Raw genomic sequence first — 1,153,433 nt, 5'->3', positions numbered from 1 at the left:
TCAAGGCATCCCAACTTCTCAAAACAGCACTACCTTCTAGGGATCAGGTGTCCAAACACATGTGTTTACAGGGAACACTTCATATTTAAATCACAGGAGAGAACAGCAATCAACAGGTAAACAAAATTACATAGAATTTTAGCTTCTGGTAACAGCTTATAAAGTCAAGAGAGCAATGTGGCCAAAAGCAGCTGGAGCAGGGAGGCGGGGTTACTTAATAGAGAATGGGCAGGCAAAGAGACGACATTATGAACTAAAGATGAAAAGGAACCTGTCATTCAAAGCTCGGGGAAAAAAAAAATTCCCAGGCAGGCAGAGAGGAAGCATGAAGACTTTGAGGAAGGAATGGGACATGAAGTCCAGACAATTGAATTATAAGAATGGCCAGGAGATGGGAAGTGGCAACATTAGAGAGCTGAGCACCTTCAAGTCCACAAGGGATTTTAAGTCCTATTTTAGGGAAAGTAAGAATCGTTGAGGAATTGAAAGTATAGAAATAATACTATCAAAGTCACATTTTAAAGACACGGCTCTGGTTGAAATAGAAGAAGATGTTTTAATCAGCAATGGGGGAGTGGATAGAAGCTGTAATTGCTAGAAAAATATTGGAGGAGACAGAGCAGTGAGGTGGTGAGATAGACATCAAAGTGACTGGATTCTAGTTATATTTTGAAAGTAGAATAAACCATCGAGGAAGGATGGTCATGAAGACTAAGAAGAAGGTGGAGATAGAGGAGGCTTGTGGCTTGGTGATGAGAACAGGGAAGCTAGGATCATCATTTTATGACATAGGGAAGAGTGGGTAAGAGATGTATGAGAAGTGGGAGTTATGTTTTAGATACTACTTTGAAAGATAAATAGAGCATCAAGAGGAAATGCCAAGAGGTGGTTTCAATGACTAGGAAGCATGAAGCAGGGAAAGTGTTCCAAATACCACTTCTGAAATCCTACTTATTAAATTGTCTTATCAACATTTAAATATGTACACCCTTGGAACAACAATCCCACTTCTGGGTGCCTATCTTCCAGAGAATAGTAGCATGCACACGTAAGGCAGTGTGTGTGCTGACATTTGTATCATAGCATTGTCCTGACAGCAGATGTTGAGCTCAGCCTAAGTGCTCACAAAAAATGCAGTTGGTAGACGGCATTACACCCATAGCGCATCTCTGTCCATTGATGGAGAAATCTCATGGTGTGAAAGGAGATTGTAAACTATGTATTACATGGAAAAGTCAGATCTGGGGACTATGTATTAGTAGAATTCATCAGTTAGAAAGAAAAGAATTATATAGACAAATCCATGGAAGTGTAACGACATAGTGTTACAATGAAGATGGGGTGGTAGGGAAAGTATTACAGTGGGCTATTAGTTTACTTTGATGTTAGAATTCTTGTAAGAAAAAATTTGTATAATGTCCATTCTTAGTATTCTAAAGAATATTCAAACTAGCAAATTCCTACCTATCGACCTCAAGCATAATCAATAACAGTCAAGTTTATTTTACAGAAGATAGAAACTAGGAGCAAAGAGATTGAATTACCTCATCAGAATTGCAGTTCTGGTTGAAACTGGGCCTGAAACTGGGCCTGCTCCCTGATGGACTAGGATGCCTTGCTTTGGAGCCAGGTATGACGTGTGAATTTTTAGCATATAATGCATGAGACAATTCTCTATGTAAAGAATGCAGATAGATAGATAGATAGATAGATAGATAGATAGATAGATAGATAGATAGATAGATAGATAGATATTTCTGTCTTGTTGGAGGATAGATGGATAGGTTCAGGGAATTTGGGGCAAGCCAGAGAGTTCTTGAGTAAGTAGGGACTCACTGTCTGTCTGTCTTTCTCTGCCTCTCTCTCTCTCTCTCTCTCTCTCTCTCTCACACACACACACACACACACACACACACACACACACACACACACATGCATGCACACAAGATAGAAGATATACTAATGTAAGATTAAATTATAGGCTAGCCACAGCTTCTAAGAAAATCACTGACTTAAATGACTCATTTCTGGGGTTGACAAGATGGCTCAGCAGCACATTGCTCTTACAGAGGACTCAGCTCAATTCCTGGCACAAATATGGTGGTTTAAAACTATCTGCAGCTCCACTTCTGGGGATCTGATGCCCTCTTCTGACCTCTGTGGGCACCAGGCACAAATGGGATGTACATGTCTACAAACATACATGTAGACAAAATACCCATATGCATAATATAAAAATTTAAAATCTAAAAACCCCAAAATGTAAAAGACTCATTTCTGTCACCATCACTTCCTGAAAGGTGTCCTATCTGCCTGACACTTCTCATCAAATGATTATTTTAATGATGAAGGGAATCCTGAGGCCAAGATGTCCAGCCAGGGAAATGGAGACGGCTCTTCAAAGAGGAACGGAAAGAACAAAGGAGTCCATTTCTGTGGTTTGAGTTTAGGGGCCTAGGGAGAGGGGTTTCCTTGCTTTCATCCAGTCTTGTCTGACTCTCTCATGTGGGGAAAAAAAAAAACGGAACGGCTTCAGTCGCTCCAGCTTATTTCTTAGGGCTGCTCCTGTGGGAGAACATCCTCTACTCCATCTCCTGTGAGGGGGAACTTTCACTTTCACAGTGGCTCACATCCTACCACGCTTTATTCATTCCTCACGAGGGAGAAGAGGCTATGTGGCCAGCCAGGACTAAAACACAAGCTTGAATCACACTGGTCTTTCATCTCCCTTTTGCCATTTTGAAATCTTTCTGCGGGAAGATTGCATTCTGCTCTTTCTCCACGCCCCCATTCTATAGACATTCTCAAATCTGCAGGCCCTTTCAACAGAGGTGGGACAGTGCAGTTAAGGGTTTCCACATCTGGAGTTCAGAGTGAGTAAGCTTGCTGGCCCAGGAGCAGAAACTGTGCTGCACTGATGTATAATGCATCCGACATCTGCATTGATCACAAAGAAATGTATTGACTGTTAATCTGCTTTCCTCTTGAGTTTCATTTTCCTTCTGGTTCAGGACCAAAATGAACAATAGGAGTGGTATTTATTGGGGACCCCCCTCAAACTTCAACAACTATATATGGAGTGGCAGAGAAAATGTCTCTGGTACCATTGGATTTGAGATCAATGACTTGAGATATTTTAAACAACAAAATGCTTAACACATAACCAGGCAACAACAACAAAATTCAAGTCAGGAATATTAATTAATATAATATATTAATAAATATAATAAACACTATAATTTATATAATTTATATATATATAATATATATATAGGGCTAATGAACTACAACCACTATGGAAATAAACATTCTGCCTCTGTTAGAGATGTGCACAGCCCTAATGTAATTTAAAGGTCTTTGTTGCAATGAGAAGAAATCATACCGTCTGGATGGCTTCGTCTATGAAGAGGTCAGCTCTTCCATCAAATCAGCTTTGCTAGCACCTACAAGATATGCATCTTTCTGTCTCAGTCCCTAAATGTTTTTACCACTGAAGCTACTTACCACAAAGAGCCTTCTATGTGGCAGCTGGAAATGTGTCTTCTCTCCCATTCCCAGTGTTGTTAGCTCCTACAGCCCAGGGTCCCTGTCTTATTTGAGGTTCTTTGTGTTGCAGTACCTATTACAAAGATTTGTAATGTGGAAATAGTGACAGAATGCCATTTTAAGATGTTTAAAAGCAAGCAGATCATAAACCAAAAGGCTTAGGGTTGACAGAAAGTCATATGCACTTTTCCTCAGCATAGCCACTTAATTACATACTTAAAAATCAATGGACATCAAGAATGAGCTAGCAGAGACACATTCCTAAGGAAAAGCATCAGAGAGCCGAGGAGGAAAGAGGTAAGTGTCTTATGTGTTGTCATATTTTATACTATATCTCATCGTTTGCTTACTGGATTGCTTATTATATTTTAAGATAAGGTCTCACTATGCAGGCAACAAACTCTCAGTCTACCTACTTCAGGGGCCTAGGTCACCCTGTATAGAATGTTTGCACTGTAATGACCCATATGTTTAAGGCTTTTGTACACTATAAATACAAAGTGCAGGAACCCACATCCATCCCTACACAACCCTCCCCGCCCCGCCACTAGCCCTCCACAGGTGTGTTAGATGCACCCATGCATTCCTCGCTGTGGTCTCCCTGCCACAGTGCCCCCTAGAGGCTGACACTGTACCTAGCTGAGCCTCAGCTGGTTTGTTCCTTAATAGAGCTTCTAAACCATTTGCCTCAGTCGCTCAGACTGGCATCTTCAGGTTGCCAGGCAGTTAAGGGAACAAGAGGATCATCACAGAATCTCTGCTTCATACAACTTGACTTCCAAGAAGGGACACCTACATTCATCGTCTCTTCAAGAGCTTTAGACAAGTATTTTCCTCATCTTGGACCTAGAGTCTCACCCTTTCTCATCACATCACCTTCCATGGGACATGCTTGAAAACATCTTCTTTCTCTTTCAGAACAACAACACCAAAAAAAAAAAACTTCATAAAAACCCATGCCTGTGGGATTAGCATAAAAGCAGACAGGCTGATCAATGGAATCGAATCAAAGACCCGGACATAAATCCACACACCTATGGACATCTTATTGTTAAAAAGAAGCCAAAAATACACAATGGAAAAATGAAAGCGTCTTCAACAAATGGTGCTGGTCTAACTGGATGTCAGCATGGAGAAGAATGCAAATTGATCCATATCTATCACCCTGAACAAAACTCAAGTCCAAGAGGATCAAAGACCTGAACATAAATCCAGTTACACTGAACCTAACAGAAGAGAATAGCTTTGAACTCATTGGCACAGGAGACAATTTCCTTAACAAAATACTAAGAACAGGCACTAAGAACAACAATCAATAAATAGGATCTTATGAAACTGAAAAACTTCTGTAAGGCAAAGGACACCATCAATAGGACCAAGAGGCATCATACAGAATGGGAAAAGATTTTCACTAACCCCATATGTAACAGAGGGCTAATATGCAAAATACATAAAGAACTCAAGAAACTAGACATCAACAAACCAAATAATCCAAATTTTAAACATGGAGTACAGAGCTAAACAGAGAATTCTCAACAGAAAAATCTCAAATGGCTGAAAAACACTTAAAGAAATGCTCAACATACTTAGCCATCAGGGAAATGCAAAACAAAATGACTTTGAGATACCATCTTACACCTGTCAGAATGGCTAAGATCAAAAACACAAATGACAGCTCATGCTGGCAAGGATGTGAAGCAAGAGGAACACTCTTCCATTGCTGGTGGGAATATAAACTAGTACAACCACTATGGAAATCATTGTGGTAGTTCCGCAGAAAATTGGGAATTGATCTACCTCAAGACCGAACTGTACCACTCTTGGTCATATTCTCAAAGGATGCTCTACTCTATCATAAGGACACTTGTTCAACCACATTCATTACAGCTTTATTTGTAATAGTCAGAACCTGGAAACAACCTAGATGCCCCTCATTTGAAGAATGAATAAAGAAAATGTGATGATTTATACAATAGAGTATTAAAAACTCCATTGTGTCAAAAAAAACTGTTAAAAACAATATCATGAAATTTGCAGGCAAATGGGTGGAACTGGAAAAGATCATCCTGAGAGAGGTAACCCAGACCCAGAAAGACAAACATATGTACTCACTTATAAGTGGATATCAGCTGTTAAGTAAGGGACAATCATGTTACATTCCACAGACCCAGAGAGGCTAAGTAACAAGGAGGGCTCAAGGGGGGACCCATGGGTCTCCCTGGGAAAGGGAAATAGAATAAGTTTTGTGGGTGGACTAGAGATGGATGGGGATGAAAACAAGAGGGATCAGATGGAAGAGAGAGAGAGAGAGAGAGAGAGAGAGAGAGAGAGAGAGAGAGAGAGAGAGAGAGAGCTGAAAGAGACAACTGGAATTAGGGGACATTTGAGGGGCAATATAGAAAGCTAGTGCAGTGGAAACTCCATGGAACCTAAGAGAGTGACCCTATCGAAATCTCCTAGTAATGGGCAGTACAGAGCCTGAACTGGCCATCTTCTACAAACAGCAAGACTCTTAGCAATGGGACTGGGGCATCAAGCCAGCCACAAAACCTTCAACCTACACTCTGCCCTGTCTGCAAGATGTGTTGGGGCAAGGGTAGCACAGAACTTGTGGGAGCGGCCATCCCATGACTGGTCCAACTTGTGGCCCATGCCCCAAGAGGGAGCCCATCGGACACTGCCTGGATGGCCAGGGACCAGAGGCAGGACAGCTTAGAGACCCAGGACAGAAGCAAACACAACTGACCGAAAAAAAAAAATGATTCCTAATAATATTCTGCTATACTCATGGATTGGTACCTAGCCCAATTGTCATCAGAGACCCACAGCCAAAACACTAGGCAGAGCCAGGGGAACCCTTCAGAAGAAGGACAGGAAGGATTGTAGGAGCCAGTAGGGTCGAGGACACCATGAGAACATGGGCCACAGAATCAACTAAGCAGTGCTCACAGGAGCTCACAGAAGCTGAAGTAACAAACACAGACCCTGGGCGGGTCTGAGCCAGGTCCTCTGCATATACCTTATGGTTGTATAGCTTGGTGTTTTTGTGGCACTCCCAACAATGGAAGTAGGGGGTGCCTCTGACTCTTTTGCCTGCAATTGGTACCCTTTTCCTCTTATTAGGTTGCCATACATAGCCATGATATGAGGGTTTGTGCCCAATCTTACTGTATCTTGTTAGGCCATGTTCAGTGGATATCCCTGGGACACCTGCTCTTTTTTTTTTTTTTTTTTAAGGAAAACAGAGGAGGGGAGAAAGAAAGTGAGGAGAGTGCCTGGGAGGTGTGGAGGGAGGGGAAACTGAGGTCACTTTGTAATGAATGTGAGAATAATGATGATGATGATAACAATAACATTAATAATAACATGCTTTGACATCCTGCTGCACTTCAGGTATGCCTCCAAAGCTCTTAAGCAGTGATCAATGCTGCAAGCCTTGCTGCCTCCAAACTGATTAGCTAAAAAAGGGTATCACAGAGCCTCAAGTGCCAGAAATCACCCTCCCTAATTAACCACCACCTCAGTACAGTCTACACCCAGCTCCAGCTCAGCCCAGACCACACCCAGGGATGAGCGGTTTGCCTCTTGCCACCTCAGCACTCACACAGGGCCGAACCTGCCCATCTTCACAGCCCAGCTTCTGAGGTGTGGAGTGGAGCTCAGTGAACGAGCCTGGCAGGACGGAATGGACCCCGTGGTGAGTGTGGGATCCGGTATCCCTTACCATCTCCCCACTGCTGCTGTGTCCCAGGGGTCTTGGGAGAGTGAGCATTTGTCCTATCTGTTCCTCACTCTTTTCGCCGGTACTCAGGTACCACTGTAGAATGGTAGAATGAAGCCTACATAATAGAATATCAAATATTAATGTTGGGACTACTTGGTATCCCATTATCCATCATCGTTCAGGTGAGGCCTGTATAATTACACACACACACACACACACACACACACACACACACACACACACACACACATATTCAAACTTTGAGCCCACTTGATGTCACAAAATCCAAGGACTACTAACGTTAAAAGTCTTGTTTGTAACCTCTGGAGGTGAGGAAATAACTTGTTGCATGCTCACTTGACAGGCTGACAGTTAGCACAGAGCAACATTTATTGTTCCTGGTGCACCACCCCGGCCTGGGCTGGGCATCAGTCATGTGATCTCTCCCTTAGCTGCAGAAATACACTGACACACTGAGTTTTGTCTCACACTTGGGAAAAACTGTGTTACAAAAGGAATAATAGAACAGAGGTTTGCATTCTAAAGTAGCAAAAATCAATTGTGGACTGGAGTTGCGGGAGGCCTCCCATTTGAACAGTCCATATATATGATAAATTGTACCCTTCTATTTTAGGAAAGAAACTGGGCTCAAATTCATCGTGTCAATGTTATTGATTTACAGTCTTTAGAAGATAAAAGTCATGTGACTGCATGGCTAACCCTAGTAATGACCCATGTTCCTTGATAGGTTTTCTGATAGGCCTGAGTTATTTTTCCCTCCTGGGCTGCATTGTAAGTAGCCAACCTCAGCAGTTTCGTGTGAGTGAGAAAATGCAAGAGAGATCTCATGTGTTCTCCAGCACAAGGATTTCACTCTCTGAAAACTTCCATAAGCATAAGTATTATCCAACAGAAAATGAATGCCTTTTCGTGACAAGGAACTCATGACCTCTGAGGTCAAGCCTCTTGCTTTGGGGATAACTTAAATAAAGGTCTAGAAAGTTTAAAGACTCGTGAGTCCAAAGCTTGTCTTCCTAGATGATAAGTTCTAGGCCCTCCTGAAGGCCTCTCCGCCGTCACAACAAACTGAATCAGACCAAATTGGAAAGCCCAGGTTTAATGGGTAAAACACTCTTCGGCGATTTCCCCGGCCCCTCAGAGAGGAGATGGGACTCGAGACTGGAAGAACCACCAGTCTGTTTTCTGGGATGCCACTTATACATTCCCTGTGGGAGTCATCCTGAGCCTCTCTGGGGGAGGAGCTGTGTTTGGTGGGCTTTGAAGGGGCGGGTTTGGGGAGGAGCTGGGGAGGGGAGCCAAGGTGGATCTTCCACCACACTCCTTCCAAACATTCCAGACTCTTCGGGTATAGGGATGCCTGGGTGCCTGGGTACCAGGAATTGAGGTGGAGCTCCATTCCAAACACTACCCACATTTTGAAATGTTAGTCGACACACTCTCAACCCACTCCTCACCCACAGTGAGTACTTGATAATTCTCACCCCCAGCACAGATCTTGTAATGGGATAATTCAGTGGGGACCATTAATCTGTGGCTATTAAAGGCGAAGTATGAGAAGAGATTCTCTAAACTACAATTTCCTCATCAATACCTTGTGGACAGTGGTGGCTCCAGCTGGTGTTGAAGGAATTCATGGTGCCAGCCACACACTTACTGCAGTGATCGCCAAGTCACAGTAAAGACATGGTCACTTGGAAAACTTCAAACACAACTAATACACCTTTGTTCCAAAGATAAAGGGTCCTAGCCACAGGCTTCATGTAGACAGCCGGCCTCTCTGCTTCTCAAACAACCACTCTCCTGGAAGTACCTCCGCCTGACATTCTACTGCGCCCCCAGCATTAAGTCTGCTGTGGTTGACATGGAGCCCTGCCGTGCTTGGGTCATGAGGATTACTCATCTCCCTTCTCCTATGACAGACATCAAGAGGACGACTTCTCTCTGGAGAAAAAGCCCCAATTAAAGACGCTCATTAAAGCTCTGTGATTCTTCTGCTTTCTTCAAATGAACAGGGGAAAGAAAAAAAAAAAAAAAAGAATCACTTTCTGCTGACCTGAAACCTGGCCAAAGAATCCTTGGACCAGGCGAGGTGTGGGCCAGCTGCCAGACCCACGTGGGATGGATGCAGCCGTTTCACCGTCAAATGCCAGGCTCTCCCTGCTGCCCCTCCAGCTGGTGGTCAGAGGCCGGTGGGGGGCTGGGTTCCTTAAACCCCCGAACAGAAATGCACAGCTGACTCACAATCAAAAGGACGAGAACAAATTACAGTGAGTTCAATTCTGTCCAGTCGGGCCCTAATTGGTTTCATCCGCTAATCCTGGCTTTCTGGGTATAAGATAACAAAGCAAGTCAGAAAAAAAAAATGGCATAAAACAGAAAGCATAAAGCAGAACCCCCAAAGCTAATTGTATAGAATTTTCAGCATCGGATACACGGTGTGACTAGAAGATACTGCTGAGGCCTTGATGACTACAGATCTCCAGAGCACGGTCCCTGCTAGCCCCTCTACCACTGAAATACCACCATCACAATTCCCTAAAGTCTTCATGTTTACCATCTAACAGGTGGTGCTACGCAGCAGTTAAGTGCTATGTGTTAATTCATGGCTCATTACTACGTGTTAAATCATTTAATCCTGTTAAAACCTTTGATGGGTTCTAATCACACCACTCTACCTATTTGGTAGAAAAGGGAAATGAAGCTTACAGAGAGTAAAAGAACTTGTTGGTAAAGGTAATACCCGCCAGGAAATGACGGACTAAACACTCCTGTGTCGTCCACTGCTTTGTTGTTCCACAACAAATCCTCAGTTATTGAAACCACTAAGGGGATGCTCATCCTCCTCCTTCTCTTCCTTCTGCCCTAAGAACCTGGCTTCTGGTCCTTCAGCACATCATTCCATCTCCTCCGGATTGCTTCACGGCTTCTGTGTGTGAGGTTTAACCCACGGAAAGATGAGAGTCTGTGTTTTCCACGGCTCCTCGGGATACCACCGGTCCACATTTGCACGGATCTCCAGTCACCACTAACATTTTCATTTGGAATGAGTGTGCTGCTTTATTAAGTCATCTCAAATGACTATCTTTTATCACTCGGTCATCTTTTATTATGACCTGTGCCTCCATCATATTTGAAGAAGGCCAGGCAGGACATGGATCAAGCTTTGACTTGCTCTCAGCCTGGGCCACATGCCTGTGCAATTGGTAAGTGCTAATTAAACTTGAGCCTCTTCCTCAAATTCAGCATACATTATCCTCCTCATCAGTCAATATCTACCCAGCCTGATGAGCTTCTTTGGAAACTGTAAGAAGACAACTGCCAGCCAGAACCTGTAGCCACTCTTAAAAAAAAACACACAACTTTAGGAGGACTCACAGAATGGGCATAAGACACCCCGACATACATCTATACTCCAATGCCAGCCTGGGTGAGTGACATGCCAGAGCCTCTCCATGTCTGCACATCTCCTAGTATCTCACAAGGTCAGAACAAGCTTCCCTGGCATTGCTGGCAGAGAGAAAACATCTAACAAATGTGAACAGGCTGGCATGAGGCACCTGGCCCACCTTACGTCAGCTTCAGATATCAGCTTCACATTCTTTATGCCAGCCAAGGCTGAGGGTAGGAAATGACTATATTTCCCCTCCAAAATCTGGTCTGTGCTGGCCATGTTCATGGTAGTCATCTGGTGCCCTATCTGTCTGTGGCACCTGCAGCTCCAACAGTCAAGCCAGAAGTTGTTGAGGCCTTGGCAATCCTATAACACAGCAGCAATGCCAAGAGCTAAGGAGGTGATGAGCTGTCCAAATTACCTTGTCAACTTCACTCGGAGGTTTCGATGTTGGAAGGACAGACAAAAGTTATTCCAGGTACATTGCATTTTACAGATGCCAATGGAGGAAGAGAGCTACCGAGCTGTGAGGAGCTCCATGAGTTTTCAGGGGGCGAGGACTGATATCCCTTACTGCTTCTGCAATACTGACTTGTTGATGACCAGCAATGCACCCTTCCCTAAGAGTCGAGGATGCTCAGTTTCACTGACAACAAGGTAAGATAAACCAGCCTTAGCAAGAGAAAGAAAAATTGTAACCATGGTTCAAGATTGTTTTCCCACTAAAACTGCATTAATGGAGATGACGAAGAAAAAGGCTCCAAGCTAGAGAACTGGGAACAATATGAGTAAATACAAAAAAATGCTTTTATTAAGGCTCATTAAACGTTATTAAATTTTAACCAAAATATTACCAGTGTGCATGGTGTTCGAAATACATGTAAAAGTTAAATGTGTGAAGAGATTCCCAAAGGCCAAGATAAGAAGCAGGAGAATCCTGTTGTTCAAAGAATGTGATGTTAATTGTGGCAACACGGTGGTGCTTTGAATGAAAAGTCCCCCACAGGCTCACATGTTTCAGACACGTGGTCCTCAATCGTTGGTGCTCTTTGGGGGAGCGTAGGAGGTGTGACCTTGTGAGAAGAAGTATGTGGCTAGGGATGAGCTTCTGGAGTAAAAAGCCCGTCATCACAAGTTTTTTCGCTTTCTGCTTCGTGCTTGTGGTAGAGGATAAGGACTTAGTGAAGCCAGTTTCTTGCTCTTCCCGCGTGTCTGCTGCTCACAGCTGTGCCTTCCCATCTTCATGGACTCCTCTCTCTCTCTCTGGAGCCATTCATTGGGCTATAGGTTGCCTTGGTCATGGTGTTTTATCACAGCAACAGAAGAAGTAACTAATACAGATGTGAGTCAAAGAAACACTAACCTAAGCTTCTGATGAATACAACAAATACCTAAGCAAACACTGAAATTGGATAGCGGAGTGATACCGAATTTGCCAGTAAAAGATGTGGTGAAATAAGATACTGGAAAACTGAAGTAATTACAAAAAAAATTGACATTGAAACAAGGAGAGACAAAAACTATATGGTCAACATGGAAGTAAAATGCTAAAACAGTGGAATAAACCTAATCATATAAAAATCACATCAAACATAAATAGTATCAGAACAAAATTTAAAAGCACACACTGTCAAATTATATTTTACAAAGAGGGTCTAACAACATACTATTTAAAAGAACCACCTTCAAATTAAAAACATAAGTTAACAGATTAAAAATAAAGTTATAGAAAAATACAGATTGATTACTGGCAGACTAGAAAGTTTGGGGGCAACAAATAGTGTCGTGCACACACAGGATCATTTTCAATTAAGAAAGAGCTAATTCGTTAAGTTCGGATATCTTCACTTATCTTCATGTACTTACTAGAAGAGCTGAAAAACCGATAGGCCATAAGAGTTTAAGATTTCAATATTCCTCTCTCAATAGATACTAGAAAGGCATACTAAAACTTAGTAGGGAAGCTAAAAAAAAATGGATCAGCAGTCAAAAGTACTTGTAGCTCTTGCAAAAGACTCAACTGCAGTTCCCAACACCCATGTCAGGTGGCTCACAATCCCTTGTAGCTCCAGCTCCAGGGGATCTAATACCCTCTTCTGGCCTCCACAGTTACCTGAACTCACATGAACACACTCCAGCATAGTCACATGCAGTCACGTAAATTTTAAGGACTTTAAAAGTACAACTGACAGATTCAACTTAGTTGAATTTGTCAGAACGTACTACTCAACAGCTTCAGAATATATTTTGTGCTGGCTAGTTTGATGTCAGTTCCATACCAGCTAGAATCATTTGGGAAGAGGGAACCTCAAGCAACAAAATGCTTCCATAGAACTGGCTTATAGGAAAGTCTGTGGGGTATTACCTTGATTGATGTGGGAGGATCCATCCCATTATGGGCAGTACTCTCGCTGGGCAGGTGGTCCTAGATGGTATAAGAGCAAGTTGAGCAAGTCATGAAGAGTAAGCTAGTAAGCGGCATTCCTCCATAGTCTCTGCTTGAGTTCCTGTATCTAGGTTCCTGCCCTGACTTCCCTCAGGGATGGAGTGAGCTGAAATACATCTTCCCTCCCCAAGATACTTTGGTCATAGTATTTTATCACAACAATAGAAACCCTAAGACACACATTCTTCTCAAATACAAGTGGAATATTTTCCAAAGTAGTCAATATTCTTGTCCCTGAGAATTCTCAATGAACTTCAAAGGATTCAAGTTATAGATTGTGTGGTCTTTCGTCGTGTACTTTGGACATGGGATTTCAAAGATCAAAGCTGCCATTGACCTGAATGCATCATCCCTGAGGACTAGATTTCATAATACAGGAAGTTGCTGCCAAAGGGGGGAAAGAAATCAATAGTTCTCCCTCTCTACAATGCCTATGAACTGCCACAATAACCAGCATGACAAACTATCCTTAAAGGTGCAATAGTGGCACTCATGTCTGGGCAGTAACCAACAGCTGTCTGATTGGACATTAATGCCCACTCAACAGGAAGGAAATCATGCCTGGTACAATGTAAACCAGAGCTAATGAAGTCATGGACTTTAGAGGAGAACCTATTACTTCCACTTTTCTAGACAGCATAATTCCTACCTCTATTCTAAATACTTACCTATACTCTCAGATAAATGTGTCTCTCAGCACTTATCAAAGAGGCTTCCATTTGTAGCAGCAGAAAACCATCAAAGAACACAACTGATCAAAATACAGTGAAAACCGATCTTGAGGGGCTCAGACCCAGTGGATACATCTATAATACCACCCCTACATCTATGGTTTGGGAAAATCACAGAAGAGAGGGTGGAAAGAGGACCAGAAAATCTGCTGTGAGATTGAGATTGTGTCTCCTAGAAGTGACAGGGAAGCTTCATCCATGATACTGTAACAATATGGCTGCCTAAACAAGACCTGGACAAGCACAATGCCAATATACATGCTAACATGAAAGGGGGGGAATCTCACTTGGTCCTAAGCCTTCAACAAACAACTACAGGCTAATAACGAGTACTGAGAAGGGGAAATTAGTCTTCCCCAAGGATGACCCCTTAAGTGGTTATACAATACCAACTGGCCAGCCCTGAAATCATATACACACATGCAATGCTAAACAGAATTGACAGGTTGTATTTTTGTATTTATATGGTGTGGGGGAAGTATAAAACAATAATAAAGAAAAAGAGGCCAAGACTTTGAGAGGGAGTAAGGCAGACATGGGAGAGGTTTGGAGGGAGAGGACAGGGATTAGGCTTGGAGAAGATAAAGGAAAGGAAGGGAAGGAAATAATATAATTACATTCCAATTAAAATGTAAGAATTAAGAGAAAAGAGTGTGTGTGTGTGTGATTTTTGACCACATCACAATGAGATAAGAAAACAACAACAGAAATAATATTTGGAAGCTGAATAACCCATTTCCAAATAGCTCCTAGTTGAACAAAGTACTCCAACTGGACACTGTAGTATGTTGTGAATCAAGAAATGGAGTTCAGCCTACCATAGGGGGTGACAAGCAAAGAACATATTTATTAAAGAGAAATCATTTCTTACACCTCAAACAGAAACATAAAGATCAATCCCCTCTGCTCTTAAGAAAATGGAGAAAGGAAACCGAATGAAACGCAAAGAAAATGAAGGGTTCTTCCACCTAAGAAGGCTGCCTAGAACGTGGTGAAGGAAGAACTTCAGGATTGGGGGTTGCTGCAGGGACAGTATTCCAAAGAGAAAAAGAAGAGTGTCAGAAGTCCATTGGAGTGACAGGACAGCTGGACTCTGCAGCCAGCAATGCACCGATAGAAGGGCGTGAGAAGAACAATGCGCCTGTAAAAGGAAGTCCAGCAGAGCCGGGTCCCTGCCATAGCGCTCTCAGCAGGGAGATAGGAATCAGGTCCTCATCCAGAAGGTTAAGCAGGCAATCTTGGTGAAAAAATGGAGACACTCCAACCACAAGGACAAACCCAAAAGTCTTACAAGATTCAAACCCAGCTGTGGGTGCTGCTGAGTAGGAAGTTCTTCTATGGGGTGGGTCAGCAGTAGAGAGGAGGAGTCCCCACGCACATGTGGCCAGGCATCATGTTGAGAGCATCTGTTATTTAAAACTGCCCTGCCCTGGGGGCCTGTGGAACAGGTAATAATCACAAGTCAGAGACGCTGAATTCAACCAAGCACAGAACAAGGGTAAGAGACAGCCTTCGGGGTCAGTTGTGGAGCGTAGGAGGACTAGAACTTGACAAACTAGGGGAGAAGTGTGTAGAGAAAGGTCTCACTGCTGGTGCCTGTGAGCAGATCTCATCAACTGAAAATAGCACTGGAGTGTGATCGCCTTGTGCCTAAGGTCAGTGGGAGGGTTAAACACAGGAGTCATCTACCTGCTGTAAGGTTCCTGGATGTGGAGTACAGGAGCTCTGGATCACTTGGCACAGCCCCACCCCTCCAGTCTAGTGATTGCTGCAGGGTGGGTTTTGAAAGTCTGAAGATAGATCTGCCTGTACAGATCCGTGGTTGCTTACCCAACTCTCAGCACACTTGAAGGACACCTGGGGGCGGGGTATAACAAATTGGGGAGTACTGGGAGGGTGGGAGAGCCTGCCCAGTCCACAGATTGCAAAAGTAGATGTGAACCTGTTGCTGGAGGGCTTCTCTCCAGGTTCCCCAAGCCCCACAGTCCCACAATCCACTTATAAAATAATCACTCAGATGCTTATGTCACTTATAAACTCTATGGCCATGGCAGACTTCTTGCTAACTGTTCTTTTATCTTAAATTAACCCATTTTTATAAATCTATACCTTGCCACGTGGCTGGTGGCTTACCAGAGTCTTTACATGCTGCTGGTCATGGTGGCGGCTGCAGTGTCTCCCTCCTCAGCCTTCTGCTTCCCAGAATTCTCCTCTCTCCTTGTCCCACCTACTTCCTGTCTGGCAACCTACTTCCTGCCTGATCACTGGCCATCAGTGTTTTATTTATATAGAGCAATATCCACAGCACTTCCCCTCTTTTTCTTTTTTTAAAAAGGAAGGTTTTAACTTTAACATGGTAAAATTACATATAACAATTACCGAGCAAGAATTATAGTTACAATATTAAAGATGTCTACAATATTAAAGAAGATGTCCTATCTATCTTATATTTGTGAGTTTAAGGTTTTATATCTAACTTACCTTTATCATAACTGAGGAAATTACAACTATCTAGTTTTCAACCACATCAAAGACCAGAGAAGGAACATAATGGTACCTGAGAAATGGTAGATGGATGCAAGCAACTTTCGGGAATCTTGCAAAAGTAGACCAAGACAGCTGGCAGCCTGGACAGTCACCTAATGTTTCTCAGCATTGTTGGTGCATTCAAATTGGCTACAGGCCTAGAGTATCTGACAGACCATTTTCAGAAGCAGGAATTCTGAAAGACCATCTTACCCTGTCTTGGCAGAGTACAGTGGTCGCTTTCCTTGTGTCCTGCTTGTCCAGAAAGGACAGCATTGCATTTGTACTGTCAGCCGTCAAGGCAAGGGCAGTTCTTTGCCCAGTAGGCCATTTTGTGCCAAGAAGACAAACTTCCAAATGGAAATATCTTAGAAGCCCAACATTCTCTCGGGATCAAATTGGTACAGCCAGGAGCAATTGTGTCTCATGTCAACAGAATTCTAAGTTATTTAAATGCCTTATTCTCTAGGTCTATGAAGTGTTTGAAGATTACCTATCTATCTGAAATATATCTATGTATATCTAGAAGACTTAACTAACATGGCTACAAATATGATTATCATAGATGACTAATTATTAATCTATTTTTTAATTATCCATTACAATTTTAAATGAGTTAAACATAATACCTCAAACAAGAATGCAAATATATATATATATATATATATATATATATATATATATATATATATATATATGTATATGTAAAGCAAATGTTAAACTCTTGGTCAACATATAATAGGATAGTACCACAGGACTGGCGGGACCTTGCACAAGGTGTTCTGGAACCCAGCCAGAGACTTCAATTTCTGACTTGGTTTAAGGAGGAGGCTAAAAACATAGAAAAACATTGGAGGGATAAAGGAATACAAGTTTGCCAGGATCAGCTTATGGGCGAAGGCCAATATGCTTCAGCACAAACACAATGTTTATATGATGTCCAAACCCTAATTTTATGTCGAACGGCAGCCTTGAATGCATGGGACAAAGTTGAGGAACCAGGAAAAAAATCTGAGTCATTTACAAAGGTGAAGCAAGGCCCAAAAGAGTCTTTTACAGATTTTTTACAAAGACTGGCTTCAGCAGTAAAGAGAATGGTCTCAGATTCAGAAGCTGGTAAGGCAATAATTGAATCTTTGGCCTTTGAGAATGCGAATGCAGCATGCAAAAGAATAATCAGGCCATTAAGGGCAAGATCTGACCTATGGAAGATTGGATTAGAGAAACAATTAATGTTGAAGCTGATGAGCATGATGATACATGGGTAGGAGAAGTAATTTTAAAAGGTTTGAGGAGTGTTAGATGTTTTGGATGTGGAAAGCAAGGACATTTGAAAAGGGATTGTAGACAGGTCATTCCCAGAAACAATGTTTCTTCAAGGAACAATGGCAACAGAATGCCCCTTCCTTCTGGAGTATGCAGAAGGTGTGGTAAGGGAAAACACTGGACCAACGAATGTAGATCAACAAAGGACAGACAGGGTAATCCTTTGCCTCAGTCTTCGGGAAACTCCCAGAGGGGCCTCAGGCAGGCCCCCAGTGCAAATCCAGTTCAAACCTTTCCTGCAGCCATAGAGGAAATGCCTGCTCTGGAGAGCGATTAAATAACCAAATGCCTATTGGAATAAATCGTGCTGGTCAGGATGATGAAAAAGAGAGAATAGAAAATTCAGGAGAAAACATAAAGAAAATTTTTTGGCAAACTTCTATTAATGAACAAAGACCAAAATTAACGATAAAAATAAATGGTGTTTTGTTGTCTGGACTGGTAGACACAGGTGCGGACGTTACCATAATTGCACCAGAATTTAGGCATCCAACTTGGCCTCTTCAGGAGGTAAACGTTCAACTGTTAGGAATTGGGACATTATCTCAGGTGAAACAGAGTGCAAGATGGCTCGAATGTATAGGTCCAGAAGGACAGAGAGGAAAATTAAAACCATATGTGGCTAACATAACTATGAACCTGTGGGGTCGAGACTTGTTGCAACAATGGAATACTCAGATTAACATCCCTCCAATCTCAGAAACAAATCATAAACTAGCACATGTTACTGAGAGAAATATTAGAAGATATTGTTCTAATGAGTGGTCACCAGCCATCCATATTATACAAGAACAGGGCACAATAACTGATGATCTTCCAAAGACACCAACAGCTCTACCTTTAAAATGGTTAACAGACAAGCCTGTATGGGTCCAACAATGGCCTTTAACAACAGAGAAACTCCAGGCTTTAGAAGAGCTGGTAGAAGAACAGTTAAATGCTCAGCATATTGAAGAATCAACCAGCCCTTGGAATTCTCCTGTATTTGTTATTAAAAAGAAATCTGGTAAATGGAGGATGGTAACAGACCTTAGAGCAATTAACAAAATAATTCAGCTAATGGGCTCTCTACAATCTGGGATGCCTTTGCCTACTCTGTTACCAAAAGGATGGCCTCTCATAGTTATTGATTTAAAAGACTGTTTCTTTTCAATACCCTTACAAGAAAAAGACAAAGAAAGATTTGCTTTTACAGTGCCTACTTATAATAATTCTCAACCGGTTAAAAGATTTCAATGGAGGGTCCTCCCACAGGGAATGTTGAATAGCCCAACTCTGTGCCAATATTTTGTACAACAGCCATTGGAAGTGATACGTAAAAAATTTCCTAAATCTATAATTTATCATTATATGGACGATATTTTACTAGCTGACTCAAATGCAGATACTTTAGAAATAATGTTTGAAGAAGTAAAGAAAATTTTGCCTTGCTGGGGATTACAAATTGCTCCTGAAAAGATACAAAGAGGAGATTCTATTAATTATTTAGGATATAAAATAGAGCTACAAAAAATTAGACCCCAAAAGGTGCAAATTCGGAGAGATAGACTATAGACTCTTAATGACTTTCAAAGATTATTTGGAGATATTTCTCATCTACGAACTATTGTTGGGGTAAAAAATGATGAACTGACTAATTTGTTCAAAACCTTAGAAGATGACAAGGACTTAAATAGTCCAAGAGAATTATCACCTGAAGCTGAGAAAGAATTAGCCTTGGTAGAAAAGAAAGTGCATGAAAGACACGTGAATCGTATTGATCCAAAGCTGGATTGCATTTTGGTTATCTTACCTTCTAGGCGTTCTCCTACTGGAATATTAATGCAGAGGGAAGATATTATATTGGAATGGATATTTTTACCAAATAAACCAAATAAAAAATTAAAAACTTATGTGGAAAAAATCTCTGACTTGATTTACAAAGGAAAACTGAGACTTCGTCAATTAGCAGGCATAGACCCAGCAGAAATTGTCGTACCATTAACTAAGGAGGACATTGAAAAATTATGGACAGAAAGTGAACCTTGGCAAAGAGCTTGCAGTAATTTTTTGGGAGAAATTAACAGCAAATATCCCAAAAGCAATAGAATTGATCTTATAAAGAGAGCTGAATGGATCTTGCCTCAAATTGTACGGCAAAAACCCATATCTGGAGTTCGTACATTTTATACAGATGCCAACAAAGAAGGAAAGGCAGGTTACAAATCAGAAAATTTAAGTAAAGTGGTTCAAAGTCTGTATAATTCAGTTCAAAAATCAGAATTGTATGCTATTCTATTGGTATTAATGGATTTTTCAGAACCTCTCAACATAGTAACTGACTCTCAGTATGCTGAAAGAGTGGTGTTACATATTGAGACTGCAGAATTTATCCCTGATGCTTCAGAATTAACTTCACTATTTATTCAATTACAAGATACAATCAGGAAAAGGAATCATCCTTTATATATAACTCACATTCGATCCCATACTGGTCTGCCAGGCCCTCTAGCACAAGGCAATGATGAGATTGATAAACTATTGATAGGAAATGTGCTGGAGGCCTCAGAATTTCATAAAAAACATCACGTTAATAGTAAAGGTTTAAAAAAGGATTTTTCCATAACCTGGCAACAAGCCAAAGAAATAGTAAAGAAATGTCCTACTTGTTCCTTCTACAATCAAACGCCATTACCAGCAGGATATAACACAAAGGGTACTCAGAGAAATGAAATCTGGCAGATGGACGTGTTTCACTTTGCAGAATTTGGAAAACTGAAATACGTACACCACACCATTGATACTTTTTCAGGATTTCAATGGGCAACTGCTTTGATTTCTGAAAAGGCTGATTCTGCAATCACTCATTTGCTAGAAGTTATGGCCATCATGGGTATACCTGCACAAATCAAAACTGACAATGCTCCATCATATGTCTCTGTTAAAATGAAACAGTTTTTTGCTTATTACAATATAAAGCATATTACAGGCATACCACATAATCCTACAGGTCAAGCAGTTATAGAAAGATCAAACAGAACTCTAAAGAACATGCTAAATAAACAGAAATGGGTAACAAAAACCCCCAGAAATAGACTGCATAATGCTCTTCTAACTTTGAATTTTCTGAATGCCAATGAGAAAGGAACAACAGCTGCAGAGAGACATTGGATAATAGAAAAAAACTACAGAATTAAATCAGCCTATATACTTTAAGGATGTGCTGACCTCAGAATGGAAACCAGGGTATGTATTACATTGGGGACGTGGTTTTGCTTTTGTTTCTACAGGAGAAGATAAGCTGTGGGTACCATCAAAATTGATAAAGGTTCGATTTGAACAAGAGAGACCTCTTAATTAGAGGAGGTGATAGTTCATCAACCAGCATGAACATCCAATTTAAACTAACGTGTATCAATAAAACATGCCTTTTCATTTAATCAGATAATAACTTGCCAAAAAGGAACATCCCCAAAATTAGTCTTGGGGAAAGGTTTTTGTTTTTGTCTTTTAGGAGAATGAAGGTTAAGGAATCTGAAGAACACTGGACAAATGAGACAACTGAAGAAAAGTGACAAATCATCTATCCCAAGAAACAGAGTGAAACGGTGTATGGGTATATATTATCTAAAAAATTTTTATGTCTTCCTAAATGTTTGTTTCTGCTTTTCTCTAAAGATTTAACACTATTGGTTTTCTAATAGTCCCAGTTCAATTAAAATTTAAAGCTGACCTTGGAGTTGGAGAATGGCTCTCTCCTTCTTTAAAATCAAGCATGTTGTTAAAAGGAAAATGCAAACTCCCTGTATCATGCCAGAATAAGAGCCATCTTCTGCTATGGTACAGGACAAAAGCAAAATTAATTAAGGGACTATTCTATTACTAATCTCAACTCTTTGATTCTATTCTGATTCTTTAAACTTTTCTCAAAGTATAAATTTTATATCAAAATTTACAAGATTAATATATATATACATTTTAAACTTTGTTAAGATATGAATGGTCACATAGAGTACTAACTAATTCTAGAAAAAAGGCTAGCTGCATATATATGTTTTTGTGTTCGAGTCTCTTATCAGTTTTCTGCAGGAAATCACGGCCAGGCCTAACATCAACTGAAGTCTCCAGAAAGAAGATGGGGCCCCACAACAACAACAATTCCACATGGACAATAATAATATCATTAAGCTGACAAACATCATCCATAGATCAGCTTTGAACTACAAGGTGCTCAGAGCAAATTTGAGATGACTAGCTGAGATGATCCAGTCTCAAAGACTACTTGAATAAGGACTGGAGATAAACCCTGAACTTTGGCATTATACACAGACTAGATAATGAAGGATATAGTTACCTCTCCTAGAATTTGACAATTAACCTAAAATTTTTCTTTCAGGATAAAGAAAACTTCGCCCATACCCAGCAGGAAGCAATTTTAAGAATACGACGCCCACATTCCCAAAGAGGTGGTGTGGGGCGGGTGGTTTTTTGGTCTTTTTAATGGGTTTTGGGTCTGGGATAATTTTCAGTATTTAGGGGGGTTGGTTACAAGTTATTGTCAAGGGTTAGGAAAAAGGCTAAGCAAAGGAGATTAGATTTAAGGTTCTTGTTTAAAAAAAAAAGAAAGAAAAAGAAAGAAAGAAAAGAAAAAGACAATTACTAATTTTAAATACTTTACATTGGATTGAATTGTTTTATATTGTACACAAATTTGAAACTGATATTGTTAGAAAATGCTATATGTATATTTCTAATTGTATTTATTCCATCCATTTAACAATGTAATGCAAATTTCTGATCCTTGAATGTTATTATTATCAACTATTAGGATATAAAGAAATGAAAGCTAGTAGTTAGACATTATCATAGAACTTGTAGTCATATTAGATATGTTTTAAAAATTGAGCAGAGATGCTTTAGACAGGTCATCTTCAAACCCTTCAGAGATCTACAGAATATGGCATTTAAAATGTTTTAATAACTTAGAAAATTTTTCTTTTTTGAGACATGTCAGCTCCTGGCAGTACCAATCTACTTTAGAGAAAATATGGGCATTGAAGAAACTGCATATGGAGTCAACTTTCATTCTGGCAAAAGTTAGCCACTGGACAACAAAGTATCCTCGAATCAACAGGACAAAATGGACAGACAGATCACGAAACAAGGGACTACTGATTCTTACCAAAACAAGTGTGGTTATGGCTTTATCAAAAGGCATCTTCTGAGGCCAGGACAATATGGCCCCATCCCTGAAGTGGCCTTCGCATCCGGAAAAGGTACAGTGCCCTTTTCTTCGAAGGCAGCTTAACAGTCAGAGGGCCGATGGATTCTCTTGTACAATGGAACAGCAGCTGAAAGCTCATGCCTCTCAAAAGTAGACTGGCATTTAATAGAGGGATGTGGAGAAGAAGGGGATGCTGAGATGAAGCCATATATACACAGCCAAGAAGAATGGACAGCTGAATTTAAAAACTGTCAACAATTTCCAGAATTTAAAATCCTGAATCATGACAGGACACTAGTGGAATTCAGGTGTTTCTGGTACGTGGACTGCTCTCACCCAATGTGAGGTTGAACTGTTGACCTTGTGTACATCCTACTTCACAAATGAGTCTGTCAGATACACTAAGCCTATAGGCTGAAGATGATGCCCCAACACTGCGGAGAAACCTCAGGTGACTGCCCAGGCAGCTGGCTGTTTCTGTCAACTCACAAAATTTTTTGGAAGTTGCTTGCATGCACTTCCTGTTTTTATTTTTGTTAGCTAATATTATTCCCTTCTTGGGTCTCTGAGGGAGTTGAAGATTAGTTAGTTATGGTTGAAGATTAGTTAGTTATAATTGAAAATTAATTAGGATAGAAAGTGCGTTAGATACATCTTGGATTTACCAAAATAGGATAGATAATGGAATTGTTTTCTCTGATTTGTCAAATACCTGTTTAGGTATTTATTACTTGTATATATTGTATATAGTTATTGTACTTTTGTATATAGTTTTTCTTTTGTTAGTTATAACCTTTTGCTTTCTTTTTCTTTTTATTAAAATAGAAAAGGGGAAATGTGGTGGTAATCTAATTGTACTGAATTATTATTTTGATTGTATGTTAATAAATAAAGTTGTCTGGGGGTCAGAGCTATTAGAGCCATAGCAAGAGTGTGGCGGTGGTGGCACACGCCTTTAATCCCATAGATATCTGTGTGTTCAGGGTCAGAGCTATTAGAGCCATAGCAAGAGTGTGGCGGTGGTGGCACACGCCTTTAATCCCATAAGATCTCTGTGTGTTCAGGGATATAGCCAGCATTGGAGACATATGCCTTTAAGACCTAGGGGGCTGTACATTCAGACAGTGACGAGGCAGTCATGTGTTTGGGTTTACAACCAATGAGAAGGCAGAACAACATACTATAAAAAAACGAACCGACAGGAAGTAGGTCTCTTTCGCGAAGCTGGGACAGCAGGAGGAAGGGTGAGATTTTAGCTCTGAGCTCTGACCTCTCGGCTTTCTCTTTTACATTGTTTCTGTGTTTCTTATTTAATAAGACGGTTGGTTACATCAATATATATATATTTATATACAGTATACCAAAATTAACTTCAAGTTTGTATCAATAAACTAAAATTTATACCAATGTAAAACATTTTAGACATAAACTAAAATCTATACCAATATAAAATATTTTAAACAAGTTGTATGCAAAGAAGGGAGAGAGCTTGAAACAGACATCAGAAACTTCCCAATGCTGGCTCAGCCCCAGTATAATAAACCAAGCAGAGAAAAGACTCCACACTTTCCCTCAGCACCCTACGGATCCTGCACACATATACATACACCTGGTGGTCTCCAACTGTCAACGACCAAAAAGGCAACCCATACCCCTTTTGCTTTTGACTTTGCTTCTAGTGACATTTTTTACTTTGCCATATTTAAGAAAGCTCTTGTTTTCTCTCTCTTTCTTTCTTTCCCTTCATACATTCATCTTTTTTGTTCACACGCTTGTTTTTTATTGTGCAACCTTTTGTTTTTATTTTTCTTCAGCTGTACCCATGTTTCCTTATTCTTTCTACTATGCTTTTAGTGTTTCCCCTCCACTGTATCTTATTAATTTTTTTAAGATTTTTTTTGTTTGATTTTGTTTTTTGAGACATGATTTCTCTGTGTAGCTTTGGAGCCTGTCCTGAATCTCGCTTTGTAGACCAGGCTGGACCCAAACTCAGAGATCCACCTGCCTCTGCTTCCAAAGTGCTGGGATTAAAGGCCTGTGCCACCACCAACCAGCTTAAGTTTTGATTTTTATTTATTTCCTCTCTTGTATTTATCTAGTTTGGTCATGCTTTTTTTCATTATTGGGAATTTTGATTTCTTTTCACATTTCACTTTTGTAGTTTTTAAAATCTCTGGCTACTTTCTCTTTCCCCTTTCTAACTTTATTTTTCAGGACTAATTTTTTTCCTTTTACTTGTTTAACTCTGTTTTTTAATCCTCTTTCCTCTCCCACTGCATCCATTTATCTCACCTATTTACTCTTTCCATAATTACCCTAATTAATTCTTAACTTCATAGCACATTCTCACTAGCTTTGACATTTTGTCTGATGACAATTGTTGATATGTAGGGGGCTTTAATTCATTCTAGAGCATGTCTGCATCTTGTACATTTTCACTACGAAGGACTCTCCTCCCCCCACTCTGAGTGGTCCTGGGGATTGAGCCCTCGTGGTAAGCCGCTCACTAGGAAGAAACTCAAATAAAACAGGAAGACATATTCAAGTCAGCAGATTCACAGGTTACTAGAAAAAGAAGAGAAGGAGAAGGGGAGACGGAAGAAGGTGGCGACTGAAAGTGGAGAGGGGGCAGAGGACCTAGGAAGAGCTGGAGAGAAAAGAGGGAGAATAGGATCAAATACACTGTATGACATTCTCAAAGAATGATTAAAATATTATTTAAAACAAACAAAAGACCTGACAGTAATTCATAAAAAACTCTTTAGAAAACTGGAGAGAAAAGACCATTTCTCAGCATATTCCATGAGGCCAGCCATTGGTATTCTAATACCAAAACCTGTGGTGATATTTTATTTGTGCTTTAATAAAGTTTGCCTGGAGATCAGAGGAAATAGCAAGCCATTTTAAGTAAACACAAAAGTCTCTGTGTGTTCAAGGCCACACTAGGGGACAGAGCCAAGCATGGTGACACACGCCTTTAGTCCCAGTATCAACCATAGAGACATGGAGGTCTGTACAGACAGACAGAGAGTGACAGAGCTGTGTAGGAAGAGGAAGTGAGATAGCTGGGCTAAGAGGGTCAATGAGAGGGCAGAATAGCAAGGCAATAACAGTATGGGTAGATAGGAAGTAACTTGCATTTGGAAGCTGCTGGGTTGGTGAGGTAAGTTTGACTGGTGTCTTTCTCTATTTCCCTGATCTTTCTAAGACTTTCACCCCTATATTTGGCTCTGTGTTTTTTATTTAACAAGATCGTTTTAGAAATTCAGCTACAAAAAACAAATAAAGTCATGTTGGGTAAAGAAAAACATAGACATATTCTTCATTAACATAGGTTCAGGAACTCTAAACATTATTTCAGCAAGCTGAAATTAACAGTAATTGAAAAAGGTATTCATCATCATTAAGTGAGCATATTCCAAACATGGAAGACAGTTTAACATTTTAATATTAAACCAATGAAAATCACCACATCAGGAAGGTTTTGAAAATAATAATAATCTTGGTAAACCACCAGCACACATGATCAAACAGCCATTCCTGATAAAAATGAGCAAACAGCAGAGGATATTTCTCAGTGACAAAAGACTATCCCTGAGAATAATGCATGATTTGGAAGGTTCCAGCCTATGTGATCATGGTGGAAATTGGATCTCAGTGTGTTGTATATACACAATTGGAAACTGAAATGCAAAACACAGTGCTATGTGCAAGCACATCAATAGCTGTCAAATGCTTAAGGATAAACTTGGTAAAACATATTCAAAACTTGCTCTAGGACCCAGGTCCTGGGACACAGCGAATCCCTGGGAAGCCCTACCCAACTCTGCCCCAGTTGCCAGGGATAAATTCCTGTGGGCAGGCTCCCCCACCAAAAACCCCCATCGGACCCTGAAATCTACAAGACCCATGCCATATCCCAATATCCATTTGCCTGTGACCCCAGTAACTTCCTGAGACACGGAATCTGCCAGCTCTCATTGGACCAAGAGAAACTTCATGAGACATGGAATTTGCCAGCTCTCATTGGACTAAGAGGTAAGTGACTCTTCTCCCACTTGGAGAGTCCTACCTCTAGGATCCAGGTCCTGGGACACAGCCAGTCCCCTGGAACACCTACCCAACTCTGCCCCAGTTGCTGGACAGCAGGGAAAACTTCTGTAAGTAGGCCCGCCCACAACCCCCCCCCATCGGGTCCTGCAGTCTAGAAGACCTATGCCATACCCCAATACCCATTGGCCTGTGTTCCCAGTAACTTCCTGAGAGATGGAATCTGCTAGCTTTCATTGGACCAAGAGGAGACTGACTCTTCTCCCACTCAGAGGGACCTGCCTCTAGGATCCAGGTCCTGGGACACAGCCAGTCCCTGGGCACCCATACCCAACTCTGCCCCAGTTGCCAGTCAGCAGGGAAAACTCCTAAGGGCAGTCCCCCTCCACCAAAACCCCCCATCAGACCCTGCAATCTACAAGACCCACATCCTACCCCAATACCCATCCACCTGCAACCCAGTAACTCCTGGGATACAGAATCTGCCAGCTCTCATTGGACCAAGAGTGGCTTCCTGTGACACAGAATCCCTCAGCTCTGACTGGCCCAAGAGCCCTGATAAGACCAAGAGTGGCTCCATGAGTCACAGAATCAAGAAGCTTGGATTGGGTCAAGAGCAGCTCCCTGAGATACAGAATCTGCCAGTTCTAATTGGACCAAGAGCTAAGATTGGACCCAGAGGGGCCCCTTGAGACACAGACACAGCAAGCACAGAGTGGACCAATTGCAGCTCTCTCAGACACAGGCACTTCTTGCACCCACTAGAGGAAGAGATGGGTAGACGCCAGTGCAAAAATACATACAACAATATAAAGAGCAATATGGAATCACCAGAACCTAGCCCTTCTACAACAGCAAGACTTGAACATCACAATGTAGAAGAAGCAGAAGAAAGTGACCTTAAAATAGCTTCGTGAAGATGCTAGAGGCCTTTAAAGAAGAAATGAAAATTCCCCTTAAAGAAACTGAGGAAAAGACAAACAAAAAATTGGAAGAAATCAATCAATAAATCCCTTAAAGAAAGCCAAGAAAACCATGAAAAAGCAATTAAACATGTGAGGGAAACAGTTCAAAACCTGAAACATGAAATAGAAACAATGAAGAAGACACAAACAGAGGGAATGCTGGAAATAGAAAATCTGAGTAAGTGAACAGGAAACACAGATGCAAGCAAAACCAACAGAATATAAGATAGAAGAGAGAATCTCTGGTGTAGAGGATACAACAGAGGAAATAGATTTGTCAGTCAAAGAACACACCAAAACCAAAAAAGTCATAACACAAAATGTCCAGGAAATCTGGGACACCATGAAAAGGCCAAACCTAAGAATAATAGAGATAGAAGAAGGAGAAGAATATTGACAAACCTACTCCAAGAACACATCAAAAGAAATGTTCACCATGATGAAGTACGCTTCATCCCAGAGATGCAAGAATGGTTCAACATATGAAAGTCTGTCAATGTAATACACCATATAAACAAACTGAAAGAAAAAACCCCACATGATCATCTCATTAGATGCTGAAAAGGCTTTTGACAAAATCCAACACCCGTTCATGATAAAGGTCTTGGAGAGATCAGAAATACAAGGAACATACTTAAACATAATAAAGGCAATTAACAGCCAGCCAACAGCCAACATCAAATTAAATGGAGAGAAACTCAAAGAGATTCCACTAAAATCAGGCTCTCTGCTATTTATTCAACATAGTACTTGAAGTTCTAGCTAGAGCAATAAGACAACAAAAGGAGATCAAGGGGATACAAACTGAAAAGGAAGAAGTCAAACTTTTACTATTTGAAGATGACATGATAGTACACATAAGTGACCCCAAAAATTCTACCAAGGAACTCTAACAGCTGATAAATCCCTTCAGTAATGTGGCAGGATATAAGAGTAACTAAAAAAAAAAAAAAGCAGTAACCATCTATAATCAAACAATAAACAGACTGAGAAAGAAATCAGAGAAACATCACCCTTTACAATAGCCACAAATAATATAAAATACCTTGGGATAACTCTAACTAAGCAAGTGAAAGACCTGTATGACAAGAACTTTAAGTCCCTGAAGAAAGAAATTGAGGAAGATATCAGAAAATGGAAAGATCTCCTATGCTCATGGATAGGTAGGACTAGCATAGTAAAAATGGCAATCTTACCAAAAGCAATCTACAGATTCAATGCAGTCTCCGTCAAAATCCCAACACAATTCTTCACAGACCTGGAAAGAACAATACTCAATTTCATTTGGAAAAACAGAAAACCCAGGATAGCTAAAAGAATCCTGTACAACAAGCCATCTCTGGAAGCATCACCATCCCTGACATCAAGCTCTACTTTAGAGCTATAATAATAAAACCAACCTGGTATTGGCATAAAAACATACATGTGGACCAATGGAATCCAATTGAAGACCCTGATATTAACCCACACACCTATGAACACCTGATTTTTGACAAAGAAGTCAAAACTGTACGATGAAAAAAAGAAAGCATCGTCAACAAATGATGCTGGCATAACTGGACCTAAACATATAAAAGGTAGCAAATAGATCCATATCTATCACCATGCATAAAACTCAAGTCCAAGTGGATCAAAGACCTCAACATAAATCCAGTTACACTGAACTTGATAGAAGAGAAAGTGGAAAGTACTCTTGAATGAATTGGCACAGGAGATTATTTCCTAAATATAATACCAGTAGCACAGACACTGAGAGGAAAAATTAATAAATGGGACCTCCTGAAACTGGGAAACTTCTGTAAGGCAAAGGACACAGTAAATAAGACAAAACAACAGCCTACAGAAAGGGAAAAGATTTTCACCAACCCCACATCTGACAGAAGGCTGATCTCCAAAATACGTAAAGAATTCAAGAAACTAGACATCAAAATAACAAATAGAGCTAAACAGAGAATTCTCAAAGAAAGAATTTCAAATGGCTGAAAGACATTTAAGGAATTGCTCAGCATCCTTAGTCATCAGGGAGATGCAAATCAAAACGACTCTGAGATACCATCTTACACCTGTTGGAATGGCTAAGATCAAAAGCACTGCAGACAGCTTATGTTGGAGAGGATTGGAGCAAGGGGAACACTCCTCCACTGTTGGTGGGAGTGCAAACTTGTACAGCCACTTTGGAAATCAATGTGGCGATTTCTCAGAAAATTGGCAATCAATCTTCTTCAAGACCCAGCTATATCACTCTTGGGCATATACCCAAGGAATGCTCAATCATACCACAAAGATACATGCTCAACTATGTTCATAGCAGCATTATTCATAATAGCCAGAACCTGGAAACAACCTAGATGGCCCTCAACTGAAGAATGGATTAAGAAAATGTGGTATACATACACAATGGAGTACTACTCAGCAGAGAAAAACAATGACATCATGAAATTTGCAGGCAAATGGATGGAACTAGAAAATATCATCCTGAGTGAGGCAACCCAGACTCAAAAGGACAAGCATGGTATGTACCTACTCATAAGTGGATACTAGAAGTAAAGCAAAGGATAACCAGACAACAACCCACAACTCCAGAAAAGCTAGCTAACAAGGAAGATCCAAAGAGGGATGCATGGACCACCCTGGGAAGGGGAAATAGATGAGATCTCCATGAATGAACTGGGGGTGATGGGTGAGTAATGGAGGGTAGAGGATGGGGAAATGAGAACATAATGGAATGGGATAGTCGAGCTGGAACAGGGATAGAGTGGGAAAGCAATGAGAGAGATACCATGATGGAGGGAGATATCATGGGGATATAGAGAAACCTGGTGCTAGGGAAGTTGCCAGGAATCATCAAGGATGACTCCAGCTTGGACTACTAGAAATAGTGGAGAGGGTGCCTGAACTCAACTGGCTTGCCCCAGTGATCAAATCAGTGAATACCTAACTGTCATCACAGAACTTTCCTCCAACGACTAATGGAGGCAGTTGCAGAGATCCACAGCCAAACACCAGGCAGAGCTCTAGGAATCCAGTAGAAGAGAGAGATTCTATGAGCAAGTGCATCAGGATCATGATGGGGAAACCTGCAGAGAAGACCAATCCAAACTAGTGGGAACTCATGAAAGTTGGATCAATGGCTGTGGAGCCTGCATGGGACTGGACTGGGCCCTCTGCATGGTGAGACAATTATGTAGCTTGATCTGCTTGGGGGACCCCCTGGCAATAGAATCAGAATCCATCCCCAGTGCATGAGGGGGCTTTTTGGAGTCCACTACCTATGATAGAACACCTCGTGCAGCCTTGAGGCTGTGGGAAGAGCTTAGACTTGCCTCTATTGGATGTGCCTCCCCATGGGAGGCCTTGCCTTTTTGTGGGTGGCAGTAGGGGTTGAGTTGGGGGGTAGGCTGGAGACGAGAGGAGGAAAGAGGGGGATCTTTAATTAGTGTGTAAAACAGATGAAAAAAATTCTTAATCAAAATATTCAAAACTTTTACCATAGAAAATATAAAATATTACTGAGAAAAATAATAGATGCAAGTAATTAAAACATTAATATGTTCAAGTGGTTAATTCTCCCCAAATTGATGTATAAATTATATGCACGTTCTATCAATAGTCCAGCAGAATTTTTTATATTAGTTTATTTTTCTTATTTAAAAACTGGCATGCTGACTCTCATGGAAATGCAAAGGACCTGAGCAGCTTAAATAAAAAGTTGAAATCTTTGACCAGCAGCAAAGTTGACCTTACACCACTTGACTTCAGAACAAATTACAGTTACAAAAATCAAAACTGTAGGCATAGTAGAAAGATCAATCAATAGCATGGCAGAGTAGAGAGTCCGGAATCAAGGAGATGTGGTTCTGAGCAATTGATTTTTGACATAGGAGACAAGGTAATTCATAGAAAAAGATGGTCTCTCCAACCAGTGGTACAAGAATTGGATATCCCCAGACAAAATAGAAAAATACACTAAAAAAGTTACATCAAAATGGATAGACCTGAAGGTAAAAGTTAAAACTATCAAACTTTCAGAAAAAAAAATGCAGTGACAGCTTTGAATTCCAGCAACGATTTCCTTGATATACATCAGAAGCAGGTTCTCTAAAAAAAAAAAAAACCAAAATTCATAAACTAGACCTAACCAAAATGAAGTTAGAATTTTAAAAAGACACTATTGTTAAGAGAAAAGCAGCAAACATTTGATTCCTAAAGCTGCTGATCCATCCCATTGCTAATTTGTATACAGACTAAGTAAAAGCCCTCTCCAAACTTAAGACTAATGAAATAAATAACCCTATTTTCTAAATGGAGAGATTATTTATAGAAGAATTTTACAAAGAAGGTATCTGGTGAGAAATGTTCGATATCATTAGTCATTAGGGAAATGCTAATTAAAACCACAACGATACCATTACTGCAGCTATTTAAATGGCTATAAAAAGACTGAACCTGACAAATATTGGCAAGGCTATGGAGCTTTTTTTTTCACTCACTGTTAAAAGAATATGAAATAGTCCAACAACTCTGAAAATGAAGCATGCTGGTTCCTTAATATGAGAAAGCTATAGCACATAAACCAGCCAACACACTCCGACATATTTACCCAGAATTGATGAAAGATTTATTTCAGGCAAAAATGTGTGTAGATGTTTAGAACAAGCTTGGTTTGTTTGTTTGTTTGTTTGTTTGTTTGTTTTACCAGATCCAGACTGAGCTATCTATATAGTGAAATGCTATTCAAAAATCAACAGAATGAACTGTCCATTCATACCAGCAATGTTTATAAATAAATCTCAAAACAAATATGATAAAAAAAAATTCAGAGAAATAAGCAAGACCCAAAAGAGTCCATGCTATAAGATTCCCTTTGTATGAAATTCCAAAAAAAAATTTTTTACTTTTTTTTACTTTTTAGAAATTATAGGAGATATATATCCATGTGTGTGCAGGTATCTGCAGAGGACAGGACTTCTCTGAATGCCCTGAAATTGGAGTGACAGGCAGTTGTCAGCTACCTAACATGGGTGCTGGGAAACAAACTCTGGTCCTCTCCAAGAGCACCAAACACTCTCAATTGTAGAACCATCTTTTCAGCCCCTGAAAATACAAGCTATAAATAGAGATGAGAAGCTTCCCAAGGCTGGCGGGGAGAGTAAGAAAGGTTCACACGTATGGATTGAAACAGAGATAAAGAGAATGGAAAATGATGAATAATGATTGTCTTCCTGAAGATAGTTTATAGATGTGATGGTGTGTCCAAATTTACCCAATTATTGACTTTAATTCTGTGTAGCTTATTACATATCATTTTATCTCAGTAAGCTATTACTATATTGTGAATACAGTCATATGTATGTACGTAAATACATAAGGAATACATACATACTGGAGAAAGTAGAAAACTCCATGAAAACTACTTTAGTTGTCTATTCTGTTGCTGTGATCAGACACTGAAGAAAACAAACTTGAGGGAGGAAAGGGTTTATTTGGCTTATGTATCCCAATCACAGTCCATCACTGGGTGAAGCCAAGACAGGAACTCAAGCGGGCAGGAACCTGGAGGCAGGAACTGAATCAGAGACAATGAAGGAATGCTGCTTACCAGCTTGCTCCTGGGCTTACATTTCTACCATTCTTATACTTCCCAGGACCACCAGTCCAGGGGTGACACCACCCACAGTGGGCTGGGCTCTCCTCCATCAACCAATTAATCAAGAAAATGCCCCACAGATTTGTCCACAGTCCATTCTGATGGCGTCATCTTCTCACCTGAGGTTCTCTCTTCCAGGGTGACCCTAGTATGTGTCAAGTTGAAGAAGAGACTAACAAGTACAGGAATGTACTAGGTCAGTGTTAACACAGTATAAAACCTGAAGCATTCGGTTTTGATTAGCTAACTCAATGACTTGTTCACCTCTCAAAGTAACACATTACTAAGCAACTGTAAGTCCTAAATTATAAGTGGGTATAATGAAAAATACAATAACAAATATCTTTCTAGGAAACTTTCCCAGTTGTGTGTGAATGAATTTTAATGTACTTTGCAGATGTGTGCAAACCTGGGTGGGGGCATGGGGGAGAGCTGAAGCTATTGAACCAGCCCCACTCTATTGAACAGCTCCAAAGCCACTATAAAACCAAAAAGTTCTCCTGTTGGTGATTGCCAGGTGAATGGACACTGGCTCAATGTATTAGTTCACCTTGAAAATTGGGAAGAAAGTAGTTCATAGAAACCATTTCACGTTCCTGGACTTACCTCAAATTCAATGACTTATGAATGCAGGTCTCCCATTCTAGCAACCAAGTCACTGGCTGCCTAAGCCAAAGACTATGCCAGCCACCACTGAGTGGAGTAAAAGGAAAATGTAAAACCCATGCTACTAAAGGAATGTCACAGCTAGCAAGACATAAGGTTAAAAAAAAAAATGGGGGGGGCGTGTCCTCAGGTCTGTGAAACTGGGTGAGTCTGCTCAACACGTTCTGCCTTAGTTTCTCTATTGTGCCTCCCTCACAATGCTGTAGTCACACTGGCCTCTTGTTGCTCAAATGCTCCAGTGCCTTTCTTGCTCTGGGTTCCTTCCTTGAGCTAGAGACATCCTCTGATGGAAACAATTTATCCTTCACATGAAGGGGTTCTCTCACCTCCTGGAAGAAGCTTCCCTCCATCCTTGAAAGTGAAGCTGTTCCTCATATCATCACCTCTTAGCCCCCATCAATGCCTATTATGCACCCAGGTTCCATTTCCTTTCATAACAATCACAACCTGTAATTATCATTTGTCTTTTGTTTACTTGCTGTGTTTCAATAGCCTATGAACTCTTGGGGGGGGTTGTGAAATTGGTTGGATTGAGTGTTTTTGGTAAATTTCGGTAAAGTTTTGGTAAAATGCCCCCTGTCTTAGTTACTTTCTGATGCTGTGAAAAAGCACCATGACCAACACAAGAAGAAAGCATTTAATGTGGGATGAAGGTTTCAGGGGTAGAGTCCATGATGGCAGAGTAAAGCCATGGCAGCAGGAACAGCCGAGAGCTCACATCTCAAACCAACCACCAACAGGAGGTAGAGAGAACACCCCAGGAATGGCAAGAGAGTTTTTGAAACCTCAAATCAGGACTCCAGTTGTACACATCTTCCTGCAAGCCCGTACTGGGTATCAAGTATTCAAATGATTGACACTTAGGGCGACATCTCACTCAAACCACCACAGTCTCCAACATCAAAATCTACCACCTAATAGCATGTAAGCTTGTTTGTTTGTTTGTTTGTTTTGGTTTTGTTTGTTTTTCGAGACAGGGTTTCTCTGTGTAGCTTTGCGCCTTTCCTGGATCTTGCTCTGTAGACCAGGCTGGCCTAGAACTCACAAAGATCTGCCTGCCTCTGCCTCCCGAGTGCTGGGATTAAAGGCGTGTGCCACCATCCCCGGCAGCATGTAAGCTTTTTATGGACAAGAACCTTATCTGTTTTTCTCTCTATACTAATACCGAGAACAGCATATGGCAGATAATAATTACCTCAAATCTACTATGTGAAGTATGGAGAGACTATTAAAAGGAGAATAATTCCTCCCCATCTTACTCCATGAGACTCTTAGAAAAAATGGCAGCTCTGATAAACTACCTAATCAAATATATAAAGGTATTGGTGTTCTTGCTTTGAAGGATGCCATACAGGCCATTGTTAAAGATTACGTGAGTCACAGACATGTTTTAAATAGAATGGGAGGATGCAAAGTACTTCCTAGAGTAGAGGTGGAACCTAGCTGCTGAAAGAAATCCACCTCACTTTGGTGGGCATGCCAGGATCTATCATTGAGATTTTCCCCCACTGGGCTTCACAGACAATAATCTCAATGGCTCACTTTCATTAATAATAATCCTGATGGTTTGGGGTTTTCCCTAGAAAAAAAACACAATTTGCAGATCTGTGCTACTTAAAATAAAGTATAAGGTCAAGTGATCAAAACATCGTGGGAGAAAGAGTTCTTGGATACTAGATCATGGGACCTGCTTTTTCCCTCTGCATCGTTGATGCCTGCTCTAAAACACCAGCCTTCTCTGGAACAGGAAGACTAAATGCCTCGCCTGGGCTAAGCCACTTATAATTGGAGCATCGGGATCGGCGTAGAAGGCAAGGAATAACATTGAATCCATGGGCTCATAACAAGCAGTTCCACTTGAGGGGAAAAAAAGACATGTAAACAAACTTTAACTAGAGGCAGTTGAGACAGTAAGAAAACTTCTAGTAATGTGCTAGAGAGGGTGGAGTTCCTACCCGAGTGATGCTTTGCCAGTTGTTGCTCCTTACAAGTGAGACACCAGCATCATCGTCTCTCAGGTCCACTCTGATTCTGTCATTCCTGTGTTTTTCCTGTGTCGGTGACAGACTCGGGGGTACTAAAGGAGCCTTTGGCAACATTTGCTTCATCTCCACACTGACTCCAGTGAGGATACTGTCTTAAGAGTCTCCTGTGGGTGTTTAATCTGGTTCTCAAAACAGAGCTTTTAATTTGAAGAACAGGGGGAGCTGATGGCAAAGATTCCTGGGTGTCTCAGCCATCTATCTCACTGTGGAAGTAGGAGAAGCAGAGGCTCCCTCCCAGCCCGCTCCCTCCACCAACACTGGGCGCCACGCTGGCACCACTGGACTTTGAGCTTGAACTTGAGAGATCCCAGGTGCAGCATGACATTGCAGCAGCTGCTGCATGCAGCCACCTGCAGCTAGAATGGGTTCTTGGCTGCCTCTGCTGTTTGGATGACAAGCTCCTAAATCAGTCTTGGTGGCTGGGTCTGATAGCCTCAGCTGCTGTCACGTTACTTGGCTCTAGACCGAGGAGAAAGGGAAACACAACTGTTGGGGTTTTTAACATGTATAGTGGGAGACACATCTTCTTCCTGCTAAGACTTATGAAGCCGAACGTTCTACAGAAATGGTATCGTTCATTTGCTACAGCCACATGACATGACAACTGCTTAAACACCTGAATTATTTATCAATAGAAAAAGAATATCCCTCCATTTGGTGCCCAGCTTGTGAAATCTAGATTTGGAAAACAAGCCACCCAACCTGGCCCTTTCATTTTATAACTGAAATCACAGGGTTTTAAGATGAGTGATAACCAACCAGAGTGATGCTGGACCAGAAGTGGGTTGGACTGTCTGCTTTCAGGCTAGCTCAACCACACCATACTGCCTTCCATCAATGCCAAATGAGGTCCGATGTCAGATGCTCATAAAACTTTTCTTTTTGCAACATAACTGGATTTGGTTTCTTAGAAAGGATTGGAGACTGAACAGATCAGGGATGGTTACTGCTGGTTCAGTTTCAGTTAGCGTTTAGCAACCTCATCAATGGCAGACACTGCCCTGGTGCCTCCCAGTGTTTCAGGAGGGGCAGGGATCTAGTTGGATGTGAGGAACAACTGGTAACAGGGAATTGAATTCTGTACAGCTTCTCTTGCCATCTGTCACCTCTGCTTTTCTCTGGTCACATTTTGCTCTCTCTTCTGATAGATACCTCTGCATCTGGTCCATTTGGCTGAAAGCAAGACCTGCAACAGCTGCGGAAAGACATGCTAGAGAGTTGTTAAAAGGCTTGGCTTTGTTCATGCCGGTAACAAATTCCCGAGGATGAAAGCATTGGCTGAGGGTCTCCATCCTGGCCCAAAGCTGAAGCCGTGGGGTCGGAATGACATTATGCACGGATGCCTCCAGAGCACCTCCCAGAAGAACTGCAAGGATAGAAAGCCTGGTTCCAGGAAAAGCCTGGAAGTACTCAAACAACCATTCAATTATACACATCGTGGACTATATTAGCCACATTCATTCATCTATTCATCAAATATTTATTGGATGTTGCTGTATTCTAGGCCCTGCTGTAGGTAATAGAAATGTATCCAATGTGCAGAAGGAACAAAGTTAGAGAAAAGGTCATTAATAAGGGAACACATTGTGTGGTATACAGTGATAAATACCAGGGAAAAACGAAAGCAAGGTTAAGGGCAAGACTGGGGAGTGAGTCTATGTCCACACATGCACCACTCCAAGTAGCTCTGACAGAGAGAACCCAATCACGAAAGTTTATTTAACATGAATTTTTTTTTTTTGTTTTTGTTGTTGTATATGTTTGTCTGTTTGAGACAGGGCCTCACTATGCAGTCCTGGCTGGCCTGAAACTCATTACGTAGGTCAAGCTGACCTCAAACTCACAGAGAGCCACCTGCCTCTGCCTCCTTCCTGAGTGCCAGGATTAAAGGCATGCACCCCCACACCCTGCCTGTTAACTTAAAATCTAAATAGAGTGATGGAGGGAGCCATGAGGAAACAGTGTTTTGAGAATAAATTAAAAAGCAAAGGTGTGGAAGCTAGAGTGTGCCTTGGATGCTCCAAAAACAACCAGTTGAGACTGATAATTTAGCTTAGTAATAAAGTTGTTTGTCAAGTAACGATGAGGCCCTGGGTTCAATTCCAACACACAAAACAAATTCCAGAGGCAGGAGTGGAGGGTGTGGGGAGGGAGGGAGGAGAAAAGGCCATGGAGGAAAAGACAGGACAGCTGGCCAAAAATGAGAGGATGAGAGCCAGAGCTGATGATGCCGTGTGAGATGAGAAGCCAGTTAGAAGCTGTTTAAAAAAGAAGAAAATTAGCCGGGCGGTGGTGGCGCACGCCTTTAATCCCAGCACTCGGGAGGCAGAGGCAGGCGGATCTCTGTGAGTTCGAGGCCAGCCTGGGCTACCAAGTGAGATCCAGGAAAGGCGCAAAGCTACACAAGAGAAACCCTGTCTCGGAAAACCAAAAAAAAAAAAAAAAAAAAAAAAAAAGAAAATGTCCAGGCAGTGGCGGTGCACGCCTGTAATCCTAGCACTCTGGGAGGCAGAGATCTCTGTGAATTTGAGGGCAGCCTGGTGTACAGAGGAAGTTCTAGGACAGCCAGGGCTGTTACACAGAGAAACCCTGTCTCAAAAAAAAAAGAGAAGAAAGAAAAAAGAGGAGGAGGAGGGGAAGAGGAGGAGGAGGGGAAGAGGAAGAGGAGGAAAAGGAGGAGAAGGAAAACAGATGTACATATACAAGGGTACAAACAACAAAACCAGATAAGCATCTGTCTATGGTAATCACCAGAAGGAAAAATGGTGGTGATATAAAAAAGGGTGTCTTGAGATTGTCAAAATTGGGTTTGTTTTGAATGCAGGATTGTGTTCATTGCCTGGAGGTAAGACAGGAGATACAGAAGAGGTTCAGGCATGAGTCTATCCTGAGCAACTGGAAAGATAACATTTCCACAAGCTCTAAAAGACCAGAGGAGAGGTGGGCCAGTGGAATGAAGGAAACTGAGGGTCCAGTCGGGTCATGTGAGACTTTAAGTGCTTTAGACATCCAGCAGATCCCAAATGGGCATTGGCTCCTTGAATATTATGTTCAGTTGAAGGACCCTGCTCAAGGCATACAGAGCAAGGGTGGTGAGGTAGCTAGTGGCTAAGAGCTCATATTGCTGTTGCAGATGACCCAGGTTCACCTCCTAGCACCGAAGTCAGACAGCTCCCAACTGCTTCTTACACCAGCTCCATGGGATATCAAATACTCTGGCCTTCATGGGCACCTGTATGCACATGCACATACCTATACACTGACATGAACATATTTATTTTTATTTTTATTATATTTTAGTTATTTATTTTTTATATCTCGATCACAGTTTCTCCTCCCTCTTCTTCCCCCAGTCCCTCCTCACCACCTCCCCTCTTCCCTGCCCCATCCCCTCCTCCTCCAGTTCTCTTCAGAAAAAGGCAGGCCTCCCCTGGATATCAACCAGCCATGGCATTGCTTTTAAATCTAAAGGGGGTTATGTATTTTAGAATTATTAGTACACAGGTAGCACTCAGAGACTTTAAACTAAATGGGAACGCTATGGATGACAATATGGAAGAGGTGCAGACACAGAGTGATGCCCAGCTGCCCATCACACAGAGCATAGAGAGATAAGGAAGAATGCCAGGCAGGACTGTCCAGTGAAGTAGGAAGGGAACTGAGAGACTAATAATCCAGAAGGCAAGTAAAGGATACCTTGGGGAAGGAAGGAATTAAGAGGGCAAAGAGCTCACATGAGTCCTTCAGACCCCATAACAGCATGGAGCTCACTGCTCCCTATCTAAGTTGTTGAGGTTTTGTTTTGTTTTTGTTGAGGAGAGGGAAACCCACTCTGCAGTGAATATGAAAGAGCAAATTGTGCCGGGAGCCATTCTCCAGCGGTGGATGGGTCCTGCAGAGGATGTAAGGACTTGGCAGAGAAGGAAGTGAGCCAGGCCATGGTGGTCGGGAGAATCTTGCAGCCTGACTGACTAGCAGCCAGAGTGTTTCTTTATTTATACAGAATTTAGTTAGTAGGGATACATTATGATGTTCCAAAACATAGATAATATCATTTTTGTCTTTGGACATGTGTTTCACTTCCTTTTGCTCATCTTTTAGTCATCATTAATAAACTATGACAGAACAGAGTTATCATTTCCAATCATTTCCCCTCAAGTTTTGATATCATTAATAAACAGAGTTATCATTCTTACTCATTAACCCCATAACCCAATTTTTGAGAATCTAGAGGCATATGGCAGTCTGTGCTCAGGCCAGTTGTTTTGGTTGCTTCAAGTATACTAGACCAAAACAAAATTTTCAACCACCCTGGGTATTTTGCCATGTTCCAAGCAGTGTATTATTAACTCTTAGTGGTCAGAGTGCCCAGAAAAAATCCTCAGGCTAAAGCTTCTGCCATTATTATTCAAATTCTGACATAATACAATCAATGTTCACATTTATATCCTTATAGAATTGGTCTATATGTCTAATCCTGACATTCCGTTGTTCCTTGGTCATATGACATTATAGTGGCTCTACATGAGCTAACTTCTAAGAGAGGGAGCTCCTAACACCTCATACTTTTATCATCTTTCCACTCCATACTTTACTTATCAATATGTCTCTATGTAGGGCAGAGTTGTATGCCACATAATTGTCTGAGTGTACAGTGGGAACAGGCTTGTAATCTGGACTGTGGACAATTCCTCTATCCCACCGAATCTTGGTGACCTTTTTGAATTTACTTTGTTTTGAATATCTTGTTCCAGTGTAAGTACAGGGACACATGTTTCAATAATGTCTCATAGCCTCGTGAAGAGACCTTTGGCTTCTTCTTTATGTGTCACAACCTCCAAGGCATAAGGAAGACCTTCAAGTAGATAAGGATATCTCCCCCAAAGTGTGTGGGGGTAGGGGGGATAGTATGTTCAGGACTTTCCTGGGTAAGCTTAGAAGCAGCATTCCTGGGAGAAGGCATAAATGATTCATAAGGAATTTTCCGTCAATCCAACATCCCCAAATTGTACAAATATTAAAAGTCCTCCAAGTATGTAACAGGTGGAGATGAAAACCAAAGGTGGCATGGCAGCCATCATGTGGCTCAGCTTTGCTGGATCTTTGTCAAGCAGCTGTGCTGGCTTTATGACTTCTGCCGTTCCATTCAGATATGGCTGTGCCAAAATTGGATGACAGAAATCAGAGACAACTAGTAAACAAAACGTGGAAACTTTTGCTGTGAAACTGGACAGAAAAGGCACATTCAGCGATGGTCAAGAGATGTTTGGTGAAGAAGTATTGAACCGTCTTCTCGTGCTTATGTGAAGGTGGATGCTGATGGCGTTAGAAGAAAGGAGAAGCCCTGGAGAGATGCAGTTTTAGTTGTGTAAGTGAGAAAAAAGTCCAGAAGTGATGGCACATGCCTGTAGTCCCCACTCTCAGAAGACTGAGATGAGAGGATTGTTACCAGCTCAAGATCAACCTCATCTACATAGCAAGTACCATGCCAGACCAAGGGCCATAGGAGACCCTACCTCCTGTCCTCAGCGGGGAGGTAAAGCTGTCCTTGCTGGCATGTGCAAGGCCCCAAGTTCAATCTCCAACACTGCAAAGAGAAGAGGGAGGAGGAAAAAGAGAGAGGGAATGAGAAAGAAAAAAGGAAGAAAAATGGAAAAAATTAAGAAGAAAATAAAAGAATAGGAAAAAGCTCAGCCTTAAGGCAGGTGAAATGCCACACACAGAAGTAGAGATGGGAAGGTTCCTTCCTCCCCAGGCTTGTACCCCTTAATAAGAAGCAAAACCATCAGCTCAAACTTCTCTGGAGATTTGAGGGGACAGGTGAGAGTGGGAAACAAGCAAATGAGAGATTCGATAAACAAAGGAGGCGTGGCAGTATTTCCAGATTGTCTGACAGACCCTGCAGAACCCAGTCATGGTCATGAATTTTCATCAAGACCAGACAACATGCTTAGTTATTATTTTCCATGGGTGTGGAAGGGTCTGTTTTAGAAACAAGAACTTATGTAGCCCAGGCTGACCAGGAACATACTATATAGACAGGGATAGACCCCTGACTTTCCTGCTTCTACCTCCCATGTGCTGGGATTAAAGGCTTACACCATCATCCTGGCTTTTTTGGTGATTGTTCTCCAGTCATACTTGTGGTCCTTGGGTTGTCCCAAAGTAGACTGACTGTGGGATCAAATTAGACTTGAGGCCTTTCAGCCAAAGTTGATTAAGAAAAGGGAAAAAAATAGACTTGAAGGTGTTGTGGAAGGGATGACTCTAATGATACATATTAGAAACTGAGCTGAGTAACATGGAGAGGATATGAGATACAGAAAAGCCCCAAAATGCAAGGATTGGTGATCCTTGATCTTGATGGGATGGGGATTTTGTCAGATTTTTTTCAGTTCCTTTGAAGAAGTCGGGTACAAATCATAAATGGTAAAGGTTGGAGTGTGAAATATTAAGGCTGACATGGTGAGATAATGATCCATCCAGGTGGGTGCAATACAAACAGCCAAGAGTTTAAGGAACTCGGATAGCAGGCTGCAAGAGGACCCACCTGTGAAATCCTGAAATAGAGAGTCATGAAGGCAGGGGATCAAAGATGGCGTACTTGGGAACCTCACACGAAGCCCTGGTATCTCCAGTGCCACAAGAGAAACCTATGGGTGAGGAACAGCTGTGAATCAAGTCATGGGCCTGAGATGTGGTGAGTGGAAGAACCTCTTTCACCAGGACCCCATGAGGGCAGTGAGCTGCCCGCCATCAACACTCTGGTGTAACCACTAGTGCTAGTGACTTCTCTGCCTTCTTGATCTCATCTTTTCAACTCCCTCCCTGACTGCTGAGCCACCGAATGCTTTCCATGGGCGGAGCAGAAGTAACTGCCTATGACCACAGAGCTAAATGATGCACGACGAGACACGTGACCAAGGGTCAAAGACTTAGGGAAGTCACGCTTCCTGTGAAGAAAACACCAGTGATAAAGGGCAGAAGCATGCAGGGGTGGAGTGAGGTGGGGTTCTGGTAGCCCCCAAACCTCAAAGCACTTCCCAGTCTCTGGCCATTGGCCCCTAAATGCTGTGTGATGAGGGTATTGCAGGAAGGACAACCTTTACGATGACTTAATACTCATTCTGTAAAGATCACTGCACAATGGTTCATCCTTATCTTTTGATTCCTGTCTTGAGAAACAGGAAGAAAAATAAACAGGAAAAGTGCATAAAAAAAAAAATCCCCAACAGGATCCAATTGAACAAAAATAGCGCTGACGGGAAGCAAAGCTCTTAAAACCCAGGGAGCAGTGGGGGACAGCAGGGATCGAGAAACTCTGCGTGGCTGATGACCTTTAATTGATATTGAGACATCGACTACTATTAAATGAAACATGGCCAGCAAGTGGGGCAACTCTCTGCCTCACAGCCCTTTCTGCAAGGCGAGGCAGTTCTCAACAGTGCTGCCCGCCGACATGCTGGGAGGAGAAAGGAGTGCAACTTACCCCGGCACCAGGGGCCAGGCGATAGATAGCTCAGTGCTCGGCCTCATAATTGCTTAAAAATAAGCATTACCTGAGAGATGACAGACACAAAGATATGGATTATTTTTGGATACAGGATTTAAAAGACATTGGGGAAAATTGTCACATCTAAAACATCCCTCATCATTCAGCATAATCCTACTTTATCCATTCTAAGAAACAATTCTTTTCATGCAGCCATGATGACTTAACGCATTCCACAAGTCCATTTGCTGAGTGAATGCATGTAGGGCCGTCTGCATACAGTTCATCCAGGTTGTCACTGGGAATAGAGAGATGGACAAGACAAAGCCTGTGGGGACTGATGAGCCCCTTCGACATCAAAGCTAGAATTGGTGAGTCTCTACAGTGTTCTCAGTTGTGTGTTTCTTAGTGAGAAGAATCCTTGGTTAGGACTCAGATGACCTTCTGTTTCCGAGGGCCCCATTTTATCCATCTGCAATAGCAGGTGAATCATTTCCCTGCTTGAGAACCAGTTGTATTTCTTAAAGGGAACGTATCCTCCTACGATGCCGACAATCCATGGGTCCCCTACTGTCTTGTTTTATTTATTCAATAGTCAATATAACATTCATTGTGAAGCACTGTTCTCCCTACAGACAGCTACTTACTCACCATAATCCTCTTACATAAGCACTATTATTCATAATGACATAATTATCTAACACTATAATAAAACTACTATTATCTGCTTTAACAGGTGGTGCAACTGAGGCATAGAGTCATTTAAACGTTTAATGTATATTTTACTGTTGAGACACTAATAATTGAATATTGCTTCACAAAGAGATTCCTATGAAGCTTTTGAAATCTCATAATAGGCGTGGTCACGTGAGCAGTTTTGTAGCTTCTGTCTCTTACTTGGATGGGAAAAATACAGTCATCCACCAGAGACAGTGGCGCCTCAAGGACTCCATTATAGTCACAAATACAACCACCACACGGCAAGATGCGCAACTCAGGAGAGCCCTTGCGGAGCCTCTTCCTGTCCATTCTGCTCCCCAGCCACTTGCGCAACCCTCTTCCTGCCTCTTCAACGAGGAAGAGTTTAAAAGTTTCTAAGATGGAAACTAGCTCGTTCTATACTCTGTATAAGTTGCCCTCCCCCGTTCCATCCCTTGCCTCACACTCACGCTTCCAATCCTATCCCTTGAACAGAAATGTACTGTTTGCCTTTATAACCATGTCCCACCCAGCGGTGATTTCCGGTTTCCCTCCCCGTGTATCTCCGCCGTGGCAACCTTCTCTCTCCTTCCCCCGCCATTCGCTCTCCATCTTTGCTGCTTCTGAGACCCTTCCACCACAGCCCTACCATCTGACCCCGGCCCGCGCTCGCCCTCCTCAGCCTCTCCCGCCCCAGCAACCCCATCCTTCTAAGCTGTTCTGTGCTTCAAAATGTCCACATCCTCTGTAAGCGCCAGGGGTAGCCCAACCTGAACCTTCTCAAAGCCCCGGCCCCGACAGCAAAAATGGAAGTTTAACAGTGTTTGGTCCTTGTTACCAAATGCTCACAAGGTGGCAGTTTTCCTCATCACAACGTATTTTATAGTGCACTTTATATGGACACAATGGAAATTTGCTTTTCATCAAAAAGTAAAAGTCATAAACATTATTCATGTTTGATATGGTATTTTGAAACGTGTGTACATGGTACAGTGGCTAAATTATCCAGTAAAAGGCATACATTACTTCACATACTTATCCAATCGTGTGACAAGACACTAAAATTCTACTGTAAGAAATTTCCAAAAATCCCTTATGGGGCTAGGAGTGTGACTCAGTGATAGAGCGCTTGCCTACTGTGTACAAGGCCTTGGTTCAATTCTTCTTTTGTATGTTTGTTTTTTGTTTTTTTTTTTTTGTTGTTGTTGTTTTTTGTTTTTGTTTTTGTTTTGTTTTTCGAGACAGGGTTTCTCTGTGTAGCTTTGGAGCCTTTTCTGGAACTCTCTCTGTAGACCAGGCTGGGCTCGAACTCACAGAGATCCGCCTGACTCTGCCTCATGAGTGCTGGGATTAAAGGCGTGCGCCACCACCTCCTCCCCAAATATACTATATACTGTGGTTAACTGGTCACCATAGGTCTCCTGAACTTACTTTCCTTGTATACATCTCCCAACTGCATCTACCCCAGTGCCTGATAAGCACAATTCTACTCTCTACTTCACTACAACTCATTTGGATTTCCTCCTGTGAGGTCATGTGATATTGTTGTCTCTGTATCTGGCTTTATTGTACTTAGCATAGCATTCTTCAGGTTCATCTCTGTTGCTTCAGTCAGTTTCCTCCTTTTTTAAAGATGGGACAGCATTCTGTTGTGTACACACACACACACACACACACACCATATTTCCTTTATACAGTGGTGAACACTTAGGAGGGTTGGTTCTAGACCGTGGCTGTTGTGAGTAGTGCTGTATAGTAACACAGGCAGGCAGATATCTCCTTGATACACCAATGTCATATCCTTTGGATAGATCTCAATAGTGGGATTGCTGAGTCATTCTGTTGCTAATAATATTTAAAGCACAGATTTCTGCAACTCTTCAAAACTAAGAGAAGAGGCAAGGCAACAGATATCTTAATACGCTTCCTTTGCATTATGCTGGCCCTCTTGAGGGGTAGAAGTGGAGACCACGATGTGTTATCCTTTCCAGCAACTGCACAAGTGCCCAGCTGAACCCACAGAGAGCCCCAGTCAGGTGCACATCATCCATCAAATGTGTCATAGCGAAAAAGGTTCAAACTGCTGGGAGTTAGAAGAGCATGGCTTGCAAGGCTGAGACTTGAGCTTGGGCCCATGCTTTTCATTTATTGATGATTTAACTTTCAGCAGGTTACTGTTCCCATTCCCCCCAGGGTTTCTTGTCTATAACAGGAAGAAATCAGTATATTAATCATGAAGGTCCCTGGTGCTTTAAGGTTGGAAGATTACATAATTATAAATGTTCTATCCCCAATGCCCAAATGTCCATCTTTGTCAAATTAAATATAATGGTAGCACTTCCTAAGCTCCCCATTAAATAGACCTCAGTGATGAACATCCCTGTGCCAGGTAGAGACTGAAAAAAATTGTAATTGCGACTTCTACCTCAAGGAGTTGGAAGAAAAATTGATTAGCATAATTAGCATGAATATGTGGAAAGTGAACTTGTTCTAATTCTAGCTACACCTATAATTCATGGGGGGGGGGGCAAGACTGACATGACCGTGACAGCGACAATAAGCAGGCTTTCTAGAACAAGTCAATTTAGACTTGTGAACAGAAGACCAAAATTTAGATAGGAAGTTAGTAGATTGTGCCATGTGTGGTGGGAGAGCTGAGGCAGGGGCATCATAGGGATTTAAGTATGGCCAGGGTTACGTATCAAAATCCTGTCTCTCACCAAAAAGCAAATAGTGAGTGTTTGAAAGGAAACAAGACTGAACAGGAACTGAGTGAGTCTGTGTAACAGGGGGTTTGGAAACAGTGAGGCGGATATTCCCAATGTGTCTCTGTCTGTGACGAGAAGCATTAAAGGGCTTCTAATTATTAAAAGAAAAGAAAAGCGACATGACAAATGTACAAATCAACTGACAAAAAGATCAAATACACCTCTCTCCTACAACTCCCATGGTAGGAGAGGTTTCAGAGCTGAAAGCACGAGTTAAAGTTGTTTAAATATAATGGACCTTTGAAATAAAGGTGAAGTAAAAGAATGAAACCCTCCCTGCCTCTCCCTCGCTGGTACTGTGACCCTGGAACTAAGAGCCAGAATAGTCACGAGTTTTAATTGCCTGGTAATTGACATGCATAGGGAGGGAACTGATTGCTAAGGTAACCAGGTCCCAAGCCATATGGGGCTCTGCAGAGTGGTTCCAACACCTTGAGCTACCCTTGCAAGTGAGTCCTGGAGCTGGCACAGTCTGCCGCAGGGCACCTGCTCCTGACTTGATCCAAAACAGAGCAGGGCACTGACCTGGTGGCTGATATTTGCAGGTAAGTTTGAGAGAGAGGTTTGGTGCTGAAATTCCTCACAAAATCGGACAAGGTAGATTTCTCCAACTGAGCTCATCCCTCTGTCACAACAATTCTACCTGGGACACCATGGAAACTTCCAGCAGAATTGTATAGCCCCTAGGGTAGCGCTTAGATGCCAACATGGCTTCTCAGCCAAGGAAACAAGCCCACAGAGGAGGAAGGATTTCTCAAGGTCAAATTGTACTTAATGGCACACCTGGGATTAGATCCCTGGCATCAATGTTCCCAGGCTCTTGCCTCTTCTGATTCATGAAATGACCTCTCACGTGTAGTCACTGAAGAAAGGATTCCAGGTAAGTTTTCCACCAGCCTGGCTGAGAGGAAGGGTGGGGGGCGGGGTGGAGCAGCTTTCTTGACATTTCCATGAAGGGAAGGTCAGTTTACTTGAAGAAACTGAACAAAATAGAATCCCCTGAACTCAATGAGCCTATGAGTAAAGGCTAGATTATTCTTTGACAAATCACCTTACAAATCTTTGCACTCTGTGATGAAACTATCTTATTAAAATTCATTTTTCAGGCTATCCTACTTTACTTCTTCCCCCAAAACACTTGTGACTTCCCTTCCTAATTTGCCATTCGGCTTTTAATTAAGTTTTTTTTTTTTTTTTCTTGCACACATTTCCTCTTTCCCTACCCTAGGATGTGAGTTCTGTGAGGGCTTCGCTTACACAAGTGTCTTGGAGACTGGGAATTCTCAGTAAGTACCTTGAGCAAATGACTGGATAATGACTATCCCCGTCACTTGCTTTGGATAATTATAATGCCTATGAATCTTTTTCTTTCTTTTTTTTTTTTTTTCAAAATGAGCAGAATAATTCTCACCTAACAAGGATCAAATGCAATATAATGGTTCCGGGTTAGAAATTAGCACTGAATAAATTCTAGCTCTGTCCTTCAAATGTTCAGAATCAAAAGCACCCATCTCTCAGCTGTCTCACCCCGCCCCATATTCAAATCAAGCTGTATTTATCTGGCCATGCCATTCTCTCTGGGACCTTGGGAGGGTGATGATATGGCTGTGTCAGGTGAGGGAAGTAGAGGAGTTGTAGCACCAAGGAGGAAACCCTCGCTCTAGAATCAGCTTGATCCAGTGTTGAATCCTGCCTGACTTTGCCTCACACTCCAGCCACTTGGCCCTGAGAAGCCAGTGGCTTTTCTAAGCCCTCCTGTTTTTTGTTTTTTGTTTTGTTTTGTTTTGTTTTTTCTCCTATACAGAATGATGATAAGCAAACCTTTATCTCAGGGTTGGGTTAGTGGGGACAAGTGTCTACAAATGACTGACATAATATTAGATGCTTAAAAGTAAACAGATAAAAACACTTTTATCCCTGGAAAATGGATTGATTTATTTGAAAATGTCTTTTAGAAATAGAAGCTATAAATCAGCACATCTGGGTGTTGCTATCGTTGTGGTGCATATATCACATTGAAGTTTACATCTGGGGAATTGCAGAATTTTATGGTCAGGTTTTCTACTTATGTATCTCATTTTGCACATAGTGAAACTGCAGAGAAAGCTAATCTAAGGATGGAACCCAATTTACTGAAGAATACTATTTCCTGAAAATATAAAAATAATTCATAGATTGCAAAACCCCTTAGAACACATCAGTATTTTCTAGTCTACATAAAAAGCATTTGTACCTATTGCATCCAAAAATCTTTGTCACCCTGTGCAGTGACGTGGAACTTGGATGCCACACTCCATCAGTCCATCATCCTTCCATTTTACCAACTCTGCATCCTCACAAGCCAGACATGCTAGACCTCTCTCCCCTCCCAGATCACGAGGAGCTCCCTTTTCCATACCTTTGCTCAAGTTGTTCTCTCTGAAAATAATGCCCTTTCTCATGATAGAGAAACACCACCCATGAAGTCGCATCAACATGGCTGCCTCAGCAAGACTCCCAACAAGGACAGCATCAATAGACATGCTAACACAAAAGGGGGGAAGTTCATGTGGTCTCAAGCTCAGACAAAGAACTACAGGCAACTAAAGAATGATGAAAGCAGGAGAAATAGTCTTCCCCCATGAAAGAATCCCCAAATTGGTTATCCAATACCAAGTGGTCAGCTCTGAAATCATACACAGATAACATGATACAGAAAGAGCAGGGTGTTTTCATGTATTTAGGAATACAAATATGTATTGTAGGGGTGGTTGTCTGCGTTTTACCCCTGAAGCACCGACCCCAGTGGGCAGCAGCTAACTGCTAGGTACCCGTCCTCCCCCAACCCCTGTGGCAGAGGAAGGACCCCCTTAAGACCTGGGATGTGTACATGCTAGCTCTCTTGGCTACCTTGTGGTCTTGGATGCTGGGTGCTGGTGCTGCTGATCAAGGCAGAGTTCTCCAGAGAACTTCTTTGGACTGCGCCCCACCCCTCCTGGATCCTGGGACCAACTCCCTTATGCTTATTGAGAGTTAACACAGAATAAATCCCTTTTGACTATTGGACAGACTCTGTGGAACTGCCTTATTGATGTATAACAACAATTAAAGAAATAGAGGCCACAAATTTGAGAGACAGCAGGAGTTTATGGGAGGGATGGGAAGGAGGAGAGGAAAGGGAGAAGTTATATATTTATATTTTAATTTCAAAATAAATATCTTTTCAAAAAATGTTCTTTCTCCTGCTGTCCCCAATTCACTGTTCAAACTCCTTTCTATTTATCAAGGCCTATCTTGACATTTTCCATCCCCAAAACCTCCCCAGGTCTCCTTAAGAGGCACTTGTAGAAAACTGTAGATTTTGCCTGTCAAGTACCTTTCTTTCTATGGGCCATCATTTGACAGTACAAATGGTCCTTATGGGACTGTCAAATCCAGTCCCAGATTTTTTTCATCCGTCAATCTTTCCACACTTCTCATTTCTGGCAATAAGAACACAGTGATTGAACACGTGACCCAAGCCAAGCAAACCTACTCATTACTGAGAATTTGGAGTTGAATGACAGGGCAGAGATCCATTCTGTTGTGAGATCTTGGGTCTTGAGTGTTTTTAGTGGCACAGTCCTAAGGACACCCCATGACCTTAAGCCACTATGACTCCCTATGCAATAAGTAAGTTGTATTTCTGTTCTTGTCTTTACAATATTCATTGCAACAAAGTCTTCTTCAGTTCAGAGGACTGCTGAGTTTCTCTCAATAACATATCTACATTAATGATTCTGCTGTAAGTAATCAGGAAACTGAGCTGTGGCTGCTTCCCCCAGAGTTAATCACTTTTGGTCACCATCTCATATTTGCACACATCTGCTTTAGGTTCAAGACTTTAGCAAGCCTCTCATGCTCCCATTGAATTTTTGAGTTCTTCATCGAGTTCTCCATCCCTTTGGTGCTTACATCATCACCTGCACTCTGTGGTGTCTCAAAAGATGATAATGACATTGAAATTAAGAAAAGGCATTTTCTTTCAATTCATAACTAATCCAAATTCTCATATGACGTTGAGTTCAAAAGAGAAAATTTCTCAAGTGTTTATTGAATCTGAGGACCGGAAGCGACCTTTATGACTATCACTACAACTTGACTCAAATGTGCTGGAAGGACATCAACTACAGCAAGCATGTTTTTAACTCTGAGACAATTGCTCTCTCTACTGCATTCCCTCAGAGTGGGACCAGGGGCAGGTCAAGGGCCAGCAGACAAAGGGATGTTTGTCATATCCAAGAGAAGCAGCAGACCAAAAGTGTAGAATGTGATGTGCGGAGTCCTGTAATAGGATTTGCCCATGTTTCTGCTTCTCTTCTTATCTGTTTCGTTTTAAATTTCCATTACCATTGCATTGCATTTCTTTCCATCTGTCTTGGATTCTCCTTTTTCTCACTTTATTAAACCTAGATGAAGTTGAAATGCTATTGGAACTCCATTATAAAATCTTGGTAAACTGTGTTTCCATGCCTAAAATAAATTTATTAAGTGAGATCTTGAAAAACTAAAACCATATGAAAGTTATCTATATATAAAATGCATATTATATTTTAAATGAGGAAATATGTTGTGTCTGTAATGTATAAAGTAGTTAAACACATCTCAAAGTATACCTAATGTTTTTAATATAGTAAGGAAAGAGGCAGAGCCGTATTTATTTGGTATCTGATGAATGAGTAATGAATGTATGTGTGGATGAGCCTTATGGTTACAGACGATGAAGAGACTACCTCTAAAAGTACTTGAATGTAGGGAGAGAACGGGTGCTTTTATTGAATCACTGCTTGAATCCATTTTTTTTCATCAAAACTAATGCTCACGAGCAGCACTGAAGTAAGGGAGGGGAATTAACTCGATGCAATAAACTCAGGAAATGACAGCTGAGGCAAGATAGAAAGTCCTTGGACAGAGAAGCACCTGATGGTATAGCTCCTCACTGGGTCCCATTCCACCAGCCTGCACAGGAAACATGGTGAGGCACACAAGGACTTCAGGTTTGGAGGGAGCACACAAGAGAGAGAGGTATCATTCCTAGGAAAATGTCTTCTCTTGTGTTTGTTTTACCGATGATCCCAGAACCTCAGAATCCACAGGAATGGTTGCCACAGTTGCAGGCCATTCAGGACAGGCATGGTGCTGCATTCAAGAGGTACAGAGCAGGGCAGGAAGGTGGGGGATGCCCTGGGGTCTGTGTAATGGACCTCGCTCCCCAGAGGGGAAGAAATGAAGTGAAGAACAAAAGCTCTTCTTCCTTTTAGCTCTATGACTCTGCAGTCTGGGTCTCCAAATTAATAGAATGTATGATTTCATGAATAAATCAGTGGAACCTGTGACTTCATTAGTAAACTAAAACATCACTTGGAATCATCAGCCAAAGAGGGCTCTGTAAGGTTTTTATGTGTTCTTGATCAACATAAGTCAGTCCTTAGGTCAAATTCTTCTTACATGATTGGACTGAAATATGAAAGAGAAATCACGCAGCCAGGTATGGGATACCTTCTATATCAGAGAGGGTCTGTTAGAGCAATAGAACCTATAAAATGAATATACAGTGAAAGGGGTTTTATTAGATTGGCTTAAATGATGAAATGAGGTTTTATTAGATGGCTTAAAAGTGAAACAATGGCTACCTCACACTGTCCCTAAGAGAACATGAGGAAAGATGGGTAGGAAACAACCTAAGAGCCAAAGGATATAAGAGGATAGAGAGGCATTCCTTCCCACATAAATATGACATGTGTTGCAGAATGTTTGTTTACACTATAAAGATGTGTCTTTGTCAAGGTGCCTTCTAATTGGTTTAATAAACAGCTGAATGGCCAATAGCTAGGCAGGAAGAGCTTAAGTGGGACTTCCAGGGACAGAGAGAACTCTGGGAAGAAGAAAAACGGAATCACGAGCCAGGCGCAGAGGAGGCAGGATGGACCATACGGAGATGAGGTAATGAGCCTTGTGGAAGAGGATAGATTAAAAACTATGGGTTAATTTAACTAATAAGAGCTAGTTAGGAACAAGCCTAAGCTAAGGCCGAGCTTTCATAATTAATAATAAGTCTCTGTGTCATTATTTGTGAACTGACAGCCCAAAGAAAAACCCAACTACAAATATGTATGTGATATTCATGGATTCACAGCCACAATGTTAACGTACACAAGACTGGACCCATCAACATTTCATAATTGATGACAGAGGGGCACATGAGGTCCCATCCCTCCTGAGGGACATTGTCAGCTAATGGTTGCTAGGGGAGGCAGAGTGGTGTAGGCACTGATAAATTGTCCATGCTCCAATAAATAACCCTACACCCATGCTCGTGTGGTCAGCCCTAGTTAAACACACACACACACACACACACACACACACACACACACACACACACACACCATGAAAGTAGAAGGAGGACTTCAGAAGAAGAAAAGGAATGAGAGAGGGTAATGGGAGTGGAAACTGTCAAAATGTATGAAGTTGCCAAGGAACAAACAGATTAGATAATCAATTTTTGAAACCTGCTGTTGAGACTGTGAAGAACTTGGGGTCTGACACCTGTCTGTGGAAATATGAAATGGAGCCACTGGCCTGGGAAAGTGCAGCAGCTCTTTAACCACAGACTATAAAATCACCATGTGCCCAGCTGTTCCATGCCTAGGTAGCTGTCCAAAATAACTGAAAACGGATGTCAGTTAGAGAAAGGTACATCCATGGTCATGATGTCCACAGTAGCCCCACTGACAAAAACTGAAAGACATGCACAAACAACTGTATACAATAATGGTATGCACACACAGCAGAATACTATTTGACCATAAAAGTGGAGCATTCTGGTACATTTACAACATGAATAACCTTCAAAAACATTATGCTCGGTGAAAGAAGAAAGGTACAAAGGTGATATATACATGAATCCATCCACATGAGAACAATCCGGAGATGAAGACGATTTCTATTTGCAAGGGGCTAGGAAGGGGTGCTTAACTGCATAATGGTTACAGTGCTAACTTTTGGGATGGTAGAAATTCCTTGGCTGTGCTTGTATGGACTGTGAAAACACTAATTTCCACTGAGATATCTATTTCTTTTAAAAATGCATTTGTTTTCATTTTGTGCATATGGGTGAAAGGAAAAATATCGGCTCAGGACCCCCCAAGACCAAATACTCAGCCCAAAGGAGATTTATTTGCCTCAGAGGATGAAGGGCAGGGAATAAGAGACAAGGACAGGAGATAGAGGACAATGGAGCAGGGGAAGGGAACAAGGGAGAGGGAGCAGGAATATTTGTCTTGGAGTGGGACAAAGGATTGCCTCTGGGTAGAGGGGAGACAGATATGGCCCATAGGAAAATGGCAGTTTATAACGTACAGAGGCAAACCCGGTGTTAGGATGAGGTGTTTAATTTTAAATGGGCATGCTAATTAGGTGAGTCAAAAGGAACTTTTGATTGCTGGACTTCAATACTTTGATAGCTGGACCTTAGTAGTCAACCTCAGGATGAGGATGTGGCCAAATAAGGGAATAGACCTTGGGGGGCTACCTTTAGGAATATGATCTAACAGGTTTTTTTAGCAAGGCAGAGGGTACTGGAGAGAAGAGCAAGTACTGCCAGAGCCATGCTCGCCCGCCAAAGTTGGCCAGAGCGCCTTCAATAAGTGGGGTGTGTGTGTGTGTGTGTGTGTGTGTGTGTGTGTGTGTGTGTGTGTGTGCACATAATCTGCCTGGGGTGCCTGCGCAGTTCAGAAGCTGGGTTCTCTGGAAGAGCAAGCCAGTGCTATGAATCACTGAACCGTCTTAAAGCCCCAGAAGCCTTTACTTTTAAATGGTTGTTTTTATAGTATGTTAATTTCATCTGATTATTTAAAACCAGCTCTCACTCCAAAATCTCACGCCTATTATTGTGTCAATAACTGATTTTTAAAAAAATTATTGGAAATAGATTTTTCCCATATAATGCATTCTGATTACAGCCGACCCTCCCCCAACTCCTCCCAGGTCCTCCCACCCCACACCCCACCCCCATTCAGATCTACACCCCTTATTTCTCTCATTAGAAAACAAACAAGCATCTAAACAGTAATAAAAAAGTAAAATAAGATAAAACAAAGTGGAATAGGACAAACAAACAGAAGAAAAGGAGTCAATGAAATGCTCAAGAAGCATATACAGACACAGAGACATGAATGTTTGTACACACAGAAATCTCATGAAAACACAGAACTGGAAGCCATAATATGTATGCTTTGTCAATGACTTATTTTGAAAAGTAACAAATCAAGGTCAACAAAACCAAAGCATGTAACCAAAATTATTTGTTGGCAAGTTCTGTTGCAAATAAAGATTCAGATGCTAAAGACCTGTAAGAAATATCCCTGAACAATTTTTTTTTTTTTAAGAATCTAAACCAGCTGGATGGTGGTGGTGCACTCCTTTGATCCCAGCACTCGGGAGGCAGAGCCAGGTAGATCTCTGTGAGTTTGAGGCCACCCTGGTCTATAGAGCGAGATCTAGGACAGGCACCAAAACTACACAGAGAAACTCTGTCTCAGAAAAAAAAAAAAAAAAGTATCTAAACCAATTTGGAATTTTTTTTAAAGATTTTTTTTTTATTTTTAAAAGTTTTTAAAGATTTACGTTTTTTATTATTTTATGTATATGAATGTTTTGCCTGCATGTGTGTATGTGTACCAACTGCATGCCTGGTGCCCAAAGGAGCCAGAAGAGGACATGAGATCCCCTGATTTTGGAGTTACAGACAGTTGTGAACCAGCAGGTGGGTGCTGGGAATTGTACCTGGGTCCTTAAGAACAATAATTGCTCTTAACCACTGAGCCAATTCCCCAGTTCAAATTTGGAATTATTTTGAGTCACAGGCTAAAAGCAATTTCCTTTTACTTACAATGTCTTAGAGATACTGGGATACATTAATACCTTATCTTATTATTTTGACATATAGAAAACTACAAATAATCAAGAAAAATCCAGGATAACCTATGTGGTTCAGGGCCATGTTAGGGTAATGGAATTCGCAACTAAGCACAATGGGAGCTCAGATTTCATGACAGGCTCCTGGTGGTGTCTACAGGACACCCACGTTTAGGTCTGTGCTCTGGGAACCATTTTCTAACGCCTGCACACTGAGCAGTGCATCCAACATTATGGCAGTACAGCTGTAACTCAGGCTGTCCTGGACTAATGATTGATCAGACATAATGATGCCCACTGATTTGAGCTCAAAAGGATAAAGCTTGCTGAAGATTGATATTTTTCCTCAAATCCTACTGGCTCTTGGTGGGATACTGTTCTGTTAGACTGCTAAGAAGTAGTGATTTATTACAACATTATCCCAGCATTTTCCAATGCCTCTTCCATTTATTTCTCAGCTTAGACTGACAGGCTCCTTCTCTCTCCTCATCTCTTTCTGCGTCCCTGATCTCCTCTCCCTTTCTTCCCTAACCTCTTGGTCATTAGACGGTTGTGATATTGGGGACCAGAGGAGATTGCATTCTGTATGTGCCCACTCCTCTGAAATCAGACTGCAGAGGCAGTCAGGACAGACCCTAACCAACAGGCAAACAATTTCCCCATGGGATTTAAGCTACTTGCCTGTATATAACTAACAAAGAGGAATTGGGATAAAGAAAATGTAAAGTTTACCACCAGAATTCATCTTGGTATCTCATTTTGGTACGTTTTCTCTCAAACATATATGAACTTTAGACCTTGCCTTTTTGGTGCCATCTGTGAGAACTGTAAAGGAGGCATGAGATGAAAACAGGCAAGACCATGGAACATGTAAGAGGAGAAAATAAGGTCCTGAACTAACTACAAACAGAATAATCAGCTTCTCAGAGATTCAAACTGAGCATGCTAAATCCCAAGCCAGGCAGAGAGCTAGGTGTAAGAGGGAGTGCCATGAAGCAGTGGCTCCCACCTTCTGAGAGGGAGGAAGAAGTACCTGATTTTGACTGTCATTGATGTAAAGTGTGGCTGTCACCAGGAATCAGTAATGAACGTGAACTAATCTGACATGACTGTCTTGCTCATCCAGAGACTGATGCCTTCACCCGTTGATGGTCCTTGGTAGTCCCAGAGTGCAAGCTTTTCCTTCACTTGAGGCAGCTTCCTCGTCCCAGGTTTATACATGTTTTGAAAACTTCATGTAGTCAAGCGCTGTGCTGATGACAGCTGAAGTTGATTCTCCCGGGCATGGCCTCCACGGCACTCTTCTCACCTTCTTGGAGCATGGATTGCACTGTATATGAATGATCTGTTCTCTTCGGGCTCCTTCACTTAGAGAAAGCTACTTATAGAGGAAATGATTGTATCTTATTGAGACAAAGAGAGAAAAGCCCCCACATACATACACACACACACACACACACACACACACACACACACACACAAACTGTTAGACATTCAGGCTCCTCACCCATTCTGTCCAAGGTCAAAGCCTTGTCCACCATTACAGTCTAACCTTGAGCATTTCAGAGTCTTCAGGTGATCATAACCTCTCCTTCATGAGAATGTAAACAAACATGAGATTGGACATAGACGGTGCCACCCACAGTAGATGTGATCCATCCATGTTTCCATCCTCCAGCACAGGCAAACTATGTAATAAACGTTCACTGAAATTGTAAGTTAATAGAACAGTTCACAAGAGCTCCCTGAGTCGGAAAATATTTCACCAACATTCCTGCCAAAATTTCCCTCAAACAGAAAGAGAAATCCTCTTTCAGACATTCCATGATGTTGGAGTGAGTCATTCGTTTCCTTTGGTTGATGGGGGAAATGACAGAAACTCTTTGTTCCTCATCTTGCCCGGAAGTGTTAGACTTCTCTGACCACCGAAGGCGGGAGCAGTGGGCAGAGTTGCAGATCAAAACACGGCCCATGGCAGCACAGGTCTTTAATCCCAGCGCTCCAGAAGCTGAGACAGGCGCATCTCTGATTGTCAGGCTGCCGGGCTACATAGGGAAACGAACAATCAAGGAAAAGAGGTCCTGGGCAGAAGTGGCTTAGGTGGTACAGAGCTTGCCTTGCTGGTGCTCTGGAGTCAGTTCTCCGCACTGCAAAAGGGGTCGGGGAGAGGCGGGGATTCGGGAGAGGGAGGGGGCAGGAGCGGGGAGGGAACTGTGGTTGGCATATAAAATGAACAAAAAATTTTTAAAAAGAAATTTCAAAGGGGACAGAAAAGGCGATAGGAAGGGCAGAAGAAGCTAGGTAAAGAAAGACAACTCTTGCATGGTCTCAGTCACAATTGATATCTGAAAAGGAAAAAAAAATCATCTCATAGAAGTGGAGAAGAGAATGGTTGCCCAAGACCGTGGAGAGTAGGGATGAGGAGCAGTGGAGACAGACTGGCAGATGAGCACTAAGACAGAGTTAGATAAGAGCAAGCTATCTGAGGTGCATTGGCACAACCGAGTGAGTATGGACAGAGTGTGCACCAAGTAGAGAGCTAGATGAGACTATTTCAAATGTTTGAAGCAGTTCACAACACAGCATACATAAAATATCATATGGGATTCCACTAATATGTATGCTTTTTAATGTTTTCATGTATCCATTAAAATACAAATTACAAAGGAATGAACTAAGCTTATGAACAGGCATGTGGGAGAAGCCCTGCACACACAGATCCCCTTTTTACCAGGTATTCGTCCAAGGCTAATTGTTCTTCTTGCCTTTGCTGAATTCTCTGCACAGATGTGAAGGCAGAATTGGAATACTCTACTGAACCAACCTGTTAGCAAAATATGTCATTAAAAATGTAATAAAGACCAAGGATCCCAGAGATTTTCCTAAAGAATAAAGCTTGGTTTGTTGCCAGGAGTCTGATGCTTATACCTGGCTTTCCTTGGGTAGGAACTACAGTAGTTTCTCAACAACTGCTTTCACTTCCATATGGGAAATCTTTCCATCTTTGCTCAGGTTGAAGTTTGATTTCTGTCTAGCTGTCTAGCTTCCTATGAACACATTTCTGTTAAAAAGAATTTTCCCTAAATAAGAGAGAGAGAGAGAGAGAGAGAGAGAGAGAGAGAGAGAGAGAGAGAGAGAGAGAGGAAGCTTACTACATCTATTCCAAAGTAGCCGAATACAAGGCTCACCCAAGAGACTGTCACATACCCAATGAGATTGCACATTCATTGGGAAGCTATAGAAAGGACTTCTACCATTAATCTTTTAAAATTTGAACTGAAATTTCAATCTGTAGAGCCCCTCTAACCCCCTCCCAAATAGTGAATTAGTAAAAAGTTCTTAGAAGGTATATCAGTGATACTTGATTTGTGGGGGTGGGGAAGGGGAGAATTAGCAATTCACTTCTTTAATCTCTGTTGCCCCCGGCTCTACTCTCCTGTGGTTTACTGATAGTCAACAATGAAGACGACCCATCCCTCTCTCCTTTCATCAAGCTTTTGTGAGCCTGTTGATTGACCCTCACTGTGCCCTGCATTTTGCTATGGTGTCTTATCCCTTATTTTCAACAGTCCACTTGAAAACAGATCTAAGACTGGATTAACACCATTGAGTTAAAGTTAGCATACAGAGGCCAGGTTGTAACATCACAGGAAGACATTAGAAAACTCTGAAGAGTGTTGGTATCGATGACTTTCCAAAAGTTTCTTAACCTTCAAAGCTCTTCAGATGAAGTCCTAATTGGAACGAGTATATCAGAATTCTTACAAATCAATGGAGGGAGACAAGACACCAAACAGAGAGTCACTGAATGTGTAAATGTGTAGAGGTAATGTGTAGATGGGAATTTCTCAAGTGGGTCATAAGAATGGTGTCTAATAGAGAGACAGTAGCCAGGAGCAAATTATGCCAACTAGACTCAAGCCTATGCCCTTAAAGTGGCAAGGTAAGGACAGAAGACAACAGCAAATACCGGTGAGGGCGCGAGGAGACAGAGTCGGGAGCTGTCAGTTTCACTGTGTCAGACCCTGTATAAATAGGCATCCGGCAGTGTTTAATGGCACACTCTATGGCACAGCTACCCTACTAATGGGAATACCCAGAAGAAAATTTCCCAGCGAGTACACCAAGGATATATATGAGGTGCAAACACTCTGTGGTGGTGGTTCAGCTTTTCATGGCAGAAATGACCTTGCGTCAACACCGAAAAATGGGTAGGTAAAATATGGTACATTCATGTGTCAGAATACAAGGCCGTGGTAGAGCGACTAACTTCTGTCATTTTTTTTTTTTTTTTTTTTTTTGGAGAAAATAAGAACAAACATCTATTCTCCCCAGAGAGTTCAGTCACAATTGAACAAAGAAACAATTCCACACAGATCTGTTTGGTGAAGCAATGAGTGTATTAAGGTTGCTAAGAGAGCACAAGAGAGGTCATTTCCAGGAGCATACGTCACTTAAAGGCAACTGTACTTACTGCCAGAAAGCAATATTTGATTATTACAAATTTTTCTCTATTGTGTCATTCCCAGCCCTGCCTCCCTGTTACCATTACTGGACTATGTTTTATGTGTTTCTAAATATGAAAATGTCTTTAAATGTGCAAACACCACTTTCTTTGTATGTTGTCATTCCCTCTACCAAGGGTGATGGATGACTCATGAAAGTTGCTTCCCTGGAGTTCCCTGTCCATCTTGCAAGGAGCTGCGCTCTGCTCAGCCTCCTCTTGACGACACCTGTTTAAGGCCTTTGCAGCTCCACATGGGGCTTTGTGAGTCTCCTGTTTCATGAGCCTTGAAAATTTCCTTAGCTTCTTAACTCTTATGAACCTCCCTCCTGCCTCTAGGATGGAGTGCTTGATTAGGAGAAAATAGCCGTGCAGCACTATCTGAATGAATGTAGCCACATGGCTAGACCTAAAAGCCCAGTATGGAGTCAAGATTTCCTGCACAATATAGTTGTAGGTAAATTAAAACACATACAGGAAGTGATGTTTAGAGACATTATCAAATACAGTCCAATGGGGGGTTAGGTGTTGTACTGGTTAGTTTTAACTATCAACTTGGTATAATCTAGAATCACTCAAGAGAAGAGTCTTAATGAGTGATTTTTTTTAGATCAGGTTGGCCTGGGAGCATGTCTGTGGAGACTGCCTCGATTATTAATTGTCCCAAGCCACTGTGGGTGGTACCATTCCTTAAGCTGAGCCCTGATCATATAAGAATGAAGAAAACCAGCCAAACACAGGGACAGCAAGTAGGCAACATGAGTCCATTTGTTTCTGACTGCTCCTCACAGTGGACATGATTTGACTGTTTTGAATTCTTGCCTTAACTTCCCCTAGGTGATGGACTATAATAGGAATTGCATGCCGAATGAATTCTTTCTTCCCTAAGTTGCTTCCATTGGGGTATTTCCCATAGCAACAACAGGAACGTATATGTATATGGGAGAAAGCTGGGTACCACAGAGTGGAGAATAATGTATAATAATTTAACAAGGGGGACAGCAGTTATCACTAATGATGGTAGATGAGTATAATTAAATAAGCTTGCAGAGATGGAGACAGAAACAGAAAAGGGGGGGCATGTTTGGGAGAGACGGTGTGATAAGAGAATTGTCCTGCCCTGAAGACAGGCGGGTTCTCATGCTCTGTCTCCGGCTTGTTGAGCAACTCCCGGGAGGCACTTTCTTCTCTATCCTCTTGATCTTGGGTTAAATTTCTAAGATCCTTTCCAATTTTATGCTTCAAGTATCCTATTCTTTCTTTTCCATGAAAACCCCCTACGCTATCATGTGCAACAACAAAGCAGATCAGCCATTTCAGACCATTTTTTATTTATATCGGAAAATAGCCTAACTTACAAAAATATCTTTTGAAGAAGGCGGGTTGTTATGTATCTGACTGAGAGAATGGTGTCTTCCTTAATGTTCAGTATTTTATCATATTAAAGCTTTCTGTTTTCATGGGTCAGTGAATACAGAGAGAAACTTAGCAATGGCTTAAGTATCCAGGAAAATGCTCTAGAAAGCAAAGAGCCCTTACTGGACACCTCACCAGACAACCAGAGCTAGTGATGGTGGTAATGGAGGTGGTACAGTAGAAAAGCAAATGAAGTCAGAACTCATCTCGTGTCTACACGGCTGACCCACAGTGGCCTCTAGATCTAAGTTCCTTTGGATCAGACTTCAGTTTACTCAGAGAGAAACCCTTGAGATGAAAGATGGAAAACATAAGACAGAGAGAGTGCCACTTTAGAGAACTGTGGGATCCAAAAACTGTGGGGTCCCTTTGCAAATTAAAATAACAAAATGGGAAAAGCACACATTACCATTAAAAAAAAAAAAAACCTATTTATTCTGCACTGTGCTAGAGAAGTCCTTTCTCCCCTTAAGAGCTCATTGAGATGCAGCAGTGGTCACGTCAACCAATTACTATTTTGTCTATAAATAGGGAAATATGTGAATGGCCAGTGCAGTGCAAAGTAAAACATTTGCATAACATCAGCTCTTCCTTGGTTACATAATGAATCATTTGGGATTACGCATTTGTAAACATAATTTTTCAGTGCAGTGTCAAGAAACTACAATTTACTTATTGGAACACTCTGAGTCATAATTGTAGCTGGCTATTGTTTATTGAGCACCCCCTAAGTACCAGGCGTCGAACAAACATTGCTGGTGATCTTCTCCACAACATTATAAAGTGAATTCTACGTAAGAGTTTAGATTAGAAAGCTGAAGTTCGGAGGGGCAGTGACCATGTCCACAGAAATAAAGAATTCAAAACTTGACCGTTTATAGTGTGAGTTTTCCCCTATTGTTAATGTTGCAGAGACAGGGGCTTGCTCTATTACCCAGGCTAATCTGCAGTCACTCAGCTTAAGTGATCCTCGGCGTCAGCCTCCTGACTGCTGGGAGAACAGGGAAGTGCCACTGTGCCCAACTCAGTGACCTCATAGAAACACTAATATCTCACATGGCTCTGTTTGCATCACCTCATTTAATTCACCAAATCTGGGAGAGGTGTTTACCCTTATTGTATCCATTTTAGATGATGAGAAAACTCAGGCTGAAAGAACACATCACTTGGCCCAGCACATTACAGCTGGAAAGCAGTGAGACCGAGAGTCAAGGTCTTGATAATTAAGTGTTGTTTTCATTTGTTTGTTTTTATTTATTTGTTCCCATGCTGGTTATCAAACCCAGGGACTTGTGAATCAAAGACTCGTGTTCTGCCACTTACCTCCATTCCCAGTCCTGGTTTCTATTTTTTCAGGGGTATTTGTAAGTGTTGACATGTGACAGCATTGGCCCTTTCAGGGCAGTAAGACTTGGAACATGTTCATGGTCTATGTCACCATCTCTCTGACTAGCTCCATATTGTTATCGTGTAGAGTCCTGCTCTCCTCACATGCAGATACCTGCATTCCCTGTTCTAGCCTCTTCTTATGAGAGCCCTACCTTCTGGAGAATGAGATATCAACTAAAACCTGTGGGACCTACCTTCTACGAAACTGGCTTTTACCAAAGGAGTGACCACCGCGGAACCTAATGCATGCTGACTCCTATAACAATACTGTCTCTTTTCACTGATGAGCAGATGCCATTGTCTGGTGGATGCTATTTGTTTATTCATCCCACTTTTGAAAGGAATTCGGGATCCTTTCAGTTTGTAATCATTCTGAGAACTTCTGAGATCAACGCTTTCACTGCTAGGGGTGGGGGTTGTTGGGTCACATGGTGTCTGCTTGACCAATAAGAAACGGCCAAGCTGTTGATGAATGCTGTCCAGTTTGCTTTCTCCTGAGCAGTGAATGAGAGTCCCTGGGGCTCTGTGTCCATCGGAACTTGGCATTATCTGCTACTTTTTAAATTTCAGTCATTCAAATAGATGGATCAATATCTCTTGGTGTCTTACTTGCATTTTACTACTGAATTCTTTAAGCAGGTATGAAAAGAACGTCGAGCTGGTCCTGGTGGTACAGGCCTATAAACCCAACCTGGGGAGGCTGAGACTTAGCATGCATGAAACCCTGGGTTCGATTCCCAGAGCTAAATAAGTAAATAAATGAAACTGAGAGTTATTTGCCTCTATGGTTCTTGTTTAATAAAGTATTTATTCAAGGATTTGAGGCATTTTTAAAGATACGTTTTACTTTAAAATTGTATTGAAGAGGTGACATTCACACCGAACTCTGAGTGAGGAGAAGAAACAAGTGAGTAGATATGAAGAAGTATTCTGGAGCCTGGTGGTGGTGGTGCACACCTTTAATCCCAGCACTTGGGAGGTATAGGCAAGCGGATCTCTGTGAGTTTGAGGCCAGCCTGGTCCACAGAGCTAGTTCCAGGATAGGCTCCAAAGCTACCAGAGAAACCTTTTCTCCAGGAAAAATAAAAAGTAAAGAAAGAAGAAGGAGGAGGAGGAGGAGGAGGAGAAGGAGAAAGAAGGAGAAGGAGAAGGAGGAGGAGGAGGAGGAGGAGGAGGAGGAGGAGGAGGAGGAGGAGGAGGAGGAGGAGAAGAAGAAGAAGAAGAAGAAGAAGAAGAAGAAGAAGAAGAAGAAGAAGAAGAAGAAGAAGAAGAAGGAGAAGAAGAAGGAGAAGATGATATTCTGGGCGATTCATCTAAAGAGGCTCAAACACAAACACCCTTAGCAAAATAAGAAACAAACGAGCCAAAATGGCTGCTACAGTTAAGAGAATAGTGAGGCCTGAGAAAGACAAATAACAGGTTTGAAGAGGTAGGCAGGGGAGGTGAAACAGGTTATAGCTAGGACGAAAGCAGGGCTAAGCCTAAGTATGACTGGAGAGACCTTTAGAGAGTTTAGGTCAAGATGGGTCATGTAGACAAATACAGAACAAGGAACTCAGACAAAAAAAAAAAAAAAATGAAATCAGAAAAAGCAAGGAATCTCCCAAGCCCCATCCCTCCCCATGTTCCCCCTCCCCATGTTCCCCTCCCCATGTCCCCCCTCCCCATGTCCTCAGCTCATATCAAGCTAATCTCTGAACGAGGATGACATGTGTGCAACTCTACGAAAGCCATGTCCACGGCCCTAATTCTTAGATTTGTGCATTGTTCCTTCCTACCATGAGTTCCAAGGCTCTGAGGGTGGGAGAAGGAAGAGGAGGAAAGGGAATCCACTTTCTGTCTCTTGCTGAGCCAGCCTCCGCTCAAGACTCACTGCAGAGGAAGCTGGGTCCCTGAGCATGGGACAACGCTGTACCTAAAGGAGGAGCCCACCATCTCACAGCCCCAGGGAAAGCAGTCACTGACCCCTGTGTGCAAGCAGGGGGAGGTGTTTCATCACAAGCCCTGCCCCACAGCTCCCAATCCTCATAAATAACAAAGTAGTCAGCTTAAAATAACAATACACAAAATGAGAGTCCTAGCAGGGCTTAGTCACATGCACGCCTTTAATCCTAGCACTCCGAAGGCAGAGGCAAGCAGATCTCTGTGAGTTCCAGGACAGCTTGGTCTACACAGTGAGTTCCTGGACAACCTGAGTTGCATAGTGAGACTCGGTCTGTACAATAGTAATAATAATAATCATTAAAAAAAATAAAACAACCTTGCGTATAAGAATTCCCCAGCTATGATGGGTTATTAGCACAGAATAGTAATTCTGAGCAGAAATGTATATAGGACCTCCAAAAGAGTATGCTTATTCTATTTCTTTGACTCCACTCTGAATAAATAACTACCTTTGTGGGAACATAAAGATGATATCTCTTCCTATCACAGAGTCACAATTGTCAGCTCTGTTCTCTCTTCTATCATCACTGTGCATATATAATTTTTATGGAATTCATAATCCCTGTGATACTTGTGCTCAGGTGTTTTGTTTAACATTTCACATGTATTTTTCCATGTAACCACTTAGTCTAATTATTTATCATTTCATAAGGTGAGACAACAATACAAAATAAAGGTGTAGCTCACAATTACACAATAATTGCAATTTGCCAGGCACTGTACAAAGTATTTTACCAAGTTTTCCGTGTTGAAAGTTTCCTTGATGCCATCCTCTGAGGGGGATGCCATCTCTCCTCATGTGGATTCAGAATGAAGCTAAGCGTTAGTAGTCAGAGTACAGTCCATGGTAAACAAGAGTGGAGGAAGGCAAGGGAAGAGAAAGAGGCAATACAACGGCATATGATGGATCTGGTACCACAAAATGCAATGGACTGCTGTATCTCCTAAGACTGGCTCTTCAGAGGCCACACCCCCAGCAGCTGCATGAAATACAACCCAGTCTCATAACAGCAGAAAGGAGCAAGTTTCCACAGTTTCCAGCAGTTTCCACCTGTCCTAAGAGACTTTTTAATATCCACCCACCAGGACCCCCAAGACACAGGTACTTAAGTGGCAGCAGGAAGTCTCAGGGTGGGGGACAAAGGAGAGCATGAAGACTTGGAGCCAGGTCCCCTGTGGTGGGCCTGCACCAAGTCAAGATGTTCACCTGGAGGCCACGTGATGCTGGCACGGCTACACTCTGGGAGCGATTCAGTTGTTGCAGTGTCTTCACCGGGAACACGTGAGTACTGTCAAGCCACAGTCTGGAAACTGATGGAGACACAAGTTGAACCCAGGAAACCAAGCCTTCCACCATTAGGCTAAATTCTTCTGGTTTGGAGAAATCTGCCATGGTTTCAGTTTTTCAGTGAAATGCTCCAGAGCAGAGCAGGATATACTCACCATTATGCAGGAATCTCAGATCTAAGCCTGGCTCAGATCCTTGGGAAATTAACATTGTGTGTGTGTGTCAATTGGCTTGTCTATAAGTTTACACACACACACACACACACACACACACACACACACACACACACACATGGTTATTCACTCGTTTATTTAGAATAGTATCAATCAAACTTTGTGGGCCCCCAGATTCTATAGTCTGACAGGAGCTTACTCCAGGGCTCTCTGGATTTACCAAGTGGGCAAGGGATAGCTTTTCCACAGCCTCCTAGGAGCTACAAGCCAGCAAACATAGCCCTTGACCAAAGACTTAAGTAATATGTGGGCAACCAGATTATCTTTTCTGGGAGCGGTTCATAGTTTAGCTCTTCTTTTCAAAGTGGAATTAAATGACCTCCCTGGTTTCCCAGCGCAGCCAAGGTGCAGTATCATTGTGTGACGAGCCCCGAGTATCAAATGCCTTCCCGGAAGAATTATCTCCTTTGTTTCCACTCTAGGCAGGGGCATCAGAGACATTTGACACATTTGTTCTGAACTCATGGTGACCTACTTATTCGAAGTTTTTTTTTTTTTTCAGATAAGATTAAAATGGACAAAGCAATGAGATCATCGCGGTCATTCTTTCGTGATCTAAAAGAAACAGGACAGCACTTTCAGACACTAGGGCAGAGTGAGGGGCTAGAGAATAGGGACACAGCAAGCTGATTATCATGTTGCCGTTTCGAGCAGTATTTGAAAACGGATGAATCCTGGGAAAACCTAGCCCTCCTTTCAAAAGCCTCTTCTTTCATTCCATGGTGTTATTTTTTTTAACAAACAAAACGAACAACAACATAAAAAAAAAAAAAAAAAAGAACTCATATGGTCCAAGATGAGGCTGACTTTGAATTCCTGGTCCTCAGCCTCCATTTCCACAGTGATAGAATACCACTGGTGTGCATTACCGGTGTGTGTACCACATCTGGCTCCTTATTTTTTGCTGTCCTGTAACTAACTGGGTCCAGAACTGGAGAGGAAGCCAGGTAATGGTGGCGCACGCCTTTAATTCCCAGCACTCGGGAGGCAGAGGCAGGTGGATCTCTGTGAGTCTTAGGCCAGCCTGGTCTACAGAGTGAGTTCCAGGACAGGCACCAAAACTACAGAGAAACCCTATCTTGAAAGACCAACAACAGAACTGGGAGAGGTTCAAGCTCAGTGCCGCCACTTTACGATGCAGTGAGTCATAGTCACTTCCTGTCCCCAGCTCTTGTCTCCTTGCTGGTTTCTGTGATCCAGTTGCTCCTGTGGTTGTTCAGACTCTCCACTGATAAGTTCGTGAGACTCGTGAATCAGCAACAGCCCCCTAATTCTCTCCACAGAGGCCCCTGGAGAATATTTCTTATGAAGTGTGGACTTTGGAATACTGCCTTGGTGTGACTCTTTGTCCCTTGGGGTGAGAGTAGCCATCCCATCTTTCTCAGACTGTGTGAACGTGCTGCCTAGTCTTATGTCAGCTTGACACAAGCTAGAGTTATCTGAAAGGAGGGAACTTCAATTGAGAAAATGCCTCCATAAAATCTGTCGGTAAGACATTTTCTTAAATTAGTGATTGATTGGGGAGGATGGTCAAACCCATTGTGGGTGGTTCTACCCCTGGGCTGGTGGTCCTGGGTCCCATACGAAAGCAGGCTGAGCAAGCCATGAGGAGCAAGCCAGAAAGCAGCATCCCTCCATGGCCTCTGCATCAGCTCCTGCCTCCAGGTTCCTTCCCTGCTTGAGTTCCTGTCCTGACTTCCTTCAATGATGGACTAAGATGTGGAAGTGCAAGCCAAATAAACCTTTTCCTCCCCAACTTGCTTTTCTTGTGGTATTTCACTGAAGCAATAGAAACCCCCACTAAGACAGCAGGTGTGTTCCTTTACCTAGAGCTACTTTACAAAATGGCCACAAAATTGATGGCCTGAAACAACCAAAATAATTCCCACAGCTCTGAAGGCCAGAAGTCCAAATCAACCTGCCCACTTGGCCATGCTCTTTCTAAAAGTTCTAGAAAAACAGCACTCTCTGCCTCTTCCTGACTTCTTATATCTGCTGGAAATCCCTGGTGCCCCTCAACTTGCAGCCATGTCTTTCACTTTGTGTTTAGGGGAAGGGGCTGGGACTGCAGGGATGTGTATTTCCATATGTCCAAATCCTTCTCTCCTTCTGAGAGTACCAGGCATTACATTAGGCTAGCCTAACCTTAACTTGAGATCTGCAAAGACCGTATCACCAAAGAAAGCCACATTCGTGGGTCTCAAGAGGACATGAATTTGGGGAGATATTACTGAGGATAACACCCAAGGATATCTCTGTGTCCTCCTCTTGCCACCATGAAGCCTCAGACTGCTACTGGGCACTTAGGTGCATGAACACACCACCTAAGTTTCCCAGTGTTCAAAGAACTTAGCACTTACAGTTTTGCTTAACCAGAGAGAGAGAGAGACTTAGTTTCTCTCTGTCTTCCCCATAAGAGTTACAATTTTATCGAAAAGATGAAACAACATCCAGGCAGTATGCACATGTTCATTTAACTGCTAGGCAAGCTGTTAAAACTGTGTGAATTCTCTTCCCGGGAGTCAACTTTCTCCTCTGTCCCAGGTTTAATCTTTTCCTTCGCCAGCACGAGATTTCTGTGCAGAGTTTTATTCTTTGGAGTCCATTGCATTAGGGTCTCTGTTTCAAGACCTAATCGTTTTCCTGCTCAAGAATTCTTCCCCAGGACAATGCCCCCTCCTTAGAGTCCTGTGGTTCTTTCTGACCTCCACTCTCCCCCTTGGAGCCAGCTCACAGGGTTTGTCCTCAGCTAGTCCATAAGAAGAATAGCATCACTTCATTGTCCCACAATGTTTTGGTGGCCTCATGACCTACAGCATGGGGGCCACTTTTTCCAGTTCTGCTCACCTGACTCTGCTCCTCAGCTTTTCTCCCATCCTTGGACTCCATCATTTTCTCTTTGCCTCCTCCTCCATCACCATTGTCCCCTCCATCTGAAAAGCCATTCTCTCCAAAACAGCATGCATTATTCCAACCATCCCTGAAAAGCCACCCCTTTTCTGAAGTCTACCAAGATTCCCACCCCACCAACCAGCCAGAACTGTTCTCCCTCTCAGACTCCCATAAAATTCTGCCCTTCCCCAGATGCTTCCATTTCTGAGGTGATTTGTGATCATGCTGTGTTGTGTTCTTTTACACATAACTCCTGAAAGTCAGGTCTCTTTCCCATCCCCTCATTTCCGGTTCTTGGGTGTCTTACCCAGGTCCTAATTCGAGGAAGGACTCTAAAATAATGATTTCTTTTGAGACGTGTATCAAATAACGTTTGAATGTTTTACATTTCATTAAAAGTAGAGCCAATTTTAAATGTATTGTTGCCCTTAATATCAAATATTCATAATTATAACAATAACTCAATTCTTTGTAATAACCAAATGTTATGCATTTGGATGCATTACCAAATAAATGTATTAATAAAGTGTGTTTTTATAAGTAGGCTGTGAGTGAGATTTTACGGCATTAAAAATTATGAAAACCATTATAGCAATGAGGTCACGTTTTGCCCCTGGCAGATTGAAGAATTTGCATTTTCTATTAGACTGTCTTTGTCCCAGGAGACATAATGATGGCTGGGATATTTTATCCCATGGGAAGAGCTGTTTTAAAACCAAAAAGTAGAACAGGAGAGCCACTGGTGTTAGAAGTACAAACACTGCTATTTAATAACTTTGTGACTTGGAAAAATTAGTGAACATCTAAAACGGATTTCTTTCTTGTTAAACAGGACTTCACTCTAAATCACAGGGCTGCTGAGAAGGGGAACAGTCTATACACAAAATGAGTGTTTTATGAGTCACTCAACAAAATGCTATCGACTGCCATTACAGAGTTAGTATGGGAAGAGGTGACATGGCTTTTTTCATTTAGTTGTGGTTTTCATTTTTTTTTTTTTTAATTTTACTCCCCTTGTGAATTGCAGCCAATTCTATCAGAAGCTGAGAAAGTAGATGAGTCGGGCTTTCACCTCTAAATTGCCCCAAGGGAGAGTTAGCTAATGAAAGGACACAAGAGTGAATTATCTGCTGACTGCACTCCTTTGCTGAGGGACAAAATCACTTTTGTATAGATATCCAGTTTGCTAATTATGTTTTGAAAATCAAGTGAATGTTTTGCTTTGTTTTATTTTCCCTGACATCCCAGAGGTAACTGAGATGCATGAAAGGGAAAATATCTAATTTTACTCATGAATCAAGGAAAATACATTTAGCAATGGAATGTGTAGTCAAATATATACAGATGTGACTGTGTACATAAAATAGTTTCTTACCTTCAATTTCTTTCCTCCGAGATCTGAGTTTTAAAATCTTTACAACGCTGAGCTGCAGAAAAGCCCACCTTCTGAATTAATTTAACCTCTACAAAAAGGTTTCAAGTCCTCTTTTTCTTCCCCCACAAGACTGCCTTCCCTGATCTTTCTGTTGCTCATACACACTGGTTGTAGGACTCAAAGGTACTGGGTGCTCCCCAGTCGGCTCATTCTAGCTTTGATGAACACGGGCAGCAACACTTGCATGTACTTACGTGACCAGAGTGGCTGGGGAGAGGCAGTCAGGCTGTGTTTGCCCTCCCCCCCCCCCATCTCCTACGTGCATTTTCTAAAATTCAGTTCTGGTGCCATTACTGAGAATGGAGATCTTTCTGTCTTCCTTGTCTGCACCCTTAGAGAATGGAATCTATTGTCTCCTCACTTCTAAAGAAATGCTGTTGTGACTTCGGGCTAGCCACCGGGCCTCCAGTTTAAAGAGCTTTACCACAATCAGAATAAGGAACAGACATTAGCAAACAGGAAAAATACACAAAGTTTCCAGTCTTACAAAGGAACTAGAGCTGGTGCACAGAGCTGGGCTAGAATTGCCAGCCTTTCACTTTCCAACTTGCTTTCATTTCCCAATAGAATGCCATCCAGTTTTCTAGTAAGGCTTGCATCTAATGCACACACACACACACACACACACACACACACACACATACACACACACACACATACACACACACACACACACACACACACACACACACACACAGAGAGAGACAGACAGACAGACAGACAGAGACAGAGAGACAGAATCAGAGAGACACACGGGAGAGAGAGAGACAGAGAGAGAGGCTGCAAAAACAAAGTAGGTGCTATCAGCTCCGACACTTGGAGACTTCAGTCTGCGGATCTCTGCACTGTCCACAGAACTGGTTGACAAAGGGCAGGCTGCCCAGTTCTGTGGTAGTGACAAACCTAAAAAGATGGCTAGACATGGCAGCACATGTCTGTAATCCTCGTGCTCAGGAAGTGGGCATCGGAGAATCAGGAGTTTGAGGCCAGCCTGGGTTACATGGTGAGACCCAGTCTCCAGAAACAAACAGACTGGCTGGAGCTGGGCCTCAATTGCAGAACATGCTTGAGGTCCTGGGTTCAACTCTCCATAAGGAATAAAAAAAAAAAAAAAGTGGCTCAAGAAGCAGATTTTTCTTTGAGATTCATTCTGGGTTTTGATTTTTTTTTTTCTTTGTAGCCCTTGCTGTCCTGGAACTTACTCTGTAGCCCAGGCTGGCCTTGAACTCACAGAGATCTGCCTGCCTCTGCCTCCTGAGTGCTGGAATGGAAGGCTGGTGCCACCACTGCCGGGCAGATTAGTGGTGTGTGTGTGTGTGTGTGTGTGTGTGTGTGTGTGTGTGTGTGTGTGTGTGTGTGTGTGCTATGACCAAATGCTTGGCAAGTACTAACTTAAGAGAAGAAGGGCTTATTTTGACTTTAAAGGATACAGTCCTGTATGCTGGGAGGGCTTGGCATCAGAGGCACATCATCTTGCTGCATCACCTCCATCTTCAGAACGCACGCACAGAACAGACAGGAAACAGAGTCTGGCTACAAAAGGCCCACCCCTGGAGACTCACTTCCTCCAGCAAGGATCCACCTCAGAACGGCTCCACACCCTTCCAAAACCGTACCGCAGACGCCTGGGTAGCAAGGCTCTCATCTCACCTCCAAACCATAATAGGCTGCTTGACTCAGTTTCTTCATTTGATTCCACTTTCCGCGGACATTAGGGGTACCTCACCTAAAGGGTGGGGAAGCAGGAGTCTGCACAGTGTCATTTACTGGACGGTATCTGGAGTGTCGGGGTGGGGGGTTGGTGTCGGAAATGACTGCTTCTAATTGTTTGTGTTCCCATTGCAGAATCGCGACAGATGATGAGAGCGAAGGGGGAAGTGGTTTGTCGCGGTCAGTGTTCTCTTGCTGCGAAGAGACACATGGCCACAGCAACTCTTAGGAAAGAAAACATGTAGTCCGTTTTCATCACGGCAGGAAATGTGATAGCACGCAGGAAGACGCCGGTGCTGGAGCAGCCGCTGAGAGCCAGCCATAGGCAGCAGGAAGAGAGAGCGAGAAAGAGACACTGGGACTGGCTTGGGGCTTTGAAACCCCACAGTCCACCCCCAGTGACACACTTCCTCCAACAAGGCCACACCCACTCCAACAAGGCCACACCTCCTAATCCCTCTCAAGTAGTGCCACTTCCTGATGACCAAGCATTCAAATCTATGAGCCCATAGTGGCCATTCTTATTCAAACCACCATGTGGTTGGTTTCATTTGTTGACTTCTCACAGTATCAGCACTTTTAGAGTCCTTAAACTTCTCATCCTGCACCAAACATCTCCCCTCTTTCACAGCTCTTGATCTCATCAGGGTTTGTTATTGTTGCTTGCTTTTTTCTCACTTATCCAGAGCCTAAGAGTTGAAAGAACACTCAAGAATCTACATCACTTCCTGTATCCCCGAGTGGGTTTCTGCTCCATCTTCCATGAATTACTCAAGATTGGCTTTCTTCAGGGGCTGTGATGAGACACCATGTCCACGGCGACTCTTATAAAGGAAAACATTTCATTGGGGTTGCTTACAGTTCAGAGTTTTAGTCCATTATCCTCATGGTGGGACATGGTAGTGTGCAGCAGACGTGGTGCTGGAGAAGGAGCTGAGAATTCTACATCTTGATCTGAAGGCAACAGGAAGTGAACTGAAACACCGGGCATGGCTTGAGCATCTATGAGACCTCAAAGCCCACTCCCACCATGACACATTTCCTCTAGCAAGGCCATATCTACTCCAATAAAGCCACATCTCCTAATAGTGCCACTCCCCATGAGCTTATAGGGGTCAGTTACATTCAAACTACCACAGGGGCTTAGAGGAGATTCTGTGCTGCTATTGAGAACAAGATATGAATTTAAAGATGGTGAAACACCTATTATCTGAACCTGAGCATTCTACAATGTACATGTATTGAAACATCACACTACACCTATAAGTGTATACAATTATTATGATGTGTCAATTAAAATTATATGCGTGTGTGTTTAAAATATTGACAAGACAGGCTTAAAGAAATCTGAAAGGGGTCCACATGCTATTAACATTTACATTCTGAAGAAATCTTTGCCTGTACCATTAGCAATGTGTACTCTAGTCTCTTGGACTCAGGTTTCCCTCATGAAAGGTACAGGTATTAAACTGGATGACAAAACTCTCCCAGCCCTCTAAGGTCCTACAACTCAAGGGCATCCATACACATTTTCAAAGTTACAAGCACCATAAAAATATGTCAACTGGAACCACCATCAACAGAGGACACTGGCTGTTTTATTTGGTTGTAGGACGAACACAAAACAAATGTTGATTATTTTTTATATTCTAATATATATTAGCATACATACATATAAACATATATATATATATTAGCAAACATACATATAAACATATAAACACACACACATATATATGTGTGTGTGTGATATATATGTGTGTGTGTGTGTGTGTGTGCCAGGTTTTCAGCTACTTTGCAACCATCATTAATCCACAATAAATACAAAAGCAAGAAAAGTATTTAAACTGCAGCAAGAGGTGTAAGATAACCATATAGACAGGGTAGGGCATATTTTAAAACTTACTGTGTGCTTGACAGCAGGAAGATCTCTGAAGACAAAGAGCTGTTCGGGAAGCAGATGCAAGGACTTGTCTATACCTTTGCAATCAGCAATACTCACCCAGAGCAGAACGTGACTGGTGAGCCTAAATGGCACTTGAGTTGGGGACTACAGCATCAGCAGTGTACTCATTCAGGAGGCTTTGAATTTGCTAAGGGATTTGCAGGTGAAGCTTGGCATTCCTGCACATGGAATGTGAGCAGTCACAGATAGTTTGTGCGTTTCAGGATCGAAGTGGAGAGACACTGGATAAAGACACAGTAAATTGTCTTCATAGTGTGGGCAGAAATTATCAAGAGAGAAAGCTGGCCCATCTCTACAGTTTCCAGCATACGGAATGAGTTGTTTATTGTTGGAAATACGATGGAGGAGAGTGTAGCTGTAAGGAAATGTTTGGTTTCGAAGCTTTGAAGATCACTAACACTTTTTCGTTTGTTTGCTTGTTTGTTTTGATTTTGAGACAGGGTTTCATTACAGAGATCTGCCTGCCTCTACCTCCTGAGTGCTAAAACTAAAGGTGTGTGCCGCCATGCCTGGCTAGACTAACACAATTCTATGTGATGGAAATAAAGATGCTGACAGTAAGATCAAATCCCTTCTTTTTATTTCCATTATAAACAAAAAAACCTTGTAACTTATTTTTCAGAAAGTAGCCTGCTGGCTTGTTGAGGAGTGGGGAGACTTCTGTGGAATACACTCAACAGTAGGAGTCTTGACTGATGCATCAACTGCTCATAAAAGAAATGAATAAAAGCAAATTTAAAGAAACAAAGTACAAGAAAAGGGCATCATAGCTCAGACTGCAAATGTGCTGTCAAGCTGAAGGCTGTTTTGTGTCTGTGTGTGTGAGTGTGTGTGCATGCATGTGTGTGAGCATTTGCTTGTGTGCATGTGCACACCCCTGTGTGTGTGCACTGGAGCCTGCCCAGTGTCTCTTACTTTGAGAAACAACACCATCCTTCACATGGTTAAAGAAGATGTTGTCATCGGGTTTGTTTGTTTTGTTTTGTTTTGTTTTTTTTTTCACCTCAGAGGTTGCAAAGAACCTGATCCTGTTTCTGCTTTTTGGCCACATGAAATTTTCAGGAATGAGCACATAAGCCAAGCTAGGCCTGTCATATCTCCCTGTGGTGCCTTTCCAAAGGATCTTTCTTTAGGCCCCTATTCTCTGAAGCCCATGTAAGCCTAGATCTGTACGCAGGCATCTAATGCTACATAGGTATGGAGCCAGAGAAGTGGCTGATAACACTGTTGGCATACCTGGGCACCCATGGGCAGAGACATGACTTAAACTTGCCAGTTAAATGAGCCAGAAGGCTTCTCTACTAACAACTTTTGTTTCAGTTGTTTATTTTAATTTGTTTTGTTGCTGGTAACAAAATTTTCAAAATTAAAAGGACCCTATTATGGCTCTAGGTTCAAATGCTTTATCTTCCTATCATATTACAATTCTGTGTTCACTGACGCATTGACAGCTCCTAAAACAAATTATGGCTCCTTGCTTCACTTCCAAAGCCTTCCCAGAAAGGGTCCACCTTTCCTAATCCAAACACATAAAAATGACAACTTATTTTTTTTATATAGACATCTGGTTTTGGTCCATTTGTCTTAAGCATTTTCCATCTCTGAAAATCTACCTGTGTTAGCACTGTTCCTGTGGGAATTATTATTTCTCTGCTGCAAGGACTGTGTCTCACAGACACGAACACACAACAGCACCTACAACCTGTAGCTTCAAATGCTTGCTGAATTGCATTTCCAGAGTGAGATGTCTATGGTAAGTAAGCTGTTAATTTTGAACAGGCTACATTTTTTTTTTTTTAATTTAGAGAGAGAAAAAAAACCCCTAAGTAAACAATAGAGGAGTGAGTTTTCGAAAGGTGCTGAATTGACCAAGGTCTTCTTGGAGGCCAGCAGTAAGGTCACTTTTCTTCTTTATTCTGCTTTCAACAGTGTTATAAGTCAGGTAATGACTCAGAGAGGTGTGCCCCATGAGCAGTGTTTCCTAGAAGTTCCCAGGAACTGAGTTAAGTGGTGATCTCATTTCAGTGTGACAAGGTGACCCAAGTCTTTATAGATCAGCTATTCAGGTGCTATTGGGTACATGTTCTTCCCTGCAGACACACAGCAGTATGGAGCATTTGAGAAAGGAATACATGTTCCCTGTCCTCCATAGAGTGTTTGCCTTCAACACATTAATTCCTGAATCACAATAAAAATACATGATCGGCCAGTGAGATGCCACACAAGCCCGATGGCCTGAGTTCATTCCTGGAACTAGATAAATGTGGAAAGCAAAACCCAACTTCACAAAGTTTTCCCAGACCTCCATGTATGTGCTGTGTGCACACATGCACGTGTGTGCATGCACACACACAAGACACATAGACACAAAATACAAACATACACACACACATAGACACACACAAACAGACATACACACACAGAGAGACACACAAACACACACACACACTAATAAATAATCTTTTAAAAACAAAAAGTAAAGGAGACATGGAATTAAGAAAGTGACCAATCTAGATATACACACACATGCACACACAGACACACACACACACACACACTAATAAATAATCTTTTAAAAGCAAAAATTAAAGGAGACATGGAATTAAGAAAGTGACCAATCTCTCATCCTTTTAAGTCTTGTCTCCTACCTTCCGTCTTTGTCTATGTCTTTAATAACTCCATAGGAAGGAAGAAGGAGTAATGTCCATGTTGCAGAGGAGGAAAAGTGAGACTGAGAGAGGCCAAGGAACTTACAACTCATACAACCACCAAATGACAAAACCCAAAGCCTTTCCTTTACACAGTCACACCCCCTCCTACGCGGCCCATTCACTGTGTCATCTCCAGGAGATGAAGAGGAGGACAGCACACACAGCGCGGTGGTGAAGGCCATAGACTTCTACTCAAGGGGACAGAGGTCAAAGTTCAAGTTTGGGCCTGACTCTTTGGATGGAGTAGGATGTCCCCTAAAAACAAGTGGACCTCCTCAGGTACCATCATCAGGGGCACAGGGACGACCTGAGACAAGTCTGAGACAGGGAGGAAAGAAGAAGTCTCATGCCTGGTGGGCACTGGTGCTGTTAAGAGGGGGAAATCATGCAAAAGGCCTAGCTCCCGGGGGGGGGGGGGGGGAGGGGCAGTGTGGGATGGATGGGTGGGGGCGTGACCCCAGAGGGAGGTGTCTTGCCTTCCAAGATGGGGTGGTATCACAAAGTGTAACTGGAAAAGCTATAGGCATCTCTTGGTCCTTTAATGATGCTGTAACTGGCATGTGGAAAGTGGGCAACAGGTACTTAGCAAAAACAATTATTTCGGAAAGAGAAAATCTCAGGTGGCAGAAGGACAGTGAGACTGGCCTTGACAGTGGTCCCCCAGTGCTGCAGCTGCCTTCGTGGGACATTCAGGCAGGTCCCCTCACATAAGACACAAGAATAAGGTGGAATCTGGTAAAGTAACTCTTGTTCCTTCTTAGGACAGACTGTCATATGCTCTTTGATCAGACATTCGTCTTAAAAGGCCATTAGCCTTATTGTGTAACCATTAATCTCCATCACATCTGTCGCTGCATCTGCCCTCCTGAGGTGCTCACAGGCATCCTCCAGGGCCTCTTCCTGTTCAGATGTTGATATAGTCTGCTTTCTGGTGCTGTGATAAAACACCATATCCAAAAGCAACTTGGGGAGGAAAGGTTTAATTTTGTGTACACATCTCAGGTCACTGAGGGAAGTCAAGGCAGGAACTCAATCAGGAACAGAGGCAAGAACCTTGGAGGAAAACACATTTTCTCTCCATGGCTCACTTATCTCGCTTCTGATACACTCCAGGATGACCTGTTTAGGGATGGTACCACCCTCAGTGGGCTGGGCATTCCCAAACCAATCATCAATCAAGAAAATGACCCACAGTCTGCCCACAAGCCAATTTGATATGGGCATTTTTTTTTTCAACTCAGGTTCCCTCTTCCCAGATGACTGTAGCATGTGTCAAGCAGGCAAAGGAGCAACTAACATATGTATACTGATGTAATATGGAATGGATGAACTCTGATCTCCAAAATGTCATCCCAGAAGTTTATAAATGCACAGATCGCCTGTATTACAAAATTGTAGTGGGGCTTAGCACTGAAACAGGATGGTGCACAATTAATCTAAAGCATTGTGTAAATGTGAGGTAATCTGCTTCTGAGCCTCTAGACACACTCATCTTTGGAAGAGAATTGAAGAGCATCACCATGAGACAAATGTGTAGCTCGTCAGGGAGAATGTTGAACTCTGGTGGCCTTTGAGTGCTCCACATGTCTGTTAATGTTCACCCCTAGTGACAACCATTTATGTAATATCTCTGATCAATAACATCATTTCTCCCCAGTCTCCCTTTTATTAGCCTCTTTGATAGATTTAATTAAAGTAATGCATTTTATGGGGAGATATGAAGCCAGGCACTTGATGATATCACTTCCTGGTTGAGGTCTCAGGTTCCCTTTCGTTCAGTGAAAGCAGGATAGGGATGAGAAAAGAAGTATGCAGTTTGCTTCTGTTCAGTTCATGGTGCTATAGACCTGAAAAAAGATCTTTCTGGAAAGTGTCTGACATCTCTCATACCTTTATTTTGTTTTTTAATTATGCCAAGCTCAAAGCCAGGCTCATTGTTTTGAATGTCGTAAAAGTGTTGGGTCTCAATGAAAACTCATAACTGTCTCATTCCTTGTTTAAAATATGGATTCAGGGCCGGGCGGTGGTGGCGCACGCCTTTGGTCCCAGCACTTGGGAGGCAGAGGCAGGCGGATCTCTGTGAGTTTGAGGCCAGCCTGGGCTACCAAGTGAGTTCCAGGAAAGGCACAAAGCTACACAGAGAAACCCTGTCTCAAAAAAAAAAAAAACAATAAATAAATAATATGGATTCAGATGTGAGCAAAAGGATGACCGAGTTTAAGGCGAGCATGGCAGGAGCTGGCCTCAGAGCAGGCAGAACTAGTCCACTTTCTAGCCGTTTAGTTGTCTATGTGAGTTTTACCTAGGTGCGGTTCCTGTATTTTCTCTGCACACATAATTCCCCTGAGCACAGAAATTTCATCATTGCACATGCATATTAAACACACTAAAACACAGAATGTACACTCACGGTTGGATGGCAAAAGCAGTCAGGTTTTAATTTTGTGGCACACAAATCACAGAGCATCTTGTTTGAACAATCAATAGCCAAGTGTTCACTGAAAGTACAGGCCTCATCAACTTCTTCCCTTTGTGACAGGATAACCGGTCTTTTTCAAAGGTAAAATGGGGACTGGAGATATATTTCAGTGATTAAGAGCACTTATTGCTCTTGCAGAGGACCTCTGTTTGATTCCCAGCACCCACAGAGTGGTTCACAAGCATTGGTAACTCCAGTTCTTGGGAGCCCAATACCTTCTTCTGGAATGTTGTGCACACACATACATGTAGGGAATAAAAACACTAATGCACATAAAATAAAACAAAGAAGTCCTGAAACAATAATTAAAAAGCTAGTTGCCACAAAATAGCAGAAACCAGCTTGCTCCCTCCTCAGGGGTGGCAAAGCTCAGTTTGAAAATCCCACATGAAAGCCTGTGTGAGAAGCACCTTCAAGGGGTTCTGTGTGACTCTGGAAGAATCTCTGGCTCTCTCTGTTTCGTCTGCAAGTGTGCTGCTGCATTTGGAATGGGTACTTGATTAACTATGGAGTAATCACTGGCTAAAGAGAAGCGATTTTGATGAATGCTCTGTATTTCCAGACACACTGTGCCATTCAGTGTTCCTATATTCGCCACACATTTTCCTGACTCCACACTTTTGCTTGTACCACCCGCTCCCCTTAAGAACAGCAGCCACTCTCCTGTGTCCCTTGCTCCATTTTTCCCCATTTCTCAAGGACAAGGTCTATGTTTGTGTGTGTGTGTGTGTGCGTGTGTGTGTTCAGCTTTCTCTGTTTCTTGACCTGAAAGATTATATGTTCTTCCTAATCTGCAGAGAGCAGGTGCTCTCTCTGTTATGACTGCAGAGTCCTATGTTTCAGTACATGAAGTAGGTCCACTTTTCCTTTAGGGGACAGGGGGTGTGGATGATCATCCCAGTGCTTGGCATAAGACAAACACTCAGTAAATGTTTCTTGAGTAAATAGTACGGTGGTTGCAAGTGTCCAGTACCAGTTTGACTAATCTCAGCCCAGGTATTTGGTCCAATATTAATCTAGGTGTTTGTGGCGTATGTGTTATGTAAATATAGTTAATGCCTATAATAAATTGATATTAAAGCAATTACCTTAGATGAAGGCTTCCTCAAATATTTCCACCATGATCTCCTTTCACTCAAGACATTTTTTTTCATGAGATCAGGTATATAAAATAGGCAAGTCAAATATGTATTGATAATGAATTGCCAAGAAATTTCTTCTAAGGCATTGCATTAGTATCCATATAATTGTACCATTTATAAAAAACGGAAAACAAATTTACATACTAATGGGTCGGCTCTGCTTTTTGGTTTCTACATAAATCTTGGCTGAATATTTGATCCTGCAAGTTTTTTTTTATCACAGTTGATTGATATTTTGATTTTATAATCATCAGTGCTGAGAATAAATATTTTATTATTAGTAATAAATAAGTAATAAATAAATATTTATGCTTTGATTAAATTTAAAAAACCCAAGAGAAGTATGTTTAGGGACATTTCAGAAATTGTTGGGTTGGAAGTTCTGCCTTAATCCCAAGGCAAAATTCATTTCAAGTTTTTTTTTTTTTTTTATGAAACTCAAGTCAGCCATTCAAACAGCAATTTTTGAAATTAAACATTCTAGTACAATCCAATCCAAAGAGACACGAATTTGACATTTACACACTGAGGGGTAATGGTGGAAAAATATTAAGAAGTCTTTATTTTCTGTAACAAAACCATTGTGTTCCTGTAAGAGCAGATAATTGAGTGTGCAGTAAAAACATCACAGTTCATAATATGCAGTAGTTGCAATTCTGAGTCCGGGTGTTTGCCTCAAGGTCTATCTATCTTCCCACCCTTTGCAGAGGCCTTTTTTTCCTCTTGTAATCTCTTGCAGTCTCCTTTCTAGTTTCACAGACTATACCCAACCCACACACATTACATTCAAACACATAAACATAATAAACTGTGATCTGCATATGGAAGAGAAGATGAGACTTTTGTCTTCCTGACAGCGTCTGAGTTATCTCATGTAATACAATGTTTCCCAGATCTATCCATTTTCCTGCAAATTTCATGATTTTTCTTTGAAGCCAAATAAAACTCTATTATAACTATCACATGTTCTTTATCTACTCACCTGTTGATGGACAGATATCTAGGCAATGGTTTTAAATCTGAGGCAGGGTGTTTCAGGCAGTTTGGGTGTGTTGCTAGGAGTGAAAGCATGTTCCGTATATAGTGTTTTTATGTGTTCGGAACCAAGGCTGAAATGAAGTTGCATGGGAACCCAGGAGAACACTATCAAAAACACCTGGGATTCATCATGTGTTTGATTTTTAACTAACTTTTGATTGCTGTGTACTCAGAAATCTTTTATTGTCAAAATTTTCATGACACTCTACTTAGATATGTAATTCCATTTAGGAGTGCCGCTCACAGTAATGAGGAGCTGGATCTACACAGCGTAGATGGGTCATATCCAGTCCGTTGAGAGATCCCGAGGACAGAGCCTGAGGTTTGCAGAAAGGATCCCACAGCGCCAAGTCTGGCTTGAGTTTCCAGCCTGCCTCTCCCCCAGTAGTTCCAGACTTGCCTGCACAGCAGGTTGGACTAGTCAGTCCTCACAACCGATGAACCAATTTATTGAAATAATCTCTTCATGGAGATCTGTGGTATGTCTGGCTTTTCTAGAGGACCTTGTTACAGACAGAGAGATGATCATGGTAAAATACACTCAGTTCATGATTGAAATGTAACTGACCTGGCATGTAAGATCTGGGAAGATGGAAATCTTTTTTTTTCTCCCCTTTGTGTTCTCAGTGTCAAGTAAGGACCTTGTGTATGATACAGCCTCAATAAACATTTGTTGAGATGAAGAAGGCATCACAAAAAATGCTGTTAAAAAATGCCATATTTAGCCAGTCATGGTAGCCCATGGCTTTAATTTCAGTACTTAGGAGGCAGAGGCAAGTGGATTACTGGATTACTGTGAGTTCCAGGCCAACCTGGTCTCTACATAGCAAGTTCCAGGCTAGCTATGACTACATAGATTTTGCTATTTGCTTACTTATAAATTTGAAGTGCATATTGACTGAGTGATTGATATCTGGTGTATAGGACCTCACATTATTTGGTTCTGTTGTGTAGTTTCTGCTTCCAAATGAAACATTTCTTCCTCAATGGAGAAGGGAGGTTCTTGAGATTTCAAGAAGCTCTGAAAACTGCACGATTCCTAGGATTCCTGTCAGGGCCCAGTGTTGGGGTTCAGCCCCAACCTATGGAAGGAGAGTGAGGAACTGAGAAATGCTAGATAGAAATACAGATAAAGAAAAAGACAGAGACACAGGATAGCTTCGGGGAGGGCCCTGGGTCAATACCCAGCCGCCTCAAATTTATTTCTAATGGGCTTTTTATACATGGGCAAGGGGAGAGGCAAAAGACCTCCCCCTTTCAAGATCAAAGCACAACATACAACCAAGTGTAGAACCTTCAAAACACCTGGTAGCCACACCTTTGGCCAAATCATCCTATTATGCAGCCCTGCTGGGTAGAACAAGCTCAGACTTCCTGATTTTGAGTAAAATACTCTGTGGGCCTCCACAGATTCCCTGCTAACATTACAAATGTGGGAAACACGTGCTGGGGAAAGAATACCTGCAAGTTGACCAGAAAACTACATGGATGTAGATTTCATGAGTCATCACCAATATCAAGGTGGGCTTTCTGGTGATGTAGCTGCCTTTGAGACACCCATGGTTTTGTATGCAACCCCTCATTTATGTTCAAGTACCCCAATAAACTCATTGATTCACCAAGTTAGAGTTGGGTAGTCAATTGTTGGTGCCCTATCTAGAGTGAATAGACGTCTGTGTTCCCACACTCCAAAAAGTTGCACAATAGGCTCTCATTGATGTGTGTATCAGGGAAAACAAAAAAACAAAACACATAAAAATCAGTCGGCTCCCTGTGTCACCATAGGAAACTCTGCTCTCTTCACATCTGCATCAGTTAGATGACAACCTTGATGTGATAGTTCAAGACTTCTTCCTCTCTTCCTTAATAGGTATGATTTTTGTTCTTAGTTGTATCCTCAATATTGCATCTACTTTTGATCATTGGCAAATTGACCCACTCAGGTATTATTTATTGTAAAATGGTTTTTCTTTTCTTGTAAACCAGAGTACTATCAATTAGTTCCTCCGATTTTTTTTTCAATCACTCTTCTCAAAATACACAAACCGCAGTTCAGATTTGCCGGACTGCCCTATCATGTTTAGAAAGAAAGAAATAAAATACTCTTTTAGGTTTTACTCTTTAAAAAAAAAAAAAAGTCACATTTCTCTGTGCCTCAGCCCCATAAATACATTCACCCTGTATTTGGGCTTGAACACTAACCTTTGCTCTGAATTTTAGGACCAAACATTTACAACTGTTTTGTAGCCTCTTGTTAATACTCCCTGGAGTCTTTCTTTGGGTACCTTTAGTTTTTTTCTCACTTACGGAGATGAAGATGGCTGGAGTCTGACACACCTGCTGTGCCCTGTAGGGTCCTAAGGACCTGAGGCTGCATAAGCAAGTCCCAGGGTTGAGCTGCAGAGAGATTATCAGCTGCCTACTTCCTTCATCCCTGCCCCTCCCCCCGCAGAATTAAGAGTCAATTAGCCAGGATGTGCCAAGGAGGGGGGCTTAATGCGCTTGTAGATTCTATTTGCTTTGGTTTCAAGCTAATTCTTTTAGAGCAAAGATCTGGAGGGCCCGTATGGCAGGGAGGGAAATCTAACTATGGAGTATCAAGCTGTGACAAGGCTAGATTGGGGAAAATAAACAGACAAAATGTGTTAAAAATGTGTAGGAGCACAACATTGCTTTATCTGTCTTCACGTGTCAGAGATACAGTCTCAGAGCGTCACACCTTGAGGATGGCATCTTATTCTATTTCATTTACACAAGGAGAGGGAGATGTGGGGGGTTCTTCTGATCATGGAGCTAACTAATGGGTAAAACTGTGCTGGAATGGACATTCCTGATTTGCAGATCACTGTCTTTGAATTTATTTATTCACAGCATGTATCCTGTCTCTCCTTGCTTACCCTACCTCTTAAAAAATTAAGGCAAGCTTCAGTAAAATGCACAAAATCATAATCAGAATTAGACTGGGGGGGTTGCTTTCTTTTCTGTATTTTCATTCTTTTGATTCTCTCCTTTCATTTTTTTCCTCTTTTTTTCTGCACTAGACTATGCAAGAATCATGGAAAAATGTAAAGCATTTGAGAGCGGGGTTTTCATTTTGTTTGTTTTCTGCTTAGATGGTGCTACGAGAAAACTCAGAATTAGAAGGCATGGTCCAGGAAACTGTATTTATGTCTGTGTGTGATAATGTTGTCAGAGCTAAAGGAATGTCAGCATTTCCTCAAATGCCCTCTCTCCAGGTTCTGCAACTTGGAATTGAAGATGAGCTTTGGACCATAATGCAACACACCAGGTCTCAGATGAGGCGAGACAACTCCTTCTATTCACAACCGCACTGGGCATTGTTGGGGAAGGAGGAAGCCAAGGCTTTCAATAAACTTGTTACAGTGTGGGGTTTAGAGAACCTCCTTTTGACAAGGGCTAGAAAACAAAACAGGTATTGCTATGATTCCCTTGTCAACAGAATAGATCTGTTCAGCGAACTGACCACCTCTGTCATAAAGTGAGTAAATTAATGCGCTAAGGGAGGGCACTGTCTCTTTCCTGAGATCCTTTCTGAATACAAATTGAGGTGTAGTGTGTGTGTGTGTGTGTGTGTGTGTGTGTGTGTGTGTGTGTGTGATGTCTATGGCATGTTTTGTACTACAAAATTTCTCTGGTCAAGGTGAAATGAAAGAACTTACTAGAAGTGAGCATTAAGAGAGCCATAAGGAAGGATGTGTGTGTGCGTGCGCGCGTGCATGCATGTGCCTCTGTGTGTATGTCTGTATCTGTTTTAATGTGTGTATGTGTATATATATGTGTGTGTATCTGTGTATGTGTGTATATGTCTGTATGTCTTTATGTGTGTGTGTGTGTGTGTGTGTGTGTGTGTGTGTGTGTGCGCGCGCGCGCACGCGCGCGCATGCATTTGTATGTGTGTGTAAAACCAAGAAAAGAAAAGACAAAATGCTTGATCATGAGTTTTGTGTGCAAATGAATATCTAGTGCCTCACGGTGTCTAGTGCTGTGCATCATCTGTGTGGGATGTGTCCTTTCAGGAAGGAATTCTTCAGTCACCTGAGCCTGCTGAAGATGTAGCAGAATTCTGAACACATGCCACAAGGCAGCACATTGTGGCAAAGCAGTTCTTATCTTTACAAAACTCTTCCATACCCCAAGCTTCATCTCTGAAACACCTTTCTGTACTCTTTGCTCATCTCTCCAGCTTCTGACCTCTATTTACACACACACACACACACACACACACACACACACACACACACACACACAGAATCCAAATTAATTTCCTCTTATTTCATTAGTTGTACACAATTCAAACAAGGCCCATATCCCCACTCTTCTCGTGGCAAGGTACCATGCTCCACTGAGGACACGAGCAAGCACTCAAAGTGAAGAAGCCTGTGGCTTGCCGCAGAGGACCTAGAACTGGGTCTCTCACTCATGGGCTAGAAGAGGATGTATATAACAGTGTCAGGGGATTAGTTGGTCACGAAGGCTCCCCAGTTTTCTCACAGAAGCTAGGTTAGGGACATTTGTTATGGTTTGATTTTGAAATGTCCCCTAGCCCCATAGAGGAAACACATGCTGAGGAGAGGCTACCTGCAGGTTGACCAGAAAGCTCCACGGATGCAGCTTTTGTGAGTCATCACCCTTGCCAAAGTGGGCTTTGTGGTGCAGCTGCCTTTGAGACACCCACGGCTCCTCACTCGGGTTCCCTGACAAACTCATCGGTTCAACAGTGACTCTCTAACTTGTGTTATTTGGGAAGTGGAGGAGGTAGGGACCTGATGATAAACGGTGGAATCTTGAAGAGATGGGGTGTGACCGATGAAAGTAGGACAGATACCAGGTCAGAAGGGCTGGTCCCGCTTCCAGCCTGCCTCCGCGTGATGACATGCCACTCCCCGCTCCCACCGCCACTGACGGAGACACCCATAAGCCATGAGCCCAAATACACGTTTCCTCCTGCAAGTTGTTCTGTCAGTCATTCTGTGACAGTGACATGAAAGAAAGCGGCACGGAAGTCGTGTGCAGAGAGCATATCCCAAGTTATTTATAATTGCTGGCAATCAATCACCCTGCCTTTCCCACCTGAAGTGTAGAAACAGTGTCAAGCAGGTGTCACTAGGAGGAGGAAGAAATTTCAGATGTAAATTTTTTCCCCAAATTATAAATTCCCCAAATAAATTCACTGGACAAATGGCCTATGCTTAGATTTTAAAGTGGTGGTGGTGGGGAGGACACAAAAAGCCACTTTCGCAATGATGTGAACTTAAGACAAGTCTTGACCAGGTGGTATGCGCCAAATGCTGGGCAAAGTGCTTGCGAGTTCCACACTGTAAGAGATTCCTGGTGTTTTTCCTCTATGCTCAGCAGTCGCCACCAACAGAGCCAGTGAGATTTGAAGGAAAGAACTCGTATTAAGGAGGCCACTTGTTCCTTTATTTACTTTTTAAAAATCTCTCGCCGGGCGTTGGTGGCGCACGCCTTTAATCCCAGTACTCGGGAGGCAGAGCCAGGCGGATCTCTGTGAGTTCGAGGCCAGCCTGGGCTACCAAGTGAGCTCCAGGAAAGGCGCAAAGCTACACAGAGAAACCCTGTCTCGAAAAACCAAAAAAATAAATAAATAAAAAAAAAAAAAAAAAAAAATCTCTCAGCGTTTACCAAACACCTTCTTGCCCTTCAGATTCAGTAGTAGGGACTGGGGATAGCTACATCTGTGATCAAACGTACACAGTCACCGTGCATATAAAACAGGCGTTTTTATATATTTATTTTTCTCATGAGGGAGACGCTGAAGACACCAGGCAGCTTTGATGAGGCCTGAGCAACAAGACTGTGGTAGAAAGTGTAAAGCGATGTCTCCAAGACTGAGAGCTGAGGGAGTGGAGTTGGGGGTCCATCAGGAAACGGAAGGATTGACAGTTCTAGCACCCTCTTGCCTAGCTGTACCTTCTTATCTCAGAAACGGGAATAGAAACGGAAGCCCGGAGTGACCTGCTTTCGCGGGAGGTGAAGAGAAACTGAGTGAGTTTCCTCAGCAGCGTTGCGTGGAACTGTGATGCCCTCCGCCAGGTTAGGAATGCTAACCAATGTTATCTGGTTTTGTCATACCCATTTCTCGTTTTTTGTTTCTTTTCCCACAGTTCCAGCTTCACCCTTTCCTTCCTCCAACCACAGTACAGCAGGAAGAGAGACCGAAGTGACTGGGGTGAGAGTCTTCACACTTGGAGTTTTTTCCGTGGCTAAACTCTCTGGGCCCAGAGGGTGGTTTTGGCAGAGAACTGGAGGAGATTGGGCAAGGTCCTCAGAATCATCGGAACAAGAGCGTATCCAAGAGGGTGGGGCTCACTGAGAGCCCCTTTGACACAATCGAGCATTAGGGAAGATCTGTAGCCGTATTCTCGGTGGGTAGGGATTTCGCTGACATTGCAACAGCCTGTTTTCACAGGGACAAGACTACCCAGTTTGTCCCAAGCAGAGACCTGAGTGTCTTGAGGAAGGTTCTTTTGTTTTTGTTTTAACTGAGATCACTGTGTAGCCGGTTCCCTTATGACATGCTCATACATATTTAGTTTGGGTTGACCTTCCTCTCTCCCTCAGCTCACTCTTTCTTCTTGTCCCTGTCCTCCCTTAAGCACTTCTGCCCTCAGACTTCCCCCTTTCACTTTCAAAACACATATTATTTCATCCCCTCTCTGCCCTCCTCCCCCACAGCCTCTTTTTCCTCCTCTCATGGGCTCCTTTCTAGTTTCCAGGCCTCTACACACAATCACCCCTATGTAAACACACATTTAAGCTAGAAACTAGAATCCACGTATGAGAGAGAACATTATCTGAGCCTACATTATCCACTCAATATTCCACTCAGTTCCATTCATTTTTCTGAAAATTTTATTTCATTTTTCCCCCCAAAAAAAGGTTTTTATATTTTGATTTGTTTTTTAAGAATTTGTGTGTGTGTGTGTGTGTGTGTGTGTGTGTGTGTGTGTGTGTGTGTGTGTGCATATGAAGGCACTGCCCATGGGGGCCAGAAGAGGGCACTGAATAGTTACCGGAGGTTGTGAGTCACCTGATGTGGGTGCTGGAACTATAATCAGGTTCTCTGGAAGAGCAGTTAGACAGCTATAGGTACTTGGAATTGAACTGGGGTCCTCTGGAAAAACTACCAGTGCTCTTAACCACTGAAGCATCTCTCCAGCCCCAAACACAGTATACTCTTAACTTCTGGGCCATTTTACCATTCCCTTCATTTAAAAAAAAAATTATGGCTGAATATAATCCATTGTGTGTATATACCACATTTCTATTATCCACTCATTAGGTGATGGACAGACATCTCAGCTGAGTCAATTTCCTACCTATTGTGACTAGAGGAGCAATAGACACGGATTTAGCGGTATCTCGGCGTTAACATATAGCATTCTTTGCGTTTATATCCAGGAGTGCTTCAGCTGCATCATATGGTAGTTCTATTTTTAGTCTGAAGAAACCTCCACATTGACTTCCATAGTGGCTACGCCAACTTACTTTCTCACCAACAATGAATAAGGACTCCTCTTTCCCCCCATTCCTCACCAGCATTTCCTGTCATTTGTTTTCTTGATGATAGCCATTGAAGGATTCTGTAAATTCAAGAGGTTTCACTATGGCTGGCACAGTCTTGTAATCCCAGCTACTCCGGGGGTTGAGGCAGGAGCATCACAAGCCTGTCTGGCAGAACTCATTGAAACTCTCAGCCTCAAAACAAAGCACACAAATAAGATTGAGAATGTACCTATCTTTGTGTAAGGCACCAAGTTCAGTTCACTACCACACATGAGAGAGAGAGAAGGGGAGGAGGGGGTTATGCATTAGTTCCCTTTCTGTTGTTGTTACAAAATATACGACCAAGACAATTTAAAGAAGAAAGATTTCACTTATGGTTCCAGAGGGTTAGAGCCCATAATGGCAGAGACAGAACGGCAGCGGCCAACGGGCACAATCCGAGTGCAGGAAGCTGAGAGCTTCCTCCCGTGATTGAAAACATGAAGCAGAGGGGGTTAAACTGGAAGCAGGGCAAGGCTATAGACTCTCAAAGCGGGTCCCTAGTGATGCATTTCTTCTAGCAAGGCTGCACCACCTCAGCCTTCCCAAACAGTGCCATCACTGGGGAGCCCAGTGTTCAAACACCCGAGTCTACGGGGGATGTGTCTCACGCAAACCACCACAGGTTGATTTGGCTCTAGTCCTAGTTACGCATCTATGATATGAAAACATAGACAGATGATTCCAAATGTCAGTAATTCCTGGTTTATTAATATTTAAGTCTCAAGGGAAATATGTGCGTTTTGCCCAAGGGCTATTCTTTCTTTCTCTCTCTCTCTCTCTCTCTCTCTCTCTCTCTCTCTCTCTCTCTCTCTCTCTCCCACTGTCCCTTTCTTTCTTTCTTCCTCCTATCCTTTCTTCCTTCTTTCCTTCCTTCCTTCCTCCTATCCTTTCCTTCTTTATGCCCCTTAATCATGATTATGTAATTTTATGGGGACATCTATGCCCTCTGGCAATATGAACATGCAATAATTATTTACTAAATTTGGGTTTAGTATGGAAAATAGGAACAGTGCTGTTTCTACTCATCACGCGAGGCTCCTTTCCTTTTCCATGTCCTGATTTTCCTATCCGCGTTCTGAAGATGGTAGATGGGCTTTATCCTCCAAGTCCCTTCACCATCAACAGGCCTGTGATATTTGCTTTTGGTTTTTCTGTACATATTTGGAAATCATAAGAAACCTGGGTCATTTCCATTTGGTAGACTTTTATTGAACATCCGCCTGGCCAAGAAGGCCACACCTTGTAGCCCAGGCAGCTTTAAATCCCCGTCAGGCCAAACTTTGGCTAAAATTATATTCTGTTCCTTCATCATGTGGAGGCGGAGCTTGCTATTTTTAATACATACTCCGCACAGTCTAGCTATTCATGGCTGAGGGTTTGCCATGAATCTTCAGAGTTGTGTTTAAAAACAAACAGCAATAGGGAGGCAAACACAGAGATCTCTTTCAGGATGACATTAGGAAGAAGGACAAGGTCCCTTCCCCAGTGGGAAACATGGAGATCTTCTGGTTGCTTTGCTGCTAGAGGCACAAGTAAAGAAATACTGAGTGTTTACTTAGATGATAGAGTCTTCAGTCATTTCTACATACTTATTACCAGGCTTAAATAGTAATGACTGATAGAAACCGTTCTTCTCTTTACCTTCTTCAGCCCTGTTTCTTCTCTTACGTCCAATGCATGCATAAGAGGTGAAAAGGCAATAAAAGAGCAATGTTTAATTGGACTCAAAGAGCAGTCTTTCATTATAGTAATTTTTTTTTTTTTTTTTTTTTTTTTTTTTTGGTGTTTTGAGACAGGGTTTTTCTGTGACAGTCCTGGCTGTCCTAGAACTTGCTTTGCAAACCAGGCTGGCCTCGAACTTACAGAGATCCTCTGGCCTCTGGCCCCGGAGTGCTGGGATTAACGGCCTGCACCATCACCGCCCAGCACATTTATAACAACTCTTAAGGGATGGTGCAAAGCCGCAGCTGACATTGCCCCTCTGTGGTTGCTCTCACCTGAACAGTGGCCTCTGGGACTTGGAGGGATGGTGTCTGTTCATTCACATACATACACTGAAACCACAACATGGTTAGGCGTGGTGGTACATGCCTGTAATCTCAGCATTCAGGAAGCTGAGGCAGGAGGGTTCTGAGTTCCAGGCTAGCTTAGCCTACACAGGGAGTTCTATGTCAACCTCACTAGATAGTGAGTTCAAGGGCAGCTAGAGCAGCATAGAGAGACTCTGTCTAAAAAAAAAAAAAAAAAAAAGGACCTGTGGGTCAGGAACTATCAAATACAGTAGTCTGCAAAAATGATGGAGATCTGCAGTCTACTCGGGCACTGAGGACAAACATCTTCCAAGAGCCTGTTGAGGAAATGTTTCTTATTCTCTTTCTCTCTCAATTCAGAGAGATAGATGTGCCATCTTATCACAGGTCTGTAAGATATTTACCATTCAGTAACATTATCAATATAAATAGGCTCATTGAAGGTCAAGATTCCTAGAATTCTGATCTGGCTGACAAGAAAGAAGTGTAGACCATGAAGATCTTATTCACTGACCCTGTCATTCAAAACCACCAAGCCCAGAGCTAACGCACAATCAGAGTGATTCTGCTAGAAACCTGATGTCTCTCTAGGATGCAAATATCACAAGAAAAGGCAGAAACAAGGGAGGAGCAATGACTCATCCCTGGTTTTGTAAATTAAGAGAGAAAAAAAATGCTCTGACTATTTTATATGAGCTCTGCTTCTGGATTCTGATTTTCTATGTGTGTGGTGCTGGGGATCAAGCATACACTATGGTGCATGCCAGGGAACCCACAATGTGAGGCTTGCATTAACAATGATAAAGCAAGCCTATTCATTGATGTCCCCAGCAAGGGTCTATATGGGCGCAACAGAGTTTCAAGGAAGGAGAGGTTGCTTGCTACCCAATTGGAGAGGGCAAAGGGTGGGTCCAGCCTGGAGAAGCTGTCAGAACAAGGAAGGATAGGATTGGCTTTGGTTTGGTGTACAGTTGAGAATAAAAAGTAGGAGTGAAATTCCAGATCTGTCAGTGGCCAGATCTATGTTTCATAAAAAAAAATCCAGTGGAAGGCTCTGGAGAGATGGCTCATCAATTAAGAGCACTTGCTCTTGTAGAGGACCAGGTTTCAGTTCCCAGCATTCATGTTGGCAGCTCACATCCATCTGGAACTCCAGTTCCAGGGAATCTGATGCCCTCTTGTGACCTCTATAGGCACCAGGCAAGAATGCAGTGCCTATGTATGCAGCAAAACATTCAACACACACACACACACACACACACACACACACACACACACACTCAAAAGTTTCTAGGAACAGCAGAAGCTGATGCAGCTAATTGCTACTGAACATGTCATTCCTTATACTAAGTCCTGGTCAGCCAGTATTATCTCTGTAATTCTTAAAGCAGCCTATGACGATGTAATTATTATTATCCTATTTCACATGGGAAAGTACGGCAGAGCCTGGACCTCCTTCCAGGTTCTTACAAGATAATGGAGTTTTCAGCAATGAGAACTCAGGTAGGAAAATGAAAAGGACCTGACGGGATCACAGGGCCGGAATGGACACAAGAGGGACAGTTCACCTTTGTTTCTAGGAGTCAGCAGGCCTCCTTAGCGTGTGAATCACATAAACACGAAAACCACATCTGCCATCCTGTCTAGAGGACTACGACTGGACTGCACCGGCCTTGTGACAGCCCTAAGTTCCAGTAGGGGGTAGGGTGGGGGCGCAAGTCCTCCGGCTGATCCCTGTCCACCCACATCCTGTCATTCCGGTCTGGCTAACATCGAGTGCTCAAATTCTATTAGCCGAATGGGAGAGTTTCTCCTTTTCCAATCTTCATTGTACCCTGGGGCAATTCATTGTTTTCCCTCCCCCACACCCGCATTTGGATCCCTATCTATATACTAGAGCAGGTTGGCTCTCATTAAGGCACTGTATATTAAGTTGAATGAGTTGTTATCCAGGAAAACTAATTACCTAGGGCAAAGGTAAAGATACTTGAATGGTTCATTGGAAGTGTCTATCCGCGGCGGGATGGGCCCCCCCTTTTTGATTTGTTAATTTTATCATTCTTGGCGATTTAAGGCGAAAAAGGACAGAAGATACATTTCATTATTTCTCCACCATCTAAAGGTATTAAAGTTCGTGGGATGGAGACTAGAAACGCGCCCACAGAGACGTTCTCGCCCGGGACACCGCCCTAAGATCAGAGTAGGAAGACTCCTTTCTCCTTGGATGAGCTGGGCAAGCCCTGCCCCTAAAGGGGGTGGTGGTGGTGGTGGTGGTGGTGGCGGAGGTGGAGAGAGAAAGCGTCCACACTACGCGCGTCAGCCGGGAGTCCAGACTGCTAAGTGATCCGGGGCGCGCGAACCTCGGTCGTTTGTTTATTTATTTATTTTCCGCTCCCCACCGGGTGCGCTGTCCCTTTAAGTGGGAATGCTGGTGCTGGCTCCGTAACACCGGAGCCGGCAGCTTGTTGATTTCGGGCGCTGGTGAATTTCACATTGTTTCCACTTCACTTTCCTTGCCCCGGGGGAGGCTCGGCTCGGCTCTCCGGACGCCGTTGCCGCCGCCGCCGCTGCCGCCGTTACCAAGCACGGCTCCGGGAGGGTAGGGGCCCGCAGCGGTGCAGCGGGCGGGGACCGGAGGACCGGCTGCCGGGGCCACACGCGCACCTCGCTGCAGTCGGGCTCCTCCCGCGAAGGAGCGCGGCCGCCCGGAGCGCAGCGCGGGCGCGGGGGGCCCGCCCAGAAGCTAGCCCGCCCACGGGCCGGGCTGCCCAGCCGCGACTGGAGGGCCGGGGCGGGGTGGGGGGCGGGGGTGGGTGCCGCGGCTGCCGCGGAGCCGCCGCTCGGCGCGTTTTGCATGAAGATGGCGGCTCCCACCGCCAGCAAGGCAGCCTCCCTGGGCTGCAACAACAAGCCTGCCTTCCCGGAGCTGGATTTCAGGTCGGGAGCTCGGGTGGAGGAACTGAACAAACTCATCCAGGAATTCACCAGGCACGACCAGCGGGAATACGACGACCAGAGAGCGCTGGAGATCCACACCGCCAAGGATTTCATCTTTTCCATGCTGGGTAAGGAGAGGGACGGAGGGAGGGAGGGGGGGAGGGAGGGATGTGTGACTGTGCGTGTGTGCGCGCCGGTGTGATGGAGCGGGTGAAGAGCCCTGGTCCCCGCCCCGGCGCTTGCCCCGGGGTGTCACCCCTTGGCTCCGCGAGGTTCCCTTTCCTTTCCACCGCCAGCCCCGCCGCCCCCTCCGCTCCTGCCTGCGCTGGGCGCGGGGTGCCCCTCTCCTTCCCGATCGCCCGCTCTTTTGTTGGTTCCTCGACCGCGGGGCCGGCGGGCAGGTGAGGCGGCGGCGGGAGACACCTCCTGGCTGGAGGAGCCCCCGAATCGGCGCGGGCCAGGTGACACCGGGTGCCTTGTAAGCCCGGGCGGCCCTAGCAGCGTGCGGAGGCCGACCCGCGCCGGAGCGACAAGTTGCTTCTGTCGTGGTTGCGGCGCGGCGCTATCATGCCGAGCCCCGGGTGGCCAAACTTGTTGGGTGTTGCAGAGTAACCCGCGGAAGTAGTCCGGGCGCCCGGAGTTGCCGCAACTTTGATTTGCAAATCGACTTCCCTTTGAAGGGGTCGGAAGCATTTCCGGTGCCTCTCTGGGTTGTTGCTGAGCTCGGAATTCCTAATTCCTTGCTCGAAAATGACCAGGCTGAGAACTCAGGCCGCGGAGGAGCGCTGTCCCCATGGTCTTTGTGTATTGTCCTAGTGCTGGCCAGGGGGTGCACAGTTTCCCACTCCGAGCAGCCCTGCGTTAGAAAATGTACCCCCACCGTATCCCGCAGTCCCACACCTACCGGCCCTGAAAGGTAAAGAAAATTAATGGGTTCCGGGGCTCCAACCCGATCCCTGGCGTCCTGCGGTGAGATTATTGCTTCTGAGTTGTAGAATGAGCATCCGCTGCTGGGAGCCTCGAGTGTAGCGCTGTCATGCAGCAGTGGTGGCCCCGTGGTTTACATTCAGCAGGACTGGGCTGGAGGAGCCGTGCTCTACGAACGTTTCCACAGTCAGTTTTCCAGATAGTGGTACATGGGATTGGTAAAGGCCTTTTGGCCCAAGTCTTTGCATTCTCTTGGGATCTAATGAGACTGCAGCCGGTCCGCTGTCGCTTGTTCTCCCCCGAGGTACCTTATTGCCTTCAGATTTTCTTCCTCTTAGCCCAAGTCGAAGAGATACAAAGTGAATATGATCCACCGGTACTATGAAGAATTAGGCAAGTTGGATGGGCCAAATGTTAAACACGGGACTATGTTTTCCCTTTGCTGCGCACCCCACAAGTGTATTCTAGGTATTTTAGGTGGTGAGTGGGGTTGAAAAGATCTTTATTGTGATGTTGACAGTTCAACTATTTAAGTGAATTATTATTTCAATTAACAGTGTGGTGGGAGTCGGCTTTCAGAAAGGAGGTTAAAGCCTTTACAAAGCCCCACTGGCCTCTCAAAACCAAACCAGTGATTGACAAGGAGACCGGGGGTGGGGGTGGGGTGGAGGAGGTGGGATGCACAGAAAGCTCAGGGCATCTACTTAAGTTGCTTAACCATGGCCTTTGTCTTTGGCATAACTAACCACCACCTGTCATTACAGCACCCCCCCCCCCCTTCTCTAGGATCTTCACTATAAAGAGGTGGTGAGGATAGTCCTGGATCGGGAAGAGGGAGGTGATGGGGAGGGTAAGTTTAAATGCCTGGCTCAGTTGGAACGCCTGCCTGTTCCTTCACCTGACACAGTGAATTAGTAAGGTCTGAAGCCTCCTACAAAGGGTAAACTATTCCAGGGTGCATGATTTATGCACGTGCTTGATGTCACCGGTGGCATCGTGCTGACAGGTAAACAGGACTGGCTTCTCTTCCTTTTCAGTCTGTTGACCTTGGAAGGGATGCTTTCTCCCCTCTGGGACTCGGCATTTCCACCTGCAGGAGAGAGAATTCAGGAGTGCTATTTAAGCCCTTTGCCCCTCTGGATACTGCCGGGCAGATGGCGACATGAGCCTGCCTGTGTGTGGTGCTGCATTCATTTTCCAGTCCCTCGGTTCCCTTTAATGAGGAGCTGGCTGTTGGAGACCAGCAAGGGTCCCCGTGTGGATTTACTTTTTCTGAAGCACGTTTTTCACTTGGCCTTAAGAAACGAAGTCTCTTTCTGTACACTTTATTTCACTCGCCATGTCCTAGAGATGCGGATGAGGTGTCTGAATGACCCCCAGCTTGTTAAGGTGTCCCTTGGGTGGCCACAGGCCTTCATTTCAGGGAGTTGTTGGGGGTTTAGTTCTCTTGGCTCTGATTTTCCTCTGTCTGAGCTGCACCCGAGGATTGTCAGCAGCTTAAAAAAAAATGTGATCCTCTCACTCAGGATGAAATGGGAAAAGCATTTGTCCAAACCTCTTTAGCAGAAATATGGGTAATGTTTCCTCTGTAGCAGGTAGTTGGGGGCCCTGGGTGATGGCCAGGCAAGCCCCTATCTGTTACAAGGTTGTTACTTTGGACTGAGGTCCCAGGAGCTTCCATCTTTGCGTTTTTACCTAGTTTGGAGGGAATTTTCTGCAGATGAGTGAAGGACATAGCTGTAATCAGTGACTGATTCTTCAGCACCCGGACATCCCCTGTCCTGTCAAAGCAGGGATCTACACAGGCTCCATCACCCACTGGGGGGCTATGGGAGACTCTGAGATCTGTTCTTTGTGCAGACATTCTAGTTCCTTTGGAGGCAGGTGTTAACGAGAATCATCAAGAATGACTTCTATTTCTCTACACCTTGTTCTTTTCGGAGAGTGATTGCTGTTATCTAGTTAGTATTTGAAGGCCCAGACTGTGGGAGAGGGTTGGCAGTGCATAATAAACACCATTTATCAAAATTCAGAGAAATTGCCAGAGTTCATTAATGTTTTAATAATATTTGGTATTTGCATACATACTATCTCTGCTGAGTCTTTTGTTACCTTCATCCCCCAGTGAGGTTGGATGGAGACCGGTGGTGTCTCTGTGGAAACTATGTGCAAGGGAGGTCGTGCCGGGTGTAGTCACCGGTGGACAAGGGTTTGGTGTCATGGCCTGGTCAGGAGAGTAGCTATCATTGGCTGACCAAATGTAGCTCCTCAGGGCAGGAGCTCCTCGGGGCTTTTTGAGCAGGGGCCTCGTTCCCATTTCACAGGGGAAGATGCTAACCATTAGTGGGTTAAAGAAACAAAGATGAGTGGCTGGGAAACTATAGTGACTAAAGACATGTTCCTCTCCTCCTTGAGTCCATTAAAGATAGAAGCGCGAGATTGAGGGAGGAGGGAGGGCCTGCTTTTTGAGGAATCACCTGGTTCAGGATTCTGCTTCTGTGTCGAGCTGAGAGTCTTCACGTAACACAAAGCAGCCTCTGCAAGTGATTGGCGAAGCACTCCCGAGTTGAAGTGTTTTATTCCGTGACAAGATCACCTATTTGAATGCTTGATTGGGACAATCGCAGAGAAACTGTCATCAGATCTGTAGTCCCAGCCCCACTCTGCCGTTTGCTGGCTGTGCGTGGTCTTCGTTTTTTTTATAATCTATTATACATGGGTAACACTGGTGCATCCTTTCAGCGTGATATCTGCAGGTAAAATTACTTCACCAACTGGAAAAGAAGCAGGCATGATTTGATTATTTAATTGAAGAATAAATAATATTATTAGGAAGCACAGTGAACTTCGGCTGGGATGACTCCCACAGCTTTGCTTCAGAAAGAACTATGGAGAACAGTTTGCACAAGCCCCAAGGATACAGGCTGTGGCCAAAGGGAGCGTGGTCAATCCCAGCGTTCACTTATATTTGTTAAGCATGTCGTGGGAGCCTGCTATGAAGTTAGTTCCTCTGCCTAGATCTGTGGGCTCCTGTAATCCGACAACCTTAAGGAAGTGTCCCCTCCATCCTTTGGGAAGATGAAGCAGATGCCGTCTTCAAGATGGAGCGCAGAGGTGTAAAGAGGTCAAGTTCTTATACCAGGATCACATAGAGCTTGAGTTCAAAGCGGCTGCGGTTTGCTGATCTGTTAGACCGTCGTGTCCCCGATGCAGAAACTTCCAACACTTTTCACCGTTTTGCTCAGACAACTGGAAGGCCCTGCATCACCCTGGGGAATGTTCCACTTTTCAGCCTACTCTGCCTGTAAGAGCAGGGGTGATTCTCTTTCCTCATTGGTTGCTATCTGTTTTTTTTTTTCCTGCACCTTAAAAAAACAAACAAACAAACAAACAATTACTGTTTGTTTGCCTTAGCAGGAATCTGAGATTAAAATAGGGAGCAAAAACTTGGAGAAATTCACACGGGTCTGTTTTGACCCCACGCCCTCCCCCACCCCCGTACGGTGCTCTTCCTTGTACGCTCACTCTAAGAATAGGTTGCTGGCGGTCCCCAACCAGCCCAATAAACACCATGTGGCCCCTTCAAAGTACTTCTGAGTGAGTGCTCCTGGACCTCCCGCGTTTCTAGCCCATCTTTATACCTCCTGAGTAGACCATTTGGAAGCGTGACTTTCTGATATATGAATGCCAATGTACCCGGCCACATTTATTGCAAATAATGTCGCCTCGTCGTCGTTGGTCCCCCAGTGCTTGGTAGCATCCTTAGAGTTGCCCTCACTAGTGTTCTTAGAAATTCTAGGATGATTTCTAGTTTGTGCCATCTCTGACAACGTTAGACATTTAGGGCAGTAGGGTCCCTCTCCACATTTGTTTTTGTGCCAGTCTCAGTTGGTTCTCAGCTGTTGTGCCCTTCATCCTCTCTACGGAAGAGTGTTGGAGCCGCGGTGAGTCCTGGGTCTCGTGGCGCTAATGCCGTCATTGGACACTGCTTAGGCTGAACCTCTTCTGTATGCTCACAGCCTGTTAGAGTCTCTCTTGTCCAACTGAGATCTTGCCATTGAATGTTAAGCCCTTTCAATTCCCCCGGGGAGCGTTAGGAAAATCCAGACTTTCTGGTCCCATTTCAGAGCTATTGATTCAGAGTCCCCAGAGATCTCCAATCTGGACCTCCAGCACTTCTGTCTGTCTGACTTAAAGCCTGAGGCTGTGCATTCTCTGTCTGCTAGAGCCAGTCCCAAGCACGGTGTCATCTGGCTGTCTTTGGAGACTGGATCCATGTTGCTGAGTCCAGTGAGTGGAAAACCTCAGAAAATTTGCCCAAGTTTACTACCAGTAGGTAGACGATATGGCTGAAATCTAACCAAGGTCAGACCAGCGCAGAACCTTTGATGTCAGCAAGAACCGTATTCTCTACTTACCTGGGCTAGGAGACCCAGATTCTACCTCAAGACTTGTAAATTCTTGCTATGTGGTTTTTGGCAAGTCATTGTAGAAACTGAGCCTCAGTCTCTGACTGTGTAAGAACAAGAAAGAGCAGTGGGGGTTGATCACTACCGACTTCCTGTGTTTGATTGCATCCGGTTCGGAACCCGAACTCCTTTGTGCACCACAAAAGAAGGGCATTGTGGAGTTGTGTTTTGTAGGCTGTGGTGTCTGTGTGATCCTGTGTCTCCTTAGCCCCTGTTGGGCGTCTTTTCTGCCCATTTCCCATGACTTGGAAACACAACGCAGTCAACCCATTCTGCACGCCAATCACTAATAATATTTCCCTGCACATTTTACTAGACATCTGTGTTTATATTTATACCACGCTTACACCTGTAGGTACTTACATGCATATGGTTTTGTATAACGGAGATCTGAACGGGATTTACGCTTTTTTTTTTTTCCAGGTTCTCCAAATGGGGTCATCTACTGTACCTTGATAGAGGGGCTCTGCTGAGAAGCCTGTGGGGTGATGGTCTCATCCTTTCTTTCACTCACTCTTTTTTTGGCTCTACAAGAAGATGCCATTCTTCAACTTGGAGCTCATTCTGTGGTTTTACTAATTGAGAGTGACAGACCCCTGGCGTGTGTGACTTTGGTGCATCTCCTGCCCCATGTTGCACACTCTACGTAGAAGACTTATGTTTCTTACTTTCTTCTTTTCCTTGGGTTGCCCTCTTTATTGGCTTCTTAACCTGGCTCCATGGAAACAATTAATGGGGAGTCTGTGAACTTGAATGAGAAGAAAGGCTGTCTTTATTTTTATTAACCTCTAACTGAGACAAAGCCTTTCCTCCCACTATAAATATAGGCAAGGAACTATAGTAGTATTAGTAAGTAGTACCTAGGTTTTTGTTGCTGATAGAAGTCACAGGCGTTTTCTTTTGCTTGCTTTTTTCTTACATTTATTTTTTATGTGCATTGGTATTTTGCCTGCATGTATGTGTATGTGTGAGAGTACCAGATGCCTGAGAACTGGAGTTACAGACAGTTGTTATCGGCCATGTGGGTGCTGGGAATTGAACTCAGATCTTTTGGAAGAGCAGCCAATGCTTAGCCACTGAGCCATCTTTCCAACCTTGGCATTTTATTTCATGATACAATGTCATATATTTTGCAAAAGAAATTGGGCCAGTGAGATGACCAGCTCTCCAGAGTTGTCCTCTGACCCCACACAGATGCTGAGTACATGCATGTGCTCACGTACACAAAACAAATGCTTGCAATACAAATGAAAAAGACACCACTGTTGTTTTACAATGAAGGCGGACAGCAGAATTGCTAGCTCCTATCCCTTGGGTTAACAAAGAATTGTATATGATCTGGCTCAAGTTTACTAACAAAACGTGTATTTTAATGCTGACTTCCTTTGAAAAAAATCGGTGTAACATTGTTCTCTTAATTTAAATACCCTGTCCTTGCCAGGCATGAAGGGGTGCACCCAGCGACCCCAGAACTTGGGAAGTGGGAGAATCTTGAGTTTGAGGCCAGCCTGAGTCATATTCCAGTGAGTTCAAGCTAGCCTGGCCTACAAGTAAGACCCTGTCTCAAAACCCCACTAAACAAACAGTTCTGTTTCTAGCAGGAGTTCATAGAGTAGACTGGGCTGTAAGGAGGATCGATGCCACAGAAATAGTTAAGGGTCCTAATTGGACATATTGTCTGTGCTTCGTTTTCTCCTCCCTGCTCAAAGGCCACTTTACCGGTGTGACTTTCCTGTTTCTCTGAGGAGAAAGAATGTTGCCCTTCCCTTGTGTTTTTGAGTACCTCACCACCCTTAGTACATTCTTCTCCTATGTTTATATTTCTAGCACTGAGTAAAAATGTGTACACAGTAGGCAGTCACTAAATGTAAGATGACTTGAGTTAACTCTTTATTATTTTAAGCTTTGTTGTTGTTGTTTTGCAAGACAGGGTTTCTCTGTGTAGTCCTGGCTGTCCTGAAACTCACTCTGTAGACCAGGCTGGCCTCGAACACACAGAGACCCTCCTGCCTCTGCCTCTCGAGGCATACCTTTCATTTTAAACTCTTTTTATGAGCTCTTTAGACAGAGCAGGTGGTTCAGTGGTTTAAGAGCTGCTGGTGAAAAAGACCTGGGTTTGATTTCCAGCACCCACATGGCTGCCCACAGCTGTCTGTAATTGTAGTTCCAGGAATCTAGTGCCCTCTTCTGGCCTCCTCAGGTTCCAGACATGCTTCCAACAGATGTGTATGTGTGTAGGCAAAATACTCGTACATATAAAATGATAAAATCTTCGAAAAAGGAATTGAACTCTTCTGAAATTGTCTCATGATTTTCTCATCTGTTAAACCACACTTGATCATCTTTTTCTGGAGCTGTGGACTCTTGGTCTTACTCTCTTTTGTGGCAGAGGAATATAAGTGGCTTTTTCTACTTAAGACATTCCTGCCTTCCTTAAGACATACCCAAAGGCAGTGTAAGAAATGCCCAGTGTGACTGCTTGCCAAGAGCAGAGCAGCAAACATGTAACTTGTAAACCTGTGGGCGTGGGTCCTTTGTTGTAGCCCTGGGTTTTTGTGCTCTGGGCATCTCCTGGACCATCCCCTGTCCATGATGGGGCTTGGCACGAATCATCATTCCCCCCAATAAGGTGTTGAGCAGGTTTATCATTCATTCTCCAAATGGTTAGATGCTTCCTCTGGGACTCCAATTACAGCCATTCTTTGTTATAAATGGAGTATTTACAGTCAGTAATAATTTATCTTTGCACAGTAAACAACTGCAGTCCACATTCTTGTATTGTATAACGGGGTTGGGCTAGGCTTTCTGAGAGATTATATAAGGCAGCCTTAACCTCCATTTATGCTTGGGGTCACCGAGACCAGGAGGACGTAGCACTTTATTCAAGGTTGCAGATTTAGTGGTGGAGCAAGACTCAACCCAGGTACAAGTGTCTCCTATTGCAAGATACTGCAAAGAACTTACGGCGCTTTTTGCCCTCAGCTGCCTTCCACAGGTTTCCTGGGACAAATATGTATTCTCAGACAAGGCCAGGGCCGCAGGTGTCATTCACCTGAGGGTTTTTTGTTTCTCCCCTGAGCTGAGGCTATGTTGTAGACAGTTTAGCAGAGTGATGTGTCTGTTTTTAACCTCGTGGCCATATATTTTCCTGGTTGCTGGCCCCACCCAGCTTCTTCTGTTGGTCTCTGGCATTGCTTGCAATGAGCTCGGGGCTAAGTCCTTGTCAGCTGAGTGATTACTTAAGGACAGTTCATAATGATGCCATTCCATGAGGCCGTGTCTCCAGGGAAGAACTCTTTGTCATACTCTCCAGTGCATTTTTGTGAATTCCCTCTGCACAAGATAGAGAACTAGAGATAGAACCTGCTGTAAGTAAACCAGTGGAAGGAACTGGTATTCAATTTTTTTGTTGTTTTGTTTTTTTTGAGACAGGGTTTCACTGTGTAGCCCTGGCTGTCCTGGAACTTGCTTTATAGACCAGGCTGGCCTCGAACTCAGAGATCCGCTTGCCTCTGTCTCCCAATGCTGGGAATTAAAGGCATGCGCCACCGCCACCACCTGGCAACGTGTTCATTTTTTAAAATGTATTTTCCTCAGTACAGAAGACTTGATTACTGTTTGTGAGTTAAACGAAGCCCAGAGTGGGAGTTGGTCTAGATTATATTTACGTTTTTGTTTCTTCTAACTAGGGTTTGAATGGCTGCCATGTACACATAGTGAATGGTGTGAGAGGCATTCATTCATTCATTCATCCATCCATGGTCGGTGTGCCAGCCCTGTGTTAGCATAGCTACTATCATGCAATTACTGTGTAAGAACATGGAGGAGTGAAGACTTACAGCAAGGCTACCTCCGAGCGAGGCTTCTGTTCTCTAGAGGATGGATACTGTGATTAAACTTGCAAATGAATAGAGATGTGTGCGTAAGGAAAACAAGTAGCCTGGACTGTCACCACGAGGGGTAACTGGTTGGCTGCCGAGCAAGCAATGGAGAAGGCTTCCTTGGAAGCCCAGGAACGAGCCAGCTGCTGGAAGCCTGGGTGGCGGCGCACTCAGGTAGACAAAACAGCAAGTGTAAGGGGGTACAGTGGCAAGCATCTTTCAGGGCTACTTAAGTGACAGTCGTCTTACCTCTGAGGAAGAATGGTTTTGTGTTTAGTTTGATCCAGGCTGAGGAATGTAGTGTGTTTCCTGTGGTTGGAGGCTTTGCAGGTAGGACCCTTGGGCAATGCTCTTCTCCTGTTCTGGGTGTTCAGAGACAGGGATGGAGATGAGGGGAACATAAAAAATCAGATAATAAAACATTAATGATTGCTTATTCTTATTCTTATTATTTTGGAGATAGAAGCTTGCTGTGTAGCTAGTCTAGGTGAGACTTGAACTCACTGTATAGCTCAGCCTGCCTGTGAACTTGTGGCATCAGAATCCCCAGTGGTGAGCCTCCGATTGTCGTCGGGATTACAAGCTTGTACCATCATGCCCAGCGGGATCACAGATGGCAGAGAGGCCCCTTGTAGCCCTGCTGTTCTCTGATTTCACCTCTGATAACCCTGGGGCTAGAAAAAAAAAATAAATCCTGGGTTGATTTGTGAACGCTGCAGTGTTCCGGGGATGACAATAATAAGCCTTTTGTTTTCGTCTGGTCCTCCCTAGTTTACAGAATACCGTCATAGACAGTTTGTCCTCCAGACTTAGCCTAACCGCGTGAAGCAGTGATTGTACCTGGTACACCTTCGGAAGACAGGATGGCCAAGAGAGAATGCTGGCACCTCGCTGAAGGCCAACCCGACAGCGGCTGAAGGATGGGAGTGGAGTGAGGGTATCAGACTCCGGTCCTTTGAAGGCATATAACACGGGACAACTCTGTGGCTTCCCTGAAGCCCAGCCTGCCTTGGAGAGTAGAGAGGGAAGCAGGCTTCAGGGTCCCGATGAGGTGCAGAGATCCAAGGCAGCAGGAAGCCCAAAGCCTGTGCATCTCCACTTGCCCGTGCCTGGATCCTCATTCAGTTTGTAAGCACTTCTCTCGGCTGCTTCGAGAACACCCTTCTAGCAGCTGCAGCTGTTTCTAATAGCAGCTGCGTGTGCGGCTTGTGTTGTGATTAATAAAGGAAACTCAACAGTTTGCTCTCGCAACTGTGCCCTTGGTGTGTGCACAGCCTGCTTTCAGGCAGGCTGTTTCTGATTTGGAGCAACACAGTCCTCCTGGCATATGGATACAGTTTTCAGGTTGTGGTGACCCCCTCCTCCCCCCCAAACCATAAAATTATTTCGTTGCTACTTCATAACTGTGATTTTGCTGCTGTTATGAATCATGATGTGAAATATCTGATATGCGACCCCCCCCAAGGGGTTGTGACCCACAGGTTGAGAACCTCTGATTTAGAGCAAAGCTGGCGGCCTGAAGGCCCTGGATGGATTGGATGATGAGGGAGTGATGCATGGGTTGGCTCACTAATGGTGGTGAGCCTTCATTGTCAGGGAGTGTGTGTGTGTGTGTGTGTGTGTGTGTGTGTGTGTGTGTTGTGGGGGCGGCCAGCAGTGAAGCAGGCCCACCATTTTCCAGTGTTTGGCTGCTGGGTAGTTTTAGAGCTTGAGTGTGTTGTGTATTCAGCTCCTGCTTTTAGCAGGGGTCCCCAGCTTCGATCCCAAGTATCTGATGTCGTAGGCCTGGGATGGAGTCTTGAACTTGCAGTTCTAATACATTGGGTTAGGTAGCTGCTGTTTTGGTGACCACACTTCCAAAGCCACTGCTCCAAGACCCAGGGTTGACAGCTTTGTGATGTTTGGAGTTTTCCATGAGAAATAGACATTTTAAATATTAAGAACAAAGTAAAAAAACTTAAAAAAAAAACCACAGTGGGGTTTGAAACTGTAGGGGTCAGATAGGGGTCAGTGGGGTCAGATAACACTGGATCTCTTGGCTGATTTCCTCTGATCTGAGTGCATTAGAGAGCCCTTGGGCTGAACTGGGGCCGAGTGATGGGGTCATAGTTCATTCGAGAGCATCCACTTATATGGGTTGGGGGCGGGGCGGGATAATCATGACCTCATGTTTCGTGTGTGTGTGTGTGTGTGTGTGTGTGTGTGTGTGTGTGTGGTGTGTTCATCTGCCCTAGCTTGCATCCTACTTTTATTTTTAAGTTGAAAATCTAGCTATGTCCCATTGGAAATAATGATAATTGCACGAAATAATGTTTACTGTGTCCCAGGCACAATTCTTAAGTATTTTATACTTGGCCTGTATTAACTACATTAGTATTAACTGTGCTGTGAGGAAGGTAATTGTAGCCCTTATTTTACCGATGAGAACCTAGAAGCAATGATCAGTAATGCCAGACATCGGGCGCTACTTGGTGGAGTGGAGATTTGAACCCAAGAAGTCTAAGTCCAGGCAGAAAACAAGTAAGTTGTGCTTGTTAGTTGTTGATTTTGTATGTGTGTGTGTGTTTGTGTGTGTGTGTTTGTGTGTGTGTGTGTGTGTGTGTGTGTGTGTCAACTCAAGCCAGGGTTATTTGGGAAGAAGGAACCTCGATTGAGCAAACATCTCCATCAGATTGATCTGTAGACTTACAAATCTGTGAGACTTTCTGATGTGGGAGGGCCCAGCCCCCAGCCCACTGTCGGTCCCCCACCCCCACCCCTGCAGGTTGTTGTGGGCTGTGTGAAGAGGCCTCAGAGTGAGGCCTGAGGAGCAGCATTCCTCCATGGTCTTTGCCTCAGCTCCTCCCTCAAGCCTTAGCTTTCTTCAGTGAGGGACTGTAAACTTGTAAGCTGAAATGAATCCCTTCCTCCCCGAGTGAGTTGCTTTGGATCATGGTATTTATCATAGTGACAGCCAGCCAGCTAGGACCTAAGTTTATACCTTCTTCTTTTTATTCATTTAATTTTCTTTGTGTGTGTGGGTGTTTTGTCTGCACGTATGTCTGTGTAGCATGCCTTATGCCTGGTGCACCAGATCCCCTGGGACTGGAGCTACAGACAGTGGTAAGCTGCCAGGTGGGTGCTGGGAATTGAACCTGGGTCCTCCAGAAGAGGAGTCATCTCTTCAGCCCCAATAGACTTTTTTTTTTTTTTTTTTTTAAACCTTTTTACAGAAACACAATGAAAGAAACCTTTCTCATGCAAAGTGGAAGCCATTGAAAGAATCATACTATTTACTCTTCCAAAGACACTTGAGAATTAGGTGGCTGGATTTCCTCCCTCCTCCATTTTACAGTCATGGAAACTGAGGGCCACCTTGAGCCCCCCAGCTTCACTTTTGGGCAGAGTAGAGATTAGCAGAATGTCGGGCCATAGATGATGCCGAACAAGGTGTTTGCACACAAGTCAGTCGGCCGGCTCTGTGTTTGCCCCCCAGGGAAGACTGCCTGGCTTTGAAGTCATTTCAGGAGGGCCCTGCTTCAAGGTAGGGGACATTTCTCTGCTACAAAGCCTCCCTGTAGTTTGAAGTTCTCTTAATTGCCTTTAGAGGCAGGATGCTCAAAAGAAAACCTCCTGGGCTGAGTGTATTTGGGTCCATCATGTTTGCTTTGGTCTTTTTGATTGTTGCCTGTCCCTTCCTCCCTGGTTCCTTCCCTCTGAAGTGTGTGCCCTTTTCCACCTGAGCTGGTTTCGTAACTCAGGTTGTTATTTTGATCTCCGAACAACCCAGTCTGGGGTAAGGAAGGCTGGCTGGTCCTCCCTGTGGGGGTTGGAAGAGTGGGAGCCCCGTAGGCTGGTCTACATCTCAGGGAGGAGAGCTGGCTTGGCCCTCTCTTTGGGTTGGTGGTCTGGGAGCTCGGAGTGCCGAGGACTTGGCACTCTTGACGGGATGCAAAGAATTAGGAAGCAGAGCAGCAGTGCCATGGCGCCGGTCCTGAGCTCAGCTCACCTCCCCCATCACTGTATAGATGGGGATGCTTAACTCCCCTAGTAGACAGTGACTTCTTCAAGGCCAGGCGGCAGTGATGATGAAGATGAAATCAGTGGACACTGTCCCCATTGCCTCAGGTGCTGGAGAATCAGCGATCCCTTTGATCCTGGCTCTTGGCCACCCCTGCCTGGCAGCTAAGGGGATCAGTATTTTGTCACTTGTTCAGGCCAGCACCAGAGGCCACTCAACCAGGCAGCATGAACTTCTCCGTCCCTTCTCTGCATCATCGTTGGGAAGTTGACTAGCCCAGGCTCTGTGTGGCCGATGGTGGACAACCTGGGCTAGTGACGAACGTCCTGGGGGGCCCATGGAAGCGGGGGAATGGTAGGCAGGGGACAGAGCGGATTGGCTGTTCCTGAAGCCGGGGCTGGCACGGTCCTGTGACTGGATGTTTCTTGGCAGTCCTCAGGACCAGTATTCTTTTGATGCCGGGGTTTCGTGTATTGAATTAGTCTTTTGTAGGAGACCGCATCCTGTCCCCAGCTTCCCTCTTTTTGAAAATTAAGAAGGTGGGCCCCAGCTAATTGATTGATTTAAGCCCCTGCAGAAGTCAACGGGGCCCCTGGCGCTGAGTAAATTAGGGCAGTTTTGTGAAGCTCCTTTCCCCACCCCAGTGGGTTTCACTCCAGATTTAGATCATTTAATGAGGGCGTAGTTAATGTAGTCTGTCCTGGGGTGATGGGGAACAGATGATTTTTCCCAGTGAAAGGCTGATGGCAGTGTACTTTTTAAAAGTTTATTTTGCAATCAAAATTTATTAGCTGAATTGGGTTTTATGCAAATGAAGGACTCTGCTGCCTCCTTACTGTTGGTGAGTGCTTTGTTAAAAGCACATAACCTACCCTGTTTCTCTGTGTTGTATGGGCCTGTGTTTGTATTTGGATTTGTTGTAAAGCACTGAACATATTGGTGTATGCCACCATGGCTGGTGTTGACTGGCAGCTTGACAGAATCTGGGATCACATGAGAGATGGGCCTCCCTGGGCATGACTGTGCCAGATTATCTCAATTACGTTCACTGAGGTGGGAAAACCCATCCACCATGGGTGGTACCTTTTCCTGGTCCAGTCCTGAGCCGTATCAAGCATGGAAAGAGAGCTGAGTAGCAGCATGCATTTGTTGCCCTGCTTCTTGACCGAGGATGCAGGGTGACCCCAAGCTCCCACTTCTGTGACTTCCAGGCCATGATGGCTAACCTGGACTGTCAGCTGGACAAGCTCTTTGTCTCGTAGGTTAATGAAGAATATTTTACCACAGGAAAAGAGACCAAGGCACAGTCCTTGGGATGAGGTTGGTTTTTGAGGTCTTGGTATGGACCATGTCAGAATCTGCAGGGAAACGTCATTCTTTCCTGGCTCCCTACCTCCCCACCCAGGTAAAAATCACGACAAAAATATAAGTGGCCTTGAAGGGTAGATCCTTCTGAACAAAGTAGATGCTTATGGAAAACCTTAATTAAACTTCATTAGTCATTTTATTTTTGTGTAATTTTGTGTGGGATGGGTCTGGGCAGCCCAGGCCGACTCAGATTCCTGACCCTTCGCCTCTTTCCTCATCCTTGCCAGTGTTGGGATCACAGGCATGTGCCACACATGTGGCTGGACCAGGTGGGACGGGCACTGTATGGGGATACTGAGTTGCCATGGAAACCCAGGACTGATCATGATGGGGGCAACTTGTGCTGCCCCCTCCAGCCTCGAAGGCCACCCGTCTCCAGCTTCATGTGTTCCTGCCCTTAAACCGCTCACGTGCCCACCACCCCCAGCCTCACGTGCTCTGTGCCCCCCCCCCCCCCATGTGCCCTCATAGTCGAGTCTCAGCAAATGAGCTTTTCTTGAGAGGTGGCAGCTGATACTTCAGCTTCCCAGGTCCTAGCTGGCCTGGTCTGTTACGAATTTGTAAATATTTGTGATGCCTGATGTTTCTCACCTCCTTAACAACTCAAAGGTTTCCCTTCATGTATGTATACTTTTGTTTCTCCTTTATGTGTCTGGAACACAGTTCAGTGAAGATTTAAGAGGGCCTCAACACATCTTGCTAGTGTTATTGGTGATTTTGTTTTTGTTCTTGAACTTGGGCAGCTGGAAGGTCATCACTGGTGACCATCTGTGGCCCTATGTATTCTTACAGTGGCTCAGGATACTCTAATGTAAGAGAAATTTCTCTAAATAGCAAATAATTGCGCTTAGATTTTTTTTTAAAGATTTATTTATTATGTATACAGAGGAGGGCGCCAGATCTCATTACAGATGGTTGTGAGCCACCACGTGGTTGCTGGGAATTTAACTCAGGACCTCTGGAAGAGCAGTCGGTGCTCTTAACCTTTGAGCCATCTCTCCAGCCCACGCTTAGATTATTGCCTATTGAGATATTTGGTAACTAAGAATTGTGGTGTTGATAATTTCTGCTAATGGGAATGAAGCTGACTTGGACAATTTGGTTTCTAGCTGTGGTTTAGGCAAAATTTTTTTAGTTCCCATGTTAAGTTTTGTTGTCTGAGGTGAACAGAGCTGTTCTATCCATCCCTCTGTGTCTGGAAAGGAAGGATAGAGTCGTCATGGAAGAGGAACAGTGTGGAGGCCCACAAAGGTTTCCTATTGAGATCTGAGCCTGCTTTACCCAGCAGAGCTGCATTAGAGGATTGCTTGACCACTTGGGTGTGTAGTTGCCAGGGGTTTGGAAGGGTCTACATTTTGATGTGCGGTGTGGTTTGATTTAGCAAGGGAAAGACTTTTGCCTTGCCCCTTGGCATTCCTTTAAAAACCCCTTAGAAGAGTCAGAAGGGGCGGTGGATAAGGATCCAAGCCCTCCCAAGGCTATCCTGTCTATCTGTTTCTCTCTTCTCTATCCTTCTATCTAAATCTCTTATCCCTTACTCAAGAGTACCCTGGGGAAAAAGGTGGGAGTGGGTCCCCCACAGAACCACAGGAAAGGTCCACAGTGGTGCAGTGAGAAGGGAGAGTGTGGGCCTGGGGCCAGGCAGACTGGAGCCCCAAGTGACACTGGGCAAGCTGTCGTGAGTGTTAGAGACTTCCTGAGTACAGCAGGAGCAAGAGAACGTGGCTCACCTTCATTGTGTAGCCTGTGGTAGATCCTAAAGAATTTGAAGGGAAAAGCCAACTTCATAGGCTTTCATTAAAGGCTGACAGTGCTTATTTGGGTCTTCCCTGAGGCACAGGGAACAGGAAGCCTCTTCCGCAGACCCCATTCTCCCGGGATTCTCCACGCTGAGATGGGTGTGGCGGCTAGAGGTCCAGGAGCAAGTGAGATCTGCTCAGGGCTCCTGCAGTGCTCTGTGAAAATGTTTTGTCAACCAATGGTTGAGGACACAGGGTAGAAACTCCTCTTGTCTGTTCCAGGTTTTGTCGATAAAAGAAAGCTAGGTGATTTTTTTTTCCAGGAAACACAAAGACATTTCTTTTCCCTTTAAATAGTTCTTTCCCGGACGTTTCGCGGTCTAGGATTGGCCAAATGAGGCGCTTAGTCTGGTCATTGTGCACGCCCTCCCCACTGGGCCTTCAGGGTGGAGAAGCGCCTCTCCACACCACTAAACTAATTACGTGGATTAAAGCCCTCTCGCCAAGGGCCAAGGCCGGGGAGACAGCTCAGTCAGCACAAACATAAACACTGAGTTTGAATTCCCAGCACTTGGGTGAGAAGCCAGCTCCACGGCAGGCCCTGTAATCTCAGCACTGAGGCGGAGGTCCTCAGATCCTTGGAGCCTGCTGGCCGGCCATTTTAGCCAATCCATGAGCTCCAGGTTCAGTGAGAGAGAGGCTGTCTCAAAAACGGAGATGGAGAATGATTGAGGAAGACACCCAAAGTGTCCTTTATAGCCTCCACGCCCACAGACACGTGTGTACTAATGTCCATACTTGTGTGCATGCATGGACACATACACACGCATACCACACGCACACTAAAAAAAAATCTTGCCTGGATTGGAGGAATTAACATTGTTGCATATGTTGATGTTTATGCTAGTAAAGAAGACAGGGAGAATTTAGGAGTGATCCATGTTAGGTCTGATTGGGGTGTGTTTGGGTGGGGATGTGGGGTTCACACCCAGACTTCCTATGAAGCTCAGGATGACCCCGATCCTTCTGAGGAGTCGAGGAACAGCTCCATGGAGTCGGTTTTCTCCTTCCGCTTTATATGAGTTATAAGGACTAAGCCGGCATTGCCAGGCCTGCATGGCACATGCCTTTCACCGCTGAACCAGTTGACCAGTTTGACAGGAAATCAAAGAGGATTTCCTATCAGTCTTTTCTGTACTGCCACTCTTAATCTGTGTCTGTATGTGACTGAGGAAAAGCCTAACGTCAATCTCCTTGAAGGAATAGTTGTCACATGAACTGGGTGACCTCCTGCTTGGTGTGAGTATTAGTTACCTTTCTGTTGCTGTGATACAATCTCCCGGCAAAAACACTTTAAGGGAGAAAGGATTTGTTTAGGCTTACTGTTCCAGAGGGATACATCCTCTGCCAGGGAGCCAGGCAGCAGCCAGGGAAGCAGTGTGGCCGGGAGGAGGAAGTTGACTGACCGCATGGCATTTGCAGTCAGGAAGCAGAGAGTGGACAGTAAGAGGGACCGGACTATAAAACCTCAAAGCCTACCCTCAGTGATGGATTTACTCTGCCAAGACTCCACCTCCTAATGAGTCTACAAACTTCCCAAACAGCGCCACCTGCTGGGGACTGAGTGTTCAAACACATGAGCCTATGGGGAACATTTTACATTCAAACCATAACAAAACGCATGTTCCTGTTGCTGAGGTGGGAGGCAGAAGATGAAGTGCAGGGTGTGGTGTCTGAAGGCGAGCTTCTTACGGGCTAGGACAAGGGGCTGGTGCGGGAGGAGGTTTCAGTCTGTTTCAGAAATAGTAGTAGAAGCTCAAATTGCCATCTCAGAAAGACTTAAGACTGTATGTTTTATTCACACCACCAGAAAAAAAGTTTGTAAGATTCTAAAAGCGTGTATATTTGTTCTAGTTACCCATTGTCTTCCTTTCAGGGTGAGGGGGTGAAGATTTCAAAGTGAAAAGAGCTGTCTCCTTATCTTCAGGAGAAGTCAGATAGAGGGCTGAGCAAAAAGCTTGGAAAGCCATGCCCTACTTTAATCCAATTAGGAGAGAAGAGCCCGACTGGATAGAATGGGGCTAGGGTATTTCAAGAGAGAGGAAACAAGCCCTGGGGTCAGTGAGGGGAGCCTGGACTGACCCCCAGTAGCATCTGATGCAGCTGTTTTTATAGTGCCGAGAGCTGCTAAGGAGATTTCCCAGATGTTCCGGGGATAGCGGAGTTTTTCTCATAAAACCACTGGGTTAGATGCCAGCCAGCCAGCCACTCTCTCTGCAGCCCGCAGGTTCCCTTCTGTATTCATAGGAAGCTGGGCTTCCCTTCCCACTCAGTGGCTCAGGATTCGGTCCATAGTGCGTTTTCTCTGGTTTCATAGGACGTTTGTGGAAGAGCTAAGGATGTTAAATTCCCATTCAGCATGGAATTTTGTTGTGGCTTGGCAGGCAGGCATTCACTTTTTAATGGAATTTCTGGAAAGCAAGTTTGTGCATTCTCGTTTGAGGAAGTTATGACATCACGCATGACACACTTCCCTGGCCCTCAGCACAGTGGTGACTCAGCTCCAGGAGAGTGCAAGCCCTTGTGGTGAGGCTGGTACCCCAGCAGCGCCTGCAGGCTGCGGTTGGTGGCATGACAGCTGGTGGGGGGGGGGGCGCGGGCGTGCGTGCTTAAGGGAAGTGGAACTACGGAGTGGAAGGCACCAGGAAGGCCCTGAGCAGTTCACACTGAAGGTGACAGCCAAATATTGTCTTGCAAATTAAGTCAGACACCAAATGGGAAATTCATCTTAATCTTCTTTAAATACTTAACTGCTCATTTGCCAAGGTTCTAAGTAATACAATTTCAGAGGTTCAGAGGTGTCTAATACAATTTCCCCCCCTCTGTACATAATTCTCTGCCCATTGTGTAACTCTATTAGGAACATTAGGGTAATTACAGTGCTGTGTTCCGCTTTTGGATAACTGTTATATTTGCCCTGAGTCTGCCTGTACTGGCCCTGTTAACAAGCAGTGACTGCAAATTAAAGCGAATCTAGCAGATGCTTGAATTAGGATGCCCTTGTCTTTCTTTGGGGGATCTCTGAGTAATGCAGGTAGCAGGGTGAAGTGTGGGTTCAGAAAACTCAGTGTCCTCCACTCCTCACCTGTTGGTGAAATGGGGGCATCGTCTCAAGTCTCAGGCCCTGGTGAGTGTGAGGATGACACTGGGAGCCCAAGGTAGTGGACCCTAAGGTCAATGGCAGGGTCCGGGGATGGGACTCAGCTCAGTTCCCTCTGTGGGCAGCAAGGAGGTGCCGGGAGAGCCTCCTGGTGGTCTCGGGGTGCTTCTGTGGAACAGACGCCTCGTACATAATGTTTGGGCTAATGATGGTTAACGGTGGCATGACGTTTTAATTCTCAATCTTGTAAAATACATGGTGTTGTATTTTCTTATTCCGCAGACTAAGCATTGAAGGTGCAGATGGCGTAAACGTGATGCCTAAAAATCCAGTTGGAAGACAGTTCGTTAAACCTTTGGCTTGAGTTTACAGCTCAGGAAGTCTTTCTTATCTCGAGTCCCGTGCTTTGCCTTGGGAAGGGCTCCTCCATCACCTCTGCAGTAACAGTGGGACCTAACACATCTTGAAGCTTGGTGTGTGGCCAGTAGATTGGGGAGATGCTGATGCTGATGTAGAGATGTTAAGCACAGTGACCCTCATGATTCATGAGAATGGATTCATGGACCCCCCCCCCCCAAGGACACCCACATCTTTGGATGTTCAAGCTCCTTCTATAACATGGCCTAGAATTTGTATATAATGCCCCCCCCCCCCCTTAATGTTTTATGCTCAGGTCACTTACAGTAGCCAACACTGAAAAGGTGGCCCAGTGGATAAAGTGCTTGCTGCACAAGTGTGAGGAGAAGATTTCAGTTCCCTGGCCGACATGTCAAAGCTGGTAGGATTGGTGGCTGGCACTCAGGACGTAGAGGTGGGGACCCCTGGAGCGAGACTAGTGAAATGGGTGAGCTCTGTGTCGAGTGAGAGAGACCCTGCCTCAGTCTGTAAGGTAGAGAATAAGTAAAGAGGATGGCCTGCACACACATTCACACTCATGTGTATTTATACCCAAGCTCACACTTGTACCACCACACTTGAAAACATGCCGACACATATGTATACCCACCACACATACACACACGTGAGAAATAGACAATGCAGTGTGAATAATGCCAGTATAAGCTAAATACAGATGCAATTTTCTGTATTTTTCCTATGTGTTGGTCCCTGTTAGTTGAATCTATGTGTGCAAACCCCGAGGATACAGAGGGCCAAGTGTAACCTGCCAGTGTTTACACAGCCAATAGGGCAGACCCCTGGGCTTTTCTTGTCTTAATAGCAATAGAAATAACAGAAGAAGGAACATTTCTTGATTGAAAACTAGGTGCCAGGGGGCTATGTTGGTGTTGTATTAACCCTGTGTAGGGAAGTATTTGAAGATGTTCTGCAGTGAGGGAGTACCTGCCATCTTCTTCTCTCATAGGAATTTCCACATACTGCCACATGCTTCTCTCTACCGGGCTGGAAAAAGCAAAAGTCAGTACTTCTTGTGATTTTTTTTTTCTTTCTCGTCTTCTATTACATCTGGTATTCTAATCCACATGTTATGAATTGGCCATCTGCACCCCTGAATGTAGCTTGCAGATCTATCTTGTTTTGCCCTCATTATAATAAATACAAACACATGATTGAATGTGATGGTAACATCTAAAAATTCTCATGAGTATACGAAAACGTGCATTTATGGTTTATCATGAAAAATTATGGCCGTGTGGGCCTTTCTTGATATTCCAACATCAAATAACTCTCTGGATTGGAAATGTTTTTCCTCTTTCCCACCTAATTCCAAGTCTCTAGGAGGGCTACAGAGGGTAATAAATAAGCCTTAGGACAGAATAAATGTATGCAAGATGGAGTCGAGGCTGCCAGCTTATGAGGCAGGCTTAGTTTGGTAACTGGGCATTTGCTCTTTGTGAGGTCACTTGCTTTCTTGACACTGGCACATGGACATGTTAGGCATAACTCTGTTATGTATGGGAAGAAGGAAGAAGTCCCTCTAACGTGATGGTATATGACTCATCAGAAATAAAAAATGCCATGCTCCAGTCTTCTCTTGACAAAATGACTTGTGTTATCCAACATTTGAGGAGAGGAGGAAGCAGTGTTCTCAGAAGCAAGCCATAGATCTAATGGGTTGAATGGGATGATGTGTATTAAAGCCCTTTGTATTGAGTTTAAAAGTTACTGGAGGTGTTTTGAGAACATCATCCTGTGTCTTGTTATGATAGGCTTTCTGAACTGTTGTCTGTGACTTGGCACTGGCTCAACAAGCCACTTAACCCTCTCTGAGCCTTTTCTGTACACACGTATTCATGTGACAAATGCCATCTCCCAGCCTTCTCTGCCGAGAGCAGGTGCCCAGTGTTTATATTGAATAAAGAAAGAAACGCGGAGCTTATTGAGGTTCTTTGAGTTGATGTGCATAAGGCACCCAGGAGCGTGTCATAATGTTATACAGTTTGTTGAGGTTGCTTTTGTTTTCTGTCTTGGTAGTGCTGGGGGTTAAACTGTGAGCCACACCAAAGCTAAGTTCGTCTACAGCTCATCCTTTGGTTTTGTGTTGGCAGTGGGAGTGGGGATTGTCACAGCCTTTCTTTTTCGGGCCACTAACCAGCTCCCAAATCCAGACACGGAGACTTCTTATTAATTATGAATGCTCGGCTCTATCTTAGCTCTTATTTCAATCTGTTTCTCTTGATTTGTGTTTTGCCTCAGGCCTTTTTACCTTTTTTTCCTGTATGTTCTACTCCGTGGCTGCTTGTTGGCTCTCGCCTGGCTTACCCTGGACACCTCCCTTTCCTTCTCCCTTGCTCCCTCCTCCTCCTCCTCTTCCCAGTCTAGCTTTCTCCGCCTACTTATTCTCTCTGCCCGCCAGCCCTGCCTGTCCCTCTCCCTTCCTAGGTATTGGCCATTCAGCTTTTTATTAGACCAATCAGGTGCCCTAGACAGGAAGGCGAAACAGCAACATAATTAAACAAATGCAACATAAACAAATGTAAAACACCTTTACCTAGTTAATATTCCACACCAGCGCATGGCCTGCCTCCTAAACTCTCTCCCTCTCCATGGGGTGTGTGTGTGTGTGTGTGTGTGTATTGGGGTGTATGTGTAGAGGGAACTGATGCCACAGGGCTCTATCCATGTGTGAAACGCCAGATCAGTGGTTTCTTATGTTGTGGTGACCCCCCCCCAACCATAAAATTATTTTTGTTGCTACTTTGTAACTGTAATTTTGCTCCTGTTATGAATTGTAGTGTAAATGTCTGTGTTTTCCGATGATCTTAGGCCACCCCTGTGAAAGGGTTGTTCTGCCCTGCCAAGGGGGTCACGACCCACAGGTTGAGAACTGCTGCACTGGATGGAGCCAGGCAAAGACCAGGGTTCCTCATGACATACTGCTCTCTTCCGTCCTGTTCCAATGCCTAAACCTTCAAGTCTCATGGCCACAGACATGTGACTAGTCAGAGCAAGGTGAGCCCAGGTGTATGGCGTTCTGTAGTAGTTCAGAGTGACTGGAAATGACAGTGTTAGTCAGGAAGGGCTCCTAGTGACACCCGACTCATACTTTTCTGATGTTTTGTAGAGATAAGAAAATACCAAAGAACAAAGGCTTTGAGTTTGGACAGCTCTTAGTGTGAGCCCCTACCCTGCCTCTTCTTGTCTGTTTCTGTGTCGGGGACCTGTTCTGACCTGTCGAAGTGTTCCTGGGAGGAGTGAGGAATGAAGAAGTATTAGATAGAAATGTAGGCCTAGATGGAGAGAAAGACAGAGAGACACAGGACAGCTTTGGGAGGGCCCTGGGTCAATACCCAGCAGCCCTGACTTCATTCATAATGGGCCTTTTATACATCAGCAAGGGGAGAAGCAAAAGACTTCCCCCTTCCAAGGTCAAGGTATAAAGCACCAACAAGTGTAGACCCTTCAAAACACCTGGTACCCACACCTTTGGCCAAATCATCCCATTATGCAGCCCTGCTGGGCAAAGCAAGCTCAGACTTTCTGACCTTGAGTGAGGCCTTCCTGGGGAGCCTCTGTGGGCTCTATAACTCTTAAAAGTTATAGAGCAGTATGTCATGAGGAACCCTGGTCTTTCTATAACTCTTAAAGAAACAAAATTTATTTTACTTACGTTTATGGATGTTTGGGGTGCATGTATGTCTGTGTACCACCTCCACGCAGTGCCTGGGGAGGCCAGACAAGGGTGTCAGAAGCCCCGGAACTGGAGTTAACAAACTGCCTTGAGAGTGCTGGGAACTGAATTCAGGTCCTCTGCATGAACAGCAAGTGACCTTTAATTTCCGAGCCATTCCTCAAGCTTTGTTTCTATACATCGTAATTATTGTTGCTGTGGTGTGGTTTACTGGGTGTCTATAAGGCCTGGGTTTTTTTTTTTTTTTTTTTTTAAAAGGTACTTGATATGTACTTAAGAAACCACATAGGAACATGGTGGCCGTTACCTTTAATCCATCACCTGAGAGGCAGAGGCAGGCAGATCCCTGTGAGTTTGCAGCTTTATGTTTATGCAGGTTTATGTGGTGAATTCCAGGCCAGCCAGAGCTGCAAATGTGGGAAACCCGGAGAGGCGAGTGAGGCTGGTTGTGATGGTTTTGTTGTCGCCTTGGCAGAATTCAGACCCACCTGGGAGACAGGCCTTGAAGCAATCGGATCGTCCCTGTGGGGGATTATCTTGATTGTCCTAATTGAGTTAGGAAGACCCTCCCGCTGTGGATGGCACCATTCCCTGAACAGAGACCCTGAGCTCTGCAAGACAGGAAGGGAGCTGGGTACTGGCACCGTTTCTCTGCTTCTCGGCTGTGAACACAGTGTGACCAGTGCCAGCCAAGCTCCTGCCATGATGGGCTGTCTCTTTGAATGGAAACAGTAACAGACCTTTCTCCTTTAAGTAGCTTGGCCAGGGTATTTTTATGCTGCCGACAGGACAGGAAACCCAAGACTCTGGCCAGAGTCACCAGTCATAGGGTGTTGAGCTGGTGCTACAGTGGCGCCTTCTTGGTTGGTGGTGTGGGTGCAGAAGGTGATGTAGTGCAGGGCAGGGTGTTTGTGCTCAGGGTTGAGCAGCCTTTGCTGGGACTGAGCATGCTAGCTTCTTGAGTGTAGTACTACCAAGTCTTAAGGATGGTGAGACCAATCAAACCCATCTGTAATAAAGCGACTCACCCACTGAATCTGCTCAGGAAGCTTCTGGAGGAACTTAAATAGGAGTTGGAAAGTGACAGTTACGATTTTAATTGTAAAGAACGTTGGTTTCATTTTCTCCTCTTTCTGGGTGGCTAAGCCATTAGGAAGTGGTGGAAATTACCCCTGAAGATACAGTATTTGATTTGGGTTGAAGGTGGTCACCATCATTGTTTCCATACTCAAAACAATTTTTGAGGTTTTATATTAGTATTTAAAATGATCACATCCACCACCACCCACCCCCATTGCCTTACTTGGACCAGATATGCAGGGATTCCTCAGAGGAGCAGGAAGGATGCTCAATTCGGCCTCATATTGTATTCTTGAAACAGACATTATTTTTTGTCATTGAAATGCACTCGTTTCATAGTTTTTTCATTTTTCTTTTTTTTAAAGTCAGAGTGCTCATTTGCTTGGCTTCATGGTTTCAGAGTTCATGCCTGTGTAACAGGATAAGAGGCGTGGGATGCAAATTACAGCTATAGGATGTCAGTGCATCGGATTGTTTTTTTTCACTACCTAGAAAATTATCACCCAGGAAGTAAGCTCAGCTCAGGTTTACCCCTTGTTGTCATGCCCCTTCAGGCAAAAAATGCTAAGCCTCTCAACTTACAAAAACTCAGCTTTCTTTCAAGGGCAAATATAAATGTGTGTGTGTGTGTGTGTGTGTGTGTGTGTGTGTGTGTGTGTGTGTGTGTATGCCTCGTGTCCTGATATCTAAGTGTCTGGTGTCCTGAATGTCTAAGATTTACCTGATAATGATCTCCCAATGCTAAAAGTACGAGGAAAAAATGTCTTCTTAGTTGATTTATTTCTGTGGCGTCTGTGGTCCACGGGAACAGACCATCTATCTCTCTAACAACGGGAGTGTGTTGCACCTGGCTTCGTTGTGCACAAGATGCTTTCTGCCCAGTGCATCCTTACACCAACCCACATGGGGCTCAGGAATATGTTTCAACTGCTTATAACAAGGGGGGAGGGGGCTTTTTCCAGAATCAGTGGGATGGTATCACAAAAACTTGTTGTTTCTGTTTGTTCCAGGAATAAATACAAGTGGAAAGGCATTGTTTTTATGATTAGTTGTGGTTTCAGAAATAGCATTAGTATTTCTTGAAATCTGTCCTTCCCAAAGAAGTCTCTGGATCCTTCCTTGCATTTTCTTAGAGGTTCCTTATTCACTGAGCAGCATTTATTGCTTTCTTTTGTGAGACTCATAGCGGACTGGATGTGCATGTGTTTAGGGCCTCCATTCTTTCAGTAGGAAGTCTTTGGACTGAGTTGAATCCTGAGAGTATGACTTCAGTAATTGCAGGTGGCAAATTCTGTTGTCGTATAAGACTGTCATGGTGCGTGCTTTCTAGAGAGTCCACAAAACACTTTTCAAATCTTTGTTCTTTGAATGCATAGTTTTCGTTTCCCTGTTGAATCATTTGAAAGGTAGTTTGGCTTGGGTTTGAGGCATCTTGACACAGGCCCCTGGAAGTTATATACAGAACTGTCTGTATCATGCTGCAATAAACTCCAAGGCCAGGGCAGATGTATTAAATTTACCTACAGACTAGAGCTTCAAGAAAGTGCTTTCAGGGCTATTCATAATGAAACTTACTTATTGTTTTTAAAGAATATTGTCTATTAAGTGAAAATAATTAAATGCACAATTCGAGATTCTGAGCCAACTAACCTCTTAGAACGGGCGCTGAATTCTTTTCTCCCAGGAGCCTAGCAGTGCAGGTCTTTGCATTCCAGCCATTCCACAGTGCTCTCTGGTGTGGGTTCTCACATGCTTCCATGCCTTAGCTCATGTTTCCCACGATGCATTGCAAGTACCTGTCTTTTCATCACTTGCCAGAAGAATTATTTCTGCGCTTGTACAAGTGTGTGTGTGTGTGTGTGTGTGTGTGTGTGTGTGTGTGTGTAGGTCACAAATGAGACAGATAGACAGACAGAGATAGACTGATAGGTAGATAGGTAGGGAGATTGATTGTGTATGTCCATTTAGTAAACAACCAAATACTAAAAATCTTTAAAAATTTCCTTCCTTGCCATGCTTCCAGTGGAAATGGTTTGCTGAAGGTGGGGGGCACTGTGTAAGTTTCTCCCCTTCTTCTGGTCCCAGCTGGCTGCCTCTCCACATCTGTGTGGATGCAGAGGTTTGGTGCACTGTGGGCGGCTTCAGCCTGCAATTCTCTGCAGAGAAGGGTACCTGTATATCCCTCTCCCCTTACAGCGGTGGTGCGCGTCTCTGAGGAGGAGTGGGATCTGGGGAACAGGACGAGGTCTTGTGCCACAGTTTCTGTCACGTGCAGGCTGCTGGTTTTGCACCTAAGAGAGCTGACTAAATGTGGGTGAGGGGAACAGTATTGCCTGGCGGTGGCTGAACAGCTTTGACTCTGTTCTCTGAGCACGTTTGGTATAAAACAGAGACATCTCTGCTCAGAAGACTGGTTAAATCAGCCTGGTGACTATCATTTCTTGAGGAGAAATCATGGTATTTTGTGGGCAATTTTTTTTTTCCAATGAGTAGTAATACTTCAGTTTTGTTTTTTAAGATCAGTTTATTCTTTTTTAAGTGTTCATGCTTAAAGGAATTTACTTCTTCATCCTGTGGAACCTTTTTGATCTTATGTTAGCATTCTGTTACCTTGACAAAAATCCTGGAGATAAACAACCTGGTGCGGTGTTGTATTTTGCCCCACACTTCCTGAGATTTCAGCCCGTGGGTAGCTTGTTCCATTGCTGTGGGCTTGAGGCAAAGTTGCAACATGATGATAGGGCGTGGTGGAGAAAACGGGAGCTGATTAGGGGGCAGAGAGCATCAGGGACGAGATAATGTCGTTCAAAAGCCTGTCCCCACTGACCCACTTCATCTTAAGTCTCTACCATCTCCCAGTAAGAAAATCAAAATGTGCCCTAATCAGTGAATTATCCTGTTGGTGGAGACAGGATCCTCACAGTCCAGCTGTTTCCGAAAAGCTCCACCAGCTACCACTCAGGTGGTGTTCAGATTCTAACCACGACCCTTTTCTGAGATGGTTTGCTCTTTCAAACTACTTTTCCTTTCTCTTAGTCTTCTCTCCCAGTTTGTTAATGATTCTCAAGGCTTGCCCAGGGCTCTGAACTTTGACCTTTGGACCAAGTCCTTCCTGAAGAGTCATCATGTACTAGATTAGAAGCAGAATCTGATTGGTTAGAGAACTTTTATTTTTGTTTAATGAGTTTAAATATAGGAGGTTGTCCCCAAAGGAATGAACCTGATCCTGATGTTAATATCTGTCTTTGTGTGTGTGTGTGTGTGTGTGTGTGTGTCCCTGTCCGTCCTCTGATAGGCTACCACTGAGTGCGTGGTGCTAGCTGGTCCTTAGGCAAAGAGGTGGAGGATTCCTGCTGACCTATCTGGGAGTGTCTGTGCTCACTGGTCCCTTAGAGCTGCTGGCTTTTCCCCTTCAAAAGTTTGCTTACCTTCGTCCTATGCCTTTCTCAAGTATAGTCTGCCCAAGGCTTTACCCAGGAGCCGAGTTGGAATGCAGTGTTTTGGGCTTAGCGTTTCAACAGTTTGCTGAGGTGATTCTGTTACCTACTGCCTTTTGAGAAGCACCTGCCCATCACATATTCCAATTTGAGAGGCACTTGCCAGTTCTAGAACCACAGAAGGTAAAGCTGGTCTAAAACAACAACAAAAAGTTTAACTGAAATTTATTTTTACTTTGAAGCCCAGACAACTCACTGATGAAATAGAAGTTTTATTGTTATTGTGTTAAACTGATTTTATTTAAAACCTTTTCTTTTAGAGAAATTGAAACATATAACAATAGGGAGACCAATTCAAAGGTAAGCTGTGTGTCTGTTTATCGATAAATCTAGCTTTTCCCTGTAGGACTGTGGTACAGTGCCTGAAGCTTCTGGAAGAGAGGTTTAGTCTGACGGTAACATTTGCTGTGCAGTGCATCCAGGACACTTTTCATCCTGCACAGACAACTCTGTAGCTATTAAGCAGCACCTCCCCCTTCCTCAGGTAACCATTACACCAATATCAAGAACTATAACCTCGACCAGGCTTGGTGGCACACTCATTTAATCCCAGCACCAAGGTAGAGACAGGAGAGTCTCTGTGAGTTCGAGCTTAGCCTGGTCGACAGAGTGAGTTCCAGGCCACCTAGCACTACACAGGGAGACTCTGTCTCAAAATAAAGTAACATTGGTTCAAGAGCAAATGCCACATAAGCTGGGTGGTGGCGGCACACGCCTTTATTCCCGGCACTCGGGAGGGAGAGGCAGGAGGATATCTGTGAGTTCGAGACTAGCCTGGTCTACAAAGTGAGTTCCAGGACAGGCTCCAAAGCTACTCAGAGGGACCCTGTCTCTAAAAAAACAAAACAAAACAAAACAAAACAAAACAGACCTCATCCCCCAGACTAGTGTTTAGCTTAAGGTCATCAAGGCACTGAGTTCATGCGTTCAGCATCTTCTCCCTGCTGGTCCTGATGGTGCAATGAAAAAATCTGGAGAGAGTGGTGACAAGGAGGGTTTTTTTTTTTCTCCTCAGCTTGCGGCACAGTGGGGTTCTGTGTGAGATTTTGTCATCTCCAACGGCCTCGCTTCAGCCATCAGTCTGAAGCCTGAGTCACTTGTGTCTTAGAATTTGTGCTTTACTTCATCGTTTCATGCAGCTGCTTACGGTGAAGGTTGAGTTGGGTGGAGATGACAGATGTGCAGTCTCAGACCAGTTCAGAAAAGCGTGTCGTAGGACACTCGGCACCCAGGACACCATCCACCTAATTGAACTACAGTATTCATTGTCTGTGAATACACAGGTAACAAAAGTATGAGAATGTACGGGAGGATGCATCCTATCCATTTCAGGATAGGAACCACCTCTGTGAAGACAGGAGAGGGGAATAGAATAATTATACCTGTAGATGCTTATTTTTTTCGTTACGTGGGGGAAATGTGGTAAAATGTCTGGCTGAGCACAAGCCAGTGATTTATGATGTCATTTCTGCTATTTATGTATGCTTGGAAATACAAGAGAAATGCTTTTAAGGAAGTGGTTGCTTTGTTTTTATTTATGTTTTGGTGTTGGGGTTTGAACTCTGGGTCTTGTATTGGCTAAACCCATGTACCACCGCTGGGCTTGTTACACCTTTGGCCCCTTGTTTTTCTTTTCTGTTTTGAAAACCTGATAGAAATCAGTTTGTGTGAAAATAGTTTATAAACTCAAATTCTCAAAAATGTTAGTAAAATGTCTTTTTGTTTTTGAGATAGAGATAGAGGTGTGTGTGTGTGTGTGAGAGAGAGAGGGGAGAGGAGAGGAGAGGAGAGGAGAGAAAGAGGGGGGTATCTCACTGTGTAGCCCTGGCTATTTTAGAACTCACTGTAATAGACCAGGCTGGTCCCAGACTTACAGAGATCTTCCTGCTTCTACCTCCCCAGTACCAGGATCAAATGGGTATGCCATCACACATGGCCAAAATGTAATTAAAAAACAAACAAACAAACAAACAATGAAATCCCAACTCCCATATCATCACAAAAAGATCCAGACTACATATAAACATTATGAAAATAATCTAGCTGGTGGGGCTCCTGGTTGAATTAAAGTCTAAACAAATAATTCTTAGACGTGTGGGCATTGCTAGAGTTCGAGCCAGTCTTTTATACCCCACGGGTCCCGGTCCCTTCGCCACTGTAGACAGAGACAGGGTTTGGAAGACTTTTGGTGGTGGGCTCAGACGGGTTCCATTTGTATTGGAATTCGTACCTCTGTTTCTTCCAAGAAAGAGTCGATGTGGCCCTGTCCCGTTGCTGTGGCCTTGTGGCCGTTAGACAGCCTTGACTCCCAGCTCCACGCACTGCCGTTTGCTCCGTCCCACCTCTAGACAGTGCCTCTTCTGAGCCATTTGAGGGGACCCAGATGTATGACAGATCTCCAGGCAGGGGAGCCTGGGGACCCTCAAGGAACTGTTGTCTCATTAATTACCTTTCCCTTTAGGAAGTCCTTCCTTCCTTCAGAGTCGGCCTGCTGTGCACGCCCAGGGGACTGATCAGTGTTCCTATTATAATAATCCATGCCTAGAGGGTGTGGTAAAGGTCGCACATTTGATATTTATTCACGGGAGTAGAACTGAAGCCAATCACTGTGGACACTTGGCTGGCAACGGGGAAGACTTGGGCTTTCTAACCAGTGTGCATGGGCCGGGATGGGGAACAGAAATAGTGTTAATAAGCCACGGTGAGAAAAATGATTAGCTGTGTGTTCCAAGACCTTCAGTAATGTGCTGTTTGTCCAGCCCAGTCGTGGCGGTTTTATTGTGAGCAGTGGGATGGAGCCCACACTTGCTGTCACATCTGGAATGTGCAGACGGTCCCAAGGAAGCCTCTAGTCTAATCTAACCCTTGCGAGTATGATTTTCTTTCTCACCTGGAACTGGTTTTTTTTTCCCCCTTAATCATATTTATTGCTCTTATCTCAACTCTCAAATATTTCTAATCTTCTAAAAACATATATAATTATCATTTAAGGGCCTGGATTGTGCCAGATGGAGCAGAAGAATGGCTTCCTGGCTGTTAGACGGTACTAAATCTTTTTGAATCAGGTTTTATTCCCAGGAATGGGAATGATACTCAGTTTTTTTTTGTTTTTTTTTTTTTGTTTTTTTTTTTCCTGTCTGAGTGATTCATCCATTTGTCCTCTCATTCAGATACTCACCGGATGCTTCCCGGCTTCCTCCTTGTGCAGGGTACCATGGTAGGCGCTGTGAGGAAGGCAGAGCATGGGTAGGAGAAGTGTGTGTACATACGTGTCGGGAGAGTCTTCCTTCAGAATTTCTTCGGAATATTTGACTTTTCAGAGGACGGAAGAGCAAACCCATGTGTTTCTCTCCACCTTCAGGACTGCTGTAGTTCACTAGAACTGTACAGTAGCGTGTCGTGGTGAGAGAATGAAGTTCAGTGCAGAATGGAGGGAGAGCTGCCCAGTGATTGCCCGCCCATAACTGACTGGTTTAAAAATAAACAGTCACTATGCATTGCAATAAAATTCAATAACGCCGTCTTCAGCTTACGTCCCATTTTATGTATTTCTTGCATAGGGTAATCTTACGTTGCTCAGACTGGTCTTGATCTCCTGGGACCAGGCCATCCTTTTCCTCTAGCCTTCCAAGTAGGTGGGACCATGGGCAGGTAGGTGCCACTGTACCCAGTCTTAAAACACAATTTTAACAGCATGCATGGGTAGTACACTCTGACTATGAAAGCCAAGGAGATATCCCAACCATCCCATAGTTCCAAAGCCCCAACGACTTTGGACCTGGCTTTCATTGTGTGAAGCTTTGCCCCTGTGACTCTTGAGTGACATTGACTCTGGTCTAGGTCCTTTGCCATCACAGTCTCAAATGTCCAGAGACAGCCGAAGAAACAGACCAAGTCCTTTTCATCCTCATTCACTGTTGCCTTCAGGCAGCAGCCCACCAAGGATGCAGGTTGTTCTTCCAAAACATGATAACAGGCTCCTCTCTTCATTCAGGGAGATGATGCTTCTGAAGGGGCTGGAGGAAGCCAGGCAGGGGTGGGAGGGGGAGAGGGGGGTGTTGGTGGGGGGGGGGCGGGTGACCTCTTTCAAGTCAAGGTACTGCTCAGGAATCCTGTACCTTTGGAGTTGCAGACTAGCACCCAGACAATGGGACCGTCATCGTATTTTCCAGAACGTTTCCAGGACTGAAATTTGAATCGCTGACCCCTACTGTTGCAGAGATAGAGTGTCTTCTGAGTACGTTCAGAGGGACCACTTCTACACTCCCTTCTTTTGAGGTGTGCACATGGGTTTGTGCTCCGGACAGTGAATACCAAACCTAGCTATGAACTGACCCAAAGCCATCGTTTGAATTCCCTGTACTTCCGTAGCTCGTTATAGCTGTATTGACCTTTCTCATCTAACAAGTGCATGTCTGTGTCCACGTCTTACTTATACTAGGCTACAAGCTACTAGATTTCTTTTTTTTTTTTTCTTTTCATTTTCCTTGTCAATATAATTTTTTTTTTTTTTTGGTTTTTGGTTTTTGGAGACAGGGTTTCTCGATGTAGCTTTGCGCCTTTCCTGGAACTCACTTGGTAGCCCAGGCCGGCCTCGAACTCACAGAGATCCGCCTGCCTCTGCCTCCCTAGTGCTGGGATTAAAGGCGTGCGCCGCCACTACCGCCCGACTCAATATAACTTTTAAAAGTTACAAGTGAAAAGTAAGCACATGTCAAAGATTTAATTCCTTGACGGGGAAACTGGTAGAAAAGAAAGGATTTGAGTAGCCCATGCAGCAATGGGCACTGGAATGGGGCAGATACAGGGCTACTTGATGTCCACCCAGGGCACGAAAACAGCACCAAGGACTCTGCTTTCTACCAGCCAGTAAAATCACATTTACCTGTAGCGAACACAAATCTCCAAGTTGGCATGTAACTGCACGAGATCTACAGCGTGAATAGCATTTCTTGAGAATCCGATGATGCTCGGTGTGACTTCTACACAATAGGGCTCACTGCCTTCCTTCTGTTTCATTTTCAAGTGTTGCCTCATGCATTCTCATATCCCTTGTGTCCTTGGACTTCGCCTGGGAGCGGAGGCATTCATTCACTTGGTCCTTTGGTTTGTGTTGTGCTAAGTGACAAGGTAGGCATTAGAGATCCATAATGGTGTGCAGCGCGGGGCCCTCACGTCAGAGTTCCGGGGCTGTTTCCTGGCATCTTCCAGGGAGTCATGAAGGTAAATGTTCTCCCCACAAGAGGCCAGGCTCCTTTTGACTCACAGTCCCTTTGGGCCCTATGGCTTATAAAGCCTGGAGAACGTGTAAACGTCACACAGGATGACAGCCAGCGCCCAGTCCTTTGGGGACGCCTGTGGATGCTCTTCTTTGTGTTTGCTTGTCCTGAGTTCCTCAGTGATAGTTTCACAGGAGCCTTTGCAGTCCGGGCTGGCCAGTCCTGGTAGGCTGGTGCTGGCATGCTCCCCTGATGTCCGTACAAGGCAGAGGTGTTCATTTCTGGTTTGATCCGTTTGCAGCATCCCCTTCACCAGATTCTGTGTAAAGACCTGGCCGGGAGGCTGCTTTTTCCCAGAAGCACTGGAAACTGGCAGAGAGCTCAGACTTTGTGGCTGCCAGGACAGTTTTCTTACTACTTACTGCAAATCTGTGCATCTCTTCAGGGAATTTTGTGTATTATTAGTTAAGTTTAATTTCCTTATTTCCACAGGGGGTGGTGGCGGCAGCTGGCATTTTGGTAAGAACTATAAAATATTCGGCAGGAAGGAGCCTTAGGAGCCCCTCACCCTCTGTATCCCACAGCTGACACAGGGAGACTCGGCTACAGAGCACCCGGTCATCAACTTTTGTTGTATGGTGAGTCACTGGAGCTAAGGCTTGTCTAGTCTTGGGTGTTTTCCACTACAGTAGCAATTCTCCCCTCCATCTCTCGGACAAGCCTGTTTATATCTTTATAACTCTTCGTAAGTGAGGAGAGCCTACATCTCCTCCCATACGTTTCCCTCTAATACGATAATCAATTTTCAAGTTATTTTAAGTAGGAGTGGAAAATTTTTACCCATATTTTTACCCATTCCCAACAATAGAACTTTTAAACTTTTAACCTTTGGAGACTTAATTATACATAGAATGACAGGGTGTGCCCGTGGAATAAGTGGGTGATTGAGTGCACAGACTTGCCACCAGGGCTCCCTCGGCAGGAGGACTTGGTGACAGTACAGGCGGTGCACCGACAGACAGACAGACAGACAGACAGACAGACAGACAGACAGACAGACAGACAGACAGTTCTGCTAGCTGTGAGCTCCTTGGGGCAGGGGGGTCTGTTGCAGAGAGCTGCTTGCCCTGGGCCATCCCTTTCCTGGGAGACTCGCAGGTAGAGACATCTGGTACCAGTCAAGGTTGATGTGGAAGGCTTTTTTTTTTTCCCCTGACTTTCTTCCTCTTCTCCTGGGGGGAGGTCCCTTAATAAACATCTCCAGCCCTAGCTCAGCCCCCCTCTGCCTCTGTTCTTGGGGAACCTCCATGCAGCAGTGTGTTTTGTGTTTACTCTTAACTGCAGCCCCTTGCTGGTATAGCCTGGGGTACCTGTGGGATGTAGGTGCTCAGGGTCTCCACCTTTCTTCTCCATTCTCTACTCATGAAAGAATCGGCATGTGAAGAATTTGGCCTGGGGCCAGGTGTCAACGCTGACTGTTTTGTGGATTTAAGAGGAAGTTTGAGTCTTTCTTGCTGTGGGTAGTCTTTGCAGTGAAAACCGGTTTTAATTGTTGATGACATTAATCAATTAAAGATTTACTTGCGGTGGGAGCGCAGTGTCTCTGAACGTCGGAAGCTCCTCGGGGTTGATGAGTTAGGAATTCTGTTTTTGCTTCCAACAGCCCTTCCTGCTGCCGTTTCGGGCCCTCCACGTGATGACTGACGTCCCTTCTCTGAGCTGCGCTTGGCACAGCGCCTCCAGTCTGGCCTTCTAGCAGAAATGAGGATGCTGCTAATGGACTAGACAGAGGCAGTAGATGGAGAGGGAGGCTTGAAGGAAGGAAAGAAGGCCTTTCTGAGGCCTAAGAGAGATTTGTTTTCAACTCTGCTTGCTCAGGGGCCTTCCATCTTGGCCAGTACTGAGAACAACAGAGCACCTTACCCCTCACCATCTGTTGGTCCCCTTGGAGACCTTGGTCAAGGCTGTTGGTGCTGGCCAGCTCTGGTGTTAGTGGCTTCAGCCTAGGGAGTGTCCTATGAACTCTGTGTCCCAGTGGGGATGTGCCTGGGAAGGGAACATTAGAACCTTCAGGGTATAGGACAGGACATAGAAGTATTTCTACTAAATACTTGGAAGCAAAGAGAGACTCCTGTGTGCCCCCCCCCAAAAAAAAAAACAACTCCTAGTGTATTGCTCACGTCAATGCAGTCAGCCACCACACTGGAATTCGGGTACCTGGGAGCCCTGCAGATAGAGAAGCTGCTTCTTCTGCACCTCTGTCTTTTGAGGAGAAGGGGGCTTGTTTAGAATTCTGCTGTTCAGCCCACTGTCCACCATGTGAGCAGCATGGAACCAGCAATTGGGTTTTCACAGGGAGGCTGTAGACGTGGCTCCTATAAACCTGGACATTCAAAGCCCTCACTTAATGGAGGTTTTAAACGCTGTGATAAATAAGTTTTTTTTTTTTTTTTTTTTTTCCTGAAAGGGCAGACTAGAGCAAGAGGTGCAGCTGAATTAGTCTGTTCTGTAGATGGCAGCAGGCAAAGCCTTGATACCAAAGAAATTGCTAAGCTTTTTATTTCTTGTCCAATTTTCTCACTAAGGGGAGAGAGGTCTATAAAGGCGTTCATCTGTGTCCATTTTTTAAATGACTTAGTCTTGCCACTGAATTTGCCTAGGGGAAGAGGAGTTAGAAGTAGACAATACACCACAGAGTCAAAAAGCCTTTTGAAATAATTTAGTTCACGGTCTTCATTCTGGGTGTTGGGAAGAGCGAGGGGAAACTGCTTGGAGACTTTGTGCAGGGAGAGATCTCACTGAGCCCAGGACTTTGCCCAGGACTTCTGCTGTGTCAGAACTTCCTATGGGGCATCGTTTTGTTTCAAGCTGTGATGTGAAGGGGACGCGTACGTGCGTGTGCGTGTGCGTGCGTGCGTGCGTGCGTGCGTGTGTGTGTGTGCGTGCGTGTGTGTGTGTGTGTGTGTGTGTGTGTGTGTGTGTGTGTTTTAACTGGCTTTATTGTGACCTAATGCCCGGACTAATCAACCTAAGGGAAGAAAGGTTTTTTTTTTTTAATCACTCGGGTTCAGAGCCATCAGAGGGTTCAGCCCACAGCCATTTGATTCTGTTGACTTGGGCCTGTGGCAGCTCAGTACAGTGGGTGAGAACGCATGGCCGGAAGCCTGGTCCCCTCCCGGCATTCAAGAAATAAAGTGAGACAGACAGGGCTTGGGATTCTAATCGTCCCTCAGAGGTATGTCTCCGCTGCTCTAAATGCCTTCTTAAAGATTCCAGAAGTTTCCTGTAGTGATACAGGTTTTACCACACTGGCCTTTGGGGGCACATTTGATATCCAGCTTATAGCAGGGAGTAGTTATCTATTTGGGAGCCCCAAATTTCAAGAACTTATGTCTTTGCCCTTCAGAGTTTTGGCAAGAAACATAAGCTTGAGATCTTAGACATGGCAACTTCTGGAGAGAAAGAGGTGTAAAACATGAGCATTAGTCTCATGTACTTGCTGGTGGGTTGACCAGATCTCCCGCCCCTACCCCAAGTCTGAGTAGCTATGGTGTCACTTAGTGGTTAATCACTCTGCTTTTTAATACAGACACATCTCTAGGAGTTTGAGGTAGAGGTCTTGAGCAAGCTCTGAGTAACTGTGATAAGTGTTGTAGCGGGAGCTAATGTGCACACACACAACACACACAATATATGAAGACACACACAGCGTGTATTTGAGAATTCCCTGATGAGATGCGTAGACCATGGGAAGATGCCTGTGTGGAGTCTTGGGGGAAGACAATGAGCCCCTGATATAGATGGCCAGGGACGTCTCGCAGATGAGCGGGCCTTTGGAAGTGGCAGAGCTTAGGGAAGAGGGAGTGGCATGAAGGCGTCCCTGAGATGATGCTGGTTCAGGTGTTATAGAGCATGCACACAGCCTTCTTCACAAAGGACCACTGGTTTGAAATGATTCTGATCTTAGGATGGCTATCAGTTATCTTTGCTTTGAAGGTTTATTCCTTTTTTTTTTTTTTTTTGAAGATTTTGACCTTGATAGTTACAGATGTTCCTTTACTGATGCTTATAACCATCTGGAATGATTGGAAAGTAATCATGCTTGATGCAAGAGAATAGCTATGATTATCTGTGGGAATTTATTCCATCTCCTAAGTTAGAAAATGTGTCTAGCAGAGGCCCATATGCAGCCCTCAGGGTCCTGGCAACACAGTAGGATAAGGTCTTGAGCGTATCTAAGATCTTGCCTTTTATCTTCTTCTCCTTCCTCTCCCTTCCTGGTGTCATCCATAAACAAGTAGTGACCATTCACCGTAGACCTTGCTCTGGGTCCTGGAGATCAGTGAGGACTATCCTTTCCTCCTCTGTTTGAGTAATAAATGCCAACTGCTGCGAAGACTCAGAAGAGCTCTTCATCAGGGACAAAATTCCTGATGGAAGCGACTTCAGGGAGGAAGGATTGGAAGAGGGGACAACCCATCATGTGGGAAAGCCATGGCAACCAGTGTGTCGAGAGCCAGCAGCCACTGCGTCTCATGTCTGCTGGAAGCAGAAGTGGCCAGGCTATGAATAACCATTAAGGTCTCTCGTCATTGACTTACCTCACTCGCTGTGCCTTCCCTAAAGTTCCCACAACTTCCCCACACACCACTGCTAGCTAAGGATGAAAGTATTCGCACATTTGAGCCTGCCGAGGACATTGGACATTGGAGCCATTTTAACCAGTTACTCCAAAGTTGGGTCCTGAGGGAGAGGGAACTAGAGCCCGAAGGACCAGTGAATGGTAGGAAATCGCCAGATCAAGTAAGGAGACTCAAAGAAAGAACATTCTCCTTAGAAGACACGTTCAAAAATCACAAGGCCCATGGGCGATGGCGGGGTGCATGGGGAAGTGAGACAGAGGAACAGGAAGCAAGAAGAGCCTTGTGCACCAGACTGGGATATAGGGCAGTATCTTGATAGCAATGTCTGTGCAAAGATTTAAGCAAAAGACGTGCTTTTCTGGGACTTCACAGAGGCTGTGGTTGGGAATAGGGTGAGTACAGTTCATGGGACACACAGTAGGCATGCATTGCCATAATTGAGGGAAGAGACAGAAAGAGCCTACAATGACAGAAAAAATGGAGCAGATCCGGGCGATAAGTAGAAGACAAAAATGAGCAGAGTTGATGTTTAACGTGGAGGTAAAGGAGAAGTAGAAACTCAGGATGGCGGCCAGGTTTCCCTTGGCCCCCAGACCGCGTGGTGGACCTGTCCTCAGAAGAGGAGTGTGGTTACCAAGAAGCAGGTCTCGGTAGGAGAGGGAGGTGTTGAGCTGCCAGTGCCTGGGGAGCATCAGGGAGTGATACCAAACCACCCCTTTCCAGTGGGCTGATTGCCGCTAGTGGTAGAGGACATCACACATCAGAACGGGGGCGCGCGTGGTTTGTCGGGGCTCTTTAATTTTCCCCGCGAGGGAAAGGGGAGTAGAGTTCAATGGCTCGCGTAGGGGAACATGGCCACGCACCGGTAGAGCCAGGACTGGGCCCCATGTCGCCAGCCTCCTTGTTAGGAGGGTTTCTACTCCTGTTGCCGGCTTCGTGGGCTCTGGAAACACATTAGACACCCGTCCATGTAGCCACATGTCCTTCTCCGGGGAAGAACTGCTGACAGGATGCAGACCGTAAATCCATGTGGGGACTGTGCCCCATTTGCATCTCATTCGGTTCCATCTGCCCCATTTTCACACGATTATGGCAACTTTGTTAGGCAAGTGGTTTGCTTAACTCAGTGGAAAGTCTTAATTACTCTTTAATGGCTATGTACAGAGGGAAAGTCAGCTTTAATGTTTAATCATTTGGTTGTCTCTTGAAGTTTATTTTAGTATTCTATTTGTGTGCCCATAAAGTATATGAATGTATATTTGTTACATTTCCATTTTCATTCCAGATTTCAGTGAAACAAAAATATTTTCTCTTTGTGTATGATTGCTATATAAACAGCAAATTTAATGAAAAATTAAAAATTTACAATCCACCCACAGTTTTTCTATAACAACAACAGCAGTTCGAGCTTTAGATACTTACAGTCCTTTCTTGACACATCCATATGGTAATTCTAATTTGCATTTTCACTTCCTTTTAAAAAAGATTTATTTATTTTTTATTTAATGTGTATGGGTATTGTTCTTACATGTATCGTGGTGTACCATTGTGCATGCAGTGGCTGCGGGGGACAAAGGAGGGCGTCAGATACTCTGGAACTGGAGCCCATAGTAAGCTGCCCTATGGGTGCTGGGAATGGAACCCAGGTTCTCCGGAAGCAGTCAGTGCTTATATTGCTGAGCCATCTCTCCAGTTCTTGCATTTTCTCTGTTTTTATTTTTCTTTCATTAAATATCTCACCATATTATCCATCCATCCATCTATCCATCCAACCAACCATCTACTCATCCATCCAACCAACCATCCATCCATCTACTCATCCATCCAACCAACCATCTACTCATCCATCCAACCATCTACTCATCCATCCAACCAACCATCCATCCATCCATCCATCCATCCATCCATCTATCCATCATCCAGCCAGCATTGTCAGGCAGCTGGATCTCTTCTAACTGCTGGGTGCTACGAAGCTAGGCTTCAGAGATTAAAGGAGTAGGTGCTTGGATAACTAGGCATTGCACTGTGGCCATTCTTTGTAAATCATCCCTATGCAAAACCCCCCTCCAATGTGGTGAGGCACTTAATAAAGAAAAACATAAAATACAGAAAATGCAAGGGCTGGAGAGATGGCCACTGGCTACAATGCACAGAAACTACCAGCATGTTACCTCTCCCATCCCAGAGGCTGTCAGGCACCCTAGACCCAACAAAGCCAGAGGAGGAAGAGATACTCTGGACACCATTAGAGACAGATGGACACATGGAGAGGTTAGTGGGGGAAACATCAGCTTCAGTGACTCTGAAGAGGGGGTGTCAGGAGAATTAATGATTCTGTTGTGTTGTCTCCCCCCCAACCACAGACCCAACTAGAAGCCAGCAGTTGAGAGAGTCTGCCAGTATTACCCATAAACTTCTGCTGTTAAGCTTCTGATTAGTAATGAGTCTTTCGAACCTTCTATGAGAGTTAGTAGCCTTCCTAACAGATAGTTTTGTCTCCAGTATGTCAGACATCTGTTGCCATGGTTTCCATGATCATTAATTTAAAATAATCTGTAGCGGGGTTGGAGAGATGGCTTAGAGAGAGGTTAAGAGCACCGACTTCTTTTTCTCGAGGTCCTGAGTTCAATCCCCAGCAACTACACGGTGCCCTCTTCTGGCATGTAGGCATACATACCGGCAGAACACTCTATGCATAATAAGCAGATAAATAAATCTTTAAAAAAAAAAGATCTGTAGCTGGGTGGAAGTCAGGACAGGAAATCAAGGCAGGAACATGGAGGCAGACATTGAAGCAGAGATCATGGGAAAATGCCGATTAAGGCTTGTTCCTCATGGCTCACTCAACTTGCCTTCTTATAGAACCTGGCCAGGAGTAGCACTGTGCACAGTGGGCTGGGCCTTCTCACATCAGTCATTTATCAATAAAACGCTCCACAGACTTGCCTATAGGCTAGTTTGATGGAGGTGGTTTTTCTCAGTTGAGGTTTCTTCTTCCCATATGACCTTAGCTTGGGTCAAGTTGACAAAACATTAACCAGCACCGTGTTTTGTATCACCTTTGGTGTGTTGGGAAGGCATGGTCTCAGTGCTGAGGAGGAGGGAGAGAGCCTTCAGCTTCCAGGGAGTAAAGTTCACAAAGGATGAGAGCTGGTAGGGAGGAGAGGAGGTCTGGTGTGCTACATAGGGAGCCAGCAGTTGAGAGTCTTCCAGTGTTACCCATAAGCTTCTGCTGGTACGTTCCTGATTAGCAATGAGTCTCTCTAACTTCGGTGACTTTCCTGATGGACGGTTTTGCCTCCAGTGTGACAGCCCTCTGTTGCCATGGCTCCCATGATCATTAACTTAAAATGATCTGCAGCTGGGCGGGTAGTCCCTGCACTCAGGAGGTTGAGGCTACACAGAGAGAGACCTTTTCTTTCTCAACAGCAAGAAAACACCTCTAAGTCTGAAAAAATAAAGAATTATTAGTGTGTGTGTGTGTGTGTGTGTGTGTGTGTGTGTGTGTGTGTGTGTGAGATTATATACCTCCTGGGTGGGTACCTTCAGAGGCCAGAAGATGGAGTCAGATCCCCTTGAGCTGGAGTCACTGACAGTTTTGAGCTGCCCAGCATGGATCCTGAGAACTGAACTCCAATCCTCCGAAGGATCACTCTCAACCAAGGAACAATATCTCCAGCCCCAGCCTATGAACCAATCTCTAAGGACGCCTTTACCTTTGCTCACCTCGCCACTCACCAAGTCTCTGCCCTTTCATTTCCCCTGTTCTGGACTCCTCTGTGTTCCTTTAGCCTGACTGTCTTACACTTAGTTTGTTTTTCTTTGAGACAGGATTTCATGTAGTGGCTTAGGCTAGCATGGAGCTCACTACTAACAGAGAAGATGACCTTGAGCTGACCCTCCTGTCTTACTCAGGAGTGTGCACCTTAAACACCTATCTTTGCCTCCTCCATCTCCTTATTCCTGAAGTCTGCTTCCCTGGCCCCATGGGTAAGGTTGGGGCTTCTTCTTTTAGTTCTGATGTCTGTATCTGATAGTCATTTTATTATTAGGAATGTGATCCCTGTGTGCATTAGTTCTATGGTCTTGTTTCCTTCTATATCCCAGCACCCCATGCAGTGCCTAGCATATGGTTTATATTTAAGGGAGACATTGACAACTGAGGTATGTGCTTTACAGCAATGAAGGTTTTCATTAAAAAATTACTTTTATTTTATGTGCATACGTGTTTTGCCTGTATGCATGTCTGTATGCCACATGCAAGCCTGTTGGCCTTGGAAGGCAGAAGTGGAGTTGGATCCCCTGGAACTGGAGTTACTGACAGTTGTGAGCTACCATGTGGGACTGGGAATGGACCCTAAGTTCTCTGGAAGAGCAATAAGTGCTCTTAAACCACTGGACTCTTCTCTCCAGCCCCACGAGTTTTTGTTTTTAACCTTTACAGTAATTATTCTCAACTGTCAAGTGACCATCATTTTAAAGTGTGTTTATATTCAAAATATTTGTAGCTTTTCATGATGGGTGATGGTTAGCGTGGGTAGAAGGTAGGTGGCATACAGAAGTGATGGAGTCAGCCCCTGCCTTCACAGACATTATTTCCACCTTTCACGTGACTGTGTGGAGCTGAGAGTTTTGTGTATCTAAACAGTTAGAGTCCTGAGTCCGAAGCACCAGTATTGATTGTATGATTTATTGAGGGATGATTATTAATGACCAGTATTATAATAGCCTTTCTGATGAACCACTGGACCCTTGGCTTTACATTTTTAGCACGATCCGTCTACACAGTGTAGTTGTACAATTTATTTCCCTCTGAGAATTGTTCTGTGTGACACTGACATACAGGAAGGCCCCACATTCTCTAACATCCAGGCTCTCCTGCATTTCACATCTCTAGCATAGCTCACTGCAGCAGGTGGTAGACCGAGCTGCTGGTGCCCGAGGAGTGGGGTTTCTCTCTCTTTAATGCCAGCGTCCTGGCTGCTTTCGTCTGTTCAGGCTTTAATAGGCCCGCTGATGGCCTCTGTTGCAGGCACCTCCCCTTCCTGTGAAACTGGACACAGCTCCAAGTTCAAGGCCAAGTCAGGCTTATAGCACAGAGAGACTAGTGAAAGTGTAGGCAGCTGGCACGTGCCATCGAGAACGTGTGTGTGTGTGCCAGGCAAGCACTGTAGTACTAAGCTATACACCCAGCCCTTTACTCTCTTTTGCCCCAGTCAGGAATCCCAACTTTGATTGGCACCTGGTAGGCTTAGTCATATATTAGGGGGCTCTGACTAGTTGTGCTTAGAGTCCATTCTAAGGGTATAGAGGATAGAGATACTTAGTGCTTGAGATCTGAGCTGGGGGCGACTCCAAGGTCTGGGCCGATTCACTACACTCTGTCTCGCTCCTCCAGCACCCAGGCCCAACACATTTCTCACTCCTATCTCATCCCGAAATGTGGCGTGTGTGTGTGTGTGTGTGTGTGGTGTGTGTGTGTGTGTGTGTGTGTGTGTGTGTGTGTGTGTTTCCACAGCGAGTGTGCAGCCCCTCGGTGTTTTACGTCACGGATATAGTGTCAGTGAGTGGCATTGTCCTCACATGCGTTTCGTTGGTTCCATCACTGGTTCCGTCTAGTCACGGTGATGCTCGGGTAGCAGTTTGCTTATCTATCCATTCACGGCCACTCTGCTGCATCAGCTTCCTCCCGTGTTCCCTGTGGCAGGGAGCAGCATGAGGGAGTTGCACTGACAAGTTTCACGTGTGTTGCTTGGAACAGCCTTTCCATCTTAAAAGACCAGAAAGTCAGGCCGGAATGTATTTTCACATTGTGTCTACAGCCCTCTCCCGTGATTCTTTTCCACAGATGATTAATTAATTAGGAGTAGGAAAACAAACAAACAAACAAACAAGGACTCCTGATCACTCCTTTCCATTAACTGGCAATTAGTTTTAGGAGCAGCACATTTCTAGAAATCCCAACACAAACACCAGGAGTGTATTGGTTTCTTGCCGCTGAAATCTCATGGGTAGAGAGCTGGCTTGTTCAGACAAGTCAGGTGAGACCCTGGTCCTCCATTTCCATCCTTTCCTGGGTTTGTGCACATTGCTTGGACTCCCTTTTCCAGAGATGTTTCTTTGTCTGCTCCAGCTTGCCTGCTTCAAGCCCAAAGGAAAGGCCGATCCTGAAGAGCTGAGCAGTGAAAACCGTGTATCCAGCCCCGCTAACTTCAGAACTTGGCTGCCCCAGTGAGGGTGGGCTAAGAGGTGGGGAGCCACAGAGGGGCCGGAGATCACAGGAGGAGAGTTGTTGGGGCTAGAAGGGTGTGGTCCTCAGAGTTCCGCCGCAGTGGCGGAATCCCTGAGACCAAGGAGCCAAGTCCTGCACATTTTCATAGAGATGCCAGACTATGGTCACACGTCCCCATGGCTGTGGGCAGCATCCTGCCAGGAGCACATGGTGGGAGAAGGGGCATGGCAGCTTGGAGGTACACAGAAGTAGAGACAGATGTGAAGGGAGAGAGGGAGGAGGGAGCTGGCATCTGGGATTCTGGGAGCTCTTTCAGGGAGAGGCATGCTTTTACAACCCACCTTCCTTCCACCTCCCCCTAGACTCCACCTCTCATCGTTTTCCCACATCTCCAGCTAGTGTCAGCAGCTGGACCAAACTATCAACATGTAAGACTTCGGGTCATTTGAGATTAAAATAGCAACAAAGGCCTTGCATATATTAAGTCCCGGTGGAGTTACTGCCTAAAAACCAGCTCATGACCTAGTGATTCTGTGGGTCAGGCATTCATCCAGACACAGGGATGGATGGCCGGCCTGTAATGACTCTCCTCTGGTGGGACTGGCCAGACATCTCTGTCCTCCAGGGTTCCAATCTCCTTCCTTTCCACCCTGGCCTTGGCCTCTCTTACAGCACAGCAGCCTACTTCAGAATTTCTATGTCTAGCATGTAGGCTCTCCGAGAGGTAAATAGAATCTGCCAGTTTCTTGAGTCTGGAGCCTGGGAAACCAGCCAAATGACACCCCCACATTACTCTGTCCCTCAGGCAGTCACAGGGCCTACCTCCTCTGGTCCCAGAGCGCAGAGAACTTAGCCTCTGCCCTTGAAGCGAGCATTCTCCGAGAATCTGTGATCTGCCGCAGTTATCTGGTCATCTAAATCTGTTCACCGGTTAGAACCTAAGGCCCTTCAGCCAGGCCAGCTGTTGGTCCAGTGTTTTGGAGCACCCCTCCCCCACTTTCAGGAATAAAATGAAAACCACACTGTTCTGCACCCTGAGCCCCCCCACCCCAGCGGATGAGCCAGAGTGACCTGTTTGCTCAGATTAGTTAGGTCCTGACAAAATGCTGCCTGTCAGCTTTGGGGGGCGCGCGGGCGGGGAGGGGGGGGGCGAGGCTGTTGTGTATCAGCCTCAGGCTAGTGGGGCTTCGCAGGGCTGGTCACGAGGAGCAGAGAGAGACTGTTTTGATTGGGTATATCTGTATTTGGAGAAAGGCATAGATCTGCTGCCTGTTGCCTGAACTGTCTGTCCGCTCTTACTGCAGGCTGCTTCCACTCGTCACGAGGTCATGTTTGCAAGGCAGTCATTTTGTAACCTGTTAGGGGCTGTTTCCTGGGTTGATTACCTTCCTCCAACCTGAGGCTTTGGGCTTTCGTCTGTGCACGAAAGGCAGGGAGAAGAGGAGCAGCCCTCTCCAGCCTCTCTTCATTTCCTCTTCCTTCTGGGAGGAAGGAGAACGGGCAGCCTTTTTTTTCACATGGGACGTGATGTCTGTTTCTGAGTGTCAGATGCAGGAGGTAAGAGGTAGTCAGGGAACACAGCCATGCAGCAGGCCAATTAACTCTTCCAGAGGTAGCAGCTCGCTTCTCTCCTGAGTTACCTGATGCTTGGCACTAGAACAGATTGTTTTTCTAGCCTGTGTTTCACGTGACCATGCCTCAAAAAAAACAAGCCGTCTTCATGGACAGGCAAAGCAATTTAGTTAATCGAGAATTCATTGATGGCCTGGCCACCTGGAAAAAAGAAATTGCTCTATAATTTAGAGTTAAATGTGCTCTCGTGTGCTCATGTGTGCACGCATGCCAAGAAGTGCTGTGCTTTTACTGTAGAAGATCTGGCAAAAGGAGTCAGTGAGGAGCCAGGTTCAGGAGAGAGATTTATATTCCTTTACTGTTTGCGTCAATTCTCTTCTTAATTAGAGAAAGAGGGATTACTCCTTGTTTTTGTTTTTGTTTTTTTGTTTTTTTTTGTTTTTTTTTAATTCTAGCAAATTGAATAGACTGCTAGTAATGTTTTTGGTTTTTGAAAAGTATTTATTTTTAGTTGTGTGTATTTGTGAATGTCTGTGTGTTTATGTGTACCACACTCATGCAGGTACCTGTGGAGGCCAGAAGAGGGCGCCAGATGCCCTGGAACTGGAGTTACACATGTGAACTGCCTAATGTGGGTGCTGGGAACTGAACCTGGGTCCTCTGCAAGAACAGTAAGAGCTCCTAACCAATAAGCCATCTCTCCAGTCTATTTTCAGTAAAAGGTAGATCTTGCTTACACTTGTACATTGCAGTTTTAGTATATCTAAAGTTTGCAGTTGGGGCTGGAGAGATGGCAAGTGGTTAAAAGTACTTGCTCTTTCAGAGGACCCAGGTTCAATTACCAGCACCCACATGGTGTTTCAAAACACCCTGTAATTTTTGCTCTAGGGGATCTGATGCTCTCTTCTGGCATCTCTGGGTACTAGGCATGCCTGTGGTGCCTAGATACATGCAGGTAAAACACTCATATAAAAATAATAAAAAATTTAAAAAGAATTTGCTGTTGCCTTATTTGGATACAAGCTCTTGCTGTATATGTAGCCTCATGCCCCTTGTACCTTGGTCTTTTTTGCTGTAGGTAGAAGCACGTGCTGCCGCACTTGGTTCCACAGTTCCTTTCAGTTTTAAGATTTACTTTTAGTGTGTGTGTGTGTGTGTGTGTGTGTGTGTATGACTGTGTAACTGTGTGTGGGTATGTGATCATGAGTACAGGAGCCTGAAAAGGCCAGAAGAGGGCATCAGATTACCCGGAGCCTGAGTTATGGTTGTGAGCCACCCAATGTAGGTGCTGGGAACTGACTTGGGTCTTCTGCAAGAGCAGCAGGTGCTCTTAACTTATCTTCTCAGCCTTGTTTGCTCTCTCTCTCTCTCTCTCTCTCTCTCTCTCTCTCTCTCTCTCTCTCTCTCAAAAGATTTATTTATTTATGTTGTATGTATATAATGTGCCTGAATGACTTTTAAGTTCAGGTGACTGCGAGTCAGGCATGGGATCCTCTGGAGTTGGGGTTACCGTGGCTTTGAACCATCAAGAGTCCTCTGCAGTAGGCTGAGCTGTCTTTCTAACTGCTGCAGTTGCTTTTTAAAATCTGATTATTTGAGCTTCAGACACGAACAGTTAGCTTAATTATGATATTTGAGGAAAAGTCCGTCGGTACCCAAGGGTCATACTCCAAGTTGATCTCATCACTATTCCTATCAGTAACTTCCTAAAGGTGGCAGACGTAGACAGCCATACACTAAGCCAAGAGGAATGATGGGATGGCCAGAAGGACGGGTGGGTGCCGTGCAGAACAGACTCGTAGGCCATATTGGCTCTCTGAGCTCCATCACACCTGTGTATACCTCCAGCTTCCGTTCTCACTTGGTCCTGAAGTCGGGAGTCCAGCGCGTGGGGTGAAGCTGTCTTAGTCCTTCACACATGCTCCTTAGGGGAAGGCAGGCAGCCCCGGCTCTTTTTCTCCATCCAGTGGAACCTTCGTCCTTGGCACTGGGATGCATTGTATTTGCTTCTGTTGAAACCCTTGTATTGTGTGTTTCAAGAGAAACTCCAGAACTCCGGCGGCGGCGGCGGCGGCGGCGGCGGCGGGGGAGGGTGTTGGTAGCCTGGGTTCCGGAGAGTGAACCCTGGCTGGGCTGCTGACTTGTGACCTCTGGGTTTCCTTTCAGCCCCCTTGACTCAACACTGCTGCCTCAGTTGCTACCGGAATGAAAGCCAGCAGCATTTGAGAATGCTCTGGAAGGCTGGGAACGCCATAGGGGAGAGGTTACATAATGGCATTTTAAGAACTCTTCACAGCTGCCAGCTGTCACACCGGGGGGTTGGGGTGGGGAGGCTAGACAACAGATATTTATATCTCACAGTTCTGGGGGCTGAGAGATCCAAGGTCAGGGCACCAAGGGATTTCATGTCAGGTGAAGGCCCATTTCCTGGCTCAATGGTGACCATTTTTGCTGTGTTCTTTCATGCCTTGAGGGAGAGGGGTACTCTCTCTGTCTCTCTTGTTTAGGCACTAATCCCTCCATGAAGGCTCCTTCCCGAGGCTCCTAATACAATCACCATTAGGATTAAAATTTTAATCCAGGCCTTTTTGGTGGGGCCATGACATACAGAAACTATGTCCTCCTTATCCTTGCCTCCTTAGGGCCTAGCACAACTTTTGAAAGTATTTAGCACCCAGTGAATGTTTCATGATGCTCTGAACAAATTAAAAAGGTAAAAAAAAAAAAACAAAAAAACAAAAAAACAAAACTAAACCACTTTCTAACTTCACCTCTGATTCAGGATTAGTGTTTGTGCTTCCTCATTCCTGCTCAGAAGACTTTTGCCAGTCCACACGTGAATGTGCGTTCGTTCCCCTCAGCTGCTGGAATGCTGGAATCACTAATGTGCTCTTTTTCTAATGGATTTGGAATCTAGAAGGCTGAAGTCAAGAAATAGCAAGCTCCTTCTTCTGAAGACCTCAGTCAAGACTGGTTGCTTCCTTTTCTGGCCTGGTCGCAGGCAGTCCGTGGCAGCCCATGGCAGCCCGTGGCAGCCCGTGGCAGTCCTTACCTCACAGCTGTGCCTCTTCAGCCTTTCCTCCATCCTCACGTGGACTTTGTGTGATCTCAGTGATGCTGGCTGCATCTTCTATGGTCTTATGTTAAAATCTCAAACCCAGTGCATCTTAAAGAGGCACTTTGGTGGTGTCTGGGTCACGAGACTCCTATTTTTTGTGAGTGGAATGAGGGTCTGTATAAGAGGGGCCCCAGGGAACCTGTTTTTACCTCCCATTTTGTAGAAATCCAGCAAAAAGGCACTGATTGGAGGCAGCTTGCCCTTCCCAGGCTGCTCTCACAAATCTGCCAACGCCTTGGTACTGGACTGTCCAGCCTCCAAGCTGGAAGCAGTGCATGTGTGTTTATGGAGCATTTTGTGGTTGTGTATTTTGTGTTAGCGTTCTCAATGGACCAAGTTAGCATCTTCCCTCTGTGTAGAAAATCCCCCCTCCTTCTATTGCAAATCGTTGAATTTTCAGCCTTCCTTAGTTTAGTATGCCTGCATCTTACCTTGATCATGTCTTTCTTTTTTGATTTTTTTTAAACTCTTTTAACTTTTATCACTCCTTTGCGGCTTGATCATTTCTATGAAGATGGTTTGCAAAGAATATCACACAGATGGGAGGGGATGGAGAGGGCTAGGGCTGGGATGCAACCTTGTTGCTGGACATAACTCAACCACTGTACTGTCTTGAAGCCGGACTCCTTAACTCTTTAGTATTTTCTTCAAACAGCTACTTAATCTTTGAAGCATTTTTAGGGATGCTTTCTCAGAGACAAATTGTATAAGTAGACAACAGCTTTGGGAAAATTTTTGAAAAATTAAAAAAAAATCTTATACGGTATCATGCAAGGACTTGGGTCTGGAAATTTGACTGGCGTGTCCAGGGTCTGAAGAAAGGTCAGACGTGTGCTCAGAAAACCTGGGGTCACATGGGTCGTGTACATCCTGATGGAGTGGCTTCAACTGTGCTGCAACCCAGAACCTCAGGAGCTTACTCTGTGCAGGGCGGGGAGGAGTTGGCTGGTCTCTGTAAGCAGCAGTCTCCGGTATAAACATCTGGGAAGAGGCAGCCGAAGTTTCTGGTCTTGCACACACTGATCAATCATTTCTAAACACTTGTACTTGCACGCACTATCAATATTTGCACTTGGACTAGAGGAAGGCTTTGGCAATTCCAAGCCAGGTCCAGATGGCGGACGCTTTACCGGTTTCCCATGGACTTGGGGCCTCGTCGGTCTTTGACGTGGCCAGCTGATATCAAACAATACATATTCACTTAGGACTTCACATGCTCTCTTTAGTCTTAGGCTTAAGCCTCCCTGCTGTTCCCATCACTCCAGTCAGCATGAATATGAAATAACAATCTTATTCTTTGGAGGGGGAGGGGAGAGAACTTCATGTTTCTGAAGATGCCACTTCGAGCCTCCTCATGGGATTTCCAGTTCCAGTTCACCTGGAGTATGGTTTCCTCCAAGCTCAGGAACTTCTGGCCTGCTTCCTGACTTGTGACAAATTATTCTGCAAAATGCTGTTAACAGGTGCATGGAGGTAGAGCCCTGAAGTGGAATGTCCGTGTGGTGTCTGCTAAGGTCCATTACAGAGGGGTAGCTGCAGGAGGTCTGATGATTTGCTCACAGTTGTTTGTGTGCCCACCCAGAGTAGGAACTACATTCCGCCTTTTGGCATCTGCACCAATACTCTTTTCTCTGAACCATTTAGCACTTTAGAAATCATTAGCGCCTGCCATTTATTTACCAGTCTGCTTTTGTTAACTGAATAAAGGAAGAGAAAGAAGTGGAATTGGCATTTTCAGTCTTTCTCACTAGAATATTGATTGAGTCCCTCTGTCATGTCTGTGGATTTATTTCAGATGTGTCTGGGTTGCCTGGGAGACTCTGCTGCCCTCCAACAGAGGGATGTGAGTGGATAGATGGCCCCATCCTTTCCTTTCTCCCCAAACTTTGTCCTGTCCCCCCACTTCTTTTTTTTTTTTTTTTTTGGTTTTTCGAGACAGGGTTTCTCTGTGTAGCTTTGCACCTTTTCCTGGAACTCACTTGGTAGCCCAGGCTGGCCTCGAACTCACAGAGATCCGCCTGCCTCTGCCTCCCGAGTTCTGGGATTAAAGGCGTGCGCCACCGCCGCCCGGCTCTGTCCCCCCACTTGTGCTGGGTGGTGCTTCCTGAGCTGGCTCCTGGGCGGGCTGGCACCATACAAAGCCTAGCAGTGCAGTCAGCAACTGCCTGCATGCTGAAATCATGCTATCTGCATTTCATATGCCATGTGGGCTACGTTTTTTCTCAATTTCTGTGAACTGGAGAGGCACCCCATGCCAGAATTCCTAAATTGTCATAATCAGTAACCTCGGGCCTTTATTTGTTATGCATAGTAATGGCTTTTCTTTCTTTCTTTCTTTCTTTCTTTCTTTTTTTTTTTTGAAATATATTTGTTTCCTAGATCACTCTTTGCAATATTAAAAAAAAAAATAAATACAATTACTTTAAGGAAAAGGAAAGCCTTCTGCATCAGGGTGAGTTTCTGTCCAGAGGTTGGTGGCATGTCTGAACCTGAGGTGGAAAATACTGGTTTGCTGTGCTGGGGAGCCCCTGCTTCCCTTTCCGGGCATGTCAAGGCAGAGCCAAGAGAGCCAAGAGAGGCGGGGTTTGGCTGTGAGAACCCTGTGCTGTGGGAGGAACAGCTTGGGAGGAACAGCTCCATTCCCTGGCTTCCAGGAATCACGGCGACCTTCAGCAGAATTGCTCTCTATCAGGGCTTGTGTAGATTAGGGGATCCCCAGCTTGGTTCTCCAGAATCTGTGATGGTCGTCCACCCCCACTTATGCAGTCCAGGGTCCCCAGAGTCTGCAGAAGTTTCAGGCTCCATTCTGCATTTTCTGTGTTAGTCTCATTTAAACGTCTTATTGCAAGCCGTCCTTCACTAGTGTTTTCTAGCCCCTAAATTTTTTCCCCCCACAATCTCCCCTCCCTCTCTGATGTCTCATTTAGGCCCCACTTCTCATCTGTATCTTTTTCTTGAATACCATCCGTCATTTAAGGACACACGTCTTCTGGAAACTTTCTCTCGTTTCCCCTTTTATTCATTCTTTTCACCAACCTTTTCCCTCCAGGTCCTGATGTGCATGGAGCTCTGTGCTTCTGCCTGGGATCTCTGCCTGTGGTCCTCACACTCTGCCGTGTGTGTGTGTGTGTGTGTGTGTGTGTGTGTGTGTGTGTGTGTGTGTATGCAGAATGTCAGATGGTAAGCAGGGAACGTGTTGTAACTTTAATCAGGCTGGCCCCGGAGGGGGCTGGCTTGTGGTTTTTCTAAGTGTTTAATTTGTATTTGGGGAGTGAATTTTGTCGTCCAGGCTTGTTTTACTGCTGTTCCCGTTATGGAGAAACTGGATTTATTTTCAACTGGGTAGTGTTGCTCAAGGATGGATCCAGGATCCCTCTGGGACCGTGTTCTTTGGGGTGGAGGTGCTGGGGTCTGCTGATGTGCTTTGTCTGTGAAGATTGTGAGCCCTCAGAGCACCCTCGTTATGTTTAACTTGACCTTAAATGAGGGGTTTTATGAATGACTCCAAAAGGCTGCCCCTGCTGTGACCCCTCCGTGTGTATTCTAATGTCTCCACCTCAGCTAGGAGGTCTGCTCTGATGGTTCTAGCTCAGATTGTTCCTCTGTGTGAACTCGGGCTCTGTACACTATAAATAGAAAATACAGGTGTATTTTCTGCACTAAACTTCCCCGGAGAAAAATCTCCAAGCCGATTGTCAGCAGCAGCAAGACAGGCCTGGGAACCTCCTTGTTGCCTTGATAAGTTACAGTGGAAGACTATTTAGGGCTAATTGACTCCTAACTACATCCTTGCCTCTCCCTCCAGCATTTGTCTTGGTGCCTAGAAAGCAAGATAGGTTGTATGTTAGGTGGTGGAAATCCTGGGGAGACAGTGAATTCTGAGTTTGGGAGGCTCTCAGGATGCCGCAGGCATAGTGTGATTTGTGAGGGCTTTGTGTGTACATGGTGTTAATCTTCACACACCCCCAGGACTGAGATAGGACTTATAATACTCAGTTTGATTTGGTACCTTTAAGGTAGGAGACTGTAACTTGGAGAACAGTTATGAGGGGAAGAACATTTGCATGGCGCTGGTGCCCTGGGCCTGGCTTTGGTGTCCTGAAGTGCAGGAGAAGGCTCTTCTCCTTTACCTGCTTTCTGTCCTGGAAGCTGCTCCCAAATAACCATTCAGAGACTTATTATTTATAAATGCTTGGCCAATAGCTCAGGCTGGTTACTAGCTAACTCTTACATTTTAAACTAACCTATACTTCTTATCTACCCTCTGCCACGTGGCGGTACCTTCTTTCAACACACCACGTTCATCTTCTTCCTTTTCACATCTCTCGGTGCTCCCGAGATTCCTCCCTTCTTCTTCCCAGTGTCCTGTGTCTGGCTGTCTGTCCCATCTATACCTCCTGCCTGGCTACCGGCCAGTCAGCTCTTTATTAAACCAATCAGAAGGCGCTTTGGCAAAGACACAGCTTCACAGTGTTCAGAAAGATTATTCCATAACGCCTTTCCTTGAGCTTTCTCTGACCTCTCTACTTTAGAACATATTGGGGCTATCTTTTACATGATTTTACAGCTTTACAAACTTTACGTTGTAAGATTTTGCTAAGATCCGCTGCTGGAAGAACCGAAATCCCCATAGGATGTCCTGGTCCCAGGTCTTCCTCCCTGCCCCACCCCATTCTCCTCCCCCTCCCCCTGCCTTCCTGGTTGAGTGACAGATGAAGAGGAATTTCTGTGTTGGGATGGGAGAAGTCAGGATTGATCATCGACCTTCCTGACCAGCAGCACGAGGATTTTCCTCCTCTATGGTCTTTCATTAATGCCATAGGTTATGCACCCATGCTCATGTGACGCCTGTGGGCGGAACCAAGACCAGAAGCTAGGCAGCAGGCCCACACTGGAAGGGTTAATTAAAGAGTGTTTTCCCTTTGGGTCTTCAGCAGCTCTGAGCAGCCATGGGCTCCTCTTGGCTTGGGTTGGAGACACCTGTTCCGAAATCTGTAGCGACTTCTCCTCTGGCATCTAATGAGTTCTGTCTGACTGACTGAATGTTCCCCAACTTGATGGTGGCCCTGGAAAGTCCGTCTTGGCCCATAGAATTGGCAGGTTCATCTAATTGTCTTGGGACTCTGATAAAAATGCTTTGTTCTTTGTTCCCACATGACATCATTTCAGAGTCTCTCTTCTCCCAGAGATTGCTGAGGCTGTTCCATTTGGACCTTAAATTGCTTCTCTTCGAGCAGGCCTTTCAGTTTATATTGCAAAGGCGGCTCCTTTTGATTAGACGTTTAGGGCATTAGTTTAGCTTTCCTGATCCAGTCATTCAGGCTGCCCTTTGCTTTTCTTTCTTCTTTCCTTAAGTCATGGTGGCTGCAAAGAAATCAATTCTCGCACTTCATTTTCTTGTCTGTTTACAGTATATGATCTGTTACCATTGTTATGACTGGGGTATGTGCTACAATGGTAATAATAACCAGCCCACTGCACCCCCATTTCTATGTAGCGACTGGCCTTGCACTTGGCAATCTCCCCACCTCAGTCTCAAGCCCCGTGATTCCATTTGTTCGCCACTGTTTATCGCCGTAGTTGGCAGTATGTACCTGGGAGAGCGGCACCTAAAAATGAGGCGAACTGAAGTCTCATGCAATAGCCAACTTTATTCAGAGCATCAGGCAGCTTATACTCTGAGGGTTAAAAAGAGTCTCATGAGGAAGGTGTTCAGTCACAAGGAGCAGCCACATGTGGCAAAACCATGTTTTTCCACAGCGTCATATGAATAACAACAGCTGAAGTCAACTCACTGTTGTCCGCTACACCTAGAGGGGCATGGAAACACAACCCAAGAAAAATTCTGTTTTGAAGAAACTGAGGTCACAAGACTCTTCTTGTCTTACTTTGTTGGGGTTTTTTTCACAAGCACTCAGAATTCTCACACATCTCCATTCTTGGTCTGTGTTCCACTACACTACTACACCACCACCACACCCAGCTTACTATTTCTCACTTTGAACCTATTCTCACGCTTACATCTGAGTAGAGGGATAGTTGTAAGAAAAGGTGAACACCTAGCAGACCTCAGCCAGGTAAGGCAGTGACGGTAACTGCCTGTGTGCTCATGGCTCTCCTCGGCTGATTCTCCTGATTCCAGGTTTCTCTCTTAGCAGTCCGGTGTGGGGGTCTAGGAACGATGAAAGGATCCACTGAAGGGTGTGTGTGTGTGTGTGTGTGTGTGTGCAGACCGTGGGTCCAGGGGCCGCTGATCTCTTGTGCAGAGGTGCAGATGGACGTCAGGAGTGGTGCTGTCCCACCTCAGGGTACACACACCTCCTGACTGACTTGCTCGGATATCTGGGAGCAGGACATATCTCAGGGTCTTTGCCTTGCTTTACAGCTTCTCCGCCATGTTATTTTCTGGCTTTTAAATGGCACGATAGAGCTGGAGTGGGGGAGAAATGGGAAGACTTCAATATTGAAGAGTGTATTCCAGAGTCCACAGATCTAAGTTTTAATCCTGGTGTCTCTCCCCCCCACCCCAAGCCTCTTTTTTACTCTGAGACAGGAGTGTGAATGTTAGTTTCCTTATTATGAAATAAAGATGCTCATTTAAAAGTTCATTTTGAGAATTAAAAAGTAATGACTCATAAAGGTGTGTTAGAATCATTGACTCATTGCACTATTTTGTGCATTTATTGAGGAGCACTCAGGAGGTATCTCTAATACGGTGGTAATTGCTATTTTGACCCATCATAGGCATTGGGGAAGGCCTGGCAGACAAGACGTGGTTATATCTGCTGTGAGCCTCTGAGGTGTCCGATGATTAACGTCACATCGTATTGAATGCCACCTTAGTGTGGAGAAGTGCTTGTTACAGGAGTGCCCAGAGTTCTAACAGCCATGGTAGGAACAGAATGCTGCTGGGCGTGTGGGGTGTAGAGAGAGTGTGGAGTGGCCGGAAGTGGGTCGGGGGATGTGGAGATCTTGAAGGCCAGGCTGAAGAGGTTAGGCTCTGTTCATTATTTGCATAGTCACAGTGCTGAGCCTGGGCTGAAGAGGGACCGGAATAAATACCCTGGAGATAAACCAGTGTTTGTCAAAGGTGGTGGCAGAGGTCTCAGGGGAAAGAGACGAGGACTGTGCTCAGGCCGGTGATAATGGGAAAGAGCAGCAGTCAAAAGAAATCAGAGATGATCTGGGGTGCTCGTCGCCTACCCCCCACCTCCAGCCCTGGAGGAGTCGGGGGAGTGCTTTTAAGCGTTTGTACTTTCAGGTCGTCATGAAGTTAGAGCAGGCAAACCCAGAGCAGTTCCCAGGGGCATCGAGACCTTTGCAGACTCAGGGCCGTGGGCACTGTAAGGAAAATGGCTGGAAATGTTGTATAGTGGTCTGCGGGGGGCTCATGCTGCAAAGTCTAGGCACAATTTCAGGATTTTTTCTGTGAGCTTTCTCGCTCCCCCTGTGCCTCCCCCCAATGATGGCATTGGCTTTTACTTTGTTCTTACTGGTTTAAATTTTCTGGGTCCATAGCGTACAAAGTCTAGAAAAAGTCGGTAGGAACAATCTAATGTTTCCTCTTTACTATCAAACGAGACTTGCTTTCCTTATTTGAAAACTCTACCTCATTTCTCCCTCCTTTGTTTTATTTCCCCATTAAAATTTTCAGCTGGGAAAATGACCCAGAGAACAAGTATGTAGGTCGGGTTTTTAAGGTCGGCTCAGGCAAGCACTGGGGTGTATTTAAGAGTTCTCTACTGGCAACCCAAGCAAAGAAACTGTTGCTTTGAAATAAGAGCCTATTTGTTTCTGATGGCTCTCTCTCCGTACAGCCCTCCTTCCCAGTTCATGCAGATTCGTAGCTGGGGTGTTGATTGCATGGAACTGATGCCCTGTCCCTGACTGTGAGCTTGGGGAGAGACGGACGGGAGAGGGTTTCCCCTTCCTCGGCTTTTCTCTCCCTGAACTAGTTTGACCTCGTTGTGTTTTGATCATTTCCCACTGTTGGCAGAACCTGCCTCTGCCCTCAGCCACAGTGAATCAGTGTGGGCTGGCCCTACTCCAAATGCCTGGGGGATAAAACTTTGCCCAGGCTGGCCATACATTCCTCTGAGCGGCTCCGTAGTTCAAGTCTGTTGATCTTTCCTAGAAAACTTTGGCTCCACATCTATCGTTGGATACTTGATTTATTTGACATTTAGTTTGTCTTGCTTTGTTTGATACTTCAGGGCCTTATTGGGAGAAGATTTGAGTGCTGCCCTCCTGTAGCTCATAGGAGAATACTACCTATTCCACCTTTAAGAACATTTCTTTCTTTATTTAAAGCTTCAAACAGTAGTTTTAGCGTGTCTACAAACGTGTCTGTTGACTGCTGTGAATACTCCGTTCTTATTAACATCACCTCCCACTTCCCTCCCCCTCTCCCTGCAGCAATCTTTGGCAACCACAACTGGCAGTTTCTAGTCGCCTAAGACAAAAATCTGTCTATTCTGAACATCTTGTCTAGTAGACTCATGACTCATGCCATTCACAGCCTTCTGTGAGTCTGCCTTCATTCACTCTGCCTAATGTTCCAGGTTCATCTGGTAACAGACCACAGTTTCCTTGCAGGAACAGTGTTTGGGGTGTCCTCTGTGTTCATAGTCCCATGAGATTTACCTGAAGTTCATTGGTTTTCATAATTACCCTGCTTTGTAGATGCAATCATCATCACCCTTTTGGGGTAAGGGAGAAAGTGTACATAGGTTATACAGCTAACAGCGGATTGACAAGCTTGGGTTAACTCTAGACCGTGCTCTTTACCACCATGACCCTGCCAGCCAGAGTGGGGCAAGATATTTGAATATGACTCCTCACCAGGACCATCGAAGTTATGGTGGTCCCAAGTAAACCACTGTGGGGTTCCTTAGCTTTTACCTGTGGTTGAGATACCTTGGTGTTGTACTTGAATCGTTCTTACCACCCTGGGATTGCTGTATACAGCAGTCGATATAGGGCTACAGGAGTAGGCTTGAGCTGGGCGGGGCTCCCACTGCTCTGCCTGGCTGCATACATAGCTGACTCAACACTGGGAAGGGCTGCGCCCGAGGCCAAAGGTTTCCAGACGTGTACCTGGGTGAGATGAGGCAAGTAGAGACTGGAGAGCAGGCTGCTCTGTTCTCTGGAATCCAGCAGGGTTCCACACCCATCATAGAAAGTGCCCAGCTCATCATATACATGCTACACCATGTGTGACTGAGCCATGTGGTTGGTGGGTGCTGTGTTTGAGGGTTTTGCACCTCAATTCGGGGAGTCCACAGGAGGAATGCCTTGCGGTCTGCGTTGTAATACATCCTGTCCATGTCGACTTCTATCTCTGTTGTTCCGTTTAACTACCTGGGGACACCGCAGCACTTTCATAGAGCGTAATGTCTGCCTCTGGAAGATGGTTATCTCCACACCTAGTCTGTTTTTATCCGAGTCCAGGAGGTTATTCTGTGGTGTAATAGTTCTGTTTGTCTCAGTGCAGCTACTCATTCAGCAAATATTTAAAGGCCTGCCTTGTGGTAGGAATTTTTATTGCTTTGTGTGCGTATGTGTGTAGATACATGTGGACACAGGTATGTGAAGGACAGAGGACAGCTTTGGCTATCATTTCTCATGGAGGCCTGAGGTTCGGCTTGCTTGTTTATCAGCAGCTCTTGTTTCTTGGTTACTTAGTTTCTCTAGACAGGGTCTCTCACTGGCCTTATCTCATGGATTAGGCTAAAATGGCTAGTTGGCAGTCTTCTTCCCCAAGGCTGGAATTAGAGGTATGTGTCACTGTGCCTGGCTTTGATGTGGATTCTGGCGATGGAACCCGGCTCCTTGGATATGCAGCACAAGCACTTTGCCCACCGACTGAGCCATCCCCAGCCCGGTGCCAGGAATTATTTTGAACACCTGGGAATGAAACAGAGAGGCAGAGCTTTTGTTGTCTTGGATCTTAGTTATGCTGGGAGAGGGAAACATAAGAAGCAATAAACATATATAAATTGTGATTTTAAAAAAGGGAAATGCGATACACATTATGACTAAAAGGAAAAAAAACTATAAGGAGACTAGAGCATGGTTGAAACTCAATGTAAGTTTTTATTCTTTGGAAATTTCATACATTTATACAATGTATGATCATATCTCCCCACCATTACCTCCCTCCAATGCTTTTAGTGCTTCCTCCTCTATGATCACCCCAAGTTCATGTCCTGTTTGTGGGTTTTCTTATTAATCACCCCGGGAGCCTGATCACTGCTGCTCCTATGTCTACAGGTTTGGAGCCATCCACTGAGGCATGGACAACCTACCAACAACCATGTCCCTAGAGCAGAAAGGTTCTCCTTCTCTCATCAACCATCCCATTGATAGTAGCTCCCCTGCCAGGGGTGGGGCCTTGGGGGCCCCTCCCCCATTTCCACTGGAATTGTGTGACAGGCTTCATCTTGCACAGGTAACCACCAGCCGAGAGAGTCCATGTGTACAATAGCCAGGGCATATCCAGAAAGTCAGCATTTTGTAGCTCTCTTCCCGATCTACCAACATGTATTCTCTCTGCTCACTCTCTCTGATGTTAGTTGATGTTAGTGATGTTACCCAGCCTTGGCTGGGGAGAGGTTAATACAGATGGCCTGTCTCCAGCTAGCAAGGAAAGTTACTTATACTTGCCTCTTTGAACAGACATCAGCCTCTGCAGTAACTGCACCCCAATGTAAAAGGAAGCCTCTCTGACCCGAATTGAGAGCAACGCAAACCCGTGGGTATAAACGTAAATATTTAGTAGGCAGTTTTACAGCATGGGCGTTGAACAGGATGGCAACAGTTGGTTTTCCGCACCCCCTAGGGCCTAGGCTCTCCCCAGCCATGGTCTTTTTGACTAGGCTTACAGTAGTAACAGGTGTGTGTGTGTGGGGGGGACTCCTCCTGTGGAACAGGCCTGGTTGGTTTCCCTCATAACAGTTACGCTACTGTTAGACCAGTGGGTCGTCTTGCCAGGCAGATTGGAACGATGGCATTCAGGGTGCAGCGGCGGGTGAGACATTGATGTCTTTCTTCCTGAGCAGGTTGTATTGCACCCTCTCACACCTTGTCAAGGAGACATCAGGGAGAGCTGGCGGGTGAGTGGGGGTTGATTTCCCTGTGTCCTGCACTCACCGTGGGCTGTGCATCCTGCTCCCCTCCCCATTAGGGACCCATAAGATAGTGTTTTCACCAAATGTCAGCACATGGGTTTGCAGAAGTGTGTGAATGCATTAAGACGCGGAGTAGGAGCAGGCATTTAACTGGCAGGCTGGAAGGGAAAAAAAAAAAGGTGTCACTTTCACGGGTTAAGCAGGAGCTCTGTAGCATTATTTAACACTCGGCTGCTCCCAAACTTGCCGACATGGAATAACCTCTCTGTTTTCACAAATGAAATATTTGAATAACTTTAAAATATGCGTGTAATGCTGGGTATGTGACCAGATGGAAGAGCACTTGCTTCTTGGCTGATGAAAGGAAACACTCTTGCCACTGGCATTAATGTGCAGATGTAGATATGAACATATTTTGGTCGATTGTGTTTCAGTTTTGAATGTGCAGTATTTCCAAGTTAAGCTTCAATTGAGTTTTTATTTGAATTTTCTTTTGGGTATTAATTTTACCTGCCCTTATTGACTGAAGTTTTTAAACCTCCTAGAAGATGGATGTAGCTGTTTACATTTTTCAGATAGTTTCCCAGAAGTCATTTCAGCTCCGATTCTCCAGGGAAAAGTACGGCACAAACAGCTTTAGGGTGTTATACGCAGTTTAAAGTAAATTGTCAGCCAAGGTTCGGGGGCTGCTACATTTCTGAAGAGTCTGGGCAGCTGCATTGAATTGGGGATAATTGTTAATCCTACAAGGATGTCATCCACTGTGGATGTTGTGGTGAATGGTGTTTTGTTACTGTAACTGTAACTGTGTGTGCATTGAAGACATTGCTGCTACAGAACAGCTTATGTAAAGCTTGTGTGTGTGTGTGTGTGTGTGTGTCCTGTGATGAGAGGGAGAGGAAGTTGATTTTAATCCTTTTTTTTTAATATAGTGGTAGGAAATGATCCTCTGAGTTATAGTATTTCCAAGACCGTGTCTGGCACTGGTGGTGGGGCCAGATGTGAACCCAGCTCCAGCCTCATCCAGCACACATGCTTTCTGTGTCCTGTTGACTTTAAGCAGGAGCACGGTGATACTTGTTTGGCATCAGTATCTGAGCATGGCACATCTGGTGTTCTGACAGCAATATCAGAGCATGATGTATCTCTGATATTGGCACATCTCGAGTTCTGGGTGCCGGGGTGATTCTTTGGAGAACCTGTGTCTTTACCTGCCTATGAATTGATTTTTCAACATACGCTCAGCAAAATGGTGCTGACTTCTGAGAACAGATGTTACCTTGACAGATGTTCATGTGATTGATTACGTGGGGACTAACGAGGGAGTAGGTCCTTTTCTAGCTCCCTTGATTCAGACCAGGAAGTCTCAAGAAGTAGCTGCTTCTGGAGTGTTTGTAGATCTTCTGCTCCAGTAAATTTCACCCAACTGGGGTCAGTCAGGCGGTCCTTAGAATAATTATTTGGTGAAAGATCTTAAATTAATTGATATTCATGGAATGTTCCCAGGAGTCAGTCGGTGTGCCCATGCACACTGGCGTTGTTGAAGTGTTCATAGGAGTCAATGGGCCCATGCACACTGGTGTTAGTGAAGTGTAGGAGGAGTTGGTGTGCCCATGCACACTGGTGTCAGTGAAGTGTTCTTGGGAATCAGTGTGCCCATGCACACTGGTATTAGTGAAGTATTTGCAGGAGTCAGTGTGCCCATGAGCACTGATGTTAGTGACGTGTTTGTGGGAATCGGTATGCTTACCTTTGGCTTGGAACAGATAGAAGAGAAAAATGGCGGGAAATCCAAAGAAAGCCCACAGACTCAGAGTTTATGATGTGAGGAGCTGGAAGGGAAGGCAGCCAGCCCCTGGCTTTATGTGCTCTGGGCACTAGTGTGTATTCCTGTGCTTTGGGGCCCCTGGCTTTATGTGCTCTGGGGCACTAAGGTGTATCCTGTGCTCTGGGCTCTGAACACTCCATGCTCTAAACATGGCTTAGTCCTAAATGAAACCACGCGACTCTCTTATTTAGGATACATTAGTATGTTCCTAGTAGAAAATACAGTTGCCCCAAACCCCCCACTTCCAGGAGACGTGATGCTGTGAATTTGGCTTAGGGATTGCAGTAGGTAGTCCCTCAGTGGGGATTTGTGCATGGTGATCTGTAGTTTGGACAAAGAAGGAAGGGGAGGAATAGACCAGGTACTTAGATATAAAAACAAACTAAACAAGTACTCGCCTATATCAGATAATTTTTATGAAAGTTTGTTGAAATAATATATATGAAATGCCTTAAGCTTCTCGAGTACTCAGTAAATACTGTTTTGTGTTATTACTACATCTGTGTTACTACTGTTATCTACATATATATGATGCATGCATAGGAGGAAGGCTTATGTAAATTTGTAAGAGATGCTATGTGAGTTTTATGACATTCATAAATCACGGAATTATATGGCAAGTATGATAGCATGTTAAGCCGACAGGTTGAAGGGTTGATCATCCAGTCAGAATGTTAGGATGATTTGAGTGGAAGCATTGGTCTAGAGAGCAAAATGCCCGTGGGCTCTCATAGACTGCTGCTCGTTCTTAGCCTCTGGTATGGATGAGGGGCCAGGGTGATACTTGGCGTTTCTGTCTCTGCCGTCTGTCCTTCCTTGGAGTCCCTTCAGAGTGCTTTGTGGGAAGGCAGAGGGCATCACGCTAAAAGGTCATGAGGGTCATTAACAGGTGAGGCACATGCAGGATCTAAGAGGTATTGGCAAGGGGTTTCCTCACCTGTAGTGCTCTGTTTGGGGACAGGGGTTCATGGTGAGCCTTAGGCAGGGATACTGGTTGGCAAGGAGACATGGTCTAACTTGGTGATAGTGATGCATGGTCACAAACCATCTCCTGCAAAAGACTTTTAGTGTGAGGTGAAAGTGAGAGCCTCAGGATGTTGAGGCAGTTGTCTGGATTTGGGATGCACATTGTTCTCCTGAGTGTAACTGATGGGGGTGGTTTAAGTTGCTTTACCCCAACTTTTAATTACTTACTCAGGGAAAAAACCCGTCCTTAGCAGATTATTCATGGGAAGAGCATGTGCTAGTCACCTGGGATCCTCTTTTACTCTTTATTAGGTTTTTTCATCCTTTAGTATGAGACTTCCGAGTTTCCCAAGGAAACAGACATGCTTCTTTTACATTTGACTCAAATTCACTTAGTGATCTGTCATGGGTAGAGGATCAGTGTTGTTTAAGAGGCCGCTAATCACCAGCTGTACACGTTCCAAATGGCAGCGAGAGGGGCTGAGCTTTGTTCTTGGCCTCCTTCGGAAGGGAAGGAGGCAAAGAGGCTGCCAACCCTGGCTGAGAGATCGAAAGAAGCCTGGACAGGGACTGTTGCCTTCACATCAAAGGATTACTGTGTTGTTTCCAGTTTCCTTTCCTTGGATAAAAACCGTGGCTGTCTATGAAGGAAGAGTCTGGCGTGAGCTTGAGGGCACATGGAGAGAAGTCACTCCCTGGCAGGGTATACCAAGGCATTTCATCTCCCACTGGATTCCCTGCCCATTGAATCTGGGTACTGGGTCGCAGAAATGTCTCGTGCACCCACCTGCTTTCTAGGGGGTTCTCACTGCCTCTGTGGGCAGCTGTGCTTGTAGACAAAAGTGCACATGATAGCCAGGTGGTGGTGGTGGTGGTGGTGGTGGTGGTGGTGGCGGCGGCGGCGGCGGCGGCGGCGGCGGCACATGCCTTTAATCCCAGCACTTGGGAGGCAGAGCCAGGTGGATCTCTGTGAGTTTGAGGCCAGCCTGGTCTACAAAGCGAGATCCAGGACAGGCACCAAACCTACACAGAGAAACCCTGTCTCGAAAAACCAAAAAAAGTGCAGATGATGCACAGTGCCCTCTGAACTTTGGCACCATGAGATGTATCTGCTGATAGACTCATCAACCTGTGGTAGTGACTCTAGGGACTGCATTGGAGGAGGCACTGGGAGCCTGGGGTAGGACTAAGGACTAAGGCCCTCAGCACCGGAAACAGCCATGGTGGGAAGAGCCACCCTACCAAAGCAAGGTGGTGAACTAGGAAGAGTAAATTACAGGCTCTTCAACTAAGGTGTAGGACAACAGAAACCAAGAGCATTCTCTTCAGATATCCAGAAACTTTGAAGGTAAGAATAAATTTGATGGGGGCTGGAGAGATGGCTCAGAGGTTAAGAGCACTGGCTGCTCTTCCAGAGGTCCTGAGTTCAATTCCCAGCAACCACATGGTGGCTCACAACCATCTGTAATGAATTCTGGTGCCCTCTTCTGGCCTGTAGACATACATGCAGGCAGGACATTGTATACATAATAAATAAGTTAAAAAAAAAAAGAAAAAAAAAAGAAAATGGAATTCTAAACAAAACAAAACAAAACAAAACAAAAAAAGAAATTTAATGGGTGCTATGTGAGGCCCCATCATAGAGGTAGGGACAAAGTCAGTGAGAGGGTCTGGCCATGTCCCTTAGGGCTGGCTCTTTTGCTTTCTGGGCAAGGAGGAACTAGCAAGGATCAAGTTGAGCAGAAATCAAAACCTGGGCAGTAATAACATATTTCATAACCAGCAGGTCAAATGGTGCGGCAGGAGAGGAATGGGTCCTGGAGTTGGGAGGGTAGGGGGCTGGGACCCATGTTGGTCCTGGAGGACTCAGAACATAAACACTTGTGGGTTTCAGGAAGTTCCTGGTGCATGGAAGGTGGCCATGGTTGCTTCCAAGCCTGCACCCCGGACTGGAGGCTCTTCTCTCTTGCACATAAGTAAAGAAATGGTCATTTCTGTTTGAGAGTTGTTGAAACCAAGGCTCAGTAAGATGAAATGGTGTCTGGGTGTGTAGCTGGTAACCGGCAAAGCCAGGAGGTGAATCCAGGGTTTCTGTTGCAACCTCTAGCATGAGAGAGTCTGACCTAGCTTTCTTGTTTGTATGTACATGTGTACGCTTCCTCTGGTAGACTTCACTGTTTCCCAATAGAAATGTTTGTGTTTCTGTGAGTTTGTCACATTCAGGTTTTATCAGCAAATGTTCCTTCTTGCATTGCTTGGGAATCTAGAAGGATTCTTAGTTGTTCTGTGGACCGAAAAAGATGACAATGGCAGATCTGTGTCAAATCCTCTGTCTGGTTATAACAGGAGGAAAAAGATGGAAGGAAACTAATTCTCTGTCTCTGTCTCTGTCTCTCTCTCTCTCTCTCTGTGTGTGTGTGTGTGTGTGTGTGTGTGTGTGTGTGTGTGTGTATGTATGTATGTATCTGTCTGTCTCTCTGTGTTTGTTTGTGTTATGTTTCTTGAGACAGGGTCTCATCTAGCCTAAGCAGCAACTTGAATTCAGTTTATAAAGGTGACATCAAGCCCTGGATCCTCTTGCTTCTACCCTACAAGTACTAGGATTACAGGTTTGAGCCTCCATACCCAACTATGAAGGTAGTTCTCAGCACTTTGCCATCACTGGAAGGCTGATCAGCCTCCTCACAGGACATGTCAACAGTGGTGAGGAGCTTTCTTTCCTTAGTGTGTTGTGTAGAGCCTTAAACAGTTCAAACAAATAGATTCCTTTAAGAGCCTCCAATGGGCTGACTGAGCCTCTGCTGGCCCGGAACTGAGTCATGATATTCTTTCACTCAGCCGAATACTGGTCTTGATTGAATCTCTTGGCTTTGTGACTTGTGTGAGCAGCTTCAACCTTTCCAGCCTCAGTTTCCCTAACTGTAAAAGGAGTAGTGCAGGTTAGACCAGATGGGCGCTGCTCTTCTCTATATAGGAAGGAAGGGACACATGTGCTCCTTTACCCTGGCGGCATATTGCTCCTTCCAGTACCTGAAGGCTTCTGTTAGGCAAAGGCCGGATACCAAGGGAAGGGCCCCGTTGTCAACTGTCCAGTCCAAATTTCACAGAATGGCCTTAATTGAACTAAACATGAACAGCAGCTCCCACCGCCTCTGAATATCTGGACAGTGAGTATTTGCCAAAGAACCCCAAAGGTTCCAGAGCCCAAATGGCTTTTGACTTTGCATTGGCTTTTTGGTGGCTTTTCCCTGTCATATGGACTATCATAGTTTTCCTCCTCCACCCTGGACTGTTGTTCAGGACAGTGTTCTGAATTTCTCTGCATTCCGCAGCATAACGTCATCGTTATTTGATTTTGTTTTATTAAAGATAACAGCGCAGTTTAGTCTCAGTTCTTGTGGTTGGGGCGATTTAAGAAGAAACAGAGTTTGCCTATTTGCTATGGTTTTTCTCTCTATAAAGTCCACCATGTTTATGGAGTCAATTTTGTAGCTCACTGCGCTGAGTACCAGAACACATGATAGCGGTGATTTGACTAAAAAAAACGTGCCCCATGGTGACACTATCCTTAGGCATGTAACTAAATATGCACAGATTAAATGAGCTACTGGGTTCCGAAGCCTCCGGTTCTGTAGGCAGCTGGGGGTGGGGAGGTCTGGGGCCATGGCACACCTTGAATTCATATGCTTCCACTTGGCCAAGCTTTACTTCAGACACCTCCCTCCTGCGTACATAAGTTCTCTGTTTGCATTGGTTTCTGGTTTGGTTCCGGCAGCACCTATGTGTTTCCTGGGGCAGTCTCAGTCACCTGAGGTTGCAACCCAGTCCTCTCCTTGCTCAGGGGCCTTTCTGTGGCCTCCACTGTGTGATCCGTGGCTGGACTAGTTCCTTTTCTCACCATCAGAAACAGTTTTAGGAGGAAGGATTTATTCTGGTCCTTGCTTGCTTGCTTCCTTTCCCTCCTTTTTTTTTGAGACAGGGTTTCTCTGTGTAGTTTTGGTGCCTGTCCTGGATCTTGCTCTGTAGACCAGGCTGGCCTTGAACTCACAGAGATCTGCCTGCCTCTGCCTCTCAAGTGCTGGGATTAAAGGCACCACCGCCTGGTGCCCCTCCCTCCGTCCCTCCCTCCCTCCCTCCTTTTTATTTTATGTGCATTGATGTTTTGCCTGCATGTATGTCTGTGTGAGGGTGTCAGATCTTGGAGTTACAGACAGTTGTTATCTGCCATGTGGGTACAGGGAATTGAACCTGGCTCCTCTGGAAGAGCAGTCCGTGATCTTAACCGCTGAGCCATCTCTCCAGCCCCTGGTCCATGGTTTAAGGCCTGGCAGGTCATCGCAGCAGGGAAGGGCTTCCGGTGGTAGAGAATGGGTCAGCCTGTGGCAGCAGGGGTGTGAGGCCCCAGCTCTGTAGCTGGAGGGCTTCTCTCCAGGTTCCCCAAGCCCCGCAGTCCCACAATCCACTTATAAAATAATCACTCAGACGCTTGTATCACTTATAAACTGTATGGCCGTGGCAGGCTTCTTGTTAACTGTTCTTATACTTTAATTAACCCATTTTTATAAATCTATAGCTTGCCACATGCCTGGTGGCTTACCGGCTTCTTTACATGCTCTTCTGGCGGTGGTTGCAGTGTCTCTCCCTCCTTCTTCCTGTTTCCCCAATTCTCCTCTCTCTTTGTCCCGCCTATACTTCCTGCCTGGTCACTGGCCATCAGTGTTTTATTTACATAGAGTAATATCCACAGCACTTCCCCTTTTCTTCTTTTTTTAAAAAGGAAGGTTTTAACTTTAACATAGTAAAATTACATATAACAAAACAATTATCGAGCAAGAATTACAGTTACAATATTAAAGAAGTTGTCCTATCTATCTTATATTTGTGAGTTTAAGGTTTTATATCTAACTTATCTTTTATCATAACTGAGGAAATTACAACTATCTAGTTTTCAACCACATCAAAGACCTGAGAAGGAAGATAATGGTACCTGAGAAATGGTAGATGGATGCAAGCAACTTTCGGGAATCTTGCAAGAGTAGACCAAGACAGCTGGCAGCCTGGACAGTCACCTAATGTTTCTCAGCATTGTTGGTGCATTCAAATTGGCTACAGGCCTAGAGTATCTGACAGACCATTTTCAGAAGCAGGATTTCTGAAAGACCATCTTACCCTGTCTTGGCAGAGTACAGTGGTCGCTTTCCTTGTGTCCCGCCTGTCCAGGAAGGACAGCATTGCATTCGTACTGTCAGCCGTCAAGGCAAGGTCAGTTCTTTGCCCAGTAGGCCATTTTGTGCCAAAAAGACAAACTTCCAAATGGAAATGTCTTAGAAGCCCAACATTCTCTCGGGATCAATTGGTGCAGCCAGGAGCAATTGTGTCTCATGTCAACAGAATTTTAAGTTATTTAAATGCCATATTCTCTAGGTCTATGAAGTGTTTGAAGATTACCTATCTATCTGAAATATATCTATGTATACCTAGAAGACTTAACTAACATGGCTACAAATATGATTATCATAAATGACTAATTATTAATCTATTTTTAATTATCCATTACAATTTTAAATGAGTTATATAAACATAATACCTCAAACAAGAATAGAAATATATATATATATATATATATATATATAGTATAACAAAATTAACTTAAAGTTTGTATCAATAAACTAAAATTTATACCAATGTAAAACATTTTAAACATAAACTAAAATCTATACCAATGTAAAACATTTTAAACAAGTTGTTCTTTAAAAGTAGGTTCATTAATCTACCCTTTTATCTTATCATCTCCATATCCTCCTATATATCTAATCATATCCCCTTTTTCTTTTTTAGAAAGAGATCACATTTATAATCAACCTGTTTTAAATAAAAATATTGGTTTTTCTCTGTCCCACACCAGAGGGCTCTTCTGATTTGGGACACAAGAATCTCTTAACCATTTTTTTTTAAGCAATATGTCTGGGTTTAGAGGGGGAGTGAGCCAATTCCACCTCTAAAGCCAGCTTGGTATATTTGGGAATTTGGGCGTAGCATCTCTTACTACTTCCTGCTGGAGGGGGGCGATGTGTCTTATGGGGATGCAAAGAAAATTTTAGGCCTATGGGGTAGTCCTTGAGGATGTATTGTGGGAGCCAGTTGCCTTGAAACCGTTCTGGATGTTGGATCATCTGGGCCATGGTGTCATCGGATATCTTTCAGGGGGTCTTGGCTGGTGAAACCTGATGTATCTTAATCTGGAACAAATCCACAGCCTCTGGCTTTCTGTGGAAACAAAAGCAGAACCTCTTTTCCAAAGCAACATATCCTTAAATCCAAATTTTGAAGTCAAGTTACCTTTAAAATATACATTTTGGCATAACTGAACAGCTTTTGCAATCAAATGTTTTTCTTCAGTTACGAATATCAAAGAGAACATAATCCAGATTCTCTGTGTGGTAGCCATCTTTACGTGGCTTATATTTTATATTACCTTAGCCTATTGCTTTAAACTGTACCATTTTAAGACTGAAATGGCGCTGACTGCTGGCTCCGCCCACTTCAGCTTCCCAACATGGCGGTGGTACGTTTTCCGCCAGCTCTGGGAATCATTAAGTCTCAGAAATAGTAGGTCTACGCTCTTATCAAAGCAGCGTGTAGCCCAGAAACCTTTTTTTTTTTTTTTTTTTTAAATACTAGTAAAGAATAAATCTACCACACAGCGTAATGTGCCACTGGCAGATGCCTCATTTCCGCCATACTGCTGGTCAAACGCACACGCCAGGAACCCGCCGGTGTTCAAACCTGCGTTTTGCAGCGTCTAGCTGCCCGTATGAGACAAGAAGCAGGAACCTGTTTTTGGCTCTGTTTAGAATTAGTTATTAAATAATCTCAGGTTTAAGGTGGAAACTCGAGCCGTTGGGCACCATTTGTAGCTGGAGGGCTTCTCTCCAGGTTCCCCAAGCCCCGCAGTCCCACAATCCACTTATAAAATAATCACTCAGACGCTTGTATCACTTATAAACTGTATGGCCGTGGCAGGCTTCTTGTTAACTGTTCTTATACTTTAATTAACCCATTTTTATAAATCTATAGCTTGCCACATGCCTGGTGGCTTACCGGCTTCTTTACATGCTCTTCTGGCGGTGGTTGCAGTGTCTCTCCCTCCTTCTTCCTGTTTCCCCAATTCTCCTCTCTCTTTGTCCCGCCTATACTTCCTGCCTGGTCACTGGCCATCAGTGTTTTATTTACATAGAGTAATATCCACAGCACTTCCTTAGGATATAAGATAGAGCTACAAAAAATTAGACCCCAAAAGGTACAACTAAGAAGAGATAGATTGAAGACTCTTAATGATTTTCAAAAGTTATTAGGAAGCATTTCCAACTTACTGGGTATCATGGGAATACCCAAAGATGGACTACAAAATTTGGCTAATACTCTAGAAGGGGACAAAGAATTAAATAGTCCAAGAGAATTATCAGCCGAAGCTGAGAAGGAATTGGCTCTAGTAGAAAAGACAATTCGAGAAGCACATGTGGATCGTGTGGATCCAGAACTTAAATGCATTCTTGTCATATTCCCCTCCAGACATTCCCCAACAGGTATTTTGATGCAGAGGGAAGATATTATATTGGAATGGATATTCCTACCACGTAAACCAAATAAGAAATTAAAGACTTATATAGAAAAGATCTCTGATTTGATTCAAAAGGGTAAATTAAGACTTCGCCAGTTGACAGGAATGGACCCAGCAGAAATTGTAGTACCATTAACTAATGAGGAAATTTCATCACTATGGAAAGATAATGAATACTGGCAGAGAGCCTGCAGTAACTTTTTGGGAGAGATTAACAACCACTATCCCAAAAGCAAGAGAATAGAATTCATAAAGAAGACTGAATGGGTCCTTCCTCACATTGTACGACAAAAGCCAATTTCTGGAGTCCTCACATTCTATACTGATGCAAATAAATCAGGGAAAGCAGGATATAAATCAGGAGACTTAAGTAAAGTGGTGCAAAGTCCATATAGCTCTGTACAAAAGGCAGAACTGTATGCCATTCTTATGGTACTGATGGACTTCACAGAACCCCTCAATATAGTCACTGACTCTCAATATGCAGAGAGAGTTGTTTTACATATTGAAACTGCTGAATTTATTCCTGATAATACAGAATTAACTTCATTATTCATACAATTGCAGGAAATCATCAGAAAAAGGGAACATCCTATATATATAACACATATCAGATCCCATACAGGTCTGCCAGGACCTTTAGCACAAGGTAATGATGAGATTGATCAGTTACTAATAGGTAATGTGCTAGAAGCTTCAGAATATCATAAGAAACACCATATAAATAGCAAAGGTTTGAAGAAGGATTTCTCCATCACTTGGCAACAGGCTAGGGATATTGTGAAAAAATGTCCTACTTGTTCCATCTATAACCAAACTCCATTACCTGCAGGGAGTAATCCAAAAGGTATACAAAGAAATGAAATTTGGCAGATGGATGTGTTTCATTTTGCAGAATTTGGAAGATTAAAGTATGTACATCATACCATTGACACCTATTCAGGATTTCAATGGGCAACTCCTATGAGTTCTGAAAAGGCTGATTCTGTGATTACACACCTATTAGAAGTTATGGCCATCATGGGAATACCTGTACAAATTAAGACAGACAATGCCCCAGCATATGTCTCCAATAAAATGAGACAGTTCTTTGCTTATTATAATATAAAGCATGTTACAGGTATACCACACAATCCCACAGGCCAAGCAGTCATAGAGAGATCCAATCGAACTTTAAAGGATATGCTAAATAAACAGCAACAGGTAACAATGACTCCTAGAAATAGACTGCATAGTGCTTTATTAACCTTGAATTTTCTCAATGCTAATGAGAAAGGAACAACAGCTGCGGAGAGACATTGGACAATAGACAAAACTCCTGAGCTAAACCAACCAGTTTATTTTAAGGATGTGCTGACCTCAGAATGGAAACCTGGATATGTTCTACGTTGGGGAAGGGGTTTTGCCTTTGTTTCTGCAGGAGAAGAAAAGCTATGGATACCAACAAAATTAATAAAAATTCGATTCGAACAGGAAAAACCCCTTGATGAAGAGAAGTAAAAGATCATCCACCAATGTGACATCTCTACAAGTTGTAAGAAAAATTTAACAATCAAAGGGTCGGGTAGGGTTCTGTTTTTGTCTTTCCAGGATAATGGAAATACCCATCTTCCAAAACTCATAAGGCCTTGGATATCCGGATGTGTACAGCAGAAAGGAAGAATCTATTGGTACCAATCTACACATGGTAAAATCTCACTGTCTAACATCTTTCTCTCTATCAATCTAGAAAAGTTGTGGTTCCAATTCAATTATAGCCAAGCTGGCTTTGGAGATGGAATTGGCTCACTCCTTCTCTAAACCCAAGCATATTGCTAAAAGAAAAGTTTAAGAGATTCTTCAGTCCCATATCAGAAGAGCCCTCTGGTATGAGACAGAAGGAAACCAATAAAAAGGGACCATTGTCTTCTAAATTCTAATTCTCTCCATGCTTACTCTTGATTTCTCAGAATCCTTTCTTACATGCTATGTCCTCTTTAAATCCAAACCTCCCATTTTTGATAACAAATAAGTTTTTCCAATAGCAATCTCAGAAGTCACCAGAAGGAAGATGGGGCCCCAACAACAACAACTCTACCCAATCCAGAATGATGCCATGGTAATCATCATCATACTACACTTCTTGCCAGAATTTCAGACAATCTTACCTATTACTCTAAAACTTGCTGCAGAACCTACAGTTAGTCTAACTGAGATTTAACTATCTGAGCTTTCTCACAGTACCCAACAGAGATAACATCACCCCCTAAACAGCAGGAAGCAATTCTAAGAAAACGACGCCCCTTCTCCCTTAGGTTTCATAATTCTCAGGGTTATGGATGACGGTTATAGGGTTGGGGGTGGAAGAAAATATTAACTCAGGATTGTAAAAAAAAAAAAAAAAGGGGGGTGGGGGGAGAAGAAATGGAACAGATAGGTATAAGATATGATGGTAAATCATTGTATACACTAGTAAACAAACTTAGTAAAATAGCAACCTTAGATAATTTGCACTGTAATTTGTACTCTTATAGATTCTTATATGTTGATACAAATGTAAACTATTTTTATACTCCTGTTTAAGATAATTTGTATATTGATACAAATACAGAACTATATTTGTTATAATGTACATATATTTCTACTCTTATTTGAAACATTTTTATATTGATACAAATGTAAATTTATATCTGTCATACTTTATATATGCTCTACTTCTGTTTAGGATATTCGGTATATTGATATGTATTTAATATTGTTGTCATATTGCATATCGCACTATATATTCCTACCTCTGTTATAAATATCTTGTGTATTGTCACAATTTTGAAGTCATCGTTCTTCACCATACATTTGCTTATAGACTGTTTACCTTATTTATGTGAAGCCTTAGTCCTTAGGTTATTTCGATAGATAATATTTATAGATTTATAGTCGCCTATGCCTGTCATCTCTATAGTTACATTAGTTAGGTTATCCAGATTTACAGATACATAGGTCAGATGGGCAGGTAATCTTCAAACACTTCATAGACCTGGAGAATATGGCATTTAAATAACTTAGAATTCTGTTGACGTGAGACACAATTGCTCCTGGCTGCACCAATTGATCCCGAGAGAATGTTGGGCTTCTAAGACATTTCCATTTGGAAGTTTGTCTTTTGGCACAAAATGGCCTACTGGGCAAAGAACTGCCCTTGCCTTGATGGCTGACAGTACAAATGCAATGCTCTCCTTTCTGGACAAGCGGGACACAAGGAAAGCGACCACTGTACTCTGCCAAGACAGGGTAAGATGGTCTTTCAGAAATCCTGCTTCTGAAAATGGTCTGTCAGATACTCTAGGCCTGTAGCCAATTTGAATGCACCAACAATGCTGAGAAACATTAGGTGACTGTCCAGGCTGCCAGCTGTCTTGGTCTACTCTTGCAAGATTCCCGAAAGTTGCTTGCATCCATCTACCATTTCTCAGGTACCATTATGTTCCTTCTCAGGTCTTTGATGGGATTGAAGACTAGCAGTTATAGTTACAACTTAGTATATATAATATCTTAGATAGAACATATTAAGTATTAGGTTCAGGTTCTTTAGGATAGGACACCTTTGAATGATCTTTATAACATGCTGTTTACCTATGCTCTATACTTCTCTGGATTTTAGTATGTGTTTCTTGCTTGATATTGTTTGCATTGGTTGTAGTTACATCTTATCAAGGTCATTATCTCTCATTATTTCTGGACAATATTTGATAACCATTCCTTTGTATATAGTCTTGTATTAGTTTAGAACCTTCTTATTTAGACAAAAAGGGGGAGATGTAGTGGGTAGCCATCCCAGCTTGGTTCTGGAAGTTCCAACCCCCATTGAGACTCTGGCAACTGTCACGCCTACGAGGCGGGGCGAGGGGAGGCGCCTGGGGACCGGAGAGCTGGATGGGCCAGCGCTCGCTCTGGGCGCTCGCTCGGTGCCGGAACGCTGACCGGTGCAGATTGACTGTGCAGAGCTCCGGAGAACACCGCTAGACTGCATTACACCTTCCCCAGACCCTGCGACCTACCCAATACTTAATTTGTGAGTTACGCCATTTAATAAATATCCTTTTAACTACGTGGAGTGGCCAAAATAATTTCTCCAATACAGCTCCTTACGTCTTGACTGATCAGGGAGCCGAGAGAATGGAACAGAAATGCAGCCATGCTGTCCCTAGGAGAGACCTGGCCCTGGCGGCCTTCCCCAGCTCTGTGCCGTCTTCAGAATGTTTCAGAACCTCCCAGAACAGCATTGCTGACTTGAGAACAAGTATTCCAACACATGAGCCTGTGGGGGACATTTTACACTCAACGTATAACAATGGCACCTCGCCTCTAGTTTGTTGTTCATATCTGTAGCACATCACCACACACAAACTCATCCTTCCCTCAACAGCTCTCACTGTCCTGGATAAGGACCCCACCACACCCCTGGGATTCTGGTGTTTCTTGCTTCACTGAGCCTTGCAACTTTTCACATAGCGTAATGCTATCACTGTCCGCAGATTATTCTACCACACTAAAACAAAAACAAAACCCCTCTCTCTACTCTTGTGGTTTCCGTGAGCCAGAGACCTGGGAGTAGCTTGGCTAGGGATCCCTGTTATAGCTCACATCACTCATGGGGCTGTAGCCGTAATGGCTTGGCTGGGGAGGCCGGGGACCAGGGCGGGTCAAGGGGCTTGCCCTAAACTCTCTCAGGAGGCTCTGGGCAACCTCAGTTCTGCCTCTTGGTCATAATGATGGAGTTGCAAAGCAGCAGACTTATCCAAAGTGGATCGTGAAAGAAATGGACTAACCGAAGACCAAGAGGGAAGCGGCAGTGCCCTTTGTGACATAATCTTGGGAAGATAAACCATTCCTCCTGACGGGTTACGGTGACCAGCTTTCAATATCCATGGGAGGTAGCTGTGGCTGTGGAAGCCTGCGTACTAGAAAGGGAGGTCCCTGGGGCCAGGCTGGAGGCCAGCTGCATGCAGCACATGCCTTGGCAGTGGCGCCCAGTTGCACGCATGGTTCTGTCTTCCACCTAGCCGGGTCTGACTTGGAGATCAGCAGTGGCTCTCACCTGTCAAGGCTCCCAGTTGAGTGCTTATTTGTTTCTCCATGACAATCTGTGGATGTTCCAACTTTTTAAACAGAGGAGCAACCCAGGTCTAGAGGAGCTGTTTGTTTGAGCCGGGCAGCCATTATATGGCACAGCAGAAAGTCATTTCTAGGGCTTTCTGATTTAAAACCTGTGTTCTCTGTGGAAATGAACAGTGTGTTGATTTTTATTTTTATAAATATGTTCTACAGTGTGTTTTTTGTCTGTCAGTTTTGTTGCTAATTAAGAGCATCAACATTGTGGCAGCCAGTCATGACTAGATCCGGGTATGCAGTATTCACATTAATAATCTCCGAGACAGGAGATGTTATAAGATGTTCTAACCACCTAAGCCCTTGGTTCGTTCAGTTCTGGACCTTCATCTGTTCAGTGGTTGCCTCTCCAAGGCCTCCGATTGACTTGAGTTGCACTGGACATGGATGCTCAGGAGGTCTACCTGTGCATGGGTTTCAGCAGCTTTTTCCTCTTTCTGTGGGGATTCACCTGTCTCCTCTCCTGATGAGAAACTTTCCACTGAAACACTTGTCTGACCAGTCAGAACAGGCCATAGGCTGTAAACCAAATGTCCCCCAATAAATGGTTCCAGAGAGGGAGCCTTAGCCTCCGAGGGAGGAAAGAGCCCGTGCCTTATACCCAAGCACAAAGTTCTGCGGGTTGAATTTAATAAAGGAGCTTTGATTTCTTTTTTCCTTTTGAACAAAGTTCTTCTGGCCCCTGTGTTTGGCTTTGAAAGTGTTGGATGAGTCTGTGTTTCTAATTTCGGGCTGTCTCCCTTTTTCCGCTTTAGAAAGGGGGTCACTGCAGGCGGCTCTCTAAAACTCCACGCTGTGACTTTCTCTTCCTTCTCATCACCACTTTGGTGTCTGCGGGGGACGTTCATACTTATGCTCGCAGCACTTCTTGGGGTTTTAAACAAACTCGTTGGCTCAAGATAACATTAAAAAGATATTTATCAAGAATAGGAATGTTTCCCATCTCTGTTTCCCTGCATGACTAGGTTTATGGAGCGTTGGGGTTTTTGCTTTTGTTGTTTAAGCTCTTACTGTGTGTGTGTGCACACACATGTCAATGCATGTGTTTGTGTGTATATATGTACATGTGCAGAACAGTAGAACAGGGAAGCTGGGAAGGGGATGTGATAAAGAATTGAGAATGGGCTTTTCAAATGCTTTCCTGCTCCTGGGAAGGGATGGAGGGTTCCTATGTAGCGTGATAATTTCTTTAGCAGTTCCCCTCAGAGGCAGATTCTTTTCTCCACTGGCCTGGGGATGCTCCCTCCTGATGCTAGCATTCTAACACTAGAGTTTTTTCTTATTGTTCCTGTATCTATATGAATAATACTTGGATATTTTTGTATAGATGTACTTGTATATACAAAATGTTTCTAGACACTTCCATATTTGTTTTTAGTCACATTCTCATTTTCAATATAAATAGACATTCAGAGTCTTCAGGAAGAGTTGTTGATGCCATTGCTCTGAATGGTTGTCCGGGATAATTTTAAAGCCCCATCTGATTCTCTTTGCCAGGAACACCAAAGGTATATATCTGCCAGAAAGGAAATAGGGTCAGGAAAAGGGAGATAGCTAGATGCATGTCCTGGGGGTGGAACTTCCGTATCATATGGTGAAGTGCCATTGTGCATCCAGACAGTGGCTTGGGGGACCAGCCTCCAGCCACCGCCAGGGTATGCAAGAAAATCCACGAAGGCATCGAGGGCTTAGGAAGTATTCTTATCTATCTGAGGCCTAGACTTTTTTTCTGTCTGCGGGGAAAAATAAGGAAACACTCACACTTTCTGATGGTGATTTACTCTTTTATTTCATCTAGAGAAATCTCTTCCTCTGAAAATCTCTGTCTCCACATAGATACATCACACATTGTTACATTCTCCATACATTCTCCACACAGCCTTATACCTACCTCTTTTGCAGTTATAGCTCTACATTCCTTCACATTATTACACCATTTATTCACTCTTTACTCATTCTGTTATTCACCCACTCTCTCACCTCACTCTCACACTTCTTCTCTGCCCAACTTTGGACAGTTATGTGTCACCTTTTCTCTCCGCCCATTCAGCTGCACCCCTCATTCAGCACACACACCTACACACATTCACACACTCACTCTTATCTTCTGCCCAGCTCTTAATACCATTCCTTCACATCGCTCGCTCTCCTCATTAGCCAAACTCTGCACAATTATATGTTACGTTTTCAGGGTCCAACCCATTCTTAGAACACATGGTAAGTCACACAGTTTCTCTTAGGCTTAGGAAGGTCACACTGACCCGTGCACATAGCTCTAAGTTAGTGAGGAATTCCAGACAGTAAACAGTTGGCTGAACCTTGAGCAATCAGGGTATGTGCAGAAAGAGAAGTACTGCAGGGAGCTGTATCTCAGTGTAAACAGCCTGGCCTTGATTTAGCAATAAACAACGCCTGGGAATTAGTCTTTGTGTATTCTCTGCAGGGGCAGCTTAGTCTGTTTTGAATTTGTTCTGAAGTCTAAAATTAGCTGTCTTTGAGATGGAGAATACTGTTACTTTCCTGTGTCAGTAAAGAAGAATATTCTGGTATTTCTGTTCATCAGAATTTTACAGCTTAAACATAAATCATCTTCCTGACCATCCACAGCTAAACGTGTGCCCCAAAAGTGTAGAACACACCACCGAAGGGCTGTGGAAAGAACCCCACAGCTGTTCTTCTTAGGGAGGCATAGCAGTGGCATCCAAGAAAGTTACAGACAGAAAACAACTAGTCATTCACAGTCAATAACCTCACAGCTTTGCCAAATGGGGCCCCCCAACAGGGGATCATGTGTCTGGTGCGTCAACCTGTTAAACACTAGTTGTCACAACTGTAATTCTCATGGCCCTCTGCAAAGAAATGCCTCAAGCTAGGCAGTGGTGGCACATATCTTTAATCCCAGCACTCAGGAGACAGAAGCAGGTGGATCTCTGAGTTTGAGGCCACCCTGGTCCACAGAGTGAGTTCCAGAACAGTCAGGACTACAAAGAGAAACCCTGGCATGAGACCTCCCCCGTCCCGCAAATGCCTACTCCCTCTAGCCTGATCTAAAATTTCAATTTAGAGAAATTGAAAGATAAGAAATGTTTATGGTTAACAGGTCTCTTAGTTGGGATCTTTGTGCTATGCAAAGGCAGGTAGCTGCCACAAGAATGGCTGAATAGTATCTTAGATTATCGCGGGTTTCTGATTGCTGTAATGGTCCAAGGCAATGAGCCAATGATAGATAGGCCCTGGAATTTGTAGATACCTGCTACCACTCAGATGTTTTATTTTAACTCTGAAAAAATGTGCAGCAGGCTTCTCATATTAGATAATACCTAAAGGATCACCTGAGCTGCAGAAACAGGCAGTGGAAACTTATTCTTGGAATAGTGATCTGGGAGTCACTTAGGTAAGATTCTCTCCTTTTCTACAGTTCAGGTCTGACCCTCAAGGTTTGCTTCCGGAGTATTGTTCTCTTTTGGGAGCCCTCTTCATGCTCTTTGTGGCTGGGGGACTTCAGGTCAGTGAACTGTTTTATTCTTGCTTTTGAGCCCAACCTCCAAGACCTCATCCAAGGGGGCTCAGCATTGAATGTGATCAGGACTCAAGAGTGGAGACGGGCTGCAAATGCCAACATTGGGGCAATCGCCTGGTGTTACTCTTAAAAACAGGCATGTTTATGTATGGGAGTCTTTCCATGTGCACAGACTTCAGAGGTCCCTTTGGGAAAGTAAAGAACCCTGAAGGGAGTAAGTAGCTATGCAGAACACTCTCAGGAGGAAGCTTGTTGACCCGCTGGAGGAAGGCATAGGGAGTCTTGTGACTTCTTTGGTTAACAAATGCAGCAGAGTTTTTGGTACAAGCAAGGCACATTTTAAGTGCGCTTTCAGTTTGCCAATGAAAGGCCGGCACCCTAATTTAAAATGGGTTCTGCAAGCATCGTAACTGTACTGAGTGTGATCTTTGATGTATGATATTAATATGTCTGTTCCAACCAAGTCTGTCAATGTATTATGTTATATGGTCTTCATTTGCTTAAAGGGAAAAGGTCTAGGCGGCTACGGGCTTTTATATATCTGGTGAGCTCAATGCTACCATTCTTGGGTGCTAAGGAACTCTCGCCTTCTGTGCTGGCTAGTTTTATGTCAACTTGGCACAAGCTAGATCATCAGAGAGAGAGATGTCCATTGAGAAGATGCCTCCATAAGATGGGGCAAGCTGTAGGCAAGCTGGTAGGGCATTTTCTTAATTAGTGATTGGCAGGGGATGGTTCAGCCCTTTGTGGGCTGGTGGTCCTGGGTGCTATAAGAAAGCAGGCCGAGACAGCCACGAGGAGGAAGCCAGTAAGCATCACCCCTCCATGGCCTCTGCATCAGCTCCTGCCTCCAGGTTCCTACCCTGTGTGAGTTCGTGTCCTGACTTCCTTCAGTGATGAGCAATGATGTGGAATCATAAGCCAAATAACCCTTTCCTCCCCATGTTGCTTAGGTCATAGCAATAGTGACCCTAAGTAAGACAGTTCGGGGGCATCACACAGTGACTTTAGAATAGAACCATTAGAGAAAGGAGAGACCTGGGCAAGATGAGTGTGACACATTCTCATCTAAATAGGCAATCCTTTTTCAAGTATTGTATGTATTTGTTAAGGCTGTCATAATAAAACATAGGCAAGGTGATGTAAGTGACACAGATTTATTTCCTCCTATTCCTAGAGGCTAAAAGTGTTAACTCAACTCATTGGTGATGCTGGCTTTCCCGGAGGCCTGTCTCGGGCTCACAGACAGCCTCCTTGACACCGTGTCTTCACAGGGTCTTTCTGTTGTGTGTACCTAGTGTTACGTTGCATATCATTTTCCTGTTATAGGGACGCTGTTAGATGGGACTAAAACCCAACCAAACGGGTTCACGTTTATTTTAGTCACGTTCTCTCTGAAGTCCTTATCTTCAAATAGAACCATATTCTAAGGTACTGTGAGTTAGGGCTTCAGTATGAGTTTTAGGGTGACACAGACTCCCCCACCATTCCCCTTAGGTGTTAGAAGTCCCTGTGAAGCAGGGTTTAAGTCCCTATGGCCGGGGTAAAATAGAGTGACCTCTAAAGACACTGGATCCGTTCTTTGCTATTCTGGAAATGAGTTCTGAGTTTCTCTCTGTGTGTTATATGGTGTTAAAGTTAGAAAAAACAGAATGCCAACAGTGATAAAAGGCCCTTTGAATGGCACCCTTATTTACTGTTAAAGAAGCTGAGGGCCAGGGAAGGATTTAACTAGGTTTATAATGAGGTCTTTTGGTTTATAACCCAGTTCCACCCACTCTACGACAAATGAGGTCGGAAAACCAGACTCTTTGACCGTACCGTGGCCTTAGTCCAACATCCCAGAGATGCTCCACCATCCCAGAGATGCTCCAATGTGAGTGGTGTGCTATTCTTTTCAAGCTCCAAGAAGGGAGCTTGGGATGAATACCTCACTGGGAATGTGCTAAGAACATTGTGTAATCAAAAGCTTTTTGTCCAAAGGAGGACTTTTTTTTTTTTAATGCTTTCTTCTTTTTGATCTCCTAAAGGAGGTTGGATTTCTCACCATGAGTTGAGGATCAAGGCAGGTAAGTCTGTAACAGAATGGAGTTCAGCAAGAGATGGTAGTTGAAGTGGTCCATGTGTGTATTTAATTTGGAATTAAGGGGGGAAATGACGCCTGTGTCTCACTAGTTTTAGAGCTGACAGGCAATTGCCATGTTTTACAGTGGCCCATCGTCTTGTCGGCATTTCTTTTTGGAATCTGTGCAGCAGATGTGAGTGGTGGCTTCTCTCTAAATGGAGTGAAAGTTGCAGATGTGTGGCTTTAAAACCCATCTTGAAAGCCACACAATCAGATATGAATAAGGCTCTAAAAACCTGTACCTGTGCTAGGAAGTGACTGTTCACAGGGCCTGGTGAAGACTCCCACCCACTTCTGGGAAGAGGCCCTGTAGCATCCCACTGGCTTCCTAGTTGGTCTTGCTCTCTTGACAGAGGCCTGACACTTCTTGTGAAGCCGCTTAAAGAATGGAATTTCAGACTTTCTCTAGCCTGAAGCCTAGGTCTGACTGTCAGCACTGGCTACGTGTTACTTATAAAGTAACTTATCTGAATGAGTAAACAAGAGCTGTCTTAACATACAGGAACACTTGGCTGACTTACTGTATCTGTGTTAATCTTGTGATGGAATATTTGTTCTGTAGACCTGTTCTCTGTTTCAACAGATGATCTATTCAGCAAAAATTGAGATAGGCTTCCCATGCTAGGCAGGAGGAAATGAACATTAACCAAGATAATGGTTTCTACTCTCAGGGAATTTGTATCTTAGGAAGGGTGGAAAAAAAAAGGCTTTCCTACAATAATTTCAGGTTGAGTTTGCATGCTGCTTTGAGTAAATTCTCCAAAGGAAGAAATACGATTCTCCAAGATAATGGAGGCAGACCAAAAAAAGCCTGCGCCCAGCTTGGAGGATCTGCTGAGGACCTAGCTCCTGGCAAGAATGGAGGAAAAGAATGAGTTAAGTTCATTGGGGAGCCTGGAGAGAGTGTGACAGAAGACGGGATTTTACCACAGGAAGCAGTTTGTGCAATTAAGTGGCATCATGGAGAGGAGAAGACAGCCTGGGTTTTGTCTGGCTCTTAGCATTTTTTTTTTTCTTGTTTTTTGTTGTGACTGGGACAAATCACTTCACTTTCCTGGGCTTGGGTCCTTACTTATGCCATGGCTGAATTTGAACCAGAGAATCTGAGTGTTCCCCGAACCCTTATTTGTATAAGTTGCTTACACACTGGCCATGGACCGGGCCAACCTACAAACCCTGAGGTGAGTGGACTGGGGCCATTGGCCTCCAGGAGTCAGGTCCAGCCGTAGAGATCAACACAGGGATCAGCTGGTTCTGTGTAGTGAGTGCTGTGGGAATTCAGAGGGGGGTGGGATTAACCACCCTTCAGGGGAGCAGAAGTCGTGAGGCTTTACGGAAGAAAACGCTTTCTACCGGAAGCTGAAGAAGTACAGTTAGCCCCAGTGTCCTGTAGAAAAGTTGTGCAGTGTCTTAATTCACTCACTGGGACAATGCGCCGCTCAACCCGCTAAAGAATCATACACTTTGCAGATTTACAGCTCCTGGCTTCCCATGGTAGATCTGAGGTCCGTGCTCCATATCTCCATGTGCTGCATGCCCGAGGAAGTGTAGGAGGGTCCCCGAGCTCTTGTTTGGTGGGTCACCTGTCAGTAAATGCCCTTTCTAGAGCAGGGCTCCTGCCTCTGCTGAACTGCCATTTATGAGATATTTGGATGAATTTCGGTTGGAAAATCTGAAGAAAACTGAAGGCTCATGAGTGAGATGTTTAAAAATCAGGAGGAGTTTTAGTGTTGTCTCTTGAGAAAGGGTCTTCAAGAGTCTTTTTGAAGAGCCATGCTGAAGTTATTTATTGTTTGCTTGCTTGCTTTTTTGTTTATTTTGAGCAGAGTCTGCCTCTGTAGCCTAAGCTGGTCTTGAACTTGAAGTGATCCTCCTGCATCAGCCTTCTGAGTGCCAATGACAGGTGTGAGGTACCACACCTGTCTTAAAGATATTCTCTGTGTGTCCTTGGGTGCCTTTTCCTGGGGAGATGTCAACAAATGCCCGCTCACCCCAGTGGCTAACAAGGAGACAGTTCGGTTTACCATGTGGTATGTATGATCAGTGTGGAATGATCCAGCCTGCCTATAACACCCCTGAGTTTTTCAGTTGATGGCAAACTGCCCTTAGAAAGATACATTTTCTTGTGTTGACATCAGTGAAATCATACATGTAGTTGGAGGTGCTTGGAGGAGTAAGTGTAACTAAGGAGTCCAGGATGTGGGTTTCCATGACAATCCGATGAAAAGAACAAATGTCAGTAAGTACGGTCATTATGTTGCTCAGATCAGTGTTTTAAAATCTGTCTGTTCACAAGACATCTGTGGGGCACCGGTTAATACCGATTCCGCCTTCCCCAGAATGAACACGCCAAGGTCTCTGTGGGAGCTTAACAATTGCACCAAGAGGTTTCTTGTGCAGAAACAAGTTGAAGGAGGACAAAGGCTGTAGATACCTTTTCCATTTGTTTTTATTCTCTGGCAGCTGTGCTCTGTAGAGTACAAATGGCGGCAGGAGCCTGAGGCAATCGCTTTACAAGTGAGATGATGGAGCCCAACAGAGCCGGTTTAATTAGCTGGCCTGGATGGACCGGATGTCATTTCCTTCCCTCAAGTTAAAGCTGCTTCAGGATGCTGCCTGTGTCTCCTTACAGGGGCCTGCTCCTCTGTGACTGTGTTGATCTTCACAGCGTCAAAAAGTTTAATAACCGGACTATTGATTTCAGTGTGTGTCTCCTCTCAATTTCATATCTCTCATTAGTGTGAGCATAGGATTGATGATGTGTTTGATTCTATTTTTTTTTTAAAACTTAGGAGAAATGGTGCATCTTATATTCAGTACGAGACAAAGGTTTGATTAGCTGAGATTGCTCCATTTACAGTCATCTGCACTTCTAAGGAGGTGACATCATCAGGGGACACCACGATGAGCCAGGGAACTCCAGATGAGCTCTCTGCCTTTATATCAGTTCCTAACAGTTACCTCCAGACACAGTGGGTTAATAAGTGAATATTATCTCAGCTAAGTTTTTGGGGTCGAGTGTTAGGAGGAGGCGCAGCTGGGTGGTTCTGAGTTGGCATTACCTGGAAGGCTGTGGTTTACAGTTTAGCAGATGCTGCTGTCGCTCAAACGCCGAAGGACCCACAACTGCCAGCGTGAACATCTTCACACCGTAGTGACTGTCTTTCTCCAAAGATTCCAGGGACCAAGGCAAGGAAAAAGGTCACAGTGCTCTTACGTTTTAGCATCAGAAGTCTCCCACTGGCTCTGCCATACACTCATTGGCCACACAGCCGAGTCCTGGCTCACTGTGAGGTATCACACAGGGCATGGGCATCTGGAGGTACAGGGCCGCTGGCTAGCTCTGCCTCCATCACACTGTAGTACCTTCCCAGCATAGCTTCATAGTCTTCATCATATTGGCCCATTTCATCCCCTTACTCCATTTCTTAAAACGAAAATCCTCGGTGACCTGTGTCCCATTCTAGCATTTCTGAAATTTTAATGAGTCTGCCGATCCCAGTGTCTGTTGTGAAAGCACAGCTTCTGATTCTGTATGTCTTGGTTCGGTCGGTCATGAGTGTGCCTGAGATTTGGCGTTCTCGCTTGCGCCTGGTTTTGTATGTGGTGTTCTCAGTGGCCAAGCAGATAGAGCCAGCAGCCTTCCAGCCACTTCAGTCTCCAGGGCCCCTGGGTCCTCTATGTAATTGGCAGTCAGACGAGCAGTTTGGTGAGAAGGAAGCAGGGGAACAGCCACCTCCTCCATGAAGTCAGTCCGTTGAGAAGGAGGTGTGTAGCGGAGCAGAGTCCTCACGTTATGAAGTAGGCAGCTTGCTGAGCTCTGAGCGTCTTCCCAGAGAAGGTCAAGTTTCAGGCGGCAACAGATGTGTGCTCCAAATGGAAAGGTAATTAGCTTTCCCTGGGAGATGGAATGGGACCCAGAACAGCCCTCAAAATGGGATGCGCCAATGTTTTATTCAGACTACAGATATCTGCTGCTGTATGCACAGTCCTCCGTTTTCACATTGCTACCCTCTTCCTCTTAGGTACACACACACACACACACACACACACACACACACACACACACACACACACACCCTTTGAAACATTAGCAATCAGAAAAATCTCTGGACTCAGACAATGTTTCTCTGGCTAAAAAAAATTACAGCTGGAGTGGTCCCAGGAGGGCCACATTCTTTAAACTGCTTAGGCAGAAGCCAGATTGCTGGCCGGGGCACCTACCTGCCTTTCTCCTCGACTCCGGTGAAACTTCTCTCCTGTGTGCTTAACACATCTCTTAAAAGGAACGTATCGAGTGCCACGAGAATGGAGCCGCGTCTCTTTTGTGACTCTGTACGGCTCGGTTTCTCTATAAGCACAAACACACAGACAGCTGAATGGAACGGGAGAGTGAAGTCAACAGTGGTGTCCGGTGAGTGGGGACTCTGGGCTTGTGAATCAAACAGAAAACATGGCGGACTCTTCGTGCCGTGCGTTTTGGGGACGACATAACAAGGCTGGAAGAGACGGTTAGCCCCGAGTCCAGTGTCTGCCTTGCATGTGCTCCTGCTGCTCTGTAGGTGGACACTGCATGGGGGTTTCTGCTGTAGAAAATTTGATAGAAGGGACAGCTACTTACAGTGACATAATGGTCATTTCCTGAGGCACTCTAAAGTTTGTCTATATGTCTGGTAGGAATGCAGACATGCTATACCCACTATGAAAAAAAAATAATGTAATGCTCTGTGCAAATCAACGCACCACACACTGAAATACCGCGCCAGTGCCACGCCTAAGGATTTGCCCGAGGAAAGTGGGATTTAGAGCTACAGAAAGGCCTGCACACAGAAACATTTACAACAGTTTTAGTCAAAATAGGAAAAAGATTTGGAAGCGGTGAATGGATAGATGGCGTTACATGCACACAGTGGGCCGCTACTCAGGGGTCAAGAGAAGGAAGCGTTGATGAATCAGCAAAGTGGATGAAACTTAAATGCCCCATGCTAAACAGAAGGAGGCAGCCACGTAAGGTTACACGCTGTGCCGCTGTGGTGTTACTCAGTAGATCCTTAAATTATCCCCTCGGATGAGATCAGAGATTACCTGGGACCTGAGAAGGCCATTGACTACAAAGGACAATATGAAAATTTTGAGAGATAATAGAAAGTTTCTCTTCCCCTCCTTTCTCCCTCCCTCTCTCCCTTCTTCCCCATGAGGAAATAATTCAACATAGCACCTTGTGATCGGGGACCCAGGTTTCCTGGGCCCAGTCCTGACGTCACCGGAGCCTTGACCTGTCCGTGTGGCAGTCTAGGAGGGAGTCAAGCGTTCGCTCTACCTGCTCAGCCTGTGATCTACCGTGCCACCCAGCAGACTGTTCCCCTGCCTCTGGCTGTGGGTGTCCTCGTTAGAAAATGAAGCGGATTTGTTACCCAGCCCATAACCCCCAAACACAGCCTCCGATCGTGGATTTGCATGTATACGTGCTGTCTGGCCTTTACGTAGGTGTTGGGAAGGCAAAGCAGACTCACTCACGTTTGCCAGTCAGGGAAAAGCTTCACACTGGCTTCTTGTAGTACAGAACGCCTGAGATTCAGTGTGAAGTAGACGCGTGTCGGTTCCTGGTTTTTCACTCTTGTGCTATGTCTTTGATGAGCTGTTCTGCTTTCTTGTCTATAAGGCGATCGCAGTTCCTACCACCCTGTCTTACTGCGGGTTCCAAGGACAGCTTGGGAAGGAACTTACCCAGCCCAGTGAGGAGCGACTGCTTGTGTTACCACACTGGGCTGTCTGCGTCACGTCTTAGGTTCGACTTCATCATTTTTTTTAGCATCGTGGGGGTCCTAAGCCCAGGGACATGATCCATCAGCAGCCACGGCACTGGCCAGAGCCATGGCACCACCTGTGGATGCTGGTAAATGCTTCGGGGTAGGTTTGTGGTTGACTCGTAGGGGAATTAAGCCCTTCACTCTACAATGGTGGTAATGTTCTAAGTAAATCTTCTTGCACTTGAGAAAATTTATCTTCGCTTGAGAAAATCCCTCCCATTACACTTTCCTGTGTCGGAAAAACAACAGCTAGTTTTAATGCAGAGACAACTAGCAAAGTGTCAACTGTCAAGCATAGCCAGGACGAGAGGATTGGTTCCTGTTTCTCATGAGCTCGAATCCCTCCTCACCATGCTCATGTGTTCTGTGTGCTTTGACGCAGTTTTCCTCTCTAACCTTTGCCTTCCGGTATAAGTGGTCAGTTAGACTTAGGATACTAATGTGTCCTATCTGGCCCTTGGACCATTGGGTGTCCTATTTTGCCGTCTGAGAGGGCGTAATTTGAGTTTGAAAGCGCGCATGCTGTTTTCCAGTCTGTAGAGAATATATGTGTTATATCTCTGCGTGGGCAAGAAAGCACACGCTGTTTTAGGTGATAAGGATTTCCCTGCTGCCCGAGGCAGAATTACCATCTTCTTGAATAGTTTTAGAGCCTGATAATTAAAGAAACTGGAGCCAAGACAACGGGTCATAGTGGGAGACGATAAGGACAAGATCCCAACGCCAGCCCAGAGCTGTTTCCCCTAGCCCCCGGGCACACTCTGCTTTGTGTGGGTTATTTAATAAATTCATTTCACAACCCATAGAGCGCAGTAGGAAACAATGCAATTACTGAACCATAGGAACACACAGCTGCCAACATCTTGTTGATTCAGAATTGTCCAAACACTTCCATGTGGGGGCGGGACTGATGCGATTTGCTGGTTCAACAGTTGACATTGATAAATTGGAGTTTCGTTTCCTCTGCCTTCTGTTGGAGGTACTAATGAGCATTGAAAGGCTGGAGAAACGGAGAGGGAAGGGAGGCGCTCGCCTCATCTGCATACTAAGTAATTGAGCCCAGGAAACTCGACACCAGGAGGTAATAGGTGGACATATTTGAAGCCACTAATAAAAGCCAAATAAAATTAGTCTTGTGAAATATTGATTCTACTTGCACATTGTGTGGTCTGGAGTCTTTATACATAGGGGAGAGTATGGCTTTTCCTTATATTCTTTCATATGTTTCGTGAAATGTTCTTTTTTGTTAAATGGGGCACTATGCCAAGATTCCTTGGCTTCTGGAAAATGGTCTTTTAAGGTCTCTCCCAAGCTCTGTTTTTTTTTTTTTTCCACTTCTGTGGCATAAGAATTTGGCTGAGACAATCTGCACCACCCCACCCCCCCCCCCAACCCCCCGCCCCACGGGCCAGGCTTCTGTTTTGTACAACATTCAGCTTCTCCTTCGTTCAACAAGTGTATGATGTGCCAGAAATAAAGGAGGTGGCCATCTGGAGCATCCCCGGGCCGGGTCTCAAGAGCTGCCATTGCTAGGTGATGTGCTAGAGGAGCACAGGGTAGGACCAAAGCCCAGAGGAAGGAAGCCATTTACTAATGTGGGGACCGCCACGGGCTGCTGCTGGCAGCTTGCAGTGTTTGTAGGTAGATTCCCGAAATAGAACAGTAGAGGCTGGCCACAGGAGGAGGAGGCCCGGAGAACCAAGGTGTGTGTCTCACAGATAGAGGCTGGCCCCTGGAAGAAACCCCTGGGAACTGTGCTGTGTCCCTCACAGGTAGAGGCTGGCCACGGGAAGAGCTCTGGGGAACTGAACTGTGTTGTGTGCCTCACAGGTCGAGGCTAGCCACGGGAAGAGCCCCCAGAGAATTGTGTTGTGTGCTTTGCAGGCTTCCTGAGCTCTTTTCAATATGGGAGGGATTGCAAGTGTGTCCTAAAATACGGGGTTTGCTAAGATGAGAAACATGGAGAGAAAAGGAGTGATTGACAGAGGCTGGAGCAAACGAGATTGACACAGATCTGACATGCAAGGCTTAAAATGTTTAAATGGAAAAAAATATTTTTTTTAAAATCTAATTTTATATTTTCCTTTATAAATAGAGGCTTTGGGGCACTAATGAACTTCTAAGCACACCTTCATGGAATCAGCCATTTTAATCAAATTGTTAAAACTATGGAGCAGGTTTTCTCTTCTTATCATTTCCCCATGAAGTAATTGATATCCACAGATCTGGGTTTGTGTTTCTCTCTGAACTAATTTGGGCTGGGGTGGAGCTCACTGCGGGAGAGCCCGGCTCTCCATCTCTGTAGGTTCCTACCTGCCTCTAGAAAGCTTCTCTGTGCACACGGCACTCTTGTCTTCATTATCTGCCAGCCCCTAATTTGTGCCTTGCGTTTCTGTCATGTTACTTGTGGTCTTCTTACCTCCCAGTTTCCTTCAGTCATTTTGATTTTTTTTTTTTTAATCCAGCAAATCTTATGTTCACAAAGGCTCAAGTGTGAAGATTCACCTGACTTTAAGGGATGAAATCTTCTGGGATAAAGTCCCTCTGTGATCTGAGTTTATTCTCACTTTTCAAAACTCTCCATAAATCCGGATATATCCCGGCAAGAGATTTCCTCTCTGAGTTTATTCTCACTTTCCAAAACTCTCCATAAATCCGGATATATCCCAGCAAGAGATTTCTTCTCCTCTCTTTTTCTCACAAAGGCAAATCCCTGCTGAACATGAACAGAGAGGTGTGCGGTGATCTTTTCTTTATAGGAACGGTCTCTGGGCTGTGGCTAGGATGTCCTCAGGTGAAAGGAATAAGGTGTATAATTTTGTTTTAATATTTTTTATCTGTCAGCTCATTCATTCACAAACAGATAATTAAAATATCTATTGCATTTTATCTATCTATCTATCTATCTATCTATCTATCTATCTATCTATCTATCTATCTGAATGTGATTATATTGCCCAAGCTAGCCTTAAATTTGGCTCAGTGATCTCCCTGATTCCGCTTTCTAAATAGTTGGATTATAGGATTTTGCTACCATGCCTACCTCATGGTTTGAAAGTAAACCAGATCCATGTTGATGTGATTTTAATTAAAGTTGCAGCCTGTTCTAAAGAGAATTTCAAAGTAATCTTGACTTTATCTTAAATGTGTTTTGTTAAAGCCATTTGGGAAAACTTAGGGTATTCAGTTTGGAAATTCAGATATGAAAATTGGCTTTTTAATTTTGAATGCATACTTACAATGTGTCAGCTATGACTCCTTTCACACTGTTACACCCTGTCATAGCGGCTGGGTAGAGACTTCTGGAAAGCAGCAGGCGGCTGGATGTGGCCATCAGTGCGATGGCCAGACTTCCCTGGGAAGGATTTAGATTTTCACACAGACGGTCATCTCAGCACGATATCAGTTGACTCAGGGTATCGGAGCCCTGGCTGAAAAATTAAGAGAGGACTTTTGTCTGCTCTTGACTCTGGAACTTACTAGCCACGTGACCTGCAGTTACAGACTCCATGGCCTTCCGGGTTCTCATCTGTAGGACAAAGCCATTAGCCAAGATGCTCTGCGGGTGAATGGGAGTGAGGCACTCCTGCCTCGATTCAGATTTAGCCTCGAAAAAAGCAAAAAAAAAAACCTTATAAAACATGGGGGGGGGGTGTACCCACAGCCACAGGTCAAAGTGCTGGCTCATCAGGGATGCTCCAGTCTTTATCCCATTTTTGTTCCTCTCCTTTTCGTGACCTTTATGGTCTCCATCACTCGGAGAGCACCTTCTGAGTCTCGGACTTTATTGTCGCCAATCACAAGTCCTTGCCTTGGCTTTTTAGTCTGTTAGGATAACATCTAGGTAGGTATTCAGAAGATGTATCAAGAGACATATCAAGAAGAAGTCCATTTGCGAGTCTCCATTCTGGTTCTGAATTCTCTTTCGCGCTGTCAAGGCTGGTGTGTGAGCTGGGTGTGGTGTCTCACACAGCCCTGGGAGCCAACTGCTTAACCTTCCTGATGCTGCGACCCTTTAATACAGTTAGTTCCTCATGTTATGGTGACCCCCAGCCATAAAATTATTTCATTGCTACTTCATAACTGTAATTTTGCTACTGTGATGAATCATAATATAAATACTGATATGCAGGATATCTGATATGTGACCGCTGTGAAGGGGTCATTCCATCCCCAAGGGGGCCTTGACCCAGCAGTTGAGAACTGCTGACTTGGAGGCTGAATCAGGAAGGCTGCTATGAGTTTGAGGCGAGTCTGAGCCATAAACCCTGCTGTAAGATGGTCTTCCTGCACGCTATGAATATGTGTTGCTCTCATTGGTTGATAAATAAAGCTGTTTGGCCAATGGCGAGACAGAATAAGGTTAGGTGGTACATTCAAACTGAAGATGGAGATGAAGATGGGTGGAATCAGAGAGACATGATCCAGCTGTCAGAGAGATATGATCCAGCTGCCCAAGGAGGAGCAAGATGCCAGGTAACACCATGGCCACATGTCAAAATATAGATTAATAGAAATGGGTTAATTTACGATGTAATAGCTAACTAGCAATAAGCCTGAGCCATAAACAAAACAGTTTGTAATTAATATTATGCCTCTGACTGGTTATTTGGGTATTGGCAGGTGGGAAGAGTAACTTCTGTCTACAAAACCTTGTCCAAAAGAAAAGAAAAAAAAAGACTTCTGGCATCCATGAGCTCTTAAATACATACACTGAGGCCCACATATAAACACATAAAATAAAACAATTTTTAAAACAAAGAGTAAATGACTCTAGGATGTCCTGAACTTTCCTCTTCAACTAAATTTAGACCTTACTTCTATCAAGAGCAAGGAATTTAGGTATATCCACTACCCACTTTCTCCTGGACCAGTACTGTTTCAGTTTTTTGGCACATGTCATTTGTTTCTTGGTAAGTTAACATCTAGAAACATGGTGGATAATAAATTAAAAAATTAGATTACATATTCCAAGGTAAAAGCATTGCCAGTGATGCCTAGACTCACAGCGGCCACTGTTTTGGAAGTGAATAATAATACCATCTTAACCCAGACATAGGGAATTAGAAGCTACCTGTGAGGACGGGAAAGGAAGAAGAGAGAAACTGAAAAAAATCATCCACGTATCTCTGTGATGTTCAGTGCATCCTGTCTACCTCTCCCATCCTCTGGCCTCTTGGCTGGTGTCCTGCCTTGATACCAGTTCATTTCCAGATGCTCAATTCCGATTCCATAAACTTCCCCACCAGGGCAGGTGTTCTCTGCTGCTGTGAGAGTGTTACACTCCAGTTGAACACATTTGGGGGATTAAATGGTAATTAGCATTTTAACTTCCACGAGACAACTTTCCATTTTCTTAATTGTGGACTTAATTGGTAGGATTTCAGGCAAGATGAGGGGGGTAAAACCAGAACAGTCAGCTTAAAAAAAAAAAAAAAGAAATCTCATCTGCAGGCTTAATCCTCCTGGCTTGCCAGTGGGTTCTCAGTGTCTTTCATTTCGGGACCTCTGGCCTGTGAAAGGCTGGGTGGCTCTGTGGTCTCCTCGGGCAGCTGTGGGGCTGGGTTGAGGACTGTGAGGAATGGGAGGGGGCAGGGTGGAAAGTCCACACCACTCACTGACGTGAGCTGTCTGTGAGCCAGTGTTTTCTTTGAAGTCAGAGACTTGGGCTCAAACACCAGATCCACAGAATGTGTGACTTGAGTGACCATTTAGCCTCAAGTGTGTCCCATTTCTTCACATCAACAGGGCTGTCATGAAGACGATGGTAACATAAAAATACCCTTTGGGCCCTAAGTAGGTGGGCGGTCAATAAGAGTTCAGCAATGGACAAACTGTGACAGTAATATCGGGGGGCAGCAGTGTCATTCAGAGAGACGTGCGTGCGTTGTTACTTGCAGGGCACATGTTGGGAGACTCACCCTTTGTCCAGTGCCTCGGTGGGTGGGGGTGGACAGCAGGTGGTGGAGATTGGATACGGCTCTCTCCGTATGTGCAAATACAGCCAAAGGAGCTGGTTAAAGGATGGTGGGCTTTGCCTGGGCAGCCTGGGGCAGGATGCTGGAGGGAGACCTGCTGTTACGAGACATGCACACTCTTATCGGCAGCCATGTGTCGTCTGGCTGAGGTGACAATCAGTACCAGAAGGGACTTCATCACCTGGAGATGGCTGTAAATCTAGTGCCTATTCTTGCCTTTCTAACCACTCCAAAGAAAGTTTCAGAGTGTCCTCCCCCGCTGCAGCACCAGGCATCATCTCTGGATTCGGAAGGCCTCTTGGAGAGGTCTGAAATGACCATTTCAGGAGTCAGGATCAGGTCAGGAGTCACAGGGCCATTGGGTCTGCTCCGTTTCATATGGTCTCAGGTACACAACCTCAGTTAGATGGCTCTGTTTTCTGAGGGACAGTGGGACAGTGTGTTCACTAGCCCGCCTGAGTGTGAGAGAAATAATCTGTCAGAAGAGTCTGCACTTTAGTCCATGGGTCTGACTTCTACAAATACTTTTTTTTTTTTTTTTTTTTTTTTGGTTTTTCGAGACAGGGTTTCTCAAGACAATATCTCTCTGTGTAGCTTTGCACCTTTCCTGGAACTCACTCTGTAGCCCAGGCTGGCCTCAAACTCACAGAGATCTGCCTGCCTCTGCCTCCCGAGTGCTGAGATTAAAGGTGTGTGCCACCACCGCCCGGCTACAAATATATTTTTAATAGTTGTATTTTTTGAATGGAAAATTCAACAAAGTTAGTCCTAGGAAAGAAAGTGTGGATAAAATTCAGCCACTTGAACTTTGGCAAGAGCCTTATGTTTTGCTGAGTGCTGTTCTTGTAGAATGTACTCGGGGTCTAATGGGTCAGTGTCCACTTAGGGCTGGGGATATGGCTTGATGCTAGAACTCTTGCCTAGCATGCTTAAGACCTAGGTTCAATCTCTAAAGCCATCACAAAAGAATTAATAAACATTTATTCTAATATCCCGACACACTGGATAGGTTGTAAAATACCCTTATATGGGAAGAGCTATCATGTGTATCTACATCTTTATCTTGGGGGTGACTTTTTAAACCATCAAGACTACATTAGCTAATCATAATTTTTTAATGTATACCCACTATGTCCGAGACACAAAGAGCCAGCTTTCTATATCATCTAATCATTCGCCAGTCTCTTTCTAAAGCATCTTTGTGACTCAGGCGTTGAATTCCAAGAGTGGCTTCTTGGGTGGCCCCTGTTGTCACACCCCTCTCTTCTCATTCATTTTATACCCGTTTTCCTCATGTCCTTCTTTTCCTGGGGTCTCATCTGTATTATTTTTCTACACCACTTACAACCGACCAGCAACAACTTCCTTCTTGGTGCTCCACCTTAATTAGCAACATGCTGGTCTTATTTACATACACCGTCATTATTGATTTATTGTTGATTTATGTTTCGCACTGGATGTGGAAGTGAGGACTTGGCACCCAGCAGGCAAGTTCTCCACCAGTGAGCTTTGTTCCTGTTTTATTTTTATTTCGAGACAGAGACACACTAAAATGCCCAGGCAGGCGTTCCTCGTGGCCAGCTTCCTGACCCATGCCAACCATCTTGACCAAATTAATTTTTTAAAAAAGATCTGTGTCTATGTGTATGTCTTTATGTAGATATGTGCACCTGTGGGCAGGTGCCTGAATGGGCCACAAGAAGGTGTCAGACCCTCTGGAGTTGGGCTTATAGGGTGGTTGTGAGCTGCCAGTGTGGGTGCTGGAAAATGAAATTAGCTCACCCTGGAAGAGCGGTATTGGCTTTGAACCGCTAAACCATCTCTCCAGCCAGCCCAGATTGTTATTTTTTTAAAACACAGCATCTCTCTCCCATTCTCCTAACACAATCACATGTTTTATTCATAGACTCTTGCAAGTCAGAGAACATGCCAGACCATTTAGTCCGGGCAGTTAATTGGCAGTTAAAGAAGCAGAGGGGTGTGTAGGAGAAGGGCCACCACTCCTGGCAGGGCCTGGCTGGGCCCCAGGTGTCTCACCAGGGCTTGTCTGTAGAGCACTGACTGAAGGGCCTGCTGTGCCAGATGCTGGGCTCTGCCTTGGAATGTCTGGATCTGGGTAGAAGTAGTTGAACAAGGGAGGAGAGCTGGCCAGAGGAAAGTCTTTTAGAAAGTCCTGATGTGATTAGGGGTAGGGAATTTCGGGACCCTCCTCCCACAGTGCTCTGTGTAGGGTAGATCTTTTGTAAGTAGCATTGATGTGGTTTTCTGCTGAAGGCCAGCCACGGGCAGAATGAGGAAGTAGTTAGCTTGGTATGATGCGGTGATTTGCAAACTGATTTCTCTGGGAAAGGAAAAGGAAGAAGTGGGGGAGAACGGAGGGAGGGAGAGGGGGAGAGAGGGAGGAAGGGAGGGAGGGAGGGAGGGAGGGAGAGAGAGAGAGAGAGAGAGAGAGAGAGACAGAGAGACAGAGAGACAGAGAGACAGAGACACCAACTGTGGGGCTCCGACTTCAAATGGACACCACCTCAGGGGAAGTCTGTGGTATCACAGTTGGGAGTGGCTGAGGTGCCCAGATGGTAAGCATTGCAGCTCAGATAGAAGAATATCCTGGCAGTAGGGAGCCAAGGAGTACCACAAAGTCACCTTAAGTGTAGCAGCTACAGCCCTGCTCCAGGGAAAGGTCTTCACCAGTGTAACAGCTCTGCCCCAGCAGGGGAGGGGTTTCCCCAGAGAAGTTGATACAGCTCTGCCCTGCTCCTGAGAAGTGTTACAGCTCTGCTCAGCCAGTGGAAAGTTTCCCCAGCAAGGTTGTCACAGCTGGGCTCTCCTCTGGCGAAAATGTCACACCGCACAACAAACCTCACTTGAGATTTATTGAGAAGGAAAAATCCAGGAGGGTGGCTGCCTCCCCTGATAAATGGCAGCCAAGTGTACAGGGTACAGAGTTTATATAGGGTTTCTTGGGGTGATGGTGGAGCTTTACAGGGTGGCTTGGGATTGGTGGATTTTTGTGGCCTGATTCTGGGTCAGGCTCAGGGATTGGTGGCATTTCGAGCTCAGGGACCTCAGGGACTGGTGGGATTCTGTGCTCAGGGATTGGTGAAGTTCTGCAGCCAGACTCTGGGGCGAACTCAGGGATTGGTCTTTAGGTTGAGTCAGAGTTAGGGTGTTTTTCCTTGGCCCCTTTTTTATCATACATTCCCCTTTTTTTTGTTTCTTATTCAACAATGGGGGATTGGAAGGGGAGATGAGGTTATTATTAGACTATTACTGCCAGGCCACTTTTCCATCCGGACTGCAATGCCTGCATTTCATCTTCTGCATCCATCCTCATTCAGCTGGCTCCATGGGAGGCCTGTTTGGAAACCATATTGCTGTATAAAGCCAGTGTTCTAGATTCAGAACTCTTGTTCCTTAGGCAAATTCCATAACCACGAAGCCCAACTTTCTCCAAGCTAAGGGTCAAATAGGAGACTTTTGTATGCACTGTCAGATGATGTATAATACGCCTGAGCCATGCAAAGTACACTGTAAGCTCCTCTATGGCCAGGTGGCGGCGGCACATGCCTTTAATCTCAGCACTTGGGAGGCAGAGGCAGGTAGATCTCTGTGAGTTCAAGGCCAGCCTGGTCCAGAGAGAGAATTCCAGGACAGCCAGGGCTGTTACACAGAGGAAACTTGTCTCAAAAAACCAAAATAAATAAATAAATAAATAAATAAATAAATAAATAAATAAATAAATCAAAACAGAACTAAACTCTCTGCCTTTTCTTCATCTTTCTGCTCACCTGCCTTCTTCAGGAGCCTGGGGTGGGAGGGTAGTGTGTTGCTCTGGAACCAGCACTCTGCCAACACTCAGCTCTCCAGGAAAACTCAGAGCCACAGGATGTCCCTGTTAGCTTGGGTTAGTCTGTCTGGCTCAAGATCATTCCCTCAGGAAGCTAGAGCTTCTAGCAGAGAGGCTGAGTCCCCAACCCCAGCTGCCCTGCCCAACCCACAGGCAAGGAAATTTCGTGAGGCCGTGAAGGAAGGGGGTTAGCCTTCTGTCCTTGCTGTGTGGAGTATCGCCCAGGCGTTTATGCAAAAAATACAGTGGACACGTGTGCTGATGTCCTCCTGTTCTGCAAACTTGTATTCCCAAACCATTGTCACTTGTTGGAAAGATGGGACCATGGGCAGTGGTCCCAAAACTGTTGAACTTAGAGCCAGAAAACTGGCAAAAGCAATCAGCAGTACTACCAAATAAATATCCCCACACCAACATAGAACTCTACCTTTAAAAATTGGTTTAAGGTTCGGGAGGCAGACACAGGTGGATCTCTGTAAGTTCAAGACCAGGTCTATGCATTGAGTTCTTGGCCTAGTCAGAATTACATACTATGATCCTGTCTTTAGTACACAGGCCCACAGGCTCACACAGTCATACATGCACACATGCGCGCTCTCTCTCTCTCTCTCTCTCTCTCTCTCTCTCTCTCTCTCTCTCTCTCTCTCTGTCTCTCTCTCTCTCACACACACACACACACACACACACACACACACACACACACACACACACAGAATTTCCATACACTAAGGACTGTTGGGAAAAGATTTAGATGTTGGAATTTGGTGACAAGGACAAAATGCAGGAAAACCGCAGAATGAATAGAAAGGGAATCCGTTCCCTGAGCATCGCGTGCAGTCTGGCTAGGGGGACCATGGGAGTCACTTTCTGGGGTGCTGTGCTCTGCTGTGTCTGAGTGTGTTTTGTTTACTGTTGTTGTTTACTGTTCCTTGGTTGTACAAAATAGCAGCGTTTTGAGAAAGTTACGTATGGAACAGCCGTCCTTGAAGTGTGTTAGCCTAACTCCCCAGCTCTCCAGTCTTGTACACGTCAGTTCATGTAACAAGACAGGCTGTTTGTAGAACACAGTGACCAACTCCTAAGAACACAGGGGACACAGAACAGAAGTCTCCATCCTGATGACATCCATGGTTTTTCCACACTGCAAATCTCATAAACTACCATCCTACACCAAGTACTGTGCATGGAGAGAAAGGTGGTAGATGGCTAGGAGGCAAAGGCTGTTAAAGCGGGTAGAGTTGGCATGATTTCGGTAGTCAAGGATGCGGGGCAAAACAAGTAAAAACAAAAGAGTGTGAGAAAAAAAATTGGGGGGGTCAACTACCCAAGCCAGTGTTTGATTGGGTGGCGTGTTTTGGGGGAGTCCTTTCTGGGACAGGAACTCATGGGGGAACATAAGGAGCAGTCTAGACAAGGGACGAAGTGAGATTGGCCTGAGTGTGGGAGGTCTTGGCTGCAGGGGTGGGGGCACCACCAGAGGGACTTGATGCAGGCTATGGACGTGAGCAGAGCCTGTCCTTAAGAAGCCCCGTTGTGGATGATGCCAATTAGGAGGCATTGCTACTGCCCCTGGGGACGTGTGAGGTCCTAGCCGGTTGGTGACGGGGACACCCAACAATAGTGGGGTCTGTGGGGAAGACCAGACGTTTTAGAGACAGGATGTCAAATGGTTGACATCTGAATTGTGTCCGGCTCTGATGTACCTACCTAGTGATGACAGGTGTGCTGTTTTCATCAGTGACTACTGAGCAGATAGCTGAATTCAAGTACTTCAGAAGCTTGTGAAGGAGGCAGATGCTGGCCACACCTGATGCCTGCAACTGGTCTGTATTGGGCAGGACGGGTCGTTCCCAGACCACTGTTGGGTGCTCCCTTGAAGCAGAATGGAGGAAGTGCCTTGTTCTTGGCCCCAAGTGGGGAGGAGGTGTTACCTGGAGCTCCATTCCCTGCTCAAGTGCTGGTTTAAGGACGGGGGGCATGTTTTTTAGGTAGGAAATTAGGTGCAGTGTTTTGGCCACGTAAAGTCAGTGGGCAGGATACAGCTAAGACCAGCTAAGTAATGTCTGATTTTCTTCCCCCTCATTTCTTTCTCTCCCTTCTCTTTCCTTCTTTTCCTCTTTCTCCCTCTCTCCTTCATCTTCGTTGGAAGATAGGGCTCACTTCCAACCTAAATGAGAGGATGACGTTGGACGCCTGGTCCTCCTACCCCCCTCACCACCTCGCCCCAGGGCTATGATGTCCAGTGTGGTCGACCAGGCCCAGCTGATTGTTTCTTCTTACAGGGAGCCTTCTAATTATTTTTAAGTCTTAATTTATCCCTCCCCTTCTCCGACCTTATTTTGACCTCATCCCTAGGTATTACTCCTCTAGACAGAGTGAAGGAGGAAATGGATGGCCAAGCCCGCCCTTGTCATAGTGAGTTGCTGGAAGGTTAAGGTCGCAGCCTGAGGTTATTGTTCTGGTATCTTTCTGTCACGTCACACAGTTAATGCTAAATTCTGTGGCTGTGCTCTTCTGGGGTTCCTCGGAGTGTAGTCCTTGACTGGCAGCCTCTGCCGCCTGGGAAATTACTAGAAATGTAAATTATCCAGACCCGCCAAAGCAGATAGTACAGGGCAGGCCCAGCAAGTCAGATCTTAACAAATTCTCCAGCACAACCACGTGGCATAAGCCAGAGCTCACGCCGCGGAAGGGAAAGGAATTGATTGAAGAGATAGAAAAAAAAGTTAATATATATACTGAAAAGAACCCCACATGTTCAGCTCATGCTAAAAGTCAGTGTTGCTAATTGACCCAGAGTGGTTTGAATGGAATCGTATTCTACAAAGAAATTTCTATTTTCCAAGTTCCAGAGATGGTACTGGGAGCTTTATGTACCTTTCAGTCAAGTCTGGCAGGAGCCATGTGACATGGGTGGTATTATCCCCGTTTTTTGAGAAATGACGTTTCAGAAGCCAGCAATGGCTAGGGAGAAGCCAGTAATGTGCTTTGCACCCACGGAGCTGAGTCCAGATCCCCTGCGCCCATGTAGAAAACCAGGTATGGCTGGCTGCACATCTCTAACTCCAGCACTGGGGAGCCACAGACAGGTGGGTCCCGGGAGCTCACCAGCCAACTGATGGGTTAAGTCCATAGAGAGCAGGAGAACCCTGTCTCAACGGATTTAAGGTGGAGAGTGCCTGGGGAGAACACCTGACATTAACCTCTGCCATCCACACACATGCACCTGCACACACAGTAACCCACACACACATGCACCTGCACACACAGTAGCCCCACACACGTGCACCTGCACACACACAGCCCCACACACATGCACCTGCACACACAGCCCCTCCACATGCACCTGCACACACAGTAGCCTCCACACACATGCACCTGCACACACACAGCCCCCCCACATGCACCTGCATACACACAGTAGCCTTCACACATGCACCTGCACACACAGTAGCCTCCACACATGTACCTGCACACACAGTAGCCTCCACACACATGCACCTGCACACACAGTAGCCTCCACACACATGCACCTGCACACACAGTAGCCTCCACACACATGCACCTGCACACACAGCCCCCCACATGCACCTGCGCACACAGCCCCCCACATGTACCTGCACACACAGTAGCCTCCACACACATGCACCTTCACACACAGTAGCCTCCACACATGTACCTGCACACACAGTAGCCTCCACACACATGCACCTGCGCACACAGCCCCCCCACATGCACCTGCGCACACAGTAGCCTCCACACACGTGTACCTGCACACACAGTAGCCTTCACACACGTGTACCTGCACACACAGTAGCCTTCACACATGCACCTGCGCACACAGCCCCCCCACATGCACCTGCGCACACAGTAGCCTCCACACACGTGTACCTGCACACACAGTAGCCTTCACACATGCACCTGCACACACAGTAGCCTCCACACATGTGCACCTGCACACACAGTAGCCTCCACACACGTGCACCTGCACACACAGTAGTCCCACACACATGCACCTGCACACACAGCCCCCCCACATGCACCTGCGCACACAGTAGCCTCCACACACGTGTACCTGCACACACAGTAGCCTCCACACACGTGCACCTGCACACACAGTAGTCCCACACACGTGCACCTGCACACACAGTAGCCTCCACACATGTGCACCTGCACACACAGTAGTCCCACACACATGCACCTGCACACACAGCCCCCCCACAATGCAGTCAAATAGCTTATCCAAATGCTGCAAAGCTCGTAAATTGTGAGGCTTGTCTGTATTCCTGAATTCAGAACATACGGATGATACCATCTATGTTATCTGTTGGATATCTGCCCTACAACCCTTTTTCGTCCTGATACTGTGGAGTTTTATCAGTGATATGTGATGTCAAGAGGGGTTAATGCGGGTATCAGGGATTCACCAGCACGAAGCAGTGTCCTGACCGATTTTCAAAGTAAAATCAGGTATGAATTCTACAAAATTCTGTCAAACCTTCAGGCACTTTTAGGCTCCTCTTCATTGAGTTTAAGCCTGTACAACTCTAAGGATAAGTTAGGAAGGGGCGCCCTCCAGTGGAGAGTAAGGGAAATGCGCCCTCTGGTGGCTAGAACAAGAATTGTCAGTGTTTTTTTTTTTTGCTGGAGGATTTTTCATCAGCCCCTTTCCTCTCCCTTTCAAGACTGAAAAGTTCAAGAGTGAGTTTTTATCTGTAACTTTTATAAAAAGACTTGGATCTGGGTCATTTTGTCACTATCTTGGAAATTGGATTTCTGCATCGCAATTAGACCACACCAGGGGTTTTGTCCTTCAGTGACTTTTCTCAACCCTGTTATCATTTTCCTACTTCACTGTAAAATCTAATCTGAATAGGCTTTTTGAAAGGTACGCGGTGTGAAGTTGCATGCCTGTGTTTCATCCTGTGGGTCAAAAATCCAGCTCCTGGGCTGCTGATAGCTTTGGAAATTAGACCCATGTGGATCTAGATGACTCAAACCGTGGCGTGTTTGGTTTCAGGGTTGGCACTGTAACTGCCATCACCACAGGCCATCACTGCGCTGCCAATCCACACACTTGATCCTCCTTGACCCACCTACAGGGTGGAGTGTTTTGCCAGTTCTCTTGGAGGACTCTCGGCGCAAGCACTCCGTCCAGGTATAAGAGGGGTTTGCTGCTCTCCGGTTGGTGAAGGAGATAAAGATGCGAACAACTAAGCATCAGAGCAATGTTAGCAAAATACGTTTTTTTTTTCTTTTAAGGTGAAATGGATACTTGGGAAATTAGCGATAGGAGTGAGTTGCGATGAATGAAACATGTTCTGTTTTTCCTGAAACGTTGTAATCATAGTTGTGCTTCCAAAAGTCTCACTTAAACTGTACCTCCCATAATGCAAAGAGTCACTGCTCTGCTCTTGCAGACTTTAGAATTTTCCAGTAGAAAACCCAGTCTTGATTCTGTGCAGTGAAACTTTGACTTAAAGTTGGGGGAGAAATCTCAATATTGACAGTTTGAAACATGCAGTTTCCTCGAAGGTTATGTTTCTGCCCTTTGGAGGTGAGACCCAGAGACTCAAAAGTTTTACACACATGACCGGACGTGCGCGCGCGCGCGCGCGCGCGCACACACACACACACACACACACACACACACACACACACACACAGCTGAACAGCGCCCTGTGGTTGTGAAGGTCAAGATCTCTGGATCGCAAATCAGAGAGACTCTGGATTTCTGCTCCCAGCACCCTTTGCTCTGTGCTTCTGCGCTCTGATCTGTACGGTGGCAGGTGCCGTAATAATACCGTAATAATACCGGGAGTCAAGTTTGGTTCCGTAACCATGACTCGTCCAGTCTTGGTGTGGACGACACACCTGTATATTAAGTTTCACTCCCCAGATCTCCAGCGTTTGTTGGGTTTTCGGATGACAGGAGTATTGAAGGGGCAGTGGGTACTTGCCCCTCTCCGAGCCACTGATGGTTGGCATCTAGCCGGAACGGTGGCCGCAACTCTTCATCCATTGGGGAGCAGGGCAGAGAAGCTAATGTCTAATGCCACCTCCCATGTAAATATCAGGAGTGTGGCCATCGAGTTGGCCTTTGCTTTCATGGGGCCAGGTGTGGATTTGAGATACAGCAATCCATCGCCTTCTTCAGACCATCTCCCTGCACCTCTAACCTGCACAGCTGCACCTCCGTAGGGGGCGTTGCTCTTGTTTCCTGCAGTCTGACATCCTTTGATGCAAACAAGCATCCTCAAGCTCAAACAATGGAGTATGTCTTGTTCCTGGTATTGAACATAATTGTCAGGTGGCTGATACTGTCGTGAGAAGAATAATTCTGTTCTTCGTTATCAGTCCGACGGCAGGCATCTTTTCCTGTGACTGCTTGCCTCGGGAGCTTCTCTGACCATCCCCCGCTTAGCTTGTAGTTGTGGGTGTGCGTGGACTAGTGTGAACTTAAGTATGACGCATTCCAGCTTTATTCAGTGGAGAATCCTGAAGCACATTCACTCAGTCAGTTTTGTTTTCAAATAGCAGGAACTTAGGGTACTGTTTTGTTTAGAAACAAATAGGGAATATTAGTATTTGAGATATTACTAAATGAAAGTAAAGAGGGGTGTTTATTAATAAATCATATGGAAACCATTAAATATATGATTATTAACACTTAAAAACAGCCCCCCCCCCCCCCCGCCAGGAGTGATGTGTGTTTATTTCCCTGGGTAATAAGGACTTGTTGGCACGCTGTATACACAGTCTAGACATAACTGAAACCCTTTGTTTGCCCTCTGTAGATGCCCCCCTGGTGCCTTTTTTAACCTTTAACCTTTTTCACCTTGGTGAGAAACCCAGATGACATATCCTTCCTTCCTTCCTTCTTTCACAATAATGATGGAGACCACAGTGTTTTCGGTCTGAGGTCAAAGGTTAGCGCGCTTGCCCTGGCCTTCCCACACAGCCGCCAGGAGCCTTGTGCCTTCACCTGCTGGGTGAGGACCACACTGTTTTCCCATAGGCCCAGAGCACAAGTGGGAAGGTCCCAGCCAGTCGAGTCATACAGTAGTCATCTTACTATGATTGACTGAAGCCTGATGAGCAAATTCACTTCCCCCTTGACGTCATCTGGGCTCCTAAAAATCTTAGCATCACAGCCCCGCTTGCTGCTCCTCCTTTCTCAGAATCCCGTTCTTCTCCTGGCATGTGAAACTTAATTCATTCCTTTTTGCTTTTTAAATCGCAGTTTCAGCAAATGGGAGCTGACAGCCCATAGTCTGCAACAGGGCTTTACACCTCACAAATCTATTCTCTAGCATGCTGCCTCTCTGGGTAGAGCTTTTCTTAGCCTTGGGTCTGTGTGGATGGAGCTGTGTGCTTCACACTAGGCTTTTCTTTTCTCTGCTGTAAAGGCCAAGTTACAAATCAGAAGGCATCTAGAACAGAGGTTCTCAACCTTCCTAATGGTGGGACCCTTTATTACAGTCCCTCATGTCGTGGTGACCTCCAGCCATAAAATTATTTTCATTGCCGATTCACAACTGTAATCTTGCTACTGTTATGGATCATAATGCAGATATCTGTGTTTTCTCGTGGTCTCAGGCGACCCCGGTGAAAGGGTCATTTGACCTTTAAGGGGGTCACAACCCACAGGTTGAGAACCACAGATCTAGATTCTCTAGTGGTGCATAGGTCAAGGGTGATGGTTTCAGCGTGACCTACAGAGGCATCTGCTGCTACGAAACTTCTGATGGCTTACAGCTTTTCCTTTAGGATCTGATGATTTGGGAGCCCTGCTTAGTAAGTGGATGGATGGAGTGTGGATGCCACCTGTTGGTGGTTACTGGGAATTCCAAATTCGATCGCCTGTAACCATCCATCACTTTCTCTCCTATCTCCTTGCTAGGACTGATGTTTGTGAATTGGTGATTTGGAATGTCCTAGAGTGAGTTTCATCAGAGAACAAGAGGTAGTACCTCTGTGGCTGTACCCTGTTTCATAGTCTCTCCATTAATGGACTTCGCTCATCTGTCTGAAGCCTTTGCTTGGGGATATGGATGAAATACACTTTCTTATAAAGTGTGAAAATGACAGTATGACGTAACAGATTGACACTGTTATCCTGTAGCATTTTACCCATCAATGCCATCCTCTGTAAAGACAGCTAATTTCAGGGAATATCTATTTATCCATGCAGTTTATATCTGCTGAACTTACATTGTTAGGAGATACACAAGTTACCAGTCAGAGGGGAGTCAACAGGTAATTGAATAATTAATAATTGATGTGAGAGAAAAATCACTGGATGGAGAGATGGAATGTGCATTTGGAATTGTTCACACAGTTCAGAGGAATAGGGATAGCTGATCCAAAATGGAAGCTGCCTCCTTTGTCTCTTGCATGCATGCACGCACGTACGCACGCACACAGGCAAACACACATACCCTGCAAGCCTCACTCTCTGTGGTTCACTCCATACTTAAGAATGCCCTCCCCCACCATGGGCCTAAGATGTACATGAGACCCTTACCTAATGCATACACAAGACCCTTTCCTAAGGAGGACATGAGACCCATACCTAAGGAGGACACGAACCCCTCATGCTCTGAAAAAGATTCAGAAAAACCAGAGCTGTCTGTTGACTGGACAGCAGAATTAGATAAGCAGCCGGGCAGCAAATAACTAGACAAGCTGCTAACTGTAAACAGGCTGAGCACACGCTCGCTGGTCTGAGAGCCCGGTGCCCTTTGGGGGCAGTTTTTCTCAGATCTCATTTGATAAGGCACACAGCAGGGAAGCATTCTCCATACTAACTAGATATAACAAGTAGCTCATTATTGCCGGCCTGTATGACCGTTGTTATGGTCAGTGGGGCCTCTGAGGGGTGTCACTTTATTGTGGCAGTGTGAAGATCAGGGAACAGCTGAGCGCTTGAGTCAGAGAATGAAGAGAAGCCGGCAGAGTTCTGGGTAAGCTGAAGAAGGCAGGAGTTATCCTTTTTTTTTTCTTTCTTTCATTTTTCTTTATTTAGAAAATTTCTACTCACTCCACATACTATCCACAGATCCCCCCTCCCTCTTCCCACCTTCCAGCCCTCTTTCCCAAGCCACCCCGTATCCCCAAATCGAGGGCTTCCATGGGGAGTCAGCAGAGCCCAGCACACTGAGCCTAGGCAGGTCCAGGCCCCTTCCCACGGCTCGAAGGCTGTGCAAGGTGTCACACCACAGGTACTGGGTTCCAGAAGCCTGCCCATAGACCAGGGACGGATCCCGATCCCCGGCAGGAGTTATCTTGTGGACCCTCTAGGAAGCTGTGGGGAACCCATCCTGGAATCACAGCTGGGCCCTTTGCCCATAGGTTCCCGTCCTCTCTGGTGTGGGCAGAGGACGACTCCCAGGGTGTGCTTTCTACATGGACTCCCGAACTTTCTGGTGTGGTGGGAGATGGGAAGGTGTCAAGCTGCAGGAATTGCCCGTCATATCTGTAGATGAACTGGGGAGCTTACTGGGGACACAGCAGGGCATCAGGAGCCTGCCCCCTCCCCCAATACCATGTCTTGTCTTTACATACATATTGGGAAAAAGTAAAATCAAGTTAAGTTTGTTGGGTGTGTTTGAGTGAGAACACTGGGTACAGTATTCCAAGGCCATTCATTATCCATTAGATGTCTTGAAATGTTCGTGGGTGAAATTATATGACATTTGGGCTATTGTAGAAGAAAAATCGGATAATAACTGATATTGGCACATACAATTCTGGAAACATTCTTCACCGTTGCATATATTTGAAAATGTCCTAAGTAAACTGATATTAAGGTAGGGTCTTTGACTAGCCAATGGTAGCTTTAAATTTCTTTGGAGGAGCCTTTCCCTCCCAACCCCAAACTCATGTGACCTGTATAAGTGTTACAGCTCTGGGGGAAAGGTATCCTGACTTGTCGGGAAGTCAGGCTATCCCTGAAGCCGGGGTCTGAGAGAGGATGATCTCCCTGCAGGATGTGGCAATCCTGTTCCTCGCTGGTAACAGCTGAGCTCTGCTTTACCCCACTAAGGGAGTTTCCCAGCAGAGAAACTTAGTTTCTCAGCTCAGGCCCAAGATGCTACTTACTTCTCCTGCTTCGCTCTGGTGAGGGGAGACGACTGCAGAATTGTAGCAGTCTGCTCCAGCTCAGCAAAAAGTTGTTACTTCTGTTGGCTCCCAATCAGTTGCTTCTTCTGCTCCACTCCCCTAAGGGAGTCTCCCAGGAGAGATTCTGCACCCCATGCTGGCCAAAGAAGAACTTCACCCAAAACTCCTCCAAGAGATTTATTTTGGAAGGAGGAATCCAGGAGAGTGGCTGGCTCTGCCGGGCGGAGAAGGACGGCAGCACCCTGAACAGGCAGAGGGGCCTTGTTATATAGGACTTCTTAGGGGCAGAGTTGTTGCAGGGAGAGAATTTTCAGGAAGGGAGTTGGTCAGATTTCGATCCCCGTGAGCTTGGACAAGCTCTGATTGGCTAGATTTTGTGTTCAGGGATTGGTTGCTTTCATGTTCAGTTGGTCAGGGGCAGAGTTAGCTCTGGTTCCAGGGCCAAAGTGTGTTTCTTTCACTGGCCCTTTTTAGCCTTTTGGCTCTAGTTTCAGGGCCAGGATGTGTTTCTCTCACTGGCTCTGGTTCCAGGGCCAAAGTGTGTTTCTTTGGCTCTGGTTTCAGGGTCAGGGTGCCGTTTCTTTGACTGGCCCTCTTACCCTATGACCTGGAACTTGAAGTTTACTGACCTGAGCATTTCCTGAACTACAGCTACAACAAGATGCCTTTTGGATGAACAGTGACCTCTTTGCCTAGGCAGTATGGGATATCATAGATGAATGTTTCCTCTTCTTTTCTTCTCCATCTCCTCCTAGTGTTTGTGTGGCTTGGTTTCCTTCACAGGACTTGGGAGACCTCATCTTTTTCTTTTCCTCGGTGGACCTGAGAGGGATTGTGTGTTTACGTGAGACTGTGTTAGATACTGTCCATGGAGGAACAAGGCCACCTTCCGGAGCTGGGCAGGGCTTCCGTGTGGTTAGTGCTTTTCTTAATCAGATACCTGGTCCAGCTCTTCAACCAGGGAGTGGAAGCTTGGGGAAGGAGGCGGATCTTTCCTGTGATGCCTGACTCAGTTGCCTCATATTCTTTATTTGCTCGGCATAGCTAATGTCGTTTTACAAAATTAGATGTAGACGTGATTCCTTTATTTTTTTTTCCTTCCCGATTTTAGAAAAGCAATCTTCTTACTATGGTATCATTTTAAAAGGCTTGAACATATGAGTATTTCATTCCTCTCTGAGAGGGTTAGGTCGAAAGTAGGGTGGGATAAGGAGGGTGGGGAGACAACTTGGGTTTGAATCCCAACTCTCCTCTTCCAACCAGGGACAGTTTTCTCCATTGTTGTTCACCTTGATTTCCCTGGCTATAAAGAGGGGGCCGCCGCCCGCTCGGAAGCGCCGGGAAGGAGGACTGCTGAGATGATGAAGGCGAAGTGTTCAGCCCGTACCTTCGTGCCCAGCTGTGCCCATCACCGCAGTATCCGTCCCAGCCCGCATACTTCGGGAAGATGAGCTACACACATTCGGTATCCCACCCCGCTGCCGCCGCCGCCGCTGCCGCCGCCGCCGCCCCCCCTTGCTGTCGTAAAATGTGCTCCGTCTTTAAAATTGGCAAGGTGGCTTGGAGGGTGTGGCAACAGCTTGGCTGCAGAATAGAAGTGACACCCCAAAGCCCTCACGAGAGCAGCACAGAGTACCCAAGCACTTGACCACGCTGCTCCCTGGATATTTTACTGCTGCGGTTACTGGGGCTGCACTAGACCAGCCAAGGGCTGTTGGCGTCTCCATTGTCGTCTGTGTTCAGGAGCGGGCTCTTTAGTAGCAGACACATCTCCCCTGCCTCCATCGCGCGCTGTCATTTTTAGTATTCATCTCCGCTGAACATGGTGACTGGCCATCCCTTGAAGAGCACACTGCTTTCAGTGCTGGCAGGATGGTTAGGAAACTGTGGTCATCCCCTGAAGAGCACACTGCTTTCAGGGCTGGCAGGATGGTTGGGAAACTGTGGCCATCCCTTGAAGAGCACACTGCTTTCAGGGCTGGCAGGATGGTTGGGAAACTGTGGCCATCCCTTGAAGAGCACACTGCTTTCAGGGCTGGCAGGATGGTTAGGAAACTGTGGTCATCCCTTGAAGAGCACACTGCTTTCAGGGCTGGCAGGATGGTGAGGAAACTGTGGTCATCCCTTGAAGAGCACACTGCTTTCAGGGCTGGCAGGATGGTGAGGAAACTGTGGTCATCCCTTGAAAAGCACACTGCTTTCAGGGCTGGCAGGATGGTTAGGAAACTGTGGTCATCCCTTGAAGAGCACACTGCTTTCAGGGCTGGCAGGATGGTAAGGAAACTGTGCCTGGTAAAGATGCATTCCATGTATGGTAGGCTTGCTTTTTATCCCTGTACCCTCTACATACCAGGATGACAGGTAAAGCTAATTTCTTCTTTCTTAGCACAATTCATCAGTTATTAGAAGGAATCCCTGGGTCTTCTTGAATGGTTCATTCCCCAGGGCAAACATCTTTCCCTCCTCCTCCTCTTTCTCTTGTGTTTTGGCTAGTACTCTTACTCATTTCCTTTCGTGTTTTTAATTTCAACTTTCAATTTTATGTTTATTATGTGTGATTATGTATGCTGTTTACCAAATAAATATTCCTGGCCCTCTCCCATCCCAGCATGTGGGAAGGGTGTGCTTCCTTCCCTGCAGTTGGCTGGGACAGTGTACTAGTTTGGGATACTGATTCGTGAACGAAATGTTGCACCGTCTCCAGCCAGCGTTCTCACTTCCGTGACAAAACTCCATCTCCTAAGAGCTTTCTCTTACCCCACACAGTCGAGGGGCTGCAAAAGTTCTGAGTAGTCTTTCTCCCTCCACTTTTGCCCTGGGTGGAGGGAAGGAGAGCCCTCAGTTTACCCCCGGCAGTCCTATCACGTGAACGGAAAGCGAAACACTGTTCAAGTCTTTGAGATGTTCGGTTTACTGTTCAGCACAGTCTCCTGATGGACACAGCCAGCATCTGGCTTCCCTGCAAAACTGTAAGCATTATGCCTGGGAGACCATTTCTCTTCACCCGGGTATCCCTGGTGCCTGTGGGTGTAAGTACTTAACATCCCACGCATGGATGAATTCAACAAGTTTTGAGGCCTTTTCCTTCCCCAGTAAGCTCAACTTTCAGAGTGATTAACTAGTTTGTATATACAACCCCAAATGAGAAAACAATAGCAACCAGCCTCCTGGGTCTTAGGCAGAGGTGGCTGGACTTGGCTAAGTCTGCAGGTCTTTGTGTTAAAGGTTTTTGACTGTTCTGCGTGTGGCCTCCAACTCATCTTCCTATTTTAACATGGCCCCTTGGCCCCACACTGGCCCTGGCTCTTGGTTCCACTGTCCTTGCCATTGAGGAAGTGAGTGGTCTTCTTTCTCGAACGTGGCTGTGTGGAGCCGAGACGCACAGTCTTGCCAGTAACTTGTTCTGAGTTACAGAAACTTTGTGTGTATCTTCCAAAGGGAGCTCCGTATTCCTGAGTGGGAAACGTGTTGCTAACGTGTGCCCTTATACAAGTCTGGACTCCCAGGGTACTGATGACTGACAACTAAAGCAACCGATCGCTCACTGCAAGATGTGCGCTTTGCAATTCACCGTGGCTACCTTACATGCTCAGAGCTGGTACTCTGCAGTTTTAAGAAAAGCGAGGCATAGAGTTCTTAGTCATGTTCATTGTACACGTACAGACTTGAAAACCTCATGTCTACAACAGCTTAGTAGTCTCTGAAAAGGCCACTGACTTTTAGAACTTCAGTTTGAAAGGGAAATAATGAACTAGCGAGGCTTTTTGTTCCCCTTACTCTACTTGACTTTTTGACAAGTACACCATTTTATACATGTATGCTGCCAGCCCTTCTGTGATCCATGGTATAGCTAAACGAGGTTTTGTTTTATTTTGGTTTTTGTTTTGAGACAGGTTTTTTTTTTTTCCTGTAGCTTTGGAGCCTGTCCTGGAACTTGCTCTGTTGATCATACTGGCCTCGAACTCACAGAGAGCCTCCTGCCTCTGCCTCCCGAGTGCTGGGATTAAAGGCGTGTGTCACCACCGCCCGGCAGCTAATGAGGTTTTAACACTGATTGAAATACATGATACTTTGCACAGACTGTTGCCTTCTGATCCCAAAGTCCGTCTAGACACGGGAAAATAAGACCTTGACTACAAGGCATTGCTGGACTTGGCAATGACGTAGCTTTCGTGGGCGGAACCTCTGGTGATTTCTGTGCCATGTTCATTTTGTTATTACCTGATTTAGGAGCAAGAGAACCCCTCAAAGCCGGCATGCCACTGTCGTAGGTGGTGAAAAGGGCCATCATTCATCCAGGTCAAGGCCCCCAAGGAGCTGCTGAAGCTCCTCAGTCCGCACATCCTAGGGACTGGTGGAATCCAGCTTGCCCTCTCTTTGCCAAACTGTGTGTACACCAACATGCTGCCACCCAGGGACATGGTCCTGGTCCAACAGAAGTCTTGTTATAGCCAGAGGAGAGGCTACGCTATCCATTTCATTTCATCTAGTGTTTTGGGTGTCTTGAATGTGCTGGAGGCTTTTGTTCGGTTGCTTTATTTGAGCTTCCAAACCACTCTCTAGCGTGAGTCTGGTTTGCAATGTCAGGCTGATAGGTGGTGGGAAGGGACGCACTTAAGTGTAAAGTGAATTATGTCTGTTATATGCTTAGATAGTTGGTATCAACTCTGTGATGATGGTTTATTTATTTGCTTAAATAAAGAATTGGAAACTCAGGAAGCTTCAATATCTTATCAGGCTCATCTAAATTGTAAATGACAAACCCAGGACACCTTCCCAGGCCTCTTATTCTGGTCCCAGCGCTCATGTATATTGATCAGGGTCAAAAATGGCAAAGACCATGGACGTTCTTTGAGGGGACACCTTTGAGTTATTCCTACTCTTGTATACACACTACTGAATAGTTATGACCATGGCCATGCCTGGATTGTTAATCAGATTTTTCAGTGTGTTAAATAAAACTCTGTGCAGTTGTCTAAGCAGTTATACAGAATAACACTGACTCATTGGCTTTATAAAATCTTACCACAATGTGAACATGAATGGTGACTAGGAGATCGTTGGACAGCTAGAAGGCCCCACCACTACCCTCTGTGTTTCCAGCATTGTGCATTCTATTTATTTGGGAACATTAATGGCATTTTTCAAGGCCAGTTGGGTCCATTCTTTCTTGATAACTGTAGGTAACTAGATATGATCTGTTACTGGTCCAAGGTCACAGTCCAGCTTCCAGCAACAAAAATACAAAGCCAGCGCTTTGCCTGGAGAGCCTGGCTGCTTCCTTTCCAAGCCATTTTGCATTCCCGTTAAGCTGGGTCCTTGTCACAGAAAGAGCAGTGTGTAGGTGGCACTCTGACCTCTGCAGGCATGTATGAGAAGAGGGCAGTGGTCTTGGTGATGTCACTAAAGCTGTGTGGCCTCAGTGAGTCATTTCTCGGAATCTTAGGTGTTTCTTTTTGTACATCACACACACACACACACACACACACACACACACACACACACGCACGCACGCACACGCACGCACGCACACACGGAGGGAGGGAGGGAGGGAGAGAGAGAGAGATACTCCAGACAGATGATTTTCTGGATATGAGTGAGGGATGCCAAAACCAACAAATTGGGCCATTAAGAATTCTTTGGATGGTGGTGATGTTCTTAGAAAAAGATAGCCCTGCCTACATCTAAGGATGCTTCTTGGGATCTTGAGTGTGACAAAGGCATTTCTTCCTGCAAAGTAAAAGCCATGGTATCTTTACAGGGTGTTTTCATTATTTATCAGTCCAGGGCACTGTCACCCTAGAGGGTGTATCGGAGTCACAGAGGACTTTTTCACTGTCATCCCACACTGTGCCCATCATTATGAATCACTGCTGGAATAAAGCTCTGTTTGCTAATTGTGTGTGTCACAAGAGTTGAAGCCAAGAAAGCGGTAGCACACTTACCAATATTCTGAGATCACACAAAGATACTTGTATACCTAACCAAAGATGATTTATCTAATGTAACTAGAGTTACAAGACATTAAAACTTTACAACCCTTTCTCCAGCATTGTGTGTGTGTGTGTGTGTGTGTGTGTGTGTGTGTGTGTGTAAGTGTGTGTGTATGTTTAAAGGGACTCTACATAGTCTCTACATAGACACTGATACCACTTACCTACCTAGTATTTATTAAGTGGGGGCTTTGAAGATAGGATGTGTGTGTCTTATGCTATGATGGAGTTAGTTTGTTCTTTTACTTGATGTTCTGAAGATCCACAAAGTAGTATGGGGTGATATGGAGCTTATTCCCTAAACTTGAGGCCCCCCATGTCTATAAAGAGTAATATTAAGGTCTTCGTCAATAATAACTACTCCGTAAGACAAAATCAAAGCATAGAGCAAACCTCTATCTCCAAAAATATTTAGATTATGATTCATAACAGCAAAATTACAGTTATGAAGTAGCAACAAAAAATAACTTGATGGTTGGAGTCACCAGGACCTGAGGAACTGTATTAAAGGGTTGCAACATTGGGAAAGTTGAGAACCACTGGCCTAGAGGAATATGGGAAGATGGCCTTGTTGTAGAGTTTCTTAGGGGCAGATAGAAGCCAGCGTTTCTGGGGAGAGCAGACTAGGGCTGCTGTCTGTTCTTCCTTTCGTTTCTGCTGGTGAGCTCTGCTGGCTGGAGCCTCCTCTGGTGCTCTGCTCCTGAGGTCAGATGTGACTGAGAGCAAAAGGGAGTCCGTTCAGAGGCACACTTGTTACAACAAACCCTGCATCCACAGGTGCAGTGAACTCCCCTGCCCCTCTGTGTCCATGCAGAGCCCCTGGTAATCCATCTGCCACGATAGCCAGTATCAGCTCAGCTTGGCTTAAACTTAAGCCGGACACGTTGGCAAAGAGGATGTCTGGGGGTGGATAGAGTTGGGGTAGGCTCCGATTTTTCATCACAATTTTATAAAGATGCGAGCTAGCAGTCTCAAGAGGGCTAGATGGAAGTGCGTGCATCCCAGGATGAGTGTCGTCTTTGCAAGTGAGTTCTCAGCTTCTATGAGGATAGAGAGTGAAGCCCCATGCTCCCTAGGCTGCTGAAGTTCTGCACTTTTTGAGAGAAGCAGTGTTCAAAACCAGCCTAACTCCTGAATTCTAGAATTTGGCCAAGCACCTTATATTGGCTCCTTGGAAAGAAAAGTTAGTTTTAACTAAGCGTGGAAGCAGCTGTTGGAAGGAAAGACTACTATGTTTCCGGCAGGGACGGCTCCGGTTCCTTATATACAGCTGGTAAAAGCTGCTACTTCCCCAGTCCAGCAGAGGGCGAAAGGGAGATTTTTAGCTTACCATGCTTCCGCTTCCCAACCCCCAGGGATCTGTACACCAAGTGCAAGTGGCCACAGCTTCTCCAGCCGGCAGAAGGAGAAGAAGGGAGCTTTTAGCTATTTTTTGCGCAAGTCTGCCTAAAGAAAACTGTTAGAATCCAAAGCAGAGTTCATCACAGACTTTGAAATCAGAAGGCTCAATCTGATTCTTTCATAGCTCAATCCTGGGTTAAGTCGTCTTACATTACAAAAAGAAGAGGCTGACATTGAAACATGGTAACAGCCAAGATGGGGGTATTTATCTACCTGTTGCTGATTTGGCTGTCTTCAACCATTTGCAAAGGAAGATGAAATTCCTCTGTGTGGTTTCTAGTGAAGCCCATGCTTACCTGGGTAGTGTGTAGTGTTACAGTTGGGGGTCCTCAGCCTGTGCTGGCCTGGGTAGGGTGCGGTGTCACAGCTGGAAGTCCTCAGAAGCAGCCTCTGAGATAGAGTCAGGGATATTTACTGAAGAACATTCCAGTTCCACACCCCTGGGAGGGAGCCCAGGAAGGGCAGGTAGAAGTCGAGATACAGCTCATTCCCAGAGTGCTTTTCCTGAAGTTAGCCTCCATACTTGATTGTGAGGCAGAGGAAGTCTGTGATTGAGTCCGCCCGCCACTCAATGATGAGAAAAGGAGTCTTTCTAGTTGGTCAGAGAGGGAGGTTTAATAAAACCACCCATTTCTCTTCATCAAGGATTTTTGTTCTTTATAAACTGTTAGTGTATTTATTGTACAGAACAGTGTATTTCATTATGATCTTTTTATACACACATATAATATATATTTATATATAGTATACTAATATATATATATATATACATATATATATATATATTATACTAACCTCTTTCTCTTACCCTTCTTCTTCCTCCTCTCCCTCTGAACCATTTATTTCCAAATCATGAAGGATTTCATAAGTGAGATTTGATTTTTGCTCATTTATTCTTTTATTCATGTGCTTGTAGTGCTGGGACCAAACCCGGGGCCTTGCACATGCTTAGGCGAAGCCCTCAACCCCTGAGCTACACCCCCAACTTTCAGCTTATTATTCTTAGCGGCAATAGCACATGGCAGTGGTTCAGAACCATCGGCCACCAACACTGTTTCAGAACACTGCCTCGACTTACCCCCTAAATCACCCATAGCTGCACATGCTTTTGTAACTCCAGACCAGTGCCAAACAGAAAGGTCAGATGATGTGCCAGAGTTAGGATCACATTGTCCTTTGAAAGCCTCTGCAGTCACATTGAGAACTTCCGGCCCAGAGAAATACTCACGCTGGGAGAAGAAGCTGGGCGAGCGAGCCGGGCTTGGCAAAACACTAGGCTGACTTCACGTGATTGACATCAGCGTGGAGAGCCAGGGACGGCAGTGAGAGAGAGACACACACACAGAGGGCATTGGGATGAGATGTGGATGAGCTTTGGCGGTACAAGGTCAGGAAGAGTTGGAGCATATGGAGGCTCTCAGACTGAATGACTGAGCGTGTGTGGGGACTCTCCTACTCAAGGGGAGGCCTGGGAGGAGGAGGCTTAGTTGACGGTGAACGTGATACTGCTTTTCACATTAATGATCTGTCAGAGTCCTTCCCCCTGAGCAAGGGCAGGCCCTCAGCAGTGTTGTTAGCTGGGTCTGTGCAGCGCCTGAGATCTGGTTTCGGGCTGGTGCCTTTCACTGTTGGAGGTCAGAGCTTTCCACAGTAACGCACATGGCCATGTGCTTCCTGTAATAGTGTTGTCTCTTTTTGTTCCTAGGGATGGTGCAGAAATTAGATCAAAAGCTCCCTGTGGCTAACGAGTACCTGTTGCTCTCTGGAGGAGTCCGAGAAGGGGTGGTGGACCTGGACCTCGATGAGCTGAACGTCTATGCCCGCGGCACTGACTACGACATGGACTTTACGCTTCTGGTGCCGGCCCTCAAGCTGCATGACCGTAATCAGCCTGTGACACTCGATATGCGCCACTCAGCCCTGTGCCACTCCTGGCTGAGCCTGCGGCTCTTCGACGAGGGGACCATCAGCAAGTGGAAAGATTGCTGCACCATCGCAGACCACATCAATGGCGCCACCAACTACTTCTTCTCCCCCACCAAAGTGGCCGACTGGTTCTACGACTCCATCAGCATCGTCCTCTCGGAGATCCAGAAGAAACCCCAGCGAGGGATGCCAAAGGTGGAGAAGGTAGAAAAAAACGGGACCATCATCTCCATCATCCTGGGCGTGGGGAGCAGCCGCATGTTGTACGACATTGTCCCCGTGGTGTCCTTCAAAGGTTGGCCCGCCGTGGCCCAGAGCTGGCTCATGGAGAACCACTTTTGGGATGGGAAGATCACTGAGGAAGAGGTCATCAGTGGCTTTTACTTGGTGCCAGCTTGCTCCTACAAGGGTAAGAAGGACAATGAGTGGCGACTGTCCTTTGCCAGGAGCGAGGTGCAGTTGAAGAAGTGCATCTCGGGCAGTCTCATGCAGGCCTACCAGGCCTGCAAAGCCATCATCATCAAACTGCTGTCCAGGCCCAAGGCTATCAGCCCCTATCACCTGCGGAGCATGATGCTCTGGGCCTGCGACCGACTCCCCGCCAGCTACCTGGCTCAGGAAGACTATGCAGCCCACTTTTTGCTGGGCCTCATTGACGACCTGCAGCACTGTCTGGTCAACAAGATGTGCCCTAATTATTTCATCCCCCAGTGCAACATGCTGGAGCACCTGTCCGAGGAGACGGTCATGCTCCACGCCCGGAAGCTGTCCTCCGTGCGCTCGGATCCCGCCGAGCACCTGCGCACGGCCATCGAGCACGTGAAGGCGGCCAATCGGCTGACGCTGAAGCTGCAGCGGCGGGGCAGCGCCACCAGCATCCCCTCCCCGCAGTCGGATGGAGGGGACCCCAATCAGCCTGACGACCGCCTGGCAAAAAAACTGCAGCAGCTAGTGACTGAGAACCCAGGGAAGTCCATCTCGGTCTTTATTAACCCCGACGACGTCACGAGGCCCCACTTCAGAATCGATGATAAATTTTTCTGAGGGATTTGTTGACCTTTTCTTTTTCTTCTCCTTCTTGGTTCTAAGACTTAGGTAGCGTGTAGTGTGGTGTGCGATTTCTGTCCTGTTTTTTACATATCCAGCTGACATTGGATTTGTTAAGGACACATTTTTAAGTTTCCTGGTTCCGCAGGATGGTGCAGGCTCTGAAACAGTATTATTACTATTTCATATTCTGCCTGATTTTGCTGTTTGTTTTCTGGTTTATTGTCGCATATTTTTTTTTTATGGTGTTCATTTTTAAGGAGAACTTGAGCCATATAGACGACACTGCCCATGAATCCTCTTTCTTGTTTTCTCTCTCACACCCAGCGTAGATTTGTTGGTGCGTTTGGGGGAACACGTTTCATTCTTACGTATCCGAACTCTCTTCTGCTTCCGTTCTGTTTTTTGACCTTGTTCTGAGTTTTCACTGAGATGGGTATCTGAGAGTCCTAAGAACTTGGAGGCCCTGTGCATGCCGGCTGCATTTTTTCCTTTGGACCAGCGATCGGAACGGTTTCCCGTTTCTACCGGACGGAAACTTCGAGAGAAAGAATGATGATATACATCGTGTTCTGAGCAACCTCATTGAATGTAATTGTCCTCGAATCAGCAAGCATTGGATGGTTTGGAGGGGGGGTGTGATAGCTTTCCAAACAGAATTAAGGTTTCCAAATGTTAGTTTTAGTGTTTGTAATTATTTGAAGCCTTATTTAAATCCTATCAAGGAGCACACCATTCTAATTGTTATTTGCACTAATGAAGTCTTTGCCATTGTTAGAGCTGCAATGTGTGTGTTCAGTGTACATTAACATCCGTTCTGGAAATACCGTCGATTTTCATTTAGTCCTGTTCTCTCCGTCAGTAGAATGAGTCTCTGCATTTGTCTAGTTCTCCTTTAATTGTGGGTCCCGTTTTACCCTCTTTGATAGTTCTGGTTCCTGCCTTACTGAGGGAAGTTTTTAAAGCTTTATACCTGTTCAGTGACTAGCTAAAGCTTGGGAAGATAATACTTGACAAAGTGGGTGTCTTTGTATTTATTTTTTTTGGGGGGGGGTCTAGAGATTTTTCTCTTCCCCTTTCCTTTTATAAAGTGTCTTTATTTCTCCTGAGACCTTGATGGAAAACAGACAGGCAGAATTATCCCCAAATTGAAGATATCGTACCTGGTCAAAGCAGGTTTCACCGTAGAGCAGGAACCAGGAAATAACCTGAGTGGCTGTGTTGGGATAAAGGAGTCCTATTTTCTGACTGAAACGATTTGCCAGATTTAGGTGCTGTGGGATTTAGGTGCTGGGGGGTGGCGCTGGCCCGATTTGGTGTGAACGGAATGAGGCAGACAGTGGTGCTGGAGTCATTGATGGGCTTGCTGGTCTAGATGACCCATGATGTCTGCTAACGGAAAAGTTTGGGTCTTGAACGTCCAGACTCATAGGTTGGGTTTTGGCCAATTGAAATCAGACATATGTGGTCTTGGAGTTTTGCATGGGAATTAATGTAATGCTTATAAATCATTCAACAATCTCAAACACAAAAATAAAAAAGAAGCATACTGGCCTTGGAATTTTTGTTGTCATTATTGCTTTGTAATCTCCCAAGTTTCCCCCCCCCCCACACACACACACTTCTTTCCTCCCATTTTCACTGTGTCGCCCCTTACTTTTAGCCTGGAACTCTAAATCTTTCAGCCTGAGCTCGGAGTGCTGAGATTTCAAGTATGTATCACTACACCCAGCTTTGAAATTGTTTTCTTCTTAGCAATGTGGCAGTGGTCACAGTAAGTACAGCCTCTGCCTTTAGAAGTCTACATAGTGAGCAGCCTGTGTTCTTTCCTCCCATGTTCCTGGTGGTATATACTTATCCTTCACACAAAGTATGACCTCATTAAACAACTGGTTCCCAGATCCAGAGGTGCCTCCTGATTAGAAAAGCCAGTAGATACAAACCTATTTTTCCTTGGTCACAAACATGAAGGAGTGCCATCCAATCCCAGTTCTTCCAGCTGGGGACGTACCCCATGGAGAGCCGGAAGAGAAGCACATACTCCTCCTGAATATGGAGGAGGAAGCATTCGGGTTATATTGGTACTGACAACTATTACCCAGTCATGGCAGCTGACATCAGATGGCACTGTGGGAGATAGAAATGAAACCGTGAGTCCTCAGAATCCCAAGCCCAAGGCTGCTTCCGTTATGTGGACTTCCTCATCACCAGTATTTTAATTAGTTTTGAGTTAGGTTCAGTTCATCACCATAGTTAAACAAATACGCCAAGCTGAGCCGTTTTGGTTGGTGTGTGTACCTTATCTTTCTGGGATAGCTATGAAGGATTCATATCCTTGTATCCTTATATTTAGAGCTGGTATATGCTGATTTCATTGATTCCTGTCTAGTCTGTATAACTACTTTAGCCATTTTGTTAATTGGATAGGTTAAAACAAAGATATATGATTGATGTGGGCAAATTTATTAAAAAAAAACCACTGCTCTAAAGTCTGTTGTACTGTCAGGACATATCCAGAACCAACGTCTCAAATACAATTAGCTTCATTTTCCACATCTAGTCATGGTGGAGAGCACAATATTTAAATTTCACATGGAAATGTGAAAAGACCTCTGGGTGTTGGTAATTGTAGCACCCATTGTTTAATCTCCAGAATTCCTGTCCAGGCCACAAACCTAAGACACTCTGAGGTCAAGGGTAAAAGTATGGGATGTTGCCTAATGCTTTTTCCTTAAACATATTCCATTGAGTTCTCACCAGGCTGTCCTACAGCCCAGAAGATTGCTTTATACCAGGTAGTTATGAGTCACCTGATGTTGGCTATTGGGGTATGACCTTGTGTCTTAGGGTTTCTGTTGCTATGAAGAGACAGCATGACCACGGCAACTCTTATAAAGGAAAACATTTAATTGGGCTGCCTTACAGTTCAGAGGTTTAGTCCATTATCATCATGGCAGGAAGCATGGCAGCATGCAGGCAGGCAGACATGGTGCTGGAGAGGTAGCTGAGATTTCTGCATCTGGATCATCAGGAAGAGAGTGAGACCACACTCTACATTTCAGAAAGACCAGGAAGTACTCAGTCCTGTTAACCATTGGACCATCTCTCTACCACTCCCAAAGTGTAAGGTGTGTGTGTATGTGTGTGTGTGTGTGTGTGTGTGTGTGTGTGTGTGTGTACACATACATGTGTGTGCGATAGAATAGTTACAGAAGTTAAAGAGGCCACAGCAGAGTTCAGGAAATCCCAAAAAGGCCTCACTCAGAAGCAGAAACAGGACGCTGAGGGATGTAAGGCAGATATCATGGGACTAGGGGAGCTCATAATTAACTCTGGTGGGAGGGCTGTTGCATGTGCTATTGCAAGGGAAAAATCAGTAGCCATCTTGAGGGATGCTTCCCCCTCCCCTCCTCCAAAGGCATTTGCTGACCAGCAGTTTTAGAAGTGATCAGAAATTGAACTTATAAGGCTGGGATAATAAATCTATGCATCCTGGACTTGGCAAAACAAGGTATGGGGAGTAATGGTCTCAACTGACCAGAAGTTGACCTTAGAGGAGTGTAGGACTGCAACAATAAATCTGAATGTGTCAACAAAAGCAGGACATAGGGAATAAAAATTTATGTCTCTATAGATACCCTGAATCCTGTTAGCAATTAGTAACCTTATGCTTACCCCCCAACCCCCCACCTCATCCAATCCCAAGCTGCATGTAAACTTTTCCTATATAAATCCCTTAAAGTGAATGCTTGGGGCGTTCTCCACCTGCTGTGGTGGATGGTGGATGGTGGACCAAGCTTGCTTGTTTTGTTAATAAAAACCTCTGTGCTTGCATTGGATAATGGCTCTGTGGTGGTCTTGCTTGGGGGTCTTGCGACCTGGGCACAACACTGTAAAATCAAGTTGTAGTGCCAAACTGAGCTGAGCCTCAGACTTGAGTTCAAGCTGCAGATGAGCTCCCCATGCAGGTATCAGTAGTGGGGACTGAGCAGAGCTGAAGCTGGGACAGGTGCGATATGTCAGTCCTTGAAGCACACACTAAGTGTTGACAGGTCAGTTGGGTCCTTCATCATGGTTTTGAGTGTCCTCTGGGGTCCAGATGAGAGAGGTGGAAACTTTTCCTTGGTCTGGCTTATTCAGTAAGTTCTCAAGCCTGGTTTCCCTGACAGGATTTTAATGTGCCCATGTGCCCCTCCAGTCTGACTCTGTGAGAAGTATAGTTGCCTCTCTTCCACTTTCAAGAATAAGTTCTTTACCATCCTGTGCCTCGAGGGTGGTGCTGGATGGTATTCACATATCCACAGTGCAGAGTCTCCCTGCCTCTGCATATGCACTTAAAATGGAGTCACCTAAGGCAAGGCACAGCTTGAACAACCACTATTTTACACAATACTGTAGGGTAGCACATCCCAATAGCCACAGTCACCCAGAAGTATGGTGGTCTGGCTGTTTGGAATCCTTGAACCCCATCTGTGTGTTCATTATTAAGGAAATAAGAGATCCCACACTCCCTATAGTAAGTTGGAGGCCACCTTGTGTCTGTATGAGGCCCTTTCTCAAGACAACTAGAGATCACAACAAAAGACTCATTATCACGCAGAGACCCTTAAAGACCTAGTTCTTTAGTGCCTATGCTGCCCGGGTTCTCCCCGTCTCTGCCTAGGATCCATGGACTGTTAATGGGGCTTTAGTAAGGATTCCATGATCTAATTTCCCTTGCCGTCAATGCCATCACTTAGTTAAGGAAAAGAGGGTTAAATGTGAGAACGTAAAACCAACCGTAAGATTTCATTTTGCTTTCATGTCTGTCAAATAGCAGATTTGAGACTCTTATTTTTCTCCTCCCTGGCTTTGACTAGCTAGCTAAAATTGCTTCAGTCTCCAAAGAAATCTCAATTTTAGATCTATAGAGCCAGTTCTTTAAAAGTTTGAAGTCTTTGCTTTCCCAGCACTTTTTGTTGTTGTTGTTGTTAAGAATCTCATTAAGTTGCAGCAATATGTCCAAAGTGGGCAGCATGGGCACTTCCAGGACACCTGGTATGGCAGTTCTTGTTTGATCCTTGGCATTCGTGAGCCTGTTTAATCATCACGAACCTCTAAACACTCTGTGGCTCAATAATAAGTCAAATTAGGTTTCAGATAATTAAGGAAGAGTCAGGGCTTGAACCCATTTGTCTGTTTTAGAAATTTAAAAATTTTGGGGCTGAGGAGATGGCTTAGTGCTTAACAGCATGTACTGCTCTTGTAGAGGACCAGAATTCAGTGTCCACTACCCACATTGGTGGTTCACAATGCCTGTGTGCCAGCTCTAGGGGATCCAATGCCTCTGACTTCCTCAGATATCTTCACTATGAACACCCAACTACCCTACCACTCACATATACATAATTAAAGATAAATCTTTCTAAAAAGAAATTTAAAACTTCCTGTGTCATGATGCCTCTGGGGTCTGATTCTAATCTTACTATTTAGGATACATTTGCTTATATAATTCATCAGGATCCGCATTCAGATAGCACAAGTCTTGGGCAAACTTTCAGAGTGTGTCCATCAGCAGAACAGATGGGTGTCTGGAGAAATTTATCACTGAGTGATTCAAGGAGAAGAGAAGTAACCACTTGCATGAAGTTTTTGGTTGATGGAAGGAAAATGGTCAAAGTGACCATACTGTCACTGTGGTTCCTGAACTGAGAGCCAGAGGAAGTGAAATAAAGAAGGTTACTATCCACAAAACATTACTCCTTTCAAGATGTAAGGGGAGAGGCTCTTTTGAAGAAAAGGTGTAGTTGAGGGTCTTAGTTATACCTAAGAACTGAGTATAGCCAACAACATGATATAAAAAATGAAAGATTGTATTTTTTAAATTGTGTATAATTTTAAGGCTTAAAAATAGGATGTTTAATAATTTGAAAGCATCTAGTAAAAACATTGAGAGAGAATACACACTCTAAATTCTTTGCCTTTACACATTATACATCTATATTTTTTTACATTCATAACTTTAAAAATTGGAATGGGATCCTAATCCAAATTAAAGACTGAGATACAGTTTTAATGGCAGCATACGTGCCTGATTCACGGGAGAGCTGACCTTCCTTATGGTGACCATTGCTATCTTGAAAAACAGAACTTTGTCGTTAACTTTTGTCCTATGGTCCTCCCCACAGCCTCTTCTTGGAAGGCTTAAGCAAATACCTGTTATATGAGCCAAACTTTTCCTTGCTTAAGGGACTAAAATGCAAAGAAACTTCCCATTTCACTATGTAAAATAAGATAGAACACATCAGATCCTTTGTGGTTGATGGGCAGCTACTTCCAAAATATTTTCTTACATTTCCCAGATCAGAGTTCTGAGAATAGGAAGCTGATGAAAGAAGAGACTTTTTCAGTATCCTGGAAGGTCAGGGAAGATGGCCCTGTGCTCATTACAGGGCAGATGAGCTGGGCCACCTGGATCACGGGCTGTTCCTTCCTTTGAGGAAATCATTTCCCATTTCTAGGACTCACTTGCTCTTTGTAAACTGAGGGGTGAGATTTGTGGACCTCTAAAAAATCCCCTTTGCATGGATAACTGTTGGCTGTAGAGGGAAAATAGTTACCTGGACAGAAGATGAGCACAGAGAAGATTAAGCAGTAACAGTCTATGTAGGAGAGATGGGTGGGATTTGCAGACTCAGGCATGGACTCTAGGTGAACTGAGAAGGAAGGACGTGGCAGGTACCCCTTGGATAGGATAGAGCAATGAGCAGACACTGCTCCCGTCTTTTTCCATGGCGGCATATGGTTTGAGAGCTCCCCAGAGTCAGGCTTATTGTCACAGATACAGATCTTTCTGTATTTTCCACGTAGCTGTTTGTGACACTTTACAAGCCATTGCTTACAAAAGGATTTTTACTGGCAAACTGAAGGCTTTGCAGCTCTTAAGTCATTAAAATAACACTAAAGCATTGACCTTGACTAATTCACACGTCACTTTTGTTCAGTTTTATATGGGAATGGAAAAAAAAGGTGTCATTTGGGATCATGTGACAGTGACTAGATTGTATATATAATTTACTTAAATTTGATCTTTACCTCCCATGTGTTCACCTTGTGGTGGAAACCTTTGGGGACAATGTCTCCCATCAAAACCCTGTGACTCTGACAGGATCACAGCGTGAGTCCAGCGAGGACAGACCTTCCTCTGGGTCACATTCACCTTCTGGCCTTCTCCTCTATGCTAATGTCTTTGGGAGGAAACCTACAAAGTACAGCAGAGGAATAAAGAGCCGGGCAGGTCTGAGGATGGCTTTACAAGGACGTTCTCAGCCTGGACTCATCCTGAACTTTAGCCCCAGTTGTCCATTACTTCCCTAAATCTATGCCCAGTCTCAACCTTTATAGTATTTTTAGGTAATAGTCATACAGGACATGGGTGAATTAGCAGGCCCTTCTCAAGGCTGTCTGTGAAATTGCTTGTTTCCTTTTTCTTAATAACCTGCAATCTTTTGACAGATCTCAAACCTTCACATTTCAATTTCCTGATTCTTTTATATATTCCCAACCCCCCCGCCCCAGTTTGCCATGACTTCTTAGAAAAATTTGCTTTCTAAGCATTCCCATTATCCCGCCAAAATTATCTTGGCAAGCTCTCTAAGTTTGTATAAGAAAACTGCAGGTGCTAGGCTAGAGTTTTCAATGAATGTACAGACTATGTTTTCACACTCTCTGTACTCCTGCTTCCAAATGCCACTATACAGCAGCCCATGTAACCAACAGTCAGTCACCTGTGTGGAAGGGCGGCAAGTCACTAGTGAAGGGAATTTCTGAATTTCGTTTGCTCAATCAGTGGTTCTCAACATGAAAGTTGCAACCCCTTTGAGGTTGAATGACCCTTTCACTGGGGTCACATATCAGCTATTTACCATTCCTAACAGTAGAAAAATTAGTTGTGAGGTAGCAACAAAATACTTTTATTGTTGGGGTCACCACAACATGAGGAAACGTATTAAAGGGTCGCAGCATTAGGAAGGTTGAATCACTTAAACCATTGGCTTAAAGTGGTTCTTAGAACGGGATGCCTTGGAAGAAAATGATGCAAGAACTGTCTATAGTTTATTCATATACTGTGTTCCAGCCTTGAATGAATTTCTGGAAAGGGATTGGAGCCTTGTGGAACATTTTTCCTGTTGAAAGGTGTGTGGATGCGGGGGAAGACATCAGCCCTAGGAAATAGTCCACTATACAGAAGTCTTTAGCCACATGTACATAAGAGGTAGTGTGACACTATCTTATTTCAACAAAATAGGAGCCTTTGTCCTGTATTTGTGTTTCAGAGTACTTCATAGATGAAAGCAGCCAGCTTGTCCTGACTAACCATGTAACTCATCTGTCTCTTTGTTCTTTAGTTCAGTTTTGCTCATGAATATTTCAGTGTGTTCCTTTTCAGTCCTGGGGGACAGGGTCCCCCACAGGGTGCTGCTGGTGTCCTTTGGCTCATGAGGCACTCCGTTTATTTGCCTTACATATGAGAACTTCCCATAGGGACTTTTTGAGAAAAACCACATAACTTTCAATGACCATTAAAAAGCATGTGATGAGATGATCTTTAAAGGTATTTATTCTAGCCAGGAGAGATGGTGCTGGCCTGTAATCCCAGTTGCTCTGGAGGCTGAGGAGGGAGGATCAAAAGTTCATGGCCATTCTAGGTTACTGAATGGGTAACTTGTTTCCAAATAAAAAGTAAAAAGAGAGCTTGGGATGAGGCTCAGTGGTAGCATGCTTGCATAGTAGATAAGAGGACCCTAGAATTCTAGAATGCAAATGTCAAATCAGTATATTGGAGAATATACTGGATATAGATAATATATTGGAGTGTGCTAATTCTTCAATACTTTAATTATTCACCTGACAAATATTTGGAACACCTCACTAAAAAAAACCTGGGAGTCTTAAAGGAGAGAACTGGTTTCCAGTCTCTTGGAGCTTTTGGTCTACTGCAATGGGAAACAAGCATTAGTCCCAGACGCCCAGATACAAAAATTAGCAGTCATGCAAAAGTTTTGTAACTTGAAAGACACTTATCACCTGACCCTGGCATGCCAGCTTAGGGCATCTCACATTTGCTACTGCTGGTACTTCGAGCCAAGCATCTCTTCACTTTGAATGATGGCCCTGTACATTTACTGTGCTCTCTGCAGCTTCTCTTGCCTGGACTACCACATGTCAGTAGCATCCTACACATCCCACATGATTCCAAAAAAAGTATCCCCAAGCATTGCCGACTGCCCTTTGGGGGATAAGATTGCCCATAGTTGAAAGCTACTGTAGTAAATAATTCTAACTTACCTTTTATTTCTTTAGGGTAGAAACGGTTTTAGCTTCATGTCTATCCTAGCCTAAAGTGAGCACAAGTCTAGCAAATGCTTGTTGGATTGCTTTTACGAATGTTGAAGTATCGCTGAGTCCTTTTATGGATCCTCATTCATCATATTTATGCTTAGAGCTGCCAAAATGGTTGTCAGCCGTTAATCAAACAACAGTTTTCAATGGTGCAAATATTACCCCCAGGGGATGTGATCCATACTCATCAGGAAGTAGCTTTTCAGGAAGTGGGGTGGGAGATTTAGTGGCTGAGGCGCTTGCCACACGAGCAGGCGGGCCTGACTTTGGATTCTCAGACTTCACATAATGCTGGGTGTGGTAGCACATGTCTGTAATCTTGTGCTCCTGTGGTAAGATGTGTGGCAGAGCAGGGGAAACTCTAAAAGCTCTTAGGCCACCTAACATGGGGGATGCAGCTGTGAACAAGAGATCCTGCTTCAAACGAGGTAGAAGGGGAGGTGTCCTCTGACCTCCATGTGTACATCATGGCATGTGTGCACCCTCACACATGCATATACATGTATGCACCCCATATGTACATGCACACCCATCACACACACATATAATTTATGTATGTACACATGTACAGACACATATAAAGATGTAGCTTTTTCTTCAAGAGAACTTAAAGTATATAAATGGAGGTATTAATTATGAATTTGGAAATATAGTAAGTATCAAAAGGACTATTCTGAAAGGTTCAAAGAAAAAGTAAGTATCAGTTATTATCAAAGTTGAACTTAGTGTTGGGCTCAGATATGTAGGGAAGGCTTTGGAGGCTAACGGGGCTAAACTGTCAAGACGGTTAGGAAAGATTTGCACAGTGAAGACTTTAGAGGGAACACAGAGGGGGGAGGGGAAAGGGGGTAGGAAATGGAGGTACACTCATCTTTTACAGGTGGAGGTCTGAAGTATGCTGCTTCAGCAGCAATCCCAGCTTTGTGAATACAGCTGCAGCAACGTGTGGAGATGGAGTCTCACTTAGCTTAGCTTTTAATGAATGGGACATTTATAAAGCAGCGTGGCTGCACTTGAGATTCAGATGTTAGTTGTCATTGAAATGACTTTACTGCTGAGTCAGGTGCACATATGAGAGCTGTTTTGCTGTATTATTTTTGGTTGGATTCATTAAAGAAACATCAAATCTATAGAAAAGGTTAATTTCCAAAGCCATTCAAGGTCTAATAATATTCACAGAAGGCAATTCTCATTCAGAAAAATTTCAGTCTTAGCCTATACCAAAACCATTACATAAACAAAAACATTTTTTACAGTTACTATGTTACCAGTCTTCTGTGTGGTTGTGAAATTAAGAACATCCACTATAGAGTCTGAAGCAGGAGGATCATAAATGCAAGGCCAGCCTAAGCAACTTTATTGGTGAAATTATTAAGGCCACTCCACATAGTTAAAAGGGAGGTTTATTTTGTGAAGTAACTTACAAGTGAAGGGATAGTTTACAGGGTCTGGGAAAGGCGTGCGCAGTCCAGTGGTGTTCTCTGGAGAACTCTGCTCTGTCTACCTCCAGCGTCCAGGGTCCAGGAACCAAGAGAGTATGCTCGCCCATCCAGGTCTAGGGTCTCCAGGCGCCTCCCCTGGCCCCGCCTCGTAGGCGTGACAGTTGCCAAAGTCTCAATGGGGGTTGGAACTTCCAGATCCAAGCAGGAATGGCTACCCACTACACAACTTAGTGGTACTCTATCCCAAAATAATACAACACAATTCAATATAACGCAATACATACAACAACACAACACAATACATTCAATGCAACACAACACAATTCAATACAACACAATACATACAGTACAACACAACTCAACATAATACAACACATATAATACAGTGATGGGCTGGGGATATGGATCAGTGGATAAAATGCTGATTGTGCAAGTATGGAGACTGGAGTGGGGATCCACAGTATCCATACAAAAGTTCTGCATGGTAGCTGTGCCTGTAACCCCAGAGCTGTGGGATCAGGACCAGAGATAGGAGGATTCCTGAAGCTTGCTGGCTAGCCATTATATCTGAAGTGGTGAGTTCTTGCTTTAAGGACAGAGTGTTCCACAAAAGAAAGTGGAGGAATATACATGAAGTCTACTCTGATCTCTACAAGTTCATACACAGGTAAGTGAACCGCCCTACACACACACACACACACACACACACACACACACACACACACACACACACACTATACGCATACACACCACACACACCCATATACACACATTTTTAATTGTTACACATTTTGGCAGATTCTACCTGAGATTATACAGATAGAATTTTTCTCAAGTTCTTTGAAAATGTTCCCACTTTAGTGATTGTACACACACTTGTGGAGGCCAATGCTTTCGTCACACCACTGTCAGTTCCTCGAATCAGCAACTGAACGATGTTGGTAGCACCTGCCCATGCTCAGCAGCCATGTGGATTCATTTTGTCAACTTGACGCCGGGGTAGATCTGGGAAGAGGGAATGTCAGTTGAAGAATTGCCTCCATCATATTGGCATGTTGTCATGTCTTTGGGAGTATTTTCTTGATTGCTAATTAATGTGTGAGGATCCAGCCCGCTGTGGGTCGTACAGCTCCTGTACAGCTCCTGGCTAGGTAGGTCGGGGATGTATAAGAAAGATAGTTGAGCAAGCAGGGGGAAAGCAAACCAGTAAGCAGTGTTCCTCCTGGTTCCTGCTTCGAGCTTCCATGGTCACTTGTTGCCTAGGTTCTGTAGTTGATGGAGGTGTAACCTATGGGCCAAGTTGCTTTTAGTCATAGCATTTATCACAGCAACAGAAAGCAAACTAGGAAAGCAGCCAAGAACAGAAGCTGAAAGCTGTTGGTTGAAATTGACCATTGATGTATGGCCCGGGTACCATTTTGTCTTCATTTTTTACCTCTTACCATGTGTTTTGTATCTCTTTAACCTTAAAATTCCATCTTAGAGCATGTTAGGTAATGGGAATCCTGAGAAGTTTTTGCCAGGTATCTGGAATCTCTTTTACTCTCTTTTTTAAAAATTAATGTTTAGACAGCATAATGTTTAGACAGAAATAATGGATTTCATAATGACATTTTCAAATATGTAGATACATGCAAATATATATTATGTGCATAACATTATTGCACTTTGCTCACTTCCTCCCCCTCTTCCTCCTCCTGGTCCATTCCCTCCCCTCAGTATTTTCCTTTCTGCTTTTCATATCATAACATAGATAATTATATGTCTGTCATTAAATTCTACAGGTAAAAGAAAATGTGATATTTGTCTTTTATCTCATTTCAATATATGTAAATTTTTTTATTTGAGGAAGGTTTTGTTTTGTATCACTTCTTCTTTCCTGAGACTTTACTATTTATTATATATCACACTTTATTCCCATGGCCAGGCTTTTATTTCTGTCATTTCTTTACATCCTTTTTTTTTTCTTAATTTCTTAGTATTGTGTTTTCTATCAAAATAAAAGAATTTACACCGATGTGTTTGACTCTCTTACACTCACATTGCACTCAAATTTGTGAAAGTCTGTTAATAACAGAGGCACAATCAGACTGATATGGACTGTTATGTTCCTTCAGTCTCCTGCTGTCTGGCGCAATGCATCAGTCTTTGCTTTTTAGGACCTTGACACCATTGAAGGTGACTAGCTAGTTCTTTTACAGAATGTTACTTGATTTGGCCTAGTTGATGTTTTTCTACAAGTTTACCATTAGCTTCTGCATCTTACTCAGCAACAACCTAGTATCTACACCAACTTTTAAGAAAGTAACTACATTGTTTAGATTTTTCTCACCTAAGATCTTGTCCACCCCTCTCCATGAGGAGGCTTATTTTCCCTCCCTGATTATTTTGTGATGAGTTATCTTCAAAGTGTGTAAATGTCCTGTTCTTCATCACAATATCAGTTCCTTTGTGTATTATGTCAGGATGGGCCATGACTCTAGTTTAGTGATCAAGCCCTCCCAATTTTGTCCAGTGGGGGCTTCTTCAAAAATGGCTTCTGTGTCCTCTTCAGATAATCTTGTCTCTCTTCCAGAACTTTCTACTTTCAAGCATAAGATGTCTCAGGCCCATATTGTGGTTTAGTGGCCTGGGATCAAGAGTTATTTCATCAAGAGAATCTGACTTCTACAATTAGATAATGGCATTAAGTAGTCACTTGCTGTCATTCCCCCAAGGAAAAATGACTCTTTCTCCTTCAGTAATTATTCACCTGCAAAAAGCTTCTCTGCTAGGGTTGAAGCTTCATGTGCTGCTATGAGGTCACGTATCCAATGGCCATGCCATGTCCAGAAGATGGAATTTCACATACACACAGGTGTTAAGAATTATACAGTGGTGGCGCACGCCTTTAATCCCAGCACTTGGGAGGCAGAGGGGGGAGGATCTTTGTGAGTTCGAGGCCAGCCTGGTCTACAGAGCGAGATCCAGGAAAGGCACAAAGCTACACAGGGAGACCCTGTCTTGAAAAAACAAAACAAACAAACAAAAAAAGAATTATGCATGCATGCATGGGAAACCCCGAGCTGGCCGGACCAGGGTATCCCACTTGTGCAGGGAACCATGCTGGCATGCTGGGCATGGCGGTGGTACAACAGATGAACATTCACAACCCAGATGCTACATCCATGTGGAAATGGCTTATTATAATGGACAGATGAAAAGAAGATAGGAGAGAGAGGAGGAAAGATAGGAAGGGGGCTTGAAGGGTGCACACCTCTTCAAGGGAGAGTGAAGGGGGAGAGAGAGAAGGAGGGGAGAGGTGGAGTTTTTCTTAAGAAGAGGCTTTTACATCAGGAGGCAGGGCAGCCCCAAGGGGTGGGTCAGAATATTAACATTCCTCCATTTTGATTATTATAAGAAGAGGTGAGTTTTGGGAGCAAGTGGGGGAACAAGGGTTTGAATTCTCGGGGCTACTTCAAGCTGGTGAGGGGCAAAGAGGGGAGGGGGAAAGCCAGGAGTCACGCATGGTAGGAGGTTTGAGTGAAGAAGCATTGTTAGCTGTCATTGTGGAAATCTCTGGTGTGGAGATCTCAGGGTGTCTGTTCCTTGAGGTTGCTAGGAGAAAAAAATAAATTGTTATCATTGGCCTTATGAGTTGTGCTAGCCATGGGTAGAGTGATAATTGCCAGAAAGAATGGAACAGGGAAGTGCTCTGGTTGTACAGAAGAGGCAAGAGCAAATGAGTGAGACACAAGAACAGGTATGCCCTTCATTGGGACATCTTGGAAAACCAGGTTCCAGTTGCTGGGCAGGTGCCCACTTGAGCCTGGAGAGGTGGTACTAGCAGTGAACTGAGTGATGTGTTCTTTAGGAGTACAGGAGACATCACATCTGTAATTTCTCTGGAGGGGGCCATGCATCCATCCCAGTTGGCATCCTCAGTTGGGGGTTTGCATCCTCGGAGCTGCTGCCAGCTGGTGCAGGGGCTGGTGTATCTGGAGAGCCCCTTGGCCCAGGCAGGAGCAGGAAAACTACAAAATATTCTTGAAAATGGATAAGGTCAAAATGGGCTCTGGAGACTGTTAATTTTTATCAGACCAGATGTTTTGATGCAGTAGCAGAACTTTTCCCAGGGACCTGTAGGTATCTGTAAGACAGCTGGAATAGATTTACACCATAGAAAAAGGGTTGAAAATCCATATAAATTTAAGAACTCTAAAGAACTGTTTGTAGTCAGTGTTATATCAGTTTATCAAAGCTGCATTTATCAATATTAAAATTTTGAACCTCTGGAATTATATCTGAAACCAATCTATCCTGTACCATGAAATCTGAATGAGGCATAGCTGTCTGTAATTTTAATAGGAAACTTATTAATGAACTGTCAGTAATCTTGGGATTGGGCCTGACAAACTGATACACCTTAGTCATCAAACATAGTCAGATCTGAGAGGGGTAAATTTAAAAAATGAGACAGCTTTCCAGCTACCTAGGCAGCAATCCCGTCTCTCTGTGGTCATTGTGGCAGGAGTTAGGGGTGGGCTGAAGCCCCAAAGGAAGCACTTGTTCAACTGATAAGCCCAGAAGATCTGACATATTTTTCAGTGGAGTAGAAATTTGAGAAGATCGACCTACCTGTCTCAGCAAGGCGGGCAATTGATCCCTGTTGCCCCAGTAATTCAGAGTCTGGATAGGATATCAGCTTTTCACTGCATGGCCAGCCTTGCCATAAGCTTCTGGGTGGGGGTTCTTTTGTGGCCATCCATCGTCTTGGAGAAGATACAGGATGCTGCTAGGAGCTGACATGTCTCTTTATCATAAAAAGCTTTTATATTAAATGCCACATTCTCAGATCTCTACAGGTGTTTGAAGACTGGGGGAACAAAATCTGTTAGATGTATTTATAACTTTGCGAGCATATATATATATATATATATATATATATATATATATATATATGACTTAATTCTGAATATACAGGTTTCCCAGTTAGTTACAGCTTAATGAAGTTAGCAAGGACAAGGGGGCTGATCTTTGAGTACAGCCAGACTGTAATCTTGAATGACTTACATAGAAATAATTATTTCTTAAACTGTCTCCTGAGAAGGCAAAGAAGAGTGACAGGGAAAGATCCCAAGGCTGAATGAGAACAAGAGAAAAGGGACTTGTGAGTCAGGGTGCATCCCAACTCTGAGAAAAATACCCTCTTGGTGGACCAGAAACTCCATCCTAAATGATTTATATAGAAGTAATAATTCCTTAAGGTCATACAATATCTCCCTGGTTCTGTGTAAAGAGGGTCAAGTGTCTTATCTTATTGCAGAACCATTTTAGTTAATAAATATCAATGGGCATTAGATAGCCAATCAGTCCTCTATGCCAGGGAGTTTCCTTTTGACCCAGCATTTCAACCTATTCTGAACAGGGAACATGGGACGATGCATTCTCTGGAACTGCTTCGAGTTGATATTGGGGCATTGTTGTCAGGGCCCCCCAAAATGTTGAAAGGCCAGTCAAAGGCTGGGTAATGGGGCATTTGTCAGAAGTGTGTGGTTGTCTGACCTGGCTGTAGAGACAGGAGACAATTATGCTTGGCTGAGCTGGTCCACATCACATAGACAAGAATGTCTGCTGGCATCCGTGGCAGGGAAAGTGCTGCAGGTTGTAGTCCACAACTGCTGCTCTGATGTTTCTGCCAGCCTGCTGAAATATATAGAGAGATAAGAGTTAAAATTGTATGAATTTATTTATTACCATGGTCTTAGTAATTGGGAAAGGAAGACCAGGAGAGACAGAAATACCATTCTCAGGAATAGGCAAGTGAAATTTTTTTAGATAAATTAGTATTATCAATCAGTACTGAAATCCAAATAATAGAAAAGCAGGTAATGAGTAACCAAGGAAAACCCTTTTAAAATCCTGAGCTTGTGACCCAAAGTATATCAGAATTGTACTAGTGTTAAAATAAGAAATTTAAAATCTTAAGCATTAGTGCTGCTACCCTATTCTGGCATAGGAGCGTGCTGTCTCCACCCACATGAGCAGCTACAGAGGAATGAATCGCCACCCGGCCATGCTGCCCCTAGTAAAGATGGTGTTTTGCCCTTAGCCAAGATGGTGGCTTGACCACATGGTTACCCTTATTTAAAATGGCTATGCCTGATCACATGGTTTTCCTTATTTAAGATGGCAGCTTGAACAGATAAGGAACAGGTAAAGCGAAGCATTTAAAAGTTAATCAGAAACAAGTTAATGAGGCCATCTCTCAAGCCCAGTAGTGGCAGCAGTAGAGGATAGGCGGACTGCTGGAGGGAGGAGGGACTTGGCTCTGAGCAGTGGTGGAGCAGCCAGTGGGGTGGAACTCAGGGTTGTGCGCCAAAGTCCCAAGGGTGGAACAGGAGGTCCTGGCAACAGAGTTAAGGGACAGAGGGAAAAGATTTAAGAGATAAAATTACAGACAAGGATAGGAATTAGAGGCAAAGGACAGGCAGAGAGAGCAAGCTTTGCCTGGGAGGCAATTTTACATGTTGCGGAAAGGAACCTGGTGACAGGTGATGATGTAATTTCTTACCAGAGGCTGGAGGATCATGAGGGTGTGTGCGACAGGGAGAGAGCTGGGAGGAAGTAGGTGCATTTTCCCACAATGAGGTATAGTAGCAAAATGAGACAGACCTCCATCATCCCAGAGAGTCAGGGAGAACTAACAGTGCAAGATAACCAATGGACCATCATCACAAAGGCTATGGGCCATGGAGGGCATAGGCCCGAGGGGCATAGAGCCCAAAAAACACATGGTGCCGGCACCATGATTGAGAGAGATGAGAGAATCCTCAGTTGTGGGAAAATGCCCAAAAGGGAGGCTTACCAAAGGGGGAGGCGGCTTACCGATTATGCCGGTGTTGGATGAAGTGAGTGCTGAAGGTTCCAGGGCTCTTAGCGTGTCTCAGAATGCTGGCAGGCAGGGGGAAACGTGCCAGGAGGACCTCTGCTGAGTCACTAGCACCAATGTTATGAATTATACACTCATGGGAAATCCCCAGCTGGTGGGACCAGGGTATCTCACTCATGCAAGGAACCATGCTGGCATGCTGGGCAGATGGAGTGGTGGGCTGGCTGGCGACCCTCTTCATACGGGCATGGCAGCAGTGGGGCTGGCGGGTGGACATTCCCAACCCAGATGCTACCTCTGTGGGCGGAAATGGTTTATTATAATAGAGAGACAAAGAGAAGATAGAAAAGAGAGAGAAAGAAAGAGAGGGAGGGAGGGAGGGAGATAGAGAGAGATAGAGAGTGAGAGAGAGAGAGAGAGGGTGGTGGTGGAGGTTTTCCTTAAGAAGAAGCTTCTATGTCAGGACGCAGGGCAGCCTCAAGGGGTGGGTCAGAATATTAACAACAGGGGTTTTCTAGCTCTCACATTCTTTCCTCCCCATCTTTGACAATGTTCTGTAAGCCTTGGCTAGAGGGAGGTTGAAAGAGATGATTCACCTGTGGCTGAGCACTGAGAGTCACTTATTCTTCGTGCTTGGACTAAGATAAATCTCTTCATTACCCACTACCCAGTGCAAAAAGAGGTTCCTCCGACGAAAGATAAAGGACGCACCAATGATGGGATACACATAAAGATTCAGAAAGCAGGCGGACAACATGACATCTAGCAGAACAACAGCAGCTTCCTCCCCCTACAGCCCATCACCTTATCATCCGTGGATTTCGACCCCATTTTCAGTCCCAGGAATGAAATCTCTCCTGTGGAGCAGGCTGCAAACACAATCAAGAAGCCGCTGGTTACCTCCTTACCAGTCATGCCACTCTTGTCCCCGTGGGCATGTCTTGCCTGGTAGGTCACTCCTGTAGCCTTAAGACCACTGATGTCTATTGTTCCCTGAAGCTTGCATAGAACCATCCTGTGTATGACTATAAGATACAATAAAAAAAATATTTAAGGGCCCATTCTCACAGTTTTTCTTGTAATTTGTATTTATAGTGCTAATTTTTACCCCCCCCCCGTTTTGTTCCCCTTTTAAAGCAGGGTGTTAGAAAGAGGCAGGGGAGGTATGAAGAGTCAGCATCTTTCTGAGCTTGGAACTCAGTGACATTTTAGTGGTCTCACCATTAAAACCCGATTGGCCAGGACAGACCCACTGAGGTGCTTCTCCCAGGCTGCCTCCTGACTCCCCAAAGCGCTAATTATCTTTGCCTTTCTCCGTGAGCCTCATGCTTTGGAGGCTGCAGTGGTCAGGCAGTCAGCTGCTTCTACTTGAGAGTCAACTGGCCATACTTCCTTCTTACCTTCCTGGGTCTACATTTTACCAGACATGGAAGCTCTTCTTTGCACGTACCTGACTCTGGGGCACGGCGTTTCCTAGTTTTGACGTGGGAAGTATTTTTAGTTTTCTCACACCTTCCCGTGTTGCTGTTGCCCTGCTGACCACCTAAAGGAGAATGGAGTGATTAAGAGATGGTCATCTTGCAGCTTTGTGCCTCATCCTTTCCAAGGTGTCTTAGCATTTGTCGTAAAACAGAGTCATTGATACTTTTGCTGAAGCCTAGCGGTCTTTTCATTGATGATTTCTGATTGTGTAGTTACTATTATTCTGTTTTTCCTCTCAGGACTTATTTATGCCTGTCTTTCCCCCACCGGTGTGTAGTGCTGCAGAATGTATCACATTCTGAGGGACACATCACATAGCTCAATGCGCTATCCCCTCTGATTTTTTTGTTGTTTATGGATTAGTAGTTAGTTACTGTATTTTGAATATATATGTATTTTAGTATATGAAAAAATTTGTTAGGTCATTGCTTTATTTTAATAGACCCCATCTTGACTACCTTAAATATTTACAATCTACTTTTTCAAATGAGTTAATTGATATTTTTATATCTTTTGATCCTTCTCAGAAACATGGAACACCTTTCTGCTATGTCAGTATTTCGGTAAAAATTTTCCATTTTTCTTCACAATTTTTATTACTGAAAAATGTGGCTTTCATTCTCATTCTATTATGTACTTTCTGCTAGTTATGACAGCTGTAGAGAGAAGTGTAATAGAGTGTAAGTCCAGCCTTGTGAAATTAATTGGATGGCCATTAAAAATTCATTTTCAACAGTTTAAATATTAAGAATGATCTGTTCCTTGAATACTTACAGGAATTTCCATTAGAGCCAACAGGACGGATGCCATGCTGTAGGAGGGCTACATTAGAATTTTTAGAAAATGTTTTAAATAGATTTGTAGGGAATCAAAGAGACAAAATCATCTATGGACTTCAGTCATTTCATAAGCATTTTAGCCAGCCCTGGGCAGGGCTGGTGTAGAAGAAGAGTTGTTCTTTGCTTCTCAGGAGCTTATTTTAACTGATTAAATTGGCATATACTTTTGCCTAAATAATGATGAAACCCATGAAACAGGCCAGGGTTAAACTCTTTTGACAATCCTTCCTTTGAGTTATCAACACATAAACTAATCCCGGTGGGCTGAATGCTGTAATCTTCATGGATCATTAATTAGCTTTATATCTGAGTCTCCACCATAATTTCTAGAGTAGCATTCTTTTCGATCTTCCTCCCCACCTAGTCTACTCCAGGATCTTACGTAGTACCTCCAGTGCCGGTTGGTACAGTGGGTGTAGCATGTGGGTAGTGTGGAGGTGGCCTGCTCTGATTCTCTGCTCACACCACGCATGCTCTGTACATTTGACAGATTACACTTCTAGAAGGCAGAACCTCGCACAAGTCATGCACACAGCACATGTGTCCTTTTGTTGTATGCAACATGAACTCACAATTCTTTTTCATCTGCTTCTCAGATTATTCAAGCTTATACATAAAGCAAAACTTACTTGCTTCCTCTACAGTTGTCCACATTAGAATTGTCCCACTGTCTTTCCTGTGAAACAACCTGTTCAGAAAGCAAGCAAGGGGGCTGGAGAGATGGCTCAGCAGTTAGGAGCACTGGCTTCTCTTCCGGAGGGCCTGGGTTCAATTCCCAGCACCCACAGGCAGCCTGTAACTCCAGTTCCAGGGGTCTGGCTCCCTTCCTCACACAGACATACACACAGGCAAAACACCAATGTACATAAATTTTTTAAAAAATTTCAAAAATCAAGCACAAAGTGTAACCCTGCCACTTACTTTTAACATATCTGTGATGAAATATACTCAGGTTTCACTACCTGGACCTGGAAGCAGGGCATGGCCAATAACTTGCTATCATTCATGTGTTTTAAGTGTCTCTACTCTGTGACTTGCCTTTCTGGTCTCTTAAGGATGTGTTTTGCTAAGGAGACATTCTTGCTTTTATTTGAACATAAAATACACAGATCCTTTCACTCTGTTTGGAAATTGCTTCCTGGACTCATGGTTGAAGTCTGTCTTCTACATATATTCCCTTGTAAAAGCACCAGGTTTTTTTTTCAAGCTTGGCAACTATGGTTCATCTGGGAACATTAGGGTTGTTTGTAGCCTTAGCCTATTTCAACAGTCTTTTATGGCTAAGAATAAAGCTGCTATGTACATTTTGTACATGCATTTATTGGACATATGCACTTTCCTCTCTTTGGTGTATATCTAGAAATGGAACGTGTGAGTCAGTGCACACTAAATAGTCCCCAACAGTGATCTTAAGTGTGGCACTGGTTTATATTCGGCCAGTGGCAAATGAAACTTTCTTGTTGTATTACCTCATCCCATTGTATTGCTGACTATTATTTTTATTTTTTTTATTCGTTCGTTCGTTCGTTCGTTGGTTAGTTCGTGTGTGTGTGTGTGTGTGTGTGTGTGTGTGTGTGTGTGTGTGTGTGCTTATGCATCTGCCACAAATATGTGTGGAGGTCAGAGGAAAATTTGTAGGAGACAATTCTCTCCTACCATTATGTGGATTTCAAGGACTGAACTCAAGGCCATCAAATTTGGCTGGCATCAAGTTCCCTTACCACTAAGTTATCTCAGCGCCCTGTTTTTAATTTTAAAAATTGTTTTGGTAGATAATTTGGTGCTATGATTCTATTGCTGAAGACATCAGACCCTTTGATCTCAGGACATGTAGAAATCAAAGTGATACTGATCTGGAAGTTTCTTCCCTGCTGGCTAGGATACATGGTGCTGGAAGATGGTGTGAAGGCTCTGAGGGGAGAGAAACATACCTTTCCCCATCTGTGAATCCTATGAGCTACAGTAATGACCAGCCTGGCAGAATATGGCTATTAGTGCAAGGGTGTCTTGGAAGTCACCAATTGTCTTTTAATAGGATTTAATGTCCATTCCAAGAACCACTGGCTGGGGAGATGGAGTAACCTAATACTATTCTTTTGCTAAATGGACGTAGTATCAGACTGCCTTCTTTTTTTTTTTTTTTTTTTTTTTTTTTTTTTTTTTTTTTTGGTTTTTCGAGACAGGGTTTCTCTGTGTAGCTTTGCGCCTTTCCTGGAGCTCACTTGGTAGCCCAAGCTGGCCTTGAACTCACAGAGATCCACCTGGCTCTGCCTCCCGAGTGCTGGGATTAAAGGCGTGCGCCACCAACGCCCGGCTCCAGACTGCCTTCTTTAGGCTGTCTTTTTGACCCATAGGTTAGTGGGACCATCCACTAAAGCAAGAAAAACCCACCAGAGACCACAACCTAAAGAGTGACTCTCCTTCCCCTAGAATCCTACTGCCAGTAGCTCCTCAGCTAGGATTGGGAATTTGTGAGCCACTCGCCCTCGGGGAAAACCCTCTTTCAAATATTGAAAGAACAAAACAAAACAAAAGGTAAGTCTTGAACTCTGGACATATAATTCCATCCTAAAATGTTCTTGGCTAGTCTAGGGTTTCTTTCATTTTCGTGTAAGTTTTAGAACTGATTACCAATTGTCCTGTATACACAAAGCTTACTTCAAGTGATCTAATGTCAATTGTCACAGTATGTAAAAGCTTCCTTGAATTGATTGGGATTTGTGTGTTAAGACTTAAGGTTATGAGACTGACTGAATCTACCAGGTTGCACTCAATCCCCAGGGGAATCTTTGCCCTGGACAAGGGAAAAAAGGTTAAGGTTAATTTGAGAAGAATATTTAATAGTCTGTGAAAGACACACAATTAAACAATGTATTTTTCCAGTCTGAAGGCATGATGTTGTTCTTCATTTGCAGGATCTTAAGTTTCTGGCAGCTGGATTTGTAGTTTTCAGTTGGGGAGTAAACTGCTTAGAATTTGTCACTGTGACAGAAGCTAGCATCAGCTGGGAGAGGGAAATCTCATTTGGGCATGTGCCTCCACTGGCCTTTGGGTGTGTCTGTGGGGCATTTCCTTCATTTATATTTGATGAAAAAGGATCCTGCCCACTATGGTCAATGCCATCTCTAGGCAGGTATGATTGAGTTGTGTAAGAGAAATATCTGAACAAGGAGGAAGCAAAGGCAGTATGCAGGATTCCTCCATGGCCTCTGCTTCAGCTCCTGCCTGCAGGTTTCTGCCTTGAGTTCCTGCCGTGACTTTACTTGATGATGGCTTTTGCCTGTGAGCTGAAATAAACTCTTCTCTCCCCAAGTTGACTTGGACTAGTGTTTAATCATGGCGATGGAGAGTAAACTAATACAGATCGGTTGCACACATTTTGTTAGAATTATTTCTGTATTAGAAAATTATGGTGTTATAATTAATATTTTAAATTTAATTACCGAGTTGTGATTTTAGTTTTCAGTTCAACTTATTATTTTGAGTTGGGTATGGTGGCACACACCTTTAATGCCAGTGCTCAGAAAATAAGGCAGGCAGATCTCTGTAAGTTCAAGGCCAGCCTGGTCTACAGAACAATTTCCAGGCCAGTCAGGGCTACATAGTGAAATCCCATCTCAAAATAACAACAAAATTTATACTTTTGAGCATCTTAGCAAATAGTTTGCTTTGAGATAGTTTTCTTTTCGTTCAGAGGTTCCATCTACTTTTAGCTCACTATTTTCTTTTCTGTGTATGCCTTTGTTGTGCGTTTTAACATTCCTTACTTGAAATCTTCTTTTTATATCTGAAAATGTGTATGTAGCTATTTTAAATTTACACAGGACCATTGGTCACAGTTTCCTCTGTCTTGTGGTTGTTTGGGTGGTACTTTTCACTAGCTGAATATGTTGATTCTTATCTTGTGCTTCCCCGTCATGGCTTTGTAAGTGCTATGCCAAACTGTTTTTCTTTAAATGTAATAACCAATTTTTGTTGCCAACTTGATTGGATTAAGAGAAACCTAGGACATTAACGAGGGACAGTCTGATTGTGAGGGTTGTTCCAGGAGGTTTGGTTTAGGAGTAGGGACCCTAAATGCATGGATCCATTCTATGAGCTGTCGTTCAGGCTGAACGAAAAGTGAAAGGGAAGAAAAAGAGCAGAGTGCTCACATTCCCTTTCCTTGTCACAGAGATGTGAGCAAGCAGCCTCTCATTTCCCAAGCTGCGATTTCGGCCATGCTATGCTCTGCCTTCAGATGGCCTGTACTTCCAAGTAATGACATACAATAAACCCTTCCTCTTGAGAATTACTTTTTGTCAGGAATATGATCATGGCAATTAGAAGGCTAATTAACATGTAGGCTTAGGAGGTTCCTTTTCCATACATGGCAAGGATGTGTATGAGTTATTCAGGGGTGAATGATGTTTCTTATTCCAAACGTGCTCCTTTTTATCCCTTTAGTTTAGCTTTATTAATATCCAACACCCTTTGGGGTAGGAAGTGAATTAGTATGGCTTCTAAATTTGTGACATTCTCATTTAAGTAAAACAAAACATAATCTTAGATTTGACCTATGATTTAAGAACATTCTTTCCCTATATACAGCCTCTTCAGTGAAAGCCACCTACACTAATTCAAAATTTAGATGACATCAAACTTAGGAGTGAATTTTTTTCTTAGTTTTGGAATGTTAACATTACAAACCGGCTTCTCTGAGGCTTTATTGGGAATCTCTGGCATAAAAATGTCTCTACTTTATATACATTCCTTGGCTTCTATTTTTCTGTAATACTTATTGGAACATATTTATTTAAATCATATGGTTTCAGTGATAGTAATAGCCAAGGCCTTTGCAGCAGCAGATCCTTTCATTGCAGAACTTTAGAATAGTTTATAGGCATTATCTGGTGGAAAATATTATTAGAAAGGGTCTAGCAACAGTTAAGCTTCTTTATAACTTCATCATGGCTGTCTGTGCTGAAAGAAAAAGTACAAGTTTAGAAAGACAGAAAACTAATTTATATTCTATATATTTTAAGTTGTATTCCTTCTGGGATCAAGCATTATTTTAAAATGTTCGTGAACTGAAGGGAATTGTCCAGAGAATGACAAATAGCAGCCTCAAGGTAACACTGTGCAGAGTCTCACACTTGTGAGATTAGCTCCATACACAGGGAGTGTTTCAGCCTTGGGGATTAACCTCCTGTTGTGTCCATGGCCTACAGCTGCTTCCAGAGACAAGCATCATTCTGTTCTTATAGATTTGCACCCTTAGAGGCTTCCTGGATGAAGTTCATTTCATTACAATAGCAAAACTTGCTGGTGTTCCCCAAGGTCCTCTAGGGGGCAGCAGAGTAGCAGTTGATGTCTTCGTTACTGAGTCTGAAGGTATACTGGGGTCCTGGATACTCCAATCCTAGATGATAATCAGAAGACAGAGGGGGAAAGTGTCATTATCCAGAAAATACAAAAATGTAAACATTAGGTTCCAGAAATAGAACTGCAGCTTTGCCAAGAAGATTGAGGTTTGTGACAAGTCAATGAACAGAAAAGGGGACATTTAATTTTCTTTTCTGCTTTGTTGTTGAGACAGTGTCTCTCTGTGTAGCCTTGGCTCTCCTGGAATTCTCTTTGTAGACTAGGCCAGTCTTGAACTCAGAAATCTGCCTGCCTCTTCTTCCCCAGGGCTAGGATCAAAGGCATGCGCCACCACATCCGGCTAGGATCATTTATTTTTCATCAAATATTTCCTTCTTACTTGATATGGGGGCAGACACTTGAGGGGCATCTAATGAGGAGTTATCTGCTCAATATGCAAATTAATACATATAAACAAAGTGATTAAGTACAGTGTGGTTGGTGAGTGGAAAAGGTGCTGTGGGAATTCAGGAAGATTGGGAGGGTGGGAGGTGGCCATGAGGTCAGCTGCAATTTGGAGTGACTTTGTTTCCTGGTTTAGAGACGGGGTTGTTGAAGGAAGAAAGTATGCTCCAGTACATACTGCACTTCAGCACGAGTGATCTGTTCAGTCAAGCTGTTAGAAGTCAGGAGGACACAGAGTAAACACCTGGGTTTCTCATCCCGTGAACATCTGTTAGTGCACACAGAGGATGAAGGGGCTGAGTTCCCCTGAGCACCCTTTATCAGCACCACAGCTCTTGGTGGTGGAGGTGGGGGATGATTTCTTTTCTTTTTTTTTAAACTTTCTTTTTATTTATGCAATGTGTCTTTCACACCATACATCTTGATCCCATTCATTTCTCCTTCCTTCCTTCCTTCCTTCCTTCCTTCCTTCCTTCCTTCCTTCCTTCCTTCCTTCCTTCCTTCCTTCCTTCCTCCCTCCCTCCCTTTCTTCCTCCCTCCCTCCCTCCCTCCCTCCCTCCCTCCCTCCCTCCCTCCCTCCCTTTCTTCCTCCCTCCCTCCCTCCCTCCCTTTCTTCCTCCCTCCCTTCCTTCCTTTGTTGCTTCCTCTCTTTCCCTCTCTCTCTTTGTAGAACTATTTACTAAAATATCTAGACTATGTTGCAGCAACAAAGCCAGCCAGCATCATGTCAGGATGGCACAGCAGGTGAGGGTGAGGGTTAGGTTATTTTGTGCACTAAATAAAGCAACAATTTCAAAACAAAAAATTTCGTGTGATTTGTCGGTGAGATTTGCACTCCAGGCAAACTTTTTCATAGCAGCTTTTTTCACAACAGTGATGGTTACCTTAACTTGAAGAAGGCGTTTGCACTGTTGACACAGATCTACTAAAGGATAAAGGCAGCTCAGGCTCCAGAAGCATGCTACACAGCTCATGTAATGGCTGACGTACCAGAAGTGCGGATATGGAGTCCTGCCTTGTGAAGTTTCAGAGGGAAGCATAGGCCACCAGGGCTGTTCATATGATGCTTTGAATTGAGAAGCTGTGGTTTCTGGTCAGATAGTGGTTGATGAGTCAGATATTATTAAAAAGAGACTAGTGGCAATGAAGTGAAACCTTTGTTCTGCTGGAACAATTATTGATGGTTCTATGGGCTGAAAAATTACCAGTGATTTAAAGAGACCCACGTTATTTATGTATGTACGTATGTACGTATGTACGTATGTATGTATGTATGTATGTATGTATGTATGTATGTATTTATTTATTTATTCAAGATTGGGTTTCACTGTAGTCCTGGCTGTCCAGAAACTCCCTATGTAGACCACGCTGGCCTTGAACTCACAGAGATCAGCCTGCCTCTGCCTCCTGAGTGCTGGGATTGAAGGCATGTGTCACCACTGTCTGGCTGATTTCACTCTTTCTGGTGGAATCAAACTCCATTATGTATGTAGACAACATTTTCTTTCTCCATTCAGCTGCTGATGGGAATCTGGTCTGATTTTACATATTGGCTATTGTGACTACTGTAGCAGTAAACATGATGTTTAAGTATCTTTATGTTATACTTAGAATTCTCCCTCTATATACTCAAGAGTGGTAGAGATGAACCACATGGTAGTTCTATATTTACTTCTTGAGGAAACGCCTATTGATTTCCACAGTGTCTGTTCTACTTGACATTCCCACCAGCAATGCATAAATATTCCTTTTCTCTGCATTTTTGCTTGCCTTTGTTGTTTGTTTTATTGGTGTTAGTAATTTTGACTGGAGTGAGATGGTGTCTCAGTGTGGTTTGGATTAGCATTTATCGAATGGTTAATGATGTTGGACATATTTTTGAATATTGGCCATTTGCATATTTTCTTTGGAAAAGTTTCTAATTTATCTGCCTCTTTACTCATTAGATGATTCTTTTTGGCAGTTAAATGTTTGCATTCTTCATATATTCCGAACACCAACCCCCTGTCTGATAAACAACTGGCAAAAACTTTCCCCCGTTCCATGGGACATCGTTTCACTCTGTTGATGACCTTGTATAGAGACTTGTTAATGTCATGTAATCCTGTTTTTTAGCTCTTGGAGTCATTTTCTGAGGTATTAGAGTTCTTTCCAGAAAGTCCTTGCTTGTGCCTGAATCCTGAAATGTTCCTATGCTTTCCTCTAGTAGTTTTGGGGTTGGAGATAGTGCATGAAAATCTTCAATCCATTCTGTATTGATTTTTGTGATAACTGAGAGACATGGATCTAGTTTCATTTATGTGTGGACATCCACTTTTCCCACCTTTTGTTGAAGGGACTTCCCCACCCCCTGTAATGCATTCTTTGACGATGTGTATTTTGTAGGTGGCTGTAGATGTGTGGGTTTCTGGATCTTCCATTCTTTCCCATTTATTTGTCTGTTTTTGTGTCGATACCATGCTAGTTTTGGTACTACAGCTCTGTATTCTAATTTGAGATCAAGTTCTGTAATTACAATAAATTAAACAATGACTTTGTTAATAGAAAATAGGAAAATGCTATGTTCTTTTGTGTTTGAAGTTTTTATACTTTTATTTTATGTTTTTAGAATTTCATATATGAACACTGAATCTACACCACACCAACTGTTTTCTCTTCCCTTCCCTGGCCCCCATTCATGATCTCTTATTTAATTATTATTACATGCATACATATATTCATGCACACATACATATATTTACATACAGAGATACATACAGCTTACTGAGACCATTTCCCTTTGCTCACATGTATAAATGTCCAGGACTGATCACTTGGGATTAGACCACCAGTGTGGGAGCTTGTCCCTGGAGGAAACACATTCTTCCTGTCTCAGCAGCCACTGACCACCTGTAGTTCTTCATTTAGAGGTGGGACCAAATGGAATTTTCTGTCTTCACTGGCATGTTAACAACAATGCTGTTGTTATTAGGTTGGTCTTGTTTGGGTACCCATACTGTTGAACATTCATGGGTGCATATTCCTAGTCATGTCTCACAGACACAACCCAACAGCAGGCATCCTGGGCATCTAGCTTTACCATGTTCCCAACACTTTCCCCACAGTTTTCCTTGAGTCTTAGATGTCACAGTTTCATTGCAGATGTATAAATGGGGTTGGGTACTCCAGTCACTTATTGTCTGCATTTTGACCAGCTCTGGATCTCTGCAATTGTCTCTGTCTGTCGCAAAAAGAAGCTTAGCTATTTTAAATTTACTTTCAACTGTTTCAAATATTTAGATGTCTATAGAGAAATAATAACCTTTAACTTTGCTGTTTGCTTTTGCCAATTGTTTCTCATCAATGGCAGCCACCAAAGGCATTGAAAAGAATAGGAAAGGGAGACACTGGTCAACGGGCTCAAAGTTAACACTTAAACAAGAGATAACTTTAGTGCTACATCATGAGTGACAGGAGCTGTCTTTAATAATGATTTATGTATCTAAAAAGTTAGAAAACATTTTAAACGTTCTTAGCCAAAGAAATGAAAGTGATGGATTATACTTAATTTAGATAAGTGTACTGTGCCAGGTACTTTCTGACACAAGCTAGTCACCTGGGAAGAAGAAACCTCAACTGAGAAATTGTCCCCACTAGATTGGCCTGTGGCATGTCTGTGGGACATTTTCTTGATTAATGATTGATGTAGCACGGCCCAGCCCACTGTGGTTGTATAAGAAAGCAAGCTGAACAAGTTATGAAAAGCAAGCTGGCAGTATTCCTCCACAGTTTCTGCTGTAGCTCTTGCCTCTAGGTTCTTACCTTGGCTTGCTTACATAATGGACTATAATCTATAGCCCAAATATTTCCTTCCTAAAAGTTAATTTTGGTCAGTTGGCCTGTCTATCTATCTATCTATCTATCTATCTATCTATCTATCTATCTATCTATCTATCTATCTATCTATCTATCTACCTGTCTCTCTGTCTCTCTATTTGTCTATCTCATCTATCACAGCAAGAGAAAGCAAACTTAAAATTTACCAGGAATGTGGGATGTTGCTGTGATTGACATACTATTTTGTTTTAAGGGGAAGGATGGCGAGAATATTTGGAACTTTGGGATGAAAGTATTCAGAGTTTAATGAGCTCTTGTGGGAACATAGAAGATAATTCTGTGAGCGATGCAAACATGGAGAACTGTCTTGTGAAGTTTCAGAAAGAAGCAGAGGCTACCAGGACTGTTCATATGATACTTTGAATTCAGAAGCTATGGTTTCTGGTCAGATAGTGGCTGATGAGTCAGATATTATTAAAAAGAGACCAATACCAATTAAGTGATCTTAGTCACTGAAGAAATTGCCAATGACTTAAAGAGACCTCCATCATTGTGAAATCTTCTTGCAAATATTTACTTGGGGTCAGCCTACAAGATCAGTGGTAGGGGACAAGCAAAAGGCTGTATCTCAAGCTGGCTGCCAAACTTAGTAATGTGTAAGAGTCTCTAACATGGCAGTGATTTTGGAAGTATGAACATTCATGCAGAGCAGTTGAAGTTTGACATTTGTGTGAGACTAGGAGACACAATCGGCAAAGCTTTAGCTTCAGTTATAGGGGAGGTCTCAGGACTAAAGGGGCGTAGAGAAAAGCTCATGCCCAGCTGCTTGGGGTTTAGTTGCTTCCAAATATAGTCAAGTTGACAACCAAAATTGGCCATCACAGATCTCTAGCCCATATCTATTTGTTTGTCTGTCTGTCTGTCTGTCTGCCTACCTACATATCTATCTATCTATCTATCTATCTATCTATCTATCTATCTATCTATCTATCTATCTATCTATCTATCTATCTATCTATCTTATATTCTGACCTTAGTTTCCCCTCCCTCCTCTCCTCTCAGCCCCTCCTCCCACTTTCCCTCTGCCCCACCCCCCATCTACTCCTCCTCCATTTCTATTCAGAAAAGGGCGGCCCTCCCATGGATATCAACCAAATACAGTATATCAAGTTTCAGTAAGACTAATCACCTCCCTTTGTGTTAAGGCTGGGTAAGGCAACCCACTGTGAGGAATAGGGTCCCAAAAGCCAGGAAAAGAGTCAGAGCTCTTGCTCCCACTATTAGGAATCCACAAAAAGATCAAGGTACGCAACTGTCACATATATGCAGAGGGCCTTGGTCAGTCCCATGCAGGCTCCCTGACTGTTAGTTCAGTCTCTATAAGCCCCTACGAGCCCAGGTTATTTGATCCTGTGGGTTTTCCTGTGATGTCCTTGACCTCTCTGGCTCCTACAATCCTTCTTCCCTCTCTTCAGCAGGATTCCCAGAGCTCTGCCTAATAATGTCTGTGAGTCTCTGCATCTGTTTCCACTAGTTGTTGGATGAAGCCTCTCTGATAACTATTGGGCTAGGCAACAATCTATGAGTATAACAGAATATCACTAGGCATCATTATGCTGATATTTTTTTCCTTCCAGTAGAGTTTGGTTCTATCCTAGGTCTTTGGGCCATCCAATCTCTGTGCCTTGGTGCTCCAGGCAGTGTTAGGGGTGGGCTCACTCTTGTAGTATGCGTCTCAGGTTGGATCAGTCATTGGTTGCCTACTTCCACACTCTCTGTGCCAACCTTACCCCAGCACATCTCATAGGCAGGACATCTCATAGGTAGGACATCTCACAGGTAGGTTAGAGGTTATGTGGCTGGGTTGATGTTTTAATTCCTCCACTGGTAGTCTTGCCTGGTCACAGGAGATGGCCAATTCAGACTATGTATCCCATAATGCTAGCTGGATTCATCATAGACTCCTGGGAGTTTCCCTTGCCCCATGTTTCTACCTGACCCTGAAATGACCTCCTTTGTAGTCGGCTTGCTCTTTCAATACTCTCCCCCAACCCCATACTCATCTGATCCCTTATGTTCCCATCCCCACCTATCCCCATTCCACCCACAAAATCTCTTTTATTTCCTCTTCCCGGGGAGATCTGAGTCCCTCCTTGTTATACCTAGCCTCTCTAGGTTTGTGGATTGAATTCTCAACAGAAGACTCTTAAATGGCTAAGAAACACTTAAATGTTCAACATTCTTAGCCAGCAGGGAAATGCAAATCAAATGACTCTGAGAATCCACCTTACACCTGTCAGAATGGCTATGATAAAAAACACAAGTGACAACTCATGCTGGAGAGGATGTGGAGCAAGGGGAACACTCCTCCATTGCTGGTGGGAGTGCAAACTTGTACAGAAATCAATATGGCAGTTTCTCAGAAAATTGGGAATAGATCTACCTCAAGACCCAGCTATACCACTCTTGATCATACCCAAAGGATGCTCAATTGTACCACAAGGACAATTGCTCAACTATGTTCATAGAAACTTTATTTGTAATAGGCAGAACCTAGAAACAACCTAAATTTCCAGCAACTGAAGAATGGGTAAAGAAAATGTGGTACATTTACACAATGAAGTATTATTCAGCTGATAAAAACAATAACATTATGAAATTTGAAGGCAGATGGATGGAACTAGAAAAAAAATCATCCTGAGTGAGGTAACCCAGACTCAGAAAGACAAACATAGTATGTAGTCACTTATAGGCATAAGTTAGCTGTAAAGTAAAGGATAACCATGCTGCAATCCATAGACTCAGAGAGCTTAGCCCATGATTTATTTGTATCATTTGTTTACTTGATCTTTTGTTTTTTGGGTGCTTGGTATTTTCTAGATATTAATCCTCTATTGGATGTAGAGCTGGCAAAGAGTCTCTCCCATTCTGAAGATTTCTTCTGCAATTGATTGTTTCCTTTGCTGAACAGAAGTTTTTTTTTTTTTTTTTTTTTTAGTTTTATGAGGTCCCAGTTGTCAGTTGTTGGTCTTAATTCCTAGGCAAATGGAGTTCTGTTAAGAAAGTATGTTTCTACATCTATGTGTTGTAGGATACTGCCCATGTTTTCTTCTAGCACTTTTCCAGTTTCAAACTTAAAATTGAGGTCTTTGACTGACTTGAATATAATTTTTGCATAGAGGTATAGGTATGGGCTCAATTTAATTTTTCTGCATGCAGAAATCCAATTTTCCAAGTACTATTTATTGAAGATGCTGTCTTTTCTCCAGTGTATGTATTTTTTGTCTTTTTCTCAAATATGAGATGGCTGTAATTATGAGTACTCATGTTTGGGCCTTCTATTTTATTTTATTGGTTTACATGTCTGTGCCAGAACCATATTGTTTTTATTACTATGGCTCTATAAAGTATATTGAAGTCTGAAACATCAATCAATACAGTATTCCTTTTGCTCAGGATTGCTTTAGCTATCTGGTGGTTTTTTTTTTTTTGGTTCCAAATGAAATTAAGAATGCTTTGGCAATGTTCATAGGCACCTTATTCACAATAACCAGGAAATGGAAACAACCTAAACATCCTTCAACAAATGACTGGATAATGAAAATGTGGTACATCTACACACACACACACACACACACACACACACAAAAACACTAATAAATACTATTTAGCTGCAAAGAAAACTTAAATCAGGAAATTTGCATACAAATAGACGGACTGGAAAAGATTATACTAAATTAAGTAACACATGCCAGGAACGACAAACACCACATGTCCTCTCTCACCTAAGGTTTCTAGCTCCAAATCCTAAGATATGAGTATGTAACCTGGAGTAACCACAGAAACCAGGAAAGTATAAAGGGACCATACATGTGGGGTTGTTGAGATGGAAATGTCAAAACACAGGTGATAGGAAGATAGAATTAGAAAAAAAGGGGTGCTGTTTGAATCTTAGATGGTCTTTCAATAAAAAACCCAGAGCCAGATATTGGTGTGAAAGCTGAAAGATTAGAGAAGCAGAGCAAGCCACAGCCACTACCTATTACCTCACCAACTCCATGAATCCTCTGACTGAAATTCTCTGAGTCTTCACCCAAGAGGGTCTCAGCTGAATTGCTTTAGTTCCTATTCCCTCATGCCTTATATACTTTTCTCTGCCCAGCCATGTCGCTTCCTAGGATTAAAGGCGTGTGTGCTTCCCAGTACTAGGATTAAAGGTGAGTGCCACCACTGCCTGGCTTTGTTTCCAGTGTGGCCTTGAATTCATAGAGATCCAGATGGATCTCTGCCCACTCCCCCCCACCCGTGATAGAATTAAAGGTGTGCGCCACAACTGTGTCGTCTCTATGTGTAATCTAGTGGCTGGCTCTGTCCTCCATCCCCAGGCAAGTTTATTAGGGTACACAATATATCACTATAGGAAGTGGGATCTAATTAGGGTGGGAGGTCAATACAGAAGGAGAATTAGGGATGAGGGACAGATAATACCAAAGTAGTTTGATAAAGCTTCAAAGAATCATATTATTTTATTTACCTAAAATATACAGAATACATGTGTGTATGCAATCTTAAAAGAAGTTAAGCCGCTTGGACTGGGCTGACAATGGTGCTCACAAGAACCATAGACTAGCAACAACAGCAGCAGCAGCAACAACAACAGCAGCAACACCCAAATGCCAGGCAAGAGAAACCTTTTGCATGGTTGGACAGGGTATTCCAGGTGATTCCTCAAACAATGTAGACTATTGCCGCCATTGGTTGCCTCTCAGGGGTTGAGGATGAGCCCCTACTGAAGACAGCAGCATACTTAAAATGAAGACTTGGATGATTCCAGCTGTTTCTGACCTGAAAGCCTCTTTCATGTGGCCTAGCATCTACAGTTACAGAAAAAAAAAAAACTACCCAAGATGCCAAGGCATGGGATCAATTGACCAGTCTAAACCAGCTGCAGTGCCATGGCAATGATCAGTATGGCAAGATTTCCATAAAGGAGCAACAAGTGCCACTCATGTCAGTAGTAACCAAGAGGTATCTAATTGGACTTAAGTCTCACTGGACAGAAGGAAACCATTCCTGGTATTGGAAACTTAACCACCTTCTTGGGCCTAGTAAGGTCATGGACCTTAGAATAGAATCTACTACTCTCATTTTGCTAGACTGGCATAATTCCTTGCTATATTCTAAATCTTATCTCTGTACAGATAAGTGTAGCTACCACCCTTTATCAAAGAAGCCTCTTTATAGCAAATGGAGGCCATAACAAAAAAATCATAATTGGACACAATGAAAAGATTAATGGATCTTGAGAAGTCCAGCCTACATCATAGCTTCTGCACCTATGACTGTGGGAACACCACAGAAGAGGGATGAAAGATTTTAAGAGCCAGAATACCAGCAAGTTTGCTGTGATACAGTCTCTCCTAGAAATGGCTGCACAAACAGGACCAGAACAATGGTAATATCAACAGACATCTTAGCGTGAAAGGGGAGAAATTTTGTGGGGTCCCACCCCTGGACAAAGAACTACAGGGAACTAATAACTGCAGGGAAGAGAATTAACCTCTCCTAGGAATGAGGTCCCTTATTAGTTGTCCAGTGCAGAGCGGTCATCCCTGAAATTCTATTAACACAAACAACAAAAACGTACTTAGCAGGATGTATTTATATATACTTGTTCATACACTTACATACAAGTATAGAAACATATATCTAATGATGATAATCAAAGAGGTTATCAACTCTAAAGAGAGGGGGGAACATGAAAGGGGTTGGAGGGAGGAAAGGGAAGGAAGAAATGATATAGTTATACTATAATCTCATAAAATAAAAGTAGTAATAAAATATTAAAATTAAAAAAATAAAATTCTACTCTATTTTACATTGTGATGTTAACACATGGGGTCTTGGGGATAAACAAAAGAAGAAAGGAAAAGTTATGGTGCAATTATAATGTGTTTGTGTGTCAAGTTGACAATATTGTCTGGGTGCTGGTTAGTTATTGTCAACTTGACATGAACTAGAGTCACCTGGGAAGAGGGAGCCTCAACGGAGGAACTGCCCCCGTCAGACTGTCCTATGTGCACGTTTCTTGATTATTGTTTGATGTGGGAGGGTCTACTTCCCTGTGAGTGGTATCATTCTGGGGCAGCTCGCCACATGTTATATTAGAAAGCAAATTGAGCAAGCCATGGTGATTAAGTCAGAGAGCCATATTCCCCCGGAGTCATAGCTTCTGCTTTAGTTCCTGCCTCCAGATTCCTGCCTCCGCTTCCCTCCATGATGTCCTGTAACGCATAAGCCAATTAAGCCCTTTCCTTCGTTAAAGTTTGCTTTGGCCATTGTTTTATCACAGCAACAGAGAGCAAACTAGAACAGGAACCATTTCCTTTTCTAATTAGAAACAAATCACATTTTTTATTTATCTGACTAATTTTATTTATCTGCCTGGGATATCTTTTTAGAATATTTGTTTGTTTGTTGTGGTACTTGAGATGAAACCCTGGGTATTTTATGTGCTAGGCTGTTGCTCTACCATTAATCTATGTAATCAGCTTTAATGTATCTTCTTTTCTTTTCTTTTTTTATGGTGGAAGAGAAGGTTTGTTGTATATAAAAGAAAGACATAGCCAGAGGCAGCAACATCTGGGAAAATCCAGAGTGGACATGACCCATGTGAGGAGAGTGGGGGAGGGGAAGGGATCGAGGAGAATCAGGTGCAGAGGCAGGAGGCCCAAGGAGAGCAGGGGGGTCTGTGTTTTCTTTAAAGATAAACTTATTTGCTTTCTATTTAAAAATAAAACTAATGAATCTCATGTATTCTTATTAAAGTAGTAGGTGCCTATTCCACTCAGATTTATTTATATATAACATCTTACTTGTTCTTTGAGAATTTCATGCACGTATATAATGCATTTTATATAATATATATACGTCACACATACTCTGCTGATGCTCTCATGTTTCTACAACCCCTAGAACCTCCCCAAAACAGATCACCTTTACAACTTTGTGTCATTTTCTTTCTTTAAAAAATAACCGAGTCAAATTAGTCTCATATGATCATGGGCAGCCTACCACTAGCTGCACTCCCTAAGAGAAATGATTCTCCTTTTATCCCTGTAGACACCAACTGCTAATAGTTCCTCAAATAAGGATGGGCCCTCTTGAGTGCCTCTCCCACCCATTCTGTAATGTTGACTGGCTTGACCTTATACAGGTAATCACAACTTCTATGATTTCATGACTGCAGTATTCATGTCATGTCTGGAAGACAGCATTTCACAACATCCCTCTCCATCCTCCTCCAAATCTTACATTTTTCAGGCTATCTTCCATAACATTTCCTGAGCCTTGAGGATGGGGGTTGGTGGTTGGTCTAAACATCTCATCTAAGGTTGAACATTGAGGATGGGGGTTGGTGGTTGGTCTAAATATTCCATCTAAGGTTGAGCATTGAGTATGGGGGTTGCTAAGTGTCTCATATAAGGTTGAGCATTGAGGATGGGGGTTGGTGGTTGTTCTAAATGTCTCTTATAAAGTTGAGCACTCATGGTCACTTACTTATTCTCAGCTTTCTGGGCAATTGAATCTCTGCATTAACCCCTGCCCACTGAATAATGAAGCTCTTTTAACTAAGGCTCAGAGCAGCACAAATCTGTGTGTACAAAGCCAAATATTTAAAATGCAGTTTGGCAACATAACCTATTCATCAAGACAGTAAGATCACCCACCCCACCTCCTTCCCACCACCCTGCATCCACCCAGGGCCTATGACTTCCGTGGCTAGGAGATTTTGACCACATTTCTAGTACCAGGCGTGGGTTTCTTCCTGTGGAGCAGGCCTCAAATCCAATTAGAAAGTAGGTGTTTACCCCCACAACAGTCATGCCATTATTGCATGAGTCGGCATGTCTTGCCTGACAGATCAGTAATATAGCATGCAGGGACCAGTACTCAGCATGACCATCTTTCAGCACCGTAAACGCTAATCAGCTGAGAGGAAGCTTCCCAGTCAGCTTGAGAGTTACCTCTACATGTCTTGCAATTACTGTGTGTCAATTTTGTCAGCAATAGAGTCTTACCATTTAGTTATGGAGGTCAGCCAAGAGCAGTGTTGATAGCTTGTATCATTTAAGGGGCTTCTGGAGCTTCACAGAATGATAATTTATAGAGAGGTATCTCATGTCTTTCACACAGATTTTTGTTTTTGACATGAGATTATGTTTTCTGGGGCTGTCTACACAGGCAGAGTATCTCTGTTCAAACTCATGCTGTAGGCTGCCTCTTTACTCCATTAACAATTTCTTTTGCTGTACAGAAGCTTTTTAATTTTATTAGGTTAAATTTGCTGATTATTGGCAAGAGACTTGAGAACTTGATACGCCATTAACAAAAGTGCTTTTAAGAATGGGAAATACAGTAATTGCTAGCTTCTATTTGAATAGGCAAAAGGAAGATTTAGTAAATGGCATATCATTGTTTACCACAAAATTTACATAAATCTGTGCTTGCCTGCATTTCATAGCTAAAAATGATGCTTATACCTCAGTTGATTCACACACAAAAAAAAAAATCAAGAGATAAGCTTTCCTCTGATGTTAAATAGTATTTAATAGTTCTAGAAGGCATGGCTTATCCCTTATAGTTATGTTATTTGTATTTAAGTGTATATACTAGAAAGATTTACTGTAGAAAACTAAAGTTGTAAGGTTTTTCTCATAGGAAGCTATGCGTTTCGAGATTGTTGAAATTAACTTACTATGATACTTCATTGTGCTTTAATTTGATCAGTGTCACACTGCCATGTCTCTTAGATTGAGAAAATCTGGAGGTGCTGTCACCAGTATATGGCCTTTTTGTGAATAAGAGAAACGGCTTTATCAAACTAACCTGAAAACATAATTTCTTAAAATGATTGATATTAAGAAGTTGAGTAATCACCTCAACCTCTTGTTGAAAACAAGACAGTCTCAATATTTCCCCCCTCTTGAGATAAACGTCCAGTGCCTGCCCTAGCTACAGTGAATTTGTGGCATATCTTAAGAAATAAAAGGAAACAGGCTGTTGATTGACAGTACTTATCTGGAGTCTGTTTGACCTGTAAGAGGTGGATCCAAGTCAACCCCCCCCCCCCCCGCAAGCTTACAAGAATTTTTTAAGTTTACAAAAGGAGATAAATGTTTTAGACATGTTAACATTACCACTGTTTGTAATCTGTATTGAAATCCACATTGTAGAGACAGCAGTAGACTCATGTCTTTGAGTAATGGACCCCAAAGTGATTCTGGGTTAAAAGCATTAACATTCTTTTCAGAGGCTTGGGGATACATATATTTTGAGCTTGTGACTTATGCTGTCAATGAACAGCATGTTTCCCCACCTGCCTATTCCACTTATTCCTGAAGGTGGGGACCTCTCTTTCCCCTGGAGTTGGGACTCCTTTCCCCCAAGTACCAGGACTGTGGGCCTGGAAGGTTCAACTGTACACCCTGTATAAAAAATTTCCCCTAAAGTCCTTAATGTTACCTTCTCTCCCTAATATATATCTGTTCCATCAGCTTTCCAATCAACGAAAGACTGCAAACTATGGCAAACTCACCAGCCCTAGGTGCTTCTGACAGAATTTCCAACCAACCTGAGCCTCTACATCCTAGAAGGCTCCAAAGTAGCTATCCCCAAATGGTCCAGCCTCACAGATAGCTCCAATGAGGCCTGGACTTCCCTAGCCCAGGATGGTCCCACCCCCACCTCCTCACTCCCCATCCCCCCATCTGCATCTCTCTTCCTTGCTGTGGCAAACATTCCAGTTTTCATGGGTCCCCAACAACAATGCCCCGGTGTCAGCTGGAAGTAGTCATAAAAAAGATTGCATTGCCCCTTATCATTTATTATCAACAAAAGACTGGGATATTAGGTCTCAAACCTGGGAAAAATGCCTAACTGAGGTGCCAATTTAACATATCAAAGTGGACCTGGCCACAAGCTTCTCCAAGCATTCCTAAGTCCCTACCAGGTACAGGGTATGGCTAACACACTCCACCTCCCATCCTAAACTTCTTCAGCCAGGGCCTGGGCTACCCTTCTCCCAGCTGCTCTTCCCTATATAATCCAGCCATTTTGGTTACTCAGCCCTCTTTGTCTGCCCTTCACCCTCCTGGCCTCTTGGTCTCCTGGCTCTCTGCTTTTTCATCTTCTCATATGGCCTAGCTCAGGGTCATGTTCACTCTGGACTCTTCCAGTTGTCTCTGCCTCTGATTATGCTCTCCTTAATATCCACAATAAACTTTCTCTTCTACCAAAGGAGAAGAAAAAGAAGAAGAAGAGGAAGAGGAGGAGGAGGATGAGGAGGAGGAGGAGGAGGAGAAGTAAAAGGAAGTTTGTATCTATTTTAAATAATTCAAAAGCACTTGATATTCATGACCTAATTCTGATCCTCATTTTTTAATGGCTCTCCTCTCAGGAGCTAACTACGTTGGTCTTCTTGGTACAGGGAAGTGGTGTTAGTCTCCTGATCTCCTTAAACCATAGCAGCTATTAGCTGGTGGCTACTCAAACTCACACACCTCAGCAAAAGGAGTGTGTGTTGACAGAAAACAGAGTATTTCCATTCTATTCTAGCAGCAGCAGCAGCAGCAGCAGCAGCAGCAGCAGCAGCAGCAACAACAACAACAACAGCACAGGCCTTCCTCTTGGCAGGGGCTGCTAGTTTACTTCTAGGTGGGCAGGAACAAAGAAACTGGAAATGCCTTCAACAGCATACATCCAAGAGAAAGCTTAGGAGGCAGATCATGGAATGAGGTCATTGTATCATTCGTTATATTTTTGAGAATAAAACAAATATTTGCTACCTCACTTAAAACTAAAAGTATTGCCAGTGAAATTGAACAAATTAGTTCTACTATTCCACCATTGTGAGCCATTGTAAATTTATGGTGCGTGGCTGTGAAGGTGGTGTTACAGAGTGTTTTCTCAAGAGATTCATGCGATGGAGGCTTCGTCATACTCCGTTGAATTATAAAAGTGCTGACTTTCTCAATGGGTCAGTCCATTCATGACTTGGTGGCTGAATGGAGTGAGCAGGAAGTCCTAGTTGAAGGAAGTAGGCCAAGAAAGATAGGCTTTTGAGGGTTGTCTCTTGTTTCCGCTTCTTCAGCCACCCTAAGGTGAGCATCTCTGGGACATCCTTCCTTTTCTGCCATGTTGCTCTGCATCACCGCAGTTCAGAAACAATGGGGATAGCTGGACATTGACCTAAAGTGCTCAAACCAGAGCCAGTTTTATCGGGTCCTTTGTCAGATCAATTAAAAGCTGAACAACTTTTAACTAAACAACTGGTGTTTCTAAGACACTAAATTAATTTTTTCTCCAAAACAACAACAACAACGAGTAGCTGGTGGTCATTAACCATACTGGCATGTAAAATATGAGTAGAAATACGCTTGGGATTGGACTTCCAAGCAAGTTAATTATTATCCCTTTGTAGCATCACTCTAAGCTGAATGCTCTTTCAATTATTCCAACATTCCAAGGACTACTTATTTCCCCTTTGACGGAAAATACCAGCCCTGTAATGAATGGAGCCCAGACTTTACTAATGGAATGGAAACCAAGAAATGGTTTCTTAAGACTGGCATCCTTCACCTGCATCCTTCATCATTTTCCTTATCAGTAGAACCATTGCATTTAGCACTAGCTGACCCTAGACATTGACCCAAAATGTTTTGCTCAAGAGTCAGTCTCTTCTCTCAGGGTTATTTGACCTTTGATCTGAGAGCAGCGTCACTGTCTTGTCAGTAGGCTGTAAGGTCAGCATATAAGACTTTATTGATATTGTCAGGTATGTTTTCCAATGTTTGGAGAAAGCTGGCCAATGGAGGAGATGAAAAAAGCCATTCATAAAGAGAAGGAGAGGGCTGGAGAGATGGCTCAGTGGTTAAGAGCACTGACTGCTCTTCCAGAGGTCCTGAGTTCAATTCCCAGCAACCACATGGTGGCTCACAACCATCTGTAATGAGATCTGGTGTCATCTCTGGCCTGCAGGCATACATGCAGTCAGAATATTGTATACATAATAAATAAATACATCTTTAAAAAAAGAAAAAATAAAAAAAGTTAATTTTGAAAAAAAAAAGAGAGAAGGAGAGAAGTAGACAGCAACCTGGAGACTCTCACGCCCCTGATTTCACATGTTTCTGAAGATTGCAATGGTTTTGTTATAGCACTATGTCACAGGACACATTCACTTTCCTTCAGTGAATTCTTGTTTTGCTTAAATGCCTGGGGTTTTGTCATTTATTTTAAACAGAACCTGACCAAGACATATTCCTTTTATGAGCCCATGTCTTGTTCTTGACAATGTTTAATTGGTTAAATACTACACTCGTGATACCACTGTTCAGGACCCCCTGTCTCTGCAGAATGCCCTTCAGTTTGAGAATGAGACTTACAAAAAGCTGTCTAAAAATTACTTCCTATTTACCAAGAATTATTTTTTAATTGAAAGTTGACTTGGAATACTGATGTAATTTTTTAAATATAAGAAGAAATAAAGATAAGAATACAAAAGTATATCTGCAATAGTTATGTATGCCTCTAGGATGAATAAAACAGGAAGTAATTAGACTAGGGTTAATGATCTCTTTGAGCTTAATTTGTTCTTTTCATTTTTGCCCCAGATGAAAGAACTGAGATAAAGATGGAGAATTACAGTAATCAGCAATATTATTCTGCTTTCTTGAATTCTAGATCCATGGAATTCTGTGAGGATGGAAGAATTTTAACCCGTTGTATGAACTTTCCTGTGTGGGTCCCAGTGTGTCCTTTGTAAACTGAATGACCAGTACCGTCTGATATCTGAGACTCATCATGGCTCTAATATTCTACGATTCAGCTCTATGCAAACATTGTGTATAGACTGTTCATATGTCAGAGTGCCTTGACTTAGTTTGAAGATTTGAATCAAAGCTCTACTTCAGAAAGAAATATAGGTGACTAAGAAAGAGGAACCAAGTTAGGCCTGAAGGAGAAGAAACAAGCCAATCAAAGTGGTGCAAATCAAGACCAATGCGTAACTGACATCTTTGCTCAGAGTTTGCAAGGTGACCCATCACAGTCTTTTTAGTAGCCATCTCACTGTTCATATCTGGCTTATAGAGACATTTTGCTGCTTACTTTTTGCCTTGAGTATAAGGTTTTTCAGATTAAAAATATATCAGAATCAGATTGAGGAAGTAACTCAGTGGTGAACACATGCACCTTCAGCATTGGGGGTGAACTGTGTTTATTCTAAAGGCCTTAGCCACAGTGCCACTATTGAATCACCGAGGTCTTAAAGTAAGTTAACAATAGAGACTATTAACAATAAGGCATGTCTCAGTAAGGAAGAGATTCCCTTGGCATATTAACAAAGACAAATTCAAGCAGTTTTACTAAGAGGCATGTTTAAATAAAGAAGCTAATGTTTATTGTGTGTATGCTCACTCAGCCTAGGCCTCAAGTCCCCTTTCTATAGAATGGAGGTAGTATTTACACCTAATTCAAAAAAATTATTAATTGTATTTAGTGAGATAGGATGTATAAAGGACTTACTGTGTTTGACATATAGAAAGTCTCTAAGGACTTCTTTTATTGCTGAATCTTGGAAAATGACATTGAACCTATAGATAGCATTGATACAAGGGAACATTATCAAGACAGACTCCATTTAGACTCAAGATAGACTGCTATAAATAAGAACTTATTAAACAAACCACATGGGTCTTTAGCAGTGAGTGGGAATATTTGATCAAAACACGGATTTTGTTTGTGGGGTTGAAACCGGGAGCCTGCTTTACTATGTGAAGCTTGTATGGTTTATAGAGACATCTCTGATGCCAGTGGTAATTGTGTATAGAAATCAGTTGGCTAGAGATGAAATCTAGCATCACCAGCATGTTCATGCAACTTAGGCTTGAGACTGGATGAGACCTTAAGAGTACAGATACAAGTCAAGGCCAAGTGCCTGGCCCCTCGAACCTTAGGTCTCCCAAGCCATGGAACGGCTATGTCAGATGTGGAGTTCATGACGTACTTAGAAGTGGAATCCTCATTCTCCCTGAATTTTGATCCTAGACTGCTTTTTAAAACATGATTTTTTTTTTTTTGGCTCTTTGAGACAAGGTTTTTCTATGTAGCCCTGGCTGTCCTAGAACTCACTCTGTAGACCAGACTGGCCTTGAACTCACAGAGATCCACGAGATCCAGCTGCCTGTGCTTCCCAAGTGCTAGGATTAAAGGTGTTCACCACCATGCCTGGCAAGTCATGCATTTTTATATCATCAAATTAGTAGTTAATATTTATGCCAGCATATATGGTTGTCAGTACTGTCCTAAATAAATAAAAATATGTATGTATGTATATGTGTGTGTATGATGGAATTTAGTGTACATTAAATAATCATGTCATTACTTCCACTTTTTACATAGAAACACTGATTTAGAAGCTTGATATTTACATAGATGCTTACAGTGCATTAGGCTTCCTGGCCAGAAGCGAGGGAAGAGGTAAAAACAAGCAAATGAACAAAGACTTTTCCGCAGGTGCCCTTTCCATGTCCCTGTGTCTCTTTCCTGAAATTATTTCTCCTGCGATATAGTTCATAGATAAGGAGGGTGATATTTTCCAGATTTTCACCCCCTGACTTTGTTGCCAGATGGGGAATCTTGGAAAGAGTAACTTCCTACCCCAACATTGACCCTGTGGCTTTTGTATCTACTTCAGGCCGTTTCAGAAGCACCAGCCATCAACAATTCATGGAATAGCTCTAACCACAATATAATTGCGGTGATGCTCCTGTGAAACTTTTCCATCTGAGGAACACAAACAGTTCCATCGATTTTGCTAACACTCTAGAGGTAAGTGTGAGAGCTATGTGTGTGGGGTAGGATTTGGAGAAGGGATGGCATAATGACTCCTGAGTTGTTTCCTGACTTTGCCAAAAAGCATTACTGAGAAATAGAAAGTGGGTGTGGCCAATTCTCAGTACTTTAGAATGCCATTACAGGAAGTTATTTAGTCCATAATTCTGCATTTATGACCGAGAGCCCACCAGTCTACTTCAGAAAGAGGTACTAGCATTTTTTTTAGTGTCTCACGTCTAGTTGAGGACAGATCCAAGTGAAGAATTCAGATTTCCTGTTTCATACATGATCATTATCTACAAAGACATTGCATTGTGGTCCCCCCCAAACAGAATTAACATATAAGAAACATGCAACCACCTATAAGCACACAAATGTAGCCAGTCCCAGAAGTGGGATGTTAGCAGTCATGATCATTCACTCAAGCGGCTCTGTCTTCTTAGGTTTTTATTGCTATGATGAACCACCACGACCCAAAGCAACTTGGGGAGGAAAGGATTTGTTTCAGATTACAACTCTCAGGTCACTCTCCATCACTGAGGGAAGTCGGGGCAGGAACTGAAGCAGAGGCCATGGAGGAACACTGACTTGTTCCTCCTGGCTTGCTCAGCCGGCTTTCCTATTCACCCCAGGACAGCACTGATTCAGGGATGGCACTGATCACAGTGAGCTGGGTCCTCCCACATCGATTATCATTCAGAAAAATGCCCACAGGCAAATGAACTGATGCCGAGGCCATCAGACAGTGTACAGGTGGGACAGTGGCTGAGTTGTACAGTGGTCATTCTGCTCCTGCCTGACCTTAATCACTCGCCCAGGGCTCTGGAGTTGTTCACAGGACGTGCTTAGGTCTGCGTTGTGCAGGGTTCTGAGGAACAGAACCTCTACTATTTGAAACAGGAACAGAGTGCAGTCGTTTTAGGAATCCCACTAGCCAGTCTTAGCCAGTAGGTTGACCTCCAGCAGGGAGCTGACTTTTCTTGTTCTTTCTTTCTCCTCTCTTCTTGTGGGAAGTTGGAGGTATCATTTGACCTATCAATGACCACACTCTATTTAAATACACAGGTTGTGACTTTCCTTAAGGGATTCTGGACCAACACCGGATATTCAGAGAGGCATCGCAGTCTCACTTACACTGCCTTGTTTGGAAGGACTCTCAATAGCACAGTGTTTTGTTCTAGCAGGGTGACTTCTGGGAACTGGGAATCACGGCTCTAGTTTCGTCTTTGGTATCAATGTTCAGAGTGACCTTGGGAGCGTGGCTTTTTGTTTCTAGTTCTGTTTCCTTATGTGGACAAGAGATTTGGAACTGATGATCTCTGAGGCTCCATTTATGGTTAATATGGAACCAACTACAAACAAGATGGTCAGGACGGTATGTTCGTTTATGGTTCATAGACAACTTTTAGCCATGGTGTATGTACAAGCTTGGTGATATGCGAAGGGCAAAATGGTATCATTCTGCTGTGAAGAAGGTCAGAGAGAAGGGAAGTTCCTTGACCAAGGACCAGGACAAAGAAGGAATAATCCACAGCATCTGACTTCCTGTCCCCTGCCCCAGGTTCTTTTCACTCTGCCTTATGCATTACCAGTTTCAGAGGGTCGTTGTTGGTGATTCCCAGAGAGGACACACTTGTGAATTGCTCCATGCCCACAAACATGTGAGGCTGAGTGCAAGGCCAGGTTCAGTAGCATTTTATCTACATTTTTTTTTAAAAGTAGGGGGTCTTACTATGTTTCCCAGACTGACTTCAAACTCTTAAAATCAAGTAATTCTCCCTCCTTAGCCAGCTTCTGCAGTAGTTAAGCCCATAGTCACATGCTACTACACCTTGATATCTTGTATATTTTGACTATGCTATTTGGGGAGAAAGAACCAAATGATGCTTAAGCATTTGTTCATTAAGATAATGGTTTTACTTATTAACTAAGAAGGAACCATGAATGCAATCTCAGACACACAAAAAGGAGAGACATTCTTGCCCATAGTTTCTCCCCTAGTAAATGAACCTGTCATTCAAGGATCTGTCACCTGTTTGTGACTTTCTATAGCACTGGTCCTTTCTATACTTTCACAACCTAATTTCTTTCTCTTGTCTATGGGGCCATCCAGCTGTTATAGCTTCCAAAATTACCATTCTTTGATTTATCTTTCTTGCCTTAACAACTCCAATTCTCCCAGTGTTAATGGCTAGCATACATGCTGAACACTTTCTCTGAAGCTCCAACCAGTGGAAGCCAGTATTCCTTCTAACCTACAAGTCACTTACTTGTTCAGCCTGTGGATGCTGCAGAACATTTTTGACCTGGTGCTGTCATTTCCTGATGCATGTCTTTTCTGCCATCTCCTGACTGGGATTTTTAATGCCAGTGTATGTTGAAACATACACTCTTTTCTCCCCCTCCACAAGAATGGTAACTGGTGAATTAAGAGCTTCATAAATACCCGAATAAAGAATTAACATGATCTAATGCCTTGTCTAATGTAAGTCTATGATTTTAGAGCAATATAATGTTGTTCAAAGGCGAGTTTAACAGTCTATTTAGAAGCTTTTTTATAAATAAAATTTTAATTGATACTTATCTAATCAAAACCTAAATAATGTTGTCTGAATTCTTACTTCTTTAAAAAGAAATCTATTGGAGCATGGGTAATCTAAATTACTAAAAAAAAAACATATTCTGATTCTGTTAAGATATACATATGTATCTTAAAACATATTTTAATAATAAATCATTTTAAAGGTAGATGCCATTTGTAGAAAAAGAAAAAGTATTCACTGGAGATATTTCTAACAGTCAAGTTAATTTTGAGATCCTGTTATACTTCCTGCTGGCTGTGACACTGTAGACAAGTCATTTCATTCTTTTGAGTCCAGTTTCTTCAGCCAGAAGATAATGGTGTCTGTTAAGTGGAGTTGATGTGATAATGGGCTTGAAAGTGTTCTGTAAACTGAAAAGAACATCATGCATAATGGAGACTATTATTATCAGTATTATTGTTTTAGAAGTCATCCCATGGGATATAAATGCATAGCTCCTTTTGGTGCTTCTAAGTATATAGAGTGTTTACAAGTTTAACTCAAATTTACTATGAGGGTTACTTTTAATTGTCCACCTGACAAAATTTAGAATAATCTGGAAAGGCGTTTCAATAAGAGATTCAAATATGATTAGCTTGTAGGCATGTCTGTGGGTGATTATCTTTATTACATTAATGGAGGGGGGATACCTGCCCACTGTGGGTGGCACCATTCCTTAGACAGGAAATGTATCAGAATGAAGACATCAAGCTGCGCAAAAGCATGTATGCATAACTTGTTGATCTCTCTTTTTAATATTATGTACGTAGTACACATATATAATATTAAATATATTATATATAAAATATAAATTTTAATATTATATACATGTCATATATATATATATCACTGGTTCTCTTCAGCTCCGCCCACTGTGACTTCTTCTCTGTGATGGACTGTGACCCGCAATTGTGACGTAAAGCAAACACTTTCTCTGCTCAGTTGCTTTTGTAAGGCTGTTTTATCTCAGCAATGGGAGATGAAACTAAGATGGCCTGAGATGAAGCATGGCAACCGATGCTAACAGCACTAGACCCTTATTTGGAGATCACCTTTCTTCTGTGGTCACAGGCATTAAAGTTAGACCCACTGTTCCTCCAAGACTCACTGTATGCCCACTGTGCATCAGGCAACATTTCAGACAAGTGTTCATGTCCTGCTTATGTTATGAGAAATGAAAGATTCCTCAAAGCTGCGTGCTCAGATGAGGTGGAGGGCAGGAGTGCAGCTTGGCGCTCAGGATGGGTGGTGGCCTATATTGTGCTATAAATAGTTGCTTCATGAGCTCTGAAGCCAGAACCTCTGCTTAGCGTTACCCATCACCACCCTCTGTGAAACCGGGCCTTTGCCATTCTGTGCCCTTAATGAGAACTTAATGTTAGAAGCCGAAAGGCGCATTGTATGACCAGAGTTGCAGGGGTTCGATTTCTGAACTCTGCTGCCGACACTTGAGAAAGGAAAGTTTAAATCCAGCTATTGATTGAGAGAGATTCGTGCCTGTCCCCAGATGACACCTGCAGAGCCTGCACCCGCATGCAGACACATTCACAGGGCTACAATTTCCCTCTCCTCCTCCCAAGACAAATGCCTCTTTCTTCCAAGTGGAGGGTTTTTAAGGTTCTGAGATAAAAGCTCCCCTTTCATGTGCTTGTGACTCACTGAGCAGGGAGGCCTGGGGATGTGCTGAGCCATTTTCAAAAGCTGTAGGGAGTGCTATATATGTTTCCATCTGCAGCCTTGGAAGCTTTAAAATTTTTTCTAAAAGATTGATGAGTATTTTAATTATGTGTATGTGTGTGTCTGCCTGTGTGTAGGTATGTGCAGGTGAGTGTAGGTCCCGGCAGACCCCAGAGTTGTTGGATCCTTGAAGCTGAAGTTACAGGTGGTCATGAGCCTCCTGACAGGGGATCTTGCAACTGAACCTGGGTCCTCTGTAAGAGCAGTCCCATGTTCTTAACCACCTCTCCATCCCATCAAACTCATTTTCTACCAAAGGTAATCACACCAAATCTCAAGTAGCATTATAGTCTTTTCCAGTCTGTTTAGTGTTCCATGTGTGTCCATGACTGCAGGACTGACCACTTGGGATTGGATAACCAACTAAGGGATTCCTCCCTGGGGAGGATGATTTCTCTTCCTCTCAGTGTTGCCTGTAGTTCTTTGTGCATGTGAGATTTTCCTCTTCCATGTCATCTTGTTTATTGGTGTACTTGTCCAGGTCTTGTTTAGGCAGCCATCTTGTTAAGATAAGGTGAAGCTTCCCAGTCATTTCTAGGAGACACAATCTCTCAGCAGATTTCCTGGTCCCCTGGCTCTTGGAATCTTTCTACCCTCCTTTTTGGATGTTCCCTAAGCCTTAGGTTCAGGAATCTTGATGTAGATGTATCAGTTGGGACTGATCACTACACTGATCCCACATCACTTAGTTGGAAGGTTTTTAATTACCAATTTTACCTCATCAGGTGTTTTGATTCTGTTTAAATACTTCTTTTAATATTAATTCTATGTTGGTAGGTGGCATACATCTAGCAATTCATCTGTTTTCCAGTTAAGTAGAACATAAGGTTTTTAAAGTAGATCCTTGGGATTATCTAAATTTTCCTGGTGTCTGCTGAAATCTCTCTCTTTTCACCTCTAGTTTTACTAATTTGGGTCTTCTGTCCTTCTTTTGGTTAATTTAGATAAACGTTTGTCAGTCTTGTTTATCTTTTCAAAGAACCAACTTTTAGTTTCATTGATTCTTTGTATTTTTTTTATCATTCTGTTTCATGTAGTTTAATGGAGTTGTTGGCAAGTGGTCACATTTCTTGAGGGATTATAGACAATGAGACAGACAGACAGAACTGTTGGATAATGAAAACATACATCAATAATTAGAAGGAAACATGTGCTCAGCAAACAGTTTATGACGGAGCATGTTTACCCAGGTTGTACTCTTCAATGAGTAAAAAGGGTTTAGTGGGAAATCTCTTTGCTGTATTTCTATAATGTGATATTTGAATTCTTTTGTAGCAAACTCAGAAGAATTTTTTTTGGAAAAACTAACGACAAGATGGGACAGGAAGAATGTGTTCCAGATGTGAACTCTGTTCTGGAGGTAGGGATGTATAGGAGCAGATTTGGGCATCAGGAATGGCCCTGTGCAAACCTAGAGAGGGCAACATCCACATGCTGCTTGAAGAGGCTCCTGAGGGTCACCTTGACAGCCAGCTCAACTTGTGTGTAATTGTATAGGCAATGCTGCAAGACACTGAAGTGCTATTTGGAGGCATTTAGTGATTGCCAAGTATAACCTAAATCTTTAGTCTATAATTACTAGTTCATAATTACTTAGCTTCCTGTATGTGATAGATTTCCTTGGGTAACTGGAAATCTAGTCTCTTATTTAGTGACATTGAATTTCCTAATACATGAAAGTACCCAAAAGACCTTCAGAAAATGCTTTTCCAAACTTTTGAGATTTGGTTTAAGTATTATGAATAATTTTTCTTGCCTTGGCAAAGGTGCCTCAGAAATTCAGTAAGTCCACTGAGCCATTAGATTTTTTTTTTGATAGATAATACATTGGCCTGGGTAAGAATAAAAAGGAAAGCAAAACCTTTCCCAGATTCCTTTTGAATTACAGTCCTTTGGATCATTACTTCACCTTTACCCTTGATTTAACTATTAATACCATCCTATTTTTGTGTGTTATTTCCTCTTATTCTTCATTCATGACCACAATATTCTCAGTAATTTCAGATTTAGCTCATTTACCTAGTTGTCTCCTATTTGTAAAAATACAGTTTTTAATTTTGTTTCTCTTTCAGATTCTTAACAAATTCATGAATCTAAACATGACTCTTTGTGGATGCCTATTTCACTCTCAGATCTGTCCTTTAAAATACAGAAAAAATGTAGAAACTATAGGGACTCAGCTATCAAGCAGCTTTGTAATGGTGGGAAAGTCACACACCTGTTTTGGGCCTTGACTTCCCTTCAGAGAAAGTTCCCTCCTTTCCTGCTATCTATTTCTCCTTGTTGACTACCTGTTGGGTGTGGTTGACTCTCGTACATACTGTACATGCAACTGTAGATACTCTCCCTCAGACCAAAGGCTCCAGTGTAGGCTGTGGAATATTCCTTTATACTATGTGAATATATGTCCCTGTAAGTCTATAGCTAGGCAGGAGAGCCAGACTACGAGAATTCTGGGCAGAAGAAGGGCAGAGTCAGAGGAATTGCCAGGAGACACAGAGGGAGCAAGACATGCTGGAGGTCAGTTAAAACAATGAGCCATGTGGCAATACATAGATGAATAGAAATGGGTTAATTTAAGTTGTAAGAGCTACTTAGTAATAAGCCTGAGCTATTGACTGAGCATTTATAATTTGTACAGAGTCTCCATGTTGGTTATTTGGTAACTGTCAGGCAGGAAAGAAATGTTTGCCTACAAATGGTGTTCCAACATGAAGCCAGAAATCCTACATAAAACCTAACAAGAAAAAAGGGTTCTAGATACACAGAAATGGAGCCAAGTGTGGCTTCCTAGACTCGCGTCTCTCATGCCCACTGTAGTACAGGGACATGTCTCACTGCTCACTGCCTGCAGGCTTGAGTCACCAGCGCACCATGAGATAAGCTGCATGGTCTGTTCCCACAGTCTCTCACACTGGCCACAGTACAAAAAAACCCTCCTGGTTTAAAGGCTCATGTCAGAAAAAGGTTACAGATATGCAGTAAAGACAGATTCACTTAAAAAAAAATACAACCAAACTCTGAATGGGTTACAGTGTGTTTAAAGATATACATAGGGTTGGGAGAAAGAGTATATACAGTCTTAGACTAAAAATATAGTTTTAAAATAATAAAGTTCTTAAAAAAGAATAGAGTATTAAAAATATAATCACAGACACGTAAAGATGGGAAATACACAGGGAGTCTGGAGACTGTATGTTATTGTGTTGTCATTGAAGTTTTTGACTGCTGAGGAAGGAATGACAGGTTCTGAGACACATTGGATTATGAAAACTGCTGGATTAAACTAACCTATATATTTAAAAAATATCTTGACTTAAAAATGGAAGTCAAAAGATAACATTACTTTGGGGAAGAGGTTATGCTTTTATGTCCACAGAAAATGAAAGGCTGTGGATTCACTTAAAGTTAAAGATGATCAAGTTTGATTGAGGAAAACCCTTTGAAATCCTGACTGCTGACATAAAGAAATAAGCCTAAAAGAACTACAAGACACATGATATACATTTCACCTGATCAAACACATAACAAAAAGTCATTTTGGGCTGAATTGTATACCCAACACAGTCTGCTGTGGGATAATGCTTTTGTACACTGGTTTAATAAAACGCTGATTGGCCAGTAGCCAGGCAGGAAGTATACGTGGAATAAGCAGACAAGAAGAATTCTGGGAAGGAAAAACAGAACTGAGGAGTAGACGCCAGCCCACCATCCAGGGAAGAGCATGTAATGACACACAGGTAAAGCCACGGAACATGTGGCAACATATAGATTAACAGAAATGGGCTGAGTTTAAATGTAAGACCTAGCTAGTGAGAAGCCTCAGCCAATAGGCCATACACTTCATAATTAATATAATCCTCTGTGTGTTCATTTGGATCTGAGTGCCTGCGGGACCATGAGGACATGGAAACCGGGTGGGCTCCGAAAAACCTCAGCTACAAATAGCATTCACTGGCTTGAGTTTCTACCTGAAACCTGAGAACACTTAATAAATAATTCTAAACTGAGCTAAAAACAGGTTCCTGCTTCATGTCTCATGTGGGCAGTGAGATGCCACAACATGCAGGCTTGAGGTACAGTATTTGTGGTATGTGGGCTTGACCTATGGCATGGCTGTGGATTCCTGCCATAGTACACAGAGGCATTTCCAAGCTGCACAGCGTGGTGCCTGGTAGGTTTACCTTTTGCTAGTACAAAAAGAAGAAAAAAGAAAAGGTTTCTGGGCTACATGCTGCTGGATGGAGGCATAGACCCACTGCTTCCCAGAGTTATCGGTGAGCATGGCTCTCCCAGAGCTGGTGGTATATGTAGTTCTGCCATGATGGGAAGCTGAGTTGGGCAGAGTGAGCAGCTAAGGTTTCTGCTTCAGTACTAGCCTATGCAGTTTAAAGCAATAGATTCACAATAAGGCAGATTCAGATAAAATAAGACTTTAAATGGTTTACAATGTGTGTAAAAATGTACATAGGCTTGGAAGAGAGAGGAAAAGGAACATAGACAGTTATATAAAGAAATAGAAAGTTTTAAAAAATAAAATCTTTAAAGGGACAGTAAAAGTAATATAAAAAATAAGTCACCTGAAGATGGATATTATACAGAGAATCTGGATTGTGTTGTCTTGGGGATTTTTTTTTCTTTTTCGAGACAGGGTTTCTCTGCGTAGCTTTGCGCCTTTCCTGGAGCTAACTTGGTAGCCCAGGCTGGCCTCAAACTCACAGAGATCCGCCTGGCTCTGCCTCCCAAGTGCTGGGATTAAAGGCGTGTGCCACCACCGCCCGGCCGTCTTTGGGATTTTTAACTGCAGAAAGACATTTGATTGTAAAGGCTGCTCAGTTAAACCAATGTGTATATCTTTAAGATATCTTGACTTCAAAATTTGGATCGGAAACCTGCTTTGGAAAGGGGGTTCTGCTTTTGTTTCCACAAGAAGCAAGAGGCTATGTTATAGATTAGGATACAGCAGGTTTGACCAGCTAAAACCCCTTGAAAGGTCTCTGATGACACCATGGCCCAGATGATCCAACATCCAGAACGTTTTCAAGGCAAGTGGCTGAGATAGTCCAGTTTCAAAAACTATTCCAGCCAAAACCTAACAATTATCCTGATTTTCTCAAGGGTCTCCCAAAGATTACCAATGCCCCCAAACAACAGGAAGTAGTCTGGAGGAAAACACCTATTTTTCCAGAAAATGGTTATGGACATTTATTATTATTTAAGGGGGGTGGTTACAAGTTGTTATTGGTAACAATCAGGAAAAAAGCTGAACAAAGGAGATTAGATTAAAGAATCTCTTTTTGAAAAGAAAAAGGGGGGCATAGAAATGATACAATAAAAGGATGAATCTACTTTAATCCAAAAAACAACCATTAATTTCAAAATATTTTAAATTGGTATGGATTTTAGTTTATTGATACAAATTTAAGGTTAATTGTGTTATGCTATATGTATGTAGGTATGTATGCTTCTACTTTTGTTTAGGTTATTGTGTTTATGAAGCTCATTTAAAAATGTAATGTATAATTAAGAAATATAGATTAATAGTCATCTATAATAATAATCAAACTTATAGTCATGTTAGGTATGTTTTCAAGGTCATACACAGATATATTTAGATAGGTAGATGGTCTTTAAACACTTCAAAGACCTACAGAATATGGCATTTAATATTTTTAATAACCTAAGGCTTTTCATGACAGTGAGACATGTTTGCTCCTGGCAGCACCAATCTACTTCAGAGAAGATAATGGGTACTGAAGAAACTCTGTATGGAGTTTGCTTTTTTTATGGCAAAAGCTAGCCACTAGAGCAAAGAAACTGCTCTTGCTTCAATTGCTGACACTATACTGTCCAAAATGGACCAGCAGGATGCAAAAGAAAGTGACTGCCAAACTTTGCCAAGACAAAGTAGGACAGTCCTTCAAAATTCCCTGCTTCTCAGAAAAGTCTGTCAGATATACTAGGCCTGTAGGCCAATGTTGGATGCCCCAACATTACAGAAGAACCTAGGGTGAGTGTCCAGGCAGCCAGATGTCCTTAGATAACATTTCCCCCTTCTGGGGTCTTTGACAGAACTGAAGACTATTTAGTCATAGTTAAAGTTTTCCTTAGATTTGATAAAAGGTAAATTAGGTATAAAACTTTAGACTCACAAAGATGAAATAGATAATAAAATATTTTCTCTATTTTTTCCAAATACAAATGGACTAGATATTGTAACTACAATTCTTACTTGATAACTGTTTGTGTTGTATATAATCTTACATGTTAAAGTTGAAACCTTCCTTTTTAATTAGACAAAAGGGGGAAATGTGGAATATTCCTTTATTGCTGTTATTGGTTTAATAAAGAAGCTGACTGGCTTATAGCTAGGCAGGAGAGATTGGATGGGAGAGCCAGAGTAGGAGAATTCTGGGCAGAACAAGGGCAGAGTTAGAGAGGTTGACAGAAAACACAGAGGGAACAAGACATGCTGGAGGTCAGATAAAGCCATGAGCCATGTGGCAATACATAGATAGACAGAAATGGGTTAATTTAAGTTGAAAGAGGTATTTAGTAATAAGCCTGAACTATCAGCTGAGTATTTATAATTCATATTAAGTCTCTGTGCTGGTTATTTGGGAACTGGTGAGCAGGAAAGAAACATCCACCTACAGTAAGTTATGAAACAGGAGTACTCAGGGGTTCTGTAGACCCCAAGATTAAGAATATTAAATGACACTATGGGACATAAAAATATTCCCAGATAAACTGGCATTTGTCTTAAATTTTGGATTTGTTGGAAAGAGAGGGGAGAAGGCATCTTTGCAGTCCAGGAGAGTGTGATCTGTCTTGCTGCACCTGAGAGATCCAAGGCTGGGTGTTGGAGAGAGGCATAAGCTTGGGTAGATTTGTCATGTGGGACTGTGATGTAGCAGCAATGTGAAGGCCCTTTTAGGCCAAGCTAGTAATGACGATAGCTTGTAAATACAAGTGAAAAGTGTAATAAGGAAGCTTATTACTGTTTTATGTAACTTGTATAATATAATTTAAAAGGAAAATAGAATAAAGCAGAAGACAAACATACTTGTAGACCTTAAAAATTTATTTTTGTTTTATGTGTTGGTGTTTTGCCTGTGTATGTGTGTCTGTGCACCATGTGTGCAGTACCTGTGGAGGCCAGAAGAGGGCTTTGGATCACCTGGAACTGGAATTACAGGTGGTTGTGAGCCACTTTGTGGGTTTTGAGCACCAAACTGAGGTCCTCTGGAAGAGCAGCCAGTGATCTTAACCATTGAGCCATCTCTACAACCCCTATTCACAGATTTTAAAGACTGATAAAATAAGTATTGAAGAGTGCCTAACTTCTTACCAAATAGTCCTTTCTAATGTACATCACTAAACAAGCACTAACCTGGCATGATAATTGAACCAAAATTGATGAATAATGTCTCATCAAGTCAATGAATCATGTAAACGATGTTTCATGCTCTAAAACACTACAATTGTTCACTTAAATATTCACCATTTTGCTTTGATATTAATCTAAATATTAGCATATCTTTCACAATAACAGTTTATTCATAGTATTCAACCTGTTTTAGTTCCTGAGTTTAAATATTCAGGATATGCTCTGGTTTTTTGTTTTTTTTGGCACAATTTTATGAGCTTTCAAATTAAAATGGTTTGTAATGTTTATTGTAACATATTAAAGCCAAGGAGAAAGAAATAAATGAAAGTAAGGTTTAAATTTGAAATTGCAAGCAGAAAGAAGTGCTCAAATTAAATTCATCAATGGTTATTGAATTCATTCTCACGTCCAACTTGACAAATTTGGTGGCAAATCTTATGTGACTTACAGATTAGAAATAATACTTAATAAACTCAAAGATAATATATGCAAAATGTAGGGCTAGAGAGATGGCTTGCAGTTAAGAGCATTTGCTGCTCTTCTGGAAAAACAGTTTGGTTCCTAGCACCCACATCGGGTGTCTCACAAACACCTGTAACTCTAGCACTAGGGGATCCAACATGCTTTTCTGGTCTCCTTGGGCACCCCGACACATATAGCACACACATACATACACAGAAATAAAAGTATGTCTTAACTACATTCATATACAGTATGTAGCATCTAGGGAAAATTATCAATCAGTTGTATGGGTTACTTCTCAGGCTCTGGGCCAGGAGGTATGGACCTCTCCTTCAGAGCACGGTAGAGAGAAGCAGTGAGCCAATGGGATTTCTGTGGACACAGAGACACCTCCAGGGTAGGACTGATTTTCTGAAGGTTGTTTAAGAGCTCAGAAAATTAAAGTGGGAAATAGAAGCGTAGTTGGGAGGAAGGTATTATGCTGGTGCAGGTGGGGTGAGAGGTAGGGGTGGGGGTGGGGATGGAAGCAGGTCAGATGTACAAGCTGGCAGAAAGAGAACCCATTGAACTGCTGAGTAGATGGGGCTGGAGCATGAGGAGATAGAGTTGCACTTGGTCCAGATTTCTTTTTTGCAGCCTCAGTAGCTTGGAAAATCAAGGTTAGGTCTTCAAGGAGACTCTGCTGGGAAAAGCAAGGTCTGGGGAAAGGACTGTGTAAGAGTTAGCACAGGATTTAGCCTTGACAGCTGCTGTGGTTAGTGTTTTTTGTCAACTCAATGCAAGCTAGGGTCATCTGGGAAGAGAGAATTTCAATTGAGAAAAAATTATCTGCCAGATTGTTCTGCAGGCAAATCTGTGAGGCATTTTCTTAAGTGATGGTTGATGTGGGAAGGCCAGGGCACTGTGGGCAATGCCATCCCTGGGTAGGTGGTCCTGAGTGGTATAAGAAAGAACGCTGAGAAAAAAATCAAAGAGAGCAAGCCAGGAGCATGGTCCATGGTTCTTCCATGGTCTTTTACTTCAGATTCTGCCTCTGGGGTCCTGCCTTGAGTTCATGCCCCGACTTTCTTTATGATGGACAGTAAGCTGTAAGGTGAAATAAACCCTTTCCTCCTCAAGTTGCTTTAGGTCATGGTGTTTATCACAGCAATAGTGATCCTAAGTAAGACAAAAGCCAAGGAACTAAATAAAACAGAATAAGTAAACAAAAATAGTCAAAACTTTGACAATTTGAGCCAAGGAGATGGAAGTCAAAGGAGTCATCAGCAGTAATCATATTGCCTTGGAAGGTACCTTCACCTTGGCTCCTCCCCCTGGCAACTCTCCTGCTCTGATGTTATCACAAAGGTCCTAAGTGGTCAAACCCATTGGGACAGAAATTAGAATGGGTCCTTCAGATATGGTGCACTCCAGGCTCAACTAGACTCCCAGGGGGATCCAGGTCAGCACTATTTTCTACTCATCATCTTTCTACTGTAGAAACATGGTGCTAATTTACCTTCAATGTCCCCACACTCTCTCCACAGAGCCTTTGCCGCCGAGGTCTTAGCAAAGCATTCCCTTCTTGGGAAAGACCTCTGCATCCTTCATTGTCTCCTGGTCCTTTTTGGTTTTTTTGTCCTCCTCTCTCTCCCTTCCTCTCCCCCTCCCCTGTGCCCTACCCCAGTGGTGGTGGGACGATGCCTCACCTAACTATATATGTCTGTGAAACATATTCAAAGGCTAAGCGTTACATTCTGTAAGTGATTAGTTCTCCTTGAAGCCCCAGTCCACGTGTTGTGTGCTTTGCACAAATAACGTCTTCTCAGAGTCTCAGTCCCTTATAGTTCTTTTCATGGGGAATTACTAAGATAGTAGATATAAAGTAACTATACTTTAGATCAAAGTTAGGATATTTTGTTTATTTAATTTAGCATATGGAACTTAAAGCATCATGACCATAAGTGAAAACTAGAGGTACGCCTTGCATCTAAGAGAGAAGAAAGGTTTTCTAAATCATCACCCTGCCCCTCTTTATCATTACCAATTCTCCGAGACTGTACAAGAGTGAACCCTTCTTTTCTCTTGACAGTTATGCTATTTTAATCATTATAGTGATACGATGGTGACATTTTAACTTTGTTTTGTAAACAATCCCTGATGAAAGTTGTTTGGGTTAATTTCATAGGCTGATTTGGCTTTCTGAGAGTTGTCTCTTCTGAATCCTGATGTTCTTTCTTCCTCACTCCATCTATTTTCTCCCAGCTCATCTGAAATCAGACGGTAGTGGTTCTCCATCCAAGGCTAATAATAATAATAATAATAATAATAATAATAATCTTCATATTTTAAAACAATTCAAAACCACACATACATAAAAAAAGCCAAATGTAAAGAAGGTACCCTTGCTCCCGGCACTTCCCCCATCTCCGTCTCTGCTGCCTCGGAGTGTCTGCCCTCCGTACTTAGGAGACATTAGTCTTTGGCCCTATTATCCACAGCGGATAATGCTCAGTGTAATCACAGCAAATGATTTGGCATGTGCATCGATATGGAAATGGGTTTCCAAATGCACAGTAATGTATCCTTCTAGAATGCATCATCCTTTTCAATGTGCTCCCCCAACATAGTTCCTTTCAACTGAGAAAACCTCACGGCCTCTATTGGAAAGCTGGAGTGCCTCTTCGAGTTCAAGCATGAGGACTCTTTATAGGTAGTTGCTATAGTTATTTATGGAAGTGAATATTTCTTTAAAGGAGGAAAAACACTGTATTTGGGGATAAGGAGAGAAGATTTGAGGTAGATGCTGTCTAGTTTTATGCCAACCCGATACAAGCTAGAGTCATCTGGGAGGAAGGAACCTTTTGGCTGAGAAAATGCCTCCATTGTACTATAATAATAAGTAATATAATATGATAATAATAAGATTGTACTATAGGCAAGACTATAGGGCAGTTTCTTAATTAGCAATTGAAGAGGGAGGTCCCAGCCCATTATAGATACTGCCACCCCTGGGCTGGTGGTCCTGGGTTCTATAAGAAAACAGCTTAAGTGAGTCTCGAGGAGTAAGCCAGCAAGCAGCATCCCTCCAGGGCTTATGCTTCTAGATCCTTGCCTTGCTTTAGTTCCTGCCCCTACTGCCTGAAGAACTGTTTTATGGAAGTACAAGTGAAATAAACATTTCTTCTCCAATATTTTTTGACTATGGTGTTTTATCACAGCAACAGTAACCCTAACCAGGAAAAGACATTTTTAGGTTTCCTGCTTAAAAGGGAAGTAATAATCGGACAAAACTAGAGGAAACGGGGAAGCTGAACATCCAGCGATATCCACGGGCTCAGAATTTGAAAATAAAACTTAACTGTAGAGGTCCAGCTCCGACTTGTCGAAGGGTTCTTAGGGCGAGGAGAGAGGAATGAGGAAGTATTAGATAGAAATATAGATGGAGAAAAAGACAGAGACACAGGGTAGCTCAGGAGGGCCCTGGGTAAATACGCAGTCGCCCAGAGTTTTATTCTAATAGGCTTTTAATACACTACCAAGGGGAGAGGCAAAAGACCTCCCCCTTTCAAGATCAAAGCACAGTGTACAGCCAAGTGTAGACTCTTCAAAACACCTGGTAACCACACCCCTGGCCAAATCATCTTATTATGCAGCCCTGTTGGGCAAAGCAAGCTCAGATTCTCTGACCTTGAGTAAGGCCTTACTGGGGAGCCTCTGTGGGCCCCCACACTTAACAGACTATCATGTATGAATCTTTTCACCTAAATGGTTCTTTTTCTTCTGCCAACATGAGGGTGATGGATCAGCTTCCAAAAGCCTCGGGAGACAAAGCAGGAGACTGTGAGGACTGTGTAAACAATGTTGATGGTGGGAGGAAGGTGAGCATTTCAGAATGTCAGAATCCCACGACCAGAGAGAAAGGAAAATATGGGTGGGAAAAAGCTCCAGCCAAAGACAACAATGAAAACCCCTCAAAGATCCCTTTCTGCAACTTGAAGATCCAGGGAGAAAGGAGCAAGAAGGAATCCAAGGAGTGGGCAACACCGACGCTCCTGGGGGCAGACCCAGCACGGAGTCAGCACTGCTGGTTCTTTCTCATCTGTCCTAGCATGTTACAAATGACTCAAATAGTTTGAAGGTGCCACGTCAGCCCCACCTTTACTCATTCATCCGTGTCCCCGCTGACTCACAGGGGAATCTGGAATATACTTATCCCTTGATTACTCTGTGTTACACTCGAAGTGGTGAGAATGCCAGCCTACTTGTCCTAGGACAGAACCTGGGGAACTTACAGATAACATCGATGCACTGCACACCAGCCTGGAATCCAGGAAGTCCAAGGTTAGGATGCTGGTAGAGTTGGTGGTTAGTGAGGGCCCCTTGCCTGGACTCTGATCAGCTGTCTTGATGTAATTTCATTTTTTTTTTTCTAGGACAGGGTTTCCTCTGTGTAGTTTTTTTGGTGCCTGTCCTGGATCTCGCTCTGTAGAGAGGGGGCCAAGTAGCTCTCCAGGGTCCTGTTTATACGGATACTTGTCCCATCCAGGAGAGAACTCTGCCTTCAGGGCTTACTCACTCCTCCAAGTCCCCACATACAAACACCACAACACGGAGGATTAGATGTCAATATGAATTTTGGGGACCATAGGTATTCAACCTATAGCACTTCCTTCATCTAGAGGCAGATATATAAATGCATGGTAGACATGAATGAAAAGCACTGAAGATACTATTAAGATTCAGAGAAGGTTTCTCAGGAAATGCTTTACCTAGGTTTGGAAAGATAAGTAAGCGTTTCGTAGGTAGAGGGTGGAGTGAGTTGGGGTGGGGGGAAGCACAGGTTGTCTAAATCCTAAGGCTCCATGAAACTGTCTCTTTTCTTCTTTACCACAGCCTGAATCACTTGTCAGTTCATGCAACTGGCACAACTTAGGAGGTAAAAATGAAAGATACAAGTGAAAGACGTAAAGAAGAAAGAGAGAGTGTGGCAGGGAAAAGCAGGGTTTGCATTTCTTAGTTCAGAGGTTGGGTGGACCACTCTGTCTTCATACATTTTCTGTTCAACTACTTTGTATTTCATCCATGCATGAAACCTGCAGTGATAAAGAGATAAAACAAGCTAGTTGTTACAGATACCGACTTTGGAATGATGCTCTTGCAAGCTCACATGCAAAAGTCCTCACCTCTCTGAGCTGCAGGCATCTCGTGTAAAAGGAGGGCATTGGCTTAGAGGATACCTAGGGCCCTTCTTGACTCTGACATTGATGCCAAAAGGAATGTGGTATTCCTGAATGATCATCAAGGAATGATGTTGTGGTCCAATGTTGAGCTCTCCAGCATGAGAGCTAGAAGGCATCTTAAAGACTTTTCTCCAAGTCTCTTCCTCTTATAGAAGAAAAATAGGAGCAGAGTCTTAACCCTCTCTGCTACATGTAATAACAGCTGTTAATTGTTTATGGTGATGTTTATCCAGAAAGCAGGAAAAATGTTTCTTGCAGGAAGGAAAATCAATTCCATTTGGTATTTTAAACTGAAATAAATTTCAGGTGTTGTAAAAAAAGACCTAGAACCATTAGCATCAGAATTCAGGGCCTAGAGATTGGAATGTCGGAGATGCTTCTGTGCAGAACAGCAGTCTGGGTCCGTCTGTAACTCCAAGATGGGCTTTGATTCCTTAACAGGTAGCACAACAGAAACTCTTCTCACTAAACTGACCATGAGAGATGAGAGAGAAGGAGGAGAGAGACAGAGAGAGAGACACACACAGAGACACACAGAGAGAGACACAGAGAGAGACAGAGAGAAGAGACAGAGACAGAAAGAGAGGGAGGGAGAGAGAGAGGGAGGGATAAACACTTTTTGAAACATTAATTTTTAAAAAGATAGTAAATATAAAACACTTTTTTAAAAAAAGATCACAAATATAAAAATCTAGTTGTCTTTTTATTTTTGGTCAGTTGTTTAATGTAGTATCATCACAATGTAGTTGGTCATGAACTTCCAAGTCCTTGCGAGTAATGGCCTTACATTAATGCAGCTGGAGATCCATTATGCTGGTGTATGCTCTTGCTGTTATTTAATTTCACTTGGCTGAAATTAGTCATTAATTATTTCCTCACTTTTTAATAGCAGATTGCTTTTTTTTCTTTCACCAGCGACAAAGCTAATTGTTTTATTTCTCCATCTCACTTTGCCCGTGTAGCCACGGCCGCTGTGTGAATTGGGACTTGGACTTAAGTATGAACATGAAGCAGGAAGGTTCCCACCAAAGAAGAACAAAGGTGATAATGAATAAGGCTTTGCTATCGCCAACCACGCAAACAACATACTGTGTGTGTCAGCCAGGCAGCATGGAGAACACATTATGGAGGGCGCTTGTTGCTTCATAGTTACCATTGCCCAGGCCTTCACTAGAACTTCTGGTTGCGTTTGCTAAGTGAAAGGAGCAGAGACCTGAAACAACTTACTGTGATGCAGACAGCCCAGCCCCCATGAAGGAATGCACGCAAATGTGCGTTGCTGTCCTGAGGGTGGTCATGGTGCAGGACACCTGGTAACTGAACTGAGAATCTTGCTTCTAAGTGGTTCCTTGTTCTAACTGGTTCCTTGACTTGAGGAAGCTTGTGCTGGACTCATTTATCACTTTTTTTTCCTAATATAAATTTAAACTGCAAGATTTGTGGATTTTTTTCCAGCTTTGAAACTACAATTTAAATGCTACTAACACACAGACTGATAATATATTCTCTCCATTCCACATGCTAGGTTATTAATAAATATTTAGCCCAGTAAATGAATGACAGATATTGGTTATATTTGTTAGCTGTTTGGGACTGGATATCTAGTATATATGAAAATGTACACACACACACACACACACACACACACACACACACACACACACACGTGTGTGTATATAATCAAAGTAGTAAACATGTTGCTCTCTGGAATTTTGAAGGGAGAGAAATACAGGGTGAGGAGGGAATGGTTCTATTCAAATATCTATGTTCTTTTGAAGGCTGACTTTTTGATAGGATTCTTCAGGCTAAGACCAGATATACTTTTGTTCAGTTGTTACCACCAGAAACCAAGAGCTGAGCTGGTTGGTCTTCATAATGATCCCAAGTAAATTCAAGCTTATTTCCTTTGTATATTATTATTTTATCTCGTTATTTTTCATTACCACAGCAAAAAGGAACACTGAGCCGAAAAACATCACTTCTCCAGATCTTGTTTAGATTGATTATTTCAACCTATGTCAAGTTGAGACCTAAACATTAATGAGATTGACAGATCCCATTTTAAGCAGGCATTATGCCAGGATAACAGATGGATCCTGGAACTGTCGGTTGATGGCTTGTGTATAATTCTCTCACATTGTCAAGTGGACGTAGTCCTTAACAAGAAATGTCAAAAATGTTTGTCAGTTGGTTTCCAGATGCCTTACCCATGCATCATTACCCTACAGCAGTACTCTGCAAGTCTCTTCAGATTCCTACCAGTCCCCAGAGAAATCACCAATAAACCACATGGACAGGTAAATCATGCCTGGGTGACTTGCTTGCTTTCCTGCCTTGGCCAGCCTCTCATAGCCTATTCTTTACTAATGACCTGAACCATTTCTATGGCAACTACCATTCATCATTTTCTTCTTAGAGAGAGTGTTCTCACATTCTCATTCAAGGAAGAGAGAGTGGGAACCTTAGAAATAGTAAGTAATCAAAATGTGTTTCCTGTCTGAAAGGCCATCCCTATTGTTCACAACTTTCTCTCTCTCTCTCTCTCTCTCTCTCTCTCTCTCTCTCTCTCTCTCTCTCTCTCTCTCTCTCTCTCTCTCATCTCCCCTATTCTTTCCTCTGCTGTAACTAACTTTTTCTAGCCTCAGGCTGTTTATGGAGGCATTGGCTGCTTAAAATGGACACTTGAATTCAGGCTCAGAGACACTTGAACCTAGACCTTAACATTTATGGTCTTTTTCTCATAATAAACCACGAGCACATTAATTAGCTCTCCTCCTGCCTCATGGTGTTCTTGCTACCTCTGGCAGATTATTGAAAACTCAGTTTAGTTTATGCCATTAGGATTAGTGATTGATGCCTCCCATTTGCCAAGTAAATTGGCTTTATTGCTGTTAGAAAGCATTATCTCATTAAACTCATTATTTTATCATGAGGTAGTAAGTAAAACAATGTTATTGTTTGAATATGAAACATCCTTCATAGGCCCATGTATTAAAGTCATGGTTCTTGGCTGCTGGTGCTATTTTAGAACATTTTGGAAACATTAACAAGTAGAATCCAGCTGGAAAAAGCAGGTCACTGGGTTCTTCCAGTTTCTGTCCTCTGTCCCTCTGCTTCTTGTCTACCATGAAGATGTGAACTGCTACAGTACAAGCTCTTCTGGCCAGGATGTTCTGCCTAAGCACATGGGGCTGAGCAACCATGCGTTGAATGCCCTGAAACCATGAGCTAAAATAAGTCATTACCCCATCAGACTGTTTCAGGCAGGTATTACTTAAAAGATGATATAATGTACCTCATGTATAACACACTCTTCTAGAAGCTGGAGATGCAATAGTGAGCAAACATGGCCTTAGGAGACTTACATGCTGGTGATGTGTGAAATTAACACTTTTAGTGGAGATAATGAATCGGACACTTCTTCCACCTTATGGTGAGTACCAATTTATAAGGATGAATATGCTTCCTTAAGAAATGGCCAACTGTTGTTTATATTATTCAACTATAAAAGATGGATAGTAAGAAAATGATGGAGCACAAAGACCAGGCCATAAATCCTCTATATTGATACTCAGCTCTCCCAGAAGCCTAGGATAAGTATATATAATAAACATATGTGGCTGGGAAATGGCTTAAAGTAACTATGAGGTAATGCATTGCTGTTAATGAATTCCAATTATGTGGATTATTTATGTATATTCTAGGAAGAAACAAAGTTATAAGCATGTAACTGCAGCAACTCTAAAGGCTGAGAGAAAGATCACAACTTCAAACCTGACTGTACAACAGTAGGAAGCCCTAGTACACACTAACTAACTAACTAACTAACCAATCAGTCAACCACCCAACTAACTAACTAAATAACCAAACAAACAAATAGTAAATAAATAAAACTATGCTGTAGCAATGGATATAAATATAGATACCTTGTACAATGAGAATACCAGAATGTCAGGTCAGTCTGAGAACAGGGAACCTAGTACTGTCTAGTCCTTGGCATTTGAAATAGCTAAGTGCTAGGGTACCAGTCCATGTCTATGTTTCAGGTTCTTCATCTATGAGTTTATCATAACTAGATCAAATGATATCTGATTAACACTTTCAGGAAGCATTTCTTTCTTGAAATATGTTCCCACAGTGTGGTGAGAAGATTAGCCCCTATTCTAGGAGAGAGGTGGGACTTGAAGGCTTCCAACCTTGATTTTTCAATGCACACTAACTCAATACCACATTATTATGTAATAGTGAGTGAAATCTATTTGAATTACTGGTGGTGTAACGTATTTGTATTTATTATGGTCTCTGCCTCTTTCCCTGTCCCCTTTGTCACCGTAATTCACATCTTGTGGAAAAACCTTAGAAACAACAACAACTTCTTACATTCAAGAGTACTTTTGGCATCTTGTGTGGCCCCCAGGTCTAGCCTTGTGAAGCTAAGGCCTCAACAGCTAGCATGGTGTGTCTCCTGCAGGCAGCTTTCTTACCACCATCAGTCTTACGCGCTGCCAAGTCTTAGTTCTCCCATTTCACTGATGACAGCCTGTCTTATATTTTATAATATCTTTTAAATATCATTTCTGTTTCTATCATCTTTAAGAATTGCTATGCTTATATAAGGCAGATGTTATATTTTAGTAATACTTTATATTCTCTGTGTTTCAGGTTGTCAATCTTTAAGATAGATATAGTCATAGTACTAACCTCAGACAGTTTTGTGAAGGTAAAATTAATTCAAGCATTTGCAATCTTTATTATAGTGTACAGCACACAGTAGGTTCTGAGCACTAGCTCAGGAGTATTATCATTATTTGTAACCATGATGTCTTAGTCAATGTTATAAAATAAAGACACATAAGGACTTATATACCAAATACCGTTAATTCATCCAGTATGTTTTATTGGTCAAGAAACTCTGTTGACTTAAAAAATGACTCAGGAGCCAGTTTTTGTATTTTGTAGTAAGAATAAGAAACAGAAAAGGGATATATACATAAATAATTATGATGTCCAATAAAAAATAAGAGAAGATAAAGATCCCCCCTATTCTCAATAGAGTATGTTCATAATTAGGGAATCAGGGAGGCTATAGGAATGAGACAAAATTTTAGTGAAGTTTTCAGAAAACTCTAAGATGTGGCTATATATGTGTTCAAGGTGCAGTAAAAGCATTCCAGTAATGGCTATGTAACCTGCACAAAAGTAACATCTAGAGAGTTGCTTAGTACCATGATAACTATGTTTAGAAACTAAGCTTGGAGATGAATGGAAAATTCCTGAATGTAGATTGTAGATTTTGCATTCCATTTGATTTATTTGGATTTAATAAGGCACCTTGTTGTTTAGAACAGTGAATAAAAGGAACAATGGATCATGAAGTAGGAGGCTGCTTTCACTTTTGTTCACTCTAGATGGGTGTGTGTGTGTGTACAAATGATCCTGGAGAAGACAGGTTGCCCCTGCTTTTAAGACAAGAGCTTGAAGCTTGCTTCTGTTCCACAGTGGAGCTCATAGGAAGTACCCACTTCCATTTGAGTTCCTTCACCTGTAACCAGGTCCCAGGTGGAGCTCCGGGAGTCCAATCGGTGAGAAAAAGGAGGGATTGTATGAGCAAGACCATGTATGTATTGTATGTTGAGACCATGATTGGAAAATGCACAGGGACAAATATCCAAACTAGTGGAAACACATGAACTATGAACCAATAGCTGAGGAGCCCCCAACTGGATCAGGCCCTCTGGATAAGTGACACAGTTGAATAGCTTGGTCTGTTTGGGAAGCCCCCAGGTAGTGGGACCAGGACCTGTCCTTAGTGCATGAGCTGGCTTTTTGGAGCCTGGGGCCTATGCTGGGACACTTTGCTCAGCCTGTGTGAAGGGAGGAGGGGACTGGACCTGCTTGGATTGAATCTACCAGGTTGAGCTGAATCCCCAGGGGAGACCTTGCCCTGGAGGAGATGGGAATGGGGAGTGGATTGGGGGGAGGGCAGGGGGAGAGCGGGAGGAAGGAGGCCAGGGGAATCCGTGGCTGATATGTAAAATTAGATTAAATTATAAAATTAAAAAATAATAAAAAAAGTCAAATAAATTTTGACTTGAGATTAGGACAAAATTTCAAGCCATGTCAGAAATGGCCCTAAATTTATTTCTACCATCTTGTACCATATATTTTTTGGGAAGCATCATTCTCAGCATTGATCAATATAAAATCAAAGTATGGACAGATTCTGAAAAGCATTGAGGATACTCCCCATCCTGCAGTTTCAAATGGTCATCCAAGATTTAATTTTTATGTAAATAATAAGCAACTCTGTCTTGTTAGTATAGACATTTTCTAATGTCTTTAAAATTATATTATACAGAAGAACTGTTTTTGAAATAAATTTGTTTATGATTCAAAGAAAATAATCACCATTAAGGTCATCAGGTATAGCACTATTGGGGAAAATGTGAATTCATCCTACTACTATAGAGATCAATATGGATAGACTTCAAGAGATTAAACAATGGAATTACCATATGATCCAGGCAAACTATTCCCGAGTATACTCAAGGGAATAAAGTCTGAATACCATAAAGATATCAGCACATCCATGTTTATCACAGCAGTTGTTCACAGTCATCAAGTTACAGAATCAGCCTTGATATTTATCAGCAGATGAGTGGATAAGAAAACAGGGCATATGTCAGGGATTCTTAAACTTTCTTGACATACAAATCCTTTTGCCCCAAAGTGTTTTATTTTTTTATGAGAAACTAGGTATGTAAATAAAATAGGCAGACTAATCACATGTTTACTGGTAGCTATAAAGAAATTTGTTTTAAAATAATTATTTGACATATATGTAATTTTATCACTAATGATGAAAGAAATTTTTCTTACTGTGATGGATGTCTATTTATTTTTAATCAGTAATATATCTTCATTTGTTTGTTTGTTTATTTATTTATATTTTTACATCCTGACCAGAGTGTCTCCTCCCTCCTCTCTTCCTAGTCCCTCCCTCCTTCTACCTCCCCTTCTCAGTTTCTCTTCAGGAAAGGGCAGACCTCCCGAGGATATCCACCAGCCATGATACATCAAGTTGCAGTGAGACTAGTGCCTATGTATTTTTACACAAAGAATTAAATCTTGGCTGAATATTTAATGCCATGGGATGCAAAGCATCCTCAACAATTTTGGAGTCAATCAATATTTTGAATTTCTAATCATCAATCAATGCCGAGGATGCCACTTTGCATAAATTCCTAGTACAACATGACAGATGCATGTTCAAAAATTGTTAGAGATTCTGTCCTGATCCCACATCAAAATTCATAAGATTTTTTTAAGGTTAAAGTCAAGTCATCAATTCAAATATTAATTTTAAAAATTAAGCATTCTAGGGCTGGGGCTATAGCTCAGGAGTAGAGTGTTTGCCTCCCAAGTATAATGGATGCCCTAGGTTCAATTCCCCAGAACTTAAAAAAAATCATAACACAGTACAAATCAAAGAAATAATAATCTGAAGTTTGCATGCCAAGGGATGATGGTAGGAAAATATTAACTGTAGTCTGTTTACTGTAATTAAGGCTCGGATAATCAATACAAGCACTGTGACTGAAAACAAGATTCTCAAACCTGAACCATGATGTTTCAGGTAGCGTCGGTTGATGTTTTATGGCACAGTGAAGTGTACATGTTGTGTGTTTAGAACCAAGGCTGCATATTAGGGAAAATAAGCCAGAGGGAAAAGGACAAAGATCATGTTTTTTTTTTTCCCCCTCATACTTAAAAATCTAGAATGGGGACTATTTACGGGTGGAGAAGGGCCTGATGGGAGGGGAAGAAGGGCCAGAGTCACTGAGGAGTGTGGATGACTAATGCACAGAGATACTCTCTATGCTCTAAATATCTTTAAGGGATAAATACATTGTGAGGGACATATATCTCCGTGTGACATGCTCTTACAAAACAATGCTGCTCTCTGCTTCCTACACCCCTGAAACATTGAAAGTACACCTATGTTGTATAATTCTCCAAATCTTTGACCTAGGCATGTATTCAGAATCTACAGATTAGATAACATTAGTTTATGGTCTCTGTGGTCTGATGCTCTGGTGTTTGCTACATCCCAGGAAGTCACTCACAGGATAACTTCATGATGAGAGTCCATGTCTTGTTGAGTCATGTGATGATAAAAATTGGTAGTCGGCTCAAGGCACTGGCAAACCTCAGGATCCCCTCTGAATCACTAAAATATTAAATTATAATCAGCCCCGTGTTCCTTGTTGGGAGTACATTTTATTTCCTTTCTGTGTTTTGGAAATTGGGGTGGAAATCTACTGTGAAAAGAGCCTCCTCTTAGTTGTTGTGGGTGAGTAGTCCCTCTGTCTCCTTCCTTAGCTCTCGCAGGTATCTGAGTCTTCTGCATTTGTTTTTATGCCCGAGAAAAAGATTGCCGTTTGGAGGAGTAATATTTTCTTAGGGAAATTTGGGCAATTAAAACATAGTCAGTATATAACATTTTCCCCAATTAAATATTTCATATACGAACAAAACACAGTGTAGGCTTGAGAACAGCATCCCGCGGTATTTTGGCCTTTTGAGCCTTCTCTACAGCCTGAAACAAGAAAAATGCAAGCCTTGCCACTTCAAAAAAGGGGAGGGGCACATTTTTGCATTTCAAAATATATTATATCTATAAGGTGCCTTCCCACCCTTTGGGAACTTTCCTTCTTTGTAGATGTTGGAAAGAAGGTAAACAGAGCACCTTGGGACACCCCGGGCCGGCGGACGCTTTGTTTGAAGAACTTTAGAAACCTCGGAACCTGCAAGGAACATTGCTGGGGTGGAGGCCATAGGGGACACCCAGTCTGGATGGCACAGCCCCGAACTCATGCCACTCCACCTGAGAAGCAAAACAATCACGGGGGTGGAGGACGATGTCGGAAGTCTGTAGGGAGAAGAGGGGAGGCAGACACCTGAGAAGTTACTGCAGCAACCAAGAGAAGCCCACATCATGACCACTAAGCAGGATTTGTAAATCCCTCTGCTTTGGGGAGGGCAGCATGCTCAGCTCAGACACCCCAGCCTCCTCTAGAGCTTCGGTAAGCAGTCCTGGAAAATCGGAAGGGATTGATGCGCCGTTCCAGTCCAATCCATTTTCTAGTTTGCAGGGGAAAATCCGGTCCGGTGTTTATTTTTAGCAGCGCTTTCCTGTGACCGAATGCTACTGCTTTCGGGCTGGGATACTGAGGACCTTATTGGGGAGAGAAGCCAGGGCGGGCGGGGGAGCGGGAGGCGGTGAAAAAGGGAGGGGGAAGACCTGCGCATGCGTGCCAGCGCCCATGCAAATCTGCTGTACATCCAGAGCAAAGTGGGATGATCTGTCACTACACCTGCAGCACCACGCTCCGAGGACAGCTCCTGCTTGCAGCTTCCAGACTCAGGTAAAAAAAAAAAAAATACAATTCCAAGCGGCCCTGTGAATGCTTTTCAGTAGCAGATATGCACAGCAACCTAACCCCTGTAGAAGCAATCTGCTGCTGCTAAGTGTCCTTTGGTAGCTGATCGCAGCTTCAAGGTTTAAGAAATCCCATCTTTCAGGAAGCCTGAAGGGAAAGAAGGAAGTACGGGGCGGCGAAATCATCAGACTGCCTTTCCAGATTTGGGGATCTGAAGCGGGCCCACATCTTCCTGCCAACTTCCATTGAACTTCCCAGCACTCTAAAGGGACCGAAATGGAGAGCAAAGGTATGTGACTGTCCCCATCGGGGCACTTCCCGCTGCATGTGCTTGTGTCCAGGGCAGCCCTTCGGCGAGGGGACTGCAGTGCTCCGGAGCGGGAGGAGCATCACACCAGGTCGATAGGAGGAGGATATGCTATGTCCGTTGCTGCAGCGGGAATGTGGCAAGAAGGCCACTAACTCCCACAGCGTGGAAGGCAATGTTTAATACTCCCATCAGTTGCGTAGTGAAGTAGGATGAGTTTCCCCCCCCCTCGGGGGGGGGCGGGTGAGATGGAGAAGATACCCTCCCAAAATGGAGGGGGAGGAAAGATGTGTTGGTAAAACGATTTCTTTTCTGTATAATGGATGGACTGGAATAAATCTATTCTGTTTGCTTTAGGATTTGCTGATGGGCACATTTATAGCTGATATCCAATAATGCATTGCTAAAAAAAATGTTTGAATTTCTCCACCCCACCCTACAAACATGGTGTTTCTGGGTGTGTATGACCACATTCGACTGCATTTTGAATGGGTAACAGATAAAAAAAATTGTATCTATTTGAGACGGCATGCACAGGAACTGACCTCTAAGAAGATCAGGGTACGGAAGTACTGCTTGGCTCTTTTGGGCGCGATGCCGTTCACTAGTTTTGGACATGCACACATTAAAATTCCCCTCATAAGCAAATCTACAAAATGTACACCCACCAACTGCTACATGAACTGTGGTAATCAACTTCTGGTTGGCATACCTAATGCATATAAACAAAGCAACCATTAACATTGTAAGTTTGGATGGCATTTGGACTTTACCCCCATCTGTACAGGTCTCGTCCCCTCCTTAAAATGCCCACTAGATTGTGAGGACGCTGAGTGATGTGGCCACATACCCAGTAGGGATATAGGATGTATTTAATTCTGGTGAAACCAGAGAAATGATGTCAACTTTTATGAAACTATATTCATTACCCAGGACTGGAGAAGCTATATTTGAAGCAAGGTTTTATTTTTAACCAGAATGTCAGTCACTGTGGCAATGTACTTAGGCTCAGGGAGTGGTGTTGAACTACCTATTTCTGGGCTGATTAATGAAACTAGAGTGTTGATGATAGCAGCTATCTGCCCAGTATGGTTTTTTTTTTTTTGAGTATTTAATTAGTTTTATTTGAGTATTTGTATGTTTTATCATATTTGTATCTAGGGTAAGCATTGGCACTGTGGGAAGAACTGAAATGATGTGGATAAAGATGAGCTGGCAGCTTTCAGATGGGGCAGATTATTCTTGTGACTCGTTGGTGGGCATTTCCTTATCTGACAATGTACATATAGAGAAAAAAATCCATTTCTCTAAATATACATAGCATATTACAAAATCTGTTTTAAAATGAAAATCCAATCTTTCTTAAATCATAGATTAATGTAATATTCCAGTTAGTTAAACATTTCTTGGACATAGAGTTAGCAGCAGAGAGTATCATTTTTACTATGAAACTGTTTTTCTGCTTAGACGACACCTGGTATTTGGCCATTAAATCTGGTTATTTGGCAATGGTTCTTGGTAACATTTTTGCCTTTAATTTATACAGCAATTATTGGCCCATCGTAAAATGAAGATGTATCTCTCAGCAATATATTGTATTTTCTTTTATTGCCTATAGGGAATGCCGCCTTCTTCTGAGAGTTCCGGGTGGTTTATATTGTCTAATAATAACAGTAGACTTCCAGCCTTGCTTCCAGTCTGGGGAATTCAGAAGGGAGAGAGAATTTCAGAAATAGACCTGGGAGGAACTGGGCCAAAAGTTCTATGTTAAGTCAGACAACAGTGATACAGTGGATCACAGCTCTGCTAAAAAGGCGACGATAACTCTTGCTATGAGCCAATATTGTGGTCATTTTGCAGAGGCTTCATAATTACTTGTAACAAAGGAGCAAATGAAAGTCTTGATGAATTTTAATTCCTGGACTTTACAAAGCTGAGCTGTCCAATTATCAATCATGCTGACACTAATACTTTTTAAGTCAATGCAAGTGTCATGCTAAAAAAAAAAACAAAAACAAAAACAAAAACCTGCAGCTAACTTTAAATGTTTTTTTTCTAGAAGGGGAAAGGAGCATATTAATGGGTAGTTGCATCTGTATTCCATTGTAGTTGGAATATTTTTTATTTTTTTTTATGCCATGTAACTTCTTCCCCAAGTATAATTATAGGAAAATATTATTAAACATAAGTATTGGAACTAATTTTAAAAAGAGTCAAAGAATCATCACAGGATTCATTTGACTGTGCAATAGTTTTCCATACCAGAAAACAGTCTAATGTCCCATTTAGACGGGAATCCTGTCACGAGCATCAGGCAACCTTCACATTACCTTTGCTGTTTGAAAAGCAGACTAGCCAAGCAGCTCTCTGAGTAACTCCCTTATTCACAAGTAAGATCAGTTCTACTTCCTCCCTTACTACTTTACATCACTTCCTGTCATGCAGGACAAAGAGGAAAGTAGTTCAGTTCAGAGTCAACTTCAAGGATCTTTGAGTATCGTGGTAATCACATTGTCTCAAAGACTGAGTGTTTGGAGTATCTTTGACAGAAATTGTGCCTCACTATTTCCGGGGACTAGAGCCGCTCAAATAATGTAAACTGTTTTAACATTTAAACTTGTGGTTCAGAAACTTTTTTGCACTCCAGAACCTCTTGGTATGCTTCATAAACATTCTCACGCAGGGTCCTAGCCAAGACAGTTAATTAGAATGTTGGATTGGAACAAAGAGGTGCACTTTTTTTTTTTTTAATGTCTCAGGTGCAATGTGTTTGAGAACCACTCATCTCGGTGCTGGATGATAAATCGTTGTTTGCAGTTACATTTAGAACTGCGGGAGGCTCATCTTTTTTTTTTTTTTTTTTTCCTCAAGGCCTATTGAATAGACTGATTTCAATAAAACCCCAGGTAGTTTATATTCAGGGTTAAGTTTCAGGAGCAACGATTTAAAGGTAGCTTGTGTTTCTCTTCTGTTTCCCCTTCTCCTGATTGCATCACTTTTTTATTTGCTTAGATTCTCAACTTCATGCATGTTACCTATAAAAACACCTGTAGAACTTTTTCTAGATAGAGAGGCTTAGGCTGCACTCCTTGAGAATGAGCTTAACTGGCTGTGGGGAAGGATCTGTGCATAGTTCTTTAAAACAAAACAAAACAAAAAAGTAAAATTACTCTGTCTTAGTTCCTTTTCTATTGTCGTGAAGAGACATCAAGACAAAAACAGCTTACTAAAGCAATCACTTGATTGGGGCTTGCTTATGGTTTCAGAGGGTGAATCCATAATCATTACAACAGGGAGCTTGGCAACAGGGAGATATGATTCTGGAGCAGGAGCAGAGAGCATACACACAATTATTATCAAAGGCAAAAGAAAGGGCAAGAGAGAAGAGGGACACTAACAGGGAATGGCATGGGCTTTTGATACCTTATAGCCCATCTCCCCCAGTGACACACCTCCTCCAACAAGGCCACACCCCCTAATCCTTCCTGGATAGTTCTACTAGCTGTGGACCAAGCATTTCAACTATCTGAAAGTCTATGGGGGCCATTCTCATCCAAACCACTACACCCTCCAAGTGATGCTACTAGCCAGGCAATAACCGTTGATCTCAGACCTCAGCACTGTTGGTCTACATTTCAGGCACATGAACATCACCCCAGAGCTTGTTAGAGATGCTGAATATCAGGCTTTCTCCAGATTTATAATTCAAACCTGGATTCCATAAAAATCGTATGATCGTTTGTATGTGTGTTAAAGTCTCAGAACCATGTATCTTAATTGTGGAAAGCAGATTGTAACTGCAAGCATCTGCACACAGGGTAACTTAGTGGAGAAGCTTTGATTGAGACCATCCATTCTGTGTGGTCATTCTCAGTGTGTGGCCAGGTCCTAGACCTCTGCTGGCTTTGGGAAAAAGTGGGAAAGAAAGCCTTTGGCTTGTGATTTGAATCCTAAACAGACTTACTTTTAAGAACCCTCTCTGTTTTTACTCTAGCCATTTGCTTTCAGACTCCAGTTAATTTTGAACATTTATTCCCTAAAGTTCACTTTGAACTCCTGTTACATTACTGCTATTACCCTCTGGTTAAATGATGGTACTAGACTGCTTAAGCCAGGATGCATCTTAGCAGAGTGCAGGATGCTTCCACTGTGTTGCATCTTTGTTCCATTCTTTGATGCCACCATTCTGCACTGTCTTTCCTGACCACTGTGTTTAATTGCTTTTTTTTTAAATAGAGTGCTCTACACAGCCGAAATACCTTCAATATGGTGCATTCCTTACACCAGCAATCAAATGATATTTATTTAAACGAATATTTAATGAGTCCCTGCTATGTGCCCACCATGCTTAGTTCTGACAATCTAAAAGAAAACTAAGTTAAGTGTGATAGCTCATAGCTGTAATTCCAGCACGCAGGGAATAGCGACAGGAGAATCAGGAGTTTTTTGGATAGCCTCTACAATATAGTTAATTTGAGGGCAGCCTGGGCTACTTGAGACTCTGCCTAGGTAACAAAAACTAAGATGTAATCACTGACCTTACACACCTTGTTCTCCTGCCCCATGTCTTTGCTAATAATAGATTGGTGAGCCTTCTTGAGCCTTTAACATTTCAGCAGGTACCCTGGAGACCACCTCAGGAAAAATGCTTTACTTTCCATGGCAGGGACGCTGGTTTTTACATGCTGAGTCAAACGGACAATAGTCTTAAGCACCACTTTCATGTGTTGAGATTATTATAACCTGGGAGAGAGAAAGCTGACATCTCACAAGGGCACCCCAAAGCATCAGTTTGATACCAGAGCACAGAAGACAGGAAACCAACTCATTTTCCCAACAGAGACTTTCTCATGCCCTCTGGAGGAGAAAGGAAATGCTTTTGCAGTCCTTAGCTTAGCAGAACTGGAAAGTCATTTCGTGAAAAGTGGCTTCCTCATTAAATGTCAATAAGAATCAGAGAGATCATTGTGGTAGGAGAAGTCAAACCTAATATATAAGGTGGTGGAATAGGTACTGGGTGTAGGATGTACAGCTTCTTGTCCAGTTCTAGGGGTGTTAACTTTGAACAGATCTCTTTGCCTTTCTGGGACTCAAGATTTTTAAGTAGTATAGAGTGTCTGGCTCATTTGATTCAAATGCTTGCTGAATTGCCATGTTGTTCCAGGCATATGGCTCAGTGCAGGGTTGGAGATGTGTGTCCTGACTCCCATTCTCTGTGCTTGCAGCCGGGATCCACAAGCAGGCTCTGGAGTTGTTTATTTTAGACACGCTACTGCTCCATTCATCTTTCCGAGTCCTTGTAGGCTACCCAGGAGGCTAGCATGGGGAGTTCTACTGTAATTAGAGACCTTGAGAGAAGACTGAATGTTCCACCACTGTAATGCCTTCCTTTGGTTTCTACCTTGGTTTCTTCAAAAGAAAAGCCACTGTGTGGGAGAACATGTGAACACCAACTATGTTGTGTTCTCTTCTGAAAGCGGTTCCAGCTGACCAGCTGCCTAGCTGGGAATGGATTGTATGACTTAAGCAGTCTTTAGCAGATTTGTTATCCTCAGCAATTGTCCAGGGGTGCCCACTTTCTTAGCCCTACATTTTTATTCCTTCAAGCTTGTGAACTGCTGACACTATTAGATTGGTGTTATGTTATTATCTCTATCTATCTATCTATCTATCTATCTATCTATCTATCTATCTATCTATCTATCTATCTATCTACCTACCTACCTACCTACCTATATCTGTGTGTCTGTATGTGTGTGTGTATGCACATGTATGCTCTGGTATATGTGCAGCTCAAAAGATAACCTGTCAGCCTTGGTGGCAAGTGCCCCTACCCTCTGAGATATATCTCCATCCCTAGCCAGGCTTCTTGTGCCCACTAAGTGACTAATAGTGACTTATCACATTTGTTACTATTGGTTTCTGAATTTACTGCATATTAATGGCTGTAAATAACATCATGAGACATTTTGTGGTTTGGCAAAGGTCTTTGTATGGTATCTGCTTTAGAGCTCCATGATTACATGTTTTGACTTCATTTCATAGACACAACAGAGCATCGGAAGTCTAGTTTGTTTCTTTATAAAACAAGACCCCATATACCCATCCTCACCTCCATCCCACAGTATCAGAATTATAAAGTACAGTTTGTCATTGTGGAGTTAGCAGCAAGTACACTGTGTAGATATTACCAAGTAATCCTCACTGACTTCCATAAAGGCTTCATGTAGCAAAGGGGCTACTTTCGAGAACATTCTACTTTATTTACTTAATGAATTCCATGTGTTTATCTAGGGTGTTGGGGATAGAACCCAGGGCTCACTCAAGCTAACCATGGGCCACCATTGAGCCACACACCCCAGTAATTTGTAATGTGAACTTTCCTGAAATACCTGAATTTGTGATTAAGTAACTATTGATGCTCTAGGACTTTGTTTTGGGGTAGTTATGTAACATTTTTGTGGGTTGGTTGTAGTTGGAGATACATGATGTGGAATATCCATTGAATGGGTTTAAAACAATGTGTAAATTCTGCACCAGCAGGTTTTCTCACCTAGTAGCCACAGGGCACCCAGGGTACATGGCACTCAGCTGTTAATGAAGCACTCAGGAAGTTAGGTGTGTGATAGGGAAGTGGCATGGTGGTTCTTATGGAACTAGAGCCAGTAACTGTATTTAACCAGGAACACTGTAGGGCTCCTGCCTTAATTTTTTTAAAAATTATTCCTTAGCGTTAAAGAGAACATGGACAGCAAAGAAAGATTTGCTTCTTCTGTTACGGGCTTGGGATAAAAAAATAAATATGTAAAACAAATGACAAGAAACTGAGGCTAAGAAGACATGTCATTCATCTTATTAGTATCTTTGCTTACAGGACATGTTATAGTTTTTCTAGGACCTATGCATATAGACTAATTTTAATTTTTCTCATCTCCCCAGTTACATTTTAAAGTTCCCCTTTTTCTCCTCACAAATGTGAGGTTCTCACCTAGAGAAGTTAAGCTACTTAGCCTCTGTGATGCAACTGATTGATGGTACCTTGGCAGAAGTCCAAAAGGACACCTGTTGTCCTTTCTTACATCTTTTCCTTTTTCACTAGTGTGTAACCTGCTTGGATGTTTACCTAAAAGAGACTTCATCACTGAGGATTCAAGTCATGAGCACATTTCATTGAAAAGGGCTTTACACTACATAAAGGACGTTATTTTTCACTTAGGCTGGCCTCAAACTCACGATGGTCCTGTCTTAACATCCCTATGGCTGGTCCTATAGACATGGGCTCATGGGCTTTGTTTCTGTTCTGTTTGTGTTCAGCCAGACAAACAGCCCACAAGGATAGACAGCAGAAAAAAAAAAATCCAGAAGCTTATACAGGCTATTCGAAGGGTCACCAAATACAAAAAAAACTTTTCTGTAGCAACTAGGTAAGAAGAAGCAGCCATTCCAATCTCTGCCTCCTGGAATCTCCCCTGCCCCTACAATTATCAACCATGAGAAGCAGTCAGGTTTGTATCAGGGCCTCAAATACTGACTGTGTTCAAATAGACCAAACAGAAATTAGTACAAGGCAAACTGAGAGATTTCTCTCCCACTATTTGGAAACTGGAAAATGTAGATATGTTTCTGGCCTCAAAACATATTAAATTGTTGGGTTCTTTTGCTCCAATTTCCATTCACATTCTAAATTCTATAAATAAGATAATCACAAAACATCTTTTATATGATCACTCTAGTTGGGAGTCAAAAATCTGGGAAATTTGAAACCGCCTTTCCAAAGGCTCCTTTTGCATTTCAAAATAGTTCCACCATTCCCAGGACTACTTGAAACTGAATTTAGTTCAGTTCTGTGTTGTTGCTTCTCTAGGACTTAAGGAAGAAATATTTGCTGTGTGTCAAGGAGAAAGACTCTGCAAATCATGCTTTATTTGTGAGCTTGCAAATTCAAAATAAGATGATGTGGGGATTTTTACCTACAGGCCCTACATCAGCATCCGCATCAGCAGGCAAAGCGGTGATGCAAACACAGGAAGGCTCTCCATAACCCAAGGAAGGGAGGCGGAGCCAGCACAGGGACCATCAGCACCTGGCTCTCAGTGTCAGATGCTGGGTGGGGTGGATCAATAGGCAGCATTTTTGAGAATCGCTGTGTTAGATGTCCTGAGGTTGAGCTTTGAAAACTGGGTTATACATACTGGTGGGATGCTGGGGTTATATACTGGGTTTGGTACGTAGGGGTGTAGAACAAACATGCTATGTGTTCTGATGGAACAAACCAGAAGTCCGGTGTTCAAGTTCTGCTTCCTCTACTTATCCCATAAAGGACCTTTGGAGAAAAAAACCTTTGTAATTCTCAGAGTCCTGAACCAACCTTCCTGCCTTCGTTCCCACTCCTTCGCTCCTCTCCCACTCTTCCTTCTTCTTCCTCCTTCTCCTCTTCCTCTTTCTTCCCATTTTCACTCTCTTATTATAGAGAAACCATCTTGTCAGCTTTCTAATGTTCTGTTTTGATCCCTATGTGTGCTTTCTACAGAAAATGAAACTTAGTGGATTGTAGTCCAAATAACCACATTGATTTTAAAGATCCAATGTTGAGCTAGATTTTTTTTTAAGCAGGCTCTTACTATGTAGCCTCAGCTGGCCTGGAACTCACTGTGTAGACTAGGCTATCCATGGAGACACAGAAATCCACCTGTCTCTGCCTCCAGAGATTAAAGACATGTGCCACCACGCCCAGCCCTAAGCCAGCTTTTTTTTTTTTTTTTTTTTTTTTTTTTTTTAGATAATAATTTTAAAGACTGAGCTTTTGGTCATGTAACTGGGTTGACAATTGATTTTGCTCTGAGTGGGACACCACTAAGCCTGGTGGAATTATCATTTGGAATATTAGTGACTTTTAGGTTGTTGAGAGCAAAATACAGTACAGAAACAGCTTTCTCGAGGAAGGCTTTGTTTCAGCTCACAGTTTCAGAAGAATCTCTGCCAATCACATTGAGGAAGGCATGATGGGATAGCAATGGCATCATCTGATGCAGCAGGAGGAGTGTGAACAGTTGGGATCAGGCACAGTCCGGAAAGCAGAGAGTGCATCTGGAGCCAGGCAGTGGTATACTCCTCAAAGACCCACCCTAGTGATGTACCCTCCACAGCAAACCTACCCTACAGGCTCCACAGACTTTAAAATAGTGGTACCTGCTGGAGCCATGAGCTTGTTGGGGACATCTCCTGGCTTGGGACATCACATTTAGCTTTATGTGTGGTATGACCCTGAATTTGCATTGCTGGATAGTTAGGGAGACCTATGGAAATTGCCATGGCTTGGAAATTTGGAGGTCTAGATTTGAATCCTGACTCGTGTCTCAACTCATTATACGAGTATGATGTGGTCGTTTCTTCCCCTCACTTGGCTCTTCATCTCTGAAGCAAAGGAGCACAGAGGTGGGAGTCTTTGAATCAGAGGAATTGTGAGAACTGGTGTTTGTGGAGTTGGGCAGAGAAAACAGGAGAGGTTTGTTTTATGGTTATGGTTGGTTGCTCACTCCGTCTTGCCTTTAGCTAATGTAGTAGCATTTTTGCTCAGCAGCTTTGGCATTATGTTTTATAAGCTCTTCAAAAAAATATCCTATGTGTCCTTCTTACAATTAAGGTTGTTTTATTATGTGAAGTTGATATAGTATCTTCCCTCTTGGAGACCTAACAAGCACCCCATCCACTGAGAAAAGGCAGAAGTAACAATCACGCCAAGCACTCTGTGCTGAGTGCTTTACTCCTGTTACAGCCAGGAGATTTGACTTCCCTTTAGTTACAGTCATTAGAGATGCATTATTCAAAACCAAACACACTCAGTTCTTTTGTCTTTAGAGAACTTGGAAACCATAGGTATTTCTTGCAACATTCAGACCTCTGCTGATCCTTCAAGACAGAAGTCTTGTCATTTCCAGTTGATACCTTTTTAGTCGAATAGATTGATAATTAAACTGAATACCTTAGTTATGCAAGGGATGGAAGCAAAATATTTAACAGCTTTAATGTGTTTGAAAACAAGATTGTGATCAGGAATACCTGGGAGATAACGGTGGCTATGGAAGCAGTATTTGTGGGCATGTGCCCTGATAGCAGGAACAAGCAGCTCTTACGAACAAATACACATTGAAATGTGCGAAGGGTGGCATGATTGGGGTAGGAGCCAAACCACGAGTGGATTTTTATTCTTTTTCAGATACTCTAGTAATCTGATATTCTAGATAGTTTACTACAGTCTAAGCATGGTATAGTCAGTATCAGGCTCAGTTATAGGCTGTTGCATAGATTTACTTAAACGTTACCAAATCTCTTTCTTTATGCCTCATGGCTTTACACTCTGTTCATGCCAGACATCGAGGGGATACTTGAAAAGATCAATGCCTTTGGAAATGAGGTTTCTATAGCTTTTACTATGGATTAGGCACTGTACTTTACACACTGTCCCATTTAATCTTCACAGCGATCTCATGTCATTCATAGTTTATGGGCTGGGAAACTCAAGCACAGTGATGGTAGGTAATTTACATTTTAACCCACAAAGCTACTGGGATGTGGACTAGTGTCAGAATCTGTGACCTCAAACACTACTGAATCTTAGGTGTACTTTGCTCTAGTCTGGTATGACAGTCACCTTTCCTCCATTAAAGAAAAAACAGTCCAGCTGTGCACGTACAGATTTTACTAACCTCCAGGGCACCCAGTATCTGCTTCTTTTATGGCTAATAAACTGAACTTCCTACTTACCCAAAGGTGCAAGATAGTCATATATTCAGTGGCTGTTAACATGCTTGTGAACGTGAATTATGATCAGAAATACAGGTGATATGATAGTAAGTATGAAAAAAATCCAAAAAAAGAACAACAGCAGCAGCAACAACAACAACAACAACAAAAAAAAAAACCCAAAACCAGCATTTGTGACTATATGCACACATAAGCCCCGAGCCAAGACCAGCCAGACTTGAAGCATTATTGGGAACTCCTGCTGGCTCTCAGGTGGGTTCAAGAAGGAACCTGGTACTCTTATATACTTTAAATTGGTTCCAACTCCAGTGGCTTAATTAAGCAAGGGCTGGACCGTCTTTCTAACCCCCATACTGCATAGCGGCCTGGCTTCTCTGAGAAAGTTCGCTGGTATGGTAGGACAGCCACAAGACTGGAAATCACACATAGCACTAGCACAATTTTTTAGTCTCTCTAACCCGGTAAAGATATAGTTCCCTGTCTCTCCCTCTAATTTGTTTAAGGGATTTTTTTTCAAAATTAATGGGGTCAGCAAGGAAAAGACGTCAAGAGCCAAGCTAAAGCCAGAACTCAGTGATGGCTTGTGTTTGTCATTTTTTTTGCTGTTACTTTTACCATCTGTTCCTTTGAGGCTGAAGAGCCCCACCATCCTGTTAACCCCTTAGCGTAGAACTGGATATGTCCTCCGGCATTCTGTGCACCACTGTGGGTGAACACTGCTGATGCAAGTGGGGTTGTTAGCTGATGCTGGAAGTCGGGGCCTTTATAATCTCCATGCCATTATCTTTTCTTCATTTATCACTGACCCTCTACCCTACCTAGGTACCAGCTTCAATGGACTAGCTTGGTTACATTTCTCCATCCCTTCCCTTCAACAGCTGATTCTCGAAGTTTCTGTTAGTTTTGCCAGTACTATACATCACTCGATTTCATTCACTTTCCTCTTGGTTAGGATGACTAGATTACCAGGCAGTTGTGGGGTGTAATTTAATAAGATAGTTAGGACCCACTTGTTTAAATCATACATTAAAAGCAAACAGTGGTTGACCTGAGTTGGCAAACAACTAATATTTGGATATGAATTTTATTAACTTGTTCTCACTGTCTGACCTAAATGAAGTTCTGTTTCTCCAGGAGAGCAAACTTGACTATTGGAGCAAAAAATGTCCACACTGTTGGTTAGGTCAAAGACGTGATTGCCCCTCTGTGACTTCTACCAATCAATGCTGGCTCCAAACCCAGAGGGTCTGATTACATGGTCTGTGATGGACCTTGGAGAATGTTCATTTATGAACTTCCCAGAGGACACTGCTGCTACTCTAGGGATTGATTTTTAAGAACCATAGGTACAGAAAACCTACACAAATATTGACTTGCACTTAGATTTGACTCTAGAAATAGATGCTTATTTTTCTGACTGGTCAAGAATAAGGGATTGGAGCTGCATTCTCATGATGGAAGGCCATGCATGGCTTAAAAGAGTAAATGGCATTACATATTGTAAATAAACTGCAGCAGTAGTTAATTACACAAGCTTGTGGGCTGATGGCCATTAATCTAGCATTTCACCATATACTCTGCTTATTATTGGGACTAGCAATAAAAGAATCACAGTTTATTTTATCTGAAAAACACATTTCAAGCCAGCAACTAGAGATATGGGCAAACATAAACTTACAAAGAACTGACTGCTAGCAATGTATGTGAAAATTTAAATTCTAAATTTGCTTTTACCAATATAGCTTCTGTATAGATTGTTCTGGAAGTAATGACTAAAATAAGGTTTGTATCATCTGTTATTGCGCCACATAATAGAAATATAATGTGCACAAATGAAGAGAAAAAGTCCAAATCCGGGAAGAAGTTGGCATTTATAGAAAGGAAGGAACTTAAACACTGGAAAAGCATCCTATAGTGAAGGAGCAGTAAAGACCACAGTAGAGGGTTCCTAACTGTACCAATAACAACCAAGATTTAAAAGACTGTCTGATTCTTTCATCCATCAGATACCTGTGCTGGGTTGCCAGGCAGTCTTTTAGGGGCTGAATACAGTGGTGAAAATGTAGAATTCTTGCCTTCAGGATGCATAGAGAGATGGGGACAGGATGCAGGGAATGATGAATCATGAAGCAAAGGTCGAAAGGAAATTGTGGAAGCCTGTTACAAATTATGTAATGTAGGTTATGATTTCATTCACCTTTCAAAAACATTAATTGATATAATCACCTTTAAAAATATTAGATTTCTTGGATCTTTTAGATCATAAAGCTTCAATTATTCAGTAGCCTTTAAGGAACACATCTGCTGCACAAGACAAAGCATACCAGTGAGCACATCAGCATGGCCGACAGAAGTGTCCCAACCACAGTTCCCCTCTGTGACTTCTACTAATAAATGCTGTGGTACCTTCCGGCTGCCTTCCTGCTCACTGTGACTCCTGGCTCCCGAAAGTACTTACATGGAAACTTTTGGACTGATATTTTTGGGGAAATGCCCAGACATTCAGAATGTATCAAGCTTAAATGATCACTCTCTGAACATCTGTAAATAATTAGCAAGTTTCAGGATTAGACACGGAACTGAAACTAGGCAAGGACTAATAATATCCTTGCATGTTGCAATTGCATTCGATGACATTCTTCTGTTCTTAAGTGTATGAAGGTTTTGTGTGACACGTTTGTGTTCAATCTTACCCACACTCTCGCAGTAGTGTGTTTATTTAGTCACAAGACCGTTATTTTAAGAAGAGAGAGAAGCTAACAGTAGTTTCTGAGCCTAACTAGTCTTGGTTTTTGTGTGCTCATATTCTAGCTGACAACATTGGTCAGGACTCCTAATCTCACTGTTTCAGATTTTCCTATCCACAAAATGGAGATAGAAACGCTAATATTAATGACTATTAACTGACCTGTTTTGAAGATTAAATTAGATATTGAAAATGCTTAGGTCCTATTTCCATAGTCACTTAGTAAAGCATTGCCATTTATTTTAAGTACTGTATCTCAAAACTACCTCATTATAACCTCTGGGTCAAAGTCATAGCCCTGGACTTTTGTTGAGTCTGATGGATTCAGACTTGCTCAATGTTTAAAACCTTTTTGGTGGTGCTGAGAATGAACCCAGGGTCTTTAGCAGTGTTAGGCTTATAGTCTACCCCTGAACAACACCTCCAACCCTGACTGTTTCAATGAACTCCATGAAAATACTAGTACTCATCATCTTTCATTTTAAGTCAATAGAAGAGTCCTTCTGCAAGCCAGACAGTGGTGGTGCCCATCTTTAATCCAAGCACTCGAGGCAGAGAAAGGCGGGTCTCTGAGTTTGAGGCTAGCCTGGTCTACAGAGCAAGTTCCAGGAAAGCCAGGGCTACACAGAGAAAACCCTGTCTCAAAAAACAAAACAAAACAAAAAAGAGCCACTCTGCAAATGTATGGCTCTCACATCAAAGTCATAAATCCACCCTAGGAAGGCAGATCCTGCCGAACTAGATGGCCCCATTCAATGAGGGCTGGAATAGTGCCTCGTATAGAGGAAGTCTCAGACTGGCTGGTGAAAGGTTTATGAGTAAGAGTTTTTCAAATGATGATCATCAGAGGATTTCATCTTGGAACTCTAAGAGTGGTTAGACAGATGGCAAGGGCAGCTTGATCTTTTCTCTGAGCAAAGCTCTTTTGATCTCTGTTGACCAATGATTCAAGTCTGAGTGGAGAAGGTGGGTATGCAGCAGCCTCCTGGGACACTCACCCTTCAGAAATGCCTCCTGAGTGTAGAAATGGCCCCTCTGCATTTTCCTCCATTGTCCCACAGTTTTTATCACCATGATGGTGGGTTTAGTCTCACAGACAGTAGTTCCTTGTCCTTTCTCCTATTTTTCTTTATAGAAATAATTGCTTTGAGTTACTTCATATTTACTCCCATATCCCAAATAATAATCACTTCTTAAGATTTTACCTTGCTCCCATATCATAATTGCCACCCCAGAATGCAACTTGTCCATCCTTTCATCTTCCAGGTCTTTCTCTGTAATTTTGGTTAGGTAGGTATTTACTAATAACATTATTATGATTATGTAAATAAATTATCTTCATGACTAAAAATTGAACACTAATGGCTTTTCTGTTTGTCTTTTTTTTTGAGTTTAGTAACTAACTTGCTTTCAGCAGGCTCTACTTTCTCTGTATTGCATACTATTTAATTTCCTGCCTGTGACACATTCATCCCTTCTTAATGACAGCCAGTAATTGAATACCCATCCAGAGTTACACATGCTGTTAGGTGTTGGCAAACGATATACTATAGCAAATACCATCATAAAAATGTTAACACAAGCTAGAGGCTGTGTAAAGGGCAGAGATTGACTTCGACCTCAAGACTCATGTTTGGAAATGTGTCTCCACTCTCATTATTAAAGCCATAATTTCCCGTAAAAACCTTCTTGTTAATTTGAAATCAGTCAAGTTAGTAACTTCCAGGTGTTGCCAGACTCTTTATGGCCAGGAGAGACTTTGGGGTGATTTTAGATTTTTCATTTTCCCTGGTCCATCTTAGACAAAGGGAAACATGTCACCTACTCTTGGTGAAGCCAGGACTGAAACTTTGAGTTTTTAAATTCCTATACTAATGTTCTTCCTACCAAGTCATATCAATCTTCCTTCCTCCTGCCCAGCTGTCTATTAATATGATTAAAAATTCTAATGCATGACTATGAGCCTTGGAAATCTGTAAGCACTAATTTTAAGAACCTCTGAGAATTAAAGAACACCATTTTAGATGAAGTCGATGTGTGCTCTGCATGTAAGTTTGGGAATCCAAAATCCTGCAACACTGGAAGTGAATGGTTCAATACTACCATAGAGTCCTCACTATCGTTTTGTTTTGAAAGGTCAAAGGGTCACTGCTTTAAACCAAAAAAAAAAAAACCCACAAAAAACAAAAAACAAAACAAACAACCAAAATCCCAGCGCTGTTTTCACTTGTACAGGTTATTGTCAATTGAGTTTAAATTCATGCCGCAAATTCAGGGACCAGTTGCCCCCAGAAAGTTTAGATGTGGCATTTTGTGACATCCTTTTCAAATGTTGCCATGTTTACAGTGTCTTGCGAGCACACAGCAGCAATATGTACACACATGTATACATACACATATATATCATATATAAATATAGCAAGGCAGAGGATGATGTCTCCTCAGTCTCCTTAAGAGTGTGATGTAGTCTATTAAATTTATGATTTCAAAACAACTGCAGTAGTGGTTATCAAATACTGTAGTATGGAGCCTCTCAGATATATAAGAGCACATCATCCAATGGTCGCCTCATCAGGAATGTAACACTAACAATGGGTTATTCATTAAAAGCAAAATTTGACCACACTCGTGAGGTCTTGGAACATCTTCCTAACATGTATTAACTTTTTATAGACACAAATACTTAGATTGCATTTTTTTTTCCTCAGCCATGTTTTTCTTAGTCCTCATTTGCTGTGTTGACTTCTGTCACACAGGGTTACTGTCTGTCCATCTCTTGGGCCACCCCCTCTTTCCTCAACTATGCACTTCATGAAGGCAACATTATTTCTTTCCTCTTTGTTATCCCAGTGACTTGGCACAAACTAAGCATTCAATAGGAAGCTAATAGGGGAAGTCAGAATATGCATTCTAATAAGATGGTTTGATTTTCATAGCATTCTTCATTATATGGTAGTCATAAAGGCTCAGGATGACACACACATAACTCACATGCTTCCATGTCCCTTTTCTCGTTGGAAAGTCTTTCATTATGCTCCCCAATTAAGAAGCTACAGCTCTTTAAATAATGGTTGGGACTTCCTATTGTCCCCAGATCCTTGGACATGGGCAATGAGGTTTGGTGTAAAATCTCTCCTGTACCTGGGTAATAGTAATTTCTCTTTGGATGCTAAAACTGAGAAACAAAATGACCCCTCTTCCTTATACAATGAAGAGATGTGAGATTCTTCATTGCCCTAGGTTCCTCCATCTGCTCTCCAGTGGCTTTCCCTTCCTGGCATACCAACTACAGCTTTGCCTTTTAATACATCCTCAACCTTAGTGACTCTAAAGTACAAATTATCAGGACCTTTGACCGGTACCAATGAAGACAATTGTGTTCAAAACCCCGGAGCCAGGGCTGTGTAGACTCATTCTGTAAGCTAGCCCAGGATGCCTACTTAGTGGGCTGCTAGTGAGTCCTTTGTGATTTTCAGCTCACAGGTAGGCCATGGAATCAGTAGATAAGGAAAGCCTTCTTACTGTCTGTGTGCAGGTCCCTGGGTTCAACCTGTATTTCAGTTTTTGTTCAGCCACAGTTCCTTGACCACTCTACGGTTACTGTTGCGGTTCTCTTTAAAGTTCTTTGAAAACCAGCTTGTGTATCACAAACTGTTCACAAAATTACTAGGTGGGGGCTCATTGGAATCTGAACCTAGTGGGGGTAGAAATGGGGATAGAGTAGAAATATTTCTTTTAGCTTATTGATTAAATATCTGGAACAAAAATGGCTGAGTCTGTGAGTTCATGTATAGAGCCCCTGGTTTGTAGTGAGAAAATCTGAATTCTTGTTTCTGCTGGGGAGCTTGACTCTGTCCCTTTCGCCTTCCTCCTGAAGCAGTGGTAGGCCGACACCTTCCTCTGGGGCTGGGGAGAGGATTCAGGGTGACAGTGGACAAAAGGCAGCCCATGAGCTACAGGATACAGTAGAAAAGACATAGGGTGATCGATCCTCTGTTGCTTCTGCATCATTAGTTAATTCTCCCATCCAAGTACTAACTAGGCCTGACCCTGCTTAGCTTCCGAGATCAGACGAGATCGGGAGCGTTCAGGGTGGTATGGCCGTAGACTATTAGCTAATTCTGGATGAACGAATTCCATAGAACATGAAGGAAATGAATGGCACCCAGCTGCTCTTAGGCTATCTGGACCCATCCTGGTGTCCTCAGCCTTCAGCCACGGAGTGGACATGACCTTAGCTTTGCGTCACATGCCCTCTGGCCTCAGCAGAAATGCAAAGTGAGCTAAGTTGGGATGGTCCAAGACTTGTTTTCCTACTCCAGATGGGGATATTATTTTTTTATTTAAGGGTATCATTAGGTGTAGATATTAGGGCAGAAGTCTTGCCAATCCTGGGCCCACCAGATACACATTGAATCCATAATTTAAAGGGATTCTTTTAAAAGAAAATGCCGAAGCTTAATCTCTTGAGTACTGGAAAGGAACCAGTGAGGTCTACCCACTCGATTTTTGTGTTGTTTCTGGGAGGACTGTGAATCTAAAGGGAGGCAAAGTATTAACAGATGAAATGCTGTGTGAGGAGTCAGCTTATGTCGACAGCACTGGAAGTGTGTTTGCTGCGCTCTGCTCCCTGCTTTTCTTGAGCCATATTCTCTTTACTTCATTTACCGGCAGTGGCAAACATTTTTATCCAGACTCAGGCACTGTGCTGGGTGCTGTATACACACAAGTCAGAAGACTCCAGTTTTAGGGAAAATGGAGTTACTGTCAAGAACAGTATGGGACAGCATTATCCGAGAATGATAAAGATCCAAAATTATGGAAGGGGCTAATGTCGCTGGCGAGATAAAGGGAGTGTTAAGGCACTGCATCTTTCATGCTTTGCAGACTGTAGCTTTTATCCCATGTATAAGCTTATTTAGGCATTATTCAGATTCTTATAGGCATAGAGAAATATGGCATCTTTTAGGAATCAAGTTAAAAATCTTCTGAAAGAAGATAATACGGATAAAATATAGATATGTTGTATCATAATTTAAATTTTAAGGTGACTTGATAAACTCTTTTAAATTTATGAAGATTTTTGCCTTAAGTGACTTGGATTATAAATGGTTATGAATTGCACTCAGTAGATACCCTCTCCTTAAATGAGAAGGCTAAGAGAAACTTCTTATATAATACAAGTGTTTACTTGCACGAATATTTTAAAGGTGAATTCATCTTGCTTATAGCATATTGGCTTTGAATTGCAGATCTAGAGAGACATTAAGAATTCACATTAGAAAGCTTTAGTGTTATTCACAACAGAAGATTAAAAAAACAGTCCAAATGATCATTGACAGGAGAGTGGATAAAGAAATGATAAGATATTAATTTATAGTATTCCCTTCCCTATTCATCATGCACATTATAAATATCATATATGATGGGATATTAGTAAACCTTAAAGAGATCTGGGTCTTTGCAACCATGTGGGTGAAGCAAAGTACATCATGATTAGTGAAATAAGCCAGGTGTAGAAAGACAAGGGCTCAGTGATCTCTCTCTCGGCAGAATCTTGGAAAGGTAAAGGACACAACAAAGAGCAGAATTGTATTCCTGTTCAACAGAGGTGTGTATTGGGCTGGGTAGTGATGAAGATGAGTAGGCTTAAGAATAAACACTTACGGTTGTATCAGATGAATAAGATTAAAGATCCCCAGTGAAGCACATACATTGTAATTATAGTATTGTATTGTAGACTGGAAATTTGCTAAAGAGCAGACTTTAGGTGATCTTGCCAAAAAAAGGCACTCAAGTGAGATGGTGGGTTTTTAATTAGCTTTGCTGTTGTAGCAGTTTCATTATGTATATGTACATTAAAACATAGTCTATACCTTCAACATATGGCAATCGAATAACCTAACCTCATACTTAATGAATATGGTATATCTTCCTTAAAAGTTGTTTTCATCAAAGAAGTGTCTTCTCAAACACAAAGCCAGGACTGTGGTGAAGATCTCTGGGGCCAGTGTCCTTGCCCACCCCAGGGCAGCCAGAACAGAGATGTGGCAAGTAGATATTTGGTGTGGAGAGTCCCAAGATTGGCTTGGTGTGCGCCTTGTCAGCACAGTATTTTTACATGCGCATTTCCTGAAATAAGTAATGCAGTGGCCAAAGCCGCCAATGATGCCAATGCTAACGTTTTGAGGGAATGTGATTCTTGTGGCCCTAGATTCTCTTTTAATATGTTTTCTCAGATATGTTGAGACTTCTACTCACAAGTTGAGATGTGGTGAGACTTCCATTCTTAAAGTGAAATGTGGCGAGGATCTTGCTTCTTCTCTGCTTTGTTTCCAGTGACAAAGTCTTAAAAATTGAAATGTATCTTTTTTTTTATTGTGGTGTAATGGGCTTTATTTGGGTTTTATTGCCAAGTAAAATTCCAATTTTGTTTTAGTTGAGCACATTAAATGTAGTGAGTCTTAAATTTCAACAACTGTGGCTACAATATAATTTTATTCTAAGAAGTATGATTTTCTGGGTTCATGTATGTGTTGTCTTTGGTTATATTTTATATTATTGGTATGTTTTAAGACTATTATGGTCTCTTTTGGACTCTTTAGTTTTTTTTTAAACCTAGTCAAGATATGTGTGTATGTGAAATGAACACATTAATGACATGTTAAAGGCACTGAAGTTGCTTAACATGGAAAAGAGAAAGCTCAGGAAATGTATGTGCTAATTACCACCCTCAGCCTGAAGTGACTGGAGAAAGAACACTTGGAGATTTTGGTTTCATCTGTTGTTAAAGAGATGGAACACATCAGGTGTGTTCACACAGGGGGACCATAGTCTCCATCCTAAAAATTTGTAAGAGAAGAGCTGATGATATTTGAGACTTTATCCTTTCTTACCTCTGAACAAAACATTCTCTCCAATTATATTTTGTTTCTGTATTTCCATCTGGAGAGAGAGAGTCAATGAAAATGACTAGTTACACCAAAATAACTGACCGAAAGGGTGTATTCTGTGACAGCCAGAAGCTCAAAGGAGGTTTTGGAGAACTCATATATGAATGGGTCTGACATGTGTCCCACCAGGACTTTTCCATTATCCTGTTGTCCTGAAGATTATTGGATGCTCAAAAGTGTGGTGGGTTTGACTGGTTGTTACATAAGTCTAGCCAAGCTCAAGCTACATATAGCAATGCACCTCTGCCCATGGAGGTGATGAAGAGTGGATTCTGTGACTGAAGGTGGCTTGTGGTTAGGAACTACAGAATTCCGCCATGCGTTCCAGATGACTGCTTTGTTCTCAGGAACCTGAAATAAATGTGTGGGAGGGTATCTTGTAGTGTTCCTTTTTGAACTTGGGATGGATTTTTCACACTCAGCAGTGGCGATAATATCCCCATAGATAGAGCTTTGTGAGAGCCATGATCACCATGAACGGACCCTTTTCTATGAGGTGAACATGTGGAGGAAAAGACAGCGCAGATAGGTCCAAACTGATTTCCTGGTTGTAGGAAATGGCTAATGTAGGAAAAAATGATAGGGCTATAAACAGCAGGAATGCTGTTTTGTCTGGCCCCCCTCTGGCTGCTATAAATCTTGAAGCCAGAAAAAGATAAGGCTGGAATTTGATAGCAGATGAGGATATGAAACAAGATATGAGAAAGAAAGAGGAAAGTTACAGACATAGAATCTATCATCTGACCCAATGGCAGTTTTCTAGAGAACAAAGTTACATACATATTCTCAGACAGACAAAGGCAAGCATCTTTTTCATGACATACTATTCTCTTCATAACACTAACACAAAATAACTTTTATAACAGGGACAATTTTATATATATGGCACCCCTTCTATTTCATTTAAAATATAAACATAGTTTTAGGAGAAATAATTTCTTAATGATATCACAATTAAACTAAGATGCTTAATAGTTCTTTTTCACTGACCATATGTAAAGCTATATTTTCTCCATTTACTTATTAAGCTCTAAATTGATTGAATTATTTAAGCAACTAAACATTCTAAAATGCTTAGCAAGAGAAATTTCCAAATTATCAAAGCCAAGCACAAGAAAGTACCATGTTGTGTGAGTGTAGTTGTTCAGTGTAAGGAAACACAAGGGCACACTCACTCACTTACATTGGAATCAGGGTAGCAGCTATACTCAGATGTGACAGGCCTGGATGGGCGGGAGAATGCCTTCTAAGCTTCAGGAATGTTTTCTCTTCCCTGGGATTGGGATGCTGGCTGCAGATGTGAGCAGATTGTGGATGTCCCCCAAACTGTACCTTCCTCTGAGTACATATTAGTTTAATAAGAACATTTTAGAATTATATACATTAGGCTTAGAGAAAACATTTGCAAAAGTATATACATAAAATTTTCCTGTGGTTAATACAAACAAAACTCTACAAATTTACTCAGAAAGAAAATTCAGAAGACAAAGAAACAAAGGCACTAACAGACAAATCATAGAACACAAATGGCTAAGACACCTGTTTAAGATCATTATTGTTCTTGTAGCTGAAAATTCAAGCAACTAGCTGCTCTCTTGCATCCAGACTAACTAGCAACTGTTAAGATGGCTAATGCCATAATCTTCATCTTTCATTGAGTATATACTATGTGACCAAATGGTTCTACATGTTTACTTTTCTTTATAATCCTCACTAAATTTACAGTCTTTATCTCCATCTAACAGAAAATATTAGCAATTAGCTTAGATAGTAAATGGCAGAGCATCAAATACAATGGTGCCCTATTTCCGAGGCTTATTATTGAACAGCTATTGTATGTTATTGCCTAATATTTTAAAAAGAAGAGAACAATTTGATGAGTGCCCTGACAGGCAGAGGAGCTGTTTGCAATTCAAATGTTTCATGATTTCTCTTTGAGACAAGAGACGAGATTAAAGCTGGAGTAAGTAAAAATCTTCATTGTTATTTGATCATCTCTGGCACGTGTCCTCCTCCCTTCAGAACGCTGACCGCCCAAGGTCAATTCCAGCGCCGGCAGAAACTCTCAGCTCTCACTCCGGCTCCATGCAAGAATTTGACTCGTTCCCATTTTCCATAAAGTTTTGTTTTTTCTTTCCGTTATGTTAACAGAAAGTCTACTGGGGTCTGTCCTGTCACCTTCCTGCCTCTGAAACCCCTTAGCACAGTGCTAAGCCTGACTCACTCAATAGGTACTTTTGAGATTATCATTATGTCTGAAGCTGCCACTATTCTAATTTTAGCGTTACATAAATGTTAGTGTTTAGAAGGGGCTTAGGATTAGGTATATTTTCTATAGGTTGCAGTAGAAACTAAGTCTAGGAAAGGATTCAATACATACAGCTACATAGCTGCAGATCATTAACAGAACTTACCCATACCAGTTTTATTTTGCCTCTTAGCTACCTCAGCTACCTTTTTGAGTAGACAATTTTGTTAGAGATCTCTGTACATTATTTTCACCAGTAGCCTTGTTATCTGAGATTTGTGAATTTAGAAGCCCTATTCTTAATTAACTAATGAATTAAAAGATTTATTCATTTATTTACCAAATTTCTGAGATCAGTATTTATACTAAGCACCTGTCTCTACATAGGGTGAACAAAACCGTAAAAAAAAGTATCAGTTTAGTAGCATTTACTTTCTAAGGAAAGGTAGAAACTATTCCATAGATAAAACAATTCTGTCTCAATGAACCATTCTCTGATTTGATTTAAGACCCCTTCCACAAACTGAAACACATGTCTTGGCACTGATCCTGAGACTGAGAACCCATGGATAGCAGGTCATGGGGGAAGTTGAATCTACTACTATTACTTTCCTAAACTGGCGTAGTGTCCAACTACTAATGATTTATCATTATACCCATACATTAGTGCATCTCTCAGTCCTCATCAGGGAAGCACTCTCTCTCTCTGTAAATGGCATCTAACACAGGGATCCACAGCTAGTCAAGGTGCAGAGAATAAGCGGCTACAGAAGGTTCATCTCTGAACAAGATATGTGTTTTTGCCCCCCCCTTCCGCCCCCACCAAAGCTCATGAATCACCCAGAAAGGTGGAGATAGTTTAAGAGTCAGAAGTGGTGAATGGCTACAAGGATACAAGACACAAAAAAGGCAGTTGCAAGTATAAACTGGCAGCACTTTTGACAGCATGTTCATAACCCATGCAAGCTCAAGCCAGACAGAATATCATCATGGAGAGAGGTGGGGGGGGGCACAAAGTCCCGCCTCTAGCTAAGGAGCTATTGACAACTGATGGTTGCTGGGAAAGGTAGAGTCTCTTTTAAAGGTGTGGCCCTGGTGGATTGACCAAGCTCTAGTGGAAGACCACACAGTCTACAGTATATAGGCATCATCAACTGTATTTGCTATTTTTTTTTTTAAAAGGAGACAAAGTTGGGTGAGTATGGAAGTAGGAAGGATCTGAAAGGAAGGCAGAAGGGCTAAATATGATCACAATGATTTGTATAAAATTATCAAAGAGCTAACAAAAAATAAGTAAGAAAAATGAAACAAATATATCTAAAGATTATATAAAGGAAATTATCAGAAAAGAAAGGTAATGCATGGTAGGAGACACCTGGATTGGGAGGATTAATTCAGAACTTTAGTCATTAAGGTCACAGTAGTTCTCTCTGACGAGGTGACATTTGTACAAACTCTATCTATTTAGGTAAAGTAGGAGACATGGCCTGTCTAGGGGACAGCATTTACTGTGGGAGGATCAGTAATGATGCAAAGACTGAGGAGAGAATGTGCCTGGGATATTTGCTGAGAATCAGGAAGACCACTGAGGACAGGGACAAGGAATGTGTTAGGAATGGTCCTCTTCATCATATGTCCTGACCAATGAGTGTGTTAAGAATAGTTCCTCTTCTTCATTGTGTCCTGATCAATAGCATGTGTTAGGAATAGTCCCTCTTCTTCAATGTGTCTTGATCAATAGAGTGTGTTAGGAATAGTTCCTCTTCATCATGTATCCTGATCAATAGAATGTGTTAGGAATAGTCCCTCTTCATCTATGTATCCTGATTAATAGAGTGTGTTAGGAATAGTCCCTCTTCATCTATGTATCCTGATAAATAGAGTGTGTTAAGAATAGCTCCTTTTCATCCACGTATCCTGATCAATAGAGTGTGTTAAGAATAGCTCCTTTTCATCCACATGTCCTGCCTCATAGCTTTCCTCACAGCCAGATCTCAGATTTTCAATAAGACACTTCTTGGAGTAGTTAGTCCACATTCTTTCTAATATAGACCTTTTCCCTTTCACCATAACTAGTGTCTTTGGCTAGGCTTAAACAAGAGTGTCTCTGAAATTCTCCACCGTGGCTGGGTACTGAGCTTCTTTATGACCTCTACCTGAGAAGTTAGAGACAGTAGCAATCATTGCCCCTCAGAAAATGTGCACATCTGTATGTACGCCACAATAGCTCAGGTGTGTGTGTGTGTGTGTCTGTGGTCTGTGTGTTTGCTTGTTTTTTATTGCTAGCCTTAAGAACTTCTGTAATGTGTCACAGTTGATAACAGCACTTTCCCACCCCTTACCTCATCCAGTCTCCTCTTTACTTCCAAGTAGCTTCGTTACACAAAGTGACACAAACACTTACGCATCATTCCCATTTTCATCTAAGAGTCGGTGTGGTTGGATAATTGAGCCAAGGCCACTTGCTGAGTACTCTGTAGGCAGTGGACTTGAACCTCATTCCATGTAGGCTCTATGCTTCTCAGTCCTGCAGCTCTGGATATTGTCTACTCTACAATGTCTTTGTCTTGCCTACTTGGGCTCCCCTCTCTGAAGCCAAACAGTGAGTGGGTCTCATAGGTGTTTGTTTCAGACACTTGCACTGAAAACTTTCAGGCTCCACTGCAGGCAAGATAACTGGGAGATAAAAGGTCCCCCATCCTTGTCTGGTCCCATGAAAGGACAGATGATTGTTGGAACACAGTAATAATGATGTCTAGCTTAATATAGGAAAGCAGGAGCTCGGTACAGCTGCACTGACTGCCCTTCACTATGGCTTACTGTAGTCCTAAGAGCCTTGCCTAGATACCATTTAGTTGTCCGGAAGAAGTCAGTTCTTGCTGACTAATGCACTTGACATGCAGGTAAAATGTAGTCTGCTGAGTGAGTCACGCTTTGTCCATAGACATCCGACTGGGGTGAGAGGATTTTTTTTTTTTTTTTTTTTTTTTTAGAGACAGGGTTTCACTATGTAGTCCTGGCTCTCCTGGAACTCACTCTGTAGACCAGGCTGGCCTCAAACTCACAGAGATCTGCCTGCCTATGCCTGCCTCTGCCTGCTGAGTGCTGGGATTAAAGGAACATGACACCATTGTGAGATGATTCTAGCAGGAGTTTGAAAATATGTTGCAGATCCTGAGCTGAGTAAAGCGTCTTTAGCATCAGGTTGAATTTTCTCATTTGTCACTGAAATGTGACATAGACATAGAAACATGGAAACCATGTTCTCTTTTGTATGTGGGACTTTATAGGTTATATGAGGAAACAAAGACATGTTGGGGCTAAGGTCAGACAGTAAAAAGATGCAGCTATGCAGGATGAACATGTCTAAGATTAATCCAGTAACAGAAAGACTGTCATTTCATAGAGTTAACCTTTGTTTCTTTCATTTGGTGAGAACTTCCAAATCTTCTCTAACGGCAAGGCTCAATGTATAACAACCATTACTACATGTTGGATGGAGATATCCTCGAGGGCATGAACTCAGTACTCTTTATTGAAAAGTACGTTCTTCTCCTCAGTTTTTAAATTTTGATCATGTTTTATGGGCTTGTATCCGAGCTCTCAGTTCTGTACTTTTGGTCTATGTGTCTGCTTCCATGCCAGTACCATACTTTTATAATTATTATGTCTTTGTGAAATTAAATTCGATGGCAATGTGTGATGACTCTAACTTTGTTCTTTCTCACTTTTGCTCTGGTGTTTCAGGATCTTTTATGGCTTCAAAACATTTTTATAGCTTTTTTATCATTATCTTAGAGTTTTCAGCATATAGATTATTCATTTTTTGGTTGAATTTATTCATTTATTCCTAAGTATTTTATTCTTCTTGATGCTTTTATAAATGGGCTTATTTTCTTCTCTTCCTTTTTTGAAAGGAAGGATACTGAGAATATAAACCAGGGCCTCCCGCATGCTAAGCAAACACTTTACTTCTGAGTTATAACCCAGCCCTCAACTTTCTTTCTCTCTCTCTCTCCCTCTCTCTTTCTCCTTTCTTTTTTGATAGGTGATTATTAGTGTATGGAAATGCAATTGATTTTGGTATTTTGACTCTGTAATCTTCAACTTTACTGCATTCACCCACCAGCACTAATAGTTTTGTTAAGGAATCTTTATGGTGTTCTATACATTGGATTGTATTGGATTATATAATCCACAATCTACAGTTATTTCCATTTCTTTGTTTCTGATTTATATGCCTTTTATTTCCTTTCTTTATCAGTTGGCCTTGATAGTATTTCCAGTTTATGATGAGCAGATGTGGTGAAAGTAGGTTTCCTTTCCTTGTGCCAAATCTTAGGAAAGGGCTTTCTGTTCCCCCCCATTGGTCATGGTGTTCACTGTCAGCTTTTCATGAATGTTCTGTATTATTGTACTGGTTAGTTTCTTGTTAGCTTAGCACAATCTTGGAACAACTATAGAGAGGAAACTTTAGTGGAGAAAATGTCTCCATCAGAGTGGTCTGTAGTCAAGTCTATTGAGGCATTTTCTTGATTAAAGACTGGTGTGGGAGAACTCACCTCATTGTTGGTGAGACCACCCCTTGTCAGGTGGGTCTGGGTTGTTTAAGAAAGCAAGATGTGTAAGACAGAGCAAGAAGTCAGTAAGTAGCACTCCTTCGTGACTTCTGTTTCCATTCCTGCCTCCAGGTTCCTGTCTTGAGTTCCTGCCCTGATTTCCTCAGATGATGGGTTAGAAGCCTGAGCTAGAATAGACTCTTTGCTTTCCAAGTTGCTTTTGGTCATAGTCATTATAATGGCAACAGGAAGCAAACTATAACAATTATTTTATGTGAATTTATTTCTGTTTGTAATTTTAAAAAATGTATTACAAAAGCACGTTGAATTTTGTTAAATGTATTTTTGTGTCTTTTAAATGGTCATAGTAGTAAATAAAATATTTTATTTTGCTAATTAACTGTATATACTTGGAGTAGACAAACCTTGCACTCTCTGAGTAAGTCTCCCTAAGTCAAGATGAATATTTTTTTATGTGATATTGAATTTTGTTTGCTTGTATACTTTTGAGGACTTTTGTATTTATGTACATCAGGGATGTTGGCCTCTAGTTTTCTTGTGACATCTTTTGATTTAGGATTGGGGTAATCTGACCTCATAAATGCATTTACAGATGTTTGCTCTGCTTCTGTCTTTATTAATTTGGAACAGACTAAGAGACATTCTTTGGATGTTTGGGAGACTCAGTTTTAAACTCATCTGGTCATCTAGTCAGGTGTTTAATTTCCATGTTTAGGCTTTCTATCATATGTCTTCTTGGTCAGTTCTCATTGGTTGTATATCTTTGCACTCTCCTTTGGTTTTCCAATTTGTTGGCATGTGATCACTCATGTTATGATCTGTTTTTATTTCTGAGGCCTCCTCTATTTTTTTTCTGGGTCAAGCTAAGGGTCTGTCATGTTTGATAATTTTTTTTTAAATCAACTCATTTAATAGTCACAGCTTCTTCTCTTTTAGTTACTGAACTAAGATACTCAAGATGCATCCATACCAATTTAGGGTATTGTCATGGCTCTTGTTGGTCCATGATAATTTGATGATAAGAAACCATATTCTTTGGTTGCAGGACACAGAAAAATCAAGCTATAACTGACAGGGACATTCTCTCCCTGTTTGCAAGCTTTCATAGTGTTGAAGGGTGCTAGCCAGGTTGTTAAGGGGGAAAAAGACACCAATGCTCTTAGGTCTAGCCTTAGGCATTGCATGCTGCAATCCTGACCTGCCAGACAAGATGTGTCTACTAGTGGAATAGTGACAGATTTTTTTCATGCCTCTGTAGATGACCCCATACCCATGCCCATCTGAGCAGAGATGATTGAACTCAGTAGGCAAAAATAAATTAAAAAATTAAAAATACAAAAATGATGTTCAGTTGGGGAGGAAGATATGTTGGCAATATCTTAGGGGGAGTTGTAGGTGAGGAATTGGGTGGATATACCATGATTCACTGTGTACATGTATGAAAATTTCAAAGAATAAATTTAAAAATAATGTTAAAATATCAACTCAATTTTATTTATTCTGTAGTTTATATAGTCTTTATTTGGCATAGTTCTGTTAAGATCTTTGTAATTTCCTCTCTGCCTACATAGAGTTAAAGTCTTTCTTGAGATATTAATTGGGTTATTTATTGGGAATATTTAAAATAATGTAAACATTCATTGCTCAAAATGTTTTATTACAATTTCATTGGTTCCAAGGTATTTTAATGTTGCCTTTTTGGTTTATTTTTTGATCTTTTTATTGTTCAGATGAATATGCTCTCATGTGAATTTTCTGGGTTTCCTGATAGTTTACATCTCTAGTTTCATGTTGCCATTGTTGGAAAAAGATTTATGACATGATTTCTGTCTTCTCCAGTTCTAACAAAATTGTGGTAACACATTTCCTAATGCATGATCTGTGCTAGAGAAGGGTCTGTGTATTCTTGAGAAAAATATGTATTCCTCTGTTGATAGATGTAATATCTTGTGGATCTCTCTTAGCTCCATTTGGATGAAAATGGAACCCAAGACCAATCTTTCTTTCTTGGACTTTTGGTCAGCAAATCCATCCATTGTTGAAAATGATTATTCCTATTATTATATTGTGGTCTGTGGCTCCTTTCAGATCAGTTACTATGTGCTTTCTATATTTTAGACTTCTTAAGTTGGATGAATTTATTTTTATAATTGTTATGTCATCTCATCTTGCCTACTTTATGAATTAATCTCTTTATCCTTATACAATTGCTGCCTTTGTTTCTTATGACAGTCTTTTGACTTAAAGTCTGTCTTGACTATAATTATAGCTACCTCTGCTCCTTTCTGGTTTTCATTTGCATATGATATGCTTTTCTTTCTCCTTATATTTTCTATATGTGTATCATCAAAGATGAATTGAGTCTCTTGCAGGCAGCGTGGGCCTTACAATTTTAATCCATTTACCTACTCTGTCTTTTTATTTGAAATTTTAGCACATTTCACTTATGTTTAATGATAAGTCAGGATTCACAATTGAGTGTTAGTTTTTTTTCTATTTTTTTTTTAGATCCTTTGTTGCTTTCTTCCTCTCCTGTTGGCTTTGTGATTTGATAGTTTTCTGCAGTCATATACTTGGACTACTTCTTTATCATTGGTGTAACTTCTGCAGGATTTTTTGCTTTATGGTTGCTATGAGGCTTATATAAAACATCTTATAGTTATGCTGGTCTATTTTGTGCTGATAACAATTTAAATTTGGTTGCATATAAAGCTTCACAGTTTGAGCCAATAACCACATATGTTTTATATTTTTGGATGTCAGTTTCTGTCGTCATATTTTGTATCCATTATCAAGTTAATGTGGCTTTAGATACCTTAATACTTTTTTCTTTTAATGTTTATTCTAGGGTCCTAAGTGATTTATTCACCAACACCAGTATTATTCTGAGCTTGACTATGAATTTACCTTTTATATTGAGTTTAATACTTTCTTATGGTTTTATGTTATGACTAGCAGCCTTGTTTTAGCCTGGAAAATTCTTTTTGCCAACGTCGTGAGGCAAGTGCTGTAGAGACTGACTATGGCTGCTCTGCCTTCTCTGTGAGCATACTCATTTCCTTGGCTTACTTGCTTGGTTAAGAAGTTTTGGTTGAAGGAATTTCTTATAGCACCTCAAATGTATCATTTCACTTTCTCTCAACTTGCAAGATTTTTCCCTTTGAAAATATGCTTATAGAAAAATATGTCTCTTTTTCTACTATTGCTTTCAAAATTCCATGTCTTTGATTTTTGACATTAATCCTGTACCTATGTATTCATATCGCCCTCATGGTTGGGAAGTTTCCAGTCACTATTTCTTTTTTTTTTCTTGTAAATTCATTTGTTTGTTTTTATTCTTTTTGAGTCAGGATTTCTCTGTGTAGCCTTGGCTGTCCTGGTACTCACTTTGTAGACCAGGCTGGCCTTGAACTCACAGAGATCTGCCTGCATCTGCCTGCCAAGTGCTGGAATTAAAGGCCTGCACCACTACTACCCAGCCTACTATTTCTTTTAATAAGTTTCATTTCTTTTATTATTATCTCTCTCCTCTATGAGAATTTCTCTCTCTCCCTCCCTTAATGCCCCCTCTTTCCACACCCCCTACGTACAGCATTTTGAGGCTCATGTTCCAGAGATCTATAGGCTTTTTTCATCCATCCCCTGTTTTCCCCACGCTGCATAATTCCAAGTGACCTTCCTAGCTACCAAGTGACCAGTTTGCTCCTTCTTTCTTCTGAGGGGTCTAACCTGTTCTCTGTTGCATTTTACTGCTCAGGGATTATGGTTTTCACCTTCAAATTTTCTGTTTCATTTTTTTCTATATATTTTTTAGTTCATTATTATTTCTTTTGTTATATTGTGGTTTACTGAGCTGCCATACAATGATCATTTTGAGTTCTTTGACTGGAAATGAATAGACCTCTAACTTTTGGGGGTGAGATACAAGAAATAAACCATCTTTCTTTGAGAAACTATTTCACTGATGACTTATAATCCTGAAAGCCTTGGAAAAGGTATTTGCATTTTAAAGGATCCATATCTGCCCCAAATTTTACCGAGTTGCTCTGGTAAGTAAGACCTTTACTCAGGTGGATTGGGCCATAAGGAAGCATGCTGCAGTTTGCTGTAGAAGCTAATTGCTAAAAAATAAACACACACAGCTGCTCCACATCTGGAGTGGGGCTTGGTGTTTCACCAGCCCAGAAGGCAGTGCTCACAGCAACAGGCGACTGCCCTGTCCTGGGTGGCAAAAGCTGTGGGGATGCCTGCAGTGGACATGCCAGCCAATGATGTAACATACTCAGCTGCAGTGGCCAGATGAAGGCACGTGCATGATGGCCATGCCCAGCTGCAGGCATATGCATGAATCGTGACGGCTGAGAGCAGAGGTATTGAGCAGGGCCAACTTATGGGTGTAGGCAAATGTTTTCACTGGGTGATAACGGTATGCATGCACATGATTTTGGAGGGAAGCTGTGGCCTGGGACAGTGAACAACTGGATCTGTGAGTGTCCATACAGATGAAGGGGCCAATTGGGGGGTAAAAGCACAGTGATGGGAGAAGGGTCAAGCTGCTTGCCACATGCAACTTTAGGAGCTGAGCTAATGGCAAGCACTGGCTTGCATCTTGGGTCAGCCTGCACAGTGGTGATAGGTCTCTAGAGTGGAACCCAGACAAAATTAGCAGCTACTTCTCATTTCTCTTGAATGAAGCCAACTTAAGTCTGACTCCGAGTCTCCATCCCTGGTAGTGAAATCATTGTCAGCCATTATTGGTCTTATCTCGTCTAATCAGTGCATCAAAGCTCTATCCGTGGGCAATGGACACTATAGAGGAATGTGTGGCATGGGTAGAGAAGGGGAATATTACTAGGGCAGGAGGAGCTGTTCCCTAGGTAGTGTTTGAAGCCACAGTGCTGTTGTCAATCTCTACCCTGATTTCCCCCTCTGTGCTTTTGGTCTTCAGCAGTGGCTCTCAACCTTCTTAATGCTGTGACCCTTTAAAACAGTTCCTAGTGTTGTGGTTATCCCCCCCCCAACCATACAATTACTTTTGTTGCTACTTTGTAACTGTAATTTTGCTGCTGTTATGAATCATAGTGTAAATATCTGTTTTCCAATGGTCTTAGGTGACCCCTGTGAAAGGGTCATTTGATACCAAAGGAGTTGCAACCCACAGGTTGAGAACCACTGGTTTTCAGGAAAGTGTCTGCCTCTATTTTGATGTTCATAAGAGATCTCTTTCCTATATATCTCCCTTATCCCTAAACTTTGAAGTATCCTTAGTGACTCTCATCTTTCCTAAGCACTATTCTTCAAAGCACTTCTGCTTTTTCTTACTGGAAACAATACCTTGTGAGGTGTACTTCCAATAACAATACAAGGCTGAAATAACCTAAGTGAATATTTTAATAAACAACCACATCATGTTCAGAGGATCCCAGGGATGAAGTATGAGAAGGAACAGTGCTGTGTGCTCAGGCTGGCCAGGCAGCTTTGAGGGGAGAGGGAGTAGTAGGGGCCTCTTCCCCTGACTTAGAGACTATTCGCTAGGTCCCTATATTTTGGTCAGAATCCAAGACTTCTGACTCCCTTGCAGCATATATTGACTCCGCACTACCTGTGCCTCATTTTTCCCTCTTACTTATTTGGTGTAGAGTTGGTTCCTCCCGTGTTTTAAGCATGTCATCATCTTCCCTGGATCCTGTCCCCTTGACTTCCTTGCAGAATCAACATCAGCATCAACAGGTGTTCCTCAGACATGGATTTTCATTGTCTTCTAGCTTTTGGGCTATCATCATACCACTGCTCTTCAGAAAACAGCAGACAAAAATGCCATTACCTTCACCTTCCATCTCTCCCCAGCTCCTTCCACAAGCCTCTCCATTGTCCAAAGCCTTCTTCTTTTTTTGGCAACTCTGACTTCTGCCTCCAGGGCTGCAGTGCCTAGGAAACAGCCTGTGCAGCTCCAGGCTTGGAGACAGATGGGCTCTGCCACTCATGGTACATTCTCCTTGAAAAATACACTGTAAGCCTTTCTAAGTCCCAAGGTCTTCGTTTCTAAGGTGGTAGCAGTTCAGATGAGCTTGGAAGACGATTGTCAGGATGTAATAAAGTGTAGGTAACTTTTACCACAGTCTGTGCACATAATGCATTGTAAAGATGCAGACATATAACTTTTCATGCGTATTTCACCCTTGACCTGAAAACCTACCCCCTCCCTCTTACACCCCTTCAGTATGGCGCTCTTGGCAAATTCCTGCTCATCTTCTAATACTCTGCCCTCAGCTGGTACCTGTTGCCACTTGCTTCCCCGTTCCCTGTCCAGTGTGCTCCTTCTGCTCTCTCACGGTCCCTGATAAATTCTCTCACATTTATTCAGTGTTCTGCCTCCATCCTCACACTGCTCCCAGGCAACCTGGAAGACAGGAGCAATGCTGAAAAAAACCTCCTATCTACACAGCCTTGACGGGGTCTGACGTATGAATACTCAAGGACTTCTCACTTTTAACTCTATAAGCCATTAAATGGTGCTGACCAGTAAAGTTGGACATGGTGGCATGCATCTGTAATTCCAGTGCTCCTGTGACCAGATGGGGAAGCAGAGGTAAGAGAATCCTCACAGGTCAGCTAGCCTGGCATCTGCCATGGCAAACCAAAGACTGTCTCAAGTAAGGAACCAAAGACTGTCTCAAGTAAGGTGGAAGACAAGGATGTAAAGCCTAGGCTCTCCTCTAACCTCCACACTCATACGGAAGTGCATGCTCTAAATACTCACACACACATAGACACACGGGGCGGGGCGGGGGGGTGGTATTATTATGTACACTTTACATATGAGGAAACTGAGGCGTGGAGTGGTGAAAATTGCCACACACTCCTGGTATGAGTAAATGGTAAATGGGGGAGCTGGCATTTGAACATGGCTTTAACCTTTTATCCCACATCTGGGTTCAATATTGTCTACCATGGGGAAATTTTATATGCCCTGCCTATTTGCAGGAGTTTTGAACACCATGGTAGATACATGTAAAGTTTATAAACTACAAAACCATAATTAATGAGGGAATCCATTAATTTCTGCTAAAAGTATTATATAAATATGTATCATGACAATGTTAAAATGAGAGCATTGTAAGAATGATGCTTCATAGAAATGAGATGGGAAATATTAAATTCTTCACCCCAGTTTTAAGTTACTGGAAGCGTACTTTCTTGTTTTCTGTTCTATCAGAGGAAAGTAAACCTAGAATATAGTTTAACTTATGTCACCTCTGGAGTGTGGCCCTACAATCACTTTTCTGCAGGATCAATTCTACTTAGGAACAGCTGTTGAGAACAGATGAATTTCTTCAAATGGCCCTGGGGAGAAAAAAAAAAGATAATGGAAAGCTATTTGACCTTTTTCCAAAGCAAAAACCAAACCCTGATCTTGATTGGCATGTTCAGCATCAAGGAGCTTTTGATCAGTTCCTGTAACAAACACCCAGGATGATTACTCACTGCTCACTAACACGAAGCACAGATCTCCAAGCAGATCTGATGGCTGCTTCTACTTCAGTTCCATTAACAGGCCCCGGTGGGCTACACGGAAGACAAATGGGAAGTACTTGTGAGTGTTTCTTCAGGGCAGCTAGACCTGATGCAGAATCTCTGGGAGAGAATTGTAAAGAGTTGCATTGGGAACAAGAATCAAGGTGGAACACAGGGGTTAACTGTCACTGAAGCCAACCAGTTGCTTAGAGTGTCATACAGAACTTAACTTGACCTGCCAGCAACATTTTCAGGACATTTCCCATGCTAATTAATATCAGTTAATTGTGTTTATTGTTGCGCAGGGGATTAAGTTTGAGTCATAACAAAAATTATTTTCAAGTATGTTTTGGCTCAGTTTGCATCAGTAGTTTCATTTCTGTTCCATATGCCTGTAGGAAGGAAAGAGGAATGAATTTTCTGGATGACCAACATTTGAATTGCTTGTGAGTGATAAAAAGAAGCCACACAGAGAAGTGGTTAGAGATGATATATTAGGCAAGGCTTTAGTCAACACCTGAATGATGACAGCTGCCCCCCAAAATCTTTCCAAGCTTCACAACTGCTGTTTAATATATCAGGGAAGCATTGTTTTCAAAGCCTTGTTGGAGGTGCTGGTGCAGATGACTCTGTCCCCTCCGACATCTAAGAAGAGTTTCCCATGCCATTCATCACCGCACCAGAATACCCGTGATTTAAAGATGCTGTCACCGGGCTATCTGTTATAATCACACAACACCCACGGTGCTGCCAGGACCATAAACCAGAGGGCACTTGTCAAAGCTATTCTGGTTTCATTTGTTTATCAAAGGATGCATGTTCCATGTCCTTTTCAGGTGACTTCAGAGAAGTACTACCCTTAGATAGTGGTTAATCATGTGGTTAATCCTTCGGGCAGGGCCAGTCCATGTATAGCCCTCTCACTATGTATTCAGGTATGGCTCAATAGTCACTACAAAGGACAGACACTTATTTACAGAAATTCCACGGGTTTGGTGCCTTTAGATACCAAGATAAGGAATATAGAAGTTATTTATCCTCTTCTCTAGAAAGGTATCTCTCAGATGAAAAGTCTTAGTGATTAGAAAACCACATACACTGTAAGAAGAGAGATGAATCTTAGAAACCACTTAGACCAAATCTTTAACTTGAAACGAGGCCCAGAGGCACAGGAAGTAAGTCCCCAGATCAGTGAACAGCAAACAGTGGAGGTCCAACTGAAATCAGAGTCAGGGTTAGATTTCCTGTCTCGGCACCTGAGATCTTCGGCTAGGATGCAAACATGGATCACGGTAGTAGAAGCCACGGTCCACTCTGGGTCATCAGTGGCCTCTTACAGTCCTGTTGTCCTTTATCTCCAGTCCAGACTGTTCACTTGAACTTCGAACGGAAAGCACCCCGAGCTCTACAGACTCAAACTGAGTCCGTTGACTTCCACTACCCTCTCCATGTTTTCTCAGCTCGCCACGTGGCACCCAAGCCACAAAGGCCCCCGGTGCAGAGCTCAGTCTTTTCCAAGGCATCCCTTGGCTTGCCTGGCCTGCTCTGCTCCCTTCAAGCACCTCTCGTCTGAATGTTAATATCCCTTCCCCTCTGTGGCTTCGCTTCAGCCGTTCTTCCCTACTCTCCTTGTGTTCTGTGAGCCAGCCCAGCCGGTCTCCCGTGATCTGTCTTTGCCAATCTTCTCCTTCACTATCTATCCGATGACATAAGATCTGTGCACTTTGTTATTCTGAGCCAGGACGCATGCGTGCAGGAACAGTATTGGACCAGCCAGTGTCTACAGCTGAGTCCTGTAGGTGACCACAGGAACAGCTCAAGGACTCATTTTGCTGAGCCCAGCCACACCAGATCCTTGTTATATGTCTTTACATCAATTAGTTATCCAGTATAATTTAGAGCAGGCTTAAAAAAAAAACAAACAAACTCCCATCCAGTGATTTTTTTTGGCAGCTCATTGGCCTGGTCCTTGGTAGGGATGCTTTTATTTATTTATTTATTTGTTTATTTTTTTATTTATTTATTTATTTATCGAGTATATTGCCTAATTGCCTGGCAAACAGTAGGTGCTTAAGGTTTTATGGACTGAAGGGATGCAGGAATGAAACTCTTTATGTACTTGAATGACAGAAGGCTCTGCAGAGAAAACATAATAGGATCGTTTCACTTATGGATGGAGACACTGTGTGTGGTTCAAAGGAAGTAAATCTCATTGTAAACAGAGCCTGTCTGGCCTGGCTGTTCCCATGAGTCTCCTGTCCCCATGGGCTTCCCTGCTGTGATGTCACTGGTCTCTGTTGTTACTGAGAGGTTTCTTCTGTTGTCACTGGGCTTCCCGTGTCCTTGGTTTGCCGTGTGGAGTGACCCAAATGGCTCCTGCAGGAACTCATTTCTTCTTCCTATGACAACTTTCCAGGCAAAGGGCACCACCTGCTTTCCTGTCTCAGTCCAGTGGGTCTCCAGTGCTCCAGTTCTTTCATCGTGGGCCCTGGACATTGCCCCTCATCCTCTGTACCCCATTTCTTTGGCAGCAGTCACCCCCAGCATCATGCACTGCCCATGGCAGGGCTCTTCAGTCACACCCCACTTCCTCTAAATCTTCATTTTAAAATAGGCTCTAAAAAGTAGTACTGAGACTTCCAGATATTCCCTAGGGCATAACAAGACCTTTCCCTTGTCTCTGATAGATATGTTTTAGTATTTAAAAAATGGTATCTTGGTATTGAGAGAATGAGATCTATGGGACAAGTTTTATTTTATTTTTTTATAGTAAGTAGAAAAAGTCCTTAGTATCAAAAGTTGTTGCCAAGATGAGTTCGTTGGAAAAAAAATAATTGTTTTCATCTTTAAATGGTTATGTTTTTCTAGCTTGTGCATTCCCGGGGGCTTAAAGAGTGGGAGAGAACCATTTACTCACCCCGTTCAGAAGCAGTTACTCTCTTTTGCCTTGCCACTCTGAAAGGTCATTGCTCGGGCTGGAATGTCTAACACTCGCTCCTGTCTGCTCATCTCACATGCCCGGAGAAGGACAGAAGGCAGCCAGGGTGACGAGGCTGCTTCAGAACAGTGAGATCTTTGACCTGTCACTGTGATCCCTGCGTGGTGGTGTTGATCTGGCACCTCCTTGTATGAGAAGGTGAATCCAGCTCACTCAGTGATTTTGGAGAGGAATCTGAGCTACTTATCCTTTGAGCCAAGTCCAAATGCTCTGCTTATCTTCCCACACCCGACTCTGTACAAATCACACTCCAGCCTTCTCCGACTGCTCATGTCCGCAGAATCCTCACCCTTTTCCTCGGTGATCCCTTCCTACATTGTGCTTATCTGTGCTTCTGCTTATCTATACATTTCTTTCACACTTGAAATCTTCCCAGTAGAGTAGTGGTTTTCAAAATTGTTTTATAGCCAGGGCATGAGAATACAACTTTATTAAGGATGAAAATGCCCAGGCCCCACCTCAGACTCCTGAGTCAGGAATTCTGGGGTAGGCTTAGCACTCTGTACTCTAGAAAGTGCTCAAGAGACTCTGAAGAATTGTTCAACATGATAAGCATTGATTTAGGGTGGATTCCAAGTCCTCCATGAAAGCCTTCAAAAGGCCATAGTGAGTCTTGCGAAAGATAAGGTGGGTATGTGCCAACTCTCTGGAGTCCCTAGACTCTGCATGAAGCCATAGACCCTGATTTCTTTCATCACACAGAAAGTCATAGAGAAAAGCCTTATTCAGTGCAAGGGAACATAGTAGGTGTCTTAGTTTCTCTCTATTACTGTGATAAAATACTGTTACCTAAAGCAAATTGGGGAGGAAAGAGTTTATATCAGCTCATTGCTTATAATACACTGTGAAGGGAAGTCAGGAAGGAATTCCAGGCAGGAACTGAAGGCAGAGGCCATGGAGGAGTGCTGCTTACTTGCTTGCTCAGCCTACTTTTTAATACTATCCAGGACCACCTGCCAATGAGTGGGACTGCCTCTGGTGGACTGGATCCTTCTCTATTAACTAGCAATCAAGAACATGTCCCCACAGACTTGCCTACAGGCCAATCTGAAGGAGGTATTTACTCAATTGACACCCTTCTGACCATTTAACTCTAACCTGTATCAGGTTGACAAAAAAGCCAACCAGAACAGTGGGCATCAAGGAAATGAGCCCACGATGAGTTTGGCACACACACACACACACACACACACACACACACACACACACACACACTGTACAAGAAGGGAGATTTAAGAGGCACGAATTACTAGAAGGCAGAAATTGTCAAGAACTGAGAAAGCTGAGTGTGTGTGTGTGTGTGTGTGTGTGTGTGTACGTGTGTGTGTGTGTGTGTGTGTGTGTGTGTGTGTGTGTGTGTGTGTTGGGGGCAAGGATGTTTCACAGTTAGGGCACAAGGACCAGCATGAGTCCAGAGTCATTCAACAATAACCATCAAATGCAGGTGACACAGTTAGAAGGCTGAGAAAGGAAGAGCCTCAGACATGGAGAGACCACAGTGGAATAAGCAAGATGCAACAGAAACAGTGGCCTGTTTCAAGATGCAGATAAGACAGCAGCTAACAGAGTGATGGCTGAAGCCAGATGAGCTTCATGTACCACAACACATTTACTATGTGGATTTGAGTTATTGACTTTACCATTCTGCTGTCTCTACCTCTATTTTCTTGTCTTTAAAATGGGAATATAACTTCACAGAGATTAAACACACACACACACACACACACACATACACACACACACACACACACACACACACACACACACACACACACACACACACACGTAGCAAAAGTATTAGAAACAGTTAGCCTGGCCCATTAAGTAAGTTCTTATTAAGTAGTAGGTATTTTATATTATTTTGTCATTTGGAATCATTATAACATTCTGTACAACTGGAAAGCTAGGAATTGGGTGCTAGGATGGGCATCATGATTTTTACATTTTGCTCATGGGTTCAGAATGCCTCTAGACAGTAAGCTCAGCATGCCTCAGGGGAATTGTTTTGTATTGGGCAGGAATATAGCATGAAGACTGTAATTTAGAGATGACTCTGGCATTTTGTCTCTTGGTGAATGGGCTTTCATTCAGAGGGCTCCAGAGTTATGGGCTAATACCCCTGACTCAGAGCCTCTGCTCAGGTATTCCACACCAGGGGAAGCCTGTTTGGGGTGATAATATTCCAGAAGTGACTTTCACACTACCCTCTAGACTTTGGGTGGAAAGCTTGTCCTGGAAAATAAAATAAATGAGAACATAGCACATCTTTTGGAGCTAATATATTATGCTTCAGTGCAAATAAGTAACTTTTAAATATCCAGTTTTAGAGTCTCTTATTCTTTAGAGTTATTTATCTCTTTGTGTTAGAAGAGAACAGTAACATATCAAACTATGTAGTAATATGATTAGAAGACAATATTCACTGTGAAATACTTGAAAGTACAGCTCAAAGTGAAGGGAATTCTTGCCTTACTTAATGACCTGGGCCAGAACTGTCAGAGTGTTGACAATGTGGCCTAGACTATTCTAGAGCCAACCTCCACACTTTCTCCTGGGCTGAACCATCTGCAAAGGGTGACAAAGAAGAGAAAGGTAGCTCTACCCTGAAGCTCACTAGTAATAAAACTAGTGTTCTCCTCCTCTGGGCTCAGGTTCAACTACAGAACCGAGCACTGCCAGCCCTCTCTGTGGAGGTCAAGGAATAGGTCTTGGTGAACGTTATAGATTGCTAAGCGAATGGGCGAGGCCCGTTTGAATGCCACCTGTAGTGTGTTGGGCTTATGGACATTTCATGCTATGAAATGTCAAGCATTCTCTGTGGTGTGTATTTAGGTCTTCGAAGGGCCTGATGCTGTGGAGTGAGCAAATCCAGGCTACAGATAGAAGAGTTCTATGACAGGAGAAGAGCTGTGTCAATACTACAAACCTTGTCTTAGTTTTCTCACATTTTTGTAATAAAACACTACAGAGTAAGTGCCTTAAACAGTAGAAATGGATTGTCTTGGGGATTTGAAGGCAGAAGGCATGGCATTCATCAGGCAGTCAGCAGTGTTGGTTTCTTCCTGCGGAAGAGTATTAGAGAAAGTCTGCTCCATGGCTCATTTCTGGCTTCGGGTGGTTTATTGGTCACCTGTGCTGTTTTCTACCTCTGCGTCTGCCTTCCTCATAGAGACTTCTTCATGTGTGCATTTGGATATTTGCATCCTACATGGCCTTTCTATAAGGATTGAATGTATTGATTTTGGTCCTGCCATGACAACCTCATTTAAATTGCATTACTTTTGTGAAGGTACCATTTCCAAATAGGATTGCATTTTTGATTAATTGCTGATTAAGATGTCAACATGAGGGTGGTTGTTTTTAACTCACACATAATAAGTGCACTTTAATTCAGTCTCACATACCATGACCTGGGGATAGCTATGGTGTACTGTGGACCCTATAACAAGAAGCCTCAAAGTGTTGCCTGCTTTACCTCTAATTCACAATATGACAAGGGCACAGATTTCACAGTCCCTGTTCAATTATATTAGCAGGTGGCTCAGTGCTGCTGTCTTAGATTACTTTCAACTCTAATCCTTGAGAAGGCTGTACTTTCCCCCTGAAGTTGTTCTGTGCTATCTAGGAAGTCTACTTTTGGTAATACCGCATCTTTTGGTAATATTGCATATTTTCATGATATTATTCACTTGTGATGATGTGAGTTGGGCCAAGGGATGCCCAGGGGGATGTTGTGATCACTCATCAAAACTGATGAGGGAGAATTGATTTATGCCTTTATTGAACCATCAAGAATACTTCTAGGTCTCTCTGATATATTGGATTTAATCGGTTCCCAGAAGGGTATTCCCTCACCACTTCATCTTCCACACACTGGGAAGTTTGTTAAAGGTATAGGCACTCTGATATAAAATTCCCTGGGATCTGTCAACCTGAATGAGCATGACAATCTGAGTTTAGGTTTGGGACCCTATGGACTTTTGGTAGTTGTAGATCTTATTTTTAAAATTAACCAATTAATAAATTGGTTTGTGTGTGTGTGTGTGTGTGTGTGTGTGTGTGTGTGTGTGTGTGTGTGTATGAGAGAGAGAGAGAGAGAGAGAGAGAGAGAGAGAGAGAGAGAGAGAGAGAGAGAGGACAGCCTGTAGAAGTTGGTTCTCTCCTTTCACCATGTGGTTTCTGGGGATCCAACTCCTGTCATCAGGCTTAATACCAAGTCCTTTACCAATGAGCCCTCTAACTTACCCTCTTTATTTCTTCATAGCTAGTGAATTAGCATGGTGCAGTCTCTCATTGTGTTCATGGGGTCTGTTTGGCTTCTCTTGATGGTCTTGTGATGCACACAGAACACAGACTGACTTGAACATATGGTAGATTTAATGATTGAGACTTGTTTGCTCCTGGCTAGCTTTGTTTTTTGTTTTGTTTTTCTTTGTAGTGCTGAAGATGAAACCCTGAGTCCATGCTTGCTTACTGGTCTACCACTAACTGTACTTCTAGCTTCAGTAATTGAGTTTGACTCTATGATTACTTATTGCTTCTCTTTGTTTTTGCTAATAATTCTACACAATGATGGACTTCCCTATGACACTTTCATACACACCTGTTGTGTCTCTCTGATCATATTCACCTTCAGTCTACTGTGTTTTCTTTTTGACATTCATTTTATTTTTAATTATGCATATGGGTGTGCATCTGCATGTATGTATGAGATGCGTGTCCATGTTCAAGGAGGCCAGAGGCATCCTATCTCTCCACAGCTGAAACTATAAGCAATTGTGAGCGGGCTACTGATGTAGGTACTTAAAACATAACTCAGGTCCTCTGTAAGAGCAATGCATGATCTTAACCATGGAGCCATCTCTATCACAATTCTGTTTTTAAGTATGTCCCCACTTGAAGTAAATGTTGATAAGCCTTATCCTTATATTGTTCTAATATTGTAAGCTCACTGTCTATATATCTGGGCACCAGATTCCTCAACTATAAAATAGTTACAAAAAGCTTTATCCTATCTCCATCTTAGGTGTGTGAAATGTTGACTAACAGGCATGGGATTTCACGGACAGAGAGACCATTTGTTTCTTTTATCTTTCATCTTGGAGTGATAATAGTATCTCCTATAGTCTCAAAAACATCTTAGTTTACATAACACATGTGTTAAACTTATAAAACCATTAATATAGATATCCCCACTTTTATCATTTATGCAATTATATGGATAGCTTAAAAACTGGTTTCTCCAAAGTGCCAAGCATAAATGATGGAAGAGTACCTCAATAGGAATAGCTATATCATCCACTTCAAGTCTCAGCATACATGCTAGAAGAGGATATGGAAACAATTTAGAAATTATAGTTGGGGAAATGTAGCAAAAATATTTTCTGGACATAGTAGTGAACTCATGTATTTACACAGTAGTTGTCATAGTAATAACACCGTAATTGAACTCGCGGACCTGCTGCACAGCTTTGGTCATCTACAAAAGACTTGTACAAGTTTGAACCTCTAAACATGTCATTACAGATAGGGGAGGAGCTCTTCCCTGAGCAATTATTGACAATTAATTGTTGTTGAGGGAGGAGGAGGAGAAGATGATGTCATTTTCTTCAGTGGTGTAGCCACTGACAAGTTGCTCTTGTTTGTTACACTAAGAAACCTCCCACCCGTGCTCAGCTAAGACACTCTAATTAAACTCAATGGCCCACATACCAAAAGAAGACAAGAAATTTATATGAGTTTTTTTTTTTGAGAAGAAGTGGGAGAGAGGAGGGAATAAGAGATGGGCATGGAGGTAAAAACAACTGAAATTTATTAAAGATGTTTAAAATTGCCAAAGAATAAATAATACCAGGCTGTGGTAGCTCACATCTTTAATGCCAGCACTCAGGAGGCAGAGGCATGTGGATCTCTATGAGTTCAAGGCCAGCCTCATCTACATAGTGAGTTCCAGGACAGCCAGGGCTACACAGAGAAACCCTGTCTCAAAAACAAAACAAACAAACAAACAAACAAAAAACCATTAACTAAAAAGCAAATATTAATAAAAATATTGGTCTCTTAAATATTCTCACTTAAATATACATTTAAGAGCTGGAGGTAGGGTATAGTACTACAGTCCCCATAAGACCAGGTCAAGAACATGGATCTCTGAGGTCAAATTGAGTTACATAATAAGATTCATTTCACAACAGAATTTAAAATTTCCAAAGAAAGAGTTAAAAGTACAGAACTGCTTTCTAACAAAGTTGAATAAGTACCTCAATATGAGCAGCATGCCCATTTGTGTGATGGATGTGACAGCTACTGTGTGTGACGGGACCTCCCACTGCTCACTGCTGTAGGAGGAAGAGCCAATGCTCAGGCTTTAACTTCTCCACTGATCTGTTCCTACCACCTCCTCTATCTCCAGACTGTCTGCAGGGTAATGCCAACTTCTGTAGTCCTCTCTTTTCTGCTCCCAATGACAGTCACTCAAGCCCTCTACATCTTGAGGACAAAGCTCCTGATCACGCTGGTGGACAGATGGTGACAGGATAAATAAGAGCATGGAGAGGCTGCACGGCTTCAGAAAGGACTTTGTTACAAAGGCTTTGCTCTGAACTTCCTTACATTCTTGCTGTGACAGTAACTGCAAATCCCAATGTGCCTGTCCTCTGTGTTTATTCCTGAAGCTGACATCCCTTAGCTCTCCCTGTCATTAGACCTTACCTTTTCCTCTGGGAAAAGGCACATCTCCATTAAAGTCTTGTCCTGTAGCTGGCAGAATAATAGGCTATATATCTTTTCAACTCTTTGAATGAGCAATTGTATCATTGAGAATTTCTAGGCTGAATAATATACTTTTGATGGGGATTTTTATTCATGGTCCTTAATATTTTTTATTACTATTATCATTAAGCTTTTTAGGAGTTAAAATTAATTCAGACCACAGATTCTATTTCTCCCATCTTTTTACAATGGAAAAAATGGATGCTCAGACATTGATAGTTTTAAATGAGAGAATAAGGGACTTTTGCCAGGACTCTAGATACAGGACTCACTCCTAACATATGGTTCAAATCATTTGTTTGTTCTTTTGACATAGTGTGTTAGACACAATAGAGGCTTACCTATAGATAGTTCTGGATAAGCTGCATAGATTTTACAGAACATGAGTATATAGACTGTGAATCCTGCTTCTGTGGGTTATAGTAGCTGTACTTCAGCATCAGACTTGCAACATTCATAGCGGGAAGTTTCCATTGTGCCTGGGCTGAGTGAGTATTTCTGCTGTCTTGATTGGCTCCTTGAAGCAAGAAGCTTGACAGATGAAACATTTATGGAAATTTCAGCAAGTTGGTTAACAGAGAGAACTGAAAGTAGCTGTGCCGTCTTTTCCTCTTGAGTTCTTTTTCTTCCAAAGAAGCCGATTTGTGTTATCGTGTCTACAGTTTGGTAAATAACTATGCCTTCTCACTAATCTGTCCCCTCGGGCTTACAGTGGTAAAATGTGATGATTAGTCATGGGGAAAAGCTGTATGCATTCTTCCAGTTGGCAATGTGTGTGTGTGTGTGTGTGTGTGTGTGTGTGTGTGTGTGTGCATGCACGTAGAAATTCAAAGTAAATAGAAATGAATGTATGAGTATCAGCCTACAATAACAATTTTGATCCACGTTCATTGACTTGGACTTTTCAGGTTTGCACACTCCAAATGTCACAGATTGAAGGAACAAGCTGTTACTGGAAAGTTAATTTATTTTTGATAGGAGATTCTTATTATTTGCTGTATTTATAAAAAGTTAAAGTTACCCCCAAAGTAGTTATCCGGGGAAGTATATACTGGAGAACCTGTCTCTCTCTATCACCTTCTCTTACCCCATTCCCGGCCTTCCTTGTGGCTCAGTGGAACACAGCAAACTCCTGCATTATTTCCTGCCATTATCATACCCCTGCAGTTTATTGATAAAAATGACTGGCTGCAGGGCAGAAGAACCCATTGGTTCTCTCTTTCTGGTGTTACTTCATTGGTAATACAAGGGAATTTGTTTGAGCTCCTGGCTCTGGTGATCCGAAAGACAGACAGTTGTTATATAGTCTGGTTTATAATGAAAAGTTATTTATACTTTTATGATTAACAACACATGAGCGTCTCTGTGAGCCTATATATGCTTGGCTAGCTTCTCATTTATTAGATAATATTGGGTATTCATTATGTGGGTTCTTTGCTGTTGGTCAACATCGTTCATCTTCTCTCCTAATGAGTGTAGTATTTCCAGTACTTAAAGAGCTTCCCACTCAATGTCTCATATTATCTATATAGAAAGTGGGTCCCTCATGGGAGCTGTTTTGGCCATTTTATTTGGAAGAAAGAACTGAAACCCTCAGAATGTCCCAGGAGTAGATAGCTGATGAGCAGTGAAGGCCATTTCTATCCATCTGTCCTACTCATCTTGCAGTTCTTCCTACACATCTGGTTAACTTTTGATTGCTGGAAAACTGATTATTAGAGAACCTAGCCCATTTATGGAATTTCCATTAAAATTTCTACTCTCTTTTTGAATTTAATAGGTGATGTTTTGGTAAGTGGAATATAGTCCTAAATCACTCTCTTCACATTTCCCTGGCTTCCTGATGTCTATTTTGTCTCATGCAACACATATTTGGCTACTAGAATTATGTTTTTCAAAAGCACAAGTTATTCATATCAGTGTTTTGATTGTTTCCTACTGCCTCCCAGTCAATGTTTACTATCCTTAGAGCCCAGATTATGCTTTGCATATACCTACACAAGGGCACAAATAATGCTTTTGCCATTCCCATTGGGGTATGTGGCTGGAGATTCCTTGAAGTTCTGCTAGTCATTACCACTTTTTAGTGCTTTTAAAGTTTGTGCGTCAAAGTATGACACAACTAACAAATCTTTTTCCAGACATATGTGTGCATTTTATTGGGCTTGTATCAGTTCCAGAACTGTTTATTTGCCTGTGTATATGTCCCAATAAATACGTACTATTACTTTGGCTGTTTATCATTCACACTATTTATCATCAACATAAATCAAATATTGTTGTTAAAGATTGTCCCTATATTATTAGTTTTCAACCCTTTGGTCTTAGGAGATTTGGATATTTCAAAATTTGAACTTCCCATGAGCTTGTGTTTATGTGAGTTATAGCTACTGATGTTTACTCAAACATATATTAAACAAGTCACTAATTCATTTTAAAAATGATAAAAAAACTATATTTTATTAAAATAGCTGTATTTTTTTCTAATTTTTTTTTTCATTTTGTATACCAACCACAGTTCCTCCTTCTCCCACTCAACTCCCATATCCCCCATCTACTCCTCAGAGAGGGAAGGCCCCCCTTGGGAAGTCAACAAAACCTGGCATACCAAGCTGAGGCTGGACCAAGCCCCTCCCTACTGCATCAAGGCTGAGCCAGGTATCATCCCACCATAGGGAATGTGCTCCAAAAAAATCCAGTTCATGCACCAGGGATAAATCCTGGTCCTACTGCCTGGGGCCCCATATTAAGCCACATAACTGTCACCCACATTCAGAGGGCCTAGTTGGGTCCCATAAAAATTCCCCAGCTGTCAGTCCAGTGTCTGTGAGCTCCCACTTGCTCAGGTCAGCTGTCTCTGTGGGTTTTTCCATCATGATCTTGACCTCTGCCCCTTGCTCATATAACTCCTCCTCCCTCTCTTCGACTGGATTCCAGGAGCTCCACCCAGTGCTTAGCTGAGGATATCTGCATCCAATACTGGATGAAGGTTCTATGATGACAATTAGGGTAGTCACCAATGTGATTACAGGGGAAGGCCAGTTCTGGCACCCTCTCCGCCTTTGCTAGGAGTCTTTAAAATACCTATATTTTCTAAACAAAAATATTAGTATGAAGAACAGCATTGTTTTACATTCTTACAAATTTCTTTTGATGTTTGGCTTAATAGAAGACAGTTGGATCCTCATATCTGCTTCTACATTCAATCTGTGACAAATACTATTTTGGTGAACATAAATTAATAAATCAAGCCACACAGATGTAAAATAGGAAGATGGAGGAGTATTTCAATAACTTTTCAAATGATATTATTAACATTATATCAAAATTCAATGAATGATAGCATCTTTAAGGACTGCATGATGCATAGTGGATACTTAATGTCTAACAAAAAAATGGTTCTGTTACATAACTCTGTGGGTTACATCATATGAATCACATAGTTTTGTATCAGAAAGTGCTGTCAGAAAGTGTCACCTAGTGATTTATCTAAATACATATGCTATTGTTTTTGTTTCTTTTCCAAAATGCAATTATATCCCTTGTGTTTGTATTCTCGAAATAATGTACTGTTTCTTTGACTATTAGAGATTTTTGAATATTATTGAGATTGATGAAAATTCACTTTGGAGTCTGCTCTGAGATGTCATACACTAGACTGTTAGAACAGTTGCAGTGATCACATACCTTTAGGTGAATCTCTGCTGTACCTTAGGTGAATCTCTGCTTCTTTCTTAGTATTTTGTGGTAGAAATCAAAAGGGTTGGACTGACAAGTCTCCAAGGTAAAGATCTCCTAGTTTAATTTTTTATTCACAATCAACTGCAACCCTATGTCCAAGCCACCTGTTCAGTCATAAATATGCGTGCGTCTCATGTTTCATAACAACATTTGTTTGTAATAGGCTTTTTAGAGTGTTACAAAAGGAGTCATCATGCTTGCTTTTATGACTCAACTTACATCTGGAGAAGTGACTGAGGAGAAGGCTTGTAAACCCTTCTCCAAATATTTGGATGACAAATGAACACCCACCCACATCCCTAGTGGTTTGAAAATGATAGAAAAGATGATAAAGCCTTTGCTGTTTTCTAAAGAAAGTTCATATAGTGAATGTAAGTTCTTACGATGAGAAAGGTTGGATTCAATGCAATGGAAAAAGGGCAGGGGTAAAGGACTTTTAATTAATGACGGAATAAAAGTGTATTTAGTGAGCTACGGATGTAGCTCACTAGTACAGTGCCTCCCTAGCATATACCGCACCCCGAGTTTGTATCTGGAATTGCAACAAACTGAATGTATTTAAGCAACAAATTAAGAAGGTTTGCACAGTTTTCTTTATATTCATTTCATTGTTAGCAAGTTGAGAGATAATGTTTGGGATTCATGCATTTCCAAAACTCGTCATCTCTTCCTTTTCAGCAGCAGCCTATATTGACTTTGTCTTAATTGCATAGGAAATGAAGATGGCTTCTTACTGATATTCAAATTTGATGAATGAACTCAGACCAAAAAAAAAAAAAAAAAAAGAATAAACAAAACCCACCCACAAACTTTGATAATTCATTCATTTTTATCATTACTGATAATGTCTTCTCTATGAAAGGACCTTTTTCATGATTAATTACACTGAATGTCCTGAGCTAGCAATTGTGTCCCATGTCCTGGCCTCAGCAATTTCAGGCCTTAGACACAGCAAGCAAGCACCTTTATTGATTTTAGAGTTATTGTCTCCTGGAAGGAGATATCATCTGACCTCTCATTTTGGCTTATTTATGGCTCAGTCTTCATTTCCTCCTCCTATCCTGGGCACTTTTTTTTTAAAACATACTCAGTCAACATTGAAATATTTCATGTACTTTTTAATCGCACCCCTTACCAGCACTGGAATACAGCATGCATTCAGCAAACATTTGTAATTACTTGGAATCAATGTGAACCTCAAACTCTTAATATAGAAATCTTGTGTTTGATTGCCCAAGTTTGCTATATTTTTAGGGTGAATGAAGTGAAAAATCCCGATGAACGACAGGTGGCATTTCTGGATGAATCCTTTTGCTTCGCTGTGCTTTTCCAAATATTCAATATATCTCAATATTACTTAACTGTAAACCAAACCAACCCTCCCCACCACCACCCCCAAAAAAACCCCAAATGTTACTTAATTTTGTTCTGAAGTGTTTATTTCTTGTAGAAAAATAACAATAAGGAAACCAACTATGCAAGGCTGGTTTTTAAGGGTTTTTTGTTGTTGTTGTTGTTGTTGTTTTGTGTGTGTTTGTGTGTAAATTAAGGTAAGAATGCAAACAGACTCTCGGTGCTAGCTAAGACTCAACTCAACAGTGATGGATATGTGGTCCAGAACAAGCAGCAGTGTAGCTTCAACCTCCTGACATGGCTGTGGTTGTTTTAGAATAAGGAATGCTCACACGTACTTCTACCTTATCTGGTTGCTACTGCCCATCAAATTCAGAGTGCTAATTTTTGGATTATAAAATCACTTTATCTTCTTGCTAGCATATATTCTTTTTTTTAAATTTATTTATTTTTATTTGCATTGGTGTTTTGCTGCATGTATGACTGTGTGAGGATATCAGATCTTGAGTTACAGACAGTTGTGAGCTGCCATGTGGGTGCTGGGACTTGAACCCAGGTCCTCTGGAAGAGCAGTCAGTGCTCTTAACCACTTGAGCCATCTCTCTAGCCTCGCATATATTCTTTATATCTCATAATGGATTTACTTGGTTGTCAGAAAAGGGGGGCCTTTTTTTTTTTAAAAAAAAAGGAAGATATTGCATTTGCTTCAAAATTCCAGTCATTCATTCTCTTCCAATATATCTCGAGAATGGAGTTTTTAGTTTCAAAATTCATAGACTCAGAATTGGCTTTATCAGTCATTATTGGTATGAATCTGAGCAGCTCCTGAGACTACTCTGATCTTCAGGGACTTTCTGTGCAGCACAGGACTATTATGACCTGCCAGTCAGTTTTACAGGATTATAAAATGCTTAAGAAAATGCAGGATAATTGCAAAGCATAGAGCAGGTGGATGTTGCCGTTATAGGATCTACCCGTATGGATGGTGAACGTGAAATCCTTGGAAACACACTGCACCATTTTAATTTCTTTTGCATTTCTTCGCCAGAAATGAATATTGATTGCAGCTGGAACGAAACCATTCTGAGAGAGAAAATAGTGTTGACTGGGAGTGAGAGCCCACTTAATATCAGGCAGCTTGAATATGCCTTTATGTGTAATGGTAATGGAGCTCTGAAGCTGTTTCTCTGGCTGGAGAACCCACTAAAATCAGGAAAGCCATAAACTGCTGCAAGGAGAGGCTTGGAAGGGCTTGAGTGGGATTGGATGCTCACATTTGGCTGAGGGTGATCATCTGTCACAGGCTGCATGGGCTGCAACGGAGGGCCAGCTCTGTGGCAAGAGGAAGGCCAGAGCTTGTCACCTACAAGCTGTGAGCTGATTTTCTCCAGGCCCTACTATGTGGTGCACTCTGCAATTGATACTTAGGCAAAGATTTAGCCTTTGACTTTCAGAACAAGTCTGTGAGATGAACACCGTTGTTCTAGTAATATGCAAAGAAACCCAATATTCCAAGTGATGGTGCTGATTTTCCTTATGTTCAGGACTTCTAATTATAAAGTTAGTTCTCCTTACATTATAAAGGTCTTTCCTCCTGCCTCCCCCACCCCAGCTGCTTAAAATTCTAATAACAACCCTCAATTTACCAACTACTTTCATACAAATTATCTAACTTGGTTGCCACTTTTTCCTGGCCCCAGGGTTTCTCAGGCAGGCCTGCATGAGGCTTCATCTGAGTCCTAGTGGTCTGTTTGAAAATGACACTGCCTAACAACCAGAACTCTGGTCTTGCTTCCTTCCCCACCAGACTTACTCACTTCGAAATCTCGAAAGACAGGGAGATGCCTCTAGGATAATCAGCTGGCAGAAGAATCCAGAGGACTTAGTCTCCTGATAACCAAGATGTGCTTATCTCCTGATAACCAAGATGTGCTTATGTATATGTATGTATATATATATATATATATATATATATATATATATATGTGTGTGTGTGTGTGTGTGTGTGTGTGTGTGTGTGTGTATGTGTGCTTGTGTATGTGTGTGTATATAAACATATATGGGTATATATCTATAGCTGTGTGTATGTATGTATATATGCACTGAAAGCTGTAACTCTGATTTATTTCTCCAGGCAGTCACTAAAACTCTGATAATATAATGGGAAAAAGAGGTCTACTGAAGTGTCTCAGTGAGTAAAGACAGGTGCCACAGATCTGGTGACCCCAAATCCATAAGGTAGAAGTGGAAAGCCAGTATCTGCAAGATGACCTCTGATCTGCACATAGACACTGCCCCTACCAATAAGTAAATAAGCATGAAGTTATTTTAAAAAAAATAAAGTAAGATGAGAAAAGGAGAATTACTAGTAAAAAGAACCATGATCTTAATCTATAATAAAAATGAAGCAGGGATGAAAGGAAGCAGTGTTTAAAGCTTGAGCTAGTGAAAGGGAAGCCTGGAATCTGTAGAAAATGGGAGCAGAGCCTTGGGCTTCGGCAAGAGTCTGAATGCAACACATGCTCCTGTGTGTGGGGATGCAGGTGAGTTTGTCCTAGACAGTGAGCAGCAGTGAAGGCAGACTACTATGGAACATAAAAGTACTGGAGACTTAAATCTGACATCAGTAGTAAAGTCCAGGGGAGGGCTGACTTCAGACAATTAGTTAATGAGGAGACTCTTACAGCCAGTGGAGTTTTGGGAAGCTATTAATTTGAATTTTGCCTTGATTCAAATTCATGAAAATGAACTTAAAAGGAAAAATGAACGGTAGGAGTAAAAAGAAGGGTGGGGCGGGGGATGCTTAGCCTACCCAGGCAAACCTGCACCAAATACAACAGACATCAGCACTGAAGGGTGAGTACAGCGTAAATATTATTTAAAAAAAGTTAGAGCCGGGCGGTGGTGGCGCACGCCTTTAATCCCAGCACTTGGGAGTCAGAGCCAGGAGGATCTCTGTGAGTTCGAGGCCAGCCTGGGCTACCAAGTGAGTTCCAGGAAAGGCGCAAAGCTACACAGAGAAACCCTGTCTCGAAAAACCACAAAAAATAAAAATAAAAATAAAAAAAAAGTTAGTTCTGATCCTCTGAGGCCAGTTCTTGCTGATCCAGGGAGGATGGTCTTGTTTACTCTGGTTTTTCCTTTCACCCCGTCTTTCTGTTGGGTGTTCCCTGGTGAATATAGTCTGTAGAGTCAAAACCAGGTTCAAACTGAGCCAGGTGCAGTAGGTTAGGTGAAGGGATTTTGTTGTTGCTGTTGTTAGGGACTGGGAATATGCTAGGTAGACAAACTTCTTCAAGGAACATACTCATGGCAGCTCACAAGCAGTTCATTATAGAGCTGGGATTTAGACTGGGTATGGTCTTGAAAGCAGTCAACCCAAGGGATTGCCAGGTCTGGCTTCCAACACCTTGGGTAGAGCAGGGGCTGAATGGTATCATATCGGTGGTTTATTTTCCCTGTGGGTTACATCTGTCTGGAGATGGGTGGTCATGGACAAAGCATTCATTACCTTGAGAAGTCATTGCTTCGTTTACTAGATTGCTACTCTGTCCACTAGTTAAAGGTGTTTGGGTATAAAAACTCTTAATAAAGATAAAGTTCGTAGTTGGCACCATCTTTTTTGCTACTCTTCCATATTTGTTTTGATGGGGGAGCCATTTCTTTACATTGATGATTTAGCTTTCCTGTAACATAAGCACTAGTCTATCAGCCATTAGTATACAATTGCTTTGGGTCTTGTTACCTTGTTATTCCTCGCTGGTTTCTTATAGATTTTAAATGGTATGTCTTAGCCATGATTTCTTATGTTGTCTTGGCACAATTCTGCCTTTCTCGGGTTTTGGAGCATGGGTCTCACCTGTGCTGTGTCTCTTTGGTTTCCCAAAGCCAGATTTCTGTGTTTCCACTTATTCATCAGTGATTTTCACGAGAGTGTAACAGCTTTGTGAAAAGCTTCTCTAACATATAGCTGGTCAATCAGCAGGCCTAGCACTAAATAAGGAAGTATCGTCTCCTGCCAATGTCTCCTTCAATGCCGTGAAAAAAGATACATCCTCCACTTGTTTATCTAAGATAATTTTTAATTCTTATTTCCCCCAGAATCTCAGCATGTCACTGTCAGAGCTAACTGTCCTCTTCAATGTCTACTATTAGGTTTGTGTCCCTTCTTACTAGCATTTCCAAACTAGTAGGCATTACAGTTTCCACATTTCCAACAGGGGGAGCCCACTAATACTGCTGTAGGGAAGATGCAGATGTCATAGGAGAGAGAGAACCGTATGTGGGGTTGCTCTCTGGGGTGTTTCTTCATGTATATGTGCACACATGTAGAGGAGTAGTCCTCCGCTCTCTAATTTCTGCATCTCCATGACAGAGCTACACAATGGGAGGCACTGATAGTTTCTGCTTCTCTAGCAGCTGGGCATGAGTCCACATCTGTATCCCATCAAAAGGAGTAATGATTCTTCCAGGTGCTGGAGAAAGACTTATGCTAGATATTATTTCTGTTGCTATTAGAATGTCAGGTTATGTTTTGGTGTGTGTGTGTGTGTGTGTGTGTGTGTGTGTGTGTGTGTGTGTGTGTGTGTGTGTGTATGTTTGCATGAAATAGTCAAAGAATAAATTCATTTAAACCTCTTCTCAAGCCAATGTCTACTTTCCAAGTGAGCCAAATCCCCTGTGTTCTGGGTTTGAGCTTATGCGCTCTAAAATCTTCTTCACTCCTGCTCCAGACTGCTCTGCTCTGCTCTCCATAACGACCTTAATGCAGCTTGCTCAGCTCCACAACGTCATGACAAACCATAATAAAACTGCTGGTAGCAGCATTTAAGTACTCAAGGGAACGTTCTTGAAAACCAGCAGCTGATCTTGGTTGAAAGAGGCAAGCGGCGAGCCACAGAAGCAATGCAGCACTTTGATATGCCAAGTTCTGGGCACCTGACTCCTGGCAGCTCTGAGATCAGCTTTCAGCCTGCCGAGACACAGGCACAGGCCATCACCTATTTTGTGCCCATAAAACCATGTACTTAAATGTAATCATCTCTAAGTCAATGGGCCGATAGATTATTCAGTAGTGTATTGTGTTTTTTTTCCCTATGATTTTTATGAACCGCTGGTGTCCTCTGCTTGTGTTCCTTCTGAATAAACCTCCCAGTCTCCCTGTGAGTGTGTTAGCTTCTACCAGCAAGTGTGAAGTGCTGAGAGGGGAGCAGTCCTTTCTCAAAAAGAGAGAGAGAGAAAGGAAAAAAGAAGGAAGGAAGAAAAGAAAAAGAAAAAAAGCTCAACAGAGAGTGCCCTCAGGCATCCTGGGGAAATATAATCTCCTCAAAGTGAAGAAAACTTTGAATCTTCACCTGGCCTCGCTACCTTAAGATTTTAATTGAAACTTCAAGAAAATGTGAAGCCATGTGGCTAGAGACTAGTTAAACAATGCCTAGTGGATTGGAAGGGAAGGCTGTTTATGACATCTCCACTCTTTGAGATGCATCCAAGAAACCAAACTCACTTCTCCCAGAAAGTCAAAGAAGGGACTGTGTCTCCCCCCCCCCTCCTTTTTTTTTAAAGAAGATCTTATTTATTTGTTTATTATGTATACAGTGTTCTGCCTGCATACCAGAAGAGGGCACCAGATCTCATTATAGATGATTGTGAGCCACCATCTGGTTGCTGGGAATTGAACTCAGGACCTCTGGAAGACCAGCCAGTGCTCTTAACCTCTGAGCCATCTCTCCAGCCCATCTGCTTGCTTTTTCAAAGGCTGTGCTAGGTGTCTTCTCTATTTGATAATAACATGCCCATATGCAACAAGAAATGAAGGCTTACTCCTCAGAAAAATAGGTAGTTGAAAACTAAATTCATTTGCTTGGATGCATCCAGGAAATTGGTTATATTGAAGTAAGGTTTATATGCCAGTATATATACTCTAAGGGAACTCTAATACATTACATCTGTATCGTTATGAGACAGACAAATGTAGGACTTTCTAAACTATAGTGATTAAAATGCCCATTATTGTAATACTTCATTATTCCAGAGAGGATAGACCTAACCAAACTCAGCGACATGGAAATTAGCTGCAAACAAATAAAGTCTAAAGATCAAATTGTAAGGCTCTCCACTTCATGGAAAGGTCATTCAGGATGGTCCACACAGTTCAAACAGCTTGGTAAACTTTGTCAAGTCCATAGAAAAGTTGAGACATCTGAAGGTAGATACAGTTACTCAGACAATTCTAACTCTTCCAGAAAAGCCAGGGAAACAAAAATGATGAAGATATAGAAAAACTTATTTCCCTACAGCTTTCCATCCAGTCAGGAGGAAGAAACCCTGCATATTTTATTAGATCCAAAAGACATCTTTAAAACAAGAGGCCGAATAGTTATTTAGAAGCTCATCATGGCTTTCTGATTGTTCGAGAATCAGTGATGTGTCCCATGGCATTTTGTACAGGGGAATGAGAACATTCATCACAGCCATCTTGGCGTGTTAAGAAAATGTTAAATCATATTTAATATGATGTGTCAAATAAAATACAGAAACATATACAGTGATTATCAGGAACCACTTTGTACAAGACAATGACTATTTTTATGAACTTAGAAGAATAAAATAGCCCCACCTCAAGCTACTGGAGAGGGAAGGTATGGAGAATAATATCTGCTTCTTGAATATGCATTAAGCTTCCTATATTTAGCATGCTCTAGAATCCTCTGTGGTCTTGGATATGGAGCTTTGTGTATCAAAGCTTTAGAGGGGTTTTCTGTAAAATGATTATGACATTCATGCCTTAGGAGTCTTCCATGGATTCAATGATGTCTTTGTAAAGTTTTTACACTGTGCCTGCCAAATAGTATGTATCTCATAAGCATGTCTTTAATTCATTTCAAGCATCCTGTGAACAGGGAAATACATTTGAAACTGCTTAGTGCCAAGAATCATGGACCAGCTTCACATTTTTATGATTCAATACTGCTAGGTGTGTGCTCTCATTGGGTACTCTGAAAATAATACATGAACAAAAAGAGATTTTCCATAACCTTGAAGTGGCTGTTGTGTGGGATAATTCTGGGATTTTTTTTTTTTTTTGGCAGGGGGTAGGCATCCTCTGAGTTGCCGAGTGGGTGTCTAGCAGCAGTCAGGGCTGCTGTCCATTCAGTGCTAATACGACCTTCTCCAACTCTCCAACTCCAATTGTAAGAACAAGAAATGGCTTTCAACATTGTCCAATATCCTGGGGGTGGGCCATATAAAATAATCCCACAAAAAACCACCGTGTTATAGAAATCATTATACGTGTGGAGTATGTAGATTAAAATGGTATTGATAAGTTAACAGTAAGTGTTTTAAAATTCCCCTTCCCTTATGCAATGAGGTTTTGATGACATGTTAATTGTTTTAGGGCAATGGTCTCTGTCTCTGCAACTGAACCCTTGTGAATTTAATGATGGAGTTCCAGAAAGGATGGGGAAGAAATAGTGTGTCTCATGCAGGTTTTTGAGAAAAAAAAAAAAAGGCTTCCCTATTTTTGAAGGCTTTTGTAAGTTAATCAATTTACATTTATCAAATATGCATTTGTTAAAATATTCTATAAAAATATCACAAGTGTAGATATTTTTCTGGTCCACCTGAATTCTTTCAAACAACAGACAATGATAGACTCACTTCTGTGCCATGTTTCTATTTTGGTTCCATGTCCCGGGGGTCTGGGTGGACCACTCACTCCAGCACCAAGCATCTTCTCTTTCCTTGTAGATGCACTTATCTTTTGCTCTGAAATCATTCTCATTCATGATTTCCCTCCCCACCCTCCACTTCATCTCTGCAGCACTATGCAGAGTTCCAAACTCCACCACTGTCTTCCTGGCATGAGTCAGACTCCTGATAAAGTTCCACTTCTGATTGCCTCATTTAGGGGAAAATTATCTTCTTTTATCCCACAATACTGTGGAATACTTGTCCGTGTATTACCCAGCTGTCTTTAATTTAAAATTTTGGCAAAATAAAAATGTTATGGTTTTTTTTATTCCTCTCATGTTTGCAGAAATTCAATAGTTATGATTAAATTGACCCACCAGTAACAGAAGTAAAAGTGGCAAACTAAATAGAATTAATTGTCCCTTAACATAGAAGTCAAGACGTTGGTATGGTGACGCTGTGATGTCATTAGTTTCTAAGTTTTTCTCTGCTCTTCCGTTCTGATATTTGCATTCAACCCTTCAAATCAATTCCTAGTTTAAGCAAAATGTCTGCCTCTCTGTTGCATATTTATCCATCACATGAATGTTAGGCAAAGGATTCTGAGAGAGAGAGAGAGAGAGAGAGAGAGAGAGAGAGAGAGAGAGAGAGAGAGAGAGAGAGAGAGAGAGACGCACAAGGAGAGGGGGTCAAAGGGTGAATTTTCAATGGAACATATTCTCTTTCTGCAAAGACACATACATACATACATATATACATACATATATTGATAGTGTCAACAATATAGGAATTGTATCAACAAGAAAGACATGAGAGTAGAATTTGGTCAGACAGCAATCTTTTACACATAGACAATGTGGAAATGAACTTAAGCCTTTGATGTTTTCACTGTGCATAAAATAGAACTTCAGCAGGATGTTTTACATCCTTCTTAGGAAAGGATTGTTATTTCAACACTGAATTATTACTCCAACATTTGCTCCTTGCACATGAGTATACAGTTCAAAGAATTTCATGTCGTTGTTACAAAGGGTAAGGTGGAAAACTCTTCATATTCTGAAAAGTGAGATGGGCTCAGCCCATCTTCTTGACTATTTTTGTCCACTGATTATCCATACATTCTCTATGCAGCTGACATTTATCATGGAAGCATCAAGAGGACTCTCTGGCGTACATGAAAAGCATGGCAGTTTCACTTGCAGATCCAGAAGTGCTGTGTAAACGTGAGGCACTTGTGCCGTGGACTCACCCCAGGAGTGGACTCTTTCACTCCCATCATTTCCTGACTCTGTCACTTTTCCCACTCCAAGGTTCCATTCTTCCACCTATAAATGGGACTAATAATCCATTGCTGGTCATCGTTTGTTTGATTCTTTCCTGAAGATGTATCGATCATCATACGATGGCAAACTACACTATACAGAATGATTGTAAACCTTAAATTAAAAATCCCATAGAGTCGGGTAGTGGCGGTGAACGTCTTTAATCCTAGCACCAGGGAGGCAGAGGCAGGCGGATCTTTGTGAGTTCCAGGCAAGTCTGATCGACAAAGCAAGTTCCAGCTGGTACACAGAGAAACCCTGTCTTGAAAACTCCCCCCAAAAAAATCTCATAGAAAATCCTGTGTGAATTCAAAATGCTCTTGTGTTGCTGGAGTCTATTTTATTATTTTTGTTGTTTTGATACAGATCCAAGTTTTGCTATTTCGGAAACAATTTCTGTTTTCCAAAAATTCCAGTAGCATCTAATTATCTCATGAAAGAGTCTGTTGTGTGATATTACAAGTATGTATTACCCACTAATGCTGATCAGGGAGGATTTAGGAAACATCGGCAGAAAGCCTCTGTTTAACTTCGTTCATATCCTTACGGGCCTTGAAAAATTCCACAAAGTGCAACATTCCTGGGTCCACTTCCAAGACACATATCATCAGTTAACATATCTTGTTCCTTATCTTTTTATTTATTAGCACAGTACTGAGATTACTCATGAACTTGTTAGGTAAGATCATTTGTACAAAGCTTGGATGGCACCATCACTGCCGCTTTCAGAAATCCAATGAAAAAAGAAAGGCTACTGAATGCAAAGTTTTAAACATTTATTTTTTCCTTAATGAATATTTGATCCATTGTCTTTTTCTTAATTAGAAATTATTTGCATAAGATTTTTTTTTGCAGGGTATACAGGAACTAATTAGAATATTTTTTTTTAATAATACAGATCGTGTTGTATTCCCAGAAGGTCACAGAATTTCATAAGAGAGAAATAATGTTTTGATCTATGCTGTCTATGATAAAATGATATCTGGTTGAATGAGCAAAGACTATGAGACTAACTGTAACAGTTTTCACAGCTGTAGATAGTGGTGGAGCAGTAATCCTAGTACTCAGGAAGCTGAGGCAGAAGGGTTGCCCCATTTGAGCTTTGTGATAAATTCAAGGCCAGTTTTAGACACATAGTGAGATCTTGTCACAACTGACCTCCAAAGAGAAACAAAATGCTTTGTCTGGACAAACATCCCTGGGAGTAATTTCTAAGGTGGGGATCAGGGAAACTGAGAAAACTGAGTAGATTTTTTTCAGTATTGAAAAGCATTTAGATAAAACTCTTTGAAAGCAATTGTGAGTAACTACTACCACACAACCTAGTCATAATAACAATGTAAAGAAACTTGTGATTATTTACCTAATTCAATAGTAACCACTTGTAGGTCAAACCAAAAAAAATGGAAGGGAATTCCATGTCACAGGCAAGAGTGACAACCACTGAAGACAGATTTCCCTACCATTTTTTGGTTTGACCTACAACTGAGAGCATACCACAATGTCTACTTGTGAGCCATTTAGCATATGACATCATAGAATGTCTAAAAGAAATCCAGCCCACAAAATCAGCTTAATCTAGGGAGACTAGGACCACAGGTGACATCCATCCCAATCACCAACAGAAATGACATAATTGCCTCATAGCATAAATTCTTAGTTTTGTCTTAAATGATCCATTTTTTTTGTTGATAAACTAGTCTTTCCTTCTGTCTTCATGCCCCTCCCCCAAAGTTATCCTGCAGACTTCAGGGGAGGTCAGGTGATTTGGTGTTAGAACTCCCTACCAGTGTATTGAAAAAATCTAAATCATTTATCATCAATCTTTTATTGCATGATTTATTATTTACTAATACAACCTATAGGCAAAAATTGTTTGTATTTGTACTATGTAATATTATATATGTGTATTATCGAATGACAAAATCAGGTTAAATAATGTGTCATGCTCAGGTTTGTGTATATAGACCCCCTTATCTTATAGTGGAGGACTCAGAATTCAGAAAGTAGTCTCTTGCTCAAGTTCATGCAGCTGATTGACACCCTATTCACCCTGCCTAAAATCATGTGCCTAACATCACATGCCTCGCCCCATCTGTGGGTCCTATTATGTTGGGGCAACCAATGGAAATAATTGGAGTGAAGAGGGGATCTAGAGAAAGAGATGGGCAGAAGTGAGCATGCTCAAGTCCATGGTACAGTTGTGTGAAAATATCTTTAGAAACCCATCAAGCATACAATGAATACATGTCAATTAAAGGCATGGGGCAGTATAAATGCCAGTGAGCCTGAGAGTGCAGTGTTCCATTTGTCTTCTGGCCCTGTTTCTGCACTTTCTTGGGGTTCACTGACCCAAGTAATTCAGATGTAGTAAGTGCTGTGGGATTTCCCCTGATTTTACCTTTCTGGCTATCTAGTATGTATATGCCTATGACTCCAATGGGCCGAAAGAAACAGATTCAACTTGACAGTGATAGTTTTTGAAGTCTAGACCATCAACATTTTCCTAGCAACTTGAGGCATTAGGGAAAAATGAATTCAATTTCTTTTGGGGTAGGGTTAGGTGTTGGCCAGTGAAATGTGCTAGCTCCTCCACATCTCCCATTATTCATGTTTTCTAAATTTAAAATCAAGATAAATGTTCTCAAGAAAGGACAGAATAAAGTCACAAATTTCCTGTGGGACTCATGTTCACATGTCACATTTTCTGTGGAACTTAAAAACTGTTCTTTCAATGATGATGTTTTATTCTTTAGGCCGTGAACAGGTTAACTTGATTCAGAAACTTCTATAGGACACAATTTGATGTGTCAATTACTAAGGAAACAAAGCTGAACAGTACATGGTCTTTGGGAGAAACTCAGAAGCTGATGGGAGAAACAAGTTAGGGCAAGAAACAAGTCCTTCATGCAAAAGGAGATAAATAATAGGTATAGGATTGGCACACGCACAAGGGAGTGGGTAGCTGTTTGGGTGGATCAGGAAAGCTGATGCAGATGGGAACTGCCTTCCACTGTGAGTGGGAGTTTGTCAGAAGAGGAAATCAGGAGGAAGGATCAACTTCTGGTGGCGGAAGCAGCAGATGCAAAGTCAGGAGCCATGAGGCAGGATGGCATATTCCAGGGGTTGAAAGCCTGGGATGCAGGATTAGTTCAGGTTAGTAATAGAAACTGAAAGGAAAATAGCAATGGATAGCATTTTTTAAAGGTGTAAGGACTGCTAAAATGTTTCATATTTGTGGACAAGACTGAGTTTTGAGGATGAGATGTTTTTTTTTTTAACCATGAGGTGTGGATATATATGTATGCATATCTCTTTGTTTCTTCCTCCAAGACCCTTTAGTTCCTCTTCTTTGTAGTCTGCAATACAGTGAGAGGTGATTTCTTTTGGGAGATAATCAAAAAGTCAATGAGTTTGTCTGCTATCAACTTATCAATGAAAATACATTTCCCTCAAAACTAATGTATTTACCCCTAAACTGCTAGTGGAAAATACATCAGCAGATGAATATGCAGCAGTATGAATTTGAGCTGCATTTTAAAAAGCATTTTTTCTCATTCATATACTGAGTGAGAATGTGGGTATGTGTAAATGCACACATGCTGTGGTGCATGTGTGGGGATCAGAAGACAATTTGAGGGAGCTGATTTTCTTCTTCCACTCTGCAGGTCCCAGGGATTGAACTCAGGTTGCTAACAAGCTCCTTACCCATTCAGCCATCTTGTCAGTTAGTTGACTGACATTGTTCGTGTTTGCTTTTTTGATTATATTTTAATTATAATTCTCCCTTTCCTTTCCTCCATCCAAACCCTGGTCTACTCTCCCTCCCCCTCCTTCAAATCCTGGCTTCTGTTTTCATCAATTGTTATTGCATGCATATATGTATTTGTACATACATATGTATTACTAAATATAACCTATTGAGTCCATATAATGTTACTTCTATGTATGTTTGCAGGGCTGATCATTTGACATTGAACAAGCAATCAGTATGCTCTTTCCTGGAGGAGAGCCCGCTCTTGGCTTTATTTAGTTGCCTATATTTTTTTGAATAGGATTGAGGCCTCATGGGCTTTCTCCTGTGCAGTTTGTTGGCATGTTCATTGGTGTTGGACTTGTTCATTGAGCTGCATTTTCATAGAGACTGTTCTGTAGGAGGAATTCGCAAGTGGGAATGTTTAAAAAACAAAATTTAAGTACAACTTAAATAATATATAAAATTCAAGGTATTTATTATTACAAAAAAGTTACAGTAAGAGAAAGGGAACTAAAATGTCAAAGTTATTTGCGAACTAAAACTTGCTAATGGAGCAGCAGAGATCTTGAGCAGCAAGTGAATTAATACTGAGGTCGAGGCCTCGGTCGGTGGGTGGGGGTGAGCACTCCTTGTTCACTGGTAGACATGGCCACTTGAGTAACCCCGATGATTGTGTAGAGGGCTGCAGTATTGGCTTTGGTGACCAATCCCCTGCTGGCAGATGAGGGGTAGATGGGGTCACTTGCTGGGTCACAGAAATGAGCTTTTCCATGGTCTGTGACACACTCCGTTAGATCAGATGGGGTGGGCCACTGATAGCTTGACTGTTGGGAAAGTTGAGATGATTTCAGTTGACACGGTGACTCTGAAGGCATCCACTGTGACATGCTGGATGGGGTCATTTTTAACCCCATATTGTGATGACTGGGCATTGAAACTCTTCCTCTGTGCTTATTGTCTGTTCTGCCCTTTGAGGGATAGTGGCAACTTGAGATAACTCTGAAAAAGTATCCATCTATCTAGCCAAGCCCGTGGTGGAGCTGACTCTACCTTAAGTTGATTGTGTCTGACTGGTCTTGCCTCATACTATAATTTTAACACATTCCTGGTCGTGACTCAATTGAAGTTTTATCTTCTTCTTCTTCTTCTTCTTTTTTTTTTTTTTCAAGACAAGGTTTCTCTGTGTAGTTTTTGGTTCCTGTCCTGGATCTTGCTCTGTAGACCAGGCTGGCCTCGAACTCACAGAGATCCACCTGGCTCTGCCCACCCCCTCCCCCAGTGTTGGGATTAAAGGCGTGTGCCACCACTGCCCAGCTGAAGCTTTATCTTAAAGATAAATTGTTCTAATTTTGGCAAGCTTTTTCCCTGTTATTTTCTTCCCTATTACTCTCTTATGATGTAATTTCTACTTTACATTCCTTCTAAGTTTTGGAGTAAAGAACAACTTGTGAATAATATTTCAAGCAAATTAATTACAATTCATTTAGGTGATTATCCAGTGGAAGGAGGGAAAAGCGACAGTTGACAACTTGACAGTCTTAATTTAATTTTTTTTACATTGATTTATGTTGTGTGTATGCATGTGTATGCATATGTGACATGGTGCAAGTCAGTAAGGAGGTCAAAGGTCAGTTTGTGGGAGTTGCTTCTTTATCTCCACCATGTGGGTTTTGGAGACTGAATTTAAGTTGTCAGGCTTAGTGGCAGGGGGCTTTACCCACTAAGCCATCTCACCAGCTCTGGATAGGGTTAATGCATGTATGTTTGTTTGTTTTTCAAGACAAGGTTTCTCTGTGTAGCTCTGGCTGTCCTGAAACTTGCTCTGTAGACCAGGCTGGTCTGCAGATCAGATCTGCTGCCCGCCTCTGCCTCCAGACGTCTGGGCTTAAAGGTGCGCGCCACCACCAACCGGTTAATTTTTAATGCTCGCTAATGTGAGGCTTGGCACTTCTAAAGGGTTAAAAAATTACTGGACAGGGGCTGTACTTTAATGGCAGAGCTCCTGACTGTTATATGCAATGTTCTGGGTTTGAACCCCAGCATAGAAAACAAACAAACAAACAAACAAACAAACAAACAAACAAACCAGCAGATGAATACCTACTTGCTATTGTCCCTGCATGAACCTGGAGAGTTGAGACTTCATTGTAGAGTGAGTGATTCATCTCATGAATCTAAGGAGCTTAATGTCTTGCTTTTCAAAAATAATGGCATGATCTAAATTACAAACATAATCAAATACAGTATTCAAGAATAAATCACTTTTCAGATGGGTTTTCCTTTCTGTGACTTGTAATTTTTTTTCCACTTGCAACTATCAATACTTATTCTCTTTGTTCTATATATTTGATGTTTTAAGAATGGTATGCTTGGTGGAGTTTCTTTTCTGGCCTTTTCTAGTTGAGGGTCTGCGTGCTTCTTGTATGAGTATGTTTTTTCTTAGTTTTGGGAAGGTTTCTCCTGTGATCATATTAAAGAGAGACAGGTAAATAATGGCTGCTGAGAGAAGGAGAATTAGCCTCATCCAGGAATAAGCCTCTTAATTGTTCATCTAAAACAAAGTTGTCACTCCTGTAACCATATACACGCCAACAAAAGAAAAATGGACTCAGTAGGCTGTATCTATATATTTGTGCATGTGTATCTAGTATCTATCTGAACATGTATATGTATGTCACATTAGGAATCAAAGAAAAAGAAGCTATCAATTTGAGAGTGGGAATGTGGAAGGAATTAGAGGGAAGGAAAAGGGAGAATGATATAATTATACTTCAGTTAATAATGTAAGAAAACTCAATCACTTTTGATTCCATCAATCAGTTTTATATGATAGAGCACTTTATTATTTATTTCTATTTGCTTTCTGTTTCATATTTGTGCTTTGTTTATAATCCTACGGCAATAAAAAACAACCTGAGGTGCAGTTTACCACACCGTATGAGAAAGTCCTGGAGTTTTTGTCAGGAGACTTGAGTTGCTATACAACTAGATACACCAGTTACCAGCAGCGAGGATCTGCACAGCATGGCCTCCCTGGCCCAGGGTTATCTTGCTCCTCTGTGAAATGGAGCGATATCTCTGCCTTGCGCACTTTATAGTGCAGATGCCAGGATTGAATTTGTACCTCGAGGTCTATAAAACACCGAACTGTTCACGCACTTCTGTGATGGTCTCCTCCCAGGTAGAAGAACCATCTTCAGGTAATTGAGTTTCCCAAATCCTTGTTAAATGCAACTAAAGCACATCCAACCATGGGTCATTCAATATAATGCCGGCTTTAGAAAACAAAAATCACATGATCTAGTCATCTAAACCTCTCTTTCCATCCCTGGGTCACATTGTGACTAGTGAAGAGGTGGCCCATGCCATTAAAAACATTTAAAAGGGTTTCTTAATATGTAATTAACATGTAGAACTACATTTCAGCGAATTTTAGGATATTTATAATTGTGTATCCTTTTCAATGATCAATTTCCAAATATGTCTACACTGTCGAAGAAGACTCTGTTTCTATTGCACAGTTATTCTCTGCCTCCCCATTCCAGCTCCTGGGTCTACTAAATGCTGCCGCTTAGGGAAGCTCCTCGGAGGTGGAAGCCTGCATGTGGCCATTGAATCTGGCTCCTTTCCCTGGGCTTGTTCTGCAGATCTCCCCATGTTTCAGGCTGAATCTGAATCTCTCTTGTGTCATTTCACTCTCCTCATTTTGTGTCCCCTTTTCTTGAACCTCCTTATTCTCAACCAAGTGCCCCACCTATCCCCTTCCAGTTTCCCTGAAGAACAAGCACATATCCAGTCGATAAATTAGCCACTAATAATGATGTCTCTTTTTATGTTTATTTGGAGGGAGGGCTCATACATCACATTGTTCTGGCTTGATATGATCTGGATGTCTTCCCCTGCTCCTTTGATGAGCTGTTGGCTTCTCTAGTCCACAAGCTGACGACTGATCTATGGATTGGTGCTGCAGTAGACTTTCCCCGTATGTATAGCTCTTGAACACACCTTTCCTCTCTCCCATCCAGGTAAAGTTCCAACCATGCAGACCCATTTCAGGGCGATGGGAGGGAACCCTTTCCCCTTCCTTCTCCTTCACATATTCAGTTTCTCTTGGAGAGTCCTTCAGTTAACCTAACTTGTCACCGTCTCTCAGTGCAGCCCATTGTCTCTCAGTAAAGATACATCCTTTGTTGTTCCTGTTTGTAGCACTTGGTGCTATTTCTCTCTGGCACTGGCATAATTTGTAATGGTGGCTTTATGTGTACCCTCTAGAATATAACTTCCACTGCACTGATTGAATTTTTTTTTTTAAAAAAAATCTATTTTCTTTCTTCCATACCTCTAGCGTCTAAAACAATTTCTGGCACACAATAGGTGTTCAATAAATATTTGTTGGACAAACAATGAGCTTTAGTTACCCCCTGTTCTCCAATGGCTCCCTGCCTGGCATCTTTCTTGAAGCCCTGACACTCCATTCTGGTGTAGGTTGCTGTCTTGACATCTCTATCTGAATGTTCACACAGAACACCAGAGTCAGCACTTCTAAAACGAGCCTTATCATTGTCCCTTTTCAACCTTGCCTCCACTTTCCCTGTTAAGAGGCATTGAAACCTTTCTCGCTACCTAAGCTGGAAACCCGAGCGGTATCTCATGTTCTTTTTCTTTTAGCCCTTCATATCACAAGGTAACAGGCCATCAGGTAACAGTTGATTGTGAATGTTTTTTTTTTTCTTTGTATTTTCACTGACGCTGACATCCTTCAAGTCCTCATGTTCTCTCAGCTGTGCTGTTCCGAGCTCGCCCTAACGCCTCTACTTACGTGGTCTTATGTGACCGATTTCTTGAAATCTAGATTGGTAATCAATCCCTTTAGTGCCATTCTCTTTGTTCAGGATTGCTTTGGCTCTCTGGGAGGCGGGGGTGTCTCTCGTGGTCTCACATGAATTTGGTGATTTTAAAAATGACCATTTCTGTGAAGAATATTATTGTGGGACTTTTGATTGGAATTACATTGAATTTGTAAACTGCTTTTGGTAGAATGGTCATTTTCACAATATTAAATTACCAACCCATGAGCTTGGGAGGCTCTTCTGTTTACTAGTATCTTGCCCAATCTTTCCGCAAAGATCTAAAGGTTTTATTGTACAGGTCTTTCATCTCCTTGGTTGTGTTTACTCCTAGACATTTTATTATCTTAGAGGCCATTGTGAATTTGAATTTATCCATGATCTCTTTGTCAGTGTGTTTATTTGTAGTATAGAAAGGCTACTGATTTTTAAGTTGGCTTTGTATCCTGCCACTTTGATGAAATTAGCAATCATTTCCAGAGTTTTCTGGGTGGAATTTTTTCTTGTGTATAAAATCATGTCATCCGCATATATGGATAACGTGGCTTCTTGTTTTTCATATTTATATTTGTCTAATCTCCTTCTCTTGCCTTGTTGCTCCAGCTCGTGCTTCTAGCACTATATTGAGAAAGAGTGAGGACAGTGGCCATTTGTGATGGTTGGAAAGAAAATGGCCTTCATATGGAGTGGCACTTTTAGGAGGTGTGGAGTAGGTGTGGCCTTGTTGGAGGAAGTGGGTCACTGTGGGGGTGGGCTTTGAGGTCTCCTTTGCTCAAGCTATGCTCAGTGTGACACACAGTTCACTTCTTGTTGCCTGTGGATCAAGATACAGCTCCTCTTCTCCAGCACCATGTCTACCTGCACACCACCATGTCCTACCACGATGATAATGGACTGAACCTCTGAAACTGTAAGCCAGCCACAATTAAATGTTTTCCTTTATAAGAGTTGCCATGATCATGGGTCATTCTTGATTTTAATGGGATTACTCTGAGTATTTCTCTATTTAGGATAATGGTGGCTATGGGTTTGTCATATACAGCCTTTACTCTGTTGAGATATGTCCCCTCTAGTCCTACTCTTTCTAGAACTTTTATCATGAAGGCATGTTGGATTTTGTCATATGACTTTTGTTTTTAAGCCTATTTATATTACTTAATACATTTAACTATTTAATACATTTATTAATTTACATATGTTGACTCGTCCCTGCATCTTTATTAATCTTGGTGGGTGATCTTTTTTATATATGTCTATACTTGTTTTGCAAGTATTTTATTGAGGAGTTTTATATCTGTGTTCATGGGGTGTATTGGCCTGGAGTTTTGTTGTTGTTGTGTCCTTACCTCTTTTGTTAAAAAAAATTACTTATTTGCATTTTATGCACATTGCTGTTCTGTCTGTGTGAGGGTATCAGATCTCCTGGAATTATAGGCAGTTGTGAGCTGCCATGTGGGTGATGGGGACTGGGGCTGGTTTTGATTTTAGAATGCTACTGACTTACTAATCTCATCATTTTGTAACCTTTAGGAAGATTACTAGTCTATCAGAACCACCTGGGTTCTCCAGCTGGGGGAGTAATGATTTACTCAGGGAACACTGCTCCTAGAAAAATCCCTTAAGTTCTCTGAGGCCCAGTTTTTCTTTCTGAAAAGTATATAGTAAGCCTTTCCAGGTATACCTCAAATGGCTTTTGTGAGAGATTACTGAAATAATATTCTGGAAAATATTTTTAAATGATAAATATCTGTCTAAATATGATTTGTGAAAGAGTCATCAGTTATTGAAAAGCCAAGAAAAATTCTAGGACATTTGATATATTGATAAATAGTTTGATAAGCTTACAGATGTACAAATGACACAAATATGAATCAAATTGTAAAGAAAAATAATCTATTCACACATACACATAATATACATCTCTGAGATATCTCATTTAGAAGAGGAGTTGGCATGTTTTTCTGTAAGAAATCTCATGATGGATGAGGCTTTGGGGCTCTGGCTGTGCTTTTTTGGTCATTGTTCAGTCTCACTGTGGCTTGAAAATTATTGATGGTAGTAAGCAGACACATGGACATAATGGTATTTTAACAGAACTATCCACTGGCACTGAAATTTGATTATTATATAATTTTCACTTAGCAAAAATGCTATTCTTGCCACATGTGGTACATACACCTTTAATCCTATCTCTTGGCAAACTTGGGCACAAGAAAGTTAAATTTGAGGTAAACTTGGGCTACATAGCGAGTTTCAGACAAACTCAAGCTGTGTAATGAGTCCCCATTACTCCCAAATAGTATTAATCATTTTTCTATAATTTAAACCTATAAAAATCACCTTCAACTTAGACCATAAAAAAGAAGCTACGGTCTGGGTTTGAATCACTAATTTAGAACAAATTTTCATGAAGTAAACTAAACTTTTGCCAGCCAAAATTTATGTACGCCAATGATTTTCACCTGTCCTGTACAAGGCTGGCCTGTCTATGAAGTTCAGTGAGACACATTGCCTGTGAAGGTCAGTGGGCCTTCCTGCCATCTAGGTCCCATTTCCTCCTGAAATCAAGGGAAATGTCATTTGATGATCTCAGAGGTGCCTCCATTGCCTTTCTTTATCCACTGAGCCATCTTGCTGACCCTGAAAATGTTAGAGAGAGATTTTATTATGCGTTATTAAAACAAACATAGCATTACAGGTTATATATAAATAATAAAATGGTAAAAATTAGCATACCAACCATCTTGCATAGTCTCCACCATCATCAGTTTTGTGTTGAGTGCAGCTAGATCTATTCATTTAGCAAGAATCTCAGCCTCAATAGAATTTTGTTGAAGTGTCTCTTCAGGTTGAGAATTAGATCTCTAGATTCACTGTTCTTTCTATTCACTATTCTATCTACTTCCTGGGAACTCTTGACTTATATCCTGCAGCATCCTTCTCCTCCTCTCTGTACTTGGTAGTCATGCTTATTCCCTGTTTCTGTAAATTAACATTTGAAACCAAATAAACAATTTCATGTAATTCCAAATACAAGTATCATACAGTGTGAATCTTTCTCTGGCTTATTCCAGTCTGTTATCCTCAGTTTCCATTTAGGTTGTAGCAAGCGGCAGACTCTCCTTTTAAAGGATGGATGACACTGTTACAGATAGGTCTAAGTAGCAATTTCTGGACGCATTTATGCGTCAACAGATGCTTGAGTTATTTCCATATCTTGGCTATTGTGAATGCTGAATTCTCAGGAGATTACAGATTTCTTTACAATGTAGACATTGCATTTTCTTTGGATGTATATCTAAAAACAGGATTACTTGGTGCTATGGCAGTTCAACTTTAAATTTCTTTATGAGGTCCTTGCTGTTGTCTGTAGTGGCTTTGCCAATCCACATTCCCACTGAGAGTATTCAGGTCTCCTTCTTCACATTCTTGTCAACACTTATTATTTGCTAGCTTTTATTAATGTTTAATTGGTGTGAGGTGATATCTTACTGTGGTTTTGACATGCCTTTCTCTGTTGAATAAGGATGCTGAACATGTCTTCTCATAGCTCTTTGCTATTTGCTATTTGCTATTCTCTTAGATAAAGTCTAGTTAGGTTCTTTGCCCATTTTAAAAGAAATTGCAAATTGGATCTGCAAATGGTATGGTTCAGTGTAATTTTTCTTATTCAAATACAGCAAACTTGGGTTGTAACTCATACTACAGTAAATGAACACATCTATGAAACAAGAAACCTAATGCCTACTTTGTGGGCATGTGGCTAACTTAATTATTTAATACTCCTGAAGAACTTTCAAAGCTGTGAATAAAAGGTATTATTCAATGCTAGAAGCTATTATTGTTTATTATTCCTCAATAGGCACATCATTTTTAGTATATAATGGCAGTAATTCTGAAAGAAGCTGGCATTTAACTTTGTTTGTAGGGTACATGAAGCTACAGGTAACATTGTAATGAATTCTTCCCCTCCTTCCTTCCATACCCAGGATCATTAATTAACTTAGATGCTGCACATTCTGTTAAAGCATCACATAATTTATTAGTATTTAACAGTAATTTTGTCTAAGTATAAAAAGAATATGGTAATATTTTCCAGCTAAGATAAGGTGATTTTAACAATATTAATATTTTTAGAGATGTTAAATGATGTCTTGTGGGATAAAAAACAATAGTTGTATTTAATGGTTGTAATTGACATTTTGTGTAGGTCAACATTGTGGTATAGATTAGAGCCATTGAATATCTGTCCCAACTCCTGCTTCCACAATATACAACTTAGTTCAGAAGGGAATATAATTATAAGATGTGAAGCCATTTAATTCCTACTTACAAAACTGTGAAAGTCAACCACATATTATACTAGAAAGGACATGAAATTGTGGGGTAGCTACCTCTATAGAAGTTCAATTCTCCGCTTTCTTAGTAAGTTTCTTCTCTCCCCAAGCCTCAGGCTCCTGGTAAAAAATATTACGTCATTGATTTTCAGATGCTGCTTCTTGGAATCTAAGGCGAGTGACAGATATATCAAGGTTTCTACCAATAATTATTTTCCAGTAAACATGGCAGCGTTCGTGCCCAGAGACTAGATTCATTATTTCTCTTCCACATTTCAAGGTTCTTTTCACATGTGCATCTAAAGAATTTTGTTGTTTTGAAAATTCTTTCATGTAGTAACCCAAAAGATTGTTTTCAGTACTGGCACTCAGTGATTTATGCATTTCAATTGAAGTTGACATATCTATCAAACACACATACACACACACACCCCATCCCCCACCCCCAAACCCCCCACACCTATAAAATATTTCCTGAGGACTTTAATTCTAGGCTCCAGGACAAGTATAATACCAGGTGTAACCAGCTCTTAATGCCAGGTTCTGGAACTGTCTAGTCACATATACATGGCTGAACCAAGAAGAGCTACGATATGTCTGGCAGGGCACCGAGTGTCCTGGCCAGTGCCTTGACTCACAAGTTTTGCTGTGTTAGCACTTCATAGTTCATAAGGTAGAGGCTTGAAAATGCCAGTTTCAGAGCTTATTTCTGCTTCTGCTATGAAGATTTCATAGTTCTGACTCCCCGAAATAATTTCAGAAGCAAATGTTAAAAGCCAGGCTTGCACTTTCAGATTCTGCACAGAATAGAATATACACAGCATACTATACAATCTGTTTTTATATAATATGCATATATAGTGACAGATAAGGTGACGTTTGTTAGCATATCTATATGATCAGTTAGTAATGACATACTTGAGAAAGAATAAGAGCTTGGGAAGGGATATGGAAGTTTTTGAGGTGCCAATGCTCACTCTTAGATCCACTACTGTGAAAAATGACAATACTCTTCATACTCCATGTGACATGTGAAACTGCGTATCCAAAAGGCAGTGCTTTTCAGGATGCTGTGGTCATGGTCTGCCACTGATAGTGTGCCAGGAGCCACTCCCTATTGTTGGTACAATGAAGAGGGTCCTTGGCCTGACTGTTGGCTACCATGTAAAGCCAATAGCATGCTGGGTATATAGGAGCATCTGAGAAATGCAGGGGATGAAATGGAAAGCCTTTCCTTGAGGAATCCATCCAAGCCCCTGTCATTGACTTGCCTGAGAATGCAGGCAAGCACTGCTCCCTGGGTGTGTCTCAATGTCCTGATGTTTAGGATGTGTGTTTAAGGTCCCTCTCATTTCTGAAATCCCACTTATCAACAACAGGAGAACCTTCATAGGTAAGCTCAATCTCTGTTTGCTTAGCATTCCCGACAGTATTTATTAACATCATGAATATTTACCTTGCACTAGACTCCAGGCTAAAAGATGACTTTAAAAGGATAAAACAGGCTCCATTTATGAGCAGTAGGAAACCATCCTAGAACAAGAGTGTCCATTCCCTGGAGGGTACAGTCAGCAAGCTGCAATTGCAGAGGGGAAGATTAAGAGACAACCAGGTTCCAGAGCCAGAATGCAATGTCCATATGTGGGTAATGACGCTGGGGATAATGACACCCAGAGAATCAGGGCCCCATGCTAAGAACCACGGTGCACCGCAGAGGAAGCTATGACAGTGTTATTGTCTTTCTCTGAGCACTTACAGTTGTATTTAAGCTGAAAGGAAATGGGAGTGAAAGCGTGAAGAGAAATATCAGGCAGCCTACATGCTGGTGGCCAAGGGAGAGACATCCTCAGAAGAAAGAACTTGGCACTGCCAAAGTGTCATCACAGAGCCAGCCAAAAGCATTGTCAGCATGTAGCAAGACAGCTATTGCCTTCTCCAGAGGACCAGGGATAGGAGAGATGCAATGAAAAGAGTGAAGGAAACAGTGTTCATCAACTGTATCCTTAGTTATCTGTTGTTTGGAAGGATACTCGGGTGGAAGATGGTTTCCTAGGTGATTCTATGATGCTGTGCAGTCGAATCAGCCTCTGCCTTCCTTCCCTGATCCTAAGCAGTAACCTTCTTTTTGCTGCTGGTATCCTGCCTAACACCATGGCCAGACTGGATCTGTCTTAATTTCCATTACTGCTTTTAATTTGGAATTAGGCAAGCATGGATTTTTGGAAGAGGCTTACTTTTTTTTTTTATAACATTTTTGAAGTTCTCCTTAGAACCTGAGCCATTAGTACAAAGCCCCATGAAGTCACCATGTTGACCAGTGTGGCTAAGTTACATTTTAGTAGAGAAAGACTCAGCAGGTAACAACACATCAATCCTCTCTCTCTCTCTCCATTTCTCTCTGTCTCTCCTCTCTCTCAGACTGAGCCTCATAATGATGTTCTTTAGACACAAGAAGGCTTAGTTTAGAGGAAGAGTCAGAAAAAGTACTTGAAAAGAATGTTCAACATAAGCAACAAAAACTGACTCAGTGGGATACATACATATATATATATGTATATGTATATATACATATATATGTGTATTTGAGCATATATATACATATATATGTATATATATGCTCAAATACACACACTCACAAATAATAATAATAATTATAATAGAAGAGGTCATTAACTTGAGAGTAGGGGGACATAGGAAAGGTGGAGGGCGAAAAGGAAAAAGTATTATATTTCAATTACAATGTTTTAGAAAAAATGAATAGACTTAGAAAACAATGAGAAAAGTTCAAGCCTTCTACACTCGGAAACATGGGGCCAGGTGCTTTGGACATCTCATAAAAACAAGCCATTTGGCTGGTGTTTTAGACTGTGAGGACACTTTGTGATTATTTGTGATTGTGGTATTGGATTATGTTATTTAAGAGATAATTGTCGAGGACGAGGAGAGGAGTCTGTCAGGAAAGTGCTCAGGGTGCAAGCATGAGGCCTCAGGCTCCGCTGTGAAAGCTGTCTGCAGGTGTCTGTCCTGCCAGCACCCGGGAGGCAGAGAGAAGATCCTTGGGACCTGTGGCCAGCCAGCATAACCAATGGGTGCTATCTAGGTCTAAAGAGAGACTGTGCCTCAAAATATAAGGTGGAGAAGTGATTGAGGAAGACACTCGGTGTGGAGCACATGTGCTCACATATGAGAACCACACCCACTCCTTTAATAACGGTGAGCTTCTGTTCAAAAACGGTTATTATTTTAAATCTTCATGATCTTTTTCTTTGTAAATATATCACTGTATGGAAGAAATCTCAACTTATTTAAGTGTATGACATCATTTATCAATGATTCATTAGGCATCCTCTTCATGAAGTTTATTGTAATAGACACTCAGCAATGGGAAGCTATGATCTTTCCTATGATGTTAATTTCTGTGTTTGAGGCTGGATATGCATGTGAATGCATGTGTGTATACATCTAACCATGTTGCACATGAGTATACTATTTCCCCCAGTATGCATGAGGCATCAGTTCCAGGACTTTTGCCGATACTCATATCTATAGATTCTGAAATTCCTGGTACAAGATGGCATGGTATTTATACATAATAAGCTACTCATCCTGCTCTATGCTTATATTGTCTTTATGTTACTTACAATGTGTCCTACAATCTAAATGTTATATTAATATTTGTGTTGTATTGTCTAGGGAACAGTGATCATAAAAGTCCATACATATCTAGTACAGGTCCAGTTTTCAAATATTAAAAAAATAAACATATGTGTGTGAATTTATAGAAAGAAAGAAGAAAAGGAGGATGGGGAAGAGGAAAGGAAAATAAAAAAGAAGTAACGAGACAAAGAAAGGAGAATGGGGGAGAACAAACTATAACAAAAATTAGATGTTGATTAGAATCAGCCTAAAGAAGCTTATCAGGAAGTGGAGTGAGCATCTGTATCTGTCTCGGGCCTTCCGACATTCATTTACACTTAAATTTTGAGTATGTATATTTGGACTGAGGGAAAGTCACTGTAGGAGAAGAAACAAGGCTGTAAAGCATTCTAAGATAGATGAAAAGAGACTTATACAATACCTATTGATCGAAAATATGGTGCAAGAAACTGACAGTGGCCACTACCTGTTGTCAGAGGTAACAGCCACCATGTTTAATTCTGTGTTAATTGCTCTAGCTTGGAAACTATCGAATGAAGCAGGAACTCTTTGCCAATGTGAGGCAGAATGATATCAGTATATACTCAGAGGGTCCAACCTATGACATGATTTAGATGGGAGTGAGAAAAACCTAAGTTTGAGTCCTCATTCCATGATTTATCATCCAATTCTGAAACTGATTAACTTTTCTTTGGTAGTGAGTTTTGATCACACAGAATTCCCATTCACTCATGACTTTTAACATATGACCTCATTTGGGATAGGGCTTTACCACAGTAGATTGGCGTTAGCTCTAGATTCAATGACTAGTGTACTTGTAAGAAAAGGGCACAGAGAAAACATGTTGTGAAGATGAAGGCAGAGATTTGAGTGATGTGCCCACGAGCCAAAGACACTAGGAATGTGTAGAAATCTCCAGAAGGCAGAAGCTGGGTACAGAACAGATTCGCCTCTCGATTCCAGAGTCGAGAAGGAACCCACTCTGCTGGCACTTTGTTTTATATTCATCTTTTTCTACGACTGGGATAGAATACATTTTTACTGTTTAAAGATGTCCAATTTGTGGTATGGCATTTGCCATGGTAGTCCTGGGAAGTGAACACATTTTACAAACTTGATTTTCCTTCATTTCAGAGAAGAGATGATGGTTCTCATCTGACTTTTGTTGAGAACTAAGGGGACTAGAATCACTAAGAAGAGACTTGCTAGTTATAAGGGGCTCTGCAAATATTTACACTTGTAAGCACTTCCTAAATTGTGGAATACTTGCTAATGTCTTAGAACAAATGGGGCAGCAGTCAGAGCATGCAACGTCTTATGCCCACCCTGCCATGGGAGAACATACCATGGGATTATTGACAAAGCCATCTAACATTATTTTAGCATCTTGGTCCTTAGAACAGAATAGTAACAAAATGTGCTGGTATTTGTTTGTTGGGGGTAAAACGGAGTGCTTGGGCCAACACCCTGGCGATGATTTTCATTATTCAGAAGCTTTTCCCTCTCTGAGACAAGTGAAAGCTCACTGTGCAATGACTTAGTAAGAAAAATATGTGTGTTCAGTTCAGCCTCCAAGTGGAGTTTGAAAGCAGGATCTGCTTTTCTATTATTGCTCCCCTTTTCCAAGAAAAACCATAACTTCTCAAGGAGAAGGAACCCCTTGTACTTTGTAGTAAGTGCAAACTGGAGTCCCCAGAGGAGGAAATAGATGTGTGAAGCCATTCAGTGTAGCTCACTTTCAGATGGTTTGGTAAATATCGGTTAATTTGTTCCTATTGCTCTCCTGAGGGAACTATGAGTTGTGTTCTTTCACAACATAGAGGCTGAAATGGATCAGGCTGGTTATAAAACTAGTGAGTACAGGGGATAGATGTTTGCTGGAGCTGAACTCTTCAGATGTTAGGTTTCTGCTCACTGGTGTGTATCTCACATGATGTGAGAAGACCCCCAGTCTCCCCATGCCCCCACTGTCACTCAAATGTTCAATAAATTGTGTGTGTGTGTGTGTGTGTGTGTGTGTGTGTGTGTGTGTGTGTGTGTATGATGTATGCATTGTTATGGGGGAAGGTGGTGAACATACCCCAACTGGAGATTGACACTGGGTGTCCTCTCTATTGCTCTCCCCTTTATGTTTTGAGGCATGGTCTCTCATTGAGATTGGAATTTCCCATTTTGACTAGACCAGCTAGACTGCTTGTCCCCTGGAATCCACCAGTCCCTCATACTCAGCACTGGGGTTATAGGAGGGTGCCACAAGACCTGACTCTTTACTTGGGTGTTGGGGATCAGGATCAGATTGTTGGCCTTGATGCATGCCTAACACCCAGTCTACCCACTGAGCTATCTTCCTATCTCGATATCCATGGAATTACTTTCTAGACTTGCATTCCATGATTTATTTCAGACCCTTCTGCTCTCGCACATCTATCAGTTTCTCTTCTACTATCCTTGCATCTAGAAATGCCATGATAGGTAAATGTACCATTCAGTCTGTCCCTTGTCATTAGTGTGACATGTCTGGTCATGACTCAGTGAACACACAGTGGATAAAGCAGCATGCAGTTTGTCAGAGTTCACATTTTAGCTACACAAGGCCACTCAGTTCACTAAGATGTGGTGGGAGGACTGAACTAAAGCCTCCTGGTGCTGGATATGTTAGGAATTAGGAAAATTGTCTTCATACGGGTGCATAGAGGGGGCTTAGAATGGGGTCAAATAGTGCAGTTGCTGTGGAAAGCTGGGAGTGGTATACTGTTTGAAGCGGGATTATATCCTTATAGTTGGGCTAGAGGTAGTGATGGATGCTGTGGAACAGAGTGAGCTCAGAAGTCTGAACAGTTGCAGCAGAATAGTAGAACCCAGTCAGCAGCCTGAGGGTTGAGGATAGGATGCTTCTCTAAGAAGAGAAGATCAGGAAGTAAATTATGACCAGGAAATGGGTGGAGGACATGGGACAATGAGGTAGATTGATAGAAAGTGATCCACGTTGTGTGACTGAAGGAGGGGGTAGCAATGGTACAGACAGGGGAGAGGTCAGGGGTGGGTTTCTGTGAGGACTTGGTCTAGTGATATCCCAGGATTCAAGAGGGCAGCTGCTTGAGAGAGTTGGGTTGCCAGATAAAATTTAGGGGGAAAACAAGGGTTGGAAATGAGTCTGGGCATGAAATAGAACTCTGGCTTCACCCTCAAGACCGAAGGACAGAGAAGAAGTTTGGTACCAATCTAGACCTTACATGGATTCTTGAAGAAAAAAAAATTATTGTGTCAGACATTAGTTCACCAAGGGTTAAGTTCAGGGAGGATGGGAAGACATATACTTGGTTATTGGGCACATGACATTGGCATATTCTGGAAAATTCTTCTTTTGTCCTTTTTTAAATCTTAGAATGTAATGTTGCTTTGTATCAGTATTTTCCAAATGTCAAACATGGCCTGTCACTGGGTTGTCTATAAGAGTCGCCTGGGGAGCTTTTGAAAATTCATGTTCCTGGGTTCTACCCTATGAGACCATGTTTGAAATAGGGACAGATTTTGGAAATATGTGCTTTTATCAAGGACCCCATGTCATTCTAAGTGGGGAATCGACGTGGAACTCCATGACAATGGAGACCTGGGGCTTCTTCAACATCTTGGTTTTATTGTTTTCTCTCCATCATTTGTGTTTGCATCTTTCTGTGTTTATAAGCTGGGATGCTGCCAAAGATTGAGCACAAGTTTATTAGCACATCATTCCCAATAGAGACTTGAAGTGGGAGCCAAATGATGCAGAGAACCTATGCTTATTGTATTCTCAGCCCCCATAGAAGCACAGACCATTAAAAGTCTATGTAAAAGTCACACACTCGCCGGACGTTGGTGGCGCACGCCTTTAATCCCAGCACTCGGGAGGCAGAGCCAGGCGGATCTCTGTGAGTTCGAGGCCAGCCTGGTCTACCAAGTGAGTTCCAGGAAAGGCGCAAAGCTACACAGAGAAACCCTGTCTCGAAAAAACCAAAAAAAAAAAAAATAAAAAATCACACACTCTCTAATCCCACATTTGAAGTTTGGGTTTCTTCGAGATCACTGGTGTGTTTTTCAAAGTTCTATGATACCTTCCTGCAGTGTGATTAGTAACACCTACCCAGTATTTCAAATTCTTTAGAGAAAATGATTAACATAGGTGTATATGATAGTCATTATGATGTTTAGGTGAGTCCTACTGCCCTATAGGATAAAAGGAAGACTCCTCTTAAAGGGACTGCAGAGATGGCTTGATGGTTAAGAGTGCATACTGCCATTACAAAGGACACAAATTTGGTTTCTTGCACCTGTGTTTGGTGGCTCACAACCACCTATAACTCTAGCGTTGGGGATCTGATACCCTCTTTAGTTTCTGAGTGAGACATCCACACACACAGACATGGACAGACACACATACATATAATAAAAATTAAATAAATCTGTTTACAAAGACTTCTTTGGAGTTCATTTTAGATTAAACAAGTCCACTTGATGTGTGAATTTTGTTACGTTCTTTCTTTCTTTCTTTTTTTCTTTCTTTCTTTTTTTTTTTGAAAATGGTATGTTCAGGGGCTTTTATAGCTCTCCAGAAATGTCGTTCCTTACTTGTGAGCAAATTACTTCTTTTTTCTGTTGGAAATAATTTATAAACTCTGCCTAAGTTCTAAATCAGCCATATATATATATATATATATATAATAAAAAGGGCAATTAAAACATTTCTGATTTATAGAAACCATGCCCCAGAGAGATAAAGTAACTCACTCAAGATCATTTATCAAATTAGTGTCAAGAAAATCTCAACCTCTGGTTCTTAGTTCTACAGTCAATGATCAATAACAGTAATAAAACTGTCCTTCTCATTCATAGCTTTAAGGGCTCTCTTCAAAGAGATGGAACCAGTTGTGCGTGTGCGTGTGCGTGTGTGTGTGTGTATGTGTGTGTGTGTATAACATGTATAGTGAGACACACTTGGTTGTCTTCCTCAATGGCTCTCCACCTTATCTATCTATCTATCTATCTATCTATCTATCTATCTATCTATCTATCTATCTATCATCTATCTATCTATCTATCTATCTATCTATCTATCTATCTATCTATCTATCTATCTATCTATCTATGTATCTATCATCTATTTTAAACAAGGTCTCTTAGAGCAGTTTGGCTACACTACCTAGTCAGCATGTCCAGGGGTCCTCTCTCAGCCTTTGCAGTGCAAATATAGCAGACATTTGCCACTGTTCCCAGCTTTCTTACATGAGTACTGGGGATGTAAGTGCAGATTATCATGTTTGCACAGCATGCACTTTAACAACTGATCCATCTCCCCGGGACACATTTTAAATCATTTGACCTGCTTATTTTATATCCATGAAAGTCGCAGGAAAATAAGTAGAAAAAGAGAAAACATTTATACATAAATATAATCATGTTTCCAGAATATTTATTAATTGGATAGAAGTTCATGAGATAATACTGAGTACAAGAGTTCAGGTGACACTATTAGTTATATCAGAAACTATATTCCAGCACATGTGTCTGATAACATATGTCCTAAATGTTTGGGTTGAGTCAGATTGCTAAATCCTTTTCTGGACCCATTTTTTTTTACAATAGCCATTTGATAGGAGCATTAACCCTTTATAGAAACAAAATGGCTATAACTCTTCTTCTAAGCATGTGAATTTTAAGGCTCGTGTGAAATAGTAATTGTCTTTGTGTGCTAGTAATACTATCCCCGTTTGTGTTTTTCTGTACTTTGAAGAAACTTTCACATTTAACAAAGCCATATGATAATTTGTTTTTAATGAAAATGGTGTGTGTATGCACATGAATGAAATATTGAACTTATCCCCACTCTTTACACCATTAATAGTTAATTTCCATCAATGTATAATTCATCCTACAACTCCTGCAGGTGGTCCACATGTGAAGAACATTGTAAACTTCTACAAACTGACACATCCTAAGACACTCTCTTAGACAGCGGGCGTCTGTGAACTGAGAGATTTGCTGCATTCAAGTTTGCACCTTATAGTTAAATAATACAATTTGATCGTTGCCCTGCCTGCAGGGCTACAACGGGTTCTCGACCACCCTAAGGAGGGAATGTAGGGACAGGAGATACAAAGGAAAACACACCAAGTCTAGATTCTGATCAAGGTGCAACTTTATTTCTCTTCCAGAAAGGTTTATATAGTTTCTGCAGGGTTGGGGGGAGCAAGAAGCTGTCATCTGCATAAGGTGGGGCAAGCTAACAGGATGTTTATATAGGATGTTTACAGGGTGAAAGGGTCAAGGGCTCTGTCTCAATGTCCTGTTCCTAGGCAACCTGACTGTAAGATGATCTAGTTCCCTGTCTTATTGGGGGTCTGTATTTTTCCACTAACTAGAGATTCTATCCTTGTCCTAGACAGATCTTGAAGGACAGAAGTAACATATTGAAAAATATTGTTTATTTTGGCAGTAGAGAAATACCTTTCTGGGAAATTAATGAAATTACTAACCAGGTAACATACGCTAATTGTTTCAAATGCACATGTTGGTTTTAGAACTGAGAACCCAAACCAATTGCCTGGTTCATTAGGAAGCACTCAAACGTTTACTTAACTATTGGTGGACTTTTAATTTGCCTTTACAGAGGTATCTACCAGCCTTCCAGTTTGTAAGCCTGTTACACGGCAGTGGTGGTAAGTAAAGGATGATCTTGGGAAACAAGAAACTGCAGAATGAATTCAACAGGAGCTATCTCATCCATCTATTCCAGTAAATTTGTCTAGCTTGCACAACAAGCTACTAACCAATCTCTGTGACGTTGCACTCCATAATCCAAGATCTTCTGAAAAATGCAACCCATGAACTTTCTAAACTTCAGAAACACATTTTGCTTAATCATCACTTTGTTCATTATTGATTCTCATTCTTATTGATATTTTAATATGTTTTGGGCCTTCAAAATTATTTATTTTATCATACTTATAAAGCCACTTTCATGAAAGTATTTATAAAGTTCTTTGAACATATTCCTCCTCACACACCCCGCTAACTCCACCTTCCTTTCCCGCCTTCCTCTCCATCTCTTTAGCTCACCTGGATGATTTTGCTTCCACTCACATATATATTTTTTACATATCTATATAAAGTCTATGACTTATAAATGAGAGAAAACATGTAACATTTGTCTACTTGAGACTGACTTAATGTGATTATCTCCAGCTGCATCCAGTTTCCTGTAAACAACATAACTTCATATCTTCTTCATGGTAGACACTAATTCCTCTGTGAATATATATATATATAATATATATATTATTATATATAATATAATATAAATTATATATATATATATATATATATATATAGCTAATATTGATATAAAAGTGTCCCCATGATGTGTTGACTTGGAGCCCCTTGGGTAAATGCCCAGGAGTGTAGTGGCGTCATATGTAGTTCTACTTTTGGAAGTTTGGAATTTTTCTTGTTGTTGTTGTTTATTTGTTTGAGAAGCTGCCATACTGGTCGCCACAGTGGCTGGACTAGTTTACATTCTCGCTAACAGTGTACCAGAGTTTGTTTTCTCTATACCCTTGCCAGCATATGTTGTTGTTTGTTTTCTTGATGATTCCTGCTCTGACTGGGGTGAGATGGAATTTCGGTGTTGTTTTGATTTGCATTTTCTAGGGAGTTTGAACCTTTTTCATATGTTTAAAAATATTTCATAATCTGAAAGTTTCTTGTGACACCTGGTTAAAAAAATGCTTGCAAAATACAACTCTTAAAAGACTGTGTGTTTTCTGAAAATAGAGATTCCATATTTTCATATTCCTGCTTCTATATTCATTCATGCTCTAAGATCTATGCTCCTTTATGGAAACCATTAGTGCTTGACTGTAATATTTATTATCAAGCCTGAAAGGATATTAAAATTGTCTGAGCTTGCAGATTTACATATATACATATATACATATATATATATATGTATGTATATGTGTGTGTGTGTGTGTGTTTATTTTAGTATTTCAAAATAGGGTTTCTCTGTGTAATGGTCCTAGCTGTCTTGAAACTCACATTGTACACAGGCCTAGAGATCTGCCTGCCTCTGCCTCCCAAGTGCTAAGATTAGAGGTGTGCACCACCACCACCTGACTTTTGATTTTTATTCTTAATACAGTGAAGTTATTGTCTTCGAGGAAAGCCTAACAGCTCTTAGATCTACAAAAATGTGCTCTATCACAATTAAATAAGGGAAAATTCAAAGTATGTAGACATTGTTCTGCCTTTTAAAACAGTTTTTGTAGCAAGGTCTTGCTATGTAGTCCAAGCTGAATGTAAACTCTAGACCATTCTGACTCAGCTGCTCGAGTGCTGGGATTACAGCTATGCACCACACTGCCTCACCCTGGTCTATCATTTTTAAAGTTTTTTAAGTTTCAAAGATGACAATATTTTATAACACTGTGGACTGGGCCATAGGGTAAATGGATATCCACACAATAACCATGTAGGAATAATACAATCTTTATTGAGGGGGATTTGGAACTATCAGTCCAATTTATCACTGCATAGATTCTGATCCAAAAAGTCTATGCCTAGGAATTTCATCTAGATATACATAGGCATTTGTAATGAAAATATATAAAGTAATTCAGCCCTGTCATCTCTAATGCAAAAGACTGGCTATAACCTAGTTAGTAACTGGTCAAAGAGATGGCGGAACTTCATTAAGTGAATTTTTGTGTATCTAAAATGAAAGATAGCATAATGTACTAGATGTGATATTATGAAACAATATTGTTGAATCAACAGAGCAAAGCTGTGGACTGCGACAGCAATCTAAAACCCACCTACTTTAAAAATCATACATTATTTCTGAAAGAGTTCATGACGTGTTAAAACATGACAATGGCCTGGTGTGGTGGCAAGTGTCTCTAATCCCAGCACTTGGGAGACAGAGGTAGACTCTGTGAGTTCAAGCGAGGACAGCCTAATCAACATGAAAAGTTCTAGCCAAGCCAGGGCCACGCAGTGAAACTAGCTCAACAAACAAACAAACACTGAAGCAAAACAAGAAGCGCCTCCAAAACCTCAAATAAGAACCATGACAAAAGTTCTGTTCTGTGGAAGGATGATGTTGGCAAGAAGGGCAGTGAGGAGACTTAAAATGAGCACTCTCTTGGGGGTTTTAGATGATGAAAGCATGTTACCTAATGAGAAAAGCAATTAATATGATATATAATAATGACTTTATACAAATATATAATAGATCAAAATTTGTACAATCAACTTTCCTTTTGTTGGAGTTAATTTGTTCCTTACTTTTTTCTCTCCAGGCACAAAAGATGGTACATAATTATTTTATAATAATGATGAGAAATGATTTTTAGAAGGTTGAGAATTGAGCTCCATCACATTGAAATTATTTCATTGCTTCTATTAGCATTCACATGCATGGAATATAATGACAACCAATGTGTGAAGCCCCCTCTGTGTGTGAGGTCCCTTCTGTGTGTGAGATTCCCGCAGTGTGTGTGAGGTCCCCTGTGTCGGGGAGGTCCCCCTGTGTGTATGAGGTCCCTTCTCTTCTTCTGCCTTTCCCATTTCTGGAGTTTTTTTGTGGCATTGGCTAAAATTTGGGTGATTTTTAAAATGCATTCAACAAAATTTGGGTGCATGGGTGTATTAATATTCACATATTCATTTAAATAAAGTGCTTTGTGCTCACATAAGTAGAAGCAAGACTACTGGTCTCTTTGCATGTGCCAGCCTTATTTGAGTAAGGATTTTTTATTAGTTCTTAGTTTAGTTTCACTTGGGATTTAAAAAGAATAGAATTGAAAATTTTCTCCATTTGTGAAGGGGAAATACTCCCTGTATGGACTTCTGTAGAACATTGCTCATTTCAGAAATTTCTGGCATCAAGTCCTGAGGAGACAGGTGATGGGAGCTTAAAGTACTTGGCTTAATCATGCCATTTCAATCCAGCTCAAGAGAACACGTGTTTTCACATTCGATTAACCTCTGTCTAGCACAGTGATGATCCAATCTTAAAATTGATTATCCACCTCCGGATATGTTTGGAAGGGCCATTTTAAATAACTTACATTTTCAAACACACAGTTTTGGCATCATGTCATGACCACTTTTCAGCCTCCAGTGATTGGGCCTCTATGAATGTCTTAGATGCTTCATTTCACACAAAACTGCAAGAGCTGATGGCAGCAGGGAGCGAGGGGGTGGATTTCCTCGTCCCTGGCTTCTCTTCTCTCCACAGTCTTCCATTCTTGTGTTGTCTGCACCAGGAGTGACTTTATTGTGCTCCCTAGGGAGCAACGTGCTACTTTGGGAAGACATGGAGAAGGGAGTGATGATAATGGGCCTCCTGATGCAGCAAGAGTGCTGCAAGCTCTTCCTATGAAGTACCAATTTATCTGTATGTATGTATGTATGTATATATATATATGTATGTGTGTGTGTGTGTGTGTGTGTATCCACATACATATATATATGTATGAGGTCCACACTGTGTGTGAGGGGCCTATAATATGTTATATATACTATATATAATGTTATATATAATGTACAGCACATTGTATATAAATATAATCAAAGACAAGTAAATGCCAGACACTTTTGTACTAACAAAACCAAAACAACTGGAGGAGGGGGTATTCGAATTAGAACAATTCTGAAGGAATTAAATTGGCATTGTGGTTTCACACCCAAATCAGTATTTGCAGTGTAGTATGCTTGATATTGCTATTTTAGAAAAAAATGAACTATAATATTCACAAACATTAGATTAGAATTAGAAACTTGATTTCTCTCATTAGAAACTTGACCCAGAACTACTATGAAAAAGCATGTTTGGCTTACGTTGTTTTGCGTATATGTGATAAAGAGACAGAAACAGTCACAGAGATAGAGAGAGAGAGAGAGAGAGAGAGAGAGAGAGAGAGAGAGAGAGAGAAGGAGGAGGAGGAGGGGGGCGAGGAGGAGGAGGAGGAGGAGGAGGAGGAGGAGGAGGAGGAGGAGGAGGAAGATTAAACTCCTCTGTGCATTCCCAGTCCCTATAGTGCTGGATTCACGTTTGCCTCTATCATCACTTGTTCCTATGCAAGCACAACTTAGGGCAGGGAGCGTGCATTTCTCTCTGTACCCAGCACAGTCTCTCTTAGGGAACCTGGTGCATAGCTGCTGCACGGTAATGTTCATTTGATTCAGCTTAATTACGAGTTATGCTTTCATGATTCTATTGTAGATGCAGGGGAAAGGCGGGGAGGAATTAGCTGGGTATGAAATACAAACTGGTTGTAGTACAAATACATACTACTACGAGGTCCTGCCTTAAGTGTCGTAATCCAGAAAGATGACGTGGTTATCGCTTAGTGTCTATGGGCACTAACCTCTTCACCTGCTAGCCTTTGGGACTGGTGAGGCACTGGGCATGCATGTATGTGTATGCATGCTTTCGTGCTTGTGTGCTTGCGTGTGTGCATGTGTGAGTGTGAGTGTGAGTGTGTGTGTGTGTGTGTGTGTATTTGCCAAGAAGAGGGACAGAGTGATCCTGTTTATTTGTGGGTATTGGGAAGTTCCACAGTTTCCAAGGTGTATCTATGCTTTTCTCGTGATCATACACAACATGATTTCCAACGCAACATGAGAATGTTTCCTCTAGTTTATGGTTAAGTACACTAAAATTTAAAGCAGCAGCTAAAAGATCTGCCTGAGTTTCTCTGCTCAGTAAGGGATGCAACCAAGACTGTTATTTCCCCCAACAGGAGAACGCCATTTCCCAGGAATCTTTGGACCTAGTTCAGACTCCACATCTGCCCCCACTTCTCACAGTTGCCAGCACTGATTCTGTAACAGGAAGTTGCCTCCCGTAGGTGTTTCAAGTGGCCCGGTGACTCCTGCATTCTAGTTCCGTATTCTCTTCTCAGGCGTTTTCCTACCAGGGACTCGCGTGTTGTTTTATCTTTTAGGAAAGAGTGACCCATGGTGAGGTGGAGAGGAGCAGTCCATTAGATGACTCAGTCCAGTCTGTCTCCTCGGTTCTCTTTGGCCTGCTCAGGAGGCTTCCTGTTTCTTGGTTGCCGAATGTTGCTTAGTGCCCTTGAGCTGAAGGAGGCCGTGCTGTGCAAAATGATTACATCAACGTGCCAGTTGGCACAGAGAAGCCATGCTGTGCATATTTATTTGTAGCCACGCCATTTGACAACAGTAAGATTTAGTGTTTGGCTTGTATCTAGAGAAGAGCTAGAATGAAGGATGTTTGCTCAGGGCGGCATACAACAAAAACCCGAATGCTCAGTCCTGGATGTCTGTAGCTTTCTGTGGGACAGTCTGGAGATACTGTTTCTTCTTCATACAGGGGAAATAAATGTTTGGGGTGCAAGACACGGACCCATTTCCCATCTTACTTTAAACAGAGCTTGCATACATAAAATTTTGCTATTGACTGTGGAGCAAGGTGCCAAGTATTTGGCCAATCATTCCAGATTTCTTGGTGCCCTTTCTGTTTCGTAAAATTATAGTTCTTGGGGCTGAAGGCAGGAGGTTCTGAGTTATGAATACATGTGGGCTTGTGTTTGTTTTTTCCTTTGTTTCTATGCGTGCATGCATGTGTGTCAAAGAGTCTACTTATTTAAATTCATGTTGCAGCTTCTCCAAAATGGAGATACATATTTTCTCGCCGTAAAAAGATCTGCGTAGCAAATGGTATTCTGCTCCCTGGATCGTCTATACATTATCTCCAGTCTTTAAAATAGCCTTGCAATAGGGTGCAGCTGTTTCCCCCTCCCATAAATGGTGGGGAAAGTGAGAGAATACATATTTTCATTTTGTCTCATCAGAAGACACAACTGATGCCTCCCCCTGCTCTTGAAGTCAGTTTAACCCTTTCTTCACAGTCTCAGTGGCAGAACTTGAATTCCAACCTCATTCTTAAGTTTCAAAACCCAAATTTCTTTATGCATGCAATACTGCATAAACACAAACCAAGTTTCACAGAATGTAAAATTCAATTCAAATCTACACAGTTTTTCTTACCCAATTTGCTATCTGCGGTGCAAAACTGTGGGACAGAAAGAAAACATTCTCTACAAAAATTTTGAGAAGAAAAATTTCTCTTAAAAATTAACTAGCTAGATGCAGACCAAAAGTATGTAGGAAAAGTACACATGATTTTGAATGTGGAAACGTGAAAAGCAAACTTTGGATTTAGAGTCACCAATAGACTGCTGGATTAAAGGCATTTGATTATGTTATCTTAGAACATCTTTGATTATGTTGTTAGATGGCCCACCTGGCCATTCCAGATATGGATGGAAGGTTGGGTCTCAGCACCTGGACCCATGGAGACTTCAGAGCTGAGCATCCTAGTCTTGCAGGGTATCCAGGATGCCCGTGGCTAGTGGCGTATACACACACAGCTGTTTCAGCTTACTTCAAAGAGCTCCCTGCTCCCTGGGTTGACGTGGTACTCAAAGCTGAACACTGAGCAGCTTAGACATGTGAGCTTAAAGAGGTAGCTGAGGAATATTCAGCAGCCATAAATTAAAATCAAAGAATGGGGCTTATAGTCTAATGTTTTTGGTGAATGATGCACATGGGGAGGACATTAGCATTAGGATTCAAAAATGTCAAAGCTGAACCACATGGATTCTCCACTCAGCAGCTCTCCAGGAGCAGAGCTTGGACAGCAAGCTGGAGGCCTGCTGGCTAGTGCAGCATGGGTGACATTTTTCCTACTGTATCGTTTTTTATTCTGAGCACACACCAAGCAAATGATTCTCAGCAGGGAAAGATGCAGATTATTTCTTGTGTATCACAGCCATTTGGGGGAGATGAAAAATAGGCCTTGAAGGCCTTTCTGGCAAACTTTCCAATCACTGAAAGGAATGCTTTTTAAAAAGAAGAAAATTGGCTCTTTTTTAGTTTATGGAACCCAGAAATGGTTTTCATCAGGGGCGTGCATGGGGCATGGGAGAGCAAGTGGTATCTTATTTTCTAAATTCAAAGCTAGAGTATGTTTTCATGTCTACATCAACTCGAAGGATGGGGTCAGGGAGGCAAAAATGGAGAGTGAGCAGGATGTGATGCCAAAGAGAGTGCATGTGTGGACAACAGGGATCAGAATAAAGACCCCCCTTGTGTCCTTTCCACCTACTGACCACAAATTCACGTCTGAAATGGTCTATAGGGTTTTTTCAGGTCATTATTTTTTCTCCCTGAAGCCCATCTCATTAGCTATTCCTAAGAGTTAGGGAGAAACCATTGCCTAGTGGCTGGAGACCCAATTATCACAAGCTGCTAAACTTCCATTTATTTGCTTTAGCTGAAAAAAACAAAAACAAAAACAAAAAAAAACAAAAAAAAAAAACAAAACAAAAAAAACAATTGAAAGCTGGGGATTCCTTCCTGATTTCCTGATTAAGGATATTGTGAATGAGAGCCCAGCTCTAGCCAATATGCCCATTTCTTTTGCAAACGGTGAGAATGTCTGGGTTTAGAGTAATTTAGCTTAAATTCCTCATAACAGAAGACAAATAAACAACATCAAAAGACTCGCTACTGAGCATCACAGGAATGGGCTCACTACTCATGCCTACTCCCACGCATTCCTGGGTGGCTTGGTGGGTCATTACTCTGCAATGATACCATGCCCAAAGTTAGCAGCAACAACGCTGAGGTAGATAAAGGCTTTAACTTTGAGAGCAAATGCCTCACAGATGTCAGCAAGAGATGCTCCGAGGGAACTAGGCAAGAGCATCCAGTAGAATCCAGTAAAGGCTGGCCATACTGGCCATCCCCCCTAGCCATGTTCCACTTGCCCAGTTCCTGTAAAATTCCCACCTCTCTCTGCTATGGACATGTTCTTTCCTACCTGTCTCTTCTTTAATGTCTATCTGAAGTGACACTTATCTTACTTCTCTTTTATATCCATCTAGGAAGAACAGGGGAGATATACATACACACTGGAGTATAGAGACCCCCATCAGCTTGCAATCTTGTTTCCCTTGCAGTATCCCCTGGCTAACTAGAATCACATTAGATATTTTCCTTTGAGTCTGCAACACGAGTTCTCTTTTAAAAAAATGTGTTCTGTATAGCCGTAGTGAATGCATCATAATATCAGAAAAGAATAGAATAAGCAGGACCTCGGCAGTTACCCCAACGTATTTCTTGTGATAAGAAGTTGTCTGGTTCAACTTGAACTCTGAAGAAAGCAATTTACACTCTTCCTCATCAAGGCAAGGCTGTTTGGGGCTCTTTTGATTTGTCTCTGATATCCTGAGTGTACAGATGGAGTCATATCTACATCAATCTCCCAAACTCAATGTCTTTTCCCATAGTTTTCTGCCTGCAATACCGAACATGACAACACAATTCCCTGTGTTTCTGGGATCACTTTGATTTTGATGGAGTGTAGAATTACAGTATCCACAAACCACATGCTGTGGGAGTCTCTGAGCCTGTTCAGTGTCTTCTGTGTTCTTCCTCCTTTGTCTCGGTTTCTTATTATTCTATTCTCCTTGCAAACGATCTCTGCTAAGATCTTACCATCTAATGGTTGGTGGACTGACACCTTCAATATCTCTCAAGAGTTTATTTGAAATGAGGAAGCGTTGGTACCACTTCAGACTGTCAAGTCAGCACTCTAACAAGTTCCTCAGGCAAGTTATCTTTATGTTTAGAGTTGAAGGCTTAGTACTATTTGGATGTGCTCTAAGATGACTGTAAGTGATCATAAATAATACAGTAACAACATCAGGGTCACAGGGGTTGCTGCAGAATGGCCCATAGGGAAAGGCAGAAAATATTCTACCTCAGAGAGGGCATGTGTAATGTATGAGCAGACTGTTGTCAAGATGGAAAATAATCTTATTACTGAATGACCTGTCATGTTTCAGTCAGATGAGGTATTTCTAGCCATTTTCAAAGTATATCTGCATGTGTGTGCATGTTTATTGCTTAATGATCAGTTTATTGATTATATTTTATGTTTTAGTTTCTTCAGTGTTCATTCTAGGAATTCTTTAAGCAATACAGTTCTGCAAGTCTGCGCCTCAGAGTTATATGGGTCCGCAGCTATTGAGGTTCATGAATAGTAGAACTAGTAATTAACAGGTCATTATCGAGCTGGTGCTGGAGACAGTGCTTATGGCTGAAGTTTCACCAGATGGTGATTGCAGATCCAAGCAAACACTAACATCACAAACTGCAGGGCTCACTGAAGGCTTTCTTTTCCCTTCCAGGTTATAGCTCATAAGGCTTTAGAAATAATAAAAGTAAAGAAACTTCTCTGAAGTTGTGACAATAGTGTCATGTTGTGTTTTACTAGTCAGTGATCCAAATATTCAAGCAAACTTTGTAGGAAAGTTTGCACTATTGGAATAGAAAGCATAAGGATGACTATAAAATATAGTACTTTACCAATACATTCATTTTCCAGTTATATATATTACATTTAAAAATGTATAATTTTTTTCTAAATACAAACTAAGAATTTTAGAAGTTTTAACAATGTTATAATCAAATGTAATCACAAAGAAGTTAAAACCATCAAAAATCGTACTTGTTTCAGATAAATCATATTTTGGTATGCGTTTTCTCATGTAAAATATTAAACACAATATAAGTGTGGATATCATAGTGTATTGTCTTTATCATATTGTGTGTCTCCATGTGTTTAAATACACTTTATTGTTAATTATTTAAAATTTTTATTTTTTTCTGACTGTTTCACACATTCATATAATAAATTTTGGTCATTTTTACCTTCTCCCATTCCCCTCCCTCTTTTCTTGGAAACTTTATTTCTCCCAAGAAGTTCCCTTCCTCCTTCTGTGTCTTACTTACCTATGACCCACAGAGTGTACTTAGTGTTGCATGCATGAGAATGGATGGGAGGTTATTTACTGGCACATGGTCAACTTTTCAGTAGTTACACCATTGAAAAAAATGGCATTGCCTCCCAGAAGCCACTAGCTGCCTATAGATATTCCCTCATGGAGGGGTGGGACCCCATGAGCTTCTTCCTCACACATGATGACTGGTCCAGTACTGTATGGGTCTTGTGCAGTGATCCACAGATGCAAACTCATGATGGTTTCATGAGTGCGATGGCCATTGACTTGTTTATGTTTTTGTTTGGCTTTTCTTTTGTTTTCCTAGAATAACCTCCCTTTTCTCTGGTTCTTACATTCTCTCCATTCCCTTCTTTTTTTCCACAATGTACCCCAAGCCTTATGTGTGAGTGTGATATAGATTGTCAGGTTAGGGCTGAACATTCCACAGTCAGTAAATAGCACTTTTGTCAGTAATGGGTTTTTGATTAAATGTCACACACAGCAATAAGAAAATTCTCTAATGAAAGCTAAGATCAACAGCGATCTATGGATATAGGCATGAATATTTTGAAGGCAGTTTAGCAATATGTAGGTTCAGCAAAATAGTAGTAGTCGGTTCTTCTCTAGGGCCTATGAACTCTCCTGCCATGGGCTCATGACAAGGTTTCTAGTACCATGGGTTCCCTCCTGTGGTACAGTCCTCAAACCCAATCATAAACTGGTTGGTTGTCCCTATAATAATCATACCACAGTTGCACTTGTGAGTACATCTTGCCCAGTAAGTTAATAGGTTGACAATATAGCTTACAAAGTTTATATCTGGGTAAAAATATTGATGGCTTTTCCCTAGCAGTCTTTTTTTTTCACTTTTGACTATTGCATAATATACCTGCAAATGCAGACACCATAATTCATTTTACCATCCTCTTATTGGTGGTATGCATAATATACATACATATATATATATATATATATATATATATATATATATAAAGCTTTTTACTGTATCACTGAAGTAAAGATCATTGTACATAAATGTTGACCATTTCTATAATCTAATGTTGAAATTCTTTAGATTGGGGCTGCTGGTTAAAAATATAGACGTGTCATACTTAGCTTTTAAGTGAGTATGGTGTATGATTTGTCTTTTTTTTTTTTTTTTTTTTTTTGGTTTTTCGAGACAGGGTTTCTCTGTGTAGTTTTGCGCCTTTCCTGGAGCTCACTTGGTAGCCCAGGCTGGCCTCGAACTCACAGAGATCCGCCTGCCTCCGCCTCCCGAGTGCTGGGATTAAAGGCGTGCGCCACCAACGCCCGGCTCGTATGATTTGTCTTTAATTACAATTTTATTTACCACACAGTTCTCAAGTAGAATGTGAAGTAGGGAAACATATGGGTGAGGAGGAAGAGAATTAAAATTGTGGCAAAACCTAAAATTATTTGTTAGCAAGTAATTCAAATTCTTACCAGTTAACTAATTAGAAACACTCTAAATGTGTGGTTCTATGGTGGGAAATTTCAATCCTACAGTTATAAACAAGGAAGAATTTCTAATCTTCCCATTTCCTAGTAGAAAAAAGGAACAAGCACGTTGAAATATGCAATTGTTTTATTTTTGTGCATATGGAATGAATAATATTTTAAATACCTTAGGAAAAGTTTATATTGCATCATTGAATGAAAGCAGAGTAAAACTGCGAACTCCGTGAAGGCACACATGGAGACTGTCTTGCATGTGTCTCCATGAAGTGCTTGACACGTGGGGTACAGCAGATATAGGGACAATATGTAAATCTTCCCCTTGTGATGACTAGAGTCTAAAAGAGATCTGGTTAAATTAATTTTATTTTCTTACAGAATTCTTAAGTGAGCATCAATACATTGGTAGAAAACAGTTCTATAAACAAGAATGTTTCGAACAACCATTCTTAATATTATCTTTTGAAGGCTGTAGACCTTTCTTAATGACGATTTTGAAGTATACAGGATCCCTTTAAATATAGGGGAATATCAAGAAACCAGATCTGTATCTCTCTCTATTTTCTAAGAACAGTTACTTGAAATCTCACCTTCCTGTTTTTCCTCTGGCTTATTACAACAGAGAACAATCATGTCTTTAGAAATGTTTCCTCTTAAAACTTAGTCCGGAGCTGTGGAGATATCTTGGTCTGTGAAATGCCTGCTGCCCAAATGTAAGGACTTGAGTGGAATTCCCTGCACCCATGTAGAAGCCAAGCCAAAATGTATCTATAACCACAATGCTCAGGGGATGGAAATGGACAAATTGTTAGAGCTACTTGTCCAGCAAGATTAGCCAATCAGTAAGCCTGTCTCAAGAAAGTAAGGTGGAGTACTACAGAGGAAGAGCAATTGAACTAACCTGTGGCCTCCTCATGTGCACCTCCAACATGTGCATGTGGGTCTCACACACACACACACGCACACGCACACGCACACGCACATGCACACACACACAGAGTCTCACAGTACTGAGAAAACATGCATTTTAGTCTAAAAATCTTATCTCTAGCACTTGTGGCAATTTGGGCATAATTTATTTTCTTCTGTGAGTGTGTATAAGGCAATGACAGGTTTAAAGGATAATACAGAAACAGGTTTTGTTTATTTTTTTAAATACAAATGAGCCAAAACCATGAAGGTTATAAGACAGGGTATGATATAACATTTGATACATGTATGCTTTGCATGATGTTTCAATTGGTTTAAATATATTGATCTCTTTAAATATTTATTCCTTGTGGTGAAAACATGACAGTTATCATATCATGTAACAGTGCTCAGCTTAGTGATCCTAACTGTACCTTAGGTCAACATTTCAACAATAGAATATGGATCAAAGTGAGAAATCTAGTTAAGTCATAAGTAGTGTCTCTCCTGCAATAGCCCCACCCCTTTAAAACCAGCAAGGAAGATTTTAGAAGTCAAAAATGAAGTGGTTATAGATTTTTCTTCTTATATTAATTGATTGCATATTTTGTTTATTTTTTTCAATTTAGTACTTTCAGGTTGCCTTTAAGAGACTCTAGCGTCCAAACTTGAACATGTGGGTACTTGTCCTTCTGTGCCTGGCTCATATCTAAGCATGATTTACCATGTTGAGATATAATTCTTTCACACACAGTTAATTTAGTTTTTTTTTTTTAACCATGAAGTGTGGTTAGATTTTATGAAAGTCTTTTCAGCATCCATTGAGATGGCATGAGGTTTTTAATCTTGGTTCTATTCATGTTGCTGTGTTATTTACTGATTTGAACATCTTTAACCATTAGTGCATCCTTGGAATTAAAATATAGTTTGATTTTTCAAATGTGTTTTAATATTAATTTTTAAGTATTTTATTGAAGACTTTTGCATTTGTGCTCACATAAGTTTCTCTTTTTTTGGTACATCCTTATAGGTTTTGGTGTCAGGGTAATACTGCCTCTCAGTTCATGGAATAATTTGATGCATTGGTATTCTTTAAAAGCTTAGAAAAAAATCCAGCTATGAATCTATCTGATCCTTGGTTTTTCTATGCTGGGAAGTTTTTTTGTTGCTATTATAGCTTCCATCTCATTGCTTGTTATTGATCTGCTTACACGTATAGGTCTAGAAATTTATATAATTCTTCTAAATTTCCCGATACATTAACACATAAGATTTCAAAATATCCCCCAAAGGTCAGTGGTGCTTGTTGCAATATGACCTTATTCATCTCTAATTTTGTTTATTTGGGTTTCTCATTCTTTGGGTTAGTTTGGCTGAAGGACTGCCAAGTTTCTTTGAAGGAACAGCTAGAGTGATCATTTGTAGTCTCCGCTTATTCTGCTTCTAATTCTTATTATTTTTTCCTTTCTATTCATTTTTTGTTTGTAATAGTTTTTCTAAGGCTATGATATATATCATTTTGTTATTTATTTGATTTCTTGTCCTTTTTGTTTTTTAATTAAGGCACTCATCACTACAGACTTTCCCACTAGAATTTTTTTTTCTCCATGTGCAGTGAGATCTGGTGTGTCGTAGTTTCATTTCTACTTGATTCTATGTATTCTTATATACTCATTTATTTCTTTATTGTTTGATTAAGACTATTTTGCTTTAATTTCCTTGCATTTGTATAGTCTTCTAGCTTCTCTTATTTATTTTATTGATCTTATTTATTCTGCTGTGATCTGGTAAGATTCAAGAAATGGTTTAAAGTTTTTGTACTTGTTAAAACTCACTTTCTGACCTAGAATGTGGTTGGTTTTAGAAAAAGTTCTGGGTGATGATAAAAATGTATGTTCTGTAATTGCTGTGTAGAATGTTCTGGAGCTGCTGTGTTAACTACCCTCGGTGTCACCGTGACAAAATGAATGACAGATGGCACTTAGGAGAGCAGGCATTTGTTCTGGCTCCTGATGTAAGGATATGCAAGTCCACTGTGATGGCGATGTGATAGCACAGGGCAGGTCCAGCCTTTGTTAGCAGGAATGCAAAGTGACAGGGCACCTGCTGGCAGCCAGGAAGCAGGGAAGAAGGGCAGAAGCCAGACTGAATTATAACCTGGCCCCATCTCCTAAAAGTCCTACAGCTCCACAAAGCGGTGCTGCCAGTTGGGGACCAAATAACTGTTCACATGCAGAAGTCCATAGGAAGATGCTTCAGACTGAAAGCTTGACATATGTCTATTAAGCCCATTTCTTTTATATTATCATTAAATTTTTGCTCCTCTTTTGATATTTTTCTTTCTGCAAAATTTATGTCTAGATAAGTGTCACCCATTACTGTAACAATAACACCCATTTTCATTTATTTTCTGTAGTGTCAATTTTGAACAGTGTAATGTTTCAAAATCCAGTGCATATCCATTTATAATCATATCGGTCCCTTTAGCAACTATAGTAAGATTTTTTTTTCCCTCACACCTTAGACTTGTAGCTATCTTGTTGGCTGTAAGTATAGATGTTCCTGCTAGTTTCTGAATTCTGCTGGTTTGGAATGCCACTTTCTACACTTTCACTTTCAGTCAGTATATGGCTTGGCCAGTGAGCTGAGTTTCAGAAGTAACAAATGGTTGGCATTCTTTACTTAAATACAATAAGCCAGCCTGCAACTTTTATTTGAAGTGCTACATTGGCGTCACCCGCTATTGTTGTGAGGTATGTGTGTGTTCCCATCATGTTGCTGATTTTCTTCTGCTTATTTGGAATGACCTGTGTTTGTTTCTTTCCCTGATACCCATGTTAGATGTTTGATTATTGACTAAATGATGTTTGATTCTTCCCTAATTCTCTCTTACAGACCGATGGTTCTCCTACTGAAATTTATTCTTCTTTCGTGGTGCTCTTTAATTTTCTTCCTCCTCAGTGTAGAAGACTTCTTTAAGTGTGGTCTGGAGTGTTGGTTCAGGGGTCATGAATTCTATTTACTTGAGCTTGTTTTGGATTCAGGGCTGTGTTCTCCAGTGTGGCAAACCAGGTTGGCAGTCATTTTCTTTTGGAGTCAGAAATATTTTCGGACCATTGGAGCCTCTAGTAAGAAGTCTGTTGTTGCGATTGGCTTGCCTGTGTAAGTGACTTGGTACTTCTCTTTTGTGACTTTTAATATTAGTATTTTGTTACTCCATTGTTTCATGTTTCCTGCCATCTATCAATTTGATGATGATGCAGAGAAAGGGAAATGAAATGTTTTCTGATCATGCCTGTTTGGTGTTCTAAATGGGTCCTGAGTCAGGGTGTTCCTATTTTTCCAGGACTTGGGGAGTTGTCTGCTCTTACTTTACTGACTGGGTTTTCTATACTTTTGATTGTACTTTTGACCTTCATTTGTACTTTTGTACAAGTCTGACCTTTCATCCTGTCACATGGATCTGATGTGTTCTCTTCCTATCTTTTTTAACTTGGTTGCTGTCTGAATGTGATAATTCACCAACCTTACCCTGAAGCCCTGAGATTCTTTCCTCCCCTTCACCTTGTTTATCAAGTGAGGCTTTCATTTAAATTTCTGTGAGTTATTGAGCTTTTCAAGATTTCTGATTATCTTTCTTGATTTCTATATATTCAGTGGATTTCTGGTTGTATTCTGCATTCTCTTCTTTAACTCATTAGGCTGTTTATTTTTACTAACTTCAAATATGTAAATCATTTTAAAAATCAGTATCCCGAATTCTTTTCCATTTGGTCCACTTAGTTATGTTTGGATTCAGTTGCTGGGAAACTAGGAGCTTTAGGAGGAGGAGTCATACACACACACACACACACACACACACACACACACACACACACACACGCACACACATGTATCTTGTTTTAACATGCTGAGATTTCATCATTAGGGATAGCAATCCTGGTCACTTTTGTGTGAGAGTCTCCATAATCTCACTCTCTCAGCCAACTGTCGACTATGTGATACTCAGTACTGCTTAGAAAGGAGGAGATAAACCCCAGTAATGACAACACAGAACAAAGCAGAGGCTGAAATTCAGTGAAATGTCAATTAAAGACATCTGACTCACAACAGAATGGAAAGGCATAAAAATAATGCAGAATAAAGAAAAAAGTTAAAAATCAACAAGATTACAGTCAATAATAATAATAATAAACAAACAAACAAACAAATAAACAAAAATGTGGGATAGAAAAGTAAACAAGATGGGTGAAGAAAAAATGAGAAAAAGATGAATGCGAAAAGTCAAATTAAGAAACAGGTAAATAAAACCAAATCAAAGAAAAATGTTATTTAAAAAGAAAGAAAAATGAAAGTAGGCGAAGAGCCCTCCTAGCTGACATTCTTGAACTTGCCAAGATTCTTTCAGGCTCCTCCAATGCTAGAACCTTCCAGGTGCAGGCTAGTAGCTCCTAGCTTAGGCATGCTGTAATTCCTCTCAGGTCTTGCTGTACCCTAGGTCTCCTAATGAGATGACTAGGGTATGCTGTCCATGGCAAGGCTGTGTTCACACCTGAGAGGTCTGGTTCCTTCCTTCCTTCCTTCCTTCCTTCCTTCCTTCCTTCCTTCCTTCCTTCCTTCCTTCCTTCCTTCCTTCCTTCCTTCCTTCCTTCCTCCTTCCCTCCCTCCCTCCCTCTTTCTCTCTTCCTTCTTTTCTTCCTTCTTTCCTTCCTTCCTTCCTTCCTTCCTTCCTTCCTTCCTTCCTTCCTTCCTTCCTTCCTTCCTTCCTTCCTCCTTCCCTCCCTCCCTCCCTCTTTCTCTCTTCCTTCTTTCCTTCCTTCCTTCCTTCCTTCCTTCCTTCCTTCCTTCCTTCCTTCCTTCCTTCCTTCCTCTCTCCTTTCTTCCTCTCTCTCTCTTCTCCACCTCTCTATCTCTCTGTTTTATTAATTTGTTTTAACACAAGAGTCACAGCTGACCTCTATAAGCTGTGGTAGTGTGTAGGCTGAATGGACACTCTCTCAGTTCATCAGGTGTGGCAAATGTCCTCAGTAGGTCATATCACCCAAAGCTCAAGGAATTGGAGAAACCAAATAGACCTTTCAGTTTTTGGTTTGAGGAGTATTATGGGAATGAAGTTATATGCTAGTCTTCGTCCCTGTTCTCTCAGATGTGACCTCTGTGTTAAACCATGTGACTGGTTTCATTCCTCAGCAGCTACCACCATTCTCTTTATAGCCAGTGATCTCTGTTGCTTAAATTTCTTAACCAGTGTGTTACAGATGTCCCTACTCCATGACTGCTTGACTGATTTTGATAGGCAATCACAACCACAGTGACAAGGTATCTTGAGGAACTCCACATTATGATTTTTCCTTGCTTTCAGAACCTTAAAGTAGTTAAGACTTAACCAACAGTCTCCTCTTGAGATGGCTCTCTATGACACTCAGGGATGGTGAGTGATATAATGGATTTCTTCTCTAAACTGAGCTTGTTGCATGTGTGTTTGGGGAGGGGCACTTTTAGATCAAATTCCAGTCCGGCATTTACCACTTCTAAGAACCACGGTTTCTCCTGTAGCTAGGTGTGCCTGTCTGTTATTATCACCAGGCTGCCTGCACTTTGTAGCTTACCTTGTGCCCATAGCATCTGGTCCCTGTCCAGCCCCCAGGGAACCTGAATTGGAGATGCTGAGTGTTTGAAGCTTCCCTCTGAGTTGCCATTCTGCTACCCAATGCTTTTTAGCCTTTAATCACTGCTCTCTATATTCTTATATCTCTTGCTCTCCTTCCTCTTCAGAATATAGCTTCTCCTTTCTTGCCTTAATTCTTCTAACTCACTAAGTCCTCGGAGGATGCTCCTTTTCTGCGATCTTACCCACCATATCTCCCAGATATCATAATTTTGATCTAGATGTGAAAATACAAGTGAACAAAGAATTCAGATAGCAGATCTCTTCAAAAAGAAGTTTACGGGAAATTATTTATCTTTGATTTTAGTGAGCATTGGCCTTTAAGGATAAAATCCTTACAATGTAAATAGAGAATAAAAAGTATGGAGAAATGAATGTTTAGAAATAAAGTAATTAGTAATAAAGATATGCAGAATGGTACATTAAACGTGCATCTTCATCCTTGACAATCCCAGGAGGAACCCTGTATTTTTGGGAGAGATGAATACCACTCTTTCCATCAGGAAACAATTGGGACTTCCAGGAAATGGTGCGATGCAAGGGATTTCTCACCACTGTGAGCTTTTCAATAAGTAACTCATCCAGTATTTGAAGGTTGCTCATTCTTGTGACTGAAAAAAGAATATTCTACATCCCTTCATTTGATGACCTTTTTACAATTATAAAGTTATAAATGATAGATCTTGTGCATAAGTGTTGATAAAAGTTTGCATTCTAAAGAATAAACATGGAATCTTATTCCGTGAGTGTATTAATATCCATGGGCTATGTCTGTAGCTTTCTCATTAGTGTTTTTGAGGTGACTCTTACTTCAGTTCTTTTAGAGGAATTTTCTAACTAGGGAAGTTATCCATACCTGCTTTGTCTTTGAACATGTTGTGAATATCTGCAGATATTAGTGAATTTCTAGAAAACATGTTGAATATCTACAATAACCAAGAATAGGTGTTCTAGAGAAAGGTCTTTTTCTTAATTATTTAGTCAGTGTGTGTACCCACAAGCCAAGCATGGTCACCTGCTCAGATGAGAAGAGGGAGGGGCAGGACCTCTGTGGTTGTCCCCTCAGCCTTCAGAGTTCTATCTGTGCAGTGAACACTTTATTATCACACTGTAACTAAGCTATAGCTTTGTGGGTTCTCTGTTACTTTCTCCATTGTACAGCAAAGACACCCAGACCAAAATTACCATCGTGTACCTTAAACACAAGAAAATGCATCCCGTCAGCTGATATGGCTTGAACCACGCCCCAAAAGATACCCTCCTCCCTTCTGAGACATTTTTCAGGAAAGAAATTGTGCAAAGAAAGTCTTCCAGGAATAATTGACTTTAACAAGCTTTCTACTGGTCAGCAAAATATTTTTTTTTTGCTTTGAAATAAAAATAAATAAAACAAAGCAAAATGAAAAAGATCAGCAAAAAGAGCAGCAAACAAGAATGCCTGCATGTTCCTTGCAAGAAAAATGAGCAAGAAAAGGTCACCATCTTGTGTTTTCAGAATTATTTGTCTATCTCACAGTTTGTGGTTCCAAAGTATTTTATCAGCATTAATTAGTTTTTCCCTTAAAAAGTCTGGAAACATTCAACTTGAAACAGTTATGCCAACTTAAGTCTTAAAGTAAAATTTGGACAGTTTGTGGTGTGTTTCTTGGAGGACAGGGTGAAAGAAAAACATTTCTAGTTATTTTGTTTTTGTTCAGAACCTCACAAATAATTGGCTCTCCTTTTCCAATTTTCCCTGTCTTGACATGAGTATATGCTCTGCTTAGAATATTTATGAAATGTAAAATAAGCAACAGAAGAAACAAATTGTCCTTCTAATCTACCCAAGGACATAATCAATAGATGGTTTTTCTTCATACTCGGTGTATCTGGTGAGCTTTATATTTCCACCACAATTTTTTTTTATTGTATGTTGAATATATTTTCTTTGAAGTATTTTACCAAACCAATCCAAGATAATTTAATAAGCTTTCTTGTTCAGTTCATTTGTGTTTTGGGGGTAGAACACATATAGAGTGTACAAGCTGCCCTTGAGCTTGCTATATGCCAAGGATGGACATGAACTTCTGACTTCCTCACCTCTACTACTCAAGTGCTAGAAGTGGAGGAGTGCCTCACCATTCCTGATTTTTATGTTTCTAGGGATCAAATCTAAGGTTTGGTGCTCCCTAGGAAATCACCCTATCAAATGATTGATATACCCAGTTCTAATAAGTATTCTTGTTAGTAATTAGTTAATTAATTGATTTTACATTTATTTATTTATTTATTTATTTATTTATTTATTTATTTATTTATTTATTTATTTTGTGTGTGTGTGTGTGTGTGTGTGTGTGTGTGTGTGTGTGTGTGTGTGTTCCCATGCTCTCAGGGGCTTGTGTAGAGGCCAGAGGACGACTTGCAGGAGTCAGTTGTCTTCTGCCATGTGGGTTTGGGGATGGAACTCAGATGGTCAGGCATGGTGGCATGTGCCTTTATCCACTGAGCCATTCCCCAGCCCTCCCTTCTTACTTTTAATAAAGAATATGATATCAACTGAACAAGAAGTCATACAAGCCAAATGTCATTTTAAAATTCCACTGACATTCATTACAGATCATGACAGTATCATAAAGCAAAATTGATTTCTTTTTGCTCAAATTATTCATTTACTTACAAAAGCCAGGCAAAGGAAATTATGTGACAAGGTAAGACAAGGCAAGAAACACAAATTTTAGTAAAGTAGGAGAAAAGTAGAATCAAATACAAAATGTTAGACATGTTACCTGGAGCTAACTAGAGCACATGTTATCTAGTTCCTTGAAGCACATTTTAAAAAAAATATAGCCATTAGTCTACCTCTCTGCCTGATTTGTTTTCATGGCAAAGAACCGGCTTTGGCTTGAGCTCTCTACATAGCTAAGATTAATGGTCATCAAGAGAAGTGTGTGACACATGGAGCTGGAACATGATTCAAATACCAAAGATCCAGTATGGTTGTTCTACGAGGTCTTGAGCAATGCAAGACTTCTAGAATCTCTGTCCCCACTCTATCAACCAATTGTAGTACAAAGAGACTCACCAAGCTGTTGAACCTCCAGAAAGGGAAGTGAGAATGAATAGTTTCTGAAGTTATTTCAATTGCAGACTATCCTGCATGCAATATCTCTCTCTCTCTCTCTCTCTCTCTCTCTCTCTCTCTCTCTCTCTCTCTCTCTCTCTCTCTCTCTCTCACACACACACACACACACACACACACACACACACACATACACACACACACACAGAGACAGACAGACAGACAGACAGAGACAGAGACAAAGAGACACAGAGAAGAGACAGACAGACAGAGAAAGAGACATGGAGACACATAGAGACAGACAGTGTTAGGGAGATATCTATCTCTCCATGACCCCCCCCACTTCCATCTGGTACTCCTTCAGTATCTGTCCTTTCTAAATTACAGTGATCATAAAATCTAGAACAACACTGGACTCTCTGGAAAGACTGAAAATATTTTCTTGTTTTTCAGATTTCTGGAATGAGGCCCTAGGAGCTGGTTTAGTTTTGAGCTTTCTAAGCAGTTCTACTTATCATTCAGCAACTCTGGGCTCTGCTGTTTCATGACGCAGTTTTTAAGTGCTTCAGAGAATGTGTTAAGTATAGCTTCTGACCCCTTAAGTCTAATGCAGGGACCTTTCAGATAATAGCTTCTCAGTAAACATTGGTTGAATGAATGTAGGTCTAAAACATTATAATGCAAACAGTGTTCAAGTGAGATGAAAATCGAAGAGAAGGCAGATCCCTGTTAGCTGCTCACATTCCTTACTGCCAGCTATGAGGGTTTGAAGAGCTGGAAGGAATTCCAGTAGGAAGCCACCAATACTGCCTGAAGATGCCGTGCTTTTTGACGAGGTCTAGAAGGCATCAAAATTTTCTAAGGATGCCATGCTTTTTGTCAAGGACTAAAGAACTTCAAGTTCTTTCCACAAGCAGTAGATCTTCTTTAAAATTCTAGATCCAAAATTATTAGAGCTGATCTTCCATCCTTTGTGGTGATATTTTGTGTTGAAATGTGATATTTTATTTATATGTTAATAAATATAGTTGTCTGGAGGTCAGAGGTCAAATAGCCATAAACAGAAGTCAGGCAGTGGTAGCCCACGCCCTTAATCCGATCACATGGCAGGCAGAGTCTCTGTGTGGTCAAGACACAGCCAAGCACGGTGACACAAGCCTTTAATCCCAGTACTAACCATAGAGACCTGGTGGTCTGTATGGACAGGCAGTGATGAGGAAGTCATGTGGCTGGGCTTAGAGCCAATGAGAAGGCAGAACAGGAAAGCAATAAAAGCACAGGTCAGACAGGAAGAATCCCTCTCTGTGGAAGTTACTGCTGGTGGTAAGCTAAGGCTGGTCGTGGCTCTTGCTCTGATCTCTTCAGCTATTACCTCTGTATGTGGCTCTGTGTTTCTTATTTAATTGGACTGTTTAGAAATCCATCTACAATCCTTTAATTTTCTTTCCTTTTCCCTGTAACTAATGACTGCATGTATATACATGACCAGCAATGTTCCAAGCTTTGAGGATATGCTAGTGAATGAAACAGGTAAAAGTCCTTGTCTTCACATATATCGGAATGTAATTAGGAAAAATAATAGGTATGTGACGAGGAGTACAGAGGGAAATGAGGCAGAAAGTGCACAAAGAACTGGGCTGAGGCAGCACATCTGTGGTGGCTTCCTGGGTGTGCTTTCCTCTGCAACCCTAAGAAGACAGTGCTTGAAAGAGTGAGGGGGTGAAGTGTTGCTTGGGGGAAGAGGCTAACAGATCAGCAAGATCAGAAGCCAGGGGACAGGAGTACACACAGAGTGTCCGAACAACAGCCAAATGGCCTGGAATAAGAGAGAGTCAAACACGCAATGCAGAGAAGAGGCCTTATGGGCCTTTGGGGGCTGTAGTAGGGACATGGCTGTTCATTCTTACAGAGATGGGATGGCCCCAAAAGCTTTAACAAGTGATCTGGAAATACACTGGAACTGGATCGCTCTGGTCACCACAGTGACTAGGCCAATGTGAATAATGAGTGGGAGTAAAGCAACCGTTCAGGAGTCAACAGCAATAACACAGACAAGGAGGCTAGTGATTTGGACCTGGGTTAATAATAAGAAGCTGTGATTGATGAACTACCATGACAATGACTGGGAAAAAAAAAACACACCAGGCTTTCTTCCCCAAATAAATACTGTAATAACATTAACCTTCAAATTTTCTTGCAGCCCCATGAGAACTTCTTATGCCCCATTACAATTGAAAATGTGATCCTTGCTGAGTGCATCCCCACTGTCTTTTTCTTAGATACTGGCAGGCCAGACTATGGATGAATCTAAAGAGAATCCTGTCCCAGAAGAGACTGGCAGTAGATGGGTCGGAGCATTCATCACAGTACTGAGATCTCATTACTATGTAGTTCTTAGTAACTAAGAAAAATTTCTGGATGGACAAGGCCTGAGAACTTAATCATCTCATACACAAGAGTGGCAACAACTGTCATAGTATATTACAAGCAAATATTAATGGTCATGTGTAACATTCTACACGTTTACAACTGGCCCAGCACAGACATTGATCTTTATAGATGTCAGTTGTGTGAATATCAGGTGATGCCATGCATCTATCTGGCTGATTATAAATTACCCTTATGCATAGGTGTGAATCACATCACACCTTAACTGATATGGTCTGACGTAGGCACTGTCAGATTTAACAAACTCCACAGAGACAGTGGAGTAAACAGACATGTCTGTGCCTTGTTTGTACCCGACATTTCGAGAGAAATGTAAAGGAATATTGTGAGATGTGGGTATCACCTATTAAGCACTTTGGAAGGGAACACTTTGCATTTAAAATGAATCGAGAGTAATCTGCCATGGGAAATACAAACAACCTGTTACAAATTCTTGCCCCGCCCCCCAAACACGTTTGCCTGATCTTTGTAGCTGTGTTGCATCTGAGACTTCAGATTAATATAAAGAGGCAGCTAATCTGTAGGACATAGGAACATAGCATTAATCTCATAATATTTTGTAGCACCTTGGAAGAGAAATGCAAGGTCCCAGGCAAGCATTCAACTCCAACCTAGGTAGCAGACACATAACATAATATCCTTTCTCTAAATCTATGCCTGTTTCCTGATTTGGGTACTTCCTGGCACAATTAGATCCAGTGTGTTGGCTAGTTTTATGTCAACTTGACGCAAGCTAGAGTCCTTTTAGAAGAGGGGACTTCAGCTGAGAAACTGCCCCCACCAGACTGGTCTTTGGGTACTTTTTTTTTTTAAACCAAAGCCTGTGGTACCTTGTTTTGATTGATGATTGATATGGGAGGCCCCAGCTCACTATGACTCGTGTCACCCTGGGCAGGTGGTCCTGGGTTCGATAAGACAGCAGGATGAGAAGTACATGAAGATTATGTCATAAGCATCCCTCTTCCTTCTGCATCAGCCGCGGCCTCCAGGTTCCTGTCCTTGTTGAGTTCCTGCCCTGGCTTTCCTGTGTGGTGGACTACACACTTTAAGAGGAAATGAGCCCTTTGCTCCCCAAGTTGCTTTGGGTCATAGTGTTTTCTCACAGCAATAGGAACCTTAACTAAGATATCAGATAACCTTTTGCCAAAAGTATGAGAGAGTAGGAAGTTTTCCTAAAACCTTTCTTTCACAGACTTCATCCAGATTCATGAGTATCTTCACAAAGATCTTTCTTATGTGGGTTGGAACAGGAGCACTCAAGACCTTGATAGGTGGCACCCACTTATCACTTCAGTTATCTGAATCACAGTTATGACTACAGGATCAACACAGCCAGCCACATAATCAACAAAAGACTTTATAGAATCTGAGTTATTTGACCTAGCTATTCCCTAATCATTAAAAGGGAGTCTAGAGGTGGAAAGGAGCCATGCAAACTTCCCCCAGCAGGAAGGCAGCATTTCCAGACGCTAACTACAGACTCTGTCCCTCAAGTGAGATGCCCGTTATAGCTCATCCAAAAGCCATTTTTAGTATCCTCCTCTTCAAAGCTGCCTCACTGAGCCGGTTAAGTGCTGGAATGTGTGGAACTGACCAGGCTAAGATGGACTTCTGCATTCCATCTTTCAGAGCTGGTAAATTTAGAACAATCTAAAGAGCTGCGTTATGTCTGTACTGCTTAGGGAGTCGGCATAATGGGGAGAGTTAACACAGGAGCCGGGTTTTGCCAGAGGGCTGAAAATTATTTCACCGTCAGCAATTCTGAGTCCCACAGTGAAGCAGAAGTAACAGAATATATCTGCTTCTCAGTGCAAGAGCATCTTCTCAGAAGGTTAGAAGGCGTTTGCAGCCTTTTCTATTCACTGGCGTTCTGGGCTTTGCCCAGTTTAAACTGCTTTTGAGAATCCTGCCACAGAAGTTAAGTTCTTCATAATTGTAAATAGCTGGTTCTGCATATGCTTCCTCATGAAGTGTCAAATTGGAGCCATACTCCTTTTCTTCTAACAAGTATAGTTGTGAGGACACAGGGACACGTTCTGAGCTTCGGTCTAGACCTATCATCATGTCACTTGGGCAAGTTATAACCAACTCCTTAGTGCTGCTGGCCTTTTCTCATCTGTATGGTGGGGTGGCAACAGCCCTCCATCATAGTCTTGCTGAGAGGCAGCCTCAGCCTGTCCCAGAGTAAGTGCTGAGGCAATGGTGACTGCCCTTGTTCTCAGCATCCAGATGGAAAGAGAGGATCAAAAATTTCCACCAATGAGCATTTTATATCTTAAAAAAAATAAAATAGCTGTCACAACGGACACTTGGAAATAGATAGTTACCTGAACTAAAATTAATGAACCATGCACTGGAATAATAACGAGTCATCAATGTGTGTTTTAAACAGTGAATGGGAAATGATGAAAACCTTTTACTCCAACAAAAGAACTTGGCCCCTTCTGGAAGCTTGTGATGTGTCAGGCATATGGAATGGCACTGAGCCTCGCCTCACTCTGGCACTACCATCTGCATGCTGTAAAGAGGCAGAAGCTCCACGGAGCAGTAGCCTTGGTGAGCAGTGTGGTAAAGACACAAACCGGGCATCTCTGGACTTCCTCTTCCACTATTCCCAACAGCATACCTTCTTTAAGCCTTGGCTTCCTTTGGCCTTTCTGATACTGTCCTCGATACCCTAATTGAGTCTCCTGGACACAAGGGGATTTCACAGAAACTGGCAAGATGGGGTGGCTTGGGAGGAGCTTTTCTCCAACAGTAGCTAAGCAGGGGGCCTCTCTGTTCAGCTGTCAGAGTCTTGTGACTCACTTTGTAGTCCCCCAACAATGAGGACATGTTAGAAGTTTGGGAAAAGCTGTTAGGGGACACATGGTAAAATCATGAACACATGTGTGCATGCCCCCTCAGATGGTCTTTATGTTCTCTGCTCCAACAGTAAACATTTATAGTCACAGGTTTTACTCAGCACACTGTTCCAGCACAGTGTCTGGAACAAGGCAATGGATGCCTTTGGATAGGAGGGAAGATTGGCGTGTCCAGGGGCAAGCTCCCTGATTGGAAGCTATTTGGCAGAGTGAACTTGAAGGCAAAGCAACATAGACCTGGATTCAATTGTTCCAGGGGGTGGGGGTGGTGAGACTGTGTCTGAGTTACTGTTCTGTTGCTGTGAAGGGACAACATGGCCAAGGCAACTCTTACAAAGGGAAAAAGTTAACTGAGGACTTGCTTACAGTTTGAGGGGTTCATCCATACATCATGGCAGCATGCAGGTGGGCGTGGTGCTAGAGAAGTAAATGAGAGCTACATCCTGATCCATAGGCAGTGGGCAGAGAGAGCAACAGATACTGGGCTTGGCATGCGCTTTTGAAACCTTAGAGCTCATCCTGAGTGTCATACCTCCTCCAGCAAAGACATACCTCCTAATCTTTCCAAATAGTTCACCAGCTAGGGACAAAGTAGATAAATACATGAGCCTATGAAAGCCAATCTTATTTAAACCACGACAGACAGGGACGTGTGATGGATTCTTGAATGGCATGGTACTTACCTGGTACATGCTCGATCACTCATGGCAACACCCTACTTCTGTCTCACAAGGTCTTAACAATTAAAGGTGTGCACTGCCACACCCAGCTTTTGAAGTGTAGTAACTTATGAGCTGGGACAGCTCATCTCATCTTTTAAGTCTTGTTCTCCTAGTATAACAGACAGACTGTTCATATCAGTGTTATAGGTATCTTAGTTAGGGTTTATATTACCGTTTTAAACCAGAGTGACTTAAAGGAACTTGGGGAGGAAAGGGTTTATTGCATCTTACAGCTTCTAGTACACCACTCAGGGATGTCAGGAAAGGAACTGAAGGCAGGAACCTGGAAGCAGGAACTGAAGCAGAGGCCATGGAGGAGTGCTGCTTCGTGGCTTTTCCTCGTGGCTTGTTCATCCTGTTTTCTTATAGCACTCAGGACCCCCTGCCCAGGGGTGGCATAGCCCACAGTGAGGTGGACCCTCTTATATGAATCATTGCTCATGAAAATGTATCGTAGGCTTGCCTACAGGCCAGTTGGATGGGGGCCATTTTCTCAATTGATGTTCTCTTTTCTTAAATGACTCTATCTTGTGCCAAGTTGACATCAACAAGGGTTCCTCGTGATGATCATTGAGATAAGGAGAGCTGCAAGCATGGCACACCTGTTAGCTACTTCCAAGCAAATGGGGAGTCTTAGTGTGTACTGATTTAACTAAAAACACAAGACATTTAGGAGTTAAGCCCTTCTTGCATCATGCACTGGCGTCTCGGGTCTATCTCCTCAAAATGAAGCTTCTGGAATTTTGTGCTTTTGAAACTGAGTTGTACATGCAATGGCAGTTCACACATCTGGAGAGCAGACTGTCAGTTTCAATCTGACTCAGCTTCACTTCCCAGATCTGACAACATGTACAACCCCCAACATTCAATGTGAAGGAAAAGAACAGTGACTGTCCCCTTCTTGTGGTACATGTTTTGCACAGATACCACCTGCTCAGAAGGACCTGGTAACTTTTATCTAGATAGCCTCATCCTAACCTGTGATATCTATCTCTTTTATGCTGTTTTATTTTTTTAATAATGTACTTAACTTGTTAGAGCAGCTTTAAGTTTATTACTAATCAGAAAGTAGAAACTTGCCCCGCTCCAAGCGCATGACCTTCTCCACCATTAGCATTCTCCACCAGAATGGCTCGTCCGTTTACAATTGATGAGTCGGCGTCACACAGCAGCATCACTGAAGGCCATAGTGTCCACCAAGGCTTTGTTTTGTTGCAGCACAGTCTAGGCATTCAGCAGGCTTTTGCCAAGTGTATATCATCACAGTATCTCAGAATAGCTTGACTTCTCTGCTCAAAAAACACCTCCATGTTTTCAAATCATACCCCAACCCCCATCTCTGGCAACAATTAATCTTTCTTCAATTTCCATAATTTTACTTTCCTGGAATGGCATATACCTTCATGTTTTTATTTTTGTGTTGTTGTTGAGAGAAGTTCTTCCTATGTTATTCAAAATGGTATAAACCCTCCTATGCATCCTGGCCTGGTCTTGAACTCTTGATCCTTGTGCTTCCACCCCATGATGACTTCAGGGATCATGGGTGTGTCATACCATGTCCAGCTTGTTGACATATATATATATATATATATATATTAGAAGAACTTCTATTATTTTTTTCTATTGATGTGATAAAATACCATGGCAACATATAGAAGAAAAAGTTTATTTGGGACTTCCAGAGGGTTGGTTTCCGTGATGGTGGAGTGGAGATAGCAGGCGGCAGGTGACTGGGGCAATAGCTGAGGATGCACATTTCAAAACACAGCAAGAGGCAGAAAGAGCTAAGCTAAAATGGCTTAGGTCATCTGAAACATCAGAGCCCACCTCCAGTGATGCACTTCCTCTGACAAAGCCATACCCCTCAATCCTCCCCAAACACACAAACTGACAACCAAGTATCCAAATGCCTAGGGCTGAAGGTGAACATCTCATTCAAATCCACATCCCAGTTCTTGGCCCCCATAGTCTCACGACTATTTCATAATGTAAAATGCATTTAGACCAACTTCAAAAGTCCCCATTCCCTTCACAGACTCAATACTGTTTAAAAGGCCAAAGTCTCTTCTGAGACTCAGGCCAATCTCTTAACTGAAACCACCTATAACATCAAAAGTCAAAGTATATATTTCCAACATACACCGCCATAGACCATACCTTACCACTTCAAAGAGAAGGAATCAGAGCATAGCGAGGAAATAGTGGACCAAAGCAAGACTGGACCAAAGAAATCCAGCGGGGCATACTCCAAGCCCTGTACCTCCTTGTCTGATATCAAAGGGCTTAGATGGCTTTGTCATCCTGCTTTGCGGATTGCAACACACTTCTCTTTCTTGGGCTGGTGCCACTCCTTGTTTGCAGCCCTGCTTGGCAGATTTCTCCTGGCTCTGGAGCCTCTGACATTCAATGTTTAACTCAAGCTTCACTTTCATGGCTACACACAATGATCTCCTGGGGCCTCCATCCAAGGAGTCCCTTGCCATGACCCTCGACTCAGCAGTTCTCTCAAACTGAAGAGGAAGATTCCACAATCCCATCACTTGTGTACCCTTCATGATTCTAAAGCTGGCAGGGGACAACATTGCTGAGCTAGCAACTTGGGATGAATCCTGGCCCTCTTGATCACGTTTCCAGAAGCTCTGGTTTGTCATTCATTTTTAGGAGCAGAACATTTCTTAGGTCTTTCCTTTCACAAATTGGAAGCTTAGTTGGGTGGAGGCTTGCCCTGAGGTCATCACCCCTTCCATTATTCCGATGTGGATCAGACCTCTCCTTAACCTAGTCACCTCTTTAAGCACAAGCCTTGGCTCCAAAATGAAATTTCCTGGAGATTTTATTCTCTTCAAACTGTACATTTTGTAGTGGGTTTTTTTTTTGCCTCATTTTCTCTTTTTATTTTAGACCTACTTAGAATAGGTCTAATACCTGCTAAGAGTTACTAATAACTTCATAGCAGAGTCGATATTAGGCTGTCTTGAAATCTCCTCCAACATTGAAATTAGCTCATTACTTTTTAATTTAGCCTCAGACAAATTCTTAGGACAAAGGCAAAAAGAAGCCACATTCTTTGCCAAAACATCACGAAAATGGTCTCTAGCTCATTTGCTAATATTGTTCTCTTCTAAATCTTCTTGAGCTGGGCCTCCATAGTCCACATTTGACCAGAATGACTGTCTTCCAAAATGCCAGTAGGGTAGCCTATTGAGCTCTGCTTAAAGCATTCAACCACTTTTCTAGTAGAAGATCTTGATCTTCCATAGTCCTCTAAAAACAGCATTGTGAGGTTCTTCACAGAAATATCCCACTTCCTGGAATTGATTTCTGTCTTAGTTACTTTTCTATTGCCATGATAAGACACCATGACCAAGGCAACTTATAGAATGAGATCATTTATTTTGAGCTTATGGTTCTAGAGGGTTGGAGTTCATGAGAGTAGAATGGAGATAGCAAGAAGCAGGCAACTAAAACAGCAGCTGAGATTTCACATCTTGAAGTAGACAGAGAAAGCTAACTCAAGATATCATGGTCTTTGAAATCTCAAAACCTCCCCCAAGGACATACTTCTTACAGCAAGGACACAAACTAGAGATTAAGGATTATGGGGAACACCTCATTCTACCCACTACCGTACTTACTATTCCTTGTATTATTTCTGTTTGTTTGTTTCTCTCACTATGTGAAAGCAGTGTCAGTCCTCTGGGTTCAACTGTGTCTGGCTGAGAGTTTAGTTAATGAATAAATCATAAAAGTTATTTGTACCCTTCTGCTAACATTAGAACTGGTGGTTAGAGATACTTACAAAAGTAGCAAGGAAGATTAAATTGCTACTTTTTTCTTATTATCCACATCCAGGCCCCAGCGCCACATAGTATACCTCATGTGTTGTTTACTCTAACCATCATAACTACCTGAGGGTAGGTGCCACTTTAACAGGTAACATAGGTAGTATATAAGAAATATAGCCAATATTCAGGTAAGAAAATGAAACTCTGAGGAATTATCCAAAGTCACACAGCTAGAAAATGTCCAGACTGCGCCCAAGATTCAGGCCCATAAGATTCCCAAACTGAAGTTCTTTAAGTAGTTTAGGATTAGAGATAACGTCACATGAATCCACTGCACATCTTGGATCTGGAACACAGCTGGCTAATTTACTTGCCATGATGCTTGCTATGGTCCATTTAATATCATGTAGCACCTACCTTTGGCTGGCTGTGTGCTTTAGGGTATCACCTGGCTACTGTTAGAAGACTTTCTGCTCTCCTCAGGACCCACTAATCAGTATCTGTGCTTTGAAAAACTTGTGGAAGTGGGGACAGGTACCTGCCTGGTGTTTGTTGTCCAATTGGCTTTGCTTACTTATAGAGTCTCAGGCTAGTGAGAGAATGACATCCCCAAGGCCCCTCCCAAGATGAGTGACACCTGAGGACATCTGAGGATGCCTGAGATGTGTGAGACATGCGTGTCTGAGTAACACTACTCTGAAAGAGGGAAATCAAGACCTCCAATCCCATCCCCTCACTAAGGAACAAAGAAAGCAGCCTCAGCTTCCAGAGCAGTCTGTGCTTGAGCTTGTCATGCTCCCTGGTACTTACCAAACACTCTGAAGTCTTATAAATTACTTAAGAGATGAAACATCAGCAAGGAAAATGGACTGACTGTAGCAGAGGGTGAACAAGCCGGTCTCTAGCTCCCACACGGCATAAAATATTCTCTTTCAATAGTGCATAGAAAATTCAGGTTTTTCTTATTTTTTTTTCTCCTGCCATGACTCAGTAGTAGGGTGGGTATCTAGTATGTCAGCGCTTCCTACTATAGTGGGTAGATTTCCATAATAGAATTCGGAAGGCAACACATCTGTAATCCTGCGATAATGATAATGGGTGTTGCCAGGGAAAGCTGATGTTTGATTACACATCACAGGAGTACTACAGCATTTCCACCGGGGAAGTTGTGGGTGGTCAATTTCAGCACAACTTGGGGCTGCTGCATTCTTACATTAGGGAACAAAGAGTTGGCTGCGTTGTAATATCTCTGTCCCGAGTGCAACCCTTATTACACACTGAACTGTTTATGGGCATTTTTGTCAGGGAGGAAAACGGAGCTGTTCCAGGTATGTTGACTTCCCCAGAACCATCTATCTGCATCCAAAAGCCTTGCTGTAGTGGTCTTGGCGTAGGAGGCTGAATTCAGTGCATTTATTTTCTGCTTTGTCATAAACATAACTGGCAAGTCCAGCCAGCAGGATGTTCCAGGAGGAAATCTTTCTGTGCCTGGAATGCAGAACGACCAGTTTCTCAGATTGCCTCCCTCTGCTCTTTCCACAGCTACCCTTCCTTTCTCGTTTGTTCCGAAGTTATATGCAGGCTATAATTATGCGTATTTCCTTTCATGCTCTTTATAATCATACAGCATTTTCTGAACCCAGAATAGGTGCAATTCGTCCCGTTTCCTCTTCTTATCCTTTGTAACCCAAGCTGTTGCCCTGTTCCCTCTCATTGATTCCTGCCTGCACCACAACAATCAAATGGAAATACAATACGTTGTTGCATCTGACATCCATTTAAATCACCTGCTAAGGTGCAGATAGGCTCTGCCGATCTCTTAGCACAGCAGTTAAGGGAGAATTGTATCGTACTGCAATACGCTTTTTCTGGAATGTGCTGCACTGTGCTTCGCTGCGGGAACAATTCAACAACACTGGAAGAAGTTAGTGGAAGTCGAACATGCCGAACGTTATCACGCATCGTTCTCCGTGTTCAAACCTTCCTAGTGCCGGCACAGTCTTTTGTTCTTTCTATGAATGTGTATGTTCTTGCTTAATCCTTTACAAGATTAAGGTCTTAGTATATGTGCAGGATTTGTTTCCTGGGAGGGCCGTTCGAATTCATGGAAGTGAGGTGGTGTTTCGAGGCCTCATGGCTGACAGTGGGTATAGAAACCGTACCCACCCATAGAGATGAGCTGTCAGGAGTCAGTAAGAGTAGCTGCCAGGCTCACCTGAGAGCTGATGCTAGGCACTGCACAGAAGGGGCTTTCTTTCCTTTAAGTAACTGAAAATTAAAAAAAAAAAATTACAGTCAGTGAGCTGGGCTTTTTTTTTTTTTGTCCCTTTTTAACTAGTGGTTTTTGTTGGTTTGTTTTCATTTAAAGGCAGTTCACAGAGTACTGGGTTCTTAGGCATCCTCTCCTCCCCCACTCTCCTTTTGGTGCCCAACCCTTGCTCATCCTCTTCCTCCCCCACCTATGCCCCTTGGGCTTCCATGTCACAGGCCTTCCGTTACTCTCTTCTATATTTTTTCTTTCTTCTTGCTTTAAAAATCTTTTCTTCTCTAGGGTTGGAGAGATGACTCAGTGGTTAAAAGCACTGGCTGCTCCTGCCCAGGACCCAGGTGGAACACTTACCATTCTCCGCCTGCACAGAGAGAGGCTCACTACCATCAGTAACTCCAGTTCTAGGGGATCCCATGACCTCTTCTGGCCTCCAAAAGCATTAACAAGCACCTGATGCATATACATACACCCAGGCAAACACACATACACCTAAAATAGGAACAAATCTCTTTTTAAAATAATCTTCCCTTTCTAGTTTCCTGCCCGACATCTCCTCTCTACCCCACCCCCCCACACATACACAAATTAAAATCTAGAATCAACCCACATATGAGAGAAAATGGTATTTGTCTTTCTGTGTCTTGTTGGTTTCATTCAACAATCTCCAATTTCAGCCATTTTCTATAAATGTCGTGGTTTTATTTTTCTTTAAGGCTGTATAAAATTCCACTGTGTCTATGGACCACGTTCTCCTTGCTCATTCGTCTGTTGTGGGTTATCTCGACTGGTTCCCTTTTGAGTTCTGTAGCTGGGTTGTGTTCCAGCAGTCTGCCAGTAGGGGAAGTTTTCTGGTGTAAACTATTCCAACAGGTTTCCTGGTTGCGCCCTTCCTGCTGGGAGGGGTTTAACTGTGGGGACTTGACTTTTGCAGAGACACTCTGCCTACCAGTTACAACTTCGCTGTTGGTGTTTGAATTTGTTCTTTAAGTACACAGGGCATTCTGTGACTGAGACTCCTGTTAGGGGACCTACTCCCTTTCCTACTGGATAGTCTTTTCCTGGTCTTGCCCACTGGAAGACCCAGACTCGTTCAGCAGTATACCTCATGCATTCCCACGTCACTAACTCAGGTTGTCGGGGGGACTCACTCCTTCTTAACCTAATAGCTCATAAGAACCTGTGGAGAGTCTCAGCTTTTGGCTTCATGCCACACTCTGCCTCCATCTTTATAAGCCCTGGTCAGGTCTCCACAGCCAACCCTGCCTTTATTCAGCTCACTGTTTGTCTTAGTAACTGCCCTCTTCCTATGAAGACACACCATGATCAAGGCAACTCGTACAAAAGGAAGTATTTAACTGAGGGCTTGCTTACAGTTTCAGAAGCTTGACCCGTTATCATCGTGGCAGGGCGCATCATGGCAGGCATGGCAGGCGTGGTGCTGAAGAAATAGTTGAGAACTAGCAACATACATCCTGATCCACAAATGGGTATGGGGGATGAGGGATAGGGTTGGGCCTGGCATGAGCTTTTTAAAGCCTCAAAGTTCACTCCTGATAATATACTTTCTCCATACCTGCTAATTCTTCTATTCCTCCAAAGAGCTCTACTCTAGGGTAACTAAGCATTCAAATATACGAGTCTACAGGTGTAGTGGTATTTGCTCCACCCATGACATTGGACTATAGGGCCCGAAGGAGGCTGTGATTCTTGATGTTGTACTGACCTCTTAGAAGAGAAAGTAGGAACAGAGGAAGCCAGGGAGAGTCTAGCTGAGCTTGCTGCTCCCAGGGAATCTACCAAAAGGAAAGAGATGGCTGAGCAGTTAACAGCACTGAGTGAAGAGCACGGAATGATGTTCCAAAGGACCTGAGTTCAATTCCAAAAGAAAAAAAAGAAGCAGGAAGCAGGAAAGGAAACCTCATGACCCCCTCTCTCTTCTCTTTTAAGAAGTCCCGTACAACAGCAAGAAGCGCCATCATAGCCCAAGGTCATGGGCAGAGCCAATACCACTACCTATAGGAGCCATTCTTATTCCAAGCACCACACTGTTCTTGCCGCACCTGTGTTCAGAGGGGACGGCACCTCCCTGGCAGCTTCTGTCTAGGCCATCCTGTGTCAGCAATACAATTGCAGCTGGGAAAGAGCTGGCACGTAGTCCTCTCTTCCTGAGAAAATGCTTCTTAAGTTTATACATTTTCCTTTCAGCTCATTCCCTTAAAAACCTTACTTTTTATTTAAACGGATTACACAAATTATTTAAATGGATTACACAAATGCAGCTTCCATTCAGTCCTACCCAGAAGCCCATCACGCCTTAACATTTTAATGAATTTATAATAACTACTAAGTGGTTGGTTTTTCCTTGGAGTAAGCATCGTAGGAAAAGCCCTGATATTTGATAGTTTACAACCTACTTTTCTTTTGTTAACCCACTCCCTTATATCTTCTTTTCTACTTGCCATATTGTTATAGTGGAAATGATCTCATGGAGCAAAACGGAGGTGCAGTCCCCCTGCTCAACTACAGAGGTGACTCTCCAGAGGTAGTTCTCCCCCTAGCAGCCTTTGCAGTCCACTGACAAACTTTTAGAGATGCAAGCTCCTGGGTCTCCCCCAGGGCCGAGTCAGAGGCTAAGAGCGGCGCTCTGCCGTGCTCTGCCATCTGTTTTAATGAACTGTGCTGGGGACTCTGATGTGATCAAGAGTGAGAGCCATTGCTCCGCTAAAACTCAAGCTAGAAGTAATCGCCAGGTCAGAGGCTTCTAAAGGACACGTGAATGAGACAGTGGAGTTAATAACACTGTCGGGGTTAAGGAAGGGGACTGCGGTGAACTGCCTGCCACCTCTGCTCATGGCAACAGCTGGTGGAAACCTTTGCTTGGCATTTAGGAATTAGGAAGATGCAACACCTCCAACGGTAAAGCTCCAAAGGATAAAAACAGGACTCTTTCATGAATATGCAACCAAACACACATTGAAGATTGGCTTGTGAATTAAGAAGTCAGAAAGACAATAAAGCATGTTCAAGAGAAAGCAAGAGGTGGATGTCTTTAGGTGGATGTGAATAGAAGAATATTGAAATAAGATTAAGTTAATAACAAGTTTGATTAATACCCTGGAGGGAAATGGGAAATGAAAATGTTACCTGGAGGTCATTTATTCCTCTCAACAAAAATAGTTTACAAACATTCAATCTTCTATACATTAACATCTAACTTTACAGTCTTGGCCCTAATCAATATCAAGCAATAAACCAATATTGTACACCTGGAGTCAAGGATATGTATGATTAAATAAATCGTAGGCAGGTTTATTAAACAATGCTACATCATAACTGAAAGAACGTGTAATAATAACGTGTAATAATATTTGTTGCCTTATTCCTAAAGTCTGGAGTGTATGTTTGTGTATGTGTTAGTGAGAACCAAACCTAGGGTTTGGCCTAAACTAGTTCTACCACTGAACTGTTTTGAGATGGGTTCTCACTAAGTTACCCATGCTGGACTTGAATTCATTCAGTAGACTTCAACAGGCCATGAACTTATAATCCTCCTGCCTCATCCTCCTAAGTAGCAGGATATATAGACCATTTCCCCCAAGTCTTTGCAGAACTTTTTCCTCCTTAGCAAGCAAGTATGACAGAGAGATTCTGCATTTCAAAAGTAAACTGCAGCTAGGGTTCATATAGAAACTTTGTTAGCTGTAGCCTAAATAAAGCATGCCATGGGATTGCTACTACAACGTGCGACCTTGCAACCCAGACACAAACTACTACTGCATTTCCAAAATCCAAAAACATTCTACTCACTTGTTGACGGCTCTCATTCTATTCACTTCCTGCCTTGCATCCAAGGAAGCACTCTGCTTTGATAGGAAAGCATGTTGTTCAACTTCTGAAAGTAAAACAGTTTAGTCTCCTGTGCAGTGTTTTCAGCAGGTACTTCCAAACTCAGCTCCCCTGCATTCTCAGAGGAAACGTTAGCAGAATTGCTTCCTTGCATAACCTTAATTTAAAAGCGGAGCCACTTCCCCATCAATATTTAAGGGATTCAAGGCAAGCCTAGAATGAAAGCTGCATCTAAGTAAGACCAAAGCCGTTTAAATCCATAGCACAATAGTCTCAGGTAGAGGGAGCAGTTTGAGGATTTTTATGCAAAGAGGCCTTTTCTTCCTTCTTTCCTCTTGTTCCAGAAGGTTCTACACTTTGAGACAGTTATGCTTTAACCCTCAGGAAAGGGCAGGTACAACCCATAAAAAGAAATCAATGCTCTGCTTTGATTTGCAAGGTGGACCTCCAAATGTGTTCAGCAAAGAAAATGGTCTAGGAGCCCAATGCAGGTTCTAGTGAGATTAGCTTCCACTTCCAGATTTACTTTGTATATCAAGAGTCAATGTTTATAGGCTCCTAATTCGATGTTCCTTCCTTCACTGAAGCTACAATTATTCACTAAGAATCTGTAATGTTACAGACACTGGATATACAGAAGCCAACAGAGCAAAGTGTTCTCATGGATTCAAGTTCTCATGGATAGAATTAGCAGTAAGTGTACAAGCAGATAAAAAATAATAATAGACAGATAGGAAGAAGAAAGCAATAAAGAAACGAAAGGAGACATGTAGATCCCAGAAAACTTAGAGAGAGCTACAGTAATTGCACACAATCATGAAAGAAGGAAGGTGTGAGTGGTAACTGATCAGACCTAACACAGTGCGGGGAAAGCCATGCAGGCATCTAGCTTCCCAGTACAGAGAACTGAACAGGCCCAAAGTGGAGGAGGCCAACGCTGTGCTTCAGAAAGGAGCACACAGAGCTTCCCGGTGTATTAGCTACATTTGCACCGCTGTAAGAGAGGCCTGGTAGGAACAACATGGAAGGAGAGACTTATATGTTGGATTCTTCTTTCAGAGAGTCTCCGCCCATTACCACGAGGAAAGCATTGCATAGTTTCCACCAGGGATGTATGTCTTGGAGACTCCTTCCAAGGCAGTGGACCAAGAGGCAAAGAAAGAGTTCAGAACCAGCAATGGACATAACCATCAAAGGTCCACCTGTACTAAGCCTACTTCCATCACCCAGGCCCACTCTCCCACTATCCTTCAAAATAATCTCATAAGGTGGTGAACAAGTAATAAAAACATGGGCCTGTTTGGGACATCCCAAATTAAACCCACAGCATGGGCTAATGCCAGGAGTATATGTTTTGCTAACATTGAAGGAGAAACCAGTGGGGGCCTTGGTTGAGCAAAGGACTGATTTCATGTAACCTGATTAGAAATGGCTCATGGTGGCTTCTTAGTATATGTTGATGCTGGAGAACTAGGGAGCAGGGAGACCAGTGAGGGAGCAATAATACAAGGAAGGGGGCTGGTGGCTCAGTGCACCATGATAAGAGCAGACGTGAGAGCCAAGGTTATGTTTTAAGTTTTAATTTCTGTGCCTAAGATATCCATGAAACATAAAATATCTTTAACTTGTAAGCCCTTTGCCCAAGGACAGATAGTTTCTGAAATGCTGGAGGCTATTGTTTATGGGAGATAAAAAGCCACATTTTCACTCCCTCTAAACACATTTGGCCTAACTAAATTGGAAGTACTTGGTCATATGTAGGCAGGAGGTCCATGGGCAGGAAATACATCAGGATGTAAGCTTGCCCCTGATTGGATGCAGGTGGGAGGCACACGGGCAGGAAGTACATCAGGGTATATGCTTGCCCCTGATTAGACCTGATGGGAAATACAGTGGCCATATGGGGTAGCCTCTGCAAAGTGTGACTTGTTGCCATTTTCTGGGAACCCTGGAATGGATCTGGCCAGAGTCCATCATCCTGACCAGTATTTAACTAAAGTTCTTTCCAGATTTTGCTTAAAATTGTGGTAGTGGTCTTATTCTCATCCAGCGGGATTAAAATAAAGAGGTGAGGTCTATAGGCTTCTGGGGGTATTTCAGTTGTGACCAGCATGCTATGATACCAAAGGAGAGATAGTTGTAGTGAGTGGTCTGGAAGGAGCAACTGGGGGAGCTGTGCATGGAGCTGACATGCTGAGTCCCAAAGAAATGACTGGGGGAGCTGTGCATGGAGCTGACATGCTGAGTCCCAAAGAAATGATTAGGGAGCTGTGCATGGAGCTGACATGCTGAGTCCCAAAGAAATGATTAGGGAGCTGTGCATGGAGCTGACATGCTGGGTCCCAAAGAAATGACTGGGGAGCTGTGCATTGAGCTGACATGCTGGGTCCCAAAGAAATGACTGGGGAGCTGTGCATTGAGCTGACATGCTGAGTCCCAAAGAAATGATTAGGGAGCTGTGCATGGAGCTGACATGCTGAGTCCCAAAGAAATGACTGGGCAGCTGTGCATGGAGCTGACATGCTGAGTCCCAAAGAAACGACTGGGGAGCTCTGCATGGAACTGACATGCTGAGTCCCAAAGAAATGACTGGGGAGCTGTGCATTGAGCTGATATGCTGGGTCCCAAAGAAATGACTGGGGAGCTGTGCATGGAGCTGACATGCTGAATCCCAAAGAAATGATCCACATTCTTTCACCTTTGCTGCAGGCTGAGCTCTGGGGAATCACAGGAAGATCCAGACCGTTGACTTAGTTAAGGGGATTCTGGGACAGAGTTATTTTGTCTAAGAAGGATAAATTTGGGTCTTGTAGAGAAGTGCTGCATCCTCCATGACTTTATAATGATAAAGGGTTAATAACAGGCCAGAGAATGAGCTTGGAAGGACGGACTAGAGAACCATTTCTCTCATACTTACCATTTTGCATATGGAAAACCAAATCTTTTCCTAACCTTGAGAGGGAAACAATGATAGTCAGAAAGAAACCAATTAAACTAGAAGGACCAGTGGCAAGGATCAGGAAGATGCTCCTGTACAAGGCCTGCTTGCTAAGGTTCAGGTAGGACCAAAGAAGCTGGTATTGGCAGGTGTATAGGGATGAGATTCAATACCTAAGACCCTGTGGTTTGAAATACACCCAGAGTTTGTCACAGATATCTGGGACAGAATCCTCTCCTCCCAGGAGAATTTATCTTACCAGAGTCTTGTAAGAAACACTGGAAAAGGGACTCCAGACTAAAGCTGCTGTTTATCAGGGATGAGTTGAAAGGCAGGGGAAGGATTATAATTCTAGAATCTTGAGCTCATCGAAGGAAGTCAAGTGCCCAGGGTTATCTGTGACCATGGAACCCTTCCCTCTGCCCGTTCTTATCGTTTACATATTCTGTAAGAGCAGAAATGTTTGTACGTATTTACTTTATAAATTTTTCTGGCAAAACTGCTGAAATTAGATTTGAAAGTACTAATACCTTCCAATTTTATCTGTGGTATGAGTAGCTAGAGCCGGCGCTTAGTTTCTCCTCCGCCCACGCACAAACACCTCTCCTCTCCAAGTCTCAGAGTTCCCATCTGTGGAGTGAGGGGCTTGTGTAGGAAGTCTAACTCTTTTCACATAATGTGATGGACGTCGCACTGCTGTGTAAGCGTTTTCAGCCATACTGTCCCTGTTCCCATCACTCACCCTGTGTCTGGTGACACAGTGCCTTGCTCAGCACCAAAACACTCTTATCAGTGAATGATGCTCAGAAAGTGTGCCACAGACCAAGGCCATTGTAAGACCTTGCTGGAGATAGAGAGCTTGACTGGCCTTGGACTGAGCCCCACTGGGAATCAGATCAAGATGAAAAACTCTCATCAGTTTAATTTGTAACTTTTTCACCTCGGGGACTTCTCTTTTGTTTAGCCCATGGGGGTAGGGCACCAAGCAATCTGGACTCTTCATTTTTCTGCCATTAAAATTGGGAGCTGACCCCATCCAGAGGCCCAAGGACGCCCCTCCCCCAGTGGTGGCAAATGTAGTCTCCTTTGTCTGAGTGCATGTGAATGTGATCTCACTAGACATCAAAAGAGCCAGCTCAGGACTCCCCATTCTCAGAGGTCACTCAAGAGGAGGACAGACAGAGAAGCCGCTGCGGTAGTTCCACAGTAGCTGTGAAGGAACTGGGTTTTGCATTTATGGCCTTCCTGTACCCTGTGAGATGGGCCACTCAGACTCACAGCCATTTCTAAGGCTGGGGGGTGGGGAGGAATGTATGTAGATAAAGAATAGAAGCCATCAATTGGATGTAACCTTCCGGAAGAGACGGAGTGGTGAATCTGTGTTTTGTCAGGAAGGAAGAGGGGAGGGATGGAAGTTGAGATGAAGCTCTCTTGGCAAGGAAGCCCAGGAAATAGGGGGAGGGGGGAGAGCAAGGTCTAAACAGGATCAGAGCTTCTTCACGGCATTATTTGGCTGGAGCCTGTGATCCTCATGAGGCCAAAGCCTTAAGGTGATGGTTCTGTACTCAAGTGGGCTTAAAATCTTAGGCTAAAAAATGTAATTTCACAAGGTCCATAACTCAAGCAAATGTGACACTGTATGCGTCATTATTCAACAGTAATGAAGCAACAGAGCCTGAGCTTGTCCCTAACCTCCCTCTCTTTGGCCAAAGGAAGTGCTTTGTTTGAAAAGAACAATTGTGATTTTCGAGAATTTCAGCAGGACTCAACTTCTGTGGGCTTCTTGTTTTGGAACAAATACTTCTCTGTCATTGAAAATGGTCTGTACTGCTGTAAAAAAAAGGTGTTTTCCTGCTAAAAAGAAAAGCCTTCAGATGTTTGAAAACCTTGAACTATCCGTAGTTCCCATTGATACACCCACAAAACTTTTTATAATTGAATGAACTACATTTGAAGGAATGTAATTTCCTAAGAATCTTATTTGTTCTCTAGAAGGGTAATTAGCAGATCCAATGAGGGATGTTGAGGGGTGATGGGAGGAGGGTAACTCCTCTTCTCCTTGAATTGACAGACTATTTGACAGAAGCAGTGGGGGATTATGTATACTGACTGGTATTTTCAGGAGTCCGGCCAGTCACAGTGGGGGGCTTCTTACTAGGAGCTGGCCAGTCCACATGTAGCACAGGCGCATGTAACAGTGATTCTTCATGTCTTGCTGGATCAGGAAGCAGAAAGAGTAGATCAGAAATGGGGCTGTAACTGCCTAGACTCACCTCAGTGGTCTTACTCTGCCAGCGAGGCCCAACGTCCTAAAAGTTCCATAACCTCTGGGAACAGCTGTATCAGCTGGGAACTAAGTGTTCAAACCCATGAGCCTCAAGTGTTCAAACATTTAAGCCATAGCACACAGCAAAGTAACATTCAAAAATGATGAATTATTTCAGCTATCCAGCAGAATGGAATTTGAATGTTCCCACTGCAAGAAATGGCATGTTTGAGGCCTTAGGTGTGCCATTTACTCGGTCAGTGCTGATCACGTGTTGCATGCATATTTTGAAAATACCTCACTATACTCTATAAATATGTATAATTACTGTGCATACATCTTAGAAATATATTGTAAGAAGATCTTCTTTCCTCTTTTGCATGGTAATAAGAAGCCACACTAAACTCCAGCTTGATTGAGAAGAGATATGTGTTTTTCTCAATGTACCTGGGTAACGTAGAAGATAACACTTGTTTCTTTCCCCTCTTCCTGGCCACTTTCCTTCCCCGTATAGTAGAGTGCACACTTGCAGAGTCCTTTTCCTAAAGCATCCCGGTTACAGGAGCTGTATGACCTTGGTGAAATGATGTCTGTCCCTTCGGTGTCACTGTTTCTGGAAAGGGACCACAGGTGACTAGGAGAGTCTTCCTTCTGCCACTGTCATTCAGGGAGGTCAGGCATCATGCCTGCATCCTGTCTGAGCTTTGCAGTGTGACTCCCATTGTGGGAGCGCTGTCGGGACACAAGGGGCCATTCAAGTAGACTTGAGCTGAGAAGCCCATTAGCAGAGTGGTGGAGGACATCCTGCCCATGCAGAGGTGTTTTCCCTCTTGTTAGCTAACTCCACCACCCTCAATGTTATGGTCTGCAAGTCTCTGGGAGTTTTGTGTATTCTGACAAGTTAGCATAACCCGCCTATGTAAATGGCTTGCTACCATTCAGTAACAGTTATCTTAGTTTGTAACAATAAATGCCCAAGACCACTATAGCTGCTTCTTGGGCTTTGAACTAAATAGTTGTATGGCTAGACTTTGAAAAGAAACTACTAAAATGTGAAGCACTTAACCATGTTGATCTAGAACTCCAGGGATGTCTAACACACACACACACACACACACACACACACACACACACACACATACACACACACACACACACACACACAGTCTGCTAGTCTCAGCATTTGGGTATTATGGATCCTGGAATAAGATTTGAAGATGTGATTACAAATCTGTTCTGATGCTATCAAGGTAAAATGACAATATACTTCATTCTTGTAATCTCCAGGGAAAGAAAGGAAAGCATTATGAATCTGTATAAAGAAAAAACAAAACAACAAATAAAAAACAACTGTGATTCCAGGAGGTGTCAGTACAGTGGGGCCTCAAGTTTGTCTCCTGTGACTTAACATCTTCATGAACAAGGTAGAAGTGAAAGTCTTGTATCCAGGGATATGGAACAGATTCAAAAAGTTGGGATATGAAATAGACCACTAGAAATTCTAAAGCACAGAACTTGTCATTATTGTAAAAGAACTTAGTTTTGTGTATGGCAATACCACCATTACCACTGTTTTCATTGTTATTATACAATAGTGAATGCTATATTCCTTGCATTCATATTGCTTTAAAACAGCGCTATAAAATCCCTGCCAGCGATGTCCAATAAAAGTCTGTAAGAATCACTGATGCAATGAGAGAAATACTCCTATTTATAAAAAATCATTTTATCATTGTATTATAAAGATGGTGTCCAAGTTTTAGTGTTGAAAGTATTACTTTATCACTTTTGTAAAGGTATCTTTAGTTGATTTGAGCATAAAATGATGCCTTTGCCATCCATGATATACAAATACAATGTAAGTGTAGTGCTTGAGTGGTACCTATCAACACTAATGATCTGATTACATAATATTGAAATATGTCTGTGCTCTTCAGGTCCAAGGCCCTTCTTAGCTTCTACCCAGTCTGACCCACTCTTAGTTAACTCCTAGAATAGGTGGGTACCATCGGTGCCTTCTTTAGCACCAACAGCATCCATCTGATGGGTGGATTGATGCCCCCCTTCAGAAGGTAACCCTCTGAATCCCAGCCTCACCTCAGTTTGCATTGAAGGTGTGTAGCTGCATGACCACCAGAAAGCAGTGTTGTTTTCATGGACGAAGTGCCAGATGGAATGGGTCTGAGAAACTCTTTCCCTTCAGCTACCTCATAAATGTTAAGTCCTAACACCACATAGTTCTGAAACTGATTTAAAGCTGTGGCTTTTATATGTAGTACTCTGAGGATACCCTGAGGGGTCAGTGGCTCTAGAAAGTATAAGAATGTGTCTCTTACATTTATTAGACTCTTTCTGAAATAATAAGTTTTTAGATTTATAGAGACACAAGAGGGAAATGTGTACACATAGGAACCATATTAACAAGAAATACCATTGTCAGTATTTTAGCAGAAAGACTTTTCCATTAAATCATTCAGGAACAAGACTTATATGATTTAAAAAGAATCAGATGTGGGTTTGGTTCAGTCTTTGGCCAGATACAAGCACACATTTCTAGCAGAACCAAATACATCTCTGTGGACTCACCTTGACCTGCACATAGACTGAACGGTCTCACTGATTACTTGCAAAACTTCAGTGCAAAAATTTGGTAAGGATGAAATTCAGATAGTTACCCATCAGTTCTGTAGCAACATCAGTCAGTTAAATGGATGGAGTAAGATAGAATCCTCCTTCCTGGCTTTTCTGCTTCCTATAGTGTTCAGATGACATTATATCACAACAGAATAGAGACAAACAAGCTCCCTCTGGTGATACATCATTATTAAGAGCGCCATTCTTAATAAATTAATATTAAGAATAAAGATAAAGAACACCTGCTAATCATTAGCTGGTCATATGCTGAATTGATTATGCATCAGGTACTGCACCAAGCCTCTTACTTACACATTTCATATGAGTTTCATAGCAACCATTGAGGTTGAAAATATTATTCAAAATGTATAAATGGGGAAGATGCAATTCAGGAACATGAACTTTTCTAAATTTTCAAAACTCCAAAGAGACATGGTCAGGAACACATCACCTATGTCAATATTCTAGGTGGTCCAGGTCATCGGGCTTAGAGCTTGTAATGTGTGACTCATCTATGTGCTAGACTTAGAGGATGGCCACTTTAGGTGATGTTACATGTTGTTTATCTGTTTACTTGTGTCTGTCTCACTACACAGTCTTCTACCTCTCCATCTGGAGAGCCTTTTCACACATATGGAGCCTTTTCACACATGTGTTTGATAAAATTGTATGTACAACTTAATAAACTTCCCCCTACTTTTCAGTAGTGAATTCCTTTGGATAATGTAGCTCAATGCAATATTATATTTTCACATATTATTTCTCCTGAGGCCGTGTTCGCTTGCTATATCTCAATTAAATTTTTGTAAATATTTTCAACTAAGTATAGTCGTCATGTAGTTTCATTAATGGCGCTGAATTCTTAGACATGACATTGTTTCTGTGACTCAACTAATCGCCTTGCTACTGTAATTCGATGCAGTTGACTACTGGCTTTAATCTTCTACCACAGTACTTTTCGTTGTTACTGTTCCTGCTCCTGCTCTTTGGGGGTGATTACAGAGGTTAGGGAGCACCTGGACTGAAGAAACAGAAACCCCATGGGCAGCAAAGACGGGTGGGAAGGTATATAATGGGTTCAGGAGTCCCCTGCGGTCTTCTAAGGGTTCAGTCTCCTTGGGTCAAGCTGGTAACACAGAAACAATAACCACTGGTGTCTGCAAGTCCCAACCAGTCAGGATCCTAAAATCTCTTGTGGATATTTAAATGGAGGCAGAAAATTGCCACCAGGTGGTGCCAAACCACAGCACAGTTGGATTTAATCACATATTCTGAGACATGCAAGTGCCCCCACTCACACCCACAGCTGGAAAGAGGCTAAAACGAGAATTTGTTGCATATTGTAGACAATGCAGGGGATTTGGGTCCAGGTATTTAGGTTTTATCTTATGCTTTCCAAGCTTTTTATGAGGTCTAAAATAAGTTAGCAAAGTCAGCATACGCAGCGGGAAAGCACGGGGCCCAGCATGTAGGAGCATTCTACAAACATTTGTACCTGACCTGAAAAAGAACTAATTTGCTCCACAGTTTGTCCCTTAAATATTGAATTTGCTTCTGCTATTGACACAGTGGCTTTATTGAAAGCAGAGTGGCTTTTTCTTACTCGCTGTTGAATCCAACAAAATAAGCCTAATTCATAGTGAAAGTGATCTGTAAATAACTGGACGACACTTTGTAGATAACTGGACAACACTTTGTCTTTTGCCAATCCCCTAACTGCACAAGGCATGTAATTAAGGACTGGTGTGGATGAATGAGCCACCTGAAGAAGAGAAAGACATCTTTTGTAGAAGAACAGAATTTGGGTGACAGTTTTGCAAGGATACATCAACAGAGGAAAAGCTTTGGAGGAGGCGGCCGAGCTCAGTAGAGAGAGCAAAGAAAGGGAAGAATCTTAGAAGAGAATAAGGCTTGAGGAACAGGCAGTGAGGACAGCCTGGGATAACCCTGATGGGTAAAAGGGAGTGAGGATCAGATTTTGTCCACCAATTTTAGTGAAATGTCCAGGGATGGATGATTTTGCGATTCGAGTGTGAAATTTCCCCTTTACACTTACGTGTTTGAGTACTTGGTCCCTAGTCAGTGCTCCATCTCTTCATTCCCCCCAGGCCCCCTCACCTCCAGACCCCCCCTCCCCCACTCCCACTCACTTCCAACTTTGAGGAGGTGGAGCCTATGTGGAGGGAGTGAGTTACAGGAGGGCGGTCCTGAGGGTTGCTTACAACAGAGCCTTGATTCCAGCCTGAACTCTGCTTTCTGTCCCTCCCAATGTGACTAACCACTCCCATGCCTGCCACCCTGGACAGGAACACCTCCATAACCATTCTTTCTCCAGTCTGATGAGAAAGAGCCCCACAACTATGACTCAAAAGAAATACTTTTGTTTACAGTGGTGAGAATTGAACCTAGAACCACATGGATAGTAGGCAAGAAATCTACCACGGAACTCTACCCCTAGCCTGCTTTGCATTATTTCTTCCTCAGTGATAAGAAAAGAGGTAGCACAACAGATAAATAAATATAAGAATAGTGGCTGACATGTTGGTTTGCAATGGAAGATAGCTGAATCTCCTATGCGAAACTGTTTTTCAAGAAGCTGCAAAACAGCTAAGCAATGTATAAGATCCATGGTTTTCAGCCTTCCTAATGCTGGGATGCTTTAACACAGTTCCTCATGTTGTGATGACCCCCAACCATTATTTTTGTCGCTACAGTTATGAATTATAATCTATGTTTTCTGATGATCTTAGGTGACCACTATGAAAAGGTTGTTTGACCTGAAAGGGGTCATGACCTAAAGGCTGAGAACCACTGTATTAGATAAAGAGTGCCTCAAGCTTTGAACTCAGAAAACCTCTGTTTAAGATGAGACCAGAGTGCAGGTCTAGACTTCTCAAGACCTCTGTTTTCAATAAAAATTCCCAATGCACATTGTCTATAAACATTCTTATAAATATATACTTACATATGCAAAATAGTAACAGAAATCAAAAGTGTTTGTGTAGAAAGCAGGATCATTTCATACGAGGTAGAAGAGAATTTAAAAAAAAAAAAAACACGTCGTCATACTGACTAGTTTCATGTCAACTTGATACAAGCCAGGTTATCTAGGATGAAGGAACCACAATTGAGAAAATGCTTCCATTTGACTGGCCTGTAAGCAAGCCTGTGGGGTATTTTCTTGACTCATGATTACTGTGGGAGGGCCCAGCACACAGTGGGTAGTGTCACACTTGGGCAGGTGGTCCTGGGTTGCACGAGAAAACAAATCCGGAAGTTGAGTAAGCCATGGGGAGCAAGCCAGTAAGCAGCATTCATGGCTTGGCCCCTGCTTCAGTTCCTGACTCCAGGTATCTGCATTGACTTCCCTCAACCGTGGGACTGTGATCCAGTTAGGTTAAGGGACAAATGAAAACGAAAACAGAACAATCCACCTTCCCTCCTCAAGTTGCTTTTGGTCATAGTTTGTATCAAAGCCATAGGAAGAAAAGTAGAACACACATGTGAGTCAGAGAAATATTTAGGACATGCCCAGGGACTTGAAGGGTTAACTGACTAGCAACTTTGTCATTTCTTAGACTTCTCGCTTCTCATGAAAAGGAGCATGGGAAGTATAAGAGGAAGTGTGGTGTGGGACAAAGCTAGTCCCAGATACCACAAATAGTTTCCGATGGAGTTCAGAGCATCTGAGTTGTGCAAGCCATGATGCCACGCTCGAGCAGTCTGATCTCCCTCGGTGTTTCTAAAGAGGATTATGAGCTCAGAGGGTTTTTTTTTCTTCTTCTTTTGAATCAGCAGAACCCTATTCTTCAGAGCAGCTCAGCAGGCTTCGGATGTGGTCAGACCAAAGTTCCCCTAGGATTTAAATTACCACAGAAAAGGATAAAACGATGATTTGGGAGCACAGCCTTTTAATGCCTTTAACACAGGCTACCTTGAAACTTAAGACTAGAAGGTAATTTTAGAGATAGGCATCCAGCAAAGGATGCTTGAGTGTGGGAGAATAGAGGGGTGGCTGGGGTGGTGACGGCCGCGGACGGCTGTGCCGTGATTGGTAAGATGAGGTCAGGATATCCGCAAGTCATGGGAATGGCTTGTTTGTTTTATTTGCTTTCCCTGATCCATCTCACAAAGAGTCAGATTCAGCATTTTCAAATATAGGTCTTTTATTTCTGCTGTTTTATATTATACTCAAGTTTAATTTTTTTCAAACCGTTCTTCCTATTTATGAAAAGCTAAACATCACTGAAGCAAATAAAAGACACGCTCACTCCATGCCAAAATTATCTTCTCAAAACCAATGACTTAGAGAAGAGTAAAGGTATGTAGAAACAGGAGCTGGAGAGCTGGTTTATCTGGGAAGAGCACTGGCTGCTCTTCTGGAGAACCTGAGTTCTTACAAGGCACTTACAAGGTGGTTAATATCCTTCTGGAACTCCCGTTCTAGGGATATAAATGCTCTTTCCTAGCCTCTGTGAGCACTGCCTGCATGTGGTACACAGATACACATTCAGGCAAAATACCCATACACATAAAATAAAAGTAAGCAAGTATTTAAAAAATATGTAGGAACACACATTATTACAAGCAATAGGATTACTAACAGTGAATGTTTGCTGCCTGGCAACCTCTATGCCTTCAACATTCCCACCCTACGCTAGGTCCTGTAGAGCACCCAACAGAAGCGAGGTGACAGTGACATCCGACAGAGACAAGGCACAGTGGGAACTCAAGCACAGGTTATTTGAGGCAGAATATAGTCGGTTAACAAATGGAGTACCAAATATGGAAAATGAGGATTCAGAAGCAGGAGACATGAACAGGAACTCTCACAGTAAAGAATTACCCTGGGAAGCCAATGAGACTCGAGCTGGTGTGTGGGAGAAGGGCTGGCTTCAGAATGACGGGGAGTGGACCAAGCAACATTTAGGTCAGGCGACCCATGCTGAGAGGAGAGGGAGGAACAGATTAAGCAAGTTGTAGAGTAAGGAGTGAAAAAATATTGTACATGTTTGTGCTAAGGCTGGAGATGAGAGGGCAGAATGAGGGGCTGGCCAGTGGGCTCTCCTGAGAAGTCAGACATAGTGCGAGGGTGGGGGGTGGGGGTGGGTTGACCAACTTCCTTAGTGCCCCACTGATTCTGATTGAGTCTCAGATCTCTAATCTTCCAAGGATGTAGCAAGGATTTTCTCCCACCATCTGTAGGAGGCTTTCCTGCCCCATCTTGTTACCAGCTATGGCTGGGCATCTTCCTTATATTCCAGCTTCAGACCGTTAGGACAGCTCTCACTCCCAACTAGCATTGGAATCTTACTGTTAGTTTAAAACTAGCTGGTCCTCACCAGATCTCACAGCACCCAGTCTAAGGAAGGCTTCACGTCGTCAGAGGTGAACTGGTATTCTCCGTAGCTGGTGGAACTGGGTATCACACTGGGAAAAGAGTAGATGAGGAAGAGCAATAGGTAAGTCTTGACAGAGATGCAAACCCTGAAAAAGTGAATGCTCCCCCATCTATTGGTCAATGGCTGTCATTTCTACTTATACTTTGTGCTTTGGAAGGGATTTTTAAAATGTACTTCAATAGTTTATGGAAGATCTGCTAAACATCTAAAAATAACTTTATAGAGATTCTAAATATACAGCCATAATTATTTTTAAAAGCTGAGAGCTATTTTTAAATCTGTCATAATTTGAGAAATTCTGAAATAAAATGGCATAGCATAATGCAAAAGTGAATTGTGTTGAACTCCGTTTAGCATCAGCATAGGTGATATATCTAATTGTCCAATAGTCAAGAGTTTGGACTATTCTACTACACTAGCATTATTTGATTTTCTCATAACTCCCAAATGAATACAAAATTGTAGAAATATTCTCAATGAGCACAACATTGATCCAGCAGGATAATTGAATTCCCTAAGAGAAGAAGGCATCGTGGTTTTGGCATTTTCAAATCTGTTCACTTTTTTTTTTTTTTTAGCAAATTCAACATAATGATATTTTAGAGGTAAATGTGCTCATCACATTGATGGATTAAGAATTCAGCATGCCATCTAAATTCTGGAAGACATGAGGGAATTTTTCAATTTTAGTGCACTTAGATAGATTAAGAAGCCATCACGCCATTTGGGTTCTGAAAGAGGAAAAACTCTGAAGCCATCTAAAATGTTTTCATTTACATTTTAAAGAAATTTTCCAAGGCAGCAGCACATACAACATTCATCTTTTTTTTTTTGACTTGCAAAAGAAATAAGTGTTTATTGAGGAAAATATGTTCAACCCAGAAGAGTCTTACTCTTCACACAGACGTTCTTTGCATACAAACTGTGTGTCACCACAGTATGCCAGACATGGGCACCATTGATTGAAGCATGGCAGCCATGTTGGAGACTTTTAGACAACTCGGTTACCTCTTGATGAAGTGAAGTCACCATCAAAATAAAATGTGTGATAAGTGACAGGGTAGGCACGGTGCGGGCACCAGGCAGGATGCAACAGGGGCTTCCCCAGGTGAGTCCAGAGGGCCAGGTAATGAAATCAAAGTAGATCGGTCAGGGAAGAGTAAGCCGGACTTCCTGATATGAAAGAACCATTGTTGAGAGCTGAGTGGCTCAGCTGGAGGAGGAAGAGGGTCACGATTAAAGACATCCTGACAAAATTAAGGCGTTTTACAGTGTCAGATAAGTTGAATTCATATCACTGACATTCTGATAAACACTATTTTGTTTATTATTAGAGATACATTGAGGTATATACTTTATTATATTTAGATTAAGTAGTTTTCCATTTATTTTATTCACCAAAGAATAATTATATTTATTGGCCTGCACTATTCTATAATGATTTATGAATATATATATATATATATATATATATATATATATATATATATATATTTGTTTTTTGAGACAGGGTTTTTCTGTATAGCTTTGCATCTTCCTTGGAACTTACTCTGTAGCCCAGGCTGGCCTTGAACTCACAGAGATCCTCCTGCCTCTGCCTCCTAAGTACTAGGATCAAAGGTGTGCGCCTGGGTTTATGAAGATATATTTGTGTCAGCTAATCTCATGTTCACCAGCCCCTTTTAATGAATATATTGTATTCAGTATGTCTCCATTATAAAAGTTAAGCATTTAATGAAAATTTCATACATACCTCTTACTATTTGTTTAAAATCTAATGTGCTGTTTAAAATCTATACAAAACTTAAGACTTCACATGTTAATCAAACAAATATAACTCAAATTAAATTCCAAAGCAAATTAATTTTCTTTCAAAATGTTTATTGAGAAGCATATTTGAAACGTATAATACGTGGGACATGTGACAACCACCTTCAAGTAGAAACCAGTTGGGAGCCAGCATTTGAATATTACGTCACATTCTCCTGGAAGGCAATCATCAACTGTTTCTAAACATCTTTATGCTGGAATTAAGGGGAAACTTGGTCTCACTTATTCTTGAAGTAAGGGCTTCGTTTTTGTTAACAAAACCCAGCTGTGTGGATGGGGACAAACCCCTGTAACTTAGTAGGCACCTATGCTGCTAGGAGAAGGGCATGTTGTTTGGAATTTTAAAAGGATAGTTATATAATGTCTTCTTTGAAGCACCTCACAAAAGCTAACAAGCAAAGAACCAGGAAGGCTCCCGCACTGCATGCCTTAGACTTACGAGAAGAGAGGGACAGAACAGTAGATTGAAAAGGAGCTTCAGTGACACTGTTCCTCTGTGCGTTCCTTCAGGGGTAACTGGGCACAGCTGTCATCTCTTTCTTTTCTGAGTGTGTGTACCATGGCCCCAGTCATGTCAAGTTCAGTTCCTGAATGAGTCAGTGGATGGAAAGAGATGAATGAATGTGTGAACAGGCATCTTTAGGCTACTAGAAGAACAGGGGTTTCACAGCACACCATTGACAAACCCAGCTTGGGGCCACATTCTTAAGATGACAGGTTACTGCACTAACAGGGACCTCGTGCATCTGCTAAACATGCCATGAGGGGTACATCTGTGCAACTCCATGTGAGGTGTCTGCCCAATGTTATTTTCTCGTTCTTTGTGTGCTTTCTCAAGGTTAACCCTTGAATGTTTATTTGTTTCTCATTTACGTTTCAACGCTTTGGAAATTATTGCTAGAATCTTTGCATGCATTTCTAGGACACAATACAATAAGTTGGTACATGTGTTCATTATGGAATACTCAGATCAGCCAAAACCAGTGAGTTCTCATCTCACCAGAGTCAGAGTAGCTATTAAAGAAAAGAGTTTTAAAGATTAACCAGTGCTGGCATGGGTATGCACTAAAAGTAACTCTTATCTGCTGTTAGGGCAATGTAAATTTGTAAGTTGCTATGGTGATGCCTCAAAAACTCTTCACAAGTGTGTGTGTGTGTGTGTGTGTGTGTGTGTGTGTGTGTGTGTGTGTGTATGCGCGCGTACACACAAGCATGAACACATGCACACACTATGGTGTTAAACAAATGCTTGCCACAGAAATCCATCCCCAGCTGCTTTGTATTTTTCATTTTAAAGCAGGATCTCCCTGAGGTGCCTAGGCTACATACACTTGAATGCACTCTATAACCCAGGCAGGGTTTGAACTTCAGATCTTCCTGTGTCAGCCTCCAAAGCACCTGGGATTACAGGCCAGTAGCACCAGGGCCTGCTTCCTTTTCTGTACATCTTAAGAGGTGGTCTTTGTGGTTGATATTATCATTTCTTCCCTACTGAGGATAGATGAAGTGTCTAATTCTCTCATTGAGAACAGGCTCAGTATTGGCCTGAGATACTTCCTTTTCCAACACTGCAACTTTTAATAAAAATGAAGACACATCACAGATAGAAATAATGGTGAGACCCTTCACTTCATTTTTCTTGGTAAGCACTGAGTCCAAAGTTCAGACACACTAGGCACTATCTTTGAGCCACAACCCCAGCAATCTCAAAATCAAGATCTACAGAACTGTAAAGAGGAGCTGGTATTGCGGGAGAACCAGGAAGATTATTAAAAGGGAGAAAGAAAATAAATCATCTTGTTAAAAGACTGTTGGAATGAAGACTCAGTGATAGACATTTTACAAACCAAGGCAGTGTGGGAGGTTTTCAATTTATATTTTTAAATGTGAGCAGATGGGCTGAGCATTCTTATAGAAAGTGGATGCGTGTGTCTATGTGATGAAAATGTAGTTCACAAAGGCTGTTCCTTTGCAGGTGGGAATAATATGAGCTTACTCACTCTGCACTGATAAGAAAGCTAAAATCAAATCTGCACATCACTTCACATATGGTGACCCAGTTCTCCTTATTTTCTTATTAACTCCACAGAGACTTGTTCTTTCTCTCCAGATGACAATTTGGGTGAAAGGGATATATTTTCAAAGGCAATTTGAATTTAAGGCGTGTGAATACTGGACATGTTGCAGGGATGCTTTTGGTTGTATGATGATAACAGGACTGGGTGTCATGGGGCTCACTGGGACAAAATGTAAAGAGAGAGAGAGGGAGGGAGGGAGGGAGGGAAGGAGGGAGGGAGGGAGGGAGGGAGGGAGGGAGGGAGGGAGGGAGGGAGGGAGGGAGGGATCCTGCTTGCAAATCTAACTTCAGTGGTCACTGGGGTGTTAATGTATGAATAAGAGCAATAATACAATTAAAAATATGTTTACATATACATGTTGTGGTTTACCCTTAAAAGACAATAGAAAGTTTATAATACAGAATCTGGAGCCAGAAGGCTTGAGTTCAAATCCTGTATCTATTGCTGCTTAAGACACTTAAACTCCTGTGCTTTAGCACCCACATTACTAAAAAGGAGAGGATGGAGGGAAGCAACAGTTCCTACTGACAGAGGAATTTGAGAGAATTAAATTCGTTTATTTATTAATGTGTTTAGAACAGTTTCTGGCACATTGTAATTGCCATTTAGACTTAATAATGTCCTTGATTGTTATTTGGTATTCCTTTCATGGGTTTTGCATTCTCCTTTAAGGCAATGTACCCGAAGTATTTTCTCTTGCTATAGAGAAGGCTATCCATTGCGATTTAAGTACAGCATTGCTATTTTCAAATGTGTCCCCCATAATCCCTGTTACCAGAGGCCTTGCTTTCTGCCTGCTCCTCCATTGCTGTGGTACCAATTTTATCAACTTGTAATAAGAACACAATTACTTCTTTTTAATGCTGGGGTTGGAACCTGGGGCCTCCCATATTAGACCAGTGCTCTACTATTGAACCACAACCTTGGCCCCATTTAATTGAGGCACATCCTTAGGGCTCCATCTTCCACACCAAATCAGTGTTTTGAGATTGTAGGACGAGCTCTTCTCAGATGACAGTGTCCACTTCCATACAGGCCCGTGCTGCTGGGATGATACAAGTCACAGCATGGTTGTTATTAGATTGAAATCCATGGGTTTGACTATTTGCAGCTGTAATAATGGGTAGCTTTATAAAACAGTCGTCCCATGCCTCAGTGTTCACTGACTTCCATCCTGTCTTATCAGTACAAAGGCTTCTGCTGTGCCATATGGCCGAATTTCCTCTCTGTTGGTTCTCCATCCCAGCTTCTCTCCAGGGCCAGTCCAGCTTCATCTCTAATAGTGCCAAAGTGTACCAGCATTCAGGTAAATCTGGCAGGATCATGTCTCCTTCCTGTTATAGAACCCTCTGTAAAGGTTTAGCCGCATTCTAAAATAATAGCACACGGGCCACATGCTTAGGAGCTCAAGGAGTTCAAGCATTATGACTTTCACAATGATGGTCAGAACCTTGTGTCTATTTAAAAAAGTCTCTCTCTCTCTTTCTCTCTGTGTGTCTGTCTGTCTGTCTCTCTCTGTCTCTGTCTCTGTCTCTCTCTCTCTCTCTCCCCCCATCTCCTCCTGTTCTCCTCATTCTCTCCTTTATCTCACTCTGCTTTTTCACCAAAATCTCACTCTGTAAGGCAAGAATGGCCTTAGGCTCACAGTAATCCTTCTTGCTCAGCCTCCTGAGTGTTGGGATTACAGGCATGAGCCATCATGCATAGTTGAAAAATAATTATTTTTCTTATGCGTAGGACAACAATACATGCTTCTATTTCAAAAATGGAAAAGTAAAGTCAAGAAGAAAGAGACCTCAAACCATTTACAGTATCAGAACCAGAAAGAACATAGTAATAGTTATGTGTTGATACACTAATGCCCTCTCTCCTGCTGCCCAACAGATTGGAGACTAAAATGTTCTTCCATCTGTTTTTTTTAAACTTCATACTAAGTTATAAGCATTTTTCCTAGTACATGAAATGCTTTTAAAAGAGATATATGATGGAATTGATTGTGATTTTTCAAATCCTATTATTATTGTTGTTGTTATTTTCATCATCATCATCATCATCATTAGTGGAGACTTTTCAAATGAAGCATTGGGCATGGGGCATCACTCAAGTCTGAGTCACCCAGAAATTCCTTATCTCCCATTCTTTTCCAACCAGTCTTCTCCATTGGGTGGCTGATAGCTGGGGAAACACTCCAGGTTTGGAACAGTGTTAGAACACTAGCCTGTGTGGTGTTTGTTTGTTCCCTGCCTATGGGAAAAAGGAATGGCATAGTGAAGAGGAAAACTATCTTTCTTTCGAGGAGACAATTGGCTGTACAAAATGCTGGTAAAGACCACTGTTCGACCTCCTTGTCTTCCAAGGTTTTGTTAATACATGACCCCCCACTCACCCCTGTTCACCATGACTTGGTTTGTCTGGTGATTTAAAACAAAGGTTATTTGAATGCTTAAAAGACATCAGTTTATTTTATTTTGTGAGCCCATGTATGTGTGTAGTGTCACCTGTGGAGGTCAGAGGACAGTTTACAGCAATCAGTTCTCCCCCACCACCATATGGGTTTCCATGATCAAATTCAGGTCACTGGGCTGCAGAATGAGACTTGGTTTCCTACAGTCCTAGTAGGAAATCCTAGGATTTCTTACTTCAGGCTACAATAGATCATCTTTTTATTGCTCAGTCTGATTCTATTGTCTGGCTATACCAGTTAGTTTATGTGTTCATCTCCTGATGGTTGTACAAGCTATCCATTGTTGTGCAACTGATTTTCCAAAGCTGTAGCTGTTTATAATAACTAAGCATTCACTCATTTACTCAGTTTCTGTGGGAGGATGTTTGGTGGGGCAAGGCTAAGTGCTCTTGGTTCAGAGTTTCCTATGATATTGGGATGCTGGTCAGGTTTTTCTGCATCTGCAACCCTCTGGAGGTTGGATTGGGCTGGCACTTCATTTCTGAAGTGCACACACACACTGGACTCAGTGCATAGTAGGTGGTCATCAAATTCATGTGGCTAGGGTGGTCATTCTCAACCTGTGGGTCGTGATCCCTTTGGGGGTCAAACGACCCTTTCACAGAGGTCACATATCAGATATTCTGCATGTCAGATATTTACATTATGATTCGTAACAGTGGCCAAATTACAGTTATGAAGTAGCAACGAAATAATTTTATGGTTGGATGGGGGTCACCATAACATAAGGAGCTATATCAAAGTGTTGCTGCGTAAGGAAGGTTGAGAACCACTGGGCTACAGTTAAGCTCTAGGGCCTTACATTTCAGCCTAAAGAGCTTGAATGTGTTTTTTTCCCCCTATATATGCTAAGCTGAAGAGAATTGCTGTTTGAATGGAAAGTGCTCAGAAGATTTACACTTCCTGGTTTCATTGACAAGAAGTGACCTATTTTCCAATGGAAGGAGGGCTACCAAAATGACTTGTGAGTTGGAATTTTGGGACTTGTCCATCCTGTAGAAGTAGAGCAGGCCTGGTAGAGCTGTATAAGGTATCCATCCCATGTTTTTATCCTTGAGTCCTAGAGACTTAAGGGTATGACATTCATCACATTTGGTTTTACAGATTTGTTAATGGTTACTGTGTGGCATACAGTGGATATTTTCCATCTTAAAGATTTGATTTCTGCATGTCCGATGCAGGGAATATGGACAAGCTAACTTTTGTACACCTTTTGGGTTTGGGTATCATGTAGGATGATAGGAAAGTAGAATTATTCACTTCAGAGGGGTCATCAAAGTTCAAGAGCCCCATATATCTGACTTCTGTATGTAATCACCATTCAACGCCCGATGATGAAGCTGCTTTTAGCGTCATAGTTCCAAGGTGATGCTCAACAGGAACAGACCCCTCCCCTTCCTGTGAGCTTTCATTAGTGATGTCTGGATACAGCCCTTACTTCAGGACACCTCAGGGTAGAAAGACTGAGAGAAGAAAGAAAAGGACCACTGTGTTATTGTATTTTTGTTCTCAGGTTAAACACAGGCTAAGTAGCCTTTTTTGGAGATGTGAAGAGGGGAGAGACTAATAAGCTGGCAAATAACTACTGCTGACACATGGCAGTGTGGGTATTATTTAAATTCTGATGCCCTGAGAATGGCCTTGTACTCTAATTATCTTGTGTATCTTTGCATATCACAACCTTTGCCCCATTTATTTGCTGTACATCCAAACGAGGTAGAGATTTTTTTCTAATGAATATTATAAAAATAATTACTATGAGCCAGAGTCCTCCAGAGAAACAGAACCAAGAGGAGATTTATTTGGACTTGAAGGCTCTGGCTTATGTGATTATGGAGCATGGTTAGAGCATGGTTAGCTCTAAATGTGCACAGCTGGTACCCCTTTTTAGGGGGCTGCAGGTCTAGGGAAAGCTAGCATTTCTTGCAAAGGCTATTTGTTTTATCATGGCCTTTATCTGATAAGCAGAGGTTCACTCCTTTGATAGAAGGCAACCTGTTCTACCAATACTAGTGATTGTATGATTGGTCTTATCCAATAGGTCACCCACATCAGCAACTCAGAAAAGGCCAGTCATGATGTAAAAAAAAAAAAAAAAAGGAAGGAAGGAAGGAAGGAAGGAAGGAAGGAAGGAAGGAAGGAAGGAAGGAAGGAAAAAGGAAAGAACCATCTCTGATATGTTGACATGTTGACGGTGGGTTTTGATTTACGTTTTCAACTACTCAAGGCTGACTCATCACCACTCCCAAGGTTCTGTTTAAGGTCAGTTCAGGTAATTGTTGCATATGCACATGTGAGCTCTTACCTTATAAAAAAAAAAGAGTGCCTTCCAAATGTGTCCTTCCTAGGCCCAGACATCACATGTAGAATAAGACTCAGGAGCACAGATCTTCATATATCACTTCAGACCCTCACCGGCCCAATATCAAGCACATGGTCCCTAAATACTAGTCCTTTACCCCAAGAGCTGTATCATTATCTGCCTCTCCCACTTTTATCATTTTGCTGCCCTTACATCTCAGGGTCCACTTACTGTATCTGTTTATTTGTTTTGATGGCTGCTTGTTCTCTTGTTAGTAACTTATGTGCCTATCATTAAACAGCAGTAGAGGAACATGCAGCTTGATTATGGGCATTTCGTGGTGAAGGTTCCTCTTGCAACAAGAAATTCTAAGTGAGACCTAAGGAAAGGACTAGGAGCTCAAACCAAGAACAATTTAGAGAGTTGTCAAGTTTATGGTCTGGGAGAATGGAAGAAGGGAAAGAGCTCAATTTCTGCAAAATATCTCTTCGTTTTGAGACAAGCTCTCTTAAGTCCTGGCTGTCCTGGAACTCACCATGTAGATCAGGCTGGCCTGGAACTCACAGAGATCTATTTGCCTTTGCCTCCCCAGTGCTGGCATGAAAGGCATGTGGGACCACTGAAGGGAACAGGGATGTGTTTACCATTGTCTCCGTCTTCTACCAGGATCTCCATTACTACTGAGTGTTCATGAAGAACTCTAGATCCCTAACTCATCAAATTGATAATTTGCTCCTAAAAATTTCTGTCACATAACCAGACACAGTGATTAGCTTGTAAATGTTGAGAGCCACTTGAACCATATAGTATAACTATAATATTTTTAAAATGATGCTGGGGCCACTGTGTTACGAAATTTCTTGGGAGAGGAAGGGACTCCTGGGGCTCTGGGATCATTTCTTAGGAGGTGTGGGCATTGTGAGATCTGGAGAGACTGAATGCCCAGGTTGGTACTGGGGCAGTGGTCAGAAAGGGGGTTGTCTGATTTGGGGTGTGGAAGAAGTAGTTGTTCCAGTGGCAGCTTTGGTGTTGGGAGATCACAAGCAGACAGGAGCCTGGGAAACAAGGGAGGCCAAAAGACTTTGAACATGATAGGGTCTATTAATGAGGCCAGATACCCCAATGCTTCTTCCACTTTCTTATAAGATAATACAGAACTTCAGCTGGTTCTGCTGGTTCTGCTGGGTAGGAAGCCAGACCCTAGCAGAGCAGGCCCCATGGGGCTGCCGGGCACCTTAGGCCTGCTAAGGAAGCGCTCTGCTCTCCACCGCCCTGGCAGGCAGCCCAGAGCTTCGTGAGTCAGTTTTGCGCCGAATCTCAGCATAATGGAGGAAGGTGCTATTTTGGGATAACAGGCATATGATGAGCTCTTTTTTGAGCAGATTTCACAGGCCATGATGTTTTCAGAAAGAGTGACTTTCCAGAATACCTCACTCTCTGCTTGAGCACAGAAACAGTATCACAGAGCGGTTCTCTGGGAGAAAGGGTTTCACATTTTGACATTGACAGCCCGCTAACCATGTTGACAGTGGTAGTGCCCCCAGAGCAGCTTGATGGAAGATGTTTGTGTGTAGTTAACAAGCTGCTTGCTATTCTTTTGACCCAGTGGTAGAAGTGAAAACGGGAAGGTGCGGAGACACTGTGAAACATCCAGAGGATAATGGTATCCCAGGAACCGGACACGGGTAGCTCTCCATGACGTACCTCCCCTCTCCATAGATACATCACTTTCTTTGCTTGTGTTCCCAGGGTGAATGCCAAGGAGAGAATCTGGCTTGGAATTGTTATTGCCAAGGGAGCTGCTAAGACTGGATCCTGCTTGTCTTTCTCTTTTTATACGCACTGCCATGGTTATCTGCACCGTGTGGATTGATAGCTGCACACATGGGACAGAAGGTGCCACGATGCCATGACTTCCAGGATGCTGACATTTGGGGGACCTGCGTCCCACTAGATGCACTGTGGACACTATGGTGCTGTGAACATCCAGCTCTCAACCTTGCTTCCGGATACTGTACATAGCGGGGTGTTTTCTGTTGCATGATGTAGCCAACTGTGTTTGGAGAAATCTTTTAGATCCCATACTTACTTAGACCAAGAGACCAAAGGCAACTATAGAGCTCCTAACTTTAGGTACATGGTGCACTCTGTTCTGGTTTCCTTCATGCCTCATATTTTTTCCTTTGTTCCTTCTCCTCTGGAAATGTCATGAATCAATATTTATCTATAATCGAAGCCTCTTTGATAAATTTACAATCAGATGTACATTCGAAGCTCACTGGGCCCGACTGCATGTAGCTTTTTCACCACACACACACACACACACACACACACACACACACACACACACACACCTTTCATGAAACAGTTCCAAAGCTACTTACATTTCCATGAGCAACTCAAGTTTGACATGTGTAAATCTGCAGCAGCTATGATGTCTCCTACTGTAAAGAAGACAGATTAGCACTGCTCACCTTGTACCCGTCTGTTCTTCCAAGCTTGGGTCTGCACATCATACTTGCCACCCATCCTTTTTCTTGTTTTACAGCCACTTACGTATTGACATCCACGCAGTAGCCTTGTGCCCACTGCCTCTGCGCTGTCTTCGCTGGTACAGCCCAGTTTAGAGCCTTTGCTTTTCCCTTAAACATTGTCTTAAAACATATCTCATGCCTTTCCCTGTTCCAATGATTGTTTACACACGTTTTTTTTTTTTTTCTAAATTACAAATACAGGTTACCACACTTCTCCCCCATCCCCCGGTAAAGTCTCAAGTCACTTCCAGGCATGTTCATTTCTCCTCCAAGTTGGTGACTTGGAGTCAGGCAGACCTGAGCTCAAACTTTCATTCTGTGGTTTTCTTGCCATGTGACATTGGGTAACTAGCTTCTCTGTTTTAAAAAGTGAGAGTGATGAGGATGATGGGCAGTGAAGTTCCTTCAGCTCCTCAATACTTGATTTTTTCCCCTCTCTTTCTGGACCAAATGTGTCCCTGATCCTGGCTTGGCTAAATTTTGATGACAGTCTATATTCTGAGATGCTCATTTCTTCTGTTTCCCATCAGAACATCTTTAAACATTGTGACTATTCTTCATCTACTGTTTTGTCTTGCTTGGCTCTGACCGGTACTCACCCTGCACTGAGGACCATGGCTCTGGAAAGGGTCTCCTTACACCTTTTCTGCCCACAGCCTAGGTTGCTCACTTGTCTCCAGGCTCTGGTATACAAAGACCCTTTCCTTTGTCCTTGGACACTAGATCCCAGCGATGCCATCATGGCTCTGACTGTCTGATTAGGATGGGGTTCCCTGAAAGGACTCTGTCTTGGCCATTATTGCATCCCTACAATCTAGAGCAGTGTCTGATATGAAGAAAGTGTTTAATGCAATGTGAAGACACTCTTCGAACTAGCAAGAGAGCTCAGACAGCATGGCACTGGACAGCCATCATCAGGTGAGGGGACCCTTATTTCACTAGGCAGTCACATTTGCTATTCCTTTTTGCCCCCATGCTCTTTTGATTTTGTGACAACTAGCTTGTCTAACTGCCTAATTTTACATGTGAGATCAACCCCAAGGGAAGTACATACATGGGTACAGCAGGGAGGCAGCAGACTGGAGCCCAAGCCAGAAGTTATTACTCGAGACAGCTAAACATGAGGAAGGGCCAGACACTGTAGGGTACACATTTATGAACTCCCCGTCGGCTAGAGGAGAGAAGGTCATGGGAATGTTGCTGTGATTGCATGACAAACCCTAAAACATTATATCCAACATCCATACACTAGTCCTGGGCTCCCACGAGTGTGGTATTTCTTGGGAAAGGACCTTTGAAGATTTAACTCTCCAGGTAAGACCATCCCTGCATATCTGGGCAGATCCTAAGACAAATTAAGAAGTCCTTTAATCCTAGCATGAGGGAGGCAGAGGCAGGCGGATCTATGTGAGTTCAAGGCCAGCCTAGGCTACAGAGTGAGTTCCAGGAAAGGCACCAAAGTTACACAGAGAAACCCTGTCTCAGGTGTGTGTGTGTGTGTGTGTGTGTGTGTGTGTGTGTGTGTGTGTGTGTCTTTCAAAGAGACGCATGGAAGGGATGACCCTACCCATAAAGATGGAAGCAAAGAGAAGAGTCGAGCTGCCGTACACACTAGGAAAGTGCCAATCCCCTTCTTCTGAGATGTGTTCCCCACAACACCTGAGGAGCACAGCCCTGGGGACACCCTGATTTCGGTCAGGCTGCCTCAGAACATTAGCTGTGAGGTCAAAGGTTTGCATAAGTTAGCTATAGTAGAACAGCAATGCACGTGACCCCTCAAGGCTGAGTGAGTTTTCCTCTGAGTTTATTTCTTTTACTTCTTTTTCATTCAAGATTTCTGTAATAGGCGTTTTGTGTGTGTGTGTGTGTGTGTGTGTGTGTGTGTGTGTATTATTTTTTTAAAATGAAAATAATTTCCTTTCCCCATTAATTTTCGTGAGTAATATCTTATAGTCCTTGAAGTTTTAGTACCTCCACTCTGTCTTCCAGGGAGCACATTTTAGCAGAAACGATGGCTGGCTGGCAACAAGGTCTGGAGCTTTGCCTGGCCTCGGGCCTCCCAGAGGCTCCTGGCACCTGGAAGTAACTCGGGGTCCATATCCCTCAGAAGGCTCTAACCCTGCAGGACTCAGAGGGGTGGCCTGGGGCAGGCAAGGAAATGCCTGCGAGCGTGGAAATGCTTTGCGGAAGTGCTGTCATTGCCCTGCTGACTAATATGCAGGAACTTCCCAATTGGTGGGTGTGTTTGTGCAAAGCCCGGGCCCGCGCCGCAGGCCGCCCCTTTAGCTGTGCTTTGCTGCCATCGTGTGGTCGTACTGGTATTTGTCTGTGTCACCAGGATTGTGGTGCAATGGTTTATTGGGTTATAACTTTTATAAATTGATATAAAAAGGAATTTCTTTACAGAAAAAATACTGGGAATATAACTCCAAGTTTTCTGTTGTCTCCATCTGTTCCTATTTTAGGAAATATTGGAGTCTAGATTTGGAAATACCGTTTGAAGAATTACCGCAGATAAATTTTTTGTTTGTTTGTTTCTTTGTTTTTATGAGACAGGATTTCCTTGCATAGCTCTGGCTGTCCTAAAACTCACTCTGTATACCAGGCTGGCCTCGAACTCAGAGACCCACCTGCCTTTGCCTCCGAAGTACTGGGATTAAAGGCACGCCACCGTGTCTGGCTTTTCAATTTTTAAAGAGGAGAAACCTCAGGGTAGTCTGAGAGCATGAGCACAGACTTTTAGTAATGAAAACCCACCCTGTCCAAGGAGCATCCATGGGATGTCACAGCAGTATTGGCCTGTCTCCATCACCTTGTTGTTTTGTACATTTTGTAAGATTGATTTGCAGGAGGTATTCAAAACCCAAGGATTAAGTCTGGGGTCAGACTTCTTGGGGTTGAATCTCCAAACTATCATTTTGGTTCCCAGTCGGTGAGCTGGGAAGTCACTTATATACTCTGTAAGTCAGGTTCCTTGAGTTTATAGTGTGGACACTGTAGTACCAACCCACAGGTTTGTGTAAAGACCTATGACATGCACCCACTGATGCAGTATGGGGTGGGGAGCTCCCATAAACATGAATCTGCTCTTGTTATTTCTCCCCAGTGAACATGGATTCTTTTAATAATAAGACTATTTTTTAATCTCCATATCTTCAATTTCACACATCGCTTTTAGATTATAGTAATTTGACAGCATTTGGGATACATAAGCAGGGAGTCAATCCTTTCTAAGTAAACTTACTTCAGGTCTTGGAATTCTCAATATGTCATCAAGATACACCATGATTGTGTGTGTGTGTGTGTGTGTGTGTGTGTGTGTGTGTGTGTGTGTGTTTTGCAGATCACAATTCATTGAGCATCTGCTATATGGAAGGATCAGCTCAGAAAGCTTTGCATGGATGATTCTATTCGACACTCACATAGCTTGGAGGTCTGTACTAACTCAACGAAGGTGTGGCTAAGTTCCAAAGCATGTAGCACAGACTGGATTAGAGCCAGGGCAATTGTCTCGAGAGCTTACATTCCCAGGAAACATTCACACTGTGAGTAAGCCTCCTTTAAGGCTTGGTTTTGGGTCCACTGTGAGCTTTCTGCACATTAAAACAGATACTTAAGGAATATTTATCAACGCAGTGCTGTGCACATTGCCAAGCTCAAGGCTGTATTCATGTTGCATCAGGCCTCAAACTTGCGGTCGCCTATTTTGGGAGCAGCACTCTATGCGATAATGAACTGTGAACCATGATTTCTGTTGTATGTGGAGAGCTGTAAGTGTGGAGTCCTCAACAACCAAGTAGTTTTAAGCTTTTTGCAGTAGGGAAGGCAATGATTCCATTCCAATTAGCATGCTGTAAGTCTTATGGCAAAGTACCCACTACTGGCCGGTGCAGGAAAATCTTCCTAAATATACTGGCCCTGAAGCACAAGAGCTGCAAACATCCAGCCCCTGAAGCAGCAGCAGCAGCAGCAGCAGCAGCAGCAGCAGCAGCAGCAGCAGCAGCAGCCGCCTGGCCATATATATATATATATATATATATATATATATATATATATATATATCCAGTATAAACACTCGGCCTCATTTTCAGAATTAATCATTAACTGATGTAGAAAACGAAAACTTTGAAAAACGTAGCCACACTAAGTGGATTTCCCCCTGGTGATTACAAGCACACATATCTACTCACACACGCTCCTTCATCTTGAGATTAATTAATTCATGCAACAAATCTATGCACATCCTGCTATCAGTTGATGATGACAGAGTCGCGCAATTCCACAGGATTTCTCTCTGTTTCAGCACGCTCTACATATATCCACTTGTGACTGCTCTAGGTGCAGCTGTGTTCACACTGGAACTTGTCCACTCCTAGTCAAGGTGGTGTCCCTTGACATCACCGTTGCAGCCTGATCTCTTTCCTCCTTGGGGAGCGATGAGATTGAAACTTTCCAGCCAGTCCTCTGACACTGCATTAAAACACTGGCTGGCAGCTGCTACAGACAGGAAAGGGGGAAATCAGGATTGTGTGAAAGAAATCCCGATGTGGAGCAAATGGTGAATGTGGGAGCAGTGGATCTGAAGGGATGATGAGCCTGGTGCAGCAACACTGAATCCTTGGAGGCCAGACTGGCCAACTACCCACCAGATGCTTGGATTTTGTCTCTACATTCAAGCTGGGTTGATTGCATATTTCTAAGCTTGTCTGCCCGCCCCCCCTTCTCTCTCTCCCTCCCTCCCTCTCTCATTTCTCCAGTAGTCTCTTATAATCCTTATTTCTATGGCCTAATACAATGTCCCTGTCTCATTATGACTTGTTTTATTTATTTTAGACTTGCATAGTTTCTTCTTCGCCCGTCTTGAAGATTTTCTGGTTAAGCTTTTTAAAAAACAAACAAATAAAACAAAAAGCCTTGAAATTAAGAGTTGACTTCTTTTTCCTATCACTTTTTCTATTTCCTATATAATTAGTTTCTTTTGTTAACTTTGGCCTTACTTTGTTTTTCCTTGTCTGGTCCTTTCAAAGATGCCACTACGGTATTTGACTCGGCTTTTCTTCTTTTTATTGACTTCTATTAATGTCCTTTCTAGGACTGCTTTGCTGCCCTCAGTTGATTTTGTATGCTGGTTTGTTTGTTTGTTTGTTTTTGTTTTCACTTACATTTTCCTGAAGATGGTTTCTAATTTTTCTGCTTTCTTTCTTCTTAGACACATTGGTTTTCCATTTACTCAAAAATTTGCATTGTGGTTTCCGCTTAATTGTGAATTTTTCAGGTTTTCCTTCTGCCTTGAGTTTCAATTCATTGTTACAGGGAGAGACATCTGGTGTGATTTTGGTCTTCTTAACTAGTTGATGCTTCTTTCATGATGTGATTTGTGCTGAAGCACATTCTGCATGAGCTTGAAAAGAGCATGTTTGCTGATTTGGGTGAGGATTCCTTGTGTGTTTGTTCCACTGAATCCTGCTGAGCACCACTGCTCTCTTACTGACCTCCATTTGGATTATCCATCCACTACCAAAAGCGGGATGCTGCAGTATCCTTCTATTTATATGTTGTTATTTCTCTCTCTGTTTTGATCCACATTACATCATGTATTTGGTTACTTAGTCACTAGATAAATGTAACACACACACATATAGAATTATTTTACCTTTCTGTTTGGTGATCTATTCATCATAAAATCCTAGTTTTAGAAGTATTGTTTCCAGTTAATGTGACATTCTGAGTTGACTGTATATTTATTTAAAGCATTATTTCAAACTAGTCTGGGATCATTTTTTCTTTTTGGTCTTTTTATAATGTCAAATTTATTGAATAGCAATAAATTCAAAATGTGTAGCAGATCTTTTTTAGAAGAATAAAATTTAATAGAGTTCCCTAAAGCAGTAGTCTAGATAAACAACATTTTCATACAGTACTTCCCCCTTTTTACTGAAAACAGATTCTTTTTACACACACACAGTATATCCCAAATATGGTTTTCCCCCTTCACACCTCCCAGTTCTTCTGCTCCCATCCACATCCACTCACCTCCAGTCTCTCATTAGAAAACAAATAATAAAATATAACAAGACAAAACCAACGATGACACTGGAGTTGGGCAAGACAAACAGAAGGAAAAGAGTCCAAGAGGAGGCACAAGAATCAGAGACCCACTCATTTGCACACTCAAGAATCCCATAAAAACACCAAACTGGAAGTCATAAAATGTACACAGAGGACCTGGTGCACACCTTGTGGGCCCTGTGCATGCTGCCCATCTCTGTGAGTCCTTATGAGCTTTGATCATGTCGATTCCGAGGGTCTCGTGTTCTTGGTGTCCTCCATCCCCCTTGTATCTTACACTCTTTCCCCCTCCTCTTCCATGGGGTTTCCTGAGCCCTGAGGGGAGAGATTTGATGGAAACATCCCATTTAGGGCTGAGTATTCCAAGGTCTCTCATTCTATGCATAAGGTCTGGTTGTGGGTCTCTGTATTTGTTCCATCTGCTGCAGGAGGAAGCTTCTCTGAGCAAGAATCATTTTTTCCAAATAAGAAGTTAATTTCCAAAAACAAAAAAAGTTAGTTTCCTTTCTGAATATTTCTCTGCATGCAATGGTTCTTCAGTTTATGATCATCTTTAAGATTTGTGTGTGTGTGTGTGTGTGTGTGTGTGTGTGTGTGTGTGTGTGGCCACTGGCTCAACTGTTTTCAGCAATTCAATTAGTGTGTGCTAGAGGTTTGTGTTTTGTTTACACGGCTCATAGTTTGCTTAACTTCTTGGATCTCAAGGTTGTCTTGTGAAACAGATTGTTAAGATCTTCTGTTTATTATCTATCATCTATCTATCTATCTATCTATCTATCTATCTATCTATCTATCTATCTATCTATCTATCTATCCACACATATATTTTTATTTTTATATATCATCTACTTATGTAAGTATAATTTACCATCTATCTGCCATCTATCTATCTATCTATCTATCTATCTATCTATCTATCTATCTATCTATCTATCTATCATCTATCTATTTTTCATTTATTTTATGATCTATCTATCCATACATATATTTTTATCTTTATACATTATCTACCTATGTATATATGTGTCATCTAACATCTACCTACCATCTATCATCTATCTATCCATCCATCTTTCTATATCATCTATATATGTATGTATGACATACCATCTATCTATAATCTATCTATCTATCTATCTATCTGTCTGTCTATCTATCTATCTATCTATCTATCTATCTATCTATCTATCTATCTTTCATCTATCTCTCTCTTTGTTCTTCTCTTTCTCCTTTTCTGCTCGGAATCTATTTATTCCTTTAATTTTTCCTGTCATTAAATTGGTTTGCTTATATTCATATCTTCAAGCTCATTGTTGTTGTTGTTGTATGTAAAACCAAATGCTGTTTTTCCCCATGAATTTATTCAGAAACTATATTGTTCAGTCCTATAATTCTCATTTAACTCTTTGTATAACTTTCCTTTTGCTATAGAGAATTCTCTACATTGTGAATATAAAATGTGTATATTATTCTTTAAGTTTATACTTCCATCTATTTATCAACCATCCCTCTATCTATCCATATGCCTATCTATGGACCACCTCTCTATCATCTAATATGTTTGGAAAGTCTATCTCCTTATTGCAATGCCTGAAGTACCAACTCCAGATTTATTTATGTCAACTTCTTTCATGTTTGGTTGTGGGTGACACTTTGTCCCTTATTTTAATGCATGTCTGGCAACATTTCCTTATGCACTAGACATTAAGGATGGTGTGTTGTAGGAAACCTGTTATATGTCATTTTGCTTTGAAGAGTGCTTGGTTTTGCTCACACTTTGCAAGTGTGTAAGCTACATACTGACTGGTACTTCCTATTGACTGTGTTAGAATTGATTTTATGTTTTGTCTTAATTCATTGTTAGCCCTATGTCATGACCTTTATCAAGGGCATGGCCTTCACTCATGAGCATAATGTTTCTGGCTTCTCAGCTAAATAAATGAGTTGTTGAGCAAGATGTACCCACTCTGCCTGGGTTAGAAGATCAGGGTCACACAGTGTATCCTATCCATGCAGGGAAGAATGAATATTTCTAGATAGTTTTTGTAAATTTTAAGTTCTTTATGGCTGGAAGGTGAATACTATTCTAGTTACTCTGCCATGAATAGAAATGAGTTGAGAACTTTGTACACTGTTTTTGATTTAGCATCACACATAAAATCTATCTGCAGTTGCTAGGTCATCTCAATAAGTGATTCACTATACCTGATAGTAGTGTGTCTTCCAAGCAGTGGAAACAAAGATGAGGCTCTCCCTTCTATTATTGTTATTTTTTTAATTTTTATTTTACTTATTTATTTTATTATTGTTACTTTTAAAGAAGAAAAATAAGTATCTATATCCTTCAAAATATTTGAAACATTTAATTTTTTATATAAAATAAATTTAATTGAAAATATCATGACTTCATAATCTACTGAGTTTGTAAACATTACATTTTTTTCAAACTTAACCTTTTATTGATTTTTTTTGTGAATTTCACATCATGCATCTGAATCTCAGTCATCTCCTTGTCTCTTCCTATCTTTGCAGCCCTGCCCTCTTGCAACCTTACCCCATCCCCCATAAAAAAAAATTAAGAGAAAAGAGAAAAAAAGAAAAAAAAAGGAAAATCTTGTTGTGGAAGCTGTAGTATGACACAGTGATTCACACAGTCCTTTAGTCCATGTATTGTTACTGGCAAGTGTTCATTGCATTGAGTGGTTGGTCTGGTTTGAGGTCTCTGATTTTTGCTACGTCATCAATACTGGGCCCTCACTGGGCCTCCTCTTGGATTTCCTGTTGTTGTCCTGTGTCATGGAGATCCTGTAACTTTGAGTCTGCAGTACTAACCTCTTCACACGTTCTAGCAGTTCATAGATGGGGGGGGGGATGGATGATGGGATGGACCAACTCATAGCTCTGGGTCTGGGTCTGGGTGGTAACACTTTATAGTAGATTTTATCATTTCAGTTTTAAAAGTACCTTTCAAAACTTTGATGCATTTTTTTCTTTTCTATTCTGTTCTTTTTGTGTGATACTAGGGGTTCAACCGAGAGTCTCTTGCATGCCAGAGAAGTATTCTATCACTGAGAAATAGCTCAGATTTTTTTTTAACTTTTTATGTTGAGGCAAGACCTTCCTACCTTGCTCAGGCTGGCTTTGAACTCACTTTGGAGCACAGGCAGTATTTAAGCTTGTGATATCACTGCCCCAGCCTTCGGAGTAGCTGGGATCACAGACCTAAAACACAAGGGACAATGAATTTTTTTCTTAAATAATCTTTGAACTCTAGCTATATTTCAGGGGTCCTTCATTCCATAGCTCCAATCCACCTTTATACCTCTATCTCTTTGCCTGACTTGAAGGTCTGGTTGTCTCTTTAGTATATTTCAAATGACCGCTGCCTTTCTTTAGGGTGTAGCAACGTTGATACACTCCATTCCTTTTTACTGATTTCTGTATTAGTCATGGTTCTATAGAGAAAGAGAAAGGGGGCATGGAGTTAGCTCATAAAAAGTGGAGGTTGAAAAGTCCCAGTACTGGTAGCCTGCAGGCTATAGACGCAGGAGAGCTGGTCTGTAGTTCCACTCCATGTCCAATTGATATGTACTGCAGATCATATAAGGTCTAGTTGTAAAGCTGGCAAGCTCCAAGCCCAGAAAAGTTCTTGCTTTAATGTCAGTATGAACACACAAGGAGAGGTCTCTTATGCAGTCTTTCAGTTGATGGAAAAAAGCCACTCAGTACAGGAAGAACACCTGCCTTCCTTCCTGTCTACTGATTCATGTATGAATCACATTCAGAAACAGCCTTCTAGACACAGCTGGGAATAACGTTTGGTTAACTGTCCCAACACCCTGTGGCCTGGTCCAGCTTGCACATAGGATAAACTATCACAATTTCCTCATGTCTAGTTCAAGTGTGATTTTATCTTGATTATTTTTTGTTGTTGCTGATATGTATTACTCTTCATCTTCATTGTGTGAAATATCCTGACAGGAGCAATTCAAGATAGGAGAAGGGGGGTTTGCTCATAGCTCAGAGGCTACAGTGTATATTATGGCAGAGAAAGTTTGTCTGTAGGAATCTGGTTCTTGGTAGCAGGAGCTCACTGATATTCCTGTTGCAGCAATAGGTAGGAAACAGAGAGCTTGGGCCAGAAGTGTGTAGGCTACAACCCTCAAGTCATGCTCACTCATGGACCCAGTGAGTCCATGCTCACACCCAGACCGTAAGACCATGTATGGCGCATCACAAGTCTATCATAAGCAGCTGTTATTCTGTCACAGTGGAGTGCTTAGTTAGGGCTCCTGTTTTAAATTTGAGCTCCTTAGTTCTCAGTATAATAACACTGCCCCATGCAGTGAGTTTCTGCATCTGGTCAGTACTATGTCCCAAAGTATCAAATCCCATATTCTTATTTTTTAAATATCTGTATTTATCATAATATAGGACTTACATTTGTTGACAGAATCATTTGATCTTCCCCATCTCCATATTAATACCAGAGTGACTTTCTTGAATCACAAATTTGATGGGCAGAATATGGTAAATTAAAGTTGTTCAATGACTTTACATGGATAAATAGCTCAGATCTTCCAGACTAGTAACAATTAGTGCAGCTAGCTTTTATGGTATAGTAAGAAACATGATTTGTCATGCTCATTGTAATGCCTATCCACAAACACAGTAGTGGCTTGTTTTAATAAAATAATATAAAGACTTCACTGGAAATGACTCACAAAGATTTTTCAGTTGGTTTATTTTAGATGAATGAGTGTTCTGCCTACATAAATTCATGTGCACCATGTGCATACCCAATGCCCATGGAAGTCAGAAGAGGGCATCAGATCCCCTGGAACTGGAGTTGAGGCCCATCATGTGGGTTCTGGGAATGGAACCAGGGTCTTCTGCAAGAACAATAAGCATTCTTAACTGCTGAGTTCCTCAGAGATATTTTTGATGCAAACAACTCAAGGGAACGTTGAGGTTTCCAATGTCACACGACACTCCTGGTTTGCTCTCTGCCTCCAGCTTGCTGTTGTTTGAGATGTGAGCCCTCACATCTCAGCTTCCGGTTTTTCAGCTATCTGTGGCCTATTGCCATACTGTCCCTGGAATTATGGATCCTAACCCTCTAGAACCATATGTCCCCAAACCCCTTTCTTTTCTAAGTTGCCTTGGGCACTGTGTTTTATCAAAGCAATAGAAAATTAGCTAACACAGAAGTTGTTACTAAGGAGTGGGCAATTGCTGTGGCAGATTGGACCTGACCATGCTTTTTTTTTAATGAGGAATCTGGAAGATTTGCAGTTCTGGACTAGAATGGCATTGAATACTCTAAATAGAGCTCAATTGACCGTCCTAGTAGGAGCTTGGAAGACAGTGCTGGGAACAACATGGACTATGGGGGCCCAGCTGAAGAGTGTCGGGGGGAACAATATTAGCCATTGGGCTAGGGTCCTTTCTTCTGATATTTTGGCAAAGTATGTGGCTGCTTTCTGCCCTTGTCCTAAGAACTTTCCTGGGGCCAAATCAAAAAGTAATGGACTAAATTCTTTGGTGGAGGAGATTTCAAAACAGCTTAATATTAACTGCCGTGTTTTTACTATTAATGGCTGTTATACCAGCCTGCAAAAGAAAAAGTGGAGAAGAAAAAAAAAAAATTGCAAAATGGATAGCTTGAAGAGAAAAAAGAGCAACCAAGAACTTAATATTCCAGCCAAGGCTTGTGATGAAAGACATAAAGATATTAAGGGGAGGTCTGTTCTACACTGGAATAAAGGGGAAGGTGCCCTTAGGACTCCACTCTACCCAAGTATCTTATAACCCAGGAAAGGAAAGGAAAGGAAAGGAAAGGAAAGGAAAGGGGAGTTGTCTGCTCCTAGAAATGAGCAACAAATCACATTGCTGCAAATGTGACACAAGGGGTCAGGGTCCGTCTCAATTTGGCAGCCAAAGTTGACAGTGCAGTCACAACGGATACCTGTGTAAAGGAGTTGTGGAATCTTCCTCCTCCATTTCAGAGAGCCACTGAGGCCAGGTGTGAGGCAGTGAACTCCCTGCCTGTAAACCTTGAAAAGCAATCGCATGAAGCTTTGGAAGTAAAACCTGAATTGTGTTGGAAACCCCAGGAAGTTGAAGATGCCAGAGCAGTGGGATGTTTGCAAAGGAGAGATGCAGCCTGGGAGTAGAAACAACCTAGGAGGGAGATGGATGTTGCAGGCAGCAAAGCCGGAGGGCAGGAACCAGTTAAGCCTTTGACAGCAGACTTGGAGCTATAGGATTTGGTCTTACTTTGGTTCAGTATTTCCTCACTTCCCCCCCCACACACACACACAGCCTGCTATTTGGAATAGTGATATATATCCATTGTCACAGCACATTGGAAGTATGCAATTTGCTTTTTTGTTTTATAAGAAATTATAATTAAGAGATTGCCTTGGGTCTCAGAAGAGATTTTGGACCTTTAAATAGTGTTAAAACTGAGAGATTATGGGGCCTTTTGGAATTGGACTAAATGCATTTTGCATTCTGATATGGCCAGAAGTCTATGGGGCCAAGGACTGAGATGTGGTGCTTTGTATGAAATGTCTGCCTTGGTCTTAGACATTTGAATACTTGATCCTCAACTGGTAGCACTGTTTGGTTAGGTTTAGGAAGCAGCATTGCTGGAAGAAGTTAAGTCATAAGGGCTAGGCTTTGAAGTTTTAAAAGCTACATACCATTCCAAGTTGACTCTCTGCTTCCTGCTTGACATTTAAGAGATGAGCTTTTAGCTGCTGCTCCTGCTGCCATGTCTGGCTGCTGCCATGTTTCCCAGCTGTGATGGTGATGGATGAACTTGTCATTTTGGAACTGTAAACCCCAAGTAATCCTTGTCTTCTATGAGTTTCCTAGGTAATGGTTTTTAATCACAGCAGTAGAAAAGTAAACAGTACACATGGCTAACCATCCCCTGTGATCCACTTCCTTTCCATTTTTCACTTGTTCAATGAAGGTAACTTCAATGACTGGGTAACATCTGAACCTTCAACAATTAAAACTCGAATTTGGAATTTTAAAATTATATTCGTGATTTGTATTTTACATTTATCTATTTATTCTTTGTTCTTGTGTATGTGCACACTCCTGACTGAGTTTAGGTGCACCGTGCTCATATGGCTACCCACAGAGGTCAACACTGGATTCACTGGAAATGGACCTACAGGTGGTTTTGAGCCACGATGTAGGTGCTGATATCTGAATCCTGGTCCTCTGCAAGAGCGGCAAATGCTCTTAGCCATTGAGCCATCTTTCCAGCCCCCAATTTATATTTTTTAAACATGTAAATCAAGACTTTAGAAATTAAAGTCTTTAAGTCAAACAACTGACATCTCCCCTTCTCTCTCAGCACACTCCAATAGTTAAGAAACAGAGAAGGTGTATGTTTTGAAGTTTTGTCTAAAAGCACCCATTTAGATGTATAGCTACAGGGTCCAACTCATTAAAAATGTCTTACCTTAGTTCACTATTTTAAATCAGTTATATTTCTAGTGATCTGCTTATCAAAAAGAGCCATTTAGTACATTTTTAAACTAAGAACTCAAAAGGATTTTCTCTCATTTGTATTTTTATTACACTTGTTCTTTGATAATCTCATAGATGTATAAAGTGCATTCTGGTGACTGTAATGCCCAACATCTCGAGCACCCCTTTTAGAGCCCCTCAATGTAGTCTTCTTGGTTGCCCACCAGAACCAGTTGATAAGTCTTTTGAGCTGGATCCACTCCCTGTTAGAAGCTTTCCCCAGCAGGTATTCCATGACTCTGGCATCTCCAGTATCTGGGGATCTCCAACACAATCCAGACTTCAACTTTATAGCTTTATGCAATGGCCTCTCTGGGTCTCCATGCAGGGACACCCCTAACACATGCCTGGCCCCAGCAGCTTTCCCTAGTTTCAGAGCGAAATTTCACAACACCCTTGACTCTAAAGCCAGAACCACATGGCCAAAGCTGCCAAATTCTGCTGCTAGCTGAAGCTGGAACATGGTTCCTTCATTCAAATGCATTTTTAGCAGCTCTCTGTTTTGGGTGGTTTCCTTCAGTCCCTAAGCTTGGCAGTCCTAAAACTCACTCTGTAGACCAGGCTGACCTTGCACTCAGAGATCCTCCTGCCTCTGCCTCTCCAGTGCTGGGATAAAAGGTGTGTATCACCAAGCCTGGCCCTAGGTTTTTCTTTAATTCCTTTTCACAAGGTGAAAGGTTAGCTGGGTGTTATCTTGCTCTGAGGGTACTACTTCCTTTATCCCATTTATAAAACCAAGTTTTTCTTTAAACTTTTTTTTTATTATTATTTTTTAATTTTCTGGAGCTGAAGACTGAACCCAGGGCCTTGTGTTTGCTAGGCAAGCATGTAGCTAGAGTTTTCCTGCCTTGCCCACAGTCAGGACAAATCTTTGTCACCCACAGCTGCTCAGACCCAACCAAGTAAACACAGAGATTTATATTGCTTACAAACTGTATGGCCATGGCAAGCTTCTTGCTAACTGTTCTAATATCTTATATTAACCCATTTCTATAAATCTATACCTTGCCACGTGGTTCGTGGCTTACCGGCATCTTTACATGCTGCTTGTCCTGGTGGTGGCTGGCAGTGACTCCTTCTGCCTTCCTGTTCTTTTATTTCTCCTCTCTGTTAGTCCTGGCTATACTTCCTGCCTAGCCATGGGCCAATCAGTGTTTTATTTACTAACCAATCAGAGCAACACATTTGCCATACAGACCATCCTACAGCACAGCCAAGTGCAGACCATCTCAGACACCTGCACTCAGGCCCGTGGTCCTAATCATCCTCTCTGCGGACCTGCTGGGTAAAGCCATGAGGAACCTGAGAATGGGCCCCCACAGGACATACAGAACATCCCACAGCACTTCCCACCCCCTTTTTTTTTCAAAAAGAAAAGTAAAATTACATATAATTTGGGAATTTGGGTGTAGCTTCTCTTACTACTTCCTGCTGGAGGGGGGTGCTGTATCTTATGGGGACACAAAGAAAATTTTAGGATTATGGAATAGTCCATAAGGCTGTATTGTCTGAGCCAGTTGCCTTGAATCTGACCTGGACGTTGGACCATCTGGGCCATGGTGTCATCAGAGACTTTTCAGGGGGTCCTGGCTGGTCAAACCTGATGTTTTTTTTTTTTGTTTTGTTTTTTTGTTTTTTTGTTTTTTTGTTTTTTTTTTTTTTTTGTTTTTCGAGACAGGGTTTCTCTGCGTAGCTTTGCGCCTTTCCTGGAGCTCACTTGGTAGCCCAGGTTGGCCTCGAACTCACAGAGATCCGCCTGGCTCTGCCTCCCGAGTACTGGGATTAAAGGCGTGCGCCACCACCGCCCGGCCCAAACCTGATGTATCTTAATCTGGAACAAATCCATAGCCTCTGGCTTTCTGTGGGAAAAAAAGCAGAGTCTCCTTTTCAAAGCAACACATCCTTACATCCAAATTTTGAAATCAAGGTATCTTTAATATATACATATTGGTTTAACTCAACATCTTTTACAATCAATTGTTTTTCTGCATTTAAAAATCCCAAAGACAACACAATCCAGATTCTCTGTGTAATATTCATCTTTATGTGGCTTATTTTTATAATAATTTTACTGTCTCTTTAAAGACTTTATTTTTAAAAACTATATATATATACATATATATATATATATATATATATATATATTCCTTTTTCTCTGTCTTCCAAGCCTACATACATTTTTACACACATTGTAAAGCATTTAAAGTCTTGTTCCATCTGAATCTGTCTTATTGTGAATTTATTGCTTTAAACTACAGCATTTGTAAGACTGAAATGGTGCTATGGCTGCTGGCTCCACTCACCTCAGCTTCCCAACATGGCAGTGGTACTTTATGGCCAGCTCTGGGAGCTATCGTGGGTCTATGCTTTTATCCAAGCAGCATGTAGCCTAGAAACCTCCTTTTTTTTTGTTTTGTACTAGCAAAGGCTAAATCAACCACACAGCTTAATGTGCCACTTGTAGAGGCCTCATTCCTGCCATACTGCAGGTCGAGCACACACGCTAGGAATGCACCAGTAGCTCAAACCGGCAAGCTGCCACTCATTTGAGAGAGATAATTAGGAAGCTGTTTTTTAGCTCCGTTTTAGAATATTTTCTCAGGTTTTAGGTAGAAACTCTTGCCAACACGTTGGGTGCCATTTGTAGCTAGAGTTTTTCTGCCTTGCCCACAGTCAGGACAAATCTTTGTTACCTGCCAGTCCCACAGCCACTCAGACCCAACCAAGTAAACACAGAGACTTACATTGCTTACAAACTGTATGGCCATGGCAAGCTTCTTGCTAACTGTTCTAATATCTTATATTAACCCATTTCTATAAATCTATACCTTGCCACATGGTTCGTGGCTTACTGGCATCTTTACATGCTGCTTGTCCTGGCAGTAGCTGGCAGTGACTCCTTCTGCCTTCCTGTTCTTTTATTTCTCCTCTCTGTTAATCCTGGCTATACTTCCTGCCTAGCCATGGGCCAATCAGTGTTTTATTTACTAACCAGTCAGAGCAACACATTTGCCATACAGACCATCCTACAGCACAGCCAAGTGCAGACCATCTCAGACAAGTGCTCTACCATTGAGCTAAATCCCCAACCCCTAAACTTTTTTATCTAGATTCTGTATTTGTCCTTAATCAGTTTGCTCCTTTTCATTATAGATGTGCATAAGACTGGCCAGTAATAACCATGCACCAGTCAATATTAGGTTGTTTTGAAATTGTCTCTGGTAAAGCTGTTAATCCAAAACTCTTTGATTTAACTCATGCAGATTTTTTTGGAGAAGGACAGAAAGTAGCCATGTTCTTCACCAAAGTATCCCCAAAATGATCTGTAGGCTACATATTAATATTCTTCTCCTCTGAAACCTCTTGAGTCAGGCCCCTACCCTTTAAATTGCCCTCAGCACTGTTTTCCATGCTCCCACTAGGATGGCCCACTAGGATGGCCTGCTTAAAGTGCTCAACTGCTTTTCTAATTTTTTAGTTTTCCAAAGTTTCAAAGTCCATATTCCATCAACAAGAAGCATAGACAGGTCTATCACAGCATTTCCCCAGTCCTTGGCACCAACTTTTGTCTTAGTTAGGGTTTCTATTTCTGTGAAGATGCGCCATGACCATAGCAACTCTTATAAAGGAAAACATTTAACTGGGGCTGGCTTACACTTAGGGGTTTAGTCCATTGTCATCATGGTAGGAAATATGGTAGAATGTAGGCAGACATTGGTGTTGAAGAGGGGCTGAGAGTTCTATATCCAGATCCTCAGGCAGTAGGAAGAGAGAGTGACTCTGGGCCTCGCTTGAGCTTCTGATACCTCAAAGCCCACGCCCAATGACACACTTCCTCCAACAAGGCCACACCCACTCCAACAAGGCCACACCCACTCCAACAAGGCCACACCCACTCCAACAAGGCCACACCTCCTAACAGTGTCACTCCTCATGAGCCTATGGAGGCCATTTTCATTCACACCACTACAATACTTCTCACCTTAGGAAGAGTTTTCAAAATAATATGGATTCTCTCTTTTCAAAAGATCAAGAAAATATGAGATAAGCTATAGATCAGAAAGGTTCATTTTTCCCCTTATGGCCAGTAGGTAACCCTGGCCAGTACTGTAGGGAGAACACTACTTTCAGTGACTTACCTCTCATACCATGGGCCCAGATCAAGTATTTTGAAGAACTCACTGGAAATAAAACGTTTACTATTATCTTTGGATCCAGTTTTGCATTCAGAAAAGCTGTGCAGAACCTATCATCATTTTTATGTGGCCAATTTTACCACAGTGTAATCCAAATTTGTCCAAGTATCCATGTTAATAGACTCTAACATTCCTTTTAAAAATTTTATTACATTACAAAGTACAAAAATGACTACAGACCACTTCCCCTCAAATAAGTAGGTGTGATTGAGGTGATGAGAGGAGATGCTTTGTGGCCAATCCCTTTGCTCCTAGGAGCTATCTTCTCCACCTTCCTCAACTCCAGTCCTCTATGCATACCCTGGCTACTTTCCACTGGGCAGTTGGAAGCAATGACAGCTGGCTGAGAGACAGAATTTTCAGCCCAGCTGGAAGGTGAAACATGCATAAAGTACCTGCCGTGAAGGATTTTCTACAAGAGAGAAAGGTAATGGCTGTGGAGGGAAGAGTTCACTATCACAAATGTCACAGTTGATGGTTGTTCTTTATGATGCTCATGGTCCATTTTCATGGGTTCACAAAAGAAATGCCTCCTGGAATCAGTGCTGTGGAAAATGTGTTTGGTACAATCAATTGATACACTTGTCCTAGTAATTGAATTTATACTTGGTCAGGCGGGAGGACCAGAGAGCAAGCGTTAGTTTAGTGTTCACACCCCTGAGGATTCCGTGTTACTTGATATCCCAGGCACCTGTATTTGGCACAGGGATCCTGTATAATTCAGTGCTGGAGACAACTGCTTATTGCCAGCATCCTCACCACCAAGGGGCTCCCATCAGGTTGGGAAGTAGGATAAGGTGTTCTTCGGCATGGCTCAGCTTACCAGTGAAACTGTTTCTGTTTATGAAGTTTCAAGCTCTCCTCATGTGTTCTCCTTATGTGTCTGTGTCTTTCCCTCAGGCCTTCTTCAGAAATAAGAACACGGAAGCTCGGATAGGTAGCTGCCGCCACTCCCCTGAAACAGTTGTTTCATTTTGTCTAGACAAACTGATGCCTGAGCTGAAGGCGAATCAAGGCCTATTAGCGCTCCCTGATTCCCTGTCAGTGGCACACATTAGCAAGTGATGAGCTGAAGTGTGAGTGCAGGAGGTCTGGGTCCATCACCAGCTCTGTAAAACCCTATACTGTAAGGCTTCACATGCTTTTATAACAGTTTTAGAGAATATTCCACCATTTACATTTATTATTATCATTATTGTGTGTGTGTGTGTGTGTGTGAGAGAGAGAGAGAGAGAGAGAGAGAGAGAGAGAGAGAGAGAGAGAGAGAGAGAGAGAGAGAGAGAGATTTGTATGTACACACCTGTGTGGGCTGTGTCCTTGACTCTGCATGTGCATATGGACACCAGGGGTTAATTCCTGATGTACTAGCTTTTTTTTTTTTTTTGGAGACAGGGTCTCTTGGTGGATCTAGAACTTGTCATTTCAGATAATCTGGCTGGTCAGTGAGCTTCTGGGATCTGTATCTATCGCTGACTTCCAAGCCCTGTATACTATTACATGAGCATAGTATACTCAGTTCTTACATAGGCACTGGGGATGTGAATCCAGGTATGATGCTTGTATAGCAAGCACTTGACCCACTGAGCCTCCTTCCCAGCCCTGGAGAACTTTACTTTAAATTTTTAATATATCATTCAGAAAAAAAATAGATTTATTTGAGTAAAATCTCTAGATATAAAAACCTGCTGCTTTCAGTATGGGGCTTTTCATAAAAATTTAAAAATAGCAAAAGCAAAAGCCTTCTTATAAATCTTTTATAATGCAGCACGAACTTAGCTTTGCAAGATATATATACATATATATATAATATTACATATAATATATAATATATATTATCTTTAATGGATTTCTCTGGACCAGTGTTAATAGTTAATAGTTACATTGTACTATGAAAATATGTAGTCCCAGTTGTGTGGTGATGGTGTATGCCTTTAGTCTCAGCACCTAGGAGGCAGAGGCAGGCAGATCTCTGTGATTTTGAGGCCAGCTTGTTCTACAGAGCAAGTTCCAGGACAGCCAGGGCTAGACAAAGAAACCCTGTCTCATGGAAAGTGAAAGAAGAATAAAACAAAATAAAATATTAATACACTAATGACTGGTTAAGGTACTTGCCAATGTTTGCCTGCCTCCTCCCCCCCCCCAAAAAAAATGGCACCACTATTGTGACTTTTGAGTGTATGACAGTTTTTTGATTGATTTTATAGTTTGTGTCTTTTTTCCTGTTTTGATCTATTGCTTTTAGTTTCTGCCTCTAGGTCAGTAATCTGTTAACTGCTCATTGAAAGTCAGATCCTAAGTGCCTCAGGCTTTGTAGGCCAGAGAGTTTAAGTTACTCAGCTAAGCAGTTGTAATCCAAAGCTGTCGCAGATGTAGGCAAATGAGGGCCATGAAGGTTGTTCCAAGCAAACCAGCTCTGGGCAGTGGGGGACTTGGTCTGTAGACTGCAGTCTATCCACCCCTTTTTAAACTGCCAAGTGTGGTGACATAACTGTGTAGAATAATATGTAGTATACAGTAAACAGAATTATGCAACAAATTAACATGGTTCTAGCCGCAGAATTCATGAAGGTTTGTGCCACAGTTTCATTTGGGGGTGCTAGATATCTCTAGACACTTATTAAATGACTTATTAGTTTATAACTAGTTATTATAGATTAGTGAGCTCTAGTTCCACATGCTTCAAGCACTACCAAGACTATGAAATAGGATGGTACAATTCTAATTCACCGAATAACTTAATTCATGCTTCTGGAAGTGATACAAGCATGATCAAAGCCCTAGAAAAATGTAGGGTGTAGTGTGAGACAATTATCTTTTAACTCATGATTTCTGAGCATGGTGCTAACCAGAAACTGGTTCCTTTCAGGACTGTTCAGTGCTTAATTCTTGCTTAGAATCCCTAGAAAGTACTTGACCACAAAAGATAGATTTTTAACAATAGTAGTTTCCAAAAACCTCCAGCCCATCCTCATTTGTAAAGAGTGTGGATTAGTGCTGGGCAGTGGTGGCTCACACCTTTAATCCCAGCACTCAGGAGGCAGAGCTAGGCGGATCTCTGTGAGTTCGAGACCAACCTGGTCTACAGAGCGAGATCCAGTACAGGCACCAAAACTATACAGAGAAACCCTGTCTCAAAAAAACAAAAACAAAAAGTGTGGATTAGAACAGTGGACACATGGACAAGTTTGTGGCCGAGAGCCTTCCTGGACCTGGCTTGTATTGTTCCACTCATTGACTCTGTTGAGGAAAACGCACGTCCAGTAGCCATAGGAACAAAGGCTAACCAGACTTTCTAGTCATGAGGGAGAAACACTCACCCTGTGGCAACAGAGGAGAGATGCCATGCTTTTGACACGAAGCCTTGTACAAATAAAGAGTTGACATTTTGGCTAGCCCATGACAGAATTTAATAAGCTAGAATTGTCATAGAGGATTCTTAGCCATATTCTTGGCTAGGAAAGAATGTAAACAAATCCCCTAAAGTCCAAAAGTCCATATCCAGACAAGATAAACAGAGACTTACAGGATTTATCTGTTATTTCTAAATCCAAGAAGCCCTGACAGCCATCTCCACCCCTCAGGTTTACAACAAATGCACCCAGGGACATGCTGGCAAGTTTTATTCATCTCACTTACAAGACAATGTAGACATTTTACTTCGAAAACATTAATGTGTCTTGTTATAGGTGAAGTTCTAAATATAGAGACTTTCTAACATTTTGTGCACTAATCACATTACTTTTTAAAAATAAAAACCTGAGTTAAAGAACAGTATCTTTCCAACTATTTGAGGTCCCATGGGCCTGAAGTAATTAGTAGTGAAAGGATGCTCTGCAAGTTACAACCAGAGGGCTGTGCATTGAAAGCCAAGCTTGAAATGTTAGATATTTGACCTCAGCCTCTAAAACAGCAGTTCTCAACCTGTGGGTCCCGACCCCTTTGGAGGGTCGAATGGCACTTTCACAGGGGCTGAATATCAGATATTCTGTACATCAGATACTTACATTATGATTTACAAGAGTAGCAAAATTACAGTTATGAAAATAATTTTATGGTTGGGGGTTAACCACTTGAGGAGTATATTAAAGGGTTGCATCATTAGGAAAGTTGAGAACCACTGCTCTAAAGAATCATTATAGACTTTCAAAATAATTTTATTTTAAATGAAAATATAATGACATCATTTCCTCCCTCTTTTTTTCCACCCTCCACTTTCTCACATGTACCCCCCCCCATTTGATTTCAAATTCATGGTCTCTTTCTTTCAAGAAACTGTTATTGTTATATACACAGAGAGAGCCCTAAATCCATAAACATGACATGTTCAGTCCATTTAGTGTTATTTGTATATACAGGTTTTTGAAAAAGCCAGTAAAATAATATTTTTAAATCGGTTTGTATTTCTGAGCATGAAATTCTTCCCCCAAACAATTACAATGATTGTGATGCTCTCCTTTGAGGGAGAAAGTGGTGTCAGATGAGCTGCTTTGAAAGGAGACATTTGCATCTATCATTTCTTTCCTGGGAAAGGTGTGTGGGAGAAATAGGGTGAGAGAAAGCAATTTCAGCCTGCATTTGCAGTTGCTGAGAGTCATACCACATAAATACGGCCAGACTTTGTTGTCCCCAGATGACTTCTCTTTGAAAACGAAGGAATAGATTCTTGAAAGGAAAAGGAGCCAGGCGAAAAAGGAACCATCGCTCGAGTTTTTGTTCACTTTCTTTTACTGACGACAGCGGAAGGCAAGATCAAGGCAGTTTCATTCTGACAACGGGAAGAACGTTAGTTGAGCAGTGGTGGTGTTGACTTTGTGCGGGGTGGGTGTTCACTCTGAGTCTGTGCACACTGGTTTCAGAAAGAGGCAGCAGGCTGGACCCACGTCAGTGTTCCTCTGTTAGATTGTCTGCTCGGTGTATGGGATTTCCATTTTCCCCGTGTGTGTAATAATCAGTGTTGGTTCTCAGGAATAAAAGTACATCTCATTTTCAGTTTTAAAAATAGCACTTGGGAGGCTGAAGCAGAGGCAGGCACATATAATTAAGCCATACATTGGTACATTTTTTTTCATGCATTTCGTAGCCACCTTAGTGACATTCTTCGCTTTGATTCCTAGACGATTCCAATACTGCAATGTCTCTTTGGAGATTGAGAAAGTTCACCCAAATCACAGAGTGTGCTTTTCTGAAAACTTCTATATTTGGCTTCAGAATAACCAAGTAGTAATTGCACATTTACACACATTTCCTGGGTCTCACAGGAGACCATGGATGAAGGACTTTGATTGGTTCACGGATGAAGTATTTTTGGATGGGTTTGAGAGTATTACCTTGAGAGTTAACTTCTGACTGGCATCTCACTTTTTCAGTACCTGGGGATTAAACCCAGGACCTCACAGACTAGGCAAACACATTGCTCATGACCTACACTCTAGTTTGACAGCTTTAAAGTATTCATGAACACAAACACGATGGTGCTGCGCCTTAATGAACTATTTCTTTCCTGTTAACTTGATGTTAGAGAAGTACTTGTTAAGAATTAGTGATAGAATTGAGTCTCTTAAGCATTCTATAGGTACCATACTTTGTGTTTTAGATATATTAGCACAGCTAAGCATGCTGTGATGTACTTTTGTTCCTATTTGATATATATATATATATATATATATATATATATATATATATATATATATATATAACAAAAAACCAGCAACCGAGGGCTATAAAGGTGACTTGATTGGCCATTGACTCATCATGCCAAGCCCTGAGGTCCAAGCCCAGAGCACATGTTCTGAACAGGAATACTTGAAAGCTTCCCATCCATCAACAACAAGTACTGAGTAGTTTCAGAGAAACACCCACTAGTATACTTTCATGTATTCAATTCAATTTCACTATTTCTCCAGGTGTACATATACTCAGTGCACACTTGAGATCTTGGTACAGGCTGTTTACTCACTTTCTTCACTGGTGCTTTGACCAATGGAATCTGTTAAGATTAACAAATGGCAGCGGAGTCATCTTGGTACCTCCATTCTGGTAAGCCAGGAAGGAGGCTACTGTTGATCGGCCAGGTAAAAACTTAAGTTGAAAACTAAGAAGCAAAAGCACATTCATCAAACCAGCCACTATGGGCTCAGGGCACCTCCAAGCAGAAAGGGCTTCCATTTCCCAGCTGCAGCTGTGAATGATCAATCAGGCCTGCTGTAGAACAATGGGGAAAATACACTAAAAGAACAATAAATTCGAAACACAAGAATTCCCAGGTCATATAAAATTCTGACCCTAAATAATGATGATGATGATGATGATGATGATGATAATAATAATAATAATAATAATAAAAACTCTTTTAAAAATAGACTAGTCATTGGTAAGCAAATCTTTGGAAAAGAGAAAGAAGAAACTGAACTCTGTCTCTCCTTCTGTTTTTGAGGAGCGGTATCACTCTGTTACTTAGACTTGTTGAGAACTCCCTATATTGATCACACTGGGCTAAAGCTCACAATGATCCTCCTGGTCAGCCTCTTGGGATACAATAGTGATCCAACAGGAATAGATTATGTTGCTCCCCCCCCCCCATACACACACACAACAACCTGCATACCAAGTTCTTAGCTTCATTTTGTGGAGGAGTGTAACAAAGCACAAAGAAGTTAGGAAACTTAGTCACAAGCACTCAGATCCCACTGATGCTTACTGAGCATCTGCTCTCTGGCAGGCATGATGCTGTAGTATTCCAGCTTGACTGACTCTGATACCAGTTCTGCTAAGTATTCATTAACACCCACTGCAATGCACAACATAAAAAAAAACCCTGAAATCTGATGTCTAAGTGTCAGAGCTGAGGAACAAACCCAGGTCCAATTTGGAAGCACAAGCTTCACCCGTAGCTCCAGCAAGAAAGTGGACGTGGTTCAAAGGAGAGCACAGATACCCAAGTGAAAAGAGCATGGGCATCCCAGCTGATGATTTGTACAAACCAGAGATGCTGAAGATGGCTTCCTAATGCTACCTACCAGGAGCATTATCCTAGTGGCCTCTGTGTCACCTGATTTTGTGGTAATAAGTGTGCACCTGTGTGAGACGGGAGAAACCAGATCTTTCCCGCCCTCCCATTTTTCTTCTATGATAATCAACCTATCAAGCCACAATGGAGCAGCTGCAGTGTCTGGAAGCATTAAACCCTTCCCACTCCTGCTGTAGATGCTTCTCCACCGTCTCCAACTGTTGGTCTTCCCGACCTCTGTGTTGGATGAGTCTATTACGATCAATCTGCCGGAGTCTATTAAATGGGTAACAGAATTTATTAAGATATAAATTGAGGAAATACACTCACGATTGCAGAACAGAGTAGACAGCAGAAGTCATCCTCTGATCTGACTGGGAGTGAATCCACCTCACAGGCAGGAGCAGGGAGAAAAGGGGCATGTGACCCTTCTCCAACTCCTTATAAGAGCTTGTACTACAGCAGAAAGCACCACCCCCTTGAGCCTATAGCCCGAGGTCATGGGCGGAGCAAATACCACTGCTTGAGTTAATTTAAGGGCTTAAAGGGCTGCTCTTCCCCAAGCGGGAGCTTCTCTTTGCTTCTTTGAAGACTCCCCTTATGTTGAGCATTGCACTCAGAGCCATCTGATTTTTCAGGAAAGAACACATGACAAGTGCTACCTTTGTGCATAACAGAAATGTAGGTTTGTCATAAATGTGGTTAAGGATGCATTTTTACATTTTTATGTGTACTTGTGTGAGTGTGCAACTGTATGGATGTACACGTGTGTGTTTGTAGAGGTCAGAGGTCATCATTGATTATCTTCCTTAGTAACTCTCCACTTTTTTTTTTCCCCCTGAGTCAGGGACTGTCACTGTATCCAGGATTCTCTGTTTTGTTTAGTTTAGGCTGGCTGGGTAGAGAGCTCTGAGGATCCTCCTATCACTGCCTCCCCACTTCTGGGATTGGCATTTGCTTTTTATGAGTGACAGGGATATGAGATCAAGACCTCATACTTGCAAGGCAAACACCTCATCAATTGGGCCACATCTCCTCAGCTTCTCACTAATGACCTCTTTCAGATAAACCATTTTGATTGCTTTTGTATCTAGTTGAAATGTGAGATTCTGATCAATTTGATTAAGGCCTTATCTTCTTATGAGTTGTATGCCTAACTCAACCTTGAAAGAAAACTAACTGTATAAACACCCTGCTGTTCCAGACCAGACTTAAATTTCCTTCAGAAAATATTTATTGAGTATTCAGTATATTCTGAGAAGCTCCGTGTGTGTGTGTGTGTGTGTGTGTGTGTGTGTGTGTGTGTGTGTGTAAACATTCTATTGGTAGCATTTTAAGAAGAACAAACCTCAGATTTTCCATGAAAGAGATAACAATTTTGTATGTGCTTGGGGTTGTCATTCATGTGTGTATGTTCATTTGAGGTAAGGAAATGTACCTAAAACTATATCCAACAATACAAGTGGTGTTGATTGTAATGAGTCTCAGATTTTCCCAGGTTCACCCCTCTTTAGGAACTTCAGAACCAAGTCTTTCTCTCTTTATTCATCTGTCAGTTGCAAATGTACATTAGTTTGAAGGATTATTTAGATTGACATCCAAATAGTACTTTGGCTATCATGAGATATCATGAGATAGCCTCACAAAAAAAAAAAAGACATCAGGGGTTATTAAGTGACAGTTGTGTACTGAGAAATATGTAGAGTTTATTCCTCAGAGAGGAGCATGCAACTCATACAGGGGAGGTTTCTGGAGCAGGGAGTTGATGCTGGGCTAGTTTTCAAAGTTGCATATGCAGTCACTCTAAGAACCAAAGCAGAGAGAGTATTTTAGGCGAGTAGAATAACTTGTGCAAACATATCAACATGATCATGACACTGCATAAACCAGGTATAAGGTGAGTTAAGTTACTGTATAGACAAAAGAAAAGAGAGCAAAATCATTGGAGGTCAAAGAGGATGTAATGAGAGGAAAAAGATTCCTGGATGCAACCTTGGAAAACAGTGATGTCTGCAGGATGGGTGGAGAGAACACCGATATTAACAGAGAAGCAAAAGGCAAACCAGGATGAACATTGCTTCTGAAGGGAAAAAGGAAGAGTTTACTGAAACTGGTTCGGACCAGTAACATTTAGTATCTTGAAGATAAAACATGACACTTGAATCTGGAATAGCTTAGTTTATGGTGACTTTACGTAAAAGAACTTAGGCGGGACTGTGTGGGCAAAAGGCAGCATTCAACAAGTTATGGGAAGAACCGAAGTTGCTAATATAGAGACAGTACACGGCGATCCCTCGCTAAGCCGATTGCACACTTGAGGGAGGACAGAAAGAAGAGCGAGGAATGCACAGTGGAGAAAGGGCCTTGGGATTTCCCCACACCAAGCTCTTCCCTATTGGCTCAGAGTGACACTCCTGACTTTAACTTGTGTTTTGGCCAAGGTGCATGGATATGTGCATCTGTGCATATATTGGCATAGAAAGCAACACTTTAAAAAGGGATAGAGTACTCATTCACTGGATCACCACATCGTCAACAAATCTTCAGCCTGATTCAGATCAATGTCTGCTACCACAAAAGCCTGTGTATCTTCGTGGGTGTAAGACAAAGGGGGTTAGATGGCTGTATCCTATGCACAGGGTATGTCCAGGGAAGGGGTGGCAAGAAGTGGGGGTGGCACCAGTCAGGAAAAACAAAGGGGCGGGGCAGTTCTCAGGGGAGACATATCTTTGTAAAGCTTTAACTATGAGCCCAAACAACGTTTTAAGTATTAGACAAATGAAGCTAATTAGTTTTAATAAAATAATTAAAAGCATCAAGCATGGGTTGTAGATCATAAACAAACCTAGCTAAGTTACAAGTGAACAGCACCCTCACGGAAGAAGAGGAACGAATGCAGAGTTTTTGTTTCAAAACTTGGGGAAATTAGAGTTGGGTAGAGTTCTGCAAGGCCACTGACAGAAACTCCTGTACACAACGGGACCCCAACTGTGAGTTTGTTTCTCATCTGAGCACTGGCTAGAGATTCTGTGGCTGCTTTAGGTGTGTACTGAGATTGAAAAAAAAAACCAGAATGTAAACAATGAAAGGCAGGTTTTTGTGCTGTTAGAAAAAAAGAAGTTACAAACCAGGCAAGGAAGATGGGGTATTAGACAAGGATCCACATACTGGACATCTTCATCTCAACCTTCATGTGACATACCTTGGGTATATCCACCCACGTCTCTGTTTGATAAGGAAAATATAGAAATACATGATGTATATGTTATATGGCGTTCACATAAGCATTGATTTCAAACTCTCTACTGAATACAGCAGCAGTTAATGCCCCAGCCCCCCCCCAAAACAACAACAGCAACACAACACAACAAAACAAAAACTAAGTCTCAGCATCCAGATTCAGACTCTTAGATATCATATCTGATACAAAGAACTAGGATTCTCTGGGGAAATTAGTTGATTCTAAGGCTGGGGTAGGAACAACAGAAGAAGGAGACAAAAAGTAAATCTGGAGCATCCATTGATGGCAGAAAATTAAGGAAGTGATTTAAAAACAGAAACTGCCCGAAGGCGACGGTATCCAACCAAAGCAGCCTCCAATACTAAACTACCTCAGCCACAGGACAATGATCGGGAGCCACAACCCACAGAAGAACCCTGCGTGAGACCACACGTATATAAATAATAAAGAAGTAAGTGGGGAGAGGGGGTAGTCCCTCAAAGCGATTGCCAGTTTATTGAAGAAATCAAGGCATTTTGAACTCACTGTTGGGCACCCAGAACAGTGACAGCGGTCACAGACAGGACCTGGCCATAAATGTTGAAAGTGGCAGGTGAGAGTGGACGGAGGAACAGGACATGGGTATGGCATAATTTCTCCATATAAAATTTAAAATAGACCTTTATGATATAAAAACCTAGCAGACACTGCCGGGCAAGGTTAATGTCACTGATCGACAGCGTGAATCCCCCTAACAGTGATGGATGGTTGAGGTTGGAGCAACACTGTCAATCTGTGGCGGCCGTTTCCCAAACTGAGTCACTGTAGACTAAATATCTGGAACTGCCAAGGTGTTTCACAAGGTAGCCGACCGATGTTTGTGGAGTATCAAGGTTTTGACAGACAATAAAGGGTTGAGGGTCTGTCACAAGACGGAAGGAGACTGAGGCTACTCGGGGATTAGCACAGGTCCCAGCTGAATCCTGAAACGGAAAGAATGGAGAGTAAGAGGAGACCCCGTGAGAGCTGATAAAGCTTGTAGCCTGTAGAGTTATCAGGTGCCCATGTAAATATTCCAAGTTTAATGTTTGCAGCGTTGTTAAATAAGCAGCGAATATTAGCAGAAGTTGGATAAATTGCACATAAACCCTGTGCTGTTTTAACCTTTCCACAGGTTGAAATCCATTAAAACAAAGCTACCTAGCTTCCGGGGCTTGTTTTTGTCATGTCTGAATAAACTGGCCTGCTTGCCTATCATATTGGTTTGAATCGACTTCTAAGACATGAGATACAGGCATAGTTTGCTGCCCTACAGTTGACAAAACAAACATACTGTTGCGTGCCATACTGATTTCAGTTTTTTAGCTCACATGCTTGCTTGATTTGATGAGAGGGAGAAATACTTTGCTATCTACTTAATAGTCATTTATATAGTCAATAAAAATATGGGGACCTGACAAAGCCTTCATGGATTGTTCTAATGTTCTTCATGATCTAATGTAGAGTTCCAAGAAGATAAATTCACTAGTTGCCAAGCATGGGCAGATTCCTGTTGTTTAATATGAACCAAAATACCTTATATTAGCCACCATTTGAAAATGGCACTGCTCCCTCACACAATCATTAACTCATATAAACCTTAAGTAAATAACATTTTTGAAAAGTGAAAATTAGGTGTTCAAAATTTCACAAAAGTTCACTTATGTACCAATCTACTTAATTCTTACTAAGTACTACTAGGCCAATCTGTGTACATTTCTAGTACTAGCATTAGAGATGCTGAGGCAGGAGGATCATAAGTTCTAAGCCATCCTAGTTTTTATAGCAAGATCTTATCTCCCCAAAATAGTGCTAAATTATTTCATTGTGAAAGCATATTGCTAAGTTACATGTTAGGATTGGTCCCAGGTATCACTTTGATCAGAAAATAGGAAGCATAGAAAACTGTAAAAGCACCAGAGACAGAAAATATATAACTTAATGTTTACTCATCAAGACAACTGTGTGAACTACATTCAAAATAAAATATCATTGCTACAAAAGTTCTGAGTTTGACTTAGAAATGCAGAAGGAAAATTTAGAAGTTTTTGTCCAAACCAGTCTACCACTCTCCTGGCCTCTACAGTTTTTATTTATTTTTTCTATATAAGAGCACCAGTAAAGTGAATTCTTCTGAAGTCCTGGACATGATACTTTAGGGAAGCTGAACTATGCTCACTGATGCTCACTATGCCAGTCACCTGTGGAGGTGCTTCCAGAAAACTCTGCTAGGTGTGGGAAAATATTTACAAAATGATCCAAAGAATAAAATTCTAATGAGGACCTCCCCTTGGGGTCCACTTTAATGAAACATGTATAATCTAAAGTGAAGGAAAATCATGTTAAAATATGCTGTGCTATCCACTTCAAAGGGACTTCTGGTGGTGTGATAACGTGACAGTGTGAATGCAATCAGTTTCTTTATTCTTTGAGATGAGTATACCTGGTATACATAATTAGAATCTTCAAACGCTTTCCTGTGCCTCAGCCCATTGAATCCTGTGACAACCTTGCCAGGTAGGCAGAGAGGCTTAGCATAAGCGTGAACACAGGCTCAGGTGTGTTTTAAATTTACACATGGACCGCCTCACTCTGCTCAGGTTCCATTGAGAACCAAGGTCTCATCCTTTTGATCCATTTGCTCCTTGTTGAGCAGTACCGCTTCTCTCAAAGTGAAGCACAAAGCTCTGGGCTTTGGGTTCCAGAGCAGGAGGGTGCTACCGGAAAACTCGCTGTCTTCTGCTACAGCACCAAGGGCTATTTTTAGGTGTTTTCCTCTGGCTAATTGTCTCGCCCTCCTTGGGGATTCTCCATGGGTAGAATCCCAGAGGAGCCAATTTTCTTACTAATTCCCGCAGAGATGGGAAAGAGGAAGGCCATGGCTGTTTGTTGCCTTGGGGCCTTAGAACCTTCTTGGTGATGACCAGGAAGTGAGTTTAGCAAGATCTTCAAGGGTCTTGAAGCTCACAGAGCTCTCTGCTCAAGTTACAGACCAATGAGACTAAGACAGGACGTGGTGGGAGACTGGGGAGGGTCTTCTTTGAGCCTTGGAACCACCCTAAGGACCTTGTCTGGAGCTGATTTCTGAAAGGAGCTGAGGGCATGGAGCCAAGAGTGACCGGGGGCTCAAGAGGCCCTTCCACATATCCTGGCTTTCTTCTACCACCATTGAAAGGAAAAGGAAAAGTACCATGGCAGTGTGTGCATGTAACCCCTCTGTTTCTTTTTTCTTTGAGATGAGTATACCTGGTCCTAAGAATCACCAGCATGGTAGTGTAAACATGAGAGCAGGCCATCTGAATACATGATTTCAACTTTGGGGAAACACAGGAAGACCAGCGGGGGTTAGTTAGCTTAGAGGAGGTAAAGAGAGAGGGAGCGATGACAGCCATTTGGTCTTCCTTCCTTCCTGGAAAAACAAGTCAAGTAGTGTTAGATGCCCTGGAGACCATGAACGGAAAGAGTTCAAGATGGTTTCTGACTCAGTGTCAGGGCCAAACTTCTAACAGGGTTTGTGCAATGAATTACCTGGGGAGCCACTGAACTTCTTATCACCTGGATTGTGAAGGTACTGGTATGTAACTGCCATTCCCTGGGCTGTGAAAATGATCCAAAACTCTAAAGGAGGCAGCTAGAATGACAGCACTTATAACCAGAGCGTTCTTAAGCCACAGCAAGGGGTACACGAGACACTCAGTCATCAATGATGAATTATCAACACCCCCAAGCACCAAGAAGTTTATGTGTTGAAGATCACACAGCAAAGAGGAATTGGAATTCAAGCTTTCTCTCTAGTATCTGCGCTCTCAAAGATGTCTGTCCTTAAAGGTTCCTCTCTGCATAGGGATTTCATATAAGGGGACGCTCTGTCCCATGGACATCACTATTTGAGTTCTTCTCTTATCCCATTTCCAAAAGGACATCGATAATCTCTGGGAAGTGAGGGGCGAGACGCAAGCAAGCCAAGTAGCTGTTGTAAAGAAACGTGAGCCCTTTAACACCAAGCAGATCCTCCTAGGATAATCGAGCAGTCTGGCAGGGGCAGAGAGATACCAGAATACTCTCGTCATAGTGAAGCGCTGCTGGTGCTGATTCTGCTTCACCGGCCCCTCTCCCTTTCCAACTCTGGTGTTCCAGTCAGGCTACTCTTCCGATTGCGCCCATGCTAAACATGTCCAGGAGCCTGGAAGGCCAGGGACAAAACTGTCAGAAGCTGCCAACCGCCCCCCCCCCCCCATTTCACACCCTCTTCCCCATCCTGATTTATGGAGAGGCGCCCAAGGTGGCAAAAGACTTACCCAAGGTCACAGCCCTATCCAGGAAATCCAGGAGTCCGGGCCCCCACATCAACACCCAGAGACCGCCTGGGCTCACTTTCTCACCGCCCGCGCCCTGAAGCTCTCTCCATGCCACACCCGCTTGCTTCCCCGTCCCCCGCCCCCCAGTCCCCCGAGTCGCTTCTGACGCTCGGCGGCCTCCCGGGTGCAGTCCTTCCTGCGGGCGTTCCCTTCCGCCGGATTCCCACGCCGCGCGCCACGCCCCCAGCCACCCGCCGCGGGGACCCCGAGGCAGCCGGAGCCCCGGGTCGCCGGACCCGAAGGAGGCGCGACCCGCGGTGACGTCCTCCGCGCCGCGGCGGCGCCCGCACTCCCGCCTGCAGTGGGGCCGCCCTCCCGAAAGTCCCAAAGTGTCGCGCGGAGCCCGCTGAGGCGTGGCCGAGCCTGGGGGGCCCCCCGGGAGGGCCGCCCCCGGCGGAGCCCCAGCCCGGCGAACGAGTTGCGCGGCTCCGGGACGTACCATGGGCTCGGGACCCCGGCGCCCCGCGCAGGCCACCGCCCGATCGCAGGAGTAGCCGAGGTGGGCGGGGAGCCGGCCGACCCCGCGTGCGCGTCTCTCCATGAAGATTCTTGCGCTTTCTCTGAAGAAAGGAGTGCATATGCTGCAGTGCCTCTGTGGAAGGAGCCTGAGGTCCAGCGACAGCCCGAGCGGTGAGCCGAGGTCCCCTCCCCGGGCTGCCCACCGCGGGAGCCCTGCGCCCAGAGGGCCCGCGACTTCCGAGCGCGCGCGTGTGTGCGCGTGTGCGCGTGTGTGTGAGTGTGTGTAGCCCTCGAGTCACTCGCGCTGTCGCCCCGCACCCGGGACCGAGCCTGCGGGACGCGGGGAGCGGGAGGGACCGGCTCCCACACTTCCTCGCGCCTCAGCTGCTCCTTGTGACTTGCGAGGGCGGCCTGGGACTCACGGTTGTCCAGGGTCTCCTCGGAGAACTTGCTGGTGCATTCGGCTGCAGAGGGGACTTTAAACAGGTGGCTGGCAGACAGGTATCTTATTTTTCTTGCTTTGCCTGCAAGTGGACTTTTGGCGGTGGTTAGGTGGGTTACCTTTTCGGTGGCCTGGAGCGATTTCTGTCCTTGGTGCTGAAGCAGGAGGCTCCCAAGTAGCCTGGGACTTAGCCAATCTGCTCCCTTAAAGGAAAGCAAAGAAAAACTGATCTTTTGAGTAACCTGTGATGTTGAGAGAAATCGTTGAAACACTTAATGACTTTGTAAAAAAGCAAACTAGAGCCAAATAAGCCATTCTGTTCTGCAGAAGCCTTGCAAGACAGTGTGGCGCTTCGTGGCATTCTCTTCCTTTGTCTGATTCTTTCAAAAGATGAAAGTTCCCTTTAAATCAATCATTTATTAATCTTGCAAGCGCTAATTCAGTTTCTGCGCTCTTTGGTGGCTTTCTCAAGAGTGGAGGTGGGGTGTGAGAAGACAGGAAAGGCACCGAATTGTGCTTAAACGAGTGTCTCTGCAAAGAATGTATTTTTGATCTACAAACCCCAAATAACTAACAAGTTCAACAACATTATAATAGCTTTTGTGTCTGAAACTTTGTGTGCTATTTCGGGGGGTCTGATTCATTTGGTAATGGCACCTATTTTCATCCTATTCTAGAGCTATGAAAATTATATTTGAGAAGATATATATATCTTTGGATATGTATATATATACATACATATATATATGTATATATATAGCCATTCATTCATCCTTTCTCAAACTTGGACTCACCAGTCAAAATATAAAACTAGAAGCTAGTTTTCAAGAAACTGGAAAATTTAGCTACGTGATATTTGTGGACATGCTTGTGAAGTGAAGTTGGTCATGTGATCTCATGTTTTACTTCCATGTAATCCCGAAGGTTAGCTAGACTTTCTTTTTGTTTTGTTAGTGTATCAGTGAGTTACTGAAAGATTTCTCTACATTTTTTCAACTAAAAAGCTTTACAGTAAAGACTTGCATCTTAATGGTATGTGACCCAGGAAACCTCTGGAGACGCATGCAAATACTGTTTCAGTTTTCCCTGTTCACATTAAATAGAATGTAAATAGACTGTATCGAAGGCATTCGCACCCTAGGTGTGAAATTTTAAGGCCATGTGTGGTGTATAACTGAGCAAGGCACTTCCTCAGATAAAGCGAGGTAAAATCTTCAGATAACAGGCAGAGTTCGTTTCCCAAATAGTAACAGCTGCAAATGGAAAGGGTGATCCGTGTGACTGGGTAGCGTGGGTTGCTGCAGGCACCAGGCTTACGAGTCAAGAGATCCAGTTATGAGGCAATTTCCATAAGTCACTCTACTTTTAAAAAGTCTTGGCTTTCATCTGAAAAAAAAATTTAAAGTGGTAATGCTGTTAGCTCTTGCCTGGTTCCTCTGTTTGTGACTTCACCTGCTTTTAACCTGCGGTTCTTTAAGAATGTGGTGTCTTATCTATACATGTAATTTTACTCAGTGAGGTAAATATTTTATTTGGGGGAACGAGCACTCTAGAAAATTTTTGTAAAAGGCTACAGGACCAAACAGGGAAGATAAAACTTCTACCCGAGCCTTTCCCAAACAGAGTAATATGTAGTTACTTGCCAAGAGAGAGTGTTTCTAGAATGACAGGATCTTTATTTAAATTATGACTCGATAGAGCTTATGATTGTATGCAACTAACATAGCCTGGCTGTTTGTCAATCTGTGTGCAAATTTAAATTACCACAATCATATTGCACACATCTTGTGCATGATTTAATAGCACCTAAAGATTTAATTGAACTCTTGCATACGAGGTATCTCTCATGCCCAATATGCTTAGCATGTTTGTACATTGTCAGTGTGTTCTGTTTTAAATTGGTATCATTACTGTGGCTTCTGCCATTAGCACAACCTCATAGCAGTTCTGCAGGTAATAGTGCTGTGCCCAGTGTTCTCATGCAAATTGGAGTAAAGGAACTGGAAATTTTTCATGAAGTGGATTTATAAACACCAGGCTATGAAAGCACTGTAAGTTTTTAAATTTTGCCTGAAAGGAATTCAGTAACATTTTAAACAATGTCAGTATGTATTGACAGTTAGTTGCATTCTAGCTATTTCCTCATGGCAGTTGAATTGATCACATACCTGAGGGGCATGGGATGCGATTTACTACAGTAGATTAAGAGATTCAGCTAACATATTCAGGCTTTGAAACTGTAAATGTTACATTTTTGTTTATATTTTGTCAACTAAATGGGCCTAAAATTAAAATTAACCATTGGTTTTGGGCTTTTCAGGGACATTTATTCACTCTTTCTTTCCTTTGTATTATTGGACATTAATATCATGTCTAGTTTAGTAAGTCTACCACTGTATACATCCTTTGTGCTTCAGAAGGACAGAGATGATGGGAACACGTGGAAGGCAGTCTTAATACATGGTGAAGTCAGTTGCTCAAGGCTAAATTCTCAGCCTCTTTCATTACTTGGGTTTTGTTCTTTTTCTCATTTAAGCGATTTTTTTTTTTAAAGCATATGGAGCCAGTCTATTAGAAGGTCGATTAGAAGCTTAAAAGTCTAAACATCTCTATTCAGAGAATGTGACATTTCTATGAGATTGATGAATTCCAAAGGCTTTTAAAGAGAGAGTGACACAAAGAGGTGGGGGCTTTTTATAAAGAAACAGGCACTGAAGGGTGGTGATCCAAAGGATGGCCTTCACACCTGCTTGCCTTCCTCTGCAGATGAGTGAGGAAAAGCCTTGGAGTCCCACCAGTGAGTTTAGGGCTACAGGCTTCTCCCTGCAGCAGGGTCCATTCTGATTTTTGTAGAGGAGCAAATTCTGTCCTAACACCCAGGGCTCTGTTGGGAGTTGGTTCCCCAGAGGAGGAGTAAGGTAAGTGTATGGGTAGGTGTGTATGCATGTGCTTGCTTGCTTTAGCTGTTACCAAATTATTCTAGAAAAGCCACATGGAAGTGATGGCTGTGATTCTTCTGCCGTAAGCAGTAAGGGAGGGGCTTCCCAGTCTGGCAGAGTGAAGGGTTATCAGATGTCTAGAGCTGGAGCCCTACAAGAACATCTAGTTTCTTTGACATAGAATTCCAGTACCCTGGGCAAGCATAACTCATCTATTGAGCCCGACAAAGGCACATACTTAGAACTCACAGTGCCACTGTTTTCAAGTATCATGCAGACATCCAAATAAAAATTGCCCTCTAATAGACAAGGTATCTCAGACACTGTGCATCAGGTTTGGGTATCTAGACTCTAATTTTTCTACAGGGCAGTAAAATGATTCAAAGAAGGATATTTGTTTACCATATAGTTATTGTTCATAAGCTGATTTCCTAGCAAGATAGCGTCGTCATTCAAAACATTAGCTGTTGTGTGTTTGTGTGTGTTGTGATATGTGTTTATGTGTTTGTGGACATGCTTTTGTGTGTATGAGTGCAGGCATTCCTATGCCATGGCCTTCATGTGAAGGTCAGAAGATATCCTTGTGTCCAGCCTTGCTTTTCTTCCCTCTTGTTTTAGATGGAGTCGCTTTGTTGTTTTTTTCCATTGTGTGTAGCAGGCTACCTGGCCCGTGAACGTCCAGGGGATTCTCAGCTTCCTATCTCTCCATAGGGGCACTAAGATCACAGATACTCATGTTGCATCCAGTTTTTAACATGGCTTCTAGAGATTCAAACTCAGACTCCCAGGTTTGCCCAGTCAATACTTTCATCCACTGAGTCTTTCCAGCGTCAACATTAGAGAACCATTGAAAATGCTGCTTTCGAAGCCCCTTGTTTTTCCTTCAAAGGTAAAAGTGACCGATGTCAACCATGAGGACAAATGGAAATAACATATTTTGTACTTGAGAATAGTTTTAATTCAACTTAATCTTTAGAAAATTACCAAGAAATCCAATGAGTTGACAGGATAGCCCAATGGTAGAGTGGTTACCGTTGTTTGTTTGAGGTCCTGGATTCGATGTCTAGTAAAACACACACACACACACACACACACACACACACACTCAAAAGACATCTACCAAATTTTCAAGAAGTGAATGACAAAATCTACCTTTTGAAGACAGTTGTTTATAGTTTCTTATGGCATTTACTTTTCAATTTTTACATTTCACATTAGGGTTTCAAAGTCAGTGCCAGAAAACTCAAGAAGATGTTGCTTATTATGGGTTAACTTGTTTTAGATAGTCCATTGTCTACTGTGTATTAATGTAGTGTTGTTTAGGAGCCTTATATCATTTTCTAGAGTTGTTGTAGATTCATAACAAAATTGGAAGGAAGCTAAAGAGGTGTCTTGTGAACTCCAGCAGAAGCTCTAAACTCTCAAACACCTTCCAGGGTGACATACTTATTTCTGCAAGGCCACACCCCCTAAACTTCCCTACACAACACCACCCGCTGTGAACCCAGTATTCAAATACTAGAGCCTATGGGGGATACTTCCCATTTAAAACACTTCAGATAGCTTTACTCCATCCCCACGAAGTTAAGTGTGCCCATTTGATTAGTACTGGCTAATGAAATGTGAGCAGGTGACACACTGGTACATGGAAACTCTAATAGCCTAGAGCACAATGCACTCCATGGTTTTTGTTGTTGTTGTTAGTTATTGTTGTTGTTGTTTTGATTTTTTTATGCTGTTGCTGGTGGTGGTTGTTGTTGGTGTTCAGGGTAGTGGTTTCTCTATTAGCCTGTGTCCCTGAGTGTCTGTTGTTCATAGAACCCACTGCACGATCTTTGATGGACATTTAATAGACATGAGATGTTAAAGCCATATTCGTAATTTACTTTAAGAGGTAAATTTCTTATCTGCCCTATTCTGATTGACAGGATAAGCAATGTTGCTTAAAATAAGTTAGTGTAATGTTAGGGAGTCATGTTTAGGATTCTTCCCAGGCAAAACACTCTAGTTTCTTTCTGATATCTTCTGTAGTATTTAATAAATATAGGTGTTGGCTTCCATTCACAGTATTTTAATAATTAGTGTATTATGCCACAGTCTTGTTATCATTGTTATCTTTGAGTAAGCTAGCAGGTGCTCTTAGCATGGCTGATAGATTGTTCCTTTACCATTGTGTACCAGTTCTTCACTGGTGCCCCCCAAACACTTTGTGGTTATTTTTTTATACTTGTGATTTCATTGTAAGTCTTTAAGGGATGAAGCTGCTAGTTTTTACTTACCTAGAAATGTGAAATTCTGATGCCCCCAATCATATCTGGATAAGCAAAACTCACTGTGTCGCTTAAAGCAGTGACAGTGTATAGTAGTTTTGCAGGCAAAGGTAAGTGCAAATAAACACTGTGTTTGTACACTCAGACAAGGTGCATTGGGAAGGAACCCCATGCAGTTTTTCATAGGGAAGGGATCAGGTTCAATGCTGTCCTCATCTGGGTCATGGATCAGCACTGTGTCTTTCTGGCTCTGTGTAAAGTACAGCAGAAGAGAGGAAGCAAGCCAGAGCTTTCCTGAAGCCTAGAATACTTGTATCAAGCCAATTATCTCTCTGCAAAAGGCTCTGTTTCCTTTTTGTCTGCTATTCTCTTTCCAAGGGTAGAAAGTTATACATGTCATCCCTTCAGGGATTTCTGCTTTGATATTTCAATTCAGCAAAACATCTTGGGTACACTGTGTATGAGAAGCTCCTAGGGCCTCAGCAGGAAGAGACACGCATGAAAACAAAGAGCATGATACAATGAAGGATGAGATAAACACCCAAGCAAAGGACTCAGGAGCCTTTGCTTGTTTCGCTTTAACCAAGCTTTATGAGGTTTAATGACAAGAATCACATCGAAGAAGGAAAGGTCCGTTTGGCTCAGGATTCATGTTAATCTTCCTGAGTTTCTAAAGCACCTACAAATTTCTAAAGCATAAAAAAACATGCTGGGGTATGCAAAACAACAGCCAAGGTTCAAGGGGCAAGGGTAACATCTCCACACTCTCTTTTGGAAATAATGTTTTTGAATTAAAAAAAAACACTCTAAGAAGTATTACTTTAATAAAAGTAGTTGACCTACACCTCAATTTAAATTTACTTAGCATTTCCCAAGGTCAGATATTCTTCCTAGTTATTTATGTGTCTCTCACCTCTGCCCATACATCGACATGTCATTTATCTAGGGCCAAATAAACTTCACCAGCTTCTTACAGAGGTACAAATTCTAATCTGTGACCCTTCCTTACAGAGGAACATCTGGGGAATACTTACAGATGTGCTCCCTTGATTTCTGTGGAATGTCTTACACAGTGTTTTACTCTTTCTCTTTGTTCAGCATGGTGCATACAATTGCTTTATTTGTGCCGTGTTATTTTCACTGCACAGTGTTTCGAATGTCACGTCAGAGCATCTCTTCCAATGCCATTCAATACTGGACACCTCAGTCTCCTCTGATGCCCAGTCAGAGATGCTGTGAACCTGTCCAGACAATCTCTCTTGCTGAAATGATTTTTCTTGTTTATACATAAGCTTCTAGTACCATCCTACCCCCTCCACTCATTACTGTTTATAGAAACGAAGGCATTGCAGTTGGTGTCACTGATTGCCCACGTTGTTGCTTCAATGAAGCCAGCTGGGATGCGATTGCATGGTCTTTAAATAAAACTTAGCGGCACAAAATGAATCTCCTTTTTGAGGGGAGAGGGGTTGGTGCTAGCTGCATCACTTTCTAAAGCGCTAATTATTTGCTTAACTTGGAGAGGCTTGAGAACTGACTCTCCATGTTAGCTTGGTGGCTGACCTTGACCCTAGGACCCACGGTGTGAAGAGCATCGTCACAGACACAACACCATTCTCAAAGCTTTAGTGGTCCTCTCCTTGCCTAGCACTCTGCACACGACGCGTTGACTAAAGAGCATAGATGTGTCAATTTTTCTAGCTATACAGTTAATTAATCAGAAGATTAATTGCCATCAGGAATTTGGGGCAGTAAATGTCTGTGCTAAGCAGACAACAGTCCTACATTTACAAGCAGCGTGGAGCTCATGGAAGTGATGAGAGGTAGAACAAAAAGTTGCTGTTATGTTTTCAGAATCTGCTACAGTATGGACACTGAGTAACAGTAACACTTCCTGCAGCTGCTCCATTTGTGAATCTCATCATGAGATCGGTGGGGCAGCAGATCCTTCATAGATACTTGATACAAACTGGGACATTAGGTCTTTTCCAGGTGGAGATTTATCTATCTATGTACCTTTCTTTGTTTCATCTTGAAAAATTAAATAGTTTTGAGATAGGATCTTACTCTGTAGTCTAGGATGGACTGGGATTCACTATTTAGTTTAGGCTAGCCTTTGGTCCATTACAACTTTCCTGCCTCAGCCTTCCAAATGCTGGGATTACAGACACGAACAAACATATCTCCTCCACAAAATTTAAACTTTTAAGAACAATTTTACCTCTATAAAGCGTGTGTGTGTGTGTGTGTGTGTGTGTGTGTGTGTGTGTGTGTGTGTGTATTGCTAATGACGGTTACCTTTGGAGAGTGATAGGACAGACAAAAGAATTGCTTTTTACTTTGAAATGTGTTCCCTTTAAAATAAAAACCTAGTGGCTTAGTTTTCATATTAAATGGTTTTCGTTCATAAAAGAAAGCATTGACCATATGAAGACTCCATAGGCTAAAACTTCATAATATCAAGATCCTGAGAGAACCTCTTCCAATCTCTGTGTGAATCTTTACAAAAGTTAGCACAGAAGGGTTCATCTTTTTCTTGTGGAGTTAAACAATTACTGTAAATGTGGTAATTAACAATGCACACTGAATTATTTGAAATTGTTTTCTGAGAAGTGTTTTAAGAAAGCTGTTCTAATGGTCCTTGGAAGTCATGGCAAAGGAGACTTCCTTGTTCCTTTTTAGGTTTTACTTTTTTGTGTTTCCAGGCTTTTTCTAAAGATACACATAGTGCTTCATTTGCTTATTATCAGAGTTGAGAAACTGTTTATCACTTGCATTTTAAAAATAAGTATATATATATATATATATATATATATATATATTAAAAGTACTAATGGATTTGTGGTTTTTATAAGACTGTCCTAAATATAACTTTTAATTACTGAATAGAATGACATCACCTGGGTCTGTTATTATTATAATAATTGGTATTGTGTATTCATCCAATCCTCACTTTTTATGCCTTTAGATTTTTCTCTGGGAAACATTTTTGCACAGAAATCTTGTGTGCTGTGGGCTGAGGTAAGAATTTGAGTAATAACATTTATTTCTCCCCTGTGTTTAATCCTGAGTTCAAAACAACTAAGGAGGTAGATAAAGTTGTCCAATAGATGCTATTATATGTATTCATCTCATCTTGGATTACCACCTCGAAGGTTGCAGACTCATTAAGCACAAATGTAGGAGCTTTTTTAAATTTTTTTTTTATTTAAGGAGAATCTTGGTATGTCATAAAATTCACCAGAGCACAGAGTAGATCCATTCTCATTTCTGTTGACTCTCCAGAATGGCTAGGAGAGATTTTGGACTCATCATCTACCTATGAAGGCATGTGTAGGAGCCCAGTCAGCTGCCCAGTGAGTGTGCATCCCATGGGCAAGACAATCCAATCCACACACAGAGGGAATATACAAGAGGCTGAATCACATTGCTGCATTGCCCCCTTCCTTCCCTGGTCATTCAGAATTTTTCCTGCCTTGCCAAAGAATGAGGTGGATAGAAGGGCATGCTGTCTCATTCCAGGACTGAAGAAAAGGCAATGGCCCTTGGGTTTTTTTTTTTTTTTTTTTTTTAAGGCCAACATGGAAATGGAGAATATGGGAGGATGAATGTTAGCTTTTAAGTGTGTAACTTTCCAATATATGAGTAGTCTTGAGGGTGGGGATTGGCATGTCTTCCAGGGCCTACACTCCTGACAGTCACATGGTATTTTCCTTATGGCTTTCTATTAGTTGTATTTTCTCTATGATGCAATATATGTATCTTTAAAATTTTTATTAGGTTAAAAAGCCATATCTTTTGTATTTCCTGATAAGATGTGAGTTAAATTGCATTTTAAAATATTTGTTAACCTCAATTTCTTGTCCTTTTTACTATATGTATGGAAATATATTTTTATTTTGTTATTTGAGTTTTAAAAATGCAGCAACCTTCTGTTATGGGGCTGCTCTGAGGCACACACGTTGTTTGTAACTAAATACTCTATTTTCCTAAATAATGTTTATCATGTTATTTTGGGTGAGATGTTTATGTAGCCAACTTTTCTCTTGTTGCTGAGAAAGTAGAACTCTCAGTTTTGCTCATGACGGAGGATATGAGATAACGCCATGGTGGGCTGAACTTTCTAGTCTAGTACTTGAAAATGAGGGGAAAGTCATTGTTATCTATTCTCGATTTTAATTTCTAGCTATTCCACAGAGGTAATTTTTCTTATAACATTCTAAAGGCCTGGGTGTCATGAGTGAAAACATGGACTTCTTTCTTTAAAACCTTTAAACTTCACAAGTTAATTCTAATGACCTCAAAAATACAGACAACCAAAACAAATATAAAAATTGTCTATGAACCCACACCAAATAACTCCTATCTCATTTATTATTCTTTTGCTCATTTATAAAATAGTATTATACAGTATACTAGTCTGTAATTATTTTAACTTTTGTTTTTGGTTTTTCTTTTACCGAACAGATTTTTTTCATATGATATATTCTGATAACAGTTTCCCTTTCTTCATTTCTTCTGAGATCCTCACCACATCCCCCCCAACTGAATCAACATCCTTTAAGTCTCTTATTAGAAAACAAACAGTCATCTAAAAAACAATAATACAATAATATGAGATTATATATGCCTTATTATTTATATATAAATTAAAATTTTTAAAAATTGAAAAATTTAAAATTAAATATACATATATATATAAATTAAAATTATAAATAAATAAATGTCCTGACTAAACATTATGAGACTGAGAACCTCCAAAGCTGCCATGGAGTTTTTTTTCTGTTGGCCATCTACTGCTGGACATGGGGCCTGCCCTTAAGACTGATGTGTATAACCAGTGAGAATCTGTTGGAGAGAACTAATTTGGAGAGAACTAATTTTTCACTTACACGTGGTTATCAATTGGAGATAGCTTTTGGGTTATGGATAGGGGCTTGTACTTCTCTCTAGGCTCGGACCCCATCTGGTGCAGAGACCTGAGCAGGCCCTGTGCATGCTACCTTGGCCTCTATGAGATCATATATACAATGGTCCTGCTATGTTTAGAAAGTCTTGTTTTCATGCTGTCTTTCAACCCCGCTGGCTCTTACCACTCTCCATCTTCTCTTCCACAGAGTTCCCTGAGCACTGAGGGGAGGGATGTGGTGGAGGCATCCCATTGAGGACTGAGTGTTTCAAGGTCTCTATCTCTGCATATTCTCTAGCTGGGGGGCCTCTGTATTTGTTTCAATCTACTGTAGGAGAAAGCTTCTCTAGTGGTGGCTGAGAAAGGTGCTGATCTATGACTGTAGCAGAATGTCATTAGGAGTCATTTTATTGTTATGTTCCTTTAGTAGAACAGGAGTATTTGTTTTCCCCCTAAGTCCACGGGCTATCCAGTCTTGTGTTCTTGGCCACTGGGCAGTGTTGGGGATGGGTTCCATGTCATAGAGTGGGCCTTCAATCCAATTAGACAGCGGTTGGTGACTCCCATAAGCTTTGTGCCACTATTGTACTGGTGCATCTTGCAGGGCGGTCATCTTTATAGATCAAAGAGTTTGTAGCTGGATTGGTGCTTACTTTCCTCCTTTGGTAGCATGCAGAATACCTTCCAGCTCCACAAACACTAGTCAGTAGGGGGTGAAGGCTCTAGTTAGACACCAGCTTAACTTGTCCATGTTAATTGAGTTGTATAGGTGTTATCTTCTATAAACTTTCAAAATATGACATTATATCACCAGTGTTCCTCATATTAAAATACCCCTTTAAAATGATCTGACCAGTTACACAGTGTTCATTTAGGTAGCATAGCAAGTTTAACAAATCTATGTGTGTGTATGTGTGCATGTGTGTTCTATGTTATCTATCTGTTCATTTATTTATCTGTTATCTATAGTGAGCAACCTACTATCCATCTCCCTTAGGGTGGCAGCTTCCCTTACCTTCATTTTGATATGCTCCAAATGGTTTCTGTTATCTATAAGGAGTATACACACACACACACACACACACACACACACACACACACACACACACATCTGTTGATTAAAGAAATTATTTTATTTATCAGGAATAAAATCATTAAAGGTACAACTTTGGGTGTTGATGCCAAAAAAACTTTTGGGTGTTGGAAACAGGATGCCATTAGTACCCAGTAACTGGGGATGAACAGCATTCTAGATGCAGTCTTAGAGGAGGGTAAAAGGTACTTTACAGACAGCTAAATCTTCCTTTGACTTGGACCAGTTCTTGGGTTACCTTCTCTTTTCCTGCTAGTCCCTAGGGCCATGAGTTTCTCTGTTCCCTGTCCTTTAGCTTCTGTTCTTTGCCACAGAGCACCTCTAACTGTGTTTATATTGTTTTTCTTATTCCTTCTATTGTGAAAGGGAACATAGAGCACATTTGAAATTTTTGTTGTTAGAACATAGGAGAAAATAAGATAGTTGATTTAAAAGTTGCCCAAGATTGCTATTCTCTTCTTGAGCCTTAAGCTCCTTAGACACTATGGTGATGTGAATGGAGAGAGGCTAGATGAAACAAAGAAGTCCATAGGGTGCGCCAAAGGATAGAGGCAAGCAGAAGAGAAGCCTAAGAAGCAGTAGGTAAAAGATAATTCAAATTTCAAGTGCAATTTTTAAGGAGGACCCATTGCTCTACAAATTGGGATAGTGTGAGTTATAGATTCTTGCCTTGTTTAAATACAACAGACCACAATTTCAAGGAGCAATTGGAGGAATAAACATGGAAGACCTATGGACCTATCCTTAAGAAGGGGTAATAGCAAGGAAAATACTTTGTGAGTCATGTCGATGACAGGAACTGGGGGAGTGAGAGCTGTCTTGTTTATGCATTTTACCCTTTCAGAAGCAATGGAGGGAGAATAGAAGAAACTCCCAGGATCATGGATAAGGATCCTTAGTACATAGGAGATGCAGCTCACTGAAATTTTAGAGCTGAACTGACCCAATAAGATGCACAACTTGCGGCCTCAAGGCCACTCAGTGGTTCTCTAAACACACATTGGAAGACAGTGGGAGACTTTGTGTACTTCAAGAAAAGGCTTTGGTCCAGCTGTCATAGGCTGTGTGGCCCTGGGGAGTTGCTTGTCATTGGGGAGCTCCAGTAAGAAGTAGAGCCTAATGATATGGCTTCCTGTCAGCAAAGGATTCCTCATGTTTTGTCCACAAGGCTTACCTCTGTGCCCTTCTGGTCATGTGGTCAGCACAGAGCTTCTCCTGCTACTGTGATTCTTACTGTCTACCCTTCCCAGTGCCATGGGATACCAGTTGGATGCTATAAATATCTGAGTTATTCTGAGTTATTCCTTCTCTTAACAATAGTAAAGAACCATAAACTATTACATCTTTGAATATGTTTATAATTTTGTTCTGTATGTTGAGCTTTGCAGTATTAAGATGGGCCTTTGTTCTCTTAAAAATTCACCACTGCTTTTATTTAGCCAATTTGTCACATTTCCTGTGTATCTCCATTAAACTATCACTGTAATAGTCTCAAAAATACAGAAAAACTCCAAATTTGCCTTTATTGATAGAGAAAGATTTAAAATAGAATTAAGATCAGGTGTGGCTCATGCCTATAATCCTGGCACTCAGAGGCTATGGCAGAAGAATTGAGATGAATTTGAAACCATCTCGGGCTACATAATAAATTCCAGGCTCTTTTGGGCTACAGATTGTGGTCCATTCTCACCAACAACAAATCATTAGAATTAAATTAAATTAAATTAAATGATGTTGGGAATAATTCATCTGTAAAGATACTGTGAGTGACATTATGTGACTTTGAATAATGGAGTTTGGGGAATTAGCCTAGTAGCAATAACATTAGTTGTCCTTGATGCCTGTCTTCTTCTTAATACAGTGCTCAATATTGAACTCTTTTATACATACACATACTGAAAGCTTTGCCTGTATATGTGGCACCTCCTCCAGCTCCGCCACTCTGAACATGATTCCCGAGAAAGCCTTGTGGACAGCAAGCTCACAGAAGTGTCCAGGCAGGTCTTTTGCTGCTACAGAGAGCTTGCTGTCCCAGAGCTGAGCTTCCCAGCCACTTCTCTTTAATGGTGTTCTGTCTCTGCATGGTGAGTATTCTTTGTCCCCCACAGCAATTAGGCAAAGTTCCACTTCCTGAGAGAAATCATTCCTACTTCTGCTCTATGGGTCATTGCTTTTCTTGTTGAAGATGCCTGTGACTAGAACATCATATCATCGGGGCACACCACTCACTCCCAATGTAAGATTAGAAGAAGCAATCACAGTAGTTACAGCACATTCCTAAGTCTTTGCATCATTCCATTTCAAATGCCAGATACTAGAAATAAGTCACGGAGCACAGTGCTTTCTACCTTCTTTCTCTCTAAGTAGACTGAAGAGAAGCCTTGTCTGCCATAGTGTTCCTAGCATGTTCTTTTCACATGCCCTTTGGACAAACAACACAGGTCTTTCAAGAATAAGAAACATGGATCTTTCAAATAGAACAGTATTAGTGAAAATCAAAAATTTAAAAACTTCATTCACCTCAGAATATCCAAGGATTGAACAAAATATCTAACATCTTGGAAAAATTAGCTACAAGATGTTGGTAGCAGGAATTCTAAGAACAAAGAGTAAGAAATGACTTATGCATGGTTTGGGAGCTTCTAAAACGGAGATCTTCTCAAAACAAAACATAGGCCATTACAAGGCAGATGGCCCAGTCTCTACCCAAGGGCAAGAAATTTACAACCCACCAAAATGTGTTTATCAAGTTAGAAGAAGCTTACCTTCATGGGTTATGTTGAAAAATATTTGGAAAAAACAAATTCATTTTAGTCTACTACTGTATTAATTTATACATTCACAGTCAATGATATTAAGACCCACACCATGTGCTAAATAGTGGCCCTGCATTAACCCCATCGTACAATGATTTTTATTTTGATAAATTAGAAAATATATTTAGTACAGCTGATCCTTACTTAAAAAAAAACAAGTCAGTTTTAGTCAGCGTTGCCTTTATTCTAGAAGCGAGACTGTTGAGTGTGGAGCAGGAGTAACTTTTCCCCCATTTAATTTCCCCTTTTTGTTATCTTCTTTGACAGTTACTCCGGCTCTTGAGATGGTTTGCATGTGTTTGGTTAATTGTGCTGATTGACTAGCTTGTTTTTCTTACTAGACAGAATATTCTAGTAGTCAACATTAAGCTAAGTAGCCTTAGTGGAATTATCATTATGATTCTATTTTCCAAACTGCAATACTTGTGAATTCCATGACCTCAAGGAGAAATGGTGTGCATGGCACTGGAAATAGCAGAAGGGACATGTGACAATTTTTTTAAACTTAAAATGTGGTCACTAAATAATATAATAAACTTTGACAAACAGAACGAACAAGGTGATAACTTTATGCCATCTTTATTCCTTATTTGATGAAGAATTCAAGCATTACTGATAGAATTGCAATCATTAGAATCTTTCCATGGCTTCTGTCCCCACACCCCTTACATAGTACTCCTATGATGTTTATGTCCCTCCAGTCCACACATTTATATACTTCATACATTCCAGAGGCAGAGCTTTGATGTTTTTTTCTTGATTGGATATGAATAGGTGGACTTTTCACTTTTGCTGAGTCTTTCACCCTCCTTCCCATCTCTCCAGAATTGCAGATAAATTCACTTTGTTATCCTACCTTTTAAATCAGGAAGGGATGGTTCTTGGTTGGCATGGGACTAGAGTGAGCACTTGAGACTGAAGCAAAAACGTCTAGGGTTGGGAAGGAAAAAAAAAATAAAAGGAATGACCAATGACTTTAGATCTGAGTTTGAGCCATCTAGGTCTTCTTAGCAAATTCCTTCTAATTGAAAGTAGCCAGCTTGCTCAAACTAGGTTTGCATTCTAAGGCATTCATTAGAAATAAGCTGGCTTTTATTCTGATTGTTCTACCTATCTCATGAGACTCTTCTTTGAGGGCAATCACCATCAGTTCCCCTGCACTCTCCTGCTGGTGCATACAGCCAACTAAGACAACGTCTGAGTTGTAACCTTGTAATGCGGAACGGCCAGATCTCATGTTATGTTGAGAGTGTAAGTGATTCAAAATTCAGTGAATCATAATATTTACTGCTAGCAGCAACTGTGGGAATGGGCGCCCTCTACTAATTGGGGGGGGGGGGATGGAGATACTGAGGCCTGGCAAGTTTGAATGGATGTGCAAAGCCCCTTTGTGCACAGTGCCTGATGTTTGTAGGCTTTTAACCCTTATTGCATTCATGACTGGAGACTAATAGCTGGGTGGAAACCTGGTTCTTTCATTTACTCAATGTAGGGAAGTAGTGAATTTCTCAGCTGTGTGAGAATCGTGATCCTCATTTATAAAGTGATTATTATGTTTATCCTCCCTTTCATCGAAATACTGTCGGGAGAGCTCAGCTTGATAGAGTGACTAGTTGCCCACAGATGGCTTCTTTGGTACAGAGAGAGTTTTGGTAGAATCTAGTTGCTTAAAAATAAGCACAGCCTTCCTTACTACCTTATTGTGAAACTGCTTGAAGAAAATGCTTTTCCATCAAATAATACATTTTTGTTCTACAGCATAAAGTGGGATAACATGATAACAGTTAAGGAGTTTTGTTGATTCAAACTCACTTTACATTCTTGCCCTAACAACTAACAGCTACGGTGCATGTGGAGATGAACTTTAACATCCAGACCAACTTAAGTTATTGAGTGCTTGTATTCCTCTTAGGTGAGACAAACACATTAATGAATAGCAACGACTAGCAACAACAAAAACAAAAAACAAGACACAAAAGGAACTAGTGAAAGCTCATATGTACACAAGCAATTTAACAGGTACATACACCATGGGTTTCCTACTGTGTATTAGAATTTGGGCCTAGAAGGATAGATCAATGCATGCTTTAAGAAGGTCATAATATGGCAAGGTTCGAAACCAAACCCAAACTAGCCAAGACAAAAAAATCCTAAGGACTAAAGGAAAGAACAACTTACTCCAGAGGCAAAGAACCATGATAGTTTCTCTGAATGGTAATGGTGGTGGTGATAGTACATGCATGTGCATGTATAGGTGTGTGTGTGTGTGTGTGTGTGTGTGTGTGTGTGTGTGTGTGCCTGTACGAATGCATGTGTGTGTGTTTGCAGTCAGATAGGGTAATTATTGAAGGCAGATGGCATCTGAGCTACATTAAAAATTAAGGGTCACCTACCTGGCATAGAAAATGATAAGAAAAAAGCATTGTATTTAAAGGGAGGTGGGGATGCACCAGAGCCAGAACCAAGAAGGAGTGTGTGCTGCAGGCTCATGATGGATTTGTTCTCCCATTCATTTCTATCCATTTATTGATGGCCTACTTTTTTCCCATGCACTATTCTAATTGTGGGAGTTTGGTATCAAGCAAAGTCTATTTTGAGACCTACTTTCTAGTGCAGAAGTAAAGCAATAAATAAGTAAACAACTTCTATGCATGTAAGATAATGTTGGTTGGTACTAAGTGCTGTAAAGAGAAATAAATCCATTAAGGGGGTAGTCAGGGAAAGGAAGAACTTTCCAGACAGATCGCCTTTTTTGAGGGAAGTATCAAAGGCAGTAGGAGAGCAAGCCTTCAGATGTGTTGAGAAATCCTGCCCCCATTGCAAGAAACAAGAGGAGGGAAAAGCTGGGCATATTTGAGGGACAGCACAAGGCAGAATGGATGAGCAAAGCAAGGGAGAAGGGCAGAGGAAAGATTAGTTGTGGTCCTATGGGCTGTGGCAAGTGCTTTGAAATTTATTTTGAGGACTGTGTGGTACCAGGGTTTATCATTTGAAGGTTTTGAATAAGGCTACAGTAAGCCATTTGTACCTTAAATATGTCTCTGTGGCTATAGTATGAAAATGGACAGTGATAGGGAGACAGTTTTGTTCATTATTACAGACTCTTTGGTGAAATCCATAGACCAGACTAAACTGTGTAAGGTGGTGATGTGTGATCTGAGTCAAGATGTGTTAAAACACAACTGACAGAATTTGATAACTGATTGGCAATGGAACTTGAGTAGTAGAGAAGGATCAAAGTTGACTCAAGCAGTTAGGCTTGGGCGTTAGCTGAAGAGTGACATCTTTTGCAATGAAAATAGAATACAGTAATATTATGCAGCAACAACTAGAATAGTCTACTGTGAATGTGCTGAACTTGATACAGAATAGAGGCAGTGAATAAAAAACTTAATTCTGAAATATAGAAGAAGCCAGGGCTGGGGAAATGAGTATGTGGTTCATCATCATATAGGTAGTATTTTAGGTTAGAGAGCTACATTTAGTCCATTTGGGGTTAGAGTTGAAAGATATGACATTGGGACATAAACATTGGTTCTCTTATATTTAACTACCAGAAATGAAATATTCCCAAAGAGACACAGATGAGTAACTAGAGTATGGAGAAAATTCAGGAGACCCATAAAGGAAGTGTCAGGAAGAAAAGATTGACAGGCTCACAAGACATGGAGACAGTGGTAATATGCAGATCCAGACTGGATTATGAATATGGGAAGCATGGTGGTCATTGGTAACCTGGGAAAACATTTCAGTGGCTCCTTGGGTGTGAAAGAGCATAGGAGATTATAGAGCAAGACAGTAAGATAATAAACAAAAAAGCCTTCCAGGAGTTTTGCAGTGAAATTCATGGAGAAATGAGGGGATGTGAGACCAGGGAGCATCATTTTGTAAAAACACTTGAACACAGTTGATTGCTGATGACAATGATTGATTAGACAAAGGGAAGCAGCTGTTGCAGGAGGGAGGGCATGTGGCATATGTCAGTGGCCTCCACTCCTGCTCAGTGACAGACTGCAGCAGCCATAGCAGGGTTGATTCTGGCTTATTAAGGAAGCAAATGACCTTATTCTACACGAGACCCTCCATGCCCCACTCCCACACCCGAATGGCTGTTTATGTATTGGGAAGTCTCCCCAGGTTCCATCAGCGGGACAGATATCAGAGCTTGTTTTAAGCAGCATGAGGTGTTGTGACGGTATAAGCATCCACTAGAGCAAGGTGACAGAAAAAAAAAGTTTGGCTTTCTGTAAATACTAGCTCTTGTTGCTTTGGCTTTTTTTGATTTTGTATTTCCCATCTTAAAATGGATATTAGAGGGCAGATGAGATGTTAGGCAAGTCTAGTGACCCGAGTTTGATCCCCGGAACATCAGGCCAGGAAAAGAGAACATACTCCTGAGGACTGTCCTCTGGCATCCACACTCATGCTGTGGCACACATGTGTATGCACTACACACACACACACACACACACACACACACACACACACACACACACACACACACACTAAACTAAGCAGAGTGATATTTGGTCTGACCTCTTGGTACCGGTGTATAATTCTAGCTAGCAGAGAGGTCAAGGCAGAAAAGTGGCAAATTCAAGGTCTGCTTGGGTTACAGAGCAAATTCCAGTTTAAACTGTACAAATTTGTGAGACCCTGCCTCAGAGTAAAAACACAAAGAGCAATGAATGAATGAATGAGTGAATGAATGAATGAATGGATAAACAAATAAGTGAAAGGAGGCTTTGGGACACACCATGAAGGTAGTGCCCTTGTGCAGCATGTACCAGGCTCTGGGACACTTCTCATCACTACAGAACAAAGCACAACAAACCCCATACTGCTGTGGGATGCATGCAGTTTGATTTTGTCTCTCAGTGTTCCCAAGCTGGACCAAATGTGAGAGTCCATGCATCTCTCTGGGAGTAGTATTTATGGAAGTGTCTACCTTGCTCTCACTGTTTGTAATTAGGAAATATTTGATCAGGAATTGAATCAAGTGGTTCCCATTTAAAAAGTGAGTATCATGTGCCTTCCTGTCTTGTAGAAATATACAGAAATAGCCACAAGACTGCCACATCCAGCTTGAACACATCCCAGTAATTGGGTTAAGGCTACCATTAAGATTTATAGTATAAGCTGGGTGGTGGTGGTGCACGCCTTTAATCCCAGCACTTGGAAGGCAGTGGCAGATAGATCTCTGTGAGTTCAAGTCCGGCCTGTTCTACAGAGTAAAATCCTGTCTCAGAAAAAATATTTATAATATAAGACAAATAAACTGAGTCTTCCATCTAAATCAGCAGTTCTCAATCTATTGGTCTTAACCCCTTTGGCAAACCTTTATCTCTGGGAATATTTACATTACAACTCACGACAGTAACAAAATTACAGTTAGGAAGTAGCAACGAAAACAATTTTATGGTTGGGTGGGGTCACCACAACATGAGGAACTGTGTTATAGGGTCACAGCATGAGGAAGGTTGAGAACCACTGATCTAGATGTTCAGAGAATTGGTTATTTGGGGAAAATAGCATTATTTAGGGAGACTAGATCTGGAATCCAAAGACTGCAGTTTTGTAGTTTACAGAGTGAATTTTGACAAGTTCTGTGTTTCTAAATGAAATTGAGCATGCAAATACATTCTTTACTTTCATCTTACAGCTTTCATGAATCCAAATAAGTGGAGGAAGTTGAGAAAAGCTCATGTCTTTGTGTGTGTGTGTGTGTGTGTGTGTGTGTGTGTATGACATGCATTGGTCATGTAGAGTGAAACTGATTACAGATGTGTGAATGGATATTTTATGTATTCATATATGTTCATGCAAACATGTACAACATGTATTTGTCAGTGTGTAGCTTTCCTTGCTCAGTATTAATCTTACTGGGTCTCTTACGGGGTTAGGATAGTTTTTGGTATATAGCTAATATGACTACAGAATTATATGATAGCCTTGCCCTCCACGCTTTCCTCAAACATGAAAACAAGCCCCAGTAACTCACTGGTGTTTTTCCTTGCATGGCAGCTAGGTTTCAATCTCCATCCTACAGAGAAATGAGGAAGCAATAATGCGAGTTGTGCCGTGGTGTCCCATACACATCACAAAACACGTGCAGGGGTGAAGGGAGAAATTGCGTTAGTTCTGAGATGCCATAGTCTCCAACAATGGGAGTATCAGCAGGATTTGAAACCATGATTCATAGAGAGCAGGTGATCTGTGAAATTATGTGTTTTAGAGAAGATAGCTTCAGGTAGAATATGGTATTCTGATGATTTTTAGGCAGTAGAAGTAGGCTTTAGAGATTGAGAGGATAAGGCTGACCTCAACAGGAAGTAGAGTCACTGAAATTATAGAAAACACGCAGTGGCTGTTTTGTCTACTGCGGAGAAACAGAAACTCATGACTTACGAAGCCAGTTCTAGCCTAATACTCCGTGTCAAGTCCAAGATATGATGCAAGGAAGAACCAGGCATCTTTCTATGCTCTTGATGGGTGGCTGGGGGCTACAGAGGACTATGAGTTCAACTCAGGTATGTAGGAACATTGAACTTGATATTTCAGCTCAGAAGCTTTAAGATAAGTTTCTCGGCTCAGCTCTGTTATTCTGTTCTCATTCACAGGATCAAAACACTGTTATCGGTACATAGTTTGGTTGTTTAAAAATCTCTCTCTCTCTCTCTCTCTCTCTCTCTCTCTCTCTCTCTCTCTCTCTCACACACACACACACACACACACACACACACACACAGACACACACATCCCCCCCCCCACACACACACACGCACGCACGCGAAATGAAATACCTCTGTCTGAGGTCTTTTTACATTTACTTTGAACAGGTAGAACTCACCATAAAATTGTAAATCTTAGTTGGATGGTGGTGGCCCACACCTTTAATCCCAGGAATTGGAAAGTGGATCTCTGTGAGTTCCAACTGCTCTATAGAGTAAATTCTAGGACAGTCAGGGCTACACAGAAAAATCCTGTCTCAAAAAACCAAAATAAAAGTTGTAAAACCTTTAACAAATATTTCTAGATTAATGGATACAATGAGTGTAAAAGCTGCAATTTGATGTGTAGGATACTTAGTTGACCACCAGTTCCTTTGACACATGTACCACCATCATGTGCTCATGATGTAGTTAATGTCTGGTGCATTGGTGCTTCTGCAAGGAACTTTGGAGGTGAGTGCTTTCACTGATGAGCAAGCTAGATTCAAGAAAGCAATCTGTGAGAAGATATGTTGTCTCAAAATTAAGACCAACACTTACCCTCTGCCACCATCTTCTGAAGCACACTGTAATTCTCTATGTGTTGATTAGTTTCATAATTTGATTATTCCCACCATTCCTTGCTGAGATAAGTTTTTAGGAAATTGGTTTTGTCTTGGGGATCGCTTTTCTGTCACTGAGAATATGAGATGGAAGTGCTGCTTTTGGATCTGTCCCAGATGGGAGCATTGAAGTAGACTTCACACAGCTCATTATATCTAAAGAAAAGCACAAATGTCTCCAACAAGTAGTTCTAAACTAGAGAAATCCACACACTTACATAATTTCACTCTATCTGTACTGTCCCAGTAATACCAGTTACCACTTAAATCAATACATTTAAAATCAATGTAGCCTATTTCAGCAATTATTAGCATGAACAGAAAAAAGTTATTTCATATAGTTATAATTTTTAAGGGCTTATCTAGATGCCACCTTAAATCATTTTTCATCTGGTACTTCAGGAAAGACTGAAGAAATGAATTATTTCAGTGAACTCTCTGCTCAAATGAAGTACAATAACCATTTCTTCCTCTCTATCTCCCGAGAATCTCAGGGAGTTCAAAAGAACACTGACTCTTACTGTTGTGCATAAAATGTTTTCTTTCTCCATGGGATTAAAGGTGATGAAGAGTATATAATTAAAAACAATTCATTAAAAAATGAGAGCTTGAGTTTCCATTTCTATATTAACTAATGATAAGGCTCTCTTGACTTGAAACATGATTAAGAAAGTGTGTGAAATAAGTATTTCCTTCCTTCTCAAATATGCATCAGTTGTTCATAAATTAACACTCATGAGAATATAAAATACAAATTAGTACAGCTTCAAGAGCTTTCCTTGTAGTGACGCTAGAGGAAGGTCCACGTAAATGTAAACAAACATTTCATGGCATGCTTTGGTATTAAATTCTGCTGTGAATGTTCTTCTGTGATGATGGGTGACATCTGTGCTTGGTTAGAGATGATGTTTGGGGCGACCTGTCTCCTAGAACTATGTTTTGTAGTTGAGCTCAATATAACACTGGATGCTATCATGATCTCCGAGGGAAATACAAAACACAGTGATCCTATCTAGCCAAAATTTTCAGTTCCAATAAACTTGTGCTTTATTAGAATAGAGATTTCTAGCTAATGTAATTTTACCTATTCTCCATCCCTGAGAAGCTTTGCTATTTGACTTAAGTATGTAATACAATAATTATAATTTTCTATGTCTACATTGCTTCTAGCCTGTACTGTCTTTTAGAGTTTACAAAACATGTGTATCATCTCTCTTTAAACACATAGTATTTCTGTGAGGCAAACATGGCTATTGTCCTATTTCAAATGAGGAAAGCTATGAGTCTGGGGTACATTTTTGGAGATAAATTCCCACAGCTCATGCTATCTTGAATCTTGCTAGTAAAAACATTGAATATTTAAACCAATATACCATCTCCCACAATACATCTGCCTTCTGAAGACCAAAGTTTCACATTATTACAACATGAAAACTCAAAATCATATATACAATAAAGCAACAGTCCTTGGGGCATGTATCTCATAGGAAGCCATTTTGAAACAAAGCCCTGGTCAAGGATGATTCCCAGACTACTTGGTGCACTGCAGAATGACATTGCAAAAGAGAGGGTCACCTCTAAAGAGATTAGTTTTATGGGGGGACAGGAATTATGCTCCCTCAATATCTTATTAAAAAAAACCAGCTTGGGTGTCCATTATAAAGCAGCAATGGCAAATCTTTACATAGGAATAAGAAAAAGTGTGGTCATATATTGCTTCTCCCAATATATTGTTCATCTTAATAAAGCTTATCTGAGGATCAGAGGGAAAAACCAGCCACTGTTAAACATAGAAATCAGGCAATGGTAGTACACACCTTTAATCCTAGCATTTGGGAGGCAGTGATTCATCTGGATCCCTGTGAGTTCAAGGCCACACTGGGAACGGAGCCAATCATGGTGACACGTGCCTTTAATCCCAACACTAACCAAAGAGGTCTGGAGGTCTGGACAGACAGACAGGAAGTGATGTAGTGGGCAGAGAGAGGAAGTGAGATGCAGAACAGAAAGGCATATAGGCATGGGTATATAGGAAGTAGCTTTCTTTGGCTGAGGATCTCCAAGTGGCAAGAACGTGGCTGACCTCTTTCTGCTTTTCTGGTCTCTCAGTTTTTTACCCCAATATCTGGCTCCAGGTTTTTTTTTTGTTTTGTTTTGTTTTGTTTTTATTAATAAGACCATTTAGCAATTTGTGTTACAAAAGAAGCTGAAACAAAGTGAACTCAAAGGAAACATTAGGAATTAAATGCTATGTTGATTGTTCGTAGTTTGGTACACTTTCTGTTTGAAATCCCATTGTTTAAATATTATATATAAATATTATGTGCATAGAACTGCACAAGTCTCAAATATACCACTCAGTATAAAATCACAAAGTGGACACTCCCAAGTAACCACCTCATAGATGGAAAACAGAACGTCACAGCATCCCAGTGGCTCCTCTGTGCCTCCTTCCAGTCACTGCCTTCCCTGAGGGCAACAATTATCTTGCCCTGATGATACAGATGAGTTTGCCTATTCTAAAGCTTTAAAGGAGTGAAATGATAGAGCAGACCTTCTTCTGAATATCTACTGTCCATTTAGTGTTATTTTTTTAACATTCTATGCACCTAATCACATGAAGTTTATAGTTTGCTCATTTCATATAATATATATATATACACTGTGTGTGTGTGTGTGTGTGTGTGTGTGTGTGTGTGTGTGTGTGTGTGTGTGTGTGTTAAACATCATTTGACCACTAATGGCCATTTGGGTCCTTCCCATTTCCAGGTTATTATGAATGGCACCCTGTCAACAGTCTTGTCCTTGTCTCTTGGTGAATCTATGTCAGCCCCTGTGGAAATACTTTTGAATGCATTTGCTGAGTCATGGAACACACCTGTGCTACCAGAACTTTCCATGAGGAAAAGCAGGGTTGCATAGGAATATGGAGAACTTTTAGGTATTTTATAAAAAAAGTAATCTGATCAGCCAGACGGTCAATCAGTTGTGTATTAGAGACTTTAGTGCGTATCTTAGATGGGGTTGATTTTCCTTGCGTATTAATAATTTTGGGGTAGGCATTTTGCTGGTTTTCACAGAAACCACCACAAAGTCAACCAGGACCTAGGATCTGCGTTTCTAATGTGGCTTCCTTACCATGTTGCCATTCACACACATCTTCCCTACCTCTTTAAGGAGGCTCTTTACAGGTGGCTCCAGAATCAGGTTTAAATCTAACTCTGTAATAAGTGGCCAGGGATGCCACTGGCATTGCTTTTCTTTACTCACAGAAACAGGTTCTCCAAGTGTTCCTCACAGCCTCCTCGTTCAGTCTCATTGTCCAAAGGAAGGCATGGAAATTCAGGATGGCATTAATAAGCTCAGCGTTTACTGATTGAGACCCATTTCCTGAGACTGAATGCATTGTTGTCCTGGAGAAAACTGGAAATTTTTAGCAGAGAACCATATAAGTGTGTATTAGGAAGACAATTATATGGGTCTTCTGTAACAGTAAGGACCTCAAATGAAGGGCTGTCTGGAGGATGGAACTTTACACATTAGGAAATTTACCTCACATAGAAAACTAGGAAAAATGAAAAATTAATACATTATTTTATTGAATGATGATGATTAATACCTAGCAAAGCATGCTAATAATGACTATTACCATTTTATCATCATTATTATAATTATTAGTGATTTGGTGAGATAAAACAGGTTAGATATTGTGTCTTAAAATGAACTTGTGCCAGCAAATTGGCTGTTACATAAAGTGACATTTACCAGCTTTTTCAGAACAGAAATGAAACCAAAGAACAGGCAAGTGTCGTGAGCTGTTGCAATTACAGGCAGAGTGGTGTAAAGAGGGTTCTAAGTTGCATAAATTAAAACATCCCATCAGAAGGCTAACAGATCTAAAATAGCCCACTTTGGTCTTCCATGTGACTTCATTTCTACCTTCTAACCTGAATTTGTTGATTTCAGACAAATCAATTTGCCACTAAATCAGTGGCTTTTGGCTCAGAGGAAAAAACGCATTGATGCTGATATTTCAAACTTGGTATGTCCTGACCTCAAAAAGCAAACGGTCATATGAGGTTCTTTTGAATAAGCAGGCTTAGAAATGAGGTCAGTCTACAAATTTAGTTCCTTGACTATTTCCTACAAGCAACAAAATAAGATGCTTATTCAGTACAGCGTCATAGAACATACGTGTGTCCCGTGTGTTTATGTGTTCAGGTTGTGTTAGGATATGTGGGGCAGTATTAGTTTGTCAGGGATAGTTCTTTGTTTTTTTCTGTGTTAAGGGGACTACAGAGGAAGAACAGAGTCACTGGCCATGTTGTCTCTAATGTAATATTGATAGAGGCAGAGATAACAGACTTCAGTTCCATAATGAGCAAGACAAACATTATTCTGTCCAAGAAATTCACTCAGAGAGATGAGGCAATAAATGTGAGCACAGGGAGAAAGCACAGTTCAGACCTGGGTTCAACAGTAAATTTTGATGAACTTATTTGCATAAATGATTAATAACAATGAGCATAACGTTCCCTAAGGAGAAAACATTCTCCAGACTGCTTTAGAATTTCATAAGATGATGCCTGCTGAACTGCTTTGCATGAGACCAGGAGAAATCTTAGCTAACTAGGCAAATTTTATTATTCTGAGAGATGTCACAGTTTCAGAATATAAATAGGCTCAGGACAGCGGCATGTGAGCTAGAAGCCAGAGCTTACAGTTAAGAAAGTGGTGATATTGGAGGAAGGAAGCAATATGGACTGCTTCTTATTTTGAAGACCTTATTACAAAATGCACCTTATGCCTTATTTTGTAGATTAATATGTCTAAAGCAAGAGTCTGGGCCGTGTGTCCAGTGGCCTGTTAACCACTTGTGAATACAGCAGAATACTTAATGTGAAACTAACATATACAACTGTTCTAGGTACTAACAACTGTGCAGAATAAACAAATTAAAGTAGTTGTAGTCTTTTTGGAGCATTTTTAGTGAGCTAGCAAAAGTATGAGCCTTCCAGGATGCTGAGAGTAAAGGGAAAACCTGGAGATAGACGAGTACATTTCCCTTGAAGGAGTTTCACATTTGTGGGAAGAATCACGTATGTTTTCCTTTTCAAGTTTATAATTGAATTAGAAAATCATTAAAGTAGCATGTAATTTGCCTTAGAATGTTTGGTCATGAAGAGGCCCTAGGAATTACTTCAACAGTAGATCTAGACAGAGCAGAATTCAGGTGTGCATGTCTTCAGAGAGACCTGGTCAAACATGAGCTCGGGTTCTGGGACATTGGCTCACAAAACCAAAGCTAAGGATGAGGATATGGACACACTCTCGTGCTCATTTCAGTTTGACATTTTCAAAGTATAAAACAGCTTGCATCTTTGTGCCTCTTAGTTGCTGTATCTCTCTCTCTCTCTCTGGTGTCTGATTTACCCAGAGTAAAACTGCAGCCCCTTAGTAGGTGTCCCCAGCCTCTGAAGGCATTCTTCATCTACCATCCGGGAACATTCTCCTTGCTGTTTCCTACCCACACTGGTCATCTTTTATTTCCTAGGCTATGCATTAAGGGCTTGTAGTTTTATTATGCCTTCTTCCAGAATCACTAGCTTTGCCACCCAAGTCAACTCTTTCTTTTTAGGGAAGAATCCTCCCTCTACAGAGCATCATATACACCATGACTTCCAGAACAACCTCACTGCTAGTAATTCTTGGAGGGCATCAGTTATTCTGTTTATTATAAGACTACATATTGAATATAATTTAATTCAAAAAATTACTTTTGAATATAATTTAATTCAAAAAATTACTTTCATGCTAAGAATCTGTCTTACTCATTTGGTTATCCACTGCCTGGGGAGCAGGCATTACATGGGTGTAATGATCACTGATATAACTTCATTGCCCAGGACTAGTAGACACCCAGTAGATATGGATGAATGGATGTATTCCTAAGAAAAGGCTGTGGAAGATTTGTGTGTTACCTTGGTGCTTTGCTGACATATTTTTTTGGATCTGGACCTTCTAGAGCAGTGATTCTCATGTTTAGGGAAGGTCCTCATCTCTTATAATTAAAATTTATAATGATAATCATCTTTATATAAATTTAAATCATTACATTATATATTATGTATAAGGCTGTACTATAGATATGAAATTCTAAGAGATTTTTATTATATTATAATTTCATATTATATTACATTAAATATTAATAAAATTATATATTATAATATTGTATAACAAAGGAATATCTTATCTATAGTATTTACTAAATTGTGAAGTTACAAATGAAGTTATCATTACATTTATACAAAAATAGATTAGTTCATATTAATATTAACTTGAGGATATATGTAATTCTAATCAAACAAATTGCCTGATTTTATAACTCATTCTGATAATAAATCTCTATAAAATATTCCCATGTATTTCTTTAAATTATACTTAGAGAGTATTCATTCACATAAGCATATTTGAAAATTGCATTAATACTTTCTTCATTTTTGTTTGGTAACTGACAGTAATTAGATTTCATACTTGACTAATTCTAAAATACTCAATTTAAGTCTATAATTCCATTTTTAAGTTACTAAGGAAGCATTCTTGAAAACTACATTAAATTGTGAACTAGATAGACTTGAAGACTGGGATTTCTCTTTGAATATTTGCTGTTCATCTTTCACTGTGGGCAACAGTTGTTACAGCCGTGGTATACTTACAGCTGTGGTCTTTGAAGTAACACTGTCTATTAAAGGAAAGTGACTCCTTGATGCTTGGTCATGGTTATTTTTAAAAGTCAGGTGATTTCTCTATTTCTCCAATTGACCTATCACAAATCATTGTTTGCTTAATTCATGGTGACGTAATCTGGTGTTTTCTTAAAGCAAAACAATCATGGTGAAAAGCCTTGGAGCACTGGTTTCAACATTTTTGGCATCAGCTGATTCAAGTCCTTGTCCTGGTATCCTAGAGAATGCCTGCCTGTTGAATGTACAGATGGACACACACATTTATATCTTCAGCATGTGTGGGTAGATGTTTATGTGGATGCTCATGCGATTTTACATCTCCATGGACACTCCCATCTCTACCCTGAACTAATTCTAGAAACAATGGATGAGAGGATCTACTCTTGCTGCCTAGGCTCTAACTGTGGAAAACAGGTCTCTGGACTAGTCTCGAGATGTACACATAAAATAAACACAGACACAAGAGGATAGAAGCTCTCTGCCTCCTGCTGTTTTCTCTGGACTGTGCTGTGTTCCAGACAAAGGCCAGTGTATGAGGCAGTTCTGGGGACACCATTCCCATAACTTTGGGGATGGTGCTTCAAGACATGCCATCTTGCACAAGTGCAGTGGGAACAGTGCCCCCTGCAGCCTTGCAAGGACCATCCAGACAGAAGAGTGCATACCATCCATGTGTCCACCTGCATGGCCACTGCTGTCTCCTTCCACCCAGAGAGCCAAAGTTATCTTGATCCACCTCTCATAGCAATTTGTCCACTTTGGTGATGGTTTAAATGAGGGATCTCCTCACAAAGAGGGGGCTGCACTGCCTCCTGAAAATTGACTCTTGGACATGATGAATAAATACTTTAACCATAGAGTGACAAGGTAGGGCAACAGGCTGTATTTTGCTTGGAGGAGACAGAGGAGTCACAGTCAGCATCATGTGTCCTTTCATCACATGACACTGTGGACTGGAGGTAGTGTGCTACCTCAGAATCTATTTATTTGGGGTTATTGTAGGGGATTCTAAATCAACCAAATCAAACCTCCCTCTCCCTCTCCCTCTCCCTCTCCCTCTCCCTCTCCCTCTCCCTCTCCCTCTCCCTCTCCCTCTCCCTCTCCCTCTCCCTCTCCCTCTCCCTCTCCCTCTCCCTCTCCCTCTCCCTCTCCCTCTCCCCCTCCCTCCCTCCCTCCCTCCCTCCCTCCCTCCCTCCCTCTCTCTCTCTCTCTCTCTCTCTCTGCTCTTTCTCCTTCTCTTCCCCCATCTGTTGAAAAAGTACCTGCTGGTTGTGTGCTCTTGTGTGTGGACCTCAGAATTCCACACGCAGCAGTGTGCATCTCAGCGGTGATAACCGAGCCATCTCTCAGAGAAACCCTTGTTTCGTCAGTGTACCTCTCCCATAGTGTCTTCCTTTCTGATGCAGTAAGACCAAAACAGCGTTTGCCAGCTTGTCTATTTAACTGCCCTCTGAGTACATCTGCCTTTCTTAAGGAGCCCATCTCCAGTTTTCGAGCTTAAACTCATTCTGTTGTTTAACACATGATTTTAGTTGTTTTGATATTAAAAAGTCACATACAAGTCACACATTTTTCTTTAGAATGTATCCTGTGCTAAAGATCTTTCAAGAAGGTAATCTCATTTTCATAGCATAGAGGACAAAAAGTGTTCAACCTCTTTGATCTCACATGAAGTCCCTCTCTAGATCACCATTTGCCATTGTTAGATTGCATATTTATTATTTAATGTCTTTGCTATCACAAAGCAATCAACAGAAGTATCTTAAAGAAAGGGGTTTATTTTGGCTCCAGGTTGAAGGGGATTTCAGTTCATGTAGAAGTGTGATCTACCAGCTGTACCTATTGTAAATGTGTTCTCCCAGCTAGACCCATCCTAAGTATGGTCTACCTCCACCAACTAGAATCAACTCAAGTGTGATCTACCAGCTAGACCTACCCCAAGTGTGATCCAGCTAGACACAGCCCAGGGGTGGACTACTGGCTAGCCACAGCCCAAGTGTGGTCTATCAGCTAGACACAGCCCAAGTGTGTTTTACCAGCTAGATCTACCCCAAGTGTGTTCTATATTCACAAGGTAGACTTCACCTGCCAAGTGTCCCACAATCTTTCATATCATTACCACCAGCTAGTGACCAAGCGCTCAAGTACATTAGCTTATGATGGAGGATGGTATTTCACTTTACAATACCATACCTGGGATATTTCTGTGCCTTGGGATACAAATGAAACAGGTTTTCTGTCTAGGCTACTGCTTATATAATTTATTTTCTGCCTGGAATGCCTGCCAGGCTCTTCTCATTTAGTTCAAATCCCCACTTCCTGCAAGCTCTGCCTCAACTACACTTGAACTTGTCGTCATTCACACTGAAGTGATAACTCTCTGGATTTGACTGTTTTCACCCTTCACACGTGGCCTAGAACATGAGTTCATCCTGCATTCTAAGCCATTTTCTCATTCCGTTCCCTGTGGCCGTTCAGTGAATTGTTACTTACAAAAATGTTTATTTCGGAGCTGTCTCATTTGGGCATCCCCAGGCCACAGAACCATATATGACATAATCCTTCTCCCAAGGCCTTCAGAATCAGAAAGAGAAACAAGGCATTTTCTAATGAGGCGATTACATAATGTTTTCATTTGCTTTCACAAACAAACACGTTAAAAGTGGGAGGGTAGAAGACTTCAGGGAAGACTGTTCCCAAATCCTGCTGGCAAATGAAGCTGTAGAAAGGATGCCTGTGGCATTTGGAATGAAATCTAAGGCTCATAAATTTCGAAGTAAATAAGAAGACAAAGACGAGGCATGGGTAAGGGAGAGAGCTGGCTAGAGGAGAAGAGAGCGGAAGAAAGAGGCAGAGTTACAGAGGAGAAAGGAGAGAACAAGAGGCCGGTAGACAGGGAGTGCATCTGGGTTCCACTTGCAGGGTCCCTGGGGCCAAAGGTGGTGAACTTCAGGAGGTGAAGCTGGAGGTAGAAACTGAATCCAAGACACGGGCTATGGAAACTCTAGTTTCTGTTTTTCAATGCTTGGACTTTGTTATTGAAAGAATGGGAAGCATTCTATATTAAATGCTTTCCATGTAGAAATAGGGCAATGTTTATTTAGTTACCGGCCACAGGGAAAGGAAAGAGAAAATGGCTTAGGCTGCAGGATGAACTCATGTTATAGGCCACACACACATGTGTGTGGTGAACACACATGTGAAGGGTGAAGACAGTCAAATCCAGAGAGCTATCACTTCAGTGTGAATGACGACAAATGCAAGTGTAGTTGAGGCAGAGCTTGCAGGAAGGTGAAGGATTTGAACCGAATGAGAAATTTTTTGAAATTTGAAAATCCCCATTTTGAACACATAGTAATTGTCCATGTTTGTGGGGCTCATTGTCATATTTCCATCCATGCACACAACATGGTGTGATGCGCTCCAGAGCTAGATTCCATCCTTTTTGACAACATCATAGGTAAATAATAACAAAGGCATATTTATGCCATTTCACATTAGCTCTAGTCCCCCTCATAGCAATGGGAATTATAGCTTCATCCTTTACACACACACACACACACACACACACACACACACACACACACACACACACATTTTTCTTCTGGTATTGGGACTTGAACCTATGACCTTATGCATGCCAAGCACTTCTTATTCTACTGAGCTATATCCCTAGCCTGCATTTTACTTTTTGATACAGGATCTCACTGGTGTTGACCTTTACACAAGGTCCAGGCAGGCCTTGAAAGTTTATTCTTCAAACCTTAGTCTCCCCTGTAGCTGGATTATAGCTCTAACCCACCACACCTGGCTTCCTCTTCTGATATTATTGAGGAGGTAAACCTTTGAAAATTGAAGTAACCAACCTTCACTTTCACATAGACGGCATGAACCAAACGATCAGACTCTGCTAGGCTCTGTGAAAACTGGAGCTCTATATTTGGTATTGTGATAAAACTACTTCTGAGGACAGTGGACAGAAAATATGAGACAAAGCAGCTTAAAAGCAGAGCTGCTTATTTGGTCCGTTCTACTGAAGAGATAAACTTGTGGGCAGACAGCAAGGCTGGCTGGTCACGGGACACAACTCTCTCATTCAGAATTCATTTTTGTCACCTGCAGCTCTGAAATCTGCAGCGTGGTTAGCTGGTTATCCTCATGGCCACAGAGAGGAGGGTACCTGAGACAGTATCTAGCGAAACAGGGTGGGTACACATAGAGAAAAACTTCAGAAACCTCCTTGGTGACAAAACAACCGTCCGTTCATCAGTGGATAGTCCGTCTACCTGGCCGTGGGCGGGGTTATCTTTATGGAGGTAGATGAATGGAGATCTACCCCTAGCTGGGAGTTCTCCAAGCAGAATGGCTAGTGAATGCTGAAGAGAACACTGGTGTCTGGCCTAATCTCCATAACTAAGTTTTTTTTTTTCCAGGAATTCAAGCTGTTTTGCCTTTTCTGATTCTGAAGAATTTTCTTAATTCTTAGCTGTGCTCACATACCTCAGTATGTGAACCAGCAGCCTTTAAAGGGAATGGTCCATTATTGCTTGCAGCGCTCTGAGGAAAAAAAAAAAAACATACAGAAAATGGAATGTCTCATCTGTCAGTTTTGCAATGTCTTTATTTGGGAGGATTTGAAATTCACTGTCTCTTAGGAAAATAAATTAAACATCAGCGACATTAACGGTGCTACTCACTTGCCTGCCTTCATGATTAGAGCCAACCAATTACGGCACAGTATCCTTTGATTTAATTCTTAAATAGATATTGAAGCAATTAATCTGGATTAGCTCAGTATGTAGACAATGAAAACACTTTGATCAATCAATAGTAATGGGTAAATGTCATGAGCTAATGCAGTTAAATGGTTTGGGATTCCCGTCTAAGCTTCAAAACACATGAATTTGTCTATTTTTAAAATTGTATATGTTTTATATGATGTTAAGAGTCTAAGGGACTCTTGTTGTGTCTCATAGTCCAGATCATTGAGACGTTGGGCAGGAGCTTTCTGTGTTGTGTGAGTTCAGAGAGAGTGGAAAGTTATTTCTTGTTATTTCTGGCTTCAATACTTATGTTCTGCACTTGGTGGTTGCTTTATGCCACAAAAAATCTTTCTGTCTTCTTCTCTTATTGGTTTTATACATGACAGCACCATTTTCCTTCTGTTAGGAGAGATAACTGTTCTGTCTAATAATCAAGTATCTTGTTCCCACTGGTCATGTAGCTACCATACCGAGCAGTTGCCTGGAATTGGCTCCATTCCATATTGATGTTCAGTGTCTTGGATGTATGTAGAGGATGAAAGGGATTTAGTGTTGAAATATAAAGGTGATTATACCAAGGGACACATTAGAATCATGTGGCCCTAGTGTTATAGAAAGAAGAAACTGGATTTTGTGGGCAAGGATGAGAATGGTGTGACTCCTTTGCCAAGCCGCACAGGTTGTTTCTGCCAACTCATCATTAATTTCTTTGGTTCCCATTCTTGATTTCCACTCTGCTCACTAGCGCAGGCACACTGATGTCTCTGCTCTCAGCTTTTCCTGGCTGCACGGCATCCTGGAAAACCCTTTTCTTTCCCAGAGCGGATTCTGTTCTGCAACCTCAGGGTTGCTCATCCCTGTGCCGCTGACGCTCCTCAATGCTCTGAGGTCTTTATTTGTGTAGTCACGTTATTTGCTTGTGCTTGCAGCTGTGGAGACCAGAGGTCAATGTCGGTGTTCTTCTATTGCTCTCCACCTTATTTTTGAGACAGAGTCTCTTACTGAAGCTGGAGGTTGGCATTTTGTCTAGACTGGCTGGCCATCAAATCCCCAGGATCTGCCTGTCCCCACTCCACTGGAGCTGGGGTTACAACTGTGTGTTATTGTCTGGGTTTTGATTGTGTGCTGAGGATCAGAACTCAAATCTTCATGCTTTACACACTGAACCTTCGCCACAGCTCCCAACATTATGGCTTACGAATTGCTTAGTGTCTTTACCACCCATAATTTTTATTCTTTAATCTGGATCATCCTACTCTTTCATTGTCTTATTCATATTGTACACTTCAATGGAGGTTATGAAAAGTACTTTAAGTTTTGCCGTCCTCACATCTCCAGGACTAGGTATATAGGAAACACTAAAGTTGGATGAATTACATGAGCCTGATAGTATGTCAAGAGACTAAAAGGTAATATTATTTAACTTTTCTAAGTTAATATATTTATTCTCTTATTGTACATATTTCTACCACTCATGAACAAAGAATGTGCCTTTGTTTTGGCTTATGGAAGAGGTTCGTAGACTTTTTAAGCTAACAACTGGAATTTTAAAGATGTACTGAATCTATGTTACTAAGACCGTGTAATTTTCATTTGATCACATATTTCAGGAGGGTAGTGGTGGGCTCTGTGCAGGTGGGCACCTGCTGGGGACCTATCCAACTGTTCTTATCACTTTAAATAGCTGGTGCTGCCTATTGGAGATGGTGTTTAGACTCTAAACATAACTTCACTGATGTAACTAACCTCCCATCACCTTGACAGAGAACTTGAAGTGGGAAGATGTTCTCTGGGTTAATGCTGGGGGAGAAAGACATAGGCCTCAGGCTATGGCTTGTTCAGAAAGGATTGTGTTTCTTATATCCAGAAAATGTAGTATAAGGAAGAAAGGAAGGAAGGACTGAGCTTTAGGTGGGAACACACATCTGCCCAATGTTTCACAGTGTTTTTCAAGCATATGTTTCTCTTAAGCCTCTGTATTTTCGCCATATGCACAAACAGCTCTTTATTTACTTCAGTAATTTATCTTCTGGAGAAAAGTGGGCTGGCCAAGCAGGTTCTGAACAAAGAACATCTGTAGTAAGAATTAAAATATACAGAGCAACGACAGTAGCATGCTGCACATTCAACAGAATATTAACCACCACGTTGGGTTTATGCAAGTCAGTAGCCACACTGAAATAGGAGCATTCTGAAGTGCAGGCAGATAAATTCTGTAAGAATGGAACAGGTGCTTTTAATTTTCTTTACTAGATTCATTTTTCTTTCAGAGAGTATTCACATTTTTAATGACTTCAAACATCCTGTCTCCAAATCTAGTATTTGAAAAATTTGTCTCCATCACAGGAAGACTGAAAATCATTAACATATGATAAAATATTTATGCAAAGAATGAATAGAGTAATCTGTTTGAAAAGATGTATGTAGGGGGTGATGATGCACATTGGAACCTATAAAACAAAATCAGTGTGATACTATAGCCCTTTACCTTTATTACCTCTGTACTGTGTCTTAACATAGTCATTTTGTTGTTTTGTTTTCATTCAGATCTCAAAGGACTATCATGGGGTAGGAGGGGAGTACTGCACTACATTGTTTGAGGTCAGGCCAAAGTCTGAGTGCCAGTCCCATTAGCTTCAAGTCTATAAGTAATTTACTGAAGTTGTGTTAATATAACTCAGTTTTCGCTGAAGCAAAACTGAGGGGAAACTATCACACCCACTTCTTTGCTGTGATAAACAAGGGGGATAAAACAGTACTCAGGAAAGAGTAACTGTTTGATATGTTCTTGTGTGAGAGGTTCAGCAGAGCACAGGTATTTTCTTGAAAAAGAGTCAGAACACGTATCCAAGGTCAAGGAGCTGAAATGAGACCAGATCTCTGATCTGTCACCTACCAAGTTTTTTTCTGTTTTTTTTTTTTTTTTTTTTACCAGTTCTTGGCAGATCCAGTTACAGAATTTTGACCTATGTTTTTCACAAACCAGAGTGCTGGTCCTTGTTCATTGGTACAGAAATGCGATTTTTGCCTTATGGATACTCATGTGCAAAGCAGGATTCCAGTAATGGATCCAAGTGATTTGATGTTATCGATCATGGCCCCGTAGGTTCTGCTTAGGAAGTGCCTGCATTCTTGCTTCTGGAAACTTCCTGCTATTCCATGAACTTGAAAAACATACTTGATCAAACAGCATATTAAACTACTAATATCAATATGTGGCTTCAAGGGGAGTTAATTTTTAATTATCTGTGCAGAGTGTCTGCTGTGAATAACTCCCAGCTAGTGTTTCAGAGTGGGTCAAACCCCCTTATTTCAACTTTTGAGCCCTTCTTGACCCTTCCCTCTCCTTACCCCATACTACACATTGGTAGAGGGGACACTTACAGAAACTTATTATCATTGGCTCCGCTGTTTAAAAACAAATACAGTCACATTACTTAATCGCTGAGAATTTATTATTTTCTGTGCTGGTCATGGTTTCTTCTGTTTGAACAGTGCATCTGCCAATTCTTCATCTGTTAGGACAAATAACTAGAATCGTCAGCCACTGCATTTTCCTCATTATGGGGAAGACCTTGAGCCAGTTGTCTTCTGCTCGAGGCCCTAGGTCCCTTCTCTGTTTTTCTGTGTCTGCTATCTGGAACTCTGCCCAAGTGAATTCCTAGACGTCATTCTGTGTGCTCCAGTTGGGTTTGCCCAACAAGACCTGCTGGTGGGAGGGGGAAAGAAAAGTTTAGATCATAATATTAATCCCTGCTTCTTTCTTTGTGGAACCAGTTTCTGATGCCCATGGGAGATTGTCTCTGCTCTCTTCTGGGCAGCCCGGCATGACAGAATGTCCTCTTTCCCTGTGTAGGTAGCTCCCTCTTCCTGTGATTAGACAGAAGTCCAGCTCTGCCGTGGCCACCTATGGCTTCTGATGTTATTTCTCCACAGCTGGCTCTCCCTTCTGCAATCAATTCCTTGGTAACTAAGCCATCCTCAAATGATCCTGTTTAAGTGTGCATATATTTCTTTGGGGTTATAATATGATATCAATATCTTTTGAAGGCATTGGATGCTTGCTTTACACATGGCTGAGATCACGCTACCCACCCCTCCCTTCTAGACCCATTCAGTGTTTTTCCATTACTATCAGCAGAAGGATCCTCTGAACCTTTATAACCAGTCTATAATCAATCAATATTTCTGTTTTCAAATTACAATTCTTCTCCTCTAGGTACCACTACTCCACCAAAACCACATTGCCTGGTACTTCTCTCCTTTGGTATGTCAACTTGGACAAGCCATTTGGTACTCTGTTGTCAGACTCTCTATTTTTTCTTTTACTTTTTTGGTTTTTTTTCAAGACAGGGTCTCACTCTGTATCTCTCTGTGACCTGGAATGCACTATATAGACCAGGCTGGCCTCGAACTCACAAAGATCTACCTGTCTCTGCCTCCTGCATCAGACCCTAATTTTTAAGCCTTCTCTAGCACTTTATCATAGAGATAGTAGTACCCATGGTAGTGAAAAACCACAGTAGAACCAAGAGTGACAAAATCATAGGGTCACAGATGCCTCTGAGAATTTGGAACTCACTATCATTCCTTCATCAAATATTTACCAAGTTCCTCTGCATGCTGTGATAGGATGATGAGCAACTCCTTAAAGATGATGTCTCAATGGGGAGAGTCAGGCTCTGGAGTCACACAATTGGTTCATGTGTGGATTCTACCACTCATGAGTTGAGTGTCTCTGGGTTCTATTTTTCTTCTATAACCAAAGATAACATGTTCCCCAAAGGCTGCTGGGCATAATGAATGAGATAACCAATGTGCTGAGTCTTCTAGATAGACAGACAAACAGACAGAGAGATACAGGGGGAAAGTTTTCAGACTTTAGCTATTATTCTTATTTTTACATTTTCAAGTATAAAACTCGCACATGATTCCTAGGGGCAAAGTTTTGGCCACATGTGAGGCTGCTGTCCATTTGGGTGTCTGTGGGTCTGTTCCAGTCTATAACTCGGCATTACCTCACCTGAGCCCAAGGCTCTCATGAGGATAAAGTAATTTTATTCCTCTCCTTTTGGGTGATGGTCCAACACATTAATGAACTGTAGCACTGGTTTACCTGGCTGCCTAAGCTATTTTTTTCCATGAATTTTTTTCTACTGTAACGATTTTACGGTTGCAAGTAGTGACCTTCTGGAAAATTGTTTTATTGCTGCTAAACCAGAGGTGTATTCCAGACACACAGGAGCCATGTGTTGATCTTCTACAAGACCCCGTGACATGAGCAGCATCTACAATTATTTATAATTTGTCCATTCCTTTGTCGTTGAAAATCTATGATTTGAGGAGATATGCAGGAAGATCTATTACTCATAATGCTTAGCCTGCCCTCACTTTAGGAAACCTGGCTTTGTCTGTGGAGTTCAGCATCCTGGTCTTCCTGTCAGTGGGTGGAGAATCTTCCAGTCTGTGCTTTTCTCACAGTGTCTAAACTGGGAATAAGCTGTTGTTCCAGGCCCTCTGAGGCCAGCTGCCAGTGCATGCTGCCCGTCCTAACAGATGTGCTATAAGAGCTTATGCTTCTCTATCCTGATCGTCTGGGGTCCAGGTGAAGGCAGAATGTTTTCTGAGTGTGGACAGAGGTTCTGGGAAGGTTGAGGGAGGAACAGCTCGTCCTGACTCACTTGTCCCCACTAATTTACAGTTAGAACCGATCTCTGAGTTGGTCATCTAACATGTCTCAAGGAGCGTCATTCTTTAAATCTTAAACTCTTAGATTGATTCAGTGTAGTGGTCTGCTCTTTTTTTTTTTATCATAAAATAGGTGATTGAAAGTTACTTTGATTCAGTTTATACGCAACCATATTTGAATCAGAGATGCAGAGTCTTGACTTGAGTTTACATAAGCAAAGAAACAATTCTTAGAAGGAAACAGGGGTTGCTCACAGGAAGAGCCGTGTGGAAGGGGTCAGAGCTGGTGTCCCAAGTCCTTAGAACCTCCTTTTAACTCTTGAACTCTTCTTCTTTGGGGTGACTCTGGTCTGCTGTCTCGTTGATGTTGGCACATTGCTACAGTCTGTGGTTGCTGTTGGTCCAGTGGAAATCGGGTTTTCTCTAACCACTTTGATAAAGGATGTGTACGAAAGGATACAGGCATCCTGGGTGACATTTGTCTAGGTACCAACCATTGTGACAGGGGAAATTGGATGCTTTCATTGGCAAAATCTGGGCTATTGTGCTTGGTCCTGTGGCCTGGTAGGTAAGTGTCTTTTGACTGGGATCCTTCTATGAATTAGTCACCCCTATAATGGGAAGGTTGCTGCTATTGGCAGTAGAATAGGAGAGTCTGAACCAATGAAAACAGTTGAATGTCCAAGCCACCGAAAGAAACTAAATTAAAAATTTTAATTTCTCCATAATTGAACAAAACCTATTTTACCTCATTGGCATAATATTCACTCAAAGTATTTATAGAGACAATAGTTTTTGTTAATTTTAAATTGTTTCCAGTAATCGACCCTAGGTATTGGCTTTTTTTTTTTTTTTTTTTTTTTTTTTTTGGTGTGTGTGATAGCCGCAAAACTGAATGGCTTATACCAATTCACACTTAACATCCACCCGCATACTGTGAGATGCAGGGGCTGTGTTAGAGCTGGCAGAGCTCTACGCTGTCCTCGCTCCATTCTGGAAGCCTTACTGAAGAGAAAGACCATGGAGACACGGTGCTTCTGAGGCGGAGGTGGTAGTAATCCACCTTGAACAGAGCTTCCGGTTACTTCAAAAGCTGCTGTGCCATCATGGCAGACAGCTGAGCATCATTCTTGGTCCAGCGCCTGCTCCATAGCCAAGAACAGAATTGAAGAGGGTGCGGTATGGCCTTCTCTACAGAATGTGCAAGACTTGTTCATCAATGAGGAGATGTGAAATTGTGTCACAGAGAAAAAACAAGTGACTGCAGAAAATAGCTCGAAATATTCTACCTTACAAAGACATACTGAATTTCTGCTTATTTCCCTGGTATGTGTTTGTAAAGGAAACACTGGCGGTTAGTTTAATGTTTGCAAATATTTTTCTTTAGGGAGGGCAGATGTTGGGATGCCGTGTGTCAGGTCTGTATTTTGTTTCCTTGATTATCCACTGTCTATGCAGCCTTTGATGACTACTGTGCCTTTGATCACCCTGTGACAGTCACCAACTCTTCATAAGGAAAACTTGATGGGTAAAAATGAGCAAGGCTGAAGGCTTGGTAAAAGCGTACACCAATCAATGTCAGCTCTTCCTAAAGTTATGCCTCACTCCCGTGGTGTGAGATATGAGGTGTAGCCCACAACTTCTCTCTATCCCTCGGGTACAGTTGGCTACAAGAATGCCCCGGGCCCTTATTTCCTGTTCCAGTCAAATGCGTATCCATGAATTGAACAGGCAGTAAGCTAAAAATCACAGATGAGTGAATTCACAGGTCCTGCTCGGTAGACCTAATGGCATGTAAATTAGTGGTTGGTTCTTCAATTGCAGTATTAGGGAAGAGCTCTGAAGCCTGGCATGGGAGGCAGATGGGAGAAACATCCTGTGATACTAGTAAAGTAACAAAAGACATTACAGTAGAAGTTGTATATAAGCCCAGAAAGGTCTATGCAATGAAGACAGCAAGTATGAACTCAAACTCCACCTAACCTGGGCGGTGCTTTTTTCCAGACCTCTGGCAGGAAGCCAGGACTCAGAGTAGATGGAGGTGATGAGAAGGGACTGGGGAGGCAAGCAGGTGGAGCTGGAGCATGAGAGAGGATGGGTTTTCAGGAGTGGAAAGTGTTGGTTTTCTCTCCGGTCCCCCACCTCCACGGAGCAGCTGGGTGCCCCTTGGGACTTCTGCCTTATGGTTCATTCTGGAGTTCCTAGGAGATTTTAAGTCTCCAAACTTGTATTTGGAAGCCCTGAAGTATGGTATTGGGGGAACATTTGGTCTACAGGACATGACAGAAACCAAAAGAAGGCAAAGATACAATATGGGGTACTTTCCAGATACCATGCAAAGGGAAAGTGTTAAGAAAAGATCCATTTGTGGGGGAGTGCATACAAAAGTTTGTGTATATAGGTACATGTGTCCTTGCAGGTGCAGGCATGTGCCTTGGTTTGGCATGCAGTGTCTTCCTACATCATTTTCCACCTTACTTCTTAAGACAGATTTCTCTTGCTGAACCTGAAATTCATTAATTTGGGTAGACTGGCTGACTAATAGTCTGCCTACATCTACCACATGTGGGTACACATGTGAATCAACACCACAAAGTAAATGGAAACCAGGGCACATATTTTTCTCTCTTTTCTAAAAAGTATGTCAATGCTACTTTACAGTTTGTGATTTTATTAGTATTACATTATTAGTGGCTGGATTATATGGAGGATTCCATAAAAATAATATTATGCAGTTTATCTTATTCATGTTGCCAAAAAATATTTTGTTGCATATGAAAGAAGGTTCAACAGCAAAAATCTTCTCTGGGATCAGATCCACTAGGTAGTTGTATCACTGCCTAGCTCATGAGGCTGGAAATGGGAGCAGGTATGCAGAACCCCCTCCATCCCGGGAGGAAGCTCGTATCTGAGGGAGGCAGTCCTCAGAGAGACTGTATCTGCAGGTGAAGTGTCATGTTAAGAAAGCATCCAGCACCTGCTGCCCAGAGCCAATGGGGAAAGAGTGAAAGCTAAGTTTGTAAAATAAACTACATTAAATTAGAAAATAAGTTAACAACGTGGCAGGTGATAAATGAGTCGAAGAGAGTATTTAAGACAGGTGGTCAGATGAGATTGTTGGAGAAATGCTGTTTGCTGGGAACCAGTGCCATGAAAACAGAGATAAAGCAGCTCTGCCCGAAGGGATCAGTGCCCAGTGTCACCGAGGAGACCACCTTTCCTCAGTGGAAAGTGATTTTCGTGTTTGTGTTCTCTCTCTTCTCCCTTCTCCTCTCCCATCCATCTCTCTCTCTCTCTCTCTCTCTCTCTCTCTCTCTCTCTCTCTCTCTCTCTCTCTCTCTGTCTCTCATTCTGTCCATCCATCTGTCTGTCTCTGTCTGTCTGTCTCTCTGATGCTGTGGATCAAGCTTACACCTTTGCATGCCGGTACAAGCCTACACATCTGTCCTGCCAATGAGCCCAGCCCCTTCCTATTCTTTTTTTTTTTTTTTTTGGTTTTTCGAGACAGGGTTTCTCTGTGTAGCTTTGCGCCTTTCCTGGAGCTCACTTGGTAGCCCAGGCTGGCCTCGAACTCACAGAGATCCGCCTGGCTCTGCCTCCCGAGTGCTGGGATTAAAGGCGTGCGCCACCACCGCCCGGCGTCCCCTTCCTATTCTTAAAGAAACACTTTCATAAGTACTCTTGGCTTGACTGAGTAGGTGATTTAAAAAAAAAAAAAAGCCAGGTCCAGATGACAACCAGGTTGCTAACAAAGAAAGGCTTTGTGATATTTGACTAGATCTGAGAATATTAATATGAATTTGTAGAGTACAGAGATTGATGGATGGGCAGATAAATAAATAGAGAGATGCAAGTATCTCATGGTCACTTGGCAAAACAGACTAGAAGCCAAGGTACACTAGCTGCAGTGGACACACTTAGCTGGAATTTGGTTTCTGACCAGCAGTCTCCAATAATGAGTCAAGACACCTTGGAGAAGTGCTTGATTCTAGGGCTGGGTCAGGCAAATGGATGGGCTTTTTACAACCAAGGATAGTGAAATAATCAAGGAAGGGCTCAAAGGCTAGAAGCTTATCAAAGAATGTAAAAACAATCTTGTAGTTGGCATTTTCTTCGGGATGCTACCCTGCCCCCAAATAAAGACATGGAGACTTACTATTATGAATGCTCGGCCTTAGCTTAGGCCTTTCCCACTAGCTCTTTTAACTTAATTTAACCTGTTTCTATTCATCTACATTTTGCCTTGGGGCTTTTTACCTTTCTTTCATTCTGTATGTCCTGCTTTCCTGCTTCCTCATGTCTGGCTGTCTGGCCCCTGGCATCTCTTTTTCTTCCTCCCAAAGCCTAAATTCCTCCTCCTATTTACTCTCCCTGCCTGGAAGTCCTGCCTATACCTCCTCCCTCACTATTGGCTGTTCAGCCTTTTATTGGACCACTCAGGTTCCTTAGGCAGGCCAGGTAAAATGGCAACAGTTATTCACATAATTAAACAAACGCAGCACATCTTTGCATAGTGAACAAATTCAACACATTTTTTTGGCATAGTTAAACAAATATTCTGCAACATGATCTAAAGATGGAACTACTTGTTCAAAAACAGGGAACAGTGATTCCTAGAGTAAGACTCTAATTCATATAATAAATGGATGGAAGTTGCTATGGATCAATGATTTAATATATGAAGAGAAGAGAATGGGCTTAGAATTACAGAAGAATCCCAACTGTGGGAGGAGACAGAGAAATAGAGAAATGACTACTAGGCAGGCCATTTATCAAAGCAAATGCAGATAAGGAGCCTCCTTAAAGCGAACATCAGTGAAAGGCTGTCTGGAGAGACAAGACACATGTGCTACCTCCAAGTCCCTTCATTATCCCCTACAGATGGATGCACAGCCACTTTCCATTGAAAATGCCAACTGTCAGTTTAACCAGATGACCATTTGGCAACAAACATTACAGGTAACACGGCACATCCACAACACTGACTCTCATATTGTGCACGAGAAGGACTTAGTATAAGTTCTGGAACATTCTCCCCCAAACAATGCATAGCCACAAGCTCATGTGAATTTGTAGCAAACCTAACCAGTGGAGCAGTCAGCAAGGTGAGCAGTAGTATGTCAAGAGGAGGAAAAGACGGGAAAGGGAAGGGAAGCAAGGCTGGGAAGTCGCCTTGTAGGTAAATGCACCTGCCACTACGTCTGGTAGATAGCCTGAGTTCAACCTGGGGCCCGCGGGGTGGAAAGAGAAAAATGGCAGGAAGGAAAAAACAGGGGGCCTTAATAGAAAACCCGGAATAACCTTAAGTTAAGAACCGTTGTTGAATATGGTAACATACGTTTGGCGGTTTGGGAAGTTGCGTCGTGACTCTGTGAGAATCTCCCATTAGGGAAGGCTGAATGGGAGGCATAAAGGGACTCCGCTAATCTTCCAAATTAGCTTTATATATATATAAAAAAAGTCCTTGAATGTACCCAGTGGGAAGCCCTGGCCTTTGCAGTCACAGAATTGCTTGTCTCTTCACTCTCTTATCAAGGGAGCTGCTAAACTGTCTGTGAGGAGTGGGTCATCAGCGCGAGCATTGCTAGTACCCCGGATGGTAGAGAGACACAGCTTTCCTCTGAACCTTTCCCACTTCCCGGCACAAATGTGGTTTCCAAGGCGTTCTGTTAGTACAGAGCATTGGTCTGAGAGTCGGAAGACCTGCTTTCCCCTTGGGCTTCTCCATTCCCCAGCAGCCAGGCACTGAGTGGCCCATGCTTACCCCTGCGCCCCTGCCCTGTCTTCAAACCCGGCCTCTGAAGCTTTGCATGATTCTGAAACCTCACAGTATTCTTAAATTCAAAAGCCCAGGCTTTCTCCGTGGATGCACGGGCGTTTTCTGATGCGGTGTGTCAGAGGCAGTTAACCGGTGACAGCTTTCTGTTTAAGAAAGGCAGCTGCCAGGTAGCTACCAGGTTCCCCCTTCAGTACAGCCATCTATTTCTGGCCGCTGGACTTACAAGCAGGCAAAAGTGGGAGTGTGCTGCCCCCGTGTGGCTACTTGCAGGCACTGTAAGGCCAAGCAATGCACCTAAGAGACCCAGGGAGAATTGGAGATTTCAGAGGTGTATAAGACACGTTGGAATTCATGTGAATCATTCCCCTTCATAGTAAAGAACTGATCCCCAGAGACTCACAGTGGCCCCCTGTGCTGCTTAGCGACCGATGCAGATCGGGAGCGAGACCGAGGTCAGTATGGTTGAAGTTAATTTGTCAGACGTACACGAGGGGAAGATTCCTAGACGGGCATTTGGCTCAGAGAGGAGGAAAACAAAAACATCAAGCGTTTTTGGATCAGGTCTATGTAGATCTGTATTTTTTTAAATATTATCTTATGTATACCTTAAAAGCAGTAAAATAACTCTAAGTTATAAACAGAAACTGCCCCTAGTGTTTGTAAATCAGGTTCTAACGGAGGCGATTGAACCTGTAGAGGGCAGATACAACTGAGAATGTGCCACGAATTTTATGCTTCATTTTAAAATCCTTTCTGCTAAATTAAACAGCTTCTGATGGTTTAATGCCTATGACAAACCAGATTTGGGAAACGGCTGGTAAATGAAGACCGGGCATTTGAACCACCGAATCGTATTCCAACTCTTGCACAGTCTGCAAATATGATCTATGGCAACAGTATAGCTAACCCAGGCTTCCTCCTCATCCTCACCCACACTAGAGAATACCTTCCTTGTGGGATTCTTGTAAAATTAGGCCAAGAAAATGAGGTTAACATTTGATTGTAAATTATAAGGTTCAGTGGGAATGCGTGTTACTTCCTGTGATCATGGAGTGAGCCGAGGTGAGTAAAACGAGCCAGTGAGGGCACGGCAAGCCCTTGCAGATGTCACCTGTCCTTGCCTTCTGATGAAGATGTTTTGATAAGGGTGCATAGTAAAAGTCTGAGGCTGTAGGAAGGTTGGTGGCTTACCATCTTCTGAGTCTGGCCATCAGAAGTGTGTGTTCGCAACCTGTCTCGTGGTGCGCATTTATGCCTAACACACCTGTTTAGAGGATCCTTGGACACCACTCCTCCATTGTGTGATGGCTAGAGGAACTCACGGGACTCATCCTATAGATGTCCAAATCCTCTAGGTATACGGCAGGAAAGAGGATCAATGTAATGGGATTCACCGGGGGGGTGGAGAAACTGTAGATCTCAGTGGTGAACTTCTAGAGTTCTTTCTCTGTCCTTCGTCAAGACACATGAAGTTTGCTTGTTTCTCTGGCTGCAAAAACTACAGTTACGTCTATGCGGTCCCCAGGGAAGCCCATTAGCATCCAGCACCCAGGTAGCTAAGTGAGGTCAGGCTCCTTCATCTTAGCAACTGGCCAGAGTCAGTGGCATGAACTACCTGTCCATGTAAACACGTGTACACAGGGAGAGCCACCCCAGTGATATGGAGGGGATACTCTGAAAGCCCATGTTTCTAAGACCAGCCTATCTAGAGGGAACAGCCTCAGGCCTGCTTTATCAGATTTTCCCACATAGTGCTCCCATTTGAGACAGCCTCATAGAGAGGTTTTTTTTTTTTTTTTAACCGATGCCATGTGCATATTAAGTCATGGGCATTTTATAGCCATATTGTCCTAGGAATGCATATATTCACACGGCGCATGTGTTAATTTTCAGCTTTGTATCTTCGTGTATCCACATATTGTGCTTGCTCACTCTAGGCTTCTTATTTGTATATCCATATGGCTTGTTTCAAAGTTTGATACTTTTGAAAGATATTTCGGTCTGCCGTTGTGGCCAAGCTGAGCACCTTTTTTTTTTTTTTAAAAAAAAAGAAGTTAAGCTTTCAGCGGCCTCCAGGAAGAACAAATGGAACATTCTCAGGACTGCCTTGTCCTCCATCTAGTTTACATGTCCTTTTAAGAAAACTGCAGTGTAAATATTCTTTGCAGAGCCATTAGCTCAGAGCCACCTTGTTGCCCCAAGCAACTGGGAGTGAGAATGCACATGGTGTGAAGTGTGTGGTGGTCACATATCCAGCTGACCAGGTCACTTGAATAACTCATTCTCTGAAAATAACACAATCACCGGTCGGTCTTCTCAGTGGGTAGAAACAAGGTCCGCTTTTCCGTCATGGAGGCTGTTGCCCCATTTCCTGTGTGGAGCTCTACTCAGCTCTGCTACTCCCTGTCCTACAGACGTGGAGCCTCTTACAGCTGTGAGAGCCAGCTAGCCCTTTTCATTTGGCGCAATGGCATAAGTGTCAGGTTATGTCTTCAGGGACATGCCTTTTGATGTCCCTGAACACTTTTCAGAAGACATGACTGTTGGGTGGGATCTCTGAATGCTACCTCTTATTTAAATGATTTAAAATGTCAAGGTGAACTCTATGTACAATCAATGCCTGTCATCATGTGCAGTCTTGTAAATAAAGTTTTCTTTTTCTACTTTGCGCTATCTCCTCCGAAACCCAAAGCTAGGGGCCGTTAACCTTAGTGTCCTCTCAGTGAACTGCAGTGCTAGAGGACACCTCTTGACCTCTTGTCCTCCCACACCAGCACCTTTGATTGCCAAGATCTTTGCCCAGGGCAGTCTCCTTTCTCCCCGCCCCCCATCTGTGTGTGTGTGTGTGTGTGAGCATGTGCACGCGCGTGTGCGTGTGTTGGGGGTGGGTGGGTGGCCAGAAGAGGGCTTCAAATTCCTTAGAGCTGGAGGTACAGGCAATGGTGAGAGCTACCATCAAACGTTCTTAGCCATGGAGCCATCTCTTCAACCCCTCAATGTACATTCCTCCAAATTAGTGTCTACAGGATCGTATTTCTAAGCAAGCTTCTGCATATTTTACCATACTGAGTAATCTCTAAGTTCCTTGAAGCAGAGAGTGGCTCACTGATTTGCAAACTACTCTCTCCCGCCACTGAACACCAACTTGGAAGCTTACCAGTACTCAGTCAACGCAAGTACTTTGGTTGAACAGGACGACAGGCAGGTGCCATGCAGGATGGGAAGTAATGGAGCGGAACACACTTGGATCTTGTTCCGATTCAGCGTAGCAGGCTGTTGGGGCTCTGTCTCACCGCTTCGAGCCTCGAGGTGCTCTTCCTGACTAGTTCAGAGTGCGGTTGAGAGAAGCACCCCAAGCAGTTGTTGGCAAGACCTGTGCAGCTCTGTAGGAATGCCGTGTGCATGTTCTTTAAAAGTGGGGAGAAAGAACAGCACCCTGCAAGTCTTCACAGGAGACAAGGGAAAATTCTCCCCTAGTTATTTTGGCCTTTTTACAACAAATTCAACATTTTTTTTTCTTTTTCCATTTTTATTAAAAAATTTCATACAATATGTTTTGGTCATAGTCTTTAACCTCCCCCTACTCCTCCCATATCCTCCTTACATCCCTACTCACCCAACCTTATACTCCCCTCAAATGCCAAAGCAGGAAAAAAAAGCAAAAAATTTCAAAACAGACCAAAAAAGAAAAAAGAAAAGAAAGAAAGAAAACATTAAGACAAAAAAAAAAAAGTACATTAAAGCAATGGAGCCTGTTTTGTCTTGGCCAGTTACTCCTTGGCACAAGGCCTGGCCTGGGGTGTGGTTGATATATACCAGTGACACTCCATTGGAGAAAACTTATTTTAGCAGGTGGTTATTACACCAGTCACTGATGCAAGGAATTATACACAGACCTTAGAAATAATTGCTTTTGAAAGCTCCTTAATTCAAAGAACTACTTTACATGCCTGATGGGAGGGTGTTGAGAGCTGGACCAGGCCAAGACTTTCTCAAAGGCCCCCACGTAAGGACAAAAAGAACCCAGTTCTGTGCCCATGCTCAGGAGCAGACTTGGCAAAGCCAGTCTAGAGCCTCCAGTTGGGGCCTTGAAGGAATGAAGATTCACATTTCTGGGAACTTGACCTTTACCCCTGAAAAGACTGGAGTTATCAGTCCCAAGGTCACTGTGTGCTCTGCCTGCAATGTGCATGAGATATCCTGTATTCCCCTTGTACAACATTGCTGCATTTGCTTTCAGCTTACTTTATCCCATTGTGTGATGGCTTCCTGCTGACTCTGTCCCAGTTTTCTCCTTGAAAACTCTTTAGAAGATACTGCACTTCTTAATCAACTTGCTTGGCATGGATGTAGCTTGGGCAAGACCTCTTGAACCCAAGTTTCCAATCATGTTTATTTTCTGATGTCCCGGTCCTTCCTCCTGGGAACCTGTCATTGAAGAAAGATGTACTGGCCCAGGTCAGGAGAGGCTATGGCAGGAGGTAGGGTTAGCGCTCTTATTTGAACTACAGGGATCTGGCACACAGTGCAGGGTGATTTGGGGGGAACAGTGGAGCTTCTCAGTCTGCATTGCTGCTTGCAGAGCATTGTACTTAGGGATCTATGGGCAGTAAGTTTACAGAAATCCTGTTTGAGAGAGCATCAAAGACACGATACCCACAAATCTTGTATTCCCTTGTCTCTTGACCATGATGCTTTAAGTGACATACAGGCTACACTGCACATTTGTTACCTTGTGAGCAGAGTGCGAGGAATGGTTTTAATGCAGAGAGCCTCCTTCTCTTCCAGCGCAGAATCTTAGCATCTTTCAGAATGTCCTTCCTCCCAGCCCAGCTCTCATGAATATTATTTTGATGGACTGGGTTGTTAGAGCTTTGGCTACTTCTAACAAGCTTAAAATCGTTCCTTCCTACTTTGGTTGCTTGATCAAAAAAAAAAAAATTAGAAAAATGTACCCCATCCCACCTGAGGAAATGGCTGCAGAGACTTTTGTGAGAACCGAGGGAGGTGCCCTGGGAGAGGCAGGGTCGGGCAATAACAGGAAGTGTGGCTCCTCTGTCTCCACACACTCATTATCCAAATGGTTTGGCTCCCAGCACTCCGCACTTTCAAAATCTTCATCCCTGGGATGTTATCACTAGCTGCAGGACATTTGCACTGGCAAATATCAGCACGGAAAGCTTATTTCTGGTTTAGGTAAATTTGTGTTACTCTTTCTGCAGTCATGTGGATAATTGAAAGTTGGCAAAAAGGGTTAAATTCTTCCGGAAATGAAGAAAATCTACTCTTTAAATGGTCTTTCCTGGTCAAGCACGTTGGTGTTTTAGCTTTCAGATGAGCAAAGATTACCTAGAAAACACCACTATGACTCAAGCCTCCTCTTTGTCTGGGCCTCCTTTTTACAGACTGATTGTTTTATGTATGAGTCTAAAAGTGAAATCCTTCTCAGATCTGGAGAAGATGCTGGGTTCCACTGCCAGCCTGCAGCCCATTGCTCTGTCTCCCCCGAGTCAACAGGCATCCTGAACATCATGTTTATTCTCTGCCTGGGGTCTAAGGCTGTGTTCTAACCTTAGACAGATAACTCAGACAAGTGGAGTTGAATGCCGTTATGATTAAGGGATGTGTGCATGTTCTGAGTGGGTATGTCAGCTGTGTTTGGGGAGAAAGAAAAGAAAAGTTAGGCAAAAAAGAAAAGGGTAAGGTATAACTACCTGTGTTCAAAATAGTTCACTAATAAGGCAGTTTTTTTTTTTAAAGAAAATCCCTGGTGTTGATGAAATTACTTAGCAGATAGATAGACAGATAGATAAATAGATGAGATAGAGAATTGATAAGAGATAAGAAATAAAATATAAATTGATAGAATAGTTGGATAAATAGCTGAAGAAATAGGATATATACATAAAATATTCATTGTTTACACTAGTTATCTCTAAGTGGAATTTACATTATTTTAATATACCTACTGAAAATTTTCCACAATCAGTATGTGTCACACTTGATATGAAAGATTTGTCTTCTAAAAATATTTTTATTGAAATTTCCAGAACTATTTAATTATACTAAGGCTCAATCAGCCAGTTCTGCTTGGGATGGACTTCTGGGTGAGAGATCCTCCAGTCTCAGCAAGTGTGCTCAGTGAGAGATCCTCCAGTCTCAGCAAGTGTGCTCAGTGACAAGCACATTGACTTTCTAGTTTCTTCAACAAGCAGCTCTACAGAGCCCAAGTGAACTTCTGATAAGCAGATAGGGCTAGAGTGTGAAACAGCACATTGGTAGGTTTTAAGACTACAATTAAATCACAAACATTCTGGCCTAGATTTCCCATAAGAAATGAAAATGTCATGGATGCTTCTCGAACATCCACTGAGGGACAGCCAGGCCTTCTGGGCTGAAGATTGGCCATGTGGCTCAGTGTCCTCTTCCAGGTAGGGGAGGATTTCAGTTCTAGACAGACGAGTGAAATAATTTGTCTGCAAAAATTAAGAGCCAAGCCATGGGACACCAGCATTGTTATTTAACTTCTGTGAACTCCTGGCTAATAGTTTGCCACCCTGTATAATTTTCTTGAAACTCCTTTCTCAATGTAGAAAGGGCTTGAATATTCAATCTGGCAGATAGACCTTTGTTGTGCTTTTTAAAACATTTTTTTAACTTTATGCGTATGGGTGTTTTGCCTGCATGCCTGCAGGTGCAGGTTCTCCCAGAGGCCAGAAGAGAATGCTGGATCCCCTGGAACTGGAGTGGATGGTTCTTAGCTGCTGTGTGTGCTGGGAACCAAACCCTGGTCCTCTGCAAGAGCATGCACTCCCCAGCCCTGACATTGTGTTTTCTGTTTTTATGGCTTCTGCACATTTCTGAAACAAACCCCCATCCTCTTTTCTCATGGCCCGTGGCTCTCTTCTTGTGGCCCGTGGCTGCATCTCACGTTAACCTTACAAAGTGGACTTTGTGTACCTGAAACTTGGCCTTTTCTTTTCTTGCTACCATTCAGTTATTGCCCTTATTTTACGACTCTCTCTCTGGGTGCAAAAACAACTTATCTGTGCTGAAAGCTGACCATGTGGATTTTATTTTGCTAATAAAATGGAAGCATCTCTTGTTTTTGTGTGAGACTAAAATGTGCAGCCTCTCTTGTTAAGAGAAATGTGGGTGTGTACCTAATTAACATTTCGCCATACCTTGCTTAGAAAGTGAATAACAGACCAAGAATATTACACAGAGAGAAGCAGTCTGCTGGGTTCTAAATATAATTATTTACATGGATAGTGCACTTTAGAAAAAAAAAACCCAAAAAACTCTGATCTGTTAAAGAGATAGATTTAAAACAGTTGCATTTGGCTTAAATGCATGGATTATTCTAACTGATTAGTCTAAGCAAAGGTCACTGTGAGCGTGAGATGGTTCTAAGGCCTTGGACTACCTGTGGTAGTAGGTGAACTGAGGCCCAGCCAAGCAGGTGTAACCCTGCATGTCAAAGAGATCACAGACCTAGGATATTTTGACAGGAAAGACTTCTCTTTGAAGGAACTAGTATCTTAGAGGGTAAGAAAGCCTCTGGAGTATAACAAAATTAAAGTTAGTTATGACCTTGAAGTAAAATATCACATAAACTCTCCTAAACAAATGATTTCTGGTGAGATTCACCAGGTTAAGAAATCAAATAGATTATATGCCCCAAGGTTCAAGAACTTAATATCTTAAACCAGTGGTTCTCAAACTTCCTAATGTTGTGACCCTTTATAATTCTCCATGTTGTGGTGGCTCCCCCCCCAACTATAAAATTATTTTCATTGCTATTTAATGACCACAATTTTGTTACTTTTATGAATCATAATGCAAATATCTGTTTGGTCCACAGCATGATTATCTCAACAGATCCAGAGAGAACTTTAACAAAACTGAGCACACTTTCATCAAACACAAAAAATCTCCTAACAAAATGGAAATATTGATAACCCTTTCAATGTGTAAATAACATCTACAAAATCACCAATAAGCTTACACACCACAAAGCGAAGAGTTATAGAATTCCTTTTTCAGTGTAGTCATGAAGAGCCTTGGTAAAATAAGAAGTCAGGGGAAAGAGAAAAATAACCATCAGTGTGATCTATGTGAATCCTCCACAAGAACCTTTTCTACTGAGAGGTAAATGCCTAACATCAAGGCCTCAGGTCACTAAGACACACAGTCTGCAGCCATGCTAAGCCAGCTAGCCATTAACAGCCCGCATTTCACCAGCAATGAAACAGATAGTGAACATTAGTCAGTTCACATTGCGGTGTTACACATGTACAGAAAATAAACTAGAGCTATATGTACTCCGTGGTGGAATTTAAGAACTAGCTTGTTGAATAAAACCAAATTGCAAAGTATGATGTGAATACGTTATATATATGCAATAGCCTACCATCTTGACACATTAGGCTTTTAACTTCTTAGCTTAGCAGTCTCCTCAGCCCCATACCTGATTTATCTTCATTCAGTTGGGAACCTAATTATCTAGTAAATATGTTAAATGCCATCTCTATGTACCACTCTTCTGCTTAATAGAATGGCATGGCATAAGTACATTTCAAGTAGTATACGCTGGTTTCATTTCTTAGTTTGTTCAATAACCCATCTTCACAAATTCTTTGTGTGTGTGTGCTGTCAATTATAGTACGCGTCTGGATGTGTAACCGGTAACTCACATAGTCTTTTCATTTCTTTAGCTTTCTACCCCAGCATCCCCATGTTAATACCTTTACAGTTCAACTCTTGGCACTTACAATGGCATAACGCAGAGAAGAATTTGAGGAAGCTAGGAGACATGAGTTGCATTCCTGGTCATTCTCTTTACCTACTGTGTGAATTTGAGGTGCCCTCCAAACATTCTCATTGAGCACCGACAGTGCAGGAACTTCCCTGTGCTGTTGCAAAATGAAGAACCCTCTGTGTCTCAGTTACTTACAAGCGTCTGAGAGACAGAGGAAATACATGCAGGGCGAGCAAACCAATCAGCACTGATACTCACCGGAAAAGCGTAAGTCACTTCAGGGGACACCAATGGTGGAGGAGTCACAGTTTGTTTTGCTGGTGGAGATGAGAAGAAGCCTCATAACTGGCACGATAACTGGACCAGAAATACACAAAGCTCACACTAGTGTTGAATGAATATGGCAAGCTGTACCCAGGGCGAAAACCTCTGGATAAGCATTCTGGAAGCCAAAAGAGGGACAGAGCTGAATTAGAGTTTGGTTGTTTTCTGTTTGTTTTGCTTATTTATTTTTGGGACAGAATCTCATATAGCCCATGCTGACCTCAAATTCACTATACGGTGGAGGATGACCTTGAACTTCTGATCCTCTTGCCTTTACCTCACGAATGCTGGGGTTACAGGTGAGCACCACCAAACCTGTTAGTGAGTTTGATATTTTAATTGAAATTAAGACCATTATGGAGGCTTCATAAATAATCTGTACACTATCAGAGATTAATTAAAATGAGACCCTGAGAAGCCTAATAATTTTGATACATAACTATCAAACAGTATTTGATTTGTTCTAATTTTAAGAGGCAAATTCCGTTTTTCATATACAATAAGTTAGTGGCTCATGACTACTGTTAAGAATCAAGCAAACTATTCACTAGGTTTGGCTTATTGAATTGAGCCATAAAATAAATGAAAGCCTGAGACACTGTGTCCATTAAAGCTATGACATTTATCTATCGTCCTGGGGTCACTTAACAATGATCCTTGTTGAGGTTTTCTTGGTGTCCTCTGTCCAGTTTTATCTGTGCTGAGTGCTACTGCCTGTGGTTGCTAGAATTTGCTTTGTTATTAAAGTTGTATAGGTGTCTATGTGTCTTCATTAGGGGTTCTATTGCTATGAAGAGACACCATGACCACAGCAACTCCATGGAGGAGAACGTTCAATTGTGATCGTGGCAGCTTATAGTTCAGAGGTTTAGTCCATTATCATCATGACAGGACATGGTGGCATGCAGGTAGTAGACATGATGCCAGAGAAGAGGTAGCTGAGAGTTCTACATCTTGCACAGACAACAGAAAGTAGTCTTAGATACTGGGTGTGGCTTGAGCATATGTGAGACCTCAAAGCCCCCCTCCACAGTGACACAATCCTCCAACAAGGCCACACCCACTCCAATACAGGCACACTTCCTAAGAGTGCCTCTGCCTTTTGGGGGCCATTTTCTTTCCAACCACCAAGGTATGTGCAGTGATATTCCTCATCATTTTTTTTTCTTAATTAGCATCCCATAGCAAATCTCTGTGTAGTGGAAAGTACTCACACAGCATGTTGTATATATAGTGTGACATTTTTGCCACCATATCCAAGAAAATGAGTTGGAAGGGGGCCACTCTAAAGTGATTAGGAGGCTAATTATTTTATTGGCTTAAATGTTTATTCTTCTCTTCATCAATGGGCCTGCATTCATGAGACTAGAACTTTGGTGTAGTGGTTTAGAAGGTCTGTGTTTGTGCCGGGCTTCGTCTAGGGTGAATGGCGTTATCAGCTACATTTGAACGTGGAGACAGAAATCATGCAGTCATTTGAAAATAGAAAGGTTAATATAAGATAGGCTAATGACAGTGCAGGCTGAAATTACAGACTTGGCTAGTGGAGGGAGTTCTACAGCAGCACTGCCATCCACGAGGAGCAGCTGATGTCACAGGACCAAGGCAGGGTGCTAGGAGAGAGCTTCAGCTGCACCCTAGGCAGAGTTGCAGACTGTTTTGGAGACTGGATGATTGTAGTCCCTAAGTGCCCTATCCCTGAGACATGCTACAAACCCGTGTGCTCGGGTCCACAGAGCAATCTGCAGCAAGGCCCTGTGCCTCAAGACTTGCTGCAGGGTGACTGGAGCCAGTGCTGTAGGAAACCACCCACTGCTGATCACTGGCAGCCACCAGAAGCTGCAGCTCCCGAGGCCAGAGACTCGGCATTGGCATTGGAAGAAACTGGGCTGTGCAGGAACCTGATGCTGGAGAAAGCACAGAGCCTGCAGGAGCTGAGCACTGGTGGATGAACGGAAGAACAGGGATGGCAGGTCCTTCTTCGGATGAAGCGGGTGTGAGGCCTGGCCTCTGCAGCACCCACATGGGAAGATCCATGGCAAGGTGGTAACCAGGCTGGGATAAGAGTTACAAACCGTTGAGGGATTGCTCTTTCTGGACATGTGACTGGGACTCAGAACCATTGATTGTATTTTCCATCACCAATTTACTCTTGGCTGTTGTTCGGTGGGAATAACAGAAGAATCAGTAAAGTGGTACAATGGAAGCTGAGAAGAAAAACAAACAAACAAAACAAAAAACCCACCTTTTCCTAAGAGCGCTTTACCAACAAAACTTATGTTTGGTGCAAAAAGGAGACATTTACAAGATTCAACTCTATTAATACATATATGCAGTAATGGGTAGATTTAAGCTGAAGTGTAGCAAATCAGTGGCTAGTACCAATTAAAGTCTGTGAGGTATCAACAGGATTGGATTGCTTTTGGATTTAAAAGCTCAGAAACAGGGCACCAAAATTCACTGTTGCTATAGAAGCAGTTTACTGTGATTGAACACGAACTGATATGAATCTACAGTATGCCAGAGTCAGATTGGGCTGACTGTGCCAAAGAAACTGAATTGTTAGCCCTTTGGGAGATGTTACTTCATGATGATTCCATTTGAGCCATGTTAAACTGAACTCCTAAGATAAAAATTGACTCCATGTTGGTAGCCATTAATGGTATTTTAAAATAAAGGAAAAGGGTATGGTCAAATAAAATTTTAGGTTATCGTACAAAGTAGTATCACCATACTTAGTTCTCAGTTGCACCCATCCCCACTGACATCTGCCAGTCCTCTTAGCTGCCTATGGCTGCTTCTTTCCTCCTAGTCTATAGGACTCCATTCTGTGTTCTTATCTCAAGTATTGCAATATCCTTTTTTTTTTTTTTTTAAAGTGGTGTGTGTCTGTGCAAACTGAATGAGAATGGTTTCCATAGCCTCATAGATTTGAATACTTGGTCCCCAGTTGATGAAACTCTTTGGGAAGGATTAGGTGGTGTGGTCTTGTTGGAGGAGATGTATTACGGGAGGGGGGCAGGTTTTGAGGTCTTAGTGTTCTCTCTCTACCTCCTATTTGCAAAGTAAGATGTAAGTTCTCAGCTGGTCCTGCCACCAGGCCTTTGCTCTGACATCATTAACTCTAGCCCTCTGAAACCATAACCCCAATTAAATATTTTCTTTTTATAACTGCTTTGGTCACGGTGTTTTGGCACAACAATAGAAAAGTAGCTTAGATAGCGCTATTTGATTTCTTTACTGCTACATAACATTCCATCCTGTATATGAATCAAATTTTCTTTATACAGTCTTCAGTTGGCAGATATGTAAGCTGGTTCTATTTCCTGGCTATTGTGATATGTATGTATCTCTTTGATATGTTGACTTAGCATCCATCTGGTGTTATCAAGGAAGGCCTTTCCATTTTCTAGTGTCCTTTAAAATCTCTTTCTTCAGTGTCTTTAAGTTTTGGGGTAGAGATCACTCACCTTCTCAATGAGGCTCATTTCTGGGTGTATTTTTAAGCTACTGAGAGTGGAATTTTTCCTTGATTTGTTTTGCAGCAAGTTCAATGTTAGTATACAGAAAAACTGCTAAATTTTGTGTGCTGATTTTATATCCTGCTACTTTGCTCATAGTATTTATGAGTTCTAAATATTTTCTGGTACAGTCATTAGGGTCTTTAAAATACAAGGTAAGGCCATCTGTACACACAGATAATTTGATTTCCCTCTTGCTCTGTCTCCTTTATTTCTTACTCTTGTCTTATAGCTATAGCGAAGACGTTGACACTGTTCTGGATAAGACTTGAGAAAATGGCCATCTATATCCTGATTTTAGAGGAAATCATTTTGATTTTTCCTCATTTATTACAATATTCATTAAAGGCCTGTCAAAGATAATGTTTTCATCATATTTCTTCATAGTCTTCATCATGAAGGAGTCCTGAACTTTGTTGAAGTCTTTTTATGAATCAACTGAGATGATTATGAGATATCTGTTCATGCATATATTTATGTGATGAATTAAACGTATTGATTTTCCTGGGTTGAATCCATCTTGCATCCTGCAATCCAACCAACTTTGTCATGGTGTTTGAACTTCTTTATATGTTGCCTGAACTTGGATGTCCAGAATTTATTGAGAATTTCTGTATGTACATTCATTAAGGAGGTCTATAGTTTTCACTTTGAATCGTCAATATCTATGTGCACATGGGTGTGGTGTCTATCTGCTGCTCAACTTGTAAGTGGTATTCCCTTTCATACTTAGACACTTCTCGGTGCCTCACAAACTTGGTGGGGATTATGAAGAACAGGTGAATAAAAGTTGATTCATAGCTGGTTGTTCTGTTCTCACATTAGGAAACACTTCAGAGTTTGGAACAAATGAATAAGCCACGCTCCTTCATTTTGTTAGCAGGTCTCCATGATCCCATTCACAAAGAAGTATTTTCCGCTAACATTGTCACTAGGTTAAAATTATTAATCACCAGACCTTATATGTAAAAATACTATCCTAGAATTTATCCAAATTTCCATCAACAGGGTTTTAAGAAAGTATGTTAATCCTAATAGTTTATCTAATACCAAATGGTCAGCCTTGAAAACACATACATACATATTATACAGACTGAAAAAAATATACAGAATCTTAGAGCATATGTAAGGACAAATATTAAAGCTTTATTTTGTTAGGAAACAGCTGTGGCATTATAAAACTGACGTTAAAATACATTATTTGAAACTGCTGCTATAGGAACTTCAAGTGATTAAAATGATACGTGTAATCTCCAAATAAATACTGCTAACAGTTACAAAAAGTATGTTATATGATATAAGGGAAACGTGTTTGCTGTACTGGGAATCAAACCGCTGTCTTGCAAATGCTAGGTAGTACTTTATAGCTGGGCTACACACTCAGGGTGACTATTTTAACTAAAGGACAGTGAATGAGCTACTGCTACACCCGAAAGTGTGGCATAGGTAGATCTCACAGATGTATTATTAAGCAGGTAAAAACGCTTACATGCCAGCAAAGCTAAACTTTAGATCTGCCAATCCCCATTTATTTTGAACACGATGGACTGCAACTGGCGAAAGGTGAATGTAAACATGGGGAAATGACAACTTAAAACAACGTGCAGTACGATTTAATGTTAGGTAGTCATCAGATGACGCTTTCTAGAGTTTGCAAATGACCAGTAAGGGGTGCTGGTGTTACCTCGTTTCCTCTTGTTGCCACACCGAATTTGAGTGTGCTACACTATTCCCACTGTGCAAAACAAATGCCTAGAAAATAATACATAGAATCTTAGCAGTGTTGTAGAAAATGGTGGCTTAAAAAAAAACTTTTCTATAGCTCCAAATTTACAATTTCAGGTTATTTTCAGTAAGTTTATAATTAGCTGTAATGACTGGGAAGATGAATATTCAGGGAGCTCCATCATTTGGAGAAGGCCAGGATGTGTGATGTTGGGCCATTGTGAGGACAGTGAAGGGTGACACCGTGACACTGAGGAATTGTTGAGGAGTTGATGAGGGATGAGGCCGGAGGCTGGAAGGAGGGAAGTTGGAGTGGCGTGCTTTGGATAGTGACATCAGGGTTGGCGTAAGGTCTTGTGTGGCATGGTGTGAACTGCTAGATTGGGATGGAAGAGGAGCTCATTCAGGGAGCATGCCAGAGTGGCTGCCAATGGCCTGAGATCTGGCGCTGGATGTGGACATTCAGTTACTTTCCTCAGCACCACAATGAAGTGCCCGACATCAGCCGAAGGAAGGACAGTTCTATTTGGCTCGTGGTTCCCGAGAGGGCTCTTTCCATGGTGGCGGAGAAGCGGAGAAAGACATCAGTGGACATCGCTGCAGCCAGAAAGAAACAGAAGTGCTAATGCTGCACTTGCCTTCTCCTTTTCTTCTGGCAGGACCCACGGTCTGTAGGGCTGGGTCCCCTGCATTCAGAGCAGCACTTCCCCCTCAGCCTCCTCAGTAAATCCACACTGGAATACCTACTTAGACATTTCTCAGTCCAAATGGACATAAGACCAACCACAGGAATGAACTTCACTGAGAACAACGGTGGGGGGAGGGGTAGGAAGAAAGGAGCTGTTGACTGCTGCTGCCCAGGCTGTTTCTTCTGCCTCACCGTTTTGTAGGGCACATAAAGAACAGGGTATTTGTTGAAACAGTCATACTCACCAGTCCATACTCTCCTTCCTTCAGGCCCACACCACCACGTGAGCTAACACTCAGCTAACATCAGTTATTTAACACCATGAGATGTCAGTGCTGGAAACAGGCCGATGAAGCTGAATGGGCCACCAGTTTAACCAGGAACTATTGCTATGCTCAACAGTTCAAGCAGATTAATTTACCTATTCTGAAAAGCAGTTTTGCCTTAGACTCCGTCTTTTTGTGAGCAATGTGGTTTCCTTGCATTTGTGCTAAAAGCTAAAAACGCCGACTTTTTAAGTAGTCACCCAACGTCTGTACCTCGCATTCGGTATCTGGCAGTGGTTTCCATGGATAAACTTCGCATGACATGCACAAATTCCAGACAGATGCCCCCAGTGTCTGGAATCAAGACAAATTATATCACTTGGCTGTCACCAAGAGTGCCTCTTTTGACGTTATGGAGCAATTTGTTTAATGACACAATTGCTAGGCTGTGGAACAGAGGGCTGTCTTCTTTGTTACTCAGAATTCCTGGGGCACTGCAGAGAGCCAAGCAGTTGCAGCACGATTCTTGTGTCTGGGAACTGCAATCATGGTATCCAAATGGTCGAGCAAGGGATGAGCCCGTCCTGCTAGTGGTAGTTGATTTTCTTCCAGGTTGGAGAAGAGGTCAGTTTTCTAGTGGTTTCCCTGCAAGTTGATTTTCCTAAGCTAATCAATTCTAAGTTAGGAGATTACAAAGCAGAAATTCATAAGAGTTTGGGAATGAACTCTGTAAATTCTACTGTGTGTAAGCTATCCTAAAGTTATATTGGGGGGCACAAGGAGATGCATAAGAGTCCCCCTTCCCAAATTTCTCAGCAAAGAAGTGGATCTCTGATAAGCTAAAGTGTAAAGGAATAATATAATTATTCTGCAAGAAAATGATGGGAGCGAAGGACCAGAAGAGGGAGAGTCTGTTTCAGAAAAGTTCCTGAATGAGGTACTTTAGGAAGCTGGGCTATGGAAACCTGCTAGCAGTCTAACATCCAGGGATAAAGACAAGCCCCTGCCATGGCACTTTATTTCTCTGACTCATGCAGAGGGGAGTGGATCTGCCCTGTGGAAGGGTGTCCACAGGGGTGGTGATTCCAAGTATCCATGCATGAGTTCTAGACCCAGAAGTTGATCTTCAATGGGGTTCAAGAAGACACACACACACACACACACACACACACACACACACACACACACACACACACACTTCTATAGGTGACTTCAATGCAAATGACCCATAAAATGCTGCTCTGACAACTGTTAAAGTTAAATATTGGCTGGTTTTTGCAAATGGGTGGTAGCTCCAAGTCAAGAACAGCTTTTTTCCAGGGAAGCTTCAATGCAAGAGAAGTAATTAGTTCTCTGCCTCAAAGTATGGGTGGAATTTATTGCTCAGGTGCTATGTAAATTTTAATTGGAATGTAATATGCATAATTAGTGTCTCCCCCGCCCTCCCATCCCCGTTTGAATTTCCAAATCCTTTATCTAGAGAAGATGAGGTTGTCTTTCACTTTGAATCTTACCTGACAACAGATCCATAACACTGTTATTTCTACTACTTTTCAGAGAAGAAGTAAGATGGGGAATTCGTAAAATTAGGCTTCGCTTCAGTGACTGGAAGGTGTTCCAGCCGTTTAAAAACACAATTCTCTTCAATGTGATTTGAGAGTTAAAAGGCTCAAGTCGGCATCCCAGAGTGAGATCTTTCCCACTTCATCCCACAAGGTGGCACGCTTCACCCATCTCTGGTCTCCTAGCAAGTGGCGCTGAGGCGATTCTGAGATGGTGTCCAAAGCAGAGAATCTGGGGAGCTCCTGTCAGCCTTACGGAACAGCCTTGTTTGAATTATTCTTAGAACATACAGTGACAATATTCTTTGCTCTTTACCAACTTGCTTTATCTTGTCTAAATGCTGAAGGTCGCGTTATCCTGTTCCAGAAACAGTGTAAGGATCAATGGACTCTGCAGAAGAATCAGAGACAAAATAGCTTCCCACGCCGGCAAGGAGAAAAAGACAAAAGATAAAAAAGAGAGAAAGGTCTAGAATCAAAAGCGTATGACCCTTCTAGTAACCCACGGACCAGGAAGTAGCGGGAGCCAAGAGGAGATAAGGGAATAAGGGAATCCTGGCAGATGCTGAATCCCGGTTTCTTTTACTTTTCCCAATGTCAATTCTCAAGGTCAGACTGGAGAGAAAATAGGTTACGAGCTATGGCATGCTGGTCTTTAGTTTGAGGACTAGGCTGTGGAAGTCAAGGCTGCAGACTAATGGCTGTTGTCGTATTTCTTCAGAATCAACACATGAAAGGTCATGCACATGTCTAGGATTTGGGAAACTCTTACTCGTTTTATTTATGCTTGGAATGTGACGGTTTTAAGCATTCTCACAATTTAAAAAATTTCATCTATGCATACTGTATTTTCACCCTTGCTCCAGCCCCACCATTTCTTCTCAAATTTATGGCATATTTTTCTTGAATTTTATATATATATATATATATATATATATATATATATATATATATATATTCATATTATGAATTAGCATATATACAACCTCTGAGTCCATTTAGTGTTACTTGATCAGCCTGACTAGTTTGTAAGAAATTACTGGAACTTGTAGAATTCTGAGAGTCTAAGGCTCCTGAATTGAGTGTAGACCTATGTCCGCTCATCCAAGGGGCCAAGCCTAATGCTGGCCTTGCACACACAGCACCAGTGTTTTTCGACTGTCACAGCAGAGTGCTTTCAAGCAAACTGCTCCTCTTACCACGCTGAGCCCAGAACTTCATTTGGCCCCAGGGAGATTTTCTACCAATACTTACTTTATGTGAAGCAAGAAACCATCAAGCTGATTTGGCTGAGCTAAAAGAAAAATGACTTTTATTTATGTTTTTCTACTAAGCTTAACTCTCTGTAAGAACTTAATTTTAACTTAGGTCTTAGGCAAGGCCTCATAAGAAATATTCAGCCAAAGTAAAATGATTAACTTTTCTAGTAAATTCAGAGTATTGATGTTATAGCCATTTTTTTTTTCAAAATCTTCAGTGGTCTAAAATATAAGTACTAAAATAAATATTCTAAATTATTTATTAGTCTTTCTTTAAGTATGACTTCCTCTAATACTTATGTTTATGTTTTATAAGATACTGTATATAGGGTCCCCTGCACTTTTGGATGATTTTCATATGAGAAACAGAAGTTATTCTATTCCTTTCCATTTGTTTTGACTGAAGTCTTGTTTTGGAGCTCCTGTGAGAAGGTTTTACAGATCAGGGAGAGCTCAAGGTTATCCCCGAGTAACCGATGTTTACACACTTGGCTGGGAAAGATGGCTCTCCTTGCAGGTGTTCACATCGATCGATCTATGATGAGTCTGTCTGAGATCCCAACTTCCCAAATCAGGTTCTTTCTTCAGCCTGGTGCAAACCTCACCCACGGTAAAAACAGAAAGCAGGTGGCTTCTGCTCCTCCCTCCGGAATCAGAATGGGTTTTAGGCAAAGCTTATCTCAGCCCTCTGCAGCATTGTATTGGTAGCATCCAAATAAAGGAATTCATTTATAGGAAAAGATTTGGGGTTTACTGAGATTTTATCTTGAGTCAGTTAGTATAGAAGCTTAATATTCTTCATCATCTTTTTAAAGAAAACCCATGGGTCTAATCCTAACATCCTCTGCTCTGTACTAGATGCATACTACATCTGTACCTGTTTATTGGTCAAACAAAGACGAACACAGCATAATTTCCTGACCTACTGTATGGACTTTGATCTGTGAACAGGGCATTTCCTAACAGGTGAAGTTGTTCAGCTATAAAGCAGGGCCATGTTTGAGAGGCAACTGGTGCCTGCCCATCTCTGACCCACCAGGTTCTTCATTTGGAATGCTAACGACTCACTGCTTAGATAGTTGCATCTCCTAACATAGAATTTCTCCTGCTATTTCTCAAACAAAGGCAAGAAAGTGATACAGACAGAATCTTAAGGGTGAATCTAAGTGCTGCCATTTCTCATTTGAAGAGATCTTTTCATCCTGGCAATGAACTGTGCTTTCAATTTGTTTTCCTTTTTTTCCTTTTCAAAGGGATATAATTGAGTAAGGTGTTTCTCTTTGTGACTCTCTAGAGCAAGGACAATGATAACAGTGTCAGAAAAAAATGCAGTGTCACTGAAAGGAGTGTTACAATGAGGAAACTGAGGCACACAAGGAGAAAAGGTTGGTTTTTGGATCAGAGAGTAAGCAAGTGGTTGACCATGGCTAGACCTTTGTTTTCCTGGCTACTGGACAATACCTTTTGATAGGCTGCATCGCCTCTCAGGTTCACTCAGTCAGATATTCACCCCTTCATATCATGATTTATTCCCTGTGCATTCAAAAAAGCAAGGACAGTTTGGGGCTAGAAAGATGGCTCCTCAGTTAAGAGCACTTGTTCTTGCAGAGGACCTGGGCTCCATTCCTAGTACCCCTATGACAGCTCAATCTACATGTAACTCCAGTTCCCATGGATCCAATATCTTCTTCTGGCCTCCTTAAGAACCAGACAAACACATTGTGGACATACAAATGTATAAGCAAAATACTCACACACCTAAAATAAAATAAATCTTTTTTTTTTAAGGATAAAGAAAGTAGTCCTGGCTTCCATGATACTTTGGCTCCAAGAGCTGAAACTTTGAGATTTATCATCGAAATGATTGAAGCCCAAGGAAATGTAATAATGCACCTACCTTTCCATAGCTAGTTAAGTAGCAATAGCGTCATTCCAACATCAGCCTTCAGATACAAGCCTCTTTCAGCTGTGCCACCATACCTGTTATTTTTACCAGTGTTCAAAACCATGCCAGAGATTGGAAAACACATATATTTATGTATTTATTATATTTAGGTTGAGCAAGAATGATATATTATTTGTGAGCATTTTCTGTGGTGTCTTAGAAATATGTAACACATGGTGTCACAGTGATGGATCAGTGCATAAGCATTCTTGCTGCACAAGTGTGAGACCTGACATCAAGTCCTCAACAACTGCATAAAAAACTGTCTGGGTTTGTGTCTATACCTCCTGTTCTTTGTGGATGGTGGAGACAGGGAGGATCACTAGGACTTGCCGGCTACCTACCTATTCTCTAGTTCAGTGGGAGACCCTGTTTCAAAGGAATGAGGAGGACAGTGCCCATGTGTGGAACAGGAATACACACACACACACACACACACACACACACACACACACACACACACACACACACACAGTATGGTTCCTACTACTGATGATTGTACACCTAAATTAAAGAGAAGTCCCAAATGCAATGGCATTTAAAGACTAGGCTTTAAGGTTGTATGTGGTGGGAGCTACTTCAGCCTAACACTGGGTGTTCCCAGGGACTGCAGAGTTAACTCATGCTGGTGGGGGAGGCAGCAGCTGCTTCACTTTCAGTTTGTTGAGTGATTAATAAATATTAGAAGAGAGAATGGGGTTCGATCATCAAACATGGCAGATGTTTGAAAACTCCCTACCATCTGCAGGACAGAATGTCAAGAGATTCCGCTTGGTATCATTGCACTCTCTCCACTTTGTGGCAGTTCTACAGGAAAGAAGGGGAAAAAAGAACTAGAGAAAGAGAAAATAAAAGAAAAGAGGGTCAGTGGGAGAAAACTGAAAACACTAAACACATCAGAGTTCAGGCTGACATCTGCTGTCAGTGTGTATTGGCGGTGTTGCTGTGCCTGGAGATGATGTGCAGACTCTCCCACCTTTCTAGGGACCTGGAGGTCACTGTGGACATGCTCTGTTGCTTCTGCCCAAGTCCACCTGACTTAGGCTCATTGCTGTCGCCATCACTCTCATTGTTCTGTCATCTGGGCTTCTGCAGATCATCACTAGCCAGATCACTCTTCTCCAAGAAATGGCTGACCCCTCCACTTGATCATTCCAAGATTGTAGTTGGTGACTTCCGCAACAGAGATATTTTCACTTCCTCACAACAGCTCCTCCAAACCATTCCAAGGTTACTCTTGCTCTTAAAACAAAGATTTGTTTTCAGTGGCTTATAGATTTTGTTCCAGCCCTTTAAAAAGTTTCTCTTTGATGCTCATGGCAGACTGTTCCTTACCTGACCAAGTCTTCGCTTAGGTATGTCCACTCTCAGCTTTTCAATCTCAGCTCATTGGTTAGTTTCCCAGTGAAACCTCTTCTAACTGCCCTCTCCTTGTTGTATCATCCTCCACAAGCATTTCCTTCACAAATGTAGATCTGCAGTTAGCCTGTGTGATTATGATTCCCGTCTCTTCTTCTCACCATAGACTGTAAGCTGGGTTGTAGCAAGAATTGGGTCAACTTCCTCTTCATTAGATCCCCCAGAACATAATTTAGATCCCCCTGAACAGCACAATGCCTAGCGTTATAGATGGAAACTAAACGCTTGTTGAATGAATGACCAAAGGCAAAAGGAACTATTTTGGTTCCAGGATGGAGAGATTCCATAACCAAAAATAATAATAATAATAATAATAAAATAAAATAAAATAAAAAAATAAATTAAAAAAAAAACCCCTCACAGCAAGAGCACTTACCCCCAGGAAAGTTTGAAGCTAATTCATTTTCTCTGAGGGTTTGGGAAAAAAAATCACACAGTGTGTTGACATCAGAGTGATAGGAAAATTACCAAATTACCAGTGGAGGCCTAAACCTGCCTAGAAGAAGCAGAGTGTGTCGGCAGAATGTAAGTTGACAGGGCAGACAGTGTGGATCAGTGGGCCCCTGATGGAGCCGCTGTAGCAAACAAAACTTCCATTTCAGCATACACCTTCGGTGACTCAAGTTTGCTTGAATTTTAGACCTGATATTTTGACCACACATCTGCGACCCGCTGTGGAAAACTTTAGCACCCGTGACTAGATTGCGACCCAGACACATGTGATTCAGGACAAAGACAACTGAGTCTGTGTGGTTTTGCTTTTGTTGTCCTTGGTTTTTTTAGTCCAGGCTCAGTCCCTCTCAAAGGAACCTTCCTAAGAAGCTTTGAAGCTAAGAGGCTTGCCAGGGTTGAGGAAATTAGGGTTGAGACTGATTTCCTCAGCAACACTGCAGATACCTCATGGCCGTGTGTTGGCCAAGAGGCGTTTTTTCATACTGGTGTCCTGCTAGGTTGTCTCTCTTTGACAAGAGGGTCCCCATCGGTACTCCCTCCTGAGTGTAGTCTGCTCTCTTCCCTGGGGAAACTGCTCTGGGTTCACCCTTGTATGGCTGGATCAGGAGATCTATGAACATCAGAAAATAGGAACCCCAGGAATAGCTGTTCCTGTCTCTGGACTGATAAGAACCATGTCTATTATCCTCGTTCCCAGAGAGTTTCTTTTAGATTCCTTGTAAGTTTCCAGAAAGACATAAAATTCTATCTTGGTAGCAATTGTTAACCTTTGCGCTACAGTTTGAAATTCGTGAAAACCTTGGGTTGCAGACCTGCAGGTAAACAGGACAGATTCCTCGTGGGCAAACAGTTTTTACATCTGGGACAGACGAAGCTTAAGGTGTAGGGGTAGAGGGAGGGATCGGGAAGTTCAAAGTCTGGAACCCCATTCAGTTGGAATTAAAGTGCATTCAGAGAGCCTCTGAGGCTCTTTAAAAGAGAGTGAGTGCTCATCAACGGATGGTGTGAATAAAATCATAACCTGCAGGGTGGGGTGCTTATCAGCTACCTTGAAAAAGAAGCTGCAAGGCAGCTGACGTCCAAAGCTTAAGCACAGGGTATTTGTAGGTCTCCGGGGAGAAGATTGAGTTCATCACCACAGAAAGTTTGTAGGTTTTTTTTGGCTTGTTTGTTTGTATGTTTTTTAACTTAAGAAACAGCATTGCTAAAGAAGAAGAGACTCCAGAGAACACCTTTCTTGGGGGAACAAAGGGAAGGAGAGGCAGGAAATGCAGCTGTGCAGGTGAGTCTGCAATGAGGAGGAGGCCCCCAAGCCACAGGAAGCTAGGCTTCTAAGTAGGAGGGGTTATGTCCTCAGATTCTGGAGCAGCTGAAGAAATACATTTGGGACAGCAGCTCGGCGGTTGATAGCAAATAGTTCACTGAGCATTCTTATATAGTCTGAATTTCCTTAAAATGTCTGGATGAAGAGCGATGTAGTTCCCCGACTTGCTCTTTACACAGCTCTCTTGTTCCCTTTGTTATCTTTGTACTCTGCGAGCACCTTGTCAAAGTGGTGATAGCATTTCTACTTACTTCATTCTCTTGACAATGTGTTACTGGGGTTTATTGTGCTCTCTGCAGACCCATTACTCTAAGGCTATTCCTGTAGTCATTATACTCTTCCATAACTTTGTTTTCTATATTTTCCCCAAAAGTGCCCCCCCCCTCCTCTGCTTACTTAGCTACGACTGCTCCCAGCTTCTCTGGCCCGAGAAACTCCTAGTGAGTCATACACACCACTAAGAAGTCATTCAGATTATAGCACACTGAAAAACCTTCCATAGTTTTATTTATTTACCATTTCTCCTCTTTTTTTTAAAAAAATGTATTTCTTATGTGTGTGGATGTTGGTGAAGGGCACACGCTTGCCACAGTTCAGGACAACTTAGCCAGTCCTCTCCTTCAAACTTCCCTTGGGTTCTGGGTAATAAGCTCAGCTTGTCCAGCTTGCATTGTAAGTGCATTATCCACTGAGCCATCTGGCAGGACCACCATTTGGTTGTTGTTTAGGAGGCCTTGCTGTGTATGGCCTGTTACTTACTATAACAGTCCAAACTTGACCTCAAACATGCATCAATTCTCCCATCTCAGCCTCCCAAGTATGGGATTACAAGCATAGGCCACCATGCCCAATTTAAGTCTTTTTTTAAAAAATTCTTCTTAAAGACAGATGTATGGACCACTGGACACAGCATAGAGTGAACATCCAAAGGATATTTTTGAAGGCGTAGTTTTGAATAAATTAACCCATGTGTCCTTTAACATCTACCTAGTTTGATGTGGGTTCCCATCTTTCTGCTCTCTGATGCCTAGTATGTTGGGAGAGAAGTCTCTTGCTAGCAAATAGGCAGGGTCATTTTCGTTTTCCTGGGATGTGTCACCTGAAGCATAACTTCAACTAAAAAGTTGAAGCTACTGAGCAAGAAAACGCATATCAGACAATTTGTTCAACCACAAACTTAACTTAGAGCAACTAGCAAGGAAAGTCATATCGAAAACTCTAAGCCAGTGGCTCTCCAGTCTGGCTGCACATTAGAAACAGCTGGGGAAGTTTTTTTAAATCCATCCAAGTCAGCCTTATTCCAGGCTAATTAGCTGCCTTCATTGTGGCTCCTTTTGATTCAGGGTTCCCTAAGCGGGAGACCCCCAGGGGTACCACCAGTAGGACCCGGGAACTTATAGCATTCATACTCTCCATCCCACCCAGTCCTGCTGAGTTGGAAATGGGAGAATGAGGCTGGGTGATTTATGTTGAGTCAGCCCTCCACCTGACTTGGGTGCACGCAGATGCTTGGGAACCACTGTTCTCCGTCACTCAGCTCTGGACTCCCAGGACTCTGGATCTCAGAAGTAAATCTGGGCACAAGAAAGGCTATTTCTCTCTGACATCTCAACGCAGACAAGTGAATGATACTGGAAGTTTGGGAAGCTCCTGCTACATATCAGTTGGAGTGAAATCATTACCTAGAGTGAGAGTGAGTCTCTTGAAGACAGGACTATATGACCTGTGCCATCCCAGGGTCACTTTCTCCTCTTTCCTCCCGTGCCTCCTAAACTATCCCAGGGTCTGGAGTGAAACGAGTATTTTTAGCAAGGAGTAGAAGAAAACATTGATGATGACTTGGTCTTATTCAAAGAAGCAGATGCTATCATTATGGCATATTTTCCTTGAAGCGTACTGCTTTCAAGATATTCTTTAAAATAAATAATCTTTTACAAATGCAAGAGATTGCAAAGTCTGCTTAAGCAAATGTTATTTACCATTTGTGCTTCTGAAAAATGTGATAAGGAGGCTTAGCATGGTAATGCAGAAGATCTTACTCTGCCCAGGGAATGCTCTAGAAGCAGATTGTGTTACCAGAGCCCACAGAGCAGAAAAAGGAAGCCTGGTACATTGTTTGATTAAGGCTTGGTATACTGTACTAGCAACAGAGAGCACTTGCTCCAGTCCTCGGAGAAACATGCCTTTTAGAAAACACAGATTTCTGAGACAGGAAGAGGTATGCATGCTTCCTCTATAGCTGAGGGAAGGAGGCTCTACAGGCTGTTCCACAGTCGTACCACTGGGCAGAGCTGCTCTGGGACTATGGCATCCTCCTTTGCACCACCTGTCCAAAGTGGGTCACGGACTTCCTGGACATTGCAAGTCCAGGGCATCTCTGAGGCCAGGGATTCTCACAGGAGCTGGCCGAGGCAGGCAGCCAGCCAGAGCTCTTTCTTGGGCTTTGCTGAGCCTTCCCTCCTCTACTGAGTGGCTTTCTATTCCAGAACTGAAATTCTCACTCTATTTCCTTTAACAATAATTAAAAATTCGCACCTCATTTAGCATTCAAGGAAATCGAGTTAGGTGTTTTTTTTCTTCTTCCCTGCTTTAAAAGTGGGTCTAAATGAGAAAGAGATATGAGACAATTCAAACTGTCCTTCTGCCTTTACAGCCATCAATGCTGTATCTGTTGGTTTGTGGTTTAAATAGAAAAAGAAAGCATTGATGCTTTTCGGGTGATAGAACACTGGAACAGCTGGACAGTCATCCAGTTGAGGAAATGGCCACTGTCACTTAGATAAAGGTGAGAGAGGGGTCTGAACTGTGTTTCCTGGTTCCATCTTGAGTGCTCTTTGAATCTTGGCATGGCTGAGTGTCTCCCCTGGGGAAAGTGCTCATAGTCATGAAAAGGAAGTAAGAGAGCTGCTGCCTCCCTCCCCAGATGATGGGAGGAGACGCCATCTTGATCACGTTGATTTTTAGGTAGTGTGTCGTTCTAGAGGAAGCCTTGGGTTTGACTTTTCTGATCACGCTTCATCAAACTAAATTTTGGATAGTAGTCGATTCCTCCTTACAGAACCAACCCAAACTCAACTCTACAATGCACTCTTGGTTGCTGTAGGCGCCTGCTGTAGTCAAGTGGAACAAACAAGAACTCCAAAGACACGGGAAAGAAAATGACACATTAAGACTAAGTTCACAGAGCTCTTCCATTCTTGACTATCAAACAAAACTTTTCGTGTGCACACTGCAGTCCCCAGCTTGGCTGTTCGTTTGTTTTTATTGATTGATTGATTGATTGATTGATTGCCTTAGCCCAAGAGTCTCCTGTGTGATCTGCGTTAGTAACCTTTCTGTTGCTGTGATAAAATACCATGACCAAAAGCAACGTAAGGAAGAAAGAGTTTATTTTGACTCAAGTTTCCAGCGGGATAGAGTCAGCGGTGGTGGGGAAAGCTTGGCAGCAGGGGGCAGGAGAAGTAAGCAGGCTGATCACATTTTCCACCCATACACAAGAAGCAGAGAATAAACAGCCAGACTGCAGTAACACACTTCCTTTAGCAAGGATCCCACCTCCTAAAGGTCCTATAATCTCCCCAAACAGCACCACCAACCCAGGACGAGGTGTTCACATGCAGGAGCCTGCTGGGGACATCTTTCTTTCAAAGCACTACATCGTCTCACAGTTTTTTTTCAATATAAAACTGCTGTCTTCCTCTCCTTCTGAACAAAAGTTTCCTCAGCTGTTATCTTCCTGGGTTCCAGACTTCCCCTGACTTCTCTGTGGTCCTGGGAACAACCCTGCCCACAGTCATGTGTTCATCTGGTTTGTGTACATTTGCAAAAGCAAGATCTGTTGACTAAAATGAGTTGAAGTTGCTATCTCGCCCCCTAGATCACTGTGCCCATTGCAAAGTGGTAGAGCACTCCCTGCCATTTTTGGTGTCTAGCTAAGAGAGAGTCCATTTGTGAGAAGTCCCAGATTGTGTTTGTCAGGATTACCACTTAGGATCGCAGCAACTTCCTGTAACTCAATGCCAGCCCTCCCCAAGTTGAAATGGACAGAAATAGTCCAGTTGCCCATGTGCTGACTTGGTGGGGGGCATGACACAAAGCCCGGGGTTCAGAGACTGTGTTGTGGTGTGTCATAGCTGTGTGGAGGAGGGAAGTACAGAAATTAATCTCTGGGAAATTCTTCTGAGTTTTAGCCCACATACAATAAAATTCAATTTTCTTCTAAAATCAAATTTATCACAAACCACAAATATTTTCCTTGCATGATTGGTAAAGATTGAATTTAAGATTACTTAACTTTTCACAAAAGGAAATCAGTTCATCAAATTAAGGGAGAACTGAATCGTTTAGGTTTTCCTATAAAAATGTTGCAGCATTGCTATTGTGTGAAGAAAGAATGAAAGCAGGTAAAAATCAAATAAAGTTATTAAGGCTATTTCTGAACCTTGTGATGATTATGGTATAATTTTTAAAGGCATTTTATGGTTCCTACATGGCCCTTGAAAATAATTCATCCCAAAACAATGGATCAATGCCCTTTGTAAGAATTCCATGTAGAGTATTGGGGTCTGGATTGAGTGAGGTGGGTTGTTGCCCCTTGGAGTCTCTGCGCATGCTTGGTGACGTGAGTGGCATTTTTCCTGGAAACAATGTGGATAGTCATAGCTATTGCTGAAATGAAGTGGCCATCTCAATGAGGGCCTTTGGTCCTTCAAATCAGCTGGTTCATTTCATTCAGGAAGAGTATATTAGTTTTTTTATACTATGTCATCTATTATCACAACTTTAATGGCTTAAAGTATCAGATGCCCATTATCTAATGGTTCCTGTGGGTGATGACTGTGGACAAACTTACCCAGGTACTCTATTCAGGGTCTCACAGGGCTGGGGTTACAGTGCCTGTCATGATTTAGTTCTCAAGATTCCTTTTGAAGTTCATTCAGGCTGTGGGCAGCATTCTTTTCCTTGCGGTTGTAGAACTAGGCGGTAGTATTTTTCTCTAGCTGTTAGCTGTGACCACTCTGGGCTCCTACAGGCTGCTCTGAGGCATCGCCATGTGGCTGTCTCCATAGGTAGTTCACAGCGTGGCAGCTTGCTTCCCCAGGCCAGCAGGAAAATCTCTCTCCAGTCTGCAAAGAAGGAGTCTTACACAGCATAGCCTAATTCGGGCTGATATTTCATCCAATTCGGATTCCCACTCCCACTCAAAAGCAGCAGATTGCATAGGTCATGTATGCCAAGAGATGGAGAGATACTGGGGATTTCTTAGAATACTGACCTGCCACAAAAGGGAAGGGCAATAAAATTTGAACACCAACCATATGCATACTATGTATATTCATTATTTATGTCTCAGAGTTGGGTTTGGGGATGCCTGAAATTACCCCATGTTTTTCAAGATCGAGAAGCCACATTATAAAACATCAGTCAAACCTTGTGGCACAGGCCCATGATCCCTGCTACTCAGCTGACTGGAGCAAGAGGATCACAAATTTGAGGCCTGTCTAAAATACAATGAATAAAGGGTGGGGATTTAGCTCAGTGGGACAATGATTGTTCTAACATGCCCAAGGACTCTAATTTGATACTAGGTAACACAAAGAAGGTAAGTAATTGCTGGAGACACAGTGTCTATCTAGATTTAAGCAAATGTCTGTCTGACTTCACAGCTAGAGATGTTTGAAGCATACCAGGTGGCCTTGGGAGTTGATTGACGGTCTGTAGGACAGAAGGACACTGGATGGGCAAGTGGCATGTAAAACCACTCAGTGATGTGTCTTTATCCTAGGGGCCAGTACCTTGTAAATATAATGTGTGTACATCAAGTGACTGGCGCAGCTCACGTAAAGCAGTTTAAAGTTTACCCTCTTACTCTCCAAAGTGAGTTGTCCAACTCCAAATTTACAGTTGAACTCAGCAAATATTTGTAGAACTGTCTATTTGAAATTCACTAAAGGAAATAAAATTAATCAAGAAGTGTTTGAAGCAACATTTTTTTTAACAAGTATCCTCATAGTAAACAAAACACTGACAATGTAAAGCCCAGAATGTAAGTGCCTTTTGTCTGCTCTCAGTCCGCCTTTCTGACCTCTAATACTTCTCTCTGAAGGACACTCATGTGGATCAAAGAAATGGTCAGGAGACATCAGGTTATCAACAGTTATTTCTATAAGCCACATTTTATAGATTTGCATGGGGCTCTGCAAGGTGCTACCGGGGTGTGAAGGGAACAAGGGTTGCCCTTGGCTTGGGAGCTTCCAGGAGGTTTTTATTTTGGAGGGGGGGGAGATAAACTTGATCTTTCAAGGATCCAGCTGTGGACTGGTAATGACTGAAAAGTTTCCCAGGCAGATGCTTTGCCTCTAGTGTGTGTCTCTGTGATGGAATCTTGACTCTCTTCATAGAACCTTTGCTTCTCATCTTTTTGAATGGTGAATTGTCCCCATAAAATCCCATGAATAAAATTGATGAAAGAGGTACCGGCACTCTAACCAAAACTTAAAAATGTTAATGATAAGGGGGCATCATCTAGTGCTCCCACTACTGTGGGCCCCATGACTTGCCATTTGTCCATGTGATAATCTCACATAAGAGCCCTGACTCCATTCCCATCGTCACCCATTCATGTAAGGTTTCTTTCTTCTTTCAAAACAATGTATAGCATAGAAATAATTTTCTGGTTAGCATTGCAAGCCCCTTTAACTATTTTAAACCTTCACTGCAGCAAATATACAAAAATGTGAGAAATAATTATTAAAATGAAACTCAATAGCACTTTAGAATTTGCCAAATAGTTATATAAACACTGCATATTTGCTATTCGTACTTTTTTGAGGGTGTGTTGAGGATTTCCCTGTGTACACCAGGCTGGTCTCCAGTTGGCATTCTTATGCTTCATACTTTGGAGTATACGGAGAGTATAGGCATTCACTGCTGTGCCCAGCTTCACACATTTATATAAAGTTGGCATGACACATAGCACGTAGTTTTGTGTCATATATTTTCTCTTAACCCCGTGTTCTGTTTCCCAACATTATTTTGTCTTTCATAACATGATTTAGAGACTGTCCCTTGTTTCTTTCTGTGAGTAGCTTTGTAAACCTCCAGGTTGTCGTTCCACAGCTTTCCCCACACATTCAATTCTCTTCTCCATTGGGTGAACCCATCACCCCTCCCCTATCAGTCAGACCTCAGTTTGCTTAGCCAGGCCTGGCTTTGCCCTTTGTGAACAAGGCTAAAGACCTCCTCTTAAAGTGACCTCTTTGACTCTCTCGCTCTGTCAGGTGCAGTTAGTTAGTTCCTCTGCCTCCAAAAGAACCAAGGTCCCAACAGCAGAAGGTCGCGCTTGGTTTCTTCTGCTGCCTTCTACTCTTATTTGTTGGATCCCACCACCCCCATTAAAGTCTCAACCAGGAAGCAAACACATTTGTTCTGTAACTGCCAGCACAAGGGGCAGTGCCTGGAACATAGCTTGAAGCAGTGAGCACTGAAAGCTGGAGGCTGAAATAAGTCCCTCGTGGAATGGGAATTAAGAGGGGGCCACAGGCAAAGCTGGCATGTGCAGCACTGCCCAGGTATGCATTGGTGGAAAACCTGGCACACACACAGTAGCAGAGGGAACAGAAAGGAGCCATCAGAGAGACACTGCAGGTCCAACCCTGAGCAAAGTGTGCATGAGTGTGTGAGGGTGTGTGCCTGTGGTTGAAGGATGGAAGATGAAGGATGAATTAGAGTCAAAGGTGATGCTCGGTGCTTCCTGTGTAATGGCCAGATGGAGGTGGATGCTCTTATCTGATCAGCAGCGGGACAGGAAAGGCTGCTGGGAAAACGAAATACTGGTTTATGTTTTAAATAGTGACATACTGAGACACACATGGAAATAACTAATATCCTTTACTAAGTTTAAACATCACGTAATCACTTAAAGTTATTTTTTCATTGTGTGTGTGTGTGTGTGTGTGTGTGTGTGTGTGTGTGTGTGTCTGTCTGTCTGTCTCTGTACTATTGTGGGGGTCACAGGACAACTTTCAGGAGTCACCTCTCTTCTTTTACCATGTGGTATCTGGAGTTCAAACTCTCTTCATCAGAGAGTGTCTCAACCTGCTGCGCCATCTCACTGGCCCTCAGACCGTTTCCGAATACATTCAAAATTGAGGAGGACTGTGGACTAACACATTTAAAAGCCACAACAATGCTGCCACTAAAGGAGCTATTGAAAACTTAGACTCATTCAGGTGGAAGAGGCCAGACTAACTAGTCCTGTGAGCAATGGTTGAAAGAAAGATGTTTCATTAACAGAGAGAGGGGGAGGGGAACACAATGGCTGAAACTGCCTGCTGCAAATAAATATATTAAGATTTCATATATAAGGGGAGCCAGAATAATTGAATAATTTCTCATGCACCCCAAGAGTGGAATTAAGGCCTGGAAGATACATGTTTCTCTGTGTAGCTTTGCGCCTTTCCTGGAGCTCACTTGGTAGCCCAGGCTGGCCTCGAACTCACAGAGATCCGCCTGGCTCTGCCTCCCGAGTGCTGGGATTAAAGGCGTGCGCCGCCACCACCGCCCGGCTTGATACATGTTTTCTTAACTGAAGAATATTTTTCGGGTCAAAGCCGGCCAGAGATGGAGGGGTCCCTGAGACTGGGACTGGTCATTGCTGAAGCTTTTCAAGAGTGCTTGTCTCTCCAGAAGTTGGGCTGTGTCGCCTTCAACTCAGGATTCTGAGGCCTTTTTGTTTCTTCATTTGTCCACATGAGCCTTCTGCCTCCATCTCCAGGTGCTGGGATCACAGGTGTACACAGACATCTAGCTGGTATTCTGGGATGTATCAGAACTGTTTTGTGTGTAGCAGGTTTGCTTCGGAGATGGATTGTCATATTTCCCTGTCATTTTTGATTAAAAGAAGCAGAAGGGTAGTGTGAAAGAAGACCCCCTTGGTTTCTCACTGTTGGCTGTAGTCATGTTGGAAATAGAAGCACAAGAGTTAAGTTGCCTATCCTTTTAAAAATCACCCCCCCCCCAGTGGCTTTTTTTTCCCCCAAATATGCTCTACTCTCAGGATCTTGAGCTATCATGTCCTTCCCCTTTAGCAGAGATCTAATCAGCTCCTTTCTATTTTGGCTACCAAGAAAAAAAATCAACCTGATACAAACTTCAAATTGAAAGGTTTCACCTACTATGGCTTCCAGATGCCCCTGAAGTTCCTCTGTTCAGACCCAGTTTCTGCAAGCAGAGTGAGCTTATCTCTGAGGCTCACTGTGGGTGGTAGAGGCAACCTTTACCTTTGTCATGAGTAATTTCTCAGTTCTGATACCTTTTGTGTTAGAATTCTCAAGACAACTCCTGTCATCATCTGCTCCTTCATTCTTTGGCTTGGAAGATCTCTTTCTCGGGGTGCTTGGGGAAGCGGTTTTGCTGCATTGTGACTTGGGCATGATGTGAAAGCCCCGGGTGTTTCTGGAAGGTAGCAAGAGTCTCACAGGACGTAAAAGTTGTTGATATTAGATATAACCCAAGTATTTGGAGAATTTGGGCCTTTAGAATCCAGATAACAAATACGTTTCATCAGTGCACCAGACCACTTGACTCAGCACTGATGAAATCCTGTCATTCCTTGATTGTGCTCTCTAAAGCCCTGCTAGCATTGACCTTTTGATAATTATTTCTATATAAAAAAAATAATAATTTAATGAAAGTGTTTCAGTCTTTACCTCTTTCATATCAGAGACAGAGAAATATTATCTTATACAAAATAAGGTCTCAATCAATGAATTAAATATCTTTTAACCAGTTTATTTACTATTTTGAGAAATATGTAGATGGATCTGTAACTCAAGAGTGGTAATGGAAGTTTAAATGGTAAAGCACCAATGTCAGGAGTTGAAACAATGAAACACATGAGAAAAAAATTTGCAACCAATGCTTGTATAACTTTCAGAAGCCCAGAAAGAATATGAAGCAACTTTAAAAATTAATTATTCCAGCATCTTAACTTTATGGATTCTAAGGTTAGGGCTAGGGGTTATGCGTCAATGGTAGAGGACTTTCAATGCTCTGAGTTTGAATCCCAATATTCTTAAACAAAGAAACAAAAATGTATTTTTAAATCTGAGATTGTTTCTTTAGATATTTCATATGGCTTGAACTTCCTTTGAATCCATGTCTGAAACGAAATCTCCTGTGTTTGAGCCAAGTTAAATGTCATTTCTACCTAGAACTACCTTGAGTCTCTCAGTTGTATTAATTGTCTTTCCAGCCTCCCTGGACCGTTTATACATCAGTTTGTACATTGATACATGTTGGTTTTCCAACCAGATCTGATTTCTTTATGGGCAAAAGCATGTCTTCATTATTTACCCTCCACATTGGAAGTAGTACAAATATCTACGTTCATTGGTAGAAATGAGCAATAGCTTGCCTCAGGCTCACCTCTTCATGAATAAGACATTAAACTCTGGTCTATGGATAGTGCTCATGAGCTGGCCATTTTAAATCATGAAGCTCGTTAACACCATCTTCCATCAGTCTTATGAAAAAGCCAAGAGAAGAGGCTTCCTTCAGTAGAAAAGGAGAGAGCTGGTCCTCTGCAGCATATCATCTCAGACAGAGAAATGAACTGAAAAGAGATTGTTCATTTTCTTCCACGTGAAGTCTAATTTCTGTTCCTTCCTTTCTCTCCTCCTTTTTTTCCAGCACACATTTAATGATAATGACTGTTTGCAGATTGAAGCTTCTAGAATGAGCAAGTGAGAGTACCTGCCTTCTAGGAACTTGTAGCCTAGTGGGTGAAATAAGAAATGACTAAGATACAAATCAAATTCGTACAGAGTAGGAAGCTGTCTTTCCCCATGACAAACCCAAACCATACCTTAGTCATCCAGAAGGTCAAGTCTGGGTGGACCCACAACAACAGTGCAACTGATAGGAATCCTGAGGGGCCTGAGGAAGGAAGGATTTTTTTTTCTATTTGACTCCACTATGGACTCCATGATCATGTTTTCGGTTTCAGCTGCAAAAGGACAACTTAGCTCTAAGATATTCTCTGCGTCCGGTTATGTGGGTGGATTGAGTCTGAACCTTGATCCCAGCAAACAGGATAAACAGAGTTATTTTTGAGATGTCAACAAGCTTGAGAAGAAACGCTGCCCTGAGGTCTCTCCTCTGCAGGTGTCTGCCGTCAGTGGGCTGGCTCTTTGCATAGTAGAAAGGACATAGAAGACTTCTGTTCCCTGCGGCTGAGTTTCAGTCACATGTGTGCTCTGTCAGGACTATACCAGAAGATGCACTTCAAGATACACTCAGTATATTTATTCTTTAACTTTTCTCCTGATGTTTCTTTACTTACATCCATACTGTGCACTCCAAATGAAACAAGAACAGCCATGTACTGTTTATATTTATTTCCCAAATATGTGGAGCGTCTTGTACTATATATTGTAGTTTGTCTGTCCAGATACAAATTGAAAGCCCCAAACCAATTTAAAGTTTTATATTTGCTGATAATTTAGACTATGTTCAGCCACACTACATACACCATTCACAAACAGTATAGTTCCTCTCAGTCTCTTTAGATTTCCCAGTAGAAATGTCACTGAAAAGTTCCAAGTTATGGAAATGGCTTCTACTTACTCAGCATATGTTGTGTGATATGGAACATGCAAAGTTGTTATTTTACGTATTTTTGCACTTGTTCTTAAAAATAATCATGTTAATAGTTTTATTCTCACTTTGAAGGTGATTACGGGTCAATGAACTAGCAATTAATCTAGGGTTCTATTGTTATTTAGTCCAAGCATCACAACTTAACCTCAGGATTCTGGTCACAGTCTCTCTTTGGTTCTTGAGACATTTGGTTCTCTTCAATCTTGTTATTTATGGCACAAGTGTCTGTCTTTCAAACACAGTGAAGGATAAAAGCAAATGTGTGGACTCTTTCTCTTTCTCTAGCTCTTAATATAATTACTGGGGTGTTATCTTTTTTTCCCCCACACTATGTTTTTTGTCTCTTAAAATTCTCACATCACTTGTCACTTGGGAAGTTAACAAAGACTATTACTATACACACAAGCTTGTCATAGTGTGAAACGGGGCACTCTCTGGGTGAAATCAAACTTCACAGATTTCCAAATTTTGTGCCTAGTATATTCTCAAAATTATCCCAAGATTCTTGTGTTGTGTCCTACTTAACCCATTTATTTACTTCATAGCCTTATCAGTTCATTTTGAGGTGAACAAAGGAAGGGATACCTTAGAAGACATTGAGTTCACAATGTGTAGTCTAAGTGTCTGTTCACTTAAATGTGGAAACTGAGGCAGGCTCTGTCTGAGGGTCCCATTCCAGAGACCTCACTGGAATCACAAGCTCTCAGAACTGCAATTAGAGATCTGTGGCTCAGAAAGGGGGAAAAAGACTCAAGGTCTTCCAGTCAATTCACACGGAGAAAAGCAAGACCAAGCACCATCCTGACTCCATCCACCTCATACATCCATTGGCTGTTTTGTTCCATCAACTTACTTTTACTCATCATGAACTTGGCCCATGAAATTTAGTAATGAGCAAGAACCCAGGTCTCGCAATGCGGGACTTCAAAACCTTAACATTGGGGACCTCTTCTGTTGAGAAGTCCTTTCTTAGCCCTGTTTCTGGGAGGGTCTCTTCCACATATTCATGAGTGGGAAGTTCTTATGGTGCTTTCTGATGAATCCTGGAAAGGTACTTTCTACCAAGAAGAGTAACCTTCTCTTCTAAATGTCCCTGCATGAACCTACCTCCCATTAGCATGTGTCTCATTCTATAGGCTCATCCACTAGAAAGTAAGTACTTTGAGGAGAGAAATTGCGTTTTATGTCTTTATGCCTCCTACCTCCTGAAGAGTTGAGCATACATTAAGTGTCCAATGATGGGATTACATCCACTATTGAAAGATAGAAAAATAAAGGAAAATAAATATATATGGGTGTGTTGCATATATTTGTGTGTATAACAATTGTGCATATACATACATAAACACAAATTTAAATATGTGTATATATATTTGGATATATAGTATATACTTAAACACATGTATGTATATACACACAATTTGAAATTTTTAAAATAATATTTTAATTTTTTGAGATTATAATATAATTACATCATTCCCCTCTTCCATTTCCTCCTTTGAAAACTCCTGTGTATCCTCACTCTGTATTATCATGCTTTCCTTCCAATTCATGGCCTCTTTTTCTTTAATTGTTGTTTATATATATATATCACATATATATAATGGATGTGTGTGTGTGTGTGTGTGTGTGTGTGTATTCCTAGATATATAAATGTAACTTGCTCAGTCCATATAATGTTACTTGTATGTATGTCCCCAGGGCTGACCCTTTGCTATTGGAGAACCAGTTGGCATGCTTTTCCCTGGGGAAGACTACTTATCTTGCTCTCAGCATTCCTTAGTTGCCTGCAGCTCTTTCTTTAAGTTCGAGGTCCCTTGAGCTCCCCACTTCCATGTTAGCATGTCTATTAGTGTTGTCCTTGTTCAGATCATGTTTAGGCATCCATGTTGATGATATTCATGGGTGTATCTTCTGAAATTTTTAGGAGACATAATCTTGCACCAAACTCCCTGATCCTCTGGCTCTTAACAAGCTTTATGCCCTCTTCAGAAAGGACTCCTTAGCCTTAGATGCAGGAGCTATGTTGTAGATGCATCCACTGTGACTGGGTTCAACAACTCTACATCTTGATTGGTATGGTTTTTCCATAATCGTCTATGCCTGTTGCAAAGAGGAGTTTCCTTGATGAGGGCTGAGGACCTCGCTTACCTGCGGGTATAAGGACAAATATTTAGAGTGTAGTTATGAATGATGATGGCATTGTAAAGTAGTGTTTGTAGATTCTCCTCCAAGATTCATGACATCACTAGCCCTGGGTAGTTGGCTATTTTTGTGGAACCAGACATCGTTTCCCTCTTGTTGAGCAGGCCTTGATCCAATTAGAGAGCTGTTGATAACTGTGTGCCACTAATGTGCCTTTAGAGTCATTGTGCCATGCTTGTGTTGCTGTATACACAATTTTTAAATGCCAAGGAAAGGAGACTGGTGAAGGGCTAAAAGAAATATCGTCTATTATTGAATTTCATTAGATATGTTTAATTGTCAACAAATAATTTAGCAGATTATAAATATATGAACAAACATAAGTGTTTAGCAACTTGTATTCTCAATATATGAGTCAAATTATATATACTCAAGACAGGCGAATTCATTTCTTCACATTTTCCTCTAGTTGCTTCTAAGGATAACTTGCAGCCTAACTATTTCCACAACAAACTGCTAGTTTTGTTTAATTGACTATTTGAAATTAAAGAAGTCCAAGGGGTGAATTAATTAAGGAAATTTTATGCAGTTATCAGATACTTCAGCATTGAAAGCATGCATTAAAGATGGCTTCTGTCCTGGAGTATCAGGTGAAGAAAATCCTGAGACAAGGGTACTGCCTTGCCTCTTAGTGCCCTTGTGTTCCTGATGAGCAAGGCCAGATGTTTTTCAAACAGTACTACCTGGTGCTGAGTGAAAACATCTCATGAGCAGTGCAGATAATTCTGTAATTTGATGATATTTCTACAGTTCCAAAGACAATCCTTACCCTTGTATCTACTACTAATAAACCAGTAAGATATTCATTATAAAAAGCCTGCATGGCAATTGGAGACATTTTAAGGAAAGGATTTATAGTCATTTACAAAGATTTCATAATTAATTTGGTCATCTAAACTTAAAAGGATCAGAGGGCAAAAAGGCTCCAAGGAAAGAAAGCAAATCACATTGGGATGATCACAGCTAGCATGCTCACACCACCATCTACTACATGTGTGGCTTCCTGTTGCTTCTGCTGCCATTTAAGCCTCTGGTTTTTTACATCTACAAATGAGGCATTTTAAAATGTCTCAAGTATCTTACTGTGTGGCTGTGAGCACTGACTGGAAAGTCCCTTTCATTCTAAACTGTAACACATATTAAGTTTTGCTAGTCTTTCTGAGACAAAGCCAAAGATGTGTCCATTAACTAATAAATTAACCTTGTATCGAAGGGATCACTAGTCTCAGAATAAGGGAGTTGGGCTGTATTTCTGCTTGCCATCGGGAGCTATGTAACCAAAAATACACAGTGTCTTTCTCAGTCATCAGTTCCATCCTCTGAAATAAAGGCATTGGCCCAGATGATTCTTAGGGTTCTTTCCATTCCAGCTCTTATGTTTGGTCACTCTGTGTGAATCACTGTCATGAAAAGATCGACTGACTGTATTTGTTTCCTGAACGATCCTAAGGAGCAGAAAGTTCAACATTCACCCAGGCATTCTCAACAAGCTAATAGCAGCTCTGCTTTGAACAGCCAACTCTCAGAGCTCAATGACTTACTCCTGAGCTAAACTGTTCCTCTAGGCTCAGACTTATACAGTAGCTCCCTAGGATTGAACACTCTGAAAGGAAAATCACAGGTTGGCATTTTAAGGATACTGGCAGTACAATTTTGTTTTTTTTAAATCTCACACACATTTCACTGACTTTAGGAGAACTGATTAGCAAAGCCGTACACACTTCAATTACAGTAGTTATGTAATGGGGGCTCTCGGACAAAGAAGAAAATCAGTATGAAACACACTGAGGCCTGATTGTACTTCAGAAGCAGGATGTCTTGTCCCTAATTTTTAGAGAAGCAAGGTTCTGTAGCATTACAGGGCCCAGTTAAGACTAGAAACTCGTGGAAATATTAGCACTGTGGTTCACCTAAGACGATCAAGAGTCTACAATAGGGAAAACGTGTTCTCCCAATCTCTTTGTTGAGATTCTTTACATCAGAAGTTCCTGGCTACATCTTTTCATTTTCATAAAGCAAAAACAATAACCGCCATCGTGGTTGCCAGCAACAGCACCAGAAGACTTGTGAGGTATACAGATAGACTAGAGAGAGGGTGGAAGACTCAGAATTGTGTGCTCCCATTGTGGTCCCTTCTCTTTAGCAGCTGTGTAACCTACATCAAGTCACTTCACTTACCCCTTTGTTTAGTCATTAATAATAATGCCCAGCTTAGAAAATGTGAACAATTTAATTTACCATTCCAAAGGTACTTGGGTAGGGCTGGAGAGATGGCTCAGAGGTTAAGAGCACTGACCTCTCTTCCAGAGGTCCTGAGTTCAATTCCCAGCACCCACATGGTGGCTCACAGCCATCTGTAATGAGATCTGGTGCCCTCTTCTGGTCATACATGCTGTATACAAAATAAATAAATAAATCTTAAAAAAAAAAAAAAAAAACACGAAAGGTACTTGGGTAGAAGTGAAGGGATCCATCTCAGTTTGTTTTAAGGGAAGTAATGTTGGTGAGAATTACAGGCCTGTGGTCCTAGGATGTTAGAGCAGAAAAATTCAGCAACCATCTGGATAGATTCACTTTAGGTTTGAGAAAATGGACTCCATAGAGAGGGAAAGGTTATCCAAGCTTCTATTTAGGCAACATCTGAGTAAATATTCAGCTCCAACTAGGAATGGGTCCATTACAATCTACTTTCTGCTGACTTTTCTAACTCTAAAAGATTTTTCTCTGGATCTGAATTCTTATGGAATTGTGCTTCAGTGGCTAAGATTACCTGATATGTGTATACATCTATGCATATCATTCATTACAAAATCAACAATTTAAATTTCAAACAAAAACCTTTGATTCCCAGCCTCCCCTGCCCCCATTATAGTGGGGACAACATTATTCTGTCCAGTTCTAGCTCTAAAGAGAACAGATTATCTCATTATTTCTTATTCACCCACTGTCACCACCACCACTGTCTCTCATAGGGTACCTTAGAGTACACATGCTTCCTGTCCTCTAGAATCCTAAATTAACTATTGCCATTGGCTCCAGGACTCTTTGACTGGGGGAACTTTAACTATAACGAGGAGCAATTATTTTCCATGAATCATTTTATAGACAAGTGAGCTGATGCAGGGAGGTCAAATGACCTTTCCATGCTTATAGTGACTTTCCTACCTACTAGGGGACACATAGCTACTCTCCCGTTTTAAGGATAACATGTCCGTGTAGTCAGTGAATAACTTTCAATCCAGAAATAGCACGATCACCTTTCAAAAATCCCCTGTTCTACCAATGAGACATCTATATTCTGTCTAATCTCATTTCATTTCCTCACTGTGCTTTGTAACATTTAGTTAACAAACAATTGTCTGAGGGTGGTTTTTTTTTTCCTTCAGAGTTGATAGCCAGTATTCTCAAATTGATTTGAAGCATTTCAGAGTTGTGATTCTCATCTACCTTTCTAAAATATGAAATCAAAGATACTACTGTACAAGCTGTGAGGCGAGTCAGGCACAGTGACAGACATTCCTAATCAAGCACTGAGGAGGCTAAAGAAAGAGGATCTGAAGCTGGCAGGTGTCCTGCACCACATGGTGAGGCCTTGCTTCCAAAAATGTTTTTATATGCTGTAAATATGTGTATAAGATTTAAGAATTTTTTCTCAATCACAATTAGGCCTCTAGATATATCTTACTACTGTTAATACAGATGATAGGTCTTGTAGAAAGTAACACAACTTCATGACCAATATTTCAAATGAGTAATCATCCTGGCTTCAGTTTTCTCATCGTGAGTAACAATGTGGGCCTCTGAAGGACAGGATAAAGCAGCTCTAAGGGAGAGAGCACAGTGCCTGCTGCACATGGCATCACGTGGATCTTGGCATCTCCTCCAGTCTCTAGCTTTCCTTCCCTTTCCTCTTAAAACTTTTAACCCATTTTTGGAACACAAAGACTTTTTAATAAGCATATTTTATTAGGGTAAACATCTATGAGAACAGTGGAATGGAAAAATAAGTTAAGGAAGAAAATTAACTATGCAAAATTTATGATCTTTAAATAAGATTGTGTACTTGTACTTGCTCCTAAATAAAAGAAGGGATGCAATTCAAATCATAAGGTTAGGGCTAGAGAGATGGCTCAGCAGTTAAGAACAATTGCTGCTCTTCCAGAGGGCCAGAGTTTAGTTCCCAACATCCCCATTAGGCACAGGTCACAACCACCTGTAACTCTACTTCTTGTACTTAGACATTTGACTAGCATGCTTGAATGGGTTGATCCTCAACTCCATATAAACAAATCATAGAGGAATTCAAATTACATTGGCTGTGTTTAAAAGACTAATAATATTTATATTTTCAAATGCATTAGATTTATAAGATACCAAAATGAGTAGCCCTTTTGCAGGCAAACAAACTAGTTCACATTACCAAAGTAATATGTATATGAAATGCAATACCATGAAAATATGCATGTAATTTTTATAGACACAAAATGAATACTTCTTAAAGTCATAGGAAACCACAAATTACCTCAAGTAACCAAAATAATCTTATGGTAGAACAAAGTTATATATGTCATTCTGGTCCTAATGTGTATTTACAAATCTACAGGAGTTAAAACAGCATGTTGATGGCTTAAAGATAAATGTAAAAACCAATGGAACAGAACAAAGCCCAAATTAATCCATGTGTACATGCAGTCAACAGACCTTCTACAAGGTTGCTATGTAAAGCAATGGATGAAAACCAGCATGCACGTCTCTGACCACACAGAACTTTTGTTTGGTATTTTCCAGGGGATGTGGGAGGAGACATGGGGACTACTCTACAGCAGTAGTTCTCGATGCTGGCTGGGAATAGAAATGTTCTGCACAAATGTTTGCTGCTATCCCACGACCTTCTTCAATGTTGATTCTGTAGATTTGAGTTGCAATTTTAAGTGGTGGTAATTTTCAAAGTTTGCTCAGACATGTCAGTGCCTTCTTTCCCTACTTATAATTCTAATGCCCTGAATTTCTCAGAAACACAATGAGTCAGGGGAGCCTAATCTTACACTGAGATGGCAGCATAGCTCTGGTCAGGGAAGCCAGTTCTCTAATACCAAGATGGCGGTGTAGCTTTCAGGGTCCCACCAACAGTTTCCTTCCCCTCTCTTCCTCCCTCCCTTCCTCCCTTCCTCCCTCCCTCCCTCTCTCCCTTCTTCCTTCCTTCCTTCCTTCCTTCCTTCCTTCCTTCCTTCCTTCCTTCCTTCCTTCCTTCCTTCCTTCCTTCCTTCCTTCCTTTCTTTCTTTCTTTCTTTCTTTCTTTCTTTCTTTCTTTCCTTTTTTCCTGGTAGTTGAGAAACAATTCCTTTCTGATCAAGCCAATGACAGAATCAGCCTATTATTTAATGAAGCTCTGTATCCACAACTCATACATGCATTTCCACAGTCACTCATGAATTGGTGTGGATTCGAAACTGAGGTATGAATCTTCTGAGCCCCAGCCTGGTGTCAAAGACTAGTTTTCTTCTTAAGACAATACTTCTGTCTTCTTGCAAGGGCATATGGCCAGCATCAGAAGAACCCTTCCTTCACTTGATATGTTTTTTGCATGCTTCAAATTAGGAAACATAAGATTTGCCTCGAATTATATAAAGACTCATGAAGATAACATAGTTATGTTGAGATCAAACGTTTTTTTGTTTTTTGTTTTTGTTTTTCCTATTGAACAGTAACTACAGAGGAGTATTTCCCAGTGAGGATCAACTTCCCTGACACCTAGTGTTAAGTGGAGCCTAGCCCAAGTATTGTTATTAACCTGTTTATTATGGGCAACCTGAAGAGGGCTGAGCAGGAACATTACTATAAGACTTTCTGAAGGCTGAGTCCAGAGTGATTTGCCAGCAACAACTATATAACTTGAAGCCCTCAAATCTCAGGAGTCACTATGAGATTATCTCCCTTCATAGTTTCTGCCTGATTCTGTACAGAAGAGGACTCACCCCTTGATAGACAATCTTGAACATAGGAGAATCTCAAAATCCAGTTGTAAGGGCTTAGGCCACCCCTTCTTGTTGCTGGAGGGCTTCTCTCCAGGTTCCACCAAGCCCCACAGTCCCACAATCCACGTATAAAATAATCACTCAGACGCTTATACTGCTTATAAATTGTATGGCCATGGCAGGCTTCTTGCTAGCTGTTCTTTTATCTTAAATTAACCCATTTTTATAAGTCTATACCTTGCCATGTGGCTGGTGGCTTACCGGCGTCTTTACATGCTGCTTGTCCTGGGGGTGGCTGCAGTGTCTCCCCCTCCTTCATCCTGTTTCCCCATTTCTCCTCTCTCCTTGTCCCACCTATACTTCCTGTGTGGTCACTGGCCATCAGTGTTTTATTTATATAGAGCGATATCCACAGCACCTTCTTCCTACAGTTTTTGATATTTCTTCATAAACACAGACCCCTTATTATGTGATTTCTGAAACTAACTTCTTACTCATGTAGGTAACAACCATTTACTTCCCTAGAGTGGTGGGGGTTATCTGGTGTTTATTCAGACAGCATTCTTAGAAAACAGGAGGTAAGGGAGACCTCTAGGTTTAGACCATTTTCCCCACTTTTATCAGCTGTGTGCGTCTTCCTTATGACAGCCTCAGCTTAAATAACGCTATCAGAGGGTAAATAAAGGTGATACCACTATTAACAAAAGGTTTTTCAGGTGTTTTGTTCAGGATCAAACTTGAACTACCCCTATTCATCTTGGACGTTAATATTTTTAAGTCACATTTAAGTCAAGACACTTAGAAGTAGCTATAATGCTCAAAATACTATACAAGGGGTTCACAGTGATGAAATTGTTAATCTGATTTTTTTGCTCCCAAATTCTATCTCTAATCTTATCTAGAGAGCACCTTTATGGTTTTTTTTTAACTGAATTCAATTTGTCCTAAAGCCAACTTTTAATACATTTTCCTGACTAATTCTTTTTAAAAACCTAGTTATAACTATTTCCTTGTTTCTTTCCTCTTTAAGAAGGGGATGGGACTACCAAAAATTAGAAGAAGGAATGCATTTCTCCAGTGCCACCGTGGTTAGCTTACCTGGGATGAAGTCTTAAGTCTTTAGTAACTGATTGTAATATATATGCATCACAGCAAACGGGTTGATGGCCTCTGAGACCACAGGCCAACACAACAAATTGAAAGATTAGTATCCTATTCAAAATGGTGCAAAGATATTGCTCATTCTTTAAATACTAATGGCAGAAATATTCTTGCATGATTATCTTGCCCCTGCCTTCTTTCTGAATATCCAAGCACTGAGAAAAATCTGTCTATCCATTTGTCTATCCTTCCCTCCATCCTTCTTGTTTTTAGTTTCCAAAACATACAGCTGTCTAAGCCAATGTTCTTTTGATGTCATTCTAAATATGCCAGGTTAGCAAGGAAAGTGGGCCCCAGGGAACACACGTTGACACTAAAAAGGCAGGTGAGTAAGTCACTAGGGATTTTGCTAGATGTTTCCATTTTGCTTTTCTATGATTATTAAAAATTTTCTTCTTTGCTTCTCCAGTATTCTGAAGGAAGCTCTCCAAGTATTTTTTAATTTTTATGTTGAATAATTGTGCTTAGTTAACAATGCTGGCTTAGTTTTGCTTAGAAGGGGGTATATGTCATCCATCCCTGCTTGTGCATTGACTCATTCCTTTATTCATACATCTTATGATCTTAAAAGTAATGCTTCACTTTCAATATATTCCTTCAACTATTTAGGGGCCCTACATAGCAGTCATTTCATAAATGAATAAACTTGGGCTCAGTTAACTAAAAAGCTTTATTTTAGGATAAATTATTTACTCTAATTGCATGTTTATCATACACTTTATTTTTAGAGATTTCAAAACCTAGGACCAAAAATGGCTTTAGCAGTCACTTTGCCCAAATTGCTGTTAGATGCCTGACACGTTTTTCTAAACTGTTTGTATATTTCACAGCTCAGGGCTGTGTGCAACATAAAGGGCAAAAATATGATTTTATTATGATTTTTGGAGTATATTTTGAGTGTTAGTCATGTGCTATTTCAACCAGATACATATCCTGGAAATTTTGGAAACTAAAATTAGAAATGAGAGCAACCAGAAAGGGCCCATGGAGAAAGCATCTCAGAGAAGATGGGGGCCAGTATAAGTATTAGAATTATCAAACCATTTTAAGATCACTTCCGTTGTATTCTCAGACTTCAAATATTGGTTTATCATTTTTCTGACATATATGCTCCACTGTCTTATTAATTTAATCCAATTTTCCTATGAGCATGGGTGTTAACATGTACATCAACGTGTATGCATGCTTCAGAGAGAGAGAGAGAGACAGAGACAGAGAACTGAGAAGATAAGCCCAGATATGAAGGATTGTTAGTTAGAGCAGAAATCTGAGTCCAGATACCTTTTCAGGCTACCAGATTTTAAGATATATTGAATCAAAGCAGATAATTTTTAAAATATGTTGCTGAATCAAAATAGTCCACTTGTGAATACAGAGGCAACCTTGAATTTCTTTCTTGTTACAAAATGTGAATGTTCCCCACTTCTCTTTGGATTGACTTATGCATCTACTTGACTTTAAAAGATACATGAGTGGATGGATGAATTTTATTTTATTAGCACTAGAGAGAAAACCTAAGGTCCCAAGCATATTAAGAGTAAGCATGCACCCTTACACTGAGCTACAACGAAAGCTATTGGATGGATGCATTAATTCCTTTATCTGGGTGTTTGATGAATATTTGCTATGTACTAACTGTATTTCATACACTAGAAATATCAAAACAGACAGATTCCTATCCTTGTGGCTCTTGCCCTCTTACAGGGACTGTCTCTTCTATAGGTAGCACCAGCGGTGGTGACACCTTCAGTCCACCTGGGAAGGAAAAGAGTCATGTGTGTGCCAGAGAAGGTAAAACCAGAGCAGGACAGAGTGTAGGATGCTTGTGCCCACTCTGACCACCATAAATCCATCTCTTAAAAGTTATTCTTAAGGCTGTGGTAGAGGCCAAGGATGGTTGGAATTCCCATTGGTCCCCTCTGTGTGATTATAGTTAGGGCAGTGTAGACATCAAGGTTAGCAGGCCTGAGTGTAACTGCTAGATTTTCATTGTGTGAGATTGGGAAGTCATTCCACTACGTGTCCATTTACGAAATTAGGTTGCAATTACCTCCTCAACTTTAGTTACAAGTTTCTTGAGTTGTAGCGAGGAAACACATGGAAGAACAGTGGTCAGCAGTAATTAACAAGGGTAGCAGGGTATTGTGGTGAATACCTTTAATTCCAACACTTGGGATGCAGAGGTAGGCACATCTCTAAGTTGGAGGCCAGGCTGGTCTACAGAGTGAATTCCAGGATAACCAGGGCTACACAGAGAAACTCTGTCTCAGAAAAAAAAGAAAGAACTATGGGGTAACAGAAGTGGCAATTATATTCTTAATTGTGAAATTCATTGCATGATTATACTTGTTAATGACCTATTTTTATTGGCATACAATATCAAAATCATGATAAAAAAAGAACCTCTGAAAATAAATTTGTATTCTACAAACTCTTCAAACTCTTAGATGTGTGCCCTAAGTTAAGTAACTTGACCTTTCTGTATCCAGTTTCTTCGTGGTGACAAGTCCACGTTAGAGGATTGTTATAAGGACTCAGTGTGTCAATGATTATGACACACTTAGAGCTGGTCAAGAAACTTACTGCTGATATTTCTCATTAAAACAGATATGATTCAAGACTTGAACATTCATCTTTTTCAACAGCAAAGACATTGCTGTTTGTCTGTCAAAAATAGAAATAAGGCCTGTCCTTTTCCTGTTTTGAGAGATATTCAAAACAGACATTCACATTCAAAGGGTAATTCTATTGTTGAACTGTTGAATAAAGAACCAAGAATGAACTTGCTACAGAGAGAAATTCACAGATTATTAGAAAGTACTTGTGTACATTGCTTTGGCCAGCCTACTTTAATGACCATCTGATGGAGTAGAGGGCTTCGAGTATAAGGACTGGACAGGATCAAAAGTTGGAGACTTGATCTCCTACCTTGCAAGCCAGCTGTGGTCAAGACCAGCTATCCTATATTCCTGAACTTTGAGTCAAAGGCTTAATCTCGCAGAAGGATGATGGATGTAAAGAGGTGGGCCTTCCTGTGTTTCCAACAGACAAGGACAATGACAGTGTTTCACTGATGAACATTATGTCTGTCATTGCAAGGTTAATCACTCATTTCGTGTAGATTACCAGTCTCCATTAAATACCTTCTGTATGGGAGTGAGTGATGATGTGCATGAATCACGAAATACAGTTTCTTGTTTTAAGAGGTCTGCATTTTATAGCAGGGACTTGTTTTAGATGGACAGCTAAAGGGTAACATTCTCTTTCTCACACTGCACATCACTGTCACAGTCTTTGGTATTCTGTGACCTTGGTTAGATCCTGTGAGTGTTAATCTCATTTACCTGAGCTACAGCTGTGGTTCAGAGAGGTTGACTGACTGATTGATCCAGTAGCTTACTTAAAATGGCTGACATACCAGCACTCAGGAGCCAGAGGCAGGTGGATCTCTGAGTTCAAGTCTAACTTTGTGTACAGAGCAAGTTCCAGGATAGCCATGGATACACAGAGAAACTCTGACTTGAAAAACAAAAACAAACAAACAAAGAACATAGTGGCATAGACTTTAAGCTTGTTGGTGGCAAGGGAATTGTAAAAGTATATAGAATTCCCCTGCATTACTGACACCATATCCTGAATACCAGGTGCACTCAATACAGGGTTTAAAATGGATGTGTGAGGTAATCCTAGTTCGATTTGGGAGTTGGAAGATTTGGTCTGTGAACAAGCCAAAGACAATTAAATCTCTCTCTGTTTTTTTTTTTAATTTTAAAATATGGAGATGACTAATACTGTCTATATTTTGTTTGACTGGAGGTAAGAGATATAAATATAACTATGTAAGAATTCTTCTGATGTGTATTTGGCAACTTTCTCCAAACTAAGACATTCCCTACTCATGATGTCTTCAAAACTGGAAAGGGACATTCTTCATTTATCCTAAGAAAGACAGCAGGAAAATTGAGATATCACAATCACCAGCAGGTTGATTTGTCTTCCCATCCACAAATGCAGAGCTATTGGACATACCCTGGGAAGCACTGGGGAATGATTACAATTCAGTGAACCAGATGGAAAAGCTTTGCATTGATTCATAGAATCCTAATTTACATATTTCTTCTGAGTTCAACCTCCACGAACTCTGGACCTACATTTTTCAGATTTCCGTGTATCTGTTTGTTTCTACTGGGAAAGTGAAGTGGATGGTAGTGCCGATGAAACATTTAAGGAGCAAACAGCTAAAATAATGCATTGATGGTACCACAAGTGTGAGGGGGAATGCTAAGTCTTTGCCATTTCATCAAAACCCAAACATCCCATTCCTTTATGGAGATCTAAGACAGGACTAATGTGTGTCTCAGGGCCCTGACAGTGGAAAGTTTTTTAGTCCTTACATGCCCAACTTGATAATGACCTGTCAAGACTGGAGGAGTTCCCATAGCAGGATCTGATTTCTCATTTCTTCTTCCATGGCTTCCCTTTGCCTCTCGGTATATTTCCCCTCCATCAAACACCCTGACTGTCCACGGCCACTAAAAATGTAAAGATTTGAGAATCCATGTTATCTTTATAGTCCTTTTTGAAGGAAGAGGGGGGGGCAGAGGACTGTAGTTTGGGAGGAATGTGACTGATTTTGAGAGTCTTCTCTTCTTCCAACATTATCTGTATGTATTGCACGTGTACGGTAAACAGTTATATTTTGAGAGCCGGAGAAGCTTTTAAGAGTTCTGGTGTATGTGCTTCAATCATAGAGGTTTCTACTTCATATTCTCAGAGCCTCTCCTCAGGAATCTGCATCTTTAGAGCAAACACCTCAGGTGAATCAGAAGCATTCAAAACACCACCATCAACTCTGTCATTCATTTGGTGTTTTCCTGTTGTCAAAATGCTTACATATGTATGTTCTGTTCTGTGAAGTAGAAGGGGACCATTATCTCCATTGTGAGGATGAAAAGAACTAAGTTGAGTTGATTTCCTTAGTTCCTCATTATATACATTACCACCTTCTCATTCACTCTTGAGATTCCCCTTAGCTGACCTTTTCCTGCTTGGGTGTTGATTTGCAAAAGACAGGGTCCTCCCCAAAGCCAGCCAGTACTATCTGTGCCTGCCTTGCTGAAAAATGAGACAAGTCTTCCTGGAGCCAAGGAAAGAAAATAATTTTATTTGTGGAAATTGAACACTTCCCTAATGGGCTGTGTTGCCAATTGATTTCAAGCAATCTCTTCGGTCTTGTCAGTTGTACTTTGGAGTGCATATCCTTTTCACCGGTCTTGATCTGTGTTGATCAAATTCCAGGAACGAATCTATCATTCCCCACCCAGCCAAACGGAGCTGCTACAAGGGTTTTATGTTCTCCCCCATTGACCCTTGGAAGCTCCCTCCTCCCACACCTTACCTACTTAGTACTCCTCTCGACTCCCAGTCACACCAGACCCTGTCTGCCAGTCTTTGCTTTGCCTGGACAGCAGTAAGGAAGGCCACACACCAGATCGCTGTCAGACCCAAGCACCTCTGTCCTTCTCGTGGCCCAAGGGAATCTCTGGTAAGCCAGCAGATTTGTACCCACATTTAGACAGTTCCTGGGTCCCTCTTTGAGTCTGGGCCCATTTTTCAGCCGTGTTCATGGCTGGTATCTTTCCCAACCTCTTAGGAAATGTCTGTCTCTGCTTGCAAATGATCTGCTGAATGGAGAGAGAGTGGGGCTCTTTGAAGACTAGTGGGAGAGAAGATGCAAAGGTGACTAAGGGGCACTCCCAGACAGACCATAGGCTGAACCAAGGAGGAATACAGGTTTCCAGAATCTCTAATGCTGTGTTTCCTTGGATGGCTCGGATTTCTCTTTCAGGAGCAGGGCAAACATTTCTGGAGACAAGAGTGCACTCCAATGCTGTTGTTCACTGTCCTTGTTCACATCAATCTATCATCCCACTTCTATTAACCCTCAAGGCAGGTTGCCTACGGAGACCTTTCTAGGCATTTGAATCTGCTTTGCAGCTTTCCCGACGGAAACAAGAAATCTAGGTTCCAAAGAGATGGAAACACAGTTTGCTGTTCCAAAATGTGGTGGGGGCAGGGAGAGGGGGGAGGCAAATTTGGGTAACCAGGAGGTCATTGCTACTTTCTCTAGTGTCCACTTTTTTTTTTCCTGAAGGAAGAATGCTACATGCTTCTGGTCACTAGAGAGTGGGCAGATTTCATTTCCCTGCTCCCTGCACTGTCCCCTTCTTTGGTCACCCAGGGTCCTTCAACAAGCCGGTGGAGGTGTTTTTCTCTTGGGGGAGGGACCGGACACAGCAGACCCAGGCTGCAGTTCCCTCACTCTGCCTCTGAGAATTTCTCATCCAAACCTCAATCACGTAGGATTGCGTAGAGAGGAGAAAAGGGGAGAGACAGAAGACAGAGAGGGGGGAGACGGGTGTGTGTGTGTTGGGGGGGGGGGGAGGAAGGAGAGAGTCTGGGAGCAGAGGGCGCGAGGAAAGGGAGCAGGACCCAAGCGCCACGCTTTCCAGCGCTCCGCCAGCCCAGCCCCCAATTCAGCCCCACTAGGACGCTTTCCTGCTCTCCAGGAGCTGGAGCAACTCGGGCTCCTAGTCGCACCGGGCTGTCTCGGCGACAGTCGCCTCTGCCGGGAGTTTCCTGCGGAGCTAGCGCTCGCGGAGATAGCCCGCGGCGGCGCCCAGGAACCTCTGCCCATGAATGGGACTCCGCCCTGAGCGCCCCCTCCCGGTCCAGGGGAGGCGGCGGGGGGCGCCCCGCGATCCCGCGGCTCCCAGCCGCCACCAGCGCAGCAAGTTGAGCGAGTTGGTGGCCGCCTGCACCTGCCTCCCGTCCCCGGCCCCTGAGTCCGCGCCCGGCCGGGGGTGCCCAGGTGGCGCGCGCGGCCGCCGCCTCCCGCCGTCGCCCAGGGCGGCCTAGGGACCCTGCCTGCGCCCGGGCGCCAGACCATGGTGGGCAGCTGCGACCCGGAGCCGCAGCCGCCGCGAGCCGACGTCGCCCTCAACCAGCCCCCGCCCCACCCGAGCGGACGCGCGGGGGCTCGCAGCGCGCGGTCATTTCCTTCCACCGCCGCCGGGATGGGCAGCGCGGGACCGAGCGAGCGGCCCAGCGTCGGCCGGGTAACCCCTCTCTGAGCTGCGGCCGGGAGCTGCCGACCGCTGGGGCGTGCGAGCCTGGGGTCCGGGCGGCGCGGCGATGACCTGATCCCGAGCCCGCCAGGGCGCCCGTCCCTTGCTGCCCGGTTCGCTCGCAGCCTGTGCAGGAGACCGGCTCCTCGGTGCGGCGGCCCGGGCGCACGGTGGCGGGGAGCTCCGGTGAAAGGCGTGTGGGCGCCGAGCTGAGGAGGACACCTTCGGCAGCTCTGCCTTTGGAGGGGCTTCTGTAAACTACTGAGTCATTCCAGATTTAGGATTCCCTAAATAATCACCAACTGTGCCCGTCTCGTGCCGGAACGCGGGCAGAGAGAGAGCGAGAGCGCCCGCTCTCGGGACCCCGCGGATCCCCAGGGTGCTTGGCCCTCGAGGATCTCCCTCCCTCCGGCTTGTCCTCCCCCTCCCTCGTCTCCCGCTTTCTTTGCAGTGCTGCTGGAGGAGAGGCGCACTCACCGCAGCTGGAAACAGCTGCCCCCGCCCCGCGCCCCTACCCCGAGTCTAGCTAACCGCTCCCACTTCTCGCCTCTTGGAATTCCAGAAGTGGGGAGGCCGGCCCCTGGAGAACCGCAGCCGGTGCGATGCATTCCGTAGACCTCACCCAGCTGGGACGGACCTCCTAATCTCCAGAACCGCGGGCCACAGGGAGTTGAATTGCTGCCTTCCTCTCTTCTCTGACGCGGTTGGTGGCTCGTTTTCTAAAGGAACGTTTTATTCACTTTTTAGTATTTTCTTTTCTTTTCTTTGTTTTTCTTTTTTTTTTAAACCGGGGACACGCTTCTCTCCTCGGTCCAGACTCTGCTTTGTAAACGGGTTTTCTATGTATGTATGTGTAGGCATACTTTGGACACCTTACAACGCTTGCGCCTCTCCAACCGGGGCACGGCTTGTTATTTTGGACATCTTTCCCCCCTTTCCACTCGGTACCCTGAACGCAGTGTGACCAAACTCCTCACTGTCCTTTGGACGTGGATCGCCTTGGGGGTGCAAGTTTGGGGTGCAAACGTCTACTTCGTGAGAAGGCCTGGGACCGCCCCGCCCCCGACGCCAGGGGTTGAGGAAGTTTACATCTGGATTTTCACACGTTTTGTTGCCACTGCCCAGACTCCGACTAACCTTGTGGGCTCCAGGTTTTCGATACTGCAACCTCCTCAAATATTAGCACTGCCTCCCCGCGCCTGCCCTATCCCTCCAGGCCCCCTGAGGTCCTTCCCTCATCCAGGCGGAGCGGAGTACAAACCGAGGACTCAGTGGAGCCCCGGGCCTCGGGCCCGCACTGAGCAGCTATGGCTGCAGCGATAGCCAGCTCCTTAATCCGGCAGAAGCGGCAGGCGAGGGAGTCCAACAGCGACCGGGTGTCGGCCTCCAAGCGCCGCTCCAGCCCCAGCAAAGACGGGCGCTCCCTGTGTGAGAGGCACGTCCTCGGGGTGTTCAGCAAAGTGCGCTTCTGCAGTGGCCGCAAGAGGCCGGTGAGGCGGAGACCAGGTCAGTAGCTCCCCAGAGGCTGACACCCACCTATCCCCTTTCTTAAAAGCTTCTGGGAATTGCTCATGGAAGGGAGTCGGAATTCCTTTCTTCCATGCTGGCCCACCCTCTTTCAACAACCCTGCGTCAGTTAATAGCTTGTCCCATATTTTCCTTCAAAAGACTTCCTGCTTTCACCAGTCCACAGTCTAACTAGTATGAGGGCCACTTGTATGGATGCACCTAGATTCCGAGATTTTGTAACGTCCTGGAGGGCAGTGACTGGTTTGTTCATTGATTCATTTATTTGCTTATTTACCACCCATTGTCCTACCCATCCATCCACCTACCTAGAGAGTCATCATACTACCTATGGAGAAACTCGAAGATGAATAAAGTTCCTTATATTCCCCATAACCACACACGGCAAAGGATTGCGAATTATAATGGATACCAGATGAACTTAATGTTACTTTGATTTTCTTTGCCTTCAACAAGCACATGGTATTTTGCCTTTTTAAACATCCCAGTTTCCCAACTTTGCGTTTTCTCACGTGCTCTTGTGCTTCCTTCTAGTAGGGCCCCTTTCCAACCAGTTGATAGTTACCAGAGGCTCTTCTTAAAACTTTCTGTCCCATTGCCATTCTCTGCTCACTAACACTTTTGAGCAACCAAGCCAACCATGTGATATCTGCAGTTTGCCCCCCGAGAGTGTAAAGAAAAGTCTTCTCAGACGTCACTGTGGCACAACCTTTCTGAAGTTGACCCTGCTTCTCTGCAGCCTTGGGTCCAAATGGTTCCTCATATGCCTCTATTATCAGAAGGAAAACTGAACACCTTCAGTGTCAAGGGGACGAGTCCCACCATAAGCCAGGACAGTGTCACTCCTTGAGAGACCAGGGTGTGGTCACAGAGTCAGGTGCAATCTACAGCACCCTCCGTACTGATAGCCAAAGGAAGGATGGGCTGAAAAGGGACCCTGCCCAGTGATGAGTTGACTACTTTATCCTGTTAGCGACTCACACACTCTCTTGAGTTCCACAAATGAAGTGTGTAGGTTAGATTCGAAGTGGGGCTCAGAATAAGTCGAGGTTTCCAGAGTAAGCCGTGGGAGGGAGGGTACATTGCTTTGGCTTTCATTGTCTTTTTGTGATATTCATCATCCCATTGGTGTCTCATTTCCACACTCTCTGATGTCCGTAAAGTGGTAGGTTTCAAGAGTAAACAAAATCCATGATGGTTCCGATTCAGCACTTGCCGAAGTCTTTCCACCTTACATCGGGTTAATATGGCCTGTACGTTTGGTAAAGTGAAGACTGAAGGGAAAAGCAGAATTATCTCCGCATATTGAATATTCATTTTAAAGAACTGTATAAAATCCCTCATTTTCTTGTACAGGGATCCTTTGGAACCTTGCTCTCAGGACTTAACGTGGTCTGCAAGGGACTTCAAGGCTCTAAATGCAATGTGACTCATATACTCAGTCTCTGGAGTGGAGTTGCCCTGTAGCTGGGATACTTATGTCATATTTATGAGCTGATTCTACTCAGCCTTCTCAGCTAACAAGATAATAAAAGCAATGTGTTGGTCATAACTGTGAATGGATGAGATAAACTCACTGATCTTTGTGGAAGTTGATTTGTAGATGAACATGAACAGTTTACATGGCTTCCCCCCGCCCCCCCCCCTTTTTTTTTTTTTTTTTTTTTTTTTTTTGCTTGGGAAAGAAGGATTTTGTATTGTTTCCTGAGGCCATTTCCTTAATGTCTTATTAGAAACTAGGGATACTCTGGGCTTATTGTTTCCCTTGGTGCTTATTTAATCTGCTTCTCCTGTTTACACACTGAGTTCTCATCTCGAGGATCCTGACTGGTGACTTCCTTTAGCTAAAGTATCACATGATAACCTAGCAGAAAGATGGTAGGAATTGCTAAGACATTTCTAGTATAAGGACACCAGGAGTGAATTTGTTCACCAAAGACTTCCGATTGTTGCAAAGCCTGCTTAGCTCTGAAGAACGGGGGTGTCGTGTGTGTGGAAGAGCTTTTGGGGAAGATGATAGTTGTGCTATTATTGTTACTAACAAAGTCAAATAATTAATCTGTTGATTTTATGTCAGCAACCATGATTCACATAGCATGAGATGAGACTATTTATAGAGAGTTAGCACCTTCCACATTTCAGTGCCACAGAGGAATCTTAAGTGGAGTCAGAGGAAGTTGCTCAACACCGAAGAGGGGTTCTGTTTTCCATGTTGTAAGTGCTTTTGTCTTATAGTCACCTAATACTTGAGTTCTTTTTCAAAACCATTCATGCTCCAAGTCACGGGCGTTCTGAATTGCAAACTGAGTCAGAAATGGGAAAGTGGCCATAGGGGAAAAACTTGCCTCAGTAAGGGATTGAGCTCCACTGTGAGCTTCTACCTCTGTGACGCACACTCCAGTGGTCAGACTTTCTAGGAGAGCTCAGCTGAGGCACGGGGTCTAAACTGGGTGTCTAATGGGAAAGGGCATGGTTGTGGTTCTGATTTCAGGGCAGACACACTGAGCATCTCTCAGCCTCCTTTCTTAGCTCACCAAGTTCTAGTCTGAAAAATGCTGGAGCCTCACAGACACACCAGGAATCTAGAAATCACCAGGGTACCAGGCTCTGTTTTGCAAAGCACTGGAGTACAAAATGAAGATGTGGGAACTGGCAAGGCAGTGCATCACAGGGCCAAAGAGTGCATCTCTGTTTTGAGATTGCCATCTCTGGAGCATAATGTGCTGGAGTACTCGGGGACTGTGCAGCAAGATCCTGATTTGAAGAGATGAGAAATTCAAGGGCCATGGCAATTAAAAAAAAAAATCTGTGATATTACACAACTGGAGTATGGCAAAATTGGGACTGGAAGTAAATTCACTCCAGTTTTTGTTTGTTTGTTTGCTCTGTATAACAGAGGAAAAAGTAGCAGGGAAGTTAGGTGTCTCCTCTCAACTGGTGGAAATAATTTTCTACTTTTTAAATGTTATTGGTAGTGATAGTAGGATTATATTATTTTACAATTAGAGTGTGTAGTGTGGAGGAGGTCACTCTTAGTAAAAGCTAGCAAAGGCAATTTAGCTCTGAAACTACCATCACCTATAGCCAGCATGCATCATTGAAGTAGAAGTGAGTGAAATCCTGTAACTAGCTCAGGTCTTGTTAACGACTTAGTCACTGTGTGGGTTGTAGTTCTTTGAAAATGAAATGTTGGAGACCCTGAACTGCCATGCTGTCTGAGGCTATTGAACCATGAAAAAGCCTTTAGAACATTTCTGTTCCCTCACTTTCTAATAGAGAAGTGTGATGGTCATTATCTGAGACACTCCTTTTGTGTGAAGTACCTGTGTGAGCCAAACTGACTCCTGTATTTACTTAAATGTGGGTACTACCTAATTCACGGCACTAATTCATTCGGCTTTCAGTCCGCCCCTAGACACGGGTTATTTTGTCCATCATTTGTTTTATTTTAAAGAGGGGCAGTCAGTCTCAAATATTTCACATGTGACTCAATGGTCACTGGGAGTTGTCCCCATCAAGAAAAGAAAGGTACTAGTGGAATTGCTGTCTGTCAGAGTGGACAAGGTGCTTGGGAATTATCCAGGGTCATCCTCATTTTGCAAATGAGATCCTCTCTGCAAAGTACAGAGTAACTAGATAAGCCTAAAATCTGTGTGATTTAAGTCAAATCTGTGCATTTTACTTTTGTTATTGCTTCTCTGTATAATTTAGTCCCTTCCCTTAAGCTATTAAACAGAATCACCAAAGAGGAAAAATCCTTCACCTAAAATACATGAAACGCTTTTCCTAATTAAAGCACTCTGCTTTCTACACCATTTCCCTTTTAAAAATGATGTAGTATAATTACATCTGCAATAAACTAAATCAGAGAAGTGATTATAATTTTACCAAATTTTGTTGATTTTCTTTCTTATTTTTCTGAGCCTTTTCTTCCTCTCTCAAAAAAATTATAGTTGTTTATGATACTTCAGTGTTCTTCCAGCTTCCTTTGGCAGATGTTTAAAATAGCATGTAGCAGCATACTCATTCAACATGTTACTATCAAACTTGCCAAAATGTCTAAAAATATCTTTTCATGCGAAGGAAGAAAGCCTCACAAAAAATAAAGTCTTTAAGATTCAAAAGAATGCTTACTCCTGGGGTCTATGGAATGGAAAGTAGGTTTTTACAAATTAAAGTACTTATGGTCTGACACATGAGATTTTACATTTATAGCAAATGCCTTTATTGCATTCTTTCTTTTAAATGACTTATGTCTGAGATACAAAATCAGTCCAATCAGATGATATTTGGTTTGATGTTTGTTAAAGACATAGGACCACCCAGCCGCTAACCCCAGTGAACTAAGTTTTCCTTTTAGCAAACACCTTGGAGTTTAAAGTGATGTTTACTGTTTTATAAATCTCTACAGCAGGACTTTCTCACCAGCAATTGACATCCCCACCTTAAGGACATTGTAAAACAGTAGCGACTGTGATCTCTGATTTCCTTCTTCCCACAGAGAGCTCATCAAGCCCTCACACAGGATTAAGTCTTTAACTTTCTAATGAAGTTGATATTCTTGAACAGAATTAGGAAAACAATTTGCAGGAAATGAGGCAGTCTTTGTAGTTGAGAAAGCACTAGGAATATTTTTAGACCTTTAGAAATAAGGGTTTTGTCTCATAAATCTGGGTTTCTAGAAATCCTCTCAGGTTTGGTAGCACAGTATTATATTGTTCTATTCCTAGTGAACAGGTCTTTACGTATTGACATTTCTGTGATGGTCTGAATCATGATTGATTGTTCTTGTCTGTTCCTCCAGTGCTTCATCTTAAGGGGTGCTTGCTATCAGTGTGTCCTTGTGGGATTATTACTGTCTGTATGAGGCCTAGCAGCACAGCCTTCTTAGACAGGTGGCCATCCTTTATAACACCTTTGACCTTTAGCTAATGGCTTACCTGTGGATCTATGGAACTTTTCTTCTCAAGAGGAAGAAGCACTGTGTCTACAGGGCTCAGCTTCCAAAGCCATCACCTGAGAGTCTGGGGGAGAAGGAGCCTTTGCTGTCAGATGCTTTTAAAATAACCCGAATAATAAAACTTTTTTTTTTTTTTTTTTTTTTTTTTTTTTTTTTTTTTTTTTGGTTTTTTCGAGACAGGGTTTCTCTGTGTAGTTTTGCGCCTTTCCTGGAGCTCACTTGGTAGCCCAGGCTGGCCTCGAACTCACAGAGATCCGCCTGGCTCTGCCTCCCGAGTGCTGGGATTAAAGGCGTGCGCCACCAACGCCCGGCTAATAAAACTTTTTTTAAGACAGGGTTTTACTATGTAACTCTGACTGTCCTCGAACTCAAAGAGATCTGCCCATCTCTGCCTTCCTAGTGCTGGGATTAAAAGTGTGAGCCACCATGCTTGACACTATAAAAAACATTTTAATAATAACTTAAATGATTTGGGGTTTACAGTTTCTCCACAACTTCCTTCCCTCTTTTAATCTTTTTAGCAATGCACTGAGGTATTCTCTCCATCATATAAAACAGAGAACACTAAACTCTACATACTGGAGAGACTGGTTCCACCTACTGTAATCAGAAAGAGACTTAGGTTATCACTAAGCCCCATTGTTTTTATCTGCTACCCCACCAAGCTAAGAGGTTCTACTTCTGAATAACTTGTTTTGAAGTTGGAAAACTACTGTGGGGAGGGATCTCAGTCAGGGATCCAGAAACATAGATCATGGTTGCCTGGTTTCTTTGCTCTGTGCCCTGTGTGTGGTCTAAGGTCCCCAAGGAAGAAGAGAGAAGTGGAAAAGCTGATGGGGATCCTCTGTGCTGAGGAGGCATCCCAAGGCTGTCTTGCTGTGGGCCGGGTTCCTGGCTGGGATTCCCTTTGTATGCCAGGAGCCTCAGAGACACCAACCAGTGCCTCTGGGAGCACCAGAGGATCCACTGGGAGACTTGGGCCCAGTGGGCAGACTTTCTTGAGTGTAAACATAAACACCCGTTTCAAAAGTTTCTCAGATGTTTTCCAGAGGCATGTGGCTAATAGTAAATTCAACAGAGCCTTGCAGGAATTATTCACTTAGTCTTTTTAATCTTTCTTCATTGTGGTTACCATTTAACAGATAGCAGAACCATTCAACAGATGAGCTGTAGAGTGTGAGGTCAATATGAATTCTGGATGTCATTTTTAAGAACATTAAAGATGCGTATTAATCCCTTGGAGCCTCAGTTTGCTGACTGTGGAATGGAGATTTTATTCTCTCTGGTGTTTCCTTAGGTCATGTCTCTCTCCTGAAGAGCTGTCTAAGCTGTGTTCTAAACGATGAGAGAAGCAGAAAGGGGTGGAAGTCCAAGAGCGCTCAAGGCAGAGGAGGGCAACCTTACTCAGTTCCTTGGGAGATCCGGAAGAAAAATAGAGCAGTGAGAGCCCAGGAGAGGCTGATGCAGGAAGCACCTCAAGGCCTTGAAAACCCAGGAAAGACGGTGTTTTAATCCAGGATCCAAAGAAGGGTCAGGAAGTGGTAGGATGTGATTTGCATTTTAGAATGGGCACTCTGGTCTTGGAGAAGAGAATGGGCACAGAGGGTCATGAGTGGAAAGGCAGTTAGGATTTGAGTCAAGGCCAATGGTTATCCGAGTGCTGTAGAGAGCTCCTGGATATCTTGAAAAGTCTCCCAGTCTACAAGGGCAAAAGTTCTTAGAGCAATCCCATTATTTGCAAACTCCCCTCTTTTTTGGGGGGGGCTCCGATTGGGTCTTGAATGTTTCCTGGGTTTCCCCAGGGACGATTTGATAAATACAATCACATGATTCCCTACTTTTGTAACCATGTTTTGGAGTAAGACCAGCTTATCATGATACACTTTCAACTATAACAAGGTAAGGCAAGAAACTGAACCCAAAAGGGTTTGAGAATTAAGCTACCTCCAGTGAAGCCAGGCATTAGAATGATTTCCAAAATTCTTCCAAATTTTACTTCTCACTAACAGTTTAGAATATACAGTTACATAAGTGAATGTGGACTAAGTTCATTGATCTATACATAGTCAAACAGCATCGAAAAGATGTTCTTTGCAATGGCTACTTATTTGTCTATTATTTGCAATTGGTTAGTGTGTAGAATTTATGTCTCTCAGACATCCTGCTTCTAGCCACAGCTAGATTAATGCCTCTTAGTTGGAGTTTATGAACAGTTCTTTGTTTTTTTTTTTTAAAAAAGAGTATTTATTTATTCTATTTTAAGTGTATATGTGCAGACTAAGTGTGTGTAAAATGTACCACATGTGTGTAGGAGCCTACGGAGGCCAGAAGAGGACTTGGATCCTCTGGAACTGGAGTTATAGGTAGTTGTGAGCTATCATGTGGGACCAAGCCCCATCTTTTGTAAGAACAGAAACTGTTTCCTGAACCAGTGAGACATCTCCACAGCCTGCTCAGTGAAGAGGGGGTCTTCAGCTAGTGTCTCCCCTTCCCATAAGTACAGCAAGGCCCTCCAAGTCAGGGCCTCCAATCTTGCAGGACTGGTTGGATTCTAGATTTCAATTTAGGTTTGTTTTCCATAATCTCTTGTCCATTCTGCTCTGTTAGAGCTGGAAATAAACCTTGGTTTTCTTCCTTGAAAACAAGAAGCATAGCTAAAGATCTGTTTGCTTGGAAAACCATTAACTCTAGCTCTTTTCTCCATAGGAGAAAAACCACTCGTGACTGGAGCCATCAACCATGAGTCTGCTCCCTGCTTATTAGGAAGGACAGAACCTATTTTATTAAGGTGCCGTTTTTGTGCATCCCTTGCTTTAATTACTGGTGATTTACTAGCAAAGATATCTCTGTCTAAAATATCGGTCTTTATTTGCTTTGACTTCACTTTGGGCCTCTTCGGTCTCATTGAGGATTTGGAATGAAATCTAATGTGCTACAATGTTTGCTGTGTTTTATAAGCTAAGGCCAAATGGGATTGAAATGAAGCACAGGCAAGATTCACTAGAGAAAACCTGGGATCTTATATAAGTTGTTATAAAGAGGAATAAAAACAGATGAAAATTTCCAGAAAAGATTTTAACTTTATTGCGTTTGTCACGTAAGCATTGTATTTTAATTTAGGGGATTCCAATGATGAACCAGATAACCTTACAGTGGCCTCTGGTCAGAATGTATTTACACAATAGAGGAGGAAGGGACAAAATTTAAGTGCCCAAATTTAAGTATCAGGTCCATATACAAATTGCCTGGTGAGAATAGGAGTTGATTCCATTTAAGGACAAACAGCTCTACCTGTTCTACCCACAGAATATCGATTCAATGGTGTTAGGTTTTTTTTTTTTTTTTTTTTTTAAAAGGACCCAAAAATCACTCCAGGGAGGTGTAAGAAAGTTTTTCTATGTCTGAATAAAAACAGAATGTTGAGAAATAAAGAGAACCTCAAGTTCTAAGGAAACCCATGTCTCTCATGGACCGAAATAGAATTGTTGCCGTCATGTTTTGTTGTTCAAGGAAACTGGGCTGGATTTTTGCAGCCAAAGTGCAGTCAGGAATAAGGGAGAAATGGTACGTGAGTGATCACCCTGAATCTTCTAGTTCTAGGAAAGGAAGCTATGGCCATAGCCCTATATACACAGGGCATTTCTCTGAGAGATTAGAGATTTATTTTCCTCTTGTAGAGAGTGTTTCTAATCATTCACCTCCCGGCTACACCTGTCTTTTCTTGCAAGGTCCTGGGCTGTTATCCTCTGCAGCATTTGCTCCGACAAGGAGTTGGAAGGCACGTGTGTGTCTCTCTGCCCCCACATCCCGCAACTTACAGCGGGCTTCTCTTGAGCTGAGGGGTATACCTGTGGGGTCTGGAGAGTGGGAGCTGTCACACACCTTGGTCCATTATTGGATTCCAGGCAGGCATCTGAACTTCTGATGGGAAAGTCTGTGTTGGAAATGGCACTTTCGTTAGAACTTTTGCCTCAGGCCATGGTATATCCATTGTATCTTTGAGGGTTCCTATTTGTGGCCCAAGTCTTGGCATGTCTACCCAGCCTGGAATAGGATTTAAAGTTTTTGTCCCTTTAAATTGTAAAACATCAGAATTTATTGCAGTCAACCTATTCACCTCATGAGAGAGTCACGGGTGAATTAGGAAACACAAATAAAAAAAGGTAAAGAAAGGGATTGAGATTCACCCAAATTCTATGCCTCCTTGCAATACCACAGCTATCTCTTGGGCTTTTGCTTGATGCTGGTGCTGAAATATATGTAGTTGTTAGAGGAACTGTTCTTAAACAGTGACAATCAACTTATTTTCCAAACACTTGCTGAGTTTCTGTGTGCCATGTATTTGGGAATGGGCATATAGAACTAATGAGAAAGTCCTTTCTAGCAAGGTGACGTATGATGGAGATTCATTAACTCTAGCCCTGCATTAACACTCCTGCATCCTAGGTTGTACGTTCACTGTGTTCTTCTACAAAGTTTCTTCTTGAATGCCTATATTTCAAAAGCAATTATTTAATGTGTAGTCACAACCTGTCCTTTCAAGATGCATGCGTAGCTGAGCACACAGCCCCATCAACATGCATTATCAAGTCTTTCTCCACTGTCGCCACGAACCTCTTGAGCCGACTGCATCTTCTTCCCCGTCATGGAACATTTTCGTCATCCTTCTGTTTCAGTCCTTGAGTTTATTGTTGTTTGTTTTCTCTGTAGGGGTACAGTTAACCTCCACACCCATCCTCTATTTATCCAGACACCTTTCTCTGGCCTTTATCCACCCTGCTGCAGCAGAGCTGCCATTATTTCCATCTCTGCTCAGCTCCCCTCGCTCCTGCCAGCACTTCTGCGTTCCTCCCAGGTGGCATGAATCACTTCCTGCCCAGGCTTTGTACCCATCTTATTTGCAGTTCATTCTGTTTTATTTTGTAATTATTGTGTAAGTACTGTTTCTACCTCTGGAGTGTGAGTTCCTGGATGGTAACTCACACTCTATCATATCAAACTCTCTCCTTAGAAGGTGGTCAGAAATACCCCATCCAAACAAAATTGGTTCGATTAATGACTGGTGTGCTCATAGAATCAGTACTAGTTAAATTTTAAGGAAATTTCTCCATAAACAGGAAAATCTTGGACAAGACTTGAAATCGCTATTTTAGACTAATACTCATTTTTCTTAATTTAATATTAAAATAGCAAAATATCATCGACACATTTTCATTTGATATGTAGCTATTAAATAAGTGCATAGGTCCCTATGTCTTCCCTTCTTCCCCAACTCAATCCTAATGGCTACTTGCCATATTCCTGCTTTGCTTGGTTATTTTACACACTTCCTTTTTATCAAACAGAGTAACTACTTAGGGAGGGGGCAGCTTCTGCATGGATAAAGAAGGAATATCACTACACTGTCTTATGTATTTGACCCAGGAACTGAGAGATTACTAGCATAGGCAATTTAGAAAAGGGCTCATTTTTATTTTGACCGACTTTGGTTTCTTAATGTTGGGTTAATGAGGAATAGCCTTTGTTATTGATTTCAATTTTAGTCCAGTCTGGCCCTTACATTTACATTTGAGATCAGCAAGTCATTTTGGTGTTAAATACTCCCGAGGAAATGCATTCACTCTGGTCTCCCTTTACTGGGTGAAATTGTAAGTGGTGGGGGAATAAAATATTGATTAGTTCTAATTAAAAGTTGCCTTCTGTCAACACTCTTTTCCTCTCTTGGCTTTCTTCTTGTTTAGTCCCTTCTTTTTAAAGCTGTTGATATGCCATAGTCTTCTGGATTTATTTCATCACCTGTAGAGATTTGAATGGAAGTTTTAATTTAGTCTTAAGTCAACACTGCTGCAAGAATGAGCCCCATTGACCTTGTCCTTTGTCTTCTGCAGCCCAGGCAGTTTTCTCAGTTAGAATGAAGGGGATTCTGAGATTCAGCTTTATCATTCTTGATGTACACTTCTGCTAGGAATACCTTTTCTACTTTACTTTTCTGTTGTTGTGCTAAAACACTGGCCCGAGCCAATTTTAGTAGGGAAATGTTTATTTTAGCTAATTTTTTGTAGTTCATCAATGAGGGAAGCCAAGCAGGAACCTGGAAGCAGAAACTGAAGCAGAAACCATGGAAGGATGTACTTACTCTTTTGGTCCCTTGTTTCTATTCAGTTAGCTTTATTCTACAGCTCAGGACCCCCTGCCTAGGGGTGGTACCACTCACAGTGGCCTGGGCCTTTCCATAGCAATTTAAAAAAAATCAAGAAAATGCCTCAAATATATCCCTACAGTATAACATGATCAAAGGAATTCCCCAGTGGAGACTCTATCAGATAACTATTGACTCTAGCTGAAGCTAACTAGGAGACTACTCATAGAGGATTCTAAGATATCTCTGTATCAGTTTTAAGAAAATAGTTTAACAATAGATTTAACATAACATTTTGTAAGTGTTTCTATGCATACTAAGTGGACGTGCAAAATTTAGCAAATATTTTTAATTGCTTTCCTATCTATATTTTTCTTAACTACATTAATATAATGATCATGCAATAATTAATTTTTGAAAATTTTCTCTTGCAATTTTACTTTTACTTTGTAGTATTTCACTAACCATTCAAGATAGACTTGCTTGGACCTCAAAACTGGAGTGATTAATGAAAATAATGAGATGTTAACAATAAAGCAGACAGAAATGGAACCATTGATGCAATGCAGTTAAAGAATTTCTGAATAATTTAGTTTATAATGTTACATTTCTTTTAAAAATACTTATTATTGTGTGGGGAGGCGGGCTATGTGTGTAGGGAGGTCAGAGGACAACTTTGGGCAATCAGTCATTCTTGACTTTCATCATATAGGTTTTGGGGGTTGACTTAGGTCATCAGCCTTGGTAGTAAGTACCCTACCTGTTGAACAGTCTCACCCATTCAAGGAATATCTTATTTAAGACAGGTTTAAACTAGATATTGGAAATATGGCAAAGTACACTATACTATACGAAATGGAATAGTACTGGAGAGATAACTCATTCCTTAGTTATCAAGTCTCAAGATATCTAAGGCCTTGGGATCTCACCTTAGGCACATTTTTTCTAGTTATAGGAAGAGCGTTTACTGGCTGGCATCCTCTGAGTTTCATAACATCTAATATTTTAGACAGTTGGTGAAAATTGATTGTGCTCCTCTACTAGAGGATGTGGAAATGAAGATTTTAATTAAAATACTCCTTACAGTGATATTTAGTTTTTTTATGAGTTTGTATATACTACCCTCTGTCATCTGTTCTTGGAAACTTTACTGGTATTTGAACTTTCACTTTCTTTCTTTTGAGTCACTGACCATGTTATGTTACATTGTCAAAAAAAAAAAAGTTTAGCCTACTTTCTGAACTTGAAGCCTAGCACAAGTCCACTATAATTATTGCTTAAGAAGGGCTCTTCTTATAAGAGACTGTCATGATATGTTGAATAAATAATCTTGAAAATGACATAAGCCTAATGAAACTAGATAAATGCAGGTAGTCCTGGAAGAGAAGACACTCAACAATGCTCAGCAACACCTTCATCAGTGCTGCTATTTTTTGAGAAATTTGAGTAAAACTTTTCTGATCAATTTTTTCCCCACACCTAGGTGCAATTCAAAGCAATGCAATCTTCCACTCATAAGATTGTAGTCTCAGGGATATAGCCTACTTTAGAGGACATCAGATTGCCTCCAAATCTGCACCTCTTTCACTCATTTACATTCTCAGCTACTTGACAAATATCTACTATTATTTATAATCTACCCACTACTGAAGAAGGAATCAATGGACAAGACATAAGCTTTTTTTTTTCTTAAGGAAGCCGTGAGCTAGAACACTGCTAGGATCATTCATGGAAGAGCATTCTACTTGAATAGTCACGAGTCAGGAATCTTATTGTGACCAGCAGTCAACTATAGCCTATGTTGTCAACTCTATTGATTACCCCACCTCCAGTGTTAACACAAAGGGTTCTCTAGGAAACTTCTTAGGTTTTTTTTTTTTTTTTTTTTTTGAGGGAGGAATAGAAAGAAAAAAGTGCTGTTTATTTCTCTTTTATGTATAATAGTTCTGTAGATTAGTGATTTCAAACTTTAAAAAAAAATCTTTAATATTTTTGAAGCTAAAATATGGTTATACTATTTTCCCCTTTCACTTCCACTCTCCCACCATTCCCTTGCTCTGTTAAAGTTTGATGTTAACATGCTCTAGTTCTTTAGCTCTCTCTGTCTCTCTGTCTCTGTCTCTGTCTCTGTCTCTGTCTCTGTCTCTCTCTCTGTCTCTCTGTCTCTGTCTCTGTCTCTGTCTCTCTCTCTCTCTCTCACACACACACACACACATCCCTCTCAGTCCATGTAAAGTATGTATATAATTTCAGGGCTGAGAAGCTACACCCATGAAGTCTCAAGAACATGGTTGCTTAAACAAAACCTCAACAGAGACAACACCAATAGACATGCTAATTTGGAAGGGGAGAATCTCATGGGGTCTCAACCCTAGACAAAGAACTACAAGCTACCAAAGAATGCTGAGAGCAGAAGAAATAGTTTTCCCCACAGAAGAATCCCCCCACCCCCTCCACACACACATTGGTTATCCAAACTTGAACATGCATGCAAGACATTCAGTGTTGTCAGCATACCACAGTACCTTCAAGGACATCCTAAAACTACTCCAGACTCACTGAAACCCAATCTGGATTTTAACATGGTCTATGGACAACACTGAATGCCAAGGTTTTAGGTATCTTAAAACAAAAATCATGGTGTATTCCAAAACTCTCTATCTTTATTTTGTATCTTTATGGCCTCTAGTCTAACTCTCTTCCTTGTTTCCATCTTGTGGCTTTCATCCTGTGGCTCTGCCCCTTTATAGAGGCATATAATTAGCAAGTTTGAAGGCTAAGAGAGAGATTTACACTTTTTATCCTTGTTTTTCTAGTCTGAGCATTAGGACACCTACCATCAATTTGGACCAAAATTACTTGAGATTCCATTGTATATAGGAGGTATATTGACCTTGATTAGCTACCAGTTTAGAAACACCCCAGTTTGTCAATACCATTATAGAGAGTGTTGCTTGGAATCAAATATAGTAACCCATGCTTGGTCTGATAACCTCAAAATATCGTCAGTTGGGATTAGCACTTAGAATTTGTATAAGGCTTTTAGGTGATCACTTTATTCTTCTGCACAGTAATATTTGGTTAGCTGTCCTCGGAACTGCTGTTTATAATGTGGTTTGAGAAGAGAACTTTATAATTTCACAGTAGGGATTTTATTATTTTTTAATGTTAGCCAAACTCTTTGGATTTTCATAAGAGGTTTTTGCAGGCTTTCTAAATTAGGTCTCCAGTTGGTCTAGACCTCATCTGAATTGATTCCGGCACATTCACAGGTAGAATTCACAGCGTGGGAGCTATGTGCTTGAAGGCCTTGCTGTGTTTAGTTTTCCAAGAGTTCTGAGCATAGTGCTGCTCACAATTGTACTTTATAGTCAGCAAATTAATGTAACGAAAAGATACACGTTCTGCTAATTTCCAAATTGTAGCTTTCTTTGTCTTCCTTGGGTTTTTGCAAAACCCTATTTATCACTCAGATCCACTTTCCAGAGAAGTTCCTCACTTTCTCCAAGTTACTCTGTGAATCATTTACTCTATCTAGTACGTCCTTATTCAAGCTAATTATTTCTCAGAGTTTTTGAGTTTGTAGACAGTTGTCTGTGAAACCTGGGTTGTCTTTGGGAATATTAATGTTGTTGAGTCTTGACAAAGGTATTTCCCACTTTTTGTGTGTCCCTTTTCTCTTTTCTCTGCTGTGGTTACTCTTGGCATTAGCTCACTCGTTACCTGTCTATTTCTGATTCACATCAGTGTCTGAGCTTCTTATTCACACCTGACTGTACCCCGCATAACTTTCTATAGTTTTCCCACTAGCCACCCAAATACAGCTTGCCTCATTTTGAAATTGTGACTTTCCTCCAGGCCCCAATCCACTTTGTGTTTTCAGTTATCTGTCTTAATGAATGACATTAGAAAACATGTCAGTTTTCTGTCACCAACTTCTTTTGTCTTCCAAGTTATGAGCCCCACTTTCTCTGATCCGTCTGTCTCATTTTCTCCACTCATATTCATGGGTCTTGTCTTGTTGGTATTTTACTCTTGTTCATTCACCAGGTAGTAATTAAGGACTTTCCAGGAACTACAATGGATATTGAGATGATTCAAGTACAGTCATATGTCACATAGTTGACAACCTTGGTTCCATATTATTAACATTTATTTTATATTTTTTGAGAATGACATGTATGAGTACTGTATTTACATCATTTCTAACCAACGTTTTCCTCCCTCCAACTTCTTTCTTGTCCCCCGACTCTCTTTTAAATTCATGACTTCTTAATTGAAATTCATTCTTTCTATCTATCTATCTATCTATCTATCTATCTATCTATCTATCTATCTATCTATCTATCTATCAGTTCTTTAGGGATGAGCACTCTGGGGTTAGATATCCTACCAGGGAACTTGTTCCTTGAGAAGAGTCTCCTTTGCTTGGCAGCCTATAGCTCTTTATCTATGGATTTATGTGAGATTTCCTCCACCCAGGATGGAACGTCAACTCATGTTGTCATGGCACAGGTCCTTTTTAGATGACCATATTGTTAAGGTTGAACGGGTGCATCTCTCTGTCATATATAGAAGATACTGTCTCACAGCAGCAGTCCTGGTCCACCGACTCTTACCGTCTTTCTACACACTCTTTTTGTGATGTTCCTTGTGGCTTATGTATATCAGTCATGTTGTAGGGATGGGCCCTCCCACAGTCAATTTCTCTCTGCATTTTGACCAGTTGTGGGTTTCTATGATGGTCTCCCCTATGCTGCAAAAAGAAGCTTCTTTGATGAGGGATGAGAGCTATGCTTACCTGTAGATATATGGATAGATACTTTGAATGTAGTTGGGAATTCTGCTGGTTTGGAAAAGTGGCAGTAGTTGTCTTGTAGGGTCCACATCTTCCCAGTAAGGAGTAACTGGCTAGGTTTACAATATTAGGCATGAGTTCCCTCCTATTGAGAAATCCAAAATGCTGAAACTGCTAGAAGAAAATATATGCAGTACCCTATGAAATATAGGTGTAGGAAAGGGGTTTTGCTGAGGATCACAGGTCAATAGTTGACAAATGGGACCTCATAAAACTAAAAAGCTTCCCTACAGCAAAGGAAATAATAAATTGAGTTATGAGAAAGCCCAGAGAGACTCTTTGTGAGGTACACACCTGATAGAGGATTAATATTTAGAATATACTAAGAGCTCAAAAAACAAGAGTTAAAAAAAAAAACATAAAAATGGGCTGTGAATCTGAACAGAGAGTTCTCAAAGGAAAAGATTGAAATTTCTGAGAAATATCTTTAAAAGTGTTCAATATCCTTAGCAATCTGGGAAATGCAAATTCAAACTTCTTTGAGATTTCATCTTTTTCCAGTCAGGATAGCTAAGATCATGAACACAGCTGACAACAAAAGCTTGTGAGGATGTGAGGAAAGGCAGGCAACCCTTGTTTACCATTTGTGGGATTGCAAACTGGTGCAGCCACTATGGAAATCAATGTGGAGAATTTTCAGGAAGCTGAAATTTAGAGCTAACATATGACCCACTTACCTTTTTTTTTTCCCCTCATCTTCCTTTTCATAGTTTAGGGGCTTGTTATGACTCAGAGTAGTGTGAAGTCTTCTATCAGGTGTGTCTCCTCTCTCAATTATCTGATCATAATTTAAAGAAAAAACTATTCAATATCCTATTACTTTCCTATAAAAATGGTGGCAAAGATCCCTGGCTCCTTACAATGACTTTAAACTGGGATTCCCTGAGCTTTTGTCTCACCCAGTCTCTTTATCTTGTCTCTTGGGTATTTAACCACAGTCCCTATACTCGCAGTGTGGCATTTGAGCCAGGCCAGGGAAGATGAGGAGAATCTCAACCAATGAAGCAGCAAATATGGACAGAAAACATATGAGCAAATAAATAGGCAGTGAGGAAACTGTGTATCCTAGCATTTCCCCAAACTCAGAAATACATAACAGATAAAAGGGATTTTCCTTGCCACGCCTTTCTGGTATTTCCCACTAGTTTTCAGTCAAAGCAGCTGCTTCCAATGTGGTCTAATTTAGGAAGACAGAACTCGGTAGATTGGAGTGCCTTTCATAAATTAGTATGTCGGAAGCTGTGAATCAGCTTTCGGCAAGTTCTACCTTGAGATACCTGGATTATTATGGGACCCTTTCTTCATTTAGAGTAAGTTTAAATTTCAAAACGAGAACTTTAGAACATGATATTTAAATAAAAGAAATTCTTTTGACAGCTCAGACACTGTGGATGATGGGCTTAATCAGAAATGATATTATCTTACCATTTGTTCTTGGGTTGAATTTTGAGATATCATCTAGTCTAATTGTAGTTTGCACCTGATACCACTAGTTTAGAAACTGTCTCAGGAATTACGTATTCAGAAAAATGGAGTTTTACTGAATAATTAAAAAAGAGAATGCTTAAGTGTGAAATAAAGGCCTCAAAGCGATTTTAAGTGGAATTAATGTGGAGTCGGTCAATGTTTTGCTGTTTTTTATTTTATTAAACTAATTCAATACTGAAGACTGGAAATGCCTCATTTCCTTTCAAAATCTAGAATGAAAAAAAGGGGGGCCGCTCGCTTTGTAAAGATATCATGGCAGTATATGCAAGCAGTCTCGAATAGTCTCTGAGGAGCTGCTCAGTCCACCTTTACTCAGGGCTCAGGGGGAGATTATGAATGCATACGGTTCTCAAGTCTTTTCTCATACATTAGCCATTCAACTGCACTTCATCCTAAGACTCCCTCCAACATCACTATCAAGAAATAAGTGACACAATTTGGTAAGGCTTGTATTTACTAAGACATACATGGAAGTTTTGGTTCATTTTCTTTTTACTCTTTTCCATGTTTCATATTTTTAAAAAACAGCATCTTTTTCAAAGTATTTTCAAACTTAAAGAGTTATTTGTAACATTCTTCAATTTGACATCATATGGCTTGATTTTTTTTTTACTTCTATATACCTTTTATTTCCATTTTATATTTTACCTGCTATTGTATCACAATTATGTGATTGTAAGTCATGCATCTTCCTGTTAGAATGATGTGTTTGGGACATGATCCACATCTGGTTTTCAACAGCATCTGGTAAGATATCTGGCACAGCACTGTGCTTCCATAGATAATCAATGAAAAAAAACAAGCCCAGAAACAAAAGACCATCCCCCCTTTAATATACAATTCTCTACTCTACATAATTATTAAATAAAATGTTATATGAATTCCAGTGCCTCCACTGGAATGATGAGAGTTGCTATCCCAGTACAGTGATTTTGACTGTTTGTTTTCATATACATGAATTTGCATATGCCCACTTATGTAAAAATAATAAAGAACAGCTATAATTGTACTTTGTTTTTATTCAATTTTATTACTATACTTATTAATAATAGCTATCCAAGTTCATTGAAAAAATTAAAATAAGACATAAAATCAATTTTTTAAAAATTATCAGTGATTACTTAAGCAAACCTGACAATCTTAATTAGTATATTAATGACTCATTGTACCTCTTTTAACTCAAAGAATGTATCTTTGGATGTCCAATCTTCCAGCTGGATGGTTAGACACAGCCTCGGTCCATTGGAACTTTCAAATTCTAAGCTTCTGTGTAGTGCCGGGCTAGTCTTACACATGTCACATCTGTTCTGTGAAATCACTGAAGGGCTGACTAGGAGATGCCATCCCAGCTCTTCCTTCTAGAAATCACTATAAAATATTAACCAGCTCCTTCACTGTGATCCCGTAGGCAGGCATGCCAGGGCATGCCAGGATTCTCTGATAATAATGAGAACTGACTACTGTCCTAGGGTTTGCAGTGTAGCAGTAAGCACACAGGGGACAGGGTCACCACGAACATTTCCCTGTACTCCCCCAGAGTCACAGTGCAGCTGCTGTTGTTCACTCTCGTATTCCTACCATTGTTTATGTTGTTATTTATAGCGATACTCATATTCAGTCTAAGGAAGCACAGATTGGACTAGTGTAACCGTGTGAAAGGCACAGTCCTCAACAGTTACTTCTTCTCAATAGTTTGACCAGTCATGAGACTTTTCATTAACTGTGACCAGTGCATGAAAGAGACCTCTCAGTAAAGCTGGGAGTGTACCATTGATCTGGGGGTATAAACATAAATATGTAGAAAGCAGTTTGATAGCTCATCCCTTTAACAAAATGATGGTAGTAGGTTCACACTGAGGGCCTATGACCTTCCTCTCAATGGGCTTTTGAGCAGATTTTTAGTACCAAATATTAATTCAGCCTTATGGAATGGGTCTCAAATTAGAAAGTAGTTGGTTGCCCCCTTAACAGCAATGACACTATTGTACCAATGTACCATATCTTGCCTGGTAGGTCAGTATTGCACCATATAGGGTCTACTTTCAGATGGGACCACTGTTGACCTTTATTCCACAGGGTCCTGGTTAGCACTGTCTGGCACTACTAAAGCCAACAAACAAGAAGGAAACTTATAGCTTAATTCCAGCTTCATTCTCCATGTCGTTCAACCAAAGTGCATGCTGTCTTCAGCAGTAAGGTATCACTCACTGTACAGTTTTGGTGGCAGCCATTAGCAATGGCAATCGCATGGCGATACGTTGGGAGTGTATCTCTGGTACCTCCTTGACCAACAACTCATAAGGAAGTATCACACATCCAGCACTAGGATTTTATTTAATAATCTATGGCTTCAGGGAACATCATTATCTATCCAATGGTACCTTCATTCATATTCTTTAGTTTTATGTATTTATTTATTTATTTATTTATTTATTTATTTATTTATTTATTATTTTTTTCCAGAGCTGAGGACTGAACCCAGGGCTACCACTGAGCTAAATCCCCAACCCTAGTTTTTTTATATTTTTTATTAGTTTATAACAGTAGGTTTTGATATGGCTTTCTCATAACTGTGGCTTGGATAAACCCTTTCCTCCTCTTTCTGCCCCCGCCCCCATTCCTTGCCTCATTCCTGGTCAAACTTTTTCAGCTTCAAAATTCTCCGTTTTCTTTTCTTTTCTTTTCCTTTCTTTTTTTTCTTTTTCAAGACAGGGTTTCTCTGTGTAGCTTTGCGCCTTTCCTGGAACTCGCTTTGGAGACCAGGCTGGCCTCAAACTCACAGAGATCCGCCTGCCTCTGCCTCCTGAGTGCTGGGATTAAAGGCGTGAGCCACCACCACCTGGCTCCGTTTTATTTTCATATCATGTGTATTCCACTATCCCTCCCCTGGTGAGGGAGGGGTTTGAGAGGCCCTGTCTCTGTCTGAGGAGCTTATGGTCATTCATGGTTGTTGAAAAGGAGGAGTCTTTTCTTCCACAGTATAGCCACTGGCTTGCTGCCCATACGTTAATAAATAACCCCTGCCCATGGTCATATAATCAATCTTCTTCAGAGTCAGTGAGTCCCACACATAAGAAGAGATGAAAGCAGAAGGGGGCTTTGGGGGAAAAAGATAGTTAGTGGGAATGGGAGCAGGGTAAGTGTGGATAATGGAGATGAGTATGATAAAAATAGTTCATGTATGAAACTGTCAAAGGATCAATTAAAATAATAATAAAAAGACTCTGAGCAGTCCAAGAAATCTATATGAATTGGGAAGATAGAATTTTCAAGTGTCAAGACTAAACTTTTAAAACATTTGCTTTGATTTTGTGTGTTGTGTTGAGTGTGCATGCACCTGCACACATGTGTGTGTGCCTGCATGTGTGTGTGTGTGTGTGTGTGTGTTTGTGTGTGTGTGTGTGTGTGTGCGCGTGTGCGTATGCATTTGAAGGCAGGTGCCCAAGGAGGCCATAAGTGTCAAATGCTCTTGGAGCTGGAGTTAACAGGTGATTGTGAGATGCACAACATTGGTGCTAGAAACTGAACTCCTGGACTTGGGCAGGAGCAGTACCTGTTCTTAATCACTGAGCCATCTTTCCATCCCCCAAACAAAACATTTTATGCAATATGATGGTTAATTATCTTGATTTCTGTATTTCAGCATTAGACATCCTGTGTGAGTGTCCAATTTCTGTTGATCCTACAAATATTAGAGATTGGCTTATATAATAAACAACTTGAAAGCCTACTTTATGGAACAGAGTCTGTGTATGTTTGTTAAGGTATTACTGAATTTATAAAAACTATACATGAATATATGATAAATTACTCTTATGCCATAGTATAAACATATCATCCTAGCAGGAGGAGCTCAATGGTCATGGGATACTTGATATTTTGCATGCACCTTAGTACATCATGCCCAGTCCATTACAAGTACTCATTGTCACAATCACACTACAGCATTTCACATGCTGTTTATTGATGTGTGTGTCTGTCTATTTATGTATCTACCTATGTGTGTGTGTGTGTATGTATGTATGTATGTATGTGTGTATCTATCTATCTATCTATCTATCTATCTATCTATCTATCTACCTATCATCTACCTACCTACCTACCTACCTACCTGCCTGCCTACCTATTATCTATCTTTAAATCATTCCAGCTATGAATCATCTATCTGTGGCATTTTTATACAGATGAAGACAAGTGAATCTGCCAAAAGGCTAGTGACCGAGTTATGAATTGAGGCAAGCATGGGTGACACTTCAGACTGACTTTCATCCATTCTGTCTTCCTGGGGAATCCTGGGGTATCTTGCTAGAAAGGATAGAAACTGACTGCACTCTGCCCAGTTCCAAGGTAGAGGGTCACCACTCACAGGACCTTCTGCCAATGGAACTTTTGAATCCCAGCGGGGGAAGTGGCTCCATGAAGCAACCATTCTAAGAAGGCACCCAGTGTAGTCTGAGAGATGTTTTTTTCCTCCTTAAGAACCCTTACATATCTACTGGAACTCTCGGGTGAGAATTATTTGCTATAAAGAGGAGTCACCACATTTGGAATCTCCCCGACACTTGTGCAACTGAATAAGCGAATTGACATCTGTTCTATCATTCTTTCCTTCTGTTTCAACCAAGTTGTTTTCTTCTAGCAGAGACTACTCTCCCAGGTTCTGTTTCCTCCACTCCTGCCTCCATAGAGAAGGTGTATTGCCTTTAAGCCCTTTTTCTTGGGTTCTATGAAATACAAAGCAGCCTTTCTTTATAACCTTTTTTCTCATCTTTGCTCATTTTGTTCATGAAAGAGAGAGAGAAGGCAAGGGAAACTGCCCCTCTTGTTGATGTTTGACCTCTTAAGACCTTCTCTACAGTTACTGTCAATTTTTCTTCATTCCCCCCCCCCTCTTTTTGAATACAGCATCTATAATCAGCATTAACAAACTGCTCTTGGCTCCTCTGCTAGTGACTTCCAACATTTTAAACCTAATGGAAAGTTCCCGTGACCTCTTGGTGGCACTTATCGCTACTGGTTAGTCCTTACTTTGGAAATATTCTTTACTCCTGTTTGAATACTCCTTGTTCTTCTTAACCAGCTAAACCCTTTCTTCTTCCACATCTGTGGATTTTCAAGGCTCTGCTCTGGGTACTTAGCACTCAGTTTATGTTCCTCATATACCAAGCACCTCTGCACTGATGTCCTCAGTCAAGGCCTCTCCTCTGAGTTGGGTATTCATTTCCACTTTCTCTTTCTACCTGGAAATAACCCAAGCTGGACAGGTGGATATGTAAAACTCTGTTCTCTTCTACTGATTCTCTTTTCACAAAATTCTATCCCAACCTTTCTTGTTTAAATAAGTAACAAGTGAATGTGAAGGGGTCGCTGCCAAGAATAAATACATAGACTTCTTCAAGACTGCCTTTCACCACTGTGGTTTTTGAGTATACCAGCATATGAACTGTATGGAGCATACACACACGTGCAGCCATGCAGATTAACACGTAGCTCCTCCTTGGAACTGTCACAGATCCTTGACACTTCACAGAGGCGTTCCACACTGCCAGACTCCTTGGTCAGTGCAGCTTAGCAGACAGGGATATGGTTGGCTCACGGAAGTATAAATTCTTGTTTTCTTTCCTGCCATACAGGGAGAGTTATGCTATTTGGAGTGAAATAGACCAGGGTAATTCTACCCTATGAAGGAAATTCTGGCTGTGCCCTGGTTGTGCACTTCCACTTTCTATTTTTGCTGCCCTCCCACACGTTTTTCTCTATGCCCACACCAAGTTATTAAATAAGACAATGCTACACCCTAAACTACTTCCCATCTCCAGTCTTCTGTCTCCATCACTGTCTTCTCTCCACCGGTTTACATGTGTTAAATGCGGCCACTTCCTTACTTGACTTCTTGTCCATCTTCCCGTCTGGGCTCTCTCGAGGATTCTCTATGGTGCTTTTAAAATACAGGTTTAGGTTGGATATTTTTATTCTAGAATTTTTCTGAGACATTTCATTCCTTTGCACAAAAATAAGAATCTGTAATACAGTCTTTCTTTAGAATAGCTTTTAAAACCCCAATTTAATAAATATATGAAATATGTATTTTCTAACTTAATAATCATATATTTTACCATTTAAAAGAAATAATTTAAGCATATTGTACAAATACAAGTAATAATGCTACAGTAATGTCTTAGTTACCTTTCTATTGGTGTGACAAAATGTTCAAGATAACTTTTGAAAAAAGAATTTAGTTGGCCAATAGTTTCAGAGGGCTAGAGTCTGTGATGGTGGGGCAATGGCAAATGGCATGGTGGCAGGAAAAGCTGAGAGCTCCACATCATGGTATACAAAGAGTAGGCAAGGAGGGCTAATTCAAAATGTTGCCAGTCTTTTGAAGGCACAAAACTTGCCCCTGGTGACATACTTCCTCCAGCAAGGCCATACCTCCTAACCCTCCACAAACATTCAACTGAAGATCAAGCATTCAAATTTATGAACCCATGGTGGCTATTCTCATTCAAACCACCACCACACAAGTAGTATAAGTGGTTACTTATAACCACTTCTTTTGGTCAATTATTGGCTTTAGATGAGTAATAATAGTGGAAGGAAAATTACCATTGCTTGGTTAAATTACCTGGTTTGTTTGAGGGGTTTTTATACTTTGTTTTGTTATTGAGCACACGAATGACTGATAAGTATAGGAAGACTGTTAGTTTTGGAAAAATAGTGAATAAAGCCAAGGACTGTTTGTATTATGCTCTTTGGGGTTTCACAGCTGCATATTTCAAGTAGTACTGTGAAACATAGAGGTGGCCAGCCTGAATGTAGATGAACCTCTGCTCGTATGGTCTGATGGGCTAATGCAATAAAATTGTGTGGTTCTAGCTCCCATTTTGTGTTCCTGGTTCTTTCTCCTCTTCCATCCTGCATTTCCCTGGAGACCCTTGGTGGAAAATTACCCTTCTCCAGCTTCCATATTTTCTCTCATTTATCCATGTTCCATTGAACTGGTCACTACTTACTCTTCTGGACTTATCTGCTTTTATGTTCTACAAGTAGCCATTTTCCTTTTTAGAGAAGAGGTAAGTTCCAACATTCTCTCAGAGCCCTTCTTGTATTTACAGTTAATTAATTGTAGAATTATTACTTCCCATCCTTTGCTCTAGAAGGTCAATTTCAGCAGGCCACTGGCCAAAGTTCTCATATTTACACGTATACCTTGGCACAAGACCAAGGACAGAATACTGGGGAAGGAAAGGCCAGTTTAAGAGTGGGAGGAATGTGAGCAGACATACTCAGGACATAATTTTGGTCTTTCACCTTATTTTGGTATTCATTGTTAAGAAGATATATGGGCCAGGCAGTGGTGGCATATGCCTTTAATCCCAGCACTTGGGAGGCAGAGTCAGGCAAATCTCTGAGTTCCAGGCCAGCCAGGGCTATTTAGAGAAATTCTATTTAAAAAAATAAGAAATTAAAATAAGAACATATGTGATAGTTGGTTGCTTCTATCTTCTTGGTATTCACATTGTAAATCATTGAAGTAAGTATTGTTTTATAAAGCAATTATTTAAGTGCTGTTTGGAATAATAAAACTATCATAATGTGCAAACAACTTGGACTGTACTTTTTAATGTTGTAGCTGCAATCTAAATGTGGCTTTTGAACATTTGAAAGTAGTTAGTTCAAAGTGAGATATGCTGTAATTATAATCTCCATAGTAGATTTTGACAACAATGTGAGAAAAATGAGTACAAAGTATCTTGGCTTCATATTTCCAATATATTAAATAAAATATATTGTGGAGAGTCTTGGTTAGGGTTTCTGTTGCTGTGAAGAGACACCATGACCATGGGAACTCTTATAAAGGAACACATTTAGTTGAGGTGGCAGTTTACAGTTTCATCTCTTTAGTCCATTATCATCACGGCAGGGAGTATGGCAGGGTGCAGGCAGATGTGGTGCTGGGGAAGGAGCTGCTACATGTTGATGTGCAAGCATCAGCAAGTAGGCTTTCACACTGGGTGGTATCTTGAGCATCTGAGACATCAAAGCCTGCCCCCACAGCGATGCAGTTCCTCCATAAAGGCCACATCCACTTCAACAAAGCCACACCTCCCAATAATGGCACTCCCTTTGGGGGCCATTTTCTTTCCAACCACCACATTGAGTGATTTCACCTCCCTATTATCTGTTCTCTGAGAAGGTGATAACCTGAACCACTTAATGTTGCCTAGATGGATTGCATTACAATGCTACCAGGTAGCACTGACCTCAGGAAAGAATGTGACATTCTTTCTCCTGCTACCAGATCCCAGGAGTGAGGAAAGCCATTGTGACAAAATGAAGCAACAACTGCTGTTAGCATTGGTGTGCAAAAAAGTCCAAAATGGTCAACTTTCCTGCTTATGGATCAAGTAGGGCCTCATTTTTCCTGAGTTCTTTTTATGATCTGTCATAAGTAGACTGTTTGCACATGAATGCTGTTTTTCAAATAACGCCGTTGCCACATTTTCATAATGTTTTTTTGGCTTAGATTACATGTTTTCTCTTGTGACTACCCACGATCTAATAGCCACCATCTGTATTTCTTATGCTAAATCCTTAAATGAAGGTTGGTGTTTTCACGGAAGCATGCATGAGAGTTGGGAGACTGATGAGCTTTAAAACATTCTGCACCTTTTGACAATGTGAAAGAGAATGTTGAAATCGATTATAAGTTATCCTACCATTGGTACTAAGTTCTAGAACACTGAATTCCAAGAAGATGCCAGTCTATTCGGTAAACAGATGAACTATGCTTTGCCCAAAGCATTGTCTGCAGCACCAGAAATTGTAATTCTTAATAATGAGCCAAGAAAAGGAAGCTCAGGCACCTGGAACTGAAGCTACACGTTACTCAATTATTAGTGGATATTAATTATTATTGCTTAAAGTTGGAACTGATTTAGAGCTCTTTGAGACTTCTGGCACAGCCTCTAATTTAAATCTTGTTATTAATTTCTGGAAATCTACCCCTCCAAGCACCAAACTATAAAACATATTTGTTATGAAGTACTGTGGTGGTTAAGCCCGCTCTGATCTGGATATTGTATGACGTCAAATAAATAATATGGAATAAAACAGTAAGCCAATGCCTTATCCCTAATACCAGTATTGTTTCAAAACCATAGGATGAAGGTCTAAAAAAAGAAAAAGAAAAGAAAAGAAATCTCAATGATGACGCTCCTTTTACCTTACATGAAAAGACTGAATCATGAAGGGAAATACAAAAACGTCAGAGCTGGGACCAGAGATTAAGCGTTCTGCCCGCTGCCCTTCAGCGTAGAGATGTTTCTGCTAGGTTCTTGTAAGAATTTATCCACTCCAAAATGCCCCAACCAGAAGTTAATACTGCGAGACTGGTTAACAAGATAGCTTCTTAAGTATGTGAGATATAGGGATAGAACCTACAATCAGTGTGTGGGGGTGGGGGTGGAGAAGGGGACAGGGGACCTGGGGTGGGGTGGTACTGAAGGGAGGAGGGAGAGAGAGAAAGAGGTGGGGGGATTTCCATGTGTTCTAGAAGGCAGGTGTCTTGTAAATTTCTGAGAGAGTGTGGACCTTTGAAAGTGTCCTTTGTGTGCTTACATGGCTTCCTTTATTACTATGGTGTCAGGTCACAGGAGGACATTTGTAGTACCATCTTCCTTAGGAATTATAAGTTCATGGCAAAACTGAATAGAAAATACAGAGACCTTCCAATACATCCTTTCCTGCTCTAAGAGAGAATTCTGACCCTTTGGTTCTTCTGTAAATACCTTCCCCTTTATAGACATTGACACATTTAGGAAGCACTCTTCAAGTACATGTTGCATGGTCCTTTGGAAAAGTAGGCATGTACTGTTGAAGACACATAGGAAGTGCTCCCGATTCCCTGCTTTTGGGAATAAAAAGTTGAGAATAAAGTCGGATGGAGCAAATTGGTGTTTTATTCTTAATTCAATGTATAGGCTTTCTAGAGAATATTCTTAAAGAGCTTTTTACAAAAATGAAGAAAAACTAACCCTCATTCCATCATGTTTAGAAAGTTGACATAACCCAAGCAGTCAGCACTCATAGTAGACAATCTTTAAATCTTCATTGTAAACAGACTGAATTATTTTAATTAACAGTTTAAGGTTTAGCCATTTAGATTCATGGTTGCAAACAGTTGAGCGTATATATTTACATTTTTAGAAAAAACTACTGTGGTAGTTAAAAGGGTCTGATTGATAGCTGATGACCTTGAAGTACATCTTAGAAGTCATTTCTTCCATGCAAGTACTCCATGCCCTCACTCGTGAAATAAGGATGGGGACTAGTAGTATGATTCTGACCAGTGGTTTGTAGTCCTCCAGGGAAAATACCTGTTTAAATCTGAATCTCCTTAAGCTACAGAGGAGAAGATTTAAAATACCTTTAAGATTTAAAGTTCAGGAATAAATAACTTAGGGGCTTCCTGCTGTGTCCCAAGATCCTTGCATAGAAATTGGCTGTATTCTTCTTGCAGTTGCTGACTACTTAGGATGGGTGTCTAACCCAGTCATTCCTGGCATCTTCTGTTTACATCTTTTTATTCATGTTAGTCTCACAGAGTACCATTTGTTAAAGGCAGGAAGTGTAAGAAACATTGGTGGTGAAATGATAATACTTTGACTATTATAATGTGAGCTGTTATAGAAGACCTCTGCCTTTCTCACTTAAAATAGCTACATCTGTAGGAGGATTATCACAACAACAATTAAAATGCACAGTGCAGCTCAAAATGAAACAGGGAAAATCTTCAGGTGCCAAAATTGAAGAGCAAATTTGTAGGTATGTACATAAACAGGAAATGATGTGTGCCCTTCCTGGGGGAGTTGCCAGATCTAGACTTAGGCATTAGGACTTGAACTTTGGGGTGAACCCTCATGCTCGCACAAGGCCTTGGGTCTGTGCTTGCCAGACAGACACTTTTTCAGAGCCCTTGATCCGTCCTGGGAAAGGCTGTCTGGGAAAAACTACCTACCTCCTAAATAAAATTGAAAAGGGCTTGGTGCCCATCTAGGATAAAGGATAGAGCGGGTTGCTGAGCCACTGGGTCACTGGACAACTTCCCAGGTGAAGTCCAGTATCAAATTCTCATTGTCCAACTAGAGTTCCAGTCAGAGAGATTACATAAAAAAAAAATGCTCCAGCTGAAGAAATCTCTAAGGTATAGCATGCAAAACCATTGTATAAAATTCTCAGTGTAGGGCAGCATGAACAGCTCCCTGTTAAGAAAATATGGTCAAAACATTGAAACTATGCAGCAAATAAATCCTTAAGATCTAACCACTAGGCAAATATGAGGCAAATTCACCATAAGCATATTTGAAATGTTTATTCATTGAAAGAAGCAGAAGGCACAAAGCAAGAAGAAATCACAGGACAGTGTAGAAAAGGAGATAGGCACTGAGAATTAAAATGTGGTAATTATATTAGGAGAGAAAATCTGTCTTTATTCAAAAGTAGGCTACATACAATAGAAGAGAAAAATGATTGAATTTGAAATGAAATCAGATAAGTCACTCAGAGTGCTTCCCTGAGAGATTAACATATAAGTGGAAAAAACTGAGTGAGACTTTGAGGGAAATGGAGCATAGAAAAAGAGGCTCCAACCTGCATACCACGGGAGTCTTGAAGGGGAGACAAGGCTACTTCATCTATAACCAAAGAGGTTAACAAGGAAGGCACAAAACTCTTTTTGTAAAGTTCACATGACCCCTTTCCACTGAGTAGCTTCTTAAGAAAATCCAGATGTGCAAAGACTGTGGCAAAGTCACATGGTACAAGCACAACTTTATCAAAAACAACCAGAGAGGAAATGACAGATTATACAAATGAAAGGAAAATTCTTCACACCAGTGGTAAGAGTTTCTGTGAGAACATGGGACCGTATTTTCAAGATGCTAAGAGAACATATGAACCCTTCTGAGGTTGGATATTCAGTTAACTACAGTTAAAGAGAAGGAAGGGGAAAGGCAAGGAGAGAGAGAGAGAGGGAGAGAGAGAGAGAGGGAGGAGAGAGAGAGAGAGAGAGAGAGAGAGAGAGAGAGAGAGAGAGAGAGAGAGAAGGGAGGGAGGGAGGGAGGGAGGGAGGGAGGGAGGGAGGGAGGGAGAGAGAGAGAGAGAGAGAGAGAGAGAGAGAGAGAGAGAGAGAGAGAGAGAGAGAGAGAGAGAGAGGAGAGATTACTACAGTGTCAAATGCTAAGACATCTTTCCCATTTCTGCACCTTCATTATTGGTTCAAAAGGAGGGAACCGACTGGGGGAAAAGGGGTTGAAAGGAGCAATGGAGAATGTAAAGACTGTAAAAATGTTGGTAAAACTCTAGTAAATACCGAAAAAGATCTTACGACAATTTGGGGGTTTAAAAAGAAAAAGAAAAAAAACTGAAGCTGGGAATGCAGTTGTGAATTTCTAGGATTTTAACTATTTTGTTACTTGGTAGGAACTGAGTGCCATCATCTACACTTGGACTTGCTAAATTAGAAATCCACAGAAATTATGAAAGGATAATCAAGTGTGGGTAGTGCACACCACTAACCCTAGCATTTCAAAGGTAGAGAGGCAGTGGGATAAGGAGTTAGTTCAAGGCTGTCTTTGGTTACTTGTTGAGTCGGAGGCCAATCTGTGCTATTCTAGAGTCTGTTACACACACACACACACACACACAGAGAGAGAGAGAGAGAGAGAGAGAGAGAGAGAGAGAGAGAGAGAGAGAGAGAGAGAGAGAGAGAGATACAGACACCAAACTGTAATTTCCAAATTATGATAAGAAAAAAAAAACTGGAGGAAGACTAAGGGGGGGATCAATTTGAATGAAGAAACATAGGATTATAAAGTCAAGAAATACATGGGGCATAGAAAACACAAGCTGAGATGTAATGCAAAAATAAGTCAATCACATTACAACAAGTGCAAAATGCTTGTGGTTGTCTATTGGAGGAATTTCCAGATCAGATGAAAACTCAAAATCCAAATGAATCAACATGATGTTGAATGAACTAAGTCATGGAATAAGATGTGTACCTTTTTGTGTGTAAAAATGTGCCATAGACAAATGTTGCGCTAGCTCCATTTGTGGCCCGGAAAAAAGAGGGTGACAAAGGTGTGAACTGAAAAGCCACACTAAGAATTCAGAAGTACGGTCAGTTCCGGTTAGGAGAGCAATGCCATTGAGAGGAGGCCGGTGATATGTGGATTCTGGAAAATGGTTTAATGCAGTCATACAACATGCTAGTGTTTGATGATTTCTATGAACTGTATGGATATCTGCGAGGCAGTGAGGGCAGGAGCCTGCTCTCTCGACCATAGGGCCACACTGAGCCCATAGTCTCAAGCCCTCTACTTATGAAATGTGGTAGCTTCAGGACACCCTTAGTTGCTAGTGGTGCACTTTCTGCATGCCAAAAATAGTTCATGATAAAACAGAGTGTAGGGAAAGGAAATAGTTGGTGGATAGGTTAAGATTATTATAAATCTGAAAGTTATAATTAAGCCAATCCTCAGCAAATAAAAATGACAACCACAGATCAAACTGTTACATGGCACATCAAGAAGTTGTTAGGCAGTCAATATCATAATTAAAAGAAAAGATTTCATGAGCATTATCGCTAATTGATTTTCCATTTATGACAAGAAGGAGGATCCCTAGGCAGAATTGATTATGTGGATACACACTTGTAAGGGGCTTTTTGATTTTGGAGGAAAAAAATCCAACATTCTAAAATCAAACCAGTTTTCTTTTGACTTGAGCAAAAAAGCAGGTTTTAAAATATCAAATAAATAGGTTTTCTTCCTAGTTTTGATTCTGTGAAACATTAAATTCAACCCATATTTTAATGTTTTTCCTTTTAAAAGTATTTATTTTATGTGTATGTGTACACCTGAGTGTGTGTGTGTGTGTGTGTGTGTGTGTGTGTGTGTGTGTGTGTGTGTGTGTATGTTTATACGTATCACAGAAGCCTGGCCTATGAAGGCCAGAAGAGGGTGTCAGATCCCCTGGGACTGGAGTTACAGATGGTTGTGAGCCACAATGTGGGTACTAGGAACTGAATCTAGGTCTTCTACAAGGTCATTAAGTGCTGCTGAACAGAGTCGTCTTTCTAGTTCCTGTTTATGGTTCTTAGTGGTGTATGTGCCATATAAATGCAAAAGTGCTTACAATTTTAAAAAAATAGATAATGGGTTAATGGGTATTGAAGGCTCACTGTCCTCCACCACTGGGCTGAGAAGATTCAGCAGGTGTCCTGCCATGAACCAGTGCTACATGGGACTCTAAACTGTGCTTCTTGTAGTTTCCTATGAGAGACGTGAGTTCTTGGTCTCAGACCACCTGCAGCCAGATCAGCTACTCTGGAAAGCATCGTCTTGGCTTTCGTTTCTTCATGAGATCTTACAGTCCATGTCATGGTTCTAAATTTGCAGTCACAGGGGCAGTTGCTTGTACCTATGTTCGACTTGATCCTGAGAGCTTCCCCAGTGTATGTGGAATGTAGCCCACCCCCATCAACATGTACATCTCAAATGTGCTGTTCACACTGATAAATATTTACAGTTCCTTTCTGTGTTATTATTAAAAAAAATCAGTTGTTTTCACCCACTCAGTGCGTAGCACTTATAATTCAATTGGAAAGTTTTACATTTTTCCCAACTTACAGTGCTGAAAGATGCTATTCATCTATTAAAAACGTTTTCTCCACCTTCAGTTCTACCTTGCTACAAATAGCTTGCCTGCATCTGTTTCCACGTTTGAACTCTTTGTGTTTCTTGGAGCCTATCTTTGCAGCTACTGAACTTTCCCAGTCCTGTCATCTTATAGATGGAACCTGAAGCCCGGAGAGAGATCAATCAGTTCATTAAAGAACTTTGCTTACTAAGTGGTGTTGATAATCATTCATTTAAATACTGGGCATATTCTGATGTCTAAAACTAACATGGTTTCATTCACCTTTATGGATGCTACAGTCTAGGTATAGAGGTAGATGTTAAACAATACATGGAAATTATCTACCAATCTATCAGGACACATGCAATGAAGGGAAAAAAAACTGTGCTGATGTGTAATATGAATATGGAGGTAAATTTAGACTGAAGGAGTGAGCAAGGGATCTGTGAAATGACTGGTACTTGTCACAAGAAGAAATAAATCCAGGCAAAAGGGAGCCCTTGAACAGAGATGCCTGGGTCTGACTAAAGAGAAGGGTGTATGCCGAGAGCCTAGTGAGCTAGGCAAAGTGAATTGAGATACTGATGGGACGGTGGGAGGAGCCAGATGGTATGAAGTTCTCCAGGCTCTGGGGAGGGTTTGCTGTTTTATTGTAAGTGAAACAGGAAGCTATTAAAGGGAGTTGGCAGGAGAGTGGCATTTTACAATTTATATTGTAAAATATTACTTTAACTGTGGTTTAGACAGAGTGTTAGTAATGAAGTGGTCAGTGTCCTGTGATAGACCGGACAGGAGTGGTAGGATCGGCAATAGAGGTGGCATTTTGGATCAGCCAAAAGGTCTGCAAGCCTGTGGCCCATGCAACTCCCTGTGGACACTTGTTCTGAACTTGCCAGTGCAGAGCCTATTGTATGTATCCTCATGGCTGATGGATGGTACCCTACAACTACCTGCACCGTGTATTACAGGAAGTTATTATTATCACCCAACTGGTTCAATCAACTGGAGATTTTGGTTAAAATAAAAGGGAGGGGGTAGAAAAAATCATATTTTGTCACAGTATCATTTTACATGTAGGTAATTTGGATCTGGGGGATGTAAGAGAGTTCTCTGGATTTTCTCATTTGGAATGCTGGGCAGTCTGGGGGAGGTTCAACATTTGTACATGAACTATGATGTCAGGCAACTTTGTCAAGTATCGCCTCTCCCAAATAATGCATACTGCTCATTTATTTCTGGTGTCTGTGAGGAGAAGAAGAAGTTTAAGAGTAACAAGTAACAGATTTTTTCCAGGCCAATTATAGAAAGCTTTCTGTGTGCATGGAGGTGTCTATATTCCTTCATCCCTTTTCATTTGATTGTGTTTGTGCCAAGAGGCCAAAAGATGTTTTCAACTTCAGATTAATGTTCCCCATTTACTTCTGGCCTTTTCCTTTCCTAGGCTGATTGCAGTTAAGGGAGGAGAGAGACTAAATTGGCATATTATACTTGGAAAGACAATTTGTGATCAGTGAGGAGAAGATGTGTTTAGTAAAGAGATCATCCTGCAAGCCTATGTCTGGTTGTTATAACTCCGGGACTTAGCTTTAGTTTCTAACCTTCCCAGTTTCTTTAAAAATACATACACTGTTGATACCCAGCTTACGTGATTATTTCCATAAGAACACAATGTTATTATCCACATAAAGTGCCTGGTGCTGCTGAATATGGGACATTTGCTATCTTTACATGCAACTCAGATTTTGCCCATTTTTATGGTCCTAACCATGGGTTTATTTGTATTGACTATATCTCAGAATTTAATCTGCCTTATAAGCATGGCTACCTCCTAGCCGTGTACTATATCATGCACTCTTAAATCCCTAGGAAGGCCTTCTGAAGGTCCTGGTCATTGTATCAATTACATAAGAAGCAAAGTATGCCTGTGTTTGAGGAAATGAAATAGCTTCTTGGATTCTGCTTGGCCAGTTTTAGAAAAGTCCAGGGATCTTTAAGGGAGAGATATGAAAGATGCTTTTCATTTTCAGGAGTAGAAGACAAAGAGATAACCGTGCAGGTTAGAGAACTCTGACTCCAGGGATTAAAGGATAGTTCTTCCATCATGGCTTCTCTTCTTTGTGCTTCTTCAATTGTAAAGAAAGCCTTGAATTAGCTCCTCCTGCTCACATGGTTCTTCCAGATCTCAACTCTTGAGTCTTGGGTCATCTTCAGGTTTGGATTATCTGGTGACCTGTGTTCTCCAGAACCTCAGTATCAATTGTGAACTGTTGTGGAAGCCATGTTCATTCAAGGTCTACCTTTCTGGAGGGTCATCTGAGAAAATCAAGGGACTGTGTACTGGTGAGATTGCCATAATCGGACTACCCTGTCTGAACCCAGATCCCAAGGAAGCAAGAAATCATTATTTCTCTTGCCAGAAATGGCTTCCTTGAGCTTCCATTACCTACAGGCTCCCTTGGGTCTCTTGGAAGCTGAGGTGGATTTTAACTTGGGGAGAGATAGTTTGGCATCTTTCAGCAGCTGAGGGAAACCTCACGAGACTTGCCATTCATCGGCTCTTTAAAGCATAAACATCACTGTCTGAGTAAGACTAGGTCTTCGTGGACATCTTTGCTTCCATTAGGGCCCTTATGATATGGGATAACTTCCTTCTTGGCTGCCACGACCACCATAGCACAGTACCTAAATGCAGCCTTCTTCTAACAAACAAACAAGCAAACAAACAAAACAACAACAACAAAAACTTCACTTTATCCCCTGACTTTAAAAAAAAATATTTCTGTGGCCTGAAGCAATGCTCCTCAAAGAGTTGGGAGCAGAATAGCCCTTCAGCGTGTGGAAAGATTTTGTTTTTATGACTAGTACCGATGTATTTTAAAATGTATTCTTTGACTCATCACATATACACAGTTTGGAGAGACATACATGCATGTGGCTATAAATAAGTATACAGATATAGAAGACATAGATTAAGTTTTTGAACATAGGACACACAGTAAAAATGATGTCGATCTCTTGTTTAAAGGATGAAATAAAATTTCTTTGCTTAAAGCATTAGGGTTGTTTACAGACCGTGTGATGTTCTGGACCCTGTGCTCTTTCCACTGTCCCCTCCAGCCATATTTGCACCCCTGAATTATCTCCCCACATGCTGACCACACATTTATCTTTGGAGCCTTTCTTCATGTTAAGTACATGGTTGCTCCTGCCAGAAGCAAAAATCCTCTTACCTATTCAAGGCCATCTAAAATGGGATTTCCTATTCAGAGTTTTTCTTAACTGCCTTTTGTCTCACAACCCGCCATCCCCGGTAAAATTAGCCTCCTCACTCTGTGAATCTCGGTGGCATTTTATTTGTTATGTGTGACAGCACTTTTCATGTTCGCTGGTGGAATGATTGGTTTTGTGTGCCTCCCTGATGAGCCGTGGGTGCCTTCGAGGCAGGAAATGCTTCTTGCTCATCTTTGTACTGGGCACCTCACGCTTGTCGGAAGTCAGTAAATGGTGTTTGAGTTATTTTAAACTTTCATGAGCACATTAAAGGGAAGGATGTCGGAGGAAGGGGGGATGTTCTATGAGGAATGAAACCGGGTTCACTACAAAAATCTCATCTCTATTGAGCTTTTACATCCTCGGTCAGCTTTCCACCTTGCCGGCCGTCTTCCTCAGCTCAGATTGCTTCAGCCAAAGGACACTGTGGAAAAGCAGGGTGTTTCTTTCCAGGTAGCTTTGAGGCAGCATGAAGGTTAAGGGTAGCCTGCCTCAAGGTCACTTGATTCCCCTTGAAGTGTGAGGCAGCCCCGTGCTTTGGAGACCCTGCGGTTTATGGAGGCTGCTGCTGTGCCTGTCAGACAGTGTGGTGTGAAGGCTGGAGGCATTGTACAAAGGGGTGTGAACGGCTCTTTCTTACAAATGAGCTCCTCTGAAAGTCACAGGTGAGAGTGGAAAATGCCAGCTATAACTTACTCATTCAATGTTTGAACACTATCCACTCGCCTTGAGCCTGTTACTGTGTTTAAATTGGGCTGGAGTACTGAATGATTTAACGTTCCTGCCCTTGAGATGATCATACTGAGTCTACAGAGAGAGATGTTAGCAAGGGACTCTGACCCTGCAGTGAGTCCTCTGCTAGCCTGTGTAAGAGGGAAAGTTGAGAAAGAGGATGGATTTTGCTTCAGGGCATCAGAAAGACGTTGTGGGAGGTCTTCCTGATGAGGAGTCCAAGTTAAGCAGAAGGCAGAGGCCATGGATTTAGGGCAAAGAGAATTATAGAAACAAGGTTTGTGAGACAAATGTTAGCGAACTCTGTGCACAGATCTCATAGTAAGTATGTTTGGCTTTGCAGACTTTAAGATCATGGTTGCAAGTGTTCATCTCTGGTTGGAGTATAAAAGCAGTCATGGAAAATGATGACCAAGCATGGCTGTGTGCCAATAAAGTTTATCAACAACATTCCCAGTGACAGGGCTGTGGTTTGTGCACTCTTACCATAGAGAAAGGCTGACTCTTCACTGAGCCTCTAATCTCATCTGATTGGGGCCAAGCCTTTCAAGTTTAGAAATACTGTTTGTGGCCAAGGGATGCTCCATGGTAACTTTCTCTGGCTCTTCACTCAGGTGTATATGATTCATTTTCTTAACTGTTCATCATAGCACATTCCTCTCTGGTATGTGAAGTCCTTTTCTATCATCTTATTTTTTAATTATAGCACTTCTACCAAATCCCATTTAAAGATGTGTTTATCTGTTTCTTTACCTATTTCTTAGGAGGCTGCATGTTTCATGTTTTCTCCTCTGTTTGATCCAGTGATGAACTTGGATTGATTGAGGTGGTGTCTTTTAAGCTTCGGTTCCATGGTTTTATAATGTCAAATAATTGCTTAAAATTGACTATATTGAGAATATTTTACGTGTGTGTGTGTGTGTGTGTGTGTGTGTGTGTGTGTGTGTGTGTGTGTGAAATGTGCCATTAGTACTAGTTGAAGGAAAGAATGGATTCACATGTAAATTCTGAGCATACTTTTAATTACTTATGCTTTGTGGGGACATCCATGTCCCATGGTAGGTAATCCCTGATAGCATCCACTGCCTTGTTTTGCTCATGGGGAGATAGGGACTCCTGACAGGAAGTGGCTCTCTCTCAGCTTTGGAGCAGATCCTGACAGTCTGCAATGACACATTGTCAACTTCATGCCTCAGCTCTTGAAGATGCTCCTTTTGCCTGTTCACTGCAGTGTTCTGTGGAGTGGATGAGGGGCCTCCGGGCTGCTTCTCTTTTTACTAAAGAGCATGCATTTTTAATGAATAACCATAGCAATTTTTTTTTCTGCACTGTGTCCAGATGAGTTCTATTCTTTTTCAAGAGCTATGCTGTCTTCCATTTCTGATTTATTTATCTGGTATTTCGATTTATGATTTGTAAACATATCCTCTTGTATACCCTTTAGCTATGACTGGTGGTCACTTTTGCTTCTTATGAATAACCTCCAGACCCCACAGTCTAATTTTGAAATCTGCAGGAATAGAAGGCCCCAGAAACACTTGACAAATCTCATTTAACAGCCTCTGCAATCTCAGTGCCTTTAAGTGGGCAGTATTAAACCATAATACAGCTAGGCCTGCTTGCAAACCACCAACTGATTGTATGTGTGCCTGTTATCCTTATCAAAGAAATTTGCATTTTTAGCTTCCAACTAAATGTGTTTTTTTTTTTTTCCAGTTCCCTGCTGAAAGCACAAACTAAGAGAACAGAGAAGGGAAATTGTATTTAGCAGCCACTGGTTCATACCAAACTTCCCGGTGGCATCAGAATCCAGAAGCACTGTCACTCAGAGTGTCTCATCCTTTGAAGCTGCCCATGCCCTTCACAGGGTTCTGACCTGTAGTTTTCCTGCATCTTCCTGCCTGGTGGTAGAAAACATTCTTTCCTTGCACAATCTGTTCTCTTTGAAGACAATTTGCAGAGCATCCTTTTAACCTCCTTTGCTATAGCTCCCACTCATTGTCTCTAGGGCTGACCCTATGAGGGTGCTCACCAAATTGGTTCCTTATTATTTGTGTCTGCTTTCTGGAATATGGAGGCAGTCCAGATGTCCTCCAGTTCCCTGCTTCTTCAGGGAACAGACATCAGCGTAGACTGCGCACTCAGCCAGACTTCACACCAAATAGTCCTTCGAATACTCTTTTTATTTGCTTTCTTCTGGATGTGTGGCTGTTTTCCTGTGCCCCTTTTAAAACAACCTACTCAACAGTACTAGAGAGTGGTGGGACCCTCGTCCCATGAGCATAACCCATTTCATCCTTTACAGCTCTGGAACCTGGGCTAAGAGATACATCCTTAGTGGACATCTGTAATCGTCCCTGTAAAATGGGAAGAGAATAAGTGACATAGTCACATGTTGTCAGCGGTAAATACAGGCTTAGAGGAATCACAGTGCAGATGAGTGCTACCAGGGAAGAAACAGCCTCAAAGTGTGGCCTCTTGGATGAAAACAAGAACGGTTAAGGCTCCAGCATCAGTCCGCCTCACATCTGCATCATGGTCATATGTTTCATTTGGTTTTAACTTGAGTAGAGTTTACCTGCAAGCATATTAGCTAATTTATGGGATGGATATTGATAAGTTGGTCCCATAGAAATACAACCTAATTTTAGTGTCCAAGTATGGATGCCCAGTATATGCACAGCCTCCTTCATTTCTTCACTCCACCCTCATTCTCAAGTTCTCACCTGGTCTCAACAAATGCTTACAGACAAACAGTGAAATAAATTAAACATGGTCTTTGGGATGGTTTTTTTTGAGCCATTAAAAGAAAAAAACTTATACAATTCTCTACTATGTGGGTCAAACATTCTTTGCTTTTACTTCCCAGTGACCGACTTGGACTCTAGTAACTAATGCACAGGTCGACAGTTTCACATCCCCCTGCTTTCATGGCTCTCTTCCCCAACCTCCTTTTCTTCTTGATGCCCTCTAGCTCTTCCTGCCCACTGCTTGCTCAAGATAAGCACTAAGTTTTGTCTGCTCTTTGTAAAGAAGAGGATGCTGTTTAGATAGAAAATGAATTTTTTGGCCACTCATCCGTGTGCCAATTGGGTGGCCTTGGCCAAAAAAAGTACATTTGCTCCGAGCCTTAATTTGTTCGTTGCTTAGTTAGCTTTGTTTTTGAACATGACCTAAGATCTGCCAGTGGGGACTCACACCTGTAAGCCTATCACTATGGAAACCGAGACAGGCTTATTGCTCGAATTTGAGATCTGCCTGGGCTACACAGACTGGGCTACAGTAGTATACATACTGTTCAAAGAACTGAGAACAGAACAGGAAGTGATTGATGAAGAAGGCACCGGATGCCACAGGCTTCCTGTTTCTAAGACGTGTTCTGTTCCCTACAGTCTGCTCTCCATCCTAAACTGTATGACCGGGTTCTCGGGCTCCATCTCCACTCCTGGCTCCTCTGTGCGCCTAGACCACTGCACAATGGCATTGCTTGTCAAGCCATTTGGACTATCTAGAAAGCTTCCTCAAGTATCATCTTTTCTGAGTATCCCTGAATCTAAACATTCTGTTAAAATCAACCTATTATCCTGAAGCATGGGGTGCTCTGCATGGAATCCTATCTACCCTGTACCTCTGTCCTCACTCAGTCCCTTAGAGGATTCAGAGAAAGACTTTCTTTTCTTCATTTTCTATAATTTCTACTGTGATAATCTATTTGTGTATTTGATAATAGAATTTCAGCTTCCTTTCTCTTTCTCTTTTCCTCCCTCCCTCCCTCCCTCCCTCCCTCCCTCCCTCCCTCCCTCCCTCCCTCCCTTCCTCTCTCCCTCCCTTCCTCCCTTCCTTTTTAAGGCAGAGTCTCATGTAGCTCAGGATGGCTTCTGAATTCATTATGAGGCTGGCTGAACTCTTGATCTTCCTGTTTCTGCCTCCCAAATGCTGGGATTATAGATATGCACTCCTACACCTGGTTATTTCTGTAATAGTTTTTGATTGAAAAGTTAAAATAAAAGTTTCTGTATTGTTTATACCCATTTTCCTTATTAATGTCCTACATTATTCTGAGACATTTGTCACTATAAAGAATTAATTTTGATACATTATGATAAACTGAAATCTAAACTTTGTTCCTATCTTTCTCCCTTTTCACACCTTCATTTCTCCTTCCTTCCCTTATTCTTTTTATTAATTTTTCTTTCTATCTATAAAGTAAAATTTTTATTTTAAAGCAGAATCACCTAACACTTGTGATCTCCCTACCTCAGCTCACCAAGCTCTGCCACCGTGGGCCACCATGCCCCTCTCATTCTTCATTGTAAGCCTATTGTTTTGACTTTTCAGCCCCGAAATACCACGTTCCATTTAGTGTTCACATCCCTTTGCGTTCCTCTAGTCTTGTCTGTGATATTTTCTGTTTCCTTTTCGTGGATGATGACCTTGACAGTTTTGAGGGTTTTGAACCGAGTTTTGTGTACCAGTTGGTTGAGATTTGCTTTGTGTCTCTCTCACAGTGAGAAGTTATGCATTTTTTGATGGAAAGTCACAAAGGTAACGTGCCATCTTGACTGATTATACCAAGGATACACGGCAACATCATGGTTTATTACTGTTGGTGTTCTCCTTGGTGATCTGGCTGAGGTAGAGGTTTGCCGTGTTTTGGTAAATCCCCTCCCTCCTTTCCTCTCCATATTGTTCTCATTAGAAGAAAGCTACCATACTGAGCCAATGGAAATTTGTTTGTTATTTACCTCATTGCCCAAGGTGGGTATCTCTGAGAGCTATTTTCTCTTCTCTGCTGGTTATTCAGGGCACAGCATTCTTCCATTCCATTGCTCCAGCATCCCCCAGGGCTTAGCCATCTTAATCCAGAGAGAACATGGAAGAGAATGTTTGCTTTTGAAAGCCTTGGCCTGAAAATGGTACATATCACTTCCACTCACATTCCATATGACACTCTTTCATCTGCCAAACCTAATTGCAAGGGAGGCTAGGACATATGGTCGAGCTGGGTGCCCAGGAAAAGGAGGAAATGGATTTGAGGGAAATGCTTGCAGTATTACCACTTCTCTTTAGAGCATAAAACGTAGCAAACTAACTCCTCCACCACCATCAAATAATTTGGCCACCAGTTCACTAGAAAATAGAAAAAAAATAGAATAAAATGCTTCTCAATCTAAAAGTTGTTTAAATCATAAAGAATCTAATAAAATTTATTTAGATGTCTCATTGAATTGCACTATTTTATTACATTTACTCTTGATCTGTAAACACTTGTAGGACACACTAACTAGCATGTCAGCATTTGAAAACTTACACTCCATGTTGTCTCTGTACCAGACTCACTGGCAGAGTCTGCTTGCTGTGCTTTCTCTTTGGAATGCCTCTGTTTATCCTTTGGTTTTGTTATTTGTTTTGTCTTTTCAGATGAACTTCTATTCATAGGCTGTGGAGATGGCTCAGCCCCAGAGCCTGAGTAGAAAATGCTGAGTGTGGTAGCATGCACTCACAGTCTCAGCACTGGAGAGGTAGACACAGGTGGATTCCCTGAGCTCATAAGCTGGCTAGCCTAGCCTGCTTAGCAGGGCCTGTGAGAGTCCCTGTCTCAAGAAAAGGTGGAGGCAGGTAGTGCCTGACAAACAATACTTGTCCTCTGGCCTCCTTACTACTGTCTGTCTGTTTTCTGTCTATCTATCTATCTATCTATCTATCTATCTATCTATCTATCTATCTATCTATCTATCTATCTCCTCCCCACCACATGCTTCCATACATGTGAAAATACGTTCACATATATACACATGCATTCCTATGCATAGGAATACACATATACTTGGGGGAGAGGATCTTGCTCATTCCTTATGTGGCAGTGGTATCTTTGTCTAATGTAGATAGAATTAGTCCTTGCTTCTGGGGGGCATCATGCCATGTTGATTAACTCATTTAGTGGCTCCTCCCTTGACACTAGTATAATTTATGTTTCTTTCATTAGCCTAGGTGTTTCCTGAGGATAGCACAGGCTTTTTTTTTTTTTCTCTCCAATCTCTTAGCAGAGACTGACAAGGAACATGTATGTTTTTAATATGAACAGGATGTTTTATATGCCAAAGGTGGGCTTAGGTAGTTAGCATTTCTTTCAAATATAGCAAGATACTCCCCTCCTCAACACAGGTCCCTCACTCTATTGGCCAGCTTCTCTGGAAGGCCTACTTTTGGCAGGAGCCTAGAAAGGCTGGTAGGGATTGAGAGAACAGAATGGGGCACTGTTCTACAGTTGGGCTGCACAGCTCACAGTCGCTGGCCCTGGGCTCTGGGCATGCTCAGTAGATGTGTGGCCTCCTGAGAAATCTCTGTGGTGCAGGACATTCGTGTCTCTAGATCATCATGTAATTAAGACTCAGATCCACATCTGACTCCTCACTGCTCTTGGCACAGGGAGGTGGTGTAAAGGTCTAGTGCTCATTACTCTGAACAAGACTTACCAACCTGAATTCCCAAAGTCCCAACAGGGGGATAACTTCACCATGACAAAAAACAGTGTCTAATTGCAGGTGCAGAAGAGAAGCATGGGGAAAACAAACAATAATTTGCAGGCTTTAATGAGTAGGCTGCCATGCATCTCATTGCCAAAGAGGACAGGACTTCTTAAAGTGACCCGAAGCTTGCCAGAAAGACATGGCTTGTTGCTTTCTGTCTCTCTGTCTATTCTCAGGCTGCTCTTTGCATTGTTCCTTCACAAGTTCAATCAGTATTTTACCGCCACAGACCCAGGAGGCATGGGGTCTGCACTACGGCTTCCTTCATTTTCATAGTTGAAACTCTATGCACTAATTAGGATTTATAGATTTGTGTAGTCTTATAGTTCATACAGTTACCAACTTATTCATTTGAAGTTCTCAGTGGCTACAGTATGAGTAGAATTTTTTTTTTTTAAACCAGATGAGAAACCTGAGACTCGGCTGTTACATTGTTTGCTTGGCATACCACGAAAGCTGGGCCTCTCAGAGGGGTCTTATGTCTCCATGCATAGCTGGAGCTGAGTGGGCCATACCGGAAGTCTTGCCTCATTGCATTACCCAGCCATGCAGCCTCATTGAAGATGGACACAGTTGTTATGTAGCTGTATGTTTCTTCGACATAGCCATGGTATGCATGCCGGGTTCAGTGGGTCCATGGAGGACAAGTGTTGAGGACAAATCCTGTCACCACTAAGAGCAGAAGACTCTAATGTGACAAGAAGCAAATCGTAGAAGTGACCTAAGGCACACTTAGTTTAACTTCCGTATTGTATCCACGGGGAAATTTAGATCAACAAACTGAAAGCATTTAATTTAATTCAGGAGAATGTATTGTTATTAACCAGAATGCCTGGTTTCCAATTCATTTCTGTATTAATCACTTGTTGGTCATTTTCAATTTTCTTAGTATATCTTTTGTTTCTTAGAACACCTTTGATGCCACACGCATTACCTTATATTCCCAATTATGCTCACCAAGTCACACACTGGATTCCTGTTAGAACCAAACATCATTAAAGTGTTCAGTTTACCTGATGTTTTCCCAGAGAGGGAACAAAAAGTGAACTCCTAACTGGTATTGATTGAATAAACACAAAGGTTGAGGCCGACAGGGACACATTCAGAAATGGTCCTTCCACAGACATCATTCTTCATCTTTAACTTCAGACGAGAGCAGGCGTGTTCAGGGTGGTATAGCCATAGACCATCTTTAACTTCAGTTATGTTGTTTCCAGCCTTGCCTCAGTCTCTACCACCAGAGACCGCATTCTCTGTTTTTTTCTCTGTTTTATGAAATAATTAGAGCTGTAAATATTTTAAGATAATTTTCATCCAGCACTAGAGATGAAAGGCTGGCAATACTGGAGAAACCAGTCTGTTGCCATAGGCGCCACCGCAATGGAAAAGCTGTAAATATTTGTATCAGCTGATGTACAGAAATACACATGTGCTATACCAAGGAATGTGATGACTTAATTATATTAAATGTTTAAAAGTGAGGACCACTTATGGTTTACATTTTTTTTTAAAGAAATGCTTATTGCTTGAGGTTTTTGCTATTTTGCTTTGTACTAGAGACGTGAGTTTGGCTGGGCCTGTCTGTGGTGAAGGGTCAGTAATTGTGAGGGTCCCATTCTCTCATGGTTTTGCTCTCATTTGTAGTTCTTTTCAGATGAACTTGACCAGAATTTCAAAATCTAGGCACTGCTGACAGATACTTGACATCCAGAAATGAGAAGCCTTCCAGATCCCAATTATGACATCAGGAGACTTAGAGTATTGCTTCGTACTGCAGAAATGAGCTTTGCTGGACTATAACCACAAACTCTCGGGCATCTTTCAGGAAGGCGCTGTATGTTGAAGAAGGAGAACGAATTCACTTTTTAACATGTCTGGGGTTTCTAACCATAATTGGTTTTAATATTTACTAACACATGACATACTGTTTCAAAGTATTATGGTTCTGACCCGAGGAAGAAGAACAGCATAGTTATTACCCAGAAACAACCCCATTCCAAATGCTAATTTCAATATTTATGACACGGGCATTTATGCACTTACTTATAGAAGGTATTTTAACAACTTGCAAGTGTGCGTTTTTATAAACAAAATAAAAAAGCGAATAATTATTTCATCTTGTCTTGCAGAACCCCAGCTGAAAGGGATTGTGACAAGGTTATTCAGCCAGCAGGGATATTTCCTGCAGATGCATCCAGATGGTACCATTGATGGGACCAAGGACGAAAACAGCGACTACAGTAAGGAACACCAGCTACTTGCAATGCAGTGTAAATTGAATATGTGGTCCAGCAGCACAGCCACGGTGCTGCTTTGTGGATTATTTGATGATTAGGGAGCTAGTCTTCCCCCGTTATCCTTCTTGCAGCATTATTATCTCATTCTCTACAGAAAATAAAGCACTATATCAGAGGAGCTATGTATTCAATGAGAAGGTAGGATGCTGGAAAGTTTCCAGTAGTCATTAGAAGAAAATGTCTTCTCAATGGATTTTTTTTTTTTGGGTCAGGGAGCTAAACACTCATTGAAATAATACAGAACAGACCTTCCAGCATAAGGTAATATTTAAATCTTGGACCCAAGTGATGAACAAATTATAATTCTCAGAGAGTATATTGTTTGGTGGAAAACATTACTTCTACAGGCAAGTGCTGAACATGTATGTATATGTCCTTTCATTTTGGTTAAGGACAAAATTTGAATATCATCATGATGAATCACAGTATATATAATAGGAATGAGTTAATAAAGACTGGTAGCTCTAATATGGACTATTGGTGAAATTATTAAGGCCACTCCACGAAGTTAAAAGGGAGGTTTATTTAGTGGCATAACTTACAAATGAAGGGATAGGTAGGTTTCAGGGTCTGGGAAAGACATAGCGCAGTCCGGCAGTGTTCTCTGGAGAACTCTGGTCTACCTCCAGCATCCAGGGTCCAGGAACTAAGAGAGCCAGCGCATCCGGATCTCGGGTCTTCAGGGTCCTCTCTTGGCTCCACCTTGTAGGCATGACAGTTACCTAAGCCTCAATGGGGGTTGGAACTTCTAGATCAAAGCTGGAATGGCTACCCACTACAGTGGACTTTAAAAACAGATTTGAAATAAAAGTTGCAAATATTAAAGATTATTTAAAAAAAAAACAAAACTCCCAGAAATGGTTGTTAAGCATTAGAGTCGACAAGTTCAAGAAGGAAATACAGTTCATAAAGACACGAGAGAATGTATTTGTACTTTGGAAACAGCTAATACACATGCTTCAGAAGTGAGAATAACTGCTCTCATAATTTTCAAGTTCCCCACAATCATACAGGTGTCTCTGGGTAAATTCTTAGTGCTACAGTTACTCAGGGTGCCATATTGTTTTTATAATTTTGTCCATGTTTACTGCTAGATCTGTAGTGTTAGATGTACAAGGAATGGACCCGGTGTGGTGGGTGCATGAGTATAATTGAGCTTTAAAGAGAACATGTAGGAAGGGCAAAAGTTCAGCGTTATCTTAGGCTTTCTACTGCCTTTAAGGGCAGCCTGAGCTACATGAGGTTTTGCCTCAAAAGAGAAAGGGAAACAATCAGAGACACAGAGTCAATGTCCACAAAATACCCATCCAATGGTTTGTGATTCTGATGAAAGTGATTTTGTCAGACTGAAAGCCCCTCACGCTTCAAAAGGTAATTTAGGAAACCAGATATTTTATGGTGCTGTAACTCTTAAATTAACAATAGCGTTTGAGGCAAGATTTAAAATTCTTAAAGTATTGAGACTTTCCTGTCCACCTCTTTTGAATTTTCTTTGTTTACTTAATACTATACATCACAAAATATGAATTACGGTAAAGAAAAGATCTTGTTATGTAGAATCACATTCCACTTTTCTCTCAGTTTGTGGCCAAGTAGTTGATTGCTTTATTGTGGTTTGCACTGTTAATTTGTGTTTCTATGAATGCATTCTCTAAGTGGTTCAAGTTTTCAATTCAGGCGAGAAGAATGGAGAGCCCATACTCCCCGTATATGACTGTCATCCATTGCATCTGCGCCTGAATGTCTGATTAGGAGGGCCACACTTACAAACTGGAGCAGAGAACTACAGAGCTGTGTCGCTCATGTTAATTGTGAGCTATCGCTGGACCTCAGTTTCATGTTTTACACGCGAAGTGACTGGAGAGAATAATGGTAGCAGCGTTTCCTGTCAACAGCACCCACAGGGAGTTTTGTAAATGGAAAAATTAGTGGCACAATTTATACCACTCATCTCGAGCCCCTGGGCATAGGGAGGGAGTTAGAGGGAGTGACAGGACTCAGAGAGGTAGAGGAGTACTTCAAAATATTGTCTTCTGGATGAGAAGACCATGATAAACATGAACGCATAGCAGCCATGACCACAAGAGGGACACACCAAAAGGACAGAGAAGTAAGAGGGGGACCAGTTTGGAAGAAAAAGGGGATCAGAAGGAGAAGGGGGATACTTCATTGTATACAACTACGAAAGCATCCAAAAATACTTAAATGAAAAATTATAAACTGATGAAGACTCCATCTCTAAGCAAGCCAAACAGCCATTCTCTGGTCTACAGGATGCTGCCTGAACTCAGGCAGCTGTGTAATACTTTCTACCCAGAGGAGAGTGGGTCACAAAAAGTGGTGGGTCCAAGCACACAAATCCTTCACTGTTGCCAGAAAATAACTGGAAGTGATTTACTCTGAGGCTAGGTCCATCCCATGCCTGAATCCATGCCTATCTACAAATCCATACATGTATGCACATATACTTCAGGCATACAGCAAAAACACGTAGCACCAGAATGCCTGATACATATGCAGCACACACATTGAGGATAACCAATAATGTGTTCTATCAAATGCTTATACAACTGATTCGAACTCAGAAATCAATACCATTGTTTTTAAGTTAAGATGATCTACTATGAATACTTTTAACAAATTATTATCAAAATAACTTAGGTGTGCAAAATCTAAAGATTAATATAAGTTCATTTGGATATCAGTATAAAAGCTAATTTGAAATTTCAACACATTTATATCTTTTGTTCAAGAAGAAATTCTGCTTCCCTTGGTTATCAGGCATAATAAATCCCCCAAATTTGACTTCGCTTATTTAAAAATGATCTACTCTGAATAGGTGAGACAGTTGATTGGCTTGATCTGTTTGGGAGGCATCTAGGCAGTGGTACCAGGTCCTGGGCTCATTGCATGAGTTAGCTGTTTGAAACCTGGGACTTATGCAGGGATGCTTGGCTCAATCTGGGAGGAGGGGACTGGACCTGCCTGGACTGAGTCTATCAGGTCAATCCCAGTCCTCGGGGGGAGACCTTGATCTGGAGGAGGTGGGAATGGGAGGTGTGCTGGGGGGAAGGGGAGGGGGGCAGGAAGGGAGAGAACAAGGGAATCTGTGGCTATTATGTAGAACTGAATAGTATTGTAAAATAAATAATAATAATAAAAATTCAAAAAAAAGTATATCAGGAAATAAAAAAAATAAAAATAAAAATGATCTACTATAGCCATATATTGGGTTTTGAATGAGTGGATTTACTCAGCATATAGCAATCTGTAAAAGTAAAAGTAAAAATAGCAAGTGATATAGCTATAGTTATATAGATAGATGAAAACAGATATACATATATACATATGTATATAGCAAAATACCATCAAAACATCCAGCAGGAATCAATTGGGAAGGCCTTCCTCATTGGGATAATCAGATTGGGTTTTAGAAAGAGTAAGTCTATGGCATAGCCAAGGTCACCTTGGGTGAGACTTCCAAATGAAAGAGGAAAAAAAAAGTAGGGAGGGATACATGTTGGTGAGTGGGGATATGGGAGTAGTTAGGGAGAGAAATTGAGGTTAGAGATATCATATTTCTTTGTCTACCTCTGTGAGAGTTTCAATAATAAAGTAAGAAAAAAGCCACTAAAAAGAACAAATAGTAACAATAGAAACAGAGAGAGAGAGAGATGACATCATCAAATCAGTAGCCCACAATATCCCACAGAAACTGGGAAGTTGAAACAGTAAACTTGAGTTCTGGATTGAGTTTTCCCTCCATGGACGGACTGCCCAAGAGTGAACTGGTTTTTCTTTCCCATTATAGGAGATTTTACAATATGGGCCAAACAATAGTAACTTCTGTTGGAGATGGTTCACCTTCCAGGTCTCCTCAAGGGGACATGATGCCCACACTCTTGGATGGCCTTGTTCTCTCTCTTCCCTCTCAGAATTAGGAGGGGGCAGCTTATTCCAGCAAGAGGACTTGCAGGACACTTTGAGGTCAACATGCTTGGGCTTTGAGCTTGGGGAACAATCTCCCATCTAGAGCCAGCTTCTCAGTGAGCTCAAACAACACTGACAGTTTACCAACATAATGTACATCACACGTACAGTTTTAAAAATAACCATTTTTGTTTATATGCTTAAACCACTCTTCATAATTTTGGTATCTATTGAACTTTTTTTTTATAAGTCAGAGCATTATCATGTACATGTTACATTCTATCATCAATTTTATTATGGTTATGAGGTTTGTATAGGTAATACACTTAATTGCTTTTTCTAAGTCATGTATGTATTAAGGATGCTCCATAATGCCATGGTGTATGGATCGTGCCTTAAACACATTGGGCTTTGGGCGATATTTTAGATCTAAACTAGTATCCATTTTATTCTTACTTTTAAGTTCTGTTGCCATGTAGCATATATGTTTTGTTATCTCTCTCTCTCTCTCTCTCTCTCTCTCTCTCTCTCTCTCTCTCTCTCTCTCTCTCCCTATTTATTTATCTATCTATCATCTATCTATCTATCTATCTATCTATCTATCTATCTATCTATCTATCTATCTATCTATCTATCTATCTATATATCATTCACCAGAATGTAAGCTCCTATGTGAAGAAGTTTGTTTTGATCTTTTATTGTATTTGCAATGGTCTATCATGCATAGTAGACAATTTCTAGGAATTGGGTGGTTGGATGGGTCTTCTTGTAAACAGGTTTTCCAGTAGTTCGCTAAATACTTCCCACTTACATAATGTTTACCTTCTACTTGTTTAAAGTTTTATTTTATTATTTTGTGTGTATGGGTGTTTTGCCTGCACGTATGTCTGTGAACCACATGTGTGCAACGTCCCCAGAAGCCAAACAAAGGTGGTGAATTCCTTGGGAGTGCAGTTACAGATAATTGTGAGCACTATCTGGGTGCTGGGGATGGAATCCAGATCTTTTGGAAGAGCAGCCAGCGCTCTTAACCACTGAGCCATCACTCCAGCCAGCCCTACCTTTGGATTTTTAAATAATTCTGGGCTTTAGAAAAATTAGAGTAGTAGAGCCAACACCTTTTTTTTCACTGAGTTTTCTCTAATACCATTGTTTCACAGAAAAGCAGAACAATTATCAAAACCCAGAAGACAGACATGCTTAAAATGCTATATACTGGGTTACAACATTTGTTCATCAATTACTGAACTTTCTCCTGACCCTCTCCTACCATATATATTAATAAAATGAATATTAATTATTCATTTTTAAATGGAATAATAGTTTTATATTTTTTCCATAAATGGAGATGAAAAAAGGCTAAACACTGCCAGAGAGATATTTAAATTCTTCTCATGTTTTTAATAAAAAAATTATAAGCCTTTCAGTTGTTAACATGCCTTTTCTTTCTCCACTCTGTGTGGGTGGAGAGTAAAAGCAGTTTATTGTTTGAAAAAGAAAAAAAAAAAACTCTTGTTACTATAAGCATCTGCCAGAAATGTTTTGTTTGGTTCACTAGGTCCAAACCAACTTTACCATGGCATCTTCAGAGAACTGATAGACACCTGCTCTTTTGTTCATGAAGAAAAGACTAATTATATATAATTGAGTACAAAGCAAATGGTTATTTCTGCAGTGGCAGATAAGAATCACTACAAATGTAATGATAACAAAAATGCAGGACTGTGTTGGAACACTGCTATAAAAAAAGACAATTGCAGCTTGGAGGGTATTAATAGGAATATTTTACATAAAATTTAATGTCTCATTATTCTGTTCTATATGTTATCATAGGAGATATATTTGAAGAGGTTAAAAAATGCTGGAAAGAAAATGATGATGATATGTAACTAAATGCATTGTTCTAATTTTGCTGAAAAAAAAAAACATGAAGTGCCCTCTGTCTGTGCAGAGGGGCTGCATGCTAAGTTAGTGTCATGGTCAGACTGGTGAGTGGGATCCATGCTGTGCCCACCTGGAGAGAGGGGAGAGGGCCAGGCAAAGCCCTTGGTGTAGTGTGAAGAAGCCAAAGGTCTGAGCAGTCTTGGAGTGAGGTGGCCCCTGGAGTCTCCTTCAGCCCTTTCTTCTCAGCATTATTTTAAGAAGGAAATAAAATCACATGGGGCAGAATTACAAAAGCAGAGGACAGTTTGCAGCTGAGAAACCATGTGGGGGTCAGCAGTGGTAGCCCTGTACCTCGAGGGCTGTGCTGTGTGGTTGGGGTGGGTTATAAACCCGTTCACAGGCACAATCACACAAGGCCCCAGGGACGGGATGGATGGAGATAAAAGCCAACCCACTTGGGACTCACGTCTGCCCACAGACAAGACAAGGATGCAGTGGAAGTTACCAAGCAGCCACGTTGCAGTCCTGGCTGGCGAGTGTCACTGCTCCCTCATCCAACAAAGCCTTCTGGATAAGACTTATTAAGATAAACAATAGATCACTCCCACCCTGACCTCCGCTTTGGAGCATCCAGGAAGAGGGAAACCCAGTTCTCTGAGTCCTTCCCAAATCACCTAACACAGTCAAATTCCAGTCTGTTTATTCCTCTGTCTTCTTGGTCAGACTCTGATGTTTTGCCACGGTGCACATCTTTGGTGCTTGTTGTGGAGTCATTACCCCCAAATTTGTTCAAACATGGATGTGTTTCCGATATTCCTTGAAGGGAAGGCATTGACATCACCAAAGAGATGTTTTTTTCAGGCCACCCTCCCCAACCTGGCCACATTCTAGGTTACTTTTTTCCTTGCTATATGATCTCTCTGGCTGTTCCTCGCTTGCTTTCCCTATCACTCCCCCCGCCCCACCTTATCATCTTTTAAATTCACAATATGTATCTGGCAGATTTTTTTCATATTAATACAAATTTAATTAGAGTGCTTCAGACACTTAACTTGTGGGCTAAAGAGTTGGTCCTGGGGGTAAACATTTGCCGTGAAAGCTGGAAGACCTGTGTTTCCATCCTCAGAACCCGTATGCAAGTGGGAAGCAGCAGCGTGAGCACATGTCTGTAATGCTGGCTAGCCTTACATGACTAACTAGCTGGGGCTACATAGTGAGGCTCAACACATAACACGTATGTGTGTGCGCGAGTGTGTGCGTGCGTGCGTGCGTGCGTGCGTGCGTGTGTGTGTGTGTGTGTGCTGGCTACTTTAAGCCATAAACTTTATTTTTTTTGTTGAGTTAGGTCGAACATTCTTTCATATGCCATATGAACCTTGTATCACTTCTGTGAAAGAGACACTTATCACTTGTACTCTATGTAAATTCAATCTACATAATGTCATCTTTGTTGTGTTGCACAACGTTTTTGCCAAATTTGTTGTCTTTGCACATTTTTGTATTGCCTTTCAATTATATTCTATTTTAAATATGTTTTTTTCTCTTTTCTTCCTATTTTCTTTTTAAAACTACTCATTCCTGCTAAGCCTAGTGGCACAGGGAACCTATACTGGGAAGATGAGGCAGAAGGATCATAATTTTAGGGCCTATCTGTGCTACTAAGTTTAAGACTAACCTGGGCAATTCAGTGAAATCCTGTTTACAAACTTGAAGTCAGAAGAAGGGAAGATCTTGAAGCAGTTGCTTAGCATATGGGAGGCCCTAGGTTCGGTCCTCAGTGACACACACACACACACACACACACACATACACATATGTATGCACACTCACACATATGCATACACACACATACACACATATACACATACATACATACATACTCACACTCATACACATAAATTCTACTCATTCCTAGACTGAAAATTCCATCTCTTGTTTGTTTTAGTAATGAATGTTTCATTTTTTAATGGCTACCACATAATTAATTTGGATCCCTTAATTCCAAGTTTTTAATATTTCATATTCCTGCCAATCATCAATTCAATTATAGTTTATTTGATCTCATAAAATATTAACTTCATTATGATTTTAAGATTAAAAGAAATGTATTTCAGAATGGCCTATATCTGATTTTTAGAAATCTAATTGTAAATGTAAAAAGTTAGTCATCCAGTTATGTTTTCTATACAATACCAAGCATATGATGTTTTGATACCACTAGTCACAAGCATGTAGACACAGCCAAAGGCTCATCCTGCTCAGCTAGGAACAGAAACAAGAACCAAATGGTTGCTTGGGGAAAATTGTCAAGGGAATCATGTATCTAGTTATAAGGACGCAGAGATGCCTCCAAAAGCCATGAGGACATCTACTCTCTCTAACGATGGGTCTTGGAGGCCCAGCCTTTTTACCCCTTTCACCGGCTTGAGCACATTTGTTAGCGTTCTTGACAGGAGAGCTGTGGCATTTCTAATTTTGTTTTCTAAAGTCATCTGTATTTTAAGGCTCTGTCATTATTTCTTGTGAAATTATACCTGTAGGTTGAGTTGAAAGAGGAGGAAGTGGATGCCTTATCCGGCGGGTATCCCCAAGCAAAGCTTTTAGCCCTGCCAAGCAGCACTTTGGCGCATACAGGGCTGTCACTCCTCATGCTGTTTCTTCTCAGTAGCACAATTAGCCGTCGCCCTTCACTTGTGAATTAATTTATTCCACTGGATATATATATATATATATATATATATATATATATATATATATATATATATATATTTTTAGAAAGGAAAAAACTTTGCAGTGTGATTTGGAGACTAGGAAGGTAGCTCTGGTGTTTACTAGAAATGCATATTTTGTAGTTCATGACATGGCCTCCAAATAAGATTTGTGGAAAGCTTTAACCAGACCCATGGATTTCCTTGAATAGTTTAGCACCTGACACAAATCACAAGGAATAACTTGCTTGACTCTTTTAACCCGGGGTTTGTCCCTTTTTGTCTTGATGGGATATTTCTTTTTGATGGGGAGACTCTTGCTCCAATGTGACTGCTTGTTCAGAAGAGGAACCCACGAGATGGTTGAAATTGTGCTCTTGCCAAATTGCTCTCCCACTGTTTATAATGCATTTATAGGTGGGACACGTTGGTTTAGAATCTTTTTAAAACTACGTAACTAAGTGGATTCTTAAAAGCTGGTGGGGACTAAGTTGCCTTTAGTGTTTTCTTGGCTCCATGAGGTAACTAATGTTTGGTCTTGGGTCAGTCACATAAACTTTCTTCCGTTTTTATGAGCTCAGGTTGTACCAGATGAGAGGGACAGATAACCTCATAAACCCTTGATGCTTCCTTTCTTTCCTTTTTGTGCAGAAATAAATGTGTGCTCAGTGCATTTTTTTATTGCTTCCCCTTCTTTCTCTGAGAGGTATATTGTGAGCAGATATGAGGTCATCAATTTGCAAATCATTGCATCGTATTGTTGAGCTGTAGGTAAAGACCCAAAGAGTCTCCTGCATGTTTGTTTCCATCCAGGATCTGGGTTTAACATGACTGTGTGTGCCTTGGGGCCAGTAATTGAAACTTCTCTATGTCTTTAATTCATCCTTTGATTAAATGAGAATATACTGGCCCTTAGATATCAGAGATTTTTGCATCTATTAAATGAGACAATTTACAAAAAGTGTTTCCAACATTACCTAGAACACAGTAATTCTTAATAAAGCTCACTCATTATTGTTAACTTGTCATTAGAGTTAGAGAGCTTGTTTTGTTTGTTTGGATTTTTTTTTTTTGAGGGAGGAGCTTGCAAGCAGCTCATAGACAGTAGCTGTTTAGCAGAAGTAGAATTCTTCACAGTGGCTGCTGTTATACAAAACAATTTGAAGTGTTTACACTGGAGGGTATTGAAATAATTAAGTAAAGTAGTTCAGAAGACATGGAGTCCTCTCACCTGCATCACCATGTGATGATTTTGTAGAAACGTATCTTCCAGCTCAACTCTAGACTGATATGTAAGCAAATGTAAATTAGAGAAATGACGGATGACTTAATAGTGTAAGCAAACCTATGTACTACATAGGGTTATGCTTTTGAGTTTTTACACACAATGCTTCTATTTTCTTGGAACATAGTAAATCTTATTTACTTGGTATGATGGTTAATATTACCTACGTGAAAGGATCTAGAATTACCCAGGAGATGGGCCTCTGGCCAAACATATGGGGAATTATCTTGATTTTGTTAATTGAGGTAACAAGACCTACCCACTGTGGGTGGTGCCATTCCCCTGGCTGTGCTCCTAGACTGTTAACAGAGAAAAGAAACTGAGCAGCAGCTTGTGTTCAGCCCTCGCTGCTTCCTGACTATGCATGTGATATGACCAGCTGCTTCAAGCTCTGGGAGCTTTGATCTCCCCATTATGATGGACCCTGAAACTATGTATCGGAATAAACCATTTCTTCCTTAAATTTCTTTGGTCAAGGCATTTTGTCACAGCAACATTAAAGTAACTAAAGCACCTGATGATGAGTCACGCTAGTCACACCAGAATTCTCTCACAATCCTTAGGCTGTCTATGGTATGCCCCGCGCTAACTCTGCATGCTCAGCCACTGCTCCCTGCCACAAAACCATCAGGTTATCTGCTGTGTGTGTGAGCCCTATATGCCTATTTATAGCTGCACAGATCACATTACACTCAAGGGCTAGCTGCATCTGTGCTTCCCTGTTCGAGTACGACTTAATTATTTGCTCTTCTAGCAAGCAATGAACATGTTCCAAGCTCCCAAACTTCAGGGACATGTTTTCTTTCCTTGACTTACTTCCAATGAAAGCCGTTGGACAGATTTCAGCAATGGACACATCTACTTTTCCTTATTCTCCTTCCATCTGCTTAAGGCCCTAAGAGCTCAAGTTCAGGATAGCTGTAGCTCTTAGTCAATGTCTGTGAAAAATAACTGAGAACAAACAGTAACGGATCAGCTTATATCTGCTCAACATCACCCACTGGAAGATAGAACAGCTTGAATGAATCTAGGGCCAGGTCACTTGGTTTCCACCCTGCTGGATCTTTAACATTTTCTTCTTTGTGTAGAGATGTGTTTGCAAAAGACAGGCTTAACAACTGAAATTTTTGAAGTTTATAAGTTGACAGTGACTATTTTTTAACTTTCGAAAGACTATAAAAATTGGCAAAGGTATAAGATCCAGCAGTGGGGTAGGTTTTGTACTGATTTTAAAAACAGCGATGAAATTCCCTTCTACCTTCAATAAGTACACAAAACCAAACCATCCTCGTCTTGTCTTTGACATTTGCACTTGTTTGGGATCCTTTTACCCAAGGTTTCTCCATAATCCTCCATGGCCAGTGACCTAGTCAAGGCATAGTATGAGATAAACTCACTGGTCTGCTCAATTTTTTCCCCACTGTGAAGCATCACTAAGAGGAAAGATGAAATGTGACTGGTAAGATTTGATATAAGTTAACCTCCTGCCTTCAGGCATCTTCGCCCCTGTTCTTGGTCCTTCTGATGTTCCTCAAATGTGTCAGCTCTGTTCCACCTGAGGACACTAGAATAGGCACCCTCCAGCTCAACACCCTTTTCTCTAATCTCTGTGTGTGTTTCACTCTTTTCTCCTCCTGGTTTATCTAGATAGATTTCAGTCTCTGTGATTAACGGTCTCATTTGGATACCTGAATTCTTCTTCATTTTCTAGAACTCCTTATTCAATAAACTGACTTTATTATCTACAGCTACTACTGAAGCATTTCCCATCAGACCACACGTTCTTCTCGGTCCATGCTTGCCTAGGGGGTTTCTTTCGGTGTATGACATCACTTAAAGCAAGACTGTTGGTCTTTGGTTTTGACAATAATCCTTTGTGGTTTCTTTAACTGTAAAGTCTGCTTTCCCTTCTGAACAGAGAAACAACTGCATCTCTTATTTATACAGTTGCAGGTGATGCATTTACTGTGTGTGCAGCCTGCTGACTACTCCGGGGGTATAGGCTGGGTCCTCTCTCTGTATAAATATGCCTTGGCAGTTAGTATGTATCTACTATGTGCTTAATTCATGGCAGTGGAGTTTGTGGTAAGTGGCTAGTTTAATTGTTTATTCATAGTCGCCAATAAAATAAAGGAATGGAGACAAATCCTGACTGCATACTGTGAACTGGTGTTTTCAGAGCCTATTGCCATGAAAATTTAAAGGAGGGATTATATATCTTCAATGAGGGGGTCAGGAAAATAAATAGCTATGTGACAAACATGATTTCATTAATATTTTTACATTTATTTATCATATGTATGTTTGTCTGTGAATATGCAAATGCCATGAAGCACATGTAGACATCAAAGGATTCCTTTTGGGGGGAATTGATTTTCTGCCTCTACTATGTGGCCTCCAGAGAGTGGATGTCAGGTTCTCACTCTTGGTAGTAAGTGCCTTTACCCACTAAGCCAGCTCCTGGGCCTCAAGAACTATTATTTTTTTTAACCCGTGAGTTTGGGATCTATCTACCATAGTAGCTAATGTTTACTAAGCATTTTCTAAGTGTTTAGTACATAGGCGAAAAATTTTATAAACATTTGCTTGTATCTTAAGCAAACATAAGAACAGGAACTGCAACTCTTCCTACTTTGATTAAAGAGAGGCCCAGGAAAATCCAATAATTATACCCTGTGGCTATACTGATATTAAATAACAGGCTTAGGATTTGAACTCAGAGAGTTTAACTGCAGAGTCCTTGACCTAGTCTATACTGTGGCTCCTGGGTTTCTTTCCTGGTGAGTGTCCCTGCATTCGTAGGAAACATTTCATTACATTGTGTGTATGCATCCCTCTGACAACACTTATGAAACATTAACCAGGGAATGTAACTGACTGGTAAATATTATGATGCTTTCTTTTTTAGACAGGGTAAACATTGAACTTGAGGATTTTTTCAACAAACTTATTTGTTGCTTGAAAGTAGTAAACCATTATACGGTAATTTTAAAGACATTAGATCTGTTTTCCTATTTCATATATCAGACTTGGGAAGTTTGACGTGGGTGGGATGTGTATGTTTGTGTGTGTATACATTTTTGCATATTTTCTGGCATCCCATATACAGTGGTACTGAGCAGGCACTCAGCCAAGAGCTAGTGCGGCTGCTCTTCATAGACAGCTTCCTCCGACAGTGAGATGGAACATGGAGCACCTATGCATGTTGCCTTATGTCTGCACAGCATTATTAAACCCACTCCATAGTATTTCGGTGGAATCTTCCAAACCATTATGCAGAGCTTTTTCCTGCTGCCTCTTCTTTAAGAATCATGGGACCCATCACTCTTACTGTTTCTTCAGTGTGCACTCAGGCTCATTTTCTGTACTCCAGACACAGCACTGGAGAAAACCCACAGGAACTCAGTGGACACCTGGATAGTCATAGGAATCTCTCCATTTACCAGTTGTATGAACTTGGAAAGATTAGCACCTTGAAGTCAAAGTTTCTGCTTGTGTGTGTGTGGGGGGGGTATTGACATTAATATCAAATTTATGATGTTCCCACTCAGGGAGGGAAGTGGTCTAGGTTTCTCCTGTTTAGAGAAAACTATGCCTGCCGAAGTATAATCAAGAATAATTTCAGGGGAAATAGAGGACTTGAGCACAGGCTTGAGTAATTGTGTACAAAGACATTCATCACTCTCTAGGCCTTAGAATTAACCTTTTCATCTTTGTGAAAATCAATTGAAGTTTAATTTAATTGGGCATTGCATGGCTTTTCTTGGGAAAATGTTAACAAATGCCTGTTCATCGTTGATAGGATACCAACGAGAAGCCAATGTACTGTATTCCATCCAACGCTGGCTTGTTGAACTAAAGAATTTATTGTGGTTACTCACAGGAACATAAGTCAGGGGTTGCTTACAGGAGGATGGTCCAGGACTTTTCCCAGAGGGGGGCAGCAGTGATTCAAAGACAGCTGCATCATCAAGGAGCCCACCTCAGGATGAATAATAATTCACAAAAGTTGTATTCAGGAAGCCCCTTGATCACGTTATCAGCAGCTCCACTGAAGAGTGTCCTGTCCCCAACTTATACAATTGTTTACTGCTTGTATAACTTTGTAACACAAATGTGTGAATCTGTCACTTCCTGAGCTTCTTGGGTCTTACAGGTTTCACAGGTTTCCTGAGCTGCATACTGGTTTTTAGCTTCTTGAGTCATATGGGCCTTCTTTCTCCAGGAGGGAATGGTTTAGTTTGGAGGAAATGGATAAACAATGGAATTTGGAACTCCACTGAAATAGGAGGGGGGATTTCTACTTTGGGGAGTTTGGAATTTTCACTTCTTGGTCCCTGATGACTGATAAATTTGGACGGGGAAATACCACCATTTCATGTGCAAAAGGACATAGCTCCTGTCCTGTCATGCATTCTAATGCTCTTGAACAATGCTATCACAGAATCGTCTAGAAGAATAAGATCAGAACCTCTAATGTTAGAACATTGGAATCAATGTTCCCTAGAAATAACCTGGATTATAGATTTAGGCATGAAGCAGAGTTAATAGAGTATTTACATAGCCATGAAGGTAGCCCTGGGTTTGGTCCCTGGCATTACATAGAATAAGGTTTGTTGGTACACACCAATAATCTCAGCAATTTGTAAGTGGAGGGAAGAGGATCAGAAATCCAAGGTCATCTAGCTACCTAGTGAGTTTGAGATCCATCTCAAATAAAGTGCAGTTGTGTTTAAGAACAGTGATTTATTCTTCATCGTGTTCCTACATGAAGGCTTGCCAGTGTTTGGAAGATGACACTGCTTAATCTATCCCAGAGTTTCTGATCAGAAGGTTGGGGCCAGGTTTGGGGTGGTGGTGCTGATGGTTGTTGTTGGTGGTGGTGACATCTCTGCTAGGTTCACCCTCTGATTCTGATTAGAAGGTTGAGTCCAGGCTTGGGATTGTCTCTTCTATACCAACTTGACACTCTGAGTGGCATTGCCGTGGGGAAGCACTGGTCCAGCCTCCACTGTATAGTTTCAGCTACACAGGGATCTGGTTAGAATGTACATTTTGATTCCAAGAGTCTTGGATGGGGCCACACAAGCCTTTCCACAAAGCTTCAGTGGACAGTGGATGCAGATGATATCCAGTGAGCATGTCGGGGGTGTTGGCCCAGTGGCTGGTAAGGTTTAGAAAGCATCAATATTCCCAAAGAGCTTGCTCTAACCTTGGTCTCTTGGATCCAAGATTGATTTTCAACATTTCTGCACAATAAAAATCATCGGCAGAGTTAAAGAATATTCGTTTTTTTCCTGTCACAGAAATTTTTATTTAATTGATATGGCTGTGACCTAGGCATCAGAATTAAAAAATAAAAATCCCCCTAGAATGCTGTGATATATAGCAGTTTGTGAACCAGTGAGCTAAACTTCTCTTGGGGGATTTCACTTCTGAGGTTTGTGTTCCAAATTTGCATTATTTTATTGTACAACTTCATCTAAAAGTTTTAATTAGCTTAAAGTACAGAGATATTGTTGCGTTATCTCCTAGAATATTTTTTCAACATTTTATTTTTAAAGTTGATTATGAAGCTGGAAACTGTAAAAGTTCTACAGCGTGCAAAGATTTCCTGGATGCTTAGCTCTGCCCGTTGATCTTGGGGACTGACAGCTGTAGAGCAATGGACCCTCGTGTGTGTCCCGCCGGCTCCACTCAAGTCCCACAACATTCATTTTGCCTGGATTTGACACCTTCCTCTGGTGCTGTTTCAGGCATCTACCACACCGTGATTGATGATTACCATGGCTGTTGTCTGGACACCCCACTTTCATGCATACCAACATACTGAGGCCTAAAAGCCTTCTAGTTATGGAGCTACAAAAAGGAATTTGATACGATTCCTTCCATTTCTCTGAGCAGTAGAGGAGGTGGGACCTTCATGTAAAAACAAAACTTGATTTAAGATGCCTCTGGTACCACAGAGTGATCACATGAATCTTGAGATTTCAAAGATCAGAGATCCCCCAAAGCCATGTACTCAGCGGAGGTTAGTTTTAAATTGAATCTTGAAGAATAGGAACAGGACACATAAGCTAAGATTAGAAAAATCGAGTTTCAGATAAGGAAGCGGGCAATCACTTGGTGGAGAAAGCTCCTGCCAGGTTGGAGAAAAATGAACTGACTAGTTTGGAAGGAGATTGTGTGGAGGAGTTGCTGGGCCATGTTTCAGAGTGTCTCAGATTACATTTAGAGGAGTGGAAAGTTGCTGAGGTGGGAAACAGAGTCAATGACAGCTACTCAGTAATCGCAGGCCAGTGGGGGCAGAAGGCAAAGCATTGGGAACATTCCAGCTAGCCTTTAGAGCAGAGATGAGTCAAAGCCGAGTTTTTATGTAGAGAATTAGTAAGGAAGAAATTTGCATTTTATTTTAAAATCCCTTTTAATCTGTCCATTTGTAAAACGTCTTACCACATTGAATTACTTCTATGGACACTCCTAGTAGTTTTAGAGTGAGGCGGGCATATACTTATGCATGGTAGCTGATGTTAATGAGGCTCACAGTTTAGGTCTAGAATGTCTAAACTAGTTGACTCAAGTTGTCTTGCACTTGCTCTGTGTGATTGATTGGATCTGAGAATTAATGGTTCATATTTTATCACTGGAATATTTCAGGTCCCCAGAAAATTCTGTCTGAGGCTTCCAATTTTGCTCACCATTAGCCTATTTTTCTCACTGTTTTTACAAATACTTAGATTCTAATTACTTCCCTCACCTCTTATTTACGAACAACAGTATCATATTGTAGCCGCCAGGACTTAGGTTTCATCTCAGGGCATTTGTTAGCTGACTTTATGATCCTGGGAGAACCATATTTTTGCATTTTGATTTACTCGTTTGTAAATATGACCCTATAAAACACACATGGATTTTTAAAAAAAAATATTTAAACCTAACTACTGCAGTGACAAAGGTCACACCTGTCTCTTTCCCCAACTGCGTTATAAAGTACCTTGCTCAGTGTCTGGAATATGTACACTGCATTAGCGACTAAGATTAACAGGAAATAATATCAATATCAGTGGCAACACTGAGTGGAAGATTTGTGGGAGATATAATTGTACGTTCTACAGTGTGCAAAGATTTCCTGGATGCTTTGCCCTGCCCATTGATCTTGTGGACTGACACCTGTACTGTTCATTGAATTCTCCAAACTGGCTCAGAGACACATCCTCTGTAGAAGACAAATTGGCTGCGGAAGATGAGTAATGACAGGCATTTGCTTCCATTATCGGTAGTGATGTGCTTCATTTTTCATCCTAAAGGGAAAAAAAAGAAGACTCAGATTGAATTGACTTGTTAATTATGCAGGGCTTTTTCAATATCTCTGAGGTATCATGGAGAGGGTGATATGGCAATCTCGTCATTAAAAACCAAAGGCAGGCCCTCTCTTGGAACTCATGTGTACATATTTGCTAGCTTTTGTCAAAGCAGGAGATCACCATGTCGCTCATTTTCACCAGGCTGGAAATCTGCAATCTGTGCTGTCAGGCAGTGCTTAGAAGAAAAATCTCCGTCTCTAAGCCCCAGACCGCTAATCAGTTCCATAAGTCAACAAATTCAGCGGAGAGACTAAATCAGCCAGTGAGATTATTTGGCCAGTTGTTTATTAAAACAGGGCACCAGACTGAATGCATCGAGTCAGCACACTGGGAAGTATGTTGACTCTATAGTCTTATGTATGATTTTATTTAAAGTATATATTGTTTATGCCTTCTGGATCTGCATTTGTATAAGATGAAATACACAGCTTCTCCCTATCCCACAATATTTTAAGAAATCCCAGTTAAAACATGGGGTAGCAATCATCCAGTTCTCTCACCTCCAAAGCTCCAGATTTAGAGACAGAATAACAACAAACCAACTAGTGATGCTTCATGTTTTACCTTGATAGCCCGAGGTCCGGTTTGTTTTTATTTTACTATTTTAATTTATCTTCATAAAAGCTCAGTGAACTATACCATGCAAGCAGAAAAAAATCCTAGTCATCAAGGTCTCAAAGTTGGTAAGTATAAGAGTAATGGTCACAGCATGGACCCGTGGATCTGTTCCTCATTATGATCTTGTGGTCCTGACTTGAAAACTAAAGGAATGAATAGAGCCCTTCTTATTTTTCTCTTAATTTCTGTAAGAAATGCTACTTTAAAGAGGGAAATACAATTATTCGTGCTGCGATTGTGCAACACACTCTGGATACCACAAAATGCAAAAGTAAAAAGTTCAACATTTAATAGCTTGTCAAAGAAAATTACTAAAGCAGCTTGATTTAAGAAATGGAGCTCACCATTTACGCATACAGTAAAGCCTCATTCATGCAAATTTACATTAACCATAGCTAGAATAGTTTAACAGAATACAACTATTCTGAAAGATCATTGGCAAATAAATAATCTATTTCTTACTCTTGGAGGTACCAAGCTTACAGAGACACCCATGCAAATACAAAAACTTGAAAAAGATGTGCAATAGGTGTTGTGTGTAGAGTACTGCAGGATGGGATTGATGGATCAATAATCAGTTTGAATAAGTAACCAAGTCTCATTCTCCCATAATTTATATAATCACCTTTGCATTGAAGGATAGAAGCCTTCTGTATTTTTTTCTTGCTGAACATTTAACAATGACATTTTATTATCGAGAACAGAAAAAGGTTGCAGAATTGACGTTAGTGGGTGATAAACTAAATACTAAAGACAAATATTAATTTCATGACTAAAGAAATAATAGTTGAGCAGCTTACAAATATTATAGAAAACTGCAATTATAAATATTTCCATAGTCTTTAGGATTGAGGTAGAAAACAACTGGGTACCTGCTTGCTTTTAGGTTAAGGCTTCATTATCATAGGATGCTATTCATCCTTATCAAAATGTCTTTGCTGAAAACAGTTTAAAATCTAGAAAAAAATTTAGTTTTAAATATCTTCATTCTCTCTCAGTGTCTTCCACTTAGGTTCTAATGGGTCATAAGATTTTTTTTTCTCAATGCCCACCCAAAAAACTTCAACCCGAGTTTGAAATTGGAAATGCAATTGTGATTTTTTTTATACCAGTTCATTATTACCAGCCACAAAGATATTGTTCTTAGAACTTATTTATGGGGCCAATGAGATTGCTCAGTGGGTAAAAATGCCTGCTACCAAGGTTGACAATCAAATTAAATCCCTGGGACTCACGTGGGGGACGAAGAGAACCAACTCCTGTAAATTGTCTTGCAACCTCCATATGTAAGCCTGAACATAAGCTTCCACACAAAAGCATGCACACACAAAATATAACTAAGATGGAATTTAGAATGTTATCCGGGAATACACACTGAATTTGTACCTTTTGGGGGAGATTTTGCTGGGATCTTTTTTCTTTCTTCTAACTTCCTCTCTTTTCATCTACCCTCTTTCTTGTTTGTGACTTTATTGGCTGAATCGTGTATATTTTGTTTATATGGTTTGGATTTATTGTTATTTTCTTGTCACTTGAGGCATATAATACACAGGTGAAAATTAAATAGAAAATAGCATAGCAATTTTACAAAACAATATTTTTTTTATTCCAACATCATTTTGAAAGATGTATGTGTTAGTTAGGGTACTCTAAAGGAACAGAACTCAAAGGATGAATGTGTGTGTGTGTGTGTGTGTGTATTAAGCTAAGTAATCTTTAAAGTAACAGCCACAGCAGAATCATAGCTGAGTCCTTAGAGTCTGTAGTTATGTGTTCCTTGAGGCTGAGTGACTCAACAGTCTGTGTAATCCCAGGATGACTCTCCCTTGGGAGTGACAACCCACAGTTGCTCTATCCACAAGGCTGGGTGTCTCAGGAATTCCAATCCTGTGCAAGAAGTACAGAACATTCCTGGAGAACTGCTGGTCTTTAGTCTACAATGTAAGCTTGGAAATGAAATGCTTCTGCTATAGGGAAGGAACCAGCAGCCCCCTGGAGGCAAGAAGGCAGCTGGAGCAAGCAAAGGTTGAATGATCTCTCCTCCACCACACCCTTTTATCTGAGCTGCTGCAGAAGGTGCAGCCTACAATAGAGGCTTACCAAACAGTTCAAGACAACTGGGGCAGTTCTTCAGTTGCGGCTCCCTGTATAGGTGATTTTATTTGTGGCAAGACGACATTAAAACCAATCATAACAACCCATAATACCTTGATTATGACAAATTCTGCAAGCTATCCCCTTCCTTTTCATTCCTTCCAATTTTTCATTACTGTGTAAACACTGAGGTATACTGACATACAGCATACAGATGTTCCCTCGAGGAGGCCCATGCATTCTGTGTCCCACATCTCAGAATATATGGGGTTTCTTTTTTCTGTTATATTCCATATTCAAATGTATTTCATGTTCAGTAAATTATTAACTTCAATTTTTCTTGCATAGTCAATTATGGAAATATGACCTAGAAAAGATATGAATAAGCAAGCTAGAGAATGCTGATCCATTTATTTATTCAGAAAATGTTAAATAACAGCTTCTTAGACCAACGTTCCATGTTAGGCCACATGAGTAGCAATAAAATTTTCCAGTGCATTCAAGTGAAAGAAAACCTTAGGAGGATTCTCAGAGGAAAGTGTATTTACTGGAGATTGCATGTGTTGGACTCACTACTACTCATCCCTTGCACATACAGGACACTTGGTATATTCTAAATGTACCACAGATCTTTATAAAAGTAATAGATAGTTCTAAATCAAATATATTTTGTGGGTACTGAGAAAGTTCTGTATACTTATATTTAATCACATATGAAGAACACAAACTGTGATCACGTTGCCAGGCACTACTTTGCAGAGGTGCCCTCAAGAGATTTGCAGTCAGGAATGGAGGTAGATAGGTAAACAAATTTTTCTAAGGCTCATTTCCAACATGCATCATGGAGGAAAGGGACTCACTATCTCTGACGAGCTTCTGCAGGACTCAGGTGGAGTTAAAAAAAAATTAAGGTTTGAAGAATGAAAAGATGGGGCTGGAGAGCTGAATCGGTGGTTAAGAGTGCTTTCTCCTCCTCTAGATGACCTGAGCTCAGTTCCTAGTACCCATGTCTGGGCAACTCATTGCCACTTGTAACTCTAGTTCTAGGTGATCTGACACCCTCTTTAGGGATTCTGTATGCACTTTCACACACATGGTGTGCATTCACGTAGACACAAACACACCTCTAAAAACCAAATGAAAAGGATTATCTACATTTACAAGTGGAAAGACAGTCTTTTCAGGAAGAGACAGAAGATAAAAGGAAGTCAAAATCAATTCTAGCTAAAAAGCCAAGAGGAAGTTAGGAAATGGCAAAAAGCTGTATTTTTCTAATTATAGTGGAAGGAGTGGGTGACAGGTGATAAGGTATAAATTTAGGATGGTGTCAGGTTGTAAGAGATGGGGACAGAGGAAACAGTAGAGGTTTTTAGCAAGAAAATGCCAAGAGCAGATGCTATGAAGAATGATGTGGAGTCCAATACCCTTGTTACTAAAGGTATTAAGGATGATGATCACATTCAGTAGTAATCCTCAGCTAGAGTGAAAGGCTTCTGTGAACCTGCATATACTCTAGATGAGGCAGAAGTAAGGCTCTTGCCACTTTTTGAGATTTTACGGGGCAAGATGGAGACCTTTCACAAAAGCAGTGCTGAAGTGCTGAGCTCTGTCTCTGAGCCCAGATGAATAGATTTTTTAGTTCTTAGCACTGGAAAGTCTTATTTAAAGTTGTTTACTGAGTCTTTGCAGTAAGGGCTAAGTCTGCAGAAGCATTCCACCTGAGAGCCGTTATCACTTTTTGGTTGATAGAGGACTCTCTCAGTTTGTGCTAGCAACTCAGCGGTATTTGTGATTTCCTTAAGCCCCTCTTGGAGGGGAAGCCTTTGAATGGCTTTCCCCCTCCAATTCAGCTCTCTTCCTTAGGGGATCATTTTTCTCAGTTTTTCTCCCCATTCATTCTCACAAGGACCATCATTTAATTTGTTATTTCCCTGCAGATGCTTTTATTTACAACACATAAGTACCTTGCATTTAGTCTGTGCTTTGCACACTAATTCTGCTTTCATTAGCAGTCTCCATCAGGATTAGGGAAGGTTTCGAATTACATAGACTTAAGCAATAAGGGCCTTTTCTCTCCTAGAAGCAAGGTTTAGTAATTGAGTGCTGGACGGCTGCCACACTCTCAGAACTCTCTGGGACTCTGCTTCTTCCACTCCTCAGCTATCACTCACTTGGGAGTAGCCTTTGTTTTTAAGTCTGAGGTGATCCAGGTGCTCCGGTCCTCCCCACTGAAACAACACAAGACAAAATGTTGAGAAGAGATAGTGAAGGAAACCATGTCGTTTCTTGGGAAGGGTTCTTTAAACATATCCAGATCTGTCTACCTGTGTCAAATAGTGAGTCTGTAAGAGCTAACTCTAGCCATAGCACATGTAGGAAAATCATCTAAGACACATCTTGGTTTGTCAGATGATAAGACAAGAGCCTTGGAAATTAAAGTTCAAATGGTACAAAGAAGAAACACAGCTTTTAGACAGGTATCTACACCAGTGACCTAGAAATCTTCTGTTTAGCATCACTGTCACCTCAGTTACCTCTCTGAATTAGTTTGTCTTAAAAACTGATGCAACATGCCGGGCAGTGGTGGCTCACGCCTTTAATCCCAGCACTTGGGAGGCAGAGCCCAGGAGGATCTTTGTGAGTTCGAGGCCAGCCTGGTCTACAGAGTGAGATCTAGGACAGGCACTAAAACTACACCAAGAAACCCTGTCTCCAAAAACCAACCAACCAACCAAACAAACAAAAATTGATGCAACCCTCATTCTGCCAGAAATTCCTCATGCCATTTATGATTTAGGATCAAATATAATTAGTGAGTTTATAGGCGTCTTGAAAATGCACAGATATGGAAGGTCATCTTTTGAAGCGCTAAGCAAGGTGCTGAGTATAAACTAAGAGAATTACTAAGGAACTATGCTGATTTTTTTAACCTATGTCAGATCATAATTTATGAGAATTATTAAATATTGGCCTAGGGAGATGGCTCAGTGAGTAAAGGGATTGGAGTACAAATGTGAGAACCTGAATTCGAATCCTTGGAACCCATATAAAGCTGGGTGTGAGAATGTGTAGCTAATCCCAGAGTTCCTGTGTTGAGATGGGAGGTGGAAATAAAACTTATAAGCTTGCAGACCAGATAACCTGGTGAAAGCAGCTGGAAACAAGCCAGAGACGCTGCTTCAAAATAAGGTGGAAGATGCGCACAGACAACCAGGGGTGCCCTCCGGCCTCCACATGTGTACTGTGGCATGTGTGCACCCCCCCATGCACATCAATCATCCACATACACAAAAGGCACTATTTACTGTTAATGTTAAATAACTCTATTTGTGAGACACTCTTAAGAGCATAGTACATTGTGTGTGTGTGTGTGTGTGTGTGTGTGTGTGTGTGTGTGTGTGTGTGTGTAGACTTGCACACTGTATTGTGATCCTGCCTTTACAGGTAGGAAAACAACACATGAAGGGTGTAAGGAGCTCAAAGCCATGTGACTCTGAGTGGCTTTTCTAGAAACCTCCACCTTCAAAACTCTCATCTTTTCATCTGTGTTGCTGCTGAAGTCCTCATGTGTCATACTTCTCTTGTCCATTTGGTAAAACCCAAATCTCTATGATTAGAAAGATGCTTGTTTATTTAACATGTTGTGCTTTCTTATGTCTCCCAAGAATGAACCCCAACTTTCTTCTCTTTTCCTAAGGGCCAGCTTCAGTCTTGTGTTCTGCGTTTAAAACATTTCCTAAATATCTCAGGCCACAAAGACCTTCCATGTTTTCCCCGGAACTTCCATAACATACAAACTATATACAGAGAAGCATGTAGTCATTTGATTATAGAAATAAATAGTACACTGTATTAGGTTACTCCGTGTATCTTAACTTTGTCTTCTTAGGCAGACTGACTTAGATTTCTTAAGCAATTTAAAATGTGCAAGATCAATGTTGAGCCTATAGGAAGAACTAAAATTAGCTCAGCTCTAAACTGAATCAACAATTAATCCTTAAGCAACAGTTATAACATAGTCTACATTTCCAGGACAAATGAGAAAACAGGTTCAAGGAGGGAGTGACTTAGCCAGTGTCAGCAACTAGGAATCCAGTCCTGTTCCAGGAAACCTGTAGTCTAAGACTTGATCCTCTGCAAGCCTCAACCGAACACTTGACTAAAATCCCAACACTGTACATGCTTGTGTCTGTGATGTGTGTGTAGATAGCTTACTGTCTCATTGAAAAAACCCAGGTGGAAGCAATTGGGTTAACTGATGGACGTACTCTGTTAAACTTTGACAGTGTCAAAACTGAAGGAATTTTATCTGTAGAGAGGGTAGATGAGCTCTGCTAGTCCGTTTATTAAAGAGAACTATAAGGAATTCTTGTTACAAATGTAGTCAGGAGATATTTAATGTCTCCCTGAAATGCTATTTATAGAGTGTAACTAGGTGGGTGGTGGGCTTTCCTCTTATATGTGAAGCAAATATTTCTAGGGTCATATTTTCTGCTGATGGTCATTCTGTAACCTCAAAAGCGGCTGGACCCAGGGCCATGATGAATACTTCATAACAAGAATTTGCTAGAAGACACATAGGATGTAGTCTTTGTCTTTTCTGGTCCATGCATTCGCTGTCCTCTGAATGGATACATTAGCTTAGTATTTTGGGTTACAGGCAACTTGAACACATGAAGACAACATTATTCCTGTTTGATTTTAGGTTGTTTCAACCAACTTGCCAACTTTGATGTTTTATATAGTATATTTTTCTTTAGCTATGGCATCTATCTGTTGTTGCTCAAACTATCTATAAATTGCCTGTCCACTTGTCTTAGTCACTGTTCTATTGCCGGGGAGAGACACCATAGCTAAGGCAACTTATAAAAGAAAGCATTTAATAGGGACCTAGTTCACAATTTCAGAAGGTGAGTCCATGACCACCATGGCAGGGAGCAGAGCAGCTAGCATGTGGACATGGCGTTGGAGCAGTAGCTGAGAGCTCACATCTGATCCACCAGTAGGAGGCAGAGTGAGTGAGACTGGACCTGGCATGGGCTTTTGGGACCTCAAATTCCATCCCCAGTGACACACCACTCTTCTTCCAATAAAGCCACACCTCCTAATCCTTCCTCCCACAGTCAGTCCACCTGCTAGGGACCAAGCATACACATATATGGGCATTTGGGGCCACTCTCATTCACACCACCACATCATTTATTATTATGTCTTCATTTCCATGCAAAGGTTCAAAATATCTAGACAAGGTCTCCCTACTGTTGCTCCATGTTAGTCCATGATCGTAGTCACTGTCTGTGCTCAAGACCTTTTCAGGGTCACAGCAGGAAGACAGAAACAGTCTTCTATCATGTTCTAACGACTGTATTTTACTGTTACTTAGGACCAATGGTTGCTTTTATTATTGAGAGATTATTGCTTCAAGTTGTGTGTTAGAAAAATATCCTGTAATACTTGCTATGTTTATTTCGGGGAGCAGGGATTCTAGACACTCCAACCTATTAAAGACTCTTAAAGTCCTTCTATTTTAACATTTTTGTACCAGTTGGGTCACGCATCTCACTGGAACTTCTGTGAGTCATTGATGGTGTTGTAGAGACAAACCAAGGTAGTTTAGTTCCCCTTGTTTTAATTCCCCCTCCATCCCTCCCTCTCTCTCTGTTTCCCCCTCTCTCCCTTCCTCTCCCTCTCCCTTTCCATCACTTTTTCCAATAAATAGATTTTAACACTGAAAATTGTAAGGACATTGTAAAGAGCAAGACGATTTATTTGCAAGGTCATCTTGACCTGTCTTTCTTCTTCTTCTAGCCCTCTTCAATCTAATTCCTGTGGGACTGCGTGTGGTGGCCATCCAAGGCGTGAAGGCCAGCCTCTATGTGGCCATGAATGGGGAAGGCTATCTTTACAGCTCAGTAAGTAACTCTGTGTGTGTGTGTGTGTGTGTGTGTGTGTGTGTGTGTGAAGCAATCATTGTTTTAAGGAACTGATATCACCCTATATTTTAAAACTGGTTTTCAGGATTATTGCAAGGATTTTTCCATTTGGGTGTTAAAAATCATGTGCCAGTGAGTGAAGATGAACCAGTTACTTGCATTGTTATGAATTTTTACATCTAGTTTTGACTTTCAGAGAATGAGGTCTGGAATTTACCTGTCTGTTCAATTCAAGGAGTAAGACACTCTCTCTTTCCCTTGTTAACTCCTCTTCAATGACAGATGGCTTATAGAGCGTCTTCTTTATCTTATAGAGAAAGAATTTTCATAGACTTTGCTTTTGTTTGTGCTTCATAAGTCCATGGAGTATCCAGTGTGTCATATTCTCTAATTTACAGACATTATCTAATTTAAAGACAATGGATTTGTATAATGAATTCTGGATTAGGAACAATGACTTTAGTGTATTATGCACATGTCAGCATTTTGTGTGTGTGTGTGTGTACAAATAACTTTTCCACTTTATCTTAATTTCTGGACCTTTAAAGGGTTGGTGTTGGTGCCTCCTTTGTATAATATCTCTTCAAATCTACAAATAACTAAGTGTGTAGTAAAAGTGCTGTATTGTGAAAACAGACACATTTTTAAGCATATAAGAAACATTTTAAAGTTAGAATTATCCTGGTTGTTCTGTCTCAAAAATATTAATTCATGCACTGAAAAGATGTAGGTTTTCTGAATAATTTATGTTTTTCATATGGGAAGGGCCTGTTTGTGATTCATAAAAATCATCCTTTTGAAAACCACAGTTAAGGAGTTCTACCCATTCTGGTCATTGCACAGACTATCTAGGAAGTTCACTTGTGTTTCCCAGCTGTAGGTTAAACACTGAATTGCCATAGTAGACTTCACATAACTGTTAAGTGAGAATCTCATACATTATACTTGCTTATTAGTAATATAACTGTCATCATATTATATTAAAGCTGCTATCATATGAATGTTCCCTACAACCTATAATAAATATTGTGGTAGCAGATAGGCCAGTTACTCTGATGGGATTGTTACATATTGTTTGCCATTATTGCTATGGTCTCTCATAAATATGTATAATTACTGTGTTAGTTAAAACACAAAATAACTTGAAAGGTCAAAGTTTACGGTCTACTTCTGAGTATATTCAGATCTGTATGTCCACTTATATATGGCATACATGTGCACACATTTTCAAGTTGATGATCAAAATAATATTTAAAGATAGAAACATTTTCAGCTTAAATAACAAGCATTCATTTTTCATTCATCATGTTAGATATACTAATAGCTTTCATGTAATATCATCAGGAAGTCCCTTTAAATTTTTCTTTAAGTTTTTTTTTTCCCAGCAGCAGAGATTGAATCTATGCCTCACACATGCTAGTCAAGTGTTCTACCACTACGCTATGGCCCCAATCCCTTACAAATTCATTCAAAATAGAAAAATCAAAATAAGAATAAGGAATAGTACTATGTTGAATAATTCTAGTTAGCTAAACAGCCGTAACACAAACACTGACTGGACAAAAAAAACAAAAATATGGAGATGACCTGGGGATGGTATCAAAGATTGAATAAACCTGTAAAGGCTCAGATGTGATGGCATAGAACTTGTAAGGCTTGGGCCATTGAACTAGAGTTGATTTTATTGGCCAGTGGATTGTGTATAGAATGGATAGGGCAAAGCAGGGTGCAGGTTCATTCAGTTTTCAGAGTTGTATTCTTTCTATACTTCTTATTTAGAGGTGAAGCTAAATGCATGGATCTCAGTTCTGCAGGACGGAGAGGTTTTAAAGAAACTTGCAGTTTCGATTACAGTCCCGATTCTAAAATAAAGCCCAAACCTTTGTGAAGCCAGTAATCATCTCCTGAGTTACATCCTTTGCTGCCTAAGATTGCTTTTGTCACACATAGAATCGTAGCACTTTCTCTGCTAGGGTACCAAGAGCAAGTGTCCTACTATTCTAAGGAGATCATCGCTGGCATAGGCCAGCTGGTTCTATCGTCTCTCCAGGTCCTATCTCTGTCCCAGACTGATGGGGTGAATCCTGGTTTTAAACAGCCTCTAATGGGACTATAGGGACCAACATCAGAGTGTATGGGCTACATCGCACTCTGTACTCCGGTCTGTCTGTCTGGTGTGCTGCAACGAGAGACTGACACAGAGGTCCTGTGGTGAATTCAAAGGCAGGTGCTAGCCCCAGCTTTCCTGGGGGTGTGTTTGCCATGTACTAAAGCTTGAAGTTATTTGAAAAGCAGCTTCCTGTTTCCCATGACCAGTGCAGGAGAGCACATCAGCGAAGACCATCAAGAGATCCGTGGAGGGAGGATGGGTGGTGTACAAACTGAAGGAGTTCTAGAGAAACTGAGTCCAAGAGGAATGGAGTGATGCTATTGTGTCCATACTGTCATTTTCTGCTTTCTGTTTAGAGTTAAGCTGGGAGAACGTTCTCTTCATTCACTCATAAGCAGGAGCAAAGGAGAGTAGTGAAGGTGGGCTGATTGCTGGGTAGCTTGGATGGGGTTAAGGGTTGAAGTCTGTTCTCCAAATCCAGGCAAACTAATGTATATCTCCATCTCTATCTATATCTGTATCTCTATCTATTCTATATATCTATCTATATCATCTATATCCATATTCATATTTATCCATATCTATCTACATCTATATCTTTATCTATATCATCTGAATCTGTATAATCTATATCTATATCCATATCTATCTATACTATATATTATATAAATACAGACATAGATATATCTGACATGGTTTTTGATGTATCTAAATTTTTTAAATCATTGCATTTTGCATGTTTAAACGTACTTTGGTGTTTATCTTTTTAAACTCTCTTGCATCACTGAAATTTTCCCATTTTTCCTTTATTCTTCTAAACTTAGGCTACATTTCTTTTCCTTGAGTGATTGCATCTAGTTTTCAGTTCACATATATCCATGATTACATATATTGATAAATATTTTTCTGTATTTGTTTTCTATACATCTCATGAGCGATAGAATATTTTCTTGGCTATTAAAATCCATCTCACTAATTTGAATTAATGTATTTTAAGGTAAGTAATTTGTAGAGAGTTATTGCATTTTACCAGACTTAGAAAGTAATTTCTATGAACAGTTTTTGACTACGTCACGTCAAATTTAGTCTTGCTGTATTTACTGTTTCTCCAAACAACATATTTCATTGTTCTTTGTGGGGGCATCTACATGTAATGACTTCTTGTATAAGTATCTCTGTGTAACAAGTAATTTCCTACCTCATGAATCCATGCGCACTCTTCCTTCCATTTTTCCCTTTGGCTGTAGTTCATTTACTTGGAAGCAGCTCACTGGACTGCCATTTCCCCTAGCATCCATGAAATGATATTCCATTGGTTTCTGGCATCTGTTGTTGAATGTAGGAATTTGTTGTCAATTTAATATTTCCTTTTAGGTAATCTGTATGGAAACAGGAAAAAATATTTTCACTTTATATTTCCTGTTCTTAAACTGTCTTTACCTGTTAGAAATTTGTAATGAATTTACAATCCAGAAAGTTATAATTCTCCAATTCTAAAAAAAAAAAAAAAAAAAACTTGTATCCCTTATCCATTTTATCTATCAACTACACTTTCCAGTCTTTCATGCTATTTCTGTGATATAATATTCAAACTCATTGTGTTCAAATTTTAAGCTGTTTTGTGATTTCAGGCATGGTGTTTCTCATTTCTGAATGTTGAATGACTTCTATTAATATCATCCTATCCTTGATTTATTTCTTCCTGTGTTTGTTGTATGGCTTTTTCACTTTTCACAGGAAGTTATTAGCTTATCTCTCCAAGCGTTTCTAACATAATTGGTCAGTGTTTTCCATAGTTATGAATTCGTATTTTAGGTATCAATTTTCTTGAGTGTCATTTTATAGCCACATCCAGGCTAGCTTTTAGAATTAATTCTTTAAGTGTTCTGGGTTTTGGCTTTGGGGCATGTTCCTTTCCCTTTCTCTATGATAGTTCTTCCTCTGAGGTCTGGTGCTTTTGGGAAAGTTTCTACCCAGCCTCCAATATCCCTAGTTTAGAGTAATTTTAAGGCATTCCCAAGATGTTATCCTAGGGGAACAGTTGGGTGAGTGCCAGAGCCTGGGCTGAGGTGTAGTTTGGGCTAGTTGCTCTTGTTGTAATGGACTGCCTTGAGTTTTTAGGAAGGAGCATCATCTTTATTTTTTTTCACTACAGGGTACTCCAGTGCAGCTCATTCTATGATTAGCTAGTCAGGCTCTGGTCCTCACTTTACACGGAAGAATTTTAGTTCATTCAGCTAACTAGAGAGAGCCCTAGGCCAATTGACTTTCTTCAGGCCAAGGAGCCAGGCTTGCCTGAAGCTGCCGCTGGTGTAGTGCCATTTCTATTCCATGGGAATGTTATGCTTGTGTTGACAGTGCTGATTGTGGCAGAGATGGTTAGGCCTTGAGTTTTGTGTTCTACTGGCCTTGCCCTCTATTTGGAAAGAGGGTGCATGATACTGTGAACAAACAATGGCTCTCTCTTTCTCTGTCTCTGTCTCTCTCTCTCTCTTTCCCCTGTGGTTAAAAGTACATAACATAAATTTTCCATCTTAATATTTTTGCGTGCACTTTACTGTTAACAATGTCTACACTTTGGACAACAGATCTCTATACCTTTTTTCTATTGTAAGAACTAAAGTTGCATGCCCCTTATAATCATTTTTCCTTTTCTCCTCCCCAAATTTAATTCACTTAGCAGAATATTCTCATTTCATCTGTGTTATAGCATGCAATAGGATTACTTTTGTCTTAAAAACTTAAATTTTCCATCGTGTGTATCTTTTTGCCCATTCATCTGTTGAAAAGCATTTAAGTTCCTTCTACTTCTTGGTTATGGGATTAATGCTGCAGTGAACACCAAGTTACAAATACGTCTTCAAAAATCTTTTCATTTCTCTGGGTATATGCACAGAGACAAAGCTATTAGACCAAATCACTCTATTTTAATTCCTTTGTGGACCCTCATACTGTCTTCCATCCATTGGCCCTGTTTTGTATTGCTACCAACAATGCACAATAGTTCAGATGTCTCTTCCCAGTCCAATACTTGACATTTTCTAAATTAAAAAAAAAAAAAGAATTTTTTTTGACATTAGTCCTTGCCCCACTTAGGATATGCCCAAGTATAGTCTGCGTTAAGGTTTGCTTCTCTATGTCCCAGAGCTTATTGACGTTTCATGTGTCTATTGTGATGTCTTCTGCATAGCATCCTGGGAGACTAGCATATTTAATTCCTTGGGCAGTTTTTTTTTTTTTTTTCGTTTGTTGCTTGGTTTACTGTTTGCTGCTGAGTTAGAGCTTGCTTATCTATGGTGGCTGGTTACTCTTTGTCAACTATAACTTGGAAATATTTTCTTTCACTTTCTAGGTGGCCTTTTTACTTTCTTGGTCGTTTGCTGTGCAGAAATTTTAGTTGCTGAAGTTCTACAGACTTTCCCTCTGTTCCCTTTTTTCCTCAGTGTCATTTGAAGAGACTGTTGCTGAATTTGATGTTGTGAAGCTTTGCTTCCAGTTGCCTTCTAGAAGCTTTAATTTCAACTCTCATATTTAAGTCTTTCGCCTATTTTGAGTGAATTTTTAAAAATATATTTGAAAGGGTCTTTTTCATTCCTTTGCATATGGCTATGAAGTTTTCCCAGTACTGTGCACTGAAAATATGTCTCTCTTTGTGTGTGCCAGGATTATTCCATTAGAATACTGTAGCTGCTTCTATGTTTTAAGTTCAGAAATCAGGAGGCTAATTGCTTTAGTTGCTTTTCCATTTTTTTTGGGGGGGGGTTGTTTTGTCTTTTAATTTAATATGGATATTTTTGTTTTACCAAAAGGACTTTGAGATTTAATAGAAATGATATTGAATCTATAGTTTGCTTCAGGTAAATTTGGACATTTAAACAATACTAAGTAGTCTGGTCTATGAATTTGGGATGTCTTTCTACTTATTTGTAATTTCTGATTTTTTTATAGCAAGAAGTTTTTAAGTGTCTAAGTTTCTTACTTCTTTGATTAAATTTAAACCTTCTGTGTCTTTTGAAAGGGAGTTTAAAATAGTTTTAATGAAATTAAATAACACTTTGTTTTTAAGTAGAAAAAATAAAATCTGTTTCATACCCTGTGAAAGAACTGACTGAAATAGACATTTTATGTAATTTTTTATTATATACATAAATTACATTACATACCTATATGTCAAGTGTTCAATTTTTTTTGTGGTTTAACCTGTTCTGCCTTGAAGTTTAATCTGTTTTATTTATATACTTTATTCTCCTTGAGTTTTATAAATTTTAAAAATGCCTATAAAAACATCTAAACTTCTTAAATGGTTGTATTTAGGTGTGAGTCAAAGGAAGAAGGGATTATTTCACCGCATACAGAGGGAAGAGCTTAAAGACTAGCTTCTCTATAAATTTACTTCCATCAACATTTTTTTTTGGGGGGGGGTTTGAAACAGGGTTTCTCCATGTAGTTTTGGAGCCTGTCCTTGATTTTGCTCTGTAGACCAGGCTGGCCTCAAACTCACAGAGATCCACCTGGCTCTGCCACCCGAGTGCTGGGATTAAAGATGTGGCTTGGCCAACTTTTTTTTCATATTTAAGTAATTTGAACTGAAGTTTGTATATATGACCGAACTGCAGAGGGATATCATTAAGAATATGTTGTAAATCTACATCATTTTTATATTGTGGCTAGGACATTGGTGGTGCAATGTTTTTGCTAATTCCTGTGTAGAGTGGTATTTTTTTAAATAAATATTCAAGGATGGTACTGCAGTCCCATTGCTGACAGGATCATATTTTCCTTTTTCTGTTCTGAATCTGTGATATTCACAATCCTTCCAGTAGCCCAGCTCTAGTGTCAGCTGATATGGCCCTTCTTCCTACCTCCTACCATGTCCTTTCTCTCTTTCCTTTTTTTTTTTTTTTTTTTTTTTTTTTTCTGCCCCAACCTAGAAGGAAACAGTGAAAAAAGAAAGTTTGGAGCAGAGCTACTCTGGCATGTCAGCCTTTGGGAAGCTGACATGTAAGTGAACGGTTTGGACAACTTGAGAGCCTTGACATTTGCATCTGGAAAAAAAATTATACTTAAAATGCAATTTGAGTAATTTGCGTGTTAATGAGCAGTTTGGTGTACTTAGCACACATGTCACTGACATTTCATTGATTAATAATGATTAATATGTTTGGGAAAGCTCTATTTTTTATTGTAATTATTATCTATTTTGTAAACTTTAAGTAGTTATCTCCCAAATATGAATTAGGTAGTTTGTAAACGGATGGTCGTTTTCTTTAACTGAGAGATCAGTTAAGACGATGTGAACACTCTCTTTTATTGAATACTCCTTTAACCTGTAGTGGTTGTGTGTGGAACTACGGCAGTGATAAATTCACTTCTTTAAGTCTGTCTGTGTTCCAGTGAGCAGTAAGTTATTATGACAAGAGCTGCTGTAGCAATGGGGTTAATAATCGTGTTTGCATAAATAATAAATTGTGTTTGGTTGTTATCTTGAAAGGGTTTTTAGATTTGTATCCAGGTTTCAAAGCAGTTGTGGGAAATAAGGAAAAAATTAAATTAGACATTGATGAAGAACTGAGACATAGGTAATTGACTTAATAAGCCCATCCTTGCAACGGGAGCAGGAGGTAGATCTAGGGCTGAACTGAAAACCCACAGGATTTTCATGATGCCATTCTGTCCTTGGCCTTATATGTAATGACGCCTTTTCATTGTGGACTATTTTGTGTCTCCCTCACCCTTTTATATTAACTATCTCATTAAATCTTTGTAATATCTCTGACGTTATTATTGCTGAGTGGCAGAAGGTCTCTCTGGGAAACGAAGTTTAAGTGAATAAAATGATGCCCCTTAACGAGCAGAGGAAGGTCAAGAAGAAGGCCCTTCAGTTCAGTGTTAATTTCTGTGATCAACATTGCTCTTGTTTTCTCCCACAATGAACTATTCATTACCCTAGAGTTTGACACCATCAAAGCCAGAATTCTTTGAGAAGCTTTATGTAAAGACACTGAGAAAAATGATTAGGAAAACAAAGGAGAGTTGCCTGATTAATGCACTACCTTTAACAACATTTAGAATTTAACACCTAGGTCAGTGGGAGCAGACACCCCGAAGACTGGAGATCACCCTGGGTTTTTGAAAAAGAGTTAACAGTTACTGAGAAGCACAGAGAAGGGGGCTCTGAGGGAGAAGAAAAGAGAAGCCCCATTGAGAGCTGGCAGAGACCATTTTACATTCACAGGTTGGGGTAGAGAGAAACATGCTCTTTCGTTGGTGCCTCTAATTACTTTTCCTTTTCATTATCGATGCCCAAGCTTTCCTGTCATTCAGTACACAATAAACATTTTCACATTTACCGTAGTCAAAATAGTTTCCTCATTTAAGGCTTGGAGAAGAAATTTGTCCCTGCTTCTCCTTCTGTTAGAATTAATTGTTTTCATGCCTTGTCGATCCTACCTAGGGCTCACAGTTAGAGATCCTATGTGATAAGGATGAATACTTCTCACAGCATTGAAATCTGCAGTCCCCAGATGAAGACATTGGCCAAGACCTTGTTGAGCTAGTTGATGGCACTGTCGTGCAGCCTATTTCTGGCAATAATTAATTGGCTGTCTGGTGGTTATCGTTGTAATCATGTTTCTGATTGTGACAATTCATGCTCTCCAACTCAGTTTTGCATAATCTCTGGCTCGTGTGTAGGGGTCTGCAAATTGCTAGTCATGAGCCTCCTGTGTTGGGCCTGATCAAAGTTATAGGTTTAAAATCATGTATCACCATGTTTTCCTTTCTGTAGTAAAGAAACACTGCTTATCCAATGAGTAGAGGGTAAAGACGTGCCATGGCATCTTCCTGGGAGGCCATCTGCTTCCCATCATCTTAGTGAAAAATGTCTGCTTTAGTCTAAAAACTAGTATACTTAAAAACATAATGTATTTAGGACAGAGAAATGAAGCTATCCCTCATAGAATAGCTATCCATCCATCTATCCATACATACATACATCCCTCCATTTATTCATTCATTCGTGTGTGTGTGTGTGTGTGTGTGTGTGTGTGTGTGTGTGTGTGTGTGAGATATGTGAGCAATGAATGTGTTTATGTTCTCACGTGTGACTATGTGTGCACATGTGGAGGTCAAAGGTTAACTGCAGATGTCTTGCTTTGTCTTTCCCTACCTTATATTTTGAGCTAAGGTCTCTTACTGTCTTAGAAATCATGGACTGGCAAGACTGGCTGTCCAGTGAGCCCCAGGGATGATCCTGTCTCTACCTGCAGAGTACTGGGATTACAGACATGTGCCACTGTGCCTGGCCTTTTTCATGAGTGCTGGGGATCTGACCTCTGGTCCTCAAGGCTGCATTCCAAGCACTTTACCCACTGAACCATCTCTCCAACCCTCCCATTGCTCTATAATTCCATCATCAGCTTACTTCTATATGAGAACATCTAAAAATCTGAGGCATATTCAGAGTGGTGTCTTAGGAAAGTGGTATCTAGAGGGAGAGGGGGGAGAGAAAAACAGATGGCAGGAGAGAGGAAAGGACTGGGGAAGAGAAATAAATGGGTCTTTGCTCTTAATATTAAATGCATCCTGGAGTTTTGAAGTTAGTGACACCTGAATAAAGAAAGTCAAAGGTCAAATCATAGGAACTTGTTAAATGATTACATTGTTAAGAATGTAATCTAGGTCATAAACATAGATTTTTGTCTTCTCATTATGGTTTCCTTGAAGTTTGAATCATTTCTTTTCAGCTTAGAGTAATTTTTGGCCACATCATCTGGCCAAAAAATAACTTCTTTTTGCCTATTTTTATTTTACTATATATATGGTTATACACACACACACACACACACACACACACACACACACACACACACACACACATACATATAAATTGATTGAACTGGGGTGTTGAACTAAGAGAAAGAATGAAACCCTGGCATCACAGGAACCTGGCAGTTAGCTACTGGCAAATGTGAGATATAAATTTTTGTTGGGTTATTCTGTCTTTCTTGAGAAAGAATTAAAGTCACTGGTTTTGCTTTGACTGGGTTAACTAATTGTAAGAACCACTCACCCCATAGGACATTTTGTACAACTTACTATCCTACCATACTACATGTCCTTTGAATTTAGAGATTATATATACTATAGGTTAATATTTCACACCTCAAACTGGAGTTTCCATGAGAAGGCTTAAATCTTGTTGAATAATGAAATCTCGATGGAACATCATTGAGTTTAATTCCTGCAGTAACTCATGTCTGTTTGGTCCCAAGGACTTCCTGACTGCAACGCTGTGTACTCTCCAATGCAGTTAATGGTTCACATTTGAGTAGATTTTGACTGCTTTGCTGTCCAGTAGGAAATTATGTTACTCTCTTGCCCAAAGTTTGTAACTTTCAGAAAACATTCTTACTTCAGCCCTAAAGCTGGCCTACACTGTAAAATTAACATGTGTTTCTACTAATGTTTTTCATTGAAGAACAAAAAAAGAGTTTATCAGAGTAGCATGAATGAGCACCTGCACTTAAAAAGCTTGAATTCATACAGATTTTTAAAATTTTCCTTTCTGATTTAAGGACAGTGTGTAGTATAGTTATTTAACATTATCTGTAATGATAATAGTGACTGAATGTATATACATGTATATGTGTGTACATAAATGCATACGATTTAGGTTTTATTTATTTATTTGTTTTTAAGATAAGGTACCATTTCGAGTTCAGCATCGTCTGGAGTTTATTGTGATGCATGTTTGCCTGGAATTGCCATCCTCCTGCCTCGGCTTCTAGAAAGCTGGGGTACAGATATGAGCCCCCATGTACGTCAGCAATAGACTCACCAAAGGAGGCTCACAGAACAGTCAGTTCCTTGGCTTCAGTGCATGAGACTTATGTAGGAGCCATCCCATCCTTAGTTACAGTGATGGTTCCTGGGTCACCTAGTCCAGTCTCTTTAGCTACCTTGGCCACTGGGTGACTTCTCATCTAATTATGGACAATGAGCTTAAGTCTCAAGACTCAACTCTATCTGAACAAGAATTGGCTTTAGCCGGGCGGTGGTGGCGCACGCCTTTAATCCCAGCACTGGGGAAGCAGAGGCAGGTGGATCTCTGTGAGTTCGAGGCCAGTCTGGTCTGCAGAGTGATTTCAGGAAAGGCGCAAAGCTACACAGAGAAACCCTGTTTCGAAAAACCAAAAAAAAAAAAAAAAAAAAAAAAAAGAATTGGCTTTAAAAACAAGACAGGGTACAAGCCCCCACCCCCAATAGATTACATTAAGTGTTAAATACACATACATACAAACAACACTAAATGGATTCAGCAGGCTGTATGAATATGTATATATATATATATCTGCATATACATATATATGTATATATATGCTCCTATACACGTACATTTATATAACAATAATAATTAAAGATTGGAAGTCATGAATGTGAGAGGAAGTTGGGGGCACATAAATATGGGAGGAACTGGAGGCCGGGGGGTTGAAATGATGTAAACACAGTACTAAAGTATGAAATTCTAAAAACAGAAAAAAACACAACGATGACAACAAAAACAGACAAAAACCCCTTCCATTTGGAACTGAGAGCATAGACTTTTCAATGCCACAAGGGTCTGGAATGTTGTACCATTCAGAAGACAGAAGACCTGGGAAAAGATGAAACAACTAGATGTCAATCCTACCCGGGCCCCTCCAATACCATTGAAAAATTAATAGGTTTGATCTCTGAATGTATCTTGGGTTGTATAAGAACACACAAAAATCTTAATCATTTTTTCCTTTTTCTCCCTCCAGCATGATCCAGTTTTTCAACAGTGGGGACTTCCCTTTTGGGAATGTCTCAATACATGCCACTGGAAAGGAAACATACCACCCATGGCATTGAGAGCCATCAGAGGGAAAAAGGGAAGTCGGGAGCAGAATTATGCTAAGGGAAGCCCAGCGTGTTTTCAACTGAGATTCATTTTGCTTCCCTTTTAATTGAGATGTGAATGGAATAGAGATGTGGCAAGGCAGAGAGACGAGAGGCAGGGCGTTGTTGTGACTACATCTGTATAGAAGTTAGCTGTTTAAGCAGACAACGCTGAGCAAAGTAACACAAATGAAGCAAAGAAGAAGGCATGTGAGAGGTGGTCAATTCAGAACAGGAGTAGACAGAACGAGGCCACAAATATGATGCTCTTTTCATTCACCATATGCTAGCACTTAAATATTATTTCTGTGCTCCCTTCAAATTAAAATGTAGCCATTGCAGTGGCGAACTTAATTACACATATTAAAGTAGAGGTGGTGTGTATTTCAGTCCCCTGAACTGGGAAGGGCTTTATTATTTTGAGGCCACAGAGAACATCGGCCTCCCGTGGGGAGAGTATGTGCCCTGGTTCATTCCAAACCGTTCTAGTTTGAGCTGATTTCTTAGTGTAATTATTGACAGAACTGAATTAGCTCTCCGAGGTGTCCTGGATTAGAATTTGGGAAATAATTATGTAGCCGCCTTACACACATCCAGAACGTGATCCCAGATGTGAGTCGGTGGATAGATTGAGGTGTCGATACAAACACAGAGGCTCGTGGCCTAATTTGTAATTTTTCTAGGCTGTTTTTTTGCCCCCCAAGGTTTGATTTTGGTTTTTGAGACACAGATTCATTAAGCTGCTCAAGCTGATCTCCCAACTCACTATCCTCTTGCCTCAGCCCTGCGTGAGGGGATCACAGGTGACAGAGTTGAACTTTCATAAATTCACTTTTCTCTATCAGCTCTGAAGTGGGTTTGGCTATGAGCCACAGAGAGGCTGTAACAACAGCATAAAGGAATCACAGACCCAAGTTTTCTGATGTAAGCAGAATTTTTAACTAGGTAGTTATTGATGTTGGCTCACTGGTGGGTTCATCCTGCCTTCTCCTCATGGTACAAGATGGTTCCAGTATCCCCAGCTAATGTTACACATTCTAGGCAGTGGAAGGATTATAGAAGGAGAAATGATACAGTGGTCATGAAAGCTGAGTCCTCCTCAGGAGTCTAGCCAATCTCTTCTTACAGTTCTGTCATTAAAAGGTGGCATGAGGTCACCTCTTGGTGGAGCGAGACCAGAGTAGTACTTGTCAAAGTTTATCTGGTTTTGTTTTTAATTTTAAGAAAACCAGTTTGTCATTTTCATCAAAATCATAGTTTTCTTAGTGAATATGAGTTTCCACAGCAAATGGCTGAAACTGGGTAATTTAAATAATGGAATATTTCTCACAATTCTGGAGCTGAAGGTAGAGAAAGAGGAAGCAGGCTCTCCCTGTTTGTTCTTACAAGGGCACTAATTCCATGATGAGGACCCTATCCTCATGACTTAATTCCTTTGCAAAAGTCCTTCTAAATACCATCACACTGGAGGTCAGGATTCAACATGAATCTGAGATAAATAGAAATATTTAGTCCGTAGCAAAGAACTCAAGAAGAGAATTGATGGTTGGGAGATAATTCATTGGTTTATTACACGGGTACAAGGGCCTGAATTTGACCCTCAGAACCCATATTTTAAGATCCAAGAACCCATATTTTTAAAATCCAAGGATGGTACTCTCTGCAATTGAATGGTAGAGACATAGACACAGGCAAATCACTGAGGCTTGCTTGGCAGCCAGTCTAGTCAACTTAGTAGACTCAGAACATTGGTTCTCAAGCCATGGGCTGTGACTCTTTGGGGTCATGAATCAAATATCCTGAATATCAGATATTTACATTATAATTCATAACAGCAGCAAAAATAATGTTATAAAATAGCAATTAAAATAATTTTATGGTTGGGGGTCACCACAACATGAGGAACTGTGTTAAAGGGTCACAGCATTAGCAAGGTTGAGAACTACTGCTCTAGAACAATAAGAGACCTTGTCTCAAAAAACAAGGTGGATGGTGACAAGAATTATAGCCTCCACATGTATGCATGCATACACTCATACACCTACTAATATGTGCCTCGCCCACACACACAAAGGGAAAAAAACTCTAGATATCAAGTACATACCTGCCAGTTATAATACCTTTTCAGACAAAAGTCTGTATGTAATGTAATATTTTAGTATACAAAAGGAACAAATACGCGAGAAGATGGAAACATAGACCATAGATGTAGTTTTTCATTAAATTGCATAACATCTATGCAAAAGATAATAATATTTAAATAATGATAGTCAACAAGCTTATGAACTTCTACTAGGAAGTAAATATTGAACTTTAGAGACTACAGGGAAGAAAGATTACCTCTAATTTTATTCAGAATCAAACAGATTACATTTTCCCTGAATTTGGACAGAAGATTTTTGCTTATTGAATTTTCATCTCAGGTTGCTAAGGATTTCCTTTGAAATGTCTCACTATAGCTAGGGCAAGGATGAATAAGCATTGCTACTTAACAGTAATTCTTCACTAGATAGGAAAAGCTCTCTCTGAGAACTGTGACAGATAACTCTTAGTCACTCAATATGTCGTGAGGAAACTGAAATGACCATGGAGCAGCATCTAGCAGCATCTCTGTGCAGGCATCCTTGACTGGTGCCAACACTCTGCTCATTCAGAGATACTGAAGCGTTCCATCCTCCCATTTGTCCAGTCATTTGCTACCTGTGTATTTATAATTGGCAGTGTGCACACATTATCTTAGATGAGCAGTTTTCAACCTGTGGGTCATGACCCCTTTGGGGGAATCAATTGCATATTTGAGTATCCTGCATATCAGATATTTACATTAAGATTCATAACAGTAGCAAAATTACATTTATAATGTAGCAGTGAAATAATTTTGTGGTTGGGGGTCACCACAACATGAACAACTGTATTAAAGGGTCGCAGCATTAGGAAAATTGAGAACCACTGTCTTAGTGGGAGACTACAACATGCAACAAATAAATAGGAACCTTTCCCTTATGTGATCAGTGGTGTCAGAGTGATCAAGATCAATCCACTTTGTTTGGCCATCAGTCTAAAGTTTCAAACTTTCACAACTTTATCCTGAGGGAGTTGCTGTCCTTTGTACTATCTATCTGTGCATTTTGACTTTCCATATACATTCTGTAGAACATATAACAACATGTATAGTTTCAGAACTTGTGTGTACCACATACTTAAAGGCTTTCTAAAGTTGCTAGTATGCTTTAGGGATTTTTATGAACATTTCTGGTTACTTCAACAAGAAGATACTTATTGGCATGCTGGCATTGTTTTAATTCCTTGAGAGTTCGGATTGACAGTACATATCCTCCAACTACTCCAATTTCTATTTGGAGCACAATTTTCATAGCGTATATGAAACAGTATTACACAATGGATGTGAGACCTCAGTAACTGTAAGAGAGAAAACTTTGAAGAACGCATGAAAGTAAGTCTTCATGACCTTGAATTAAGGAATAGTTTCATAGAAATGACACCAAAGTACAATCAATGAAAGAAGAATAAACCGGATTTTATCATAATTAAAATCTTTTGTGCTTCAGAAGATACGATCAGGTGAAAACTCAATTCATAGAATGGAAGTGAAAATTGAAAGTCACCTTTCCAGTCAGGAACTCACATCTGGAATATATAAAATACGGCCACAATTCAGTCATCAGTGGGCATGGTTAAGTGTGCAAAGGTCTGAGAGCAGTGTAGTGATGGAGCGCTAGCCTAATGTCTACACTGTCCTGCTCCACCCCCAGCCATGAAACAAAATGGGTGACAAGAACCTAAGTAGTAAACACTTTTAAGAAACAAACAAAAACCAGCCAGTGGCTACATGATGAGACTCTCAACACCATCAGCCATCAAGAAGATGCAAATTAAAATCACACAGAGATGCTGCCTCATCGAGGTTATATTTAACAGATAATAACACTTGTAAGTGAGAAAGTGAATTTTTTTGTACATTGCTATCGGGGATGCAGAGTGTTGTACACACTTTGGAAAACATTCTGGTGCTGCCTTCAAAGGTTAGATCGTTTTTACACGACCAGCAGTTATACTACCAAGTGTTTACTGCAAAGAAATGAATTTACTTCTACACAAAACTCTGAGTAGTCATAGCGGTTTAATTAACTATGGTCCCAAAGTTGGAGCAACTCAAATGTTCAACTAATGGAGGGATGAAGTTTTATATATTCACACAGTAGAACATTTGTGGGTGACTCTAGAAAATTATTGACACATACTGCAAAGTAGATTAACTGTGAAATCTTGTTACATGAAGCTGATGTTTTTAAAAAGCAAAAATAAAATAATTATAAAAATAAAACAAAAGGCAAAAGTATTTCATTAACAGAAAATGTCCAGAATAGGCTACTCCATCATGTGAAAGCAGATTAACGATCAGTGGTTAGGTAGTGCAGAATGCCAAAATGCACATAGGAGGAAAGAGAAGAGCTTGCTGCTGAAGGAGGTAGATTTGCTTTCTGGGCTCATGACAAGATCTAAAATTGATCTGGGTGTTTACAATTCGGGTCTTACACTAAAAACTGCTAGGTTGTATATTTTGAGCAGTTAAACTGTAGAGGACGTGAATTAAAAATCAATGAGGTGGTGACTTAAAAAGCCAATTTTATTTAAAATGTCAATTAAATCATGATTTACTAGAAACTTAAGGGTAAACTCAACATTTTTCTTGATGTAGTCCATACAGCCCAATTGGGTTGCCTGTTTTGTTTGTTTAAGGTAGTGCAAAGATGTGAATTTTATCACCCTGGAGAAGTGAGACAAAGTTTTAGCACTCTTTTGTTAGAGCAAAATGTGGGAAAAGGAATGGAAGCAGTAGAGTCCGTGTTGTCATGGTGATGCTGTGCTGTTTTTCTCTTTACAACCATAAACTCTAATAATGTTGAGCACAAACACAGACTGTGAGATCAGAGTTCTTCTCTAATGAGATGACTGTTCCCTCACACCGGTGTGTTCAAGGACTATGAGCTCCCGGATTGGTACAAAATCAACAGCAAGATGATACACCTGAATAGCTCTAAATTTAAATCACAAAATACATTTTTTGTTTTCTATTCTTAGCTTAATTTTAAATGTTATGAGACATTCTATGATAGTGTGTGACTTAAAATTCCACCTTAGGGCTACTTAATAAAAACAGACACACAATATGTATATGTGTTTAGCTTCCTTCTAGGGCAGTGGTTCTCAACCTGTGGATCGAGACCCTTTTGGGGGTTGAAAGACTTTATAGCAGCATCTCTGTGCAGGCATCTTTGACTAGGGTCAGTACCTGCTCATGAATATTCAGAGATAGCGAAGCTTTCCATCCTCCCATTCATCCAGTCATTTGCTACCTGAGTATTGGTAATTGGAAGTGCGCACACATGATCTTAGATCAGCAGTTCTCAACCTGTGGGTCATGACCCCTTTGGGAAGTGCATAAAAATCGGGGATCCTGCATATCAGATATTTACATTATCGTCCATAACAGTAGCAAAGCAACAGTTAGCAATGCAAATAATTTGAATATGCTATATCTAATTAACACTTAATTCAGATCACGTAAGAGAAGAGAAGACGTACTCTGAAAATGACCAAGAAACGACAGAGTTTTAAGGAAGTTAAAAGACTTCCCATACAATTTAGTTCAGCAAGGCTTCAGATCCAGCAGTCTCTGCTTGAGCAGTGGAGGTCTACATGGGGCTCTGGACCTGAGGCTGCCAGGCTGTGTGGCTGCGGTGTTGTGCTCAGGCTGCTGTTGTCGTGGAGGCGACAGTGCTGGGGGGGGGGGGGGGGCAGTAGTAGTCAGTTCTAACTTCGCTGCTGTTGCTGATTGAGGGGGGATGATTTACCTGTTTGTTGCCTCCTAGTTCCTCTTGATTGTCTAAAAAGTGGCCATGGCATATTTACTTTGAGGGCTTGTTGGAAAGATTTAGAATTGTAAAATAATAATAACTGATACACACGGATTCATGATAAACACCCAGTAAATGTGGGTTTCCTTCCTGCCTCCTGAATCTGTCAAGGTACTTGGCAAGACACAGATATCTAGTGCATTCCATGCACTTCGTCTTTGAAAATGTTCTTCTTTGCATATGTGGGTAGGAAAGCAGTCATGTTTTTGCTTCTGGCCCTGCTTCCTCTTCACTTCCTTCATTACCTGGGATCTCTCATTCTCCCAGATCTCAAATCTCCATCCTGAAACCCCTGGATCCCTGATACTCCTCCTACTTACTTTGTATTGTACCACCTTGCAGGCAGACCAGTCACTCGCTGCTCTGGAAGCCTTCAATTCATCCTAGCACGTCATCAAATCTCCACTTTGGGCCTGACCTTCCAAACACTTGAACAGTGTTGACCTTAAACGACCTCTACAGTTTCACCTCTAGATTTCTTTCCCTTTCAGGCAGGCTTTCTTTTCTTCTTGCATCATTTCATAATCTCATCTTGCCTTTTCACACCCTCAGCCCTCATCTTTTCACATCTTTTTTAAAGGTGTGCGCCACCACCGCCCGGGCCAGCTTTTCACATTTTTTTTTATTGTTGTTATTGTTGTTTTGCTTTGTTTTCTCTTCCTAACACTCCACCTTTTACTTTTTTACTTCCAATTGGATCTGACCTCTTTGCTTCCTTAGGTCCAGTGTGTACCTTTGTCTCCAGATTTGAGCTGTCAGCATCTCAAAAGCAAACCCAATGGTGGATTTTCCTCAGATGCCCTCCCAAATTCCCAGGTTTTTGTAAAATTCTCCATTACAGCATCTGCCAGCACCAGCAAGCATGACCAGTAAACAGTGGTGACAGAGTCATCCCTGGACTGTTTCTAGCTTCCGTAGTTCTTCAAATCGATGGGGCAGCTGTACGGACTGACAGCACTCACTGAGAAAACCATCAAGCACCTTCAATGAAGTGATACAAGCTGTGTTTTCCTTTCTGTTCACCTACTATCCATTATAGCAGATGCCTTCTTTGTATCCATCATCCGCAGTCTTCATGCCTTTGCTCTGCTCTCCACTTCTTCTTCTCCAAGTGTCTTGTTCCTAAAATCTATTTGATGTATTTATGGTCATAGTTCACACTAAAATGATATTTTACTCAGAAATGGAGTTGTTGGACTGTGGAGGTAGGCCGGTTGGTAAAGTGCTTGCCTGGAAGGCTCAAAGCCCTAGGCTAGATCCCTAGCAGTACTTACACTGGGTGTGGTGGTTCTCCACTGTAATTCTGCTAACTGGAAACTGTTACAGGGAGCAGAAGTTCAAAGCCATCCTTAGCTATTTAGTGAGTTCAAACCCAGCTTGGGCTGCATAAGACCCTGTTTCAAAATAGGAAAGAAAAATTGAATCCAGACTATGACAGACCGTAGGTGATTCTTCAGTTTAGAAAAAACACATAATACTTCTGCAGAGAAAATGAAATTTACACTACAAATTTATATTTTTAATTTTTCTGTGATCAAAGCCTGCTGGTCTCCATTATTTCATTTGATTCCTCCTTCTGTGAATTAGGACAGATAACATCCCAGATCAGAAATTTTCCAGTGTGCATTCTAAGACAATTTGTGTTGCATAATACTAGTATACTTACAGTTCACATAATTTGATACTTTAAAGTATGTATCAATGGTTTTCTCCAATATTTATTCAAGTGAGGTAAACCATTGCAATTTAGCAGTTTAAAAGCCTTTGGTCGGAGGACATTTGAAATTAATTGTTTTGGTCATTAGATCCAGATATCATATTTTGATTGTCCCAGTGATGTAATATAATCAGAACAGTTCAAATGAAGTTTTAGAATTTTCTTAAAACTTACCTATATTCTTTTAATCATTAAAACAATATAAATTAAAATTCAATGCCTAGTGTTTTTTTGTTTTTGTTTTTTAGACTTTTAAAATCTTATTTTTATTTATGGGTGCATGTCTATGTCTGTGTGAGGTGTGCTGTATGTGTGTGGGTGTCCTGAGGCCTCAAATAGTTGTTGGATTCTCTAGATCTGGAGTAACTGGTGGTTGTGAGCTGCCAGACATGGGTGCTGAGAACTAAACTCTGGTCCTTCGTGAGAACAGCAAGCACTACTAACCATTGAGTATCTCTCCACCCTCTCAAGTCTAATTTTTATGCCAGGGTGCATTGTTGGAATGTGATTTTTATTTCTAAATGTCTTAATGTTCTCTCTTACTTCATGACTCCCATAGTGACTTAATGTACTGTTGACATCTCAAATGGAAGTACGGAGCATGTTTCAGTAGATTGCATGTTATACCCTTTATGACCTCTTATGTGCATTTCCTCGTCCTTATTCTCAAATCTATCTATATAAACAGACAGTTTTGGGTATCTTTTTCTTTACAAATGAAGAGACATAGGCAGCATCCCCAGTGTCTAAGATATATACCATGTGACAATTTAAAATAGAGTTATATAGCCAAAGTCTCATATGAAAAATGCAGAGTGGAATTGGCTGTATTCCACACTCTTGAGAGCCCAAGCCAGTAGTCCAAAATGGAAAATGGAGTGTTGGGAGAAAAAAAAAGCATTTCCCCATAGAAGCACACATTCATCTTGGGTGGCAGGAAAGATAATTCTTTGAGCACTGTTGCAGGCTTGGCTTTTTCCTTGGCACTCCAGACTGCCTGACTCTCTAAGGCAGCTTCTTAGCAAACTCTATAAGCTCTGCTCAAATTCATCCTCTGACAGCTTATGTTGGAACACTACTTGTTATAGTGAGAGATCTGGACATCTACCATTTCTGCCTTAGCTTTCCAACGTCACGGTCTCTCAGCCTCATTTTTATAGAGTTAGTCAATAAAAATAAATCAAATCAGTGACGTTCTTCATACAAATTGAGCATCAATAATTTCCAAATTCAACTCTAAAATGCTACAAAATCCAAAACTTTCTGAGTGCAGATATGATGCTACAGCAGACGATTCTCCTCCACTTGATCACATGTGAGAAATAACAGTCAAAATTCAGGCAGGTGGGTGTGGGAGCCCGTTCTGGGGTTCCTCGTGGCTTTACCCAGCAGGTCCGAATAGAGGATGATCAGGACCACGGGCCTGAGTGCAGGTGTCTGAGATGGCCTGCACTTGGCTGTGCTGGGGGAGGAGGTCTTTTGCTCCACCCCTTGGCGTCTCTATAAAAACCCTGGACCAGAGACAGTCCGGGCCCGTTGGAATAGGTTCCAGGCCCTCTCGAGGCTATCCTTTATTTTCTATCTGTTTCTCTCCGCTATAAATCCTTCTATCTAATATTTCCTGCTGCTCGCACTCAAGAAAACTCTGGGAAGCTGTGGGGGTGGTGGTTAAACGCCCCACAGGTGGGGAATACCTATCATTCCCTCCAGGCCGTAAAACAGGATGGATAAACCAGCAATGGATTTGGTGCTTTTACTTGGATGCCATCCTGAAGAACTCATGATTATATCGAAATATTCCAAAATCCAAAACAATGCAACATACAAAACTCTTCTGTTCCCAAGGAATTTGAATAAGGGATGTCTATCTTATATTCACTAGAGTTAGAATCCAGTCTTTGCAGAATCATATCTGGTATAAAGGACTTTGTTACCTAGTGTGCATTTAGGATAAATGTTCGTCTTTGTTCCTGATTCTGTGGTATGAAGTAACACAAATACATGCTATTTGTCATGTTTTTTTGGATGTGGTTAGCATCTTAAAGCTCTTGTTATTGTAAAGAATAGGTATCTCCATCTTTATCTCCATTCTGTAACGATATTGTGATAGTTCATATCCATACCTGCCCATAGACATTTATCATCTGTCCTAGTAAATATTAGTGGAAAGAACTTAAACAGTATTTGCAAAATTCAATTATTTGTTTAACACATTAAAATACTATGTAATGTAATTATGGTTTCCATGGGAATATTAACCAAATCCAGTTCTTTGGAAATGACTTTTTTCAGTTTTACATTAGTGGATCTTTCAATAAATAAATGAATGATTAGTCAATAGGATCATTACATTTTGGAAGTGGAAGGAAACAAACCATTTGTTCCAATCCCTACACTGCTTTTTAGACTGAAGTTTAGAGTCTACAGTTGAAATATCATTTCTTTATCCAGAGTTCACTGTTCTATGTGTGACTGTTGAGAAATATCCTACTGTATCATCTGTGCAAATGGCAAGTCAGTTTACACCCGGTGGCCTGTCTGCTTTTCCTAGGCTCTTCTCTGAGGCCACGAGAAAACCACTCACAGCCTGTCAGTAGCACAGCCCAGAGAACTAGAGCTTATTATTATTTATTTAGTCTTATCTTTCCAATTGTGTTGGTTTTTCCTATTCATAGCTAAACCTTAAACCTTTATTTATGTCTTTGCTCTTCCTATTCCAGAGACTCACCTGGGCTGGAGCTCTACCTTCCCCATCTTTATTTTGGTGTAGAAAGCTATAGTTCATGTTGAGTCTATAGAAGAAAGCACCATCCTTGAACTGTATCCATTCTCCACATTTGCTTTTTCTTTATCCTTCTTACTACCAAAAGGAATCTCATCAGGCTGAACCTCTACGTTTGGATGGCGTTTATGTTTTAGCACAATTTCATTAGCATCATTATTTCTGCATGTTTAATGTTTTCTTCAACTAAAACACAGGTTCTAAAGTATCTCTGTACTGCTTAATAAACACATTTGCAAAATGGGCCTTTCAAGGGCACTTTGAGAAAGCTCACATTGATTTTCGCACTCTCTGCTGCCATGCCTCCTTTTCCTTACTGTTTTCCTACTCTGCTTCCCGTGATGAGAATCTATCAGTTGCGATCTATATCAGTTCTTCTACATATCCACCAAAGGAGTTTTTCTCAAATACCTCATTTTCAACTTATAGAGAGTATTTCCTTAGCTAGCTACTTGGTGGTTGTCATGATGACCCTCAAATAATAGTGTCCATTTGATCTTCTTTTAGAATTGCATCGTTAGGAACTGTAACATCTGACTCATCTGAGCCGTGAACTAAGGCATTCGGTCACAATTCCTAATGGGACCGGAGTACTGGTGTCCTGGGTCTTCTGTAGTAGACAATGCAAAAGCATTTCCAAGGGATTTTGTTCTCATATCTATCAAAAATAGACATTTAAAATGTTTCTGTAATTTTAAGTCCATTATATTATTTATGCTTGAGGAGTTCTCGTGTTCATAATGACACTGGATCCAATCAAACCCTGGGTGTTTCAGAGTAGTGTAATTATTGCTATAGCTAATATAGAGTGTGTTATCCACAAGTGAGTGGGGTCACTTCTGCAGCATTATGTCTGAAGACCACTTGAAGCAGAAAATTTTCATATTTCATACTTAAGCCCAATTTCTCTCCCATATTAGAAAAGGAACCATTTTACCACCCATTGGAGTTTATCGTTTGTAAGGTTTTTATTTGTCCTTTGATGCCAGACTACTGGCTGAGATGTGTGTCTGAAAGAGTGATGTCCATGTTTGGAAGCCAGGAAGACAGCAGGTGACAGCAGACTGATTGTGGAGTTTGGCCAGGAGGCAGAGTTGGTCAAGGGCAAAGGCACATGGAATGATGTTCCTGGAAGGAAATAAAAACAAACAGATGATTATGTCTTTGCCTAGCACATTTTTCCTTGTAGCTTTTTAACTTTTTATGGGAATGAAGTCAGTTAAAATTCCCTTTTACTAATGAAGCCTGGCCCAGGATTAAGAAGTAGTGGAAAGAGTGGCAGGGGGAGCCAAGGCTCTACTTTGAAATGTCATACTTGGAGTAACCATTGATGTTGCTGTCATAAAATCCCTGAAGGAAAACACCTTAGTGAGGGAAGTGGTTTATTTTAACTCACAGTTCCATAGCAGAAAAGGCACAATGGTGGAACAGGAGGATCAACAGGGTGGTACTCATGACAGTAGAGTGGTTTCTATCTACGGCCACAGAGGAAGAAGGGTAGACCTCCAGTGGCTAGCCAGCACTCTATCCCTATCCCTGTGGAAGTGTGTAGGCCTCAAGTCTCATGTGTAAAAGTTTCTACAACTCTCCAAAACACCAGCTGAGGCTCACGTGTTATTGCATGACCCTGTGAGGGCCCTTTCACATTCAAGCATAACACAATTGGAAGTTAGTCACCGAGGTTCTTGTGTTCTCTGCCCTGCCTTTAATGTGTTTATATACTTCTTGGGTTTTTCTTTCTGTACCTATTTTTCCTCCTACCTCTCCTTTCTCTGCCTCCTCTCTTCCTGCTTGTTCTTTTCCTTCTAGCTCTTCATCTTCCCCTCCATTCCACCTTTCCTCACTCCTTCTCTGGTATGTATACAGTGCTAGCAAATTCCTCTCCCAGGAGTTCAGAGTACAGCAAGGGGCCCAGACAGTACAGAGTAAAGGCATTCAGAGAAGATTCTGCCCAAGTCCTGAGTGTGGAGGAAACCTTATGGGGCAGAAGTTAGTTTATGAATATAATCCTGCTGTTTCAGGTCTAGGGAAAAACTGCCCCTGTTACCTGCTGTAAAATAAGTTGTAGATTCTGTTACCGTGCCATATTTCACTATGGATTATGTGATAATATATTATTCATTTTAATATTAACCATTACTACAAACAAATAAACTCAGGAGAAACAAGAAGTTGCCTTAGTAGAAAATCTTTGTTCCCTCCTTTCTATTCAAGGAGCAAATCGGGGGTCAGAAAAGAAATGGGAGATCTGTTTGCCATGACCATGGGAACTATGGGCTTGGTAGGACCACTTCCTCCACTGACAAACAGAAAGCTGTACTCTTGTGGGGAGCAGGAGGCAGCTACTTGCAAGAACAATGGAAGAGACAAGTGAAGTAAAGTCAGGGGAAGTCTGCAGAGACAATGGGAAGCTTGAGGATCACCTCCAGCTTGCAGGGCTAGTTCAAAAAGCCTCCAAGGGCTGAGAGGATTCTGTACAATCCTTTCCGTGTGTGTTTGAATCCCACAGCCCACAGCTGGCTTTAGGGGAGGGATAATAGCTCTGTCTGGTTTAACAATGCCCCAGGCACTCACTGTGTCAAGTGATGAAGTGATAGGAAAGATAATTGCACCAGTTAAGAGATTTGAGTGCTCCCCACACTAGATCTTATCAGTTTATTTGTTCTGACATCACAGTCATCCCTAAATTAGGTCCTAATATTGTCTTCCATGGACATGGATGAAGAAGAAAAATAAAATAGTCTACTCCAAATTGAAGAGAACTGATGCTATTACTGTTGATCTAATAATAAGAAAATGAAAATGAATATTGATTTTGTGGTATACGGCCATTTCAAAAGACTTTTATATCATGCATAGTTTATGATCAATACAGCCCTGTGAAATATGCCAAATCAGGAATATTTATTTGTCTTTCTAAAGATAAAAACATTAAGGCTCAGGGGCACATGCTGAAGGACTTATAGGTGATAAGCACTAAAATGAAGTCAATTCCCTGACTATGTATTCTCTTGAAGTCAGTCCACTGGATCCTGATAGCTCTCTATAACTTAAACCTGCATAGACATATCTGATTTCGGCACTTCTCCAGTCCAGTCGGGTAAAATCGAACAGTTTTTGGAAGTGGGGAACGTCAATTTCAGTGTCTTGGTAATTATCTTACACATCGTACAGTCTTCACTGGAGTTGCTAGATAAATGAGATGTCAGTGCACTGAACAGCAAGCATCATTGCTGCTGGCTTTTGATTGGCTCCATCTGTTGCTAAGAGGAGTTGTGGGCTTTCAGCAGCTGCCAGCCATGCAGGCATTTCTGAGTGGAGCTGGACCAGGTTGACAGTAGCTAGAAAAGGAATGTGTCCTCACCTGGCAAGGACATCCTTCAGGTTTATGGTGTTTTAAATTTTGTTTATTTATTTTTTATTTTTTTGTCAACTGGGCTGAGAGAGATCTTGATGTTGATGCATTTTATTGCTTTTTTTTTTTTAATGAAGTCCATGTTTTGTCTGTTTTTTTCTTCTCCATTTTCTTACTTAGTTTTTTTTCTTTTATTGCTGACAGACCATTCACTCACCTTACAAAAGAATAAGTAATTTCCAATTAACATCTGAAATGCAGAATTTGGTTTCTTCACTAGTAGGAAAGTAATTGTTAGGTTAAAAGAAATAAAGGCTATTTAAAAAAAAGAATGCTGGCTAGGCATCATTTTCCTGGCAATTACAAAATAGATTTTAAAATATTCCCCTAGGACTGGAAGAGGAGAATGAGAATTGTTGGATTTGGGTGGCTTCCCGTGTTTAAAATCCTGTTTATCTGCAGTGTGACTGAAATAGATGCCGAGGAAAGGGAAGCGTTATGCTCATTCTCTCCTTTCTTGCCTTTCCATAGCCTGTTGTCTCCTCACCTTGTTGGCTCAACCCATCTTTCCTCATTCAAGTCAGGTGGATGCCCAGGACTTCTGGCAATTTCCCCCAGGTGTGTGTCTGGCTCCAGCACTTGTGCTCCTGTTCCGGAACGTCGAATAGTCAACCTCCATGATAGCTGCCGCTTCTTACGGCCATTTCCATTCCTAAGTTGTTGAATGCCGAAGATCCAAGGATCATGTTTTATGCAATTTTGAATTCCTAGCCCTTAGAACTGCATCTGGTTCCTAGTGGACACGGCTTCTTCATGCCCTGAACACCAGCCCCGAACTGTTCAGTGAGTTCATGGACAACTGCATGACTGTAATGTATTTTTCTGTATCTCTAAACAGCTCATTCCAGGACCAGGTCTCTTAAAGGCCAGGCTTAAAAGCAAAAAAATGAATGAATAAATCACCACAACAGAGCAGCAAACATATCTCTGGGTGCTGGAAGAGGCTAACTGCCTCTGATCACATCTACACTTGGAGGTATTTGAGTGGTTTCTGGTTATGGAGTGTGGTACATGTAGCGTGGCGTTTAATGTGGAAGGGAGGTCACAGAGTTGAGAGGCTCACAAGCTCTTTGGCAGATGTGAAAAGGAAGCTTCCAGAGGGGGCTTGAATTGCCCAAAGCCACCCAGAGGGCAGGTGACTGAACTCTGCTTGACCCTTCTTGGGCATTTTCTTAGATTTCTTTTCTCCCTCCCACTTAATGTTTTCTACCAACTTAGCATTGCATTCAGTTTTGTGTCCTCCATAAAGCTTTCATAGCTATGCATTTTGATGGCCAGTAAATACTGAAATAAAATCGGTTTTTTCCTCCCTCTTCTCACCCCATCCTCTTTCTTACAAAGAGTGTAAAAGAACAAACGTCCACTCCAGACACTCCGCTAAAAGAAGAGGCTGTTGAACATCCGGTCAAAGAGTTAGGACGTGAAGGTTTGTCCGCCGTCTTCCTTCCTGTCTCCCCCTGTTGCCTTCCTCCTCTGTCCTCAGCTCCTTTACCCTCTTCTCAAGGTGAAGAATCTACTGGCTTCCCTCTGCAGGTTGAGAAGTCTAACAATTCTCCATCCTAAGCAGCATCCTCCTCTTTTCCAGGCTCCTGAACCCCGGTCAAGGTGTTTGGAAATGGAAGCCGATCACAGCAATGTGCACTTACCAATAACGGCATGAACTTCCTACTGCTTCCCGCCCCCCCCCCCCCTTTCCTCTCAACTTCTTCTCCATCAGTGACAATTTCGTACTGGTCTAGGATGAAGCATGGTCATTTTCTTCCTCCAACTTTTTCAATATCCCCCTCTAACTTCAACTCTCTCTCCCCGCCCAACCCCCCCCCCCCCGTGTGTGTGTGTGTGTGTGTGTGTGTGTGTGTGTGTGTGTGTGTGTGTGTGTGAGAGAGAGAGAGAGAGAGAGAGAGAGAGAGAGAGAGAGAGAGAGAGAGAGATCTAACCCACTGAATACAGGAAGTGCTTACCACAATGCCCAGGTGTGGGGCAATCTAATTGAGCATGGAAATCCTATCAGTGGCCACACACTCAAAAAAAAAAAAAAAAAAAAAAAAAAAAAAACAAAAAAAACACAAGATTAATTCTCTCTTCTCCAGGAACTATCAGTTGTCCATAGCTCCTAAGAAAGGGGCAAGACATAGAGACCATCTACCCATCTAGGCCAGAAATTTGACCGGTGGCTTGGCCTTGTGCAGGTATCTCAGCTGCTGTGAGTTCATGAGTAAAGTAGCCATATCGTGCCCAACAGATATGCCCAGCATTTCACATCACTCCTCCCTGTCCACTGGCTCTTACATCCGTTCTGCCTCCTCTTGCACAGTGTTTCATGAGCCTCAGTGGTGAAGGGGTTGAAGAAGATATCCCTCTTAGGACCTTACTCTCAGGACTTTGATCAGTTATGAGTCTGTATTAACTCCTGTCCACTGCAAAAGGAAGCTTCTCTGACCAAGGTTGAGAGCAGCCCAAGTCCATGGGCCATGTTAGAAGGCAGCTTGGCAGCATGGCCATTTCGTAAAATAACAGTAGCAGATTCTCGCTGTGGATGATTGATTGATAAATCAAATGCTGATTGGCCAGTAGCCAGGCAGGAAGTATAGTTGGGACAAAGAGAGAGGAGAAGTCTGGGAAGTGGAAGGCTGAGGGAGGGAGATGCTGCCAGCCGCCTCGATGAGTACCAAGATGTAAGTTACCGCTAAGCCATGAGCCACGTGGCAAGGTATAGATTAATAAAAATGGGCTGAGTTTAAGTGTAAGAGCTAGACAGTGGTAGGCCTGAGCTAATGGCCGAGCCGTTTAAATAATATAAGCTGCAGGACTTTGGGGGCTTGGCAGAACCCGGAGTGAAATTCTCCAGCTACAGATTCTAGCATAGGGTCTTTGATTTCCAAGCTGTGGGCTTCTGACCAGGCCTACCATACCCGGCATGGAATTCCGTCCTGTGGAGCAGGTCTGAGATCCAGGCAGACAGCAGCTGTTATACCACACCAGTCATGCCACTGTTACACCAGTGAGAATATTTTGGTTGGCAGGTGGTTATTGCAGCATGCAGGGTCCAGTTCTTAGTGAGACTATGTGTTCTCTCCCCTAACAGACTGCATAGCATCTTCGGGGGGCGGCGGGGGGGGGGGGGTCCTGGTTGGTTTGAGGCTGGCTTGTCTGTGTCTTGAAACCAAACTATGAGTGCTTCTCCCCTCAAGGCTTCTCTTTCTCTCTCTTTCAATACATGTATTTTTTTAAGTACAACACTCAGTCTGTATTTCTATGGGCTTTGAGGATCTCATCTATCTTCCTCTTGGGTTATGATGCCTCTTTCGGGCCCAGTACATTTGGTATGCTGCTATATTAACCAATTTCTGGAGCACTTTCATGCATTCTTACCATTTATAGACCATGATGATGATGTCTATCATTGTATACGATATATGTGTGTATATATATATGTATACATATATATATACACACATATATCTATGCACACACACATATATGTATATATATGGTGATGTCTATCATTCTTTTAAAAAATAATGATATTTAGTAAATATAACAAACGTATACAAAGGAAATTGTATCTATTTGTAGTGGAAATTATACTACAATTTAAGCTTTTGACAATTCTCATGACTGCCTTTAAGAAAAACCTGGGTTGACCAAAATTGGCTGCTTCTACTTCTCCTTCAGGGTCTAGCTTCAGACAACTGGAAGGCAGTAGACTGGTCATTTGTGACTGTAACATTGTGGAAACTCGCTCAGTCACCTTTGTTTAAGTAAAAGCTTAAAGATCCTTTCTAAAAAATTCCCTTGATACACTTAAAAAAAGCATCAGTGAACAACCTTAGCCAGGGATCTAGTCCATCCATATCTGTCTTAAGATCAATTACACCTGACTTTACTGACATTAAAATAGATATTAAAAATCTGGGGAGTAACTGATGGTCAGTGCTGGGAGGAGGATTGTTTCAGGACAGACAAGGTAAGATCTTCCAACCAGGACACCCTGTCTTCAGGTGCCACTGGGTACAGTCCATTCCTGAGCCAGTGCTAGGGTACTGGAGGAGACTGCTGTGTTCCCTGAAGCTTTGCTGAAATTCCAACTGGGTTTTGTAGGAGAGGAACAAACCCCATAGAGAAAACAGAGGCCCCATGGGATGGGTGGAGCAGTGAGCACATGGTGGAAAAAGAAAGCATAAACAACTAGGGTAGCTTTATGATTCTAGTACTGAGATTAAGTCCTCTCAACAAAAGGCTACCCAATGGAATCTGCTGGGCTTAGAGTTGGAAGGTGTGAGCTCACTCCCTGGCTTAGGCTTTGTGTCTTGCAGGTTGTGTTGAGGGCCCTTTCTAAAACTTCTTTTGACTCTCCACTCATGTCCCATACAGTCTGCCATCATCCCCACTCCTCTCTAGAAATTATGCACTAACCAGGTGATGTTTAATTTCACCAGGATTCATTGAGCATTATTCTTGGGTCAGGTCTGTTAAGATAGCCTTTAGGAGCCACACTCTATCCTATGCTCTTTCTTAATACCTAGAAAAAACCTCAGGTACAAGTGTAGTGGAACAGTTTCTGGTGGTTATCTAGGAGACTGGGAAGCTCATTCCCTGGGATGGAGTAAGAATTGAATGTGAGGGAAAGACAGAAGACCTATATCCCTTCAGAATGGGATGGAAACTAAGCCTGGGAGTAGGCTAAACAGGGATTCAAGATTGGGTGTTTTATAGGGCCCCTGGCTCTTCCTCTTTAACCTATTGGTCTTGTTTAGATACGCTTGTATAGCTGGAAGTTTTCCTGTGTCCCACCTGGTCCACAGCCGCTCAGACCCAAGTAAACACACAGAGGCTTCTACTAATTAAGACTGCTTGGCCATTAGATCAGGCTTACTACTGAGTAACTCTTACACTTAAATTCAACCCATTTATGTTAGTCTATATGTTGCCATGTTTTCCGTGGCTTTAACTGTGTGCCATTACCTGCTACTCCCTGTATGGTGGGCTGGTGTCTCCTGACTTAGCCTTCCTCTTTCCAGAATTCTCCTTGTCTGTTTATCTTGCCTATACTTCCTGCCTGGCTACTGGCCAATCAGCATTTTATTAAACCAGTGTACAAAAGCATTATTCCACAGCACCCTGGCCCTTGCCTCCCTATTTTTTTCTCATCACAGTGTTTCCTGGGGACAAGATGCCATCCTATCAGAGAGCTAGTTTTCACTTTTCCTGTCCACCTATGTTCCTTGAACTTCCCTTGAAGATGTATATTTGCAGTGTTCCCATAGAGTTGTTATATTTCTGTATAAGTATTTATGATGTAGCATGATTAGTGTTTCAGCTCTACATCTAAGAGAAGCTTAAACTGTTCCACTCTGTGAATCCACTATTAGGAAAGGAAACAAGCTTAGAGATATTTAAAAAAATATAGATGAATAAGCTATGTCCATAACCACTGCAGAAGCACACATTTACATGCAACCAATCTGTATGATAATCACAAGTGTTACTTACTCATGGAGCATTTCAGCAAGGGAATGGAGTTTGAATTAGGAGGATGTAGTCAAAGTGATACAATTTCAGCTACAGAGATTAGTACAAATTGGTGAGAATAGGAGAGCTGCCCTAGACTGTGGGCATCACTCAATCTCCAGGATTTTCCCCAGCTAGTCTCTCTATTGAGATCATGTTCATCCAAAGCCAAATAAAACTTGCCTCTTTTGGGAAGTGTTTAGAATCTTCACTTAACCCAAACTACTTTTGTGCTCCCATCCCTTTATAGTATTTAATCACTTTTCAATTCTTTATAAAGTTTATTATTATTATTTTTCTGTGTGTAGGATGTTTTGCTAGCATGTATGGCTGTACACTACACATGTGCCTGGTGCCCTCAAAGGCTAGAAGAGGGTGTCTTATCTCTAGAACTGGACTTTCAGGTGTTAATGTGGACGTTGGGAATCAAATCCATGTAAGAGCAACCAGTGCTCTTAACTGCTGGGCCATCTCTCTATCCTCACTTTCAATACTTTTTTTTTAACTTTTTAAAATTTAGTATTCATTGGTGTTTTTCCTACATGTGTGAGGGTGTCAGAAGCTCTGGAATTGGAGTTACAGACAGGTGAAAGCCACTATGTGGGTGCTGGGAACTGAACCTGGGTCTGTAGAAGAGCAACCACTGCTCTCAACTACTGAGCCATGTCTCCAGCCCCCACTTTCAATTCTTAATTACCTCTTTCTAGTTCATTATAAATTATGCAAGGTACAGATATGTTGCTGCCTTTCTTCTTCATAAATAAACCTGTATATATATATATATATATATATATATATATATATATATATATATATATATATATATATTTGAGATAGGATTTCTCTATGTAGCTTTGTGCCTTTCCTGGAACTCACTCTGTAGCCCAGGCTGGCCTCAAACTCACAGAGATCCGCCTGCCTCTGCCTCCCAAATGCTGGGATTAAAGGCATGCAGCATCACTGCCCAGCTTTGAATTTAGCAAATAATGATGGGCTGAATAAATCAAGGGATGAATTCAGCTAGGAGAACTTTGCTTCTTTATTGATGATCTTAGGTGTGATGTCCAGCCACAACACGCCAGGCTCTGTGTTCAGTGATGTAGTAAATTCATGCACTTATGGTCTAACTTAACAGTTGTACTCTTCCTTTTTTATGCTAAAAAATAGATTTACAGAAAGGTTAGGATTCTACCATTTTTAAGAATATATGGGAATCTATTGTTCTTAACTGTCTAACAGTCTTTGACTTAGCAACAAGCTTCGAGCACTGTGATCAGTACAAACAAGCAGGGAGATTCCCTATCAGCTCCCAAAGACGAGAGTGAGCATGTCAAAGCAAGATTTCTCATTTCAGCAATGCTAATGATTCTATTTCTGTCTTCTCAAAACACTGACTTCTTTCTTTTTTTGGTCTTATTGCTTGAAGTTCCTAATTTTCAGTTCATTACTCATTCTCCCCACAAGTGAGTATTCCAAGGATTAGTTATTATAATGCACTTTGCAAATGAATGACATATGTAGGCTCTAAGTGGTATTGTTATGCTGTGGGTTATGTCAGTGATATATATGAACAAATATGCCATTTGCAGATGCCTAATTTGATGTATAACTCCCTGCTGTAACAAAGTACCTCAAGGAATCACTATATAGCATTTTCTTTAAAATGTGTAAATTGGTAATTAAAAGTAATTATATTGCAGTATTCCTTTTGTGGTGAATCAAGCAATTGGCATTGGATAGCATTGAGTATGGCCTTTCAATTCAAATTACTCCAGAGTATGCATTTCTCTCATCAAAGTATTTTATCTGCACCAGTGTAGCAATCTAAATATGGCCACTCCTTTTTAGAATTTTGGTTTATAACACTTTCCAGGAAACCAAATGAATCAGCCTCTTTGTGGGCTGTGGCTCAGATTGTAGGAGAATTCTAGCCAAATATCTTTTTTGATTTCTTAAAAATAACAACAACAAAACAACCAACCAACAACAACAATAAAAACCCTAAAGCACTCATACCAATTCTTTGACAGTACTTTTTCTTGATAGTATGTTTGCCCCGGACATAGGAAATATACTGTAGAACAGTAGGAAAGGCTAGAGAGTATCTTTGGGCTGCCAAAAGAAGTCCAGAAAATAAAACTTATACAAAGCTGTTTGAAAGGAGCTAGGTTTTCTCGTTGAGGGGCATGCTGCTGACCACTTGAATTTGATTCTTTGTGTTAACATATTTGTAAACCTGGGTTCTCTGGGTTTGGTCTACAAAGCGTTCAGAAATGATAGCATCAGTGGAAATGAGATAAGAGGCTTAGACTATGAAAATTCAATATTTCCTCTTATTTTCTTCTGAAATATGATGTGTAGACTATAAAGTTCTTTGGTTTTGAAGTTTCAAAATATCAATTTCTCATGACATTTCCAAAGGAATTATAAAAGCCTGATGCAAAAATTATATATATATGTACTAAGTTTATGAAAAGTAATTGTTTCATTTGTTATGAAGACTTTAAAAGGTTCTTTAAAAAACTAAAGAATCAATGAAACTTCAGTTAAAAGATAAATATCCATGTCATGCTTTGAGACTTCCTGTTTCTTACTAAGTTATGGCAAGTTTTGAAGCTTTGATTTAAAAGTAAAATGAAATATCACTAGCACAATATTTTAAAATCAGAACTATGTTGAAATAACTGTCAAACATGGGAGTGTTTGTGATAAAAATAATCCTTTCCCAAACTTGACTTTGACAAATACTTTAGGGAAAAAGTTATTTGACTTCATGAGGTTGTTTCTCAGAGAGCAAATCCAAGTTTATCTTCAAAAACAACCATTTTAGTTTGGCATAGTTTTGCTGTAGTTAATGAATCAACATTGTCCCTGCTGTGATTATAACCTGCTCTTCTTAGCTGGACAGAAAATTGGGAGAGAAATGTAGGTGTTAATCTGCTGTCTCCACAACTGAACAGTCTCTGTTTCAATTGCTTATGTTTAACTACAATTTTGAGGTCTTTCGCCTGTTGACCACCCACTCAGGAGAATTGGCTTCTGATCTTCGTTCTGCCATAGAGTGGCCACCACAGTTGGGCGAAACCCTCAGAGATGCCTGCTTTGCAGTGGGTTCTGGAGATTTATGATGATCTACTGGTGGAAATGTTGCCAGAACCACTACATTGCTTTATAGTGGGTAGATACATGAACTTGGAAGGAAGAAATCCAATTTCTGTTCCTTTCATACCCCTTGACCTATGCAGAAGTGCACAGAGCATTGCCAGAAGGACCCCAGACATCAGGGCAGTAGGAAAGGTCTGTCTTGGTAAACTGGTCGGAGTGAAAGCCAGTGAAAGTGCAAGGGAGTGAGGCCGAACTCTGCCCTTTCTTCAGTGGCATTCCCAGTTTTCAGCCCTAACATTTCATGCCATATGATACAATACAGCTGTATTTTTGTATCCCTCCCCCAACATTGTAAGGCATTTAACATGCTAATGTCAGTTGGCATTATTTAAAGATAAGATCCAATGACCAATATTTTGCTCATCTCTCTCCCAAGGCACCAAATTTCTTGAATACTTCCATATTTTTTTATGTCTGAAGAAGGCATCTTACTTATAAATAGCATGTCTTTTGAAAGAAATATTTTGTCTGTTACGGTTACTCCATTCAATTAGGTAATTTTCCCTTATCAATTTATAGATTGTCATCACGTATCTTGGTTTTTGAGAGTTGTGAAACATTTGCTCTTATATTTATTATTCACTCCAAATTAAATACAATTAAAAGACCAGGAAGAAAGAAAACAAATCTAAAGGTTCAAAGATATTACAATTTTTTTTATGGAATCTTAGATTGTAAGTGAAGAAATTATTTGGCTTCCTTTTGAGCTAATGTCCATAGTTTTATCAAACAATGTTTCTTTCATTGTTGAATGAGATAGCATACTGAACATGAAAGGGAGAAAGAAGAAAGAGTTTTACTGAACTACCTATATTTATTTGCTGAAATTTGAATCTGCTATAGAACTTGAGACACTGGTTAGTGATTATGCCCTGAGGGCTTTCATGAGTAGGATGGAAACTCTTACTATAAAGAGACCTCAGATACTTAGCTATGCCTGCCCATCAGGTGAGAACTGCAGCTATGAATTAGAGTGAGCACTCACCACACCCACAAATTATTGTCATCTTCATCATGGGCTTTCAGGTCTCTGGGGATATGAGAAGTAAATGTGTTTATTAATAGACCATCTATTTTGATGCTTTTTGTGAAAGCATTGATGTTAACAGAGTGGAGAATAAGAAGGGAAAAGGAAATCCCAGATATAAAGCAAAGTCAGGGGAGTGTTAAACCTACACTCCAGTATGTTCCACACAGAATAAGCAAAGCCTGAAATGGATAGGATCCCCACATCTCTAATTAATCATGAGTGACAATCTAGGGTGTTATATTCTTGAGATGTACAATTTACCAAGCCTCTGTGCCCCTAAAGACTTCTCTTCCAAATCTCGCAAAACTGACATATCATTTTTAGACAGGACATTTCAAACTAATATAAAATCAAAACACTTAGGATAATCCCAAAATAAAATAGGCTTGGGGTGAGTTGTGATGGAAAGCTATGTTAATTTTATTTTAGAAAGCCTTGTTAAAAATTAGGTTAGAGTTTATCAGTAGAAATCCCTTGGTATTAACACTTCATTTTCTTTTCTGTAAAAACGGTAAGGAGTCATTTCTGAAGAAAATAATTTTGTTTTCCAACAGAAAGTGGATTTCTTCTTCCACACTTTGATCTTCTGTTTTCTTCAAGACATCACAAGTGCCCAGTGCCCAGGATTAGATTAAGTCATGAAAATTATGACTGACTTAAGTCATGTGCTTCTATTGTACTATTTTCTTCACCTATCTGGGAAAGATATTTAAATGAAAATCATCTCTCATTAAGTCAGCTGAAAAGATTTCCAAAATTCCCAGTGTAAGGAAGAGGTAGATGTCTGCATGAGTACTAAAATGCCTGTTAAATAGTGACACATTGTATGTGATATCAAGTTATCACACATGGCCTCTTAATAGCTACATGTCAACTGAAAATGAAAAGTTATTAGCATCTATACATATGCACACCTATAAATAAAATGTATGCTATTTGATTAGATAGTGAACTTTTTAGAGGAAGGATTGATTTTCATAAGCCAGAAAACTGTGTAGACTTTTAAAGTAATTTCTCTAAGTGTATCTCAGTACTGTAGATATGAAAATAAATATATGTATAACTGAGTACATGAAGACTTTCCTTATGTAATATCCACACTTACATATTTTTTAAGTGAAAGTAATGTCAAGAGACTTAACATTTCCATTGGGTGGGTCAATGTCCTGGCTTAGGAACCAACCCTCAGAAACGGAGGACCACCCCTCAGGAAAGTGGATCCAGCTTAAGCCATACTAAAGAGATAGGAGGAATAATTATCTCGTTAATGAGATATCGTACTTTTCCATCTCAGAATTCCCAGCGCCTGCTACAGTCACTTACACAGCCATATCCATGTGGTGTTGGCTTCATGGTGTCCCTAAAGCTTTCCTCCCTATGGTGTGGCTGACCTCCTTGTCTGCTTAACTTGAGTGGAATGTCCTCTTTTCTTTTTCTTCTCCACCCTCCTCCTTCTGACAGCTGCTGAAGTTTACAGCTTGCCTGTATCAGAAGTTTTTCTCTTTAACAAATTTTTTCTCTTTAATAAAATGACCCTAGAATCTTAAGAAAGAAAGAGAGAGAGAAAGAGAGAGAGAGAAAAGAGAGAGAGAGAGAGAGAGGGAGGGAGAGAGAGAGGGAGGGAGGGAGAGAGAGAGAGAGAGAGAGAGAGAGAGAGAGAGAGAGAGAGAGAGAGAGAGAGAGAGAGAGAGAGAGAGAGAAAAGAAGAAAAACTGTTAAGGGAGAGGAACAACCTAAAAGGTTCCATTTTCATTTATTACAGCAAGGAATTAATGCTGAAAATAATTTTAAAAGCAATCAAGGCCATTTATCCATATCCTTGTTGTTCTGAAGCAAATTATTGTTATTATTATTTTAAATTTTACAGAATTAGAAGGGAAGGATTTTGATTGATGGAACATATTGTTTTCTGTCTCACAGCATGATGCCAGGAGGATGTGTGAATACTGAAAAATAAAATTGATACTTTGCCCAACCTAATGTGAAAACAAGCCTGGCGGTTTGACCACAGTTAGTTGGGTGGATCTTGATGAAGCCCTAGTATGGTCAATCCCTTCATGCTGAGTACACTTTTGGTTCTGAGTGTGTCAGTGATGGACTTTAAACTTTGCATGAGGCTAGCTGACCTTCTGTTTGAATTTTAACAATGCTATATTTTCATTGTGTGTTTCAGCACACAATTTGAGGTCTGACTGTGAAATCATTTTCTGTTTCCACTGAAGCAGCATTTGAGTTGGGTTAGACACATGGTTCCAATGCTAATTTGATACAAATATTGTCAACAATAGCATACTTTGCTTTTATCAGGACTTTGAGGAAATACTTTTTATTTCTTCTAATTAAGATTCACAATCTGTTATGCCAGGAGCTTATTGTCAAAGGTCAAATAATTTTAGTCTTTTGCCATAAACTTTGGGAAGAGTGAATTTCTATGGATAATTTACTCTCAAGTGCTCTTTTCCTTTACTTAATTCTGTAAATTTCTCATATTTATATCTATTATCATATACCTTTGATCTGTCTTAGTAAGTCTGTACCTCACAAGCCATTTATTTAAGGAAAAAGTTAAGTTTTTCAAGAAATATGTTGAAATATCCTTTTGTCTATAGTTTAATTGAAAAAAATCCACACAATCTTTCTCAATTTATTATCTATAGGATAATTAATTCATTAAAAGTGTTTCATATATATATGTGTGTATGATATTTTTACTAAGTATCGTTTCTTAGTAAATCATTAAATTACCACATGACCATAACAACCTCTTATGAAGGAACATGATAATATAATGTTATTCAACAAACAAGATCTAATTGCAGAGTATCCACATACAGATGTGTATACGCACATGCACAAAAGTATAGGTATGTCTGTATTTGCATACACAATGTACATTTGTACATGTGTACATTTACTTGTTACTGTATGTTTGATGTGTATGTATGTGTGTGTGCATGCTTGTGACAGTGTATGCACACTTGTGGGGTTTGTTCTCTCCTTCTAACTTTACATGGATTCTAGGGATTGAACTCAGACTCTCAAGCTTTCATAGCAAGCACTTTAGCTACTCTCCCATTTCACCAGCCCACACACATATTTGTAAAGCAAATAATGGTCTAGGTTACCGTACAGGATTGATTATAAGACTCCAAAATGGTTAATAATGCAAGGACATAACAGTACCTAAGTGGTATATTCCTACTTTTTAATGCATAGTCATTTTAATAAGATCTACTGTGTAAGTCTGTCTTTGCTGAATAGCTGGTGTTGTTTCTCAGCTTGTCTCCTAAGGAAATAGGCTTCATGGTGTGCTGTAGGCTAAAAGGGTCCAGATCTAGGTCCAGAAGCTCACTGTCAGCACAGATCCATTCTCTAAAGGTTGGCTCTATATAATTTTAATACTTGCACCACCTCATTGGGTGTGGTGAACATAAACTAGAATTTAATTCTACTGAGAAGTAAGTGATGACATGATAATTTACTGGACAGGTACACAAATGAGTATATTTCAAAACGTAAGATTCTTATACTTCTTGGAACATGTACAGAACTGAGGAGAGAAGCCACAAAAACATCTACTTTGGCAAAGAGCCTGGCATATTACCAATAAATATTCTTTAATAAGAACTTGCATAAAGTACCCCATGATTAATACAGTAATGACTGATTCTAGTGTATTAGTCTTGTGATTTGGCTCTAGGCATTATCCAACAGGCAGCGGTGATTTTTGTATGTCTGCCATCTGTGTATTTAATCATACATGTCTCTTTTGCAGCAACTATAAGGCTATCTGGCCCTTGAGTCCTCATTTGTATCATGGATTAGAAAATCCTAGTGTAATTCTTTAAAGATATCAAGACACATTGTGTTTGCCAGCTATGTACAACCTTCATGAGGGTGTGATTTCTGTATTAAAATGTATTTTTAATGGTTTGTGATATTCTGGAAAAAATACTCACTGAAATGACATTTATAAATCAATGGAATATTTCATCAAATGAGAAATAGCATTTTAATAATTATACTTGCCAATTACTGAGTACTTGATATTTGCCAAGCAATGTATTAAGTGTTTTCCATCTGGGTAAATAGTGTTAATTCTATGAGTATTAACAAATGATAAACTGAATTGTCAAGAAGAAGTTCATTTAGGAGTGCATCTCATCCATACGGGTGCATCAGAGTTCTGAGCTTATCTGTCATAAGAAGGCCTGTTATTCACCATTGTGCCTACAACTTATGATCTATACACACATGTAGTTCCTAGTTATCCCAATATATCACTGTCATATGAGAAGCACTTTTTTTTTGTTTTTGTTTTTTTGGTTATACTGAATACTACTGTATATTAGGCTAGACAGATTACAAACAAAAGTATTGGGTGCTTTGGCACGTGTATGTTGTGCACGTATACATGTATGCATGTGTCTGGGTGTGCAGGTGCAGGTGTATGTTTATGGTGTGGAGGCTAGAGGTTTTTGTCAGGTGTCTTTATCAATTACTTTCCTCTTTGTTTACTGAGATGTGGTTTTTGCTGAACTCAGAGCTCACTGAATTGGCTGGTCTTGTGAGCCAGTTTGTCTTGGGCAACTCTGTCTCTATTTTGAGCACTAGGATTACAAAAAGGCTGCCACATCCACCTGGAATCTATGTCGGTGATAGGGATCTGAACTTCAGTTATGCAGGTACTTTACCTACAGAGTTAGTCAAGTAAATTATACAGAGTTACACAAGTAAATTCTATGTATTCTCCTATTGAAGAGAGGATTGGTGTTTGCTGAACACTTTAAATCTATGGAGTACTTCATTTATGTCAACTAAGGCTATCAAAAAATAGAAACTAAATGCTATTAGCTCATTTTGCAGCAAGAAAACAGATATTTGAAATGGGCTCATTTCCCCACATACCACAGACTGTGAGGGATGGCATCAGACCTGGCCTTGCCCTTCCCTCCCTCAGATTTAAGCCAGGTCTCTGCACCCACCCCACACAGTTCCAGTCCTTGTCTCACATGTGATGACTGGCAATGGTCATTGTGTTTTTCTGTTTCCCTATTCCTACTTGTTTTTTATCTTCCCTTTGTTCTCTCACAGAATATCATAGATTCTCCTCTCCTGATGACTGGTCCTCTCACCCACTTCCGTTCCTTTACCCTTCCCTCTTATTCTGAGGCAGCCTCAGTGTGCATAGCCAGGCTGGCTCTCCTACCTTAGCCCCCCAAATTCTGGAATTGCCAGTATGTAGGACCAGGTCAAGTTTACATAGTTTGGTTTCTTTATAGCACTTGGAATTTCTTCTCTATTGATCTATGTGCCATAGAATGTAAGGGACATGAAACCAAGGACCTTATCTATCTTTTTTTGCTCCTGTATTCCAATTCCCAGAGTGGGGATGGGCAAAAGAAGCATAAAATGAATGGCTAATGTGTGAATGGATGAATGATTTTTAAACTATCTCTCCAAATTTGTTTTATAGGTTGAGGTTGAGTAAGTAATTTTTAATGTCACCTTGAGTTTTCTGAATGATTTTCAGTGCTTTTCTTGAATGTCACCTAAATTCTTGCAAAAATTCTGTGGCTCTGATGGGTTTGTCTGCAGATGGGTTGTTTGCATCTGAGTTGGGATAGCAAGGACCTCTCTCACATGCAGTAAGTTTTGAATGCCCATTCTTCACTGTGACACAAAGTTAAGCTTGTAAAACATGATACATATGAAAACTTATGAACTTTGGAAGGCCTTTAAAAATGCAAAGGTGTGCTTACATCTTGAATGTCTACATCCAATCTTTAAAATTCCAGTCTACACTAATGATTAAAGAAAAGAACAGAGAAAAATGCGTAAAAGTAGAGAGGGAGCTTGGAGGCCGAGGAAGAAGAGCAGAAGAAAGAGGAGCAGGCCATGGTAATAGGAGATTGAAGAAGATCAAAGTACATTGTATAGGTATATGAAAAGTCATAATGAAACCCACTATTTCATAAAAATTAATGCATTTAAATCTAGATGGGGAGATATTTGAAAAGACCATTTCCAAACAGAAAAGTGAATAGAAAAATGGTCCATGATACTTGGTAACTGTCACAAATTAGTTTGGGAATAGACTAAAATTTATCTTTCTTGTTGTAAACTCAGAAAGAGGAGATTTTGTCTCAGCTCTGCTTGCTTGAGTGCCTGTGTCAGTCACAATCCAAGTTATGGCTGCTGTAGAACTAGTGATAAAATCAATAAGGTGGTCATTAGTGCATGGTCAGGCTTTTGTTAAAAATTTGGAATCATCAAACAGGCTAAAAGTCTCTTTTGGATTTTAAGCAGAACTGTGATCTGGACATCAGCAGTAATATGAGATACCATTACAATTTAGGTTAAGATTGTCATTTTAAAACTTTAATCATAGGCATAAATCTAACTCTTTAGGGGAGACCCATGAACCTCTTGGGAAAATAGATTTTATGTTTTGTTTTTCTTGTAAATGACACGCAGATGGTTTGTGTAATTGTGCTGAAGCTTGGCTAATATTTCTTGATAACTAGGCATAATCTGAATTAATTGCTATAAATTGTTCATTTCCTCGCTGGGAAATATTTTTTTCTGTTAGGTAATTGTTTCTATTTTGTAAGTTATACATTTTCATTCCACAGTGTAATATTGCAATTCACAAATGTATTTTTTTGGTGTCCATACTGTGCTTAAAATTGTATCCCTTCTAGTGAAAATTATGCCTCTGATGAAGATCCCAAATCCTGAAGTAGTTTGAAATTCCTTCATTTGAAAGCTCTTGCTTTGACTTTATTTTTAGGGACAGCAACACCTTATTAAACAATTACTTAGAAAATTTCCTTTACATTATTCTTTATGACTGATGTCATCAAAGAAAATTAGCAGAGCAGAAAATGCCTTTTGGCTAAAGAGGCGCCGTGAGAGCACCTTTTGCAGGTGGTGCCACACGGTGCTTTTGTCTATCATTGCAGCTATACTTGGTTTTGAGAACAGTGTTATCGATTGCATTCCTGTCCACTAATAGATAGTGAGATGTTCCAGATACCATTTATGAGCCTTTTTGAGGTCAAGTTCTGGCATAGTACTTGATCTAATATAATTATTAAACCATTGTTGAAGTTAACCTGAATCAATATTTTACTATTTTTTAATTACATCCTAAGAAATAATTAAGGGTTCACAATGGTTTTATTCTTCACTGAATAGCCCATGCCTATTTTAGGGTCACTGATTTCACTGTGGTGGCAAACTTTTCTCAGTTAAGATAAATCCACATATCTTGGCTTTTAGAGCTTTGCCCATGTGGCTGTTTCTAACCTACTTTGTTAGGCAGACTAGATGACTAAGGAAATTAAAAAGAGTTTCATGGTATGGACTATAAATTTTTAACATAGCTAAATGCTTAGAATTGTGCTAAGCAACATAGTGGTACAGAGAAAAAGCAAGACACGATTCCTCATTAATTTCTATTAAACAAAAGAAAACACAACTGATGAATGGGATAATATGTATTCAGTAGTGAATAATGCAATGGAGGTCAGGGTGAAGGAACCGAGTAAGGGTATTGGGAAATCAAAGGACCCAGTAACTTACCCTGACAGCTATGTGATTAGCTACCAACCTTGAAAGTTAAGCAAAGAAAAACAGGTGGGGTGACTGACAGAATTTGAGATGTTTTAGATCTGAGAGTCTCTCATTTCTTTTGGAGCCGTTCAGGGAATTTCCATTTATCTTGACCGTTAATTTTGCTGTTGCAGAACTACTTTTTAAATTTGGTGGGGTTCTTTCATCCTCTTAAAATTGGATGGGATATATGTATTCCAAAGAAATTTTAGATAGATGGTACATTTTACACAGCAGACTGACTCACAAATCACAAGGCATTCACTATTTCCATAGACAGTAAGAATCCTGGACATTAGAAGCCATGACATGCCCTGCCTCTCACGCAATTTGTAAAATTTCCATTAGTGGTAGAGCCCCTTCTCAGCTGTTATGGAGTGGTTATGTTACTTTGTCACTTGAACATAATTTAACTTCAAAAAGAGAAGTTTTAGAAATATATCTAAAACAACAACAAAAATCCTCATCCTAAACATTTTAAATAGTAATCCATGCCATGTCTTCACTTACCTCTATGAAACAGTTCATGCCATCTTGTCCTATGTACCTCTTTAGAGACATTGAAGACATCTTTGACAAAAAGCTGTGTATTTTCTATGTCTATATATTAATATGCACAGCTTAAAAGACAGAAACTGTGCTGCTGATTCCAGAACAAGGCAGTTCAGTCACTGCAGATTGCTGTAACTGAGAAAAGAACAGATTTCTGGGTGCTCAAAATTTTCCCTAACTCTAACACCACAATATTCAGCACCAGTAACTGTGAATGGAAATGCTTCCAACCAGAGTCTACCATTGATGTGTGTTTGACTTGGAGGGTTCTGTGATTTGGCAAGGACCTTATGGAGGCTTACAAATTGAAGAGACAAAAATGAATCATAATTAGAAATTTCAGAAAATTCACCTCCCTCTGATGGGTTCTAACAATTCACATGATGGAAAATCCAGGCAAACATCTGATGACAGATCATGTGAGACTCAGCTAAGCCTTTCCCTCCCCATCTCAAGTTCATGCTCCAGAAGCAAAGTCAATTCATTCTTTTAGTATTTGGCTCAATTATCACCACTCTTTGGAATCCTCACATGCTTTAGGAGAGTGGATGCCTTTCCTCTGTAAGCCTGCCATTCTGTGCTTATAAAACTGAATACATTTAATTTCAATGCATCTGCTGGAAAAAGGTGTTTACCAAATGTGGTGACTTATATACATCTCTCTTGACCTGTGAGTCCTGATGGAAAGATTGCACTAAGTTGTGTGGTTCCAACACTCAGGAACAAGTGTGTGTTTTCGTAAGCAGTGAGATCGCTTTTCATTGGCCTGGATATTTCTGTTCTTTATCCCTTCCCCTAAATGAGATAACCTTCAAATAGTGTAAAATTCTACTTGAAATACTCCCTCCCCTAACAGGATATATTTTCAAGGTGGTGACATTTCAGTTCTTTCATGAACGAAGTTGTAATTACTAAGGGGCTCCACAAAATTTTTTTTCAGTCTGACCTGAAATGTGGTTCACAGCATGAACACCAAAACTAAGAGTATAATTAAGCCTGTGTGCATTTCAGTTTCATTAGGAGGAGTAGGAAACAAAGCAAGAGTTTAGGAATTTATAATGAGACAACAATTTACAAAACTATTTTTATGTGGTACATTTTTAGGAAAATGCTTTTTTATTTACATCGACCATTTTTTTAAGTTGCTATTCTTTTTCAATTTCTCACAATATTAGTACATATTTATGGGGTGCCACATGATGCTTTGATAGAGGTATAAATTGCATAATGTTCACCTCATGAACACATATTTATTTCCTCAAATATTTATGCCATATATAAAAAAAAACCCAAACCAACTATATCTCATTTTATAGTCCAGCCCCAAAGATTTCATCTTTTCTGTGTGGTGAAATGATTCCACAAAATTCAAAACCTTTCTTCAAAGGTTTTGTGTGTGTGTGTGTGTGTGTGTGTGTGTGTGTGTGTGTGTGTGTGTGTGTGTGTCGCACATATATGTATACGGGTACACATGTGTATGCGGGTGCACATGTGTGTGCATTCATGGAGGATTCAGGTCAACACTGAGTATCTTCCCTAATCTCTTCCCAGTTGATTTTTTAGAGAGTCTCTAACTGAACTCAGAGCTCATTGATTTTGGCCAACAACCTCCAGGGAGCTTCCTATCTCTCCTCCTCAGCACTGTGATTATAGGCATGTCCTGCTCTACCTGTTTTTTTTTTTTTTTTTTAATGTGGCTACCAGGGATCTAAACTCAGGTCCTCATTTGTGCAGCAAGAACTTTACTAACTGAATTATCTCCTCGGCCCACGTCTAGCTTCTTAAGTATAATGTATGTTATTATTTGTAGTGACATCACTGTGCCATAGCTTATCAGGACTTCTTATCTCCTGTCCATGTTGCTGTGGGTTCATCTTCCTTAGGGAAGAATGGTAGTCTATTGAGTGTATGTACTACCTTTTTTTTTTGTCCATTCACCCGGTGATGGATATTGAGGTCATTTCAATTTCTTGCCAGTAATATGTAGTACTGCAACATTCAACAGGGGTATTGCTGAGTCACAGGGAAGTTGTGTTTTATGCTTCTTAAAGAACACTCATACGATTTCCATAGCTAATTCATATCCCAACCAGTTATGAGAATGGATATTCTTCTCTTACAGTTTGTCCTTTCTGATTGTTACAGTAGCCATTAAAGTTGGAGTGAGATGATATCTTATTGTATATTTACTGCATTTTCCTTATTTGTGACACTGAACATTTTAACATATACTTTTAAACCATTTGTGTGTCTTCCTTTGAGAAATGTCCATTACATTTGTGCCTATTTTTCAATTGGGTTACTGTTTAAATTCTTTTACTGTTGAGGTTTTATTTTTTATTTTTAGTGTCTCCAATATTGAGTTCTCTTGAGATGATAGTGTCCTGATTAGCTTTAAGTGTCCACTTGACCCAGCCTAGACTCACCTGGGAAGAGAGTTGCCCAAATCATATTGACCTGTGGGCATGTCTGTGGGGAATGCCGTCATTCTTGTTAATAGATGTAGAAATGCCCAGCCCACTGCAATTGGAACCATTTTATGGGCAGGTTGTCTTGAGCTATATAAGAAAACTAACTAAACATGAACCCAAGCAAACAAGCTATCAAGTGGAATTCCTCTATGGTTTCTGTTATATTCCTCTTCTGTGAGTAAGTTCCTTGGTCAGAGGTTGGTGCTACATGAACTAGCAATCTCTCCTGTCTATGTCCCTGCCTTGACTTTACTCAAAGATGGACCGTGAGACCTGTAAGTATAAGATTAAATAAACTCTTTCCTTCTCTAAGTTTCTTTTGGTCATGGTATTTGACACAGCAATAGAATGAAACTAGAACACAATCTATGAATATTCTTTTCCATACTGTATGTTATCTCTTCAGTTTTTTTATCTGTTCCCTTTACTGTGCAGAATAAGCTGATATTCTGTATATGCCATTGATCTAGAAAATAGTTCTTCGTGTGTTTGAAACTGCGGTAAAAGGGATGAGATTTTTAAAGAGAGCACAGCACATAGCATATGGTTGTGGCCACATTTCTCTAAGTGAAGCTCAAATAGTTCATTTGCAGAATGGAGATCATGAATCCTGGTTATCATCTGCTGTTGACTGTGAGCACTAATTAAGGTGACTTATATTCGTATTCTATTTTATTTTGTGTTATAGCAACAGCGTATATGCTAATGCTAGACACTTTTGTTTACCAGGTCATGTTAAGTCCTAATTATAAGTTATATACTAAAGCAGCTTATTACACATCTACAATACACCTTTGAATGGAGTTTGCTTTCTCTACTCTCAAGCTTGTGCTGCTGAACTTGGGACGCTCCCAAGATGACCATTATATTCATTGAGTGTTAAGTACTAGTGTCATATATGACTTTAGTGTCATCAGCAATCTGCTTAGAGCCTTGTGCTCAGTAACACTGAGGCTAATGAACTAAAGACTCAGTTTCCCCAGAATCTTTTGAAGTGATTTTGGGAACTCGTTTTAAGGTATTTTGCTAGGTGGTTGCATGGTTTATGAAAGCTGATATATTACAACATAGTTAATACAATGCTCATTGCTCTCTGTGTCACTGGGAACTTGAGATTTGGAGTCCCTGTTCTTTTTTTGTTTCCTCCACAAGTGTATTGATTTGATTTGAGATCCTGACAAACATTATTCTCTCCCCATGGAATTATAGATTAAAAAGCAGTTTATTTTTAAGCTGGTGTGACCCGCTTCTTAAACATTCAAATAGATCCATACATTTCGTACTTTCTCCTAACTTCCCTACTTCTTTTTATTGCACCTAGGTAGCTAGTAGACTCCTATCATTAGAAAGCTAAACTTCAGAGCTAATACTACATTTTTATGACTGTGTTGAAAATGTCGGGTTAAAAATTACTTGAAGGGCATGGTAGGTGACAGCTATAATTGAGCATATTTTTGAATGTTTGATTACCCAGGTGTCTACTTAACAATATTAAGTGAATGTCCTTGCTGTTCCTGTTATCAAGAACTTCCAGGTTTAGGGCCTGGCAAGATGGCTCAGCAGTTAAGAGCACTGGCTGCCCTTGCTTAGGATCCAAGTTTGGCTCCTAGCACCCACACGGAGGTTCATAGCCATCTGTAACTCTAGTTCTAGGATATCTGATAGCCCCTCTGGCCTCTGTGAGCACTGCATGAACATGGGGTATAGACATACATGCAGGAAAGGCACTCGTACACACAAAATAAAGATAAACAGGTCTTCGAAAAGAACTTTAAGCTTAGAAAGGATGTTGAAATAGGGTATTGACTGCTGCTTCCTCTTTTCTAGGTTATACTTGTAGAAAATGGGAACAAGAATGCCTGTAGAGACCTTTGTATGAGTTTTATTATTTGTGACAAGTGTCTAGTAGTGTTGAACGAAACATTCAGTATTGATTGAAGAAAAAAGCATTTGGTTACTTCAGGGTATCTGAATGTGGACCTTAGGGCCTACTCACAGAGAAAACTTGGTCTCTAGATGGTCCAAAGGGTTTTTAGGTGGTTGATATTTTAGAGGTTCTCTGACAGACAGAGCTGGGCTTCTTCTGTGCCCTCAGATGAGAGACCCTAGTTCTGCTTCAGAACACTGACCTAAATAGTAGCCACAATGCTGGCAGTGAGAGGAAATAGTACTCTTTCCATATGTTTGAACCTAAACAATCCTATTCACATTTTTTAAACATGGCTCAATAAACTTCAAATTTGCTATTAAGATTATTTATTTTTAATAATATTAAAAATTACTTATTTTTCTTTTGGAATAAAGAGATAGATACAGAAAATGAAAATCTGTTTTGTTTTAGTACAGAGGGAAGTGAAGAGCCATCCTCACAAAGCATGATTATAATGTGGTCTCAAATAACAACTAAAACTGAACTTCTTTAAACACTTAACTTCTATATATTGAGTTATACTGTGACTAGACATTATCTCGTGTCCTTTTGGACTCCATCTTTGAATTTTTTTTCTTGGGTTAGAAGATCATAGGTTTCCATGTAGCTGTTCTTCATTTTGGTTAAGCTTTCTGCTATACCAAATAAAGCAGCAGTACATATGGGAGTGTAGATATTTCAATGGTAGGGTATAGAGTTCCCTGGGTAGATATGGCCAGGAGTGAAATATCAGGGTCATATGGTAGGTCTATTTATAATGTTTAAAGAAATCTCCAAACTGATTTCCACAATGGCTGCATTAATTTGCACCCTCAGCAAGAGTGTATAAAAGGTTCTTTCTTGCCACATTCTTTCCAACATTTGTTGATGGTAGCCATTATAACTGAGGTGAGGTGGTATCTAAATGTAATTAAATTGTATTTTCCTGGTGACTGGTGATACTGAGCATTTTATTAAATATTTTGGCTATTTGTGCTTCTTTTTTTGAAAGTTATTTATTAAGTTCATTTGTCAGTTGATTGACAGTTTTATTTCTCTGGCATTTCGTTTCTTCATTTCTTTGTGTATTCTGAATGTTAGCTCCTTATCTGAAGTATAGCTGTTAAAGACTTTCTCCCATTCTGTGGGCTGTGTACGTACTATGCTAATAGCTTCTATTGTTATGCAGAAACATTTCATTTTCATGTAGACTCATCTGTTTATACTTGAGGTTAATTTCTATGCTATTGATGTTCTATTCAAAGGTTATTGCCTAAATCTTGAATCATGTTATTCCATTTTGCCAGAAGCTTCAGGCTTTTGTTTTTAATAATCTAGAAACTTTTTGCTTTTTTTTTATTGAAAAATGATTTTTTTCATACTATATATTCTGATCACATTTTCTCCCTCCCTCAACTCCTTTCAGATTCTCCTACCTCTCCTCCCACACAACTCCATGCCCTTTTTCTCTATCTCTTTAAGAAATAACCAAAAATAATAACCACACAGCTTGCACATACACATTCATAAAACCTAATAAAAACATGAAATTGGAAATAAATATACAAGCAAAAGACAAATAAGCCAAAAAAAAAAAGCAAAAAAAAAGCATTATGAGACAAAAAGTCCACAAAAATTACCACTGTGTTTTGTGTTGACCGCTAACTGCTGGGTATGGGGCTTGTTCAGAAATCTGGTTAATATACCCAGTGACACTTCCTTGCAGAAGACTGACATGCTAGGAGGTACTAATTGTAGATAACTTCTTGGTTAGGGGTAGGAGCCTATGTCTACTTCCCCCTCTCAGTGCTGAAAATCCTGACTTGTTTGAACCTGTGTCACCCTGTGCATGCTGCCACAGTCTCTGTGAGTTCATATGTGCATCAGTCCTGTTGTGTCTGGAAGACATTCTTTTCGTGGAGTCATCAATTACCTCTTAAAATCTTTCCAGATCCTCTTCTACATGGGTCCCTGAGCCCCTAGGTAGAGGCTTGTGGAAGACATACCATTTACAACTGAGTGCTCCAAATTTCTCACTCTCTGCATGCTGTCCAGTTGTGGGACTCTATGTTAGTTCCGACCTGCTTCAAGAAGAAGCGTCCCTCATAATGGCTGAGCAAGGCACTGATCTATGGATATAGCAGAATGTCAGTCAGAACAATTCAGTTGCTATTTTTCTTTAGTGGAACAATAGTTTTTTGCTTCCCCTATGGCAATGGCCTTTCCAGTCTCAGGTTCTTGGCATGTCTCAGTGTCAGGCATGCATCTGACATCTCATGGAGTGGGGTTTAACACCAACCAGAGAGTGGTTGGTCATTCCCACAAAGCTTACACCATTATTGCACTCTTATTCACTAAGCTATCTCTTGACCCCTTTGTCAGGGAACTTCATTAGTCCAGGAAAGTAGTAATCAGTCTTTAGGATCTCATGAGAGTATGGTACTGATTTGTACTCATGGAACTAGTGTATTTGCTTGTAGGTAGGTACCTTCATATAAAATATACGTACAAGAAACACTAAATAGTGCCAGCAGGTTGTATTTATATATTTATTCAGATACAAAATGATTAAAGAAAAAGAAACTGTGAACACTAATGGAATTTGGGGTGCATGGGAGGGGCTGATGGGGGGAAAATGAGGAGGTGAATTATTTAACAATATTTAATTTAAAATAAAAATATAATTGAAAAATTAAAATTGTTACCATACCTGTTGGGGTCAAAGCCTGGACTCTGGCAGTCTTTACAAGTGAGGGTTTTTGGTTATCTTAAACTGGCCAGTTCAGCACAGTTGACAAGTGGCAATGGCGAGCAGAGAAAAGGGGGATTAATTCAATGAGGTCACAATGTGCACAGGAACAAATAAAGGCTTCACTGAGCCTGGAGTCCATCCTCAGAGTCTTGATGTGGGGTATAGGTTTAGAGGACGATAGACCTGTATTATTAAAAATCCCACTAGGGCAGAGTGAGAGTGGAGGTAGCTTGATTATGTCAGCTCTACTCTGCCCTCCAGTGTGATTTGGCAAGTTGCCAGAACGATGAGAAAGATCTTCCTCAGAGACAAATTCTCCTAGGAATGGCCTCAAGTTTCATCCTTTCCTCCTTCCTGCGTAAGATTGCTGAGCAAATTTGCATTTCTTGGGGACCATAGTCTTGATAGTGTGACAGCCCAAAGACAGAGTACAAGTTTGTCTTTAGAATATCTACATTCCTACCAGAATGGTTACAGAACCAAGGAATCGTGAAAATACCATCCCAGAGAGTCTCTGAGGTAGCAATGCTGAAGAAGGGGATGACTAGAGAACTAATGCCAGACACTGAAGAGGACAAATCTGAAATCAATAAGCAACTATTAATTTATTAGTGCTCTATTTCTCATGTCTGCAACTTCCACTCCCCACAATATATACTTACATGCAATGCTATAAATAATATAGTGTATATATAGCATGCTTATAGTGGACAGGTGAATAGATCTTCTTAGTTAAAGGCTTCTGAGAGGAGCTAGATAATGAAAGAAGTTGGGGTTGTTGTTTGCGGAAACTAAGTAGCACATTCCAGATAGAAACAGTAGTTCATACCAAGGAGAAAAGTACAAAAAAATGTGTGGCAGGACCAAAGTGAAATGGCCTTCTGGCTTCCTATTGGACATGTAGAGAACTTGGAAATCATTACCCCCATTGTCACAAGAAGGAGGAGGAAGATGATGATGAAGAGAACGAGAAGAAAGAAGAAGAGGAAGAACAAACAAGCTATGAAAGGATGCCAGAATTTTTCCCTTGGAGAATTGAGGTCATGAGGAATACAGGAAACAGGAAAATACAGAGAACTCCAAATTATTGAGCACAGACCCTATAGCAGGGGCCTGGTAAGAACATCTGAAGAGTAATTGACTCATTTGTTAAGACGGAGTCTGAACTAGCTTGAGATATTGCGATTCCTGTGGACCAAGCCTAGGCTGGGACACGTTTTCATGAGTTTTTCCTTCAGAATCCTCACCAGGTTTTAAAAGTGCAGACTTGAGAAAAGTATCTATTATACCTATGAGGAGGAGGGGCAATAACTGTTTTGAGATAGAAATGGATCATTTGTTCGCCCTAACCAAGTTTTATCAGAGCTAGTCTTGGGCTTTCATGGGGAATAAACCAAGCTGAGCTAAAAGAACAACTCCAGCCCATTTCCCCCTTCTCATCTCATGTAAGGGGGGTGAAGCAGAGGGACAGCTGAAAAGCAATTGGAAAGATTGTATCTCAGGAGCACAGGCTCAATACAAGACAGCCTTAGTCATCAGGCTAAAGAATTCTTCCTTCCCAGTAGAGCTAACACCATACTAACTGGACCTCCGTGTGATAATGGAAAATTGCAACTGAACACACTAACAAAACACATGCATTTATAAGGGAGCTGTTGGGAAAGTGCAAAAACAGAAGGTAAAACAAAGCTATGACAATAAAGGAAACTTTAGGTCTGACCACTATGGCTACACTGGATGGTAAACACTGCCTCCCTTCCAGCTAGACACATACAGAGCATCACACTTGAGCATTTTTTACCTCAGTTTCTTTTATCCAACACAACACCTAATATTCAGCCCAACACTTTATCTGGCTTTCAGAAATACAAGATGTGCTTAAAGGCAAGAACAAAGTGTAAAGGGAAAAGCCAAGCATCAGAAACAGACTCCACTACGGCAGCTACTGAAGACTGAAACAGGAATTTGACAAGCATGGTTACTAATGTGTCATTGGCCCTAATGGAAGCAGAGTACAACCTGCATGAGCAAGTATAACATAGAGACTGGAAGAAGAGAAGTGGGGCCATTCTTCTTTAAAGTACTTTAGCAATTTGTCTGTGGATTTTTTTGAACTTGGCCTTGGAAGTCCAACATGTATTAAATGACATTTACTCATAAAAGTATTTTTTCCACCTATTGGGAAATACTTCAAAAAAACTACAAAAAGAGGAAAATATTTTACATGCTAACAAAGACTACAAAATGTGATCATAAAATGTTTGTTTCAAACTAAATCGTGCGGAGTGGAAGTCAAGAGAAAATGGAGTGAGGGGAAGAAGAGGAAGAAGAGAAGCAGGAAGTTGACAGATAGTCACCAATGTGGCGGCTTCAATCTAACGGTGGGAATAATTACCTTCTTTGTGGGGTAACTATAGCAATTAATAGGAAAGTTGTCAGAATACATTAAAAATACGACCTTATTATGCAGTGTCTCTAAAAATGCACTTTGGAAATGAATCCATATATAGAGGCTTAAAGTAAGGTGTAGAGATAGGCACACTGTGCCAATAATAGCCAAAAGAAAGCTGGAGTAACCATTTTCATTTCGAAGTAAACTTCAGATCAAGAAAGAAGTTATTCAATAAGAGTAGCAGTACCTACTAATAAAGTCAGTAACGCCCCACAAAAACGTAACAGCACTTAAGGTTGATGTGTAATACCACCACATCAAAATGTATGCGGCAACTATTTACAGAGCTGCTGATAGAAGCCAATGAATCCATTATTCTACTTATCATCACCATTCAATCAGTAATGGACAGAACCAGTTGGCAGAAAGGCAGTAAGGATAATGTTGAACTCAGTATCATCATCAATCAACTGTATTATCTAGTTGACATATAGAGACTATTTCATCCAACAACAGCGTGATACACATTTCTCCTCAAGCTCGCACTGAAGAGTCATCAAGACAGAATGCACTCAGGGACATGTATTACATCTTAATGAATTAAAACAATAGGAACTGTAGAAAGTAAACAACTAGACCCCCATAGAATTAAATTAGAAATAAGTGGAATATAGTTAGGAGAATTGCCACATGCTTGGAGATTAATCAATATACTGGACAAATAAAACTGGAAAGTTGAAAACATTATTTGAAGTAAGTGGAAGAAAGAAAGATAATGCATGATCTCACTTACATGTGTAATACTGAATAAAATTATATTAGATGTAAAGTGGTAGAAAATACAAAATTGAATTTTCAGGAATGGAAGTGGAATGGAGCTGGTAACAGAAAAATGGGAAGATTTCAGGGAGGTTATAACATAGCAAATGTGCAGAATGTAGAGTCTAGAGAACTAGCATACAACATAAAGACCATAGTTAATGAATTTTACTGTGCATCATTCATGTTGAGTAAGAAATTGATACCTGTTTCTGCATAAAAACAAAGAAAATAAGTAGTGAGGTGAGATGATGGCTGTGTTAATTTGCTTACAACAGTAACCTTTTTTCTACCTGTATTCATGTCAGATCATGCACATAGTAAAACTTATTTTTAAAATGAAGTAATATAAAATTAAAAATTTAGGATATAATGAAAGTGGTTCCTAGTAGTTCATCGCATTGAGTACATACATTAGGAAGAACAAAGATGTAAGGACTGATTTTTGTTACCACTTTAGGAATCTGGAAAAAGAAGAACAAGGTAAATCCAAAGAGAAGAAAAATGCTAAAAATTTTGGCATATATCAATTGAAGTGGAAAGCAGAATTAATAGAGAGAGTCAACAAAACCAGAAGTTTGTTCTTTGAAAAGATCAATAAAATCAGTGAGTCTCAAGCCTGGCTAACCAGGGAAAAGGCAAAATGATTATGGTTACTAATACCAGAAAGGGAAGTGAGGCTGTCACTATTATTTGTGTAGATACTAAAAAATAAGAGAGAACATTATGACCAGGACTGTACCAACATGTTGATTAACTTAGATGATGCAGAAACTATCAAACTCACACAAGAGAAAAGAGAAAACACAATGCCTAGTTAATACCACTTCTCCATTCTATATAACATTTACAGAAGAAATTGAACCAATTTTCTACATTCTCTTCTCTAAAACAGAAGCAGTTCATTCATTCCATATGACTAGTGTTACCATAACACCAAAATTAGACAGCTGTCACAAGAATAGAATATGCCTGCCATGAATACAGAGACACACAACTCTTCAACAAAATAATAGTACACTGGTTCTAGCAACTTATAAAATAAATAAACTGCCTTACCAGTTAGGATCTATTCTAAATATGGGAGAGTGTGTCAGCATTTGAAAATTCATTAATATAATCAGCTACATCAAAAGACTGAATAAGAAAATACATTATTATAATGATAAATGCAGAAAAATATCAGAAATCAAAACCTATTACAGATAAAGTCTCTGAGCAGCTGAAGGATTTCCTCAGCCTGTTACAGAATTCATATAGAAAGACTGCACATCAGCACTGTCCTCAGACCTCAAACACTATACTGCTTCCTTTAATGTTTCCACACATTCAGTATGGTAGGATGTTTTCTCCCATTGTTCATACGGTGGGAGGTTTGCTCCCATAAATGGTAGGATATTTGACCCATTGTTCCTATCCAACAACCTCAGGAAAGCTCTGGCTAGTTTAGTAAGAAAAGAAAAGGTATGAATATTGAGTATAAAAAAATAAGACGTTCAAAGTTGGAGAGATGGCTCAGCAGGTAAAAGCACTGGCAGGTCTTCCAGAGGAAGCAGGTTCAATTCCAAGTACCCACATGGGGGCTCACAACCATCTGTAACTCCAGTCCCAGGTGTTCTGAGCCTGTAGGTATGTGATGCGCACATACATTAAGGCCTACACTCATATATGTATAAAAAGTCAATAAATAACATTTCAAAAAATCAATACATTAATTGTCAACAAATGAAATTATTAACTTTGTATGAAATCTGAAAGAATGACTGAACTCCTGGAAATAGTAAACAATTACAGCAGAGTTACAGGGTATGGGGTAAATACTCAAATGTTCATTTCTGTCCTTTATACTAGAATGAATACTTGGAATTTAAAAGAAAAAGCACAATAACATTAACATTAGCATAAATTTCAATTATTACTTAATGAAAGTCCTTACAATAGTCCCATACAGTGAAAATGAGAAAATTTTAATTCGCAGAAACAGTTACAAATCAGATTCATGGATAGATGATATATTATTATTAACATACTATTTACATCATTTTTCTTTATGTTGAATGAATTAATAATCAGAATCACAGGAAACTATTTGTGGATGTAAAGAACTTACCCTAAGCTCTAGTCAAAGTATCTAGAGTAACCAACATTACAATAAAGCAGAAGTTTGATATCTATCATTGCCCAAAGTTAAGACCTACTATAAAGCCACAGAAATAACAATAGTGTGGTTTAATGACAGAGCAGACAAGTATCTCAATGGACTAGACTAGAAAGTTAAGAAATAGACCAATAGCAATGCGCCTTTTGGTTCAAGGAGCAAGAGCAACTCAAGGGAGCAAGAGAGTCTCACCAACCAATGGTGATGTAACCACCTGGTCACAGCAAATTTAAGCAAAAGTCAATTCAGTACAGATCATGGATGTAAATGTAAAGTACAAAATTATAGAATTCCTACAAAATAAAATAGGAGAAAACCCATGATGACCTTGAGTGTGGCAATGGTTTTAGATTCAAAGAGAAAGTTTGAACTATGGAAGAGAAAAATAAGCTGCACATTGTTTTTTTTTTTTTGTTTTTTTTTTTTTTGTTTTTTCGAGACAGGGTTTCTCTGTGTAGCTTTGCGCCTTTCCTGGAGCTCACTTGGTAGCCCAGGCTGGCCTCGAACTCACAGAGATCCGCCTGGCTCTGCCTCCCGAGTGCTGGGATTAAAGGCGTGCGCCACCACCGCCCGGCTAAGCTGCACATTGTTAAAACAAGCACTTTTGCTCTGAAAGAGACATTAAAAGAATGAGAAGGTAAGTTCTAGAAAGCATTTCAAATCATGTATCTGATAAAGTGTATCTAAAATAGACAAAGAAAATCTAAAACTCAGGAATACGGTTAACAATCCAACTAAACAGTAGACAAAGAATTGCTGCTGCCTAATCAATAAGTGATATTGATATTGGATTAGCAATCGATACTCAGCATCATAGGCTAAAGAAGTCATAAGAAATTGGAAATTAGAGTATGTGATATCGTCATATACCTAAATACTGGCATTGACAAATGATCCTAAGATGTGAAGCATTAAGAACTCCCCTTCATTGTTGCATTGACACAAACTTCTAGGTCTACTTTGGAAGACAGTTTTGTACTTTGTTACATGGTTAACTTTAGGCTTAATATATGATGCAGCATTTGTACATATTAGTGGTTGCCAAAATGACCTGAAAACGTAACAGTTATACAAGAAACTATAAATGAATGCTTATGTAAGCTCCATTCAGACTTGCCAAAACAGGAGTGAATAGAGGCGTCATTAGATGCATGAAAAGATATATAAATCAGTACTTACTAGATGCATGAATTAAGGTGTGGAGTGCCCATGAGATGAAATGCTGTCCTACCAACCAAGACAAAGAAAGATGTGGAGGACACATAAATGCATATTTCTGAGTGAAGGAAGGCAGTATGAAATACTCTATAGTCCATCATTCTAGTTCCATAACATTCTAGAAAAGGAAAACATAGGAAAAGCTGATAACTAAATTTTAGAAGTGGGTAGGAGAGGTGAGAAAAAAGAAAAGCCCAGCATTTGCCACGGCCTGAGATGAGTGAAGAAGGGGTAAAGCTTGCACATGGAGGAGATTTAGGACAGCAAAGCTGTGATGGGACTTCAAGAGGAGATGCATGGTATTGTGCAGTCTTCAAAACTAAACCTAGGGACTTCAGTGTCTCCTCAGCTAATAATATCATCAGTTGCAGTAAGGGTACCATATGAATGCAAGATCATGAAGGGTGATTCTGTGTGCAAGGTGATCATTGGGGAGTTCTGTGCACTTTCTGGGCAGATTATCTGTAAATCCAAAACTGTTCTCAGGTCAGCCTGACTTGTTTTAGTACAGGAGGTAAGAGAGTTAAAACAACTAGATCATATTGTGAGGCACCTTAGGAGTTGGATTCTTTCTAAAATGCTTTGTCTTAGTCCACCGTTGATTAGAGAAGACTCGTGGGAATTGATAATACAAATAACACAATAAGTAAAATATTCAAATTGCCAAAATTTTAACTTTGAATAGGAGATGGGTTTATATACAAGAAAGTAGGTGTCCAAGAGCTAAGCAGAGGAGCCTATGGCACCTGTACATTTGTTGCTGTGAATTGCCCAGAGCCTAATACAGAACTGGAAATACTTCTTCTTATCTAATTTTTTAAGCTTGGCCAACTTAGCTACTCATATTCAATGGAATTTTTCAAATAGCCTTTCTTAGCAGGCATTTTGAGGAATGGCACAGAATGAAAGAGTCTCCATCAAAAAGATAATTCTATTAATGCAGGTTATTGTTAATTATGATAATGAAGTGGTTGCATTTATCTGGCAATATTGTACCCTAGCTTCCCTCTATATTTTATTCATTCATTCTTTCATTCATTCATTTACAGAATGCGTTGAGCCTCTAGCATGTATCAGACATTTGTCTAGGTATCAGGGATATATTTGATAACAATGGAACTTATTTACAGTGTAGAAAAATTAGACAATTTTTCAGAAATACGTATTAATGTTCTAAGGATAAATGATGAAAATATACCCTTACTATAATGTCAAATGCATGTTTCATTTATTTGCCCTTTATTAAAGTGTCGTGAATCACTTATTCAAATTTTTAGGGTGGGTGAAGAAGGTGCTGGCAGTGTGTTTGCTTTCTGTCATGCCACTTAGAAGAGTTAGGTTTGGTTTCTCTCTCCAGCTTTTACCATTATTATAAATTTAGGAATTAATTCGGTGTGAAATCTCCCAGTGAACAGTCATTCCTGATCAGCATCCATGATGTCTTCAGGGGCCCGTTACTGGAGGCAGGGAACCTGAAACATGGAAGCCTTGGCATCCCAGAGTTGCTGTAAGGACTGTATGAATCAGGTTTGGAAAGGCTGAAGATGTGTATTTGTTGTGCTTTAGGCGTATTGCACCCAGAGGAATGCCCCTAATCCCATCACTCAGTCCTGAGGGAGTCTCTGAAACCTGTTTTCCTGTGTTGCTAAGTGCCCAGGCTGAGGTCACATCACTGCTTGTAGAGTAACATGCACGGTGCTTTTGGAATAGGGAGTTTGGATGCATCACGAATGGTAGGTACTTTATTGCTAGGCTGCAGTATCTCCCCACTGCCTGAAGTAGGTTCAATTGTCTCTCCCAAAATTTATGTTCATCTAGTATCTAAAATGTGACCTCATTTGGAAATGGGGTCTCTACAGATAAAACTATTTAACAATCTCAAGATAGTTTCGTGTGATTCAGGATGGGATCTCAGTCCTGGCCCCTTAGTCATTATAGAGAAAGCAGGGGAGCCAAAACACAGGGACTGTTTCCCTATTGGATGGTACAGCCACAGCCAAAGAATGAAGATTTTCAGGAACTCCTAAGACCTGAGAAAAGACAAGAAAGGAGTTTTTCATGGAGAATGTGGAAGGAAGATGAGACCGCCTTCTTTCCCCCAGAACCATGAAAGAAAATGTTACCAATTTTTTAAGTCACCCAGTGCTCCTGTAATTTATGATGGCTGTATTGGGAAATAAATGAAATTTCACACTGACTGAGAAACTTAGAAACTAAAAGGAAGCATGTCACCCAACTCACAAGCTTCATCAGTCAATGTGGTAAATATACCCAAATCCGAAATTTCTCTTACAGGCAAGATCTTCCAAATTGTCATTGTAATAAAAAGGAATACCTTTTTCACCAAAGGCATGCATTTTATATTTGTAAGATAGATCTTTAGTGCCATTCATCTGATGTATTACCTCTAAATATAAAACCTTCAAACCAAAATTTGGAGTATTTCAGTATTCTTTTGCTAATGATTGTATTCTACACCGATCCACTGTCTGGTGGTACTCAAACTCCCTGACTACTAACTGACTACATTTAGGCAGATTACTCTACCTCAGTTTCTTCATTAATCACATGGGGATAATAGTAGTCTCTAGCACTAGGCATGTGAGAACTACGTAAACCAAAAGTCATCAAGGCAGATTGAGCACATAGGGAATGCTGGAACCATCCAGGATACATTTCTAGTCATCTGCCTCATATTCCTTTAGGACAGCCAATTCTATGATCATAACTATTGATGTTGAATACCTAGAGAGTTACACGGTAGGACTGAAACTCTTGATAATGTTTCCTCTGAAAAGATAACATCACACAACATATTGAAATGAATTAAAATAATAAGGTATTTCCTAATCTCATAACTAGCGAGCAAAGAGGCCAAACTTCATAACAAACTTTAAACTCTAAACTTTTATTACATTTCTTATTTAATGCTAATATATGACAAGGAAATAAATGGGTTATCTTCGCCATTAACTAAAATTTGTTTGAAAAGGAAAAATCTCATTACATTTTCAAAGCAGGATTCGCAAAACAAGCTGCCAAAACAGCCGCGCAGTTCTAAAAATAATAATAGTGAATCAAAGACTAACCTTATCACAAGCTCTTAAATTTTTCATTTAGTTGTCTTAGATCTTTGAGATTGTCTTAGATTTTCATCCAGTTCACATGTCTCAAAAATATTGTTGATTGCATGTTACGCTAACATTTTTCAAGAGCATCTCTTATGTAAATTTATAACTGCTTCATCAGCCATGTAGTCAGATGCTAAGCTGAATTATTTGCATAATTTAATATGTATAACCTGCCCACCATAGAAGCATTCTTTCAGAGCTGAAAGTCAAATCCAAAGCTGCAGAGGCTTTTGGAGGTGATCCAGTCCAGTTCTCTGAATGTAAGCCCAGAGAAGGGAAACTATTTACTCTTTATCACAGGATGAAAGGAGTGACAACCCCCTTGGAGTCCCTGCTCCCATTTCACCTTCTTTCTGCTTCAGCTGCTGCTTCTGTACTTGACAGAGGAGCTCCCCTGGGGATTGCCAGTGCAGCCATGGCTCCTGCTTATTCTGTTGCCTGGAGTGGCAGTGCCCTGGGCTCCAAAGTCAGGAAGGGTGTGGCAGCCAACACGGTGTCCTCGGCTGTAAAATGTGTGGCACATGTTGACTACCTCATGCTTCTCTTAGGAAGATTAGATGAGTTTGTAGGTGTGCAAATTGCTTAGAACTTTAGTGTGTAGCTGTATAGAGCCAGAGAATTAATAAAACCATGGATAGCCTCAGTTTCTTCAGCTGTAATATATATGGGTGGTGTGTGTGTGTGTGTGTGTGTGTGTGTGTGTGTGTGTGTGTGTACAAATGCATGCATAATCTCACACATTAAACAAGCATGATTTATAAGCAAAAAAACCACAACTTTGCTTTTCTTTCCTTGGCCTTTCAAAAATGTATAAGTCAAGGAAAAATCTTTTCCCACGTCTATGAAAGAGTCCTTTTTTTCTCAAATGAGAAAAAAATATTTTAAAAAAAACATACAACATAATGAAAATCTTTTAATGAGCTTAAAGTTCTAATGTACTTCATAATCTGGGGCTGGATATTGCGGCACATACCTTTAATCTTTGCAGATAGAAAGGTGGGGCAAGAGGGTTGTCATGAGTTTGAGGACAGCCAGGGCTACAAGGAAGACCTTGTTATCCCATCCCTGCCTCCCTCAAAAAAAAATTACTAAGAAAAATAATTACTAGTTTAGGAAATGTAGATTTTCTCAGGCTAGTAGAGTTCAATATAAGCATTCCCTTCTTTATTGAAAGGCCATTTATTCAGTACTCTCACCAGACTCAGACCCTGGCCTGGGCACACATACAGGAAGCCACCTATGAACATCCCAACTTGTCTTCCTGTCCTCATCCATGCTACTCTGATGGCTCCTCGGTGCTACAGAGCAGGAAAAAGAGAGAGGCTCAGAGGCTCCAAAGAGGGGGAATGATTCTGAGAGGGAAATGCTGATTTAGTCTAATTTGATCGTGTAAAGGTGCTGAATGATTGTGCTGTGCCTTATATACATGCACAATTGGAACGTGCCAATCAAAACAATTTAAAGTGGCCTGGACATTGTTCTGCCCTCCAGAAATCTCAAGCAGGAGCCCCATTATCCTCAACTTCATAGCAAATCCAAGATTGGCTGGACTACATGACACCCTCTCTCTCTTTTATTTAAATACTTGAGATGAGAATATGAATTTGATCCTTGCACATATATCCGTGCATTAAGTTACCATACTACACAGTGAAATTTAAATTATAGTGAAAGTAGATGTCGGAGGTAACTCATTCCCACTGTAGGTTTGTGCTCCTTAGAGACTTCTCTTCCTGAACTATCCAGCTGTAACCTTACTAGATGCGAGGTGGGTTCAAACCACTGCTTCTCCTTCAGCCCCTCGGGTTTGGGTTTCTACTCTATGGACTTTCTCCGTCGTTGGTGATCCTCTACCTCCTGCCGTGTCCTCTTACACTGGAAGTGTAATGACTCTAGGCAGGGGTCTCTTGCCATGTGGCACTCTTTAGATCTCATGGTCTCTCCTCCAACTCTGAAGTATTAGTCAGGGAAAATACAGCCCCCCAATGGACTCTTCCCCTTTGCCTCCCAACTTTCAGTGAGACTATGTTTTGACATTGCTAAATGTGCCTCCTAGTTCAATGGGAAGATGAAGACCTCCAAAGGATCCTACTAAACAGGGTTTGTGCAGGGTTAAGATGAAAGAAAAAAAATATATACTCTTATTCTACTCTCATATTTCTGTGTCTTCTCCACAGAATATGGAGCATTAGAACCAGTTTCTGCATCGTCTGTTTGCATACTGCGATTCCCCTTCTCTGGCTGTGGTTCTGTCTAGCTTAAATTTGTGCAGGTCTTTTGAGTGATATCACATTTTCTGTGAGTTCTGACACACCTTTTTTGAGATAGAGTCTCATGTAGCCCAGGCTGTCCTGGAACTCATTGTTCCAAAGATGGCTGAGACCATCTTTGAATTTTTTATCCTCTTGCCTCCATCTCCACAGTACTGGGGTTACAGGCACATTTGTTGTTATTGATAATCTCTAAACTTCATCACCCTGTTATTTAACAGATCTGTTTTCATATTCTAAGGATGTATTTTTCTCATCAGAATGAGATAAACAAATGTACACTAGGCTCTTATGGCCTCTTATAAAGAAAGGTCTAAACTCTGGACTTAGTACTGATACTCTATATTGGAAAGAACACTTCAAAAGGCTTCTATGTGGTAACATGAAGGGAATAAAGTATATGTAGGAGAGGTCTATATTTTATGTAACATTATTGAGGGGCACTCTATGTCCCTAACGTGATACTGTTAACATCATCTGCATCCAATTCTTGCATATGCTAGAGGAGTCAATACCTTATTGACCTGAACTGCAGATAAGCCGGATAACTAAGAAGTAGCTGTAAGTGGAAGCCAAGCTTTGCTTAGCTCTGCCTCCCTTTCTTACCAAGATCATAAGGTTCAATGTCCTTAGTCAATACTCACTGAATTAGGGGTTTTGCCCACTTTGCTACGTTTAATATTAAATAGCTTCTTTCAAGTGAGTTGGCATGTAACGTATTATAAAATGTACAAGCAGTTAGTAAATGTGACGCTTGCTTTGCTTTGCTGTTATTTACTCTTAGCATGTTTTACTGAACACACTTTGTATGGCGACACTTGCTTTGAATTCTCCATGGCAATCTCAGCAAATGTCCATAGTGAATAAATAATGTTATTGTCGAGAGGCTTTTATATTGGAGAATTTTTGCTTTGCTCTGCCTTGCTAGATGAGAACGTAAAGGGAAGATTTATCCTGCAATTTCAGTGACTCACTGGACACAGGAAATGATCCACATTAATTTTACCTGCCTTTATTTTTTTTCAGGTCTATCTTTTAAAAGAGTATATGGGTTGTCACAAAAGGTAATTAGGATGTATTAACCTTGAGGCATCTATTTTGGGTCTAATGTTTGTAACTGTCTTCTTCAGCCTGTATAATTATTTGGCTGATGGTGATCAATCATGATGTTGCTGATGACAGGCATTTTTCATTGTTTTTAGGGCTACTTTTTAAAAATCACTTCTTCTACATCTTGAAGACTCAAATCCTTGAATCAGTCCACTGAGCAGGAAGGGCACAGGCAGAGAGAGAGAGACAGACAGACCAATTTCCCAGCTTGCTCTCAAGGTTGCACTTAGAGATGAAATCCCTCCATTTATTATTGTTGCCAGGGTTTTTGAAAAAGATGTTTCATGGGAGCAGAAGTGAATTTTCCAGAATCCTGGCATTCTCAGTGTCAGAGATCCATGCATTCATTCATTTAACATTTACTGATGCATACCAATTGCAAAGCTCTGGGAGAGAAAAAGTTGCTGCCTCTCTGAGAATGGACTGTTGCTGTAAACAGGCATGCACACACGTGTACCCACACATGTGTGCATTCACACATGCATATCCACACTCCCCCCATATATATCACATACATATGCATATGAAAAATAACAATTCCTTCCATAGAGCACTCTTCATATGACTGACTTTCTCTTCAGTCTCTGAAGAGCCTAGTGTTGTATCTTGTACTTTTTGTTTCTCTTTCTTTTCTGCTTCACATCCAGCCTTTCAACTTATTTCCAAAATTTATTCACTGCCTTGCCCTTGTCTGTGAAGGTCCCATAAAAGAGATGTAGATGTAGAGAGATGATGTCTTGATCCAGAAATCTGGGATAATTTTGCCTTTAAAGCAGGTTATGAAAGTGGTGATTTGCCAAATTAAGCAGATCACGTCAAGTGGCGTTACACTGGGAAAAGATTTCCCAACCTCTCCCTGCTAAAGAATTGGCAGTCAGTCTACTTCCTCTTGGGCTATCCCAGTGATAAAGACCTGCCTCCCTCTCAGAGTGTCCAGCAAGCAACTTAGAATTTTATGACAAAATGTGTCATAGATTTGTTGATGTGTGTCTAAGTAATTTCCTCTCTACTTTGCTCAAGTAGGGAGAGATTGTTTGAAAGAATAGCAGAAATATACACATATCAATATGCAGCCCTCTGTTTCATAGTTAGAGATTTATATTAATTAGTAGAATGGTTTCTGGAAATTAGATTCAAGTTTTTACATCTGGAGTCAGTATTTCATGGAGCACATTTTGACATAGAAACTCCAGTCAGATGGATTGAACACCTAACACACCCCACTTCCCTTTCTCCTGTCGATGAAAATATAAAGGGAGTCCTGAAATGAAATGAACCTTCCATGAGGCTTAGCTGCCTCAAAACAGCAATAACAGTTATTGAAAATTCCTGGAGTAGATCGTGTTTATCTGAAATGTTTTAGTTTTCATTTTGGATCTGTCACTGAGTGATTATTTCATTTTCAGATGTCTCTAAGGAACTTGGCCATTACTGTTTTATTTTTTTCTTCAGCATTCTGAATTTTTCAAAACTTCCTATCATTTTTATTAGTCATTCTTAACATTGCTGAAAGGCAAGTCAATATTTCTTCCTCTTTTGTTCCACCCAATGTATCCCAGACCTGGAAAAGAGAATGAATAGGATCGGGTTGGATTCCAGGACTCAGTCTCCTTCCTCTGATAACTTAAGGAATCTTACCCAGAGAAACTGATCCTTTATAATTTTTCTTGTCATTCTCAAAACCTGATGTCCTCAGCTCATTTCACCCATAGAGCATATTGAGAGTCATTCTGATGAACACTAAATTGTGTATGATTGCTTCTAACATATTTCAAATATGGTGTATGAGTGAGCTGGTGTAATTTGGGGATAAGGGCCAAGAGACTTTCTCAGGATAGCAATGTTTGAGGTTGTTCTTGAAGGTTCTAGAACAAACTGCTCAATAAATATTTAAAGCGGGGCCAGGAAGAAAGAAGTCAGAAGGATATAGTAAGCCAGGATTTTTGTTTTGCATTTCCAATAAGTTTTGAGCCTTTGTTCTCAAAAGAAAAAAATTGCTATATTCTCTTTCCTTGGTGTAATGAATGGTGATGAGTCCCTTGCAAGTCAGACCTGGTGATAGGTGACTGTATCAGGACTACCTTCTCTAGATGTTGATGCTTATTGAAAGTGATGTGCTGGGTCTTTGGAGAGTGAATTATTTCCTATAAGGAGCAGTTGTTATAAAAGAGTGATCTGTATGTACCTATGCCCAGCCTCTTATTCTCATTTCATGAACATTGTCTTGCACATGTTCTTGTCATGTGATGCATTCTCCATGTTGTGCTGAAGCTAAGAGATCCCTCACCAGAGGCCAGAGAGAGCCCCACCTCCAATCTTTGGACTTTCAGTCTCCAAAACTGTTGAGGTAAAGAAACTTATTCTCTTATAAGTACCCGACCTCAGGCATTTGTTCTATAGCAATAAAGTAAAACTAAAAACAGATGGGATGCCCAAAGAAAGTTTAGGTTTGCATTACCATCACAACTTTTCTGTATTGCCATTATCATGTCCAGCTACTGCAATCAGAAGTCACAATAGTTCTTTTCTTTTAAACATTATTTTTATTGATTCTTTGGAAATTTAACATCATGCACCACAATCCCATTCATTTCCCAGTCCCTCCACATCTGCCCTTCACCCTTGTAGCACTACCTTCAAAGGAAATAGCCAAAATAAAATTAAAATTAAAAAATAAATAAAAGATGCAACAATAGGGCTTGTTGAAAGAGTAACAACAGCATTCAACAGTGTAAGCTCAAGAATTTTAATTGGAGCATGCCACAGACTACAAAGGAAAATACATACAGTGAAAAGAGTTTGGGTCTGTGAATGCCTACTACAAAGAGCCATCAAATCGATCTAATGACAGCAAGTACATCAACACAAAGAAGGCTATGCCATTTCCAATATGATGGCCATTCTTTCTCAGTAATCCAGAATAGCACATGCCTCCCTTGCTCATAAAATGTCCCTCATGTTTTGCCCAAAGTTAATGACTTTGAGATGACACTTGGAGAGAGATTTGTAGCCTGTCTAATTGATTCTTCATGGTCCAGTTTTCTAAAGAACCATCCCCACCGCGTGGAATGAGATAGTCTGCCAATATCCCAGCTGAGCAACTCAGAATGGCAAGAAAACCATTCATCAATTCAATTTTTACTGAATCTGACTCATGATTAGTGGAATTCTAACGTTCCATCAACACCAACTGTATTTTTCTTGTTATTCTTCTCACTGCATTATATCCTCTTACAATTTTTTCTCACTTAAATTTCAACCTAGCATATAGTTCCTTTCTGTAATCTAGAAAGATTTATAGGTTATGTAAGTATGGAAATGTATTTTTCATTTCCGTTACCTTTGCCGAAAGTGAGAAGAGTACACAAAGTGGGAGATGCATTAATTCCTGTAAGCCTTTTCAATTTGGTTCTATTAATTCCTACAATACACTCAAGTCTTTATTTTCCCCTAGTAGCCTTCATGGATCATGCTGTGGCTTTTAGGAATTTAGATTGGATTTTTGTTTTCTTTTGTTCTGTCGGTTAGTTTTGCCAAATGATAGAAGGGGGAAGAGATGTTCTGTGAAATGTTGCTGCAATGCTAGGATACCTTGTGAAGAGAATCTGAAGAAAGACCAGTTTCTTGCTGGTGAACTGATTTAACTGTTGCCAACGAAGGTGCAGGAAATTAAGCCTACATTACATGTAGCCTGAGGCTCCTTGGAGAGAAGAAAAATGCTTTCACTTTTCAATGAGCTCTGGGAAATTGTTCCAAAACCACTAGGAAAAGCTTTATTCCTCTGAAAAAGAGCTCTGTGGTCATCAGAGTAAAGAGTTTTGAATTTTATACTGTGAAAGGCTTCCACCGAATAAGCCACCAGGTCTTGACTCTATTGACCTTGAGATGTAGGAGAATATAGGGCACGGAATTGAAACCGTGACCTAACAAAAATTACTCTCTTTTTTTTTTTCTGCGATATTTCAGGATTACCAACATTCTGCCTTAGTGAAAGAAATACATAGTCACTAACCCAAATAATGTCATTTATCATCAATGGAAAGTTGTGGTAATATTTCTTTTCCTAGCATAGGCTCGGCAACAGTGTTCAAATCCTGACTTCTTTTTCCATCTCATGGAAATTTGCCCTAACACTCTCATATGCTGGGGAAATAGCCTTGTGATAGTGACATTCTTTGTTGGATTAGCAGTAACAGTAAAAGATAGTAGCAACTTAAATACTCAATGGTATATAAATTATTACATGCAATTATATATGTAGAGGTTAAAAAATAGTCTTTACTAATTAAGAGTTACTGTATCACCAGAAGTGGTGGTGAATGCCTGTAATCCCAGCATTATAGAGATTCAGGCAGTAGAATTGCTATGAGTGTGAGCTTCCTCCTGGCTTGAAAAGACTTGCAGAACTTTAATAGGCAGAAAGCGGGGAAGAAAGCTTGAACTTCCACATGAAAGAAACGTTCATTTATTGGCAATTTTCTACATGTAAAGTACTTTACTAATGAATAATTTTCAATGAGCCACGATCTAGTCTTCTTCCACAACATGGAGGGAAAAAAATGCAAAGTTGAGTTTATTTCAGGCTCAAAGGGAGATAAGAAGCAAAGTTACCAGAGTCTTTGAGAAGTTTACAGCAGATGGCATGTACATTCTTAATGGACCATATGGAGTGCTGTATTTCCAGGAATCATTTCTATTGTTTATTAAAGGGCCAGATGGTAAATATTCTAGGCAATGTACACTACACAATCTCTGTTACAATTACTCTGCCACTGTAGCTCCAAGACAAAGTGTGCAGCTCAGTGAGTAAGTGGCTATGGCTGTGAGGAATACACAAATTTGAAATTTATCTAATTTTTTATTTTATAAAATATTGAGAAATACTAAAATCACTTATGGATAATGGCTTTACAATATCAGATGATTGACCTGGGTTTGTTGAATGTGTACCGTTTACTGACCCCTAATGGCATATAAAAAGCATTTTATTGGCATTTATCACAGACAATAATTAAAGAGGAGGAAGAAACCCTACTGTTTGCCAAAAGCTGAAGTATCACACAACAGTTGAGTTCTTCGTGTGAGTCCCAGTCTGTGTCACTAACCACACCTACAACTGAGGACTCTGCAGGTTGGGGAGAACAGTGGCCCCAGACTGTGACATGGAAGAATATGATACTGGACACTGTTCCATTTAATAAAAGCAATTCACTAAAAAAAAATAATGTTTTGAAATCAACTGAGTTAAGCTTAGATTCTGCTAAGTGTGGTGGTGTATGCCTATAACTTCATTACTAAGGAGGCAGGGGAATGCCACAAGTTGGAGAATAGCCTAGTGTATTTAGTGAGTTCCAGATCAGCCAGGGATACACAGCAAGACTGTCTTACAGATGAAAATCCAATTCTGTCTTTAAATTAAGAAACATTCCAGGCTTGTTCTTGAAAAAAATCAAAGTTATGTTTTTGTAAATTTTGAACAAGATATTTTTATATTCTATTCTTATCTTTAGTCATCCCCTTATTGCTTGAAAAGTTTTTAATTTTGGCTTTTTTGCAAAGTTAACACAGTGTTGATCTGAAGGTATTCTAAGAAAATAAGGTGTCCACCATACCTGCATATACTCAGAAAGACTCTCCTGTCCATCTGGACTCTCTCTTTCATGAGACAGAGATAAAACAGCTAGCAGTAGATTGTGGATGCCAGGGACATTTGGTATAAGTGTCAGTGCTAGGCTTGAGAATTCTATCCTTTTTGGTCTAGAAGAATATGGATAACTTAACTATACTATAGCTATCCAAGGAATTCTGCATGACTTAAAAGGCTTTAGAGTTCTCTACATTGGCCTATAAATGCCTTAACTGAACAATTGTCTGTCAGATTATTTCTGCTTAATTAGTTATTCAAAATAGTCTCATAATCAAAAACATGAGATAAATTACATGATCATATTATTTAATTCAGTCCTTTGTTTGCACCGGTTACTATGCCTGGATTGCAGGGAACATAGGGCTGCACACAAACCCTACACTTATGTGCCTTAAGTAGAAGAGAGTTAATGCTAATGATTATAACTCAAAGTGAAGTGCTAATTTGCAGGAAATGATTGGTTTTCTATTTAAATTTGCAATATTATGCCATTCGGTAGAGTCTTGTCTTAAAATTTGGAAATTCTTAAAGTCTAAGTGACCTCTTTCTGTCTAAAGAATAAATACGTATATGGAAATGGTTTTTAGGAGTTTTCATTCATTTTGATAATGTATTGATTCAAAATTAGAATAGTACCTAAGTGACAAAAGGTGAGAAATATTGATGGTATGAATGACGGGTGATATGTCTCCACCACTCACTGTTTAAGGGTGTGATTTTTGAGGCAGACAATATGAAGAAATTAGGAGCAAGGGTAAAGACACCTAAGGATCAATTTATATGAGGATAATTTCATTATAAAATAAATAGAGGGCAGAAGCAGTGGGTGTTTCCAGCACAGCACTCTTACTAGGAGCAGGTCTCACCCCACCCCCCACCCAGGGAGGGGCAGGATAATCCCTGCCTACCTTGTACACTAGAGACCTAAGTCTCCCCAGCTTGAAAATAAGTTTGTTTTATTTTGAATATGTATGTGGTGTGTGAGCATGTGTGGGCATGCACATGCAGCAGTGAATATGAATAGGTATGTGTTCCTGTGAAGCCCAGATGTTGGCTGTTGATGTCTTTCTTGACCCTTCTCTACTGTATTTACTGAGATAGGGTCTCTTGATGAACCTGGAATTTGCCCACATTCATCTAGTCTAGTTAAACAGCCAGCCTGGGGACCACTGGCTCTGCCTCCTAAGTTCTGGGACTAAGCCTTCGTGGCTTTTCTTTGGGATCTGGCCATCCAAACTCTGGTCCTCACTCTTATGTGGGAAATGTTCTCTACTTAGCCAGCCGCCCTGTCTCTGACATTATGCTTGAAGTCACGCCTAAATCACTTAGTACTCTCAATAGAAACTTGCAATCTGCAGGTGACTAGAAGTCATTGGAGTTTTGTGACTAATTTATAAATTTCTTCTCATCTCAGATGAGAAATTTTTCTATAAACATAAGAATTTAGTTTCTTCTCAGTGCCTATTATTTGTAGTAAGTCAAGTACTTCTTTCTGTTTTAGTCTTATAAGTACTCACTCCTTAAGACCCATTAAATTATAACATATGAGATTTTTGTTATCTCATAAAATATAAATTATTCATGTTTTATTTATTACCTACTGCAATTACATAATATTACCTGTTTAATTATCTATCGCCAAATCTAAGTACTTTGAAAACTCCTTGTGACACTGTAAATTTTAATACTTGGCATTACAACTAAAGACATCATATTAAACACTTAACTTCAAAAGTATTTTTTAAATATCTTTCCAGAAATTTACAAAGTGATCACCAGCTCAGAGGCCAGGGGAATTAAGAGCAAAGTTTATGCCTCCCATTGCCAGCTTACTTGCTTAAAGCAAATGTCAGAGGCATCACGTGGGGGAACTGGCAATGCTTTAATTTACATGTATGGAGTCAGCACAAAATTAATAGCAGTCTGTCACCAAGGATTGTTAGGTAATTGCTGGGTTTTGATGTTGAGCAAATGAGTGTGGATTTTAACAATACTATTTAGGGACCCCTTTGGGAACCTGCTCTCTTCTTTCCGTTGGGCATATCAGTTTGTGAACACATTTTCTAGTTCTTTAACCACCAATGTGGTGGCTGCTGTTGGCTTTGGCAATTACTGCCCATCCCAGAAAAATCAAGTAGGTGCCTTCACAGAAAAACAAGCCAAGGCAAGCTTTCCATAGACTGTCATTGATGTTTGTTTCTTCAAACACTTTCTCCTGTGCAGGACAAATGGTTCACTGTGCTCTCTTGGTTGATAGAGAAATGCAATGACTTTGTGTTTTGTAAAATTTCGTAACGCACAAAATTCATTAGAATTCATTACACAAACCGTCTGCAGCCTATAAAGCAAAACATGTCTTATAGTGTGAACAACAGACTATTCCTCTCTTTGCCCTTCACATTTGTGTCAGAGGACATGATTTTTACTCGTTCCTGTGGGCCCTCAGTGTGTCCATATCTGCATAGACACACACACACACACACACACACACACACACACACACACACACACACGGGGATGGAGTTATTTCAGTAACTACATTTGAGTCTGGGGTATTAACGTAACTAGATGTTAAATTTAACAGTAATTAAATCAGCCCCCACCAAAAAAATCACACCCATATGCACATAAAGCTTTAAATCAGAGTGGAAACCTGCAGCTGAGATGTAAACACAAAACTGGATTGTCTTACTTGGAGGGTCTTACTTTAACAGGAGCCTTACATCTGTAATTTGAGGGCCAGAGAATTGCCATGTGTTTGAGGCTCGTAAGGGATAGATAGGGAGTCCAGGCCAATCTATGCTGCAGATTGCAAGCCTGACTCTAAACAAACAACAAGAGGGGAAAATAGACTATCTTACTTTGTCACTTACTGTTAAGTTCTGTGTTAACCTCACCACAAGCAAGCTGAGAGAACAAAAGAGCTGTCAGATTAGTAAGGTCATGTTCATCTGGGTAGACTAATGAACTCTGGGCCTCAGCCTTGAAACCGAAATATTTTCCTTGCTTAAGGGTTTCCATGGGAAACATAAAGATTTCTTGCTAAATTCACTCACGTCCGGTCCTTAACTGTAGTTTCTACTGCAGGATGATCCCTTGTAGCTCTCCTGTAGCCCCTGAGTAGTTTGTGATGTGTGACCGACTGCCTGTGGTGAGTCCTCCCTACCCCTACACTCAGGCTTAGCCTTCTTATGAGCACACCCAGCTTCCTGAGTTCTTTGGATCTGCATCTTGGCAGAGGTACCCTATGCCCATCCCCGGCTCTGTCAACTCTGGGGTTTGCACTGTGGTAAGAGTTGCACCCTCTGTGGGGGGGGGGGGGCGGTGGCAGAGGACAAGGAGTGGGGGATGAGAACATAGGGAAATGGGAGGGTCAAGCTGGAACAGGGACAGAGTGGGAGGGCAGGGAGGAAGATACCATGATAGATGAGGACATCATGGGAATAGGAAGAGGCAGGGTGCTGGGGAGGCGCTCAGGAATCTACAAGATTGATCCCACCTTGTTCTGATAGCAGTAGTTCAGAGGGTTCCTGGACCGGTCTACTCTAATGACCAGCCTAGCAAATAACCTAGCTGTCATCATAGAGCCTTTGTCCAGTGACAGATGGAGGCAGATACAGAGATACCCACGGCCAGGCACCAGGCTGAGCTCCGGGAATCCAATTGATAAGAGAGAGGAGAGATACTGCAGTCCAGGGACATCCAGATCATGATGGGAGGACATGCAGAGATGACCGGCCACACTAGTGGAAGCCTATAAACTGTAGACTGGTAGCTATGGAGCCCCCATGGGACTGGAATAGGCCCTCTGGATATGGAAGACAGTTGTTTGGCTCAAACTGTTTGAGGGGGCACCCAGGCAGGGGTATCTGGATCTGTCCCTGGTCTATGGGTAGGCTTCTGGAACCCGGTGCCTGTGGTGTGACACCTTGCACAGCCTTGGTGCAGTGGGAACGAGCTTGGACCTGCCTAGGCTCAGTGTGCTGGGCTCCGATGACTCCCCATGGGAGACCTCGATTTGGAGGATGTGGGGATGCGGGGTGGCTTGGGAAAGAGGGTTGCAGCATTAGAAAGGTTGAGAACCACTGCTGTAAATGAACCTGGAATATGTTACAACCCATGTAGTAAACTCAGGCTGAATCTCTGTTTTCCTAAGCAAGAGAGCATCAACAATGAAGACATTTAGGTATTAGGGACACACATGAGAAGAACATAAAATCTCTTTTCCAAGGTAAGTCCAGAACACAGAATGCTAGCAACAGGCCAGAAATCTTAGGTTTCAATGAGGTCATCGGTCTTACCTAGAACTGTTTTTATTTGCATTTTCATTTATTTATTTTTGCTGTGTCTGATGCAAACATTTTATATATGACTTAAGCCATTTCCACAATTTTGTAGAAAAGATTCATATTGCATGTTATGTGACAATGAGTGCTTTATTGCTTATCCTTGGAGTAAATAAATTAAAACTACCTTCAAGCTACAGATTTCCTTGAAAAGATAAAGTATAAAGTATGCCCTCTTTTACATTTAAACATTTCCTTCTTTTCTTTCTGATGAAAAACAAGTGTTTATGTGCATATTTGTACATAGCATTTCATGGGGTTTATTGAATTTATGAATGTCCCCCATACATTCAGAATATCCTTGTTTTAGCTATAGTAACAACACAATTGTGTTTAGCTTATTCATTTTTTTTTACTTTATGGAAATAATTGTTGCCTGCATTTCATGAGCTAAAAACTTGCATTATAACCATGCAACTATACCTCAGCATCTACCTTATATTTCTTATTCATCACCCTAAGTGATAAAAATACAATGTAACTATTAGCTTATTATGCAATATTTACATTGCAAAAATTTTCCTATTCAGTTTCCTAGCAAAGCCTTCTTCGACATGAGACTGATATTTTCTGAGTCTGATTCTGTTTTGCAGCCACATTAATCAAGCTCTGTTCCATGTTCCATGACCTTGAAAAGGGAACTAAATAGAGGAGCCGCCCTTGAGCTTGTAGTGAATTGACACAAGGAAAGCTGTTCCGGTTGAATCTTAAATGCAACCAAGTAATTTCTTTAGATTCACAAGAGAATGATTTTTTAAATCCCCTATTAGTATATATTCAGCTGAATAACTTCCAATTATATAAGAAATATTGATAGACAGATGGTGGGGGTAAATGTACAAACACAGATATTCAACAAATGTGTTAGAAATTTGGTTCAAACAGGGCACTTGCTTCTGAGAATTGTTGCTTGTTAATTACAACATGGAATACATAAAGAGTTTTAAGAAAATGGGCATTTTTTCTTAAGGTTTTCTTCTGCTGTGGCAACAGCAGTTGTTTGCTCTGGGCCTGAGAACATGTCCAAAGGAAACTGTTAGCAAGGCAGAATTTCTCCCCTATGAGTAAACCACTCAATAACTAGAACCGTTGACTTCCCCAACCAATCAGCAGAACCAGCACTAAAACATGATTCAGATGAACTGCACTTAAATGTCATTGCACTAATAGTGGAATCAAGATGGCTTTGATGCCAAATGTATGAAGAAAGCTGTTCTATTATGTAGATGGATGTTTCCTGTCCTGACTGCCCAGTCCCAAATAAACACACAGAGGCTTATATGAGTTGTAAATGCTCAGCTAATAGCTCAGGCTTATTACTAACTGGCTTTTACACTTAAATTAACCTATAGTTCTTATCTATGTTTAGCTATGTGACTTGGTACCTGTTCTCAGTATAGCATTCTCATCTTGCTTCTCTGGGTTTGCTAGAGACTCTCTGACTCTCCCTTTCTGCTTCCCAGAATCCTCCTAGTCTAGCTCTCATGCCCAATCTCTTCCTGCCTAGCTATCAGTCAATCAGCTTTCATTAGCAACTAAGAATACACATTCATCATGTAGAAAAGGATTGTTCTACAGCACTATTAATATAAAATGTTAAAAGCTGAAGTCTCCAGATGAAGTTCATGATTTAAGAGAAATTGTTTAAAGACTTGGGGATGTACATGACAACAAGAAATATGTGTGCAGCAGACACAGGTTTGTTATTTGGGGAGAGGACATGTAGATCATGGGCAGGTTCTATTTTGGTTGCTGTTGAATAGGAAGCTAAATAACACTCTTACAATATTGGGATGTGCATTTAAAAATCTAAGCTCTGTTGTCAAATGCTAATGCTAAATTGTGACAGGGATTTAGCACCAAAGAAAGTACCCCAAAACAATATGAGTTAGTCCTTATAGCATTCAGTAAACTCCAGAAAAATAGAAAAGACAGTCTACAATAACAACACAGACAAAGTTTTTGAGGATGATATTATATACTTTCACATAGGGCCCAGATAGCAAGCATCAAGTACCCGGAGCTCTCACCTTTTCTTCTATCAGAACATAATTACACTTTATAAGCTTATCGAAAATAGCTATCAACACATGAGGTTTTTCTGAGAGTCATAATGCTGGGAATCCAAACTTCGAAATAGAAATGTTAAAGACAGAAGTTAACTTCCAACTGAGCTCTAAACATACCCAAGCTCACTAAATGAAAATACCAAAGCTTAAAGTAACACTATACAATATGCCTTGGTTCAAGAATTTTCATGGTTATTATGTAAAATTTTTTATTTTATTATTTTAGCCACATAAATGCTTGCCTTCACGTATGTTTGTGCATCACGTGCATGCCTGGTGTCCATGGATGCCAGAAGAGGGTATTACTTCCCCTGTGACTGGATTTACGAGCAGTTGTGAGCTGCCATGTGGGTTGCTGGGAATTGAACCTAGGTTCTCTGGAAGAGCAATCAGTGCTTTTAACCTATGAGCCATCTTGGTCACTCAATTTTCACTATTCTTATACTGTGCCATTTATCTGTGTATCTATCCATAAATAAGTACATCATTAGTTTAAATAAAACTATTCTCCAGCAAGCTTTTTATAACCTGCTTTACTATTTATACACTGTTACCCAAGAAGTATATTTTGCTTTAATTATTTTTATTAAATTGGTTCAGATATAAACCATTTTTAAGGGAATAAAAATAAGTACTCAAGCATATTTTGACACAAAATATATTGGATGAGGCTATATACTACACCAAATGTCATGCAAATTATCATGTATCATTTTTATAAATCAAAAAAGAGCATTGATGACTTACTTATCTGCCTTACTTAAAGAATATTTAAATGTCTAAAACAAATATAACCAGAGATTGGGAAGATGGCTTAGTTGGTAAAGAAAGCTCCTCCCTTCAAGGAAGGAGAACCTGAGTTTCCCGGATCCCACATGGAGAGGTCAGGCACAGTGAGATGGCATCTACAGTCTCCACACCAAAGTGAAGGACAGGAAGATCCTTGGGGTTTACTGGACAGCCAGTTTAACAAAATTGTGAAGTTGCAGGTACCATGAGATATCTTATTGCAATGATGTCTACTTTGGCCTGAGTGTGTGTGTGTGTGTGTGTGTGTGTGTGTGTGTGTGTGCCAACACACACCAACCACACACATAAACAATTGCATAAATAAATATAAAATGTTTAAGTAACTGTAAAATGCTAAAGTATTTATATATTAATAAATCCATTAGGTTTTGCGTGTGTAAATTAGCTGTATGCATTTAATTCAGCAACAGGTAATTTTAACAGAGATGTTTGTTATATAATTCTTCCTGGGGAGATGTATACGAATGTCTGTTCACCTAAAAGAGGCACCAACAAGCTAATGAAAGAATTCTACTTTGATGCACTACTGAGCTAATTCAGGTTATTTATGGGGACATGGGTGATTCAAAGGCAGCTGCTTTGTCAAATAAAAAAAAATAAAAAATAAAAAAGTTCCACACAATCACGGAAAGAATGTCAATCTATAACTAATCTTATACTTCCAATACTCTGGCACTTCTCAATGTCATGTGCTGCTCTAGGAGAGTGTGGTCTGGCATCTGATGTGAGGTTCTCTTGGCCCTTCCAACCTCCTAGGCAGGAATGTTCACAGACTCATTTCTATAACAATGGGTCTACTTACCCCATGCCTTTCAGCTCATTTCCACTCCTGGCTTGCAAACAAGGTCTTTGTTGACCATCATGGCAACTTGTTTCACCATGGCTAATGGTCATATCATGCCTAGAGGAAATTGCTTTTCTACCAGAAAATATAAAGCAAAAAAGTATAAATTACTGTAAAAGTGTCCTAAGGTGTTTTTTTCCTATATATATAGGAAAGAGTATATATATATATATATATATATATATATATATATATATATATATGTGTATATATATATATATATATATATATGCTCTTCATTTCAAAGGGGAAAAGGTAGACTAGCTTAGAATATTGCAAATTTTCTTTTACTAAACTGTTATATAGTTTGTCAGTTTTATAACTCCACAGCTGAAAATCCAACGCAAATGACCCAGTCATATAGGAAGTGTGTTCCCTTGCAGCCAGTTGAAGATTATGGTGAAGGAAAGTGGACAGGACAAAAGCCAACTAGCCATGGCCCCTCTTCTCCGCCATGAACCTGAATATTTATGACTATAAATTCATCTTCTGAAATAGCACAATATCAGCCATAACAGAAGTGACTTGCAGTTTCCCTCCACACCACAAATGGTGCCACAAAGCTCTCTATAAATCTCGCTGAATGGGCTGTTTTACCTCATTTTTGTGAAATGCCAAGCAGAGTTCTGTCAGGCTGGCACTCATTAGATGCTGCATTACCTCGAGAAGGCCATTAATGGCCACTGGAGGTGTTCCACCGACTTAATGATGCCCATACCTCTTGGAAAATGTATGTGCATAGCTATCTACAGCCCAGGTAACATTTCTCTCTTCCACATTGAGGAAGCTGTCAGACATGAGGAACACGTAAACTTAATTCTAGGCAAATAAAATTTTCTGAGGTTGCTTTTAAACAATAATAGCATATTTGCCTTTATGACTCATCAGAGGTCGTAAGTGGAAAAGTGGAAATAATAACAGAGAATCAAATTGTGTTTATATTTGATATGTAAAACAGGATATGACTTCGATACAATTTTTATCACACTATGAATTGCAATTCATTATTGAAATTTATGCTGTTATGTACATCAGCATGATTCCCATAGTGCATTGAAAATTCAAACTTTTGTAAGCACCATGGCACTCTTCCCTCTGTAAATCAACTTAGCTGTGCCTAATGCACAGGGCTGAGACATTTTCCCTCTCCAGAACAAACTGCATTTTAATGTGCAAACCCAACTCTTAGACCTAGTCATTGGCCTTTTCTGGATGCAAATGGAAAATTCACACACTCCCTAATAAAGTTATTAATAATTAATACCATTTATAAATATTAATATTATTAATACTAGCATTAGCAATGTTTGTATAATTAATGTTGTCATCATTAATGTCTCTAGGATACACATTCTTAGTATTGATGTTTAACTCTATGGTTAATTTAACAACTACTCTTACTTGGTGTTTAATAATGAAGTGCTCAGTTTGAGATATTTCTGTCTGTTCTTTACCAGAAGAGAAATGCTCTTTACTCTTTCTTGCTTTTTTTTTTTAAAGAAAAGAAACTGAAGGTGTCAACAGATAGGTGATTTTGTCTGAGGTCTCATATTTTGTAAACTATGGGATTGCCATTTATATCTTAATCATTTTGCCTCCAGAGCTAAGCCCTGCTTACTGCTTCCCACCATGGCCTTTCATCCATCTCAAGGGTGATGTGCATTCAGCAGAATGGATCCTTTGCATCTTAGCAAAAATGCTGTTCAGTGATACATAATGTTTTCAGTGGTTTGGAGAAGTTTGTACGTGTTCACACTGAGCCAACTCACCGTAAAAAAGTATTTTCTTATCCTGTATGCACACTTAACTTTTTGCAATTGCTTTTGATTGAATTGTTAAGCTGTGAACTGTAAGATAAGTCTAGACTACTTTTTACATAAGCAATATCTTTCCATTTCATGTTTCTGTTTGCTTTTGGGAGCAACTGAGGATTGAACCCATGATGACACACATGCTATGTAAGCATTGAGTGACTGAACTATATTTCCAGTTCATTCTCAAATTTTATTTGTTTATTCATTTAATCTATTTTAAATGTTTTTATTAGTTCTTTGAAATTTTCATACAATGTGTTTGGATAATAGTCAGGCCAACACTTCCCATAGCTGCCACACTTCGCTACCCAGTCAATTTTGTGTTCTGTATGTGTTTCTATATCTGTCAAGTCCGACTTGTGCTATGTGTATATATTCTGCATTTGAAGCCTTCCCTTGGAGTATGGTAGACTTGCCCAGAACTATACGCTTAAAGAAACATGACTTTCCTTCTCCCAAAAGCTAATAATTGCTAATGGCTCCTTGGCTGTGGGTGGAATTTCTTCCCAACTCCCCTCTCCATGTTGAGGTTTGGTCTGGCTTGGGCTTGCATGAGTCTTGTGCATGCCATAACAGCTGATAGTTCATATGTGCAGTTAGCCTGTTGGGTTTGGAAGACTGTTTCCCTGTAGTCATCTACTGACTCTGGCTCTGATATTCTTTCCACTACCTCATTCACAAGGATCCATGAGCCTTGATGAGGGGACATGTGATGTAGATGTCCCAGTTAGGGCTGTGAATTCCACAATGTTTCATTCACTGTACTGTGGACCAGTGGTCTCTTTGTTAATCACCATCTACTTCAAAATGAAGCTTCTCTCATGAGGTCTGAGAGATGCATTAATCTGTGAGTATAACGATCACCCATTAGCAGGTGTTTTAATACTATGCCCATTTAGCAAAGTAATAAGAATACGTTCTCCCTAAGGTCTATGACCCATCTATCCATAGTTTCCTGGCCCAAATAATGATGCCAGGTGTGCATTTCATTTTGTAGAGCAGACCTTGAGTCCAATCAAATAGTGGTTTGGTTATTCCCATAATGTTTGTGCTACTACTGCACCAGCGGGCATGTCTTACCAGGCCAGTCATTAGTGTAGCTCACAGGATCCATAGCCGATTAACACTGATGATTACTTTTCTCCTCTGGTAGGGTACATAGCATCTTCATAAAAAAGCAAAACAACAAACAAACAAACAAAACCCTGTAGGCACAAAGCTTCCTGATCAGCATTAGCTTGATATCTTCTTGTTCTGTGGCTCAGTTATGTGATGTCATCAGTGGCAGGGTTTTACTGTAAAGTTCTAGACAGCAATCCATATTATCAGCAGTAGCTTGTAATATTTGGGGCCTATGGGACCTCACTGGCCAACAAGGTAAACCCAAAAGTAACCCTTTCTTCACACTGAACTTTTTATTGGCTATGCTGTGGTACCTTATGGGAGCATTGTGGCCTTTTTTACAAGACTTTATCGTGTGTGTGTGTGTGTGTGTGTGTGTGTGTGTGTTTGAGAGAGAGAGAGAGAGAGAGAGAGAGAGAGAGAGAGAGAGAGAGAGAGAGAGCAGAGAGAACATTCACAGTGGTGGGTGGTTTTTGAAAACCTTTTGAAAAGGTTTATAGCATTTGTCTTTGAAGCAGAGTCTTGTTAAGTAGCCCATGCTAGCCTTAAGCTCATTTCATGGCCCAGGCTGATAGCTAGGATTATAAGCCTGCACAACCCAGCTCATCTCCAATTTTACATTTTAATGCTTATATATCTAGACTTTCACATATTTGATAATCAGATATTTCAAGGCAAAGTTATATTATAGAATGATATGGTCCAGTATCACAACCAGAGCAATTGTCCTTTGTTCATGATTCTGAAATAGCGTTTGTGTTCATCTTTAGGTATTAATTGTCAAATATCCTGTATGTACTATTATGCTGAAGATAGCTATAACATGCATTTGAAATTGCATGCATAGTATTTATAAAAAAGTTTCATTATATTAAGGCAGCTATTGATATGTGAATAGATAATATAAGTGTAGTATATGTACAATTAAATATTTTCCAGTCTTTTAAGATAAGTAAATTCTGTATTTTATAGACAACATACATTAGCCTGGAAGATACTACGTTAAGTGAAATAAGCCACACAGATAACTATTGCATGATCTCACAAGATTTCAAACAACATTAAATCACAATGATGTTTACCAGGAGTTGGGAGAGGAATAATGGGAAAAGATGAGGAAATATTTGTCAAAGGTTACACATTTGAGATAGACAAGAAAGAAATACTTAAGTGATCAAATATTTAAGTGATTACATAGCATGGTGGCCACAGGAATTGTCCCTTTGAAAATCCTAAGAGTATAACTTACCATAAAAGTCACAATCCAGTGATGTAACATATATGTTAATTAGTTCCATTTGGACATTTATTTCAAAATATCACATTATATATGATGAATAAATATAATTTTATTTTATTAAATTAAATAGTTCACCAAAAAGAATAAGGCAGCATTTCAGATATCTATGTTTAGATAGACATGTCATTAATTACCAATGCACTGTTAACAATAATACATGATTCATTCCCTTTATAAAGCAAACAAATTTCATAAATTAAGTTAACTTTTGGAAAAAAATTCTTAATTGTTTTTATGCTTATAATGTCAAGGATTTGGTAAGCTTTCTTGCAATACCATGAGAAGCATGATATGAGGCATATTTTTTTTTTTTGAGACAGGGTTTCATTGTGTAGCCCTGGCTGTCCTGGAACTCGCTCTGTAGACCAGGTTGGTCTTGAACTCACAAAGATCCACCTGCCTCTGCCTCTAGAGTGCTGGGATTAAAGGTATATGCCACCATTGCCTGAATCAAGGCATAATTACACTAATAGTGTCTCCTCTCTCAAACTATAGGCTTGAGCCACATCCTACCTTTTGTATTCAATCCTTTTAAATAATTTCAATATTGAGTTAATTTATAATTTTGGCATATTTTATAGAAAAACCACACGGACACAATGGTTTCCTCAGGCTCTTGGTAACTTAAGTTTATTAAAGGTAGTTTTCCTAATTCCTTTCCTCCTTCCAGATTTTTCTATCTCTCTTTTGCTCCGTCCTGTGCCTTCTCCCCTCTACACATTGTTAGGTATTTCTGTAACATGTGAGGGCTCTGCCAAGACTCATGTGTTCTCAGCATGTTCTTACAACCTCATTCCCCATCCCTGGTTTTTAATTGAACTATTTCTATGTCTAGAGGAAAAGTCCAAAACCAGTAAAGTGGCCTCGCTGTTCTCAGAAATACAGTCCTCTGATTGCTGAAGGAAGTAGTGGAATAACCTGTAAAGCATCTGGGTGAGAAGGGCATCAGATACCAAGTGTCAGAGATCGCAGGCTCCTGCTGCCCACTGAATGTCAGAGGACATTTCTCCTTCAGTGAAAAAAACAGAGGCAGTAGGATTCTTTCCTGTTATCTCTTCCTTCCCTTCCCTTCCTTCCTTCCCTACTTATCTTCCTTCCTTCCTTCCTTCCTTCCTTCCTTCCTTCCTTCCTTCCTTCCTTCCTTCCTTCCTTCCTTCCTTCTTTCTTTCTTTGGTTTTGTAAGTGCAGGTCAGGTATGTGTGGGTGTATGTGTGTGTGCACATGTCTGTACAGAGGCCACAGGTTAACACTAGTGTCTTCCTCTGTTGCTATCCACCTTACTTTTTGAGAGTTGGTCTCTTGCTGAACCCGAAGCTAGGAGATTCAGCCAGATTACTGGCCAACATGCTCCAGGGATTTTCTGTTTCTGCCTCCCCAGCACTGGGGGTACAGACTTACACTGCCACACCTTTTCATGTGGGTGCTGGACATTGGCTCAAGTTCTCGTGTTTACATGGCAAGCACTTTGCTATCTCAATTTGTCAATGTATTTTATATTCCATTTGTAAGAAATGATCTGTGAGCCAATGAATCAGTCAATCAATATATTGTCAAAGAATAGTATTTCAGACCTTTAAATAACCAAGCTGTCTGTACGATTGACTTTCTTTTCCTAGTTTTCTTTGGCAATAAGACAAAAAGTCATTTCCTCGAGGATATAATGAAAGTAAGGCTGAAATGAAGCAAAGTGAAAAATCACATTTTATACAGTGCTTCTTATTAGCATTAATCTTTCTTGGGGCTCTTTTTGTTTTACATCTCACAGAGGTAGGTGTCTCATGAATTAGGTAATACGTTAACAAATATTTTTCATGACTATCCCATCACAGTTTATACATAGCTTTCATTGCTCAAATGAAGATGATCATTGTATTATTTGAACACTGTGGTTATTTTTGAAATACTTGGCAGTAGGGAACACCTGCCAGAGCCATTAATTCTAGTTAGAGGCAAACAACTGGGAACACACATTTCATTTCCTCTGTCAATTAAGGGTGTTGAGTATCATTTTTTCTGAAGCCTGAATGTTTCATTGTCCTGCAATGAAAACTGCTTCCCTTGGATTGAGTTAAAACACCTCTGGTTTACTTATTTTGGGACATATGTGATATCCCCTCAGAATTCTCAGTATGAAATATCTTCTTGATTTTGGGGATGGACTTGTCTTCTCCCTAAAGGATTCTTCTGTAGCTTCAACTCTGTAGAGCATTGCATTACTGTTCACAGGGGCAGTAAAGTGTGGTTACAGGGAATACAGCTCAGTGGTAGAGTGCTTGCCCAGCATGCTCGAGACCTTGGGTTCAACCCCCAGTACTCCAAAACAAAGGACAGAGTAAACATGAGGACTTGTTATTTATGGTAAGGATCAAAACCAGATGATTGTGTATGGTATAGTCTATCAAGGAGAGTTAGTCTAAACCTTGCTTATTGGATATAACAGTAACTCTTTGTAGTCTTTCAAGTCATAAGAGCATTAATACGAAGTGTAATGGTTATCTAATTCCTGCCTGTTGCTGTGCTTGATGTAGAGAATACACGAGTTGAGTCGGGCCAATCTTAATGTCACAGAACTCCCAAAATGTGCATTGAAAGACTCCACCCCATCTGTCTCTGACTCCTCTCTCTCTCTCTCTCTCTCTCTCTCTCTCTCTCTCTCTCTCTCTCTCTCTCTCTCTCTCTGTCTCATAATAGCATGCAGTTACTGTTATCGTATTTGTGACTATATGCCCAATCATTATAGGAATACTTAGAACAGACTGAGTCATAAGTGATTAAATCTTCGGTAGATAATGCTTAGAAGAAAGTCAGGGAGGAAAAGAAGAGAGGAAGTGAAGTGTCTTCCCTGGCAGAACGAGAGTGTCTTTTCATCAGCAATGCTAACACAGAATACATGCTGATTTCAGAGGGAGAGCTAAGTAGGTTTTTTTTTTTAGGAGAATTTTGTGCTGTGTTACAGGAGCCATAAAGACGTGTCATATTAGATCAGCAACAAAAAGTAAATTCTGTGGTATGGCAGTATGTGCCTTTAGTCCCAGAACAGGGGAGTGATAAAAGATTTCCCAGGAGGATGGAAAACATGCTAATTTGTGCCTCAGTAGCTTTCCACTATGGACTCATAATCAGTTTAATATTTGAATTAACTTGCGTCCCTCCTTGGTAGTCCATATAAATTCAAAGCTTAAGAATGTACTTAGTTGTTCCATATTTCATTGAATTCTTCCTGGCATCAAATGTTCCATTTCATGTTGTGCTTGGATTTTACTAAAATGAAGGCTGTATATATTGCTCCCTACTTTTCTCAGTTGACAAAATATTTGAAAAGCAATGTTCTTAGCGTTCTATATTTATCATTGAGTTATTGCTACCATGAAACAAATACTATTCTCCTTAATAAGGTAAATATGTTACGAATAGAATTTTAATATTGAAATACAATTTAATTTTGTATAAAATTTAATATTATTTAGCAAATTCACTTATGCCGATAATGGTAGAATAGTTTTCTCTTGAAGTTTGGAAGGTATGGAGATCAGTATCACACAATGTGTAGAAGTTTTTAAAGTGCGCAAGAATGATCAAGGAACCCTGGTTTTTTTTTTATCCTGGATTTAGTTTATATCAAACTCATCAACATGAATGGCAGTGTGTACCCAAATCAAAACCTGTTTCTGTGGATGACTCTTTGGCAAAGAATGGCATTCCTAGGGCCAAATGTCAAATTTAACAGATTATCAGAATAAACAGAAATAAGGAGGCAAATTTCTCTATCATGTGAGCTGAACATTCAGTCCTGGAAGACAGACTCTGTGCTGAGAACAGGAGCTCCTCTCTGCTTTAGGTCCCACGGTGCTAAAGACAGTGAGCAGTACCCTCCCTCCCCCCTGTTCATGATGTGGTAAAGAAGCCCTTTTAATGCATTATTGTACTTTAAGTATTCAGGGACAACAAAGTCTGCAATTGTATCACAAATTTGACTAAAGCAGTCTGACTGTTCTACCCTGAGAGCTTTGTTGACTCTCTGATGCAAGTATTGTTGTGAATAATGGTGGGCAGGCTTTTAAAACAATGCACTGAATCACATCTTAGTTCTCTGTAATAGTATGTTATTAGCCAAGTTCTTGTGTAAAAAAGCATCTGCTTTGTGAAAGACATTTGTCATGGGAGTTATATTGAATTGTTTTCCCCCAATGAGCTTATGCTTCTTCTTATTAAAATCTCACGGTGCATTGCATTTATATGAACTTGATAATAAAAAGTGCTGTTATAGTCATTATCTAATTTTTGCAACTATTCAATTTTAGTTGTGGTTGATGGAGCTTTTTCCATAACCCCATCCTAGAATCCAAAAAGAGTTGATAAAACTAACGTATTTACTGTGGTGTGCATGAACAATGTCCCCTGTTGGTCCATGTATTTGAATAGTTGGTCCTTACTTGGTGTTGCTGCCTGGGGAAGCGACAGAACCTGTTGGAAGTTTGGCAAGGGGAGGCTTTGCTGGAGGAAGTCTGTCAACGAGGGATTTACAGTCCTGTCCTCCTTCTTGCTTACTTTCTGCTTCTTGCCTGTGGATGGAAATGTGATCAGTCAGCTTGCTGCTGCTGCTTGCTGCCCTGCCCTTAAAGACTCTTGCTCTGGGACAGTGAGAAAAATAAACTCTGTCTTCTGTAAGTTGCCTTTGGTCATGGTTTTTCATCACAGCAACAGAAAAGTTAAAAATACAGTATTTGAAACTCTTGGCTAAGCAATGGATATTGGTTATATGTTGTTGACTAAATATACTGAAAGTTTAGAAGGATGGGGCACAGGTAATAAACATAGGAGTCATGAGAGAGAATATAAAGAGAATTGTTTTTCTGGTTTTTGACTCTGTGCTGGAGTTTTCATTGTGTGTGTGTGTCTTGGTGGATAAGCGCATATATTTGACTATGAAAGTGTAACATCCTGTGAAAAGCTCTACAGCTTTTATAATGCCTGTTCTGACTACACTGAAGTTAACTGATGTGTATAAGCTTTGGATCTGGCTCATCTCATTGCTTGATGTTTTTTTATTTTATTTGTAAGTTACTTGCAATAAAATTTTAATAAAAATATTTTGCAAATTTAAAAATTAAGAAACAATAAATGTACTGAGCATGTTATATTTATATATTTAGGCATGTGTGTGTATTTATGTGTAGCAATATCAACTGAAAAAAAGGCTTGAATTTTGAGAGGGAGTGGTGGGAAGTGTTTGGGATAGGCTAGAGAGGAAAGAGTGGGAGAAATATAATGTAACCATATTTTAATTAAGAATTTTAAATTAAAAAAATAAAATGGAGTTCTGAAGGGAGTATTTCTAAGCAAAGCAAAATAGTCATGACTGAAAATAGTAAATCCAGTCAAATTTTGTTGATCTTTTTCAATAAAACATTTGCTTCAATGCAAAAAAAAAAATTTAAGTATCATAATATAATGGCTCATCGAGCAGCTAGAATTTAGTAGAAAAAAATCAATATTGTCAATAATTCTTAAGGTTTCATTTTTTGTTTTAGTTCTGAAGTCTAAAATTAAGTTCTTTTGGAATGCATACGAAAGCCTTTATATGTAAAACACAGGGTGGCAGAAGGCACATCTGGAGGATGTGGTAAGTTATTCAATGTGACTCACACGGCGTGAAGAGTGACACTTCCTGTGTTCACACAACATAAACATGTTAAAGCAGGTCAAAGCAACTGCACCGAGGGCCGGAGAAAGTTCCATTCTGGGCCACATCTATGGGTGTGGAAACAATTCCAGAGACTCTCAGGACTGTCATTCATGGAAAACTTTCAGGGGTAGTGCGTACTTCAAACACATCTGACTTCATGACTATTATACTGATTTTCCGCTTGTGGCTTTTTTTTCAAGCCCCTTTGAACCTGTGTATCATGTCTAATGGATGGATGAAATCTGTCCCAGAAAAAGCAAATGCCGTCAGTTGGCACTACTGTTACTAGACAGTAATGTGTGACAGGAGAGATCACATTTATGAATCATCCTTCCTCTTTACAATCCTCACAATCCATCACAGACTATTAAAGAAACTCAAACAATCGGCTAGCTCAGTTTACAAAGTTTAGTGTTTGGATTCCAATAAAATTTGAGTTCACCATGTTATTTAAGTTCATGTCCTGACCTCTGCTATAAGGAACGAGGTTGGGGTGTGTGTGTGTGTGTGTGTGTGTGTGTGTGTGTGTGTGTGTGTGTGTGTTTTGTTTTGGTCTATATTTTAAAAAATTTCAGAAGTAGGCTCTTATTTAGAAACACATGTCCCTCAATTTTTCCATTATTTGTGCCTTAAGCATGCACAGGTTTAAAATTCTTTCCAGATTTAAATTCTTCAGGGTTTTTTTTTTTTCTATATTCCTCATTAACTATGGGAGAATCATTAACTATATAAGAAGACAATTAAATTCTTAACCTTGAGCTGTCAAGCTCTGCCAGTAATCTCTAGGTGATGGTTTTGGAAAATGGTCAACACAGTATATGATATTATCACGATCATATCACTGAAATCCTTTTCTTGGACTGTTCAGATAGAGTGAAATTTAGCTGGACTTTAAATTATATTGAATAGATACTTGTGAAGTGAGTGGGGTCCTTTGAGCCATATCTAATTGCAGGCATAGACAACTGAAAAATAAAATGATCTTTAAGCGAATAGACTCCAAACAAATGCTTCTGTCTCCTGATAGAAAAAGAAACAAACAAACAAACAAAATGTATTCAGTAATGCAAAGTTGGGAGTCAACTGCTCCTTGCTGAGGTCATTTCTGGATCCTGAGTCTTTTTCTGTTCCTGGGATGAGGCTGGAAAGAGTTGCAGGTTTGGATTTCGCATAAGGGTTGCACTAATCCTCTCTCAGCAAATTCCATGTCACTAGTCTCCAATTCTCAACATGCTTGGGGTCTTAGGGGGCTGCTGTAGCTTTTCGAATTACTTTGAAATTTGTATCAGCCAATGGAGCCACTCGCTACGTGGAATGGTCACTGCAGCAGGTAAAATAAGTCCTTAAAGATTGAGTCAAAGGAAAGATGTCTCCATCTAGAAAATGGTAAATGTTTCAAAACTCAGAATTCAGCACAATTTGTATTTATGATGATTTTGTTCAACTGTAAGATCTATGGTGCAAAGTGATTTATTTCATTTATATGCTTATGTCCTTTAGAATTATATTGTACTTCGTGTTGTTAATCTTGCCCCTCTTTCCATTTTAAGTGATCATCTATGTCACCGGAAGAGGTCAAGCAATTATTTTACTGTCTTCTGAATATTTTTATTGATTCACAGTGCTAAATATTTTAATTATTATCCTGACAATATAAAGTTTGGAATTCATATTTTTTAATTTATGAACAGTTTGCATTTGATCGGAAAGATTTTTTTCTATTGAGGAGCTATTTAAAAACAAGAGCTATCATTTCCATGTCTGCACTGAAAGTGTATCTATGTTTAAAGTTTTAACTTACCTGAAATTTCATAATGGGATGCATCAACTAGCAATCCCCCTCAGACATGGATTTTCTCCCAGGACCTACTAGTTTGGTTTCTATAGACACCGACACAATTACAACGCTTTCACGAGCATACTTAGTGGAATGAAATCAGTGAGCCGGGTAGATATGAAAGGGGCATCTCCAACTGAGGAACCCAATGTCAATTAGCCCACTAATCACCGCTTTCACACTACTTTGGTGTGTGCAATACCATGAAGCAAGCACTCTGTGCCATCTTACCTCCAGGAAGCCCCATGTGTGTAGCCTTTGGTTCGTGAGGATCTCTGACTCTCTGGGTTTGTTGCTGCTTCGGCCTTCAGGTTTCTCACTGTTGCTTCTGGCCCACCGGGCTGAACAGAATGACTCACACCAAATCCCGCTAAATCCTCATCTTCCTGTGTGAGGCTGGTGTGAGCTCTGGAGTGCAGAGCCACAATATTGCAGCTTTCTCTGCTCTTTACATGCCATCTGGCATGGGATTGATTCCCAGTAAACACTTGATAAGTAGAGAGTAGTGCATAATTATTGCTGGCTTAAATATTTCTGAGTCTCTCCAAGGCGGTTTTCTGCTTTTGTGGTTAAATGCCTGAAATATCAACTTAGAAAGGGGGAAAGTTGATGTTGAGTCAGAGTTTTGTGGGTTTGAACCCATGGTCCCTTGGCCCCCTTGTTTCGAGGCCTGTGATGGAGCAGAGTGGTGAAGTATGGTGTGAGCACACGGGAGAACAAAAAGCCACTTACCTTGTGGCCAACAGGTGAAATCAGAGAAGGGAGGTAGGTGTTGAGCGTCTCAACCCCCAGGAACAGAGGCTTCCCACTAGATCTCACATCTTTTTCATAACATTTGTGGGGTTTGTAACGTGAGCGCAGTGCCTGTGAAAGTTAGAAGGTGTTAAATCCCCTGGACCTGGAGTCATGGGTAGTTATGAGCTACCTGATGGTGGGTTCTGGAATCTGTACTGTGTCCTTCTCCAAGAACAGTGCATGGTCTTAACTGCAGAGCCGTCTCTCTAATTCTCAGACCTCACCTCCTAAATGCTCTCCCACCTGGTAATAGCACACAGGTGAAGATAAGCTTTCACTATCAGAGCCTTTGCATATCATTCCAAATTTAAGTCATGACATTCACAATGAGGGAAAAGGAGTACTAAAGTCACAGCCAGAACCTAGGAAGTGAAGCCTTCTGAAGGGGAAGTGATGATCAGCTGGACTAGAACTTCACTCTGTGTGATGAAGAGAACTGTTTGGTCCAGAGAGAACTCAGGCTTGGAGTGCTCTGAATATTAAAGTTCTCCAGATAGCTTTATCTGTGTAGTTTAGCTTTCTACATGCAGAGTCGGGGGTGAGGGCTGGGATGTGCATGCAGGTGTCTTCAGAGGCTAGAAGAAGGTGTCAGATCCTCAGGAGCTGGAGTTACAGGCAGTTGTGAGTCACCTAACACGAGTGTTACAACAAACGTTAACCCTCAGAAAGAGGAGGAAGGGAAGTGCTCTTGACCACTGAGCCATCTCGCCAGCCCTTCCACTCACTTGGTGACAGCTACTCCAGTGATTCTCAACTGGGGCAATTTCGATTCCCCAAGAAGAAAATTGATAAAGTCCATAGTATTGTTACAATTAGTCAGGCGAGAATACTGGCATCTCGTAAGGAGAGAGGCAGGTGTGATGCTCAATTCAGTGGAGAGTGGTACTCACAACAAACAGCTGCCCTTCTAGAGTGCTATAGGCATCCAGGAAAACTGAAGGGTGACTCCTCTTCTTTTATCTTTCGAACATCCTGTTTTTATATTTACTTGCTAATCCTACAGTATTTTTTTTTTATGATTCAGTAATTTGTTTTAATTCCACTATTCTTCCTCACACTTTTCTAAAATTTGTTAATCCTTTAATTCTCAAAGATGCTTGCTTATCGTGCCTATTCATTTTCTTAGTCTCCATGAATATATAATGCGATGATTCCTCTGAGCTTAGTTCAGCTATGTTCCCTGGGTTCTGATACCATGTAGTTTTGTTTCTCACATCTAGATTTCTTAAAATTTGATACTGGGGCTTTGTGCAATACAATATGGAAGTCGCGGGGGGGGGGGCGGGGAGTCTTGTTCTTTATAAAATATATGTATATAGTACGTGGGTATTTAATTTCTTAAGGATGATTTTTGATGTAGTCACAGGCATTGCTGAGGTGACAATGACACCATAGTCATAAAGACACAGATGAAAGGGTAGATATACTTAACTTCATTCATTCCTGCCATGCTATTTCCTGACAGGGTCTTTGTCTTTGAAACCTGTGTCCTTTTTTTTTTTTTTTTTTTTTGCCTTACTCGTTGTGTGCATATTTGTGTGTTGCTTTTAATAACTGAGAAGTTATTTCATTGCCTTTAGAATTGAAGTTTACTGTACAGATACCTAAGGTTGCCCTATTTTCTCCTTGAAATTGACTTCCTGAAAGCCAAAAGTGTTCCTTTCTTTATCTTGGAGAAAAAGCATATCCTAAAAAGTAAGAGTTATGTCTTGGTGGAAGTATTAAGGCAACTCCATGTAGTTAAAAGGGAGGTTTATTTTGTGGGGTAACTTACAAGTAAAGGGATAGGTTACAGGGTCTGGGAAAGGTGTAGTGCAGTCCAGTGGTGTGCTCTGGAGAACTCTGCTTGGTCTGCCTCCAGGGTCCAGGATCCAGGAACCAAGAGAGCTGATATATCTGGATCTCAGGTCTTAAGGGTTTCTGTCCGGGCCCTGCCTTGTAGGCTGGACAGTTACCAGAAGCCTTAATAGGGGTGGTACTTCCAGGTCAAAGCTGGAACAGCTACTCACTACAGTTATGTCTTAAACAAACTATTAAATTTATTTATTTATCGTCTCTATGTGTGTATGAACATGCAGGCTTGTGTGCATGCCTGTCTCTGTGTGTCTGCACAGTAGGGTGGGACACACACATGTGCCATGTTTTTTGTGGAGGTTAGAGGACAATTTGCAAGAGTTGGTTTTCCCCTTCCACCAAGTGGGTACCAGAGATCATACTAAGGTCCTTAGAATTCACCTTTATCTGCTGAGCCATCTCTCTGGCCAAAAGTACATCTCTTAATAATATATATAGCCAATAAAGTAACAATAATACCATAAAATGAGAAATTGTAAGCAATATAAAAAGAAGCTCTAAGGAGTTGAAGGGCAAATACATTTTCTGGCAAGATATGATGTTTTTCAAAGGACTTAAATGGAGAATTGAAAGATTAGGACACAGAAGACTGAAGGTGAACAGAATTCAGGTAAATGGAAAGAGAAATTGCATAATATAATCACTGTGCTCTGTCAGCTAATTTACCAGAGTTTGAAAAGATTCAAGTCAGTATTTTTGTGTCCCTTACAACTCAGAGCTTAATCATTTGCATATAATAACAGCTAAAATAAAATTTTAGCTGAATGCTTAAGGGAAGTTCCTTGTCTGTGTATCCTGAATAATGGGCTTTAACAGCTTAGATACAAGATTGTAAAACATCAGTAGCGAACTTCTGCCTTCCAGGGTTCTCCCATTGTGCTGTAAGCCTGTATTTAAGACCTCCTCCCTCCTTCAATAAATCACATTCGGTATTTTATATATATATATATATATATATATATATATATATATATATATATATATAATTGAATGAATGCTGCTAATGTAATCTATAAATACCAAAAATGTGATTAATATCATGAGTGTAATTAATGAATATCATGAGTGTAATTTAAAAAATAAAAAGAAAAAATGTGAAAAAAATTGGTCGATGTACATTGCCATCCTCATTTGCAACTGATCCATAAATCTAAATTGGTTTCCAGATTATGAATAGTTTTCAAGTGGGATACCATTTTAAATTCACTGAAAAGTTGGTATTTCCCAGAAGATATGAAGTAGTAAGGGAAACCAGAGAAGTCATAGTAGCCTTGTTCTAAAGTTGATTGCTCATTACCGTGTGTGTGTGTGTGTGTGTGTGTGTGTGTGTGTGTGTGTGTGTATGTATGAAAACATTTGAGATATGTGTATCTGTGCATTCAGTGATTAATATTGGGTGTCTTCTTTTCTGTAACATGGCCTCTCACAAAATATAGAAATTGGCTAGAATGGCTTACCAGTGAATTCTAGAGTCCAACCTATAATCTTCCACATACCCTCTGTACTGGCAATACAGACCTACCACCACACCTGTTTATGTGGATACTGAGGATCCAATTTATAGTCCTCATACTTGTGTGACAAGCACTTAAAAAGCTAAGCTGTTTCCCTAATACCTCTCTTATCATCTTTTTTTTTTTAAATGATGATTATTTTCAGTGCTGGGAAGAAAAATCTAAGAAGTGTTTCAGTTGCTTAGTACTGATATTGAACTTGATTTAGAATCACCTATGAGATAAATGTCTGGTCATGTCTGTGATGGAGATGCTAGACTAGGTTGATTGAGGTGGGAAGGCATGCTTTGACAGTGGTTGGTGCCATTCTGTGGGTAAGAGAATGACTGAGTAAAATGGAGAAAGCAAGCCGAACAAGCATTCACAATTCTCTGTGTATTAGTTACATTTCTGTGGCTGTGATAAAAAGCCATGACCAGAAGCAATTTATAGAAGGAAGAGTTTATCTGGGCTTATGGTTTCAGAGAGATAAGAGTCCAACATGGAATAACAGCAAGCAGCAAGCATGGCATGGCAGCAGAAAAACAAAACTGGAGCTCACATCCTCAACATGAAGCAGCTAGAGCAAACTGGGAGTGGTAGAAGACTTTAAACTCTCCAAGCCCACCTTCCGTGATGTCTATTCTCCAGTGGCATCTTTTAATCCTCCACAAACAGTTCCACCAACCTGAAAACAAGTGTTCAGATATCTGGCCCTAGGGGATGTGGTGATATATTGTGTACCCTAATGAATTTATCTGGGGTTCAGAGGACAGAGCCACCCACTAGATTAGACATAGAGGCCAGACAGTGGCCTTAATCCTGTCACTTGGGAGGCAGAGATCCATCTGGATCTCTGTGAATTCAAGGTCATACTTGGAACAGTGTCAGGCAGTGGTGGCACACGCCTTTAATCCCAGCACTTGAGGTCTCATGTCTTTGCTTGGGAAGCACACATGTCTTTAATCCCAGGAAGTGACATGGCTGGGTGGAGAACAGTATCTAAGGCGTGAGGAGACAGCAGCAGTTCAACTGATACCCTCAGGGGTGAAGACTCAGAGGCTTTCAGTCTGTGGATTCGTGGAAACAGAGCAGACCCATCAGGAAGAATGGAGCTTACACCTACTGGCCTCCATCCTCTCTCTTCCTGTTCTTCCATTTAGTATTCTGGCCTGTTGACTGGTGCTATCCATGTTCAGGGCAGGTATTTCCCCTTCGGTTGAGTTCTGCATGCTAAATATCTCTGGATACACCTTCAGTGTGATAGCCGGGAGTATGCCTTAATAATCTCTTAGGTGTCTCTCAGTCCAATCAAGTTGATGATCAAGATTCATCATCACAAAGCCTATTTCTGAGACCTACGCGTCCACGCTTAACATGTGTACTTAACTCAACACCTTTCATTTTCCCCACTTCCACTAAACCCTCAGATAGTTACTTGGGCTTTCTATCTTCAATTTGTGGCTGCAGTTATACCCTTAGAATTAACCAGCTAGCACACAATTAATTATTTTGTTCCACGTTGCTATTACCAAAGCAGGATGAGTTCAAATGAATTTCCCATGGTCATTTTCTTCCATGAAATTCAGTGTAGGAGAGCAGGAATTTGTCCTTACTTCCTTGGTAGTGCTGAAATAATGTGAGCATGCTGAATCAGTTTACATTTCTTCTTATCATTACCCTCTAGCCAACTAGAGGCTGGGAAAGAGCTAACATTTTATTCATCTCACTGAAACTATTACATTTATGGTAGTTTATACTACCCTGTACTTGTTAGTCTATCGTATTGTAAGTATGAAGACTAGAAAAACTGGATAGAAACTACAGTGATGTTGAAGGATCGATACTGTGGTTGATATGACTCAAAAACCTCTTCTCTTTCAGAATAATGGACTACTTCCCAATGAGTGTTGTAGAAATAAATCTGCTTTTCATCATATTTGGTGATCTAGATGATGGAATTGACTCAACCTGAGTCAGTCAAACCAGATTCACTATTGATAGATCCAGTGCCATCCTACTGATAATGTTTTCTCAAAGGGTCTGATGAGGAATGATCAATGTCATTCAGCTTTCCTGAGTTAGAATGCACACTGGGTTTGTAGGAAGCCTCTGAAGAAGAATGAGAAGAGAGGACTGTGCAACATATTTATAACACAGAGACTTGGGATCTGCCTGAGGCTGGTTCCCTCCTACACCTACCATAGTCTCAGAGCCTCATTTACAATTCTCTGTTATGCATGTCAAGTGTGATCACTGAAGCCTTCCTGCTGAATTAAAATTATTTTTCTGTTTAAGCCATCTTATTCTATATTTGTTATTGAGATTGAAAATAAGATCATGACTCACTACAAGTGACAGATGATTAGGTGGAGAAAATGAGACAAAAATCTTAATAGACAAAATCTTAATAGATGAAGCCAGTCTGTATCCATTCATCTTCTATTGTTGCAAGAAAGATAAACAATGGTGAATCTTATGGATATCAAGCATGCCAATGGGTGATGAATATCTCTCTCTGTCTCTTTCTGTCTGTTTTTTACTCTCTCTGTCACTGTCTGTCTGTCTATCTGTCTGTCTGTCTGTCTGTCTCTCTCTCTATCACTATGGAGAGATTATAGAAAGTTTGCCAGATTTAATTCAAATAATCTAATGAGAAATTATTTCCTAGGTATCAAGCCATGGAACAAATGCATTAATTCTGTGTATCAAATTTGATATGTGTTTGCTACTGGTCAACAATTCCTGCTGTATGGCTAGTTCTTTTCTACTTTCACAACAACCTCCTCTCATTTTAATAGCCCTAATTTAAAATATATGAAAAAACACATTTAAAGCATTTCTTTGGAGTTGCCTAAAATACCTAGTAACCTCTAATCTTATTTTGTTATTCAAGTTCTCTGGGTCCTAACTTTTAAATTTTTGTTTAATGAGAAAGGAGTTGACCACCTATTCAAATATCCATTTCTAGATTTTTCCTGTGTTCTAAGGTTTGTCCAGAGTTATTGAAAGCAATATCAATAATGTATCAACAATACTTATGGAATTCAAATTTCTGTCATAGATCAAAGTCCAGAGTGAACAGCAAAGATTCCCATCTTACAGACAAAATTAATCTACGTTATTACTCCAGGTGAACTTTCAGCATTTCATATTTAGTCAAATTTAGTGATGTCTAGAGAATATACATCTAAACTACTTTATTGAGGTACTTAAAGATGAGAAAGGTAAATGATTTTCTTAAGTAGGTCATTCTCAGCTTACAATGTTCAGCTCTATTCAAGGGTGAGTCCTGTTTAGAAAGCTCTGAGACCATGTCTGCTATCTATATTTTCAACTTCATTTCATAACACAAGGGGTTATTTGACTTGATATACTGAATTAATTTCGGTTGTTATTACTTGTATTCCAAGCCCTCTTACTGTCCTATTAAATTTCATATAGAAAGGCCTTTACCTTTAGGACAATAAAAAAAAAAACTGCAGGATAAAATAGAATGTTATTTTTTCTGTGTGAGATTCCAGGTCAGTCTCACATGAATTCTCATCCAAATCAGTCACAGTTGCTCAATAAAAACATTCTTTTTTTTCTATTCTGAGAGGCTTTATTTTCAGATGTTTTGGATGTGAGTGTCTTCTTTCCTAAATCATCTCAGATTAAAGTGTTACACCATTTCTCAAAGTCAGCTTCATGTATTTGCTTCTCGGACCCACTGCAAACGAAGTATGGGAAAGTAATTACTCTCTCCAGAGAGACTCAGTCTGAAAGACAAAGCCATCAAACACAAATGGAGGGCATGTGTGATGAAAAGTCTTAGCAAGTTCCTGTAACTATGGATCCACTGAAATTTCTCAGCATACAACTTATTAATCTACATTTTCTGAACATTAGTGATACTTAACTTTTGCTTACTCCTTTTCATCTTCTGTGTGCATATCCTCCTTAGCAGTGTGGTTGGAATGTGTTTCTCTGTCAAATTACAGGACAAGTTGGGCTACAGTGTGAATCTCTGAAAATGGTTTCTCACAGAATGTGGTGTCTAATTTCTATAAGTATTTAAGGCTCTGAATGGAAGACTTTATCATTTTACTGACAAGAAAACTGAATTGAATGCAACTTTTCCAACTTAAGATTTTGAAATTATTAAATAGAGTTTAAGAACTTTGTTCTTTGGACTTCTTGAATAGATCTCTCTATATATAATATTCTGTAGCTGTACATACTTTGGCTACATTATGCTCATTTATAATATATAGTAACATAGGAATTCACATTTAGTTGATTTTATGTTTTTTAAAACTGACCTGTGTTCTCTCTAGAATCTCTCATTTATTTTCAAAATGTAACATTATGTTATGTAGTATAAAGTGATGTTTGATCTCTTACCTATTAACCTATTAGAGTATAATTTAATTTTTCTTTCTTTTTTAACCAACATTTATATTATACCATCATGTAAATAATCACATCATGTAAATAATCACTCTGCCAATATTACTTGCTAAATGGTAAGTATTTTCTGGCCTAAATTTCAAGTAGTCATTTATTAATTCTCTAGGCTTGAACCTTTAGGGGCTCAATTTTTATATAATTTTATTTATTTGATACATAAAATTTATTGTGCATCAGTCACATATCAGTTCCTAGAATACAGATGATTGGTTTGGGATGTCCCAGTACACAAGTAGCTGAGAGGTGTAAGGATGGTCTCATTCCCACAGTATAACACACTCTGCAGTATCAGCTTCGGGATGGAGCTTCGGGTCCCTGTAACTCATAGAGTTATTGAGATGATGGAACAGGTTAATCCAAAGCTCAGATCACATGGATCTCATCTTGTCTATTTTTCATCCTCTTTTTTTTCTGACAGGCACAGAATTTTATAGCTGTACAAAATAATTACTGAAACCTTGCAAGTAAGGCTAGAAGGAAATTAGTGAAGCAGTGTTGTTCTTCTATATCTGTCTTGTTGGTTAGAGTGCCCCAGGCACACATGGACTGCGAATTCCATTGTAATATGGCATGTACTCCTTACTACAATTTCTTTCCTGAAACAGCGATGGAGATTCTGCTTTATCTTTAATACTACAAGCCTGTGTCATGTTTTTACTCTGGGGGGAAATTCCCTGAAGGCAGGGTGACTGTGATTAAGTTCCCAACGTTTTTAGTGTCTTGTCAGGGAACACTGTGTAGAGGTGATGAGCCTTGACAGGTTGGTTTTGAGACCTTGCTGCACAGACAGATGCAGCTGTGATGGGAACAGCGTTGGTTATGCTAGGACCGTTTCAGTTTTTATGGATTCCCAGTGAACTGCAGTGCAGTTGGCATGACTAGGTGTCATGTGCTTAGCAGAAGAAGATGCGGAGCCTCAGAGACAGGGACTGTTCTTCCACACTAGAGCTTCTCTTCAGTCATTTATCTTAGTTTTATTCTTCATTGACAGAGAGTGAGTGCATATATTTATGGGCACAAGGTGATGTTTTGATATATGCATGTATCGTGCAATGATTAAATTAAACTCATTAACATAGCTGTTACCTAACCAAGTTGTCATTCTTTTCTTGCAAAGATAACATTTAAAATCTTTCGGTAATTCTGAAATTATCACGATCAACCTCCACCCCGTACTATACGGTAGATTATCAAAGCATTTAACTAACTGAAGCTCGGTGGCTTCCTGCCGACACCTGTTCTTCCCAGCCACCACTTTTATTTCTTATAAACAAATACACACAGTTTTAAGGGATAGGCACTTGTAGAGAGTACAGAAAGTGAAAAGAGGACATTGAACGTTCCACAACTTCCTGGAGCTTTTTTTTTGTTTACAATTTTCTTTCCTGAGTCGTTCTCTTCTGATTGTTCTGAAGTTGCTCCATTTCCAGCACAGGTTGAAAGTAACAGCTGTATGTCTCGGGCTTCAGTGAGCAGTAATTGACCTGCATTTGTCAATGAGGATTACTTAGGACTGCCCTCAACTTACAATCAATTCTTCCTCAGTTTCCTACAATTATTGCTCACCTCCTCTGCCCTTTTATGCACAGAAATGAAGTGGTATTTTAGCATTTCCTCATAGCAGGAGATCTTTTCCTGTAGTTAAACATATTCTGGTGAACAAATGGAGGGAAACACTGGGAAACAATCGATATGTACGCAATTGCCTGCTTAATAGTCTAGTTGTGAAGAAGGCAGGTTTAACAGGCATTGTCATAGACAGGGGAAGGGACATATCGCCAGCTCCGACAGAGGATTGGAATATCTGTGACGGTGCAAGAGTTATGCTTGCTGGGTGTTACATCTTTTTCCAAAATTGTTTCTGAAATAGATATAATAGACCAGGCATGAGGAGAGTGTATAAAGCTGCTCATCATTTGTTTATCATAAGTGGTGTGTGTGTGTGTGTGTGTGTGTGTGTGTGTGTGTGTGTGCTATCATATGGGAGAGAGAGAGAGAAAGGAAAAGAGAGAGAGACCCATTTGAGCTCAGCTCAAATTATCATAAAACAAGGGCTTATATTTCCAAGGCTGGAAGCTGCAGCAGCTGCATTCTCACTGTCTGGATCCTCCTGTAGTTTATGGTCAGGTGTATTGATAGAAGAGAGAGTTACATTTTTCTCTTTATTTTATTATCTTTTAATTGGCAGATAAAACTATTGTGTACAGCATAATATTTTGAAGTTAATTAACATTGAGAACATATTTTCTGTCATACTCTATTTTATTTATTCTTTTGTAATGTCATACTTTTTTTTTGTTTTGTTTTGTTTTTCGAGACAGGGTTTCTCTGTGTAGCTTTGGTGCTTGTCCTGGATCTCACTTTGTAGACCAGGCTGGCCTCAAACTCACAGAGATCCACCTGGCTCTGCCTCCCGAGTGCTGGGATTAAAGGCGTGCGCCACCACAGCCCAGCACAATTTCACACTTATGTACGATGTATCTTGGTCGTATTCAAAGCCTCTTCTTCCTCCAACTTCTCCCGAACTCTTCTCTTAAATCCTCACCAACTTCATATCCACTTCCTTTCTGAGACCAGTTGGTGCTTCCTCGAGTGCATGTCCGTGCATTTGTGCGTGGAGCTTAAGAAAGGCCACCCTCTGAAGAAAACTGACTCCATTCTCGAGCAGCCATCAATCACTACTAGCCCTCAGCTAAAGGTAGGGCCTCCTAAACCCCTGCCTATCCATTCTGGAATGCGGATTGGCTTTATCTCGTGAAGGTCTTGAGGTGGCACCTGTAGCTGCTGTACATTTATGAGTGCCATGATCCTGTCATATCCAGAAGACACTCCTTATCGGGGGCACTCCCTAACATTTGGTCCTTATCATCTTTCTGGCCCCTCTTCACAGTGTTGCCTGAGCCTTGGGAAAATGGTAGTGTTACAGATGTCGAATGGTTGCTAAGCATCAGGAAGTCGCTTATTCCCTGCACTTGACTAGGTGTAAGTCTCTGAATTAATCACCAGCTACGATAAGGAGAAGCTTCTCTGATGAGAGGTGAGAGCTGTAGTTACTTATGGGGATAGGCATTAATGTTTGAAGGTAATTTGATGTTATGTCTACTTTTCAAAATAACAAGAGTCATCTAATCCCTGCTTAGATATATGAGCTCCCCAGATAAATGATTTCGACCAGATTTACAGTACCAGAAATGAAATCCTTCCTATGGATTGGGCTTAAATCTCATCAGAAAGCTGTTGGTTACCTCCACTGTACCCACTGACAATAAAAAAAGGCAAAATACCAGGACTTCTGAGCATATTTGAGCATATTTGAAATCAGAGTTCAGAGTGGAGAAACCAAAATCTGTATTTTGTCAAATATTCCTGCTGATTTATTTACCTGCCAGGGTACACTGCAGAAGAAAGTGTCATTGCAAGGGCCCCACTAAGGATGCTAGCCTGGGTCACCCTTAGCCTTGTCTGCAGCTCAATACTCACCTTCGTATTCAAGCCTGATTGACATTAAGTAAGACATTTCACACTATCCCTTTCCTTTCAATTAAACAAATTGTTGACGTAGGATTATAACTGTAATTAATCACTATAAAGGGAGACAATCAGGAGTTAGACGTTTAGATTTAATCTTCAAAAGTTTTCTTTACTTGCTATACCATATTTACATAATTTCTATTTACTGTATAACAAGAAGTGTTGGTGAGAAAGAAGGAAAGAAAAATCTCTCCCTCCCATGGAATGTTTTACATTTGCCTTCAACACTACAAAAGTGGGTTTTAGAGAGATGGAATTTTTCATCCTTGGCATCATCTCCAACATCTCTGTCAATCATCAGCACACCATCCAGAAATGCTTCTCTGGCCTCTTTGTACGAAGCTATGGGTGTATGACACCTTCAAATACAGAAAAGCTCCACGGTCTGCCTGTAGTAATAAAGGACTTGGTAATTGGATTTCAGAAAACACTGCAACAGCTCCCAGGTTATCAGACAAAGTTCCAGCCCCAGGCGTTTTCTCAGTGGTGCTTATAGGACTAGGCTGCAGCCAAGGTGACTTTGATTCACAGCTAATAAGGTGCTTTCAGAAATACATCTCACTCTGTATGGACTTTATCTCTTCATTTTATGAACCACGAGGATGTGCATTTTTGGTATAATTTATTACATTGCAACAAGGATTTGAAGGGAAAATTTTTGTCATTTTTGTGATAGTGAATAATAGAAGAGGACCATATTATTTCAGCAGTAAATACTGTAAAGTATTAAAATTGCACACTGCAACTGGTATTTGTCAGTTAAGCTGTGCATTTTCAGCTCTCTATGGTAGCATTATCCTAACACGTTTTTATTCTCCAATAGTGTTTGTATATAGTGGAATTAACTAAGACAAATGTCCATGCCTAGAAAATTTTAAGGTAAAAGAGTGAACCATTAATAATTTTCCACTACCATCAACTACGATTAGATTAGACAAGCAGGACAGATGGCTAGCATGAAGGTTGATATTGACTCAAAATTGACTGTCAAAGTTAGAGAGATGGTTCGATGGTTAAGAAAACTTACTGCTATTTGGAGAACCTGAGTTCTGTTCCCACCATCCATGCTGGGCAGTTCCTAGCTGCCTGTAACTCCAGTTCCAAGGGATCTGATGCCCGCTTCATGCCTCCTTGAGTACCTAGATGCATGTAGTCCACATAAACTCATGCATGTACATGTAACTGTTTTTTTTTTAAAGTCAATTACAAATCATTGTCACATTGATTGGATTGGAAAGCACCTAGAGGACTAATATAGCACATCTCAGTTTGTAGTGGAGGGTGCTTCAGAATGGGTAGAGCCAGCCAGTAGGCCTGGGGCCTAGATAGAATAAATGAGAGAAAGCCACTTAACAGAAGCTTGATTCCTGGAAGCCCTGGTATGAGCTGTTCCACCACACTATCCCACCATTATGCACTAAAAACCATGAACCACAATAGATACTCACTACCCTGTATGTGCAGACAAGTATATTGTTATAATCACACAAAGCTACTAACACAGTCTTCTCACAATAGTGAATGCCAAAAAGATCTAAAAATTAAAAAATTATCTTTCACACTTTTGGCTGGCCTAAAATGTTACATCTTGTGGATAGGGTCGAGGCTAGCATAGAGCACTGTTCTTGCTCTATGTTAGGTTTCAATTCTTTTAACAGCTACTCCAGCAGGCATAGAAGTACAGAATAATGTAGGGAGGGGAAACCTAAATAAAGCAGTAGCTGTGTACTGGTCTCCACTTGTTAACTATTTCTTTTACCATCCCGAAAATAGAGGTTTTAAAAATGGCACTGAGCCTCAGTTAGAGAGCTTTGTGTTGTTTTTAAGTGTAGTCACTGCGAGTTTCCTAGGTAACCTGTAATAGTCAGTGTTCAGGCGCGCCTTCGATAAGTAAGAATCTGTCGAAGGTACATAGCTAAAAGGAGCTAGTCTTGTCTTAGAAAATCCCAAGATTTCTTTTAACGTTATTATTTAATCTGAACATGTTGATAATAAAACAGACGTTCTATGGGTCTATGATAAAGGCTGGGCAGCAGTAGAGTGGAAAAGAGGCAAAGAGCAGTGAGGATAGCTATCCAGCCAAACTGGAGGGCCATGAAATGTGGAGACATTTCCGTCTGCATCAAAATGGAGAGATTGCATTTTAAGTTATCCTCCATTTGTCTGAATCCAAAAATCTGGCTTGTTCTTAAGGTGGAAAAGATGGTTAAAATATATTCCACAAAAGGAGCCAGATTGAGAAGTCAGTCTGCCGTAAATAGCAATTAATCTGGTAGATGGCATAGATTTCCACTTTCTAATGTGTTGTACTGGGATAACTTAATAGGTATCAGCCAACTATTCATAAGGATATGTTGGGATTTCCTCCTGTTTCATATGCAATAAGTGTATCATGAATCAGCGTGGCCTCTTTCCAAGATGGTATTATTTTCTTTGAGTCTCTAAGAAGGATATATTTTTACAACTCAGCTAGCCTCTGCCAATTCCACCTCCTAAGGAACCCTATGCAAGGTGAAACCTGATGGCAAGAATATATGTTAATAATGATTTATTCCTCTGGGTCTCTGGATGCTGACACTTTTCAATGAAAAAACATCTGAAATCCAATCATTGTTTCCAAGGAGTCTAGCAAATTCTTCTAATTAAATGCAAAGGTGTCTGAGGTGGGAACCAAATTTCTTGTGGATGTGTGCTGAAATGATCTCAGCAAGGGACCCTGTCTTGTAGATGAGTGAAATACAGGGCTAATCTTGAACACCAAAGAATAGGAAATATGGACTCCATGAGATTTTCTTCACTGATCTGATAGAACCAAGATCTATGTCCTATATTCCCATCATAGTCTCTCTCTCTCTCTCTTTGCTCCTTTAAGTTCCTCTTCTCCCCAAATCCTTTTATGACCAATAATGAATTTAGAGGCCAGGTATGGTTGTACTAGTCATAATCTCAGCACTCTGGAAACTGAAGCAAGATGATGAAATGTTTGAGGACAGCTTCGACTACATACCAAGACTCTCTCTCAAAATTGAGTTGGAATTAGAGGGCAAGTGTATTTGTTGTTAACATCTCTCTTTCACCAAAAGAGGCCTTCATTTTCATCTTGTGTTCTTAAGTCCACATACCATCAAATCTTCATGATATTAAATTACAAGCATTTTTTTTCTATAAAGTGTGCCTTCCCTTGCACCAGTTGTCTGGAAGATCCTTAACATATGCTTCTAATTTACTGTATTTTATGTATCAATACATGTTTGACCATCATATTTTAGAGTTCCAAGATTTGTACTCTATTCTTTGTATTAGCATTGTGCATTGTTCTCCAATCTATGTGTTCTGTTTTTGAAGTGTTTCATCTTAAGCCCTTTTTAAGTCTGTGGTTTTATTCAAGCTCCTCAAATACATAGTCAATTTTGTAAATAAATAAATAAATAATGAATCTCCCTTTTTTCTTCCCACAGTCTACTCTTTAAAATTGGGTGCTTTTTTGGGCAGGGGATTATAACACAATTACATAATTTCTACCTTCAGGCTCCTCCCTCCTAACTCTCATACACACCTCATTGGTGTCTTTCAAATTAATGGCCTCTTTTTTCATCAATTATCCTGAACCACATTATCCGAAATTCAGTTATGAATATTAATATTTAAAGGACTCTGTGGTAATATAAAAGGCAAAGTCATTTCTTCCTGTGCTGTTGTTATCAGTCCCGTTTTCGAACACCATTAATGTTTAAAAGACGCTTTACTATGAATTTGAGAAAGGGCAAGGGTGGTCATATGGGAGGGTTTGGAGGCAGGAAAAAAAGGAGAAATGATAGATATATATTGCAACCTCAAAAGTAAACAAGGAGACAAACAGAAGAAATCGTTTTCTGATGTAGAGAATCAGGTATCTTTGTGAGATAGGGAAGTTGTACCCCATTTCATGAGTTCTCAGAGGGAAAGTCTTTCCCAGTTTAACCTAGCTGGTACTGGGAAGTATTTGTTTTTACAAAAGAAAATGCCTTAATATGAAGCTACCAAACCCATCCCGCCCCTACTGCTGTATACACAGACCCAGCAGTAGCTCTCATTTGAGTAAGACCATTGTCGCAGAAAACAAGCCGTGATAAGCTCTGGTCAGAACCACGGAGGCATAGTTTCAGCCTTGCTGTCATTTTCTCATTGTTTGACCCCTCTGAAGAATGACTACTCACTCCTAAAATGGCACTAAGGCTTCAGGAATGGAGGCTCAAACCCGAGTCCCAGCACTTGAGAAGTGGAAGCAGGCAGAACAGGAGTTCATCATCATCTTCAGCTACACCATGATTTCAAGTTCACCCTGGGCTAAGCATTCGTCTCACGAAACCAAAAATAGGTCTATAAATAAAATGACTCTAGGCAAATGTGAGGAACTTGTGGAAATACGTTTAGGAGGCCCCAGCACACAGAGACTATTTAGAGGAAAAGGAAATGTTGATCATGCGTGAGTGCGAAATAGAATCGGAAGGCTTTATCCAAGGGAAGGGAGCTCTGTTCATTGAGGGCAATGGAGTGTTTCAAGCTTGAGATAAAACGTCTAGCGTGGTTAAACTGCTGTCTGTCTGCCACCCAGTCTTATCCCTGAAGCCGACTTCTTATGGAATCACACAAATATATTAACTTGTTTCTTTGTCTTCTGCATGATTTTAAGCAATGTCTCCCTTGATACTAGCGGTTGGCCCATGTTCAGAGGACTACTATGTCTCATTTCACCAGAAAAACTGAGTGATAATAAAGGGAACTAATGAAGATGTAAACGAGAAGATTCCCACAGAATTCTCCGCGGTAAACCACAGTAATATAGCCACATCTCCATAAACCCAGTCACATCTCCTGTTGCTTTGAAGGCTTTAAACTAGGCTTTAGGAAATTGTATTCTTATTCATAAATTTTTGCCTTATTTTGTTTCTATTTGTTCATTTTGAGATAAAGTATCTGGTAATCCAGGCTGGCCTCTAACTTGGTATAGGGTGAAATACTATGTTGAGCTCTGTGTATCACATGCTTGGATTAGCCAGGCAACATAGTGCACCTGTTAAGGTGGTAAGACTCATACTTCAATGGATCAATACTCATGAGTCATCTGGAGTTTAGCATATCACTTTGATCACAGAAGGCAATTTTTTTTTATTCATTGACCCATGATATTTCCTGATGACTGTGAGTATAGTGTGTGTGTGTGTGTGTGTGTGTGTGTGTGTGTGTGTGTGTGTGTGTGTAGACTAAATAATACACTTGAGATGTAATAAAAAGGAAAACAGATACTATGAGTAAAATTTTACATTAGATTTGATGGCTTAGGGAAGGATTCAGGAAGAAATAGTGCTTGAGACAGGCATAACATGAGAAGAATAGTAGATTATAGATCGTCAAAACCAAACTTCAGTCGATCCAAATGGAATGAAAACAAACTAAAGCAGAAAATTAAATATAAATAAAGGTCTGGTGATATACATACAGCTCAGTGGTAGAGTGTTGACATAGCATGCTTAAGGCACTCACTAGGGTCAGTCTTCAGTAAAACACACACACACACAGAGAGAGAGAGAGAGAGAGAGAGAGAGAGAGAGAGAGAGAGAGAGAGAGAGAGAGAGAGAGAGAGAGAGAGAGAGAGAAATGATGCCTGCAGCTTGGCTGGTAACCTCTTGTTATAAGAAACAGGAAATTCAGGAGAAGGATTGACTTTGGAAGACTGTGAAGGACCTCAGTTAGGGTCTACAAGTGTACACTAAGGTAGTTACTTAATTGATTGGAAGCAAATTACAATGCCTGATTGAGGTCTCCAGTACTATGCAAGGTGAGGTCGCTCTCAACGTTGATTGTGAATCAGAATAACCTGAACTGACTGGTAACACACTGATTCCTTAAAACTTGTTCCTCTCACCCATATGTAACTTTGTACCCTTTGGTCAGCAACTTCTATGCACCCCCACTCTTCATCTTCAGCCCAAGCCCATCTTCCGACTCTCTACCTCTGTGAAGTTAACTTTACAGAGAGTTCATGTATAAAATGGGCAGTTTTGTCCTTTTGTGCCTGGATTGTTCCTTTTCATATAATAGCCTTCAGGAGCACTATAGGCAGCAATAATGCGGTATATACTTTGACCCTTAAGACGGTAATTTTAAATGCTTCACTACAAAAATGATAGGAAAATTAGGTGTCCGATTTTACTGTGCTGTTTTGTATGTGTGTATCAAAGCATCATGTTGTACCTGAAGGAAGCTATGTTACACACCCGAAATCATAGACATGGTGAGACTGAGGTAGGTTAATCTCGAGTTAGAGGCCAGTCTAGTCTTCATAGTTAGAACCTGTCTCCAAAAATATATGTAACCATGTTTTTTAAAAAGTCAGTTCCCTGAATCCCTTTCCGAGATTTCCTGAAAAATTCTGTTTATTTTGGGGTCCCCATCATAGTTCATGTTTTCTAGTACCTGACCAAGAGACATGGATGGTTAAAAAAAAAAAAACACCTATTCTAAATTCAAGTAATTCTTGAATTTAAAATAAGGACAGTAACAGCAGCAATGCTTATGAGCTTAGGCAGGCTTTGCGGGATTACATATTTATTGATCCCTATTACTCTACCCCAGCAAAATGTCCCATGAGGCCTGAGGAGCCTTATAGGCATAATACCCAAGCTAAAGCCATATATACTAGAATTATCTTGAGGGTGCTTTTTATTTTATTTTTTTAACTTCTTCATGTTATCTCCTGGGAAGCCAGTCAGAAAACCACTTCTCAGATATTCTGGTGGTTAAGTTACAAATATAGATGTTTATGCAATTTTTATAACATTGCACTGTCCATATAAACCACTTCCAAGGCAAAATCTAACTTAGGTGAACAACAGCAACTGAAAAGGCCAGGACCAGGAAGTGAGGACTGTGTTGTGGCCATAGATCAAGGTGTGCATTCTGTAAATACTCAGCAAGTCAAGCAAAAAGAGACAACTGGAATTTGATATTATCCAAATGGAATGACCACTTGAACAGCTCTTTCTCTTGTTCTACCTGTCCCCAGATTTAATCAAAGTGCCTACCCTGTTGTGCACACCCATAAATTATATCCTCAAGACTAACTGGCCTCAAAAAAGGCACAAAAGGTGACACAAAATGCACCCAAATCTAGTGTATCCAGTTTATCTATATAAAGTCACCCTTTTAAAGGTTAATTAATACAATTTTATTTCTTGACTTAACAATAACTCTTTACTATAAATTAAGAGATTACTAGTGGAAACAATGAGAGATTTTTTTGTTTGTTTGTTTGTTTTGTTTTTCTATCAAAGATGGCTAGCCTGGCAGGGGCCAGCATTCTATAAACCTTCCTGATCTTGGAAATTTCCTGTCTGTTTGTCTAAACTCTGGATGTCAGACCCCTAAGATTGGCTCTCTATCATACCTTCCCCTTTCATGCAGGTCATGAATTAACAAGTCACATCAGATTGTGAGGCCTAGCTCCCACCAATGCGGTGAGATACTGTCGGGACCCTGTGATCAGATAAAAACCAAGTGACCATCCTACCTCAGTGTGTTTGCTAGCCCAGTTTGAGTCTTTGCACACTGCTGTGTAAAAGTAAATTGCCTTACTAAATTACTTTCAGTTAGTGTGTCTCTTTGTATACCCAGGATGGGAGGATGGGGTGGGGGTGGGTTCTTTTCCAATGAAAATGGCCACTTGAAGATTTTAAAAGAACTAGATACATTATATAATTTTAAATCTATTTAAAGGAAAGCATTGTTAAAGCCTTTAAATTTGACTTTCCCATTATCTCAATAGAATACTAAGCATTTTAAGCTGTCCAGAATCTATTTTAAAATGGCCATAAAGAAATTTGTAGTAATTAAGACAAGTCTACAGACACTGTATAGATCAGAATGCTTTGTGTGATTTCTGCGTGTATCTTTTCAGTAAGATAAAACATTTGTCCACAGTAATGGAGTCAGCTCCACCCACCTATACCTTCCCCTGGTTGGGATTTTTCTCACCTTAGCTTGATGTTACTGAAAAGGTTGATAATTAAAAATAAACATGGAAAGAGTAGGGGGGGGGGAAGTAATTCTTGAATTTAGAAGTAAGGACAGCCACAGCCGCAATGCATATGCACTCCAGCAGGTTTTAGAGATTACATACGTACTAATCCATCTTATTCTCAAAGCAAGTCTGTGAGGCTGGCACTTCCATCATCTCTTTTAGGAAAACTAAGGGCAAGGGAACTTAATGCCTGGCCCAGTGGCAGGAGGCCAGTAGAATGTGGCACAGTATGCATCTGAAGCTGTGTTTCTCTGACACAGAACATGTTTTTGATCATCGTGTTGTCTACTTAAGGTGTAGCAAATGCCACCCAGTAAGCCTGTTTCCCTCGCTGCCCCTTCCAGCACATCTCCAGGGGCAGATTTGACTAGGGCCAATGAGGGAATGAAGAAAAGACAAAAGCACACACAGAGAAATAACTGCAGTCAACTTGGCTGGGCACACTGATGGAGAAACCATAGCCCCCAAGGATGTTCAGCATGCTTATTATATATAATTCAACTGGGAGGTAGGGTTATTGCATACAGATAAACAAGGAGGTAGAGTTTATAGCATACAGCTGGATCAAGGAGACAGGTTTAGCTAATATCTGTTAAGGGAGCAGTCATCAGGCCACAAATATCCTAGCAGAGAAAGCTGATAGACACTTTATGCGTGCCCTGCTAACATTCACACTAGGACCAAAAGGGAAGGCTTTGCCATTTTCCCAAGGGTCTGAGCTTTGATGGCCTTGACCCGGCTGTCTACAGCATACATTCACATAGAACTCATTCACTCAGGGCTTCCTCCACACCCTACAGCCTACCATACAGATAATCAAGTAAAGCAAACACAATGGAAATATCAAATTATCTGCTTCAGTGAATTCATCTTCTCACTCCCTTTATATTCAATTATTGAGACATTTATCACCCAGTGCAATAAAAAAGTTACTGTACAATGAAGTGATAGGACGGGAAACCAGAGTGTAAGTTCGGTCTGCTCTGCATTTCCCTGGGCTCCAATTGTCTTACTTCCAGATGATGATTTTGAAGGTTTTTTTTTTTTTTTTAAACTCAACAGCCTTAAGAATTAAATTTGATTTCTAAGATAAAAATGACAAAGGGACAAGATAATTGTCTAGAGATTGTTTTCCACCCTGACTGCCTTGGAAAAGTTGATTACTTCTTTTGTGTGAAATTGTTCACAGAAGGTTCTGATTGTCTGGCATTTTTAAAGGTATTGTATATTGTGGGATATGGAGATATTTTTTATTTAAAGGGAAAGCAAGGATTTTAATATGTGAAAACTGTATGATACAAATTACAATCTACAGAACAATGTGCAATTTCATTTACTTTTCAGGCAAAGGAGTTCTTGTTTTACATTTGAGGCTAAAAACCTGGGAAACAATTTCTGTATTATTGTTCAAGACAGTGGGTGCAAACCAGGGAGGATCATGAGGTTGGCAAGGGATGACCTCCATTACCAGTGTGAGTGACTACTTAACATCGTAATGTAACACTCTTCCATCTACAACAGACTCAGATTATGAGTGATTCAAGAACAATTCTTTGTACCTGGAAGGAAAAGGAAAAGTAACTTGGAGAACTATAAATGGAAAAAGAATTACAGATTTTTTGTAGAAACAACATTGGGGTTATTGGTCAGAGAATGTAACAATACACTGCACTGTTTTCTTTCTTTCTTTTTTTTTTTTTTTTGAGGGGGTGTTGGGTCCCTTGGAGCCGGAGTTAAAGACAGTTGTGAGCTGCCATGTGGGTGCTGGGAATTGAACCTGGGTCCTCTGGAAGAACAGTCAGTGCTCTTAACCACTGAGCCATCTCTCCAGCCCCACTGCACTGTTTTCATAACAAATGTCTGGAAGTGAGTCACAGAGAAAAATGTAAATGGTTTCCCAAATTATTTTGGAACATGAGATTTCTATGGACTCCATTTCTAGGGACATAGGTGGTGCCTTGCATATAGTAGAAACTCAGATATTTGTACAATGGATTAATCATCGCCATGATCACCACCTTAACTCCAACAAGGAAGCAGAAGCAAACAGGGAAGGCAGCAACATTTTCCAGAAGTCAAAAGATTGCATCTTGTGATGCAATAGCTTAAAAAAAAATCAAGGCAGTCTCCATGAGACTTTCGGGGAAACTAGAGAGGTTTTGTGTAGCCAAATAATTAAAATATATCAAAGAAATGGACTTGTTTTATGTGACTGCTCCAAAGAGCACCTGGCACAATCTCTGACAGTCAAGCTCTCAGGTGGTGCTAAGACCTTTGGAGGATGATGGGAAATTCATGCCTGGAGATCTGCTAGGAGAGGAAAGATGGCGAGTCTGCTAGGCTGTTGAGGAGGCAACTAGAGTGCAAGATCCTTACATCCACTGTTTGTAATGCCCATTTTACTCTAATGCAGTTGCACTCTCAGTAATCAGAAATGAGAATAATGTTAATAGAAGAAGCATGCTTATTCTAACTGACAGTTGACATGGAGATCCATCAACAACTCTGTGGAGGTTTGGGGTCTTATAGCTTGCAGTAGTGGGGTGAGGGTGAGAAATGCTTCTTTTAAGTTGATGTATGAGTTTTAGGTATTTGTTTTTCATAACCTTGGCTCAGCAAAACAGACATAGAGGTGGAGATGAGTGGGGTAGTGTGTGATTAGAGAATGGAACTGTATTACACTTTTGTAGAAAGCCATGCAATGAGGGTGAAGCAGAGAGAGCTGATGGGTTAGGATGAGGTTTGATGGAAAAGGCCCCACAGGGAGTTCTAAAGGACAAATGAGAACTAGAGTCAGTTCTTCTGAGTTGTGGTGAGCAGGATGAGCCACCGGACATCCAGAGGAGTTGGGCATGGGTACTAAAGAGCCGCTGACCTTGTAGAAGGCAGCTGCCTTATGTAGACCTATGAAGAGCTGAGAACTTGAAGAATTTCTGCCAGCCTTGCTTGCAATACCTTAGGAATGAGTTCTCCACTCCTCAGGAGGGGGTCTGCATTATATACGATGGTGCCCAGAAGGAATGTTGTCATTGTGTCTGTGTGTGTGGCACAAATTCATCAAAAAAATCTTCTCCATAAAATGAAAAGTCCTAAAATTATTCCTTCCCAGCCATTCATCAGTGATCATAGCTGTTAACCCTAATCAGTTTTGTCCTAATGTTGATATGTAACACAGCCTTTAGCCTTTGGCCTAGCTGCCAGGTGGATAACTTCAGCACACTTATGATTCGTACCTTAAATAAGTTTTAACAACTTGATTGCCAAATCCCCTTCATTCTGTTGGTTTTCACTCTTACGTAAGTTCCTCAGTCATAGCAACCAGAACTGTTTAGAAACAGGGAAATACGAATGGTCTCTTAGACAGTCTGTCGTCAGAGATCCTTTCCATCTGACAGTGCAGCCACATGCAGAGTGGCTGCTGATATTGACCCAGAGTGTCACTTCCCATCGTTCCAAATGTTCCTTTAACAAAAATACATCACATCCCTATTACTCAACCTTCCCCTCCATACCCCCAAATGAGCATTTTCAAATAAAAGAAGCAAAACACAAGACTTGCAAGAGAAATTTTAATTGCTTACTTAAAATCCCACTGCCATCTTGCTGTTCTAGCTTCAGTTCTGGGTTCTCTCACTTATTAAAAACTGAAAGGTTAGGAAATGCCTTGCCATCTCTGACATCTCAATTTCCTGAACTGTAAGGTGTCCCATTGATCTCATGGGTTGTTCAGAGGAATGAATGGGTATAGAATAGTATTCACTTGATGCGTGATGCACAGTTGTGTGGGTGTCTGTTACAGCCACGGGCTTGTCTCCATTGCAGGAGGCTAGTGAGTTGAGAAGTGGCCCAGTGAAGGGCATGACAGTCAGGCAATGACTCTCAGTGGATTGATAAATAGCACTATCACATAGGGGTATTGGGAACTGTTGAAGGAAGACAGCATCATTCTCCTTGACTTAGATTGGTCTTATCCTGGTACTCCCTGGCGTTGACCCCTAGGCCCATCTGTGGAGCCTGGGACATGCTCCTTCAGGGTCCTATGGCTACCATTTCCACAGTGATCACCAAAGTGAGAGACCCTGAAGACGGAGAAGCTGTTCCGTTATGTTAAATTGGTGACAAGCTGCATCTCTCATGGTCTGTAGGTGGTTTTCTGCGAGATTGACTGTCTATGTATAGGCCACAATGAGACATAGTCATTATAATTCTGTTCATATTTGCTAAGTCAATTCTTTGGAAAATAAATTCCAGTATCAATATACATAGCAATTTCCTTAGATGAGACAGCGAAATGTAGCATAAGAGAAAATGAAGTTATCAAATAGCCGGGTCACTTGGTGATCTTGGGTAAGTACTTCGTTTTCTTGAAAATTGTCTCCTGACCAGGTGGCAGTGGCACGTCTTTGATCCCAGCACGTGGGAGGCAGAGCCAGGCAGTTCTCTGTGAGTTCGAGGCCAGCCTGGTCTACAGAGCGAGATCCAGGACAGGCTCCAAAACTACACAGAGAAATCCTGTCTTGAAAAACAAAAAACCAAAAAACAAAAGAAAGAAAGAAAGAAAGAAAATTGTCTCCTGGATGGATTACTAGAGCAAAATGCTGATATTAACTTGCAAATGAAATTTGATTACTGAAAAATAAGTGAGGGTGCAAAATGGAATGTTCTTTGTAAAATGTGAGTTTAATTTATGTTGTGGATGTTATTATTAGAGATAAAGTTGTGAGCCTATATATAAAGAGTATCCTCTTTAGAGGGAAGTTCCTATGCCAGTTTATCCAGCAGTCCCCACTGACTGACCACAAATACAGTTTCCACAAAAAAATAAAAATAAATACATAAGAGGCCCACTCACAGTAACTGGGACCTAAAAATAGGCAGCCATTGTCACTCACCTTCAGGTTCTGGTTGTGGCTCACCGGGGCAGTTGTTCCTATTAGAAGGAGAGAGAGTGACACCATGCAACCTTTCCTTGCCTAGAAGGATGACAGCATTCTGTGTGAACCCTGCTGTGCAAAACTTTTGACGTTGATTAAAGATGGGCACATCATATTCTGACAGGCTGTCCTGGAGGCCGAGCACAGCTGCAGACCCATGGTGGTTCACAGTTCTGGAGTGGGCAGATAGCTCCGGCAAGCATAGTTATCCGTGAGACAGGACACTTGTTTGTAAATGTGTCTCTTTGTGTGACACGGCATTGATGCCAGTGGTGTACCCCAGCAAAGCTCGGGGGGTGACTGAAATCATTAACAGGGGCGACCAGCTCGCCTGCATGTTCCTTTTTACTTTCCCATGTCTTTGTGTTTTGACATTGGAGAGGAAATATGAGCGGTGCGATTACCATACAAAGAGAAAGCACATTATTTATGACTTTTGTGTGATGAATCCTAAAACTGCTTTGAGTCTGGGCTGGCTAAAAAGGTTGGTATTAAATATGACCTTTGCGCTTAGCGGTCTTGGGAAGAAATCTTCATTTTGGCGGCGAGACCTGTTCTGTAAATTATTGGCCTGGTTTACTGTGATTTTGAACAGTTTGGGTGGAGGGGCCAGGGGGACAGCAGCAGAGAGCAACTTTGTGTCACCAACTCTCTTCAGCATAACTAAAGTTGCTTGAACTTAACCGTTCTCCCCACGTGATTTCTTTAGGATGGCTTTTCATACAGTTTCCACCCCAAAGGCTAACTGGTTGGCTTGTGTCGGTCCTTGATCATTCACGATCTGTCCTGTGGTCCTCAGTTTTCACATCTGTAAAATGACACCCACAGTCGGTGAGATCCACATAACCCTTCTGTTTTTATTGCCTATGAAAGAGTAACTGTTAATCATGACAACCAAACAGTGCCTCGGAGCCAAATACACAATATGAAGAACATCCACTTCTGGCAGTCTCGGTGTTTAAAGGTGGGCCCTGCTGTGCGGGACCATAAGAATGATGGCATCGCAGCACAGAGGAAATGCATTTACAAAATAAGTTGAGCAAAAACAGAAGTTAAATTGCAAATACATGCTGCTCAAGTTGCACAGTGGGCTATTTGGGGAAGCACTGTGGGCTGTTTAGTGTTCCTGTGTTTAATGTGGGAGAGGCTCCACTTGGTAGCAAGACCTAAACTTCAGTGTTTTCTTACTTCCTCTGAAATACACAACCATGTAGAGTTTATTACGTTCTTTGGAAGGAAAATGCATTTTAAAAATTATTTCAAAATTTCCTAGCTATAGATTTCATACATTATTTTGAATTTTTTTCTCACAGAAACTTGCCTGTTATTAACATAGCTGTCAGCGAGTTTATATGTCCAATAATATGGAAAATGGTGCCTTTTCTTTTTTCAGTTAATAGTAAGTCTACCCTTCCAGCTCCACCTCACACACACACAAAAAGAATAAACCACACAAAAAACATTTGAATCATTCTATACTCCTCTGTTCTTTCATACCCTAATGTAATCTGTTATGAAATTCTTATAGTGCCATTTTTTTTTCAGATGTATGCTTAATCTTACCATTTCTCATGTTTCCATAGTTTTACGCCTAGAGAAATGCACCTTTCTGAAGTATTAGAATAGCCTGCTGCCTGTCGTTTTGGCTTTTCCCAGTGTCCCTTGGGACATAATCTACACAGCAGCTAGGGTGCCCTATCAGAATGTGTGTGACCCCATGTCAGACCCATCCTTTAAACCTTGAATTCCCTCTGATCTCCACTAAAGAACAAAGACTTCTCACTGGCCTTGTAGGATCCAACCCATGGGGACATTTCTACTCTTATCTCGTTCTTGTTCTAATCTTTGCTTACTTTTCTCTCAGATACCTGGCCCCCACTGCTCTTTGGCTTCCTCTGTCTTGGGGAACGTATGAACCTATTAAGTTTGTTCCATCAACCCACTAATGTATATCAGTACCTTACTCCCATTTATATTTTAAGCAGCACTTATCACTCTTAATATACTACTTATTACATTATTATGCCCCCCTCTGCTAGAGTATACTCTCCAAGGCAATAGAGTCTCTCTCTATACTGCCATACTTCATACATAGAAAGTCAAGAGGTAATGACGAATAATGACTTGGTTAGTTCTCAATCATAATCCTACAATTATTATTTGTTTGTCTTTTAAAAACCCAGGTGCCCACTCTTTTGTCTGCTGACTCTGTGTTTGCTTTGCCAGATCTGATTAGTATGAGATTATAGATGAAATTCCCTTCTCTGAACACTGTCCAAATCCTCATCAATGATCAGCTACATCTACTCTTATGGGCACATTATAAGCTTCCTATAAGCTCTAAGATTCAGCTCTTTCTGTTTTCTAGTACTTTCCCAGACCTCATACCTAAAGCCTTGGGTAGTCAGTCTCCTTCCACGGTTCATCCAGATACTTATGGGGCTATGTAGTAATTTAAAGTCACATTTCTGCTACTTCAGACTTTGCCATGCAGATCCTAGCCACTTTGAATCCCTAAACTGCAATTTCTGTTTTCTTGAATCAGTGAGTCTAATGCTGTTCTCTGGATATTGCCTCCTAGGGCAAGCATGCCTGTTTGTTTTCCTTCTCTTAACTGTCAGTGGCTTATTGCCATTTGCCAATGTCTGAAAGCCACTGTTCTCTATTTCTACATATAGAAGATGATTCTGGGTTATTTAAGGTGAGGAGGTAAAGCAAGTCACTTACTTCAATATTGCTAGGGAAAAAATTCAGTGGAAGTCTACTGCAGCCAAATTTAAGCTGGCCTACCTGTCAGCGTGACTGCCTGCCTGAGTCTTCCTCCCTCCCTCTCTCCCTCCCTCCCTTCCTCTCTCCCTCCCTCCCTCCCTCCCTCCCTCCCTCCCTCCCTCCCTTCCTCTCTCCCTCCCTCCCTCCCTCCCTCCCTCCCTCCCTTCCTTCCTTCCTTCCTTCCTTCCTTCCTTCCTTCCTTCCTTCCTTCCTTCCTTCCTTCCTTCCTTCCTCCTGTCTGCATTCTTTCCTGCCTGTCTGCTTTCCTTCATGACAATAGCAAATAAATGAATCAGGTTACACATAGAATGTGACAACATGACTAATTCTCACCTATGGAGACTTCAGATTCTCAGTAGATTTAAGGAAAAGAATTTGGTTTTTGCCTCTCCCAGTGGGAATCGGCTGACCTTGAACAGGTCCCTCTGAGCTTTAATTTCATCATCTGTTTCCATGGGAACTGGAAGTCCTGCTGCTTATCACAGAATTGCATCAAGGATTAAATGTGGTCATGGATATAAATTTCTGCCTCTAAAATCCAACATGCCAGTGAGAGGATATTTTTATTTACATCATGGTTATCTGTCAAAGTAGGGCATTCAGAATGATCATGACTTCCCATTAATCTGTCTTGTGTGTTTATCTTCATGACTTCTACATACACGGACAATTTTTATTTTGATATAAATGGTGCCCATTTAGATTAATTTTTCATTTTAATAACAAAAAATATAAAATACAAGTGTTAACAGAGATGTATGTTTCTTACACAAAGAGGTTTAGAGATCCAAACCTAGCATGCTAGCATATGGTTTACAGAAGAAATCAGGCACCCAGAGTATATTTTCATTCATTCATTCACTCACTCATTCATTTTGCTTTTCTACACACCTCTGGGTTCAAGGTAGCTAGCTGCTTGTCATTCAGTGATGGTGACCACAGAAGCTGGAAGAAACAGGAATGAACAAAGTACTTCCTTCAATCCAGATATGCTTATTTTAATCAGATTTTGTGAAAACTCTATAATACTTATTTTTTATATTGTGTTGATCTTAGTTCAGTGAGATGATTACATATACCCATAAGGAAATGAAAATTACTTTTTGTTTTTAAAGTAAATTATTATAAAAATATGTTTTATTATCGGATATCTACAAAATTAAGATTGAGTGCTGAAATGCAGCTTCCAATTGCTGGCACACACCTTTTCTTTTTCAATAAGGAATTCTTTGCCCTCATGGAATGTAAGGATTTTATTAAGCCTGTACATATTAATTCTTAGCAATGAGACATTCATTGACTGTAGGTGATATGTCTGCCACATGGAAACCTATAAGCATTAGATTCAAAGTAAAACTTGCTCACCCTTCAAAAGTCACTATATAGGATTTGCTTCCAGGAAGGATATCTCAAAAATGCTTTGAAGGCAGTCCTCAAAGAAGGCTCCCAAAAGTGTTGTTTGGTATGCTTGATTTTAGCAATGAATTTCTTCAACATTTATATACATCTTAAAATTACTCTGTTGAGATAAAAATTAATCTATTCATAATAAAATTCCTATTGGTTAATCATGTCAGAATGCTGCATGCGCGCGCGCGCACACACACACACACACACACACACACACTCACACACTCACACACACTCCAAATTCAAGTACATGCTTTACTAATTCATGTAGCAATGAACAGCATTCGTCTGATGACCAATGAGAAATGCCTGATGGCAAAGAGAAACAATTAACATAAGCCTGTGCATGCATTCAGACTTAGAGATAGCTAACTCCATGTTCAGAGACAGCTTCTGTGTTTCTGTCTCTATTAGGTTGACTATTCATATTGTCATATAAGTTCTTAGAGTTATGCAGTTAAAATTTGGGGAAACACTTTGTAGCGTAGGACAACAAGTTCTCTTTCTCATTTCTGTAAGTCATTTAAAAAATATTATAAATCTAATCCCTGTTCTCAATGATAAATGGTAAATTCAAAAATGTTTTATTTTCATCCCATGAATATTTTCATTCTTTTAAAAAGGCCTTAAGGTGCATCTTTAAGGTTTTCTCACCTCTCCCCTCCTCTACCAAGTGGCTAATGCCCGCAAGATATACAAATGCACTGAGAAATGAGCTATTTAAGGGAACCCTAGGATCCTCAAATGAATCCTCTTACAAAGCAACGAATCTTTTGCTGTGGAAGGAATCACTCTGTAATTTAGCGAGCATTAAGTGGGATTTTCCTTTGGTCAGCTTTACGAACTGGTTTGCTCTGCACATCCTGCAGTCACCCTGGTTTTAGTGTGTCTAAAATGGTGGCAGGGAGCCCAGCCAGGAGGCTGTTGCTGCACCTAAACCTTTTTCTCTGGACTTGAATGCATCAGCCACGCTGATGCCAAAATACTATTTCCTGAAAAACAATTCCACTCATTTCCCTGGCCGCTTAAAACCACTTCTGGATTCCTGTTTCCGCTTCACATCCCTCATGGGATTGAAGCCAAGCCCCATAGCAGAGTATTGATGGTCTTTCATGTTTTGACCCTCTCTGCTTTGCCAGCAGCATTTCCTGATCCCCGTTCCCTTACATGCCATATGTTCCAGCAACACTTCACTTCTCCTCACTCTCCAAATATAGCAAACACTTCTCTGCATTTGCCTTTAGCTATGCCTGGATTGGTCTGTGCCCACACCTTTTGTACCTGCTGCAAGCTTTCACTCAGACAGCACCATTCCGGCTCCTTGGTGAAGTCAGCCACCTATGTCTTTATCCCCTTAACATTCTGCTCATGTCTGAGAAAGGTCATTACATTTCAGTGCACATTATCCGTTGTCTTTATATATGTCTGTCTTCATGAAAAGCCTTTAAGTTTAGGAACCATGACATCATAATCCTTCTTGTATTAGGAATGGGTAACATTTGCATGTGTGCTAAACCCCAGTACTACTATATACTTTACATGTTTCATTAACTCCTTTCATTAAAATTATGAAGCATTATTTCCATTTCATTGATGGATGTATGGATGCACAAAGGTGCTGAATCAGGCCCTTAATCAAGACCAACTTATTAAGAAAACAAAGTGCTCAGACTTGAACCCATTTCAGACACCAAAGCCAGGATGTTTTTCTTAGCAAATCTTGTTCTTTCCTCTGAAATTGAGCTTAGGCTGTTAATAAAAATCGAAGCCACCACCCCCAGGACAAGATGGTACAACTGAGGCTAATGTGAAGAAAGGTCCATAGGAAGCTTTGAAGGGTATTCTCTGTGTTGTTTAGAACTCGCTCAAAGCTTGGGACTTAGATGCAGCCACTCTGTCAACAAAACGTTAAACTATTCCTTTATTCCTTTATCTCATTTGAAAATAATTATTTACTAATATAGTAATTGGGCCAGAAGAACAAAGAAATATACTTCATATTCAATTGAGTAGGTTCAGCTTGATTGATAGAAACAAGAATGTACTATGTCATTGTTTGAAAAAATAAAAAAAAACAAAAGAGTGCTTTTCACTGCTTAACTGTCCTGTGTCAAATCCCCCATTCATGCTTCTATTTTTTTATTCTTTGAGAATATTTTTTACATTCTTTTCCACTACCCAAATCTGCCCAGATCTTCTAACCCTCCCTATCATGCAACTTCCTGTTCTTTCTTTCTCTCTCTTAAAATAAAAAAGGATAGGAAAGAAGAGAAAAGAAAGCAAAATAAATAAATAAAACAAAGCAAAACAAAACAAAAATATGGAGTTCTATGCTGGCCAGCTACTCCTGAGTGTGATGCCTGTCCTGGAGTGTGGTTGGTATATCCAGTGTCACTCCATTGGGGGGAAAAAGTGATTTCCCTCTCACAATGTTATCAATTGCAAATAGCTTCTTGGCTAGGGGTAGACTTTGGCCCACCAGCTCTCCTCAAGGCTTTCAGCTTGTAGAAGTCTTATGAATGCTGTGAGACTCTCTGTGAGTTTATATGTGCATCCTACTTATTGTGTTTGGAAAATGTTTTTTCCTTAAAATCATTCACCACCTGATAATGTCTCTTATAATCCTTTCACTTCCTGTTCTTCATGGATTCCTAAGCCTTGAGGGGAAAGGTGTGATAAAGACATCCTGTTCAGAGATGAACATTCCAATGTCTCTTATCTCTGCATACTGTCCAGTTGTGGGTCTCTATGTTAATTCCCATCTACAGCAAATAAAAAATAAAAGGGCTTCACTAATGAGTGTTGGTATCACACAATATCTAGTTGGAGTATTATCTTCCGTATTATATAGTAACTCTACTTAAATTCATTATATATATGTATATATTTTAGGAAATTTATATAATAGTGGTTTTCAAATGCCCTTTCCCCCATTCATGTTTAGTTTGGACTATTTTTTAATTATGTACTTTTTGAGATTATAATATAATTACACCATCCTCATCTTCGCTTTCCTTTCCTGAAATCCTCCCATTATACCCATTCTTGCTCTCTTTCAAATTCATGGCCTCTTTTTTTTCTTTAATTTTTGTTACATACATACTTGTAGATACATGTAAATTCCTAAGTACATAAATATTTTCTGCACAGTCTGTGTGCTTTCAGGGATGATTGTGTGGTTTTGTATAACCAATTGATGTGTTCCTCCTGGATAAGATTGTTTCTCTTGTTCTCAGCATTTCTTAGTTGACTGTAATTCTTTGTGTAGGCTTGAGACCTCATGGGCTTGCCTTATCCATGTTAGCATGTCTTTTCAAAGGGCCATTAGTGAGTCATCTGAACTGATTGTTCACAGTTACATTTTTTGCTTCTTAAGGACATATGGGATCCAGTGATCTCCAGTCACATGTCCACTTTAGCATAAACACTTATCTGTTTTCAATCTCTCATTCTTTCCTTTTGGAAATTAGAACTGTGTTTTTAGCTTATATAGAGTGAATGAAAAGATTTTGTAAGGTTTTCATCCTATCTATTCATTCTGGGCCTGAAGTCTTTAGTTTCAAAGGTAGGGGAAGAACGTTAACAAAGGCAGAGATTGTGTTTTATTGCCTAGAAACATGGGAGAGTTGGAGAAGTGTCCATGACATAGCTCTGGGTTATTCAACATCTATCTGCTGCCTGGGCTTCAGTTTATGTAAATGTCTCCATATAAGCCACATATGTGGCTTTATTGATGTAATGTTCATCTCAGAGGAGGAGTAAATGTGCCTCAGTTGATGCCACGAGTGGGTCACTTCACTACTGTCTCCTAGTAGCACATCCTCTTCTTTTCCCACACAGCCAACTACACCTTCAGTATGCAGAGTCATGGAGAAAGCAGAGGACTTTTGCTTTGTCCTTCCAAGGTCGAGGAACTAGAATGGAGAGAGCATTAGTGACTCTCCTTTGTGGACACCACCACATCACAGCCTCCTCCATGACTGATTCTAGGAGGCAATCTGATTTCTAAGTCTCTGCATAAAAGATGGGCAGTATTTCCCACTTTTTCCGTGTCTCACACTTTAGCTGGCACAGTCTTACAAGAGCTCTGTAATCATCCCTACTCAAAGCACACCACTAGAAAAGGCCTGGCGGTTTGCTCAATTCAGCAAGCGTCCAGTCAAGGAAGATGCTAGTCTCTTCCTTGGCAATGACTCAAATTATATGGCCATTGCCTTGAGAATCCCCCTAGTTTGGCTTCAAGCAAGTAAGTATTCTCCATTCGCCACATCCAGAAAATCCAGAAGGGAACTTGCTAACTTTTCTGAGCAGTGTGTTCATCAAAAGAGCTAGATCCAATCTACCTCTCTTATCTCTAGTCCTTTTTTCAAGTTAACTTGGGAATAAGTGATAAGATCATAGTTGGTGATTCTCCCAGCTCTCAGCAAGCCCTATGAAAGGCATGAGGCTCTGATTCTAGGAAGCCCATTCAGAATGTGGAGTACTTAATGAAAAGTACTTAAATCTTGAATTTAGCTACAATTTGACCATGTACAAATCTATTTTAAAAAATTCATTACACTTGGAGAATTTCTAAAGTAGATTAAATTAGTCACTTTTCTGATGATTACCCTAATTCGATCTCCCAAAGGCTCTTATAGTTGGGTCATATGATGTTTCTACTTCTAGATTTTGAGGAATCATTACACTGATTTCCATAATGGCAGCACCAGTTTATATCCCTCCCAACTGTGAATAAGGATTCCTCTTACCCCACATCCATGCCAGCATTTGTAATCACAGTTTCTTCATAATGGTCATTCTGAAATGAGGGTGAGAGATAATTTCCAGGTACTTTTAGTTTGCATCTCCCTGATGACTAATGATGCTGTATGCATTTAAAATGTTTTTAACTTGCCGGGCGGTGGTGGTGCACACCTTTAATCCCAGCACTCGGGAGGCAGAGCCAGCAGGATCTCTGTGAGTTCAAGGCCAGCCTGGGCTACCAATCGAGTTCCAGGAAAGGTGCAAAGCTATACAGAGAAACCCTATCTCGAAAAACAAACAAACAAAAAAATGTTTTTAACCATTTTTATTTTGTCTTTTGAGAACTCTGTTAATTTCAGTAGCTCAGGTTTTTTGTTTGTTTGATTGATTGATTGGTTGGTTTTCTTGAAGCTTTGAGTTCTTTATATATACTAGATATTAATCCTCTGCTAGACGTATAGATGAGGATTTTTTTTCCAATTCTGTGGGATTCCTCTTCACTTGATTGGTGTCTCTTTTGCTATAAGAAGCTTTTTAGTTTCATGAGGTCCGTGATGATTGGGAGCTGTACTTCCTAGGCAAAGGGAGTCTGAATTAGAAAGTCCTAATCTGCCCTGTATGTTGCAGACAGATCCCTCTTTTTTCTTGTAGAAATTCAAGGCTTCACATTTAACAATGAGGTCTTTGATGCATTTGAAGTTGATTTCTATAGAGTGAGGCATAAGAGTCTCATTTTCTTCTCCTATATGTGGACATCCAGTTTTCTCAGCACCATGTGTTGAAGATGCTTTCTTTCCTCCAGCATTTGTTGTTGTCTTTGTTTTTGTTTTTGATGTTTTGTCCAAAATCAGGTTTCTAGAATTGTGTGAACTTCAGTATAAGTCTTTGGACCCTAAAGAAGAATCTACCAATGATGTTTAGCCAAATTTACATGATATCAATCTACCTTTTAATTATGTATGTTGATGCTCGTGGACAAATGCCACATTCAGCCTTAATCAGAGAAGCCTTCTTTTTTCAGTGAAATGTGGTAAATACAGAAATATGACTGCTCAAGGTAGTGAGAGTGAAAGACCCTAGCCCTTCAGGCTTACACCCCCAAGCCTCAGGAAAAGAGAAACTTCAAGCACCAGGAAATGAGAAACTAAAAATCTAGTTGCAAGGGCAACCTGACTTAGCCATTGTTCAATCTCCCCTGCAACTATATAACAATGTAAAAAGATTTCTATTAAGAGATGTGCTCAGCCGGGCGGTGGTGGCACACGCCTTTAATCCCAGCACTCGGGATGCAGAGGCAGGCGGATCTCTGTGAGTTCGAGGCCAGCCTGGTCTCCAAAGCGAGTTCCAGGAAAGGTGCAAAGCTACACAGAGAAACCCTGTCTCGAAAAACCAAAAGAGAGAGAGAGAGAGAGAGAGAGAGAGAGAGAGAGAGAGAGAGAGAGATGCTCAACTGTGACTGAGATAGTTGCAGGTGTTCCAGGAAGGACCACTGTGACCTGTAGCTGTATCCAACCATCTTATTAAATAAGAAACACAGAACCAATGTAAAAGAGAAAGCCAAGAGGTCAGAGCTCAGAGCTAAAATCTCACCCTTCCTCCTGCGGTGTCCCAGCCTCCCGAAAAGAGAGCTATTTCCTGTGTGTAAGTCGTTTCCTAGTCATTCTGCCTTCTCATTGGCTGTAAGCCCAAACATGTGACTGCTTCGTCACTGTCTGAATGTACACCCCCCTAGGTCTTAAAGGCATATGTCTCCAATGCTGGCTGTATCCCTGAACACACAGAGATCTATGGGATTAAAGGCGTGTGCCACCACCGCCACACTCTGTCTATGGCTCTAATAGCTCTGACCCCCGGGCAACTTTATTTATTAACATACAATCAAAATCACATTTCAGTACAATTAGAATACCACCACAGTGACCTTTGTGTAAACTCCACTCCCACCCTGATATCCCCCCCTTGAGGTTTCAGGAAGAATGTACCTGTTGACGTAACTGTACCCCCTCTGTGATCACTCTGTAACCAGACCATGATCTTGTGAAATGAAACTGTATGGGAATTGCAATCTTGTGGGTTTTGTGGATTTTTCCTTTATAAGCCCTTATGGGGCTGCAGTAAGATGCGGCTCTTGCTCTTAGGAGCAGAGTTTGCCCCTTCTATATAGCAGCTTAAATAAAAACCTCTTGCTATTGCATCAACTGGACTGGAGTCTGGGTTCTTGGGGTGCCCACTTGAGACGCTAAACTTTGGGGTCCAACAGAGAGTACTTTAAGAATAAATATTTAGCTATAACTGATATATGTATATTACCCACTCTAAGGCTCTGGGAATATTGCAAAAGAAGGTGCAGGAAGAATGCAAGAGATAGATGACGCACAGAAGAGAGGCTACTGAATGGTATCTTCTGGGCATGATACAACCTTTTCAATCATGAACTCTTTGCATTTTCACTTGGCTACACCAAATATGCACACTAATGGAAATGGCAACAATCAATCATGGATGGAGGTTGGACTTAAGAGTCCCACCCCTTCAACTGAACTGGAGAGTCACTGCCATCAGTTGTACAACCACTGGTAAGCCCTCCAGCATCCAATGGAGAGTCTTAAACCTGTGGTCACAAAATGACTCTGATTAAGCCCATTGTGTCTCCAGGTTCTGTCATTACAGATATCGTATTGTGGGCATTTTTGCTTGCTTAGACTCATGTTACACTGTGATAAGGATGATGGGATTCTGTCCCATCTGAGGACTCTGAGCACTCCCATCTGCCTACTGTGGAGATAAGACAAGCCAGACTTATCCCAGACTAGACAGACACCTTGACTGATTTCCATGTCAGCCTTTAGGTAACCTTTGTCTGACCCATCTGATTGGAAAGTGAATATTTGTATCAATCATAAACAATCCAATGGACAGATTTTCTTTTTTTATTGTACAATAAAATGATCAGATCAGTTGAATAACATGACTAATTGTTCTTAATTACACAAAGTGCTGGCCACTATTCTTTTAAAAAAAATGCAATCAGTTGTATTTGAGCTGGACCCAGGGGAGCCTAGGGTAGAAATTATAGTTACAAATGTATCCCCTCCTTTATTAGACATGCTTAAGCTATTATAAAAACATGTTTCTTTTAAAATGTAAGCATGTGGTATTTACAAAAGGCTTGGTACAGCCTTCCAAATCTCAGTTTTGTTGACACCATTCAATAAATTTGTGTGCATATGAATGAAAATGAAGCTGTACTTCATTAGTCAATTTCACAGAATTCTAATTACTTCTAGCGAGAGAAGATCTTGTTTAGAAAGATAATTAATGTGGGTCAAGGTGAAAAACAGGTTACAGAGCAAATGTGCATAAAGTAACAACTTATTAGGAAATAAAATGTCTAACTAATCCTGTCAGCCATTTGGACGAAGGGAAAGAATATTTAACATGTACATGCTTGTGTGCACACACCATACACAAGCACAAAATATTTTTAAAGAATTTGGTATCTAAAAGATCCAAAGAGCTGTCTTTGACTCCCTTTTCTCCTCTGAATATGAGGGCTAATGTTTTAAAAATAACCAGATGTGTAAATTGTACTAACAAATTTATTTTTACCATCAAGCATTGTGCAGATTAGATTTTTCATTCCCAACTTTCTTTATTAATAGAGTAATAAAAATATTAAAGGCAATGAAAAAAGTAATGATACCATCTTAAGCACATTTTCAAGGTGTATCGACTTCACTAGGTGGTTGCTCAGCACATTATAGAACATTTTCACTCCCAAAACCTTGTTAGATCCGTGCAACTTCTTCTCCTTTCAGCAGGTGAATATCTAGTGTCTCCAACTTCCTATAACAAGAACCGAAGAGGCAGACTGATATCTCGTCCTCCTGCTTCTTTTCTGCTATAAGACAAAATGAAATATTTTCTTGATTTTTAGATTTTAATTGAAAAACAATATTGTCATTAATGAAAGAAAATTCTCACATGTCAGGCTCTGGAGATTACCCAGTGGTTAAAGCTATTGGCATATAAGTGTGAGGACCATAAGTGTAGTAGATCTCCATAAGCACATCAAAGTGGGTACAGTAGGGCACTGTAGTTCCATCATACCTATGGTCTGGAGAGAGAGTGAGGCAAGAGACTCTCTGGAAACATGCAGACTAAGAAGCCTGGTACACTTAGTGGTGTAAACCAAGACCCTGTCTCAAACAAGGTATAAACTAAGGACTAACACCCCAGATTGTTCTTTCCCTGCCATACTCAAAATTCTGCAGATGTGCCTGCACTTGCCCACATGAGGATGCGTGTATATATGGTACGTGTTCACGTGTGCACACACGCATCATTCATACATACGTACAAATCATTCACAGACATATATCATTCACTCACATACACATACATGCAGATAAAAAGCATCTCACAAATCATCATTTTACTCGGGGTTATATAAAAACAAAATGCATGTTTCACTAAAGCAGTATATTTACCTGTATTTAAATAGAGTGGGGTCATATTATCCAAGTCCAACCACAAATGAGACTGGATTCTCCACCAGTTACCTATGGCTTTAAGTGTTTGGAGATCTGCTTTTTTGTAGACAAAGCTCAAGACCCTGCTACTTGACATGAGAACTCAAGTTTTTCTGCCTCTTGAAACATTTATGTACAGGAAGTATCACTGATGTATTTGTTTTGTCTTCTAAGTGATATAAATGAAAAGCATTTGATGAAATGATTCTGATCCAATTAGGTAACAGGCATTGAAGAAATAGCCACATGAAAAAGTTATTTGGAAGAGATCTTTCAAAGGGTAGGTTGTTAATAACTATCAGTAGATGTGTTCTTGGTACATAAAGGAGAATACTATTCCCCAGAAGTCATCAATATGTATTCCATATCTGAAAATCAATGTGCATGAACATGGAGCTGCTATTAGCAATCGTTAATTACTGCTCTGCTGTGAACGGTGTTCATTCATTTGCTTTCTCTGACTGACAGGCAGTAATGAGCTAATGAGGCATCTAGTTAAATAAATATTATTTTAAGTTAATAAAAGGGTAAACATGATTTTAATGAGTTACTATGCTAATAGAATTTCAGTACTTATGGGTCAACTATGGTGGTATGCATATCAGGATGGATATGAGATTGTCTCTCAGGCCCAACACGGCAGTTTGCTAGATGTATGGCCTAGAGGGAGTTTGTTGAGGATCAAGTTAAATGACAAATGTGGACATTTCCTTAAAATATAATTTATTCATATGTATGAAAAATTAACCTTCAGAATAGGTCTATTCTTCAATTCCTTCCTTTCTACGTTTATCCCTGCCCTCTCAGCATATCTCCATTTGAGTTGTTTTCCATTTCTTCCTATACATGCATACAGGAAATGTTTTGGTAATATACATCAATATATGCCTTTTAGAAAGAGGGTGATAATGCAGAGTTCAACTAAAACAGCAGTAGAAAAATTTCAGGATTTTATCTCATTGCTTAGGGATCCAGATGTGAACTAGCTGACTTGGTAAACAAATGTCCAAAAGTGGCCTTCTTGAGTTTGACCCTTTACATCAAACAGATGGTTTGCCTGAGGTCTTCTGGAACTGCAGCCCTTTGTGTGAAAACCTTAGACACTTTCATTCACCTTTTCATCTGGCTGTTGAAAATAAGATGTTCCACTCTTCCTTGACGTACTGAAGTAGTATGCCTATTCATGTCGATCTACAGGGGAACTTGGTTCTTCTGACTCTGCAAGGAGCACATTCTTCTGATAGGATGTAAAAGACAGCGCCTCTTGTTAGCATAAAGAAACTTCAAGGGTGGAAGATTTACAAGAGACAACCAAATTCAGAGTGAGAGACAGAGCGTCTAGATATGCCGTTTGTTCCCTTTTCCTAGTCTGTTCAATGGCTGTTTTAGTCAGTTTTATTGGTTTTATTTTATTTGTTGAATGATATAAACACCTGACATAAAACTTTAAGGGGGAAAGTATTTCTTTTACCTTATGGTTCAGGGGTTTCAGAGGGCCCATGCTGAGACAGAATATCATAGTTGCAAGAGTATATGGGGTAAAGTGAAATCTCTCAGAAGACCAGAATCAGGAAGTAGGAAGAGATAGAATGTCAGTGACCTGCTTCTTTCAGCCAGGTCACACACACACCCCAAAAAAGTGTCTGAAATAATACTACCACCCAAGGAACAAACCCTTTACATATGAGTCTTTCTGGGAGCGACACCTCATATCCAAAGCATAACCTTGTGTCCCTGCCCCTAAGCCATCACACCCATCTCCTAATGAAAAGCAAATATAATCCACATTTAAGAATTCACAATGTCTTCATAGTTCCAACACTGTTCAAAAGGCCAACTTTTAAAGTCTTGTATGAAACTCAAATTGAACTATCAGCTGTGATATATATTTGTGAAAGCTCAGAATAGGATAATAAGAATAAAATGTTTGCTCTGCCTATAGCTCCAAGTCTGCATACAGGGCGAGCATGCTGTATGGCACAAGTTCCAAAGTGAAACCCTACACCTAAGGCTTTGCTGTTTGCAGGCTGTGGTGGTGTCTTCTTCTTGGGCTGGATCTGCCCATCGTCAGCAGCTATTCTTAGGAGACATTTCTGGACTCTCTATCATCATAGAGTTCCCACTGAAGCCCATGATTCACCATGGCCGCTTCATTCATTGCTCACCTGGGGACCCAGTTATACATTGCTTATCCTCCGGGACCCATCTTTGGAATCTGGGCAGAAGCTGCCATGATCCCATAACTCTTGCATTTTTCCATGCCTGCAAAATGAGCATCACAAGAAGACCAAAATTTGCCGCCGGTTCCACTGGTGGCCTGATCTATAGCTGCAGTGGCCCACGAGTGTCTGAGTGGTGGACGTTCACTTGTGTGTCCTGGAGTTCTTTATTCTAAGGTAAAACTAATTCCTGAGAGGCACACATGGTATCTTTCCTCCTATCCTGGTTCAAAGTGCTTGATTTTTTAAAATAATGGTAATCATTTCAACAATAATGCTCTTGTCCACTCTAAATGTGCTCTTTTTTTTGGTTTACCTATACATTTTTCAAATCTTTCTATTCTGCCTTTTCAACTCAGTACTCAATATGAATCTGGCTAAAAGCAGCCAGAAATAATGATACCACAGCTTTAAGGCTGTGCTAGTTTGAAATTCCCTTTATAAAATTAATTTAGTCTCTGACTTATAAATCCAACCGAACTGAAAATCTCAGGACAAGGATAAAATGTGGGCATCTTCTTTGCCTGAATGTAACATGAATGGTCTCTAGTCAAATTCTCAGGAAGCTGTTCATTGCCACCTGAAATATTTGGAGCCAAGTCTTTTCTCTCTGAATTCCTTTCATTATTGTGGCCTTCTGATCTCTCACTACAATCATGTGCTAAGCTCTGCTTGCTCCATCATGGGGCTACTGTAGCCTGCTTTTCTAAAATCGGCTGAATTCCCATCCCCTCCAATAACAACAGTTCTGAGGTTTAGTCACAGCTGGTAGATTCCTATCGAAAGACTACGTTTCCTAGATTCCCCTGCATACTTCTGATTGTCATTTCTGTCTATATAATGGGCTACATCCCATCTTCTTCTGTAGGCATTCTGGCCATTTGCACACCTGGATGACAATGCTCCCTTTCCTGGATACTTGCTTTCTAGGCATGTTTAGTCATTTTGAGACTTGAAGGATCTCTAAAGGACTGGATATTGACCCTTGTTTTTACCTTGATCCTGGGCCACTCCATGGGTTCCAAATTCTCCATGGGTTCCAAATTCTCCATTCCAAAATACCCATCCTCAGCCTGATCGTAGGCTAATCTAAAAAGTTCCATTTGGGAGACCTCACACAGAGTTCACTTGTTTAGCTGTCAGCCTAAATCTGGCCTCAATATACATTGCACAAATGTCCACTGATGGTCCAAGTTCTGAACTTTTGACTATAATACCGAAATTGATTTAGATAACTTCCTGAGAGAGAATAGTAGCATGATCTGAGGCCCCTCCCCCACATAACTCACAGTTCTCTTTAATCCTTATCATGGCTCTGACTTGCATCCCCACCAAGAGTCAGAACGCCTGTTGTCTTTTCTCCTGGGCTTCCAAACTTCAACCTATTCCTAAGAGATAGATTAGTGCTCTTTTGCCTTGTGTTTTTGCCTACTTGTGTCTGTTCCTCTCTGAACTTGGAAAATCCTGCTTGTATCTTTAACAGCAAAGAGATAAAGAAAACATTTCAGATAGTCTGCCCCATTCGCAGACATGTAAAAAATAGTTGTAGATATGTAGATCACTGGGATCAGGATTGTAGGGATTCAGTTGTATTTTGAGTGTGGACATTGAAAAACTGTTCCGTGCTCTTTTACTCTATTGAAAAGGCTAGCTCGCTAGTTGAAATTCAGCCATCCTGCTCCAGACCGGAATATGTTCATCTAAGTTTCCTCCATAGCCCCTGTTCTGGGTCAGGCCAGCCACCTGACTCACTGACAGAAAAGGGAAGCAAAACACAACAGCCCCGGAAAAGATACTTTGTGCTTGAGAACCATTAAGAAAAAACTATGGCTCATAGAAGGTTGCAAATGGCAAGGTGTTTAACTCTCTTTCCTTGGTTTTGCTTACTATCTTTAAAGCTTTGTTGAAATTTTAACTTTTGTGTTTTAGGATTTCTAAATTCATTGAATATGATATAATGGTCTATAAAATTGAAAGCTATGTACCTGATGGACTCGCTTACTGTACCATGTACCACTTGCCATCATTCTGGCTGATGACCTAGGTTCATTTTAGGGTAAATAAAAACCTTGTGGCTTGACACCATCCTGGCTGATGACCTAGTAATTATATGCTTGCAGCTATCCTGGCTGACAATCTCATCAGTATAGAAGCATGCCATGTAAATTTATGGGCATCTTTGTTGAAGTGATTATGTGGTATATCTCTACTTAACATTGTATTCCCTTTTTTAGACTAAGGCGGCAACATCAGGCTTCCAAGATGGTTTTTTGAAAGTTGAGTCATATAAGAAACTGGCATTTTGTAAATGTATACTTTAAAAGGAACAGAAAATGAGGTCCCCACTCTTTCTGCAGACATTATTTGATACTAAAGGATCTTTAATTAAAGAATTATATATTTTTGAGTATTTATTTATTTACTTTATATCCTGACCACATTTCAGTCCCTAAGAATTATATCTTTTAAGGCTCAAGTTTAACAGGGATAAAATTATAAAATCCTAATCCTATAAAAGCGTTATTAACTTACTATAAACTGTAAAAGATAATTAAGATACACAAGTTATTGGTCAGTCAGGCTAAGTACAGATGTAATTTATTTACAGAGATAAGCTTGGAATGAGAGATCAATTTTTATCTCCCATTATATAGTCTTCTATTATCTCTCATTAAATAGTATTTTGCATGTATTGTCAAAATTAAGCCTAAAACAAGTAAAGCAAAACAAGTTTAAAAAAACTTAAAGTTTGTTTAATGTAAAATAATATTCAAAACCAGGCACAGTTTAAAAATTGGCTATAAAAGATTGAATTCTTGAGTAAAATGAGTTAAGTTTACCATATACTTACATGGCAGGAAGTCTTCAGTCTCAGGGAGTTCCTTTGAATAAAGCACAAGTTCCCTTGGATGGAGCACCATCCCAAAAGACTAAGTTGCATGCTAGCCTCATTATATGATTAGGACATATGGAAAATAAGGCCTTCTAGGAGTCTCCTGCTTCTGCCTGACCAGGTCTAACAATATGGGCCAAACCAGAAAAACGGAAAAACAACAACACAAACCAAAACAAAACAAAACCCTCTGTATCTACCGGAAAGATAAATTTTCCCCATGTCTCACATAACAGGGGTGTGGACTGTCTTGTTCAGTAGTGGATCTCAACATCTACACATACATTCTAAATGTCTCAAACAACAGAGAGGCAAATAGCAATCACTCTGCTCCCAATGTTTCATGAACCGACATATGAGGATACTGTGAACAGGGGAACCTTGTATGTAAACCTATCACTGACTGGAATTGGGCTTGCATGCTAGTTAGATTGATCATGTTCTTTACTCTGGCATTCAATTCAATTTCTCTTAGAAAAAGCTAACTAGGATCCATACCCCAACCACTCATGTTCCCTCATTCAAGGCAGATCCCAGACACTCTGTCATCAAACACACAGCTTTGGAAAGTTATCCAGAATATTCAAGAAGTGTCTTTGGCAGTTGGTTTTATATCTTTAGGGTCAAGACATGATTCTATTAAGTGATATCCCAAATCCCTCAGGTTGTTCAGGAGGAGGAGACTTGGATGAAGGAGACTCTTTCAAACCTGGTGTCTTGAGAATGCAATGTAGTTTCTACCCAAACAGAGGGCTTCAGAGCCAGCACTTGTATATAGTCTCACCTTAAAGCCTATAAGGAGTACACAGGCTTCCTCAGTGATGCTTTGAATGTTTTCTAAGAAATTCCCAAAGACAATATTTGTTGAAGCTCATCTAATTTGGTTTTAGAAATTATGCCTCTAAACAACCAATCTATTTTAAAACAGAAAGATATTAAGAAGCTATACTTACTGCTGTAGTGGGCAGTGGCCTAGAGAGCTGTCCATCGGCAGAAGGAGTAGAGTTGGGGTTAGCCTTCTTTGTTATTCAGAACATGTTACATGTAAATTGTGACAGATTTGACATGACTGACTGCTTTCATCTTTCATCTGTTGGTTGAGTGTGTGGAATGAAAATACTGTAGAGAAACTTTATACGGGTCTGTTAATAGAGTTCATTTTAGAAAACTTTGTAAGGTACATTATTTACTCTTGACATGGCAGCCACTGAGTCGGGTAGTAACTTAGGTTGTTCTAGAGCCGTGGTTCTCAACTTTCCTAATGCCACGATCCTTTAATACAGTTCCTCATGTTGTGGTGACTCCCCAGCCACAAAATTCTTTTCATTGATACTTCATAACTATAATTTTGCTACTGTTATGAATTATAATGTAAATATCAGATATGAAGATATCTAATATGTGACCCCTGTGAAAGGGTCTTTAACCTCCACAAGGGTCTTTAGCCACAGCTTGAGAACCACTGTTCTAATGTGTTCTGAGGAAGTGCCTGTTGAGGAGAAAGCAATCACTGTCTCTGCAAGTATTTTTAAATTGGAAATTGAAAAACATTTCTTTGGGGGGAATACAACTTGAAATTAGATTGTCTCTTCATGAAACCTAAAATTTTCTATATGATCTTGAAATATAATGATTTGATGTTAACAAAAATATGTATTAAGTCATGTTTTTAAATGCCATATATGGTCTATATTTAAGGTAATTGTTATGACTTAAAAAAAACTTACCTTAGCAAATTGTTTCTAACCAAAAATTGTGTTTTACTTGAGATACTCCTTTTTATTTATTAAATAATAGGTGGTATTGTTAATTCTTGAAACAAAAATACAAAGTTCATCATATGTGAAAGGGAGGATTATCACTTAGATACTTTCTGTTCAGATTCATTCATTAGATGCTGACTTTAACTGGATTCTTTCACAAAGCTTCCAGGTTCTTATTCCTTATATAGGGGTCTGATATAAACAAACAGCTAATTACAGCTATCTTATCCTTCTACAGAACTCTGGTGTGTGGTCCAGCCCATTGTACAATTGCCTTGAACCTTAAGTTAACTTTATATTTAGCCTTATGCTCATCTTGATGTTAAACCTTTGCCTCATGTAACTGTCTCTTAATGTTCTCCATAAATTTCAAGTATTACCTCCTGACCTATAGTCTCAATTTTCCCCTCTGTTAATCTTTATCATGGCGCCTGGGATGGATCCTCTTCTCAGACACTCTAACTGTTGCTCCCCCTGCCTCCCCCCTTTTGTCAGCCATAAGGCAGTTACATAAAAGATCGCTTTTCAAAACCCCTGAAAGCACTTTGGGTGACCACTGAAAGGATAATGGGTAGGTCGTGGGCCATCCAACTCATCCCTCTTCTTGCCACTCCAGATATTGTTCGTGAGGTTCCGAACTAAAACTGCTGGACTTCTTTGCATCAGTCTTCTGTCTGCATCAACTTTGCATCAACTTCTCTGTCTCAGCACGGATCAGGTTAACATCCTTTGGGGCCTCATCAACTCCTTGCTGCTGCAGTGCTCCACAATTAAAAAGAACTAGGTCTGACTACTGCTAAGGATGGGATTTTTGCCCTCCTCAAACAATGCTGCTTCCACACCAACAAATCCTACCATGTTTTAGATGATACTTAGAGACAAGGGCCAGGTAAAAATTCAACCACAAGCCTCTTTTCCTGTGCATGGACCTTTGGTTCCTTCTAACTCAGGCTCATTCCCTTAATCAATCCTCCCTCCTTATTATCCTCATAATTATGTTTTTACCCTGTCTTTTAAATGTTTTTCTTACTGAACTTCACCCTATATTCAAACAAAATGTTCCACGATAGCTCTCTCAATAGCTGTCACCCTACAACAGTTCCATTTGTTCCAGATACATCTACCAAAAAAAAAAAAAAAGAATAGAAAAGACCTCTTAGATGCTGTGGGAAAACTCTGGCTAAAAGGGAGCAAGGCAGAAAATAATTCTTTATAGTAGTCCTTTATTTTCTCCTTTCCCTTCCTTGGATATTCTGAAGCTCTTTGGTATTCTTGCTAGCTCATTTTGGTGCAACAGTCCAGACAACAGGACCAGTCACTGTCCCCCTGAATCAATGCTACGACTACTTTCCGTCAACAACCCACTCTGTCTCTCCCACCTCCACCCCTCCCCCAACCTTTCTGGGAAATCTCTCATTTCTACTCTGTAGCCAAATCATCTGCTTCCAGCCTTCTAATCCTTATTTTCCAAGTCTCTTCAGGAGTACAGGATGGTAATTGCTTGATCCATCACAGGCAATCAAGATAAGACTCTCCCTGTGCTATGTGACCAGAGGACCCTCTCTTCAATGGAGCCAGAACTACCTTCCCCCAGCCCTCCGAGCAGAAAATTACACACCTGCCCTGCAGTTTTTATATCCTGTCAGAGTTAAAAATGATAGTGTCCTGCAGAAAGACTACACTTCCAAGCTCACTTTGTGGACTGAGGAAGTCATTTCTGCCCCTGTAAAAGGCTGCTTTCCATCTTCTTCTGTAGGCATTTTGGCATCAGCACACATGGATGACAAAATGCTCCCTTGACTCTAATAAACATGGTCCTGCCTAAGATCAGACCAAGCCTCTCTTTCTACCTCCTGTCTCCCTACAGCTGCTTTCAAATAATCTAACAACAGCAGTGACCAAACTTCAATGACACCAATTTTCTGTATTAGTTACCTTTGCATCATTGTGAGCTAAATATCTGACAGAAAAACTTAAAAATGGGAAAGACTTTTGATTTCACTCTACACTGCTACACTCCCTTGATGCTTTGCTCATAATGAAGTTGAACATTTTGGTGGTAGAAGCCATTGTAGGAGGCAGCAGCTGTCTACCTCACAGTGGGCAATAATCAGGAAGAAGGGATGCCTGTAATAGTGGGCTCTCTTAATCCATGAAGGTATCTAACATTCGGAATAGTGCCACCGACATTCAGAATGTGTCTCCCCTCTTAACTGGTTCTCTCTGGAAATGGACTCACAGATATATTCTGAGGTGCACTGGCCTAATATCACTGGTACCCCTCAATGCAATCAAGTTGACAATAAAGATTGATCCCAAGAGAAGGAGCATGTCTTGTCCAGAATCACAATGCATATTATTCCCCCCCACACAAAAAAATGACCTTGTTAAGTCATTTTTGGGAAGCATGATAATTCCTCATAGTGAATATGCCCCCAGGAATTAGTGTACACATAAAGGGAAATAATGTTGGAATGCATTTACTTTCATTTGTTGAAGTTTATTTTTTCCTGAAAAAGAACTTTTTCATACAATATGTTCTGATGAATTTTCCATACCGTAACTTTTCCTAGATCTCCCTCACATCCCCATACACCTAACTCTACACCATTTCTTTTCCTTTCTCTTTAGAAAACAGAAAAACAAACCAGAATAAAAACAAAACAAAGACAAAACATATGCACAGAAAGAGAGAGAGAGGGAAATAGAGACAAAGAGAGAGAACAAAATTATTAAAACATAAAAGCAGAAATCATGATATATAAGCAAAGAACCAGTAAGAAAAAAAATAAATGCTTAAACAAAGCAATATGAGACAAAAAGTCGACAAAAATACCACTGAGTTCATTTTGTGTTGGAACATCAACTGCTGGGCATGGGGCCCACCCTTAAGTGTGGTTTATATATGCAGTTCAACTCTTTTGGCAAAAACTATTTTTTTCTTTGAAGGCAGATGTCTATTGGAAATAGCTTCTTGGTTAAGGCTGGAAGTTTTCCCACTTCCCCCTCTCAGCCCTGGGACCCCATCTGGCTTGAACCTGTGCAAGCACTGTGTATGCCACTAATCCCTGTGAGTTCATATGTGCATCATTCCCATTCTGTCTGTAAGGCACTGTTTCCTTAGAATTAACTATCCCCCCTGGTTCTTACATTCTTTCCACCTCCTCTTCCACATAGCTCTCTGAGCCTTGAGGTGGGGGGGAGGTGTCAATTATTATGTTCCATTTAGGACTGAATGTTCCTAAATTTCTCACTCCCTGCATATTTTCCAGTTGTGGGTCTCTGTGTTAGTTCCCATCTACTGCAAGATGAAGCTTCTCTAATGATACTGTGAAGACACTCATCTATGACAATAGCAGAATGTCTTTAGGGGTCTTTTTTTTTTCAATGTTCATTAGCAAAATAATAATATTTGGTTTTCCCCTAGGCTCATGACCTATCTAGTCTCAGGTTCTTGGCCAAGCAGGTAGTGTCAGGCATGTGTTCCATCTCCTGGAGTGGGCCTTAAATCCAATCAGATAGTGATTGGTTACTCCTACAACATTTGTACCACTATTACACTAGCATGAAATGCAGACAGCTTACTGTTGTATATTGCAGGGCTTGTAGTTGCATAAGTTACCTTCCTCTTCTGATAGCATGCAGAGGACCATGAACGCTAGTCAGGCTGAGCAAAGGCTACCACCTTGGTAGAAAAACCTAACCTTTAGTTAGGCATCAGCTCTGTTTCTCCATGTTTAATGCAATCCGTAAGTATTGTCTTCAGCAACAAGTTTGTACCATCAGTTTATAGAGAGCAATTAATAGGCTTGAAAACAGCCTGAAATATTGGGTGTTTCCATGGGTTCCTTTTGGCAAGTGATCCCCTTTGGCCAATGATTCAACCAGGTATAACCCATTTATGCACTGGAGGGTTTTACTTGGTGGCAAAAGGTCAAGTTGAGACATTGTACCCCCTGTTACTTGGCAACTCCATATAGATTTTTTTAACATATGTATATATTTTAAGAAGATTCTATAGTATTAGATTCCCATAGGTCCCCTCAAATGGCTTAGTGTCTGTTCATCTTTCCCATATTTCCTCCTTTACCCCTTCTTCCATCCCTCTCACCATTTAATGCTTCTGTCCTGTCATCCCAAATACTTTCATAGTTATATATTCTATTTCCCCTTCCTTGGGAGAACTTCCCCTTTCTCCTAGTCTCTTACTTATACATAACCTCCGTGGTTATAGGGATTGTAGCATTCCAATCTAATGCTTAAAAGCTAACATCCTTATACAAGAGAAAACATAAAATATTTATCTTTTTGAGTCTGAGTTGCCTCATTCAAGATGATTTTTTTCTATTTCCATCCATTTACCTTCAAAATTCCCAATTTTATTTTCATCAGCTGAATAATATTCTATTATGTAAATGTATTGCATTTTCATTATCTTTTCATCAATTGGTGGGTATCAAGGCTATTTCTAATTTCTGGCTATTATGAACAGAGCAGCAATGAACATGGCTGAGCAAGTGTCTCTGTACTAAGATGTGGAGTCCTTCAGCTATATACTAAAGAACAGTATAGCTGTATCTTGAGGTAGAGCTATTCCCAGCTTCCTGAAGAATTGGCACACTGATTTCCATAGTGGCTGTACATGTTTGCACTCCCACCACCAATGGATGAGTGTTCACTTTGGCCCAGGGACCCTTGCCTCTATAAGTTGTTGTGTGTTTTATTGATGTTGGTCATTATGACTGCCATAAAATAAAATCTCAAAGTCGTTTTGATTTGCATTTCCCTGATGACTGATGATGTTGAACATTTCTTTGTTTCTCAGTCATTTCATATTTTGAGAACACTCTGCCTAGTTTGGTACCTCAGTTTTTATTTGGGTTATTTTTTCTTGATGTCTAGTTTTCCATGTTTTTTTATTTGTTTGTTCTTTCAGTTCTTTATATACTTTATATATACCAAATACTAACCCTCTAACAGATAGTATTTGGTAAAGAACTTAGTCATTCTTTAGCCTGCCACTTTGTCTGAATGATGGTGTCCTTTGCCTTACAGAAGCTTCTCAGTTTCATGAGGTACCATTTATTAATTGTTGATCTCAGTGTCCTGTTTAGAAAGTCTTTTCCTGATCAATGAGTTCCAGGCTATCCCCCACTTTCTCTTCTACTGGCTTCAGTGTATCTAGGTTTATGCTGAGGTCTTTGATTCATTTGAAATTGAGTTTTGTCCAGGCTGATAAGTATAGCTCTATTTTGATTCTCTTACACATAGACATCCAGTTTGTTCAGTAATATTTGTTGAAGATGCTGTCTTTTTTCCAGTGTGTGTTTCTGGCTTCTTTGTCAAAACCAGGTGTCCACAGTTGTGTGGATTTATGTCTGGGTCTATTATCTCTTGGACTTAGTATTTTTCTAGATTAAACTAGAAAGGGAAAACAATATATAGAATTGTTTTATTCAATTCCTACTTGATTATCATTCTCATTTTCATTGTGAGTTTAATCTTTATGATCTCAAACATGATTGTTTCCATTGGTTTTTGATTGATCTCGTTAGCACTGTTATCTTTTTCCTTGAGTCTGGAAAGAAACTTGACATCACTAACACATTGAGGTGATAATCCCTCAGCCAGTACATGTGTGTGATAAGCTCTTGACATAATGAATCCTTGTGGTCACCAGCAAGGAAATGCCTTTAAGTCCACATGGATTTTGAAAGTTTGATCTTTGAAACTTTCTAGCATGAGAGTATATAATACAACTATGCCCTCACATTGCTTTCAGAGTGTGAGGAGCAGCAGTCACACTCTGAAAGCTAGACTGTGCTTTTCTTCTTTGCCTTCTCAGTTTGATAAGAGATATTGTTTATTGCACCTTTAAGTAGCTGCTTGAATGATTTATCCTTTCCCCATAGGCCAAATCTCCTCGACTTCTAAATTCAATCACAAGCTAAATGGTCTTTTTGCATCTGCTGACATGCTTCCTTAGGAAAGCAGCTAGACATTTGCCCTGCGTTTCTGTGTTAGCTTAATTAAGCTGCTGCTCACCGGTTGTTTGTCCCAGCTCTCTCCCTTCCCTTCAAAAAGGTAAGAAGTCTCAAGTGTGCAGGGCATTCGATCTGATTTGCTGTATCATAACTCTCATATGAAATGCTGTTCTCAATACATTGGTAAGGTAAGTGAATAACAATGTTGCACAGGGGTATACGGGGTCGTGCACTCTGCAGTTTTCCTTTGCAATCATCTTAGCTTCTAATTTTAAGGTCATACATCTCTACCACTAGAAGAGATCTCACAGGTCATCATGTTATGTCTCTTCTGTGACCCCATTTTACAGATTAAGTAAATGAGACCAAGTGAATCAAAGTAATATGGCAGTATGTGTACTTTTAGTAACAATACCAACTTCAGTTCTTTTCATTTGTGTCTTGCCATATTTTTCATAAAACTGTGTGAAGATAAGCTAGCTTAGCCTAGCACAGCTTCAGCTGACTGCTGAAAAGCACATCTGAAAATGCTTCCAGAATGAAAAGCTTACATCATCTGGAGGAGGTCTGTTAATGAACTACTGAAGAGACACGAGGACTTTATCTAGATAATGAGCCATATCAGTAGAAACGCCAAAGGTGGCTTGAGTGGAACACAGGCCACCTCTTCAGCAGAGGACACTAGTGTGCTACTCATGTTTGCCTCTCCACAAACATCCCCTTCACTCACCAGTTTGATGTTGATATTAGTCGTTGTAAGCATGAGGAATCTGGGGAATGCCAAATCCAAAGAGCTCATGGGCCTTTTGAACCGTAACTATATTTTCCGTATCTCAGTTTTCTTTCTTTTCAATGTCCTCAGCACTTCATTAGACTAAAATGCTCATTTATCTATAACACATATGAGCAACATTGCTGTCCCTCCCTCCTCACTCCACTTTATGGGTAAGGTAAACGAGGTCACAAGTACTATACGAACATCTCAGCGTTGACAAACTCAATGTGCATCATCACAGACTTCAGCACCCCATCTCCTACATGGTTTTTATTTACACTGGGCTTTCATTTCAACTCAAGCTAAGGGTTAGAGAGTAAGAACTAAGTAAGTAAAACGATGAAAAATATTTTGTCAGTTTAAAAGTTGCTCCAAAATAAAAGCAAAGCAGTGTTTGCTGAAATCAATAAGTCATCAGTGGTCCCTGCTAGCCACAGGTGGGACTCCAACATCATCCTAGCTCTGGTTCTAAGCTAGATGGGTCACAGAATGCCAGGTAGTGGTGATTCTGTCCACTTTGCTATAAAGGACATGAGATCAGAGTCAATCATCAGTATTCCTTAAACATCAACCCTTGTACAGATGCTGATCTGAAATAGATATCCTGTAAATCCTTGCCAGAGAGATTAAATAACCAAAATTCATATGGGAAAAGAAGAAGAGGAAATGAAGTTGTGTAGCAGATGTGAAGAAGGTCTGAGAGGAACTGGAAGGAAGGGGAGAGGGGTACAAATGATCTAAAAACATGTATACATGCATGAAATTACCAAAGAATAAATTTGAAAATTTAATGCTTGTTGTACTGTGTAGATTTTAATTTCTTTTTGGTGAGAATTCTGTAAAACACATACCATATATAAATTGTCAGGCTCTTATAAAATGATACACTTTGATATTTTATATTATTGCTTAGTGTAAAATAATAGGGACTCTGAAACATCAAGTTTAGCATTGATATTTAAACAATTAAGAAGGATACTTGTAGGAAAAATGTACCTTTCAGGAAAAAGACACACAAAAGGGCACATGAATAGAATATACATGAGTAGAAAAAGAAAAGTTCCAGCACCATCTAGCACTTTATTTTTAGAACGGTACATATTTAAATGTATGAAAATCAACACATGTGGAAGTTTCCTGACAGGTACAGCTGTGAAGAAAAAAAAAGTCATGGAGAATAATTCACATGCATCTCTCTGTGTTTGCAGTGTCAGCTTCAGTCTTGACCTGGCTTTAATTGTGTACGTGGAGGAAGGAGTATCCCTAGGCTTCACTGTTCTCAGCCAGCACAATTCACAGATTTAGGCACGTATCATCCCCATAAGAACACAGTGGACTTGAGGCCAGTGGACTAAAAAAGCTTTGTAGTTTTGAAGTGAAAGTTGGAATATTTAGCAGATCACTCCAGCTTCTTCTGGCTTTGGTTTGTTTATTGAGATAGGATCTTGCTGCAGTTGATCTCATGGCCATCCAACTGCTAGTGCCAGGATTATGGGCATTTGCCACCATGCTCAACTTAAATCTTCTTCCTTCCCCTCACCCCCATGCCCTGCCACCTCTTTATTTCTTGAGACAGGGTCTCACTATGTGTCCTGTGCTGTTGTTTGTTTTTGTTCTTTTGGGGGGTCTGCCATCGAGCTCCCAAATAAATCACACACAAAGGTTTATTCTTAATTGTAAATGCCCAGCCTTAGCTTGGCTTATTTCTAGCCAGCTTTCCTTAAATTTAAATTATCCCATCTACATTTTGCCTCTGGGCTTTTTCCTTTTCTTCTATATATTTTACTTTCACTCTTACTCTGTGACTGGCTGGCTGGCTGGCCTCTAGCATCTTCCTCTCCTTGTTCTCTTGCTCTTTATTCTTTTCCTCCCATATTTCTTCTTCTATTTATCTTCTCTGCCTGCCAGTCCTGATTATCCTTTCTCCTGCCTTACTATTGGCCATTTGTTTCTTTATTAGACCATCAGATATTTTAGACAGGCACAGTAACACTGCTTCAGAGAGTTAAACAAATACAACATCTCTTTGCATTATTAAACAAATGTTCCACAGCACAAACAAATGTAACACATCTTAAAATAATATTCTACAACAGTCTTGATTAGTACGGAACTTGACATGTAGTCCTTGAACTCAGAGACATCTGTCTGTCTTTGCCTCCCAGTTGTTGGTCTCAAAGGTATCTGGCACCACACTCAGCTAGTCAGCTTCTTAAAGAAGGAGGAAGCTACACATTTCTAAAGAGTGTGACTGCCTTTAAAATCTTCCACATTTATTTTTGACAGTTATGTCAGAGACACAAATAGAGCAGTTTGTGAGTTAGAAGGATAGAGATTTCTGGAAGACGCTGCCTTTCTTTTTTCTAAATCCTGCCCACACTGACTAGCCTAGTGTGTACCATTCAGTAAAAAGAAAACCAGGGAAAGTCTGATGCCATTTACTCACAAATAAACTCAGGCTCGAAAGGCCAAGGCCAAGGCAATTTTCATGCCAGCCTAGTTATCCTCCAGCAAGTCACACTGGTGTACATATACAAACAGTATTGGAGATAAACATTCTAAAGATGAGGGCAGGAGGCGTTTCTGGTATTTATGTGTGTTTCAGCATGGATTGAGAACATATCCCAGAATAAGTAGAGTCATGATTGCGACTTAATTCTGTTGACATGGAAGACAACTTTGGGTTTAAGATATATATATATATATATATATATATATATATATATATATATATATATATACACATACACATACACATATATCTGGGACTGATGATAAGGGAAACTGCCCTGGGGATCTGCTTTAATGGAAAAAGACACCAGAATGGCCAAGGAATTGTGGGTCCTTCATCACCCACAGAAGGAGACACACTCCTGTCCTGATTATTTTTGTGACGTGCTTTGATGGTTGGGCAGTGATGGTGGCAGTGTCCACCCCAAGCATAAGTCTTAAAGTTGTTCTCTTCTTGGCTCAGCTAGATTGCATCTCACATCACATTAATTTCTCAGAGTTGTGCTCTAAAGAGGATAGTGCTAATCCAGAGCATATAGGGCCAACAAGATTATGAAGTGAGTCATGACATATCATGGGAAATGATCAAAGTTGCTAGACATTTAAAAATACATATGAAACTGTTGCTAGCCTCTGTCATACCCAAACACTTCATGGAAACCCAGGTCACCAAGACAAAATCTCAGTGATTCTGAATTCTGGGTCAAACCTCGTCCTGCTCTCAAAACTCTTCAATTCCAATCTCAAAGTCTAGTATAACTCTCTTCAGCATGGATACTGAAAGTATTCTTAGGGTCACCATTTGATGACAGCTAGATTGTTAATTTATCCAAATTTAAATGGAAGATTTATGATATAAAGTGCTTCATACATAAAGTGTCACATGCCTGGATGTTCTATCCCACATTGTGAAACACTACGTGTCTTCTGATGACATGTGAGTCAAAGTCACTGTGGCTCTCCAGAAGTGATTGTTGAACTTCTCCACAATCCAATTGTATATATTTAAAGCTGCTTTGTCTCATATTGAAAATAAACTTCAATGGAATGTTTTCCCCACCCAGGGCATGTTTCTTTGTAAATCAAAGATTGTGCACTTTGTGTTTTAAAAAAAAATACTGCCAGTCTATGATCCTAAGATATAAATAAACAATTGTACATGAGAAGACAGGAGAATCCTTTATTAATTATAATAAAACATCTAGTGAGTTCTTTCTTATTGAATACCCTTTTGAAATACAAATTTATTACTTTTGTAGTAGAACAGGACTGTGTATGGGTATGTAAGAGATAATGAAAGGGAGGAAAAGAAATTTTGCCTTCTTACTGATAAGCCTAATCAATAGTTTAGTTGTTTTATTTTTGATCAGCTCATAAAATGGTCATGAAATCACCAGTCATTTGTGTCTGCTCTTCACTAAGAGAAAATTTAGAGACCAAGGCTTCCAGTTCTAATCCATCTTTTGTAAATGGAGTTGTGTAACAAATATGACTTAATGTTTTTTATCAGAAGTTTTCATAAAGTTTATGGGAGCAGCTGATCATGATGCATACACAGACACTGAACTGATGTTACCCAGCACTGCCTGTGCACAAGTGGAGCACAAATAAGATGACAGCAAGAAGAAATGGTTTAATTGTCTAATATTCTGGGAATGCCTTCACCATGTTTGTATATTTCTCTGTTTCGTTTTCCTTGTTCCTCAATGGTTGTTTTTGCAAAATACCTTAGAATAACAGAAAACCTGAGAGGAAGATAGTTTCCAAATATTCCTTGCTCAGACACATGGGCAACCATTTCTGTTATCAAGGTCCCTGAGAAGAGTGACATATTTGTCAGAGCTGATGACCCTGCTTTGTTTTATTATCACGTTAGCTCATAGTTGACTGTAGAGTTTGCTTTGCTGGTATACATTCTGCAGATTTGGATAAACGTATGATGTCTTTCATCCATCACTGTAGACTCACTCCTGGTATTTACATTGCCCTAAAATATCCTTTTTTCTAGTATGCCTTCCACGTAGGTGATTCTCACTAATCTCTCAATTGTCTTCATGGTTTTCTGAAGCTACTTATGAAAATATGTCTGCATATTATGTCAAAGTAGCTCCTGATACTAGAAACACTGATGGGAAAGATATTTTCTTGGGGGAAAAATACTAGGTATCATTATAGTTGTCCCGTGTAACTATACAATATCTGTTGTTGCTTTTCTCAATTTACTCTTACAATAGCCTAAAAAAGATGGACAAAGATAATGGATGTTCTTTGGAAGAGGTCATTTTGCTACTGGAATTTGGGAGATCAGAGCTTGTGTCCTGGTAACCCAACAAGCTTGGCTTACCCACCCATCCTTAATATGACAGTAAAAGTGGAAGAAAGTATTGGTGAAAGCACAGAAAGGAAACTTACTTAATGTGATCACACTAGAAAGAGTATCAGAGTCTAAGGACACTAAACCTCTGGTCTTTGGGGTGTGGACATGAAACTTAGGTTTAAACAGAGTACAAAAAGTTGTCAAACCTTAGCAGTCCTGGTCAAGTCCTCGCCCATCATCACTGTGGCCTGTTTCTCCTGCCATCTCTGACAAATTGTCTGAGCTATATGAAATTTCTTCCTGAGAGACAAGCTCCCCCAGGATCCAGCCTTTTTCTCCCACAGCAGGAGGTTCCAGAGGAAATTCCAGTCTTTTAAATGTATTGGCTCAGAGCTAAATGAGAGACACAGTGACCTCTTTAGAATCTTCATTCCTGCTGGGATGCTGCAATCATTTTCTGGTAACATGTAATATGAAAGCTGGAGGGAGGGATCCTTGAGGAGAAGAAGTTTTAATTGGGGATGAGCAAGCAGGTTGGGGGAGATGAGTCTTTGGGGGTAGAGTTTGCCAAAACTAACTGTGTATGAAAAGCCCCTATGGCACCTACTATTTTTTAAATTAATTTTAAAAACAATTTTAAAAGCATATATGAAGGGAGGTGCCCTGTATAGGTAGATAACAGCTCCCAGACACCACTGATGTTTCTTATTAAAGAAACATCTCAGGGCTGTATGTGTGATACCTACCTCCTTATGAGTTATGGGTCCATGAGGCCCCAGGGACTACCAGAACAATATAAGCTGTTATCATTGTTCTTGGTTGGCCAGCAGAACCAGATGATAAGAGCTTGTTGCTGAAAGAAAACAGCCATTTGTTGTAGGATACAGTGCAGTCAAACTGGAACTGTGCTAGAAGCCTTCTGCTTTCAGGCTAGTTCTTGCATTACTATGCGGGCTGCTAGAGAAAGAAAGTCATGGGTGGTTTTACCCAGCTATGAGGTCTACAAGCTACCATACCAACCTGCTTGCTGGGTGTATGCACTGGTCCAGTAGTGACATGACTGTCATTGGAGTAACCAACTGCTTTCAGGTTGAATACTGGGACTGCAACACAGGACTAAATTTCAACCAATTAATCATTTTTCCTTTAAAATAATTATTGATGGAAATTCTTTTAGCATAAAACATTATTCCAGATTTACCTTGTAAAAGATGTGTCAGTTTGCTTGTTATTGAAATACATCCTATTCATGTGACAACTATAGAGCTTTGACCATTGTTTTTGATTCTGGAGAAGTATATGGATAACAATGGCAAGCCTAGACAATGTAAATTCAAAATGATCTAAACTCTTCCTCTTTCTCAAGGCTTCTTTTTAAAAATTCTCTTTCCTTATTCTCACTGACTATATGTGCCTCTGGGGCTTCCATGGCTCTTCCTTCTGGTTTTTATCCCCATTTCACTTCAATCTCCTATATTTTAGGCTTCTGGAACTCCTTCTTTTCCTACCTTTCAAATACAAAAAGGCTTTATCCAATCCTGTTTGGTGTTGTCACAAACTACAGCAGCCTAAGTTACGTATACCACAGAAATTTATTTGTTGGTCATCTTGGAGCTCCTTGAAGTTCAAGATCCCTGTGGCTGCAGGGCCAGCTTCCTCTGTTGCCTTTCCCCTTCGTTTTCAGGTGGCCACTCTCTTGCTGCTCCTCCCCTGAATCTCTCAGTGCACATGTGTACACTTGTCTCTGTGCGTGTTCAGATTTCCTCTTTTAAAAAACATACTGGTCAGAGGGATTTGACATTCACCCTAACGGCCTCATGTTGGTGTGCGTGTGCGAGTGCTTCTTTAAATGCCCTATTTCAAACCACAGTCACATTCTGAGGTACTGGGGTTCAGCGTCAATATAGGATTTTTTTAAGGCCATGCATAATTCTGTCCATAATAGAGGGCAGAGGAGAAAACAGGTGCCAACGTTACATTTTCAATATAATTATGAGCTAAGTAAATGAACCTGATGGCTGAGTGATTATTGTGTGGACACTACTGGTTTTTTCCGTAATTTTGGAGTAGAAAAGTATGGTTGTATCACAGAAGAGAAGGTCAGTTCCTATAGAGATGATGGAATTTGTGTTTTCTTGCTTCTTGGGATTCCTCTAAGCATGGAAGGAAGGCAGAAGAGCAAACAGGGAAAGCAGAGACTCTGGAAGTCCTCCTGGACAGTTTCAGCAAGGCACAAGAGGTCAGGAGACCTATGCTCAAGAGCTGTCGGCTGGGGTGAAAGTGTTTATGTAGTCTCATTGACATTAATGCACCAGAGCCTTGGGTGAGCTTCTAACCAGAGCTGGTACACCCAAGGACTGAGGGGAAGGGACAGTCAGAAGGCCTTCAGCTAATTCCTAGGTAGGAAGAATGAGGATCTAACGTTGCCTGAACTTCAGACTTTTAACGAGAACTGAGAAATCAGGTTTCAATGTGAAATCTTATGAACTTGAAAATACTGCTAGGATTAAAATCAGACACTCATGGGTTATATCTGGGTGGTTACCAATTGTTCTTTCCAAAGCACATTGCAACACATGGCCTCATTTATCTTCTAACAAAAATTTTAAATGAGTGTGATGATTGAACTGTTGATGTGATAAAACGGTGGCACACAGAAATCAGGAAGCATGCTGGCTTTTACCCAACTAACAAATGGCGCAGGCAGACATAAAACCCAGTGTTTTAAATCAAAGCCCTAGGTTTTCTTTTGCTTTGTTCTACCCCTCAGAAAATGTATTTTAATCCAGGTATCATGTACCATACAATTACTTCTGAACACTTACTCTGGAAGCCTAGATCTTAGTTGCCCATTGCAATTTTTGAAAGAAAAATGAAAAGAAAGAGAAAGGAAAATCATGGACCCATAACTGCCTTTGGCGATATCAACTGAAGCCCTTTGGAACCAAGTCACCACTACCCCACCTAGTGGCAGCATTATGGAATTGGAGGTTAAGTACATCCTCAGGAAAACACTTAAAATTGAGAAGAAAACATGTGCATAATTTCAGCCTTAATGCCATAGTAACCCTTGGGAAGGTCAGAATAATGCTCTCCTAAATGACTTGGTAATGTGGAGTATAGAACACGAAAGACCTACACCTAGAATTTCTGCCTCCGGAGTCAAGCCCCCTCATTAGTGACTTAAATTCTAGATTTCATTCATAAGGTGTCATGATTATTAAGTTATAACATCATATACTTATTACTGGACAATAAAGCAATTTGTCAGATGGTTGAATAAATACATATTTCACCCTCCTTGGAAAACCTCAAGCTGTCAGCTTCACAGGGATGACTCCACGGTTGGAATTGAAAAGGAATGTCTAATTCTCTTTCTCTGTCTTTCTCTCTCTGTCTCTCTGTCTCTCTGTCTCTCTCTCTCTCTCTCACGGTTGGAATTGCAAAGGAATGTCTAATTCTCTCTCTCTCTCTCTCTCTCTCTCACACACACACACACACACACACATCATCATCATCCAATTCTCTTCTCTTAGTTCACGACGATGCTACCTTTGCATTTGTTTAGTTTGGGCTGTTTTGTTATGTGGTACAGGCTAGCCTCAAACTCATGATCTTCTGGCTTCAATACCCACTGCTCTTCAGTTACCAGAAATCAACCCTGGGTGACTTGCAGCTGTTGATAAAGAGTGACCAATCCTCTTTCCATCCCGTTTCCTCCTTTCCTTTCCTTTCTTCCTCCCTCCTTTCCTTTGCTTTTACTAGCTATCTACTAACGTTTAAGCATTCTTCAAGGGTCAGCTCCACCTCCCTCCTCATTCATGAAGGAAGCCTACAATCTCATGCTTCATAATGCCACCAACTGTTTTACTTCACAAGACGCTTAGGTTTACGTCATCCAAAAAAGCCATCAGAACATGAATATATTGTTAAACTAGGTTAGAACATGATCAGATTATTAAATGTTAACTGAAATATTGCATCTAGTATATGATTATGCCAGTGACTACCCTGGAACTAAATACAATGTATACTACTTTGTAAACCTCACAGTAACCCTTTCCTCTTCCTACCTGACCTGTCTGTAGCCATTTTACATATACAATATATGTAAAATATTGTATATATTGACTACAGGGAAATACAGACTACAGGCAGATACATTGCTTATAGTTTGATCAATTTATAAGAAATCAACACATATACTAAATAGATTTTTACCTTTGCTCCAAAACCACTGACTATATGCATCAGAAACTTGTGGAGTCTAACATAATATCTTCTTCCCATATTGTTCTGTTCTCCCACACAGTAATTTTAAACACAGCTTTTCAAAAGCTGAGTGCTGGAAATTTGCATGCTGATTCTATTAGAGAAAATGGTTGGACTCTGTTCATCCTGAGTACAAGCTAAATTGGTGAGATGCTGTGACACATTGCCACTTGGCTTCTCATTAGAACACTCGACTGAAGTTGACTTTGATGGTGGGGTCTTTCCATTTTACAAAACGATGGTGTCTGGTTTAGAAAAAAAATCTCCACTTTATTTCATCATTGTCTCTATTAAGCCAGACATATACAAAGGAGAAAGGAAATTTAAAATATCAAACTGAAAACTAACTGTGATTAAACACATTGGCACATTTCAGGAGCAGCCTGAAGGGCAAAGGTAAACTGCTTATCAAAGTTTGAGACCCAAACTTTGGAACTGAATTTGGAGACAAGTAAACAATGTAAGCTTAGCAGAAGACGTGGTCCATATGAAACAATGCTTGTCAAATGTATTTCAAACCACCAACCTAATGTTTCATTATATTTTTGTAGAGCGCAAAAAAAAATATTAGCACAGGAAATGAAACAGAATTGTTCCTCTCTCTGATAAAGTAATGCTCCACAGAAAGAAAAACAGAACTGATACCTTTTTAAATTTTTGTTTTGTTTTTCTAAATTAAAATCCAATTGCATTACTTCCCCCTTTCCTTCCCTCCCTTCATTCCCTCCCATGTCCTCTTCCTCCAGCTCTTCCCAATCCCCCTCACTACCTCTTAAATCAATGGCTTCTTTGTTGTTGTTATTATTATTAATTATCATTATTACTATTACATATGTATGCATAAATATATAAGTAAAACCTGCTCAGTCTATTTTCATTGCTATGTACATATGATTTCAAGACTAACCACTTTGTATTGGATAAGCCAGGTTGGGGGCCCATCTCTGAGAGAGACTAATTCTCCCTCTCTCAAGACATGAAACAGTAGACAGGCTTACTCAGAAGGGGAACTGATAGTTTTTACACTTGTTAAACTAAAGCAGAATTAGCATATTCATTTATTTCACCAAAATGACTATCTTAGAGTGAATTTATTTAAAGAATTAAGTTGCTATTCCTGATACTAGTCTGCTGGATATGTGCCAGACATCTGTATGACTAAGTCATGTACATACACTTCTCTATCTATCAAATGACATTTTATGTCAGACTTTATGCAGAGTGGTAGGCATACGGAGACATTTCAGTGTACAAAATGGTGTATATTAGTGTTGAATGATTCTTATTCAGGTCTCTGTGTTCATACATGAAGCATTAGTAGTCTCCTCACATTCTCCAAGGCCAAGAGCATCGTTTACATGCTCTGATTAATGTACATTAATATCTGTTTGTAAAGTTAAAATATATTTTATCAGTATGCAATTGGTTCTCAATTCAAGAGAGAAATAATCTTTTTTAGGGCTCCTGACATGACATCATTATCTTTTGTAATCCAACACAGAAAAAATACCAATTCAAACATGTATTTATTCTTGGGTGCTATGGACCCCAAGAGAACGGGTGTTTTGTTTATATTTAAGTGTTTTTTTTTTCTTTTTGAGTAAAGTTAATACATTCTCAAACAATAGGTTGTTATTTTTTAGATGTTGCAATGTTTATTCACTGATGACTAGATATAACTTTTAAAGTTCAATTTAAAAATAAAAATAAAAACTTTAAAAAAAACTCTTAAAGTTCAAGAATGAAAATGCAAATAGTTGGGCTAAATTTTGAATTTTGTTGCCTAGTTCCAGAAGTTGTCCGATGGAAGCTTAGCTATGGATGCTCTCTGTATTGGGCTTGATGACCTGTTACCTGAGCCACATTGTCAAATTACCCTGGACATTTGGCACAGGCAGAGCTCATCCACCCCTCCATAGCCATGCAGGAGCTGCAGTAGCCAGAAACTGTGAATTGAAACAAAGGTTCAAACAAGTTGTACTTAGTGAGGTCCTCACTGTAAAAACACGTGAAGCATTAAGGGGTTGTTATAGTCAGAAAGACACAAATAGAGCTCTGTGATGGAGTCCAAAGATGGAAGGATGGTCTTCAAGGTCAGAGATACTGTGCAGGGAGTTGAATATGAATATGAAGGAGGTCCGGACAAACAGGTGAAACTGACATACAGATTGAGCTTAGAGGACACACTGAAAGCCCAGCAGCAGCAACAGCATATGAAATACAAATATGCAAATTGTAACCAAATTATCATGGGGTAAAAGGCGAAAGACCAATGCACATACTAGCTGTTTAGCAGTATAGTCTTAGGATAACGAAAGAGGACATAGATAATCTATACAGGTCTGAATCATCATTTGCATGAATCTGTAAGCCAACTTTGTGTTAGTGGAAAGAGAGAGAGACACGCACATTTGGAGGAACTCGACATTTGTCCCCCATTTTTAACAGCGTCTAAGATGATGCTCCAAAGAAGAGACTGGTCAACCGCTGGTTTTCTAGAGAAAATTACACTGTACACATGGTGAGAGGATGGCTTCGTCACTGAAGTGCCTGACACACAACCATGGGGACCCAAGTTTGGGCTTCCCAGAACCCACATAAAATGCTGGGCATAGGCAGAAGAAACCCCAAAGCTCACCTACCAGCTAACCTTGCCAAATCTGTCAACTCCAAGTTTGATGAGAGATCTTGTCTCAAAAAATAAGGTTGGGAGTGGTAGAGGGCTTCACCGAGATCAATGTCTGACCTCCACATGTACACACACACACACACACACACACACACACACACACACACACACACACACACTGGGGAGGGAGTCACGTGACAACAAATGAATGGAACTCAGAATGTGCTTTTATGAGACTCTTAGGTCGCAGTGTAACAGTGGTAGAGCCTGCCCTGGCCTTTTATTCAGGTTTCTCTCTGTTCAGAAATGCCGATTCTACTTTGGAAATGATTTTTTTTTTTTTATCCATTAACCATCCCTAGTAAGATCATCCATCAAACCTGTTCTCTCTTTACCTAATTTACATAAAATGATCACCCCTTGTCACATTTTTGTGTCCTCATACTTCATGTAAGTTTGCTTTACCGAACCATACAAGGAAAATTTTGCTACCTACCATACGAGCGGCCTGAGACAAAGTGCTCACTGTTGCAGTTAATCAAAGTAACAACTATTACACGAATTGAAGTTCACTGGTCAAGAACATCTAATTAATTGGAAATATAATTGTAAGTTCAAGCCATTGCTAATCTGTGCAAGAGCAAAACTCAACCAAAGCACCAGAGTAGCATGCTGGGAGCGCATCTCTGGACTGGACAGGGCTCTGACCCCAACTCTTCAATTAGCCAACCCTGTGGCCCTGATTGGGTCATTTCTTCCCCACTGCCCAGTCTTGCTTTCCTCAACTCTAAAATTCTCAGGTCTAAATTTTAAGAATCCTTTTGCTCATCATAAGGACAGATCTGAGAGCTTCCTTTGTGTTTAGCATCTTTTATGAAATCAAACAAATATGGTTGCAAATCTCTTTGTCTTTACGAAAGCGTGTCAAAAATCATAAAAGAGTGAAATGCTACTCCATAGCCCAGGAGGACTTCAGAGAAAAGCACAAAGTGAGCCGGGCTCCTTTCTCCCAATTCCTTTTTGGAGGTAAATGTGTTTACTTTGAATTTCTGTGCAGAAGACTCATCATCACAGCAAGATGTGTCACAGGAGATTTTTTTTAAACCTTTTTAAACAGAGCTCTAGCTTTGCAGTGCCATCAGAACTGTTTGTCTAGCAGATTCTGTTCAGGCTATGGAAGTGGAAGTGGTTGATGTGACAGAACATGCAGGCTCGAGTTCGCCCGCTCAGAGCAGGTCTGTAAGGTGTAGGTGAACAGCACTCTTAGAGTAGAACGGCAGGTCAACATCTGTTCCCAGGATTCCTTTGCTTTGCTGCTTTTTAAAAATATAATCTTACTCTCCCCCCAAATGCTTAAACAAACAGACAAACAAACAAACAAACAAACAAACAGGATCTGTGGTGTCTGTTGTACATGAAAGCAGCATTCTAGACATCCTCCATCTCAGGTGCTCTGTGCCAGGTTGCCCTGGCCTTCATCTTCCCAGCAGCAGCCATGTCCTGAATTACTCCCTCACTACAGTCAACTCACCTGGAGTTGCAGACACTTCCGGGACACTGTATTTAAACCTAAAGAGTGAGCATGCCAAGTTCTGGAGCTGTGTCCCTTCAATGACCGGACACACTTGTAGTGGTCTGAATAACCTGACCCTGTATTCTCAGGCATCTGACTAATTATTCCCCAGTTGGTGACACGGTTTGGGTATGGCTCCTTGCTGAAGTAAGGATGTCATTGGGGGCAGGCTTTGTGGTTGGAGATGTGAGCTCTCAGATGTTCCTTCCCTTTGCTTGGTGCTACAATTCTTCCTCATGGTAATAGACTCTGTCTTAGTTAGGGTTTTTCCATTGCTGTGAAAAGACACCATGACCATGGCAGCTACTGTAATGGAAATATTTATTTGAGGTGGCTTGCTTACAGTTCCAGATGTTCAGTTTATTTTCATCATAGGCGGGAGCATGGTGGCATGCAGGCAGATATGGTGTTTAAAGAATAGCTAGAGTCCTACGTCTTGCAGGCAAAAGGATGTCAACTGAGACAGTGGATGGTATCCTGAAAGGAAACCTCAAAACCTGCTCCCTTAGTGACACACTTCCTCCATACCCACTCCAACAGAGCCACACCTCCTAATAGTGCCACTCCCTTTGAGAATATGGGGGCCAATTATATTCAAACTATCACATTCCACTTCCTGGTCCCCATAAGCTTGTAGCAATATCATAGTGCAAAATGCATTTAGTTCAACTTCAAAAGTCCTCATAGTCTATCAAAGTCTCAAGGATGTTTTAAAGTCCAAAGTTCAAAGTCTGTTCTGAGATTCCTGCAATCTTTTAACAGTAATCACCTATAAAAATCAAAATAAATTATATAATTATATAATAATTATATAAATTATATATAATAATTTATTATATTATTATAATAAATTATATAATTATAATTATATACATATAATTATATGTATAGCTAATTATAAATTAAATAATTTATAATTAGCTATACATATAATTATATAATACATGCATATTCACAAAAAAATCTGTTTCTTTTAGCTCTTCTCTATCCATACAAATCCCTTCTCATGAGGCAAGCATCTGTGGGCATCCTTCAGTAGATTTTTTTCCAAGAACAATACTAGCAAATACTAATTTGAGTTTATGTACACATACTTTATGTATTTAACAAAAATGCCAAAATATATTTTATACTGTGTGTGTATTTAATACAAATGGTTGTATATCCAAGTACATGCATATTTACAGAAAGCATTTTTTTTAATTTTGTGGATATATTTTTATTATGTGTCTTGGAGGACTTTCAAGAATAGTGCAGAATGATCATCTCTAGTCACATCGAGAACTGTGCAGTATCTTATGTGGAAAAACACTGATATTACTCAATCACTGTCACTTAGAAAAATATATAGATTGTTTTCAGTAGTTAGACATTTCCAACACCTTTGCTACGAATATAAAATCTTCAGCATACTCTATTTTGCACATATGTTTCCATATCTGCACTTTTAGAAGTGGGTCAAAGGATACATTGTAATGTGAGAATTTAACTCCTGTTTATTCCCAGCATCCCTTTAGCTACACGCAAATATTTTGTTGTTCTGTCTTTGCCCAATCTCTATTATAGATATATATTGCCTCTAAACCACTTGTAGAAACAATTTTGATAACAGTGAGATGTAAGATGCTACATCTTCTCACCCACTGGGCTCCTTTCCCTTCTCATATTCACCTCTCATTCTTAGAGGATTCTTGTTGGAGGCTAGTCAAGTGTCCTCAGGATATGACTTTTCAGTAGGAGGTGGTGAGAAGCTGACAATGGCATTCTCTGTGCACTCTGCAGATAGATGACCACACTGAACCTTGTCTAAGGTAGTCTTGGACAGCCCTTCACACTTTAAGGCATATGCAGGACAGTGTTTGGATTCCCGGAGTAAATAAGTCTGCTGCTCATGTTGGCCCCGTTCTCATCTGTTGTATTAGTTAGCACCTAAAACTTGTAATGAGGGGTAAAGAGCGTGAAATAGCAGGTGCAATAGGCCTGACCTCAACGTGCTTTCTCTTGTATAATGGTGGCAGCCTTACAGTGGAGGTGGCGTTTAGCTCTGACTTATAGATGTTGAAATTAAGTTTCAGAGAAGTCAGGAATGTGATCAAAGTATAACAGTGGGAATTTAAACACATGTGTCTAACTGCCTCCAAAGTTGCAGTTCCAGCGCCCCTGGTAGCACTATTTCATGTGCTGTGCATTTACTTTGCTGTCTCACTAGACACTGCAAAGAACGAGTTAACAAGGAATCTTGATTTTTAAAGGAATCCACTCTCAGTAATTTTTCAGTAAAAAAAGAATAAAAAATGTATAGACAATGGTTCCCACATTTGTGTTTATTTTTTAAGTTATAACATTGAACTTGTAGTCAAAGCTATTGAGGGAGGAGGGTTACTCCTCATTTGAAGTAATGCAATATAGCATTTTCTTTGCCTCTTGTCAAACGGGAAACAATGTTAAATCAGTTGATTTAACATCATTATATTGGACAACACATTAACATAGCAATTGTTAACACACTAAGACTTTCTAGTTCTGTGGATCAAAAAGCCTTTAGCGAAGTGAGCAGACCACAGAGTTTACAGCCGGATATCCAAAGGGCTCTGTGGAAGGAATCTGCTCTGGAGTTGTTAGATACAAACCAAGTTTGTGAGGATTACCAGTAATTGTTTTTTCTTTCTTTCTTATACATGTCCCAGTAACAGTACTATATAGCAAATAGCTGAGATGATTTCATTTGCTAAAAGCATTCTAAGAATTTGAGGCCAGGCACAGTGGTACGTGGTTCTAATTCCATCTTCTTTGCAGGCTCAGCCAGGATTATCACTTGAGACTGAGAGGTGGAGACCAGCCTGAGCCATGGGTTAAAAAAGGTTGTTTGGTGGATTTTCACCAGAAAAGTAAAAGAAAAAATAAAATCTAAAAGAGCCTCTGAAAGAAGGTGATTTTTAAATACCACAAAATTATCATAACTGCTCAAATAATCACACAGCTTTTCTTTGGTTAAATTTTTCCTTGTGATATTTTAATAATATACTAACATTTCTTGAGAAGGTTAGAACTGCTTTTGAAATGATGGTTTATAGAAATTGTTCACATTCAAGAAATTACTTTTGATATGAATAGTAAGCCCATGGGAGGTGAAGACATAAGGTATACCTGTGATTGATTAATTTTGACAGTTACATTTACATTGAGGGAAATGAACACCTAAGAAGACAAATGACCTCACTGTGAACACAAGGTAGAAATGGATAGCTGAGTGAGTCAGGTCCCAGAATGTCTTTTCACCAAATTCATCCTTTTGGACTAAATAGTTTTTATTTCCAGACTTACTGAGTATTGTATCCAGGGGATACAACCATCACAATGCCCCCTTCATAAGGCTTTAAACGGTCCATATTTTTCAATGACCTTGGGCAATGTTATGAAAAATGAAATATCAAGATAAAGGTTGGAAAGTGGTGTGAGAAGATGCTTCTGCACTCTTCCTGAGGTAGTGACATGGTCGCAAGGAAGGTCTCTCTGAGGTAGTAATAGGATGCATCAGAAGTGAAGAGGTTTTCAGGAGTAAGGGGAAAGAGGTGAGCCGCTTGTGTTTGAGCAACAGGAAGGAAACCAGAGGCCAGAAGGCAAGGATTGTGCATTCACTGACTTCATATTCATCTCATGATCATACCAGCTAAAAAAGAGGAAGGAAGGAATGTGCAGAATAGTGCCATCTCACCATGTTAATGACACAGGGCTATGAAAGTCACAGATTCTTACCTGAGCTATAAAATATACATGTTATAGTTAAAACCAGGGGAGACAGAAGAGGTTGTAATGAGAATGGGCTGTAGCTTCCTGGTAGAGAACTGACTTAGCTTCTGTGCCTACCACTGCAAAAAAGATTTGGCTTTAACTAAAAACCAAATTAATTCACTTTCAATACTTTTAATGTATTTTCACACAATAATAAAATATAAAACATTTTAAATTATCATACTATCTGGTGAAAGGGAAATAATTCCAAATAATTCCATGGTTTTGTAGGTATCAAAAGATAGGTGTTATATAATTTGATTTTTGTGACTCCTGTGTCTGTAGAAATCTTATCTTCTGTTTATGTTGGTGACATTTGGGGTCTAGGGAGGCTAACTGATCTGCCAAAGGTCAGAAGGAAAATTATTAGTAGACAATACACCAGAAATTTAGAAGTCCAAATGATTTTTCATCAAATTGTTTACTATTCATTTCTCAAGTGTTTTGGAAGAGTCTCTTTTATATTTTATTCATTTTATGTATTGATATCACTATTATAAGAAATTGTAAACTGACAGTTTTAACATAGGAACTTTGTGCTCTTTATTTGTAAACTGATGCTTTTTTTTTGTTGACTTAGTGACTGCCCATGAATCTACCAGTATTTTAATTATTGTCTGCTGCCCCACAGCCCCACAGTCAGCACCCCACTGGCCACTCAAGCCATGGTCTGGCCGTAGCTTCTGGTCTGGGGACGGTGATATATAGATTTAAATTAAGCCTTGTTCTATTTATCAGTAAAACTCAGGAATCAAAAGCTGAGCTGACAAACTAGCTCAGAGAGGTTGAGTAGCAGCTAGCTGACCTTGCTTTTTGGCCAGAGATACCACAAGAGACGTGTCTCTTCCCTTGTCCCAGAACCAAAAGGAAGCACAACCTCTAGTCGCTACCCTTTCCTTCCTATACATCTTCTCTATCCAAATTCCTGGCTTCTCTAGGGCTAATTTTGTTCAACTAGTTGTTGGTTCCATCTCCTGATTCAAGACAAACTTTATTGACAGTCTGGAGTCTCACAGTGCAATCAAAACATCCCACACCAGAAAATAAAACATTTAAAGTGAGTAAAACATGGTGGCTGAGAAGAAAAACTGGTAAGTATAGTGTGTAAGCTGGAGACAATGGAAAATATGAATGTTATGTGGATCTCAAGTGTTAGATTTTTCATCTTGAATCAAATTTACCTGCTGCCTCTGCTTTTTACTGACATTACAATGGTATACATCATCTTTTAGTAAAGTTAGAAGAAAAATCTCCATTTTGAAAGGAGATTTTAGGAAGTAATATTTACATCTTACTTAATTTCATAACATTTTAATATGAAAATTGTTTTATTCATTTATAGATAAGAAAAAATTAAGTCAAAATTAAATATCCTGTTTAAGATATCACAACCAACTCTGTTCCATCAGTCACTTTTATATTGTTGTATATTTTCATAACTGTTTCCCTGGAGTGTAATTCTTATTATTTATTTCAACAAGAATAAAATGACTGCCAAATGTGCTGAGATTTGTAAAATGTGCCGAGGAAGAGTGTTCCGTGAGCTGAAGTGCAGCGGGTCCATGGGAGGAGGACAAACCATGATGACACAGACAACACACTAAATACTACAAAAAATATATACGGTCTTTGAGAAACTAGCCAGGCATTGGTGGCACATGCCTTTGATCCCAGCACTCAGGAGGCAGAGCCATGTGGATCTCTGTGAGTTCGAGGCCAGCCTGGTCTACAGAGCGAGTTCCAGGACAGGCTCCAAAACTACACAGAGAAACTCTGTTTCAAAAAAACCAAAAAAAAAAAAAATCTTTGAGAAACTGAATGAGGGAAAGCTCAACATCACCTAATGTTACTGTGAATAGCATCTTTCATGGGTCTTTAGGATAGAGAGATCAAGAAAATTGCATCATCATCATTCAGTTAGGAAGTGCAGTGTGGTCAGGAACTGGCATTTGATGAGAACTATGTCAGTATAGTCAACTATAAAAAAAAAGAGCAGTTTTTCCATATGTTCATTGGACTCTCTGAATTTCCACCTCCTTATTCTTCATGATATTCTCATCTTCCAAGAAACTGCATTTAAATGAAACTGGTAACTGTCCGTACTGCCACAAGTAAAGCCTGGCCAAGAAGGAATAGTTGTCTTTCTACATGGGAAGTTAGAGGCCATGTAGATCAGAAAGCTAAATGGATAAAAAAGAGTCAGGAATAAATCTGACATGAGCGGGCATCCAAGTACAGCATACACTTTGAAGATATGAATCTGGAATTCTACAGGGTCAGACTGGAACCAGATGGGATGGGAAGATCTTGAGAGGGATACTGGGGTGAGCTTCATGGATCTGGGGAATGATTTGGCATTCATTCATCATCTGGACTGAGCTGGGTGGATGTTCTGAACTTTTGAAAACAAGACTAGACTGGAGAAATGTTCAGAAGGTAAGAAGGAGCTTGTCACAGGCTTCTAAGGCTGTGCAACCAAAGCACGGCAAACTCTGATAAAAATTTTTTTCTGAACACTATCAATCTATGCATACTCTACTGAAGTAATTCATATTTTAATGAATGAATAATTGTTAAATTATTGATTTGGTTGTATCAAAAGCATTGCCCTCTTCTACATACATGATGCGCTTGTGGGGAAATTCTGCTTCATCAAAACATGTTTCTATAAACTTCACTGTAATTTCTATATTAAGCTAAGAGCTCAGGATCACAGACATAAGGAAAATTCACAAACTGCAATGTGAATTTTCAAGAGAGAAAATTCTTCCTTATTATACTGCCTTTCGCTCTGTTTTCGGTATTGATCAAGGCATTCTAGGGTCTTGTCACCTTTGGCTCCCAGACTGTCTTCACGGCACATGAGATGTGATGTCAGTCTGGACAGTCGTTGAATAATCTTGGAATCCATCTGAATGTGCTTGATCAAATGCCAAGACTTTTAAATGACTGTGTACTTCATTTAAAGTATGCTTGTGCATGCCTTTCTGGATGATAGACACCATACAAATGTGTGACAAAAGCACAGAATTTAATAGCTTGTTATGTGACAAAACACAATCATTTTGTCACATGGATAATGTTAACATGGGGCTGTGTAAATTCTGAAAGTTTATAACTTGTGTCCAATCTGTATCAACTCTTTTTTTTTTGAAATGTCTCCTTTTTCACTTAAAAAATATGAAATTCAGACTTTAGCCACTTACTTGTAAGTCTCATAACATAATACATATTGGTACTAGAAGTACAATCTTAACTGCTAGGCACTCCAATATTTCTATTTTTATCATACAAAAAGAATATATAAATTCATTGGTGCCCAACTGTATGTAGAAACTGAAATAACAGTTATATGGTAGAGGTTATACTGAAAATCATTGCCCAAGGATACCTGATGACATGAGCTTTCTCCGTGGAATCTCAAAGCTCCTTAACATCTAGGGATAATACTATGTTTATTTAGTATTGGGATAGGTGAAGAAATAAAAGCATACGTGGTCATCTTGGGTTTGTGTGTGTACATATTCATGTGAGTGCATATTGTATGTGAGTGCACTTTCATAAATGTGCATGTGTGTGGAGGTAAGAGATTAATGATAGGTTTCTTCCACATACATCTCCATGTTATATTTTGAGATAGGAATCACTGAACCTGGCACTCACTATTTCAGCTGGACTGGCTAGTCAGTCTCAGAGATCGCTCTGTCTCTGCTGATCCACACTAACGTTTTCATTTGGCTTCTGTGGGATCTATCATAGTTTCTCATGATTGCACAGCGAACATTTTACCAAGTCTTCTCCCCAACTCCTCAGCCTAGTTTTAAATGAAAATAGCCAAATTTAAATTTTTTCTAAATCTTTCGATTTAGTTCTACAAGAAAACTGGAACTTGGTTTTCTTACAGACTGACAAAATTGGAAGGTAGCAGGACCGCTAAAGAGGGGAAGCATAGTGGGAGTGCCTTAAGTCAACCAGGAGCATGGTCTTCGGAAGGACTGGGAGAGCCATGTCTGTCTCTGGCTTTGCATTTTGTGAAATGTTCTTTTTCTGTCTGCCTCTCTTCTATTGTCTGTCTAGATCCCTTTCAGCCTCTAAAACAGCCAACTCAATAAGCCATTTTTCTTTTAATCTTAACTTGCTTCAGGGAGTACATCAGTTTGAAAAATAGACCATTACTGGGCTGGGGGTGTAGTTCAGAACAGAACACTTGCCTAGCATATAAAAGGCCTTGGTTCAGTTTCTAGCATCAAAACCTGAAAAGCCTTGTCATTTTCACTAGTTGAATCTGTACTTCTTTAATCCTGATACTTGGCAATGATTTGACTCTTCCTTGGTTGTATGGATATGATGTCATGAAGAGCACACATTGTTAAGACCAGTGTTGCCAGGTAACAATGGTTTTATTCTCTCCCCTCATCTTCTCCAGCCAATTTGTTTCTCTGATTCTTTTTTATGGAAATATAACTTACACACAATAAAATTCACATTTAAAGACTTACAGTTTGTTGGATTTTAGTATTTCTACAAAGTTACACAAATATCAGAACTACTTGATTCCGACTCATTTCCGTCTCTCCAGGGAAGCAGTCATTCTGTTTTATTCCAACTCTGTGGTAGCACTTGACATCCATTATTTCCCATCTCTGAAATTGTTTGCTCATTATATGCGATATTACAAACCCTCTTGTAATATTTCATATAAATGGAATCAAATAACATGTAGTATTTGCATCATGGAGCCTAGTGGTGTTGTGTTCCACTTAGCATAATGGTTTTAAGGCTCATTTATATTGTCATATGAATCAGTATCCTATTACTCTTATCAATGAACAGTAATACATTATACAGCTATGCCACATTTTGTAGATCTACTCATCATTTGATAGATACTTGAGTTGTTTCTGTAATCAATACTACTATCAACATTTATTTATAAATTTTCTTATGGACATGTTTTTACTTCCTATAGGTGCATGTCTAAAAGTAGAATGGGTGGATCATTGCTAACTGTATGTTTATTCTTCTGGGAAGATGCAGGTTATTTTCTCATCTATTACAGCATTCCATGCTTCCCCCAGCAATATGTGAGAGTTACAGTTTTTTCCACATTCTTATCCTTATCAACACTTTTAACTGGGCAGTTCTACCACCACCATATTAAAGAGTATCTTATTGTCATGTATTTCCAAGATTACCAGGATAATTTCTTAGAATGAAGAGTACTCTAAGAATTCTCATTTCTGATTTTAATGTAAATAGTGTTAATGTACTATTACTACTATTACTGTGCTTCTACTTTCTCAGTCTCATTTTTGTTCAGTAATATGAAAGTCATTTTCAAATCAAAGGAGTCCCTTCGGTGGCATCTTTAGCATTTACAGCCTTCACTAGCCTCCTACTTGTTTATCTCTTAGGAGTATCATCTATAAGGACACGGTTCCTATAGATGATACTATAAGAACCTACCAGCTTTATTTTTACATGGTCATCATTTATGGAATTCTCTGTGTAAATGTACCAAGTTGTGAGACTTCACACGGGAAACTTTCCAACATGCAGTGACATGGTGACAAAGACTTTTTATGGCAAACATGTTTGGAAAGGAAGAGGGAGTAGCATGAGGGGAGTTGGCATGGGGAGGGATTTACTTGCTTAGAGCTGGATAACATGCTATCCCGTTTTACGTTTGCTTATCTCAAAAGGAGAGGTATTTTATCTTTAGAAAAATACATTTCATTCTTTGATGTTTTAAGATAGGGTTTTATTGTATTAATTACAAAATTGTGTTATACGTCATTAGAAACAGAAACAGTGAGTCTGAGAGGTGAGTCTGAGATTATAACACAATTAAGAGTGAATTCTCACATTGGCTTGTAATTTTACTTTTATGCATCTTTTAACTAACTCTTTAGCATTTTGGTTTTCTTAAGAGATGAAACTGAAGGAGATGTTTTTAAGATTTCTTCCTGGAATAACAGCATCCTTCTGTTTCATTGAGGATTCTTCAATAGGAGTATTTTTCTCCTACTGCTTATTTTTAAGGTTGTTATATCTGAGTTCTGATTATTAAGTATGCCACATTTTAAATGAATTAAAGGGAAAGCTACAGGCATCAAGCAAAGTAATAGCATAATGATGAGTTTAGAGAACACGTTTTGCTGAGTCATAGATTTTTGTGAGTATAGAATATTCCCTTCAAAAATACCTGGTGTGCCTGTGTTGTCTGTGGTTGCCTTTTGATTTTGGTTCCTAGGGATAAGTTCTACTGTTTTAAGTCCATGCTAACAGCCACTAAAATGAAGACTGACCAAACACTGATTTATAAGACATTTTACTTGCTAAGATTTTAGACCTATCTAGGGCCTTAACCTCCAATGAGTGACTGTTTCCAAGCAGTTGTTTTCTCTGAACTAAAAGTTGGTTGTAAAAAGAATCTTGAGTTTTGATTTTGTAGAATTACTCTCTATATGTGTGCTAACTGAAAATTTTTCCACCCTCCTGTGCCTTATTCTGAACACTGGGTATATGTGTGAGACTGGCTGGATGCAGCCATTGCTGATTCCTTACTAATTCCTTTCTCATTTACTGTGTTTATTTTTGCAGGACGTTTTTACCCCAGAATGCAAATTTAAGGAGTCTGTGTTTGAAAACTACTATGTGATCTATTCTTCAACCCTGTATCGCCAGCAGGAATCAGGCCGTGCCTGGTTTCTAGGACTCAATAAAGAAGGTCAAATCATGAAGGGGAACAGAGTGAAGAAAACGAAGCCCTCATCTCATTTTGTACCAAAACCTATTGAAGGTATGAGAGCAGCTTCTTTTCTTCCTTGGACCCTGATCTATGTGTTGGGAATGGTGCTTCTTGTCTCCTGTTCTGTAGGCTCTGCCTGAAGTGAAAAGATTCAGAAAATACAGTAAGAACATTCACAGCAAAGAGAAAAATAGAAAGCAGAGAACTCTTGTAAATATGTGGTACTTAGAAAAAAAAATGTACTTGAATATGGAAGTTAGAAAATTTTTGAATATAGAAAATTAGTGTCGGTTACTATTTGGAATGTAATTTCCTTCTTTGTTGAATGCTATTTAATCTTTTAGAACACCTCTGAAAAAATAATACTATTTTTATAGAGCTTAATTTTTTTCCAAATAGTTTTATAAATATGTGTGATGCTGATCTCTTCATCCCTGTGAGAAAATACAATAACAGTTTGTGCCAGTTTTCTTCACATTTGTAAGGAACAATAGTGTGTTGTTTTATTTAATCTGCAGAATTTCCATTCTCATTTGAGCCTAACACTTGCATGCCTTTCACCGCTTAAAATAGTGTTGAGTGCTTCAAATTGAGCAGGGAAGAAGCCTATCGAGAGAAACTATTTTTTTTCCTCCAAAGTTCTCTACTTAGGATGATGAGTGGCCATATTTTCAATGCAGACCCAAGAATTCATTATATATTGACACTTACCAATATAGCATTTTTCTCTGGAAACTATGATACTAACTTAAACCATGGCTCAGTCTCCTTCTTGGAGGAAATGAAAAACATGGAGACAGTGCACTGCAACCCTGACTTAGTCTGACATGCTCTCCTGTGAATGTTATAGATGTGGTCAGTTGGAGAGTGTGCACAATGCCAGCTGCTCAGTGTTCATATAGTACATGTGACTATAGCAGACTATAGCAGTCAATCACAGTCTGGCTCAGACTGTTCAGTTATGTTCAGAACGCCGGGTGGAAGGGGACAGTCACTACTCCCAATGCCTCTTGAGCCTTTTCTCACACCTTGAGCCGTTAGTCATGTGAAACTGACCTTGTACTATAGTTGGCCTCATGTGTTCTATCCCACCTGCCCTAATTTTCATCCACTCATCTGCTTACTAACTTTTACAAAGAATGAATTAATGAGTCCATACTTCTGCTGTTATTTTGCTCTGATTTCTCTACCAGAAGAATTAAGCATTATTTCTCATATCTTCTCTATGTTTTTCTGCTGATCATGTTGTTCTAGCGATGCCCATTGCTCCCCTATCTCTGCTCATTCATGGTTAACTCATTTTTAGAATGAATGTAATATATTTTTTCTCACACCTCTCTTTTGTCATGTGCACTATTTAGCATATCATAAAGAGATATTTAATCAGTTCTCGGTTGAACATGTGAAGAAACAAAGTAAGTGTAAAGACTAAGAACTATATTTTCCAGAGGATATGTTCTTTGAGGTATGAAATATAGTTATTAATGGCAATAGTGTAGCAGAATTGGGAATTAGAGTAAGTATTGTCATGTCTACAGAAAGGAAGATATCATTAAGGACTAGGCCAGACTCATACAAATGGGGAGAAGGAGGAATCTCCCAGACAAGACCAAGACCATTCCATGTACACTATGGTTAAAGGCAGAAATGTGCCTGTTTCAAAATACATACTACCCTATAGGAAATATACTCATTCTTAGGAATGCTTTGGCAAATAATAATTTCAATTCCTGTATCATATTTAACAGTTAAGCTGATGTATTCATTTTTTTGCAACAGTAGTACAAGGCCATTAACAAACTTCAGTAAAGCTAGAAAAATATATTTTTAAAAAAATCTATGTTTTATTTATTCTTTATATAGATCATGGAGTCTTGCAGAACCCCTTCCACTCCATTCCCCCAGAGGAAACATCTATAATCTGCCTCCTTAATTGGAGATGGTTCCTGTACTCTGGTTAGTTGAGTTTCCTCTTGGGGCAGATGGCCTTGTGTACATGTCAAAAAGAAATGCGTGGGATGACTGTGCTCAGAGTCCCAGATGCGCTTCAGTGTTCTGCTTATTGCTGCATTTTGTAGAAATAAGGGAAGGTACAAGAAGACTGTTACAGTGCTGTAAATTAGAAGTAAGACTGGCCTCACACAACGTGTGCCAATGGCAGGTTACTCATGCTATCCTCTCAGAAACTGAATCTGTTGGTGAACTCTCCAGAAATGGTGCCATGCTGTCCCAGTTCGGGGACCTTAGGTGCTTGAATCTTTCACATCTTTCATCTTAGTGCCCTGCTGGGATTCTTTAGATCTGCACAGTGTAGCCAGAATGATGCACAAAATAGAGCTCCATGTAGAGTACATGCCTAAGCCTGTGCATTGCACTCTTAGCAAAACTACACGCACTGTGTGTGACCCTTCCAGCTTCATTGCCAGAATCAGAGGGCAAGGAAGAACTGGAAGAAGGGATTGAAAAAAATCTATGCAAGTTTTCGTGTCAGCATAGTCTTCAATAGCTGCCACACAATCTTAACACCTCAGTAGCAACACCTAGACGGCTAGCCTTACTTAGGTACAGAGGAGATGAACATGTAGCCTTTTGACCGATGGCTTCATGCCAAATATAGATTCAGGTCTGAAAGATCAGTGGTAGAGTGGTCACTGAGACATCAGTTTCTGCTCCAGATTGAATCTTCTTCACCTTAGAATGTCTCGGGTTCCCTTAATGGCATTATTTTATGTGTTTTTTCTTCTAATTTTGCTTTTACTGGTGAATTATAAGGATTTCCCCCTTGATACTAGAAGGAAAATAGTCTCTGTTTTTAAATTGGATTCACTAATACTTGAATTTAATTCCAAGGTCCTTTGACGAGTTCATTTGCAGGAAAGACCTCTTAGATGTGTGATGAGACTCACTTCTGAAGATGGAAACTTAGCTGCTTTCTCATCAAGGACCATTTAATTCTCTATCGATGTATTTGACATTTTTCTTAAAGAGCAAAGTATACTTAATCGAACAATATTGGTCAAGTTTTATAATCCTTTCTTCTTCTAGGTGGTGTTTTAAAGTATGTCTCAGTTATTTTCTGATTTTTATTCCATTTTTAAGAAGTAGTTTCCAGAATAATTTGCTTCACAAATGTTGAAGTTGAAGCAAAGAAGTAAGTGTAATTAGTCCCAAGTCATGGATTCTGTAAGTAACAGAGCTGGAATTCAAGCCAGAGCAGTCTGCCTCAAGCAGTCAAGTGCTGAACTTCCATGAACATGGGTGACACAGGCTGGTCTGAAGTCAGAAAGGCTGTGGATGTAACCTAATTACTAGACAAAAGGACTCAATGCTCTTGAACCCGTATCTACTTATGATTGCTTGTCCTTTTCTTCTCTTGGAATATACTACAGTGTAGAAATAAAACTCCTTGCAAATCCTTGAAGAGATTCATGCTCTTATAAGTTACTTGATAAACACAAATTTGTCAGGTCCTTATGCTTCATATATATTCTGTTATAATTATAAAAATATGCAAAATTTGAAACACTTTCCATCAATTTTTTATGCAGTTATATTTTATACTATTGGGTTTCTATTTTTAAGAAAGATAATTGAGGTTATGTTAGGCTTTTCTTTTCTGTGTATGAGAACTTCTTCCTTCCTGGTGGGTTTCTAAACTATTCTTGCTATATACAATCTATCAATTTAGTATTCACTAGGCAGGTTATATATATTATCTCTATTTAAAAGAATCACAATATCCCTAGTTTATTCTTCTTTTATAGATGAGATGACTAATATTTAAACCAATAAGGAAAGTGTCCAAAATCACAAGTCTACAAAAATTCAACAGTGAGATTACAATCCAGGAATGCCAGATCCAGTGCCTTAGCACTTGACCCTACGTTATACTGCCCTGTGATTGAGAACAAGCTATGAATATCCAGCTACGCAGAGAAGTCAGTGATGATGAGATGGCAAAGTAGAAATGCCGTACCATGTATTAGTTACTTTTCTGTTGCTATGATCAATCACCATGAGCAAGGCAATTTACAGAAGAACAAGTTTATTTTGGTTTATTGTTCTCAAGAGTTAGAGTCCAGCATGGTGGTAACAGCATGGAAGTAGACAGCAGGAACAGAAGCTGAGAACTCACATCTTGAACTGCAAACAGAAAACAGAGAAAGCAAATCCAATGTAGAGCAAGGCCTTAAATGCTCTAAGCCCACTCACCCCTAGTCACATTCTTCCTTCAGCAAGACAGCACCTCCCAAACCTTCCCAAACACTATCACCAACTGTAGACCAGGTATGCAAATGCCTGAAACTATGGGGCCTGTGTCTCATTCAGACCACTATAGACCATGACAAAAAACACATAGTAAGCTGGTCTTTCAACCCAGCAGAATTAAGACAACGTTTATGAAGTGATATAAAAATACATATTGAAGATGAGTGGATGCGACCATTAATGGAGTATTATGTTCAAACTGAGTTAAAAATAATTAAGAATGCATTGCCTTTGTACCTGTTAATTTAAAATATGATAATTAAAAGGGAAAGTTTACCTCAAAAACTAATAAGATTTAGAATGAATGGATTTAAAAAAAATGAAGATCCAATAATCTTAGAAATAAATAACTCAGTGAGTCACCCAGTCCTACAGTCTGCTGCCCAGAGGAAGTGCCCTTCCCTAGTATATATAGACACAGTGAGTAGACAGAAAAAGAAAGCCCATGTTAAGTGAAAACAGTAGCAGACATAAGCACCTATACTTATATCAGATAAAATATACTTTGAGATAAACCATATAAAGAGGCAAAGAAAGAGACCTGTTCAACAAGGAGCTATAACAATTATTATAAACCTATATAATATATAAATAAGATATAAAATGCTTATATACTTATCATGTTTAATACTCTTAATTTCCCACTATGTAAAATAATTTGGGATAAATGATTTCTAAAGTTTTTGACAATGAAATTTTATGGTTGCCCCCCCCCAACAAGTTTATAGTTGATTTTTTTTCCCTTTGGCACATCTACTGATGTCTAACAGGTACATTGTTAGTTTGATAAACTAAACTCAATCTGTAATACTATGGAGTTGTTTATGTATTCACCTTTTCATTACACACATATGAAAATAAAAATATGAATAACTCGTAGGCTTGGGTTTTGGTTAAAAGCAGGGCTCCTACTGTGGAAGGTAAAGACTAGTTTAAAACATTATATGGAAAGTGCTCCAAACCTTTTAAGAGCATCAATAATTTGTAATAGTATTTATCTCCAATCATAGATTTTTTTTTTAGCTTCAATTAATATCTTACCTTGGGGGAAGGGGACATGATGGACAGCTGGAGAAATCACTCTGCAGATAAGATCACCAGCTGCTTTTCCAGAGGACCCAGGTTCAATTCCTAGCAGCCACATAACAGCTCACAAACGGCTGTGATTCCAGTTCCAGGAGATTCAACGGTATCTTCTGGCCTTCTCAGGCACTGTATGAATGTAGTATACAGATAAACATATAGATAAAACACCTACATATGTAAAATAAAATAAAATGTAGAAGAGAGAGGGGGAAAGAGAGAGATAAAGAAATAAATAGATGATGATTATGATGATGGATGGATAGATAGATAGATAGATAGATAGATAGATAGATAGATAGATAGACAGATAGATAAAAATGAGAGCCATCCCTTAACGATGGGAGGTGTTGTCTCATCTCCTCTGATAGGATGTGCAGTACTTTTTGTAAGTACTTTAGTGTAAAGTCACAAACTCTGATGGAACCTTGCATTAAATTTACATATAAAATAGTTTAGACATTATTTCCTTCATTACATTAGTGAATGAATAAAGTACAGTTTTATGAGCTATTTCTATCATTGGTAATTTGTTATTTCCTTGTCTATTTCTTCTGAATCAAAACCTAAGATGAAAGGTATTCTAGCCATAAACTGTATTTTGAAGGGAAGAGTTTTAATTTTTAATGATCTCTCCATGGTCTAATTATAAAGCATATAATTGGAGGATAGTTTTAGAAAAGAAATGTGAAATAATAGCACTGCAAGCGATTAGGCATGTATCTGTTTAAACAAGTGGTTGTTGGGTGTTTTATTTTTAATGTTCAAGAAATTCTTTATAGATCTGTTAACCCACTGCTTATACCATTACCACCCTGACAGATCCCAGCACTGCATGATGAGTGGGCTGTTTTTTTGTGAAGTAGATTAGCCCTAGGTGGTAGAAAACCAAAGTGTGTTATTTTAGTGTTGTGATTGTTTTTTTGTTTTCTTCAGACATCTTTGCCTTTATCTCATTCCTGTGTTGATTTCATTTGAATGTGAAGATTCCTAAAATTAAGTTGTCCAGCTAAAGGATCTGTAATTCTTACACAGATATCATGACAATAATTAGCCACTTGCCCATTCCCTTCAATCCTTCACTCTCTGGTGTTCTACGTAAGGACAATGGTAATGAGGGGGTTGCAGATGCATGTACTGGATGGATTGACTTGGTATTTAAGCCCATTGCTATGTACGATGCAAATAAGCCTCTACTTACTCGTCCCTAGAATTTACGACAACAGCACAGGCTCATTGATTCTCAGAGCATTATTCCACCACGGAGAAGTGACACCCCAGATTTAAACTGTCTTTGGGTGACCTCCCCCTCCAGTATCAGATAGAGGGCAAAAGACTCTTTGACAAAGAAAAAGATACAAACACCTCATTTTCTCCGCCCTCCTCCTCCATAAGCTGATTACTCAGCTCTTGCAGGTGGTTGAGTAGTTATAATCAAATTATTCCCCCTGAAAAACAGTGTGTGTGTGTGTGTGTGTGTGTGTGTGTGTGTGTGTGTGTGCCTGTGTGTTATCCAAAGACTTTAAGTTTCTAGGACTGAGTACTGGAGAAAATAAGATATTACCAAAGTATTTATCAATTGAAACCCATCCCTATAGAAGTATTCAGCATCTCGAATTTTGCCAGATTAAAGACAAAATATCTTTAAATATTTTTCTTTAGAAAAATGTTCATTGCCTTATTGTCTTCTATCTTAAAGAAATGCTGAGGGATATGGCATAGGATGAAGAAAATCTCAACTCAAGATTGTAGAGCAGAGAGTTCTTCCACAGCTACACAGGGAGTCACCAAAGAGAAGTACACCCTGGGTTCCTAAGGTTGTGAAGCTCCAAATGGGAAGGTGAAGACCACAGACATATATAAAATCACCAGGAACAAGAACTAGATGGTTCATATGCAAAGAGTCTCTTTTGGGCTGGACCATACTAAAGATAACTACATAGAGTGGATGCCCCAAACTTCCCTGGCACAGCATATTGCAGAAAGGATATTCACACTGGCACTCTGACTCTCTGGTTGTCTCTCCCTCCCTTCTTCCTGTCCCACCCTCTCTCTTCTTCCCTCCCCTTTTGAGTTTCCCTTTCCCAATTGTAACTCTTCACAGGAACTTTCTGCTAGTCTCTGGGATGAATCTTTAATGAAATGACCCCAATCTTTAATGAAAAGTCCCCCGACACATTCCTCACTCACTTCTGTCTCTCTCTTTTACACTTGAATATTATTTCTTCTCTCTTTTCAGATAAAGACATAAATCTTCTCTTGTTCGTAATTTCCCAACCTCTGTTATAGACATTTCAGCATACTGGGGACTTTCCTATGACCTGTTACCTTCAAACCAGTGTTTAACTCACTCCCACAGTTCCAGAGAGATTCCATGTGACATTAATTAAGGTGTGAAATTGCTTCATGCTAATTGCCCAGTCCTTTCTATGATCTGCTATTAAGACAGCTGGGTATTTTTAATGGTACATTAATTTACAGAGCAATCTAACCTTTCCATTTCTTGGAAATTAGAGAAGGCCAAAGAAGATTTGATTAAACTGTCAGTAATAAAAAATATTAGTCATATTTCATTCTTCTTTCATAGAAACTGATAGAAGACATGGATTATGAGTTTCACCCAAAACAGAGGGTCTGCTGTCTCCATTTGGATGGAGAATTTGTCAGTAACAACTGCAATAGCCCTGTACGAACATCCAACAACCTACTTCATGACATTGGTGACTGTTACAGCTCCCACATCACCACTCAAAGACCCCATTTTCTTCTCATCTGTAAAGAATCGAGTCGTGATGTAAAAGGAGTCAGTGAGCCACAGATCTGCAGCCTTGTCCTCTCTGTACAACACTGCTGTTTCAATCTGTTGAATTAGATGGGTTATCATTTGATTGTCACCAAGACCTTGATAACAAGCTGATAGCTTTTATCCCCATTTTAATTGGGAGAAAACTCATTTTAAGAAGCATAAAATAATTAGCTCAGATCCACATGATATCTTCCAACTTCAGCCCTCACACTTTTCTTACACACACACACACACACACACACACACACACACACACACACACACACACACAAACACACACACAGGTTTTGTCATTTTTCACAACTAATAAGCTTATTTATTTCAATGATTCCTGCGATTGTGAATTCTCTGTTTGAGAGTTAAAATCTGCACAGGCAGGACATATATACATGAATTCATTGCTTAGAAGGTGACACTGCTGATTTTCATACAACAATTAAGTGTGGCATCTCTGTAAATACAGTGTTCTTCAGAATCTCCTGGAGGACGTGTTAAAGCACCAAGTGTTGGATGCTCACCCTCTGAGTTTTTTAACTCTATGGGTCTGGGTGTGTCTAAGAATGTCCTTTCTTAAGTTTCATGTGCTGCTGTTGCTGTTGCTGTTGCTGGTGTGAGAGTGTGTATTGGGGGGTGTCACACTTTAACAAACAGGAACTTGGGAGATTGCTAGAAGTGAAGGTCTTCAGGCTCTTTGTTTTCTGGACTCTACAACTTATCATATGTTCCTGTGGAGGAAAGGGAGGGTTTGTGGTTAGCTTTCCTGATTCATTTTCTTTGCCATGAAATGTTCTTATGCCTGTGAAGATAAAGGAGATTTAAAAATAAAAGTATCAGTAAACTAAAGAATCTTGGTAAATGTGACCTACTGTGCAGTGCCCACTCCAAAATCATCCATTTTACGGTCACACAAGTATGTTCTAGGGATTAAGATTTAGGATTTTAGAGGAAGAGAAAGATTCATTGACTTTGAGGAAAAAGTTCATCTGTATCCCAAACAGGGATACCTGCAGTTTTGATATTCATATGGAAAATGATCATGGAACACTTAGTAACGTGTCATTCACCATAAGAGGGAATTTGGTACTAATGAAGAAAACATTTCTATGCATTTTTGTGGATAAATAACAAATGGGCAAACATTTAAAACTGTCACTATATACTAGTCCCAAAGGAAAAGTATTTCAAACCATCTTATGTAGTGATTGAAGTAAATCTTTCATTAGACATTATGAATTAATAATATTTAAAGAGCATTGAAATTTAGTAATATTAACCAATGATCTGAGGGAAGTGTTTGTCCAGGCAAATAAACAGGAGTTACAAACATCCGAGGTGATCCAGCATTTCTGATTATGAACAAGAATGGCAGTTTGTCTGCATGCAGTTGATTTTAGGGGAAAATGGTTTGTAGAAGGAAGCTAGAAAGTTAGGTTAAAGTCCAGAGAACTTGAGACCTTGTAGTTGCCATAAGGCATTAGCTTTTCTGTTTAATGTTTTGGGAAATCATTACACACTTGGAGGAAGATTGCAAGGCAAAGTGCTAGAATCTTCTCTCGGTGGAGGTAGCTCAGAGTCTGGGGTTTATCGCTAAAGGAGGAAAGAATGACTGTTTATTTTGATGCTAGACCTAGTAGAGCATTCTAATTTAATGGCTCCAGGATATTAGACAGAAAGAAAGAAATCATTGGTGACTGTCAAGCTTAATACGTGAGCAGCTGGTGAATGATGGTGGTGTTTATTAAAATGAGGAAGAAGAGAAGAGGAATGGTTTTATTGTCAGAACAAAGTCAGCAAAAATCATGTCCTCACATTATAGGCTTGAGCTTCATTAAGAAAATAATGGAGGGGTGCCACTTAGTGACTGTGTGTACAAATGTGTGTTATCTCAATATGGCAACTGTTCCTAGTTGACATTTTAAAGCATGATGTGATCCCTTAGACCAGGTTTACTCAACCATAACACTTGCAGTAGGTGCTTATTCTCATGTGAATCTGATAAGGTTGGAAGTAGCACTGAGAATTTAAAGGTAAAATAACAGAAAAGGTATAGGTTCTATCTCTTGGGAAGGATGACAATTGTCATTTCTCACTGTGGGTGTACCACCTACTCTGAGCAACAATAAATAAGTGTTCCAATTTCTTCATATACCTGCCAACGTTTGTTACTTTCTACTTACTGTTTTTACCATATATATGTCATATTTGTTTTCAAAATCATTCCTTGATGACTACAGCAATATTTAGTGAAAGTAAGGCCAACTTTAAATATTAATTAATATGCAACCACAATAATGTAAATATTGTCTAATATCAGTTAGTGTGTTGAATCTTGTTTAGATCAGATCTCCTGACTGGACAGGCTCATCCTGGATCTGCCACTGCTCAGCCCTTGATATTAGGGAAGTCATTTACTTTTATTTATATTTAAAAATGAAGATAATTTCTTACCTCTGGTGATCACCAAGTTATTCTAATCAGTAAATGAGAGGATCAATTTAAAGTGGCTTTGAATACTTCAAAATGACAGATTTATTTGTGGCATTAACAGTTTACATTTTGACTTAAAATATGTTTGTCAGACATCTTATGCTTTGTCACTTCTTAAATTTTGTTCCATAATTTATTTTGAAGTATTCATAACTGGACTCACAGAAAGTTATTACAACTAGTAGAGTTGGCTGTCACCACACTAAAGAGTGCTTGTCCTTTCCCTGTCCTTTTTCTTCATGTTGTGACTGAATTCAGTTGCACTCTGTAAAGTACATTTTAGTTCTAAAATCTGATTGAGACCTGGAGCCCTTTACTTGTTACAGTCTAAAGTTAGATGTTTTGCTGAGTTCCAGGATGTAAATGATAATGAAAAAGTAATTGGTTTAATAGTTCTCTGTCTCTGTCTCTATTCATCCCTCCCTCCCTCTTTTTCTCTCTCCCTCCCTCCTTACTTCCCTCCCTCCCACCCTTCCTCTTCTCCTCCCTGCCTTGCTCCTCCCCATTTCTGTATTTGCATGCAATTCCCAGAATGACCTGATTTTTCTTTGTCTTACAATCCAAATCCACTTTGTAAACAGCAATGTAGAGAATAAAATACCTATTTGATTCATTGGGTGGGTGAGGGACAGTTCCTTTCAGTGACCTGGAAAACACACTTGTTAATCATTTGGTTTATTAAAACCCTAAATTTTATTATTCAGTTTAATAGGGTATATAAAGAGGTAGTGACTGAATTACCCTAAAAGAAAAACTGCATCTTCTGTTGTAGCATTACTGAGTTTTACTTTGATAAACTGTAAATTTCCAGAGGTCAGTTTGGAAATTTCTTTGCAGACTCCATTTCAAGGATGGCCAGTAGGGTTCAATTATTGGAAAATTTGCCTGCAGCACTAATTTTAGTGCTAATATGTGTGTGTTTATACTTGAAGTACTTTGTGTATATGTGAGAAATAGAAAATACATAAAAATAAATGCTCAAATGTATAACTTGGGTAGGATCTATATAATGAGAACAGAAGGGATGGTGAAACTCTAAGAAATCAACTATACAAAGACATTATTTAGTGGTTATCAATCAATATCACACCCTTTAAGTAGTCCCCTAAGATGATTTTGAAGTCATCTGAGGTCCAATATTTTTTTCTGGGTATTTAAACAGAAAGGTTCTTTGTATCCATTGAGATGATGATTTAAGTGATCTGTGCTGGAGCATGGAGACTGTGAGTTTTCACAGCCAATTAGGTGATGGAGTTCAGAAAACTGCTTCCTGGCAGCCTGTGGATTGTTTTCCAATGGAATCACTTCATTACCTTTGAGTTGCCCTGTGCATTAGCCAGTGGTAGATAAGTGGATATATTATGCACAAATAAAAGTTTCCCTTCACCTTGGAGATTTGGTGCCTGCTCTACTTTCCTCAAAACAGAAATACAATTAAGAGCTAGGACACTTGAGGGACTTCAACAATCTAGAGGGCCATACTATACGATTTTTCTAGGATTCTTCTTGTTATTGTTAAAGAAGTTGAATTACCTATTTACACCATTTGAAAACATCAGAATCAACTCTCTCAGCTATTAGTGCACAGCTTACCTATAGGTTGCACCCTTCCACTTCAACCAACGGCATTTGGAGATATGAGAAATATTCATGGAAATAAATGAAAGGTTTAAACATGTCATTCAAAAATAGATTATGTGTGATACTCTTGCATAAGACATTGAAAAAGCATTTTTCATATCTATATTCTGTATTACTCAGAGAACGTGTGTTGTATTTCATCAGCATCATCTGGTCACTTAGTAAAAGTAGACGATCCCAAAATCAACCACAGAACTAATGGCTCATAAGTCACATAGTAACAATACCCATACTTAGTATAAATGCACAGTACTGCTAAATACACTAGTAACACACTGGGGAGAAAACCTGTCTCTTAAATGATCTAGTGTCAGAAGAACCGTGCTTTGTGTTTTTGTATGTTTTGGAAGTATTGGCATAGCTTAGATCTGAACAGTTTATCCTGTATTCTCTACAACATGTTGTCTAAAATCTTAATGAATGGCATTCTTTTTTTTATATTTCTTGATCATTTTAGATGTTTGTTACCTACTCCTGCTGATAAAAATGCCATTTTTTTTTCTGTTATAAAGTGTGCCTGGTTGACAGTCAATAAACAGCTAAGTAAGCCTATGGACCAAATAGTTCAGCTCCTGAAGATATAAATTCCCAAATCTTACCCAAGAAAAGAAACTATTTGATTTTAGAGGCACCATTCATATTACTGAACCATTGTAGTGATAATAGCCAGAATAGACAAAGATATTTATTTGTTCTTATTTTAAGAAGGAAAGTAACTCCTGATGCTTAAATAAAATATGCCTATGTAGACACATTCGTCTCTATCACAACAGCCCAGTGAGGTTAGAAGACTCATTGTGGTGATTTATCTTTTAAGAATAGCTACGAATTGGAAAACTCTACTCATTCTAAGTGATAATTGAACAGAAGCCATGATAGCTCTCAGATGATAACCTTAGAGGCAGACAGAGAAGAGAGGAGGTGATCTTAATCTTCCATTGAATAGCCACATTCCCTATTGGAGAGTAGCTAACTGTACATGGACTCTGGGCCTTAGTTTAGGTGAAGGAAGGCTGGGCCAATTAAGGAAATACATTGATATTTTTCTACTTCTCTATCCTCATCCAGTTATCACTCCTGATGAAGGATGCTCTGAATATTCTAAATATTCTGAACATTCTAAAGTCAGATTCAGGAAGTTCATTGAAGCCATGTCTATATTGATCATCATAAGTAATTTTTTGTGTTTTTTGCCTTCCAGTGTGTATGTACAGAGAACCATCGCTACATGAAATTGGAGAAAAGCAAGGCCGTTCAAGGAAAAGCTCGGGAACACCCACCATGAATGGCGGCAAAGTTGTGAATCAAGACTCTACATAGCTGAGAACTCCTCCTGTTCTGCCCTCCCCACCCTCTCCCTTCTCCTCCCTTCCCTTCCCCAATTTTCTCCAATAAATCCACCCCAACAAGAGAAAAAAATAAAAAAAAGGCATCACAGGACTTAGTAGCTGAGATTCTGCACTCAAAATCTTACTTTGTGTAGGACAAGAAAATTGAACCAAAGCTTGCCTGTTGCAATGTGGTAGATAATTCACATGCATAACAATTATTGCACATAAAAGCAAAGAAAAAATAAATCAGGACTCCACAAACACTAAATTTAAGTGTGTTGTTATTAACAGAGGGCTAGCTGGAATGAAGACACAACTATAATGCAGACAAAATACGGTCATTGAACTGATGGAAAAGGTTTTAAGAAATCACTTAAAAATGTTGAACTGTAAATGCCTTTAAGTTCTAGAGAATTCTGTGATGTGCAGTTTCGTTTCATATTTGTATTTTCTTTAGATTTCTGTAAATGATACACAATTACATCCTGTTTCCAGGACATTCTTTCAATCATAAATTTGAACATGTCAAAATTATATTCTTCTAATGTCTGTCAGACATATATAGTCAGGGGCCATTTAACGTTTTTTTTTTTTTTTTTTTTTTTTTTTTTTTTTTTTTTTTTTTTTTTTTTTTTTTTGGTTTTTCGAGACAGGGTTTCTCTGTGTAGCTTTGCGCCTTTCCTGGAGCTCACTTGGTAGCCCAGGCTGGCCTCGAACTCATAGAGATCCGCCTGGCTCTGCCTCCCGAGTGCTGGGATTAAAGGCGTGCGCCACTAACGTGAAGAAAGGTTTTAAACAATATTCTTGATGTTGATAATATTTTTTATTTTAGAAAATGAAAATCTTGTGTTGAATTTAATCATATTAGCTGATTTAATTCATTTGTAAAGAGTTTCTCCTAAGAGAATATCATATTTTTATCTAGGTATTGATCTGGGATTTCATTATTGTTTTGATATTTAGGGGAAAGGGTTTTCCTGTGTTTCTGAGAAGATATAGGGTACCCCCTGCCATTGCTATGTATGGTGAAGAAGTACAGGTTTCTTGCTTTTTTCCATTCAGTCTTAGTGTTGATTTGTGGGTACCTTTGAGTGTGTATGTGTATGTCTAGCTGTCATAGAAAGTTGTCTTTTTTTTTTTTACCATATCTTGCAGCAGGGAAGAAGGAAAGTGGGTTTTGCCTAAGGAAATAAGCCTGAGATTTAGAGTCAAAGCAAATCTTAATTGCCTTTTTTACATTGCCAGACTTCTATGTGTAGATGTTTTCCAAACTTTATGAGAAATCAGGAGGTGTGGTAGTGAGATTCCTAACTTACCATCTATGAAGTGAGTAGCTTGTTAGTATTATCCAATTTAAAAGACTAGGTTGCAATAATTCTGTCTTCTAGAAAACAGAAGGTAACAATTTAAAATTGGAATATTCAAGGGATAGTGAGGGAAAAAAATGTGAAATTAACAGCCTTGATTCCAATAGACAGTGTTTTGTCAGTGGATTTGTGTCCTGAAAAAGAACTCCATGTAAGAGCAAGCAAACACACAGTTAGGAATACTGAAGTACTAGAAAACATTAACAAAGGCATGAAGTTATACCATGGCATTTTGGAATTCCTAGATCTACTTAGGCCTGGAAATGAGGAAGGGTATAGAGACATCCAAATTAAAATAAACCAAACTAGAATGTTAAAAATGTTTGCAGATTTATGGATATCATAATGAGAAGACTTAGCATGTAACTTCTCCTATATCTCTACTGTCCAGCATGTATTATTCCAAATATGACTCCTAAAACACATACTTTGCAGAAGATCTTGGCCCTCACTTTGAACCTTTCCACTGGTTACTGTATTCTTTCAAGGTCAGTGTAGTGTCTCCCCTCTACACATCATTATTCTTCAGTGTGATTCTTGTTCTATCAAGTATCCTATTTATGTTCTTTGGACAATGGCAGAAAATGTACTAGAGGAATTTTCCTATAAAACTACAAAGAACTGCAGTTACACACAAAGGCAAGGCATTTGTACACATTTTAAATCAGAATATAGGAAAAGTAACAGATATATTTAATTTTTTATATAAGGAATATTGCTCTCTTAGAAAAAGAATAACCACGTAAAGACACAAATTCAGGAGTTGTAATCATTGTCACTATTGATCCAGCTTGATTATAAATACACCTGTCACTTCCAGGACCAAACAAATCCCAAGCACAAAGCCTTATTTTCTTTGAAAAAAAATAAAGAGGCTTCAACAAAATGGGTCATGGACTCTTTAAGAGGGAAGTGCCTAGAGGTTTTACGGTGATATGTTTACTCAACCATAATGCAGCTGAGGGTCCACAGGAAATACAATTGGTGGAAATCACAGTTGCCCATCTCATTGATGATTTCATGATAGAAATTTAAGCTTATTATTTATGAAAATATAATCTGATATTGATCTCTAATAAAATCCCATCTCTATTTTCATTGGTTGTCACTCATTCATCATACAGACACACCTTTGTCCCTATCATATCAGTAGTTAAAAAGCTTTCTCATCACTCAAGTTGTCTCTAGTTTTTCCCTCCACACTGTGTTTAGCAATTGTAAATGTGTTTTGGAAATTAACTTTGCTTCATTTACAACTGATTCAAGAACAAATTGAAAGCCTCACATTCCTTTTATTCATAAGCCTGGAAAAATGTGGTTTAGAGCACAGGGTGAATATTTGTTTACTCTTTGGTTGCCTTTTAAGTACATTAAAAGCATAAATAGAACCAATATTCACTGACTTAAGTTTTAAAATACATGAAGAAATATAAGCATATAACTGTCCAATTTCACTTAAAAACATGAGCCAGTTACGATGGTTGTTTTTCAGCTTGATTTCTAACTGATATTTTCACTGTGATAATCTTTATTTTATTTCCTGGCTTCAACTCATCTATCATCTCGTCTCCTTTAATTGCAATAAGGGTTTGTTTTTTGTAGTTTCCAAAACAATGCAAGGGGATATTCCCAGGAAAGGACTCTAGTAGAGAACTATAGGAGCCCTTATGTCTTAAGTGAATGGTCTTCATAATGAAAACAAAACTTCTGTGAGTCTCACAAAATGGCTTTTTGGTCAATATTCTTTACTTGATATTTTAGCTAGATGTTTGAGGTCTAAAAACAAATGGTGCTGAAGTTCTATCTGCTAACTTAGAGACCTTGTGCTTCAGGAGACTGAACACAGTAAGCCATCCTTTTCTTGATCATAGTGATAGTTTTGGTTTTGAATTACATCTATGAAGTTTGTAAGGCATTGTTAGCCATTATGGATTGGCACAGTGAATAGACATCTATGTAATATAATGTGATTCATTATGGGCCTCATTCTAATTCAGACATTTATACAGAATAACTCTTCTACCGAAGAAAATGGCAATACTGTTGCTAGGTATTGTTTCTCAATTGGTGGTTCTGTCATGCCACAGAGAAGTGTTGAGAGTATTGAAACAAGTGGAAAGGATGGAGTGTAACTTGGTTGTTATGTATTAAATTGACTTTAGGTCCAATCTGAAACCCCAGGTTGCTTGGAGAAGAAGCATGACTACGTCAACAGTGATTTATATTTTAAAACATAGACCCAGAAATAGAAAAACTACCCTTATACCCTGTGGCTTAGTGTACAAGGCTTTGCTTTTGAAAAGGTTTTCCATGAAGTTGCTTGATTTCTTCTGCACAAGATGAGACATAATCAAACTTAAAAATTCCCTGCTCATTTTAATGCCACTAAAGGCTGAGGTTATTACTCTGTCATAGATTGTAAATAGCATTTTTTAAAGCCAGAATTACCTTTAAAACTGTGGATTGTTCTACAAATATATATGTGTATATATACATATGCTTCTGAAATGAGGATATATTATATAAAGTTTCTATTTGATCTGTGGACTTTCATTAGGTAGTCAAAAATAAAGAGACTTGAATGCAAAACTTTATATATAAATGTATATTTCTAATGATAGTAAAAATTGCCACTTTATAATAAAAAAAGAAACAGGTGGGAACAATACTAAAGCACATACTCCTTCAGAACGTTGGTTATTTTTTAATCCCCTCTGATGCAGCAATAATGCTTTAATGTCTAAAATGTTTCTTACAAAGCTATAATTCCCAATAGAAATTTCATCCCAATCTGAGGTTTGAAAGCTGATTGAAGGATGGGCAAAGGAAGTGACATATTGATCTTTATCAGGACATTTTGCTGACCATAATTAAAGTCAATATTTAAATCCAAATTGAGTTAAAATTGCTAATGTTCAGGGATGGTATATTGAGCTTCAATGACAAATAAAAGCAAAAAGGAGAGCACTTAACACTATAACAGCATTAAAATAATGCATTGAGCATTGCAGCATTAGTTTTACTAGCTGGAAACAATGAGCTGCTGTTTCTTTGTCTGTGTATCCAAACACAATATAATGACAGTAGCATTCATTTTACTCAAAGTCATTTAAAACTCTAAATTATATAGCCACAAAGAGAGTCATTATTAGCTCCATTTCAAGGTTAAGTGTTATAATATTAACAAATGATTGACACTAAAAATTTTTAATAAACATGTTATATGAGAAACCAAGCAAATTAATATTTGTTTTTCATTAAAGCACAGATTATTTAAGTCATTGTTTTTTTGAGATCAGCTTTGTAAATTGTTTATACACCACAACCTTCCTGAAGTGAAAAGAAATTAAAATCTTAAGTTACTCATGCATGTAGAATACTGGCACTTAAAAAACAAAACAAAACAAAACAAACAAACAAAACATAAAACTTCACCAAGAAGTCTCTCTTTTTCTTTTAGTGTGTCTATGCTAAAATGCGTGCCTGAAAAAGTGTGTTGTATACAGAAAGATATGGCTTTACAGATGGGAAGTCAATTAAATTTTATTCAACACTCAAAGGTAAATAATACTTTCTAATTACAAAGCTACCCTTGGTGACCTGACACTCGCTCCTCTAGGGTTAAGAATTAGAGTACATAACCTTTATTTCATTATTTATAATTTTTCATCTAGATACTTGGTTGAATTTAGAGATCATAAACTAAATTATCATCTCTGAAATCTAAGAAAGTTAGACACATAAATGATAGGATGCCCCTGAAAATGTGTTACAGTGGCATGTCACTTAGAAGTTGAACACCATTGATGATGCAGAAATGGAGTCTAGAAAGGAAGGGATTTCAGAAAGCAGAAAAGATGACTGCTTTGTAGAAACCAAGATGAAAGAGGACCATCTGACAGAGGAAATTATTTAAAAGAGAGCCATATGTGCGCCAAGTTTGGGAACTACTTAGAAATAAAGCAAGAAAACAGTACATAATATGAGGCTGAAAAAGAACTGAGCTGAGACTAATAAAAATTAAAAGTTATTAAAAAATGTTGTCAGTGCAGTTTCTGGATTTGAGTCCTTTATCTGTTGGGGAGTTTTTGGTTGTTCAGCCAGAATTCTTGAACAAACTGGCAGTTCACAAAGAGGTTCCAATATCATCACTGGGACATAAGTTGTAATTGGTTTTTCTTAGCTTTATTCACATCATCTATAATGTCACTCTTTAACACGCCCTACAAAAAGAAATCTACTCACATCTCACTGCTCCTCATGTGTGCATTTTAAAGAACAATCTTGGACACTAATTTGAGATGTGTTGGAGGTTTGATGCTACTATCCAAACATTTATAATCCTCCAACATTATGAAATGCCTGCTGTAAAGAACGCACCATCAGTCACCAGGGAAAAAAATGAATAGACATAACCTTAAATAAAAGTGATAAATCTTTGTCTGCCAGTGTAGTTAAGACACTTGTATAACCAAGAATCAACAGAATGGGTAGAAACCAAACCATAAATTCTGAGACACAGAATTTTCACTTGAATGTGTGATAAAATGAATTTCCCAGATTAAAAAAGGATCACAAATGGAAGTACACAGATGGAGAAAAACGGGCTACAAACCTAAAGGAGAGATTTGGGAGCTCTTGACAAAAATGAGAAGTGACATGCTTGACAGTGACTCAATACATCGCATCCTGCCTAGTTCTTTTTGATGACACAAAGAAGCTGGAAAGTGCTGACTGGCTCTTCTGTACCAGAGGTTTGGACTATATTAAGTCATCCAATACCTATCAAAGTACGTCTAGTGGTAGGTAATTGCAAAATTTTCAAAATGTCACCTCCTGCACTGATTCTAGAGCGTCTCCAGCTCATGCCTAGTTCTTTTAGATGACCATCACACAAAGAATCAGGGAAAATGTAGATTGCCACTTCTATATCAGAGGTTTGTACAATATTAAGTCATCCAATACATCAACATACGTCTAGTGTTAGGTAATTGCAAAATGCTCAAGATATTACCTCCTGCACTGATTCTATAGAGTCCTCAGATATGAGGAACTTCAAAAGCACTTGGCCAGCATGCATGACCTCCCTAAACTCTACAATATTCTATGTTTGAACACTCAAAATGAGAATAAATATACTAAATTTCCAAAGCCATATTTCCCAGTTGTGGATGGTATTGGATTTTGTTGTTGTTTTATATTAACATCAAATCTTTGAGCTACCATTTTCTCAAAACTTATCTTGATTTTCCACTGACTTTTGACTTTGTATTTTTGCAGATGAGCTAATACATCCTATTAAAAAACATGCATCTTCTAATCACAAGTTTCCACAATTAGTGTTCCTAAATTTTGAAAATATTATTCACATTATCACATTTTCCTAGTTTTTGAAAGCTCATCTAAAACAGTGTATTTTAATTACTATTCTGTGATATTTATATTCACCTTTGTATATTAGCACTGACTCTCCACTATATTTTCTTATCTTTAAAAGTATTTTCCTGCCACAGAGAGGCTCAATAAGACATTCTAAGAAGAGGCCTTTAATTATGAATTTCTCATCAGCCTACCCATACTTTGCTTTCTCATAGCCAGTCCTATTTTCATTTCTTGCCTAAAATTTCTGCTCATTGTCTCACGATTTAGTTTATGAGATGCTTACTAAATTCTTTGGAGTAATTTTTTTCTATATATGCAGATTTATCTTAGAATTCTATGCTTTCTAATCGATATGCTTGGCACAAAACATACACAACCATGAAAATAGCAGTGTAAGTAAGTTAGGAGGCATTTAAATGTAAAATCAATACAGAATTGGTAGATATTATTTGGAGCAATCAAAAACATTTGGAACAAAGTCTGCAATAATTAGTACTTTTTAAATAATAGAGCTTTTATTCATAATTCTTAATGATTGTTCCAGTTCTGTGTACCACTTCCACGTTTACGCACAGAAAAAAGCCAAAGGGATATAGGAAGATATGTCTCCCTGCCAGGAAAGCATCTTTCTCGGGAACCCTCAGCTTATATCTCATTGAAAAAAAATGGAATTGCACTAATAAGGATGAGAGAGGCATAGACACTGGATAAGAAATTGAAAGTCATTATCACAAATTGGAACTGCCCTTGAGGTTTGCACTGAGCACATTCCATTTTCACTGAGCACATCCTGTTTCTACAGGCCCTCAAGACTGCACAAGGCTATTGATACAGAGTCCTTGGGGGCTGAAGAAATAGCTCTTGGTATGCAAGCACAAGAGCCTCAGCTGATGCCCAACAGTCATGAACAAACCTTGGCATGATGGTGTTTACTTATAATTCCAGTGCTGGAAAAGGGGAGACAAGAGGGTCCCTGATGATCGCTGGTCAGGTATCCTAACCTAATGGTGTCCCAGACCCCATTAAGAAATTCTCCTTCAAAAATCAAGGGGAATGGCTCTTGAGAAACAATACCCCTAGCTTCCACATGCACATGCACACACACACCAAGACACGCACCATACACATCATGTATGTGCCCCCTTCACACCTTTACACCTCCCTCACTGCCATACATGCAAAGGTTCAGTTCAGAATAATGGTTCCTCTCTAAAAATTGAACCTTTGTTGTTTCTATGTGAAACATAGCCTGCTTGAGTGTCTTTTGTCAGACACTAATAGGAACATATTAGAGCTACGTGGAAAAGGTTTTTTTTTTCTTTCATTCCTACGAGTTAGAATGGACTTAGTACATCACTACTCTGTATGAAGTACCCAGAAACTTTAGCCAGATCACCTTGCAGAGTCTGTTGGCTCTGTTACCAAGATAACTAGGATAAAGGCCACCATGAAACCTAGATGTAGCTTTCTAATAATAAACTGCTCCACTCAGATGGTTAGCAACAGTCAGAACAGGCACATCTCAGTGCACATGCTGACACATCATGGACTGTGGTCAGGGTGACATGCACCTGAAAGATGAACTGTTTCACTTCATATTAGAACATGCTGTGTCTAAAGGATCTTCCCTCCAAGATGGAGGTTTTATTTCGGGAGAGATTGCTTCGTAACAGTTGCCTAAAAAGGAAAGAAAGAAAAAAAAAAAAAACAACCTCCACACCAAAGAGTAATAACAACTTAAAAAGGAGGGACAAAGGTGTTCCAAGCAAATGAACCAGGAAACAGGAGTCACTATTCTGATAGATGACAAGACAGACTTCAAAGTATCACATGGAGGAAGAGATGAAGAAGGACTCTTCATACTAATTAAGGTAGGTGATAAGTCATCAAGAGGACATTACAGTTCTAAATATGTGTGCACTGAATACAGGCATGGCCAATTACATAAAACACATACTACTAGACTTAAAGTCACAGATTAATCCCAACACAGCAACAATAGGTGACCTCAATTCCCCATCCTCCTCCCCAATAGACAGGTCATACAGGTGAAAAACTCAAAGATAAACAGTCAAGACGAATGATACTATATATAAAATAGACTTAACAGACATCAGCAGAACATGCAACTCAAATGCTGCAGATTATATATTCTTATCAGCAGTCCAAGGAATGGAGTCTAATCACATCTTAGGGCATAAAGCTTGTCTAAAAAATACAGAAAAGTTAAAATAAATCCTGGCATTCTATCTGGCCATATAGTATAAAGCTAGAAATAAAAAATGGTAAGAATTACGGAAAATATACAAATTTATGGGGACTAAATGATACGCTATTGAACAGTGGCAGGATGATTTAAAATCAAAGCAGAAATCAATTACACAAAAACAGGAAAAACAATTTTGAAAATCAATGAAAGGAAGAGTTGATCCTTTTTTGACAAACTATTGAAAACTGATAAATCCTTAGCCAAATTAGCTCCCAAAGACCAAAAATTAGAGATGGGAATGAAGAAATTGCAGCAGATGCCAATGAAATCCAGAGAATAACAAGGGTGTATATCTATATTTCACCAAATTGGAAAACCTAAAAGAAATGGATGAATTTCAAAATGCATGTCCTACCAAGGCTAAGCATAGAACAGATAACAAATTTAAACAAAACAAGATTGAAATAAAAGTTAAAAAATAAAAAAGAACAACTTCAAACCAAAAAAAGGCCTAGGTCCAGATGGACTCACCATAAAATTTTTCCAGACCTTTAAAGAAGACTAAAACTGATGCTTCTCAAATTAATCCATAAAATGAAAATGGAAGAATGCTTTCAAAACCTTTCTCTGAAGGCAGAATTATCCTGATAGCCAAAGTCAGATAAAGACACACTAAGAAAGAAAATTGTAGACCAGTCTTCCTGATAGACATAGACACAAAAATAAACTCAATAAAACTCTGCTGAACTGAATTCAATAACACTTTAAAAAGATCATCCACCATAATCAAGCCAGTTATGTCTCAAAGATGCAGGGATGGCTCAACATATATAAATTAATAAATTAATTTTTAGTATTAGTTGACTCAAGGGCAGAAATTGCATGATAATCTTAGTAGAAGCAAATAATAATGATAGAACCCAACATCTTTTAATAATGAAGGCCTCAGAGAGAATATACACAAGGAGTATATTTCACATAGTAAAGGCAACATGTAACCTTACCGCAGTCAACATCATGCTAAACAACAAAAACCTAGAAGTGTTTCTACTAAAACCTGGAGCAAGACAAGGATCTCTACTCTCTCTATCCCTTTTCAACACAGTACTTATAATTTAGCTAGGGTAATACATTGAGAGACAAAGGAGGTGGTATAAATAGGAAAAAAGAATTATGAAAATTCTTATTTTGCAGATGATGTGGTTGAATACATCCAAAACAAACAAACAAAAAACATGATTCCACCAGCAAATGCCTAAAGCTGAAAGTATTTACTTTCAGCAAAGTGTCAAGATACAAAATTATTACAAAAAAATCAGTAGTCTTCCTATATATCAGTTGCAACTGGAAAAATACTATACTGAGTGAAGTCATGCAGGCCTGAACAGACATATGCCACACATTTTTGTGGAACTGAGCTTTGAATCTTGAGCTTTACATGTTTAGTTTGGAATACCTGTAGAATCCAGGAAATTAGAAATAGGCCAGTGGAGATCTTGAAGACCTTGGAATACTTGTAGAATCCAGGAAACTAGAAAGAGGCCAGTGGGGGTCATAAAGACTGGGCAAGCAGAACATACGTGGTATGAAAGTAGAAGGGATGTGATGTTCGTGACAGGAACACCGGCAGTAGACATGTTCAAGCAGGGATGGAGATGAGGAAATGGGGAGGATATAGAGGCAGGGAGGAAGAGCTAACCAAAGTGAAAAAAAATGTGTGAAAATGTCAATAAAAACCCACTACTTTGTGATCCCATTATTATAAACTAAAAAGTATCCTATATGACTGGGTAGTGATAATGTTAGAAACCATTGTTTATCAAAAAAAACAAAACAAAACAAAACAAAAATAACTTCAGTGGTCCAGAGTCTTATACTTCTTATGAGTTCTTGGTTAGAAAAGTTATACATCCACCTCCCCCCAATATCATAGCCATTCCTCTTTATATCTCACCTCAGCTAGGCAGTAAAACCCTACTCTGAAGTCACAATACATTTTTGGGTGCAAAATATTAAGCAAGCTGAAAGATTTCTCCTTTCTGGCTAGCTTTTTTGGTGTCGTATGGTGCTGTGCAAACTTCTGAGGGGGATAAAGCATCAATGGTCTTATCAAGGTATGAATAATATATTTTATTATTATAATGCCAACCAGTCAGATAACATGTGCCAAGTGATGCAATAATGGCGTGACTGTTATGGAGATAACCAGTCTCTTAGACTAGATTGAGGACCACTCCAAAGGATGGAATACTTGCCAAATACTGTCAATCTGGAAAAAACAAAACAAAACAAAAACCTAAAAACAAGACATACAAACAAACAAACAAAACTTGGCTGGGAAGGTCATAGACCTAAAGTGGGGGGGCCTCACAATTATATTTTTAGCTAAATTGACATGACAGTTGCACAAAACTAGTCTAGATATTTGTGTTTGTATTCATAGACAAATGCTGTTCTCATTCTTAATCAGAGAAGCTTATATTTGCAGTAAATAGTGGTAAATGCATAGTTTCATGATTGTACAAGATGCTCGGAATAAATGCCAGTTTAGTGCTTCTTCCTAAACAGAACATTTATACTACCCCTCTGAGGCTCAGGAACAATTATGGAAGAAAGAGGAAAGAATCAGAAGATAAGGAGAATATATGCAAAATACTGTCTTCAGGGCATGGCACAGCCATTGCAAACATGATCTCACAACACCTGTGACATCTAATCATGTTTTAGGGAGGGATCATGGGACCCTAATCCTGCATGCTATACTAGCGGCAGGTGATAGATTCTTGGAGAATGACAGGGGCAGCCTTCAGTTTTGCACTAAATGGTGTGTCCATTAGGGTTCAGCGGATAGTTCCAAACCCTTAATCCACACAGAATGTTCTGATTAAAACCAAAAGGGTTACAAAAATAACAGAAAAACAAGAATGTGGGAAAGGGGCTCATGGGAAGAACACATGGAGATAGGTGGGTGGGAGAAAGGAAAGAGAGTAGGAGTTGAATAAAGAAGATGTACTACACATGCATTTGACATTGTCAGAGGACAAAATTAATGAATAAAAAACAAATTAAGAAACTTTGTATGATAGGGGAATTTCAGGTTTTCACCTAGGTCTACATTAGCTTTCAATGAAGCTATATATTTTATGTTTATAAACATATGTAATATATATACATATATATTTAATTTAAAACAGAAATACATGTGAAGGAGAAAATAGTGAACAAACAAAGAATACCAAATAAGAACTTACCACAACACACACAAAAGAATTGCTGGAGGTAGAACTTAGCACTGGCTTGAATATTCAAGCAGATTCAAGCGCCATCTCTTTTATCTGGTGTTTCTTTTTCCAGCAAACACACTATGTGAGCTTATTTATACATTGCATATTTGTATCTGGATAATGTTAATACACATGGCTGCTGTCCTGAAGTACTAGCTTCGAGAAAAAAAATTAAAGGCATCCATTTAGAATCTGGATCTTTCTAGACAACCAACTTTATTTCTTGCCTCTGCTCCCAACATTTGCAAGACCACTTTATTTGGCACAAATACACTGAGACATACTTCTCTGGCAGTTGCAAAAGAGTTCACTTTTCCCTCACAGTTTAGCCTATGCTTGTTGATCTGATTCATTCTCTTGGATCTGAACATTTGGTATCAGGATAGAATTAAGTTAAAATTGCTTTCTCTACACTTACTAAAAGCACACTCTTCCTTCTAAAGAATACTGTCAATTCGGTATTTTCATTTCTGTTCATCACTATACCAGAGAAAGCAAGACACAGCATAGGACTCTTCCTCTATATGTTCCCTGACTGATTCAATGAGAGCCTGGGAAAAGAAATGTGAGACTGCTTCAGAGTACTATGTGGCACATTGGCTCTTGTTTTAATATCTAATCGTTTAAGGCCATTTATACCTCATATACCTGTATCCTTTTTGATAAAAAACAAACAAACAGCATGTCTCACACACTCCCCTTGACATGCCCTCGTGATCAAGGAAAGAAAGTTAGACATTTATTATAGACTATGCTGACTTCCAGTGCTCAGAACCCACACACTGCAAAGTATAGCCATCAAAATAGAATATACCCAAGTTATCAGTAAATTTCTCTTAGATAATTTGGCCCCTTTTGTCCTATTGAAAAGAAATGATACAACTGATCAGACCTAGCATAACTTCATATTAACTCTATGTATTAAACTGATCATGGAAGATGCAGATTAAGCATCATTTCTGGTGTATCTATCTGAGGATGTCTTCTCATGAGATTAGCATTCACATTAGTGACTACAGTAGAGTAAATGGTCCTCATCCATAAGGGTGGTCATCATGCAGTCCACTGGAAACATACATAGAACTAAAAGATGAAGCAAGTTGTACTGGTTAGCTTTTGTTGTTGATGATGTTGCTGCAGCTACTGATGTTTGTTTCTTTGTAATGTAGGTTGGTTGGTTGATCAATTGGTTGAACAATTTGGCACAAGCTAGAGTCAACTGGAAAGAGGAGACCTCAAATGAGAAATAATCTCACCAGATTAGCCTGCAGATAAATCTATGAGGCATTTTCTTAATTAATGATCAATGTGAAAGTGCCCAGGCCAGTGCCCATGGGTGATACCATCTCTGGACAAGTAGTCCTGAATTGTGTAAGAAATCATGCTGAACAAGCCATGAGGAACAAGCCAGTAAATCATTCTCCTGTATGTCTTCTCCTTCAGCTCTGGCCTTCAGGTTCCTATCTTGATTTCTTACCCTGAATTCCCTTTATGATATAAACTGTAAGATGAAACAAACCCTTTCCTCCCCAAGTTGCTTTTGGTCATAGTGTTTATCATAGTAATAAAAACCAAACTAAATAGAAGTCTTTCACTTTTCTGCCCATTGGGTTGGATGCCAATCTTCTTATGAGGTGGGATTTGCACTATCAATTCTCTGGGTTCTTAAGCCTTTGGTTTAGATTGTAATTATATTACTGCCTTTCTTAAATATCCACCTTGAGATACCAGACTGAAACTTCTCAGTTTTCAGAGTTGTATACACCAATTCATCATACTAAATCTCTCTCTCTCTCTCTCTCTCTCTCTCTCTCTCTCTCTCTCTCTCTCTCTCTCTCCATATATATATATGTATTTCTACCACTATAACAAATATCTGAGACAGCTTAGAAAAAGCTAATTTGGACTCCCTGTTTTGAAAGTTATATTGCAATCCATTTGTGTTGTTGTTTTGGGGTCTGTAGTGAGACTGTATCAATATGAAGAGCAGCATGTTTACCTCAAGGCTAGGAAGTGAAGGAGAGAGGGGCAGGCTAAGTTCTTATTATTTCCTGGATGACATTATGTCACAATGGCATGAATATCTACTGTCCTCTGTCTCTTAAAGGTTGTACTACTTCCCAATAATGCCAATTTGGAGACAAAATCTTTAGCACATGGACACTGACACTGAGAGGACATTCTAGAACCCTATAGTGTCTATCATGGGATGATTATATATATGTACATATATAATAAATGCATAAGTGTATATTGTTTTTATTTCTCTAAAGAACTGTGAGAGAAAAAAGACTGCATATATAATGGTCATGGCACTACAATTGTATAACAGAGCTCAATATTTCCTGTTGTTTAGTGTTTTTATTCTATCTTTTCTATGTTTAGTTATATTTATAACATAAATGCTATTATGCTCTAGTTCCTGAAAATTCAGTAAGGAATCATGTTTTACAGTTTTGTAGGCCAGAAGCAATCAGTGATAAAATATAGCTAAGATGTATGATACATTATGACATACAGGGCTGAGGGAGCACATTCTCTGATAGTCACACTATTGGGAAATCATTTAAAAACACACTTCTCTCAGAACGTATCCCCACCATTAAATCATTCATCACACACACACACACACACACACACACACACACACACACACACACACACAGAGAGAGAGAGAGAGAGAGAGAGAGAGAGAGAGAGAGAGAGAGAGAGATGTATCTATATATGCATGTATTCATATAGGAAGAGAGCCAATCTGAATTAAGGTAGAAATCTTGATGAATAAACTCAAAGGTTTGGGAATCGGGGAAAAAAAGAGCCATGAGAAATATATTTGATATAATCAATATAGAGTCTAGTGCCATTTAGTAATAGTTTACCCCCTCTATATATAGTCATTGGTTTCTCTAATGGATTTCCTAGTTACACTATCTTCCTGGACTGAGTCAGGACTCCCATGCCACTGAATTTTGAGTTGTGTCCTGACAGGCTATTATCTCATTAACTGTATTATCTTGTTTTATTGATTATACATTAGGGACACTAGGTAAGACATTAGAAAACACTTCAAATATGGGTGTCATTGCATCTTAATCAAGTAATTATCTTATACATTTGTTGCCTGATTATTACACAAAAATGGTTTATACCATGTAGAATATTTGACTGTCTAACAGTCTTTATCTAACCTGAAAATATCTATCTTTTAAATGTGTGTTTTGGGACCATAGGGATGGCTCAGTGAGTAAAGGCACTTGATGCCCAGCCTGAATTCCACTCCCAGACCCCACATTCCCAATTCCCACAGTTGTCCTATGACATCCACAACCACTGTGGCATGCATACTACTCCCAGACATACACAAAATAACTAAATTTAATGAATGGTGTCTTTTTACAACTTTTACTTAATTTTCTGGACAAAACTAAACTCCAAATGGATCACAAAGCTCCATATAAAATGAGATACACTGAAGCTAATAGAAGAGAAAGTGTGTGTGGGGGGGGTAGCTCTGAACTCATTGGCACAGGAAAAGACTTTCTGAACAGAATACTATTAGCACAGGCACCAAGATAAACAATTAACACATGAGACCTCAATAAATTCTTCTTTATGTCAAAGAATACCATCATCCAGACAAAGCTGTAAACTATAGGATGAGAAAGGACTTCTACTAAGTATACATTTGATAGATGGTTAATATCCAAAATACATAAAGAACTCAGAAAACTAGATATCAAGAAAACAAATAACCCAATTGAAAAATGTGGTACAAATGTAAACAGAGAATTCTCAAAAGAGGAAACTCAAATGGTTGAGAAACATTTAAAGAAATAAACAACATCTTTACTTATCAGGAAAATGAAAATCAAAACTATTTGAAATTTTATCATAAACCAGTCAGAATGGCTAAGATCAATAAAAACAAACGACAGACCATGGTGGAGAGGATGTTCAGTAAAGGGAACATTCATCCTCTATTGGTCAGACTGCAAACTTACACAACCACTATGAAATCACTGTGGCAATTCCACAAGAAGCTAGAAATTGATTTATCTCAAGATCCATCAATACAGCTCCTGAACATTTACCCAAAGGACACTTTATCATACCACAGAGATACTTGTTCAATCATGTTTATTGCTGCTCAATTAATAGTAACTGGAAACTGGAAACAACCTAGATGTCTCTCAACAGATAAGTGGATAAAGAAAATATAATTCATTTACATAATGCAGTATTACTCAGCCATTAAAAAGAACACATGAAATACACAAGTAAATGGACAGAGCTAGAAAAAATTATCCTGAGTGAGGTAACCCAGACCCAGAAACACTAATGTGGTATGTATTCATTTAGATGTGGATATTAGCTGTCAAGCCAATGATAACCAAGCTATAATCCACAGAACTGCAGAGGTTAGGTTGAAAGTAAGGCATACAGCTGGATGGAGCCAGGGCTAGAGGTAGGGCTGCTGGAATGGGAGGATCAAGTGGTTAGGGAGAAGGAAGAGGGGCACAAGAGAAAGAATACAGGGAATGACAGCTAAAATTAAGGGTTATCTGAAGGGTAATATATAAACCTAATACAGTAGGAGATTCCTAAAATAAATACATATATGAAGGTGATCTAAATGAAATTGCAAAATATTGGGGGAGACCAAGGCTCACCTGGACATGTCTTGTTACCAAATGAATCTTCTAGTATTAGGATTGTGTTATATCTAATTGAATAGTTGGACAAAGTTCCATGGGAACCACTAAACAATTCTGGCTGCTACCAAGTCTATAGATTGTTCTCCAAAAACTGACAGTAAAGCTCTATTTATACAAGACAACACTACATAACTCATTGAACATGGAGAAGTCAAGCTAATACCTACATAGAACCTTCACTTCTGTGTTCTAGTATCTTTGGTACAAGAAGTAACCTCTAGGGTGCCAAAGGAGAAACATAAATACTAACCCAGTTACAAACTCTGTGATCTACAGTTGTGTCTTGCCTACAAAAAAGGATATGTTAGTGCAATGATGGCACAAAGCTTGTAGGAGTGATCAACTGATGTCTAATTTGACTTGAGGCCCACTCCAGGAGATGAACCACATACCCAACACTAGTTGGGTGATCTAGAATCTGAGACTGGATAGCTCAGGGATCTAGGGTAAATTCAAATACTGCTGTTCTACTAAAATAAAGTAGAAATAAAATGACTTCTAATGACATTTTGCTATACTCATAGATCGGTGCCTGACTCAGGCATCATTATAGAAGCTTCCTTCTGCAATAGATGGGAACAAATACAGATATCCACAGCCAGACAATGTGCAGAGAGTGAGAGACCTTAGAACACTCAGTCCTATTCAGAATGTTTACATCATACCCCTCCTTTCAAGAATCAGGACTCAGGGAACCCAGCAAAAGAGGAGGAAGAAAGAGTAAGAGTCAGAAGGAATGAAAGACACAAAGGAAACAAGGCCTTCTAAATCAACAGTGTCTACACACATAGGAACTAAGAGAGAATGAGGCCGCATACACAGGGCCTGTATGGGTCCACACTAGATGGGGTCCCAGAGAAGTAGACACATGCCCCTATTCCTAGCTCAGAACCATCTCCAACTGATATTTTCTTGCAAATGAAAATTTAGTTTTCTTCAAGAAATTTTCCTGTGGAAACAAACTTACTTTTAAGGGAAGCCTGCATGTCTTAGTAGTAGAGAGTCAACAGAAAATGAACTCAATAGCATCTTTGGAGGTTCCTTGTCTCATATTGTCATATTGTGGTTGTGTTTTTTCTTTAACTTTATTTTTTTTTATTTCACTTATTTGTTTTTCTCTCCTTTCATCTTAGAGGTCCTTTGTGTATATGTTACAGCTTCTAGTTTAGAGGGATTATTTTGTTTTTGTTTTTTTAATTTTATTCTTTTTTATATAATTTTTTATTTAAAAAATTATTTCCTTTTACATACCAACCCCTCTTCCTCCTCCCTCCTCTTCTCCCACTCCCGCCCAACTACTCCCATCACACCTCCATCCCCTCCTCATAGAGGGTAAGGCCTCCCTTGGGTAGTCAACACAGGCTGTCATACCATGTTGGGGCTGACCTAGCCCTCCTCCCCAGTGTCAGGCTGAGTAAGGCATTATTACACCATAGTGAATCAGGTCTAAAATGCCAATTCATGTACCCAGGATAAGTCCTGGTTCCATTGCCAGGGGACCCAAAACACATCAAGCCACACAACTTTCATCCACATTTAGAGGGCATAGTTTGGTCCCACTCAGGCTCCCCAGGGGTCAGTCCAGAGTCCATGATCTCCATTAGCTCGAGTCAGCTACTTCTGTGGTTTTCCCCATCACAATTCCAACCCCTATTTGTCCTTATTATCCTTCCTCCATCTCTTCAACTGAACTCTAGGATCTTGGCTAAGTGCTTGGCTGTGGGTCTCTGCATCTGCTCCCATCAGTCACTGGATCTAGGTTCTATGATGACAATTAGGGTAGACACCAATCTGAGTACAGGGAGAGGCTAGTTCAAGCACCATTTCCACCATTGCTATGAGTCTTAACTGGAGACAATCTTGTGAGTTCCTGGGATTTTCCCTATTGCAGATTTTGCCCCATCCCCTTAATGATACTTTCTGTCAAGATATCTCTTTCATTGCTCTCCTTCCCCATCTCTCCCCCATGTCCCTACCCCCCATCCCCTTCCACCTCCTCCCCTCTATTCCTGTCTCTCAGTTTACCCAGGATATCTTAATTCTTCCCACTTCCTGGGGCAATGCATGTGTGTCTCTCTTAGTGTCTTCCACTTTACCTAGCTTCTCTGGGGTTGTGGATTGTAGCCTGGTTATCCTTTGCTTTGTGTCTCACATTTACTTATGAATGAGTACATACTATATTTGTCTTTCTTGGTCTGGGTTACCTCACTCAGGATGATTTTATTCTAGTTCTATCCATTTGCCTACAAATTTCATGATGACATAACCAAAAGATGCTCAACCACACCACAAGGACATTTGCTCAATCATGTTCATAGCAACATTATTTGTAATAGCCAGAACTGGGAAACAATCTAGATGCCTTCCACCTGAAGAATAGATAAAGAAAATGTGGTACATTTACACAATGGAGTATTACACAGTGGTAAAAAATAATGGCATTATGAAATTTGTAGCTTAAAGTTTTTATGGGATTCCTGAATGCCTGAAGGAGTGGGTCTTTGTATCTGTATCTGTTTCTTGCAACTTATCTTGGGTTCTTTTCCTTCTATTTTTCTTGTCCTGTATCACTGTGTTAAGTTTTGCCTTTCTTATTATATTTTATTTCATTATTATCCCTTATAAGCCTGTTAGTTTTCTGATGAGAAAAAGAAAAGGAATGGATCCAGATGGGAAGGGAGATGGGGAAGATCTAGGAGGAGGAGAAGATGTAGGGCAAACTGCAATCAAGACATATATGAGAAAACACTCTATTCTTAATAAAGTACAAATCAATTTATATTTAACATAATCATGTGTGTATGTTTAGATTTGAGTTTACTCTTAAATTATTAGTATTTCTTTCTTTTCTTTCTTAGTTCTTTCTACTTTACTTTATCCAACTTCTTTTTGGTTGCCAGGCAGTTTATCTAGAGATGACAATATACATATTTAATTTCAAGTCTACTTAGAATTAATATTTTACCAACTCGGGTTGAAAGTAGAAAGCCTACCACCATGTGGGCTCACTGAGCCTCTCACTTGTAATTATCTACAGACACTGCACTTCACCGATGTTCTGATTTCTCTTCCCTGCTTTCACTCATGGTTTTAAAACTCCAGAAGAGAGTATATTTACTCACATCATTCTCACACTGTTGTTCTTTATTTCTGAAGATCCCGATTTTCTTATGGAATCCTTATTTCCCTTGGGCTTAATCAACTTTCCTTAGTTATGCCAGGGGTGAGGCAAGTTGACTAGTAATGGATTCTCTTCATTTTCCCTTCATCTGAAACTATTTTAGTTTTCTTTCATTCTTGAAGATATGTTAGCAGGATGGCAGTGCTTCTCCCGGAGCCACACTTTAAAAACACTTCTGTCTTCAAGTTTTAGTGATTGCCCTCTGACTCTGTCTCTATTTTCTGTGCGTGCCAGAAGTTGCATTAGTTATTGTTCTTAATTCTGTAACCAAAATACCTAACAAGAACCAGCTGAAGGAAGGAAGGGTTTATTCTGCCTCACACTTTGAAGGAATCAGAGTGTAAGAGCAGAGAAAGAGACAGTACTGTCAGCAGGAGATTGCCTTGTCAATCACACCCACAGTCAGGAAGCTGAGAGTAAACAGAAAGTAGAGCTGAGCTGTTAACATCAAGGCTTGCCTCCAGTGACACACATTCCACAGCAAGGCTGCACCTACAAAGGCCTACAGCCTTCCCAAATGCCACTATCACCTGGGGACCACGTGTTCAAACCCACATGCTTAGGGGACATATCATATTCAAAGTATAAAATTTTTTAATTTCTTTCTTTTTTTTCTCTTAAATTTTCCACAGTCTGATTTTCATGTGTCTCTATGTGGATCTTATATGACATTCACCCAAAGTATGTGTCTTAGTTAGTGTTTGTATTGCTGTGAAGAGACACCATGACCATGGCAACTCTTATAAAGGAAAACACTTAACTGGGGCTGGCTTACAGTTTTAGAGGCTTAGCCTGTTATTTTCATGGCAAGCAGCATAGCAACATACAGTTAGACAAGGTGCTGGAGACCAGCTGAGAGTTCTACATCTTGATCTGTAGGCAGCAGAAGCAATTGCCCCAATGGGCATAGCTTGAGCACATATAAGTTCTCAAAGCCTGCCTCCACAGTGACACGCTTCTTTCAACAAGGCCACACCTACTCCAACAAGACCATACCTCCAAATAGTGCCACTCCCTTTATCGAAGCATTCAAACACATGAGTCTATGGGGCCTTACATATTCAAATCACCACATTCCATTCCCAGGCCCCTATAGGCTTATGCATTGCATAATACAAAAATGTATTTAAGTACACCTTTGAAAGTACCAGTATTCTATCAAGGTCTCAACAATGTTTAAAAGCCCAAAGTTCAGAATCTCTTCTGAGATTCGTGCAATCTCTTAATTGTAATTCCCTATAAAATCAAAATTAAAAAACAGACCACATACTTCCAACATATAATGGCACAGGATATACATTACCATTTCAAACCAGAGGAAAGGCAGGGTAAGTGGGGAAATACTGGAACACAGCAAAACAAAAATTAGCTGGACAAACTCCAAACTCTACATCTCCATGTCTGATGCCTAAGTGCTCTTCAGAGCTCCAATGGCTTTCAGCTTTTTTGACTGCAACACACTTCTTTCTCTTGGGCTAGTTCCATTCCTTGTCAGCAGCTCTCCTCAGCAAGTATCCCATGGCCCTGGCATTACCAACATTTTGGGGGCTCCAAGGCAATCCAGGCTTCACCTTAACAGCTTTACTCAACGGCCACTCTGGGCCTCAATGCAGGGATACCTCCACCACATGTATGGTCTCAGTATCTTTCCTTAGTCACAGAAGGAGATTCCATAATCCTTTTCTTCTGTCCTTCACTCTAAAGCTGGAACCATGTGGCCAAAGCTGACAAGTTCTGCTTGCTGGGGCTGGAACATGGTTCCCTGTGTTCCACTACATCTTTACTGGTTTTCTTTTTTCCATGGTTTCCTTCACTGCCTAAACTTGGCTGTCCTGAAACTTGCTCTATAGACCAAGCTGGCCTTGAATTCAGAGATGCTTCTATCTCTGTCTCTGGGGTGCTGGGATTAAAGATGTGCACAACCACATCTGGCTCTGAGATTTTCTTTCATCTCCTTACACAAGTTGGGAGCTTAGCTCCCTGGGATCTTGCCCTGAGGTCACCACTCCTTTTATTCCATTTCTTAATCTTTATCTCCTTGCACACAGGACCTAGCACCATTCTACTTCCTGGTGCTCCTTTGTTTTCTCAAATTGAACATTTTGTATTTTTTTCTTACTCATCTTGCTCCTTTTCATTGTAGACCTGCATCAGAATGACCACTAATAACCACACAACAGAGTCAATAGTAGGCTGTTTTGAGATTTCCTCTGCTAATGGAATTAATCCAGAACTCTTCACTTTCACCTCAGGTAAACTTTTCAGACAAGGGCAAATGTCAGCCACGTTATTCACCAAAATATTACAAGAATGATCGCGAGGCCACATACTAAAGTTCTTCTCCTCTGAAACTTCTTGAACCAGGCCTCCACAGTTCAAATCATCCTCAGCACCACTGTCTTCCATGCTCCTATGAGTATGGCTCATTAAGCAGTACTTAGAGCACTCACTCAACTGCTTTTCTAGTCCAAACTCCTGAAGTCCATTCTTCCAAACAAAAGCATGGTCATGTGAGACCAAAATGAGACATCTTAGAAATAAGACCAAAATGCTTTCACCCTAAAATTAAGGCCTAAGATTTCTCCTTTTGGGAATAGGCCATTAGTAACTGAAACCAGTCAGTTCAGATTCCAGAAACCAGGAAGTATAAAAGTATAGAGTCACAAGATAGTCACGAGGTAATGCCTGCCAGACTATGGAATGTCCTCTCCCTGGTTTCCAGGGTAACTGACCACAGAAATGCCCCCATCTGAGGGCAGCCAATGAGAAATGGTGGCGGGCAACCACTCCCTTAGAAGTAATTTCTAGAAGTCCCTAGAAGTGAGCCAATGAGAATTGTATCCATACTAGCACCCCTAAATGATGTAACCTTGTGACTTTTCCCTTTAAAAACTGAGCTTGCAGACAGGTGGGCACTTCCTCCAGCCTCCACTTCGTTGGATGTATTGGGCGAAGTCCCTGCCTAGGCTTGTATTGCTTATGGATATCCAGAATTAAACCTTGCTTTTGCATTCCAGCATGCTCGTCTTTGGTGGTCTCTCTGGGGGTCATGATCTGGGCACAACAGTCAGACCTATCAGACCAATACCACAGTCCTTGGTACCAACTTCTGTCTTAGTTATTTCTAAGTTTCTATTGATGTGAAGAGACACCATGACCATGGTAACTTTATAAAGGAAAACATTTAATTGGGGCTAGCTTACAATTTCAGAGACTTAATCCATTATCATCATGGTGGTGTGCAGGCAGATATGGTGTTGGAGAGGAGTTGAGAGGTCTACAACCTGATCTACAGAGAGCAGAAGCAACTGTCCCACTGGATGTAGCTTGAGCATAGGAGACCTCAAAGCCTGCCTTGACATTGGCACTATTCTTCCAACAAAGCCAAACCTACTCCTACAAGGAAATACCTCCTAATAGTGCCAGTCCCTGGGGTCAAAAATTCAAATACAGAAGGTTATTGGAGACATTCCTATTCCTATTCAAACTACAGTGTGAGTCTGTGGATCTTGTTGTGTGGCTAATTGTGGCTCATTATAGGTATTTTTTTTTTTTCAGTTCTTTGCTTCACAGCACTTTTCTCTCTGGGCCTCTCAGGACATGAACACTGGATTTTCCATTATTATCCTACAGATCTCTAGGAGTATTTTCACTGCTTTGATACTTGCACATTGCTTAGATGGAATCCCTTTTTGTTGATATATCTTCAAATTCACTTATTGTTTCTTCCATCAGCTCCATTTTGCTCTTGATTCTCTCATGGGAGAATTTTGTTATTGTTTTTGTGAGTAGAATTCCAAACTTCCCAGTTGGTATTTCTTTATGTTTTCTGTTTATTTGGCATACTTTCCATGACCTTTTTATTTTCAGAGGTCACATTAATTCCAACCTCTTTCCCATTTCCAAGTGTTGTCCTTTGATTTATTTTTTCATAAGCAAGCCCATATTTTCCTGTTAACTCATATACCACATGATTTGCTATCACCTCCTGGACATTTCAAATGTCATGTGTTCTTATAAGTCTCTGGATCCTCTTTAAATATAAAACAGAATGTTAACATTGATTCAATGAACAGTCAACTGGATGGGCTCACAGAGGGGGTTCCAGAATAGCTGTCAAAGCAGTTACAGTAATTTACATGGTCTTTGAATTATAATGAATGGATTGATTTAGAACTTTTCAACTTTATGATGGTGTGAAAGTGAGATGCATGCAATAGAAATCTTATATCAAAATTTTGCTATCTTATCCTGAGCCAGTGCTGTGCATTGCATTGATACCATCTTGTTTCCTGTCAGGCACAAGCAACCAACACTACATTGTGTATTATGTTTTTAAGTTATGTATTTGCTATGCTAGGTGGTTAGTGTGCATTTTGTATATTTATGATATTTTCAACATACAATGAATGAGCTTATCATGGGGTGATCCTATCAGAAGTTCTTGAAGTGCTAATCTGAATCTGGTCAGATCCTGAGAGACTTAGTGGCCAGTCTCAGACATAACTAGTGGTTTGTGTGTTCAGTTCCTAGTCTTTGAGAAATAATCTAGTTTGTAAATATCAATTTGGAATGGTTTTTCAAGTTCCATCTTGCTTTCACTCCAGGTCCTTTGGAACCTTCCCTATTGCCTTGCGATAGTTCAGTATTACAAGTCAGACTTATAATAGTTCAAAGCACTTCTGAGGGTATGTCCATCTTGGGTATGAATGAAAGGACAGAAAGGGCAGCAAACAGTAGTGAAGATGGGTTTGCTTTCTGAATCACAACTGCACTCTGGAAGGGAGTAAAAAGATGGAGCCCTCAGAGTTTGGGCTCCCAGAGACGCTGCTGTTTTCCAAGGTTATTTAGGGCTTGGTTACAGAAGGGAAGGAAAATTAAGGAGGGATATGTTGTTAATGTTTTTTTATACTTCTCTGAAAATTTTGAGTTTCTTTTTCTGTCCCTTAAGCCAAGCTTAGAGGGTTTCTTCTGCACTCCATCAGCTCCTTTGTCTGCTGCCCTGTTACTAAGAGATACTAGAAGAAAATACAGTAAAGCCACCACCAGTTTAGTGACAAATGGATCCAGGACTGTTACTTATCTGGATCCCTATAGACATTCCCTCTGTATTCTAGCCAGCTTCTACTCACTGAAAAAAAAAATATGTTTAGTATACAGTATCTAGAATGGACCTTAACTGGGTTCCTTAAATCTCCCAAAATGTATTGCTTTTATATTTCTATTTAACTTTTCATTTCTAGTCAGTTTTCTGAAGGGATGTCTTCTCTTCCCTTCAAAGACCCCTTCTAACTACACACATGCATACTTAAATCCCAAGAGAAATCTAAATAAAAGCAAAATATCTCAAAACTCCACCTGTCTTGGTTGACTCAGGAAAAAGGGATAGGTCTCCATTTAACCTGTGCCACCTAGGTATCAAGTGTAACCACATGATTTTTAAAACGTCATGGATGAAGGATTTATTAACTGACAGGCTGAGGCTGGGAAAAAGGCTCAGTAACTCGCATCACTTGCCACACAAGCATAAGGAAATGGATTTTAATAGTCAGTGCCCATGTAAAAGGCCAGGGGTTGTGCTTATAACCCTCTGCCGTGGGGAATGGAGACTGGGGGATTGCTTGGTGTTGCTGGCTGCCAGTCTTGCTCCAGGCTCCCTAGAAGAAGCCATCTCAAAAGAATATGGTGGGAAATGACAGAGAAGGACACCTGGAAACCTGCTCTAACTCTGTGATATGTGTACACAAGTGCATGTACAGGTATGTGCACCTGCACACACACACACACACACACACACACACACACACACACACACACACACACGAGAGAGAGAGAGAGAGAGAGAGAGAGAGAGAGAGAGAGAGAGAGAGAGAGAGAGAGAGAGAGAGTTGAGAGTTAATGATGCTGTGAATGGCTGCTGATTGGGAGTTTCTGTTTAGCCTACTGATTTGGATTTAAAATTTATCGAAAACTAAATGACCTCTAAGTGGATTTAAAAATAATCAGAGTGTCATGTTTCAAGCTATGATTAAAGCTCAGTGCTTCAGATGAAATACAGAAGCTGCCCACCCATAGAAAATGCTTAGAGTTAAATACCTGGTCCTCTTTCCTCATCAAAATCCACAACACTTCTTAGAGTAAATGAGGCACTTCAGAAAAGCCACAGTGACTGCCAGTCCATAAATAAATAACATGCTACACAATCTGGTCCTAACTGTACAGACAAGTCTGTTAAACCTGTTAATGCAACACTCTGATACCTACATAATTATTAATTCTATAATGGCAATGGGAGCACCTCTGTACAGTCTCATGGTGGTACATTTCTCCAAATGTTATTTTATTTAATAAAAAGTTAGTTCCTATACTTAGGTCATATAAGACAGTTTTTAAATGTAGTTAAAGGTTTTCTAGACTATGTACAGTCATCTGTGTTTTAAATAAAAAACATAGATAAGGTAGGTATAAAAAAGTGACAGGAAGAACCATATTTGTATTCTAGATATAACCTGATTCTTCAACTTCCTACACCATTTCATTTTTGAGTGTATCAGTTTCTTCTGCTGAGCTGAGATGGCCAAAAGTAACATTTGGCCAACTAGGTCGGCAAAACCAGAATGCAATACATTCTTTACAATTTATTTAACAAATTCTTTTTTAACATTGATTTTTAATTATGGCTATGTGGGGGTAAGGTATGTGTACATGGGTGTGGGGTATGTGTATGTGGGGGTTGGGTGTGTATATGTGGGGTGTGTGTGTGTGTGTGTGTGTGTGTGTGTGTGTGTGTGTGTGTGTGTACAAGGGGGATCGTCTATGTATGTGAGTGCAGTTGACTGCCCAGAGAATCTGGTCTCCTGGTGGTGGAGCTGCAGGTAGCTGTGAGGATAACAGCATAGTACTGGGATCCAAACTGGGGTTCTGTCCAAGTATAGGGTATGCTCTTAACTGCTGGGCCAGCTCTTCAGCCCTCTTTTACTAATTCTTATTTCAAATGTGAAAAAGATCAATCAGAAAATTTCAATAAGAATTAATTGGCTTCTTGAGGTGACCTATCAAAGAAAAAGAATCCTAGCAAGATAGTTTTTAAAGAGCACTCATGAAAAATTCATTCTTTACAAAACACTCCTTACCATTTAACTAGAGCTTGTGGCATTCACTGTATTATTGCTAGATTTCCCCCCTCCTTTATTCTGAGTTGCTCTACTGATGGAAAAATTTAAGCCAGTATTCTAAGTGGTGTGTGGGAGTCTTCACAAAGCACATATCTTGTTAATACATAATGGGATATGTGCATATATTGAACTCCCACATAATCTTCTACACTGCTCTCCTTGAAGGCTATATCTACTCAGTGTATATCTACTTTAACGGCATTCTACCTTGGATTCTAGTTGAAGCCATCTCAGTGTTGACACAATACAATGCACTACTCATGTCTAATAAGAAGATTATCAGAAAAATTTTCTCTTTAGCATTCTACAGAGGCCTGGAAAAGAAATGAGCATTGGCTTTGTCCAATAAATAGATGACAAGCCATACATATAATTTTTAGTTTTCCAGTCGCCACACAGAAAGGGCCAAAAAAGGAAATAAATGAAATTGATTTTATACTATATAATATATGCAGTCCAATAAATCCAAAGGATTGTCATTTGAATATATAACCAACATGAAATTCTCAATACGTACTTTCTGTTGATTGCTAAAGCAAGGCTTTGCAACTTGATGTTTATTTTACAATACATCTCAGTTAAGACCAGCCACTTTAGAAGCTTCAGCAGCCACTTGTGGCTCGTGGGTGTCCTGTCAGAAGTAGATTTCAAAGAAACAAATGGAAAGGCCCGGTGATCCTTAAAGTTTTCATCAAATGCTTACACATTAGATATTTTTCTCTAATCAAATGTTTTTCATTCTCTGCCGTGTTCTTCATGGTTGGGTATCACCTCCCCGTTCCTGACCCTCTAGCTAACACCCATCCTTTCACTTTGTTCATATAGTCCCTCCTCCCTTCTCTGGGTGGGCAGTTGTTCCTCTTGGCTTGTTGTAGACATCATTTCCATCTATATAGAATGCAAGGCATGCTAATATTCTCAACCCCTAAGTTACCGGGCTTCAATGGGTTTTGGAGTAATACACTCCTTTTTGGAATCTTAAATTAATGTATCTTTCCCAGGGAGAACTTCTCAGAACTTTCAAAAGTTCTATGACAGTAGCACTCAGAGTACTCGCTTGCTGCCTTCAGAGTACTTAGTGTGAAGGCTTCCTTTGCAGGCAGGAGACATCATCGGGGGACACAGTCTTAGGCTACATAGTGGGTGCATGATTGAATTTTCTTAGATGAATAGATAATTGCTTAAATGAGTACAGTGATGGAAATATTGAAAAAGAAAGTGAGTTGGTAAAAGTTCCATAGCTGGCCAGAGGTAGGTTCTAGACGCCAATCCAATTGAATGTACACAATTCACACATTCAGAGGCTATTCTTTAAGAGGTCAGTCATTGCAGTGTGGAGAGCAGAGTTACAAGTACTCGAATATGCAGAAAATTGAAATTACATACTCAATAGCCCATTTCTGAAAATCTACTGCAATTTGTACTTGTGATGGGAGTGTGGACTGGTAAGGCTATTATAGGAAGCACCTGGTCCAACTTTAGTCCCATAAGGCCACCTGTGAGTAGGCAGATCTCAAATTATAGTGCAAATTCTTGAGAAAAATGTCTAAGAATTTTCATAATTATGGTATTTTTGCTGAGAAATAGTTGCAATGTTTGCTTAATGTAAAAATTTACAAACATAAATTAAGTGTAATTCAAAGAAAATATAAAGATGTGTAGCACATGTATCAGAATGATTGTGTCCAGAGGTTGCATGTAATGGAGTGGGGAGTAAGAACAGAAGAACAGGCCGGGCGGTGGTGGCGCACGCCTTTAATCCCAGCACTCGGGAGGCAGAGCCAGGTGGATCTCTGTGAGTTCGAGGCCAGCCTGGGCTACCAAGTGAGTTCCAGGAAAGGCGCAAAGCTACACAGAGAAACCCTGTCTCGAAAAACCCAAAAAAAAAAAAAAAAAAAAAAAAAAGAACAGAAGAACATACAAGTATTTGACATAGGTCTTTGCAATTGATTTGGCCCTTAGCAATTGAGCTTCGCAATGAAGAAAAACACTATAAAGAATACATATGTGTATGTTTGAAGCACTTACCTTTTCTAGTGTAAGTTTTAAGGTGTGTTTAAATCGCTTCTGTCTTTTCTCTCCCTTCTTCCACTCCTTGTTTCTTTCTCTCCCATTTCTTCCTCCCACCCCTGCTTCTTCCTTCCTTTTCCTCTGTCCTTTCCTTTCCTTTCTTCCCCTTTTTCTCTAACCTCATTTTTCTGTTTTCTCTCCTGCCTGTCAACCCACACCACCACATGTCTGCATCCTTTCTGTTTCCCACCTTTAACTAATTTAAAGTGATCCTTTTGGAGATAAGCAGGTGTGGAGCTCTTTGAGGAGCACTGAAGTGTGCAGCATCATTTTCCTCACCATCTGCACATCTTAGATTACAAAACAGCAGTTTGATGAACATGTCGACTTCACGGTCAACACGGAGAGCTTCACCAAATTACCCCTTAGTGAAGCCATGCCTGTGCTTCCTCTAGCTCAGTGGCTCTCCACCCTCCCCATGCTGCCAGCCTTTAATACAGTTCCTCATATTGTGGTGATCCCAGAATATAAAAATATTTTTTGTTGCTACTTCATAACATTAACGTTGCTGCTGTAGTGCATTGGAATGTAAACAGCTGTGTTTTCCTGATGTTTGTCTGACTCAGAGGGGTCAACGCGAACCATTGCTCTAGCTGACTTCCTCAGCTTATCTCCACCAGCTGCATTTATCCTTTTACTTTTTTTCCTCAAATGTTTAATGTAACCCTGTTTTATTGAATGCCCTCGGCAAAATTGTTCACTAAATAAACCGAGAGTGTCATATCCCAGGTGATGGGTATATAAGAATGGATAAGTACAGTTCTGTAATATATTACTCTGTAATATATCAGTCTTGCCATGAGACACAATGAGTAATTTCATCACTAGCTAAAATTTATAGGTGTAGTTACACAAGAATGTGATAGTTATTTTGACATCATTAATTTATTCTTTCATATAACAGTCTGAGCTAGTGATAAGACATCAAGGGACTAAGAACAGACCATCAACACCAATTAGATTCTATGAGTGCTGTTTATATACTACACTTTCAGGATACAGAGGTGAAAATTGGGACTATTTCACTTTTATTCTAAAAGTTACATTGCAAAAATTAAGTATATATTAAAATAATGAACATATAAGAAATGAAAAAGTAACTCTGGCATGACATACATAATTTACATCCATTACTATGAATATATTCTGTTTTGCTTTGAAGATCTGTGATGTCTTAATGGAAGAGTGACATTGCATTAAAGAAAAAAAATCAAGAACAACATGTGTAATGCCCCAAAGGCTGGGGAAATGTGTGGAAAATAGTGGCGGCTTCATGGTGACAGAATGTTTGTGGAGCACAACATTGGCAGGGAGACACACTCTGAAACAAACACTGAAAGGACATTGATGTCGATGGCTAACATGCATCCTTCATAGATTTAGAACAGATTCTGACAGGTTTACTAATGGCGATGGGGTGTGCTGTCTTTTTTTGTAACTAACTGACAGAAATATTTCATCCATATGTTGAATTTTTAAAAAAGGAAGCTGGAAATCATGGCTGTAGTAATCAACTTCTAACTATTGCAGTAGGCAAACATTATATCTTGCCCAAAGGCTCTTGTAATTAGCATTGCACAATTGAAGTCTACTGGCGTGGCATCCACTTGATTCCCTTTGATGACAACAATTACTGAGACATACATATATATAATTTTATAATTAACTTAATTTCACATATCAGCCATGGATTCCCCCATCCTCCCTCCTCCCACCCCCAGTCCTCCCCCCAATCTACCCCCCATTCCCACCTCCTCCAAGACAAGGTCTCCCTGGGGAGTCAGCCCAGTCTGGTAGACTCAGCCAAGGCAGGTCCAGTCCACTCCTCTCTACACCAAGGCTGAGCAAAGTGTCCCAGCATAGGCCCCAGGCCCCCCAAAAGTCAGCCCATGCACCAAGGACAGGTCCTGGCTCCATTGCCTGGGGGCTTCCCACACAGTTCAAGCTAATCAACTGTCTCACTTATCCAGAGGGCCTGATCCAGTTCCATCGGGGCTCCTCAGCCATTGGTTCATAGTTCATGCGTTTCCACTAGTTTGGCTATTTGTCCCTGTGCTTTTTCCAATCATGGTCTCAATATCTCTTGCTCATACAATCCCTCCTCTCTCTCGCTGATTGGACTCCCAGAGCTCCACCTGGGGCTCAACTGTGGATCTCTGCATCTGCTTCCATCAGACACTGGATGAGAGTTCTATCATGACAGCTAGGGTGTTCGGCCATCTGATCACCAGAGCAGGTCAGCTCAGGTACTCTCTTTGACCATTGCCAGTAGCTATCATGAGGTTTGCAGGCAAATGGATGGAACTAGACAAAATCCTCCTGAGTGAGGTAACCCAGACTCAGAAAGACAAACATGGTATGTACTTACTCGTAAGTGGATTCTAGATGTAAAGCAAAGGGTAACCAGACTGCAACTCACTACTCTAGGGAGGCTACCTAGTAAAGAGGACCGCGAGAAAGACACAGGGATCGCCCCGTGACAGAGAAATGGATAAGATCTACATGAACAAACTGGGGGTGGGGGCCGGTAATGGAGGGCAAGGGTCAGGGGGAAAGAGAGCTTAGGGGAGTGGGAGGTACCAGCTGGATCAGGAGCGGAGTGGGAGAATGGGGAGGGAGATACCTGGTTCTGGTATAAAGAAACTTGGACTCTTTGCAATTTTTGGTTCCCTGTGTCACCTTGGCTAAGAAAGCATCTCATGAATGAAGACCCCAGGGGAATAGGAAGAAGCAGAGTGATAGAGAGGTCCCCAGAAATCCACAAAGATACCTCCACTGTAGACTACTGGCAATGGTTGAGAGACCTTTCTTTAGTGACAACCCAGAGCCCCAAATCTTCCTTTTGATAGCACTTCTCTTTGTTCACTATTATTTGGGGAGGGGAGGAATTCCTGTTACTTCTCTTGAATAGTGTTTTTACATTAAGTGTCCTGGAGATTGGCTTAAATAGCATTTTAATGTGTCTAAGCTAAAGTGTTAGAGAATTACAATGGCGGTGTGTAGCATTAATGTAGATGAACTGACATTTCTACGTACTGCTTTTGGATAACTTTCATCTTACAATTCTGGCTATTTTTAGAACAATTTGATTTTAGTTTTCATGGAAAAAACACATAAAATTTCTTAATGACAGTTGGTCCTTGATTTCAGATAAATTAAAGGCCAATTAGGATTATTCCAATGCCTTGAACTAAAGAACGCATACATATAATTCAAATATCTTCTCTATTACTGTGATGTCTTACTTAACATGGGTTCTTATTATATTTATATAAATGTGAAATGTGGTTTCTGAAATCATTAAATATTATCAACTACAATCAATGTTCAATTAATTTTGTCTGACCTTGTCCTTAATTTCCTCCTATTAATATAGAGTTAGACTCTCTAAACCTTCCAGTCTAGAGCATATACTGGACCAATTGATAGCTTTGAGACACTGGTATAAAGAAACTTGGACTCTTTGCAATTTTTGGTTCCCTGTGTCACCTTGGCTAAGAAAGCATCTCATTTTCTAGGATCCTGATCAACCAACTGAGTGTTGAGCAGCAAGTGACTGGTAGGTGAGTAATATTCTGACCAGGAGCTACAGAGGCAACAACAGATTTCCATACACTTGCCTATCAGCTCTCTGTCATGATCACCCACCAATATTGGATCAACCTGGGTTCCCAGACTTCCATGTACATATAGGAAGCAAGATGAAAATCCACTTATAAATGGAAAAAAAAAGATAGGCATGGTGACACAGGCTTTTAATCCTGTGCACAGGAGGCTTGGGAGGATTATGAGTTTCAGATCATCTTGGGCAATACATCAAGCTCTGTCAGATAGATAGAGAGATGATAGATAGATAAATAGGTTGGTAGGTAGGTAGGTAGATAGATAGATGGATGGATGGGTGGAAGGAAGGAAGGAAGGAAGGAAGGAAGGAAGGAAGGAAGGAAGGAAGGAAGGAAGGAAGGAAGGGAGAGAGGGAAGGACAGTATTAGGGCAAACTCTGCTCAGTACTTTCACTTGTGCATTGTCAGAACAGCAGCTCATGTGGTTGGAATGAGGCTGGAGTAGAGTCATAGAATGGTAGAAATCTGTACAAATGACCCTTCTGGTTATAAAGAGGTCACAGTGATCTCCGTTTTCTTTTCCCTATCTTTCTCTCTTGTACAAATAAGAATTTCCTGCTAATATGAGCTAATTTGACAAGATAATCCACAAAACCTCGTCAGTCCTGTTTGCTCTGTTCCCAGGCAACAGCTACTTATTTTAAACATGGTCTTTCAGAAGCCATGAATCATCATTGCTAAGTTTGAAGTGACATTTAACAGTGAAGCAATAGAGACCTTGGAGGACCTGGGTCTTCCTGGGTCTCAATTAATTCAGTTTAGCTCATGGTAACATGGCACCTACATCCTGCATTTATATGTCCGTTCACTCACTGGTAAACATGAGTCAAGCACCCCACTCATAGCTGAAAACCAGAGACACAACCAGTGTTTGTCCTTTCTGTGGAGTGACCAGCACTGTAAGGATGACGAATGCATAAGAATCATCATAATATATGTCAAACTACACAGTCAATGATATAAAAAGATATAAAATGAGTAGAAGAAAAGGAGATGGTATGTGGGCAGAAGTCCACATTCCAGTCAACAGAAGTATCCCAAGCAGAGATCAGAAGTCACAAAAATGCTACATAAATTCAAGGTTACTAGAAGAGCTCTCGGCTCTCAGAAGAGTACACCAAGACCATCTGTTATGATGGTATCTACAGTTATAATTTTCTCTTGGACCTTTGTAAAACGTAGCAGCATACTATGAATTGACTTTTAATTTAATTAACTTCCTATCGATTTTTCTTTTTAAAATGCCTTCTAATTAGTTGGCTTAATAGAAGATAGTTTTTATCCTAATGATCACTAACTGTGACTAAAACCATTTAGGTCAAGAATGTCTATCTGTGTAAAATAATCCTAAGCACCAACAGTAGTACGTTACTATATGCTGAACAACATGGTGTTGCAGAAACACAAAGACAAAAATCAAATCAATGAAGTTTAGTTTCATGGTTGTCGGTCACCTGACAGAAACAACTTAAAGGAGGAATGGCTTGTTGTGGCTCAGGACTGAAGAGAGAAAGGCATGCAGTGGGTGTGGCCTCCACCATGGCAGTGGGAGTTGGGAGTTGCCTCTGCCATGACAGTGGGAGTGTGAGACAGACCTGCTCATATGGCTTGGATCAGGAAGGAGATACAATGGCTGGAACTAGGGTGAACTAGAACTTTAAAGACCCACCCATAGTGACCTAGTTCTGTCAGTTAGATCCTACCTCCTAACATTTTCACAGCCTTCAACTCAGCACCACTAGCCAGGGACTAAGGTTCAAAACTATGGGGGTGGGGGAGGGGAGTGGCTTTTCAGAAACAAATTGTAATACAGAGCATGGATTAGACTTGATGCCTCTGTCTGAGAGCTTAGTCTGTTTTGCAATGATGCAGCACTGTGCTGTGGGGATTTAATTTTGGAGGAACTATGAAGTTTTAAAAAAGAAACATAATTAACTAAGGCAAAGAATAAATCATACTCCATCTACTTTCTTCAACACTTAAGTCAAATGTTATACTTACACAAAACTTACCCTAACACTTAGCAGCATAGCAAGTTGTATGTGGTACTTTAGGCACGCTTACCTACATTGCATTAAGTGTCATTGCATATTATTTTTTATACCATCTCATGCTTCTATAAATTTTTGGATTTACCTTCATAACAAAATCTCTAGAACCCTAGAATACATAGAGAGTATATAGGGGATTAAATCTTTATAAATAATAGTAATAGAATAACTGAAACAAATAGGTAAAGCCACTTTGGTAATCCAAAATTGCCAATTACAGTCAAATTAAGGGAAGAATTATCTCTCAGGACTTGTAAGAGGCATACAATATCTACATGACTAGACATGGGCAAAATAAAAAATTGGTCTGAAATTTTAATGTTGCGAAAAATGTAAGAGAATATTATTTCAAGGTGGACTTTAGCTATTGGGAAATGGTGGTGTCTGAGCCAATAACAGCATGCCGCATCACTCGTCTGAGAGAAAGAATTTTAATACACTTGTACTACTCATTATACAGAACTTCACAAGCATGGCGGCCGATTGAACGAATGTGTAGCTGTCTCTGGAAACACAGCGATACTGCAGGGAGCCACTATCCTTTAGTTGCTTCTACTACTTCTGTCACTTATTGTTTCTAGTATTACAATTCCTTCAATAAGTCTGTGCATGCTGCAACCATTCCCTGATTATTGTTATCCTATCTAGTGCGTAATGTTTGTGAAAGTATTAGAACTGGTTCCATTCGTTCATCTACACTATCCCATTACGTATAAAACAATTAAAGAGTAATCTTTACAAAATATAAACCAAATTGGTTACTCTCCTGAAAGTTTCAATAATTTCTTTTCTCACATAAAAAATCTAAAGAGCTTACTAGGGCCAATGTTTTGCCAGCATTAAGGGTAGCATGAGACACACAGTAGATGCTCACTCATATCTGATGAATGTAAAAATGCAAAATAGAATGTAAAATAATGTGGGCGCTAACTGTAAATATCTAACCAGTTGACAGAGTCAAGGCAGGAGTATGAGTCTCCTAATTCCAAGTACTTTTATTTCCATGGCTCCCAACTGCTGAAAATTCATAAAATTTTATTTTTTTTGATCTCAGTAAGAAGTAAGGGTGTATGTGTGTGTGTGTGTGTGTGTGTGTGTGTGTGTGTGTGTGTGTGTGTGTGTGTAAAGTCTCTGAATAAGGACCAGGTAACAATCCAGATTTTATCACACACCTGGGGCTGCAATCGTATTTCCTGGGCTTCAAGTGTTGACATTTCATGTTCACGTTTTCATTTTACCATATGAGAATGTGCATTTTTCAACTTCTTGTTCATGCATTTTGCAAAACACTTTCATTTTATATCTCTTATGATAAAATATGATACCATTCTCACATTTATAAATGATAAAGAGCAAGGTTGATGAAGAGATTAGAATCATCATGTAAAGGTTAAATGATTCTAATTTTGAGAATTGAGTATTGATGATAACTTTAAGATGTGATTGAAGAATTCTCATCATTGAAGAGCCATTTTTCAAGATCCTCTAAAAATTTATTCATGTAAAAGAGAAGGGTGAAGAAGATATGGTAGACATATAAGTATTTTGCATATTAAATTGTTCTGAAATGATGTGGTTCTGGGTATAAGAACTATGACACACTGAGAAATTGTGAAGTCAAGTATTCTTAAAAGAATTGTAGAATAGTTATCTATTGGTTGGAAATATGAAGAAAATAATTGTTAAGAAGAGAGAAATTCTGTCAAAAGTCATAAATCATTTAAATCATTTGATTGACTTGCTTTTCTCAGTGCTACATTCATACTTGATGTTTTATGCTCTGTTCAGGATAAGTTCTGTTTGATAAAACTCATGGCATCACAAGAAAATTGGACTTTTTATTGTCTTCTAATACTGTTTCATAAATGGATTAAAATAGCTGATTTTCAGTCAAGTTTTTAACATTATGCCTATATTTCTCATGTATAATAAAGACTTTGACAATAAATACATAAAAATAGCTAAGAGATATAAATTAAATACTTATATATTGATTTGCAGTGTTTACATCACTAAAGAAAGTGACAATGGGGTAGACTTGAATAGACAAAATAGTTTGTATTTAAATTTATAAAATGGTATATAAGTACATCTTAAATGTTTGTGCATGAATGTTAATGGGTGTCACTTAAAACACCATGTTCACTTGGAAAATTGAAGACAAAATCCTCTAAATCAAGTCACAGTGGGCATAGAACACCATGGAAAATGGCCACAGGGAAGATTGTAAAGCTGGGAGAGGACAGATACAGAAAATGGAACATATCCTTTTAGATTGAAAAAAAAAACATGTTGGTAAGTCACATATTATTGTTGTTGCTTGACTCTTGCTCTGGGTACTTTATGAGCAGTTGTTATTATAGCAATTGGCCTTTTGATAATAGCAGTATGGTGACTGTAGCATGGCTTCTGTGTGGAGATGCAAGTGCCCAGAAGAAAAGAGGGAGAGGCACTGTCCAAAGGAACACATTGTAATTGCTGCAGGATTAATAATGCACCCATTTCAGGCTTCTCGGCTGCACTCAACCCAAAAATCCAATTTACAGGATGGTTGACCTTTTCTTGCCTACTCTTCACTTTTTTCAATGTATAATAAACTAATGTACTTCCAATCAGTACAGGAATTTTCTAAGACACTTAGCTTGGATATGTAATTTTCAAATTTGCTGTTTTTATTGATTTTTCTCTTTTGGCTTAATGTCTTCCTGTTGCTATTTCCATTGGGTCATCTCCTCCTGCAACTCTGTGTGTCTTTGGGAATATGAGTTCCTTTAAGGTTATAGACAGTTTGTTGTTTACTTTATCCTCATATTTGCAAACCTGCCTTCTGACTCCAGAGAGAAGCTTATTGAATGCAGAATTTGCCAGTGTGCACATTGTGATCTAATTTCTACCCCAGTGTTGTGTACACATCAGTTCTGTATATAACATAGGCCGTGGTCATAGTTTGTAGATAGGAAGTTTTGCTATTCTTTAAAGTAAGAACTTAACTTCATCCTGTCAACATAATCATCACCAAATAGGCAAGATCCTAAGATCTTGGATATGCTCAAAGACAGAGAATGCACAATTCTGTACCCACAGTGATCTTCACAGACCTGGAATTGAGGTTTACTCTAACAGATTTGCGTTCATCTGAGAATGAGGAAAATTTTATTGGATAAACATGTATAGAGCATTTACTATGAATAGTCACATTTCTAATCATGTGAGATACAGATCTATTTTTAGAAACCTATCTTCTGGAGAGGAAATATAGACAACACTTTATAAAAACAATGATTCTCTCTATGGGGACAGTATGTTAGAAGGTGGAAGAGCAACAAGATCGTCTAATAACATGCAGGGAGAGGAAGCCACCTCACAAACTTAGGCACAAGTCCCAGTCTGTATTTGAAAGCAAATGTGGAAATTCACAGGACTTCTAAATGGCTTCCATGACGTGTCCAGTGCTATGCCTTACTTTTCCTGTGAGTGCTGAGGCTCTGCAGGAAGAGCCCCATGTTAACACTGCAAGCTCCTTAACCACTGAACCATCTCCACAGCCCACACCTGATACATTTTTACAGTTTAAAATGTGGTTTGGAAAAACTGAAATAAGCATGCATCATATTCTGATTGGACCATGCTTTTTCAAAGAACCCCATGTATGTTCAATATTCTCTCCTAAGCCTGTGCTTTTATCTGCATTTTCACTCTAGGACTATTCCTGTCTCTTTTACATTGGGCTGACTACTCTCAGACAACCTGTCAGCTCTTCACCATCTCCCTGACCTTGTCCTCATTTAGTCAAACTTTAAACCCTATTATTTTTTCCCTATAAATTTGCTTTGACTGTGCCTTTGTTTGTCTTCAATTCTGTCTGTCCTAGACAGCCCAGGAATCACACATCTTTGCAGTAGACTCTTGTTAGACTTACCTATAAAACTTGACCAAGTAACCTGCTTCTACTCAAATAGTATCACTTGCTCCTTATTGGTTAGGAAAGTTAAAATATCTTGATCCTTGCTCAAAAACCTAGATCTTTTCCATTTTATCTCAGACCTCTATGGAGAATTTCTATCTTGCCTATTTTTCTTTGAGGCCACCAATTCTTTACAGATTTTCCATTGGGGGATTTGTGTGCCTGCCTTTTCATATTCATTGATTGGAGACATCCCAGTACTTAAACTCCAACTTAAATGTTATTTTCCCAGAAATAATCTGCTAAGTAGACACTCCCAGGCTTCAATTTGACAGTAATTTATCTTTCATGACACTTCTTAGCATTTTACTTACTTAGAGTTTTCTTATTCATTATTTATTTTCCTCTTGAGAGATTCTTTAAGAACAGGGATCATAATTTAATTATGCCTATTACCATTCCCAAGTGGTTATCAGAGGGTCTGCAGTGGTTAATGCTCAAAAATATTTATTGGGTAAATAAATATATGAACAAATAAATGAGCAATGAAAGATTCATGGTTCCCTAAAATTAAGAATTTCTCTTTTGGAACATCTTCTGTTTGCAGCAGTAATAGCCTAAGTTTTCAGTTATTGCCTCATGTTTTTTTCTCCCAAGTTATTATGCAAATCATTGACTCTGGCAAAACAAGTATTTCATTGACTGATGAAAATGCTTAAGACAACAGAAAGAGGGGCATATTAAGAATCAATAGAAGTTGCTACATCGGTATCTTTTTAACACCATCTGTCTCTCAAGTTGCTAGATGAATCCAAATCTCATTGAATTTTGCTAGCCCACAGCAGTAAAATGCTTCAACGGCAATTTTAGACAGATTGAGCATGCTTCAAATAGACAATTTCATTGCAAGAGCACTGTATTTTGGAGAACCCTTAGGGATTATAACAAATAGAGCTTAATTGGTTTATTAAGTAAAATTTACCAAGTCAGGAGCCTTACTTTGAAGAACTTGTAGGCATCAGTGAGCTATGGTTTTGGTACGTGACCCATTACTGTTATTGGAAAAGAGTTGGTAAGGGACTGTGTACATTAGATGACCATTCTGTAGTTTCTGTAACTCAAGTGCATTGAAAAACATGCGAGATATGTAAGAATGGATGTCACACTGATGCTGAGCATGGAGGCTCAATGTGGCACTGTCCTCGTTAGCTTTCTGTTTCTGTGATGAAATACAATAACCAAAAGCAACCTAGAGAGGAAAGGATTCATTTGGCTTAATACTTTGCAACCGCAGTCCATCATGAAGGGAAGTCAGGGCAGGGGTTCAAGTTAGGAACCTGAAAGCAGGAACCAATGAAGAGAGCATAGAGGAAGCTGCTCCTTAGCTTGCTGTCATGGCTTGCTTGGCCTGCTTCCTTGTACAATCAAGGACCACTTGCCCAGTGGTGGCACCACCCACAGAGGGCTGGTCCCTTCCACATCAATCATTGAATCAGGAAAATGCCCCACAGATGTGCCTATAGGCTATTCTGATGGAAGCATTTTTTCTCAATTAGGATTATGTTTTAGATGAGATTAGCTTATGTCGCTGTGTCAAGAAATCTTGGCCCATGAATCAGAAATCCCAAATTCCATCTTGAAGATCCAAATTATCAGATCAAATTAAATTTCTTTAGTTATGATCCAGGCCATAACCATAAATGTTGTTACCATTACACTTTCATGAACAACAAAAAAAAATACTTCCAGTTTGCACCTATTGGTCAGTTTGTTTATATTTTCCTACAGTCAATTATGTGGCAAAATTCAAGTTAACAAAGGAGAGATTTATTTTGGTTTTGTAGTTTAGGGTTACAGTCTATCACAGTGGGTAAAGTACGATAGAAGTTAGCATCATCTGTGATGACAGTGGGCTCTCACCTTGTTGCAGCAGGAAGCAGAGAGATCAGGCATTCATCAGGTCAGTTCTACATATAACTAATAAGGCCTGTCCTCCAGTGACCTACTCCTTGCAGCTAGACCACACCTCCTAAAGGTTTCAGAATATCCCAGCACACTGCCACTATCTGGAAATCAAGTGTTCAAATGCATTAAATACCTATGGGGACATATTTCACATCCAAGCCAACATAAATACAATACCTAGAGTACCTTAGCATATACCTGTGTGCATCCAATGTAAGGATTTTTGAACATATGCTTGGGTGGTGAAACACATATTCTTGGACTAGAGAAATGTCTCAGCATTTAAAGGTATTGACCTCAGCTGATAACCTGAGTTTGATCCCTAGAATGTACAGGGGGAAAGAGAGAATCAACTCCAGTGACTTGTCCTCTGACCTCCACATGTGTATATTATATAATACTATGAATTAATGGAATAAGGCATGTTCCTGTCTTGCTATCACTATCTTTAAGTAAGATGATGTCACATGATTGGGGTTACTTAGAACAGGGAAACCTTCTTGTTCACATCTCATTAGAAATCTAAGAACTTTGGAGAGTAGGTGAAAGAAAGAGAGAGAGGAAACCACATAATTATACTGAGTGTGTTCCAGCCTTAATGTCACATGAATCTTTGGGTTTATGAAGATGGTTTGTAAATGCTGGCAATTGCAAATGTAAGTCACAAAGTCAGTGTATGGGATGATCATGGACCGCTCTTTCTTCCTGGTAACCGTGGCTGAAGTTAACTGGAGAATACTCGAGGGACTTAATGAGGAGAAATGTGTCTATATCAGGTCAAATCCAGAGGATTGAATATGATCAACTTTCAGTGATAAGATTTTACCTGTAGAATTGTTTCCTGGTTTATAATGCTATCATGTGAATCTTTTTAGGGTAATTGGAACTTACATATTCTGTGCTATCTGCCTGTGATGACCTGTGCTACTTGTAAATTAAATTCCAACAAACGATCCTCCAAGTCTTTTGTGAAAGACAAGCAGGTTTAACATGAGAACTTGACCAGACTCATAAACTTTAGAAATGACTGTATGCCGAAGATCGAATCCCATGCACCTTTCCTGATGTCTATTTTATTTTAATGCAAATACTAATCTGCTAACACACACAATATAATCTGTTCCAAGAGGCACGAAGAGAATACAATCATTTCTGATCCACTTCCTCTGCTCCTCCTTTCTCTCCAGACACTGTAGGTGACTCTTCTTACCTGCTCAAGACTTACCCTGTATTCACCCATAAAGACCACCTAGGGGCAGCTTTTGGCACCTTGGCATCATATAGTCCTTCACAATGGAATAAACTCCTATCTAGTAGGATCTGGTCAGATTCACTATAAATGTTCCAGTGTGTGTGTGTGTGTGTGTGTGTGTGTGTGTGTGTGTGTGTGTGTGTGTGTGTTTTGTTGTTGTTGTCTATTTCTTTGTTTTTGTTTTTCATACATATCCTCTTAAGTTATATTTTGTAAGCTAAGAAGAAAAATATGAAGTCGGTCATTCTGACTGAAGGTTAGTCACACTGCTTAGTACAGACTACTTCTAAGTGGGGAATAATCTCTCTTCATGTCTTAAAGTTTTATCATCAGTAAGAGGAACGTTACATTCCCTGACTTGACAATGTCAAGTGAATGCTATTTATGTAGCTCAAATTCTAATATGTGAGCATACATGAGATGGTTTTACCACTGTTTTGACATTGTCTTTTCATGTTTACTTCATATCTATGCATATTTTGCTATTTTGACTTCTCTGTCTCTGTCTGTCTGTCTATGTCTCTCTCTCTCTCTCTCTCTCTCTCTCTCTCTCTCTCTCTGTGTGTGTGTGTGTGTATAACTGTTAAAGAATGGTACTATTTTCCTATTTTTAATTTTGATTATTCAGTGTGAAGGTGTTAATAAACTTGGTATTTTCCAAATAATAGATTTTTTTTTAATTCTCTTGAAGACATGATTATTTAAGAATACCCTTTACTTTGTTTCATTTTCTCATTTTTCACCCTTTGAAATAAAAGTTACATTTTCTTGAGATGTGGGATGTGGCAGCACGTGGGGGATAAATTGTGCCAGCACAAGAAGAGACTGTTAGCAAAGCTGGTGTGGCTGGAGGCATCATCTCAGACATCCATCATGAGCTGAGACTTCAACAACAGATCTTCAAAGTTGTGCCACACACAAAGTGAGGACAGACAATACCAGTACTTGTCAGTTCCTTTACTAATTAAAATATAGGTATGTTTACCTATATCTTCTTTTCTAAAATATCTCATAAAAAGAGAAAATTATAAATACAAACCTATAAAATTATTTCATTCTCCTTCAACTCTCTTAACTCAGATATGAATTTATTTGTTTTCCATTCATTTCTTTTCTAATAGCTTGGAGGTCTAAAAATCTTAGGCAAGAAAGAAATGTTGATTGGTCTAAGTCTGATGGTTCTTTTGGAATCACTCACTGACTTGAGGGACATTTGGTGTTCTTACGATATGTTTCAGAGAAAATGAGATTTGCCTAGAGGTCTTGTGAATAAGGGATGGTCTGGCTTTCTCTCATCTGTTCCCATATACATATTGTACAGTGGTGAAGGAATTAATTTCTTTCTATTTTATAGGGTGTGCACATTTTATATCCTCTTGAGCTCACAGAAATCTCAGCATTAGAAATATATCTGACATTATGGTCCTGAAAACACTGAAATGTTAAGTAAGTACTCCTTGATAAATATGAACAGCAAAAGCATACCCCCCCCCCCCCGAGTTAGGGAGAGTGACTTAGAGGATTTTATAATCTGCTTCTTCGGTGTTTGAATTTAGCAGTGCTACTTAGGGTTTGCTATTGTCATTTGAGACACTGAGGTAGAGAATTATACACTGATGTAATTACTGTAGATGGAACTCTAGGTCTACTAAATGTTTGGCCTGTTACAGAAAACCTGAGACTGTGAGCGTTTCAGCCCATAGAGAGGATTTTGTTGAAGGTACATGGAGGTGCTCAGTAAAGTGAGCAATCATTTTTGAATGAAGATAAAATGGGCTTTTTATTTTTTAACAACCTGCTAATACTCAACACTTCAACAACTTATATTCAGATGAAAAATTTTGAAGTCTTAAAAGTCTGACACTGTCAACACTTTCTATGTATTGACTTTGTGTAAGGTTCCATGTTATACTTTTTGGGAAAATTTTAGAGATGAATAAGAATAGGCCTACTCCTGGGCTCTTATTTGTTAGACTTGTCAGTGTCTTGCTAAATCACCCTGCCCGTCCCAGACTTCTGAAAAAGGCCTTTGCTGCAAATTATAAGTAATGTTAAAGGAAATTAAGTGTAACTTGACTCAATTTTCTTTTTGGACTTTCAGAACAATGTTTACAATAACTGGATTCACCAGGTATTATACGTAGATAATGTAGGCCTATATATAGCATAAACATCCTTTTGAGTATAAATATTTTTTGAAATTGGGTTTGCTCATCTATAGGCCAATGGCAAATGCTTTGGTTATGTTGACCCTATGACATTGGTAATCCTCATAGAAGACTGTAGTGGACAAAGTCTATGCAAAATAAATTCAAACATAAGGAAACATTTAATTTTTTTAAAACCCAGCTTAGCTACACTTTCAGTTATCTCAAGTAATCAGAATACTTTATTAGAGCGAATATTTAATTCTTAGAGTATGCCCAAAGGCAGTTTAGCATTTTTATGCATCTAATTAGTTGTGTGCCTTTGCATTTTCCCCAAATAGTCCATTTTCAGTACTTTTCTCTGCATGAATTCTATTCAAATTAATAAAATGAAGATTTGGGTTTTAACTTTCCATTATTCCAGCATATAAAAATACAGCATAAAAGCAAGAAGGAAGAGATATGACAGCCTCTTCTTAATTACAGATTGTGATCACAACGCCTACATTTTTCTTCTCTTGGTGTCTGTCTCTTAGTTCTGTACACAACTGGCAGATGATCCTACAGTTACTAAAGGAGCCGGGCAGTACACAGAAAGCAAGGTAAAGTCTAACCATGCTCAGTGGCACCAGAGTCAGCTATTTCCAAATGTACAGAATCCCTGAAAAGCATGTCTTCACAAATTCTCCTTTGAAGTTTCATCAGGGAAAAGAGGAAGGATGAAACAAATTCATCTTTTACAACTCATTGTTCAAGTAATTGAAAAATTATTGTACATCTGTTTATGTGAAAACCACAACTGTCACCTTAAAGAAATAGGAGATAGTTTATTCTAGAGCCATTTTGAGTGACCATGGCTTGTGAACACAGATTTAGCTTGCCCAAAATTCCATATTCCAACATGAAAGCAGTTTCACAGGATTTTTATAGTCTTATAGAACAAAGCTATAAAGGCAACTTTAAAAACATTGGTAAATATACCAGAGAAGCAGGAATAGTGAGATAGAGCTATTTCATAGTCCTATGATGCTATCTGATTGCATTCTTATCTCTTGGGTTGATGGAGGCTAATGTTCTGCAAAGTCAATAGATTCTGAAAGTTTTTTTATTTATCATCACAAGATGTTAGTTCTAAGTTAATAGCTTCTAAAAGGTTTTTCTTTATTATCACAAGTTTTTATTTATTATCAAAGGATGTTAGTTCAGATATGGAGTAGGGTAAGGAATGGCTGTTCTTGAAGGCAAAAAGTAGCCTGTGATAATGTAATTAGCATCTGAATGTATAAAATCCCAGTCTTTCCAGAGTACTAAAACCCCAATCAGTCCATAAGTCTCTGCAGACACAAAATCTCCTTCTATGTGTTTTTTTTTTCTTTTTTATGTTGCCAGGCAAATACAACTTCTGTTAAGGAATTTTCGTTCATACAAGGAAGCAATCTTTCTTAGTTACGGTTTCTATTGCTGTGAAGAGACATCATGACTATGGCAACTTTTATAAAGGAAAACATGTAATTGGAGCTGGCTTACAGTTTCAGAGGTTTAGTTCATTATCATCATGGCAGGGAAGCATGGGAGTGTGCAGGCAGGCATGGACCTGGAGAAGGAGCTGAGAGTTCTGTATCATGATCCACAGACAGCAAGAGACTTGTGTCCCACCCTGGGAGTAGCTTGAACATATAAGATCTCAAAGCTGTCTCCACAGTGACACACTTCCTCCACCAAGGCCACACCTACTCCAATAAGGGTACACCTCCTAACAGTGTCACTCCCTATAGGCCCAACATTCAAACACAAGACTCTGTTGGGCCATTCATATTCAAACCACCACAGAATCTATACTATTTTAAAAAACTTTAAATGAAAATACACATGAAGTCTCAGCTCCTGTTATATTAAGGATATCTGCACTGTGTGTACTGTGTGTAAAGCTTTTTTTTTAATGGGGGGTGGGTAAGATTGATAAATTGTTAGCAAAACTAACCAAAAAGTTGGAATAAAATAAAATAAAATAAAACTAGACAAGAAAGGGTGAGATCATCGACAGAAGAATTGGATGGAGGAATAGAGTCTAGAGGCATCCAGATTAACATATGGAAGAAGACAGGGACAAGAGAAGAATGGCTTCCACACTACTGGCTATAAGTAAGAGAGCAGAATAGGTGGAGGAGGAACAAATGATAGGTAAATGACCCATAATAGGACACAGGGTCCCCAACTAGGTTTCCCTTTGGACCGGTACCTCAATCCAGATCCAGCTCTGATATGTTTCCAAGCACATTTGTTTCTCCTTTAATAAACTATTTTCCTTCCTGTTATAGTTCATGTGTCTCTGTGTGAATTGTTTGGAGACACAAGAATCTCAGAATCTTTCAAACTCATCTCCACACATATTAACAGTTACAACAGATACCAATGAAAAGGAGTCCCCACCCACCCAAAACTGGGGCCATAAAACAGGCTCAAGGCTTCAAGAGACTTGCTGCCTATGGAATTCCAGAAAGCAGTCTACTGCCACCACCCTCTATAGAGGCCAGAGTTTGCAAAAACAAACAATCTGAGTTAATTCGGTTAGTAATAAATCCAGAGTCAAAAAGAAAGAGACCACTACTCCAACAGAAGCATCTGGACAAGGCAGACTACACTTGATCAAGAGAGTGCGCTTCAAGAGTGAACACCCAGAGACAGGAAGTGCATTTGATTTTTATTCTAATGAGTATAGTAACTATGTCTTTCCCCCATTGGCTAGGTCGAACTACACAGTCTTATTTGATTGGCTAGTCTGAAAAGAATTGGTGCACAGGAAATGAAGCAGGTGTTAATTCTACAGATGTGAGGAGAAAGACCCTCTGATCTCAAATTATGGCCAAATTAAAGCATGCTTTCTTGTGCACACCAGGGGGCTGAACTGGTAGCCTCCTCCTGAATTGGAGTTTAGTAGAACAACCTTGAGTCAATTTCTCAAGCCTCTTTATAGAGCAAAACCAAAACTGCAAGGTGGAGGATTTGACAAGCAAAACAACGATTACAGAAGCGAGACCAGTTAAGAAAATCTTCCCGGAACATTTGTTAAAGACTATTCTCTGTTCACAGAGGTAGGGCACAACCCAATTCTGAGAAACAGAAAATTAAGTTTTATAGTAAATAGAAATGTAATTTAGCTACAACTACCATAAGCAGAAACCTAACTTAGGAAGAGTCTTAAAATGACCCCTCAGGGACAAATAGAGTCGTTCTAGTTTCTGGTAGGAGGGGGAATGGAGACACTCCTCCAGGGCATGAAATTCATGGAATACAACAGAGGACCCTTGTGTAAGCAAAAATTTTACCACTCATGGGGGTGGTGGTGGAATTAAAACTTTTGACTAAAAGTCTTACAAGGTGGGGAAGATAAAAAAATCCTTTTTCCAAGTGCAACTTTTATAGTATTTGATAGAGAAGACTCATATTTAATATCCCTTACACTACTAACCCACAGATGGAAGTTGCAAAACCAGGCCTCCTGGCTTATCTCCCACGCCCAGTTTCAAAAAGGAGTTTATCCAGAAAAGGAGTTTCTAGGTCTCTTGAAACCTTGGCCTCCCCTATCCCTAATCAGGACTACAAAAGCCACTGCCACACCCTACGCTGTGAGTTCTGTACCTCAGACACCAAGCTGCGGGGTTTGATGGTGGCAACCTCTTAGGCCAAGAAAATTTGCTCTCACCATTTTGAAATTGAACTGAATCTAGTCTTTTATTCTTCTCTGCTGACATAATTATTACACTAATGAAATCCCAGGAATCACTAGGACATGTTTTAAAAACATATTCCATTAAAGTGGAAAATCTGAAAGAAATGGATGGATTTCTAGATGCATATGACCTACCAAAATCAAACCAAGATGAGATATGCAATTTAAAAATCTATTAAAAGCAATGGGGTTGAAGAAATAATAATGAAAACTCCCAAATTAAAAAGTCCAGGCTGAATCGCATCATGACACCATTCTACCAGACTTTTAGAGAAAAACTAAATGTTTTCAAAGTATTCTGTAAAACAGAAAAAGAAGGAATGGTACCATACTCTGTTTACAAAGCCAGCATTGCCCTGTTATCTAAACCAGATGACACAAAACTAAAAAAGAACATTTTAAGTTTAATGAACATACATGCAAAAATTCGCAGTAAAACATGGTAACTGAATTCAAGAACACATTGAAAAAAAAAAGTGTTCACCACAATTAGGTTGGCTTCTTTTACAAATGCAAGGATGATTCAAAGTATGCAAATCAATAAATGTCATTGTGAGAGCAAAACAAGAAAAACACACCTTGCAAATAAATGTGAGACCAAAGCTGGAAAAACGTACCTTGCAGGTTATGGGTTCTGTTTGCTGTTAAGACAGTTAAGAATAAGTTCCTGTTCGTCCAAGGTTTGTTTGACCCATCTGCACCAGCTGTGCTTGATCACATGTGGGTGGGAGGCAGAAGGGTAGCAAGCATGTCAGCATGTATGCTTGCTCCTGATTGAACCTGATAGGAACTGCGGTGAACTGTGGGTTTTGCCTTTTTAAGCTCCTGCAAAATGTGACTTGTGGCCATTTGCTGGGAACCTGGGTATCAACCTGGCCAAAGTCCATCTACCTGGCCGATACTAAATTAAAGCTTGCTTCAGATTTGGCTTTAAATTGTGGTAGTGTCTTATTCGTGATTGGTGGGATTAATAGTATCGAATAAATGAACCCAAGGACAAAAATCACAGGACCATTTGAATAGATGAGGCAAGGTGTCTCTACATTGCTCAGGCTGATTAGTTTTAATCTCCTGGGTTCAAGGATTCCATCAGTCTCAACCTTTCCAGCATGAGACTATATAAGCTAGTCTCCACACAGCCCTAAGAATTAGATGATATTAGACCATCTATAGGGTTAAGCTGATAATGGCCCTTTGCCAGGAATCCTGATAACCTGAATTCAATCTCCAAGACCAATATGATGGAAGAAGATAATTGACTCCAGCAAGGTGTCTTCTGGCCTTTACATGGGTCCTATGACACACATGCACATAAGCACACAATAAATAAATGTAATTTAATTTGAAAAAAAAAAAGGAGAAATTGATGGTATTGTTAGAAGGGTTGATCAATGTGATTTAGGCATTCTTTGGGCTGCTGATTGCTTATTGAACTTAGGCTCTGATTCAGCACAGGGACCCATTTTTCTTGATAATTACACTTCCAAAGCAAAAGGGTGGGAGATGATTTACATATCAAAGAAGCAGAAGAAGAATTTACAATTGCAAATTTTCCAAAGAGAAAACACAAAGAATTTTTTAAAAGGGAAGTTAGAGGAGTATCTAAGAGGTATAGTCTCACATGAAAAACAGAAGGCATGGAGAGCAGTTAACCTGAAATAGAATGGGTCTTTTGAAACTTCAAAGTGACCCCCAGTGAGACACTTTCCCCAGCAAGGTCCAGCCTCCCAATTCTCCCCAAACAGCCACCTACTAGGGACCAAGTACTCAAATGACAAAGACTTATGGGGGAAAATTTATTCAAACTACCACATGGAGTTAAGGAAATATTTTTTTATTTTTAATTATGCAAATACATGTACATTTGTGTGAGAGTATGAACTTGTTAGTTCTGTAGAGGCCAGAAGAGGGCATCAGATCTCCTGGGGCTAGAGTTACAGGCAGTTGTGAGTGCAGGAAATTGAATTCAGGTCCTCTGTAAGAGCGGTGTAAGCTCTTAAAAGTTGAGCCATTTTGTAAGCCCCTCAAATGGACTGTTTAATCATTTCTTATTATGAAGTCTATGTTGACTGTCATTACTATAATGACTCTTATTTCCATTTCACTAGCATTTGAAAGCTATATTTATACTTCCTATTGCTTTTAATTTACTTCACTTTTATAATTGAAATATTATTAAGAAAGTGTCAAGTTGGGCCTTTCACTTTTATCCATTTCACAGATTTCCAATTATTAGCTAGAATTTTATACAATTAACTGTGAGTTTGATTATCACTATCATAGGGAAACTTCATATGAAAAACTGTCTTTGATGTTTACCCTTATGCATACCATTTGTGTCTTAGTTAGGGTTACTATTGCTATGATGAAACACTATGACCAAAAGAAACTTGGGAAGGAAAGGCTTTATAGTTCATCTCAAAAGCAGTGAGGACAGGAACGCAAGGAGGCCAGGAACCTGGAGGCAGTACCTGATACAGGGTCCATGGAGGGGTACTGCTTACTGGCTTACTCCTCAAGTCTTGCTCATGGTTGCTTTCTTAGAGAACCCAGGACAAGCAGGCCAGGGGTGGCCCCACCCACAATGGGCTTGGCCCTCCCCCATTAATCACTAATTAAGAAAATGCACTACAGTCAGTTATTATGGGGACATTTTCTCAGTTGAGATTACCTCTCTTTAGATGAATCTAGCTTGTGTCGTGTTGCCATAAAATTAGCACAACTTGCTTGTATTCTTCATTTACTACATAGATCAAAATTCCTACCTGTTATTATTTATCCTTTGACTGATAACGTTCTTTAATATTTTTTATCATAAGGTTGTTGGTAATAAATGATCTCAGGCTGTTTGCCTAAACATGTATTTACTCCACTTTTGAAAGATATTTTGGATCTATTATGGAATTCCAAGGTTATAGATTTTTTTCCCACAGATTTAGAGACAACTTGGTAGTGTCTTTAGTTTCTATAGTAATTTTTAATTACAAGCATGAAATAATGCTTATTTTTGTTCCTCTGTATTTGATGCTTTTTTTCTGTCTGCTTTAACATGTTCCATTCATTATCCTTTTACAGCCTTTTATTTAAAATATTGTTAGGCTTGAGGTTTTTTTTATGATTGTATGATGGGGGTTTGGGATTGTTTTTGAATTTCCAAGTTTATAGTTTTCATCAATTGAATAAAATATTTGGTCATTGTATCTTCAAATATTTCTCTCTTTTTTTTTTCCTTTGAATCTTCTGAGACTTCAGTCACTGCTGTAGTATCTTAGGTCATTTGATATTTTCCATAGTTCACTGAATTCTTATAATGATTATTCATCTTACCCTACCTGTGCTTCATTTTATATAGTATTTATATATTTATAAATATATTATTAATCATATCCTATTTCTTTATAGTATGTTGCCCCATATGTTGTTAAGTTCACTAAATATTTCTGCTTTCAAATGTTATATTTTTATATCTTTACATTTAAAATACATATTATACTCTTCTTATATCATAAAGTCCATTTACAATAATGGTTTAATGTATGTTTATGTTAATCCTTTACCTTTACCTTTTATAATTCTATTTTTTTGATTGATGTTTTTCAGAATGTCTTATTTTCTCTTGTGTTTGCTGACCTTTTGTTTGCTAGAATACATTATTCATTAGCAATCCTTCTTTCCAAATTTTATTATATTCTAATTAAAAGTATTAGGTCTTCCTGGTAGGAGGTAAGGGTACTTGCATATTAGTTTCATAATTTAGGGGTTTCACTCTATTTGGTGGATTTAATCTAGAAGAATTTTCTTTACTTCCATATACAAAGTATTCTATGTCTGGGTCCCTACTGGAAGCATCTTATATCCCACATGTATCCTTACTCTAGCCAATGGGATTTTACAAGCTCTATATGAATTCTTGGAGTCACTAAGTTTATGGCCCTTCATTGTTCTCTCTTTCAAACTTTCCTTGATTCAGTTTTGCTGCATTTAATAGACATAGGCTTTTATTTTCCGACATAGGTTGATATTCACTCAAAGATGGGATTTTTTTTAATGAAACTTTCTGGGTTTCTATCTACTTAGCAGCTTCTTTTAGTCATGGTGTCTAGGATATTTCGACCACTTTGTCTTCAGTGAACTCTGATCATAGGCTTCTCTCATTGCAGCTGCAGGCAGAAAAAGCTAACTGCTGAGCTCATCTCCTTTTTTTTTTTTTTTTTTGTTGTTGTTTTTTAATTAGGAATCATAGCCTCATACTGCCTGTTTGCAGTGCTTGAAAATAGTTCTTTCTCTGTACTTTTCCCAGGCTCAAAAGATATGCTGTTAAATCATTCACTTTCTCCCAGGAAGAATACTATTCAGAAATTATAGAACAAACCCTCTCCAACAAAAAACAAAAGAAAAGAAAAAAAAATGAAGGAAAGAAAAAAATGGCAAAACACCACCACCACCACAAAAAGACCCTAGAATTCTAGAATTAATATTATAGTGCCTTCCCGGTGGGAAGTCACTCTGCACACTTAGAGATCAATAAAGGAAAAAGTTCTTTATTTATAGTTCATATCTTACTCTAGCTACTTCTCAAAGAGGAGCCAGCCATGAATACTTTACTAACATAATTTGATACTATGTACTTCTAAAGTGTCTATACGAAAGCTTACATATACCTTGGGTTTATGCATTCCATGAACACTGTCATCCTGAAATTTCTGTCAGGTCTCAGCTCCAGATTAGAGATTTACAGAGTTAAAAAATATTGCCAGAATTATTTGTTCAGTACTCCAGTGTTGTTGTTTTTGAATAATTGTTACCGAGGTTCATCTTGATCTCCTGGCAGAAATAGGCTTTTTCTGAATAGAGCACAGGAGATTAATGGCAGACCAAGACTTCCTGATGGTTGTGACCATGGCCTACTGTCTTGGGCTGCCCCTTTGACATGTATTCTTAGCTTTGGAGGTGGCCCTAAGGACCTGTTGTAGGTCAGAGTTTTCTCCTTTTGTTTTGATAATGGGGCCTAATTGGAGGTGGGCAGCACATTAGCATCCTGGCACCCTGCTTATCTGTAATGGGTATGGATAGCTTACGAATACTTTTAGGGGGTGTTTTGGAGGCAATGCTCCCTTTCTATTTAATGTCTCATAAGAATTACCTATTAGTAAATCCTTTATAGCATCAATTCTTTCACTTCAAGTTTCTTCTACATCACTGCCATCAATAAAAGGATTAGGTTTTCAGAAATCCTACTGACCTAAGTAATGTGTTTTCTTCCATGAAGTCAGAGGAGAAAGAAATAATGCAAACTGGCTTAGCATTCTCCTAAACTAAGGAAAATAGAATTTTAATCAATTCTAATGATATTTATTATGGTTGTAGAGGTATCATATTTCTTTGGAGTCATGAAGGTTTGTCTTTGAATCTTACTTTTTAGTAAGTACCCTAGAAAAATATATTTTCTGAAGGCAAATTACATATCTGTTTATGTATTAGCATTATGTCCATTAATAAATCATTAGTTTCAAATGACATTATTTTAAATGATAATTGTTTTTCTTTAGCCAGTTACATTAAAAATGGTTAAGCATCAGTAAGAATCTCATACATAGGCCCTCATCTTTATAGAAAGGATGTAAAAATTAAAGGAAGTTACATGCATGGTTCATGTAGAATAAATGTACAAGTCAGCACTAGAATTCAGACTGAGTATTTTATTTGGTGCTGTATTTTGTATTATGTTACTTCTTAGTGGAAATTGTTGATAAAAGTGATATACAGAAGAATATATATATATATATATATATATATATATATATATATATATATACACATTTAAGAAGAGATGGTAGTATGAAGATAGAAGTGAGCTTCTAAAAGACAGTTATTTGAAATCTTATGAGAAAAATGTAACTAAAACTGGTAGTTACTATTTGTGTATGTGTGGGTAAGGTGAGTGTATGTTTGTCTAGGTATGTGTGAGTGTGTATGAGAGTGTGTATGTTTGAGAAGGTGTATGTATGTGAGAGAATGTAGATGTAACCAATCGTCTTTTTAAAATAAGAAACACAGAGCCAATGTAAAAGAGAAAGCCGAGAGGTCAGAGCTCAGAGATAAAATCTTACCTCCTGCAGTGCTCCTAGCTTCCCCGAGAGAGAGCTACTTCCTGTTTGTCTGTGTTTAAATAGTCTTTCTGTTCTGCCTTCTCATTGGTTGTAAACCCAACCACATGACTGCCTCATCACTGCCTGTAAGTACCGCCCTCCAGGTCTTAAAGGCGTATGTCTCCAATACTGGCTGTATCCCTGAACACACAGAAATCTACCTAGCTCTTCTAACCACCATGCTCTTGCTATGGCTCTAATAGCTCTGACCCCAGGGCAACTTTATTTATTAACATAAAATTAAAATCACATTTCAGTACAAATAAAATATCACCACAAGAGAATGTGTATGAGTTTGAGAATATGTGTGAATGATTGTGTGTGTGAATATGTGTGTGAGTATGTAGTGTGTATATACATGAGGGTGACTATGTGTGATTATGTGAGTACTGCAAGCATGTATATCATGGTTAGCTCCTGAAGACAAGGTTTTGTTTGTTTGTTTGTTTGTTTTGGTTTGTTTTTGTTTTTTGTATCTCAGAGACGAGTAGGGAGGTAAAATGAACAGTAGAATTTTTGAAGAACAATACACCGAGAAGGGAGTCCAGAGGGAGTTTGGAGCAGAGTAGTAAAGACATGTAGAAGCACAAGCTTCTTCCCCTGAAGCTGGGAAACCTCACATAGACTACAAAGCCGTGAGTGTCGATCTTGCTTCTGAAGCACATCTCATCTCTTCATAATAATCTCTTCACTATACTCCTATATTTCTGATCTCTTTCCAAAACATTAAACAGTGAGGCAAGTGGAAAAGGGGATTTAATGATAGAATTTACACAAATTATTGTGAATGGTTAAATACATTGATTTAGAAGCATATTTTAAAACTGAGTTGAGTCATTGAGGCCTGTGACTATGTAATCTCAGCAACTGGGACAGAGACATAGGAGGCTCATTCTAAATTCAGTGCCATCTTGGGCCTCTTAGTGTGTTGTAAGCTTGAACAGCCAACAGAGTATATGATATATACATACATACATATATATATATATGTATATATATATGTATATATATATATATGCAAAAAACAAAAATCCAAACCCAAAACACTCAAACAAACAACTCACAACATACTCACACACACACACACAAAATGCTTAAAAAAATCTGAATTAATAGGGTGGTCTTATCCTTTAATATTTTGCTAGTATTTCCTCTTCTGCTATACAAATATGATATTAATGATTAAAAAGTTTACTCTTTTTGGAGGATTCCATAATGCTAGACAGGATTTGAAAAAACACAAGACAGAGAAAGAAACCCCTTTTCTGTTGGCAAAACACCCATTTTTGTATGAACTTAAATTTAGTATGAAAAGTAGAAAATATTTATTAAATATTGAAATTAGTGTATTAAAATCAAATTTATAAAGTTTTGTTTTTAGCTATGACTCCCAAAGCTCATGGAGTCATTCATGTCCTTATGGATCTTTAGAAGAGTGATTGAGACTGGTTGAGGTAGATTATAGCATCACAAACCAAAAGATCCATCACAGAGTAAAGCCAAAAGTATGCAGAGAAAAATTGAGATTACTTCCAGTGGCCTGAGCTAGACCAGTTTATTCAATAAAATAAAACACTGCTAGTTTGTAATCCAAAGTATACTAAAATATGAAATTAATATCTATGAGTTCCTATTGATATAAATAAGTAGCTAAATAAAAAGAAACAATTTGGACAGAATAGATAAATATTCCACATAGAAATTTAATTTATGTAGAAAGTCTGCTCTTAGGGATGTGAAGCTAAACTTCCCACATGTTACATGTATCCTAACATAGACACTTCCTTCTGAAGAATCCAGTGAGGAAGACGCATGCTAACTGAAGCTGTTCACAACAAGGCATACAGGGATTGTAACATGGGAACTCCAAATCTTTGTAAATCTAAAGCCACAACAACAGATTCATTGAAATCAAGCTTATTGACTTTTGTAAAATGTCATTCTTCCAAGAATCTAATTTAGACTTATTTTCAAAGTCTTTCTCCCTGTGCTGATATTTTATTTGTGCTGAAATGTGGTGATATTTTATTTGTGCTTTAATAAATAAAGTTTGCCTGGAGATAGGAGGAAATAGCAAGCCATTTTAAGTAAATAAAGAAGTCAGGCAATCTAGCACACACCCTTAATTATATCACTTAGCAGGCAGGATCTCTGTGTGTTAAAGGCCACACTAGGGAACAGATCCAAGCATGGTGACACATGCCTTTAACCCATACCAGCCATGGAGTTCTGGAGGCTGGTACAGACAGGAAGTGACAGAGCTGGCCAGGAAGAGGAAGTGATGTAGCTAGGCAGAGAGCAAATCAGATGGCAGAATAACAAGGCATCTAAGTCTGGGTAGACAGGAAGTCCCTCTCTTGGGAAGCTGCAGAGTTGGTGAGGTAACGTTGGCTGGTGGACTTTCTTTATTTCCCTGATCTCTCTAAGGCTTTCACCCCTATATTTGGCTCCATCTTTTTTATTTAATAAGACAATTTAGAAATTTGTCTACATCTCCCCTTTTCCATATTCTTCAACAACACATGCATCATTATGTTCTAATCCTTTTATTTCATCTTAGAAAGTTTCATCTGCTTGTTTAATCCAACTTTTATCATCTAGACTCTCCAAGAAGCCCCCAACTAACTCCATCCTTACCTCTTAGTTTTAAATGTATTAATTAGTGAATTAATTGCTTTAAAAGAGTGAGACTTGAAAGATATTAACATCAAAAAATAATCCCTATTTAATAGGTTTGATGGTCCCAGAGCAAGTTAGAACAAAAAAGCTGTGTTGAATAAGTAGAAAAGATGAATATAGTCGCTAACTTTCTGATCCTTTGCTGTTTCAGTTGTTTACCATCCTTATATTTTCTAGGAAATACCATCTCCTGTGGTGATATTTTTTATTTGTGTTCTAACAAATAAAGTTTGCTTGAAAATAAGAAGGAGGAGTTAGCCACTAGTTAACTGTAGAGGTCTGGAGGTCTATACAGACAGACAGGAAGTGATAGAGCTGGGCAGAGAGAGGAAGTGTGTGTGTGTGTGTGTGTGTGTATACTATATAACATGAACCTTTGTTTTGACTTCAAGTGATAGAATTTATACATTCCTGATAATCATATTCTATGTGCTGACAAATAATTAATGTAGAATAGTTATATACATGATAATGTATGGAACTTTTAGGAATTATGAGTTATTTAGGTGGTCATTGTTTCTGGGACCTGAAATGGCTTTCTTGAGGAAATAGCAGTTAAGAGAATGATGCATTTCAAAATGTATCTGTTAACTGACATACAGAGAAAATACAGACTACATTGTGACATCTATGCATGGGTGTTCACATGGCAGAAATATAGGTTCACTGAAAATATAGATTGACTGAAAACTAGGGCAGCGTTTTAAAGAAAAACTTGCCTGTGATGCTGTTTAAACTGAGTCTCTGCTCTGTTTTCATCTTTTCGTTAATATTTTCAGACCTATATGGTGTTGTAGAATATTATTTTAAGATGTGTTACATTTGTTGGTGCTGTGGAACATTTGTTTAATGATGTAAAGATGTATTGTATTCTTTTATGTTGCATTTTTTTTCTTTTTGTTTTTCGAGACAGGGTTTCTCTGTGTAGCTTTGCGCCTTTCCTGGAGCTCACTTGGTAGCCCAGGCTGGCCTCGAACTCACAGAGATTCGCCTGGCTCTGCCTCCCGAGTGCTGGGATTAAAGGCGTGCGCCACCACCGCCCGGCTTATGTTGCATTTTTTAACTCTATGAAGCTGTATTACTTTGCCTGTCTAAAACACCTGGTGGTCTAATAAAGAGCTGAACAGCTCATAGGGATGCAGGAGAAAGGACAGGCAGGGCTGGCAGGCAGAGAGAATAACTAGAAAGAGAAATCTGGAAGGAGCAAGAAGGAAGAGCAAGAGAACAAGGAGGAGGATGCTAGGCGCCAGCCACCCAGCCACATAGTCAGCCACAGAGTAAGAGTGAAATTAAGATATACAGAAGTAAGAAAGGGAAAAAGCCCAGAGCCAAAAGGTAGAAGGGATAATTTGAAGTAAAGAAAAGCTGGCAAGAAACAAGCCAAGTGAAGGCCAGGCATTTATAATCAAGAATAAGCCTCTATGAGCGATTTATTTGTGAGGTGGGTGGTGCCCCCCTCTCCCTGCCAAAGAGTAAAGAGCAAAGAGTAGAAAAAATAACCACCACCAACATTGTATTCCAATGACAAAAAGATGATAGCATGTCCACAGATCTTGAAGAGGTGTCTTAGTGTCTTTTCTATTGCTGTGATCAGACATCAGGACCAAGGCAACTTACAAAAAGAAAACATTTAACAGTTGCAGAGGGTCCAAGGTCATGACAGTGGGAAACGTGGCAGTAGACAAGGAGTTCACGTCTTTATCTGCAAGTATGAGACAGAGAACACTAATCAGAAATGGCATGGACGTTTGAAACGCCAAAGCCCAATCACAGTGACATACCTCCTCCCAAAAGGCCATACTTCCCAATACTTTCCAAGCAATTCCATCAACTGGGAAGTAAGCATTCAAATATATGAGCCTGCTGGGGATATTTTCATTCCAACCTCCACAAGTGGGGAGCACACTTAAAAGAGAAAATGAAATCATTCACTGGCTACATTAGTCGTTCAAATTACAACAGCCTACTTGTTCTCCAGGTAAAAATGTTCATTGATGGTCTATGTTTAAAACATTTGGTCTTAGAATATGAAGCTTGGTGTTTTTTAGTCCTTAGGAAGTTTGACAAGGGAGCCTGGGGGAATAATGAGGAAACATTTGATTTTGAGTCAAAGCTCGGGCTTTTTTCATCCAGAAGGGAGTGAAAATGGAGGCTTCCAGCAACTGCACTAGCAGACTTCAAAACTAGCAGGCTGAAAAACCAGCCTTTGATTTCTTTTATCTTGACGCCGGGCATGCTTATCAGAAAAGATTAAGAATGCAGACATAACACTACCAGCAGCCCTGCCGGCTCCAAAGCTTTCCTTTACTATCTAACAGCAGCCTCGTCTTCCACTGTTGTGGGGCAATGGCTGATGCCCTCTGTGTTTCCCAGTCTACCCGGCACTGGTGAGCATTCACTTTAGAAACAAAAGCAAAACCCTGGCTATAAAGAATAAATGGAAGCCTAGGGGAAGTCATTCAAACAGAGGCTAGGGGAGAACAAAGGAAGACCGAAAAGGCCCGTAGTATAGACACAGAAGCAGGAATGGAGGTCGGAATGGAGGAAAAAGAGAATGCATTATTTAGGCTGACCGGGGAAAAGAAATATAAAAAGAGGGGAACAAAGAGAAGAGGAGAAATTGGGAAGTGTCCTTGGGACAAATAGGGTGAGAATTAAAAAATATAGAGAAACAGCAGCAGCAGTGGCAGGTGGAGGCAGTGTCCGGTTCTCCTGCACCAGCCCCAGAGTGCTCAGCAGGCAGTGACTTAGGAGAGCCTGGATGGCACCCCCACCCTGTCCTTGTCCCCCCCATTTCCAGCACCTCCTAGGCAGTCTTCTGCTGCTCCAAGTGCCGCTGGTTCTCCACCTGAAGTGTCCCTGGTCTCAGAACTCTGGGCATGCACCTACCTGCACAGACCCCTTGGACCCACACGCTCCTGTGAGCGGGTTCTGGCAGATGCCATGGGGAAGCATTGGAAGAGGAGGGAGAAGAAAGAGGGTCTCCACTGAACACCTAAGGCTGAGATCAGAGCGAAGCAATCAGTCCCAGTGTGGTCTTCCTCCAGCTGAAGACATCCAGGTGGCATGCACAATGTTTATGTCATTGTCACGTAGCAAGCAAGTACTGACTTTTCTCCCCATGTCTTTACCTTCCTGCAGTAGCACCATTATTTTCTTTAAATCACAGGGTGAATGAACAATGCTTGAAAAAAAACTTCATTAACTTCCTTTTTACACCGTCAGTCGGCTTCCTCCCAGGAAACTACAGAATAACCTATAGGAGCATTCTCTACCAGGAGAAGGTAGACTAGAGGTCAGAGCGGCTTTTTCTTTTCTCTCCCTTGAATCCCTTTGAGGGAGACTCACAGTTATTGAGTCATGATTCAGCAGGGGCTGTCATTAGTGACAGACCAAAACAGCCAGACTTCACAGTTTGCCACTGGCTTCCAGCCTCCTGTTCCAGCTGCCAGGAAGTAGTGGGGGTGGTGAGGAGGCCTTGCTATCTGGAGCAAAGCCAAAAGGCGAGAGAGTTGACAGGCGCTTCTTCTCTGCAAAGAGCCAGGCTGCACCTGGCCCATCAAATGGCAATGGCTCCCTTAGAAGACCCATCACGTATCAAGAGCAGGAGAGGAAAAACTGTCCGGACAGGCTTTCTTTTGAAATCAAAGCACAGTTTTCCAAGTGACACAAATTGTTGGGTCGCTGAGTGTATAACATGGCATGGCAGTTAGCGCCTCATCTTAGTACCTACCGGCTTTTGGCAATAGAATCATAAAACACGTATGTTGAGAAATAAATAATAACAGTCAGAGACGGTACAAGAATACACGTTTATCATACCCAGCGGAGCACTGAGAGACACAGACAATACAAAAGCTAAGCTTCAAGTCTGGCCATTAAAAATACTAAGGTGAGTTTCCTTTCCTCGACCCCTCCTGTGGTGATACTGTATTATGAAAATGTCTCTTGCATTCTGAGACCACAAACTTTGGTTGGACTCACAGGTAGAGTTAATAATACAATTTGAGTAGCTTGATCTGCTTAAGGGCCCCCCTGGCAGTAGGATCAGAATCCATCCCTGGTGCATGAGCGGGCTTTTTGGAGCCCACTACCTATGATGGGACACCCTGCACAGACTTGAGGCAGGAGGAGGGGCTTGGACCTTCCTCTACTAAATGTAACGCTCCATGGGAGGCCTTACCTTATTGTAGGAGGGAATGGGGGGTGGGTTGGGAGGGGAGGCTGGAGGGGCAGGAGGAGGGAAGAGGGGGATGTTTGATTGGTATGTAAAATGAATAAAATTTTTTCTTAATTAAAAAATAATAATAATACAATTGGAGCTCACTTAAGAGTTAAGAGTGCTGTCTTACTGTGTGTTTAGCATGTTTGCTGGCCTAGCTTTAAGAGAACAGTAACAACCAACCTTGCTTGCTTTGGATTTCCTGGGTATCAACTTTTACAAACTAAGCCAGTACATATATAGTGGCAGTCTTGTTGGGTACACATCCATGACCCTGCCTGGGTTAATGCATATGTGTTTTATGTGTGTTGTGATAGTCATTGGATGGAAAGAGAAAGCTGACCAAAGTCGCCTTATAAAATGATTATCCCCACAAATATTAGATGGATAATAATATATGGATAAGTAATATATGAATATTGCTTGATAAAGAATGATGTTTGTAATACTGTTTGTTGCCTGTGTCAGTTGGAGTCAGTGATGTGATCTTTTATAAAACTCTGTTAAAGATTTCTGTCATGTCCCTCATTCCCCCGCCCCATGTGACGCTTTCTGTGCTGTTTAATAAAGGAGAGGGCAAAGCCCTTTGTTCGAGACACGCATACCACAGAGGTAAGGACAGATGGGTTCACAAAATAGCATTCAAACAGGCATAGATTCAAACTCATACAATACAGAGCCAGGGAGATTGAAGTAGATAGAGAATTCAAATCTGGGCTCTCTCTGGGTCAAAAGACCCCAAGGGCAAGTGCTATTATTCCTTCCCTTATTGTGACGCTGATGAATTGCTGGCGACTCGGAGTTTATTATTAATGCTTTTAAATGGATGCACCCTCCAGATTGAAACTGTCTCTTGTGTCTCACCACATCCCCGTGAGGCTAGCAGAGTGGAGATAGTTGACCTTCCTGTAGACTGAGGAACTGGGTCACAGAGAGTCTCTAGGTCTGCAATTATCCCGACCACCTGTCCTCTTGTGCTCTCTCTCCCTAGTCACCCAGTCCTCCACTGCATATTCTACAGAACACCAGACATGCAAGAGATGAACCACTTTTGAGTTACAGTGTTGTTAAAAGGATCTTCGGCCAGACGTTGGCCGAAATTCATTGAGACTTTGATGGAGAGCAGGTTACTATTTCCTGCATCTCCAGTACTGGTGCCATGTGTCACCTTAGCCTGAGTCCCCCCATCCCCCCTATCATCATACATTATCTATATGAGCTTGAACTTTAGACTCCTCTCCAGAAAGAAAAGAAGGGGGCAGGAAGTTTTTCTTCTTCATGGTTCTGTAGCGCTAAGCTCACTGATAGAAGTGACTCTTGATAGGACATGAGTAATAGGGTTTTCAGACACCACTTTGCTAAAACTACAGGAGCCATACTGTCATCTATCTATCTATCTATCTATCTATCTATCTATCTATCTATCTATCTATCTATCTATCTACATCTGTCTATCCACATATATCTATCCATATATTCCTTGAAAACTCCATGTATTTATACAATGTATATTGATAATAGCTACCCCTGTGCCCCACTTTAATTTACTCAGGACCTCCCATCATAACTCCCTCCCAACTTCATGTCCTCCTTTTATATTTATTTATTTGTTTGCTTGGGTTTATTTTTAACCCATTGGATTTAATTAGTGTTGCCCATATGCCATGGACTTGGGACCATCCACTGGGCTATAGGGAAACCGATCAGTGATTACAACCCTAAAGAGAAGTGACCAACAGCTGTCAATAGTTCCTCAGCTTGAATTGGGACCATGGGCACTCCACCCTTGCCCCATGCTGCAGTTTTTAACTGTCTTCATCTTGAGCGGGTCTTGTCTATATAACCATAGGTACAGTGAATTCATGTGTGTGACAGCCATGCCCTGTCCACAGGACAGCATTTCGTAGCAATCCTCACTCTCTTTCTCCTCCCTATATGATCCTTCCAACTCCTTGATATTTCCTGAGCTTTGGGAGGAATTGGCACAGTGTGTAGATATAGTGTAGATTTGTGCTATCTACAGCTGCACACCTGAGTTCACTTATAGTTCTAAGTGGTTTGGACAATAATGCATCTCTGCATTAATCGTTACTCCACTGCAAAAAGAAGCTTCACCTAGCAAGGGTGACAACAGCACAAATATATGGACATTAAAATAAATATTTACAGGTGGCATGGCACAAGCTTTTAAGCCCAGAACTCAGGAGGCAAAGGTAGGTGGACATCTGTTAGTTCAAGGCCAGTCTGGTCTACATTATGAGTTCAAAGGCATCTAAAGCTAATGTAAACATGGTTAAAGCTTGTGGCTATGAAATTCCTAGGCTCTGAGGCAAAACTGTTGATGATTTTTCTAAGTGACCATATTGTTAAATTGCCACTCTATTCATGACAGCTAGGCAATGGAGTCAGTCTAGATGTGCATCAACTTACATGTGGACAATGAAAATGTGATACATACACAAACATGGAACATACTGAGCTGGAGAAAATGGAACTTGGAGGATGGAACCTATCAATGGATTATTTGAAAAAAAAAAAAATTGAATGAAACGATCCAGGACCCCAAAGACATATGCTGCGTGTTCTCTCTCATTTGAGATTCTAGTTTCAAATCTTTTGTTGTATATGTATAATACGAAGTATATATGGAAACTAGAAGCAAGTCATTAGAAGGAGAGCTACATTCAGATGGGAAAGATAGAATGTAGGTGAAATGAGAGAGCAGAAGGGTTGAAGATATATATATATATATATATGTATATGTATATATATATATATATATATATATCATGAAGTTATTCTAAAGTTATTTAGAGAAAAAAAATCAATCCACTTCCAAACATGAAAGGTTGAGAAACGACTAAACAGATGATGTTTAAGTTCCTTCTAGCATTGAGAGCCTGTAAATACAAATGCCTACCAATACTTATATTTAAGTTGGAGTGTGCTAATTCCTTCAGAATAGAAGGGCCCATGTGTACTGGGAGGAAATGAAATAACCTCGATATAACAACCTCCTAATTTCTATAACTGAGATTTACATGCTCCAGCATGTACAGCAAGATCAGATCCCCCATATTGTTCCTGTGGTTCAGGTCTGTGGCTGATAAAGTGGAGATCAGGGGTGGCTGTCTTTCCATCTGCTTTAACAGGGCTGGCTGTCTCCCCTCTTAGTTTTCCTGAATCCTCTATAAAGTAGGCAACTAACATCTGTGATTAATGTCCTCATAAATCAGTGGTATAAAATATGTAATTGTTAAATGCAACCCCTTAGTACATCTTGGTGCTCAAATTTATTTAGCTCTCTCCTCATCCCTGTTATTAAGATCATCACCAGCGTGCTAATTATTAGCTTTCCATCTCTTCCTCTCGCCACCTACACTCGCCTACCTCTGTGAGATCATAGGACATTTTTTTTTTCTCAGCAAGAAATAACTGACTTCTAAAGATGTAATCACGTGTCATGTACTCATATAGTTATAGAAGACAAGCAAGTAGTGTAAACAGATGAAATGTGCCTCACATGAGGTAATGGGTGATGCGCAGACTACAGCAAATTACAGGCATTGCTGACTGAGTATCGCTTTTAGAGTCACTAGAATCAGAGAAACTGGGTATATGCATTATTATGAGAAATTGCTCCTGTAACGCTGTCGGTGCATTTCTTGAAACCAAAACATGTTTATGGGGCAGCCTTGGCAAGTCTAAGAAGTGTGTGTCATGTGACAAGGAGGGTAGGTGGAACCTGAATTTATTTCACATATGGAGAACTTATATTCCTCTGTTATTAGCCTTGAGGTCCTTGAGGGAGTGAATCAGTAGAAGAGCCAAGGCCTGATCCTGAACATTTCTCGCTGAAACTTCCATTCTGCAGTCTCCAAGTGACAGGTGATTTAAATGAAGATGCTACAAGGACTGAATTCAGGGCTCAAGTACTACAGCTAGAAGTAGAAAAGAAGTGAGCCGTGGGTTTTGAGTGGGCATTTTTCAAAAACTTTCATAGTCCAAATAAGAAGGGAGCTGTTCAAAGAGAAAATATCCAGAGAGTTAAAAGCATTCCTGATCATTTGTTGAAACCAAATCCCAATATACTACATGGCAAAAAAAAAAAAAAAAAAAAAAAAAAAAAAAAAAAAAAAAAAAAAAAAAAAAAACCCTCCTTTTTTAAAAAAAGAAGAAACTGGGATGCAAATGTTCCTGTACAATACTTAAAATCCAGTGAATCTGTGGGTCACTTAGAAAGCATTTTTAAATGAATTTCATGTTTCTACCTTCTAATTAAAAATTAGCAATTCTAAATACTTTTCAAAAGATGCATGATACATAAACAAAAAGGTCACCTATATGTCACTATCCACAACTGTTATTTGTGCTGACTAGTTTTATGTTAACTTGACAAAAACTAGAGTTACCTGACAGGAGGGACACTCAATTGAGAAAAGGCCTCCATAAGATCCAGTTATAAGGCATTTTTTAAATTAGTGATTGATGGGGAGGTTCCAGCCCATTATGGGTAGTGCCATCCCTGGGTTGGTGGTCCTTGGTTCTGTAAGAAAGCAGACTGAAGAGGCCATGGGAAGCTAACCGGTAAGCAGCATCCCTCCATGGCCTCTGCATCAGCTCCTGCCTCTAGGTTCCTACCCTGCTTCAGTTCCTGTTGTGACTTCCTTTGGTGATGAACAGCAATGTGGAAGTGTAAATCAAGCGTCAGCAGTAGAAACTCTAAGACATTATGACATTTGCTTTTGAATAATAACTTTTTATTGACCTTTCCTTTACTTATTGGTAAAATTCGGAGTTTATAGAAACATAATTTATAGGAAATTCTTTGCTCTACTTATAACAATTCCTTGATAGGACTTTCAGAACAATATCCTTACCTTTCCTGACCTTAAAACAGTTAAGGTAGGCCGGGCGTTGGTGGCGCATGCCTTTAATCCCAGCACTCGGGAGGCAGAGGCAGGCGGATCTCTGTGAGTTCGAGGCCAGCCTGGGCTACCAATACTAAGTGAACTCCAGGAAAGGCGCAAAGCTACACAGAGAAACCCTGTCTCTAAAAACCAAAAAAAAAAAAAAAAAAAAAAAAGTTAAGGTAGTATAGAAAAATACTGATATTTTTATTGCAAATACCATTACAGTAGATGCAAAAGAAAAAATTTGACCTTAAAATGTTTTTCCTATCAAAATTTTTGATGCAACTTCTCTATCTTGCATTCAAGCCCCATGCTTTGTGTCCTGCATGCTCCATTCTCTTGGTTCGGTGTTTCCCTGAGATATTCACTTGGCTTATTGAATTCCAATTTCAAAAATCATTTTATTTTCATTTTTCTTCCACAATCCTATCTCTGTTGAATTTTACTTCCTGTCTTGGCTTCATTATTTCATTCATCTCTTCATTTTCTTGGAGTGTATTAATGACTTCTTTCAGTTTTTTGAACGTAATTTTGATTATTCTTTCAAACTCTATATCTGGAAGTCCTTCCTAGTTGTTCTTATCAGCCGTAACTATGGAATGGTGGTCTGGGGGAAGATGAGCACTCTTGTTTTACACATGCTGTGTTGGAACTTGTGCGTCTGGGGTTAGCTCATGTGGTAAGGCTTTCTTTTATAAGAATTATTTTTCTTTAAAATTTTTAGTTTATAGCTGGGCAGTAGTGGTGCATGCTTTTAATTCCAGCACTTGGGAGGCAGAGGCAGGCAGAGATCTGTGAGTTCAAGGCCAGCCTGGTCTACAGAGCAAGATCTAGGACAGGCATCAAAACTACACAGAGAAACCCTGTCTCAAAAAACCAAAAAAAAAAAAATTATAATTCATTTATTTATTTTGTTTTAGTGTGTGCGTGTGTGTGTGTGTGTGTGTGTGTGTGTGTGTGTGTGTGTGTGTGTGTGTGTGCGTACACATGTATTCCAGAGGCCAGAAGAGGGCAGTGAATTTCCCGGAGCTGGTGTTGTGGTCTGTTCTACATTACTGTTGGAACTGAATTTGTATTCTCCAAAAGACCAGCCAACATTCTGAACTGCTGAGACATTTTTTTTCCAGCCAGTATATAAACATAAATAAACATATATGTATATATATACATATATTTAAACTTAATCCTCCTTTCTTCTTTCTGTGGATACCTTTACAATGTTCAGTACAGGACTAAATCATGGAAGGAGTGAGATGTCATGTTTTCCCTCTACGTGTCTGATATTCAGAGTTGGAAACTCTATCCCTAGTTTTCTTCTGAGTCTCAAGTACTATCCTGGGTCAGCATTAATCTTTTGCTTGGATTAATTGCTTCTTTTCTCAGGAGTTGTGTACATGTACATGTAGCTTACCTTACCTGGAATTAGCTCAGGTCTCCTTCCTGGGCCTGAAGCTGGTGCCTGGAATTGCCTATAATCAATTCTTAATTAACTTTTTCTAAAATGTATGATCTATGTATTAAGGGGATTTTTTGCATGTAAATATCTATTTTATTTCTATCAAGTTTTCAGTCAATATATTCTGAGTTTTAAAATTTCATGTGTGGTATGTGTATGTGTGTGGTGTACATATACAGAGGCCAGAGGAGGAGGACTGGATCCTATTCTGTCATTCTCCATCTTAGTCTCTTGAAGGAGGGCCACTTATTGAGACTAGAGCTCACCATTTCAGTTAGACTTGTTGGCTACCAAATCCCTAGTGATCCTCCTGACTCTGTCCCTCTCAGTACTAGGGCTGTGTGTGTGTGTGTGTGTGTGTGTGTGTGTGTGTGTGTGTGTGAGAGAGAGAGAGAGAGAGAGAGAGAGAGAGAGAGAGAGAGAGAGAGAGAGAGAGAGAGAGAGACCTTGTGACCTTGTTTGACTTTTAATATGGGCACCGGGGATCTAAATTCAAACTTGGTCTTGCACAGCAATTGCTTTTATCCAGAGATCCTTCACCACAGCTGCTATTTAGTGTCACTTGAAACTCAGTTTTGGATGCATACACACTTAGCATTGTGTCTTCTTAAAGAACGGGTCTCTTTATACAAAGGCAATGTTCCTATTTGACTCTGATAACATTCTTTGTTTTGTAGTTACTAATTTGTTAGCATGAGTTAATGTTACCTAGCTTATTACTTTAAATATTTCTCTATCTTCATGATAAAATTTTTTTTGAGTACTAGAAAAGGTTTGATGTTCAACAACTATTATATATTTGCTGTTTGTAATTTTGAGACAGGGTTTGGCTATGTAGCAACAGCTGTCTTTGAAGTAATGATCCTCTTTCTTGCCTCAGCCTCTGGGCTGGGATTACAGTATTTACCAGTATGCCTGGCCAGTCACCAACGTCTTTTAACTTGAGTGTTTGCATGATACTTACTTGATGGGATTACTAATATAATTGAATCAAGTTGGACTTTGTGTTTTATGTGTCTTTACTTTTTCTTGCCTTCTCTTGAGTTAGTCAGATGTATCATAATTCTCTTTTATCTGCTCTGTGTTTATTATTTAGTTTTTATAACCTTTTGTCAGTGGTTGTTTTAAGGGTGACAATATGTATTTCATTCAAATCTGTCTTCAGAGAGTGCTGCATCATCTCACACTTCGTCATTGATTCTTTCACTGCATCTCATATTCCTTCTATTGTTTGTTAGGCCTTTTGCTTTTACACAGGTTATAGACACAAAATAGACCATTGTAAGTTTTGCTTTCAGTGGTTACATGTAAAGTGATTTTGAAGAATAAAAAATAGAAGTCAGTATTATCTTCATTTGTTATTGCCAGTTCTCATTCATCTCTAAATCCATGTGCATTATACTCTTCTTGAAAATTTCTTTCTTATCCCGCAGATTTTATCTATCAGAAATAGATTCCAGGTTTTGCTTTTCTGAGGAAACTACTTTATCATTAATCTTATCAAATATTTTGTTTAATGTATTTAATATTGTTTAATAAACAGTGCTTTGTTAGGCTTTGCCCCCCCCACACACACAATTGGAACTTTGAATGTAGCGATTGGTTGTTTTTTAGATTATTTGAATTCTAGAGAAGTTTACTCAGATGTCTAACTCTTCCTTTGCCTTCCATTTTCCTCTCTTTCCTTTTGAGTCAGATCTCATGCACCCTAGGTTGTTGGCAGAGTCACTATGTAGCTGCTAGTGGCCCTGAACTCGCCATCCCCTGGTCTCTATCTCCCCTGTATGCTACCTACCACACATGGTTTATGAAGTACTGGGAATCAAACCCAGGGCTTCATGCAAGGTAGGCAAACACTCTGTTAACTGGGCCACATCTCTCAGCCTCTCTTCTTCTTATTGTATTATGTATCTGTTGTCTCCAATTGCCTTCTGCATTTCCCTACGTTGCTTTTAGCCATCCAAACTAAATAAACCAGGGAAGTGTATGTTTAGTGTCGTTCCTCTCCATCAATTGTGCCTCACAGAGGATCGATCTCTAGCTGTGTATCGCTCCCTTTGTACCCAGTTGGCAGAAGTGGAGGGATGCTTCTGTCAAGAAACAGTCCACCTCTCTCCTGCACACAGCTTTATCCCTGGGATTTGGATGTGTGACCTTTTCCATGTTCTGACTCCTTTCACTGCAGAGTTCTGAGCCCAGCATGCAGCTAATCCCCGTGAGAGTCACACACATTAATTAGAACGGTCCTGAGTAATTTCTGTCTGGCAGGAATCCCCACTGTATTTAGTATTGATGAGACATGGGCTTCTGTAATTAGATCTGGAAAACGCCACAAGGAGGTGTTTAGCAAGGGGCTATCCTTTTCTTCGGGCTCCCATTTAAGATGTTGAGAGCTTCAGGAATGGTGTCTGGAGGGAAGGAATTTGTTGGAAATGAACATGTTTTCTTTTGTACTAATACTGTTTCTGACTCAGGCAGATCATGGAGTGCCTTTGCTTTGTGATTTCAGTAATTACCTGTTTACAGACTCAGAGAATGACAAGGTCACTCTGACCTTCCTTGAGACAAACTGTCCTGTTAGGAAGCCTACTGTGTTCTAGCTGCTTGGCTAATGTGGTTGCTGGGGTTTATGGGAACCCTTCCATGTTCATAAGATTGTTCACATTCCCTTTGCATTCAGGTATAAATGGATATGCAGCTAGCATAATTCACATGCATAATCCATAAACATTTACTTCAAGGAGTGCGACAAGGTTTTCTTTCTGAGTAAATGGCTTTTTTAAGAACTCAAGTGGGTTGTTAAAAGCAGAAAATTTAAAATTAGCATTTCAAATAATGACATCTTCAATGTTCATTTTTACATCCTAAGACATTTTGTTAAAGTAGAGAACCTTGGTGAAATCATTTTAGTGATGCATATATTTGAAGATTTCCCTTCTGTTTGCCTATTGATCATTTCTCCAGTCTGATTTAGAATGAAGATTAATAGATATGAATATAATTACTAAATAAAAACCCAAGGGTTTCTCATGTAGTCAATTAGCTCTTGGCTGCTTTTTTTGCAGAATAATTTCTTCCAGTTATTATATTGAACAGTGAATACTTTCAACCTACATCTAGGTTTATAATAAAAGTCAGATAGGTGAAAGGATAAATTGTGTGTGTTCACCTATTTATTTATTTAGTTAGTCAGTTAATTTTGTTTTTCCATGACAGGGTTTCTCTGTGTAACACTGGCTGTCTTAGAACTCACTCTGTAGACCAGGCTGGCCTCAAACTTACACAGATCTGCCTGCCTCTGCCTCCTGAGTGCTGAGGTAAAAAGAGAGTACCACCCACTCACGGCTCACATATTTATTTTATCTGAATACATTCTATGAGAAATTGTCATTTTGAAGTTTGTATGTTTAGGTTGAAAGTTGAGGAGTGATGTAGATCCATCTGAGCCTTGTAAAGAGAACACCCTGGCACAACCTTCGAAACCCCCCCAGGCCCAGGCCAGCCTGTCCTTTGCATATCTGCATCTAGGTTCTTCTAGAGCAAGTCTTGCCGTGTGGGAAGATGTTATTTAAGTTCTCTGCACTTCTTTCATTCTCAGGAGATTTTGATTCTCATATTTCACAAAGATGAGCTCTTTTGTGCACCTTGGCTTTCCCAGGCCCCTTGAGTCTGCCAGCCTCTTGTTCTCCCCTCTCCTGCTTTAGCATTCCTCTCATCCCTGCTGGTTTCTTTACCACAGTTTTTCTTGCCTACATCACATTCACTCAAAATGATGTCTACGCCCTTAGGATCTGGTAACAGTTTTGAGCTTAGAGGTTTTTTTCTTTCTTTTTTTTTTTAAACAATGTATTATTTTATTTTATGTGTATTATGAGCTGTCTCTTTGTGTGTATGTCTACCGCTTGCATGCTCTGTGCCCAAGGAGGCCAACAGAGGGCATCAGATCTCCCCCAAATGGAGATAGAGTTGGTTTTGAGATGCCTGATGTGGGTTCTAGTTACTGAACTCCAGTCCCCAACAGCAACAAGTGTTCTCAACCTTTAAGCATTTCTCTGGCCCTTGAGCTTACATTTTATGGGTTAAATAGGTTCAAGATTTTTAAAAATAGACTTATTTTTATTTAGTTGTGTGTGTGTGTGTGTGTGTGTGTCTGTATGTTACATGTGTCCAGGTAACAGCACCAAACAGAGGGAAGCATTAGATCTCTTGCAGCTGTATGTACAAGCAGCTGTGAGCTGCCCAGCAGAGATGCTGGAAACTGCTGTCAAGTCCTGTAGAAGTGCAGCCATGCTTTTAACCCCCGAACCATCTCTCTAGCCACAGTAAGTACCAGGTTCAAAGTGTCCCTAATTCCCCCATGCCACTAAGACAGACAGTGACCTCCATCTCTGTCTTCATTTCTCTTCTTTCAGAATGTAGTAACTGTGAAGCAATTCTTTTTTTTTCCTCGACAGATATTTCTTTAAACATTGAAATTTGGTTTTATAGTTTCAAATACTCACATCAGGAGTCTTAGTAGTTCTTGCCCTCCTTTATCCTCTCCTTCTCCCCTTCTCAAGCTGGAATTCTTCTTCCCAACCAGTGTCTTTCCTATTCTCACGTCTTCTTTGTGTGCGTGTGGTCCACTGAACTTAATTAGACTTTCTTGCCTGAGTGTGGGTGGGAGGTAATTTGCTAGAGCAAGCATAACTTGTCAGTACCTGTACCACTGAAGAAAATTAAACCTTCTCTGCCAGCAACTTTCAATTGCCAATAGTCCCTCAAGAAGGGCTGAAGCCATATGGACCTTTCCCCATCCACGATAAAATGTTGGTGGGCCTAGTTTTGTGCAGTTTACCAATCATGTACAGCAGCATGCTGTGAGTTGAGTACCATGGCTATATTATGTCCAGAAGATATCTTTTTGCTGCACATCTCTTATCGTATGGCTCTTCCATAGTTTTTATAATCTCTTATTATCAAACAATAACTTCTATTATCTGATTATCAAAAAATAAATTTCCTGAGCCTTGAAGGAGATGATATAGCTGTCTCATTCAGGACAGAACACTGCAATAGCACTTACTCTGCTCATATTGGCCAGTTATGAGTGTACATTAACTACTGCACTGCTGTAAGAAGCCGTTCTGATGATATCAGGGCACAGTGTGGTGATGTTATATTCGTGCTGAAATGTGGTGATATTTTATTTGTGCTTTAATAAATAAAGCTTGCCTGGAGATCAGAGGAAAAACCAAGCCATTATAAGTAAATAAAAAAGTTATTCAATGTTAGCACACACCTTTAATCCTATCACTTGCCAGGCAGAGATCTATCTGGATCTCTGTGAGTTCAAGGCCACACTGGAAACAGCCAGGTGTGGTAGCACATGTCTTAAATTCTGACACTAGTTAACCATGGAGGTCTTGAGGTCTGTACAGACAGACAGGAAGTGACAGAGCTGGGCAGGAAGAGGAAGTGATGTAGCTGGACAGAGTGAACGAATCAGATGGCAGAACAGCAAGGCATATAGGCATGGATTGATAGGAAGTATCTGGCATTTGGAAGCTGCGAGTTGGTGAGGTAAGGTTAGCTGTGGCTGTTCCTATTCCTCTGATCTCTATCAGGCTTTAACCACAATTCTTGGCTCCATGTTTTTTTATTTAATAAGACCATTTAGCAATCCATCTACAGCACAGCACTAATCTCAAATGTGGACCAGAATGGGCTTTGTAGACTTTCATATCTCTGTTTTATAACCTTAAATACCATGGCAGCTATATAGACTTTCATGTCTCTCTCTTTCACCACTAAATACCATAAATAAATTTCATCTCTTTCTCTCTTACATCACTAAATACTATTTCAGCATTTTTTTTCTTTTCAAATTTCAGCACTACTAACTATTTTGAAAGAGAGAATTTGGCTTTCTTTTCTATCTCCTTCTCCACAAAGAAATATACAATCTTCCATCTCACACTTCTGGTAAGATTCAGTTTTGCTTTGGTGGGCTTAATATTGAGACTTATGACTTTTTTTTAATGATTCTGTTGTATATTTGTTTTACTATCTTCACAATTTTTGACTCTCTTCATAAAGAATCCTTCAACTCTATAATACCACATTTCTGCCTGTTTGTGAGAGGAATATGCCAGGTATAGTTGCTGAAAGCTAAGAAAAACTGGAATACTGTAATCAGACCTTAATGGAACATTCTGGTAGGAGGTTAGATGACTATAATGCTGAGAGAAATTCAGCTACTAAATGCTCAGTTCATAAGGTTTTAGAGAGGAACAAAAATTCTAACAGAATCTTGGCTAAAGGCCATCTTGTGCTCTAACAAGGAATCTGGCTTCATTCTGCATTTGTCTTGAGAACTTCAGGGAAGCTAAATCCAGAATTAAGAGACTATTTTATTTTGCTAGAAGAAATTTCAACACAGGATGGCATTTAGCTTGTGGAATGGTTCCTGCTCATCCCTCTTATTTGGGTTTGTGGTGAGAAACAGAGCATTGAGTGCTTCAGAGCCATAGAAAAAATTAAAGTTTAGGAAGGGAAGGAATACAAGAGAATTTTCCATTGTTTTTTTTTAAATAAATTTAAACAAATCTAATAAATACAATTTAAAAGGGGGGTATAGAAAAAGCAATTGCAGCCGCGCGGTGGTGGCGCACGCCTTTAATCCCAGCACTCGGGAGGCAGAGCCAGGCGGATCTCTGTGAGTTCGAGGCCAGCCTGAGCTACCAAGTGAGTCCCAGGAAAGGCGCAAAGCTACACAGAGAAACCCTGTCTCGAAAAATCAAAAAAAAAAAAAAAAAAAGAAAAGAAAAAGAAAAAGCAATTGGTGTTTTAAAAAGGATTAGCACATTAAAGAGAAGGCAAGGATGAAGGGGCTGTGCAGTCGTACACTTGGGTTCTAGAAAGCCGCTGAACCAGGATGTGTGACAGGGTCAGATTTCCTGAAAGGGAGTTCCTGAAGATGGGAAGGTGAATACTAAGTTGTAATAGAGTCACAAGGATATTGGAGATGACAAGACCATGTGACATCTACCAAGGAAAGCTGCAGGTGTGTAGTGGAACCACAGTTTCTATGTGCTGTAGGCAGCAGAGTTGGAGGAGTGGGAATGCCCAAGGCTATTGGAACCCACATAATGCCATTAAGCTTACTCTGTTCCAGTGTATTTTTTTAAATTTATTTTTGTAGAGGCTTAAAGTTAAGAATTTGTGTTGAGCTTCAGAAGAGACTTTGAACGTTGGAGAATTTTGGTGACCGAGTAAATACATTTTGAATTATGAGGTGAAAATGTGACTTCAGGGGTAAGGAATGGAATGCTGTGATTTGGAGTAATATGTTTCAGTGTCAAGTTGATAAGAGGTATGGTTAGGATGGTTAATCATTATTGTCAGCTTGACTGGGTTTAAAATCATGATGGAAATATAACTGCAATCTATGAGGGTATTTCCAGAAACGTTTCATTGAAAAAGCAAGACCCACCTTAAATACATGCTGCACTATCCCATGGACTTAGGTTCTGCACTGAATAAAGAGGAGAAAGTGAGCTGAACACCAGTTTTTGTCTTCTGTTTCGTGACTGTCATGCCATGTGAATAGCCACTGCACATTCCTGCTACCCTGCCTTACCTGCCTTGATGTAAGGCGCCTGCCAACTGTGAACCAGAATGTACCCATCTTTCTTTACATTATTTCGGTAAGGCTATTTTGTCAGAACAGCAGCAGAAGTGGCTAGTAAGTACATGCTCAATTCCATGATAGCCATGACCATTCCCCCCTCTAGTCTGGAGTTTGGTAGACAGGTCCTGTCATAATGATTCTAGAAAATAACCATGCTACCGTCTTTCCAGAGACATTAAAATGGAAGAGGTGGTTGTAGTTTTTCTTCTCATATTTTATGAGGCAGTTAGATAAGGGTGGAAATTTGGAGTTAGATAGGGATTACTGCCTAAACCCTAGCTTTCCAAAACTAGCACTTTTCATTATTCAGGTAAATCCCTGGGTTTTCTCACCATATTTTGGGATTTGCTCTTCTTGGTGTTGATGTGTCAAGTTTCCTCTGTTCAGTGTGCTCTCTATCATTTAGAGTTTTGCTATTGATGGCCCTGATCTTATTTTCCACCATTTTATAAATTTATTCCTTTAATATTACTTGTTGTTTCAGTAGGATTTTCACTTAATAGGATTGGAGGTGAGCATGAAATAGGATACTTGCATTAGCTCCACCATCTTTACTGAAACACTTTGTAATCTGGTGGCAGCCTCTCAGGTCTACTATCGCTCCTTCCTGTGAATAACCTAATGGTCACACTGGCATGCCTTATTCTCTTCGTCAGTATTTGCAAGGACCTGTGTTATGTCTCCTCTCTGTCTTCATGCCTTCGATCCCTTCCTCTTCCTATTCCTTTTCTATGATCTTTGTTACTGATACTGATTACATTTATAGGGACTTGTTTCATGGCAGTTCCCTTTACTTATGCATTATGCTTTCCCCTCAGAAGAAAATGATACCAGGGGTCGGGGAGCAGAACATGTTAAATTATATTGCACTTTCATTGATAACGTGTGAAGAATTCCTCCTACTCAGTGAGAAAATGACAGGCTGTAAATTACCTAGTGTGATTTAAAGCAGACAGAAAATCAGTCTGCATCAATGCATCCTTCCATGGGGGCATGGCTGTGCATTATTTCAGGATTTCTAATTCTCTATGGAGCATCTGGTTAATAGCATGTGGGCTTTTGTTCTGCGAGGCTAGATACTAAAAAAGAGAATCCAGGGAGGGCCTGGAGGAAGGTCCCTTTCCAAGCCACTAGTGCTTAGTCTGAGGGAGCCACTGGCCTTCTCTTTCATCAAAATCATAAAATGAAAGACAAAAAAAAAAAAAAAGCAACCCAAGATACCATCTATCATCACCATAGAACTCATAAGCAGAGTGTAAATGGCCTTCTTTTAACAAGTAACAAGACATGATTTAATTTTTCTGAATTTTGTATTACCTTTTTTTTATAAGGGAGGTAAAATATATTATTCTAGATTAGTTTTAATTAAAAAAAAAACCCACTTAGCTATAAAAGCAAAGGATATTCCTCAAAGGGACTTTAAAGGGAATAAAAGAACTATTCATGAAGTGACAGCAGCAGAGGATTTTCTATGGGAGAAAATTCATGCAACAGCAGCAGAAGAAGCAGCAACCATTGAATCACAAATATCAGTCCACAGTGATAAAGTTCTCCATGCAGCTGGAGAATGAGGCCAGGGACTGCTGGGAGTCATAGACTGCCTCTGCTTCTGCTGGCTAGTTTGTGTTATTATCTTGACCACTGCCCCTTCCCCACTCAGATTTCGCTGCTGCCCATTCAATACCTAAACTTTCCAGAAATGAAAAGACCAAATGATACTATTTTGAGCTTTGAAAAACATTACTAACCAAGAGAACACAGGATGGCTCTTCACAGCTCTTCCAAGTTTCAACCCTGTGTTTTGAGTATTGTCAGCATTCTTATCCACATTAGCAAATTTTCCCCCAGATGACATCTGTTTGTAAACTAGAATCAATACTTATGCCATCATCCTGATCATTTATGCATGGAATTAATGCTGAAAAAATTTGAGTTATGTAACTGCAAGTACTTGGCTGGCATGGAATATAGCGGCCGTCTGCTTTCTTCTTGAGGTCCTTGGATTGTAGACAATGTCCTTACTTTGGCCTCTTTATTGTGCCTTTCACACATTTTTCTTTCTGCTGATGAATTTACCATTTAACAAGGTATCCCCAAGCCATGGTGAAGTATCCTGTCTAGTTTTCTTAATGGCAAGAAGGCTGTGGTGTGCTCTAAGAAGAACACGTGTGTTGGACAAGCTTCACTGAAACACAAGTTATAATGCTGTTATGCTGTTGTTCTTGAGTGTAACCAAATCAACAGTCTGTGTTAAAGTGCCTTTGAACAGAAATAGATGTAAAACAAGTTTTTGTATTTATTCGGTGTTTGCTGCAACTTTACAGAATATAACTCCACTGTGAATAACAAGAGCAGTCTCTATACACCTACACACACACACACACACACACACACACACACACACACACACACACACACACACATATATATATACTAAAGAAGGGCCAAGAACTAATCTGAATCCTCTACTATTAATGTTTTTCTTGTGGTACATCTGACTATCCATGGGCTAACTCTTCAGCCTCAACTGGAAAATTATCTCTTTATTTTTCAAGTTCCTCCAGATTTGAAAATTTTGATTGCTATTGAGCTAAGATAATTGTTCAATCATTCATGAAGCTGGAGTATCATGCAAGATATTTAAACACTTGTGACAAAGTTAAAACTTGGTATGTGTTCTTTTAAATAGATGGGCATGGTGGCGCACACCTTTAATCCCAACACCGGGGGAAGCCTAGTGAGCTGGATCTCTATGAGTTTGAGGCCAGCCAGCTCAGTCTACATCAATAGTACAGGGACAAATAGCCAAATGAATGGAAACACATGAACTATGAACCAATGGCTGAGGGGCCCCCAACTGGATCAGGCCCTCTGAATGGGTGAGACAGTTGATTGGCTTGATCTGTTTGGGAGGCATCCAGGCAGTGGGACCAGGTCCTGTGCTCATTGCATGAGTTGGCTGTTGGAAACCTGGGACTTCTGCAGGGTTCCTAGGCTCGGCCTGGGAGGAGGGGACTGGACCTGCCTGGACTGAGTCTACCAGGTTGATCTCAATCCTCAAGGGAAGCTTTGCCCTGGAGGAGGTGGGAATGGGGGGTGGGTTGGGGGGGAAAGGGAAGGGGGTGGGAGGGGGGAGAACAAGGGAATCCGTGGCTGATATGTAGAACTGAATTGTATTGTAAAAAAAAAAAAAAAAAGAGTTTAAGGCCAGCCAGGGATACATAGAGGGAACCTGTCTCAAAAATATGAAAATAAATAAATGAATAAATAAAGAGAAGTAAAACAAGTAACTATTTACTCTAAGGATATATATACTAAACAAACAAGTGCCATGTGGTCATATTAGAATGCTGAGTAATGGGAACAGTATTGTAGTAGCGGAGGCTCACTGGGAGGAAGGGGGCTGGATGGCCAGTGCAGATGCCAGAAATGGTGCAGCAGCTAATTGTGGAAGTGTAAGCAGAGTTTACCATACCACTGAGCAACGAATTTGGATTTAATGTAGGAAGCAAGCGCATTAGACTTGTTTCTGGCTTGCTCATTTATTTATTTTAGAATGATCTCTCAAGTTAAAATGTGAAGAATGAATTAAGTACATTGAAGAAGTAAACAATATCGTCAGGGAGAATTATTATATTGTATTTTAACACCATCGTGTCAAATCCATGGAACAAATGAATGCAATATCACATGGTCCTATAGGCCTTAGAATTGAGAATGCCAGCCACTAGCTGGATATTAAAAGTCACACCAAAGGAAAAAGCTAGGGTGATCCCCAGGGTCAATTCATTTTAGTTGTCTATGCTCCCAGATTTCCTAAGTTCCATGTGTAAACACTGTCTAAGCAGCCATTACATATGAAGTACTGGACAGAAACCAGCAACAAAACAGTGGTTGACAAGATGATCCCTATCTCTCAGAACAGAGAGAAACACAGATATTGTGTAGTAAGTGCAGCAGTGGAGAATCAAGTCATCAGTCATTTAGAAAATTTAGATGATGGACGTGGTGTTTTACAAATCTAATAGTATATAATTCTGTAAATTATTGTGAATTGATGAACAGAAGTGTGGTGTTTTCAAGTATGATGGCGACCTTTTGTGTTGAAAGTATTCTAAGCAAAACAAAGTTAGACTGTCACCTGAAAAAGGTGCTCATTTTAGGGACTATATAATGTGTAATAGAAGATCCCACTTTCAAATTGACAAGCCCAAGCTGGCATCCTGTGTTGTCAGTCACCCTGCCTCAGTTCATTGATAATTAGGAAAGGCAAATGTGCCTCAGGTCAGGTTCCATGGAAACAATGAGACATGGAAACTTGAGTACACGAAGTTCATAAGAGAATGTACTCTCAAGCACAATTGCAAGGCAGTTTGAGAAGCAGGATTCACAAGCCAACAGGAGAACTTAACCTGTATTGACTTAAAATTAAAGACCAGCATGGGGGCACATGCCTTTAATCCCAGCACTCAGGAGGCAGAGGCAGGTGAATCTCTGTGAGTTTGAGGCCAGCCTGGTCTACAAAGCAAGTTCCAGCACAACCAGAGCTGTTACACAGAGAAAAATCTCACCTCGAAAAAACAAACAAAAAAAGGTAGTATCTCAGATGATACAGAGTGTGTGCTTGTGTGTGTGTGTGTGTGTGTGTGTGTGTGTGTGTGTGTGTGTGTGTGTGTAGGTGGTCTCTGCAACTGAGATGACCTCTATGGGTTATCCTGGTTTCAACAAAGATTCTGTCTTGCATACCTCATATCATCTAGGTATGCAAAGTGGGCTACCCTTAATTGATTCGTTGATTTAATTGTGGCAGCTCGCCACTTACACGGAACATAGTGTGAACAGGTAGACTTTTGGATACCACATCAACCAACCTTTGCACAGCTGGAGTGTTGCGCACTTCAATGCTAACAGAGAGATCTGGATGGACATCACAGGAAAGGCAAACCCAGTTAGGCCTAGAGATGAAGACTTCAAGGTGCTTTTATCCTCTTACCCCCACAACCCCAGCATGCACCTTTCCTGCTGTCTGGGTACGAATTAATCCCATATCCATTGTAGGGCCAGCCATGGCTGCACAACTGAAGGACTTCACGCTTTCCTGCTGGATGTTGATGTACGCTGCTCACTTACTAATTTGACTTTAAGCAAGCGTCGTCTTTTTTTTTTTTTTTTCCAGGACTCGACTTTCGTGAATAAGAAAGTTTGCTATATGACAGAAGGAATTTCTTGACCAAATTGTGTGATGATGCAGCTGGATTAACATTTGATAGATTATAAAAGTGTATCATTATTTTGTGTTATGAATACTTAAAGTGGTTTGCCAGGCAAGCCCAACAAAGCTGAGTTCAATCCTGGAATCTACACTTTAGAAGTAGAGGACAAACTCCTGCTGGTGATTTTCAGACCTCCACAAGCCAGTAGCATGCATGTACTAATTTATGGGTAACAGACGCACACACATACATAGGTACACACAGGCACACACACATACAAGCACGCACACATATACACATTCACACACACATGAACACACACATATATACATATATACACACATACACAAGCACACACAGATACACATATGCACATTCACACACACATAAACACACACATATATACATACATACACACATGCACATTCACACACATATATACAAATAAATGTAAAAAGATAGTAGAATGAAATATTGTCTTGAAGTAAAATGATAAATATTTATAAAAAAAAGATACAGGAAAAGTCTATCTATAAGGGACTTATGTGAAGCTGTACAGCCCACGTTTTACAGACTATTATTAAGACAATATCATTAAACATAGATTACTTCTATGTTCATTAACAGACACAAGGTGAATTTCCAGGCAGGAAGTTAAAGCTAACAAGAAAGAAGATAACAGAAAAAAAGGTGTCATACATGTTTACAGAAAATTTAAAAGACTGATTCATCTACTGCTGGAGGCAGGGGGGAGGGGTGGAGTGTTTTTACCCCTTAATGACTTTTGAAATGGCGACTATCATGTTTCAAATAGTTTCCATTAAAACTTTTATTGTGACATAATGTTTATATATTTTGTGAGATAGATAATTATAATTTGGTACATATATATATATATATATATATATATATATATATATATATATATATACAGCGTAGTGACCAAGGCAAGGTCATAAGTCCTTCCATGTTCTGGAAAACTAGACTCTTATTTTCAAGTTATTTCTGAAAACATAGTTTGTTGCATTCTACTGTTTATTGGAAACAAGATCTAATTTCTAGTCTCTACCTGGATTTTGATGACCCTCCTACATTCTGTCCCTTTCAGTCTCTGATGACCCCTGTTACAGTCCATTCCACTTGTAAAACTGACTTTTTTAATTTCTTCATTGAATGAAAACATTTGGAATTTGTCTTTCTGTGTCTGGCTTGTGTTTTTTTAACAGTGATTTCTAGTCCATCTGTTCTGCAGCATATGACAGTGTTTTTATCATTTTTATGGATGAATAGTATAATGTGTGTGTGTGTGTGTGTGTGTGTGTGTGTGTCTGTGTCTGTGTCTGTGTCTGTGTGTGGTGTGATGTAGTGGGTAGCCATTCTAGCTTGGATCTGGAAGTTCCAACCCCCATTGAGACTCTGGCAACTGTCATGCCTACGAGGCAGGGTCAGGGAAGGCGCCTGGAGACCCGAGAGCTGGATGGGCCAGCTCTCTCTCGGTGTGCTCTCTCTGTGCCAGGACCCTGAACGTTGGAGGTGGACCGAGCAGAGCTCCTGAGAACACCACTGGATTGCGATACACCTTTCCCAGACCCTGCGACCTACCTATCACTTAATTTGTGAGTTATGCCATTAAATAAATATCCTTTTAACTACATGGAGTGGCCATAATAATTTCACCAATATCGTGACATTCTTCTTATTCACCCATCCATTGGTTGAAATTTAGGTTGCTTCTGTATTTTAGACATTATCAGCAGTATTGAAATAAACATGAGACATTTCAGTGTTGTGCTGATACAACATTTTCATCTCCTTTAGTGGTAATTATGCACCAAAGGTATTTCAAAGTTATTGTCAATCCACTTCTACAATAGCTGCTAATTTACACACTCACGGTGAGCGTGTGAGTTCCCTGTATCCTCATCAGGCTTTGTTAGATTTGATTTTGAGGCAGGCATCCTAGCTGCTTAGAGATAATGCCATTATGGGTATGAAATGCAATTCCCTGGTACTTAGTGATATTGAACAATTTTTCATGTGTTTATTTTTTCATGCAAATGTCTTTTATATTCATGTGCCCTTCTTTTAATATGACTTTGTTTCTTCATACATTTTGCTCAAAACTTTTTTACAGGCATCTTTTATCCTTCTCTCTTTACAAGGCTGGCAATAACTTTACCAGAGAATAATGTTGAACACAGGTGGATCCTAGACTCCGTAGAGATAAAGATACTATATTGTTCAGTCTTTGACTATTGTGTCTCTGTTGGGTATAATAATGGATAATGTGGATAAATAAATGTGGTAAAGATCAATTAACTCCTTCACTCCTCTTAATAATCAAATCTAGAAGTTAAGGTGGTTGTGAGTGCACTGTGCCATGCTGTTGTTGCAAGCAAATGTGGAGATTTGTGAGCAGGAACAGAGATCTTTAAGATGTTACTCTGATTTGTTATTTCTCCTCCTTTCCAGCTGGTTAATGGTAACCACTGAGAGCAGGATTGGAAACCTATCCTCATAGAGTACATCTATTTTAGATTTCAAATGTTAACAATTTTTTTTTGTTGGAAAATAAAGATGGTATCTGCAAGTGGGATGATTCATGAAGAAAAAAAGGATTATATGTAATATGGACAAAGTAGCAGATGGAAAAATTCATAAATATTGTGAGCTGTGAAACTGACAAATGTCATTATGCTGTGGTAAAATGTTCAGAAATGTTGCTGTGCCGTAGCTTGGAAAGCAAGCGATGTACTCCTCAGCCTGTACTTCTGAAAATCCAGTCGGCATAATTCTCAGATTCTGTATTGCTTGCTTCTCGAGCTTCAGTAAGTAATAAGTAAGTGTAGGAAGGAAACCAATGGACACGTGACCTTGCTGCTCTTCCAGGGGACCTGAGTTCACTTCTAAACACCTATGTCAGACAGCTCACAACTACCTGAAACTCTAGCTCCTGAGGATCTGTAAGGCTCTTTTGGCCCTACAGGTACCTGTACACACATGGCAACATAAAAATGTGTGGGTCTCCCTTTCCTCAGAGGTCACTGGCCACTGACCCACAAGGAAAGGGGAGCAGAAGCAGCAAGCAGGGTTCAGATGGCTGTGAGAGTGAGAGAAAGAACTTTGGGGAGTCAGCTTCAGTAAGACAGCTCATTTTATTGTTCCCAGGGTAAGGCATATATAAAGGTTCTTAGGGTCATGGGTGGGAACAGCTGATTGGTCATAACACAACACCTAATTATCATATGGGCAGGAGGAAAGAGGGAGACTTATGCGCTGAGTCATACAGCATTTGCAGAGAGCTCTGTACCGGGTCATCCTGCAAATAAGGCCAGGCATCTGAGCTTGGGGACACTCTCCAATTAAAGTTCGTGGAGCAGAGGAAGCCCCGCTGAGAAAGGGAGTCCTCCATTTTATTCCCAGCTCAGAGAGCTATCCAGACATGGTGGGCTGCAACCTTAACAGCAGGGGTTCTCTAACAGAAATGTACATATACATACACACATAAATAAAAGGAAATCTGAAACAAATGGAATTGGCCAGTCTTCACATGGAGGGCAGCAAAAGAATGATAATAAAGAAGGAGTCCCACTGCAGACCTTGATCACTAATGAACACTTGAACCTTTAAACCTTCGTTGAACCAAAGAAGGTGAGAAGAATATCCTGCCCCAAAGGTGGAAAATGTACCAACTCATCCTCAGGTTTGTCATAAAGATAAAGTGCAATGATGTCATACAGTGGGAGACATGGAGAATAAGACATAAGGGAATTACACCTGAATGTACACACTGAGGGACCCAGCTAAGTAAAGCAAGAAACTTAGCCAACAGCTGGAGACATCTCTGTGATTTTGTAACTACTCTCCAACACAGGACTCTCTGTTCCCCATGCTCTCCATTTCCGTGCTTACTTCCTTATGGTTCTATGATTCCCACTGTTCAAATATATTTAAACATTCAGAAAGGGAGGGGAAATATTACCATATTTGGTTAAAAGGTGTCTTACCTTTGAATAACCAAATTCATATATAATAGAAATGGAAGCATATCACAGAATCCCGAAAGTTGGGGCTGGATGCAATAAATACACGCATGACAAGAATGGAGAATTAGAAGGTTCTAAATGCTCACAGCATAATTTTTTTAATTCTTTCTTCTAGGAAGACTCTGATGCATCTAAAGTTTGGATAATAGTGCATGGGAAGAATTAATGTGTGCAACCTTCAGATCATTTCCTAAGAGATGCTTTTGATGGGCCCTTTCTCCTTTATTGGCCATAAATTGACAAAAGATATAATTATTATGAAGGGGTGATGTTGAGGGAGGTGGACATCCCTTGTCTCTTTGGACAGCTGAACCCTATCATGAATGACTCTGTGTGCAGGGCTGAGAATAGAGTATAAATTAGCAAATATGGAAACAAGGCAGTTAGGAGGCGTTCTAGGGATGCATGCGTGAGGGTAAGATAGTTTGGACATGAGTAGAACAATGTGATTCTGAATATATTTGGATGTTAGAGCCAATGGGATTTTCTGAAGTATTAGGAAAGAGGTGAGAGAAGAGAGAGTTTTAGTGATGTTTTCTAAGATTTTGGTATAAACAACCGAAATGGAAAATTATCATCTGAGTAGTGGAAGAACACAGGTGAATATGTGTTCGAAGGGATGATCATCAGTATCTCCTCTGTTTGCCCTTCCCAAGGTACGTCCCTCTTAGGATCCTCCTTGTTTCCTAGTTTCTCTGGAGCTGTGGGTTGTAGTCTGGTTATCCTTTGCTTTACATCTAGTATCCACTTATGAGTAAGTGCATACCATGTTTGTCTTTCTGAGTCTGGGTTACCTTATTCAGAATGATGTTTTCTAGTTCCATCCATTTGCTTGCAGATTTCATGGTATCATTGTTTTTTACAGCTGAATAGTATTCCATTGTGTATATATGTACCACATTTTCTTTATCCATTCTTCAGTTGAGGGGCATATAGGTTGTTTCCATGTTCTGACTATGAGTAAACTGGGGATGAGAGGGGCAATAGAGAGTAGGGGATGTGTAGCTAGAGTTTTCCTGCCTTGTGCACAGTCAGGACAAATCTTTGTCACCTGTCAGTTCCACAGCTGCTCAGATCCAACTAAGTAAACACAGAGACTTATATTGCTTACAAACTGTATGGCCGTGGCAGGCTTCTTGCTAACTGTTCTTATAGCTTAAATTAATCCATTTCCATAAATCTATACCTTGCCACATGGCTTGTGGCTTACCGGCATCTTCACATTCTGCTTGTCCTGGCGGCGGCTGGCAGTGACTCCTTCTGCCTTCCTGTTCTTTCTTTTCTCCTCTCTGTTAGTCCCACCTATACTTCCTGCCTAGCCACTGGCCAATCAGAATTTTTTTATTGACCAATCAGAGCAACACATTTGCCATACAGAACATCCCACAGCAGGGATGGGGGATGAGAACATGAGGGAATGGGATGGTCCAGATGGGGGAGGGACAGAATAGGAGAGCAATGAAAGAGATATCTTGATAGAGGGAGACATTATGGGGTGAGGGAGAAACCTGGTGCAAGGGAAATTATCAGGAATCCACAAGGATGACCCCACATTAGACTACTAGCAATAGTGTTGAGGGTACCTGAACTAGCCTACCCTGGTAATCAGATTGGTGAATACCCTAGCTGTCATCATAGAGTCTTCATTCAGTAACTAATGGAAGCAGATGCAGAGATCCACAACCAAGCGCCAGGCCAAGCTCTGGGAGTCCAGTCAAAGAGAGGGAAGAGGGATTGTATGAGCAAGGGGGATCAACATCATGATGGGGAAATCTACAGAGACAACTGAACTAAGCTCAAAGTAACTCACGAACTTTAGACCTGTAGCTTGAGTTTTTCTGCCTTGCCCACAGTCAGGACAAATCTTTGTCACCCACCAATCCCACAGCCGCTCAGACCCAACCAAGTAAACACAGAGACTTATATTGCTTACAAACTGTATGGCCGTGGCAGGCTTCTTGCTAACTGTCCTTATAGCTTAAATTAATCCATTTCCATAAATCTATGCCTTGCCACGTGGCTGGTGGCTTACCGGCATCTTCACATGCTGCTGGTCATGGCGGTGGCTGCAGTGTCTCTCTGCCTCCGCCTTCTGCTTCTCAGAATTCTCCTCTCTCCTTGTCCCACCTACTTCCTGCCTGGCCACTGGCCAACCAGTGTTTTATTTATTGACCAATCAGAGCAATTTGACATATAGACCGTCCCACAGCATTAGACCAACAACTGTGGAGCCTGCATGGGACTGGACTAGACCCTCTGCATATGGGAGTTATGTAGCTGATTCTGTTTGAAGGGCCCCTGGCAATGTGATCATGGTGCATGAACCAGCTTTCTGGATCCCATTACCTATGGTCGGACCCCTTGTTCACCCCTGATAAAGCTGGGAGGGGCTTGGTCCTGCCTCAACTGAATGTACCAGGCTTGCTCTCCCCCATGGGAGAATTTACCCTGTTGGAGGAGAGGATGAGCAGAGGGCAGGGGGTGGGGAAGGTAGGGAGAGTGGAAGGAGGGATGAGAGGGGGTATCTGTAGTTGGTATATAAAATGAATTTTAAAATAATTTTTAAAAAAAGAAGGAATGATCAGAAGTTCTTATTCATCCATAGAGTTAAAAACAGCTGTTCAATTGATGATTTGAACTAGCAACACACACACACACACACACACACACACACACACACACACACACACACACTGATTTTGGCAAGTTATTTTTAATTAACTTTTCTCGTTTTATTTCAGAATTTATGAATATTCAGAAATTATTGCTCATAAACAGAAAACTATTGCAAACATTACTAGGACTCATCCTTAATTATTTTAAGTAAAGATGTTTTTTTTTTTTCTTTCCCTTCCAGGTTTACTCTATCAGGCATCTTATAAAGAACAGGCCTCAAATCCGATGTGAGAACAGTTACGGTTACTCCCGTAACCAGTGTGCTGCTAATGCACCAGTGGGCACACCTGCTGACGTCAGTGTTGTAGTTCATAAGGCTCACAGCGTTGTAATATCTTTGAGGCCTTATCTCTCTCAGCACCCAGCATAGCATGTTCTGGGATATGAATGTCAACCAGCAGGGAGGAAGTTTCCAGTGTAGTTGTAACTTGCTTTCTCTGTACATCTTGTAACCAAGACGTATGGTATTTTCAGCAGTATGGCATTACTACTGAAAGTTCTAGTTCTGGTGGGCAGTCACGAAGAATGGCAACAGCCTTTGTTATTTTGTAGGCTTCTGGGATCCTCCTCTCTAACTTGAACTCTGAGGCTGCTAGAAAGAAGATTCTCTTGCAAGGCACACTTAGAAACCGTTAGATCATTTATGCACATATAGAACATGTCTGTTTTATCACCGAGTTCATTCTTTTCCCCTGTTACTGTATCCTAATAGGCTAGAAGTTGGTTAATTTTATCACAGAGCTCATTCTTTTCCTTTGTCAACTTATCCAGAGAGGTTTTGGTTGGGCCCAGATGTGGTCAAGTTGACAACCAAAATTAGCCATCATAACCATCAAGAAAATGCAAATTTAAACTACTGTGATATTCCAGCTCATGCTACTCACAATATCTATTATGCAGCAAGTAATATGACAATAGATACTGAGAAGACTGAAGAAAAGAGCAAACTTATTTATTATTGATGGGAGTATGAACTTGAACTGTTGTACCCACTATAACAATTAGTGCCTAGATTCCTCATAGGATAGAAATGGACCTACCATATGATCCAGCTACACCACTCCACTCCTTGGCATGTGTTGAAAGGACTCCTGCTTCAGAAATAGCTGCACATATATGTTTATTGTTGCTCTATGCATGATAGCCTAGGAAGGGAATCAGCCTAGAAGGCCATAAAAAGGATAATGGACATATGGTGTATATGTAAATGGAATTCTATTCAGCTGAAAGAAAAAGGAAATTATAAAATTTACAGGTAATTGAATAGAATTGGAGAATGTATATTGAGTAACCAATGTGCAAAAAGACAAATGCCACATCTTTTCTCCCATATGTGGATCCTAAAGTCAAATATTAAGGTTTTATGTTTAATTGGGAGCATCTGTATAAGCCAGAAAAATAAGAATGGGACATGGGAGGGGTCTTAAGGGAAGAGCAGCTAGTATAAAATTATAGCTATCAAATAATAGAGGGGGATGCTAGTGGTGGAGAGGTTCAAACATACATCAGATGGGAGAAGGGGAGAAAGTAGGCAGAGGGAGGGAGAATTAGCCAAAGTAAAGAAAATATGAAAAATCCATATGAAGACTACCTCTTCTTAATCCAGCTTAAAAAGATAAGTTAAAAAAAATAGAACATAAATATCCTGCATGTCTGGATAGTAGAGCTCCATAGAAGCTTGTTTATCAAACAAAGTATGATTCGTAAATAGGACAAATTATGCATAGTATATACTTGCTCGATATTTTCTATTAAGAGTTTTCTTCACTGACAAGGAGTTTGTTTTTTCATGTAGACAAGTTAAATGCTTTTATTTTTTTTATCAATTTTCTAAGTAAAGTAATTATATAGTCAACCTCAGAGATGTCAAATCATTTTCCAGCAGTCCCTAGTTTCTCAGCTGTCTCTCAGCTTTTTTTTTCTCAATATCATAAAATTTTCTATTGAAAATAATTTTATAATACAGTGTATTTTGATGGTGTTTTTTTTGGTTGGATCCTCCCCATCTCTCCACTGATCCAACAACACACCTCTCTTTCTTCCTTTAGAAAATAAATAGGCAAATTTTAAAAGAAAAAACCTGGATCAAAACAAAACAAACGGAGAAAAGAAAAACATGAGAAACACACACACACACACACACACACACACACACACACACTCCATAAAATTATAAATTTGGAGAACAGCAAGGTAGATATGCCCAGACAACACATTACGAGAGAAAACACCTCCATAAAAATCTTTGCGTTCATTTTGTGTTGGCCATCTACTGATGGTCATGGAGCCTCCCATGAGTGTTGTTGGTATCCCGGTGAGACTCCACTGTAGGAACTAATTTTTCCTTTGTAAGTGGTTGTCAGCTGGAGACAGTTTATGGGTTAGGCATGTGGACTCATGTCCATTTCCTCTGTCAGTGCTGGCACCTGATCTGGCTTGGACCTATGCAGGCCCTGTGCATGCTACTACTACAGTCTCTCAGAGCTGATATGTGTCATTCCTGCTGTGTTTAGAAGGCCTTGTTTCGTTGGCGCCTTTAATCCTCACTGGCCCTTAGAATTTTTCCTCCTCTTCTTACACATAGCTCCTTAAGCTGTGAGGGAAGGGGTTTGCTGAAAACATTCCATTTAGAATTGAGTGTTCTCTTACTTTATACACATTTTTTATTTGTTGGTCTCCATATTTGTTTCCATCAACTGTAGGAGGATGTATCTCTGCTGAGCAAGACACTGGTCCATAAGCATAGCATAATCCACTAGGAATAATTTTATTGCTGTTTTGTAGTATTGGGTATTCTTTTTGTAGTATTGGGTATAGTAGTATTGGGTATTCTTCTAGTTCTGTGGGCTATCTAGTCTCAGGTAAAGCAGTGTTGGGCATGAGTTCCTTTTCATGGACTGGGCCTTATTTCTAATCAATTAATGGTTGGTTACTCCACAACTTTTGTGCCACTATTGTACCATCATATCATGTAGACCGGTCACAATTGTAGATTGAACAGTTTGTAGTGGGGTTGGTGTTTACCTTTCTCCTCTGGTAGCTTGCAGAGTACCTTCCAGTACCATGAATAATAATCAGTATGGGTGAAGGCTCTAGGTAGCCAACTTCTCTGTGTTTAATGAGTTATATAAGTGTTGTCTTCAGCAACAAGGCCTTGCCTTTAATTTTTAGAGAGCAACCAATAGCCTTGAAAATAGCCTTGAAAGACCCCCGAAGGCAGTCTTCCCTCTGGAGAGACCCTCGCCCAGAGATCACACCGAGACCACGAGTCAGATGCAAACAGCAAGAGGCTTTATTCAGGAACACGGGTACCCGGGGCAACGCAGTCCCTCAAGAAGCTCAAGAGACTGGCGCCCCCACGGGCTGGAGCGGAGGGTTTTTATAGGGTCGGGCAGCAGGAGCACGAGGAGGGCGGGTTCAAACTCAGGGCAGCTCATGGTTTACAGGGTTCTGATTGGACGATTCAAATGAGGCTGGGTTCAAACTCAGGGCAGCTCGTGGTTTTTCCCCGAGCTTGACACGCCTGCTGCCTGGCTCCAAGTTGTTTTTCTGACCTTTAGTACCCTTTTCTGGGGCCAGGAGGCCGGCCGTAGACACCCCGCGCTTTTCAGACCTTACTTGAAATGGCGTTAGGCTAAGCTAGTATGCTGGGGTCTTTCATTCCCCCATTTTCTTATCTCAGGGAATGGAATCCTCCATTCATGGGGAAGAATAGGGATGTGGCTCCATTTCCACCTGGTTGAGTCGTTGGTATTGTTGGGTCAATACCAAGGTCTGAACAATAGAAACACGTTCCCTGATAAATTGGACAAGTCTGTTTAGGATGTAGGGCCCGAGCGTCAGAAGGAGCAATAAAATCAGAAGGGGCCCTATAAGGGTGGAGATGAGGGTGGTGAGCCAGGGGGACCTTTCGAACCATCCTTCAAACCACCCCTGCTGTTCTTTAAAGAGTTTTTGTCTTTGTTCTAGTCTCTTTCTTAACTTAGCCATGCTATCTCTCACCACCCCAGTATGATCCGCATAGAAGCAACATTCTTCTCTAAGGGCAGCACATAACCCCCCCTCCTGCAGGAAGAGGAGGTCTAATCCCCTCCGGTTCTGCAGAACTACCTCAGACAGGGAGGTGAGTGACTTTTCCAAGGCACTCACGGATTCCTCCAGTGCCTGGATATCGGTATGCATGGCAACCTGGAGTTGTCGGAACTGGTTGGTTTCCATGAGGGCAGTGGTACCTGTACCTATTCCGGTGGCGATCCCTCCCATTGTTAATCCACCTAGTATCAGGGCCAGGGTTAGTGAGACTGGCTCTCTTTTTATACGGGGGACCCCTGTTTCATATCGGGCATAGATATCTTCAGGTGTATGATAGACTATCCTGGGGTACAGTTCTATGAGCGGCCGTGTTAGCTAGTATTGAGGGGGAGAGGCATGGTGTAAGTCCAGTGCTACAGGCCCAGTAAGTTCCGTTGGGAGCCACGAGATAATGGGGTCCTGGAACAAGTACCTGGGTGCGATTACACAGGTGTTGGTGGGTGTAGGGTACTGTCCCCAGACATAGTCCTTGTTCTGACACCTCGGAGATTGTGAGCTTATGCTGAGGTGTTGAGGCACATCCTGATGGGGGTGAAGAGGAATTGATGAAGCTTCCGACTACGGCCACCTCCTCATAATAGGGAGGTGTGGAAACTAGGCATAACCAGCACTCCTGAGTCCAATTTGGGCTAGTAACATTGAGGGCTGAGTCTGGGTGGTTGGAGGGTGACTGGGGTTACAGCGGCATTCGGAGCCGTGCTTGGGCGAATGGCCAAATTGGGTCGGGTGGTAGCCCTCGGGGGTGCTGGAGCAGGTAAAGAGGGGCGCTTTTGGTCAGAGAGAACCTGGTTGGGGCCTATAGAGGCGGAGGGCTCCTCAATTTTAAGTTTAATCATAAAGGTAAATCCCTGGTCCTGTCCTGTCATGAAAAATCTAAGTCCCCATGTTTTTCCTTTAATCCAATCTTGTGCCATCCCCCTTCCTTTCTGAGTAAAGGATATGTTTAGGGGGTTGCAGGTGAAGTTTATACAGGGGCCCTCCCCCTCCCAGTATGTACTAAGCTCGCCTGGGAAACCCCAACAATGTGCTCGGGTGAGTGGGCGCCATGTGCGGCTTTCCCCTTGGGTAGTCCTTTTTACCCTAATGAGGTCCCAAGTGGATGAAGGCTTCCAATAGGTATTGCCAGTTGTTTCACATCCCCATGCTTTACAGAAGTAACTTTCATAACCCCCACATTGGCTAATCAGCTTTCTGTCCCTACCATCCCGGGGGCAGACGTAGAAGGATAGTTGTGACAGGGCTGCCCTGGCTTCAGGGTGGCCACATCCGTATCTCCCGTCACTACATTTGCAAGTTCCCTTACCATCCTGACAGACGTCTGGTACTCTGGGGTTCATGGGGTCAGTGGTAGGGATGTCCCAGTCCTCTGACCCTGCTGCTAATTGGCAGAGATCTGGATGTAAGTTAGGCCACCATGTAAAGGGGGTGTGAAAGGCGGTCGTTTGCCAGACCGTCTCCCCAGTTTGTGAGATGACCTGCCAAGTGAGCCTCTTAGCTAGGTGCGGGCTCTCTGCCGCCCTAGTCCCCTGGGGGTAGGTAGAGATTAAGAGGAGGGGGAGGAAGAGGAGCCGCGGGCCAACCTTATTTTTAAGGGGTTTCGTGTATGGCGCACTGTCCATGTTGACTTTCTGGATCCTGCTGGGTCGGGTTCCCTGGCAGCCTTCACATGAGAGGCGTGGATCCATGCAGCAATCCCGTCGACCTTGAGTGCAGTGGGGGTGGTCAGCAAGACAGTGTAGGGCCCCTTCCACCGTGATTCCAGGCTCTTGGTCTGGTGTCGTCGGACCCAAACGGAGTCCCTGATCTGGAAGGGGTGGGGCACCACCGGCTTGTCTAGCTGCTCCTGATAAGCCTTGGCCAGGGGCTTCCAGACCTCCCTCTGCACCAACTGGAGGGCTTGAAGATGTGCTTCTAAAGTAGGGGTGGTGGCAAGAGAGGAAATATCAGGATGGAGAAAGTTTACAACAGGAGGTGGGGCCCCATATATGATCTCAAAAGGGGTTAGGCCGTGTGGGCCGGGAGTATTTCGGGCTCGATAGAGAGCCAAGGGAAGTAGGAGCACCCAATCTCTAGTGCCAGTTGCAAGCGTTAATTTGGTTAAAGTCTCCTTAATTGTTCTATTAGCCCGTTCTACCTGTCCTGAGCTCTGGGGGCGGTATGCACAATGGAGTTTCCAATCAACCCCCAATAGTTTGGCCACCTTCTGACTTACCTGGGAGATGAAGGCAGGCCCGTTATCCGACCCCAATATTTGAGGCATCCCATACCTGGGGAAGATTTCTTCCAACAGTTTCTTTGTTACCACGTTAGCCGTCTCATTCTTGGTTGGAAATGCCTCGATCCATCCAGAAAAGGTGTCCACGAAGACCAGGAGATACCGGTACCCGTAGAGTCCAGGTTTTACTTCTGTAAAGTCTATTTCCCAATGAACACCAGGACGATGGCCTCTTTGGCGGGCCCCCTTGTTTAGATGAACCTTTCCTGCGTTGACTTGAGCACAGGCTGGGCAGGTAGAAGTTACCTGCTGGAGTACCTGATCCTGGTTCAGCAGCACTGCCCAGGTGTTTTCTCTGTCTAATAAGGTCTTCATCTTGTTTTTGCTCAAATGAGTCAATGCATGGAGGAATCTCAGCATATATCGGGTATGGGAGGTTGGCATGACCATCCGGTCCCCTAGTATATATGCCTGTCTTCTTTGTTCCCAGTCCGCCCCCATTTTCTTTGCTAGCTCATGGTCTTCTGGGCTATAGGGCACGGGGTCTCTCTCAGGCTGTGGTTCTTGTATAGCCATCAACTGGCTGTTTCCTGCTGGCTGGGAAGCCACTGTTCGGGCAGTCAGATCTGCCAGCCGATTCCCTCTGGCTACCGCAGAGTCATCCTTTTGATGCCCTGGGCAGTGGACAATACTGAGTTGGAGAGGGAGGAACAGGGCCTTTAGGAGGTCTAGGATCTCTTTTTTGTTTTTGATTTCCTTACCCGCGGACGTCAGCAGGCCTCTCCGTCTGTAAATTTCCCCATGGACATGCGCAGTGGCAAAGGCATATCTGCTGTCAGTATAAACTGTGAGCTTCTTACCTTCTGCCATCTGGAGGGCTTGGGTGAGCGCAATCAGTTCTGCGTGCTGGGCCGATGTCCCGGGCGGGAGCGGCGATGCCCATACCACTTCCGATTCGGTGGTTATAGCTGCTCCGGCTCTGCGCTCCCCCTCTTCCAGGAAACTGCTCCCGTTGGTGTACCAGACAGCGTCTGGATCCTTGAGCGGCTGATCTGTCAGATCAGGGCGGGTGCCATGTGCTTCGGCTAGAATCTGGAGGCAGTCATGCTCCTCGGAGGGGCTAGGCAGTGGCAGCAAAGTGGCAGGGTTAAGGGAAACTGTCGGCCCGAAATTTACCCGGTCTGAGTCCAGTAGTAAGGCCTGATAGTAAGTCATTCTGGCGTTAGAAAGCCATCTGTCCGGTGGTTGTCGGACCAAGGCCTCCACTGCATGGGAGGCCAGCACAGTCAATGGTTGTCCTAGAGTCAGTTTTCCCGCATCTTTGAGTAATACGGCAATGGCTGCCACCATGCGGAGGCATGGAGGCCATCCTGTAGCCACCGGGTCCAATTTCTTGGATAAGTATGCTACAGGTCTCCTCCAAGGTCCCAGTCTTTGCACCAGTACCCCCTTGGCAACACCTGAGTTTTCATCCACGAACAGCTCAAAGGGCTTGGTTAGATCTGGCAGACCCAGAGCCGGGGCCTCGAGTAAGGCCTTCTTGATCTGTTGAAACGCTTTCTGATGTTTCTCCTCCCATTGGAACATGGTCCCTGGTTTAGTGAGGGGGTATAATGGGGCTGCCAATTCGGCAAAGCCAGGAATCCAAAGGCGGCAGTACCCTGCCGTACCCAGGAATTCTCGAACTTGGCGAGGGTTCCGAGGAGGGGGGATGGAGATTATCGTCTCCTTCCTTGCTTCTGTTAACCATCTTTGCCCCCCGCTCAGGGTGTAGCCTAGGTAGGTGACCTTGTCTCGGCATATTTGGGCCTTTTTGGCTGAGGCTCTATAGCCCTTCTGCCCAAGTCTGGCCAGTAAAGCTCGAGTGCCCTCCATGCACTCGGTTCGACTCCTGGCCACCAGGAGTAGATCATCCACATACTGGAGCAGAGTCAGGGTTGGGTGTTCAACCCGGAATCCGGCCAGATCTGCATGTAGGGCCTCATCAAAGAGGGTTGGGCTATTTTTGAAGCCCTGCGGGAGCCTGGTCCAGGTTAATTGTCCCGAGAGCCCTTTTTCTGGGTCCCTCCATTCAAAAGCGAATAGCAGTTGACTCTGAGGGTGCAGTTTTAAACAAAAGAAGGCATCCTTCAGGTCTAGCACAGTGTACCAGACGTGGGTCTGTGGTAGGGTGCTCAGAAGGTTATAGGGGTTAGGCACCGTGGGGTGTATGTCCTCCACCCGCTTATTGACCTCTCTCAAGTCCTGGACCGGCCTGTAGTCTCCTGTGCCCGGTTTCTTAACAGGCAAGAGAGGGGTGTTCCAAGGTGATTGGCAGGGCTTTAACACCCCTTGGTCCAGGAGCCTCCGAATATGGGGCTTGATCCCCTCATGAGCTTCCCGTGACATTGGGTATTGTCTGATTGAAACGGGAGTCGCGGAGGCCTTTAGTGAGATCATCAGCGGTGGCTGATCGCGTGCCAACCTCAAGCCCCCAGTCTCTGCCCAGGCCTGAGGAAACTCTCTCAGCCAGTTCTGTAGCTCCTCAGGTGACTTCTCCGTGGGTTCTGCCTCAAACAAACGGTATTCTTCCTCTAAACTGAGGGCAAGGATTTGTAGGGGGTCTCCTTTAGGGCCTGTGACTCTTGGTCCCTTCTCATCAAAGTAGATTTGTGCCTTCAATTTGGTTAATAGGTCCTGTCCTAACAGCGGATGGGGGCATTCAGGTATATGCAGGAAGGAGTGAGTTACTTGCCCTGATGCCAGTTGGACCTTTCTCTCGGCAGTCCAGTGATACCTCTTGTTTCCAGTTGCCCCCTGCACCAGTGCAGAATGCCGGTTAAGAGGCACTCCGGCATGGGTTAGGACTGAATGTTCGGCACCAGTATCAACCATGAAGGTCACGGGCTGCCCCCCGATCTTGAGGGTTATCCTAGGCTCAGGGGGGGGCTCCTGGCCTCGACTCCCCTAGTCCTCTAGATTAAGGAGGTCCACGGTTTTGGGCTTGGGTCGGTGGGGTCCTTGTGGCTTCTTGGGGCAGTCTCGGGCCCAGTGTCCCTTCTTCTTACAGTAAGCACATTGATCTTTATCAAGGGGTGACCTCCTTCGCTCTCCCGACCTATCTCCCTCTCTCCACTGTCCCTGAGACACAACGGCGGCCAAAACCTTTTTCATCTCCCTATGTTGTTTCTTGTCCCTTTCCTCACGTTTCTGCCATCTCCTTTCCTCACGCTCCTCAGGAGTTTCTCTCTTATTGAACACTTTCTCTGCTTCCTTCAATAAATCTGGCAAACCTAGCGCTTGTAAACTTTCCAACCGCTGCAATTTGGTTCGGATATCTGAGCTAGACTGGTATATAAATGACAGGATGACACCTGGTGCTTGCCCTGGGTCTTCTGGATCATACGGAGTGTACATCCTATAAGCCTCCTTCAGCCTCTCTAAAAATGCAGCGGGTGATTCTTCCTTTCCTTTCCTTTTTCTTCCCTTTCCTTTCCTTTTTCCTTCCCTTCCCTTTCCTTTTTCCTTACCTGAGCCAAATTGGTAGGCCTTCTGGCGGCTGCTCGGAGACCCGCTAAGAGCAACTGGCGATAGAGACGTAGATGCTCCCTACCTTCAGGTGTTTTGAAGTTCCAGTCTGGGCGGGTCAAGGGAAAAGCGGCATCGATGATATTTGGGAGTTGGGTTGGCCTCCCGTCATCGCCCGGAACCTGCTTCCGGGCCTCCAGGAAAACTCTCTGCTTTTCTTCTTCCTCCGAGTCCCCAGCGAGCGGGGTCATCATGGGGGAGGGGCGGCCGTCGGGGAGGTCACAGCCGGCGTCGCGACTGGGGCCACCGCGGGCACAGCTGCCGGGGCCGCGGCCGGCACCGCAGCCGGGGCCGCCGCAGGCGCAGCCGCCTGGGTTGCGGCCGGCACCGCGGCAGGAGCCGCCGCGAGCACAGCCGCCGGGGTCGGCTGGTAGGGCGGCGGTTCATTTACCAGCAGATCTACAAGAGGAGAGTTAGGGTCAGGGGGAAGGACAGGGGGCTTGGAAGGCTCCCTGTGGGGAAGGACTGGGTAGAGAGAAGAAAGGGGGTTAGGAGGCACCGAAGGTTGGGGAGTGAGAGGGGGTTGTGGGAGGAAGGGCTTGACCCAGGGGAATGGGTTTTCAACCAGGGATCTCCAAATGGTGATGTAGGGAACCTGGTCTGGATGCCCATGGGGGCTAGGGGCAAACACCTTCCTCTCAACCTGTAAAATGAGAGAGAGATTAAATGACCCTTCCCGTGGCCATCCTACATTCATCATGACCCATTCGGCCTCACAGAGGGTCATCCATCTATTTTTCTTGATGACTACACCTTCATTGCTCCCCCGGCCTTTGACGTCCGACCAATGGTCAGTAGTTAGGCTCAAGGGGGTAACGACAGTCTGTCCCATATTAATTCCTGGATGGAGAAGGATTAGACAAAGAACGCAAAACAAACCGACACCACAAACAAGAAACAGTTTCGCTGCGCGGCTCCGGTGTAAAACCGAAAGCAAAAACTCAGATGGGGACACGGAGTGTTTGAATTCTCCGTCCCCTGCCAGCACCATGTATCCTTCTGATACGGGGGTGGCCCCGAAAAACCGTGCCCCTGAGGGGACTTCCCGTGCCCCTGAGGGGACTTCCCGTGCCCCAGAAGGGGACTTCCCGTGCCCCAGAAGGGGACTTCCCGTGCCCCCGAAGGGGACTTCAGAGACCCGTGGAACGTCTTCCAGGGTCGCAGTGGCGAAGTCCGAGCTCGTCAGCTCCTTCAGCCCCACTGACTCCAGACCGATTCAGGCGCGCAAACAGACAACATTCAACATTCAGACAAACCGACAACACTCAGACAGGACAGAGACGACATACACCAAGGCCGGCCGGCTTACCTCCTGACAGTGGGTCGGTGGTCCCGAGGCGGGGGTCTCAAATCCCGGACGAGCCCCCAAATGAAAGACCCCCGAAGGCAGTCTTCCCTCTGGAGAGACCCTCGCCCAGAGATCACACCGAGACCACGAGTCAGATGCAAACAGCAAGAGGCTTTATTCAGGAACACGGGTACCCGGGGCAACGCAGTCCCTCAAGAAGCTCAAGAGACTGGCGCCCCCACGGGCTGGAGCGGAGGGTTTTTATAGGGTCGGGCAGCAGGAGCACGAGGAGGGCGGGTTCAAACTCAGGGCAGCTCATGGTTTACAGGGTTCTGATTGGACGATTCAAATGAGGCCGGGTTCAAACTCAGGGCAGCTCGTGGTTTTTCCCCGAGCTTGACACGCCTGCTGCCTGGCTCCAAGTTGTTTTTCTGACCTTTAGTACCCTTTTCTGGGGCCAGGAGGCCGGCCGTAGACACCCCGCGCTTTTCAGACCTTACTTGAAATGGCGTTAGGCTAAGCTAGTATGCTGGGGTCTTTCAGCCTGAAGTGTTTGGGAGTTTCTATGGGGCTCCTTTGGTCAACAACTCAATTAGATATAACCTACTCCTGTCAATGGAGTTTTCATTTGGTGTTGAGAAGGGTCTAGTTGCAGTTCTGAGACAGATTTCTTTGGTGATGTGATTTAGATCTCTCTCTCTCTCTCTCTCTCTCTCTCTCTCTCTCTCTCTCTCCCCCACCATATATATATATGGTGGGAGAGAGTATGTAGTATGTTTTTGTATGACCCCTCAAATGATTAGTAGTGTTAGCTGTCCCTACTCATATTCCCTCTCCCCTCTTTCTTATCATCTCTTCCCTTTCCGTCTCTGTTTAGTCCTTCCATTACAGTCCTGTCTCCCCATCTCTTCATAATTATATGTTCTACTTTCCCTACCTTAAGAGTTTTTTCCATCTCTGCTAGTCACTTACACTATACCTAACCCCTGTGATTATAATATAAAGAGTGTAATGCTTATTGAAGACTTAAAAGCTAACATCCACATTTAAGAGAATGCATATCATATTTGTCCTTTTGGGTCCTCAGGATGATTTTTTCTAGTTGCATCTATGTACTTTTAAATTTCATGATTTCATTTTTTTAAACTACTGAGTAATGTTCTATTGTGTAAATGTACCACATTCTCATTAATCATTCGTTTGTCGATGGACATCTAGGCTGTTTCCAATTTCTGGCTTCTATGAATAGAAGAGTACTGAACATGGATGAACAAGTATCTCTCTAGTAGGAGGTAGAGTCCTTTTTATATAAGCCCAAGAGTGGTATAGCTGGGTCTTTAGGTAGATCTACTGTTAAATTCACAGATTTTCATAGTGGCTGTACAGGTTTTCAATCCCATTAGCAATAAATGAGTAGTCTTCTTGCCAGCTTGAACTGTCCTATGTTTCATTAGTCTTGGACATTCTGACTAGTATAAGAAGATATCTAAAAGTAGTTTTACATTTGTCTGCTGGCTAAGGATGTTGAACATCTCTTCAAGTGTTTCTTAGCCATCTGTGTTTCATCCTTTGAGAATTTTCTATTCAATGATGTCTCCATTTTTAAAAACTGTGTCATTTGTTTTCTTGAAGTCCAGTTTTTTTGAGTTTTTCATCTTAGTGCTTTTTAAGGTCTTTATTAGTAAAGATCTTTCCCCATTCCATAGCATACCTATTAGTCTGAATGATGGTGTCTTTTGCCATACAAAACTTCTCAGTTCCATGAGGTTCCATGTAGATGGACTTTTCTTTCCTACCTACCAGTTTCCCAAATAACTGACAGGGAGACTTAATATAAATTACAAATGCTCAGCTCATAGCTCAGGTTTGTTACTAGCTAACTCTTACATTGAAATACATTAACCCATATTTTTTATTTATACATTGACACATGGCTTGGTACCTTTTCCCAGTATAGCATGCTCATCTTGCTTCTCTCTGCATCTGATCACTAGTCCAGACTCTGTCCTCTTTCTTCCCAGCATGCTCCTAGTCTGGCTCTCCTGTACAATCTCTTTCTGCCCAGCTATAGACCAGTCAGTTCTTTATTAACCAATGAGAGTAATACATATTCACAGTGTATAGAAGGATTATTCAACAGCAGTCCCATTTATTAATTATTGGTCTCAGTGCCTCTTCTATTGTTGTCCTGTTCAGAAAGTCTTCTCCTGTGCCAATGAATTCAAGATTATTCCTCACTTTGTCTCTATTAGATTAAGTGTATATAGTTTTATATCAAGGTCCTTGATTCATTTAGAGTTGAATTTTGCTCAGGATAATAATTATATTCTTCTACATGCAGCCATATAGTTTTAAGAGCACTATTTGTGGAGGATTCAGTGTGTATTTTTGACTTCTTGTCAAAAATCAAGTGTCCATATATGTGTGGACTTATGTCTAGGTCTTCCAATTGATTCAGTCAATGAACTTTTTTGTACCAATGCTATACTGTTTTTATTACTATAGTTTTGTACTATAATTTGATATCAGGGGTGGTGATACCTAAAGAAGTTTTTCTAATATTTAAGATTATTTTAAGTTATCCTGTTTTGTGTGTGTGTGTGTTTTCATATGAAACTGAAAGTTGCCCATTCAAGATCTGTGAAGTATTGTGTTTGAATTCTGATGGAGATTTCATTGAATCTATAGATTGCTTTTGGTAGGATGGCCACTGTCAATATATTAATCGTACTGGTTCCTGAGCATGAGAGATCTTTCAGTCTTCTGATATTTTCTTCTATTTCTTTCTTCAGTGTATTATAGTTTAGCACACAAGTCTTTCACTTGCTTGGTTAGAGTTTCCCTAAGACATTTGAAGCTATTGTGATTGGTGTTATTTCCCTGATTTCTTCCTTAGTCTATGGAGAGACTGGGCATCCTTGATATCTTCTTGATTTTAGTGGAAATGCTTTGAGTTTCTATTTATGTTGATGTTAGCTATGGGTTTGCTGTAAATCACCTTTATTATGTTTAGGTATGTCCCTTGTATTCCTAGTCTCTCCAGCACTTTTATCATGAAGAGATGTTAAATTTTGTCACATGCCTTTTCTGGATCTAATGAGATGATTATGTGGTTTTTGTCTACATGGTGGATTACATTTATCAATTTACATATGTTGAAACATCCCTGTACCTCTGAGATGAAGCCTACTTGATCATGTAGATTATCTTATTAATGTGTTCTTAGATTCAGCTTGCAAGTATTTTATTGTTTTTCAATGTTTTTAATATCAAATAGACTAAAATAATTTCCATTTCTTCCAAAGTGTCTACAAAATTTCCTAGAAACAGACTTCTCTATTTCTTTAATGCACCCCAATTTGCAACAGGTACAATTTTTTTGTTAGCACCTGAATATTGCCTGCTATAAGTTCTTTAAAAATTCCTTATTTCTTTTACATAAAGAATGATGTTTAACAATTAAGATCTGTCTCAGAGTACGCTCATTGCTATTGATGGTTTTGCTTAAAGACTGTGGTAAAGGTTACAGCAAAAAAATTATTTCTAAGCAGAATGAGTTTCAATTGAGATGTCCAATTATGTATGACTCCATATCAGGGGCCTACTATTATTTTTTTGAAGCTGCTTACAAATGTCATCATTCTGAGAACTTACAGCCTTCTACTCAGTGGCACTTGTTCCTTCGTTTTCTCATGAAATCATGTGCCTGTGCTCCCTCATCCCTGAACTGACCCATGGAGGAAAAGGTGACCAGAGCAGTCTGAAACAGGTCACAGCATACGGCAGGACTGCTGGCTGGATGGCATTTTTTTTTTTCAAACTCAATTTGTAAGAAAAATGGGATGAAAGCAGAGAATGAAATTGAAGCATAATTATTTTGGAGACTGCCATAATTTTGGAAATTAGCATGAGAAATTTCATGTAAATTTACATGCCTTATATAAATAACAATTCTCTCAAAATTGGTTATTATTTTATATTTATTAATAAAAGTCTCACTTTATCCCATTATATGTCCAAAAAAATGGATTCCTCAGAGCCTTTACATTTCTGAGTGACAAGGCCTTTTAGTCCTCTTCTTCTTGATGCCTGTATAGATTCAACTCAAAGTTACAAAGCTGTGCTTCTTTGACTTTGCTGACACACTTCAGGGATGCTTCCTGTCCCTTTGGCTAGTTTTACATCCTTTTCAGATGTATTTTTTTTTATGTGTATGTGTGTTTTGCCTACATGTACGTGTGTGCACCACATGCAAGTTTGCTTGCAGAGATCACTAGGGTGTGGGTTTCCTGGAACTGGAGCTATGGGTTGTGAGCCACCGTGTGGGTGGTGCTCCTCTGAAAGAATAATGGGTGCTCTTAACCTCTGAGGCAAATCTCCAGCTCCTCTTTGGTTACTTTAAAAATATTTTTAATTTCTTGTATGAGCCTTTTTTTCTGAAAAGAAAACTATAGTGTCCCACAATTTATAATTTAGCTTCTGTCCTCCATATATGGTGTTTCTTCCCCTTATCTGTATAATTTATTAATATTCACAGGATGTAGTATAAGACAGTTACAGTTTATTTGCTTACTGAAAATTATTTGCCTAGTGAAAACAAAAATCCAGAAACAAACTTTGTGTGATTATCCAGCTTCTTTTAGTCTGTGAACCCAATTTTCTCTGTAGTATATGACTAGTGGTTATGATCAAGGCAGCTGGAACACAAGGGGCCTTTAGTAGAGATGAAAGTGATTTTCTTTGTTCACACTTCAGCAAGTTTTATAATAATTTCAATTAAGATTCATTCATTTTAAATACAGAACAAGAATCTTTCCTGGATTTATTGCCTGGGCCAAAGGTTTTCAAATTCTTACCTGATTTCCCAAATGAAATTAGAGGTTTGACTGTTAAGTTCGCCTTTAAGAATAATCACTCTTTAAATGAATTGGGATATGAACAGAGGGAAGACAGATGTGGCACTTGGAACACATTCCTACACATTGGGTGAACAGCCATAATGAGGCTTTGTATTTCCATAGTGAGATAATTTTAATTGACAAATGGACTACTATGGAAATGACTTTCAACCCTACCTCTCATTTATTCAAGGTTATAAGAATGAACTGATTGCAAGTATAATTTATTGTGGCATCTCTGATACTATTTTATTTCTCCTTTATGATTTACACTGAAGACTTATGTAGTTACATAATAGTAATGATATATAGTAGTTTGCGGGTGGACATTTATATTTCACCTAATTAAGGAAAAAGCAGAATTGCCAAGCACAGAGAAAAACTTAGGCTGATTTTAATAAGGTTTTAGGAAATTATGAAATATATCTTTGGCAATATTCCAATTGACTGAGGTCCTAAAACTACTTGGAATTTTAAAGAAGTTGGTAAAATTCCTATTAATATTTCTAATATTCCATTAACAGATTTATTGCATTGATTTGCACAGTATCTAATTTATTATTTTGTCTTATATGCAACAGAGAACATGATTAAACCAATGCAAGTATTTGCCAGGATGAGTAAAGTCATTCTTTATTCTCTCTGACACATTATTCTAATCTCAAAGAGATTTGTGTATCTTGGAAAAGAGAAAAATAATGCCACCTCCATATAATCAAAGATAAGATTGAAAAGCCATGCTTCATGATGTAATTTTAAAGAATATTAGACATCCAAATTCATACCAACAGTAAGATCACAAAGCAGGCCCCTTAAGTGACTTTAATATATGTGAAAAATAGCTGCATGTATGCCTTGATGTAGAGCTATTGATACATTATACACAATCTCATTTTTTTTTTTTGAGACAGGGTTTCTCTGTGTAGCTTTATGCCTTTCCTGGAACTCACTCTGTAGTTCAGGCTGGCTTTGAACTCACAGAGATCCACCTACCTCTGCCTCCCAAGTGCTTGGATTAAAGGTGTGTGCCACCACCGACCGGCTGCGATCTCATTTTTTAAAAGGCTTATTTTTTTTAATTTATTTTCTTTTAGAAATTGTGTATATGTGTATGTCTACATAGGTGTGGTGGATTAAATGAGAATGGCCTCCATGGGCTCATATGCTTAATCACCAGAGAGTAGGACTGTTTGAGTGGGGCTGTTTGAGTGGGACTCCTTAATGGAGAATGTGTGTTAATGGAAGTGGGCTTTGAGGATGTAAAAGCCCGTGCCATGCCCAGTCTTCTTCCACCCTCTGCTTGGTACTTTTGCATCAGGATGTAGGTCTCATCTACTGCTCCTGAGCCATGTCTGTCTGCTTCCTATCATGGTGATAATGCACTAATCTTCTGAACCTGTAAGCAAGTCTCAAATTAAATGATTTATTTCATAAGACTGGCTTTGGACATTGTTTCTCTTCACAACAATAGAACTATAACTAAGCTAGCAGGTGTGTACACACGAGTGCAGTGTCTGAGAAGCCAGAAGAGAGAGCCTTATTCCTTGAAGCTGCTGTTACAGTTTTGAGCCATCTTTAGGTGTGCTGAGAACTAAATTTGGGTTCTCTGGAGGAGCAGTACATGCTGGTAACTAAGCTCATTTGTATAATAGCATTTAGTGAGAACTTACACTATCCTATTTTGAAGTTATGTATAGAGTGTGTAGAATTTCAGAATGCATGGAGATATCTCAGATATGAGCCTCTGTGAAACATTTGTATAAGCATTATATGTAGAAGAATTATATGTACTAAAAGGAAAAACATGTAAATGCAGCCTATTCTAATGATAAATTCTGTTTAATTCAATGTTAAATATTGACAATTCAATATATACTTATGTCTTAGTTACTTTTTTATTGCCTTGACAAAACACCATTACCAAGGCAACTTATAAAATAAAACACGTAATTTTGGGCTCATGGTTCCAGAGGGTTAGAATTCCTGGCCATTAATATTAGGCAGCAGCAGGAAGACATGGCCTTGGAGCAGTAGGTGAGAGTTCACATCTTTGATCCACAAGCACAAAGCAGAGAGAGCTAACTGGGATTGTCAAGGGCTTTAGAAACTTCAAAGCCTACTTCTGCTGACACACCTCCTTCAACAAGGTCACACTTCCTAGTCTTTCCCTAACAGTTCCACTGACTGGTGACCAAGCATTCAAGTAGATGGGCCCATGGAGGCCATTCTCATCCAAACCACCACAACTTGCTATAAAATGATGACTAGAATATTTACAATTTTTCCTAGTCAATTTTCTAAAATCAACAGTAACTATTTCAATAAGAGGTGGTCATATTTCAAGTGCTCAGTAGCCACGTGACACTGTTGCTAGTAAACTGAACCATGCACCTCTATGCTGTGGAATTGTATAAACTGTGAACTTGATATACTTTTTTAATCAGTATTATAAATTAATTTTTTTCAGTTTCTTTGTATTTTCCTTTCATTCAGCTTTTCCTAGGTACCTGTGTTCATTTTTAATGACCATTCTAAAAATTACCACAAATTCAGTGTCTTTGAGCACAAATTCATTTACTATCTTGCAGCCCTAGAGGTCAGCAGTTGAATATGGTCATCCAGGGTATGATACTTTTGAAGGCTGTGTGGACAGTGGGCTGCCAGAGGCGACGTTCTTGTTTATAGCAGAATTATTCAAACCTTGGCTCCTAGTTTCCTGTGTCTTTCTCTGGCCTGTCCTTCATGGTGCCCTCTTATAAAAAACCAGATGCCTGGAGAATCCAGGTTATCCTACTCATCTTGACATTTCTGGTTTAACTAACTTTGGAGAGTCCTTTTTACCATATGAATAAACATAAATCCATTGGTGGATTAGGAAGCAGATAAATTTAGGAGAGAAATTTAAGCCCAGGCTATGTATAGACACTTGTCCAAGAACTGTGTACAGTATTAATCCAAGCACAATGACCTGGAGTTTAAATTCAAATAGTAGACATTTATATGTTTGTCTTGGTAGCTTTTCTGACTAGAAAGTGAGGAGAAGAAAAGAGTCACTTAACTTAGGTAGAGTAGAAAGGGGATTCCTGCCACTTTCTGAGTGCTAGTACAGACAAAGGAAACCAAAGATTCATAAAATGTTTAATGTGGCCCTTCAATGATCCAACTCAATGGGAATCCACAATATGACATGTGCATACTTCACACAGGAATTTCGAAAAGTTTCACTTTTTATTTATAGGAGACACAAGTACCTCCTTATATGAATAGTATATAATATTATATATGTTATAGTATTGAGTCCCTTCCTAATTTGCAGCAATTATATAAAATCTTAATTTTGGATATTACTGGAGTGGTCTCAACCAAATAGAATACACAGAAATCATTCTGAAAATGTACAACTTATGGAGCATCCATCAAACAAATTCAATTTTCGAAAGACTTTAAAAATCAAATGTGTGTTTTCACTGTGTATTTATGTTATTTCATATGTGTTTATCAGGTTATATACTCTGGATCTTATTCTACTACCCCAAGCTCATCTGCTCCTTCTGCTTTCTTCATCTCTGCACCCCTCAATACCAAAACCTCCCAAGAGTTAGGTGCTTAAATCAACTGCTGTCAAACTGTAGGTGATGAGATGCTGTGTACAGCAGTACTAGGGTATTGCTTTATCGTTTCTACCACTCTCCAAGTACCTAACTTACTCCTACCAGTAATTTACATATTTTTGAGCAGTGGTTTTCAATCTGGGGGTTACATAACAGATATTAACATTACGATTCATAACTATAGCAAAATTACAGTTATAAATTAGCAATGAAATAATTTTATGGTTGGGTATCACCAGAACACGAGCAACTGTATTAAAGGGTCACAGCATTAGGAAGGTTGCAAATAACTGTTGTAGAGAATTCAGAATCACTGTGTTCTATAAACACTTTGAGAATTTTGTAGGTTTTATCTATTTTTAATGGTGGCAAACACTTCAAATAGTTTTGTCTTTTTGAGGCAGAGACTGTAGACGTGTGCCACCATACCAAGCTTACTCAGTGCTAGGGTGTCACATGCAGCATTTGGATATGGCAGACAAGAACTCTACCAACTGAGTTACATCCCCAACCCTTCTTCAAATGCTTTTAAAATGGTATTTCACTTAAAATTCTCAGCCTGCTTCTCTCTAATTTTTCTTTATCTTGAAAGTCCTACTGCATCTATTGCTGGATCAATGTTTTACAAGGGTCATCAGTGGCCACAGTTTGTATAGTCTAGCCATGAGCTGGCTGGACCACTCCCTCACTGGGACTCTGGGTTGATGTAATCACCCTCTCTTCATAGAGCACAGCTTTGACTGTGTGGAGGTTCAGGGCTTATTGACTTGTGTCTGACTCTGCAAGGTTAATTGTTTTGTTTCTCATTGTTGCAAAAAAATAAAATAATAGTCCTTGCCCTCTAGCATCCACCTATTTTGTCATTGACCTCCTTTGGCTTCCTGGTCACCCATTTTTGTCACAATGGTATACATATTTAGTAAGCTTATCTGGCATTAGAGATGGATATACTGGCATCAAAGGACTGACAGAGAAGAACATATTTGATCCAAAGGAGTGAATGACCGATTTTAGAGATAAGGAAATTTAATTTTGGAGTCTGTCTTAGGCACAAATGATAGCTATTTCCTGAATTTGTACAAATGGAGCAAGTAAATAATAGTAGATTTGGGGGATGCAGAACATTAAAGTTACATCACTCTTCCTATATTCAGGTGAATCTTGTTTTCCTTCCATGTTGGAACTGGGGATAAAGACATCCGAACTTGGCTCTGTTTTGAAACAGCTGTGTGACTTTGGGCTTGTTGTTCCTATCTTTGGGCCCTTACATTCCTCATCTATCAAAAAGAATTGTAAAACACGATTTCACAGATGCTTTCCACTCTGAAGTAATTTCATATTTAGGGATTTACCAAAATATCAATTTTAACTTTAGAATATTATTTCCAAGCCAATAGAAAAGAATCAGCTTAGTTAAAGGCTTAAATTGAGGCTTCTACAATGCAAATTCCATTGGAATCATCTGTATATTCTTAGAGTTCAGATTTGGCTTCAGCAAGTATAAGGTGGAACCTATTATTTATCATTTATAACAAGCTTCAAGGAGAGGATAATGTAGCTGAAGTTTTTCTGTGTCCCAGCCAGTGGTCAAGACAAATCTCTCCCACTTGCATCCCCCAAGTAAACACACAGAGGCTTATATTAATTGTAACTGCTCGGCCATTAGCTCAGGCTTATTACTGACTGGCTCTTACATTTACATTCAGCTCATTTCTTTTAATCTATATGTCACCATGGGCTCTGTGGCTTTACCTGTGTGCCATTACATGCTGCTCCCTGGATAGTGGGCTGGTGTCTTCTGACTCTGCCTTCCTCTTCCCAGAATTCTCTTCATCCACTTACCCTACCTATTGTTCCTGCCTGGCTACTGGCCAATCAGTGTCTTATCTGTCAATAAATCAGGAACATATACTCACAGCATACAGAATGACATTCTATAGCACTTCCCCTTTTCTGTCTAATCAAAAAGGAGGTTTTAACTTTAACATAGTAAAATTACATATAATAGAACAGTTATCAAGCAAGAATTACAGTTACAATATCTAGTCTATTTGTATTTGGCAAAATTAAAGAAAATATTCTATCTATCCTATATTTGTGAGTCTAAAGTTTCTTATCTAATTTATCTTTTATCGTAATTAAGCAAAATTAGAACTATCTAGTTTTCAACTACATCAAAGATCCCAGAAGGATATAGTATTACCTAAGTAAACAGGAAGAGCATTGTAAGCAACTTCCAAAAATCTAGAGTGACAGAGACAGCTGTTTGCCTAGACAGTCATCCAAATTTCCTTTGCAACATTGAGGCATCCATCTTCCGCCAACAGGCCTAAAGTCTCTCTGTTGCTTCTCTTGGTGTCCTGTAGACTGTCTGGCAGTTTCTTCTGTGAAACAGGAACCTGAAGGACTATCTTTCCTTATAAAGTTCAGTGGTCACCTTTCTATGGGTCCTGCATATCCAGTTAATACATTTTGTCAAGGAGTCCAGGCAAGAACATTTTCTTGTCCAAATGGCTATTTTTGCCAAGAATAAGATAAACTCCATATGGAGTGTCTTCAACACCCATCATCCTCTTTGAAGTAAATCAATGCTGCCAGTAGCAGACATGTCTCACTGTCCAGAAAACTCTAAGTTTTTAAAACATTTTAAATGCCATATTCTGTAGGTCTTTGAAGTGTTTGAAAATTACCTACCTAGTTGAATTATATCTATGTATACCTAGAAAACTTAACATGACTACAACTTTGATTATCATAGATGATTAACTATTAATCTGTATTTCTCAACTATACGCTACAATTTCAAATGTGTTGCACAAACAAAATACTTTAAACAAGAGTAGAAATATACATTATAGTATAACAAAATTAACTTTATTTTTTTAAAGATTTATTTCTTGGTTACATATACAGAAGAGGGTGCCAGATTTCATTACAGATGGTTGTGAGCCACCATGTGGGTGGTGGAAATTGAATTCAGGACCTCTGGAAGAGTAGTCAGTGCTCTTAACCTCTAAGCTATCTCTCCAGCCCCAAAATTAACTTTAAATTTTTATCAATAAATGAAAATCTATAGCAATGTAAAAATATTTATCTTATATTTCTATATCATATCTCTCTTTCTTCTTTTAGATGAGAGTGACTATGACCAATAACAATTTGTAACCAATAACCTAAACAAAGAAAAATATCCATAATCCATGTTGTGGTAATGTGGGCATAGTTTTCTAGGTTACTTCCTGCTGATAGAGGGCACTGGTAATCTTATGGGGACAAAAAGGGGGTGATGGGGGTCTATTGAGGGGAAGGCTGGGGGGCAGGAGGAGGGAAGAGGGGATCTCTGATTGGGGTCTAAAATGAGAAAAAAATTCTCAATGAAAAAAAACAAGAGAGAAAATTGTAGGATTATGGTCAAGTCCTGACTGGAGTAGTCTGTGAGGCTGTATTCTCTGAGCCAATTGCCTTGAAATTGATTTTAGATGATCTGGGCCATTTTTTGTCATTGGAGACCTTTCTGGGGCTCTTGGCTGGTCAAACTTGATGTATCTTAATCTGGAACAAATCCATAGTCTCTTGCTTCCTGTGGAAACAAAAGCAGAGCCTCCTTTCCAAAGCAACATATCCTTAGATCCAAATTTTGAAGTCAAGATATCTTTAATATATATATATATAAATATATATATATATATATATATAATGCATTATATGCATTAACTCAGCAGCTTTTACGATCAAATGTCTCTCTGCAGTTAAAAATCCCAAAGACAACACAATCCAGGTTCTCTGTGCAATATCCATCTTTATGTGGCTTATTTTTTATATAACATTTACTGTCACTTTAAAGACTTTATTTTTTAAAACTTTCTATTTTTTTCCTCTCTCTGCCAAGCCTACGAATATTTTTTACACACATTGTAAACTGTTTAGAGATTTATTTTATCTGAATCTGTTTTATAGTGAACCTGTTGCTTTAGAATGCAGCATTACTAGGACTAAAATAGCACCCTTGGCTGCTGGCTCCACCCACCTCAGCCTTCCAATATGGCAGAACTATGTTTACCACCAGCTTTGGGGGAAATATGCTCACCACGTACTCACCACCTGACTCTGGAAGTCTATGCTTCCATCCAACAGCGTGTAGCCAAAAACCTTTTTTTTTTTTTTCTTTGTTTGCTTGATAGTTTTTGTATTAGCAAAAGCTAAATCTGCCACACAGTGCACGGTGTGGCTTGGAGACACCACTGTGTACCATGGCAGAAATCTGCCATGCTGCACTCAAGCCCACCAGCTGTTGTGAACCCACCATACTGTAGCTCATGGCTTTCCAGAGAGATACAACTAGGAAGCTGTTTTTAGCTCCGTTTTAGAATTTTTTTTTTTTTAAAGCTTTTTCAGGTTTTAGGTGGAAACTCTTGCCCTACATTTTGGAGCCATTTGTAGTCAGAGGTTTTCCTATGTCCCACCTGGCCTGCAGTCAAGACAAATCTTTCTTACTCATGTCCCCCAAGTAAACACGCAGAGGCTCGTATTAATTGTAACTGCTCAACCATTAGCTCAGGCTTATTACTGACTAGCTCTTACATTTACATTCAGCCCGTTTATGTTAATCTGTATGTCACCATGGGCTCTGTGGCTTTACCTGTGTGCCATTTCATGCTGCTCCCTGGATGGTGGGCTGGTGTCTCCTGACTCTGCCTGCCTCTTCCCAGAATTCTCCTCATCCACTTACCCCACCTATACTTCCAATATACTGACCAATCAGCGTTTTACTTGCCAATCAATCAGAGCAACATATACTCACAGCATACAGAATGATATTCCACAACAGGATGGTGCTGCAGGAGCAAGCACCACAGTGACCATGTGGGGACCTGATGCCTATGGGATTCCACTACCCGAGAAGGTCACATGTTCTTAGCTGTTCTCAAAGCACACAGACACAATTATGGTGAATGGATTTATATTTTATCCAAAGGATTGCATTCATATGTTTTTAATCATGATAAAATCAAAGTAAACACTCAGAATGATTTTACTCCAGCTCCTCAAGATTGTTTTTCTGCATTCACATTTCAATATATTTCATTTTATTATTTTCTATGTAATTCAATACTTTAAATAAAAACTGATTAACCCTTTTGGTCTCCTGAAAATGGAGTGAAAATCTGACGCATGGCCTCAATTAATCTCTTCCCTCTTACCACAAAAGTATTCTAGATATCATGCTCATGCTTTTGACAGACATCACAATGGTGCAGCTTGAAGCTGTACTGTAAGGGGAAGCCCCGTGCAGGTGCTGTGGGAATTCCTTTCAATTTCCATTAACATTTCTCCTTCCTCTGTCTAATTTGTGTCAGGTACTAAACCTATGACTTGCCTATTAATTTGGACAGCTGGTCTCTGCCCCAAAATCTGAGCTGGAAGTTGTGTTTGAGTCCTTGCCCCAACTCTACATAGCAGCTTCTCTCAGAAATAAGTAAAAATGCAAAGGCAATATGTTGTTGAGAGCAAGATAATTGATGCTTTGCTTCTGGGAGGAGGCTTGAGGCTTTCAGTTTGGTAATAATATTCTGTTCTCAGAAATAAAAATCGTGTCTGCAACTAAGAATTAGCATCAAATCTTTACTGTGATTACGTTGTTGAGCCTAACAAGGATTCCTCTTGTCAGTAAGGATGTGGCTCTTAGCAAACATGGGGGTCCTTGAGTGCATAGGTTAGACCCATTCTGATGAAGAACCATGGGTTTACACTGATTCAAATTATAAAATTATTTTATCATTGCTGTTATTGTTCTGACAGTGGAACAGATCCCAGAGGACTGACTGACTAGCAAAACTGGGTTCTTATGCTAAATAAGCTTGTAAAACAAAAGAATCATCCAGGGAGCTTTTCAGAAATGCAGTCTTTAGTGTTGTTTTTCTCTTGCCAAGAGTATCCTGTTCTATGATGTCAAATAATTTCTCCAAAATTTGAATTTCAACAAATACCTTATGTGATTCTAGTGATTTTCTGGCAGGTATGCACACACTACACTTTGGTATCCATCCACTAATCTGAACTACTTGAACACTTGAGCCATTTAAATAGAAAGGTCAACATTTCAAAATGTGTCTGCACAAGGACTCTTTATTATGCAGGCAACTGCTCTTTAGAGTCAAGCTTTAAATGTAGATCAATTTAATACAAGTCTGCCTTTTGGTTATAACCAGACACTTATCTATCATTCTCTGAGACTGAGACTGAGACCTTCATTGTGAACTGGCATAGTATGATTGATGGCCAAGGATGGGAGAACTTATAAAGAGAGCTTTTATTTTCAAGCACCTAACACGAATCAAAAATAGGTTTTTGATCCAATTTCCTTTACATACTTAAAAATTGTGTATCAAATATTATCTAAAAATGCATACACAAACATACACCTGATGAGAGAGTATGTACACAACATTTTTCAGGAGTATTAAAGTGACTTTTTTTTCACCCTGGTTAGAATTAAGTTTACTTAGTAGGATAACACTGAGTGCCTTATGCATATCAGGAAATTTGTTGATGATGTCATGAAGCATTATGAACTGGGAGGGTAGAACCAAGTACTTCCATAGTATGACAAACCCTAGAACTCAAATTGAAAAATAAACTCTAAAAAGAACATCTTGTTTTTATGAAAGGCTGGGACTTAATCATCTAGCACAATTCCATCCTAGCCTCTAAGGAAACAAAGGCTCCTGGTGACTTTGTAGGTGAAGACAGAACAGAACTAAAGCATCTCACACTTAAGTCAACATTTTCTGTTGCAGAGCACAGCTGGTGTCTCCTGCTGAGTAGTAAACACTCCACCGTAACCTATTTAGCTCAAATGCAATTCTTAGACATGCACAGAAGTTCCTAAAACTCCTGGAATGAAATGGGGGTTGGAGGACTACCATAAACACCAAATCCATGACAGTGACTTTGACGTCGAAGAGTTACAAGGCCATGCACAGCCTTCACTTAGGTTAATAGCAATTTGTTTCTTAGATTGGGTTGTGGAATTTCTATGCACTGAAAATAACTACTAAGTGGGTACTTAAGACATGGAGTTATGTAAGTGTAAACATGGATTTCAATGAGCATAGTTCATCAGTCAAGGATCTGCCATACTCTCAGACATGTTTGCTCTCTCTCCTTCCCTGATCCTCAGTTATGCACAAATATTAAAGACAATTATGTATTATATAAAAACAAATTTCGGTACTTACAGTAAAACTAAAAAAACATTTCTCTGTCATGGCTTCCCACATGTCACATTTTCATTGCCAAATTATCATTTTTGGAAAAATAATTTTCACCAACAAAGTATGAATTTGTTTTTCCTGAATCACTTACCTTGAAACATAAGAAAGTAAACAGTCTTTCTGAAGATATCTGGGGAAAAGGTCAACCTAAAGCAGATTTGCAAAGTCACATACTGATGTATATGGTGAAGGATGGCACTATAGCTCTGTGAGGAGTGAGAAGAAGGAAACGGAGTGACATTATCACTCTAAATACAAATTAGAAATGATGAAAACATTCTTTCCATTCTTTAAGAAAAAGTCTTATTCAATACAGAGAAATGCTGTGGTTCCCACTTGATTTTCTTTATTTAGTGGAAAAATATTAAACAACAAAGGAGTTTGTCTATCTTCTTGGGCATTAGGTTGAAGAATTTTTTTATTTTTAAAATTTGTGTATGTGTGTGTGTGTGTGTGAGAGAGAGAGAGAGAGAGCGTGTGAGTATACAGTTATAGTCAGTTGTGAGTCATCTAATGTAGGTGTCGGGAATGGAACCCCAGACTTCTCAAAAAACAAAACATTCTGTTAGCTGCTGAACTGCCTCCCCAGACTCAGGCATTACATTAGTTTTAATGGTATTTATTGGATTTTTTGCCAAAATTTAATTTTGGCTAATCAAAGCAAAGATTTTTTCATTAAAAATTGTTTATTATTAGGAATCATGTAAAAATGCTTTTCATAGAAATTCAAGTCTTAAGGAACACTTAGGTTATTAAGTAAAAGCCTGAATCTACTTTCCTGACGGCCACCCTGCCCCGCTTGGATCTATCTGAAAATGGGAACCCCACAATGCTCTCAGGCAGCTAATTCTATGATTGGACAGTACCTGAAATAATTTATATATTCTTTCTGTGTTGATCTGAAAGATTCCTCTTGTACTTTTCTAGTGGAGATGCAATTTTGAATCTGTGAGTATTGAAAAGCAAAGGTAACAGTAATATAATCTTCATGTCTTAAAGAATTTCTTTTTGTGAGATAAACACAGATCATTAGCTCACCCCAATAGTCAGACTCAAACAATTTTAGGTGAAATGTTCTGTGCTGCTCTGGAAGATGGTATCTATGTTTCTAGAATAGTATTTCTAACTTGAGAATTGAATCTATGTATTTTAAAAGTGCTTGGCATCACCCTGAAACAAACAATTAAAAGTAAAGAAACCACGGGTATAAGACTTTAATGCTCCCTTCTGCTCCATTCTTCTGATTTCCATATAGAGAACTTTTCCAATCTTCTTCCTCTAACCAGATGTCACTGTTTGTACACACAAACGTTGTCACCTATAGCACAGACGCAAGCTCCCTACAAACTATGATTTTGAAAAGTTTTCTCTTTAGTATTTTCTGTGGTACAAAATTTTCATAAAGCGGGTTTTAAGTTTTCTCTTTTGAGATAATTGTCAATTCATATACATTCATCCTAAGCAGTAGTACAGACAATTCTAACATGAGCATTAACCTGTTTCTCCCGACAGTAGTGGTTGTTTTAGTGTAGTACGGTAATACAACCAGAATAGCCACACTGATACAGCCTTGTCACCTTCTCAGACAATACCTGCTTTCTACAATCCCATTTCTATGTATGAGTCTCATAATAGTGAAAACACAGAGCAGTCTCTCTATGGGCTTAATTTGCTGCTATTTTTTTAATTTTAATTTCTATTTTTTTATGGTTTTTCAAGACAGGGTTTCTCTGTGTAGCTTTGTGCCTTTCCTGGAACTCGCTTTGTAGACCAGGCTGGCCTTGAACTCACAGAGATCTGTCTGCCTCTGCCTCCCGAGTACTGGGATTAAAGGCGTGCACCACCAAAGCCCAGCCATTTTACAGCTAGCTAACTCTCCTCTTCCTTCTTCCCTAATTTCTGGCGACTACTAATTTCTGGAAATGATTAATCCGTTTTTCATTTCTTTAGTTTTGCCATTTGAAGGATGAAATATGAGGGAAACCACACAGCAAGCAGTGAGAAATCTTTTGGATTGGCACTTTCCATTGATACTGATGATTCATCTAGCTTATTTGTGCTCAATATTTTATTTCATTTTAATTGCTAAGTAGTATTTCATAGTATGAATGTGCTCTGGTTTATTTAATCATTCATCCATTGGAAGCTGGCCTGATTTATACCTTTTATGAATAAAGTCATATGTATTTCATATACAGTTTTAAATAGACATATAATTTCATCTGTTTGAAATACATGGCCTAGGGTTGAGTGGCTCATACAATAAGTACAAATATGGCTTTTTTTGGTGAGATTATAATTTAACTACAACATTCCTCCCTTTCCTTTCCTTCCTTTAAACCCTCCCAGATACCCTGTCTGCTCTACTATGTCTTCTAGTAATATCAGAAGCTTTCCCCATAAAGTCGTACCAACATGACAGCCCAAACTTGAACTGAAAAAGGAAGACACCAAATGTTGTTTTTAGAAATTGAGACGTTACTTTCTGAGTGGCCACCATTTTACTTTTCTGTTGGTGACAGACATGGATGCTGCAGGCAGCGCTGTCTCTACTTTCAGGGACCAAGTCCAAGAATGTTAAAATCCAGCTTTTGTCATTGTTCTCCCGCTATTTAACCATCTCACGGTGACACTACCACACTCTGTATGTTTGCCATCAGCCCCTGCAGGAGACAATGTGCTCTGTTGCTCTGAACACCCTATTTCCTGAACATCGGAGTCCATACTTCCTTTCAGCAATTGTTGAAGGCACTCACTGCATGCTATCAGCTCATCCTTGTAACATTCTCAGTACTTGTCATGGACTACAGAGGACTAAATTGCACCTATGTTCCAAATTGGTTGATAAAGTAAAGAGAGTATGATGGAAAGCCCAATCTGGGGTGTCCCTGAAACCTCAACCTGCTCAACTAAGGCCCTCCCCAGGTGTTGGCTTAGTCCTCTCTTGTGATTGCATCACAAACTTGCTTCTTTCTCTGCCCAGTCTTGACTTCTTCACTCTGGGAGCTGATTTTTAGAGGATACTACTGTGGAATCCATGCAAGTCATACTGTCTCCTTTTTTTACTCTTTAAATAGAAACTAATTATTTAAATCTGTCTTTCTTGGTGAGCAGGGAGATAAAAATCAATGAGGATGAACTCAAGACAGTTGGCCGTCAGGGTAGACAATACTTTTGTTGCTATGTTATGACTAAGCCTTGGTCTCACCATAGCAATGGAATACAGCAGTTTCATTGGCAGAGCTCTGTCTGTGGATGAGACTGCTCCCATAGAGTTTACCCACGGGGTAATTGAGGTGTAGAGGGGGGTGAAGAAAATGACTCCTGAGTCACGTGGGTATTGTTGACTATTACCAATACAGTGGGAAAAGACAACAGGAGGCTAGGTATGATGTACTGTTGATGAATGTGAAATTAAAAGTCGGTGGATGTCCTGACTAGATTGTAAACTTGTTTCAGTGAAATAGACAAGCTGGCTTTATCAGTGTTTTGGAAATGTAGTCAAATATATGGCATACAAATGGTGAGGCACTAATGCCACCAAGATTCAAATTTCTGACACATTGGAGAAGTAATCAAATGTTTTGAGATTAAGGGTGGCAGTTGGCAGACTGCTTCTGCAGAGCCAAATACTAAAAAATTTCTTTTTTTGCAGACTAAACAGTCTCTCTCACAACTCTATCAATTTCACCACTGTGGCAAAAATATAGCTGTATATTATCTATATATAAACGTGAGATGTTTCAAGGCAAAACTCCATTACAATCCAGGCAGCAATCTGGATTCATCAATACCAGGTGTTAAGGGAACAATAGGTTACTTATCCCCTCTCCAGAGGTAAAGGATAGATTAATATATCTTGCAACTTTTACCAGGAAGAAAGTAGTGGTCTTTTATAAACCTTTCTGGCTTCTGGGAATAGCACATTCCACACTTGGAAATTGTGCTCTGGCTTCTGCTTCTGGTGTGAGAAAGGTTGCCAGAGCAATATAAAGCTCATAGGAAGTTCCCACCAAAAAGTAAGTACCCTTGGATGCACTGGAGAGTTCTTTAGATAGAAAGACATTAAATGACCTTTGTAACAGTTACCAAAAAGAAAATCACAACAATACAGTGACTGAGCTGATACATAAATGTAGGTTTGCTTGGGAGTTAATTCCTACATCTCTTAAAGCATTTACCATCATCTTGCAGAGCAAAGGATGAACATAAACATATACCTGACTGTGACAGTGGTAACACAGGTCAATCAGATAGGAAGTAGTCATCAATTAGACATGCTCTGGACCTCACACATAGTAAGGAATATTGAGATATTTAAACAAACAGTGATGTGATTGGTGCATATTAAATTCTGACATGTAGAGCTTTAAACTTAAAGAATTTCAGTGTGCAGGATAAAGCTCCGTAGGAGCTGTAGATATCCTTAAATTTGATGATTGTAGAAAGGATCTTTTCCTAGAGCCAACAGTTATAAGGAAGCCTAACTGATACATTCTTTTGATCCTTCCTGATTAATAGACTATTATGCCATGTTTTTGTGTGGCTTAACAGAAGAAAAATATAAGGCTCTGATAGCAAGAAAGATCAAATTTATGAGAAAAATCCTTATTTATATCTAAAGAGTGCTACATAGCCCTCATTAATAAGCAAGACTAAGATAAGAACCTATGGAGAAGCTTACCCAAGTAATCTCTTCTGGTTTCCAGCTCAGACCCCAGAGAAATGGCATCTAATGGCAGAGTTTACCAGCACTGCTGTTCCTACGGGGATTTGGGGAGTTCATGAGCTGACACTGAGGTGGGATTCATATCCCAAAGTCTGCTGAGTGCAGTTGGCAAAAGGAAAAAAGGTGATTGACAGTGAGGGTGGTACATGGGTAGCTGGTCTGATCTACATACAGAGCTTCTAGGGATCACATACCATATGGGTTCTAACCTTTAGCTTTGCTCTTCTGTGTAGGAAATGATGAGATAGTTAACCTCTGTTGAACACGTGCTCACTGTGTGCCTGGCACTGAAATGAGTACTTTGCATGAATTTCTTAACTCGTTTCTCATTAGAATCTATATTATTATGGATTTTATTATTTCTGGTTTATACGTAAGAAGACAAAGGTTCAGAGATGAGAAGAAATTTGAGTTGCCAAGTTTCTCAAAGTTCATGAACGTGACCATTATGATTCACATTTTGTTAAAGAAATAAAGAAAGAGGGCACAGTTTCTCCATTACACACTGGGGAAGAGTCCAGTTTCTTCAATTTTTCATTTTACTACTAATACGGATGTGATTTATGGTCCCATGTCTGATAGCATATTTGTGATTTATGATGCCAAGTCTATGATAGAATATTCTCCTCTTTCTTTCTCTCTCTCTCCCCCCCCACTCACCCCCTCTCTCCCATTGCTCTCTCATCAATGCAGTATTTTGCTTATTTTTAAAAAGAATTTAATTAATAATATTGTTTTTCATACAAATATATTCTTATATTCTGATGACAGTTTCTCTTTCCTCATTTCCTGTGAGACCTTCCTCATCTCCTACGCCTCCAACTCCATATCTTTTTTCACTTTCTAGAAAACAAACAAGCAAATAAAACAGCAAACAAATGAGAACAAAAAACACAAACAAATAAAACCAAAGAAAAAGTGCAAGAAACACACACACACACACACACACACTCACAAACAAAACTCATAAAAACACAAAAGTGGAAACCATAATATATAAGCAAATTATCAGTAAGATTAAAAAAAATGCCCAACCAAACAATATGAGAAAAAAATTGTCCAAAAAATACCATTGAGTTTGTTTTGCATTAGCAATCTATTGCAGGGCATTGGGCTTACCATTGAGAGAGAGAGAGAGAGAGAGAGAGAGAGAGAGAGAGAGAGAGAGAGAGAGAGAGAGAGAGAGAGAGATCCCAATAAAAGATCCCATTCTCCATTGAAGGAACTAATTTTTTTCTTTCCAAGCAGATATTAACTGAAGATGATCTTTTGGATAGGGATGGGAGCTTGTTTCTACTTCCCCCTCTCAGCACAGGGTACCCATCTGTCTTGGGCCTGTGTAGACCCTGTGCATGGTGCATGGCCTCTGTGAGTTCATATGTGCATCAGTGCCCTTCTATCTGGAAGGCACTGTTTCCTTGGTGTCATCCTTCCCCACTGATTCTTACAAACTTTTTGCCTGCTCTTTGATATAGCTTCCTGAGCCTTGAGGAAAGGGGTTTCATGAAGAAATCCTTTTAGGACTTCATGTTCCATGGTCTCTCACTCTCTGCTCATTTCTCTCTGTGTTCTTCTGTGCTAGTTTCCATCTACTGCAGGAGGAAGCTTCTTGGGTGATGGCTGAACAAGACACTTATCTATGAATGTAGCTGTTGTTAGGAGTCATTTTATTCCTATGTTCCTTCAACAGAAGGTTTTGTTTGGTTTCCCCCTATGTCTATGACCTATCTAGTCTCAGGTTCTTAGCCTTCTGAGCTGTGTGAAGCATGGATTCCATCCCATGGAGTGTACTTTAGATCCAATCAGATAATAGTTCACTATTTGCATGTAGCAGGGTCCTGTGCTGTTGTTCCCTTTGGGAGAGGGGGCCAAGTAGGCAGAGTCAACGACACAGACTCTGGGAGAATGTTGAAACAACAAGCTCAGTTTATATACCCTCTACCCCATCCTGGGGGGCAGTCTGATGAGTATGCATGTGCTGGTGTGACATGGCTACCTCTCATTGGTCCAGATCATGCTTCAGCTGCTGTTGCTAAGGCCCTTGGGCAGACCCAGTTTGGCTCTCAGAAAGTACCTTTTTTACTTGTTTGGGCCAGCTGGCCCTCAAGCCTGTTAGGAATGAGTCATCCCACATCTGCACAATGTTTGTGCTACTATTGCATCAGGGTATCATGCAGGGAGGTCACCATTGCAGATCAATGGATTTGTAGCTGGTTTAGTACTTACCTTTCTCCTCTGGGAGCATGAAAAGTACCATCCAGTACCATGAACACTCGTCAGCAGGGGTGAAGACTCTAGTCAGGCAAAGTTCAATTTCTCTGTGTTCTAAGAGGTATGTAAGCATTGTCTTCAGAAATAGGGCCTTGCCATCAGTTTGTGGAGAACAACTATAGCCTTGGCAATAGCTTGAATTGTTTGGAGGATTCTATGGGGCCCCTCTGTACAATGATTCAAACAGATGTAACCTATTCATGTACTGGAGGTTTAAGATGGTGGTAAAAGATGTCTAGTTGGGGCATTGTCTCTCCCGTCATTTGATGACTACATTTTTATTTCTTTCATATATGTATATATTTTAATAACTGTCTATAGTAGTAGGTTTCCATATGACCCCTCAACTGACTCTTAATATTAGTTGTTCTTCCCTGTGTTCCCTTCAAAGTCTATGACAGAATTTTTATGATTATTACAAATAACAAATTTCCTCTCATTCTTATAGATTTAGGCAATGTGGAGTATGCCTGTTCACTCTAGGAAGTCAAAGGATATCATTATGCTGGTCTTGTTCAGGTGACTATATTGTTGAGAGACCATGGGTACATTTTTCTTGCTGTGTCTATCTAGCACTATGCATCCTTTTTCTTTAGTTCATACAATCTTTCTGGCCCCTCTTCCATGATGCTTCTCAAGCCTTGTGTATAAGAGTTGTATCACAAATATATTAGTTGGTTTTGGGAATGTTGCTGACACTTATTCTCTAAATTTGACCAGAGGGAGTAGTAATCTACATCTGTTGCAAAGAGAAGCTTCTTTGATGAGGAGTGATAGCTAGACTTATATGTGGGTATAAGGATAAGTATTTAGAACACAGTTAGAAATCATATTAATTTAAGGAAATAGCAGTAGTAGTTTATTCTCTAGGGTCTATGACTTCTCCAGCAATGGGTAGTTGGCTAGGTTTACAGTACCACATATAAACTGTTCAATTCTAAGTGGTCATATTTGTCTGCTTTCTACCATGATGATCATGGACTAACCCTCTAAAACTGTAAGCTAACCACCCCCCCCCCAAGGAAATACTTCCTTTCATAAGAGTTGCTTTGGTCATGGTGCCTTTTCATAGCAATAGAACAGCAATTAAGACAGAAATTGGTACCAGGGACTGGGATGTTGCTGATAGGTCTGACCATGATGTTTGTTGGAGGAATATGAAAGACTTTGAGATTTTGCTAGAAAAGCAGTTTAACACTTTATATGGGGTTTAACAGGCCATATTAATAAAAGCATGGATGACAGTGTGGGAGCCCCAAAACAGCTTGACCACACAGCTGCCATGGCTTAGAGGCCCAGACACAGCTGTGATGGGCTTATTTACAGGCAACACCCAGATCCAGGGAAGGCCATAAACTAACACCACCCAGGGATCCACCCAGGGGATGGGCCAGCATCTAAGGGCTGACATCCCAAACATTCCAACCATTCGATAAGATTAGATAAGATTGCCAGATGTCCCTGAGCCTAGCACATACCTATTTCCATTTTACAGATTCCCCTAGACAAATATCAGCCAATCAGGGTCCTGAACCCTAAAAATCCCCTCACTCCAACCTCTGGTATGGTAAAAACCCTACCAACCAGGGCTTGGCCTCTCTGCTCTCACTGCTGTGTTGGACAGACAGAGAGACCAAGCTTGAGCTTGAATAAAGGCTCTTTACTTTTACATATGGGATTCGGTCTCTGTGGTGGTCTTTTGGGGGTCCCTGTTATCTGGGTATAACAACAGGAGTATTGATGATGTAGACTGTGGAGCCCAGGTTAAGATATTTTAGAGGGGAAGGATATATTTGGCTGGTCTAGAGACAATTTTTAGGATATTTTGGCAAAGAATGTGGCTATCTTTTGCCCTTCTCCAGAAAATCTTCCAGAGGATAAATCGAAGAGTTTGGGATTAATGGAATTGATGGAGGAGCTTTCAAGAGAACCTAATATTGACTGTGTGGTATGCTAAATAGTAACTACTCTTGTGCAGGTCTACAATGAAAAGAAGCAAGAGGAACAAGGAAAAATATAAAATGCAGTTTTGAGAAGGAAATGTAATTTTGGAGTCAGTTCCCATGATCAAGGAGGTCAAAAAATTTAAAGAAAGCCTGATGCTAAATAGAATAAAGGGAGTGGTGACCTCAGGGCAAGACCCTGCCCGGCTAAGCTTCCAACTTCTGAAAAGGAACTGAAGAAAAGTTTAAGCAACAAAGGAAACAATCAGTAGATGGAAAGTTTATATAAATGTAATTCAAGGAGGGGGCCAGTTTCCAACATCAGGAAGCACAAGAACCTGGCAACTTTGGCCATGTAGCTCTTGACTTATCAAAGAACATACAGCAAAGGGGAGAAGGAAACTTCCTCCATAGTTAAGGAAAATTGCTGAGGCCACTTGGCAGGGCAGTCCCTGCATGCAGGCCTAAAGGTGCCATTGTGTGAAGGTGAAGCTTAGATTACATTGGAGATCCTAAGATGTTGGAGATGCTAGAGATGAAGGATGCCTGTCAAGGAGAGCTATTAACAGGGTGTCAAACCAGCCCAAGAAGGAGAAGTATGTTTTGGTCAACAAAACTGAAAGCAGTTGGAGATCTGGAGTCTTCCACATCAAACATGGAGATACAGAATGTGGAGTTTATCCTGATAGCTTTTAGTCTGGCCAAACATTTTCAGTCTTGCATTGGCCCAGTATTTCCTCACTATGATTATTTTCCTCCCTTTTGGAATGGTAATGCATATTTCATGTTGGGAGCCAGATGTAACAAGAATTGCTAAAAGGTCTTTTAATAAAAAAATCCTGAGCCAGATATTGGGTGCTCTTTCAGCCAAAAGCCTTTTTGGCTGAGGAATCTCATTCAACTAGAGGCCTATCAGCTGAGGCTTTTCAGGCTGAGGAGTCCTAGAGATAAGATGTGGCAGTAGCTTGCTCCTTTGTCTCTCTGATTTTTCAGCATTTACCCCAATATCTGACTTGGGATTTTTTATTAAAAGACCATTTAGCGATTTGTGTTACAGGAACTACGTGATATGTTTTTTTTATGATTTTCCAGGGAGCTATAGTTAAGAGATTGCCTTAGTCTCAGAAGACACATGGACTTTGGACTTTAAACAGTGTTGAGACTTTGAAAGACTATGGAGAATTTCGAAGTTATACTGAATGCATTTTGCTTTATGAAATAGCTTCAAGCTTATGGGGGCCAGAGAGTGGCATGTGGAGGTTTGAATATTAATGACACCCATAGACTTAAACACTTGAATGCTTAGCCATCTGGGAATGACACTGTTTGAGAAGGATTAGGAGGTATGGCCTCACTGGACTAGGAGTGGCCTTTTTGGTGGAAGTGTTGTGAGAACCAAAGATATGTTTTAAGTTTTCATTGCTGTGCCTAAGAGATCCATATAAACAAAATGCCTCTGATCAGCAAGCCCCTTGCCCAAGGACAGATAGTTCCTGAAATGCTAGAGACTATTGTTTATTTAAGATTAGGTTGACACTCAGTGTTGTTCAGTTCAATTATGTCTCTGCAAGTAAGCCTGATGGATTCATCAGTTACTGGTGGAAATGTGTTGAAATCTACTATAATAGTGGGTTTGTCTATTTTTGGCTTGGATTTTTGTCTCAAATATTTTGATGTTCTATCACAGGGATTTATATATTTATATGTCATCTATCAAAGGTTGGTAAGTCTTGAATAATTGACATTTTTGTCCTTATTCTGTGCCCTACATTATCCCTAACAATTTGTCTTGAGCCTCATTAAAATTTGTCTGAAATAGATATAAGCTATCCCAATTTTCTTTTTATTTAGTGTCAGTGTTGCAGAAAACATTATCCCTATTGATCTGAGGTCAAGCAATAATGGAGGACAGACCACCAAAGTCTATTAAACCAGAAGCAGACTTTATTCTGAAAACCAAAGAGAAAAAGAGGGAAAATCACCATAGAGCACCAAAGCTTATCAACTAGCTGAGACCACAGCCAGTGTTCAGGATTCTGAGGCTGTGGCCACTGGAGGTGGGTTATGAGCCCCTTTTTATAGTAAAGCACTATGTATGGACAAAGGAATTTTTACAATTTTGAAGTTAAGCTTTTAGAGACAAATTGTTTTTAGGTTTTTGCAATTTCCCATTAGCAAGGTTTTAGAATGTTTCAGCTAAATGGTATCTGTATATCCCTACAACCCTTCCTGACTCAGTTAATTGATGTTTGCCCAAACCTGCAACTTCTCCTGACATTGCTGGGTTCCCATAGTGTGTGTGTGTGGGGAATATGAAACAACATGAGGCAGGTTGTCATGTAGAACTCATTGAAAGTTAACTTTGGTTTTGGTAGTGAGTGGTAGGGGGTTATCCAAGAATAGCTAACCCCAGGAATATAAAGGGCAATCTTTAGTAAAAGAACACTAACATTTGGGTTGTTGACAGAGCTGCCCATCATAAAACACAGAAGGGTCCAATTAAAGGTTAATCACTTTTTGATGGCCAAGCTGATGGCTGTCAGTTTCCGTCCCTTAAGCTTATTCCTATATTCCTATCTTATTCCTATATTTATATCTTATTCTTATATTCCTACCTTATTCTTTTATTTCTATCTTATTCCTATATTTCTTTCTTATTCTATATGCCTGTACCCTAAAATCCCCTTACTTTTTTACCCGTACTTTTTAAAAAATGGGTTTCTTACAAACAACACATAGTTGAGCCTGTTTTTTAATTGAATTAAATTTTATATTATTTAAAAATCTTTGCGTGTGTGTACATGATATATGTGTACTTGTTTTTATGTATGAACACAAGTGTGTGTGTGTGTGTGTGTGTGTGTGTGTGTGTGTGTGTGTGTGTGTATTTCTGCATGTATTTGGATGTTAGAAGAAACCTTAGGTGTTTGTCTGCCATTTCCATCTTTTTGAGACAGGGTCTCTCTTGTTTACTGCTCTGTAGTTGTTTGAGCAAGTTTTTTACTGGGTCTGTATCTCTGAACTGTGACCTTCACAATATTTCTTGTGCATCCCTCTAATTAGATAAAAGAGGAATGCAGAAAGAATGGGAATTATGACTTATTTTTTAAACCTTAGTTGGGGACCTGATAAAATCACTTCATTGGAGGGTAGAACATTACTGTGGAGAGCCCTTCGTGTATACTTCATGGCTCTTGCTTCCCTCTTCCTCTGCTAAACCCAACATATGAATTCTCGTAGCTCATGCTCAGATCTTATGGGGAATTTTAAAGACAAAAACTCATGAAAGAATATATATTGCTTACTTTTCTCATTAATGTGACCAAAATACTGAGAAGAAGCAACTTAAGGGAGGAGAAGTTTGCTTTATCTCATGTTCCAATCAATATAGTCCATGATGTGGGGAAGATGTAGAAGTAAAGAATGGCTCTTGACTGGGGCCACTTGGTTCCTTACATCTGGGAGCATTAAGAAGTGGATCTACTCTACAAATCTTAGGACTTGTTCCTCAGTGACCAGTTTTATCTAGTTAGATAAAGCTTCAATAATCCCCCCGATTCAGTGCCACCATCTACAGAATATGCTTTTGTTTACATTTGTCTGTGAAGGATATTTTGCATCCAATTCATAATGTTTTACTTCTGAGGGCTCACAGCCTTCTCATAATGCAAAATGAACTCAATTTCAAAAGTTCCCAAACAGTTTGATCATTATTCAAAAGCCACAGAGTTCAAAATCTGTTCTAAGACACAGTTGACCTATTATCTGAGAGTTTCTGTAAAAGCAAAAACTAATTACATACTTAGAATACACTTTGACTCAGAGCACATAGTTACATTCTTAAAGAGAAAAATAGTGACTTATCAAGGAAAATATTGGACTAAAGCAAGAATAAAACATCTGATCCCAAGCTAAAGATCTGGTCTCTTGGGTTCCTTCCAGCATCATCTATGCTCCAATGGTCTAAAAAGCCCTACCTCTTACAGCATTTTGTCGGTAGCATAAGTGGCCTCTCTTGGGCTGACTCTACTTGGTGCCTACAGCTTTGTATTGTGCATATCCTGAATATCCAATATCCTGAAATTACCATTAAAATTTAGGCTTTGCCTCCACAGCCTTGTACAAGGCCTCCATTCCCAGGCCTCTTTGTAGAGATTCTGAACCTGCCATGTATTTCATAACCTTAACAGCTTTATGGAAACTTGGCATAAAACTCCATGACATACTGACCCCTGCATCTTGCATATCAGCAAAACCATCTGGTACTGCTGCCAAGATTAAGATATGGCCACTTCTATCACAGCTTTAGGTCTCTTCTTGTTGACCTTGGGAAATACTTCCTTATGTGGCTTTTTTTGAACAGAGAACTTGTGTGGTGGCATTCTTAGCCTAGACTCTCTCTTTTCAAATTTCTTTACATTTATATAAGCTGGGGTATCCATTGGGTCTACATCTTCTGAGGACATGTTTCCTATTGTCGGGGGAAAGTGTTAACTTGCTCTTTCTTGATCCATATTCAGTTTTGGTCATGCTTCTTCTTTTCCTTACCAATCTGTATACTTCCTGCTCCCATATTTTTTCTGTTTTCCTTCATTGTAAATTAGACTAAGAACTGTGAGCATTAACCATGCACAGCCTGGATGTAATGCTGTCTTGACATTTTCTCTGCCAAACAACTTAGTCCATTTCTTTTGAATTAAGTCTTACTCTTTTTTTTTCTCTTTCAAGACAAGGCTTCTCTGTTTAGTCATTGCTGTCCTGGAATTCACTTTGTAGACCAGGCTGGACTCGAACTCAGAGATCTGCTTACCTCTGCTTCCTGAGTGCTGGGATTAAAGGCATGCACCACTGCTGCCCGGCTTAAGTATTACTCTTAAATATTAGGACACAAGCAGAAACAACTTGATGTCTGTGGTGGCAATCTAATTGTACTGAAATATTATTTTGATTGTATGTTAATAAATAAAGTTGCCCGGGGGTCAGAGCTATTAGAGCCATAGCAAGAGTGTGGCGGTGGTGGCACACGCCTTTAATCCCATAGATATCTGTGTGTTCAGGGATATAGCCAGCATTGGAGACACATGCCTTTAAGACCTAGGGGGCTGTGCATTCAGACAGTGACGAGGCAGTCACGTGTTTGGGTTTGCAACCAATGAGAAGGCAGAACAAAAAACTTTAAATAGACAGGAAAGAGCTCCCTCATTCGGGAGGCTGGGACACCGCAGGCGGAAGGGTGAGATTTTGGCTCTGAGCTCTGACCTCTCGGCTTTCTCTTTTGCATTGTTTCTGTGTTTCTTGTTTGATAAGACGGTTGGTTACATCTATAGATGTCTTTCCAGAACATAACACGGTAGCACAAATCTTAAAGGGTCTTATTAATAAAAACAAACCTGGAGCAAGGTATTGGGGTGAATGCTGGAAGATCAGAGAAGAAGAACAAGCCACAGCCAACCTCACCTGGCCAACTTCTCAGCTGATCCTGTTTCCTCAGACTGGAAGCCTCTATGTCCTTATCCAAATGGATCTCAGCTGAACTGCTTCTCAAAAGCCTAAAAGCTTAACCAGCTCTAGTTCCTCATCCTCATGCCTTAAATACCTTTCTGCTTCTTGCCATCACTGCCTAGGATTAAAGGTGTGAATCACCATGCCTGGCTGTTTCTTGTGTGGCCTTGATCTTACAGAGATCCAGGCAGATCTCTGCCTCTGGAATGCTAGGATTAAAGGTGTGTGCTACCACTGCCTAACCTCTATGTTTAATATTGTGGCTGTTCTGTTCTCTGACCCCAGGTAAGTTTATTAGGGTGCACAATATTTTGGGGAACAGAATACCACCACATAACACAAATGGCCTCTAGTCAGATACCTGACAGTCTGTCTTCCCAACTAAATCCCATGATACTGGTCTTTAGGAAACTACCCTTGTTTCTGTGAGTATTCTCATCTTCTATTTATTTGCCAGAGTCACTCATTAAATGATATTAACACTACTCTAGGCTTCTCTAACTCACGTCTCTAAAGTCTTTCAGATTTCCCATGCCAATCATTTCCAAAAATTCATGAATCATTTAGTCAGGTCAATCAGGCAATGACATTGCTTCTCGGTGTCAATATTTTATTTTACTATATTTCTTCTGTATATGACTAAACACCTAAGAAGAAGCAAGGGAAGAAAGTTTCATTTTCGCTCACTGAGTCTACAGTTCATATGATGGAGAAGGCACAGTAGCAGGAATGGTTCTGGCTGTGGCAGTAGGGGCATGAAGCTGCTTGCTCACAATCTGGGTAGATCAGGAAGTAGAGCTTGGCTGTAACAGCTAAAGTCTGCCCCCGACAACTTCCTTCCTTCAACCAGGCTCCACTTCTTAAAGGTTCACAATCTGCCAAAGAAATGCCACTAGTTGGGGCCTCAACATTCGTTTACCTGTGGGTAATTTTACAATTGTGGTTGACATTTATACACAAACTACAACAGTATGACACCCTTATCAGGATATTGGCCATCAAGAATTTCTAATACTTAAGTTAGTCTGCATTTATCTTCAACAATTCATCAAAATTATTCTTTACCATTTCAATCAGTTCATATGTTTATTGTCTTCTATTTTAGATAATTGCATCTTGGTTTCTTCTCTCTCTATTCCTGCATTTTTTGGTGATGTCTTTGGCTTCAGCTCTCTAATATCACTACGAAAAATGCCTCAATTAGTTTTATTGAAATAAATGTCTGAGCTGAAACTAGAAATCAATACTTCTTTTACATTTTGTTAAAATAATATCCTGACTGTAGTGGTAGCTATGGTACATGGCTGTATGCCTTGTGGGACTGAGTTTGGAAACATGATTTCAAAGCCCAGTGCTATTTGCTATTAGTGTATTCTGTAGATAAGTTACACAACCTCTGTCTAAACTTATTACTTATCACTCTCTTATCTGCAAATCCATCCATTCTTTCCTAGACTGGTTGTTGCCTAAGATAAACCTTATAAACTAACTCACTTTGGTTAAAATCAATAGGAGATATAAAACTGTGTTACCTACCTTTAATTATTCAGTATTAAGCTGAATTTTTTTTGTTAACCTTAACATTTAAGAACTCAGAAGGCTACCATCAGTTCTTTACCTATGAAAAAATATTAAAATGTGGGGTTCTAGTCATCCAGTGAAAAGATCATGCTGTAAGTGACATTTTCAAACTGACACGAATGGAGGCATTCTCCCACACACCTTCTGAGTCTTAGATATTTTGAAAATATGATAATATATATAATAATCAATGTACTCAGAATAAATTTATTCAAGTTATTTTTACCTATACTCAAGTCTTTAAAAACATAATTAACTTCTATAACCTTTTATACTTATAATTAATATAATGTATATGATAGGAAAGTTTTCTCTAGCTATTACATGTCATAGTTAATTGTTATAATTTTTAACCATGGGATAATTTTAATCAATTAATGTTATTAAGTGTTATTTCTATTTACTACCATTTCATTTTTTTGTCTACTAGAGGAAGAGATCATTAAAATTTCCTTTACTAGTAGTCTATTTCTTTTGTTATATAATGTTATTGTGATATCAACCTCAATTCTTAGTGAATTAAAAAAATCAAATAGCATGCAAATTTCTTGGAAGAATGTTTATCACATTCTAAACTAAAAATGATACCTTTCTTTATATCTCCATAGCTGAAAAGTTCACAACTCCTATGCAATTTAGCAAATGTTATTTAATACAAGTGACTTCCAAGCCATTCAAAATAAACATAAATGATAACTGGTTTTCAGTTTGAAGGAGATTAGATCTAATAAGACAGAAATAGGTATGGTATATTATGATATATTCTCTTCCAGAAATATATAAAAGAACTGCATTTTGAGATGATTTTTTCAAGGAGTATTGATGTGTAGTTATGGAAGTCTCACAAGAGATTGTACTTTCAAGTAGGATGTTGATTTTACATTTTGAGAAAGTAAAAACAGTAACTTCAAGTACTGTAGGTACAACTTGTGTTGGTGGTTTGAAATTAAACAATTGAAAAAAAATAGGATTGTAGTAGATAAGGTTGAAAATATTAGTGTAAACCAAATAATGAATCACTTTGTACTCTATAACAAGAGTACAATACACAAACGCAGCTTTAAATGTTTAAAACAAGGATTGAGAAAAACCTGGTGGATTTGGTTTAGTATATTCAATTTTTTTATTGATAGGATTCATTTATTTTTATTCTGATCCACTTTTGTCTTTTGCACTTTAAGAAGTTCATTTATTGACGGAGGTATAACTTAATGATATGAAAACAATGTGCTTTGAGAGTTTTAGAAGAAGAAGAGTTTCTGGAGAGTGACTTTGGAAGAATCCTCTCTCAGAAGTGCTTTAAGGAAAGCAGACTGGAGAGGGGTTAATGAAGGTTGCTAGTGAGTGACCTTACTGGGTCCTCCAAGCAAACATTTCAGGGATTCTGTGATTTTTTTTTAGAGAGTTGCAAACAAGCTTTGCAAGTTCATGATAAAATTTGCAAAGCTGCTTATGGTTTTCAGGGATTAGTGGGGCTCTGTGAGCCCATGGATTAGCCTTTATACTTTATGTGTCTGGCTTCACGGAGAGAAACGACACTGCTCTTCAGCTTCAATGAACTATGCACTGTCAATTATTTCCCCAATCCTGGCAATACTGAATTCTCATATTGAAGGCCGCTAAGGTCAAGGTCATCTACATTGTTACTAGCTGACAAATGTAGAAAAGAAGAACTTAACTGACCTTGTAAGAGATGATTGGAAGAAAGTTCATAAAAGCATAGAATCTGTGGGAAATTGCCTAAAGGTTATTTAATTAAATCTCCAGTATTATTCAGGAACCTGCTCAGGGTCTCATCTAAACATAATTTTAGGAAGATGAGCTAGTAGCTAAAATATATGACAGTATTAATTCTAATCATCATTGGGACTATGTGCTTCGGGACTCATGAAGAGGGGACATAGTGAACAAAATACAGACATTCTAAGATGGATAAGGTAGCTGCAGGAGGAAAAGAGAAAAACGACACTGCATATTCAATTGCTAATTCTCAAGGACGCTAATGTTCAAGGTTGCCTTACATCCTTCAGAACCACACATATTCAAGGAAATATAAATGATTCTAGAATCACTGAGATATATGCACTGGTGCCTTCATGGTGGTTCAACACAGGGAAAGCATTGATTCTGAGTTTAAATGCACAATCATCTCAAAACAGCTGAGCAAGAGGAAAAGGGGTCCTACTACCCACATGCTGCCTTTAAATGCATATATGGCAAAATATTTACTCTATACATTCCTTATACCTCTTCATTTGTTCATGTAGCTAAAACCAGATGCAGGAGGAATCAGAATAGCCCCATTCCTGGAGGATACAATGTGAGAGGCTGTAGACCATCTGGAAAGCTTCCTTTGAGAAATCATTGTAGAAATGTTCTTAGGGAGCAGTTTCTCCCATTCTGTTGTGGGATATTCTCTATGATGTGAATGTATTGCTATGATTGATTGACAAATAAAATACTGATTGGCCGATGGCAGGCAGGCAGTATAGGCAGGACTATCAGAGAGGAGAATTGGGGTAACAGGAAGGTGGAAAGGAGGAGGTGCTGCCAGCCGCCATGATGAGGAACAGGATGTAAAGTACTGGTAAGCCACGAGCTACGTGGCAAAGTATAGATTAATAGAAATGGATTAATTTAAGATAGAAGAACTAGATAACAAGAAGCCTGCCATAGCCATACAGTTTGTAAGCAATATAAGTCTCTGTGTGTTTACTCGGTTGGGTCTGAGTGGCTGTGGGACTGGCAGGTGAGAGAGATTTGTCCTGACCGTGGCTAGGCAGGACTGGAGAAAACTTTGGTTACACCAGTCCTTGTGAAAAATGGGGTCTTGAACTTCCTCCCAATGGGAACTGGTCAAAGTGATGTTGTATTACTTCAATTCTCCCTTTGTTCTTATGTTTCTTCAACTAGAAGTGGCAAAGGGTACCTTGGACCCAAATGTCAGCTCTATTTCTTTTGGTAGAAGTTCAATAAAAGCTACAAGCATCCTAATTATACACTCTTGTGATGGGTGCTTTTGTTTTCCACTGGTAATAATTAAAACCTGTATTTCTAGGTTTGTGTTTCAACACTTAAATATGTTGCCAGAAACTGATTCATTAATTTCCAGACCGATTCACAGCAGGTGGATCAGTACCTAGATGCTCAGAACCTCTCAAGTGGGTATCAGAAGAATTGTCTTGGGTTCAGTGACTGGCATTTTCTCTATCTTTTAGAGAGCAATGTAGTTCCCTTCTTCACTGTTTACATTCTTGTGTTTCTAGAGATGAATGCAGATGCTATTCAAATTAGGTTGAATGAGAGGAATTTATAACAGTCCCCGTGACCTTATTTTCTGTCAATGTTGCTGAATATGCAGTGCCACCTACTTAGACTGTTATTGATAATCGTTAACTTGCTTGGGACTCTTTGGGCAACTTTTCTTTATTTCTTTTTCTTTTTATTTAAAAAAGGTGTTCTTTCCTTTTGCATATCAACCCCTGTTCTCCCTCCCCTCCCCTTCTCCCGCTACCTCCCACTGCCCTCTATCACACCCCCACCCCCTCCTCATAGAAAGTAAGGCCTCCTTTGGGTAGTCAACCTAGGCTGGCATACTACGTTGGGGCTGGACCTAGCCCTCCTCCCTGCACCATAGGGAATGGGCTCTAAAATCCAGTTTGAGTGAGTACCTGGGATAAGTTCTGGTCCCATTGCCAGGGAACCCACAAACACATCAAGCCATGTAACTTTCACCCACATTCAGAGGGCATAGTGCAGTCTCATGTAGGCTCCCCAGCTGTCAGTCCAGAGTCCGTGAGCTGCCATTAACTTGGGTTAGCTATCTCTGTGGTTTTTCCCATCATGATTCTGACCACCCTTGCTCTTATCATCCTTCCTCCCTCTCTTCTAAGGAAATCAACTACATGTCACTTATTATTGACAATTTAGTGGGACTGCTTGATTGCATGCAATAGAAACATACTTTAGCTAATGAATAATGAACAATCTGTTAGTAATTTGGTGGGCAGCTGTTGAAGAATTGAGGAAACATTGAGAAACATATTTTAAAAGGTAGGGCCAGTAATCCTGAGGAATAGTCCAGGTTGTCAGAGGACTCTTCTTAGGGGTAGAGGTTTATTGGCTGATGTTCCTACCACACTCACATGCTGCGTGGTTCAGGCGATCCCCCAAGTGGACAAGCATGACTGCTTATAATCAACAATGACTGATACCTACTGCCCAATCCCACAAGTGCAATTCTCAGTTAACTTCTGTGGGGGAGAGTGTGGCATTAATCATAATAGCTGGACATGAATGCAGTATTAAAGAGGAATGTGTATCTCTGTATCTGCCAGCTCCTGTCTTAAGCTGTGAAATATATAGTTGTGATCACCACTCTTACAGGGTGCATATCATATATCTGTTATAAAATATAGTATCTTTTTCTCTCAGCTTTATTGAAGTGTAAATAAAAACCAAAAATTTGATGTGCTTAAGATGTTTTGAACATATATATAGTGAAATAAAATTCCCAAATAAAATTATTAAGGCAGCTATTCACTCTATGCTAACTTCCTCCAGCTCTTCCCAGATGTCCTTAAGGTAACCTTCTTAAGTTCAAGTTCTCTTTATTTTTATTTATAATCTACTAAGTTCAATTAGTGCTGCCAATATATGTGTAATCACCCACTGGAGCATGATCAACCTACCAGAGAAGCACACTTAAATAAAATTGACCTCCCTCCAGTAGCCATAAACTAAGAGTACCTCCCCCTAATGACAGAGACACCTGTACTCTTTCCCATTCACACTGGGAGGCTGATGGTCTTGATCTTGTATAGGTACTGTCTTGGCTGTGAGATTGTGAGTGCAGCAGCCTGCCACGTCCAGAAGAGACTTTCACAGCAGTCCTCCCCAACCTTGGCTTTCAAATCTTTCTTCCTCTTCTTTTGAAACATTCCCTGAGGTGTGGTGGTGGTGGAGTTGAGGATCTGTGATTTAAACTTCCCATTTATAGTTGAGCACTCCACAGACACTTGTCCTCTGAACTTTGGCCAGTTGTGAATTTCTATATTAACCACCATCCCCTGCACAGAGAAGTTTCTCTGATGAAGATTGAGAGGTGCACTAATTTATGGATATATGATACCATGTCCATTTAGCAAATTAGTGGCAAGTTTACTCCTAGGGCCTATTAGCTCTCCCATCCATGGGTTATTGGTCAGATTTACAATTCTAGGGATGAGTTTCTTCCTGAGAATCTGGCCTTAAATTCAATCAGAAATTGGTTGGTTACCTCCATAACACCCATGCTAATATTACATCCATGGGCAGGTCTTAGTAGTCCAGTCATTACTATAGCTCATATCTGGGTAAGACTGTTTATGACTGTTTTTCCTCACAGTTGCCAGCATTGCACTTTCTAATATTGTTAGAGATACATAACATAAGGAAGTTTCCTAATCAGAACCAACTTGATTTCTCCATGTCCTGTAACCAAAGTATATGATGTCTTCAGCAATAGGATCTAACCATCAAGTTCTGGTTGGCAACCAAGATCAATGACAATACAAACTATTGTTTGGGGGAGTCTCAAATACCCCTGACTAACAACTTCAAGGGATATCCCACACATCTAACAACAGACAATTCATTTGGCTATTTATGGCTTCTGGGAGAATCATTATCCTCTAAACTATGTATAATAGTTTAATTGAATCTCTCTCTCTCCCTTTCTCTCTCTCTCTCTCTCTCTCTCTCTCTCTCTCTCTCATCTATCATCTATCTATATCTACCTATCTACCTATCTACCTATCTACCTATCTACCTATCTACCTATCTACCTATCTACCTATCTATCTATCTATCTATCTATCTATCTATCTATCTATCTATCTATCTATCTATCTATCTATCTATCTCTATCATCTATCTATCTCTATCATCTATCTATCTATATCTATCTATCTATCTATCTATCTATCTATCTATCTATCATCTATCTATCTCATCTCTATGTATTAGGAAGTTTATAATTTAGTAGGTTTCTAAGTTTCCCTCTGACTGTTTTGTAGGTTTTTAGTGTATCACCCCCCCATTACCTCCTCTGTTTCCTTCTCCCAATCCTTACTTGACTCTTTTCTCTATTAATCCCCTCTGTTCAGATCACCTCCATTCTATTAGTTCCTCTCACTTTCTATTCCCTCCAACTCTAGTGTCCCCTTTCTAGTTCCCTGGATTCCAGAAGTATTCCAAGTTAAACACAAGGTTTGCATCTAGAAATACTTATTTGAAAGAACATGTGTTGTTTGTCTTTTTGAGCCTAGCTTACATCACTCCATATAATTTTTTCTGGTTCTATCCATTTAGCCACAAACTTCATTTGTTTCTTACAGATGAATAAAATTTGATTGTGTATATGTACTATATTCTCATTATCTGTCTATCCATGAATGGATATCTAGATTGTCTCCATTCCTTGGTTCTTATTAATGAAGTGGTAATAAACATGAATGAACAAGTGTCTCTGCAGTAGGATATGGAGTCCTTTGTGTATATATACTCAATAGTGGTGTAGCTGTGTCAAGTGGATCTATGCATAGAGAAATAGATGTACTTCTAGCTCTTTGAAGGGTCTCCATAGTGATTCCCACAGTGGTTATATCAGTTTGGCAGGCTACACTCTAACCAATAGCAAATGAGTGCTCTTCTTTTGTTATATCCACATCATCCTTTGTTGTCATGGGTTTTCTTATTTTAATCTAACCTCTTTGGGGGTTTCACATCATGCACTCCAATTCTGTTCACCTATGGATCCCCCCATGTCCTCTCCCATCCCTGCCATATACCCCCACATAAGGAAACAAATCAAAGTAAGCAAGCACGGAAACAAAAGCAAAAACAAATAAACAAAAACACCCCAAAACCCAACCAAAACACAAACTACAATAGAAAACTCTCTTTGCTTCTCCTCCTTTGCTGCTTCTCCATCACCTCTTCATTTGTCCTGGTGGCACTAGAGGCTTCAGTCTGCCATATAGTACACCTCTTTGTCCTGTCAGTTTTACCAGCAAATGTTTATTGCATGGAGTTACTGGTCTGGTTCAAGGCTTCTGGTTTCTGTTACACTATCACCACTAGATCCTCACTGAAACTTCTCTGGGATATCATGTGGCTGCCATGAGTCATGGAGCTCTTTCAGGCATCGATTCCACAGGATCAGTCCCTTCACCCACACCAGCAGGTCATAGATGGGGAAGATGATAGGGTGGGTCAACCAAAGACTGGGCTGTGGGCCTGATTGGTAGCCATGCTGGTCATTCTGAGCCCCTGGGACCACCGACCTCGGGCAAGGGGGTGGAAGCAGCTCCCCTACATGCATGCCCTCAGAGTCAATTCACCTTGGCTTATGGTAGGGGTGGGTGTGGGTCATCTCTTCAGCCAGCAGGGACCAATTTTCTTGCTGTAGTGTCCAGCAAGAGGCAAGGCCAGCTTTCCCAGGGCCAGTGAAGGCTGTGGCCGACTCAGCATGGTCATTTTATTTCATCTCACATGGTTCCTAAGTCCTCCTGAGGTGACACAGGTCACAGACATCCACACTGACCCCAGCTGTGTCTGGACCATGGACCCAGACAAGGCCCTCAGTAGCAGCTTTGGGGGCCTGGCTGATAAGGTGGGAATGGTTGCAGCCCTAACCTTGGACCTCTATGTGACCTTTGTTAGCAATGCAGGACCTGCACTTCTGCCCAGACCCCAGCCATGGTAGAACCATGGACCCTGACATGGTCTGACAGTGCCTGGGTCTGGATGTCATCACTACCCCAGTGGCAGTTTGGCTCTGAGACACCAACATGGCCCTTGATCTCAGGTGTCTCCACATCCTTCCATGGTAAGTCATGTGTTTTCTTAATCTTAGTTACCATAACTGGAATAAGATGACAACTGAATGTACTTTTGATTTTTTTTTTCCGAGACGGGGTTTCTCTGTGTAGATTTGGTGCCTGTTGCTGGCCTCAAACTCACAGAGATCTGACTGGCTCTGCCTCCTGAGTGCTGGGATTAAAGGTGTGGGCCAACGCCGCCCGGCTGTACTTTTGATTTTTGTTCTCTGATGGCTACTGGTGTTTTCAATGGCTTTTTAGATTTGTGTCTACATATTAGCTATTCTGAATAATAATAGACATTGTGCTGTAGGTATCTTTTCGAGAGGCTGATTTCATGTGTTTTGGGACATATATCTACAAGTAGAATACTAGAATGTAGAATAATCAGTTTTGATACTTTTGAGAAGATGTGAGACTATTTTCCATAGAAACTATAGAAATTTAAATTTTCACTAAAAATGTAGACTTTATCTTGTTTTATTATCTTTTGCATTTTAAAATTTAATTTACTTAATTAATATTTTTTTAGTTCAATGAGACAAGGACCTCAGTAAACAGATCAGGCTGGCCTCAAACTCATAAGCCTAATGACTACCTGATAAGTGCTGGGATTGAAGAATTAGCCATCACACATGCCCATTTGTTTTTAAGTGGCACACAGGAATAGTATATACTTATCAGCCACCATGTACCATCTTGAGGCATATATATATACTCTATAACTTTTGCTAATGATAAGCATATCTCTCTTCCCAAATATTCATCACCTCTGTGATGGAAGTATTCAAAATCTTTTCTTCTAGCTTTTTTGATATGGACAAAACATTACCACTCTAGTCACCCTACTGTGCATTAGCATGCCAGAATAACAGTCCACTACCACCAACCTGCATCCTTTCCTTAATCCCCAGATGGTGGTAACCACAATTTAGTCTAAACTGCTCTGAAATAAACTTTTACAGTTGTACACTATTTTTTGCCTTTATGAGAATAACCATGCTAATGGGTGTGAGGTAATATTTCATGGCAGTTTGAGTTGAATTTCTTATGTTATTAGTGATGCTGAACACTTTCCATATATCCGTTGATTATTTGCACGTCTCTTAGATAGCTCTGTTTAGATAGTTTCCATTTAAATAAGGCCAAGTGTTTTTTAATGTTGTTCTTTCATAGTTTTTCTTTTCTTCTCTTTTCTTTATTAATTTCATGTGGTTTTTCTATTGTGCTATATAAGTTCATTTTAATTTTGGATATTAACCTTTTATCTATACTTTAAGTGTTTTTTTTTACTTCCATAGGTTGTTTTTTCCCTGTTTTGTTTCCTTCTCTCTCTCTCTCTCTCTCTCTCTCTCTCTCTCTCTCTCTCTCTCTCTCTCTCTCCATCCTTTGTTTTTTTTCAGAACCATTTTTGTTTAGTAAAATACCATGCCTTTAGTAGTGCTACTGGTTATGATTCATTTAGTGTCATATAAAAAAAAAATCCTCTTTGCCCAAATAATGTGAAGACACTTTCTCTCTGTTTTCTTAAATCATTTTTTTTTTTTGCTTCAAGTCTTATATTTACATCTTTAACACATTTCGAGTTGACTTTATATAGGATATGAAATAAGGACTGAATGAATAAAATATTAGCAAACCAAATTCAAGAGCACATTAAACGAATCATACACCATGGTCATGTAGACTTCATGGCTGGCATGCAGAGATGCTTCAACACTTGCACATCCATCAATGTTCTACACTATAATAGGAGTATAAAAGCACAAAAACCTGCATAATTTTATCATTATCTAGGAAAAACGTAACTGTCAAAATTCAACATCCATCTATAATTAAAATCTCTCAAAAATATGTATAGAAGAAACCTCTCAAAGCAGCAAAAGCCTTAGGTAGGCATAGAGACATGTGGCTATAATTCTAGCATTTGAGAGGATCAGATATCAAGGTCACCCTGGATACATAGCAAGCTTGAAGTCCTCCAGTGCTACATGTGACCCTGTCTCACAAAAGCAAAACAGGGCTGATGGAATGGCTCACAAAGTAAAGGCATTGATCTCTGCTCCTAACAACCTGAGTTTGATCCTAATGTGCCCCCATCCCCGTCCCATGGTGGAAGGAAAGAACGGATTCATGCAAGTTGTCCTCTGAACTTCATACTTGTACTGAGTGTGACAGATACACACACACACACACACACACACACACACACACACACACAAATAAAGAAATGTAGTATTTTTTTAAAAGCAAAATGAAAATGATGAACAAGCAAGACAATAAAGATTTGGTTAAGGAACTATCCTAGTGTTAACACACTTGCATAGCACGTAGGCATGAGGAAATCATGGGTTTGATCCCAAGTATTACTATTAATAGTAAGTATTACTATTAAAAATAATGATGATGATGATAACAATGTGTGAAAAGCCAGCAACTAACAGAAACCTGATAGGTTAATCTATGTCGATGCCATTTCCACTTACAAAAGGAACCGCTGAGGCAAATCTGTCACCCCTTGTACAGCTGAATAAATATGAGAGTAAATTTGTGCACATCAAATATTTAATCCTTCAATAAATAGACATGAATATTTTATTCTTTTGTGACATATTCTTTGGACTCTAGTGGAATTAAAGAAGGTAATTAATAAGTCCCTCACAATTAATTGACCTAACAGCCCTCTTTTTTCTCCACCTCTCTATCATTAAGTCATTTATTCTTCCCAAACTATTACATTAGCATTCTTTGTTTAGTGATTTGTAGATAGATATGTGGAGAGAATTAAAAGCATCCTTTATGCAGACAGTGAAAAAAGGAGGCAAGGCTTTTCATTCATCTACTACCAGCCATAGGAAATGACAGTTTACCCTGTTTCAATCGAAACGTTTGTTATCAGGGAATAATAGAACTTTGGTGGTACAAACTACTATTACCACAGATTTTATCAGTTAGTTAAAGTAGATTTATTAGATTGCATTTATTTTAATAGTGATCAAAAGTAATCTATGATGAGGGACCAAACAAGGCAGTGGAGACTGCTGATCTGCCTACTGACTCATCCTCAGAATGAACATGTTCTTATGAAATCTATTTTGTTTCTGAACTCGGTGTTTGGTTGTTCAAATACAAAAGGGTTCTGAACCAGTCCTTTTCACTTAAAATTCTTCATTAGAAAACCTTGATTGGTCTGTTTTCTTTATTTGGAAAGTGATTGAAAAGTTTGCTTACCATCTTTCCTGCTCTTCCTTCCTCCCTCCCTCCCTCCCTCCCTCCCTCCCTCCCTCCCTCCCTCCCTCCCTCCCTCCCTCCCTTCCTTCCTTCCTTCTTTCCTTCCTTCCTTTGGGTAGTATTCCTGTTTTTAATAATTAAGGCAAGTCTCTACCAGTTCAGATTTCTACCTTTGCAAAATTCACACATATGTTTCCTGAATAAGGTTGATCATTTTTGAAATTGATTGCTCACTGTGGCATCCAGAAGAGTAAAACAGAATGAATGAATAGGACATTATTTATAAAGCACTGCTTTTGTGCATCCATAATGGATATTGCAAAAACAATCACTTATCAGCTTGCAAAGTCACAGCATGAAATAAATAACCCAGCTATTCTATCCTCCCAGCTCCCCTTCAACAGCAGGAACAGAGTAAAAAATTATGAACTCAATAATAAGATTTACCACACAAATACAAAAAAAAAATTTCACAATCTTAATTGATTATTATTTTTCCTAAAATATAAACATTGATTGTCTACATACATGCATTTTATTCTTTAGGAGCATAAAAATAATGATTTAAATTTTCCCAATCCCATTACAAAGTGCAAGTAAAAAAATTTTTTTAAATAGTGAGGATTTAGTTGTATTTTATGTTAAGCTTGATAATTCATCTTATGGACAGGCCATGCAAAAGGGAAAATGATTAACTCTGCTAGAGATGAGAAGAGACTCTATGTGAAAAGGTATTTAATAAACTGAAATGATGGCTCAGTAGAGAAAAAATGTGGAGATATGGGATAAAAGAATGAAATTATTGTATCTGTGTCTTATTTGATATATGGCATTAAGTTCAGTGCTATGCCCTTATGGTTCATCAGACTTAACTGGAATGTCCTTGTTAACCATCAATTTGTATACCCATAGCAACAGAAACACATGCCACTGTTTCAAGAAAATTTTACATTGAAATCCCATAAATCCCATAAATTCCATAAATCCCATAAAACTCCCTGACCCCCCCCCCCAAAAAAAAAATTAGTATTAGTGGAGACTAAATGCATTACTATAAAATGATGGAACCTAAAGCCAAGAATCTCAAATCACTGCATTGCTAGAAACCAAATCATTGTAAGCAACTTTCTCTTGCTGAAGTGAGGGCAAATGCATTTCTACAGTGTAGATTACTTAATTCATCAAGCCAAACGTGTGAGGGACAAAAATACTAAGTCAAAACCAGCAGAAAGTCTTCCAATTCACATTCCTCCCTACAATTGTGACCTCTTAGATTTTCTATCTTAACCTTATTTTCCCATCTAAAGTGCATACTTAAGTTGGACAATAAGACAATCATTTTTGCAGTAAGGGAAACATTTCTATCTCACTCCTTGATCATCCAGGCTGTTGACAAACATAACTATTTCCTGGTAACAATTATCAAGTATAAAGGAGAGAAGGGACAGCAAATGCTGGGCTTGAAGGGAGAATATTTCAAGCTGCCTCTGATGACGAGGCTGACCTTGGGAAGATGCTGAGAACTTTCTCTCAGTTGCATCAGAATCCAAAGTCATTTCAATATGTGCAAGCTACAGTCATTCATTTCCATTCAATAAAGGAAGCATTTCACCTCCTATTCATTATTCATTTGTTACCTAACATAACCCATAGCTGGGTATAAAAAGCAACAAAGCATGGGCTCTATCTACTCTTACAGAATTTATTCTCCATCTAGAACAAAGGCTTGTCACCATATCCGTAGTCAAGTGGAATGAGGGCTTTAGTAGCAAGCAAGTACCAAGTCATTTTTGGCACTGTGCAGAAAGTAAATGCTTTGACTTCTACAATGTTTGTCTTCCAAGCATTGTGACAAAGGATGCTTAGTATCTGAATGAGAAAATTAGATCTATGTATAAAACAGCAGAATTTCTTGCTGTACTTGAGTACTCTTTCCCAAGAAGTATTCTAAAAGCTAAGTTATTGCCCAGTCTGAGAAACTATTAAAGGTATTTCTCTATTGGGAAGAAATTTGAAATAAATTCATGAGCACCGAGGACAGTCAGAACTTGGTGTTTTTGTTGGCATTTGTCAAATATAAGAAAGTAGAAATGCTTTGTTCAGTCTCTTACTATACACTATGTTTAGGATATGGTTTGCCCTCCTCACCCTAACATTTCATGTGCTCAAAGCTGAATTCACAATGTAACAGTATTATGAGAAAAATGGAACTGTTAAGAAGAGGGATCTTATGGGAGATAAATAAGTCATAGGTTGCCCTTGGAAGAAACTAATGCCCTTCTTAGGGGATTGATTAAGTCTTATGAAAGTGGTTTACTTACTTAAAGAGCTGGGTTGTTACCCAGTGAGACCACTCCAGATTCTTTTCTTACTTATAGTGACCCACTATTCAATGTGGTTCTCCTCTGTCATCTCATTGGACAGGTATGATGTGCAATGAAGGCCTTGTGAATTCGGTATTTCAGCCTTGTGGTGGTTTGAATGAGATTGGACCCTTATAGGCTTCTGTATTTGAATACTTGGTTCCCAGCAGATGGAACTGTTTGGGAAGGATTAGGTCCCATGGTCTTGATGGAGAAGGTGAGTCACTGGGGGCAGGCTTTGAGATTTCAAAGACTGATTGCGAGCTCCTTTCTGTCTAGTGGTTATGTCTCTAGATGTGAGCTCTCAGCCTTTTCTCCAGCACCATGCCTGTCTGTCTGCCATCATGCCTCCCTGCCATGCAAGTCATGGACACCAAGCTCCTAAAAAAGAAGGCAAGTCACAAAGAAACATTGCCTTCATCACAGTATCTTATCACAGCGATAGAAAAGTAACTATGACAAGCCTCTAAAACTCTTAGCTAAAATAAACCTATTTTTCTTACAAAGTACCCAGTTATTAACCTATTTTTCTTATAAAGTGCCTTAGCAATACTGAAGAACTAAGGTATCCACCTGGACTTATGTCTATGGAGATGTAAGGAGATGGTGTATTCTCTAACAATCTCCATACTATCACAATGATGGTTAAAAATTTGAATTGTAAGTAGGATTTATAAAATAATTGAATACTGGTGAAATCTAGTAATCATGGATAATTATTAAAAATACAGAAAATTGTCTTTGAATAAGGCAATGTCTGTGTGAACGTAGAATTGACAGCAGATGCAGCCAAACATCACCTTAACACTGACAAGTTTGTGGAAAGTGCTTTGTGAAATATGTTCTTCTTAAAATTCAGGATCCCAAACAGAGGAAGGTTAGAATAATGAGGCCATTAAAAAGATGAATGTTGACAGCGATCAATTAAGATATATTATAGCAACATAGACCTCAGGGAACCTGATTCTTGGGTGTGTACTTGTAGGACACAATTTAATCCTAAATAAATACTTAGTCTATGGGCTTAGGGAAGATCTCAAGTTCCTCAGCAGGACAAGGAGAAGAAGGAAGGAAGAGAAAAAGGGGGAGGGGAGAGATAGAGACCCTTGAGACTAACTACTCCTTGTAGAAAATCCCATTTCCTTAAATTATAATAGTTATTTATCAAAAAAGAATAATTGATCAGCATTTAGAAGCTTGAAGAATGAGGTTTTATTTATTTGGGACAAACCAGTCCTAGAGAGAAAATAAGTTGGCAAGAAAATATTTTATATCGCTTTTCTAGCTTATATAGAATTTTTCACTTTACATTTGAAATTATAAAATAATTATATATCTTCCTTCCTTTTCCTCCCCCCAAGCTCTCGCACATACCTCTCCCCATTCTCCTTCAAACCCATGGCCTGATTTTTCACTAATTGTTATTATATGCATATGTATATACATATATTCCTAAATATAGCCTATTTAGTCTGTATAATATTACTTTACCAATAAAAGCAATTTATGTTGCCTAAAACCAGTCCTATGAGGTATTGAAAATATATGTTTATAAATGAGAAAATACAGATCAGAGAAGTGTAATAATCTACTTAAAGTTCACTATTAGAAAAGGTCACACCTGAAACTATAACCTGAGCTTCAGGTTGCAAATACATTATTTATTATCTTACATTGATGAATTCACCTTGAAAATTAATGTATGGTATATCTGTCCACATTTGTTGGTACTACTACATTCAGAGGGCAACATGAAATAATTTGACTGCATTGTGTGTATTATAAAATGTTCCTTTCCAATGACCATGGGACACAATGGGAGAAAATAGAAAAATTACAGTGGCCTCTAAGGAAAACTATAAAAAATTATTACTCTCTGTTTTCCTCTTTTATTGAATAAATTTTTCTTTTTTGTCATTTTTATGTATTTGAATGCAGTTGGGATCTCTCAGCATGGTGGAATTTACATCTGTTTATACACTTAATATTAAGTCATAATCATTTTTTCATGTCTCTAGAATTTTTGCAACATTTTTATTACATATATGTTATTCATTATAATGAAAAAGCATCATTTGAATATTAAACATTTAGGTTGTTTTTGGTTTGTGATTCCTTTAGATAATACTTGGTAAAATTATTTATTATGAAAGAATAAGACTGTTTTCTTATATTATTGTTATATAAATGTATTATAATTTATGAAATATATGATATGTGATAAATTCACATATACAACTTATATAAATAGAAATATTTTGGGTGAGGAGAAATTATAGAGCTATCTGGGAGATATTTGGACTAAGTGGTAAACTATAGATGGATGGTTGTATAGGTGTGTAGGTAGTTACGTAGCTAGATGAAGGAAGGAGGAAGGAAGGAATTCAAGAGAGGAAAATTCTCACTTTAAACAAGGAGCCATGATCAATCTATTCTAAGACAGTATGTAGAAACTAGAGAAATGCACTTTCTTGGAAGATAAGGCAAATGCAGAGAGCGAGTGACAGCTTCTTGGTACATGTTTAACATTTAGAGATGTTAGCAAGAAGCCTTTGGAGTCCTTTTTAGAAGTGTGATCATCAGGGTAGCCTTAGAAAAAAGGATATGTTGGGGTCCATAAAGGAGACAGAAACCAACTGAGTACTTTGGTGGGGGAAATGATGAATACACAAACATTTAATCAGACATGAAGTTGCCAAACTCTCAAAAGGACTGAAGGCTAAGTAATGATCAAAGCTCTGAAACTGTAGGAAGCTACTGCCCTCAGGGAAGCTGAGCGAGCAAAGGGCCCTGGGTGGAGGGTCGGAGGATCTGTGCATGGAAGGATGAGAGGGCGTGGTCACTCTACCTTCCCTGTCTTCTGAGCTCAGGGAAGCATCCTCCCTGTTTAGGACACAGACCCTGGAGGGGAGGCATTTCTGGTAAAAGGACAAATGGTCGCCTTCATGAGGGTAATGTCGGTAATGTCTTGCTGAGAGTCTTATCACAGGAGGATAAAGTAACAGAAATCCTGGGAAAAGAGAAAAAGAAAGAAGCAAGGAGGATCTGCCTTTTGGAATCCTGTTGGCTCTCTCTAAGCACCTTTGTGCACCTGGTTGAATGGAGGCTAACACCACGCCAGAGCCCTGCAGTCTCCCCTCTGCATCCCAGAGCCCAGCAAGAAAGATTGAGCTTGAGTCTGTGGAATGCATCAGCATACTGAGCATAGCCCACCTGCCCTGTCTAAATGTGCAGAGTAGAGGGGAAATCCAGGGGATACATTTAATTAGGCAGAGCCTCTCAGGACACGTGGGTTCGAGCCCCTCTGTTACTAGATGACATTAATACAGCCATTTGTTTGCTTCTCTTAGCTTCATTTATTCCCCGCTAAACTGAAGCTATGTTCATTTTTTTTTTGATCATATAAAGTCTTATGAGAGTAAAAATGAGGCAATATCATGAGAGAATTTTGAATATCACCAAATCACCAGTTTCCTCTCCAAATCTGGGGAGCTGCTGAGTGTGGCAGGGTACAGCACTTGTGCAAGGAATCACATTGCTTTTTCCAGAAACAGCTGGGAAGGGATGGAGGGTCAGAGGAAAGCAATTGACTCCATTAATGAACATGCTCACATTTAGCTCATAGGCTAATGCTTACTTGAAGAGTTTAATTCAATTAATGGCATGTTCACAGAGATTTAGCAAAAAGAGACTAATCAATATTATCCCAATAACTATATTTTTAGGAAGTTGAAATAGAAAACAAAGGGTTGCACTTTTTAAAAGACTTTTGGGACTTTTAGTGCCATTCACCTAATAAAATTCACTGAACCCAGACTGTACAGCAGAATACATTGGTTAACACACTGTGTAGCCAGTATTTGTGTGTGTGACATTATGGGGGCTTATGTGTAAGGCTGTGGTGCTGACAGAGCTTCTGTGACAGTTTCTATCAAGCAATCTTGGGTGAAGGTCCTTTTTCATAAGATCCTGAGTTTCTTTACTTAGTTTTGCCAAGGTTGATGCCAATAATCCATTTTTTATTCTGACTCTTTATGTATTTGTTTCCTCCATAAGTTTCAATAGTACAGGAATTTAATCTGTTTTTCTTTCTTTCAAATGAAAATGACTTTATCTCCATTGATAGAATAATGTCTGGCATACAATAGATCTTTAATTAGCATGTTGACTAAAAACCTAGACTTTTGTTGAAGTTCTCCTTCAGAACAAAAATCACTCTCATCATTTTATTGTAAGAATTCTGTACTGTGGAATTTTCTTTGCAAAATGAGCTAGTCCTTTTATTTAAGGAACAAATCTCAATGTGCAGTATGTGTATACATGGGTGTAGGGTGGTTTTAGGGAAAAGTGACAATTTATCACCATCCAGATACAGGGAACCAATGAGCAGTTCTATATTCTGCAATGGCATCTAAACAGGTCTTCAGAGGAAAGGGTCTTTCATTGGAGTTGGCAATGTAGAACAGCAGTCTTGATTGTGGATAGCTTTGACACTAACCTAAGGTCCTTCATATCAGTCTAGACTGATGGCTGAACTGTTAACCAAGTCTGGACAGAACCAGTAATAATGGAAGATGAAGTGGCTCATGAATGACATGAGGGAAAAGGCAAGGTATACTGGGGTAGCAGAGGCTGCATCAGTGACTTTTGTAGCTATGACAACAAGAATCCAATATGCAAATGGTTGATTACCCACACGATCACAAGCACTTGTTTGACTTGAATGACCATACATCTCATAAAAAGTCATCAGTTGATAAACATTTTTAAAACATAGTATGATGGTCAGGCAGTGGTGGCACATACCTTTAATACCAGCAGGCAGAAACAGGCAGATCTTTGTGTGTTCAAGGCCAGCCTGGTTACAGAGTGAGTTCCAGAATTTCTGTCTCGAAAAGAAAAAACAAAACAAAGCAAAAACAAAATAACAACAAAAAACATAGTATGATGGTTAAATGTATGGTTGAACTGGGAAAACATGTATTGAAATAATTATAGTGATAGCTTCTTTTTGTTTAATATTAACCCCAGGAGTAAAGTGTACATCTTAGCAACAATAGAATTGGAATTAAAGGCCTACAATGTATCAGTTCATCAGTATTTCGCTCTATTGTTCAGTAAATGCTTAGTAGAAAAATAATAAAAATTATTACTCTTTGAGCACAAATACCAAATATGCTATAGCATATCTCCAAATGTTGTGTTCAGTCTCATTAATAAAAACCAATTAGTTTGGACCATGTAATTAGGAAAAAGGCTTAAATGTCAAGGGGAGTACTTGTTAAGGACAATCACGGTGGGTTTGTCCTTGGCCTCCATCTGCTCTCCTTACAGTAGAATGAGACTCCTACTTTACTTGATGTGTCCAGTCAGATTTTCCCTCCAGTCTCAAGTTTTGCACCTTCAGATTCATGCTTTTGAGTCACCTGTGCTCTTCTCAGTATCAGGAAGGGCCCTGCTCACAAACTGAAGGTCAGATGTAGGGCGAGCAGACACTGGTGTGGAGGGCCCTGCCCACAAACTGAAGGTCAGATGTAGAGTGAGCAGACACTGGTGTGGAGGGCCCTGCTCACAAACTCAAGGTCGGATGTAGGGCGAGCAGACACTGGTGTGGAGGAGCCCTGCCATCACTTTTTTGCTTGCCCTGGTTCACATTTGGCTTTCATTTGAAGAGAAGTATTTTGTGTGTGTGCATAAAATAAAGCATTGGGGGGGATAAAGAAGATGTACTAGAATGGGGTACAGGCCAATGATATATAGACCGAAGGCTGTTTTTGTTGATAATATATCTATCTGTGTCTTGGATTTTGTTATTCCAAAGGCCTTTAACCATCCGAGAGGGAATGCCCCGTATGACTGATTCACCCTAAACACGGTTTGTTGTGCCACTTGGTTACCCCTGCATGTGACAGGGGCAAGATTTCCTGTTCTAAGAGGAGTACACTAAGAAATGGTTCCAGGGAAGCAGCAGTCTTCTAAGGAGAGGAATATTGATGAATCTGGGTATACTATTTAAGTGAGATAATTAATCATTTGTAGAATTTACTATGCATGGTAAACATTGATGCCTGTAAGCCAAGTAGAACCACAGTCATCCCAAGAAATAAGCTGAATGATTCAAAAGACACATTGTAATAACTAATCACTTTAGTGAGAAAGCTCCTATGATCACACACCCTGTCCAAATAATGCAGATCCTTCGAGGAAGCGATAGTTCAGCAGCTATTCAATATAAGGCTGTTTTAAACACGGAGTTTAACATGGCATTATTATTAATCTTGGTTTCTGTGTATTTTAGAGAATATAGATTATAATGTACTTAACTGGGTACTTCCAGAGAAACACATATCAAGACAGAGACCTCTGTCTTAGGAGGGCATGGAAAATATGTGAGTTGGAAACCAGGGACTGAGGCTTTGAGTCAAGCTTCACCAAACGTTACCCATCACAGCTAGTTCACAACCTTTCTCTAGGTTTCAGGATGGGCAAACTTCAAAAGTCGGGTTAGTAATTTCTAAAGGTCATCCTAGCAATAGCTTTACATAAACAAAAACAAAGTAGAAAATTGGACTTGACAGGTGTGATATCCCAAATAACTGGATTATGACAAAAAAGAAAATTGAGGTAAAAGAAAGCTGATTTTCCAGCAGCCTGTATGCACAGGAAAAGTGGCATGGAGGTGAGAGTAAACAGAAAGAGTGATCATCATAGGGTATTTTCAAATCTCCTGAAAGGAATACATATGGCATACATCAAAAAAGAAGACATCTTCTCTCTTGCCTGATGCCTTTGTGTGAGACAGTCATCTTTTGTTTCTCAGACTTCTTCTTACTCAATTTAATAGTTGGGATTTAAATTTCATTGAATTTTAGTTTTATTAAAATTTTATAGAAAATTTCACTGCTCAGAAATACCTTTTGCATTTATCTTCACTGTGTATGACGGCTAATTATCTGCAACATCTATCATTGAGGATTCTTAGTTGCAAAATCCAGAGTGCACTTCCTTAGTTTTAGCAGCAGAAATTTATCTACATGTCTATTGTTTAGTACAAGAAAACCTTTGCGGGTCAAGGACAGGCTTGGATGCGAAACATCAAGGAGTGATATCCCAGGAAGCACACACAGAAGGGCTAGGAAGGGTAAAGTGGCAGTTCCACGGAGTTTATCCAACAATCAAAGAGGTTTATTTTGGGTTAACTTACAAAAAGCAGAAGGGAGTTGGTCTCTGGGTCCAGGAGTGATGAGGGATGGTCCAATGCGGTTTTCTGGAGAAAGCTGCCTTGGTTGGCATTACCAGCATCCAGCATCCAAGACCATGAGGTAGCCAAGAGAGAGAGCACGACAGCATTCCAGGTCTTAAGGGGTCCCCCCTTGGCTAGCCCCCCCCCCGGAAGGGGCAGGTACCTAGTAGTTACCTGCTGCCTGCTAGGGGTGGTGGTGCTTCAGGGGTAAAACATGGGCAACCACCCCTACAGGAGGGGCACACTAGCCAACACTATTATTATCACTTGTGGGGTATGGGGGATTATGCGCCAAACAACTGACCCACTGATGGTCCAACATTTTTCCATGACTCCGCCAGACTGGGCACCATCACTATTGTCCTCACCAGACTCAACACAAATCAGTTTAGCCATATATGGGCTGTGTGATGTTGCTTGCTTTACTTCTGTCTATGTCAGTGTTTGTGGTAGAATATAAATTTAAGAGGTGACAGGAAGCGGTAGGGAGGAACCATGTGTAGCTAGGGTTCTTAAATGGGGGCCGGAGCAGAAAGGCACGCTGTTTTAGGGAAGCTGCGAGCTAAAAGAGAAGGTTAGCTATTTGCTGTTTGCTATTCAGCCTCTCTGAGCGAGCAGAATTTCACCTCAACCTTTGAATCCTGAGTTCTATAGAGAAATGGAGGTCTAGATAAAGTTCCCTTTAGCAGCGTGATAGAGCCAGGACCTGAGGGCACAGAATTCCCACCTGCCTATGCCCAGTGCAGCTGAACCACTAAAGGTAGCTGGGGAGTTGCAATTGCTGATTAGGACAGCATCTGTTTAAAGGGTGGCAACTGAAATTAATAAAAATCAACAAACTTTTGTCTTTCAAAATAATCGGTGAAATCTCTTTAGATGTTTACATCAAGAAACAGAGTACTTGGCATTTGGGCATAATCAATGCCTACAAAAGCCCCAAATGAATTGCTATTATGAACATTATCTACCATACATATATCAAAGCACTTCAACATTTGTCTCGTAGGAGACTTTTGTTTTTAGATTTATTTTATTGTACATGTGTGAGTGTTGCCTACATGTATGTATGTGCATCACACATGTGCCTGGTTTACTTAGAGGTCAGAAGATGATGTCTGATCCCCTGGAAGTGGAGTTATGAATGTTTGTGAAACACCATGTAGGTGCTGGGACTTGAACCTAGGTCTTCTGCCAGTATAACCAGTGGTCTTAATTGCTGAGCCATCTCTCCAGCCCCTTGCAAAAAGAATTTAACTATGAGAATTTCTATTATTTATTTATTACATTTTCTTCACTTTTATTTATTATATATGCATACATGCACACATGTGAGTGTGTGTATGTGTATCTGTGTGTGCATGCCAAAGTATATGTGTGAAGGTCAGAAAGTTAGAGGTCAACTTGTAGGAGTCAGTCCATGGTGTGGATGCTGAGGACTGAACTCAGATCTTCAAGGTTGTCAGCAAGTAACATTATTGCCTGAGCCATTGCCTCAGTCCCAAAATTTCTATTTTTTTTAATTATTAAGAGATTTTCTATTCATTTTACATATCAGCCACGGATTCCCCTGTCCTCCCTCTTCCCACCCTCCAGCCTTCCCCCCCAACTCATCCCTCATTCCCTCCTCCTCAAGGCAAGGTCTCCCCTGGTGAGTCAGCAGAGCCTGGTATATTCAGTTGAGGCAGGTCCAAGCCCCTCCTCCCTGCACCAAGGCTGAACAAAGTGTCTCAGCATAGGCACTAGGTTCCAAAACGCCGGCTCATGCACTAAGGACAGGTCCCAGTCTCATTGCCTGGGGGCCCCCTAAACAGTTCAAGCTAAACTACTGTCTCACTTATCCAGAAGGCCTAGTCCAGTATCATGGGGGCTCCTCAGCTATTGGTTCACAGTTCACATGTTTCCACTGGTTTGGCTAGTTGTCTCTGTATTTTTTCCAACCATGGTCTCGATATCTCTTGCTCATATAATCCCTCCTCTCTCTCATCGATTGGACTCCTGGAGTTCTGCCTGGTACCCAGCTGTGGCTCTCTGCATCTGCTTCCATCAGTCACTGGATGAGGGTTCTATCATGACAGTTAGGGTGCTCGGCTATCAGATCACCAGAGTAGGTCAGCTCAAGCACCCTCTCGACCATTGCTAGTAGTCTATAATGGAGTCATCTTTGTGGATTCCCGGGAAACTCTCTGGCACTCTGCTTCTTCCTATTCTTAAATCAGTATTCAGAGCAATGAAGACAACAAAACGTGGCATCTTACCTTGTAGGAAGAGAGCAATGTTTGTAATAGCAGTAGGAAACAGAAATACACAGGAAAGCATCACAAGAGGAAGGAGTATGCTGGAAGTTCTGTTGGATATAGTCAGTACCATTAATGACAATACTCGTCTGTGTTAAGCAAATAGAAGACCAAGCTTCCTTATTTTGGTGAAATCCAATACACGAATGAGCAGTGATAAAAAACAGCCTGGTTCAGTTCTGAACTGAGGAATGAACCACCCTAGGAATCTCCCTTGCCTTTACTGTGGCATCCAAGCAATCATGTGTCATGTTGAATCCTAAAAACAGAAGTAGGTTGAAGATCTACCAGTTACTTTTGGGAAAGTCTCAAACTTGAGAATCACATCAAAGGAATGGGAGTCAGTAGGGAACTTTTGAGAGTCTTAGATGGGTCACATACCAGCTGGTGAGCACACACTGGTTCAGATGACCCTAATTAACACATCATTTTCAGCGGTGGTCACAGTTTCCGCTGATAATTCTTACTTAAAACTCTCAGTACTTTCATCCTCAAATATTATGTTTTCTGATAGTATACTTGAAGAACTTAACCACAAGTTATAAATAAAAATTTATAACATTAAAGTATTAGTTTTATGTGTAATAAACCAGCATGCATGGGTTAAAAAGTTTTAATTCAAATTATTAATAAAAGATGTTAGAAAATAATTATTTTTCTGTAAATATGATTGTTCATGCTGATGGTTTTAAGCATTTCACAAATATAAAAGCATCACACTTTTTCATATGAATGAAGTTTTTAATCCTTTTTTAGCATTTGGTTTATCAAGTACTGGATTTTAATTTTAAATAAATAAAAATGCCAAGTGAAATATGTAATTCATATTGTTAAAATATTTAAGGATTTTGAAAGCATTTATTTTATTTTATTATCTTATGTGTATAGGTGTTTTGTCTTCATATATGTCTATACACCCACATGCTTGCCTGGTGCCTGTGGAAGCCAGAAGGGGGCATTGGGATCCTCTGGAATGTGTTACAGATAGTTGTGGGCTACCATGTGGGTGCTGGGAATCAAACCCTGGCTCCCTGGAAGACATGCTATTAACCACTGAACTAGCCCTTCACCTTGGATTATTTTTTCATTGTTGTAATTTATATCTCACAAACAGATATAGTGAATTTTAAGACTATCTATAGAAACACATCTGATTTTCTTCTCATCATCTTTCGTTTTATTGAAAGCTATTATCTCATCCCATCTTATTTTCCTTTGTCTAATAACAAGCATTTTCTCTTAAAATGATATTAGTTGGTCTGTGGTAGAAGGAAAGCCTATTAGTACTATATTTAATTTAACAGCACATGTTAAGATTTCTTTATAATAAATACCTTATCTAGCCAATAATTGTTTCTTTTGAAAGGACAGTTTGATTTTCATGTTTAAAAACATTTAATGGGGCTTTAGCTCTCTCTATTAACCCTGCCATGTGAATTACAATTCTTGCCAAATATAATAATTCAGAATTGCATAACAGTCTTAAGGTACTTGTAAGAAATAATCTCTACTATTTTAAAGTACATCAATATTTAATTATTAATCTTAAATATTAATACTGATTTAAGCTCTAGACACAATACTTTACCCTTCTGTGAAGCTGTCCTAGATTTATTTGCCTAAATAAATGCTCATACTACATTTTTGTAACCTTGCAGAACTGTTTAGACAAGAAAATCCCCAGTCCCTCATTCCTTCTCCTGCTCCTCCCTCCACCCCTTCATGCCCCTCCTCGACTCCACCATCCCCTCCCTTCCCCTCCTCCCTCTTCCCTCTCTTTCACTCTCCATCTCTCCCTTCCTACTCCCTCCTATCTTTGTTTCCTTCTGTCTTATTTGTGATGCCAGAGTTAAAAATCCGGGGCTTCATGTGTGAGAAGAGGTAGGCTCCCGCTGAGCCATATCCCCAACCACAGATACATATTTTAATTCTTTGGAGATTATAATTACATCATCTCTCCCCTCTCTTGCCTCCCTCCACATTCTCTCAGGTTCCCCTCCTTCCTCTCTTCCACATGTGTTGCCTACTTTGCAATTAGTGAAAATATGAACAGGTAAATTTTAGTTATTTTTTGTAGTCTGCAATTTTTTTCTGTGAAGATCACATAGAGATTTAAGTCAGCAGGTAAATAATATTTCTGTGTTGTATTACATTAGGAAATTTATCTGTAGGTTTCTTTTATTCACAGGGATAACAGAGTCCAAAGAGTCCAGAATAGATTAGAATGAAGCGATGTTAATAGCTGACTTGAGGACAATGTGATCCTATGAACACGTTGCCAAATGATCAAATACCTTATGTTTTGGGGAGCTTAACTGCCAAAGGATGAGTAACACAGTTTGGGGGTGTCTCTGGAAAATTGGAGTCAACATTTGTTTGCTAATCCATTTTCCTCAGTATTGGATCCACCCTGCATGAGATCTTTTCTACATTCCACACAAGATTGTTTGTGTCCTGACCTTAGGCATCCTGGTGCTGCTATTATTGGGAAATCCCATTGCGTTGCTCCTCATCCCTACCACTTTGCTATTCAAATTTTAGTTGTTCATGTTCTCGGGCATTAAAGCAGTAAGCAGATATTCCACACACTGGCACAGCACTTTGCAATGTTGAGGACTTTAATATGTATTTTCACATTAGATCTTGAAAGAGCTATTTCAAAATTTTAGACTAAAAGCAGATTAGCTTTAAGTACAGTTTTTAAGATAGGGTAGAGATTAATGTTTTTTATCTAATAAAGATCTTTAGCTATTTGAGAAAGAATTCTAATTCATGTAGATCACCTTAGAATAAAACTAGTCTACTTATCAATACTAGATATATTCTCTTATAATATTATTAATTTTGTAAAATAGCACAATTTAAACCCTTAGATGCATTATTTAGGCATCTCTTGTTGCTGTCACTAGAAATTTTTACTTGTTTCTGGTAAGCATCCTTGAAAGAGATTCTAACCTGCCACTATATTCAGTCAATTAGAAATTATGAAGGTGTTCCCTGTGGAATATTCCTTTATACTGTGTGAATATATGTCACTGTTATTGGTATAATAAAGAAGCTGACTGGCCAATAGCTAGACAGGTTAAAGTTGGGGGAGAGCCAAACAGAGAATGCTGGGAAGAAGGAGGACAGAGTCTGGACTAGTGAGCAGATGCAGAGAGAAGCAAAATGGGCATACCATAATGAGAAAAGGTACCAAGCCACATAGCAAAGCATAGATAAGAAATATGGACTAATTTAAAATGTAAGGGTTAGCTAGTAACAAGCCTGAGTTATTGGCCAAGTGTTTATAATTAATATTAAGCCTCTGTGTGGTTGCTTGGGAATGGCTTGCAGGACTTTTGCTTACAAATGGCACCCAATGTGGGATACTATGTCCACAAAAAAACCCGAGAGAGCTTGGGAAAGGGTTCTAGACACACAAAAATGGAGCCAGGCATGGATTCCGACTCTCCCGTCTCTCATGCTGTTTACAACGTAGAGACATGTCTCCTAACCACTATATTGTTCTCTGAAGACTTGAGCCACCAGCCTGAGCCCTGACAGCATGGCATGAACTAAGCCACATGGTGGGTTTAAGTTTTCCTCATGCAGACAGAAAAGATTACAGATACGTAATAAAGAAAAGTACAGACTGAAAAAAACCTCTAAATAGGTCACAGTGTGTTTAAAAATATATATAGGCTTGGGAGGGAAAAGACAAAGGATACATACAGTCATAGATTAAAAAAATAGTTTAAAAATAGTGAAGTCCTTAAAAAAGGAATACAGTAATAAAATATAATAAAGATGGAAAATACAAAGAGAGTCTGGATCCTCTATGTTGCTATGTTGTCTTTAAATTTTTTGACTGCTAAAAAAGGAGCTATATATAGCAGCTGAGTCATTTTATTATAAAAGCTACTAGATCAAACAAATATTTATCTATCTATCTATCTATATCTATATATTTGAAATATATATATATATATATATATATATATATATATATATATTTCAAAATTGAAGTCAAAAGATGTATTGCTTTGGGGGAGAGGTTATGCTTTTATTTCCACAGGAAATAAGACTGTGAATTCATTCAAGTTTGATATGGATCAGATTTGATGGAGGAAGATTCCCTGAAAAATTTTGGCTGCAAACATAAAGAAATAAACCCAAAAAAAATACAAAACACATGATGTATATTTTACCTGCTTAAACATAAAACAAAAAAATCTTTGGCTGACTTATGTACAATGCACAGTCTATACTTGTATTAATGCAAATATATATGTTACCTTTAAAAGTTTATGTATTTTCAGGGCAAAGTGATCAGATACCAATGAAAACAGATGACCCAGGTGATCCAGCATCTCCAAATGCCTCTGTTACAGTCTCCTCAGAGTCTTGCACCCAAAAGAGTTCCAAGGCTGCTGGCTGAGATGATCCAACCTCACTGAGTACTCCAGCCATGACTTAATCATTATCCCAATTTTCTCAAGTTTCCTCCAAAGATGCCAATGCCCCTAGACCACAGTAAGCAGTCTAGAGAAAACAACATCCACATTCCTAAAATATTGGTCATTGATATTTAAAGAGGATTGGTCATAAGTTGTTATTGGTTATGGTAAAAAAAATGCTGAACAAAGAGATTAGATTTAGGGATCTTGTTCTGAAAAGAAAAAAAGGGAATATAGAAAGAGAAGTGTATGTATGAGCGAGAATTGTTGAGAACAAGGTTGGAAAAAGCACAGGGAGAAATAGCCAAACTAATGGAAACACATGAACTATGAACCAATAGCTGAGGTGGCCCCAACTGGATCAGGCCCTCTGGATAAGTGAGGCAGTCGATTAGCTTGATCTGTTTGGGAGGCATCCAGGCAGTTGGACCGGGACTTGTCCTCAGTGCATGAGCTGGCTGTTTGGAACCTGGGGCTTATACAGGGACAGTTGGCTCAGCCTAGGAGGAAGCGACTGGACCTGCCTGGACTAAATCTACTAGGCTGAATTCAATGCCCAGGGGAGTCTTTGCCCTGGAGGAGATGGGAATGGAGGGTGGGCTAGAGGGAAGGCAGGGGGAGGGGGGAGAACAAGGGAATCTGTGGCTGATTTGTAAAATTAAATTAAATTATAAAATAAAAAAGGGAATATAGAAATAATTATAGGATAAAAGGATAGATTATTGATTCTACTTTAATCCAAAAAACAACTATTAATCTCAAAATATTTTACATTGGTATGTATTTTGGTATTGATACAAATTTAAAGCTATTTTTGCTATACTGTATGTATGTTTCTACTCTTGTTTGGGGTATTGTGCTTATGCAGCTCATTAAAATGTATAATTAAAAATACAGGTTAGTACTTAGTTATCTATGGTAGTCAAACTTATAGTCATGTTAAGTATGTTTTCAAGGTCATGCACAGATATATGTAGATAGATGGTCTTCAAACACTTCAAAGACCTACAGAATATGGCATTTAATATGTTTAATAATCTAAGGCTTTTCATGACAGTGATACACATCTGCTCCTGGCAGCACCAGTCTACTTCAGAGAAAATGATGGACATTGAAGAACCTCTGTATGGAGTTTGCTTTCTTTATGGCAAAAGCTAGCCATTTGGGCAAAATCTGCCCTTGCTTCAATTGCTGACAGTGTAACTGTCCAAACTGGACCAGCAGGATGAAAAAAAAAAAGAAGAAGAAAAAAACCTGCCAACTTTGCTACGACAAGTTAGGACAGTCCTTCAAAATTCCCTGCTTCTCAAAATATCTGTCAGGTTATTAGTCCTGTAGGCCAAAGTTGGATGCCCCAATGTTACAGAAGAACCTGGATGACTGTCAAGGCAGCCAGCTGTTTCTGCCATCTCTTAATTTTGGAAGTGGCTTGCTCTGTACTTCCTGTTTACTCAAGTAATATTAAATCCTTCTCAGGTCTTTGAGGAGGTTGAATACTAGATAGTCACAGTTGCAGATTAGATTCTATCTAATCATGATAGAAAGTCATGATTATGAAACTCTAGACTCTTCAGGAGAGGACAGCTGAAGGAGTATTTTCTCTGTTTTGTCAAGTACAAATGGATTGGATATTGTAACAGTAATTTTTACTTGATAACGATTGTATATAATTTTACTGTGTTAAAGTTAAAACTTTTCTTTTTAATTAGACAAAAAAAGGGGGAAATGTGGAATATTCCTTTACACCGTGTGAATATATGTCATTGTGATAGGTTTAATAAAGAAGCTGACTGGCTAATAGCTGGACAAGGTAAGGTTAAGTGGGAGAATTAGACTAAGGACACTGGAAAGAAGAAGGCGGAGTCAGAGGAGTAGTGAGCAGACACAGAGAGAAGCAAGATGAGTGTGCCATATTGAGAGAAGGTACTGCCATGTAGCAGAAGGTAAACAAGAAATATGGCTAATTCAAAATGTAAGAGTTAGCTTGTAACAAACCTGAGCTATAGACTGAGCTATTGACTGAGCATTTATAATTAATAAGTCTCTGAGTGTTTATTTGGGAACTGGTGGGCAGGAAAGAAAAGTCTACCTACAGTTCCCATTTAAATACATTCCACACATGAATTTCCTGAATTAAGAGTGGTTTTGTGATTGAAAAGAAATCAGTCTTTTGAAGTGCCAGTTTAACTGTTGAACACATTTCTCAAATGGCAGTTTCCTGGCCTCCTGTTGTTGAATATGTGTTATCTACCTAGGGATATTAAACTCTGGAATCCAGAGGGTGCTGTAGTTACTGTGTAGGCCTTAGATGACTCGTCAAAGGTGCTAAGCTTCAGATCTTGGGTTTTGAAAACCAGAAACAAAAAAAAAAATGCTTTGATTTTCACAAAGCAATACTGGGACCCTTTGAAATGACGTTGCTCAGTCATCAGATTTCCCTGTGGAGTGTGCAGACTTTGTGGTTAATATTTTGATCCCCGAGGAATGCCTGTGGAAAATGCCAAACCAGCACAAATCATAAAGCTTAAAAGTGCTGGTTGCTCCCCCCCCCCACCACTATTGTATGTCTTGTTGAAGTTTCCTTTATGGATCTCAAAGAGATTGAGATGAATCATAAAACCACCTCCATGGGTAAGGGAAAATAGGAGGAGAGATTGCATTGCATTAGTCCTTTATGCCCGAGCCCCAGCTCCTGTACTTCTGGATGACTTGAGTGAGATGAAAGACAGCGCCTGCTGTCTTGTTGAAAAGCAGGGCTATGGTTTCTGGTGCTTCAGTACAAGCCCCAGGCTGCACACATCACAGCTGAAACCTGGCCATGTCTTAGTTCTCTGCTGACAGGGTGAAATTCACCTGTGCACTTTTAGGCTAGTAAAGGAGAAAACAAAAATGATTCTAGGCTTACTATGGCCACAGAGAAATTTGAGAGGTCAATGGAAAGTCTGAAGCCTTTTGTTGGATGACTTCTGCTCTTATTTGGCTTGTGTATGGGATTTGTTAACCCATTCTTTATTGTGCTCTTGGAAGGAGAATTTTGAACCAGAAATTCACAGACATGGATTTGACCATATGTTAAGGTGCAACTTGGATTAAATTACTAATTTCCTATCCTGACTTATTTTAATTTCATCAGGAAACATTGACAGTCTTATTATTTTATACAGGATGATGGAAATCTTGATACATAGAAAGCATAAGAAATGATTGCAGCTCCTGAGTTCAGTACATTTGTAGTTCTCAAGACAACATTTACATAAAGAATTTGTTCCACTATGCCTTTGCTTAGTAAAATTCCAGTTTTTAGCAGTCATACTTATAAAATGGAGAATTCAAGACTAGGAGAGTAGTTGCATATGGAATTTTCTTTGGGTGCATGGGATTTTAGCAACTGGATGCTGAGATTGCAGGCATTGTACTGTGTTTTCATTCTGGATTGTGTAGCATGTACTGAGATTGGCAGTGCCCAGAAAGACTCACAAGCAATCAAAGATCCCTTCGTTCTCAGCCAATGATGGAAAATGATGGAACAGACTCCCATTACTACTTTCTGTCCTTCCTTTACCTTTCACTCCTGCCAGGAAGAATTGTACATGTAAAGCTATACAAATAAAAATAAAATTCCAGTGCTTAAGTATGTTACCATGAATTTCTTTTTTGAAAATTATTTTTCTTTATTTATTTATCTTATGTGTGCATAGGGTGGGTGAATGATACATGAGCACCAAGGTTTACGTGTACACATGCAGTGGGGGGAAGTTCTGTGAGTCAGTTTCTTTCTTTCTTTCTTTCTTTCTTTCTTTCTTTCTTTCTTTCTTTCTTTCTTTCTTTCTTTCTTTCCTTCCTTCCTTCCTTCCTTCCTTCCCCCCTCCCTCCCTCCCTCCCTCCCTCCCTCCCTCCCTCCCTTCTTTCTTTCTTTCTTTCTTTCTTTCTTTCTTTCTTTCTTTCTTTCTTTCTTTCTTTCTGTCTGTCTGTCTTTCTTCCTTTCTACCTTGTGGGATTCTGGGGATCATGCTCAGGTTGTCAGGCTTGGTAGCAAGAGCTGTTACTCACTGAGCCATCTTTCCGGCCCCATGATTTTCTTTTTAAGCCCTATGGGAGTCTATGAAAGTGGGATATCTAGTACCTACTTAATTTGTCTTATGTTTATTCATTGAAAGAGGACAGTACATGTCAATAGGGACATGAATGGATTCATGTGCAATGGCTTTTTATGTGTGTATTTGTCTCTTTGCTAAAATAGAAAAATAACCTGCAGGGAGTTAAAAAGGATCTTCTTAGATCAGTACCTGTGGAATGCAAAGTTTTTATTTTGGTATTTAAGGTGTGTGGAGAGGTTCTCGTCTATTTTTATGCTTCTCTAAAGTGAAGCATGCGATTTTTCTGTTCCCACCTACATTGTAAGTGCTTACAATCAAAGTTCTCACTCAGAGTAGATGATTAAGAAAGAAGAAATCTACACCATATACCTAAGTGGTTTAATATGACCTTTTATTTAAAATATGTGAGTGAATAAACATGAGTCATCAGACACAAGTAAAAAAAAATCATAGCAAGCAACCAACATAAAAGAGAACCAAATGAAAGAGAAAGATAAGGAGATAGCTCTGAGTAAATCAATAAAACTAAGGGAAAATTATAACTCTAAATCTATTTTGTTGACATTCTTACAGGAATCCAAGAAGGGTTATTTCCGTCATGATAACCAACGTGTCATTGCAGATGTAAGAAAACAGATTTAAAAAAAATGAAGTATTTTAAAACTTAAATTATTGCCCATAGGTGCAATTTTAATGGCATGGCTATTCTTTGGGTAACCAACTGCTCTCTGATTGCATTTAAGGCTAGCTCCACAGAAGAAAATGGATGTCTGGCACTGTATTTCTGGCCAAGAACCCATAGCTAAAGAGCTAATAAGCCTGGGGGAGAGCCTACTACTATTATTTTGTTATGCAGACATAGCATCAAACTGCATTCTAAACACATATTTCTATACTCACAGAGGAGTTCATCTTTCATTCCTCACATGTGTAGTGGATGGTGGTTAATACAGAGTCTCACAACTAGTCAAAGTGCAGAGAATAAGTCTCTGTGAGTGCTCAGCCATAAGCAGAACATCTACATCATGTACCCTGGCCCCAAATCTCAGGGAATATCTCATAAGAAGAGGAGGAGGAGGGGGAGCAGGAGGAGGAGGAAGCATAAAGGCTGTAAAAGCCAGATGTTAGAGAGGAATGTTGTGCACCAGTGTCTTCTGGACATAGTAGGACTGTTTCACTCTTGAGCTCACAAGCAGCTCTGGATGTCTGCACAAGACCCGAACAAGGTAAAGTTAACATTCTAGTACGGACAATAGAGGAAGACGTGAGCCCTCACCCATAATTGAGGGGTTCTTGACAGTTTATGGAGGCTGGGGTGAAGGGAGTCAGTTTCTGGAGGGTGCGACTGCTTGTAGGTTGCTCATACTCCAGTGGGTGACCCCATACCCACTTATATATGGGCAATACTAATTGATACCAGTGGTTATATAGAAAGGAAAGAGAAAAAAAAAAGAAAATAAAGATGGGAGTAGCGCATGTATTGGGGAATTTGAGGAAAATTGGAGGTAGGGAATGGTGCTGAATATGATAAAAATACATTGTGTACATGTATTGATCTCTCAAAGAAAAATAAAAATACATTAAAATTCTAAAGTTAGAAGTGTCTGCTGAAATTGTAATTCAGTATACTTTCAAAATACAGATGTATTCAGATATTCAAGGATTCAAAAGGTTCATCTAAAAATCAATGAGTGCTGGGCACAATGGTGTATACCTGTAACCTCAGGTACTTGGTGGGGGGGGGGCTGAATCAGGAGGATGAGTTGAATGACATAATGTGAACTCACTCGAAGTGAATGAATGAACCAATCAATCAATACCATGGTGTAATTAGACAGATTGTAAACAAAATCTAAGAAGTGCAAAAAAGTCTTACCTTGGAAATTTTCTTCACAATTTGTTTCTTATGCTAAATCCACACACCAAACATAAGCCCAAGCCTTAGAAGACGAGATTCTCAGAGTAGACTAAAGTTTCTTATGACAGTGGCTCAGAACAGATAATTTAAATTTTTTCCTTGATAATCTATAAAACTTTTGGAAAACTTAACTCCTTGACTTCTGCATACAATGTTCAAAAGCCAGTTCTTATTATATGCGAATTGACTCAAAAAAAATTTTCAACACTACTTTCCAATTACCTGTTAAACTTTGAAAAAAATAATTACCTAAAATATGGCTGAACTAGAATAAATGTCTAGAGGTTATTCTGAGTAACAATTTACAAAAAACAAAGGTGTGTGTGTGTGTGTGTGTGTGTGTGTGTGTGTGTGTGTGTGATGGCTCAAGGTTAAAAGTTCTTGTCAGACAAGTTTGACAACTTGAGTTTTAGTCCCTAGAACCACAGAAAGTGGAAACAACTGAAAGCTGTCCTCTGACTTCCACACGTTCCAAGGCATGTCCATTACCCAAAACTTATGTAATACGCATACAATAATACTAAAAAAATAAAATTTAGAATTAAAAATTATTTGAAATTATTATCATGAGCAAAATATATTATCCAACTATTTCAGCTTGTCATATTCTGCTTGTCAACAGATTCCCAGTGGAGTGGAAAAAAAATCACAGCTTAGCACATTGCTTTTCTAAATCCACAAGCACTGCATAGTGAACCTCTGAAATCCTGTATATTAATATTACTTTAACAATTATTTTCAGGAACAATACGTGTTCTCTAGCCTCAATGACAATGTGTAGACCACTAGTTTTAGATTTGACCACCCACTAAAGAATACAGTAATCCGCTGTCTTGTTTGGAAAAGCTCACTTCTGTTCTTCAGCACCCGAACATCCAGACCACGAATGATGAGATGCATCCTGGTCCTCATGTGACAATGATTTCCTCAGCCCCACCTCCGCTTTAAGCAATCTTCTAGCTGTTTTTATACAGTGTTGAAGCAGATAATGTATTTTGCCATCTTAGAATTTAAATTGTCACTGTAGAATATAGGAAATGCAAAGCATGAAATTCATGAGGAGATGATAAATACCACATAAAAAAATCAAAAAAGTAAACCAGACAAACCATGCAAATGGACCCAAAACAAATTTCACCACTACTTTCCATTTACCTGTTAAACTTTGAAAAAAAATATTAGCTAAAATATGGCTCAAAGAGAATAAATGTCTAGAGGTTATTAAACTGCTGGGCTCACTACTAGTGGGTGTGCTTGTGACACATTCCTACTTATTATTTTTGCACAGTACAAAGAAGAGAATAAAACTAAGAGTGAAAAACTTGACATGATGGTTAAAAAGAACATGTAGGAATTTTAAATTTCTAGCTGTCCATTAGAATATTTATCATGTAGAGATGAGTGTAAAGGACACTTCTAAAACAATAAAAAAGTGTTAAAGTTTTAATCATTACCCTCATTGAGCTAAATTTGAACTTCAGGACCTAGTTTACTAGACTACAAAATCTATCCAACACACTGAGACTCGATTATGTTCCTTCTGATGGAGTATCCTCTAAGAATTCACCATCACTTCATACACTAGAGAAATTTTTGAATTTCCCTCTCTAGATCAACTGACTGAAAATGCAGCTATTCCTATAACTCTCTTCAGTTCTGATAACTAGGAAGGTCTAGTCACAAAACTCAGAAAATGCAATGTTATTGTTAAAGTTTTATTCTGGCTGAAGGATATAAATTAGAATCACCTAAACAGAAATATAGGTTAAGGATAGTGGAGCTCCCAACACAAGTCTCTGCCCTCAGGGCAGAGCATTCTGTCCATGCATAGATGGATGAGATACAGGACCATAATAAAGGGAAGCTCACTTTGTCCTTGGTGTCCAAAGCTTTTCTTGGGTTGATGACATAATACTTGCATGTCTGATCTTTACTCTGATCCCTAGAGGTCAAGATTTGGTCATCAGTGTCCAATTACCTAGAGGTTATAACTCATGTTTTAGCCCAAAGCTCATCTCATGAATCACATTGAGAATTTGTCTAGTGACCAAAGACAGGAGGCAAGTAAAGATGGCATTACATGGCAAGACATTCCAGAAACTTTAACATCACCATTGGAGCCTAGGACAAAGCCCAGACTTCTCTTTGGGGTAAAGTGTGGTCGGTCAGTATTTTTTTTCACTCTTTAGTCTTTGAGCTTTTTTTTGGGGGGGGGTGCCACCCAGCTACCAAATAAATCACACAGAGGCTTTATTATTACTTATAAATGCCCAGCTTTAGCTTGGCTGGTTTCTAGCCAGTTTTTCTTAAATTAGTCCAGCTACCTTTTATTCTGGGCTTTTATCTTTCTTGATTTATGTATACCTTTCTTTACTTCTTACACTGTGGCTGGCTGTGAAGCTGGGTGGCTGCCCCCTTGCATCCTCCTCTCCTCCTTTTTACATCCCTTGATCTTCTCCTCCCAGATTTCTATTCCCATTTATTCTCTGTGCCTGCCAGCCCCACCTATCCTTTCTCTTGCCTTTGGCCATTCAGCTCTTTATTAGACTGGTCAGGTGTTTTAGACAGGCAAAGGAACACAGCTTCACAGTTAAACAAATGCAACATGAGTAAAAGAATGCAATACATCTTTGCATCATTAAACAAATGTTCCACAGCATAAATAAATGTAACACATCTTAAAAGAAGATTCTACAATAGTAAAGTTAATTATTCACTACAGAAAAATTATTTTTATCATAGGGTGAGCCATACAAGAGTTCTACTAAAATATTTTCAAAAACAAACTTATTATACATGATTTTTAAATGCATACATTAACTCAAACAGAACAAGTTTTCAATATGAAGTGTTTGAACATTAAAAGCATACATAAAGCCAGGCAGTGGTAGTGCACGCCTTTAATCCAAGCACTTTGGAGGCAGAGCCAGGTGGATCTCTGTGAGTTCGAGGCCAGCCTGGTCTACAGAGTGAGATCGAGGACAGGCACCAAAACAACACAGAGAAACCCTGTCTCGAACCCCCCAAAAAAAACCAAAAAAAAACCCATAAAGTAATATTATACATAGTCACATTAATAAAATTCTTATTTGCTTTAAAACATTTTAAACTTTATTATAAAAAGGTTCCAAATTTTAAAAAAATCACTTAACAAAATTAAACAGACCCAAAGACTGTACAATTCAACAGACTTCTATACTATTAAAGTAGTCATTTGAAACAAAAGCTGTGGAGCTTCCTGTGGATTTTATACTTTCACTGTTAAATAGATTTTTATGCACTTATCCACCAGCTCTATTTAAAAAATATATTTATTGTGAACTTGTTTTCATTTATTCACAAACAGTTTGTTTGCATGGATCACTTTCCTTCACAATGAATACAATTTTAATGTGAGGATCCCATCTAATTTATCACAAGGGCATAGCTCCAGGAACCCTGCATGTCTTCAATGTTATTTTATATTGAATGCATTCTGTATTTTACTCCCTTCCATTTTACATCTCTGTGAACTATGTTATTTTATTTTATAGTCTGTGTTTACCTAAGGTTTGTACCTCCCTCCCTCCCTCCCTCCCTCCCTCCCTCCCTCCCTCCCTCCCTTCCTCAGTCCCTCTCCCTCCTCCCTCTCCCCACCCCTTCCCTTGACTGTGCGGGTTAAGTTTTCTAATACTGTGTTAGATAATGACTGATGACAGTAGGATTCAATATTCAGTGACGATCACATTTGCTGGTTTCGATGTGAGTATATCATAACAGGGGTGGAGGATATTGTCTCATAATGCTTTGTCAGGGCCCTTTTTTCTTTTACCTCGAAGGTCATTTATATATATATATATATATATATATATAATATATATATATATATATTATATATATATAATGGCTTCCATTTTTTTGTGTTTTTAATGGGATTTTTGTGAGTCTGAACATGTGTGTCTCTGAGTCTATGGGTATTTCTTGCACTTTTTCTTCTCTTTGTTTTATTCTATTCTGATTTTGCCTTATTTTATTATCATTATTATTTAGATGCCCTAAAGAGAGATAGAAAAGGTGTGGATTTGGTTGGGAGGGAAGGTGGAGAGGATCCCAGAGGAACTAGAGGAGGGGAACTATAATCAGAATATATTGTAGAAGAAAAAAATCTATTTTCAATAAATGAAAACTATGGGTGGGGGTAAAAAATCAAACAGACAAAAACCAAACAATCCCAAACCAAGAAAACTGGAAAATATCTCTAGTATGAGATTAGAGAACGGTGGCAGTGTGCATCCTTACCTCAGTACTCAACCACACAAACATTTGTTAGTTTCAATGTAAGCATATCATAATGGATATGTAAGTGATCTCATATATTACATACACAGTTCTTACATTTTCATTTACATAATGGCTAGTGCACTTATGATATGAAACATCCTTCATGCAACATGTGTGTGTTATCAGATCGACATACGGCTGTTTCCTTTTGTACTTTACAGTTGTAGTTGTTTTCCTAGCATTTTGAACATTAATGCTACAGAAGTTAAATGGTTGTGCAGTTCCTCTTTGTCTGTGGGTCGCCTTCTCACTTGGTTGGTAATGTTCTTTGATGCCTTCTTCACTTTTCTCAGTCTTTGTTTTTATAATTCTCTTGTCCTGGCTGTTCCAGTTTCCATGGCCTGATCTCCAACTGGACTGGCTCTTGTTTTCAACAGCTCCCTTCCTCCATTCTATCATTCACGGAAATTTTTCATATTTTTAAGGTTATAACTTAAAATTCTGAAATTTGTTTTCCTTATATCTTTTTGCACTTGCAACTGATTGGGTGAAATTTGACTTCGCAGCTATGTTTAATGTCTGTTCAGAAAATCCGAACTTCGCCCTTATCTCCTTCTTGGCATCTCTTGATGATATTTTTCAGCTGCAGTTGAAAATGTCATGGCTCTGTCTAGTTTAGTATACTCTGTCGTACATGGGTCTGGAGGTTTTGAATATTAAGTTATGTGACCAGTTATTGCTGAAATCCCTTGGAAAATGTCAATTGTTTTCACAAGAACTTGACCGTTTACCATTTAACAATATCCCCGGATGTGTTTTTACTTGTCTGTGGCGCTAAAGTCTATTTAGCTCTCAATAGCTTCACTTTTCCTTAAAACATTTCTGTTCAGCTCTCCCCTACTTGTAAGTCTGTTAGTTCAGTTCTCACAGGCCTTGATAAGATCCTCACATATGCAAGCCAGGAATAAAGCCATAAAGAGATTTTATGTGCTTCCCAATATACCTCTTTCCCTTTGCTAAACAGCCTCCACATTTTCCATTTCTGAGGGTTCAAGGGAAAGAACAACAACAAAAACAAAAACAAAAAACTAACCTAGGAAACCTGAGAGTGCTGCCTTTAGAAAGATCTGTTTGCTGAGATCATCGACGGCTGATATTTGAAAACTTGATTCCAGGAGGCTCCTCGTCATTCTGTGATAATATCTCGCCACGCCTAAGCTATTTATGAGACAATATGACTCATGTTCAACGTCAGTTTCATTTTTAGACACCTTGAATGTTCTAAAGCGCAACATGAAGCATGTCTATGTGATCAGTTTCCAACAAGAAACCGAGCCTCTGAAGACAATCTCTCATAGACAATGTTTCAGATGTGTTGCCAGAGTTTATTGCTGGAGGAAAAAGTCCATCCCGTGTGTCTCCAGTGGGAAAGATTCTTGTAAGCTACATCTGGTTTCCTTTGAGTTTGTCTCACATCTTCTTCCCATTGTTAGTATTTGTTTTAAATTTGGTATACTAATTTACACCAGGGAGTGAATGCTGAGTTCTGTTCAACTTCCTAGTAATTATTGAACCTGGGAATGGACGTAGGTACTACGACTCATCTTCTGTTAGAAAACAACCTGTTGTGATTTTGTGACTTGGGTGATACAGGAAGAGATGCAGAGAGAACAGGAGGAAGGAGAGAGAACGAGAATGGAGTTTGGTCTGGCCTTTGAGCCTCATTTCCAACTCGTGGCCATGGTTTTGTTGCTATCTTTTGGAAGTTGCCAGCTGATTTCTGAAGCACTTCTGAGTTTTCCTTAATCTGCTGGTTCCTGTCTTGACCATGAGTAGATTTCTTTTCTTCTCCCTATGTTCTTACCATTTTCTACTGTATGCTGTACATTGTAAGAGAAGAGTTCAATTAGACTGTACGTAATAGCCACCTCTGAATTGTGCTGCTCCTTAGTATGATGGTGATCTGAGACAATCAGCTGTGTAGATTTCATGGGATTTCCTCCCCCTCTTCTCCTCCCCTTCACCCCCCACTCTTTCCCTGTATTTCCAGTTTGCCATTGTTTCAAAACTGTTGAGAGTAACATCAGGACTTGGTGTTCAAGCGGGATTAGAATGCAGCACTGGTCAAACTCCAGAGGTCTCTGGTTGCTTTACATTTCATCTGCAAAGCTATTTCTGCCATGAGGTCTGTCTGTGTGCGGCTCCTGGAGTCTGTGGCCTTCTCTTTGCTTTCCATTTCTGCTCTAGCTCTGGACCTTTACAGCCATCTCTCTTCTCTGCTGACTTTCTGCCCACCTCCAGAAGGCCACTTCATGTACTAAAAAAGGTAGTGTGACTCACAGATTTCCTCCAGTTTGCTGTCCTGCGTCAGGCCTTGGAGGCTAGCTACAGTGCAGACAAACACCCAAGGTGCTTCACAGAGGATTCCTTCAGCTTCCCTGCGTCCCCTGCACCTCAGCAGGCTGCTTGCTCTTCTCGGGAGACCACCTCTTCAGAACAATCTGCCTTAGCTTTCAGTTCCTCCCTCAGAAGGCTGATGGCAGTCACAGGTGTACGCAGACTCACCTCATGGCAGGAAATCCTCAGATTTCTAATCCATGGTGTCATAGTAAACTTAATCTAATGGGTGTACTCAAATATGATCCATTTCTTTTGCTGCCATTTTAATGCCTTTGTAAAATCTTTAAGGCAGACTTCTTTTGTGCTTCTTCCCCTTCAGATCTTCCAGGAGTGAACACAATCATGGATCTTGCCTTGTAAATAAAGCTATTATCATTTTGGAATTCGGTTCCTTTAAGTTTTATGACCTCTTCTGTTCTCACGTGGGTTTAAAACAACAGTGTGATGTACTGCTCCACTGACCTGTTCATGGTGTCTGACTCGGGAGGGAGTGGCAAGTGTCTCTTCCCACCGAGCACTTGGTAGCCATAGAGAAAATTCTCCATTTGGTCAAGGCCTTTGACTACCCTATAATTGGATATTTGCAGGATACAGTATTTTATGTTGAACTTCATATTTTCATTCTTATTGTGTAAGATTAATCTACTTGTTTCATGTAGCAGTATTATATTCTTTTATTAGTTTGAAGTATTTTAATGAAAGATGCATACTTTTTTTCATATGTGTTTGGGTAAATTATGAATAAAGTTTCCAGTTAAGGCCTTTTTGTGGTTTTTAATATATATTATATATAAAGTTAAACTTTTGTCATCTAATAAGCTTTTGTCAACATTACTAGCTCTCTTACATGCCTCCATAATTGTATGTCTCCCTTAAAATGCAAGAGATTTCAACTTCCTGTCCATACTAAGCAATGCTTAGTAATCATTCTGTATTTTGTCATTTTAGTTAACAGTGTTAGTATCTCATGATAATTTAAATTTGCATTTCTCTAATGACTAATAATGTTAAATATGACTTTGTATATTTACTGATTACCTAACTATTTTCAAGGATGTTAATCAGGACTTTTGTGCACTTTATGAATCAGGCTGTTTATTGTACACATGGTAATTTTAAAGTGGTCCTTTACATGTAGTTAGAATTAGCAAGCTACAGGTCTTCATTGTACAAAGTGGAATTTCCAGTTTAAATTTTAGTCTTTGCCTGCTGAGTTCTTAATGAAATCACATATATTTAAATGGTTGGCAATTATTATTTTTGGTAGCTAACAAACATATGTAGTGTGTGTGTGTGTGTGTGTGTGTGTGTGTGTGTGTGTGTGTGTACAGTAGCCCTTGCTATCTTGTGTCCACCTTTTATTCTTTAGAGAACTTAGGCAACTGCTTGCCGTTTGGAAAGCTTTTGAAATTGTACTCTAGATCTTTTAATGATTTAATTTGAAGTCTTTACTAGCATATTAATGGTTTTCATGGGTACATTTTGAAAACCTGATATTCTTAAAAGGAAATAAGTTCCCCAACATCATGCATTATGGCCATTGAAACCGACTTCATCTGGAAATCCTCTGATTATGCTGATACTTATGTGAATGGTAAATTAGGAACTTCTGAGATGGGCTCAGTTTTTTCCCTCAAATTATTCCACCATTATCTTCTTTAATATTCTTGCTCCTCAGGTTTCTGGGTAATTCTAATAATGTTTCCATAAATGACCTACTAGTTCTGAAAGCACTCACAGTGTATGGTTCTTATCCTGCCCAAACAGAGCTTTAAAAACGGGCTTCTTACAGGAAAAGCTTTTCAAACAACCAGCCCAATTGTCATCAGAGAGGCTTCATCTGGGGAAATCCTGCAGCAGAGGGGGAGAAAGGATTGTAGGAGTCAGAGGGGCCAAGGACACCACAAGAAAACTCACAGAATCAACTAACCTGTGCTCATAGGTGCTCAAGAGACTGAACTGACAACCAGGAAGCCTGCCTGGGATTAATTTAGGCCCTCTACATATATGTTACAGCTGTATAGTTTAGTCCTCTTGTGAGACTCCTAACAGTGGGAACAGGGACTGCCTCTGACCTTTTCCTGGCTTTTGGGACCCTACTCATCATACTGAGTCACCTTGCCCAGCCTTAATACATGGGGATGTGCTTAGTCTTGATATGCCATATTTTGTTGATATTCAAGGGAGACCTGCCCTTTCCTAAATAGAAAAGGAGGAGAAGTGGATTGGGAATGGGAACAGAGGATATTGGACTGCGAGGAGAGGAGATTTTCCTTCCCTCCTCTCCTCCCAATCTTATTTTCTTAAAAAAAGATTGGCCACTCATGACTCCCCCAAAACACTACTGTTTTTCTCTGTAAGACTTGATTCTTTAACTCATTCAGTTGGCAAGTGGCAGGAGACAAAAGCAACAGTGATTATCATGATGATCTAGGTCTGTGCCAAAGGCAGAATCTCCTGATTGTACTGTTAAGGAAACACGTGCTATTAGAAAATAACTTAGAAATACTGTGCTTCAATAATCTGGCAGATACTGCTTTAGGTGATGTTACAAGATCTTTCATGTTTCATGTTAACAGATATGCATTATATATATACACAAACCCACACACATATCTGTTGGGGGCACAGAGGTCCCTGTACTTACGGAGAAGCACTAAGAGAACCAATCATGTTAATCACACCATGCAGATGTGTCTCCTCAAAGGAGGAGATAAAAATCAAATACCTGCATTCCATCCAGAAAGCTGGGAGTAGATTTTGTTAGCAACCTGGTGACCTTTATGCTATCTGTGGAGGTAGGCCACATCCACCTTTTGTTATAGAGGCAGACCTCACTCAAATCCTCAAGAATGATTACCCCAGACTCTTCCCTCCCTAGACTGTTACCCATCCTTAGGGGAGATGTCACAGGTACTTCTTGGCCTGCTGACCTCTATGCTGTCGGTCAGAGACCACAGCATAAGCTAGGCCTTTCAGCTACAGAACCCACCCTCCTGGTCACATGTACTCTGTATAAGAGTCTCTGTGTAGTCACAGCTTAAGCTTTATTGTGCACCTGGAACTGGATTGATTGGATTGATGGTTGTCTGGAAACCTTTCCCAAATTGTACTGTGCTTTAAATATACTGAAAATGAACCACCTGGGATTAGACTCCCCATGTCGGATCCAGGTTGACAAAGTCAATCTGCATTGCATTTTCATTCTTATCTCTTCTTGTAGTTTGCTTCCCTGTATGACACCTCCATGGATATATACATATATATATGACTCTCATATGTACACACACACACACACACACACATTAGAAAATGCAATGCCAAAATGGTACTGTTTTGGTTGAATTTGGGAATCAGCAAGACCTCACTAGCTACAATTACTGTATGCACTTCAACTGTTGTTTTTATATCTTTGGTTAATACCATTGGAAGCTGATAAAGCTCAAAAGCTGCCACAGTGCTGAATGTGAACCAATGCCTTGGAAATAAATACTCAAGATGGTCATGTGTAGAAATTTCATTTAGAAAAAAAAAGGAAAGGAAAAAAAAACTTTCATTGGAATTCCAAGTTCCTTGGAAGTCACAGGTGCCATCAGGCTGTAATGAGCTGGATATAAACGGCAGCTGAACTTCCATTTCCATCACTGGTTCTTGAAATACTGGTGTGGTCTTTCTCAGCATCTTCCAGAACCAAAGCCCAATCTTGTTGCTCTGGCCAGCAGAGCTGCCAGCAGGGGAGATTTATCTTGCAGGTCTCATTTCTTCAGCGGTTACTCTAATGGTGGTCCTGTTTTTGCTTCCTTGACTGATTGCAAGGAGGGTCACCCAGATTCTCATTTCTTGAGGCTGCCCAAAATCTAATCCCTTTTAGGCTACTTGGTTGATTTGTCAGTATTTGTGACAGGATCCTCTGTCAGCTTTTCTTATTTCTTTCAGATCTCCTGAAGGCATCTATTTCATTTAGACAGGGCCTCCCAGGTGCTTTACTCTGACCTCCAGGTCTCTACAAAACTTTTCCTAAAACTGCTTTTTGCATCATTATTCATATAAATTCCTAGTTAGATTGCCTCACTCAATTCTCTTGCTATCTCTTGTATACTGGAGTCTTTTATGATAAAGGGTCTTTAACCTTTGGATCTTGAAAACAACCCCAATAAATGTATTAGTAACCTCTTTTCATAAAGGGTTTTAGAATTTATCTCTTTACCCTTGATCCCTTTCTCCCACATATAAAACCTATTGACTAAGTAATTAGGCATCATTTACTCATTGATAATGACATTAGTGCATTTCTGTCAGTAGATGCCTCAGTAGCTGATGTCAGAATGCACTAACAATAGACTGATGTTCTTTATGGTGCAAGAAACCAATTGTCCACACATTTCTAAGTTTTTTTTTTTTTTCAACATAAAATCTTGTTTCTGGCCTAATGTGTGATTCTCAGACTTGACAAGGGAAGCCACTGACCATACATGAGGTTATTATTCTGCTTAAGCTCGGGTGCTCCAGCTTAGCTGAACTCACTAGGAGATACAATTGTGAGCATCTTATCCTCAGGCATGGAACAGAGCTGCTGATGGAGACTTAGAGTCCTTCATGGTCATGGTCACACATGAGAAATTCTTTCCAGTGAGAAATGATTGCAGAATCCAATGGGAATCTCTAGTAGTGAATTTCTATGTGAGTCCAGAATGAATCAATGGACAGGAAGAACTTTGGTTTGGGGAATTAAATCTGAGAAAGTGACAGGTTTCTACCTTCACAACCTTCATCTGACTTGTGGCAGAGAACGAAGAGGGAGTAATGGAGCTAATGAGAGGACTGGCACAGGCCTGGTCTACATATACTGCCTTAACTGTTCTAGAAGGTATTTGAAGAAAACTCCTTCCAAATACAAGCAGGTAGGCGTATTAGTTTCTACTACTGAACATGAAACATAATTCATCATTTGAATGAATGCATTCGTTACAGTTTCTGCATGGAAATCAAAGGATCCAAGGCACTGAGAATCTAATAGGCTCCTTTTAGAAAACTTGTTCTCATGGTAGATTCTTAGAGGGCACAGGTTGATATAAAAATGGATTAATTAAGGTAAGAGACTTAGAAAGAATTAAAACCATTATCTTATGGCAATTATGGTTAACCATTATTTGTGAAGCAAAGGAATGGGTGTTTCTTAGAGGAGTGGAGGTCACAAATGTACAGCTCTTTCAGAAAGTACAGGAAAGAGGAGTCAGGACAGACATGAAGGGTGTAGGTGGGGAAAGACTCAGGATGTTGATTTACTGGTCAATATCGGGCTTCACTAATATTCACAAGCTGGTGAGTCCTAGCAATGTTGTTAGCCAACTTCACTGCACACAGAGGCACTCAACCATGAGACAACAGGATATAGAGGGTGTTTAAATGATACGTTTAAATGGAAATTTAAAAACTACTATGAAATGTTTAAGAAGGGGTCCAAGGGGTTTGTTAGATTCTGTATTTGAGAACAGCAGATAAAGGAGAAGTGTCTATACTCAATCCCTATTTGTTTTTCTGTCTCCTATAAAATTAATCTTCAGTCTGGACCAAAGATCTGAAAGACAAATTGTGCCTGTAATATATGACACTACTATCTCACTATCCTAATAAATCTCGATTCCTAGCTGTACAAAATTATCAAATAATTTCTCAGGGAATTACAAAACAATCAGGTGGATGCTTTGAAACAAGGTTTATGTGAAATATTTCTTATTTAAGCTTGTTAAAGATGAGGTAGCTCCTAAAAATCATAGAGTATTCAGGCAGAAGAGAGCCCTAAATATCAGGTCTTACCTCATCTGAGAGATGGAACCAAAGGAAGTGAAATTAATTTGGCACAAGTGAGTCCCAAATCGAAGCATGAAGCTCTGTTTCTTGGCCACACTTCCGTGTCAGGGAATACTCCTAAGCACTGCTATTGGAAGTTTGGTGTGAGATGGTCTGTATGTCAAATTACTCTGATTGGTCAATAAATAAAACACTGATTGGCCAGTGGCAGGAAGTATAGGCGGGACTAACAGAGAGGAAAAAAGAAAGAACAGGAAGGCGGGAGGAGTCACTGCCAGCTGCCACCATGACAAGCAGCATGTGAAGATGCCGGTAAGCCAGGAGCTACATGGCAAGATATAGATTTATGGAAATGGATTAATTTAAGCTGTAAGAACAGTTAGCAAGAAGCCTGTCACGGCCATACAGTTTGTAAGCAATGTAACTCTCTGTGTTTACTTGGTTGGGTCTGAGCGGCTGTGGGACTGGCAGTTGAGAGAGATTTGTGCTAACTGTTGGCAAAGCAGGAAAACTCTAGCAACAGAAGTTGCAATTCTAAATCTTACAATTAAAGCTATTCCTTCAGATTTGAAGGGGCTCATCAATTCTCATCTCAATGATGCTTTTATTTTTCTTTTCACTTCAGCCTCCATAACTTATCACCCCCTGAGCCAAATAGTAAATCTAACACATCATCCCACTAACTGTGGGGACCGGAGTCTGAAAAAATCACATTTCCTCCTTGAACTCTATGATACAAAATGGGAAGCAGTATGCAACTATTATGGATTTTTCAACTTAAGTCTGATCAAAGGGTGAAAAAGAAGAAAAACAATTTTCCAGAGAAGAGCTATCAAAACAACATCCATGACTGGGAAAAAAAACGTTGACAGTGAACAAAGAATTTTCCTTTTCTCAACAAACAGTGTGTTTTATTGGTGCTTTAAAAAGTTGCAGCATCTATAATTCCCCAGGAATGTTTTATGCAAAATAACTTGCTCAATATAAATGTCTGCTAATAGGCCATAGCTCATAAAGCTATAACTTATCCTGATAACTCAAGAAAGGGAGTATAAAATTATATAGCAAAACCTCCTGGTTGGATGAACTATGGAAGAATATTGTTTAGGACTTTGAAATTGGAAAATTAATTTACATTATGAAGTGTCAAAGGGTAAGTTTGTACTTGATTGTTTTCTGCACACTTGGTGGCATATTACTATTTGGGGTAAAAACATAGAATAAAGCTTAATATATATTATAAGATTCTGTCTTCCTTGCATAAAAATTCAAATTACTGTTGAGGCCTGCCTGATTTCTGATTTGACAATTTTAGTGAAAATTTCCCACGGTTTACTTTTTTTCTGAAAGTATATAGACAGCATCTTTTTATGTACCATGCATGGCCATTGGGAATTCAAACATGGCAATTCTCCTGATAGGTTCACTGTGCATTGGAAAAAATGCATACCGACTCTGACACGATGTTGACACAATGTGTTATCTTTGAACTCTAGGCACAAACTCTTATCTGTTCTGATAAAAGGCAAAGGACAAAGAAGGGTAAAGAGATGGCATTGAGGCAGGAAGTGAGCAGCATGGGCTTGGAAGGAATTTTGAAACAAGATGTTCAAATTAAGCCTAGAAACAGAAAAAGAAAATTCCCAAGGCTGCAGAAGAGGTTACAAGGAGAGATAGATAGGATAAGGTAGGCATTTATGTATGTGTCCTTTCATGTCCCTGTCAATAAAGTAAACTTGATGCATACTGATTCTGGAATGCCAGCCATGGCTGGCAGACTGGTCTTGTACCTCCTTAGCTGTTTCTTCTGTCATACCTGAGTAAACAACTTAAAGGAAGGAGAGTAGGTGGGCTCATAGTTTCCAGTGTTTTATTCCACTATACTGTCCTGGCAGGAATCAAAGTGTTTGAAGGGACACTTCCTTCCCTCCTTAGATTATCCGACTACTGATGAAGCAATGAGTCCCTAGAAAGAGGGATTCCCAGAGGAGTCTCTTCCTGGAAGACAGAAAAGTCTGAGATCTGGAAGCCAGAGGGAAGTGTGGCTTTCACACACTGCTCACATTGTCAGTCTGACCTTCTTTCAGGGGAGACTGGAGCTGAGATGAGGATGGTCTGACTTCAGTTTAACAAGTATTGGGTGGCTATGCATACATACCTCCAGACTTCTCTTCAAACCTGAACCTTATGTTAAGGCCCCAAAAGTGGACTTCAGAGGTCACTGGATGACTTTTTTTTTTCTCTTCCCAGCATGACAGCATTGAATAAACACCCTTTTGTTTTTCACTATTACTCATCTGTTTGATTGGCTCATTGAAGATAGGTAGCCAATCCTCGCCTGTTAGGATTGCCAGTGCTGAGGCTCTTACACCTTGTGGTGAGGAAGGCGTGGTGAAGGAAAAGATTCTCAGTATATCACAGGTAGGAGTAGGTGGGAGGGGAAAGGAGAGAAGGGTGGCAATGGATTGGGAAGGGACAGGAATAGGGGAGGAGGGAAGGGGAGGGGAGAGAGCAGAACTAGAACAAGATATATCCTTCAAAGAAAGTCCCAAAGCCCTACCTTCCACAGCCTAGCCTCTCCCAATAGTCTATTTTGATTTTCAATTCAACAATGGATTAATTAATCAATGAAAGAAAAACCCTCATGATCCAAACAGTTACCCCAAACTCCACTTCTGAATATTGCCTTGATCACGGATCAAGCTGTTAATACTTGAGCTTTGTGGAGATGAGGTGTGCTGAGTGTGCCCCACAGGCAAACTATAAAAACCTGCAACTAGATATTGGAGCACAGAGCAAGCCTGTCCTTTATCTTGTAACTGATCAGTCACTGAGATTCACTTATATCACAGGCCTGCTCTATGATGGCTCTCTCCTTCCCTCAGGCCATAGTAAACTCAATCCGTCATAATTCCTAATTCTATAAAATGGATTCCCATTTATTATATGGCCAGGTAGAGAGGAAGTTCTTCATTTTATCTTATATTATTCTGTTCACAAGCTAAATTTCACCAAAAATTTATTCATCTCCCCTCCCCCTGTGTCCTTTCCTACACAGCTACTTATCTTTCTTCCTGGATCATGTCTGGAACTTTTGTGCAAGATTTTCTGACACCAGAGAAGGTGAATACATCTTGTGGTGCATCCAACACTCTCAGAACATTCTGTGTCAGATCTCTATAATGTGTCTATTTAGGACAATTCAATAAGAAATTTGTTTAATAAGAAGGCCCATTTGAATGGTTTCCCTAAAACTTTGCCCCATAGAACAGTTTAATTGAAAAAACTGGTTTTTACTAAATTATGGAATATAACAAAATTATTGACTCATCGTGAGACCACAAAGAACAAAGTTCCACATGTCTCTTTCTGGGCCTTATTTAGATTAACTTGGCTCTATATTGGCAAATAGATGATTGTATAAAGGAGTCTTGGTGCTGATTCCTTTTTGGCTTCATATTAAGTCTTAGAGACATTTTCTCCTCTAAAATACTCATTAAACTTCGATTTGGCATGTTAAAGCCTTCTGAGAAGACATTATCTAAAACATAATGAGAGCACAGATACTCTTGTATCTCTGTCCAGGTAGTATGTAGAGTGACACCTGTATGAGAACATTACAGGTCAATAGGGCGTGCTATCTATGGCCACTAGTGCATTAGTCACTTCCCTTACAAATAAAACCAAAATTGCAGGAAGAGTTCAGACTGAGCTTTGGTATCAGATCTCAGTAGATCAAACTACAAGTTAGAATACAGTCTTCTTTACTATAATTTTGTATCAGAGAAAACTAAGCTATTTCTTTGACTTGTGTGGTGACCTGGATGATAAATGCTCTCTAGAGATTTAGGTGTTTGCACCCTTGGTCCCAGTTGGTGGTAATATTTGGGAATGTGTTGTTTAAAATGATAATGTCTCATGTATTTGCATTGTTCATGTATCTGTAGGCTTAGTCCCCAGTTGATTGAAACTGCTTGAAAGGATCAGGAGGTATGGCCTTGTTGGAGGAGGTATGGCCTTGCTGGAGGTGGTGTGGCCTTGCTGGAGGAAGTGTGTCTCTGGGGGTCAGATTTGAAGTTTCAAACGTCCATGCCAGGCCCACTGTCTGTCTGTCTGTCTCTGTCTCTATGTCTATCTCTCTCTTTCTACCTGCTGCCTGCAAATTATCTATGTTAGGCTTTTAGCTACTTTTCCAGCAGCAAGCATGTCTGTTTCCAGACATGATGATAAGGAACTAACGCTCTGAAACTGTAAGCAAGTGATAAATCAGCCTGCCTCCATCTTAGACTTAGACCTTATAATAAAAACAAACAAGATTCATCCCTTTTTATGGTTAACTCTATTTCTTAAAGATTGGGCCATGATCCACCTGTAACCTTAACTACAAATGGTTCTGTACCGCCTCTTCCAGGACACAGCAACCATGCCTTTGTTTGAAAAGGTTATTATGACCAGCTTGTTATGACTACCTTGTTATGACCACCTTGCAACTATGTCTTAGTTTCAGGAAGTTGTCATGACCAACTTGTTATGCTTATGTTCTGCTTCTATACCCTACCTATCTGCCTCCCAAATCCCCCATTTGGAAAACCCCTACTCCTAAACTATAAACACCCTTCTCTTACCCATGTCCAATGCTGGTCTCTTTAGCCCCGCTTTAGGGAGAGACAACCCATGCACATGAATGAAAAGAAGCTTGCTTTAAATAATTTGGCCATGATGATTTGGGTCAGTGGTCTTTCTCCTCAAACCTTTGGCATGAACCTTTGGGAAGAATTGTCTTGGTCATGGCATCTCTTCGAAGCAATAGAACAATAACTAAGACAGGGAGGTTATGGGAATGTGCAGCCTTGCTGAGAAAAGTACAATATTGGGATGAGATGTTGAGCTTTTGTAGTCCCACCTCACTTTCTGCTCATTTTTTCTCTCTTCTTCCTGCTGGGCATGAGAATGTGAGCTCTCAGCTTTCTGCCTGGCCTCCATGCCTGCTGCTTGGTGCCATACTTCCCTGCCAAGGCAGACTCTTATACCTCTGGAAGTGCAAGACAAAAATAAATTCTTCTATCAGTTGCTTTTGGTCCTGGTGGTTTATCACAGCAACAGAAAAGTAACTAATATAATCTGAGAAATTAGGATTAAAGAGGTACATTTCTCCAAAGGCCATTTTAATGGTATGATGAAGTTCTCTCTGTCTTATCCTCATTCAAACTAGGTATCAAAAAGGTTCATGATGTTTACCAATCTATTTTTTTATACCATCTCCCCAAAGTTAAAATCAACACAATATGTTCTAAACAAACTCATCTCTTCTGTTTGGCTCTTGGGAACATTTACTCTACTTGACAGAATCAAGTGTTGCTTGCTAACACCAGCTGAGAACTTTATATTGTTGCAATGTTTTTTTTCTTTTGACACATCTTATAATGGATGCTGCCTCGGCCCATTTAGCCGGGGATCTGATAGCTACCTCCTAGTTTCTGTTGCATTTTTTTTCTATAAATTTTAATAGCACTCCAGGGCAAAAGGAAGAGAAGCTGAGAAATTTTCTTTTCCTAGTGCAGGCCACAACTGTAAATAAACCCATTTCCTTTACCAATTCCTGTCTCCTGGATATTTCTGGACAGTGTCTGGCAGCTGATCTCAGTTTCTGGAACTGATACAGTTGAAGCTTTAGGTGAGAGATGGTTGAGCTCCCAGGCACGGGTATCCGCAGCCACCTTCTTTAGATGTTTTTCCTTGTTTCATCCGAGTTCTTTTCTGCTGCCAGAGGCATCTTTTCTCTGTGCCATCTTTGTGAAAGATAACCAGGAATAAACATTCTCTGCAGATGCAAGTCCTTAGCTTTCCCTGTTGCTCATTACTTTGATAAGCTATTCCCACACTCAATCCTTGAGGAAAATGAGTGAAGTGCTCTCTAACAGGCCCAAGCACTGCAAACATGGCGCCAGCAGGTCTTGCCTTCTCCCCTTCCCTCTCCCTTGCTAAAACATTAGATTGTATCTTTAAAGCTAGCCACCAAGGTCCATTCCCTTCTTTGGCCACTTCCTTATGCCTAACTCATTCCTGAAGCTGATTATCAAGGTCCAACTATCAAAACATCAAGGTCCAGCAATCAAAATTCATTATTTGGCCCTACTGGCTGACATGTGCAACCAGGACTTTCCAACTCATCCTAGCACAGACCTTCCCCCTTTTCTTCTTAAAATTTACTTCTGAAGAGGCACCTGCTTCTGTCTGCCTGATCCAGGGGCAGCCCCCTCCCCTGCTTGTCCCTCAAAGGTAATAAATCTCAGTTGTGCTGAGAATTTGGTGTCTGGGTGTGTTCTAAGCTGACTCTGAGGCCCCTTTAATGAATATATTAAGAAAGAAAGTTGTAATGTTCCTAAGGATCACACAATGCATCACCTAGTAGATAAGGGAGAATTCCTTACCTATAAGCCTGTGTTCCCCTGAATATTTGACATTTTCCTGTCTTTTGGATTCTGATTTTTCATGGACCTCGGAGACCTCTACAGACAATCCATGTTAATCAGGCACCTCCCCAGGGCTCCTAAATAGTTTTATGCTAAAGAAATGGTTCTGGATGAGGCTGGCCACAGCAGAATGCCCAGGCATTTTTTCATATTGGGGCATTCAGCTGTGATACCAGTTGAGGGAGAAGCAGAGGATGTAGGTAGATGCCATAGTGAAAGCAGGCTTCCTGAGATGGCAGTTTCTTCCTTCCAGAAGATACTGTAAGGAGAAATGGAGAGGCCAAGAAGGCAGATATAGCCATGGGACAGATAGGTGAGAAAGGAAGACTCAGGAGCACTGTAATACATCCAATACAGAATCTATTTAGCAGACTCTCAGCCTTAGAACCCCTCCATCCTGAAGGGATGCTGGTAAAGCTGTTACTTTCACTTTCTTCATAGTTTGGCTGTCTTCTAGATAACCACCAAGGTCCATTACAGTCTCTCTCACCTGATATCCCCAGGTGCATGAGGGGCTAGAGACAGGGTTCCCCTGTATAAACTATGATTGGTCAGCCATATGCTACTAATCTCACAGACAGTTGGGCACTAAGGTTAGAATGAGTATTTCAGGTTGTCTTTCTATGTGTCTTCTTCCATCTGGGGATACTGCCTCTTAGCCTCTGGGAATTTCCCAGACCTTGAGGTGTATTGTCCTTTGATTCATACTGATTTGTATCCTCTTTGATACAACAAAACTGAGACCATCCAAATAGTGCTTTTCTGACTTCCAACAGTCAGTATATTACCAAACCTGGCCAATCCTAGAGACACCTGATTTGTAGGCAGCTGGTCAGTGAGGATGGCCAAAGGCTCCTGAACTTATGCCTGGTGTCTGAGGTCAGGGTAGTGTTATGGCAAACTGAGCCATTAGCCTATGACATTTGACTTCATTGAGTGTTTGACGTCAGAGCTCACTGTACCTGTCTTGTTCTTCCCGGGATGAATTATAACTCACTGCAAAGCTTAGTGATTTCCCAGTGTCATCATGTGTAAATGAAAACCTGGGATATACTGGGTCTTATTTACTTATCTCAGAGTTCTTCATAAGATGTCATACTGTGTATGGATACAGACTCCTATGCCTTGCCAGGCTAGGAATGTAACAGAGGGAAGATCATAGCAGCCTAAGGAATGCGGTGACTGTAGGAGCGAATCCATAGCTGGCAGCTGGCAGCTGTGGAAGGTTTACTGGGTGCTGGACCCTTTGATGAGCACTTTAGAACTGTGATCACCACGGCAACACTTAAGTATTTTCACTTAGCACATGAAGAAGTCTGGTCTCTAGGGAATCTAAGGAATTTATTCCTGGAAGTGAGACTAAAAAGCCATAGGTCTAGGATGAACAGGAGACAACAGGGCTCCTAAAGGAAAGAGACTCTGTTGAAAGAGAGGGAGGGAGAGTGATAAGTGGGGAAAGGAGAGAGGGAGGGAGGAGGAGGAAGGGGAGAGAGATGCTGTGGGATGTTAATGTATGTCCTGTGGGAGCCCTTCTTGGGTTCCTTGTGGCGTTACCCAGCAGGTTTGCATAGAGGATGATTAGGACCATGGGCCTGAGTTCAGGTGTCTGAGATGGTCTGCACATGGCTGTACTGGGGGATGGTCTGTATGTCAAGTTGCTCTGATTGGTCAATAAATAAAACCTGATTGGTCGTGGCTAGGCAGGAAATATAGGCGGGACTAACAGAGAGGAGAAATAAAAGAACAGGAAGGCAGAAGGAGACGCTGCCAGCCACTGCCAGGACAAGCAGCATGTGAAGATGCTGGTAAGCCATGAGCCGCGTGGCAAGGTATAGATTTGTAGAAATGCGTTACTTTAAGATATAGGAACAGTTAACAGGAGGCCTGCCACGGTCATACAGTTTGTAAGCAATATAAGTCTCTGTGTTTGCTTGGTTGGGTCTGAGCGGCTGTGGGACTGGTGGGTGACAGAGATTTGTCCTGACTGTGGGCAAGGCAGGAAAACTCTAGCTACAGAGAGAAGAAAGGAGAAAGCCAGAAAGCAAGCAGGAGTTCTTAGGAACACACGTAATGCAAGCTCTTAGGAGGTAGAGGCAGGAGGGTTGGAAGTGTACCTACAGTGGCCAAATTTAAATTGTGAAGTAGTGTACAGTGTATGTATTACTCTTTTCTGTGGGTAAATATCAAATTTTGAAGAAAAGATTACTTAGGGAGCTGAGGCTGTAGCTCACATGGCAGCATCCATGCTGCACAGCATCCATGGAGCCCCATGTTTAATTCCTAATACTGATAAGTGTGTATTTGGGTATCACTGAGAATAACTGAGACTTATTGGACCTTTCTTGTGGGGATAGGGTCTCCCAAAACTCAATGATCACCTAAACTGCCTTGAGCTATTGACTTTTGGATTCTTGTAAATTAAAAAAAATGAAATTCATGGTCTACAAAGGGTGAGATTTAGAGAGATGTTTACTATAGATCCATAGGTGGGAGCAGAAAAGGGAGGGAGAGGGGAGTGGAGGGATGAAAAGGAGGAGCAAAGGGTTGAGGCTGAGTTTTCTCAGAGCAGGAGGAATCCCGGGGATTAGGGACTGGAGGCTTTTTGAAGGATTTATATCAAAAACTGGGGTGAGGTATGGGAGGAGGCAGAAGAGGTTACTCTCCCCCTGATTGGTTTAACCAGTGTTCAGATGCTGGCTCTTGACTTCCTTCACTCTGGACAGACAGCCGTCAGGAGACAACAAAGAAAGCAGGAACCAAAGTCTCTTTGTACTCGTGGCCTTCTGCAAGAATATTCCCAGAACAGGAGCTTTCAGATCCTTGTCTTACGTGGCCAGTTCCTCTCTCCCATACCCTGAATGCCCAGCACTGGGAAGTGGGGGCAGGAGGATCAGAATTCTTGCTCTTCCTAGGCTATACAATGAGTTCAAGGAGCGCCTGTGATGCATGAGAACACGTCTCTAAGAATGACCTAAGAGAGGGGCTTATTCACACCGTGTATTCTATCTTCCCATATAGTTTCACCTTATTTTTAACACTTGTATTTAATACAGATTTAAAATATAATTCACATATGACTGATTTCTTTTTTGTCCATTGTTTGACATAATTTCCTTGGGGAGACCTGCGGCAATGTCCACTTGCCTGAGAACAGGAACACCCGACTAAAAGCAAAATCCCAGTGTCCAGCTTGGGGAACTAATGCATTCATGGAGCTTCCTTACATGAGTATGAGTGGGACACTAGACACTAGTTACAGGGGTGTGGCTGACCCCCAAAGAGGTGACTCACCCAATACTCTCACATACAGCGTTACCTAGTCTTACCTTCGGTTAAACTTCCCATCCCCTCTGTATGCTAGGACATTCCAAACCATGAGCTCCTGTGGCACAGTTCCATACAGCTGGTGTGTAGTGAGTCTTTCTCTGTCCCACCAGTCAAATCCCAAATACTGACACAGAGACTTCTTATGAATTATGAAAGTTTGGCCTTTATCATATGCTTGCCCCAAATTAGCTCTTATTAACCTGCTTCTATTAAACTGTGCTCTACCATGAGGTCTTTTTTTTTTTTTAACCTCTTCTCCATTTCTATGCATTCGACTTGTTCTGTGTCTCCTGGCATCTCTGGTACAATCCCTGTGTCTAGATTACTCCTCCTTTTCCTCTCTCTCCCCTGAAATCATGCCTGTCTCTCCTGCTTAGCTATTGACCACTCAACTCTTTATTAATCCAGTCACAGCGACACATCTTCACACAGTGCACAAACATCCCACAACACTGGTGGCAGATGTGGGACTGGGTTCTCAGGCAAGGGTCAGATTACCCTCCACAGCCAAACCTATGAAGGGGCAGTCAGTAGGCTCCAATTTGTTCAGGGCCTCATGTAGGTAAATGTAGCTTCTCTGATTCGATGGTAATACCTATGAGGCTCAGAAAACATGTTAACCATCATGGAGAATTTTAAGAATGAACAAAAAGGACATATATTTGAAGAAGGGCTTGAATTGAAGGCTATGCGGCCTTGAGAAAATCCCTCCACTGTTTTCAGAGCTGGTTTTGTTCCTGTGTGAAGTTGATACAACGATTGTATCTCCTTCTTGAGGTTGCTGTGAACTGTTGCTCTCCAGCACACTGCACAGCCCATAACAAGTATTTAAGAGTAATTATCATTCCAGCTTGGGTATCAGCAATTATTATTGATTAATAGCACTCAAGTGATTCAGCTATGTCTCTTTAGTAAAACACATATTTAGGGAATGAACTCAAGATAGAGAGGAATCAAATGGTAGGACTGAGCATGATGCTAAGTGGCTTCAATATAACTCTGTGTTTTCAAGGGGCAATTCTAAGTAAATATGCTCACATAAGGGTTATCTCCACAGAATCCTCTGAGCCAAATGCCTCACAGAACGCAGTGATATTATTAAGGGGATAGAAATAAGGAACACAGAATTAATCTTTGGGATTTGAAGGCAGAAATCATTCTATTAACTTCAGCATATGTAATAAATTTGTGTAATGTGGTTACAAAGAAATATAAATTTGGATAGGAACAGGATGCAAATTGACCGTTTGCGGCACTAAACACACACGAAAACATTTTTAAGATTTCTGGGAGAGTACATTCTACTGAAGTTACTGGGAACAATGCAGGAGTCAGGCTGCTCTCCCTACTGCTGCATTACTCAATTCCCCCGGCATCTACAGTGTCACGATTAAATAGGATAAATGTTTCACACTGAGTTTTGGAGTGCACAGTGGAAAAACAAGGCTGCATTACTAGGAATAGCAAAGAGCCACTTTAAATTACTGTCTCAAGGACACAGTCTATGTGCAGAGGTGAAAAGCAGATACAAGAAAAACAGACTCTGGACACAGCAGCTGCAGTTGTGAAGATTACTTTCCTCACCTCACAGAGCACCAAAGACCCTTGCTATTAAGTAGCATGATGTCTTTTTTCTGGTGAGAATACATGTGAGTGATGGGTCTTCACACTATTTGTAAAACAAACAAACAAACAAACAAAAAAACACCCCATAAAGCTGTTAGGAGCATAAGCAAGAAGTAAGCTTTTTTTTTCTTTAATTAGGAGATACCCCATTAATTAGAACATTTATTAGACAGTGGAGTGGTTCACTAAATGAGTTCACGATTACTTCCAGGAAAATAATACTATCAGCAAAAATATTGGTACATTTGATTTTGATGGAAAAATAAAAAAAAATATATCTGTATAATGGGACTCATTAATCATCAGAATTGTGTGTGTGTGTGTGTGTGTGTGTGTGTGTGTGTGTGTGGTGTGTACATTGATAACATTGTCTCCACTGGAAACACATCATTAACCTTGAATTTAGTGTACTAGCACTTGTGCTATAATATCTAGGGAAATACGGCGTCTACTTTAATTTAAACTGACATGGAAAGGCTTATAAATTAAAAAAAAAATCAGGGAGTAAAACCAAATAAAACTACTTTGTAATTCAAAGGTGGACTCCTTAATGAAAGCAGGAAGCTAGTCAGATGTTAGTTTGTGGTCGCTCTTGCTTTGTCTAAGAGGCATTGTTTCTCCAAATATAAATTAATTCGTCTTTATCAAGGAGGAGGCTCCGCAGCTTACAATTTAAACAGGAAATAAAGTGAAGCGCCCTCAAAAGGGGCTATGAAGAGACTGTTTATTCAGAGCCTGCCACAGGAAGAAAATCAGCCAGCATCACTTGTGGCTGGCACTGACTTCATGGTAATCACTCGAGTGCCAGCTCTTTGCAGAGTGGCAGAGCAAGATCTTAGCTGTGCCACCATGAGAAAGTTGAAAACAGAGCTCACTGTGTGATTGTTTAAGGCATGTATTTGTCTTTCCTGGGTGATCCTCAGTGAAAACGGAACAAAAGTTAGGGAAGCTGATGTGAGGTACAGTTGGCTCTGGTCTGCTGCTGCAGGCATTTTTGCTCAAACTCTTGAATTGGTTACTATTTCAAGAGCTGGTGACTGCAGATAGCTGATTCAGATATGTGCAGAGTGTGGTCAGAATCCATTTCTTATATAGCCTGTCCAGGAGATTTTCATACTCCGTTGCCATGACTATTAGAATCTGGAAAAGCAGAACGGATAATCCTCAGAAATGTACTATAGAAGTCAACAGAAATGGGCAGCCACAAGTAGTCCTGCCTGCTGGCAACTGTGTTGCATGTGTTCCATCCCTTTAAAGGACTGAAGACCTAGCAAGAAGGAGGCAAGGACAGAGTAATGCACTGGTCCACAGACAGAGTGCCAGTCTAGGATTCTAGACTGTGCACGCAGTGACCTCCTCTGCTGTTAAACATCTGAGGAAACCCATAGCACTGTAGCGTGGGCAGTGATATCCTTAGGTTTGTCCAGTGACAAGTCCTTGTTTCTTTTTATCTCTCTCTCCCTTTCTTGAAAAACAATAGAAAAAAATGTTTTCAAAATCTACATATTAAATAAAATTCTAGAGTAGTGGTTCTCAACCTTCCAAATGCTGCAACCTCATGTTGTGATGACCCCCCAACCATAAAATTATTTTTGCTGCTACTTCATAACTATAATATTGAATTTATAATGTAAACATCTATGTTTTCCAATGGTCTTAGGTGACCTCTGTGAAGGGAGGACATGGCCTATAGGTTGAGAACCACTGTACTAGAGAATAGGCGTAAAATCAATATCAAGGAGGCTCAAAGGAAAGGCATATATACTGGATATGGACTGCAAGAATCTGCTTTAAGATCTTCATTAATATTGAAGAAGACAATATGGCCTTAAGGAAAATAGATCTGAGAATCTCATAAGTGGAAGACACATAAGATGGAAGAAATGAACAAAAGCAGGGATGAAGATAAAGAATACATAAGAACACAAATCTTATAAAATATAAGAATATGTGCATAGCTCACACACTTAAAACACACTCACGGCGGGGGGGGGCACACTCACTATGGGGAAAGAAAGACAAATTTCTATACAAGATGAAAAATAGGATTATGCCCCAGGAATAAATTATGATCCTACCGATAAGAGATAGTCCAGAGGGAAAGATAGAAACATGGAGACTCCATGTTATCAAGTAATGATGATGAAACCAAGAGAGGATTACCACTCACATGTAATAAGCGCCTACCAGGCCTCAAGCTGTATGCTCTGTGTTTTCTCTGAATTGTTAACTTTAAAACATACAGCAGAAAATAAATAAATAATTTTTTTAAAAAAAAGCCAGGTGGTGGTGGCACACACCTTTGATCCCAGCACTCAGGAGGCAGAGGCAGGGGGATCTCTGTGAGTTCAAGGCCATCCTGGTCTACAGAGTGAGTTCCAGGACAGCCAAGGTTACATAGAAAAATCCTGTTTCAAAAAAAACTAAATAAAAAAAAGTATGAAAGTACTATGAGTAATGTGTTAATCCAATACTCTAAAAGAGTATAAGAATTTTTCCCAGGTTATTAAATAAGCCTTCTTTATGCTGGCTTCACACTCTATTTCCTTGTCTTGCTGTCTTTGGCTCTCTCCTTTCTTCTGCCTCTCCCTCTCTCACTTTTTTCTTCCTTATCCTCTTAGCAAAAGATCCTAAGTTGATCTGTTCCACTCCACATGAGAAAGGCCACCAGGAGAGTCCCTTGTATATTGCCACTGTCACCTGCGGCTTTCCTGACCTGTCATCTGTCTAAATTCGTCCTTATTGCTCCAGTCATCCCAAACCTCTCTCCCTGGATTCTATGGCAACACACATTTCTACTGTCATTCTTTTTTATTGAATTAAATAACCAGTCACTAAAAGACTCTGGCACAAAGTAAATGCAGTGAACATGTGCCCTCTTTCTATTGAGGAAATTCACCGGCCACTGCACTTTCTAATGTCCACACTTTTCCTCCTGTTTTTGCACTTTTATCTGATGCTTTCAGCTAAAATTTAAAATGGAGAGTCATGAATCTTTCCCCATGTTTCTGCACCATTTCTCCCAAACTTGTTATTATATTTTTTATTTTCTTGGCTTTTATTTATAATTCCTTCAATATAATGCTGTGTTTCTTAACAACATTGCAATGCATCTAAATGATGTTCTGATCCAGGGACCCATATTTCCAGCTCTAGCCAAGATCCTTCCAACTAGACTAGTGCTGAGCTTGGACCAACCACTTTCCCTCTGAGTATGTTTTACCATTTGGATACTGTTTGAGTGTCAGCATGGGATATCTGCAGTGAGATATATCAGTCAAGAACTGTTTGACTATGAGTAATCAACTCTTTTTCCCTGACTTAAATAAATAGCTTAATGTTTGTATCCTTAAAAAATACCAAGTTTTTAAAAATACTCCATAGTGTGTAGGAGATAAAGGATGCTATTTAAAGTTTTATCATCCTGTTCTGGAAACTTTGGTATAAAAGTAGACACATTCTTCTAAAAGGTCAGAGTAAATATTTTAGGCTTTGTGTACCTTAAGATTGCTACTGCTCAACTCTGTTCTCATAGTGTGAAAGTCTCCAAAGAGAACAAATAAAAGAACAAACATCAATGTTCCAATAAATCATTATGGAAAATAGACAATGGGTCAGCCTTGGGTGGTGGGTTTATGCTTATTGGCCCCTTCTTTCCTCAATAATGATGTCTATGCCTCCAAAACCCACACCTTATTCCAGTTAGGATGGCAGTGTATAATGAAGAGGGTTGGATGCAGAAGAGGCAGACCCAACAAGCCCGGTCCTCTCCTGGAAGTTTTCATCAGATCTGCATGTATGGTGGGCCACACAGCTCTATGTGGTAGAACACGGGCTCTCACCTTCCAAACACATAGCACTACTGTATTCCTCAGTCTTTCCTTGTCTCTCTGCTCCAGGATTGTCTGGAAAGTCACTCTAACTACCAATGATACTCACATGAAAATGGTGAATGTGATCTGAGCTGTGCCGTGTGGAACTTGTTACATCCTTTCTCCTCTGTCCCCTTCTCAAGGAAGGTTCCAGATCAAAACTGCTCATGCCTCTGCTTGTACCTTGGGGACACATTGATCAAAGTTCACTGTTGACTTTCTTCCGATGGAATGTGAATTGAGGAAATACCTATGTGTTTTTTTTAATCTACCTTTATCTGGCATCATTTGCCACTTTAGCATAATTCGGCCTCTCTGAAAATATACAGGACTATACAGACATGCAGAAAGGAAAACTTGGCTTTTCAATTCATATTACAAAGTGGTGGTTTGGCCTGTGGGGCATCATCTTCAGCATTATTGTTAAGATTATCTTAGATGGGACTTCTCATATTCATGTATAAGCTGCCTGAAGCAAGAATCAGTGACTTAATGGACTTAATGCTGTAGCAGAGTTTCCTTTCTGTGTAGTAAAGAAGGAAAGGGAGAAGGGGCTAGCAACAGCATTGGGTTGAATGCACAGTGTGTGTGAAATTACAGAAAGAAGACATGCAAGATGTTGCATGTGTTGGCATCTGCTAGGGTACTTCAGTACTATGTGGATGGAGATACTGAGTGTTCTGTGTGCTGTTGGAAACAAGACTGCCATTACAAAGTGCCACTCTTTGATGCATATTTTATTTGCAATTTTTGGTGCACATATCTGAAAGCATTGGGTAGATGCATTCAAAACGATCACATTTTAATTTTTAACAGTTGTGCAAATGCTGGCATTGCTGTGCTGGAGTGCATGCCTTTGAATAACTTAAGAAAGCCTCCAGCTGAACGTCCGCTTCAGTTCTAAAGGAAATATTTGTTGAAGTATTTCAAGTCTACTTGAGCTCAAAATAAACTGAAATGGAAAATTGAACCCACCATTCCTCTCTTTTACTTTTCCTAATTCTGTGAAAATGACAAAAACTCATACTTTGAAAAATCAAACATATATGCTAAACCTGTCTTAAATGCTATCTTAATGAAAGTGGGGAAGGGGGATGGGAACTTACTGTGAACTGGGACTAGCCATCCCGGCTTGAATGTTCATTTTTCCTGAAAAATTACTTTAGTTATATGTTCTGAAGAGATAGCAAGATTCCCATTCTCACATCCCAGCCTCATTTTGCCTGTTTGAAAAATTAGACAGTTCTACATTTCACACAAGTCACAACGTATAATGTATACATGTATTTACAAGTAAAAATCATTTCATGAATGTATTAATTTATCATAAACCATGACAAAGGCTTTGAAAAGACCATCACATATATATAAGCTATGAGACAAGAACACACCCTCAACTTATTTGTGTTCTAGTGAGAAGGTGAGCACAGGAAGGAATGACCCCAGAAGAATCTGACAATTGTTATAAAACAGACAAGCAGAGTCTCTTTACATCTCCCCTTAAATTTCCTAAGCTTGTGACTTTCTCAGATCTTACCATCAAGGGCAACATTCCTTCAGTCCCTCCCTTCACTCCCTTTCTCTTTTCCTCTTCCTTTGTCAAGTTTTTTTCTCCTTTGCCAATTAGTCCTTAAATGAATTATCAGAGCTGTCAGGCCGTTCACTTCTTCAGGCTGCAGTGCGCTTCACCTCCAATACACCCTTTGCTTGGCCAAAGGCTGCTTGCAGGGAATACACATCTGAACATTTCTTCCTTTGCCTACAGATTGTTTTGAAAGTTCCCAGTATTGATGAATAAATTCCAAGCTGTGTAGTTAGGCATACTTAGTAATATGTCCTCTGTCAAGCTCACTAGTTTCATCCTTCTTTACCTCTCTAAAGATTGCTTACAGCCTTTTCTGTTGTTTCTCTCTAGAAGATGGTCCTTCAAACCTGCCAATTAACCTGGCACCACAATGGAAACCAATGTGCTTTCCATGATGGCTTGCTTAACAGTTCTAAATAATTCACTTTTTCTGTTCATTAGTATGTGATTCGTATACTTGCTAATCAATAATAATCGATAATAATTCTTTGAATTCTGCTCAAACCACTGTGGTAGATCCAAAGAAGACGTGTAATCTCTTCTCTGGAAATGTCCAATATGAAGTAGAGGATATGAAAGTTATTATCAACAGCTGGTTTTCTCAACAGCAGTCACAGATGTAAATGCAGAAGGGAGACTGTAGTTTCTTCCTTGCTTTAGCTGAATATCTGTAGGACATTTGACAAGTCACTTCATCTTTCTTGCATTAGCATCATATTTATTATGAAGAATTAAAATTTTATAACATGACACTAGATTTGCAATGCATGTAAGTCTAAAAACTCAGAAAATGAAATACTTTTCTGTAAGTTTACAAAAAAATAAATATTAATCCTTAGGTGGGAATTGTTTTTATCATGGGTATTCTTATGATCTGCTAGCAAATATGCAAATTGACATAACTTAGGGCACAGAATATAAGCTGAACATCTAATTCTATGTATAAGATATTTATCACAGCATAAATTCAAATATTTCAAAAATATATACAAAGCCACTAGTCTTACTTTTAGAAGCTGCTTAAAGTCCCAACATTGCATCAGTCTTGGTTGTAAGTGACATAAATGTATAACTTACTATATTTACAATATAGTTTACTAAGACTTGCGTGCTTGGAATTACTAGTGTAATTAAGAACTATTGATGCCTTTAAGAAATATTAGCTTTATGAGCTGAGGTGTCTTAGCTCTACAGCTCAAGGGCTTCAGCCATGCACTAAGTTCTAGGGTACTTTATGAATGGTAACTTCATGAAGCAAAATATAAAGCATAGATACGCTGGGTGGTGGTGGCGCACACCTTTAATCCCAGCACTCAGGAGGCAGAGGCAGGTGGATCTCTGTGAGTTCGAGGCCAGCCTAGGCTGCAGAGTGAGTTCCAGGAAAGGTGCAAAGCTGCACAGAGAAACCCTGCCTCAAAAACCAAAAAAAAAAAAAAAAAAAAAAAAAAAAAAAAAAAAAAGAGAGAGAGAGAGAGAGATACAAGATGAAACACTGAACCATTAAGAAACAGTCAATGAGAACTGATGAGCATGTGATGGTAGCAGAAATGACAAAGGAAAGGCACCCTGAGATATGTGTCAGGGACTGTGGAGAAGCACAAAGTCAAATGACTGAAGAACTTCAGTAATGACATTAACCTATAATGTTACGGTTTAGATGGGAAGCTTCTCCCCAGAAGGCTTAAGTGTGAAATGCTTGTTCCACAAATGCTGGCACCAGTCACCATACAGACCTGATTGCATAATCAAGAGATGATTGGATCATGAATCCCCACCCCCGCCAAAATGATGGAGCCACAGTTTGACAGAACTCTTGGGGGGAAATGGAACTTTCGAGGTCTAGCTGGTCACTGGGAATGCCCTTAAGGTCTTTCTCTTATCAATCCCCTTTACCTCAGTGTAGTCTGACCACCATAAAGTGAGGCCCCCCCTGCCTCCAGCTCCTTTTACCTGAAATTCCTTCTTACCTGAGGCTAAAAGGATTGGCTCCACCTGATCTTGGACCAAAACCCCTAAGACCATGAGTCACAAACAACTCTCTTCCTTGTAAATTTTATCTGTTTGTCACAATTACCAAAATCTGATATTACAAATGATAACACGTTCAGTATTTTTAAGAACCCACTGTTTCAAACATGGTGTTAGTCAGTTAACACACCATTCCACAAGTAAAGAGGATTTACTTAGTAAGGGGTGAGTTGGATTTAGGTTTTAACTCTAGCAGGTTGAAATCCTTTGGGTAACGTCTCTCTATCAAGATCTTTCTAGATATGGGTGGGAATGCTGAAGAAGGAATCATAGAGCAGCTGAGTGGTTCCTTGTGTTGCTCAACACAAGCAACAGGGATCTGGTGGCACCTACATGTTTTCCACAAGTGTATGAATTTTTACTCTCATACGCAGCAGTTTTGTTTCAGAATTCACATTGCTCCCAGAAGAAGGGACATCTGTCTTTTGTGTGAGTAACGTATTTTTTTTTTTCTCAAGAGCCTTTGCCTTCTTGGTAGCGACAAAACACACAGATACAAATAGAGAAACTATTTTTCACAATGTCTAGGACTTAAATAGTCTCTGTAAGCATACTTTCAAAGTTAAGAAAAACATAAGCAGAATTTTCATCATGAACCACATTCATTTAATAATTATTATCATTTGCCAGTTTGACTTCTCTTTCTCTTTTTTACTACAGCTTTTAAAAGTTAATCATGGTAGTATATTGTCAACTCTAGTTATTTTATATAATATATATATTCAAATGTAAAAATTTTAATATATCTTTTCTATACACATTGATTCTTAAAATTAATGATACATCAATACCATCTGATATTTGTTGTGCCCAGGTTGCAAAACCCCCAAGCAAGACCACCACAGAGCCAATATCCAATGCAAACACACAGAGGTTTTAAAAAACAAAATGAACAAGCGTGGTCTGTGTCCAACATCCAACACAGCAGGTGGAGGAGGATGGGCCAAGCACTCACTTTAAGAGGTTTGTATAGCTGGCAGTGATGGCGCATGCCTTTAATCCCAGCACTCGGGAGGCAGAGGCAGGCGGATCTCTGTGAGTTCCAGGTCAGCCTGGGAAGGCACAAAGCTACACAGAGAAAACCTGTCTCGAAAAATAAAAAAAATAAAAAATAAAGAAAAAGAAAAGAAAGGTTTATATCGGAAAAGTTTACATGCAGCTTGGGATTGGATGAGGGGGTTAGGGATGAGGCAGTTTTTTGAAGTTACTGGCTGAACTATAAGGTTACTGATGGCTAACAGGATTCAGGGTATCTACAGAGACATAAATTTTCACTCCCTATGTCCTGCTTTTGTTGAACCCAGAATATAAACATTCAGATTTATTGTTCCAGCCCTACTCTCCTCTGAGGTCAACTTCTGTTCAGTTGAGCCCATTATTCCCCATATCTTGTTTTGCCAAATCCAGGATACATATATTTATTGTCCCAACCTTATAAGTTCAACTTCTGGTTACTTTTAAAACTGCTGGTCAGCAAATACCTTTGGGGGAGGGGAGGCGGAAGAGTCAAGATGGCTACTGATTTTTCCCGTTCATATTCAGTCTATTAATTCTCTAACATTCATTTTTTGTAAGAGCCTGGTACTACTAGCTCTCTGACTATGGTTTCTGGCCTCTGGGTGCCATGCCACTTCTTTCTCTCTATTGTTTGTTTTGTTTTTTGAAACAGGATTTCTCTGTATTGTTTTGGTGCCTGTCCTGGATCTCACTCTCTAGACTAGAATGGCCTCGAACTCACAGAGACCCTCCTGACTCTGCCTTCCGACTTCTGGGATTAAAGGCATGGGCCAACACCACCCCACACTCTGTGTCACCTCCACTTGCCGTCTGTGCTACTCTCCACCCCACTCGTGACCTGTGCTGTCTATGGCATCGCATTACCACAATATTTTCCTCGTTCTGACTGCACTCTGGTCTAGCTCATGACAGAGAAACACGCTATCCAACCAGCTAAAACCTATTTTCAGGGGGCCAAAGGATCATGGAGGCTTTTCTACATATATTGAGGAGAACTTGGGAAACACAGTGAACAAGTGATTTGAGTTCCCTGAACCTGAAGTGTCTCTTCCGGGGAACTGAGAATTTTCATGTTAAATCTATGCTAGTGTTGCAAAAAGCCAGAAGGAAATCCTCCTTCTCACCACGTACCCAACAGACAACCACACCAGTTCATTATTGAAGGGCACTAGTGGTGGCTGGGACTGATGTCCATGGTCTTGTTTGGCCTCAGTATCCCCTGGGTATCTGTGGCATAACTCTCTCCTCTAATGTTTTGTTCAGGAGATGGAAGATGTGCCACACTGCTGCACTCTGTGTTCTGTAGGCTTGATGAAGCCTTTCTCCCACATCCCTTAAGCAGATATTCTTCCGTTTCACTATTTCTTTTTATATACTTACGGTTTTTCTTAGTTGAGGACATATCCGTGTTTTTCTGGCTCCATTTCTTTTCCCCAGTTGGTCTTCAAGAGTAGGATATGAGCGGAAAAAACTAGCCTTTTTTTTTTAATAAAGAAATTTGTAATGGGAGGTATTTCAAAAATATTTTCTGTTGAACATAAACTCATGGTTATAGAAAAAAATACCCATCACATGTTTTATAATACAGTGTTAAATTTCTGGGGCTTAATATAAAATTGTATTAAGGGCTTTGGAAAAATGGTTCAGGGAAACTCTGTATTTGCTGCTTTCACATTGTGAGTTGCTGAAAGATGGGTTGAGTACTTTCCTTGATTCTTACATATATGGGAGCTGTCATGTGGTCAATTAAACCTCCCAAGGGTCTGTAAGGCTTAAGCCATACGGAATACACCACATTTAACTGATGTCAAGTGCTATGACAACTAGGGATATAGGTTCTGTAAGAACTCTGCCCAGAAATGGAAGGACTTATTTGGAATAGCTGGGAGAAACTGGTTATGAGAGAGGTGGTTAATTTGGTAGAAATGCTCACCTCAAGGCCTGAACCCCCGGTGTTTGACCCTCAGATCCTATGAGGTGGCAAGAGAGAAGCCACTCAGGTGAGTTTTACTCTGAACCCCACAAATAGGCTGTGACATTTGCCTGCATGCATATCACACACACACACACACACACACACACACACACACGCACGCACGCACGCACGCACGCACGCACTAATAAAGATACTTAATATATAGAATACATAAGAACATGCAAAAAAAGGAAGAAAGAAAGAATTTGGACATGAAGTTAGTCCTTTGCTCCCTGTTCTGCAGGGTTTTGGTTATAATATTCCATATTTTACACCTACAGCACTGAAAGCTCCTGGGCACACTGTGTCTTCTGGAAGGGACTCCATGAAAAATGACAGACACGTCTTTTCTGCTTTTAAGAAAAATATTGCAGACAGACAGTGCTGGAAACATTATTGCAAAATTTAAGGGGTGCTGCCTGCAAAATCCCTTAGCAACTGAACAATTCTTTCATTGCAATGTTAAAAAAATACAAAATGTGTGATGTATAAATATTAACATTAAAATAAATATGGGTTAGCAATAAAGCTTTTTTTTTTTTCCTTTTTCTGATATGGGCTCTGTCGCGGCCCTTTTTGGTAACTCGAAGTCCTTTAAGAACAGATTTGATCTAAAAGGTTCACTGTCGACTCTTTCCAATTCTCTTTGGCTATAATTTGTGCTGACCCTGATGTTCCCTGCTTCCTGGCTTCTCATATCCATAGTAGGCCAGGTTAGAAAGGCCCAGCCTATAACCCAACAGAAATGTAAGCCTTCTGCAGAGCTCCCAGCATGACTGGCCCTCTCTCGTAAGCAGCTCAGTGGCATTTCTTTGTGCCTAAGCCTGCTTGCACCCTCTTCTGTCACAGCTGTTGATCTTTAGAACATCTTGTACTGCAAACTCTAACAGCATCTGCTCCCAGGGAACCCAGCCTGGGGTTGGATGGTAGGTGCTAAAAGCTGCTTTTTCTAGGTGCTCTGGTTTAGAATAAAAACACTTTCTGGTTCCAATTTTCCTTCTTGACAGTCCACAGGGATTTTTATATAAAGCACTGGTCAAGAGAAATGACTGGGCTATCAACAATTTTAAGGCAATTAAGCGTGCATGTGCAGCTGTATCAGATTCTGGTTATGGACCAGGTTCTCTGTTTATGTTTCTGTTTGGCTCCCTTTATTTAGCACAGAATCCCACATGGGGCTAGTTAACGTTCTTCAGTGATGAACAAGCCACGGAGAATTACCAAGGTGGTTTTTATAGAATTTACACAAATTTCTCCAATAAAAGTTTATTTTTTTCTGGCTCAAATATAAGACCTCATCAGTCACATGTCTATTAATCTACTTCTTATTAGCTGTCACATAAACTGCACAAATGCTGCAAATTCAAATGTTTTCCCTTCAAATCCCAAGATGCTTGCCAATTTCAGACACTTTAGCATCTCCACTGCCACCCCGTCTGTGTATGTGTGTGTGTGTGTGTGTGTGTGTGTGTGTGTGTGTGTGTGTGTGTGTGTGTGTGTGTGTGTATTGTATAAGTGCGTGGGGACAGGAATTCCAACCATGCCCCCATGGTCAGGTATGCCCTGGGGGACACTTAGTCGACTATTTCTGCCTAGTCATGCATCCTCTGTACCCCATGTGCTGCATGGTAACATAATTGTGCCCCAGTGTGACCACCTGATCTATGCGCATGCGTGGAGTAGCCACGTGGGCCTGTGTGCGCAGGTGCGGGCTGGCCCTTAAAAAGGCAGGCCTATGTCCCCTGCCCCCTTCTCTCACAAATGTCCTTCTGCAGACCTGATCACATCTATCCCTTTCTCCTTGTCTGAATAAAAGTCTTGTTAGTGGATTCTGTCCTGTTTCCTGACTTTTCCCGGCAGGGTAAGAGTGCTGCTAAAAACCATCACATGGGTGTAGAGGTCAGAGGTCAACAGTGGGTATCTTCCGCTATCTCTCTCAACCTTATTTTTTGAGACAGGGTTTCTCACAGAATCTAGAGCTCACTGAATACGCGAGACTGGCTGGCCCGCAAGCTCAGATTTACCTGCCTTCTCCTCCCCAGCACTATAATTACAGGCACAGGAGCATGCGTAGTGGGTGCTGGGATCACACTTAGGTCCTCATGCTTTCCCAAGAAACATATTACCCATAGAGCTATTTTCCCATCCCCTTGATGTATCTTACTAAGGGCTGGCACTGCGTCCCAGGAGGCTAATTACCTTTTTCCAGACTTGCTACAGCAGTCAGTATATTAACAGCTTATCTTAAAGTTATTTTTTGAAATAAAATCCTTTGCCTCTGTATTACCTTCAATCGCCCTCCCTCCCTTCCTCTTATTTCCTACTGCCTTCCACCTCCCTCCTTCCATCCTTCCCTGCTTTCTTTCTGTCATCCCTTCAAGCTCTTTTTCTTACATCTGAACCAACTGCAGAAGCCCGCCTTACCCAAGGTCCTCTTCCTGAGCAGCATGTTGCATCCACCAGCCTCAGTGAGAGACTTCACATTTGGTTGGTTTGTCCTAACAATAAACGAGTTATACTTGTGTCTAGGTATGTGGGTGGAAAGAACCTTTTCTACCAGAATGCCAAAAAATGCTAGTAAGAGATTCAAAATATTTTAGTTCTAGTATTTGTTCTAATGTGAACTGAGTGTTTGATGCTCCCTTGTTTTAGTTTTCTAGGATTCAAATTTCCATTATTATAGTTACAAAGCTAAAAGACATTTGGGTACATTCTAGGAAAAGTTTTGGAAAATTACAGGTATGATTAGATATTGGTAGGACTATGGACACCATGAGGGTTATGGACATGAATCCTAGGATTATTATATAGTAGCTGGAAGACTTTGAACACAGCCTTCAAGATTCTTAGTCCATTCATTTATGAGTGGACATAGTGAGAGTGTTGACCATTAACTTTCATGGGTATTGGGGAGACCTCTCTCTCTCTCTCTCTCTCTCTCTCTCTCTCTCTCTCTCTCTCTCTCTCTCACACACACACACACACACACACACACACATAGAGGAGTCTGTGGCTTACAGTGGTGACTTTATAAATATTTTTTATCATTATCACTGAAAATTGTACAATATTTTTGTCAGCCCTACTTCTTGAAGTTAACATTTTTTTTTGTTGGACCGTATTTAGCTTTTGACTTTATGTAAAGGTATAAATTTGCATGATTTTGTAATATGTAAGGCACTTTAAGCTCTCAGAGAAAAAAAGCATTATGCAATTAGAGAATATTATTATTCATTGCACTCATGTGTGAATGCTCAAGGCTCCAGACGGATTCATCTTAAAGGAAGTATTAACTTCAAAGTCTCCGTGAACCTTATAAATGCGTACTTAATAAATGCTGACGTTTCATAATTGTTCATGTTTTTGTTAAAAGTAAAAGCAAAATTGAAAAGTTAGTAAAATAGGGGTTTTATGGCATGTGCATCAAACGTTAGAATTTAAAATGTTCCCTTTAACACCAGTCTCATGCAACTTAAATATAAGGAATTGTAAGTCGGAATCTTCCCAGTCATTAACAAGTATAGACAAAGTCCTATGTCTATGCATTTGAGCTATACACACTTCTTTACTGCCATATTAGCATCTATTAGCATCTAGCATTTACATGAAGCTTGTTCCTGCATGTTTAACTTTTAATTACCACAATTATCCTCTTGGAAAGAAAGTCAGAAATGGTCAGTTCTTGTTATAAATAAAAAACTTGAGTCCATAGCCACTACCCTGGGCACAGGAGGCTCCTAGGATGGGAGTGCACCTCTATCCCAATCAGGACAGATGTCTCAGGAGAGTGACAGGAAGAACAGCTGCCCACCTACCTGCCTGACTTCTGGGTGTTGCCCTGGAAGAGTCTCAGTCTGAGAGCCATGCCCATCCAAGGCTTTCTCAGAGGCCCTGATGAAAAGACAAACGGAATGATATTCTGTGTTGTTTTCCAAGGACACATTTGGCAAGTTCCAATATGAGGCTGAAGTCTCACCTTGAAGGAGTTAAGGTTTCAGTTCCTGGGAACTCTCAGCTTTCTCTGCTGAAGAGCTTTGGCTTCCAGTCCTAAGGCAGCCCTGACTGAGGTGTCCTTTGTTTTCTTTGCCATCATTATCTGATTTAACTGTTTTTGTTTGTTTGTTTGTTTTGGTTGTGGTTTTTGTTAAGACAGGGTCTCTCTGTGTAGCTCTGGCTGTCCTGGAACTCACTTTGTGGACAAGGCTGGCCTCAAACTCACAGAGATCCACCTGCCTCTGCCTTCAGAGTGCTAGGATTAAAGGCATGCGCCACCACACCCAGCTTCAACACCTTAAAGAGTACAAGCAGATATTTTTGATGATAAGCAACACTTTTAAACATCATGTAGTACATAGCACCATATGAGTCACCTGAGGTTGGATCTAACTGTACCACCACCATCTACTACAACTATATGTGTAACAAATCCTGCATGGGGGGCTTGTCCTCATCATGATCACACTATAAGTCTGAACCTGCTGGGACAGAATAGCTTTGAAGTTCCTGTTTATGACTATTCAGTGAGAGCAGGAAATTTGCAAATAAAAGGGTGGAGTCTGGTCTTGGGCTACTCCAGAAGAGCAGGAAGCAAGTATTGCTCATAATCATGAAGTCTTCCTCCCACTGGAAGATGAACTTAACTGCTGGATGGAGAAGGTTGATCTATGAGTGTGGACACTGAGATTTCCTGAGAACTGAGAAGCCTTGCAACTCAAGGATGCTTGGGCTGAAACAGTGTGAAAATAGAGATAGTTAAGTTATGAAAAGAGTTGCAGAAAATGGGGATTATGGAGATCAAATAGGATAAAACTACCATCCCCTTGTGTACCAGGGATTGAACCCATGGCTTTACAGATGCTAAGTATCTGCTGACCTACATCTTTACTTGAATCAGTTTTGTTTACTTGATTTCTGAGCGAAATGTTAAATAGGACAAAGGAATCCAAAGATGTAGGTAAATAATTCTGCTTAATGTCTGTGGTCTGAGGTTTAGCCCAGCTATAGGCAATTGGCTTCCTATACTATATTCAAACATCTATTTACACTTGGCTGCTGGATGAAGGGTAATTGGTTTTCTCTAGAGTGGGCTCCTTCTGCAGCTAGTCCTGGAGAAGGGAACATTTCCATGTGCATTTTTGTGGTGATAGGCTTCTAAAAAAGGAACTATGGAGTTGAAGTAAGCATGTTCAGTTCACATAAGTTTTCTAATCAAGAAATAAAAACGTAGGAAGCCATAAAATACGGGTTTTCATAATTCAGTGAATGCAAACAGCATTAGGGATTAAACAGTAGGACTGATTTTGAAGACTGCCTTTGCTAATGACTTGATTCCATACTTCAGAAATTTATTTCACCTTTGAGAAATGTGAGCATGGGTGGAAACTAAATCAAACCTTTGCAATATTATTTAGTTGATCAGATGCATTGAATGCTGTGATAGATAGATGTTTTTGTTGTGAAAACATGATTCTCTGTCCCATAGGGGATCATCCAAACCTTGGTTTATCTTGGGTTTTGTCTTCTGCTCTTCTCACTACAAAATCCAGTTTCCAGTAGGAATGAATTAGTCCTCACAGACCCAGGGAGTGTTTTTTTTTAATTTTATAATTAATTTAATTTTACATATCAGCCACGGATTCCCCTGTCCTCCCTCCTCCCACTCCACCCCCTCTCCCCAATCCACCCCCCATTCCCACCTCCTCCAAGGCAAGGACTCCCCTGGGGATTCAGCTCAGCTGGGTAGATTCAGATGAGGCAGGTCCAGACCCCTCCTCCCTTCACCTAGGCTGAGCAAAGTGTCCCAGCATAGGCCTCAGGCTCCAAAAAGCCAGCTCATGCACTAAGGACAGGTCCTGGTCCTACTACCTGGGGGCCTCCTAAATAGCTCAAGCTAATCAACTGTCTCACTTATTCAGAGGGCCTGATCCAGTTCCATGGGGGCTCCTCAGCTATTGGTTCATAGTTCATGTGTTTCCACTAGTTTGGCTATTTGTGCCTGTGCTTTTTCCAATCATGGTCTCAATATCTCTTTCTCATGTAATCCCTCCGAGTGGTGTTTAATACCCAGAGTGACTCAATCTTGCCTTCACCGGTGAAAACCAGGAATCTACCCCAACTCCTAGACCTCAGTCCTCCATCTACAGAAGGGAAGAAAATCAGGAAATTGCCAACTCAGAGCACTCTATTAAACATCCTGTGTGGGACAGATGGGCATCCACCAATGGGTTCTTTACAAACACGACGAAAGCAAAACTTGGTACACAAATCTTGGATTGATCTACATTTGATCCTGCTGAAGACTTTTGGGCTTGAGCACTCACATTTTTAAGGATCATACTGAGACAATGTGGGAAGATGAGAAAAATAAATGGGGAAGATGGTAGCTAACAACATTGAAGGAACAGCAGAGACCAGGATCAGGGATGGGCTGGCTAGAGATTCTGCTATGCCTTAGTGGAGAATCCACTCCTGACTAGGGTGAGGCTGAGTGAGGGGTCACTGTAAGTTAAAGCTAGCAGTGTAAGACAGCCAGATGCACTTCTGATTCAGAACAGAAGAGTTGTTCTACATACAAGGAGGGCATGTGAAAAGAGGTAAGGTTTTGTTATTGTGGTTGGTAGCTTTGAGGTCTCATATGCTCAAGCTACGTCTAGTGGGACAGTCTCCTTCTGTTGCTTGTGCATAAAGATGTAGAACTCTCAACTCCTCCAGCACCATGTCTATCTGCATGCTGCCATGAAGATAATGGACTAAGCCTCTGAAGCTGTAAGCCAGCCCCAACTAAATGTTTTCCTTTAAAGCATTGCCGTGGTCAAGCTAGGCTGTGGTGGTGTATGCCTTTAATCCCAGCAAGAGGGAGGCAGAGGCAGACAGATCTCTGTGAGTTCAAGGCCAGCCTGGGCTACAGAGTGAATTCCAGGAAAGGTGCCAAAGCTACACAGAGAAACCTGTCTCAAAAAACTGAAAAAAAAAAAAAAGAGTTGCCATGGTCATGCTGTCTCATCACAGCAACAGAAACCCTAACTAAGATGGTAGCTGTGAGTTTTCTTATAGGAGAGTGTGTTGAGCAATGGAGAGTTAGGGGTAAATGAACCAAAGCCTCACCCTAGAAGAGTGGACAGCACTGGAATTGATTGTATCTAAGTGTTGCTCAGATATTAAGTGAACTTCTCTTTTGTGTTTGTCCTGTACCTTTGTATTTGTCATTTGTTGTCGTAGAATGGTCATTGTCCCAATAGAAGAATTTACAGTTCACATCAGCCTCAGACCTGACAAATGTGTCCCAGGACTACTCTGGGACAGTTTCATAGAATTGCCATTGCAAACACTTTTTTTTTTTCAGCCATAATATTAAAAAGATAAAAGAACTTATTTTCTATACTGTAACAAGAAGAATTCTATTTATGTCCCATTGTAGGAAGGAACAACATTTAGTTGATTTGAAAGGTATGATGCATAGAGTTGTCTAGCAATTTTTTAGCTATTAGATGTCTTTTACTTTTTGACAATACCACACTCGTATGTAGCTGTGGTTGTATTGTCTCCTCACTATCTTACAGCTACCATCCACTCCTGTTGACGTATGTTTTCTCTACTCATGCCTGAGTCCAGCTCCTACTCGGATTTATTTTGTTTATTCTGGCCAGGTCTTGTGCAGTGGTCACAGCTGCTGTGTATTCAGGATTACAATGGCCATAGCATCTCCAGAGGACACACCTCCCCATCCTCAGGCCCTTAGAGTCTTTCTGAAGCCTCTTCGGCAATATCTTAGAGTAGGTGATATAGAGTATCTATATCACCTTAGAGTAGGTGATATAGAACATTTAGGGTTGAACACTCGAAAGTCTCTTGATCAGTTATGAGTCTCTGCTTTAACTGTTGTCCTCTCCAGAAAGAGGCTTCCCTGGCTAAGGCTGTGAGCTGTATCAAATGTATGGGCACAACCACAAATATTTAGAAAGCAGTTTAACTACATGTGAATATCTCAAAACATCAGAAATAGATTCCCCCGATAGAGGCTGTACACTTTTGTGCAGGTTTCCAGTACTATGCAAGTGTTCTCTTCCCCAGAGGAGGCCTCAGATCTAATCAGAAGAACATTCATTCTACTCCAAGAACATTCATGCTAGTATTTTACCAGTGGGCATATCTTGACTGACAGGTTGGTAATGTAGCATGCATCATCCACCACTGGGTTAGATTACTGATGACTTTTCTCCCCCAGCAGCCTGTCAAGATCTGCTAGGACTATGAACACTAGCCAGCAGGGAGGAAGCTTCCAGCGCAGTTCCTTGGTGGTGGCACCAGTCCGCATTCCCAGTGACATGGTGGAAGTACTCCCCATACCCAATGTATTTGCCAAAATATTTTGTCATTTGATTTAGTGATAGAATGTCACTCTGACTGAGGTGAGATGAAATCTCAAAATGGTTTAAATGTGTATCTCTCTGGTGTCTAATGATGTTGAACACTAAAAAAAAATGCTCTTTCCATTGCCTTTCTTCTGAGCACTCTGTTTAGTTTCATCACCCATTTTATGCTGGGTTGTTCATTTTAGTTATTTACTTTTTATTTTAGCTTTTTATATACTTACAGAAATTCATCCTGTGTCAATGTATAGATGGCAAAGATCTCTTATTCTGTGGACTGTCATTTCTCTTGATTGATATTTTTTTTTTCATCACAGAAACTTTCTACTTTCATGAAGTTTTATTTGTTAATGGACAGCCTCATATCCTGAGTGAACAGAGCCCTCTATAGAAAGTCCTTACCTGGGACTATATATTGTTGTGTGGTCCCTACACTTTCCTCTTGTAGTACCAAGTCTACACTGAGATCCCTGATTTTGGTGCAGGGTGAGAGAGAAGGATTGTGTTTCATTAGATATCCAATTTTCCAAGGTCCATTTGCTGAAGAAGCTGTCTTTTCTCCTGCATGCCTTTTAAGCATCTTTGTCAAAGATGGGGCTGTAGTTACAGGGTCTTAGGTCTGGACACTTTGTTCTGTTCCATTGGCATACATGTCTGTTACTGTGTCTGTACCATGTTGTTTTGATTATTATGGCTCTCATATTGTTTTTTGTCTCTATTGAAAGCATGGTATTTATTGTCTCTTGCTGATGGATACTAGATTTCAAATTCTTTAATTCCTTACAGGATAACACTGGCAACTATGATTTCAGTTTATTTTCTTTTTCTCCTATTTTTTCCTCTTATATCATTGCTGAAGGATCCAGGAGTATGACAAGATGGTAAAATAAATATTAATTATGTATATGCTCCCCGCCCTGCATTTTTGTAGCTGTTAAGCTTTTCTCCACATGTGTGCATTTCATTCAGGTTAGTAACCTATTTGTGTAATTTACTAAACATAATTGTACATTATACAAAAAGTAGTACCATAGTTGCATTCCAAATTGAAAATAGTATGCTGCTTTTGGATATTTAAACACATTACATTGCTTAGGCCTTAGGTATTTCAAGTAGAAATACAGTGGCTTTCATATTAAGGCAGGGCACAAAGCTGTAAACAGAAGGGTAAGGTGAGTTGTCCTTTGGACAGGTAGATCCGCCCTTTTGTTTGCTGGTCTCTTGAGAAGGTACCTGTAGGTCTATGCAAGCTAGACTCTATGCAATTCTAGTGTAGTTCCCCTGTATGAACAGTCTAAGTTTAGAGTACTAGTTTGATTGTTGTTGGGCTTAGTATAATTTTCAATAAATTTAATGTGTTCTGTATCTATGGATAAAGTGATATGGTATCATTATAGGGTTAAGCCCAATTCTTTATATTTAGGTAAATGATATGCTTTCAATATGTTAACATTTATGAGAGTTGTGATTTTAGTGAATCAGCATTTTGTAGTATTGGTTATTGTAAAATTGATTGCTGAGTTCTTATACAAAGGTTAGTATGGTATTATAGGAAATGCATGGTGGGGCATATGCACTGAGAAATATATTTGGTGTTGCTTTGGACAAGTATTAAGACATATTTATGTTGGTTAATTTCAGTATAGTCTTCTGTAAACTTAAATACTTGATTACTCTTTTTTGGTATAATCAAACATGAAACTATTTTATCTAAAATACACATTTGTACACTTATTGAGATTCTGTGAAATGAGAAAAAGCTATGGTTGTCCAAAAGGCAAGGAGAACAACGGGTAACAGAGTGGAGATCATTCACTGAGAGGAGAGAAGAAAGCTCATCTTCAAGTGGTAATTATGAGTTACTCTTTTTCAAAGTGATACACTTGACAAAGAAACTTATGAAATAAACATGAAAGTTGTAGAAAAAAATCCCATTTCCATTTGGATTGACTAAAGTGTTCTTAGTGAAAGTCAACTTTGAGTCTCCAGCAATTTCTCCATTTGTTTTAGTTTTCCTCTTTCTTTTAGGTTCTAGTCTTGTATATTTGTAATGTTTAGCTTTTTATACCTTTTAATTCAAGCCAACATCATTCAAAAATTATAAAGTTGCTATCCAGAATAAAATAATTGGGAAAACAATTGTGTTATAGAATAATTAAATGGGCTATAATGCAACCACTAAAATAAAAATACTAAAGTTTTACAAATATTTGTTTTAACAGAGCATTTAATGTGTTCATTATTTTATTATATTTAGTTTGATTGCACATCAAAATGTACTGTTACATTAGTTTAAGAATTATTAAATAACTTAAAATGAATAGCAGGTAAAAGTGTAAACAGTAATTATGAGGTAGACATGCTTTACTAGGATTGCCTTTTGAAGGAATAGAATGCCCAAAAGACCAATAGCAAAGGGAAGATTGAGTCATTAATGGAAGTGTCTCATGATAGGAAGCCAGCCTGGTGGTATCATTAATAATTTCTACCAAATGTTTTATAAATATCTAACATCAATTCCCCTTCAGTTATTAAAACAACAGAAGAGAGTTGAGTCTATGGGGGAAAGTGAACTCCTGCACCCTATTAATAGAATAATCAGTTAGCAGGCTGGAAGAGCATAGAAGCTACTTACAACATCAGAAACACGACTATCACTGGTTCCATCAGTTTCTCTACTGAATGTATATGCAATGGAAATACAAGCATATGAAAGAGACATCTATACTCACATATTTATTGCAACACTATTCATCACATCTGGGAAAATGGAATTAATCTAATTGTGCACTAACTGATGTATATATAACAAAGATGTGGGAGATGTGATGTGGTGTGTGTGTGTGTGTGTGTGTGTGTGTGTGTGTAATAGAATATTATTTAACAATAAAAAGATAAAGTTCTGTCACTTTAAACAGCATGGTTGACAGTGAAGATCCTTTTATTTGGGAAAATAAGCCAGATATAGTAACACAGCAATCACATGATCCTTATGTATATAGAATCTGAAAAAAAATCCATCTAAAAATTTTGAAAGTATAATAGTGATTTGTGAAGATTTGGCAGTGGGAGGCAATGTTGATCAATGGGTCCTAAATTATAGTTAGATCAAGTAAGAAGTTCTGATGTGTCATGAAATAGGGTAGCTCTTGATCAAACATTGATCTCATGAGCATAAATTACTTCCTGGGTCAGTCTGAACTGATTTGCAGCACAATGCTCTGGTTAATGAGGTAGAATGCTTAGTCAGACCACATGAGTTCAAGCTGCAGATGACCTTTGCTGATGGTATGCTTGGGCATGATTTAGGTTGTCCTGTGCCTCTCATTTATCTATTATTTGTAAAATGATACATATGAATACTGAATTCATGAGAACAGGATGAATATTTAATGGAGTAATATAGTTTATGTACATGTTGTATGCATTACAATAACCGCTTGGTAAACATCAGTCATAAAATATGAGTGTGTTGTGCTAATAATACACATTTGTGATTAATTTGCATATTTGATCAAATATTTGCTTATAAACTAAGGAATAATCTATTCTTATTTCAATTTTTATGACTTTGCTTACTATATATTTTCACATAATATATGTATATACACACATACGTGCTTTAATTTTCTTTCAAACTAAACAACCATCCTTTTCCATTGTCGTAAATGAACACTTGCAGTCCCAAGAACTCGTCTTCACTCTCTAGTTACAGTGATCCTTTTTCTGCAGGATATTCTACAGTTGTTGGGCTCATTTTCTCACTGGTCCACTTAGATTTCTGACTTAGGGAAAGAGCTTTCTGATTTTTATAACGAAGTATTTGAATCCTATCCTTGGTGACTTCTTCCCTCAATGTGACATTTGAAATATATTTCTTATTTTGGGAAAAAAATCACTGTCTATTTGATTTCAGTTATTCAGCTTTATTTAAAAGTTTAAATTCATCAAGGATCACTTTTGCCTAAGCTACATGTTGTTGATGGACCTCATTAACTGTGAGTGTGTCTCAGCTTTGAAGATGAATTCGTGTTGGACACCAACAGCAGTTCTCTGATCTTTCCAATAGGTCCAGCCCTCACCTGTCTTCTTGCTACTTGTTCTGGACTGAGAGGACTTGCTTCTGGCTTCCAGCTTCCCTCCACTGCTCTCTTAAATGTGGTATCTACTACTGGGTTCAAAATGATGGACATTGTTCATAACATTACAAGGATATCACATTTTTAGTTTACTCATTATTTTAATGAGAGATAATGGTTAGATTTGTTTATTTTTCTGTGTAGTGCTATTACATGTGTTTTCTTGGGGAAGAGATCTTTATTCCTCACAAGCAAGATCAATTTCTGAAGAAAATTTGTAAAAAAAAAAAAAAAATAAGCCATCTAAGCCAGTATATACTGTGTTAATTACTAGAGCTTTGAACCTGAAATTGGTGCTTTAGCGCTTAGGTCATGTTTTTCTTTTTCTCTCAGTATGTGGAATTCTTGATGTTTTTTTCTGTACAGTTTAAAGGAAATGTCAATGACCATCGTGATCTGACACTGACAGTGACCGTAACAAAGGCTCAGTGAACCTTGTTGTATGTGACTTCCTGTGTAAATGCCACATACTTTGTTCATTTTATTAACTAAAGAAACAAACAATGAGGCAGAAAGGTGAAAATGATGTTTTAAAAAATGCATTTTGTAAATATGATAGGCTATAACAGCAGACCTTCTGTGAGTTGACCCAATTGTAAGACCTTGATCTCTTACTTACCCTCCCTTCAGAAACCTTCCTGTTAATGGCCTAGTATGTGACTTTAGATTTGACCTGATTTCATGTCCTAAGACCCATGGAACCAGTGTCATCATGCTCCTGTGCTCAGCCTTGTTTGAGGAGTTGAAATCCCCAGTGAGATTCTGAGCTCGGGGAGCATGGATTGTACAAGATGCTTTAGCCATTACTGGCTCCATCAAGAGTCACAGGGGGGCTGGAGATGAGAGGTCATCCCCAGGTAAACAAACACTCTTAGTGCCAGAATTCCAGAGCAGAGAAGCTTGGTGAGTAACTTTTTCCAACCTCCTTGATGCTGCTCATATTGTTTTGAGTAGTATGTCACTAGCTTATGTGCTCATTTCTAAACTTTCCTTTGTAATTGCTGTCAAGTTCCTTTGTGTTTGTGGAAATATAATCGTCAACGTTTAGTCCTGGTCCATGTTTTCTCTTACATTTTTCTGATGTGCTTTTTGATGAGTGAAAGGAAGAAATCTACCATGTTCTCAGGTCACATAGCTTCGAAATCTCTGGGCAACTGAATATTTATTTCCTCCTTCCCCAACCAATTTTAGTGCTGTTGCTACTGAGCACATTCAGAAGGTCTTTGAGTAGAATTATAATTTTTCCACAAGTTTAAGTAAAGTGTTAAATAATTGAAATTTAGGTAATAAAATGTGGATAGGATGGAAAGATCTTATGAAACTTTAAAATACCAACTTGAAATATCGAAAGATACAATAAAATCCTCTCTTTGATATAAGGAAAGAAATATAAAGCAAGAATTTTTTTGGTCATGAGGAACAGTGAAATCAGCAGTTTAACAATGAAAGGAGACATTCACAGATGGAATATCAGGACGTCAACTAATGATTTTCCCACAGAAAACAACACAAAGAACAGTCATGCAATAACCATATCTAAGACCCTGGACTTCCGATGATGAGGGCAGCTCCTTCTGAGAGAATATGATTTCCTCCTAATGTGGAGGGAGACTCTTGGCTGTAGCAAGGGACGGTGAAAATAGGCAGAACCCATAGAATATCTGAGTTGAGGACACAGAATTTTGGGAAGAAAAAGAGAATTGAATTAAGACATAGAAATAGGAAGGGCAGTTGTGGCTCATACCTTTAATCCCAGCACTCAGTAGGCAGAGGCAGGAAGATCTCTGAGTTCAAGGCCAACTTGGTATACATATCAAGTTCCAAGACAGCCAGGGTTACTCAGAGAAACCCTGTCTCGAAAAACCAGGGGGAAAAAAAGACATGGAAATAGAAGCAATGTGCTTAAAAACAGGATGCTGAGCCGGGTGGTGGTGGCGCATGCCTTTAATCCCAGCACTCACGAGGCAGAGACAGGCAGATCTCTGTGAGTTCGAGGCCAGCCTGGTCTCCAAAGTGAGTTCCAGGAAAGGCACAAAGCTACACAGAGAAACCCTGTCTCGAAAAAAAAACAAACAAACAAACAAACAAATGAAAAAACAGGATGCTGAGATCTATAGTAGTTCTCTTGCAATGATGCAGTCACAGTCTTCACATGTCCATGCAAAAGCTGCCTAGGACTGGGAAGAAGAATGATTGGAAGAATTAGAAGTAATGGTGCCTTAGATCAAACAGTCCTAGATCTAGCCTTGGGCCATTGCCCATAGGAAGAAGTCTGTGTTGAAGAAGCAGTGGGTGGAATACCCAAGAAAATCTTCAGCCTAGGATTGAAAACCCACTATTATTATTCTGTTACAAAAACACAATAAAATGACTCTTAATGTCATATTGCTGTTCCCATAGTATGGGATTTTTTTTCTCCCTCTCCCAAGTGGCTCGATGGGGGAGGGTTGAGGGAGTCAGAGTCATTACCAGTTTCTTGGGAAGCTAACTATGGAGACCAGCATTGAGGTGCAGATCTGGTTTAATGTGCATGTTCACTGGTGCATATGCATGCATTATCCAATCAGCTAAGGTCATATTGAGTTATTGTCCAATGAATCCAAATGGCACGCAACCTGAGTTATGTGAGGGTGTACAGGGGGGCAGTATGTCAAGGCAGTGTGTTTATAGACAAAGGACAAGTAGCAGGTTACTGCCCTGTGATTTGGCACCAAGTTAGAGGGTCTCCAGTTAGCTCAGACTCCATTATGAGTCATCTAGTGTTCCAGAGACTCAGGTCTGCTATGGTGATATTTTATTTGTGCTGAAATGTGATGTTTTATTTGTATGCTAATAAAGTTGCCTGGGGGTCAGAGCTAATAGCAAGCCATAGCAGAAGCTGGGCAGTGGTGGTGCATGCCTTAATCCAATCACATGGCAGGCAGAGTCTGTGTGTTCAAGGACATAGCCAGCTTGGAGACACGCGCCTTTAATCTCAATTCCAACCATAGAGACCTGGAGGTCTATATAGACAGGCAGTGACGAGGAGGTCAAGTGGTTGGGTTGACAATCAATGAGAAGGCAGAACAGAAAGTCTATAAAAAGACAGACACACAGGGAAGGACGGCAGTGGCAACGGGTGATAAGAAGGCAGTTTTAGTCTCAACTCTTAGCTACTGCTCTGACCTCTTGGAGTTTTAACTCTGCATTGGGCTCTATGTTTCTTATTTAATAAGACCATTACATCTACAGACTGCTCAAACAGCCACAGGAAGTGCTGGCACTTCTCATGTTCCCTGTCTTTTAGTGATACCATCAGAACAGAGATGGACCAGTCACCATAGATCAGTGCCTCACTCAGCCCTCATCAGAGAAGCTTCTTTCTGTGATAGATGGGAATTAATATGGAGACACACAGCTGGACAAGGTACAGAAAGTCAGCGGCTTTGGAGTACTCAGTCAGTACTGGGATGTCTTTATCAAACTCCTCCCTTCAGGACTGAGGAATCTATAAGGAAGAGGAAACAGAAAGATTGTAAGAACCAGAAGTCATAGATGATTCCAAAGGAAACAGTTTCTTCCAAACAACAGAACTGTCACAATATGAACTCACAAGGACTGCGGCAGCATGCACATGACCTGTACAGGTTCTAGCCAGATGGGGTTCTAGCACTAAAAAGGGAGAAGTAGACATGGAGTCCTGCCTTTAGTCAATAAGCCAATGATACCATTGGCAAAGAAAAAAATCAATTTTCCTCAATGGGGTGCCATTGGCTATATCAGCCATAGTTCAGGTAAGGCCCCATGCCCAGACAAACATGAAAACAACTCTATATGGTCTCCGTCATTTGTGGGCTTCTGTCTCATTTTGTTTTGTCTTAGCATTTTTTTGTCTTTTTGTTTTTTTGTTTGTTTGTTTGAATTTCAATTTCTGTGTGTGCTTGTGGTTTTTGTTTTTTTGAAAGAAAGAGAGAGAGAGTGAGAAATCAAGAGAGAAAGAAAAGTTGATTGAGCAGGGAGGTAGGTAATATCTGGGAAGAGGTGGAGATAGGGAAAAACATAATCAGAATATATTGTATAAAAAAGTTTTAAATAAAAAGAAAGTCTTGACTTTCTTGGAAAAAATTGTTCTTCAATGAGTCTTTTAAAGATTATTATTATATGCTTGCTAGATAACAAAAAACAAAATCAAAATCCTACAGGATTAGCCCATTCCTGAGTGTACTGACAGCATCCTGAAACAAAGCTTAAGAGTATTTATAAGTATGGAAAGCAACCATGCCTAAAAAGGTAAATATCACAATCTGATATCCATTAAAATGATCACAATGCAGAAAGCAGAAAAATGCAACCCCCAATGAGGAGAAAAATCAATCATTATCAATTGATACAGATCTGATACCAGCAGGAATCTGCAGGAAAGAGGACTAACAGATTCTTTAGGGAAGACTATTTGCAGATGGCAAATAAGCACATGAAAAAATATTCAAAATCATTAGTCATTAGGGGGTATAAATGAAAACCACAACGAGATACCACTAAGCACCTATTAAAATTCTTGAAATTAAAGTCATCGATCACAGCAAATGTTAGGATGCAGTAGGGTTGGTATTCTTACACACTGCTGGTGGCAACATAAAATACTGCAATTACTTTTAAACCAGTCTGTTAGAGTCTTAGAAGTGTGAATATAATCCAAAATATGATGCAGCTGCTCTGCTTCCTTTTCAATTGCAATAATGTCAAGTACAGCTCCGTTCTAATAAACTGCAGCGAACATTTGCATATCTGTCTATTTGGATATGTGATTTACTTCTTCTTTTAAAAATGCAAAATTGTAAACTCTGCCAACTTCTGAACCTTTTCCATCTCATCCACTTCCCTAGCTAAGTCATTTTGCCAGTGTCTGGTCAAAATGGGAATAGAAATATTAATTGACAAAAATAATATGATTCACTATTGACTTTGCCTTTTCAATATCTAAATAAATCACATACTTCTAGCATATCAATTCAATGGAATGCTACTTCAAACAAAAAAGAAACGAACCATTGATTAAGATAAGATCAATAAAAAGAAAGATAACCATACCAACCAAAAAATATACAGAGTATTATTCCACTTATGCAAAGCTCAAGAAACTATAAGTCCATTTACAATGATGGGAAGTATATTAATGACAGCCTGAGAGACAGGAGTTCAGGAAGGTAAAAGGAAGTTAGTAATGGACACAAAGAAGCATTTTGGGCTGGTGGATATGATATTAGAGGGGCATACAATGCTCTAAAATTGTACACTAGAACATGGCAGCCAATTATATGTCAGTTTTACTCTAGCATTGTTTCCCACAACAAATAGCACAGTACAATCTAATGATTTTATTCTAGTAACACAGCAGCATTGGAAACATCCAACTATGTTTTCATACTTTATCTTTTGAAGCTTTGTCTTCTACTAATGCTTTTGTAAGTATTTGGATACTCTGCCCTTTTTCAGTAAATTTTGATTGGTGCGTATGTATATAGTGCTGGGTTTCATGACGATAATTTCTTTGAATTACATGCATCATGTACTTTGACCATGTTCAGCCCCTCACAGCCCTCCTTTTCTTCTCCCCTCTAATTTACCATTGGTCTCTTTTTATCACCTATCTCTTCTGTTCTCTCTTTCTTTCTCCCCCCTCCCTCCTCCCCCAACACACACAAATGTTGTTTGTTTTCTTCTATTTTTTCATTATATTGAAAATAGATTATTTTCTCACACAATGTATCTTGATTATAGTTTTCCCTCCCAGATTTCTTTCTCAGTTCATTTGTCATTTGTATATAAGATGGCTACTGATTTTTTTTTAAGTTAATATTGGATCCAGCTACTTTGCTGAAAGTGTTTATCAGCTGTAGGAGTTCCCTGGTAGAATTTTTAGGGTAACTATGTATACTATCATATCATCTGCAAATAACAATACTTTGACATCTTCTTGTCATATTTGTAGCCCCTTGATCTCCTTCAGTAGTCTTATTGCTCTAGGTAAAACTTCAAGTACTATATTAAATAGATATGGAGAGAATGGACAACCTTGCCTTGTTCCTGATTTTAGTGGAATTGCTTTGAGTTCCTCTCTATTTAATTTGATGCTAGGGATGTGCTTGCTGTAAACTGCCCTTGTTGTGTTTATGTATGTCCCTTGTTTCCCTGAAGGGGTATTAGATTTTGTCAAAAGCCTTTTCTGCATCTAATGAGATGACTGTAATGATAAGGCACAGGCCTTGACTGTGGAGCCAAGGTGCCCCCAGTTGCGCAAGACAGACAGCCATGCAGACACAGTGACTGCCTGCAGCTTGGCACATTGGAACGTCACTCACACCCCAGGTACAACATCTACATGGAAAGAGTTTATTATAGAGAGGTAGAGAGAGAGAGAGAGAGGAAGAGGGGAAAAGAGGAAGAGAGGAAGAAAGAGAAAGAGAGGGAAAGAAAGGAAGCAGAGATGTGCACACCTCATGGAGGGAAGGGAGGAAGAGGGAAGAGGAAGAAGGGAGGAGTTTCTTCTTAAAAGAGGATTTACATCAGGGCCCAGGGCAGGTCCCCGAGGGTGGTCCAGAATGCCAACAATGTGTTCTTTTTTTCCATAAGTTTTTGTTTAATATGGTGGATTTTCACATACTGAACCATCCCTGCAGCTCTAGGATGAAGCCTGCTTGATACTGGTGGATGGTCTTTTTGATATGTTCTTGGGTTCAATTTGCAGGTATTTTATTGAATATTTTTGCCTCTACATTCAGAAAGACAAATTGGCCTGTAGTTTTCTTTGTTGAGTCTTTATTTTTATCATTTTACTTTATTTTTTCTATTATCAGCTTGATACAGTACAAATTCTTATCCTAGTAGTGAAATGTTTTACTGAAGCCTGCTCAGTGATTGGGTAAAACCAAAACTTATTATTAGCCTAGCTATCCTCCCTGTTAGGTAGCCTTGCTGGATCTGTGGGTTGCAGTCTGATTGTCCTTTGCTTTATATCTAGTATCCACTTTTTAGTGAATACATACCATGTTTGTCCTTCTGGGTTTGGTTTACCTCACTCAGGATGATATTTTCTAGTTCCATCCATTTGCCTGCAAATTTCATGCTGTCATTGTCTTTGTCTACTGAGTAGTACTCCATTGTGTATATGTACCATATTTTCTTAATCTGTTCTTCAGTTGATGGGCATCTAGGTTGTTTCCAGGTTCTGGCTATTATGAATAATGCTGCTATGAACATAGTTGAGCATGTATCTTTGTGGTATGATTGAGCATTCCTTGGGTATATACCCAAGAGTGGTATGGCTGGGTCTTGAGGTAGATTGATTTCCAATTTTCTGAGAAACTGCCATACTGATTTCCACAGTGGTTGTACAAGTTTGTACTCCCACCAACAGTGGAGGAGTTTTGTTGAGTCTTTATATGGTGTGAGTATCCGGGTAACTGTGGCCTAATGAAATGAATTGGATGACGTTTCTGCTGTTTCTAATTTGTGGGATAATTTGAGGAATATTGGTGTTAACTTTTCTTTGAAAGTCTGGTAGAATTCTGAACTAAAACCATCTGGCCTTGGGATTTTTTTTTCTTTTTTTGAGAGACTTTTAATAACTGAATTATTTCACCAGTAGTTATTGGTCTATTTAAATTGTTTTTCTGAATTTGGTTTAACTTTGGTAAGTGGTACCTATTGAGAAAATTACCCATTTCTTTTAGATTTTCCAGTTTGGTGAAGTACAGGTTTTTAAAGTATGTACTTGCAATTCTCTGGATTTCCTGAATGTCTGTTGTTATGTTCCCTTTTTTGTTTTTGATTTTGTTAATTTGGGTATACTATCTTTGTTTTTTAAGTTAGATAAGAGTTTGTCTATCTTGTTAATTTTCTCAAAGAACCAACTCTTTGTTTCATGGATTCTTTGTATTGTTCTCTTTGTTTCTATCTTATTGATTTCAGACTGGAGTTTGATTATTTCTTGTGGTCTGCTCCTCTTGGGTATGATTACTCTTTTTCATTCTAGAGCTTTCAGGTGTGTTATTAAATTTCTCTTATGAGATCTCTCATTTTTTTCAATGTAGGCACTTATTGCTATGAAATTTTGTCTTAGCATTGCTTTCACTGTGTCTCATAAGTCTGTGTATGCTGTGTATTCATTTTCATGGAATTATAGAAAGTCTTTAATTTCTTTCCTTGTTTCTGTCTTGACCCATTTCTATTTCATTCAGTAGAGAGTTGTTCAGCTTCCATGGGTTTGTAAGTTTTTGATGTTTCTATTGTTGATATCTAACTTTAATCAGTGACTGTCTAATAGAGTGTAGTTAGTTATTTCAATTTTCTTGTATCTGTTGAATTGGAGAAAGTTCCATGAAGTGCAGAAAAGAAGGCATATTCTTGTGTGTTTGAGTGAAATGTTCTGTAAATGACTGTTAGGTACCTTTGTTTTACAGCTTCTGTTAGTTCCAGCATTTCTCAGTTTAGTTTCTTTCTGATGACCTATCTATTGGTGAGAATGTATTACTGAAGTCTCCTACTATCAGTATGTGAGGATCAATATGTGATTTAAATTGAAGTAGTGTTTCTTTTAGAAACTTGGGTGCTCTTGAGTTTGGGGCAGAGATGTTAGGAATCAAAATGCCATCTTGGTGGATTTTCCTTTGATGGGTGTGAAATGTCTGTTTTTCCTTATCTCCTTTGATTAGTTTTGGTTTGAATTCTATTTTGTTAGATATTAGAATGATGATACCAGATTGCTTCTTAGATTCATTTGCTTGGAATATCTTTTTCCAACTCTTTGCCTAGAGATAATGTCTATCCTTGATGTTAAGGCGTGTTTCTTGGATTCAGCAGAAGGACTGATTCTGTTTTTGCATCCATTCTGTTAGTCTATGTCTTTTTATTGGGGGGAATCGAGACCATCAGTATTGAGAGATATCATTGATGAATGATTGTTGACTCCTGTTATTTTGTTGTTGTTGTTGGTGAGTGAGTATGTGGGCTTGTGAGCAGGAGCACAGGTGTGCTTCCCTTGTTTTGATTTTGCTGGTGTGATATTATTTATTTCCTGTGTTTTCATGGGTATAGTTAACCTCCTTGGGTTGGAGTTTTCCTCCTAGCACTTTCTATAGTCCTTGATTTGTGGATAGCTATTGTTTAAATTTAACTTTATCATGGGATATCTTATTTACTACATCTAAGTTGAAAGTTTTGCAAAGTATAGTAATCTGTGCTGGCATCTATAGTTTCTTAAAGTCTACTGCATATCGCTCCCTGACCTTCTGAATTTTAGAGTCTCCATTGAGGAGTCAGCTGCAATTCTAATAGTTCTGCCTTTATATGTTACTTGGTCCATTTGCCTTGCAACTTTTTATATTCTTTCTTTGTTCTGTATTTTGTGTGTATGTTCTGTGTTTTGATCATTACATGACAAGGGGGGTTTCTTTTCTATTCCAGTGTATTTGATATTCTGTATGCTTCCAGTACATTGATAGGCATCTTCTTATTTAGGTTAGGAAACTCTTTTAAAATATTTTTTGGGCTTTTAAGCTGGGATTATTTTCCTTATTCTATTCTTACTATTCTTGGCTTTGGTCTTTTCATTGTATCCCAGATTTCCTGGATGTTTCTGTCAGGATTTTTTAGATCTAATATTGTCTTTGACCAATATATCTATTTCTTCTACTGTATCTTCAGTGCCTGAGATTCTCTCTTCCATCTCTTGTATTCTGTTGGTGAAACTTTTCTCTGTAGTTCCAGTTCAAATTCCTAAATTTTTCATTTCCAGAATTCCTTCAGTATGTGTTTTCTTTATTTATTCTATTTCCATTTTTTTGTTTTGAACAGTTTTATTCATTTTTTTTAACTGTTTTTTTTTTTTGTGTGTGTGTGTGTGTGTTTGCTTAGTTTTCGTTAAGGGATTTATCTGCCTTCAACTTTTCTTATCACCCCCCCCCCCGATTTTGTTAAAGGATTTATTCATTTCATCTTTAAGGACCTTTATCATTTTCAAATAGTTGGTTTTAAGGTCCTTCTCTCTCTCTCTCTCTCTCACTCTCTCTCTCTCTCTCACTCTCTCTCTCTGTGTGTGTGTGTGTGTGTGTGTGTGTGTGTGTGTTTCAGCTATGTTGAAATATTCAGAGCCTGCTGTGGTAGGATAGCTGAGCTCTAGTGGAGACACATTGTCCTGGCTGTTACAGATCGTGTTTTTATGCTAGTGTCTCTGCATCTGGGTTTGGGATGATTATAGGTCTAGTTGCTGATTTCTGCATTTGTCTTTGTTGGGTGGAAGTTTTGTTCCTTGGTTTCTGTTTCCTCTGGATTTTCAGAGAGTGTGATGACTGTGTGTTGGTTGTTTTCTTTTACTGGCCTGCTCAACTGATGTGTTCATAGAGAATGCCTGCTGGTCTTGGACCTGGGTAATTGGGAAGAGTTAGGGGAAGGAAGGTTGGAGGAGAAGGTCTTTGTGATCCTGATCTGCTGGGGATGGGGTCAGAGAGGAAAGGGAGACCACAGCAGGTTTCCTGCCACAGAGCTGGGGGTGAGACTGGGGGATTGGATCTCAGGAGCAGTAGGAGAGGTGTGGGTCTGTCTTCCGCCTACTTTTTTTCCCCTGGGAAGGCATGCCTACTGGGGTTGGGAGGTCTGGGACAAAGGCACAAATTGTGGGGGAGGGGACGGGAGGTTATGGGATCCCCAGGAGATTGGAGGGGGACAGGGAATGTTGTAGACAAATTGCTAAATGGTCTTATTAATAAAAAACTTGGAGCCAGAAATTGGGGTTAAAGCCTGAGAGAGATCAGAGGAATAGAAAAGCTACAGCTAACCTCACCTCACCAACTCTATAGCTTCCAAAAGTGAGCTACTTCCTGTCTACCCATGCCTATATGCCTTTCTGTTCTGTTCCCTCATTTGCTCTCTCAGCCCAGCAACATTACTTCCTCTTCCTGTCCAGCTCTGTCACTTCCTGTTTGTCTGTAGAGACCTTCAGACCTCTGTGGTTGGTGCTGGGATTAAAGGCATGTGTCACCATGCCTGGCTCTGTTCCCCAGTGTGGCCTTGAACTCACAGAGATCCACATAGATCCCTTCCGATCAAGTGATAGGATTAAAGGCATGAGCTACCATTGCCTGACTGTTGTTTACTATAGTGGCTGGCTTTTTCCTCTGATCCTCAGGTCAATTTTATTGGGAGATACAGTATATTGAGGGACACAGTACATCAACACATAATATTGTCATTGGTGTTCTGCTGCAGAGATGGAGATGAGACTGTGGAATTGGATCTGAGGCAATAGAGATGTTGCTTATTTTCTTAGTGATAGTCAGTCTATCTAGAGTGAGATGGACTTTCTGTGCCCTGGGCGTGAGACCCCCAAAGAGACCACCAGAGACACAAACTCACCGAAATGCAAAAGCAAGGTTTATTGGAGCAGTTCAAACCTCACAGCAGGGACCTCATCGAGCACCCCAATGCATCAGAGGCTAGAAGAGGTGCCTGCCCTTCTGCAAGCTCAGTTTTTAAAGGTAAAAATCACAAGATTACATTAGTTAGGGGTGCTGGTTCGGGTACAATTCTGGCTGACTCAAGTTTTAGGGGCTTTACAAAATTTCTGTGCTATCTTACTTTGCAGTTTTGATCGGTTGTTTTTCAAACTTTAGACTATCTTCAGCATTGGGGCATTCTATGGTTAATCACTTGCTACCAGATAGTCCTTCAAATATCATCACTTTGTACTTTTGACCATCTCTGGCATTGGGGCATTCTGTGGTTAATCAGTTGCTACCAGATGACTCTTCAAACATCCTGATTTTGTACTTTTGGGTTCCTGGTACCTATGGCAGCAGCTCTGAGAATTTTGAAACTCAGGCTTGTTTCAAGCTGAGGTAAGGGGCTTGCTTGAAATGAGGGTGCTTTGGTTCTTCAGACTGTCAATGTAGTTTTAATTAGCATTTACGACTAATGATGCTGGGCATTTTTTCACATGTGTTGGCTGTCTGCATGTCATCTTTTGAGACAAGGTCTTCAGGCCATCAAATAAGATGGCCATGTCTTTATGTATTTATTGTTCTTTTTATCTATAGTTGAATTTTGTTTATAAATATTTTATTGGGTATGTTTGTATCCATACTCACCAAAGAGATTAGCCTATAATTTTATATTTTGCTTTTTCCTCATTAGGTTTTGGTATTAGTGCAAGAGTGGCTTAATAAGGGAAGTTCCTCCCCTTCCTATGCTGTGGGATGGTTTGAGGAGCCTGGTATTGGTTCATCTTCAAAGGCCTCAGAATTTAGCAGTGAATTCACAGAATAGGGCTTTGCTTAACTGAAATAATTTTTTATTACTGATTTAATTAATGCCAATGATTATTAAAGAGCTATTAAAGTAGTTTATCTCTTGGTTTAATTTTGTTAGATCAAATGGATATAGAAATTTATCTGTTTCTTCTAGATCTTTCAATTTATTGTCAATATGTTTTCAAAGTGTGCTTTAACAAGCTTCTGAGTTTCATTATTATTGATTATAATGTCTCCCTTTTCAAAACTAATTTTATTAATTTGTATTGATTTAATTTTGTTTTGTGCATCTTTGTAGATTTTTATTGGATTTGTCCAATCCTTTTTGACCTTTGAAGAGCCAATTCTTTGATTCTTTGCAGTGATCATTTTATCTCCACTTCATTAATTTCTGCAATGATCTTTACTATTTATTGTTTTTCCATCTTCCCTCTTTATTTTTGACTTGTTCTTTTTCTAAGGCCTCTAATTATACCATTAGAATTTGCTCTTAGGACTGCCTTCATTCTGCCTCACAGGTTCTGTTACGTTTGGTTTTCATTTTCATTCAAACTTAGGTATTTTTAAGTTTTCCTTCTGATTGCTTAAGTGAAGCGTTAATCTTTTAATAGTGTGTCATTCAACCTCCCTGAGACTGTCCATATTCTATAGTTTCTCTTGCTGTTGATTCTCTTGTGATCACATGAAATATTAGAGAAATACTTCAGTTTTCTTAATCTGTTAAGACTTGCTTTGTAGACTAAAACATTATCTGTTTCAGAGAAACCTCTTGAGGTGGCTGAGAAGAATGTGTGTTCTGTAGTTTTTGGGTGAATATTCTGTAGATGTGTGTTGAGTCAGTTTGATTTGTACTTCCATTTGATGCTGACTTATTTTGTTTATTTTTCTGGATGCCCCATCTACTGGTGACAGTCATGTGCTGAAACATCCATTAATGTACTGAAGTCAGTCTATGCCTTTACATCCAGCTGGATGTAATAAATGATGGTTTTATGTTTTGTGGGTACGTGTCTAGAGTTATAATAGAGTTCTTACCGATCATTCTCTTAATCAATGTGAAGTGACTTCATTCCTTCAGTCTAATTTTGGTTTGAAGTCTATTTTGTACAAACAATAGCTTGCTTCCTACTTCCCCTTGCTTGGGATACATTTTCCCATCATTTCACCTTAAGACTGTGCTTATCTTTGCCAGTGTTCCTTATCACCAACAAAGATGGTACACATCTTTAATCCCAGTATTTGGGAGGCAGAGACAGCTGGGTCTCTGAGTTCAAGGCCAGTCTAGTCTACAGAGTGAGTTCCAGGACAGCCAGGGCTACACAGAGAAACCCTGTCTTGAAATAGAACAACAACAACAACAAAAAAAAAAACCCAAAACTAATAAAGGAACAAAAGAAAACAAAAGAAAAAACTCCACAAAACCAAAAACAAACAATAAACAAACAAAACCCAAAACAAACAGATGGTGATACTTTACACCAAACATATATAATATATATCTTTTTGATTAAAAATTGAGACCATCAACATCCAGTTATTAAAATGTAGGTCTTAAGTCCTTTCATTTTGTAATTTTTAAAGTTGTGTTGGTATTTTCTTAACCACGCTTTGCTTACTTAGCCTCTTAGTCTAGTTTGTTGTTCTTTGTACCCCGTGGATGTGTTAATTCTTCAGTGTATAACATTCCTGAACTGAAAATTATCTTTAGGAATGGTGACTTACTTTCTCTTTTTGGTCTATGTTTATTATGGAATGTTTTTAATGCTCCTCTACTTTGAAGGAGAGTTTTTCTGGATTTTTTTTTTAAATCTGGTCTGGCAATTGGAAGTTAAAGTGAATAGTTCTATGCTCTTAGGGCTTCCAGATTTGCTCTTGAAACTCTTGTCTTCTTATGTGACTTGAGGCTCTTCTGGTGTGGCTTGAAATATTGTTATTGTTTTGCTCTGTATACTTTATGTTTTAATTATAATGTGGTATGGAAAAATTCTTTTCTGCTCTTCTCTGTTTGGTGTTTTAAGCCCTCTGTGATCTTCATGGCCATCTCTTTCTCTAAATTTGGGGCACTTTCTGTGATGATTCTATTTAATATACTTTTATGCCTTTAGCTTATTCCTTTCTCTGTCTGTGCCCATGATTCATAGATTTAACCTTTTTATGGAGTTCCATAGATCACATATAGTCTATTTGTACCTTTTTATTAATTTATCTTAGCTATTGTCTAAATGTTACAATTCATCTACCTGATAATTCTGTTTTCCATTTTATTCATTCTATTGATGAGAATTTACAATGATCTTTTTTAAAAAAATTTGCCTTATTGGGATTTTCATTATCAAGTTTTTAGTGTGAATTGTTAAAATATTTAAGACCTTTGTTGAATTCATCTTTTATAAACTACATAAAAGTTCAGAGAAATTTGTACATGAGTAATGTGTTTACATCATTTCTCCCTATCTCTCCCCCTCCAAATCCCTCCACAGTCCACATTTTCTCTCAAATTCATAAAACACACACACACACACACACACACACACACACACACACACACACTCACACACACATATGTATAGCCTACTGAGTCCATGTGATGTGTTGGTCACATGTGCACGTGGTTAGGGCTGACCACTTGGCATTGGAAAAGCTATTAGAGAGCTTGTCCTTGAAAAAAAAATGTGTCCTGCCTCTGGGAAGACATTAATTGCCTCCAGATCTTCATATAGGGGTGAAAATTGTGAAAATTTCCCTATCCCTGATGGTATGTCAACTGGTACCGACATTGTACAGGTATTGTTTAGGCATTGTTAAGGATTGTTGAGATTAGGTATTACTAATATTTGACTCAGGAAATCACAGAAAATATTCCAGAAAGACTGTAAGAGCCAGAGGGCAGGGACTTCTGCTGCTAGATAGTGTCTTTTAGACACAGGAAAATTTGAGAAGCTTTGGCCATTATACTTTCTGTGAATTTCTGTCCTTTTTATTCTTCTGGAATTCTCATTATGCATAAGTTGGTGTTTGGTGGTGTTGGGTGAAGAATAGGGAGCCTAAATTTCTATATAGTCGCACATGGGTTGGGGCCTAGATTGAGTGCCAAGCCAGGTCTTTTCCATTGTGTCCTTGGTCTTTATTTACTGCTTTCAAATAAATAAAAGGTCACCTAGAAATGAGAGCTTCTCATCTTTTGAATTGCCTGTGAGCATATGTATGACCTTCTGGAATTTCTGGTTGGAAAAGAAAACTGTTGGGTATTTTCATTGTTCTCTGGTATATCTCATTTATCCCAGCTTCTTCATTGCTGATGTTTAATCAGTTAGCTGTTGGCTTTAAAGCAATGTAATGGATGTGTTTTCTGTTTTAATACTACCGAGAATCCTGTCTCATCTATAGGAAATAAATGAGGAAGGATATGAATTGGAGCATGTGTGGTAGTGCCATGCCTTGCATGGCTTTGGGCTTGACCTGACTGGGGCAATGGAAATGAGGAAACAACAGACATGCATTCAGAGACTCTTGTATCTGGTGGGACTCAGGCTTGATTGGAGGCACTGTAGCCCCCATTGTCCTCACATTTGTTATGTACCCTTAAATCAGGAAGTAGGTGGGAGCATGTGTCTTCTAAGGATCAAATAGTGAACTCAACTGAGTCTTTTAGGCAGCAGAGTGAGCAAGAAGAGAGGAGTTCCTGGCAATCTATGGTCATGAATGTTTTTCATAAACATGCCTGATTTCTTCAGGGAGCGCTGTGTTGCATCCTCATCACATACTGTTTTGAGGCATGGCTATACTATTGTTCTGTACAGTTTACTCAGTCAAATTTAATGCTGCTCTCTACATGGTGTTTTGAATGAAAATAACTGCCATAGGTTTGTATGTTTGACTTGTTTCTCGAGTTAGTGGAACTATTTGGGAAGAACTAGGTGGTGTAGCCTGCTTGAGGAGGTATGTCACAAGTTTTGTCATGAGGTTTGAACAGCCTTCCATCTTCCATGATGTGCTCTCTATCTCCAAATTATAGTTCAAAATGTGAGCTCTCAGCAGTTCTTGTCATTATGTGTTTGCTCCACCATCATGACGCTAACCACCTGGAGTTGTAAGCCCAATTAAGTGCTATCTTTTCTAAGTTGCCTTGGTCATAGCATTTTATTATAGCAATAGAAAGGGAACAGACACTGTAGGCATCTAAGTCAGATCTTCAATAAACCTTCATAGTAGTCTCTTGTGACAAGCCCATTCTCACCTAGAACTCTGGCTTGTGTGGGTTCCTCTCATGGAGTCTGCTTCCTGCTGAAGGGTAAAGCAGGCACAGCAAATGCCATGAGATTTTCTTAACAGAACCTTAGCATCTTCTTCAACTCTCTTCCTATTTGTTATACATTGTAATTAGGATCCAGATATCAAAACATATATTCTGATATTTACTATGATTTGTCTTCTTTAACATTTACCAATTTAAGATTTTGTGTCTATAAAAATATTGATCATACTCTGTTATTCCTCAGTCTGGTTTTCCAAGTACACCATCCTATAACTCTCAGACATTCTCTTCCACTCATTCATTATTTAATCTCTGGTTTCAGTTTAGAAAATTTCTATTAATTTATCATCAAAATCAACTCATTTTTACATGATCTGTGTTAAGCCTATCAAAAGTATTCTTCACTTTTTTCCTGCATGTGGAATTTCTTCACTTTCTTCTGATTCTTGATTTTGGATTCTACCTCCGCTGAAGGTCACCCAGTTGTTTTCCAGTTTTTTCCTTTCCCCCTATTTAAATATTAATCCCAGTCTTTTTGAACAATATGTTACATATTTTTGGCATTGATGGAATATGTGAGCCTGGCTCTCATTTTGTCTGTTGAGATGATGTTTTGCCTTGACTTTTACATGCACTATAATTTTCTGCCAAAGGACAAATCTACTATATTGTTAGACTAAAGGTAAATAGACAGTTTGTGAGAGGACTTAGGTTAATCTGGAGTTAGATTTTGTGTGTTTAATCTTTATTGTTGTTAAAGGTAACAAAAACTTCCAATTTCTCTAGTACCAGATCTTTTTCTTTCTTTATTTATTTTTCTTTTTCCATGTTAAGTAGAAGTACTCTCTTATGAGGTCCATATGTCAGATTTTTGTTAAAAAGAAATATGATTGCTTTTGAGCTGCTGACATAAGTAGCTGCAAAACTTGTCAAATTCGCTGTTTTTTCTTCTAACTTGCTACAGCTAAATCTGCTACATTGCAAAGACTTCCTGTCTGAGCTGTTGGACTTTAGCTTTTGTCTCTGCCAATCATCCATGTAGAAGAGTGCCCATGGGACTTCCATCACTATGCATGGCTTCCAATCCCTGCCACAGCTGAGACCTCACGAGTTTGGCCCAGGCCAATACAATAAGCATCTTGAATTGTGTGCTATACAACCAGTGGAATATGACAGTTCTTTCTTTCTTCTTTGTAATTGTAATCCCTCACAATTTTAGCTATCAGGGTTAAATAATTACTGATTTCAGAGTGGGTGGTATCTTTTACTCTGTGTGTAATGTAGCTTGTGTATCAGAGAGGAAATCCTGAGAAAAGCCTGTTTATTTCTCACTTGTCTAAGATAAATGTCCGACTACTTTGATAATAGTAGAGTTGAAAAACCATAAGAAACAGTTCTCAGAAATAGTGTCTAAATGTTGACAGATTTCACATGTAGAGTAAAAAGCACAATGATCTAATCTCATGGACTAAAGATAGAACCAAAAAGAAAATGTACATAATAAGGCAACAAACTAAGACTTAATAAAATTATGATAACATCAATGGAGAGAAAACAGAGGGCCAATGTAGTAGAAAAGTTTACAGAGGCTGAGAACCTTATATTTTTAAGAAACAAGATCTTTATTTTCTAGGTAAATTGTACTTTGAGTATCTAGGTTATTAATGAAATATATTGAACACTAAAGATATTCGGAGTTATTTATTTGTTAGTGTCTTGACCCTTCTTTGATATTTTTTGCACATATAAAATACATTTTGGTTATTTCACTCATTATTCTCTCTCGTTCTTTCCTACTCCTGGTGTAACCCCCCACCCCATTCTTCCTAACAAGTACCCCTCATATTTTGATGTATTTTGTTTGTTTTTTTGGTCTACTGAGTTTAATTAGGGTCATCTTTTTTACAAATCATATATTTTAATTAGCTTAAAAACTACTAATAGAATTTTGTATTTGGGAAAAGTGAAATTAAATAAAGTGGGATTTCTATTTTTCACAATTTAATATGATGGTCCTAGGAATCTCCTGACCCTTTCTCTTCCTTCTACTAGAATGCGCTGTCCTCATTATTGTTACTCTAAACCTAGATTTTATTCTGTACTATTCAGCTGATTTCCTTACCAAGATTTTACTCTTAGTCTACAAGACAAGTCAGTATAGCCACCCTGTTTCAAGATGGCACTGGTAATTTTCAGCCCAGAACAAACTGCTGCATCAGGACAGACACCTTTGCAGCCAAAAGTCAGAATAAAATCTGTTGGTTTGATTTCCAATCACCTAGTAAATGGGTCTGTTATCTTGTTTCCTATCTTTTTCCTTGACTCTGGCTTCATTGATAGCTTGTTTATAGTTCAAGTAGATCAAGGAAAGAATGGATGAAGAATGAATTACCTTTAGTGGCCTGCTACTATCTGTTGGAAGTTTTAAATTAAGTATTTCAATAAGCCCTGGCATTCTGAGATTGCTGTTGTTCCCTCTCATAACACGATCAAAGTGGGAGCCCTAATACACACAGCAAGTAGGAAAACCAGGATTGTAGGCAATGTGTGTCTGACTCCAGGGCCTGTGAATTCTCATCTCACAGGTTGCCTGCACTTATTCTCTACTAAAATCTATTTCTGTGGTTTAGCACAGTTGATGGCTGAAAGGTTCTCAGCACAGCCTTAACAGACATGTCACTAAATTAATTCTATGATTCATGGTATTGTGTTTTCAAATAAAAAATAACCCAGATATTTAATTGTTTACAGAAGAACTACTATGTAATATAGTCTAAATAGCATGAGATGAGTGGATGTAATTTATGTAGGTTGAAAAATGACATAACAGGTCATGAGTGATTACAATTATCTTAATAGTTAGGGAGAGTTTGGCCCTGAAAAATGGGCAAGTGGAAGAGAGAAAGTAACAAGTTTGTCCAATCAAGGAAAGACACAAATCTCTCCCCCCTTTCTCTCTTTAAACTTTTATTCTTCTCCCATACATTACATCCCAACTCCAGTTTCCCCTCCAGCCACTCCTCCATTACCCACTCTGCCTCCCCTCTACCCCAGATCAACTCCTCCTCTGAAACAGGAGGCTTCCCAGGAATATCTTCTGAACATGGCATGACAAGATACAATAAGACTGGCCACCATCCCTCATATCAAGGCTGGGAGAGGCAACCCAGTAGGAGGCAAAGGGTCCCAAGAACAAGCATAAGAGTCAGCGATACCACCCACTCCCAGATGCCTTTTTCTAAGTAAAGGAGATGCTCACAAATCTAGTAGCCAAGCTTGTTTACAACAAAGCAGAACATTTAAAATCAAGTGAAGAGAAGAACTTTGTTCTCCTGGCAAATAGAAGACTCTGGAGCCATTGGTTCCTAGGAAACAGGAGCCAAGTCTGTCTTTTAGGGTGATTATCCTAGCAGGGGATTCTGTGTGGGCTGCAGGGAGGAGAACCAGAGACAAGAATCTGTTTAGAATGCAATCTCAAACACCAATGTGAGAAGCAATCACAGTTTAAACAAAAAAATAGGTACAAATAAAAGGACAGTGATGTAAATTAATTAGGATGAGACAAAGAAGAGTTTTCCTTTACTGATTTGATTTCAACTATGTCAAGTTTTAGTGCAATGCTCATGACTAGTTGGTTTATAAGCAGTGGGTTTTGACAAAGGGTATTATATGAAACCATACATCAGCCTGAGAAGGTTAGTATGTCAGTATTGCTGATTAAACCATCTCCAAACATGGGCATATTTGCTGAAGCATTCTTTCTCAGGAGAACAGGCATCTAACAACAACAACAACAAATATATATATATATATATATATATATATATATATATATATATGCTGCATCTACCAGTGAATGAGATTTTAATTAACTATGAAGACAGCTGAGATCCTTACTTTCTATTTTGTATGATATTTATGCCAAACATACTTTTTGGAAAGAAATCAGGCTTGCGATATATTTTATAGAAAAAACATGATCACTAACAATTGAGTAGAAACAGATGGATGGAAGTCTTCCAAGGGCCACATATGAAATGTTTGTTACAAAAGCGTTAAGGGATTCTGCTTAGAACACAGATTTAAAATTTCCTGCTTCCTTAGTGCTTAAAACTGGCGGATTATACAACTGAACATTTGTATGTTTTCTCCTACTTTCCCACATGTTTGCAGATTTAAGATGAAAAACAAACAAATATCCTAATTGGGGATGGTTTTCAGTGCAGAGGACTCTTCCTCTCCACCTGAACTGCTGAGAACAGACTAAGGAGGAGCAAAGGCAGCAGTTCCGTTGGTGTTGGAAAGTCAGACAATGTACACGTTATTCTCTGTGCAGCAGATCCTGTTGAAGCTGCACACGCAAATCAGCCCTGCAAAGGGGACACAACCATATTTTGAACTCTTACCCCATTTCAGTGCTTTTGAGAAATTTGTCCTGCATCTTGGGCTCAGGGCACATGATGAAAAGTTTGTGAAAACTTTTTCAGGAGTTCTTTTTGTATGCACTGACCAGAAAGTGACTCTTTCTATCCACTTTTAGCATCAAAGAAAGAAGTATTCCGTAGCCCTGCAGAAATGCTTGCTTTCAGGGAAATTTTGCTTCTGTGAATGCTTGTGTTTGAAAGAAATTCGCAATGAACCTTCCTAAAGGAGAAGTTAATTGAATTGTTGCTTATTAGAGAATGGTTGGCTGTATCCTGATCTTGAATTAAAATATGCTTTTGTTGCAGTTGATCTCAAAACATTTGCCTTCCAGAGATGGAGAAAAAAAATTTCCCCAAATCAAGAAGGTTAATGTGGGGAGCAGGGGAATGGAAAGGGAAGTTAAGCTCAGGAGGGAACACAAGGGAACAGTCACAAACCCTGGGCTTCCAGCCACTGCCCTCCTCAGTTATAAGGACAGACTCTTTGCTCTGCACCCTTCTAGTACTTTATTATCAGGCCCATTGACATTCATCCTTGGTCTTAATTTATGTATCAGGGAATTTCTATTCATGGTGGTGCAATTAGTGGGTGACAATGATAAGTTTTTCAGAAGTTTGATCAGTGGGATTCTAAAATTTTGTTATCTAAAACTGACATTTGTGTGGGTATGCACATTATGGAAATTGGCATATATTCCACACCAGGACTTTTGTTTCTGGAGAGACAGTTCCCTGGACATCATTGCCTCAGTCCTACACAAAGCATCTTTGTGGTTTTTTTTTTTTTTTGGTTTTTCGAGACAGGGTTTCTCTGGCTGGCCTTGAACTCACAGAGATCCGCCTGCCTCTGCCTCCCGAGTGGTGGGATTAAAGGCATGCGCCACCACTGCCCGTCTGTGTTTTTTTTTTTTAAAGATTTATTTATTTATTATGTATACAGTGTTCTGCCTGCATGCCAGAAGAGGGCATCAGATTTCATTACAGATGGCTGTGAGCTACCATGTGCATGCTAGGAATTGAACTCAGGACCTCTGGAAAGAGCAGCCAGTGCTCTTAACCACTGAGCCATCTCTCCAGCCCCCACAGAGCATCTTTGAATTTTACCTCTGATGTGTTTCTCATTCTGCACTTGTCTATTCCCAATACAAACTTGGCCCTGTCTTTGTGGCAGGGGGAGTGTGTTTTGCATGTGTATGTGTTTATGTGGTATATGGCGTTCCTATATGTAAGTGTGTGTGGGTGCACAAGCATGTGGAGAATGGAAGCAGACAGTAGGTATGCTCCTTATGATTTTTCAGAGACAGGAGCTGACCCTGGAGCTCATCAACTTGACTAAGGTGATGGTCAATGAGCTACAAAGGCCTCCTGCTTCCGCCTCCCTAGAACTAAAAGGGGAGATACTTGCCATTGCACCCAAACTTCTCTTGGTTGCTGGAGATGGAAACTCAGGTCCTTATGTTTGTGCAGCAGGCATTATACCAACTGAACCATGACCAAGACACTGTGTTCCTCTTGTAATCTTCTCATTCTGATTAATTAATTAGTACCTGAAAGCATGACTGAATTATTGAATAAATGACAATATAAAGCAAGATATGGGAAATATTTAGAACTGCGTTTGGCATATTATCTTACTGTTTCAGCATGAGCCAGATCAATCAATAGCCTCAATGTATTTGCATCATCTGACCTGTGCAGTGGTCACTACATGCATGTGCTGCTTTTCTCCTCGACTTGGGGCAAATTAAGTCTAGGAAAGAATCACATTTTTTTTTTTTGGTTTTTTTTTGGTTTTTTTTCGAGACAAGGTTTCTCTGTGTAGCTTTGAGCCTTTCCTGAAGCTCACTTGGTAGACTAGGCTGGCCTCGAACTCACAGAGATCCACCTGGCTCTGCCTCCCGAGTGCTGGGATTAAAGGCATGTGCCACCACCGCCCGGCTAAGAATCACAGATTATTAAGGGACAAACGTTCAAAAGAGCTTCAGGATTAATTGTGCCAGATCTTTGGTGAGGATAAGAATCACCCAAGAAATTAAATAAAAATAGAGATTCTTGGGAACTTAGCCTCAAGGAATCCTAACGAAGTAGGTTTGGGGTCATTCCTGGAAATCAGCATTTGACAAAATACTTCAGTTCTCTCACAAATATTTGCACTTACATTAAAAAAAAAAAGTTCTCATAAAATGATTAATTGAAGCCGGGTGGGTGGTGGTGGTGCACGCCTTTAATCCCAGAACTCGGGAGGCAGAGCCAGGTGGATCTCTGTGAGTTCGAGGCCAGCCTGGGCTACCAAGTGAGTTCCAGGAAAGGCGCAAAGCTACACAGAGAAACTCTGTCTTGAAAAACCAAAAAAAAAAAAGATTAATTGGTAAACAGGGCTTGGTGTGTGTTACTAGTAAAAAGCATTTTGAGTTTCTAATTCACATGATTCCCACAGTAATCTCAGAAGTAGACCCACGTGTGTTCTTCTGTTTCTTTTTTAGATGAGGAGTTGGAATTGAGCAATGTAAAGAAGACAGCGCCAACACAACCACACAGGGAAGACAGATTGTGAGAGGCCTTTATATTCATATACAAGAATCCACAGAAAACTAACACAGACATCCTTTCTAACTGCTCACAGCCTTCAAGCAATTAGGAGTTACTACCTTTGGCTCCCACAATGCCTCACAATAGGAACTATTGTCCCTGTTTGAAATATGAGAAAACTGAAGCCCTGAGACTCAAATTTCATTCATATTTGAGATTAGGTTGTCATTTACATCCAGATTTTTAAAAATTTGCCTATTTCCACTCAAGAACCAACTTTCCTCCCCTCATTTAACTCATATTGAAGTTTGTGGGTTAATGATTTTCTGATAGATAACAAGGATTCCACTATTTTTCTTGTGCTTTGCATATAGACCCTCCCTCTAGAATGCTACCTTTTCAATTGGAAGAAATGATATGCTCTGACTTTTAAGGATGTCTCTGATCCCTTAGTGCAAATTAAAATTATGCCAGTATTAACAGTTGTGTTACTGCTCTAGCTAAGACATCAACACTATGTTGAATACTTATGAAGAAAGTAGACAACCCTGTTAGTTTCCTGGTCTTAGTGGAAATGCTTTGGGGTTCTCTCCATGTAGGTTGTTGTTGCCTGTGGACTTGCTGTAAGTCATCTTCATTATGTTGAGGTATGTCCCTTGCATTCCCAGGCTTCTAAGGACTTTTATCAAAAAGGGGTATTGAATCTTGTCAAAATGAGGTGATTGTGTGGTTTTTACACAGAATTTTTGTTTCTCAGTCTATTCATATGGCGGGTTACTTGATCATGATGATGATCTTTTTGATGTGTTCTTGAAATTGGTTTGCAAGTATTTTATTGAGTAAGTTTGCATCTGTGTTCGTAAGTGAAATTGATTTGTTCTTCTTTTTCTTTGTTGGGTCTTTATGTGGCTTAGGTGTCAGGGTAAGTGTGGCCTTGTAAAACAAATTGGGCAATCTTCCTTCTGTTTTTTCCCCTTTCTGACTTGCTGCTCTGGCATGGTTAACTTTGTTAGACTGGAGATTTCCTTCTAGTGCCTTCTGCAGGGCTAGAGTTGCAGACAGATACTGCTTACATTTGGTTTTCTTCATGGAATGCCTTTCTTTCTCCATCTATTGTGATTGAAAAATTTCTAGATATAGTGGTCTCGGCTGGCATCTGTGGTCTCTTAGTCTCTGTAGAAAGCTATCTAGATTACAGTCTCTTCCAAAAAGTGAAGTGTTTGTTTTTGTTTTTCACTACAGGTTCTTTGTTGAACCTTCATAGGTGTCTTCTTCTTTAGGTGAGGGAAATTTTCTGCTATGATTTTGTTGAAAATTTATCTGTGCCTTTGATTGCCCCCCCCATCCCCTTCTTCTATTCCTATTAATTTGGTCTTTTCATAGTGTCCCGGATTTCTGGGAGGGTTTGTTCCTGGGATATTTTTTAAACAATTTTTTTCTTTGACCAAGATATCAATTTCTTCTATCTTTTCTTCACTGCCTGAGATTCTCTTTTCCATCTCTAATAGTCAAGATTCTCCTGACCACCATGGCTTGGCTCACTTCCTTCCCTGCCGACTCCTTATACCCTCTGCAGGACCCATCCACCACCAGGGAATGGCTCCTGGCAGTTGGTGAGGCTTGCCTTGAAAGTTCTTGCTGGAGTTCCTACATTTTTCATTTCCAGTTTTCCCCCAGCTTGTGTTTTCTTCATTGATTCTATTTCCACTTTTACATCTTGAAAACTTTTCATTCCTCTATTTGTGTTTCCATAGACTTCATTAATTGATTTATTCATATCCTCCTTGGAGTTCTTGATCATGTTCATAATTTTGAAATTCTTGTTTTGTGCTTCAGCTAGTCTACATATCTCAGAGCCTGCTGTAGTAGGGTTGTGGGGATCTGCTAAAGACATAGTGTCCTGGCTGTTATCATTTTTATGCTGGCAGCTAGGCATCTGTATTTGGGGCAATTATAACTTTGTGTGCTGACACCTGTTTTTGTCTTTGTTGAGTGAATTTTCTATTTCTTGGTTTCCATTGCCCTCTCTGGATCCTAGGAGAGTGTAGTCTCTGTGGCTAGTCAAGGATTTTTCTTCTTGATTGTTTGTTGTGTTTTTTTTTATTGTTGTTGTTTTGAGTTCCCGCTGTGTGTGGTCACTGGGGATCCCAGGTGGAAGTAGGTAGAACTTGTTTTCACATACTGGGAGCTAATGGGCAAGGATGGAGATGGATGGGCTACAAGGGGCAGAGAGCTGAGAGGGTTCACAGGGGGCAAGCAAATGGAGTCTGCTACCAGTGGGATCTAATTCCCTGGCTGCATGGCCAAAGGGTTTCTGGGGAGAGAGTGGCTAGGCTGTTGGCAGTAAGGCAAAGGGATGGAGTGAGGAAGGAAGAGGGGAGATTTGTTTAGTTCCCTGGGAGTGGGGACAGAACAGAAGGAGAAATCACAACAGGTTGTCCTGCTCTAAAGCTGGAGACAAGACTAGAGATTTGACTTGGAGGAGGGAAGGAAAGTGAAAGTCACTTACTTGATTTCCTGGCGAGCAAAGCCAGGGAGTGTTCCAGAAGAGACTGACTTGGCTGCTGCTAGGTGAAACAAAGGGGTAGGGTGAGAGAGATTTAATTTCTTAAAAGAATTCAGAAACAAACTTTACATTGAGAAGGGAAAAAACTCCCTCCAGAGTATCAAAATGCCATAAAGGAATTGCCCTTCCTGGCCCAATGGTCCACCGTTCTCACTAGACAGGATTCTCCACCAAAAATCAGAAGAAATGCACAGCTTTTAGAAACTGATTTTTATTAAATCTGTGAAAATTTCGTGTTCTTTGTTCTATCTCTATAGCACACTCATTTCTTTAATCAGTCAGTGTGCAGAATGCCACGACTGCACCCTAGAAGCAAGCCATGGTCGTTGCTCTAGCCAAGCACTTCCTGGAGCTCTCTATGACAATGGTCATACACAGCTTGGTGCTGTTGGCATTGTTTACTTACTTGTTTTCATGTTTTCTTTTTCTGCTGTAGTTGGAGCTCATCAAGAACGTATCCTTTCTCATTCTCCATATAAGTTTAGCAATGGAAGGAGATCTTAGCGAGTTGGAGCCAAGGAGCACCACAAAGTCACACCTTGCAACAGAGCTTCTGTGGGAGGTTTACTGGAGGGAGGTGCAGAGGAAGGGCTCTGACCCAGCGCAGAAGGAAAAAGAAAGAGAAAAGTTTGCCTTTTATAAGGGGATATAGTGCACGGACATAGGGAGAGTGCTCTACTTGGTGGCTTCTGTAGCTACAGTCACCTCTTGGCTGCTGCTGCTGCTGTGTCCTGCCAGGTTCTGAGAGCAGGCAGGTGTAAATGCCTGAATGCTAACATTCTCCACCCCTGTGATTTTTTATATGAACAGTGTAAGTGTCCTTGCAACATTCCAGTGAAAAAGTTAGACATTTATTTAACCAAAGTTCTTTAGAAAATTGGGTTACTTTTTATGAGAGATTTGCAAAAGAAAGAATTTGCAAAAACAACAAAACAACAGCAACAACAAATTCCCCCCCCCCAAAAAAAGGCAGAAAACAAGGGAAAGGGTAAGACACAGAGGGAAGGAACAGCATACTTGCAAGTCTCCAGTTGTCATCCAGCATATGACGTCATGTATAATCATCAGGGCCAATGCATTACATGAAGACAGATGGTCCTTATAGATGCAGGGCTGGCGACAGGTGTGTTTTATAATTACTGATCTGAACACAGAGAACAAAGCTTTTAACTAAAAAATTATAGAGCCCATGACTGTATTTAAATCCAATCCAAGTTTATTTTAAGTGGATATAACTGACCTTTTTCCATATTATAATATACATGTGTATTGGTGAAATTATTAAGGCTACTCCACGTAGTTAAAAGGAAGATTTATTTAGCGGGTAACTTACAAAAAGGGGAAAGGTAGGTCATGGGGTCTGGAGAAGGTGTATCGAAGTCCAGCAGTGTTCTCTGGAGCTCTGCTCAGTCAACCTCCACTGTCAAGGGTTCAGGAACAGAGCGCAGTGCTGGCCCATCCAGATCTCGGGTCTCTCAGCGCCTCCCTTGGCCCCGCTTCGTAGGCGTGACAGTTGCCGAAGCCTCAATGGGGGTTGAAATTTCCAGATCAAAGCTGGAATGGCTACCCACTACTTCTCCTTCCTTTTATCTAAATAAGAAGGTTCTAACCTAATACAAGACTATATACAAAGGAATGGTTATCAAATATTGTCCAGGAATAATGAGGGATAATGACCTAGATAAGATGGAACTACAACCAATGCGAATAATATCAAGCAAGAAACACATACTAAAATCCAGAGAAGTATAGAGCATAGGTAAATGGCATGTTACAAAGATCATTCCAAAAGGTGTCCTATCCTAAAGAACCTGAATATAATACTTAATATGTTCTATCTAAGATTATATAATATATATATATATATATATATATATATATATATATATATATATATATATATATATATATATATATAGTTGTAACTATAACTGCTAGTCTTCAATCCCATCAAAGACCTGAGAAGGAATATAATGGTAACTGAGAAATGGTAGATGGATGTAAGCAACTTTCGGGAATCTTGCAAGAGTAGACCAAGACAGCTGGCAGCCTGGACAGCCACCTAATGTTTCTCAGCATTGTTGGTGCATTCAAATTGGCTACAGGCTTAGAGTATCTGACAGACCATTTTCAGAAGCAGGAATTCTGAAAGACCATCTTACCTTGTCTTGGCAGAGTACAGTGGTCGCTTTCCTTGTATCCCGCTTGTCCAGAAAGGACAGCATTGCATTCATACTGTCAGCCATCAAGGCAAGGGCAGTTCTTTGCCCACTAGGCCATTTTGTGCCAAGAAGACAAACTTCCAAATGCAAATGTCTTAGAAGCCCAACATTCTCTTGGGATCAAATCGGTGCAGCCAGGAGCAATTGTGTCTCACGTCAACAGCATAATAAGTTATTTAAATGCCATATTCTCTATGTCTATGAAGTTTTTGAAGATTACCTGTCCATCTGACCTATGTATTTGTAATTCTGGATAACCTAATTAACATAACTATAGAGATGACAAGCATAGGTGACTATAAATCTATAAGTCTTATCTACCAAAATAACCTAAGGACTAAGGCTTCATGTAAACAAGGTAAACAGTCTATCAGCAAATGTATGGTAAAGAACGATGACTTCAAAGTTGTGACAATGCACAAGATATTTATAACAGAGGTAGGAATATATAGTGGGATATGCAGTATGACAATACTCTTAAATATATATCAATATACCGAATATCCTAAACAGAAGTAGAACATACATAAAGTATGACAGATATAAATTTACATTTGTATCAATATACAAATATTTCAAATAAGAATAGAAATATATGTACATTATAACAAATATAGTTCTGTATTTGTATCAATGTACAAATTATCTTAAACAGGAATATAAAAATAGTTTACATTTATAAGAATCCATTACAGTGCAAATTACAGTGCAAATTATCTAAGGCTGCTATTTTACTAAATTTGTTTACTAGTATATACAATAATCTACCATAATATCTTATACCTATCCATTCCATTTCTTCTTTTCCCTTTTTTTTGTTTTTATTTTTTTAGAATATTGAGTCTAATATTTTCTTCCATCCCCAACCCTATAACCATCATCCATAACCTTGAGAATTATGAAACCTAAGGGAGAAGGGGCGTCATTTTCTTAGAATTGCTTCCTGCTGTTTAGGGGGTGATGTTATCTCTGTTGGGTACTGTGAGAAAACTCAGATAGTTAAACCTCATTTAGACTAACTGTAGGTTCTGCAGCAAGTCTTAGAGTAATGGGTAAGGTTGTCTGAAATTCTGGCAAGAAGTGTAGTATGATGGCGATTACCATGGTATCATTCTGGATTGGGTAGAGTTGTTGTTGGGGCCCCATCTTCCTTCTGGAGACTTCAGAGATTGCTATTGGAAAAACTTATTCGTTATCAAAATGGAAAGTTTGGATTTAAAGAGGACATAATATGTAAGAAAGGATTCTGAGAAATCAAGAGAATGGAGAGAATTAGAATATGATCTTTTCTTAAAGACGGAATTTACTAGTGATTTCTAGTTGCCAAGAAGCAGAGATGTTTCATCCCTTGACTCTGCTTTCAATCGCTCTGGGTGCTAAAACTCTTGGAAGATTAAAATGCTCTACCACAAAGTAAAAAGATTTGAGGTGTTTCTTGGGGGTTCATATTACTGCAATTACTAGAGATTGAATATCAATGCATCTTTCTCTTTTGTTTAGAAGCAGATTGCCATTGCAGAAAGATGGAGCTGCAGCGGAGTATTGGTATCATTTATTTTTTTTAACTAAACTAAGTGGTCCATGCCTTTCAATGTCCTATGATGATGAGTTCTTCAAAGGTCACACTTTACTCTCAACTTCTGAAAGTCAGGAGGACATATACAATTCACACTAGTGATTTGGGCAGGTGTTCCCTAGTGCAAGAGACCTTAGCAGCAGACCATGTATCTAGAGGAGAAAAATTTTAAATTATTTTGTTTGGCTAGGAGACCAAGATCATAAATTGGCTAAGGGGGAGGAGGTGGGAGAGAAAAGACATTAGAGCACGTCATTTAGCTTTTGTTAAATATTCTTTTAACAATTCAACTTTAATCACAAACTATTTCCCAATATTTACCCATTTTAAAACATGTATTTTAATCCAATTCCCTTATAATGGATCCAAATTTGTCGCTTATCTTAGGATACACAAATCCTGGCATTAACAATTTCAGTCTTTAAACTCCAGCTTGCTTACCTTCACTGTTTCTCATTTACATTTCAAAGTCTGGAAGTTTTCATGTCCTTTGGAATGATAAATTTGACCCAGATAGGATTATTTTTTCAATATGAACAGAAAATAGTTCAAGTTGGTGTGTGTGCATGTGTGTTTGTACAACTGAGTGTGTTCTGACTTCTATAGTAGGGCTGAAGTAGGGTCGACAGGGAAGGGAGACATATACAACCACAGTCTATGCCCAAAAGGTGAAAATGTACGGGTATTCTGATGAATTTTTTCCAAGTGTCAGAGAAAATTCAGAACAAATTGTAATAAGGAAACATTTTGTCTGAGTAAGGTGTTTTCATTTTTGTTAAACTTCCTAAAAGCTAATTAAGGTCTCCTTATTTAACTCTTCAATAAATAAAAACATATCTTTAGGAAACTCAGAAAGTTAAAAAAAATTGCACATTCTAGACACCAAGCCATCTGATGAGAATAAAAGTGAAAGAAAAAGTCCTTTACTTTTACTCTGCTTTATGACCGATATGAAAAATGAAGGGCACAGTGTCTGGAAATCAAACAACTAAACTAATTTGTCTAGTTTTAAAAGAATGGCAAAGGCTTTTTTAATCCTTAGAGCCGAGTTTCCCTGACTTTTAAAGGTAGAGTTCAGATTAATTGTGGAATTAGAAACAAATGATAAGGTATCCTAAGTCAGTTTAGTAATCATTAGAGCTAATATATGGGAGATATAAATGAGAGGTGGTGAACAGGGAAATTAATACACATTCAGTACTTTCACTGAAAAGTGAGACATTTCTTCTTGTAGATGGTCCAAGTTGGAAAACATTTAGGTGAATATTAAGTAACTATTAAGGCAAGAATGGTGGCAATGGAGGTCAACTGTCGCCCACCATCAACCTACTTATAACACTCTAGAAAGGAGGGTGCCATGGTATCTTTCACTACAACAAGATAAAATAGCAAAACTAATTTTTAACATTGTACACATGTGTCTCAGTTGACCTGTAATGCAAGTTCGTGTTCTTGGCATGTCAAAAACAAATCAAAATTGGGTAAAATGACAGAAGGAGTACTAGCAGGTCTAGATCACCTGAAGAAGCAAATCTGTCTTCTCCCAAATTTCCAAGGTCCTGAGGGCAAATACACCCAGGCAAAAATATGCAGTGCAACGTGAACACACAGAGAAATCACATGCCATAATGGAACAAGCAGACACAAGTTCGCAGTGCTTTACACCATGATGTCACGGTGGCCATGAAAGCTTTTAATGGGTTTTAAAATATAGAAGCTATGATAAATTTCTGTTAAAAAAAATACTAACTTCTAGAATTTCCAAATATAAAAGTCAGTAAACACAAAGTCAATGGAAGGCAAGAAATAGGAGATTATGCACAGCTAAAGAAAGAGCCGATGAGTCAGTCTAGCACAGATAAAGTGAAAATGAAAGAAGTGATAGGTTGAGAATAATGCGCTTTAAGATATGTTTCTTGAGCTTCCATAAGGAATAAAGTAGCTAGCGAAACAGAGTGAAGCTGTCATAGAGTTTCTTTTACTAACTTGGATGCCCTTGTGTTTGAGGCATAAGATGTTAATAACTGAAATGTCCTCTTGGTGGATTTTTCTGTCGGTGAGTATGTAGTGTCCTTCCTTATTTCTTCTGGTGAGTTTTGGTGTGAAGTCTATTTTGTTAGATATTAAAATGGCTACACCAGCTTGCTTCTCAGGTCCATTTGCTTGGAATATCTTTTTCAAACCCCTTACTCTAAGATAATGTCTATCCTTGGTGTTGAGGTGTGTTTCTTTGGACATAGCAGAAGGATGGGTCCTGTTTTAGCATCTAATCTGTTAACTTGTGTCTTTTTGAGGTAAATTGAGACCACTGAATGCTGAGAGATATCAATGGCCAAGGATTGTTGATTTCTGTTATTTTGTTGTTGTTGTTGGTAATAGTGGTTTGTGTGTGTGTGTGTGTGTGTGTGTGTGTGCATCCCTTCTTTTGATTTAAGAGGCAAGATCTAGCCAAGTAGTGGTGGCGTACACTTTTAATCCCAACACTCAGGAGGCAGAGGCAGGTGGATCTTTGTGCTAGAGGGCAGCCTGGTCTACAGAGTAAGTTCTCAGACAGCCGGAGATACTTGGGGAAACCCTGACTAAAAAAGCCAAAGAAGGGAGGGGCTAATAATTTTCAAGAATTAATGAACGAATTTACTTCGGGCTTTCAATGGCATCTGGAGGGGTACAGCTAGATGTGATAGTGATAGTTTGAACACTAGACACAGAAAACTCATAAAGCAATCGGATCAGCATTAGAGTTTTCTCTAAAGGAACCTTATTTAGACTTATTTATACTCATTTCAGAATACTAACAATTGGATGCTAGAATGCTCTATAATATAATATTTAGGATTCTGAGAAAGCCGTAGTTGTGAAATTAGAACTAAATATCTTAACAATATTATCTTCACAGTTGAAGGTCAAATAAAACTGTTTTCGAAAATATTGCAGGATTTCATCACAAAAGATGTTATCTATATAAAATTTTAAATTGTCATATTGCATATAAAATAGTCTTACAAAACAGATTGGAGCTCTAAGAGGAGGGGAACAAACAAATGGAATGCAGGAAACAACACTGTGCATTGATTACATGAAACAATATTCATTTGGGCATTATAATAGCCAAATAGACAACAATAGGTCAGGTGCAAAAGCACATGCAATAAATATGCCCTTAGTCCTCATATTACTGGAGAAAATTAATTTCATACATGGGTAAGTTAATTACACATTATAACTTTTAATGTACCACTGTGTTATTAGTGAATGCATAAATTTTGAACAAGTTTAAGGGAAAAAATGGGACAATAACGATAAAATGATCTATCTAGAAGGCATAAACATGATGCAAATATCAAAAGAGGGAAGTTGAGATATAAAAAATAACAGCGGTAAATATAAATATACTAGTTATAGCATTAATTGGGAGGAAAGTATTCTATTAAAATTAAATAATGGTTTGATTTCAGAGAATATAAATGCAAAATAAATGCACTTTATGTTGCTTAATAGAAAAGGTCACTACAGAACAGTGAATTATCAATTATTGACAGTGTAAATAAAGCAAAGCCCATAGACTTCATATTAAATGACATAGAAATTTAGGGAGAAAAATATTTACTTAAATATAAAGATCATAATTTAATAATAATACAGGCTTCTTTCAAGAGAAAGATATAACAAATTTAATCTCAAGCAATCCAAAATTCCACAATATTATTAAAGCACAGACATGAATCTAAGAGTAATTGATGGAATGAGTGGGCAGCAATTTCAGTAATGGTACTATGGCTGTTAGTAGTAGGATCAACAGAGTGCTTCAGGAATGGCTAGGCATTAGACACTGTACACTATGTGGACTGCTAGGGGCAGTGCACTATCACACCATTCTGGAGGAAGTCATTACATGCAGACATGTAAATGGGACTCCCATTGTACACCACACAAAAATCAAATACTACACAGTTGTAGCAAACTTTTGAAGTGCACAATGAAATCTTACATGACTTCCTTGCTATCCAATTGATTCCAAAGAATACCTGGGTCTATGCACCTGGAATAGAGGATCGCTGTCTTAAATTACTTCAGAATGCATATCAAATTTAACCCACATGGCATTATTTTTTATGCCTAGTTATTGATTTTAATTATATGCAACCATCCAATGAAGGCTTTTGAGCTGGTGAGAGTACAGTTCTGCTTCCCAGCAAACACCCTCTTAACAGACATACACACTAAAAGTCTAGAAGCACAGGAGGCACAGCTTTTTACCTGTCGTCCAAATTCTTAATTTAGTCACACCAGTGTGCGTAATTATGACCACAACTTACATTCACCATTCTGTTCATGAGAAACAACAACAAGAACCAGGCAATATACTAGAGAGCATGTACACTGCGGTGCCTACCAAGCTGTGGTGATGGCCTGAATAAGAATGGACCCCACAGGCTTAAATATTTGAATGCATAGGTGTGATGGTTACTCTTGGTTTTCAGCTTGACTACATCTGGAATGAATTACAATCCGGAAATGGAGGGTGCACCTGTGAGAGATTTTATTTTTTTGCTTGGTTTGAAGTGGGTGAGTCCACTTCTAGTCCCAACCTTTGAGGCAGGAAGAAACATACCTTTGATCTTGAGGTAAGAAGACACATCTTTAATCTGGATCATACATTCCTCGGAAGCCTATATAAGGACATGGAAGAATGAAGCTTTTACTCTTCGCCTGCTTGCTCTTGCCTTGCTAGCACATCCATTTCTTCGCTGGCATTGGAGCCTACTTCTTTGAGATTTCAGCATATGCTGAAGACCAGCTGAAATATCCAGCCTTGTGGACTTAGCTACTACTCAATTCTTGGACTTTCTGTTCACAGCCAGCCATTGTTGGATTAGCTGGACTGAAGTCTGTAAGTCATTCCAATAAATCACACACACACACACACACACACACACACACACACACACACACACACACACACACATTCTAAAAGGTTTGTTTCTCTAGAGAACCCTGACTAATATAATAGTCATAAGTGAGTGGTGGTGCTTCTTGAGACGGACTAGGAGTTATGGCCTTTTCGGAGAAGTGTGTCACTGGGAGTGGGTTTTGAAGTTTCAAAAGCCCACCCCAAGCCCAATGTCTCTCTCTGTTCCTGCTGCCTGTGAATCAGGATGTAGAACTCTCAGCTACTTTTCTAGCACCATGTTTGACTGCATGCTACCAGGCTCCTCAACATGATGACAATACACTAAACTTCTGAAACTGTAAGCAAGCCCAGTTTAAATGCTTTCTTTATAAGAGGTGATGTGGTCATGGTGTTTCATCACAACAGAACACTGACCAAGACACAAGAGAAGCTGAGAAATTTGAAGTTGATTTTGTATGCACTAAATATCACCTAACATATTTGTTGCAGAGTATTGACGTGTGCAAAGTAGTATTCTAGGAAATATATGATTGGTTAACTAGAAAAGACCCTGGAGAGAGAACATTAGTACAGATATTATCTGGAATCCGCACATATGTAGCTAACTAGTGTTTTTTAATGGTAACAGAATGAACTCTGACTTGAATAAATAAATATTATCAGCCCATATCCTTGAAGAAAAATATTAATGCTGAAGAGGAAAGACAAAACTCACAATTACTGACAATAAAGTAAATTACTTTATTTTAGAAGATAGAAATTATCAAAATAATTTGTCAGCTAAAAATGGGTCCAATTTGAATGGACAAAGGATAACACATCTTTTTAGTTAAATGATTGGTCAAAGTGTCTGCGATATTCTAAATATGGGAAGTTTCAAAGTTAGATTAGATCTGACTTTGATGCTCCAGACAAATTATGTAATTAATTGACGTTCAATTGACACTCATATTTGTTCAATCTGCCTGTAGAAATAGAAGCTAAGTAAAAATGCATGAAATCAAAAGGATTTAGAGGACAGTAAATGTTATTGGGTCAGTGATTACTTATCTCAGACGCCAAAAGGATAAAAGGATGGTGTCCCTAGATGTCAAGGCAAAAGTTTCCGATGAAAGCAATGAATCTGAAGATCTAAGGCTTCATATGTCTCCTGCCTTCATATTTCTTCTGAAGCTTAGAGTTGACGTTTTATTTTCCCCCAGAAAATAAATTCAATACATTGCTATAAAGGATCTTTTAATGAAGGGACTGTACATTTGTCTCTAAGTAATGATCACTGGACATATAATAAACAGAAGAAATAACAACAGAAGGGTGTATGCTTTATTGAGCAGATCATTTGGGTGTAGGTTTTTGGAATTTTCGTATTAAAGTATCTCTAAAAATTTTTGTATAAAGGGTATTTATGTACTTACAAAAGTCCCAAATTAAAACTTGTTAATAGTTTATGAGAACTTAAAACTCTTAATTTGTAAGATATATGTTCCTTATATTATTTGTGTTGCTATATTTTAAAATACCATTAATTAGAAACAATACTTTAACTTGAGTCATTGAAATATCAGCATTCTACATCTTCAAGGATTGAAGTAACCATCTAGAGGAAATATTCTGGAGTTAAATGAAGAGAAACAGTTACTGTTCTTGACTGTGAGGGAGACATTTACCAAACACTTTACACCCCATTTCTCACCCAATAAAATGTTCAATATAAACTCTTTACCTATAATATTACATCACTTCATTTTATTAATCATTATTCAATATAAATACATTAGTGTACCTGTAGTTCCACTCACTATAAATGACATCACACTTACTCTTGGATCCCATATTATTTCTTTAAACAAAAGATTTAACAATTTTTTGCTTAAGTCAATTGGACATCTTTGAAAATAAGCTCCTCAATTTGCCAGTAAGAAAATAGAAAAACCAGAATGCTGATTGTTATTTATGGCTTCAACGGGTATCTTAAAATGAGCCACAAGAAATTTAGTGTTCATTTTTTTCCCCAACGAAAGAATGGCATGTGCATTTGGCTGGTATTTCATGTCTCAACATGACCCTTCATCTTCATATGGTTCCCCAACAATGAATGCAGGTGCCCTCATTCTGTAGTGGGATAAAGATTGCACTTTTTTTTTTTTTTTTTTTTTTGGTTTTTCGAGACAGGGTTTCTCTGTGTAGCTTTGCGCCTTTCCTGGAACTCGCTTTGGAGACCAGGCTGGCCTCGAACTCACAGAGATTCACCTGCCTCTGCCTCCCGAGTGCTGGGATTAAAGGCGTGCGCCACCACCGCCCGGCTAAGATTGCACTTTTATTGTGATATTTTCACCATTATTTAATCTGCTACTTTACAGTCATTTTCTCTTTGGGGAAAGTCAGATAAAACATCTGATGTGTCACATTTAACTTATTGTACCCCAATTTCCATTCAGTTAATGTAAGGCAGAAGGAGCACACCAACTCTGCACAAGGCAGTGTGACTTTTGTATTAAGGGTACATTTCTCCTTAAAGAACATACAGTCAAGTGAAAAAGCACTACCAATAGATGTCTCGGTGTGTGCAAAAATTAATGTTGTATTCTAGGAGCAATACTATTTCTGCTTGAGGGATAAGGGAGAAGCACAATACAGGTGGTGACATTTGGGCTCCTTTTCAAGGATGGATAGGAGTCTGGCATGTGAAGGAGAAAGGGTAGGAATGTACTCAGGGAGTAGAACCATCAAGTTCAGACTAACAGTTTGTGAAAAGCTATGGAACAGAAAGAACAAAAAGAAAGCTTTACTTATTAGGAAAACTGAGGTAGTCTTCACAATAATAGTGAGCAGACACACTGAAGAGGAGAGTAGAGGCCCGGAGAACAGAGCAGAGTTAAACACAGACAATGGGAGGTAGGTTAGAAATATAGTAGTGACACTGCATTAGTAAGTACTTGTTAAATGAAAGAATTAAAAAAGAATAATGAATCCAAGCTCCAATGCCCACATAAACATTCTGTGAAGACTGAAAAGTAGCTAAATCACCAGATAATCCCTTGTGAAAAGATTTACTTATATTTATTCTATCTGTGCATTTGTGTTTATTTACACATGAATGCAAGCATCCTCGGAGTTCAGAAGACAGCATCAGATGCCCTGAGCTGTAGTTACAGGGAGTTGCAAGCTGTCTGACCTTGCTGCTAAGAACCGAACTTTGGTCCTCTTCAAGAACAGCAAATGCTCTTAACTGCTGAACCATCTCTCCATTCCCACACTGAACCATTTCATTAAGTTAAATACAGTAGAATTTCTGACAAATTCTGTTTTTATTTAGTGCAACTTAGGAATTAATAGGGCTATCCGTGTGATCCTGAGTTTGGATTTAATCAGCAGAGTTTCATGAGCTTACCTAGGGACACACAACTGCTGAATGACATGCCTCTGATTATCCCAGAACTGTTGGTTGACAATAGATCAGCTATAAATATGGTAGGGTCCAATGGGTCCCCTCTGCCTTAATAGCTGTGAGGTAGACCCAACTTCTGCACCCCAGGTCCTGAAAATACACAGTTGCTATGGTTGCCAATGTTCATAGTGCTTCAAAGGGGTATTTTATAGTCCCCTTCCCTGTCTTCTGGCTATAGTATTCTTCCAGCATCATCTTTTTCTTTCACACTATCAAAGCTTTTATATTCAAAACCATGACAATAAACCATATTTGATGCATATACTTGGGCGTGATGAAATAATCATCAGGTGGCAAAGATCCAGGATTATGTTTAGGGTTAAATGTATAGAACCAGGCCTTTCATGTTAGAAAATAGGACGGGGACATTTTGTTTTGATAGTGACTTAGTTTTTTTTTTTAATTTTAAGATATTTAATTGGCAAGTATGGATTATATACATTCAAAGTATAAAATACAACAATTTGACATACATTTGATAGTAATGATCACAATCAACTTCATTAGCATGTCCATCTCAACCCATGTTGTACATCAGAATCTTTGAACTCCTTCATATCTGAAACTTTGTATTTCTTAAAAGTTAATTCTTTGACAATTTCCTACATGTACATAATGCATTCTGGTGACTCCCCTCGCTCTTAACTGCCTCCTACCTGCATCAATACACCTCCTCACTAGAGATTGTTTTCTTCCAAAATCTATAATACACTGTAAGACCAACAGGGAATGAGATGAGCCATGAATATCAAGTGGAGTTGTAAACAACCCCCTAGGAAGCAGCAGAAACAGGATACCAACAAGGTAAACAATTTCAGGATAGTAGTCAGATGTCAGACTTAATCTCCATTAACGTTCCCCTCTATTCAATAGAAGAAAATGTGAAACTTCACAGTGATTACAAACCTGGTTGACTGCATAAGAGAAGGAACCACCTGCTCAGGTACATAATGGGGGAGATGACTACGTCCCGCTTGGTTAAATGATTTTATAGTATGGCCTCAAAACACAGAGGAAATGGACTGTGGATGAGGTTGAAAGTGTGAGTTGAAGCCATCAGCCTGAAACCGAAGCACTGACTGAATGGCTGAACCGCTGATAGTTCACCCACAGCAACCTTGTGAGAGAAATGACAGCCTTGGGCTTTCCAGGGTTACGATCCACAAATTAGAATTTTGGGCTTGTTGTTCAAATCGAGGTGAATCTGGCCTTGTAAAGAAGACAAGAGCTACTGTGGTTAGAATATTTTGGGGGTTGTGATTGGCTTTGTTTATAACACTGACCGTTCTTTTGCTGGATACCCCCTGAGAAAATAATTGTCAAAATGTCACTTCATGGTTACAGGAGGACATGAGACCTAGAGGTTTCGAACAGCAAGTGTGTCCTACATTACCGTCATAACTGTAATTCTGCTGCTGTTATGTTTGTTTTTGTTTTTGTTTTTCGAGACAGGGTTTCTCTGTGTAGCTTTGCGCCTTTCCTGGAACCCACTTGGTAGCCAAGGCTGGCCTCGAACTCACAGAGATCCGCCTGGCTCTGCCTCCCAAGTGCTGGGATTAAAGGCATGTGCCACCACCACCTTGTAGCTAGAGTTTTCCTGCCTTGCACACAGTCAGGACAAATCTTTGTCACCGCCAATCCCACAGCCGCTCAAACCCAACCAAGTAAACACAGAGACTTATATTGCATACAAACTGTATGGCCGTGGCAGACTTCTTGCTAACTGTTCTTATAGCTTAAATTAATCCATTTCCATAAATCTATACCTTGCCACGTGGCTGGTCATGCTGCGTCTTCACATGCTGCTGGTCATGGCGGTGGCTGGCAGTGTCTCCCTGCCTCAGCCTTCTGCTTCCCAGAATTCTCCTCTCTCCTTGTCCCACCTACTTCCTGCCTGGCCACTGGCCAATCAGTGTTTTATTTATTGACCAATCAGAGCAATTTGACATACAGACCATCCCACAGCACTACCTGGCTTTGCTGCTGTTATGAATCATAATGTAAATATCTGTGTTTGCTGACGGCCTTAAGGGACTCCTATGAAAGGGTCATTCACCCTCCAAAGGGGTCATAACCCACAGATTGAGAACCACTAATCTAGAGGCCTAGATTGCATGTTTTTCAACATTGTAAGACATTTTGTATTTAACTTCTTTATCCTTAACTCGCTAGTATAGCAGTTGACATGTAAGTAAGAATTAAAATAAATACTCTTTTATGAATACAGAAGATAACAGAAGAAATACGGAAGTTACATGAGATTTTCATTCCTACTTCAAAATATGGATTTTAGGAATATTCATGTATTTAATTTTCCAGATATTTTCTAATTTATTAACTATTTAATCTTATAGTTTGGTAAGGAGAGTGATATTAGTCTCATTTAACATATGTCAGTGGGGAGCACTGGAGGGTTCCATTTCTTTACAGACATGGATGTAAATAATGAGTAATGATTCATTGTGATGTTACAGCTCTTCCCAAAGTTTTGCTTCTCACACCGGTTCCTGAATTCGTGTCCAAACACAGATATTGTCCTTCCTTGCAATCCTCTCCTAAACAGCCCTGTCCTTTCACTAATGAAAGAGAAAGCCAGAGAAGCTTGGTTTCAAGTTTCAGGATACTAAAATCCAAAGCCTTGTAAAGTTCAAGGAAGAAAGAACAGAGAATATTGAAACATGTTGTAAGTAGCAAGGCTAAGGGAGGAGGAGGGCAATACAGAGGAAAAGGGAGAGGGGAGGGATAAATAACACTATGGATGCTTAAACAAGTCATAGGGAAATGAAAATACATGAACCATAAAAGCCAGAGGACCAGGATGTCTTCTGTGAGATGATGCTTTCAGTATATGATGGGGAATGACATACTCATGAAATCTTAACAACATGGTTGAGTACACCAGATCTGAGAAAACGACATTAGTTGACATATCAAGCGGATAGGGAGATCTTAGAAATTTCCACCCCTATATGAAGAGCTACAGGCCATTAATGGCTGCTGAAAGACTCAATCTTGTCCAGGGATGAGCTCCCATGTCCCAACAGGTAGTCTAATACAAAGTGGTCAGCACCAAACACATACACATTTGAGCAACAGCAAATTGACTTAGAAAGATATATATAGATATATATATATACATATATGTATATATATATATACATACATATATAACTGTAATTCTTGATTGATAATTGTTTTGTTATATGTAATTTTACTATGTTAAAGTTAAAACCTTCCTTTTTGAAAAAATAGAAAAGGGAAAGTGCTATGGATATCGCTCTGTATGCTGTGAATATGTTGCTCTCATTGGTTGATAAATAAAATACTGATTGGCTGGTAGCCAGGCAGGAAGTATAGGTGGGATAAGCAAACAAGGAGAATTGTGGGAAGGCTGGAAGGCTGAGTCAGGAGACACCAGTCCACCATCCAGGGAGCAGCATGTAATGACACACAGTTAAAGCCACAGAACACATGGTGACATATGGATTAACAGAAATGGGTTAATTTGAGTGTAAGAGCTAGTCAGTAGTAAACCTGAGCTAATGGCCAAGCAGTTTTAATTAATATAAGCCTTTGTGTGTTTACTTGAGTCTGAGCAGCTATGAACTGGGTGGGACACAGGAAAACTTCTAGCTACACACACACACACACACACATATACATACATACATATATATTGTACATATATCTACTATATATTGTATGTATATGTACAATGTATATAAATATATATGTACAATATAATTATACTTATATCTTATATATATATAATCAAGAGAGAGAGGAGTAGAAATAATGTAAATACCATACTTGTGCATGAAATTATCAAAAATATTTAAAATTTTGAATGACAAAAACAAGCAAACAAAAATACAACACAAGAAATTTAGGAAAGGAATGAGAAAAACACTAATCTACTATATTACCTCCGAAACACAGAATTGTTTTATTCTAATCATTGTTTTATTCTCATTATTTCTAATTACAATACTTCTTGCCTGTGTTAATTAATATTTATTGTCAATGAGAGAGGATTTAGAATCGCCTAAGAGACAAATCTGGGGTGTATCTGTGAGGGAGTTTCTAGACTGGGTGTACTAATATGAAGATACCCACCCACCCTAAACATGAGCAGCACTGACTAGACAGAAAGGACAAAACAAACTGAGCACGGATCTCTGTTTCTTGACTGCGCATTAAATGTGACCAGCCAACTACTGCTCGTGACATCACACCTTCCCTGCCGTTGGTGCACTGTATCCCCTAGAACCGCGAGCCAGAATAAATCCTCCCCACTTTCAGGAAAAGGAGCAACGGTGTAGGACAAGTTGCATAATTTGGGAAAAGTGCGCAAACCTGGCTTGAAGCATTTGGATACTGTTGTCGAACACATTGGGCTGTGAACTTAGCATTGAGTCCCCAAATGGTATGTTATTCTTCTGAAAAATTGTCTTTAGTATAAAACAAGCAACAAGATAATAACCAATGTAAAACAAAATAGACAAAACATTGTATGAGCAGAAAAAAAGGAAAGCAGGGCACGTGCAAGGTAATTGAACGCTTCAACACAGAGTCAGGCCCGCCTCTGATGTACTTTGATTTCTTCTTAATTTCAGGATGACCTGCTGCTTTCTATAATTGCACCAAAACCTGTCAAATGGCTTTTAAAAAGGTGTGTGATGGTTCTGTACCCATAAAAAATAAAGATGCTTCTGGAAGCTACAAAGAGACCACACTTTCACTATGAATTTCTTTTGAAATGGCCCTACAAAAAGTGGCCTGATTCTCTTCACACTAAATTACTGTACTTCCTTACATTTCATTTTTTAAAAAAATGTATTTTTAAAGTTGAAACTCCCTTTGGATGATTGAACTACAAAGAACCTGTGAGGTTCAAAGTCTGCCAGAAGGAATGTTGTCCCTGAGAGGAAGATTAACTATGTAACAGCAGTTCAGGCTTGACCCTCTGATAATCCCAGAGCTCAGGGGAATGACTATCTCAAAATTACTGCCCCTGTGATTTATTTACTGAGATGAAGTAGAGCGTGGAGTGGAAGTTTCAAACTCTACCAAAAAAAGTCTGGAATTCAAAATATTTGGTCTGGAGATGGCTGGTGATACACTGAGCCATGCATATTTATCTGACACTGGGAGGGGCGGGTATACACCAAGCCATGCACATTTTTATTTAAGTCATATTTCTAGAAGTAGTAGATAAATTATGTTATTATGGGAACCTCTAAACAGTGTAGTATTTTATCAGGATTTTATTTTTGAGGACCTATAAAAATAGAGTTATCACAGCAGCCTCTAGTAACATGAATGGTGAGGGGTGGGGTAGTGGGGGAAGGAGCCAAGGAACATCTTTGTTTAAAAAAAATAGATTTTTTTTTTTTAGGCCTCCAGTAGACCATATGTCATGGCTGAATCTACAGCTCTCAAAATGTTCATGGGCAAGGTATAAATAAACACGGCTATGCATTCCAACCACAAGCTTTTTAGCTGAAGCAAAACATTTGGTGTGGATCTCCAGATTTGATCCTCGGTTATAGGCTCCAGTGAGTGGCTGGAAAGCTTCCTCCAAGTATCACACCAGACTCTGGAAATGTTTAGCAAGATGTTTGGGGGAAAGTGAATGGAGGTTCTGCATCTCTCAGTGGCTCCTGGAGCTGTGTTGACTTGTAGAGCATCTTTGCCGAGGCAAGTGTGAACATTTTCACAGGGCGCAGCCCTTCTCCCTGTCTGTTTCTTCTACCTCTCAGGCTGCTGCAGAAGTGAAGCACAGAACTGCTAAGGCTTGACTTTCAGGTGACAGGCAAAACACTTGCATCCACCATTTCCCTGGATGGTGGAAGTTGGAGCAAGTGTAGAGAAGAGGCCAATGTGCTTTCAGAGAAAATGCCAGTAGGACAAAAAAGAGCAGCAACTGTTTTCGTAGGCTTCTCACAATAAGATTAAGATGAATGGAGGTATTTATTACCCTTAATTATATTCATAAGCATCTGGTGCCTAGAACACACTCGTAAATTAAAATACCTTTAAATTATATAAATTAGGTAGCTTTGGGTATGATTTGCATATTTTATGAAAAAGCCTGTAGAGACTAATATTGCCATTTCTTAAGGGGTGATAACTGATTTTTTTTTTTTTGAAAGTGGTTTGGAAAAATACATGAAAGCAATAACAATTAAAAGTAAATAATAAATAAAGTCAAACTATTTGTATGTATTTGAATAGATAGTGTCAGGATTTTTACAATTCAAACAGCACTGGCTTTGTTAGGGTTGTATTTGACCAGTAACATTCAGGATTTTGTGTTTATTACCCCATATTATCCATTAGGAATATTAAATATTTTGATAAGGGAGATAAAATCCTCCCTTTAGCCATGTGATAAATAGCTTTCTGTCAATATATGAATCAACGTTTAAGAAGGGAACTGGCTTGGGTCTCACTCATTAAATGGTCAAGGTCCCCTCTGCTTTGGACTATGGAGTGGCAGCACACTGTGACTGGGGCACACGGCAGAAGACAACCACTCACCACATGTTCAGGAAACAAAAGACAGGAAGAAATGGGCATACTTGCTGGGGTTCCATGATCCCATTTGATGCCTAAGGGGCTCCTCATTAACTCACACTTCTAACTCTCACTTCGAAATTCTATTACCTTCCAACTTCAGGAAGCTGGGGATCCTGCCTTTAACATATGGCCCAGTGAGGGATACTTAGGAACTAACTATGAACATAGCATGGATTGTGTAAAAGAGTGGATTAAAAATCTTCTATGCTAAGTGACATCTCTATTAGGGATTTTTCTTCTTTGTCAGTAAGGCTCTGTAGCTAGAGTTTTCTTGCCTTGCCCATAGTCAGGACAAATCTCTGTCACCTGCCAGTCCCACAGCCGCTCAGACCCATATTGCTTACAAACTGTATGGCCGTGGCAGGCTTCTTGCTAACTGTTCTTATAGCTTAAATTAATCCATTTCTATAAATCTATACCTTGCCACGTGGCACGTGGCTTACTGGCATCTTCACAGGTTGCTTGTCATGGCAGCAGCTGGCAGTGATTCCCTCCGCCCTCCTGTTCTCTCAGTTTTCTTTTCTGTTAGTCCCACCTGCACTTCCTGCCTGGCCACTGGCCAATCAGTGTTTTATATACTGACATTTCAGAGCAATTTAACATACAGGCCATCCCACAGCACTTCCCCTTTTCTTTTTCTTTTTTTAAAAGAGGAAGGTTTTAACTTTTACACATCTCCAAAGCCAGCTTGGTATATTTGGGAATTTGGGTGTAGCTTCTCTTACTACTTTCTGCTGGAGGGGGTCGCTGTATCTTATGGGGACGCAAAGAAAATTTTAGGATCATGGAGTAGTCCATGGGGCTGTATCGTCTGAGCCAGTTGCCTTGTAATGGTTCTAGATGTTGGATCATCTGAGCCTTGGTGTCATCAGAGACCTTTCAGGTGGTCTTGGCTGGTCAAACCTGATATATCTTAATCTGGAACAAATCCATAGCCTCTGGCTTTCTGTGGAAACAAAAGCAGAGCCTCCTTTTCAAAGCAATATATCCTTACATCCAAATTTTGAAGTCAAGATACCTTTAAAATATACATTTTGGCATAACTCAACAGCTTTTGCAATCAAATGTTTTTCTTCAGTTACGAATATCAAAGAGAACATAATCCAGATTCTCTGTGTGGTAGCCATCTTTACGTGGCTTATTTTTTATATTAACTTGAGCCTATTGCTTTAAACTGCAGCAATCTAAGACTGAAATGGCACTGTGGCTGCTGGCTCCACCCACTTCAGCTTCCCAACATGGCGGTGGTACATTTTCCACCAGCTCTGGGAGCCATCAACTCTCAGAAATAGTGGGTCTATGCTTCTATCGAAGCAGCATGTAGCTCAGAAACCTCTTTTTTTTTTTTGTTTTGTACTAGCAAAGGCTAAATCCATGACACAGCTTAATGTGCCACTTGCAGAGGCCTCATTCCTGCCATATTGCAGGTCGAGCGCACCGGCCTGGAAGCCACCATAGTACCTCAAACATGCAGGCTGCCACTAACTTGAGAAAGATAACTAGGAACTGTTTTTAGCTCTGTTTTAGAATCTTTTTTCTCAGGTTTTAGGTGATTATTTCTCTCAGTGTCTGTGCTACTGGTGTTATATTTAGGAAGTGATCTCCTATGCCAATGAGTTCAAGAGTACTTCCTACTTTCTCTTCTATCAGGTTCAGTATAGCTGGATTTATGTTGAGGTTTTTGATCCACTTAGACTAAAATTTGCCTTTTATAAGTATTTGTAGAAGAACAATAAGAGTTATGTAAATCAAACCCCCTCTTATACAAGCAATCAGATAATTGGTTAAATTTTGTAGAAAACTTTCCAAATGTTCTATTATTTGTCCTTTAATCAGACTTAAAATATAAATACTAAAGCTGATGAACTGCTAACAATTCAGTCAAGGTATCTATAGAGTGTCTTATGCTGAGTGAACTTAAAGTTGTAGGTGTATGCACTTTATTAATATAACTATTTATAAGCTTTATTAATATAACTATTTATAAGCTTATCTAAGAAAAAGTGTATGAATACATATGCCTAATAAAATAAATTAAATATAAATGAGCCTTGCTGTGGGATGGTCTGTATGTTAAATTGCTCTGATTAGTCAATAAATAAAACACTGATTGGCCAGTGGTCAGGCAGGAAGTATAGGCAAGACTAACAGAGAAGAAAATTGAGAGAACAGGAAGTTAGGGGGAATCACTGCCAGCCACTGCCATGACAAGCAACATGTGAAGATGCCAGTAAGCCATTAGCCACATGCAAGGTATAGATTTATAGAAATCAGTTAATTTAAGATGTAAGAACTAGATAGCTAGAAGCCTGAGCCATTAGGCCAAACAGTTTAAATAATATAAGTGTCTGTGTGTTTATTATGTGGGCTGTGGGACTGCAGGGGCTTGGTGGGACTAGGAAAGAATTCTCCAGCTACAAATGGTGCCCAATGTGGGGTAATGGAGGGCAAGGGTCAAGGGAAAGAGAGCTTAGGGGAGTGGGAGATCCCAGCTGGACCAAGAACAGAGAGGGAGATCAAGGAATAAGAGACCATGATAAATGAAGACCACATGAGAATAGGAAGAAGCAAAGTGCTAGAGAGGTCCCCAGAAATCCACAAAGATACCTCCAAAATAGACTACTGGCAATGTTCAAGAGACAGCCCGAACTGACTTAATCTGGTGATAGAATGGCCAAACACCCTAATTGTCGTGCTAGAAATCTCATCCAATGACTGAGGGAACCGGATGCAGAGATCCACGGCCAGGCCCCAGGTGGAGCTCCAGGAGTCTAGCTGACAAGAAAGAGGAGGGTTTGTATGAGCGAGAATTGTTGAGACCAAGATTGGAAAAAGCACAGGGACAAATAGCCAAATGATCAGGGCCTCTGGATAAGTGAGACAATTGATTAGCTTGATCTGTTTGGGAGGCATCCAGGCAGTGGGACTGGGACCTGTCCTCAGTGCATGAGCTGGCTGTTTGTAACCTGGGGCTTATACAGGGACACTTGGCTCAGCCCGGGAGGAGGGGACTGGACCTGCCTAGACTGAATCTACCAGGTTGAACTTAGTCCCCAGGGAAATCTTTTCCCTGGAGGAGATGGGAATGGGGAGTGGGCTGGGGGGTGGGGAAGGCGGGGGTGGGGGGGTGGGGAGCGGGGAGAACAAGGGAATCGTAGCTGATATGTAAAATTAAATTAAATTATAAGATAAAATAAAAAAAAAATCAAACCTAAGGATTTGTTAAGTCCTATTCTGAGGCTGACCTTTTTAGATCTAGCCTCCATTAAATGTGTCTAAGTCATTTGCCCTTAGCTCCTTATACATGAAAACCTTCTGGAGCATCTGCTGTGTGGATTAGCACTTCCACCCAAGCAGTCCTTTGACATCTTGGAACAGTTAACCAGAGACCACAAAGCATGAAGACCCCTTCCTGAGACTGCAAGTGGTGAGATGCAGATTCTTGGGGATGAGGATAGCAAACAATCAATAAAGGAACATTTCAGAGTCTGATTCAGAGACAAGTTGCTTCTAAAAATAAGGAAAGGGGAGTGTAACTAAGTGGATAAACTGGCATTTTAATATATATATATATATATATTATATATATATATATATAATATATATATATATATATATATGAAACTTCTCTTTACCCATCCCCTCATTTCAACTCCTTTGCTTTGGTTTTCATGATATCTATCTTTCTTTCTATCTATCTATCTATCTATCTATCTATCTATCTATCTATCTATCTACATATATATCTTATACACACACACACACACACATATATATGTGTGTGTGTGTGTGTGTGTGTGTGTGTGTGTGTGTTGTAGTTATTCATTGTTGTTTAGAAAAATGTGACAAAAAAGATGTATCAGCTTGATGATTGGACTAGGTCAGTGATCCTCAGCCTTCCTAATGCTGTGACCAATTTAATATGGTTCTTCATGTTGTGGTGACCCCCAAGCACAAAATTATTTTTATTGTTACTTCATAACTATAATTTTGCTACTGGTATGAATCATGAAAAGTTTGTGTTTTCTGTTGGTCTTAGACAACCCTGTGAAAGGATTGTTCAGTCCCCAAAGGGGTCACAACCTGTAGGTTGAGAAACATTGCTTTAAACCATTAACTCATAATAGATAAAGTGAAGTCTACTTACTACTATTCTTTTTTTGTTAGATGTACATTAAGTGAAATTAAAAATCAAAATTTCCTAAAATATTAAAAATGACATAAAATAATTTAAAACTATGTTTAGATTGTAGTAAATAAGTCTTCCTAAAATAAAACTATGGAAATGAGTACTGATAGATACAAAGCATAGTTTATTCACATATATGGATCATCTGTAAATATACAAATAATAATATTTGGCACGAAGTTTGAGTATTTGCTATGGTGTTCATTGTTATGATATACACACTGCTATAAATAATTTGAAAGATATTTTATCAAGGATTTAAGCAATGAAATTCTAAGAGAGACAGCAAAATTAAGAAGCAATGTGAAGCCGGGTGGTGGTGGTGCATGCCTTTAAACCTAGCACTCAGGAGGCAGAGCCAGGCGGATCTCTCTGAGTTCGAGGCCATCCTGGGCTACCAAGTGAGTTCCAGGAAGGGCACAAAGCTACACAGAAAACCATGTCTCGAAAAACCAACCACTCCCGCCCCGCCCCCGCCCCCCCCCCCCCCGCAAAAAAAGCAATGTGAACAAATAGAAACCAACATCTTGATTCCAAAGCATCTTCAGGATATCCTAGTCATGTGTGCAGAAAAGGAATGTAGCAAGCTGGGGCTTTTCCAAGAGGTAAGTTATCACCCCTTCAAGGAAATAGAGTCTTTACCATTAAATACTAAATGACGTTGTTCATTAAATGAGTCATGTAATGGATTTCTGAGAGTAAATGTGTTCAACTACAAACACACAAATATAACATTTGATTTTTGTAAAGTTTCAAATGACTTAATTTCTCAGTGGAAAATATGGCTAGATGACTTCAGACGCATTCCTACAAGAATGTGAGATGAAAAATCAATATTTTCAAATCCATACATACAGGCTTCAGCATAAAATATAATATAAATAAATTGAAAATTAGAATGTATGGGAAAGATGTCAATTAGAAAAGTTTCTAAACGTCTTCGTCCCTTTCAATTTTCAGAAGCATTCTAATTTATAATTGTTATATATGTTAGCTATACCAATACATTTGGTGTTCTTTATACTCATGTGCTACTTTGCTTTTATTCCCTCTTGAATGTGTGTGTGTGTGTGTGTGTGTGTGTGTGTGTGTGTGTGTGTGTGTGTTAGTGGGGAGGCTGCCCATTCTGAACTACTCTAACCCTATAAAATACTGCCCATGGTCTCTCTGGAAATATCTCTGATGCACAGATTGCACTAACTCAAGTTCTCCTCTCTGTTTGTATATCCCGGTCATAACTGTGGAGGTGTTTGCTGCTACATTCATTGTCCTGAAATGATGTGTACAATGAACTACATGTAGTACATTTTGTTGACTTTCATTCAATCTTTTATATTAACAGATATCAATAAACAGGTGTTGAATAATTGAATAGCTTTCAATCCATTAACAAAAAACAAAGTGATCACAGAATGTATTAGTAAAGAAAATGGATTTAGCAGTAATCTCTGATCTGAAGATACTGATAGAGTAGACCAAATGGTTCAAAAAACAGGTATTGTGGATAGTGGCTAAAACTGAAAGTATCTCACAGTGATGAATTTTATTATGCATCTTTTTATGGCATTGCAGGCCACATAAAGTCATGGTATGTGTAAAAGATAACTTTATAATCTTCCAGTCATAGGAAAGATGCTCAGATAAGATTATTTAGTCTAGTTGTTATCAACACATGGGTCACAACCACTTTGGAGTGCAGAAAAACTCTTTCACAGGGGTCACCTCAGACATCGGAAAACACAGATACATACATTATAATTCATAGCAGTAGCAAAATAACAGTTGTGAAGGGCAATGAAAATAATTTTACAGCTGGGAGGTCACCACAACATGAGGAACTCTATTAAAGGACCACAGCATTAAGAATGTTGAGAACCACCAATATAAAGAATGTGCATTCTTATTAATGTTCACATTTCCCCTTACAAACTTGTAGGAGCAAGACGAAATTCTTAAAAAATTTAGTATGACAGCACTCATTACTTATATGTGAATTAAGAGCAAGGATTACTTATATTAAGAAGAGAAAATAAGCAAGTTTTCCAGAGCATTACAGAGTCTAGTATTAGGGATAAAGAAAATAACAATAGTCACATGAAGGATTCTGGACAACAAGGCTGTTGACAGCAATTTAGTGTCTAGCGGCAGATGACCCAGGCTTGGCTCTCAGTTCTGTCAAATGCAAGTCGAGCATCTTTGGGAAATTATTTTACCTTCTCAGCTTTAGTGTCCTAAATTAAAATGAACAGAATTGTAGTGTATTCCTTTAGAATGGTAAGGTAAGTATTAAAAGAGAAAATAGATTTAAGATGCTCAGCATTTTTATTATCATTGTTATGGTTATTAGAATCATGCTGTGAGCAATTCAAGTACTACGTCGTGAAGACCAATGTGACACTTGCTACTGTGGCTTTTAGGAGATATCAATTGAATAGGCTTGGAGAATTTAAAGTTTTTGACAGGTGCAAATAGTTATTTCAGGCAGCATATTCAAAGACGTGCAGGTGGGAGAACTGGCTGTCGATATTGCAGTTCACTTGAAATATGAGGTTTATGTGAGGATATCCTAAGATATAGACCTGGAGATGTAAATAGTCAGAGTACAGAATCCCTTATCTGCCTGTCTATCTCAGACTACTCAATTGCAGCTCTCTTCTAGATATTGTCTTGTTTTCTCTATAGACATTTAAATAAGGTGCTACAAGATTGCCTGTCAATCATAAAACCTTTACAATATTGTTGTAAAGTCCAACAAAATGTCATAGGTCTTATGTACGGGTACTTGATGTGCAGACATGACATTGGGACCCTGCGGGTATAGATACATAGGCACTTAAATGAAGACATTTAGTGGTATTGTTCATGAATAGCATTAATGCAAATTATAATATGAGGACAATCAGATGCATGACTATATATTGTGTATTTGCAGAATAGCTGCTGAGAACACAGTCTAATGCCCAAATCAGATGGTCATGAGCATCTTTTGTCTTGTTTTACATAAATACTCTCAATGTTAACCTGTTTGCTTTTCTCTCTACAGACTATAGGCAATGCAAAAGATAGATAGTAACCTAATGCACACAAGTGAATTCTCTACTATAAAGTCAACAAAGCAAGAGAGACAGTAGAAGCAAATGCTGCTGTCTAACAATTTAGTCTGTCAGTTACCATCCCTGTAGGGCTAAGAACATCTTACTTTGTGTCTTTCATTCATAGGTGCCCTAGCTCACAAGGATGTAATTTACACAACTCACTTCAATGTAGCTTATAGAGCATTTATCCCAAACCAATATCTAACCAGTCTCTGGGAGAGAGGACAGAAGGGATGAAATTGAGAAGGGCCATGGCCTTGGCCCCTGTTTGCTCATAATCCATGCAAAGCAGACTGTGACGAAAAGATTCCAGAAGGAGATGTATTCCTCAGTGGCAAAATGGAAATGGAAACTTCAAGGTCACAGACATTAAAATGTGTTAAAACTTAAAGGATGTTAGGAATTTTTTTTTTTTTTTTTTTTTTTTTTTTTTTTTTTTTTTTTGGTTTTTCGAGACAGGGTTTCTCTGAGTAGCTTTGCGCCTTTCCTGGAGCTCACTCGGTAGCCCAGGCTGGCCTCGAACTCACAGAGATCCGCCTGGCTCTGCCTCCCGAGTGCTGGGATTAAAGGCGTGCGCCACCACCGCCCGGCTAGGAATTTCATAATTACATAGTACTGCATGTTGGGGGATAAAATAAGAATTATTAATTTTGAAACATTTTGTGGGCATAAAAATACTTAATAAAAGACTTAGAATCTTGCAAGTCTACATATCTTAAAAAACAGAGCTGGCTGGCATGATCATTTTGATTAGCAGTACGTTTTATGGAGTATCTCCTGTCAGCTTCAAAATACTGTGTGGAATAAAGATTACTTATGTCCATCATTCACCTAACAAACAAACAAACAAACAAATAAACAAACAAACAAATAAATAATAAAATGACAAGATGGATAGAGACAGACAGCAGGAAATTGTATTCAAGTACACCTACACTTTAAAACCATGCTCTTGTCAATACTTCAAGAAAGCTTGCATTGTATAAGAATGTGTGCTCAGAGAACATGAGGAATGGAGACATAGAGGAGGGCACCTGGTATAAAGGTGACAGCCATGGCTGGAGGGCAAAGGTAAAGAACACTTGCTGGCATGGGAGTGGAGATTCTGGAAGACAAGTGTCTGGAGTCCTTTCTTCGTAACAGCATAGGTTCTTGTGCAACTTTTGGTCATTTAATAGCCCTGTATCTCCTTTTTTCTTCTCGAAGACATGTGACTGTCTTCATGAATATTAATTAGTATGCCAATGGACTATTTTGAGAATCAAAATAAGAAACATAAAATACTTAGCACAGTGCTTCATTATCACAGAGATTAATAAATACTAGTCATCATTATCCTTATTAAAGTTGCATTACTGTTCTTGACATTCATTTGTGATGCAATGAATAATAGAGTTTATACTGGTTTAGCATTGCCTTAGAGAAAAATCCAAGAGCAGAGTGACCTCGCCTCATTGGTGAGAGATGCCGGGGCATCTCAAACTCCTTACCTAATGTCTAGAAATTTAGGAATGAACTTAGCTATGTGGTTTTGCAGTTCCAGGAATCCGAAGCTTTCTCATTAACAGCACAGCGTGATGCCTGTACCTAAGCACATCATATATTTAATTCTTCCTTGTAGTGTGCTTCTTTTAAGAGTGGGGTTGTAGTTAATTATGTAAATATATTTCACTTCACTCCTACCCCTGGTTGACTGAAAGTTCCCCAGCGGCATAGACTAGGCCAAATTTATCTTCCTACACATCTCCCTGATTGGTACATAGGAGACCTTTAACAGACATTTGCATAATGAGTGCCCTCTTGGGTGAATGGAGAAATTATAACATTTTAGAAAATTTCCCAAGTGACGCATCAATTTCTCACTGATGTATATTTCCCTAAATAATTCTACAAGTCTTTATAAACAGCAATATAAGTTCCTTGAGCTCTGGCTTGGACAGTTTTGGTTCTTAAGAAGAGCTTCTCCTTTCAGCCTGTAAAATTAATGAAGTTGTATTAACAATAGAAAAGCTATTGTCTTGTTAGCTTGAGTGTCCTTTACATCTCGACTAACACATAGGTAGTCTTCTGCCTCCACGACCCTATTATTGAATGCAGAAAAAAAAAATGTCAAATAGGTCAGCTGTTGACAGAGACAAGAAAGCAGAGCATTTGGTGAGGAAGAAGATAAGATTTTAAGAACATGGATTTTATTCTCTCTCTCTCTCTCTCTCTCTCTCTCTCTCTCTCTCTCTCTCTCTCTCTCTCTTTGTATTTTTGCTTTTGTTCTGTGATTCAATAGACTGAATTTTGAAGGAAATATAAAATGTTCCTCTTTACTTACACCATATTTTCACAGATACTGCATTTAATCTTCTACATGAACTGTGAGAGAGGGTATGTTTGTTTTCTATGTAGCACAGTGGACTTTCAAAAGTGTTATACTGTTCCATATTATCTTAACAAAACTCTAAAATGGATGGTTTGGAAAATAGTGAGCAATTAATAGTGATGCTAACAATTTTTGTTGCATGAATCCCAAATAGTCTTATAATAAAAACCCCAGAGCCAGGTATTGGGGTAAATGCTGAAAGATCAGAAAGACAAAGAAACAAGCCGCTAGAGAAACTTCTTATCACTACCGGATCCTCAGGCCCAATGGAAGGCAAGTTCCTATCTTCTCAAATCCTTAAATGTCTCTGAGTCCTCCACTGAAAGGGCTCTAGTTCCTACCTTATAGACCTTTATCTGCCCAGCCATTTCACTTCCTTCCTAGTGCTAGGATTAATGATGTGTATACTTCCCAAATACTGGTAGCAAAGACATGAGATCTCAAGTGCTGGGATTAAAGGTGTATGACTCTCAAATCCTGGGATTAAAGGTGTGTGCCACCATTGACTGGCTCTGTTTCTCTCTTAGACTGAATGAATCTCATGTAGTCCAGGATGACTTTGAACCCACAGAGATCCAGACAGATCTCCACCTCACGAGTGCTAGGATTAAAGGTTTGTGCCAACATTGCCTGGTCTCTGGGTTTAATCTATTGGCTAGCTCTGTCTTCTGATCCTTAGGCCAGCTTTATGTGATACACAATGTATCACCACACTTTTTTGGAAAAGAAGTATTAGGGGCTTTGGGATACTAAAATTTCATTTTTATTTTGTTTTCATGTTTTATGTAATGGATATATTTTTCACATTGATGATATTTTGATTTCATGAGATCACATCAGAAAACTATTGTTTTCAGATGTAATATATATGGTGATGTATATATTTTATATACTTAAGGAAGAATACTAATTTAACTTATTTCAATCTGACAACCTGATAGGTTCCATCTTACAGTATGCAATCATAATCCCACAGAGGTATTAAACTGCCCTACTCTGTCTTTAGAACTATTTCTAGAACTTATCCTTGCAGTAAATTGTATATTGTTGAACTTGTCCAACTGTAGAAAGACATGTAACAAATAATAAAACTCTGAGCTCAAACTCATTTAAGATTTAAAAACATGTATGATCTCACAATGGCTTGATAGATGTTATAGAAAGGAATCCAGTTGTTACACATCCTTCACCCACATCCGTCCTGATTTCATTCTAGTTCACCTTGTCCATTTACCTACTTCTTGAATTTGATGTGCTTTGAACAAAGTGATTTATCAGAAATGAACAAGACAATTTTCAAGTTTAGCCTCAAGGAGTCCGGGAAGCGTCTGCTTGTTGTCTTGGGCATTCTGCCTCTGTCTACAGCAAGTTCATATCAGAGCCTAGGTGTATAAAGACTGTGGGCCACCCATGTATCACAGTCTCATTCTCAGAAATGAGATTCATCTCAATGAAGATCAGCAAAGCTAAGTTCACCACTGACTACAGATGACTGTGGAGAGAAAACAGAGCTACTGAACCAAGTCTTGTAGAAACTGCCTGCCACAATACTATGAACCACAGAGTTTGATTTTGATGCAGTAAGCTTAAGGTTTGCTAGGCAGCAACTGCTGATAGATACATTCACATTACTGGTATGTATCTCTACTAATATAGCTACTGGCATGCAGCTCTAGAGGTATTCTCAACTCAAGAGCTGATTGACACAGTTAAAATTGTCACCAAGGAAAGGTATATATGGCAATAATGAGCAATAATGAATATCTCACCAAGTATTCTGAGTACAATGGGAGTTACACTGAATGAGATCTAGACCTTTGAGTGGAAACACTGAGCTTCTCTCTGTCTAACATAGTGATTGCTGTGGGTTCTACATGTTACCTCTATTATGTTGAGCTATGTCCCCTGTATCCTTAGATTCTCCAGGGCTTTTTTATTGTGAAAGGATGTTGTCATTTGTAAGAGGCCTTTTCTGCGTCTAATGAAATTATCACATCATTTCTATCCTCGATTTTTTTTAAATGTGGTAGAGTACATTTATTGATGTATGTTTGTTGAACCATCCCTAGATCTCTAGAAGCCAACTATATCATGGTTAACGATCTTTATTAAGTGATCTTTAATTTTATTTGCATGTATTTTGAGAATTTTTTACATCTCTGTTCATTAGAAATTCTGACTTATTATATCATTTTTGTTATTGTTAAATCTTTGGTTTTAGCATCAGGGTAATACTGGTTTCATTGAATTAATTTGGATGTTTTCCTCCCTTTCCTAATTTATGGAATAATTTGGGAAGTACCACTGCTAGCTCTTCTTTGAAGTTATGAATGTTCCACAGTAACCCTCTGGCCCTGTAGCTCATTTTAGTTAAGAGATTTTTAAATTATTTCTCCTATATCATTGGTTGTTAGGGTTTATTTTATATATATATATATATATATATATATATATATATATATATGGTGTATATATATATATAGGGTGTGTATATATAGGGTGTATATATATATATATATATATATATATATATATGCATGTGTATCTGTGCATGTAAGTGTTGATCCCCACTAAAGCCAAGGTCATTGGATCCCCCGCAGTTCTTCTTACAGGCAGTTGTGAGCTGCCCAACGTGGGCACAGGGAATCAAACGCAGGTCCTCTGAAAGGTCAATCTGAACTCGTAGCCAGTGAGTCATCTCTCCAGCCTCTAGTATATTTCCTTAGTTTCTGCAGACGAGGTGAGAAAAGGATAAAGTGAGCTGGGGTAGGTGTTGGTCCAGTCAAGTTTCAGCCTCTTACAGTCATGAGTCATTACTTCTGTACCACTTATCACTTTTCCAAACTCTTTAATGAACATTTTCACATTTGGGTGCAGTAATGAGCCTCTGGAGACAGCCAGCAAGGGATGGTGATTTTCATTTTAGAGAAGAGAAACCTGAAACAAAGGAAGCAAGTGCTTCTCAGACATTAGCAGAAGGGCAGGGACGGAACAGATGTTGCTGACTTTCCATGCATCTCAGGGGATAACTTAGCCATTCTGCTGCAAGGGTATCACTACTTGCATCTCTCTTCTGGGCAGAAGGGACAGAAAAACCCTGGTCTCTGGAAGGCTTAGAGTCCAAGAGTTCCTCATGGCTTCCCTCTAGCTATCCAGAGGGTACCTCTTGAGATAATGCAGAAAGCCAAAGGGCAAGAAGAGAGAAGAAGATTGTGTTCCAGTGGAAGAGCGCCTCAGAATTTGTGGACAGAGTATGCACATATTTTCACGCAGAGACATATCAGAAGCAATGATAAATGTGCCTCTGAGGTTTTCTATGGAAGATTTGCTTAAAGCTTGGGCATCCAAGCTGCACTTAGAAGCAAAGCAGCTATGTCTACACATTTCCATTCTTTTGCTTCTAATGGGAGAACCCTTTATCTTATGGAGCCAGTGAATTTTCCCAGCTTTTGTTTATCTTGGAAGCTTGGTGTCCATTTCTGAAAGCTAACTTTCTAGGTACAGTATTCTTATTTGGTATGTTATTTTTGTTTTAGGAATGTGAATACGTAACTTTATGGTTTCCTGGTCTCCAAGGTTAATGCTGAAGATCTGCTGTTGTTCTAATGGAGGTTCTTAAATTTGACAAGGGACTTGGCTCTTGCTGTTCTTAACATTCTTTGTCCTGCATATTTTTATAAGTTGGACTTTAATGTGGTGTCAAGTTACATCCTCATTCCATCAATTCTGTGTGAGATCCTCTGGCGCTCATGGGTGTTCACTTCTCTTAAAGGTGATATTCATTTGTTTCACTGAGTAGGTCTTCTAGCTCTTTTCATTTTCTTTGTATTCAGAAACAGTCAAGTTGTATTAATTTTTAAAATGATGTTCCAGAAGTCTCAGAGATTTTCTTCATTAAGATGTGATTCTGTGTAAGGTATTTTACACAACTGACTGGTCTCAGATATTTTTTCTATTGCTTGGTCTAGGCTGTGATGGAAGCTTTCAATATGTGTTTTGTCTGGACGATTCAATCCTTCATTTGCATTTTCATGATGTCACCCTTTCTGCTGAGTTTCTCTTTAATATTAGAAACTGTTTTCCCAATCTAACTAGCGTATCTGCATTCTCTTAGATGCCATTGATTCTTCTTAGAACCATTTCTTATTAATACTTTGTTAATACTCTGTACCCTCTTCTAGGATGTTGCTAAATGTGTTATTATATGTTGTTATGCTTTCACATGTGATGTCACAGTACCTTGCATCTCCACACTTCCAGTGCTCCTATATTGATACTTGCTTACTTGGCTATCAGTTGCCTCTAAGGCATTGATAATGTGATATTTTCAGTACAATGATTTTTTTCTTATGAGATGACTTAAGGGCGTCATTTGGCAGTCTAAATTGACTTTCATTCTCACTTGGTATCTTACTGGAGTAGCTCCTCAACTATAATCAGTGGCACCAGAGGTGGAGGCAGTGTTGTAAAGAACATGCCCTTCAAGCCAGTGATATCACATGGGCTTAGAGCACACTTCTGAGTCCTGGCAGTGAGATGGAGATTATTGGCATCCAGCAGTAGAGGGAGGGATGTGTTCTCTTTGAGGTAGCATGGTACAAATGTCATGGGAGTAACCAACCAGTTTGTGATTAGAATTACATCCTAATCTACAAAATGAAATCCATAACTGCCACTATTATTGGGACAAAACCTGTGGTTAGACAGGCCAATGATTCTAGGGGAAAACTTAATACTATTATTGTACTAAATGGACGTAGTATTAAACCAACTCCTATTTACTTATCATTATACTCATAGACTAATTTATCTTTCAACTCTATCAGTGAAACTTCTATTTACAGTATATCATGATTAAACCAGAGACCCACAACTTGTCAATATTCAAAAATAAGAGAGTGCAGAGTACCCAACCCTAAGAGGAACCTATAGACCATATTCCACCTTCCAAAAGCTCAGGAATCATAAAGAAGAATCGAGTTATGTCATTGGCATAAAAAATGTGTGCAAACAGAGATAATAATCAAATTAACAAAGCTAGCCTCAGAGACACATATATCATGTATTTTTTCTCACTTGTGGTTCCTAGAATTTATATTTTTGTAAATATATAAATGGGTACATAAAATAATTTACTTTCATATATGAAATGTAAATGAAACAGTGTAATGGAACAAGAGGGATGAAGAGGAGCAAGGAAAGGCAAGCAAAAGGAAGGTGAGGAACATGTGGGCATATGCTCAGTGTGCATGTCAGACCTGCAGGAAGCTTAAATTTCAACAGGAGAAGTACTGATTCAAAAGAATGCTCCCTAAGCACTATATTCATATATTCTAATGTATAGCAGTGCCCCATTTTCATTTCAAATTAGAGTAAAAATAAACGTTATAATTTGATCTCTAAATAGAAAGCAAATGCATTTATCTTTGTGTTGTAATTCTGCTTCATCTAGAATACACAGTCAGTGTATGACAATCAAGGATTGCTGACAGATGACAGGGAAGCCCTCCCAGGTTCACTGTCTGCTGCTGTGATGACATACCATGACAAAAAAAAAAGCAAGGTAGGGGAGAAGGGGTTCACTCTAGCTTACAATCAAGGTTACAGTCCATCATAGCAGGGATGTCAACAGCAGGAGCTTGGCTGTCACATCACTTCCACAGACAAAAGCAGAGAGAGAATGAATTTGTGCTTGCTTATTACCCAGCTAGCTTTCTTTACTCTTAGACAAACCAGGGAATGATGCCTTGCCTACACTTTTTAGGCTAGGTCTTCCCACATTATTTGTGGCAGTCAAGATGATCTCCCCCACCCATGCCCACAGGACATTCTGATATAGATAAACACCCACTGAGACTCATTTAAGGCCATGTCACACTGACATTTAATAGTAACCATCACACTCATTTAGCACATCCAGGGATGACAGCACATTCTTGGGGGTCCCTTAGTGGAGGTAGATTTCTTTTCACTTATTTAAGAATAAATTTGATCTTTAAGGATATTGAGTGACTTGGCATTCCACATGATGTCTGAGATGATAATCAAATTCAACTTATGGTTTATTTCTATAGGGGAGATAGGGTTAACTATGAAAATAGTATTTTTTTTCTTCTTGTTGCTCAGAAATCCTGAACTCAGTTCTCAGACAAATACATTTATCAGTAAATGAATAATGTGAATTACAAACTTTCTTAATATTCACCACTGTATGGTGTGTGTGTGCACACGCAAACACGTGCACATGCATGTGGATATATTTGTGTGTGTGCACATATATGTGTAAAATACAGGATAAAAGCAGAAGATACACTATATATATATATATATATATATACATTTATACATGTGCATGTATGCATATGTGTGCAAAAAGAGAAAAGGACAAATCCAGGGTACAGATGCACATGTAAGTATACATCTGTCTGTGTAAGTGAAAGAAAGAAAAATGACAAAGACAGAGACTGTGACGAAAATAGGAAAAGGTTTGTCATTCGAATTAATGCTGTTTAAATCAACAAATAATAAAGGCGTCCTATAGTTTTTAGGCCATGCTTCAACTGCATCTGATAGATTAGCATGTAGTGTCAGGCCTTCAGAGCGATGTTGCATTCAGTGCTGTTGTAAGAATTGATCCAATACTCCTTATTGTTTAAATGCTCTACTGCTGAGATGTTTTATCAGTATGTTCAAGAACACCAGCATGTTATCATAGGGAAACAATCAAACGTTCTGGGTTTTTTTTTGTTTGTTTATTTTTTATTTTTAATTAGTTGGCATCTAGTTAACTTACGATATTTAGTTACTACACATGAATTGTCAAGGCAGAACATGATGTGCTAAATGTTAAAAAAAAAACAAACAAACAAAACTAAAATAGGAAAGAAGCCAAATTTGAAAGTTTCCCGTTTTGCTCCTTGGAGTTCACATTCTCACTAGCCTGACAACATGTACTCTGAAGGGTTCATTAAATATTCCTTTTTATTTAAGAAATTATTTTTATTCATTTTACATACCAACCACATATGCTCCTCTCATCCCTCTGCCTGCTCCCCACCAGCCTTCCCCTCCCACATCCCCCAATTCCCGCTTCTGAATGGGTAAGGCTTCCCATGGGCAGTCAGCAAAACTTGGTACATTCAGTTGAGACAGGACCATGCCCCTCCTCCTTGCATCCCGGCTGAGCAAGGCATCCCGCCATAGGTAATGAGCTCCAAAAAGCCAGCTCATGCACCAGGGACAGATCCTGATCCCACTGCCAGGGGCGCCTCACACAGAGCAAGCTACATAACTGTCTCCCTTATGCAGAGGGTCTATTCTTCTGATCACTTTCTATCTGTGTCGTCCGAGTTTCCTTCACTGAAAGAAATAGTTTCAAAGGGGGAGAGGGCTGTTTTCGTCTGCAGACTGAGATGTTTCACCGCAGGTTTGGCTGACTCTCTTGCTTTGGGCCTGAAGAGAGGAAGACGCACCATGATGGAATAGCAGGAATCGGCCATTGCCAGACACAGACCCACGTGCATATGCCTATTGAACTACAGGCTGGCCCCATCACCCTTAGTTCCAACCAGCTGTAAACCGAGCCGTCAACACATGAAGCTGCGGACACATTTTGGATTCAAACTCCAATTCTAAATTTTATTGTCTGTCTGTCTCTCTGTACTGAGCCAAAGTCTGAAAATAATGACATATGGGTTTAGGGTTCTAGGAGTTTTATTAAATTGACCACTAAAGATTACCCTCTGTAGGAACCAAAAGCTGCTGTCAAGCCATGCTCTTCCATTCCCCCCTTGCTTCTTCAGTTTTTGTTATTTACCAATAAACCTCAAATACTTCCATCTTTTAAAGTGTTAACTCTTTCCAATTTGACCTTCCCTCTGAGAGGTTTTGAGGTCATTTTCATTTTATAGTTTCCAAATCTTAGAATGTTTCTTCCTCCTTGTTTTGTGAAACTTCTCTATTAATTAGAGCTATTTTGTTTGCAAATGATTAGAGAACTTAATTTGGTGTGAAAGCTAAATGGCCTTGCTAATGTTCCCAAAATGAGCCTGCCGGATGCCTTCCCATTTATGGAAGAAAGTTTTGCAAAGAAAGAAGTTAATTCTCAAAGCAGACACGTCTGAAGTCTACCTCCAAGAGCACACAGTGGGGACAGTCACCGGAAAAGGAGGCTGTCTGTGTGAAGTGGGATGAATGACTGGAGATGAGTTAATCCATGGGCTGCACAGGCATGTGCTTGTGGCTCTTCGTGTAATGTGTTTGTGAACTGGAGGTGATAGCAAGAGCTGAGGGTGTACTTTTTGAACTCCTAACATCAAATAGTCAATCACTAAACATTTACAGGGGTAGGACGCAGGGAAGAGAGAAGTGACATTCGAGTCCTTGAAAAGTAACAGAGCCAACATTATCACCATAACCTGCTCATCAGAGGTGTTATCCAGAGCAAACAAGAGGGGAGAGAGAGACAGAGAGACAGAAAGAGAGATGGAGACAGACAGAGAGATAGAGAGGGAGAGAGAGAGAGAGAGACAGAAACAGAGACTTTCAATACCATGTTCAGCTGTACAGTCACAAGCCTTTGAATTTAAAACTTACCAACACTTTAAAGTTTACCCAAAACAAGTTACTAAAAATTAATTTTAAAAATAAATCAAATGAAGCTAGAGTAACTTTTCAGTGTTACCCTGAATTTTACTATTGTCAGAATTACACAAGAAGAAAAATCCAGTCTCAGATTCAGCTGTATTAACATAAACTGGACATGGTGGGGTATACACTTACTTTAGAAGAACAAAGTGAAGTTTGTGCTGCTGGAGACAGGTTACCTTTCTGATCCCCCTTTTTGTTACAGTCAACCTACCATGAAAGTTCCTCTCCCTTCTCTGAATAAAGCTTATAGGTGTGAAGAGAAGGGCCCAAACTTGTGTATTCTCTGAGTCATGGGAGATTTGTGTTTCTCTGGGCCAGGGTGAAGGTGGTTTGTATTCAGCTAGCACTCACAGGAATGGCATTTAGTGCTGCTCTCTCCTGGGTTCTGTGTTCTCCTTGGTTTATCTGGAGCAAAGCTTGAGTGTGTGAAGGCCCCACAGAGCACCATTCTAGCTGTTGATGGCAGCCCCTGCTGCAGAGTGCTGACCAATCATATATCCAGGCTGGGGGATACATTGTAACAAAGTGCACCAATGGGGATGCTTCTATTAGAAATACAAAACTAATCCTGCTTTAAATCGCCAGAGAGAAAACACAGTAACAGAAAATTCAATGATTCTGACTTAGTGGTTAAGAGTTGAGATTGCAAAGTACAGTGTTCCTTCTTTTATGGACAAAAATGTGAAAAATAAAAAAAAAAACTATTAAAACCCTGTTCCTGTTATATGCCGGTCAGAATCATCTCTCTGTTGTTTTGTAAAAGCATCGTCTCCTTTTTCGTTAAAATCTGGCTATTCCCCACTATAATTGCTTTTACCTACAAGGTCTCATAAGTGGGCTTGCTGCTGTACTTTTATGCTAAGGAATATGAAGGTTGAGGAAGCACAACTATCATCCCCATGTCCATAAACTTTCAGAAACAAACCCACATTTAATCCTAAGAATAATATTACAGAGTTAAATGGTTCTTCAGGAAGCCATTTCACAGTACAGTTTTGCCAAATATTCAATCAGAGAGTTAGTACTAATTGTGAGAAAAGTAATTGACAAAGCTAAATTGGTTCAGCACCACCAGTCTATGCCAATCATCCTAGCCATCCATGAATTGGGAAAGACGTTTGCAGCAGCAGCGTCCTATTGGCATAATGTGTATGCTATACTGGGGAGGGAGCAAGAAACCCACCAGCATGCACTGTCTGTTTCCTCTAAAAGTGGCTTGGTATGCCATGGATTTCAGTCCTCTGGCTCTGTGTTCAGAAGTGAGTTTATCTAGTGAGTGAGTTTGGTAATACGGCCCAGCCACATGATGTTGTGGCTGTCATAGCCTCTAGCATGAAGTAGTCATGCTGCTACAGATTTACTTGCTTTAGAAAAGCCACCTTCCTTCTAAATGTGGTGCTACACACTGGTTACCAAGCAATGAAGCCAAGCCAAGTCAAAGTCTACAGAACTACAAAAGCTAGAATCAAAGAGAAGCCATATTGGAAGGGGGCTGGAGTGTCTCAAAGGGTCACTTCCATGACTGATGCATCCTTGGTCTTTGATGAGCAGAAACAAACAAACAAGGTAAAGAGAAACATAACTGAGGACCACTGATCAATCAACACTAAAAATGCTTGGGGAAAAACAAACCACAGTGTTCTCTAGTAACAGAGAACTTACTGTATAAACTTCCAAGCAGTTACTTTCAGAGCTTATTGGGGAATACAGTGAAATCACAAAAAAATTATCTCACTATCTGTGTCTAAAGCTTGTATATGCTATGGCTGTTTTGAAAGAAGCTTTATGATGTAACCTAGACAATTTAGATCAAGGAGGCTTATGCCAATGGTGCTTTGTCTGGGTGAAGTCAGATGACTCATACCCAAGTTCACAGTGAATTTTATGTTTTTGTGTCATCATATCACACATCCAAAACCTCCAAAAGGCAGCCCTGATTTTCAAATCCTGGTGGATTATGGGCATCACCAATCATCTCTGACATCTAAGAACAGGGGTTACCCACACCAGAGCTGAGGGCTGAGTCACAACAGTATTACAAAGTACCATCTGGTTGGTCAACAAATGCTGATACCCATTCCCATCCTTAATATTAGCACACAGATTTTCAGTTTGAAGTTTTCAAAACCTTACGTATTATCCCTCTTCTTTCTGAATTCAGAGCCAACTGAGCAAGACAGGACAGTCATCACATAAATGTAAATAAATGAGCTATTATTTCTACTATTGATAGAAAGATGGCCAGAAGATTTGGCATTAAGCCTTTGAAAAAGTCCTTGAACCAAACAATGTCCTTCACCTGTCAACTTTTCCCTTAGAGAAACTGAGTTTGTTTCTAAATCTAACACTGCTGTACATCAAACATTGAGAAAGAGAGAATGCCTTAGGTCGGGCCCCATGCTGGTTTCACCAAGTGTACTCTGGGCAAAGACAAGCCTGCTAAACTGTTTATGCATGGACTATGACCCTTGAGCAGAATGGGGCAATAGGAAGAGAAGCCAGACTCCTGAATTTCCCAGTGTTCCCAGGAAATCAGTCTTGCTTCTGGCTTCTTGGTTCTAACTCTAACCAGTACGTTGGTGACCTAATTTACCTTCAATTTGAACACAGACATTGAACCCGTTTAAGTCACCATTGACTTGGTTACTACACAATATACCTAGCTTTGCTTTTGTTTATTTACTTTTGTTTGTGTTTACATCTTCAATGCACAGGGCATTATATTCAATTCAAGGCTGTGTATTAAGACACTTTGAAACCATATTTTTTACTCACTAATATTTTACTCACTAGCATGCCACAAATGTATGAAGGTTTTGAAAGAAGACCCTTATGCTAATCATTTCCAGAATTCAGCATTTTAAGACATATAATTGAAGACAGAGAAATTTATTTCTCTTAGAATTAAACTGTAGCATCTGGTGAATCAGATAAAGTATCCACGAAAATGTGTGAAGTCATTTGGAAGAGACAGGATCCCTACCCACCCACCCCCGCCTTAGACCAGCAGAATGTGTATAGCTTCTTGTATTCATTAAGCATATCTAAATAAAATTATAATTCAGAGGAGCCTTTGCTTATTTATAGAGGTAGAAAAAGCCCTCACTGAAGCAAATGCCAGTAGCAATTGCCCACAGACTGCGCGGAGACAACGAACTTTAGACACTGTCTGAACATATTTCTATTTCCAAACATGAGGCTGTGGACTGCCCTGCAGACAGCAGTGACACAACAGCTTCCAAGTATTTCCTATCCCTGTGAGAGCATAACTAATAATACAAGCCAGATTCCGGTGAGTAGTATGACACTGTCTCATTCCCTTCTTGTCAATACAGCTTCTGAACATAGTGAGTTCCTTACACACCTTCTGTGATGACTAATTTTGATTGTCAACTTGACTCAACTTGAAAGATGAAACCCCAGCCGGGGAGCTGCCTTAATCAAACTGGCCCATGGGCATGTCTATAGGGGCGTGTTCTTGATTGTTCATTGATGTAAGAGGGCAGAGACCACTGTGAGTAGTGCCATCCCTAAGAACTGTATGGGAATGCTGACTGAGCACGAGAGAGAGAGGGCGGGGGAGGGAGAGAAGGAGAGAAGGAGGGAGGAAAGGAGAGAGAGAGAGAGAGAGAGAGAGAGAGAGAGAGAGAGAGAGAGAGAGAGAGAGAGAGAGAGAGAGAAGCAATACTCCAGCGGTTCTGCTTCAAGTTCCTATCTGAGTTCCTGCTTTTGCTTTCCTCGATGACGGATTAAAACCCAGAAGCCAAATAAATTCTTTACGTCTCCAAACTGATTTTGGTCAGTGCAGTGTGTTATCACAGCAAGAGGGAAGCCAACTAGAACACTTTCCCTCAACACTTACTGCCCAGGTGTACTTCAAGTAGCCGTTCTTTGATAGAGCAATTTCACATTTAACCTGTCCCTGTAGATACAGCCAGGCACACATATTTCTTCTGTTTTGTTTTCTTGATATTGTTACATATGATACATTTTAAGATAATGTTATATTGTCTTTTCATCATAACATCATAATTTTTTTATAAAACTTTATGTGTCTTCTATTTATTTGCATATGACAAAATGGCAAGTTACAAAACTATGTTAAAATTTTGACAAAACCTTTCATCCTGCTATCAGCTAATTTGAGTAAAAGGAAAGTGTAACTAATCATTGGTCTCTGTGAAATTCCTATAAAGAATGTGAAACATGAAATATCTCATTGATTTCAGCCATATTGTTTATCTTTGAGTGAAGATAAATTATGTGAATTATTATAGTTATGACATTGGTCCTGAAAACTTCATTAAAGATGTTGTAAGATAATGAGTCGTAGCTTGTGTAATGAGGCTTTTAAACTATTAATGCTAATATACTAAAAAGCTTTCATTTTTTTGTCTATGTATCTAAATATTTCTCTAAAAAAACACTCAAGATGCTAGTTTTAAGGTTATTCAAATGCAAATACATTTTAGATTAAAAAACCCTCAATTTTCATATTACTGCATTAGTATTTTCCAAGCATATATACTCTGAAATAATCAAAGATAAAGAATACTCAACTAAGTATTTAATAAGTATTGTTTAAATATAATAGTTTCTAGTATTTTACCACTGCTTATAATATACTCTTAATAAAACAAATACTTAGTTCATCAAATAACTATAAATAATTTTCAATGTTTTCCCTGATGCATACATGAGCCTAATTTGTTTGTAGAATACAATGTCACAATACCAGAGAATTCATTCTCTTTTGGTAAAATGTTATGTCAACAACATTTAAAGTATTTTATGTAGAAAGAAGTCACCTGACATATTAAAACCAGGACAGGTTAGTAAAGTAGTATGTACCTAATAGTAAAGAAGAAGAATTATTGTGTAATATTTTGTTATGAATTTTAATCAAACAACACAATTTCTTGCCCCAAGTATTTCTAGATGAACCCTAAAAAATGAATTTTATATGTAATCATAAGGAAATATTCCTTAATTAACATGAATTCTTTTGGGTAGATTTCTTATTGGTTAAAAATGATCTAAAACTAATCTCCATAATGGATTATTACATATTATTAAGATACATACAAATTATGGGTAATATTAACTATGCTTAATTTGAGTAAAGTCAACTCATTGAAATCATTGTAGAATAACCAACCAAACCACCAACTGGTCAATAAACCAACCCACCAACTGACCAGTCAGTTGATCCAACAACTAACCAATCAACCAACCTACCAAGTGACATGTCAATTAATAAAGCATCTTGTACATAATAAAGAAGTAATTTGAAGGTTAGAGGGGTAGAATATGGGACCTGCCCTGAAGAACTTTACAGCATTATCCCATTATAGTGTAGCTCCATTCTATCTCTTTTAATATACGTGGCTAGACATATTTTAGGAAGTTTCTTACGAAGCAGACATTCTAAGTCATTTTGTGATAGATTTACCATTTCATGCTAGTCAAAAATTAGAAAAACCTATTCTAAGTCTTTTTTTGAAAGGTTTAAAAAATGTATGTTTTAAAATATATGCAAAAAGTAGCATGCTCTTGGGGGGCACAGAGAGGAGACAGAGAGAAGCCCTACTGAAGCTGGTAGTATTATCTTTCCCCTGATACTGTCATTGGCTAGTGCTTTGGACAGATACCATGAAATTTTAGATCTATTGTTAGAATGAACAATGAAATTATTATGGAGCCAAAATTTTCTAATAGTGCGATCACTGGATAAGGTTTTTTTTTTTTTTTAATTTCAATCTTTAAAAGGTCACATTACAGCTGTCAAATTGGACTTAAGGCCCATTCAACAGTAGGGAAATCATACCTAGTGCCAGAAATCTAGCAATTTCCTGGGGATAGTGAGGTCATGGACCTTAGAAAAATAATATACTATGCCTACTTTGCTAGATTAGCATAACTCCTTACTGCATTCTAAATCTTATCCTTATACCCACAGATAAGTACAACTATCACTCCTCATCAAAGAAACTTCTCCTTACAGGAAATGGAGATCATCACAGAAAAATCACAATTGGTCGCAGTGCAGAGATCAACAGATCCTGGATAGGTTAACTCAAATGGAAGCCTTTGTATCACAGCTGCTGCATCTGTGGTCAAGGAAGCATTGCAGGTGGGGGGGGGGGTTGTGGGGAGGAGTGCTGGAGTGAAGGAAAGCAGGAGCCAGAATCCTTAGACAGCTGCTGTGAAACAACCTCTTCTAGAAATGGCTGTATTTGTTACCCACGATCAAGTTGTCATCCCTGAAACCACACAAACACAAACCACAAAATGGACTTAGCAGGTTGTGTTGATATAGTTGGGTATAACCATACTTCCATACACACAGGAATATTTGTACATATATGTCACAATAATAATCAAACAAAAAGAAGCTATCAAAAGCTATCAATTGAAGAGGATAGGGCCGTGGGAGGAGTTGGAGTGAGGGTGTTTGGGAGGACTGGCAGAAAGAAAGGGAAGGAGGGAAGTGACAAAATTCTATCTTAATAAAAATTGTAGCATAAATAAATAATTAAAAAATTTAAATTCCATTATTATTAATAGCGATACACCTTACTTAAAAATTAGAATCTATATTATTAACATTTGAAGTTTTACTTTTTACTTTACTTTTGCTCTTGGAAACACAAAAAGCTATCTTGACCATATATTTTGAAAATGAACATGAAATGTATCATGTTCCCAAAGATCTTTCCTTGCCAGTGAGTTATTTACCTAGTCCTGTACGTTCTGAATTTACCATTTAAATTCCACTCCCCACCTGACAGGCCAGAGTCCATGAGCTCCCACCAGTTTGGGTCAGCTGTCTCTGTGGTCTTCCCCCATCATGATCTTGCTCAGCCTTGACATAGGGGAGGGGCTTGGACCTGCCTCAATTTAGTAGGCCAGACTTTTGTTGACTCCCCAGGGGAGGCCTTACCCTCTCTGAGGAGTGGATGGGGGATGGGATTGGGGGAGGTGGGGTGGGGGAGAAGAAGAGGGAGAGGTACTGAGATTGGTATGTAAAATGAAAAAAAAAAAACTAAAAAATAAAAACAACCAAACAAACAAACAAAAACCCACTCCCAGTCAACAAAACAGTTACAAGATTTGGAAAGTCATCTCTGTCCTTGTTGTCCTATCTTCTTTGGACCTATTTAGTATTAGGAATCAGATCTCAGAGGCAGGTCACATTCCGATGTGTGAGGTCCCTGGAGGTTGGCTGCCAAGTTCAGCCTCACACAGACAGGCAGAATGACTGTGCTGTCACTGTCATAGACCATCACAGGCTAGCTGGGCATCAGCACACAAGTGCAGGTTATAAAGTTTGTTCCTTGCACCTCTCCTGACCTCTGGGTTCTTCTTTTTGTTTAGAAACTGGGCTCCAAAACAATCTCACGTAAGTGATCAATCAATTCATTTGTACTTTCTCTAGCTTTTTCCCTTTTACTTTACCATTCAAAACTATTTTGATTCTGATTGTTTCTGGCACCAGTCATGTGAAGAAGAACTGGAAGTGTTTCTGAAACACACAAAGTGCTCCACACATTAAAGGATCTGAAAAGGCAACAATTTTTAAGAAGACAGTTAAAACAGCTATGAAAGACTAACTTTCATGTATACAGTGGAGAAACCTATTAGTTTTTCTTGGGCATCTGAGGGAAAGTTACATCTGATTTAATGTTTGAAGAAAGCAAAGTTGGGCAGTTGACTAAAAGGGAGAAAGCATTCCGACACCACATTTATGCAGAGCACATTGTGACAGCTGAGGAGTATAGGAGCACATGCCTCCAGTGAACATAAATATTTAAACACAATTAGAGCTCAATGTGCTCCTTCTCTTATCCAATAGTACACTTCTTTCACTTAAGGAGCCTGACCGGAAGGGATGCACAAAGAAAGGAACACTGGTAAATAAATGCACACTTCAAGCTTTTGACTCCGTACCTCATTATACCCTCAGCCCTTCTGTGCCACACAAGCCAAGGGATCCTTTTATCTGGTCTAGAGAGTGAGTCACCTTCCTTCCCAAAAGGTCCAAACATGAATATGATGAATAGAAATTCCCAGCTCAGTGGGACAATTTGCCACTGGTGTTTTCCTCAGAAGAACAAAAGCAGAGTCCAGGGGCTGACACTGTCCTTTAGATCCACAGTTCTGTACTGAGCTGACCAACAGAGCCTGACCTGGGGGCTTCTCAGGTAAAGGGGCAGATTAGTTAATTGCCTCATTTCCACAACCCAAATAACTGATGAAAAGTGACTTAGAAGAAAAATTTACTTTGCCTTAAAATTTGAGAGAGTGTGATGGGACATCACTGTGGGGCAGACATGGGAGTGGGGCAGGGCAGCTGGTCCCTCTGCAGCCACAATCAGGAGGCAGAGAGGTGAAGGCTGGTGGCCATCAAGCTTTCCTCTTTGTTAGTCCAGGAACCCCAGGGGATAGGATGCTCACATTAAAGTGTTTCCCCCTTAAATCTCTCTGGAAGCACCCTCAAAGGCACACACACCACAGGCATCCTTCCTGGGTGATCCTAAATCCAGTCAAGTTGACAGTGAGAATCAACTAAAAGGAATGAGTGACTCATCTATGGAAAGCCTAAGAGTCCAGGTCCAGGTGGGAGGAAAAGAGGAAAAGAACTCACTTGATAATCCTTAGATTCAGTCTGTCTGAGCTCATTCTGAAATGATTAGGTTAGCATTTTAAAGTGAAACTGTTAGTAATATGGTGGTTGGATACCTTGTCATGTATAGGTGAGTCATAGAGTCTTCTACAAGAAAAAAAAATAACACTTCCCGTATCTACAATGCCAGTGTCTGGGCCTGGTTGTCAAGGGATACCCACACTGCCTGCCACAGTCGGACTGTGCCAAGCCACAGTCCCATGGGCAGGCGTCTCCAGTGTTATTAGCCTTGCACAACCCCTCAGCATATTGAAAAGTTCAGCAAAATTGCTGTGAGACAATCATGCCACAGCTTGTTTAGTGCATTACAAAAATTAAATTGCTGCGGAACCCATCAGCATTTGCTATAAATAAGACTCTGTAGAATCTCAGGGTGCACTTGGCCAGGGTCTGATTCATCTTCTCCTTAGCTGAATGTTTCCAGTTTAGGTGAGCTTGAAAGTGAGGATAAACATTTACTGATTTACTACTCCATGGGCCCTAGTCTTAAATAAAGTAAGGCCATCTTAAATTCACTTTTTTTTTTTTGGCAAAGTCTAACCCACGATATAATAAGCATTTAACATGAAAGATCAGTAGTCTGTTCTTATGCCAATTTTCCAGAGGCTGCAAAACAAAAAATGACCAGAGAAAAATGTTGGAGTCACTTTTAATAATTTTATCTTCTTGGAAAATGGATTTGAAGTATACAACCTGTTATATAGTGCTCAATTAAAAGTCAGGTAGGCCACATGTGTATATTAAGCTAAACATCTGGCAAAGAAAGTCTTTGTGCTAATAGTTGTTCATCTGGGTCTCCTGTGGCTGTGTGTTACAGGCAAACCTCCATTTTCACCTTATATTGACCTGGGAGCATGCGAACTGAGGTCCTCTGCAGGAGAACCGAGTCAGGACTTCAATGAGAACAGCTGTGGTAATGGAGAGAGCGGGGTGAGGGGGGACAGGCAAGTGAAAGTTGTGGGCCCGTGACTATATGATGGGTATTTTGTGTTTTTATAGTTCCAGTCCATTGTGTGATGCAAACTCTTGTTTCACAGTATTGGAGACATTCAGGAGAAAAGGATTCACTATCACTCAGCAAGTTTCTTGCCTGCAAGTGCCTTTGCAGCATTGGTAACCCACCACACAACCCCCAAAATACTGTGGGGCAGTCCCACCCCTGAACCCAATGTCAATCACTTCCCAGACTTTCCTGCAGAGAGCTTTCTTCCTTCATTTCTATGTCTCATTATCATATTTAGTTTATTGGGCTTATCTGAATTTATCTTGCTTTTTGGAGCAAGTTCTAGCTATGTAGCTGAGGATGGCTTCTTCTAAGTAGATATCCTAATATGAATAAATAACAGAAAGATTTCTATTGAAATATCCCATTGTCATATGAAATAAAATATTAAAATTCTTATTAATGTTTTATTAATTTACAAACCATCAGATTGTTTACCTTCAAAAAACTGATTGCTTTGTGGCTTAAACGATTAAAATTCAAGATTCTTTCCTTTCCATTGCATTAGTTAAGTTTTCCTTTGAAATCCATGAAAGGAAAAGGCAGGGGTTACAGAGTAAAGATACTCTGCTAAGGCAGAGATGGTTAGGCCTTCTGTAGACACCATTTAACTGGAAATACTAGCAAGACAATCTTATAATTATTTCATCAAATTTTAGTAAAGGAAGAAACAAGGCTTAGGTATCTGCATGCTGCAGTCTGTCAATGCATGTAAGACATGAGGCTGCTCCACAAACTCCTTTCTCCTGTTTTCTAGCATGTGATTGTGTTTGGCTTGTGTATCTGTGGACACTCAATTGTGTATACACGCCTCAGTGGGAGCAGTAGGCACAGCTCTAATCCTGAGTCAGGGACTATTGTTAACATCCACAGTTACTTACAGTGTCCTTGGATCTTGTCACTGAGAACCACAAGATTGTCCTCATTTACTGTTCATAGAATTTACTGAAGTATATATCAGTACTCTGTTTTCTGAGTTACATGAAGGTTCTCATGAGGTTTGTGACTTGCTGAGTCTGTTGGTCTGTCTGGGACTTTGTCTGTCTATCTGTAAAATTAGAAAACTATGAAGGGATCAAGATTAGATAAAAGCCTAGTCTCTTTTAGAACATATATATATATATATATATATATATATATATATATATTAATAAATGATTATTTTCACTGTTAGTATTGCTGAATAGGAAAGTCTAACACTCAATCAGTAGTTTTTAGTTGGCATTAGACCAAGGTAATTTTGGGAATCATTAGGGTATGGTCACAGCAAATTGGAATTTCATTGAAATTTAATTCATTTACTCTGAATGACAGATTATAAAAAAACATAAAAACAAACCATTGTGGCAAATTTACATGCTGGTGAGCCCTTAGTCATTAATTACTTTAAAAAACAATTTAACCCTCTCAGCAATAGTTAGGTAATATCTGTACATAAAAACTAGCATTTATTAATTGTTTAAAATGCTATAAATAAAATAATTTGTTTCTATAATTCAGGAAAGTTTAATAAAATATTATGCTTGGACATATCTCTGTATTCTTTAGTTAGATTTGCTATATATATGGGAAAACACTGATGTATGATCCTAATTAGTCCTAACAATAAAAACCCAGAGTCACATATGGAAAGTGAAAGTTGGAAGATCAGAGAAGCAGAGCAGCAGCCACTAAAATCTTCTTACCTCTAAGAATCTTCAGACCAAATTGCTGGGTGGGGGTGGGCAAGATCCTGTCTCCACTAGCCTTATATCCCTGTCTCCACTTCCCAATTATGCTGGGATTAAAGATATGCACCACCACCTGGCTCTCTTTCTCTTTTAGACTGGTTCAATCTCAAGTAGCCCAGGGTGACCTTGAACTCCTGATCTTCCTGCTTCCTTTTCCCAAGTGCTGGGATTAAAAGTGTGTGCCACCAATGCCTCGCCTCTATGGTTAACTAGTAGCTAGCTCTGCCCTTGGATCTCTAGGTAAGCTTTATTTGTCAGAACACAAACAAAATATCACCCAACAAAAAAAATGTTTTGTTGTTTTATTGTATAGGCACATAGTCAATAGGATTGATTACTCACCACAATGCTTGTGTACTGGAATATATTGGAAACAAATACATAAACATCGTCATTGATGAGAACTAAAAAATGTGAATGGTATAACATTTTGACATACAGAGTCATTAAAACTATCTATAGGGGAATAAATTGCAACACTTGTTCTTCAGGCTGCTGAGAGATGTTGAAGAAAGTTTTATTGTTATAAAGCAAAAAAACAGTATATGCTTTGCTAATTTTAGCTTTGTTTAATTGCAGATTTGAAAACTTATGAACATTCTATGAATATTAGTTGAATTAAATAGGATGAAATAATAAGTATATTTAGATCATTAAAAACAAAAGTCAACTTCATCATACTGTCACACAGTGGGCATCATATAAATGGTTGAATTATTGGAAGAATTATCTTTGAAACAGTAAGATCTTCTGTAAGACTACTTTTTAACACTTGAATTAGGGCTTTATGAGTAGAAAATTCATAGCATACAAAAGGCAAAATTCCTCCTATTATTTATATAGGTGACACTGTTTTGTATGCATGAAACCTAAAATAAATGAAAGACTATAAGAAATAATGAAGAGTAACAAACTAAATACATATTGAGTATGAGTGACAATGTTTTTAAATAATAATAAAATTAATACCATTTATGAGTTAAAGTATTTAATGATATATCTAGACAATATGGTGTATACTGTGGACAATAGCCCTCAAAATACTGAGGAAGGAGGAACATGAATTAGAAGTAAGTCTGGGTGACATAGAGAGACCTCCCTAAAATATAAAAGAAATTGACAATATAATTAACAAAACATTTGAGAAATTTCATAACAAAATATAAACTATCAGACAAAAAGAAATGTGTGGAAGTTCTAAAATCATGGATTAGAAGATACACCATAAGTAAATGTTTGTTCTCACAAATTCCTCAATAGACTGAAATTACAGTCTCAAGCAGTAACCCAGGACCCTATCAATTAGCTTTGGGCAAGATGTCATCAGAAGCTAACTCCATGACTGATACGTAAATACAGTGGTGAACATGTGTAAGGTGTTTTAAAGAGAAACACATTAAGAAGACTTGCATAAATGGTTATCAATATTAATTGTAAAAGTATGCTCATTGTATTAGCCAAGAATAGATAGACAATTATATTCAGAGTCTGGAGTCATTTATATATCTTGGTTAGATTTATGAGGAATATGAGATTACAATAAGGTGTGGACAAGTAAAGAGTACCAGGACAACTGGATATCATATGTCATGTACAAGTATAACTTTTGATAGATAAAATATAGATTTAAATGTGAAATAAAATGTAGATTTAAATGTGAAATATAAGGACAGAATCTTTCAAAAGGAAATAGAATTTGTTAATATGTCAATTTTCATAGAGAAGACATAAAAAAGTTGATAATATCTTCCAAATAAAAACAAGTAGATGAATTTGACAAATTGAAATTATGAATATATATCCAGTCAAAAATAGTTTCAGGAAATTTAAAAGGGAAGGAAAAAAGTAAAATAAATATTTTTGTAAAAATATGTTACTGAGGTCTAATATATGGAATATACACAAAACCAAAATGTTTCTTTAAGAGGCAGACAAGCTAAGAGAAAAATAAAACATTGAGAAAACATTGTGCAATAAAAGATACCCTAAAGAAGAAATGGTCAGAATTTAGTCATAAAAAAAAAAAATCAAACTAAAACAAAAATGGAGCAGTAGTCATAATTGCCAAAATCAATTAATGGTACAAAGAAAAAAATTATCATTAGTTAGACTAGAGAGTTTTACAGTCTATACAACTGTTTGATACCATTGGATTATAGTCACTTTTGTCATGCTGTAATAAAAGACCATGACCAAAAGCAACTTCTGAAAGGCTTTATTTGGGCTTATGCTTCCAAAGCTATAAAAGTCCACTATGGCAGGGAGGCATGGCAATCAATGGCAGGCATATGTTAGCAAGAGGAAGCTGGCTAGGCGGTGGTGGCGCTCACCTTTAATCCCTACACTTGGGAGGCAGAGGCAGGTGGATCTCTGTGAGTTCAAGGCCAGCCTGATCTACAGAGTGAGTTCTAGGACAGGCTCCAAAGCTACACAGAGAAACTCTGTTTCAAAAATATCAAACAACCAAAACTAAAAAAAAAAAAAAAAAAAGCAAGAGGAAGCTAAGAGGTCACATCTTTAACTGCAAACATGGAATACAGAGACCCAACTGGAAGAGGGGTGAGGTTAAATTCTCTCAAAGCCTGCCTTTAGTGATGGATTTCCTCCAGCAAGGCTGTTCCTCTTCACAACCTCTGCAAACAGCACCACAAACTGTGGACCAAGTGTTCAAAGACTTGAAACTGTTAGGCACATTTCTCATTCCGTCCTCTACCATGGACTCAGACATTCTCTATGTGATGAATATTTATGCTAATGTTGAGATATTCCCGAAACAGCAGTGATCAAATCCAGCCTATCCCACTGCTGTATATTCAGTGATGGAATACTAAGTAGTCATGAATTTGCAGATCTCAATTACATAAGGCACAATTTACAGCTCTCATAAATAAAACATGCATCCAAACAAGCGAGAGCAAATGGCTTATAATTTTCTTTTATGAAATTGATGTGAAAAACAGGCAAACCTCACCTGCGTTGGAAAGAGAGATTCCTGTTAATCCTGCCAAGTTTAGTCGCTGAGGGCAATGAGGGTGACTTCACAGGCACACACAATGCTGTGTCTTTTGGAGTACTCATTACATCTCTGGGTTCCGATTCCAAAAATTTATTGCACTTCAGCTTTTCTCTGTTCTTCACCAGAAATAGAGACCAAACATGATCTGTCTGCCTCAAGCACCTATGGCAAAGCTGGATGTGGCAGCACATGCCTGGAAAATCATCACTCCAGAGGCTGAGGCAGGAGGACAGCAAGTGTGACACTAGCGTGCAAAGCTTAAAATAATTGTGTCAAAATCTCAACAAAACAAGAGCAACAGGAACAACAGCAACAACTGCAATGCACATCTGTATATGTTTTATTTTGTAATTATTTCTTTAATATAGATTACTGATAAGTTTTAGGCCTCCTGAAGGCCTCTCGGCCGTCGCAACAAACCAAATCAGACCAAATTGGAAAGCCCAGGCTTAATGGGTAAAGCACTGCCAGGCAATTCCCTGGTCCCGCAGAGATGAGACAGGGATGCAAGATTGGAAGTCCCACAAGTCTGTTTTTGGAAATGAGGCTTATATATCCCCTGTGGGAGTTCTCCTGAGCCTCTCTGGGGGAGGAGCTGTGTTTGGCCGGCTTTGAAGTGGCGGGTTTAGGGACAGAGATGGGGATGAGAGCCAAGGTGGATCTTCCACCAGACCCCTTCCAAACAATTACTGTTAATGACTTTCTTGAAAAAAGATAGCAAACATTTTTCAGTTTTCTTTGTTATCTTACCATTAATGTTCAACATAAAAACCATAACATTTCTAACTCACACACAGAAAATGAAATCATATCCTTATGTTTTCCCTTGTTTGTAATAATCACTTTTTCCTGTTGCTACAACGCCACTGCTTTTCAAGTTTTACTTGTGACTACTTAACTATTTTTCTACTTTGAAATAACTATGTGCTAATGTCCTATTACCATAAGTGCCTGGGGAATCTAAATCCATGTTTAAATTTCACTCTGGGGGGAAAAAAAAAAGCCCTTCACTTTTCTCTTCAGACAGAAGGTGTGCACCGTGTGGCACTGTCGTCTTCTGTCATCATCATCCACTGAGAGAGCAATCGACTACAGATTCTGTCTGTGTAATTATCGGGTCCTACCTGCCGAGCCGGAGTTCATTAGAAGGAGCATGGGGGGCAGTATGTCTCCATAGAGGGCATGTGCACCATCCGCGGCTGTTAATGGGATCTCCATACACACAGTGGGAAGAGTTTGAATAGGCAAATGTAAAAATGCCCATTTCCTCCCTGCATTGATGCACTGCAGGCTTTTCAGCTATGTGGAACTCTTAGAGACTAGATTCTTCTGGCCTTTGACTTCGTTTAGCAAAGAAGACCCACAGGAAACCTTTATGGCATTTGTAAGCATGTTTGCTGTCCTGTATTTCTGCTTACACAAACACAGTTATGCTTGCAAGCTCGACCTCCTAAGCCATAGCATATTTCAATTTTCCCCATCCAGTTGATTTTATGCACTTGCTTGCACGTGATAAAAGTTATTTTTATAATTGGAGTATGTCTTAGGTTCTCCAGAAACCTAAGATGACTTCACTGGAAGTTTCACATTTAAGAGACCACGGACTTCGTCCTTCTACTCTGTCTTTCTCTTCCCATTTAGGATTTCCACCTCTGGAGTTAGACTAGATCATCAACAATAAAGTCCAGGCTCTAGTAGTCAAACTTTATGAGTAGCAACTTGCCTTTCAGAAGGGTGTTGATGTTTGTCAGCAAAATCATGGATGTTATGACTCCTCTCATTAAGTATTAAATAAATAGTTAAGAGTATTAAAAAGTACTTAATACTTAAAAGTATTAACAAGGACAGCTATAAGATAGTAACTATCGACTTACATACAAATCCGATTCTCATAAAATTGGGTGACTCCAGAAGCATTTGTAGAGTAATGAAGATGCAGGCTGCTGGTCTCTGCCACTAAAGTTTATAGTACCCAAGCCCTGTGTGAACACTTGGATCTGGAGCAAGATCTTAGTTGAAGCTGAATCCCAGTGTGGCACTCGCAGTTTGAGAACAGGTGAAGGGAGGCACGCAGACATCATTCCCCAGCCTCTACTACGCTCGAGAAGCTGGATTAGAATACAGATTCTTACAGTGGTGTTATTTTCAGCATGGTTTTTGTTGACCCATTCACAGCATGAATCATTTAGCCTGATATTTTGTAACAGCATGTCCTTACACTCTGTAGTTGGGACAGGTTGTTGTCCTGACCCTGGGGCGTTAGCTCTTAAGGTTTGTCTTTCATTCCAGTCTTGGTGCCGTCTCCATGCAGTGTTCCAGGCTTTTCTAGCTAGCCACTGATTTCAGTCCTTCTTTCTGCCCTTCTACCTCACTTCTCTACAGCTTCATCAATATGTCACCGTTCAATAGTCCTGCCAGACACTGATACAGCATATGCCAGCAGCCAGAGACTCCTATCCCACTCACCACACACCCAGTGTGACCCTGTGAAATGTTAATTTGATAGGACCTAGAATCACCGGGGTACCAGGCTCTGAGTGTGTCTTTGGAGGATTTTCTTCTTTAACTGATGTGGGAAAATCTGCCCACTGTGAGTTGCACCTGCCCCCATACTTTGAATCTGGACTGTGTAAGAAAGAGAAAGTGAGCAGATTAAATGTTTTCCTCTTCCTGTGATTCTTGGTTGTGGGTACAATGGGACCAACTGATATACGGTCAGGCTGGGCTGCCTTGACTTCCCCACCATGATGGATACCTTGAACTGTGAGCTTAAAAAAAAAAAAACCCAAACAAATAAAAAAAAAAACAAAACAGAAAACCAAATAAAAGAAATTTTCCCCCTTAAATTGTGTCTGTCAGAGTATTTATTTTATCACACAACCAGGAAAAGAAGATAATCACATGTCTTTTTCTTTTCCTCACATCCCCCTGTGTCTCTTGCTTACTTTGAAACCTCCAGGTAACAGAAATGGACCACTAATGACAGCTTTGTCACTGAGTCTCTGTAAGTCTTGTAAGGTGGTTTCTATAGCACAGTGAGGACAGGGTAAAGAAGAACACAGTGCAGCCTGGTCTGTCCTGAGCATGTCAGCCACGCTCTTGTCTACCACAACCTGCTCTGAACTCTCCCACGCTTCTTTGCCATGGTATCAGTCTGGTTTTGAGGGTCTCAACTCAAACAGTAGAGGAAGGAGAAAGAAGAGCTGTATATGCCTTAGAGTTTAAACAAGGAATCATGCAAACATCAGAGTTACGAATGCTGATATTCAGTTTTAGGTCTAATTGTGACTTTAAATTGATAACGTGAATTAGTTTTAAGAGAGAATAATACATGCCAGACAAACTGTATTCTGTTTTCCCTGACAGCCCATCTAAGTTTTCACGTAGCAAGGTAATCACAAATAATGCTAAATGAATGTGGGCTCTTGGAGTGCTGTCTGTATTCTAATCTACTTTAATAATTATGCATTGCATGTTTTAAAGTCCTGCTGCTTTGTTTACATTTAACAGAGTTTGCCTTTAATTCTTTCCCTCAGAGTGTCCTTCGACATCCTGCTGTTCCTCTGACTGGGATGGTTCTCTCTCTCACAACCATGTCCCACATCCCACATCTATCTGCTGCTGCTGAGCGCTCTCATATTTGGAAGTGCAGCCCAGGTTCTTGCTCTGATTCCTCCATTGCTCTTCACATCCTTTGGCATCTAATGAGAGATTTTTGCATCACTCTTCATCCGTCAGTGCCTAGAAGATGCTTTGTGGGTGGAGATGATGAATAACTTCTGCTGGTAAGAAAAATCTCTACTTCATTAAGAAGTTACTGAGCATTTATTATGTTTCAGGTCCCTTGAAAACACCTGCCAATAGAGAGAGAGAGAAAAACCTCATTCCACTTCCAAAGGAACTTAAGGGAGAAACCAGGCATGCCAGAAGAAAAGTGAAGTATAAAGGAAAAGCTTTATAATGGAGGTGCCTCCAGAGTCCTCTACTAGTGACTCAAAGATAAGAGTCTGGGCATGCAGCTCAGTGATACAGCACTTTTCTCCCATGTGTGAGGCCCTAAATTTAATCTTTGGCAGCATAAAAAAGACAGAAGAAAAGATAAAATTCCTCAGTTCTAGAGAATTATGGTGGGCTTATCAAACAAGGCAACATATAAGCTAGTTTTTAAGGAAGAAAAATAACTAGATATGAGAGGAAAGCAAAAGTATAACGTCTTATACAAATCATCAAGTTGAGTGAGAGTCCCAAGGTACAGTGTAGGAGGGGATGGCAGCTATCAGTTGGACCATATGTACCATGAACAGGGTTGCCCCAGCATCAGTGAAGTGTATTTGACTCCTTTGTGTTTCTTTCTAGATATGTGGTTTTCTCTAATGAGAATGCAAGCAATAAGCATTTACAACTAGAAAGCACCATTATTGCCAGGCAAGATCGTAGTCCTATCAGTCTCTTTAATTCCTTATGAATTATTCCTCAAAAACCAGAAGTCAATAAGGCAAGTTGAGACTCCAGGTAAGAGTCACATCATTTTTTATAGGTGGCATCATTTCTATATTTCTCAGTTATATATAACTGTCATGGAAAATCAACTATTTAGATGACCTTCTTTGGTGAAGGTAGGAGGTAAGACACGGTTCAATTACTATGGCAATGAAAATAGTAGACACAAGTAGCAACATTGCAGAAAACATTACACAATAATACACAACACTGGTCTGTGCAGTGTTATACACACAGAGATGATGATCTAACTCACAGCAGGGGTAGGAGGGCTGGTGCTTCTGGTACAAGATGTGACTCAGTAAATCTTCCATGGAAGGAAGAGCTTCAAATGGAGAGTAGAATGTTAGGCAGGAAAAGCTAAACAAAAGTATCAGTTCAGCATTCCCCAAGGCCCATTCTGATTCCAGGCTTCATTATTATTATTATTTTAGGGCTAATGATTAGTGAAATCAAACACAAAACCTTATTTATTTATTATGTATTGCCATTGACTAATTGTTTTTAGCATGTGATCCTGATGAAATTAAGAACAGCTGAAATGAAAGTCAAATTCAGTTATGCCACTGAGGTCCACATGAGGGATGAAACAAACAGCTTTTTTTAACAATTAAAGAAAAGAGGTCATGGATTTGAAAGAGAATGGGTACTTGGGAAGATTTGGAGAGAGGAAAGTGAAGTGGAAAATGATGCAATTATATTATGACATTAAACAATTTTAAATTATTAATAAAAAGGAACAGTTGCTTTGAAACTTATAGAACAACTCGTAGACTGCTTTCTGATGACCAATGATATTTAAGTTATTTAGAATAAAATACGGAGTTTTATCTTTACCAGAATAATTGAGCACATCATTGCAAAGAACAGGAGTGTCTTCTGTTGACTGCATCAGGCTCCAGAGAGGCCCTCTCCCGTGTGTGTAGGTTTGGAGGCTCAGAGGCAAGATGCTGACAGACCAGATCAACAGAACACAAAGCAAGCTGACCTTTACCTTTCTGTGGAGTAAGCAATATTTGTGAGGCTAAACTTCTGCTTGGAGAACAAAGTCTGGAGGAGGACTGTGATTTGGATCCTGGCACTCAGGAGAAATAACAACGGCTTGGTATTTGGAGCTAGAAGATCTGAAACTAGGTTGTCCCGCCATGTTCAAGCACTTGTCTGTCAGAAGCTGTATTTCTCCTGTTGAGTACTGGACATCAGGGTGAACTGTGAGGATGATGAGGAAAAAAAAATCAAAGTGTCTTGTATGATGATCATGATGTCACAAGTCACACTGCTTTCATATCTGGAAATGTGACATAGTGAATTGTTGCTCTGCCTTGGTTAGAACAAAACAGGCAGCATCTCATTTTTATTTTCTTACCACCTATAAAAACCACTGCATGAAAACCGGCATTAGACTTTGCTGGTTTGAATTTGTTTTCCCTTTTTATTTTTTTTTTAATCTAAATCTTTCCTATGTTAAACAAAAGCCCTTTAAAACAACAGTTTCTCACTCAGGCCTTTTGCCATTTTCTCAAATTGCAAGGCTTCTCATGTTAGACCAGCTGGTATTTATTGTAAAATACACACCCCCGTGATGTGCTAATTGCCACAAGAATGCAACCTCACAACTGTAATTAGTTCTTTGTACACAGTTTCTTCCTGCCATGGATAGTATTTTCCTGAATAAATAATAGTGTGGGATTGCCTGTGTCAGAGAACTAGCCCATTGTTTCCAAGAACATGCACAAGATGAGGTTTGTACTCTGTAAGGGGTGGCAGCTACCCTGCTACCCCTTTGGAAGCAATCTTAAAACAAACCTAAAGATGTGACAAGAAGACCTACTACTGAAGCAGGCAGAAAAGAAGCTTCTAGAACATAATTCCACTATGTTCTTTCAAACCAATATAACATCAATATAAATAATTATTCAAATACTAATGACATAGTATTTTTGAAATCAGCATGCACTAATAAAGTTTATTTTAATCTAGTAGCAATGTGTCATGCTTAGATTCTCTATTACCAACACTTTCTGCTCTAACACTAAAGTTAGGATTGGTTACTTCAGTGACAAAAGAAGATGCAGGCAATGAGATGCTAAGACTTGGGTAATATTTATCCAGAAAGATTGTCTGGAAGGCACCTGCTCAGGGACAGTTAGGAAGTCACCTCTGCTGTCCCCTCAGCAGGCTGCAGTGCAGCAGTAAAGGCATGCATGTTTTATTGCAGTCTGCTAGAGAAACAGTGAAGGAGGGAAGGGCAGCTTCTACAGGAACAGGAAACTGAACTAAGGCTGTGGCAGACAGATGGAGAGAATCAAATGTGTGCAAGAAAGTGGCGACACAGAGTGATACAGGAGTCAATACTCGGGGAGAGGGGCAGGGATTGGGAAGGGGCTTTCCAGGCTTAGAGCTGGGGTTATGAGCTGCTACCAATATTTCCTACAAGAGTCAGGATAGCAAAACAAGACTCAAACATTCTGTAAAGAATCTGCTCCTGATTTACTTGGGTAGAAATGCACTCAAGGAGTAGTACAAATACATGTGTGCAGCGCTCACAGGAACATAGGGCTGATTCTGTGGGGCTGAGAAGGCAATAATTCCAAGATTCTTCATAAAATTAATGAAGTGGAAGACAAGAAGAGTGTAAAAAATGAAAACATTTCTGGAAAACATCAAGAGTTAAGAGAGGAAGAAAATTTACTGCCAGAGACAGTAATGATAGAGGTAATGATTAAGAAACTGGACATGATACTGAAAATCAGAAAGTAACTTTCAGGAGAGAAAAATTGATCAACATCACATTAGAGTCTATGTTGGGTGCAATCAGCACTGTTTCCTTGAAAAAAATTATAAAGCTATCTGTGGTCTATAGGAGGACTGGAAGTAAGTTTATGAGTAATGTAAGATATAATCACAGCTGACAAGAAAGAAAGGGCAGTGATTACATGAGGAGATGGATACAAATACAAAAAAAGTATAATTTTCCCTCATTAGAAAGAACAAATTTGTGAAATGGTATAGATAGAGGAGGCCAAAGGAGGCAGGATTTTGAGGTAAAGAAGAAGAGAGCAGTGTAACAAAACATCCTGTAATGTCTGGAAAGCTTAGCATAAAGAAAACTGTGTTTAGAATTTTCATTTAATACAAAGAGATATTACTTCCTTGGAGAAGGAAGTTGAAGGAGCAAAATTCTAGTGCACATGAGTTTAGGGAAGTTGGACAGGCTACTGAAGCATGTCCACTATGGCACTGGGTTCCAGAGATCCTCACACAGGGGAGGGGACTTTTGTTTGTCTTAATGCTTCACTACACACATACACAAATTAACTCTGGATAAGAGCATGTTTAAACTGTGGTCGATCACAAGAAAAAATGAGTCGCCTTACCCATTATATTTTTAGTACTGCCTAGTTATGCTAAAACATGTTCCTGCTCTTGCATATATGATTCTGAGCTGAATTAAGCACTCTGCAACAATGACAAATTATCTTCTTTTCTTCCCATCTTTATTGATTTGCTTTCCTTAACAAATAATACATCTTGAACAAAAAAAAAATCTAATATTTCTGTGTTAGAGGGCCTCTCTAACACATCAAAATGCTATTGGCAGATGACTTTCTATAGATAAATCTTAACATTTTCAGGAGGAGGGGGCACACATTTGTTTTCATATCAAGAAAAATGGCCCTTCAGAGAGGTCTATTGATCTTATACAGATTTCAAAAAGAATAATGACCAACTAAAAATAGCAGTGGGAGTGAGGGATGCTTCTGTGTAACTCCTTAGTAGACATAAGGAGTTAGATTAGGCAGTTAAGGCCAAAGAAGCCGGAGTCTGCAGAAGAAAGGCTTTCAGCAATACAATCAGGGTAGAGATACACCACGGTAATTTCTAAGGCTTAGGATTCTGACACAGTGCCTAGATTTGTGATAGAAAGCAAATTTGTACAAATCAAGTAGAAATAAAAAAAAATGATTAGTGCTGAAGATGTCAGAATGTAGAGAATAAGTACCAGTAAGATTGAATATAAATCCTGAAAGAGGTTGAATAGAGAGGAGTGACCTTCAAAGAATAAGATTTCTCTAGATGAGGGAGGTCGCTCAGTCAGTATCTGGGATGGGAGTGTTGGTTCCCTAAACTCATAATATAAAACAAGTCAAAACATCAACAAAAACATGTATTTATACACAATTATAATCCCAGATTCACAGATTTGCAGATCTCTGAGGCTATCAATCTACTCAGCTTGATTTGGGCCTGTGGGAAACTGTCTCAAAAATAAGATGGACAGCACCCAAAAAACTTCACCAGAGTTTGACCTTTGGCCTATATACACACAAGCACAAGTGCATGTAGAGTACACATGTGCACACACACAAGTAAAAGAAAAAAATAAAATAAAGAGGAAGAACTCTCACTTTGATAGATGTTGAATGTCAAAAATAATTATACCTGGACAGGTCATATTGGAAGTTATGACTTTATAGCACTTTGCAAAACCACAAAGAATGTGTGAGAAAAGAACTTTCCAGAATAGGAGTGTGTGTGTGTGTGTGTGTGTGTGTGTGTGTGTGTGTGTGTGTGTGTAGGTGAGTATATATGTGTATATGTGTGTGAGTATATATGTGTATGTAGGTTTGTAGATGAGTATATGTGTGTGTATAGGTGTAGGTGAGTATAAGTGTGTGTGTGTGTGTGTGTGTGTGTGTGTGTGTGTGTGTGTACTTGGATTTGCTGGTGCCTGAGCCTATGCACATGCACATGGTAACAGAGGAGGGTGCTGAGTATCCTGCTCTACCACTTCCCACCTTATTTCCTCGAGAAATGGTCTCCCTCTGAATCTGGAACTAAGCTCATGGCCAGCAAGCCACAGAAATCCTCTCCAACAGGGGTGAACTGTTTTTGTTTGTTTGTTTGAGACAGAGTCACACTATATAGATCTGACTATCCAGGAATTCACGATGTAGACTAGGATGACCTCAGACTCACAGAAAGCGGTTTGTCTCTGCCTCCTGGAGTGCTGAATTTAAAGGCATGCACCACAACTAAAATACATATTTTTATGTAGGTGCTGGGGATTTGAATTAAGGTCTGCACGTGTGCACATCAAAGACTCTTAACTCATGGAGCCTCCTTCACAGACCTGGTCATTGTTCTTTAAGGAAACAAACTGATAGGCTGTGTGCCCATGTCAGTTACTTTTATCCTACTATGACCTTTAGCTGCAGCATTGGCTAAAAGATGGAGAGGATCATCATTTTGACTCACGGCTCAGTGGACACTGTCCATAATGGCAGGGACGTCATGAAGGTAGGAGTGTATTGTGGCTCTGGTGGCAGGAATGTGAGGTAGCTGTTCACATCATGGCAGAGTCAAACCAAGAATCAACATTCTGGGCTCAAAAGCAGAGCTGGACTCTTGACTTCAAAGTCCTAAACTCAGCATTTTTTTCTCCCACATCCATGCCTCTAACTGTAAAGACTTTATTATCTCCAAAGTCAGGATCTACAACTAGGTGACAAGGGCTATTTAAACACATAAATCTGTGAGAGATAGCTTAACCTTCAGACTATTTAAAGGCTGATATAATGATGAGACATGAATGGATTTACAAACATGGATGTAGATATAGGGGAGAGAGGGCTTATTAGGTACTGGCTCATGTCATTACGTGTTGACTGAAGTTTCTCTGTCTTGCCTGGTTCTGCCTGGGCAGCAGCCACTTTTATAAAGTAATCACCCAGAGGCTTAATATTAATTACAAACTGTTTGGTTTATGGCTCAGGCTTATTGTTAGCTAGCTATTACATCTTAAACTAACCCATTTCTGTTAATCTATGTATCGACATGTGTCTCATGGATTTACCTGTGTTCTATTACATCTTGCTCCCCTGGCAGCTCTCAGCGTCTCTCTGACTTTGCCTTTCTTCTCCCTGTATCTCTCTTGGGTTACCTGACTGGCTATATTCTGTGTTGTCATAGGCCAAAACAGTTTATTAACCAATAGTAGCAACACAAATTCACAGAGTACAAAAAGACCATCCCACAGCATTTATGGATGCTGAGAAGGGTCATAATAGGTGTTTTGCAAGTTGGAAAACCAAGTAAGTCACTAGCGTAATTCAGTCATCATTAAGTTGCAGAATTTCAGAATCAAGAAAATTGGCAACATAACTCTTAATCTTGCATCAGACACCCATAAGATTACTAGTAATGTTCTAGAGCCAAAAGACAGGCTACTGTGGAGTTGTGATACCAAAGTCTGGAAGAATAAGGGTATTCCACTTCTGAGAAAGTGGGAAAGATATAGAAAGAAAAAAAGAAAAAGAAAAAGGAGATTAGATGGGAGAGGAAATTCATATTCCTTTACCTCTTTATTCTTTTTGTGGAAAATAGAATATGCCCACATATACTGAGTAAGGAAGATAGTCCTAATTGTGCTTTCTTATTCATGTATCAGTCAATGTCTTCTAGAAACATCTTCATAGAAATATACAGAAATAATGTTTGTGCTGGTTAGCTTTTGTCAGCTTGTCACAACTTGAGTCCTCTGAGGCAAGGGACACTCAAATGAAGAATTGCCTCCATTAGATTGGCCTGTGGGCATGTCTGTGGGACTCTTTTTTTCTTTTTTGATTAATGGTTGTTGTGGGAGAGGCACACCCACAGTGTTCAGTGCTACTCCTGTGGAGCATTATGTAGTTGTTTCCACCAAGATAAAAACCTTCCATTTGGAAGGGAACTTCTTAAGACTTGATGTTTGCAGGGAGGCGAAACATCAGGATGTCCCACAGGGAAGCTTCTTAAGACAGGATGTAAACAACTGAAACTAGCTTCCAGAAGTCCCTGAAACTGACTAGATTCACTATGTGTGGTGTGCCTCCCCAGGGGGAAAATGTTATACAATAGGTAGATGGTTCTGGGTTATAAGAACAGAATCTGAGCAAGCTAGTAAGTAGAATTTTTGTTTTGTTTTGTTTTTTGTTTTTCTATTTAGTTAATCCCTCCAGTTCCTGCCTTGATTCCTGCCCTAGCTTTCAATGATAATGGACTGTGACATAGGAGCAGGAATAAGTTCCTTTCTCTTAAAGTTGGTTTTCATCATGGTGTATCGAGCAACACAAAAGGAAGTAGAACAGAAATTTTTACCGAAAGTGGGATCTTGCTTAGACATGACCATGTTGGTTTGGGTGAAATGTTCAGAACTTAGGGCTGCGAAACTGTTGAATGCCTACAATTCAATGGACTATTATTTGGAAACTTGGAAGACAAGAATGTTGAGAGAAAGGCAGATGGTGGAGGCCTGTGAGATTTTAGAGGGAAGCAAAAACACTCTCAAGGCTGTTTGTGTCATAGGTACAATTAAGAATTTGTGAAAGTGAAATCTTTTAGTGCTTCACTGGGATAACCCATGTTGGTCAGCTGGGGCTGAAAACTCAGCTGTGGTTCATAAGATATTATCATAATTGAGGTGAACTCTTCTGCAAAGTATTTCCTCAGGATACACAGAAGCTGTGGTCCAGAGCGAGCCAAGGCTACAGACGGATCAAACTGGCAGCTGAAATGAACAATGTGTATGCGTCTCCTATATGGCATTTGTTTTGAAAGATGAAAGAACAATGGAGAACGTCTGAGGCTTGTCACTCTGTGTCAGGGTTGGAGACTCTCTGAAGAGAGGATGGTAGAGGCCATTGGGGAACATGCAATCTCAGTTGCAGTGGAGAACTCAGCATATGTAAATGCTAGGGCTGTGGGGTGACCACTAAGGACAGCAGCAGGTGTAGAGTAGAACATGTCTGTGTGTTGCAGATCGCAGAGCTGGAGAAGGGGAACTGTTTGGGCCCTCTGGAACATGTGAGAATTTGGACACTGAGCTTTTTATGTGTTAGATTTTGGTTTTGCTTTGATCTAAACTGTAACTTTGACTTGTTCTTCTCTCTTGGGGTAAGAAAGTATATAGATTATTTTTCGTTTTACAAGATTCCAAACTTAAGAGACTTTGGATTACTTAAAATGAGAACTTGGACTTTTTAAGATTCATTTTTGTTATTTTTAGTTATATGTGCCTGTGCACAACCGGTTATAGTGATGAATGCGTGGTTGCAATGCCCAAGAAGAAGAGAGGTGTCAGATTCCCTGGAGCTGGAGTTACAGATGGTTGTAAACCACCTGATGTGGGTGCTGGGCCTTCATCTCTGGTATCTTAGACTTTCCAATCATTGAAAAAATTTAAAACATAAGGGGACTCTACGAATTTGACCTGTGTTTTATGGTGTGATATTAACTAGAGGCCTTGGAGATAGACAAAAAGGAAAGGTTAAGGTACATATTTGTGTGTCAAGTTAACAAGGGGTTAGTTGTCTTGACACAAACTAGGATTTCCTCTATCAGAGTGGCTGTGTGTATGTATGTGGGCCATTTTTTTTTTTGATTAATGATTGATGTATGAGAGTCTAGATTTCTGTAGGCAGTGCTGTCCCTATGCACTATGGGTAGTTATGAGACATGTAAGAAAGCTAGCTGAGGAAGCCGTGGGAAGCAAGCCAGTAAGAAATATTCTTCCATAGTATCTGCTACAGTTCCTGCCTCCAGGTTGGGTCATGACTTCCTTGGATGATGGACTGAAACCTGTGAAGTCAGCAAGTAAGCCCTTTCCTCCCCCAGGTTGCTTTGGTCCATGTTTCAGCACACTGGCAGAGCAGCAAAGTAGGACAAGGCTTTACCAGATATCTGGTGCGGTGGAATATTATTTGAACTGTGTAAAGGTGTGTTACCTTTGTTCCTGCTGCCTTGGTTAAACATTCAAAGACGTGTTACATTTGTTTGATTAAATAAAATTAATCAGGGGTCAGGAGGTTGAGGCAGCGGTTAGCTGGCAGGAAGTGGTAGGGAGGAACTACTTGTCGCTAGGGTTCTTAAGTGGGAGCAGAGCCGAAGGACAGCCCAGAGTAGAGGTTAGCTTTCTTGCTATTCGGCCTCTCTGGGCAAGCAGAATTTCACCTCAGTGTAGGGATCCTGAGTTCTATAGAAGGGTGGAGATTTAGATAAAGTTTCCTTTAGTGACTGTGATAGAGCCGGTGCCTGAGGGAACAGGATTCCTGCCTGGTTGCTGCTCATGTAGCAGAATTGCTGATGGTAGCTGCAGAGCTGCAATTGCCAGTTGGAACAGCAGTTGCTTAAGGTGCAACCACTGTATTGAATGTAAATCATTCTGGGTTTCCCTTGGTGGAGGTAATGTGATGTTTAAAGCCAGCCATCACAGGATGTGTACTCAAGAACAGAAGTGCTTTGTCAAAGAATGTGTCCAGTTCAGTTCAATATTAGTACAAGACTGTTCAGGAGAACATGTGTTCAAATCTCTAATCACACAGTAATAGTGAATGAAGTAGACTATATCCATGACACTGCTCATATTGGCTAGAATCCTAATTTCTGGGAGTGCATGAAGACAGTAAGATTGGAATGCCATGGTATTTTGTTGTAATTTTCATTTACATGCTTGCTGTATATGGAGGGGCAAGATAACTCCTTCATCCTATCTTTCCGTAGACTCCTCTTTCTTACTTTTCAGACAAACTCAGAAACTAATGCATAGGAAGATATCTACATAGCTCTTTGTCATCACGCTTCCTCTTTTACATGGGCAAGTTCTTTCTAAAGAGACACCTCAGCCTCAGTTGCATGTCTTATTGTCAACAGCAAGGGCCATATCATTGATGGTTTACTATCAAGTCCCATAGCTTTTTTCAAGGATTGTTGTGTATAATCTAGTTCATTAGACATTTGGGAGGCATTCTCATACTTATGAGGTGGACCTTATTCATCCAGGAGACATGACTCTATATCTTCACTCTTTAAAGGAAGATGACCACCCTAGGATTTTCCTGGAGGACAGTCCACGTTTACATGTCTCAGCCATGGTAGCGTATGTCATATCAGAACATTGCAGATAATCTTTGGTTCTGAAGGTCATTGTGCTGTGTGACTTTTTCCTGTGGAGACATGAACAATGTGTATTCACCTCATATAGGACAATGACAACACAGGAAAGAAATTAGTCAACTTAAATGTGTTTATTAGGTCACTTATAAAAGTATAGGTACAAGGTCACTAAAGCGAGGCTTTTAAATTCTTTATGTTTCAGACTTCCTGAGACTTGTAATTAAGTTTACTTCCAAGACTTATGTGTCTCCCTCCAGGAGCTCAGAGGAAATGGTTAGACAACCTTTATCTATACTTTTTATGGGAAACTATTTTGATGGCATTCATTATTGAAGACATAAGAAAACAGAAGAGCTTTTAAGACCTTGGTATTAAAATACAAGGAAATGGCTGTCAATATGGTTCAGGGGTAAAAATATTTGCAGCAAAGCTTTATGACCTGAGTGTGATCACTGGACACTACATGGTAGAGGGGGAGAACCAACTCCTTCAAGTTGTCTTCTTACACCATAGCATGCATACAGGTGTATACACACACACACACACACACACACACACACACACACACACACACACGCTGTAGGATGTTCTGTATGGCAAATGTGTTGCTCTGATTGGTCAAAAAATAAAACACTGATTGGCCCGTTGCTAGGCAGGAAGCATAGACGGGACTAACAGAGAGGAGAAAAGAAAGAAGAGGAAGGCAGGAGACACTGCCAGCCACTGCCAGAACAAGCAGCATGTAAAGATGCCGGTAAGCCATGAGCCATGTGGCAAGGTATAGATTTGTAGAAATGGGTTAATTTAAGATATAAGAACAGTTAGCAAAAAGCCTGCCACGGCCATACAGTTTGTAAGCAATATAAGTCCCTGTGTTTACTTGGTTGGTTCTGAGCGACTGTGGGACTGGCAGGTGACAAAGATTTGTCCTGACTGTGAGCAAGGCAGGAAAACTCTAGCTACACACACACACACACACACACACACACACACACACACACACACACACACACACAAATAAATAAATAAATAAAAACTAACCAAGTAAATGTATTTTAAAAATCTCACAGAAAGAGGAAAGTTGGAGAAAAATCACTCTACACAATTTGACAGATGCTTCTTTTGGAAACAAATATGTGAATTTCTTAGGCCATGCCTCAAAATGTCTCAGCAATAGTATTCCCAACAAACCCTTGTAACTAAGATTGATCAGTTGAGGAATTTCCTTTATAAGTTGTTTGCATCTGGGAGTGATCAGTTGGGGCATTTCTCTTGTGTGACAAAGTGAACAAGTGAGTGATAAAAGGCAATACTCTGTAAGGTAGGACTGTAGAAGACAGTGTAGAAGTTATAAAATAGATATTTGGGGTAGTAGAAAAATGTTAAGATTGCCAGGTGTCATTGCAGACTCAACTGAGATTTATCATCGAGATATTACAATGGGACAAGTCAACTCTGGTGTTTGTTTTCAGTTGTAACATAGTCCAAGAATGGAATGGTATGAGAATTCTGAGTGCTTGAGAGAAAACTCCAAGAAAACAAGACAAGAGTCTTGTGACTTCAGTTTCTTCAAAACACAGAATTGTTCTTGGAATGTGTTTCATGTTCCCCCCCAGGTGCAACAGACAGGAGTGAGTTGACTTCAGCTGTTGTTATTCATGTACCTCTATGGAAAAACTTTTTTTTGCCACATGTGGCCTGTCTTTGTGATTGAACACCTTACTCATAAAATTCTTCTGAACCCTCAGAGTTTACATTGTCTGATGCTCTAAATAAAGTTGGCTATTGCATGAGATATTATCCCACCTTATTTTTAGACTATACTCTTCCATGTTCACTAAGCCAACTACAGCAGTAAACAGTTTTCCATGCATCACTGGAACACATGGTTAAGCTGAGCTACAGTCACAATTTTTCCAGATTAATATAGCAAAGGAAGGGAAGGGTGGATGAATTACAAGTTTTTGCAGAGCCACACATAGAACTGTATGCTGCAGAATCCAAGAGGAAGGAAGGGATTAGAAAATGAACAGGAATCAGAGGAGGCAGCATACACTGGAGTTTTCCGTCGAGTTTTAAGAAGCTGAAGAAGTGGTAGGCCTGTGAACGTGGAGGCTGAGTGCAATGCATCATAGAGAAGAAGCTATGAAGGAAGCTTTATCTCAGGTAGTGAAGATCAGTGATCCAAAGGCTTTTAAATTTTACCAGAGAACAAGATGGAAGATGTGCATGTGAGAAACTAGTATGGGTGATGGAGAACTTTAGGATTGGAGATACAAAAATCTAAAACGTAGAAAGCATGTGCAGTGATTAAAAAAAGAAGGTACCGAAATAGGATAAGTAAGGCCATCAGTCAATAAAGGAAACTAACCAGATAGGTGTGAAAGTTACTGTGGAGAGTGGCAAGTCGCACAGGCTGGAGGCATGAGCTAGGGGCCTTGGAGAAAAACCACTTCTGAAGCAGAGGAAGGGGCGGATGAGAATGCTGATTCTCATTGATTTGAGGGACCTGAGGGTTCAGAAAATAATAACTCCTTCTATAATACTACCTATGTATCAGTGTGTAAAGAAATTCAGGCAAGTTGTCTCTGGCTGTAAACCCATACTGTGGTTTCCCTGGACTGAGGAGCATAAAGCTGTATGGCAGAGACATCAAGGCATACATAAACTTGATAATAATTTTGAAGAATAGACATTGTTGAGGATTTAGGCCATGGCTGACAATGAGTGAAGTCAATGTGATCTGTGAGATAATGGAATATCCCCAGCTTCTAGAGTCCTAGAACTGGCAAACATTTGACTTTTTTTTTTAAAATCAGTTTTGGATAACTCATCTGTTTCTCCAGTACTCAATTACATATCTAATTACTTCCTAATGTGAAAATTAGTATGTCTTTTGGGATGCCTTATAGGTTTTTCTGCATGTATTTGGAGAAGACTTTCTTTTAATTGGGGTTTTTAACTTTCTGGTTAATGTACCTAACCTTCATGTGTGCCCCAAAGAATAATTTACCAAGGCTGATGTATTATCCTCTTTGGCATGAAACTGGTCTCTGCTCTCTCTCTCATAATGTCTGAATATAGACCCTCATTCAGAATCAAGCAGCTGGATTCCACAAAGCAGCTGCATCCATTAAACATGTGCAGTTGCATTTCAGTAATTATTGATTTCTGAAACATAGTGTTCCGGTGTTCCTATACATTTCGTGTTGATTTCAATCTGTTTTCTTTGTAAATTATTTTTTTAACTTGAAACATTTTACATATTTATCTGAACATGGGCTTGATACACTGTGTCAAACTGAAGGCTTTTTGAAATATGTTAAACATATAGAAAAGTGCAGAAAATGACATACGAGAGACGTAAGTGTGCATTCCCTTCCGTTTTGCCAGATGCTAATATTTTTGCCTTGTGTCCAATTTCTCTTCCAATAAAAGTTAAACATATGGCTAAATATATTCTTTTTCTTTTACTCCTTCATCCATTATTCATGGCAGTTTCCCAATTTTGATCCCAAGCTACATTTTTTAATATTATTTAGGCATATCAATAATTTACATGATTTATACCACGTTGAATCACAGGAAATTTGATGTTGTCACTTCATTTCATATATGAAATTTACTCGTGTTTGGATATATTTATTCCAAATTAAATTTACTTTTTAGATTATTTCTAATGCCTAGAAATTTTGTATTTCTCTGCTATGATTCTATTCATGGACAGAAATTTAAGGGATCCATTTTGAGAAGTCATGATGGGAAATGGCTTGTTAAATTTCCAACATAATAGATCTGTGCTGAATACTCTGATGAAATAAACTATATAAAATTAAAGATTTCTGCTCCAGTAAATGACTTCATGAATTAAAAGTAGTGAAAATTCTAATATTGGGAAAACTATTTGCCTTAGAAACTACTTTTTGTACTCAAATCTATTAACAGGTTCTATATGTAAGCAAGATATGAAAGGCAAGCACAATGGAGAAAGCTATGAGGAATGCCAAAAAGCCCGTACTGCGATCCAGAAAGCGAGGACCCATAGAAGAGTCGGACAAAGAGGAAAGAGGGAGGCAGCAGGGATGAAGGTAGCCCTCTGCTCTAACCTTTAACACGTGTGGATAGAAAAACTCATCATTCAGTATGCATGCACGTGCCGTAAGAGTTGCCAAGCATAGAAAACTGTGGTAACCAGAAAACATTCTGCATCTGAACTGTTTCAACTTGGGAAAACTTTTAAATGTATGAAAGATCCTCTCACAGACTAGCTTGTGAGAATGTAGTACCTGGAAGTAGATGATAAGTCCAAGAATCCAACAGAGAAACTAAACAGTATAACTTCTCATCCATTTTTGACACAAAGGCTACATAATCTGGGGCAATACCAACTAAATCAGTTCCCATAGAATTGGCACATACCAGTAACCAGGAGCACTTAGCCACCACTGACTAACTCCCAACGAACAGAACAGAAGAGAACAGAGGTGTGAAAGGCATTACTAAAACAACTGGGCATGAGAGGGACAGTAGTTGATGTCAGGAAATGACTTTTCACAGAGTTAAGTAAGAGGTTAATTCAGCAGGTACTTTCGGACTGGTATAGCTTTAAGAGTTTTGCTGAGCTCCATGACAGGATGTTATCTCTTTGTGTCAGGAGATGCACTGTTGGTAATAAATAACTTAGTGGTCCATGTTTGGTGATATAACCCAAAGAACACGAGAAATGGGCAGAGCAGATAATGGGGGTCTGTTTAGGTCACTCAAAGACAGCTATGTCAAGACTTCTGCTTAGGTGGATTTTTTTTTTGGTGGGTGGGGGAGACTTTGGAAAGCCAAATGCTATGCTGTGAGCTTCTTGAGAGCTTCACAGCTAGAGCAACAATTCACAGAGAACATACACAATCACACAGAAGAAATGATTAAGATTGTTCTAGGGTTGACAGCTATCCCCTCAGACTCTGCAGTCCACATTTCTTCCTTGAAAGTTTGATGTTGAAGAGCTGAAGAAGTTACTCAGCAGTTAGGAGCCCTGGCTGCTGTTCTGGAGGACCTGGTCACTACACCTAGAAATCACATGGTGGTCCCCGTGTCTTTCTTGGGGTCCTGTTTTCCCCCGATGGTGGAGAAATGGATGAGATCTACATGAACAGCCTGGACATGAGTGGGGGTAATGAAGGGCAAGGGTCGAGGGAAAGAGAGCTTGGGGGAGCAGGAGATCCCAGCTGGATCAAGAACAGAGAGGGAGAACAAGGAATAGGAGACCATGGTAAATGAAGACCACATGAGAATAGGAAGAAGCAAAGTGCTAGAGAGGCCCACAGAAATCCACAAAGATACCCCCACAATAGACTGTTGGCAATGGTCAAGAGACAGCCCGAACTGACCTACTCTGGTGACACCCTAATTGTTGTGCTAGAACCCCCATCCAATGACTGAGGGAACTGGATGCAGAGATCCACGGCTAGGCTCCGGGTGGAGCTCCGGGAATCCAATTGGCAAGAAAGAGGAGGGTTTATATGAGCAAGAATTGTTGAGACCAAGGTTGGATAAAGCACAGGGACAAATAGCCAAACGAATGGAAACACATGAACTATGAACCAATGGCTGAGGGGCCCCCAACTGGATCAGGCCCTCTGAATAGGTGAGAGTGTTGATTGGCTTGATCTGTTTGGGAAGCATCCAGGCAGTGGGACCGGGCCCTGTGCTCAGTGCATGAGTTGGCTGTTTCAAACCTGGGGCTTATGCAGGGACTCTTGGCTCAGCCTGGGAAGAGGGGACTGGACCTGCCTGGACTGAGTCTACCAGGTTGATCTCAATCCTCAGGGGAGGCTTTGCCCTGGAGGAGGTAGGAATGGAGGGTGGGATGGGGGAAAGGGGAGGGGGCGGGATGGGGGAGAACAAGGGAATCCATGGCTGATATGTAGAACTAAATTATATTTAAAATAAAATTAAATTAAATTTTAAAAAAAAAGAAATCACATGGTGGCCCACATCTATCTGTAATCCCAGTTACAGAGAATCCGACAGCATTTTCTGGCTTCTTCAGGCACTAGTCCCATAACTGATGTACAGACACACATCTGGGCAACACACCTAGCTACATAAAATAAAATTGAAAAAAAAATTAAAATTGTATGCTGAGGGTGAGGATGCTTTGCTCAATCCTTCTTTTTAAGCAGCCACCCATGGCTGATAAAGAGATAAAGGACACAGTGCTGGGAAGGAACCTGTTAGAACCAAGGAGCTGGCTCCAGCAGCATGCATGGCAGTTTGGATCATGGCCTTGCTCCAAATTAGACTTGGGCTGGAATATGCAGCTTAAGCCAGCCTTATCAAGAGTGTTAGAAATGTGAAGACACAAGCCTCACAGAAGTAATAATGCCCTAGGGTGAGAGGGATAGATGGCTCATGAACAAAGACTGACTTCAGTCTCCCATGCAGAATAATCGACACAACATGACACCGTTTCATTCTGAATTAGTCTTTAGTAACTGTTCTGGGTTTTTGTTTGTTTGTTTGTTTGTTTTTGTAAATTTGACACACTAGACTCATCTGGGTAGAGAAAATCTACTTGAGAGATTGTAGCCATCCAATTTGCCTGTGGACATTTCTATGGGTCATTTTCTTGATTAATTCCTGATGTGGGTGGGCTCAATTCACTGCGGACAGTGCCGCCTCTCAACATATGGTCCTGGATTGTATTAGAAAGCAGAGTGATCAAGCCGTGGGTCACAAACCAGTAAGCACCATTCCTTTGTGCTCCCTGCTCTAGGTTCTTGCCTTGAGTTCCTGCCCTCATTTTCCAAAATGATGGATTGTGACCTGGGAATTGCATGATGAAATAAACTCTTTTATCCCCACGTTGTTTGGGGGGAAGTGTTTTATCACAGAAGAGAGAAGCAATCTAGGATGGCAAATTTGGTTTTAGCTACCAAGAACAACTGACACTTGGGATGGATGATGTTGGCCCTTCAGAGAGCCTCTCTCTCAACCCTTTGTAAAAGGTCTCATTTATATAATGACAGCGCCTGCATGACTTACAGATTTGGAAAACCACCGGCAGGAATAATAAAGACAGCAGTTCAGGAGTTTGAATGAAGATACCATGTATCAATGAGAAAGGACATTCCCAAGAACTATAAAGGTGTTAGGTGAAACTCCCAGGGGAAGGGTGGATAGCCTATCTATAACTTGTTGGCCAAGGACATCCTGTAGAGCCCACACATCATGAAGACTTCTACCACTGCTGTTGATTGCATGTTGTAACTAGATGGTGAGTCATTGTTATTGAAGGCACTGAAGTCCTTCAGCTATAAGACATGGAGAAATAAGGCTGGGAAAGAGCTCTAGCTGTCTTTCTCATAGCTGTATTTCATAGTGCCATATGTGCAGCTGTTAGGTAATTGTCACAAACAGTCCAGCTTAGCTAGGAGCATCTCAGATACTAAAGGACCAACATGCCAGGCAAAAAATATATCTACTGATGAAATACTGTTATGACTGTTACCAGGGCAGCCAATTACTCTGATTGGATGTAAGATCCACTCCAAAAGAGGTAACTCACTATTGGAACTATAAGACAGGATAATAGCCTATGACTGGAGAGGTCATAGACCTCAGTAGAGAAGCAACAACTGTTTTCCTAAGTGGATATGGTATGTTTGATAAAGTGCCTTCTAAATATTTGTGTCTATTCAAATGATTATTGATACTGCCAGCTACAGTCAGTAACTGAGGAAAATTCTTCTGTTTTTGCAATAGGTAGTACTTTAGGCTCTCACAGTGAGTCCAGCCCTTGAGAATAAATAACTGTTGCTATGGCATTGTGGTCCAAAACTCACTCATAAATGGAAGAAAACCATTGGATACTTACATCAACTCTCTCAGTCACAGAGGACACTGCAGAAGAAGAACTGAAAAAAAAAAAACAAAACAACAAGCTGGAGGAAAACAGTTGAATACAAATGGAGGAAGGCTCATAAAACTCAGGAAGCAGATGAAACCTAACAGGGTCACAGAAGATCTGGAAAATTCAATGGACTCCTACAGAAATTGAGATAAGCAAAACCATTGCCGATAGGAGGAGACTGTGCCTGGTTGGGTTGCCTTTGAGTTGTGTCAGGAGCTCCAGGGACCAGTCTTTGAGTCCATCTCTGCTGGGACAGAGTTTGCAGAGATGCAGCTGCCTTTGTGTCACATATGTTCCTGGCACCATTCATTCATGCTCCCATAAGCCACCCTGATAAGCTCACCTGCTCACTAAGCTAGCTGTAGGTGAAACTGTTTATTTGGTCTGTCATCAACGCCCTACGTGCAGTGAATAGATATTTGTATCTTCCAAGGTGAAGTTACACAATATTCACTTTCCATCTGTTATTAACACACACAGACACACACAAACACATGGGCATGCCCACACAGGGGTAGGGAGAGGATTCATTAGATCGGTTTATATGATATGGTTTGGGTAGTCCAACAATGGCTGTCTCACTTTGAAGAAGTAAAGAATCCATAGTTGCTCGGCCCACGAGGTTGATGATGCTGGACATCTCTGAAGTCTCAATCTTGTGTGGAAAGCCAGGAGGATTCATAGAGATGTGTTGCTCTTCAGTCAGTTTTAGAAGCCTAGAGAAGCACATTCTAATGCCAGCAAAGTAAGGAAACAGTCCAAGTGTGGATGACCTTGCAATCAAGAGTAAAGGCAAGTAGGAAAAAATGACACTTTCATTCTTCCATGTCCTTTTATCAGGGCTGGCACCAGAAGGCACAGCCAGAATTTAGGGTGAATCCTCCACTTCAAAGAATATGATCATAAATTTCCTTACTGAAGTTCCCAGCAGCTTCTATTTTAGTTGATTCCAGATCCAGTCAAACTGACAATGGAAATTGACCATCACAGTTAGCCACATAACAGTCACACCAGTGCACTTTGGGTAATTCTTTCCTGGTGGTTCAGTTGTGCAGCATGCAGGGTTCACACTTGGAGTTTAAGAGGAAAGAGAGCACTTACCTGTCTGTTCTGCCTCATCCTTTAAAGTCTTTCTCCTATTTTTCTTCTGCATTGTATTTGAAGTTGATTTCGGCTTTAAGCCCCTGGACTTGTTAGTCCTTGGATATTACCATAATGATTAGTCTCAATAAAAAATTCAAACTCTAATTTTCTGTTACTAAACCATCTCTTAATGGAAACTCACCCCTGGAAATCTGTAGGATGAAGAGAAGGGGACTAGGTATACAGAAAACCATTGCTTGAATAAGTTATAACAAAATCAAGAGATATGGCATTGGGATATGCTTCTTGAGAAGAAGTTGGCTGGTTTGCTTCACCGTATACCTAAATAATATCATATTGCACTGGAGTAACTACTCTGAAAATCTCAGAGCTGCTTTCCTTTTGAAATTCAGCAGAGACTCGTCTGCAAAGGAGGGCCTATTGTGCAAGGTCAAGCCAAACTGGCTTTGCCGGATGAAATGGGATGCAGCATTTTAAACAGAAGGGCAATCCTTCGATGGTATGAGCAAGAGAATGGCTTGAAATATTTAGAAAACTAAATATTGTTGTAGGGCTGTAAATCAAAGAGGCGAGTATAATGCTAGACCACACTCCAGAGAATGAAGTTTAGCTGAGAGTGAGCTACAGTTGAATGCTGCAGCCTGTAGCTCCAGCTGTCTTGAGCAGACAGATGTAGGTGCTGGAAAACTGAGTCTAGAAGCAGTTAGAAGATCCTGTGAGTGAAAGGACAGCAGGAACGTGTCCTTGGATCATTATGGCAAAGCATTTTGGGGACTGGAGTAAGGTGACCTGATATTTGGTAATTTCTAAGAGAAGTATTTTTTAAGTGGAGTAGGTTTTTCATTCATGCTTTTGACTTTAATTTTAGTACCTTAAAATTTCCTGTATTTTCTTATGTCTTGGACGATGATTAAAATCAAAGAGGACAAAATGTGTATCTCATTAAGATAGTAAAAAGGGAAGATAAATGTCATTATAATTCATTTTACCCAACCTGATTCCTTGCCCAAATTCCTTTTATACAGCATTACTGTTAGGGATATGACATTGTTTCGGAATGTTAGCAGGTGCCATTGAAAACTGAAAGCAATGCAGGCTTTCCTTTCTTTCTGATTCTACTATTTACTGTAAGTGCATTTAATATTGAGTACTTTCGGTATAAGCTTTTAATCAGCCAGGTTGTCACTCACTCCGCCAACCCTCAATTCTCTCACTTAACATACTACATAACACCAGTCTCCTCTCATCCTCCTTTCAAATATATGTCTATAGGCTACCCCTTCCTTGTTTACATAAACACACACACACACACACACACACACACACACACACACACACACACACACTTTCTTAATGCAGATGGCTTAGATGTATAATTATAGTTTAACCAACTTTCATGAAACTGATACCTGGAGAAAGTATGGGAATAATTCTCATAGTAACAGTGATGAGACAATATTTCTATTGGTTTCTCCAGGTAAACCGAACATTAACCCTGTTTAGTATTGTTCAAAATGTAACATGGAATTTGAGACCCATGTTGTAGAGATATCCCCACACACACACGTCTCTCTCTACACACACATACATCCTTCTGGTTTATGAATAATGAGCATGCACACCATAAATGGAAAGGTCAGCTTCATGAGCATCCAACTTGTGCAACTGCATCGAGCCCTTCTCTAAGAAGGGTCTTGGTTCAACACACGCTGCAGCTGCCTCCTTAAAAACTCTTTGAGCATGAAGTCGGCGTTTTCATTTTGCACTGGGGTAATAAATTATGGGTTTTTAAAAAGTAAATTTATGCACGAACACACAAAGCAACTATCAGATTCCAGAAAAGAACACACAGAGATGTCCCATTTCCATTTCAATGCACTTTTCAAAACCAGTGCTTCCTAGAACGACAGTTTATCCAGATCTCCTCAAGCAGCTTCCTCACGGTCTGCACTCACATAGGCCCATCAGCAAGCCATCACCCCTACATCTAATACTAATTAAGTAAGGGGCACTGGGTTACTCAACATTTATTTTCCCCTTTCTTGAAAAAAAAAATGATTTCAGGTCTAATTTTTGCCAAATGTTTTTGATTGGGGAAAAACGACTAGCCAGGGAAGCCAGTCTTCTGTCAGTAAGATGGCTGTGTATTATTTCAAGAGACTAGTGTTAGGGTCCAAGAGAAGCCCCCAAGAAAGACCAGCAGTCATGTATGCAATTTAGCAAGAGCGTTTATTTCCAGCATGATGGGTGGCAAATAGTGATCCCAAAGCGGGGTCTTAAGCTCCTTTGAAACAGAGTTCCCGGAATTCCAGAGAGGAGGGATTAATCTGGTGCTGATTGGTGGAGGAAAGATTAGTCTGGGAGTTGATTGGTGGGGGGCTGTAGTGGTTAGGGGCCCATTGATGGTGTGTGTGTGTGTGTGTGTGTGTGTGTGTGTGTGTGTGTGTGTGTGTGTATCTAGTGTCTAGGGGCTTGATGAGAGGGTACGGAAAGCTATCTTTAGTAAGCAGAAGTCTGGGGAACATCTGCCGAGGCAGCAGAAGGGGCTTGGGGGTGCCTGCTGCGCCGGCAGGAGGCTTGGGTTATCCTGTTGGTTGGTTGACCCTAAGTTGTGGTTTTCCTGGAAACTGCTTGCTCAGCTCCAGCCGCTTCTAGTGAACTCTCCATGCCAGGGCTGCTAGGAGAGCCTGTTAGGGCCCTGGCTTGGCCATCCAGTCCTTTCTACTGGGTTTCTAACTTGACTGCTTCACCCTTTTTTCAGGTGGATGGGTGGGTGTATAATACAGCAGTATATTGACTTTCAGCAGCAATTATTTTTAGTTTTTAATTTAAATTTTAATTTAAATATTTTAAAATGCTTTTTAAAATTATTCTTTGAAATTATTATATATTTTGAACGATCATTTCTTCTCCCCAACTTCTTAAAGATCCTCTCTTACCTTCCTACCTATCCAATGTCAAGTTCTTTCCTCTTTAGAACAAACAAACAAGAAACAACAACAACCACAACCACACACACACACACACACACACACACACACACACACACACACACACTGGAGTTCTATTTGTAATGGTCACCGAATCCTGAGCCCTGGGCCTGTCCTGGAGTATGACTGGTATACTCAATGTCACTCCATTAAAGAAAACTGATTTTGCCTCTCCCAGTTGCTACCAGTTGGGATTAGCTTCTTGGTTAGAGGTAGGACGTTGAGCCTACTTCCTTCACTCCATACCTCACTCTAAAATAACAAGTCCATTAAGAAGTACCAAAGTGCACATGGATATGTAAACAGTGCCCAAGTTGCATATCATCATAAAAGATATTATGATCTCATGTCCTTGAACCACCTCCCTCTGTATGAGATTCATGGAAATCTTGCACACTGTAGAAATCAAAAGGAAACAAAGTTGCGTTGACTTTACCTGTTGACAATACCTGTTGTAGCCAATGCCCTGTCTTACTATCCTAGTCTTTCAGAGTAGTAGCTATGGTGATATTTTATTTGTGCTGAAATGTGATTTTATTTGTATGTTAACAAATAAAAGTGCCTGGGGGTCAGAGCTAATAGCAAGCCATAGCAGAAGTCTGGCAGTGGTAGCACAAGCCCTTAATCCCAGTCACATGACAGGCAGATCTCTGTGTGATCAAGGACACTGCCAGCATGGAGACACATGCCTTCAATCTCAATACCAACCATAGAAGACCTGGAGGTCTGTATAGACAGGCAGTGACAAGGAGGTCATGTGGTTGGGTTTACTACCAATGAGAAGGCAGAACAGAAAGTCAATACAAATACAGACACGCAGGAAGTAGGTCTCTTTCTGAGAGGAAGGACAACAGGGGTAAGAAAGTGGTCTTGGTCTCAGCTCTTGGCTGCTGCTCTGACCTCTTGGGCTTTTAACTCTGCATCTCGCTGTGTGTTTCTTATTTTATGAAACTGTTCAGAATTACATCTGCAAGTATCTATTAAATCTACCTAGGCACTCCTTAAGCAACTCTGTAAGCTGTGTCTAAAATGTACAGAGAAATACTTTTGAAGATGTTAGCAAGATTTTCAGAACTCTTTTAGGGCGAGAGATAGAGGTATGGAGGAAAAGTCTTCTGGTATGCACATGTTCTTTAACAGAGCAAAACCAAATGAGTAATTCATAATTAACAGTCAGAAAGCACGTTCCAGCTTCACATACAACTCTTCTTTGTTTCTTTTCATGTGCATGGCAAGGGTGACTTTTAAATAATCTCAGGTCACCTCAAAATAAATCCACGGTTGCTCTGTGCAAGTTCACCCAGAATGTAGCTGTTGTTCCCTTGCTTTGTCCAAAGACCACTGGGGATTTCTAGTTTGACTGAACCGCCTGTGAGCTGACCTGCAGATTTGGGTTTTTAAGGGTTTATTTGTTTTTATTTTATGTCTGTGAATGTTTTGTCTGTGCGCGCGCACGCACACACACACACACACACACACACACACACACACACACACACACACACACCATGTGCATGCCTCTTCACATGGAGATGAGGAGAGGGTATCAGATACCTTTCAATTGGAATTATGGATGGCAAACATTGTAGGTTCTGGGAACTGAACCTGGGTCCTCTGTAAGAGAAGCAAGTCCTCTCAATCACCAAGCTATCTCTTTAGGCTCTGACCTACAGATTTGTGTATGAGTACTAAACCTTGGGAATTCACTACCCACAGGCAATACTTGGTAAAGAAATGAAACAATATGTGAAGGGGAGAAGCTAAATTCATGTGCAGTTATTCAAATGTGTATTTTAGTTAGTTTATGACTATCATAAAAGTTAGGATTTGTCTCTCTTGTTCATAATGTATTCCCATCATGTAGATTAATGCACACAGTATCTTCTATGTCACTAAAAACTTATTGAATAAATGAGTATGAATCAAAAGGAAATACGAGGGCCTAAAGAAATTCTTACATAAATTTGTGATCAAAGCACAAAATATTGATTTAAAATGATAAGATTTAAGGGCAATGGAAAGGAAAATTCTAATTAATTAAAATACCAAAAAAGCAGAAAAAATTTTCAGTTATATGCATTGTCTGACTACATAAATCAATAAAGTTAGCCAAACTAAGCCAAAAATATATAGTATGTGGCCTCTGGCATGTATGACAAAGACAAAGTTTATGTGTAATTTAAAATTTTTTAATTAAAATTTACTTGGTTTCATACATGGTTTCACATATGAATATAATGAACATTAGTTGTTTTTTTTTTTCTGAGACAGGGTTTCTCTGTGTAGTTTTGGTGCCCATCATGGATCTCGCTCTGTAGACTAGGCTGGCCTCGGACTCACAGAGATCCACCTGGCTCTGCCTCCTGAGTGCTGGGATTAAAGGTGTGCACCACCACCGCCTGGTGAATATTAGTTGTTAATTGTTTCTTACTCAAAGTAAGATTGTATATATTTATGAGGTTCACTTTGAAGCTTTGATCTATGGATCCATTTTAGAACTATTAAATCAAGCTAGCTAACATGTCCATTACCTCATCAACTAATTTATTTTCATGTGTGGTTAGAACATTAAAAATCTACCTTTTAGCTTTATAAATTTATTTATTCATCCATTCATTTTTGCAACAGGATCTCACTATGTAACTGTGGCTGGCCTCAAACTCACAGAGCTCATCCAACCTCCTGGGTGCTGGAATTAAAGGCATGTGCTACCATACTTGTTATGTTATTATTATATGCATCCAACTACATCTTTAGTGCAACTGGTTTTGCACTTCTTAATCATCTTTCCCTTTCTTATGTTGTCCCAAACCAACCTTAGGTATTTACCTGTCTTCTCTATTTCTGTGAGATTAACTCCCTAGGCTCCACATATCACACCACCTGTTAGAATGGCCATTAAAAAAATATTTTGACACATAAACACAAAGACATGTGTATTAGCTTACTGTTAAGCCAGAAAACTATAGCAAAGTTATAATAAGAAATTATAAGCAACTAGACACTTTAAAACTACAATGCTGTTATATAAATATTTCATGAAAATATTATTTTAACAAATAGAGGAAATAAATATTGATGCTAGATATTATTCTGCATAATTGGCTACCACATTAAAAAATGAGTTACAAATATGAATGCTTGTAATAAATAATATAATATCTGTTAGCAGATTCAGAGATTATAATAGGTCCTTTTAAATATTTTAGGTTAAAGAACTAAATATTTTAAAATTAAAATAATGAAAGTCTTAGAAAGCTTAAAGTAAAATTCTCAAGATGTTATAATACAGGATCAGAATTTACAGGCAGCTGTATTTTCTGAAGTTAAAAGTTATTATTAATCCAGTAAGAGAAAACAAAGATGTAATAATTTCTATGTCTGCGTCCTCATTCCTGCCTCTCCACATGCTACCTGACCTCATCAGTAACTTGAGTTCCCCATCTGAATCTATCTGAACTTGAGTTTTGGAAGATTATTCATCAAATGATATGAAAGTTAAAGGATATTCATGTTAGCTGACCTTTTCCTCACATCAACCACTGTGTCCGAAGAAATTAGTTTTTACCTACTAAACCCTTGTATATGTAAGGCTAAAATTATATCACTTGATAAGGAGGCACTATATAAATGTATTGACACTTAAAGTTTTTTTTCCTGTAATTCTAATAATTTCAAATGCTAAAAAAACTATCATCAAGTAGTAACAGTGACTGTGCATTTATGTGAAATGAATTCTTCTTATAGAATAATTCAAATTAAAACCCTGAATAGTCAATAGAAACTTATCTAAATAGGATGGTATCATACACACTGGGAAGTCCAACAACTTGGTCCCACATCTTGCAACTCCTAAATCTTTCTTTAGGAAGACTTATATGAACGCATTTGAACCTCAAAGGCAACAAACTTATAACCAGAAGTGATTTGGGTAACATTTAAACGAATCAATTAAATTAACAACTCAAAAGTTCTTAATGCCTTGAAACTACTAAAACTGCTCCCTAAACATTACCAAAAATGTTTTAAAATATATATTAAGTATACAAGAGCATATTCAGTCTACATGAACACCCACGACATACAAAAACGCTGGAGGGAGAATCCCACTGAAAGCTTCTTAGGAACTTTTGAGACTTCCCTTCATGGCATTTGTAGTGACAGCATGCTTGAGGGTAGCACCTGCTTACATAACTCCTAGTTACTTAATTCAAGGTAGATATTTGCTGCCCACATGATGTAGAACTGACTTCTGGTTATTGATGTTGCTATGACCATGGATTCAGGTCTTTCAATGCACATAAACACCGGTGTTCCTTCAGGATATCTAAAGAAGGAAAAATGTTTGGTTTTCTTATTTAAATACAAAAAAAAATAGTGTGGTGGTATTGTGTTCCCCAAAATATTGTGTACTCTAATAAATTTATCTGGGGTCAGAGAACAGACAGCCACTAGATACAAAGGCTAGAAAAATGGTGGCACTCACACCTTTAATCCTAGTATTCCAGAGATAGAAATCCCTCTGGATCTCTGTGAGTTCAAGGCCACACTGGAAAAAGCCAAGCATGGTGACTCACGCCTTTAATCCCAGGGACTGATGGTAGAAAACAAAAAGATATATAAGGCATGAGGACCAGAAACTAGAAGATTTTGGCTGGTTGAGCATTCAGGCTTTTGAGCAGTAGTTCAGCTGAGACCCATTCCGGATGAGGACTCAGAGGCCTCCAGTCGGAGGAGACAAGACCAGCTGAGGATCCGGCGAGGTGAGATAGCTGTGGCTTGTTCTGTCTCTCTGATCTACCAGCATGGACCCCAATAACTCACCTCGGGTTTGATTTTATTAATAAGTACTTTTAAGATTCCTGCTACAAATAGTGTTTCCAGTTTCCATGAGTCATTTTTAATACTGAGACTGAAACCAACAGTGTAAAATATCACTGTTGGTTCTGACACTTGTTAAATATTCTGTCCTTCCTTTTCATCAGACCTATTCTCATGATACCGCCCTGTGGTCGAATTTGCATTTCTCTGATTAATAAGGTGGTTGACAGTTTTATGAAGCACATTTTTAATGTTTGCTGTGTCTCTTTTCTTGTTTTCTTTTTGCCTATGCAACTGAGTTCCTTAGCTTTGCTTTACTGCTTGTTTGGAATTTGTTTACTTTGTGGGAATGTGTCCTCTTTATATATATCAAGTCTGTCACTGTACTGTAAATATTGAAATTTTTCATTACATAATTAGAAACATTTTGCCACCACATGGAATGCTTTCTTTTGACTTACTTTATAATCTACGGCATCCTTTTTCTTGGCTGGAGTCTGAAAACATTTTCAAATATTGTATTGCACATGCCATGAATGGCTTTTTCCCTATCTATCAAGTAGTACAAACCAACTAGTTTCTGTTCCAATATTCCTGTATACTCATTGAATATTGTCTTCCTGTTCTGTAAATTATATGGAATTGTCTAAAAGATCTCCAGTTATTCTGATTGTAATCTAAAAATCTTTAGATTTATTGAGGCTTTGCTGTGTTATGTTTTCACATTCACTTTATTCAGGAATCTTTTGTTACTTAATTTCTTCTTCATCATTCAGTAATGAGTTATTTAATCTCCATGAGTTTGTGTCATTACCAGAAATTCATTTGTTGTTAATTTTAAGCTTTGTTGTATTGTGGTCAGATAAGACACATACATAGAATTAATTCAGTTTTTATAGACTTCTTAAGATCTGTTTTATGCCCCAGTATGTGTAGTAATATTTTATTTGTGCTGAAATGTGGTTATATTTTATTTGTGTTTTAATAAATAAAGCTTGCATGGAAATCAGAGGAAAAAGGCCAGCCATTATAAGTAAACAAGGAAGTCAGGCAGTGGTAGCATATACCCTTAATCATATCACTTAGCAGGCAGGATCTCTGTGTGTTCAAGACCACACTGGAAACAGAGCCAGGTGTGGTGGCACACTCCTTAATTCCAAAACTAGTTAACCATGGAAGATTGGAGGGCTGTACAGACAGACAGAAAATGACAGAGCTGTGTAGGGAGAGGAAGTGATGTAGCTGGACAGAGAGCAAATCCGATGGCAGAACAGCAAGGATGTTCTGTATGTGTGGATGGACAGGAAGTAATTTGCATTTGGAAGCTGTAGACTTGGTGAGATAAGGTTAGCTGGTGGCTTTCCCTATTTCCCTGATCTCTCTAAGGCTTTCACTCCTATATTTGGCTCCGTGTTTTTTATTTAATAAGACCATTTAGAAATTCATCGACATGTATGTGGTCTATTTTAGTCATGTTTCCATGGGTTATCATGGAGAATCTATAGTCTTTGTTATTTGGGTAGACTATTCTGTACATATCTGTTAGGTACATTTGGTGTTTGATGCCATTACTTCTGATGTTTCTGTTTGACTTTTGTCCAGAATACCTGTCTATTGGAAAAAGTATGACATTGAAATTGCCCAATATTACTGAACTGGAATTAAGCTCTGTTTTTAAGTCTAATATTTCATATTAGACTTTTTATGAAGTTGGGTGTGTGAGAGTTTCATGTGTATATGTTTAGGATTGTAGTGTCTTTTTGATTAATTGTTCCTTTCTTTAGTATGGAGCATCCTTTTTCATTTCTGATTAATTTTATTTAATCTATTGTGTCAGACATTACTAGCAATATATATTGATTTTTTGGTCCCATTTGCTTTAAATACATTCTCCCCTCCTTTGACTTTGTGGAGGTGATTAGATATTTGGCTGGGGGCATACTGACTTGGCTTTTGATTTTTTTTTTTGATTTTTTTTTTTTTTTTTTTTGTGATATAGCCTGGGATGTTGACTTCTTTTCTTAATTGTTTGTCTTCAGTGAGATCCAAGGTTGCTATAGGGTAAGCAAATGCACTAATGATGTTACCAAAACTAGGCTCGGGATCTGGAGATGGCACAGGTAAGCTGGTTCTGACCAGCTAACATTTTAATGGAGGAGTCGGGATCCTATATCCTGAGTATGAAATTTATAAAAAAAAAAATGCAAATCTTCAGAAAAGATTGAACAATTTTAACAAAAAACAAAAAGACAGCAGTGGATATCAAGATATAAAATAGTAAATGGGACAGTGAATATGAGTATCAAGATAATTAAATAGGTATATGGACTAAAATGCATTTTCCAAAAGTCAGCCCATACACCCATGTTATGACACTTTGGTCCTGCAAAACATTGAAGAAGGGTGGGCTTTTCAGTAAATGTGTGTTGATGCAAGTTATAAAGAACATCAAATGTGACCCTATTTTATACTGCATTTTGGAAAAGTGTTATTGGTAGTTTTTAGTTCAGTAGTTGGATCATGAAGTACTGAAGTTTCCAGCAATAACATTTCATGATCTTGGGCAGGAGAACAGTTTTTAAGCAGATATTTAAAAGTACTAAATGAAAAGTTGATAATAGATACAATGAACTGAATTGAACTCAAGAACCTTCATTGACCAAAACATACCATTTGTGAGTATTAAGTAGATAAGTCACAAGATATCCAAAGTATTTTTACCATATCCTTCTTATACACAATTAGATTCAAGGAACAGACACAATACTTCTAGAATTATTTTTTGAACTCAGTAATTCAATATTAAAACAGGAAAGTGCATTAAAATGGGGAGAATATTTAACTGGTCAAAGGTCAGTATTAAAATAGCCATAAGTCTATATAAAATATTTACAATACTCAGGGAAAAAAAAAAAACATTGAAACCAGAAGTAGGTGTCACCACTCATAGAACACAAGGCTGAAACAAAACATTTAACAAGCTCAAGTAATCAGCTAGGACATAAAGAAATAGAACTTACTCATCCAGGCAACCACTTTGGACACAATGGAAAACATTCACAAAAGTTGACATATATAGGCCGGGTGATGGTGGCGGCGGCGGCGGCGACGGCGGCGGCGGCGGCAGCAGCAGCAGCACCAGCAGCAGCAGCAGCAGCAGCAGCAGCAGCAGCAGCAGCAGCAGCAGCGGCGCACGCCTTTAATCCCAGCACTCAGGAGGCAGAGCCAGGCAGATTTCTGTGAGTTCGAGGCCAGCCTGGGCTACCAAGTGAGTTCCAGGAAAGGCGCAAAGCTACACAGAGAAACCCTGTCTCGAAAAAAACAAACAAACAAAAAAGTTTATATATATATATATATATATATATATATATATATATATATATATGTATGTATATATATATACATATACATATATATATATATATATATATATATATATATATATATATATTAGCAGGAATCTTAAAAGTTCTTATTAGCCGAGCGTTGGCGGCGCACGCCTTTAATCCCAGCACTCGGGAGGCAGAGCCAGGCGGATCTCTGTGAGTTCGAGGCCAGCCTGGTCTACCAAGTGAGCTCCAGGAAAGGCGCAAAGCTACACAGAGAAACCCTGTCTCGAAAAACCAAAAAAAAAAAAAAGTTCTTATTAATAAAATTAATAAAATCAAACCTGTATTGGTATTGGGGTGAACACTGAAAGATCAGAGAGCCAGAACAAGCCACAGCTAACCTCACCTGGCCAACTTCTCAGCTGGTCTTGTTCCCTCAGACTGGAGGCCTCTGAATCCTCATCCAGAATGGGTCTCAGCTGAACTGCTGCTAGAAGACTGAAAGCTTAACCAGCCAAATGCTTAACCAGGCCAAATGCTTCTAGTTTCTGATCCTCACACCTTACATACCTTTCTGCTTTCTGCCTCACTCCCTAGGATTAAAGGCCTGAGTCACCATGCTTGGCTGTATCCTTGAACACATGGATTTCTGCCTCTGGAATGCTAGGATTAAAGGAGTGTGCTGCCACTGCCTATCTTCTATGTTTAATATTGTGGCTGTTCTGTCTCTCACCCCAGATAAGTTTATTATGGTGCACAATATTTTGGGGGACACAATACCATCTCCTTTCCCCTTTTTTTGTCTAAAATTTAAAAAAAGCTTATAACCAATACAAGAAAAACTATCCAATAAGTATATACAATATATACAGTCAAGAATTACATTAATGATGTCTAGTCTATTAACATTTGACAGATTCAGATAAAAACTCCATTATATATAACAAAGTCCAGTCTAGTAACATTTGATAAACTCAGACAAAAAATTTCATTACTTATCCTATTTAAAACAAGTAGTTCCTTTTTAAAATTTTTTTTTCATTTCATAATATATTCAGTAATCTACCTTTTGTCATTTTTATATCTTTCCCATTTTTCTTTTTAGAGTAAATTCAATCATCTACCCATTTATCCTATTATCTCTTTATCTTTTTCTCACAGTAGATTCAGTGATCTACCTCATTTATATATTTTCTCTTTTCTTTTTTAAAGAAAAACTCTGAATCTAATCTTCATGTTCAGCTTTTTTTCCGGAGCATTAACAATTAACAACTTGAAACCAACCATCACAAACAATGACAATATTCAAAACTCATTAAACAACCAAAAACCTCCCATCTCACCTCTTGGGAATGTGGGCATCGTTTTCTTAAAAGTACTTCCTGTTTTCTAGGGGTGAAGACATCTTTAAGGAATCCTGAAAAGAAAATTTTTGGGTTAATTGTCAAGTCCTGTATCATATGTCCAGTCTCTGCATAATAGGAAAATTCAGGGCTTGTCACAAGTCCTTGCTCAAGTAGTCTGTCAGGCTGGATCATCTCAGCTAGTCATCTCGAAATTGTCCTGACCAGTTTGTAGTCCAAAGTCAATCTTTCTGTGGTGTTAATCAGCTTAATGGCTTTATCATAGTCCATGTGGAATCATCATTGTGGAATCCTGTCTTCCTTTTGAAGTTTTCAAAGTCACTGTTAGCCATGGTCATGGTTCCCTGCAGATTTTTTTTTTCTCCTCTGTGGTTTGGAGCAATCACAGTCTGATAAATGTCTGTCTCTCAGAACCATGAACATTCTTCCCTAAAAGAGAAAATCTTCACAGCAATTTCTCCCCACCATTTGTCTTGCCAAAATTTTCCAAACTGACCTTTGCAGATGCTTTCTGGTAACACAATGGTCCTGGTAATTCTTCTCTGAACAAGCAGCAGTAAACTCTTCATCCCAGGTAGCAGCATCACTACAGTCACCAACATGATGAGAAGGAGCCAGCAATTTGGAGCAGCAGCCTCTGCCTTCATGGTCCCACCACTGTTTGTGGCTCGGCCTCGGCCAAAGCTTCTCCTAGGTTGGCCTCAAAATTTGGGATCCTCCTGCCTCTGCCTTCTTCAGTAAATCCAAGCAGCATGTGCCACCACAACCAGCTGAGTGTAGCTCAGGCCTGAGCTGGGGTCCACAAGGCCACAGGCAAGCAACTTTTTCATGAATTCGTATCATGAATGCTGGGTGCCAGATGTAGCAGGAATCTTAAAAGTTCTTATTAATATATATATTTTTTAAGGAGAATATATATATATATATTTCTCCTTATTAGTCAGGCTTCATGATGGAACCACCACCTCTACCTCATAGGATTCATAAAGCATTATTGTCCCATCCTACAATGAACAGAAAAGATTTTTATAAGCAATAGAAGTTTGTATGAGTACCCCAAACCAAGTCACTAAAGACATTGAAGAATTGACTTCTCTCCTGAAAGAAACCAGCCATCATTCCATGAGGACATTCAAGCAGCCTGTGGAGAAAAATCCAATGTGCTAAGGAGATATGGTCTCCTGCCAACAGCCACATGAGTGATGTGTCTTGGAAACAGATCCTCCACCACTGTCAAGCCTTCAGTTAACTGCAGCCAAGGAACATCATCTTGACTGTAGCCCCATAAAAGACTGAGCCAGGCACATATAGCCAAATTGCTCCTGGATTTCTAACTAATGGAATGTAGATGGGATAATAAATGCCATTGTTGTTTGAAGCCACTCTATTTATAATAATATGCTCTCTAACCAAGCAAATGTATTTTTAGATGATTCCTGCAAAAAGTCATATATATGTTTACACACAAAGAGCCAAGCAAAACTTTATATGCAATAGCATAACTGTAATAGCATAGAATGGAAACAGGGCAAAGATTCTTTAATAATGGGACATGACACAGAGAGAAAATGAATGGCCTGCTATAAGCACAGCTCAATGACACAAGCCCTATATTAAGTAATGGAAACAAGACAACAGTGCCCGCTATACGATTTCATTCAAATGTCATGTAACTGTAGCTAGAAAAACTTCACAGAGAGAGACCAGAAATCTGCTACTCTTTGAGAAATGTTTCACTGACAAGAAGCCTGAGGGGAATTCTGGGTGTGAGCAACGTTCCATTTCACTGTCTGGTTGTTATGTGGGTATTCTAATCTCATAAAATTCATCAGATGCCTCATTGTTTCATTTATGATTTGCTTCAAAACATTTCCTTTTCAAAAGAGATTCTATTGAATTTATTCATGTAACTCGCATAGCACTTCATAAAAATGTAAGTACTCAATAAATATATATTGAACATGTTACAAAATAGGAGATATTAGTGAGTATGGCAATGATCTGCTCTATTCACCTTTTAAACAATGTTTTAGAATCTAGAGAGGTGGCTGAACAGTTAGGAGTGCATACATATTGGTGTTCTAGAGGATCTGAGTTTGGTTTATAGCACCCATTTTTCGAAGGCTCAAAACTTAGTGTCACACTGGCTCCAGGGGAAACTGTCACTTTCCTTTAGCCTCTGAAGACACCTGCACTCATATGCACATACATGCACACACACACACACACACACACACACACACACACACACACACACACATTTAAAAAATAAAAATCTTTAAAAAATATGAAATAATATTTTCACACCATTATATCATTCTATATATATATATATATATATATATATATATATATATATATATATGCAGCATGAGACTTTTTTTTATCAAATGTGTACATATACTTATGGAAATATACATATGAATATTTGACTATTGATAAGAATAGTTCAACTCAAGACATGGTGTAGAGACCCACAGAATTTTTCTGGTGAGAACTTACTCAGGGTCCAAGAATCTGAGCTTGATTTACCCAGTAGGGCTACATAAGGGGATGATTTGACTACAGGTGTGGTTAACAGGTGTTTGGAAGAGTCTACACTTGACCGTGCAGTGTGCTTTGATCTAGCAAGGGAAGGGGTCTTTTGTTCCACCCCTTGGCATTGTTATAAAAATCCCTTTTGAATAAATGGAAAAGGCCATTGGGTATTGACCCAGATCCTCCCGAACCTATCCTGTGTTTCTGTCTTTCTTCTCATCATCTAGGCCTATCATTCTATCTAATATTTTCTTTTCTCTCTCTACACCTCATAAGAACCCTTGAAAAGGTAGGAGCTGGCCTCCCACAAAAAGGTGTAATTAACACAATATTGTTTAACTTTCACATCTAGCATGGATTGTTCTGCTTTTATAGTTTTCAAAATTATAGGAATTATTTTGGGATTGGTAAAATAAGCTTATTTATATAGTTGAAAGATGGTGATTCAAAGTATCTGATTTTTGATAAATTAGCAGTATCTCTCAAACAATTCTTTACAGAAACACAAATTAAAATGATATATTTATTTTTCCTGTTTTTCTCATGTCTAAAGATGAAGGTTTAGTGAATTTTAGACATCATTCTGTCTCAGCTTCTGCTTTCCATTGGCATGCTAAAGTGGCCACTGGTTTTTTAAACCAGAAATGTGAATGCCATTCTGACATTACATCCTCCTTTGGCAATGATGGTGATGACGATCATAAGAGTAATAATAATGAAAACAATAGTAGTAAGGCTGCGTATATACTTGATTGCTAAATTGCATATATGCTTACAAATGCAATTTATAATCTCCATTTAGACGAACAATCTTCTAGAGAACACTTCTATCCTATTCTCTATTTCACATGCTTAGAGAAAACCCAACCCACTGCATTTGTGAATTTAAAGTTAACATTTTTATGCATCAGGCATTATCATCATGATTTATTTTCTTAAAGGAAAGTTGTATCAACATCCTTAATCAGTTAAGTTTCAATTATATATACACTAATATTAAAGTGTCCTTAAGAGAGCACTCCTCAACTGAGTGCCATAATTAGGCTAGTGGACTAGCACATCACTTATCAACTCACATGCAAATTAACATTCATTGCATAGGTGGTACTCCATCTATTCAAGAATTATGTGGTTACTATCTACAGACAGTCTGTCTGCCACCTCAGGCATCACTGGAGGGACACACTTCAATAGGTCTACCTGGAGAATTTGAAAATGAGCTAGTCACAAGGGCATGAACTGGCTGATACAGGAGTTCACTAATGAGGAAATAAGTGAATGTTACTGATTGACAATTATGTGATCATACATTATATCAATCTTTTAATAATTTTTAAGGGAATAACAGATACTTCATTATGGAGCCATTTTGAGTGACCATGACTTGGGAAATACAGATTTAGGTTACTCCAAATTCCATGTTCCAGCATGAAAGCAATTTCATGAAGTTTTATAGTTTTACATAACAAAGAAAGCCATAGATCTAGAGAAATTTAAAATACATTGGTGGGTACGTCAGAGAGGCAGGTACAGCAAGATGAGGGAAGTTTGCTATCGGTCTGGTCCTCTGGTGGATAAATGTTTATACCTAACTTTTGTGAATCAGACACTAGATACTGAAGATTGGCTACTTGGAAAATAAAGTGGAATAATTCATCAGTCTTTGCCTGGTAGAGGAAGTAAACAATAATATAACTGTTAAACAAATACATTGGTTAAGTGAAAAATAATTCTCTAGAGATATGGAGGTTATGGGGGTTTCCAGGCTGAGGAAAAGTGTCATTCTGGACTGGTAAAAGCAATGCAAAGGGTGTATATGTAAAACATGATCGCAGGAGGTGCTTGTGAGCACTTCTGAGATGAGGTCATTGGACAATGATTATACCATCAAAGATGTGTCTGTCTCACATCGGGCTCCAGGACTGTATTGCATAGGAAACAAGCCACCCAGGTTCTAGAGAAGCCACTATCAAAGATTCTTTGCCAGTTTGGCTTTCCACCTGAGCATACCTTCAACAGGCACTTGTGTTGGATTGCCTCTTCCCAAGATGCACCCAGATTAAATAGGATTCCCAGGAGGACATGGAGAAAAGGAAGGAACAACAGAATGTATTTAGTATTACGGTTGCCCCTCAGCAGTATGAGCTTCTTACAGTCTATATACTTCGGAAATTGAACATGTATTCTGGAATTATATGCTTATTTGATAAGGAGTCCCTTTCTTTTTTTTTTTTTTTTTTTTTTTTTTTTTTTTTTTTTGGTTTTTCGAGACAGGGTTTCTCTGTGTAGCTTTGCGCCTTTCCTGGAGCTCACTCGGTAGCCCAGACTGGCCTCGAACTCACAGAGATCCGCCTGGCTCTGCCTCCCGAGTGCTGGGATTAAAGGCATGCGCCACCACTGCCCGGCAGGAGTCCCTTTCAAAGCCATGGCCTCGTTTTCTTTAGTTAATTATTCCTAAGCAGGCAGAGGCTATTATAGAAAGTCACAACTGGTCAAAATACAGAGAATGAGTGGTCTTGGGGTACCAAGCCCCAGTCAGTACATCTACAACACAACATCTGTATCTAAGGGAACAACTCAAAAATGTAGAAAAATAATAAGAGCCAAAAATCCAGGAAATTTCCTGTGAGATCAAGTCTTCTGTAAATGATAGGGAAGATTTACCTATGATGTATCTGGAGTTTTAAGACTCAATTTGATCACTCACAATGACTTTCAGAGACAGCCTGAGCAGATATGTTGTGCCCTTTTGCTGGAAACCTGTCAAGAAAAAACCTGAGGCTATAAACAGAAAGGAGGCATGAAAGGAACCTATGGCTGATCATCTTTGCACTCAGTATCTTAAATATATTTCATGGAAGAAAGCCAGGCACAGTAGCTCTCTGGCAGATAATAGGTATTCTACATGACTGCATTTCAGTGGCAATTAATCTGAATTATATCCCAGGCTATAATTCTGTGTGTGCTGGAATTTTAGCAGCCAGGGAGTCTATGTGTGAGTGCTTGTATCATTACATTATTTGTCATTATTTTGTCCAAAGCAACAATGACTTCCTAAGGCTTAATATTTACATGAGCATTTCTTACCCCTCCATGCAAAGCTTTTATATGGCACTTTGATGTATTTATTTATGATGGCTCATTTCCTTTATTTTACTAGTATCATTATAGACAATTCTTCAAAACTGGCCAGAAAGATTCAAACACAGAAGAACATGTTTGTCTTTTTGATAGTAGATATTTATTCACTGTGGTGGTATTGTGTTCCCCAAAATAGAAAAAGCCACTAGTTAGGCAGTGATAGCACACGCATTTAATCCTAGCATTCCAGAGGCAGAAATCTATCTGGGATCTCTTTGAGTTCAAGGCCGCATTGGAAACAGCCAGGCATGGTGACACACGCCTTTAATCCCAGGAAGCAAGCCTTTAATCCTAGGGGGTGATGGTAGAAAGCAGAAAGGTATATAAGGCGTGAGGACCAGAAATTAAGCATTTGGCTGGTTAAGCATTTGACTGGTTAAGCATTTGGCTGGTTAAGCATTTGGCTGGTTAAGCATTTGGCTGGTTAAGCATGTGGCTGGTTAAGCATTCAGCTGGTTAAGCATTCAGGCTTTTGAGCAGTAATTCAGTTGAGACCCATTCCGGATGAGGACTCAGAGGCCTCCAGTCTGAGGAGACAATACCAGCTGAGGATCTGGCGAGGTGAGATAGCTGTGGCTTGTTCTGTCTCTCTGACCTTCCAGTATTCACCCCAATAACTGGCCTCGGGTTTGAGTTTATTAATAAGAACTTTTAAGATTCCTGCTACATATTCACTGAGGTCAAATTCTTTGGGTAGATGCAAACATAGTACATAATCAGCATAATTGTGTAGTCTTAAAAACAAAGGCTTCTACAAAGACAATGGCTCATGTTTTAAGTATCATAGTTATCAAATAATGGCATCATTTGATTTCCCTGAATTAAAAGCAATAACCAGCATATAAAAAATTTGACATAATAATCAACAGATAGCTATTTCAGTACTCAGTGTTCCATTTCTTTTCCTGATTCTCTTTTATTCCCTCAGTATTCTTTTTCCAATTAAGAGTTAGTGTTTTGTACATCTGATACATAGATGATTTTATGAAAATAGAATATTTGCCATCCCATCATTAAGGCAATTATTCTTTAAGCTTTTTCTTTAGACCGTGGCTTACATTTATTTACTCGTTTTCACACCCAGGATCAAGCCTCATAAATGACTCTCTAACACCTGTAATTTAAAGACTTCTGCAGGAGAGCATCAAGGCTCTTCTCAGAACTTCCCCGCTGTCTGGGTTGTTTTAACACACATACCTTGCACTCACTATTCCTCACAGCTCGTGTGGGTCACCACTTTTTCACACTTAGTGTGCACTGACACCACAAGCTCAGGAGGCCTTTCTAAACTCCAGAATTATCAATCATTGACCCATTGAGATAAAAGTCCATCTACCTGTCTTCTGTTTTCACAGCTGGAACAGCATCATTAGAATTCAGAAACTGTTTCTCTTTTCTCTTTTCTCTTCTCTTCCCATCACTAGGTTTTTAATGTCAGGAAAGTCAAATATTTTATCCGTTGTATTCCAAATTTCCTAATTTTAAAGTTAATTGATGCCATAGGTTCATAACTATTTTAATTTTGATACCAGACTCCCAATTTCTTTAGACAATCTCATTGCAGGAAACTCTCCCTTTTGAGTGAAGTTAGGTGAGTGAATCCTTCTTTGAAGGGAGTACATAGCAACTCTCCTATCATTGACTGCAGCAGGAACACAGCAACTCTTCTAGTTACCTGCAGCATGAATGTGCTACTGGCTTTGAATGAGCTAGTAAGTCAGATACAATCCCAAGAATAAGAGATTTGTCTTGTTGACCATGTCCTTTGCTCTACAAAACTTCTCAGTTTCAAGAGGTTCCATTTATTAATTATTTCTCAGTGTCTGTGCTACTGGTGTTATATTTAGGAAGTGATCTTCAGTGCCAATGCTTTTAAGACTACTTCCTACATTCTCTTCTATAAGGTTCAGAGCAGCTGGATTTATGTTGAGGTCTTTGATCCACTTGGACTTAAGTTTTGTGCACAGTGACAGATATAGATCTATTTGCTGCCTTCTACAAGTTGATATCCAATTATGCCAGCACCATTTGTTGAAGATGCTTTCTTTTTTCCATTATACAGTTTTGGACTCTTTGTCAAAAATCATATGTTCATAGGTGTTCAAATTAATGTCAGGGTCATCAGTTAAGTTCCATTGATCCACATGTCAGTTTTTATGTCAGTACCAAGCTATTTTTTTTTTACTGTAGCTCTTTAGTAGAGCTTGAAGTCAGGGATTGTGATACCTCCAGAGGTTGTTTTTATTGTATAGGATTCTTTTGGCTATCCTTTTTTTTCCATATGAAATTGAGTATTGCTCTTTCCAGGTCTGTGAAGAACTGTGTTGGGATTTTGATGGAGATTGCATTGAATCTGTAGATTGCTTTTGGTAAGATTGCCATTTTTACTATGTTAATCCTACATATCCATCCATGAGTATGGGAGATCTTTCCATTTTCTGACATCTTCATTTTCTTTCTTCAGGGACTTGAAGTACTTGTCATACAGGTCCTTCTCTTGTTTAGTTAGAGTTACCCCAAGGTATTTTCTATCATTTGTGGCTATTGTAAAGGGTGAAAGCCTACAGAATGGGCAAAGATCTTTACCAACCCCACATCTGACAGAGGGCTGATATCCAGAATATATAAAGAACTCAAGAAATCAGACATCAAATACCCAACAGTCCAATTAAAAAATGGGCTATAGAGCTAAACAGAGAATTCTCAACAGAAGAAACTCAAATGGCTGAAAGACATTTAAGGAATTGCTCAACATCCTTAGTCATCAGGGAAATACAAATCAAAATGACTCTGAGATACCATCTTATACCCGTCAGAATGGCTAAGATAAAAAAACACTGAAGACAGCTAATGTTGGAGAGGATGTGGAGCAAGGCGAACACTCCTCCACTGTTGGTGGGAATGCAAATGTGTATAGCCACTTTGGAAATCAATATGGCGCTTTCTTAGAAAATTGATAATTATTCTCCCTCAAGACCCAGCTATACCACTCTTGGGCATATACCCAAGGAATGCTCAATCATACCACAAGGACACATGCTCAACTATGTTCATAGCAGCATTATTTGTAATAGCCAGAACCTGGAAACAACCTAGATGCCCTTCAACTGAAGAATGGATAAAAAAAATATGGTACATATACACAATGCAGTACTACTCAGCAGAGAAAAACAATGACATCATGAGTTTTGCAGGCAAATGGATGGAACTAGAAAAAATCATCCTGAATGAGGTAACCCAGACTCAGAAAGACAAATATGGTATGTACTCATTCGTAAGTGGATACTAGATGTAAAGCAAAGGATAACCAGACTGCAAATCCAGGGAAGCTACCTAGTAAAGAGGGCCCTAAGAAGGACACAGGGATCGCCCAACGACAGAGAAATAGATGAGATCTACATTAGCAAACTGGGTGTGTGGGGGGGGAGGTAATGGAGGGCAAGTGTTGGGGGAAAGAGAGCTTAGGGGAGTGGGAGGTCCCAGCTGGATCAGGAGCAGAGTGGGAGAACAGAGAAGGAAATACCATAATGAATGAAGACCCCAGGGGAATAGGAAGAAGCAGAGTGCTAGAGAGGTCCCCAGAAATCCACAAAGATATCTCCACTGTAGACTACTGGCAATGGTCAAGAGAGTGCCTGAGCTGCCCTGCTCTGATGATCGGATGGCCAAACACCCTGGCTGCCATGATAGAACTCTTATCCAGTGTCTCATGGAAGCAGATGCAGAGATCCATGGCTGAGTCCCAGGTGGAGCTCTGGGAATCCAATCATTGAGAGAGAGGAGGGATTGTATGAGCTAGAGATATTGAGACCATGATTGGAAAAAGCACAGGGACAAATAGCCAAACTAGTGGAAATGCATGAACTGTGAACCAATGGCTGAGGAACATCATGGAACTGGACTAGGCCCTCTGGATAAGTGAGACAGTTGGTTAGCTTGAACTGTTTGGGAAGCAGTGGAGCCAGGACCTGTCCTTGGTGCATGGGCTGACTTTTTGGAACCTGGGGCCTATGCTGGGACACTTTGCTCAGCCTTGGTATAGAAAGGAGAGGACTGGACCTGCCTGGGCTGAGTTTGCCAGGCTGGGCTGACTCCCCAGGAGAGACCTTGCCTTGGAGGAGGTGAGAATGGGGGATGGATTTGGAGGGAGGGTTGGGGGATGGGAGGAGGAAGGACAGGAGAATCCTGGGCTGATATGTGAAATTAAGTTAATTATAAAATAAAAATACTATAAAAAAAGAATTAGAGATCTGAGAAGCATGATGGAAGCAATGTGGAGCCATGCCGAGTTTGTGGAACCACCAGATGATCTTATTTCTCTTTGAAAGGTCTGCCTCAACTGAATGTAACAGGCTTAGCAGTCCCCCTCCCATGGGAGAACTTACCTGTTGGAGGAGGGGATAAGAGGTGGGGCTGGGGAAGGCAGTGAGAGAGGAGGAGGAGGGATGAGACAGGTTGGTATGTAAAACCTGAGGTTGGTATGTAAAATGAATAATAAAAAAGGATCAGTTAAAGCACAGTAAAAAAAAATATTTAAAACACATTGTTTTATTACCTGAGCAGCGAAAGTAATTTCAGATGATTTCATTGATGTGTGCACAACATCAACATCAGGAAATTCTCTTATGACCCCAGACAAATCCTTGGTCTTTAAGAATGAACATTGTCATCTCTTCTTATATCCTTGAGCTTAATAAAAGTCAAAGATGAGGATCAGGAGTATTGAAATGGAAAAAGAAAAAGAGCAGAGCAGGTACAGACTTAGAGATTTTTAAGATGGGCAAGGTTTAAGAACATCTGTTGTGCATAATACAAATGAGAATTTAAGAAAATTAGTTAACATTCTGACAAGACTACTTTAAATAAAGCAAATAGTTTTATAAATTGAGTCATATCAAATATTCTATTTTTTCAGATGATACTATCATTTTGGGGTGCAATTATTCCTACACCTTGTAACTATTTGGTTTTACCCCTTATGGGGGTTAAGGTTTAAACAATAAAAACACAATGTTCAGTTTGTGTATCTTTTGAAATAATAACATAAGGGTAACTTTATGGCCCAGAATCTAGGGGTATTGAGTATAGAATGGCCTGAAATTACTTCTCTGAATACTTCTGCTCAGCGAGCCTTTGTGAACTCACTCAGAACATAAAGAAGGGCTAGTTATGTACTGCTGCCTCTTTTGGCTCAATCTGGTTGCAAGAGGGTTACCCATTCCCCTATAAATATGAACCTATAATTGAACTTGTGAGTAATGAAATATTTTGGTGGCACAAACCAAAGGAAGTTCAAATATAGTGACTAGATTATTTCTGTCTCTATTACAGAAAATGTGAATTTAGAAATGAGAGTGGAAAATTTCTGAAAAGCAAAGAGAAAGATGTAGATAAAGAGTCTATTGAGATATAGAGACACTGTCAATGAGATGCCAGAAAATATAGAAGAATCAAAGAGGGGACCTCTAAAAGCAAAGAGTAGCCATATTTATGTGACAGATAGAATTGTCATTTGGTATCTATATGTACTTCCCCTTTCTTCAGGAAATAACCTGTATTTGCCTTGGTAACTGCATAAAAATGGCTGCTAACTTTCTTTGGGCATCAAATTTGAGTGGGAGCAAATATGATATGTGCAGCTTTCTATCATCTTCTATGTCCTACTTGAGAAGAATATGTTTGTAGAAATACATAGAAGCTAAGGGGATATGTGTGTGTGTGTGTGTGTGTGTGTGTGTATGTGTATAATCTCCCACATATATATCTTAGCCACGATGAGCCACATATGACCTTCAAATCACATAAATAACTGAGATTGTAACACACAGAGGTATTGAGCTTGGCATAGTTATATGGCTACTTCTGGACTTTCGTGAGTTTTTCTCTACATTGTCACATTGTATCACTAGACATCCAAGTATTTGAAGTGATCCAGGTGGTTATGTCACAGAAACCAACAAAATAATATGAAGGTAAGGCAGTGTGATTAAAACCACGAGTGACTGGAGAGTGCTCAGCCTTAAGTGAGACATCTGTATTGACTGCTCTCTCTCTTCCAAAGCTCAGGGAACTCACAGAAGAAGGACTGTAAAAGTTGTAAGGTCCTCGGTTCAAGGATAACAGTGTCTTGGGGACATGGCACATACTCACTGCAGCTGTGATTGCTAAAGATTTGCCCAGTATTTCTCATGGAAGAAGAAACGACTCAATAAGCCTTACCCCTCCCCAAAGGGCTATTGACATAGGATTCTGGCTAGGGGAACAGTGTCATTTCCTTCAGTCATGTATCCATTGACAACTTGCCATGCTGAAGTAAATAACCGCCTACCTCCATTCATGCTGGAAAACTACACTGAATGGTCTCACACATGCATAAAAGACTTGCTGGAGAGCACAGCACCAGTGTGAGAAGGAGAATGGAAAGCCAGGGTAATAGGCTATGAAAAGAATAACATTCAGTACATACATTTATGAAACTATAAAACATTTAAAAATAAAAGCACAAATATCATTCTGCTTTAAAGATCTTAAATATATAAGGATTATGCAGGGAAGAAAAACTCTAGGCAAAATCATTAGCTATCATAAAACACAGAATAAGGGGCTCTTGAATTTATAGACGTATAATAATACATTCAAATAAAAGTCCAAATAAAATATAAAAGATTAGAATTTAAGTTAATTACTGAAATATTTCTCTTGTTAAATTTCTAAAAGCATCTATGCTGTTCCAATTCAGAGGCTGATAAAATAATCAAGCTAGAAAATTTGACATACAGCCACTTTTAAAAAATCCAGTCTGAGGAACATGCTTCTTATTATTCATTTTGGCTGCTAGATGTGGTTTCTAACTTACTTTAAAAAACATATCCCAATTCTTTTGTTAGTATTTTCTCTTAGACTCATTAATTTTGCTGAACCTTTAAGATATTTTCACACTTGTTAATTTTTAGATTTCATTGCTCAGATACACATCTTATATTCTTACAACTATTTGTAGTAGCTAAAGTTGTTTTCATAAAGGTATTTTGTGACATTAAAAAATAGTCAATATTTATTTTTTATATTCAAATTATTAATTCCAACCCCCTCATTTTAGACATAAATAAAAATAAGTTCACAATGATAGCTGAAGGTGGTTTTGTTGTACATTGTACAAATTTATACACTAATTAATAGAAAAGTAAGTCTAGAGGGGCATTCAAATGATAAAGTCATTGATTTTTAGACTAGGTTCTAGTTTTCAGAATACTATGTATAGTGGGTAAAAAGAACTCACAAAAGTATATTCGGGAGAATGGTAAGAACATTAACGTTTTTGCATGCCCAATTAAGCATTATTTTATGAAAGAAGTATTTAAGCAAATTAAATATATTTACTGAATTCTGACTCTTTAAAATATAATTGCTAATATAGTATAAAAAAGTTCTTTGAATACAGAGAAATAAAATAGATTACACAGGCAATCAGATCATGTGTAGATGAAATGTGATTGTTACACGGTCTTGGGTGAGGTTTGTTGCTCTAAGGGCACACCAAGTTTGTTTTGCGGGACACATGAATATTGCATGTTCTAGAAAAGCAGACCCACACAGAAGACTCCTAAGCCACAGGACTGTAAAATGACAGTTGAAAAGAGGATGGCCATTGAAAGAGCGATAATGGGAGATCATAAGGCAGCAGTCTCAGAGAACATAAAAGGGCCACGCCAAAGAATGAAAGTAATATTTGCAGATGTGAGGGCCACCGCCAGAGAGAGAGAAAGTAACAGTCCAGAGGGGCTACAGATGTGGAAGTGGAGAACAACCAGCAACAGAAAAATAAAATAAAAGAATACAATAAAACATTTTATTGGAGCAAACAAAATTCTTCCAACAAGGGTTGGGAGGGGCCTTAAAGATGAAATTCTAGAGGTAGGGCTCTGGGTCAGACTTTATTTGTAGACTGCTGAGGCACTCCCATAATGTGTCTCCTTCATCCCCATTAGGTCCATCTGCTGGCTGGCCATTAGCAATTTGTAAAGATTGCAAGGTCCCCTGGAGAAGGAATGGGAGGCACTCCACTCAGATTTGTCTTCTAAGTGATTCTAAGTCTCCTCAAATTGACAATCAAGATTAACCAGTGCAATAGACAAAGAAGGGTGAAGGCTAAATCTTTCACAGGGGAAAGACTGGTGTTCATTTTGTCTGTCCCTTTGAGGATTCATCAGGTTAGCTGGCGCTATTTGCCTCCAGACTTAGCCACCAAATCTTTCCTACAGATCCGGCCCTGTGATAATCACCTTTGTAAAATATGTGTCAGTTTCCACCAGATTTATAACCCCAGCATAGAAGAAATAAGACTGACCTTAGAGACTACAGGGCTCACCGATGCTCCTGGCACTGTTTGTTGCTTGTCCTCATTTCCTAGTCTCATCCTTTCTCCTTATTACTGTGAAAGTTAAAATGAAAACGGGTCCTTTTCAAGTTTCCCCTCATCTCTCTCATGCATACACGAAAAGGAATAAGGAAAGAAAAGATGAGAGGCCTAGGTTTTAGTTAAATGGATGAAGTATCATATTTCCCAGGAGAGTGCTGGTCTCACTGAGTAATGCGGTCAGCCGTGCCATCGCAGAAGTGGGAAGTTACAGGTATACTTGAGAATACTGCTGTCTCATCTCCACTCCTTGGGCTTTGGACACCTGTAGCATCATTTACTAGGAGCATGGCAGATATTATAAACTGTATTTTGAACTTTCAAGGAGCAGACCTTAGGTTAATGCCATAACTCACTTAAACAGATGCCCATGATGTGTTATAAGCTCAGCTACTTCCAGAAGGCCTTTAACAAGTGGAATGAATTGCAGGGGCATTGGCTCATTGCTTGCCTTCTCCTTACATGAATTCTTTGACATGATGAGACTTGTATAGGATATTATAATGGTTTATGAGCTATTCAAATCATTCTACTAATAGCAAAACATAACAGGAGGGAAATGTAAATCTACAACAAGATTTCATTCTGACAAACACAAATAATAACTCCCAACTATTCAAATTATAATTGGTGTAATAGCTCTGATGAGGTTTAGAGCCATTTATTTATTTATTTATTTATTTATTTATTTATTTATTTATTTATTTATTTATTTTTGTCATAGGTAATGCTTTAGGGACATCCTGGGGACTTGGTGCTCATGAATGGAACAATAGCTCTGATGGCCTTCTCCTTGAGTTTACTGAGAGGAAATGTTCAACCTAAACTCCCATGGACCATACATCCTTCCCTGGATGGGCTTAACAGAGCTTCCATCCTTAAACACCCTACCCTCCTAGATTCTCAAGGTCTTCTCTGACTTGGAAGTAGTCTTTGCAAATGTAACTAAGATGGAGTCATCTTGTATCCCAATGGGTTCTAAATTATTGTCTAATGCTTTTATTACAAGACTTTCTAAAAAGTAAGCAATCGGAAGGAAGAAAGCAGCAAGAGTAGAAAGGTGAGAGCGGGTCAGTGCCCACCAACCCCAGGGCATGGGCTCCCAGGAAGGGAATTTGCTATGCTGGTATCTTGGTTTTGGACATTTCTAACTTATGAATCTCTCGTCATTTTGCCTTTTAGTTTCAGCTACTCATGCTCAACCGTGATCCAGCAATATTAAATGGAAATTTCCAGTGATAAATAATTCATAAGTTTGAAATAACTTGTATTATAATACACTGTTTATAGTGATTCTGATTTATTAGTTACCATGGTTTATCAATTGGTGTCTCTAAATTTAATTTAAATTTATTAAATTTTTTATTTATTAAATCCATATGTAAGAGAGAAAAAAATCACATTTCTCTCTTGTTCTGATCCACCCAGTTACAGGAATCCACTGGCCACCATAGAATGTGTCTCCCATGGGCAGTGGGAGTAACTGTACATTGGCAGCCCTAGGAAACAAGAATGCGACCCTCTAGGTACTATGCTTGTGACATTGCTTAGATGACAAACACATGTCTAGGAAGGTAGATAATTAACCCAATAAATAAGTCAATGACTCCATCATTTAGATACTGGACTTCTGTAAACCATATTGATAAAAAGAATATGTTTAGACATATAATTCCTTTCTAAATTTATTTTCCAAATCCATTAATATTTCTCTTATATAATTACCAACTACTTTAGAATGAATACAATTTTAAGGTAAAACATAGCCATAGCCAATAAATAATTTCCACTTTGGCAAAGACTATACACATAATAAAAAAGATAAAATATCCAATTAAGTTCATGCAGGTGTCCTTAAAATCTGGAAGAGGGCATTGGATCCCCTAGAACCAATGTTAAAGAGGCATAACAGAAAAACAGATACCACAAATGCATAGACAATAATTGAAATAAAATTATCAATAATGCAAGAATTCTTGCAATTTAATACAATATAAAAGTATTTTTAAAATATAAGAGAATTAAAAATAGACTATAGATTAACCAAGAAATTTTCTTTTTAGATAAATAAGATGACCTTCTGAAAATATCAGCAAAGAGATTAATATTAAATACCACACAGATGGCATAGCACTATACTAATCATATTTAAAAACAGAGTTACTTTATTGAAAGATAAATATGAAGTTGAAAAGAAATTTATATATTTCAAAAAGATAACAACTGTATAGAGGTTAGATCATTACCTGGTATGGTTTAGTCAGCAGTCTTTACCAGATGATATTTTAAATTGCTTCTGGGTTGTGCAATCTTAAGGAGATGGAGCCTTATGGGAGATCATTGGGTTATTGGGAACATAACATTGAGGGGATTGTGAGTCAATGACCTCTAAAAAGAGATCATCTCTCTCTTACTCTCTGGCCATAAATGTGTATTTGTGTGGCCACTAATCTTTCATGAGTCATATCTAGTAGCTTTATTAGGCATTCTAAGAAATAGACCTGCCCAAATTAGACCAAAACATGTAAATAAAAACAAATATTTTTCTTTATAAATTATTTCACTTCATTATTGTTGCTGAAATCTGATCAATACAACTTTTTAATATATCAAAATGTCAAAACAGAAGAGAATTTTAGTGGGAGGCATTAATCCAAAAGTTAAATGAATACAATAACTCAAAGTTTATGTATAATTATTCATATTTATATATAGAAAAGTAAAAATACACATTTGAAACAACCGAAGGGGGAAAATGTTTCCTCCATTAAAAAAACAATTAGCATGACAGCTGGCGTCTTAGTCATTCTTGAGGTCAGAATGCAATGCTCTTTATGTAGGAGCAGAAAATATTAGACATATTCTTTGTCCTGGCTATCTGCTGTCTAAAATATATCACAGAAGCTTGAGGCTTAGCACACACTTACCATAGCACTTTTTCTTGGGTTAGGTTGTAGTAGGTATTGAGATGGATAATTATGATTGAGTCTTGCAGGGTGGGTGTTAAGTGGTACTTGTACTGGAGTAGGCTGTCATCATGATTTGAATTGACGAATACTCATCAAAAATGACTGACTTGGGAGAGTTTTGCAAGAACTCTGTAGTTCTCAATAGCTGTTAGATGGGTGCTCCCAGGTCCTCATCAGGTAGACAGTATCACATTTTATTTGACATGGTCACTGATCTAAGAGGGAGGTGGAGAAGAAGAGAAGGAGGAAGAGGGGGTGGAGGAATAGGAGGAAAAGGAAGAAGAAGAAATAAAAGGAAGAGGAAGAGGAGGAGGAGGAGGAGGAGGAAGAAATTGTCTTATCAACTGACCAGCTGATTGATCCTTCATTCAGCAAGGAGGAGAAATGATTTCCAAGTTTTGAAGAAAGAAATTTCAAAGGATGTGGAATTATACTTTTTTTTTTGACGTTGTAACAAGCTGTTTATTGATTTTGCTGTGTCATAACCTACAGTAGCACAGCTTTGCTCTGCTCCAGGGCTCAGTATATATAGAAAACCCAGGACCCAGGGGGTCCATAGGCATGGCGATCAGCTGACCAATGAAACGAGTGAACGCAGAAGGGCATTCACTGGCTCACAAATGTCACTTAGGTGCTAGCGCTGACCCACAGTCCTACAGATGCTGGGATCAGGAGTGCAGCAGCTTTTCTAGCCCCTCAGTTACTCATACTGCAAGAGAGAGAAGGGTATGGATCTTAGGTGAACCTGCCTTTCAGCGAGCTCAGCTCTATCAGGCTCACACACCCCACCACCTCAGCCTGTGGCTGGCCCAGCACCTAACAGGCCTCAGGCATGGCTCCTCCAATGGCCAGGAGATCATCTACAACAACCACATTCTGCCCAGGTTCTAAGGCATCTTTCTGGATTTCCAGCTCAGTCTTACCAAACTCCAGAGCATAGGAGGCTGACATGATAGGTAGGTCCTGGCCGCTTTCAACCCTTCAAGATGAGCATACATCCCAGACCCAGAACTTGAGCTAGAGAGGGGCCAAACAGGAAACCCCTAGAGTCTAGGCCTGCGATGTAGTTAATCTTGCCTCTCTCGAGGGACTTCAGGTGACTGGCCAGGAGGCAGATGGAAGCTCCTAAGAAGTCTAAATCCTTCAAGAGGGGCAAGATATCAAGATATCCCTGAACAGCACGTCCGAGATGGGGACGTCCCAGAAAACTGAGGATGCTCTGTGCCACTAACTGCAACTTAAGTTCTACCATAACCTCATGAGAAAACAATATGGGATTACACTTTCTTAAAAAATTCTCAAATACATACAGAGGAGTAAAGAAATGAGAAAACACATTAAGAAAATTCCTATCTTGACCATCAAGAAGTATTAACCAAAGATGTCATTATAACGGATTTCATATGCAAGAAAGTATGTGGAATGCAGCAGTACAAAGTCAAGCTGCAAAATCAGATTATAGGTCCCAAAAAAGTTGAAACTTACATAGAATCTTAGCTTACATCTGACCACCATTGCTACTCGTTGGGGAAAACTAGATATTTCAATCAAGGATGCAGACACTCTCACTCATCCAGATAAAGGAAAAGGAAACTGAGACCCTAACGTCATATGCATAGTTAACAAATTTAAATACAAATTTCAAAAATATAAAATGTAAGGAAGACAAATACTTTATGAACTAAATACAGGAAACATCTATTGACACAGAAGGCACAGAGAAAGAAATGAGTTATCCCATGCACTTATGATTTCCTTTTAATTTTTCCATGATGTGATCTTCATGGGTTTCATATCTGAGTCTTTACAATATGATCTAGCTACACCACTCCTTGGAATATGCCTAAAGAACTTACCATCCTATTTCAGAGATACTTGATCAGGCAATGTTCTTTGCTGCCCTATTCACAATAGCCAGGGAATGGAGACAACCTAAATGTCCTTCAACAGATGAATGGATAATAAAAATATGGTACATATACACAATGGGATACTATTTAGCTGTAAAGGATAATGGAATTTGCAGGTAAATGAATGTAGCTAGAAAAGATTAGATTGAATGAGATAACCCAGACTCAGAAAGATAAATACCACATGTTCTTTCTCTGTGGTTCCTGGTTCAAAGTCTTTGTATGGAAGATACAATGTGGAATAACCACAGAAACCAGTGAAGTATATGCAAGGAAGTATATGGAATATAGCAATACAAAGTCAAGCTTCAAAATCCAGGGCCATAGGAGGTGGTAGTGGCTTAAGAGGAAAATAGCAGGATTGAGGTGATATGAAAAAGAAAATGTAAATATGGAGAGGGGGCTCCACCTGGGGACAATAGAGGACTGTCATGACAAAAACAGGAGGGACAAGAGACAAATAATACAAAAGTTGTATACTTAAACCTCAGGGAAACATGCAATTTTATATTTACCAAAAATATGCATTATATATATGATATATCCATATGTACTTTTATGTATAGTACACACACACACAGGTCTTGTGAAAGAAATTGAGCCATTTAGGATAGCCATAAACCCACAAGATTGATAGATAGATTAACAAAAATTCTAATACCAGGTACAAGAAATTTCCTGTGGAGGGGTTGTCAGTTTAGTCCAAGTGACTACCCAAACAATATAGATTATAGAGACAGCCTTTCTTTGCTTCTTAGAAGTTGAAGGTAATCCCCTGTTGCTTAAGGCACCACCTGTTTAGAACTCAGGACTCAGATTATTTAAGCTGGCTGAAACCTAAAAGTCTTGACACCTTCCTGACATCTAGCTTCCATTTTAGGTACCCTAAAATGCTATGCAAGCTGTCAAGAGAAGGAAATCTTTAATAGTCCTACTCGGAAGCATCACCTATGAAACATGACAATGACCAGCATGCAAGATATCCTGAGTGGTGACACAGGATGGCAGTAAAACAAAGCTCTGTACTGGATTTAAGACCCATTCAACAGGAGGGAAATTGGGACTGATACTAGAAACCTCGAAAACTTCCCTGGGAGTAGTGAAGTCATGGAACTTAGAAAAGAATTTACTGCCATCACTTTGCTAGGCCACCATATTTCCTTAATACATGCTAAAACTTATCCTTATACCACAGAGAAGTGTAGCTATCACACATCAAAGCTTTTCTCGTCTTTATTTTTCTCCTTTAATTAAAAGTAGATTTTCCCCTCACATAACATGTCCTGATAACAGTCCCCCCTTCCTCTACTCCACCCAGCTCCTCCCCACTGCCCCTCTTATCCAGATCCACCCCTTTCTATCTCTTATTAGAAAACCAACAGGCTTCTGAGGGACAGTAATAATAAAACAAAACAAAATATAATGTAATAAGATAAAACAAAAACTAGTACATTGGAATAGGACAAAATAAGCAGAAAGAAAGAAAAGAGCCTAAAAAAAGGCACAAGAAACAAATATAGACACAGACCCATTTAATCACATACTCAGGAATCCCATAAAAACACTAACCTGGAAGCCGAACTGTAGATATTATGTTATATTTTATTATATATAAATATTACATATTTATATACAATAAAAATAAAATATAAAAACAAGATTAAAAAAAAAGCTCTGATACAACATTATGAGGCAAGGAAGCTCCAAGATTAAGTTCATTTTCTGTTGACCATCTACTGCTAGGCATGCATCCTACCCTTAAGAGTAGTTTGCTTTCCCCAGAACTCTCTTGGAGAAAACTACATTTTCATTTTCAAGTGGTTTTCGATTGGAGATTGCCTGTGGCTTAGAGATCAGGGCATGTGTATACTTTCACCTGAGGACCCCATCTGGAACAGACCTATGCAGGCCTTGTGTATGTTTCCTCGGTCTCTGTGAGTTCAGTACATAGTTCCTGTTGATTTAGAAGGTCCTGTTTCCTTGATGTCCTCCATTCCCTCTGGTTCCTGCACTCTTTCTGCCTCTTCTTGCTCAGGGTTCCCTGAGCCTTGAGGTGAGGGATTTGATGGATCTATTCCATTTAGGGCTGAGTGTTCCAGTGTCTCTCACTCTCTAAATATTGTCTGGCTGTGGGTCTCTGTATTTCTTTAAAGCATATGCAGACCATCACAGTAAGCCACAGGTGGACACAATGCAGATATCAACAAATGGTGGAGAACTCAGCTCCAAAGGATACATCTGTACCATAGGTACTGTCTCAGACAACATTGGAGAAGAGAGGACAGAAAGATTTTAACAGCCAGAAAACCAGGAAATCGGCTATGAAATAGTATCTTATATTAATGACTGGACTGCATAAATAATACTGAAACAATGGCAATATCCATAGACATGCTAATGTTTAAGTGAGAACTAAACAGGCAATTTAAAGACT

General features: G+C 40.6%; 2 protein-coding genes and 1 pseudogene across 7 annotated transcripts; 2 read left to right on the top strand and 1 right to left on the bottom strand.

Moving 5' to 3' along the window:
• The first annotated feature begins 94,751 nt into the window (after nt 1-94,751).
• On the top strand, nt 94,752-213,901 carry Mb21d2 (Mab-21 domain containing 2). Of its 3 annotated transcripts, none has more exons than XM_006974466.4 (2): nt 94,752-95,012; nt 211,073-213,901. In XM_006974466.4, exons 1-2 carry the CDS (start codon nt 94,802-94,804, stop codon nt 212,335-212,337), a joined length of 1,476 nt encoding a protein of 491 aa, XP_006974528.1. In that variant the 5' UTR covers nt 94,752-94,801; the 3' UTR covers nt 212,338-213,901. The 3 variants fall into 3 exon arrangements, with proteins under 3 accessions (XP_006974528.1, XP_042115056.1, XP_076404780.1); XM_042259122.2 differs by lacking the exon at nt 94,752-95,012 and adding an exon at nt 95,076-95,800; XM_076548665.1 differs by lacking the exon at nt 94,752-95,012 and adding an exon at nt 127,748-128,952.
• Nucleotides 213,902-283,564: 69,663 nt separating this feature from the next.
• Nucleotides 283,565-808,278, top strand: Fgf12 (fibroblast growth factor 12). Of its 4 annotated transcripts, XM_015993290.3 has the most exons (6): nt 283,565-283,698; nt 283,856-284,002; nt 603,039-603,149; nt 628,898-629,001; nt 794,393-794,591; nt 808,028-808,278. In XM_015993290.3, the coding sequence occupies exons 2-6, from the start codon at nt 283,990-283,992 to the stop codon at nt 808,144-808,146; spliced, it is 546 nt and encodes a 181-aa protein (XP_015848776.1). In that variant the 5' UTR covers nt 283,565-283,698; nt 283,856-283,989; the 3' UTR covers nt 808,147-808,278. The 4 variants fall into 4 exon arrangements, with proteins under 4 accessions (XP_015848776.1, XP_076404778.1, XP_006974527.1 ...); XM_076548663.1 differs by lacking the exons at nt 283,565-283,698; nt 283,856-284,002 and adding an exon at nt 350,786-351,147; XM_006974465.4 differs by lacking the exons at nt 283,565-283,698; nt 283,856-284,002 and adding an exon at nt 460,493-460,719.
• A 341,511-nt stretch (nt 808,279-1,149,789) lies between these two features.
• LOC102916582 (adenine phosphoribosyltransferase pseudogene) lies at nt 1,149,790-1,150,341 on the bottom strand (annotated as a pseudogene).
• Nucleotides 1,150,342-1,153,433: the final 3,092 nt, after the last annotated feature.

Source organism: Peromyscus maniculatus, chromosome 12 (assembly GCF_049852395.1).
Source record: "Peromyscus maniculatus bairdii isolate BWxNUB_F1_BW_parent chromosome 12, HU_Pman_BW_mat_3.1, whole genome shotgun sequence".
NCBI classification, from domain to species: domain Eukaryota; kingdom Metazoa; phylum Chordata; class Mammalia; order Rodentia; family Cricetidae; genus Peromyscus; species Peromyscus maniculatus.
Note: the sequence above shows the minus strand (reverse complement) of the source record. Positions and strands in the feature narration are given on the sequence as shown.

Bases quoted from the DNA above. Each gene is read 5' to 3' on its own strand.
- Mb21d2 (XM_006974466.4), top strand. From the start codon at position 94,802: ATGAAGATGGCGGCTCCCACCGCCAGCAAGGCAGCCTCCCTGGGCTGC. The intron at 95,013-211,072 runs GTAAGGAGAGGG...TTTTGTTCCTAG, and splicing joins TTTCATCTTTTCCATGCTGG to GGATGGTGCAGAAATTAGAT.
- Fgf12 (XM_006974464.4), top strand. From the start codon at position 558,010: ATGGCTGCAGCGATAGCCAGCTCCTTAATCCGGCAGAAGCGGCAGGCG. The intron at 629,002-794,392 runs GTAAGTAACTCT...TTATTTTTGCAG, and splicing joins AAGGCTATCTTTACAGCTCA to GACGTTTTTACCCCAGAATG. The intron at 794,592-808,027 runs GTATGAGAGCAG...TTTGCCTTCCAG, and splicing joins TGTACCAAAACCTATTGAAG to TGTGTATGTACAGAGAACCA.